The sequence below is a fragment of the Pseudophryne corroboree genome, chromosome 4 (assembly GCF_028390025.1).
Source record: "Pseudophryne corroboree isolate aPseCor3 chromosome 4, aPseCor3.hap2, whole genome shotgun sequence".
NCBI lineage: Eukaryota > Metazoa > Chordata > Amphibia > Anura > Myobatrachidae > Pseudophryne > Pseudophryne corroboree.
This window is the reverse complement of record NC_086447.1, coordinates 669,275,487-670,428,919: the sequence shown is the minus strand read 5'-3', so window position 1 is coordinate 670,428,919 and position 1,153,433 is coordinate 669,275,487. Positions and strand designations below refer to the sequence as shown.

The window sequence follows — 1,153,433 nt, the reverse complement described above, 5'->3', positions numbered from 1 at the left end:
GATATCCAGGGATACCAGGAATTCCCCCTCTTCCAGACCTTATATCACCGCCCTTAGAGACTCCATTCTGAGCTTGAACTCCCTCAGGAGGGGGTTTAGCAATTTGAAATTCAGAATGGGTCTGACCGAACCATCCGGTTTTGGTACCACGAAAAGGTTCGAGTAGTAACCTTTGTTTTTGTTAGGGTCTCCTGCCCTGTGCTGCCACGTCGTCATGGCAACCGTGAGACAAGTGCTAGCGGAGTAACCTGAGCGCAGCTGATACTCCGGTTCGGGTCTTTTGCTGTGCAGTGGTTACAGGCTCTGTGCACGGCAGGGGATCCGGTGCTTGTTTTTGTGCTCACAGTCTGTGAGGTCTGAGTGGGGCGTGGACAGCACCTGCTTTATAAGGCCTCTTCTCAGGTTAAGCAGATGCTGCTGAATCTTTGTTGGTTAGTCAGTTCCTGAAAGTTAGCCAGTACTGTGTAGCTTTGTATTTATTGTTGCTTACTGCAAATAGGCCTGAGGATTTGGTACTACACTCTGCCAATCCAGACCTAGCAGTAAGACTGGAGTCAGTCGTTTAGCTTGCTGGGGTTCTTTTACTACTCTGTGAACTTAGCAAGTTTGCGGCTGTATTCTAAGACTTGCCTGCCTAAATCCTGTCTCACTGTGCAAGGTGTCAGGTGTCAGTTTAGTGGCAGTAAGCTGAACCTGTGCACTGCAAGGGAGAATTAGGATTGTGGAGACTCTCCTTGTGTCTATCATTCCATCTCTGACCAAGGAGTTTACTGCCACACCCGTTGGTAACCCTTTAGGGTTTTGCTGTTGCCCTTAGCAACAGCATTTCGGGTTCTCTACGTATTAAAACACAACATCTTGCTTTTCCCATCTGAGCATTACTAATACTAGGGAGACACCCAGTTCCTTAGCCTCTGGGCTTCTCTGTTCACTTTGTGTGTATTTTGTTACCCTATCACCTTCTGTGTACGTTATGTCATATTCCCCAGTCTGTCTGTGAGTTCATTTGTTTTGCATACCTATCCGTTCAGACACCAGTACATTCCTGCAGGCACTGGTGTGCATAACAGTTCAAACACCAGTACATTCCTGCAGGCACTGGAGTGCATAACCGTTCTGACACCAGTACATTCCTGCAGGCACTGGTGTGCATAACATATTCAGCAGCCTAATACTCCTGTTGAAATTTTGTGGGAATATGGAGCATACCCCTCAAAATAAGTTGCAACAGGTGGTCGATCAGGTGCAGGTCCTGACTCGACAATTTAATGATTTGTCCACTAAAATGCACACCTCCCAGGCCGCTGGCGGAGCTCCCGCAGCAGCAGCACCTTCAGGGGTTAAGGAGCCGAAAGTAAATCTCCCGGATCGTTTTTCTGGAGATCGCTCGCAGTTCTTTTGTTTCAAGGAGAGCTGCAAGCTATACTTCCGTCTTAGGCCTCAGTCTTCTGGGTCGGAGATTCAGCGTGTGGGCATAGTGATTTCCTTGCTACAAGGAGACCCACAGGTCTGGGCATATGGGTTGCAGCCTGACTGTCCGTCGCTTAAAAGTGTTGATGCTTTTTTTACGGCACTGGGCATGTTGTATGATGACCCTGACAAGACGGCCTCAGCTGAGGCTCAGATTTCGATCCTTAAGCAAGGGCGAAGGCCAGTTGAGGTTTACTGTACGGAGTTTCGGAGGTTGGCCCATGATACCCAGTGGAATGACCCAGCCCTGAGACACCAGTACCGAAGAGGTCTTTCTAACCAGATAAAGGACCAACTGGTACAATATCCCTTGCCTGATAGCTTGAATCAGCTCATGCAGTTATCCATCCGGGTGGATAGACGGCTGAGAGAGCATAGGCTTGAAAGGGAGACTGAGGTTTCCTTCTTTCCCAAGGAAACCTCAGACTCTGAGGAATTTTCCGAGGAGCATATGCAGATTGGGGCTACCCGCCTCTCCTCGCGTGAGAAGACGCGGAGGAGACAGCAGGGGTTGTGTTTGTACTGTGGGAATAAAGGTCATGTGGTAGTATCATGCCCAGAAAAGCCGGAAAACTTCAGGGCCTGAGGGTGATGGGAAATATCCTGTCAGGCCAGAAGTCAGAATTTCCCAAGAAGACTTTTATCATTCCGGTGACCTTGAAGATCCTCGGTCAAACTGTCAAGACTGAGGCCTTTGTGGACAGTGGGGCCGACGGGGTTTTTATGGACCGCCAATTCGCCCTGAAACACTCTGTTCCCTTAGTACCCTAGGCATCGGAAATTGAGATTTGTGGGTTAAACGGGGAACCATTATCCCAAGGTAAAATTACCTCTTGCACTAGCCAGATTTCTTTGTTTATTGGAGCCACACACTCTGAAAAATTGTCCTTTTATGTGACTGTTTGTACTTTTGCCCCATTGGTGTTGGGGTTACCCTGGTTAAGGGCCCACAATCCTCAATTTGACTGGGTCTCTGGGGAGATTCTTAGTTGGGGTACTGATTGTTTCAGGAGTTGCTTGAGCCTTCCAGTCAGGCTCTCGCAGCTAAGTTTGCCAGGATTGCCAGGGTGTTATGCAGATTTTGCGGACGTGTTCTCCAAAAAAGTTGCAGAGGTACTATCTCCCCATCGCCCCTATGACTGTGCCATTGATTTGTTGCCAAATGCTAAGCTTCCCAAGAGCAGGTTGTACTCCCTGTCACGTCCTGAGACTCAGGCTATGGCAGAGTACATTCAGGAGAACTTGGCTAAGGGATTTATCAGACCTTCACAGTCTCCAGTTGGGTCGGGGTTCTTCTTCGTGGGTAAAAAGGACGTTTCGTTGCGACCCTGCATCGACTTCAGGGAATTGAACCGTATCACGATTAAAAACTCATACCCACTGCCTCTCATTTCGGTCTTGTTTGACCAGCTTCGTACTGCCACCATTTTTTCTAAGATTGACCTACGCGGTGCATACAATCTAATCCGAATAAGAGAGGGGGATGAATGGAAGACTGCCTTTAATACCCACTCAGGGCATTATGAATATTTGGTGATGCCTTTTGGGCTCTGTAATGCCCCGGCAGTCTTCCAGGATTTCATGAATGATGTGCTCAGGGAATATTTGGATAGATTCTTAGTTGTATACTTAGATGATATCCTAATCTTCTCCCATTCCCTGGAGGAACATCGGAAACATGTACGCTTAGTCCTCCAGAAACTCAGAGACCACCGGCTTGGGGCGAAGCTGGAAAAGTGCGAATTTGAAGTTCAGCAAATCGCATTTCTAGGATATATTATCTCCCCAGAAGGTTTCCAAATGGAGGGTTCCAAGGTACAGGCAGTCCTGGATTGGGTGCAGCCCACTAGTTTGAAGGCGCTTCAGCGTTTCCTGGGCTTTGCAAATTTTTATAGACGATTTATCGCTGGATTTTCGTCTATAGTGGCGCCCTTGGTGGCACTCACTAAGAAAGGGGCGGATGTTGCTCACTGGTCTTGTGAGGCTAAAGCGGCTTTTGCCCGTCTCAAAAGGGCGTTTGTATCAGCCAAGGTGCTGCGACACCGAGATCCAGAGCGTCCTTTTGTGGTGGAGGTGGATGCCTCTGAGATGGGTATTGGGGCAGTGCTTTCTCAGATGGGAGTGTCTGATAATCGCCTTCATCCCTGTGCTTACTTTTCCCGTAAATTTTCGCCTGCCGAGATGAATTATGACGTGGGTAACCGGGAATTGTTGGCTATTAAGGATGCACTCAAGGAGTGGAGACACTGGCTTGAGGGGGCTAAGTTTGTGGTCTCAATTCTCACCGACCATAAGAATCTGGCATATTTAGAGTCAGCGAAGCGTCTCAATGCCAGGCAGGCACGATGGGCTTTGTTTTTTGCTCGCTTTAATTTTTTGATAACATATCGCCCTGGGTCAAAAAACATCAAGGCTGATGCGCTCTCGCGGAGTTTTGCTCCAATCCAGGAGACCACCGAGGAGCCGTTGCCCATTGTGTCCCCATCATGTATTAAAGTGGGCATTACCCAGGACCTCTTATCATTAGTCCTTAGAGCACAGGAGCAGGCTCCTCCAGACCTTCCGGTAGGTCTTTTGTTTGTGCCTCCTAGGTTAAGACAGCGAGTGTTCCTGGAATTCCATGCCAAGAAGTCGGCAGGTCACCCGGGTATTGCCAGAACTCGGGAGTTGCTATCTAGGGCGGTGTGGTGGCCCTCGGTGGCTAAGGATGTGGATCAGTGGGTTCGGGCATGTGACATCTGTGCCCGAAATAAGACTCCTAGAGGGGTTCCTGTTGGCCCATTACATCCACTCTCTATCCCATCTAAGCCATGGACCCACATTTCAATGGATTTTGTGGTGGACTTGCCCAAATCCTCGGGGATGACAGCCATCTGGATTGTCGTTGACAGGTTTTCGAAGATGGCGCACTTCGTTCCACTGGTTGGGCTGCCATCGGCCAGACGCCTGTCTGAATTATTTATGCTGCATGTTTTGCGTCTCCACGGGTTGCCACTTGATGTGGTCTCTGACCGCGGATCCCAGTTTGTGGCCAAATTCTGGAGGGCATTTTGTTCCGATCTCCAGATTTCTGTCAGCTTGTCGTCAGGCTACCATCCGCAGTCTAATGGGCAGACTGAAAGGGTGAACCAGTCCTTGGAGCAGTTCCTCAGGTGTTATGTCTCCAAGTGTCAGACTGACTGGGTTGCTCATCTGTCCATGGCGGAGTTTGCCTATAACAACGCGGCTCACTCTGCTACAGGGATCTCTCCCTTCCTTTGTGTGTATGGGCATCATCCTAAGGCCAATTCTTTTGACCCCCTGGACTCCACGCCTGGTGGTTCCTCTGTGGTTTCGGTCCTTAGAGGTATTTGGCGGAAAGTGAAGAAAGCCCTTGTGTCTGTGTCATTAGTGACCAAAAGGGTTTTTGATAAGCGGAAAAGACCTTGCAGCTTCAAATTAGGAGACTTCGTCTTGTTGTCTACCAAGAATTTGAAGTTGAGACAGCCATCTCATAAGTTAGGCCCCCGGTTCATTGGCCCTTATAAGATCACCAGGGTTATCAATCCGGTGGCATTTCAGTTAGATCTGCCCCGTTCTTTGGGTATCAATAAAACATTTCATTGTTCCCTTTTAAAACGGGCGATTAGTAATCCTTCTTCCAGTGGAAGACCTTCCCCTCTTCTGATACGTGGCCAGAGGGAGTTTGTTGTTGAAAGGATTCTTGACTCCAAGATGGTTCAGGGTCGGCTGTCATTTTTGGTGCACTGGAAGGGGTATGGCCCGGAGGAGCGGTCGTGGGTGCGCAGTTGTGATCTTCATGCCCCCAGACTGATACGCTCTTTCTTCTCGCAGTTCCCCGATAAACCCGGTGGTGGGGGTTCTTTGACCCCTCGTCAGAGGGGGGGTACTGTTAGGGTCTCCTGCCCTGTGCTGCCATGTCGTCATGGCAACCGTGAGACAAGTGCTAGCGGAGTAACCTGAGCGCAGCTGATACTCCGGTTCGGGTCTTTTGCTGTGCAGTGGTTACAGGCTCTGTGCACGGCAGGGGATCCGGTGCTGGTTTTTGTGCTCACAGTCTGTGAGGTCTGAGTGGGGCGTGGACAGCACCTGCTTTATAAGGCCTCTTCTCAGGTTAAGCAGATGCTGCTGAATCTTTGTTGGTTAGTCAGTTCCTGAAAGTTAGCCAGTACTATGTAGCTTTGTATTTATTGTTGCTTACTGCAAATAGGCCTGGGGATTTGGTACTACACTCTGCCAATCCAGACCTAGCAGTAAGACTGGAGTCAGTCGTTTAGCTTGCTGGGGTTCTTTTACTACTCTGTGAACTTAGCAAGTTTGCGGCTGTATTCTAAGACTTGCCTGCCTAAATCCTGTCTCACTGTGCAAGGTGTCAGGTGTCAGTTTAGTGGCAGTAAGCTGAACCTGTGCACTGCAAGTGAGAATTAGGATTGTGGAGACTCTCCTTGTGTCTATCATTCCATCTCTGACCAAGGAGTTTACTGCCACACCCGTTGGTAACCCTTTAGGGTTTTGCTGTTGCCCTTAGCAACAGCATTTCGGGTTCTCTACGTATTAAAACACAACATCTTGCTTTTCCCATCTGAGCATTACTAATACTAGGGAGACACCCAGTTCCTTAGCCTCTGGGCTTCTCTGTTCACTTTGTGTGTATTTTGTTACCCTATCACCTTCTGTGTACGTTATGTCATATTCCCCAGTCTGTCTGTGAGTTCATTTGTTTTGCATACCTATCCGTTCAGACACCAGTACATTCCTGCAGGCACTGGTGTGCATAACAGTTCAAACACCAGTACATTCCTGCAGGCACTGGAGTGCATAACAATTCTGACACCAGTACATTCCTGCAGGTACTGGTGTGCATAACAGTTTTGCATGTGGGAGGAACTGGTACAATAACCTAAGCCTGAATTGAAAAATCGGTGAGGAGGAAGATCTTGAAATTCCAGCCGACATCTAAAATACTGACAAGGTCAAAATATCGACAATTAAAATGTCGACAGGTCAAAAAGTCGACACAAGTTTTCCATTGTTTTTTGTGTGTATGTCAACATAGGGCTACATGGACACCGTATGATTGTACCGTGTCCCCTCACAAAGCTCGCTGCACACGGCACACTATTATATTCCCCCTCCAGGTCGACAGCGATGGTAAAGTATGAACAAGTCGGTTTCAATTAAAAAATTATGAAAAACTCATGTTGACTTTTTGACCTTGTTGGTATTCTAAATGTCGATATTTTGACCTTGTCGGTATTTTGACCGTCGGTCAATGGTTGTCTGGATTTTGATCTTCTGGATTTTGAATGTAGGTAAATTGACCCCTTCTCATAAAAGTTCATGTCCCTACACGTATGTGGCATCCACCCTGTGCATGTGTAAATAGGGAATACTATGCTTACTGCCTGCAGTTAATGCCAACTGACCACACCAGGGTGGCGGGCATTCCCCTATGGGGCAACTCATTTGTGATTGGCCCTGTTGTGTGAAGACACTGGGACAGTGCTTTGGCCTTGGTTGTCCCACATTTAGTTAGGCTCTTTAAAGAAATGCTAGACAAATAAGAAATTTTACTTGGAAAGGCGGTATCTTGAAAGTAACTTCTGTAATATTGTATATACTTAGATTTTCTTTTTTTATTATTTAAAGAAAATGTATTTAGAAAGCAACATTGTAAATGACAGCCCCAACATATTTTCTGCATAATCTTGTGCCTGTTTAACTTTTAGCGAAACTCTGATGTTTTCACAAACTCATTGGCTCATATCATCCAGTATATCCGCACAGATATCAATCCCAAGTACATACTGATGTGTTTTCATCTTTAGCTTTTTGCATGAAGTATTATTTGTGCAGTATTATTGATTGTGCAAGTAATCATTAACAGACACCAACATCTATTCTCACCATGTAGTTATTATTATACAGTGTCACCAACAAGTCAGATTATAACTAGAGTGGTACAGAAGCATGGTAAGGTTGTTAGACTGCAATCAGAGACATTGGATATTATTCAGCTGTCACTTTGACATCATTGTCTTAACCTCTGGTCTCATATAATCATAATATTCACTTACAGTTTGGTATTAAAGTTGTTATAATATTGAGTCAATGATCTCTTTGCTTGGAAGGGCAGGTACAGTACTCATTTTCGGTTAGGCTGAAATACTTACTGGAATGACTGTAGACACTGAACCAGAGGTTAACTGATGGCAGCAGCATATCAGCTACATACAGTACATACTAACGCAGAAACTATTGCAGTGTGGACAAATGTTTTAGGAAGTGGATCAATGATACATCTATAGCTCTCTATTTGTAGATGTGTTGGAAACATTGGCCCTCATTCCGAGTTGATCGTTAGCTGCTTTTGTTTGCAGCGCAGCGATTAGGTTAAAAAGCGGCACTTCTGCGCATGCGTATGGGGCGCAGTGCACACGCGCAACGTACTTTCACAAAAGCCGATGCAGTTTCACACAAGGTCTAGCGACGCTTTTCAAGCCTATATATACACCTACAATATAGGCAAAGGAGGGGGAATGCACCTGACTCAAGCACAGTGGAGAATGATTTCCGTCTTGTGCAAGGTTCTCCAACCCTTCGAACTTGCCACATGTGAAGTTAGTTCAGACACTGCCAGCTTGAGTCAGGTCATTCCCCTCATCAGGCTTTTGCAGAAGCAGCTGGAGAAGTGGAAGGAGGAGCTAAGACGGAGCGATTTCACTAAGTATGTGGGACTTGTGGATGGAGCCCTTCATTTGCTTTGCCAGGATTCAAGGGTGGTCAATCTGTTGAAATCAGAGCACTGCATTTTGGACACCATGCTCGATACTAGGTTTAAAGCCTACGTTTTATCTCTCTTTCCAGCAGATACAAGTCTACAGAGGTGCAAAGACGTGCTGGTGAGAAAATTGTCAGGGAGTGTGTATGACGTCAAACCAGGAACGAAACGGCCTGAACTGATCGCAATCTGCGAGTAGGTCTGGAGCTACTCAGAAACTGCTAAGAATTTTCTATTCGCAATTCTGCTAATCTTTCGTTCGCTATTCTGCTAAACTAAGATACACTCCCAGAGGGTGGCGGCCTAGCGTGTGCAATGCTGCTAAAATCTGCTAGAGAGCGAACAACTCGGAATCACCCCCATAGATCTTTAGAGCCCTTACAACATCTAAGGACTTTGATGAAATTGAGGAGTCAGTCGCAACTGGCACCACAATAGGTTGGTTGATGTGAAATGCCGACACAACCTTCGGAAGAAACTGCTGACGTGTCCGGAGCTCAGCTCTGTCTTCATGGAAGATCAAGTAGGGGCTGTTACATGACAAAGCCCCCAACTCAGACACATGTCTAGCAGAAGCTAAGGCCAACAAAGTAACAGCCTTCCATGTGAGAAACTTGACCTCAACCTCCTGTAGAGGCTCAAACCAGTCCGACTGAAGGAACTGCAACACCACCTTAAGATCCCATGGCGCCGAAGTCGGTAAAAAGGGAGGTTGGATGTGCAGAACTCCCTTCAAAATGGTCTGAACCTCAGGGAGGGCAGCCAATTTTTTCTGGAAGAAAATGTATATAGGCCGAATCTGGACCTTCACGAATCCTAACCTCAGGCCCATATCCACACCTGCTTGCAGGAAGAGGAGAAACTGTCCCAGTTGTACTCCGCCGTAGGAAACTTCTTGGACTCACACCAAGATACATATTTTTTTCAAATACGATGGTAAAGTTTAAACGTTACTCCTTTCCTAGCCAGTATCAGGATAGGAATAACCTTATTTGGAATGCCCTTCCGAGCTAGTATCTGGTGTTTAACCTCCATGCCATCAAACGTAGCCGTGGTAAGTCTTGATAGTTGAACGGACCCTGCTGTAGCAGGTCCTCCTGAAGAGGAATAGGCCTTGGCTCTTCTAGCAGTAGATCCAGAAGATCATGCCCTTCTTGGCCAGTCCAGAGCAATGATGATCACTTGAACTCTTGATCTCCTTATGAGATTTAGAACTCTTGGAATGAGTGGAAGTGGTGGAGACACGTACACTGACTGGAATACCCACGGAGTCACTAGGGCATCCACCACCACTGCTTGCGGGTCCCTCGACCTGGAACAATAACGCCGAAGCTTCTTGTTGAAACGAGAGGCCATCGTGTCTATTTGGGGTATACCCCAAAGATCTGTTATCTCCTTGAACACCTCCGGATGGAGTCCCCACTCCCCTGGATGGAGATCGTGTCTGCTGAGGAAGTCCGCTTCCCAGTTGTCTACACCCGGAATGAAGATTGCTGACAGCGCCAACGCGTGTTTTTCTACCCAGAGGATGATTCTTGTTACCTCTGTCATTGCAGCTCTACTCTTCATTCCGTCCTGTCGGTTTATGTAAGCCATTGTTGTTACATTGTCCGACTGCACTTGAATGGCCCGATTTCTTAGAAGATGGGCCACTTGGAGAAGACCGTTGTAGACGGCTCTTAGTTCCAGAATGTTTATCGGCAGGCCGGCTTCCAAACTTGACCACCTTCCTTGGAAAATTTCCCCTTGGGTGACTGCGAATCAGCCCCAGAGACTTGCATCCATGGTCAGAAGGATCCAGTCCTGAATCCCGAACCTGCGGCCCTCCAGAAGGGGAGGTAATTGTAGCCACCAGAGGAGTGAAATCCTGGCCTTTGGCGACAGACGTCTTCTCTGGTGCATGTGTAGATGGGATCCCAACCACCTGTCCAGGAGATCCAGTCGGAAGGACCGAGTATGAAACCTCCCGTACTGCAGAGCCTCGTAAGAGGCCACCATCTTCCCCATATGGCGAATGCACTGATGAACCAACATCCGAGCTGGCTTCAGGACATCCAGGACCATTGTTTGTATCACCAATGTTTTTTCATCTGGGAGAAACATCCTCTGCACTTACGTGTCGAGGATCATACCCAGAAAGGACAATGTCATGGTTGGTTCCAAAGTTGATTTCGGAAAACCGTGTTCTCTGAGTAGATGGATCGTGAGAACAATGGACTGCAACAGCTTCTCCTTGGACGAATGCCTGTATTAGCAGATCGTCCAGCTATGGAATTATGTTCATCCCCTGTCTGCAGAGGAGAAACATCATCTCAGCCATCACCTTGTTGAATACCCACGGTGCTGTGGAGAGGCCGAATGGCAGGGCCTGGAATTGGAAATGACAGTTCAACAGTACGAATCGGAGATAAGCTTGATGCGGCGGCCAAATCGGAATGTGGAGGTACGCATCCTTGATATCCAGGGATACCAGGAATTCCCCCTCTTCCAGACCTTATATCACCGCCCTTAGAGACTCCATTCTGAGCTTGAACTCCCTCAGGAGGGGGTTTAGCAATTTGAAATTCAGAATGGGTCTGACCGAACCATCCGGTTTTGGTACCACGAAAAGTTTCGAGTAGTAACCTTTGTTTTGCATGTGGGAGGAACTGGTACAATAACCTAAGCCTGAATTTAAAAATCGGTGAGGAGGAAGATCTTGAAATTCCAGCCGACATCTAAAATACTGACAAGGTCAAAATATCGACAATTAAAATGTCGACAGGTCAAAAAGTCGACACAAGTTTTCCATTGTTTTTTGTGTGTATGTCAACATAGGGCTACATGGACACCGTATGATTGTACCGTGTCCCCTCACATAGCTCGCTGCACACGGCACACTATTATATTCCCCCTCCAGGTCGACAGGGATGGTAAAGTATGAACAAGTCGGTTTCAATTAAAAAATTATGAAAAACTCATGTTGACTTTTTGACCTTGTTGGTATTCTAAATGTCGATATTTTGACCTTGTCGGTATTTTGACCATCGGTCAATGGTTGTCTGGATTTTGATCTTCGGGATTTTGATTGTAGGTAAATTGATCCCTTCTCATAAAAGTTCATGTCCCTACACGTATGTGGCATCCACCCTGTGCATGTGTAAATAGGGAATACTATGCTTACTGCCTGCAGTTAATGCCAACTGACCACATCAGGTCATTGTGATTGGCCCTGTTGTGTGAAGACACTGGGACAGTGCTTTGGCCTTGGTTGTCCCACATTTAGTTAGGCTCTTTAAAGAAATGCTAGACAAATAAGAAATTTTACTTGGAAAGGTGGTATCTTGAAAGTAACTTCTGTAATATTGTATATACTTAGATTTTCTTTTTTTATTATTTAAAGAAAATGTATTTAGAAAACAACATTGTAAATGACAGCCCCAACATATTTTCTGCATAATCTTGTGCCTGTTTAACTTTTAGCGAAACTCTGATGTTTTCACAAACTCATTGGCTCATATCATCCAGTATATCCGCACAGATATCAATCCCAAGTACATACTGATGTGTTTTCATCTTTAGCTTTTTGCATGAAGTATTATTTGTGCAGTATTATTGATTGTGCAAGTAATCATTAACAGACACCAACATCTATTCTCACCATGTAGTTATTATTATACAGTGTCACCAACAAGTCAGATTATAGCTAGAGTGGTACAGAAGCATGGTAAGGTTGTTAGACTGCAATCAGAGACATTGGATATTATTCAGCTGTCACTTTGACATCATTGTCTTAACCTCTGGTCTCATATAATCATAATATTCACTTACAGTTTGGTATTAAAGTTGTTATAATATTGAGTCAATGATCTCTTTGCTTGGAAGGGCAGGTACAGTACTCATTTTCGGTTAGGCTGAAATACTTACTGTAATGACTGTAGACACTGAACCAGAGGTTAACTGATGGCAGCAGCGGATCAGCTACATAAAGTACATACTAACGCAGAAACTATTGCAGTGTGGACAAATGTTTTAGGAAGTGGATCAATGATACATCTATAGCTCTCTATTTGTAGATGTGTTGGAAACATTGGCCCTCATTCCGAGTTGATCGTTAGCTGCTTTTGTTTGCAGCGCAGCGATTAGGTTAAAAAGCGGCACTTCTGCGCATGCGTATGGGGCGCAGTGCACACGCGCAACGTACTTTCACAAAAGCCGATGCAGTTTCACACAAGGTCTAGCGACGCTTTTCAGTCGCACTGCTGGCCGCAGAGTGATTGACAGGTAGTGGGTGTTTCTGGGTGGTAACTGACCGTTTTCTGGGAGTGTGTGTAAAAACGCAGGCGTGCCGGATAAAAACGCAGGAGTGGCTGGGGAAACGTAGCCATGGCTGGCCGAACGCAGGGCGTGTTTGTGACGTCAAAACAGGAACTAAACAGTCTGAAGTGATCGCTAGCTAGGAGTAAGTCTCGAGCTACTCAGAAACTGCACAATCTTTTTTGTAGCAATACTGCGAACCTTTCGGTCGCACTTCTGCTAAGCTAAGATACACTCCCAGAGGGAGGCGGCTTAGCGTTTGCACTGCTGCTAAAAGTAACCATCTTATAATGCATTCATATTAAATTAGCAGCAGTTGTCTAAATATGCAACTATCACTTTGGCGTTCTAACTAGAGATGTGCGGTGGGCACTTCTCGTGTTTTGGTTTTGGATCTGGATCCCCGCTCGTGTTTTAGATCTGGACTGGTTTTGCCAAAACCACCCTTTTGGGTTTTGGTTTTGGATCTGGATGATTTTTGAAAAGAACATAAAAACAGCTAAAATCACAAAATTTTTAGGGTAATTTTGATCCTATGGTATTATTAACCTCAATAACATTCATTTCCACTCATTTCCAGTCTATTCTAAACACCTCACAATATTGTCTTTAGGCCAAAAGGTTGCAACGAGGTCGCTGGATGACTAAGGGGGTCATTCCGACCTGATCGAACGGTGCAGCTTTTTGCAGCGCAGCAATCAGGTCAGAACTGCGCATGCGTATGCACTGCAATGCGCAGGTGCGTCATACAAATGCAAAGCGGATCGGCGCCCAGCGATGGATTCTACGACGAATCTGTTTGCACGGGTGTTCGCAAGGAGATTGACAGGAAGGAATCGTTTCTGCGTGTCAGCTGACCGTTTTCCGGGAGTGGTTGGAGAAACCCAGTGATATCCAGGCGTTAGCAGGGTGAGTGTCTGACATCAATTTCGGGACTGAACAAGCAGAAGTGATCGCAGCAGCTGAGCAAGTTCTGAGCTACTCAGAAACTGCACAAATTGTGTTTGCATCTTTCGGCTGCAAAAGCGATTGCACCCTTGCACAGCAAGTATACACTCCCCGGTGGGAGGCGACTATGCGTTCGCATGACTGCTAAAAACATCTGGCGAGCGATCAACTCGGAATGACCCCCTAAACTAAGCGACACAAGTGGGTGGCACAAACACCTGGCCCATCTAGGAGTGGCACTGCAGTGGCAGACAGGATGGCAGTTTCAAAAACTAGGCCCCAAAAAGCACATAATGCAAAGAAAATAAAAGAGGTTCAAGATGGAATTGTCCTTGGCCCTCCCTCCCACCCCTATGTTGTATAAACAAGACATGCACACTTTAACAAACCAATCACTTCAGCGACAGGGTCTGCCACACGACTGTGGCTGAAATGATTGGTATGTTTGGGCCCCCACAAAAAAGAAGCAATTAATCCCCCCACCAAAAAAGAATGCATCTCTCCTTGCATAAACTGGCTATATAGAGGCAAGATGTCGTCCTCATCCTCTGATTCCTCACCCCTTTCAGTGCGTACATCTTCCTCCTCACAAAATATTAATTCATTCCCACTGGAATTCACCATCACAGGTCCCTGTGTACTTTCTGGTGGCAATTGCTGGTAAAGGATTTCCTGGAGGAATTTATAATTAATTTTGATGAACATCATCTTCTGTACATTTTGTGGAAGTAACCTCCTACGCCGATTGCTGACAAGGTTACCGGCTGCACTAAACACTCTTTCAGAGTACACACTGGAGGGGGGGCAACTTAGGTAAAATAAAGCCAGTTTGTGCAAGGGCCTCCAAATTGCCTCTTTATCCTGCCAGTATACGTACGGACTGTCTAACATGCCTACTTCGATGCTGTCATCAACATAATCCTCCACCATTCTTTCAATGGTGACAGTATCATATGTAGTGACAGTAGACATGTCAGTAATCGTTGGCAGGTCCTTCAGTCCAGACCAGATGCCAACACTTGCTCCTGACTGCCCTGCATCACTGCCAGTGGGTGGGGTAGGAAATGTTATCCTTTTCCTCGCAGCCCCAGTTGCGGGAGAAAATGAAGGAGGAGCTGTTGACGGGTCACATTCCACTTGAGTTGACAATTTTCTCACCAGCAGGTCTTTGCACCTCTGCAGACTTGTATCTGCTGGAAAGAGAGATAAAACGTAGGCTTTAAACCTAGGATCGAGCATGGTGTCCAAAATGCAGTGCTCTGATTTCAACAGATTGACCACCCTTGAATCCTGGCAAAGCAAATGAAGGGCTCCATCCACAAGTCCCACATACTTAGTGAAATCGCTCCGTCTTAGCTCCTCCTTCAATTTCTCCAGCTGCTTCTGCAAAAGCCTGATGAGGGGAATGACCTGACTCAAGCTGGCAGTGTCTGAACTAACTACACATGTGGCAAGTTCGAAGGGTTGGAGAACCTTGCACAAGACGGAAATCATTCTCCACTGTGCTTGAGTCAGGTGCATTCCTCCTCCTTTGCCTATATCGTATGTGTATATATAGGCTTGAATGGCTTTTTGCTGCTCCTCCATCATCTGAAGCATATAGAGTGTTGAATTCCACCTCATCATCACCTTTTGCTTCAGGTGATGGCAGGGCAGGTTCAGGAGTGTTTACTGGCGCTCCAGTCTTTGGCACGCAGTGGCTGAATGTCGAAAGTGGACCGCAATATTTTTGGCCACCGAAAGCATCTCCTGCACACCCCTGTCATTTAAAAAAAAATTCTGCACCACCAAAGTAATTGTATGTGCAAAACATGGGACATGCTGGAATTGTTGTCCGATATCACAAATCCTCAGGTGACTGTAAGTAGGGTAAACCATTGTGCGATGATGTCCCCCAGTTCCATAAGAGGTTGTCAGCAGTGTGCCTTTTACAGAAACCAGTGATAGACAGTAGCAGAGATAGAAACATAGAAACATAGAATTTGTCGGCAGATAAGAACCACTTGGCCCATCTAGTCTGCCCCTTATTTTTTTTTTTATATTATTTTTTAACACTAACCTTATTTGATCCTTATTTCTTTGTAAGGATATCCTTATGTCTATCCCATGCATGTTTAAATTGCTCTACTGTCTTAGCCTCTACCACCTCTGATGGGAGGCTATTCCACTTGTCCACTACCCTTTCTGTGAAATAATTTTTCCGCAAATTTCCCCTGAACCTCCCCCCCTCCAGTCTCAGTGCATGTCCTCGTGTCCTATTGCTTCTCTTCATTTGGAGAATGTTTCCCTCCTGGACTTTGTTAAAACCCTTGATATATTTGAAAGTTTCTATCATGTCCCCCCTTTCCCTTCTCTGCTCCAAACTATACATATTGAGATTTCTTAGTCTTTCTGGGTATGTTTTGTGATGTAGGCCATGCACCATTTTAGTTGCCCTCCTTTGTACAGTTTCTAATGTATTAATATCCTTTTGAATATATGGCCTCCAGAACTGAATACAGTATTCTAGATGAGGCCGTACCAATGACCTATACAGTGGCATTATTACTTCTTTCTTTCTGCTGCTGATTCCCCTCCCAATGCAGCCAAGCATCTGACTAGCCTTCCTCATTGCCTTGTTACATTGCTTACCTGCTTTTAAGTCATCTGAAATAGTGACTCCTAGATCCCTTTCCTCCTCAGTAGTTTCCAGTATAGTGCCATTAATACTGTATTTAGCTTTAGGATTTTTGAGACCCAAGTGCATGATTTTGCATTTTTTGGCATTAAACTGTAATTGCCAGACTCTTGACCATTCCTCTAGTCTACCTAGATCCTCAATCATTTGTTTTACCCCACCTGGTGTGTCTACCCTGTTGCATACCTTTGTGTCATCTGCAAAAAGGCATACTTTCCCTTTAATGCCATTTGCAATGTCACCAATAAAGATATTAAAAAGCACTGGTCCAAGTACAGATCCCTGGGGTACTCCACTGGTAACATTTCCCTCCTGTGAATGCACTCCATTTACCACAACTCTCTGTTTTCTATCCTTCAACCAAGATCTTATCCATTCAATAATCCTAATATCCAATCCCAAACTTTCAAGTTTATTTAGCAATCTGCGATGTGGAACTGTGTCAAAAGCCTTACTAAAGTCTAGATAAGCTATATCCATGGCTCCACCTTTATCCATCACTTTAGTCACACAATCAAAAAAGTCAATAAGATTTGTTTGACATGATCTCCCCCCAGTGAATCCATGCTGTTTTGGGATCCAGTAAATTGCCGGATTTGAGATAATCTACAACTCTTTCTTTTAAGAGTGTTTCCATCAATATCCCTACTACTGATGTAAGACTCACTGGTCTGTAGTTGTTTGCCTCTTCCTTGCTTCCACTTTTGTGCAGTGGGACTACGTTTGCTCTTTTCCAGTCCCCTGGAATTTCTCCTGTAGCTAATGACTGGTTGAATAATTCTGTCAATGGTGCTACCAGCACCTCTTTAAGTTCTTTTAATATCCTTAGATGTATCCCATCTGGCCCCATAGATTTGTCCACTTTCAGCTTTGAGAGTTCTGTTAGGACCTTCTCCTCTGTAAATGTACTTGTTTTATTTTCCTGAATATCCCTGCAACTTAACTGTGGCCCCTTCCCCTCTCTTTCAGTAGTAAATACTGAGCAAAAATAATCATTAAGATGATCTGCTATTAAATTGTCTCCTTCAACAAGACTCCCAGTGTCCGTCTTTAGTTTTATAATTCCGCCTTTTGTTTTTCTCTTTTCGCTTATATACCTAAAAAAAGTTTTGCCTCCTTTACCCACTGACTGGGCCATTTTCTCCTCAGCTTGTGCCTTTGCACATCTGATTACCTTCTTTGTCTCCTTCTGTCTAACAAGATATATCTTTTTGTCTTCATTATTTTGTGTCTGCTTATATTTCCTAAAAGCCATCTTTTTTGCTCTCACAATATTTGCTACTTCTTTTGCAAACCACACTGGCTTCCTTTTCCTTGTGTTTTTCCTAACAGTTTTGATACAAAGGTCTGTTGCCTTCAATATTGCACATTTGAATGTTTCCCACCTCTCCTGCACTGTTTCCAAGTTCCTCCACTCTGCCAAAGAATCGCTTACACATTTTCCCATCCCTACAAAATCAGCCTTCCTAAAATCCAACACCTTTGTTTTTGTATGGGACGAGTCAGTCTCTGTCTTAATGCTGAACCATACTGCTTGATGATCACTGGATCCCAGGTTTTCACCCACTTTTACGTCCGCTGCTGTTGTTGCTGCGGGAGGCAATACATCTACCCATTGGGCTGTCACAGTCATGTAGTCCTTAGTTTGCCCTGCTCCACTTGTCCACATGTCCATGGTTATGTGGACACTGGGTACAACCGCATTTTTCAGGACACTGAGGACACTTTTCTTAATGTCCCTGTACAGTCCGGGAATCGCTTTCCTAGTGATGTGGAATCTAGATGGGATTTGGTACCGGGAACACACTACCTCCATCAATTGTCGAAATCCCACTGCACTAATGGCGGATACCGGATGCACGTTTAACACCAACATAGCTATTAAGGCCTCAGTTATTCGCTTTGCAACAGTATGACTGCTGTCATATTTTATCTTCCTCGCAAAGGACTGTTGGACCGTCAATTGCTTAGTTGAAGTAGTACAAGTGGTCTTCTGACTTCCCCTCTGGGATGACGATCAACTCCCAGCAGCAACAACAGCAGCAGCAGGCGTACCACTCAAGGATCCTCCGGGGGAATCCCGGTAAGGGGAGGACTCGTCAGTCATGCCAGTGGCATGGCCTGCAGGACTACTGACGTTCTTGACTGGGGTTGAAATTGATGTTGAGGGAGTTGGTGGTGTGGCTTGCAGGAGCTTGTGTACCAGAGGAAGAAGGGATTTAGGTGTCAGTGGACTACTTACGCTCTTACCCAAAGTTTCTGAACTTGGCAATGACTTCTGATGAATGCGCTGCAGGTGACGTATAAGGGAGGATGTTCCTAGGTGGTTAATGTCAGACGGCTTGACACCTGTTATCCGGATTTGTGGAGAAATAATTCCACACTAAAGAGGTGTTTTTTTTGGTATTTTTCTCAGGCATGACAATGGGCTTATTCATCCCACGGACAACAACTGTCTCCCCGGGTGCCTGATTTAAACAAACCACATCACCATCAGATTCCTCCTCGTCAACTTCCTCCTCAGTGCCTGCAACACCCATATCCTCCTCCTGGTGTACTTCACAGTGACAGCTTCAATTTGAATAGCAGAAACTGGACTGCGGGTGCTCCTTCCAGCACTTGCAGAGGGTGTGCAAATGGTGGAAGGAGCCAGTGTTGGGAAGGTCAGGCATCGCAACCGCCGACACACTTGGACTCTCCTTAGGGATTTCTGATACCATTTTTGAACGCGCAGTTCTTTGCTGTGCTTTTGCCAGCTTAACTCTTTTAATTTTTCTAGTGGGAGGATGAGGGCTTCCATCGTCATGTGTAGCTGAACCATTAGTCATGAACCATTAGTCCTTGCCACTTCGTGTCATAAATGGGATATTGGCAAGTTTACATTTCTCCTCAGATGATTTAAATAAATTTTTTGGGGTCATTTTACTGAACTTTGGCTTTTAGGATTTTACATGCCCTCTACAATGACATTGGGCATCGGCCTTTCCAGACGACGTCGAAGGCATTTCATCATCTATGTCATGACTAGTGGCAGCAGCTTTAACACTAGGAGGAAGTGGTTCTTGATCGTTCCCTATTTTATCCTCCAAATTTTTGTTCTCCATTATTTTTCTGGAGTTATATAACAATATGCAGCACAGGAGAGCATACCCCTACACCACACAGGACAATATTTGGATAATAATAACCCTTTTTTCTGCTGCGGGGTACACTGGGCTACACAAGGATAGACATTGGGGTGTAGAGTAGGATCTTGATCCGAAGCACCAACAGGCTCAAAAGCTTTGACCTTCTTCCCAAGATGCATAGCGCCGCCTCCTATATCAACCCGCCTCCATGCACAGGAGCTCAGTTTGTAGTTGGTGCTTGCAGTGCAAGCATGTAACAGGAAGAGCTGCTCACAGCAGCTCTAGAAAAAGCTTTTTCTGATGAAAAAAGAAGACTACAAGGGCTGCAGCATTGGCACAGATTGTGCTGGATGTCAGTAGACATTGCCTGCTGCAGCTCCATCTCTCCCCCAGCTGCGCTGTACACTCCCGTGCCCTGGTTGCCGGGTACCTACAGCAGGAGTCTCCGGTTTTCTTCCAAGTTAGTCACACATGGCTGAGGCTCTCCGGGATCGCGTGGCCGCACTTCGGGAGGAGGTAAGTGGGTCCCGCTCGCGGGACGCGCACTTTATCGCGATCCGGCACGGCCGGTGGGAGGCGGGACGCGCGCGCTGGCGGTGGACAGTGTGGCAGTACAGGCGATCCTACTAGATCACCAGGGCATGGGTACAGGTCAGGTTTTCTCTCTTAACCTTTTTTACAAGTAGCCCACAGTACCCGGTGGTTTTGCCAGCAGAGGGGATAAGGCTTAGACCTGGAGCCCCTCCCCCAGCCCCAGGGCGCCATTTCCCGCAAATGTTCCTGCCTTGGAGCTGCTTATCTGTCTCTCCCTCACTCCCTGTCAGTGTCTGGGCGCCATTATCTCTCAGCTTCACTGTTCCTGGGACTGCTTGGGCAAATCCTCCTGTGTAAAGCTGCCTGGTTGTCAGTGCTGTGACTTTACATGACACTTAAGTATTCTACCTGCCTTTTTAGACAGTGCTTGTTAAGAAAGAGTGCATTTAGTCAGGGTTTTCTAGTACAATTACCCTGTGATATACATCCAGTTCTTACTGTGCAGTGTTATATCTATTGACTATATAGCTATGTACTGTATATAAGCTAGTCCAGTGCAGTATTATTGTTAGTAATAACCTCTGCATTGTACAAACTGTGACTATCTGTGTGTGCATTTGATAGCTGAGTGTTGTCCATTTCGTATCTTTCACTCAACCTGCTATCCCTATATTCTATAACCTGAGGGGGCTTGGTGCGTCAAGTTTTATATTGATATAGGATTTTCACAAAGATATACTTTAATACGTATTTTTCTCTGTGATTTAGTCACCATATCTCTCCTTTATCTCTGCTAGTGCTGACTACACTGCGCAGGGGTTTGGGTATGAGGTATTGTGCTGCTGCCAATTGTACTGTGTTACCTGATACTGCAAGTTATATCATGTCCGCTTCTGAGGGTAACAGTTCTGGGGCTGAACACACTGCCGGTGTTGCTGAAGCCACAGATATCTATGAGGAAAATATAGCAGCTGTGGACTCTGGTTCTGGGGGTTCCTGGCCCCCCAGTGGGATTGTAGCAATGGGGGTACATAATGACCCACCGTGGGCTACTTTCTCCATGCTTCTACATACGCTAGTTACTAAACTAACCCCCCTATGGGACCTCCTATGCCGGAGTAACCGTGTGTGGTCCCCGCAGCTAACCCGCCGTGGGCGGATAATTTGTCTGCTCAATTGAAGAAGTTGAACCAGTCCTTGACTACTAAAAAGTCTGACCCTCGCTCGCCTAAGACCAAGGGGTCCTCTAAGCGAGCTCTTATCTCCTCACAATCCACTGCTGTCACTGACACCTCATCTGATGAAGATGGTGCTTACACTGACCCCACAGATTCTGACACAGATACTGCTGATGGGGAGGGTAGTTCACATGTGGATGTTCCTGATCTTCTGGAGGCTATTAAGTTGATTTTACAGATTACGGATGATCCCGAGCCATCCGTCCCTCCTAAGAAACCAGATAGGTTCAAGCGTCAGAAGGTGGTTAAAGAAGTTTTACCTCACTCTGACCACCTAGTGGAGATACATCAGGAACCCTGGGGAAACCCGGGAAAGAAGTTTGTGCCTCAAAGAAGATGCTGGCTCGCTATCCCCTCGCGTCAGAGCTGTCTAGCAATTGGGAAACGCCTCCTCCAATAGACTCACATGTGGTTAGGATGGTGGTTTCCTCAGCTCTACCTCTCACTACCGTCACGTCTCTAAAGGAGCCTACGGATAAACGTGTGGAGGGTTGTCTGAAAGCGATTTACACCCTCACGGGTGCTGCACAAAGGCCCTCTATTGCAGCAACACTGAAGGGGCTATTGAAGCATGGGCCCTAGAGTTGGACTGAAATCTCTTCTGACCATGCTAGACAATGCTTGTCATATATTGTCACAGCTTCTCACTATATTAAAGAGGCGGCTTCTGATGCCGGTATTCTAGCAGCCAAGGCCTCTGCTACATCAGGCCTGGCTCGCCGGATATTGTTGCTGAGATCCTGGTCTGTGGATCTGGACTCTAGAAAAACCCTGGAGGTACTCCCTTTCAAGAGAGATATTCTGTTTGGGGAAGACTTAGATAAGATAGTGACTGACTTGGCTACTGCCAAAACTGCGTGTCTGCCAAGTACCGCTCCTTCTGTGTCAAAGGCTAAAGGTACTTCCTTTCGCCCCTTTCGTCCTTCAGGTAAAGCAAAAGGTCAGGCGTACAACAAGCAGGTCCGCACTTCCAAACCTGGTAAGCCGAAGCCCAAGAGAGCCTGGGCTGCCTGTCAGCCAGCTGCCAAGACCGATAAGCCTGCCGCATGATGGGGTGGGCCTCCCCCTGGGGGATCCCAGGGTGGGGGGCCGGCTTCTAGGGTATACCAGGAATGGTTGAAGACCACTTCAGATGCCTGGGTATGGGAAGTCGTCACTCGAGGTTACACCATAGCCTTCAAAAACCTTCCCCCTCAACGATTTTGCCTGACAGACGTCCCATTGGACCAGACAAAGGCAAACACTCTACATTCGGTGGTACAGACCCATCTGGATACAGGAGTATCAGGAGTACAGGTGCCTCTTGCTCAGAGGGGCCGGGGGTACTATTCTCCGATGTTTCTAGTCCCGAAACCGAATGGGTCCTCTCGGCCCATTCTCAATCTCAAGGCATAGAACAGGTGTGTGAAAGTTTCCAAGTTCCGTATAGAACTCTATAGTTCTGGCCTTGGAACCTGGGGATTACATGGTCTCCCTGGATGCTTACCTGCATATTCCTATAGCAGTGTCACATCAGCAATACCTGAGGTTTGCGATTGGCAACCTCCATTACCGGTTTTGGGCATTACCTTTTGGTTTAACTATGGCTCCGCAAGTCTTCACCAAAGTTATGGCGGTGATGACGGTGGTACTCCGCCGTCAAGGGGTCATGATACTGCCGTATCTGGACGACTTGTTAATCCTGGCAAATTCCCCAGAAATTCTCCTATGTCATCTGGATATGACTGTCCAGTTTCTACAAGCCCACGGGTGGCTCATCAACTGGAAGAAATCCTCCCTGGTCCCTGCTCAGAGCATGGTGCACCTGGGGGCGCTATTGGACACTCACAACCAGCGGTTGTTCTTGTCTCAGGAGAAAGTCCTGAAGCTTCAGGACAGGATTCGTTGCTTCCTTTCTCGTCCACAAGTGTCGATACGTTCGGCAATGCAGGTGCTGGGCCTCATGGTATCAGCATTCGACATGGTGGAGTATGCTCAATTTCATTCTCGCCCCCTCCAGAGGCTGATTCTAGCCAAGTGGGACGGCCTGCCTCACCAGATCAGATCTCACATGATCTCATTGACTCCGGAGGTCCGTCTGTTGCTGCACTGGTGGCTCCAGGACCAATGATTGTGCAGGGGCCGTCCCTTCTGGATATCCGACTGGGTCCTGTTGACGACAGATGCCAGTCTCAGAGGTTGGGGAGCAGTGCCGGAGCAACACTCCCTTCAGGGTCGGTGGGCCAAAGAGGAATCTCTCCTCTCGATCAACATTCTGGAATTGCGGGCGGTCTTCAATGCGTTGACCCTGGCCCAGCATTTAATTCAGAACCGTCCTGTTCAAGTACAGTCGGACAATGCCACCACAGTGGCTTACATAAATCATCAAGGCGGCACTCGAAGCCTTTTGGCAATGAAGGAAGTCTCACGGATTCTACATTGGGCGAAACGCCATCTACCGGCCATATCGGCAATATTCATTCCGGGAGTCCTGATTTGGGACGCAGACTTTCTCAGGTGTCAGGACGTACATGCCGGCGAGTGGGGCCTCCTTCCAGAAGTGTTTCAACTCCTAGTGGAAAAGTGGGGCCTTCCAGACATAGATCTGATGGCGTCTCGACACAATCACAAGGTTCCGGTCTTCGGAACAAGGACAAGGGATCCTCAAGCAGCATTCGTGGATGCGCTGGCGGTGCCGTGGAGGTTTCGGCTGCCGTACGTGTTCCCTCCAGTGTCACTCCTGCCCAGGGTAATTCGGAAGTTCAAGCAAGAAAGAGGAATTCTGCTTCTCATAGCTCCAACGTGGCCCAGACGGCACTGGTTTTCAGACCTGCAGGGCCTATCGTCGGAGCGTCCAATTCTACTTCCACAACGCCAGACCTCCTCGTTCAGGGCCTCTGTGTCTACCAGGACCTAGCCTGGCTGTATTTGACGGCGTGGCTTTTCAAGCTTCCGTCTTTAGGGCTAAAGGGTTTTCTGAAGAGGTCATTAAAACTAGGGAGTCGGAGTGTGAAGTTCGGGGGAATTCAGAACCCGCTCCTCTCTAGTTCTAACATATCAAGAAAGTCTAAGCCATATATATATACAGTATATATATATATATATATATATAAGTGATGTGCACCAGAAATTTTTCGGGTTTTGTGTTTTGGTTTTTGGTTTTGGTACCGCGGCCGTGTTTTGGATTCGGACGCGTTTTGGCAAAACTTCCCTGAAAATTTTTTGTCGGATTCTGGTGTGTTTTGGATTCGGTTGTTTTTTTACAAAAAACCCTCAAAAACAGTTTAAATCATAGAATTTGGGGGTCATTTTGATCCCATAGTATTATTAACCTCAATAACCATAATTTACACTCATTTCCAGTCTATTCTGAACACCTCACACCTCACAATGTTATTTTTAGTCCTAAAATTTGAACCGAGGTCGCTGGATGACTAAGCTAAGCGACTCAACTGGCCGACACAAACACCTGGCCCATCTAGGAGTGGCACTGCAGTGTCAGACAGGATGGCAGATTAAAAAAATAGTACCCAAACAGCACATGATGCAAAGAAAAATGAAAGAAAAAAGAGGTGCAAGATGGAATTGTCCTTGGGCCCTCCCACCCACCCTTATGTAGGTATGGATGGATAGTATACTTGACGACACAGAGGTAGGTAGAGCAGTGGCCTTCTGTACCGTACTGCTATATATTATATATACTGGTGGTCAGCAAACTGTGCAAAACTGAAATGCACCACAGGTATGGATGGATAGTATACTTGACGACACAGAGGTAGGTAGAGCAGTGGCCTTCTGTACCGTACTGCTATATATTATATATACTGGTGGTCAGCAAACTGTGAAAAACTGAAATGCACCACAGGTATGGATGGATAGTATACTTGACGACACAGAGTTAGGTAGAGCAGTGGCCTTCTGTACCATACTGCTATATATTATATATACTGGTGGTCAGCAAACTGTGCAAAACTGAAATGCACCACAGGTATGGATGGATAGTATACTTGACGACACAGAGGTAGGTAGAGCAGTGGCCTTCTGTACCGTACTGCTATATATTATATATACTGGTGGTCAGCAAACTGTGCAAAACTGAAATGCACCACAGGTATGGATGGATAGTATACTTGACGACACAGAGGTAGGTAGAGCAGTGGCCTTCTGTACCGTACTGCTATATAGTATATACTGGTGGTCAGCAAACTGTGCAAAACTGAAATGCACCACAGGTATGGATGTATAGGATACTTGAAGACACAGAGGTAGGTAGAGCAGTGGCGTACTGTACCGTACTGCTATATATATAGTTATACTGGTGGTCAGCAAAATTCTGCACTGTCCTCCTACTATATACTACAATGCAGCACAGATATGGAGCGTTTTTCAGGCAGAGAACGTATAATACTGGTGGTCACTGGTCACTGGTCAGCAAAACTCTGCACTGTCCTCCTACTATATAACACTGCTGGTCCCCAGTCCCCACAATAAAGCAATAAGCACACTGAGCACAGATATTTGCAGCACACTGAGCACAGAAATGGAGCGTTTTTCAGGCAGAGAACGTATAATACTGATGGTCACTGGTCACTGGTCAGCAAAACTCTGCACTGTCCTCCGGCTCCTACTATATAATACTGCTGGTCCCCAGTCCCCACAATAAAGCAATTAGCACACTGAGCACAGATATTTGCAGCACACTGAGCACAGTCAGATATGGAGCGTTTTTCATGCAGAGAACGTAGATATTTGCACTTGCAGCACACTGAGCACAGATATTTTCAGCACACTGAGCACAGATATTTGCAGCACAATTTGCAGCCCACTGAACATAGAAACTGAGAGGACGCCAGCCACGTCCTCTCACGATCATCTCCAATGCACGAGTGAAAAATGGCGGCGACGCGATCTCGTGAGAATCCGACCGCGGGATGATGACGTTCGGGCGCGCTCGGGTTAACCGAGCAAGGTGGGAGGATCCGAGTTGCTCGGACCCGTGAAAAAAAAGGTGAAGTTCGGGCGCTATCAGATCCCGAGGATCCGAACCCGCTCATCACTAATTAAAACTATGTTGCGGGCCCGGAAACCGGCTTCTGCTGGGATTTACTATAGGGTCTGGCATTCTTACTTTGTTTGGTCGCATCTAACGATTATGACGCTTCCAAGTTTAGTATAGCCAAGTTGTTGGCCTTTCTTCAGCAGGGCCTGGACTTAGGCCCGCGTCTGGCCTCCCTCAAGGTTCAAATATCTACCTTGTCGGTGTGGTTTCAGAGAAAAATTGCGACCTTACCTGATGTGCATACCTTTACTCAGGGTGTGTTGCGTATCCAACCTCCCTATGTACCGCCTGTGGCTCCTTGGGACTTGTAGGTGGTTTTGGAGGCGTTACAAGAGTCTCCGTTTGAACCTCTTGGTTCAGCTGATCTTAAGTAGCTTTCCCTTAAGGTGGTGTTTCTGCTGGCTATTGCTTCAGCTAGAAGAGTGTCGGATTTGGGTGCCTTGTCTTGTAGTTCCCCATATCTGATATTTCACCGTGACAGGGCGGTACTTGGGACTCGTCCCGTTTATTTTCCTAAGGTGGTTTCTTCGTTCCACTTTACCCAGGAGATTGTGGTTCCGGCAATTGTTTCTCCTGATCTGTCTCCCAAAGAGCGGTCTTTGGATGTGGTATGGGCTCTCCGTATCTATGTGAAGAGAACTGCTTCTGTTAGGAAATCTGATTCTCTCTTTAATCTGTTTGGATTTCACAAACGGGGCTGGCCAGCTCACAAGCATACTTTGGCCTGATGGATTAGAATGGTGATTGCACATGCTTATGTGAGGGCTGGTCTGTCCGCTCCTGCTCACATTACAGCCCATTCTACTCGGTCTGTTGGGCCTTCTTGGGCGGCCCGCCGTGGTGCGACCCCTGAACAATTGTGCATGGCGGCTACGTGGTCCTCAGTGAACACGTTCATTAGGTTCTATGCCTTCGAGACCGCCGCTTCCCAGGATACTTCCTTTGGACGCCGGGTTCTTGTGCCCGCTACAGTGCGTCCCCTCCCATAAGGAACTGCTTTAGGACATCCCCAATGTCTATCCTTGTGGAGCCCAGTGTACCCCGCAGCAGAAAATGAGATTTATGATAAGAACTTACCTTTGTCAAAACTCTTTCTGCGAGGTACACTGGGCTCCACAAGGCGCCCACCCTGACGCACTTAGCTTCTTTGGGTTGGTATGGCATTAGCCGCTGACACTTCTCCTGTCGGGAGAGTGTGGTGTTTGTGGCAACTGGCAGTTGTCGTCTCTTTTGCTTGCTACTGCATTGGGCTGGTTAACAAAACTGAGCTCCTGAGCATGGAGGCGGGGTGATATAGGAGGCAGCGCTATGCACCTTGGGAAGAAGGTCAAAGCTTTTGAGCCTGTTGGTGCTTCGGGTCAAGATCTTACTCTACACCCCAATGTCTATCCTTGTGGAGCCCAGTGTACCTCGCAGAAAGAGTTTTAACAAAGGTAAGTTCTTACCATAAAACTCGTTATTTGGAGTTATTATAAAAAATATGCAGCACAGGAGAGCGTACCCCTACACCACACAGGGCAAACCCTGAAACAATTATTTGGATAATAATAACCCTTTTATTTGGAGTTGTTATAATAATATGTAGCACAGGAGAGCGTACCCCTACACCACACTGGGCAAACCCTGTAAAAATTATTTGGATTAAATATTAATAACCTTTTTATTTGGAGCAAATAAAATACAGCACAGGACCACTGGAGTTATACGGCAGTACCCCTGGACTTATACGGCAGTACCGCTGAATTTATACGGCTGTACCGCTGTACTTATACGGCAGTACCGCTAGACTTATATTGCAGCACCACTGGACTGGACTTATACAGCAGCACCACTGAACTTATAGCAGCACAGGACACCACCACTGGACTTATGGCAGCACAGGACACCACCACTAGAGTGACTGGACTGATGCAGCACAAGACAGCACCACTGAACTGATGCAGCACAAGACAGCACCACTGAACTGATGCAGCACAAGACAGCACCACTGAACTGGACTTATACAGCAGCACTGGGCTTATGGCAGCACAGGACACCACCACTGTGACTGGACTGATAAAGCACAAGACACCACTACTGGACTGATGCAGCACAAGACAGCACTACTGGAATGATACAAAAGAGCAGGTCGCCACCCCACGTGCCATGCCACATTCCCGCACGGACACTGAGGAGACACGTCCTGTCGCTACACTCTCCAGGACTGGCGTGAAAATGGCGGGTCGGGAGGCACAAAATATACAAAGTCCGGATCTCGCGAGATTCCCACAGCAAAATTATGACGTTTTGCCTCGTTCTGGTTTCCGAGTCTGGTGGGAAAACTAGTGCCGGACTCGGAGTGTGAAGTTCGGGGGGATTCAGAACCCGCTCCTCTCTAGTTCTAACATATCAAGAAAGTCTAAGCCATATATATATACAGTATATATATATATATATATTAGTGATGTGCACCGGAAATTTTTCGGGTTTTGTGTTTCGGTTTTGGATTCGGTTCCGGATGCGTTTTGGCAGAACCTCCCTGAAAATTTTTTGTCGGATTCGGGTGTGTTTTGGATTCAGGTGTTTTTTTACAAAAAACCCTCAAAAACAGCTTAAATCATAGAATTTGGGGGTCATTTTGATCCCATAGTATTATTAACCTCAATAACCATAATTTCCACTCATTTCCAGTCTATTCTGAACACCTCACACCTCACAATATTATTTTTAGCCCTAAAATTTGCACCGAGGTCGCTGGATGACTAAGCTAAGCGACCCAAGTGGCCGACACAAACACCTGGCCCATCTAGGAGTGGCACTGCAGTGTCAGACAGGATGGCTTTTCAAAAAAATAGTCCCCAAACAGCACATGATGCAAAGAAAAAAAGAGGTGCAATGAGGTAGCTGTGTGACTAAGCTAAGCGACCCAAGTGGCCGACACAAACACCTGGCCCATCTAGTAGTGGCACTGCAGTGTCAGACAGGATGGCAGATTTAAAAAATAGTCCCCAAACAGCACATGATGCAAAGAAAAAAAGAGGTGCACCAAGGTCGCTGGATGGCTAAGCTAAGCGACACAAGTGGCCGACACAAACACCTGGCCCATCTAGGAGTGGCACTGCAGTGTCAGGCAGGATGGCACTTCAAAAAAATAGTCCCCAAACAGCACATAATGCAAAGAAAAAAAGAGGCACAATGAGGTAGCTGTGTGACTAAGCTAAGCGACCCAAGTGGCCGACACAAACACCTGGCCCATCTAGGAGTGGCACTGCAGTTTTCTAGCGAGAGGATGAGTGCTTCCATCCTCATGTGAATCTGAACCACTAGCCATGAACATAGGCCAGGGTCTCAGCCGTTCCTTGCCACTCCGTGTCGTAAATGGCATATTGGCAAGTTTACGGTTCTCATCAGACGCTTTTAATTTAGATTTTTGGGTCATTTTACTGAACTTTTGTTTTTTGGATTTTACATGCTCTCTACTATGACATTGGGCATCGGCCTTGGCAGATGACGTTGATGGCATTTCATCGTCTCGGCCATGACTAGTGGCAGCAGCTTCAGCACGAGGTGGAAGTGGATCTTGATCTTTCCCTATTTTACCCTCCACATTTTTGTTCTCCATTTTTTAATGTGTGGAATTATATGCCAGTATCAATAGCAATGGCCTACTACTATATATACTGCGCACAACTGAAATGCACCACAGGTATGGATGGATAGTATACTTGACGACACAGAGGTAGGTAGAGCAGTGGCTTACTGTACCGTACTGCTATATACTATATACTGGTGGTCAGCAAACTGTGCAAAACTGAAATGCACCACAGGTATGGATGGATAGTATACTTGACGATACAGAGGTAGGTAGAGCAGTGGCCTTCTGTACCGTACTGCTATATATTATATATACTGGTGGTCAGCAAACTGTGCAAAACTGAAATGCACCACAGGTATGGATGGACAGTATACTTGACGACACAGAGGTAGGTAGAGCAGTGGCCTACTGTACCGTACTGCTATATATTATATACTTGTGGTCAGCAAACTGTGCAAAACTGAAATGCACCACAGGTATGGATGGATAGTATACTTGACGACACAGAGGTAGGTAGAGCAGTGGCTTACTGTACCGTACTGCTATATACTATATACTGGTGGTCAGCAAACTGTGCAAAACTGAAATGCACCACAGGTATGGATGGATAGTATACTTGACGACACAGAGGTAGGTACAGCAGTGGCTTACTGTACCGTACTGCTATATACTATATACTGGTGGTCAGCAAACTGTGCAAAACTGAAATGCACCACAGGTATGGATGGATAGTATACTTGACGACACAGAGGTAGGTAGAGCAGTGGACTACTGTACAGTACTGCTGTATATATAGTTATACTGGTGGTCAAACAAAAAAAAACCCTTGCGCTATTCAGACTCAATTAGAGGCAACAAGGCTTAAATAATCTCAAATAAGATTATAATTACAAGATGATTTTATTATCTATAAAATTGATCAAATATGAACATATATAATTCATTAATAACTGTAATATGCGCATATACATAAAAATAAGACTAAAACATTATTAATAATACAACTACTAATGAGCATAAGAGGTGGATCATATAACTAACAGTGACCACAGTGGGCTAGACACTGATAACATCCTTGCTTTTAATTTTCAAATAAGACCTTCTCATCAAATGTGTTCATGAGTCATTCATAATTAGATATCATATGGTGTAATATATTTGAAGCCTTTGTTTAAAGATCTCTCAATGAATAGAATTCATCCAATTGCTCACATATACTGATGGTGCTTAACTTGTGGGATATCATTCATTTGCCTCTAAAAAATTGAATGATGATCTAATGTCTCCAATAGTTTTAGATAAAATGGATATGGAATGTCTAATGCAGCTGGAAAATTTATGGGATGAAAATCATGTTGAGACTACCAATATACCTGTACAAGTGTTTGATATAAGAGGTACTCAGATTGATATGAAAAAAGGTACCCCCTTTAAGAGAAAATCATCCTTTAATTCGACAAACCATAAATCAAGCACAATAATGTATTTTTACAAAAAAAACTATGGATGACTTTCAAAATATTTGTGCTAAAAAATCAAGATTCTCCAATTTAAATAGGAAAGAGAGACTGGCACTAAAAGAATTGGAAAGTGACCAGTCATTAGTAATTAGAAGTGCTGATAAAGGGGGGGGGGGTTGTTCTACTGGAACGAGATTATTATTTATCTGAGGCTTATAGTCAACTTTATAATGCTGATTTTTATGAAAAAATCAAAAAAGATCCTACATTGAAATTTCAAATACAACTTAGAAGATTGCTGGATGATGCCCTCGGGGAGGAAGTGATTTCTAAAGACGAACATAAATTTTTGTTTATTGAGCACCCTGTTATTCCGATATTTTACCACATCCCTAAAATTCACAAATCCCTCACTGCACCCCCGGTCGTCCAATTATTTCTGGTATAGGGTCCCTCACTTCTAATTTATCACAGTATATTGATTATTTTTTACAGAGCTTTGTCGTCTCTTTGAGATCTCACATCCGAGACACGACGGGATTATTGAACTCCATTAAGAATTTAGAATGGAAGCCAAATTATGCTTTCATATCATTGGATGTGCAAGCATTATATACACATATACCCCATGAAAAAGGATTAAGATCTGTGGACCAATGTCTAAGTAAGGATGTGGGATTACCAAGAGACCTCAAAGAATTCATACTTTCTTCTATCACATTTATTTTAAAACACAATTATTTTTTATTTGAGGGTGAGTATTTTCTTCAAACACTGGGGACGGCCATGGGTACTAGGTTCGCGCCAAGTTTTGCCAACATTTATATGGGCATGTTTGAGGATCAATTCATATGGGGAGGCCCATATGGCGCGAACCTAGTATTCTATGGCCGTTACATAGATGATTTGTTTTTTATTTGGGATGGAGATGAGAACTCTGCACTTAATTTTGTCACGTACCTTAACAAAAATGATTATAATTTAAAATTCACACATTCATACAGTAGAAACACCGTTAATTATTTGGATCTCACCATCTCCTCTGAGGGCGGACAGATTATCACTAAAAATTACAAAAAGACTGTTGATACAAACAATTTCTTACATTATTCCAGTAATCACTATAAACCGTGGTTAAAAAACGTGCCGTTCAGTCAATTTAGTCGACTTCGTAGGAATTGTTCTTCCTTAGATGATTATAAAAATCAGGCGGACACTATGGCTAACGATTTTATTGACAGAGGATATCCTAAAGCCCTAGTGAAGGTAGCTCATAAAAAAGTAGAGACCACTGATAGGAAACATTTATTGAAAATAAAAAAGAAACCACAAAAGTTCAATACGGATGAAAATGGAGATTTAACTAAAATGTGTTATGTTTCTAAGTATAATAGTCAATCACATGAAATTAAGAAAATAATAAAAAGTAATTTTAGGATTTTACAACAAGATACTATATTACATTCAGCAATCGCTTCAACTCCCAGAATTATCTTTAAGAAAAATAAGAACTTAAAAAATATATTAGCACCAAGTGTTTTGAAGAAAAGAAAAGAAAACAACCCAGTAGTTTCCTCTAGTAATCTGTGGCTGACAACAACCCCTATATTGGGATGTTTTAAATGCGGTAAAACCCGTTGTATTACATGTGGTTTTATAGATAATAGAGCATTGAGTGTCGAATCGTATACCACAAAAGAGAAATTTGAGATACGTGAATTTATCAACTGTGACACTACATACTGTATCTACGTACTGCAGTGCCCTTGTGGCCTGCAATACGTAGGTCGCACTACCCGTTCGCTCAAAACTAGATTTAGGGAGCATAGATTAAACATCCTTAAACAGTTCTCTCATCATAGTGTGTCCCAACACTTCTCTAATGTTCACCAAGGTAAGACTGACGGATTGAGTGTGATAGGAGTCCATCACGTTAAGACTACTATTCGAGGGGGTGACAGATATCGAAAGTTGTGTGAGAAGGAAGCTCTGTGGATTTTTCAGTTAAGAACGTTAGCTCCCGCAGGTTTGAATGAATGTATAGACTTTGAATCATTTGCTAACTAAGGAACGTTGGTCCCTCTTTGTTACGTGTGGGGGGAATGGTGGTCCAGCAGATACCGGCCATTTCCAGGACCCACGCTCACGAGGGGGTATAAACTTAGTTGAATGGAATTAAATAATGATGATTTTAAATTAACAGTCTAAATGTGGGGGCAACCGTTTCTATAATGTTTTATTAGGATGACCACTTTATAATATTAGAGATTACTAGAGGTTATATACTATGGGTATATAGAGTAGAGGTACATGTGTGTGGTTATGGATTTGAGATCACAGGATCAAGTCCCTGTTTTAATTTAAAATAAATTAAATTTAAGGTAAAATAAATTAATTAATGAACAGCACTCACATGGTGCCTACTTTCTTTATATATATACTCTAAACATTTAATTTATGGAGTATTGCTTGTATATAACACTGGGATACTATGGTGATTGTTTGTATTGAAGTTCTGAATAAATAAAACAACTATGGGTCTAATACATGATGTTTCCATATGAATTGCTGTGTTGAACTAGGGACGTGTGTGGGTTTGAGGTAGAGTGTGGGTTTACCATAGCAAAGGATATGAGTTCGATCCCCAGAAGATTTATATTCTATAATGAGAAATGATCACTTGTTTCACTATTCATAACTTATTTATTAATTATTATGTATACTAATTTATTACGTTTTATTTTTATATATTATTATTATTATATTATTATCAAGATTATTTGTTTGTGACTGTGATTAATTATCTGGAAAGAAAAGGATGTCTTTATTACCAGCAGATATATCTATTTTTATATATCTGTGTATATATATATTGTTAAAGCAGTTTAAAATAGGTGCTTCTTTATAGACAGGCGGGCATATGAGAAGTTAATGGTTAATAGTAATAGTTAATTAAGCAACAGGTGAGCAAGGAGGTGGATCAGGAGGTGGATCTAAGACAGGTGTTATATATCTAGGTGGATGATTGCACCAATCCAATATGAGGCTGCTATTTAAAAAGGGCTACATTGCTAATAAGTTTCTTACTCTATGAGGAAGCTTCAATTAGAAGCGAAACGCGTCAGAGAAAGTGCCCTATCTGTGACCCGGTGGACCTTGGCTGTTAGCTCTCATTGAAGTGCAGCGGTGTCTGAGACTGACACGCAGGAGACGAGAGGACGCTATATGCGGCGGCTGGAAAACAGGAGCGGAATCTATCTCTAGCGCCTGCAGTGCGCGGGGCTCCGGGAGCCGGACTGTTACTTCTCTCTCCAAACCAATACAGGTGTGTGCACGGGAGCCAGTTTCAGTGGGAGACGGAGGACATCATTTGTGGCAATTGAGACGGGAGCTTTGTTCTCACAGGTGCTTGCGATGCACTAAGAGTCCCGGGTGTGTATTACTTCCTCCATGACCTTTTTGAATGATATCCCACAAGTAAAGCACCATCAGTATATGTGAGCAATTGGATGAATTCTATTCATTGAGAGATCTTTAAACAAAGGCTTCAAATATATTACACCATATGATATCTAATTATGAATGACTCATGAACACATTTGATGAGAAGGTCTTATTTGAAAATTAAAAGCAAGGATGTTATCAGTGTCTAGCCCACTGTGGTCACTGTTAGTTATATGATCCACCTCTTATGCTCATTAGTAGTTGTATTATTATTAATGTTTTAGTCTTATTTTTATGTATATGCGCATATTACAGTTATTAATGAATTATATATGTTCATATTTGATCATATTTGATCAATTTTATAGATAATAAAATCATCTTGTAATTATAATCTTATTTGAGATTATTTAAGCCTTGTTGCCTCTAATTGAGTCTGAATAGCGCAAGGGGGGTTTTTTGTTTGTTTTAGTTCACACCCGGTTTTTTAAAAATCGGGTGGATTGTGTTGGCCATATCCACAGGCCATCTCACCTTTGTTGCTGCTGGATAGATCTTGTGAGGTATGAGAGTATTGGATTAATTCCCTGATACCTGTGCGGAGTGGGTTTGACTGTGTATATAGGCACCCACTCGCAACTACACATATTTATATATATATATGTATATATATATATATACAATAGCTCCAGACATCACTAGTGTTTTTTATACTGGTGGTCAGCAAAATTCTGCACTGTCCTCCTACTATATACTACAATGCAGCACAGATATGGAACGTTTTTCAGGCAGCGAACGTATAATACTGGTGGTCACTGGTCAGCAAAACTCTGCACTGTCCTCCTACTATATAATACTGCTGGTCCCCAGTCCACACAATAAAGCAATTAGCACACTGAGCACAGATATTTGCAGCACACTGAGCACAGTCAGATATGGAGCGTTTTTAAGGCAGAGAATGTAGATATTTGCACTTGCAGCACACTGAGCACAGATATTTGTAGCACACTGAGCACAGATATTTGCAGCACAATTTGCAGCCCACTGAACATAAAAACTGAGAGGAAGCCAGCCACATTCTCTCACGATCATCACTAATTAAAACTATGTTGCGGGCCCGGAAACCGGCTTCTGCTCGGATTTACTATAGGGTCTGGCATTCTTACTTTGTTTGGTCGCATCTAACGATTATGACGCTTCCAAGTTTAGTATAGCCAAGTTGTTGGCCTTTCTTCAGCAGGGCCTGGACTTAGGCCCGCGTCTGGCCTCCCTCAAGGTTCTGTTAGGGTCTCCTGCCCTGTGCTGCCACGTCGTCATGGCAACCGGGAGACAAGTGCTAGCGGAGTAACCTGAGCGCAGCTGATACTCCGGTTCGGGTCTTTTGCTGTGCAGTGGTTACAGGCAGGGGATCCGGTGCTGGTTTTTGTGCTCACAGTCTGTGAGGTCTGAGGGGGGCGTGGACAGCACCTGCTTTATAAGGCCTCTTCTCAGGTTAAGCAGATGCTGCTGAATCTTTGTTGGTTAGTCAGTTCCTGAAAGTTAGCCAGTACTGTGTAGCTTTGTATTTGTTGTTGCTTACTGCAAATAGGCCTGGGGATTTGGTACTACACTCTGCCAATCCAGACCTAGCAGTAAGACTGGAGTCAGTCGTTTAGCCTGCTGAGGTTCTTTTGATATTCTGTGAACCCAGCAGGTTTGTGGCTGTACTTTCAGACCTGCCTGCTTAATCCTCTCTCACTGTGCAGGGTGTCCATGTGTCAGTTTAGTGGCAGTAAGCTGTACCTGGGCCCTGCAAGTGAGAATTAGGATTGTGGAGACTCTCCTTGTGTCTATTATTCCATCTCTGACCAAGGAGTTTACTGCCACACCCGTTGGTAACCCTTTAGGGTTTTGCTGTTGCCCTTAGCAACAGCATTTCGGGTTCTCTACGTATTAAAACACAACATCTTGCTTTTTCCATCTGAGCATTTCTAATACTAGGGAGACACCCAGTTTCTTAGCCTCTGGGCTTCTCTGTTCACTCTGTGTTGGTTTTGTTACCCTATCACCTTCTGTGTACGTTATGTCATATTTCCCAGTCTGTCTGTGAGTTCATTTGTTTTGCATCCCTCTCTGTTCAGACACCAGTACATTCCTGCAGGCACTGGTGTGCATAACAGTTCAAACACCAGTACATTCCTGCAGGCACTGGTGTGCATAACATATTCAGCAGCCCAATACTCCTGTTGAAATTTTGTGGGAATATGGAGCATACCCCTCAAAATAAGTTGCAACAGGTGATCGATCAGGTGCAGGTCCTGACTCGTCAATTTAATGATTTGTCCATTAAAATGCACACCTCCCAGGCCGCTGACGGAGCTCCCGCAGCAGCAGCACCTTCAGGGGTTAAGGAGCCGAAAGTAAATCTTCCGGATCGTTTTTCTGGAGATCGCTCGCAGTTCTTTTGTTTCAAGGAGAGCTGCAAGTTATATTTCCAGCTTAGGCCTCAGTCTTCTGGGTCAGAGATTCAGCGGGTGGGCATAGTGATTTCCTTGCTACAAGGAGACCCACAGGTCTGGGCATATGGGTTGCAGCCTGACTGTCCGTCGCTTAAAAGTGTTGATGCTTTTTTTACGGCACTGGGCATGTTGTATGATGACCCTGACAAGACGGCCTCAGCCGAGGCTCAGATTTCGATCCTTAAGCAAGGGCGAAGGCCAGTTGAGGTTTACTGTACGGAGTTTCGGAGGTTGGCCCATGATACCCAGTGGAATGACCCAGCCCTGAGACACCAGTACCGAAGAGGTCTTTCTAACCAGATAAAAGACCAACTGGTACAATATCCCTTGCCTGATAGCTTGGATCAGCTCATGCAGTTATCCATCCGGGTAGATAGACGGCTGAGAGAGCGTAGGCTTGAAAGGGAGACCGAGGTTTCCTTCTTTCCCAAGGGAACCTCAGACTCTGAGGAATTTTCCGAGGAGCCTATGCAGATTGGGGCTACCCGCCTCTCCTCGCGTGAGAAGACGCGGAGGAGACAGCAGGGGTTGTGTTTGTACTGTGGGAATAAGGGTCATGTGGTAGTATCATGCCCAGAAAAGCCGGAAAACTTCAGGGCCTGAGGGTGATGGGAAATATCCTGTCAGGTCAGAAGTCAGAATTTCCCAAGAAGACTTTTATCATTCCGGTGACCTTGAAGATCCTCGGTCAAACTGTCAAGACTGGGGCCTTTGTGGACAGTGGGGCCGACGGGGTTTTTATGGACCGCCAATTCGCCCTGAAACACTCTGTTTCCTTAGTACCCTTGGCGTCGGAAATTGAGATTTGTGGGTTAAACGGGGAACCATTATCCCAGGGTAAAATTACCTCTTGCACTAGCCAGATTTCTTTGTTTATTGGAGCCACACACTCTGAAAAATTGTCCTTTTATATGACTGTCTGTACTTTTGCCCCATTGGTGTTGGGGTTACCCTGGTTAAGGGCCCACAATCCTCAATTTGACTGGGTCTCTGGGGAGATTCTTAGTTGGGGTACTGATTGTTTCAGGAGTTGCTTGAGCCTTCCAGTCAGGCTCTCGCAGCTAAGTTTGCCAGGATTGCCAGGGTGTTATGCAGATTTTGCGGACGTGTTCTCCAAAAAAGTTTTAGAGGTACTACCTCCCCATCGCCCCTATGACTGTGCCATTGATTTGTTGCCGAATGCTAAGCTTCCCAAGAGCAGGTTGTACTCCCTGTCACGTCCTGAGACTCAGGCTATGGCAGAGTACATTCAGGAGAACTTGGCTAAAGGATTTATCAGACCTTCACAGTCTCCAGTTGGGTCGGGGTTCTTCTTCGTGGGTAAAAAGGACGGTTCATTGCGACCCTGCATCGACTTCAGGGAATTGAACCGTATCACGATTAAAAACTCATACCCACTGCCTCTCATTTCGGTCTTGTTTGACCAGCTTCGTACTGCCACCATTTTTTTCTAAGATTGACCTACGCGGTGCGTACAATCTAATCCGAATAAGAGAGGGGGATGAATGGAAGACTGCCTTTAATACCCACTCAGGGCATTATGAATATTTGGTGATGCCTTTTGGGCTCTGTAACGCCCCGGCAGTCTTCCAGGATTTCATGAACGATGTGCTCAGGGAATATTTGGATAGATTCTTAGTTGTATACTTAGATGACATCCTAATCTTCTCCCATTCCCTGGAGGAACATCGGAAGCATGTACGCTTAGTCCTCCAGAAACTCAGAGACCACCGGCTTGGGGCGAAGCTGGAGAAGTGCGAATTTGAAGTTCAGCAAATCGCATTTCTAGGATATATTATCTCCCAGAAGGTTTCCAAATGGAGGGTTCCAAGGTACAGGCAGTCCTGGATTGGGTGCAGCCCACTAGTTTGAAGGCGCTTCAGCGTTTCCTGGGCTTTGCAAATTTTTATAGACGATTTATCGCTGGATTTTCGTCTATAGTGGCGCCCTTGGTGGCACTCACTAAGAAAGGGGCGGATGTTGCTCACTGGTCTCGTGAGGCCAAAGCGGCTTTTGCCCGTCTCAAAAGGGCATTTGTCTCGGCCAAGGTGCTGCGACACCCAGATCCAGAGCGTCCTTTTGTGGTGGAGGTGGATGCCTCTGAGATGGGTATTGGGGCAGTGCTCTCTCAGATGGGAGTGTCTGATAATCGCCTTCATCCCTGTGCTTACTTTTCCCGTAAATTTTCGCCTGCCGAGATGAATTATGACGTGGGTAACCGGGAATTGTTGGCTATTAAGGATGCACTCGAGGAGTGGAGACACTGGCTTGAGGGGGCTAAGTTTGTGGTCTCAATTCTCACCGACCATAAGAATTTGGCATATTTAGAGTCAGCGAAGCGTCTCAATGCCAGGCAGGCACGATGGGCTTTGTTTTTTGCTCGCTTTAATTTTTTGATAACATATCGCCCTGGGTCAAAAAACATCAAGGCTGATGCGCTCTCGCGGAGTTTTGCTCCAATCCAGGAGACCACCGAGGAGCCGTTGCCCATTGTGTCCCCATCATGTATTAAAGTGGGCATTACCCAGGACCTCTTGTCATTAGTCCTTAGAGCACAGGAGCAGGCTCCTCCAGACCTTCTGGTAGGTCTTTTGTTTGTGCCTCCTAGGTTAAGACAGCGAGTGTTCCTGGAATTCCATGCCAAGAAGTCGGCAGGTCACCCGGATATTGCCAGAACTCGGGAGTTGCTATCTAGGGCGGTGTGGTGGCCCTCGGTGGCTAAGGATGTGGATCAGTGGGTTCGGGCATGTGACATCTGTGCCCGAAATAAGACTCCTAGAGGGGTTCCTGTTGGCCCATTACATCCACTCTCTATTCCATCTAAGCCATGGACCCACATTTCAATGGATTTTGTTGTGGACTTGCCCAAATCCTCGGGGATGACAGCCATCTGGGTTGTCGTTGACAGGTTTTGGAAGATGGCGCACTTCGTTCCACTGGTTGGGCTGCCATCGGCCAGACGCCTGTCTGAATTATTTATGCTGCATGTTGTGCGTCTCCACGGGTTGCCACTTGATGTGGTCTCTGACCGCGGATCCCAGTTTGTGGCCAAATTCTGGAGGGCATTTTGTTCCGATCTCCAGATTTCTGTCAGCTTGTCGTCAGGCTACCATCCGCAGTCTAATGGGCAGACTGAAAGGGTGAACCAGTCCTTGGAGCAGTTCCTCAGGTGTTATGTCTCCAAGTGTCAGACAGACTGGGTTGCTCATCTGTCAATGGCGGAGTTTGCCTATAACAACGCGGCTCACTCTGCTACAGGGATCTCTCCCTTCCTTTGTGTGTATGGGCATCATCCTAAGGCCAATTCTTTTGACCCCCTGGACTCCACGCCTGGTGGTTCCTCTGTCGTTTCGGTCCTTAGAGGTATTTGGAGGAAAGTGAAGAAAGCCCTTGTGTCTGTGTCATTAGTGACCAAAAGGGTTTTTGATAAGCAGAAAAGACCCTGCAGCTTCAAATTAGGAGACTTCGTCTGGTTGTCTACCAAGAATTTGAAGTTGAGACAGCCATCTCATAAGTTAGGCCCCCGGTTCATCGGCCCTTATAAGATCACCAGGGTTATCAATCCGGTGGCATTTCAGTTAGATCTGCCCCGTTCTTTGGGTATCAATAAAACATTTCATTGTTCCCTTTTAAAACGGGCGATTAGCAATCCTTCTTCCAGAGGAAGACCTTCCCCTCTTCTGATACGTGGCCAGAGGGAGTTTGTTGTTGAAAGGATTCTTGACTCCAAGATGGTTCGGGGGCGGCTGTCATTTTTGGTGCACTGGAAGGGGTATGGCCCGGAGGAGCGGTCGTGGGTGCGCAGTTGTGATCTTCATGTCCCCAGACTGATACGCTCTTTCTTCTCGCAGTTCCCCGATAAACCCGGTGGTAGTGGTTCTTTGACCCCTCGTCAGAGGGGGGGTACTGTTAGGGTCTCCTGCCCTGTGCTGCCACGTCGTCATGGCAACCGGGAGACAAGTGCTAGCGGAGTAACCTGAGCGCAGCTGATACTCCGGTTCGGGTCTTTTGCTGTGCAGTGGTTACAGGCAGGGGATCCGGTGCTGGTTTTTGTGCTCACAGTCTGTGAGGTCTGAGGGGGGCGTGGACAGCACCTGCTTCATAAGGCCTCTTCTCAGGTTAAGCAGATGCTGCTGAATCTTTGTTGGTTAGTCAGTTCCTGAAAGTTAGCCAGTACTGTGTAGCTTTGTATTTGTTGTTGCTTACTGCAAATAGGCCTGGGGATTTGGTACTACACTCTGCCAATCCAGACCTAGCAGTAAGACTGGAGTCAGTCGTTTAGCCTGCTGAGGTTCTTTTGATATTCTGTGAACCCAGCAGGTTTGTGGCTGTACTTTCAGACCTGCCTGCTTAATCCTCTCTCACTGTGCAGGGTGTCCATGTGTCAGTTTAGTGGCAGTAAGCTGTACCTGGGCCCTGCAAGTGAGAATTAGGATTGTGGAGACTCTCCTTGTGTCTATTATTCCATCTCTGACCAAGGAGTTTACTGCCACACCCGTTGGTAACCCTTTAGGGTTTTGCTGTTGCCCTTAGCAACAGCATTTCGGGTTCTCTACGTATTAAAACACAACATCTTGCTTTTTCCATCTGAGCATTTCTAATACTAGGGAGACACCCAGTTTCTTAGCCTCTGGGCTTCTCTGTTCACTCTGTGTTGGTTTTGTTACCCTATCACCTTCTGTGTACGTTATGTCATATTTCCCAGTCTGTCTGTGAGTTCATTTGTTTTGCATCCCTCTCTGTTCAGACACCAGTACATTCCTGCAGGCACTGGTGTGCATAACAGTTCAAACACCAGTACATTCCTGCAGGCACTGGTGTGCATAACAGGTTCAAATATCTACCTTGTCGGTGTGGTTTCAGAGAAAAATTGCGACCTTACCTGATGTGCATACCTTTACTCAGGGTGTGTTGCGTATCCAACCTCCCTATGTCCCGCCTGTGGCTCCTTGGGACTTGTAGGTGGTTTTGGAGGCGTTACAAGAGTCTCCGTTTGAACCTCTTGGTTCAGCTGATCTTAAGTGGCTTTCCCTTAAGGTGGTGTTTCTGCTGACTATTGCTTCAGCTAGAAGAGTGTCGGATTTGGGTGCCTTGTCTTGTAGTTCCCCATATCTGATATTTCACCGTGACCGGGCGGTTCTTGGGACTCGTCTCGTTTATTTGCCTAAGGTGGTTTCTTCGTTCCACTTTACCCAGGAGATTGTGGTTCCGGCACTTGTTTCTCCTGATCTGTCTCCCAAAGAGCGGTCTTTGGATGTGGTATGGGCTCTCCATATCTATGTGAAGAGAACTGCTTCTGTTAGGAAATCTGATTCTCTCTTTAATCTGTTTGGATTTCACAAATGGGGCTGGCCAGCTCACAAGCATACTTTGGCCAGATGGATTAGAATGGTGATTGCACATGCTTATGTGAGGGCTGGTCTGTCAGCTCCTGCTCACATTACGGCCCATTCTACTAGGTCTGTTGGACCTACTTGGGCGGCCCGCCGTGGTGCGACCCTTGAACAATTGTGCATGGCGGCTACGTAGTCGTCAGTGAACACGTTCATTAGGTTCTATGCCTTCGATACCGCCGCTTCCCAGGATGCTTCCTTTGGACGCCGGGTTCTTGTGCCCGCTACAGTGCGTCCCCTCACATAAGGAACTGCTTTAGGACATCCCCAATGTCTATCCTTGTGGAGCCCAGTGTACCCCGCAGCAGAAAACGAGATTTATGATAAGAACTTACCTTTGTCAAAACTCTTTCTGCGTGGTACACTGGGCTCCACAAGGTGCCCACCCTGACGCACTTAGCTTCTTTGGGTTGGTATGGCATTAGCCGCTGACACTTCTCCTGTCGGGAGGGTGTGGTGTTTGTGGCAACTGGCAGTTGTCGTCTCTTTTACTTGCTACTGCATTGGGCTGGTTAACAAAACTGAGCTCCTGTGCATGGAGGCGGGGTGATATAGGAGGCGGCGCTATGCATCTTGGGATGAAGGTCAAAGCTTTTGAGCCTGTTGGTGCTTCGGATCAAGATCTTACTCTACACCCCAATGTCTATCCTTGTGGAGCCCAGTGTACCTCGCTGAAAGAATTTTAACAAAGGTAAGTTCTTACCATAAAACTCGTTATTTGGAGTTATTATAAAAAAAATATGCAGCACAGGAGAGCGTACCCCTACACTACACAGGGCAAACCCTGTAAGAATTATTTGGATAATAATAACCCTTTTATTTGGAGTTATTATAATAATATGTAGCACAGGAGAGCAAACCCCTACACCACACTGGGCAAACCCTGTAAAAATTATTTGGATTAAATATTAATAACCTTTTTATTTGGAGTAAATAATATACAGCATAGGATCACTGGAGATATACGGCAGTACCCCTGGACTTATACGGCAGTACCGGTGGATTTAAAATGGCTGTACCGCTGTACTTATATGGCAGTACCGCTAGACTTATATTGCAGCACCACTGGACTGGACTTATACAGCAGCACCACTGGACTTATAGCAGCACAGGACACCACCACTGGACTTATGGCAGCACAGGACACCACCACTAGAGTGACTGGACTGATGCAGCACAAGACAGCACCACTGAACTGATGCAGCACAAGACAGCACCACTGAACTGGACTGATGCAGCACAAGACAGCACCACTGGAATGATACAAAAGAGCAGGTCGCCACCCCACGTGCCATGCCACTTTCCCGCACGGACACTGAGGAGACACGTCCTGTCGCTACACTCTTCAGGACTGGCGTGAAAATGGCGGGACGGGAGGCACAAAATATACAAAGTCCGGATCTCGCGAGATTCCCACAGCAAAATTATGATGTTTTGCCTCGTTCTGGTTTCCGAGTCTGGTGGGAAAACTAGTGCCGGACTCGGAGTGTGAAGTTCAGGGGGATTCAGAACCCGCTCCTCTCTAGTTCTAACATATCAAGAAAGTCTAAGCCATATATATATACAGTATATATATATATATATATATATATAAATGTAAACACACATGCGCATATATACACACAGTTTAAAGGAGGAGATGAAGTTGGGGGGGACCCTCTTCTCTAGCAAAGCAGCAGACTCTGACCTCTATGCATGTGCGGGTCTCCGGGCACATCGTGTCTGTGCTATTGTCCCCAAAAAATTCTCTACCACGTATGCGCAAATCTCCGGGAAAATGGGCACCGCTCAATTTTCTCAATGATTTCTGTCTGCAGGCGTTGGTCAATGAGGGACTCTGGAGACGAGCAATAAGTGTAATTATATGGGTACATAAGGGCTTACAGGAGAAATGTCTCCCAAGCTATACCGAATGGTGGCTGGATGTATGTAAAATATATTGTACTGCCATGATTTGCGCATTTGTACCATGGAAAAACCATTTATGGATTAAAAATGTTTTGCACTTTAGTACAAAAACGATGTACTGGTCCTTTATCTCTGGTTTGCTGCAAGGCTGCTGAAGATAATTATATATATATATATATATATATATATATATAAGATTCTGAATCTTCCACATGTTTGGGTGATACAAAAGACTCTCAGATCTCATTGTGATTCATACTGGGGAAGCTTCAGTGTCTATATCCTTATGTTTGTATAACCAGCTATACCGTTGTGGTGGTTCAGTGAATACCGACATAGGGTTGTCGTTATCTTCAGATGAGATGTATTATAAGCCTCTATTAGGAGCCTGATAGGAGATTAATTTTTTCATCTTTAAGGTTATTAAGTGACTTTTCTACATAAAGTTCTTTTAGTATTGATTTGGTCCTACTTTTCATATAGTTACTCCTAATGAAGTCATCTAAATGAAATGCGCTGGGTCTGTTAGTTAAGAGCCAAAAATCCAGTGGGGCCGACGGGGTTTTTATGGACCGCCAATTCGCCCTGAAACACTCTGTTTCCTTAGTATCCTTGGCGTCGGAAATTGAGATTTGTGGGTTAAACGGGGAACCATTATCCCAGGGTAAAATTACCTCTTGCACTAGCCAGATTTCTTTGTTTATTGGAGCCACACACTCTGAAAAATTGTCCTTTTATGTGACTGTCTGTACTTTTGCCCCATTGGTGTTGGGGTTACCCTGGTTAAGGGCCCACAATCCTCAATTTGACTGGGTCTCTGGGGAGATTCTTAGTTGGGGTACTGATTGTTTCAGGAGTTGCTTGAGCCTTCCAGTCAGGCTCTCGCAGCTAAGTTTGCCAGGATTGCCAGGGTGTTATGCAGATTTTGCGGACGTGTTCTCCAAAAAAGTTGCAGAGGTACTACCTCCCCATCGCCCCTATGACTGTGCCATTGATTTGTTGCCGAATGCTAAGCTTCCCAAGAGCAGGTTGTACTCCCTGTCACGTCCTGAGACTCAGGCTATGGCAGAGTACATTCAGGAGAACTTGGCTAAAGGATTTATCAGACCTTCACAGTCTCCAGTTGGGTCGGGGTTCTTCTTCGTGGGTAAAAAGGACGGTTCATTGCGACCCTGCATCGACTTCAGGGAATTGAACTGTATCACGATTAAAAACTCATACCCACTGCCTCTCATTTCGGTCTTGTTTGACCAGCTTCGTACTGCCACCATTTTTTCTAAGATTGACCTACGCGGTGCGTACAATCTAATCCGAATAAGAGAGGGGGATGCAGTTTAAAAAGAAATTATTGTACAAATGCGCTGCCTCAGGTGCATATGCAGCCCACTTAAAACCAGAGGAACTCTCACACAAAATTCCAAAAAGTGACAATGGCATAAAAGGAAGGTTAAAAGTAGGCGCAAACACCATAAACAAATCCTTACATAAGAGTCCTTATGGAAAGACAGGAGTGAAATCTCAATTCTGTGTATTCAGTGTTCTGAAGTCCCTTGTCCACACAGACTCAATGATGTGAAGTAGTTCTTTCTCTCAATAAAGAAGAAAAATTCATAGTGCAGATCAGCTTGACAGGGACAACGGATTTATTTTACATAGAACACTCACAAGATTCATAATAAAACAAGCATATAACCACTGCAAGTGGATATCAAGGGGGTGCTGATTTCTGAGGAAGGACCAAACGGGTCCGAAACGCGTTAAGCAGGTGGTGCTAGCCTTTGCCTGGACTGTGGGTGAACTGATCCTGATTCTTCAACTTCCTGTGTACTGCTGTGGTGTCCGGGACCTCCAGTGCTTCCCATTGTACCATCCTGGGAGGGTAATTAGAAGATATCAGAAATCAGCACCCCCTTGATATCCACTTGCAGTGGTTATATGCTTGTTTTATTATGAATCTTGTGAGTGTTCTATGTAAAATAAATCCGTTGTCCCTGTCAAGCTGATCTGCACTATGAATTTTTCTTCTTTATTGAGAGAAAGAACTACTTCACATCATTGAGTCTGTGTGGACAAGGGACTTCAGAACACTGAATACATAGAATTGAGATTTCACTCCTGTCTTTCCATAAGGACTCTTATGTAAGGATTTGTTTATGGTGTTTGCGCCTACTTTTAACCTTCCTTTTATGCCAAGAGAGGGGGATGAATGGAAGACTGCCTTTAATACCCACTCAGGGCATTATGAATATTTGGTGATGCCTTTTGGGCTCTGTAATGCCCCGGCAGTCTTCCAGGATTTCATGAACGATGTGCTCAGGGAATATTTGGATAGATTCTTAGTTGTATACTTAGATGACATCCTAATCTTCTCCCATTCCCTGGAGGAACATCGGAAGCATGTACGCTTAGTCCTCCAGAAACTCAGAGACCACCGGCTTGGGGCGAAGCTGGAGAAGTGCGAATTTGAAGTTCAGCAAATCGCATTTCTAGGATATATTATCTCCCCAGAAGGTTTCCAAATGGAGGGTTCCAAGGTACAGGCAGTCCTGGATTGGGTGCAGCCCACTAGTTTGAAGGCGCTTCAGCGTTTCCTGGGCTTTGCAAATTTTTATAGACGATTTATCGCTGGATTTTCGTCTATAGTGGCGCCCTTGGTGGCACTCACTAAGAAAGGGGCGGATGTTGCTCACTGGTCTCGTGAGGCCAAAGCGGCTTTTGCCCGGCATTTGTCTCGGCCAAGGTGCTGCGACACCCAGATCCAGAGCGTCCTTTTGTGGTGGAGGTGGATGCCTCTGAGATGGGTATTGGGGCAGTGCTCTCTCAGATGGGAGTGTCTGATAATCGCCTTCATCCCTGTGCTTACTTTTCCCGTAAATTTTCGCCTGCCGAGATGAATTATGACGTGGGTAACCGGGAATTGTTGGCTATTAAGGATGCACTCGAGGAGTGGAGACACTGGCTTGAGGGGGCTAAGTTTGTGGTCTCAATTCTCACCGACCATAAGAATTTGGCATATTTAGAGTCAGCGAAGCGTCTCAATGCCAGGCAGGCACGATGGGCTTTGTTTTTTGCTCGCTTTAATTTTTTGATAACATATCGCCCTGGGTCAAAAAACATCAAGGCTGATGCGCTCTCGCGGAGTTTTGCTCCAATCCAGGAGACCACCGAGGAGCCGTTGCCCATTGTGTCCCCATCATGTATTAAAGTGGGCATTACCCAGGACCTCTTGTCATTAGTCCTTAGAGCACAGGAGCAGGCTCCTCCAGACCTTCCGGTAGGTCTTTTGTTTGTGCCTCCTAGGTTAAGACAGCGAGTGTTCCTGGAATTCCATGCCAAGAAGTCGGCAGGTCACCCGGGTATTGCCAGAACTCGGGAGTTGCTATCTAGGGCGGTGTGGTGGCCCCCGGTGGCTAAGGATGTGGATCAGTGGGTTCGGGCATGTGACATCTGTGCCCGAAATAAGACTCCTAGAGGGGTTCCTGTTGGCCCATTACATCCACTCTCTATTCCATCTAAGCCATGGACCCACATTTCAATGGATTTTGTTGTGGACTTGCCCAAATCCTCGGGGATGACAGCCATCTGGGTTGTCGTTGACAGGTTTTGGAAGATGGCGCACTTCGTTCCACTGGTTGGGCTGCCATCGGCCAGACGCCTGTCTGAATTATTTATGCTGCATGATGTGCGTCTCCACGGGTTGCCACTTGATGTGGTCTCTGACCGCGGATCCCAGTTTGTGGCCAAATTCTGGAGGGCATTTTGTTCCGATCTCCAGATTTCTGTCAGCTTGTCGTCAGGCTACCATCCGCAGTCTAATGGGCAGACTGAAAGGGTGAACCAGTCCTTGGAGCAGTTCCTCAGGTGTTATGTCTCCAAGTGTCAGACTGACTGGGTTGCTCATCTGTCAATGGCGGAGTTTGCCTATAACAACGCGGCTCACTCTGCTACAGGGATCTCTCCCTTCCTTTGTGTGTATGGGCATCATCCTAAGGCCAATTCTTTTGACCCCCTGGACTCCACGCCTGGTGGTTCCTCTGTCGTTTCGGTCCTTAGAGGTATTTGGAGGAAAGTGAAGAAAGCCCTTGTGTCTGTGTCATTAGTGACCAAAAGGGTTTTTGATAAGCAGAAAAGACCCTGCAGCTTCAAATTAGGAGACTTCGTCTGGTTGTCTACCAAGAATTTGAAGTTGAGACAGCCATCTCATAAGTTAGGCCCCCGGTTCATCGGCCCTTATAAGATCACCAGGGTTATCAATCCGGTGGCATTTCAGTTAGATCTGCCCCGTTCTTTGGGTATCAATAAAACATTTCATTGTTCCCTTTTAAAACGGGCGATTAGTAATCCTTCTTCCAGAGGAAGACCTTCCCCTCTTCTGATACGTGGCCAGAGGGAGTTTGTTGTTGAAAGGATTCTTGACTCCAAGATGGTTCGGGGTCGGCTGTCATTTTTGGTGCACTGGAAGGAGTATGGCCCGGAGGAGCGGTCGTGGGTGCGCAGTTGTGATCTTCATGTCCCCAGACTGATATGCTCTTTCTTCTCGCAGTTCCCCGATAAACCCGGTGGTAGTGGTTCTTTGACCCCTCGTCAGAGGGGGGGTACTGTTAGGGTCTCCTGCCCTGTGCTGCCACGTCGTCATGGCAACCGGGAGACAAGTGCTAGCGGAGTAACCTGAGCGCAGCTGATACTCCGGTTCGGGTCTTTTGCTGTGCAGTGGTTACAGGCAGGGGATCCGGTGCTAGTTTTTGTGCTCACAGTCTGTGAGGTCTGAGGGGGGCGTGGACAGCACCTGCTTTATAAGGCCTCTTCTCAGGTTAAGCAGATGCTGCTGAATCTTTGTTGGTTAGTCAGTTCCTGAAAGTTAGCCAGTACTGTGTAGCTTTGTATTTGTTGTTGCTTACTGCAAATAGGCCTGGGGATTTGGTACTACACTCTGCCAATCCAGACCTAGCAGTAAGACTGGAGTCAGTCGTTTAGCCTGCTGAGGTTCTTTTGATATTCTGTGAACCCAGCAGGTTTGTGGCTGTACTTTCAGACCTGCCTGCTTAATCCTCTCTCACTGTGCAGGGTGTCCATGTGTCAGTTTAGTGGCAGTAAGCTGTACCTGGGCCCTGCAAGTGAGAATTAGGATTGTGGAGACTCTCCTTGTGTCTATTATTCCATCTCTGACCAAGGAGTTTACTGCCACACCCGTAGGTAACCCTTTAGGGTTTTGCTGTTGCCCTTAGCAACAGCATTTCGGGTTCTCTACGTATTAAAACACAACATCTTGCTTTTTCCATCTGAGCATTTCTAATACTAGGGAGACACCCAGTTTCTTAGCCTCTGGGCTTCTCTGTTCACTCTGTGTTGGTTTTGTTACCCTATCACCTTCTGTGTACGTTATGTCATATTTCCCAGTCTGTCTGTGAGTTCATTTGTTTTGCATCCCTCTCTGTTCAGACACCAGTACATTCCTGCAGGCACTGGTGTGCATAGCAGTTCAAACACCAGTACATTCCTGCAGGCACTGGTGTGCATAACAGGTTCAAATATCTACCTTGTCGGTGTGGTTTCAGAGAAAAATTGCGACCTTACCTGATGTGCATACCTTTACTCAGGGTGTGTTGCGTATCCAACCTCCCTATGTCCCGCCTGTGGCTCCTTGGGACTTGTAGGTGGTTTTGGAGGCGTTACAAGAGTCTCCGTTTGAACCTCTTGGTTCAGCTGATCTTAAGTGGCTTTCCCTTAAGGTGGTGTTTCTGCTGACTATTGCTTCAGCTAGAAGAGTGTCGGATTTGGGTGCCTTGTCTTGTAGTTCCCCATATCTGATATTTCACCGTGACCGGGCGGTTCTTGGGACTCGTCTCGTTTATTTGCCTAACGTGGTTTCTTCGTTCCACTTTACCCAGGAGATTGTGGTTCCGGCACTTGTTTCTCCTGATCTGTCTCCCAAAGAGCGGTCTTTGGATGTGGTATGGGCTCTCCATATCTATGTGAAGAGAACTGCTTCTGTTAGGAAATCTGATTCTCTCTTTAATCTGTTTGGATTTCACAAACGGGGCTGGCCAGCTCACAAGCATACTTTGGCCAGATGGATTAGAATGGTGATTGCACATGCTTATGTGAGGGCTGGTCTGTCAGCTCCTGCTCACATTACGGCCCATTCTACTAGGTCTGTTGGACCTACTTGGGCGGCCCGCCGTGGTGCGACCCTTGAACAATTGTGCATGGCGGCTACGTAGTCGTCAGTGAACACGTTCATTAGGTTCTATGCCTTCGATACCGCCGCTTCCCAGGATGCTTCCTTTGGACGCCGGGTTCTTGTGCCCGCTACAGTGCGTCCCCTCCCATAAGGAACTGCTTTAGGACATCCCCAATGTCTATCCTTGTGGAGCCCAGTGTACCCCGCAGCAGAAAACGAGATTTATGATAAGAACTTACCTTTGTCAAAACTCTTTCTGCGTGGTACACTGGGCTCCACAAGGTGCCCACCCTGACGCACTTAGCTTCTTTGGGTTGGTATGGCATTAGCCGCTGACACTTCTCCTGTCGGGAGGGTGTGGTGTTTGTGGCAACTGGCAGTTGTCGTCTCTTTTACTTGCTACTGCATTGGGCTGGTTAACAAAACTGAGCTCCTGTGCATGGAGGCGGGGTGATATAGGAGGCGGCGCTATGCATCTTGGGAAGAAGGTCAAAGCTTTTGAGCCTGTTGGTGCTTCGGATCAAGATCTTACTCTACACCCCAATGTCTATCCTTGTGGAGCCCAGTGTACCTCGCTGAAAGAATTTTAACAAAGGTAAGTTCTTACCATAAAACTCGTTATTTGGAGTTATTATAAAAAAAATATGCAGCACAGGAGAGCGTACCCCTACACTACACAGGGCAAACCCTGTAAGAATTATTTGGATAATAATAACCCTTTTATTTGGAGTTATTATAATAATATGTAGCACAGGAGAGCAAACCCCTACACCACACTGGGCAAACCCTGTAAAAATTATTTGGATTAAATATTAATAACCTTTTTATTTGGAGTAAATAATATACAGCATAGGATCACTGGAGATATACGGCAGTACCCCTGGACTTATACGGCAGTACCGGTGGATTTAAAACGGCTGTACCGCTGTACTTATATGGCAGTACCGCTAGACTTATATTGCAGCACCACTGGACTGGACTTATACAGCAGCACCACTGGACTTATAGCAGCACAGGACACCACCACTGGACTTATGGCAGCACAGGACACCACCACTAGAGTGACTGGACTGATGCAGCACAAGACAGCACCACTGAACTGATGCAGCACAAGACAGCATCACTGAACTGGACTGATGCAGCACAAGACAGCACCACTGGAATGATACAAAAGAGCAGGTTGCCACCCCACGTGCCATGCCACTTTCCCGCACGGACACTGAGGAGACACGTCCTGTCGCTACACTCTTCAGGACTGGCGTGAAAATGGCGGGACGGGAGGCACAAAATATACAAAGTCCGGATCTCGCGAGATTCCCACAGCAAAATTATGATGTTTTGCCTCGTTCTGGTTTCCGAGTCTGGTGGGAAAACTAGTGCCGGACTCGGAGTGTGAAGTTCAGGGGGATTCAGAACCCGCTCCTCTCTAGTTCTAACATATCAAGAAAGTCTAAGCCATATATATATACAGTATATATATATATATATATATATATATATATAAATGTAAACACACACGCGCATATATACACACAGTTTAAAGGAGGAGATGAAGTTGGGGGGGACCCGCTTCTCTAGCAAAGCAGCAGACTCTGACCTCTATGCATGTGCGGGTCTCCGGGCACATCGTGTCTGTGCTATTGTCCCCCAAAAATTCTCTACCACGTATGCGCAAATCTCCGGGAAAATGGGCACCGCTCAATTTTCTCAGTGATTTCTGTCTGCAGGCGTTGGTCAATGAGGGACTCTGGAGACGAGCAATAAGTGTAATTATATGGGTACATAAGGGCTTACAGGAGAAATGTCTCCCAAGCTATACCGAATGGTGGCTGGATGTATGTAAAATATATTGTACTGCCATGATTTGCGCATTTGTACCATGGAAAAACCATTTATGGATTAAAAATGTTTTGCACTTTAGTACAAAAACGATGTACTGGTCCTTTATCTCTGGTTTGCTGCAAGGCTGCTGAAGATAATTATATATATATATATATATATATATATATATATATAAGAGTCTGAATCTTCCACATGTTTGGGTGATACAAAAGACTCTCAGATCTCATTGTGATTCATACTGGGGAAGCTTCAGTGTCTATATCCTTATGTTTGTATAACCAGCTATACCGTTGTGGTGGTTCAGTGAATACCGACATAGGGTTGTCGTTATCTTCAGATGAGATGTATTATAAGCCTCTATTAGGAGCCTGATAGGAGATGAATTTTTTCATCTTTAAGGTTATTAAGTGACTTTTCTACATAAAGTTCTTTTAGTATTGATTTGGTCCTACTTTTCATATAGTTACTCCTAATGAAGTCATCTAAATGAAATGCGCTGGGTCTGTTAGTTAAGAGCCAATAATCCAGTTTTGTGAAAACACTTCCTGCTGAGCTCACACCTTGAAAGGTGAGGGAGTGTTTGAGTTTACCACCATATATTGGACACAACTTACTGACTTGTACATTTTTTACAAAATTGTTTTTATACAAATATTAAGTGTACAAACTCTTTTTATATTTATATGTTTAAATTTGTGATATTAAACCAATATCCTCTACTAATTGGCCTCGGGCCACTTGTTTGGGTGATTTCTTGGTGAAGGGTTGTCTGCTTTGAGGTCCCCAGGAAATAATACTCTCCAGTCCATAATGGATATCCACATGGGTTTCCTTGGAAGATTTCTCGTAATTACGTCTAAATATAGCGCACTTGGGAATTGTGTTTTAATTTGTATGTAGTTGAGATCTGTCAACAGAGATCTCTCCCATGTTGCTGCTTCTGTTTGGGCGCAAGATAAGGATACTGCTGTTCTACATATATATATATATATATATATATATATATATACACTGCTCAAAAAAATAAAGGGAACACTAAAATAACACATCCTAGATCTGAATGAATTAAATATTCTTATTAAATACTTTGTTCTTTACATAGCTGAATGTGCTGACAACAAAATCACACAAAAATTATCAATGGAAATCAAATTTATTAACCCATGGAGGTCTGGATTTGGAGTCACCCTCAAAATTAAAGTGGACAAACACACTACAGGCTGATCCAACTTTGATGTAATGTCCTTAAAACAAGTCAAAATGAGGCTCAGTAGTGTGTGTGGCCTCCACGTGCCTGTATGACCTCCCTACAACCCATACAAGTGGCTCAGGTAGTGCAGCTCATCCAGGATGGCACATCAATGCGAGCTGTGGCAAGAAGGTTTGCTGTGTCTGTCAGTGTAGTGTCCAGAGCATGGAGGCGCTACCAGGAGACAGGCCAGTACATCAGGAGACGTGGAGGAGGCCGTAGGAGGGCAACAACCCAGCAGCAGGACTGCTACCTCCGCCTTTGTGCAAGGAGGAACAGGAGGAGCACTGCCAGAGCCCTGCAAAGTGACCTCCAGCAAGCTACAAATGTGAATGTGTCTACTCAAACGATCAGAAACAGACTCCATGAGGGTGGTATGAGGGCCCCACGTCCACAGGTGGGGGTTGTGCTTACAGCCCAACACCGTGCAGGACGTTTGGCATTTGCCAGAGAACACCAAGATTGACAAATTCGCCACTGGCACCCTGTGCTCTTCACAGATGAAAGCAGGTTCTCACTGAGCACATGTGACAGACGTGACAGAGTCTGGAGACGCCAAGGAGAACGTTCTGCTGCCTGCAACATCCTCCAGCATGACCGGTTTGGCAGTGGGTCAGTAATGGTGTGGGTGGCATTTCTTTGGGGGGCCGCACAGCCCTCCATGTGCTCGCCAGAGGTAGCCTGACTGCCATTAGGTACCGAGATGAGATCCTCAGACCCCTTGTGAGACCATATGCTGGTGCAGTTGGCCCTGGGTTCCTCCTAATGCAAGACAATGCTAGACCTCATGTGACTGTAGTGTGTCAGCAGTTCCTGCAAGATGAAGGCATTGATGCTATGGACTGGCCCGCCCGATCCCTAGACCTGAATCCAACTGAGCACATCTGGGACATCTTGTCTCGCTCCATCCACCGATGCTTTAGTCCAGGTCTGGGAGGAGATCCCTCAGGAGACCATCCGCCACCTCATCAGGAGCATGCCCAGGCATTGTAGGGAGGTCATACAGGCACGTGGAGGCCACACACACTACTGAGCCTCATTTTGAATTGTTTTAAGGACATTACATCAAAGTTGGATCAGCCTGTAGTGTGTTTTTCCACTTTAATTTTGAGTGTGACTCCAAATCCAGACCTCCATGGGTTAATAAATTTGATTTCCATTGATAATTTTTGTGTGATTTTGTTGTCAGCACATTCAACTATGTAAAGAACAAAGTATTTAATAAGAATATTTCATTCATTCAGATCTAGGATGTGTTATTTTAGTGTTCCCTTTATTTTTTTGAGCAGTGTATATATATATATATATATATATATATACACGCACATGATAGTGGCACTCACTGTCCTTTTTACAGCCACCGGGGTGCCCTCCTTCTAGTTATAGGGTTTGTTTTGCACATCACAGCATAGCACCTTGACAAAAACGCCCATGTGGCGTTGAAACGTTGGTGTCCACTATGCATGTAATGCCTTGAACTTTTAATACACTTGTACTTGTTTAAAACCCGTGGAGTGCCGCCTGGTTCTTGTTGCATGGAGGAGTGGAGCAGCAATCCGCCCCAGAGAACCTGAATTGGCTATATATATATATACAGTATATACTAGCTGTTCTACCCATTCTTTGCACGTGATTTTCACAGTTGTACATATTAATAAGTGTTAAAAATGTGGTAAATCTATTAGAGATGAGCGGGTTCGGTTCCTCGGAAACCGAACCCGCCCGAACTTCAGTTTTTTTTACACGGGTCCAAGCGACTCGGATCTTCCCGCCTTGCTCGGTTAACCCGAGCGCGCCCGAACGTCATCATCCCGCTGTCGGATTCTCGCGAGGCTCGGATTCTATCGCGAGACTCGGATTCTATATAAGGAGCCGCGCATCGCCGCCATTTTCACACGTGCATTGAGATTGATAGGGAGAGGACGTGGCTGGCGTCCTCTCCGTTTATAGAGAGTGAGACTACTAGAGTAGAGAGAGACACAGTATTATTTACTTTAGTAATTTTGGGGAGCATTAGGAGGAGTACTACTACTTGCTGAAGTGATAGTGTGACTGTATATCTGACTTGTGGGGGAGACAGTGGGGAGCAGTTAGAGTCTGAGAGCAGGAGTACATATTTTAACGTACAGTGCACACTTTTGCTGGCACTCTGCTGCCAGAGTGCCACACTGCCATTGTGACCACACTGACCACCAGTATATATTGTGATTGTCTGCTTAGGAGTACTACTTGCAAGTTGCTGATAGTGTGACCAGTGACCTGACCACCAGTTTAATTAATCACCACCAGTTTAATATATATATATATATATATATATATATAATTGTATATAATATATATATAATTGTATATGTATACCACCTACCCGTGTTTTTTTTTTCTCTTTCTTGATACATACTACTATAGTAGCTTACTGTAGCAGTCTGCGGTGCTGCTGAGCTGACAGTGTCCAGCAGGTCCGTCATCAGTCATTACATAATAAATATATATACCTGTCCGGCTGCAGTACTAGTGATATTATATATATATATATATTAATTTCATCTCATTATCATCCAGTCTATATTAGCAGCAGACACAGTACGGTAGTCCACGGCTGTAGCTACCTCTGTGTCGGCAGTCGCTGGTCCATCCATAATTGTATACCACCTACCCGTGGTTTTTTTTTTTCTCTTTCTTCTTGATACATACTACTATAGTAGCTTACTGTAGCAGTCTGCGGTGCTGCTGAGCTGACAGTGTCCAGCAGGTCCGTCATCAGTCATTACATAATAAATATATATACCTGTCCGGCTGCAGTACTAGTGATATTATATATATATATATATTAATTTCATCTCATTATCATCCAGTCTATATTAACAGCAGACACAGTACGGTAGTCCACGGCTGTAGCTACCTCTGTGTCGGCAGTCGCTGGTCCATCCATAATTGTATACCACCTACCCGTGGTTTTTTTTTTCTCTTTCTTCTTGATACATACTACTATAGTAGCTTACTGTAGCAGTTTGCGGTGCTGCTGAGCTGACAGTGTCCAGCAGGTCCGTCATCAGTCATTACATAATAAATATATATACCTGTCCGGCTGCAGTACTAGTGATATTATATATATATATATTAATTTCATCTCATTATCATCCAGTCTATATTAGCATCAGACACAGTACGGTAGTCCACGGCTGTAGCTACCTCTGTGTCGGCAGTCGCTGGTCCATCCATAATTGTATACCACCTACCCGTGGGTTTTTTTTTCTCTTTCTTCTTGATACATACTACTATAGTAGCTTACTGTAGCAGTCTGCGGTGCTGCTGAGCTGACAGTGTCCAGCAGGTCCGTCATCAGTCATTACATAATAAATATATATACCTGTCCGGCTGCAGTACTAGTGTTATTATATATATATATATATTAATTTCATCTCATTATCATCCAGTCTATATTAGCAGCAGACACAGTACGGTAGTCCACGGCTGTAGCTACCTCTGTGTCGGCAGTCGCTGGTCCATCCATAATTGTATACCACCTACCCGTGGTTTTTTTTTTTCTCTTTCTTCTTGATACATACTACTATAGTAGCTTACTGTAGCAGTCTGCGGTGCTGCTGAGCTGACAGTGTCCAGCAGGTCCGTCATCAGTCATTACATAATAAATATATATACCTGTCCGGCTGCAGTACTAGTGATATTATATATATATATATATATTAATTTCATCTCATTATCATCCAGTCTATATTAGCAGCAGACACAGTACGGTAGTCCACGGCTGTAGCTACCTCTGTGTCGGCAGTTGCTGGTCCATCCATAATTGTATACCACCTACCCGTGGTTTTTTTTTTCTCTTTCTTCTTGATACATACTACTATAGTAGCTTACTGTAGCAGTCTGCGGTGCTGCTGAGCTGACAGTGTCCAGCAGGTCCGTCATCAGTCATTACATAATAAATATATATACCTGTCCGGCTGCAGTACTAGTGATATTATATATATATATATATTAATTTCATCTCATTATCATCCAGTCTATATTAGCAGCAGACACAGTACGGTAGTCCACGGCTGTAGCTACCTCTGTGTCGGCAGTCGCTGGTCCATCCATAATTGTATACCACCTACCCGTGGTTTTTTTTTTCTCTTTCTTCTTGATACATACTACTATAGTAGCTTACTGTAGCAGTCTGCGGTGCTGCTGAGCTGACAGTGTCCAGCAGGTCCATCATCAGTCATTACATAATAAATATATATACCTGTCCGGCTGCAGTACTAGTGATATTATATATATATATATATATATATATATATATTAATTTCATCTCATTATCATCCAGTCTATATTAGCAGCAGACACAGTACGGTAGTCCACGGCTGTAGCTACCTCTGTGTCGGCAGTCACTGGTCCATCCATAAGTATACTAGTATCCATCCATCTCCATTGTTTACCTGAGGTGCCTTTTAGTTGTGCCTATTAAAATATGGAGAACAAAAATGTTGAGGTTCCAAAATTAGGGAAAGATCAAGATCCACTTCCACCTCGTGCTGAAGCTGCTGCCACTAGTCATGGCCGAGACGATAAAATGCCAGCAACGTCGTCTGCCAAGGCCGATGCCCAATGTCATAGTACAGAGCATGTAAAATCCAAAACACCAAATATCAGTAAAAAAAGGACTCCAAAATCTAAAATAAAATTGTCGGAGGAGAAGCGTAAACTTGCCAATATGCCATTTACCACACGGAGTGGCAAGGAACGGCTGAGGCCCTGGCCTATGTTCATGGCTAGTGGTTCAGCTTCACATGAGGATGGAAGCACTCAGCCTCTCGCTAGAAAAATGAAAAGACTCAAGCTGGCAAAAGCACCGCAAAGAACTGTGCGTTCTTCCAAATCCCAAATCCACAAGGAGAGTCCAATTGTGTCGGTTGCGATGCCTGACCTTCCCAACACTGGACGTGAAGAGCATGCGCCTTCCACCATTTGCACGCCCCCTGCAAGTGCTGGAAGGAGCACCCGCAGTCCAGTTCCTGATAGTCAGATTGAAGATGTCAGTGTTGAAGTACACCAGGATGAGGAGGATATGGGTGTTGCTGGCGCTGGGGAGGAAATTGACAAGGAGGATTCTGATGGTGAGGTGGTTTGTTTAAGTCAGGCACCCGGGGAGACACCTGTTGTCCGTGGGAGGAATAGGGCCGTTGACATGCCTGGTGAAAATACCAAAAAAATCAGCTCTTCGGTGTGGAAGTATTTCAACAGAAATGTGGACAACATTTGTCAAGCCGTGTGTTGCCTTTGTCAAGCTGTAATAAGTAGGGGTAAGGACGTTAACCACCTCGGAACATCCTCCCTTATACGTCACCTGCAGCGCATTCATAATAAGTCAGTGACAAGTTCAAAAACTTTGGGCGACAGCGGAAGCAGTCCACTGACCAGTAAATCCCTTCCTCTTGTAACCAAGCTCACGCAAACCACCCCACTAACTCCCTCAGTGTCAATTTCCTCCTTCCCCAGGAATGCCAATAGTCCTGCAGCAATGTCACTGGCAATTCTGATGAGTCCTCTCCTGCCTGGGATTCCTCCGATGCATCCTTGCGTGTAACGCCTACTGCTGCTGGCGCTGCTGTTGTTGCTGCTGGGAGTCGATGGTCATCCCAGAGGGGAAGTCGTAAGCCCACTTTTACTACTTCCACCAAGCAATTGACTGTCCAACAGTCCTTTGCGAGGAAGATGAAATATCACAGCAGTCATCCTGTTGCAAAGCGGATAACTGAGGCCTTGACAACTATGTTGGTGTTAGACGTGCGTCCGGTATCCGCCGTTAGTTCACAGGGAACTAGACAATTTATTGAGGCAGTGTGCCCCCGTTACCAAATACCATCTAGGTTCCACTTCTCTAGGCAGGCGATACCGAGAATGTACACGGACGTCCGAAAAAGACTCACCAGTGTCGTAAAAAATGCAGTTGTACCCAATGTCCACTTAACCACGGACATGTGGACAAGTGGAGCAGGGCAGGGTCAGGACTATATGACTGTGACAGCGCACTGGGTAGATGTATGGACTCCCGCCGCTAGAACAGCAGCGGCGGCACCAGTAGCAGCATCTCGCAAACGCCAACTCTTTCCTAGGCAGGCTATGCTTTGTATCACCGGTTTCCAGAATACGCAAACAGCTGAAAACCTCTTACGGCAACTGAGGAAGATCATCGCGGAATGGCTTACCCCAATTGGACTCTCCTGTGGATTTGTGGCATCGGACAACGCCAGCAATATTGTGTGTGCATTAAATATGGGCAAATTCCAGCACGTCCCATGTTTTGCACATACCTTGAATTTGGTGGTGCAGAATTTTTTAAAAAACGACAGGGGCGTGCAAGAGATGCTGTCGGTGGCCAGAAGAATTGCGGGACACTTTCGGCGTACAGGCACCACGTACAGAAGACTGGAGCACCACCAAAAACGCCTGAACCTGCCCTGCCATCATCTGAAGCAAGAAGTGGTAACGAGGTGGAATTCAACCCTATATATGCTTCAGAGGTTGGAGGAGCAGCAAAAGGCCATTCAAGCCTATACAATTGAGCACGATATAGGAGGTGGAATGTACCTGTCTCAAGCGCAGTGGAGAATGATTTCAACGTTGTGCAAGGTTCTGCAACCTTTTGAACTTGCCACACGTGAAGTCAGTTCAGACACTGCCAGCCTGAGTCAGGTCATTCCCCTCATCAGGCTTTTGCAGAAGAAGCTGGAGGCATTGAAGGAGGAGCTAAAAGGGAGCGATTCCGCTAGGCATGTGGGACTTGTGGATGGAGCCCTTAATTCGCTTAACAAGGATTCACGGGTGGTCAATCTGTTGAAATCAGAGCACTACATTTTGGCCACCGTGCTCGATCCTAGATTTAAAACCTACCTTGGATCTCTCTTTCCGGCAGACACAAGTCTGCTGGGGTTCAAAGACCTGCTGGTGACAAAATTGTCAAGTCAAGCGGAACGTGACCTGTCAACATCTCCTCCTTCACATTCTCCCGCAACTGGGGGTGCGAGGAAAAGGCTCAGAATTCCGAGCCCACCCGCTGGCGGTGATGCGGGGCAGTCTGGAGCGACTGCTGATGCTGACATCTGGTCCGGACTGAAGGACCTGACAACGATTACGGACATGTCGTCTACTGTCACTGCATATGATTCTCTCCCCATTGAAAGAATGGTGGAGGATTATATGAGTGACCGCATCCAAGTAGGCACGTCAGACAGTCCGTACTTATACTGGCAGGAAAAAATAAGAATTTACTTACCGATAATTCTATTTCTCGTAGTCCGTAGTGGATGCTGGGGACTCCGTCAGGACCATGGGGAATAGCGGCTCTGCAGGAGACAGGGCACAAAAGTAAAAGCTTTAGGATCAGGTGGTGTGCACTGGCTCCTCCCCCTATGACCCTCCTCCAAGCCTCAGTTAGGATACTGTGCCCGGACGAGCGTACACAATAAGGAAGAATTTTGAATCCCGGGTAAGACTCATACCAGCCACACCAATCACACTGTACAACCTGTGATCTGAACCCAGTTAACAGCATGATAACAGCGGAGCCTCTGAAAAGATGGCTCACAACAATAATAACCCGATTTTTGTAACAATAACTATGTACAAGTATTGCAGACAATCCGCACTTGGGATGGGCGCCCAGCATCCACTACGGACTACGAGAAATTGAATTATCGGTAAGTAAATTCTTATTTTCTCTGACGTCCTAAGTGGATGCTGGGGACTCCGTCAGGACCATGGGGATTATACCAAAGCTCCCAAACGGGCGGGAGAGTGCGGATGACTCTGCAGCACCGAATGAGAGAACTCCAGGTCCTCCTCAGCCAGGGTGTGCCCCTGACCAAGTAGCAGCTCGGCAAAGTTGTAAAGCCGAGACCCCTCGGGCAGCCGCCCAAGATGAGCCCACCTTCCTTGTGGAATGGGCATTTACATATTTTGGCTGTGGCAGGCCTGCCACAGAATGTGTAAGCTGAATTGTACTACACATCCAACTAGCAATCGTCTGCTTAGAAGCAAGAGCACCCAGTTTTTTGGGTGCCTACAGGATAACAGCAAGTCAGTTTTCCTGACTCCAGCCGTCCTGGAACCTATATTTTTAGGGCCCTGACAACATCCAGCAACTTGGAGTCCTCCAAGTCCCTAGTAGCCGCAGGTACCACAATAAGCTGGTGCAGGTGAAACGCTGACACCACCTTAGGGAGAAAATGGGGACGAGTCCGCAGCTCTGCCCTGTCCGAATGGACAATCAGATATGGGCTTTGTGAGACAAAGCCGCCAATTCTGACACTCGCCTGGCCGAGGCCAGGGCCAACAGCATGGTCACTTTCCATGTGAGATATTTCAAATCCACAGATTTGAGCGGTTTAAACCAATGTGATTTGAGGAATCCCAGAACTACGTTGAGATCCCACAGTGCCACTGGAGGCACAAAAGGGGGTTGTATATGCAGTACTCCCTTGACAAACTTCTGGACTTCAGGAACTGAAGCCAATCTTTTCTGGAAGAAACTTGACAGGGCCGAAATTTGAACCCTAATGGACCCCAATTTGAGGCCCATAGACACTCCTGTTTGCAGGAAATGCAGGAATCGACCGAGTTGAAATATCTTCGTGGGGCCTTGCTGGCCTCACACCACGCAACATATTTTCGCCACATGTGGTGATAATGTTGTGCGGTCACCTCCTTCCTGGCTTTGACCTGGGTAGGAATGACCTCTTCCGGAATGCCTTTTTCCCTTAGGATCCGGCGTTCCACCGCCATGCCGTCAAACGCAGCCGCGGTAAGTCTTGGAACAGACATGGTACTTGCTGAAGCAAGTCCCTTCTTAGCGGCAGAGGCCATGAGTCCTCTGTGAGCATTTCTTGAAGTTCCGGGTACCAAGTCCTTCTTGGCCAATCCGGAGCCACGAGTATAGTTCTTACTCCTCTACGTCTTATAATTCTCAGTACCTTGGGTATGAGAAGCAGAGGAGGGAACACATACACCGACTGGTACACCCACGGTGTTACCAGAACGTCCACAGCTATTGCCTGAGGGTCTCTTGACCTGGCGCAATACCTGTCCAGTTTTTTGTTCAGGCGGGACGCCATCATGTCCACCTTTGGTCTTTCCCAACGGTTCACAATCATGTGGAAGACTTCCCGATGAAGTCCCCACTCTCCCGGGTGGAGGTCGTGCCTGCTGAGGAAGTCTGCTTCCCAGTTGTCCACTCCCGGAATGAACACTGCTGACAGTGTTATCACATGATTTTCCGCCCAGCGAAGAATCCTTGCAGTTTCTGCCATTGCCCTCCTGCTTCTTGTGCCGCCCTGTCTGTTTACGTGGGCGACTGCCGTGATGTTGTCCCACTGGATCAATACCGGCTGACCTTGAAGCAGAGGTCTTGCTAAGCTTAGAGCATTGTAAATTGCCCTTAGCTCCAGTATATTTATGTGGAGAGAAGTCTCCAGACTATATCACACTCCCTGGAAATTTTTTCCCTGTGTGACTGCTCCCCAGCCTCTCAGGCTGGCATCCGTGGTCACCAGGACCCAGTCCTGAATGCCGAATCTGCGGCCTTTTAATAGATGAGCACTCTGCAGCCACCGCAGAAGAAACACCCTTGTCCTTGGAGACAGGGTTATCCGCTGATGCATCTGAAGATGCGATCCGGACCATTTTTCCAGCAGATCCCACTGAAAAGTTCTTGCGTGAAATCTGCCGAATGGAATCGCTTCGTAAGAAGCCACCATTTTTCCCAGGACCCTTGTGCAATGATGCACTGACACTTTTCCTGGTTTTAGGAGGTTCCTGACTAGCTCGGATAACTCCCTGGCTTTCTTCTCCGGGAGAAACACCCTTTTCTGGACTGTGTCCAGAATCATCCCTAGGAACAGCAGACGTGTCGTCGGAAACAGCTGCGATTTTGGAATATTTAGAATCCACCCGTGCTGTCGTAGAACTACTTGAGATAGTGCTACTCCGACCTCCAACTGTTCTCTGGACCTTGCCCTTATCAGGAGATCGTCCATTTTCTTTGAAGAAGAATCATCATTTCGGTCATTACCTTGGTAAAGACCCGGGGTGCCGTGGACAATCCAAACGGCAGCGTCTGAAACTGATAGTGACAGTTCTGTACCACGAACCTGAGGTACCCTTGGTGAGAAGGGCAAATTGGGACATGGAGGTAAGCATCCCTGATGTCCAGGGACACCATATAGTCCCCTTCTTCCTGGTTCGCTATCACTGCTCTGAGTGACTCCATCTTGATTTGAACCTTTGTATGTAAGTGTTCAAATATTTCAGATTTAGAATAGGTCTCACCGAGCCGTCTGGCTTCAGTACCACAATATAGTGTGGAATAATACCCCTTTCCTTGTTGTAGGAGGGGTACTTTGATTATCACCTGCTGGGAATACAGCTTGTGAATTGTTTCCAATACTGCCTCCCTGTCGGAGGGAGACGTTGGTAAAGCAGACTTCAGGAACCTGTGAGGGGGAGACGTCTCGAATTTCCAATCTGTACCCCTGGGATACTACTTGTAGGCTCCAGGGGTCCACTTGCGAGTGAGCCCACTGCGTGCTGAAACTCTTGAGACGACCCCCCACCGCACCTGAGTCCGCTTGTACGGCCCCAGCGTCATGCTGAGGACTTGGTAGAAGCGGTGGAGGGCTTCTGTTCCTGGGAATGGGCTGCCTGCTGCAGTCTTCTTCCCTTTCCTCTATCCCTGGGCAGATATGACTGGGATTTTGCCCGCTTGCCCTTATGGGGACGAAAGGACTGAGGCTGAAAAGACGGTGTCTTTTTCTGCTGAGATGTGACTTGGGGTAAAAAAGGTGGATTTTCCAGCTGTTGCCGTGGCCACCAGGTCCGATGGACCGACCCCAAATAACTCCTCCCCTTTATACGGCAATACTTCCATGTGCCGTTTGGAATCTGCATCACCTGACCACTGTCGTGTCCATAAACATCTTCTGGCAGATATGGACATCGCACTTACTCTTGATGCCAGAGTGCAAATATCCCTCTGTGCATCTCGCATATATAGAAATGCATCCTTTAAATGCTCTATAGTCAATAAAATACTGTCCCTGTCAAGGGTATCAATATTTTCAGTCAGGGAATCCGACCAAGCCACCCCAGCGCTGCACATCCAGGCTGAGGCGATCGCTGGTCGCAGTATAACACCAGTATGTGTGTATATACTTTTTAGGATATTTTCCAGCCTCCTATCAGCTGGCTCCTTGAGGGCGGCCGTATCTGGAGACGGTAACGCCACTTGTGATAAGCGTGTGAGCGCCTTCATTTAAATTATCTGATTCAGGAAAAACTACAGGTAGTTTTTTCACACCCCACATAATACCCTTTTTTGTGGTACTTGTAGTATCAGAAATATGTAACACCTCCTTCATTGCCCTTAACATGTAACGTGTGGCCCTAAAGGAAAATATGTTTGTTTCTTCACCGTCGACACTGGAGTCAGTGTCCGTGTCTGTGTCTGTGTCGACCGACTGAGGTAAATGGGCGTTTTTACAAGCCCCTGACGGTGTTTGAGACGCCTGGACATGTACTAATTTGTTTGCCGGCCGTCTCATGTCGTCAACAGACCTTGCAGCGTGTTGACATTATCACGTAATTCCCTAAATAAGCCATCCATTCCGGTGTCGACTCCCTAGAGAGTGACATCACCATTACAGGCAATTGCTCCGCCTCCTCACCAACATCGTCCTCATACATGTCGACACACACGTACCGACACACAGCACGCACACAGGGAATGCTCTGATAGAGGACAGGACCCCACTAGCCCTTTGGGGAGACAGAGGGAGAGTTTGCCAGCACACACCAAAACGCTATAATTATTAGAGATGAGCGGGTTCGGTTTCTCTGAATCCGAACCCGCCAGAACTTCATGTTTTTTTTCACGAGTCCGAGCGACTCGGATCTTCCCGCCTTGCTCGGTTAACCCGAGCGCGCCCGAACGTCATCATGACGCTGTCGGATTCTCGCGAGGCTCGGATTCTATCGCGAGACTCGGATTCTATATAAGGAGCCGCGCGTCGCCGCCATTTTCACACGTGCATTGAGATTGATAGGGAGAGGACGTGGCTGGCGTCCTCTCCGTTTAGACACTTGATTTACTAATTTTGGGGAGCATTAGGAGTACTCAGTAGTGTACAGTGCAGAGTTTTGCTGATAGTGACCAGTGACCACCACTTTTATTTATAATCCGTTCTCTGCCTGAAAAAAGCGATACACAGCACACAGTGACTCAGTCACATACATACCATATCTGTGTGCACTGCTCAGGCTCAGGCCAGTGTGCTGCATCATCTATATATATTATATATCTGTCTGACTGCTCAGCTCACACAGCTTATAATTGTGGGGGAGACTGGGGAGCACTACTGCAGTGCCAGTTATAGGTTATAGCAGGAGCCAGGAGTACATAATATTATATTAAAATTAAACAGTGCACACTTTTGCTGCAGGAGTGCCACTGCCAGTGTGACTAGTGACCAGTGACCTGACCACCAGTATATAATATTAGTAGTATACTATCTCTTTATCAACCAGTCTATATTAGCAGCAGACACAGTACAGTGCGGTAGTTCACGGCTGTGGCTACCTCTGTGTCGGCACTCGGCAGCCCGTCCATAATTGTATATACCAGTGACCTAACCGTGGTTTTTTTTTCTTTCTTTATACATACATACTAGTTACGAGTATACTATCTCTTTATCAACCAGTCTATATATTAGCAGCAGACACAGTACAGTGCGGTAGTTCACGGCTGTGGCTACCTCTGTGTCGGCACTCGGCAGCCCGTCCATAATTGTATATACCAGTGACCTAACCGTGGTTTTTTTTTCTTTCTTTATACATACATACTAGTTACGAGTATACTATCTCTTTATCAACCAGTCTATATATTAGCAGCAGACACAGTACAGTGCGGTAGTTCACGGCTGTGGCTACCTCTGTGTCGGCACTCGGCAGCCCGTCCATAATTGTATATACCACCTAACCGTGGTTTTTTTTTCTTTCTTTATACATACATACTAGTTACGAGTATACTATCTCTTTATCAACCAGTCTATATATTAGCAGCAGACACAGTACAGTGCGGTAGTTCACGGCTGTGGCTACCTCTGTGTCGGCACTCCGCAGCCCGTCCATAATTGTATATACCACCTAACCGTGGTTTTTTTTTCTTTCTTTATACATACATACTAGTTACGAGTATACTATCTCTTTATCAACCAGTCTATATATTAGCAGCAGACACAGTACAGTGCGGTAGTTCACGGCTGTGGCTACCTCTGTGTCGGCACTCGGCAGCCCGTCCATAATTGTATATACCAGTGACCTAACCGTGGTTTTTTTTTCTTTCTTTATACATACATACTAGTTACGAGTATACTATCTCTTTATCAACCAGTCTATATATTAGCAGCAGACACAGTACAGTGCGGTAGTTCACGGCTGTGGCTACCTCTGTGTCGGCACTCGGCAGCCCGTCCATAATTGTATATACCAGTGACCTAACCGTGGTTTTTTTTTCTTTCTTTATACATACATACTAGTTACGAGTATACTATCTCTTTATCAACCAGTCTATATATTAGCAGCAGACACAGTACAGTGCGGTAGTTCACGGCTGTGGCTACCTCTGTGTCGGCACTCGGCAGCCCGTCCATAATTGTATACTAGTATCCAATCCATCCATCTCCATTGTTTACCTGAGGTGCCTTTTAGTTGTGCCTATTAAAATATGGAGAACAAAAATGTTGAGGTTCCAAAATTAGGGAAAGATCAAGATCCACTTCCACCTCGTGCTGAAGCTGCTGCCACTAGTCATGGCCGAGACGATGCAGTGCCACTCCTAGATGGGCCCGGTGTTTGTGTCGGCCACTAGGGTCGCTAATCTTACTCACACAGCTACCTCATTGCGCCTCTTTTTTTCTTTGCGTCATGTGCTGTTTGGGGAGGGTTTTTTGGAAGGGCCATCCTGCGTGACACTGCAGTGCCACTCCTAGATGGGCCCGGTGTTTGTGTCGGCCACTAGGGTCGCTAATCTTACTCACACAGCTACCTCATTGCGCCTCTTTTTTTCTTTGCGTCATGTGCTGTTTGGGGAGGGTTTTTTGGAAGGGACATCCTGCGTGACACTGCAGTGCCACTCCTAGATGGGCCCGGTGTTTGTGTCGGCCACTAGGGTCGCTTATCTTACTCACACAGCGACCTCGGTGCAAATTTTAGGACTAAAAATAATATTGTGAGGTGTGAGGTATTCAGAATAGACTGAAAATGAGTGTAAATTATGGTTTTTGAGGTTAATAATACTTTGGGATCAAAATGACCCCCAAATTCTATGATTTAAGCTGTTTTTTAGTGTTTTTGGAAAAAAACACCCGAATCCAAAACACACCCGAATCCGACAAAAATAATTCGGTGAGGTTTTGCCAAAACGCGTTCGAACCCAAAACACGGCCGCGGAACCGAACCCAAAACCAAAACACAAAACCCGAAAAATTTCAGGCGCTCATCTCTAATAATTATACAGGGACAACCTTTATATAAGTGTTTTCCCTTATAGCATCTTAATATATAATCATATCGCCAAATAAGTGCCCCCCCTCTCTGTTTTAACCCTGTTTCTGTAGTGCAGTGCAGGGGAGAGCCTGGGAGCCTTCCCTCCAGCAGTTCTGTGAGGGAAAATGGCGCTGTGTGCTGAGGAGAATAGGTCCCGCCCCCTTTTCGGCGGGCTTCTTCTCCCGTTTTTCTGACAACCTGGCAGGGGTTAAATACATCCATATAGCCCCAGAGGCTATATGTGATGTATTTTTAGCCAGTATAGGTACTTTCATTGCTGCCCAGGGCGCCCCCCCCAGCGCCCTGCACCCTCAGTGACCGTTGGTGTGAAGTGTGCTGAGAGCAATGGCGCACAGCTGCAGTGCTGTGCGCTACCTCATGAAGACTGAGAAGTCTTCAGCCGCCGATTTCTGGACCTCTTCTCTCTTCAGCATCTGCAAGGGGGTCGGCGGCGCGGCTCCGGTGACCCATCCAGGCTGTACCTGTGATCGTCCCTCTGGAGCTAGTGTCCAGTAGCCTAAGAAGCCAATCCATCCTGCACGCAGGTGAGTTCACTTCTTCTCCCCTAAGTCCCTCGTTGCAGTGAGCCTGTTGCCAGCAGGACTCACTGAAAATAAAAAACCTAATAAAACTTTTACTCTAAGCAGCTCTTTAGGAGAGCCACCTAGATTGCACCCTTCTCGGCCGGGCACAAAAACCTAACTGAGGCTTGGAGGAGGGTCATAGGGGGAGGAGCCAGTGCACACCACCTGATCCTAAAGCTTTTACTTTTGTGCCCTGTCTCCTGCGGAGCCGCTATTCCCCATGGTCCTGACGGAGTCCCCAGCATCCACTTAGGACGTCAGAGAAAGAGGCAATTTGGAGGCCCTTGCACAAACTGGCTTTATTCTACCTAAGTTGCCCTCCCACAAGTGTGTACTCCGAAAGAGTGTTTAGTGCCGCCGCTCACCTTGTCAGCAATCGGCGTACGAGGTTACTTCCAGAAAATGTGGAGAAGATGATGTTCATTAAAATTAATTATAATCAGTTCCTCCGTGGAGACATTGACCAGCAGCAATTGCCTCCACAAAGTACACAGGGAGCTGAGATGGTGGATTCCAGTGGGGACGAATTGATAATCTGTGAGGAGCGGGATGTACACGGTGATATATCGGAGGATGATGATGAGGTGGACATCTTGCCTCTGTAGAGCCAGTTTGTGCAAGGAGAGATTAATTGCTTCTTTTTCGGTGGGGGTCCAAACCAACCCGTCATTTCAGTCACAGTCGTGTGGCAGATCCTGTCACTGAAATGATGGGTTGGTTAAAGTGTGCATGTCCTGTTTATACAACATAAGGGTGGGTGGGAGGGCCCAAGGACAATTCCATCTTGCACCTCTTTTTTCTTTCATTTTTATTTGCGTCATGTGCTGTTTGGGGAGTGTTTTTTGGAAGGGCCATCCTGCGTGACACTGCAGTGCCACTCCTAGATGTGCCAGGTGTTTGTGTCGGCCACTAGGGTCGCTTATCTTACTCACACAGCTACCTCATTGCGCCTCTTTTTTTCTTCTTTGCGTCATGTGCTGTTTGGGGAGTGTTTTTTGGAAGGGCCATCCTGCGTGACACTGCAGTGCCACTCCTAGATGGGCCAGGTGTTTGTGTCGGCCACTAGGGTCGCTTATCTTACTCACACAGCTACCTCATTGCGCCTTTTTTTCTTCTTTGCGTCATGTGCTGTTTGGGGAGTGTTTTTTGGAAGGGCCATCCTGCGTGACACTGCAGTGCCACTCCTAGATGGGCCAGGTGTTTGTGTCGGCCACTAGGGTCGCTTATCTTACTCACACAGCTACCTCATTGCGCCTCTTTTTTTCTTCTTTGCGTCATGTGCTGTTTGGGGAGTGTTTTTTGGAAGGGCCATCCTGCGTGACACTGCAGTGCCACTCCTAGATGGGCCAGGTGTTTGTGTCGGCCACTAGGGTCGCTTAGCTTACTCACACAGCTACCTCATTTCGCCTCTTTTTTTCTTCTTTGCGTCATGTGCTGTTTGGGGAGTGTTTTTTGGAAGGGCCATCCTGCGTGACACTGCAGTGCCACTCCTAGATGGGCCAGGTGTTTGTGTCGGCCACTAGGGTCGCTTATCTTACTCACACAGCTACCTCATTGCGCCTCTTTTTTTCTTCTTTGCGTCATGTGCTGTTTGGGGAGTGTGTTTTGGAAGGGCCATCCTGCGTGACACTGCAGTGCCACTCCTAGATGGGCCAGGTGTTTGTGTCGGCCACTAGGGTCGCTTAGCTTACTCACACAGCTTCCTCATTGCGCCTCTTTTTTTCTTCTTTGCGTCATGTGCTGTTTGGGGAGTGTTTTTTGGAAGGGCCATCCTGCGTGACACTGCAGTGCCACTCCTAGATGGGCCAGGTGTTTGTGTCGGCCACTAGGGTCGCTTATCTTACTCACACAGCTACCTCATTGCGCCTCTTTTTTTCTTCTTTGCGTCATGTGCTGTTTGGGGAGTGTTTTTTGGAAGGGCCATCCTGCGTGACACTGCAGTGCCACTCCTAGATGGGCCAGGTGTTTGTGTCGGCCACTAGGGTCGCTTAGCTTAGTCATCCAGCGACCTCGGTGCAAATTTTAGGACTAAAAATAATATTGTGAGGTGTGAGGTATTCAGAATAGACTGAAAATGAGTGGAAATTATGGTTTTTGAGGTTAATAATACTTTGGGATCAAAATGACCCCCAAATTCTATGATTTAAGCTGTTTTTTAGTGTTTTTTGAAAAAAACACCCAAATCCAAAACACACCCGAATCCGACAAAAAAAATTCGGTGAGGTTTTGCCAAAACGCGGTCGAACCCAAAACACGGCTGCGGAACCGAACCCAAAACCAAAACACAAAACCCGAAAAATTTCAAGTGCACATCTCTAAAATCTATACAGATTTCAATTTGAGACATCTTAATGTGAGTAAATATTAATCTATGGTTCTTGGCATTACCCGAGGAGCACCCGTAGCAGATGCGGTAAAAAGTGACGGGACCATTTTTGTAGTTTATTAAATTCTACACACTGGAGGTGCAATTCAAATTTTGAGCCGATTGTCTGTATCAGAATCAGCTTTATTGGCCAGGTGTACTCACGTACACTAGGAATTTTTTGCGGTACAATACATTGCCAAGCAGCAACATGAAGGGGAGATACATACTGTAACATAAGAAGGGGAAAAATGTAGCATACATTACAAACATTACACGTATGAGTTCATACTGCACATTGCAACTGTACGATAGACTCGACATTTCAGACATATTATACATGTTAGACTTTTTATATATTGTTCAGCTGGTGGACAGCTAGTGGGAAGAAGCTTTTAATTGATCTGATCAACATCGCGGGAATGGACCTGTAGCATCTGCCTGATGGAAACGGTTCAAACAGTTTGTGACCTGGGTGCTGCATATCAGCCACGATTTTCTCCGCTCGCTTCCTGACCCTTGACTGGTATAATTCCTGGACAGGAGGGAGGTCAGCCCCAACGATATTTTCAGCTGTCCTCACCACCCTTTGCAGCCTCCTTCTGTCACTCTCATCGGCAGCTCCATACCAGACTGTGATCAAGGAATATAGGACCGATTCTATGAACGCTGTGAAGAAGATGAGCAGCAGCTTCTGCAAGATGTTGAATTTCCTGAGTTGCCTTAGAAAGAACATCCGCTGCTGGGCCTTCTTTACGACAGTGCTTATGTTGAGTCTCGAGAAAGTTATATTTGAGGTCTCGAGAAATTTTTTACCCTATGAATTTGAAGGAGTCGACCCACGAAACCACGCTGTTGGCTATTACGAGTGTTTGCATGGCATAGGGTTTCCTTCTGAAGTCCACCACCATCTCAACTGTTTTGAGGGAATTTAGGTCAAGGTTTATGGAAGGAATTTAGGTCAACCATTATCATTATGAGCATTATCGTTCACACAAAGCAAGCCACGATTCGGTAATGATGTCATTATGTCAACCCCCTTTTTCACCCCCTTAGGGGAGGTTTATTAAAATTCTAATTATATAGTTTTCCTATTTCCCACCTGCAGAATACCTACATTGAATTTCAGTTTCCTAACATATCGTGAAGAGAATTAGTGATGAGTGAGTGAGTGAGGGCTTTTGCATTTTTGTATTTTATTAACTTCTACACACTGGATGTGCAATCCAAATGTTGAACCGATTGTCTGTTTTGGGATTATCGTTCACGCAATGCAAGACACGCATCGGTAATGATGTTATTATGTCAACCCCCTTTTCATCCCCTAAAATGAAGTTTATTAAAATTCTAATTACGTAGTTTTCCTACTTCCCGTCTGAAGATTACCTGTTAAATATCAGCTTCCTAACATATCGGGAAGTAAGAGAATTAGTGATGAGTGAGAGTGAGGGCTTTTGCATTTATATATATACGTAACCGGTAAGTATGGTGTAGTGTTGTTGCGAGTGCAGGTGTCGGTGGATGTACCTGGCTTCTTCACCCGGAATCACCTCTTTTGGACCAAATCTCACGGCTGGAACCCTAGGCAGAGGAACGAGGAACCCCAAACCCAGAGAACCCAACATAATAGTCACCACACATTCGGACAGTGACAGAAATATTTAATATTCGTGAGGGTGACTGGTCACCGCTGTGGGTTCAAGTGGTTAAAAGAAAGTGAAACACAGTAAAATGAACAATGTAGATGGAAACAGGTAGTAATATTAAAATTAACCACAAGGTTTTCTTTAGGTAAAAGATAGAATATCTCAACATACAAATTACATTTACATTAGTGCATTAATCTCTGGAAAACTACAGTACTTATAATGTCCACCATGTGGAAGCCTTGACTCCACTACTCTTTTAAGTGGGTTTAATTAATGGACCTAACCAGCAAGTCATTTGACCATAGAAAGACAAAGCAGGCTTGAGTTTAAGTGAACATTGTCAAAGTCAAAAATATTACATAAAGAGAACATACAAACTACACACATATAAGTCGCTATACTTGCAAATACGCGCAGCCAGCACAGCAATATATGGTAACACGCGCATTTACACGGACATGCCACAGAGATGGATTTGACACTTATTTCATGCAGTACATAATTGTGGTGGTATCAAGCGCCAGACATAATGATGATTTAGAATTGTATATGATGGAGTGGTGTCATGTATGTGTATTATTTGAACAAAACCAGATACACCTGTCATATTTACTATTAAAACAACTAGCTTAATGTGTAGATTAATTGATTAATTTGATACTTGTTATTAAGTTGTAGGACATTGCAGCGGATAATTATGATTGAATGTATGAAAAGCTAAAATCACTTTTATTAGAACAATAGATATTCCAAACAGGAAACTCAGGCCAGCCCTTTGGATGTCTTCAAGGCTGAATCTGATTACCATATACAAAGGAACTGGTAAATCATCGTGAGTCCCCTCCCCCAGAAACTAGATGGCACATAAGCTGACCACACAGGAGGTCACTTACTTGCTGTTTGGTCTCAGAGGAAGATGAAGTCTCAGCATTATTTTACAGAAAGAGTGATATGGAGGGACAAATTTATATGAGAAAGATATGGTATTGTATCGCTGGCATTTAACTGTAACTATATATAACTATGTAATAGTATGTTCTAACTGCTTACTGTGTGAGTGTAACCATGTAACTATAGGTATACTGTACTTTGTAATATATATTGAATCCATATCCTTTTTAATAACAAATAATAAGATTTTACTTACCGATAAATCTATTTCTCGTAGTCCGTAGTGGATGCTGGGGACTCCGTCAGGACCATGGGGAATAGCGGCTCCGCAGGAGACAGGGCACAAAAGCAAGCTTTTAGGATCACATGGTGTGTACTGGCTCCTCCCCCTATGACCCTCCTCCAAGCCTCAGTTAGGTACTGTGCCCGGACGAGCGTACACAATAAGGAAGGATCTTGAATCCCGGGTAAGACCCAAACCAGCCACACCAATCACACCGTACAACTTGTGATCTGAACCCAGTTAACAGTATGATAACAATGAAGTAGCCTCTAAAAAAGATGGCTCACAACAATAATAACCCGATTTTTGTAACAATAACTATGTACAAGTAATGCAGACAATCCGCACTTGGGATGGGCGCCCAGCATCCACTACGGACTACGAGAAATAGATTTATCGGTAAGTAAAATCTTATTTTCTCTAACGTCCTAGTGGATGCTGGGGACTCCGTCAGGACCATGGGGATTATACCAAAGCTCCCAAACGGGCGGGAGAGTGCGGGTGACTCTGCAGCACCGAATGAGAGAACTCCAGGTCCTCCTCAGCCAGGGTATCAAATTTGTAGAATTTTACAAACGTGTTCCCCCCTGACCACGTAGCTGCTCGGCAAAATTTTAAAGCCGAGACCCCCTCGGGCATCCGCCCAAGATGAGCCCACCTTCCTTGTGGAATGGGCATTGACAGATTTTGGCTGTGGCAGGCCTGCCACAGACTGTGCAAGCTGAATTGTACTACAAATCCAACGAGCAATAGTCTGCTTAGAAGCAGGAGCACCCATCTTTTGGGGTGCATACAATATAAACAGCAAGTCAGACTTTCTGACTCCAGCCGTCCTGGAAATATATATATATATATATATATATATATATATATTTTTAGGGCCCCGACAACGTCTAGCAACTTGGAGTCCTCCAAGTCCCTAGTAGCCGCAGGCACCACAATATGTTGTTTCAGGCGAAACGCTGACACCACCTTAGGAAGAAACTGGGGACGAGTCCGCAGTTCTGCCCTGTCCGAATGGAAAAACAAATATGAGCTTTTTTTAAGACAAAGCCCCCAATTCTGACAATCGCCTGGCCGAGGCCAGGGCCACAACATGGTCCCTTTCCATGTGAGATATTTCAAATCCACAGATTTGATCGGTTCAAACCAATATGATTTGAGGAATCCCAACACTACGTTGAGATCCCACGGTGCCACTGGAGGCACACAAGGGGCTGTATATGCAATACTCCCTTGACAAACGTCTGGACTTCAGGAATTGAAGCCAATTTTTTCTGGAAGAAAATCTACAGGGCCGAAACTTGAACCTTAATGGACCCCAATTTGAGGCTCATAGACACTCCTGTTTTCAGGAAGTGCAGAAATCGACCTAGTTGAAATTTTTTCGTGGGGCCTTCCTGGCCTCACCCACGCAACATATTTTCACCACATGTGGTGATAACGTTGTGCGGTCACCTCCTTCCTGGCTTTGACCAGGGTAGGTATGACCTCTTCCGGAATGCCTTTTCCCTTAGGATCCGGTGTTCAACCGCCATGCCGTCAAACGCAGTCGCGGTAAGTCTTGGAACAGACAAGGTCCCTGCTGGAGCAGGTCCTTTCTTAGAGGCAGATGCCACGGTTCCTCTTGGAACAGACATGGTTCTTGCTGAAAGCAAATCCCATCTTAGCTCCCGAGGCCATTAGTCCTCTGTGAGCATCTCTTGAAGTTCCGGGTACCAAGTCCCTCTTGGCCAATCCGGAGCCACGAGTATAGTTCTTACTCCTCTACGTCTTATAATTCTCAATACCTTGGTTATGAGAAGCAGAAGAGGGAACACATACACCGACTGTTACACCCACGGTGTTACCAGGACGTCCACAGCTATCGCCTGAAGGTCACGTGACCTGGCGCAATACCTGTCCCGTTTTTTGTTCGGGCGGGACGCCATCATTTCCACCTTTGGTCTTTCCCAACGGTTCACAATCATGCGGAAAACTTCCCGATGAAGTTCCCACTCTCCCGGGTGGAGGTCGTGCCTGCTGAGGAAGTCAGCTTCCCAGTCGTCCACTCCCGGAATGAACACTGCTGACAGTGCTATCACATGATTTTCCGTCTAGCGAAAAATCCTTGCAGTTTTGACCACTGCCCTCCTGCTTCTTGTGCCGCCCTATCTGTTTACGTGGGCGACTGCCGTGATGTTATCCCACTGGATCAATACCGGCTGACCTTGAAGCAGAGGCCTTGCTAAGCTTATAGCATTACAAATTTGCTCTTAGCTCCAGTATATTTATGTGGAGAGAATTCTCCAGACTTGATCACACTCCCTGGAAATTTTTTCCCTGTGTGACTGCTCCCCAGCCTCTCAGGCTGGCCTCCGTGGTTACCAGCATCCAATCCTGAATGCCGACTCTGCGGCCCTCTAGAAGATGAGCACTCTGTAATCACCACAGGAGAGACACCCTTGTCCTTGGATATAGGGTTATCCGCTGATGCATCTGAAGATGCGATCCGGACCATTTGTCCAGCAGATCCCACTGAAGAGTTCTTGCGTGAAATCTGCCGAATGGAAGCGCTTCGTAATAAGCCACCATTTTTTACCAGGACTCTTGTGCAATGATGCACTGACACTTTTCCTGGTTTTAGGAGGATCCCGATAAGCTCGGATAACTCCCTGGCTTTCTCCTCTGGGAGAAACACCCTTTTCCTGGACTGTGTCCAGAATCATCCCTAGGACCAGCAGACGTGTCGTCGGAACAACTGCGGTTTTGGAATATTTAGAATCCACCCGTGCTGTCGTAGAACTACTTGAGATAGTGCTACTCCGACCTCCAACTGTTCTCTGGACCTTGTTCTTATCAGGAGGTCGTCCATTTTCTTTGAAGACGAATCCTCATTTCGGTCATTACCTTGGTAAAGACCCGGGGTGCCTTGGACACTCCAACGGCATCGTCTGAAACTGATAGTGACAGTTCTGTACCACGAACCTGAGGTACCCTTGGTGAGAAAAGCAAATTTTGGGACATGGAGGTAAGCATCCCTGATGTCCCGGGACACCATATAGTCCCCTTGTTCCCAGTTCGCTATCACTGCTCTGAGTGACTCCATCTGGATTTGAACCCTTGTAAGTGTTCAAATTTTTCAGATTTAGAATCGGTCTCACCTAGCCTTCTGGCTTCAGTACCACCCTATAGTGTGGAACAATACCCCTTTCCTTGTTGTAGGAGGGGTAATTTTATTATCACCTGCTGGGAATACAGCTTGTGAATTGTTTTCAATACTGCCTCCCTGTCGGAGGGGGACATTGGTACAGCAGACTACAGGAACCTGCGAGGGGGGAAACGCCTCGACATTCCAATCTGTGCCCCTTTGATACTACTTGTAGGATCCAGGGGTCCTGTACGGTCCCAGCGTCATGCTGAGAACTTAGTAGAAGCGGTGGAGGGCTTCTGTTACTGGGAATGGACTGCCTGCTGCAGTGTTCTTCCCTTTCCTCTATCCCTGGGCAGATATCTTATAGGGACGAAAAGACTGAGGCTGAAAAGACGGTGTCTTTTTCTGCAGAGATGTGACTTAGGGTAAAAAACAGTGGATCTTCCAGCAGTTGCCGTGGCCACCAGGTCCCATGGACCGACCCCAAATAACTCCTCCCCTTTTATACGGCAATACATCTTTGTGCCGTTTGGAATCTGCATCCCCTGACCACTGTCGTGTCCATAAACATCTTCTTGCAGATATGGACATCGCATTTACTCTTGATGCCAGAGTGCAAATATCCCTCTGCGCATCTCGTATATATAGAAATGCATCCTTTAAATGCTCTATAGTCAATAAAATACTGTCCCTGTCAAGGGTATCAATATTTTTAGTCAGGGAATCCGACCAAGCCACCTCAGCTCTGCACATCCAGGCTGAGGCGATCGCTGGTCACAGTATAACACCAGCATGTGTGTGTATACTTTTTAGGATATTTTTCTGATAAGCATGTGAGCGCCTTATCCACCCTGAGGGGTGTTTCCCAATGCGCCTTAACTTCTGGCGGGAAAGGGTATACCGCCAATAATTTTCTATCGGGGGAAACCCACGCATCATCACACACTTCATTTAATTTATCTGATTCAGGAAAAACTACAGGTAGTTTTTTCACCTCACACATAATACCCTTCTTTGTGGTACTTGGAGTATCAGAAATATGTAACACCTCCTTCATTGCCCTTAACGTGTGGCCCTAAAGGAAAATACGTTTGTTTCTTCACCGTCGACACTGAAATCAGTGTCCGTGTCTGGGTCTATGTCGACCGACTGAGGTAAATGGGCGTTTTTACAAGCCCCTGACGGTGTCTGAGACGCCTGGACCGGTACTAATTTGTTCGCCGGCCGTCTCATGTCGTCAACCCACTTGCAGCGTGTTGACATTATCACGTAATTCCATAAGTAAGCCATCCATTCCGGTGTCGACTCCCTAGAGAGTGACATCACCATTACAGGCAATTTGCTCCGCCTCCTCACCAACATTTTCCTCATACATGTCGACACACACGTACCGAAATACAGCACACACATAGGGAATGCTCTGATAGAGGACAGGACCCACTAGCCCTTTGGGGAGACAGAGGGAGAGTTTGCCAGCACACACCAAAATGCTATAATTATACAGGGACAACCCTTATATAAGTGTTCCTCCCATATAGCATTTAATATATATGTATATCGCCAAATCAGTGCCCCCCCTCTCTGTTTTAACCCTGTTTTTGTAGTGCAGTGCAGGGGAGAGCCTGGGAGCCTTCCCCTCAGCCTTTCTGTGAGGGAAAATGGCGCTGTGTGCTGAGGAGAATAGGCCCCGCCCCCTTTTCGGCGGGCTTCTTCTCCGGAGATTGTGAAGTCTGGCAGGGGTTAAATACATCCATATAGCCTCAAGGGCTATATGTGATGTATTTTTCGCCATACAGGTATTCTACATTGCTGCCAAGGCGCCCCCCCCCGCGCCCTGCACCCTCCGTGATCGCTGTGGGAAGTGTGCTGACAGACAATGGCGCACAGCTGCAGTGCTGTGCGCTACCTGAGGAAGACTGAAAAGTCTTCTGCCGCCTGGTTCCGGACCTCTTCAATCTTCAGCATCTGCAAGGGGGTCGGCGGCGCGGCTCCGGGACGAACCCCAGGGCGAGACCTGTGTTCCGACTCCCTCTGAAGCTAATGGTGTCCAGTAGCCTAAGAATCCAATCCATCCTGCACGCAGGTGAGTTGAAATTCTCTCCCCTAAGTCCCTCGATACAGTGAGCCTGTTGCCAGCAGGACTCACTGAAAATAAAGAACCTAAAAACTTTTTCTAAGCAACTCTTTAAGAGAGCCACCTAGATTGCACCCTTCTCGGACGGGCACAAAAACCTAACTGAGGCTTGGAGGAGGGTCATAGGGGGAGGAGCCAGTACACACCATGTGATCCTAAAAGCTTGCTTTTGTGCCCTGTCTCCTGCGGAGCCGCTATTCCCCATGGTCCTGACGGAGTCCCCAGCATCCACTAGGACGTTAGAGAAATATACATGAGCTTTGGAACTCAGATAATGTGTGGGTGTATTGTTTTCTCTTATGGGATACAGTGTTTTGCGATGTACAGCGCACTTTTATCGTATATGGTAATAAGATGCGCCTGGCGTCTGCAATATATATTAGAGCGGGCATTTTAAATATTTGTGAGAAATCAATTTGGCATTCTTAGATGAGGGCTCTTACGGGATATCAGGGTCTTAATGATGCACCATACATTACAAATGCGGCTGTAATTGATCGGCTCCAATGGACGCATTGCAAAGCTGATTAATATAACATCCACGTTAATGTATTGTTGTGTTATCAGTAAGCCAATTATATGAAATTCAAGGGACAATGCGTTTCTCATAATATTTAAGATGCTAAAATGTATTTTTATTGTTGCAAAACAAGGTTCAAATAAGTCATATTGTGTTTGATTCAGATTGGATTGCTTATCTGTTAAATAGGGTTAAAAGTACATTTAAAAGTTGCTGCATAGCCTTGATATAGTTTTTATTTTTAACTCAGGCCTAAAATAACATCTGGTGCTTGTATGATGTGTGATTTCTTTGTGACGAAGGAAGCCACATGGTCTGTCCTACATTTTGGACTAACCACATGACCTGTCCACCATTTTGTGTAACCCTCATGGATGTGGAAGGGGGAGGAGCAGCGGCCATTTTGGGAAGGTCATTTTTCTTAATGGCTGATTTTCACTGATCAGAATAATCAGCTTTCCTTGGTCACATCAAACACCGTTTATGAGTTACCAATGCATTTATTTAACCCATGCCATAGTCAATTACAAATAGTTTCAGCTGGGCCTAGTGAGAATTAATAGATGAATCCTTAGTGTAAGAATTACACACAGAGATAAAAAAAAAAAGTTTTTTTTTCTTTTACCTGTAGGATTTAGTTAAAATCTGCTTGCTAGTTTAGGACAGCCATTTAAATGTTAATTAACCTGTCCCACTACCCTCTTGAACAGGTATATGAACCTCTGTTGATATGCAAATTAGAAGCACTGAATGAGTAAATGAGTCTCATAGGAGACCAGTGAATGGTACATATATATAATATTATTATAATTATGTGTATATTTATATCAGTGTATGTTCTGCAAGATAGCTATCCAATCTGAATCATATCATTTAAATTATTGATTATTGCTAGAGGCATTATAGATCTGTGTGAAATATGATACATTTGTTGCTATATAGTTAAAACTAAAATAAATGTTTAAGGAAGTAAGTATAAAGACACAAACGCAGGTCTGCATAAAAGTTTATACAGAACAAGTTGTGTCTAGTGGGCAATAGTAGTTAGTATTGCTCACATTTATAGAAGCTGTGTGATTTGTTTTATTGTGGATGCAGGGTTTTGTACACGTGTCTCGGACAAAGTAAAGGACTGCGCACGCAGCGTAAGGGACACGCACGGTTGCGTGTTTGCGCAAAGTGCTTAAGAATGCGGGCGCTAAGTACAAATTATACAATAGTGTCGTTTAGTTCAAAGGTGGGATAGTAGACATTTAATACAATAGCACATAACTATCAGATTTCAAAAGCAGGTTACTCTAAATTTAGTTTAAAAAACTGTATTGCCTCTGGGATAAAGTTGCCTATCAGAATGAATCCAAATTTTCTGTACAGAAAAGACAAAGTGTACTTGAGCTAGTGAACGTAGGAGTGAGTGGAACTGAACCCCGGAAGTCGGGTCCAGTGGTATATCAAGAAAGAGGAGGCTTGGTGGCGTGAAGTGGCTGACTCACGTTAATATAGATAAATACGCAAATCGTGAGGTGATTTGTAGAGAAGCGTGATAGTGCATTGTATTGCTAAGTATTGAAGTAAAAAGGTTGTTTTGGTATTATGCTCCGGACTGAGGGTCCCAGTTTGTACAACGACCTGTGGTTGTACAGCAGATAGGTAACAAGTACCTATATGCTGTGCGATTGAACCGCGCATTTGTGGGTGCGATATATATAGCGCAACTGGATACCCCTTTACGAGCTTTTGCGTAAAATCGCGGTATCATTAGCGCTGTATAGAGCATACGCAAGTGTGATTTGTGTATAGGTGTATAGGGAATTTTCGCTGGTCTCTCTCAGGAAATTCTCCAGCGGCAGATATTCACTGGAATAGGTAAGTCACTCCTAAACACTTCCAGTGAATAGAAACCAGTTAGGGCCTCGCTGGGTACATGGTGGTTACTATTGGAGTGAGTCGTGGTACTCAGTGGAGATGGAGCGAGTGAAAGCGCTAGGTGTCTTTCACCGTCTATCTGCGGTGTGCATTGGGGATTGCGTTTATTGGCAAAAAGTCAGCGATGGGATCCAATTGCACAAGCAGTGGCCGTTTGGTAACTAGGGTTCAGGTTGAGGTGCCACGGCCCAGGGGGTCAGCGAGGTTTATTAGGTGTGAACAATATGGATCACACACACGTAGGCTTTTTGCAATGAATGGGTATGTATGACTGACAAAGATAGGGTACCATTCCCTAAGGTGAACAGCTTTGAACCAGAGGTATTGCAGAACTTAAGGATAAGAATATGTCTGATAAAATCCCGAAAACAAAGGGTCAGACATACAAATTGTTTGAACCTGTGACAGCAAGAGGGGTTGGTGACTTTGAACCTAAGGTATTGCAGGTGGTATGTCTAACCAAAGTCATATAAGGCAAGAATGGAAATATAAGAACTGTTTGAACTTGTAGCAACAATAACCGAGTAGGAAGAAAAAAGAGAATGCAAGTACACCACCATATGTAGATGTGGAAGCAGGTACGGCCAGCATACAAACTATAGAAAATAATAAAAATATGAAAAATATGACTGTAACCTATATATGTACTAATGAATGTTGAAGTTTTATTTAGGAGGAGAAGGTGACCTGATCGTTTTCAGCCATTTCTCATTTACCCAGAGGAGTATCCAACTGGTAAAAGAAGAGCAGTAGCCTGTGGGGGAAGTGGCTGAGACCAGTGGAACAGGTAAGTATGGTATCATTTGTGTACATATATAGTAAAATCCAAAAATAAAACAAAAAAATCAAGAAAGTAACGTCAGAAATGGAGATAAAAAAACAACAACCTGTCTGCACATTAGTATTTGCCAGTAGGAAAGCGGACAGAGACAAGGTAACCCCAGGGTATTTCTTTCAGTTACCATATAAGAAGTATTCATTCCTTGTAATGCCCCTAGTAAAGATGAGCTTGGAAATGTTTGTTGAACCATGTACAGACCCTTAGTACGGGATGAGAAGGATTGAATGAAATACTTCGCATGACCTAGAAGCTTGTTAAAAAAAAAAAAAAATTTTGTCTCTTGCAGAAATAGAAAAACTCTCCATCTGGATAAGATCACTGGTAAACACTAATTCGGCAAATGGGAGGTGGCTGTCTCTGTGCAAATGGACGGGCTCAATAAGGCATTGAGTGTCAGGGTGCAGACTTCTTTTCAAAATTGGAAAGGTCACAGTAGCTAATCTTAGATAGTGTGCTATTAAACATCACAAGAACAGTGTTAGGCGCAGAGAACAACAGGTGGAGAGGTTGAGGACGGTAAGTATACTGGCACATACAGGAAAGACCCATCAGTCCAAACCCCAGATCCCTAATGGTCAATAATATATTACACTTGTAGGAAGGAAGGGCATTTTGCCAGAGATTGTAGGAGTAGTAGGACACATAGTCAATATAGACCCCCTAGACAGAAAACACAGCCACATTATTAAACACATAGACGGGACCAAGGGACATATAATAAGCAATCACGAGCCATATAGAAAACACAGATTCGTTTAATGGGAAGAACAGAATAAATGCAACTTCCTAATGTTACATTTCACTGTTCTAGATGCATGTCCTTCACAGGTAGAGGAAATTAACTCACAGATACCGGGTTCCCTATGAACTTAGGATGGACAGGAAACTGGATTGATGGCTGGGATAGTCCCAGTAGAGATAAGACACACAGAATTTTTTTTTAAGGGGAGTAGACCAAGTAGAGAATCACTTCCCCGTAGTGCCCAATCCAGTTGTCAAAATTTTTATAAAATCTTCTTCACCTCTACAAACTCATCTGTCGCCAACCTCTATTCTGTTTCTCTACAGTTTTCCTCTTCATCTTTTGCGTTCACACAGGGTGGTACAATACATGGATCCAAGTCCTAGGTCCTTCAGAGTTTTGCCTGAAACCAGTATATCTCAACAGCACGAAGACACCAGTATTACTGCAGTGTGCCTTGTCATGCACAAAGGGTGGAGAATGGGAATACTGGTGAAGGGAAATTTTGTATAGACACTGATATGCCTGTTGGTAAATGGCAAACCTGACATTTTCTATTTAATTTTCTTCTTCTTTCTCTCCTCTAGAGATGTTTCTTTTTTCTTTTTGAGTTATGCTCATGGTACTCTACATTGCAAACACACGATAGTTAAATTAAGATACAAAAATTTGTGTTTCCTGCAGGAAGAGGCAGTCTGGAGGACAAAGGGGTATGGCCAGGAGTCCTCAGGACTGTGGGCAGGTGGACACGGTAAGCCAGTAGCCCCCAGAGCATACCTTCCAAGTCTAGATGAGGTGGCACACGGTCTGACTCATCTAGGCAAAGAGGGTAGGTGCAGGCTGATGAGAGCCTACTGGTGTGCGCCAGGATTCTATTCTCATGCAGGTAAAGAGAGCAATGACCTGTCTTACTTACTTGAGGAAGAATATTGGTAAAGCAACACCAACAGAGCCATCCCATATCCATCCTGCAGATGGATCTTTTCAGGAAATACAAATCGACTTCGTACAGTTAATACCCTTTAGGAATTATTGTTATGTATTGGTGTGCACTGATGTTTTCTCAAACTGGGTAGAGGCATTTCCTGCCGCCACGGATGCTGCTATGTTTACCACAAAGAAAAATGGCGCAGAAATTTGTGTGTAGATAATGGTACCCCTAGAAGTAGGAGCAAAGCTTGAAATTGTACTATTGTGATCATAGATACTGCCAGTAGTATTATGTAGCTTCGGAACCACTCCCAGATCTTCACTCGACGAATCACCCTCTTCGAAATTTGTTTTTGTTTTGGTATTTGTGTTTTTTGGGTTGTTTTTGGAAGACAACCTCATGTCATGATTGATCCGCACAATGATCAGAAATACACCAATGAGGTGACAGTACAGTACTTTATTGAGACGAGCCAGCATTTGAGAACTTGACAAAAGAACTTGAAACTGTTGATTGCTGGTATGCCAAATACTAACTGTCTTGATTGTGAACCAAGAGACTGTGTGATTGTTCTTACACTCAGGTTGCCCAATAGACAGGTGGGAAGGACCATACCAAGTTTTGATGACAGCACTAAAGGTCGCCGAAAGAGAGACTTGGGTCCACTCGCCCTACTGCAAGAAGGTCGCTGACCCGGAGAGAACTCGTGACAAAGTAGTTTATTGCTCACATTCATCGAGTTTGTGTGTTCAAAGAGCAAGGTGGAGAGCAAAGTGAACTGTGTGTTACAAGTGAACTGTGTGTTCAAAGAGCAAGGTGGCGAGCAAAGTGAACTGTGTGTTCCAAGTGAACTGTGTGTCAGAAGAGCAAGGCAAAGAGAACCTCGTATCACCAGAGACTCTGTTCCGTGAAGACTGAGAGGCGGCACTGTTGAACACTACCTGAGCGTACTAAAGGACTGCAGAAAGACCAGTCATTGTAATTGATTTGTTATGAACAAGAGTTGTTTTGTTCTATTTCTCTTTTCTCTCTTTCCCGCTGACAAACATTTTCTTTCAGGATATTCTATTTTTGCGAGGTTTTTTTTATGAGGAGTCGAGTGTGGGACTGGAACTGGTTCTGTAGGAAAGAATGATCTCCTTATAGGATCCCAGGATTAGCCGATCAGTTTGTTAAAGTCAGAGAAAAATCAAAGTTCTAGTAGTTATGGAGTTCAGAGGTAATCAGGAACAGCCAGACAATGGCTATTCAAACATTGCAGATAAAGAGCTCACTAATATATGTGGAAGAAAGGTTTATGAGTGGCTCTCCCCGAACTCCGAAGGTTTATGTTAATTAGGAAGGACACTACTTATAACCCTTGTTCAATGATTAAACAGACCTAACATACGTTCCAGAAATGGAAACAATGTTCAGAAAATGATAGGAATATGTAGATCATGAAAATTTTATGTCACTGTCACGATTTTTTTGTGTCTTCTTCACCTACCCAGCAGAACCTCAATCGAATTCAAACATCAGTGTACAAAGACGTAGGTACATGTATGTGTGAAATGTTCGTCGCAAATCAGACATTATAGGCCAAAGCACTGTCCCAGCATACTCTATAGGTTGAATATTGTCCCACACCCAACCAGTGGTCCCGTGACCACTGAGTGCATATAGAGGATGTCTCGTCCTCCTCCCTGTCTTCCCCAAATATAGTCAAGCATCTGATTTGCGAAATGCATACATACTTGTGTCTAGGTCGCCGATTATGGTATGAAATATTTTTTTCTTATGTTAATAATTGATGGCAGTTATTGTTTACTGCCAAAGGGTGGACTGTCGAAGTCAAAAATATTACATAAAGAGAACATACAAACTACACACATATAAGTCGCTATACTTGCAAATACGCGCAGCGAGCACAGCAATATATGGTAACACGCGCATTTACACGGACATGCCACAGAGATGGATTTGACACTTATTTCATGCAGTACATAATTGTGGTGGTATCAAGCGCCAGACATCATGATGATTTAGAATTGTATATGATGGAGTGGTGTCATGTATGTGTATTATTTGAACGAAACCAGACACACCTGTCATATTTACTATTAAAACAACCAGCTTAATGTGTAGATTAATTTGATACTTGTTATTAAGTTGTAGGACATTGCAGCGGATAATTATGATTGAATGTATAAAAGCTAAAATCACTTTTATTAGAACAATAGATATTCCAAACAGGAAACTCAGGCCAGCCCTTTGGATGTCTTCAAGGCTGAATCTGATTACCGTATACAAAGGAACTGGTGACTCATCGTGAGTCCCCTCCCCCAGAAACTAGATGGCACATAAGCTGACCACACAGGCGGTCACTTACTTGCTGTCTGGTCTCAGAGGAAGATGAAGTCTCAGCATTATTTTACAGAGAGAGAGAGTGATATGGAGGGACAAATTTATATGAGAAAGATATGGTATTGTATCGCTGGCATTTAACTGTAACTATATATAACTGTATGTAATAGTATGTTCTAACTACTTACTGTGTGATTGTAACCAAGTAACTATAGGTATACTGTACTTTGTAATATATATTGAATCCATATCCTTTTTAATAACAAATATATACATCAATGAGCTTTGAAACTCAGATAATGTGTGGGTGTATTGTTTTCTCTTATGGGATACAGTGTTTTGCGATGTACAGCGCACTTTTATCGTATATGGCAATAAGATGCACCTGGCGTCTGCAATATATATTAGAGCGGGCATTTTAAATATTTGTGAGAAATCAATTTGGCATTCTTAACATGCATGCTCTGATATCATGCAGTCCTGTAGATAACAGGTAAGCTGATCAATGGCAGTCAGTGACGGTACTTAGCATGGTGCAATATCATTTACAGAGCACGCAAGCAGATGTCCAGTATAAGTAATGCAGTTCAGCTATAAAAGCAGAGGTTGGCATGCAAGCACTTAGGTAATCAAGGGGATATATTAGTAGTTCTGAAGTAATGACGGAATCAAGCACAGTACTCTCTCACAGGAGAGCTGACAGCAGAGTCTCAGTGCAATGAGGTGTGAAGCATAGCCCTTGCACTGAGTGTACTCTCCTTTATCCCTAAGATTCTCTGAGCAGATCCTGTACTTCCTGTTACAACTCATTCACCAACTGTTGCTTAATAGATTGCAAACATATTTAGTAGCGCATACTCAAGTCCCTCTCTGTTCGCAATAGCTGTGTCCACTATGTGGGGCTCCCCAGCTGCCCTAATGTACTGTATAGTATTACCCAGGCGGTAAATCTGTGGGTAGTTATGAACAACTGGGCTCAATCTACCCCTAGTGAGTGCCTCCCAGATACTGCTTGCAGATGTGCTAACTAGGTCTCTCTACTGGCGGTGGTGATACAGCACAGGTGTAACCATCTTACCAGGCTCTAGTAGGGCCGCTCTCTGAGGGCACTCCTTCTGGTCACCATGGGGCTTCTCTGCGTGAGGAAGGGTGATCCCCATCAACACCCGCAGTCGGCAGAACGGCTCCTCACACTGGACGCCGCTTCCCTCCATCACCTCACAGAAGCTCCTCTGCCCTCAGCGGTGGCTTGTCGGGTCCCACCTCTGGCAATGGCTGCGGCTGGCGGGTCTCTTCAGCGGGTCTTGGCTGAGTGTTGCACAGCGGCCGAAGGTCAGCTGGCTCCTGCTTCTATCACCTCGGCGGCGTCTCCCGGCTCTCTCTCTCTCTGCTAGTCCCCTCAGGTGCAAGCTCACGCAGGCAGCAGCGGTGCTCTTCCTCTCGCTTCCCTCACCTCAGCCACCGACCCCTCTCCGCACAGCACCTCCCAGCTCACTTTGTGCGAACCCCGCCTCAAGCCTTCCCGCTTCATTCCGTCCAATCAGCAGCCTGTCAGCCTTCCCGCTCCAGGGGCTGTGGCTGAAATTCCCAGGGTCCTGCTGCTTTCCTGCTCACCAGTCCTGCTGACATCACCAGGTGAGCGCGGAAAAAGGCTTTTAACCCTTTCAGCATAACTGGCCTGTTAGTGCAGAAGGGGCTCATTTAGGGAGAATTAAGGGGTATCACACAGGTTGACTCAGTTCAATAAGTGACAGTGCCAACCAGGGGCGGATCCAGAAGAAAATGATAGGGGGGGCACCATGGAAGGGGAAGTACATTTGCATGCGGCTTCGGTGCATGTGAGGTGGCGCTTCTTATACAATGCCCACAGTTGTAGCACTCATTACGCAATGTCCACTGTACTGGTAGTGCCCCTCATATAGACCCCATAGTAATGGTACCCCTTATGCAATGCCCGTATTGCCCCCAGTAGTAATGTTGCCTGTAGTAATACCCGCAGTCATATAGTGAGTGTGGCCAATTAAAATGCAACGTGATACACAGACATATGCCCCCAATAGTGCAGTGCTAAATCCACAATTGCCCCCACAGTGCCAGATCCACAATTGCCCCACAGTGCCAGATCCACAAATGCCCCCACAGTGCCAGATCCACAAATGCCCCCACAGTGCCAGATCCAAAAATGCCCCCACAGTGCCAGATCCAAAAATGCCCCTACAGTGCCAGATCCAAAAATGCTCCTACAGTGCCAGATCCAAAAATGCCCCCACAGTGTCAGGTATACAAATGCCCCCACAGTGCCAGGTAAACAATTGCCCTCACAGTGCCAGGTAAACAATTGCCCCCACAGTGCCAGGTATACAATTGCCCTCACAGTGCCAGGTATACAAATGCCCCCACAGCAGGTATACAGATGCCCCCACAGCAGTTCTGTGTCACGATCCGGGTATCTGGACGCCATTACTTACCCTTCAGATGCCTCCTAAGGCTGGCTCAGCGTTCCAGGACCGGATCCCGCTGTTCCTGAGTTTCCACATGCAGAATGTCAGAGTGGTGATTTCATCAGCCGCGGCCTCCGCTGTGCCCGCGTGGTTAAATGTGCGCTTGTCAGTCTGGCGTCTCCTGTCTCCTGTGGCCGGCGTCGCCATTACTGTTTCAATTCTCACATGGATTACAAACCAAACTTCCCTCCAAGTGTCTGCATGGGCACAGCCATCTTGGATTTTGTCATCTGATTATTTCCACCAATCTGCTGTCTGTATTGTTGATTTGCATAATTGCCTAGCCAACCCCTTCCTTGCTGCAGGTATAAGTATGCTGTGCCTGAGCAAGGAAGGCGTCAGTGCTTTGGTTGTCTAACCTAGTTCCAGTTTGTCTCTCTCCTGTGGTTGTCTTCCAGGTTCCAGCTCCTGTCTCCAGACTTCTGCTATAGAGACCCGCACCAGCATTCCATCTGCGGTGTATCCTGACTCTCCGATCCATTCTGGACTCACCTGTTTCCAGCTACAACAATCACCTGCTACCAGCCCAGCTTCCAGCAGTGTACAGCTTCTCTTAAAGGGCCGGTGTCCTTTCTGCAGTTTACCACTCTCCACCGGTATTATTATTTCACCGCTCTCAAACAATCACCTGCTTCCAGCCCAGCTTCCAGCAGTGTATAGCTTCTCTTAAAGGGCCGGTGTCCTTTTCTGCAGTTTACCACTCTCCACCGGTATTATTATTTCACCGCTCTCAAACTCCAAACTTCATTATTATTTCATCGCTCTCAAGTTCGTTTATTATTTAACTGGTTCCAGCCAGTATCCACTCCGTACCAACAACAGTCTGGTTCCAGCCAGTATCCACAGCAGCCGTTTTACCTTCAGCAGCCCAGCCGTTCCTGGAACATCAGCTGGTACGATCCTGGGTTCTCTCCATTGCTACAGTCAGGCCTGGTAAGGACTTTCCAACTAGAAGATTATAAGAACTGTCTCACACTACCAGTGCCTGTGGCCCTTGCCACCCTGTAGTACCCAGGAATTGTATTTATCCTCTGTTGACTTTTATGTTTCCTTTTACTGCTGCTGTGTTACGGAGTTTGTCATAATAAACATCATTGACTTTTATCCTGGTTGTCGTGGTCACGCCTTCGGGCAGTTATTCTACATGTTACTTACATGTCTAGGGGTCTGATACAACCTCCCAGGTTCCGTTACATCTCAGCCCCTACAACTGAGGCTGCCTCCCGTCAGCTCAGGCCCTCAGTTGTGACAGTAAGCACTGAACTAATGAATCCAGCCGGAGACCAGGATCAAGCGGCCAGGCCGATGCAAGAACTGGCAGCCCGACTTGAACATCAGGAGGCTGCACAGGGCCACATCATCCGCTGTCTCCAGGATCTCTCTACACGGCTGGATGGGATTCAAACGACCCTCCGTGGACCTGGCACGTCCGGTGCGTCCACTACAGTAACACCAGCTGTAACCCCACCCACCTTACCCATTTCCAGTCCACATCTTCATCTTCCAACGCCAGCAAAATTTGATGGATCTCCAAGGTTCTGCAGGGGATTTCTCAATCAATGTGAAATCCACTTTGAGCTTCTACCTGGCAATTTCTTCAGTGACCGTACCAAAATTGCCTATATCATCTCCCTTCTCAGTGGCTCAGCCCTTGACTGGGCATCACCTTTATGGGAGAAGTCTGATCCCCTGCTATCCTCCTATACTGACTTTGTAGCTACATTCAGGCGCATCTTCGACGAGCCAGGCCGGATAACATCTGCTTCATCTGAGATTCTCCGTTTACGCCAGGGAACACGTACTGTGGGACAGTATCTTATACAGTTTAAAATCCTGGCATCCGAACTGGCATGGAACGACGAGGCCCTGTATGCTGCATTCTGGCATGGCTTATCAGAACGCATCAAGGATGAGTTAGCTACCAGAGACTTGCCCTCTAAGTTGGATGAGCTAATTTCTCTTTGCACGAAGGTTGATCTACGTTTCAGAGAGAGAGCAACCGAGCGAGGAAGATCATCTACTCCTAAATCTTCTGCTCCTCCTCCTCGTCAACCATCTCCATCCAAGGATGAGCCTATGCAAATTAGTCGTTCCCGTCTATCTCCCGCTGAGCGCCGAAGACGTCTCTCTGAGTCTCTCTGTCTCTACTGTGCAGCTCCGTCGCACACTATCAATGCCTGTCCCAAACGTCCGGGAAACTCCAGATCCTAGCTCGCCAAGGAGAGGGCCGGCTAGGAGTAATGATCTCCTCTCCATCTCCTCATGACTGTAACCTCCCAGTGTCGCTCCAAATTGCTCAACGTTACAGGAACGTCATTGCCCTCCTTGATTCCGGAGCAGCTGGGAATTTCATAACCGAAGCTTATGTTAAACGGTGGTCCCTACCCACCGAGAGACTGTCCTCGTCCATCTCTTTGACTGCCGTGGATGGCAGCAAGATTTTTGACGCAGTCATTTCCTTAAGGACTCTTCCAGTTCGTCTGAGAGTGGGAGTTCTTCATTCTGAGTATATTTCTTTTTTAGTGATTCCAAGAGCCACACATCCAGTGGTTTTAGGCCTTCCATGGCTCCGTCTCCACAACCCATCAATTGACTGGACGACTACGCAAATACTGGCATGGGGTCCCTCCTGTGCTGAGACTTGTTTAGCCAAAGTTATTCCTGTTTGTTCTTCCTTCCCCAGGTCATCTGATGTTCCGCCTCCTCCATATCAAGACTTCACGGACGTGTTCAGTAAAGCCTCTGCTGATATCCTTCCTCCTCATAGAGAATGGGACTGCCCAATCGACCTCATTCCAGGGAAGGTTCCACCGCGAGGCCGAACTTATCCGTTGTCTCTGCCTGAGACACACTCCATGGAAGAGTACATCAAAGAGAACCTGGCGAAGGGTTTCATCCGACCATCTTCTTCTCCAGCCGGCGCAGGCTTCTTCTTCGTTAAGAAGAAAGACGGTGGTCTGCGTCCGTGCATCGACTACAGAGGTCTGAACGACATTACCGTCAAGAACCGATACCCTTTACCCCTGATTACCGAGCTCTTTGATAGAGTTAGTGGTGCAACTATTTTCACAAAGCTGGACTTGAGGGGTGCCTACAATCTCATCCGAATCCGTGAGGGTGACGAGTGGAAGACCGCCTTTAACACCCGTGACGGACATTATGAGTACCTCGTCATGCCCTTCGGATTGAGCAATGCTCCAGCAGTCTTCCAGCACTTCGTGAATGAGATTTTCAGGGACATCTTGTACCGCCATGTCGTGGTTTATCTAGACGACATCCTCATCTTTGCTAATAATCTCGAAGATCATCGTTTCTGGGTAAAAGAGGTTCTTTCCCGTCTCCGTGTCAATCACCTCTATTGTAAATTGGAGAAGTGTGTGTTTGAAGTTAAAACCATTCCGTTTCTAGGTTACATTGTGTCCGGTTCCGGACTAGAGATGGATCCTGAGAAACTCCAAGCAATCCAGAATTGGCCTATACCCTTAAGCCTCAAAGGGGTCCAGAGGTTCTTAGGGTTCGCCAATTATTATAGAAAATTTATACGAGACTTTTCCACCATCGTGGCGCCTATCACTGCATTAACCAAGAAAGGTGCTAATCCGTCCAAGTGGTCCGAGGAAGCTACACAGGCCTTTCACCTTCTGAAGCAACGGTTCATCTCTGCACCAGTTCTGAAACAGCCCGACACCGACTCTCCTTTTATCTTAGAGGTAGATGCCTCCTCCGTTGGAGTAGGAGCAGTGTTATCCCAGAGGGCCAAAGATGGACATCTACATCCTTGCAGTTTCTTCTCCCGGAAGTTCTCCCCAGCTGAGCGCAACTATGCCATTGGCGATCAGGAGTTGCTAGCCATCAAGCTCGCTCTGGAGGAGTGGAGATACCTGTTGGAGGGAGCTTCCCACTCAATCACCATACTTACCGACCACAAAAATCTTTTATATCTCAAAGGCGCACAATGTCTGAATCCTCGTCAGGCCAGATGGGCACTTTTCTTCTCTAGGTTTGACTTTAAACTCCAGTTCTGTCCGGGTTCTCAGAATCGTAAGGCCGATGCCCTTTCCCGCTCATGGGAGCAAGAAAATGAGTCCGAGTCTGCAGACAAGCATCCTATTATTAATCCGTTGGCATTCTCCACGGTAGGGATGGACTCTACGCCTCCACCAGGGAAAAGTTTTGTTAAGCCAGTTCTAAGGAAGAAGCTCATGCATTGGGCCCATGCTTCCCGTTTTGCTGGACATACAGGCATTCAGAAAACCCTTGAATTTATTTCTAGGTCCTACTGGTGGCCAACTCTGAAGAAGGACGTTATGGAATTTATTGCCTCCTGCCCAAAGTGTGCCCAACACAAAGTCTCCCGCCAGTCGCCTGCGGGGCAACTGGTTCCATTATCTGTTCCCCGTCGACCTTGGACCCATTTGTCGATGGACTTTGTTTCCGATCTACCTATCTGCAACAAGTTTAATACCATCTGGGTGGTAGTTGACCGGTTCACCAAGATGGCACATTTCATCCCTCTCACCGGTCTTCCGTCAGCTTCCAAGTTGGCTCAAGTGTTTATACAAGAGATCTTCCGACTTCACGGTCTTCCTGAAGAGATCATCTCGGATCGTGGAGTACAATTTGTAGCCAAATTTTGGCGAAGTTTGTGTCAAGCCCTCCAAGTCAAGTTAAAGTTTTCCACGGCTTACCATCCTCAGACCAATGGTCAAACCGAGAGGGTGAATCAGGACTTGGAGGCCTTCCTCCGTATATATGTGTCTTCCTCTCAAGATGACTGGGTTCAACTCCTTCCTTGGGCCGAGTTCAGCCACAACAATCAATACCATTCCTCATCTTCTTCTACACCATTCTTCATTAATTATGGATTCCACCCTAAAGTCCCAGAATTCCAACCGCTTCCCGCAACTTCTGTTCCAGCAGTGGATGTCACCTTCCGTCAGTTTTCAAATAACTGGAGGAACGTCCGCGCAGCCCTGCTTAAAGCCTCATTCAGGTATAAGAAGTTTGCCGATAGGAAGCGTAGAGCGGTTCCTGCTCTCAAGGTGGGTGATCGTGTGTGGCTGTCCACGAAGAATTTGAGGTTGAGAGTTCCCAGCATGAAATTTGCACCTCGCTACATAGGACCCTTCAAGATTGAACAAGTCATCAATCCTGTTGCCTACAGGTTACAGTTACCATCCTTCTTGAAAATACCCAGGACATTTCATGTTTCTTTGTTGAAACCGCTGATCCTGAATCGGTTTCATTCCGCACTTCCTCCAGCTCCCAAAGTTCAGACTCAACGGGGAGTCGAGTACGAGGTGGCCAAGATTTTGGACTCACGTTTCCGTTACGGTCAGTTACAATACCTCATTGACTGGAAGGGCTATGGTCCTGAAGAACGCTCTTGGACCAATGCCTCAGACGTCCATGCTCCTGCCTTGGTCCGAAATTTCCACGCAAAGTTTCCTTTAAAGCCTAAGAAGTGTCCTGGGGCCACTCCTAAAGGGGGGGGTGCTGTCACGATCCGGGTATCTGGACGCCATTACTTACCCTTCAGATGCCTCCTAAGGCTGGCTCAGCGTTCCAGGACCGGATCCCGCTGTTCCTGAGTTTCCACATGCAGAATGTCAGAGTGGTGATTTCATCAGCCGCGGCCTCCGCTGTGCCCGCGTGGTTAAATGTGCGCTTGTCAGTCTGGCGTCTCCTGTCTCCTGTGGCCGGCGTCGCCATTACTGTTTCAATTCTCACATGGATTACAAACCAAACTTCCCTCCAAGTGTCTGCATGGGCGCAGCCATCTTGGATTTTGTCATCTGATTATTTCCACCAATCTGCTGTCTGTATTGTTGATTTGCATAATTGCCTAGCCAACCCCTTCCTTGCTGCAGGTATAAGTATGCTGTGCCTGAGCAAGGAAGGCGTCAGTGCTTTGGTTGTCTAACCTAGTTCCAGTTTGTCTCTCTCCTGTGGTTGTCTTCCAGGTTCCAGCTCCTGTCTCCAGACTTCTGCTATAGAGACCCGCACCAGCATTCCATCTGCGGTGTAGCCTGACTCTCCGATCCATTCTGGACTCACCTGTTTCCAGCTACAACAATCACCTGCTACCAGCCCAGCTTCCAGCAGTGTACAGCTTCTCTTAAAGGGCCGGTGTCCTTTCTGCAGTTTACCACTCTCCACCGGTATTATTATTTCACCGCTCTCAAACAATCACCTGCTTCCAGCCCAGCTTCCAGCAGTGTATAGCTTCTCTTAAAGGGCCGGTGTCCTTTTCTGCAGTTTACCACTCTCCACCGGTATTATTATTTCACCGCTCTCAAACTCCAAACTTCATTATTATTTCATCGCTCTCAAGTTCGTTTATTATTTAACTGGTTCCAGCCAGTATCCACTCCGTACCAACAACAGTCTGGTTCCAGCCAGTATCCACAGCAGCCGTTTTACCTTCAGCAGCCCAGCCGTTCCTGGAACATCAGCTGGTACGATCCTGGGTTCTCTCCATTGCTACAGTCAGGCCTGGTAAGGACTTTCCAACTAGAAGATTATAAGAACTGTCTCACACTACCAGTGCCTGTGGCCCTTGCCACCCTGTAGTACCCAGGAATTGTATTTATCCTCTGTTGACTTTTATGTTTCCTTTTACTGCTGCTGTGTTACGGAGTTTGTCATAATAAACATCATTGACTTTTATCCTGGTTGTCGTGGTCACGCCTTCGGGCAGTTATTCTACATGTTACTTACATGTCTAGGGGTCTGATACAACCTCCCAGGTTCCGTTACATCTCAGCCCCTACAACTGAGGCTGCCTCCCGTCAGCTCAGGCCCTCAGTTGTGACATTCTGCATCTGCTTACTACTGCTGCTGCTGCTGCTGCTGCTTCTCTGCCCGGCTGGCTCTGAGGGTGTCAGGAGGTGAGCGCGGCTATGTCTGGTGGGGTGTAGGACTGCAAACTAGCCGCCAGTTCGTGAGCCAATCAGAGCCCGCAGACCGGCGGCTCCTGATTGGCTGCCGGTCCGCGAGCTCTGATTGGCTCACGAACCGGCGGCTGGTTTGAAGTCCGCAACATGCCGCCAGATAGCCGCGCTATCCTCCTGACAGCTGAGACACGCTGCCGCCGGACTGAGCGGCAGCGTGTCTCAGTGACACATGTGGGGGGGGGGGGACGGATGGGGCCACAAATGACAGGGGGGGCACGGGCCCAAGTGCCCCCCCCCTGGATCCGCCACTGGTGCCAACACATATATATAACCCCCATATGTCCATACAACAGGGGTCCAGTTCAGAGTGTCACATATAGATAACACAATAGTATTAACATCTTAACTGTCTTCATAACGGGGTGGGGGGAGTGTATCAAAGCTGAATTGTTTATCAAGCACATTTAATAAACTGAGAAGTGATGTTGGTCTCTGGGAACTTAACAGGAACAGACTTTTACCAGAAGGTCGGTACCAGAAAGAAGTTTACTTTAAATAGCGCTGTAATATATTTTAAATGTGCCATGATAACATGCAGTATATTTAAAACTATCACCACGTACTTTACTAAATAGCACCTAAGTGATGCACAATAGAAACCGTTCTGCTTTACCAGCATTGAAGTAACTAGATAAAGTTCATAAGTAATGGAATGGCTAAGTTTAGGAGCAGAAACTCAATTGGAAAAGACAATTTAATACTTGGCTCTTATGAAAAACATTCTACTAACTTATTACATATGTGCTGGATCAGTGATTTAGGCATTCCTCTCGGTCATATCCCTATTAGAGAAGCCTGTTTTATAGTATAATGTATGTGTGTCAATAGGGCATTGGATATATTAATAGTACACACAAGACAAAAACAATATAACACAAATGCCTATTTATAAGGTAAATAGCATATTATGCTAATTATTATTTGGGCTTTAAAAGAGTCTATTAAAGGCACTCCTTTTCAGTGTTGTATTTTTTAAACTAGAGGCATACAACCCTCTCTCACTGCTGCATCACACAGAGGATGGCATACACCTGTGACACTTGGGGTAAGTACAGTGGCGTAAGTTTATCCCAGTTGCCCGGAGGCAAGAAAAATATTGGTGCCTCCCCCCCTATATATCATCCGTGAGCCAATAAGATGCCGTTTTGGGATCCGAGTAACACAGAGTAAAACCGAACCTGCTCATCTCTAATTCTAACTATATGAAGCTACTACAAAACCGTTGCAACCAGGCAGATCTATGTAGGGGTCCAACCACACACTACATAGATCTGCCCAGTCACTCACAATGCTGATTATTTCTCTGACAATTAATTTGCAAGTGTAATATCCAGGATTAGAACCCACAACCTTTTACACTGGTAGCATGCACCTTACTGATGGAGATATCTGCTCTTGCACAGGAAGTATGAGAATTCTAACTATATGAAGTTACGTGTAATTGTCAGAGAAATAACTTCATATAGTTAGAATTCTCATGCTTCCTTTATAGGAGCAAATAGCTTCATCAGTAAGGTATCTGCTTCCAGTATATCTATAATAAAGAGGGTGTGATTTGTAAGGTGCAGTGACTAGTGGGGAAGTCGGCTACGAAAGAGATACCGGCTGATGTCAATTAACTTAATTGATTAATGTCGCTGAACACACAGAACAGGAGGAGAGGTGCCCCCTTCAAAGCAGGAGCCCGGCGGCAGCTGACTCCGTTGCCTCCCAGATTTCTGCCTCTGGGTAAGTATCACAGGGAAAGTTACAATTTACAGGTAAGCATTAGGGAGTAAGTTTCCCTGGCAATTCACAATATAGTTCAAATTACAATTGGCACAGACATTAATTACATAGTTGCTCCTCAGTAGTTTTTATTTAGCTGGAACGCTTCTGGGTAACCTTTTCTCTACTGTAAAGCTTAGAAGTAGTTATCACAATTTATAATAACACTTTGTGCATGCAATACACATTACCACAAAACATTACAGAATGTATTATCCACCACCAACAATCTTAACGAACTAATAAAAGCAACAAAAGTGATAACATAGATATTGCATTACTAGTGGGGCCACATGTACTTGTTTATGTCCATTAAATAGTTCATGTTGCAGAACTCAGTCATTATAGCTATAGCTCCTTATTCAGTGATCACAGTTTTGAAAGTTCACAGTCTTATATAAAATATGTAGCTCCTGCAGGACTAGTCACTAGACTGACTGAAATACAAAGAGCAAGGCCACAGACAGACAGTGTTGCTACCCTGTAACTACCTCCGTATAACTCCTGTGACAAGAGTATCTGTCCTTAGCTGACAGTTTCCCTGTATAGCTGTGTGACAGTGACGTCTATAAATTGCGAGTCGAGAGAGAGGAAGTACTGTATTACTATGCTCCCTGCAATGCTGATGCTCCTTTAACTGCAGATTAACAACTGTAGTTAATTAAAGGTGTCTTTGGATAAAACTAGCTGCTGATTGGAATTGCATTTATAAAGTTCTTATGCAGCTTTATGTTCCAAAACTATGCTTGCCTGTAGCATTTGAGCTAAGATACAATGGGGGTCATTCCGAGTTGATCGTAGCTGTGCTAAGTTTAGCACAGCTACGATCGTTAACTCAGACATGTGGGGGGGACGCCCAGCACAGGGCTAGCCCACCCCGCATGTCAGTGCCGCCCCCCCTCACAAATTCAAAAGCATCACACAGAGGCGATGCCTTTGTATTTGTGGAGTAACTCCCGGTCAGTACAGCTCCTGCGGCTGGCCGGGAGTTGCTTGTCGCTCCCGCTGGCCACAGCGGCTGCATGAGATGTCACGCAGCCGCCGCGGCCTGCCTCCCCAATGGTCTGGCCACGCCTGTGTTGGCCGGACCGCTCCCCCTAAACAGCGGCTTAACACCGCCATTCAGCCCCCTCCCACCTAGCGACCACCTCTGTCTCAGAGGTGCTTGCTAGGTAACGAAAGCTGCCATGCGAAAGCGCACGCCGGCGCATGCGCAGTTCGGACCCGATCGCTGCGCTGCGACAAACTGCAGCGAGCGATCGGGTCGGAATGACCCCCATTGTAAGCTTCCCTGAGGAAGCTGGTGATGTGTGGCTGGTGCAGCAGTGTTACCGACCTGTGTTACAAGGGTTAGATTGGCCTCAATTAACCATCATAAGCTGACCTCTGTCTGCAGCTGCAGCAAGACACTGTCTCTGCTCCTCCCACCATCTGTTACTCCAAAGCAGGACTACCACCAGGGCTGTCCTTCAAAAGGGAGGGTAGGCTGCGTGGCCTAGTTTCCAGCTACACAGTCAGTAGAGCCCATCACTGTTCTGCTCTGTCAGCCAGCACCATTGGAAGCAGTGGGATCCCCACAGGAGGCTGGTATTACTGATTGGCTGCTACAATGAAGATCTCCAGTCACAGGGAACAGAATCTGGCTTTTCATAAGCTGTATAGCACTCCTGTCACACACCAGCAGCTGCTTCTGCTCCAAGTTGCTGCTCTGAGTCCTCCTAAGATGGCTGCTGCCCAACTGCTAACTGTCTCTGAAGATGGCTGTAACTGCCACTGCACAAGCTGTCTCTCTCTCTCTCTCTCTCTCTCTCTCTCTCTCTCATCAATATGCCTGTTGCTTATGTCCCCATGCCAGACACAGCACTCAAGGCACAGGTAGCCCTATCCCTGGTGTAAGTTTAATAATGTCCAGTCAGGGATTCATTCAGCAGGGGAAGGGGCACAAAAGTCACACTACAGCTCGTGAGAGCTATGATGGGGTGCCACATTCCCCACATGTGCTGGCTTCACTGGGTGCTTAGTCCCTTATTATACACTGACACCAATGAATGTTGTGGTCACAGGATGGCTGACTGCACACCCCACTGTCATCAATGTATAAGGGGCATAACATACAGGGCGTATATATCTATATATACTATTGCAATAGAACAGGTGCATATGTATATATATATATATATATATGTGTGTGTGTGTGTGTGTGTGTGTGTGTGTGTGTGTGTGTGTGTGTGTGTGTGTGTGTGTGTGTATATATATATATATATACACAGTATAAATATAAATAAGGCACTCCACAGTAAATGTACAAGTGGAGAAGGTTCTTTTGGTGGGGTGCCACACACTCCTTTCTCACTGCTGCATTACTTAGAGGATGGCATACACCGCTCTCTCACTGCTGCATCACACAGAGGATGGCATACACCCCTTTCTCACTGCTGCATCACACAGACAACGGCACACATCCCTCTCTCCCTACTGCATCACTTAGAGAATGGCATTCACTGCTCTCTAACTTCTGCATCACACAGAGGACAGCATACCTCTCAGTGCTGCATCACACAGAGGATGGCATACACCCCTCTCTCACTGCTATATAACACAGAGGATGGCATACACCCCTCTCTCACTGCTGCATCACATAGATAATGGCACATACCCCTCTCTCACAGCTGCATCATTTAGAGTATGGCATACACCACTCTCTAACTGCTGCATCACACACAGAACACAGCATAACTCTCAGTGCTGCATCACACAGAGGACAGCATACACCCTTCTCTCACTTCTGCATCACACAGAGGACAGCATACACCCCTCTCTCACTGTTGCATCACACAGGATGGCATACACCCCTCTATCACTGCTGCATCACTTAGAGGATGACATACACCACTCCCTCACTGCTGCATCACTTATAGGACAGCATACACCGCCTCTCTAACTGTTGCATCACACAGAGGACAGCATACCTATCAGTGCTGCATCACACAGAGGATGGCATACACCCCTCTCTCACTGCTATATACAGTAACACAGAGGATGGCATTCACCCCTTTCTCACTGCTGCATCACAGAGAGGATGGCACACACTCCTCTCTCACTGCTGCATCACACAGAGGAGATCATACACCCCTTTCTCACTGCTGCATCACACAGAGGTTGGCACATATCCCTCTCTCACTGCTTCATCACTTAGAGGACGGCATACACTCCTCTCTCACTGCTGCATCACACAGAGGAAGGCACACACTCCACTCTCAGTGCTGCATCACACAGAGGAGAGCATACACCCCTTTCTCACTGTTGCATCACACAGACGATGGCATACAACCCTCTCTCACTGCTGCATCACACAAACAAAGACACACACCACTCTCACTGCTGCATCACACAGAGGATGGCATACACCCCTCTCTCACTGCTGCATCACACAGAGGATGGCATACACCCCTTTCTCACTGCTGCATCACACAGAGGACAGCATACAACCCTCTCTCACTGCTGCATCACACATAGGATGGCATACACCCAGGGCCGTTTCTTGGGGCAGGCGAGCAGTGCAACCGCACTGGGCGCCCGCCGCGGCACTAACTGTGGCTCCCTGCTTCCTCCTCCTATTTCTCCCCGAGTAACCCGCTCGGGGGGCGGAGTTTCACGGAATGACGCGGTTGCGTCGTTACTTCACGACGCAACCCCGTCACTCCGCCAAACTCTACCCCCCCCAGTGGTGTACAGAGGGGGATCCAAGTTAGGAAGAGGGAAAGGCCGGCGCGAGGAGCGACTGATGAGGCGGGCCGAAGAGCGGTAATCGCCTCTGTAAGTATTCTCTCTCTCTCTCAATGTGTAAAATGGGGACACCTGCCGTAATGTGTGAAATGGGGACTCTTGCCTGCCGTAGTGTGGGGATTTAATGTATCAAGGGCATTGCGGTGTGTGGCATAATATGGTGCAGGGGGCATTACTGTGTGGGGCTTAATATGGTAGAATTTTTTTTTCCTGTGGTGGTCGTGATCTGTTGGAGCAGGGTCAAAAACTGGATTGTGAGGTAGTCTTTTCAGACGAGGCCATGCCCATTTAAATAAGGCCACACCCATTTAGATGAGGCCACGCCCCCTTGCCGGGTGTGCACGCAAGTTTTTTTTTTCATCTAGGAGTGTGTGTGTGTGTGTGTGTGGGGGGGGCACATTTTTTTATGTCATGGTGGGGGCACATTTTTAAATCTCGCACTGGGAGCCAAATTGGCTAGAAACAGCCCTGCATACACCCCTCTCTTACTGCTGCATCACACAGAGGACAGCACATACCCCTCTCTCACTGCTGCATCACTTAGAGGATGGCATACACCACTATCTAACTGCTGCATCACAAAGAGGACAGCACACACTCCACTCTCACTGCTGCATCACACAGAGGAGAGCATACACCCCTTTCTCACTGTTGCATCACACAGACGATGGTATACAACCCTCTCTCACTGCTGCATCACACAGAGGACGGCATACACCCCTCTCTCACTGCTGCATCACACAGAGGACGGCATACACCCCTCTCTCAATGCTGCATCAGACAGAGGACGGCATACACCCCTCTCTCACTGCTGTATCACACAGAGGATGGCATACACCCCTCTCTCACTGCTGCATCACACAGAGGACGGCATACACCCCTCTCTCACTGCTGCATCACACAGAGGACGGCATACACCCCTCTCTCACTGCTGCATCACAAAGAGGACAGCACACACTCCACTCTCACTGCTGCATCACACAGAGGAGAGCATACACCCCTTTCTCACTGTTGCATCACACAGACGATGGCATACAACCCTCTCTCACTGCTGCATCACACAAACAAAGACACACACCACTCTCACTGCTGCATCACACAGAGGATGGCATACACCCCTCTCTCACTGCTGTATCACACAGAGGATGGCACATATCCCTCTCTCACTGCTGTATCACACAGAGGACGGCATACACTCCTCTCTCAATGCTGCATCAGACAGAGGACGGCATACACCCCTCTCTCACTGCTGTATTACACAGAGGATGGCATACACCCCTCTATCACTGCTGCATCACAAAGCCAGTATCACTGAGTTTAGATTGAGCAGCATAATAACTATTTGCACCTCTCAGTTAATACCCTATGAGGGTCCAAATTCAGAGAAGGACGCAATAACACAGCCACTTCATCTTTGCACACAGCTGTGCTGCAATAATATGTACATGCCACAGGAAGCGTTTTATGTAAAAAAGATACCTCCTGCCGGCTTTTGTGCACAGCAACTCTCTAAGGAACCCTCAGGCTACTCAGGATGGCCCGGAAATTCATGCTTTCAGGGCCAGTGAAGCTGCGTCAGAAGACTCAGATACTGGTCTCGACATGCCCCTATATTCAAGAACGTTGACCATCGCTACTCCGTCCACACCTCCAAATGGTGACATGCTATGTCTCTTGAGGCACAGCGAACATCGCTGCATCCACAGATCTGCACATGCACAGATCAAAAATCATCAGAGATATGAGTAAACATCGCATTTAACATCATTTCTGAATCAGGCCCAATCTGTGGTGCAGAATCGGTAGAGGTATCGCTCTTACAACCACAGACATCCTTCCCTTATGAAGAAGCAGGGCTCCGAGAACCAGGGCTGTCTGAAAAAGGTGTTGGTTCTCACAAGCAAACTCTAAAAATGTTCTGTTTTTGGAGTCTGTAAAATATTAAGTGGCCCTATCAGGCCCCTAATAATGATAGGACCAGTTACATTCATTTAGTCGAATTTTGTTGGTTTACTTGGCTAAACCCAACTGATATTGGCCCAATCAGCGCAATTAAATATAGACAGGGGCAGATTGGGAGGCTGGGACACCGGTTCAGATCCCCCTTGGCTGCTACCATTGTCCGCTCAGTGGCTGTTCATCAGCCACCCACCGGCCGGCTGCCGCGCTCAGAGTTCAGCCCTGATTGGACAGCATCAACTGTTAGCTACAGAGAAATGGCCACTGGAGTTGCTATTTGGCCTCTAGTGGTTTGTTTTCCAGTTTGCGGAAGTGGAACACATCCCACTGAGCTGGTGGCCGTGTTCCCTCCAGCGCACCATGGAGATGAAATAGTAGCAGCAGCGGCAGCAGCAGGGACCGTCTGAGGGGAATCCGGGGTTGCCTGCCTGCTGCAGGTGAATTACTTGCTATTACTACTACACACAGGTAAAAATCCCAGCAGGAAACCGATAGTAAAAGTTACATTTGCATGAAGTCTCCCCCAAATACTGCAGCACGGAGTACATACACATCCTGCACACTGCTGTAAAGGGCTTTTTAAGTCTGCTAGGGACAGTGTTAAAACACTTCTTTAGATTTTTTTCATTACAGCATAAATGAGTGTAATGTTACACTATTTAACAAAGCGCTACTGTCTATTACTGAAACTTAGGAATCTAACTTGTGAATACAGTATCTATTATACCTCCTTACATTGCAGTATATATCAAGAAAAGTATATATACAGTGCCAATCAAAAGTTTGGACACACTTTCTCATTCAATCGAATGCCCCCCGTCATCAGGAATGGTGTGTCCTGATGACGGGGGGCAGTTCCCCGAAACGTTGAATTAAATCACCGCATTTGTTTCACCTATTTGGAAGTCCAGGAGTGCCTCTTTGCATTGCGATTGGTATCTAGGGATCTGAATGACCCATAGGAGAGCACCTTGGCCATGTATTCATAAGCTATCCAGGGAGTGCCGGCTGTTGGAATATGTTATATATATATATATATATATTGTGACAAGAACACTGGAATAGTGTTTGAGGGCAGGTATGTTTGTCCCAGGTTCTTGTCTTACATGTATTAGAAAAATGAAAACTTCTAGGTAAATGTTTTGTTTTGTCAGAACCTTTTCAGTTTGTTGGAAAAGCTGGATAAGGGCCCTGAAAGAGAGATAGGGCAAGTTCCAGACATTGGGCCCAGTTCGCGTCTTTGGCCTCACAGAGGGCTAATCAGGGTTTCAGCTGTGTAAGAGTGTTATAGGGCTGCTAGCCTGATCAGTGTGTGCAGACTACCTGGGAAGACTGCAGCAAATCTTGTCTGGGGAGAAACATGCTTCCTTATGCAAGTGAGCTATACAGTGTTTACTGGAGAACTCTGTGTTTTTTGTTTAGAGATAGTTAGGAATGTCCTGTGTTTAGTTAGTGCCGGACAGGCAAGATATTTTCTTTTAATGTTTGTTTTATTTTCTGCTTAATAAAACTGGTTGGGGCCAGTTGCACCACAAACTGGACTTGTATGATTTCTCAGCTGCTGCTTGCTGCCATTTACCCCAGGAAAAGGCACCTTGTTCCCTTACAGTGTTACAACCTGGTGGAGAATGCAAGCATTCCGTTCTGCACATAAGTGAAAGCCGCATTTTTATGAGGCCTGCAGAAAATGGTGGTTTATGCAGATACAGCCCAGTGTGAAGTTGCTGAGACTCACGCCTGAGGATTTGATATATGTCCTGGGTGAAAGCAGCTACAAAGCCACCTGAAAAATCTGTCGACATGCAGGAACTGCTTAAAGCAAGCTACAGCGGCTCAGCAGGAGGCCAACAGACAGCAGCAGATGGCAATGGAGGAAAAATGGAGACTACAGCAGGAGGCCAACAGAGAGCAGCAGATGGCAATGAAGGAAAATTGGAGGCAACAGCGTAAGGATAGAGAGGCCTTAGCAGAAGTGGTGCATAGCCTTGCAGCCTGGATTGGAGATGTGGCCGTCAGTGCTCCGTCCAGCTCTAGTTCTATACGGGCAAGTCACTTCCTGCAGAAAATGACAGAGGCTGATGATGTGGAGGCCTATCTGACCACGTTTGAAAGGACTGCCGAGCGTGAGAACTGGCCGAAAGCACAGTGGGTCAGTCTGCTAGCACCTTTTATTTCAGGTGAGCCCCAAAAAGCATACTTTGATTTAAGCCCTGCCAAGGCTCGGGACTATGACAAACTGAAAACTGAGATCCTGACCCGCCTGGGAGTCACGCTGTCAGTACGAGCACAACGCGTGCACCGTTGGGTGTATGCCCTAGAGAAGCCTCCTCGCTCCCAGATGCACAACCTTATTCAGCTAACAAAAAAATGGTTACAGCCAGAGACATTAACTGGTCCCCAGATGGTTGAAAGAGTCGTCATGGACCACTATTTGAGATCTTTGCCCGTGGTCCTGCGCAAGTGGGTGAGCCATGGAAACCCGGATACTGCTGACCAATTAGTGGACATGGTAGAGAGGTATTTGGCGGCAGAGGAACTACTGAGGACCACCCAGAAACCCGTAGATCCTCGACAGCGCCCTTCAGTAAAGTTGCTTAGCAACTGGACAACCCCGGTCCGGATACCGCACGCCGGAGTATACTCGGGTTGCATAGCAACCGAGTCACTTCCGCCAGGCCACCTCCACTGGCCATTGTCGGTCACGTGACCGGGCTGTACGGGGCCGCCGGACGGAACATCGAGACTGGGGGATCGTGCATATAAAAGTGATCTTAATATCTCGGGTAATGTCTGCAGGTTTGGATATATATAACAAAGGGGTTTCTGAGAGTTACATGGAAAATCTATAGAACTCAGAGTCCGGAATCAGGTCATGTGACTGCACTGACCTTTAACACCTTTCCCATTCAGTTTTATTTATGTTTATAGATTACATATATATATACATTTTTGTGGGTTTGCCTCCTACACATCACTCTATCTATTAAATGGGATTTGTGACATTGCAAAATTATAGTTTTTATAAATACTGTGGATGATTGATTATTTATTGTTACACACCTGTCACACACCTGTTGGGCATCAGGTGATTAAATAGGGTTTAAATAGATCCCTGAATCAGTAGGAGCTCTACTTCTGATGAAGCTAGGTGACCGTGCCTAGGGAAACGCGTTAAGTGTGAAAAAGCTGCTATCGCCACCATCACCAGTGCTCCACATCACAACAGGATCCAGATATGGACTTATGACAATCTATTTTGGAACACCTGCCTTGGAATTGTTCTCTGTGGGACATATCAATTGCAGCATTTATCGGAGAGACCCAGCTTGAATACAAGTGATACAGCTCGCCTGCTGTTTTCAAAAGCAATTGGAAGCCTCCGCTCCTACGGGTAAAACCAGCTGTATTTCATTTCTCTTCCCCAGGGAACTTTTGTCCAGTGTTCTAGTCCGGGATCCTTAGTGGACACTCATTAGCAGCACATTTGAATTTTTTCTCAGCTCCATATATGCCCTATAACTTTATATGAATGTGTGAATTTTATATTTTATTCATGTTTTTATTCGCTAATTAGTGTCTAGTTAATAAATACAAGTGTTTTTCAATCATCCATAGTTGTTTTAATTATTGGAAAGACAGCCAGCGCCGGCTTAAGTGCCTTTTGTTGTAAAAACTCTTTATTGGGACTGACAATCCCTTGCTGGCAGCTGTGACAGCGCGTCTGGAATTGTTCTTCTCTTGCCCTTCAGTAAAGACTGGTAAGACTGTTCCGTGGGAAAACGTTGCTGGGCGGTTAAGAGAACACAAGGCTGGAGAGACTGTAAACACTGGCCCTGGATACAGGCCAATGGGGCTAGAAAGGGCTATGCTGCCCAAACGGGTTGAAAATCGTGTGGTTAAATGTTTTAGATTTGGTATGCCAGGTATGTTATTGCCAATTGCCCAGTCATGCAAGAACCCATGCAATGTGATGCTGCCTTTAAATGTCGCAGAATGTCTTTCTTTGCTAGGTTAGCCTGTACTGTGGTACCTTCACCTGAGCTGGGAAAACAAATGTGTGATGTGTTCTTAGAGGGTAACCGGGTAGAGGCCTTGCTAGATTCAGGAAGTTTAGTTACCCTCATGAAAGCTGGGTTAGTGAACCCCTTAAAGGTCCAGCCAATACCTATCGGGGTAACTTGCATACATGGGGATACCCAACATTATGTCACTGCTGAAGTGAATATAGAAACTTGTTGTCGGTCAGCAATTGTTAAAGTAGGACTGGTCCCCACCGTGGTGCATGAGGCCATAATAGGGAGGGATTTTCCTCATTTTTGGAAAATGTGGGAATCACGTTTATCAACAGATGTGAGAAGTAAAGAGCCAGTTGATAATACCGGTGATTTTATGGATGTACGTGTGTCTTTGGAACTTTCTGACCCTTTGCCTTTTGCTAGTTTGGCTGGGGAAGTGATAGATGAGGAGTCCAGTGAAGACCCTCTTGCTGGGAACAGACACATAGTAGTTAGAACTGAAAGCGTGCCTGACCTGGAGGTAAAGAAGGATCTGTTTGCGTCTGAACAGTTAAAGGATCCTACCTTAATAAAGGCTAGAGAGAATGTTAAGATTGTTAATGGGGAACCTGTGGTACCAGGTGAAAGGGTTACATATCCCCACATGGCCATCTGTAATGAGCTCTTGTACCACATTGTCAAAAGGGGTGAGGATGTGGTGGAACAACTGGTAGTTCCCCAGCCTTATCGGAGAATGGTACTACAGTTAGCTCATAGTCACATTACAGCAGGACATTTAGGGGCAGAAAAAAGCACTGAAAGAGTTTTACAAAGGTTCTTTTGCCCAGTGGTTTATAAAGAAGTGTCTGAATATTGTTCTTCCTGTCCTGAATGCCAGTATCATGCCCCTAGACCCCATTTCAGGAGCCCACTAGTTCCCATGCCTATTATAGAGGTCCCATTTGACAGAATAGCCATGGATCTCGTGGGGCCCTTGTTAAAGTCCGCTCGGGGCCATCAATATATCCTGGTAATAATGGACTATGCCACTCGATTATCCTGAGGCTGTCCCTTTACGCACTATCACAACCAAGGCGATAGCTAGGGAGCTGGTGCAGGTTTTTAGTAGAGTGGGAATACCAAAAGAAATTTTGACTGACCAAGGTACTCCATTTATGTCAAGGATCATGAAAGAATTGTGGAAATTATTTAAGGTCACTCACCTCCGGACGTCCATCTACCATCCCCAAACTGATGGGTTGGTGGAAAGGTTTAATAAAACATTAAAAAGTATGTTAAAAAAGGTTGTTGATAGAGATGGGAAAAACTGGGATTGTTTGTAGCCCTACTTGTTAATGGCCATCAGTGAAGTTCCTCAGTCCTCTACGGGGTTTTCTCCATTTGAATTGTTGTATGGTAGACACCCCAGAGGGCTGTTGGACATTGCCAAAGAGACGTGGGAAGGACAGCCCACTCCTTATAGAAGCGTTATTGAACATGTAACACAAATGCAGGATAGGATTGCAGCCATGGTACCTATTGTCAGAGAGCACATGGAGCAGGCCCAAAGTGCTCAACCGGAGTGCCAAGATATGGGAATTTGCTCCTGGAGATAGAGTTCTTGTTTTGGTACCCACTGTGGAAAGCAAGTTCCTAGCTAAATGGCAGGGTCCATTTGAGATTAGGGAAAAGGTGAATGAGGTTAATTACAAAGTATACCAACCGGGAAAGAGAAAACCCTAACAAATCTACCATGTTAACTTAATCAAACCCTGGAAAGATAGGTTGTCTCTGTCAGTGGAGCCTTGCCCTTCGGTGTCTTCACCTCGGTTGCTTCCTGCAGTAAAGGTGTCAGAGACATTATCAGCTGATCAGAACAATCAGGTTAAATAATTTCTCATCCAAAATAGGGAGATATTTTCAGAGCTGCCTGGCCGAACGACCATAATAAAACATGACATTGTCACAGAACCAGGGGTCAGGGCCCATTTAAAGCCATATAGGATTCCTGAAGCTCAGCGAGAAGCTGTTTCTAAAGAAGTTAAAAACATGTTAGAACTTGGAGTCATAGAGGAATCTAACGGTGAGTGGTCCAGTCCCATAGTTCTCATCCCGAATCCAGACGGTAGCATACGCTTCTGTAATTACTTTAGTAAATTAAATGAGGTGTCCAAATTTGACGCATACCCCATGCCCGTGTGGATGAGCTTAAAGAAAGGCTGGGAACAGCCAGGTTTCTCACCATGCTGGACCTAACCAAATGTTACTGGCAAATACCTTTAACTGATGGCACAAAAGAAAAAACAGCCTTTTCGGTTCCAGAGGGGCTATACCAGTATAAGATGTTACCCTTTGGCTTGCATGGGGCTCCAGCAACCTTTCAACGGGCAATGGATAAGATTTTGAGGCCCCATAGAAAGTATGCAGCTGCCTATTTGGATGATGTGGTAATTCACAGTACGGACTGGGGGTCCCACTTGGTTAAAGTACAAGCCGTACTGGACTCAATCAGAAAAGCAGGGTTAACTGCTGACCCAAGAAGTGCTGCCTCGCAATGGAGGAGGATAAATACTTGGGCTTTACCATAGGCAGAGGTCTGATTAGGCCCCAATTGAATAAAATTGATGCTATTCAAAACTGGCCTCGTCCAGTGAATAAAAAACAGGTTAGGGCTTTTTTGGGAATAACTGGGTACTATAGACGGTTTATTCCTAATTTTGTGACCACAGCAGTGCCATTGTCAGACCTTACCAAAGGGAAGCAGTCAAATATGGTGAAATGGAACCCTGATGCAGAAAAAGCGTTCCAAGCGTTAAAAGTGGCTTTGTGTTCACAACCTGTACTGATAACACCAGATTTTTCTAAAGAATTTGTTGTACAGACAGATGCCTCAGAGGTAGGGATAGGGGCTGTGTTGTCCCAAACCAGAGATGGGGACGAACACCCTATCATTTATTTGAGTAGGAAACTCAATGAGCATGAAAAAAGGTATGCCATTGTGGAAAAGGAGGCTTTGGCCATTAAGTGGGCACTAGATACCTTGAGATATTACCTCTTGGGTAGACAATTCAGACTAGTGACAGATCACGCCCCTTTAAAATGGATGTATGTAAATAGAGGTCAGAATGCTCGTGTAACTAGATGGTTTCTAGCATTGCAGGATTTTAAGTTTACTGTCGAACATAGACTGGGTACACAATTGGCCAACGCAGATGCATTGTCCCGCAACTTCTGTCTGGGGGCTACAAGTGTTCCGGCCCCTAGGTCGAAATAGGGGAGGGAGATATGTGACAAGAACACTGGAATAGTGTTTGAGGGCAGGTATGTTTGTCCCAGGTTCTTGTCTTACATGTATTAGAAAAATGAAAACTTCTAGGAAAATGTTTTGTTTTGTCAGAACCTTTTCAGTTTGTTGGAAAAGCTGGATAAGGGCCCTGAAAGATAGATAGGGCAAGTTCCAGACATTGGGCCCAGTTCGGGTCTTTGGCCTCACAGAGGGCTTATCAGGGTTTTAACTGTGTAAGAGTGTTATAGGGCTGCTAGCTTGATCAGTGTGTGCAGACTACCTGGGAAGACTGCAGCAAATCTCGTCTGGGGAGAAACACGCTTCCTTATGCAAGTGAGCTATACAGTGTTTACTGGAGAACTCTGTGTTTTTTGTTTAGAGATAGTTAGGAATGTCCTGTGTTTAGTTAGTGCCGGACAGGCAAGGTATTTTCTTTTGATATTTGTTTTATTTTCTGCTTAATAAAACTGGTTGGGGCCAGTTGCACCACAAACTGGACTTTTATGATTTCTCAGCTGCTGCTTGCTGCCATTTACCCCAGGAAAAGGCACCTTGTTCCCTTACAGTGTTACAACTTATACACACAGCAAATCAGGCGGCACTCAGAGTCTGGACAAATGTTAAAATGTTAACATTTGTCCAGACTCTGATGAGTGCCGCCTGCTTTGCTGTGTGGATATACTAGTGGGCTTGCCATACACCCACAAGGAAGGCACCAGAGCAAGTGTATCTATAAGTCCTGAGTGCCTGGGTTCTGCTGATGTATGTATGTATGTATGTATATATATATACTGCTCAAAAAAATAAAGGGAACACTAAAATAACACATCCTAGATCTGAGTGAATGAAATATTCTTATTAAATACTTTGATTTCCATTGATCATTTTTGTGTGATTTTGTTGTCAGCACATTCAACTATGTAAAGAACAAATTTATTAACCCATGGATGTCTGGATTTGGAGTCACACTCAAAATTAAAGTGGAAAAACACACTACAGGCTGATACAACTTTGATGTAATGTCCTTAAAACAAGTCAAAATGAGGCTCAGTAGTGTGTGTGGCCTCCACGTGCCTGTATGACCTCCCTACAATGCCTGGGCATGCTCCTGATGAGGTGGCGGATGGTCTCCTGAGGGATCTACTCCCAGACCTGGACTAAAGCATCCGCTAACTCCTGGACAGTCTGTGGTGCAACGTGGCGTTGGTGGATGGAGCGAGACATGATGTCCCAGATGTGCTCAATTGGATTCAGGTCTGGGGAACGGGCGGGCCAGTCCATGGCATCAATGCCTTCGTCTTGCAGGAATTGCTGACACACTCCAGCCACATGAGGTCAAGCATTGTCTTGCATTAGGAGGAACCCAGGGCCAACCGCACCAGCATATGGTCTCACAAGGGGTCTGAGGATCTCATCTCGGTACCTAATGGCAGTCAGGCTACCTCTGGAGAGCACATGGAGGGCTGTGCGGCCCCCCAAAGAAATTCCAACCCTACAACATTACTGACCCACTGCCAAATCGGTCATGCTGGAGGATGTTGCAGGCAGCAGAACGTTCTCCTTGGCGTCTCCAGACTCTGTCACGTCTGTCACATGTGCTCAGTGAGAACCTGCTTTCATCTGTGAAGAAGACAGGGCGCCAGTGGCGAATTTGCCAATCTTGGTGTTCTCTGGCAAATGCCAAACGTCCTGCACGGTGTTGGGCTGTAAGCACAACCCCCACCTGTGGACGTCGGGCCCTCATACCACCCTCATGGAGTTTGTTTCTGATCGTTTGAGTAGACACATGCACATTTGTGGCTTGCTGGAGGTCATTTTGCAGGGCTCTGGCAGTGCTCCTCCTGTTCCTCCTTGCACAAAGGCGGAGGTAACGGTCCTGCTGCTGGGTTGTTGCCCTACTACGGCCTCCTCCATATTTCCTGATGTACTGGCCTGTCTCCTGGTAGCGCCTCCATGCCCTGGACCCTACGCTGACAGACACAGCAAACCTTCTTGCCACAGCTCGCATTGATGTGCCATCCTGGATTAGCTGCACTACCTGAGCCACTTGTGTGGATTGTAGACTCTGTCTCATGCTACCACTAGAGTGAAAGCACCGCCAGCTTTCAAAAGTGACCAAAACATCAGCCAGAAAGCATAGGAGCTGAGGAGTGGTCTGTGGTCACCACCTGCAGAACAACTCCTTTATTGGGAGTGTCTTGCTAATTGCCTATAATTTCCACCTGTTGTCTATTCCATTTGCACAACAGCATGTGAAATTGATTGTCAATCAGTGTTGCTTCCTAAGTGGACAGTTTGATTTCACAGAAGTGTGATTGAATTGGAGTTACATTGTGTTGTTTAAGTGTTCCCTTTATTTTTTTGAGCAGTGTATATATAACAAAAAAAGAAGGTAGCACTCAGAGTCTAAGAAAAGAGCAAAAAGTGGTGATTTAATATGTCCTCATCGACGTTTTGGGACTAATCTTCCTTTCATGAAGGGAATTTTGTTTAAAATTGCAAGAATCTTTATACAATATATGTAAATCATACAAAAAGACAATAAGTGATGGGCAAGCATCCAGGTTTAATTTATTTATTTATACCCAAAGCTGTGAGTTACACACCCCTGCATGCTGACTGGCTTCCCTAGTTTCCTTGTACACCCTAACACTCCCCCCCTACACACACAATCACACACACACACACACACACACACACACACACATTCACACACACATTTTAATGCTTTACAAGCTTTTAAACATATTCCCCAATGTCACAGACAAAACTGCAGCAAAAGATGAGAGAGAGGCTGTGACTGCCCTATGAGGAAGTAGTAACCCGCCCCCTCCACAAGCTCTACCCCATCAACAAACCCGCCCCCAATAGGGCTGCTTCCAGAAATCTCCTGGGCTGGTTTTCCATGCCAATATGCCCCTGAATATTTCCCCACGATCTCCCATCACTTTATACAGGAGATTGGGCACGAGAAAACAACTGATTTCCCCAAAAAGTCTCAACTGCTCAAATTATTAAAGTGTATAGCCACTCACCGCTGTGAATGCGTGCACATGCCCCATGTGTGTTTTTAGGGAAATAAAAAGGGTACTTGGTAGAGATGTGCTGCGGGCACGTTTTGTGTTTTGGTTCTAATTCCACTTTCATGTTTTGGTTTTGGCTTGGCTTTGCCAAAATCACCCTTTCGTGTTTTTGTTTTGGATCTGGATAATTTAAAAAAAAACATAAAAACAGCTAAAATCACAGAATTTGGGGGTAATTTTGCTCCTACTGTATTATTAACCTCGATAACATTCATTTCCAGTCTATTCTGAACACCTCACACCTCACAATATTGTTTTTAGGCCTAAAAGTTGCACAGAGATGGCTGTATGACTAAGCTAAGCGACACAAGTGTGCGGCACAAACACCTGGCCCATCTAGGAGTGGCACTGCAGTTGCAGACAATATGGCACTATTCAAAAACTAGTCCCCAAACAGCACATGATGCAAAGAAGAAAAGGAGGTGCAATTAGGTAGCTGGATGGCCAAGCTAAGTGACACAAGTGTGTAGCACAAACACCTGGCCCATCTAGGAGTGGCACTGCAGTTACAGACAGGATGGCACTTAAAAAAAACTAGTCCCCAAACAGCACATGATGCAAAGAAGAAAAAGAGGTGCAAAATGGAATTGTCCTTGGGCCCACCCACCCACCCTTATGTTGTATAAACAGGACATGCACACTTTAACAAACCAATCATTTCAGCGACAGGGTATGCCACACGACTGTGGCTGAAATGACTGGCTTGTTTGGGCCTCCACCAAAAAAGAAGCAATCAATCTCTCCTTGCACAAACTGGCTCTACAGAGGAAAGATGTCGACCTCATCCTCCGATTCCTCACCCCTTATACTGTGTACATCCTCCTCCTCACAGAGTATTAATTCATCCCCACTGGAATCCACCATCTCAGGTCCCTGTGTACTTTCTGGTGGCAATTGCTGGTAAAGGTCTTCCCGGATGAACATCATCTTCTCCACATTTTGTGGAAGTAACCTCCTACGCCGATCGCTGACAAGGTTACCGGCTGCACTAAACACTCTTTCGTAGTAAACACTAGAGGGGGGGCAACTTAGGTAAAATAAAGCCAGTTTGTGCAAGGGCATCCAAATTGCCTCTTTTTCCTGCCAGTATACATACGGACTGTCTGACATGCCTACTTGGATGCTGTCACTTATATAATCCTCCACCATTCTTTCAATGGTGACAGAGTCAAATGCAGTGACAGTAGACATGTCAGTAATCATTGGCTGGTCTTTCAGTCCGGACCAGATGTCAGCTTTCACTCCTGACTGCCCTGCATCACCGCCAGCGGGTGGGCTAGGAAATCTTATCCTTTTCCTTGCAGCTCCAGTGGCGGGAGAGCTGTTGACGGGTCACGTTCCGCTTGAGTTGACAATTTACTAACCAGCAGGTCTTTGCACCTCTGCACACTTGTGTCTGCTGGACAGAGAGATACAACGTAGGCTTTAAACCTAGGATCGAGCACGGTGTCCAAAATGTAGTGCTCTGATTTCAATAGATTGACCACCCTTGAATCCTGGCAAAGTGAAGGAAGGGCTCCATCCACAAGTCCCACATAATTTGCGGAATCGCTCCGTCTTAGCTCCTCCTTCAATTTATTCAGCTGCTTCTGCAAAAGCCTGTTGAGGGGAATGACCTGACTCAAGCTGGCAGTGTCTGAACTGACTTCACGTGTGGCAAGTTCGAAGGGTTGGAGAACCTTGCACAAGACGGAAATCATTCTCCACTGCGCCTGAGTCAGGTGCATTACCATTCCTTTGCCTATATCGTAGGTGGATGTATAGGCTTGAATGGCCTTTTGCTGCTCCTCCATCCTCTGAAGCATATAGAGTGTTGAATTCCACCTCGTTACCACCTCTTGCTTCAGTTGATGGCGGGACAGGTTCAGGAGTGTTTACTGGTGCTCCAGTCTTCGGCACTCAGTGGCAGAATGCCGAAAGTGGCACGCAATTTTTTGGGCCACTGACAGCATCTCCTGCACACCCCTGTAATTTTTCAAAAAATTCTGCACCACCAAATTAATTGTATGTGCAAAACATGGGACATGCTGGAATTTGCCCAGATGTAATGCACACACAATATTGGTGGCATTGTCCGATATCACAAATCCCCAGGAGAGTCCAATTGGGGTAAGCCATTCTGCGATGATGTTCCTCAGTTTCCGTAAGAGGTTGTCAGCTGTGTGCCTCTCAAGGAAAGCGGTGATACATAGCGTAGCCTGCCTAGGAACGAGTTGGCATTTGCGAGATGCTGCTGGTGCCGCTGCTGTTGCTGCTGTGGGAGGCCATACATCTACCCAGTGGGCTGTTACAGTCATATAGTCCTTAGTCTGCCCTGTTCTACTTGTCCACATGTCCGTGGTTAAGTGGACACTGGATACAACCGCATTTTGTAGGACACTGGTGACTCTTTTTCTGCCTAGGGTAGTGGAACCTAGATGGGATTTAATACCGGGGACACAGTACCTCAAACAATTCTCTAAGTCCCACTGAACTAATGGTGGATACCGGACGCACCTCTAACACCAACATAGCTGTCAAGGCCTCAGTTATCCGCTTTGCAAAAGGATGACTGCTGTCATATTTCATCTTCCTCACAAAGGACTGTTAGACAGTCAATTGCTTACTGGAGGTAGTACAAGTGGTCTTCCGACTTCCCCTGTGGGATGACGATCGACTCCAAGCAGCAACAACAGCAGCAGCAGCAACAGCAGGCGTAACACTCAAGGATCCTATGGAGGAATCCCAGTTAGGAGAGGACTCCTCAGTCTTGACAGTGATATGGCCTGCAGGACTACAGACATTCCTGACTGAGGAGGAAGTTGACGTTGAGGGAGTTGGTGGTGTGGCTTGCAGGAGCTTGGGTACAGGAGGAAGAAGGGATTTAGGTGTCAGTGGACTGCTTACGCTCTTCCCTAAAGTTTCACAACTTGACACTGACTTCTGATGAATGCGCAGCAGGTGACATATAAGGGAGGATGTTCCTAGGTGGTTAACATCCTTACCCCTACTTATTACAGATTGACAGAGGCAACAGATGGCTTGACACCTGTTGTCCGGATTTGTGGAGAAATAATTCCACACTGAAGAGGTGGCTTTTTTGGTAGTTTGCTCAGGCATCACAATGGGCTTCTTCATCCCATGGACAACAGGTGTCTCCCCCGGTGCCTGACTTAAACAAACCACATCACCATCAGAATCCTCATCGTCAACTTCCTCCTCAGCGCCAGCAACACCCATATCCTCATCCTGGTGTACTTCAACAGAGACATCTTCAATTTGAATATCAGCAACTGGGCTGTGGGTGCTCCTTTCAGCACTTGCAGGGGGTGTGCAAATGGTGGAAGGAGCCACCTCTTCCCATCCAGTGTTGGGAAGGTCAGGTATCGCAATTGCCGACACACTTGGACTCTCCTTGGGGATTTGTGATACCATCTCAGAATGCACAGTTCTTTTCTGTGCTCTTTCCAGCTTAACTCTTTTAATTTTTCTAGCTGGAGGATGAGGGCTTCCATCGTCATGTGAAGCTGAACCACTAGCCACAAACATAGGCCAGGGCCTCAGCCGTTCCTTGCCACTCAGTGTCGTAAATGGCATATTGGCAAGTTTATGTTTCTCCTCAGATGATTTAAATTTCTTTTTTTGGTTATTTTTACTGAACTTTAGCTTTTTGGATTTTACATGCCCTCTACTATCAAATTGGGCATCGGCCTTGGCAGAAGACGTTGATGGCATTTCATCATCTATGTCATGGCTAGTGGCAGCAGCTTCAGCAATAGGAGGAAGTGGTTCTTCTTGATTTTTCCCTATTTTATCCTAAAAATTTGTGTTCTCCAGTATTTTTTGGGAGTTATGAGACAATATGCGGCACAGGAATGACTGGCATGACTGATGGGGGTGTGGTTCATCAAATCGACAGTGTCTAGGTCGACAATGTTTAGGTCGACCACTATAGGTCGACAGTCACTAGGTCAACATGGATGGAAGGTCGACAATGTTTCTAGGTCGACATGTGCTAGGTCGACAGGTCTAAAGGTCGACATGAGGATTTATTTATTTTTGTGTCGTTTTCTTCGTAGAGTGACCGGGATCCCAAATTAGTGCACCGCGTCCCCTCGCATGGCTCGCTTCGCTCGCCATGCTTCGGGCATGGTGCCTTCGCTTCGCTCGGCACACTTTACCATTCCAATCGTAGTCCACGTGGATCGTTAAGTATGAAAAAATTCAAAAAAAGAAAAAAAATGTGAAAAACTCATGTCGACCTTTAGACCTGTCGGCCTAGCACATGTCGACCTAGAAACCCTGTAGACCTTCCATCCATGTCGACCTAGTGACTGTCGACCTATAGTGGTCGACATAAACATTGTCGACCTAGACACTGTCGATCTTCAGACCGGATCCCGACTGATGGACAGGACACTACCACTGGTCTGATGCAGCACAACACAACAACACTGTAAGGGACTTGTGGTTGTTGTTATAATTATTATACGGCAGCAGTGGACATATAGCAGCAGTGTATATCGTCACTGGAATGACTGATGAACAGGACACTACCACTGGTCTGATGCAGCACAACACAACAACACTGTAAGGGACTTGTTGTTGTTGTTATAATTATTATTATTATTATTATTATTATTATTATACAGCAGCAGTGGACATATAGCAGCAGCTTATATCGTCACTGGAATGACTGATGAGATAGGACACCACCACTGGTCTGATGCAGCACAAACACAACAACAACACTGTAAGGGACTTGTTGTTGTTGTTGTTGTTATTATTATTATTATACAGCAGCAGTGGACATATAGCAGCAGCGTATATCGTCACTGGAATGACTGATGAGATAGGACACTACCACTGGTCTGATGCAGCACAACACAACAACACTGTAAGGGTTTGTAGTTGTTGTTGTTATTATTATTATACGGCAGAAGTAGACATATAGCAGCAGTGTATATCGTCACTGGAATGACTGATGAACAGGACACTGCCACTGGTCTGATGCAGCACAACACGACAACACTGTTAGGGACTTGTGGTTGTTGTTATTATTATTATACGGCAGCAGTGGACATATAGCAGCAGCGTATATCGTCACTGGAATGACTGATGAACAGGACACTACCACTGGTCTGATGCAGCACAACACAACAACTCTTTATACAGCTACACTGGATATATGGCAGCAGAGGACACCAACACTGTGACTGGCTGGACTGATGCAGCACAATACACTGACTACACTGGACTGGACAGCACAACACAGCATCACTTTATACAGCTACACTGGTTATATGGCAGCAGAGAACACCAACACTGTGACTGGCTGAACTGATGCCGCACAATACACTGACTACACTGGACTGGACAGCACAACACAGCACAAGACTCACCACCCCACTTTCCCGCCCCAACACAGACACTGAACACTGAGGACACGTCCTCAAAATACACTCCCCGAGACTGGAGTGAAAATGACAGCGACGCGCGGCTCCTTATATGGAATCCAAATCCCGCGAGAATCCGACAGTGGGATGATGACGTTTTGCCGCGTTTGGGTTTCTGAGTCAGGCGGTAAAACCCGAGCCGGGCTCGGAACCGAACTCCGAAGGCAAAGTCCGGTAGGGTTCGGTTCTCTGAGAACCGAACCCACTCATCTCTAGTACTTGGGATGTTCTAGTGTTTAGGAAATGCTAGACATGCCTCCAGGTAATGTAACATGCATGACATGAAGCGACAAAGCCCCCAGTGTAACATGAACATGCCCCCTTTTTTTGTATGTGTGTGCTAACTTCCAAAGTTTGAATGTATGCTAAAATAAGTGGGAATACATGGGCATTTATATTTTTCTAACAGCAAATTTGAAAGGGAAAGACCAGGGGCTAAGCATAATGTTGTCACCAGTCTTCTAATAAACCAAGAGAAATGCTTCCATTCTTCACCTATAGCAAGCACCTTGGGGGTAATTCCAAGTTGATCGCATCAGGATTTTTGTTAGCAATTGGGCAAAACCATGTGCACTGCAGGGGAGGCAGATATAACATGTGCAGAGAGAGTTAGATTTGGGTGGGGTGTGTTCAATCTGCAATCTAATTTGCAGTGTAAAAATAAAGCAGCCAGTACCCTGCACAGAAATAAAATAACCCACCCAAATCTAACTCTCTCTGCACATGTTATATCTGCCTCCCCTTCAGTGCACATGGTTTTGCCCAATTGCTATCAAAAATCCTGCTGCGATCAACTTGGAATTACCCCCCTTGTCTTTTCCATACTAACCAGCTCACCAATGCTGAGTCGCCCCAAGGTCATATGTGAGTGGTAGTTTAGGTCTACTAAGGATATATCAGAGACTATTTATCAATCAAAGGGACTTGAGGGTTATTTAGTGTTATTAGCATACCAAAAAAGCACACTAATGGGCAAAACCATGTTGAACTGCATGCGCAGAGAGATTTAAAATTGGGTTGGGTGTGTTCAAACTGAAATCTAAATTGCAATGTTAAATTAACAGGCAGTATTTATCCTGCACAGAAACAATATAACCCACCCAAATCTAAATATTTCTGCACGTGTTACATTCGACCCACCTGCAGTGTAACATGGTTTTGTCCAATTGCTAACTTTGTTTTTTTCTAACAACTCTGAATAACCCCCTTGGTCATGATGCAGGGCTGTTAATACAGCCATGGGGCCCTGAGTACTGAAGGGTAACGGTAGCGGCACTACGTGTTGCAAAGGAGGACATTTCTCTCCCTTAGCAGCTGGCCCCAGAGGTGGATTTAGACCTCATGGGGCTCTAAGCAATATATCAATTTAGGGCCCCAACCCCTCAAACAATCCATAGCACTACATTTTCATTCCTGATTTATATTCCTTAAATTATTTGTTGTTTCTCCTTTATATTCTATTACAGTATATTACATTCACCTTCATTCATTGCACCCTCTAACATAATTTCCATTATTACACCACTCAGTTACTGCATATTAGATCAGTGCTCCCCTCACTGAATATAGCAGGTCCCCATACCCCATTATTACAACCTCGCTCACAGACTGCATTGTATATGAGTGACCCAGGCTTACTGATTGTAGCAAGCCCCATCTCCTAAAATACTCATTACTATCTACCCTCACTCACTAACCCCACTTTTTAACAGCATTTTATAATACCCATTATTACGTTCCACAGTCAGTGACTGTACAGATTATATATCAGTGTGTCCCACCTGCCACCTCCGCACTGATTGAACTGCCTGCTACAATCAGTGAGAAAGGGAGAGGGGGAAGCATTGATAAACTTGTATAATGGAGTCACACTAAATGCACTGATATATAATAAATACAGTCACTTACTGATGGGTGCAATAATGGGTATTATAAGGGATGGGGGATCTGCTACTAATGGAAGCAGGATGTGCTACAATCAGGGACGGTACATATATATATAGTGCAGGCACCCATGCCATATAATACCTATTATTACGCACCCAATCACATTAGTATTGACTGCACTATATATGAGTGCCTCTCACCCCCCCCCCTTACTGATTGTAGCAGCCCAGCAAGCGCCCCTTCTCATATAATACCCATTATTACACACCCCTCAGTCAATGTGACTGTACTGATGGTATTACTTCAAATAGAGTATAATAGCATACTGATATATCACCAGCGAGTGTTTGTCGTCCGACCCCCCCCTCCCCAGCTATGATTGTAGCAGGCGAATGCTCTACAGGGATGGTATCAGGATCCTGGTGTTTCGGATGCTGGCATTCAGAATACCGACAGCGGCATCCTAACACTCAGGATCCCAACACCTACTGGGTAACTATGCTACCCCTAATCCTTAACCTCCCTTACCCTCGCCCTCCATGCCCGCAGCCTGACTCTGTACCACCCCCCCCCGCAGCTAACCCTAATCCTCCCTGGTGGTCCTTAATCATAGACCCCCCCTCCCCGCAGCCTAAACCTGACCCTCCCTCCCCTGCAGCCTAACCCTAACCCTCCCCGGTGGTGCCAAACCCTAACCCTCCCTTTCTCCCTGCAACCTAACCCTAACCGGCAGCCAACAGCTGTCTAATCACTGTCAGCCTGTCGGGAGCATTCAGCCAGCCTAGTTCTCGGAACAGTTTTAGCCGTGCTCACAGTCCGCTGGAAATACCCTGTATAAAGCCTTTTCGGTGGGTCCCTTGGAAGCAGCAGGGCCTCCCTGGGACCCACAGAGCCATGGGCAGCTGCTTTGGTTGCCTTGTGGTAAATCTGCTACTAGCTGACCCCCATAGAGTCCCTCCAACAGGCCCAGGCCCGGGTAATTAGTACCCACTCCTCCTTCCTTTGTATGTGATAATGGTGGCTGTTCAACAGATGTCATCTGCCTGTATGCACAGTATACTCCAGGAATGCAGGCTATTAGAGAGATCAGTGCTCTTAAAATACCACACAGAATCCTGTTCTCTAGCACCTGATCCCCAAGACTTTGTTAACCACACACAACTTTTTGCTGGTGTTAAATTATTTTCTAACACACATATTGGGCAGTATTCAATTCTTTTCACCTCCTTCCACACCCATTCTGTAACTGCTGAAGGGTGTGGTATAATCATTTCAGCTCACTACCCCTGGGGTAGCGAGGGCGCCCAATCCTTTATGCAGCTAATCCTGATTACTATGGACGCAATATGCATGATAACAGGGATCACTTTAGAAAGGAGATTGGGCGTGATATATCATATGAATACCGCCCATTGTATTTTTAATTTAAATAAATAGATGTTTCTCTGCTGTGTTGCAACTAATTCAAAGATCCTATTTACAGTCATTTCCTACCTCAAAGCATGAAAGTAGGTCTCGTTTCCCTTGCAAGTTTTGTCACAATTGCATGGAGGAAGTCATAATGGTTATAGAGGGTACTAACATTTTTTTCTATAATCAGTTTTTATTAGCATTCACAAAAAGGTACAGGCAACAAAAACATTGTCCAAACAAAAAGAGAGGAAAGGAAAGTACCAAATATTAATAGTTCTCAAATGGATCTCTTACAGGTAAGGACAAAAACACAGACGTGACTTCGGACATTGGGTCACAGACAGAAATTGTAATATTCCCCTTACTAGATTGCTGAGGATTTATTTTACATATGCATAAATGTTGATTATATTGTCATTTCCTGAAGGCTTGCTGCACAAAGGCCACTTCCCCAAAGTCTTTATATTATGAGTCTAGCATATTACGCCATCACACTTGTGACCATATTTTATTATTTATTTATTATTGTGAAATGTACTCTTTTCTATATCCTCTATGTAAACTGCTTGCACATACTCTGCAATATAATAATTATGCAGACTATTGTGCTATTCATATATGTCAAAGACAATTTATTAAATGGTAGTTGTCTTCTAAACAGGAAATGTGTCTAACTACACAATTCAAGAAACACTAAAGTGCCAAGAAAGGAGGTGACCACATATGCAGGGATCTTACTGTGTAGTATTTACTGAACCTTTATAGTTTATATACAGTACAGTATGTAGGCATAGAAACAGCCTCCCTAGATTTTATGACAAACAAAAGACTGCTGAAAATGAAATCTAGTTGGATTTATAAATTCTACTATTGTAGCATCTCCATTCATACTGAATATATTTGTGTACTATGATTTGTTTTTATAACTATTTTGTTTATTCAATTTGCTTTACTTTTTGTAGTCATTGCATAAAATTAAACTAGAGACTGTTAAATCACTTTATTCAAGCCTGTTTGGTCATGTAAGTGGAGTGACCTTTCAGCCAGAGATGATGCTAATTAATCTAGTGCAGTGTTCTTAGCCTGAGGTACTAGTACCATGGTCATAACCAGGGGGGTATAGCCATTTCCATCACCCATTGTGCCACTGCCTGGCCCTTAATGCCACCAGCCACCCAACATAATAAAAACCACCCTCAAGAGTTTTGTCAGCTTCAGCGTTAGCCTTTTATTATATAGGATGGTACTGATACGGGATCAGTACGCGATACCGCCGGACAGAATCCCGGCGGACGGAATACTGACACCCGGATCCCGACCAGCACAATCCCGACAGGGTGGCGAGCGCCACGCTGCGGGCATGGTGCCTTGCTACGCTCGGCACACTAATTAAATCTCCCTCTATGGGTGTCGTGGACACCCACAGAGGGAGAATATGTTGAGATTGTGCTGGTCGGGATCCCGGTGTCGGTATTCCGACCACCGGGATATCGTCCGGCGGGATCTTGACTGCATCCCACTGATACTTGTGTTGGTTATTCCATATGCTTTGAATGGATCTACTTGTCCTTTAGTCAGACAGATTACTACTGTACATGTACTTCTGTGATGGTTTTAATAGATCATTTTTGTATAATAAATAATTTTCTTTCCTTTGTACATGCAGTTATTTTACATCACAGGCACATGCATAACATAATCAAGAGAACTCCTAACTTTTGGCCACAGAGAAGCAGAGGTTATTCTCAAGCTGTTCTGTTTATAATAAATCTCAATCAGAACAGCTGAGGAACATTTGCTGCCTGCCTCTCCTCCATCATACATGGCAATGAATTGTATGGCCAGGACCAAAATACTGTAGTTTAAATCAAACCAGTTAGGGGAATATATCTTCTTTCCAGTGGATCAGTTAGCTTCCGTGTGATAGTCACAGCTGTATTTATCATGGGTGCAGGGAAAGTGGTGCACACAGGGGAGTCCCTGCACCGTACACCTTGCATACAGAGCAACCTACCTCCCTGGTGAGGCAGTGCCAGCATGCAGGTCACCATGCCCTATGAAGTGCCAGCGGTGACATACTCAGTACTGATTGGAATGCAAAGACTAGTACTCTCAGCCAGTCTACAGGGACTGGAGCCCACTGTGAATTGGCAGGGCTCCAGCTATGCTGTGTGACAACAGCTGATGGGTCAGGGTCAGACTCACGAGATGCAGACATCTGCAGAATGCAGAATCAGTGTTCACTGGTAGGTCCCATCTCGCAGTCCAGCAGTAGCAGCTGGTATACCATCGCTTTTGCAGTCAGACCCAGCCCTAACCAATATGATGCCCTAGGCAAGATTTTGGCTGGTGCCCCCTAGCACTGCCGCTTGTTCCGCCTCTGACCCTGCACCCCTTTCCCAGCACCATCAACCCTCACCCATAGCAGTCCTTATTTTGGTGTTCCTACACCCTATATTTTAAATAGGAACAGTGCGCACATAAGGTGTGTTCTTGCTGGGAAGGGGCATGGCCACACAATAGTACCCCCAATTCAAATTATGCTACACAGTAGTGCAACTTTATTCACATTATATCATGCAATAGTGTCCCTTATTCACATTACATCAAACTGTAGTACCACTTTACTCCTCACAGTAGTGCCACTTATTCACATTACATCACACTGTAGTACCACTTTACTCCTCACAGTAGTGCCACTTATTCACATTACAGCACACTGTAGTACCACTTTACTCCTCACAGTAGTGCCACTTATTCACATTACATCACACTATATTGCTCTTTATTCACATTAGACAACACAGCAGTGCCCTTTCTATACAGTACACCACACAGTAGAGCACCTTATATACATAATGCCACACATTAGTAATGTATTTATACACATGATACCACAAAGTATTGCCCCTTACACATTATTAATGTCCTTATAAACATAATGATGCTAACCCTTAAGGGGGCTAATTAAGACCTGATCGTAGATGTGCTAAATTTAGCACATCTACGATCAGTCACACTGACATACAGGGGGGCGCACAGCACAGGGCTAGCCCGCCCCGCATGTCAGTCCCTGTCCTGTCTCACAAGTACAATTGCATTGCACAGCTGCAATGCTTTTGTACTTAAGGAGTAGCTCCCAGCCAGCGCAGCTCCTGCGCGCTGTCAGGGAGCTAATCATCGCTGCCCGGGTTGCATCGGCTGCTTGTGATGTCACGCAGCCATCACGGCCCACCCCCCCAATGGTCTGGGCACACCTGCGTTACTCGGACTGCGTCCCTTAAATGGTGACTAAACGCCGCCGGCCCGCCCCCTCTCGCCCAGTGACCGCCTCTGCCTGTCAATCAGGCAGAGGCAATCACAGGGCTACGACAGTTGTCGGCTGTCTGCCATGTGCCGGCACACTGTGGCGCCGGCGCATGCGCAGTTCAGACCTGATCGCTGCTGTGCGAAAATGCACAGCACCGATCAGGTCTGAATCAGTCCCAATGTCTCTTACACATATGCCACACATTATTATTGCCCTTATACACATAATGCCCCTTGCACATATGCCGCACGTTATTAGTGAACTTATACACATAATTACACATATAGAACACCTTACACATATGCCGCACATTATTAATGCATTTATACACATGACACACATAATGCCCCTTACACATATGTCAAACACTACTGCACAACCAACCCACCCGCACACAGCACTCACATGGCCGCTAACACTGTGACCTCTGCTTGGATACAGATGTGTCCTCATACAGATGGAGCCTCCGTTATTTTTACTGTTTCTCCTCCTAAACTGAGGTTTAGTCGTGCCTAGGCATTAGCTTAGATTGCCGAGTTTAATCACGGACAGGCACGTTGAGGCACGACTACATACTCAGCATGCAATACACATCTCCACCACTGGGTGGCTAATGCTCCACTAATCCAGTACTTTAGATCGAACAGCGGTGGATTGATCTACAGTACAAGCTTTGGAAAATGGTCAGTGACGACTGTAATGTTAATATACAGTCCTGTAATGCATACTGTACACATAGATGGTGACCAGACGGAGAGAGTAAAAAAAAAAGTTTATATTGACGCAAACGAACATGTTAAAACACTTGCCAATTGCCGTGTTACTGATGGTGAGCGTCCAGGTCCCGTAGACAAAGCAATAGTGAAAATTAAAATAGTGTATGCAGACGCAACTAATGTGTCAAAAGAATAATGTAGTTCATTGACTTTAATGTATGTACAGTGCACTGTATGTTTCGTACCATATGAGCATCCAAGTCCCCTAACAGCATAAACGAACACCAATGGGAAGGAATCGCTGCTTGCAGTACTTTTACACATGAACTTGTGTATCTTCCATGCAGTGACGTGGGCAAGCAGTGAAGGCTTCCGCCTCCCATGCTTAGAGTCCCGAGTTTGATTCCCAAAGTGCAACTGTATTTTTTTTCCCTGACACTCACTTTATTATTATTTTTTTTTCTTTGTAATCCATTGTCATACATTCAATAGAAGTGTGCACACAGGTTTCACATAAATCAGGGTAAATCTGCAGGAGCATCTGATTCCGCTATCTAAAATACACAGCGGTAATGAGGACCCGTACACATACCAATAAATATAAATTAGTGTATCCTGACGCAATCATCTGTTCGAGCAACACAGTACTGTAGATCATCGGCGATAGAGAACCTGTGTTGTACTTTATGAGAAGGGATCACTGCTACTGTACCATTTACAAACCTATCAAAGTGACTGCCGTTCTCTATCTGATTTTCATATACAGTATACTGTAGTATTGTGTTGTACATTTATTGTAACCTGACCTCCCTCCCTGTCTACTGCATGAACTGTGTAGGCTCCCAGGGGGGAAGTGGGATGGGGGTAGGGGGAGGTGGTGTCTAAATACTGTGTTTTGCATTATGAGCATCCAAGTCCCCTAACGGCATAAACGAACACCAATGGGAAGGAATCGCTGCTTATAGTACTTTTACACATGAACTTGTTATCTTCCATGCAGTGATGTGGGCAAGTGGTGAAGGCTTCTGCCTCCCATGCTTAGAGTCCTGGTTTCGATTCCCAAAGTGTGAATGGATATTTTTTTTTTACTGACACACACTTTATTATTATTTTTTTCTTTGTAATCCATTGTAATACATTCAATAGAAGTGTGCACACAGGTTTCACATAAATCAGGGTAAATCTGCAGGAGCGTCTGATTCCATTATCTAAAATACGCAGTGGTAATGAGCACCCGTAGACATACCAATAAATATAAAGTAGTGTATCCTGACGCAATTAACTGTTCAAGCAACACAGCACTGTAGATCATCAACAGAGAATCTGTGTTGTACTTTATGAGAGGGGATCACTGCTACTGTACCATTTAAAAACCTATCAAAGTGACTGCAATTCTCTATCTGATTTTCAGATACAGTATACTGTGGTATGGTGTTGTACATTTATTGTAACATGACATCCCTCCCTGTCTACAGCATGAACTGTGCAGACTCCCAGGGGTGAAGGGGGAAGTGTGATGGGGGTAGGGGGAGGTTGTGGTTAAATACCATGTTCAAAGTAAAGGCATAATCAAAACCAAGGGGAGCTGATGTCCTGGGTGCAAGATGAAAAACCTGGGATGCCTGGGACGCACGCCATCTGGAACGCACGCCGCCTGGAATGCACACCATCTGGGATACACGTAATCTGAGACGCATGACGTCTGAGACGCACGATGCCTGAGACACTCATTGTGATTACTGTATATCATGGCTGCCAGAAACTGTCCATATTCCCTCGGTGAGCTCCGATTCCTCGTTTGCTGGCGGGACCAAGTTCTCACCAGCAACGAGGAGAAGGTGAGTGCATACCGTAGGGCATGCAGGGAGATCCTCTGGAAATTTAACCGGAGTTGGATGGTGAGGTCACTCCAAATGCAATGGAGTGACCTTGTCCGGAGGACCCCAAGAGGCCTGCAGGCCATTCTTAACTGTAAGTACAGTAAAGTAAATTGCTGTACTTTAAGTTACTGTAATTACAGGTACTGTATAAAACAGGGTCTGCTGTAGCAGCAGGTATCCGGTCTATACAGTACCTGTGTAAACATATGGTTAAACAAGGTGCAAAAGTTAACCAGGGTCAAAAGGTCAAATTTTTTAATAACATTTTTCCAACTTTTTTTGCGTTTACTATCCATGTCAAAAATGACACCGCCTAGGTCAACACACCTTAGCTCGACACCAATTGGTCGACAGTTACAACAGTAGGTCAACACCAGCTATAGGTTGATATGGCCATTAGGTCGACATGTCAAAATGTCGACATGAGTTTTTGAAATAGTTTTCTTTTTTTAAACTTGTTTATACAGTTTTTTACGATCCATGTGGACTACGATTGTGAATAGTAACCTGTGCCGACCACAGCGAGGCACCTTGCCCGAAGCATGGCAAGGGGACATGGGGCACTAATTGGGGTTCCCATTCACTTTTCAATTCAAATGCAGTCGGACAATGTAATGACAGTGGCTTACATAAACCAACAGGGCGGAACGAAGAGCAGAGCTACAATGTCAGAGGTAACAAGAATCATCCTCTGGGTGGAAAAACACGCGTTGGCGCTGTCAGCAATCTTCATTCCGGAAGTAGACAACTGGGAAGCGGACTTCCTCAGCAGACACGATCTCCATCCAGGAGAGTGGGGACTCCATCCGGAGGTGTTCACGGAGGTAACAGATCTTTAGGGTGTACCTCAAATAGACATGATGGCTTCTCATCTCAACAAGAAGCTTCTGCAGTATTGTTCCAGGTTGAGGGACCCGGAAGCCGTGGCGGTGGACGCCCTAGTGACTCCGTGGGTGTTCCAGTCGGTGTACGTGTTTCCTCCACTTACACTCATTCCAAGAGTTTTAAAACTCATAAGAAGAACAAGAGTTCACATGATCCTCATCGCTTCAGACTGGCCAAGAAGGGCTGGGTAGTAGAACTTCTGGATCTACTACTAGAAGAGCCGAGGCCTCTTCCTCTTCAGGAGGACCTGCTGCAGCAGGGGCCGTTCGCTTATCAAGACTTACCGCGGCTACGTTTGACGGCATGGAGGTTGAACGCCAGATATTAGCTCGGAAGGGCATTCTGAACAATGTTATTCCTACCCTGATACAGGCTAAGAAAGGAGTCTTGTCTAAACATTATCATCGTGTTTGGAAAAATAAGATTTTACTTACTTACCGATAAATCTATTTCTCGTAGTCCGTAGTGGATGCTGGGGACTCCGTCAGGACCATGGGGAATAGCGGCTCCGCAGGAGACAGGGCACAAAAGTAAAAGCTTTAGGATCAGGTGGTGTGCACTGGCTCCTCCCCCTATGACCCTCCTCCAAGCCTCAGTTAGGATACTGTGCCCGGACGAGCGTACACAATAAGGAAGGATTTTGAATCCCGGGTAAGACTCATACCAGCCACACCAATCACACTGTACAACCTGTGATCTGAACCCAGTTAACAGCATGATAACAGCGGAGCCTCTGAAAAGATGGCTCACAACAATAATAACCCGATTTTGTACCAATAACTATGTACAAGTATTGCAGACAATCCGCACTTGGGATGGGCGCCCAGCATCCACTACGGACTACGAGAAATAGATTTATCGGTAAGTAAAATCTTATTTTCTCTAACGTCCTAGTGGATGCTGGGGACTCTGTCAGGACCATGGGGATTATACCAAAGCTCCCAAACGGGCGGGAGAGTGCGGATGACTCTGCAGCACCGAATGAGAGAACTCCAGGTCCTCTTTAGCCAGGGTATCAAATTTGTAGAATTTTACAAACGTGTTCTCCCCCTGACCACGTAGCTGCTCGGCAGAGTTGTAATGCCGAGACCCCTCGGGCAGCCGCCCAGGATGAGCCCACCTTCCTTGTGGAATGGGCATTTACATATTTTGGCTGTGGCAGGCCTGCCACAGAATGTGCAAGCTGAATTGTACTACACATCCAACTAGCAATCGTCTGCTTAGAAGCAAGAGCACCCAGTTTGTTGGGTGCATACAGGATAACAGCAAGTCAGTTTTCCTGACTCCAGCCGTCCTGGAAACCGATATTTTCAGGGCCCTGACAACATCTAGCAACTTGGAGTCCTCCAAGTCCCTAGTAGCCGCAGGTACCACAATAAGCTGGTTCAGGTGAAACGCTGACACCACCTTAGGGAGAAACTGGGGACGAGTCCGCAGCTCTGCCCTGTCCAAATGGACAATCAGATATGGGCTTTTGTGAGACAAAGCCGCCAATTCTGACACTCGCCTGGCCGAGGCCAGGGCCAACATCATGGTCACTTTCCATGTGAGATATTTCAAATCCACAGATTTGAGCGGTTTAAACCAATGTGATTTGAGGAATCCCAGCACTACGTTGAGATCCCACAGTGCCACTGGAGGCACAAAAGGGGGTTGTATATGCAGTACTCCCTTGACAAACTTCTGGACTTCAGGAACTGAAGCCAATTCTTTCTGGAAGAAAATCGACAGGGCCGAAATTTGAACCTTAATGGACCCCAATCTGAGGCCCATAGACACTCCTGTTTGCAGGAAATGCAGGAATCGACCGAGTTGAAATTTCTTCGTGGAGCCTTCCTGGCCTCACACCACGCAACATATTTTCGCCACATGTGGTGATAATGTTGTGCGGTCACGTCCTTCCTGGCTTTGACCAGGGTAGGAATGACCTCTTCCGGAATGCCTTTTTCCCTTAGGATCCGGCGTTCAACCGCCATGCCGTCAAACACAGCCGCGGTAAGTCTTGGAACAGACATGGTACGTGCTGAAGCAAGTCCCTTCTTAGCGGCAGAGGTCATGAGTCCTCTGTGAGTATCTCTTGAAGTTCCGGGTACCAAGTCCTTCTTGGCCAATCCGGAGCCACGAGTATAGTTCTTACTCCTCTACGTCTTATAATTCTCAATACCTTGGGTATGAGAAGCAGAGGAGGAAACACATACACCGACTGGTACGCCCACGGTGTTACCAGAACGTCCACAGCTATTGCCTGAAAGTCTCTTGACCTGGCGCAATACCTGTCCAGTTTTTTGTTCAGGCGGGACGCCATCATGTACACCTTTGGTCTTTCCCAACGGTTCACAATCATGTGGAAAACTTCCCGATGAAGTCCCCACTCTCCCGGGTGGAGGTCGTGCCTGCTGAGGAAGTCTGCTTCCCAGTTGTCCACTCCCGGAATGAACACTGCTGACAGTGCTATCACATGATTTTCCGCCCAGCGAAAAATCCTTGCAGTTTTTGCCATTGCCCTCCTGCTTCTTGTGCCGCCCTGTCTGTTTACGTGGGCGACTGCCGTGATGTTGTCCCACTGGATCAATACCGGCTGACCTTGAAGCAGAGGTCTTGCTAAGCTTAGAGCATTATAAATTGCCCTTAGCTCCAGTATATTTATGTGGAGAAAAGTCTCCAGACTTGATCACACTCCCTGGAAATTTTTTCCCTGTGTGACTGCTCCCCAGCCTCTCAGGCTGGCCTCCGTGGTCACCAGCATCCAATCCTGAATGCCGAATCTGCGGCCCTCTAGAATATGAGCACTCTGTAACCACCACAGGAGAGACACCCTTGTCCTTGGAGATAGGGTTATCCGCTGATGCATCTGAAGATGCGATCCGGACCATTTGTCCAGCAGATCCCACTGAAAAGTTCTTGCGTGGAATCTGCCGAATGGAATCGCTTCGTAATAAACCACCATTTTTCCCAGGACTCTTGTGCAATGATGCACTGACACTTTTCCTGGTTTTAGGAGGTTCCTGACTAGCTCGGATAACTCCCTGGCTTTCTCCTCCGGGAGAAACACCTTTTTCTGGACTGTGTCCAGAATCATCCCTAGGAACAGCAGACGTGTCGTCGGAAACAACTGCGGTTTTGGAATATTTAGAATCCACCCGTGCTGTCGTAGAACTACTTGAGATAGTGCTACTCCGACCTCCAACTGTTCTCTGGACCTTGCTCTTATCAGGAGGTCGTCCATTTTCTTCGAAGAAGAATCATCATTTCGGGCATTACCTTGGTAAAGACCCGGAGTGCCGTGGACAATCCAAACGGCAGCGTCTGAAACTGATAGTGACAGTTCTGTACCACGAACCTGAGATACCCTTGGTGAGAAGGGCAAATTGGGACATGGAGGTAAGCATCCCTGATGTCCCGGGACACCATATAGTCCCCTTCTTCCTGGTTCGCTATCACTGCTCTGAGTGACTCCATCTTGATTTGAACCTTTGTAAGTGTTCAAATATTTCAGATTTAGAATAGGTCTCACCGAGCCTTCTGGTTTCAGTACCACAATATAGTGTGGAATAATACCCCTTTCCTTGTTGTAGGAGGGTTACTTTGATTATCACCTGCTGGGAATACAGCTTGTGAATTGTTTCCAATACTGCCTCCCTGTCGGAGGGAGACGTTGGTAAAGCAGACTTCAGGAACCTGCGAGGGGAAACGTCTCGACTTTCCAATCTGTACCCCTGGGATACTACTTGTAGGATCCAGGGGTCCTGTACGGCTCCAGCGTCATGCTGAGAACTTGGCAGAAGCGGTGGAAGGCTTCTGTTCCTGGGAATGGGCTGCCTGCTGCAGTCTTCTTCCCTTTCCTCTATCCCTGGGCAGATATGGACCGACTCCAAATAACTCCTCCCCTTTATACGGCAATACATCTTTGTGCCGTTTGGAATCTGCATCACCTGACCACTGTCGTGTCCATAAACATCTTTTGGCAGATATGGACATCGCACTTACTCTTGATGCCAGAGTGCAAATATCCCTCTGTGCCTCTCGCATATATAGAAATGCATTCTTTAAATGCTTTATAGTAAATAAAATACTGTCCCTGTCAAGGGTATCAATATTTTCAGTCAGGGAATCCGACCAAGCCACCCCCGCGCTGCACATCCAGGCTGAGGCGATCGCTGGTCGCAGTATAATACCAGTATGTGTGTATATACTTTTTAGGATATTTTCCAGCCTCCTATCAGCTGGCTCCTTGAGGGCGGCCGTATCTGGAGACGGTACCGCCACTTGTTTTGATAAGCGTGTGAGCGCCTTATCCACCCTAAGGGGTGTTTCCCAACGCGCCCTAACTTCTGGCGGAAAAGGGTATACCGCCAATAATTTTCTATCGGGGGAACCCCGCGCCTCATCACACACTTCATTTAATTTATCTGATTCAGGAAAAACTATAGGTAGTTTTTCCACACCCCACATAATACCCCTTTTTGTGGTACTTGTAGTATCAGAAATATGTAACACCTCCTTCATTGCCCTTAACAAGTAACGTGTGGCCCTAAAGGAAAATACGTTTGTTTCTTCACCGTCGACACTGGAGTCAGTGTCCGTGTCTGTCTGTGTCGACCGACTGAGGTAAAATGGGCATTATAACGTCCCTGACGGTGTTTTAGACGCCTGGACAGATACTAATATGTTTGCCGGCCGTCTCATGTCGTCAACCGACTTGCAGCGTGTTGACATTATCACGTAATTCCTTAAATAAGCCATCTATTCCGGTGTCGACTCCCTAGAGAGTGACATCACCATTACAGGCAATTTGCTCCGCCTCCCAACATCGTCCTCATACATGTCGACACACACGCACCGACACACAGCACACACACAGGGAATGCTCTGATAGAGGACAGGACCCACTAGCCCTTTGGGGAGACAGAGGGAGAGTTTGCCAGTACACACCAAAAACGCTATAATTATACAGGGACAACCTTTATACAAGTGCTTTTCCCTTATAGCATTTTAATATATGTAGTCATATCGCCAAATCAGTGCCCCCCCTCTCTGTTTTAACCCTGTTTCTGTAGTGCAGTGCAGGGGAGAGCCTGGGAGCCTTCCCACCAGCCTTTCTGTGAGGGAAAATGGCGCTGTGTGCTGAGGAGAATAGGCCCCGCCCCCTTTTCGGCGGGCTTCTTCTCCCGTTTTTCTGAGACCTGGCAGGGGTTAAATACATCCATATAGCCCCCAGGGGCTATATGTGATGTATTTTTAGCCAGAATAAGGTACTAACATTGCTGCCCAGGGCGCCCCCCCCAGCACCCTGCACCCTCAGTGACCGCTGTTATGAAGTGTGCTGACAACAATGGCGCACAGCTGCAGTGCTGTGCGCTACCTTATGAAGACTGAAAAGTCTTCTGCCGCCGGTTTCTGGACCTCTTCATTTTTCGGCATCTGCAAGGGGGTCGGCGGCGCGGCTCCGGGACGAACCCCAGGGTGAGACCTGTGTTCCGACTCCCTCTGGAGCTAATGGTGTCCAGTAGCCTAAGAAGCCAATCCATCCTGCACGCAGGTGAGTTCACTTCTCTCCCCTAAGTCCCTCGATGCAGTGAGCCTGTTGCCAGCAGGACTCACTGAAAATAAAAAACCTAACAAAACTTTTACTCTAAGCAGCTCTTTAGGAGAGCCACCTAGATTGCACCCTTCTCGGCCGGGCACAAAAATCTAACTGAGGCTTGGAGGAGGGTCATAGGGGGAGGAGCCAGTGCACACCACCTGATCCTAAAGCTTTTACTTTTGTGCCCTGTCTCCTGCGGAGCCGCTATTCCCCATGGTCCTGACGGAGTCCCCAGCATCCACTAGGACGTTAGAGAAAAATATGTATCTTGGTGTGAATCCAAGAAGTTTCCTACGGTGGAGTTTCAACTGGGACGGTTATTCCTCTTCCTGCAAGCAGGTGTGGATATGGACCTGAGGTTGGGATCCGTAAAGGTCCAGATTTCGGCCCTATCTATTTTCTTCCAGAAACAGTTGGCTTCCCTCCCGGACGATCAGACCTTTTTGAAAGGGGTTCTGCACATCCAGCCTCCCTTTGTGCCACCTAAGGCACCATGGTATCTAAACGTGGTGCTGCAGTTTCTCCAATCGGATTGGTTCGAGTCACTACAGGAGGTTGAGATCAAGTTTCTCACATGGAAGGCTGTCACTTTGTTGGCCTTAACTTCTGCTAGACGTGTGTCGGAGCTGGAGACTTTGCCTTGTAAGAGTCCCTACTTGATCTTCCATGAAGATAGAGCTGAGCTCCGGACACGTCAGCAGTTTCTTCCGAAGGTTGTGTCGGCATTTCATATCAACCAACCTATTGTGGTGCCAGTTGCTACTGACTCCTCAATTTCATCAAAGTACTTGGATGTTGTAAGTGCTCTGAAAATCTATGTAAAGAGGACTACTCATCACAGAAAATCGGACTCTGGCCCTCATTCCGAGTTGATCGCTCGGTATTTTTCATCGCATCGCAGTGAAATTCCGCTTAGTACGCATGCGCAATATTCGCACTGCGACTGCGCCAAGTAATTTTACAATGGAGATAGTATTTTTACTCACGGCTTTTTCATCGCTCCGGCGATCGTAATGTGATTGACAGGAAATGGGTGTTACTGGGCGGAAACAGGCCGTTTTATGGGCGTGCGGGAAAAAATGCTACCGTTTCCGGAAAAAACGCAGGAGTGGCCGGGGAAACGGGGGAGTGTCTGGGCGAACGCTGGGTGTGTTTGTGACGTCAAAACAGGAACGACAAGCACTGAACTGATCGCACAGGCAGAGTAAGTCTGAAGCTACTCTGAAACTGCTAAGTAGTTAGTAATCGCAATATTGCGAATACAACATCGGTCGCAATTTTAAGAAGCTAAGATTCACTCCCAGTAGGCGGCGGCTTAGCGTGTGTAACTCTGCTAAAATCGCCTTGCGAGCGATCAACTCGGAATGAGGGCCCCTGTTTGTCCTGTATGATCCCAAGAAACTTGGGTGTCCTGCTTCTAAGTAGAGATGAGCGGGTTCGGTTTCTCTGAATCCGAACCCGCCAGAACTTCATGTTTTTTTTCACGGGTCCGAGCGACTCGGATCTTCCCGCCTTGCTCGGTTAACCCGAGCGCGCCCGAACGTCATCATGACGCTGTCAGATTCTCGCGAGGCTCGGATTCTATCGCGAGACTCGGATTCTATATAAGGAGCCGCGCGTCGCCGCCATTTTCACACGTGCATTGAGATTGATAGGGAGAGGACGTGGCTGGCGTCCTCTCCATTTAGATTATAAGAGACTGAGAGAGATTTACTGGAGCTGACTAGGAGGAGTACTGTTACTGTAGAAGTGTAGAGACTGAGTGGAGAGAGTTTACTAGTGAGGACAGTGCAGTTTACTTTATAATCCGTTCTCTGCCTGAAAAAAGCGATACACAGCACACAGTGACTCAGTCACATACCATATCTGTGTGCACTGCTCAGGCTCAGGCCAGTGTGCTGCATCATCTATTATCTATATATAATATTATATATATCTGTCTGACTGCTCAGCTCACACAGCTTATAATTGTGGGGGAGACTGGGGAGCACTACTGCAGTGCCAGTTATAGGTTATAGCAGGAGCCAGGAGTACATAATATATTATATAGTGAGTGACCACCAGACACACAGTGCAGTTTATTTAATATATCCGTTCTCTGCCTGAAAAAAGCGATACACACAGTGACTCAGTCAGTCACATACCATATCTGTGTGCACTGCTCAGGCTCAGGCCAGTGTGCTGCATCATCTATTATCTATATATAATATTATATATATCTGTCTGACTGCTCAGCTCACACAGCTTATAATTGTGGGGGAGACTGGGGAGCACTACTGCAGTGCCAGTTATAGGTTATAGCAGGAGCCAGGAGTACATAATATATTATATAGTGAGTGACCACCAGACACACAGTGCAGTTTATTTAATATATCCGTTCTCTGCCTGAAAAAAGCGATACACACAGTGACTCAGTCAGTCACATACCATATCTGTGTGCACTGCTCAGGCTCAGGCCAGTGTGCTGCATCATCTATATATATTATATATCTGTCTGACTGCTCAGCTCACACAGCTTATAATTGTGGGGGAGACTGGGGAGCACTACTGCAGTGCCAGTTATAGGTTATAGCAGGAGCCAGGAGTACATAATATTATATTAAAATTAAACAGTGCACACTTTTGCTGCAGGAGTGCCACTGCCAGTGTGACTAGTGACCAGTGACCTGACCACCAGTATATATAATATTAGTAGTATACTATCTCTTTATCAACCAGTCTATATTAGCAGCAGACACAGTACAGTGCGGTAGTTCACGGCTGTGGCTACCTCTGTGTCGGCACTCGGCAGCCCGTCCATAATTGTATATACCACCTAACCGTGGTTTTTTTTTCTTTCTTTATACATACATACTAGTTACGAGTATACTATCTCTTTATCAACCAGTCTATATATTAGCAGCAGACACAGTACAGTGCGGTAGTTCACGGCTGTGGCTACCTCTGTGTCGGCACTCGGCAGCCCGTCCATAATTGTATATACCACCTAACCGTGGTTTTTTTTTCTTTCTTTATACATACATACTAGTTACGAGTATACTATCTCTTTATCAACCAGTCTATATATTAGTAGCAGACACAGTACAGTGCGGTAGTTCACGGCTGTGGCTACCTCTGTGTCGGCACTCGGCAGCCCGTCCATAATTGTATATACCACCTAACCGTGGTTTTTTTTTCTTTCTTTATACATACATACTAGTTACGAGTATACTATCTCTTTATCAACCAGTCTATATATTAGCAGCAGACACAGTACAGTGCGGTAGTTTACGGCTGTGGCTACCTCTGTGTCGGCACTCGGCAGCCCGTCCATAATTGTATATACCACCTAACCGTGGTTTTTTTTTCTTTCTTTATACATACATACTAGTTACGAGTATACTATCTCTTTATCAACCAGTCTATATATTAGCAGCAGACACAGTACAGTGCGGTAGTTCACGGCTGTGGCTACCTCTGTGTCGGCACTCGGCAGCCCGTCCATAATTGTATATACCACCTAACCGTGGTTTTTTTTTCTTTCTTTATACATACATACTAGTTACGAGTATACTATCTCTTTATCATCAACCAGTCTATATATTAGCAGCAGACACAGTACAGTGCGGTAGTTCACGGCTGTGGCTACCTCTGTGTCGGCACTCGGCAGCCCGTCCATAATTGTATATACCACCTAACCGTGGTTTTTTTTTCTTTCTTTATACATACATACTAGTTACGAGTATACTATCTCTTTATCATCAACCAGTCTATATATTAGCAGCAGACACAGTACAGTGCGGTAGTTCACGGCTGTGGCTACCTCTGTGTCGGCACTCGGCAGCCCGTCCATAATTGTATATACCACCTAACCGTGGTTTTTTTTTCTTTCTTTATACATACATACTAGTTACGAGTATACTATCTCTTTATCATCAACCAGTCTATATATTAGCAGCAGACACAGTACAGTGCGGTAGTTCACGGCTGTGGCTACCTCTGTGTCGGCACTCGGCAGCCCGTCCATAATTGTATACTAGTATCCAATCCATCCATCTCCATTGTTTACCTGAGGTGCCTTTTAGTTGTGCCTATTAAAATATGGAGAACAAAAATGTTGAGGTTCCAAAATTAGGGAAAGATCAAGATCCACTTCCACCTCGTGCTGAAGCTGCTGCCACTAGTCATGGCCGAGACGATGAAATGCCAGCAACGTCGTCTGCCAAGGTCGATGCCCAATGTCATAGTACAGAGCATGTCAAATCCAAAACACCAAATATCAGTAAAAAGCCTCTTTTTTTCTTTGCGTCATGTGCTGTTTGGGGAGGGTTTTTTGGAAGGGACATCCTGCGTGACACTGCAGTGCCACTCCTAGATGGGCCCGGTGTTTGTGTCGGCCACTAGGGTCGCTAATCTTACTCACACAGCTACCTCATTGCGCCTCTTTTTTTCTTTGCGTCATGTGCTGTTTGGGGAGGGTTTTTTGGAAGGGCCATCCTGCGTGACACTGCAGTGCCACTCCTAGATGGGCCCGGTGTTTGTGTCGGCCACTAGGGTCGCTAATCTTACTCACACAGCTACCTCATTGCGCCTCTTTTTTTCTTTGCGTCATGTGCTGTTTGGGGAGGGTTTTTTGGAAGGGACATCCTGCGTGACACTGCAGTGCCACTCCTAGATGGGCCCGGTGTTTGTGTCGGCCACTAGGGTCGCTAATCTTACTCACACAGCTACCTCATTGCGCCTCTTTTTTTCTTTGCGTCATGTGCTGTTTGGGGAGGGTTTTTTGGAAGGGCCATCCTGCGTGACACTGCAGTGCCACTCCTAGATGGGCCCGGTGTTTGTGTCGGCCACTAGGGTCGCTAATCTTACTCACACAGCTACCTCATTGCGCCTCTTTTTTTCTTTGCGTCATGTGCTGTTTGGGGAGGGTTTTTTGGAAGGGACATCCTGCGTGACACTGCAGTGCCACTCCTAGATGGGCCCGGTGTTTGTGTCGGCCACTAGGGTCGCTTATCTTACTCACACAGCGACCTCGGTGCAAATTTTAGGACTAAAAATAATATTGTGAGGTGTGAGGTATTCAGAATAGACTGAAAATGAGTGTAAATTATGGTTTTTGAGGTTAATAATACTTTGGGATCAAAATGACCCCCAAATTCTATGATTTAAGCTGTTTTTTAGTGTTTTTTGAAAAAAACACCCGAATCCAAAACACACCCGAATCCGACAAAAAAAATTCGGTGAGGTTTTGCCAAAACGCGTTCGAACCCAAAACACGGCCGCGGAACCGAACCCAAAACCAAAACACAAAACCCGAAAAATTTCAGGTGCTCATCTCTACTTCTAAGCAGACGATCTCTCGCTGGATCAGGTTCACTTTCCTGCATGCATATTCTACGGCAGGACTGCCGTGTCCTACGTCAGTTAAGGCCCATTCTACTCGTAAGGTGGTTTCTTCCTGGGCGGCTGCCCGGGGTGTCTCGGCTTTACAGCTTTACCAAGCGGCTACTTGGTTGGGGTCGAACATCTTTGCAAAGTTCTACAAGTTCGATACCTTGGCTGCTGAGGACCTGAAGTTTGGTCAATCAGTACTGCAGGAGCTCTCCCTCCCATTCTGGGAGCTTTGGTACATCCCCATGGTACTAATGTGGACCCCAGCATCCTCTAGTACGTAAGAGAAAATAGGATTTGAATTACCTACCGGCAAATCCTTTTCTCGTAGTCTGTAGAGGATGCTGGGCGCCCGCCCAGCGCTTCGTGATCCTTCAGTGGTTACTTTATTCAGTACTGCTTAGTTCTTGGTTTAGTACTGTTTTGTTACTTGGTTAAGTAATCTTGTTAAGCTGTTGCTGTTGTTTCAAGCTAGTTAGCTTGGTTTGCCTTGTATGTGTGAGCTGGTATGATTCGCGCCACAATCTGTGTAAAATCCTTTCTCTCAAATTTGTCCGTCTCCTCGGGCACAGTTTCTAGACTGATGGCATAGAGGGAGGAGCCAGCCCGCACTCTCAAACTCTTAAAGTGCCAATGGCTCCTGGTGGACCCATCTATACCCCATGGTACTAATGTGGACCACAGCATCCTCTACGGACTACTAGAAAAGGATTTACCGGTAGATAATTAAAATCCTATTTTTCACCCACAAATGGCCTCTTCCTGTCAATCACCTTGCGAATGCCCGTGCAATCGGAATTTTTGCACCAGCCTATCGCTGGTCGCCAATGCCTGTTGTTTGGCGACGTGCGTGACCATTGCGGTACGCACAGCACCCATCAGGTCTGTGTATACGCACAGTAGCCATCAGGTCTGAATAACCCCCACTGTACATTTGGATTACATAAGCAATCCCAGCAGATGGGATACCGGCTGCTCTATCCCAACAGCTGCATCCATCCTGCCAGAACGCCAGTAGAGGGACAAGTGCTCCAAGTCTCCTTGCGGCCTTGCTGCTCTCACCACGCAGCAGACTTGGTGACTCGCATCGCTCCCCACAGGATCTATGGGTGTCGTGGACACCCACAAGTGAGAATAGAGCTTTAGCACAGAGATTACAGCTATCCGCATTGTCACTGTTACCCCGACAGCCGGCTTTTAACTGCAACCCATACATTCTAAAGGGAATGAGCAGAAAGACAGAAAGGGATAGACCGTCAGCATGGAAGAGACATGTAAGATGAAAGATGGCTGGGTGTGATGAAGAAGTGGGTCTTGAGAGCCTGTTTCAAGCAGGGCCAGCCCGACGCATACGCGGGGTACGCGGCCGTGTAGAGCGCCAATATGTAAAGGGCGCTGCTGCAGAGAGTGAGATAGTCACTCACTACACCGCCGCGGCCACCCGCCCTGGACACAAAACTCCTTTTTGATAAGCTTGCAGCCGTGCATACTCCTGGCTCCCAGCCCTCCGGCAATGACAGGAAACAGGAGGAGGGAGACAGTGGGCTGCTGTCCCTACCGCAGGGGATATAAATTAGACACCCCCGAAAAGGGTTACGTGGGGATGGAGGGGCGGGGGGTAGGTTTAGGCTACTGGAAGGGAGGGTTAGGAGGCCATTGGGGCAAGGTAAGTATACTCGCCTTCCGCCTGTCTGGATTTTGACCGCCAGTATTTCAATCCCAATCTGTGTAGGGCATGTGAGGTGGACATAAGGGGAGCTCAAAAGCATAAATTTTGTTGGGATCCAGAAAAAGTGGAGTAGGACCCCAAATTTCTAAAGTAAGGGGTCCCTGGGCCCCACTTTTTTTTTCGCTCCACGCGATCACTGCTCCTGCCTCCCAAGTCACTCACTATCCACCTATCACTCCTTTCTCCCCAATCACCCACTATCTCCCGGTCACTCTTGCCTTCCCAGTCACCCACTATCCACCTGTCACTCCTGCCTCCCCAGTCACTATCCACCTGTCACTCCTGCCTCCCCAGTCACTATCCACCTGTCACTCCTGTTTCCCCAGTCACTATCCACCTGTCACTCCTGCCTCACCTGTCACTCACTATCCACCTGTCACTCCTGCCTCCTCAGTCACCCACTATCTCCCTGTCACTCCTGCCTCCCCACTCACACACTATCTCCCTGTCACCCCTGCCTCTCCAGTCACCCACTAAATCCCTGCCACCCCAGTCACCAACTATCTCCCAGTCACTCCTGCCACTCCAGTCACCCACTATCTCAATGTACCCATTGGGGCACTGTTGTGTGGCCACACCCTTTCCTTGTCAAATCACAGCCTTTTTTTGCGGCAACATGTGCGCTGTCCCTGTAAAAAGTGGATCCCATCATGGGGCGCCAAAATGTATTTTCGCTTACCAAAAAAAATAAGCTTGGGCCAGCCCTGGTTTCAAGTTTAATATATAGTACAGTACTGTAGAGTTGGAGAATTCCAGAGATACAGTACAGTACAGTACAGTAGGGAGCAGCTTGTGCAAAATATTGGAGGTGGTAGTTTAAGGAAGAAATCAGTAGACAGGATATGCAGCATGCATTTGTGGAGTGAAGAGGGTGTAAAAGGAGAGAATGTACAGTATGTAGTGTAAGGTTATGTCAGAGGGTGTGAAGATGATCAGCTCAGCATTAGACATGTTACGTTAAGTAAGAGTACAGTACAGTGCATTATGTATTCCTCTCTTATTACCTGCTGCCTCCTCCTCAGGTTGGCGACGGACTGTAAAGAGATAATATACAGTTAGTCATGTTAGTTTGACTTAAAACAATTTGGGGGGGAAAAACACTGTAATTACAGTACTAAATATTGCTACTGTATATTTACCAAAAATGTACTCTGGCCACTCCTCATCTGTGGCTAAAAGAAAAAAATATTATAAGATATACAGTAAAAATTTTAGTAACAGTACACTAGTGTCCAGGCCCGGTGACAGGTGGGAAAAAAAGGGGATGCTCGTGACAGTCCCTGTGAATCCAAGGGTACCCAGACCTTCAGAAAATTTGTGAGTGGCCCGTATGCTGCTGCTTATGACTAAGGTAGCGAGCATAATCAAAGATTTTTAGTCAATTTAATATAAAAATAGATTAAAAATTAAAAAACTCATAGTTTATTATGTACACTGTACATATTTACTAGGTACAGTACCGTCGGGCAGCTTACAGAGACAGTACTGTACAGTATGTGCATGTGCTACCCATTTACACTCCATTCAAGATGGCATATTGTACAGTACAGTTAAATTATTTTTCAGTACCTGTACTGCTAATTTTTGGGATGACAGTACCAGCATAAGCATCCAACTGCGGTCCCCAAACAGATACGCCCCTAGGTACAATACATGCCTCTCATGCTTAATGGGAAATTCAACCACTGACAGTAGCTACAGTAGAGTGAGAGATGAATGGAGAGACAGTGTCAGGGAGAGAGAGAGACGCATGCAAATTTAGAACGATGGGAGTTTTTTTAAGAACTGGTGATGTTTCCCATAGCAACCAATCAAATTCTATCTACAGCATTATCGTCTGTAAGTGTAGCTAAAGAAATGTTAATTAATGTAGAATCTGATCAGTTGCTATGGGCAACATGACCAGTTAAAAAAAAGTCCAATTTGTACACTTTTCATCCGATTTCAATGCATCTGCCCAAAAAATCTGATGAAAAGTGTCACATCGGATGGCTCCTCCAATCGCATCAGATCACTCTCAGCACTATTTCTTACCACTACTAAATGCAACCTCACCCTCATCCATCGGCTGCTTCTCCTCCTCCTCCTCATCCTCCTCCTCCTCAGCAGCCTGTGCAGGTGTAGGGCCTGTGAAAAGAAAAATGAATGACAAAAATAGGTTTATTCCATGAAATACTCTTTTCGACACAATACAGTGCAGTACATTAATCTTTCAATTGCATCCCCACTGCAAAGTCCACACATGCTGGACAGTATCCTCACGTCTTCATCACAGTATCAATGGCTTTTTCCCTATAGACTGTAAGCTTGTGAGCAGGGCCTCCCCACCTCCATGACTGTCTGTTATTACCCACTACTGCACATACAGTACTGTTACTACCAGTGGTCGAAGTGGGGCGGTATACGGCGGTATGGTATACCACCACTTCTTTACAGACCCGGACGTTTTGTATTTTTATTGCAGCAGCATGCAGGGGACCTGCGTCCCCTACAGGACTCTGCAGCAGACATCGCTGGTGCAGTGTGTCTGTCCCCAGCGCTGGTGGACCGGCAGGACGTGGCGGCGGACAGCACTGGGATCAAGTGTCTGATCCCATCGCTAATGAGGCTGCAGCGGCGGAGGCATTTAAAGATTGGCGCCATCTGTGAGCCAATTGCGGCTCACAGATCGACGGCCAATCACAGGCAACCGCGGTGAGCCAATCAGCGCTCGCCACGTCATAGGCCCCGCCCCCAGCATCTGACGTCAGATGCCGCTGGGACGAGGAGAAGAGAGGAGGCCGCACAGAGGAGCGGCTAAGAGGTCCAGTGGCCGCGGAAGAGGCCAGAAGACGCACTCCAGGAGGAAGAAAAGTCAGCGCCGCTGGCAAGGACAGGCCAGCAGCAGAAGACAGAAGAGGCCATACCGCTGGCCAGGACAGGCCAGCAGCAGAAGACAGAAGAGGCGGCTACGCTGGCCAGGACAGGCCAGCGGCAGAAGACAGAAGAGGCGGCGCCGCTGGCCAAGACGGGCCAGCAGCAGGAGACAGAAGCTGAGGACTGGAGAGGCCACCAGGGGTGGAAAGGAAAAGAGCTAACAAAGCTCCCCCCTGGTGCCTTTCCCACCAGGACAGGTAGGCCCTCGGTGAGGGCACCTGTCACCCCCCCCTCCCTAGACCATCAGGGTTCGGGCACTAGGCCCATGGGCACAATCCGGCTATAGGCCTGTGGCGCAGTAGGCGGGCACTAGCTCTGTGGGGTTAATTCAGGCATTAGGCTTGTCCCCATGTAGAGGGCATAAGGCCCTAGTTCAGAGTGGCCCTTTAGGTAAATATGGTGACCCTGGGCATTAGGCCCAGGTCACCCAACTGGCTCCATGTTAGGCGGGTGCTAGGCCCGTGGGGGAAAGTCAGGCCTCTGGCCTGTGCGCAGTTAGGGGGCACTAGGCCCAGTTAATAAGTGCCCCCCCTCAGGTGATTACGGGTGATCTGGGTGATCACTCCAACCTGTCCCTGGGGCAATGTGCGTATAATCAATAGGGGATAGGTAGGGGTCTCACTCTCCCTGTCACTGCTGTCACTCTCTCTGTCACTGTCCCTATGTCCCTGCTGTCACTCTCCCTCTCCCATAATTGTGAATCATACCATGTGTTATAATGTGAATTGTGGATCATACCGTGTGTCATGTGAATTGTGGATCATACCGTGTGTCATAATGTGAATTGTGGATCATACCGTTTGCTATAATGTGAATTTCGGCTCATTCTTTCAGTGTGCTATAATGTGAATTTTGGCTTATTCAGTGTGTTATAATGTGAATTTCGGCTCATTCAGTGTGCTATAATGTGAATTTTGGCTTATTCAGTGTGCTGTAATGTGAATCTCGGCTCGTACTGTGTGCTATAATGTGAATTTCGGCTCATACTGTGTGCTATATTGTGAATTTCGGCTCGTACCGTGTGCTATAATGTGAATTTTCGGCTTGTACCGTGTGCTATAATGTGAATTTCGGTAGAGATGAGCGGGTTCGGTTTCTTTGAATCCGAACCCGCACGAACTTCACTTTTTTTTTCACGGGTCCGAGCGACTCGGATCTTCCCGCCTTGCTCGGTTAACCCGAGCGCGCCCGAACGTCATCATGACGCTGTCGGATTCTCGCGAGACTCGGATTCTATATAAGGAGCCGCGCGTCGCCGCCATTTTCACACGTGCATTGAGATTGATAGGGAGAGGACGTGGCTGGCGTCCTCTCCATTAGAATAGATTAGAAGAGAGAGAGAGAGAGAGAGATTGTGCAGACAGAGTTTACCACAGTGACCAGTGCAGTTGTTGTTAAGTTAACTTTTATTTAATATATCCGTTCTCTGCTATATCCGTTCTCTGCCTGAAAAAAACGATACACAGCAGTCACACAGTGTGACTCAGTCTGTGTGCACTCAGCTCAGCCCAGTGTGCTGCACATCAATGTATAAAAGCTTATAATAATTGTGGGGGAGACTGGGGAGCACTGCAGGTTGTTATAGCAGGAGCCAGGAGTACTTAATATTATATTAATTTAAAATTAAACAGTGCACACTTTTGCTGCAGGAGTGCCACTGCCAGTGTGACTAGTGGTGACCAGTGCCTGACCACCAGTATAGTAGTATATTGTTGTATACTATCTCTTTATCAACCAGTCTATATTAGCAGCAGACACAGTACAGTGCGGTAGTTCACGGCTGTGGCTACCTCTGTGTCGGCAGTCGGCACTCGGCAGGCAGTCCGTCCATCCATAATTGTATAATTATATACCACTAACCGTGGTATTTTTTTTTCTTTCTTTATACCGTCGTCATAGTCATACTAGTTGTTACGAGTATACTACTATCTCTTTATCAACCAGTGTACAGTGCGGTAGTTCACGGCTGTGGCTACCTCTGTGTCGGCAGTCGGCAGGCAGTCCATCCATCCATAATTGTATTATTATAATATATACCACCTAACCGTGGTTTTTTTTTCATTCTTTATACCGTCATAGTGTCATACTAGTTGTTACGAGTATACTACTATCTCTTTATCAACCAGTGTACAGTGCGGTAGTTCACGGCTGTGGCTACCTCTGTGTCGGCAGTCGGCAGGCAGTCCGTCCATCCATAATTGTATTATAATATATACCACCTAACCGTGGTTTTTTTTTCATTCTTTATACCGTCATAGTGTCATACTAGTTGTTACGAGTATACTACTATCTCTTTATCAACCAGTGTACAGTGCGGTAGTTCACGGCTGTGGCTACCTCTGTGTCGGCAGTCGGCAGGCAGTCCGTCCATCCATAATTGTATTATAATATATACCACCTAACCGTGGTTTTTTTTTCATTCTTTATACCGTCATAGTCAGTCATACTAGTTGTTACGAGTATACTACTATCTCTTTATCAACCAGTGTACAGTGCGGTAGTTCACGGCTGTGGCTACCTCTGTGTCGGCACTCGGCAGGCAGTCCGTCCATCCATAATTGTATTATAATATATACCACCTAACCGTGGTTTTTTTTTCATTCTTTATACCGTCATAGTGTCATACTAGTTGTTACGAGTATACTACTATCTCTTTATCAACCAGTGTACAGTGCGGTAGTTCACGGCTGTGGCTACCTCTGTGTCGGCAGTCGGCAGGCAGTCCGTCCATCCATAATTGTATTATAATATATACCACCTAACCGTGGTTTTTTTTTCATTCTTTATACCGTCATAGTGTCATACTAGTTGTTACGAGTATACTACTATCTCTTTATCAACCAGTGTACAGTGCGGTAGTTCACGGCTGTGGCTACCTCTGTGTCGGCAGTCGGCAGGCAGTCCGTCCATCCATAATTGTATTATAATATATACCACCTAACCGTGGTTTTTTTTTTCATTCTTTATACCGTCATAGTCAGTCATACTAGTTGTTACGAGTATACTACTATCTCTTTATCAACCAGTGTACAGTGCGGTAGTTCACGGCTGTGGCTACCTCTGTGTCGGCACTCGGCAGGCAGTCCGTCCATCCATAATTGTATTATAATATATACCACCTAACCGTGGTTTTTTTTTCATTCTTTATACCGTCATAGTGTCATACTAGTTGTTACGAGTATACTACTATCTCTTTATCAACCAGTGTACAGTGCGGTAGTTCACGGCTGTGGCTACCTCTGTGTCGGCAGTCGGCAGGCAGTCCGTCCATCCATAATTGTATTATAATATATACCACCTAACCGTGGTTTTTTTTTCATTCTTTATACCGTCATAGTGTCATACTAGTTGTTACGAGTATACTACTATCTCTTTATCAACCAGTGTACAGTGCGGTAGTTCACGGCTGTGGCTACCTCTGTGTCGGCAGTCGGCAGGCAGTCCGTCCATCCATAATTGTATTATAATATATACCACCTAACCGTGGTTTTTTTTTCATTCTTTATACCGTCATAGTCAGTCATACTAGTTGTTACGAGTATACTACTATCTCTTTATTAACCAGTGTACAGTGCGGTAGTTCACGGCTGTGGCTACCTCTGTGTCGGAACTCGGCAGGCAGTCCGTCCATCCATAATTGTATTACAATATATACCACCTAACCGTGGTTTTTTTTTCATTCTTTATACCGTCATAGTCAGTCATACTAGTTGTTACGAGTATACTACTATCTCTTTATCAACCAGTGTACAGTGCGGTAGTTCACGGCTGTGGCTACCTCTGTGTCGGCACTCGGCAGGCAGTCCGTCCATCCATAATTGTATTACAATATATACCACCTAACCGTGGTTTTTTTATACCACCTAACCGTGGCAGTCCGTCCATAATTGTATACTAGTATCCAATCCATCCATCTCCATTGTTTACCTGAGGTGCCTTTAAGTTCTGCCTATAAAATATGGAGAACAAAAAAGTTGAGGTTCCAAAATTAGGGAAAGATCAAGATCCACTTCCACCTCGTGCTGAAGCTGCTGCCACTAGTCATGGCCGAGACGATGAAATGCCAGCAACGTCGTCTGCCAAGGCCGATGCCCAATGTCATAGTACAGAGCATGTCAAATCCAAAACACCAAATATCAGAAAAAAAAGGACTCCAAAACCTAAAATAAAATTGTCGGAGGAGAAGCGTAAACTTGCCAATATGCCATTTACCAGACGGAGTGGCAAGGAACGGCTGAGGCCCTGGCCTATGTTCATGGCTAGTGGTTCAGCTTCACATGAGGATGGAAGCACTCAGCCTCTCGCTAGAAAACTGAAAAGACTCAAGCTGGCAAAAGCACCGCAAAGAACTGTGCGTTCTTTGAAATCCCAAATCCACAAGGAGAGTCCAATTGTGTCGGTTGCGATGCCTGACCTTCCCAACACTGGACGTGAAGAGCATGCGCCTTCCACTATTTGCATGCCCCCTGCAAGTGCTGGAAGGAGCACCCGCAGTCCAGTTCCTGATAGTCAGATTGAAGATGTCAGTGTTGAAGTACACCAGGATGAGGAGGATATGGGTGTTGCTGGCGCTGGGGAGGAAATTGACCAGAAGGATTCTGATGGTGAGGTGGTTTGTTTAAGTCAGGCACCCGGGGAGACACCTGTTGTCCGTGGGAGGAATATGGCCATTGACATGCCAGGTGAAAATACCAAAAAAATCAGCTCTTCGGTGTGGAGGTATTTCACCAGAAATGCGGACAACAGGTGTCAAGCCGTGTGTTGCCTTTGTCAAGCTGTAATAAGTAGGGATAAGGACGTTAACCACCTCGGAACATCCTCCCTTATACGTCACCTGCAGCGCATTCATAATAAGTCAGTGACAAGTTCAAAAACTTTGGGTGACAGCGGAAGCAGTCCACTGACCAGTAAATCCCTTCCTCTTGTAACCAAGCTCACGCAAACCACCCCACCAACTCCCTCAGTGTCAATTTCCTCCTTCCCCAGGAATGCCAATAGTCCTGCAGGCCATGTCACTGGCAAGTCTGACGAGTCCTCTCCTGCCTGGGATTCCTCCGATGCATCCTTGCGTGTAACGCCTACTGCTGCTGGCGCTGCTGTTGTTGCCGCTGGGAGTCGATGGTCATCCCAGAGGGGAAGTCGTAAGCCCACTTGTACTACTTCCAGTAAGCAATTGACTGTTCAACAGTCCTTTGCGAGGAAGATGAAATATCACAGCAGTCATCCTACTGCAAAGCGGATAACTGAGTCCTTGACAACTATGTTGGTGTTAGACGTGCGTCCGGTATCCGCCGTTAGTTCACAGGGAACTAGACAATTTATTGAGGCAGTGTGCCCCCGTTACCAAATACCATCTAGGTTCCACTTCTCTAGGCAGGCGATACCGAGAATGTACACGGACGTCAGAAAAAGACTCACCAGTGTCCTAAAAAATGCAGTTGTACCCAATGTCCACTTAACCACGGACATGTGGACAAGTGGAGCAGGGCAGGGTCAGGACTATATGACTGTGACAGCCCACTGGGTAGATGTATGGACTCCCGCCGCAAGAACAGCAGCGGCGGCACCAGTAGCAGCATCTCGCAAACGCCAACTCTTTCCTAGGCAGGCTACGCTTTGTATCACCGCTTTCCAGAATACGCACATAGCTTAAAACCTCTTACGGCAACTGAGGAAGATCATCGCGGAATGGCTTACCCCAATTGGACTCTCCTGTGGATTTGTGGCATCGGACAACGCCAGCAATATTGTGTGTGCATTAAATATGGGCAAATTCCAGCACGTCCCATGTTTTGCACATACCTTGAATTTGGTGGTGCAGAATTTTTTTAAAAACGACAGGGGCGTGCAAGAGATGCTGTCGGTGGCCAGAAAAATTGCGGGACACTTTCGGCGTACAGGCACCACGTACAGAAGACTGGAGCACCACCAAAAACTACTGAACCTGCCCTGCCATCATCTGAAGCAAGGAGTGGTAACGAGGTGGAATTCAACCCTCTATATGCTTCAGAGGTTGGAGGAGCAGCAAAAGGCCATTCAAGCCTATACAATTGAGCACGATATAGGAGATGGAATGCACCTGTCTCAAGTGCAGTGGAGAATGATTTCAACGTTGTGCAAGGTTCTGATGCCCTTTGAACTTGCCACACGTGAAGTCAGTTCAGACACTGCCAGCCTGAGTCAGGTCATTCCCCTCATCAGGCTTTTGCAGAAGAAGCTGGAGGCATTGAAGAAGGAGCTAACACGGAGCGATTCCGCTAGGCATGTGGGACTTGTGGATGCAGCCCTTAATTCGCTTAACAAGGATTCACGGGTGGTCAATCTGTTGAAATCAGAGCACTACATTTTGGCCACCGTGCTCGATCCTAGATTTAAAGCCTACCTTGGATCTCTCTTTCCGGCAGACACAGGTCTGCTGGGGTTGAAAGACCTGCTGGTGACAAAATTGTCAAGTCAAGCGGAACGCGACCTGTCAACATCTCCTCCTTCACATTCTCCCGCAACTGGGGGTGCGAGGAAAAGGCTCAGAATTCCGAGCCCACCCGCTGGCGGTGATGCAGGGCAGTCTGGAGCGACTGCTGATGCTGACATCTGGTCCGGACTGAAGGACCTGACAACGATTACGGACATGTCGTCTACTGTCACTGCATATGATTCTCTCAACATTGATAGAATGGTGGAGGATTATATGAGTGACCGCATCCAAGTAGGCACGTCACACAGTCCGTACTTATACTGGCAGGAAAAAGAGGCAATTTGGAGGCCCTTGCACAAACTGGCTTTATTCTACCTAAGTTGCCCTCCCACAAGTGTGTACTCCGAAAGAGTGTTTAGTGCCGCCGCTCACCTTGTCAGCAATCGGCGTACGAGGTTACATCCAGAAAATGTGGAGAAGATGATGTTCATTAAAATGAATTATAATCAATTCCTCCGCGGAGACATTGACCAGCAGCAATTGCCTCCACAAAGTACACAGGGAGCTGAGATGGTGGATTCCAGTGGGGACGAATTGATAATCTGTGAGGAGGGGGATGTACACGGTGATATATCGGAGGGTGAAGATGAGGTGGACATCTTGCCTCTGTAGAGCCAGTTTGTGCAAGGAGAGATTAATTGCTTCTTTTTTGGGGGGGGTCCAAACCAACCCGTCATATCAGTCACAGTCGTGTGGCAGACCCTGTCACTGAAATGATGGGTTGGTTAAAGTGTGCATGTCCTGTTTTGTTTATACAACATAAGGGTGGGTGGGAGGGCCCAAGGATAATTCCATCTTGCACCTCTTTTTTCTTTTCTTTTTCTTTGCATCATGTGCTGATTGGGGAGGGTTTTTTGGAAGGGACATCCTGCGTGACACTGCAGTGCCACTCCTAGATGGGCCCGGTGTTTGTGTCGGCCACTAGGGTCGCTAATCTTACTCACACAGCTACCTCATTGCGCCTCTTTTTTTCTTTGCGTCATGTGCTGTTTGGGGAGGGTTTTTTGGAAGGGACATCCTGCGTGACACTGCAGTGCCACTCCTAGATGTGCCCGGTGTTTGTGTCGGCCACTAGGGTCGCTAATCTTACTCACACAGTCAGCTACCTCATTGCGCCTCTTTTTTTCTTTGCGTCATGTGCTGTTTGGGGAGGGTTTTTTGGAAGGGCCATCCTGCGTGACACTGCAGTGCCACTCCTAGATGGGCCCGGTGTTTGTGTCGGCCACTAGGGTCGCTAATCTTACTCACACAGCTACCTCATTGCGCCTCTTTTTTTCTTTGCGTCATGTGCTGTTTGGGGAGGGTTTTTTGGAAGGGACATCCTGCGTGACACTGCAGTGCCACTCCTAGATGGGCCCGGTGTTTGTGTCGGCCACTAGGGTCGCTTATCTTACTCACACAGCGACCTCGGTGCAAATTTTAGGACTAAAAATAATATTGTGAGGTGTGAGGTATTCAGAATAGACTGAAAATGAGTGTAAATTATGGTTTTTGAGGTTAATAATACTTTGGGATCAAAATGACCCCCAAATTCTATGATTTAAGCTGTTTTTTAGTGTTTTTGGAAAAAAACACCCGAATCCAAAACACACCCGAATCCGACAAAAATAATTCGGTGAGGTTTTGCCAAAACGCGTTCGAACCCAAAACACGGCCGCGGAACCGAACCCAAAACCAAAACACAAAACCCGAAAAATTTCAGGCGCTCATCTCTAAATTTCGGCTCGTACCGTGTGCTAAAATGTGAATTTCAGCTCGTACCGTGTGCTATATTGTGATTACAGCACACGGTACGAGCCGAAATTCACATTACAGCACACGGTACGTGCCAAAAATGTGAATTTCAGCTCGTACTGTGTGCTATAATGTGAATTTCAGCTCGTACCGTGTGCTATATTGTGAATTTCGGCTCGAACCGTGTGCTATAAGGTGAAAGGGGCACCAGTACTAGATAGTATAAGGGGTTCTACTACACTGACCATGCCCCCTTTGAGTGACCCCCCCCCTTTGAGTGGCCACGCCCCCTTTTCTGGAGCTTTTGCATACCCCCAGTTCAAAATTTCCACTTCGACACTGGGTTACTACTGTAAGTAAAATGCAGCAGAGTAAAAATTAACCCCCCACACACAAGTACTGTAGCCCCCCCAAAAGCTAGAATACACATTCAGTACAGTGCATTGTTTACACTATCTACATTACTGTATTTCTATTTCCAAATTGTACTGGACTGGACTTACTTGCTGGTTGCGGTGTGGTTGGGGATGAAGGCTGCTGTTCCTCCTCTTCAGCAGCCTGTGTGGCAGTGTAGGGCCTATGAACACAAAATTTCCATGAAATACTCTTTTCTACACGATTTCTGTGTCGAATATAAAAAAAAATTGAGTCAGGTTGGAGGAGAAGAGATTTCGCACACAGAGGCGAAAAGGGTTCTTCACAGTAAGGACAATACGTGGAGGGAGCACCAAGTTGTGATGAATGGAACTTTTTCAAATTGGACTGAAGTACTACTTGGACTACTATTGTTCAACATTTTCATAAATGATCTACTGTAGCAGTAGGTCTAGTGAGCATGGTGTTAAATTTTGCAGACGATACCAAACTGTGAAAGGTTATAAATTCAGAGGGAGATACAGAGTCTCTTCAGAATGACTTACTTAAACTGGAAGCATGGGCACCAAAATGGAGAATGAGGTTCTATACAGACAAATGTAAGGAGCAGTAATGCACTTTGGTAGCAAGAATAAAAATACCACCTGCTGTACAGTACACACTACTGTATTGTAAATGGGGGAAAATTTGGGAATTCTGTATTGGAAAAAGACTTAGGCGTTCACATTCTGTACAGTAGATAACAAACTTAGCAGCGGTACCCAAAGTACAGGAGGATTGCAGCTAAGAAGGCCAATAAGGTATTAGCATGCATTAAGCGGGGAATTAATTAGAGATGAGCGGGTTCGGTTTCTCTGAATCCGAACCCGCCAGAACTTCATGTTTTTTTTCACGGGTCCGAGCGACTCGGATCTTCCCGCCTTGCTCGGTTAACCCGAGCGCGCCCGAACGTCATCATGACGCTGTCGGATTCTCGCGAGGCTCGGATTCTATCGCGAGACTCGGATTCTATATAAGGAGCCGCGCGTCGCCGCCATTTTCACACGTGCATTGAGATTGATAGGGAGAGGACGTGGCTGGCGTCCTCTCCATTTAGATTATAAAAGACTGAGAGAGATTTACTGGAGCTGACTAGGAGGAGTACTGTTACTGTAGAAGTGTAGAGACTGAGTGGAGAGAGTTTACTAGTGAGGACAGTGCAGTTTACTTTATAATCCGTTCTCTGCCTGAAAAAAGCGATACACAGCACACAGTGACTCAGTCACATACCATATCTGTGTGCACTGCTCAGGCTCAGGCCAGTGTGCTGCATCATCTATTATCTATATATAATATTATATATATCTGTCTGACTGCTCAGCTCACACAGCTTATAATTGTGGGGGAGACTGGGGAGCACTACTGCAGTGCCAGTTATAGGTTATAGCAGGAGCCAGGAGTACATAATATATTATATAGTGAGTGACCACCAGACACACAGTGCAGTTTATTTAATATATCCGTTCTCTGCCTGAAAAAAGCGATACACACAGTGACTCAGTCAGTCACATACCATATCTGTGTGCACTGCTCAGGCTCAGGCCAGTGTGCTGCATCATCTATTATCTATATATAATATTATATATATATCTGTCTGACTGCTCAGCTCACACAGCTTATAATTGTGGGGGAGACTGGGGAGCACTACTGCAGTGCCAGTTATAGGTTATAGCAGGAGCCAGGAGTACATAATATATTATATAGTGAGTGACCACCAGACACACAGTGCAGTTTATTTAATATATCCGTTCTCTGCCTGAAAAAAGCGATACACACAGTGACTCAGTCAGTCACATACCATATCTGTGTGCACTGCTCAGGCTCAGGCCAGTGTGCTGCATCATCTATTATCTATATATAATATTATATATATCTGTCTGACTGCTCAGCTCACACAGCTTATAATTGTGGGGGAGACTGGGGAGCACTACTGCAGTGCCAGTTATAGGTTATAGCAGGAGCCAGGAGTACATAATATATTATATAGTGAGTGACCACCAGACACACAGTGCAGTTTATTTAATATATCCGTTCTCTGCCTGAAAAAAGCGATACACACAGTGACTCAGTCAGTCACATACCATATCTGTGTGCACTGCTCAGGCTCAGGCCAGTGTGCTGCATCATCTATTATCTATATATAATATTATATATATCTGTCTGACTGCTCAGCTCACACAGCTTATAATTGTGGGGGAGACTGGGGAGCACTACTGCAGTGCCAGTTATAGGTTATAGCAGGAGCCAGGAGTACATAATATATTATATAGTGAGTGACCACCAGACACACAGTGCAGTTTATTTAATATATCCGTTCTCTGCCTGAAAAAAGCGATACACACAGTGACTCAGTCAGTCACATACCATATCTGTGTGCACTGCTCAGGCTCAGGCCAGTGTGCTGCATCATCTATTATCTATATATAATATTATATATATCTGTCTGACTGCTCAGCTCACACAGCTTATAATTGTGGGGGAGACTGGGGAGCACTACTGCAGTGCCAGTTATAGGTTATAGCAGGAGCCAGGAGTACATAATATATTATATAGTGAGTGACCACCAGACACACAGTGCAGTTTATTTAATATATCCGTTCTCTGCCTGAAAAAAGCGATACACACAGTGACTCAGTCAGTCACATACCATATCTGTGTGCACTGCTCAGGCTCAGGCCAGTGTGCTGCATCATCTATTATCTATATATAATATTATATATATCTGTCTGACTGCTCAGCTCACACAGCTTATAATTGTGGGGGAGACTGGGGAGCACTACTGCAGTGCCAGTTATAGGTTATAGCAGGAGCCAGGAGTACATAATATATTATATAGTGAGTGACCACCAGACACACAGTGCAGTTTATTTAATATATCCGTTCTCTGCCTGAAAAAAGCGATACACACAGTGACTCAGTCAGTCACATACCATATCTGTGTGCACTGCTCAGGCTCAGGCCAGTGTGCTGCATCATCTATTATCTATATATAATATTATATATATATCTGTCTGACTGCTCAGCTCACACAGCTTATAATTGTGGGGGAGACTGGGGAGCACTACTGCAGTGCCAGTTATAGGTTATAGCAGGAGCCAGGAGTACATAATATATTATATAGTGAGTGACCACCAGACACACAGTGCAGTTTATTTAATATATCCGTTCTCTGCCTGAAAAAAGCGATACACACAGTGACTCAGTCAGTCACATACCATATCTGTGTGCACTGCTCAGGCTCAGGCCAGTGTGCTGCATCATCTATTATCTATATATAATATTATATATATCTGTCTGACTGCTCAGCTCACACAGCTTATAATTGTGGGGGAGACTGGGGAGCACTACTGCAGTGCCAGTTATAGGTTATAGCAGGAGCCAGGAGTACATAATATATTATATAGTGAGTGACCACCAGACACACAGTGCAGTTTATTTAATATATCCGTTCTCTGCCTGAAAAAAGCGATACACACAGTGACTCAGTCAGTCACATACCATATCTGTGTGCACTGCTCAGGCTCAGGCCAGTGTGCTGCATCATCTATTATCTATATATAATATTATATATATCTGTCTGACTGCTCAGCTCACACAGCTTATAATTGTGGGGGAGACTGGGGAGCACTACTGCAGTGCCAGTTATAGGTTATAGCAGGAGCCAGGAGTACATAATATATTATATAGTGAGTGACCACCAGACACACAGTGCAGTTTATTTAATATATCCGTTCTCTGCCTGAAAAAAGCGATACACACAGTGACTCAGTCAGTCACATACCATATCTGTGTGCACTGCTCAGGCTCAGGCCAGTGTGCTGCATCATCTATTATCTATATATAATATTATATATATCTGTCTGACTGCTCAGCTCACACAGCTTATAATTGTGGGGGAGACTGGGGAGCACTACTGCAGTGCCAGTTATAGGTTATAGCAGGAGCCAGGAGTACATAATATATTATATAGTGAGTGACCACCAGACACACAGTGCAGTTTATTTAATATATCCGTTCTCTGCCTGAAAAAAGCGATACACACAGTGACTCAGTCAGTCACATACCATATCTGTGTGCACTGCTCAGGCTCAGGCCAGTGTGCTGCATCATCTATTATCTATATATAATATTATATATATCTGTCTGACTGCTCAGCTCACACAGCTTATAATTGTGGGGGAGACTGGGGAGCACTACTGCAGTGCCAGTTATAGGTTATAGCAGGAGCCAGGAGTACATAATATATTATATAGTGAGTGACCACCAGACACACAGTGCAGTTTATTTAATATATCCGTTCTCTGCCTGAAAAAAGCGATACACACAGTGACTCAGTCAGTCACATACCATATCTGTGTGCACTGCTCAGGCTCTGGCCAGTGTGCTGCATCATCTATTATCTATATATAATATTATATATATCTGTCTGACTGCTCAGCTCACACAGCTTATAATTGTGGGGGAGACTGGGGAGCACTACTGCAGTGCCAGTTATAGGTTATAGCAGGAGCCAGGAGTACATAATATATTATATAGTGAGTGACCACCAGACACACAGTGCAGTTTATTTAATATATCCGTTCTCTGCCTGAAAAAAGCGATACACACAGTGACTCAGTCAGTCACATACCATATCTGTGTGCACTGCTCAGGCTCAGGCCAGTGTGCTGCATCATCTATATATATTATATATCTGTCTGACTGCTCAGCTCACACAGCTTATAATTGTGGGGGAGACTGGGGAGCACTACTGCAGTGCCAGTTATAGGTTATAGCAGGAGCCAGGAGTACATATTATATTAAAATTAAACAGTGCACACTTTTGCTGCAGGAGTGCCACTGCCAGTGTGACTGACCAGTGACCTGACCACACTGACCACCAGTATAGTTAGTAGTATACTTATATTGTGATTGCCTGAAAAAGTTAAACACTCGTCGTGTGACTTCACTTGTGTGTTTTTTTTTTTTTATTCTATAAAAATAAAACTCATTCTGCTGACAGACAGTGTCCAGCAGGTCCGTCATTATATAATATATAATATATACCTGTCCGGCTGCAGTAGTGATATATATATATTTTTTATATCATTTATCATCCAGTCGCAGCAGACACAGTACGGTAGTTCACGGCTGTGGCTACCTCTGTGTCTCTGCACTCGGCAGGCAGTCCGTCCATAATTGTAATACCACCTAACCGTGGATTTTTTTCATTCTTCTTTATACATACATAGTTACATAGACATCTTCTCTTTATCAACCAGTCTATATTAGCTGCAGACACAGTACAGTACGGTAGTTCACGGCTGTGGCTACCTCTGTGTCTGCACTCGGCAGGCAGTCCGTCCATAATTGTATACCACCTAACCGTGGTTTTTTTTCATTCTTCTTTATACATACATAGTTACATAGACATCTTCTCTTTATCAACCAGTCTATATTAGCTGCAGACACAGTACAGTACGGTAGTTCACGGCTGTGGCTACCTCTGTGTCTGCAGTCGGCAGGCAGTCCATAATTGTATACTAGTATCCATCTCCATTGTTTACCTGAGGTGCCTTTTAGTTGTGCCTATTAAAATATGGAGAACAAAAATGTTGAGGTTCCAAAATTAGGGAAAGATCAAGATCCACTTCCACCTCGTGCTGAAGCTGCTGCCACTAGTCATGGCCGAGACGATGAAATGCCAGCAACGTCGTCTGCCAAGGCCGATGCCCAATGTCATAGTACAGAGCATGTCAAATCCAAAACACCAAATATCAGAAAAAAAAGGACTCCAAAACCTAAAATAAAATTGTCGGAGGAGAAGCGTAAACTTGCCAATATGCCATTTACCACACGGAGTGGCAAGGAACGGCTGAGGCCCTGGCCTATGTTCATGGCTAGTGGTTCAGCTTCACATGAGGATGGAAGCACTCAGCCTCTCGCTAGAAAAATGAAAAGACTCAAGCTGGCAAAAGCAGCACAGCAAAGAACTGTGCATTCTTCGAAATCCCAAATCCACAAGGAGAGTCCAATTGTGTCGGTTGCGATGCCTGACCTTCCCAACACTGGACGTGAAGAGCATGCGCCTTCCACCATTTGCACGCCCCCTGCAAGTGCTGGAAGGAGCACCCGCAGTCCAGTTCCTGATAGTCAGATTGAAGATGTCAGTGTTGTAGTACACCAGGATGAGGAGGATATGGGTGTTGCTGGCGCTGGGGAGGAAATTGACCAGGAGGATTCTGATGGTGAGGTGGTTTGTTTAAGTCAGGCACCCGGGGAGACACCTGTTGTCCGTGGGAGGAATATGGCCGTTGACATGCCAGGTGAAAATACCAAAAAAATCAGCTCTTCGGTGTGGAGGTATTTCACCAGAAATGCGGACAACAGGTGTCAAGCCGTGTGTTCCCTTTGTCAAGCTGTAATAAGTAGGGGTAAGGACGTTAACCACCTTGGAACATCCTCCCTTATACGTCACCTGCAGCGCATTCATAATAAGTCAGTGACAAGTTCAAAAACTTTGGGTGACAGCGGAAGCAGTCCACTGACCAGTAAATCCCTTCCTCTTGTAACCAAGCTCACGCAAACCACCCCACCAACTCCCTCAGTGTCAATTTCCTCCTTCCCCAGGAATGCCAATAGTCCTGCAGGCCATGTCACTGGCAATTCTGACGAGTCCTCTCCTGCCTGGGATTCCTCCGATGCATCCTTGCGTGTAACGCCTACTGCTGCTGGCGCTGCTGTTGTTGCCGCTGGGAGTCGATGGTCATCCCAGAGGGGAAGTCGTAAGCCCACTTTTACTACTTCCAGTAAGCAATTGACTGTTCAACAGTCCTTTGCGAGGAAGATGAAATATCACAGCAGTCATCCTACTGCAAAGCGGATAACTGAGGCCTTGACAACTATGTTGGTGTTAGACGTGCGTCCGGTATCCGCCGTTAGTTCACAGGGAACTAGACAATTTATTGAGGCAGTGTGCCCCCGTTACCAAATACCATCTAGGTTCCACTTCTCTAGGCAGGCGATACCGAGAATGTACACGGACGTCAGAAAAAGACTCACCAGTGTCCTAAAAAATGCAGTTGTACCCAATGTCCACTTAACCACGGACATGTGGACAAGAGGAGCAGGGCAGGGTCAGGACTATATGACTGTGACAGCCCACTGGGTAGATGTATGGACTCCCGCCGCAAGAACAGCAGCGGCGGCACCAGTAGCATCTCGCAAACGCCAACTCTTTCCTAGGCAGGCTACGCTTTGTATCACCGCTTTCCAGAATACGCACACAGCTGAAAACCTCTTACGGCAACTGAGGAAGATCATCGCGGAATGGCTTACCCCAATTGGACTCTCCTGTGGATTTGTGGCATCGGACAACGCCAGCAATATTGTGTGTGCATTAAATATGGGCAAATTCCAGCACGTCCCATGTTTTGCACATACCTTGAATTTGGTGGTGCAGAATTTTTTAAAAAACGACAGGGGCGTGCAAGAGATGCTGTCGGTGGCCAGAAGAATTGCGGGACACTTTCGGCATACAGGCACCACGTACAGAAGACTGGAGCACCACCAAAAACTACTGAACCTGCCCTGCCATCATCTGAAGCAAGAAGTGGTAACGAGGTGGAATTCAACCCTCTATATGCTTCAGAGGTTGGAGGAGCAGCAAAAGGCCATTCAAGCCTATACAATTGAGCACGATATAGGAGGTGGAATGCACCTGTCTCAAGTGCAGTGGAGAATGATTTCAACGTTGTGCAAGGTTCTGATGCCCTTTGAACTTGCCACACGTGAAGTCAGTTCAGACACTGCCAGCCTGAGTCAGGTCATTCCCCTCATCAGGCTTTTGCAGAAGAAGCTGGAGGCATTGAAGAAGGAGCTAAAAGGGAGCGATTCCGCTAGGCATGTGGGACTTGTGGATGCAGCCCTTAATTCGCTTAACAAGGATTCACGGGTGGTCAATCTGTTGAAATCAGAGCACTACATTTTGGCCACCGTGCTCGATCCTAGATTTAAAGCCTACCTTGGATCTCTCTTTCCGGCAGACACAAGTCTGCTGGGGTTGAAAGACCTGCTGGTGACAAAATTGTCAAGTCAAGCGGAACGCGACCTGTCAACATCTCCTCCTTCACATTCTCCCGCAACTGGGGGTGCGAGGAAAAGGCTCAGAATTCCGAGCCCACCCGCTGGCGGTGATGCAGGGCAGTCTGGAGCGACTGCTGATGCTGACATCTGGTCCGGACTGAAGGACCTGACAACGATTACGGACATGTCGTCTACTGTCACTGCATATGATTCTCTCAACATTGATAGAATGGTGGAGGATTATATGAGTGACCGCATCCAAGTAGGCACGTCACACAGTCCGTACTTAAACTGGCAGGAAAAAGAGGCAATTTGGAGGCCCTTGCACAAACTGGCTTTATTCTACCTAAGTTGCCCTCCCACAAGTGTGTACTCCGAAAGAGTGTTTAGTGCCGCCGCTCACCTTGTCAGCAATCGGCGTACGAGGTTACATCCAGAAAATGTGGAGAAGATGATGTTCATTAAAATGAATTATAATCAATTCCTCCGCGGAGACATTGACCAGCAGCAATTGCCTCCACAAAGTACACAGGGAGCTGAGATGGTGGATTCCAGTGTGGACGAATTGATAATCTGTGAGGAGGGGGATGTACACGGTGATATATCGGAGGGTGAAGATGAGGTGGACATCTTGCCTCTGTAGAGCCAGTTTGTGCAAGGAGAGATTAATTGCTTCTTTTTTGGGGGGGGTCCAAACCAACCCGTCATATCAGTCACAGTCGTGTGGCAGACCCTGTCACTGAAATGATGGGTTGGTTAAAGTGTGCATGTCCTGTTTTGTTTATACAACATAAGGGTGGGTGGGAGGGCCCAAGGACAATTCCATCTTGCACCTCTTTTTTCTTTTCTTTTTCTTTGCATCATGTGCTGATTGGGGAGGGTTTTTTGGAAGGGACATCCTGCGTGACACTGCAGTGCCACTCCTAGATGGGCCCGGTGTTTGTGTCGGCCACTAGGGTCGCTAATCTTACTCACACAGTCAGCTACCTCATTGCGCCTCTTTTTTTCTTTGCGTCATGTGCTGTTTGGGGAGGGTTTTTTGGAAGGGACATCCTGCGTGACACTGCAGTGCCACTCCTAGATGGGCCCGGTGTTTGTGTCGGCCACTAGGGTCGCTAATCTTACTCACACAGCTACCTCATTGCGCCTCTTTTTTTCTTTGCGTCATGTGCTGTTTGGGGAGGGTTTTTTGGAAGGGACATCCTGCGTGACACTGCAGTGCCACTCCTAGATGGGCCCGGTGTTTGTGTCGGCCACTAGGGTCGCTAATCTTACTCACACAGCTACCTCATTGCGCCTCTTTTTTTCTTTGCGTCATGTGCTGTTTGGGGAGGGTTTTTTGGAAGGGCCATCCTGCGTGACACTGCAGTGCCACTCCTAGATGGGCCCGGTGTTTGTGTCGGCCACTAGGGTCGCTAATCTTACTCACACAGCTACCTCATTGCGCCTCTTTTTTTCTTTGCGTCATGTGCTGTTTGGGGAGGGTTTTTTGGAAGGGACATCCTGCGTGACACTGCAGTGCCACTCCTAGATGGGCCCGGTGTTTGTGTCGGCCACTAGGGTCGCTTATCTTACTCACACAGCGACCTCGGTGCAAATTTTAGGACTAAAAATAATATTGTGAGGTGTGAGGTATTCAGAATAGACTGAAAATGAGTGTAAATTATGGTTTTTGAGGTTAATAATACTTTGGGATCAAAATGACCCCCAAATTCTATGATTTAAGCTGGTTTTTAGTGTTTTTTGAAAAAAACACCCGAATCCAAAACACACCCGAATCCGACAAAAAAAATTCGGTGAGGTTTTGCCAAAACGCGTTCGAACCCAAAACACGGCCGCGGAACCGAACCCAAAACCAAAACACAAAACCCGAAAAATTTCAGGCGCTCATCTCTAGAATTAATGCAAGGGATGAGATTGTTATACTCCAATTATATAAATCCCTAGTGAGGTCACATCTTGAATACTGTGCACAATTTTGGTCACCATACTACAAAAAGGATAACGTGGAACTAGAAAAGGTTCAGAGGCGGGCTATCAAACTGATCAAGGGGATAGAGAAGCTGGAATACGGGGAAAGGCTTGCTAGGCTAGGCATGTTTACATTGGAAAAGAGGAGATTAAGAGGGGACATGATTAACATTTACAAATATATACAGTAAGGGGACAATACACAGATCTTGCGGAGGATCTGTTTTTTATAAGATCCACACAGAGGACACGTGGACATCCGCTCAGGTTGGAGGAGAGGAGATTTCGCACACAGAGGCGAAAAGGGTTCTTCACGGTAAGGACAATACATGAATGTAATGCCCTGCCTGAGAGAGTAGTAAAGGCGGACTCTGTCAATACTTTTAAGAATGGGCTAGATAAATTCCTACTGTACTTACTACACTGGGGCTCTTCCTCCTCCGGCTCCATGTAAACAATATCTGTGTTGAATATAAAAAAAAATATTATAAACCAAAAATGAAAAGTCAAATTTGACATTGTTATTTACAATACTACTGTACTACAGTATTGTACAATGCTTTACAGTAGTACAGTGCTACAGGAAGTAGAGTACAGGAGGCAGAGATATGACTGTCCATTGGTAGGGGACATACTGTACAGTACTGTACCTGTATTTAAAATACCAGCTGTCGGGATCCCGGCATTCAGAATGCCGCTGTCGGTCATGCGAACCCAACCCATTGGTTGAACACAATGTACAGTACAGTACTGTAGATTACAGTACTTACCGAGGTGGGCAGAAGGCTCCTCCTTCTCCGCCTCTTTGTAGATTACAAGGCGGTCTGTGTGTAAAAGATAACAAGTATTGTAAAATCAAAAAATGACAGTAATATTGCAGGAAAATAGTATGTTTGTAACAAAAATTATGATTACCACTGCCGGAGCTCTCTTCCTCCTGGCCGGCATGTTCCTGGGGTGGTGGGGCACAAGGTACTGTGGAAAAATAACACTGTAACATAAGCTACAGTACAATGAAATACAGTACTATAAATAATGGGGGGGAAAACAAAAGGATAAAATATCATAAGATATCACCGGCATTCAGGATGCCGGCGCTCAGAACCCCGATGACAGCATCCCAATTGAAAAAATACCAAATGCGAAAATCCCAACAGGGGTTTATTAAGTACTGTATAAGGTACCCCCCTACCCTCTAACACAAAAGCTCCCCTCCTGCAGCCTAAACCTAAACCTCCCCCTTGGTTCTTAACCCTAAGTGCCCCCTGTTGGTGCCTAAACCTAACTCTCCTTTCCCTGGCTGTACAGTGTATGCAGTACTCACTTCATCTGGAATCTTTAGGATCAGGATCCTGTCTGTAGGGATCCCGACAGGGGTTCCTTAAGTACTGTTTCTGCTGCGGGGTACACTGGGCTCCACAAGGATGGACAATGGGGGTGTAGAGTAGGTCTTGATCTGAGGCACCAACAGGCTCAAAGCTTTGACTGTTCCCAGAATGCACAGCACTGCCTCCTCTATAACCCCGCCTCCCAGCACAGGAGCTCAATTTGTCAGTTGATGCTGCAGTAAGCAGGCACTTAACAGAGGGGCTGCTCCAGGCAGCCCTAAGAAGAGCTTTTTTCTGAAGAAAAAGTGATGTACACTCCCGAGCCCTGGTTGCCAGGTAACTACAGCAGGAGGCTCCGGTTTTCTTCACGTCAGGCACACACGACGGGGGCTCCCCGGGATCGCGTGGCCGCACTTCGGGAGGGAGGTGGTGAGTGGGTCCCGCTTGTGGGACCCGGTCTTTATCGTGATCCGGCGCGGTCAGTGGAGGGCGGCCGCGCGCGCTGGCAGTGGACACTGTGGCAGTACAGGCGATCCCACTAGATCACCAGGGCATGGGCACAGGTCAGGTTTTCTCTCTAAACCAATTTACTAAAAGCCCGAAGTACCCGGTGGTTTTGCCAGCAGGGGGATAAGGCTTAGACCTGAAGCCCCTCCCCCAGCCCCAGGGCGCCATTTCCCGCAAATGTTCCCACCCTGGAGCTGCATATCTGTCTCTCCCTCTCTCCCTGTCAGTGTCTGGGCGCCATTATTCCTCAGCTTCACTGTTCCTGGGACTGCTTGGGCAAATCCTCCTGTGTAAAGCCGCCTGGTTGTCAGTGCTAGTTAAGAAAGAGTGCATTTAGTCAGGGTTTTCTAGTACAATTACCCTGTGATATACATCCAGTTCTTACTGTGTAGTGTTATATCTATTGCCTATATATATATATATATATATATATATATAAGCTAGTCCAGTGCAGTATTATTGTTAGTAATAACCTCTGCATTGTACAAACTGTGACTATCTGTGTGTGCATTTGATAGCTGACTGGTGCCCATTTCGTGTATTTCACTCAACCTGCTATCCCTATATTCTATAACCTGAGGGGGCTTGGTGCGTCAGGTTTTATATTGATATAGGTTTTTCACAAAGATATACTCTAATACGTATTTTTCTCTGTGATTTAGTCACCATATCTCTCCAGTATCCCTGCTTGTGCTGACTACATGGCGCAGGGGTTTGGGTACGAGGTATTGTGCTGCTACCAATTGTACTGTGTTACCTGCTACAGCAAGTTATATCATGTCTGCTTCTGAGGGTAACGGTTCTGGGGCTGGACACACTGTCGGTGTTGCTGACGCCACAGATCACTATGAGGAGAATATAGCAGCTGTGGGCTCTGGTTCTGGGGGTTCCTTGCCCCCCAGTGGGACTGTGGCAACGGAGGCACATAATGATCCACCGTTGGCCGCTTTTTCCACGCTTCTGCATACGCTAGTTCATAAACTAACACCCCCTATGGGACCCCCGATGCCGGCACAACCGTATGTGGTCCCTGCAGCTAACCCGCCGTGGGCGGACGATTTATCTGCTCAATTGAATAAGTTGAACCAGTCCCTGACTACTAAAAATCTGACCATCGCTCGCCTAAGTCCAAGGGGTCCTCTAAGCGAGCGCTTGTCTCCTCACAATCCACTGCTGTCACTGACACCTCGTCTGATGAAGACGGCACTTACACTGACCCCACAGGTTCTGACTCAGATACGGCTGATGGAGAGGGTGGTTCACATGTGGATGTTCCTGATCTTTTGGAGGCTATTAAGTTAATTCTGCAGATTACGGATGATCCCGAGCCATCCGTCCCTCCTAAGAAACCTGATAGGTTCAAGCGTCAGAAGGTGGTTAAACAAGTTTTACCTCACTCTGACCACCTAGTGGATATACGTCAGGAACCCTGGGAAAACCCGGGTACGAAGTTTGTGCCTCAAAAGAAGATGCTGGCTCGCTATCCCCTCGCGCCAGAGCTGTCTAAGAATTGGGAAACGCCTCCTCCAGTGGACTCACATGTGGCTAGGATGGTGGTTTCCTCAGCTCTGCCTGTCACTACCGTCACGTCTCTAAAAGAGCCTACGGATAAACGTGTGGAGGGTTGTCTAAAAGCGATTTACACCCTCACGGGTGCTGCACAAAGGCCCACTATTGCAGCTACATGGGCTGCAGAGGCTATTGAAGCATGGGCCATGGAGTTAGAAGCTGAAATCTCCTCTGACCATGCTAGACAATGCCTGTCATATATTGTCACAGCTTCTCGCTATATTAAAGAGGCGGCTTCTGATGCCGGTATCCTAGCAGCCAAGGCCTCTACCACGTCAGTCCTAGCTCGCTGGATATTGTGGCTGAGATCCTGGTCTGTGGAGCTGGACTCTAGAAAAACCCTGGAGGTACTCCCTTTCAAGGGAGATATTCTGTTTGGGGAGGACTTAAATAAGATAGTGGCTGAATTGGCTACTGCCAAGACTGCCTGTCTGCCAAGTACCGCTCCTTCTGTGTCAAAGGCTAAAGGTACTTCCTTTCGCCCCTTTCGTCCTTCAGGTAAAGCAAAAGGTCAGGCATACAACAAGCAGGCCCGCACTTCCAAACCTGGTAAGCCGAAGCCAAAAAGAGCCTGGGCGGCCCGTCAGCCAGCTTCCAAGACCGATAAGCCTGCCGTATGATGGGGTGGGCCTCCCCCTGGGGGATCCCAGGGTGGGGGGCCAGCTTCTAGGGTATACCCAGGAATGGTTGAAAACCACTTCAGATGCCTGGGTACGGGAAGTCGTCACTCGAGGTTACGCCATAGCCTTCAAAAAACGACCCCGTCATAGATTTTGCCAGACAGACGTCCCGTCGGACCAGACAAAGGCAAACACTCTACATTCGGTGGTACAGACCCTCCTGGATACAGGAGTCGTAGTACAGGTACCTCTTACGCAGATGGGGCGGGGGTACTATTCTCCGCTGTTTCTAGTCCCGAAACCGAATGGGTCCTCCAGGCCCATTCTCAACCTCAAGGCATTGAACAGGTTTGTGAAGGTTTCCAAGTTTCGTATGGAAACCCTTCGCTCTATAGTTCTGGCCTTGGATCCTGGGGACTACATGGTCTCCCTGGACATACAGGATGCTTACCTGCATATTCCTATAGCAGCGTCACATCAGCAATACCTGAGGTTTGCTATTGGCAACCTCCATTACCAGTTTCGGGCGTTACCTTTTGGTTTAACAACGGCTCCGCGAGTCTTCACCAAAGTAATGGCGGTGATGACGGTGGTACTCCGCCATCAAGGGGCCAGTCTAAGAGGTTGGGGCGCGGTGCTGGAGCAACACTCCCTTCAGGGTCGGTGGACCAAGGAGGAATCTCTCCTCTCGATCAACATTCTGGAATTGCGGGCGGTCTTCAATGCATTGAATCTGGCCCAGCATTTAATTCAGAACCGTCCTGTTCAAGTGCAGTCGAACAACGTCACCACAGTGGCTCACATAAATCATCAAGGCGGCACTCGAAGCCATTTGGCAATGAAGGAAGTCTCACGGATTCTACATTGGGCGGAACGCCATCTACCGGCCATATCGGCAATCTTCATTCCGGGTGTCCTGAATTGGGAAGCGGACTTTCTCAGTCGTCAGGACGTGCATGCCGGCGAGTGGGGCCTCCATCCGGAAGTGTTTCAACTCCTAGTGGAAAAGTGGGTCCTTCCAGACGTAGATCTGATGGCGTCTCGACACAATCACAAGGTTCCGGTCTTCGGAGCAAGGACAAGGGATCCTCAAGCAGCATTCATGGATGCGCTGGCGGTGCCGTGGAGATTTCGGCTGCCGTACGTGTTCCCTCCGGTGTCACTCCTGCCCAGGGTAATTCGGAAGTTCAAGCAAGAAAGAGGAATTCTGCTTCTCATAGCTCCAGCATGGCCCAGATGGCACTGGTTCTCAGACCTGCAGGGCCTATCGTCAGAGCGTCCAATTCTACTTCCACAACGCCCAGACCTCCTCGTTCAGGGCCCCTGTGTCTACCAGGACCTAGCCCGGCTGTCTTTGACGGCATGGCTCTTGAAGCTTCCGTCTTGAGGGCTAAGGGTTTTTCTGAAGAGGTCATTAAAACTATGTTGCGGGCCCGGAAACCGGCTTCTGCTTGGATTTACCATAGGGTCTGGCATTCCTACTTTGGTGCGCATCTAACAATCATGACGCTTCCAAGTTTAGTACAGCCAAACTTTTGGCTTTTCTGCAACAGGGCCTGTATTTAGGCCTGCGTCTGGCCTCCCTTAAGGTTCATATTTCTGCCTTGTCGGTGTGGTTTCAGAGAAAAATTGCGACTTTACCTGATGTTCACACTTTCACTCAGGGTGTGTTGCGTATCCAACCTCCCTATGTCCCGCCTGTGGCTCCTTGGGACTTGGTGGTTTTGGAGGCATTGCAGGAGCCTCCGTTTGAACCCCTTGGTTTAGCTGACCTTAAGTGGCTTTCCCTTAAGGTGGTGTTCTTGCTGGCTATTGCCTCTGCTAGAAGAGTGTCGGATTTGGGTGCCCTTTCCTGTAGTTCCCCATATCTGATTTTTCACCGTGACCGGGCAGTACTTCGGACTCGTCCCGGTTATTTACCGAAGGTGGTGTCCTCGTTCCACCTTAATCAGGAGATTGTGGTTCCGGCCTTTGTCTCTCCTGATTTGTTTCCCAAAGAGCGGTCTTTGGATGTGGTACAGGCTCTCCGTATCTATGTGAAGAGAACTGCTTCTATTCGAAAATCTGATTCTCTCTTTGTTTTGTTTGGATTTCACAAACGTGGCTGGCCTGCTCACAAGCAGACCCTGGCACGGTGGATTAGAATGGTGATTGCACATGCTTATGTGAAGGCTGGTCTGTCAGCTCCTGCTCACATTACGGCCCATTCTACTCTGTCAGTTGGACTTTCTTGGGCGGCCCAACGTGGTGCGACCCTTGACCAATTGTGCAAGGCGGTACGTGGTCCTCCGGGAACACGTTCATAAGGTTCTATGCCTTCGATACTGCCGCTTCCCAGGATGCTTCCTTTGGACGCCGGGTTCTTGTGCCCGCTACAGTGCATCCCCTCCCATAAGGAACTGCTTTAGGACATCCCCATTGTCCATCCTTGTGGAGCCCAGTGTACCCCACAGCAGAAAACAAGTTTTATGGTAAGAACTTACCGTTATTAAAACTCTTTCTGCGAGGTACACTGGGCTCCACAAGGCGCCCACCCTGACGCACTTAGCTTCTTTGGGTTGGTATGGCTTTAGCCACTGACTCTTCTCCTGTCATGAGAGTGTGGTGTATGTGGCTACTAACCGTTGTCGTCTCTTTTCCTGCTACTGCATTGGGCTGGTTAACTAAAAACTGAGCTCCTGTGCAGGGAGGCGGGGTTATAGAGGAGGTGGCGCTGTGCATTCTGGGAACAGTCAAAGCTTTGAGCCTGTTGGTGCCTCGGATCAAGATCCTACTCTACACCCCATTGTCCATCCTTGTGAAACCCAGTGTACCTCGCAGAAAGAGTTTTAACAACGGCAAGTTCTTACCATAAAACTCGTTATATTGCCTACTGCTGAAAGTAGTGTGGTATGGGGTGGTATGGAGTACCATTAAGAATACCACTGGGGCATAATTTATACGGGGCATTTTTGTGTGTGGGACATACTGTAAAATTGTGTCAGTGGCATAACTGTGTGTGGCATAATACAGTACGGTGTGTGGTATAATACGTAAGGCATTACGTTGTGTGGCATAATGTACTGTTTGAATGGCTCGACCTTGCAGAAGAAAGGCCGCTTGTAGAAGACCGTTTGTTAACGGCTCTTATTTCCAGAATGTTTATTGGTAGGCTGGATTCCAGGCTTGATCACCTTCCTTGGAAGGTTTCCCCCTGAGTGACTGTGCCCCAGCCCCGGAGACTTGCATCCGTGGTTAGAAGGATCCAGTCCTAAATCCCGAACTTGCGGCCCTCCAGGAGGTGAGGAAGTTGTAGCCACCAGAGGAGTGAAATCCTGGCTTTTAGCGACAGACATATTCTCTGGTGCATGTGTAGATGAGATCCCGACCACTTGTCCAGGAGATCCAGTTGGAAGGGCCGAGCATGAAACCTTCCGTACTGTAGAGCCTTGTAAGAGGACACCATCTTCCCCAGAAGGTGAATGCACTGATGAACCGAAACCCGGGCTGGCTTCAGGACATCCCGAACCATTGTTTGTATCACCAACGCTTTCTCCTCTGGAAGAAACACCCTCTGCACATCTGTATCGAGGGTCATTCCCAGAAAAGACAACCTCCTGTTCGGCTCCAAATGTGATTTTGGAAGATTCAGGATCCAACCGTGTTCCCTGAGCAGATGGGTCTTGAGAACAATGGACTGCAACAACTTCTCCCTGGACGATGCCTTTATCAGCAGATCGTCCAGATATGGGAATATGTTCACCCCCTGTTTGCGGAGGAGAACCATCATCTCTGCTATCACCTTGGTGAACACCCTCGGGCCATGGACAGGCTGAATTGCAATGCCTGGAACTGATAGTGACAGTCTAATAGTGCGAAATGGAGAAAAGACTGATGTGGCGACCAAATTGGAATGTGGAGGTACGCATCCTTGATATCCAGGGATACCAGGAACTCCCCCTTCTGCAGACCTGCGATCACCGCTCTCAAAGACTCCATTTTGAATTTGAACTCCCTCAGATAGGGGTTCAACATTTTCACATTCAAAATTGGCCTGACCGAACCATCCGGTTTCAGAACCATGAAAAGGTTCGAATAGTAAACCTTGTTTTGCATCTGAGATGGAACTGGGACAATGACCTTTGACTTCTCCAATTTTTGGATGGCTTCCTGTAGGACAGCCCTGGTTGCCAGTAAAGCTGGTAAGCCTGATTTGAAGAATCCGTGAGGCGGGAGTTCTTGAAACTCCAGCCTGTACCCCTGGGACACAATCTCCTGCACCCAGGGGTCCAGGCCGGATGACACCCACACGTGGCTGAACCGTCTGAGCCTCGCCTCCACCAGCCCTTCCTCCAGGCCATGCGGTCCACCGTCATGCTGAGGATTTTGATGTACCAGAAGCAGGCTTCTGGTCTTGGGAACCTGCAGTAGCAGGTTTTTTGGATTTTGCACGACCTCCTCTAAAGGTGTTAGAAGGCTTGGCCTTTTTTGTTTTTGCTGTTCGAAAGGACTGTGATGGGAATGAAGAAAAATGTTTCTTTGTAGCAGGTGTAGCTGAGAGAAGAAAAGGTGACTAACCCGCAGTTGCCGTGGAAATCCACGCATCCGCTTCCCTAAATAGAGCCTGACCTGTGTATGGTAGATTCTCCACACCTCTCCTGGATTCCGCGTCGGCAGACCATTGGCGTAGCCAGAGTCCTCTGCGAGCCGAGACAGACATGGAAGATATCCCTGCAGCCATCGAACCCAGGTCTTTAATGGATTCCACCATAAATCCTGCAGAATCCTGTACTTTATGTAAAAACAATTCAACGTCACTTTTATCCATTGAATCCAATTCCTCAAGTAACGTGCCTGGCCACTTTACTATAGCTTTAGAGATCCACGCACAGGCAATAGTAGGTCGCAATATCGCCCCTGAAGCCGTGTATATGGATTTGAGTGTAGTGTCAATTTTGCGATCAGCCGGTTCTTTTAATGCGGTAGATCCCAGGACAGATAAAACCACCTTCTTTGACAGTCTAGAAACAGATGCGTCAACTATTGGTGGGTTTTCCAATTTCTTTCTATCCTCCTCAGGAAAGGGAAAAGCAACCAGAACCTTTCTGGGGATCTGGAATTTTTTCTCCGGGTTTTCCCAGGATTTCTCAAATATAGCGTTTAATTCATTAGACGCAGGGAAGTTTAGCGAGGCTTTCTTATTATCCGTGAAGTAAGCCTCTTCAACCTGCTCAGGTGTTGCATCAGTAATATTCAGCACATCTCTAATGGCTTCAATCATCAACTGCACCCCTTTTGCAAGAGATGCCGCTCCCCTCAGCACATCCCCCTCACCATCTGCGGTGTCAGAATCGGTATCCGTGTCATTTTGCGTAATGTGGGCAAGAGCATGTTTTTGAGAGTGTATGCTAGGGGGCCCTGGAGGAACAGAACTGGACCAGACAGCCATAGAGTTATGTAAAACCTGAGTTGCTGTCTCAGTTTGCGCTACCCTAGTAGAAATCTGAGAGATCATACCCTTAAGAGAGGCTAACCACTCAGGCTCCTTAGCAGGAATCTGTGCTAAAACATTGCAATCCTGATTACATGGAATGGGGTCATCCTGAGAGGACATATCCTCTGCAGCATATGACACAGAGTCCCTAGACATGGCCAGTTGGGGACAACAAACACTCCACACACACACGCACACACACACACACACACACACACACACACACAGGGAAAAGGCAGACAGAGTTTCCCCCTAAGAATGCCAAGAGAGCCACAGAGATTGGAACCACTATCCAGCGCTTACTGTGCACCTTAATACGTTACAAAGTATATACACCGCCTCCCCACCTTCTACAACCCCCTGGTACCGTACAAGAAAGCTGGAGTTGATGAGGAGGAACAGCTCTCCCTGTCAGCGTCTCTGCATTCAGGAAATATGGCGCTGAATGCTGCTGGGTCCGCTCTGAGGAGAAGCTCCGCCCCCTTCCATGGCGCTGCTTCCCGCTCTCTGGTTCTTTATACTGGCCTGAGTATAAATTATGGTGGCAGTGATCTGGGGTCCCTGACAGGCTTCTGACCAGTGTCGGGTGTAGGCGCTGGCTCAGGGCGCCCCTCACAGCGCCACACAATGTACCGCTGAGCCCCGGAGCACAGATAGTACTGCGCTCTCTACCCTGTTGCAGCCATCTTCACACCAGATCCCTGCTTGCCTGGGGACCGGTGACTCACTCGCCACTGAAGTCTTCTGGCTCTGTAAGAGGGTGGCGGCATGCTGCGGGGGTGAGCGATCACCTGTGGCAGCGAACGTTCATTCCCCTCAGGAGCTCAGAGTCCTGTCAGCGGAGATAGTGGCTCAGACCCCTTAGGGCAGAGACTACTCCCCCCTTAGTCCCACGAAGCAGCCTCCCTGTGCCTAAACTCTATTCAAATTTAAAAAAAACAGAGAAACTCCTATGGAGCTCCCCTAGCTGTAACCGGCTCCTCCAGGCACATTTTCTAAACTGAGTCTGGTAGGAGGGGCATAGAGGGAGGAGCCAGCCCACACTCTCAAACTCTTAAAGTGCCAATGGCTCCTGGTGGACCCGTCTATACCCCATGGTACTAATGTGGACCCCAATATCCTCCAGGACGTAAGAGAAACTGACCATTTACTGGGAATGTCTGGAAAAACGCATTTGGACGCAAGTCTTTTTAGAGAGGGTGTTTGACGTTAGCTCTGTCTCCAATCAGCCTGGTCGCATCGCACAGTAAGAGTAAGTCCTGGGTTGCGCACAGACTGCATTTTTGCAGCTCGACATACACATGCATTTGCACACTTGCAAGGGCGAATACCTGAATGCAGCAGTACAATCAGGTCTGAATTACCCCCAATGTACTGTACAGTACTATAAGATATTTCAAGCAGGGCCCTCCTACAGTACCTGTTGTGCTTTTCCTTCTGTTACTTACAGTACAGTCAGAGCCGGCCCTAGGCATAGGCAAACTCGGCAAATGCCTAGGCATTTGGAATGCCTAGGGGCACAAGCAGCTTCTGCTGATTAACATGTTATGCAGCATGCCTATATTCTGTGTGTGACTGCGGCTCTATCTGCATACAAAATGCATTACTAATGTGCGGCATTATGTGTATAACGTGTACTACATTACTTTGTGGCGTAATGTATAGAAAGGGCACTACTGTGTGGTCTAATGTGAATAAAGAGCAATATGGTGTGATGTAATGTGAATAAGGTGCACTACTGTGAGGAGTAACATGGTACTACTTACTGTGTGATGTACAGTATACTAATGTGAATAAGAGACACTATTGCATGATATAGTATAATGTGATTAAAGTTGCAGTACTGTGTGGCATAAATTCTACTGGGGGTATTATTGTGTAGCCATGCCCCTTCCCAGCAAGAACATGCACCGTTTTGGGCTGCGCACCGAATGTGCACACTGTTCCTATTTAAAATATAGGGGCTAGGAGCACCAAAATGAGGACTGCTATGGGTGAGGGGTGATGGTGCTGGGAAAGGGGAACAGGGTCAGAGGCGGAACTAGCATCTGTGAAATGGGGCACCAGCCGAAATCTTACCTAGGGCATCATATGGGTTAGGGCCAGCTCTGAGTACAGTCCACTATTATTTATAGTACTCCCTCATCACTACCTACAGTACAGTAACCCTCTGTTTTTACCACACTGAAGCTTATTGAAATGTCATGACCGCTAAATCATACATTACTACACTACAGTATTTACCATGATCTGTACTTGTGCTGCTGTGTTTGATTCCTTTGATGATTTGTTTATGACATGTTGAAGCTAAACTCTTGTTCAATACTTTAAATTCTGAATAATAGCAATACAGTATAAGACTGCACCTGTACAGTATAGAGTAGTAATTGTATAGTTTTAGAATGTGAATAATGTTTTCTTACTCCAATACAGAGCCAATGATTCATGGGGGCCCCAGACCGGGCCAAGAAAGATGGGTCCTGGAGAAGGGAACCAGGAACCCGGTACTATACCGGAGGTAAAATATAGGCATGCTTACAGTACAGTACCTCTACAGCATACAGGAGTGTTCTATTTACTATAGTAACAATACAGTACATTGTGAAAATCAAGCTTTTCTAATATACAGTACTGTATTACCACTACTACACTGTACAGTATATTTGTGTTGTAATACTGTGCTTTTTTGTTTCCCCGAAGAACAGCAGCAGCTGGTTCTCCAGGGCCTCCGTCTGCTGGTCCACATGATTGTGGACCAATTTTTTCATTTATTAATTAGATCCCTTTCATTTATTTATTTTTTCTTACATTTTTCTAATAAAAATCGTTGAACTCCGTTGAATCTTTTTAGTTTTTACTCCATGGAACAGTAGAGTACCTTACTTACAGTACTACTGAATATAACAGAATCTCAGGTCATTTAGAAGCTACTGTACAGTAGGCATACTGTACACCATACAATTATCTTGCAGTTTGGAATTAAAATCTGGTAATGGATGAGATTACCAGAATTTTACCAACCAATTACCAGAATTTTCTTCCAACCAGCCAATCAATCAATCAATCAATCAATCAATCAATCAATGTACAGTAGCAGCTGATAGGCACACATCTCCATTTTATCACTGTTTTCAAACTGTACTGTACAGTACTTCTACCTCATGTGTAAAGTTTGCTTTGCACAGAGTGCAGAAAGGTGCATCAAGGGACATGGCAGAAGTACAATGTAAGGGACTAGAACACTATCATAGATTGAACATACTGTACTGTACATTGTAGCAATACAATCTCCCAACCACTCTTATTTGAATTTTCCCCATACAGTAGTACTAATTTACAGTACAGTATACGAGGCAGTAGGGAATACAAAAATTGGACCCCACCTCAGGTTTATTTTAAGAAACTCTTTTTATTTACAGCAAAGGACATGGGACAAAATCAGTAGGAAATGTAGAGATGTGCGGCGGGCACTTTTCGTGTTTTGTGTTTTGGTTTTGGTTCTGGTTCCATGCTCGTGTTTTGGATCTGGATTGGTTTTGCCAAAACCATCCTTTCGTGTTTTGGTTCTGGTTTTGGATCTGGATGATTTTGGGGGGGAAAACATAAAAACAGCTAAAATCACAGAATTTGGGGGTAATTTTGATCCTACGATATTATTAATCTCAATAACATTCATTTCCACTCATTTCCAGTCTATTCTGAACACCTCACAATATTGTTTATAGGCCAAAAGGTTGCACTGAGGTGGCTGTATGACTAAGCTAAGCGACACAAGTGGGCGGCACAAACACCTGGCCCATCTAGGAGCGGCACTGTAGTGGCAGACAGGATGGCAGATTTAAAAAATAGGCCCCAAACAGCACATGATGCAAAGAAGAAAAAGAGGTGCGATGAGGTACCTGGATGGCTAAGATAAGCGACACAAGTGTGCGGCACAAACACCTGGCCCATCTAGGAGTGGCAATGCAGTGGCAGACAGGATGGCACTTAAAAAACAATAGTCCCCAAACAGCACATAATGCAAATAAGTAAAAGAGGTGCAATGAGGCAGCTGTATAGCTAAGCTAAGCGACACAAGTGTGCGGCACAAACACCTGCCCCATCTAGGGTTGGCACTGCAATCCGACTGCACTAATGGTGGATACCGGATGCACGTCTAACACCAACATAGCTGTCAAGGCCTCAGTTACCCGCTTTGCAACAGGATGACTGCTGTCATATTTAATCTTCCTCGCAAAGGACTGTTGGACAGTCATTTACTTAGTTGAAGTAGTACAAGTGGTGTTCCAACTTCCCCTCTGGGATGACGATCGACTCCCAGCAGCAACAATAGCAGCAGCAGCAGTAGGAGGAAGTGGTTCTTGATCTTTCCCTATTTTATCCTCCAAATTTTTGTTCTCCATTATTTTTCTGGAGTTATATAACAAAATGCAGCAAAGGAGATCGTACCACTACACCACACAGGGCAAACCCTGTAAAAAAAATTTGGATAAAAAATTAATAACCCCTTTATTTGGAATAAATAATATACAGCACCACTGAACTTATATGGCAAAACCACTGGACTGGACTTATGCGGCAGTACCACTGGACTGGATTAATATGCCAGTACCACTGGATTTATATGGCAGTACCACTGGACATATACGGCAGTATCACTGGACTTATACAGCAGTATCACTGGACTGGATTTATACGGCAGTTCTACTGGACATATACGGCAGTATCACTGGAATTATATGGCAGTACCACTGGACATAAATGGCAGCATCACTGGACTTATACGGCAGTACCACTGGACTTATACGGCAGCACAGGGACACCACCACTGGACTGATGCAGGACAACACAGCACCACTGCAATGGACTGGACTTATACAGCAGCGCTGGACATATGGCTGCAGAGGACACCACCACTGTGACTGGACTGATGCAGCACAAGACACCACCACTGAACTGATGCAGCACAACACAGCACCACTGCAATGGACTTATACAGCTACACTGGACATATGGCAGCAAAGGACACCACCACTGTGACTGGACTGATGCAGCATAAGATACTACACTGTACTGAGCAGCACAAGACAGCACTGGAATCGCCACCCCACTTTCCCTCCAGCACGGACACTTAGTGAGGACGGAGTCGTGTCCTCTCGCTACACTCTCCAATGCCGTAGTGAAAATGAAAGGTACTGTAACATCACACATACTGTAATAAAAAAAGCCAACATCACACATACTGTACGGTACTGTGCTTTAATAAAAATGTAACATCACAAATTACAATATACACTTTAAAAAAAAAAATCATATTTTGTTTTTTTTTGGGAGGGCACTGTTGGTTTTTTTGTATCTTGTTTTTGTATTTTATTTTTGTATTTTGAATTTGGAACACTGGCGCATATGGACACCAGAACGGAAATAGACAACAGCAGCCCCTGGATGGACACAGCACAAGGCCCTATATGTACACAGCACAATGGGCTCTGACACTTGGGAATTGAAACACTTTATTTACAGCAGAGGATGTGGGACAAAATCAGTAGCAACATGTAACATCACACATATTGTAATAAAAAAGCCAACATCACACATACTGTACAGTACTTTAATAAAAAGGTAATATCACAAATACAGTAACAATATTAACTGTAACAATTTTTCAATAACAATATTTTTGTTTGGGGGGGGTAATACATTTTTTTTGTTTTTTTGTATATTTAATTTTTTGTATTTTGAATTTGGAACACTGGCGCATACGGACACCAGAACAGAAACAGACAACAGCTGCCCCACGTGGGACAAAATCCGTAGGTACTGTACTGTAATGATTTTTTTTTGTATTTGTTTTTTTATTTGATTTTTGTATTTTTACTTTGGAACAATGGCGCATACGGACTTCAACCCCTGGATAGACACAATGGACTCAGCTGCTACTGGATAGATACATCAGCACAAAAAATCAACTCAAGCCAGGTGACGGGAATAAAAGGGGCAACTTGTACCAGGCCCTTACATTACCAGGGCCAGACACTCCCTTCAGGAATGTGGTGAGCCAAGTTCATGCACCCCCCTTGTTGAGTAACCGTGCTGCTCTGAGAAGATTCAGCACGGTGCATGCAGCCCCAGAAAATTTATTGTACAGTACAATACCTGTAGGTCATTCTCTGTATACAGTGACACAATGTTTTAACTAGAGATGAGCGGGTTCGGTTCCTCGGAATCCGAACCCCCCCGAACTTCAGCCTTTTTACACGGGTCCGAGACAGACTCGGATCTTCCCGCCTTGCTCGGCTAACCCGAGCGCGCCCGAACGTCATCATCCCGCTGTCGGATTCTCGCGAGGCTCGTATTCTATCGCGAGACTCGGATTCTATATAAGGAGCCGCGCGTCGCCGCCATTTTCACACGTGCATTGAGATTGATAGGGAGAGGACGTGGCTGGCGTCCTCTCCATTAGAATAGATAGAGACACTTGAGTTGATTACTTAGTAATTTTGGGGAGCATTAGGAGTACTCAGAGTGCAGAGTTTTGCTGATAGTTAGTTACTAGTGACTGACCACCACCAGTTTTATTTATTATTTAATATAATCCGTTCTCTGCCTGAAAAAAAACGATACACAGTCACATACCATATCTGTGCTCAGCCTCAGTGTGCTGCATGATAATATCATCTATGTATATCTGACTGTGCTGAGTGCTCACTGCTCACACAGCTGAATTGTGGGGGAGACTGGGGTGCAGTTATAGCAGGAGTACAGTGCACACTTTTGCTGCCAGTGTGACTGACCAGTGACCACCAGTATATTGTCTGCCTGAAAAAGTTAAACACTCCTGTGGTGTTTTTTTATTTTATTCTATAAACGCATTCTGCTGACAGTGTCCAGCAGGTCCGTCATTCATTATATTATATAAATATTTACCTGCAGTAGTGTTATATTTTTTTTGTTCATCTCTATCATCTTTATCATCTAGTATAGGACGTCAGGCCTATAAGGACGTTGCAGTGACTAGTGTATGAAGTGGCTAGTTATTAAGTGGCAGCTAATATCAATAGCAGTGTTATACCTGTGTTTCATTGGTTGCATCTTCAACTGATATTTGGAATTGACTCCTGTCTCTCCTTTTCACCAACAGGTAACTACAGCAGAGAGCTGATCACTGTGTGTTTATTGCTAAAAAGATATATTTGGTAACTACAGCAGAGAGCTGATCACTGTGTGTTTATTGCTAAAAAGATATATTTGGTAACTACAGCAGAGAGCTGATCACTGTGTGTTTATTGCTAAAAAGATATATTTGGTAAATTGTTAAGTGGATTAATATCTGTAGTCAGCAAAAACCTTGTGATTGACTGTGGCTTAGATTTCACATTTGATAGTTGATTAACACCATTTGGTGGAGGGTTGCTGTGTGGGGGAGGGGGTTGTAATTACAAAGAGCATGTGTTTGTAGACTTACTTAACCAGTATAGTATAGGACGTCAGGCCTATAAGGACGTTGCAGTGACTAGTGTATGAAGTGGCTAGTTATTAAGTGGCAGCTAATATCAATAGCAGTGTTATACCTGTGTTAAACCGAAGGAAAACAGAAGTCAAACAAACTTACAAATTAACAAAAGGCCTGCATTACAACCTAAAAACTCAGGAACTTTGTGGCCTCTCCTCGCCCCAAACATGAGAACACAAAGACCAGGCTTACCACCTCTCTGGCTGAGAACATCAAGTCTGCCCCTGGGCCTAACCATCAAGATGAACAGGGAACTGTGGGGGAAGAGCACCAGGACCAGGATCAGCAGGGACATCCCCATTGCGTCTGAGTATGCCCCCCTCATTCTCCTACCCACCCGAACTAAGTTCTGATCAAAATGTTATCCCACTCCTACTTTTGCCACTAGTTACCTGCTATTGTGTTTTTTTTTTTTTTTTTTCTCCATTGATCGCTTCCAACCCATGTGTTTTTCCTGTAATGTTTACCTCCACTGATTGCACACCTTTCCATTGTGCCCTACATGCAGGGTACATCATACTACTACATAAGCATCAGTTTTCCCATATATGAACTTGGCCCTTGTATGGCTCACCTCCCACAGTGTAACCTTCAAAGTGCGCCCAACATGGCTGCCCCATATGGTACACTTGTGGATGGGATGAAAAATACATGGACCTTGTGGTTTTGTTGGAACCCTACTCTAAACTGTAGGACTCTGAAATCACCCCCATTTTGTGTCATCTCTTCTAGGGGTAGACTATTCCACCCTGGGTAATCCTACGCTTAGCGCCTAAGACGGCTGCTGCACTTGGTACCTATAAGGGTGGAATACACAACCCTTGGAAGTTATTACCCAAAATGCCTGCACCAATCCTGCGTTATGCTTTCTGTGGACTTAAGATTTTTCTTTTATGTCTGTGTTGCTTGTCTATTGTTGGATTACTCAAATCCTCTGTATCATGTGCACTGTTTTTGATGTCTGTAAAGCGCCTTGAGTCCTGTTGGAGAAAGAGCGCTATATAAATAAAAATTATTATTATTATTATTATATCTCTATATTAGCAGACGCAGTACGGTAGTCCACGGCTGTGGCTACCTCTGTGTCGTCAGTGCTCGTCCATAATTGTATACCTACCTGTGGTGGGGGTTTTTTTTCTATCTTCTTCATACTAGTAGTTTAGGAGTCTGCTGACAGTGTCCAGCAGGTCCGTCATTATATTATATATACCTGCAGTAGTGATATATATATATTTTTTATATCATTATCATCTCTATACTAGCAGACGCAGTACGGTAGTCCACGGCTGTAGCTACCTCTGTGTCGTCAGTGCTCGTCCATAATTGTATACCTACCTGTGGTGGGGTTTTTTTTTCTATCTTCTTCATACTAGTAGTTTAGGAGTCTGCTGACAGTGTCCAGCAGGTCCGTCATTATATTATATATACCTGCAGTAGTGATATATATATATTTTTTATATCATTATCATCTCTATACTAGCAGACGCAGTACGGTAGTCCACGGCTGTAGCTACCTCTGTGTCATCAGTGCTCGTCCATAATTGTATACCTACCTGTGGTGGGTTTTTTTTTTCTATCTTCTTCATACTAGTAGTTTAGGAGTCTGCTGACAGTGTCCAGCAGGTCCATCATTATATTATATATACCTGCAGTAGTGATATATATATATATATATTTTATATCATTATCATCTCTATACTAGCAGACGCAGTACGGTAGTCCACGGCTGTAGCTACCTCTGTGTCGTCAGTGCTCGTCCATAATTGTATACCTACCTGTGGTGGGGGTTTTTTTTCTATCTTCTTCATACTAGTAGTTTAGGAGTCTGCTGACAGTGTCCAGCAGGTCCGTCATTATATTATATATACCTGCAGTAGTGATATATATATATTTTTTATATCATTATCATCTCTATACTAGCAGACGCAGTACGGTAGTCCACGGCTGTGGCTACCTCTGTGTCATCAGTGCTCGTCCATAATTGTATACCTACCTGTGGTGGGTTTTTTTTTTCTATCTTCTTCATACTAGTAGTTTAGGAGTCTGCTGACAGTGTCCAGCAGGTCCATCATTATATTATATATACCTGCAGTAGTGATATATATATATTTTTTATATCATTATCATCTCTATACTAGCAGACGCAGTACGGTAGTCCACGGCTGTGGCTACTTCTGTGTCATCAGTGCTCGTCCATAATTGTATACCTACCTGTGGTGGGGTTTTTTTTTTCTATCTTCTTCATACTAGTAGTTTAGGAGTCTGCTGACAGTGTCCAACAGGTCCGTCATTATATTATATATACCTGCAGTAGTGATATATATATATATTTTTTATATCATTATCATCTCTATACTAGCAGACACAGTACGGTAGTCCACGGCTGTGGCTACCTCTGTGTCGTCAGTGCTCGTCCATAATTGTATACCTACCTGTGGTGGGTTTTTTTTTTCTATCTTCTTCATACTAGTAGTTTAGGAGTCTGCTGACAGTGTCCAGCAGGTCCATCATTATATTATATATACCTGCAGTAGTAATATATATATATATTTTATATCATTATCATCTCTATACTAGCAGACGCAGTACGGTAGTCCACGGCTGTGGCTACCTCTGTGTCGTCAGTGCTCGTCCATAATTGTATACCTACCTGTGGTGGGGTTTTTTTTTCTATCTTCTTCATACTAGTAGTTTAGGAGTCTGCTGACAGTGTCCAGCAGGTCCGTCATTATATTATATATACCTGCAGTAGTGATATATATATATTTTTTATATCATTATCATCTCTATACTAGCAGACGCAGTACGGTAGTCCACGGCTGTGGCTACCTCTGTGTCGTCAGTGCTCGTCCATAATTGTATACCTACCTGTGGTGGGGTTTTTTTTTCTATCTTCTTCATACTAGTAGTTTAGGAGTCTGCTGACAGTGTCCAGCAGGTCCGTCATTATATTATATATACCTGCAGTAGTGATATATATATTTTTTTTATATCATTATCATCTCTATACTAGCAGACGCAGTACGGTAGTCCACGGCTGTAGCTACCTCTGTGTCGTCAGTCACTCGTCATCCATAAGTATACTAGTATCCATCCATCTCCATTGTTTACCTGAGGTGCCTTTTAGTTGTGCCTATTAAAATATGGAGAACAAAAATGTTGAGGTTCCAAAAATAGGGAAAGATCAAGATCCACTTCCACCTCGTGCTGAAGCTGCTGCCACTAGTCATGGCCGAGACAATGAAATTCCATCAACGTCGTCTGCCAAGGCCGATGCCCAATGTCATAGTACAGAGCATGTAAAATCCAAAACACAAAATATCAGTAAAAAAAGGACTCAAAAATCTAAAATAAAATCGTCGGAGGAGAAGCGTAAACCTGCCAATATGCCATTTACCACACGGAGTGGCAAGGAACGGCTGAGGCCCTGGCCTATGTTCATGGCTAGTGGTTCAGCTTCACATGAGGATGGAAGCACTCAGCCTCTCACTAGAAAAATGAAAAGACTTAAGCTGGCAAAAGCACAGCAAAGAACTGTGCGTTCTTCGAAATCACAAATCCACAAGGAGAGTCCAATTGTGTCGGTTGCGATGCCTGACCTTCCCAACACTGGACGTGAAGAGCATGCGCCTTCCACAATTTGCACGCCCCCTGCAAGTGCTGGAAGGAGCACCCGCAGTCCAGTTCCTGATAGTCAGATTGAAGATGTCAGTGTTGAAGTACGCCAGGATGAGGAGGATATGGGTGTTGCTGGCGCTGGGGAAGAAATTGACAAGGAGGATTCTGATGGTGAGGTGGTTTGTTTAAGTCAGGCACCCGGGGAGACACCTGTTGTCCGTGGGAGGAATATGGCCATTGACATGCCTGGTGAAAATACCAAAAAAATCAGCTCTTCGGTGTGGAAGTATTTCAACAGGTGTCAAGCCGTGTGTTGCCTTTGTCAAGCTGTAATAAGTAGGGGTAAGGACGTTAACCACCTCGGAACATCCTCCCTTATACGTCACCTGCAGCGCATTCATCATAAGTCAGTGACAAGTTCAAAAACTTTGGGCGACAGCGGAAGCAGTCCACTGACCAGTAAATCCCTTCCTCTTGTAACCAAGCTCACGCAAACCACCCCACCAACTCCCTCAGTGTCAATTTCCTCCTTCCCCAGGAATGCCAATAGTCCTGCAGGCCATGTCACTGGCAATTCTGACGAGTCCTCTCCTGCCTGGGATTCCTCCGATGCATCCTTGAGTGTAACGCCTACTGCTGCTGGCGCTGCTGTTGTTGCTGCTGGGAGTCGATGGTCATCCCAGAGGGGAAGTCGTAAGACCACTTTTACTACTTCCACCAAGCAATTGACTGTCCAACAGTCCTTTGCGAGGAAGATGAAATATCACAGCAGTCATCCTGCTGCAAAGCGGATAACTGAGGCCTTGGCATCCTGGGCGGTGAGAAACGTGGTTCCGGTATCCATCATTACTGCAGAGCCAACTATAGACTTGATTGAGGTACTGTGTCCCCGGTACAAAATACCATCTAGGTTCCATTTCTCTAGGCAGGCGATACCGAAAATGTACACAGACCTCAGAAAAAGACTCACCAGTGTCCTAAAAAATGCAGTTGTACCCAATGTCCACTTAACCACGGACATGTGGACAAGTGGAGCTGGGCAGACTCAGGACTATATGACTGTGACAGCCCACTGGGTAGATGTATTGACTCCCGCCGCAAGAACAGCAGCGGCGGCACCAGTAGCTGCATCTCGCAAACGCCAACTCTTTCCTAGGCAGTCTACGCTTTGTATCACTGCTTTCCAGAATACGCACACAGCTAAAAACCTCTTACGGCAACTGAGGAAGATCATCGCAGAATGGCTTACCCCAATTGGACTCTCCTGTGGATTTGTGGCATCGGACAACGCCAGCAATATTGTGTGTGCATTAAATATGGGCAAATTCCAGCACGTCCCATGTTTTGCACATACCTTGAATTTGGTGGTGCAGAATTATTTAAAAAACGAGAGGGGCGTGCAAGAGATGCTGTCGGTGGCCAGAAGAATTGCGGGACACTTTCGGCGTACAGGCACCACGTACAGAAGACTGGAGCAACACCAAAAACGCCTGAACCTGCCCTGCCATCATCTGAAGCAAGAAGTGGTAACGAGGTGGAATTCAACCCTCTATATGCTTCAGAGGTTGGAGGAGCAGCAAAAGGCCATTCAAGCCTATACAACTGACCACGATATAGGAGGTGGAATGCACCTGTCTCAAGCGCAGTGGAGAATGATTTCAACGTTGTGCAAGGTTCTGCAACCTTTTGAACTTGCCACATGTGAAGTCAGTTCAGACACTGCCAGCCTGAGTCAGGTCATTCCCCTCATCAGGCTTTTGCAGAAGAAGCTGGAGACATTGAAGGAGGAGCTAACACTGAGCGATTCCGCTAGGCATGTGGGACTTGTGGATGGAGCCCTTAATTCGCTTAACAAGGATTCACGGGTGGTCAATCTGTTGAAATCAGAGCACTACATTTTGGCCACCGTGCTCGATCCTAGATTTAAAACCTACGTTGTATCTCTCTTTCCGGCAGACACAAGTCTGCAGGGGTTCAAAGAACTGCTGGTGAGAAAATTGTCAAGTCAAGCGGAACGCGACCTGTCAACATCTCCTCCTTCACATTCTCCCGCAACTGGGGGTGCGAGGAAAAGGCTCAGAATTCCGATCCCACCCACTGGCGGTGATGCAGGGCAGTCTGGAGCGACTGCTGATGCTGACATCTGGTCCGGACTGAAGGACCTGACAACGATTACGGACATGTCGTCTACTGTCACTGCATATGATTCTCTCACCATTGAAAGAATGGTGGAGGATTATATGAGTGACCGCATCCAAGTAGGCACGTCAGACAGTCCGTACGTATAATGGCAGGAAAAAGAGGCAATTTGGAGGCCCTTGCACAAACTGGCTTTATTCTACCTAAGTTGCCCTCCCACAAGTGTGTACTCCGAAAGAGTGTTTAGTGCCGCCGCTCACCTTGTCAGCAATCGGCGTATGAGGTTACTTCCAGAAAATGTGGAGAAGATGATGTTCATTAAAATGAATTATAATCAATTGCTCCATGGAGACATTCACCAGCAGCAATTGCCTCCACAAAGTACACAGGGAGCTGTGATGGTGGATTCCAGTGGGGACGAATTGATAATCTGTGAGGAGGGGGATGTACACGGTGATGAATCGCAGGATGATGATGAGGTGGACATCTTGCCTCTGTAGAGCCAGTTTGTGCAAGGAGAGATTAATTGCTTCTTTTTTGGTGGGGGTCCAAACCAACCCGTCATTTCAGTCACAGTCGTGTGGCAGACCCTGTCACTGAAATGATGGGTTGGTTAAAGTGTGCATGTCCTGTTTATACAACATAAGGGTGGGTGGGAGGGCCCAAGGACAATTCCATCTTGCACCTCTTTTTTCTTTCATTTTTCTTTGCGTCATGTGCTGTTTGGGGAGTGTTTTTTGGAAGGGCCATCCTGCGTGATACTGCAGTGCCACGCCTAGATGGGCCAGGTGTTTGTGTCGGCCACTATGGTCACTTATCTTAGTCACACAGCTACCTCATTGCGCCTCATTTTTTTCTTCTTTGCGTCATGTGCTGTTTGGGGAGTATTTTTTGGAAGGGCCATCCGGCCTGACACTGCAGTGCCACTCCTGTTAGGGTCTCCTGCCCTGTGCTGCCACGTCGTCATGGCAACCGGGAGACAAGTGCTAGTGGAGTAACCTGAGCGCTGCTGATACTCCGGTTCGGGTCTTTTGCTGTGCAGTGGTTATAGGCCCTGTGCACGGCAGGGGATCCGGTGCTGGTTTTTGTGCTCACAGTCTGTGAGGTCTGAGTGGGGCGTGGACAGCACCTGCTTTATAAGGCCTCTTTTCAGGGTAAGCAGATGCTGCTGAATCTTTGTTGGTTAGTCAGTTCATGAAAGTTAGCCAGTACTGTGTAGCTTTGTAGTTGTTTGTTGCTTACTGCAAATAGGCCTGGGGATTTGGTATTACACTCTGCCAATCCAGACCTAGCAGTAAGACTGGAGTTAGTCGTTTAGCTTGCTGGGGTTCTGTTACTACTCTGTGAACCTAGCAAGTTTGCGGCTGTATTCTAAGACTTGCCTGTCTAATCCTGTCTCACTGTGCTAGGTGTCAGGGGTCAGTTTAGTGGCAGTAAGCTAAAACCTGTGCACTGCAAGTGAGAAATAGGATTGTGGAGACTCTCCTTGTGTCTATCATTCCATCTCTGACCAAGGAGTTTACTGCCACACCCGTTGGTAACCCTTTAGGGTTTTGCTGTTGCCCTTAGCAACAGCATTTCAGGTTCTCTACGTATTTAAACACAACATCTTGCTTTTTACATCTGAGCAGTTCTAATACAAGGGAGATACCCAGTTCCTTAGCCTCTGGGCTTCTCTGTTCACTTTGTGTGTATTTTGTTACCCTATCACCTTCTGTGTACGTTATGTCATATTCCCCAGTTTGTCTGTGAGTCCATTTGTTTTGCATAACAGTTCAAACACCAGTACATTCCTGCAGACACTGGAGTGCATAACAGTTCTGACACCAGTACTTTCCTGCAGGCACTGGTGTGCATAACATATTCAGCAGCCTAATACTCCTGTTGAAATTTTGTGGGAATATGGAGCATACCCCTCAAAATACGTTGCAACAGGTGGTCGATCAGGTGCAGGTCCTGACTCGACAATTTAATGATTTGTCCATTAAAATGCACACCTCCCAGGCTGCTGGCGGATCTCCCGCAGCAGCAGCACCTGCAGGGGTTAAGGAGCCGAAAGTAAATCTCCCGGATCGTTTTTCTGGAGATCGCTCGCAGTTCTTTTGTTTCAAGGAGAGCTGCAAGCTATACTTCCGGCTTAGGCCTCAGTCTTCTGGGTCGGAGATTCAGCGGGTGGGCATAGTGATTTCCTTGCTACAAGGAGACCCACAGGTCTGGGCATATGGGTTGCAGCCTGACTGTCCGTCGCTTAAAAGTGTTGATGCTTTTTTTACGGCACTGGGCATGTTGTATGATGACCCTGACAAGACGGCCTCAGCCGAGGCTCAGATTTCGATCCTTAAGCAAGGGCGAAGGCCAGTTGAGGTTTACTGTACGGAGTTTCGGAGGTTGGCCCATGATACCCAGTGGAATGACCCAGCCCTGAGACACCAGTACCGAAGAGGTCTTTCTAATCAGATAAAGGACCAACTGGTACAATATCCCTTGCCTGATAGCTTGGATCAGCTCATGCAGTTATCCATCCGGGTGGATAGACGGCTGAGAGAGCGTAGGCTTGAAAGGGAGACTGAGATTTCCTTCCTTCCCAAGGGAACCTCAGACTCTGAGGAATTTTCTGAGGAGCCTATGCAGTTTGGGGCTACCCGCCTCTCCTCGCGTGAGAAGACGCGGAGGAGACAGCAGGGGTTGTGTTTGTACTGTGGGAATAAAGGTCATGTGGTAGTATCATGCCCAGAAAAGCCGGAAAACTTCAGGGCCTGAGGGTGATGGGAAATATCCTGTCAGGCCAGAAGTCAGAATTTCCCAAGAAGACTTTTATCATTCCGGTGACCTTGAAGATCCTCGGTCAAACTGTCAAGACTGAGGCCTTTGTGGACAGTGGGGCCGACGGGGTTTTTATGGACCGCCAATTCGCCCTGAAACACTCTGTTCCCTTAGTACCCTTGGCATCGGAAATTGAGATTTGTGGGTTAAACGGGGAACCATTATCCCAAGGTAAAATTACCTCTTGCACTAGCCAGATTTCTTTGTTTATTGGAGCCACACACTCTGAAAAATTGTCCTTTTATGTGACTGTCTGTACTTTTGCCCTATTGGTGTTGGGGTTACCCTGGTTAAGGGCCCACAATCCTCAATTTGACTGAGTCTCTGGGGAGATTCTTAGTTGGGGTACTGATTGTTTCAGGAGTTGCTTGAGCCTTCCAGTCAGGCTCTCGCAGCTAAGTTTGCCAGGATTGCCAGGGTGTTATGCAGATTTTGCGGACGTGTTCTCCAAAAAAGTTGCAGAGGTACTACCTCCCCATCGCCCCTATGACTGTGCCATTGATTTGTTGCCAAATGCTAAGCTTCCCAAGAGCAGGTTGTACTCCCTGTCACGTCCTGAGACTCAGGCTATGGCAGAGTACATGTTGGAGAACTTGGCTAAGGGATTTATCAGACCTTCACAGTCTCCAGTTGGGTCGGGGTTCTTCTTCGTGGGTAAAAAGGACGGTTCGTTGCGACCCTGCATCGACTTCAGGGAATTGAACCGTATCACGATTAAAAACTCATACCCACTGCCTCTCATTTCGGTCTTGTTTGACCAGCTTCGTACTGCCACCATTTTTTCTAAGATTGACCTACGCGGTGCGTACAATCTAATCCGAATAAGAGAGGGGGATGAATGTAAGACTGCCTTTAATACCCACTCAGGGCATTATGAATATTTGGTGATGCCTTTTGGGCTCTGTAATGCCCCGGCAGTCTTCCAGGATTTCATGAATGATGTGCTCAGGGAATATTTGGATAGATTCTTAGTTGTATACTTAGATGGCATCCTAATCTTCTCCCATTCCCTGGAGGAACATCGGAAGCATGTACGCTTAGTCCTCCAGAAACTCAGAGACCACCGGCTTGGGGCGAAGCTGGAGAAGTGCGAATTTGAAGTTCAGCAAATCGCATTTCTAGGATATATTATCTCCCCAGAAGGTTTCCAAATGGAGGGTTCCAAGGTACAGGCAGTCCTGGATTGGGTGCAGCCCACTAGTTTGAAGGCGCTTCAGCGTTTCCTGGGCTTTGCGAATTTTTATAGACGATTTATCGCTGGATTTTCGTCTATAGTGGCGCCCTTGGTGGCACTCACTAAGAAAGGGGCGGATGTTGCTCACTGGTCTTGTGAGGCTAAAGCGGCTTTTGCCCGTCTCAAAAGGGCATTTGTTTCGGCCAAGGTGCTGCGACACCCAGATCCAGAGCGTCCTTTTGTGGTGGAGGTGGATGCCTCTGAGATGGGTATTGGGGCAGTGCTTTCTCAGATGGGAGTGTCTGATAATCGCCTTCATCCCTGTGCTTACTTTTCCCGTAAATTTTCGCCTGCCGAGATGAATTATGACGTGGGTAACCGGGAATTGTTGGCTATTAAGGATGCACTGGAGGAGTGGAGACACTGGCTTGAGGGGGCTAAGTTTGTGGTCTCAATTCTCACTGACCATAAGAATCTGGCATATTTAGAGTCAGCGAAGCGTCTCAATGCCAGGCAGGCACGATGGGCTTTGTTTTTTGCTCGCTTTAATTTTTTGATAACATATCGCCCTGGGTCAAAAAACATCAAGGCTGATGCGCTCTCGAGGAGTTTTGCTCAAATCCAGGAGACCACAGAGGAGCCGTTGCCCATTGTTTCCCCATCATGTATTAAAGTGGGCATTACCCAGGACCTCTTATCATTAGTCCTTAGAGCACAGGAGCAGGCTCCTCCAGACCTTCCGGTAGGTCTTTTGTTTGTGCCTCCTAGGTTAAGACAGCGAGTGTTCCTGGAATTCCATGCCAAGAAGTCGGCAGGTCACCCGGGTATTGCCAGAACTCGGGAGTTGCTATCTAGGGCGGTGTGGTGGCCCTCGGTGGCTAAGGATGTGGATCAGTGGGTTCGGGCATGTGACATCTGTGCCCGAAATAAGACTCCTAGAGGGGTTCCTGTTGGCCCATTACATCCACTCTCTATCCCATCTAAGCCATGGACCCACATTTCAATGGATTTTGTGGTGGACTTGCCCAAATCCTCGGGGATGACAGCCATCTGGGTTGTCGTTGACAGGTTTTCGAAGATGGCGCACTTCGTTCCACTGGTTGGGCTGCCATCAGCCAGACGCCTGTCTGAATTATTTATGCTGCATGTTGTGCGTCTCCACGGGTTGCCACTTGATGTGGTCTCTGACCGCGGATCCCAGTTTGTGGCCAAATTCTGGAGGGCATTTTGTTCCGATCTCCAGATTTCTGTCAGCTTGTCGTCAGGCTACCATCCGCAGTCTAATGGGCAGACTGAAAGGGTGAACCAGTCCTTGGAGCAGTTCCTCAGGTGTTATGTCTCCAAGTGTCAGACTGACTGGGTTGCTCATCTGTCCATGGCGGAGTTTGCCTATAACAACGCGGCTCACTCTGCTACAGGGATCTCTCCCTTCCTTTGTGTGTATGGGCATCATCCTAAGGCCAATTCTTTGGACCCCCTGGACTCCACGCCTGGTGGTTCCTCTGTGGTTTCGGTCCTTAGAGGTATTTGGCGGAAAGTGAAGAAAGCCCTTGTGTCTGTGTCATTAGTGACCAAAAGGGTTTTTGATAAGCGGAAAAGACCCTGCAGCTTCAAATTAGGAGACTTCGTCTGGTTGTCTACCAAGAATTTGAAGTTGAGACAGCCATCTCATAAGTTAGGGCCCCGGTTCATCGGCCCTTATAAGATCACCAGGGTTATCAATCCGGTGGCATTTCAGTTAGATCTGCCCCGTTCTTTGGGTATCAATAAAACATTTCATTGTTCCCTTTTAAAACGGGCGATTAGTAATCCTTCTTCCAGTGGAAGACCTTCCCCTCTTCTGATACGTGGCCAGAGGGAGTTTGTTGTTGAAAGGATTCTTGACTCCAAGGTGGTTCGGGGTCGGCTGTCATTTTTGGTGCACTGGAAGGGGTATGGCCCGGAGGAGCGGTCGTGGGTGCGCAGTTGTGATCTTCATGCCCCCAGACTGATACGCTCTTTCTTCTCGCAGTTCCCCGATAAACCCGGTGGTAGGGGTTCTTTGACCCCTCGTCAGAGGGGGGGTACTGTTAGGGTCTCCTGCCCTGTGCTGCCACGTCGTCATGGCAACCGGGAGACAAGTGCTAGTGGAGTAACCTGAGCGCTGCTGATACTCCGGTTCGGGTCTTTTGCTGTGCAGTGGTTATAGGCCCTGTGCACGGCAGGGGATCCGGTGCTGGTTTTTGTGCTCACAGTCTGTGAGGTCTGAGTGGGGCGTGGACAGCACCTGCTTTATAAGGCCTCTTTTCAGGGTAAGCAGATGCTGCTGAATCTTTGTTGGTTAGTCAGTTCATGAAAGTTAGCCAGTACTGTGTAGCTTTGTAGTTGTTTGTTGCTTACTGCAAATAGGCCTGGGGATTTGGTATTACACTCTGCCAATCCAGACCTAGCAGTAAGACTGGAGTTAGTCGTTTAGCTTGCTGGGGTTCTGTTACTACTCTGTGAACCTAGCAAGTTTGCGGCTGTATTCTAAGACTTGCCTGTCTAATCCTGTCTCACTGTGCTAGGTGTCAGGGGTCAGTTTAGTGGCAGTAAGCTAAAACCTGTGCACTGCAAGTGAGAAATAGGATTGTGGAGACTCTCCTTGTGTCTATCATTCCATCTCTGACCAAGGAGTTTACTGCCACACCCGTTGGTAACCCTTTAGGGTTTTGCTGTTGCCCTTAGCAACAGCATTTCAGGTTCTCTACGTATTTAAACACAACATCTTGCTTTTTACATCTGAGCAGTTCTAATACAAGGGAGATACCCAGTTCCTTAGCCTCTGGGCTTCTCTGTTCACTTTGTGTGTATTTTGTTACCCTATCACCTTCTGTGTACGTTATGTCATATTCCCCAGTTTGTCTGTGAGTCCATTTGTTTTGCATAACAGTTCAAACACCAGTACATTCCTGCAGACACTGGAGTGCATAACAGTTCTGACACCAGTACTTTCCTGCAGGCACTGGTGTGCATAACAACTCCTAGATGGGCCAGGTGTTTGTGTCGGCCACTAGGGTCGCTTAGCTTACTCACACAGCTACCTCATTGCGCCTCTTTTTTTCTTTGCGTCATGTGCTGTTTGGGGAGTGTTTTTTGGAAGGGCCATCTTGCGTGACACTGCAGTGCCACTCCTAGATGGGCCAGGTGTTTGTGTCGGCCACTAGGGTCGCTTATCTTAGTCACACAGCTGCCTCATTGCGCCTCTTTTTTTCTTTGCGTCATGTGCTGTTTGGGGAGTGTTTTTTGGAAGGGCCATCCTGCGTGACACTGCAGTGCCACTCCTAGATGGGCCAGGTGTTTGTGTCGGCCACTAGGGTCGCTGAGCTTAGTCACACAGCTACCTCATTGCGCCTCTTTTTTTCTTTGTGTCATGTGCTGTTTGGGGAGTGTTTTTTGGAAGGGCCATCCTGCGTGACACTGCAGTGCCACTCCTAGATGGGCCAGGTGTTTGTGTCGGCCACTTGGGTCGCTGAGCTTAGTCATCCAGCGACCTTGGTGCAAATTTTAGGACTATAAATAATATTGTGAGGTGTGAGGTGTTCAGAATAGACTGAAAATGAGTGGAAATTATGGTTATTGAGGTTAATAATACTTTGGGATCAAAATGACCCCCAAATTCTATGATTTAAGCTGTTTTTTAGGGTTTTTTGAAAAAAACACCCGAATCCAAAACACACCCGAATCCGACAAAAAAAATTCGGTGAGGTTTTGCCAAAACGCGTTCGAACCCAAAACACGGCCACGGAACCGAACCCAAAACCAAAACCCGAAAAATTTCCGGTGCACATCTCTAGTTTTAACTCCAGCTGTGTCAAGATGATGTGCTGAAGCTAGGAAGATCGGTGGGTAATGATCTTGTTTCTTCAACCTGGATCTTCCAAGGCATTCTCCTTGGCATTCTCAGCACAGCATTTATGGTATCCCGTATCTTCTTCTTTTCTGGTTCACCAATCCTCATGCGCCGTTTACACCTTGCCATGATGTCATTTACCAGATTTTTGGAAAGCGGAATTTTCCCCTTGGCACCATCAAAGTTCACGTGATGGGTCCATGTCAAGTACTTGTTGTATCTCACATGGTACTGGAAAAGCGAATGTGCATATTTGTGAATATGTCCTTGTAGAGCTCTGTACAGATTGTCGTCCAGGGCAGTGGAGATGACAGCCAGGGGAATATCAGTCAGAGTGCCATCGAATGTATCGTGAAGTGGCCTGTGAACAGGTAAGCTGTCATCATTGGTGTTCCTGGCAGCAGCACACTTGAATTGCTGACCGATGCTGGATCTTCAACTGTCAAATTCAGCACTGGAAGTAGTTTTGTATGGACACTCAAATTATCTTGATGGTGATCCAGGTCTTCATGTCCACCCATGTCCATCCAGTCATCCAAGCCTCCGCATCCATCCAGGCCTCCACGTTCATCCAGGCCTCCGCATCCATTTCCACCGACTTGAACCACTTGGTGGTTCGTTGTTATCATTGTCCGGCCAACTCATCTTGCCATTCTTCCCTTGTTTGTTGAATGGCTTTCTTCATGGATTCTACCATCTGTTCCTTTATGCCTTCTTTAAGAGCAGCAATTTCAGTCTGCAGCTGACTGACCTGTCCCCCAAGGTGACTTACCTGTCCACCAAGTTCTGCCTCCAGATTGGTCACCTTGATGATTAGCTCCTTAACTAAACCAGCACAGGTACACTGGCAGTACTTCACATCAGTGTTCACATCTGTGAAATCCAACCTTCTTCATGGCGAATGTGCCATGTCTTCTTGTCCAGGGGTGCCAACATGGTCCAAAAAGGAAACTTCCTGATGTAGCATGTTTGTCACGTCCTCTAGCACCGGTGTTTCCATGTTCATTGGCTGAACATCGTGATCTGCAAGAGATGGAACAATTAAATAATTTGGCAAACCACATATCTGCCTCAAAACATTATTCTTTGCCTTGGCATTTTTTCGTGGTTTCACCACATTTTCTTTTTGAACCTTCTTGGCAGTTTTCTTCAGCATTTGTGGGGCTGATTTAGTCAGCCTGTGTGCCATTTATGGATGGGTTTTGGCACTCCCATAGAATCATGTAGTCTGCATTGTCACTCTTCTTTTGTCAAAAAAAAACAAACAGTAAGGAAACATGTAAAGCACAGTACGGTTAAAATAACAAACAACTGTACATTTTCAAATAAAGTGCATAACAGTAAAGTACAAATACAGTATTATACTTTTCTCCCTGTACTACAGCATACTGTACAGTACTGTGCCTCCCAACATGACCTTCTCCAGGAGATACAGAATGCTCTGTTACTGGACTTCAATTTTAATGTACAGTATGATTGCCATCACCTGTGTTGAACAACAGTACTGTAGATATTTGATAAGAAAGGTGTTTCATATAGAAGTCCAGGAACAGAGCATGCTGTCCCTTTTTGAGAGGGTCATTTTGGGAGGCACAGTTATAGGTTTTGCAGGTTACAGGCAATGCTAAAGGAGCGTCACAATACCCTAGCTAAAATACACAGGGGCGATAGGGCTAGGCGAGCTCTAAGCACATTACGATACACCGGACTCGACCGATGCATAGCAAACTGACAAAATGGCTGCCACCCGTGACCCCCCACCTTGTGGCATCGCTCAGCTATGGAACGAGTGATGGCATAGGTTTTGCAGGCTACTGGGCAATTCTGAAAAAGCGTCTGAATACCCTAGCTAAAATACGCAGGGGCGATAGTGATAAGCGAGCTCTATGCACTTTACGATACACAGGACTCGACCGACGCATAGCAAACTGACAAAATGGCCGCCGCCCTTGACCTCCTGCTTCGTGGCAGTGCTCAGCTATGGAGCGAGCGATGGCATAGGTTTTGCAGACTACAGGGCAATGCTGAATGAGCATCTGACTACCCAATTCAGCATTGCCCTGTAGCCTGCAAAACCTGTGCCATCGCTCGCTCTGTAGCTGATGGCTTCCACGGGGCAAGGGATAGCGGGCGGCAGCCATTTTGTCAACTTGCTTTGCTATCAAGTCAGGTGTGTATTTTAGCTAGGGCATTCAGACGCTCCTTCAGCATTGCCCTGTAGCCTGCAAAATCTATGCCGTCGCTCGCTACATAGCTGAGCGCTGCCACGAGGCGGGGGGGTCATTTTGTCAACCTGCTATGCGATCGAGTCTGGTGTATTGTAATGTGCATAGAGCTAGCATATCCCTATCGCCCCTGTGTATTTTAGCTAGGGTATTGTGACGCTCCTTCAACTTGCAAAACCTATGCAGTTGCTGGCTCAATAGCTGAGGGTTTCCACAAGGCAAGGGGTCACGGGTGGTAGCCATTTCAATCGAGTCTAGCCTGCTACAGAATTGTATGCATATCGTACGGTGCATAGAACCTTATTCTCGTAGCAGCTGTGTATTTTACAGTAGATACACTCCTGCAGCTTTGCCCTGCTTTATGTAAAACTTGTGTGCACACTTCTATTGAATGGGAAAGTATAGTACAGTACAATAGGTACAAAAATAAAAAAAATTAATAAAGTGTCAGGAAAACATTAACATGCATTCGCACTTTGAGAATCGAACCCGGTACTCAAAGCATGGGAAGCGGCACACTTCACCACTTGGACACATTGCCGAATGACAGATGCATAAGCCCATTGGTTTTGATTATGCTGTAATGGCTGCAGGTTTTGGATGCTAACATATCTCTAACATCTCACTTTGCGCTCTCCAATGTCCTCAGATTCTTCATAACATACAGATGTACTCCTCAGTAGATTGTGATATGTAAAAAATAAATAAAGACAACAATGTGTATATCTATAACAATGAGTCCAATTAGATGATCCCCAATGTGTTGAAAACAGGAAGTTGATAGAGCCTTTCGCCAACATGCATCAGAAGGATCCCTCAGCAAATCTTCCACACCTCAGGTGTCTTAACAATAGAAATGGATGCTCACACGTATGCTTACATAAATATTGCAGGCACTTGCACATAAAGGTTACTTTCGTGATTCCTTATTAGATAGAAATCATCATAGATTCATTATAGGGTGTCTCAGGAAAAAATGGAAAAGAGACATGTATGTGGTTTCTAAAATATAGGAACCAATTTTATTTAATAAAAATTAAAAAACTGTCCCTTACTCTATTAACATGTGTGGGAAGATGGTGCCCGGGTGTTCCTGCACAATGTTGATGGGATATGGACAATAAAAGCACTCTGTACAACGCGTTTTGACGTACTGCAACATCTTTGTCAAGTAGAGTGCTATGATAAAACTGTATACAGCATATATAAGTAACAAACTTAATACAATGATTAAACATATACATCCAATACATACATAATGACACGCTTACTACTCTTCTAAAAACTGTCTATGTATGCCAGGTCCTGCAGTCTCCTGCTCTGCACGTAGCATGTGGTTACACCCTCCTCGAATGCATGTTTTATATAGGGAGTTCATTGATTAATTGACGTCCCCATTATGGATAAATGACGATATTTTCATCAAAATAGAAACTGCCAACCGATTATTATCATGATCCAAGGTTATTTTATACATAGTATAAATAAACATACTGGATAGGAATGATTCATTTTAATAACACCGTTAATTAGGTGGCGACTGACGTCATTATAATGCACCCGTCAGCCCAGTGATTGTATGTTGCCATGGTTGCCCATTTTGTTGTGCTGCGGGAGAGGCGTAATTGAAACCAGCATCCCCCGTGTACAACCGTATTGGATTAGGTATTCCCTGCCGTCTGACATCACGGCAACGTGACCACCCACGTGGTCCACGTCCGTTGCCATGACAACCCGATGGCAAGCACCACGCGATACCGTACCAGAAACCCTGTATGTTGATGTACATCCTGACGTTACGTAACTTAACCACGTGACCGGACCTTCTCAGACGTCTCCCATCAATTCTTTATAGCATAGGAGCGTCTCATACGTCCCCTTGTAAACTTATTTGGTCGTCATAGAAACGGAACCATATTATGAATAGTATTACATTCGTGTACATTCTTATATCAGATGAAATATAATAAATATAAAAAATATAAAAAATAAATTCATATCATATTTTGAAACTCCAGGAACTGGCATATGTAATACTAATAAACAATCACATATTTACAAATGTGAATAAATTTCAAAACAATATATCTACTATACACGACTGTGGTAATGTTAAAGCAGTAAAAGGCTATTAAAAATGACCCGGATTAAATTATACTGTAAAAGAACTCTCATAAAAACCACATTAATTCAAAGTCGTGGTTTAACCCTTTGGGACTCAAAGTATTCAGATCATGAATGAGTCGCATCTCTGTCCACACTAGTCTTGCTCCCTGTCATTGGTCCTCCAATTATTAGGAACTCATGCTATACCGAAAAAGTTTTTAATCCCCTGTGTTGACATATGATGGACTTCCCTAAAGTGCAACGACAAGGGGTGATTTTCGTTGCCTTTAAGGATATTACAGATATGTTCCGATCCTCGGATTTTTATGGACCTTTTTGTTTTGCCCACATATGCTAAATTGTACGTGCAAATCAAAATATAGGTAACGTAGCTGGTCTGACACGTTATGAAATCTTTAATCTTAAAGTTGATTTTGTTTATCTCAATTTCTGTTGGATCCTGTTTGCTTGCACGAATTACATAACCTACAGTCACCACACCTATCGAACCCTTTATTTCGAGGTAATAATCTTTTCCCATCCATAAATAATGCACTTGAGTGCACTATAGTAGGTGCACTTCTATAGATAAAATTGGGTTTTGGGGGTAATAGTTTGGATAATACGTCATACTTCAAAAGTAAACCCCAATTTTTTCGTATAATCTTCTCAATTTACTTATAGTTTATATTAAATTGGGTATTGAAGGACAGGGAAAAGTTCCGATCAGAACCACCTTGTTTAGTTTTAGAGAGTCGCTCTGATCTGGATTGTACACTTGCTGTTTCAATAGTGTTTTGTAGTATCCTTGAATCGTAACCTTTCGCCATAAAATCCATGAAATGATTGATGTCATTTGTGGGGCAGAATTTTAATCCTTTCTTAAGGATTCTGCCCCACAAATGACATCAATCATTTCAATCTGTACATTGACCTACAAAAATTTGTACAGAAATTAGCACTAAAGACATTTTTTAGTAACAAAGGGGACACTGAATCTATTCAAGATGTCAATAATTTTAGGAAGAAATCTACATTTAACCCCACCTTTAGTAAAGGCTGTTTTGTTGAATCTTTTCAAAAGAGTGTTCATAGTGATTTTAATGAATTAAAAAATTAATTGACATATAAACATCAAATTAATAATTTAAATAAAAAGGAATGGCAACCACTTAAACAACTACAGGAAAATAAAGAAATTATTATCAAACAGGCCGATAAAGGGGGGTATAGTTATCATGGATAGGGAGAACTATATTAGTGAAGGTCTCAGACAGTTGGAAGATGGGGTAATTTATCTTAGATTAAGATGTGACCCATCGTCAAATATTTTTGCAGCTTATTCTGCATTAATTCAAACTTTCGAGAATATGGGAACTATTAGTTCAGAGACCACAACATATTTGGTTAATGAGGAATATACCATTCCAGTACTGTATCTATTACCGAAAGTTCATAAGAACGAACTTAATCCACCCGGTAGACACATAGTGGCTGGAACCAATTCGATTACAATCAATCTTTCGGCCTATATAGATTCTAAGTTACAACCCTTGGTTACATTAGAAAGATCCCATCTGAAAGATACCAAAGATATATTAAATCAGTTGGCCACACTAGAATGGGATGATGATTTTATTTCTTTGCACAGCGGATATGACATCTTTATATTCCATCATTTCTCATACTGATGGAATTAATGCAATGGAAATCACGTTAGGTCGTACAAATTTGGATCCCGATATGAGAAAATTTATTATCGAGGGGATAGAATTTATTTTGAATAATAATTGTTTTAATTTTGATGTGGTCTACTACAAGCAGATTGTGGGTACCGCCATGGGCACCAGGTTTGCGTCCAGCTATGCCAACATACTTATGTCCAGATTGGAAGAACAACAAGTTTGGGGTGGGCATGGCTGGGGCGCAAACCTGGTGTGATGGTGGTGGTACATCAATGACGTTTTGTTTATTTGGAAAGGAGACAGGTAGGAGTTAGATACATTTTGCAATCACTTAAATTCCAATAATCTTAATATTGTTCTAACATTTAATGTCAGTAAGGAATCAGTCCATTACTTAAATTTAAATATAGAAATTATAGAAGGGTCTTTGACTATGAGTAATTATAAGAAATCCACAGATTGTAACACGTTTATTGAGCAAGATAGCTGCCATCTACCATCTTGGTTTCATAATGTGCCTAAGGGTCAAATGTTGAGACTTCGGAGGAATTGCTCAAATGATTTGACCTTTAGGAGACAGGCAGAGTCCCTAAAGTTGGATTTTATGGTGAAAGGTTACAATTCAAGGATACTGCAAAACACTATTGAAACAGCAAGTGTACAATCCAGATTGGAACTACTCTCTAAAACTAAACGAGGTGGTTCTGATCTGAACTTTTCCCTGTTCTGCAATACCCAATTTAATAAAAAAAACTATAAGAAAACTGAGAAGATTACACAAAAAAATTGGGGTTTACTTTTGAAGGATGAAGTATTATCCAAACTATTACCCCCAAAACCCAATTTTATCTATAGAAGGGCACCTACTATAAAGAACAAAATAATTTCAAGTGCATTATCTATGGATGGTAAAAGATTACCTCGAAATAAAGGGTTCTATAGGTGTGGTGACTAGGTTATGTAAATCATGCAAGCAAACAGGATCCAAAATAACAGAAATTGAGATAAACAAAATCAACTTTAAGATTAAAGATTTCATAACGTGTCAGACCAGCTACGTTACCTATATTTTGATTTGCACGTACAATTTAGCATATGTGGGCAAAACAAAAAGGTCCATAAAAATCCGAGGATCGGAACATATCTGTAATATCCTTAAAGGCAACGAAAATCACCCCTTGTCGTTGCACTTTAGGGAAGTCCATCATATGTCAACACAGGGGATTAAAAACTTTTTCGGTATAGCATGGGTTCCCAATAATTGGAGGACCAATGATAGGGATGCAAGACTAGCACGGACAGAGATGCGACTCATTCATGATCTGAATACTTTGAGTCCCAAAGGGTTAAACCACGACTTTGAATTAAAGTGGTTTTTATGAGAGTTCTTTTACAGTATAATTTAATCTGGGTCATTTTTAAAAGCCTTTTACTGCTTTAACATTACCACAGTCGTGGATAGTAGATATATACCTTTTGAAATGTATTCATATTTGTAAGTATGTGATCGTTTATTAGTATTGTATATGCCAGTTCCTGGAGTTTCCAAATATGATATGAATTTATTTTTTATATTTATTATATTTCATCTGATATAAGAATGTACACGAATGTAATATTATTCATAATATGGTTCAGTTTCTATGAAGACCCAATAAGTTTACAAGGGGACATATGAGACGCTCCTATATTATAAAGAATAGATGGGAGACGTCTGATAAGGTCCGGTCACGTGGTTAAGTTACATAACGTCAGGATGTACATCAACATACAGGACTTCAGAGTACGGTATCGGTCGGTGCCTGCCGTCGAGTTGTCGTGGCAACGGACGTGGACCACGTGGGTTGGGACGTTGCCTTGAGGTCAGACGGCAGGAAATACCTAATCCAATACGGGTGTACACGGGGGATGCTGGTTTCAATGACGCCTCTCCCACACAGGACCGGCGACAGGGGGGGTCAAAGGGGACAGCCATCCCGGGCCCCAAGGTTCGGAGGGGCCCCGAGGCTCAGAGACATACAAAACGGAGCAGCGGCACCTTTGATTTGCATGCTGGCCCATACGCGCACGCAGGGGGGGTTTCCGAGTACCTAGAAACCCCCCTGGCCGCCAATCAAGTGCTGTCCGAAATTTCTTTTTTTTTAAACACAATACCTACATCGGAGATCAGCCGCACCGCACGCCCTGTGACTCTCTGTGCCTGCTGCAGCAGCTGCCTCCGTGACATATGCACTGAGATGCTGGCTGCTGACAAGCAGGGGGAGCAGCTCCTCTCAGGCTGATCTGCGGCTGGAGAGGAGAGAGGTGCATGGTAACGTCGCGCCGCTCCGCTGCCTGTCTTGTCTCTTGTGAGTCTTCACTCCCCGCCAGGGCACTCAGCAGCGAGGACCAAGTGATGTGGGTGCCGGTCTTTGATCTGCATGCGAGTGCGGGGACCCGACAGGTAGGAGGGGGCTAGGATTCGGGTTGGATGGGCTGAGGAATAATTGCGCTGGCTGTCCATGGGGTGGGGTGGGGGGGGGGGAATGGGGGTGTTTGAACATGAATGGTGCCTGCACTGTCTATAAAGGGGTGGGGGTGGGTGGCTGATCACGGTGCCTACTCTGAGTGTCTATAGAGGAGGGGGGGGTGCTTTGGGAGGGATGATAGTGGCTGTGCTTTCTGTTTATGGAGGGGGGGGGGTCTTTCTAAGTTTGTTGTTGTGTGTAAACTCAGGGCCCCAGTCACATCCTAGACTCATTGCAGGAAAAATCAGGCAAGAAATTAGGCATTCACTGAAGTTTCAATGTTATTCAATTCAATATTTTCATCAAATTGTAAAGGACTTATCTATCCGAACTATCCATGGCGCTATCTGATTGCAGATCCTGGCGGCGCAGAAGAATGTCGTCACATGGGGTCGCCAACATTGGCGTCATGGAGGGAGCCAGACCACCTAATGTTGAATTGAATAACATTGATATGTAGGTGAACCCTTCGTCTCTTGTCTGATTATTCCTGCAATGAGTGCCGCCTGCTATTCAATTGTATATTCTGGAGACGCCACCCTGGAGTTTCCTTATTAAGGAAGGCACCTGCACTTACAGTATATTATAGGGTGTCGTACGGTATGCCAGCGCTCGGGCTCCCGGCGCCCAGCATACCTGCGCCGGGAGCCCGACCGCCGGCATACCGACAGCGTGGCGAGCGCAAAGGAGCCCCTATTTTATTCTCCCTCCAGGGGGGTCGTGGACCCCCACGAGGGAGAATAGTTGTCGGTATGCCGGGTGTTGGGATTCCGGCGCCGGTATACTGTGCGCCGGGATCCCGACATTCGGCATACAGAAGACCACCCATATTATATACTGAAAACTATAAATTGTATCGCCGGGATCTATCTTTTTACCCCCAATACTGGCATTTATCATGGATTATGCTTTTGCATAGTCCGCGATAAGCAGCTGCCAGAGCTGCAATAACACATGGGATTGGGGACTTATCTCTGATCCCATGTGTTTTTGTGCAATCGCAGGTCCGTTATCGGACAATGAAAATGGACCCTAATTGGATACCACTACAATGACCATCGCCATTAATCGCTATATCAGTCCCTTTTTTACAAGCCGAAAGCTAATCGGATATAATTGGATACCCCCCTATGTTGCAAGCTTATTCTGGTTCGACTTTTTTCATTGGTCTGTTACCAATTATTTGGAAACCCCCCTTTCAAAATCCTGCGTTTGCCACTGTGGCCGGTCACTGCTACACAAACAATGAAGCCAATTGGCTAAAGTAATCCCCCACTACGGCAACCCGCCACCGCGACCTCCTCCCCATCAACCCGCGGCAACCCCAGTTAACACATACATGCGGTGCATGCGCCATGGGAATGAATGATGGCGCTATCCTGGCATCATTACACGAGAAGCTGACTGTGCCCGTGCCGACTCTTCTGACCTACTCCCTGCCTCCAGCGGCTAGCGAAGAGCAGGAGGAGAGACCGTGCTTGCAGCGCAATCTGGCTGCAAGCAGAAGAATCTGGCTGCAGTATCAGCAGCACTGCATTTCTCACCCCTGGGAGGGGTACACTTGTGTGGTATTTAAGTGTGTATATTTAATTTTATTCTAATGTGTGTGTATGTAGATAGATAGATAGATAGATAGATAGATAGATGTGCGTGCGTGCGTGTGTGTATATATATATATATATATATATATATATATATATATATATATATATACACACACTAGGTGATTCATCGCTACATATATATATTACCAAATCTTTCTTGGCTTAAATTTCAGCAGAAAATGGTTGGGCCGGAGGGGCCCCCAGAGACTTAATTGTACAGGGCCCCAAGATTTCTGTTGCCGGCCCTGCTCCCACAGCACAACTAAACGGGCAACCATGGCAACATACAATCACTGGGCTGACGGGTGCATTATAATGACTTCAGACGCCACCTAATTAACGGTGTTATTAAAATTAATCATTCCTATCCAGTATGTTTATTTATACTATGTATAAAATAACCTTGGATCATGATAATAATTGGTGGGCAGATTCTATTTTGATAAAAAAAAATTGTAATTTATCCATAATGGGGACGTCAATTAATAAATTAACTCTATATATAAACCATGCATTCGAGGAGGGTGTAACCACATGCTATGTGCAGAGCAGGAGACTGCAGGACCTGGCATACATAGACAGTTTTTAGAAGAGTAGTAAGCGTGTCATTATGTATGTATTGGATGTATATGTTTAATCATTGTATTAAGTTTGTTACTTATATATGCTGTATACAGTTTTATTATAGCACTCTATTTGACAAAGATGTTGCAGTATGTCAAAACACATTGTACAGAGTGCTTTTATTGTCCATATCCCATCAACATTGTGCAGGAACACCCGGGCACCAGCTTCCCACACATGTTGATAGAGTAAGGGACAGTCTTTTAATTTTTATAAAAAAAAATTGGTTCCTATATTTTAGAAACCACATACATGTCTCTTTTCCATTTTTTCCTGAGACACCCTTTGATGAATCTATGATAATTTCTATCTAATAAGGAATCACGAAAGAAACCTTTATGTGCAAGTGCCTGCAATATTTATGTAAGCATACATGTGAAGAATCTGAGGACATTGGAGAGCACAAAGTGAGACGTAAACCTTTTGTTTGTTCATGTGTATTTACTGATTGGGGCAGTGACCTAATCAGTTTACATCTCTGCAGCTCACCATTGGTAGCGCCATTCAATATTGGACCATTTGTTTTTTGTGATATATCTCTAACATCAATAGACCACACTGTACTGTACCTGAAACACGTTTGTTTGCGTCTGTATACACTACTGTTTTTATTTGTTGATTTGTCTGTGGGACTTGGATGCTCACATATTCCTAATGTCAATAGACTATACTGTGGCTTTATCACGTTCGTTTGCGTCTGTATATACTGTACTACTGTATTTATGTCTGTACACTGTAATATACTGTATGGAATTATACTGTAGCATACTGTAGCATAATGAGACACTCTAGTAAAGAAGTTCTTACTATGTATTTCGGTATTGTATTTTAATAGGGACCACACGCATGCACAATGGTGATTTTAAAAAGTGACATCTGGTGGGTGATCGCAGGTATTACACTTAAAGGTAACGCCAAACACTCTGTGCGCCTCCCTACGACTAGGTGTGCCTCCTTGCACCCAGGCACACTGCATATGCCTGATCACGACTAATGCCTCAGCCAGCCAAGATAACGGAGGCTCCATCTGTACATCTTGCCTCAATACGCCCTGCAGCAGGAGATGCTTGGAGTCAGCTGGCAGCTCTGCTAATGTTGGGCGCCTTTTCTGATGGAAATTAATCTTATTTGCATTACTATGTGAATAGGATGTACAAGCAGCTTCTGCTGATTAAAATGATATGCGGCATGCGTACGACTGTCTCTGTATCTGCATACGAAATGCTATGTTACAGTGATTTCCAGGAATACACTGTAACGTAGCATTTTGTATGCAGATACAACCGCAGTCACACACAGAATATAGGCATGCGCATATCATTTTAATCAGCAGAAGCTGCTTGTTCCCCTAGGCATACCAAATGCCCTAGGCAGTTTTCTAGTTTACCTATGCCTAGGGCCGGCTCTGGCTGCAGTGTAGGTTTAGTGGTGCCAGGCAGGAGCTGCCAGTTCCCTATTGCAGATGTTAGCAGGGCTTCTGGGACAGAGCTGATTACCTCTGCAGCAGCAGGTGCACCCCGCAGAGCTCCGTTGGCAGAGCAGCGGTCACACCTGGATTCCACTGTGAACCACACAGATCCCACTGTGAACTGTACATGTAGGTTCCCCTTCAGGCCTTGAAGCCTGGTGGCAGGCATCTTCATTTCGAATATCATTGGGAAGATGGCGCCAGCCACGGATAGTAGAATTGAGAGGGAGACGCTGGTTGGAGGAGGGGGGCCAGAGCACATGGCTCCCCTCCCCGGGTTTTAATATGTTCTACTGTCTATTTAATTAAATTTTGAATGCAAATTTAGCAGAATATTATAGTTACAATTTGGCTCTCTGCAAATAAACTGTATGCAGTCAGTGTCGGACTGGGGCATGAAGGGCCCACCGGGGGGATGCAGTTATAGGGGCCCATACATAGGGGTGTGGCCAGCCTACAAATGGGGTGTGGCCAGCCTCCACAGAGGCTTAAAATACACAATAGTTTAGTGCAGTGTAATGCAACATATCTACCATGAATAATATAAGTGCACAGTCTGGAACCTGATCCCTAGAGGAAGGAGTGGGCCCTCAGGCAGTGGGGCCTACCGGTGGTTTCCCTGGTACCCCTGTGGGCCAGTCCTACCCTGTATGCAGTTATTTGTATGTTTGGGGGTTTTTTTTAGCTTATTTATAATTTTATGTACCAATTGTATTGGTATTTGTGGCTAAAGATTATTTTTGTTTTAGGCCTATATATGCAGTTATAGCTTTTTAGTTGTGAAAAACGGAACATCTACATTTTTGTAAAAAATAATTACATCATCACATGGTTAAGTGAAAGAGAAAAGACAGATCCATGTAATACTTTCGAAGGATTATTAGAATACGCTTCGGGAACCCTATTTTATTTAGCCCTCATCTTTTCATCCTCAATTTTTAAATGGACTTTAACCTACTGTATAGGCAATCAGATCATCAGCATACAGTAGATATAGTGGAGTACTCATGTAATGCTCCCAATATGTGATATTGTTGTGTCAAGTGTACAGTACATCTGTTTAAAGCAAAATTAGTTTATGCGTCAATTTCTATAAATTCATACTCTGAAGGTATTCACCAAAAAAATGCAGACAATTTTACGGATTGCCAGTATAGAAATGTATTAGTGTGACAGTATTTGCTATGTTTGAAGTTAATTTATTTGTTTTCAGCATTTTTAACTCAACTGATGTGTGATAACCGGAGAAACATGATTTGACTGAATAGGGGATAATTGTTAGGGTGGGGCTGCTATGTGACAGAACTGGCAAGACTACAGGAATGTGGCATGTAATAGTGATGTGGCTAGTGAAGGAGGGGCAAGGATTAAGGCAGCGTAGATTGCATGGCTAGTCTCCGGTGCTATTTATGTCTCATATACATTTACTATGGAAAATTATTTCACAATAAAAATCCACATTCAGAGGACATTATATTTCAGAAGAAATGTCATGTTTTTTATTTATCACCTTTACAATATTAATGACTTAATAGTGGATAGAAAAACTAAAAAAAAGTCTTATCAAAGTTTGACGCTCACAGCAACTAACTAACCAACACAATTGTCCAAATCTGAAATTAGCTGAGAACAGGAAATAGAAAGTGAAAAACAACTGTCAAAAATAAAATATATAACACTTAATTCTGCTAAACCAATAATAAACAGCGGTGGCTGCAGCGTGACCACATAGTCTGGTGCGCTTAGCACATATAAACATATATTTTATGAACTTATGATGTATGTAATATATGTGCTGGCTTCTTTTCCTGGGATTGGCAGCACTGTATGTCTCACAGTGCGCCAAACAGGACTCAGTATTAGGTTTCACACTTCTTCTAAGCCTGCCTCCAGAGTCCTGTGAAACTAGCCAATGGGAGTCTGCAGGCGGATTTAGAAGAAGAGTGAGTCCTGGTTGGCGCACGGTGAGGCATGCAGCACTGCCAATCCCAGGACAAGAAGCCAGCACATATATTACATACATCATAAATTCATAACAGTGCTGCCAATTCCAGGAAAATAAGTCATTAGAACATCTATGTTTTGATGAACATACATGTTCTAATGACTTCCCCCCTGCACTATGTGGTCAGCACTGCAGCCGTCTCTGATAATAAACATTAAAATAAGTAAAGGGGCTTATAAATATAAGCATAGGGAGTATATAAGGGATTAAAGCTATGCTGCCATCACTGTACTCTTTACCACATTAAATGGGCTGTGATCGAGGTCCTTCTTACTGTATTCCTTTACATCTCCCAGCTAGTGATCAAGGAGACATGACTGATGGGAATATATAAATAACATATATATACAGGGTAGTCCTGCACTCACATCTGCGTTGATTCAACGATGGGGGTGCACCCAGTGGAGTCCACCATAGGTAAGTGGGTCCACAAATATACATACAGTTCCAGTTTTCCTGGGGGGCACTCTCCTAGACGAATAAAGTCCAATCACAGTCACAAGTAGTCCTAATCGGCTTTTAATGGGTCGATGTTTCGGCTCTACAACCAGAGCCTTTCTCAAGACAAGCCACATACAATTTTCAAATGTTGTAATTCAGTTAAGCAGTCATTTACTGCACAAATGGCACAAAAAAGAAAATAAATATAATAATTACAATCAGCCTCAATAAGGATACCGCCACCACAATAGTGTCCAAAAATAGATTATGTGCAACAGTAAAATAGTAGTTCAAATACATACACAGAGAGGGGCAAGGGTGTGTATGGGTATATAAACCAACACTATCATAGTTATACCAGTCGCCTCCATAAAAAGTAACTATACTCACTAATGGAAAATTCATACAGCTCCACAGGTTACTGTGATGGAACGGACTATCATAACAGCCAAAAAGTCCTACAAACAAAGGTAAATAAATCCAAAGCTGTCTCCTAGTGGAATAGGACCTCTGAACATAAGATACTATAATGTAGGCACTCACGTAAGACAAGATAGTCAATAGAAAAAGTCCTCAAGTAGTAATGTTAAGTCACCAAATCTAGAGGTCTCCCTGTAATATGAATAATAAAACCTCCTTAAGCATATAATAGCATCAATCTCAAATCAGGGTCATAAACTTACCCTAATAATACAACAAATTCCAAAAGAGACAATGCTATACTGGGACTCACCACCAGGCAGTGTGGACCCACATCCATTGCAAGGCTGCATGCTCACATACACTGCGGTCACCCTAATAAGGTCGTCCGACCGGAAATGTACAATTTTCAATGAAAGGACTAAAACTAATGTGTAAAACATCTATTAACGACAGAAAGAAACAACCTGGTAAATCAAATATACAAGATCAGTGATAATGCAAGGCTACTGCCTATGCACTCGTTGCTGTACTCACTGAAGTCCCGCTCCCACGAGCGGCGTGCGTTCCAGCGGCCGGTAGCGTGTCATGCGGGTCACCGACCGGAAGTGGAGCTGTGTCATGCGTTCCACCGGCCGGGATGTAGAAAAAGCCAATATTTAATACTGGGGATAGCGATCCTGGTACAGCCCAAAGGGGCGTGGATGGATGTGAGTATTAACAAAGGATGGCAGCTAGATCAGGTGAACGCCAGGTAAACATCAAATGTACCTGCTAACAGACTCAGATATTGTCAGCTAAACAACAACTTAAAGGCAAAACCGGCCATCAGATATTAAAAAGCACCCATAAACATCATAAAGATAGTAACCAGAGGCGTATCTAGGGTAGGGCGAGTGGGGCACGTGCCCTGGGCTCCTTGACAGGCCCAGGAGAGGGGGGCGCCGCCGGCGGCCAGGGCATCATGCCCCACTCGCCTCCCCTCACATAACAACAAGCGGCCGGTGAGTGACCGTGGGGGGAGGGGGGGGGGGGCGGCGGCACAGTGGGGCATGTATCTGGCACCAAATGGGGCATGTAACTGGCACTGAGTGGGGCCTGGCACTGTGAGGCATGTAACTGGCACTGTGGGGCATGTGTCTGGCACTGTGAGGCATGTAACTAGCACTATGGGGCAATATAACTGGCACTGTGGGGCAATGTAACTGGCACTGTGGGGCATGTATCTGGCACTGTGGGGCAATGTAACTGGCACTGTGGGGCAATGTATCTAGCACTGTGGGGCAATGTATCTGGCACTGTGGGGCAATGTAACTGGCACTGTGGGGCAATGTATCCGGCACTGTGGGGCATGTATCCGGCACTGTGGGGCAATGTAACTGGCACTCTGTAGCATGTAATACAAGAATTTTAAGCCCTTTCTACACACTCAGCGCAACATAAAAATGTATATACGTCCCTTTGTTTCCTTCCTTGGACGTTGATGACTCTTTCTTGCAAATCTTCTGACGGCTTAATCTCTTTTCCGTGAACTCCAGAATGTGAAAATAAAAAACAGAAATAACAACCACCAATGTGTAGTATTTTCTTATTTGTGAATAGTCTCTATATCAATTGTCTCTATATCGAGGTTTAACTCCAGCGTACCAAGACTCACACAAAATAAAGTTAATATGTGCTCATAAAGGTATCTTTATCCTTTCCTTTCAATCATCCAGTGTTCAATTCACCAAAGAATGTGAAGGTAGTGTGAAATATTTAAGTGAAGAATAGTCTGGTTGGGAGCGTACCCTCAGACTCACACAAAAGATGCAAGCTGCAAACACATCTAGGTTTCTTTGGGGTATAGCGCACTGCGTACCCAAACTCACAATGCACGACGTAAGATGACTCTCATAAAGGTATCTTTCAGGAATTGTGAACCGTCAGTCCTTTCTCCACCCAGATATCTTGTGTGTTCAGTGTTAGCGGGAAAAACAAAATATACAATAGTGTGTGGTACGTTCTTATGGGTCAATATATAAATTCAACAAAAGCAATTTGGACCAACTCGTACCTACGCACCAAACATAACATGTGCCAAAAAGATTTCTATGTGTCCTTCCTTTTAACTCCTTTTGTGTATTGAAAATACACCACAAAGTGTGGGGGAAAAATATGGAAGAGAGATTTGTCCAGAAAGGAAAAAGAGCCTTGTGGGATGCGTACCCCAAAACTCACAGAAAGAATGCAGCTGGTAAGCACATCTACTGTAGGTATCTTTGGGGTAAAAAGGATAATATATTATCAGAGAGCGCATATAGTTATATATCCAATTTATTACATAAAAAATAAAAATATATAATTATAAACACATGTACACATAAAAATAAAAATAAAAGGTAAAAACTCCCCCTACTGCAGCAGGTAAAACCTTAATAATTGGACACTTCCACCACATCCAGATTAATAATTCGCAGTAAGGAATACTCCTGTAATAAAGTCCAGATCAAGGTGTCAGTCCTGGAATAAAGGAACAACTATAGGATTTAATCGTTTTGGTGCAGCTGTGAGCATTTGCACATGCTCTCTGAGATCCCTGCTTTAGCTTTCAACTTTCGGCTTTCAACTCCCGCTAATTAGAGCCGCAAAGCGGCCAGGTGTATTTGCTGTTGAACTTTAGTGTCCGTACATACATACAAGGCTTGTATGTCTACTCCCGCTGTGCTTAGGGCCAAATAGCAAAATGTCCACTTTACTCACGGCCGTGCTTGCTTGTCATCTGTGGACGGCCCCCGTTATCGATAGCTGTCACAGTCAAGAGACGGCACTTTTCCTTTCCTTAGTGCGGTATACACCGGAGGATCTCATAAGATGATCAGCTTCCAAAAAACAGTTGTTGTAAGGATGTTGGTAAGTAGGTACCGCTGAAATGTAGGAGGGCATCAGTAAAGAATAAGCCCCAGTCCTGGGGCTTATTCTTCACTGGGGCTGATCATCTTATGAGATCCTCCGGTGTATCCCGCACTAAGGAAAGGAAAAGTGCCGTCTCTCGACTGTGACAGCTATCGATAACGGGGGCCGTCCACAGATGACAAGCAAGCACGCTACTGGCCGTGAGTAAAGTGGACATTTTGCTATTTGGCCCTAAGCACAGCGGGAGTAGACATACAAGCCTTGTATGTATGTACGGACACTAAAGTTCAACAGCAAATACACCTGGCCGCTTTGTGGCTCTAATTAGCGGGAGTTGAAAGCCGGCCGCCCGGCTTTTATATACAGGGATCTCAGAGAGCATGTGCAAATGCTCACAGCTGCACCAAAACGATTAAATCCTATAGTTGTTCCTTTATTCCAGGACTGACACCTTGATCTGGACTTTATTATAGGAGTATTCCTTACTGCGAATTATTAATCTGGATGTGGTGGAAGTGTCCAATTATTAAGGTTTTACCTGCTGCAGTAAAGGGAGTTTTTACCTTTTATTTTTATTTTTATGTGTACATGTGTTTATAATTATATATTTTTATTTTTTATGTAATAAATTGGATATAAAACTATATGCGCTCTCTGATAATATATTATCCTTTTTGTGCTCTTTTGTTGGTGGACAGGTCAGTACTGTCCAGTTGAGAGCTGCTTTTTTGATAAAACGACCAATTCTATTAGTCAGGTGGCCAGGAGGCGCTGGAAATATTTGTTTTTCTTTTTTTCATCTTTGGGGTAAATTATACAGCGTACCCGAACTCACACGGAAGGATGTATGGTGACTCCTATAGAGGTTTCTTTCAAACACTGTTTACTCCCATCCATACGTCTCCGACCTTATGACTTTATAGGCTCAGAAACGGGGAAAAGAGGAAAAAATAGAACAGAATGTGTAGTAGGTTCTGGAATACGCTGATAAACTTAACAACAATAATTGAATTGAAGCGTACCCCCACTCACACAAATAGAGAATGGTATACACATATCAAGGTATCTTTTGATGTTCTTATCCTAGCAGGTGAAAAAATCGAAATGGGAGCCCCCAGAGGAAAACTGATCACTAAAGGATGCGTACCACAACACTCACAGAAGCAATGCAGGGATCAAACACATCACGGTATCTTTGGCATATACAATATCCCAAAAAATCTCGTACCCTGACTCACACTCTGAAGTGGAATGCAGCTCCTATCAAGGTATCTTTACTGGGTACTCAGTGGAGTGTCTTTCTTTCCAGCTTACATCCACCCAAATGGCATGTATCCACAGGTTTTTTCATAAAAACAGATTTATTGGTACAGAACAATAAAAAAATCCATAGTATAAAAACCATCCGCATAGAAAAAATAAAAATAAAAGATGTCCCAAAATAATGTGTACAAGAATAAAACTTTCACAGATGAAAAATTGATGTTGGCTACTCACACTCCTGATGGCAGTTTCAACGCGTTTCGGTCATGTGACCTTTATCAAGATTCTTGTATTGTATTCCTTGTTTTAAATGTGGTGACATTTATCTAAGCCTTTAACACCTTAGCCGCATTGCGCCTGTTTGGTCAGCTCTCCAGACCCAGCCGACTGTGTGGCATGTATCTGGCACTGTGGGACAATGTAACTGGCACTGTGGGGCAATGTATCTGGCACAGTGGGGCATGTATCTGGCACAGTGGGGCAATGTAACTGGCACTGTGGGGCATGTATCTGGCACAGTGGGGCATATATCTGGCACAGTGGGGCAATGTAACTGGCACTGTGGGGCAATGTAACTGGCACTGTGGGGCAATGTAACTGGCACATGTATCTGGCACTGAGTGGGGCATGTATCTGGCACTGTGGGGCAATGTATCTGGCACTGTGGGGCAATGAATCGGGCACTGTGGGGCATGTATCCGGCACTGTGGGGCATTGTATCTGTCACTGTGGGGCAATGTAACTGGCACTGTGGGCCATTTTCAGTGGCCACACCCCTTCTGGAGCGTGGCCACACCCCTTCTGGAGTGTGACCACGCCCATTTTTCGACACGCGCACATGCTTCTTTTTGTGTGTGTTGGGTTTTTTTTTTGGGGGGGGCGCCATTTTCCAGCTTGCCCTGGGCTCCGAAAACCCTAGCTACGCCTCTGATAGTAACATCACATGTTCAATACACTGTAATTCTGTGTGTATTAAACAACTAATGATTGTCATAGTCCAGTTCCACATTGACACCACACACATACAGTGGGTGTCGATATACATTTGGTGAAAATACCCTTCAATAGGCATATGTAATTCGCAACTGTCAAAAAACAACAATCTCTTACCAGTAGTGACATCCGCTAAGTGGATGTGACATACAAAACTTACTGTATACTTACTGATCGTAACCTGTACTATCTATACAGGGTAGAATAATTACGTATCCTATCAGGCCCGTGAGTATGAGACAAAAAAAAACCTGTGTCTGTAATCTCTCAAGCCAATTTGAACTCTTATCATCCCTAAGGGCTGGTATAGTGGTGATTTCTAGTTGTTCTATGTCACCTTTCACCTTTTTAAGCTCATTACTGGCCTCCTAAATAACAATTACTTATGTGGCCCACTCTCACACCTGGGGGTAAATTTAAGATGGGAGTTCTATTTAAGATGGGATGTTGCCCATAGCAACCAATCAGATTCTACTTCTCATTTATCTAGCACCTTCTAGAAGATAATACCTGAAATCTGATTGGTTGCTATGGGCAACATCCCATCTTACATAGAACTCCTATCTCAATAAATTTACCCCCTGATGAGCAATCGAACATGACACAATTGCTGCGTTTGAAACCGGGTTGTTACTCATGCAGTAATTGTACTACCTGCAGATCTATGAGGGTAGGCAAGAGTTTTGCACACCCACATACGGGCAAGAACATCAAAATTAAATATCACATTCATTGCAAGATGGACCGTGTAATCTATTGTTTAATTTGTCCGTGTGGCCTTTATTATGTTGGATTGACCTCAAGGTGTTTTAGGGACCGCATGGCGAATCACTGGACCTCAATCCGAGCAGCGATTCAAACTGGCTCCTCGGATAAGCCTGTTGCACGACACTACCTGGAAAATAGGCACCAAGTGGCAAATTTAAAGTGTATGCTTATAGACTGGATTCCACATTTGCCCAATGGAGGTGATAGAGTATTAGCTCTGAAAAAGAAAGAAAGCTTTTGGATACATTTTCTTGACACTGTGGCCCCCAAGGGCCTAAACGAATACAATAGATGAGTGTTTTTTTGTAATCCATATGTGCTAGGGGTATGCCTCTGCATTCATTGAGGCATTCCTCTACATGTTTTCTGATATATTGTATATATGTTCTTTTTTAATACACATGTTTATAATACAGTGCAATATCTGCATGTGCATGTTTTTATATAAAAAATGTCTTTGTTGTTACAAGTTTATTTTGTCTCATACTCACGGGCCTGATAGGATACGTAATTATTCTACCCTGTATAGATAGTACAGGTTACGATCAGTAAGTATACAGTGAGTTTTGTATGTCACATCCACTTAGCAGATGTCACCACTGGTAAGAGATTGTTGTTTTTTGACAGTTGCGAATTACATATGCCTGTTGAAGGGTATTTTCACCAAGTGTATATCGACACCCACTGTATGTGTGTGGTGTCAATGTGGAACTGGACATAGAATTCATAGAATTCCAGTGTATTGAACATGTGATGTTACTATCTTTATGATGTTTATGGGTGCTTTTTAATATCTGATGGCCGGTTTTGCCTTTAAGTTGTTGTTTAGCTGACAATATCTGAGTCTGTTAGCCGGTACATTTGATGTTTACCCGGCGTTCACCTGATCTAGCTGCCATCCTTTGTTAATACTCACATCCATCCTCGCCCCTTTGGGTTGTACCAGGATCGCTATCCCCAGTATTAAATATTGGCTTTTCTCTAACGTCCTAAGTGGATGCTGGGGACTCCGTAAGGACCATGGGGAATAGCGGCTCCGCAGGAGACTGGGCACATCTAAAGAAAGCTTTAGGACTATCTGGTGTGCACTGGCTCCTCCCCCTATGACCCTCCTCCAAGCCTCAGTTAGATCTCTGTGCCCGAACGAGAAGGGTGCACACTAGGGGCTCTCCTGAGCTTCTTAGTGAAAGTTTTAGTTTAGGTTTTTTATTTTCAGTGAGACCTGCTGGCAACAGGCTCACTGCATCGAGGGACTAAGGGGAGAAGAAGCGAACTCACCTGCGTGCAGAGTGGATTGGGCTTCTTAGGCTACTGGACATTAGCTCCAGAGGGACGATCACAGGCCCAGCTTGGATGGGTCCAAGAGCCGCGCTGCCGGCCCCCTTACAGAGCCAGAAGGCAGAAGAGGTCCGGAAAATTGGCGGCAGAAGACGTCCTGTCTTCAACAAGGTAGCGCACAGCACTGCAGCTGTGCGCCATTGCTCTCAGCACACTTCACACTCCGGTCACTGAGGGTGCAGGGCGCTGGGGGGGGCGCCCTGAGACGTAATAATAAACACCTTGGATGGCATAAAATGCATCACATATAGCTCCTGGGCTATATGGATGCATTAAACCCCTGCCAAAATACATAAAAAAACGGGAGATAAGGCCGCCGATAAGGGGGCGGAGCCTATCTCCTCAGCACACTGGCGCCATTTTCCCTCACAGCTCCGTTGGAGGGAAGCTCCCTGGCTCTCCCCTGCAGTCACTACACTACAGAAAGGGTTAAAAAAGAGAGGGGGGCACAAATTAGGCGCAGTATTAACTATACAGCAGCTATAAGGGGAAAAACACTTATATAAGGTTATCCCTGTATATATATAGCGCTCTGGTGTGTGCTGGCAAACTCTCCCTCTGTCTCCCCAAAGGGCTAGTGGGGTCCTGTCCTCTATCAGAGCATTCCCTGTGTGTGTGCTGTATGTCGGTACTTTTGTGTCGACATGTATGAGGAGAAAAATTATGTGGAGACGGAGCAGATTGCCTGTAATAGTGATGTCACCCCCTAGGGGGTCGACACCTGAGTGGATGAACTGTTGGAAGAAATTACGTGACAGTGTCAGCTCTGTATAAAAGACAGTGGTTGACATGAGACAGCCGGCTACTCAGCTTGTGCCTGTCCAGACGTCTCATAGGCCGTCAGGGGCTCTAAAGCGCCCGTTACCTCAGATGGCAGATATAGACGCCGACACGGATACTGACTCCAGTGTCGACGGTGAAGAGACAAATGTGACTTCCAGTAGGGCCACACGTTACATGATTGAGGCAATGAAAAATGTTTTACACATTTCTGATAATACGAGTACCACCAAAAAGGGGTATTATGTTCGGTGAGGAAAAACTACCTGTAGTTTTCCTGAATCTGAGAAATTAAATGAGGTGTGTGATGATGCGTGGGTTTCCCCCGATAACAACTGATAATTTCTAAAATGTTATTGGCATTATATCCTTTCCCGCCAGAGGTTAGGGTGCGTTGGGAAACACCCCCTAGGGTGGATAAAGCGCTCACACGCTTGTAAGGGCTCTATCCTCTCCTGAGATGGCCGCCCTTAAGGATCCTGCTGATAGAAAGCAGGAGGGTATCCTAAAATGTATTTACACACATACTGGTGTTATACTGCGACCAGCAATCGCCTCAGCCTGGATGTGCAGTGCTGGGTTGGCGTGGTCGGATTCCCTGACTGAAAATATTGATACCCTAGATAGGGACAGTATATTTTTGCCTATAGAGCATTTGAAAGATGCATTTCTATATATGCGTGATGCACAGCGGAATATTTGCTGACTGGCATCAAGTCTAAGTGCGTTGTCCATTTCTACCAGTAGAGGGTTATGGACACGTCAGTGGTCAGTTGATGCGTATTCCAAACGGCATTTGGAAGTATTGCCTTATTAAGGGGAGGAGTTATTTGGGGTCGGTCTTTCAGACCTGGTGGCCACGGCAACAGCTGGGAAATCCACGTTTGTACCCCAGGTCGCCTCTCAACATGAGAAGACGCCGTATTATCAGGCGCAGTCTTTTCGTGGATAAGCGGGCAAAAGGTTCCTCATTTCTGCCCCGTGACAGAGGGAGAGGAAAAAGGCTGCAGAAATCAGCCAGTTCCCAGGAACAGAAACCCTCTCCCGCCTCTGCCAAGCCCTCAGTATACGCTGGGGCTTTACAAGCAGAATCAGGCACGGTGGGGGGCCCGTCTCAATGAATTTCAGCGCGCAGTGGGCTCACTCGCAAGTAGACCCCTGGATCCTTCAGGTGATATCTCAGGGGTACAAATTAGAATTCGAGACGTCTCCCCCTCGCCGTTTCCTAAAGTCGGCTTTACCGATGTCTCCTTCTGACAGGGAGACAGTTTTGGAAGCCATTCACAAGCTGTATTCCCAGCAGGTGATAATCAAGATACCCCTCCTGCAACAGGGAACGGGGTATTATTCCACACTGTTGTGGTACCGAAGCCGGACGGCTCGGTGAGACCGATTCTAAATCTAAAATCTTTGAACACTTACATACAGAGGTTCAAATTCAAGATTGAGTCACTCAGAGCAGTGATTGCGAACCTGGAAGAAGGGGACTACATGATGTCTCGGGACATCAAGGATGCTTACCTTCATGTCAAAATTTACCCTTCTCACCAAGGGTACCTCAGGTTTATGGTACAGAACTGTCACTATCAGTTCAGACGCTGCCGTACCATCCGTCCACGGCACCCCGGGTCTTTACCAAGGTAATGGCCGAAATGATGATATTCCTTCAAAGGAAGGGAATTTTAGTTATCCCTTACTTGGACAATTCCCTGATAAGGGTAAGATCCAGGGAACAGTTGGAGGTCGGTGTAGCACTATCTCAGGTAGTGTTGCTGCAGCACGGTTGGAGTCTCAATATTCCAAAATCGCAGCTGGTTCCGACGACTTGTCTTCTGTTCCTAGGGATGATCCTGGACACAGTCCAGAAAAAGGTGTTTCTCCCGGAGGAGAAAGCCAGGGAGTTATCCGAGCTAGTCAGGAACCTCCTAAAACCGAGCCAAGTCTCAGTGCATCAATGCACAAGGGTTCTGGGTAAAATGGTGGCTTCCTACGAAGCAATCCCATTCGGCAGATTCCACGCAAGAACTTTCCAGTGGGACCTGCTGGACAAATGGTCCGGGTCGCATCTTCAGATGCATCAGCGGATAACCCTGTCACCAAGGACAAGGGTGTCCCTCCTGTGGTGGTTGCAGAGTGCTCATCTTCTAGAGGGCCGCAGATTCGGCATTCAGGACTGGGTCCTGGTAACCACGGATGCCAGCCTGCGAGGCTGGGGAGCAGTCACACAGGGAAGGAATATCCAGGACTTATGGTCAAGCCTGGAGACATCACTTCACATAAATATCCTGAAGCTAAGGGACATTTACAATGCTCTAAGCTTAGCAAGACCTCTGCTTCAAGGTCAGCCGGTGTTGATCCAGTCGGACAACATCACGGCAGTCACCCACGTAAACAGACAGGGTGGCACAACAAGCAGGAGGGCAATGGCAGAAGCTGCAAGGATTCTTCGCTGGGCGGAAAATCATGTGATAGCACTGTCAGCAGTATTCATTCCGGGAGTGGACAACTGGGAAGCATACTTCCTCAGCACGACCTCCACCCGGGAGAGTGGGGACTTCACCCAGAAGTCTTCCACATGATTATAAACCGTTGGGAAAAACTCGACAGGTATTGCGCCAGGTCCAGGGACCCTCAGGCAATAGCTGTAGACGCTCTGGTAACACCGTGGGTGTACCAGTCAGGGTATGTGTTCCCTCCTCTGCCTCTCATACCCAAGGTACTGAGATTGATAAGATGGAGAGGAGTAAGCACTATATTCGTGGCTCCGGATTGGCCAAGAAGGATTTGGTAACCGGAACTTCAAGAGATGCTCACAGAGGATCCGTGGCCTCTACCTCTAAGAAGGGACCTGCTCCAGCAAGGACCCTGTCTGTTCCAAGACTTACCGCAGCTGCGTTTGACGGCATGGCGGTTGAACGCCGGATCCTGAAGGAAAAAAGGCATTCCGGATGAAGTCATCCCTATCCTGATCAAAGCCAGGAAGGATGTAACCGCAAAAACATTATCACCGCAATTGGCGAAAATATGTTGCGTGGTGCGAGGCCAGTAAGGCCCGACGGTGGAAATTCAACTGGGTCGATTCCTACATTTCCTGCAAACAGGAGTGTCTATGGGCCTGAAATTGGGGTCCATTAAGGTTCAAATTTCGGCCCTGTCAATTTTCTTCCAAAAAGAAATAGCTTCAGTCCCTGAAGTTCAGACGTTTGTAAAAGGGGTACTGCATATACAGCCTCCTTTTCTGCCTCCAGTGGCACTTTGGGATCTCAATGTAGTTTTGGGTTCCAAAAGTCACATTGGTTTGAACCACTTAAATCTGTGGAGTTAAAATATCTCACATGGAAAGTGGTCATGCTGTTGGCCCTGGCCTGGGCCAGGCGCGTGTCAGAATTGGCGGCTTTATCTTGAAAAAGCCCTTATCTGATGTTCCATTCGGACAGGGCGGAATTGAGGACTCGTCCTCAGTTTCTCACTAAGGTGGTTTCAGCGTTTCACCTGAACCAACCTATTTGTGGTGCCTGCGGCTACTAGGGACTTGGAGGACTCCAAGTTGCTAGACGTTGTCAGGGCCCTGAAAATATATGTTTCCAGGAGGGCTGGTGTCAGGAAATCTGACTCGCTGCTTATCCTGTATGCACCCAACAAGCTGGGTGCTCCTGCTTCTAAGCAGACTATTGCTCGTTGGATTTGTAGTACAATTCAGCTTGCACATTCTGTGGCAGGCCTGCCACAGCCAAAAATCTGTAAATGCCCACTCCACAAGGAAGGTGGGTTCATCTTGGGCGGCTGCCCGAGGGGTCTCGGCTTTACAACTTTGCCGAGCAGCTACTTGGTCAGGAGCAAATACGTTTGTAAAATTCTACAAAATTGATATCCTGGCTGAGGAGGACCTGGAGTTCTCTCATTTGGTGCTGCAGAGTCATCCGCACTCTCCCGCCCGTTTGGGAGCTTTGGTATAATCCCCATGGTCCTTACGGAGTCCCCAGCATCCACTTAGGACGTTAGAGAAAATAAGAATTTACTTACCGATAATTCTATTTCTCATAGTCCGTAGTGGATGCTGGGCGCCCATCCCAAGTGCGGATTGTCTGCAATACTTGTACATAGTTATTGTTACAAAAATCGGGTTATTATTGTTTTGAGCCATCTTTCAGAGGCTCCTCTGTTATCATGCTGTTAACTGGGTTCAGATCACAGGTTATACGGTGTGATTGGTGTGGCTGGTATGAGTCTTACCCGGGATTCAAAATCCTTCCTTATTGTGTACGCTCGTCCGGGCACAGTATCCTAACTGAGGCTTGGAGGAGGGTCATAGGGGGAGGAGCCAGTGCACACCAGATAGTCCTAAAGCTTTCTTTAGATGTGCCCAGTCTCCTGCGGAGCCGCTATTCCCCATGGTCCTTACGGAGTCCCCAGCATCCACTACGGACTATGAGAAATAGAATTATCGGTAAGTAAATTCTTATTTTTCTACATCCCGGCCGGTGGAACGCATGACGCGGCTCCCCTTCCGGTCGGTGACCCGCATGACGCGCTTCCGGCCGCTGGAACGCACGCCGCTCGTGGGAGCGGGACTTCAGTGAGTACAGCAACGAGTGCATAGGCAGTAGCCTTGCATTATCACTGATCTTGTATATTTGATTTACCAGGTTGTTTCTTTCTGTCGTTAATAGATGTTTTACACATTAGTTTTAGTCCTTTCATTGATAATTGTACATTTCCGGTCGGACATCCTTATTAGGGTGACCGCAGTGTATGTGAGCATGCAGCCTTGGAATGGATGTGGGTCCACACTGCCTGGTGGTGAGTCCCAGTATAGCATTGTCTCTTTTGGAATTTGTTGTATTATTAGGGTAAGTTTATGACCCTGATTTGAGATTGATGCTACTATATGCTTAAGGAGGTTTTATTATTCATATTACAGGGAGACCTCTAGATTTGGTGACTTAACATTACTACTTGAGGACTTTTTCTATTGACTATCTTGTCTTAAGTGAGTACCTACATTATAGTATCTTATGTTCAGAGGTCCTATTCCACTAGGAGACAGCTTTGGATTTATTTACCTTTGTTTGTAAGACTTTTTGGCTGTTATGATAGTCCGTTCCATCACAGTAACATACTGTGGCGCTGTATGAATTTTCCATTAGCGAGTATAGGTACTTTTTATGGAGGTGACTGGTATAACTATAATGGTGTTGGTTTATATACCCATACACACCCTTGCCCCTCTTGGTGTATGTATTTGGACTACTATTTTACTGTTGCACATAATCTATTTTTGGACACTATTGTAGTGGCAGTATACTTATTGGGCCCATGAGGCTGATTGTAATTATTATATTTCTTTTTTTTTTTGTGCCATTTGGGCAGTAAATGACTGCTTAACCGAATTTCAACATTTGAAAATTGTATGTGGCTTGTCTTGAGAAAGGCTCTGGTTTTAGAGCTGAAACATCGACCCATTAAAAGTCGATCATGACTACATGAGACTGTGATTGGACTTTATTCGTCTAGGAGAGTACCCTCCAGGAAAAAGGAAAACTGGAACTGTATGTGTGTGTGTATATATATATATATATATATATATATATATATATATATAAAATATAATATACTGTAGCTTGGCACTCTGGATACAAACTGCATCGGTATGGGGTGCCATCCCAAATTCTTAATAGTTACCAAATGTCTTTTTCAAAGAAAGGACGAGGTGGCACTCCCACAGATTGAGATCAAGCTGGTGTATTTAGATAATCATCATAATCTCAGATAGGTGGATGTCGACGTTTCAAGGCTCGCAGGCCTTTTCGTCAGGACGTGAATACAAGTGCAAAATTCCTAGAAACAAATGCAGCATTTGTTAGAAAGACAGATTCTGACACAGTGTCTACAAAAGCCCTGAACTCCACTCCACGGGAGAGGAATACCATAAAGGAACATACTATATGCAAGATTTACAAGTCCTGATGGTACTTATTTTTAAACTACCTTAGGTTGTGGATACACTACTGTGTTTATGAAATTGACAATTTTCACAATTTTCACAATTCATCACATTTGAAAAAACGTTTTTTATACCAGCACACCTGTCATTGTTGTTTTGCAATATTACACTATTGTGGTTTTCTAAATCTCCTCACGGTCCACCACGGAGCAACCGGGGAAGTAAGAAGATCGCGACCAGGAGAAGTTACACCCATTCTACAGGCTTGAACACACTTGAGATGCGGTACGCTTAATATTATTCTAGCTTCACTTGGAAACCACACAACACAGAAGGCGCTGGGTTCTACCACCCTTTCACACATATATATATATATATATATATATATATATATATATATATAAAGATTAAGGCAGCAAATTTAAGATTCAAGTTTTCCTGAGTTTAAACATGATTCGTATCGCTGGGATGGAATAAATACTATATCCCGGCAGTCAGGATGGTGGTGGTCACATAACCAACTGCACCATCCTGACATTGAAGATCCCAACATTGGAGGGGATAAGTATTGTTACCCCCCTTCCCTAACCCTTGGGACATGGCTTTTAGGGCTAACTCTCTGGGGGGTGTTGGTTACGGCTAACCCTCAGGGAATGGCGGCTAGGGCTAATCCCCCCTAGTGACTAACCCTTCCCCTGGGCCCATACCCTAGTACTCACCTTTGGGATGTGATCTGGACCCTGTCTCCTGAGTGGTGTCCGGCATCGATCATGTCGCCTACATACCAACAGCTGGGATGCTAAACGCATTCCGCTGGGATACATCAGAGTTTTTCAAGATTATTCACTCAAATTTACTAACAATCATGTTTGACACAATCATGTTTTCCGATGGTCTATGCAATCGTGTTCAGTTGCATTTGTGCCTGAATTATATAGTTCTGCCTGTGATAGCATGCTTGCCGAAGACTGCACAGATAAGCCACTACCATCAGGGGGCTTACAATTCACCGTAGCATGTGCCCGAGTTGCAGAATCTCTAATGATCAGTGTTTTACTTTGTTATAGATATCATTAAATGTATATTGTGCATATTTGAGGAACTTAACCTTGTTGAACCATATTGTTTCTTACTGTAATTCTATACAAACTACTTAACAATAAGACTACTGTATATAGTATTAGGACTACTGTATATAGTAAATATTAAGACTACTGTATATAGTAAGAATAGGATATAACTTTAATTATATATAGCATCAATGGTTTAATCCTTGCAGCAGATCAACCATATTATTCTCTGCAACATATCTGTGTCTCTATCTTTGAGGGAAAACCTTGCCTCTCTGCTGGGGTGGGATACAGCAGGAAAGCATTCCCAGCAGAGGACCATCGTACATCAAGGAATCTCAACTCTTAATCATTGCACCCACTTCATCCCACAAGCATGTTCTGCTTCCGAGGTGTGCTAAGCTCGGCTCTTAACACAATCTGTAATGAGACCATGTATCCAGAGGACCAGCCTGACCTCAGTGTGAGAATTGCTTTATGGTACTTGTACCTCTAGTGATTAGGCTCCTTTGTTGAGATATATTATAGGAACCTACTGTATTATTTGTATACATTTTTAAGCTACTGCCAGCAAGAAGTCTGATATGGTAATATAAAGCTCCTGAATCCTGATCCAACTCCAGGAGATAAGAGCCTCCAATTAAGGAGCCAGAAGGAACACCATACTAAAGAATGGGAAATGGAGACTGAATAAAAACTGTGGCGGTAGGAGGTTCATCTCAATCTGAAGACCAGTCTTGCCCGAGGAGACGACCTACTTCGAGAGAAGGACTTAACACAGATAGTGGTGAGATTCATACCAGCTCACACATACAAGGCACGTCAAAACAACTAGCTTGAACTACTCAGCAATCGCTGAAACATTACTTACCAAGTAACAGTGCAGTACTTAACTAAAACGAAGTTGTACTGAACCAAAGAACCATGCAGGAAAACGAAGCTCTGGGCGGGCACCCAGCATCCTCTATGGACTACGAGAAAAGGATTTACCGGTAAGTACCAAAATCCTATTTTCTCTTACATCCTAGAGGATGCTGGGGTCCACATTAGTACCATGGGGATGTACCAAAGTTCCCAGAATGGGAGGGAGAGCACGGAGGCTCCTGCAGAACTGATTGACTGAACTTCAGATCATCAGAGTCCAAAGTATCAAACTTGTAAAACTTTGCAAACGTGTTCGACCCAGACCAAGTTGCAGCTCGGCAAAGTTGCACTGCCGAGACACCCCGGGCAGCCGCCAGAAAGACCCCACCTTACAAGTAGAGTGGGCCTTAACAGATTTTGGACACGGCAGTCCTGCTGTAGAATAAGCATGCTGGATAGTAAACCTGATCCAGCGAGAGATCGACAGGACATCCAATTTTCTTGGGATCATATAGGACAAACAGAGAGTCCGACTTCCTGTGACGAGAAGTTCTCTTCACATATATCTTCAAGGACTTTGATGTGATTGAGGAGTCAGTAGCCACAGGTACCACAATAGGTTAGTTGATATGAAATGCCGACACAACCTTTGGAAGAAACTGCTGACAAGTCCGAAGCTCAGCTCTATCTTCATGGAAGATCAAGTAAGGGCTTTTACAGGATAAAGCCCCCAGCTCGGACACACGTCTAGCAGAAGCTTAGGCCAACAAAGTGACCACCTTCCAAGTAAGAAACTTGAGCTCTACCTCCTGTAGAGGCTCAAACCAATCCGATTGGAGGAAATGCAACACCACGTTAAGGTCCCAAGGCGCCGTAGGCAGTGAAAAGGGAGGTTGGATATGCAGGACTCTCTTCAAAAAGGTCTGAACCTCAGGGAGGGCAGCCAATTGTCTTTGAGAGAAAATGGACAGGGCTGAGATCTGGACCTTCACAGATCCCAACCGCAGACCCATATCTACTCTTGAATATGGATAGATAGGGGTACTGGCGACCGGCTGGTGTTTTTTATTTACAAAAAATATTTAGCGGACTCGAGTATCAAATATAAAGGACTGGAATTAGAAAAAAAACTCCTTTTTATATAAAAGAGAAATAACAATTTATTTTATCAATAATAAAAAATATTTAACAATTGCTTTCTAAAAAATACATATAAAACCGATTCCTCTACAATTGTAAAAAATGTATTAAAACGGATTATATAGTAAAAAGCAGTTGTATAAAAATATTTTAAGACGTATAATGAAAAGGAATAAAAATATTTTCTAAAAAGTTAGTAGTTAGTAAAAAGCAGCTTAACTTTGGGTAGAGGGTCATACAGGAGATTCCAACGCGTTTCGTCTGTCTGACTTCATCAAGTCAGACAGACGAAACGCGTTGGGATCTCCTGTATGACCCTCTACCCAAAGTTAAGCTGCTTTTTACTAACTACTAACTTTTTAGAAAATATTTTTATTCCTTTTCATTATACGTCTTAAAATATTTTTATACAACTGCTTTTTACTATATAATCCGTTTTAATACATTTTTTACAATTGTAGAGGAATCGGTTTTATATGTATTTTTTAGAAAGCAATTGTTAAATATTTTTTATTATTGATAAAATAAATTGTTATTTCTCTTTTATATAAAAAGGAGTTTTTTTTCTAATTCCAGTCCTTTATATTTGATACTCGAGTCCGCTAAATATTTTTTGTAAATAAAAAACACCAGCCGGTCGCCAGTACCCCTATCTATCCATATTCATTTAACTCCATACAGCATCTCACCAATGCTGTAAAACTGCTTAGAGGACGGCTGACACCCTATTACCTACAAGGGAGTGTTTTTTACATATAAATATATTCAATTTCAGGTATTGTTTTCCCTCACATGTGGCGCTGTACTCCTATTTTTTACCATATCTACTCTTGCTTGCAGGAAAAGGAGGAAACGTCCCAGTTGAAATTCCACCGTAGGAAACTTCTTGGACTCACACCAAGAGACATATTTCTTCCAAATACGATGGTAATGCTTAGACGTTACCCCTTTCCTAGCCTGTATTAGGGTAGGAATGACTTTCTTCGGAATACCCTTCCGAGCAAGAATCAGGCGCTCAACTTCCATGCCGTCAAACGTAGCCGTGGTAAGTTTTGATAGGCGAACTGCCCCTGCTGTAGCAGGTCCTCTCAAAGAGGAAGAGGCCTTGGCTCTTCTTGCAGTAGATTCAGAAGGTCCGAGTACCAAGCCCTTCTTGGCCATTCCTGGGCAATGAGGATCGCATGAACCCTTGTTCTCCTTATGAGTTTTAGGATTCTTGGGATGAGTGGGAGTGATGGAAACACGTACACTGACTGGAACACCCACGGAGACACCGGGGCGTCCACCGCCACTGCCTGTGGATCCCTCGACCTGGAACAATAACGCCGAAGCTTCTTGTTGAGATGAGAGGCCATCATGTCTATTTGGGGTAGGCCCCAAAGATCTGTTATTTCCTTGAACACCTCTGGATGGAGTCCCCACTCTCCCGGATGGAGATCGTGTCTGCTGAGGAAGTCTGCTTCCCAGTTGTCTACTCCCGGAATGAAGATGTCTGACAGCGCCAACGCGTGCTTTTCTGTCCAGAGGAGTATTCTTGTCACCTCTGACATTGCCGCTTTGCTCTTAGTTCCGCCCTGTCGGTTTATGTAAGCCACTGTTGTTACGTTGTCCGACTGCACTTGAATGGCCCGGTTTCTTAGAAGAGGGGCCGCCTGAAGAAGACAGTTGTAGATGGCTCTTAGTTCCAGAATGTTGATGGGCAGGCCGGCTTCCAGGCTTGACCACCTTCCTTGGAAGGTCAACCCTTGAGTGACTGCTCCCCAGCCCCTTAGGCTCGCATCCGTTGTTAGTAGGACCCAGTCCTGAATCCCAAATCTGCGGCCTTCCAGGAAGTGAGGCAATTGGAGCCACCAGAGGAGTGAAATCCTCGCCCTTGGCGACAGACAAATTCTTTGATGCATGTGGAGGTGAGATCCCGACCACTTGTCCAGGAGATCCAGTTGGGAAGTCCGAGCATGGAACCTCCCGTACTGGAGAGCCTCGTAGGAGGCCACCATCTTTCCCAGTATGCGAATGCATTGATGAACTGACACCCGGGGTGGCTTCAAGACATCCCGGGCTATGGATTGGATCACCAACGCCTTGTCCCGCGGAAGAAATACCCGCTGCACTTCCATATCCAGGATCATTCCCAGAAATGACAATCTCTGGGTGGGTTCCAAATGTGACTTTGGAAAATTCAGAATCCATCCGTGACTCTGGAGCAGCCGCGTTGTGAGAACAATGGACTGCAGCAGCTTCTCCTTGGACGACGCCTTTATCAGGAGATAGTTCAGATATGGAATGATGTTCACACCCTGTTTGCGGAGTAGTATAATTTCCGCCCATCACCTTGGTAAACACCCTTGGTGCTGTGGAGAGGCCGAATGGCAGGGCCTGGAACTGAAAATGACAGTCCAGCAATGCGAAGCGGAGATAAGCCTGATGCGGCAGCCAGATTGGAATGTGAAGGTACGCATCCTTGATATCCAGTGATACCAGGAATTCCCCCTCTTCCAGACCTGATATCACCACCCTGAGAGACTCAGTTTTGAACTTGAACTCCTTTAGAAAGGGGTTCTATGACTTTAGGTTCCTATTGGGCCTGAACGAACCACCCGGTTTCGGTACCACGAAAAGGTTCGAATAATAACCTTTGTTCAGCATGTGAGGTGGTACTGGCACAATGGGGGTCATTCTGAGTTGATCGCTCGCTAGCTGTTTTTAGCAGCCGTGCAAACGCTATGCCGCCTCCCACTGGGAGTGTATTTTAGCTTAGCAGAAGTGCGAATGAAAGGATCGCAGAGCGGCTACAAAATAATTTTGTGCAGTTTCAGAGTAGCTTCAGACCTACTCAGCACTTGCGATCACTTCAGGCTGTTCAGTTCCTGTTTTGACGTCACAAACACACCCTGCGTTCGCCCTGCCACGCCTGCGTTTTTCCTGGCATGCCTGCGTTTTTTCGAACACTCCCTGAAAATGGTCAGTTGACACCCATAAATGCCCTCTTCATGTCAATCACTCTGCGGCCAGCAGTGCGACTGAAAAGCTTCGCTAGACCTTGTGTAAAACTGCATCGGTCGTTGTGAAAGTACATCACGCGTGTGCATTGCGCCACATACGCATGCACAGAAGTGCCTTTTTTTTGCATTATCGCTGCACAGTGAACATTTTCTGCTAGCGATCAAGTTGGAATGACCCCGAATGACCTGTGCCTCTACCAGCTTCTGGACAGCGTCTTGAAGCACTGCGCTGTCCTCCAACAGAGTTGGTAAGCCCAACTTGAAAAAACGATGAGGAGGGAGACTTTGAAATTCCAACCTGTATCCCTGAGACATAATATCTACTACCCAGGGATCCAGGCCGGAAGATACCCAGACATGACTGAAATGTCTGAGTCTCACTCCCACAAGCCCCACCACCGGGCCGTGCAGTCAACCGTCATGCGGAGGACTTTGGGGTACCTGAAGCAGGCTTTTGTTCCTGGGAACCTGCAGCGGCAGGTTTCTTGGACTTAACCCTACCTCCCTTAAAGAAGGTATTGGATGTTCTGGCCTTTCTAGGCTTGTTAGGCCGAAAGGACTGCTGCGCAACTGAGGAGAAGAATTTCTTCGGAGCGGGTGCTGCTGAGGGAAGAAACTGAGACTTACCCGCTGTAGCGGTGGATATCCACGTGTCTAGAGCTTCTCCAAAGAGAGCCTGACCTGTATAGGGTAGCAACTCCACACTTCTTCTGGATTCCGCGTCGGCCGACCACTGGTGCAGCCACAGTCCCCGATGAGCTGAAACAGACATGGAAGAAATTCCCGCAGCCATGGAACCCAGGTCTTTCATGGATTCTACCATAAAACCTGCAGAATCATGACTGTTGCGTAAATATAATACAACTTCATCCCTATCCATCGTATCCCAATCTTCAAGCAAGGTAGCCGACCACTTCACTATTGCCTTTGCAGTCCATGCACTAGCAATAGTGGGACGTAATATGGCCCCCGAAGCAGTATACATTGACGTACGTGTATTATCAATCTTCCTATCTGCCGACTCCTTTAAGGCGGTAGATCCCGGAACAGGTAAAACCCCCTTTTTTGAGAGTCTGGACACATGCGTCAACAATCGGAAGGTTTTCCCACCTTTTCCTATCCTCATCAGGGAAAGGAAAAGCCACCAGAACCCTCTTAGGGATCTGAAACTTTTTTCAGGGCTAACCCATGCCATTTCAAATATAGCATTCAACTCCTTTGATGCAGGGAAGGTTAGCGAGGCTTTTTTATTTTCAGTGAAAAAAGCCTCCTCAACCTGCTCAGGTGTGGTATCATTAACATTTAACACATCCCTGATAGCCTCTATCAGCAATTGCACCCACCTTGCAAGAGATGCGGACCCCCGTAACACATCCCCATCACCATCTGTAGTGTCAGAATCGGTATCCGTGTCGTCTTGTGTGACATGCACAAGCGCACAGTTGTGGGGGTATATAGCGGGGTGTCCTGAGGTACCAGACATGGGTCATACAGCCATAGAGCTCTGTAATACCTGGGTTGCAGATTCATTACTAGCAACCCTGTCAGAAATCTGAGCAACCCAAGTGTTGATAGAGTAAAACCACTCTGGTTCCCTTGCTGGAATCTGTGCTAAACCAGTGCTAAGCTGATTACATGGAATGGGATCATCCTGGGAGGATACATCCTCTGCAGCATATGACACAGTGTCCCTGGACATAGCTAAAGGAGACCACCAGACACTCCACACACACACAGGTGGGGCAGACAGAGTTCCCCCCCCCACCAAGAAAGGCAAGAGAGACACAGAGATCGGAGCCAACCCACAACACAGCGCTTATAGTAAAAGGCAACCCCTTACCAGCACAGACTGTGTCCCTTAATAGGAGACACAGTCATTTTGCAGCCTCCCTTCCCTTCTACAACCCCCTGGTACCGTGTAAAATCAGTAGAGCTGCTGTGGAGGGACCTGATCTTCCATCCAGCGCTGTGCAGGCAGGAAAATGGCGCTGGAACGCTGCTGGGTCCGCTCTGAGGAGAAGCTCCACCCCACTAATGGCGCTGTCTTCCCGCTCTTCAGATGATTATTATACTGGCCTGAGGAAAGTTGCTGGCTGGGATCCGCAGACCCCGACAGGCTTGCTGACCAGTGTGGGGGGCGCCCCTCACAGCGCCGCACTATGTGCCTCTGGTACCATCCCAGGAGCGCAGTTAACTCTGCGCTCACTCCCCATTGCCGCCATCTTCACACTGGCCCCCCACTTGCTATGGGGGTTGGTGACTAAATCACGACATCTTTCAGCTCTGTAAGGGGTTGGAGTCATGCTGCTGGGGCGAGCGGTTCCTCTGTGGCAGAGACCGATCTGACCCCTCTGGAGCTCAGTGCACAGTCAGCGGAGTCTGGCTCAGACCCCGCAGGGCGGACACTGATCCCCACCTTAGTCCCACGCTGCAGGCAGGCTGTTGCCAACAGCTTCCTGTAATAAAAACAAACTCTACAAAAAAAATTACTAGAAAAGCTCAGGAGAGCTCCCCTAGCTGTGACCGGCTCCTCTGGGCACATTTTCTAAACTGAGTCTGGTAGGAGGAGCATAGAGGGAGGAGCCAGCCCACACTCTAAAACTCTTGAAGTGCTAATGGCTACTGGTGGACCCGTCTATACCCCATGGTACTAATGTGGACCCCAGCATCCTCTAGGACGTAAGATAAAACATTCTATAGCACTGATGGTGTATAGTGGTATTAAATACATTTTAAGTATTCAGATATTTACTTGGGTATTAAAATCATTTCCTTGCTGTGTCCACGGAAGTAGAGGTGAATAATTAGTTAAAAGATACCCCTGGCCAGAGGCAGAACTACCGCCAGTGCAACCAGTGCGTTGCACTGGGGCCCGCCACTGTCCAGGGGCCCAAAGCATGTAATGAGTCAAACTGACTCATTACATGCCGCTGTGTGCTGCGGGCAACCGCTGCCCGCAGCACACAGCCGCCCGGAGAGAGAGGAGAGGAGCACAGCGGTACGGGGGAAGGAGGAGGAGGGAGGTGGAGGAAGGAGCCGCAGCAGCGCTTTGTTACTGGTTGAGGCGCTGCTGCTGCTGTCCCTCTGCTTCACTATAGGCTGTCTTCCGCCGCTGTGAAGCGCATCCCAGCATTCACAGCGGCGGAGAACAGCCTATAGTGAAGCAGAGGGACAGCAGCAGCAGCGCCTCCACCAATAACACAGCGCTGCTGCGGCTCCCTCCTCCACCTCCCTCCTCCTCCTTCTCTCCTGCCCGGGATCTCTGCCAGATGCTGCACGAGGAGCCTGAGCCAGCGGAGAGCGTAAGTATAATTCTTTCTTTCTTTCTTTCTTTCTTTCTTTCTTTCTTTCTTTCTTTCTTTCTTTCTGTGCAAAAGGGGGACTGTCTGCCGTAATGTGTAAAAAAGGGGGAATCTGCCTGCCGTGATGTGTAAAAAGGGGACGCTGTCTGCCGCAATGTGTAAAAAGGGGGAATCTGCCTGACGTAATGTGTAAAAAGGGGACTCTGTCTGCCGCAATGTGTAAAAAGGGGGAATCTGCCTGCCGTGATGTGTAAAAAGGGGACGCTGTCTGCCGCAATGTGTAAGAAAGGGGAATCTGCCTGACGTAATGTGTAAAAAGGGGACGCTGTCTGCCGCAATGTGTAAAAAGGGGGAATCTGCCTGCCGTAATGTGTATAAAGGGGGACGCTGTCTGTCGTAATGTGTAACAAGGGCACGCTGTCTGTCATAATGTGTAAAAAGGGGATGCTGTCTGCCGTTGTGTAAAAAGGGCACGCTGTCTGCCGTTATGTGTAAAAAGGGGACGCTGTCTGCCGCAATGTGTAAAAAGGGGGAATCTGCCTGCCGTGATGTGTAAAAAGGGGACGCTGTCTGCCGCAATGTGTAAGAAAGGGGAATCTGCCTGACGTAATGTGTAAAAAGGGGACGCTGTCTGCCGCAATGTGTAAAAAGGGGGAATCTGCCTGCTGTAATGTGTAAAATGGGGGACGCTGTCTGTCGTAATGTGTAACAAGGGCACGCTGTCTGTCGTAATGTGTAACAAGGGCACGCTGTCTGTCGTAATGTGTAAAAAGGGGACGCTGTCTGCCGTTATGTGTAAAAAGGGCACGCGGTCTGCCGTTATGTGTAAAAAGTGTACGCTGTCTGCCGCTATGTGTAACAAGGGCACGCTGTCTGCCGTTATGTGTAAAAAGGGATGCTGTCTGCCGTTATGTGTAAAAAGGGATGCTGTCTGCCGTTATGTGTAAAAAGGGGATGCTGTTTGCCATTATGTGTAAAAAGTGCACGCTGTCTGCTGCTATGTGTAAAAAGGGCACGCTGTCTGCCGTTATGTGTAAAAAGGGAACGCTGTCTGCCGTAATGTGTAAAAAGGGTAATCTGTCCGACGTAAGGTGTAAAAGGGTCTCAACCTGGTGTAGTGGTGCTACTGTGCAGCGTAATTTGAATAATGGAGACTACTGTGCACCGTTTTATGAACTGGTATTATTTTGTGGCCACACCCCTTCCCCACGAAGCCATGCCACTATGTATTTACATGCAGGGGTGGGGCTCCGATGCCGTTTCTTGCACACGGTGCTAAAATGTCTAGTTACGGCACTGTTGCTAGGTATCCATTTCTCTGGCCCTGAGCAGGTTCCCCTCATCAGATCCTCTCCAGGGATGAGGGGGTGCACTTGGATGGGGGGGGGGGGGGGCAAAGCATTTTGTCGCACCTGGGCCCACCGCTCGCTAGTTCCGCCACTGCCCCTGGCTGAGGGCTGACTGGGTACAGGTGTCACCTCTCTATATGAGACTTGTAGTTTCTTTGTTTGCAATGTAGATAATTCACTGTAGAATAGCAATCCTACAACAACTCAAGTGTAAACTGCAAACTTGTTGCTCTTTATAGCTGTAGTTTGTTTTATGAGTTATTTAAAAAAAAGTTATTTAAAAAATCATTGTATATTGATTGTGTAGATTTATAATATCTTCCATAAGCAGTTGACACCAGAAGCTGTGGGTCAATGCATGAGTAACATAAACCTCGCCCTGTATTGATGACAGGTCTTTACAATTCACAAGCCAACAGTGAACTTAAACTATATAAAAAAGTAACAACAACTGAAGAAAGATTGATTAGTAAGAGCTGAGCTAGCCAGACACTTCTACCCTAGATGAGGGTCCGTCAAGATTTCACATATTGTGCAACAGACAGTATTCTAAACCAGGGGTTCTCAGACTCGGTCCTCAGGACCCCACACAGTGCATGTTTTGCAGGTAACCCAGCAGGTGCACAGGTGTATTAATTACTCACTGACACATTTTAAAAGGTCCACAGGTGGAGCTAAGTATTTCACTTGTGATTCTGTGAGGAGACCTGCAAAACATGCACTGTGTGGGGTCCTGAGGACCGAGTTTGAGAACCTGTGTTCTAAACGTTAGATTACATCATTAGAAGCTGTTGTAGAAACCTACCAAAAATAAAAATTGTTGCAGTTACCAACACTGACAATGATTTCCAGGGACCCTTCACCGCAAAACAGATACAGGTTATCATGAAATACGGTCTGCTGTCAAGATGGATCTTGTTTCACAACAACCCCCATCATCAAATTCTTGCTGAACAGAATTAGAATTTCATTTTGTAGAGTATAAACATTATAAAACTTGGTTCTTATAATAAAATTCAGATTGTCCCTTGTTTTACTATACAGTTTCGGTATGTTTTATTTATTTGTTTGTGAAATATATCATGCTGTCATGCATGATATAAAACCATCTGGATATGAGGTGGATGCAGTGTGATATGCAAGAATAGAAAACCTCCACATAGAATAGCGCACACACAGAGAATAATTATTTAGTTTGTACAGAGAATACTTATTAGTTTGATGAATCTTTCATAGGTCTTTGGAAGGATTTAGGTAACCTCAAAAAACAGAAAGTATATATAGTGTTATATCTTTATAACAATTTATCTAAGTCTTTATGAGGAAAACCGTACCCTTAAAATTTGTCTATCGGGTTTAGTGATAGACAAAAAAGCGTCTGGACCTCCAAATGGTCACACAGGGTTCCTCCTTTCAGTAAATCCTCCTTCTGGACCTTCCAATAGAAACTCCTAAGGATTTCACATGTGAAAACAGAAAATCACCACCAATAGTGTAAAACCATAAATTTATTTTCACAGACAGAAATAAAAATTGGCCTCCCACCCTTAATGGTGGTCTACCAATCAACAAGTAGACAAAAACAGCATAAAATGGCCAAGTTGTTAAAACTGCAAATGTTGGACTCCTACCAGATGGAATGGTCTATTCTAAAAAATAGACTTTTTCACAGGATTAATGAAGAGACCTCAGGCGTCCCTGGAACCAGTCCTTCGTCCTGGGTAGTGGTCCTCCGTTTGCAGAGCCCCTCCTCACCAACGCGTTTCAATACACAAAAGGTATCTTTATCAAGGTGTGTGGAGGACAAACATCCCAGGGTTTTTATACCCATCTTCCAAGATCTAAAAACATCCCTAAAACTAGACATGGATCTACTACACTTTCCCTATTCCTATATTCCTCAGTGTGGAAATCCTCTCCATTAAGTCCATTCAGTCCATTACAGGTTGTTTGAATGTCCTGCTTTCCCGCCTTCCATCTTCCGATAACGGGCGCAAATCGCGTCGTTGACCGGAAGTGACGTTCCGTAACTCCCGCGACGTCATATCCTAACCGGAAGTGAGTCGCACTTCTCCGGTGGATGTTCCCCGTCTTTCTCTACTCGCTATTTATAGTTCCGCCTTGTATTTCACTTAATTGTTACAGTATGGGGGAAGATTCCAAGAGTAGAGAGGCGGAGTCCACTTTTTATTTATTTCCACACCGGGATAATTAGATGTTCCTTAAATGCATAAGCATATTGATTATTAACAAGGATAATTTTCAACAGAAATACTTTTTAAGTTAGGCATTTTTGTATTAAATAAATATTTAAGAGAAAGAGAAAGGAGAAAAAAGAAAAAATATATAAATAAATAAAGGAACACATAAAAGCCAGTAATGACGCTTTTACAGGAACCATTTTAATTCGAAATCCTTGTTAATTCCTTTTGGTACAAGGGTTTCGAATTGATGTATCATCCGCATCTCACTTTTTGCTAGTTTCTTGTTAATATCACTATTTCTAGAGTCACAAGTGATCTTTCTTAGGCCAAAAAAGTTCTTTATGTAGGTTACATCACAATTATGTTTTTCCCTAAAATGGTTGGAGAGAGCATGCGTCTCTACCCCCTTTTTAATATTCCGTAGATGCTCTCCTATTCTGACTTTTAATTGTCTACTTGTTCTACCAATATAGAAGAGACTGCAGGAACATTCTATACCATATATTATATTTGTGGAATTACATGTTATAAATTCCCGAATGTTACATTCTTTCCCATTGATGGTAACCTTCTCTTTTTTATTTCCAAAATTGTTTTTTATATTCTTACAGCCTATGCAGTTTGCACATCTGTAAAAACCTTTTGATAAGATTGTAGATGCTTTTGGAGAGCTAGGATGGAGACTTTTTACTAGCTCTGTTTTCAAATTGGGTGCCCTCCGGAATATACACACAGGTGAATCGGGGAGGTCATTCCCAATTATCGTGTCTTTCTTCAATAAATACCAATGCTTTTTTAATATCTTTTCTACTTTTTTATGTTGTGTTGTATATTGGGTAATAAATGCCCATTTAAATTTGTCATTGTTTTTCTCTATTGGTCCTGTTTTTTGAAGTAAAGTATTTCTACTAACCCCAGCCACAGTCTCAAAGGGAATGTATTGTAAGACCTGTATGGTCTTCTCTCTTTCCTTATTGATTCTGGCTGATATCCCTCTGTATTGGGCCTTTCTAACCATGTCCTGCCTTGTTTTTTCTTTTCTATTTGTGTGGGTTTTATTGATTCTCCATCTAGATTAATGCATTTTTGACCCTCCTTGGACTCCTCATCTTTGTCCCGTATAAATTTACTCCGTTTCTTATTAACTAACTCTCCTTCTATTTTTTTAATTTTCATAGTGATTTTCTTCTCTTTTTCCTTATATTCAGAGGACTCACTAAAGGGGGCTATATAATTCTTATATTCCTTTATTTTTTCATCTGAGAGTTCTTTTCTCCGTTCTTCCAATATCAGGTTCATTAAAGCCATAGAACATTCGTCCAAGATGGTATCCCATCTCTCTTTGAAGGATTCCGTGGCGCTGGAGAAACTGGCCTGTTTTTGTATCCTCAGCCCCTTAGGTATGAGTTTACTTGCCAGATATTTCTCCAGCGTCACTACCTCCGACCATATTTTATTTTCCTTGATTAATACATTTTCTAATCTTTGCAAAATACAATCAAGGTTTTCTTCCCCTATATTAAGGACCTCTCCAGATGTTTCAAACAGGGAATCCAGCTTCCTTAGTCTGTCTTCCCTATAGGAAAACATTTATGCAGCAAAATAGACGATCTAGGTGAAATACAAAAACTAGACAACCCTCTCTTCTTCATACCCACATTTTAAGAAATTGTTTTTCATTTCATTGGCTTGTTCAAGAAAGACATCATCATTTGTACAATTCCGTCTGAGTCTTTTGAACTGCCCTAGTGGTATGCAGTTCAGCCAATTCTGATGATGACAACTATTTTTTTTGTATATATGACCTGGAATCTGTATCTTTTACATAATTCCTTGTTTTAATATGGCCTCCTTCTACATATATACTCAAATCCAAAAATTGTACTTCCTGGGCGCTGATATTAAAACTGAGGGTGATATTCTGCTCATTTGTGTTGAGGTAACTACAAAAATCATCCAGGAGAGACCTATCTCCTCTCCAGATGAAAATAATATCATCTATATATCGTCGCCATGACACCAGGTTCGCCCCAAATGGGTTGTTCGACCATACTGTATCCTCTTCCCATACACCCATGAATATATTTGCGTAACTTGGGGCGAACCTGGTGCCCATGGCGGTGCCCTTTCTCTGAATGAAATATTCATCTTTGAATAGGAAGTAATTATTATTCAAAATAAACTCAACACCATCTAATATCAAATTTTGCAATGATTTCTCTAGAGAGGATCGGTTAAGTACCTTCTTCACTGCAGAGATACCTTGTTGATGTGAAATGATGGTATATAATGAACTCACATCAGCGGTTACCAACCAGTAATCTTCTTTCCAAAGTATACCATCTAAAAACTCTATGGTATCCCTAGTATCCTTTAGATGTGAGGGATTCAGGGGTACAAAACCCTGTAAATGGAAATCAATCCACTGGGATAGATTGGCAGTTGCCGAACCAATCCCCGACACTATGGGTCATCCAGGGGGGTTGCTGAGGCTTTTATGTATTTTAGGCAATACATATATGGTTGGAACAACCGGATCTTCAATAAACAAGAATTTGGCTTCAGCCTCAGTAAGTACTCCCTTTTTGCCATATTTCTCTATAAGTTCCTTTATTTGAAGTGATATTTTCTTTGTGGGATTTCCTCTCATTTTTTTGTATGTGGTTTCATCCCCTAATTGCCTATATATCTCCTCTTCATATGTTTTCTTATCTAGCAAAACTATCCCCCCCCCCCCCTTTATCTGTGGGTTTGATAATTAACTCAGTATTTCCTCTCAGGGATTTTAAAGCCCTTCTTTCCTTGAAAGTAAGGTTATGTGAGATATGTAGACTTGGTAATTTTCCCAGGTCCTCATTGACCAATACATTAAATGTTTCCAAAAAATTCCCTTTTAGGTAGGAGGGATAAAAAATGGACTTGGGTCTAAATTTCGATTCTATATTATCTTCAATAGTTACCTCATTACTAGATTTAGTCTTATGAAATTTTTTTAAGGTAAGTTTTCTAATAAATTTTTGGGTATCAATAAAAATGTCGAAGGGTTCAATTTTTGTAGAAGGCGCAAACTTTAGTCCCTTTTCCAAAAGGGTGCGTTCTTCTTCTAACAATTTGTGACTACTCAAATTAAAGATATTAACCTTACCCGACTTCTCAGGTGGTATATCTGTGGCTCCACTGGCTTCTATTGTTGGGGCCAGTATACTTTTTCCCCTTTTCTTCTTTCCTCTTTTATGTTTTTTTATGCCGCCTCTAGTTCCCCTATGGGTCCTTTTTACCTCTCTTGCCTGAAATTCTTGGTCCTCCCTAAAAAAGGAGAGGAAACTTCTTGATCTAACTCCTGGAATCTATTATTCATTCTCCATAGGGGTCTATTCCGTCCCATATTTTGATCCTGACCTCTATAGGATTCTCTTCTTTCCCACCGGTTTTCATTTTCCCAATATCTATCCTTATCTTGTTTCCATTGGGGTTTCGTATAGTTTCTATTGTAAGACCTGTATGGTCTTCTCTCTTTCCTTATTGATTCTGGCTGATATCCCTCTGTATTGGGCCTTTCTAACCATGTCCTGCCTTGTTTTTTCTTTTCTATTTGTGTGGGTTTTATTGATTCTCCATCTAGATTAATGCATTTTTGACCCTCCTTGGACTCCTCATCTTTGTCCCGTATAAATTTACTCCGTTTCTTATTAACTAACTCTCCTTCTATTTTTTTAATTTTCATAGTGATTTTCTTCTCTTTTTCCTTATATTCAGAGGACTCACTAAAGGGGGCTATATAATTCTTATATTCCTTTATTTTTTCATCTGAGAGTTCTTTTCTCCGTTCTTCCACTATCAGGTTCATTAAAGCCATAGAACATTCGTCCAAGATGGTATCCCATCTCTCTTTGAAGGATTCCGTGGCGCTGGAGAAACTGGCCTGTTTTTGTATCCTCAGCCCCTTAGGTATGAGTTTACTTGCCAGATATTTCTCCAGCGTCACTACCTCCCACCATATTTTATTTTCCTTGATTAATACATTTTCTAATCTTTGCAAAATACAATCAAGGTTTTCTTCCCCTATATTAAGGACCTCTCCAGATGTTTCAAACAGGGAATCCAGCTTCCTTAGTCTGTCTTCCCTATAGGAAAACATTTATGCAGCAAAATAGACGATCTAGGTGAAATACAAAAACTAGACAACAGTGGGTAGACAGTCACACTTGCGCAACCATGGCTGCTTTTCTCAGTAGAGGTAATGAAGTTCCACCAACACTCCACAAACGTAACAAACAAGAATAGAAAACCTCCACATAGAATAGCGCACACACAGAGAATAATTATTTAGTTTGTACAGAGAATACTTATTAGTTTGATGAATCTTTCATAGGTCTTTGGAAGGATTTAGGTAACCTCAAAAAACAGAAAGTATATATAGTGTTATATCTTTATAACAATTTATCTAAGTCTTTATGAGGAAAACCGTACCCTTAAAATTTGTCTATCAGGTTTAGTGATAGACAAAAAAGCGTCTGGACCTCCAAATGGTCACACAGGGTTCCTCCTTTCAGTAAATCCTCCTTCTGGACCTTCCTAAAAGGGAATTTTTTGGAAACATTTAATGTATTGGTTAATGAGGACCTGGGAAAATTACCAAGTCTACATATCTCACATAACCTTACTTTCAAGGAAAGAAGGGCTTTAAAATCCCTGAGAGGAAATACTGAGTTAATTATCAAACCCACAGATAAAAGGGGGGGGGGGGATAGTTTTGCTAGATAAGAAAACATATGAAGAGGAGATATATAGGCAATTAGGGGATGAAACCACATACAAAAAAATTAGAGGAAATCCCACAAAGAAAATATCACTTCAAATAAAGGAACTTATAGAGAAATATGGCAAAAAGGGAGTACTTACTGAGGCTGAAGCCAAATTCTTGTTTATTGAAGATCCGGTTGTTCCAACCATATATGTATTGCCTAAAATACATAAAAGCCTCAGCAACCCCCCTGGACGACCCATAGTGTCGGGGATTGGTTCGGCAACTGCCAATCTATCCCAGTGGATTGATTTCCATTTACAGGGTTTTGTACCCCTGAATCCCTCACATCTAAAGGATACTAGGGATACCATAGAGTTTTTAGATGGTATACTTTGGAAAGAAGATTACTGGTTGGTAACCGCTGATGTGAGTTCATTATATACCATCATTTCACATCAACAAGGTATCTCTGCAGTGAAGAAGGTACTTAACCGATCCTCTCTAGAGAAATCATTGCAAAATTTGATATTAGATGGTGTTGAGTTTATTTTGAATAATAATTACTTCCTATTCAAAGATGAATATTTCATTCAGAGAAAGGGCACCGCCATGGGCACCAGGTTCGCCCCAAGTTACGCAAATATATTCATGGGTGTATGGGAAGAGGATACAGTATGGTCGAACAACCCATTTGGGGCGAACCTGGTGTCATGGCGACGATATATAGATGATATTATTTTCATCTGGAGAGGAGATAGGTCTCTCCTGGATGATTTTTGTAGTTACCTCAACACAAATGAGCAGAATATCACCCTCAGTTTTAATATCAGCGCCCAGGAAGTACAATTTTTGGATTTGAGTATATATGTAGAAGGAGGCCATATTAAAACAAGGAATTATGTAAAAGATTCAGATTCCAGGTCATATATACAAAAAAAATAGTTGTCATCATCAGAATTGGCTGAACTGCATACCACTAGGGCAGTTCAAAAGACTCAGACGGAATTGTACAAATGATGATGTCTTTCTTGAACAAGCCAATGAAATGAAAAACAATTTCTTAAAATGTGGGTATGAAGAAGAGAGGGTTACACATTCCCTTGAGACTGTGGCTGGGGTTAGTAGAAATACTTTACTTCAAAAAACAGGACCAATAGAGAAAAACAATGACAAATTTAAATGGGCATTTATTACCCAATATACAACACAACATAAAAAAGTAGAAAAGATATTAAAAAAGCATTGGTATTTATTGAAGAAAGACCCGATAATTGGGAATGACCTCCCCGATTCACCTGTGTGTATATTCCGGAGGGCACCCAATTTGAAAACAGAGCTAGTAAAAAGTCTCCATCCTAGCTCTCCAAAAGCATCTACAATCTTATCAAAAGGTTTTTACAGATGTGCAAACTGCATAGGCTGTAAGAATATAAAAAACTATTTTGGAAATAAAAAAGAGAAGGTTACCATCAATGGGAAAGAATGTAACATTCGGGAATTTATAACATGTAATTCCACAAATATAATATATGGTATAGAATGTTCCTGCAGTCTCTTCTATATTGGTAGAACAAGTAGACAATTAAAAGTCAGAATAGGAGAGCATCTACGGAATATTAAAAAGGGGGTAGAGACGCATGCTCTCTCCAACCATTTTAGGGAAAAACATAATTGTGATGTAACCCACATAAAGAACTTTTTTGGCCTAAGAAAGATCACTTGTGACTCTAGAAATAGTGATATTAACAAGAAACTAGCAAAAAGTGAGATGCGGATGATACATCAATTCGAAACCCTTGTACCAAAAGGAATTAACAAGGATTTCGAATTAAAATGGTTCCTGTAAAAGCGTCAATACTGGCTTTTATGTGTTTCTTTATTTATTTATATATTTTTTCTTTTTTTCTCCTTTCTCTTTCTCTTAAATATTTATTTAATACAAAAATGCCTAACTTAAAAAGTATTTCTGTTGAAAATTATCCTTGTTAATAATCAATATGCTTATGCATTTAAGGAACATCTAATTATCCCGGTGTGGAAATAAATTAAAAGTGGACTCCGCCTCTCTACTCTTGGAATCTTCCCCCATACTGTAACAATTAAGTGAAATACAAGGCGGAACTATAAATAGCGAGTAGAGAAAGACGGGGAACATCCACCGGAGAAGCGCGACTCACTTCCGGTTAGGATATGACGTCGCGGGAGTTACGGAACGTCACTTCCGGTCAATGACGCGATTTGCGCCCGTTATCGGAAGATGGAAGGCTGGAAAGCAGGACATTCAAACAACCTGTAATGGACTGAATGGACTTAATGGAGAGGATTTCCACACTGAGGAATATAGGAATAGGGAAAGTGTAGTAGATCCATGTCTAGTTTTAGGGATGTTTTTAGATCTTGGAAGATGGGTATAAAAACCCTGGGATGTTTGTCCTCCACACACCTTGATAAAGATACCTTTTGTGTATTGAAACGCGTTGGTGAGGAGGGGCTCTGCAAACGGAGGACCACTACCCAGGACGAAGGACTGGTTCCAGGGACGCCTGAGGTCTCTTCATTAATCCTGTGAAAAAGTCTATTTTTTAGAATAGACCATTCCATCTGGTAGGAGTCCAACATTTGCAGTTTTAACAACTTGGCCATTTTATGCTGTTTTTGTCTACTTGTTGATTGGTAGACCACCATTAATGGTGGGAGGCCAATTTTTATTTCTGTCTGTGAAAATAAATTTATGGTTTTACACTATGGTGGTGATTTTCTGTTTTCACATGTGAAATCCTGAGGAGTTTCTATTGGAAGGTCCAGAAGGAGGATTTACTGAAAGGAGGAACCCTGTGTGACCATTTGGAGGTCCAGACGCTTTTTTGTCTATCACTAAACCCGATAGACAAATTTTAAGGGTACGGTTTTCCTCATAAAGACTTAGATAAATTGTTATAAAGATATAACACTATATATACTTTCTGTTTTTTGAGGTTACCTAAATCCTTCCAAAGACCTATGAAAGATTCATCAAACTAATAAGTATTCTCTGTACAAACTAAATAATTATTCTCTGTGTGTGCGCTATTCTATGTGGAGGTTTTCTATTCTTGTTTGTTACGTTTGTGGAGTGTTGGTGGAACTTCATTTCCTCTACTGAGAAAAGCAGCCACGGTTGCGCAAGTGTGACTGTCTACCCACTGTTGTCTAGCATTGTGATATGCATCCACCTCATATCCAGATGGTTTTGGACAGCTGATATATAAATAATCTTTTGGTTGAGTGTTATTGATGATCTGTGACACGTTTCTTTTCACCCACTATTTAAGTTAAGTATATACTTATGTGTATAAAATGTTCTCTTTTATGGAAATACTCTACGATCAAGATGTCCGTCACCTATTTTATTCTTCTACTTTTTTGTAGATGGTAAAAATGCATTAAATATTTATATCTAACAGTAAATGTGGGTACACACTTAGCGATATTGTGAATTATAGCGCTTATTTTCTAGAGATGAGCGGATTCGGTTTTACTCGGTTTTACTCGGTTCTCAAAACCGAATCTTATTGGCTATCCAAAACACGTGACACCCGTGAGCCAATAAGATTCGGTTTTGAGAACCGAGTAAAACCGAGTAAAACCGAATCCGCTCAATATTTTCCCTCTCCTGAGTGATTTAGTTTACCATTTCACCCAGTGTGTATGCCACTGCTGATTAGCGATGTGCAGCCCTGTGGGTCATTAACGACCCTTGGTCTCTCCCATGCATGCAGCTCAAATTGTACTCATCGTCCAAATGCTCCGACCGGCAGCGGGATGACGCCACTGTGCGATATCATTAGTTATATTACACATACCGGCCCAGGAGGGGAAAAAACTAGACGATGACGCTCACCAAGCACATTGCCTAGTGTGTACCCACCTCAAGAATCACAAATAATGTAAGCAAAAATGTAAGGTATTATTTGATCAATGGGTTTTTAAATGGCCACAGCATCTTAATGATCAGCATCCTGACAAGGGAAGGTAAGTATACTTACCTTTCCCCACTGGCCTCCTAACCCTCCCTCCTGGAAGCCTAAACCTAACTTCCCACTCGCAGCCCAGCCCTAACCCTGCCCGGTGGTGCCTAAAACTAATCCCCCTCCACGCAGCCTAAATCTACCCTCCCACTCTGCACCTTAACCCTAATCCTCCCTGCGGGCTTCTAAGCCTAATACCCCCTCGCCGCAGCCTAAACTTGAACCTGCTGGGCCACAGCCTAACCCTCACCCTGCAACATAAACCTAATATCCCCCTGCTGCTAACCCCTCTGGGCAGACGCTCATTCGAGATCCCGGCAGTCGGGAATCCGGAGCCGGCTGGTAACCCTATTCAGGATGCCAGTGTCGGCATTCCAAGCAGTCTCAGGTACTGGGGCATTTCTAGAGAGAAATTTTTAAGTCCTAGCTCTTCGCATGAAAATAGGTACAGTTGGCAACTATCATTTTGACTTATGATAGATGAACTGAAAACTGAATAACACAGTCAATAGTTTTGAAGTAAAGTTGGCCAGTTAATGTAAAGCCATTTATTTATATGGACAAGCAGGAGCCATCCTTTTTAGCATTATATAATTGTGAGCCTGGTAGATATCTCCGGTTGCGATGATCTTAGTGTGTCACCAAACAAAGAAAATTCTAAACATTTCAATAGCAAAAATAAACGAATTATCTGGTGGATATAAATAAGGTGACATTTTAATTTGCACAAATTTTTAAAGGTAAACATGTTATATTAGCATTATATTTTATAGAGAACATCAGCATATTTTATTATTTCAAGCCCAGTTCACAGTTGGTGCAATTAAATATGTTATCACTACACTTCCTCTTATCATAGTGGGGAGTGTTATCTTTGACAAACTGACAGAAACAGGATATTATTACAGTGACACACTTGTCTCAGGTTTCTGAATAGTTTACTTGGAGCATCTTATACAATAGATATAACAGTCTACACACCCTTATGGAAATGTCATGTTTTTGTGATGTAAAGTGAAATCAAAATAAATCATGACAGATCTTTTTCCACCTTTAAGGAGGGACCATACAGGTAATAAAATGCAACAAAAGCCTTCCATCTAATAAAATGCAACAAAAGCATATGCTAGGACACAAGAAAAGTGAAATAAAAAAAAAGCTAAGAGAGCAGCCCCCAAAATGAATACTTTGAGGAAAATTGTTTGCTTTTATTATAGCAGGGAGTCTATTTGAATACGTGTCTATCAGATATACACAAATGGCCTGCAAATATGTCAGGGTCTCTAAAGTTGCAAATTAATCTCCTGTGCGCAGATTTCCAATTTAATCAGACTGAGCCATGATCAGCTGGGATCAGACTGGCCATTCCAGGACTTTGATCTTCCTTTTTTTGAAACCATTCCTTTGTTCACCTGCATGTGTACATTACATAGAAACAAAGGCTCCGGTGAAGGGGGCAAACGGCTTGCTGTACCGCCCAAAGAAAGTGGCACCTCTAGGCACGTGCCTTACATGTGTGATAGCCCACTAGTATAGGTATGCAAGATCTGCAGTCACTGTGTATAGTACATCACCCTTACCTTGCCCCGGCTGGTCATGGGTTCAGGCACAGTTACCAGAGGGTCCCCTGAAGAATCAGGTCTTTAACTACAAGTACATTGTGGGTGTGGACTACAGGTGTCGGTGCAGCGCATAAAGAATTGGGCGCCAGCCCATCTCAGATAAACAGCATAAAGTTTATTTAAACATCAAACAGGGAGATTGCAGGGATAACTTGTGAACACTCCTCCAGCACAAAGCATAAGTTACAGTGGATCACACATCAGGGCACCTCCTCCAGCGCATCGCTTAGTCGCAGCGGCATATACATGGCAAACAGCATTACGTACCAGGGCATTCTGTGACCAGTAGTGCTACACATCAGGTGACCATCTCTCTCTCTCTCTTACTTAGCGAGGATTTTTTTCCTTGGGGGCGCTTACTCACGCCGCGTGGCTTTCCGACCACTTCACCCAGATAACTCTCGAGATACTTTTCCATGGGGGGCGCTTACTCACGCCGCGTGGCTTCCGACCACTTCACCCAGATACCTCTTGAGACTCACACCATTAGCACACTTTTCTCCTGGCATCACCCTTTCACTGGATTCTGCATACTGCTGCTCTCACACTGCGATGTCTCCCTCTGTCATCAAGTGCTTTGCTGTGGCTGGCATCACTCCCCACCTAAACATGTGGGGAGCCCTCACTGGGGCTACATCTTTCTGGCTAAATCCACCTCACTGTCTGCTCACTCTCCTCACTGACTGTCCTCCCCCTAGGCTGCTGCAGGACAACCTTTTTATAACCCTGCATTCCCAGGTACACATTCTATCTGGGATTTCCCGCTCTGTGTTTCCCGCTCTCAGTCTGCAAATGAGTGAGTCATGCCCTTTGCATTTTGCAGACTAATCTGTATAGCTATGAGCTGTGCTGTTAACTCCTTCTGTGCTGCAAGCCGTAGGCTGCTGGCACAGTGCTATGCAACTCCAGCAAACATTTTACTTTTATTAAAGTCATGCTGGCACCTGTAGTGCCACAGTTGATTTGGGCTGCAGTTTCAGGGTATCACATGCACCCCTGCTGAAATCTTGCATGTCCTCACGCAACAGCAGTTTTCAACATAACATATAATGACAGTACATGTGACAAAAAAACAACAATCACATATTCAGGAAAACATGGCATGTCAAACATCACATTACATACAAATCACATATTCTGTTGCGGTTTTCAAACGAGTTACAGTCCAGAGTCACATGTGATAGTAAAATGTTCCAGACATCTTGTGGCAATTGCGCCAAACACAGAGAACCTGCCCTCGCCTGCCCTTGTCTCCCCCCACGTCTGGGTCAAAAGAGACAGGTGGCTCTCGTGGGCCCCTCCCATTAAACAAGTTTCTCCAACTTTAGGAAAATAGATATAGGGGACTACATTCCCCTTGCGATCCTTGGCTCTTTCGGACACTCAGAAAAGGCCAAACACAGTGCCCCCAAGGGTGTTGCTCCGACCGGGTGCACTGCATAGTCCCGATGTCCTGTTACATGAGTTCCACCTCCACAAATATTGCCCTTAGAGCCCCACGTTGGTAACCATGGTTGCTCGTATCCTGTTCGCGGACGCTAAATGTGATAGCCCACTAGTATAGGTATGCAAGATCTGCAGTCACTGTGTATAGTACATCACCCTTACCTTGCCCCGGCTGGTCATGGGTTCAGGCACAGTTACCAGAGGGTCCCCTGAAGAATCAGGTCTTTAACTACAAGTACATTGTGGGTGTGGACTACAGGTGTCGGTGCAGCGCATAAAGAATTGGGCGCCAGCCCATCTCAGATAAACAGCATAAAGTTTATTTAAACATCAAACAGGGAGATTGCAGGGATAACTTGTGAACACTCCTCCAGCACAAAGCATAAGTTACAGTGGATCACACATCAGGGCACCTCCTCCAGCGCATCGCTTAGTCGCAGCGGCATATACATGGCAAACAGCATTACGTACCAGGGCATTCTGTGACCAGTAGTGCTACACATCAGGTGACCGTCTCTCTCTCTCTTACTTAGCGAGGATTCTTTTCCTTGGGGGCGCTTACTCACGCCGCGTGGCTTTCCGACCACTTCACCCAGATACCTCTCGAGATACTTTTCCATGGGGGCGCTTACTCACGCCGCGTGGCTTCCGACCACTTCACCCAGATACCTTTTGAGACTCACACCATTAGCACACTTTTCTCCTGGCATCACCCTTTCACTGGATTCTGCATACTGCTGCTCTTACACTGCGATGTCTCCCTCTGTCATCAAGTGCTTTGCTGTGGCTGGCATCACTCCCCACCTAAACATGTGGGGAGCCCTCACTGGGGCTACATCTTTCTGGCAAAATCCACCTCACTGTCTGCTCACTCTCCTCACTGACTGTCCTCCCCCTAGGCTGCTGCAGGACAACCTTTTTATAACCCTGCATTCCCAGGTACACATTCTATCTGGGATTTCCCGCTCTGTGTTTCCCGCTCTCAGTCTGCAAATGAGTGAGTCATGCCCTTTGCATTTTGCAGACTAATCTGTATAGCTATGAGCTGTGCTGTTAACTCCTTCTGTGCTGCAAGCCGTAGGCTGCTGGCACAGTGCTATGCAACTCCAGCAAACATTTTACTTTTATTAAAGTCATGCTGGCACCTGTAGTGCCACAGTTGATTTGGGCTGCAGTTTCAGGGTATCACACATGACTAGTGGGAAATCCGCAACTGAACATTAGTAAATTCCCACCTATGTGTATGCTACCTGGTCTAAAGCTAACAGCAGCTTAGCTTTTATAGGTGAGACAGTTACCTAGTGTCAGACTAGGGCATGAAGGGCCTACCGGGGAAATGCAGTAGTAGAGGCCCAAGTGTAGGGGTGCGGCCAGTCTCCACAGAGGTTTGGATAACCATTGAAAGTGCATGGTCTGGTACCCTTGATAAGTATATATAGTAAATACTGATAGCTCATGTAACGTACCAGATTGATAACACCAATGTACGGTAGAAAATACACCATAGTCCTGTGCAGTATAAGCCTTATACTATAAGGTAACATATGTATTATGTATAATTCAAGTACACAGCCTAGAACCTGATCCCTTGAGGTGGAGGCCCCCCTCCCCGTTCTGAAGGCAGTCTTTGGGACGTCCAAATATCCTGGTGTCCTGGGGAGGATGACCGCTCTACCGTGGGCAGTCCTCCAACACCCTGTTACTGTGTCCTGGCATGCCCCCCACAACACATCCACTAGTCATGATGAAGTGCAGCCCCAGGCTGAACCCGGAAGTACCTCCTAGCATACTGGCATGCCAGCTGGGACATCCTCTGCACACCACCCATCATGGTGCAGCAAGTTCTCTATGCTCTAAACCTACCACTCACTCATTGGTGCACTTGAAGGACTGTTTCTCAGTAATTGCCTTGCTGTGAGGTGTGCAGGGCTTGCCTAAGGGGTTGTGTCTATTTCCTCTTTGTGGAAAGGACCTGGATGTGACATCAAGTGAGAGCAGAAATGGTCATCTGCCCTTACAGCATGTATTTGTTTTCTCATATCTCTGTTTGTTGTAAGTTATTTTTTTTAGTTATGCTGCATTGGACCCTTGAGGGCTTGCTTCGGGCATGGTGTTTCGCTCTGCCCGCCACAGGTTACTATTCCAAATAGTTTGTTACGTGGACAAGCTGTGCGTGCTGGGTTACCAGTGTTGTAGAGAGTGGTGTGGCTGGTTAGTGGTGAGTTTACATCACTCGGAAGCTATGGGGAAAGTGAATGGAAGCAGCTGGCTGGTGACGATGTGTTGCTGCTGCTCTGTGTGTGTATGTAGTCTGTGTAACCAGAGGGGCTACAGTCAGTCATCTATGGGCTGCATTTAGCTGTGCTGGGGAGAGTATGCTGTGTGCGGGAATTAAATGTGATATTCCAAATTGTGGCTGCAGGTTATTGAGATTTCTCACATGTGCATGTAACTATTCAGGGCCGTAGCTAGGTGTGTGCCAGTGGTGCCTTGCACACAGCGCAACTGCACTGTGAGCGCACCATCTGGCAGCATCACCCCCACGACCACTGCCTGCTCTCTCTCATTGCCTCCCGCTGATGCAGCGGTGCCCTGCACAGGAGCCAGAGCTGTGGGCCGCTATTTAAGCTTTGCTCCTCTGGAATTTGGCTCCACCCCTTTCAGAGACCCGTGACTCACGGACTGCGCACTTGTGCAGTGTGTCTTGGCACTTGGCAGCTGCTGTAACCTCCGACTGCCACAGTCCCTCCACTGGCTGCTGCATCCTATAACTACAGCCCATTGCCTGGACCTCTTCCTGGAGGCACTTGTAAGTGATATTATTACAAAAATACTTATATCTGCCATAATGTGTAAAAAGGGGACTCTACCTGCCGTACTGTGTAAAAAGGGGGACACTGCTGCCATATTGTGTGAAAAGGGGACACTGCTGCCGTAATGTGTAAAAGGGGGACTCTGCCTGCCGTAATGTGTAAAAAGGGGGCTCTACCTGCCTAATGTGTAAAAAGGGGGACTCTGCTACCATAATGTGTAAAAGGGGGACTCTGCTGCCGTAATGTGTAAAAAGGAGGACTCTACCTGCTGTAATGTGTAAAATGGGGCACTACCTTGTGTAATGTGTCTCATTACCGAGGCGAAGCAGGAAGGGACATCAACAGGATGTATGAACATCTTGTCTGCCAAAGTAGGGGAGTGAAAACTCCCCCCTCTGGCAATTCCCCCCTGAGCACACACCGCATCAGCTCAGTGCTGGCACGCTGTGTCTCCATGCCCAGCCAGCTCCACTGCTTATGTGCGAGACCTCGCTACTCGAGCAAGATCACACATGCAGCCTGGAGCCAGCTCCCGCCACAGCCAGGGACAGCTCTGCCCCTGCTGTGGAGATAGGGCATTACCACCTGCAGCTGTCAAAATCGTTAGATAACAGTGCTGATGTGGACCGAAACACATAGCGCCTCTGTCACTGAGCCCACACCGCCGCTGTAATATATAGTGGGGAAGCGTTATCAGTGCACATAACGTTCGTCTATACACCTTCTCCCCCATAACGAAGGATAATACATTTACCCCTATGTTCTCTTTTCTAAAAAGGTCTCTAACAGTGTGAATGGATTATGTGAATGATTTGTCATGGTCCTTTGCTGTGTACAGTTTTTCATGTTATGTACTGCTGAGCATTAGCTATGGTACGCTTTGTAAAATATTGACACTATACTTTTCCTGTTTGAATTATTTCTCTTATCAAAGTGGGACATTTATTTATCAGTGAAATTATTCAATCTGTATTTGTGATCAACGTCCTGTATAGCCATCTCCCACAACGGATGACCGACTATGCAAATGGTAACTTATGAATGGCCCAAATATACATGTGTTAGAAAATGTGGTATGCGCATACACAGACTGCTATTTCAGAAAAGCAAATAAATAAAAACAATCCGGAGCAGTAGGACGCAAGGATAAAATCATTTTAGCAATATTTTATTTTAGATGTGCTGCCGTGTATATAATGAATTCCCTGAGTGTAATAACAAGTGATGTTATGTCTCTTTGGCTCAGTTTACAAAGGAGACTCTGTTGCTTGATTCCTGAGCCTCGACAAATCATCCTATTGAAAGGAAGCGGCCTGGCTGAGAGCTCAGCTATCTAATAGTAATTACAGTAAAGGAGAAATATGACGTGTTTGTATGAAATGAAACTGAAATGAGCTTTGCTTTGAATGATTAGACTAAGATATAATGGGGACAAACCAATGTCTACTTAATCGTGGGTTGAGGTGACTGTATGCACACTTTACCATATATTATAGTAATCCATCGCCCATTTTCCTGTGCAGTTACCATGGGCTGCGAGGCAAAATCATCAATGGCGGTGGTCGTGATGTGCTTTTCCAGAATGCAAATTATGGCCATTGCACATAACTACATTCCCCCATAGATTGTACTTTTATTTGCTATGGACCTTCTATTTGTATTTTGCTTTAAACTTTCTTAGGGCTTCCTAATCAGCGGTGCAAGTGGGCGGGTACGGGTGGGTATGGCGTACCCTTATGAATTTAGCCGTGGGTATGCCGTACCCACCGTCGCCAGACCACCGCTCCCTCCCTCAGCTGCTGCTCACCGTGCCGCTGCTGCTTGAGGGGAGGAGAGCACAGCGTGCGCCTCTCCTGCCCCTCAATGTTTACCTTCAATTCGGTGCCGGCCCGTGAGCCAATCAGAGCTCGCAGACCGGCAGCCAAGGCCCCTGATTGGCTGCCGGACCGCAAGCTTTGATGGGCTCAGAGATCAACGCTTAATTGAAGGTAGACACCCACACCGCCGCCGGACACCAGGGCCAGCGCTTCCATTCGGCAGCTTTAGGCAGCTGTCTATGGGTGGGGGACCAGAAGGGGCGGCGAGTCATACTGACTTATTACAGTAGGTCACGGGCCCTGAAGAAAAAGGAGGAGGCGGTTCCGGTTGGAGAGGAGTACCTACCATGCTCCTCTATACTAGATCTGACCCCAAGGCATAGAAATAGTGGTGAGTTGTCAGGCAGCAGCCCTCGGGATCTCCTCCCCCTGCTTCAATTAGCCCGACGCCGCACTGGCCGGTCCTCCCCTGAAGGTAATGCGCAATGTCCTCTCTGCCTGCCCCCTTCCTCATTGCCCCCCTTCTGCTCATCAGTTTGCACAACCAATGACGTGTGCACGGGAAGAGGGGGGGGTGCCTACAGGCACCTCTTAATATGTCCGGCCCCCCTCACATATGCCTGCTGCTGGTGATCATGCTTTCGCCCCCTCTCCCCATGCGCTGCGCCTGGTCACGTCATGGTGGTCAGTGCCAGGGCACTGAGCCACCCTACTCCCCAGTGGTCTCGGCAGAGTCGGCACCCTCCTTCCTGCAGCAGCCTCCCGGTCCCCGGACACAGTTCCTCAACTGCTCCGATTACTCTGTGCTGTGGCCGCGTCACAATGGGCCTGCATAGTCACTGGAGCTGAGCTCGGATCCTCCTGCTGCTGGCCACATCTTCGGGCTGTGTCTGGATCCGCAGGACTGCCATGTTGACACTCGACTTCACCTGTCGTTCACTCCGAGGTTGACTGAACATAGCGGAGGTGAGTGACTGGAGAACCCTGTGCCCTCCTGCCCCCCCCCCCCATGTGTGGAACCTGTACACCCTGCCTCTGTGTGTGTGTGTGTGTGTGTTTGTGTGTGTGTGTGTGCGTGTGTGTGTGTGTGTGTGTGTGTGTGTGTGTGGCCCACTCTACTCCCCCTGACCAATGTGTGTGGCCAGATAATATGACAAATAGTTACCACCCTTTATTTCAGGCGCTCCTCAGCTAATCAAAATGGAATGTTCAATCTCTCAGATTACAGGAAACATATGCCCTTAGAGATAGAACATAACAAACATAGTGTGATACTGTGGCAATAAGGAAAATAAAAGCAGATCTCTAGAGGTCCAGACTCGTACCGCATCAGATGGTCTTCTATTTAGTAGACAATAGCGCAGTTTTTGGAGCGGGTCGCCGTCTTAGATATGTTCTGACCTCTTTCAATACCTCAGGAGTATCCCCTTCTTATTACAACCAGAAGTGCATGTGAATGAAATGGTACTCCAATAGTGCATTACCATAACAAATTTATTTCCACATACAACATTTAAAACTTTAAAAGGTGGGTTCTTACAAGACTGAATGGTCTACACAAAAGAGTAGACAATAGCGTTTGTTACAAATCAAACAACCAGGCGTCCCCAGGAGTAGTTGTACACAGCCAGGCAAGAGCTCCACACACGTCCTGCTACCGTCACCAATGCGTTTCGATAACAAATAGTTATCTTTTTCAAGGTGTAGATGGTAGCAGACACCCTGTGGTATTTATCCTCCCACAAATCTAAAATACCTAAAGCCTAATACCAGACATGGATTACCTAGCTACTAAAATCCTAAATACCTAACATTTGATGAAACACAAATTAAATCCATTTCACACATTTCCGTGGACCTTCATGGAGTCCGTTTCCCACCAAAATTAATTGTCCAATAATGTCTCATAGCACCAAATTGGCTTCCGTAGGAAGTCGTCACGCCCTCAGTCCGTGTATTTCAGACTTTTGCCCTTTCCTATAGCTGGATATCCTGTATCCAACTTTATCTCGTCATTTCCGCCTTCTCCGTTCTCGGAAATGACGCGACCTCCTGCGTCAAAGACATGGCGAAGCCGTCTCCCCCCTCCGCGCGGCACGATATCCCGTCACCGGAAGTGACGTAAGTCAACATCCGCCGCATGGCCGGAAGCCGGAAATCACATAGTGCAGATGATGTATTCTCGGACAACGTATCCATGGTTATTTTCACCGGAAATTATGTACTTTAATGGTCCACATAGTGACATTCTGATATATGTCCCGAAAGGACAATGCCATTTTGTTGTAGTCATCCTCCAATATACAATATTACATAGAAAGCAAAAGAAAACCGTAAGTTATTAAAATAATGCATATAATGCAACAATATTTAGAAATTCATTAAAATACTATTGTAATGGTCCTAAAATAGGAAGGAAGATTACAATATTTACAAGAACCACTTGGTCTCAAAGTCTTTATTGAGACCTCCTGGTTCAAGAGTCTTAAATTTAAAAATAGTTTGCATTTCTATCCTTGCTAGTTTCTGTTGTGGGTCTACACCTCTAATGTCTAGTTTGACACGTTTCAAGGCATAGAAATTCTTTATTTCCCTGGGATCGCAACCATGTACTTTCTTAAAATATGCCGACAGGGCGTGGGTTTCTAATCCTTTTTTTATGTTTCGGAGATGTTCTCCCAACCTTATTTTCAGGGCTCTGCTAGTCCGACTAATGTAGAATTTCCCACAGGTACATTCCACACAGTAAACTTTAGGACACAAGCCTCCTCCATGGAGAAATGCTTTATTGATTGTGGATATGATAGAGGATCTTTAGAGAAAACATTAGAAGAAGTATCCAAATTAGATAGAACAGATTTACTCACTGTGAAAAAAAGTGATAAAAAAGATGCAGAGAATAAGTACAAGTGGGCCTTTATTTCCGATTACTCTTCCCAGCATAAGAAAGTTCAAAACATTTTGAAGAAACATTGGCCAATTCTTAAAAGGGACCCTGTCATTGGAAAGGATCTACCTGATAGACCTGTATGTATATACAGGAAAGCCCCTAATTTGCAATCTAAATTGGTCCATAGTTTCCACCAAACTGGTCCCAGCGGACCAACAATAACATCGGAAGGCTTTTATAGGTGCGGATCTTGCATTGCTTGTAAGAACGTCCCTAATACTTTTGGGAATAAGAAAACAGAGGTCATTATTAACGAAAGAAAGTGCACCATAAAAGAATTTGTAACCTGCCATTCCACTAATGTAGTGTACTGTGTGGAATGTACCTGTGGGAAATTCTACATTGGTCGGACTAGCAGAGCCCTGAAAATAAGGTTGGGAGAACATCTCCGAAACATAAAAAAAGGATTAGAAACCCACGCCCTGTCGGCACATTTTAAGAAAGTACATGGTTGTGATCCCAGGGAAATAAAGAATTTCTATGCCTTGAAACGTGTCAAACTAGACATTAGAGGAGGAGACCCACAACAGAAACTAGCAAGGATAGAAATGCAAACTATTTTTAAATTTAAGACTCTTGAACCAGGAGGTCTCAATAAAGACTTTGAGACCAAGTGGTTCTTGTAAATATTATAATCTTCTTTCCTATTTTAGGACCATTACAATAGTATTTTAATGAATTTCTAAATATTGTTGCATTATATGCATTATTTTAATAACTTGTGGTTTTCTTTTGCTTTCTATGTAATATTGTATATTGGAGGATGACTACAACAAAATGGCATCGTCCTTATGGGACATATATCAGAATGTCACTATGTGGACCATTAAAGTACATCATTTCCGGTGAAAATAACCATGGATACGGTGTCCGAGAATACATCATCTGCACTACGGAATTTCCGGCTTCCGGCCATGCGGCGGATGTTGACTTACGTCACTTCCGGTGACGGGATATCGTGCCGCGCGGAGGGGGGAGACGGCTTCGCCACGTCTTTGACGCAGGAGGTCGCGTCATTTCCGAGAATGGAGAAGGCGGAAATGACGAGATAAAGTTGGATACAGGATATCCAGCTATAGGAAAGGGCAAAAGTCTGAAATACACGGACTGAGGGCGTGACGACTTCCTGCGGAAGCCAATTTGGTGCTATGAGACATTATTGGACAATTCATTTTGGCGGGAAACGGACTCCATGAAGGTCCACGGAAATGTGTGAAATGGATTTAATTTGTGTTTCATCAAATGTTAGGTATTTAGGATTTTAGTAGCTAGGTAATCCATGTCTGGAATTAGGCTTTAGGTATTTTAGATTTGTGGGAGGATAAATACCACAGGGTGTCTGCTACCATCTACACCTTGAAAAAGATAACTATTTGTTATCGAAACGCGTTGGTGAAGGTAGCAGGACGTGTGTGGAGCTCTTGCCTGGCTGTGTACAACTACTCCTGGGGACGCCTGGTTGTTTGATTTGTAACAAACGCTATTGTCTACTCTTTTGTGTAGACCATTCAGTCTGGTAAGAACCCACCTTTTAAAGTTTTAAATGTTGTATGTGGAAATAAATTTGTTATGGTAATGCACTATTGGAGTACCATTTCATTTACATGCACTTCTGGTTGGAATAAGAAGGGGATACTCCTGAGGTATTAAAAGAGGTCAGAACATATCTAAGACGGCGACCCGCTCCAAAAACTGCGCTATTGTCTACTAAATAGAAGACCATCTGATGCGGTACGAGTCTGGACCTCTAGAGATCTGCTTTTAGTTTCCTTATTACCACAGTATCACACTATGTTTGTTATGTTCTATCTCTAAGGGCATATGTTTCCTGTAATCTGAGAGATTGAACATTCCATTTTGATTAGCTGAGGAGCGCCTGAAATAAAGGGTGGTAACTATTTGTCATATTATCTGTCCATTGGGAGTATTGGTGATACTTCAAACCACCTTTCTTTTCGGCGGCTCAGGCGCACTGATTGTGATCTACTGTTTGTTTGGAATGTGTGTGGCCCTCTGTGCCTCCCTGCCCCTGTGTGTGTGACACTTTGTGCCCCCTACCCTCCCCCTTGTGTTTGACACCCTGTGCCTGCTGCCTTTTGGTGTATGTCAACCAGTGCCCCCCTACCCCTGTTTTTCCCTACCGCTCATGTGTGCCCCCTGCCTCCATGTATGGTGCACTGTACACCCCCTACCACCCATGTGTGATTCACTTTGCATGCCCTGTGCCCCCTACCCCCCCCCTTGTGGGACACACTGTGCACCCTCTGTCTCTGTGTGTGTTGCCCTGTACCGACACCAGGGATGAGTGTGTTTCTGATCTGTGGGAGGGGTTAAATTGGCATTTTTGTTGTATTTTTTTCCCGCCCTTCCTCTCCCCACTCTTGTCCTAAGTCCCTGGTTCCCAGTCGGCATCCACTGGTTCCTCTTTCCCCTGGTCACAGCCAGGCACAGTCCATCACCACACACCCTTTGCCTCCCCAGTCAGGGCCAGTCAGCCCAAAGCCTCTGCCTCGCAGTTGCAGACCAACACCCATGATCAGGAATGTGCTCACCTCTGTCCCCTGGTCACAGCCCATCGCCCTGGGACCTCTGCCTCACGGTCGCAGCCTGTACCCACACACCCTCTGCCACTGCTCACGGGCTGTCACCTCGCACAGTGTGCCACCCGCTCACAACATCTGTCCACTGGTTGCAGCCAGTTGCCCCATGCATCTGCCCACTTGTTGCGGTCCATCGCCCCATGACCTCAGTACCCCGGTCGACCTGTTGCCACATTGCCTCTGATGTTTTTAGATGTATTTCAATGTGGATCTGGCATTTTTGGTGTGTTTTTTTGTGTATCTGTTTTTTGTTTGTGTATTTTCAGTTGATCTGGATTTTTGGGTGTATTTTTGAGGATCTAGCTTTTTTTCTGTGTATTTTTCTGTGGATCTGGGTTTTTATGTGTTTTTTTTTGTGGATTTGACTTTGTTTTGGTCTATTGTGTGGATCTGGCATTCTGGTTCTGGATTTTTTCAACATGTCTTCATGTGGATCAGACATTTTTGTTGTATTTTTATGTGAAACTGATTTTTTTTAAGATTTATTTTTATATGGATCTAGCTATTTTCAGTTTGGTTTTGTGTGTCATTTTCAAGCCATTATGTGGATCTGGCTTTTTATATATTTTTATTTAATCTGGCTTTTTTCAATGTATTATGTGGATCAGGCTTTTTTTCTGTATCTTTATGTGGATCTGGCTTTTTCAATTTGCTTATGGGTCTGGCATTTTCAATGTATTTTTGTTTGGATCTGACTTATCAATGTGAGCCAGAATTCCACATACTCCACCATCCAGTCTGGGTTTGGGGATGGCCATTCTTGAGCACAGGTGACTTAGTAGCCATGCTTGAGCACAGGTGACTTAGTGCCTCTCTTTGATTTAGCTATCTGGACTCAAGCATGGATATCCTGGGGGCCTGGACTGTAAAGGCGGAGGTTGGGGGGCTCTGATAGGATCCGTGGTGGCGGTGGCGTCAGTTCATCATTCATTTCTTCCAGTGCACCAGTTGCTCCCTTGGTTCCTTGTATCTCAGCGGTAGATTGCAAGCTTGCGAGCAGAGCTTCCCTACCCCTCTGTTATTACCCAGTTTTGTTTTATTAGTGTTGTTTCCAATTGTAAAGCGCAACGGATTTTGCTGCAGTATGTAAGAAACTGTTACTAGATAAAATAATATTGCGTACTGAGACTTGTGGTGCTATTTGTTACCTATGCTCTGTTTTTTAGTTTTTTAGTTACTGTGATGTTAATTTCTGTGTACCCTGTATTGTTCTGGTGTCTGCCGTATGTGCGGCGCTGCCAAACACTTGTAATGCCTTAGAAAGAATATGTAATAATAATAATGTTATAGGGGGGCAGCAGGCTGAAGTTTTGCCTAGGGTGTCGAGAAACCTTGCACCGGCCACGCCGGAGACTGAGGGGCAGTAGAGGCGCACGCTGCGCTCTCCTCCCCTAACACACAGGACAGCAGTAGCACGGTAAGCAGCAGGGGAAGGGGGGGCACTGTGAGGACATGTGTACCTGGCACTGGGGGCATATCTGGCACTGTGGGGACATGTGTATCTGGCACTGGGGGCATATCTTTATCTGGCACTGGGGGCATATCTGGCACTGGGGGGCATATCTGGCACTGGGGGGCATATCTGGCACTGGGGTCATCTCTGTATCTGGCACTGGGGGCATATCTGGCACTGGGGGGCAATGTATATCTGGCACTGGGGGGCAATGTGTATCTGGCACTCTGGGGGCATTTGTGTATCTGGCACTGTGGGGCAATGTATATCTGGCACTGTGGGGCAACGTGTATCTAGCACTATTGAGGTCATATGTGTATCACGCCCCCATTTTCATTGGCCATGCCCCACGTGCCATTTAGCCACACCCATTTGTTGGCGTGTGCGCCTCTGGCACGCGCACACAGTACCTGTAAGACATTTTTTCTACTTGCACCACTGGCTGCCTTGTAATGGCATGAAAGAAATAACATATTGGGGGTTATTCAGAGTTTTTAGCTAACCAAACCTAAAAAGGTGGGGCAGATGTAACATGTGAAAATATTAAATAAAGCAGCCAGTATTTACCCTGCACAGAAACAATATATAACCCACCCAAATCTAAATCTCTCTGCACATGTTACATTTAACCCACCTGTAGCGCAACACGATTTTGCCCAGTTGCTAGCTTTTTGGGTTTGCTAACAACTCTGAATAAACTCCATTATTTCTTATGGGTTTGTTTGTACCAAAGCTCTCCAAAGTATTGGCTTTCAGAAACATTAACATTGGAAGTACAGAGTACAGTATTTACTCTTGTGGGTCAATCCAATTACCCACTAAGGGTGCGAGTTACCATTGCAGCATCGTGTAAATGCCAAACTCGCACCCCTGGCAGCTCATTATAGTGCCCAACTTGCACAGTTTTTCTCGCAGAACTACAGTATTATTATTCTTTTTTTACATTTTATTTATAGGGCGCCACAAGTGTTTTGCAGCATTGTACATGAGGCAGACATTAGAATAATACAGGGTACACAGAACTTAATATAACATTAACAGAAAAACTAAAATAGAGCACAGGTAACAATTAGCAACACAATTCTCATTCCAGTGAAGGGGGCAGTACGGGTAAAATCTTGGATTTGCGCATGGAATTCAGTGACCAGGATGGAGGAAAGGTGATGGTCATTGGCCGCCCGGAATGGGCAGAAGGGAGTATGAAGGGAGATGAGGTTGGAGATGTAGGGAGCAGGGGAGTTAGAGAGGCTTTGGGGGTAATTCTGAGTTGATCACAGCAGGAACTTTGTTAGCAGTTGGGCAAAACCATGTGCACTGCAGGAGAGGCAGATATAACATTTGCAGAGAGAGTTAGATTTGGGGGGTTATTTTGTTTCTGTGCATGGTAAATACTGGCTGCTTTATGTTTACACTGCAATTTAGATTGCAGATTGAACACACCACACCCAAATTTAACTCTCTCTGCACATGTTATATCTGCCTCCCCTGCAGTGCACATGGTTTTGCCCAACTGCTAACAAAGTTCCTGCTGCGATCAACTCAGAATTACCCCCTTTGTACGGGGCAGGTGGAGGGGGGATATCACTGACCTGGTTTGAGGAGGTTGTGGACTCGGGGTTTCTTCCGATGACCGGGAAGTGGAACCGCAACTGGGCCGCAGCAGAAATGGCCGGATGTAAGTCTTCCTCATGCAGGATCTGATCGGCGGACAGGAGGCACGTGCGGACGCTGAAGGTCTCCTGAAAGAGAGAACTTGACAGGTGCTGGTAAATCACGGAGGTGCTTGGAGGCACGGAGGTGCTTGGAGGCACGGATGTGCTGGAGGCACGGAGGTGCTGGAGGCACGGAGGTGCTTGGAGGCACGGAGGTGCTTGGAGGCACGGAGGTGCTTGGAGGCACGGATGTGCTGGAGGCACGGAGGTGCTTGGAGGCACGGAGGTGCTTGGAGGCACGGAGGTGCTTGGAGGCACGAATGTGCTGGAGGCACGGAGGTGCTTGGAGGCACGGATGTGCTGGAGGCACGGAGGTGCTTGGAGGCACGGAGGTGCTGGAGGCACGGAGGTGCTGGAGGCATGGAGGTGCTTGGAGGCACGAAGGTGCTTGGAGGCACGGAGGTGCTGGAGGCACAGAGGTGCTTGGAGGCACGGATGTGCTGGAGGCACGGAGGTGCTTGGAGGCACGGATGTGCTGGAGGCACGGGTGTGCTGGAGGCACGGAGGTGCTTGGAGGCACGGATGTGCTGGAGGCACGGATGTGCTGGAGGCACGGAGGTGCTTGGAGGCACAGATGTGCTGGAGGCACGGAGGTGCTGGAGGCACGGAGGTGCTGGAGGCACGGAGGTGCTTGGAGGCATGGAGGTGCTTGGAGGCACGGAGGTGCTGGAGGCACGGAGGTGCTTGGAGGCACGGAGGTGCTTGGAGGCACGGGGGTGCTTGGAGGCACGGTGCACTGGAGATCACAGGTACAGTTGAACGTTGATACTCAGGCGCCGGAGCACTGCCTGGCGTCTGATTTTAAACTTCCCGCCAGGGCCTGATTGGAGGACGGGCCGATGACGTCACCCGCAGCTCCCGAGGACGTCGGACGTGGAGGCCTGCTAGACGGAGCGCCGGATGCCGGGACCCGCCAGCGAGGACGGCCGCACGGAGACCCAGCGCGCCCGGAGAGGTAAGTATGAAGACCGCGGCGCCGTGACAGTACCCCCTCCTCTAGGAGTGGCCCCTGGACACTTTCCCGGCTTCGTAGGATGTCTAGCATGGAAGATCCGGACTAGTCGAGGAGTCGAGACCTCAGAAGCCTTTATCCAACTTCTCTCCTCAGGACCGTATCCTTTCCATTCCACCAGATATTGCAGATTCTTGTGAAGGTAACGCGAGTCTAGAATATTTTTGATCTCGAAGTCTGTTCCTGTTTCAGTCTCCACTGAGGTGGGGCTAGAGGTCTTTGAATGGAAACGATTAAGGACGAGAGGACGAAGGAGAGAAACATGGAAGGCGTTCGGTATACGTAGGTGCGAAGGTAAACCCAGCTTGCAGACCACAGGATTCAGGACTTGTAGCACAGGGTAAGGACCGATGAATCTTGGAGCAAACTTCATGGTGGGCACCTTCAACCGGAGATTACGTGTGGACAGCCATACCCTGTCGCCAACCTTGTATTGTGGAGCGGCTCGCCGTTTCTTATCCGCAAAGAACTTGTACCGGACTGAAACCTTCTTAAGATTAGCATGAACCTTACTCCAAATTTGTCTGAAGTGTAGTAGAGTGGACGTTACGGCTGGAACCTCTTCCATCGGAAGGCTTAGTAATTCTGGAACACTTGGATGGAACCCATAGTTGATGAAAAATGGAGATTCACCAGTGGAAGAATGAAACGAATGATTATGGGCAAACTCTGCCCAAGGTAACAACTCCGCCCAGTTGTCCTGTGAAGGGGAGAGATAAAGACGGAGGAAAGTCTCTAGATCTTGATTGACTCGTTCCGTTTGTCCATTCGTTTGGGGATGATAAGCGGAGGAAAACTTAAGTTTAATCTGTAGAGTCGAAAAGAGGGCTTTCCAAAACCTTGCGGTGAACTGTACCCCACGATCAGAGACTATTTCCTGTGGCAACCCATGCAACCGAAAATGTTCTTGGATGAACAGTAGAGCTAGTTTCGGGGCTGTTGGTAGACCAGTCAAAGGAACAAAGTGTGCCATCTTCGAAAAACGGTCGACGATTACCCAAACGGTGTTGCAACCCTTGGAATGGGGCAAGTCAGTGATGAAGTCCATGGAAATATGAGTCCAGGGTTTCATAGGAATGGACAGAGGACGAAGCAACCCAGCAGGAGGTAAACGGGGAGATTTATGCTGTGTACACTGGGGACAGGAATTAACGTAATCCTGTACATCCTTCCTCATGGAGTCCCACCAGTAAGATCTTTGCAGAAACTTGTACATCTTCTGGGCGCCGGGATGATCGGAGAATTTGGAGATATGGGCCCACTGAAGTATCCTCGACCGGAATTTGACCGGTACGGACATTCTTCCAGGAAGAGGACCTGGAGTAGTCGAGGCAGCAGAGACAGAAATTGGATTTAGAATTAAACTCCGTTCAAAGGAATCCTCATCATCTGTGGGAGTTTGTGAACGGGACAGTGCATCCGCTTTGGTATTGAAAGTCCCGGCTCGGTATTTGATAATGAAAGAAAATCGAGTGAAGAAGAGTGCCCATCTAGCTTGGCGAGGATTCAAGCACTGTGCAGTTTTGATATACAACAAATTTTTGAGATCAGTGTAAATGGTAGTCACATGTTTGGCCCCCTCTAAGAGATATCTCCACTCTTCCAAGGCAGATTTAATCGCCAAGAGTTCCTGGTCTCCAATAGTGTAATTCCGTTCAGCTGGAGAGAATTTACGAGAGTGAAAGCCGCACGGATGTAATTTCTTATCTGAGGCATACTAAGAGAGAACGGCCCCAACTCCGACCGAGGATGCGTCGACTTCTAGGAAGAAAGGTTCCTCGAAATTTGGTTGTTGGAGTACTGGAGCGGACATAAAAGCTGATTTCAAGTGGGAAAAGGCCTCTATGGCTTCGGGAGGCCACAGCCCCGGGTTGGAACCCTTTCTCGTTAGGGCGGTAATGGGTGCAACAATGGTGGAAAAACCTCTAATGAACTTTCTATAATAGTTCGCAAAACCCAAGAACCTTTGTATTGCTTTCAAGGAGAGTGGCTGTGCCCAGTCCCGAATGGCAGAGAGTTTCTCCGGATCCATGCGAAGCTCCTTCCCCGAGATAATATAACCGAGGAACGGTATTGATGTTACTTCAAAGGTACACTTGGACATCTTGGCATAGAGATGATTCTCACGTAGACGGTGGAGTACCTCTTTGACTTGTAATCTGTGTTCAGCAAGGTCTTTTGAAAAAATCAGGATGTCATCCAAATACACCACGACACTTAGATATAACATGTCTAGGAATATTTCGTTGACGAATCCCTGGAAGACTGCAGGAGCATTGCTAAGACCGAACGGCATCACCAGGTACTCATAATGCCCATCCCGGGTATTGAAGGCGGTCTTCCATTCATCTCCCTCTCTGATGCGTATAAGGTTATAGGCCCCCCTCAAATCGAGCTTGGAAAAAACATGGGCACCACGAACTCTATCAAATAACTCTGATTAGAGGCAAGGGGTATTTATTTTTGATGGTAATATCATTTAAGCCGCGGTAGTCGATACATGGTCTTAACCCTCCGTCCTTTTTTTTCACGAAGAAAAAGCCCGCTCCAGCCGGGGAAGTAGAGGGGCGGATGAATCCCTTGTGAAGATTGGTTTTGATATAGTCAGACATAGCCTGTGTCTCTGGGAGGGACAGAGGATAAATGCGACCCCGAGGCGGCATTTTTCCAGGGATAAGGTCAATGGGGCAGTCCCAAGCTCTATGGGGTGGTAACTGGTCGGCTGCTTGTTCCGAAAACACATCTCTAAATTCTTGGTATGGCTCTGGAATAGATTCCTCCTCCGCCCTAGAAGAAACACGAAGCGGACAAACAGGGGTGAGACAGTTAACTGTCCCAACCACCCGTGGGCTTACATATCCAAAACTAGCAGCCACAGTCTGAATGTGCCCGAGGATCCGCCTCCGGGTCCGTCTGAGGCCCCGCCCCCATCCCGGCCCGAAGCTCCGCCCCCGCATCCGATGTTACACCGTCTTGTGTGGAGCAGCACAAACTGTACAACAGTACAGTAGAAGAGCAAGGTAGGTGCTGCAGTGGTCACAATGTCAATACATACATGTATTAAGTAAGAGGAATGGGAGCATAGCTTTATTATATTATAAAAGGGGGGGGACAGGCAGCTCATGTCATAGATATATATATAAGGGGGGTGGTTAGTGGGCATACGTTACATACACATATAAGGAGGAACAGGGCTAAAAGTTCAATATAAAGGAGGTCAGGAGGCACAACTTAAATATAAAAGGGAGGATATAGGTACAACGTAAATAATATATATAATGGGGGTAGGTGACATCATAACTAAATATGTAAGGGGCATGTCGCATAAATGAATAAAAGAACCTATTACCATCAGTATAAACCGCTGCACCTGTGTATAATGCCCACATGTATATACTGCTACACCTGTGTATAATGCCCACATGTATATACTGCTGCCCCTGTGTATAATGCCCACATGTATATATCGCTGTCCCTGTGTATAATGCCCGCAAGTATATACTGCTGCACCTGTGTATAATGACCACATGTATATACCGCTGCACCTATGTATAATGCCAACATGTATATACCGCTGCCCCTGTGTATAATGCCCACATGTATATACTGCTGCCCCTGTGTACAATGCCCACATGTATATACTGCTGCACCTGTATATAATGGCCACATGTATATACTGCTCACCTGTGTATAACGCCCACATATATATACTACTGCACCTGGGTATAATGCCCACATGTATATACTGCTGCGCCTGTGTATAATGCCCACATGTATATACTGCTGCACCTGTGTATAATTCCCACATCTATATACTGCTGCACCTGTGTATAATGCCCAAATGTATATACTGCTGCACCTATGTATAATGCCCACATGTATATACCGCTGCCCCTGTGTATAATGCCCACATGTATATACTGCTGCCCCTGTGTATAATGCCCACATGTATATACCGCTGCACCTGTGTATAACGCCCACATGTATATACTACTGTACCTGTGTATAACGCCCACATGTATATACTGCTGCGCCTGTGTATAACGCCCACATCTATATACTGCTACACCTGTGTATAATGCCCAAATGTATATACTGCTGCACCTGTGTATAATGCCCACGTATATGTACTGCTGCACCTGTGTTTAATGCCACGTATATATACTGCTGCGCCTGTGTCTAATGCCGACATGTATATACTGCTGCGCCTGTGTATAATGCACACATGTATATACTGCTCACCTGTGTATAATACCCACGTGTATACACTGTAGCACCTGTGTATGATGCTCACATGTATATACTGCTGCGCCTATGTATAACGCCCACTGTATATACTGCTGCATCTGTGTATAATGCCCACATGTATATACTGCTGCACCTGTGTATAATGCCCACATGTATATACTGCTGTGCCTGTGTATAATGGGGGTCATTCCGACCCGTTCGCACGCAGCGGTTTCTCGCTGCGGTGTGAACTGGTATGGAATGCGCATGCGCGGCAGCCGCAGTGTGGGTGCACGATGTTGCCCGGCGACAGGGGTCGCCGGGTTTAAGTCGCGTCGACTGAAGGAAGCGGTTGCAGAGCCGACCGCAAAGAAGATTGACAGGAAGAAAGTGTTCCGGGGCGGATCCGGACCGTTGGCTGCCGTTTTCGGGGAGTGGTAAGGAAAACGCAGGCGTGTCCAGAAGAACGGAGGGCGGATGTCTGACGTCAGAGGCGAATTCAGCATCGCAGGGATGGTCGCACAGGGTAAGTATGTATAGGGTTGGTCAACTTCTGCTTGAAAATTTTTTAGCTTAGCAGGGCTGCACAAGCGATTGCAGCCCTGCTAAGCTAAAATACACTCCCCCATAGGCGTGGACTAGTTGATCGCAGCAGCAGCAAAAAATTACTGGCTGCGATCAACTCGGAATGACCACCTATGCCCACATGTATATACACTGCTGTTTTTGTGTATAATGCCCACATGTATATATACTGCTGCACCTGTGTATAATGCCACATGTATATACTGCTGCTTCTGTGTATAATGCCCACATGTATATACTGCTGCATCTGTGCCCACATGAACCCTTGGGCTCATTTATTGTGTGTAAATCTGTCTCTGGTACTAGCCAGTGCCTCCTCAGCCATTTTTCTCACCGCACATCCCTGGTGGTAGGGCACATACTGTAGATTATAAGCTTCACTGGGGCAGGGACTGATGTGAATGGGCAAACATTCTCTGCAAAGCACTGTGCAATATGTGTGAGCTATATAAATAACTGGTAATAATGTTAATAATAATTTTTCATGGCCTGCATTGAGCAGGAAAAAACACCAAAGTGCAAGGAGTGTGTGTTGTGTATGACGATGGGGAGCACTGGCTATGGATTGATAGCTACTCCCCCACCCCCACACTTGTTGCTCAAAGAGTCATAAACTGCTCACCTGTAGATGCCTAGGCGTAGAAAAAGTGAATTACCAGAGAGAGTCCAATGTTAATTTATTAACCTAATTTGTGTTTCCAGAGCGAGCTTATTTAATAACCAGTATTAGCCTTTGAAAAAATAGTTTTCAAGGAGCATAATTTTCTTATTTCTCTTATTTTTCACACTGGCTGCGCTGCCTGCAGGGGTAGAGAGGGCACGCATGGAAACGTGAGGAGGAGCGGCTGCAACACTGTAGACCTGTTCTCTCTGACATTTACTGAGCATCACGGCTGTAAAGTAAGGAGGGTGATGAAGGAAAGGTCGGTCCAGAATGTGAGGGATGGAGCAGAGTAATGGAGGAGAGGAGGTGACGGTGTGTGATGGATGGAGCAGAGTGATGGAAGAAAGGAAGGGCCAGAGTGTCAGGGATGGAGCAGAGTGATGGAGGAAAGGAAGGGCCAGAGTGTCAGGGATGGAGCAGAGTGATGGAGGAAAGGAAGGGCCAGAGTGTCAGGGATGGAGCAGCGTGATGGAGGAGAGGAAGGGCCAGAGTGTGAGGGATGGAGCAGCGTGATGGAGGAGAGGAAGGGCCAGAGTGTGAGGGAAGGAGCAGAGTGATTGAGGAGAGGAGGGGCCGGAGTGTGAGGGATGGAGGAGAGGAGGGGCCCTAGTGTGAGGAATAGAGGTGGCGGAGTGTGAGGAATGGAGCAGAGTGATGGAGGAAAGGAAGGGCCGGAGTGTGAGGGATGGAGCAGAGTAATGGGAGAGAGGAGGGTCCAGAGTGTGAGGGAAGTAGCAGAGTGATGGAGGAGAGGAGGTGCCGGAGTGTGAGGGATGGAGCAGAGTAATGGAAGAGAGGAGGGTCCAGAGTGTGAGGGAAGGAGCAGAGTGATGGAGGAGAGGAAGGGCCGGAGTGTGAGGGATGGAGCAGAGTAATGGAAGAGAGGAGGGTCCAGAGTGTGAGGGAAGGAGCAGAGTGATGGAGGAGAGGAGGTGCCGGAGTGTGAGGGGTGGAGCAGAGTAATGGGAGAGAGGAGGGTCCAGAGTGTGAGGGAAGGAGCAGAGTGATGGAGGAGAGGAGGTGCCGGAGTGTTAGTGATGGAGCAGAGTGATGGAGGAGAGGAGGGGCCATAGTGGGAGGGATGGAGCAGAATGATAGAGGAGAGGAGGGGATGGAGTGTGAGGGAAGGAGCAGAGTGATGGAGGAGAGGAGGTGCCGGAGTGTGAGGGATGGAGCAGAGTGTTGGAGGAGAGGAGGGCCCGTAGTGTGAGGGATGGAGCAGAATGATAGAGGAGAGGAGGGGCTGGAGTGTGAGGGAAGGAGCAGAGTGATGGAGGAGAGGAGGGGCTGGAGTGTGAGGGATGGAGCAGAGTGATGGAGGAGAGGAGGGGCCGTAGTGTGAGGGATGGAGCAGAATGATAGAGGAGAGGAGGGGCTGGAGTGTGAGGGAAGGAGCAGAGTGCTCCATCCCTCACACTCTGGCACCTCCATCACTCTGCTCCTTCCCTCACACTCCAGCCCCTCCTCTCCTCTATCATTCTGCTCCATCCCTCACACTACGGCCCCTCCTCTCCTCCATCACTCTGCTCCATCCCTCACACTCTGGCACCTCCATCAGAGTGATGGAGGAGAGGAGGTGCCGTAGTGTGAGGGATGGAGCAGAATGATAGAGGAGAGGAGGGGCTGGAGTGTGAGGGAAGGAGCAGAGTGATGGAGGAGAGGAGGTGCCGGAGTGTGAGGGATGGAGCAGAGTGATGGAGAAGAGGAGGGGCCATAGTGTGAGGGATGGAGCAGAGTGATGGAGGAGAGGAGGTGCCGTAGTGTGAGGGATGGAGGAGAGGATGTGCCGTAGTGTGATGGATGGAGCACAGTTTGAAGTTAAGTAGCTAATGCTAATAATAAGGTGTGATCCGGTATTGGTTTCGAGAGTTGCTGTTTTGGAGTAGATGGGAGTGGGGGGCATGTGGATCACAAGGCAAAGTCTCAATTTGCCCCCCCCCCCCAAGCACATTTTATATGCCATCCATCGGACCATCCAAATGCCCCCAATATGCCTTCAGACTCCTTCATATGCCTATATAAGTCATTACACTTACACATGCTCCTTATATACCATTAGATCCAATTAGAAATGCCATCATGACCCCGCCCCCTCATAGGCTCTACCCCCCTATTTAGGTCTGCTTCAGAAATTTCCCCGACTGGTTTTCCATCCCAATCTGCCCCTGCCATGGATGTCAGAGCAGAGCTGGAGTTCAAAACCCGGCAAGTTGCAGCACACACCAGGCCCGGGGGTTTCCTCTCCCATATTTAAGTGGTGTCTGTGTCAGTAAGTTTATCTGTGTTGTCTGTGTCAGTAAGTAGCATGTGTCAGTAAGTGTGTGTTGTGTTTGTCAGTAGGTGGTGTCTGAGTCAGTATGTGTGTGTCAGTAAGTGTGTCTGTATTAGTAGGTGTGACTCAATATGTTTATCAGTAAGTGGAATATGTGTCAGTAAGGGGTATCTGTGTAAGTGGTATCTGTAAGGGGTGTTTATGTCAGTAAATGTGCTTGTGTCATTAAGTGTGTTTGTGTCAGTAAGGAGTGTCTGTTTATGTAAGTGTGTTTGTGTCAGTAAGTGTGTCTGTGTGAGTCAGTGGTATCTGTCAGTAAGGGCTGTTTGTGTCATTAAATGTGTTTGTATCAGTATGTGTGTTTGTATCAGTAAGGGGGGTCAGTAAGTGTGTTTGTATCAGTAAGGGGGGTCAGTAAGTGTGTCTGTATCATTGCATTTGTGTCAGTAAGTGGAATCTGTATTAGTAAGGGGTGTCTGTGTCAGTAAGTGGTGTTTGTGCCTGTGTATTTGTATCAGTAAGTTGTATCTGTGTCAGTAAGGGGTGTCTGTCATTAAGTATGTATGTGCCATGTCAAAGTCAGAAAAATATCTCTATACACACTGCCATATTTGCACCTCATTCTGGTCCGCGCTGCGCATGCGTGCGCTCTCCCGTGCGTGCGCATACTCACAGTCGCGGGCACCCGCAGGCGCACGGTATGCGTATTTACGGTAGAGTTTATGTGATCGTAGCGTGCGACTCAATCGTTACATATTTTCAGTAATAATGTATTTTGTAGATCATGGTCCCTTTGATAGATTCTGAAAGTTTAGTTAATATAGCATGTTCCTGAACAGAGAGATCCCTCTTTGTATTGTACGAAGGGTCTAACAGGGGTCATACAGTGGTGTTTGGTACCCATCGGAAGAGTATTTAAATAGCAATATTCCGGTGTTGGTTTGGAGCGGATTAATCGCTCATGCGAATAGTTATGGACATAAGAAGTTTATGTCCATTTACTATTATTTGTTCTTATTTAGTCATGCGGCGGGAAACTCAGTATCCCACCCACCTGAACAGTTGGAAGCAGTCACAGCCCACCTGTATGAATCAACCTATGACCTCTTGTTATAATGCGAAGCCGAATTCCTGTGTCCAATGAACAATGAGATTGTAGGGACCATTGAATTGTATTGTGTGTGGGGCATAAATAGGCAGGCCGACCATATCCAGCTCACTCTCTTCAACGGTTCTCATTGCTGATAATCGGGAGCTGGATATCGAGGCGCATGCGATCGTTTCCCCTTGTGCGTAAGTGTTTCTCCGCAACTATATTGATCTTCTTGTTATTGTGGGCCAATCTCTCTCAATTTCTCTCTCTCTCTCTCTCCTTCTCTTTCCCTCTCATTTTCCCTTAAATTGTATTGTATTGTATTTCCTGTGTAGTTATCTGGTTAGGTAGTCTATGTTATATTGTAGTGTATGACTTGTATTGTGTTTAACTCTTTTTGCAAGTATAGCATTCATAATATATATTTTAGGCGTTGGACCCTGAGCACGGTATCTGTGTGTTTCTTATAGTATTAAGTATTCTCAGAGCGTCGGTGACGCTCGAACAGCTTTAAAGGTAATAAGGTTATACTGTGTTGCATTTACACTCTAACATTACACTAAGGTTTTACTGCACAATACACTGTTTATGGTTTAGATACAAAGGTTTAATATAGTGAGCGTCAGCGCCGCTGGTGATCTCCTCGTGGTCCCGAGCGTCCGCTACGCTATAGCGAATCATTACGTTAGTTAACAGCCAATAACGTGCCTGCCTGTGATCTCTTGGCCGTGAGTGAACGTGACGCTTGAGTGTCTCGATCACGGCAAAGCGATTGTTACGCAACTAGCGTACCCTTACGGTACTTCATACGTAGATAGCGTACAGTGTTCTTAGACCTCATAAAGGGTATTATATACGATAAATATTTAGCTTTATCAATTGGCGGCTCGCCCGTCCTTCACATATCTACACTAGGTAATTTCAGCAGACATTATCCAGCAGCAAAGGTCGGGAGATCATATTCCTCGTAGTGCTGTTTGGATAAGCGTCTGCTTCTCTTAGTAAAGGGTGCTGAAGGAATCCGGGAACCGGAGGTAAGAACAAAACAATAGTGTCTTTTTAAAACTGTTTATTTTTCTGTCTTGCGTACACACGCACGCACACATATATATCTGCATTTCCTTTTCATTTGTGTATTTTCGTACATCACTCTTCTGTTTGCCAGTTTTATAGTTGATAAACGTGCTTAGAGAGAGTTGTCACTATTTCATAGTTTAAGAGTAAAGATAATATAGTTAAAGTATAGACAAACACACAGCTGTGCCTGAGAGACAAGGCGAAGTCAGTGTGGTGCGTGGTAGATGATAAAGGATCATCTATATTGATAAACGTATAAATTGTGTTACGGTGGATCTTTGCTTTGCGTACACGTGTCTCTAACGAAAGACTGAGACTTGCATACGCAATCCAAGGGCCGACGCACGCAGCGTATATTACGCAACGGAGCGTACGAGTACGCCCACGTAACTCAAATCACAAGTTTTTTTTCTCTCCTCTCAACGCGATAAGTAACGCCAGGCGATAAATCGCGCAAATTTTTTTTTTAATTCCAAATTTAAATTAATAGATCCTTCTCCTAATTTGTAACACATCTGGTCTAAAGAGAAATTTCTGCGCAGAAATAGAAATAGAAACAAAAGTGTACAGGTGGTGAGTGAGTGTGTTGTATACAATTTTACAGGTTGAACCACAAGAAAAGTCGAGTTCTCGTGAGGTACATGCGTGTAAGTGACGTACATGGTGGCTAGGGAGGCATCCCTGGTTAAAACATACAATTTGAGCATTAGAGTGTAGCAGACCAGGAGGTCATACTGTAACAGACCAGGAGGTCATAGCAGACCAACAGGTTCAGGTACAGCAGACAAGGAAGTCCGCTATACAGTCCACAGGCACAACACCAAGAAAGGGTTGGTGCAACACCCATATAGGCCATATAAGCTCTGGCTGAAGGAATTCGCAGCCGAAATTTTCGATTCCACTGGTCGCTCAGTACATAAGATTAGTTGCTTGTGTACTAAACGATTGTACCGCACGTAATTGTGTGCATTAGTAAACCTGACCGGTACTATTTGTGTACGACGGTCATAAACGCTATTTGTACATTCTAACGTGATTTGTGTAATTTTTTTTTATTTTAAGGGAAGTTCGCTGCTCACTCAGGAACTATCCAGCAACCAATAGTTACTGGAAAGAGTAAGTGTTCTTCGGAGCACCCTCACAGGTTCCAGTAAATAGAGGTTCAGGTCGCAAGGGCCCTAGGTCGAGTACGCCAGCACCATATCGGTGTGATCAGGTCGTATTGGTCGGCGTGGGCGAGTGAGTGGGGTACTCGGTAAACCGCCACCGTCAGCCTATTTTGGACATTTGGTTTGCGTAAGGGTTGGTTGAATAAAGCAACACCTTCGAACTATGGGGGCCACTTGTTCAGGTAGGGGGCGATCAACCTCGGTTCGGGTTGATTCAGTGAACCGACCGATTGGGTCGGCAAGGTATGTAATGTGTGAGAAATACGGAAGTCACACAAGCTTTATGTGATGAATGGGAGAGAATGACAGTACATGACGGGGAGAAATTCCCAAGAGTAGGTAGCTTCAGCACAGAAGTGTTAACGAATTTAAGGAGAAGGATATGCCTCATTAAATCAACAAAGAGACGAATCAAACATTACGATTATTTGCAGTTGTGGCAACAGGAAGGTGACATACAGAGAGGATTGGCTCAGGCGGCGGGATCTGGCTCAATCAGAAAACTGATAGCCACGGCCCCACCGCCACCATACATATCAGGAGAGAAATTGGTTGCGGAGAATGACGCACTAAGGTGTAACACACAAACACTTAGCAACTGTATAAATGTTAAAGATAATGTTAACCAATTAACCAATGCAAGTATTAACCCGTGCAAGTTGTACCCTGTTTTGAACTTTCCTCAGGAGTGTGATCAAGAAGACGAATCGGCAACAATTTCAGCGCTCTCTCTAGCAGCCACCATAGCAGAGACCACAGTAGGCACAGCTCCACCCACGAGATTAGTAACAAAGGCCCCTAGCGGAGGGATAGGTGAGGTCGTATCTACAGGTAAGTACGGCACCATACACTATGCTGAAGCCATTTCACCACAGGCTGTAGAACCCACACAGAGTGATGTTGTTAGAGTTACTCCTGTTAGGGTAATAGCTGTTCCAAATGGGAAAACTGACACATCAGGAGTCACCCCTGTGAGGAACATTGCCATGTACACCCCATTTTCCCGAATGGAATTAAGGACCATAGTGTCTGAATTCCCTGACCCTAGAAAAGACTTAGTTGCCAGTCAAAAATACATCAGAGACTTAGGTAACACTGTAGAGCCCAACAATAAAGACTGGCAGATATTGCTGAGAGCATGTTTACCCTCCAATGTTGACGCAACTCAATTTTTAGCTGATTGCGGATTAGATCAGGATGTACCTCTTACAGATGTGTACAACAAAGATAATGTAAAAAGAATAAACTTACAGTTAAAAGAGTATTTCCCAGCGGTAGTCAGATGGAACAAGATATTCTCCATTAAACAGAAGGAGTCAGAGACAGCTGCAGAGTATTTTCACAGAGCATTATCAGAAATGGCAAAATACACAGGCATAGAGGACATTAAAACAAACATAAACCATCGAGAAGTAGCAGTATCGGTACTGATGGATGGTTTAAAAGAATCATTAAAGACTAGGGTACAGACCACACAACCATGTTGGCGAGGTCTGTCTGTGGCTACTTTGAGAGAGGCTGCTATTGATCACGATAGGAACATCACCAGACACAGGGAACAACAAAGTGATAAGTTAATGGCCGTAAGTATACAGGCCCTGACCACAAGGCAGCCTTTGATTGTATCACCAAACCCTGTGGGTAAGTCAAGTGTGGTTACTTGTTATTCTTGTCATAAACAGGGACACATGGCACGAGATTGTAGAGTAAAGAATGTACGAAACTCATACCAACCCCCTAGACAACGACACGACACACGACACTGGGAGCAAGGTCCGCAGAAACGGAGTTATGAGCCACATGCAGGGGAAACAAAAAGATACCCCCCAAACAGAGATTGGCAAACCTCTGGTAGTTCCCAGCTAACTCCCTCACAAGTAGTTGCTGCCAGCGGGATTCAGGGAGGTCACCATACCCAATAGGGGTGTGGCCATACCTGTAATCTGCAGCCAGTAAAATTGATTGCAAGTCTTGGAAGTGAACCAGAAATTGCAATCAATGTAGCTGGTAAATCATTAAACTTTCTTGTAGACACAGGGGCGGCCAAATCAGTGATAAATTCAACAGTTGGCATGAGGACCACTGGTAGGACAATTCCAGCCGTGGGAGTAACAGGAGTAGTCCAGCATTACCCTGTTAGCAAACCAGCAGAGATTACAATAGGGCCTTTACATACCAAGCATTCCTTTTTGCTGGCTGCATCGGCACCGACCAATCTCCTGGGAAGAGACTTACTGTGTAAAATGGGGTGCGTCATTTATTGTACTCCTGAAGGTGTATTCTTGGACATACCTGAGAATCACGCTCAGGAAGTACGAGACATGTTAGACTCCCCGTCAAAATTAATGTCACATACCACTATGACAAATAGGACTCCCTCCCAAGTAGAAGAAATGACATCTCAGATACCAGAGTCACTTTGGACTAAAGATGGACAGGACACTGGATTAATGGCAAACGTAGCTCCGGTAGTTGTACAAGTAAAAGATGGTAGGATAGCTCCAAAAATCCCACAGTACCCTCTGAAGCCAGAGGTGGAGTTAGGAGTTTACCCAGTAATAGAGCGCTTGCTACAACAGGGCATTCTGGTAAGAACGTCCAGCACTGCTAATAGTCCCATCTTCCCTGTGAAAAAGAGTGGGGGGAGGGGTTACCGGCTAGTGCAGGATCTAAGGGGGATTAACAAAATAGTTGAGAGTCAGTTCCCCGTAGTGCCAAATCCAGCTGTCATCCTAATGCAAATCCCTCCCACTGCGAAATTTTTCACTGTTATTGACCTCTGCTCCGCTTTCTTTTCGGTACCTCTGCACCCTGACAGTCAATATTTGTTTGCATTTACATACAGAGGAGTCCAATACACATGGACTCGATTACCACAAGGATTCATAGATAGCCCAAGTATATTTTCTCAGGCTTTGCATGATTGTTTACAGTCTTTCCAACCAGTGAGTGGATCAGTATTAATACAGTACGTGGATGATCTACTACTGTGTTCTGATTCATTGGAGGCATCCCTGAAGGATACGAAACAGCTCCTGTTTCATCTTTCAGACACAGGACACAAGGTTTCCAAAGACAAGTTGCAATTATGCCAAACTAAGGTAAAATATTTGGGACACTGTTTAACACAAGGACTGAGACACCTGACCGCTGATAGAATTCAAGCAATTAGAGACATGACTCTGCCACAAACCCAGCAACAGATCAGAACATTTTTAGGAATGTGTGGGTATTGCCGTAACTGGATCCCAGGGTTTTCCATCCTAGCGTTACCCTTGCAGGAAATGGTCTCCTCAAACAAACCTGATCGGATTTCGCATACAGACGAGTCTGAGGCAGCATTTGAGAGACTTAAACAGTGCCTAACGCAGGCACCAGCATTAGGTATGCCGGACTATGGGAAACCCTTTGAACTATACGGAACAGAAAGTGCTGGTTGCGCGGCAGGCGTACTAACCCAAAAGCACGGTGACGCCAGCAGGCCAGTAGCATATTACAGCGCTCAGCTAGACACGGTAGCGCGATCCCTCCCCACATGCTTGCGAAGCGTTGCTGCGATAGCATTGCTAGTAACGAAAAGCGAAGACGTCGTGCTAGGTCACAACCTCACAATTCATACACCACATGCAGTGTCAGCCTTGTTAAATTCTGCCCAAACCAGGCACGTCTCATCAGCGCGGTTTACAAGATGGGAATTGGCACTAATGGCCCCCGTAAACATCACCATAAGGAGATGCAGTGCATTAAATCCTGCAACATATCTCCCAAGTGTGTCTGGACAGACCCAAAGGGTGGAGGATGAGAGTACTGGGGAAAGAGGATTTAATACAAAGGAAGACACTCATGATTGTATGGAATATTTGACCCAAAATTTTACCGCAAGGCCTGACATCAGTGACAACCCACTGAAAGATGCAGAACTTACGTTCTACACGGACGGTAGTTGTCATAGACAGTCAGACTCGGGAGACTTGTGTACTGAATACGCAGTCGTAGATGACCAAGGCACCATAGAAGCGGAACCGCTAGGCCCACCTCACTCAGCCCAGGTTGCTGAACTGGTCGCCCTAACCAGAGCATGTGAATTGGCTAAGGGCAAATCAGCCAATATCTACACCGATTCTAGATACGCATTCGGGGTAGTCCATGATTTCGGAGCCCTATGGCGCCTCAGAAATTTCATGACGGCAGCTGGTACACCGGTAGCGCATGCAGCTCACATAAAAAGGCTTCTAACAGCGATACAGGAACCCGACAGAGTGGCTGTTATCAAATGTAAAGCACATACATATAGCCAAGACCCAGTATCGCTTGGTAACAGCCGAGCAGACGAAGCAGCTAAGTTAGCAGCTGCTACCCCCAGACAGACAGACACCACACAACTGATGGTATTTAATACCATCAACACACAGAAGTTGTGTGAGATGCAAAATTTGTGTTCCACACAGGAAAAGGCAGTCTGAAGGGCAAAGGGATATGGCCAGGAGTCCTCAGGACTCTGGACGGATGGACAAGGTAAACCGGTGGCCCCCAGAGCATACCTTCCATGTTTGGCTGAAGCAGCTCACGGGCTGACTCATCTAGGCAAGGAAGGGATGTGCAAGTTGGTAAGAGCATATTGGTGTGGCCCAGGATTCTCATCTCATGCGAGTAAAAGGGCAATGTCATGCCTTACCTGTTTGAGAAAGAATATTGGAAAGGCAATACCTACAGAACCATCCCATATCCCACCTGCCGGCGGCCCTTTCCAGGTAATACAGATTGACTTCATTCAATTACCCCCTTGTCGAAATTTGAAATATGTACTTGTTTGTATAGATGTTTTTTCAAATTGGGTCGAAGCATTTCCGGCGGCCACAAATACCGCTATGTTTACTGCTAAGAAAATTGTGCAGGAATTTGTATGTAGATATGGTATCCCTAGAATTATCGAAAGTGATAGGGGTACCCATTTTACAGGTGATGTCTTTCAAGGAATGTGTAAATTGATGGGAATTGATAGCAAGCTGCACACTCCATACCGTCCACAGGCGAGTGCGAAAGTGGAAAGAGTGAACAGCACTATTAAAAATAAACTGAGTAAAGTGATGGCAGAGACAGGATTGACATGGCCAGAAGCTTTACCCATTGTACTGTACAGCATCAGAACCACTCCCAGGTCCCCTCTTAATCTGTCTCCCTTTGAAATCTTGTTTGGTCGACAACCGCATGTTATGATTAACCCTCAGGATGATTTGAAGTGTAACAATGAAGTGACTGTAAAATACTTGATTAACATGAGTAAACAGTTAAGGAATCAAAATGATAATCTGAAGTTAGTGATTCCTGATTTACCAGATAGTAATTGTCATGACATTGAACCTGGGGATTATGTAATGATACGGAATTTTCTACGCTCAGGTTGCCTTATTGACAGATGGGAAGGACCATACCAGGTCTTATTGACTAGCACTACAGCATTGAAGGTTGCTGAGAGAGAGACTTGGGTTCATTCGTCCCACTGTAAGAAGGTCGTTGATCCAGAAAAGTCCTGTGATAAGGAACAGACGGTAGAGGTTGTATCACTAGAGTGTCTGTTCCAGGAGGACTAAAGCGGCACCTGAGCATCGAGAACCACGAGATCAAAAGCAGTTGTCGATCCCCTGTTCCCTTTTTTTTTGTTTTTCTCCACTTCCCATCCCCTCTCCCTCAAATTATTTTTTTCCCCTTCTCATTCTTCTTCGTCTCCTCCTAAGATGGACTTGCCTCAAGAGACTGTGATCCGGATTTTCCTGTTGACCATGACGTTGACCAGAGCAGTCTGTTCCGGCGAGAGTACCATGGAGGTCGAGAGAGGTTCTGGAATGGGTTCTGATGATAAAGATGGAGGCGTAGTTTTCCAAGAACAACTTAACCAACAAGTAAAGGCGAGTATCAGAAAACGATCCGATAGCATTGACCATAGAAGGAATTGTGAAGGATTGTTAGCTGAAGAAAACTGTATCTGTAGGCTCTGTAACAATGTCATTGAGGATGGGTGCATTAAGAAATGCCAATCCAGTTTTAATATCCATATGGACCGGCATCCATTGAGTGACTATCACTCCTTAGTGGGTAATGTGTTAAACAAAACAGATTGTTGGGTATGCTCTCAAGTACCTCAGGGTCATAGCAAATCAGGGCTAGTACCATTTCCTTTAACGATAGAGGAGGTACTTGAGTTAAATGGTGGGAGACCGGTGGACCGGAGGTTTAATATCTCCAGCCCTCCTAGTTTGAAGCTCCACCAATACCATGTGGATAGGTCCCTATTATGTTTCAACATCTCCAATCCCCGAAAGCCAGGAAATTGGGAAGTGTCATGGAGTAACCACACCATGACCTTTTCGCATAGAGCAGATAGAATGCCTACAGATACAGAGCTTGTACGCCACATAGCCAGTAGAGGAAAATCTTTCCGGTATAGGTATACCTTAGGAAATAGGATTACTAGAGTTGGAGAGGTATCACCAGGATACTGTGCACATATCGTACAACCTGATACGTGTACTAAGCAGATGGAAGAATTAGGGTTAGGAGATTTCACATGGAAGGTGTGTAATATGGTTATGTCCTACTCCGTCCCATATGTTCTCCCCGATGATGCATATTTCATATGCGGGAGAAAGGCGTACAAGTGGCTTGCCCCAAACTCTGAAGGATTGTGTTATATTGGAAAAGTACTGCCTGAAGTAATGACTGTATCACATGACAAAATGAAAGACATACACCGTGGTTCCCAAGCTCCTTATACTCACACCCATTACGAGCACGTTGTTAAAAGGCACCTGATAGAGAAGACAGAGCATCCGGCCTCTGATCTGATAAGTGAATCCACCGGGATTCAATTCTTAATCGCGTTAGATTTCACCCGCACCGCTAGAGGAGTGCTGAATTATAAATACATTTCTGCGCTCGCAAACTTGTTAGATAATATCACTGAAATGTATGATGACACGATTAGGTATACTGGAAGAGAACTTCAAGCTTACAAAACAGAACTGGTACAGCATAGAATGGTTCTCAATTACCTCACAGCAGTGACAGGCGGATATTGTGTCACACTGGCAACACAATACGGCGTGAAATGTTGCACATATATTACGAATAGCACCGAGGACCCGGTCGAGGTCATAGACCAAAAGATGGACGATATTCTCCAATTGAAGTGGGAATTTCGCAGGAGACACAATCTCACTCTTGCTGCTGTAGGTAATGAGCTGACTGGTTGGGTGTCATGGTTGAACCCGCGAAATTGGTTTTCTGGTTTAGGAGAATGGGCTCAAGGAGTCATAATGGATGTTGGGAAGTTTCTCCTATGTATCTTAGGTGTTGTCATATCGATTGGATTGATATTTAGATGCGGTCAGGCTTTAATGAAGTGCAAACATCGTACAAGGGTAATGAGTTTGAGGAGTGAGGAAACTGTAATTCCAATGGACTTGATTTATGACCCAAATGTAGAAACAATGATGTGATGAAAATGCGATTTCTACGGTCCGTTTCTTTCACCTGTTTTTCCGTTTTCTCCAAGGTAACAAGACCCACTTGGACGAGGAATTTGATGAGCCGATATACAGACAACAGAGGGATTAAAGAAGAAGTTTGACAACCTGATACACAGATTTTTTATGAACTATGCCATGGATCCCCAGTTTCCCTAGAAATTTTAAAATTACGCTAGCCCAACACTTTTGTAAATCTATGGACATTGACAGCTTTGCTCGCACCTTATGAGCAAAAGCACAAAGAAGACTGCATTCAACAGACACCAAACAAGACCTCAATCGACGACTGTACATTTACCTGACATAGAATACCACCGCATTTACCGTAATTATGTCTTTTCTTCATTTCTACAACCCTCAGGTAATGACACACATAGTCGATAGGGAATACAGGCACAGATATCAGCAATCACCTATCTCCCCCATTCATGTATCATCAACTAAAATGTGCTCCCCCATTTTGTTACAACCAAAGCCGAAAAGAGCTCGGTAAAGTTTGACAGCCCATCCACAGACCCGTACCACGGGATAAGAAGGAATTCACATGTATACTTCGCAATACCTCGAAGCTTGATTTAAAACACGTACGGCACGATGATACATGACCCCCAAGCACGGATTCATACACACATGCTTCTGCTATCTCACTAGGTCATACCCTTTTCCTACCTTCTCCTCTCCTCCCCTACCCAACCATGTAAATGTATTAACCCCTGACATATATTTTTCTCTTTTGAAATGTTTTAGAAGGTGGCAGTTATTATTGACTGCCAAAGGGTGGACTGTCAAAGTCAGAAAAATATCTCTATACACACTGCCATATTTGCACCTCATTCTGGTCCGTGCTGCGCATGCGTGCGCTCTCCCGTGCGTGCGCATACTCACAGTCGCGGGCACCCGCAGGCGCACGATATGCGTATTTACGGTAGAGTTTATGTGATCGTAGCGTGCGACTCAATCGTTACATATTTTCAGTAATAATGTATTTTGTAGATCATGGTCCCTTTGATAGATTCTGAAAGTTTAGTTAATATAGCATGTTCCTGAACAGAGAGATCCCTCTTTGTATTGTACGAAGGGTCTAACAGGGGTCATACAGTGGTGTTTGGTACCCATCGGAAGAGTATTTAAATAGCAATATTCCGGTGTTGGTTTGGAGCGGATTAATCGCTCATGCGAATAGTTATGGACATAAGGAGTTTATGTCCATTTACTATTATTTGTTCTTATTTAGTCATGCGGCGGGAAACTCAGTATCCCACCCACCTGAATAGTTGGAAGCAGTCACAGCCCACCTGTATGAATCAACCTATGACCTCTTGTTATAATGCGAAGCCGAATTCCTGTGTCCAATGAACAATGAGATTGTAGGGACCATTGAATTGTATTGTGTGTGGGGCATAAATAGGCAGGCCGACCATATCCAGCTCACTCTCTTCAACGGTTCTCATTGCTGATAATCGGGAGCTGGATATCGAGGCGCATGCGATCGTTTCCCCTTGTGCGTAAGTGTTTCTCCGCAACTATATTGATCTTCTTGTTATTGTGGGTCAATTTCTCTCTCTCTCTCTCTCCTTCTCTTTCCCTCTCATTTTCCCTTAAATTGTATTGTATTGTATTTCCTGTGTAGTTATCTGGTTAGGTAGTCTATGTTATATTGTAGTGTATGACTTGTATTGTGTTTAACTCTTTTTGCAAGTATAGCATTCATAATATATATTTTAGGCGTTGGACCCTGAGCACGGTATCTGTGTGTTTCTTATAGTATTAAGTATTCTCAGAGCGTCGGTGACGCTCGAACAGCTTTAAAGGTAATAAGGTTATACTGTGTTGCATTTACACTCTAACATTACACTAAGGTTTTACTGCACAATACACTGTTTATGGTTTAGATACAAAGGTTTAATATAGTGAGCGTCAGCGCCGCTGGTGATCTCCTCGTGGTCCCGAGCGTCCGCTACGCTATAGCGAATCATTACGTTAGTTAACAGCCAATAACGTGCCTGCCTGTGATCTCTTGGCCGTGAGTGAACGTGACGCTTGAGCGTCTCGATCACGGCAAAGCGATTGTTACGCAACTAGCGTACCCTTACGGTACTTCATACGTAGATAGCGTACAGTGTTCTTAGACCTCATAAAGGGTATTATATACAATAAATATTTAGCTTTATCAGCCAATAAGTGATGTCTGTGTCTGTAAGGGGTATCTGTCAGTAAGTGGTGTTTGTGTTATTAAATGTGTGCATCAGTAATACCACTTTCATACCATCTGAGGCGAGTAGCACCCGGGAGCCTGACACGATAGCTCCCAGTGTGCGACCCGCCTCAATACCCCTTTTCACACTGCAGACTGCAACCCGGCAATATAAGTGTGTAAGCAAGTGGTGTCTGTGCTGGTGTGTCCCAGGAGCCCTCTCTTCCCTGTCTGCTCTGTATTACCCCCATCTTTTCTAATCTTTCCACATCTGTTCTGTTTTGCCTCATCATTGCTCCTCTTTAAACCTCTCCACCTTTCCAGCTCTCTCTATTACATGGGGGTCACTGTGATGCTCCCTCTATGATATGGTGGTCACTAATGCTGTGTATTACATGGTGGTCACACATTTTTTTCTTGTTATAGTTAACTATTAAGTGGTTGAAGGTAGGCACTAGCTATGACCTCCATGGAGATAGCCACACTCATGGCACAGGCCACACACCCTATTTAGACCACAGACATACCACACATATCACATCACTAGTTACACCACCGCAGCGCTGGTCACACCTCCTTCTGGGGCACACAATAGGCCCTTCATAAATGTCAGCTCCAGGCCCATGTGGACCTTAATCTGGCACTGCCCTGTAGCAGTGCCCCCAGTAGGTTTGCCCCCAGTAGCTTTGCCACCAGTAGCAGTGCCCACAGTAGTTGTGCCCCTGTAGCTGTGCCCCTTGTAGCTGTGCCCCCAGTTGATCTGCCCCAGTAGCTGTGCGCCCAGTTGATTTGCCCCCTGTAGCAGTGCCCCAGTAGTTGTGACCCCTGTAGCTGTGCCCCAGTAGCTGTGCCCCCAGTTGATTTGCCCCTTGTACCTGTGCCCCTTGTAGCTGTGCCCCCAGTTGATTTGCCCCCTGTAGCAGTGCCCCCCAGTAGTTGTGACCCCTGTAGCTGTGACCCCTGTAGTAGCGCCACTTGCAAACACCAAAAAGGAAAAACAGAAAAACAATACTTACCAGCCCTGCTCCAGCTTCCGGACCGCTGCTGTGCTGCCCTCCGTCTCCGGCCGCCAGCTCCTCTCTATGGGAGAGACGTCATGACGTCTCTCCCATAGCAGCGCTGCACAAACACTAGAGGTCAATTATGACCTCTAGTGTCTTTCACTGGAGCCGGCTGCAGCGGGCGCCCACACAACCCACGGCGCCTGCTGCAGCCGGGGAGAGCGGGGATCAGGAGTAGCGGCTCTTGCCACTGCGGCGGCTGCACCCTCGGGGCAGCAGCGCCCCGGGCAAAAAGCCTTCTTGCCCATGGCAAGAGCCGCTACTGGGTAGAAGAGGCGGATAGAGTGGACCTCAAAAGGAGGAGAGTGAGGGTTCGGGTGGGATGATACAAAACGTGCGTGCAGTCTGGAGAAAGGCGGATTCCCCACTCCGCCATCTTTGTGGTGTTCAGGTCTGACAGAGTGGATGAAGGAGAATCCACCATAGGAGAAGGCATCAGGGGACATGGCGTCAGAGGATGAGAGCCAGGTTTTGGAAATGGTAAGAAGGATAAGAGAGTGGGAGATGAAGAGGTCGTAGAAAGCGGGCAGCTTGTTGCAGATTGATCTGACTTTCCAGAGTGCACAGGAGAAGGGAAGGGACAGGGGAGATGTAGATCAGGTTGGCTGGATAGTGGGTGCGGAGGAGGTTGTCGGGACCTGGGGGTGGGGTGAGAGATGGCAGAATGGATTGATATGGGACAGGTCTAGGAGGCATAGCTCCGGTACTGTACATTAGTGGTGATCAGAGGAGGATTGTGAGAATGGGGAGGGTGAAAATACTAACAAAAAATATATCAAAAGTTAAAAACAGGTGTACTAAAAGCAAAGGCAGTGCAGACAGGATTTTGTGGGGAATAACTGAAAATGTGACACAGCAGATATTTTGAAGAGTAGTAAACAATGGTTGTGATCATTGAGATTTCCAGACAGTGATTTCTGTAATGGGAGTCCAGGTTGTGCATCCAGCAGGTGTTGGAGGTGGGGAACTGGTTAACTCACTGTTGTTTGTTGATAGCAGTCTATTTGGTGGAGGAAGAACCGATGCAAGGTTTCTCAGCACCCTGGGCAAATCATTCACTCCTCAGGTGAAATGTTAAAATGTGCGGAGAGGTGGCATCTTACAAGTTCCACACCAACTGCCTGATAATGTGAGTTATTGCCGCACCAAAGAATATTTTCCTCAGAATAAGAGCCATATTGCCTATCCAGTCTGCCCTTTACAGTTAGGGACTAGAGTATTCTGGATTGGTTAGGGTAATAGGGCTATATGTGTGTGTGTGTGCGTGTGTGTGTATATATATATATATATATATATGTTCCAATTCAAACAGACAGCGGCACTCTGAGACTTTTAAATAATTTTCAAGTGTATTAAAAGAGTGGCGACACCAACATTTTGGAGCGTAATTAGCCCTCTGCCAAGGTAAAGGTGTATTCACCATGACAAAGTGGTAATTATACCCAGAAACGTTGGTATGTCACAACTTGATTTAATGATTTCAAAGTCTCAGAGTGCTGCTGCCTGTTTGAATTGGAACATATATACACTAATCCGGAGGGCACCGGAGCAGCTGCCAGTGGGAAAGAGAAGTGCCGGTCCATTTGGAGATATACACAGTATACAGTATATATAGAGAGAGAGATAGATATTTATAGTAATTTGGACCCATCCTTCACCAGTTCCCCCAATCCCCAGATGGCACAGACTATACAGTATTTTATATATATTCATATATAATTGCCGGATCTGCAATTTGTATATTGTGCTTCAGATCAGGAGCTTCCATAGAGGGCACCAGACTACAGCTGTATCTTTTGTTGGTGTGCTGCCTGGAAGGACTATACAGTATATATAGGGTGGGCTACAGTCTGACACTATGTTGTGATTTCAATACAATTTACTTGCTTTAAAAATTCCATGGGAGTGCCACTGATTCTTCCTTCGTTTGTACTGCACTGCTCAGAAGGCACCCAGGTATCAGTTCCACAGATTGGAGAGTGCCGGTTCTCAGCCGGTGGATGTATCTTGAAGACACTCCTGCTGGAGTAGTGGCTGCTGGAGTTGGGCTCTACATTGCAGCTGCTGGTCAGGGTTAGCAGGGAGAGGGGGCAGATCAGTTGGTGGTTTGGGAAGCCCTTGCTGCCTGGCTGAAGGTGCCATCCCCAGTCATGACCTCCTCCTCGGTAGCTCCTTGTGCGGCTTGCATGCAATCCAGGGAGCAGATCTTCTCCACGGTCATCTGGTCAGGGGAAGGAAGAGGCGGAGCAATCAAAGCAGGGGGGGAGGCAGGGACAGGACCCAGGCATGCATATCGATTCCAGCCCTGGTCCAGCAGAGCAGTCATCGGGTGAGCATGAAGCGGCTGCGGGAGCCTCACATTCGTTCCAGTATGTGCAGCAAACATTCTGGCTGTCATAGCCTTCATTTTTTTGGTTTTGCTCAGTAACACCGCCCTTCAAGTGCCGGCGCTCATAGGCAACTGCCTAAAGCTGCCTAATGGTGGCTCCGGCCCTGGGTGGAGGTATAGAAGTAGGTGCATTGTCCTGTTTATCCAACCGCAAAAATTGCTAAGGCCGTGCGGCCGTATGCACAGGGCCCGTCCTGCGCATGCACCTGTATTTGGGTACCCCGCAGTAAATGCGAATTCCGCTGCCTGCGTTCGCAGGATGGCAACGCTCCTTTTCCAAAGCAGAGCGTTGCAGGGGCAGTGATGGGGAAATGGAGGCATGGTAGCGCAAACAGGGGGCGTGATCGGGGTGGCTGCGTGACGCAATTTCAGCGTGGTCGCGCTGGGGGGGGGGGGGCGGCGTTGGTTAGCATGCTGGGTGGCCCTGCCCTGCGATGGGCACGTACACTGTTGTTTTTAAACGTGTTAGCTAAGGTTTTGCAAGATATTGGGGATTGTTACCGTTTGTGAATATGCGGCAAAGTAATTATGTGTTTAAAGATTAAAAAAGATTGTCAGAATAGATGTTGTTATGTCTGTATAAAACGTTTTTAAAATATATGATTTGTATACAGTTTATATTACCATCTCTTTTGGGATTTGTTCTAAATAGTTTGTAAATTAGTTGAAAGTGATATATGTATACATGCAATGTATGGGAGGCATTCCATTTGTCAGCTGTCGGGATCCCAGCTGTCAGGATACAGACACCGGAATCATGACACCCGTTGAAATACCAGCAGTCTGAATACCAACCGGAATCCCCACTCGGGTGGTGGTCCACGCCACCACCCAAGGAGGAATATAATCCTGTGGCGACCAAAGGCTCCCGGGCCATAAGCGAGCAGGGGACATACAGAGTTTGTTGACGGTATTCCGGATGTCAGGATCCCGGTGTCAGTCTCCTGACCGCCGGAATCCCGACAGCCAGGATATCATACTGAAACCTGATGTACAGTATGTGACATAAATTTGCCATATTTACTGATTTAACTTAAAATAATTACTGGTAGAATAGTTATTTTGTAAATACTAACCGTAATATGAGATGCCAAACAAAACTTTGGAAAAATATATAAAACGGAGGAAAAAAAACCTATAAAAATTGTACTACTGAAAAAGAAAAGAAAGCAGGCAAGCAGGATACAGGAAAAAAGCAAAGATCCCCAAGAAACCCCCCAAAAAATAGTAAAACATAATATCTGACAGCTGTTCCTTTAAGATAATGATAATGCTGATTATCTTTACAGGAATAAAAGCTATACCTTAAACACACCGTAAATACACTTTAAACCTTTAGCCGCTGCGGCCGCTATACTTAATTCACACTACGCACCTTTTACGCTATTAGTGTAAAAGGGTTCCGTAGTGTACAGACTTTGCGTACACACGCCGCGCTGATGGTACAAAGTACTCACAGCGCATACACACCCAGAGATACACTTTAAACCTTCTACAGCAATGCTATGCAATAATAGTACACTTTAAACCTGACTAGGGCAATGAGGACACAACACCAATTGTGATTTTACCGCTGGGTTCCGACACCACAGTGGATTATTTCTGAAAGGGGGTTTACAATACAAATTATACACTACAATACAAAACAATATAACAGAATAATGGCTACAGTCAATGTACATACGTGAGTGGATACGCTTGCGCAACCCGGCCGGTCCCCGGTCATCTGCTAGATAACTTTGTGAGTCTTGTGTGTGGCCAGGCTGCAGCAGGCTTTATTTATACAATTCTTCCAAAAGCAATACAATGGATACTGTAATCCCTTTGTCCATTGGACACAGGAATGCACTTTTACAGTACAGGAGAGGTCATAGGTTGATAGGAAAAGGTAGGCGATGTCTTTCTCAACTGCTCTTGTGGGTGGTCTCCTCTGGATTCCCGCCGCCTACATAATATACAGTAAATACAGTTTATATCTATATTCTGCTTCTGCACATAACTATCCGCAGGAACATGCGATCTTCCGCAGACCAACACCGGAATGTTACCCTTAAAATACCCTACAGCTGGATACCAAATACCACCTTATAACCTTAGTAAGTCCCCTCTTATCCTGTAAAGGTGAATCCCTTTGTTCTGCAACCATTTAAACAGCTATAACTTTCTGATGTGGTGCAAAGAGACTATGTGTACATTGTGCACTATTTGGATTAAATATGTAATGTGTTCTGATGGCCCTCCATGAGTACACAAACTCTGCCGTAAATACCCATACCACACGCCGATGTGCAGGACCGCGGGAGCGACCATACGCAAAGTGCGTATATGTGCACGCACTGCAGAACAAGTGCACTCGCAGTGGGCATGTGTGTTCAGTTTGTACGTGATGTGTGTTCTGTAATATTTTTCGACTTTGACAATAAGAAAACATTCTCCTCTAAGCAGAAGTCATTTTGGGACCAATAGAGCCAGCTCAGTTTATACGACTTAATGAGATTTGAGAGTTAAGTGATTTTTTTCCCATTTTTGTCTTATTTATGTCTTTAAGTATTCTCGATAGCTGTGTATCTTCAACTGTTAAAACTAGATCAAGGTCTCAGGATATGGAGATGGTGTGTGTCCCAACCAAAGGAAACATTCTTTTACTGGGCTTCAATTGAATACGATACTGGTTTTCATACTTTTGAGCTCTCCATTAAGAGGAAATTTATACAAGGGAGCTTGTAAGCTGACCCTCACACCACAAAAGACATCTAAAATAAGTAAAAAAAAGACCAGATTCCAATGTCTAATATTCCTTTACATTCATGAAAAAACAAAAACGTAATCCAAATTTTGCTTACATAAATTATTTATAAGGATGTGATTCTGTCACACTGAGGCTAGGGTATATTGCCATTTGTCTCACCCTTATTAGGGTGTTAGCGCCTAACAATGATTGCTGCCACATAGTAATGGAGAAACCTGCCCCTTAAAACACTGTGGGGCAGAAACCTTTGTCATCCTAATAAGGGTGAGACAAATGGCCATATACCCTACCCTCAGTGTGACCGAACCACATACTTATAAGAAATTATGTAAGCAAAATGTGTAATACATTTTAACAAAATTATCTTATATATTCTTTTATATTATGAAAATCGTTATTTGGGAGATATATATATATATATATATCAAATAACTTTTCAAATGATGTATTTGAAGCAAAAAACATCATTTTTATCCTAGTTGAAATTTATTTTTAAAATCTTTGCATGTTATCAGAAGCAGAGATGACAGAAAGCGCCATAGCCGGTAATCAGTGTGTTCAAAAGCCAGACACATTCATATTGCAATCTCAAGATTGCATTCCCCCAGAGTAATTTCTACATAAGGTTTGGTAATAAACAGTCACTCAGTTCTCAGTTTTGTGCTATGCAAATAAGAACTTCCCTTGTCAATTCAATACAACAGACAAGGAGATGCAAGTTGGGAAAAATTCATAAATTAAGGATGAGTCAAACTGTTTCACTATACGATTTTTTAAGCTTTTTGTGTGTGTAGTTTTTATTTTACTGTAGTTAAAGAAAAAAACATGCTATTCTTTTATCAACGGTTATTGTGCTTTATAAACCAAAAGTGAAAAGATGTGTGTGTATGTATGTATGTATGTATGTATGTATGTATGTATGTATGTATGTATTTTTGTTCTTCATAGGCTCCTACATGAATTGATGGATCTGGATCAAACTTAGTACACATATCCTTCATTATCCAATATGCATTCAGACACCCCTGCACCGATTGGGATGAAACCAACGCGAGGTGGTCCAGTTAGATCCTGGACAGGTTTTAGAGGGGTTAGGGTCCCAGTCGGACCTCAAGACAGAATGCAACAGGCAGAACTTTGACCCAGGGAGCCTGTTCCGGGTCTCTCACTGGATGGATTTGAAAGAAAACTGCACAGAGTAGTAACACTGGAACCCAGAAGACATACAAGGGGGTTGGGGATCGGTTGGACCTCACAACAGAATGCACTGGCCAGAACTTTGACCTAGGGAGCCTGTTCTGGGCCTTCCACTGGATGGATTTGGATGAAAATAAGATTTTAAACCTACCGGTAAATCTTTTTCTACTAGTACGTAGAGGATGCTGGGGACTCCGTAAGGACCAGGAGACATGGGCACTCTAAAGACTTTAGAATGGGTGTGCACTGGCTCCTCCCTCTATGCCCCTCCTCCAGACCTCAGTTAGAGAAACTGTGCCTAGAGGAGACAGACAGTACCAGGAAAGGATTTTTGTTAATCTAAGGGCAAGATTCATACCAGCCCACACCATCCACACCGTATAACCTGGAATATACGCAACCAGTTAACAGTATGAACAAAACAGCATCAGCCAACGACTGATCTTAACTGTAACATAACCCTTATGTAAGCAACAACTATATACAAGCCTTGCAGAAATATGTCCGCACTGGGACGGGCGCCCAGCATCCTCTACGGACTAGGAGAAAAAGATTTACCGGTAGGTTTAAAATCTTATTGTTTCTTACGTCCTAGAGGATGCTGGAGACTCCGTAAGGACCATGGGGATTATACCAAAGCTCCAGACCGGGCGGGAGAGTGCGGATGACTCTGCAGCACCGATTGAGCAAACATGAGGTCCTCATCAGCCAGGGTATCAAACTTGTAGAATTTTGCAAAAGTGTTTGAACCCGACCAAGTAGCTGCTCGGCAAAGCTGTAAAGCCGAGACGCCTCGGGCAGCCACCCAAGAAGAGCCCACCTTCCTAGTGGAATGGGCCTTTACCGAATTTGGTCACGGCAATCCAGCCATAGAATGAGCCTGCTGGATCGTATTACAGATCCAGCGAGCAATAGTCTGCTTAGAAGCAGGAGCGCCAACTTTCTTGGCCGCATACAGGACAAACAGTGCCTCTGTTTTCCGAACTCGAGCCGTCCTGGCTACATACATTTTTAAGGCCCTGACTACATCAAGGGACTTGGAATCCTCCAAGTCCCCCGTAGCCACAGGCACCACAATAGGTTGGTTCATATGAAATGAAGAAACCACCTTAGGCAGAAATTGAGGACGAGTTCTCAACTCTGCTCGATCCACATGGAAAATCAGATAGGGGCTCTTGTGAGACAAAGCCGCCAATTCGGACACCCGCCTTGCAGATGCCAAGGCCAGCAACATGACCACTTTCCAAGTGAGAAATTTTAATTCAACTGTTTGGAGAGGTTCAAACCAGTGTGATTTTAGGAACTGTAACATCACGTTAAGGTCCCATGGTGCCACTGGGGGCACAAAAGGAGGCTGGATGTGCAGCACTCCCTTCACAAAAGTCTGGACTTCTGGGAGAGAAGCCAATTCCTTCTAAAAGAATATTGATAGGGCCGAAATCTGTACCTTAATGGAGCCTAACTTTAGGCCCATATCCACTCCTGTTTGTAGAAAGTGGAGAAAACGGCCCAGGTGGAAATCTTCCGTAGGAGCATTCTTGGCTTCACACCAAGATACATACTTACTCCAGATACGGTGATAATGTTTCGCCGTCACCTCCTTCCTAGCCTCCGGAATACCTTTCCCAGCTAGGATTCGGCGTTCAACCGCCATGCCGTCAAACGTAACTGCGGTAAGTCAGACATGCCGACACACACGTACCGACACCCCCACACACTCAGGGATATATCTATATGGAGACAGTCCCCCAATAAGGCCCTTTGGAGAGACAGAGAGAGAGTATGCCAGCACACACGCAGCGCCACTGGACACTGGAATAAAATCCCAGTTAGTACAGCGCTTTTATATAAATATATAATTGCACTCACTGCGCCAATTAAATGTGCCCCCCCTCTTTTTTGCCCTCTGGGGAAGCCAGCTTCTCTGCAGTGTGCTGTGGAGAAAATGGCGCTGGTTAGTGCTGGAGGATCAAGCTCCGCCCCCTCACCGGCGGGCTTCGGTCCCGCTCAAATTATTTATACTGGCGGGGGATTTTTAATATACCGCCTCTGCAGTATCTAATCTATCTGCCAGTGTCCCTTGAGGTTAATATTGCTGCCCAGGGCGGCCCCCCTGCACCCTTACAGTGCCCGCTGTGTGTGTATGTGTGGGAACAATGGCGCGCAGCGTTGCTGCTGCGCGTTACCTCAGTGAAGATCTGAAGTCTTCTGCCGCCTTTGAAGTCTTCTCTCTTCTTAATACTCACCCGGCTTCTATCTTCCGGCTCTGTGAGAAGGACGGCGGCGCGGCTCCGGGACAAACGGCGAGGGTGAGACCTGCGTTCCGACCCTCTGGAGCTAATGGTGTCCAGTAGCCTAAGAAGCATAGCCTATCATTTAAGTAGGTCTGCTTCTCTCCCCTCAGTCCAACGAAGCAGGGAGCCTGTTGCCAGCAGTGCTACCTGAAAATAAAAAACCTAACAAAAAGTATTTTTCAGAGAAACTCAGGAGAGCTCCCCTGCAGTGCACCCAGTCTCCTCTGGGCACAGGATCTTACTGAGGTCTGGAGGAGGGGCATAGAGGGAGGAGCCAGTGCACACCCATTCTAAAGTCTTTAGAGTGCCCATGTCTCCTGCGGAGCCTGTCTATACCCCATGGTCCTTACGGAGTCCCCAGCATCCTCTAGGACGTAAGAGAAAACTTTAATAAACTGTAATAACTGACAGAAATGACCAAAATTCAATTACCTGAAATAACTGAGTGAAATAGCTATAAATTAATTAACTAAAATAACTGACAGAAATGAAGGTGGGAAGACTAAAAATGTTGTGTACCCAAAAGCCTTGGAACAGCAACATTGATGAGAAGGAAAACTTTAAAACCCACCTCGCAATGGAAAGTGATTATGAAACTGAACAGAAAGAAAAGCTTTGGATCAGGGATACCTGCAACACCCCAAAAACAAAAACAACACTGAACAGCCACCCAGGGCCGGTTCGAGGGCCCTCGGCGCCCCGGGCAGGGAATGGGGCGTGGCTTAATACAGGGGGCGTGACCAGTAACGCCCCCTGTACAGTAGAAGCGCCGCTTAAATGCTGAGCGGTGCGCGATGACGTCATCGCGCACCGCTCAGCAAAGGTCCTCTCCGCGAAGGGAAACTAGACGCTACGCGTCTAGTTCCCTTCACAGGGGACCACAGCCGGGACAGCCGCAGAGCCCGGGGACACAGCGGGCAGCGGAGGGCACAGCAGTGGCGGATCTTGCCATGGTGCGGCGCCCTCCGGAAGGCGCCAGCGCCCTCCGGAAGGCGGCGCCCCGGGCAAAAGTCTTGCTTGCCCGTGGCAAGATCTGCTACTGCAGCCACCTCATGGGTGTATTGGAAGAGCTACTAAGCTACCAATCATTTAATATGCTGTTTGTCACATCCAACACATTGATACAGTAACTTAAGAACTGGAAAATATAAACCCGGGTAACGTTAGTATGTATATATATACACTGTATATATATATATACCAACAAATATAAAACCACAGCACTCACCACCCCAGAAGCGGGGTGCAGTGTCTGCACTCACCACTCATAGGGTGGGGTGCATGTAGCCCATGGCCACCTACTTAAAAATATACAAACTGAAAGTTCAGCACTCACCAAACACTGCTCAAAAAATAAATAAAGGGAACACTTAAACAACACAATGTAACTCCAGGTCAATCACACTTCTGTGAAATCAAACTGTCCATTTAGGAAGCAACACTGATTGACAATCAATTTCACATGCTGTTGTGCAAATGGAATAGACAACAGGTGGAAATTATAGGCAATTAGCAAGGCACCCCCAATAAAGGAGTTGATCTGCAGGTGGTGACCACAGACCACTTCTCAGCTCCTATGCTTTCTGGCTGATGTTTTGGTCACTTTTGATAGCTGGCGGTGCTTTCACTCTAGTGGTAGCATGAGACGGAGTCTACAACCCACACAAGTGGCTCAGGTAGTGCAGCTCATCCAGGATGGCACATCAATGCGAGCTGTGGCAAGAAGGTTTGCTGTGTCTGTCAGCGTAGTGTCCAGAGCATGGAGGCGCTACCAGGATACAGGCCAGTACATCAGGAGACGTGGAGGAGGCCGTAGGAGGGCAACAACCCAGCAGCAGGACCGCTACCTCTGCCTTTGTGCAAGGAGGAACAGGAGGAGCACTGCCAGAGCCCTACAAAATTACCTCCAGCAAGCCACAAATGTGCATGTGTCTACTCAAACGATCAGAAACAGACTCCATGAGGGTGGTATGAGGGCCCGACGTCCACAGGTGGGGGTTATGCTTACAGCCCAACACAGTGCAGGACGTTTGGCATTTGCCTGAGAACACCAAGATTGGCAAATTCGCCACTGGCACCCTGTGCTCTTCACAGATGAAAGCAGGTTCTCACTGAGCACATGTGACAGACGCAACAGAGTCTGGAGACACCAAGGAGAACGTTCTGCTGCCTGCAACATCCTCCAGCATGACCGGTTTGGCAGTGGGTCAGTAATGGTGTGGGGTGGCATTTCTTTGGGGGGCCGCACAGCCCTCCATGTGCTTGCCAGTGGTAGCCTGACTGCCATTAGGTACCGAGAAGAGATCCTCAGACCCCTTGTGAGACCATATGCTGGTGCGGTTGGCCCTGGGTTCCTCCTAATGCAAGACAATGCTAGACCTCATGTGGCTGGAGTGAGTCAGCAGTTCCTGCAAGATGAAGGTATTGATGCTATGGACTGGCCCGCCCATTCCCCAGACCTGAATCCAATTGAGCACATCTGGGACAGCATGTCTCGCTCCATCCACCAATGCCACGTTGCACCACAGACTGTCCAAGAGTTGGCAGATGCTTTAGTCCAGATCTGGGAGGAGATCCCTCAGGAGACCATCCGCCACCTCATCACGAGCATGCCCAGGCGTTGTCGGGAGGTCATACAGGCACGTGGAGGCCACACACACTACTGAGCCTCATTTTGACTTGTTTTAAGGACATTACATCAAAGTTGGATCAGCCTGTAATGTGGTTTTTCCACTTTCATTTTGAGTGTGACTCCAAATCCAGACCTCCATGGGTTAATAAATTTGATTTCCGTTGATAATTTTTGTGTGATTTTGTTGTCAGCACATTCAACTATGTAAAGAACAAAGTATTTAATAAGAATATTTCATTCATTCAGATCTAGGATGTGTTATTTTAGTGTTCCCTTTATTTTTTTGAGCAGTGTATATATATATATATATATATATATATATACAGTGCAATTGGGCTGGTGCTCACATAATAAAAACTGTAGTACTGGTCGCACAGGTTAATGACTATTGTGAGAATGACCCCTTATTAATTTTATCCAAAACACATCTGTGTTATACATAACCATTTAGGGGGTGCTACCACAGGCAAAATTAATCTGCACAAAAAAAGAGAGAAAAGAAGGTTCGGAATGCCCTAAAGTGGTGCACACAATCTTATATTAAAATATAACTTTTATTATAATATATAGTAAAAACCAGCGAATATAAAAAAAGAATGAAGTAGTGTAAATAAGAAAGAAATCGTGATTAAAAGAGCTGCGCACTAGATGTCACCCATATGACTCTTAAATTGTACATAAGGTTTCAGGATAATGAAGAATATATCGGGAGTGTATATTTCCTATATAGCTATACTACTGCTAATTGTAGAGGAACTCCTAAAATAAGTGTCTCTAGTTTTCTAATCCCTTCCAGGATAAACAATGTGAGACCGTTAGGAAAACAGGACTCCAGTTTCCATGGTGTGTGTTTGAAGTGAAATGATAGTAGTGCTCTAATAATTGACTATATCTAAATGATAAATCAACATAATAACATGATCTCCCAATATTGTATGCTATGTTATGGTTGTATCACTGGGAAGGTAACAGAATTCTTGCTGGGCTACAATTGTATCTCAGAAGTATCTGATTGCCCTCCTGAACTCCTTAAATATTGTTACATCCACTATAAATAGGTCATGTATGTGATGATACAATTGTAACACATGCAGTGGGAGAGGAACAGCAGGTGTCTTATTCACAGATTGAACTCTAGCAGCCTTGTAGCTTATGGCTGTTCATACCTGATAAATTTATCTTGGTTTATTGTGACAGAAATAGGGACTTATTTGCAGCTACCGTCGCCGCTGCTAATAACTGATCAGTAGACCCTTGTCACGATATAGATTACTTAACACTTTCCCTCTCCAAATTGCTGTGTAATTATACAATGTATGCTCCTGGGTAATCCGTATGAGAGCGCTCAAGATTTATTCTCTCTCTATTAGAGCAGGAAATAATACAGGCTCACTTGGTTCTCATCTATATGTCTACTGATTTTATAATCTATGCACGATTTATTCCTCTATTGAGATATCCCAGAGAAGTGCGGACAAAAGTTGAGCCTTTATACATGTATTATGATACCCTAATACACTGCTCAAAAAAATAAAGGGAACACTAAAATAACACATCCTAGATCTGAATGAATGAAATATTCTTATTAAATACTTTGTTCTTTACATAGTTGAATGTGCTGACAACAAAATCACACAAAAATTATCAATGGAAATCAAATTTATTAACCCATGGAGGTCTGGATTTGGAGTAACCCTCAAAATTAAAGTGGAAAAACACACTACAGGCTGATCCAACTTTGATGTAATGTTCTTAAAACAAGTCAAAATGAGGCTCAGTAGTGTGTGTGGCCTCCACGTGCCTGTATGACCTCCCTACAACCCACACAAGTGGCTCAGGAAGTGCAGCTCATCCAGGATGGCACATCAATGCGAGCTGTGGCAAGACGGTTTGCTGTGTCTGTCAGCGTAGTGTCCAGAGCATGGAGGCACTACCAGGAGACAGGCCAGTACATCAGGAGATGTGGAGGAGGCCGTAGGAGGACAACAACCCAGCAGCAGGACCACTACTTCCGCCTTTGTGCAAGGAGGAACAGGAGTAGCACTGCCGGAGCCCTGCAAAATAACCTCCAGCAAGCCACAAATGTGCATGTGTCTACTCAAACGATCAGAAACAGACTCCATGAGGGTGGTATGAGGGCCCGACGCCCACAGGTGGGGGTTGTGCTTACAGCCCAACACCGTGCAGGACGTTTGGCGTTTGCCAGAGAACACCAAGATTGGCAAATTCGCCACTGGTGCCCTGTGCTCTTCACAGATGAAAGCAGGTTCTCACTGAGCAAGTGACAGACGTGACAGAGTCTGGAGATGCCAAGGAGAACGTTCTGCTGCCTGCAACATCCTCCAGCATGACCGGTTTGGCAGTGGGTCAGTAATGGTGTGGGGTGGCATTTCTTTGGGGGGCCGCACAGCCCTCCATGTGCTCGCCAGAGGTAGCCTGACTGCCATTAGGTACCGAGATGAGATCCTCAGACCCCTTGTGAGACCATATGCTGGTGCGGTTGGCCCTGGGTTCCTCCTAATGCAAGACAATGCTAGACCTCATGTGGCTGGAGTGTGTCAGCAGTTCCTGCAAGATGAAGGCATTGATGCTATGGACTGGCTCGCCCGTTCCCCAGACCTGAATCCAATTGAGCACATCTGGGACATCATGTCTTGCTCCATCCACCAATGCCACGTTGCACCACAGACTGTCCAGGAGTTGGCGGTTGCTTTAGTCCAGGTCTGGGAGGAGATCCCTCAGGAGACCATCCGCCACCTCATCAGAAGCATGCCCAGGCGTTGTAGGGAGGTAAAACAGGCACGAGGAGGCCACACACACTACTGAGCCTCATTTTGACTTGTTTTAAGGACATTACATCAAAGTTGGATCAGCCTGTAGTATGTTTTTCCACTTTAATTTTGAGGGTGACTCCAAATCCAGACCTCCATGGGTCAATAAATTTGATTTCCATTGATAATTTTTGTGTGATTTTGTTGTCAGCACATTCAACTATGTAAAGAACAAAGTATTTAATAAGAATATTTCATTCATTCAGATCTAGGATGTGTTATTTTAGTGTTCCCTTTATTTTTTTGAGCAGTGTATATGGTGCCCACAGTTGAGCAATTTTAAACCTTTATTATGATAAAACAAAGATTCAGCAAGCTTACTGATTATATAGCAATTGGGAGATCATTGTAAATGTGAACCATGTCACTGATATCCTAGTGTATATTCAATCCTTTACATGGCACTTTTCAGTATATATATTTGCACATTGGATATCAGATGTTGTTCATATCAGGACTGAGTACTCCGTTTTTAAAGAGCACTATAATACATATCATTCACTGTGCATAGTGTATTACAACACATACAATACGAGTCAAGCATTTATATTCTGATTCAGCTGTTTCCTATTCATGGAGCATTTGATACCATTCCCTAAGCACAGTGTATTTCAATATACACGGTGGAGTCAAACATGTGTTTTCTAATGAGACTGTTTCCTATTCCTATCCCCGCAGCTTGCATGGGATAGAAACCTCTTCATTTGATTATAATCCTTTCCTAATCTAACATTGTCTGGTGACTGTCTAGAGTGCGCAGCTAGCCTGACGCACGCTTCGCTGTTCGCTTCATCAGAGGCAGCTTCAGCCGCCGATCAGCGAGCAGTGTCGGAAGTGGGGCCAATCCCAACAGGTTTTAGCCCAGTTTCCGACAATCTTAATCTGACTTTAAAAAAAGTCGGATTGAGATGAGGGATCTGAGAGCAGGAGACGGGGGGAGCAGCGCTGCAGCGGGGAGAGCAGGAACCCAGCGTCAGCATCCACCCGGCTCCAGCAAGCGAGGTCCTGCTTGCTGGAGCCGGGTGGACGCTGCCGTGAGCCTCCGCTGATGCAGTCGCTGCTCGCCCCATCTCCTCCTCTCCGTCTCCCCTCCTCCGCTGCTCTCCCGCTGCTGCCCCCACCGCCGCAGACATCTCTATCACGGCAGCTGCTGACATCTCTCCCCCCCTTCCTCTCCCTTCCCGGCGCCGCTCACAGCTTCGACCGCCACTGCTGTCAGTGCACCCGGTAGCCGCTGACAGCAGCGTCAGGACAAGACACCGGAAGCGGCCAAATCCGACAGTCGGATTTGGCTGCTCTTTGAATAGGGGTTGTCTGGTCCATTCCGACAACTGCATGTCGGAATGGACCTGACTCTTATTGAATATACCTTATTGACTGTATTGAGACTGCACTTTATTGCACTTGCACTTTAAGAAAATTTGCACATTGAAAGGACTGCACTTTATGAACTAGCATTGCACTGTACTTGTGGTTCACATTGAGAGGAAGACAATTTACTACATCTGCACCTTATTGAATCCAGCTGCTTGCAATTTGGAGGAAAATACGCTAAAGCTTAGCCATGTCCAGCCCGAGTATGGAGGACGACCATGGCTGCAGGGGCATGCAAGCCCGACTTGTCCGAATTATACAGTTTTACTGATGATGAAGCGGACCACCTGTTGTTTAAGGAACATCTGGAGGGTGAGGACAAACAAGGTTCCTGCGAGGATATTTATCATAGACTACTTAAACTCAAACGCCGTGAAATAGATTATCTACTACATGGAATATCGTTGTCTGACTACCAGAGGGAAAAGATGGTTCCTAGAGGCTTTAGGGTGCGCAACACGCCCACCATCAGTTGTTTTAATCCAGAATTCTGTAAAAAGTGGGTTGGTATTCTTAATAAATGCAGCCTAGACCTTATGTTATTGGTGGTGGAAGAAGCTGGGAAGAAATTAGCCCTAACATAGGACAAAATTAATAAATATGAAGCCGAGCATGTGTCACTCCTACGCAGTGACACCAGTCAAGATTGGATTTCTAAACTTAAAAACCAGTGTGAAACTTACCGGAGGGAACTGCTTAAATTCAAACGGAATAAAGTGCAAGTGGTAAAAGAGGATTATGAGTCCAATAGGGTCTATAGATGGTTGATGAGAGGTACCGTCGAAGACCATAAGCCCTACAACTCCAGAGCCAAACACAGCTGGTGCAGGAGGAGGGAATACCAGCACAAGACCTCTGTGACATTGATCAGTGACAGTGAAGGCATACCAGCAGATTCGGATGGTCCTTTATCCTCTACCACAAGTGTCCCTTTAGGGATCCCTACAACCACTCCAGTGGAACAAACAAAAGAAAGAAATCGACGAGGACGCCCACACATAGGGGCAAGCAGAACTCAATGATCCAGAGGGTCTTCCACAAAAAGGAGTTGTTCATTTATAATATTTCCAACAGGACGTTGACCACCAGTGAATTAAAAGTTTTGGAAAAGTGATTGTCATCCACAACTAAGTTTGACGAATTTTCGTGGAGAGTGGATTTACATAGATTCACACGTAAATTAAAATTACAGGAACATTTTCAAGATCGTCCCACAATACCTTCAGGCTCCCAGTTAGATACTATTCACCAGCAGTTCTTAAAAACCAGATTCAAGTCACTTTATGATCAAGTTTCTACATATCCGTCCATCAAGGCTTTTACACGGCTACTGCATGAGTCTATGATTAAATATAGCCAAGCTGACCCAAGGCCTAATACCAACATGTCCCGGGCAGAGAGGTTAGCTTTAAGGGACTTAAGTAGATATGAGGACATAATTATCCGCCCTGCCAATAAAGGAGGCGGAATTGTGATCTCAATCTGAAGGATTACAAAAATGATGCCTACAGGCAACTGTCAGACACGGACACTTATGAGATTCTATATCAGGATCCAACAGAGTTATATAAAAAAAAAGAGCTGGATGACTTATTGGATGACGCACATCATGCTGGACTTGTGTCATCCAAATGATGCAGGGCCCTGAAACAGGAACATCCCATCGTCCCAGTATTCTTCACAGTTCCCAAAATCCAAAAGGATCCAGTGGCTCCCCCGGGAAGACCTATAATAGTGGCCAGGAACTCTATTTACCAACCGATTTCCATTTTTTTTAGACACGATTCTCCAGCCATTGATACTTAAACAAGAGAGGTTCATCAAGGACACGACAAGCTTTTTATGTAAACTTAAAGATATGGGCCAAGTACCTCCCAATACGTTACGGTGTGTGATCGATGTGTGTAGTCTCTACATGAGTATCCCACACAGGGAAGGTCTGCAGACAATGAGGGAATTCCTCATCAAAGAAGGAATTAATGCCCTGGACCTCGATTTGTTCATTGAACTGCTAGATATGACTCTGGTACGCAATTATTTTTTATTTAATTGTAAATTTTACCGACAGATAAATGGGTGTGTGATGGGGAGCAATGTCTCCCCGTCGTTTGCAAACATTTTTATGTTCGAGGAGGAAAACCAGTTCTTCTTTCGGAACCAAGAAGTTGCAAAGCACATCATATTCTATTCCAGGTACATAGACTACCTGTTTGTCTTGTGGACAGGGTCCAAGGACCAGTTCATGCGTTGATGCAGGATTCCAATTCCAGGACATCCACCATTAAATACACTTATCAAGTCAGCTCGGAATCTGTCAACTACCTGGATGTCAAAGTCTCTATTGCTGACAGAGTCATCAGGACAAGTTTATTCTCCAAACCTATGGACAAAAACACGTTCTTGAGGGCTAATAGTCACCATCCTAAAGCCCTCGAGAAAGGTCTTCGAAGATCACAGATGATCAGAGCTAGCAGGGTCACTAGTGACCGGAGCATATTGGAATCCAAACTATACAAGATGGTGACCAAACAGCTGATTATCGATCATGTCCCCAAAGATCTCAGGGGCGGAGATAAATGTAGTGCCCTATGGACCCTATACTGTGGGGGGCTGGGGGAAAGCATTTAAGTTACCCACTGAGCAGCCCGCTCGATAATAGAATAATGATAATGTATAGAAATCCTATAATGGAAATGTGGCTGGGCAAAGTGTAAATATCAAATGTATTTATTTATTATCCAATTTATTTAGTTATTGTAACACATTTAATGGAAACATTTAATGTATTGATATTATTGATATACTGTGGTATAGGGGGCATTTTATGTGTGGTGGCTGGATGTCTCCTGCGTGGAGACTGCCCAGACTGGATATTGCTGGAGTCACCTGGACCCAACGGCTCGAGGGGACTGCAGAGATTGTTCTGGAGTCCCTCGAGACAGGGTCGTTGGAAGCGCGAGGAGAGTGCGGGGAGGAGAGAGACGCGCTGACCGGAGAGAGGAACGGACGCACTGGCTGAGCGGCCGGTGTACCTGTGACGGAGGAAGAAAGGAGGCGAGTAGGACGTCCTGGCAGAGTGATTACCGGACAGGCAGTGGAGTGATAGGGCGGGCGGAAGGGCTCGGAGCTGTGCTGACGAGAGGAGGTGCTAGCGGTGGCTGGGTAGAGCCCCGATCAGCGCTGCAGGGGAGAGAGGACATCACTGGCGGCTTCAGGAGGAGGGTGCACCTCCCTGAGATAAATGGAGGCGGAGGCGGGGGAGAGATAGAGAGAGCCTCCTGGTGTGTGTGGGCGCAGAGGAACAGTTAGTGAACTAATACACTGCACCGCCCCTACATACAGCAACAGAGAATATAGTAACAAATATCTGACATTTGCTGCGTCACAGAGGGTCAGCAAACATCATCCCCACGACCAGTCTTGCTCAGATCACTATCATAGTACCGCTCCCCAAAGGGGAAACTGACCAAGAATACTCCCCTAAGGAGTAAGCACCCCTCCATCAGACACTGGTGACCACTCATCCATGTACAGGTAGTGGACATTACCCAGCCGAATAAAAACCAATGTGAGTGGGCATACCAGCGGCGAGAAGGCAGAGACCAAAGACAAAGGGACCTGCAGTGTCTATCAATAGTATATGGAGCTAGGACATAGATGGCAGACAACGCTACATAGCGACTACAGGCAGTCGGCAGACCAGAGTACAGTATCTAGCAGCATCAAAGTACCTAGCAACAACAAACTGCATAGTGAGTTACTATCCTAAGCTGACTAAGAAAGTAATATTCGGCCGGAGATACTTGTGGATACAGAAGTAGCATTACTAATAGTCACAGAAATTTGCAGGAAAACACAGGGAGTAACCCTGCACATCACTTCCAGTAGCCAATAACCCTTCGTATCTGCCACTAGGGTTATGCAGTGGATTGATATACTATAACCTACAGTTATTGGGAGAGGAACACCCAGGCAACATTGTATCCTATCTACAATATTATATCCTAACTCTCCAAGATCTACTGAGTAGGGAGAAGTATCTATTTAAGTACCCAAATAACCAAAAGACTGAAGTTTGTTCTAACCATAATCTGAAAGGGAATTACTTGAGACCAAGGAGCCTCACTGTTTAAGTAACAAACTGTAGACTGCTAAACTGGCATAGGTACTCGCATTATACTCTGACATTTCTCTATTTATTGGTGGACAGGGGAATCTAGTCATAAAAGTACTAGCCAAGGTTATGCATAACTCAACACATTTCAGGTATTTAATGGTGCACCGTATTATAATCTTAATGGTAATATCATAAGTATATGTGTTCTTTTATCTACCCGGGTCAGTAGTTCCCTGGACTACTAAACTTATGATTTTTTTTGTATTGCATGCGTTTAATGGCTGTATAGGCTACGAAAAGGGTTAGAAGGGGTTATCCTGTGAAACAAGGAATGTGCAAGGTTTAAGGTGTGAAGTGTAAACTATTTGAATTATTTTAGTAAAACAATAACATACTTACTGGTGGAGTCGTCTTCTATCCGGGGAGGAACGTGCACAGGAGAAAATGACCTCTATTAGTAACCCGGTCACACTAGGTAGGAATAGTAAGTACAAACCAATGGGTTAAGTCCCTATAGGAGTTCAGGAATACATTAAGGGGATTGACACTCTATATACACCTTAGGCGTTCCCAAGCTCGCCTGGAAATAATAATATCTAAATAGCTTGGGTGGAGGCACAAGTCGGAATCAATTATCAACCCTTCCATATTCTAGGGGTTACATTGTGGAGGCACAGCTGACATCCCAGCTACCTGGGGTCTATTGGGCGCCAAAGAACATAAGGACCATGGAAGAAGTGACGAGTGCCGATATTTATAGGTGGTGTCGGGAGAAGGGGGTGGAACCCTTGTGCAGCTTTGGGTTAGTGGGAAAGCTGTCTATGGTTGGTGATGAAGCAGTCGTTAGAGCTGTAGGACACCTATATGGCATCAGCCAACCTTGCCCAGTTGGTCGGTGGAAAGGGCAGAATGGAGATACGTTCTCTTTACTAATAAGTAATAGACACCCTTTAGATCAAACATTACTACCAAGTATGGTGGTGGTGGAAGATGTTCCTGAACGCAAGGTTCAACTGTTGTGGCCTGAAAGTATGGAGGAAGCAGCCACTTCAGGGGAAGATAGTGGTAATGGTACCTCAGCGGCGGGTGAGTGCTACCACACAACTAGTGTAACCAGGGAACCCCCGGAGAATAAAGAGGAATATCTGGGGACAGGGGTTGAAACCATGGTTGATAAGATGGTTAGCCAGTTGGAGAGTTGGCACTACGAAGGTGGCTATCGCCGATTGAGGATTTTTTCAGGAATTTCCCCGGTGCCGGCTGGAGAAGAAACATATGATACCTGGCGAGAGCTATCCAACACTCGGAGGAGTGGCAATGCCCTGAGCATATAAAGAAGCAGCGTATAGTAAAAAGTCTCAGAGGACCCGCTATGGGGGTAATCCAGGCCACCCGATGAAGTAAATCGACCGCTACGCTTAAGGATTACATCGAAGCGTTAGACTTTTCCTATGGTACGATGGAGGATGTAGGGGATTTGCTGTCAAGACTGCATAGTACCTATCAAGAGCTGGGGGAGACGGCTGAAGTGGCTGCTTCCTCCATACTTTCAGACTCAGTACATTTATCGAGTTGATCGATTGATCTACAAAATTGTGGAGAAAGGTGGGATCGCTAAGGAGGTAGTGGATGAGAGCCAAATGAAGCAAGTCTTGAAAGGAGCTCTAACCAATAACCCAGTGGCTCAGCGACTTCGGTGTACCCGGGCTTCTGGGCCCTCCCCTACTTTGACAGAATTGATAAAAGAGGTTAAGTTAGGTGCAGATAGAAAATCGAGAAAAAACCATCAAGAGAGTCAAAGCTATAATACCAGCTCCGACCCCTCCTGTTATAGACGATCGGTTATTCAAGCTACTAGAAGATCAAAATAAAAAAAATAGACCAGTTGATCGCTCTTCAGAGCACTGCCAACTCTAGGCCCTATTGGTCCACAGGAACGGGCAGGGGAAGGAGTCGCGGAAGTGGCAGTCGAGGGCCCATACTATGTTATAGTTGTGGGCAGCCGGGGCATAGATCCTTTGAATGCTCGGTGAGTGGGATCGAGAGGCTGGGAAGAACGCAAACCTACAATCGGTCGAGAGACGATCAGTTGGAAAACCCCAACGGGAGTTCTGTGAACCCCTCACAGGCTCCCCAATAATAAATGTGCGTGCAATGGGGAGTGCCCAGTGGTCCGATACCATCCCTGACAGGCTAATGGGAAATTCACCACTGGTAAAAGCACTGATAAATGGACAGGACTGCATGGTGCTGATGGATAGTGGGTCGCAGGTATCCATCGTGTTCGAATCATGGTACTGGGAGAATTTGTCAGATGTTCCCATTCAAACCCTGAACGGGCTCACGGTATGGAGACTAAGTGAGCAAAAATACCCGTACTTGGGTTACATCGTTACCCAGATTACCTTGGAACCAGGATTAATCACCCCAAATGAGTCAGTTCCGCTGGTTGCCCTGATCTGCCCTGACTCCCCAGGGGATAATGGCCAACTGTCGGCGATTGTGGGAACAAACACAAATATGTTCAGAAACCTAAGGCGATAGTGCGAAAAGCAGGAAAGGGGGAATAAAGAGGAGTCGAGTAACCCCCTATGTCAGAACAGATATCGTTGTCGCATAGTAGCAAGTCATATCGACAATTCGGTTGACGCCTTCCCTCAGGGGACCGACCCAACCTCTACCACCTGGAATATCGACTCCTGTTTTCATGGAAGTGACATTAATAGTGAAAGCAAACAACGGTTAATGGATCAGACTAAGAGAGAAGGTGTTTTCCAAGAGTGACTGGGACCTAGGGACTGCATCTGGAGTGGAGCATCATATTAGACTGACAGATAATACACCATTGTAGGGAAAGATCGTGACGGTTAGCTCCCACTGATTTTGAAGATGTGAGAGCACACCTCCGTAGCTTGTTGGAAAACCACGTCATTGCAGATTCTGAGAGTCAGTATGCATCACCCATAGTGGTTGCCCTAAAGAAGAGTGTAGAAATACGGTTATGCATAGATTATCGTACACTGAATAGTCGGACTGTGCCGGATCAATACACTGTACCGAAAGTGGACGAGGCCCTAGATTGCCTCCAAGGGAGTAAGTGGTTCTCCGTTCTTGATCTCAGGTGTGGGTATTATCAGATTCCAATGAGTGTAGAGGATAGGGCTAAAACAGCTTTCATCTGTCCTATTGGGTTCTTCGAGATTCTGAAGATGCCCCAAGGAATACGGGGTGCCCCAGCTACATTCCAGAGGATTATGGAACAAACAGTCGGTGACATGTGTTACCGTGAGGTCTTGGTGTATCTGGATGACATCATTGTATTTGGTAAAGATCTGGAGGAACACAATGAACGGTTACTGAAAGTGTTGGACCGACTACAGGCGCGAGGGTTAAAGCTGTCAATTGAGAAGTGTAAACTGTGACGATCATCTGTTAAGTACTTGGGGCATATTGTGAGCCGTCAACGGATAGCTACGGATCCGGATAAAGTGGCCACGGTAAAGAACTGGCCCAGACCCGACAACCTCAAAGAGTTGAGATCTTTTTTAGGATTTTGTGGATACTACAGGAAATTCGTGCCCCACTATTCCAAGGTGGTTAAGCCATTAACTGAGCTAACCAGAGGATATCCTCCGGTCACAAAAACACTGTGTATCCCACGTGAAGGAGCCCCCAACTATTACAAACCCAGGGAGTCGTTTGGAAGCAGGTGGACCGCCCAATGTGAGGAAGCCTTTGATACCTTAAAAGATCGGCTAACTCAGTCTCCGGTGCTAGCCTATGCTCAGCCTGATTTGCCTTATGAGATGCATATAGACGCTTCTTTCGAGGGCCTTGGAGGAGTACTATATCAAAGGCAGGAACAACAGTTAATGCTCATTGCCTATGTAAGCCGAGGATTATCCGTGAGTGAAAGAAACTATCCGGTGCATAAGTTGGAGTTTCTAGCACTCAAATGGGCAGTTAGCGAGAAATTTCATGATTACCTCTATGGTGCCCAGTTCATAGTACAGACGGATAACAACCCATTGGCCTATGTACAGTCCACGGCTAAACTGGATGCTACAGGCCACAGGTGGTTAGCCGCATTAACAATTATGACTTTACTATTAAATACCGCCCAGGGGTAACATCAGGATGCTGATGCAGGTATCCGGACTCCAGGTCGACAACAAAAAGGTTGACACACATTAGGTCGATGCCAATTGGTCGACGCACCTTAGGTCGACATGGACAAAAGGTTGACAGGAACAAGGTCGACATGGAAAAAGGTCAACATGAGTTTTTCACAATTTTTTTTTTTGGGAACTTTTTCATACTTAACGATCCACGTGGACTTCGATTAGAACGGTAATCTGTGCCGAGCGAAGCGGAGCGAAGGCACCATGCCCGAAGCATGGCGAGCAAAGCGAGCCATGCGAGGGGACGCGGTGCACTAATTGGGGTTCCTGGTCACAATACGAAGAAAACGACACCCAAAAAAACTTAAAAAACTCATGTCGACCTTTTCCATGTCGACCTTGTTCCTGTCGACCTTTTGTCCATGTCGACCTAAGGTGTGTCGACCAATTGGCGTCGACCTAAGGTGTGTCGACCTGGAGTTCCAGACCCGCTGATGCATTGTCCCGAATGCCGCATGGAGAAGCGCTTAGCTCAGTCAATGAGTGGGTTGAAGTACCCGCCGCTACAGTAAAAGGATTGTGTCAACATATCATTGTAGATAGGCATAGTGAGAATGTGGCAATAATTAATACAGGGGCTTCCGGGTTAGCAATTCTTCCATCCTACTGCTGGATAGGACTCACTGAAATGGAAGGGTTGGGGACGGTAACGCCTGAGCATATGGCTAAAGATCAAAGGAATGATACGGATATCTGTCCTATTTTAAGGCAAATTGAGTATCCTACCTTCAGCATCCTTCGCTCACAGCTATCGCCCAAGGCCATCGTGTTATTACGACAACTAAAGAGATTAACCATGAGGAAAGGAGTGTTATATCAACAGGTCCTAAAAACTGATGGAACTACTAAACTACAGATAATACTGCCCACCAAATATAGTGGTGTTGAAATCCCTTCATGACCAACATGGCCATCTAGGGTATGAAAAGACGCAAGGGCTGATATCGGATCATTTTTTTGGGCTAACATGAATCGAGACATACACCATTTCTGTCGGACATGTGGGAATTGTATTCTCCGGAAAACCCTACCGACACATGCCGCTCCGTTGGTAAATATTACCAGTTCGGGACCTATGGATCTAATATGTGTTGATTTCCTCACGTTAGATGGCCCAGGAAGCCCGGATTGTCATATACTTATAGTAACCGACCACTTCACTAGATACGCTCAGGCGTACATAACTGTGAACCAAACAGCCATTACCGTCGCCCGGACCTTGTGGGAAAAATTCTTCGTGCATTATGAATTACTGGCCAGGATTCATTCCGATCAAGGCCGGGAATTTGAAAGCCGATTAATTAAGGAACTATGTCAGTTCTGTGGAATTCGCAAATCTCGCACTACCCTGTACCATCCGCAAGGGGATCCTCATCCAGAGTGATTTAATCTGACATTATTAAACATGTTCGGAACGATGGTCTCACCTCAGAAACATAATTGGTGCCGATATGTGGCCCCTTTAGTGCATGCCTATAACTGTACCCGGAATGAAGCTATGTTTGGCCGGGAGGCTAGATTGCCAATAGATGTCTGCTTGGGAACCCGAATCAGCACAGCTTTAACACGTCCCACAGTAAATATGTCAAGCAGCTGCGTCAGCAACTGCAAGAAGCCTACCACTTGGCCACAGAGGTGGCCCGTAAAACAGGAGAAAGAAACAAGGCCCACTTTGATAGTCATGTCAAGGAACACCGCTTGATGCCTGGGGATAGAGTCCTAATCAGAGCTCTAGGAGTGCCAAGGAAGCAGAAATTACAGAATAGATGGAGATCCACCCCGTATGTAGTAATGAAGCAGCTACCCAACATCCCAGTTTACCAGTTGGTAGCAGCAGATGGACAGGGACCTATGGTAACCTACCATAGACAGCATTTACTCCCCATTGCACAAAACATTCGGTGGGAGGAGATTGGGGACTCAATCACATTGGATGAACATACGTCTGGGATTAATTCTGGGAATGGAAGGTACCCCTGCAACCAGGAAGAGGAGAATGAGGTCAACTCAGACGAATATAACCCCGGATATTACTATCGGGATAGTGATGGTAAGGAGGCAGGGTCTGCCATAGATCGGACTCAGTTGGCACCAGAAGTGCCCCGCTCTTCCCACCAGTTGGAGACGGAGGAGGGAGGAAGTGCTATGGGTGAGGTGAATGAAGGCATCTGGGGAATGATGGAGGATTCGGCCTCCATGGACGACCCGGAGGGAGTTATGGTTGCAACGCCAATTGTCTCACCTAGACCGCAGAGGATCAGGAAGCCCACTAAGATACTTACTTATGAGCAGTTGGGGATTCCAATGGAAATTCCGCTAGTAGTGCATCCTAACATGGTAATGTCATGGCCTTACTTTGGGTATTCCGAAGGTAAATTTCAAACAGATGAAAAAAACAACAATGTAGTAGATGGTGATGTTCACTCTTAGTATGCGTGTACTCACCATGGGGAGAATGTAGTGCCCTATGGACCCTATACTGTGGGGGGGGGGGGGGGGGCTGGGGGAAAGCATTTAAGTTACCCACTGAGCGGCCCGCTCGATAATAGAATAATGATAATGTATAGAAATCCTATAATGGATATGTGGCTGGGCAAAGTGTAAATATCAAATGTATTTATTTATTATCCAATGTATTTAGTTATTGTAACACATTTAATGGAAACATTTAATGTATTGATATTATTGATATACTGTGGTATAGGGGGTATTTTATGTGTGGTGGCTGGATGTCCCCTGCGTGGAGACTGCCCGGACTGGATATTGCTGGAGTCACCCGGACCCAACGGCTCGAGGGGACTGCAGAGATTGTTCTGGAGTCCCTCGAGACAGGGTCGTTGGAAGCAAGAGGAGAGTGCGGGGAGGAGAGAGACGCGCTGACTGGAGAGAGGAACGGACGCACTGGCTGAGCGGCCGGTGTACCTGTGACGGAGGAAGAGAGGAGGCGAGTAGGACGTCCTGGCAGAGTGATCACCGGACAGGCAGTGGAGTGATAGGGCGGGCGGAAGGGCTCGGAGCTGTGCTGACGAGAGGAGGTGCTAGCGGTGGCTGGGTAGAGCCCCGATCAGCGCTGCAGGGGAGAGAGGACATCACTGGCGGCTTCAGGAAGAGGGTGCACCTCCCTCAGATAAATGGAGGCGGAGTCGGGGGAGAGATAGAGAGAGCCTCCTGGTGTGTGTGGGCGCAGAGGAACAGTAAGTGAACTAATACACTGCACCACCCCTACACACAGCAACAGAGAATATAGTAACAAATATCTGACATTTGCTGCGTCACAGAGGGTCAGCAAACATCATCCCCATGACCAGTCTTGCTCAGATCACTATCATAGTAGCGCTCCCCAAAGGGGAAACTGACCAAGAATACTCCCCTAAGGAGTAAGCACCCCTCCATAAGACACTGGTGGCCACTCATCCATGTACAGGTAGTGGACATTACCCAGCCGAATAAAAACCAATGTGAGTGGGCATACCAGCGGCGAGAAGGCAGAGACCAAAAACAAACGGACCTGCAGTGTCTATCAATAGTATATGGAGCTAGGACACAGATGGCAGACAACGCTACATAGCGACTACAGGCAGTCGGCAGACCAGAGTACAGTATCTAGCAGCATCAAAGTACCTAGCAACAACAAACTGCATAGTGAGTTACTATCCTAAGCTGACTAAGAAAGTAATATTCGGCCGGAGATACTTGTGGATACAGAAGTAGCATTACTAATAGTCACAGAAATTTGCAGGAGAACACAGGGAGTAACCCCGCACATCACTTCTAGTAGCCAATAACCCTTCGTATCTGCCACGGGATCCGGACTGAAAGTCGACAGTAACTAGGTCGACAATGTCTAGGTCGACCACTATTGGTCGACGGTGTCTAGGTCGACAGGGTCTTTAGGTCGACATGTTCTAGGTCGACAGGTCAAAAGGTCGACATGAGTTTTTCACAATTTTTTCCTTTTTTTGAACCTTTTCAAACTTAACGATCCACGTGGACTACGATTGGAATGGTAATCTGTGCCGAGCGAAGCGGTAGCGGAGCGAAGGCACCATGCCCGAAGCATGGCGAGCGAAGCGAGCCATGCGAGGGGACGCGGTGCACTATTTGGGGTTCCCGGTCACTCTACGAAGAAAACGACACCAAAATAACATTAAAAACTCATGTCGACCTTTTGACCTGTCGACCTAGAACATGTCGACCTAAAGACCCTGTCGACCTAGACACCCTGTCGACCTAGTTACTGTCGACCAATAGTGGTCGACCTAGACATTGTCGACCTAGTTACTGTCGACTTTCAATACCACACCCATCTGCCACTAGGGTTACGCAGTGGATTGATATACTATAACCTACAGTTATTGGGAGAGGAACACCCAAGCAACATTGTATCCTATCTACAATATTATATCCTAACTCTCCAAGATCTACTGATTAGGGAGAAGTATCTATTTAAGTACCCAAATAACCAAAAGACTGAAGTTTGTTCTAACCATAATCTGAAAGGGAATTACCTGAGACCAAGGAGCCTCACTGTTTAAGTACCAAACTGTAGACTGCTAAACTGGCATAGGTACTCGCATTATACTCTGACATTTCTCTATTTATTGGTGGACAGGGGAATCTAGTCATAAAAGTACTAGCCAAGGTTATGCATAACTCAAGACATTTCAGGTATTTAATGGTGCACCGTATTATATTCTTAATGGTAATATCATAAGTATATGTGTATTTTTATCTACCCGGGTCAGTAGTTCCCTGGACTACTAAACTTATGAATTTTTTGTATTGCATGCATTTAATGGCTGTATAGGCTACGAAAAGGGTTAGAAGGGGTTATCCTGTGAAACAAGGAATGTGCAAGGTTTAAGGTGTGAAGTGTAAACTATTTGAATTATTTTAGTAAACAATAACATACTTACTGGTGGAGTCGTCTTCTATCCGGGGAGGAACCTGCACAGGAGAACATTACCTCTATTAGTAACCCGGTCACACTAGGTAGGAATAGTAAGTACAAACCAATGGGTTAAGTCCCTATAGGAGTTCAGGAATACATTAAGGCGATTGACACTCTATATACACCTTAGGCGTTCCCAAGCTCGCCTGGAAATAATAATATCTAAATAGCTTGGGTGGAGGCACAAGTCGGAATCAATTATCAACCCTTCCATATTCTAGGGGTTACATTGTGGAGGCACAGCTGAGATCCCAGCTACCTGGGGTCTATTGGGCAACAAAGAACATAAGGACCATGGAAGAAGTGACGAGTGACGATATTTATAGGTGGTGTCGGGAAAAGGGGGTGGAACCCTTGTGCAGCTTTGGGTTAGTGGGAAAGCTGTCTATGGTTGGTGATGAAGCAGTCGTTAGAGCTGTAGGACACCTATATGGCATCAGCCAACCTTGCCCAGTTGATCGGTGGAAAGGGCAGAATGGAGATACGTTCTCTTTACTAATAAGTAATAGACACCCTTTAGATCAAACATTACTACCAAGTATGGTGGTGGTGGAAGATGTTCCTGAATGCAAGGTTCAACTGTTGTGGCCTGAAAGTATGGAGGAAGCAGCCACTTCAGGGGAAGATAGTGGTAATGGTACCTCAGCGGCGGGTGAGTGCTACCACACAACTAGTGTAACCAGGGAACCCCCGGAGAATAAAGAGGAATATCTGGGGACAGGGGTTGAAACCATGGTTGATAAGATGGTTAGCCAGTTGGAGAGATGGCACTACGAAGGTGGCTATCGCCGATTGAGGATTTTTTCAGGAATTTCCCCGGTGCCGGCTGGAGAAGAAACATATGATACCTGGCGAGAGGCAGCTATCCAACACTCGGAGGAGTGGCAATGCCCTGAGCATATAAAGAAGCAGCGTATAGTGGAAAGTCTCAGAGGACCCGCTATGGGGGTAATCCAGGCCACCCGATGAAGTAAATCGACCGCTACGCTTAAGCATTACATCGAAGCGTTAGACTTTTCCTATGGTACGATGGAGGATGTAGGGGATTTGCTGTCAAGACTGCATCGTACCTATCAAGAGCCGGGGGAGACGCTGACTCAGTACATTTATTGAGTTGATCGATTGATCTACAAAATTGTGGAGAAAGGTGGCATCACTAAGGAGGTAGTGGATGAGAGCCAAATGAAGCAAGTCTTGAAAGGAGCTCTAACCAATAACCCAGTGGCTCAGCGACTTCGGTGTACCCGGGCTTCTGGGCCCTCCCCTACTTTGACAGAATTGATAAAAGAGGTTAAGTTAGAGGAGGTGCAGGTAGAAAATCGAGAAAAAACCATCAAGAGAGTCAAAGCTATAATACCAGCTCCGACCCCTCCTGTTATAGACGATCGGTTATTCAAGCTACTAGAAGATCAAAATAAAAAAATAGACCAGTTGATCGCTCTTCAGAGCACTGCCAACTCTAGGCCCTATTGGTCCACAGGAACGGGCAGGGGAAGGAGTCACGGAAGTGGCAGTCGAGGGCCCATACTATGTTATAGTTGTGGGCAGCCGGGGCATAGATCCTTTGAATGCTCGGTGAGTGGGATCGAGAGGCTGGGAAGAACGCAAACCTACAATCGGTCGAGAGACGATCAGTTGGAAAACCCCAACGGGAGTTCTGTGAACCCCTCACAGGCTCCCCAATAATAAATGTGCGTGCAATGGGGAGTGCCCAGTGGTCCGATACCATCCCTGACAGGCTAATGGGACATTCACCACTGGTAAAAGCACTGATAAATGGACAGGACTGCATGGTGCTGATGGATAGTGGGTCCATCGTGTTCGAATCATGGTACTGGGAGAATTTGTCAGATGTTCCCATTCAAACCCTGAGCGGACTCACGGTATGGGGACTAAGTGAGCAAAAATACCCGTACTTGGGTTACATCGTTACCCAGATCACCTTGGAACCAGGATTAATCACCCCAAATGAGTCAGTTCCGCTGGTTGCCCTGATCTGCCCTGACTCCCCAGGGGATAATGGCCAACTGTCGGCGATTGTGGGAACAAACACAAATATGTTCAGAAACCTAAGGCGATAGTGTGAAAAGCAGGAAAGGGGGAATAAAGAGGAGTCGAGTAACCCCCTATGTCAGAACAGATATCGTTGTCGCATAGTAGCAAGTCATATCGACAATTCGGTTGACGCCTTCCCTCAGGGGACCGACCCAACCTCTACCACCTGGAATATCAACTCCTGTTTTCATGGAAGTGACATTGATAGTGAAAGCAAACAACGGTTAATGGATCAGACTAAGGGAGAAGGTGTTTTCCAAGAGTGACTGGGACCTAGGGACTGCATCTGGAGTGGAGCATCATATTAGACTGACAGATAATACACCACTTAGGGAAAGATCGTGAGGGTTAGCTCCCGCTGATTTTGAAGATGTGAGAGCACACCTCCGTAGCTTGTTGGAAAACCACGTCATTGCAGATTCTGAGAGTCAGTATGCATCACCCATAGTGGTTGTTCTAAAGAAGAGTGTAGAAATACGGTTATGCATAGATTATCGTACACTGAATAGTCGGACTGTGCCAGATCAATACACTGTACCGAAAGTGGACGAGGCCCTAGATTGCCTCCAAGGGAGTAAGTGGTTCTCTGTTCTTGATCTCAGGTGTGGGTATTATCAGATTCCAATGAGTGTAGAGGATAGGGTTAAAACAGCTTTCATCTGTCCTATTGGGTTCTTTGAGTTTCTGAAGATGCCCCAAGGAATACGGGGAGCCCCAGCTACATTCCAGAGGACTATGGAACAAACAGTCGGTGACATGTGTTACCGTGAGGTCTTGGTGTATCTGGATGACATCATTGTATTTGGTAAAGATCTGGAGGAACACAATGAACGATTACTGAAAGTGTTGGACCGACTACAGGCGCGAGGGTTAAAGCTGTCAGTGGAGAAGTGTAAACTGTGACGATCATCTGTTAAGTACTTGGGGCATATTGTGAGCCATCAAGGGATAGCTACGGATCCGGATAAAGTGGCCACCGTAAAGAACTGGCCCAGACCCGACAACCTCAAAGAGTTGAGATCTTTTTTAGGATTTTGTGGATACTACAGGAAATTCGTGCCCCACTATTCCAAGGTGGTTAAGCCATTAACTGAGCTAACCAGAAGATATCCTCCGGTCACAAAAACACTGTGTATCCCACGTGAAGGAGCCCCCAACTATTACAAACCCAGGGAGTCGTTTGGAAGCAGGAGGACCGCCCAATGTGAGGAAGCCTTTGATACCTTAAAAGATCGGCTAACTCAGTCTCCGGTGCTAGCCTATGCTCGGCCTGATTTGCCTTATGAGATGCATATAGACGCTTCTTTCGAGGGCCTTGGAGGAGTACTATATCAAAGGCAGGAACAACAGTTAAGGCTCATTGCCTATGTAAGCCGAGGATTATCCGTGAGTGATAGAAACTATCCGGTGCATAAGTTGGAGTTTCTAGCACTCAAATGGGCAGTTAGCGAGAAATTTCATGATTACCTCTATGGTGCCCAGTTCATAGTACAGACGGATAACAACCCATTGGCCTATGTACAGTCCACGGCTAAACTGGATGCTACAGGCCACAGGTGGTTAGCCGCATTAACAATTATGACTTTACTATTAAATACCGCCCAGGGGTAACATCAGGATGCTGATGCAGGTATCCGGACTCCAGGTCGACAACAAAAAGGTCGACACACCTTAGGTCGATGCCAATTGGTCGACACACCTTAGGTCGACATGGACAAAAGGTTGACAGGAACAAGGTCGACATGGAAAAAGGTCAACATGAGTTTTTCACAATTTTTTTCTTTTTTGGAACTTTTTCATACTTAACGATCCACGTGGACTACGATTGGAACGGTAATCTGTGCCGAGCGAAGCGTAGCGAAGGCACCATGCCCGAAGCATGGCGAGCGAAGTGAGCCATGCGAGGGGACGCGGTGCACTAATTGGGGTTACCGGTCACACTACGAAGAAAACGACACCCAAAAAACTTAAAAAACTCATGTCGACCTTTTACCATGTCGACCTTGTTCCTGTCGACCTTTTGTCCATGTCGACCTTTTGTCCAAGTCGACCTAAAGTGTGTCGACCAATTGGCGTTGATCTAAGGCGTGTCGACCTTTTTGTTGTCGACCTGGAGTTCCAGACCCGCTGATGCATTGTCCTGAATGCCGCATGGAGAAGCGCTTAGCTCAGTCAATGAGTGGGTTGAAGTACCCGCCGCTACAGTAAAAGGATTGTGTCAACATATCATTGTAGATAGGCATAGTGAGAATGTGGCAATAATTAATACAGGGGCTTCCGGGTTAGCAATTCCTCCATCCTACTGCTGGATAGGACACACTGAAATGGAAGGGTTGGGGACGGTAACGCCTGAGCATATGGCTAAAGATCAAAGGAATGATCCGGATATCTCTCCTATTTTAAGGTAAATTGAGAATACTACCTTCAGCATCCGTCGCTCACAGCTATCGCCCAAGGCCATCGTGTTATTACGACAACTAAAGAGATTAACCATGAGGAAAGGAGTGTTATATCGACAGGTCCTAAAAACTGATGGAACTACTAAACTACAGATAATACTGCCCACCAAATATAGACAGTTGGTGTTGAAATCCTTTCATGACCAACATGGCCATCTAGGGTATGAAAAGACGCAAGGGCTGATATTGGATCATTTTTTTTGGGCGTACATGAATCGAGACATACACCATTTCTGTCGGACATGTGGGAATTGTATTCTCCGGAAAACCCTACCGACACATGCCCCTCCGTTGGTAAATATTACCAGTTCAGGATCTATGGATCTAATATGTGTTGATTTCCTCACGTTAGATGGCCCAGGAAGCCCGGATTGTCATATACTTATAGTAACCGACCACTTCACTAGATACGCTCTGGCGTACATAACTGTGAACCAAACGGCCATTACCGTCGCCCGGACCTTGTGGGAAAAATTCTTCGTGCATTATGGATTACTGGCCAGGATTCATTCCGATCAAGGCCGGGAATTTGAAAGCCGATTAATTAAGGAACTATGTCAGTTCTGTGGAATTCGCAAATCTCGCACTACCCTGTACCATCCGCAAAGGGATCCTCTGCCAGAGCGATTTAATCGGACATTACTAAACATGTTCGGAACGTTGGACTCACCTCGTAAACATAATTGGCGCGGATCTGTGTCCCCTTTAGTGCATGCCTATAACTGTACCCGGAATGAAGCTACCGGGTATACCCCCTATTACCTCATGTTTGGCCGGTAATCTAGATTGCCAATAGATGTCTGGTTGGGAACCCGAATCAGCACAACTTCTAACACGTCCCACAGTAAATATGTCAAGCAGCTGCGTCAGCAACTGCAAGAAGCCTACCACTTGGCCACAGAGAAAGAAACGGGAGAAAGAAACAAGGCCCACTTTGATAGTCATGTCAAGGAACACCGCTTGATGCCTGGGGATAGAGTCCTAATCAGAGCTCTAGGAGTGCCAAGGAAGCAGAAATTACAGAATAGATGGAGATCCACCCCGTATATAGTAATGAAGCAGCTTCCCAACATCCCAGTTTACCAGTTGGTAGCAGCAGATGGACAGGGACCTATGGTAACCTACCATAGACAGCATTTACTCCCCATTGCACAAGACATTCGGTGGGAGGAGATTGGGGACTCAATCACATTGGATGAACATACGTCTGGGATTAATTCCGGGAATGGAAGGTACCCCCGCAACCAGGAAGAGGAGAATGAGGTCAACTCAGACGAATATAACCCCGGATATTACTATCGGGATAGTGATGGTAAGGAGTGCCCCGCTCTTCCCACCAGTTGGAGACGGAGGAGGGAGGAAGTGCTATGGGTGAGGTGAATGAAGGCAGCTGGGGAATGATGGAGGATTCGGCCTCCATGGACGACCCGGAGGGAGTTATGGTTGCAACGCCAATTGTCTCACCTAGACTGCAGAGGATCAGGAAGCCCCCTAAGATACTTACTTATGAGCAGTTGGGGATTCCAATGGAAATTCCGCTAGTAGTGCATCCTAACATGGTAATGTCATGGCCTTACTTTGGGTATTCCGAAGGTAAAAATTTCAAACAGATGAAAAAAACAACAATGGCATAGATGGTGATGTTCACTCTTAGGGCACTACATTCTCCCCATGGTGAGTACACGTATACTATGGACCCTATACTGCAGGGGGGGAGGGCTGGGGGAAAGCATTTAAGTTACCCACGGAGTGGCCCGCTCGATAATAGAATAATGGTAATGTATAGACATCCTATAATGGATATGTGGCTGGTCAAAGTGTAAATATCAAATGTATTTATTTATTATCCAATGTGTTTAGTTATTGTAACACATTTAATGGAAACATTTAATGTATTGATATTATTGATATACTGTGGTATAGGGGGTATTTTATGTGTGGTGGCTGGATGTCTCCAGCGTGGAGACTGCCCGGACTGGATATTGCTGGAGTCACCCGGACCCAACGGCTCGAGGGGACTGCAGAGATTGTTCTGGAGTCCTTCGAGACAGGGTCGTTGGAAGCGCGAGGAGAGTGCGGGGAGGAGAGAGACGCGCTGACCGGAGAGAGGAACGGACGCACTGGCTGAGCGGCCGGTGTACCTGTGACGGAGGAAGAGAGGAGGCAAGTAGGACGTCCTGGCAGAGTGATCACCGGACAGGCAGTGGAGTGATAGGGCGGGCGGAAGGGCTCGGAGCTGTGCTGACGAGAGGAGGTGCTAGCGGTGGCTGGGTAGAGCCCCGATCAGCGCTGCAGGGGAGAGAGGACATCACTGGCGGCTTCAGGAGGAGGGTGCACCTCCCTGAGATAAATGGAGGCGGGGGAGAGATAGAGAGAGCCTCCTGGTGTGTGTGGGCGCAGAGGAACAGTAAGTGAACTAATACACTGCACCGCTCCTACACACAGCAACATAGAATATAGTAACAAATATCTGACATTTGCTGCGTCACAGAGGGTCAGCAAACATCATCCCCATGACCAGTCTTGCTCAGATCACTATCATAGTACCGCTCCCCAAAGGGGAAACTGACCAAGAATACTCCCCTAAGGAGTAAGCACCCCTCCATCAGACACTGGTGGCCACTATTCCATGTACAGGTAGTGGACATTACCCAGCCGAATAAAAACCAATGTGAGTGGGCATATCAGCGGCGAGAAGGCAGAGACCAAAGACAAAGGGACCTGCAGTGTCTATCAATAGTATATGGAGCTAGGACACAGATGGCAGACAACGCTACATAGCGACTACAGGCAGTCGGCAGACCAGAGTACAGTATCTAGCAGCTTCAAAGTACCTAGCAACAACAAACTGCATAGTGAGTTACTATCCTAAGCTGACTAAGAAAGTAATATTCGGCCGGAGATACTTGTGGATACAGAAGTAGCATTACTAATAGTCACAGAAATTTGCAGGAGAACACAGGGAGTAACCCCGCACATCACTTCTAGTAGCCAATAACCCTTCGTATCTGCCACTAGGGTTATGCAGTGGATTGATATACTATAACCTACAGTTATTGGGAGAGGAACACCCAGGCAACATTGTATCCTATCTACTGTCACAACTGAGGGCCTGAGCTGACGGGAGGCAGCCTCAGTTGTAGGGGCTGAGATGTACCGGAACCTGGGAGGTTGTATCAGACCCCTGGACATGTAAGTAACATGAATAATAACTGCCCGAAGGCGTGACCACGACAACTTGGATAAAAGTCAATGATGTTTATTATGACAACTCCGCAACACAGCAGCAGTAAAAGAAAACGTAAAAGTCAGCAAAGAATAAATACAGTTCCTGGGTACTACAGGATGGCAGGAGCCACAGGGCACTGGTAGTGTGAGATAGTTCTTATGATCTTCTAGATGGAAAGTCCTTTCCAGGCCCGACTGTAGCAATGGAGATAACCCAGGATTGTGCCAGCTGGTGTTCCAGGAAAAGCTGGGTTGCTGAAGATAAAACAGCTGCTGTGGATACTGGCTGGAACCAGACTGTTGTTAGCACGGAGTGGATACTGGCTGGAACCAGTTAAATAATAAATGAACTTGGGAGCGATGAAATATGAACTGAAATGTAGAACTTGAGAGCGGAGAAATAATAATACCGGTGGAGAGTGGTAAAGTGTAGAAAGGACACCGGCCCTTTAAGGGAAGCTGTACTCTGCTGGAAGCTGAGCTGGAAGCAGGTAATGTTGTAGCTGGAAACAGATGAATCCACAATGGATTGGAGAGTCAGGCTACACCGCAGGTGGAATGCTGGTGCGGGTCTCTATGGTGGAAGTCTTGAGACAGGAGCTGGAACCTGGAAGACAATCACAGGAGAGAGACAAACAGGAACTAGGTTTGACAACCAAAGCACTGACGCCTTCCTTGCTCAGGCACAGTGTATTTATACCTGCAGCAAGGAAGGGATTAGCTAGGCAATTATGCAGATTATCAATACTGAGAACAGATTGGTGGAAATGATCAGCTGACAGAATCCAAGATGGCTGCGCCCATGCAGACACTTGGAGGGAAGTTTGGTTTGTAATCCATGTGGTAATGAAAACAGTAATGGCGGCGCCGGCCACCGGAGACAGGAGGCGCCAGGCTGACAGATGCACATCCAACCACGCGGACACAGCGGAGGCCGCGGCTGACGTAATCGCCACTCAGACACTCTGCATGCAGAAGTTCAGGGACGGCGGCGGAGGCCGCGGGAGACGCCATGCCAGGTGTAATATGGCGTTTACTGTGACAGCGTCCCAGAGTGACAGGAGAGGATACAGGAATGTACACATCAGGATAACAGATGGGATCCGGTCCTGGAGCGCTGAGCCAGCCTTAGGAGGCATCTGATGGGTAAGAAATGGCGTCCAGATACCCGGATCGTGACAGCACCCCCCCCTTTAGGAGTGGCCCCAGGACACTTCTTTGGCTTTTGAGGAAACTTGGAATGGAATCTCCGGACCAAGGCAGGAGCATGGACATCAGAAGCATTGGTCCATGAACGTTCCTCAGGACCATAACCCTTCCAGTCAATAAGATATTGTAGTTGACCGTAACGGTGACGTGAGTCCAGGATCTTGGCCACTTCATACTCAACGCCTCGTTGAGTTTGGACTTTCGGAGTTGGAGGAAGTGAGGAATGAAACCGATTCAAGATCAGCGGTTTCAACAGGGAAACATGGAATGTCCTGGGTATTTTTAAGAAGGGAGGCAACTGGAGTCTGTAAGCAACAGGATTGATGACTTGTTCAATCTTGAAAGGACCGATATAGCGAGGTGCAAACTTCATACTGGGAACTCTTAACCTCAAATTCTTCGTGGATAACCATACCCGATCACCCACCTTGAGAGCAGGAACTGCTCGACGCTTCTTATCCGCAAACTTCTTGTACCTGAACGATGCCTTGAGCAGAGCTGATCGTACGCTCTTCCAGATATTGGCAAACTGATGCAAGGTGATATCCACTGCGGGAACAGAAGTTGCTGGAAGCGGTTGGAACTCAGGGACTTTAGGGTGGAATCCAAAGTTAGTGAAGAATGGTGTTGAAGCAGATGAAGAATGATACTGGTTGTTATGACAGAACTCGGCCCAGGGAAGTAATTGAACCCAGTCATCTTGAGAGGAGGACACATAGATGCGGAGGAAGGCCTCCAAGTCCTGATTCACCCTCTCGGTTTGACCATTGGTCTGAGGATGGTAAGCCGTGGAAAACTTTAGCTTGACTTGGAGGACTTGACATAAACTTCGCCAGAATTTGGCTGTGAATTGAACTCCTCGATCTGAGATAATTTCTTCAGGAAGACCGTGGAGTCGGAAGATCTCTTGTATGAATACTTGAGCCAACTTGGAAGCTGACGGAAGACCGGTGAGAGGAATGAAGTGTGCCATCTTGGTGAACCGGTCAACTACCACCCAGATGGTATTGAACTTGTTGCACATGGGTAAGTCTGTAATGAAATCCATCGACAAGTGGGTCCATGGTCGACGGGGAACGGATGGTGGAACCAGTTGCCCTGCAGGCGACTGGCGGGATACTTTATGTTGGGCACACTTTGGGCAAGATGCAATAAACTCCAAGACGTCCTTTTTCAGAGTTGGCCACCAATAGGACCTAGAGATAAACTCCAGGGTTTTTTTGATACCTGTATGTCCGGCAAAACGGGAAGCATGGGCCCAATGCATGAGCTTCTTCCTTAGCATCGGCTTCACAAAACTTTTCCCTGATGGGGGCGTAGAGTCCATCCCTACCGTGGAGAATGCCAACGGATTTATAATAGGATGCTTGTCTGAAGACTCTGACTCATTTTCTTGCTCCCATGAGCGGGAAAGGGCATCGGCCTTGCGATTCTGAGAGCCCGGACAGAACTGGAGTTTAAAGTCGAACCTGGAAAAGAAAAGTGCCCATCTGGCCTGACGAGGGTTGAGACATTGTGCGCCCTTCAGGTATAAAAGATTCTTGTGGTCTGTAAGTATGGTGATTGAATGAGAAGCTCCCTCCAACAGATACCTCCACTCTTCTAGAGCGAGCTTGATGGCTAGCAACTCCTGGTCGCCAATGGCATAGTTGCGCTCAGCTGGGGAGAACTTCCGGGAGAAGAAACTGCAAGGGTGTAAATGGCCATCTTTAGCCCTCTGAGATAACACCGCTCCTACTCCAACGGAGGAGGCATCCACCTCTAAGATGAAAGGAGAGTCGATGTCAGGCTGTTTCAGAACAGGCGCAGAGATGAACCTTTGTTTTAAAAGATGAAATGCTTGCATGGCTTCTTCAGACCACTTGGACGGGTTAGCACCCTTCTTAGTGAAAGCAGTAATAGGCGCCACAATGGTGGAAAAGTCTCGTATAAACTTTCGGTAATAGTTGGCGAACCCTAAGAACCTCTGGACCCCTTTGAGGGTTAAGGGTACCGGCCAATTTTGGATTGCTTGTAGTTTCTCAGGATCCATCTCTAGTCCGGAACCGGACACAATGTACCCTAGAAAAGGAATGGACTTGACTTCAAAGACGCATTTTTCTAATTTGCAATAGAGATGATTGACACGGAGACGGGACAGAACCTCTTTAACCCAAAAACGATGTTCCTCTAAATCGTTGGCAAAAATGAGGATATCGTCTAGATAGACCACGACATGATGGTATAGAATGTCTCTGAAGATCTCATTGACAAAATGCTGGAAGACAGCTGGAGCATTGCTCAATCCGAAGGGCATGACGAGGTACTCATAATGTCCGTCACGGGTGTTAAAGGCGGTCTTCCACTCGTCACCCTCACGGATCCGGATGAGATTGTATGCACCTCGCAAGTCCAGCTTTGTAAAGATGGTAGCTCCGCTAACTCTGTCAAAGAGCTCAGTAATCAGGGGTAAAGGATAACGGTTCTTGATGGTAATGTCGTTCAAACCTCTGTAGTCGATGCACGGCCGCAGACCACCATCTTTCTTTTTTACAAAAAAGAAGCCTGCGCCGGCTGGAGAAGCAGAAGGTCGAATGAACCCCTTTGCTAGGTTCTCTTTAATATATTCCTCCATAGAATGCGTCTCAGGCAGAGACAACGGATAAGTTCGGCCTCGAGGTGGAACCTTCCCTGGAACGAGATCAATCGGACAGTCCCATTCTCTATGAGGAGGAAGGATATCAGCAGAAGCTTTACTGAACACATCCGTGAAATCTTGATATGGAGGAGGTGGAACATCAGACGACCTGGGGGAGGAAGAACAGACAGGCAATACTTTAAACAAACATGTCTCAGCACAGGAGGAACCCCATGCCAGGATTTGCGTAGTCGTCCAATCAATTGTAGGATTGTGAAGACGGAGCCATGGAAGGCCCAGGACCACAGGATGTGTGGCTCTTGGAATCACTAAAAAAGAAATAAGTTCGGAATGAAGAACTCCCACTCTCAGACGAACTGGTAGAGTCCTTAAAGAAATAACTGCATCAAAAATTTTGCTGCCATCCACGGCAGTTAAAGAAATGGACGAAGGAAGTCTCTCGGTGGGTAGGGACCACCGTTTAACATAGGCTTCGGTAATAAAGTTCCCAGCTGCTCCGGAATCAAGGAGGGCAATGACGTTCCGATAACGTTGAGCAACTTGAAGCGAGACTGGGAGATTACAATCTTGAGGAGATGGAGAGGAGATCATTACTCCTAGCCGGCCCTCTCCTTGGCGAGCTAGGATTTGGAGTTTCCCGGACGTTTGGGACAGGCATTAATGGTGTGAGACGGAGCTGCACAATAGAGACAGAGAAACTCGGAGAGACGTCTTCGGCGCTCAGCAGGAGTTAAACGGGAACGGCCAAGTTGCATGGGCTCATCTTTAGATGGTGACAGTTGACGAGGAGGAGGAGCAGAAGATTTTGGAGCAGATGATCTTCCACGCTCAGTTGCTCTCTCTCTGAAACGTAAATCAACTTTTGTGCAGAGTGAGATTAGCTCATCTAACTTAGAAGGTAAGTCTCTGGTAGCTAACTCATCTTTAATACACTCAGATAAGCCATGCCAGAATGCAGCATACAGGGCCTCGTCGTTCCATGCCAGTTCGGATGCCAGGATCTGGAACTGTATCAGATATTGTCCTACAGTACGTGACCCCTGGCGTAAACGGAGAATCTCGGATGAAGCTGAGGTTACCCGGCCTGGCTCGTCGAAGATGCGCCTGAATGTTGACACGAAGGCAGTGTAGGAAGATAGCAGGGTGTCGGACCTCTCCCATAACGGTGATGCCCAATCAAGGGCTGAGCCACTGAGAAGAGAAATAATGTAGGCAATTTTTGTACGGTCACTGGGAAAATTGCCAGGTTGTAGCTCAAACTGAATCTCACACTGGTTGAGAAATCCCCTGCAGAATCTTGGAGATCCGTCAAATTTTGCTGGCGTTGGAAGATGAAGATGTGGAGCAGAAATGGGTAAGGTGGGTGGGGTTATAGCTGGAGTCACTGTGGTTGACGCACCAGACGCGCCTGATCCACGGAGAGTTGTCTGAATCCCATCCAGCCGAGTAGAGAGATCCTGGAGACAGCGGATGATGTGGCCCTGTGCAGCCTCCTGATGTTCTAGTCGGGCTGCCAGTTCTTGCATCGGCCTGGGCGCTTGATCCTGGTCTCCGGCTGGATTCATTAGGTCAGTGCTTACTGTCACAACTGAGGGCCTGAGCTGACGGGAGGCAGCCTCAGTTGTAGGGGCTGAGATGTACCGGAACCTGGGAGGTTGTATCAGACCCCTGGACATGTAAGTAACATGAATAATAACTGCCCGAAGGCGTGACCACGACAACTTGGATAAAAGTCAATGATGTTTATTATGACAACTCCGCAACACAGCAGCAGTAAAAGAAAACGTAAAAGTCAGCAAAGAATAAATACAGTTCCTGGGTACTACAGGATGGCAGGAGCCACAGGGCACTGGTAGTGTGAGATAGTTCTTATGATCTTCTAGATGGAAAGTCCTTACCAGGCCCGACTGTAGCAATGGAGATAACCCAGGATTGTGCCAGCTGGTGTTCCAGGAAAAGCTGGGTTGCTGAAGATAAAACAGCTGCTGTGGATACTGGCTGGAACCAGACTGTTGTTAGCACGGAGTGGATACTGGCTGGAACCAGTTAAATAATAAATGAACTTGGGAGCGATGAAATATGAACTGAAATGTAGAACTTGAGAGCGGAGAAATAATAATACCGGTGGAGAGTGGTAAAGTGTAGAAAGGACACCGGCCCTTTAAGGGAAGCTGTACTCTGCTGGAAGCTGAGCTGGAAGCAGGTAATGTTGTAGCTGGAAACAGATGAATCCACAATGGATTGGAGAGTCAGGCTACACCGCAGGTGGAATGCTGGTGCGGGTCTCTATGGTGGAAGTCTTGAGACAGGAGCTGGAACCTGGAAGACAATCACAGGAGAGAGACAAACAGGAACTAGGTTTGACAACCAAAGCACTGACGCCTTCCCTGCTCAGGCACAGTGTATTTATACCTGCAGCAAGGAAGGGATTAGCTAGGCAATTATGCAGATTATCAATACTGAGAACAGATTGGTGGAAATGATCAGCTGACAGAATCCAAGATGGCTGCGCCCATGCAGACACTTGGAGGGAAGTTTGGTTTGTAATCCATGTGGTAATGAAAACAGTAATGGCGGCGCCGGCCACCGGAGACAGGAGGCGCCAGGCTGACAGATGCACATCCAACCACGCGGACACAGCGGAGGCCGCGGCTGACGTAATCGCCACTCAGACACTCTGCATGCAGAAGTTCAGGGACGGCGGCGGAGGCCGCGGGAGACGCCATGCCAGGTGTAATATGGCGTTTACTGTGACAGCGTCCCAGAGTGACAGGAGAGGATACAGGAATGTACACATCAGGATAACAGATGGGATCCGGTCCTGGAGCGCTGAGCCAGCCTTAGGAGGCATCTGATGGGTAAGAAATGGCGTCCAGATACCCGGATCGTGACATCTACAATATTATATCCTAACTCTCCAAGATCTACTGAGTAGGGAGATGTATCTATTTAAGTACCCAAATAACCAAAAGACTGAAGTTTGTTCCAACCATAATCTGAAAGGGAATTACTTGAGACCAAGGAGCCTCACTGTTTAAGTACCAAACTGTAGACTGCTAAACTGGCATAGGTACTCGCATTATACTCTGACATTTCTCTATTTATTGGTGGACAGGGGAATCTAGTCATAAAAGTACTAGCCAAGGTTATGCATAACTCAAGACATTTCAGGTATTTGATGGTGCACCGTATTATAATCTTAATGGTAGTATCATAAGTATATGTGTATTTTTTTCTACCCGGGTCAGTAATCCCCTGGACTACTAAATTTATGATTTTTTTGTATTGCATGCGTTTAATGGCTGTATAGGCTACGAAAAGGGTTAGAACGGGTTATCCTGTGAAACAAGGAATGTGCAAGGTTTAAGGTGTGAAGTGTAAACTATTTGATTAGAGCATTTACAGCATTTAGTTTTAGTAACAATAGCTAGTATGTGCAGTAGATTGCTAGGCATTAGTATAATTATACAATAACGTTGTGTTTATAGCTCTCAAGTAGGTGTGTAAGTTTTAATTGGAGACCTTTAGCTGGATTCTTAGGGGAGTAGATTCTGTAATATAGCACGCTGTTTCATATTCCAGCACGGGTTTTGCAGCCGCACTGGGCGTCCTGGTTTCCATGACGACCCGGTACCGCACAGTCATTGATGCGCTTGGGAGGCGCCAGCGTCCCGGTCCGCGAATCCGGATGCAGGGCGCTGAGCGCTGGCGGGCTTCTCCAGGGTATATAGGTAAGCTATGTTTTCCATTGTTTTAAGACACCATATAATCCTGCGGCACCATTCAATGGGAAGAAAACTTGGTAATGATTCTATATATAAGAGTATGCAAAATATTAATAAAAATAATAAAAAAAGTTGCAAAAAAACACATTAAAGATTGGGCAATAATGCAGCACGCAGTGTATAAGAAGTAATAAAAGTGTCTAAAAGAACATTCAGGAGGTGAGGAACAAGGACGCAAAGGTGGGTAAAATGTGAACATGAAAGGGTAGAAGAGGAAGGAGGGCCCCGCCTAATATCTAAAGGGGATGTCAACAGAAGGAGATATAAAATGCCAAAATGACAATGTAGGTGTAGGGGGCTAGGACAGGAAGGTTTTCATGGACACTAACAAATATATTGGAATAATAAATACGCATGTGGGCATCTGGGGATACTAAATTGTGGGGGCCCCCTCCAATAAAATGGCCCTCAAACCCCCCTCCCCGGTCCAATGTATAAACTGAACACCCAACTACACTTCTGTTTTGTTTGGATATTGCACATAGAGCAAACATATCCTCTAACAAGTGGTATACATTACTTTTATCTGGTATAACTTTCTGCCAACTATGGAGACCATTTGGGATTCTGTGAACTATACACCAGTACTACATAACCCTATACCAACTTTCTAGATGGAAAGTCGACAGTCATTACTCAGTATTTTCTGTATCTGCTGACTGCCTTCAATACTGATGGTACTCTGCTTCCATCAAACCTGAATTGAGCTACCAGGCACTGTGGTTCATTCTGAGTTGATCGCTCGTTGCCGATTTTCGCAACGGAGGGATTAAGGCAAAAATGCGCATGAGCATGGTACGCAGTGCGCATGCGCTAAGTATTTTAGCACAAAACTTAGTAGATTTACTCACGTCCGAACAAAGAATTTTCATCGTTGAAGTGATCGGAGTGTGATTGACAGGAAGTGGGTGTTTCTTGGTGGAAACTGGCCGTTTTCAGGGAGTGTGCGGAAAAACGCAGGCGTGCCAGGATAAAACGCGGTAGTGTCTGGAGAAACGGGGGAGAGGCTGGCCAAATGCAGGGCGTGTTTGTGACGTCAAACCAGGAACGAAACGGGCTGAACTGATCGTAGTGTAGGAGTAAGTCTCGAGCTACTCATAAACTGCTAAGAATTTTCTATTCGCAATTCTGCTAATCTTTCGTTCGCAATTCTGCTAAGCTAAGATACACTCCCAGAGGGCGGCGGCCTAGCGTGCGCAATGCTGCTAAAATCTGCTAGCGAGCGAACAACTCGGAATGACCCCCTTTACCTTAACCACTGAGCTGCTGCCAGACTGATTTTGCTTAACTGTTTTACAAATGCTGGCTGCGCTCTGATATGGCTGCCTGTTGTTTCTAGGATACAGTGTCAAATTCTAGTTGCCATTAACAGACACCCACAAAGCCACAACCTCTTATGTATTTTAACTGTTCACCCTAAAATCCATGCGCTCCCATTTGCACATGACATTGGGCCTAATTCAAGTGCAGGTGGGGCAGATATAACATGTGCAAAGAGAGTTAGATTTGGGTGGGGTGTGTTCAAACTGAAATCTAAATTGCAGTGTAAAAATAAAGCAGCCTGTATTTATCCTGCACAGAAACAATATAACCCACCCAAATCTAACTCTCTCTGCACATGTTATATTTGCCCCACCTGCAGTGCAACATGGTTTTGCCCATTAGAATAAAATGTTGTTTTGCAATCAACCTTAAATTAGGCCTATAGACCTTTATCCTTCTTATTCAAAACGTCACTCTCTTGTCTTTAAGACATCCCATGCTATTCTGCAAATATAGCAATATACCAGCCACTTAATAAAGCTAATGTCTAACTTTCAGAGTGTAAACATGTCCTGGAATACATATTATATTTCCCACATATCTTGGTATTACAGTACTTCACTATATTTAGTAAATAATCACATCTCCTCATAGGTGTGCGCACAGGGGGTTCCTTGTGCGCATAGGCACCCCCTAATCATGTCCAGCCCCCACCTCACATGCAGATGTGTGGCGGCTCTTGAATGGCTGCCGGACCGCGAGCTTCGATAGGCTGACGGCCGGCGCCATGTTTCAAATGGTTGCCGCTGCAGGAGGGCTTCGGTCAGTGAGGAGCAGGATTTAGAAACAGGAGAGACGCCCCCTAAATCTCCCATACTTTACAGATTGGCCTACTCAAAAACAAGGTGTAGATGCTGGGGGGTGGGGGATGGGAAAGGGGTGGGGGGGGTGCATATGCACCTCAGCTCACCACATGCTACTAGTTCCGCCACTGGGTCAGGGATAGGTTGGGGAATTGTAAGCAGCGATACGATGCAGTGGCAGCTAGGGCTCAGGGTTATGGCGTAGTAGATAGAAAGTACTGGCTGGTTTCATTTTATTTCTCTGGGGTGTATTATATCTTCGTTATCATTAGGAATCAGAGAGAAATTAGATTAAGCTATGTGATGTTACTGAGAGACTGTAAAATAGTGCTAGACCCGCCCAAAAGGCAGTGGTAGAGACGCCTAAAAGGCGATTCTAGACACGCCCCTCCTGCGGTGCACCCCCTAATAAAATTAGCTGTGCACGCCTATGCATCTCCGATTACCAGCACTTCAAGCCTTTTATTATACACCTACAATAGTCACACTATATCTTCCTACTTGTGTCACTTTCTCTGCTACTATATAATCCTAAATGCAATTTATGTCTGTGATTGATTATATAGTGGCTCCTTTACACAAATAGGCAGACCACACACCTCAGATCAGGAAAAATTTTTGAAAAAAAACAAAGCAAAAAATACTGTACACAAAGGTCATACGTCAAAATGAAATAAAACAGCTGGCAGAGATCAGCATACATGGCAAAACGAAGGCCAATGTACAAGCTTAGAGGTCTGATACATAGGACGGTCATAATACCAGCCAGAGCTGAAATAAAGCATAATATAGAAGTAAAGTCCAAGATTTGGTACACAGCAGCGGGTATTAAACACAGCACAGTCAGGATAGAAGCCAGATCAGTACATGGTATATCAACCAAGGAGCAGACAGAGGAGAAGGCTAGAAGCAAGCTAGGTGAGAAGCCGGTGTCTCAATTAATGTATGTGGGGTGTACATACCGACAGCTAGGTATGATTCCATGATGAGTTGCAGAGATCTGAGCACAGACAGGTTAGTTGGTTGCACATGTGCTGCCATTTTCATACAATGCTGGGAAAATGTAACCAGTTGCAGCCTGTGTCTCTAAACATCAGAAAGCCATGTCAACCAGCTAACTTACTGAACGGTCACAAACTATGGGGGTCATTCCGAGTTGCTCGCTAGCAGTTTTTTGCAGCCGTGCAAACGCTATGCCGCCTCCCACTGGGAGTGTATTTTAGCTTAGCAGAAGTGCGAACGAAAGGATCACAGAGCGGCGGCAAAGTTTTTTTTGTGCAGTTTTAGAGTAGCTCAATACCTACTCAGCGTTTACGATCACTTCAGACTATTCAGTTCCTGTTTTGACGTCACGAACACTCCCTGCGTTCGCCTAGCCACGCCTGCGTTTTTCCTGGCACGCCTTCGGTTTTTTTAATACTCCCTGAAAACGGTCAGTTGACACCCAGAAACGCCCTCTTCCTGTCAATCACTCTGCGGCCAGCAGTGCGACTGAAAAACTTCGCTAGACCTTGTGTGAAACTACATTGTTCTTTGTAATAGTACGATGCGCGTTCGCATTGCGCTGCATACACATGTGCAGAAGTGCAGTTTTTTGCCTCATCGCTGCACAGCGAGCGAATGCATCTAGCGATCAACTCGGAATGACCCCCTATAAATGTTGCCGAGATATCGCAACACATCACTGAGACATATGTCCCTCCTTGTAAAGCAACTTCCAGCCACTACAGGCTTTGAAGGATACTTAAGGAAAAAATCTTTAACAAGATGAGTAGAATAAACATTTCAAAATGGCGCAGAAGAACCATCTTCCAGACCACAATGATCACAAGCTGCACCTACACAAGTTCAGCAACAGTTTCATCTGCGATGTTGGAATTCACAAAGATTCTCTTGTGTGGCTCTTCTGTATAGATTCTTGGTTTTGGTGTCTTGCCCGCCGTTATGGACTACAACAGCTTAAAGCCACTGTCTACCAGTGTGCCTGCTTATAGAGTAGGGAGTTTATTTACTAAAATGCGGGTGTTTATCCAGAACCTTCTAGAAGATAAAAGCTAGAATCTGGTTGCTATGGGCAACATCTCCACTTCAGAAAACCGACTTTAGTAAATATACCCCTATGTGTGCCATTTAATTCCTTGTCTGGATCACATCACCATACTCTAGCCTATTACGGTGATTGGCCCCAGCATTCAGTGCTTTATTTTATAATAATAATAATAATTTTATTTATATAGCGCTCTTTCTCCAACAGGACTCAAGGCGCTTGCTAGTGTTCTTTGCTCCTAGCTTTTGTATTTTGCTCTCATAATAGCAGACCCTTGATACAGCCTTTTTAACTACTTTGCCTATTGTTTCACCCTGGTGGTTTTGCCTTACATACAGTGTACCGATCAAACAGATACTAATACCTGCACCTTGTGACAATAACATTTCCAGTTAACTAAGACACAATTACTTAGCTTTTAAGAATCTAGTATCCTCTGAGCGTAATATTTATCTTGTCCCCGTGGCAAATGTCTTATCTGACTGCAAGTTATACTATGACAGCATTTGATGTAAATTAGCTGCTACCTTATTACATGTCAATTTACATTTTTCTGTATAACTCCTGCATTGTTGGCACATCACTGGAGCTGCTGGAAAATAGGATTTTGGTTACCTACAGGTAAAATCCTTTTCTTGTAGTCCGTAGAGGATGCTGGGGTCCACATTAGTACCAAGCGGTATAGACGGATCCACCAGGAGGCATTGGCACTTTAAGAGTTTGAGAGTGTGGGCTGGCTCCTCCCCCCATGCCTCCCTCACCAGACTCAGTCCAGAAACTGTGCCCGAGGAGACGGACATCTTTGAGAGAAGGATTTTACACAGATAGTGGCGAGATTCACACCAGCTCACACATACATGGCACATCAAGCTAACTGGCTTGAAACGCAGCAACCGCTGAAACATTACTTACCAAGTAACAACGCAGTACTCAACTAAAATGAAGTTGTACTGAACCAAATAATGATAGCAGGAAAACGAAGCGCTGGTCGGGCGCCCAGCATCCTCTACAGACTATGAGAAAAGGATTTACCGGTAGGTAACCAAAATCCTATTTTCTCTTATGTCCTAGAGGATGCTGGGGTCCACATTAGTACCATGGGGATGTACCAAAGCTCCCAGAACGGGAGGGAGAGCGCGGAGGCTCCTGCAGAACTGACTTGTTACAACTGAGGGTTTTAGCTGACAGGAGGAAGCCTCAGTTGTAGGGGCTGAGAGGAACTTAAACCAGGGAGGTTTAATCAGACCCCTGGACATGTAAGTGTTAAAAGGAAACCCGAAGGTGTGACCATGACAACCAGGTAAAAGTAAATTAAAAGTTTATTGACAAACTCTGTGTAACAACAGACAGCAAATAATAAAAATGGCAATGATAAATAATATGATTCCTGGAGCACTCTGACCATGAAATGGTTTTACAGGACACTGGTAGGTTAAGAACAGTTGTTAAAGTCCTTAGATGGAATAACCTTACCAGGCCTGGCTGTAGTAGTGAAGATATCCAAGGAACTTGCCAGTAGATGGAACAGATGAAGCTGGTAACTTGAATCAGCTGTTGTAATTGCTGGATAGAACCAGCCAGGTGGTAAGACACGGAGTGGATGCGGAATGGAATCAGCAATATGATAAAGTCACTGAATGAATGCTGGGTGGAACCAGCCAGGTGATGAAACACGGAGTGAATATAATAAGATGCTAGGGAGCGTGGAAACAGAGGAATTGAAGGATGATTACCGGTGGTAGTGGATACTGCTGGAAGCAGATGAAATAGCTGGAAGCTGGAAACTGGATCAGCCACGGAGGACTGCAGAGTCAGGCTGCACCGCAGGATGGTAGGCAGGTGCGGGTCTCTTTGGTGGATGCTGGAGACAGGAGCTGGAACCTGGAAACACAACCACAGGAGAGAGACTGGAACAAGGTATGACAAACAAAGCACTGACCATTTCCTGGCCCAGGCACAGGATACTTATACCTGCAGCAATGCAGGCATTGGCTGGGCAATTATGCAGATTTCCAGAGGCAGTGGATTGGAGGAACTGAGACATGTGATTAGATCCAACATGGCTGCGCCCATGTTAGAACTTGGAGGGAAAACTGGCTTGGGAAACCATGTGGAAACATAACTGTAATGGCGGCGCTGGCCACAGAGGACAGGAGACGCCAGACTGACAAATGTATGCTGAGACTCGTGGATGACAACGGAGACCGCGGCAGGCATGGAACACCACACTGACAACCTGCACCTATAACACAGGAGCGGCGGCGGAGGCCGCGGAGAACGGGAGACGCCATGCAGGATTCAAACATGGCGCCGCTGTGACAGCATCTCAGCGTGACAGGAGGAATGTGCAGTATGTGGACACAGATGAGATCCGGCCTTGGAACGCTGAGCGAGCCTCAGGAGACATCTGAAAGGCAGGTAATGGCATCCAGATACCCGGATCGTGACATGACTGACCAAACTTTAGGTCTTCAGCGGCCAAAGTATCGAACTTGTAGAACTTTGCAAACGTGTTCGACCCAGACCAAGTAGCCGCTTGGCAAAGCTGTAAAGCCGAGACACCCCAGGCAGCCGCGCCCAGGAAGAACCCACCTTACGAGTACAGTGGGCCTTAACAGACGAAGGACACGGCAGTCCTGCCATAGAATACGCATGCTGGATAGTGAACCTGATCCAGCGAGAGACTGTCTGCTTAGAAGCAGGACACCCAAGTTTCATGAGATCATACAGGACAAACAAAGTCCGATTTTCTGTGACGAGCAGTCCTCTTCACGTAGATTTTCTGAGCCCTTACAACATCCAAGGACTTTGATGAAATTGAGGAGTCAGTAGCAACTGGCACCACAATAGGTTGGCTGATATGAAATGCCGACACAACCTTCGCAAGAAACTGCTGACATGTCCGAAGCTCAACCCTATCTACATGGAAGATCAAATATGGGCTTCTACAGGACAAAGCCCCCAACTCCAACACACGTCTAGCAGAAGCTAAGGCCAACAAAGTGACAGCCTTCCACGTGAGAAACTTGACCTCAACCTCCTGTAGAGGCTCAAACCAGTTCGACTGGAGGAGCTGCAACACCACGTTAAGATCCCAGGGTGCCGTAGGCGGCACAAAGGGAGGTTGGATGTGCAGAACTCCCTTCAAAAAAGTCTGAACCTCAGGGAGGGCAGCCAACTGTTTCTGGAAGAATATGGATAGGGCCGAAATTTGTACCTTTATGGTGTCACGATCCAGGTATCTGGACGCCATTTCTTACCTATCAGATGCCTTCTAAGGCTGGCTCAGCGCTCCAGGACCGGATCCCATCTGTCATCCTGATGTGCACATTCCCGCATCCTCTCCTGTCTCTCTGGACGCAGTCACAGTAACGCCTTATACATCTGGCATGGCGTCTCCCGCGGCCTCCGCCGCCGTCCCTGAGCTTCTGCATTCAGAGTGGCGATTACGTCAGCCGCGGCCTCCGCTGTGTCCGCGTGGTCGGATGTGCATCTGTCAGCCTGACGTCTCCTGTCTCCGGTGGCCGGCGCCGCCATTACTGTTTTCCAGACCACATGGATTACAAACCAAACTTCCCTCCAAGTGTCTGCATGGGCGCAGCCATCTTGGATTCTGTCAGCTGATCTTTCCTACCAATCCGTTGTCAGTATTATTAATTTGCATAATTGCCTAGCCAATGCCTTCCTTGCTGCAGGTATAAATAGGTTGTGCCTGAGCAAGGAAGGCGTCAGTGCTTTGGTTGTCAAACCTAGTTCCAGTTTGTCTCTCTTCTGTGAATGTCTTCCAGGTTCCAGCTCCTGTTTCCAGACTTCTGCTATAGAGACCCGCACCAGCATTCCATCTGCGGTGTAGCCTGACTCTCCGATCCATACTGGACTCACCTGTTTCCAGCTACAACATCACCTGCTTCCAGCTCAGCTTCCAGCAGTGTACAGCTTCTCTTTAAGGGCCGGTGTCCTTTCTGCAGTTTACCACTCTCCACCGGTATTATTATTTCTCCGCTCTCAAATTCTACATTTCATCTACATTGCATCGCTCTCAAGTTTTATTTATTATTTAACTGGTTCCAGCCAGTATCCACTCCGTGCCAACACCTGTCTGGTTCCAACCAGTACCCACAGCAGCATTTTATCTACAGCAGTCCAGCTTTCCCTGGAACACCAGCTGGTACGACCCTGGGCTTTCCTCATTGCTACAGTTGAGCCTGGTAAGGACTTTCCAACTTGCAGATAATAAGAACTGTCTCATACCACCAGAGCTCTGTGGCCCCTGCCACCCTGTAGTACCCAGGAACTGTATTATTATTTCTCTGCTGATTTTTATGTTACTTTTTACTGCTACTGTGATGCATGGAGTTTGTCATAAATAAATATCATTGACTTTTACTCAAGTTGTCGTGGTCACGCCTTCGGACGGTTTCTCTTCATGTTACTTACATGTCCAGGGGTCTGATACAACCTCCCAGGTTCCGGTACATCTCAGCCCCTACAACTGAGGCTGCCTTCCGTCAGCTCAGGCCCTCAGTTGTGACAGTAAGCACTGACCTAATGAATCCAGCCGGAGACCAGGATCAAGCGGCCAGGCCGATGCAAGAACTGGCATCCCGACTTGAACATCAGGAGGCTGCACAGGGCCACATCATCCGTTGTCTCCAGGATCTCTCTACTCGGCTGGATGGGATTCAGACAACTCTCCGTGGATCAGGCGCATCTGGGGCGTCAACCACAGTGACTCCAACTATAACCCCACCCACCTTACCCGTTTCTGCTCCACGTCTTCATCTTCCAACGCCAGCAAAATTTGACGGATCTCCAAGACTCTGCAGGGGATTTCTCAACCAGTGTGAGATTCAGTTTGAGCTACAACCTGGCAATTTTCCCAGTGACCGTACAAAAATTGCCTACATCATCTCACTTCTCAGTGGCTCAGCCCTTGACTGGGCATCACCGTTATGGGAGAGGTCCGACACCCTGCTATCTTCTTACACTGCATTCGTGTCAACATTCAGGCGCATCTTCGACGAGCCAGGCCGGGTAACTTCAGCTTCGTCTGAGATTCTCCGTTTATGCCAGGGATCACATACTGTAGGACAATATCTTATACAGTTCCAGATCCTGGCATCTGAACTGGCATGGAACGACGAGGCCCTGTATGCTGCATTCTGGCATGGTTCATCCGAGCGTATTAAAGATGAGTTAGCTACCAGAGACTTACCCTCCAAGTTAGATTAGCTAATCTCACTTTGTACAAAAGTTGACTTACGTTTCAGAGAGAGAGCAACTGAGCGTGGAAGATCATCTGCTCCAAAATCTTCTGCTCCTCCTCCTCGCCAACTGTCACCAACTAAAGATGAACCCATGCAAATTGGCCGTTCCCGTTTAACTCCTGCTGAGTGCCGAAGACGTCTCTCTGAGTCTCTCTGTCTGTATTGTGCAGCCCCCTCTCACACTATTAATGCCTGTCCCAAACGTCCAGGACTCCAGACCCTAGCTCGCCAAGGAGAGGGCCGGCTAGGAGTAATGATCTCCTCTCCATCTCCTCAAGATTGTAATCTCCCAGTCTCGCTTCAAGTTGCTCAACGTTATCGGAACGTCATTGCCCTCCTTGATTCCGGAGCAGCTGGGAACTTTATTACCGAAGCCTATGTTAAACGGTGGTCCCTACCCACCGAGAGACTTCCTTCCTCCTTTTCCTTAACTGCCGTGGATGGCAGTAAAATTTTTGATACAGTTATTGCTCTAAGGACTCTACCAGTTCGTCTGAGAGTGGGAGTTCTTCATTCCGAACTTATTTCACTTTTAGTGATTCCAAGAGCCACACATCCTGTGGTCCTGGGCCTTCCATGGCTCCGTCTTCACAATCCTACAATTGATTGGACGACTACGCAAATTCTGGCATGGGGTCCCTCCTGTGCTGAGACATGTTTGTTTAAAGTGTTGCCTGTCTGTTCTTCCTCCCCCAGGTCGTCTGATGTTCCACCTCCTCCAAATCAAGATTTCACGGATGTGTTCAGTAAAGCTTCTGCTGATATCCTTCCTCCTCATAGAGAATGGGACTGCCCGATTGATCTCGTTCCAGGGAAGGTTCCACCTCGAGGCCGAACTTATCCGTTGTCTCTGCCTGAGACGCATTCTATGGAGGAATACATTAAAGAGAACCTAGCAAAGGGGTTCATTCGACCTTCTTCTCCAGCCGGCGCAGGCTTCTTTTTTGTAAAAAAGAAAGATGGTGGTGTGCGGCCGTGCATCGACTACAGAGGTTTGAACGACATTACCATCAAGAACCGCTATCCTTTACCCTTGATTACTGAGCTCTTTGACAGAGTTAGCGGAGCTACCATCTTTACAAAGCTGGACCTGAGAGGTGCATACAATCTCATCCGGATCCGTGAGGGTGACGAGTGGAAGACCGCATTTAACACCCGTGACGGACATTATGAGTACCTCGTCATGCCCTTCGGATTGAGCAATGCTCCAGCTGTCTTCCAGCATTTCGTCAATGAGATTTTCAGAGACATTCTATACCGTCATGTCGTGGTCTATCTAGATGATATCCTCATTTTTGCCAACAATTTAGAGGAACATCGTTTTTGGGTAAAGGAGGTTCTGTCCCGTCTCCGTGTCAATCATCTCTATTGCAAATTAGAGAAATGCGTCTTTGAAGTCAAGTCCATTCCGTTTCTAGGGTACATTGTGTCCGGTTCCGGACTAGAGATGGATCCTGAGAAACTACAAGCAATCCAGAATTGGCCGGTACCCTTAACCCTCAAAGGGGTCCAGAGGTTCTTAGGGTTCGCCAATTATTACCGAAAGTTTATACGAGACTTTTCCACCATTGTGGCGCCTATTACTGCTTTCACCAAGAAGGGTGCTAACCCGTCCAAGTGGTCTGAAGAAGCCATGCAAGCTTTTCATCTTTTAAAACAGAGGTTCATCTCTGCGCCTGTCCTGAAACAGCCTGACATCGACTCTGCTTTCATCTTAGAGGTGGATGCCTCCTCCGTTGGAGTAGGAGCGGTGTTATCTCAGAGGGCTAAAGATGGCCATTTACATCCTTGCAGTTTCTTCTCACGGAAGTTCTCCCCAGCGGAGCGCAACTATGCCATTGGCGACCAGGAGTTGGTAGCCATCAAGCTCGCTCTAGAGGAGTGGAGATATCTGTTGGAGGGAGCTTCTCATTCAATCACCATCCTTACAGACCACAAGAACCTTCTATATCTGAAAGGCGCACAATGTCTCAACCCTCGTCAGGCCAGATGGGCACTTTTCTTTTCCAGGTTCGACTTTAAACTCCAGTTCTGTCCGGGCTCTCAGAATCGCAAGGCCGATGCCCTTTCCCGCTCATGGGAGCAAGAAAATGAGTCAGAGTCTTCAGACAAGCATCCTATTATAAATCCGTTGGCATTCTCCACGGTAGGGATGGACTCTACGCCCCCATCAGGGAAAAGTTTTGTGAAGCCGACACTAAGGAAGAAGCTCATGCATTGGGCCCATGCTTCCCGCTTTGCCGGACATACAGGTATCCAAAAAACCCTGGAGTTTATCTCTAGGTCCTATTGGTGGCCAACTCTGAAAAAGGACGTTTTGGAGTTTATTGCATCTTGCCCAAAGTGTGCTCAACATAAAGTATCCCGCCAGTCGCCTGCGGGGCAACTGGTTTCACTATCTGTTCCCCGTCGACCATGGACCCATTTGTCGATGGATTTTATTACAGATTTGCCCATGTGCAACAAGTTTAATACCATCTGGGTGGTAGTTGACCGGTTCACCAAGATGGCACACTTTATTCCTCTCACCGGTCTTCCGTCAGCTTCCAAGTTGGCTCAAGTATTCATACAAGAGATCTTTCGACTCCACGGTCTTCCAGAAGAAATTATCTCAGATCGAGGAGTTCGATTCACAGCCAAATTCTGGCGAAGTTTATGTCAAGCCCTCCAAGTCAAGCTAAAGTTTTCCACGGCTTACCATCCTCAGACCAATGGTCAAACTGAGAGGGTGAATCAGGACTTGGAGTCCTTCCTCCGCATCTATGTGTCCTCCTCTCAAGATGACTGGGTTCAATTACTTCCCTGGGCCGAGTTCTGTCATAACAACCAGTATCATTCTTCATCTTCTTCAACACCATTCTTCACCAACTTTGGATTCCACCCTAAAGTCCCTGAGTTCCAACCGCTTCCAGCAACTTCTGTTCCCGCAGTGGATATCACCTTGCATCAGTTTGCCAATATCTGGAAGAGCGTACGATCAGCTCTGCTCAAGGCATCGTTCAGGTACAAGAAGTTTGCGGATAAGAAGCGTCGAGCAGTTCCTGCTCTCAAGGTGGGTGATCGGGTATGGTTATCCACGAAGAATTTGAGGTTAAGAGTTCCCAGTATGAAGTTTGCACCTCGCTACATCGGTCCTTTTAAAATTGATCAAGTCATCAATCCTGTTGCTTACAGACTCCAGTTGCCTCCCTTCTTAAAAATACCCAGGACATTCCATGTTTCCCTGTTGAAACCGCTAATCTTGAATCGGTTTCATTCCTCACTTCCTCCAACTCCGAAAGTCCAAACTCAACGAGGCGTTGAGTATGAAGTAGCCAAGATCCTGGACTCACGTCACCGTTACGGTCAACTTCAGTATCTTATTGACTGGAAGGGTTATGGCCCTGAGGAACGTTCTTGGACCAATGCTTCTGATGTCCATGCTCCTGCCTTGGTCCGGAGATTCCATTCCAAGTTTCCTCAAAAGCCAAAGAAGTGTCCTGGGGCCACTCCTAAAGGGGGGGGTGCTGTCACGATCCGGGTATCTGGACGCCATTTCTTACCTATCAGATGCCTTCTAAGGCTGGCTCAGCGCTCCAGGACCGAATCCCATCTGTCATCCTGATGTGCACATTCCCGCATCCTCTCCTGTCTCTCTGGACGCAGTCACAGTAACGCCTTATACATCTGGCATGGCGTCTCCCGCGGCCTCCGCCGCCGTCCCTGAGCTTCTGCATTCAGAGTGGCGATTACGTCAGCCGCGGCCTCCGCTGTGTCCGCGTGGTCGTATGTGCATCTGTCAGCCTGACGTCTCCTGTCTCCGGTGGCCGGCGCCGCCATTACTGTTTTCCAGACCACATGGATTACAAACCAAACTTCCCTCCAAGTGTCTGCATGGGCGCAGCCATCTTGGATTCTGTCAGCTGATCTTTCCTACCAATCCGTTGTCAGTATTATTAATTTGCATAATTGCCTAGCCAATGCCTTCCTTGCTGCAGGTATAAATAGGTTGTGCCTGAGCAAGGAAGGCGTCAGTGCTTTGGTTGTCAAACCTAGTTCCAGTTTGTCTCTCTTCTGTGAATGTCTTCCAGGTTCCAGCTCCTGTTTCCAGACTTCTGCTATAGAGACCCGCACCAGCATTCCATCTGCGGTGTAGCCTGACTCTCCGATCCATACTGGACTCACCTGTTTCCAGCTACAACATCACCTGCTTCCAGCTCAGCTTCCAGCAGTGTACAGCTTCTCTTAAAGGGCCGGTGTCCTTTCTGCAGTTTACCACTCTCCACCAGTATTATTATTTCTCCGCTCTCAAATTCTACATTTCATCTACATTGCATCGCTCTCAAGTTTTATTTATTATTTAACTGGTTCCAGCCAGTATCCACTCCGTGCCAACACCTGTCTGGTTCCAACCAGTACCCACAGCAGCATTTTATCTACAGCAGTCCAGCTTTCCCTGGAACACCAGCTGGTACGACCCTGGGCTTTCCTCATTGCTACAGTTGAGCCTGGTAAGGACTTTCCAACTTGCAGATAATAAGAACTGTCTCATACCACCAGAGCTCTGTGGCCCCTGCCACCCTGTAGTACCCAGGAACTGTATTATTATTTCTCTGCTGATTTTTATGTTACTTTTTACTGCTACTGTGATGCATGGAGTTTGTCATAAATAAATATCATTGACTTTTACTCAAGTTGTCGTGGTCACGCCTTCGGGCGGTTTCTCTTCATGTTACTTACATGTCCAGGGGTCTGTTACAACCTCCCAGGTTCCGGTACATCTCAGCCCCTACAACTGAGGCTGCCTTCCGTCAGCTCAGGCCCTCAGTTGTGACATATGGATCCCAACCTCAGGCCCATATCGACACCTGCTTGCAGGAAGAGGAGAAAACGTCCCAGTTGAAACTCCACCGTAGGAAACTTCTTGGACTCACACCAATATACATATTTTTTCCAAATACGCTGGTAATGTTTAGACGTAACTCCTTTCCTAGCCTGTATCAGGGTAGGAATAACCTTGTTTGGAATGCCCCTCTGAGCTAGTATCTGGCGTTCAACCTCCATGCCGTCAAATGCAGCCGCGGTAAGTCTTGATAGGCGAACGGTCCCTGCTGCAGCAGGTCCTCCCGAAGAGGAAGAGGCCTCGGCTCTTCTAGCAGAAGATCCGCGTACCAATACCTTCTTGGCCAGTCTGGAGCAATGAGGATCGCTTGAACCCTTGTTCTCCTTATGAGCTTTAGCATTCTTGGAATGAGTGGGAGTGGTGGAAACATGTACACCGACTGGAAAACCCACGGAGTCACCAGGGCATCCACCGCCACTGCCTGCGGGTCCCTCGACCTGGAACAATATCGCCAAAGCTTCTTGTTGAGATGAGAGGCCATCATGTCGATGTGAGGTACACACCCTAAGATCTGTCACCTCCGTGAACACCTCCGGATGGAGTCCCCACTCTCCTGGATGGAGATCGTTTCACTGAGGAAGTCCGCTTCCAAGTTGTCTACTCCCGGAATGAAGATTGCTGACAGTGCCAACGCATGTTTTTCTGACCAGAGGATGATTCTTGTTACCGCTAACATTGCAGCTCTGCTCTTCGTTCCGCCCTGTCGGTTGATGTAAGGTTGATGTAAGTCCGACTGCACTTGAATGGCCCAATTTTTCAGAAGATGGGCCACTTGGAGAAGACAGTTGTAGATGGCTCTTAGTTCTAGAATGTTTATCGGCAGGCCGGATTCCAGACTTGACCACCTTCCTTGGAAGGTCTCCCCTTGAGTGACTGCACCGCAGCCTCTGAGACTTGCATCCGTGGTTAGAAGGATCCAGTCCTGAATCCCGAACCAGCGGCCCTCCAGAAGGTGAGGTAGTTGCAACCGCCAGAGGAGTGAAATCCTGGCCTTTGGTGACAGACGTATCCTCTGGTGCATATGTAGATGGGATCCCGAACACTTGTCCAGGAGATCCAGTTGGAAGGACCGAGCGTGAATCCTCCCATACTGTAGAGCAGCGGTGGCCAACCCGTGGCTCTCGAGCCGCATGCGGCTCTTTCTGTCTCCGCATGCGGCTCGTAAGCTCCCGTGGCGCCTCCCAGCTGCCCTAGTCTGCCGTGTCCGGCGCCGACCCATGAGCCAATCAGAGCTCGCGGACCGGAAGCCAATCAGGAGTCTTAGCTGCCAGTCCACGAACTCTGATTGGCTCACGGACCAGCGCCTAATTAGAGAGAATCAACGCCGCTGGAGAGTGGAGACTGAGGGGCAGGAGAGGTGCACGCTGCGCTCTCCTCCCCTCACAAGCAGCAGACTGAGCAGAGCAGTGGCGTGGCGGTGAGCAGCACTTGGGGGGGCGCAGTGTGGGGACATGTGTATCTTACACTGGGGCATATCTGGCACTGGGGGGATGTGTATCTGGCACTGGGGGGATGCGTTTCTGGCACTGGGGACATATCTGGCACTGGGGGCATATCTAGCACTGGGGACATGTGTTTCTGGCACTGGGGGGACATGTATCTGGCACTGGGGAGACGTGTAGCTGGCAGTGGGGGCATATCTGGTACTGGGGAGATGTGTAGCTGACAGTGGGAGCATATTTGGCACTGGGAAAACGTGTAGCTAGCAGTTGGGGCATTTCTGGCACTGGGGGCATATTTGGCACGGGGGGGGGCATGTGTATCTGGCACTGTGGGGCATATCTGGCACTGGGGGATATGTGTATCTGGCACGGGGGGCATATCTGGCACTGGGGGGACATGTGTATCTTACACTGGGGGCATATCTGGCACTGGGGAAATGTGTATCTGGCAGAGGGGGCATATCTGGCACTGTGGGGTTTTATATGTATCTGCCACTGTGGAGGAATATATGGATCTGGCACTGCGGAGGAATATATGTATCTGGCACTGTGGGGACATATATGTATTTGGCACTGTGGAGGCACCCATTTGTTGGTGTTTTTATATGTATGTGGCACTGTAAATATGATTAAAAATGGGGTTAGAACACAAGGTCATTCTCCTACAAACGTCAAACCGAAAGGTGTGCGCATAAAAATGGGGTGTGGATTTGTGACAACTATGCTACGCCCCTATTTTTGCTTGCACGCATTCGGCGCGCGCATGATATGGCTCTTACCCTTGACTACAGATCTTTTCTGGCTCTTTGCCACTGACTGGTTGGCAACCCCTGCTGTAGAACCTCGTAAGAGGCCACCATCTTCCCCAGAAGGCGAATGCACTGATGAACCGACACCCGGGCTAGCTTCAGGAAATCCCAGACCATTGTTTGTATCACCAACGCTTTTCCTCTGGATGAAACACCCTCTGCACTTGTGTGTTGAGGATCAATCCCAGAAAGGACAACCTCCTGGTTGGTTCCAAATTTGATTTTGGAAGATTCAGGATCCAACCGTGTTCCGTGAGCAGGTTGGTCGTGAGAAGGATGGACTGTAACAGCTTCTCCTTGGACGGTGCCTTTATCAGCATATCGTCCAGATATGGAATTATGTTCACCCCCTGTCTGCGGAGGAGAACCATAATTTTCGCCATCACCTTGGTGGAAACCCTCAGTGCTGTGGAGAGGCCAAATGGCAGAGCCTGGAACTGATAGTGACAGTCCAACAGTGCGAATTGGAGATAAGCCTGATGCGGCGGCCAAATCGGAATGTGGAGGTACGCATCCTTGAGTTCCAGGGATACCAGGAATTCCCCCTCTTCCAGACTTGATATCCCCGCCCTTAGAGATTCCATTTTGAACTTGAACTCCTTCAGAAAGGGATTTAGCGTGTTTAGGTTCAGAATGGGCCTGACCGAACCATCCGGTTTCGGTACCACGAAAAGGTTCGAATAGTAACCTTTGTTTTGCAGATGAGGAGGGACCGGTACAATAACCTGTGCCTCCACCAACTTCTGGACGGCTGCCTGCAGGACAGCCCTGTCTTCCAGCAAAGCTGGCAAGCCTGATTTGAAGAATCGGCGAGGAGGGAGATCTTGAAATTCCAGCCTGTACCCCTGGGACACGATATCTTGCACCCAGGAATCCAGGCCGGACGACACCCAGACGTGACAGAAAAACCCGAGTCTCGCACCCACTGGCCCCACCTCCAGGGCGTGCAGTCCACCATCATGCGGAGGACTTTGGCGTACCTGAAGTAGGTTTCTGTTCCTGGGAACCCACCGCAGCCGATTTCTTGGATTTGGGCCGGCCTCCCCTAAAGAAGGTGTTGGACGGTCTGGCCTTACGTGTGGCTTGGCAGCCTGAAAGGACTGTGATGCAGTTGAAGAAAAGGGTTTCTTCGCAGCAGGTGCAGCTGAGGTAAGAAAAGGTGACTTACCCGCCGTAGCCGTGGAGAGCCACGAATCTAACGCTTCCCCAAAGAGTGCCTGACCTGTGTAGGATAGGGTCTCCATACTTCTCCTGGATTCCGCGTCGGCAGACCACTGTCACAGCCACAGTCCTCGACGAGCTGAGACAGACATGGAAGAAATTCCTGCAGCCATGGAACCCAGGTCTTTCATGGATTCTACGAGAGATCCTGCCGAATCCTGAATATTACGCAAAAACAATCCAACATCAGATTTATCCATAGTATCCAAATCTTCAAGTAATGTACCGGACCACTTTACTATAGCTTTGGCAATCCAAGCACTGGCAATAGTGGGACGTAATATAGCCCCTGAAGCCATGTACATGGATTTGAGCGTATTAATTTTACGATCAGCCGGCTCTTTCAAGGCTGTGGATCCTGGAACAGGTAAAACCACCTTTTCTGAGAGTCTGGATACAGATGCGTCAACAATGGGCAGTTTTTCCCATTTTTTTCTATCCTCCACAGGGAAAGGAAACGCCACCAGGACCCTTTTAGGGATCTGGAATTTTTTCTCAGGGTTTTCCCATGCTTTTTCTAAAATAGCATTTCATTCTTTTGACGCAGGGAAGGTTAGCAAGGCTTTATTATTTTCAGTAAAGTAAGCCTCCTCAACCTGCACAGGTACTGTATCAGTAATATTCAACACATCCCTAATGGCCTCTATCATCAACTGCACCCCTTTTGCAAGAGATGCTGGCCCCCTCAACACATCCCCATCACCGTCCTCAGTGTCAGAATCGGTATCCGTGTCATCTTGCATAATCTGTGCTAGAGCTCATTTTTGGGAATATACAGCGGGGGGCCCTGAGGTAACAGAACTGGGCCAGACTGCCATAGACCTCTGTAATGCCTGAGTTGCAGACCCTTTCTGTGCAACCCTAGTAGAAACCTGAGAAATCATAGATTTGATAGAGGATAACCACTCAAACTCCCTTGCTGGTATCTGTGCTAAAACAGTGCAATCCTGATTACATGGAATGGGATCATCCTGAGAGGACATATCCTCTGCAGCATATGACACAGAGTCCCTGGACATAGCTTAATGGAGACCACAGACACTCCACACAAACACAGCGGAGTGCAGACAGAGTTTCACCCCGAAGAATGGCAACAGAGAGACAGAGATTGGAGCCAACCCACACACAGCACTTTTCAGGTAAAGGGAGAACCCAAGAGACTGTGCACTTTAATAGGTTACACAGCCTGTATACAGCCTCCCCCTCCTTCTACAACCCCCTGGTACCGTGATAGCTGGAGTTGTTCTGGAGGGACTTGCTCTTCACTGACAGTGTTGTGCAGGCAGGAAAATGGCGCTGAACGCTGCTGGGTCCGCTCTGAGGAGCAGCTCTGCCCCCAAAATGGCACTGTCTTCACGCTCTTCATAGGATTATACTGGCCTGAGGAATTATGCTGGCAGAGATCCCGGGACCCCGACAGGCTGAGTGACAAGTGTAGGTGCTGGCTCAGGGCGCCCCTCACAGCACCGCACTCTGTACTGCTGAGCCTTGGAGCGGTTATTACTGCACTCCATACCCTGTTGCCGCCATCTTCACACTGGCCCCCTGCTTGCTAGGGGGGTTGGTGACTCACTCGCCACCAATCTTCTGGCTCTGTAAGGGGGTGGCGGCATGCTGCTGGGTTGAGCGATACCCTGTGGCGGGGAACGATCGATCCCCTCAGGAGCTCAATGCCCTGTCAGTGGAGATAGTAACTCAGACCCCGCAGGGCAGACACTACTCCCCCCCCCCCCCCCCCCCTTAGTCCCATGAAGCAGGGGGGCTGTTGCCAGCAGCCTCCCTGTAAAATAACAAACCTTTTTCTGTGGAGCTCCACTAGCTGTGACCGGCTCTTCCGGGCACATTTTCTAAACTGAGTCTGTTGGGGGGGGGCATGGGAGGAGAAGCCAGCCCACACTCTAAAACTCTTAAAGTGCCAATGGCTCCTGGTGGACCCGTCTATACCCCCATGGTACTAATGTGAACCCCAGCATCCTCTGGGACGTAAGAGAAACAGGAAATGATTGTAGATTGTAATCATAATTCACAGAAAAAGTATGTGTAGAGAAGATGCTTATTGACTGCTGTTGTATGTGATCCCAATCAAAGACAGACACTCAGTTGCCATGTTGATAGTTGCTTGCTATAAATGCTTATATGGAAATATTGTATGACACATGGATTTATTCTGTGAGTCTGGTTTAGATCGGATGATAGCCTGATGATCATTTAAATTTAATTTGCAGAATCTCACAAAAAACCCTCCAAAATCGAGAGGTGAACAGTGGCTCCCGATCCGAGACTATGGAATTTAGGCAACCATGAATGTAGTTTTTTCTTAAAGGACAAATGAGCTGATTGAGGAGATGTACTCATCTTGATTAGTTGTATAAAATGTGCCATTTTAGGAAAACTGTCCATGAGTATTATTAAAACTGTAACGAATTCCAGAAGGCACCAGAAAAGGCTGAAGCAAGTCACAGAAGTGTGGGAAAATGTATTTGGATTGCAATAACTGCAGCCTGTGTGCTAAGATAACATAACACATATCACGGACTGTGATGGGCTGGGCTCCATACATATAACACAATGCCTTCCCCCCAAAAATAATAATAATAATATATATATATATATATACACACACACACAGAGAGAGAGAAGGCAAAAGCAAAAATACCCTTCCAGCGCTGAAAATAAGCAGCACTACTGCAAGGTCCCCTGTTAGTAGGATCTTAGCAATAGAAACAATAAATACAGAGTGCGCTATAACAATAGGTGCTGGTTGAACATTAGTCAATTCCAGGTTCATAGAAGAGACTTCCCTTGAATTCTTATCCCCTTGGGGATTTCCTGATTGGGGCCTATAAAAAACCCTCTCACCAGAGAAAAATCACCCAACAAAAAAATCATAGTTTAGTACAAGAATTTTTTTAAAAAAATATTTTTTTAATCCATAGTCATAATTTGGCATGTTATGACAATAATAAAATGACAATACAATTGATTGGACATACATCAGAATGCTTAAGATGGTACAATGAAACTCCTCCTCACCTTGAAGGTGTGAGCTCTAGGGAGGATATTTGAAGCAAAACGATAGTGTACAATAATTGATAAACCCTACGCGTTTCGTCCAGTCGGACTTCTTCAGGGGTAGAATTGTCTAAGAGTATAACGTGTTGGAATAAAGCACTGGTCGTTGTTTTCACCATTTGACTCAGTCTCTGAGTGCCGCCTGATTTCGGAGCATATATATATCTATATATAATATACATACACGCACAGAATATATATATATATATATATATATATATGTAGCGAGAGAGAGGGGGAGAAAGTAGAAAGTACTACTTAATTCATACCATTATATAATGTGGCAGCAAGCAGAGGGGTTAACCTAGTTCAAAAAGGGGTCATGTGATGTTGACTAGGGGAACCATTCAACAGACGTGTTGTTTGCAATTATATTTTTTATATGAAGCTCGATTTTTCTACTCTTTGTATAGATTTAGACTATTATTTATAGTTATATGTTATTGGTTTTTAATTGTACACCTTTGTTCCCATTTAGCTATTGTGGATCAATCATTATAAATACTATTTAATTTGAATGGGCTAGGATAGACTTTTGCATCCGACAAATATGAATCATATCTACTTTTGACATATGATTATCTATCTATCTATCTAAAACTAGCTGAATACCCGTGCTTCGCTATGGAATTTCAAGTATTTCCGTGCGTATAACTTTAATTTTGAAGGACTTCCTGGTAAACTAATTAGACTTACAACAGGACATGCTCCGCCCGCCACTGCCAATCTCTGTCAGGCTGCACCTCCGGACGGGCCTTACCCGGATTGATGCTGTCAAAGGCTGGCACTGAGAATAATCTACCTCCTTCTTTGGCCCGTCCCACCTCTGATACTGCCCTGCCAGGGGTGTTTTAAGAGAGGAGGGACCCGCATGCAGCCTCCATCGCAGGCCCCCCTCCTCTCCGGCAGCTAGTAGACTCTGGCTTAAAGCCAGAGCCTAGTGTGCATGCACAGATCTCCGGGAACATGGTGGCTTACATTGCTCTATCTTAATTAATATCAAGTCAACTTTAATTTCTCCCAAATAATAATTTATTATTATTAGGAACAAGACTTTAGGACTTTACAAATAATATGATAAATTAAATATAGTACATTTTAAATAAACACAAGCTTATTTCATTTTCATTGCTGTTTCAAGAGCTTATTGATATGCTAAAGTATGTAATTCAGAGCTGGTCATTAAAAAATCTGGTTGATTCCTTTTATTCAATATAATTTTTTTATAATATATATTTCTAATTAGATTTTATATCTTAAGTTTTCAATTTTAAATTTTCTTTTTACATTGTTAAAATAAATAATAACCATAACTTTTTCAAAATGAATAAAAGACGCAAATATTCTGCATGGCAGCATTCAAACTCTTTCTGAAGAAGGCTACACTTATTGACAAATTGCTACAAAATTTAAAATTCCACGGTCTAGTGTAACGTATAAACACAATACAAAGGAATAGGTCCAAACGTGACTAAAAAATGATTTGTATGACCCAGGTGTGCATCAAAAAGAGAAGATAAATACATCCAGTCAAGGTGTTCTGTTTGATTAAGTCTGAGCAACAGCAAGCATGATTGGAGACACCTGTCAGCTTGTCATTTAAATGGTTCCAGACCACAAGAGACAGGGCTACAGACGGTGAACTAGTTGCTCAGGTGATAGGCCAGAGGGTGGATTCTGTTAGGGGGTCCTGGATAATTTACACTTTGCATGCTAATAACTGCTGTGAGCTACACTGTAACCTGCCACCTGCTGGTAAACTGCTTATGTTCAGTTGTGAATTGTTTACCTGTGGGAAAAAAACAGCAGGTGTAGAACTTTTACCTGTGCTTAGATACTTGTTTAAGTGAAAAAGTAGTCCGAGAGAGACTAAGCAAAATTAAGATTAATAAATCACCTGGTTCAGATGGACTTCATCCGAGGGTTCTTATGGCACTTAGGTCACAACTAGCAAGACCCCTATACTTGATTTTCAATAGTTCAATTAGATCAGGTATGGTACAGAAGGATTGGCGTATAGCTGTGGTAGTGCCCTTATTTAAAAAGGGATTCAAAAATCATCCGGGTAACTACAGACCGGTTAGTTTGACGTCTATAGTGGGGAAAATATTGGAAAGAATTCTAAGGGATAGCATACAGGAGTATCTACAGACCACTATGATTATTAGCAAGAACCAGCACTGGTTTGTGAGGGACAGATCATGTCAAACTAACTTAATTAGCTTCTACGAGGAAGCGAGCAATAATCTTGACCAGGGAAAAGCAGTGGATGTGGTCTACTTAGATTTTGCAAAAGCCTTCGATACAGTACCTCACAGGAGACTGATCACCAAATTAAAGGAGCTTGGCCTAGGAAAAACTGTTTGCACACAGATAAGTAACTGGCTGGATAACAGGGTACAGCAAGTAGTGGTCAACGGGAAGTCCTCAAGCTGGACCCCAGTAGTCAGCGGAATACCACAAGGGTCCGTACTCGGGCCACTACTGTTCAACATATTTATCAATGACCTAGAAATAGGCCTGGAAAGCAGAGTGTCGATCTTTGCAGATGATACTAAACTGTGTAGGGTAATGAATTCGGAAATAGATGTGGAGTCTCTGCAGAATGATTTATCTAAACTTGAAACCTGGGCGTCTAAATGGAGAACGAGGTTCAATATAGAAAAATGCAAGGTTATGTATTTCGGGACTAAAAACAAACTTGCATCCTACATATTAAATGGGGAAAGTCTAGGGGTAACAGTATTGGAAAAAGATTGGGGGTGCTCATTGATAATAGGCTTAATAACCGTACACAGTGTCAAAGTGCAGTAAAGAAGGCAAGTAAGGTGCTAGCGTGCATAAAACGGGGAATTGAGATGAGGGACGAGTATGTAATCCTGCCGCTGTACAAATCATTGGTACGTCCGCACCTGGAATATTGTGTTGTTTTGGGCACCACTGTATAAAAAAGATATCTATGAACTCGAAAGGGTTTAAAGGCGTGCTACTAAATTGATTAAAGGCCTAGAGGGACTGGATTATGAGAAAAGGCTTACTAGGTTGAATATGTATACACTGGAAAAGAGGCGTCTAAGAGGAGACATTATTAATATCTTCAAATATGTAAAGGGGCATTACAAAGAGTTATCTGAGGAATTATTTATTAAAAGAACACTGTTTAGGACACGTGGGCACTTGCTGAGGCTGGAGGAGAGATAATTCAGTACGCAATGGAGGACAGGGTTCTTCACTGTTAGGGCAATAAGGATTTGGAATTCCCTACCAGGGAAGGTGGTACTGACTCTGTAAATGCATTTAAAAAAGGATTGGATACATTTCTGATTGAAAATTATATCCAAGGTTATAACATTTAAAATATTGACGTTGTTAATCCGGGTGTAGCATGATTTATAGTTGTTAACTAGTCATAAAACATTACTTCAGCAGGTACATTATAATCAACTCAACTTAATACAGGTTGAACATGATGGGCATTTTGCCTCTATTCAACCTCAATTACTATGTTACCTGGTATACAGTATGTGATCCCTGTCACAACTATATTTATGGTAAGCCCTTTAAATATCTTTCATTAGGGTTTTTCTTTGGTTTTGTGAAAGTGTAGTAATTAGGATGTTGGAACATCCTATATACCTGCGATTTTGAATTATTCTATTTTGTCTAGTATCTTTTATTCATGTTATATACACTATTATCTGCTCAAAAGTGGCTGGCCCTATGTAGTAAACAAACACTTCTACTTAGCTCTCATTTCCTTCATGACCATTGCACAGTAAATTCTTATCAGGATCACCCGCTTACCCTCAATTTCATTTTTTGGGGGAATTATGGTTCAGTTCCCTTCCTCATGATGCCATATGTTTGCATTATATAAATAAAAGATCATGTATTGATAAAGGCCAATTACTATTGATAAAGGCCAATTGCTTAATACTTATCTGTCTGAGGAAGTAGTCCATGGACGATTAAAAAAAAATTAAGACTAATACATTTCCTGGTCCAGATGGCCTATAGCCTAAGGTTCTGATGGAGCTAAATGCTGTAATAGCAAGGCCACTGTACCTGATTTTCACTGAGTCACTTAGATCAGGCATGGTACTAAAGGACTGGCGTATAGCAGATGTAGCCCCAATATTTGAAAAGGGTGTTAAACTTCATCCTGGTAACTATAGACCGGTTAGTCTGACATCAATAGTGGGGAAACTATTGGAAAGTATACTATGGGACAGCATACAGGACTACTTGGAGAACTCCCATGCTATTAATAAGAACCAGCATGGTTTTGAGAGAAATAGGTCATGCCAAACTAATTTGATTAGCTTCTATGAGATACTAAGCGACATGTCAACCAGGGTAACGCAATAGATGTGGTTTATCAGGATTTTGCAAAAGCTTTTGACACAGTACCTCACAGGAGGCTGATTTTCAAATTAAGGGAGCCCGGTATAGCAGACACTATCTGTACATGGGTGAGTAATTGATTTGATAACAGGGAACAGCGAGTGGTTATTAATGGGATGTTTACTACCTGGGCTAAAGTAATTAGTGGAATACCGCAGGGTTTTGTGCTGGGGCCACTATTATTTAATATGTTTATTCATGATTTAGAGGAAGGACTGGAAAGCAGAGTGTAAATTTTTGCAGACAATACTAAAATATATAAGGTAATCAAGTCTGATGTGGAGTCTCTACAGAGCGATTTATTTAAAATGGAAGTTTGGGCACTGAAATGGTGTATGAGGTTTAATGTGGAAAAATTTAAAGTAATGCATTTTGGGACTAGGAATGAACATGCAACCTACCAATTAAATGGGGAAAAAAGAGGGAAAACTTTATTAGTAAAGGATTTGGGGGTGTTCATTGATAGTAGATTTAGCGGCAACACACAATGTCAAAGTACAGCAACAAAGGCAAATAAGGGGTTAGCATGCATTAAAAGGGGAATTGAGACAAGGGATGAGAGCGTAATCCTGCCACTGTACAAATCATTGGTACAGCTGCATCTTGAGTATTGTGTACAGTTCTGGGCTCCACACTATAAAAGAGACATTAGAACTTGAAAAAGTTCAGAGACGAGCTACCAAATTGATTAAGGGGTTGGAGACACTGGACTATGAGGAGAGGCTTTCTAGGTTAGATATGTTTACACTAGAAATGAGACGACTAAGAGGAAATATGATTAATATTTACAAATATATAAAGGGGCAATATGCAGAGCTATCAGGTGAGTTGTTTACTAAGAGATCTCTACAGAAAACGCAAGGACCCGCTAAGGCTTGAGGAGAGGAAATTCCGTACTCAGCGCAGGAAGGGATTCTTCACTGTAAGGGCAATTCGAATATAGAATACACTGCCAGAGAAGGTTGTAATGGCGGACTCAGTCAATGCATTAAAAAATGGGTTCGACAAATTCCTAACGGTAGTAGATATATGAGGAGATAGCCTTTTAACCTAAATAGAATAGGGAATGCAATATAACTCAGGTTGAACTCGATGGACTACTAGTCTTTTTTTCAACCTCACCAACTATGTTACTATGATAATTGCTCTGCATCACACCCAAAGATACCGTCATTCTTTAATATCTAAAACATATTTTGAGGGGGAAAAAAAACACAAAAAAACAGAACTGTTATTTGATAAGATGTGATAAGCTTTTAGAAGCAGTATTCCATATCACTTCACAAACCCTGTTATGTGCAGTGCTACATGCTGGCTCTGTTGTTAAGCAAATTTGCTGATTAATAGTACAAGGAATTTAGATTTTAAACTGTGTTAAGTAGAAAATAGGTACATTTACACATGGATCTCTGTGTGAACAGTACAAAGTGTTCTTATCCCAAATAAAATTGCTATTTTATCTCCTTGGAATAGGGACAGATTGTCGTAGGTAAAGTGTTTTATAATGACTCATTTAAAACATATTTCAGAATAAAATCTAAACTAACACATGACCTTTTATGAAGAAAAGCATTTGTGTAAAATCCACAATACTAAGTAAGAGTCCATTCATGAGATTTTAATGAACATGGCAATGGCTTTACTACTGGTAAAGTAGGACATACTGTAGTTATAAATTGGCTGAAACAAGGTAGATGCAGTCTAAAGTATACTGCACAAAATGGTTCTGAAAATCCTTTCAGCTGCGCTACAATACACAATACCTAACAATAGAAGTACAGAGATACAGACACTTTAATTCCAAATGGTACTGTTTATAGAAGTTCCTTCACTTTCAGTGGCTTTAAGTACCTTTCTTTATCACCTGTTACTTCATAGAAGGATGGGAAAAAGGGATATGGCTGGGGGATCTAACTCTGCACCAGTCCAGTAATTTTTAATATATCGTTGAACAAACCCTGAATAATAACTGTAGACAAATTGTACCTATTCCAATTAATTCTTGGGGGTGCTACCAGAGACAAGATAGGCAACCACAAAAACCAGAAAGGAAAGAATGTCTCCTTGTTGGTGCACATTTGTCTCCTGTTATTTATCCTCCACTCCTGCAGAACTTATGGGTATAGGATGTGGCTGTGGACTGCTGTAGGGGCTTTACCTTCTTTTGGGAGGCAGGTAGAGAATGTTCTCCAGCTGCTCTAATTGTGAAGCAAACAAAATCATAGTGACCAGGCAGCATTCTCTACCTGCCTCCCTCCCCTTCATTACTGGCAGCTAGGTTGTGCAGTCTAGGACCCCCTTTCCCTAACTACCTGCCTCCCAGCCAACAGTAAGACCATGAATGGCAGCCAGCATTATGATTGGTGGATGACTGGAGCTATCACAATGAGGACAGCCATTCACTGTAAGGAAGCATGTGGAGAGAAGGCGTGGGACCGTAGTAGTGGTAAAGTCTGTTTTGTTTTTTGTATTTGAAGGAGGGGGAGAGTTATGTATTCCCATGAATGGGTGAGTAGGGGTCACAATGCATTGCTTTTCCCATGGCCTACAATGCTGTTAAGATGGCTCTGAGCGTCGTGTGTATTTTTTGCCAAAATTTCATCTTAGTCACTATGACTAGGATGCACCACGAGACTATGCTGATAAATTTGACAAGCAAGACTTGTATATCTGTGTGCAACATTTTCTGCATCTGCATACGAAGTGCTACAATCCAGCGGATGTGTTTTTTTTTTTGCATGCCACTTTCCATTGTGCTTCATATACAGACTCCTATACATATCAATTTAATCAGCATGGTCTCTTGGTGTGTCCTAGTCACACTGAGTTGTGATTAAGACACAATTTTGTAAATTTAAACCCCCCCAAAAAGATGCTCGACGTTAGAAGAGTAGCTGTTATCTCACACTAGCCATTTTGCCCTTGAGGCTAGATGTAGGAAAAATATTTTAGGGAATGAGAAATATCTGGGCGGTGCCCAATAGGATATCCTTAATTTAGCAGCATAGTAGAGAAGAGAGATTCACATCCAACCCCATAGTATAGCAGGAACATTAGAGGAATATCTCCATTTCTGGAGAGTATAGAGAATAGCTATAATGTGGGTTATAACCTGATAACATGTGCTGTGAATGACAGTCCTTTACTCTCCTCCTAAAAGGAGGGATATACAGTGTTCTGGCACTGTCCACATAATTGTATCAGCGTGAACTAATATAATAATCAACCTTTTACTAAAAATATATAATGTATAGCAAAATAAGGTCATATACAGTATATAAAGTTATTATATATACAGTATGTTGTAATTTTGCATGCCTGTTATCGAAGCTATTAGCAGTAACATTATAAATCAAGACAAAGACAGTGAATGTAATCTGTTTAATTCATTATCCCCAGTTTATTCTTAAGCAAATCTAATAGATACAATACATGCATTTTAAAGTTAAGAATGTATACAGTAGTAAGGTAGTTCCATGTTCAGAAACCATTTACCTCTTTTAGCTTAACATACATCTCGATCACCCCAACAGACACAAAACAAATAAAATAAAAACACACCTGGCAATTTGGGTGGAGGATAAGAAACTTCATTCACACATCAGTCATATAAGAGTGTTCAATCACAATGATATGTTTGTCTCTTGTTCGTAATTGGCCAATGGGAAAACCCCAGTTACATACAAGATCAAAATTTTATTCCGCTCAAAAAGCATATAACTGTAAACAATCATGTACCAAGTGTCCAAAAGTAGAGGCATAGACACAGAATGTGGCCATACAGTATGTACAGTAAGAATACACTGCTGTCCTACAACTTGTATATCTTTATTTTTATTTTATTTTTACTTTCGCTCCCTAATTTTATCCCCATTTCTCTACTTACAGGATAAATTTCATTTAGTATTAAATAAGAAGAGCCTTAAGAAAATCCTTATCTAATCTGTGCACTAGTAGTTCTGTCTTCCAGCTGCACAGGAAAGGGTAAAATAATGATTATGTATGTGCAAAAGATACAATCAATATAGGCAAATTATCTTATTTACCATCACCTAAACAAGCAAGTTCCAGTACAGAAAAGCACAAGCATAGGCCCACAAAAAGGTTAAGAGTATGGTGCTTTTATTTCTCTCCATAACTAAATAAATTGCATACTGTAATTAGGTGTTATTACCGGGATCCGGTCTGAAGATCGACAGTATCTAGGTCGACAATGTTTAGGTCGCCCACTATAGGTCGACAGTCACTAGGTCGACATGGATGGAAGGTCGACAGGGTTTCTAGGTCGACATATGCTAGGTCGACAGGTCTAAAGGTCGACATGAGTTTTTCACATTTTTTTTCTTTTTTTGATTTTTTTCATACTTAACGATCCACGTGGACTACGATTGGAACGGTAATCTGTGCCGAGCGAAGCGGTAGCAGAGCGAAGGCACCATGCCCGAAGCATGGCGAGCGAAGCGGTGCACTAATTTGGGATCCCGGTCACTCTACGAAGAAAACGACACCCCAAAAAATAATAATCCTCATGTCGACCTTTAGACCTGTCGACCTAGCACATGTCGACCTAGAAACCCTGTCGACCTTCCATCCATGTCGACCTATAGTGGTCGACCTAAACATTGTCGACCTAGATACTGTCGATTTGATGAACCACACCCGTTATTACCATACTGATTAGAACTGCAATTCACCTCTTTATCAAACCTGAACAGATTACTTTTACCAAAATCAGAGTCAATGTTAAAGAAAATAGGATTTTAAATACCTACCGGCAAATCCTTTTCTCGTAGTCCATAAGGGATATTGGGGACACATTACTACAATGGGGTATAGATGGGGTCCAAAGGAGCCAGTGCAGTTTACATTTTTTCAACTGGGTGTGCTGACTCCTCTCCTCTATGCCCCCTCCTACAGGCAGTTATAGGTAAAACAATGCCCGAAGGAGAAATTACATACTTGAGAGAGGGAACATAACAATGAGAAGTGTGGTGAGATTTATACACCAGCACACCATAACATAACTGGGCCAGCAACATAAACAGCAACAGCTGAACAGATAACACATAACAAAGAACCTGCAGAAAATCACTGCACGGAGGCGGGCGCCCAATATCCCTTATGGATTATGAGAAATCCTATTTTCTCTAGCATGCATAAGGGATATTGGGGACACATTAGTATGATGTGGATGTCCCGAAGCTTCCAGAACAAGCGGGAACATGCAGAGACATCTGCAGCACCGCCTGTGCAAACTGGGTATCCTCTTTGACCGGGGTATCACACTTGTAGAACTTCACAAAGGTGTTCTTCCCCGACCAGGTAGCAGCTTGGCATAGTTGCAAGGCCGAGACTCCACGGGCAGACGCCCAGGAAGAGCCCACTGATCTAGTAGAGTGGGCCTTTAGAGACTTAGGAACAGGTAAGGCTGCTGACACATAGGCCTGTTGGATAGTAAGCCAAATCCAATGAGCAATGGACTGCTTTGAAGCAGGGCAAACCTTCTTCTGCGCATCATAGAGCACGAACAAAGAATCCGTTTTTCTGATCCGAGATGTATGCTTGAATTAGATCTTCAAGGCACGCACAGCATCCAATGCCTCCAGAGGAGCAGAAGCGTCAGAACAGGACGGAACCACAATAGGTTGATTCAGATGAAACGCGGAGACAACCTTCGGCAGGAATTGCTGTCTAGTCTGGAGCTCTGCTGTGTCCTCGTAAAAGACCAAATACGGACTTTTACACGATAAGGCTCCCAATTCCGAGACACGTGTAGCAGAAGCCTGGGCCAGTAACATCACCGTCTTCCACGTGAGGTACTTGTCTTCTACCGTCATCAGGGGTTCAAACCAGGAGGACTTTAGAAACCATAATACCACATCCAAATCCCAAGGTGCCGTAGGCGGCCCAAACGGAGGTTGGATGTGAAGTACCCCTTGCAAAAAGGTCTGAACTTCAGGCAGTATAGCCAACTTCTTTTGGAAGAAGATTGAAAGAGCCGAAATCTGAACCTTAATTGATCCCAGATGTAAGCCTTGATCCACTCCAGCCTGCAGGAAACAAAGAAATCTTCCCAAGTGAAATTCAGCATTCCTTGCACCAGGAGACATATCTCTGCCAGATATTAGGATAGTGTTTTGATGTCACAGGTTTTCTGGCTTGCACTATAGTGGCAAACTCCTTTTTGGAAAGTTCCTTGTGAGCTAGGATGTTCCACTCAACTTCCATGTCATCAAACAAAGCCACCGTAAGTCCGGGTAGACGAACGGTCCTTGTTGAAGAAGATCTCTTCTGAGTGGTAGAGGCCAAGGGTCTTCGACTGATATGTCCAGAAGATCCGCGTACCATGCTCTCCGGGAGCCAATCCGGGGCAAGCAGAACTGCTTGTTCTCCTTGATGCCGAATCCTCTTGAGCACCTTTGGGATTAACGGAATCAGAGGAAATATGTAGACCAGCTGGTAAGGAAAATGCGATGTAAGTTCATCCACTGTGCACGCCTGAGGGTTTCTGGTTCACGAGCAATAGGAGCGAAGATTCTTGTTGAGACGAGATGCCATCATGTCGATCTGGGGGCAACCCCACCCGTCGATGATCTGTTGAAACACTTGAGGATGTAGGCCCCACTCCCCTGGGTGGAGATCGTGGTGACTCAGGAAGTGCTCTTCCCCCGGAATGAATTGCGGACAGTGCTATTGCATTTCTTTCCGCCCAAAGGAGTATTCTTGATAGTTCTCGCATTCAGGCCCCGCTTTTTGTCCCTCCTTGTCGATTGATGTACGCCACAGCTGTTGCATTGTCCAACTGTACATGGACTGTCTGATCCTGGAGCAGAAGGGAGGCCTGAATGAGAGCATTGTAGATAGCCCAAAGCTCCAGGATGTTGATCGGAAGTAGGGCCTCTTGGGCAGACCACCTGCCCTGGAACTGCACCCCTTGGGTGACAGCCCCCCAGCCTCTCAGACTCGCATCCGTCGTGAGGAGAATCCAATCCTGAGAATCCTGAAGCGTCGACCTTCCTGGAGATTGGAAGACTGCAGCCACCACAGGAGTGAAATCCTGGCCCGGGGTGATAGTTGAATCATCCGGTGCATCTGAAGATGGGAACCGGACCACTTGTTCAGGATGTCCAGTTGAAAGGGTCTGGCATGGAACCGTCCATACTGAATGGCCTCGTACAAGGCTACCATCTTTCCCAACAATCTTATGCAAAGATGAATGGAAACTCAAGTCGGTCGGAGAACCATGCGAACCATTTCCTGGAGAGTTCTCACTTTGTCCTCTGGGAGGAACACTTTCTGCCCTACAGTATCCAGTAGCATTCTCAGAAACAGGAGCCACTGAGATGGCTCCAGGTGGGAATTCTGTAGATTGAGGATCCACCTGTGGTGTGACAGAAGTTGGATAGTGCGATCTATATGGAGCAGTAGGAGCTCCCTGGAACTTGCTTTTATCAGGAGATCGTCCAGGTACAGGACCACGTTGACCCCCTGTGCTGGAACATAATTTCCGCCATCACCTTCGTGAACACCCTCGGGGCTGTAGACAGGCCAAAGGGTAACACCTGGAACTGGTAGTGATCGTTCAGCAGGGCGAACCGCAGATAGGCCTGATGAGGCCAAATTGGGATGCAGGTAGGCGTCCTTGATATCCAGGGACACTAGGAATTCCTGATGTTCCAGGCCTGCAATCACTGCTCGCAAAGATTCCATCTTGAATTTGAAAACCTTTAGGTAAAGATTCAAGTACTTCAGATTCAAAATTGGCCTCACAGACCAGTCTGGTTTTGGCACAAGGAACAGACTGGAGTAGTAACTTTGTCCTTGCTGTTGCAGGGGTACTGGAATAACTTGGGACTGGACCAACTTTGTGATGGCCTGTAGAAGCGTTACACGCATATTTTCCAAAGCTGGTAAGCTTTATTTGAAAAACCGTTGGGGAGGAACACTGTCGAACTCCAGCTTGCAACCCTGAGAAATTAGGTCCCTTACCCAGGCCGTCCTGGCAGGAACTGTCCCAGATGTGGCTGAAGTGACGTAACCGGGCTCCCACCTTGAGATCCTCCCGGGGTGGGCGGGCACCGTCATGCTGAAGTCTTTGCGGAAGCTGAACTGGTGCTCTGTTCTTGAGAGCCGGCAATGGCTGGTTTCTTCGGTTTACCCCAGGTGCCTCTAGCTGCATTTGATGTACCTCTGGCCCTAGATCAAAATCGGGTCACCTGTAAAGGGAATAGATTCCACATTGCGTTTGGAGTCAGCATCTGCAACCCACTGACGCAACCATATGGCTCTGCGTGCAGACACAGCCATAGCAGTGGTCCTCGCATTAATATTGCTAATCTATTTTAGGGAGTCACAGAGGACTCTTGCCATGTCCTGAATGTGTTTTAGGAATGTCACCGTAGTAACCAGGGTCATGTCACCCAAGAGACCTCCTGAATTTAAGTAGCCCAAGAGTGAATTGCATGTGTCATACAGCAACCTGCAATGACCGTTCTTTGAGATACACCTGCAGCAATGTAGATAGATTTCAGGGTGGCCTCAATTTTTCTATCCCCTGGGTCCTTTACCATAAAGGAGCCCGGAGCCGGGAGTATCGCCTTCTTAGAGAGGTAAGAGACCGAGACGACTACTGCCGGATATTCTTCCCAGAACTTTCTGCGCTATGGGGCAAAGGGGAATGTATGCAAAAACCGTTTTGACGCCTGATATTTCTTATCTGGATTCTTCCAGGCTAGCTTAAATAAATCATCTAATTCTTTAGAATCAGGAAATGTGAGTCAGTTTGTCTTGAGGGAAGAAAAACGACTGCTGATTTGCAGCATCCACTAGGGGGAGCTTTAGCACATCCCTTAAAGCTAAAATGAAGGGTTCAATACCCTGTGTAGGAGTGGAATCTCCACCTAGGGGATCCACACCATCCCCATCATCATGTATATCATCATCAGAATCTGATAGAAGTGCAGGTAAAGCACGTTTTTGTGGACCTGCATTAGAGAGGGGGGGATGGGGAACATCAGCCCTGGCAGCTAGATCTGCTACTGCTTGTTGCAGTTCTTGTGCTTTGTGGGCATTTGCAGTGGGCTGAGATGACATATCAGACATCATAGTTTTGATTGCACCCAGCCAGGAAGGCTCATGACCCTCCCCCACATTCTCCTCAGCATTTTGTGAGGATTGACTACACTGCTCACATGAAATGGAACCAGATGAGAGTGGGGAAAATCTGGTGTTACAGACACTGCATAACTTGTGTTTTACCATGGTGAAAAGTAACACACAATACACATACAACACAGACAGTTACAATGCAAGCCTGCCCCACTGCATGTGAGATGAGACACAAATGAAGAGAAGGCACCAGCACACCCACGCCAGAGAGCCCCAGTGAGGCTGTCAGCGTTTAGTTCAGTGAAACACTGTTTGTTTTGAAACCCAATTTTCCCTTAGGAATGTGTAATGTGCACAATTTCAGCGGCTCTCCCCCAAACTACACCCTGTAACAGTGATCCAGCGTGTGTCAGCATCTGGAGGAGCTGTGTGAGGCTGCTGCTGCTGTATCTGCCAAAATGCTGCTGAGACTGCTCTGATGTAGCTCCGCCCCCCTAATGGCGCCAGAGCTACTGAAGATTTTATACTGGCAATGTCTCCAAACATGCTTAAAACTTCACACAAATGCTCAGTTAAGCCCACCGCTAGCCAGTTTACACAGGGGCAATAGCGGATCCCCCCCAGGAGGGACCAGTATGCCTCACCTGTGTGATAGCCGCACCATGAACCGGGGGACCCCCCTAGTGGGGCCCCCGGTGTGTGCTCATCAATGAAGTTCACCTTCAGGCATGTGTTAGGGGTGTGCGGCGTGCTGCAGTTGTGACAGCCAAGGCACAGTGCCCCGCTGAACAAACCACCCCTCAGGACGGTGGTCCTGCAGCGGGGAAGTGGCTCTGCACCTCGCGAGGCCGGTGACCGTCCCTCCCCCTAACTCCCACGGCGCAGGTATGCTGTTGACCAGACAGTATACAGAAATAAATAAAAATTTAAAAGAAATTGAAAAAAAAAAAAAACTCTACAGCTAGCAGAGTGTGCGTCTTCTCCTGAGAGGCACTTTTTTCTAAACTGCCTTTAGGAGGGGGCATAGATGGGAGGAGCCAGCACACCCAGTGGAAGAAATTTAAAGTGCACTGGATCCTTTGGACCCCGTCTATACCCACTGTACTAATGTGTCCCCAATATCCCTTGTGGATGCTAGAGAAAACATAGGTGGGTACAAAGAAAGACCATTTAAAAAGATAAATATTATTCAAACTTTACTAAGGCCCTGGGTATAACTAGGCGTATCGGGAATCCAAGATCATCATAATATGGTACTGTATATACTGTAAACTAACCATTTAGGAGGGAGAAATACTGTCCTTAACAGCTGTACAGTTTTCCTTAATGGATTATGCCCATCCACGGCTGCTGCTGTATATCGTTCGGTGTATGAAAAATATTACAGATGTATATAACATGTTCTATATACCAGTATCACACGGTGCACCCAGATGTCAACATAAATGGTGTTTTAAAAGTGAGGCATACATTATGCATCGTAGTGTTTAGGTGGGAACTCATTGCAACCATGAAGAATTACTTTGACTTCTTATTGTGATAAATCAGATTTCATGCTACAACAGATCAGAAAATGAACATTTATTTTGCAGAGATTATAAAGAAACATAAACCACACATGTAAACATAGCAAGGACTTTTTAATGTATCGCCTCCTCAAATGATATCTGGGATGATCAAAAAATAACAAATGCTATTGGAGGATTGAGTGTTATATCTTCATCTTTGTGTTTGACCACAAGAAGGGCATTTTCTACATGTGGAATCACTGAAAAGAGTTGTGTTTTTGAAGCCCAAGAAGAGAACCAGTGGTTGCATCATTCTCTGCCAGTAGTGAGCAACTTCAAGGCTTTCTGGAGGTTCTGCACTGCAGTGTTCACATCCTCATACTGTAACGCACTACCAGCGTATTTGCAGTATTTCTGTGCCTTGGCAAAATCTTCAGGTGTCAAATTAGCCTCACCTGTGGACAGAGAGAGAACATGAAAATACTTTTTTATTATTTGTAAAATAATTTTGCAGCCATCATGTCAATTTTTGGGGCCATTAGAAATGCACAGGGCAGCCTTCTGCGCCAGGAACCCATAACTGGGATTTTAATATACAGGCCAGTACTAAAACATACTCTACATCATCTGACAGATTTGCATCAGTTAAGGTGGGTACACACTGGTAGATATATCTGACTATCAATTGATCGGCAGATATATCTATGGACGGATCGGGCAGTGTGTTGAGCATACCCACTGCCCGTTCCATCGGGGACTGACGTCATGAACTGGGCGGGCATGTACACACGCCCGCCCAGTTCAGCTGTCAATCACCGCCGGCCGCCACTATATCGGTAGATATACTGGCCGTCGGCTGTGCTGCGGGGCCGACGTGATACGTCTGTGAACTACGGAGTTCACAGACATATCGGCCGTACACACTGGCCGACGGACCCGCGATATTCTATTGAACGGCCGATATATCGACCAGTGTGTACCCACCATTAGTTTCATACCATGGGATAAAATTGACAACAGGATACACAAGTACAGACTGCTACACATAGGTATGTAATTACAGTGTGTAGTTAGTATCCAGTTGAAGAGTAGACACACAGGAGAGGGCCCTGCTCATACAAATTTACAATAAATGGTGAATAGAGGTGGACACAATGGGAGAAGAGGACAGAAAGTGCAGAGTTAGGTAGATAGGTTTTTCTGTTGAGCGCAGAGTCCGAGGGTTGCTGTGTTGTGCGTGCAATATAATGATGTCGCATGTGCATGTAACGTCACACGCACCGAGAGAGGGAGAGAAGTCAGAAGTGGGAGTCAGGCAGCAGGGAGTGAACCCACGCAAACCTAAAATAAAAGAAGGTGGTGTTGTTGGCAGTGGTGCACTTAAATAAAAGAAAGGGGGGGGGGGGTGGAGTGTGATATAGATAAGTGAATACACAAAATGGAAGCTGGATGTCAATTTTGTCTATTGCTTAAAAGAAACTGTTGCTTTAAATGTGATTCTTATATGTTTGCAGAAACTTTGATTTTAGTAGCAATTAAGGAAGTTAGTCTAGCTTTACAGTATTTCATAGACTGTGGTTAGCTAGTATCCTATAGAAAAGGGAAGTCGAAAGTATGTTGAAGGTAAAAGTATATTTTTAATGTAACAGTCATAATCACAAGATGCTGAGCTAATTACTTGGAAATCCCCCATAAGGGGAGTTTATAAATTATAATATATTCTGATATTTGAAATGTAATTGGTCTATGTATATGATTGGCTTGTTAATTTGATTAGATCATGTAATGCTATGATGAAAGTATATAAGATGAAATCAACGTGTCAATGTGCAGTTCATGATATTCTTTTATCGTGAGCCCTGTGAACTTCACAATGCAATAAATCTACCAAAGAGACTTCATTGTTCTTCAATTATTTTACATGACCATATCATTTTGGAGGTCTGTGCCACCGAGATCAACCCAACATTGACACACGAAGAAGGAAGGTGGGCTGGAGCCGGGACACCTGGATCAACTGTGGCCATAGGTAAGAGCTGTTATCTTACTTCTGCTACATGTGTCCCTGCCTCGGTCTGCTGACTTTGTGTGTTATTGTTGGCTTGTAACTCCTTGAAGTCTTTTTGGAGATTGTGAGTATGGAACCAAAATGATTTTAACTGCATTTTATTACCAGATGCAGTGATTAGTATGGAGTGTTAAGATTGTAATTTCTGTCATTATCATATTTAATGATTTTATGGGATCTTTTGCCTGCCATATCTTGCTAAATTAAGCGTGAAGTCTGTGAGTGATTATGAGTGTGATTGGCCGAGGCTTTACGCCGGCAGATTCTGGACAGGGCCCAGGTAGGAGAGAGGCTCCGGTTAAACTCTCCTATACTGGATAGTATCAGGGATACTCACCCACTGTGAAAAGCACCTTGTACACAAGCCAAGCTTAGCAGAGTGTGGAACACGTGTGCCTGTTCAGAGCCGTGGCACCTGACGAGGTGGTGAGGTTTCCTAAGTGGAGTAATATCTCTATAAACAAGGGGAGCGTCCCTGTTTACCATTGTATTGGACATTGAGGCTGGACTTTAAAATAAAGATTAGCCATTACAATGGGTCAAGAGATGTCCACACCGAAGGGCTCTTCTATGTTAGAGATCCCGCACGGCAGTCCAGCAAGTGTGATGTATCAAAAACATGGAAGTGTGGCTGTGAAATTTCTCAGGAAATGGCATACAAAACTACCTGAAATACCTGTGATAGGAACCTTTGATATTCAGAAATGGACAGAATTATGGAGGCATTGAAGATATATTTAAGGAGGATGTGCTTCAGCCCATGTTATCTGGAGCTTTCGTGGAAGGTCTTAAGCCTCAGGTAAAAACCCGCTTGACCATCAATGATCCTCTATGGCGCAGAAAGGGTCCAGAAGATCTGGTCACTCTTGCAATATACCATGAGGACAATTTGGTGGTCAAGAAATTGAACACAGAAACCAAGCTTATGAACCTACAGGTCAAAGCTGCACAAGCCACCTGTGACCTAGCTAATAGACCAATTGATTATAGTATGGGTGCCAGGCGATCATCAGACAGATCGCAACTTACTTGTTACAATTGTCAGAGGAAAGGACACTTTGCAAGGGACTGCAGACGCCCTAAAAAACCAAGGCAGTCCCAGGCAAAGAAGGGCACCACAGAAAGTGATGAGGATTTACAATGACAGGATACCGAAGCCCCCGTGAAGACCATGACTGTAATATCTTGTAACTCTCAAGAACCTACCATTAATTTAAAAATTGGAGATTCTAAACATTCTTTTCTGATTGACACGGGTGCTGCACGATCCCTGATAGCGGACAAGGTCACTTTGCCTACCACAGGCCTTTGTTGTCTTGGGTACACTTTGCACTTTGGTCTTATCGCATATCAAAAATTGGTTGACCATTAATGATCTACTGTGGCGCACACAAGTCCCAGAGGATTTAACAACCTTAGCAGTACACCATAAAAATAAGTTGGTGTTCAATAAAGTTAAAAACAAGTTAAAGTTGCTGAAGTCACTGGTAATATGGCTGGGTGGGCAACAGAAAGGTACCACCCCTAGACATAGACCGTTTCAGCGTGAAACAGGCAGGTGTCCAGTCTGATCAACTGGATACTTGCGCTGTCGAGCTGAAATTGTTTGTTAATTCTGTAGAAACCAACTGCAGATAATACGTTGTTAATTTAACCTGCAGACCGTGCTGGGCAATACAGTTCCAGAAAACAATAAAATATATTAGTTTTTAATTAAGGCATATAATGTAATTTCACCTCATATTGTATAGCAAACCATGCTAACAAAAATCCCTGCAAAGCAAAATAATAATAATAGCAGCTCTACTAACTTGTCAAAAAACTCGGCATAACACTGTGGCACGCTTACCAAAATGGGAACTGGTCCTCATTATTTCTACCACCATTAGCCTGGTCAAATGTAATATTTTGAACTCTGCTACTTTACAAATGGTTAATGAAACTGATGGGTTTCAGAGAGAGGAATGGGGGGAGGAAAGTGTAACCCCTCGTGCTTGCTTAACATACCCTGACTAAGCTGATAATAACTGCCAAGGTAGCAGCACGAAAATAAATTGTAATAAAAATGTTTACATGTTTACTAAAGATATATGTATACTAAATGAACAAACATTAATCAAAATGCAAAAAGCTTGTTATTTACAGGAAAGGACTAAAGAGGGAAAATGCAATGAAGGCTTGTGGCACAGCTCTGAAGGTAAAACTGTTGCCCCAAAATCACTCTTGCCAGCATTGGCACAGATGTCCCATGGACTGACCCATGCAGGTAAGATGGCCATAATTAGTCTGATTCAGACTTACTGGAATGCACCTTGTTTTGCATCAGTTGCAACCAAATACTGTGCTTCTTGCATCATCTTGCAGAGAAATGCTGGAAGAACAGTTAAGACTATACCTTCACATCTTCCCCAGACAACTGGTCCTTTCCAAGTTATACAAATTGATGTCATTCAGCTTCCAAAGGTTAGGATGTTTTAGCATATATTGGTTTGTGTAGACAGGTTCAGTGGCTAGGTAGAGCATCAAGTCCAGCACAGAAATTGGTACAGGAATTTATAGGTATACCATATGTGATATGGTATAGCATATGTGATATCATCTAACCAAGGCATACATTTTATGGGACTAGTGTTTAAAAAGATGTGCCAACCAGCAGCAAAATTGAACATTGCAACGGGACTATTAAAAATAAGCTGGCCAAAATATGTAAAGAAACCAGCTTGCAGTGGCCAGAAGCTTTGCCATTAGTGTTGCACTCGATCAGAACAACACCAAGGGGGGAGTTAAACATTTCTCCGTATAAAATACTGTTTGGAAAATTGCCCAATGTTGCTATTGCACCCGCATATGAACTCAGCAAAACAAATGATTTAACTGTAAACTATCTTATTTCATTAAGCAACCAGCTAAAGAAGATCCAAGCTACTGTGACCAGCACACAACCAGCTCCTGCGGAAGGTGCTTGTCATAATCTACATCCTGGTGATAAGGTGATGGTCAGAAATTTCCTGAGATCGGGCTCGCTGACAGACCGGTGGGAAGGACCTTACCAAGTCTTGTTGACAACCCCAACTGCTGTTAAGATAAAGGAGAAGACTTCGTGGATCCACTCCACCCACTGCAGAAAAGTCACGCCTCCTGAGACAGCACATGTGGAAAATATTCTCCAAGACTCCTCTGCACTTCACCAGTAAAACCAGCAAGTGAGTGGTTCGGGCATAATAATCCCTTGAGCCACTTGCCAACGCAGTATCTCTGTGGAGGGTACATAACTCCTAGAAGAGTACTGTGAAGTTCAAAGGACAACAAAGACAATGCTAAACAGGATGATGCTGATAGGCCAAAGGCCAGACCGTGAACTATGGGGGTGCATTCTCTCATGGGCATGTCTGATTACAATCATACTCATTGTGCTTGAGTGTTGTATATACATTCCAGGGTCTGTTAACAATGTGACCAGTCAAACAGGTAATGTAACACTTTACAATAAAATGTTATCCAAGAGACGTGTGTGTAGGGCCTTACAAAAGAATGATCATGGAGGAGAATTTACAGGTAATTCCATGATAGCAATGCACAGTAAAATGGCAAAGGCTCTCAACACAAGCAAATGTTGGATTTGTACTCACCTACCCATCAGTGTAGAGGCAGGCATACCCCTCCTGGCTCATTACATAAGCACAGCTGACATGATAGACAGAGATTGGTCCTGCCATAAGCGAAAGAATGGTAGTCGCAGTTGTGCCAATAAGACACCTAAAGTACAGAATATAGTAGACTTCCCATATTTGAATGTCTTAAACGCAGGCTTGCTGTATGCGCCCGCTCTGCAGGTATCTGCAGCCAAAGAAAAACCTGAATTCTGCTTAAGTGTTAATAAAAAGTCCCACCCATATGTGTACAAGGAAAAAATATTACAGGTAAAAAGCCCAAACCTAGGGTACACTAACTATACTGGAGCCACATTTGTGGTAAAGATGTCCGGTAGATGCTCCCTCAAGAATCTCAAAACCTGTTGGCATTCCATAGATGCAAATGGGGCATTAACACCTAACAATACTTTATACCAACTACAGAGAAAGGTGTACTCTTGATAACAGCACGCGTAAAGATGTCAATGGCAATAACACTGGGTATTTTATGATATACATAGGACTCATTTACACTAAAGTACTTGGAATGCCTCTGCCTAAGGGTATGTATTGGGTTTGTGGTAAATGGGCATATTCATGAATTCCCTTAGGTGCCAAAGGACAATGTGTGCTCTCCTATGTAGTCCCTTTAGTGAGAGCCACTACTAAGCTGGATCAATACCCAAGAAATATCCCTGTAGAACATGATTTAGTGTCAAGTAATTTTACATATTTGAGACATCACAGCAAAAGAGAAGTGAAGAAAGGGGATGTATCTTTCAGATTTTCTGATGGTGAACGTACGGCTGGAACTTTGTTTCCTCTGTCCACTATCTATTTGGTGGAAAAAGTTGTGTCCCAAACCTTAACGGTACTAGATCAGATGGTAGGGAAATTGGTCGTTTCAATCAATCAGACAGTGGAAGAGCTGGCTCAAGTAAAAAAAGTGGCTTTACAAAATAGGATGGCACTGGATCAGCTGTTGGCAGCAGAAGGGGGCACGTGTGCAGTGGTAGAACAAAAATGTTGTACTTATATTAAAGATCACAGAGCTGAAATAAGTGCTCATCTGAGCAAGGTGGGAAAGTTGCAGCAGGAAATGATAAGGTTAGGTGCTAGTGAAGGTTGGGATCCACTTGGATGGCTAGGAGGAGGTATTGCAAAGCTTTTCTCTGGAATATTGCAGTACATTGTGTTTGCTGCCCTGATTGTAGGAATCATATACTTTACCATCAAGTGTGGACCAGTAGTCTGTGTACAATGTGGTAAAGGATTTAAAAGGTTGAAAGTGCACCATGAAATGACCATTGTGGTGGTAGATGATGAGGTTCCACTAGAACAGGTGACTCAGGGAACTAGTCAGGGGCAGCAGGAAAGACAGGTGGTATATGCTAACATGAGCAAATCTTATGAAAGTTTACAACTCCAGGAAGCTGAGCCCATATACCAGGCTTTAGAGGAGGATCAGGCAGGTAGGGAAAGTACACAGCTTGTTAATTTTACTTATGGACTGGATAACAGGGTAGAAATGAATCAGGATAAGTATGTTAAACATAAAATACAAGCGAGTTTCACCTAACTGTGTCAACACCCTCTTAGCCAACACCAGAAGGTTCCTATAAAAAGAACAGGGATTCCCGTCCGGTGCGGTGAGCATTGGCGCCAGGCCCATCCCCGTGAACCTACCTTTTTCCTATGTTGTGCATCTACCTAACCCTCATTAGAAATTGTGAAATTGAACCTTCTGATTTGTGTATTAAAGTGCCAAGTATATTGGCAGAGAGAGGAATGATATAGTTAAGTGAATACACAAAATGGAAGCTGGATGTCAGTTTGTCTATTGCTTAAAAGAAACTGTTGCTTTAAATGTGATTCTTATATGTTTGCAGAAACTTTGATTTTAGTAGCAATTAAGGAAGTTAGTCTAGCTTTACAGTATTTCATAGACTGTGGTTAGCTAGTATCCTATAGAAAAGGGAAGTCGAAAGTATGTTGAAGGTAAAAGTATATTTTTAATGTAACAGTCATAATCACAAGATGCTGAGCTAATTAATTGGAAATCCCCCATAAGGGGAGTTTATAAATTATAATATATTCTGATATTTGAAATGTAATTGGTCTATGTATATGATTGGCTTGTTAATTTGATTAGATCATGTAATGCTATGATGAAAGTATATAAGATGAAATCAACGTGTCAATGTGCAGTTCATGATATTCTTTTATCGTGAGCCCTGTGAACTTCACAATGCAATAAATCTACCAAAGAGACTTCATTGTTCTTCAATTATTTTACATGACCATATCAGAGTCAATACTGCGCTGTTGCTTTGCCCTTTTCTCTGAGCACAGTAGCTGCCAATGCAAATGAGGATGCAGACGTCCACCTACCCTGCACTGCAAATTATTTACTACAGTGCAAGCTGCACTGTGAATTACTACAGTGCAGTGTAGGTGGGCGCCTGCTTCCTCATTTGCACTGGCAGCTACATTTTACTGAATGTATTTCAACTAGGGTGGCCAAGCGCGGGATCAGGATCAGCGGGATCCCAGTCGATCCCGAAATCCCCCGGTGGCCAATCCTGAAATCCCCGGATTGGAAGCTCCAATCCCGGGAATTTCGAGATTGGCCACCAACCTATCTTTGGCTATGTCGAGCAGCATCGAGCGTCCTCAGGATGCTCAGACGCTGCCTGGCTCCATCAGCTCACCTACCCTGGCTCCAGCGGTGAGATCCGGCGGCAGCGCCGTGTGACCTCTGATTTTATGTCACGCTGCGCAGCCGCAGGACCTCACCGCCGCACCGACTGCCCAGCCTCCAGAATTCCTCGGAAGTGAGCCACCTCCCCGCCCGGTGAGATTGTTGTGCTTTATCTGACCTGGGCAGGGATGGGTGGGAGGCACGGAAATGCAACCAATCCCGGGATTGAACATTTTTAAATCCAGATTCCCAGGGATTTGAAAAAAATGGCCCAGGATTGGCCACCCTAATTTCAACTTCTATCACTATAAAAGCTAGTGTTCACATAATACATTTGCATTAGCAACGACTGAGCTGACTGCAAAGAATAGAGATGCATTTTTTACAATTTATGCCACTACACCAGAATCCCATTATACCGGTGAGATTTGTATTACAGCAGTCCACGTAAAATTTACAATTTATTATGAAACCCACTTACAGTACCAGAACCGTCCTATATAAATGTGATTATAATGCAATACTCTTTGGTTCATCATAAAAAAATGTGAATGAATGTAAACAGGAGGAGAAAAAAAGAGAATATGTAGTATAGTTGGGAACAAGGATATAACACTAACATTCAAAACAAAATAATAATCACTGCACTTGGCACTGAATTGACGGAACTTCTTTCTGCAATTAGTTGAAAGATTACATTAGTATATTCTGAAATCCTTTCCATAAATAGAAGAGCACTCACAATCAAGTTCCATGTTTTGCTGCTTAGGTTTCACTTTTATAAGGTTCTTTGTTCATTTGAAGCAATCAGTTTACACATCATACGTAGCACCGTATATTTATTTTGAACGGACAACCTTGTGTTCTGATGCTTGCAAGTAGCTCACAGAATCAATTCAAGGGTTATGCTGCTATATATCAGAAGCATGCTACATTATGAACACATCGCAGGTAAGAGTTAGGTAGTACAGTATGTGGCTCTCCAGCTGTTATGGAAGTCCATGTTAATGTAGGTAGCACTGTACAGTATGTGGCTCACCAGCTGTTATGGAGTCTGTTTCAACTGTGTTAGTAGGGTTTTATTTTACTGTACATTTTAACCTGTGTGTTACAGGTTAAGTCTACCCTACTGCATATGTACAAAAGAGATTACTTGCTTAGATCAACGTTCAGTTTAGGTACGTTATCTTTGTTACCGTCACTTAGGCAAGATCGTTTTGTCTCTGTGCCACTCTCCTGTTACAGAATGACATTTAAAACGTAGATGCTCATATTGTCTGCTTTTCTTTTATAATGAGAAAACCAATACCTTTGAGAAAGGTCTGTCCTTCAGGTGTGGCAGATGAAGGGAGCTTTTATTCTCTAGTAAATGTTACAACCGACACAGTGCAGGGAAGTTCTTCTATGTGATGAAGACAATATGCCCTGAAGTGGTTTTCTCATTCATGTTCTGTCTGGGTCTGTTCTCTTTGAGTGAATATTTAGGATGTGAAAAATAAACCCAATGTCACTTCTAAACTATAAAAAAAAAAAACATTCTCTGAAATGCTCTATGGCTTGCCCAAAGCTAAAGAAACAATGCCCAATGCAGGGATGTGATTGACTGCTCAGAATATCTGTCATGAAAAGACCTTTGTGTGCTATGGAAAGACCTCTAGGCTCGTCACCTATTTTATTTTTAGTATATAATATTCAGCCAAATAAATGACTATCTGTTCTTGCATTTCCAGATATTGTTTTTTGCATATAGTATCAATTTCTTTTTCATTGTTCGACAAAAACATTACCAGTAAACAGACATATTTGAACTCCTAATGCCAGGTACACACTGGACCAGGGGTGGCCAGACTTTTGGAGTCGGTGATCTACTTTGAAAGCTGAAAAGCTTTTGTGATCTACCAAGGAGAGATTATTGCGCACGCTTCCCAAAATAGGGGCGTGGCATAATAAAAAAGGCTGTAGCCTAGCTGCACAGGGTGTAATGACTGGCACAAAAATAAGATTTTAAACCTACCAGTAAATCTTTTTCTCGTAGCCCGTAGAGGATGCTGGGACCATGGGGATAGACGGGCTCCACAGGAGACATGGGCACTTTAAGAAAGACTTTGACTCTGGGTGTGCACTGGCTCCTCCCTCTATGCCCCTCCTCCAGACCTCAGTTAGAGAAAATGTGCCCAGAGGAGACGGACAGTACAAGGAAAGGATTTTTGTAATCCAAGGGCAAGATTCATACCAGCCACACCAATCACACCGTATAACTTGTGATATACTATCTAGTTAACAGTATGAAGAACAACATATCATCGTCCCAAAACCGATGAAACTATAACATAACCCTTATGTAAGCAATAACTATATACAAGTCTTGCAGAAGTAGTCCGCACTTGGGACGGGCGCCCAGCATCCTCTACGGACTACGAGAAAAAGATTTACCGGTAGGTTTAAAATCTTATTTTCTCCAACGTCCTAGAGGATGCTGGGACTCCTTAAGGACCATGGGGATTATACCAAAGCTCCCAAACGGGGGGGGAGAGTGCGGATAACTCTGCAGCACCGATTGAGCAAACAGGAGGTCCTCCTCAGCCAGGGTATCAAACTTATAGAACTTTGCAAAGGTGTTTGACCCCGACCAAGTAGCAGCTCGGCACAGCTGTAGTGCCGAGACCCCTCGGGCAGCCGCCCAAGACGAGCCCACCTTCCTAGTGGAATGGGCCTTAACCGATTTCGGTAACGGCAATCCTGCCGTAGAATGCGCCTGCTGAATCGTGTTACAGATCCAGCGAGCAATAGTCTGCTTTGAAGCAGGGCCGCCAACCTTGTTGGCTGCATACAGGACAAACAATGCTTCTGTTTTTCTGATCCTAGCCGTTCTGGCCACGTAAATTTTCAAAGCCCTGACCACATCAAGGGACTCGGAATCCTCCAAGTCACGTGTAGCAACAGGCACGACAATAGGTTGGTTCATATGAAAGGATGAGACCACCTTAGGTAGGAATTGAGGACGGGTCCGCAACTCCTCTCTATCCATATGGAAAACCAGATAGGGGCTTTTATGTGATAAAGCCGCCAATTCCGAAACTCGCCTAGCCGAAGCCAAGGCTAACAACATGACCACCTTCCAAGTGAGATATTCCAACTCCACTGTTTTAAGTGGTTCAAACCAATGTGACTTAAGGAAACTTAACACCACGTTAAGGTCCCGAGGCGCCACCGGAGGTACAAAAAGAGGATGAATATGCAGTACTCCCTTCACAAAAGTCTGTACTTCAGGTAAAGAGGCCAATTCCTTTTAACAGAAAATGGATAAGGCCGAAATCTGAACTTTAATGGAGCCTAATTTTAGGCCCAAATTCACTCCAGTTTGTAGGAAGTGAAGAAAACGGCCTAGATGGAATTCTTCCGTAGGAGCATTCCTGGCCTCACACCAAGAAACATTTTCGCCATATACGGTGATAATGTTTAGCCGTCACGTCCTTCCTAGCCTTTATTAGCGTAGGAATGACCTCATCCGGAATACCTTTTTCCGCTAGGATCCGGCGTTCAACCGCCATGCCATCAAACGCAGCCGCGGTAAGTCTTGGAACAGACAGGGACCTTGTTGTAACAGGTACTGCCTTAGAGGAAGAGGCCACGGATCTTCTGTGAGCATTTCTTGCAGATCCATATACCAGGTCCTTCGTGGCCAATCTGGAACAATGAGAATTGTTCTCACTCCTCTTTTTCTTATTATCCTCAACACCTTGGGTATGAGGAAGGGGAGAAAACACATATACCGACTGGAACACCCACGGTGTCACTAGGGCGTCCACAGCTACCGCCTGAGTGTCTCCTGACCTGGCGCAATACCTTTGTAGCTTTTTGTTGAGACGGGATGCCATCATGTCTATTTGGGGTAGTCCCCACCGACTTGCAATCTGCGCGAAGACTTCCTGATGAAGTCCCCACTCTCCCGGATGCAGATCGTGTCTGCTGAGGAAGTCTGCTTCCCAGTTGTCCACTCCCGGAATGAACACTGCTGACAGAGCGCTTACATGATTCTCCGCCCAGCGAAGAATTCTGGTGGCTTCCGCCATTGCCACTCTGCTCCTTGTGCCGCCTTGGCGGTTTACATGAGCTACTGCGGTGATGTTGTCTAGCTGGATCAGAACTGGTCGATTGCGAAGTAAGATCTCCGCTTGACGTAGGGCGTTGTATATGGCCCTTATTTTCCAGGATGTTGATGTGAAGAAAAGTCTCTTGACTTGACCAAAGTCCTTGGAAATTTCTTCCCTGTGTGACTGCTCCCCAACCTCGGAGGCTCACGTCCGTGGTCACCAGGATCCAGTCCTGAATGCCGAACCTGTGGCCCTCTAGAAGGTGAGCACTGTTTAGCCACCACAGGAGAGATACTCTGGCCCTGGGGGACAGGGTGATCCGCTGATGCAATTGCAGATGCGACCCGGACCATTTGTCCAATAGGTCCCATTGGAAGGTCCTTGCATGGAATCTGCCGTATGGAATGGCTTCGTATGTTGCCACCATCTTTCCCAGAAAGATTGAGTGCAATGATGTACTGACACTTGTTTTGGTTTCAACAGGTTCATGACTAGAGTCATGAGTTCCTGCGCTTTTTCCGTCAGAAGAAAAACCATTTTCTGGTCTGTGTCCAGAATCATGCCCAAGAAGGGCAGACGAGTTGTAGGATTCAGCTGCGACTTTGGAATATTGAGAATCCAGCCGTGTCGCTGTAACACATTCAGTGAAAGTGATACGCTGTTCAGCAACTTCTCCCGTGATCTCGCTTTTATGAGTAGATCGTCCAAGTACGGGGAAATTGTGACACCCTGCTTGCGCAGGAGCACCATCATTTCCGCCATTACCTTGGTGAAAATTCTCGGGCCCGTAGAAAGCCCAAACGGCAACGTCTGAAATTGGTAATGACAATCCTGTACCGCAAATCTCAGGTACGCCTGATGAGGAGGATATATGGGGACATGCAGGTATGCATCCTTTATGTCCAGAGATACCAAAAAATCTCCCCCTTCTAGGCTGGCGATGACCGCCCTGAGCGATTCCATTTTGAACTTGAACCGTTTTAAGTAAAGGTTCAGGGATTTTAAATTTAAAATGGGTCTGACCGAACCGTCCGGTTTCGGAACCACAAACAGAGTTGAGTAGTACCCCTGCCCTCTTTGAAGCAGGGGAACCTCTACCACCACTTGTTGAAGACACAATTTGTGAATCGCATGTAACACTATCTCCCTTTCCAGTGGTTGTTTCGGTAGGGCCGATTTGAAAAACCGGCAAGGAGGCACTTCTTCGAATTCCAGCTTGTAACCCTGGGAAACTATTTCTATTGCCCATGGATCCACCTGTGAGTGGACCCAGACGTGGCTGAACAGTCGAAGACGTGCCCCCACAGGAGCTGACTCCATCAGGGGAGCCCCAGCGTCATGCGGTGGATTTTGCAGAGGCCAGGGAGGACTTCTGTTCCTGGGAACTAGCTGTGTTATGCAGCTTTTTCCCTCTGCCCTTACCTCTGGCAAGAAAGGACGATCCACGTGCTCTCTTGCTTTTATTGGAACTAAAGGACTGCATTTGATAATGAGGCGGTTTCTTAGATTGTGAGGGAATATATGGCAAAAACTTTGATTTACCTGTCGTAGCCGTGGAGACGAGGTCCGAGAGTCCCTCCCCTAACAATTCCTCACCCTTGTAAGGCAACAACTCCATATGACTCTTGGAGTCGGCATCACCAGTCCACTGTCGGGTCCATAAGACACGCCTAGCAGAAATAGACATAGCGTTTATCATGGAACCCAGTAAACTAATGTCTCTTTGAGCATCCCTCATATACAAGACCGCATCTTTTATATGCCCTAGGGTCAATAAAATGGTATCCTTATCAAGAGAGTCTCAATATCCGTTGATAAGGAATCTGTCCATGCTGCTACAGCACTACAAACCCAGGCCGACGAAATAGCCGGTCTGAGTAACGTACCAGAATGTGTGTAAATGGACTTCAGGGTAACCTCCTGCTTGCGGTCAGCAAAATCCTTGAGGGTAGCCGTATCTTGGGATGGAAGCGCTATCTTTTTTGATAAGCACGTCAAGGCCTTGTCCACCCTAGGGGAGGATTCCCACTGTATCCTGTCCTGCGACGGGAAAGGATACGCTGTTAGGATCCTTTTGGGAATCTGCAGTTTTTGTCTGGAGTTTCCCACGCTTTTTCACATACTTCGTTCAGCTCAGGTGAGGAGGGAAAGGAGACCTCAGGTTTCTTTCCTTTATACATGTGTACCCTCGTGTCAGGGACTGGGGGTTCCTCAGTGATATGCAACACATCTTTTATTGCGATAATCATATATCGAATACCTTTAGCCACCTTTGGCTGTAATTTTGTATCATCGTAATCGACACTTGAGTCTGAATCCGTGTCGGTATCTGTGTCAACTATTTGGGATAGTGGGCGCTTCTGAGACCCCGAAGGTCCCGGCGACATAGGGACAGGCATGGGTTGACTCACTGACTGTGCCCCAGCTTCGGCTTTGTCTAGCCTTTTGTGCAATAAATTAACATTTGCACTTAAAACATTCCACATATCCATCCAGTCCGGCGTCGGCACCGCCGACGGAGACCTAACATTCATAAACTCCCCCTCCTCCTTAGGTGAGCCTTCAGCCTCAGACATGTCGACACACACGTACCGACACACCACACATACACAGGGAAGCTCTTTTCTGTAGACCGGTTCCCCACCAGGCCCTTTGGAGAGAGAGTATGCCAGCACACACCCCAGCGCTATATGACCCAGGAATAACACAGTAAATTAATGTTTACCCAGCAGCGCTGTTTTATGTATCTGCGCCAATTATGTGTTCCCCCTCTACTTTAAAACCCTCTGTCACCGTGTGTCAAGCAGGGGAGAGTCCGGGGAGCTTCCTCTCAGCGGTGCTGTGGACAAAAAATGGCGCTGGTGAGTGCTGAGGGAGAAGCCCCGCCCCCTCGGCGGCGGGCTTCTGTCCCGCTCAAATTTTTCAATACATGGTGGGGGCTCTTTTTATACATGTACAGTGCCCAGCTGTACATGTATATATACATTTGTGCCATAAGAGAGGTTTATATTGCTGCCCAGGGCGCCCCCCCCCCCCCCCCCCTACGCCCTGCACCCTTACAGTGACCGGAGTGTGTGAGGTGAAGGGGAGCAATGGCGCACAGCTGCAGTGCTGTGCGTTACCTCAGTGAAGATCCAAGTGTCTTCTGCCTCCTCAGATGGGACTTTTCCTCACATACTCACCCGGCTTCTTTCTTCCGGCTCTGCAAGGAGGACAGCAGCGCGGCTCTGGGACGGACGGCGAGGGTGATACCTGCGTACCGATCCCTCTGGAGCTAATGGTGTCCAGTAGCCTAAGAAACAGAGCCCTGAACTCAGAGAAGTGGGTCTGTTTCTCTCTCCTCAGTCCCTCGATGCAGGGAGTCTGTTGCCAGCAGGCTCCCTGAAAATAAAAAACCTAACAAAAATGCTTTCTTACAGGAAACTCAGGAGAGCGCCTGAAATGCACCCAGTCTCCACTGGGCACAGTATCAAACTGAGGTCTGGAGGAGGGGCATAGAGGGAGGAGCCAGTGCACACCCAGAGTCAAAGTCTTTCTTAAAGTGCCCATGTCTCCTGCGGAGCCCGTCTATCCCCATGGTCCTTATGGAGTCCCAGCATCCTCTAGGACGTTAGAGAAATCACACATTGGCTCCCACAGGTAAAAACCTCAAACACATATGCCCCCACAGTGCCAGATATGCCCCCACAGCTGTAGACACACATATGCCCCCACAGTGGCATGTGCCCACAGTGCCAGACATGCCCCCACAGTGGCACATATAGCCCCACAGTGCCATTTGCCCACATTAACATTAATACTTACTTTAGCTGGCTGGATCTCCACTAGCTGTCTCCCCGCTGTCACGTGCCTACTCCCGCCGCTGCTGCTGCTCCTCACATTGAGTTCCCAATCGTGCATTGCGCGGCTGACGTCATGACGTCACCTGCGCAATGCATCATTGGGAACGCTGGCAGAGGTGGCAAGTCACACTTGGATCACAATCTACCGGCGAGAGATCCGCGATCTACCAGTAGATCGCGATCAACGTTTTTGCCGCCTCTGCACTGGACGATGTATGTACCCGGTGATCTCAATAGTGATGCGACAGGCATTGGCAAGTGCATGAACACTTGACAATGCCGCCAGTGACGAACAACGGTGAGGGGTGGGGTAGCGGGTGATATCGCTGGTCAGACCTACATGCACGGCCAACGGACGGTGTCTCTGATGACGCATGGGAGCGCACATAATCCGCAACAGTGCATATACAATAGACCAGTGATGCGGAACCTTTGGCACTGCAGCTGTTGTTGAACTACACATCACAGCATGCTCTGCTACAGTTTTGGTTCCGGTATAAAAGATAGTGTCTAGTTAGACAGTCAATAGACAGACACCATATGTTAGACAGACATTAGGTCGACAGGGTCAAAAGGTCGACATGAAAAAGGTAGACAGTACAAAAGGTCGACAGGGTCCAAAGGTCGACATGAAAATGGTCGACATGAAAAAGGTAGAAACCATGTTTTTGCATTTTTGTGGTTTGTGTGGATAGTTTTGTCATCTGGGACTCCCAATTGTAAAAAGGCATACCCTCGCAGGGCTCGGTGGCTCACTGCGTTCACCACAAGGTTTATAACCACCTCTATGCCGACATGGATAGAGAAGGTATGAAATAGTCCAAAAACATGTTACATTAAAAAAAAAACGTGTCTATCTTTTTTATGTCAACCAGTTTCATGTCGACCTTTTGACCCTGTCGACCTTTTGTACTGTCTACCTTTTTCATGTCGACCTTTTGACACTGTCGACCTAACGACTGTCTAACATATGGTGTCTATCTATTGACTGTCTAACTAGACACTGTCTATCTGTCAACTGGATACCGTTAGGGATGTAGGGGTAGCTGCTTTCTGGAGCACTAATGAATTGCTCTGGTAGATTTTGATCTGCTGCCGCAAATCACTAAATCCTTAATTTGGGTGGCACCTTTGAGTTTATCAATGGATAGGTTGCTTCAACAGAAAGAAACCTTACTAAGGGGGGTATCCTATTAGCAGCGGTAATTTACAGCTGCTAATAGGTTCGCCAGGACCATCCTATTAGCCCAGATGCTGTGGCCCCCCTTCCCCCTCCCCTGATGCTGGCATTTATCGTGGATTATGCACCAGGCACCCGAAGCATAATCCGTGATTAGCGGGCTGCTGGAGCCGCAATAACACATGGGATCGGGGACTTATCCCTGATCCCATGTGTTTTCGTGCAATCGCAGGTCCATTTTTCGCCCGATGTAAACAGACCCTAATTGGATACCGCGATGATGACCATCGGTCATTAATCACGATATCCGTCCGTTTTCGCCCGCTGAAAACGGATAGCGATTATTAGGATACCCTCCCAGAGAAAAAGAGTGGAGCGGCTGCCATCAGTAAGCAGAGCTGTAACTATACTGTTTGGTGCCCTGTGCCAGAAAGAGAATTTCTCCCCCCTCCCCCTACATTTTTCCATTAGGGACATAAGGCGCATGCCCTCGTGGGGAAGGGGTATGACAAATTTGGACACAAATCCTCTTTATAACACATTCATGCACTTAACTTGAGAGCTCGATGTTATTAAGTGACAATACCCTTTACTAAATAACACATTGCAATATACTGCAATACCCAGGAATCAAACCCATAACCTGTTTTGCAGTCAACCACCCTACTCATTGAGCTACAGTATTTGATACTCCATAAAAACTATGGGATTTCTAACTATATGAAGCTACTTGCATTTTGTAAAAATAAAGGGCCTAATTCAGATCTGATCGCAGCAGCAAATTTGTTAGCAAATGGGCAAAACCATGGGCGGTGATTCAGAGTTGATTGTAGCTGCGCTAAATTCAGCACAGCTATGATCAGGCACACTGACATGCGGGGGAGTGGGGGGGCGCCCAGCACAGGGCTAGCCCGCCTCGCATTTCAGTCCCTGCCCCATCGTAGAAGTACAAAAGCATCGCACAGCGGCGTTGCATTTATACTTCAGGTGTAGCTCCCTGCCAGCGCAGCTCCTGCGCGCTGGCAGGGAGCTACTCGTCGCTGTCCGGGTTGCAGCAGCTGTGTGTGACATCACGCAGCCGCCGGGGCCCGCCCCCCCAACGGTCCGGGCATGCCTGCGTTGCCTAGACCACGCCCCCTAAACGGCGGCCCCCGCACAGCGACCTCCTCTGCCTGTCAATCAGGCAGAGGCAATCGCTGGGCTACATGAGCCGTCGGCTGTCTGGCATGCACTGGCGCACTGTAGCGCCGGCACATGCGCACTTCAGACATGATTGCTGCTGTGCGAACACGCACAGCAGCGATCAGGTCTGAATTAGCCCCAATGTGCACCTCAGGGAAGGCAGATATAACATGTGCAGAAAGAGTTAGACTTCAGTTTGAACACACCCCACCCACATCTAAATTGCAGTGTAAAAATAAAGCAGCCAGTATTTACCCTGCACATAAACAAAATAACCCACCAAATCTAACTCTCTCTGCACATGTTATATCTGCCCCCCCTGCAGTGCACATGGTTTTGCCCATTAGCTAACATTTGCTGCTGCGATCAGATCTGAATTAGGCCCAAAATAATCCATATTGCAATTGAGCTGATCTATGTAGTTTGCAGAGACACATCCAGTCCCTTGCAGCCACACACTCCAAAAATCTGCTCAGCTGCAATGCTGACATTTTTTTCAGAAAGTACAAGGTAAGCTTCATATAGTTAGAATTTCTAGATTAGAATTCTTTAGCTTTCTATAAGGGCCGATAGCTCAATGAATTGAGTGAATGATGCTGGCTAGGGTGCATCAAACGCCATGAATTTTTAAAAGTAAGAAAAATGATTTGTCCCCATGCTACATTTTTTTGAATTGTTAAGGATATATTGCATACCAATTTTGAAGAATCTGAAATGATATTTATGTGGCCCACCATGCCCCTGAAGATTAAAGATTTCTATTAATTTCTATTTTTCTATTTTATTTCTATGCATTTCTATAAATTTCTATTTATTTTATCTGAAAAAGAAAATGATTTGATTAATGATTTGTGATTTGGATGGGAACAGCCACGATAGGCCCATGAGGCTTCATGCTGTTCCCTTTCTTTATGTTCTTATATCACTGTAAGACACGCATTCATCAATGTAAGACACGCATTTATGGCACACATACAAAAGTTGGCTTTGTTTTGCTAAAGTTAGTTGTTTTGTATAATACAATACAGTACAGTACAGTACAGTACAATACAGACAATTTTTGGTTGTGGAGGTGGACCACCTAAGTCAAATCGTACATCAAAAAAAAATTTGCACAGTTGTTTCTATGCTTAAAAAGGTACATTTTAAGAATAGGGACAGCAAGCATTACGAATGTGTTTGATGCACCCTAATGCTGGACATACATAAGGACGACCAGGACCGGTTCAAGGCCTCTGCACCCTAGGCAAAGCTTCAGCCTAATGCATAGTTGCCTACTCTCCCTCATTCTGCAGGAGACTCCCTGAAATAGCAGTAATCTCCCAGATTGCACCTTACCCCCATTATGCAGCTATTACATTCTTGGGAGAAAAATAAATCAGAGCTACATACATTCAAATGGGATCATTAGTGCCATTTCCCTGCATTGGTTATAAGACACAATGATCCCTATGGCCACTTACAGTATATGGAACCTCTTGTAAAACACAATACACGGACAAATCCTGCAAAATATCAGTGTCTTTTCTTCAACAAATAGATCTCACTAACTTTGGGCCTCATTTACATATGGATGTAAGTCATTTTCATGACACGCCTCTCCGATGTAGCAGTGCGCGCCCGCGCTGATAGGTGTTACTTTCACAATCTCCCTGAAATGCTTTTTCAAAAGTAGGCAAGTATGGCCTAATGCCCCCTAACCTGCAAAGCCCACCACTACCACCTCTTGGACAGGAGTTGCAGGTGGCCACTTGGTGGGCTGGGATGAATTTTCATCATTAATACAAATACAAATACAGAGAAAAGGGACAACACTAAGGTCTTTCAAAGTGAAAAAGTATATTGTAAACAAAGTCACAAAATTTAGTCACTTTGTTCACAATGTACTTTCACTTCAAAACCTTGAGTGACAACCATCTTTCTGCCTATGTACTGTATACAATCTAGCTGGCATGTTAGGAATCGTATAGGACACTGAGGCAAATGTAATATTTTTGCTGAGTGCCGTTATACTGTATGCTCATTATTGTGTTCCATCCCCCCATCTGTAAGTTCATTCCTGCCCCCCCTCCTCCATATGTACTGTATTGTGCCCCCGTGTTACAAGTGCAAACCACCCATCAAGCTGTAAGATCTTTACTGTCTGTGGTCCAACTGAAACCCCCATATGGGTTGCTTACCTAAAAGTTGCTTTCTTGTTTTCTTTCGTAATTAACATAGTTGCTCTTACAGGTGGCAGAAGCCAGACATGTAGTCAGATGCTGCTTGCTGCTGGAGAGCCGAGATCCAGGGGCCTAGAGGAGGTGCATCAGGGCTATGAAGAGCAGCTGTGGGGCGCCCCTCGGGAACCATATTTACACCCACCTCCTATGTGCCTTCACATGACTTGATGTTATATGTGTCAGCACGGAGGAAGCTCTGAGGCACTATGTGGTATAGCCTGATAGCGGGGGCTTCATCCGATTAGACCCGCAGCAGCCAGCGCAGTGTAAAAGGAGGAAGCCGCATACAGAGATATCCTTTATTTTTTTCTAGATGAATTCAGTGCCGCCTTCCAGTAGCTGGCGCCCCTAGGCAGCTTCCTAAAGCTGCCTAATGGTAGAGCCGGCCCTGAGGATGACCCGCATTCGATGTGAGTCATATCATGACAGCTCCCTCGCAGTCCCGGACACACGAGTGACACACAATGGGAGTAATTCCAAGTTGATCGCAGCAGGAAATTTTTTAGCAGTTGGGCAAAACCATGTGCCCTGCAGGGGGGGGGGGGGGGGGGGGCAGATATAACATGTGCAGAGAGAGTCAGATTTGGCTGGGTTATTTTGTTTCTTTGCAGGGTAAATACTGGCTGCTTTATTTTTACACTGCAAATTAGATTGCAGACTGAACACACCACACCCAAATCTAACTCGCTCTGCACATGTTATATCTGCCTCCCTTGCAGTGCACATGGTTTTGCCCAACTGTTAAAAAATTTCCTGCTGCGATCAACTTGGAATTACCCACAATGTGCTAACGACCTGTCGTCAAACAATCGATTGTGTGCCTCACAATTACTAAAAAAAAAAAAAAAAGGTCAATGGAAATGCCACTCAAAAAAATCTTACGATGTGTTGAATGTGCAGAAAACATGGTACGATGTGCATACGATTACGACAGATTATATGGACTGCACGTATGATTAGAGGATGCGACATTCGACCCGTAGGGCTGCGCATTGCATCGTAATCTTAACCAAAACATGCACAGCTGTAGGGAGAGATAGTTAACTTTCTCCTCAGTCATACCAATTAAGTGCGGTGCTGACCGCCAGCAAGATATACGGAACCCACTGCAATGGACCTTATATGGACTCACACATTTGCACATGAAAGTGCTGTTAAACATTTATTTTATTACAATACATTTTTCTTTACATGTATTAGAGCTCTTTACACCTTTAGCGTTCTAACATCTCATTTAGTGCGGTGATTATACATATAACATCGTATGAGGCATAAAAATTGTGTATTAGTACATGATATCGACCTAATGTATGGCCAGCATAACTGCAATGCCACAGGCAATGGGTTCAAATCCCAGGTATGTCGGGTGTGGTATGGTATGCCGGCGGCCGGGCTCCCGGCGACCAGCATACCGGCGCCGGAAGGCCGACCGCCGGCATACCGACAGCGTGGCGAGCGCAAATGAGCCCCTTGCGCGCCACGCTATTTAGTCTCCCTCCAAGGGGGTCGTGGACCCCCACGAGGGAGAAAGATGTCGGGATTCCGGCGCCAGTAAACTGTGCGCAGGATCCCGACAGTCTGCAACCTGAAGACCACCCGGTATGTCAGTATCTTGATATGTAATAAAGGTCAGTGACTGAATGACAAAGAGCTCTCAAGTTAAGTTCATGAACGTTGCATATTATTAGCGACTGAAGGGGTTGGGGGAAGAAGACAGGGGCGGGGCCAACAGCGCCCCTCACCCTGCAGCACTATGTGCAGTGGCACACTCCGCACATACCTAGTTACGGTCCCGTAAGAACCGAATACAGCACTGCAGGGACACATTCATCTCTCTCATTAGCTAATAAAATTAGCACTTTCCAAAGAGACATTTTAGAAATGCAGATGTCGCAAACTATTATACAGACACTGTAATCCATGTAAGATATGGGCACATTTATTTTCAATCTGAAGTAATAATTATTTTTTACTCTGCAGATATAATTTATCTTTTAATGTCCACAATGCATACCTCCCAACTGTCCCGATTTTCGCAGGACTGTCCCTTTTTTTAGGTCTTTCCCGCTGTCCCTCCCGCAGGCCGCAATGTCCCGCAGTGGGGGTGGGGGGAGGGGGCAGTTGGGAGGCTCCCTATCACTCGCTGCTCTGCTAAGTTCAGAGCTTTGGTGAATAGACGCTGTGCGCATGCAGTGAGGCAGAGGGACTGGGGGCATTAGCAGCAGCTCACAGAGTGCTGGCCATGCCCCCACTGTGACGGAAAGGGGAGGCGTGGCTCACGATTGCGTCATTCACAAGAAGCCACCCCCCTTTCCATTGGCAAGCAGCTTCGCCGCGCATGGAGTCCCGGGTTGCAGCCTGACAATCTGTAGACAGTTTACATATAAGGAAATTCCTGGTCAACTTTTTTTCTGGTCTATATGAAACTTGATATGTTTTAGACTTTTGTGCTATTTAAAAAATGGATTAGGCCTCATAAAAAAAACATTAAATATCTGAGTAAGTAGGATTGTGACTTAAACGCTACTTTGCATTTAGAAATAAGAACAGTATACAGGGAAAAGATGGAGACAATTTATGCTGGATTTAAACGATTCATAATCATATTACATTTTCTCTTGTAAGGAATTAAAATGTTATGTACAGTACATCTGTAAATAGTGTACATACTGTAAGTGTACTAGGCAATGCAGTGCAGAAGGAAATTTCAAGATTAACACATTTATATGTCTGTCCATAAAATACATCACGCTAGTCTTTCAAACAAACTTTCTTGAGAGTCTGGTTGACTGGCACCGGACTAGAAATAAGAGGCGTTGGTGAAAACAAAATAGCAATTCAGCACTGGTACTGTAAAAATAAGATTAGTTCCTTCCAGTAAGAGTTGGACTAGAGCCCTGCTTGTTTTTCAAAGAATGAGTTTTTCTGCCGACTTGGATGTTGCGCTCCCAGCAGGTACAGAAATACACTGGATGCCCTGTTTTCCATGCTTATGTAAATGTGCAATTGCCCATATGTCAGTATTTTAACAGCCCAGTCACTAGGAGCATCACAGAATGCTAGTAGTATAACATTTTGTGCTTTGCTGCAGTGTAGAGGGAAAAAAAATAAATATAAAGAATTTTAACTCACTTAAGCAGGAGAGGAAAAAAATGTCTTATTTTTTTATTCCGCACTATTTTGAAATGAAACGGGAGGATTGCAAAATGCCATTGATTATTATGCTGTAGGCAAGTTCTTACTAACTGCACCATTAGTATTTAGACAATAAGCCTAAGGGTATTATTTAAAACATGAGCACAAGGCAAGAATTTTATTAAAAATAATACAAATGACTATGATTCAATGTATAACCTATCCCTTCCATGCACCCCCAAGCACTGCATTTATTAAATAGAATTGTGCCGTGGGCCTTCATGTAGTTTTGGCAAAGGGAAATACTTTAGCAACCAATTTGCTATGAAAAAGAAAGCCAAAATGATTAGTACTTCCGAGTTAAAGCACCTTCTTTTACATTTTATAAATCACCCCTCAAACTTTAAAAATAATTTTTTAGACATGGAATTACTTGCACTTAGGAGGGATACTAATGATTTGCATCTTTATCCCCCATCCCGATGGTGTAATACAGTGAATTTTTGAAAAACGTGCAATCGATCGCACCATGTATTCATTTAGTGGAAGGGACGAAACGTGTTGGTGGGGGGCAGTCTGAAGCTGACCAGGAGGTGAACCATCCATTGTCAAGAAGGTCTTACTGCAGAGGACATTTCATCTTTACTGAACTACCATTAACTTTTTCCAATCTGGTAGGAGGCCATCTTTTAAACTCAGGACAATGTATCACTGCCTGTTTTTGTTTTATTGAGGCAGATGTATTAACCTGGAGAAGGTATAAGGAAGTGATAAACCAGTAATAAGTGCAAGGTGATAAACGCACCAGCAAATCAGCTTCAATATGTAAATTAACAGTTAGGAGCTGATTGGCTGGTGCGTTAATCACCTTGCACGTATCACTGGTTTATCACTTCCTTATGCCTTCTACAGGTTAACACATCTGCCCCATTGTGTGTAAAGTGTGCCATCTTTCAAAATTAAAAATAAGAATTTACTTACCGATAATTCTATTTCTCATAGTCCGTAGTGGATGCTGGGAACTCCGTAAGGACCATGGGGAATAGCGGCTCCGCAGGAGACTGGGCACAAAAGTAAAGCTTTAGGACTACCTGGTGTGCACTGGCTCCTCCCCCTATGACCCTCCTCCAAGCCTCAGTTAGGATACTGTGCCCGGACGAGCATACACAATAAGGAAGGATTTATGAATCCCGGGTAAGACTCATACCAGCCACACCGATCACACCGTACAACCTGTGATCTGAATCCAGTTAACAGCATGATAACAGAGGAGCCTCTGGAAAGATGGCTCACAACCACAATAACCCGATTTTTGTAACAATAACTATGTACAAGTATTGCAGACAATCCGCACTTGGGATGGGCGCCCAGCATCCACTACGGACTATGAGAAATAGAATTATCGGTAAGTAAATTCTTATTTTCTCTGATGTCCTAGTGGATGCTGGGAACTCCGTAAGGACCATGGGGATTATACCAAAGCTCCCAAACGGGCGGGAGAGTGCGGATGGACTCTGCAGCACCGAATGAGAGAACTCCAGGTCCTCCTCAGCCAGGGTATCAAATTTGTAGAATTTAGCAAACGTGTTTGCCCCTGACCAAGTAGCTGCTCGGCAAAGTTGTAAAGCCGAGACCCCTCGGGCAGTCGCCCAAGATGAGCCCACTTTCCGTGTGGAATGGGCTTTTACAGATTTTGGCTGTGGCAGGCCTGCCACAGAATGTGCAAGCTGAATTGTGCTACAAATCCAACGAGCAATAGTCTGCTTAGAAGCAGGAGCACCCAGCTTGTTGGGTGCATACAGGATAAACAGCGAGTCAGATTTTCTGACTCCAGCCGTCCTGGAAACATATTTTCAGGGCCCTGACTACGTCCAGCAACTTGGAGTCCTCCAAGTCCCTAGTAGCCGCAGGTACCACAATAGGCTGGTTCACGTGAAACGCTGAAAACAGCTTAGGGAGAAATTGAGGATGAGTCCTCAATTCCGCCCTGTCTGGAAGATCAGATAAGGGCCTTTACAGGATAAAGCCCCCAATTCTGACACGCGCCTGGCCGAGGCCAGGGCCAACAACATGACCACTTTCCATGTGAGATATTTTAACTCCACAGATTCAAGTGGTTCAAAACAATGTGACTTTAGGAACCCCAAAACTACATTGAGATCCCAAGGTGCCACTGGAGACACAAAAGGAGGCTGTATATGCAGTACCCCTTTTACAAAACGTCTGAACTTCAGTAACTGACGTTAGTTCTTTCTGGAAGAAAATTGACAGGGCCGAAATTTGAACCTTAATGGACCCCAATTTTAGGCACATAGACACTCCTGTTTACAGGAAATGCAGGAATCGACCTAGTTGAAAATTCCTCCATCGGGGCCTTACTGGCCTCGCACCCCGCAACATATTTTCGCCAAATGCGGTGATAATGCTTTGCGGTTACATCCTTCCTGGCTTGATCAGGGTAGGGATGACTTCATCCGGAATGCCTTTTTCCTTCAGGATCCGGCGTTCAACCGCCCTGCCTTAAACGCAGCCGCGGTAAGTCTTGGAATAGACAGGGTCCTTGCTGGAGCAGGTCCTTTCTTAGAGGTAGAGGCCACGGGTCCTCCGTGAGCATCTCTTGAAGTTCCGGGTACCAAGTCCTTCTTGGCCAATCCGGAGCCATGAGTATAGTTCTTACTCCCCTCCGCCTTATAATTCTCAGTACTTTTGGTATGAGAGGAAGAGGAGGGAACACATACACTGACTGGTACTCCCACGGTGTTACCAGAGCGTCCACAGCTATTGCCTGAGGTTCCCTTGACCTGGCGCAATACCTGTCCAATTTTTTGTTTAGGCGGGACGCCATCATGTCCACCTTTGGTTTTTCCCAATGGTTTACAATCATGTGGAAGACTTCTGGGTGAAGTCCCCACTCTCCCGGGTGGAGGCCGTGCCTGCTGAGGAAGTCTGCTTCCCAGTTGTCCACTCCCGGAATGAATACTGCTGACAGTGCTATCCCATGATTTTCCGCCCAGCGAAGAATCCTTGCAGCTTCTGCCATTGACTGCTTCTTGTGCCACCCTGTCTGTTTACATGGGTGACTGCCGTGATGTTGTCCGACTGGATCAACACCGGCTGACCTTGAAGCAGAGGTCTTGCTAAGCTGAGAGCATTGTAAATGGCCCTTAGCTCCAGGATATTTATGTGAAATGATGTCTCCAGGCTTGACCATAAGCCCTGGAAATTTCTTCCCTGTGTGACTGCTCCCCAGCCTCGCAGGCTGGCATCTGTGGTCACCAGGACCCAGTCCTGAATGCCGACTCTGCGGCCCTCTAGAAGATGAGCACTCTGCAACCACCACAGGAGGGACACCCTTGTCCTTGGTGACCGGGTTATCCGCTGATGCATCTTAAGATGCGACCCGGACCATTTGTCCAGCAGGTCCCACTGGAAAGTTCTTGCGTGGAATCTGCCGAATGGCTTTTCTTCGTAGGAAGCTACCATTTTTCCCAGAACCCTTGTGCATTGATGCACTGAGACTTGGCTCGGTTTTAGGAGGTTCCTGACTAGCTCGGATAACTCCCTGGCTCTCTCCTCTGGGAGAAACACCTTTTTCTGAACTGTGTCCAGAATCATCCCTAGGAACAGAAGACGAGTCGTCGGAACCAGCTGCGATTTTGGAATATTGAGAATCCAATCGTGCTGTCGCAACACTACCTGAGATAGTGCTACCCCGACCTCCAACTGTTCCCAGGATCTTACCCTTATCAGGAGATCGTCCAAGTAAGGGATAACTAAAACTCCCTTCCTTCGAAGGAGTATCATCATTTCGGCCATTACCTTGGTAAAGACCCGGGGTGCCGTGGACCATCCAAACGGCAGCGTCTGAAACTGATAGTGACAGTTCTGTACCACAAACCTGAGGTACCCTTGGTGAGAAGGGTAAATTTGGACATGAAGGTAAGCATCCTTGATGTCCAGAGACACCATGTAGTCCCCTTCTCTTGAATTTGAACCTCTGTATGTAAGTGTTCAAAGATTTTAGATTTAAAATCGGTCTCACCGAGCCGTCCGGCTTCGGTACCACAACAGTGTGGAGTAATACCCCTTTCCCTGTTGCAGGAGGGGTACCTTAATTATCACCTGCTGGGAATACAGCTTGTGAATGGCTTCCAACACTGCCTCCCTGTCTGCTTGTAAAGCCCCAGCGTCATGCTGAGGGCTTGGCAGAGGCGGGGGAGGGCTTCTGTTCCTGGGAACTGGCTGATTTCTGCAGCCGTTTCCCTTTGTGTCACGGGGCAGAAATGAGGAACCTTTTGCCCACGTGCCCTTATAGGAACGAAAGGACTGCGCCTGATAATACGGCGTCTTCTTATGTTGAGAGGCGACCTGGGGTAAAAACGTGGATTTCCCAGCTGTTGCCGTGGCCACCAGGTCTGAAAGACCGACCCCAAATAACTCCTCCCCTTTATAAGGCAATACTTCCATATGCCATTTGGAATCCGCATCACCTGACCACTGTCGTGTCCATAACCCTCTTCTGGCAGAAATGGACAGCGCACTTACTCTTGATGCCAGTCGGCAAATATCCCGCTGTGCATCACACATATATAGAAATGCATCTTTTAAATGCTCTACAGGCAATAATATACTGTCCCTATCTAAGGTATCAATATTTTCAGTCAGGGAATCTGACCACGCCAACCCAGCACTGCACATCCAGGCTGAGGCGATTGCTGGTCGCAGTATAACACCAGTATGTGTGTAAATACATTTTAGGATACCCTCCTGCTTTCTATCAGCAGGATCCTTAAGGGCGACCATCTCAGGAGAGGGTAGAGCCCTTGTTTTGACAAGCGTGTGAGCGCTTTATCCCCCCTAGGGGGTGTTTCCCAACGCACCCTAACCTCTGGCGGGAAAGGATATATGCCAATAACTTTTTAGAAATTATCAGTTTTTTATCGGGGGAAACCCACGCTTCATCACACACCTCATTTAATTTCTCAGATTCAGGAAAACTACAGGTAGTTTTTCCTCACTGAACATAATACCCCTATTGGTGGTACTCGTATTATCAGAAATGTGTAAAACATTTTCCATTGCCTCAATCATGTAACGTGTGGCCCTACTGGAAGTCATATTTGTCTCTTCCCCGTCGACACTGGAGTCAGTATCCGTGTCGGCGTCTGTATTTGCCATCTGAGGTAACGGGCGCTTTAGAGCCCCTGACGGCCTATGAGACGTCTGGACAGGCACAAGCTGAGTAGCCGGCTGTCTCATGTCAATCACTGTCTTTTGTAAAGAGCTGACACTGTATGTAATTCCTTCCAGCAGTTTATTCACTCAGGTGTCGACCCCCTAGGGGGTGACATCCCTATTACAGGCAATTTGCTCCGCCTCCACATCATTTTCCTCCTCATACATGTCGACACAAACGTACCGACACACAGCACACACACAGGGAATGCTCTGATAGAGGACAGGACCCCACTAGCCCTTTGGGGAGACAGAGGGAGAGTTTGCCAGCACACACCAGAGCGCTATATATATATATACAGGGATAACCTTATATAAGTGTTTTTCCCCTTATAGCTGCTGTATTGTTTATACTGCGCCTAATTAGTGCCCCCCTCTCTTTTTTAACCCTTTCTGTAGTGTAGTGACTGCAGGGGAGAGCCAGGGAGCTTCCCTCCAACGGAGCTGTGAGGGAAAATGGCGCCAGTGTGCTGAGGAGATAGGCTCCGCCCCTTTCTCGGCGGCCTTTTCTCCCGTTTTTCAGTGTAATCTGGCAGGGGTTAAAATTCATCCATATAGCCCTGGGGGCTATATGTGATGTATTTTCGCCAGCCAAGGTGTTTTTATTGCTGCTCGGGGCGCCCCCCCCTAGCGCCCTGCACCCTCAGTGACCGAAGTGTGAAGTGTGCTGAGGAGCAATGGCGCACAGCTGCAGTGCTGTGCGCTACGTTGGTGAAGACAGGATGTCTTCTGCCGCCGATTTTCCGGACCTCTTCTTGCTTCTGGCTCTGTAAGGGGGCCGGCGGCGCGGCTCTGGGACCGGACTCCATGGCTGGGCCTGTGTTCGATCCCTCTGGAGCTAATGGTGTCCAGTAGCCTAAGAAGCCCAATCCACTCTGCACGCAGGTGAGTTCGCTTCTTCTCCCCTTAGTCCCTCGATGCAGTGAGCCTGTTGCCAGCAGGTCTCACTGAAAATAAAAAACCTAAAACTAAACTTTTCACTAAGCAGCTCAGGAGAGCCCCTAGTGTGCACCCTTCTCGTTCGGGCACAAAAATCTAACTGAGGCTTGGAGGAGGGTCATAGGGGGAGGAGCCAGTGCACACCAGGTAGTCCTAAAGCTTTACTTTTGTGCCCAGTCTCCTGCGGAGCCGCTATTCCCCATGGTCCTTACGGAGTTCCCAGCATCCACTAGGACGTCAGAGAAATGTTTTTACACTATGATCTGCTATTTTTGGAATTTGCTTCCTCTATATGATGTGAGAACTTGACAATGAGAAGCTACATATGGAAATGGGAGGAGGAATCTGCATTTTGTGTAACCTGTAGGGGGCGAACCCATTATTTATTCACTTGGTGGACAGTTTACTCACTGAGAACTGTTGTGTGGGACATTGAAACCCCATTCGAATATAAGGGTATTTTCCTGACCTTTTGGTATTTAAAAAAAAAAAAATCACAGAGGAGTATTACAGTATGTATGAAAGTGTTAGCGCTCACAGCTTATTTTTCATGTCTAGAGAGCTTATATGCGACTCCCATTTCAATTGTTAGGCACAGGAAGCTTCTGTGCGCACTGAGGATTTGTCTATTGTTTTTGTTGTCTAGGAAGTACAGATTACTCTTGAGGCTTTTTAATGCTCCACTAATGTCAACATAACCAATTACAGGTGGATCCTTTCCATTATAGTTTTCCATTTTTCCCAAATAGCTTTGTGTTTTTATAAATTGAAACAGATTTTTTTAATCTGCGTAGCAAAAACATTAACCTCTGTACTACAATGCGTGCACCTTTCCAGCCTTTTGATCAATATTTAATTGTAAGAGACCAAGAGAGACTTTTTTTGCAAGCAGATTTTAGGAAGTGCCTACGGCTACGCTAAACATGACGTGCCTCTCACTCAAGGAGGGTATGATATATGCTATGTCTCTCACTCAAGGAGGGTATGATGAGGTAAATGAGGGTATGATATATGAAATGCGTCTCACTCAGGGGTGTAGCGAGGGTGGCTCCGGTGGAGCTCGAGCTTCAGGCACTGAAAAAGTTAGAGGGCGCAGGGGGTCGCACGGATGCGGAGACTAGGTAGGGAACAGGGCAGGCCAGAGGCAACAGCAGGAGACACTGACAGCCGGCACATGCCGGAGCTCTGCCGCCCCATTTATATGTCTCACTGTCTGCTTGTAGTTGTGCAGCAGGGTTACTTCTGTCCTGCAGCATCACTCTCTGCCCCCACTGCTGCAGCACCTCTTTCTGGCTCAACTGCTGCAGCACACCTCTCTGCCCCGGCTGCGGCAGCACCCCTCTCTGCCCCAGCTGCGGCAGCACCCCTCTCTGCCCCAGCTGCGGCAGCACCCCTCTCTGCCCCAGCTGCGGCAGCACCCCTCTCTGCCCCAGCTGCGGCAGCACCCCTCTCTGCCCCGGCTAAGGCAGCACCCCTCTCTGCCCCGGCTAAGGCAGCACCCCTCTCTGCCCCGGCTAAGGCAGCACCCCTCTCTGCCCCGGCTAAGGCAGCACCCCTCTCTGCCTCGGCTAAGGCAGCACCCCTCTCTGCCCCGGCTAAGGCAGCACCCCTCTCTGCCCCGGCTAAGGCAGCACCCCTCTCTACATTGATGCTGCGGCACCTCTCTCTGCCCCAGTTGGTACAGCACCCCTCTCTAGACTGATGCTGCAGCACATATTTTTGCATTAGAAGCGGCAACGTAAAATGTATAAGCGGCTCTACTGTGGCATAATGTGTATAAGCGGCTCTAGTGTAGTGTAACGTGTATAAGTATCTACTGTGGTGTAACATATACAAGCGTCTCTACTGTGGTGTAACATATTTAAGCGTCTCTACTGTGGTGTAACATGTGTAAGCATAACTACTGTGGTGTAACATGTGTAAGTGTCACTACTGTGGTGTAACATATATAAGCGTCTCTACTGTGGTGTAACATGTGTAAGCATCACTACTGTGGTGTAACATGTGTAAGCGTCACTACTGTGGTGTAACGTGTATAAGGGGCTCTACTGTGGTGAAACGTGTATAAGCGGCTCTACTGTGTGGTGTAACGTGTATAAGGAGTACTACTGTGCGGTATAATGTGAATTGGTACTATTCTGTGACCATGCCCCTTCCCCATGAAGCCACGGCCCTATATATTTGTTGCGTGCATTCGGCGCACACTGTCCCTGTTTTTAACATGGAGTGGTACCCAGAGGAAACTTTCGCACTGTGCGCCACAAAGGTCTAGGGGAGGGGGCAACGAAAAATAACCTTACTCCGGGCACCATGGCACCTAGCTACACCTCTGCTCTCACTCAAGGAGGGTATGATGAGGTAAATGAGGGTATGACATATGAAATGCCTCTCACTCAAGGAGGGTATGTGGAGGTAAATAGGATTTTAATACCTACCGGTAAATCCTTTTCTCTTAGTCCGTAGAGGATGCTGGGGATGCTTCAAGAATCATGGGGTATAGACTGGGAACCGCAGGAGACATGGGCACACTATAAGACTATGAATGGGTGTGAACTGGCTCCTCCCTCTATGCCCCTCCTCCAGACCCCAGTTATAGGAACTGTGCCCAGGGAGACGGACATTTCGAGGAAAAGGATTTATTTAATTATTTTAAACTAAGGTGAGATACATACCAGCTCACACCACCAACACGCCGTACAACATGGCATTCACCAACAACGCATGCAACGGCATGATCAACAGCAGTCACAGATTTGACTGAACTCAACGCAACATGAGCGTAATTATAACCAAACTGCAGATACAGCCCGCACTGGGACGGGCGCCCAGCATCCTCTACGGACTAAGAGAAAAAGATTTACCGGTAGGTATTAAAATCCTATTTTCTCATACGTCCTAGAGGATGCTGGGGATGCTTCAAGAACCATGGGGTTTATACCAAAGCTCCAGAACGGGCGGGAGAGTGCGGATGACTCTGCAGCACCAATTGACCAAACAAGAGGTCCTCCCCAGCCAGGGTATCAAACTTGTAAAACTTTGCAAAGGTGTTTGACCCTGACCAAGTAGCAGCTCGGCAAAGCTGTAATGCCGAGACCCCTCGGGCAGCCGCCCAGGATGAGCCCACTTTCCTGGTAGAATGGGCATTCACCAATTTCGGTAACGGCAATCCTGCCGTAGAATGAGCCTGCTGAATCGTATTACAGATCCAGCGTGCAATTGTCTGCTTGGAAGCAGGAGCCCCAATATTGTTGGGAGCCCACAGGACAAACAGAGCCTCTGTTTTCCTAATCTGAGCTGTTCTGGCGACATAGATTTTCAAAGCTCTGACCACATCGAGAGACTTTGACTCCGCCAAGGCCTCAGTAGCCACTGGCACCACAATAGGCTGGTTTACGTGAAAAGATGAAACCACTTTTGGCAGAAAATGTTGATGAGTTCTCAACTCTGCTCTATCCGCATGGAAAATCAAATAGTAGCTTTTGTGAGACAAAGCCGCCAATTCAGACACTCGTCTTGCGGACGCCAAGGCCAACAACATGACCACTTTCCAAGTAAGGAATTTTAACTCAACCTTTCGCAAAAGGTTCAAACCAATGTGATTGCAAAAATTGCAACACCACATTAAGATCCCACGGTGCCACAGGAGGCACAAATGGAGGTTGGATGTGCAGCACACCTTTTACGAAGGTCTGAACTTCTGGAAGAGAAGCCAATTCTTTCTGAAAAAAGATCGACAAGGCCGAAAACTGTACTTTAATAGAGCCTAACTTTAGGTCCACCTCCACACCTGCTTGTAGGAAATGGAGCAAACGCCCCAGGTGAAATTCTTCCGTAGGAGCCTTCTTGGATTCACACCAAGACATATATTTTCTCCAAATACGGTGGTAATGCTTTGCCGTTACTTCTTTTCTAGCCTGAAGAAGTGTGGGAATTACTTCACTGGGAATACCCTTCCGGGCTAGGATTTGGCGTTCAACCGCCACGCCATCAAACGCAGCCGCGATAAGTCCTGATACACGCACGGCCCCTGTTGTAATAGGTCCTCCCGAAGAGGAAGAGGCCAGGGATCTTCTACGAGTAACTCCTGAAGATCTGGATACCAGGCCCTTTTTGGCCAGCCCGGAACAATGAGGATCGCCTGAACCCTTGTTCTTCTTATAATTTTTATCACCTTTGGAATGAGTGGAAGTGGAGGGAACACATATACCGACAGAAACACCCACGGTGTCACTAGGGCGTCCACCGCTATCGCTTGAGGGTCCCTTGACCTGGAACAATATCTCTGAAGTTTCTTGTTGAGGCGGGACGCCATCATGTCAACTTGAGGAACTCCCCAACGACTTGTCACTTCTGCAAAGACCTCTTGATGAAGACCCCACTCTCCTGGATGGAGATCGTGTCTGATGAGGAAGTCTGCTTCCCAGTTGTCCACTCCCGGAATGAAGACTGCTGACAGAGCGGTGGCATGTCTTTCCGCCCAGCGAAGAATCTTCATGGCCTCGGCCATCGCCGCTCTGCTCCTTGTTCCGCCTTGGCGGTTTATGTACGCCACTGCTGTCACGTTGTCTGACTGAATCAAGACAGGCAGACCGCGAAGAAGATGTTCTGCTTGCAGTATGCCGTTGTAAACGGCTCTTAATTCCAGAATGTTTACGTGTAGACAAGCTTCCTGGCTCGACCACTTTCCCTGAAAGTTTCTTCCCTGTGTGACTGCTCCCCAACCTCGGAGGCTTGCATCTGTGGTCACCAGGATCCAATCCTGAATCCCGAACCTGCTTCCTTCCAGAAGGTGAGAACTGTGCAGTCACCACAGAAGGGAGATTCTGGTCCTGGGAGATAGAATTATTTTCCGGTGCATGTCCAGGTGAGACCCGGACAACTGTTCCAACAGGTTCCACTGAAACACCCTGGCATGGAACCTGCCATATGGAATGGCTTCGTAGGCCGCCATCATCTTCCCCAGCAACCGAGTGCATTGAAGAACTGACACCTTTGCCGGTTTCAGAATCTGTTTTACCATGTTCTGTAATTCCAGAGCTTTTTCCACTGGAAGAAAAACTCTGCAATTCTGTATCCAGAATCATACCCAGGAAAGACAGCCGTGTGTTGGATCCAACTGTGATCTTGGCAAATTTAGTAGCCAACCGTGTTGTTGCAGAATCGTCAGTGAAAGGGTAAAACTCTTCAACAATTGCTCCTTGGACTTCGCCTTTATGAGGAGATCGTCCAAGTACGGGATAATTGTGATTCCCTGCTTGCGCAGGAGAACCATCATTTCCGCCATTACCTTGGTGAAAATCCTCAGAGCCGTGGATAGACCAAATGGCAACGTCTGAAATTGGTAATGACAATCCTGCACAGTAAATCTCAGGGACATGTAAGTAGGCATCTTTTATGTCGACCGACACCATAAAATCCCCCTCTTCCAGACTGGAGATCACAGCTCGGAGAGATTCCATCTTGAACTTGAATTTTTTTAGAAAGAAATTGAGGGATTTTAGGTTCAGAATCGGTCTGACTGAGCCATCCGGCTTCGGGACCACGAACAGGCTCGAATAAAAGCCTTCCCCCTGTTGTGATGGGGGCACCTTGACAATTAGTTGATCTTGACACAACTTTAGTATCGCAGTGCTTACTATCTCCCTTTCTAGAAGAGAAGCTGGCAAGGCCGATTTGAAAAATCGGCGAGGGGGCACGTCTTTAAACTCTAACTTGTACCCTTGGGTTACTATGTCTACTATCCAAGGATCCAGATCCGAGTGCACCCAGACCTGACTGAAGAGTTGGAGACGTGCCCCCACCGGTGCGGACTCCCGCAGAGGAGCTCCAGCGTCATGCGGTGGATTTGGTAGAAGCCGGAGAGGACTTCTGCTCTTGGGAACTTGCCACAGCCTGTGACGTTTTTCCCCGTCCTCTCCCCCTCGCAGCAAGGAAGGAGGACCCACGTCCTTTTTTGAATTTATTGGGCCGAAAGGACTGCATCTGATAGTGAGGCGATTTCTATTGCTGTTCACCAAACAAGACCCTACTTCTTAGAGTCAGCGTCAGCATTCCATTGATGAATCCACAATGCTCTCCTTGCTGATACTGCCATGGCATTAGCCCTTGATCCCAAAAGGCCAATATCCCTCACAGCTTCTGTTAAATATGCTGCAGCGTCCCTGATATGACCCAGAGTCAAAAGCACACTATCCCTGTCTAGGGTATCTACCTCAGATGACAAGTTATCTGCCCACTTTTCAATAGCGCTACTCACCCATGCCGAAGCAACGGCAGGCCTGAGTAGCGACCCTGTAGTGACATAAATGGATTTTAGTGTATTTTCCTGGTTACGATCCGCAGGATCCTTTAGGGCTGCCGTGTCAGGGGACGGAAGCGCCACCTTTTTGGATAGACGCGATAAAGCTTGGTCTACCGTGGGGATTAACTCCCACCTTTCCCTGTCCCCAGAGGGGAACGGATATGCCACTGGAATTCTTTTGGGAACCTGTATCATCTTCTCAGGATTTTCCCAAGCCTTTTCAAAAAGTGCGTTCAGTTCATAAGAGGGAGGAAACGTTACCTCAGGTTTCTTTCCTTTAAACATACAGACCCTAGTATCAGGAACAGCAGGGTCCTCAGTGATATGTAATACTTCTTTTATCGCCACAATCATGTACTGAATACTCTTAGCCAGTTTTGGATGCAATCTGGCATCACTATAGTCGACACTGGAATCAGAGTCCATGTCGGTATCTGTATCTGCCATCTGGGTAAATGCACGTTTCTGTGACCCCGAAGAGGTCTGGGCCTATGACAAAGCATCTTCCATGGATTTCCTCCATGTCTGGTTCTTAGACTCAGATTTGTCAAATCTCTTAGTCAACCTAGTCACATTTTCGTTTAAAACACTCAACATATTCACCCAATCATCCGTCGGCGTTGCCGACACGGCCACTCTCACAGAATTTTCTGTCCCCACTCCAGCCTCCTCCTGGGAAGAGCATACAGCCTCAGACATGTTGACACACACGTACCGACACCCACAACCACACTGGGGCTATAGGAGGCAGACCCACAATAAAGCCTGCAAGAGAGACACAGATAGAGTTCTGCCAGCTCACACCCAGTGCCTATCCCGGTACTGAAGCAATTAAGAAGACTGCCCAGACCTGTTATCGCTTTCTATATATATAATTTAGCACCAAATCACTTGTGCCCCCCCCCCCCCCCCCCCCGTTTTGCACCCTTTTACTTGTACAGGTGGTCAGGGCCAGCGTCTCTGCAGCTTCTGTGAAGAGAAAATGGCGCGGGTTAGAGTTGTGTGGGCTAAGCCCCGCCCACTACATGGCGCGCTTTAGTCCCGCTCAAAATTATCTTTATACTGGCGGGGGTCCCTTAACTAGTGCCTGGGCACTGTTATAACTGATGCCAGAGGCGTTTGTGGTGTTCATGCTGCCCAGGGTGCCACCCCTGCGCCCTGCAGTGCCGAGTTATGTGTGGGAGCATGGCGCGCAGCGCGGCCGCTGTGCGGTACCTCAAACGCCGTCTTCTGCCGTCACTGAAGTCTTCTGATCTTCTCATACTCACCCGGCTTCTGTCTTCTGGCTCTGTGAGGGGGGTGACGGCGCGGCGTCGGGAACAAGTAGCTAGGCGTACCAAGTGATCGAACCCTCTGGAGATAATGGTGTCCAGTAGCCTAAGAAGCAGAGCCCTTGAACTCAGAAGAAGTAGGTCTGCTTCTCTCCCCTCAGTCCCACGATGCAGGGAGCCTGTTGCCAGCAGGTCTCCCTGAAAATAACAAACCTAATAAAAGTCTTTTTCTGAGAAACTCTGGAGAGCTCCTCAGTGTGCATCCAGTCTCACTGGGCACAAAATCTAACTGGGGTCTGGAGGAGGGCATAGAGGGAGGAGCCAGTTCACACCCATTCAAATTCTTATAGTGTGCCCATGTCTCCTGCGGATCCCGTCTATACCCCATGGTTCTTGAAGCATCCCCAGCATCCTCTAGGACGTATGAGAAAATGAGAGTATGATATATGAAATGACTCTCAAGGAGGGTATGAGGAGGTAAATGAGGGTATGATATATGAAATGCCTTTTACACATGGAGGGTATGATGAGGTAAATGAAGGCATGACTCAAGGAGGATATGATGAGGTACATGAGGGTATGATATATGAAATGCCTTTCAAGGAGGGTATGAGGAGGTAAAATAGGATTTTAATACCTACCGGTAAATCCTTTTCTCCTGGTCCGTAGAGGATGCTGGGGACTCCAAAAGGACCATGGGGTATAGACGGGATCCGGAGACATAGGCACACTATAAGACTTTTACTGGGTGTGAACTGGCTCCTCCCTCTATGCCCCTCCTCCAGACCACAGTTATAGGAACTGTGCCCAGGGGAGACTGACATTTCGAGGAAAAGGATTTTTGTTAAACTAAGGGTGAGATACATACCAGCTCACACCACAAATACACCGTATAACTGGATTAGCTTGAATACCAGATAACAGTATGAACGAAAGAACAGCAACAAGCTGAACATAACCGATACACAACCGTCGTGTAACCGAAAACAACAACCAACAATACAACTGCAAGAAGCAGTACGCACTGGGATGGGCGCCCAGCATCCTCTACGGACTAGGAGAAAAGGATTTACCGGTAGGTATTAAAATCCTATTTTCTCTTACGTCCTAGAGGATGCTGGGTACTCCAAAACGACCATGGGGTCTATACCAAAGCTCCAGACCGGGCGGGAGAGTGCGGATGACTCTGAGCACTGATTGAGCAAACATGAGGTCCTCATCAGCCAGGGTATCAAACTTGTAGAACTTAGCAAAAGTGTTTGAACCCGACCACGTAGCTGCTCGGCAAAGCTGAAGTGCCGAGACCCCTCGGGCAGCCGCCCAAGATGAGCCCACCTTCCTGGTAGAATGGGCCTTCACTGACTTCGGCAACAGCAATCCAGCCGTAGAATGAGCGTGCTGAATCGTATTACAAATCCAGCGTGCAATAGTCTGCTTGGAATCAGGATTTCCAATATTGTTGGAAGCATACAGGACAAACAGAACCTCCGTTTTCCTAACAAGAGCCGTTCTAGCGACATAAATTTTTAAAGCTCTTACGACATCAAGAGATCTTGGCACCGCCACAGCATCCGAAGCCACAGGTACCACAATAGGTTTTATTTATGTGAAATGAAGAAATCACCTTTGGCAGAAATTGTTGGCGAGTTCTCAATTCCGCTCTAGCCACATGGAAAATCAAATGGGGCTCTTGTGAGACAAAGCCGCCAATTCTGACACTCGTCTGGCAGACGCCAAGGCCAAAAGCATGACCACTTTCCAAGTGAGAAACTTTAACTCAACCTTTCGCAAAGGTTCAAACCAGTGAGAAATAACAAATTGTAACACCACTTCAAGATCCCACGGTGCCACTGGGGGCACAAATGGAGGATGGATATGCAACACTCCCTTCACAAAAGTCTGAACTTCAGGAAGGGCGGCCAATTCTTTTTGAAAGAAAATAGATAAAGCCGAAATCTGCACTTTGATGGAACCCAATTTTAGGCCTGCATCCACGCCTGCCTGCAATAAATGGAGGAAACTACCTAAGTGAAACTCCTCCGCAGGAGCTGTTTTGGCTTCACACCACGACACATATTTTCTCTAAATACGTTGATAATGCTTCGCCGTGACCTCCTTTCTAGCCTTAAGGAGAGTGGGGATGACTTCCCACGGGAATAACCTTACGAGCTAGGATTTGGCGTTCAACCTCCACGCCGTCAAACGCAGCCGCTGTAAGTCCGGAAATACGCATGGCCGCTGCAGTAACAGGTCCTCTCGGAGAGGAAGCGGCCAAGGATCTTCTATGAGCAATTCCTGAAGATCCAGATACCAGGCCCTCCGTGGCCAATCTGGAACGACGAGTATTGCCTGAACCCATGTTCGTCTTATGATCCGCAACACTCTTGGAATGAGAGGAAGTGGAGGGAATACATACACCGACTGAAACACCCACGGAGTTACCAGGGCGTCCACTGCACTGGCTTGGGGGTCCCTTGACCTGGAACAATACCTCGGAAGCTTCTTGTTGAGGCGAGACGCCATCATGTCTATTTGAGGAATTCCCCAATGCCTTGTCACTTCTGCAAATACCTCTTGATGAAGGGCCCACTCTCCTGGATGGAGATCGTGTCTGCTGAGGAAGTCTGCTTCCCAGTTGTCCACGCCCGGAAGGAAGACTGCTGACAGAGCGCTCACATGCTGTTCCGCCTAGCGGAGAACTCTTGTGGCCTCCGCCATTGCCGCTCTGCTCCTTGTTCTGCCCTGGCGGTTTACGTACGCCACCGCTGTTATGTTGTCCGACTGAATCAGGACAGGTAGACCTTGAAGAAGGTTTTTCGCTTGCAGAAGGCCGTTGTAAATGGCTCTTAACTCCAGAACATTTATGTGGAGACAAGATTCCTGGCTTGACCACTTTCCCTGGAAACTTCTTCCTTGTGTGACTGCACCCCAGCCTCGGAGACTTGCATCTGTGGTCAGCAGGACCCAATCCTGGATTCCGAACCTGCATCACTCTAGAAGGTGAGAACTTTGCAGCGACCACAGGAGAGAAATTCTGGTCCTGGAAGATAGACTTATCTTCCGGTGCATGTGCAGGTGAGACCCGGACCATTTGTTCAGCAGCTCCCACTGAAACACCCGGGCATGAAACCTGCCAAACGGAATGGCTTCGTAAGCCGCAACCATCTTCCCTAGCACTCAAGTGCATTGATGAATTGACACTCTTGCCGGTTTCAGAATCTCCTTGACCATGGTCTGGATTTCCAGAGCTTTTTCCGCCGGAAGAAACACTCTCTGTAGTTCCGTGTCTAGGATCATGCCCAAGAAGGGCAGCCGAGTTGTCGGGATCAACTGAGACACTGGCAAATTTAGAATCCAACCATGATGTTGCAGAACCGTCAGGGAAATTTCCACATCTCTTAGCAACTGCTCTCTTGATCTCGCCTTTATCAGGAGATCGTCCAAGTACGGGATAATTGTGACACCCTGTTTGCGTAGGAGCACCATCATTTCCGCCATCACTTTGGTGAAGACCCTCGGGGCCGTGGAAAGCCCAAACGGCAACGTCTGAAATTGGTAATGACAATCCTGCACCGCAAATCTCAGGAAGGCCTGATGAGGAGGATATATCGGGACGTGTAAGTAGGCATCTTTTATGTCGACTGACGCCATAAAATTCCCCCCTTCTAGGCTGGAGATCACAGCTCGAAGAGATTCCATCTTGAACGTGAAAGTTTTCAAGTACGGATTGAGGGATTTTAGGTTCAGGATCGGTCTGACCGAGCCGTCCGCTTTGGCACGACAAAGAGGCTGGAATAGAACCCTTCCCCCCGTTGGGACGGGGGAACCAGGACAATGACCCTCTGTTGACACAGCTTTTGTATCGCAGCATTTACTACTTCCCTTCCTGAAATAGAAACTGGCAAAGCTGATTTGAAAAATCGGCTGGGGGGGGGGGGGGCATGGCATCTCCTGAAACTCCAGTTTGTACCCCTGTACTATGTCTAAGACCCAAGGATTTAGGCCCGATTGAAACCAGACCTGACTGAAGATTCGGAGACGGGCCCCCACCAGCACGGACCACCGTAGGGGAGCCACAGCGTCATGCGGTGGACTTGGCAGAGGCGGGGGAGGACTTTTGGTCCTGCGCGCCAGACGCAGCAGGCAACCTTTTTCCCCTTCCTCTACCTTTTGAAGCAAGGAAGGACGAGCCCCTTCCTTTTTTGTATTTATTAGGCCGAAAGGACTGCATCTGATAATGGGGCGCCTTTTTCTGTTGTGTGGGAACATAAGGAAGAAAAGATGACTTACCCGCAGTAGCGGTAGACACCAGGTCAGCAAGGCCGTCACCAAACAAGACACTACCTTTAAACGGAAGAGCTTCCATAGCTTTCTTGGAATCGGCATCAGCATTCCATTGATGAATCCACAGCGCCCTCCTGGCCGAGACCGCCATGGCATTGGCCCTTGATCCCAAGATCCCTCGCCGCATCCTTTAGGTAAGCTGCAGCGTCCCTGATATAACCAAGAGTCAAAAGATTGTTATCCTTATCAAGGGTATCCATGTCAGATGCCAAATTATCAGCCCACTTAGCAATAGCACTACTCACCCACGCCGACGCCACGGCAGGCCTGAGGAGTGCACCCGTAGTGATATAAATGGCCTTTAATGTCGTTTCCTGCTTACGATCCGCAGGATCCTTGAGGGCAGCCGTGTCAGGAGACGGAAGCGCCACTTTTTTGGACAGTCGGGACTGAGCTTTGTCCACATTGGGAGACGACTCCCATTTCTCCCTGTCGTCAGAGGGGAAAGGATATGCCATAAAAATTCTCTTGGGAATTTGCCACCTTTTGTCAGGCGACTGCCAAGCCTTTTCACAAAGAGCGTTCAGTTCATGAGAGGGGGGAAACTTCACCTCAGGCTTTTTCCTTTTAAATAAACAAACCCGTGTATCTGGAACAGGAGGTTCCTCAGAGATATGTAAAACATATTTAATAGCCACAATCATGTACTGAATACTCTTTACCAATTTTTTATGTAAAGTGGCTTCACTAAAGTCAACACTGGAATCAGAGTCCATGTCGGTATCCGTATCTGCCATCTGGGTAAAGGAACGTTTCTGTGACCCTGAGGGGGCCTGTACCTGAGACAAGGCGTCCTCCATGGATTTTCTCCATGTTTGTGTCTGAGAATCAGATTTATCCAGCCTTTTAGATAATAACGCCACATTTGCATTCAGTGTACTCAACCCATTCAGCAGTCGGCTGTGCTGAGCCACTCCCAAAAACTTCTCTGCACCCCCAGTAACTTCCTCCGGGGAGGAGCACTCAGCCTCAGACATGTCGACACCCTGTACCGACACACGCACTCTCACACTGGCCAAAGGGGACAGACCCACAGGGAAGCCTGTAGAGAGAACACAGAGGGAGTATGCCAGCTCACTTCCCAGTGCCCATATACAGGTTGAGTATCCCATATCCAAATATTCCGAAATACGGAATATTCCGAAATACGGAATATTCCGAAATACGGAATTGATTGAGCAAGAGTGAGATAGAGAAACCTTTGTTTTCTGATAGCTCAATGTACACAAACTTTGTTTAATACACAAAGTTATTTAAAATATTGTATTAAATGACCTTCAGGCTGTGTGTATAAGGTGTATATGAAACATAAATGAATTGTGTGAATGCACACACACTTTGTTTAATGCACAAAGTTATAAAAAATATTGGCTAAAATTACCTTCCGGCTGTGTGTATAAGGTGTTTATGAAACATAAATGCTTTCTGTGCTTAGATTTAGGTCCCATCACCATGATATCTCATTATGTTATGTAAATATTCCAATATACGGAAAAATCCGATATCCAAAATACTTCTGGTCCCAAGCATTTTGGATAAGGGACACTCAACCTGTACTACTAAAACCAAATAATATATGATAAATTGCGCTGTATTACAAAGCACCAATGCCTGTGCCATCCCCCCCGTTTTGCTCCCTGTACTTGTAAGGAGAGTGGAGGTCCGGGCCAGCGTCTCTGCATGCACTGTGAAGAGAGAAAATGGCGCTGGTAAGCTGTGCGGCTAAGCCCCGCCCCTTCCCGGCACGATGTAGTCCCGCTTAAATTTAAATTATTATACTGGTGGGGGATTCATACATAGTGCCCAGGCACCCAATATGCTGTTTTTGCCAGTTAACAACCTCAGTAACTTGCTGCCCAGGGCGCTCCCCCCCAGCGCCCAGCACCCTGTGAGTGCCGTTGGTGTGTGTGTGTGGGAGCATGGAGCGCTGCACTGTACCTCCTGTTACTGAAGTCTTCTGCCTACTCACCCGGCTTCTGTCTTCTGTGAGGGGGTTGACAGTGCGGCTCCGGGAACAAGCAGCTAGGCGCACCAAGTGATCGAACCCTCTGGAGCTAATGGTGTCCAGTAGCCTAAGAAGCAGAGCCCTTAACTCAGCAGAAGTAGGTCTGACTTCTCTCCCCTCAGTCCCACGAAGCAGAGAGCCTGTAGCCAGCAGGTCTCTCTGAAAATAAAAAACCTAACAAAGTATTTTCCAGAGAAACTCAGTAGAGCTCCCCTAGTGTCCAGTCTCTACTGGGCACAGAATCCAACTGAGGTCTGGAGGAGGGGCATAGAGGGAGGAGCCAGTTCACACATAGTAAAAGTCTTATAGTGTGCCCATGTCTCCTGCGGTTCCCGTCTATACCCCATGGTCCTTTTTGAGTCCCCAGCATCCTCTAGGACGTAAGAGAAATGAGGGTATGATGTCAGTCATTATCAATAGATTTCGATTCTACAGTGTGAAAATAATATCTGCAAAAATGTCCTAAGACTCTTCTGCATTAGAAATGCCCAAGTAGGTTTACAATAAGGTCCAATGTTCATTTATCCTTTGAAATAGTCTAAACCAAAATATAAAAACCAAAGGGGACGATACTACAGAACAAAATCGTCTGCAGAACTAAGCCACACCTTCACCAGTCTCCCACAGTGTGACTGGAAAATTAAAGACAAACAATATAATTCAGACTTTCCATACTTAGAAACAAGGATAACCTTTTAATAAACTACATGAATTCAAAACCTGATTCTCAGCACAGATGCATTCTATGGGGTATATGCAATTCCGGACGAATTGCGGCTTTTTTTCGCCCGTTTTTAAATTCGACACAATTCGACCGTCGAATCCCGGCCGGCGGGTGCCGGAATTCGACATATTCAATTAAAAACGGATTCGACAGTCCCGCTGTCGAAAAACGGACCAATTGACGGATAAGTGCGTCCTGATTCGACTTTTCGGACGGCACAAAATAAGAATTTACTTACCGATAATTCTATTTCTCGTAGTCCGTAGTGGATGCTGGGGACTCCGTCAGGACCATGGGGAATAGCGGCTCCGCAGGAGACAGGGCACAAAAGTAAAAGCTTTAGGATCAGGTGGTGTGCACTGGCTCCTCCCCCTATGACCCTCCTCCAAGCCTCAGTTAGGATACTGTGCCCGGACGAGCGTACACAATAAGGAAGGATCTTGAATCCCGGGTAAGACTCATACCAGCCACACCAATCACACTGTACAACCTGTGATCGGAACCCAGTTAACAGTATGATAAAACGTAGAAGCCTCTGAACAGACGGCTCACAACAATAACAACCCGATTTTTTTGTAACAATAACTATGTACAAGTATTGCAGACAATCCGCACTTGGGATGGGCGCCCAGCATCCACTACGGACTACGAGAAATAGAATTATCGGTAAGTAAATTCTTATTTTCTCTAACGTCCTAAGTGGATGCTGGGGACTCCGTCAGGACCATGGGGATTATACCAAAGCTCCCAAACGGGCGGGAGAGTGCGGATGACTCTGCAGCACCAAATGAGAGAACTCCAGGTCCTCCTCAGCCAGGATATCAATTTTGTAGAATTTTACAAACGTATTTGCTCCTGACCAAGTAGCTGCTCGGCAAAGTTGTAAAGCCGAGACCCCTCGGGCAGCCGCCCAAGATGAGCCCACCTTCCTTGTGGAGTGGGCATTTACAGATTTTTGGCTGTGGCAGGCCTGCCACAGAATGTGCAAACTGAATTGTACTACAAATTCAGCGAGCAATCGCCTGCTTAGAAGCAGGAACACCCATCTTGTTGGGTGCATACAGGCTAAACAGCGAGTCAGATTTTCTGACTCCAAGCGTCCTGGAAACATATATTTTCAGGGCCCTGACAACGTCAAGTAACTTGGAGTCCTCCAAGTCCCTAGTAGCCGCAGGTACCACAATAGGTTGATTCATGTGAAAAACAGAAAACACCTTAAGGAGAAATTGAGGACGAGTCCTCAATTCTGCCCTGTCAGAATGAAAAATTAAGTAAGGGCTTTTATATGATAAAGCCGCCCATTCTGACACACGCCTGGCTGAAGCCAGGGCTAATAGCATCATCACCTTCCATGTGAAATATTTCAAGTCCACAGTGGTGAGTGGATCAAACCAATGTGACTTTAGGAAACTCAAAACAACATTGAGATCCCAAGGTGCCACTGGGGCACAAAAGGAGGCTGTATATGCAGTACCCCTTTTACAGACGTCTGAACTTCAGGCACTGAAGCCAGTTCTTTCTGGAAGAAATTCGACAGGGTCGAAATTTGAACCTTAATGGACCCTAATTTTAGGCCCATAGACAGTCCTGTTTTCAGGAAATGTAGGAAACGACCCAGTTGGAATTCCTCTGTAGGGACCTTCTTGGCCTCACACCACGCAACATATTTTCGCCAAATGCGGTGAAAATGTTTTGCGGTTACATCCTTCCTGGCTTCGACCAGGGTAGGGATGACTTCATCTGGAATGCCCTTTCAGGATCCGGCGTTCAACTGCCATGCCGTCAAACGCAGCCGCGGTAAGTCTTGGAACAGACAAGGCCCCTGCTGGAGCAGGTCCTTTCTTAAAGGTAGAGGCCACGGATCTTCCGTGAGCATCTCTTGAAGTTCCGGGTACCAAGTCCTTCTTGACCCATCCGGAACCACGAGTATCGTTCTTACTCATCTCCTTCTTATGATTCTCAGTACTTTGGTATGAGATGCATATGAGGGAACACATACCCTGACTGGTACACCCACAGTGTTACCAGAGCGTCCACCGCTATTGCCTGAGGGTCCCTTGACCTGGCGCAATATCTGTCTAGTTTTTTGTTCAGGCGGGACGCCATCATGTCCACCTTTGGTTTTTCCCAACGGTTTACAATCATGTGGAAGACTTCCCGCTGAAGTCCCCACTCTCCCGGGTGGAGGTTATGCCTGCTGAGGAAGTCTGCTTCCCAGTTTTCCACTCCCGGAATTAACACTGCTGAGAGTGTTATCACATGATTTTTCGCCCAGCGAAGAATCCTTGCAGTTTCTGCCATTTCCCTCCTGCTTCTTGTGCCGCCCTGTCTGTTTTCGTGGGCGACTGCCGTGATGTTGTCCCACTGGATCAATACCGGCTGACCTTGAAGCAGAGGTCTTGCTAAGCTTAGAGCCTTGTAAATTGCCCTTAGCTCCAGTATATTTATGTGGAGAGTAATCTCCAGACTTGATCACACTCCCTGGAATTTTTTTTTTTTCTTTGTGTGACTGCTCTCCAGCCACTCAGGCTGGCATCCGTGGTCACCAGGACCCAGTCCTGAATGCCGAATCTGCGGCCCTTTCATAGATGAGCACTCTGCAGCCACCGCAGAAGAAAACACCCTTGTCCTTGGAGACAGGGTTATCCGCTGATGCATCTGAAGATGCGATCCGGACCATTTTCCCAGCAGATCCCACTGAAAGGTTCTTGCGTGAAATCTACCGAATGGGATCGCTTTGTAAGAAACCACCATTTTTCACAGGACCCTTGTGCAATGATGCACTGATACTTTTCCTGGTTTTAGGAGGTTCCTGACTAGCTCGGATAACTCCCTGGCTTTCTTCTCCGGGAGAAAACATCCTTTTCTGGACTGTGTCCAGAATCATCCCTAGGAACATTAGACGTGTCGTCGGAAAAAGCTGCAATTTTGGAATATTTAGAATCCACTCGTGCTGTCGTAGAACTACTTGAGATAGTGCTACTCCGACCGCCAACTGTTCTCTGGACCTTGCCCTTATCAGGAAAGCGTCCATATTTCTTTTAGGAAGAATCATCATTTCGGCCATTACCTTGGTAAAGACCCGGGGTGCCGTGGACAATCCAAACGGCAGCGTCTGAACTGATAGTGACAGTTCTGTACCACGAACCTGAGATACCCTTGGTGAGAAGGGCAAAATTTGGACATGTAGGTAAGCGTCCCTGATATCCAGTGACACCATATCGTCCTGGTTCGCTATCACTGCTCTGAGTGACTCCATCTTGATTTGAACCCTTGTATGTAATTGTTCAAATCTTTCAGATCTCACCGAGCCGTCTGGCTTCAGTACCACAATATAGTGTGGAATAATACCCCTTCCCTTGTTGTAGGAGGGGTACTTTGATTATCACCTGCTGGGAATACAGCCTGTGAATTTTTTTCCAATACTGCCTCCCTGTCGGAGGGAGACGTTGGTAAAGCAGACTTCAGGAACTTGTGAGGGGGAGACGTCTCGAATTTCCAATGTACACCTGGGATACTACGTGTAAGATCCAGGAGTCCACTTGCGAGTGAGCCCACTGCGTGCTGAAACTCTTGAGATGACCCCCCACCGCACCTGAGTCCGCTTGTATGGCCCCAGCGTCATGCTGCAGACTTGGCAGAAGCTGTGGAGGACTTCTGTTCCTGGGAATGGGCTGCCTGCTGCAGTCTTCTTCCCTTTCCTCTAACCCTGGGCAGATATGACTGGCCTTTTGCCCGCCTGCCTTTATGGGTACGAAAGGACTGAGACTGAAAAGACTGTGTCCTTTTCTGCTGAGATGTGACTTGGGGTAACAAAAGTGGATTTTCCAGCTGTTGCCATGGCCACCAGGTCCTATGGACCGCCCCTTTATACGGCAATACTTCCATGTGCCGTCTGGAATCTGCATCACCTGACCACTGTCGTGTCTATAAACATCGTCTGGCAGATATGGACATCACATTTACTCTTGATGCCAAAATGCAAATATCCCTCTGTGCATCTCGCATATATAGAAATGCATCCTTAAAATGCTCTATATTCAATAAAATATTGTCCCTGTCAAGGGTATCAATATTTTCAGTCAGGAAATCCGACCAAGCCCTCCCAGCGCTGCACATCCAGGCTGAGGCGATTGCTGGTCGTAGTATAACACCAGTATGTGTGTATATACTTTTTAGGATATTTTTCAGCTTCCTATCAGCTGGCTCCTTGAGGGCGGCCGTATCTGGAGACGGTAACGCCACTTGTTTTTATAAGCGTGTGAGCGCCTTATCCACCCTAAGGTGTGTTTCCCAACTCGCCCTCACTTCTGGCGGGAAAGGGTATACCTCCAATAATTTTCTATCGGAGGAAACCCACGTATCATCACACACTTTAATTTATCTGATTCAGGAAAAACTACAAGTAGATTATTCCCACCCTACATAATACCCTTATTTGTGGTACTTGTAGTATCAGAAATATGTAACACCTCCTTCATTGCCCTTAACATGTAACGTGTGGCCCTAAAGGAAAATACGTTTGTTTCTTCACCGTCGACACTGAAGTCAGTGTCCGCCTGACGGTGTCTGAGACGCCTGGACAGGTACTAATTTGTTTGCCGGCCGTCTCATGTCGTCAACCGACCTTGCATCGTGTTGACATTATCACGTAATTCCTAAATAAGCCATCCATTCCGGTGTCGACTCCCTAGAGAGTGACATCACCAATACAGGCAATTTGCTCCGCCTCCTCACCAACATCGTCCTCCTACATGTCGACACACACGTACCGACACACAGCACACACACAGGGAATGCTCTGATAGAGGACAGGACCCCACTAGCCCTTTGGGGAGACAGAGGGAGAGTTTGCCAGCACACACCAAAAACGCTATAATTATACAGGGACAACCCCTTATACAAGTGTTTTCCCTTATAGCATTTTCACATATGTAATCATATCGCCAAATAAGTGCCCCCCCTCTCTGTTTTAACCCTGTTTCTGTAGTGCAGGGGAGAGCCTGGGAGCCTTCCTCACAGCAGAGCTGAGCAGGAAAATGGCGCCGTGTGCTGAGGAGAATAGGCCCCGCCCCCTTTTCGGCTGGCTTCTTCTCCCGTTTTTCTGAGACCTGGCAGGGGTTAAATACATCCATATAGCCTCCAGGGGCTATATGTGATGTATTTTTAGCCATAAAAGGTATTATACATTGCTGCCCAGGGCGCCCCCAGCAACGCCCTGCACCCTCCGTGACCGTTGGTGTGAAGTGTGTGACAACAATGGCGCACAGCTGCAGTGCTGTGCGCTACCTTCATGAAGACTGAAAAGCCTTCTGCCGCCTGTTTCTGGACCTTCAATCTTCAGCATCTGCAAGGGGGGTCGGCGGCGCGGCTCCGGGACGAACCCCAGGGTGAGACCTGTGTTCCGACTCCCTCTGGAGCTAATGGTGTCCAGTAGCCTAAGAAGCCAATCCATCCTGCACGAAGGTGAGTTGAACTTCTCTCCCCTAAGTCCCTCGATGCAGTGAGCCTGTTGCCAGCAGGACTCACTGAAAATAAGAAACCTAAAAACTTTTTCTAAGCAGCTCCTTAAGAGAGCCACCTAGATTGCACCCTGCTCGGACGGGCACAAAAACCTAACTGAGGCTTGGAGGAGGGTCATAGGGGGAGGAGCCAGTGCACACCACCTGATCCTAAAGCTTTTACTTTTGTGCCCTGTCTCCTGCGGAGCCACTATTCCCCATGGTCCTGACGGAGTCCCCAGCATCCACTTAGGACGCTAGAGAAAAATGGTTAAAAAACACTGAAAAAAATTGCGTGGGGTCCCCCCTCCTAAGCATAACCAGCCTCGGGCTCTTTGAGCCGGTCCTGGTTGTAAAAATACGGGGAAAAAATTGACAGGGGATCCCCGGTATTTTCACAACCAGCACCGGGCTCTGCGTTCGGTCCTGGTGCAAAAAATACGGGGGACAAAAGACGTAGGGGTCCCCCGTATTTTTAACACCAGCACCGGGCTCCACTAGCTAGAGAGATAATGCCACAGCAGGGGGACACTTTTATATCGGTCCCTGCGGCCGTGGCATTAAATCACCAACTAGTCACCCCTGGCCGGGGTACCCTGGAGGAGTGGGGACCCCTTAAATCAAGGGGTCCCCCACCTCCACCCACCCAAGGGCCAGGGGTGAAGCCTGAGGCTGTCCCCCCCATCCATGGGCTGCGGATGGGGGGCTGATAGCCTTGTGTCAAATAAAAGAATATTGTTTTTTGCAGCAGAACTACAAGTCCCAGCAAGCCCCCCCGCGCAGGCTGGTTCTTGGAGAACCACAAGTACCAGCATGCAGGGGGGAAATGGGCCCGCTGGTACCTGTAGTTCTACTGCAAAAAAATACCCAAATAAAAACAGTACACGCACACCGTGAAAGTAAAACTTTATTACATACATGCCGACACACACATACTTACCTATGTTCACACGCCGACTCTGTCCACGTCTCCAAGATGAATCCATGGGGTACCTGAAAATAAAATTATACTCACCTAAATCCAGTGTAGCTTGTGTCCTGTTCTTTTTTGTAATCCACGTGCTTGGCAAAACAACAAACCGCATACCCGGACCACGGACTGAAAGGGTCTCATGTTTACACATGGGACCCCTTTCCCCGAATGCGAAGACCCCCCCGTGACTCCTGTCACAGAGGGTCCCTTCAGCCAATCAGGGAGCGCCACGTCGTGGCACTCTCCTGATTGGCTATGCGCGTCTGAGCTGTCAGACAGCGCATCGCACAGCCGCTCCATTATTGTCAATGGTGGGAACTTTGCGGTCAGCGGTGAGGTTACCCGCGGTAAACAAGGGACCCCTTTCAGTGTGTGGTCCGGGTAAATGCGGTTTGTTTTTTTGCCAAGTACGTGGATTACAAAACAGAAGAGGACCGATCTACACTGGATTTTGGTGAGTATAATTTTATTTTCAGGTACACCGTGGATTCTACTTGGAGAAGTGGACGGAACCTCATAGGTAAGTATGTGTGTGTCGGCATGTATGTAATAAAGTTTTACTTTCACGGTGTCTGTGTACTGTTTTTATTTGGGTATTTTTTTGTAGTAGAACTACAGGTACCAGCGGGCCCGTTTCCCCCCGCAAGCTGGTACTTGTGGTTCTCCAAGTACCAGCTTGCGGGGGAGGCTTGCTGGGACTTGTAGTTCTGCTGCAAAAAACAATACTCTTTTATTTGACACAAGGCTATCAGCCCCCCATCCGCAGCCCTTGGATGGGGGGGACAGCCTCGGGCTTCACCCCTGGCCCTTGGGTGGCTGGAGGTAGGGGACCCCTTGATTTAAGGGGTCCCCCCTCCTCCAGGGTACCCCGGCCAGGGGTGACTAGTTGGGGATTTAATGCCACGGCCGCAGGGACCGATATAAAAGTGTCCCCCGGCTGTGGCATTATCTCTCCAGCTAGTGGAGCCCGGTGCTGGTGTTAAAAATACGGGGGACCCCTACGCTTTTTGTCCCCCGTATTTTTGGCACCAGGACCGGACGCAGAGCCCGGTGCTGGTTGTGAAAATATGGGGGATCCCCTGTCAAGTTTTTCCCCGTATTTTTACAACCAGGACCGGCTCAAAGAGCCCGAGGCTGGTTATGCTTAGGAGGGGGGACCCCACTTTTTTTTTTCATGAGTTTAACCCATTCCCACTGAAAACCATGCTCTGATCTCTCCATATCATTTTTGTCAGTTTAAAAAATAAAATATTCTTTTAAAATATATAAATAATAAGATTTTACTTACCGATAAATCTATTTCTCGTAGTCCGTAGTGGATGCTGGGGACTCCGTCAGGACCATGGGGAATAGCGGCTCCGCAGGAGACGGGGCACAAAAAGTAAGCTTTTAGGATCACATGGTGTGTACTGGCTCCTCCCCCTATGACCCTCCTCCAAGCCTCAGTTAGGTACTGTGCCCGGACGAGCGTACACAATAAGGAAGGATCTTGAATCCCGGGTAAGACTCATACCAGCCACACCAATCACACCGTACAACCTGTGATTTGAACCCAGTTAACAGTATGATAACAACGAAGGAGCCTCTGAAAAGATGGCCCACAACAATAACAACCCGATTTTTGTAACAATAATTATGTACAAGTAATGCAGACAATCCGCACTTGGGATGGGCGCCCAGCATCCACTACGGACTACGAGAAATAGATTTATCGGTAAGTAAAATCTTATTTTCTCTAACGTCCTAGTGGATGCTGGGGACTCCGTCAGGACCATGGGGATTATACCAAAGCTCCCAAACGGGCGGGAGAGTGCGGATGACTCTGCAGCACCGAATGAGAGAAACTCCAGGTCCTCCTCAGCCAGGGTATCAAATTTGTAGAATTTTACAAACGTGTTCCCCCCTGACCACGTAGCTGCTCGGCAAAGTTGTAAAGCCGAGACCCCTCGGGCAGCCGCCCAAGATGAGCCCACCTTCCTTGTGTAATGGGCATTTACAGATTTTGGCTGTGGCAGGCCTGCCACAGAATGTGCAAGCTGAATTGTACTACAAATCCAACGAGCAATAGTCCGCTTAGAAGCAGGAGCACCCAGCTTTTTGGGTGCATACAATATAAACAGCAAGTCAGACTTTCTGACTCCAGCCGTCCTGGAATTATATATATATATATATATATATATATATATATATTTTCAGGGCCCTGACAACGTCTAGCAACTTGGAGTCCTCCAAGTCCCTAGTAGCCGCAGGCACCACAATAGGTTGTTTCAGGTGAAACGCTGACACCACCTTAGGAAGAAACTGGGGACAAGTCCGCAGTTCTGCCCTGTCCGAATGGAAAATTAAATATGGGCTTTTGTAAGACAAAGCCGCCAATTCTGACAATCGCCTGGCCGAGGCCAGGGCCAACAGCATGGTCACTTTCCATGTGAGATATTTCAAATCCACAGATTTGAGCGGTTCAAACCAATATGATTTGAGGAATCCCAACACTACGTTGAGATCCCACGGTGCCACTGGAGGCACAAAAGGGGCTGTATATGCAATACTCCCTTGACAAACTTCTGGACTTCAGGAACCGAAGCCAATTCTTTCTGGAAGAAAATCTACAGGGCCGAAACTTGAACCTTAATGGACCCCAATTTGAGGCTCATAGACACTCCTGTTTGCAGGAAGTGCAGAAATCGACCTAGTTGAAATTTCTTCGTGGGGCCTTCCTGTCCTCACCCACGCAACATATTTTCACCACATGTGGTGATAACGTTGTGCGGTCACCTCCTTCCTGGCTTTGACCAGGGTAGGTATGACCTCTTCCGAAATGCCTTTTCCCTTAGGATCCGGCGTTCAACCGCCATGCCGTCAAACGCAGCCGCGGTAAGTCTTGGAACAGACATGGTACTTACTGAAGCAAGTCCCTTCTTAGCTCCCGAGGCCATTAGTCCTCTGTGAGCATCTCTTGAAGTTCCGGGTACCAAGTCCCTCTTGGCCAATCCGGAGCCACGAGTATAGTTCTTACTCCTCTACGTCTTATAATTCTCAATACCTTGGTTATGAGAAGCAGAGGAGGGAACACATACACCGACTGTTACACCCACGGTGTTACCAGGACGTCCACAGCTATCGCCTGAAGGTCTCGTGACCTGGCGCAATACCTGTCCTGTTTTTTGTTCGGGCGGGACGCCATCATGTCCACCTTTGGTCTTTCCCAACGGTTCACAATCATGCGGAAAACTTCCCGATGAAGTTCCCACTCTCCCGGGTGGAGGTCGTGCCTGCTGAGGAAGTCTGCTTCCCAGTCGTCCACTCCCGGAATGAACACTGCTGACAGTGCTATCACATGATTTTCCGCCTAGCGAAAAATCCTTGCAGTTTTGCCACTGCCCTCCTGCTTCTTGTGCCGCCCTTTCTGTTTACGTGGGCGACTGCCGTGATGTTATCCCACTGGATCAATACCGGCTGACCTTGAAGCAGAGGTCTTGCTAAGCTTAGAGCATTATAAATTTGCTCTTAGCTCCAGTATATTTATGTGGAGAGAATTCTCCAGACTTGATCACACTCCCTGGAAATTTTTTCCCTGTGTGACTGCTCCCCAGCCTCTCAGGCTGGCCTCCGTGGTCACCAGCATCCAATCCTGAATGCCGAATCTGCGGCCCTCTAGAAGATGAGCACTCTGTAATCACCACAGGAGAGACACCCTTGTCCTTGGATATAGGGTTATCCGCTGATGCATCTGAAGATGCGATCCGGACCATTTGTCCAGCAGATCCCACTGAAGAGTTCTTGCGTGAAATCTGCCGAATGGAATCGCTTCGTAATAAGCCACCATTTTTACCAGGACTCTTGTGCAATGATGCACTGACACTTTTCCTGGTTTTAGGAGGATCCCGATTAGCTCGGATAACTCCCTGGCTTTCTCCTCTGGGAGAAACACCTTTTTCTGGACTGTGTCCAGAATCATCCCTAGGATCAGCAGACGTGTCGTCGGAACAACTGCGGTTTTGGAATATTTAGAATCCACCCGTGCTGTCGTAGAACTACTTGAGATAGTGCTACTCCGACCTCCAACTGTTCTCTGGACCTTGTTCTTATCAGGAGGTCGTCCATTTTCTTTGAAGACGAATCCTCATTTCGGTCATTACCTTGGTAAGGACCCGGGGTGCCTTGGACAATCCAACGGCATCGTCTGAAACTGATAGTGACAGTTCTGTACCACGAACCTGAGGTACCCTTGGTGAGAAAGGCAAATTTTGGGACATGGAGGTAAGCATCCCTGATGTCCCGGGACACCATATAGTCCCCTTCTTATAGTCCCCTTCCCGGTTCGCTATCACTGCTCTGAGTGACTGCATCTGGATTTGAACCTTTGTAAGTGTTCAAATATTTCAGATTTAGAATAGGTCTCACCTAGCCTTCTGGCTTCAGTACCACCATATAGTGTGGAATAATACCCCTTTCCTTGTTGTAGGAGGGGTAATTTTATTATCACCTGCTGGGAATACAGCTTGTGAATTGTTTTCAATACTGCCTCCCTGTCGGAGGGAGACATTGGTACAGCAGACTACAGGAACCTGCGAGGGGGAAACGTCTCGACATTCCAATCTGTACCCCTTGGATACTACTTGTAGGATCCAGGGGTCCTGTACGGTCCCAGCGTCATGCTGAGAACTTGGTAGAAGCGGTGGAGGGCTTCTGTTCCTGGGAATGGGCTGCCTGCTGCAGTCTTCTTCCCTTTCCTCTATCCCTGGGCAGATATGACTCTTATAGGGACGAAAGGACTGAGGCTGAAAAGACGGTGTCTTTTTCTGCAGAGATGTGACTTAGGGTAAAAAACGGTGGATTTTCCAGCAGTTGCCGTGGCCACCAGGTCCCATGGACCGACCCCAAATAATTCCTCCCCTTTATACGGCAATACATCTTTGTGCCGTTTGGAATCTGCATCACCTGACCACTGTCGTGTCCATAAACATCTTCTTGCAGATATGGACATCGCATTTACTCTTGATGCCAGAGTGCAAATATCCCTCTGCGCATCTCGCATATATAGAAATGCATCCTTTAAATGCTCTTATAGTCAATAAAATACTGTCCCTGTCAAGGGTATCAATATTTTTAGTCAGGGAATCCGACCAAGCCACCTCAGCTCTGCACATCCAGGCTGAGGCGATCGCTGGTCGCAGTATAACACCAGCATGTGTGTGTATACTTTTTAGGATATTTTCCAGCCTCCTATCAGCTGGCTCCTTAAGTACGGCCCTATCTGTAGATGGTACCGCCACTTGTTCTGATAAGCATGTGAGCGCCTTATCCACCCTAAGGGGTGTTTCCCAACGCGCCCTAACTTCTGGCGGGAAAGGGTATACCGCCAATAATTTTCTATCGGGGGAAACCCACGCATCTCACACACTTCATTTAATTTATCTGATTCAGGAAAAACTACAGGTAGTTTTTTCACATCCCACATAATACCCTTTTTTGTGGTACTTGTAGTATCAGAAATATGTAACACCTCCTTCATTGCCCTTAACGTGTGGCCCTAAAGGAAAATACGTTTGTTTCTTCACCGTCGACACTGAAATCAGTGTCCGTGTCTGGGTCTGTGTCGACCGACTGAGGTAAATGGGCGTTTTACAGCCCCTGACGGTGTTTGAGACGCCTGGACAGGTACTAATTTGTTCGCCGGCCGTCTCATGTCGTCAACCGGCTTGCAGCGTGTTGACATTATCACGTAATTCCATAATTAAGCCATCCATTCCGGTGTCGACTCCCTAGAGAGTGACATCACCATTACAGGCAATTTGCTCCGCCTCCTCACCAACATTTTCCTCATACATGTCGACACACACGTACCGACATACAGCACACACATAGGGAATGCTCTGATAGAGGACAGGACCCACTAGCCCTTTGGGGAGACAGAGGGAGAGTTTGCCAGCACACACCAAAACGCTATAATTATACAGGGACAACCTTTATATAAGTGTTCCTCCCTTATAGCATTTTAATATATATTCATATCGCCAAATCAGTGCCCCCCCTCTCTGTTTTAACCCTGTTTCTGTAGTGCAGTGCAGGGGAGAGCATGGGAGCCTTCCCACCAGCATTTCTGTGAGGGAAAATGGCGCTGTGTGCTGAGGAGAATAGGCCCCGCCCCCTTTTCGGCGGGCTTCTTCTCCGGAGTCTGTGATATCTGGCAGGGGTTAAATACATCCATATAGCCTCAAGGGCTATATGTGATGTATTTTTCGCCATACAGGTATTATACATTGCTGCCCAGGGCGCCCCCCCCCGCGCCCTGCACCCTCCGTGACCGCTGTGTGAAGTGTGCTGACAACAATGGCGCACAGCTGCAGTGCTGTGCGCTACCTGATGAAGACTGAAAGTCTTCTGCCGCCTGGTTCCGGACCTCTTCAATCTTCAGCATCTGCAAGGGGGGTCGGCGGCGCGGCTCCGGGACGAACCCCAGGGCGAGACCTGTGTTCCGACTCCCTCTGGAGCTAATGGTGTCCAGTAGCCTAAGAAGCCAATCCATCCTGCATGCAGGTGAGTTCACTTCTCTCCCCTAAGTCCCTCGATGCAGTGAGCCTGTTGCCAGCAGGACTCACTGAAAATAAAGAACCTAAAAACTTTTTCTAAGCAACTCTTTAAGAGAGCCACCTAGATTGCACCCTGCTCGGACGGGCACAAAAACCTAACTGAGGCTTCGAGGAGGGTCATAGGGGGAGGAGCCAGTACACACCATGTGATCCTAAAAGCTTACTTTTTGTGCCCTGTCTCCTGCGGAGCCGCTATTCCCCATGGTCCTGACGGAGTCCCCAGCATCCACTAGGACGTTAGAGAAAATACTTGTGTCTCCTAATAGACAAACCAAGTACATAATCCCTTCTAATATAAATAGATATGCTATTAGCAATAAAAAAAACACAAATTATTAGATTCCGCCAGCAAAGTGAGGCGGAATGAAATTTACGAAATTACTGTCGAAAAGCACTGTTGTCGAATTGACATTATTCAATTGAATATACTTTTGTCGAAATGCCGCATTTTTACCATTGCAGACATGTCGAATTTGCCAACAGTCGAATTCCAAAAAGTTGAATCTGAAACGTCCGTTTTTTTGTCGAAAAGTACTGTATTGCATTGTCGAATTTTTTTTTGTGTTGAAAATGCCCCGTTTTTCGACATTTGCGGCAATTCGACCGCAATTGCATATACCCCCATATGTTCTTTAATGAATTTTAAGCAATGTAATGTTGTCATCTTAAATTTGGTTTTAAAGGAAGGAGACGGTAAAAACACAGAGTAGCATAAAGGTGCATTTATTTTTCTCACAGCAACACAAAGCGGGAAAACACAGTATAATCTGATACACTCTCTGCTAAACTCATTGTAATTCCCACATGTGGTTCAGATTGTTAGACCAAAAGAGCACACATCACCTCAGGACTGCTAGATGCACTGATGAGAACTGAAAGGGGAAAATGATGAAGTAGGGCACAATCTGATAACTATTTCTCTAATCTGTCCTGTGCGTCACGTAATATGCCTGCTTGACACAACAGATCTCAAGATGACGTACATTATTTTATAGACAAAAAAAATAATCATATGGAGTAACGTCTCATGTATACACCCCATCATAGCCATTCCATTCCTTTAAATGTTACAGAGAACAAAACATTGTTATTAAAAAGAAGTTAAATAACTAGAGTTAATTGAAAGAAAATATTTTAATACTACACTGATGCACTGAGATGTCCGGCTAGATCTGAGTATTTTAGCCATAGTTTACAACCAATAATTAGTTATCATCTACTGTTTTCTTTCTCTACTACGTTCGTCTAATGCCGTTATCACTTGACCTCTTGATATCTTGGCTTGAGAAAGCAAATAATGACAGGTAATATTTGTGTTAGATTTGAGGAAGGTTACTTACACTGATTTTTCATTTCTGAAATACTGCTTAAAAAAGAATATATCAAAACTTAGAAGAAAGGCACAGAGGAGCATTTGGCATAAGATCAGATCAGCTAATAATGATAATGGGGATGAGTCTTTGCTAAAATGCTTTGTGCTGTGTTATAGTGCATAAAGGGAAGGACAGTGAGTGGCAGACATCAGGGAGCAGTTGGAAATTGAGTCACAGTCCAGGGGAAACCTAATTAACCATTCTTTTTAGTATAACATCCAAGAGCGCAGACAGCAACGGGTGGCGGGATGTGGGTGTGGTCGCTCCCCCATAGACTGCTGCTGCAGTTGCGTCTCTCCACAGCCCAGCACACAACAGGGTTTCTCACTGCCTCAAGTGTGGCCCTCTGCAATGGGGAAAGGGGAGGGGGGGCAGCAGAACCCCTGCACCTGTTGGGTTCCTCCAACAGGAATGGGCCCAGGTAAACAGTACATCAGGGGTGAGCAATTATTTCAGCTGGGGGGCCACTTAACACTTTCGAGTGAATATCGAGGGCCGCACACAAAACAATGTGGCTCCAGCAGGGTACTTATCGCAGATTATGCTTTCAGTGCATTCCCTACTGCCACCGACATTGAATAGTCAGGTGTCAAAACACCACTTGCTAACAATCACATTTAATATTAATAATAATTTAAAAAAAAAAAAAAAAAAACTTTTTACAGTTATCTTCCCTCTCATTTCCTCCCTCCGTGGACAATATAATCAGCTCCCCTCCCCAGACAAAGTTACCAGCTTCCCTCCCTAGACAGAATTGCCAGCTGCCCCCACCCTGGCACCCCCACACTGGGCACCCCTGCCCCTTTGCCAGGCAGGTCCCGTTGCCACCAGCCATCCAAACATGTACCTTACTTAGGTGCTCTTCCCCGAGTCCAGATATGCAGCAGCACAGGCACAGCACTGTGTTCAAACTGCCCGCCACACGCCGCCCGCATCCACGCTGCCGCTCTGCCTATAGCTCCACCCCCAACGGCGCCTGATATCACAGGTAATCTGGCCGGCTGTACCCAACATGACTAGGCTTACTCAGCAGCGCCCACGGCTCAGAGGTAATGCAGCGCAATGACAAGCAGCTCAGCCAGTTGGAGTGCTTGTCATTGACACTGATGCGGGCCGGGCAGGATCAGTTCACGGGCCGCATGTGGCCCGCGGCCCGTAGTTTGCCCACCCCTGCAGTACATGCACCCTCGACGCCACAGATGACATCTTACTCAAACTAAAATAAATTATATCCACATAACAATAAGTAAGCAATTATATTAAACAGAAATACTGTAGTACGGAGAGAGCTACAGAGTAGTAGTCAGTACATATGCAAAAGATTGTACTTGGAATTAAGGGCCCGATTCAGACCTGATCGCTGTTGTGCGATTTCGCAAGGCGGACGATTAGCAATCAACTGCAAATGCATTCGGATGGGTCTGGGACTCCAGGTCGACAACAAAAAGGTCGATACACCTTAGGTCGACGCCAATTGGTCGACACACCTTAGGTCGACATGGACAAAAGGTCGACAGGAACAAGGTCGACATGGAAAAAGGTCGACATGAGTTTTTTATGTTTTTTTGGTGTCTTTTCCTTCGTAGAGTGACCGGGAACCCCAATTAGTGCACCGCTTCGCTCGCCATACTTTGGGCATGGTGCCTTCGCTCCGCTCGGCACAGATTACCGTTCCAATTGTAGTCCACGTGGATCGTTAAGTATGAACAGGTTCCAAAAAAGAAAAAAAATTGTGAAAAACTCATGTCAACCTTTTTCCACGTCGACCTTGTTCCTGTCGTCCTTTTGTCCATGTCAACCTAAGGTGTGTCGACCAATTGGCGTCGACCTTAGGTGTGTCGACCTTTTTGTTGTCGACCTGGAGTCCGGATACCATACGGATCATAATGTGCAAGCGCGAGACCAAACTGCAAAAGATCAGCCTGTCGCTAGCCCACTGTAGGAGTAGGCCCTGGGCTACGCACATACTGGAAAATGTATTTGATGGTAAGTTGCAAACAGATTTGCAGCTGACCGGAGTACACAGAGCTTTGTCGCAAGGCGTACACAGACTTGCATGCAGCGACTATGTGATTGCAAACTTCTGCAAATTCGCAGAGGAGCGATCAGGTCTGAATCAGGCCCTAAGAGCAGTGGAAACAACAAACACAGAATCTAGAACACATGGGGATTCGTGTAGTAGAGATGTGCAGGTTCAGATTTACTTGGGTCTCAAAAACGGCATCTTGTTGGTTATTGGCTCTCACGTATTTTGGATAGCAAATTAGAAAGATAAATCCGGTCAAATCTGAATGTGAGCTAGTTTGGCAAAAAGAACAGAGTGAATCCGAACCCGCACATTTTTACTGTTTAGGAGTCAGACAGTGCTATTGTAGATTATATGTAAGTGCAAAGAAAAGGATTACTGTAGATAGGGGTTTATTTGGCCCTTCAACACACCCAGTGGTCTAAGTCAAATGGATTCACTGCCATCACTAACCCTTCATTAGGATCACCTTTAAAACAAGACACATATGAAGAGCAGCGTAATTGGGCGTCAGTGAGCCCTATGTGTCCACATTTTGTCATCAACATTGTAAATATCAACATTCAGACAATGTCAACATTCAGACCGTGTAATGGTAACCCTAACCTTCATGCTTTACAGAACACAATGATTACTTACATTCTGTAAGACATCTCCTTACTATAAAGCCTCATACATAACACAGTGAGCCACATTCCTGGATTGATTCTTTACTACAGAATGTAGTAATACAGAGATCTGATCAAAGTAACAGTTTATGCAACACATCTTTCTGTCTGCTCAACATGCGTACTCTGTAAATAGTGACGAAAAATAGGGGAAGGTACTAATTACCTGTGCCCAGCAGGTGCCTGGATCCACCACTCACCCCGCTCCCCCTTACCCATCAGCGCCTTCTATCTGTTTACCCAGCACGGGCTGCGGTGGGTGTAAGGAGGCTGCAGTCTCCCTGGTCTGTGCAGAGAGGGGAGGTGGGGAGGTGGAGGGGTGGGGGGGGGGGGGTAGCGAACACACTGATCATGCCCCCTCCCCCTTGATCTATCTGTCGGCTGCAGCACCGGCAGCCAGCCCATTTTCTGCTCCACCAGATCACTTCCTTCTATATATTCTGGATACGGGGACCGTAGGAAAATGTGTGTGTGTTTCCTACAGCTACAGACAAATGGGTTGTGCAGTGAGCAGGATTGTGTTTCTGGCTATCAGTGCAGAGAGACATTGTGGAAGGGTAACACAAGTAGATGGGAAGGAGGAGGGAGGCCCAAAAGGATATTTTTACATCTGGGCACATAATTTGCAAGGTCTGCCACTGCTGAACATGTACCAATCAACAAGTGTACAGGTATTGTATCGCACACATGTTTATAGAGAGCGCATAATTAACGGTTTAGGTACAAATTGCAGAGCAACCACCATCATAACATCTACCACACGGTACAGTTGTAGGCGATATTACTTGAGGTGGTTTTACATGCACAACCTCAAATATGTAGTGGCCCGACATTGCAGCCCCCAAATCTGTAGTGGCCTGACACTGCATCCCCCAAATCTGTACTGGCCCGACACTGCAGCCCCCAAATCTGTAATGACCCGCCACTGCAGCCCCCAAATTTGTAGTGGCCCGACACTGCAGCCCTCAAATCTGTAGTGGCCCGACACTGCAGCCCCCAAATCTGTAGTGGCCTGACACTGCAGCCCCCAAATCTGTAGTGGCCCAACACTGCAGCCCCCAAATCTGTAGTGGCCCAACAATGCAGCCCCCAAATCTGTAGTGGCCCAACAGTGCAGCCCCCAAATCTGTAGTGGCCCGACACTGCAGCCCCCAAATCTTTAGTGGCCCGACACTGCAGCCCCCAAATCTGTAGTGACCTGACACTGCAGCCCCCAAATCTGTAGTGGCCCGACACTGTAGCCCCCAAATCTGTAGTGGCCCAACACTGCAACCACCAAATCTTTAGTGGCCTGGCACTGCAGCCCTCAAATCTGTAGTGTCCTTATGCTGCAGCTACAAATTTCTGGGGTTAAAACAACGCACACTTAAGAATGTACTTCCTACTCATAAAGCCCTGTCTCACTGTAGCTGAAGAGCAAGTGACTGGATATGGTGCGACTCTGCATCACCCATACTTGTGTGTATGTTTGGTTCCGGATAATGTACAGTGCAAAAACAGGCATGTGTAATTCTGCATCAGCCCTTACATGTCTACCTAGATTCTGCCAGTCATATTTGGCCACTGGCATTGACTTTAATAATTTAAAAATGCTGAACTTATAAAATGTATAACGCTGTTACTCTTTTAGTCTCATAATTGAAGCAATGGATTGTTTAAATACAATAGTATGTGTAACTCTTCTAGTAGAAACGTGAAGACATCATGACATAATCTAGGGCTAACTCAGAGAAAACAGATTACTTCCCATTAGAAGTGGCACATATCCAAACTTCTACAGAACCAGATCTCAGAGCCAAGAGTGTGAGGTCATATTTCTACATTGCTTACAAGACCCTGTAGGCACGGATGGAAAAATATCATGAGGTTCACCAGTCAGGAGGGAAAAGTCACTACTATATCATTGCAATGTTGTATGTGCCTAAAAATTACTGTTGCTCTGTAATTTTCCCTCTGATTTGTTATTTTTAATTACGCAGATAATACTAGGAGTTGGTCTCATTTATAAACCTCTAGTGCTAACATTTTTACCAGCTTTCATGACAACTGTATGAAATGAACTATCGTTTGACAATATATAGTCCATTTAACTATTACTGTACATACTTTTTAATGAAGGACTTTTCAGGTAATGTGTACAGTAGTTTGTAGGGGCGTAACTCCCAGAGGCAATGGAGTCGCCTGCCTCTGGGCTCCAAGCCCTGAAGGGGCACCTGCATGTACAATTCACAGTGGGACCTGTGTGGTTCACAGTGGGATTCAGGTGTGACTGCTGCTCTGCCAATGGAGCTCTGCGGCGCACCCACTGCTGCTGCACAGTAAATTAGCTCTGTCCCAGGAGCCCTGCTAACACCTGCAAAAGGGGACAGGAAGGCTCCTGCTTGGTACCGCTCAGCCTGTGCTGCAGTAAGCGATGGTGCACCCACCTCTGCTGCTGGTTTATGTAATGGGACCCGCCAGTGAATGGATGCGGGGGCACAAAACCCAAACTTGCCTCTGGGAGACTAAAATGAACTTACAACCCTGGAAGTCTGAATTAGTGTTTGTGCTACTTTAATTTTATATTTACCTAAACAGTACTTCACTACCCACTTAGGAACCCAGACGTAAATGTATCATTGCAGCAAATCAGCCTTTTCTCTGCATCCTGTTAGTATATTGGTAAGACCATGTCTGAAAATGTAATATAGTTCTGGTCAGTAACTTAACAGCATTAGAAGATGTGTGCCTTTATTCTTCCATATAAAGGAACTTTTACAATTAAGTGTTCTCCCTAGTTTGCTTTTTCCAGCTGTGTGGCATCAAGACGTAGTTGCTGGGAGAAGTGTAATACTGTACTTTCCAATAATTGCAAAAATGTTGAAATCCTTACATCGAGGCAGAACTCCCTGAGGCAATGGAGACACCTGCCTCCAGGCTCCAAGCCCTAGAGGGGTATCTGCATATACAGCAGCACCTGTGTGGTTCACAGTAGGATCAAAGTGTGAGCGCTGCTCTGCCAACAGAGCTCTTCGACGTTCAGGCTGCTGCAGCAGCAGAATTCATCGGCTGTCCCAGAAGCCCTGCTAAATAACAGGTGCAATAGGATACAGGACGGCTCCCACCTGGTACTGCTCAGCCTGCGCTGCAGAAAGCAATGGAGCACCCGCTGCTGCTGCTGACTGTAACATGGTACTCACCGGTACACGCTGATTCTGCATGCTGCAGATGGATGAATCTCGTAAGTCTGACCCTGACACTGGCCATTGTCACACAGCATAGCTGGAGCCCTGCCAATTCACTGCAGACTCTGAATTAAACTCAAGATTAACAACTCTAAAATAAGTAATTCATTTTTTTTTTTTTTTAAGGTGCTTGCTACTTCTTGCTAGACACATACTGTATAATAGTGTCCAGCAATGCACACTGAGACCCAGTGCCCATCTAGAAAAAAACACAATTGGGCGCCAATGATTGTATTGGATGGTAGCCGCACGTTCCTAGGGCCTGGTTTCTCTGACCCCAATTAAGTAAATCAAAAAAGGGAAGAATGGAACTGCGCATATCATCCAAAATGAGACATTTATTCAATATCACAATATAAAAGAGAAAATTCCCCCAATTACCGTCCGGTTTTAATAGATAAAACAATTAGAATACTGGTTAGTGTATTCAATAACTCCTAACATAAAATTAACACATATATCAAAATATTATGCTTTTAAACACAGAGATATTAATCTAATGGGCCCTACAGACATGCCGATCCGCCACCGAGGTGCCCGACGGCCGATACGGCCGACCCGGCGGCGGGGGGGCAGTGACGGGGGGAGTGAAGTTTCTTCACTCCCCCCGTCACGCGGCTCCATTGAAGTGCAGGCAAATATGGACGAGATCGTCCATATTGGCCTGCATGCACAGCCGACGGGGACCAGCGATGAACGAGTGTGGGGCCGCGCATCGTTCATCGCTGGAGCCTCCACACTGAAAGATATGAACGAGTTCTCGTTCATTTATGAACGAGATCGTTCATATCTTTCAAACAAATCGGCATGTGTGTAGGGCCTATAATTCTTGCATCCATTCACAGGTGACTCATATAACATAACAGGCGTCCCTGCAATGTTAAGCAGGTATTTAAAAGTCCACAGGACTAATTAGAAATGCAGCAAAGTGTAGATATAATTCAATTGCCATACCCCTGCACAAATGGGGTTTTGTAGAATAGCAGAAATGTCCAGAGAACTGGTTAATGCATAGACAAAGCAGCAATTGTAATCTTGTGATTAGTAATCCCTTTAAAGCAGGAGAGCTTGTTAGAAGGCAGTCTCTGATAGCAGGCAATTATTAAAGCACACAGGTTTGGGAGCACATTCCCTAATCCCCTTAGCACTGGGGTCCGGGTGCCGAGATGTTAGTATAGCATCATGCAGTTATGCATACAACAAGCAGTTATGCCCACAGAGTTTTCCTATTCAACAATTGAGCCGGCCGGCTATGTACTCACGGTCATCCACATACGCGTTTCTCCGCTTTGATCTGACCTCAGCGGCTTCATACACACTGAGGAGTTATCGAATACACAAACCAGTATTCTAATTGTTTTATCTATTAAAACCGTCCGGTAATTGGGGGAATTTTCTCTTTTATATTGTGATATTGAATAAGTGTCTCATTTTGGATGATATGCGCAGTTCCATTCTTCCCAGTGCCCGTCTATTTACACTTTCTGCAATGTTCCCACCAACCAAACCACTCCCTGCCTCTCAAAGGAGGGTTTTATGTTACTCTGCCAATCACATTAATGTATGCCCAGTACAAATCTGATTTTGGCAGTGAGACCCCTGGAGCAGGATAGTGCTGGGTGTCACGTAAAAAAAGCTGGGTGGAGCCCCTGGGAAGTTTATCCTGACGAAGACACTGATCAGTCTATTTATAGAGCACAAAAGCTGTATAAACACAGTTTTCACTCTTAGCTACACAGATATGTGGACAGTTTATTTAAGCTGGCCAGCGAAGGCTCCTTAGCGAAGGGGGTTCTTAAAGCAGATACAAGTACTTTATCTTTTAACACAGCCCCACTTCTGCGGTTGGATGCTCCATGATGTTTCACCTTGTATATCCCTAATGCTTCTAAGTAATACTGAACTTTTTTTTCTATTACTATTTTTCTTCACCTGTTTCTCTTTCCCCTTCTCTTTCTTTATCTTTACTTCTTTTCTCTACCTACCTGTTGGATTCTTCACATCAACTACTTTTTGTTCTTACGAAAATTGAGAAAAATGTTTATAATTGTTTACATAGTAACATAGTAATTGAGGTTGAATAGAGGCAAAATGCCCATCGTGTTCAACCTGTATTATGTTGAGTTGATTATAATGTACCTGCTGAAGTAATGTTTTATGACTAGTTAACAACTATAAATCATGTTACACCCGGATTAACAACGTCAATATTTTAAATGTTATAACCTTGGATATCTTTTTCAATCAGACATTTATCGAATCCTTTTCTAAATGCATTTACAGTGTCCACCATTACCACCTTCCCTGGCAGGGAATTCCAAATTCTTATTGCCCTAACAGTGAAGAACCCTTCCCTCCGCTGCGTACGGAATTTTCTCTCCTCCAACCTCAGCGAGTGCCCACGTGTCTTAAACAGTGTTCTTTTAATAAATAATTCCTCTGATAACTCTTTGTAATGTCTCTTTACATATTTGAAGATATTAATAATGTCTCCTATTAGACGCCTCTTTTCCAGTGTATACATATTCAACCTAGTAAGCCTTTCTTCATAATCCAGTCCCTCTAGCCCTGTAATCAATTTAGTAGCTTGCCTTTGAACCCTTTCGAGTTCACCAATATCTTTTTTATACAGTGGTGCCCAAAATTGAACACAATATTCCAGGTGTGGACGTACCAGGATTACATCCTTGTCTCTTGTCTCAATTCCCCGTTTTATGCACGCTAGCACCTTACTTGTCTTCTTTACTGCGCTTTGACATTGCATACGGTTATTAAGCCTATTATCAATGAGTACGCCCAAATCTTTCTCCAATACTGTTACCCCTAGACTTTCCCCATTTAATATGTAGGATGCAAATTTGTTTTTAGTCCCGAAATGCATAACCTTGCATTTTTTTCTTTTATTATGCAATTGTCTTTTTTTGCATTATGTCAACATTTTCTCTTTGTACAAATATAGAGTTTAAAAAAAAAACAGCCCCTACACATTTGCTTACTGCTCTTACTATTAACATTGTATAGTTAGTTGCGTTTACAGATTGGTCTAGTCCCTTCCACACCAGATTAGCTGACATATGGAGAAGACAAAACTCTATAAAATATTCACCTTAGGGAAGCACGTCTGAAAAGTGTGAAGGCAAGCAATTTCATTAAGTGGTATGGAAACTTTGTTATAAGGACAGGTTGAACAGCTGAGGAATGTGCCTACAAGGCATTTTCATAACATTAAAGAAACATAACCAAACAAAAAAAAAACATTTCTGCAAAAAATCACTCTCCAGTTCTGAAGATGTGTATTATGTATATGTATGCTCAGTGGCAGTTTTAGGGGAGGGCTTGCAGGGTGGCTGCCCAGGGCACTTCGGCCTGAGTGTGACTTCCGCCCAGCTACATGCTGGGCGGAAGTGAGGTATCGGGAACTGCTGAGACGAGAAGTAGCCGCACCATCCATGTGAGAGGCTGACGTGAGCAAGGGACCTACTGCCGCGGCAGGCAAGACCCAGAGCTGGTGTATGGTGAGTGACAGGGACAAAGGCAGCAGGGAGGACAGGACACACACACACACTCTCACTCACTCTCTGTAAAAAAGCTTTACCTGGTGTAATGTGTATAAGGGGATCTAATTGGCGTAATGTATATAAGGGTCTCTGGTGTAATGTGTGTAAGGGGCTCTATCATGGCATAATGTGTATAAGGGGTACTACAGCATGGTGTAATGTGACTGACGGACACTACTGTGCGGTGTAATGTGAATTGGTACTATTCTGAGACCACGCCCCTATATTTTTGTGCACTGTCCCTTATTTGAATTTGAGCCAAAGGAAATTTTCGCCCTGGGTGTCACAGATTCTAGAACCAACGCTGTGTTTGTCACTCAGAAAATTTTGATTTAAAAAATTTGGGGACAGGAACGTAGTTGAAATTACATTTAATCTGAATTACTCATTCAGGTGTTAATTTTATCTTTACCAGGTCGCTAGAGAGAATATCATCCCATCCTCAAAGTACTAAGTGAGGCCAATGCCCGCATGCTTGGTGGTTTGTAGGAAAGCATTATAAAAATTGGGTCAAAGCAAAACCCTTGAAAAATATGCATGCAAGATTTTTTAGCATAATTCTTCAAGAGTGAGAGTGTGAGGATTCAGAGGCACTTTAAGAAAGGAGGGGGCTTGTGTACAGGCTCCCCGGCAGTGCAGAATACTCTGGCATTGTGCCAGAGTCTATTGCGCATGCGCAGGTCTCAGGGAACATGGCACCTCCGACATGCATTTCTGGGGACATCTCTATTGTGCATGCACAAATTACTGTAAAATTACTGCAGCGGCCAATTTCCCAATGATTTCTGCAGCCAGCGCCGTGCCAATGGAGCGGTAAGCATAATTAAATAGGTGCAGGGTGTGCGGTAAGGCCCCCCGGACACCTTGCACCCACTATAGGTACGCCAATGGTGAGGGTCAAACATGCAAGTAATATGTTAAAGCTGGTTACACACCTTTGCTAATTTCACAAAAGATCATATGCAAATATTGATATCAAATATCTGGATTCACCAAATTAGATATTTAATGGGGTTATACAGACTGATAAACAATTTAATTTCTATAATTCCCAACACCAAAATAATACCTACACATTCTTAAAATCACAAAGATAAACTTCAAACTCTACTGTACTTTTCCTGCTTCACTTTAATCCATACTGTACCTTGTTTTTGTGCACTGTACAGAGATGGGTCTACAGCAGGTATATTTTGCGAAGTTGGATGTGTAGTGGTATTGCTCGCTACACCTACAGAAAAAAAAGAAAGCAAAAATATATTTTCCAATGGTACCTGTCTCCAATATTCAAGAGAAAAAGCATAACAAAGCTCTAGGAACTAATGACATTCTGAGTCATGAGACATTTGGTGCCTCATGCCTCATCAATGCTAGTAGATGCCAGTGAATTAGTAGACTAAATATTGTTAGTGCATATCCTATTCAATTAAGTCCTAAACCACATGGTGCATAACCAGATAACAAAGAGCAACAAAAATACAAAACAGCAGCAAACATGTATACAGATATGTCCTTATACATCTTTTCTTCAGTCACGCCAAACAGCACCTTTTGTCACGCCAGGTCTAATGAGCCTCTGCTAACGTTGGGTATCTTTTTTGCAGAAAATGTATGTAAGTTGCAACACAATGTGACTAGGGCGCACCAATAGACTGTGTGGTCTAATTTGATATGCAACACTTGTTTATCTGTGCACGAATGAGTTTATGGATCTGCATACAAAGTGCTACGATGCAGCAGCAGTGGCTTTTTTCCACTTGAAGTTCCATTCTGAATCATATACAGACTCAGTCACACACAGATAAACAAGTATCACATATTAAATTTATCAGCAGTCTCTCCTGGTGCATCCTAGATACATCAAGTTGCAGGGCTGAATTAAGGTTGGTGGGGGCCCAGGGCAACGGAGGTTGTGGGGACCCCCACCAGTAAAGTTGCTGGTAAAGCTCCGTATCCGCCAAACACACAGACACACACTTGCCTGGCTGCAGAGACACGTACAGCACCCAGTGTCCGGCGGCACCGTACTACAGTGGAGGAGATCTAAATAAAACTACAGCTCCGAGCATCCCTTACTTCCGACAGCAAGGGCTGTAGTTTTATTTAGAGCTGCTCCACCATGTAGTGCTGTGCCGACAGACACTGTCGCTAACCCTCTGTCATTCACGAAGCAGCAGGGGACAGTGCTGCCAGAGCACATACTCACTGTCTTGTGGGATCGTGAAGCAATCCCGCAAGACTATCTGCATGGAGGAGCTCCTCGGCGGCCGCTGTTAATTAACAGCTGAGCTGCCAGAGAGAGATTCCTCTGAAGCAGTGTGTGGGGTCCCCTGATGTGTGGGGGCCCCGGGATGGCTGCCCTTGTCATCCCTCCCTTAATCCGGATCTGTCAAGTTGTGACCAAGACGCATTTTTGGCAAAAACAGACGCCCAATGCTAGCAGAGTTGCACGGGACCTGTCAGCTCACTCGCACCAGGCATCTCCCGCTGTGTGGCGTAGTGAGGCACATCTGTAGTTTTAGTATTCCTATGCAATTTAAATATTATGGGGAATATTCAATTAGCTACAGGGCTTTCCACAAGCTTATTTCAGTGGCCGGAGCTATTCAGTTGCAGCCTGCGGCAAGCACTTGCAGCGGATTTTTGCTTGCACCCTTCTGAGGTGTGAAATCTATGGTAAGTAGAGCTTTATGCCTTTATCACGTTAACCCAGAGCTTGGATACTTAAAGAGAAACCTGTGTGTTAATGCATGTTAGCTGTGGGTTTACTGTGGGAAGAAATAGACATAAAACTGAATAGCTCCGCGAGTTAAAGCTTAAGTCTATCTTCCCGCAGTAACCCCTAGGCTAATTGACAGAGACAGGCATAGTGGGGTACAGACGCAATGAGGACTTCTATAGTCAATGGTTCTCTGTAAAAGTTGTGCCATTAATTCTTAAGACAAACTCACAAGCTTTGTTTACAGAATAACTGGTGTTAGTATGTCAGCCCTTTGATTATTACATAGCAGTCTATCAACTGCTTGCCAGCTTAACTGGTTCTGTGATAAATGTTTGCAGTGGTGAGCCTGAAGGCACCATAAATAAACACTTGGTGATGGCAGGAAAAGTGAGGCTTATACTAAGTAGAGCATTTGCTTAACTTCTTGCAGTCCTCATAAGTGAAGTGTGCGGATACTTTGTACAAGACACCGCTGACAGAATATCTAAGTGAAAGTGACTATTCTGTAAGGTGCCATACCTGAAGAACGGTATACAGCAGTGCAGGCCGCTGGACAAAGCTACCCAGATTCAGCTTTGATGTCACACGGGCGGTAGGGGTGTTCTATATTTCACTCAGCACTTAGGACCTGGAGCAGTAATTTCTGCTAATTACTCCGTTACTGAGCCAATGATAGGAGGTGGGGCGGAAGGGAAAACAATTAACTGTAGAAGGGGGCATTGGGCTGAATGAAGAGGCCAAGGTACATGACTTCCAGGGTGGTAGGTGGTGTTTACTACGCAGGTGAGGGGTGGACAGTGGATTGGGCTTAATATTCATCATTTTCTGGTGGGAAAGCAGCTTGCTTGACTGCAGATATCTCCAGTTCCTGGATATAGATTTCTGAGGTTTAAATGGGATAATAATGAGAGTTATAGGGTCCACAGGGAGAACATTGGGGCTGTAAGTGGTGGATGAGCTCAGGTCAGTTTTGTTAACAAGCCCAAAGCAGGAAGAGGATAGGAGAGAAGAAAGATAAAGATAATGTACACAAAAGAACACATTCTCAGACAGGAGAAGGGAACCAGTGACTAATGCCACAAAAATCCAGAGAGGCCAGGAGCATCAGGGTGGGTGCCCTGTGTAGGGTGACCATAATATCCCTTTAATCTGGGACACATGATTTACACAGGTTCTGTGATTGGCTAAAACCAGCTGAAATTCAGGCTACAGTTTAGCCAGCCACAGAACCTGTGTAAATCATAGGTGTCCTAGATTAAAGGGATATTATGGTCACCCTACCCCTGTGGACCCTATGAACCTTGAAGAAAGAGTTAACAAAAAGTAAGTCTACCATAACTCTCGTTTTCTTCTTCGGGTTTCATAGGGCTTCACAGGGAGAACATCAGGATGTTCTAAAGCAGTATTTTTAAGGGAGGGGATGCTCCTGAGAGGATAACAGAATCCTGCATCCAAAGGAAGCATCCTGGGATGCAAAGGTAACAAATGAGTAAAATTTTAGAAACATATGAATAGAAGACCATGTAGCGGCCTTGCATATTTGCTCAGGAGACATCAACGGTGTACCGCCCATAAGGGTCCTACAGATCTAGTAGAATGGGCTGAAATGACGTTGGGACAGGCAAATTAACTTGATTGCATGCTTGTGCAACAACCATTCTAATCTATCTGGCCAGCGTCTATTTGTTAGCTGGCCAGCCACGCTTGTGAAATTCATAATTATGAAGAGAGAGCCAGATCTTGTGATAGAACTGGTTTGGTCTATGTAGATACGTAAGGTACTACATCCAAAGATCTGGCAAGACAAAAGCCGAGACTACAATTTCTTGATTTAGGCAGGACCTGGAGACCACTTTAGGAAGGTAACCAGGCCTAGTCCGTAGAACTGTTGTCATGATGAAAAATCAGGAAAGGTACATGACAGGAGAGAGCTCCTAAGCCAGACACCCTCCTGGCAGAGACAATAGCTAACAAAAATAATGTCTTAGCAGTCAACCATTTGAGGTCCACTGATTATAAAGGTTCAAAAGAGGTCTCTTGAAGTGCATCCAATACAAAAGAGAGATCCCATGTAGCTACCGGGGGTACATATGGAGAGTGTACATGTCTGGCACGGTGAAAAAAAGGTATGTATATCCGGCAGTGTAACAATTATTCGCTGAAACCATACTGATAAAGCAAAAAATATGTACTTAATACTTTCAGAGAAGCAAGGCGTAATCCTAGATTCAAACGTCACTGAAGAAAAGCAAGTATTCTTGATACTTTAAACATAGTTGCATTGTAGTGCTTAGAAGCTCCCCATGTGAAATAGGTATGCCAAACTCTACAATACATCCGTGCTGTAGCAGCTTTGCGTGCCTTAAGCATCGTTTGAATTACAGAGGTTAGAAATACTTTTACTTTTAAAATGGAGGATTCAAGAGCCACGCCGTCAAAGACAGCTGGTTCAGATCCGGATGTTGACATTGCCCTTGAAATAGAAGGTCCCGTTGCTGATGAAGTTGAAGGGGTTGCCCTACTGAGAGGCTCTGTAGGTTGGAGAAGCAGTGCCATCTGGGCCATGCTAGGGCTATCAGAAGGAGGTTTAAATTTCCTTATTACCCTTGACAGAAGGGATATTGGGGGAAATACGTATGGTAAATGAAAGGTCCATTGTACCGCTAGAGTGTCCACAAATGGGGCTTGAGGATCCCGTAAACTGGGACTTTGTGGTTGTGATGTGAGGCAATCCGATTCACGTCTGGCACTTTTGGGTGGAGAGTCCATTCCCCCTCGTGCACATCCTAACGACTGAGGAAATCTTCTTCCCAGTTGAGGAGGCCTGGTTTGAACACTGCTGATATGGCCGGAAGATGATGTTCGGCCAACTTTGGTATATTGGCTGCCTCTTGCATTGCCATTTTGCTGCAAGTGCCGCCTTGGTGATTACTATATGCCACTTTTGTGGCGTTGTCGGATTGAACTTGCACAGGCCTGCATTGGAGAATACTGCATGCCAGTGTCAATACTTTGTATACTGCCCTCAGTTCCAATACACTGATTGATAATTGATACTCTGCCAGGCTCCATTTCACTTGAAACGAGTGTTGCTTGGTTACAACTCCCCAACCGTAAAGGCTAGCATCTCTAGTGAGAAGCACCCAATTCTGGATATAGAAGGGGCGAACTCTGTCTAGGTGACTGCTGTGGAGCCACCAAGTTAATGATAGGCGAAACTCCAGAGTCAGAGTTATTATCTGCCGTTTGATCTGATGAGGCTTGCCATTTCACTTGGCCAGAATCAACCTTTGTAAAGGCAGTGTGTGAAATTGGCCAAATTCTACCATGTCAAAACACAGATATGAGGCCAAGGACTTTTATGACTTCCATGGTGGAGTCTTTGATTTTGGGAGTCTAGCAAGGCTCCCAAATGTACCATCCTTTGTAACGGTATGAGGGAGGATTTTTTCCAGTTGATAAGCCATCCGTGACTTTGTAGGAAGGCTATCATCATCTGTATTGGCTGTGCAATACCTCCTGTCATTTCGCCAGTAGCAATATATCGTCCAGTTAAGGAAGTATTCTGACTCCCTGACGTTGCAGGTGTGCTGCCATGATTGCCACGACTTTTGTAAATATTCTGGGCGCTGTAGCCAAATGGCAGCACCAGGAACTGATAACGTTGGCTTAGGATCGCAAACCTTAGGTATCACTGATGTGAAAGAGCAATAGGTATATGCAGATTTGCATCTTGTATGCCCAACGACACCATGAAATCCCCAGGATCTAATACTAGAACTATGGAGCATAGGGTTCCCATGCAAAATCTGATGAGAGATTTGAGATTGAGAATAGGCCTGTATGTCCCATTCGGCTCTGGTATAAGGAACATGGTCGCATAATAGCCCCTTCATTTTTGAGCCTGAGGAACGGACACTATTTACTTCTGATTGGAGGAGTGATTGAACCACTTTTTTGTAGTGTCAGAGCCTTTTTTGTGTCTGATGTAAGACTCGTGCGACAAACTGCTGAAGGGGAAGTCTTTTGAAATTGGTTGGTGTACCCGTGAGAGACTACCTCTTTCACCCATACGTCTGAATTGGTCTTGATCCAGACTTGTGCAAAGTGAAGAAGTCAGCCCCCCGCCCTGAGGTCCCACATGGGGACGCCCGTCAGGTTGTGGGTTTGTCAGATTTTGCATTGCTGCCCATGGCTGCTTAGCCTTGGGCTTAGTAGACCTTGAGGCATTTTATTGCCTAGGAAATGCTTGTCCTTTAGCTTTTCCTTGTGGACAAAGGGGGTCATTCTGACCCATTCGCTCGCTGCTTTTTATCGCAGCCGAGCGAGCGGGTACCCACTGCGCATGCGCCGTATTGCGCCGGCGCATGGCAGACAGCCGAAGGCCGTAGCTGATTGACAGGCAGAGGCTGTCGCTGGGAGGGAGGGGGCGGAAGGGCGGCATTTGGCTGTCGTTTCGTGGGTGCGGGGAGCGGCCGGTAGCGGTTGCTAGACGTCATACACAGCGCTAAAGCTGGGCTGGTTGGGAGCTACTCTTGAAGTGCAAAGGCGTCGCCGCTGTGCGATGCCTTTGCACTTCTGCAGGGGGGGGGGGGGGGGCCGGCACTGACATGCGGGGCGGACTAGCCCTGTGCTGGGAATCCCCCCGCATGTCAGTGTGAATGATCGTACGATCATCTTGGAATGAGGGCCAAAATGTACACAGTTAGAGGCTCTTAGGCCATGGTGTAGCTGAAGGGAGAAAAACGGTTTTGGCAGCCGCTAAGGATGCCACTATTTTGTTTATATTTCTTCTCCAAACAGAACATTTCCCATAAAGGAATCTAAATCCTCTTTTCAAGAGCGTTACCTGATAATGTGTCTTGCCAGCACTGACGTTGCTGGTGTGTTGATGGCAAAAGCGTCCGCATCAAGATAGCACTTCACCAATGTAAGAAGCCACTTTTTTGATATAATCAAAATAGATTCTGCACTCTTCTGATATATCTACAGGCAATTTCTCCGCTGTTGCCTGTAACAAAAATTCAATAGTTTTTGCTGCCCGCTGGAGGAGGAGTGTCCCACCTCGCACAATCCCCGCAGGGATAGGATAGCAAGATGAGATTCGTTTGGACAGAGGAAACTTTTTACCAGGGGTGTTCCAAGGTTCCTGCCTATTTTCCATCAGATGGTCAAAATGTAGAAATTCTGATGTGATTATTTTCTTTTGTGTAAATACATAAGTTTTCTTAGCGACAGCCGTAGGTTCCTCCTCAGGTAGCTGAAGGATTTGCTTTTGAAGGATTTGCTATTTTAATCACCAGAGTATTTGGTTCCTAGGGGTCTAGAGACATGGAAATACCCAGACTTACAGTGCTGACAAGCTCAGAAAAGGGAAAAAAAACCTTTTAAATTTGAAAGCATAGGGCTGCTAAAGCAGCCTTCTGTAAAGGTGCAACCAGCTTTCCTGCTGACACCAACAACAAAAAATGATCTGCCTAATCATGGAGGTGTGGTTATATAGGAGAGGAGCTGAGCATTCTGGGAAGCCTGAAAGCTTAACTCTTTGGTGCCCGGACTCTCATCCACCACATACAACCCCAATGTTCTCCCTGGGAGCCGTATGAAAGCCAAAGAAGAAAAACTAGAGAGTCCCAACTTTCAGGAGGAACTGGGGACTGTGCCCCAGTATAAAAATGAATAGATATATCACGTTTAAAAAGTGTAGAAAAACTATTTTACTGCTGTAGTGCCTTGCTGTGTAAAGCCTGGCAGGCACCAGCAAAGATTGCAAAACGTGTACATATTTTACACAGTGGGGTAAATTTACTAAGATGGGAGTTCTATTTAAGATGGGATGTTGCCCATAGCAACCAATCAGATTCCAGTTATTATCTTGTAGAAGGTGCTAGATAAATAAGAAATAGAATCTGATTGGTTGCTATAGGCAACATCCCATCTTGAATAGAACTCCCATCTTAGTAAATTTACCCCAGTGTGTTTAATGTGTTCAAATGTGTAAAAAAAGTAAGAAATTAACTTTAGGAATGTATTTCAAATGTATTTTGTTTTATAAGGCTTTGCCATTTGACAGCTTGGGAGATTCTGACATACAGTAGGAAGTGATACTGTTAATGACTGTGGTGGTCATTCCGAGTTGTTCGCTCGCTGACGTTTTTTGCAGCGCAGCGATCAAGTGAAAAAACGTCAATTATGCGCATGCACAAGTACTTTCACACAAAAAAACTTTCACACAAAACTTTGTACTTTTACCCAAGCTCGAGCGTTTTTCAGTCGCTCGAGTGATCGTAGTATGATTGACAGGAAGTGGGTGTTTCTGGGCGGCAACTCAGCGTTTTCAGGGAGTGTGCTAAAAAACGCAGGCGTGCCAGGCAAAAACGCAGGAGTGGATGGAGAAACGGGGGAGTGGCTGGCTGAACGCAGTGCGTGTTTGTGACATCAAACCAGGAACTAAACTGACTGCAGTCATCGCAAGATAGGAGTAGGTCTGGAGCTACTCAGAAACGGCATGACATTTTTTAGTAGCAATTCTGCTACTCTTTCGTTCGCACTTCTGCTAAGCTAAGATACACAGCCAGAGGGCGGCGGCCTAGCGTGTGCAATGCTGCTAAAAGCAGCTAGCGAGCAATCAACTCGGAATGAGGGCCTGTATACTGAGATTAGCAAAGGCAAACACTAGGGTGTTTACTTGGGGTCTCTATGTAATATGTACTGCATGTATATTTCATTAAGTCATATGCTAATTCTATTATTGTTAAAGCACATAGATACCATGGATACTTCAGCGATCAGGTAGCCCTAGGCACAACACTAATGGCTGCCCCCTCTATTTTATTATAATCATTTTTTTGTTTAAACAGTAAGCACTCATTTGGCGATTACCAGTTTAATATAGTAATAAAACAACCCATAAGCTGCGACCTTTTGTTTTACTTTTAATCATACAGTATATGCATATTTACTACTTCGTGAAACCTGCATAGGCATTCTGCACATGTCCTACTTGCCACACTCCACTCTCCTGCCAACTGATTACTTCCTCCCATTCCGGTCCCCACGATTTTTGCCATAGTGGCCCCTACCTACCTCTCCCTATCAGACTCTCCACCTCTTTATAAAACTTTAAATGGGCTCTCAAGACCCGCTTTCATCAAACCCAGCCACTTCTCATCATAACCCGCTGTTACATGCTCACTTGTACCCCATCTGTGTCACCCCTGTCTGTCTACCCCTCCCCTTCAAATTGTAAGCTTTCACCAGCAGGGACCTCTCAACTCATGTGCTCTCATTTCTCAACACTATTTTCTGCTCTTCTTCCACCCTGATGCTTACTTCAGTATCCTGTCCCCTGATGCAGCAATGTTTATATATCATGTGCTTGTCCTACATTCTTTTATTGTAAGTCGTTGTTTTCTTGTTTTGCCGATTTATTTATGTACTTTGTTAGGTGCTGCGGAACCCATGTGGCGCTATATAAACGATAACAATAATAATAATGTGGTACGGTACAGTGGAAATATTTTGTAGTTATTTTTTCTTTGGACTAAAAGTAATAAAACAAGTATCCAAGTGCCACCCCTCAACAAGTGGCACACCTAGGCATGTGCTCACGTGCCTAATGGGAAATTTACTACTGACTGAGTGTTGGGTATATGAAAGAAAGAAGGCAAATGACCAGTTCCTGTGAAATCTAAGTTGTATTAAGTTACAATTTCATAGTTTGTGTACTAGTCTTAAAAGGTACGGTATGTTTGGCATATTACATCATGCTGTATTGTGTCCTCTTACTATAAAAAATGGGCTGTGAATGCTGATAGACTATATTCTCTGAACAGCAGGAAGGATTGTCCTTCTGTGACATCTGTGTGCTGTGATTGTCCCAAGCACCTTTATTAAAGACACTAAGCAATAAACATATTGCCTTCTGACCAGGGCCGGATTAACAATGGGGTGGATGGAGCTGCAGCTCCAGACTCCCCATTAAAAATAGGCCCAAAGAACCCCAAACTGGCTGGCCAAAGCTCCGACCACGGAAGTCTGAAACTGCTGTCTCAGTCCTGAATCCTCCTGAGGCTCCGCCCCCGGATCCGTCCATAGCCCCGCCCCCGGTCCTATCCAAAGTTATTGATGCCTCACAGTCAGACTCAGTTAATCCCAGATGGGCCCCCTGCTCTGTAACTCCTCCCACTATTGGGGGCGTGGCCAAGACAGAGTCGGACTGGTGGCCGGTGACAAGTTGTATACGGTGCTCACTACTCCAGTTGCTGAGGCTGTGCTGCGCTCTGCTGTAACGCTAAGGAGATTCCTGATCAGTGCAGGAACTCCTCAGCAGTGTCTGCTTTGCTCCTATTGGCTGAGTGACACATCACACAGTCACTCAGCCAATCAGAGCATAGACACCCCCACACACCAACTACCCGGAGAGCAAGCTGAATGAAGGATGATATTACAGGAGCACAACACAGGAAAAATGGTAAGTCACCTGTCAGTGTGTCCCACATACATAATAAATGTGTATAGTACTGTACAGGATAATCACTTTTATAAGCATGACCCCACTTACCAAAACCTACTAGTTCCATCTCTACCCTCTGGATGTACAGTAGCAGCACCTTCTGTAACACCCTCCCTGCTCTATAGCAGCATGTGTACAGATATCTCTATACTGTGTATACAATATGTTCTCTGCATATAAATGTATATTATGTATGTGTATTCTATGTGTGTGTATACATATATATATATATATATATATATATATATACTCACAGTATAATATAATATATATGTATATATGTATACTATGTCAAAGTCAAAAAAATAAGATTTTACTTACCGATAAATCTATTTCTCGTAGTCCGTAGTGGATGCTGGGACTCCGTCAGGACCATGGGGATTAGCGGCTCCGCAGGAGACAGGGCACAAAAATAAAAGCTTTAGGACTAGGTGGTGTGCACTGGCTCCTCCCCCTATGACCCTCCTCCAAGCCTCAGTTAGGATACTGTGCCCGGACGAGCGTACACAATAAGGAAGGATTTTGAATCCCGGGTAAGACTCATACCAGCCACACCAATCACACCGTACAACTTGTGATCTGAACCCAGTTAACAGTATGACAAACGTAGGAGCCTCTGAACAGACGGCTCACGACAATAACAACCCGATTTTTTTGTAACAATAACTATGTACAAGTATTGCAGACAATCCGCACTTGGGATGGGCGCCCAGCATCCACTACGGACTACGAGAAATAGATTTATCGGTAAGTAAAATCTTATTTTCTCTGACGTCCTAGTGGATGCTGGGACTCCGTCAGGACCATGGGGATTATACCAAAGCTCCCAAACGGGCGGGAGAGTGCGGATGACTCTGCAGCACCGAATGAGAGAACTCCAGGTCCTCTTTAGCCAGGGTATCAAATTTGTAGAATTTTACAAACGTGTTCTCCCCCGACCACGTAGCTGCTCGGCAGAGTTGTAATGCCGAGACCCCTCGGGCAGCCGCCCAAGATGAGCCCACCTTCCTTGTGGAATGGGCCTTGATAGATTTAGGCTGTGGCAGGCCTGCCACAGAATGTGCAAGTTGAATTGTGCTACAAATCCAACGAGCAATCGTCTGCTTAGAAGCAGGAGCACCCAGCTTGTTGGGTGCATACAGTATAAACAGCGAGTCAGATTTTCTGACTCCAGCCGTCCTTGAAATATATATTTTCAATGCCCTGACAACGTCCAGCAACTTGGAATCCTCCAAATCGCTAGTAGCCGCAGGCACCACAATAGGCTGGTTCAGGTGAAACGCTGAAACCACCTTAGGCAGAAACTGAGGACGCGTCCGCAGTTCTGCCCTGTCCGAATGGAAAACCAGATATGGGCTTTTATACGATAAAGCCGCCAATTCTGACACTCTCCTGGCTGAAGCCAGGGCCAGTAGCATGGTTACTTTCCATGTAAGATATTTCAAATCCACCGATTTGAGTGGCTCAAACCAATGGGATTTGAGAAAATCCAAAACTACATTAAGATCCCACGGAGCCACTGGGGGCACAACCGGGGGCTGTATATGTAGTACTCCTTTTACAAAAGTCTGGACTTCAGGAACTGAAGCCAATTCTTTCTGGAAGAAAATCGACAGGGCCGAAATTTGAACCTTAATGGACCCTAATTTGAGGCCCATAGACAATCCTGTTTGCAGGAAATGTAGGAATCGACCCAGTTGAAATTCCTCCGTCGGGGCCTTCCTGGCCTCACACCACGCAACATATTTTCTCCAAATGCGGTGATAATGTTGTGCAGTCACCTCCTTCCTGGCTTTTACCAGGGTAGGGATGACCTCTTCCGGAATGCCTTTTTCCCTTAGAATTCGGCGTTCAACCGCCATGCCGTCAAACGCAGCCGCGGTAAGTCTTGGAATAGACACGGTCCCTGCTGAAGCAGGTCCCGTCTTAGAGGTAGAGGCCACGGATCTTCCGTGAGCATCTCCTGAAGTTCCGGGTACCAAGTTCTTCTTGGCCAATCCGGAGCCACGAGTATCGTTCTTACTCCCCTGTGCCGTATAATTCTCAGTACTTTTGGTATGAGAGGCAGAGGAGGAAACACATACACTGACTGGAACACCCATGGTGTTACCAGAGCGTCCACAGCTATTGCCTGAGGGTCTCTTGACCTGGCGCAATACCTGTCCAGTTTTTTGTTGAGGCGGGACGCCATCATATCCACCTTTGGTTTTTCCCAACGGTTCACAATCATGTGGAAGACTTCTGGATGAAGTCCCCACTCTCCCGGGTGTAGATCGTGTCTGCTGAGGAAGTCCGCTTCCCAGTTGTCCACTCCCGGAATGAACACTGCTGACAGTGCTATCACATGATCTTCCGCCCAGCGAAGAATCCTTGCAGCTTCTGCCATTGCCCTCCTGCTTCTTGTGCCGCCCTGTCTGTTTACGTGGGCGACTGCTGTGATGTTGTCCGACTGGATCAACACCGGCTGACCCTGAAGCAGGGGTTTTGCCAGGCTTAGAGCATTGTAAATCGCTCTTAGCTCCAGTATATTTATGTGAAGAGACATCTCCAGGCTTGACCACACTCCCTGGAAGTTTCTTCCCTGTGTGACCGCTCCCCAGCCTCTCAGACTGGCATCCGTGGTCACCAGGACCCAGTCCTGTATGCCGAATCTGCGGCCCTCTAACAGATGAGCACTCTGCAACCACCACAGAAGAGACACCCTTGTCCGTGGAGACAAAGTTATCCGCTGATGCATCTGCAGATGCGATCCGGACCATTTGTCCAGCAGATCCCACTGAAAAGTTAGTGCGTGGAATCTGCCAAATGGAATCGCTTCGTAAGAAGCCACCATTTTTCCCAGGACTCTTGTGCATTGATGCACAGACACTTTTCCTGGTTTTAGGAGGTTCCTGACAAGTTCGGATAACTCCTTGGCTTTCTCCTCCGGAAGAAACACCTTTTTCTGAACCGTGTCCAGAATCATTCCCAGGAACAGCAGACGTGTCGTCGGGGTCAATTGAGATTCTGGAAAATTCAGAATCCACCCGTGCTGTTGCAGCACTACTTGGGTTAGTGCTACTACGTCCCCCAGCTGTTCTCTTATCAGGAGATCGTCCAAGTAAGGGATAATTAATACGCCTTTTCTTCGCAGAAGAAACATCATTTCGGCCATTACCTTGGTAAAGACCCGAGGTGCCGTGGACAATCCAAACGGCAGCGTCTGAAACTGATAATGACAGTTTTGCACCACGAACCTGAGGTACCCTTGATGTGAAGGGCAAATTGGGACATGCAGGTAAGCATCCTTGATGTCCAGGGACACCATAAAGTCCCCTTCTTCCAGATTCGCTATCACTGCTCTGAGTGACTCCATCTTGAACTTGAATTTTTGTATGTACAGGTTCAAAGATTTCAGATTTAGAATAGGTCTTACCGAGCCGTCCGGCTTCGGTACCACAAATAGTGTGGAATAATACCCCTTTCCCTGTTGTAGGAGGGGTACCTTGACTATCACCTGCTGACAATACAGCTTGTGAATGGCTTCCAATACCGTCGCCCTGTCTGAGGGAGACGTTGGCAGAGCAGACTTTAGGAACCGGCGAGGGGGAGACTTCTCTAATTCCAACCTGTAACCCTGAGATACTACCTGCAGGATCCAGGGGTCCACCTGTGAGTGAGCCCACTGTGCGCTGAAATGCTTGAGTCGACCCCCCACCGCCCCTGAGTCCGCTTGTAAAGCCCCAACGTCATGCTGAGGGCTTTGCAGAAGCCGTGGAGGGCTTCTGCTCCTGGGAGGGAGCTGCTTGGTGCACTCTCTTACCCTTTCCTTTGCCTCGGGGCAGATATGACTGTCCTTTTGCCCGTTTGTTCTTATAGGAACGAAAGGACTGCGGCTGAAAAGACGGTGTCTTTTTCTGTTGGGAGGGGACCTGAGGTAAAAAGGTGGATTTCCCGGCTGTTGCCGTGGCCACCAAATCCGATAGACCGACCCCAAATAATTCCTCCCCTTTATACGGCAATACTTCCATATGCCGTTTGGAATCCGCATCACCTGACCACTGTCGCGTCCATAAACTTCTTCTGGCAGATATGGACATCGCACTTACTCTCGATGCCAGAGTGCAAATATCCCTCTGAGCATCTCGCATATAAAGAAAAGCATCCTTTAATTGCTCTATAGTCAATAAAATACTGTCCCTATCCAGGGTATCAATATTTTCAGTCAGGGAATCCGACCAAACCACCCCAGCACTGCACATCCATGCAGAGGCGATGGCTGGTCGCAGTATAACACCAGTATGAGTGTATATACTTTTCAGGGTAGTTTCCAGCCTCCTATCAGCTGGATCCTTGAGGGCGGCCGTTTCAGGAGACGGTAACACCACTTGTTTTGATAAGCGTGTGAGTGCCTTATCCACCCTAGGGGGTGTTTCCCAGCGCGCCCTAACCTCTGGCGGGAAAGGATATAATGCCAATAACTTCTTTGAAATTAGCAGTTTTCTATCGGGGTTAACCCACGCTTCATCACACACTTCATTCAATTCCTCTGATTCAGGAAAAACTACAGGTAGTTTTTTCAGACCCCACATAATACCCCTTTTTGTGGTACTTGCAGCATCAGAGATATGCAAAGCCTCCTTCATTGCCGTGATCATATAACGTGTGGCCCTACTGGAAAATACGTTTGTTTCTTCACCGTCGACACTAGATTCGGTGTCCGTGTCTGGGTCTATGTCGACCGACTGAGGTAAAGGGCGTTTTACAGCCCCTGACGGTGTCTGAGACGCCTGGACAGGTACTAACTGGTTTGCCGGCCGTCTCATGTCGTCAACTGATTTTTGTAACGTGCTGACATTATCACGTAATTCCATAAATAAAGCCATCCATTCCGGTGTCGACTCCCTAGGGGGTGACATCACCATTACCGGCAATTGCTCCGCCTCCACACCAACATCGTCCTCATACATGTCGACACACACGTACCGACACACAGCAGACACACAGGGAATGCTCTTATCGAAGACAGGACCCCACTAGCCCTTTGGGGAGACAGAGGGAGAGTTTGCCAGCACACACCCAAGCGCTATAAATATATAGGAACAACCCTACAGAAGTGTTGTTTCCTTTATAGCAGCTTAATATATCAATATCGCCAAAAAAGTGCCCCCCCTCTCTGTTTTTTTACCCTGTTTCTGTAGTGCAGTGCAGGGGAGAGTCCTGGGAGCCTTCCTCGCAGCGGAGCTGTGCAGGAAAATGGCGCTGTGTGCTGAGGAGATAGGCCCCGCCCCCTATTTCGGCGGGCTCTTCTCCCGGTGTTTGTGAGACCTGGCAGGGGTTAAATACATCCATATAGTCCCAGGGGCTATATGTGATGTATTTTTAGCCAGAACAAGGTATTATCATTGCTGCCCAGGGCGCCCCCCCCCCAGCGCCCTGCACCCTCAGTGACCGCTGGTGTGAAGTGTGCTGACAACAATGGCGCACAGCTGCAGTGCTGTGCGCTACCTCATGAAGACTGAAAAGTCTTCTGCCGCCGGTTTCTGGACCTCTTCACTCTTCGGCATCTGCAAGGGGGTCGGCGGCGCGGCTCCGGGACCGGACTCCATGGCTGGGCCTGTGTTCGATCCCTCTGGAGCTAATGGTGTCCAGTAGCCTAAGAAGCCAATCCATCCTGCACGCAGGTGAGTTCACTTCTTCTCCCCTAAGTCCCTCGTTGCAGTGAGCCTGTTGCCAGCAGGACTCACTGAAAATAAAAAAAAACCTAATAACTTTTTCTAAGCAGCTCTTTAGGAGAGCCACCTAGATTGCACCCTGCTCGGACGGGCACAAAAACCTAACTGAGGCCTGGAGGAGGGTCATAGGGGGAGGAGCCAGTGCACACCACCTAGTCCTAAAGCTTTTATTTTTGTGCCCTGTCTCCTGCGGAGCCGCTAATCCCCATGGTCCTGACGGAGTCCCAGCATCCACTAGGACGTCAGAGAAATATTGTAGTACACACAGCACGTACTAACCACACACACATGCCCGCTGCGCGTGCACTTGTTCCGCCGTGCGTGCACATATTCGCAATTTGCGTATGATCGCTCCCGCGATCCTGTGCGTGGTATAGGTATTTACGGCGGAGTTTGTGAGCGCATAGAGGGTTATCAGAACATTACATATTTAACCCGAATAGTGCACATTTTACACATAGCTCCCCTGCACCACATCAGCAAGTATCAACAGTTTAAATGATTCCAGGACTAAGGGATTCGCCTTTGCATGATAGGAAGGGACAGACAAAGGTTAGAAGGTGATGTCTAGTATCCAGCTGTAGGGTATTTTAAGGGTAACATTCCGGTGTTGGTTAGAGGAAGATCGCATGTTCCTGCGTATAGTTATGTGCAGAAGTAGAATATAGATATAAACTGTATTTACTGTATATTATGTATGCGGCGGGAATCCAGAGGAGACCACCCACAAGAGCAGTTGGGAAAGACATCGCCCACCTTTTGAAATCAACCTATGACCTCTCCTGTAATGTAAATATGCATCTCTGTGTCCAATAGACAAAGGGATTACAGTAACCATTGTATTGTTTATAAAAGTTGTGTATAAAAAGCCTGTTGCTGCCTGGCCGGTCAGAAGACTCTGAACGCTATCTACCTGATGAGCGGAGGACTGGTCCAGGTTGCGCAAGCGAATATTCTCACGTATGTACATTGACTGTAGCCATTATTCTGTTGTAGATTTATCTTGTTAGCCTGTAGTGTATAATTTGTATTGTTATCCTCTTTCAAATAATCCACTGTGGCGTTAGAACCCAGAGGTGAACTACAAATCGGTGTTGTGTCCTCTTTTCCCTGCTAGGGTTTAAACGCGTATTTAACTGTATAAGGTTTAAGAGTGTATTGATAAGGTGTGTACGAACTGCGGGTAATTTATACCGTCAGCGCTGCATAAGGTTTAAGGTGTAACATCATTGCAGTACTTTGCTGCATACGGTTTAGAGTGTAATAACATCATTGCATTTCATTACTAATAAGGTTTAAAGTTTATCAAGAGTGTGTGCGCGCGCTGTGTGTACTTTGTACTCCCAGCGCGGCGTTTGTACGCTAAGTCCGTACACGGTACAGGACTCTGTACGCAAATAGCGTACAAAGTGCGTAGCGTGTGTATTAAGTCTAGCGGCCGCAACGGCTCCATGGTAAAAGTGTGTTTAAAGGTATAGCTTTATGATTTAAGATAATATCGACATTATCAATTGGGGGCATCGTCCAGTTTTTCCTCATACCCACAACCTAGCAGGTGAAAGCAGACTTTATCTATCAGCAAAGGGCAGACAGGTATCCTACGTAAGCCTTTTCCTGGCCATAGAATACACTGGTAAACCCTATCTCAATTGCTGATAAGATGGCGTCTGCTCTGCATGGTTTGTAGGGATGCTGGTGGGATCCGTAAGGTAAACACGCAAAGCTATTTTAAAAATCTGTGAATTTGTTTGGCGCCAAATGCGCACACAACACACGCATACACCTGTACTTTGTATACCTGCTCGCATTGTTGCCATAAGTATTGATTATTAGATTTATTTTGACCTGTGCTGAGAAATTTGTTGCTATTTAGTTAAAACATAGACTAGATATTAAGGAAGTAAACGTAAAACACAAATACAGTCTGGCCTAGTTAAACAGGTTTTTACAGAAAGATACTGTGTTGAGTTAAGTAAACGATTATAGGTAATATTGCTTACATTTATAGAAGTGTGGGATTTGTACTACTGCGGACGTACGGACTTTGTACACGTGTCTCGGACAAAGTACGGGACTGCGTACGCAACGTAAAGACGTACGCACGGTCGTGTGTTTACGCAACGTGCGTAAGGGTACGGCCGCTAAGTCCAAATTACACAATAGCATTGCTTAGTTTAGGCGCGGGACGGTAGCCACGCGACAATAGCACAAATTGCCCAGTTTCCAAGATTTAGTTTAAATAATACCTTTTTTTACTGTATTACCTCTGGTACTAAGGCTGTTTATCTGAATGAAAGTTAATTTTCTGTACAGAAAAACCAAAGTGTATTTGAGTGAACAAGCGTGAGTGTGCAAACATAATAAAGGTTTTGTGGACCCAGTGAATTCGGGATCCCGTAGAGGTGGTAAACCAGGTGAGTGGAGACTTGGTGGCGTGAGAATTAGCTGGCTCACGTTAATATAAATTGAAGTACAAAAGGAGCAAGGTAGCAGATACCACAGGCCAGAAGGTCAGCGAAGGTTTAGAGTACCGCAGACCAAAGGTCAGCTAAGTTTTTGTTTAGATACCGCGGCCCAGGGGGTTAGCGAATATACCCATATAGGCCTTTTGATTGATACGCTCCGGCTGAGGTTTCGCAGCCTAAAAAAATCGATTCCATTGGTCGTACGGCGTATAAGTAACAGTCACCTATACGCTGTGCGATTGGACCGCGCGTTCGTGGGTGCAATATTTAGCGCAACGTGATACTTTTTTTACGAGCTTTGCGTAAAATCGCGGGATCATTAGTGCTGGATTTAGCATACGCAAGCGTGATTTGTGTAAAAATTTTTTTTATTTTAAGAGAGTTTCGCTGGTCACTCAGGAAATCTCCAGCAACCAATATTTACTGGAAAGGGTAAGTCACTCCTATATACTTCCAGTAAATAGAGGTTACATAGGGGCCCTAGGTTGGGTACGTACCTTCGCTGACGACAGTGTCTGGTAGTATTGGCCAACGTGGGCGGTGAGTGGGTGAAAGCACTCGTAGAACTTTCACCGTTGCCTTATATTGAGTATTTTGGTTTTTTGTAGGATTAGCCGGGACGGCAACACCTGCAAAATATGGGGGCCAGTTGCTCAAGTAAGGGACGTTCAACCAGGGTTCAGGTTGACTTTCCGCGGCCCAGAGGGTCAGCGAGGTTCATAATGTGTGAGAAGCATGGACCACACGCAAAAATTTTGTGCAATGAATGGGAACGTATGACTGCGGAAGATAGGGAACCATTCCCTAAGGTAGGCAGTTTTGAACCAGAGGTATTGCAGAATCTAAGGGTTAGGATATGTCTGATAAAATCCCAAAAGCAAAGGGTCAGACACACAAACTGTTTAAATTTATGGCAGCAAGAGGGCGATATGCAAAGAGAACTAGCTCACGCAGCCGGTTCCAAACCTAGCAGGAAAATGATGGCAACCGCACCACCACCACCGTATATTGTAGGGGAGAAAGTGGCTACAGACAATGGCATACTGGTATCTGATAAGAGTATAGTTGATAAATGTACTAATGCTAACCCGTGCAAGTTGTATCCCATTTTAAACTTTTCTCAGGACTGCGAGCAAGAAGATGAGCCCAGCACGATATCGGCACTCTCTCTAGCAGCCACCATACAAGACACCCAGGTGGGTACGGCCCAACCAGTAAGAGCAGTAGTAAAGGCCCCAGCGGAGGGATAAGTGAGGTCGTGTCCACACGTAAGTACGGTACCATACATTATGCAGAGACAATAGCACCTCAGATTGTGGAGTCAACTCAGAATGATGTAATTGAATTGAATCCTGTCAGGGTGATCGCAGTCCCCAATGGGAAGACTGACGCTCAGGGAGTCACTCCCATCAGGAACATTGCTATGCATTGTCCTTGGTCCCGGACAGAATTGAGGACAATTATGTCTGAATTTCCCGATCCCAGAAAGGATCTAGTCGCATTCCAGAGGTTTATTAAAGAATTAGGTAATGCCACCGAACCCACAAACAAAGATTGGCGAACAGTGCTACGGGCATGTTTACCCTCCAATATTGACCCCGCGAAATTCATTACTGATTGTAAATAAGACGTAGAAGTACCTGTCACTGATGAGTACACTCAGGAGAACGTACGACAGATCAATCTGCAATTAGGAGTATATTTCCCTATTGTTGTCAAATGGAATAAAATCTTTTCCATAAGACAAAAAGAAGGTGAAACGGCATCTGAATATTTCCATCGAGCACTGCAGGAAATGGCTAGATACACTGGGGTCGAGGACATTAAGGAAAATGTACATCACAGGGAGGTAGCTGTGTCAGTATTAATGGACGGGTTAAAAGAAACCTTGAGAACAAGGGTACAAACCACTCAACCTAACTGGAGAGGTATCTCGATGGCTGCATTAAGAGAGTCCGCTATCGAGCACAATCGGAACATCATTAAACACAGGGAGTCACAGGGGGATAAGCTGATGACAGTAAGTATAAAAGCCCTTACAACGAAGCCGCATCAGCCAAAACCCCAGACCCCTGATGGTAAGTTACGTGTAGTGGTATGCTATAACTGTAAGAAGGAAGGACATTATGCACAGAATTGTAGGTTTAAGGACACACATAAGGTATATCGACCCCCTAGACCAGGATATGAACCACATTATGATACACGTAATTGGGATCAGGGATCACATAGGAAAAATTATGAGCCACACGCAGGGGAAACAAGGAGGTATCCACCTAGGAGGGACTGGTAGGTCTCCGAAAATTCTCAGTTACCCCCCTCACATATTGTAGCTGCCAGCGCGCTGCGGGAGGGTCACAATATACAATAGGGGTAAGGCCACACCTGTAGTTTGCAGCCAGTAAAGTTGATTGCTAGCCTTGGTAGTGAACCCGAGGTCACAGTTGATGTAGCTGGTAGATCATTACCTTTTCTTGTAGATACAGGGGCGGCCAGGTCAGTGTTAAATTCAACGGTAGGTATGAAAATCACGGGTAAAACAATTTCAGCAATGGGAGTAACAGGAATAGTGCAACACTACCCTTTATGTAGACCAGCGGAGATTACGATAGGGCCTTTACAGACCAAGCATTCCTTTTTGCTGGCTGCATCAGCTCCGACTAATCTACTTGGGAGAGATTTATTGTGTAAAATGAGGTGTGTCATATATTGTACTCCTGAGGGTGTCTTCTTGGATATACCTGAGAATCACGTTCAGGAAGTGCAGGATATGTTAGACACCCCATAAAGGTTAATGTCACACTCTGCTGTTATAGACAAGTGTCCATCCAAGGTAGAGGCAATGATGTCCCAGATACCGGAATCCCTCTGGACCAAAGATGGACAAGACACTGGATTGATGGCGAATGTAGCTCCTGTAGTAGTGCAAGTAAAAGATGGTAGGATAGCTCCAAAAATCCCTCAGTATCCTCTGAAGCCAGAGGTGGAATTAGGAGTGTACCCAGTCATAGAGCGCTTGCTACAACAGGGCATCCTAGTTAGGACATCCAGCACTGCCAATAGTCCCATCTTCCCTGTGAAAAAGAGTGGGGGGAGGGGTTACAGGCTAGTGCAGGATCTAAGGGGGATAAACAAGATAGTTGAGAGCCAATTCCCCGTAGTGCCAAATTCAGCTGTCATCCTCATGCAAATTCCCTCTACTGCAAAATTTTTCACTGTCATTGACCTCTGTTCTGCTTTCTTTTCCGTCCCTCTGCACCCTGACAGCCAATACCTGTTTGCATTCACATACAGGGGAGTACAGTACACCTGGACTCGCCTACCCCAAGGTTTCATTGACAGCCCAAGTATTTTCTCCCAGGCTTTGCATGACTGTTTACAATCCTTTCAACCTGAGAGTGGATCAGTATTAATATAGTATGTAGATGACTTACTGCTGTGTTCTGATTCACTCGAAGCGTCCTTGAAAGACACAAAACAGCTTCTGTTTCACCTTTCTAATACGGGACACAAGGTTTCAAAGGATAAGTTGCAGTTGTGCCAGACCAAGGTAAAATATTTGGGACATTGCTTGACACAAGGACTTAGACACCTTACCGCTGATAGAATACAGGCGATTCGCGACATGACTCTGCCACAAATCCAGCAACAGATCCGCACTTTTCTTGGAATGTGTGGGTACTGCCGAAACTGGATCCCAGGGTTCTCCATACTGGCTTTACCTTTGCAAGAAAAGGTCTCCTCGAACAAACCAGATCGGATCTCTCACACAGATGAGTCCGAACTGGCATTTGAGAGACTTAAACAGTGCCTATCACAGGCACCAGCATTAGGCATGCCAGATTATGGGAAATCCTTTGAATTGTACGGTACGGAAAGTGCTGGGTGCGAGGCAGGTGTCCTAACCCAGAGACATGGTGATGACAGCAGGCCGGTAGCTTACTACAGTGCACAGTTGGACACCGTAGTGCAGTCTCTCCCCACATGCTTGCGAAGTGTTGCAGCGATAGCCTTGCTAGTGAGTAAAAGCGAAGACGTAGTGTTAGGACACAACCTGACCATCCATACACCTCATGCAGTGTCAGCCTTACTGAACTCTGCCCAAACCAGACATGTCTCATCTGCACGGTTTACAAGGTGGGAATTAGCACTAATGGCCCCTGTAAACATCACCATAAAGAGATGCAGCGCACTAAATCCTGCAACTTATCTGCCAGGTGTGCCTGGACAGGCACAAAGGGTGGAGGATGAGAATGATGGTGAAGGAGGATTTAGTGCAGATACTGACACGCATGATTGTATGGAATATCTGAACCAGACTTTAACTGCAAGACCCGACATTAGTGACAACCCACTGGAAGGTGTAGATTTTACTTTTTACACTGACGGTAGTTGCCACAGACAGACGGACTCGGGAAACCTGTGTACTGGATACGCAGTCGTAGATGACAGAGGTATCATAGAAGCTGAGCCCCTGGGCCCACCGTACTCAGCACAAGTTGCTGAGCTGGTCGCCCTAACCAGAGCGTGTGAATTGGCCAACGGAAAGTCAGCCAATATATATACAGATTCTAGGTATGCCTTTGGAGTAGTGCATGATTTCGAGGCCCTATGGCGCCTCAGAAATTTCATGACGGCAGCTGGCACACCTGTAGCGCATGCATCCCAAATAAAAAGGCTTCTAACAGCGATACAAGAACCAGACAGAGTGGCTGTTATCAAGTGCAAAGCCCACAATTACAGTCAAGACCCAGTGTCACTTGGTAACAGCCGGGCAGACGAAGCTGCTAAATCAGCAGCCAGCACCCCCATACAAACAGATATCACATCACTGATGATATTAAACACCGTCAACACACAAAAATTAAGTGAAATGCAAGATTTGTGTTCCCCACAGGAAAAGGCAGTCCGGAGGTCAAAGGAGTATGGCCAGGAGTCCTCAGGACAGATGGACAGGGTAAGCCAGTGGCCCCCAGAGCATATCTTCCAAGCTTAGCTGAGGCGGCACACGGTCTGACTCATCTGGGTAAAGAGGGTATGTGTAAGCTGGTGAGAGCCTACTGGTGTGCGCCAGGATTCTCTTCTCATGCGGGTAAGAGAGCAATGACATGTCTTATTTGCTTGAGGAAGAATATTGGAAAGTCAATACCAACAGAACCATCCCATATCCCGCCGACAGACGGCCCTTTTCAGGTAATACAGATTGATTTCATACAGTTACCACCCTGCAGAAATTTAAAATATGTGTTAGTCTGTATTGATGTGTTTTCCAATTGGGTAGAAACGTTCCCTGCTGCCACAAATACTGCAAAGAAAATTGTGCAGGAATTTGTGTGCAGATATGGTATCCCTAGAATAATTGAAAGCGATAGGGGTACCCATTTTACAGGTGAAGTCTTTCAGGTTATGTGCAAACTGATGGGAATTAATAGCAAGCTGCATACTCCGTACCGCCCACAGGCGAGTGCGAAGGTGGAGAGAGTAAACAGCACTATTAAGAACAAGCTGAGCAAAGTGATGGCTGAAACTGGATTGTTGTGGCCAGAAGCTTTGCCACTTGTATTGTACAGCATCAGAACCACTCCCAGGTCCCCCCTTAACCTATCACCCTTTGAGATTCTTTTTGGTCGACAACCCCATGTAATGATTGACCCCCAGGATGATTTGAAATGCAATAACGAAGTGACTGTAAAATATTTGGTTAAGATGAGACAGCAGCTGAGGAATCAAAACAGAAATCTAAAGCTGGTGATTCCTGACTTACCGAACAGTAATTGTCATGACATTGAACCTGGGGATTATGTAATGATTCAAAATTTTCTACGCTCAGGTTGCCTCATTGACAGGTGGGAAGGACCGTACCAAGTCTTACTAACCAGCACGACAGCATTAAAGGTTGCCGAAAGAGAGACTTGGGTCCACTCGTCCCACTGTAAGAAGGTCGCTGACTCAGAGAGAACCCGTGACAAAGAGCAGAGTGTAGAGAACATCGTATCACTGGAGTGTCTGTTCTGGGAAGGCTGAGAGGCAGTACTGTTGAGACGGCACCTGAGCGCAGAGAACAACAAGACCAGAGGCGGTTGTCGCACCAGTTTTCTCTTTCCTTTTTATTTTTTTTCTCCATCTCCCATTACCCCTCACTAGTGGGTAAGGTCTTAAACCAGACAGAATGCTGGGTGTGTTCACAAGTACCTCAAGGTCAGAGCAAGTCAGGATTAGTACCGTACCCTTTAGCAATAGATGAGGTACTCGAATTACGGGGTGGGAGACCGGTGGACAAGAAATTTAATATTTCTAGGCCCCCTAGTCTGAAGCTCCACCAGTATCATGTGGATAGATCCTTATTATGTTTCAACATTTCCAATTCCCGAAAACCAGGAAATTGGGAGGTGACATGGAATAATCAAACCATGGCATTTTCGCATAGAGCTGATAGGATAACCATAGACACTGAACTTATACGCCAAATAGCCAACAGTGGAAGGTACTTCCGGTATAGGTATACTCAAGGAGGCACGACCATGCGGGTTGGAGAAGTATCACCAGGGTACTGTGCTCATATCATACAGCCTGATACTTGTACTGAACAGATGAGAGAACTAGGGATTGGGTTTTTCACTTGGAAAGTATGTAATATGGTAATGTCATATTCTGTCCCATATGTTCTCCCCGATAATGCTTATTTCATATGTGGGAGGAAGGCGTATAAGTGGCTTGCCCCAAACTCAGAGGGATTGTGTTACATTGGAAGAGTGTTGCCAGAAGTCATGACCATAACCCATGATAAGATGAAAGACGTTCACCGCAGTGCTCAGGCTCCTTATACTCATACTCATTATGAACACATCGTTAAGAGACACCTCATAGATAGGACAGAGCACGTAGCCTGTGATTTGATCCACGAATCCACCGGGATTCAATTCCTTCTCGCATTAGACATCACCCGTACTGCCAGAGGAATTATAAATTATAGGTATATCCATGCGCTAGCAAACCTGATAGATAATATCACTGAGATGTATGACGACACCTTCAGGTATACGGGTAGGGAGTTGCAAGCTTACAAAACGGAATTGATCCAGCACAGGATGGTCCTCAATTATATCACAGCAGTGACGGATGGGTACTGTGTCACTTTGGCAACTCAATATGGTGTGAAGTGCTGCACGTATATTACAAACAGCACTGACGACCCCACGGAGATCATCGATCAAAAGATGGACAATATCTTGCAGTTGAAGTGGGAGTTCCGAAGGAGACACAACCTTACCCTGACTGCTGTGAGTAATGAACTGACCGGCTGGGTCTCATGGTTGAACCCACGAAATTGGTTCTCAGGTTTAGGAGAGTGGGCTCAAAATGTTATTATGAGTGTAGGAAAGTTTCTCCTTTGTATCCTGGGAGTCGTCATAATTATTGGCTTGATATTTAGGTGTGTTCGAATTTTAACGCGGCGCAAGCACGGCACAAATTTGATGAGTTTAAGGAGCGGGGGCATTGTTACAGCAGCAGATTTAATTTACGACCCATCCATAGAGACAATGTTATGATAAGACATGATTGCAAATGAATTCCATGGCCCGTTTCTTTCACCCGTTTTTCCTTTGTCTCCCCCTTTGCCCAGATACATCGATCCGGAAAAGACATCGACTACACCCAAGAATGATTACGAAAATGTTATGTGAATGTATTTTAGATATGTGTCTTATCTTCATCTCTACAACCTTCAGTTAGTGACACACATAGTCGACAGGTGATATCCACATATATTAGCACTCACATATGTTCCCCCTCCATGTATCATCAACTAAATGTGCATCCCATTTGTTGGAACAAGAAGCCGAAAAGAGCTCGGTAGTGTTTGTTGGCCCACTTACAGACCCTTAATACGGGATAAGAAGGATTTAATGTATACTTCGCAATACCTCAAAGCTTATCTAGAACATATACGGCACGATGATACATGCCCCTCAGACATGGATTCATACATACATGCTTTTACTATCCCACTAGGTCATACATTTCCCACCTACACCTATCCTCCTACCATCCAATCATCTGTAGATATTGTATTGTATATTTTTCTGTTTAGTGTTTATATAGTGGCAGTTATTGTTGACTGCCAAAGGGTGGACTGTCAAAGTCGAAAAATATTGTAACACACACAGCACGTACTAACCACACACACATGCCCGCTGCGCGTGCACTTGTTCCGCCGTGCGTGCACATATCCGCAATTTGCGTATGATCGCTCCCGCGATCCTGTGCGTGGTATGGGTATTTACGGCGGAGTTTGTGAGCGCATAGAGGGTTATCAGAACATTACATATTTAACCCGAATAGTGCACATTTTACACATAGCTCCCCTGCACCACATCAGCAAGTATCAACAGTTTAAATGATTCCAGGACTAAGGGATTTGCCTTTGCATAATAGGAAGGGACAGCCAAAGGTTAGAAGGTGATGTCTAGTATCCAGCTGTAGGGTATTTTAAGGGTAACATTCCGGTGTTGGTTAGAGGAAGATCGCACGTTCCTGCGTATAGTTATGTGCAGAAGTAGAATATAGATAAACTGTATTTACTGTATATTATGTATGCGGCGGGAATCCAGAGGAGACCACCCACAAGAGCAGTTGGGAAATACATCGCCCACCTTTTCAAATCAACCTATGACCTCTCCTGTAATGTAAAGATGCATCTCTGTGTCCAATAGACAAAGAGATTACAGTAACTATTGTATTGTTTATGGAAGTTGTGTATAAAAAGCCTGTTGCTGCCTGGCCGGTCAGAAGACTCTGAACGCTATCTACCTGATGAGCGGAGGACTGGTCCAGGTTGCGCAAGCGAATATTCTCACGTATGTACATTGACTGTAGCCATTATTCTGTTGTAGATTTATCTCGTTAGCCTTGTAGTGTATAATTTGTATTGTTATCCCCTTTCAAATAATCCACTGTGGCGTTAGAACCCAGCGGTTAACTACATATCGGTGTTGTGTCCTCTTTTCCCTGCTAGGGTTTAAAAGCGTATTTAACTGTATAAGGTTTAAGAGTGTATTGATAAGGTGTGTACGCACTGCGGGTACTTTATACCGTCAGCGCTGCATAAGGTTTAAGGTGTAACATCATTGCAGTACTTTGCTGCATACAGTTTAGAGTGTAATAACATCATTGCATTTCATTACTAATAAGGTTTAAAGTTTATCAAGAGTGTGTGCGTGCGCTGTGTGTACTTTGTACCCCCAGCGCGGCGTTTGTACGCTAAGTCCGTACACGGTACGGGACTCTGTACGCAAATAGCGTACAAAGTGCGTAGCGTGTGTATTAAGTCTAGCGGCCGCAACGGCTCCATGGTAAAAGTGTGTTTAAAGGTATAGCTTTATGGTTTAAGATAATATCGACATTATCAACTATATGCTATATATGCATGCGGGGATGGTATCGGGATCCCGGCGTTTGGGTTGCCAGTGGTCAGAACACCGACAGCGGCATCCTTACGTACCAGATCCTGACTCCTGCAAGGTAAGTATACTAACCCTCATCTACCCCCACCCCCCCAACCCTCCCTTCCTGCAGCCTGACCCTAACCCTCTCCAGTGTTGCCTAAACCTAACCCCCCCCCCTACCCATAGCCTAAAGCTAACCCTCCCCGGTGGTGCATAACATCCCTCCCCCCGCAGCCTAAACCTAACCCCCCTACAGCCTACTCCTAACCCTCCCCTCGCAGCCAAAACCTTCCCCCCTACCCGTAGCCTAAAGATAACCCTCCCCCCTGTAGTCTAAACCTAACCCTCCCCGGTGGTGCATAACATCCCTCCCCCCCGCAGCCTAAACCTAACCCCCCTAAAGCCTACTCCTAACCCTCCCCCCGCATCCAAAACCTACCCCCCTACCCGTAGCCTAAAGCTAACCCTCCCCCCTGCAGCCTAACCCTAACCCTCCCCTGTGGTGCCTAACACCCCTCCCACTACAGCCTATACCTAACCCCCCCCCCCCACAGTCTAAACCTAAACCTCCCCCCCCCACCCCTGCGGCCTGACAGTAAGGAGCCTTGCCATACTTACGTACCGGGAGCCAGCAGTCGGTATTCAAGCGCCTGCATTTTTATCCATGTCGGGATCCCGACACCAGCATTACTGTTCTATATACAGATGTGTCAGTGTACATTGATGCTCGCAGCACAGTTCCCCATACAGTATTTACAGGGTGCCAGCCAGGGCTGGGTTAACAATGGGGTGGATGGAGCTTCAGCCCCTGCTGCCAGCAGCCACTTGAGGTACCACTCACTCGCACTGCGACTGATCTCCCCCCTGCCATCCAGCTGAAAACTGACCCCGCACGGGGTTCTTCAAATGCCGGCACTGTTAAAATTGGTGGTGCAGTAGAAGGCTTTATAAGCCCTCCCTGCACCTCACAGTGTTATTCCACAACAAGTGCTGTCACACCACCAGCGTGTACCAGGGGCAGTTGAGCTGTGGTTACCCTCAGTTTCATGACGGCGGCCCACGTGATTGTGACAGGGCTGCTTCTTATCAGGCGAGAGCCTGAGCTCTGCAGTCAAACTAAAAGTCTCAGCCCTGGTTTAGTGGGAAGGAGCTCTGACATCTCAGGCCCCGCTCTGGCAGCAGAGAAGAGTTTTGGAAGAGCATGAAGCAGCTGCTATGGGGGGACCCCGTCTCAACTCCCCGCCCCTCCCAGGTGAGAAGGCAATCTCTGAGATTGCAAGCTCTGCGGGCAAGGAACCAACTCACTATGGGGCATATTCATCATGAAAAAACTGTGAAATGAGAATTTTTAGTTTTCAATTCTTACTCTCATTTCACAGTTTTTTCAATATTCATCATCCCTCTCTAATAAAAATATAACTTCTGAAAAACTATTTTTGAGAAGCAGTTTTTCGGAAAAGTTATATTTTTCCCCTTCCAGCTTAATAATGACTTCCTCCTAATTGCAGACCCTGGAGCTGTGCTATACCCCCACGGACAGAACCCCTCCCCACTGCCCCTAGCTGCAGATAATATTTTAGAAGGTGGAGGACAGACCTGCAGGACAGCTGAGACTGGCGGAGGCTGCACAACAACGGGCAGGGAGACAGCTAGGAGCGGCGGGAATATATTGGGAGGGAAGTGGGGGGGAGCTGAATCTACAGCACAGCAGCAGGACCTCTGCTATGTGCTGGCAGCGGCACAGGAAACACACAAGCTTGTGCTCCTTTGTGAAACTGAATGCCGTCTCAGGATGGTGAACAGTTTCACTATCAAACTCTGAATAAAATGCTTCTTCGGAGTTTGATGAATGTACTAATTTCTACATCCCCATACTATAGTATGGGGGGTGTAGAGATTATTGAAGCAGGCTGTAACAAAGGAGATGTTAGTCATATCTCCTTCTGTTACAGCTTTGATGAATGAGGTTTCATGAAAAAAAATGACAATTTGATAAAATTATGAAAATTTAGTGATAATGAATATGCCTTTTAATTCAGAATTTTGCATCATGTTATATGATTTTGGGGATGTGTGATACATACTAGGTGGCAAGTTGTAGGTGAGGTTTCTCTGAAGGGGGTGGTCTTCAGTATGCCGGCGGTCGGGCTCCCGGCGACCAGCATATCGGCGCCGGGAGCCCGACAGCCGGCATACCGGCACTTATTCTACCTCGTGGGGGTCCACGACCCCCCCTGGAAGGAGAATAAAATAGTGTGGCGTGCGTAGCGCGCCACCATGCCCGTAGCGTGGCGAGCGCAGCGAGTCCGCAAGGGGCTCATTTGCGCTAACCATGCTGTCGGTAAGCCGGCCTCCCGGTGCCGGTATGCTGGTCGCCGGGAGGCCGGCCGCCGGCAGATCGTAGTGAACCCCTCTGAAGGTACCTGTGTAATGGAATAACAAGGTGGGGAGAGAGTGACATGTGATTGTCAGCTCTTAAAACAAGATACTAGTATCAGTGAGACCTTGGATTATGCTGCTGTTAGATTGTAAACCGATGGACAAGAGTTTTGAAGGTTTATGGCACATGTGTTAGATTGTAAATCCTGGGTGCTAGTACTAGGTATGTGTGATGACATGTTCAGTATTTGATTGTAAGCTCTGGGGATGTTGAAGGGTCAGTATCTGTGAGATATGTGTGTAAGATTGTGAGCTCTGTGGACAAGTGCCCAGTATCTATGTGATACATGTGTTAGGTAGTGAGCTCTGTAGGTAGAGAGTTATCTGTGTATAATATGTAGGAATAAAAGCTTAGTATAATGCATACCGCCTCTCCTGCCTGCTGATTACCTCCTACCTCCAAGATTTTGCGCATGCTGTTCCCTATCTCCAAATTCTCTACCTCTCCCCCTCAGACTCTCCACCTCTCTACAAAACTTCAAATGGGCTCTCAAGACTCACTTCTGCACCAAACCCAGATTTCTCTTATCCTAACCCTCTGTTCCACGCTCACTGTCTATCCCGTCTGTGTCACCCCTGTCTGTGAGAATGTAAGCTCTCATGAACAGGGCCCTCTTCCTCATGTGCTTATCCTTCTCTTACTTAAACTATCTACTACTTCATACTCCTTTCGACGGCACCAAATACCTGGGTTTTCTGCCACCCTAATACTTATTTCAGTGTCATCTGCTGATGTAGCTATGTCTATATACCCTGTACTTGTCCTATATTGTCTTCAACTGAAAGTCACTGTTTTCTTGTTTTGATTATTTGTTTATGTACTCTGTAATTGGGCGCTGCGGAACCCTTGTGGCTCCATATACAGTAAATAAAGGATAATAAATAATCAGGGATGACCTGCTGGCTGCTGCTATTCAAGGATGGGGAGTCTGTGTCCTACAACTAGGGGAATGAGACTTAAGCTTTTTGAGGTAGGCGTTAGTCACACTCCATGGCAAAGACCATACCCCCTGTGCAGACCACACGCCCACATATCTAGTCACACCCTCATAGCAATGGTCACATCCCCTTCGTCAGCACACAATAGGCCCTTCATAAATGTCAGCTCCATGCCCATGTGGACTTAATCTGTCACTGCTTCTGACGTCTGTATATCCTCGTATCCTGTGATTACCAGAGTAGCGCCAAACACTACTCCATTTTCTGGCTGTACTGGACTTTGCCCAGTGTCTCCAAATTCAAACTCTTTGTCAGCTACCCAGTCCAAATTGGTTCATAGTGAGGGTCCAGGTGAGTGACAGGAGGCATTGCAGCATGTCAACACATACCCAGAAGTAGGCAGTTTCCTGTGCTGGTGGTAGGAGCCTGTGTAGAATGGGCAGTTCCAGGTGTAGGGGCCTGGTGGTTCTTGCTAGTTACTCACCAACTATGCAGTGGGAGGAGTCAGTAATAGGCGGTTATTGATTGATGGTGAGAGAGAATCCCTAGGGATAGTGGAGTAAACACAACCAAGTTATTCAGGGATGAGTAACCACCTCCTATTTTAGAGGTGGAAAAAATCTATGATCATCTGGTCACACCCCTTCTACAGGATACAAAATGCTTTGATCCGGAGCTTCCCACTTTCTTATGATTGCAGTCACCTGTAATAAACTGCTTGACTGTAATAATAAGATTTTACTTACCGATAAATCTATTTCTCGTAGTCCGTAGTGGATGCTGGGACTCCGTAAGGACCATGGGGGATAGCGGCTCCGCAGGAGACAGGGCACAAGAATAAAAGCTTTAGGATCAGGTGGTGTGCACTGGCTCCTCCCCCCATGACCCTCCTCCAAGCCTCAGTTAGGATACTGTGCCCGGACGAGCGTACATAATCAGGAAGGATATTGAATCCCGGGTAAGACTCATACCAGCCACACCAATCACACCGTACAACTTGTGATCTGAACCCAGTTAACAGTATGATGACAACGAAGGAGCCTCTGAAAAGATGGCTCACAACAACAATAACCCGATTTAGTTAACAATAACTATGTACAAGTATTGCAGACAATCCGCACTTGGGATGGGCGCCCAGCATCAACTACGGACTACGAGAAATAGATTTATCGGTAAGTAAAATCTTATTTTCTCTGACGTCCTAGTGGATGCTGGGACTCCGTAAGGACCATGGGGATTATACCAAAGCTCCCAAACGGGCGGGAGAGTGCGGATGACTCTGCAGCACCGAATGAGAGAACTCCAGGTCCTCCTCAGCCAGGGTATCAAATTTGTAGAATTTAGCAAACGTGTTTGCCCCTGACCAAGTAGCTGCTCGGCAAAGTTGTAAAGCCGAGACCCCTCGGGCAGCCGCCCAAGATGAGCCCACTTTCCTTGTGGAATGGGCTTTTACAGATTTTGGCTGTGGCAGGCCTGCCACAGAATGTGCAAGCTGAATTGTACTACAAATCCAACGAGCAATAGTCTGCTTAGAAGCAGGAGCACCCAGCTTGTTGGGTGCATACAGGATAAACAGCGAGTCAGACTTTCTGACTCCAGCCGTCCTGGAAACATATATTTTCAGGGCCCTGACAACGTCAAGTAACTTGGAGTCCTCCAAGTCCCTAGTAGCCGCAGGCACCACAATAGGTTGGTTCATGTGAAAAGCAGAAACCACCTTAGGGAGAAATTGAGGACGAGTCCTCAATTCTGCCCTGTCAGAATGAAAAATTAAGTAAGGGCTTTTATATGATAAAGCCGCCAATTCTGACACACGCCTGGCTGAAGCCAGGGCTAACAGCATCGTCACCTTCCATGTGAGATATTTTAAGTCAACAGTGGTGAGTGGTTCAAACCAATGTGACTTAAGGAACCTCAAAACAACATTGAGATCCCAAGGTGCCACTGGAGGCACAAAAGGAGGTTGTATATGCAGTACCCCTTTTACAAATGTCTGAACTTCAGGTACTGAAGCCAGTTCTTTCTGGAAGAAAATCGACAGGGCCGAAATTTGAACCTTAATGGACCCTAATTTTAGGCCCATAGACAGTCCTGTTTGCAGGAAATGGAGGAAACGACCCAGTTGAAATTCCTCTGTAGGGGCCTTCTTGGCCTCACACCACGCAACATATTTTCGCCAAATGCGGTGATAATGTTTTGCGGTTACATCCTTCCTGGCTTTGACCAGGGTAGGGATGACTTCATCTGGAATGCCTTTTTCCTTCAGGATCCGGCGTTCAACCGCCATGCCGTCAAACGCAGCCGCGGTAAGTCTTGGAACAGACAAGGCCCCTGCTGGAGCAGGTCCTTTCTTAGAGGTAGAGGCCACGGGTCTTCCGTGAGCATCTCTTGAAGTTCCGGGTACCAAGTCCTTCTTGGCCAATCCGGAACCACGAGTATCGTTCTTACTCCTCTCCTTCTTATGATTCTCAGTACTTTTGGTATGAGAGGCAGAGGAGGGAACACATACACTGACTGGTACACCCACGGTGTCACCAGAGCGTCCACCGCTATTGCCTGAGGGTCCCTTGACCTGGCGCAATATCTGTCTAGTTTTGTGTTTAGACGTGACGCCATCATGTCCACCTTTGGTTTTTTCCAACGGTTTACAATCAGGTGGAAGACTTCTGGGTGAAGTCCCCACTCTCCCGGGTGAAGGTCGTGTCTGCTGAGGAAGTCTGCTTCCCAGTTGTCCACTCCCGGAATGAACACTGCTGACAGAGCTATCACATGATTTTCCGCCCAGCGAAGAATCCTTGCAGCTTCTGCCATTGCCCTCCTGCTTCTCGTGCCGCCCTGTCTGTTTACGTGGGCGACTGACGTGATGTTGTCCGATTGGATCAATACCGCCTGACCCTGAAGCAGGGGTTTCGCTTGACTTAGGGCATTGTAAATGGCCCTTAGTTCCAGAATGTTTATATGAAGAGATGTTTCCATGCTTGACCACAAGCCCTGGAAATTTTTTCCCTGTGTGACTGCCCCCCAGCCTCTCAGGCTGGCGTCCGTGGTCACCAGGACCCAATCCTGAATGCCAAATCTGCGGCCCTCTAGTAGATGAGCACTCTGCAGCCACCACAGAAGAGACACCCTTGTCCTTGTCGACAGGGTTATCCGCTGATGCATCTGAAGATGCGATCCGGACCATTTGTCCAGTAGATCCCACTGAAACGTTCTTGCATGGAATCTTCCGAATGGAATTGCTTCGTAAGTAGCCACCATTTTTCCCAGGACCCTCGTGCACTGATGCACTGACACCTGGCCTGGTTTTAGGAGGTTCCTGACTAGCTCGGATAACTCCCTGGCCTTCTCCTCCGGGAGAAACACCTTTTTCTGGACTGTGTCCAGAATCATTCCTAGGAACAGTAGACGTGTCGTTGGAATCAGCTGCGATCTTGGAATATTTAGGATCCACCCGTGCTGACGTAACACTACCTGAGATAGTGCTACTCCGACTTCTAACTGTTCCCTGGACCTTGCCCTTATCAGGAGATCGTCCAAGTAAGGGATAATTAAGATGCCTTTTCTTCGAAGAAGAATCATCATTTCGGCCATTACCTTGGTAAAGACCCGAGGTGCCGTGGACAACCCAAACGGCAGCGTCTGAAACTGATAATGACAGTTTTGTACTACAAACCTGAGGTACCCTTGGTGAGACGGGTAGATTGGGACGTGGAGATAAGCATCCTTGATGTCCAGAGACACCATATAGTCCCCTTCTTCCAGGTTTGTTATCACCGCTCTGAGTGATTCCATCTTGAATTTGAACCTCTTTATGTAAGTGTTCAGGGATTTCAGATTTAAAATTGGTCTCACCGAGCCGTCCGGCTTCGGTACCACAAACAGCGTGGAATAATACCCCTTTCCCTGTTGTAGGAGGGGTACCTTGATTATCACCTGCTGGGAATACAGCTTGTGAATGGCTTCCAAAACTGCCTCCCTGTCGGAGGGAGACTTTGGTAGAGCAGACTTCAGGAACCGGCGATGGGGAAACGCCTCGAATTCCAGTTTGTACCCCTGCGATACCACCTGTAGAATCCAGGGGTCCACTTGCGAGTGAGCCCACTGCGCGTTGAAATTCTTGAGACGGGCCCCCACCATGTCTGAGTCTGCTTGTAAAGCCCCAGCGTCATGCTGAAGACTTGGCAGAAGCAGGGGAGGGCTTCTGCTCCTGGGAAGCGGCTGCATGGTGCAGTCTTTTTCCCCTTCCTCTGCCCCGGGGCAGGAAGGAATGGCCTTTAGCTCGCTTGTACTTATGGGAACGAAAGGACTGAGTTTGAAAAGACGGTGTCTTTTTCTGCTGATGTGAAGTGACCTGGGGTAAAAAGGTGGATTTTCCAGCCGTTGCCGTGGCCACCAGGTCCGATAGACCAGCCCCAAATAACTCCTCCCCTTTATACGGCAATACTTCCATATGTCGTTTGGAATCCGCATCTCCTGACCACTGTCGCGTCCATAACGCTCTTCTGGCAGAAATGGACATAGCACTTACTCTTGATGCCAGGGTGCAAATATCCCTCTGTGCATCACGCATATATAGTAATGCATCCTTCAAATGCTCTATAGTTAACAGTATATTGTCCCTATCCAGGGTATCAATATTTTCAGTCAGGGAATCTGACCACGCGACGCCAGCACTGCACATCCAGGCTGAAGCGATTGCTGGTCGCAGTATAACACCAGTATGTGTGTATATACTTTTAAGAATATTTTCCAGCCTTCTATCTGCTGGTTCTTTGAGGGTGGCCGTATCAGGAGACGGTAACGCTACTTGTTTTGATAAACGTGTGAGCGCCTTATCTACCCTAGGGGGTGTTTCCCAACGTGTCCTAACCTCTAACGGGAAAGGATATAGTGCCAATAATTTTTTAGAAATTAGCAGTTTTTTGTCGGGGGAAACCCACGCTTTATCACACACCTCATTTAACTCATCTGACTCAGGGAAAACTATTGGTAGTTTTTTCACACCCCACATAATACCCTTCTTTGTGGTACTTGTAGTGTCAGAAATGTTCAATGCTTCCTTCATTGCCGTGATCATGTAACGTGTGGCCCTACTGGACATTACATTTGTCTCCTCACCGTCGACACTAGACTCAGTATCTGTGTCTGGGTCTGTGTCGACCCACTGAGGTAACGGGCGTTTTAGGGCCCCTGACGGTGTCTGAGACGCCTGGACAGGCACTAATTGATTTGCCGGCTGTCTCATGTCATCAACCGTTCTTTGCAAAGTGCTGACATTATCACTTAATTCTTTAAATACGATCATCCAGTCAGGTGTCGACTCCCTAGGAGGTGACATCACTAACCCAGGCAATTGCTCCGCCTCCACATCATTTTCCTCCTCATACATGTCGACACACACGTACCGACACACAGCACACACACCGGGAATGCTCTGATAGAGGACAGGACCCCACAAGCCCTTTGGAGAGACAGAGGGAGAGTCTGCCAGCACACACCAAGCGCTATATATATATACAGGGATAACCTTATATAAGTGTTATTCCCTTATAGCTGCTGTATAGTTTTTAGCTGCCAATAGTGCCCCCCCTTCTCTTTTTTACCCTGATTCAGTAGCAAGTCTGCAGGGGAGAGTCAGGGAGCCGTCCTTCCAGCGGAGCTGTGAGGGAAAATGGCGCTTGTGTGCTGAGGAGATAGGCTCCGCCCCTTCACGACGTCCTTATCTCCCGCTTTTTCTGTAAAAAATGGCAGGGGTTAAAATACATCCATATAGCCCAAGAGCTATATGTGATGTATTCTTTAGCCAACCTAAGGTATTATCTGTTATATTGCGTCTCAGGGCGCTCCCCCCCAGCGCCCTGCACCCTCAGTGACCGGAGTGTGAAGTGTGCTGAGAGCAATGGCGCACAGCTGCGGTGCTGTGCGCTACCTTAGTCTGAAGACAGGATCGTCTTCTGCCGCCGATTTCACCGGACCTCTTCGCTCTTCTGGCTCTGTAAGGGGGCCGGCGGCGCGGCTCCGGGACCCATCCAGGCTGAACCTGTGATCGTCCCTCTGGAGCTAATGTCCAGTAGCCTAAGAAACCCGATCCACTCTGCATGCAGGTGAGTCCGTTTCTTCTCCCCTTAGTCCCACGATGCAGTGAGCCTGTTGCCAGCAGGACTCACTGAAAATAAAAAAACCTAAAATATACTTTTATTCTAAGCAGCTCAGGAGAGCCACCTAGCCTGCACCCTTCTCGTTCGGGCACAAAAATCTAACTGAGGCTTGGAGGAGGGTCATGGGGGGAGGAGCCAGTGCACACCACCTGATCCTAAAGCTTTTATTCTTGTGCCCTGTCTCCTGCGGAGCCGCTATCCCCCATGGTCCTTACGGAGTCCCAGCATCCACTAGGACGTCAGAGAAAATATATTAACTGGGATGTCAAGGAGCAAATATAATTGTATCTGGTGGAAAGGGGCCATGTTCAACCTTTCTACGTAACCTTGGTTAATGATCTAGGTATATGTGGTCCCAAGGGTGAGATTACTATGTGTCCACTTACATCTAGCCTCCCTGGATATTAAACAGCCCTTCAGTCGCGCAATGGCGTGGCTCTGTGGCACAGATTGTCTTTACGTCTTTTTTTCCATTAAAATGTGTCTTATTCGCATTGCTATGCGAATGAGATGCACAAGCAGACTCTGCTGATTAAAATGATATGCGGCATGCCTATATTCTGTGTGCGACCATGGCAGCATCTGCATACGAAATGGTTCGTTACAGTGTTTTCCTAGTAAACACTGTTTCCTAGAAAACACTGTAACATACCATTTCGTAATGCAGTTACAGCCGCAGACACACAAATATAGGCGTGTCGCACATCATTTTAATCAGCAGAGTTCATGTATGCGTCCTATTCACATAGCAATGCGAATGAGATGCACTTTCGCCACAAAAGATGCCCGCCGCTAACGGAGTTGCACGGGACCTGTCAGCTCACTCATGCCAAGCAACTCCTGCTACATGGCGTATTGAGGCAAGATGTACGAGGACAGACACTTCTGTATGCTTACATTTTAATGCACTTGGCTCTTAACTCATATTGCTCTGTCCATTTGCACTGTTTCTCTTATTACATGCAGTTTTATAAAAATTTAGGGCTCACATACATGTAAGCTGCATTTGTGGTTGGTCATTGATGTTCTACAAAGTGGATGTTTAGCTTTACTTTGCACTCAGATTTAAGAGAAAAAGTGCCCATTGCAACCAGATACTAGCTTTTATTTAACTAGTACATTCTATAAAATAATGGCTATAATGTGCTTGGTTGCTATGGGCAATGCCTCCACTTTTTACAAGGTTTGAAAAATCTCTCTCTATAGACGGGTATGGGACTCAGGGTCGACAGTGTCTAGGTCAACACCTATTGGTCGACAGTGGCTAGGTCGACATGACCATTAAGTCAACATGTACAAGGTCGACATGAAAAAATGTTGACATGAGTTTTTCCAGTTTTTTTGGTGACGTTTTCTTTGGAAAGTGACCGGGAACCCCAATTAGTGCACCATGTTTGCTCGCCATGCTTCAGGCAAGGTTACCGTTCCCAATCGTAGGCCACATGGATCGTAAAGTATGAAAAAGTAAACAAAAAAGAAACATGTAAAAAAAAGCCTGTCTATCTTTTTGCATGTCGACCTTGTTTATGTCGAACTAATGGACGTGTCGACTTATTTCTATGGTCAACCTATTCACTGTCGACCAATGGGTGTTGACCCAGAGTCCGGATACCCTATAGCAGGCCTGACCAACCTGTGGCTCTCCATATGTTGTGAAACTACAGATCCCAGCATGCCCTGCAACAGTTTTAGCATTCCCTGATAGCAAAAAGGTGGCAAAGCATGATGGTACTTGTAGTTTTACAACAGCTGGAGAGCCACAGGTTGGCCAGTCCTGCCCTATAGACATAAAGGGGACTTACAATAATAAAGATCCCTGCTTATTGTACCAACAGATGAATCTTGGGTCTGTGTATGTTAGACCCTTCTGTATGACTGCTTCCATGGGCAAACGTTTTGAGACTGACACATGCTGCCTCAGATTTTATAATGGCAATTCGCATATACTCCAGAATGTCATGAAGAGTGATCAGATGAAATGCAATTACAGTCATTGCAAAGTCCCTCAGTGCCATGACAATTAACTTAGGGGGACATGTACTAAGCAGTGCTAAAAGTGGAGAAGTGAGCCAGTGGAGAAGTTGCCCATGGCAACCAATCAGCATTGACGTAACATTTATAAATTGCATACTATAAAAGTATACAGAGCAGCTGATTGCTTGCCATGGGCAACTTCTCCACTGGCTCTCTACTCCACTTTTATCATTGCTTAGTACATGTCCCCCTTAATCGCAAAACAACATTTCCACTGCATTTCAGCTCTGCGACAAAAGGACAAGTTGACATCATGTCAGTGATTATCTCCTCAACACAGGTGAGAGTGTTGACGAGAACAAGGCTGGAGACCACTCTGTCATACTGATTGAGTTAGAATAACAGACTGGAAGCTTTAAAAGGAGGTGGTGCTTGAAATCATTGTTCTTCCTCTGTTAATCATGGTTACCTGCGAGGAAACGTGCAATCATCATTGCTTTGCACAAAAAGGATATTGCTGCTAGTAAGAATGCACCTAAATCGAACATTTATCAGATCATCAAGAACTTCAAGGAGAGTGGTTCAAATGTTGTGAAGAATCCTTCAGGGCTCCCAAGAACGTCCCACCAAGCACCAGGACTGTCTCCTAAACTTGAATCAGCAGTGGGATCGGGGAACCACCAGTGCAGCGCTTGCTCAGGAATGGCAGCAGGCAGCTGAGAGTGCATCTGCACGTACAGTGAGGCAAAGACTTTTGGAAGATGGCCTGGTGTCAAGAAAGGCAGCAAAGAAGCCAATTCTCCCTAGGAAAAACCATCAGGTACAGACTGATATGCTGCAAAAGGTACAGGGATTGGACTGCTGAGGACTGGGGTAAAGTTATTTTCTCTGATGAAAACCCTTTCAGATTGTTTGGGGCATCTGGAAAAACGCTTGTCTTGAGAAGGAAAGGTGAGCGCTACCTTCAGTCCTGTGTAATGCCAACAGTAAAGCATCCTGAGGACATTCACGTGTGGGCTTGCTTCTCAGCCAAGGGAATGTGCTCACTCACAATTTTGCCTAAGAACACAGCCATAAATTAAGAATGGTACCAAAACATCCTCCAAGAGGAACTTCTCCCAACCATCCAAAAACAGTTTGGTGACAAACAATGCCTTTTCCAGCAAAAGTGATAACTAAGTGGGTCGGGAACAAAACATCAACATTCTGAGTAGAGATGAGCGGGTTTGGTTCTCAGAGAACCGACCCCCCTCCCCTGAACCAGAATCCGGCTTGGGACTTCCAGCCAGACTCGTATCCCAGAACAAAAAATGTCATCATCCCGATGTCGGATTCTCTCGGGTTTTGGATTCCATATAAACAGCCGCGCGTCGCCATTTTCACTCCGGACTTGGAGAGTGAGGGAGACAGACCTGTGTCTCTCTCTGTGGGTGGTGGTGGTGTCGGGTGGGGTCATTATGTGCTCTGTAGGGGTGCTGTTCCTGTCACTATGGTGTCCCTATGCCATTAGGGGTGCTGTCCTGGTTGTCCCTGGTGTTTCATGTGCTGTGAGGGGTGCTGCAGCTGTACATGGGTGTTGCTGTCCTGGCTGTCACTGTTGTATAGGGGGCACTGTCGTCCTGCATACAGTGAAAATACAGGGGTGCTGGCTGTAAAAATTTGAGGTGCAGTGAAAATAAATGTACACTGGCCCTGTCTTGTATGCTGTAAACATTCTGGGATGCTGCTGTTAAAATAAATGTACACTGGTCCTCTATGCTGTAAAAATACAGGAGTGCTGCTGTTAAAATAAAAAACACTGGTTCTGTATGCTGTAAAAATACAGGAGTGCTGCTGTTAAAATAAAAGTACACTGGTCCTGTATGCTGTAAAAAATACAGGGGTGATGCTGTTAAAATAAAAGTACACTGGTCCTGTATGCTGTAAAAATACAGGAATGCAGTAAAAATAAATGTACACTGGCCTTGTCCTGTATGCTGTAAAATAACAGTGGTGTTGTGAAAATACAGGGGTGCTGGCACTGTCCGCGGTTGCGATGTCTAGGCCCAACCTTCACAACACTGTATGGGAAGAGGAGGCTCCTACCACCACTTGAACGCCCTCTGCAAGTGCTGGGAGGAGCACCGCCAGAGCAGTTGCTGATATTGAGATTGAGGATGTCACTGTAGAAGTACACCAGGATGAGGAGGATATGGGTGTAGCTGGCTCTGAGGAGGATGTTGACGATGAGGATTCAGATGGTGATGTGGTTTGTTTGAATAAGGCACCAGTGGAGACAGTTGTTGGCCATAGGATGAAAAAACCCATTGTCATGCCTGGGCAAAATACCAAAAAATCCACCTCTTCGGTATGGAATTATTTCTCCACCATTCCGGACAACAGGTGTCAAGCCATCTGTTGCCTTGTCAATCCATAATAAGTAGGGGTAAGGACATTGACTACCTAGGAACATCCTCCCTTATACATCACCTGCAGCGCATTCATCATGTCATTGTCAAGTTCAGAAACTTTGGGTAATAACGTAAGCAGTCCACTGACATCTAAATGATGTCGTTTGTTTGAATATTATTTCTCTGTGAGGATGAGGATGTAAACACTGAAGGAGGGGGGAAGGGGGAATCTGAGGATGAGGGTGATATTTGCCACTGCAGAGCCAGTTTGTGCAAGGAGAGATTAATTGCTTCTTTTTATGGTGAGGGCCCAAACATAGTAACATAGGGGGTCATTCAGAGTTGATCGCACGTACCAACTTTTTGCTGCTCGTGCGATCAACTAGACGCCGCCTATGAAAGGCTGCGATCGCTTGTGCAGCCCTGCTATGCTAAAAAAGTTGTGTGTAAAAGAAGACTAGCCCTGCAGTTACTTACCCTCTGCGATTAATCCACCGATGAAGGTCCCAGAATTGACGTCAGACATCTGCCCTCCAAATACCTCGACACGCCTGCGTTTGGATCTCCACGCCCGGAAAACGGTGAGTAGACACCCCAATCTGCCTCTCAATCTTCTAGCGATCCGCGCTGAGACCACTTTCATCGTTACTGGCGTAGTTGCCCAGCGACTACTGTCGCTGAGCAATGATGCACCTGCGCATCGAGTCTGCCGCGAATGCGCAGAAACGACCCGTTCGTACCACTGCTTTGAACTGCAGCGTGCAAACGGGTCGGAATGATCCCCATAGTTTTTGAGGTTAAAAAAATGACAATTTGTCCATCGGGTTCAACCTATTTGTTTTCTCTTACTCTGTATTAATTTTTAGGATTAATTTAGTCTGTTGCTAATGTTGCCCGTTGTGTTTATTCCTTTTATTTTTATTTTTTTAAATAACTATAGTGCATGACTATGCACCATAACCCATTATATCCTTATCCATTAGGTACTTATATAGCCAATTCTTAAAAGTGTTGACCGAGTCCGCCATTACTACTCTCTCAGGCAGGGAATTCCAAACAAGTATTGTCCTTTGTCACAACTGAGGGCTGAGGCTGACCTGGGAAAGCCTCAGAAGTAGGGGCTGGCGTGTATGTGAACCGTGGAGGTTGAATAGGGTTCTTGGACATATAGGAGGTCTAAGCACCGTTTGCCCAAAGGCGTGACCACAACAACGGAAATTATAAAACAAAGTCTGTTTATTGAACACACAGTTTAAACACCTTGGCAATTCAGGTAACTTCAATAATAGATGTGCAGGATAATATAACAGTACAGTTCCTGGGAGCGCAGTGGTAATGAATACTCTGGCTATGCAGAATAAGGTGAGGCAAAGTCCTTGCAAGACCCGGAGTTGGAAAGTCCGTAGGCCACAGCTAACCACTGCATCAGGGAACGAGCAGGTACTGCCCAGCAGGTGACACTTTGGAAGCTGGAATTTGAACAAGTGCACAGAGGTTGAAGGGAACATGGAAGAATTGCCGGGGATGCCGGATGGAACCGGTGAGTATTGAACTCACCTCTGTAGAGTCTGATGGCGAGTTTCGATGGTGAACTGTGGTTCGATGTTGTATGGTAGATGAAAGCGGATCGATCCTGGAACACCGCAGGAGATGGAGAGCAATACTGGAAGTGATACAGAACACCGCTGAGAGCTGGTAGTGACACAGGAACACCACTGGAAGCAAAACTGGAACAATGCTGGAAGCTGGTGATGAAGTCACTGTGGATCACGAAGGGCGATGTTGGTAGGCAATGAGAGCTGGGAGTGATACTGGAACACCACTGAAAGCTGGAAGCGAATCTGCAACAACGCTGAAAGCTGGAAGCCGTGATTGATCACTGCAGATCACAGGACGCAATGCAGGAACACTGCTGGAGTCAGGCAGCACCGCAGGATGGAAACTGGTGCGGGGTCTCTTTAAGTGGAGCAAGGTTACAGGAGCTGGAATACCCAGAAGCACAAGCTGGAACATCCACAAACAGGAGACACATATATCACTAGGATAGACAACCAAAGCACTGACGATTAGGCAGCCTTGATGCATGATATTTATACCAGCTGGGAAGCAGGTATTGGCTGAGCAATTAGGCAAAGTCCAGAGCGCAGTGGATAGGCTGTAAGGTATCATGTGATGAATCCAAACATGGCTGCGCCCTTGTTTGATTCTGGAGGGAAAGTCTGTTTGAACTTAACATGTGGGAATCTGCAGTAATGATGGCGGAGGCCGCGGAGGGCAGGAGATGCCATTCACTGTGACAGGAGGAACTTGCTGTGTAGTTGCCATGACAGCGCTGCCAGGATCACTGAGGGGAGACTGAGGCAATGTTGTACAGCGCACTGCACGCAGACAGCGCAGGTGGGATCCAGGCTTGGAGCGCTGGGCTAGTCTCAGGAGGCACTTACAAGGTAAGAAGTGGTGACCAATTACCCAGATCGTGACATCCTTACTGTGAAGAAACCTTTACCTCTGTGTGTGTGTGAAATCTCCTCTCCTCTAAGCTAAGCGGGTGTTAACGTGTCCTCTGTGTTGATCTTACCAAAAACAGATCCCCACAACAAACCAATCATTTCAGCCATAGTCGTGTGGTAGACCTTGTCTCTAAAATGATTGGTTTGTTGAAATATGTAAAATGTCTTGTTTATACAACCTAAGGGTGGGTGGGAGGGTCCAAGAACAATTCCATCTTGCACGTCTTCACTTAGCCACATCATTCCAGGGGCACTGCCCCTCTTCCCTATCAGTCCAAGGGTGCTGCCCCACTGCTGTTTAAGTCCAGGAGTGCTGTTGCCTGTCTGCTCTGCAATTCTCCAGGGGTGCTGCCTATGCTGTATAAGTCCAGGGGTGCTGCTGTACTTGATACTAAGTTTAAATGAAAGCCTAGAGGAGATATGAAACAAGCTTCAAAATCACAAACAGATTTGTGAAAACAGAGGTAAGAGAGAGATTTTCTGATGGCACATTAGAGAGAGGTTCTTCTCAATTATTTCATGTTAGTGACTCACTCAAATGAATGGCTCCAATTAGTCAACCTTAATTTTGATTTATTATTGATGTTCCACATTTTGGGATTATTTATTTACAAGATGCACATTTGTTGTATAGGGTTCTTTTCCTAAAGGCTGCGTAGAGCTATCGCAAGACCTAGCGGGGTTAGAAGAAGAGAGTTTTAGTAATCTTGCATTGCATCAGCTTTCCATTGCACTGCAACACTAGATGGGGCAGGAGCTCCCGTGAGACACAAACAGTTACTGAATAAGGCCCAGCGTGGAGTCTCATGGTGACTTACAGCCAGGAACATGTCTGGCTTGCCAGGCTGAGGAATGCTGTGGGCACAGAGGTTAGCATTGATTCCTCCCACAGTCGTACTTATAGTATGAAAAGATTTTCGACTGTAGAGTGGTAAGCTCCACTAGGGCAGGGGCTCAATAACAAAAAAATACTGCACAGTCCTGCTTAGTACTGTACTAAACCCACCCAAACTCAACTTGCCCCATCTGGGGCTGCTGTGGGGGCTCAGGAGGGGCTGCTAAAACATCTAAGGGGCTGCTTTATTTAAAAATTAAATATGAAAAAAATAAACAAGACACACAGGTATGCTCACATGCGTGTAACTGGGAGCTGTGAAAAACAAAAAATAAGGCATCTGCCACAAAATATGTAAATAAAAATGCAATTAAAAAAATGGAAAAAAAAGAAACCCACGAGATTTCCACCACATAAGTCTCCAGACTCTGTGGAGGGGGAAATATCCAATCTTGATCCTGTGGTAGACACGAGTTTATTTGCATCCCAGCATTAAATCCGAGATTATCTTAATCCCTAAAAATGGAGAAGGGGGTACAAATTTGGAGGCTTTGGCCCCTAGTTTTTCAGTCTGTCCAGTAACGTGGTAATTAATTGTATATTTGCTTGGTTGAAGTCCTTTCCGTTCCATACCAATATAGGAGTGGAGGTGAAAGCCTGTGTGTTGTTTCTGATTGCGTGTGCCTCTCTAATATTTAATCACCTTCTTGACACTGTCCTCTTCCTCTTGACTCTTCTCATAATGTGAAAAGTCATCGAAGGAGGTGATATGTTTGTAGCTAGCTATGATTCGGAGAACTTGGCGAGTTTTTTCCAGGGGGACCACCTTTCGCTGAAATGGTAGGTTTATTAAACTGTACATGTCCTGTTTAAACAACAAAAGGGTGGGTGGGAGGGCCCAAGACAATTCCATCTTGCACCTCTTTTTTCCCTTTGCATTATGCGCTCTGTGGGGCCCAGTTTTTTAAAACTGCCATCCTGTCTGCCACTACTAGATGGGCCAGGTGTTTGTGCCGCCCACTTGTGTCGCTTAGCTTAGTCATCTAGCTACCTCGGTGCAACCTTTTGGCCTAAAAATAATATTGTGAGGTGTTCAGAATAGGCTGGAAATTATTGAAAATTAATGTTATTGAGGTTAATAATACCGTAGGATCAAAATTACCCCCAAATTCTGTGATTTTAGCTGTTTTAAGGTTTGTTTGTTTTTAAATCCAGATCCAAAACCAGTGACGTGCAGGCAAGGCAGGCAGAGGCTAACCTGTCATACTCCACAGAGTTTTGACTATAAAAATTATTTGAAAAATCCAAAAGAAGATATTTCTAACATACAAATATCATCTTTGTATTATTCTAATCATTTTTACAGTCAAAACTCACCACACTGCACCTCACTGGGTACTGGGTATATAACACATATACAGTAATGTTCCATCTGTTATTTGTAGTCACTGTGAAACAATGTATGTACAACTCTGAAAGCAAATATCCGATGTTTCTGATTTATTTGCAGTTGTTGAGATCAGTAATTTTTATTTTATTGTATCTAGTAATTTAAATGAAACTATAGTTTTAATGTATAGATCTATTCATTGAGAATATTTCAAATAATCTGGGACTCCTTTAAAACAGAGATGCCTATTCACATATAAAGCAGGCACCCGCTTTACATGCATGAACATTGATTTAATCTTGTTGAAGACCAGCATTTTTGACAAACTATTACTGAGTGATACCTAATGAACTCTTAACATCTCTGTGTACCTACCATAAGTCACATGGGAGGTTACCAGTTCTGTAGCCAGTAACACTGCGTGCATGATAAAACAGGCACCGGGGCGACACTCCTAATTAACAATGGAAGTGAAATAAATATAACCTGAACTAGTACATGAAGTATTCTTTGTAGATATCAGAGTCAGGATTTCCCTCTGATAAAGACTCATAATATTGTAATAAGGATCATAAAAATGCTTGTAAAAGATTCCAGGCATAAACACTGGATAAGAAAAGGAAACACCTTGCTCATTAGCAAGCAAAGCAAACGGATCTTTAAAAATGAATGTGCTATCTTCATCTACAATTTGTTTTTTTTATTTTTTCAAAAGCCTTTTAGCAAAGTGTAATCCTGTATTTGCATTACTGTCTCTCTCAAGTTAATACAGGATGAGTATCCCATATCCAAATACCCGAAATACGGAATATTCCGAAATACGGACTTTTTTGAGTGAGAGTGAGATAGGGAAACTTTTGTTTTTTGATGGCTCAATGTACACAAACTTTGTTCAATACACACAGTTATTAAAAATATTGTATTAAATGACCTTCAGACTGTGTATATAAGGTGTATATGAAACATAAATGAATTGTGTGAATGTAGACACACTTTGTTTAATGCACAAAGTTATAAAAATTATTGGCTAAAATTATCTTCAGGCTGTGTGTATAAGGTGCATATAAAACATAAATGCATTCTGTGCTTAAATTTAGGTCCCATTGCCATGATATCTCATTATGGTATGCAATTATTTTAAAATACGGAAAAATCCGATATCCAAAATACCTCTGGTCCCAAGCATTTTGGATAAGGGATACTCAACCTGTACAAATAACTGTGAACTGACTAATTTAAAAATAGTGTGAGGGGTATGGAAGTAATGTATGTAAGCACGAAGCAGACGATTCCATTTACATGCCTCATTACTTAGTTACATCAATAACACAATTTCTTATGAGGAGATGTATCAAACCTTAGAGACAAAGTGGAATAGATTTTCGCGGGACAGTCCCATTTTTCTTGGACTATCCCACCCGCGGGTCTCAGTGGGGGGAGGGCAGTTGGGAGACCTCTCTCACCTGTTGCTCTGCTTACTGTAGCAGATCAGTGGTGAACAGGGCAGTAGAGAGCCGGGCCCTGGTACTTTTCAGGGAATGTGGTCGTGCACAAATACAAAAAAAATAAATGGTACTTTAAGTGCCTCCCTGGCAACACTACAGCCCAGCATGTGCTGGGCTGAGAAGAAAAGCTGCAAATGCTGCTGACAGGTAAGGTAGGAGGGGGCACTTGGGCTCCCTCTGGGCCCCTCCATCAGGCCTGCGCCCAGGTAAATTGTACCTTCTCCACCACTCTGTTGTTACCACTGAAGATCACTGGGAGAGACTTAGCACAAATTTGGATCTATTCGGATTTTTCTTATGGGCATTCCAAAACACGTGAAAAACGGATAGCCAATAAGATGACATTTTGAGATCAGAGTAAATCTGAACCAGCATATCTCTAATTTTAACAAATATTATGGAATGCAAATGTGTATATTACATAAAAGAATAGTTCTTTTGCATACTGAAGCTTCGTTATATGTTAATGATGCTATACTATAGCTCTCTACTAGCCCTTCTTGTGGCTTGCTTAGACTGCTGTTCATTTCCTTGACATACATAACAATTGTACAGTACAAATGCTATCAGACAATAGCAATGACATAAGTACATTGACATATAATAAACAGTTTAAACCCTTATTATCATAGCATGCTAAAACATTACAGTACTCTGTTAGAAGTAGCCTAGAAAATAGGATTTTAATTACTTACCGGTAAATACATTTCTCGTAGTCCGTAGAGGATGTTAGGGTCCACATTAGTATCATGGGGTATAGACGGGTCCACCAGGAGCCATTGGCACTTTAAGAGTTTGAGAGTGTGGGCTGGCTCCACCCTCTATGCCCCTCCTACCATACTCAGTCTAGAAACTGTGCCCGAGGAGACCGACAACTTCGAGAGAAGGATTTTACACAGATAGTGGCGAGATTCACGGGATCCGGTCTGAAGATCGACAGTGTCTAGGTCGACAATGTTTAGGTCAACCACTATAGGTTGACAGTCACTAGGTCGACAGGGTTTCTAGGTCGACATGAGTTTTTCACATTGTTTTCTTTATTTGAACTTTTTCATACTTAACGATCCACGTGGACTACGATTGGAATGGTAACCTGTGCCGAGCGCAGCGGTAGCGGAGCAAGGCACCTTGCACGAAGCCATGCGAGGGGACATGGTGCACTAATTGGGCTTCCCAGTCACTGTACGGAGAAAACGACACAAAAAACCCCATGAAAAACTCGTGTGGACCATTTGACCTGTCGACCTAGAACATGTCGACCTAGAACATGTCGACCTAGAAACCATGTCGACATTCAAACCCTGTCTACCTAGTGACTGTCGACCTATCGTGGTCAACCTAAACATTGTCGACCTAGACACTGTCGATCTAATGATCCACACCAGCTCACACACAAGGGAAACCAAGATAACTAGCTTGAAACATCAGCAACGGCTGAACAATAATACTTACCAAGTAACAAAACAGTCAGTGCCATAACTAGGTGTGTGCGGATGGGGCATTGCACACAGCACAGTGTCTCTGTGAGCGCACCATCAGCATCCACACTTTGGCCGCCTAAGCTGCAGTGCTGCCCGCTGTAGTGTAATGTAGTGTACATTAGTAGCACTGCGCCCGGCTCCTACCCTGCCGGAGGCAGCGCTGCTAATATACAGTACCTTAGTTACAAACACAGCAGGCAGTGCTGGACAGTCTGTGTCTGTGCAGGGGCGGAAGTCCCGGAGGCCATGCAGTCGGTTGCCGCCGGGAGCATCCAGCAGAGAAGAGGCACCTTCTCCATTGCTGCCAGCCAGTTACATTCACTGGCCTCTCCCTGACAACCCCGCTGTACACTGTGCTTCCGCCCCAACACTAGTCTGGCCGCACCGCTCCCGAGTCCCGCATCCTGCCAATACGGCTGGCCGGCTCCCGCCCGCACACTACTTCGGCTGCCCTGCTCGCACCTCGACACCCCGCTGGCTATCACCTCCTGACACCCCGGCTGGCCGGCTCCCACACGCAGCAGCAGGTTCAGCAGCGGAGCGGCAGCTGCATGAAGAGCTGGTAAGAAGATGGGACTGACAGGGGAGAGTGACAGGGTAGGCTGTGTTTGTATAACTATATATATTGATGAGTGTGTGTATATGTATACATGTGGATGTTTGTGTGTGGCTGTGTGTGTGTGCACATATACAGTAGGTGGTTGTGTGTGTATATGTATATATGTGGCTATGTGTGTTTATATGTGGCTGTGTGTATGTTTGTGTGTGTGTGTGTGTGTGTGTGTGTACAGTATATGTCATATGCGAGTGTGTTTGTGTGTTTTATATGTGGCTGTGTGCAGGGCCGTTCTCTTACATGTCTCTTCCCTCCCCATGCCTCTCCCCCCTTCCCTCCCCATGCCTCCACCCTCCTTCCCTCTCCTCCCCATGCCTCCACCCTCCTTCCCCCCCCTCCCCATGCCTCTTCCCCCCCCTCCCCATGCCTCTTCCCCCCCATGTCTCTCCCCCCTCCCCATGCCGTAATGTGTAAAAAGGGGGACGCTGTCTACTGTAATGTGTAAAAAAGGGGACACTGTCTGCTGTAATGTGTAAAAAGGGGACGCTGTCTGCCGTAATGTGTAAAAAGGGGGACGCTGTCTGCCGTAATGTGTAAAAAGGGGATGCTGTCTGCCGTAATATGTACAAAGGGGCGCTACTGAGCAGTGTAATTTGAATGATGGAGACTACTATAAGATGTAATATGAATTATTATTATTGTGTGGCCACACCTCTTCCTCATAAAGCCACGCCCCTATATTTTTTGCGCGCGCCTACGGTGCGCACTGCACCTGTTTTGCATAAGGGGGGGCGCTGATGCCCTATCTTGCACACAGCGCTAAAATGTCTAGTTACGGCACTGAAAACAGTACTTAACCAAGAACTAAGCAGTACTGAATAAAGTAACCACTGCAGGATCACGAAGCGCTGGGCGGGCGCCCAGCATCCTCTACGGACTACGAGAAAAGGATTTGCCGGTAGGTAATTCAAACCCTATTTTCTCTTACATACTAGAGGGAGCTGGGGTCCACATTAGTACCATGGGGATGTACCAAAAACCCAGAACGGGAGGGAGAGCGTGGAGGCTCCTGCAGAACTAATTGACCAAACTTCAGGTCCTCAGCGGCCTAAGTATCGAACTTGTAGAACCTAGCAAACGTGTTCGACACAGACCAAGTAGCCGAACGGCAAAGCTGTAAAGCAGAGACACCCCGGGCAGCCGCCCAGGAAGAACCCACTTTACGAGTAGAGTGGGCCTTAACAGACGTAGGACACGGCAATCCTGCCATAGAATACGCATGCTGGATAGTGAACCTGATCCAGCGAGAAATCGTCTGCTTAGAAGCAGGACACCCAAGTTTCTTGAGATCATACAGGACAAGCAGAGAGTCCGATTTTCTGTGACGAGCAGTCCTCTTCACATAGATTTTCAGAGTCCTTACAACATCCAAGGACTTTAATGAAATTGAGGAGTCAGTAGCAACTGGCACCACAATAGGTTGGTTGATATGAAATGCCGACACAACCTTCGGAAGGAACGGACGTGTCCGGAGCTCAACTCTATCTTCATGGAAGATCAAGTAGGGGCTCTTACAAGATAAAGCCCCCAACTCCGACACATGTCTAGCAAAAGCTAAGGCCAACAAAGTGACAGCCTTCCACGTGAGAAACTTGACCTTAACCTATGGTAGAGGCTCGAACCAATCCGATTGGAGGAACTGTAACACCACGTTAAGATCCCAGGGCGCCAAAGGGGGCACAAAGGGCGGCTGGATGTGCAGAACCCCTTTCAGAAAAGTCTGAAACTCCGGGAGGGAAGCCAATTGTTTCTGGAAGAAAATGGATAGGGCCGAAATCTGGACCTTTACGGATCTCAACCTGAGGTCCATATCCACACCTGCTTGCAGGAAGAGGAGAAAACATCCCAGTTGGAACTCCACCGTAGGAAACTTCTTGGACTCACACCAAGATACATATTTTTTCCAAATACAATGGTAATGTTTAGACGTTAGTCCTTTCCTAGCCTGTAACAGGGTAGGAATAACCTTGTTCAGAATGCCCTTCCGAGCTAATATCTGGCGTTCAACCTACATGCCGTCAAATGAAGCCACGGTAAGACTTGATAAGCAAACGGCCCCTGCTGCAACAGGTCCTCCCAAAGAGGAAGAGGCCTCGGCTCTTCTAGCAGTAGATCCAGTAGATCTGCGTACCAAGCCCTCCTTGGCCAGTCTGGAGCAATGAGGATTGCCTGAACTTTTGTTCTCCTTATGAGTTTTAGAACTCTTGGAATGAGTGGAAGTGGAGGAAACACGTACACTGACTGGAACACTCACGGAGTCACTAGGGCGTTCACTGCCACGGCTTGTGGGTCCCTCGAACTGGATTAATACCGCTGAAGCTTTTTGTTGAGACGACAGGCCATCATGTCTATTTGAGGTACACCCCAAAGATCTGTTACCTCCGTGAACACCTCCGGATGGAGTCCCCACTTCCCTGGATGGAGATCGTGTCTGCTGAGGAAGTCCTCTTCCCAGTTGTCTACTACCGGAATGAAGATTGCTGACAGCGCCAACGCATGTTTTTCTGCCCAGAAGATGATTCTTCTTATCTTTGACATTGCAGCTCTGCTCTTCGTTCCGCCCTGTCGGTTTATATAAGCCACCGTCGTTACATTGTCCGACTGCACCTGAATGGCTGGATCTTGCAGAAGATGGGCCGCTTGGAGAAGACCGTTGTAGACGGCTCTTAGCTCCAGAATGTTTATTGGCAGGCCGGATTCCAGACTTGACCACCTTCCTTGGAAGGTTTCCCCCTGAGAGACTGCGCCCCAGCCCCAGAGACTTGCATCCGTGGTTAGTAGGACACAGTCCTGAATCTTGAGCCTGTGGCCCTCCAGAAGGTGAGGTAGTTGCAGACACCAGAGAAGTGAAATCCTGGCTTTCGGCGACAGACGTATTCTCTGGTGCATGTGTAGATGAGATCCCGACCACTTGTCCAGGAGATCCAGTTGGAAGGGCCAAGCATGAAACCTCCCGTACTGCAGAGCCTCGTAAGAGGCCACCATCTTCCCCAGAAGGTGAATGCACTGATGGATCGAAACCTGGGCCGGCTTCAGGACATCCCGGACCATTGTTTGTATCACCAACGCTCCAGAAAAAACACCCTCTGCACTTCTGTGTCGAGGATCATTCCCAGAAAAGACAACCTCCTGGTCGGCTCCAAATGTGACTTTGGAAGATTCAGGATCCAACAGTGTTCCCTGAGCAGACGAGTCGTGAGAACAATGGACTGCAACAGCTTCTCCTTGGACGATGCCTTTATTAGCAGCTCGTCCAGATACAGGATTATATTCACCCCGTTTGCAAAGGAGAACCATAATCTCTGCCATCACCTTGGTGAACACCCTCGGTGCCGTGGAGAGGCCGAATGGCAGTGCCTGGAACTGAAAATGACTGTCTAACAGTGCGAATCGGAGAAAAGCCTGATGCGGCTGCCCAATCAGAATGTTGAGGTACGTATCCTTGATATCTAGGGATACCAGGAATACCCCTCCTCCAGACTGGATATCACCGCCCTCAAGGACTCCATTTTGAACTTGAACTCCCTCAGAAAGGGGTTTAGTGATTTTAAGTTCAGAATGGCCCTGACCGAACCATCCGGTTTTGTTACCACAAAAAGGTTCGAATAGTAACCTATGTTTTGCAGATGAAATGGAACTGGTACAATGACCTGGGACTCTTCCAACTTTTGAATGGCTTCCTGTAGGACAACCCTGTCTGCCAGCAAAACTGGCAAGCCTGATTTGAAGAATTGGTGAGGTGGGGTTTCTTGAAACTCCAGCCTGTACCCCTGGGACAAAATATCCTGTACCCAGGGGTCCAGGCCAGACGACACCCAGACATGGCTGAATCATTTGAGCCTTGCTCCCACCGGCCCTACCTCCAGGCTGCGTTGTCCACCGTCATGCTGAGGACTTTAACGTACCTGAAGCGGACTTCTGTTCCTGGGAACTTGCAGCAGCAGGTTTCTTGGATTTTGCCCAAGCTCCTCTAAAGAAGGTGTTAGACGGCTTGGTCTTTCTTGATTTGACAGCCCGAAAGGACTGTGACGTAGCTGCAAAAAAGGGTTTCTTCGTAGCAGGCGCAGCTGAGGGAAGAAAAGGTGACTTAACCGCGGTTGCCGTGGAAATCCACGCATCCAACGCTTCCCCAAAGAGAGCCTGACCTGTGTAGGGTCCTACTCTGCGAGCCGAGACAGACATGGAAGATATCCCTGCAGCCATCGAACCCAGGTCTTTCATGGATTCCACCATAAATCCTGCAGAATCCTGAATGTTGCGTAAAAATAATTCAACGTCACTTTTATCCAATGTATTTCAATCTTCAAGTAACGTGCCTGACCGCTTTACTATAGCTTTAGAAATCCACGCACAGGCAATAGTAGGACGTAATACCGCCCCTGAAGCCGTGGATATGGATTTGAGCGTAGTGTCAATTTTGCGATCAGCCGATTCTTTTAACGCGGTAGATCCTAAAACGGGTAAAACCACCCTTTTAGACAGTCTGGAGACAGACGCGTCAACAATGGGTGGGTTTTCCCATTTTTTCCTATCCTCCTCAGGAAAGGGAAAATCAACCAGAACCTTTCTAGGGATCTGGAATTTTTTCTCCGGGTTATCCCAGGATTTCTAAAAATAGCGTTTAATTCCTTAGACGCAGGGAAGGTTAGCAAGGTTTTCTTATTGTCAGTGAAGAAAGCCTCCTCAACCTGCTCAGGTGTTGTATCTGCAATATTGAACACATCTCTAATGGCCTCAATCATCAACTGCACCCCTTTTGCAAGAGATGCCGCCCCCGGCAGCACCTCCCCATCACAGTCTGCCGTGTCAGAATCAGTATCCGTGTCATCCTGCATAATCTGTGCAAGAGCACGTTTATGAGAGTGTACACTAGGGGGCCCTGAGGGAACAGAACCGGACCAAACTGCTATAAAGTTCTGTAAGACCTGAGTTGCAGTTTCATTTTGTGCAACCCTAGTAGATATCTGAGAAATCATACTTTTGATAGAGGCTAACCACTCAGGCTCTATTGCAGGGACCTGCGCTAAAACAGTGCAATGCTGATTACATGGAATGGGATCATCCTGAGAGGAATTATCCTCTGCAGCATATGACACAGAGTCCCTGGACATAGTTTTATGGAGACAACAAACACTCCACTCCACACACACACACACACACACACACACACACGGAAGAGGCAGACAGAGGTTCCCCCCTAAGAATGCCAAGAGAGACACAGAGATTGGAGCCAACCCACACACAGTGCTTCAGGATATAGGGAAACCCCATACACAGCGCTTACTGTGCACCTTAATAGGTTACACAGTATAGATATACAGCCTCCACCCCCCCCCCCCCCCCCTTCTACAACCCCCTGGTTCCGTACAAGGCAGCTGGAGTTGATCTGGAGGGACAGCTCTCCCTGTCAGCGCTTCTGCAGGCAGGAAAATGGCGCTGAATGCTGCTGGGTCCGCTCTGAGAAGCTCCGCCCCCTTTCATGGCGCTGCTTCCCGCTCTTCTGAAGATTATACTTGCCTGAGGAATTGTGCTGGCAGCGATCCTGGGACCCTGACAGACTTGCTGGACAGTGTAGGGTGTAGTCGCTGGCTCAGGGCGCCCCTCACAGCGCCACACCATGTACCGCTGAGCCCCGGAGCGCCCCCTACCCTGTTGCCGCCATCTTGACATCGGCTCCCCGCTTGCCAGGGGGACCAGTGACTAACTCGCCACTGATCTTCTGGCTCTGTAAGGGGGTGGCAGCATGCTGCTGGGGTGAGCAATCCCCTGTGGCGGCGAACATTCGATCCCCTCAGGGGCTCAGTGTCCTGTCAGCGGAGATAGTGGCTCAGACACCGCAGGGCGGACACTGCTCCTGTCCTTAGTCCCTTGAAGCAGGCAGGCTGTTGCCAGCAGCCTCCCTGTGCCTAAACTCTAAAAAATATAATAAAACTAAAAACTCCTATGGAGCTCCCCTAGCTGTGACCTGCTCCTCCGGGCACATTTTCTAAACTGAGTCTGGTAGGAGGGGCATAGAGAGAGGAGCCAGCCCACCCCCTCAAACTCTTAAAGTGCCAGTGGCTCCTAGTGGACCCGTCTATGTACTAATGTGGACCCCAGCATCCTCTAGGACGTAAGAGAAATATATAATTTGACAGAGACTATAAATCTGAAAGCTTATTGCTTAGGTTCATCTTTCAAATAGGCTGTACTTAAATCGAGTGATCAGACATTTTATTTCCCCTTCAGTTAAGTCACTAAAATACTCTTTAAAACTGCAGTTGGAAATAAAGTGGCATGATTCTGTCTGTATAGAGCAGCATATAATACAGGATGATCCTACCTGTGCTGTGTGGAATCTCTGCTGGAGTGTTGGCCGGGGCGTGTGCCCCAGGAGGAATCTGGATTCCGCTGTAGTTAGAAGTCGGCATACTACCAGGTTGGTAAGTGGAGCCTGTCCTCTCAGGAGCTTCATTGCTCATAGAAAAGGTTCCCTGATCATCATCTTCGTCTGTTGAAAAATATGTTACTTGTGTTAGCTTTCAATATGTACTGTAACACAACATGCTATTGTAACTCAGAAAGTTTGTATTCAATTCTTTAGCAAAAAAGCAAAAAGCAAAATGAGAGAGGAAAAACCCTTAGATGGCATATAACATAGCACGTGTCTGAATTTGCAGGTCAAATCACAGGTCCACATTTTGGCCCAGCAAAGGCCTTTGTTCAGCAATGTGGTTTAGTACACAGACCAGCAAAAGGCAAGATGGAGCACCAACCAACAGAGTACCTGGTTATATGCAGTAGCAGAGTGTGGTATCAAGTACCTGCCAAGATACACACTGTAGTTATCAGCAAACATAACAGCTCTTTGTTCCCACTATCATGTTTCATTTCTTAAAATAACATGGTAAAATATTTATAGAAACCGGTAGTTTTCCTGGAAAAATAACCTACAAAATTGACATGAAGAAGTCACCTCTACTATACATAGATGTCATGTCCAGGTAGTCTCTGCTTTCATCACCTTACCACATTTTATGTTACATGTTCCTTCCTGTACATCAGCCAGCCTGGGCCTTGATGCCCATTGTCCCTCAATCTCTTCATTACTGCAATGTGTGGTAAAGTGAGCCAGTAGGGGTGCTACAGATATATTCTCACACATCATTGCTGCAGTCACGCCAAACAGGCCCTCTCGGGGGAACCGGGTCTCATGAGACTGTGCTAGCGCTGAGCGTTTTATTTTGCAAAAATGTGTCTTAGTGGCAGCGATGCGACTAGGATGCACCACTAGACTGTGCTGATTAATTTGAAATGCAACACATGTATAAGTGTGCAACTGAGGGATCCGGTCTCTAGGTCGATAGTAACTAGGTCGGCCACTATTGGTTGACAGTAACTAGGTCAACAGGGTCTCTAGGTCAACATGTTCTTTGTCGACGTGAGTTTTTTCACTATTTTTTTTATCTTTTTCATACTTAACAATCCACACGGACTACGATTCGGAATAGTGACCTTGCCCGAAGCATGCTCACTGTACGGGGAAAACGACACCAAATAAACATTAAAAACTCATGTCGACCTAGTTACTGTCGACCTTGCATACCACACCCGCAACTGAGTCTCTGAATCTATATACAAAGTGCTTCAATGTAGCAGCAGCTTTATTCCAATACAAGTACCATTGCGCGCCATATACAGACTCAGTCACACACAATATACAAGTGTAACATATCAGATCGCTCAGCACAAACTTCTTGTGCATCCTACTTTGACGAAGATGCTTTTTATTTACTAAAAACGGGACTTGGCAGTTCACTCACACCAGGTATCTTGTGCTGCGTGGCATATTGAGGCTAGATATATGAGGACACATCTGTACAAACTAAATAACTTAATGATTTCTTAAGCATATCAACAGTAATGAATAATAAAAATAAAATGGTGCAGAAGGAAATTGTATCCAAGTAATGGTATAAGTCGCTAAAATCACAGTGCGTGAAAGATTTGTTAAATAAACAAGAATGAAGAGATCAGAAAAACAGTACTCAATTGCTACTAAAAGTCACTTCTGATGTCATCACTTATGAGTGGTGCGTTCAGCACTGCAGTATTCATTACAATCCATTGTGTATCATCCTGTATAATAAAAGCCACCTCTGTTAACTCAAACTAAAAGTGAAACTGCAGGGAGATGTTACAGCTGTCTAACCTGATGCTGGTAATATTAATAATACTGATCTGACTGTTTCACACTTGCTGCATACGGAGAGAGGGGGCTGGAGAGAGAGAGAGTGGGGCACACTTGCCTACTTTTGAAAAAACATTTCATGGAGATTGTGAAAGTAACACCTACTGCATCAGCGCGGATATGTACTGCTACATCTGAGAGCCCTGTCATAAAAATGACTTGCATCCAAAGGTACATGAGCCCCAAAGTTAGTAAGATCTAGTTGTTGAAGAAAAGACACTGATATTTTGCAGGATTTGTTTGTGTTTTTGCAAAATGTTGCATATACTGCAAGTGGCTACGAGAACCCTTTAAAAATAGCATTTTAAATTACCTACCGGTTAATCCTTTTCTCGTAGTCCGTAGAGGATGCTGTAGACCGTGCGTCAGGTGAGCAGTGCAGTAACAGGGAGGAAGAGGGGTCAGTGCTGGGGCTGCAGATTGTGTGGGTGAGTAGGAGGCAGATAACTGGCTCAGCTGCTTTATATATACTGTGCACCAACGGAGCGGCAGGGTTCTGTGCTCGCCCCTCCCACACCCTGGACAGGCCATGCCCATACTTCTCCGGTCAGCTGCTGGTGGCTACTGGTGTCTACTATCCCCCAGACTGGCCGGGAGCTGTGCAGGGACTGGTGAGCTTACACGAGCCTCCTGTGTGAGTAGCGCCCGCCCTCCTAATATAATCTAGCCCTGGTGTCCGTCATTTTGACGGGCTTTTAAATAGTAAGCAATAAAGAACCCCCTAACTTCAAATAATTGCAGATTTTAGGAGTTGCATGATTTAAATAAAAATTTCCACTTCTGCTTTTCACTGAAACACTGTTCAGTCAGACCCACCACTGAACATTTTGTGTTGGCATCTGGCCTACTCAGTGGGTTTGAATAAAGCAATGGATCGTCTATGCGTGGTTTGCATGACTATCCTTCACTAACAAAGCATTATTCCTACAGGGCTTCTGTAGCCTATGGGAGTACTTTAATACCAATACTGTGTTTATGACTGACACTGCCGCATAGACTGCGGCCACCACTGTTCAGTCAGCCAGCTGGATTTTGCCTATTGCCCACAGTATTGGTATAATAGGAGCTTTATCATCATTAGGAGGAACCCATGGGTGGGAGGCTCCTGTATAAGCCGCAACCTCAGAATCTAGCTGGAAGCATGACCAGTAATTCAGTGGGAGCCTCTGTCAGTAGCGCGCACTGTTCAGAGAAGGAACAGAAGGCAAAAATACAGAAAGAGTAGAACGAAGAAATTGCATTCAACTTTATCTTGAGAAGTGCATGTTCAGTATTTCATTATTTTACACTCTACTCATCCATGCTGGCTTTTATTCAGTAGCCCATTGGTTGTCGCCTGTCGTCTTTCACTCACTGCCTCTGCAGGTTAGAATGTCCGGGCCAAGCTGGTATGGGCAGACATACGCTAGTATGGCCAGACAGCTCCCCTCTCATAGCTTGCCATCAGGCTACTGTACATTCTTCACGATTCTGGCGAGTGTCAAAACGATTATTTTTATCAGCAGTCAGCAATATGTAATAGATACATAACTTTTACAGAATGTATGTAAATTAATAAAGATTATATATTCCTTTTGATACCTTTTAATTATCATTGTGGCTACATCTAGGCGCGAATGCGCCTCGTTTCCCGCGACCACGTCTAAAATGCATGCACATCTTGGATGCACACGTGCTCCATTCAAAATGAATGGTGCGGCAAAAGACGCAGCTCAGCGCGCTGCAAGTACACGAGGCTGTAGTAAGTTACAAATACATACTATACATAGATTTAAAAAACCCCATGCTTCCACTTTAATGTCTTTTGAGTATATAATAAGAATTTACTCACCGGTAATTCTATTTCTCGTAGTCCGTAGTGGATGCTGGGGACTCCGTAAGGACCATGGGGAATAGACGGGCTCCGCAGGAGACTGGGCACTCTAAAAGAAAGATTAGGTACTATCTGGTGTGCATTGGCTCCTCCCTCTATGCCCCTCCTCCAGACCTCAGTTAGGGAAACTGTGCCCGGAAGAGCTGACACTACAAGGAAAGGAGTTGGAATCCAGGGTAAGACTCATACCAGCCACACCAATCACACCGTATAACTTGTGATAACCATACCCAGTTAACAGTATGAACAACAACTGAGCCTCAATCAACAGATGGCTCATAACAATAACCCTTTAGTAAGCAATAACTATATACACGTATTGCAGAAGAAGTCCGCACTTGGGACGGGCGCCCAGCATCCACTACGGGCTACGAGAAATAGAATTACCGGTGAGTAAATTCTTATTTTCTCTGACGTCCTAGTGGATGCTGGGGACTCCGTAAGGACCATGGGGATTATACCAAAGCTCCCAAACGGGCGGGAGAGTGCGGACGACTCTGCAGCACCGAATGAGCAAACTCAAGGTCCTCCTCAGCCAGGGTATCAAACTTGTAGAACTTAGCAAATGTGTTTGAACCCGACCAAGTAGCAGCTCAGCAAATGTGTTTGAACCCGACCAAGTAGCAGCTCGGCAAAGCTGTAAAGCAGAGACCCCTCGGGCAGCCGCCCAAGAAGAGCCCACCTTCCTTGTGGAATGGGCTCTTACTGATTTTGGATGCGGCAATCCAGCCGCAGAGTGAGCCAGCTGAATCGTGCTACAGATCCAGCGAGCAATAGTCTGCTTCGAAGCAGGAGCGCCAACCTTGTTGGCTGCATACAGAATAAACAGCGAGTCAGACTTTCTGACTCCCGCCGTTCTGGAAACATAAATTTTCAAAGCCCGGACTACGTCCAGCAACTTGGAATCCTCCAAGTCCCTAGTAGCCGCAGGCACCACAATAGGTTGGTTCAAATGAAACGATACCACCTTAGGGAGAAATTGGGGACGATTCCTCAATTCTGCCCTGTCCATATGGAAGATCAGATAGGGGCTTTTACATGACAAAGCCGCCAATTCTGACACACGCCTAGCCGAAGCGAAGGCCAATAGCATGACCACTTTCCACGTGAGATATTTTAGCTCCACGGTCTTAAGTGGCTCAAACTAGTGGGATTTCAGGAAATCCAACACAACGTTAATATCCCAAGGTGCCACTGGTGGCACAAAAGGAGGCTGAATATGCAGCACTCCCTTTACAAACGTCTGAACCTCAGGCAGTGAAGCCAGTTCTTTTTGAAAGAAAATGGATAGGGCCGAGATCTGAACCTTTATGGACCCTAATTTGAGGCCCATAGTCACACCTGACTGTAGGAAATGCAGAAAACGACCCAACTGGAAGTCCTCTGTAGGGGCCTTCCTGGCCTCAAACCAAGCAACATATTTCCACCATATGCGGTGATAATGCTTTGCTGTCACATCCTTCCTAGCTCTTATCAGCGTAGGAATTACTTCATCCGGTATACCCTTTTCCGCTAGGATCCGCCGTTCAACCGCCATGCCGTCAAACGCAGCCGCGGTAAGTCTTGGAACAGACAGGGCCCCTGCTGCAACAGGTCCTGTCTGAGAGGCAGAGGCCATGGGTCCTCTGTGACCATCTCTTGAAGTTCTGGGTACCAAGTCCTTCTTGGCCAATCCGGAACAATGTGCAGTGATGCACCGACACCTGCTTTGGTTTCAGGAGATCCCTGACCATGGTCACTAACTCCTGAGCCTTCTCCGGGAGAAATACCTTCTTCTGTTCTGTGTCCAGAATCATGCCCAGGAAGGGCAGACGCGTCGTAGGAATCAGCTGCGACTTTGGAATATTCAGAATCCAGCCGTGCCGTTGCAACACTTCCTGAGAGTGCGCTACGCTGACCAACAACTGCTCTCTGGACCTCGCCTTTATGAGGAGATCGTCCAAGTACGGGATAACTGTAACTCCTTGCTTCCGGAGAAGTACCATCATCTCCGCCATTACCTTGGTAAAGACTCTCGGTGCCGTGGATAGACCAAACGGCAACGTCTGGAATTGGTAATGACAGTCCTGTACCACAAACCTGAGGTACTCCTGGTGAGGCGGATAAATGGGGACATGCAAGTACGCATCCTTGATGTCCAGAGATACCATAAAATCCCCCTCTTCCAGGCTGGCAATGACCGCTCTGAGCGATTCCATTTTGAACCTGAACTTTTTCATGTAAATGTTCAAGGATTTTAAATTTAGAATGGGTCTTACCGAAGTGTCCGGTTTCGGTACCACAAACAGTGTGGAATAGTAACCCCTTCCCTGCTGAAGGGGGGGTACCATTATTATCACTTGCTGGAGGTACAGCTTGTGAATAGCCGTCAGGACTATCTCCCTCCCCGTGGTAGAAGCTGGCAAGGCGGATTTTAGGTAACGGTGAGGGGGCGTCACTTCGAATTCCAGCTTGTATCCCTGAGATACAATTTGTATAGCCCAAGGATCCACTTGTGAGCGAACCCACTGGTTGCAGAAATTTCGGAGACGCGCCCCCACCGCTCCTGGCTCCGCCTGTGGAGCCCCAGCGTCATGTGGTGGACTTAGTGGAAGCAGGGGAGGACTTTTGTTCCTGAGAACTGGCTGCATGGTGCAGCTTCTTTCCTCTACCCCTGCCAAGAAAGGATGCACCTCTGACTCTCTTGCTTTTTTGAGAACGAAAGGACGGCATTTGGTAATACGATGCTTTCTTAGGCTGTGAGGAAACCTGTGGCAAGAAAGTCGACTTTCCAGCTGTCGCTGTGGATACGAGGTCCGAGAGACCGTCCCCAAACAATTCCTCACCCTTATAAGGCAAAACCTCCATGTGTTTTTTAGAGTCGGCATCCCCTGTCCATTGCCGAGTCCATAAGACCCTCCTGGCAGAAATGGACATTGCATTTATTCGAGAGCCCAGCAGGCAAATTTCCCTCTGGACATCCCGCATATATAAGACGACGTCTTTAATATGGCTAAGTGTTAGCAATACGGTATCCCTGTCCAGGGTATCCAACCCCTCTGACAGAGTATCTGTCCATGCTGCAACAGCACTGCACATCCAAGCTGAAGCAATAGCCGGTCTCAGTAGAGTACCAGAGTGTGTATACACAGACTTCAAGATGAAAGGTTATATATATCAAGTATATATACAGGCGCTCTGATGAGTGTGCTTTTCCTAGCAGCTGAATAAATAAGGGGTAGTCAAACCCTTTCAATAACAAGAGGAGGAAAGAAGATATACAGCGCTCATTGACACAGTGTAATCTAAAAAGGTAAATATTTAATAATAAGTTTTCTTTAAAAAAGACTTAGACAATTAAAAAACATGCAATCTAAGATATAATGTGTCTCAATATTGACTTCAGGTGGACCTATAAATCTATTAATACTGACACCAACTGGTAAGTTTGGCACTCATCAACATATTTAAAACTAGCACATATACAGTCATAATAACGGACCAGATGTATAATAATTCATCCAATTGGATGTGGTTACCAAGTCTGTGTTCCGTTTAAAGAGGCTCCCGTAAGGTACAAGTCCGTATGGCAACGGCGACAGTTGTTGGGGTCCTGGTTCACAGTTCACTCGGAACTCCGTGTTCCATTGTGTGGGTTCTCCTGTAGATGTAATAGGCAATGGCGATGCCAGTAGGAGTCCTGGTTCACGGATGACAAAAAGAATGCAAGGTCCTGACTGTAGATGGTGGCGTGGTGATGGTGCTGGTTGTCAGATGTCCACATAGGTCTCAATTCTTAGTCTTCAGCCGCCGATTTCATCACCAACATCTGATCTTCTGGCTCTGCGAGGGGGACGGCGGCGCGGCTCCGGGAACGGACGACCGAGGACCTTTGCCTGTGTTCGAACCCTCTGGAGCTAATGGTGTACAGTAGCCTAAGAAGCGCAACCTAGCTGTGAACAGGTACGTTTGCTTCTCTCCCCTCGGTCCCACGTAGCAGTGAGTCTGTTGTCAGCAGATCTCACTGAAAATAAAAAACCTAACATTACTTTCTTTACTAGCAGGCTCAGGAGAGCCCACTAGGTGCATCCAGCTCTGGCCGGGCACAGATTCTAACTGAGGTCTGGAGGAGGGGCATAGAGGGAGGAGCCAGTGCACACCAGATAGTACCTAATCTTTCTTTTAGAGTGCCCAGTCTCCTGCGGAGCCCGTCTATTCCCTATGGTCCTTACGGAGTCCCCAGCATCCACTAGGACGTCAGAGAAAGTCCAAATAACATCCCAGAAACACACTGGATCAGTTAATCAAGCCAATTATCAACCACATCATGCCATGCATTATACCAGGCCTGGCCAACCTGTGGCTCTCCAGCTGTTGTGAAACTACAAGTCCGGCATGCCCTGCCACAGTTTTTTGCTATTAGGGAATACTAAAACTGCAGCAGGGAATGCTGGGATGTGCAGTTTCACAGCAGCTGGAGAGCCACAGGTTGGCCGGTCCTGCACTATACACTTAAAAACTGTGCTTGGATCTATTTTAAATATTTTAAAGTTGAAAACACACTAGACTATTTGTCTAAAAAAAAATAAACGATAACATAAATGTCATTTAGTTTATTTATAGGCTTATATCATCCAGTGTGTATGGGGGTATTATTGGTGAATGAAGCGTGCTCCTGCACGTCGTTCAGGGAGCACCAATATTGAACTGACATGCAGCTCAACCAGTCAATGTCGGGCTGAGCTGCATGTCTGGGAATGGCAGTGGTGACGTCACTGATCGTTATCTTTCAATTATAACATTCAGTGTATGTAGCATTATATCGTTGAATGCTATATCGTTCAACGATATAGTCGTTCATAGCCGGCATTTCAGCATCGCCTAGTGTGTACCCGGTTTAAAATTATCTGTGCAATCTTTCACTTATTCAATCAAATGGATTAAACCAATTTGTCTGATTGACAATTTTTGTCTGTTTTCCAGTGTTTGGGAGCAAATGGCCAATTGTCAATTAATCCCATACATTAGCAGATTTTCATTCCAACCAGGAAGATTGGCCAGATAATCTTATACTGCATGGGTCTTCAACCTGTGGCCCTCCAGCTGCTGGGAAACTACACATACCAGCATGCCCTGTCGCAGTTTTGCTATTAAGGTATTCTAAAACTGAGACAAGACATGCTGGGATGTGTAGTTCCACAGCAGCTGGCGCGCCGCAGGTTGAAGACCCATGTTATAATGTGTATCCAGCTTTAAAAATTCTAAGTTTGAAAAGGAGACTATACAGATGTGTCCTCTTACTCCTTGCAGCAGTCACGCTAAACAGCCTTTGAAGTTGCGCCATGCCGTGGCTGGACTCTGCGCAGATAGTCATTTTTTGCATTTTTTTTCCTGCGAAACAGCGTCTTAGTTGCAAAGTAATGCAATATGACGCACAAGCAGATCCTGTTGATTAAAATGATAAGCAGCATGCCTATATTCTGTGTGTAATTGCTGCTGTATCTGCATCTGAAATGCCATGTTACAGTGTTTTCCATGAAAATACTGTAGCATAGCATTTTCTATGTAAATAGCAACACCCCGAATATAAGCATGCTGCATATCATTTTAATCAGCAGGATCTGCTTGCGCATCCTATTGCATTGCTTTGTGAATAAAGCACATTTACGTGGGAAAAACACGCAAAAAAGAGGCTCAGCACTATATGCAGCGTTATATGTAACGCGACTTGTAGCGCTTTGAGCAAAGATGTAAGTGGACACATCTGTATGTAAACTATATATAAGTGCCCTTGGGGATCGGCCGCACAATCCGATAATATCAGTCCAATCATTTTCTTTTTGCAGTGTGGAAAAGTGAAACAATAACTCCCCAAACCATAATATTTAGAGAGAAAACTGTCCGTGAGCCGAAACACAGAGGCCAAGTGCCTGCAGGACTCCGCTGTGCAGCACAGCATCTGTAGTCATAGAGGCTTAAATCATCACAAAACTAATATTGCTCTAAGGGAATTTTCTGTATTTATATTAAACATGGTTTTGACTCGTCTGTGTTCTTTCATGTACAATCCTACCACTCATTTTCTATTTGCTAGATTATACCACTTAAAACTGAATAACATGATCCAGTTTGAGATGGCGTCATTTTACAATAGAAATTAAGCTTTGATCGTGTGCCAACACTGGCATTTTGGTTAGATGCCAATACTAAAAAGTAATAGCAGCAGTGCTACATATTTTAATGGACAATTGTTAAGATAATATACTTAAGCAGTGTAAAAAATAAACAATGTGTAAGGCAGGACAGAGTTAAGACTTTAATGGCTCCGAATCCATTCTGCAAAACACAAGAGGAAACATGCGACTGTATCACAAAAGTAGAACGCATCAAGTTTCCAGGACAATAAAAACACATTTAACTTGAGGGGTTATTAGACTGAATTTAAGGAACCAGAACAAATATCAGATCAGGACACTTAGAGACTGAGCTGCCTGGGCTAAAATTTGGAAACCCAAATTAAGGATTTGAGTTGATGCGAGGGCAAACTATGTGCCCGTATTTAGATTTCAGTTTCTTTCCTTTTTTTTTTTTTAAACAGAAAGTAGATACTTTTTGAAACAAAGGGACTCTTATCTTTCTAGTAAACTGATACCCCTTTCAACAGAAAACCAAATTAGCAGGTAAAACACTTTTATCCGGTAAATTGTGGATCAATACGTGTCCTTTTTCTGTGTGAAGTGGTCAACCCAGATTTTCGACTCAGGTTTTTTTCCAGGGTCGAAGACCTGATAATTGTGACTCGAGTTGACCCAGTCGCACAGGAGAAATATCTGGGTTAATCTGCAAACTATCAGGTAGAACTGCTTCACCTGGTAAATTGCTTTCCTGTGTTAAAGGTGGGTAAAGCTGGGGCCCAAAATACCCGGAACTCAAATACTGGGCAAATGCTGAGATTTTCACACTTTTATTGTGTACGAGTGAGCAGGTCTCAAAAACAGACACTATTACCATTAAGTGCAGAAAAGGGAAAAAACCACCCTAAGGTGATTCTCTCCAGGTGCTGATTGGGGAGGTTCGGCACAGCAGCTAAAAAAAGGGAGGTTGGTCAGACCTCATAAAAAATAGCAACAGTAGGATTCTAGCGCTAAACGGTCATATATGAGATGAGCAAATTAATACACAAACATATTTATTTCATATAAAATTCACTAAAACGTCCATGGAATAAACAATAACATGAAGTGTTAATAAACCCTAGAAAAGGGTGTACAGCATAACTCCCAGACACAATTAGCTAAAAAGATGGAGGAGGTGATAGGATCTGTTCCTATATAAAGAGTCCCCTTCTGTATCCAAATGTATCAACAGATTAGTCTTTTGTTAGCAATAATTACCACAGATGGTCAAGGATTATTAAGCGGCTCTGCATCCCGCAGTGTTGCAGTTCCTTGGTGTGGTGGTGAAAGTAGGTTCCTCAGTTCAGATGGTTTACCTCCAGCAAAGGTACATGAGGTTCCATGTGGGGGCTTGGTTCAGGTCCTCTATCTCCAAATTGTTGTAGGTCCAGGGAGTGATGTAAGAGAGCAGCTCACACCAACGCGTTTTTTGTGTTCACACAACTTTTTCAAGGACGTGAACTGAGGAACCTACTTTTACCACCACACCAAGGAACTGCAACACTGCGGGATGCAGAGCCGCTTAATAATCCTTGACCATCTGTGGTAATTATTGCTAACAAAAGACTACTCTGTTGATACCTTTGGATACTGAAGGGGACTCTTTATATAGGAACAGGTCCTATCACCTCCTCCATCTTTTTAGCTAATTGTGTCTGGGAGTTATGCCATACACCCTTTTCTAGGGTTTATTAACACTTCATGTTGTTATTGTTTATTCCATGGACATTTTAGTGAATTTTATATGAAATAAATATGTTTGTGTATTAATTTGCTCATCTCATATATGACTATTACCATTAAGTTTAATGCCCTTGTCCTTAAAGCCGTGATTTAACCAATTGTCTGAACGTTTTGTCCATTTTCCTTTTTTGTTAGCACATGGTTGGTTATCAAAACTTTAAACCCATCTTGCAATGGAAAAATGATTTTAAAACTGAACATAAGGAAAAGCTGGGGATCAGGGCTACTGGCAACACCCCAAAAACAAAAACTACACCAGCCAGACACCTCATGGGTGTGTTGGAAAAGCAATGTTTTTTTTTTATTTTTAATATGTTGGCAGCTACAACTAGATCATTGATAACTTCATAACTGGAAAACTGAATCCTGGGCAACGCTCTCATTTATGGAGTTGTGTTGGTGACTGTCTTACCTTTAAAAGCCATAAGTTTGGCAGGTGAGCTTTAAACTACGTAAGCACATTTTCCCCTACGAGATAGCAATTGCCAGGTTTCCAAAAAATCTACAGCATGTGTAAATTTATGTGACAGAGTAGGACTTGCATTGAAATGGGGTCCCTTGATGTGGGCTGCAAGCTTAAATGCATTGTACAATTCATGAACTAAAACCCCATTATTTATCCAGTCATGTATTAAAGTATTAAGGTGAATGACATTAGTAAGGAGAGTGCGGGGTTCTCGGTGTATGTAATTTGAGCAGGTGGTCACAGCCCACTGCACCCCAACCCAGGGATGGGGTGTACATATGTGCACCCCTTTCCTGGGAATGGCGAGTGCGGTGTATTGCTGTATTATATATATATATATATATATATATATATATTTAAATAAGATTTTAAACCTACCGGTAAAACTTTTTATCCTATTATCCTAGTCCGTAGAGGATGCTGGGGACTACGTAAGGACCATGGGGTATAGACGGGCTCCGCAGGAGACATGGGCACTATAAAGAACTTTTGGTATGGGTGTGCACTGGCTCCTCCCTCTATGCCCCTCCTCCAGACCTCAGTTAGAGAAACTGTGCCCAGAGGAGATGGACAATATGAGGAAAGGATTTTGTTAATCTAAGGGCAAGATTCATACCAGCCCACACCAACCACATCATATAACCTGGAATATACGCAACCAATTAACAGTATGAACAAAAACCAGTATCAGTCAAAGACCGATCCCAACTGTAACATAACCCTTATGTAAGCAACAACTATATACAAGTCTTGCAGATTTAGTCCGCACTGAGACGGGCACCCAGCATCCTCTACAGACTAGGAGAAAAAGATTTACCGGTAGGTTTAAAATCTTATTTTCTCTTACGTCCTAGAGGATGCTGGGGACTCCGTAAGGACCATGGGGTTTATACCAAAGCTCCAAAACGGGCGGGAGAGTGCGGATGACTCTGCAGCACCGATTGAGCAAACGCGAGGTCCTCATCAGCCAGGGTATCAAACTTGTAGAATTTTGCAAAAGTGTTTGAACCCGACCAAGTAGCTGCTCGGCAAAGCTGTAATGAGGAGACGCCTTGGGCAGCCGCCCAAGAAGAGCCCACCTTCCTAGTGGAATGGGCCTTTACCGAATTTGGTAACGGCAATCCAGCCGTAGAATGAGCCTGCTAAATCGTGTTACAGATCCAGCGAGCAATAGTCTGCTTAGAAGCAGGAGCGCCAACCTTGTTGGCTGCATACAGGACAAACAGCGCCTCTGTTTTCCTAACCCTAGCCGTCCTGTCTACATAAATTTTTAAGGCCCTGACTACATCCAGGGACTTGGAGTCCTCCAAGTCACCTGTAGCCACAGGCACCACAATAGGTTGGTTCATATGAAATGAAGAAACCACCTTAGGCAAAAATTGAGGATGAGTCCTCAACTCTGCTCTATCCACATGGAAAATCAAATAGGGACTCTTGTGAGACAAAGCCGCCAATTCGGACACCCACCTTGCAGATGCCAATGCCAATAACATGACAACCTTCCAAGTGAGAAATTTTAATTCCACCGTTTGAAGAGGTTCAAACCAGTCAGATTCTAGGAACCTTAACACCACGTTAAGGTCCCAAGATGCCACCGGGGGCACAAAAGGAGGCTGGATGAGCAGCACTCCCTTCACAAAAGTCTGGACTTCTAGGAGCGAAGACAATTCCTTCTGAAAGAATATAGATAGGGCCGAAATCTGTACCTTAATGGAGCCTAACTTCAGGCCCATATCCACTCCCGTCTGTAGAAAGTGGAGAAAACAGCCCAGATGGAAATCTTCCGTAGGAGCATTCTTGGCTTCGCACCAAGATACATACTTCCTCCAGATACGGTGATAATGTTTTGCCGTCACCTCCTTCCTAGCCTTTATCAGAGTAGGGATGACTTCCTCCGGAATACCTTTCCCAGCTAGGATTCGGTGGTCAACCGCCATGCCGTCAAACGTAGCCGCGGTAAGTCTTGGAATACGCAGGGCCCCTGCTGCAAAAGGTCCTCCCTGAGAGGAAGAGGCCACGGATCTTCTGTGATCATTTCCTGAAGATCTGAATACCAGGCCCTTCAAGGCCAATCTGGAACAATGAGTACTGTCTGTACTCTTTTTCGTCTTATGATTCTCAATATTTTTGATATGAGAGGCAGAGGATGGAACACATAGACCGACTGAAACACCCATGGTGTCACTAGGGCGTCTACCGCTACTGCCTGAGGGTCCCTTGACCTGGCACAATACCTCCGAAGCTTTTTGTTGAGGCATGACGCCATCATGTCTTTTTGAGGAAGTCCCCAATGACTTGTTATCTCTGCAAAGACTTCTTGATGAAGTCCCCACTCTCCTGGATGGAGATCGTGTCTGCTGAGGAAGTCTGCTTCCCAGTTGTCCACTCCCGGTATGAAGACCGCCGACAGAACGCTTACGTGATTTTCCGCCCAGCAAAGAATCCTGGTGGCTTCCTGTTACAGAGTAACTCCATTATATCAATTTTAGGGACATATATTATTATACAAAGAATGAATTGATAATATTGGCTTCTGTGACCTGAGTCGAATTAACATCCCTACACTGTAGCCTTGGCTAATTAGCATTTAAATAACCAAGCTCACATGGCCTCATCACTGATACAGCTAGCCCACATGCTGTGAAAGACACACCCACAGGTTGAATATACCTGAACACTTGAAATCAGAGCCCACTCACTCTCCCAAAACGACTGAGGAAGATGTACAGTAGCTGCACACAGCTACAAAGCCTTCAGAAGCATGGACCTTGATACGCCTGGGAAGCTTGGGAGTCATTCCCCTGGAAAGCTAAGTATCATACTCTCAATATCTCATAGATAAATAACATAGAATAGTTAAATATGTGTTTGTGGTACAGTAGTTGTGAAACGATTGGCATAGAATAGTTGGTTTGGAAATACAAATGGCTTGGGGTTGGTGGTGCTTGTGCAGTTATGTGATTGTTGTGTGTTTGTGATGGTACTCTGTGAAATCTGTAATGGTAGTTGGAGCATTAGACAATTTGTAGAATAGCATCTCTGGTATACATTCCTGGTATGGTGATTTATAACAGATTGTAGTGGTTTTATATAGTGCATCTTGCTGAAATATAGACGTCAACACATACTTCCTTTTGTTACTGTAGTCATGTGCTTGTAGCAATGACATGCTGATACATGTGGTTACCTGGTGATCTGGTCTTGTGATGGCTCATATGGACAGTATACAATATGCTCTGGTTATTGAGATACTGTGGTGGCTTGGAATTGTGAAATGTAATTAGATGGCTTGGAATTGTAAAATCAGCACATATGCATTATGTTGAAGCTTATACATTTTGGAATATAGTGGAGTCCTATTGCTTCTGCTATGTGATTATGGTCTAGCAAAGAATGCCATGTGTTTGAACTTGCAAACTTAAAATGGCTGCTGGCATTCCCTTTTGAACCATATGTTATAGACTTTGGAATCATGGGAGTTTTCCCAAAATGGAGTCTAGCTTCTGTCCCATGCGGTCTGTGGACAATGCAGCCACATGCTGCCCCTCCCCCACACACACACAGACCAAAACCAATCCCCTAAGGTATTTCTTTAAGATATATATCTGTCCAATATATATCAATATATCTAGGATTTAGCAGAGTGCTTTGAGAGATATCTACCCAGTAATGAATACATATATACACACATACATACATTATCACACTTATTTCATCCTGTTTCTTATATAGTTTGAATCTGTGAAACTATTATATGGTAACTTGCATTGTATTTGACCAATACTGTTTAATGATAAAAGTGAATTCTATGAGTAGCAATTGTTTGTTGAAATACATTCTTATGATTTACATTCTATATGACTGGCGTGCATTCTTCTATGAACAGAATATTCCTAATGATTTAAAGATATATATGTCTAGATGCAACCTCTGCGGGTTTGTTATTAAAAGGTACACAATTAGTGATTAATTATTATAAATCACTAAAGGGTTAAAATTATACATTTGCTTCAAAGATATGAAATATAGTTATATAATACAAGCAATAGAATCAGACAGAGAAAAGGAGGGGAATAGAGAAGGAAAATATATACCCCTTATCATAACCCCTATCACTTCCGCCATTGCCACTCTGCTCCTTGTCCCGCCTTGGCGGTTTACATGAGCCACGGCTGTGACGTTGTCTGATTGAATCAGCAACGGTAGGTCACGAAGAAAATTCTCCGCTTGTCGTAGGCCGTTGTATATGGCCCTCAATTCCAGCACGTTGATGTGTAGACAAGCCTCCTGGCTTGACCATAGTCCCTGAAAGTTTCTTCCTTGTGTGACTGCTCCCCATCCTCGGAGGCTCGCGTCCGTGGTTAACAGAACCCAGTCCTGAATGCCGAACCTGTGACCCTCTAGAAGGTGAGCACTCTGCAGCCACCACAGGAGAAACACCCTGGCCCTGGGGGACAGGCTTATCTTCTGATGTATTTGTAGATGGGACCCTGACCACTTGTCCAGAAGGTCCCACTGAAATGTCCTCGCATGGAACCTGCCGAAGGGGATGGCCTCGTAGGTCGCCACCATTTTCCCCAGAACTCGAGTGCATTGATGAACAGACACTCTCTTTGGTTTTAGCAGGTCTCTGGCCATGTTCAGGAGGTCCCGGGCTTTTTCCCTTGGGAGAAAAACCCTCTTCTGTTCAGTGTACAGAATCATGCCTAGGAATGATAGTCGAGTCGTTGGAACCAATTGTGACTTTGGCAGATTGAGAATCCAACCGTGCTGTTGTAGCACTCTCAGGGAGAGCGACACGCTCTTCAGCAATTGATCTCTCGATCTCGCTTTTATCAGGAGATCGTCCAAGTATGGGATAATTGTGACTCCCTGCCTGCGCAGGAGCACCATCATCTCCGCCATCACCTTTGTGAAAATCCTCGGTGCCGTGGAAAGCCCAAACGGCAACGTCTGAAACTGGTAATGACAGTACTGTACAGCGAATCTCAGGTACTCCTGATGAGGAGGATATATGGGGACATGAAGGTAGGCATCCTTCACGTTCAGTGATACCATAAAATCCCCCCCTTCCAGACTGGATATCACAGCCTGGAGCGACTCCATCTTGAATTTGAACTTTTTCAAGTACAGGTTTAGGGAGTTTAGATTTAAAATGGGTCTGACTGAACCATCCGGCTTCGGGACCACGAACAGGGTTGAATAGTACCCTTTCCCCTGTTGGACCAGAGGAACCTTGACAATAACTTGCTGTTGACACAGCTTTTGAATTGCAGCATATATTACTTCCCTTTCCGGGGGAGAAGCTGACAAGGCCGACTTGAAAAATCGGCGAGGGGGCACCTCTTCGAATTCCAGTTTGTAGCCTTGCGATACAATTTCCATCGCCCAAGGATCCATGTCTGAAAGAATCCAGACCTGGCTGAAGAGTCAAAGACGTGCCCCCACCGGTGCGGACTCCCTCAGTGGAGCCCCAGCGTCATGCGGTGGATTTAGCAGAAGCCGGGGAGGACTTCTGCTCCTGGGAACTAGCCGAAGCAGGCGTTCTCCTTCCTCTACCCTTACCTCTGGCGAGGAAGGAGGAGCCCCGACCTCTTCTGGACTTATGTGACCGAAAGGACTGCATCTGATATTGTGGAGTTTTCTTTTGCTGTGGGGAAACAAAAGGCAAAAAAGTAGATTTACCCGCGGTAGCTGTGGAAACCAGGTCCGCGAGACCATCCCCAAATAAAACCTCACCCTTGTAAGGTAAAATCTCCATATGCTTCTTTGAGTCGGCATCACCCGTCCATTGGCGGGTCCACAGGGCTCGTCTAGCAGCAATCGCCATGGCGTTCGCTCTCGAACCTAGCAGCCCAACGTCTCTCTGAACGTCTCTCATATATAAGACTGCGAATTTAATGTGACCTAAGATCAATAAAATGGTATCCCTGTCTAGGGTATCAATGTCAGGTGACAAGGTATCTGTCCAAGCTGCAACTGCGCTACATACCCATGCTGATGCAATTGCCGGTCTGAGTAAAGCACCCGTATGTGTATAGAAAGATTTTAAGGTAGTCTCCTGTCTGCGATCAGCAGGATCCTTGAGGGCTGCAGTGTCTGGAGACGGCTGCGCCACCTTCTTGGACAGACGCGTTAAAGCCTTGTCCACCCTGGGCGAAGATTCCCACCGTACCCTGTCCTGTGCAGGGAAAGGGTACGCCATAAGAATCCTCTTGGGAATCTGCAGTTTTTTTTCTGGAGTTTCCCAAGCTTTTTCAAATAACTCGTTCAGCTCATGGGATGGTGGAAAGGTAACCTCAGGTCTCTTTTCCTTATACATGCGCACCCTCGTGTCAGGGACAGAGGGGTCATCAGTGATATGCAAAACATATTTTATTGCAATAATCATATAATGAATACTTTTGGCCACCCTTAGGTGTAACCTCGCCTCATCGTAGTCGACACTGGAGTCAGAATCCGTGTCGGTATCAGTGTCTGCTATTTGGGATAGGGGACGTTTTTGAGACCCAGAAGGGCCCGGTGCCCCAGTCGAAGCCGTGGATTGATTCCCTGCTTTTTCCCTGGACTCTGCTTTGTCCAATCTCTTATGTAATAAGGTCACATTTGCATTTAAAACATTCCACATGTCCATCCAATCATGAGTCGGCGTTGCCGACGGAGACACCACAATCATCTGCTCCACCTCCTCCTTAGATGAGCCTTCCGCTTCAGACATGCCGACACACGCGTACCGACACCCCCACACACACAGGGATATATCTATAAGGCCCTTTGGAGAGACAGAGAGAGAGTATGCCAGCACACACCCAGCGCCAACTGACACTGGAAACCAATTCCCAGATATAGCGCTTTTATATATAATAACCGTGTAATACACTCACTGCGTCTTACAAGTGCCCCCCCCCCCCCTCTTTTTTTGCCCTCTGTCACCGTGTTCAGCAGGGGAGAGTCCGGGGAGCTAGCTTCTCTGCAGTGGAGAAAATGGCGCTGGTTAGTGCTGAGGGATCAAGCTCCGGCCCCTCCAGCGGCGGGCTTCGGTCCCGCTCAATTTTATAAAAAGTGGCGGGGGATTTATATACTAACTGCCTCCGCAGCCTATATCAGTATAAATGCCAGACTAGAGGTTTATATTGCTGCCCAGGGTGCCCCCCCTGCGCCCTGCACCCAACAGTGCCTGCCAGTGTGTGTAGTGTGTGGGAGCAATGGCGCGCAGCGTTACCGCTGCGCGCTTACCTCAGGGAAGATCTGAAGTCTTCTGCCGCCTTGACGTCTTCTTTTCTTCTTATACTCACCCGGCTTCTATCTTCCGGCTCTGTGAGGAGGACGGCGGCGCGGCTCTGGGACGAAAGGCGGGCGGAGACCTGTGTTCTGATCCCTCTGGAGCTAATGGTGTCCAGTAGCCTAAGAAGCATAGCCTATCACTTAAGTAGGTCTGCTTCTCTCTCCTTAGTCCCACGATGCAGGGAGCCTGTTGCCAGCAGTGCTCCCTGAAAATAAAAAAACTAACAAAATTCTTTTTCAGAGAAACTCAGGAGAGCTCCCCTGTAGTGCATCCAAACTCCTCTGGGCACAGGATCTAACTGAGGTCTGGAGGAGGGGCATAGAGGGAGGAGCCAGTGCACACCCATACTAAAAGTTCTTTATAGCGCCCATGTCTCCTGCGGAGCCCGTCTATACCCCATGGTCCTTACGGAGTCCCCAGCATCCTCTAGGACGTAAGAGAAATATATATATATATATATATATATATATATATATATATATATAATAAGAATTTACTTACCGATAATTCTATTTCTCGGAGTCCGTAGTGGATGCTGGGGTTCCTGAAAGGACCATGGGGAATAGCGGCTCCGCAGGAGACAGGGCACAAAAAAGTAAAGCTTTACTAGGTCAGGTGGTGTGCACTGGCTCCTCCCCCTATGACCCTCCTCCAGACTCCAGTTAGGTACTGTGCCCGGACGAGCATACACAATAAGGGAGGCATTTTGAATCCCGGGTAAGACTCATACCAGCCACACCAATCACACCGTACAACTTGTGATCTAAACCCAGTTAACAGTATGACAACAGAAAGGGCCTCTTAAAGATGGCTCCTTAACAATAACCCGAATTAGTTAACAATAACTATGTACAAGTATTGCAGATAATCCGCACTTGGGATGGGCGCCCAGCATCCACTACGGACTCCGAGAAATAGAATTATCGGTAAGTAAATTCTTATTTTCTCTATCGTCCTAAGTGGATGCTGGGGTTCCTGAAAGGACCATGGGGATTATACCAAAGCTCCCAAACGGGCGGGAGAGTGCGGATGACTCTGCAGCACCGAATGAGAGAACTCCAGGTCCTCCTTTGCCAGGGTATCAAATTTGTAAAATTTTACAAACGTGTTCTCCCCCGACCACGTAGCTGCTCGGCAGAGTTGTAATGCCGAGACCCCTCGGGCAGCCGCCCAAGATGAGCCCACCTTCCTTGTGGAGTGGGCTTTTACAGTTTTAGGCTGTGGCAGGCCTGCCACAGAATGTGCAAGTTGAATTGTGTTACAAATCCAACGAGCAATCGACTGCTTAGAAGCAGGTGCGCCCAACTTGTTGGGTGCATACAATATAAACAGCGAGTCAGATTTTCTGACTCCAGCCGTCCTTGCAATGTATATTTTTAAGGCTCTGACAACGTCCAACAACTTGGAGTCCTCCAAGTCGCTAGTGGCCGCAGGCACCACAATAGGTTGGTTCAGATGAAATGCTGATACCACTTTAGGGAGAAAATGCGGACGAGTCCGCAGTTCTGCCCTATCCGAATGGAAGATTAGATAAGGACTTTTATAAGATAAAGCCGCCAATTCAGATACTCTCCTGGCAGAGGCCAGGGCTAGTAACATAGTCACTTTCAATGTGAGATATTTCAAATCCACCTTTTTCAATGGTTCAAACCAATGGGATTTGAGGAAATCTAAAACTACATTTAGATCCCACGGTGCCACCGGAGGCACCACAGGAGGCTGTATATGCAGTACTCCCTTGACAAAAGTCTGGACCTCAGGGACAGAGGCCAATTCTTTTTGGAAGAATATTGACAGGGCCGAAATTTGAACCTTAATGGATCCCAATTTGAGACCCATAGATAATCCTGATTGCAGGAAATGTAGGAAACGACCCAGTTGGAATTCCTCCGTCGGAACCCTCCGATCCTCGCACCACGCTACATATTTTCGCCAAATGCGGTGATAATGTTTCACGGTGACTTCCTTCCGTGCCTTAATCAAGGTAGGAATGACTTCTTCTGGAATGCCTTTCCCTTTTAGGATCTGGCGTTCAACCGCCATGCCGTCAAACGCAGCCGCGGTAAGTCTTGAAAAAGACAGGGACCCTGCTGTAGCAGGTCCCTTCTCAGAGGTAGAGGCCACGGTTCGTCCGTGAGCATCTCTTGAAGTTCCGGATACCAAGTCCTTCTCGGCCAATCCGGAACCACTAGTATTGTTCTTACTCTTCTTTGCCGTATGATCTTCAATACCTTTGGTATGAGCGGCAGAGGAGGAAACACATACACTGACTGGTACACCCAAGGAGTTACCAGTGCGTCCACAGCTATTGCCTGTGGATCTCTTGACCTGGCGCAATATTTGTCCAGTTTCTTGTTGAGGCGAGACGCCATCATGTCTACAATTGGTCTTTCCCAACGGTCTATTAACATGTTGAAGACTTCTGGATGTAGACCCCACTCTCCCGGATGAAGATCGTGTCTGCTGAGGAAGTCTGCTTCCCAGTTGTCCACGCCCGGGATGAACACTGCTGACAGTGCTATCACGTGATTCTCCGCCCAGCGAAGAATCTTGGCAGCTTCTGCCATTGCACTCCTGCTTCTTGTGCCGCCCTGCCTGTTTACATGGGCGACCGCCGTGATGTTGTCCGACTGAATCAACACCGGCTTTCCTTGCAGGAGAAGTTCCGCCTGGCTTAGAGCATTGTAGATTGCTCTTAGTTCCAGAATGTTTATGTGAAGAGACTTTTCCAGACTCGTCCATACTCCCTGGAAGTTTCTTCCTTGTGTGACTGCTCCCCAGCCTCTCAGGCTGGCGTCCGTGGTCACCAGGATCCAATCCTGAATGCCGAATCTGCGGCCTTCTAATAGGTGAGCCTTCTGCAACCACCACAGAAGTGACACCCTTGTCTTTGGTGACAGGGTTATTCGCAGGTGCATCTGCAGATGCGACCCTGACCATTTGTCCAACAGATCCCTTTGGAATATTCTTGCATGGAATCTGCCGAATGGAATTGCTTCGTAAGAAGCCACCATTTTTCCCAGGACTCTTGTGCATTGATGTACTGACACTTTTCCTGGTTTTAGGAGGTTCCTGACCAGATCGGATAACTCCTTGGCTTTTTCCTCTGGAAGGAAAACCTTTTTCTGAACCGTGTCCAGAATCATTCCTAGGAACAGCAGACGAGTTGTCGGGATTAAATGGGATTTTGGAATATTCAGAATCCACCCGTGTTGTCTTAGCACCTCTTGAGATAGTGCTAAAGCTGTCTCCAGCTGTTCTCTGGACCTTGCCCTTATTAGGAGATCGTCCAAGTATGGGATAACTAATACGCCTTTTCTTCGAAGAAGAATCATCATCTCGGCCATTACCTTGGTAAAGACCCGAGGCGCCGTGGACAATCCGAACGGCAGCGTCTGAAACTGATAGTGACAGTTTTGAACAATGAACCTGAGGTACCCCTGGTGTGCGGGGTAAATCGGAACGTGTAGATACGCATCCTTGATGTCCAAGGATACCATAAAGTCCCCTTCTTCCAGGTTCGCTATCACTGCTCTGAGTGACTCCATCTTGAACTTGAACTTTTTTATGTAGAGGTTCAAGGACTTCAGATTTAGAATAGGCCTTACCGAGCCATCCGGCTTCGGTACCACAAATAGAGTGGAATAATACCCCTTTCCTTGTTGTAATAGGGGTACTTTGACTATCACCTGCTGAGCGTACAGCTTGTGAATGGCTTCCAACACCCTCTCCCTTTCGGAAGAGACGGTTGGTAAGGCAGACTTCAGGAAACGATGAGGAGGATCCGTCTCTAATTCCAACCTGTACCCCTGAGATATTATCTGCAGGATCCAGGGGTCTACCTGCGAGTGAGCCCACTGCGCGCTGTAATTTTTGAGACGGCCCCCCACTGTCCCCGAGTCCGCTTGAGAGGCCCCAGCGTCATGCTGAGGTTTTTGCAGGAGCCGGGGAGGGCTTCTGTTCCTGGGAAGGAGCTGCCTGTTGGTGTCTCTTCCCTCTTCCTCTGCCTCGTGGCAGGTACGACAAGCCCTTTGCTCTCTTATTTTTGTAGGAGCGAAAAGGCTGCGGTTGAAAGGTCGGTGCCTTTCTCTGTTGGGGAGTGACTTGAGGTAAAAAAGTGGATTTCCCGGCAGTAGCCGTGGCCACCAAGTCTGATAGACCAACTCCAAATAACTCCTCCCCTTTATACGGCAAAACCTCCATGTGACGTTTTGAATCCGCATCGCCTGTCCACTGTCGTGTCCATAAGGCTCTTCTGGCTGAAATGGACATAGCACTCACCCGAGATGCCAGTGTGCAAATATCCCTCTGTGCATCACGCATATAGATAAATGCATCCTTTATTTGTTCTAACGACAGTAAAACATTGTCCCTATCTAGGGTATCAATATTTTCAATCAGGGATTCTGACCAAACTACTCCAGCACTGCACATCCAGGCAGTTGCTATAGCTGGTCGTAGTATAACACCTGCATGTGTGTATATATTCTTTTGAATAACTTCCATCTTTCTATCTGATGGATCCTTAAGTGCGGCCGTCTCAGGAGAGGGTAACGCCACTTGTTTGGATAAGCGTGTGAGCGCCTTGTCCACCTTAGGGGGTGTTTCCCAGCGCGCCCTAACCTCTGGCGGGAAAGGGTATAATGCCAATAACTTTTTTGAAATTATCAACTTTTTATCAGGAGCAACCCACGCTTCATCACACACGTCATTTAATTCTTCTGATTCAGGAAAAACTGTTTGTAGTTTTTTCACACCATACATAATACCCTGTTTTACGGTATCTGTAGTATCAGCTAAATGTAACGTCTCCTTCATTGCCAAAATCATATAACATGTGGCCCTACTGGAAAATACGTTTGAATTTCTACCGTCGTCACTGGAATCAGTGCCCGTGTCTGGGTCTGTGTCGACCGACTGAGGCAAAGGGCGTTTTACAGCCCCTGACGGTGTTTGAGGCGCCTGGACAGGCATTAATTGATTGTCCGGCCGCCTCATGTCCTCAACTGACTGTTTAAGGGAAGATAAACCATCACGTAATTCCACAAATAAAGGCATCCATTCTGGTGTCGACCCCCTGGGGGGTGACATCTGCATATTTGGCAATTGCTCCGCCTCCACACCAATATCGTCCTCATACATGTCGACACCACGTACCGACACACACCGCAAACTCACAGGGAATGCTCTAATGAAGACAGGACCCACTAGCCCTTTTGGGGAGACAGAGGGAGAGTCTGCCAGCACACACCACAAAGCGCTATATATACAAGGGATATCCTTATATTAAGTGCTCCCTTATAGCTGCTTTAATATATATATATATAGCCATTAATGTGCCCCCCCTCTCTGTTTTACCCTGTTTCTGTAGTGCAGTGCAGGGGAGAGACCTGGGAGCCGTTCTGACCAGCGGAGCTGTGACAGAAAATGGCGCCGTGTGCTGAGGAGATAGGCCCCGCCCCTTTTTCGGCGGGTTCTTCTCCCGCTATTTTTCCAGTCAGGCAGGGGTTAAATATCTCCATATAGCCCCTATGGGCTATATGTGAGGTATTTTTAGCCTTGTATAAGGTTTATATTTGCCTCTCAGAGCGCCCCCCCCCAGCGCTCTGCACCCTCAGTGACTGCCCAGTGAAGTGTGCTGAGAGGAAAATGGCGCACAGCTGCAGTGCTGTGCGCTACCTTATGAAGACTGAGGAGTCTTCAGCCGCCGGTTTCCGGACCTCTTCACGCTTCAGCATCTGCAAGGGGGTCGGCGGCGCGGCTCCGGGACCGGACTCCACGGCTGGGCCTGTGTTCGATCCCTCTGGAGCTAATGGTGTCCAGTAGCCAAGCAGCAAATCCACTCTGCATGCAGGTGAGTTTACTACTTTCCCCCTAAGTCCCACGTTGCAGTGATCCTGTTGCCAGCAGGACTCACTGTAAAGAAAAAAACCTAAACTAAACTTTCTCTAAGCAGCTCTTTAGGAGAGCCACCTAGATTGCACCCTTCTCGTTCGGGCACAAAATCTAACTGGAGTCTGGAGGAGGGTCATAGGGGGAGGAGCCAGTGCACACCACCTGACCTAGTAAAGCTTTACTTTTTTGTGCCCTGTCTCCTGCGGAGCCGCTATTCCCCATGGTCCTTTCAGGAACCCCAGCATCCACTTAGGACGATAGAGAAATATATATATATAATTATTTTTTGGGGGGGTATAAAAGCAACCTCATTTCCTTTACCACCCTTCCCTTTTACCAACTCTGACATCTTTCTCCCATGTATCTGGTGAGGAAGTCATGGCCCTCATCCGTTCCTCATGCCCCCCCACCTACCCACTTGACCCTATCCCCCTTCTGCCTCCTCTGCTACCTCTCTCTGCCTTCTCCCATCTTGCCCACCTCCTCAATCTCTCCCTCTCATCAGGCACTGTCCCCTCTGCCTTCAAGCATGCACTTGTCTCCACTATTCTTAAAAAAAACCTACCCTTAATCCACACACTCTCTCCAACTATCGACCCATCTCTCTCCTTCCTTTTGCCTCCAAACTCTGAGCATATCGTCTATAACCGCCTCACTGACTTTCCTCCCACTCTTCCCAGTTTGGCTTCCGTCCTCTCCACTCCGCTGAAACTGCCCTCACAAAAGTCTGCAATGACCTCCTTTCTGCTAAATCCAAGTGTCACTACTCTTTGCTTATTCTCCTTGACCTCTCTGCTGCTTTTGACACTGTGGACCACCGTCTCCTTCTGCAAATCCATCACTCTCTTGGTCTGCGTTATACTGCGCTCTCCTGGCTATCCTCTTACCTCTCTGACCGGTCCTTCTATCTCCTCTCATGGCTCCACCCCCACCACTTCCGCTCTGCTAATGCCGTCTTCTCCTGCCTACTGATTACCTCCACCCAATCCTACATCCAAGATTTTGCATGTGCTGCTCCGTTTCTCTGGAATTCTCTACCTCTCCCCCTCAGACTCTCCACCTCTCTACAAAACTTCAGATGGGCTCTCAAGACACACCAAATCTCATCCTAATCCTCTGTTACATGCTCACTGTCTACCCCATCGGTGTCACTCCGGTCTGTGTGCCCGTCCCCTTTTGAATGTAAGCTTTCCCAAGCAGGGCCCTTTTCCCTCATGTGCTTTTACGTTTCTTACTTAACCTGTCTTTTCAATACTCCCTTTGAGGACACCATATCCCTCAGATTTCTGCCATCCGGAGACTTATTGCAGTGTTGTCTGCTGACGCAGCTATGTTTATACACCCTGTACTTGTCCTATATTTTATTGAATTATTAGTCACTGTCTTCATGTTTTGCTTATTTGTTCACTCTGTAATTGGGCGCTGCGGATCCCATGTGGCGCCATATAAATAAAGGATATTAATAATAATAAAAATAAGAATTTACTCACCGGTAATTCTATTTCTCATTGTCCGTAGTGGATGCTGGGGACTCCGTAAGGACCATGGGGATTAGCGGCTCCGCAGGAGACTGGGCACAACTATAAAGAAAGCTTTTAGACTACTGGTGTGCACTGGCTCCTCCCACTAAGACCCTCCTCCAGACCTCAGTTAGGATACTGTGCCCGGAAGAGCTGACACAATTAGGAAGGATTTTGAATCCCGGGTAAGACTCATACCAGCCACACCAATCACACCGTATAACTCGTGATACAATACCCAGTTAACAGCATGATAACAACTGAGCCTCTCAACAGATAGCTCAACAATAACCCTTTAGTTAAGCAATAACTATATACAAGCGTGCAGACAATCCGCACTTGGGATGGGCGCCCAGCATCCACTACGGACTATGAGAAATAGAATTACCGGTGAGTAAATTCTTATTTTATCTAACGTCCTAAGTGGATGCTGGGGACTCCGTAAGGACCATGGGGATTATACCAAAGCTCCCAAACGGGCGGGAGAGTGCGGATGACTCTGCAGCACCGAATGAGAGAACTCAAGGTCCTCCTCAGCCAGGGTATCAAATTTGTAGAATTTAGCAAACGTGTTTGCCCCTGACCAAGTAGCAGCTCGGCAAAGTTGAAGAGCCGAGACCCCTCGGGCAGCCGCCCAAGAAGAGCCCACTTTCCTCGTGGAATGGGCTTTTACTGATTTAGGATGCGGCAGTCCAGCCGCAGAATGTGCAAGCTGAATCGTACTACAGATCCAGCGAGCAATAGTCTGCTTAGAAGCAGGTGCACCCAACTTGTTGGGCGCATACAGGATAAAAAGCGAGTCAGTCTTCCTGACTCCAGCCGTCCTGGAAATATATATTTTGAGGGCCCTGACTACGTCCAGTAACTTGGAGTCCTCCAAGTCCCTAGTAGCCGCAGGCACCACAATAGGCTGGTTTACGTGAAACGCTGAAACCACCTTTGGGAGAAATTGAGGACGAGTCCTCAATTCTGCCCTATCCGTGTGAAAAATCAGGTAAGGGCTTTTATAAGATAAAGCCGCCAATTCTGAGACACGCCTGGCTGAAGCCAGGGCTAACAGCATTACCACCTTCCATGTGAGATATTTTAATTCCACAGTGGTGAGTGGTTCAAACCAATGTGATTTTAGGAACCCCAAAACCACATTGAGATCCCAAGGTGCCACCGGGGGCACAAAAGGAGGCTGTATATGCAGTACCCCTTTGACAAACGTCTGGACTTCAGGCAATGAAGCCAGTTCTTTTTGGAAGAAAATCGACAGGGCCGAAATTTGAACTTTAATGGACCCTAATTTTAGGCCCATAGACAGTCCTGTTTGCAGGAAATGTAGGAAGCGACCCAGTTGAAATTCCTCTGTAGGGGCCTCATTGGCCTCACACCACGCAACATATTTTCGCCAAATGCGGTGATAATGTTTTGCGGTTACATCCTTCCTGGCCTTTATCAGGGTAGGGATGACTTCTTCTGGAATGCCTTTTTCCTTCAGGATCCGGCGTTCAACCGCCATGCCGTCAAACGCAGCCGCGGTAAGTCTTGGAACAGACAAGGTCCCTGCTGGAGCAGGTCCTTTCTTAGAGGTAGAGGCCACGGGTCCTCCGTGAGCATCTCTTGAAGTTCCGGGTACCAAGTCCTTCTTGGCCAATCCGGAACCACGAGTATAGTTCTTACTCCTCTCCTTTTTATGATTCTCAGTACTTTTGGTATGAGAGGCAGAGGAGGGAACACATACACTGACTGGTACACCCATGGTGTTACCAGAGCGTCCACAGCTATTGCCTGAGGGTCCCTTGACCTGGCGCAATATCTGTCCAGTTTTTTGTTGAGACGGGACGCCATCATGTCCACCTTTGGTTTTTCCCAACGGTTTACCATCTCTTGGAAGGTCGTGTCTGCTGAGGAAGTCCGCTTCCCAGTTGTCCACTCCCGGAATGAACACTGCTGACAGTGCTATCACATGATTCTCCGCCCAGCGAAGAATCCTTGCAGCTTCTGCCATCGCCCTCCTGCTTCTCGTGCCGCCCTGTCTGTTTACGTGGGCGACTGACGTGATGTTGTCCGATTGGATCAATACCGCCTGACCCTGAAGCAGGGGTTTTGCTCGACTTAGGGCATTGTAAATGGCCCTTAGTTCCAGAATGTTTATATGAAGAGATGTTTCCATGCTTGACCACAAGCCCTGGAAATTTTGTCCCTGTGTGACTGCTCCCCAGCCTCTCAGGCTGGCATCTGTGGCCCCTAGGATCCAATCCTGAATGCCGAATCTGCGGCCCTCTAGTAGATGAGCACTCTGCAGCCACCACAGAAGAGACACCCTTGTCCTTGGCGACAGGGTTATCCGCTGATGCATCTGAAGATACGATCCAGACCATTTGTCCAGAAGATCCCACTGAAACGTTCTTGCATGGAATCTTCCAAATGGAATCGCTTCGTAAGAAGCCACCATTTTTCCCAGGACCCTCGTGCACTGATGCACTGACACCTGACCTGGTTTTAGGAGATTCCTGACTAGCTCGGATAACTCCCTGGCCTTCTCCTCTGGGAGAAACACCTTTTTCTGGACTGTGTCCAGAATCATTCCTAGGAACAGGAGACGTGTCGTTGGAATCAGCTGCGATTTTGGAATATTTAGGATCCACCCGTGCTGACGTAACACTAACTGAGATAGTGCTACTCCGACTTCTAACTGTTCCCTGGACCTTGCCCTTATCAGGAGATCGTCCAAGTAAGGGATAATTAAAACGCCTTTTCTTCGAAGAAGAATCATCATTTCGGCCATTACCTTGGTAAAGACCCGAGGTGCCGTGGACAACCCAAACGGCAGCGTCTGAAACTGATGACAGTTTTGTACTACAAACCTGAGGTACCCTTGGTGAGAAGGGTAGATTGGGACGTGGAGATAAGCATCTTTGATGTCCAGAGACACCATATAGTCCCCTTCTTCCAGGTTTGCTATCACTGCTCTGAGTGACTCCATCTTGAATTTGAACCTCTTTATGTAAGTGTTCAAGGATTTTAGATTTAAAATTGGTCTCACCGAGCCGTCCGGCTTCGGTACCACAAACAGCGTGGAATAATACCCCTTTCCCTGTTGTAGGAGAGGTACCTTGATTATCACCTGCTGGGAATACAGCTTGTGAATGGCTTCCAAAACTGCCTCCCTGTCGGAGGGAGACTTTGGTAGAGCAGACTTCAGGAACCGGCGAGGGGGAGACGTCTCGAATTCCAGTTTGTACCCCTGTGATACTACCTGCAGAATCCAGGGGTCCACTTGCGAGTGAGCCCACTGCGCGTTGACATTTTTGAGACGGGCCCCCACCGTGTCAGAGTCCGCTTGTAAAGCCCCAGCGTCATGCTGAAGACTTGGCAGAAACAGAGGAGGGCTTCTGCTCCTGGGAAGAGGCTGCCTGGTGCAGTCTTTTTCCTCTTCCTCTGCCCCGGGGCAGAAATGAGTGGCCTTTTGCCCGCCTGTACTTATGGGAACGAAAGGACTGAGTTTGAAAAGACGGTGTCTTTTTCTGCTGAGGGGTGACCTGGGGTAAAAAGGTGGACTTTCCGGCCGTTGCCGTGGCCACCAGGTCCGATAGACCGGCCCCAAATAACTCATCTCCTTTAAACGGCAATACTTCCATATGTCGTTTGGAATCCGCATCCCCTGACCACTGTCGCGTCCATAACGCTCTTCTGGCAGAAATGGACATAGCACTCACTCTTGATGCCAGGGTGCAAATATCCCTCTGTGCATCACGCATATATAGTAATGCATCCTTCAAATGCTCTATAGTTAGTAATATACTGTCCCTATCCAGGGTATCAATATTTTCAGTCAGGGAATCCGACCACGCCACTCCAGCACTGCACATCCAGGCTGATGCGATTGCTGGTCGCAGTATAACACCAGTATGTGTGTATATACCCTTCAGGATATTTTCCAGCCTTCTATCCGCTGGTTCTTTGAGGGCGGCCGTATCAGGAGACGGTAACGCTACTTGTTTAGATAAACGTGTGAGCGCTTTATCTACTTTAGGGGGTGTTTCCCAACGCGCCCTAACCTCTGGCGGGAAAGGGTATAGTGTCAATAATTTATTAGAGATTAGCACTTTTTTATCGGGGGAAACCCACGCTTTATCACACACCTCATTTAATTCATCTGACTCAGGAAAAGCTACTGGTAGTTTTTTCACTCCCCACATAATACCCTTCTTTGTGGTACTTGTAGTGTCAGAAATGTTCAATGCCTCCTTCATTGCCGTGATCATGTAACGTGTGGCCCTACTGGACATTACGTTTGTCTCCTCACCGTCGACACTGGACTCAGTATCCGTGTCTGGGTCTGTGTCGACCCACTGAGGTAACGGGCGTTTTATCGCCCCTGACGGTGTCTGAGACGCCTGGACAGGCACTAATTGATTTGTCGGCTGTCTCATGTCGTCAACAGTTTTTTGTAAAGTGCTGACATTGTCACGTAGTTCTTTAAATACAACCATCCAGTCAGGTGTCGACTCCCTAGGGGGTGACATCACTAATACAGGCAATTGCTCTGCTTCCACATCATTTTCCTCCTCATACATGTCGACACAATCGTACCGACACCCAGCACACACACAGGAAATGCTCTGATAGAGGACAGAACCCCACTAGCCCTTTGGGGAGACAGAGGGAGAGTTTGCCAGCACACACCAGAGCGCTATATATATATAGGGATAACCTTATATAAGTGTTACTCCCTTTTATAGCTGCTGTTTATAATTTAGCTGCCAATAGTGCCCCCCCTCTCTCGTTTTTACCCTGATTCTGTAGGGACTGCAGGGGAGAGTCAGGGAGCCGTCCTTCCAGCGGAACTGTGAGGGAAAATGGCGCTTGTGTGCTGGAGATAGGCTCCGCCCCTTCACGACGGCCTTATCTCCCGCTTTTTTCTGGAAAACTGGCAGGGGTTAAATACATCCATATAGCCCAGGAGCTATATGTGAAGTATTTCTTTTGCCATCCTAAGGTATTTCTGTTTTTTATTGCGTCTCAGGGCGCTCCCCCCCAGCGCCCTGCACCCTCAGTGACCGGAGTGTGAAGTGTGCTGAGAGCAATGGCGCACAGCTGCAGTGCTGTGCGCTACCTTAGTTGAAGACAGGAACGTCTTTTGCCGCCGATTTCACCGGACCTCTTCGTTCTTCTGGCTCTGTAAGGGGGCCGGCGGCGCGGCTCCGGGACCCATCCAGGCTGAACCTGTGATCGTCCCTCTGGAGCTAATGTCCAGTAGCCTAAGAAACCCAATCCACTCTGCACGCAGGTGAGTTCGTTTCTTCTCCCCTTAGTCCCACGATGCAGTGAGCCTGTTGCCAGCAGGACTCACTGAAAATAAAAAACCTAAAATAAACTTTTACTCTAAGCAGCTCAGGAGAGCCACCTAGCATGCACCCTTCTCGTTCGGGCACAAAAATCTAACTGAGGCTTGGAGGAGGGTCATAGGGGGAGGAGCCAGTGCACACCAGCTAGTTCAAGCTTTTACTTTTGTGCCCAGTCTCCTGCGGAGCCGCTATTCCCCATGGTCCTTACGGAGTCCCAGCATCCACTTAGGACGTTAGAGAAATTTTAAATCCACGATTTTCAGTGGCTCAAACCAATGTGACTTTAGGAAATCCAACACCACATTGAGATCCCAAGGTGCCACTGGAGGCACAAAAGGGGGGCTGAATATGCAACACTCCCTTAACAAAAGTCTGAACTTCAGGTAGTGAAGCCAATTCTCTCTGGAAGAAAATCGATAGAGCCGAAATCTGGACCTTAATGGAACCCAATTTAAGGCCCAAAGTCACCCCTGACTGTAGGAAGTGCAGGAACCGGCCCAGCTGAAATTCTTCCGTTGGGGCCTTCCTGGCCTCACACCACGCAACATACTTTCGCCATATGCGGTGATAATGGTTCGCGGTTACTTCTTTCCTAGCTTTTATCAGCGTAGGAATGACTTCCTCCGGAATGCCCTTTTCCTTCAGGATCCGGTGTTCAACCGCCATGCCGTCAAACGCAGCCGCGGTAAGTCTTGGAACAGACAGGGCCCCTGCTGCAGCAGGTCCTGTCTGAGCGGTAGAGGCCATGGGTCCTCTGACATCATTTCTTGAAGTTCCGGATACCACGCTCTTCTTGGCCAATCCGGAACAATGAGTATAGTTCTTACTCCTCTTCTCCTTATTATCCTCAGTACCTTTGGTATGAGAGGAAGAGGAGGGAACACATAAACCGATCGGTACACCCACGGTGTTACCAGAGCGTCCACAGCTATCGCCTGCGGGTCTCTTGACCTGGCGCAATATTTTTCTAGCTTTTTGTTTAGGCGGGACGCCATCATGTCCACCTGTGGTTTTTCCCACTGGTTTACAATCATTTGAAAAACTTCTGGATGAAGTCCCCACTCTCCTGGGTGGAGGTCGTGCCTGCTGAGGAAGTCTGCTTCCCAGTTGTCCACTAACGGAATGAACACTGCTGACAGTGCTAACACGTGATTTTCCGCCCATCGGAGAATCCTTGTGGCTTCTGCCATTGCCGTCCTGCTTCTCGTGCCGCCCTGTCGATTTACATGGGCGACTGCCGTGATGTTGTCTGACTGGATCAGTACCGGCTGGTTTTGAAGCAGGGGTTTTGCCTGACTTAGGGCATTGTAAATGGCCCTTAGTTCCAGAATATTGATGTGCAGGGAAGTCTCCTGACTTGACCATATTCCTTGGAAGTTTCTTCCCTGTGTGACTGCTCCCCAGCCTCGAAGGCTGGCATCCGTGGTCACCAGGACCCAGTCCTGTATGCCGAATCTGCGGCCCTCTTGAAGATGAGCACTCTGCAGCCACCACAGCAGAGACACCCTTGTCCTTGGAGACAGGGTTATCAGACGATGCATCTGAAGATGCGATCCGGACCACTTGTCCAACAGGTCCCACTGAAAGGTTCTTGCATGAAACCTGCCGAATGGAATCGCTTCGTAGGAAGCTACCATTTTTCCCAGGATCCGCGTGCAGTCATGCAGCGACACCTGTTTTGGTTTTAGGAGGCCTCTGACTAGAGATGACAGCTCCTTGGCCTTCTCCTCCGGGAGAAACACTTTTCTCTGTTCTGTGTCCAGAACCATCCCTAGGAACAGCAGGCGTGTCGTAGGGACCAGCTGTGACTTTGGAATGTTTAGAATCCAGCCGTGCTGTTGTAGCACTTCCCGAGATAGTGCTACCCCTACCAACAACTGCTCTCTGGACCTCGCCTTTATCAGGAGATCGTCCAAGTACGGGATAATTAAAACTCCCTTCCTTCGAAGGAGTATCATCATTTCCGCCATTACCTTGGTAAAGACCCTCGGAGCCGTGGAGAGACCGAACGGCAACGTCTGGAATTGGTAATGACAATCTTGTACCACAAACCTGAGGTACTCCTGGTGAGGATGGTAAATGGGGACATGTAGGTAAGCATCCTTGATGTCCAGCGATACCATGTAATCTCCCTCGTCCAGGCTTGCAATAACCGCCCTGAGCGATTCCATCTTGAACTTGAATTTTTTGATATATGTGTTCAAGGATTTCAAATTTAAAATGGGTCTCACCGAACCGTCTGGTTTCGGTACCACAAACATTGTGGAATAGTAACCCCTTCCTTGTTGAAGTAGGGGCACCTTTACTATCACTTGTTGTGAATACAGCTTTTGAATTGCCTGTAACACTGCCTCCCTGCCTGAGGGAGTGGTTGGCAAGGCAGATTTGAGGAAACGGCGGGGGGGAGACGTCTCGAATTCCAGTTTGTACCCCTGAGATACTATTTGAAGGATCCAAGGATCCACCCGTGAGCGAGCCCACTGATTGCTGAAATGCTTGAGACGGGCCCCCACCATACCTGGCTCTGCCTGTGGAGCCCCAGCGTCATGCTGTGGACTTAGAGGAAGCGGGGGAGGACTTTTGCTCCTGGGAACTGGCTGTATGCTGCAGCTTTTTCCCTCTACCTCTGCCTCTGGGCAGAAAGGACGCGCCTTTAACCCGCTTGCCCCTATTGGGCCGAAAGGACTGTACCTGATAATACGGTGCTTTCTTTGGTTGTGAGGGAACATGGGGCAAAAATGTAGACTTCCCAGCTGTTGCTGTGGAAACGAGGTCCGAGAGACCATCCCCGAACAATTCCTCACCCTTATAAGGCAGAACTTCCATGTGTCGTTTGGAATCTGCATCACCTGTCCACTGCCGAGTCCATAACCCTCTCCTGGCAGAAATGGACATTGCACTAATTTTGGATGCCAGCCGGCAAATATCCCTCTGTGCATCCCTCATGTATAAAAGTGCGTCTTTTATATGCTCTACGTTCAGCAAAATAGTGTCCCTGTCTAGGGTATCTATATTTTCTGACAGGGAATCTGACAACGCAGCAGCAGCGCTGCACATCCAGGCTGAAGCTATAGCCGGTCTCAGTATCACACCTGTGTGTGTATATATAGATTTCAGGATAGCCTCCTGCTTTCTATCAGCAGATTCCTTCAGGGCGGCCGTATCCGGAGACGGTAGTGCCACCTTCTTTGACAAGCGTGTGAGCGCTTTATCCACCCTAGGGGATGTTTCCCAGCGTGACCTATCCTCTGGCGGGAAAGGGTACGCCATTAGTAACCTCTTAGAAATTACCATCTTTTTATCAGGGGAAGCCCACGCTTCTTCACACACTTCATTTAACTCTTCAGATGGAGGAAAAGCTACTGGTAGTTTTTTCTCTCCAAACATAATACCCTTTTTTGTGGTACCGGGGGTAACATCAGAAATGTGCAACACATTTTTCATTGCCTCAATCATGTAACGTGTGGCCCTACTGGAAGTTACATTAGTCTCTTCGTCGTCGACACTGGAGTCAGTATCCGTGTCGACATCTGTGTCAACCATCTGAGGTAGCGGGCGTTTTAGAGCCCCTGATGGTTTTTGAGACGCCTGGGCAGGCACAGGCTGAGAAGCCGGCTGTCCCACATTAGGTATGTCGTCAAACCTTTTATGTAAGGAGTCGACACTATCACGTAATGCCTTCCACAGCACCATCCACTCAGGTGTCAACCCCGCAGGGGGTGACATCACATTTACAGGCATCTGCTCCGCCTCCACATAAGCCTCCTCATCAAACATGTCGACACAGCCGTATCGACACACCAAAAACACACAGGGAATGCTCTGACAGAGGACAGGACCCCACAAAGCCCTTTGGGGAGACAGAGAGAGAGTATGCCAGCACACACCAGAGCGCTATATAACACTGGGATCCCACTATCAATGAGTGTTTTCCCTATAGCTGCTTTTTTATATATATTACATATATATATATATATCTATACTGCGCCTAAATTTAGTGCCCCCCCTCTCTTTTTTACCCTTCTGTAGTATTCTCAGACTGCAGGGGAGAGCCAGGGAGCTTCCTTCCAGCGGAACTGTGAGGGAAAAATAGCGCCAGTGTTCTGAGGGAGAAGCCCCGCCCCCTTTTCGGCTGACTTTCTCCCGCTTTTTCTAGGATACTGGCAGGGGTAATTTTACATCTATATAGCCTCTGGGACTATATATGATGTATATTTTGCCAGCCAAGGTGTTATTTATTGCCCTCAGGGCGCCCCCCCCCAGCGCCCTGCACCCATCAGTGACCGAAGTATGAGGTGTACATGAGGAGCAATGGCGCACAGCTGCAGTGCTGTGCGCTACCTTGGTGAAGACTGAAGTCTTCTGCCGCCGATTTTCCGGACCTTCTTCGTGCTTCTGGCTCTGTAAGGGGGACGGCGGCGCGGCTCCGGGAACGAACACCAAGGTCGGGTCCTGCGGTCGATCCCTCTGGAGCTAATGGTGTCCAGTAGCCTAAGAAGCCCAAACTACCACCTGTTAGGTAGGTTCACTTCTTCTCCCCTTAGTCCCTCGCTGCAGTGAGTCTGTTGCCAGCAGATCTCACTGAAAATAAAAAACCTAAATATACTTTCTTTCTAGGTGCTCAGGAGAGCCCCTAGTGTGCATCCAGCTCGGCCGGGCACAAGAATCTAACTGAGGTCTGGAGGAGGGTCTTAGTGGGAGGAGCAAGTGCACACCAGTAGTCTAAAAGCTTTCTTTATAGTTGTGCCCAGTCTCCTGCGGAGCCGCTAATCCCCATGGTCCTTACGGAGTCCCCAGCATCCACTTAGGACGTTAGAGAAAAGCACCTAATAGTGCAATATGGATGGCTGACAAGCTTTGAGTGCTGGTGCAAAAAAGATGAGTAGAATCAACAACTTTACTTAGGCCTTTTATTATATAGGATACACATATCCGCCTCTGTTGTGTGTGTTGGTGGCCACTAGAGGCCGCCACATGGACCAAATGGCTCACAGCTGAAAGTGGAAGCGGTACTGCAGGGAGATGTTACAGCCTCCTACCCTGCTGCTAATAATAATAATAATATTACTGATCTGACTGTTTCACACTTGCTGCATACGGAGAGAGGGTGCTGGGGAGAGAGAGTGGGGGTAGGGGCAGATAGGGACTGGTGGATGGATAGTGGGCTAGGAGCAGATAGGGACTGGGGGAGAAAGAGAGTGGGCGGGAGGATTGGGGCAGATAGGCATTGGTGGAAGATAGGGTGTAGGGGCAGATAGGGGCTGGGGAGGGAGAGAGAGGGAGGAGGGGTTGGGGTACATAGGGACAGTTGAAAGAGAGAGATGCAGATCCATCTCAATAGAAAATGGTTGGGATCGCAGAGGGTGATTTGTTGTCCCAGATGCATGGTGACTCCACAACATTTGTAATCTCTTTTTGAGACTTTTGAAATATTCAAAAATACTAGAGGGTAAGAGTGAAAATATGTAAACGTTTAATACTAGCTTTATGAAGTAATTGAAGGCCATATTGGGCACCCTGAATGTCAAAAAGTACAGCATATGACACGCAGCAAACATGTTGCCACTATCTGGGGAAAATAAACAAGTACCAAGGTGTCAATCACAACAGATTGTGAAATAACTTACTTGGAAGGGGGGGTGGGGGGATGGATAAACATTTTGGCTTGTCTGGAAAATAGAACTCCCTCCTCACCCATTAGCTTTCAAGATATTACCATTATGGTGCTGAGATGGAGTGTAGCTTTGAGCTGTGTGGTCAGACAACTACAATTAAGATAGATAACAGCGCTAGGATTTGATCACTTACTACAAATAATTAAGAAATGTGATTGTCAAATTGTAACAATTTAATAACACGCATACAGTAACACATAGAAAACAATGCACCATACAGTATAACAGTCTATGCATAGAGTGTTTAACACTAAAAATTATCTGATAATCAAAATCATAAATGAGAGCAGGGGGAATCCACGATGGGTCCCACTGCCTGAGGACCCCACCTTCTCCTCTAGGGGTCAGTAACTTGGTGGAACAGGATCATGGATGATCTTGGGTGCCTGGTTTGTTTCTATGGAGACAACACCAAGATTATCCCTCCTGGCCATCAAAGAGTGTGGTCCTGAGTCTGAAAAGCCTCTGTCCCTGCCTTTATAAAAATACCCTATTATTTGCATGCCCTCTCAAATGGTTAAATAAGTCCCACTATGGTGGCTGGCCACACCCCTCAGACTTGAGCACCTACTACTGCATTCCCTGCCGGTCCCTTCATGCCCTAGCCCATGACTACATGAGAAGCAAGTGCAGTAAATAACATCCAATAAGCTGAAATGTCTCACTGAAAGAGGAAAAAAAACCTGGTGAATTCTTGCTAAATCAAACAGATAGACGTCCAAACACAAGGACTAGTGGACCTCACTGATGGCTGATCCGTATAATGCAGGATACAGTATGGTAATTGTTAAATTTTGGATGGTGAGAATGAATGTAGACTGGTGAGGCAAAGATTAACAAGAGTCATACCAGAGTGTCCACAAATACATTTGCTGCTAAATGGAAATAGTTGTGCCAGTGAACAGCTTCTTGTGGGGGGTACTACTGAAGTAGTTTAGAAGACGTGTTAGGAGGTGCGGTAAATAGAATAAAAACAAAATGTTGGTGAAGATGTCCTTTAAAATAAATTGAAGAGCAGATCTCTGTTCTCAGAATAACAGTAGCTTTACATTAAATTTAGGAGCCTAAAATATTTCCTTTTATTGAAAATAGAAATCCAGCCAGTTACTGTACTTCGGCTTACTTTGCCCATATATTGCACTCTGTGTTGCAGATCTGATGAGAAAATCTCACACAAGCTTTTATTAGTCCAGACAGGGCCGAAACTAGGATTTTCGTCACCCGGGGCAAGGCAGTAATTTGGCGCCCGCCCCCAAAACAACCCCCCCCCTAAAAAAAAAAACGAAAAAAAAACCTTGTCAGACTAAAATACTTAGATTATGAAAAATGTTGAAGAAAAAAGAAGGGGGATACTATTGGACAATATTCCCCTATTTGCCTCAAATGCCTTATGCGTCACATGCCCCACTACATGTTCCCCATACATTGCACTATATCATAACACTTCATCACTGCTCTACATTCCCCTATCCACTGCACTATATCGATATACTACATCCCCAATACGCTGAACTACATCACTATACTACATGCCCCTATATACTACACTACATACCCTATATACTACACCAATTCCCCCTATCTGGGAGGCAAAGCGGAGGTTGATACTGCTACCTGGGAGCACAGTGCCGATAATAAAGTCTGTCTTTAAACTCACCATAAAGCTGCTGTAGTGATACTCGGTGAGAGTTGGAGGTTGTCCAGGCTCTAAGTTTCCACTGTCAAGTGGACAGCTAGCAAAGTGAACCTTTGATTTCTGTAACATCGGTGACTGCACCTGTTAGCAAGCATAAGCCTGGGGTAGTGTGGTGTAGCCTGCAGCTTGTTATCGGTTGGTGCTGGGCAGGCAGCCGGAATCATAGCCTGCTGAAAAACACAGCACCAACAGTTCGCTTCTATAGCTTGTACAGTGCACCGCACACTAGCCACAGCACTGCATGGCATGGCAAAGACAAGAGTTTAAGACAGTAGCCGACATAGGAGAGATCCCAGGTACTGAAGCTCACCTGCACAGCATCGGAGGCAGCTGCAGCCAGACAGGTGGGTCAGAGACACTGCCCCGGGAGCCGTCTGCTGTCTCACTGGAGCAGCACAACACTGTCGGTAAAAAACAAAACAAAAAACCCTGCTCCTCTGTAACACCTCAGCGCCCCCTCAAATCCTGCACCCGGGGCGCATGCCCCCTCAGCCCCCCCTTCCTAGTTACGGCCCTGGTCCAGATATATGCAATGTGTTAATACTGACCTAATATTCTGGAGCTCTATTTGTGTTTTTTGTCCAACATACAAATTAGTTTGTCAACTAGAAAGACCATGACTGTCCCAGCTCTGCTATTCCCAGACACTTTAGGAAATTTTAACATATTTATGTTAGAATAATAATCCATTCCAGTAGATCATTATATACCGAAATCATCTCCTCTAGCCATCTGGGGCATTTTAATTATTCCCACATGCAGTTTTGGTCAAAAAGAATGACGTAAATTGTGTAACCCAAAAAGATGTATTTCTAGGTTATTACTTGGGGTCCACGTCTTTATGAAATGTCCCAGTTCTACATTGTTACTGATCAAAATGACTTCATCATCTGCATTTAACCTAACCCCTTCAGAAGAGGAAGCTGGCTTCAAAAGAAAACGATACATGTAATCATCTCTATGGCTCCAATTAGGGTCACTCCTATTAGAAACACATTTACCTACAGAGATATAGGACTACATAAATGAAAGCTGATACTTGTGAAGACATACAGTACAAAGACTAGATTTATAGGATTAGACTTTATGACAGGAAGTGAATGCTTAAACAAGTAAGATTATATCCACAAACTACTTGTGCGTAAATTCTTAAGACGATGGTTTCCCAAATAGCTCCTTTCTCCAGGTATACATTAAAACCATATTAGTACATTTGTGTTTTTATTGCTTGCAATGTTTAGCAGATTTTAAGACACTAACACTGTAGCTTTGTACTTCAATTACTATTGCTTTAATTCTATAGTTTGAAATTATTTCTGGTGATAATACACGCCAGATTCTACAATGGTACAGATCAATATGGCATTCAACAATAAATAGTCATTTATGATATATCTTATCATAAAGGAGAATTCAACTGCTGGTGATGTGTTACGGATGCACATATTGGCCAGTCATTGTCAGTTATTTAACTATTGGCCTGATTCAGAGATTTACGTAAATCCGCTATTTAGTTAGTTGAGCTGCGCATGCGCTAAAATGGTCCTGCAACACTAGTCGCAATGCCCAAAAAGACACAGCATGACCAGAGCCGGCGCTACCCTCTCAGCAGCTCCTGCAAAGCAGGGAGGCGCTGGTCGGAAGAGGCGCTGTCCTCGCTCTGTTGTTGCTGCTGGCTCCTGGCTGTCGCTGCGTCTGTCACACTGTATGACAGACGCAGGAAGCGTGAAGTGCGGCTTCGGCTCGGTCCCTCCGGCTCCCTACCTCCTGTTTCCACCCCTTCCTCCCCATTGCACTTTAGGCAGCGGCGCCGGCAGCACTCTCCCGCACAGAGCCGGTGCTCACTCGCTCAGCAGAAGTGTGACTTCGGCTTGGTCCCTCCGGCTCCCTCCCTCCTCCCCACTGCACTTTAGGCAGCGGCGCCGACAGCACTCTTCACGGATCTGTGTGCGGTAAGTACCGCACACCACCTCTATCTCCTCCCCTCCAGTTGACTTAAGTGTAAGGGGCATTAATTGTTGCACTACTTCTGTGGACACTGTGTGTGGCACTAGTACTGTGGACGTACTGTGTGTGGCACGACTACTGTGGACGTTCTGTGTGGCACGACTACTGTGGACGTTCTGTGTGGCACGACTACTGTGGGCCCTCTGTGTGGCACGACTACTGTGGGCCCTCTGTGTGGCACGACTACTGTGGGCCCTCTGTGTGGCACGACTACTGTGGGCCCTCTGTGTGGCACGACTACTGTGGGCCCTCTGTGTGGCACGACTACTGTGGGCCCTCTGTGTGGCACGACTACTGTGGGCCTTCTGTGTGGCACGACTACTGTGGGCCTTCTGTGTGGCACGACTACTGTGGGCGTTCTGTGTGGCACGACTACTGTGGGCGTTCTGTGTGGCACGACTACTGTGGGCGTTCTGTGTGGCACGACTACTGTGGGCGTTCTGTGTGGCACGACTACTGTGGGCGTTCTGTGTGGCACGACTACTGTGGGCGTTCTGTGTGGCACGACTACTGTGGGCGTTCTGTGTGGCACGACTACTGTGGGCGTTCTGTGTGGCACGACTACTGTGGGCGTTCTGTGTGGCACGACTACTGTGGGCGTTCTGTGTGGCACGACTACTGTGGGCGTTCTGTGTGGCACGACTACTGTGGGCGTTCTGTGTGGCACGACTACTGTGGGCGTTCTGTGACGCACGACTACTGTGGGCCCTCTGTGTGGCACGACTACTGTGGGCGTTCTGTGTGGCACGACTACTGTGGGCGTTCTGTGTGGCACGACTACTGTGGGCGTGCTGTGTGGCACGACTACTGTGGGCGTTCTGTGTGGCACGACTACTGTGGGCGTTGTGTGGCACGACTACTGTGGGCGCTCTGTGTGGCACGACTACTGTGGGCGCTCTGTGTGGCACGACTACTGTGGGCGCTCTGTGTGGCACGACTACTGTGGGCGCTCTGTGTGGCACGACTACTGTGGGCGCTCTGTGTGGCACGACTACTGTGGGCGTTCTGTGTGGCACGACTACTGTGGGCGTTCTGTGTGGCACGACTACTGTGGGCGTTCTGTGTGGCACGACTACTGTGGGCGTTCTGTGTGGCACGACTACTGTGGGCGTTCTGTGTGGCACGACTACTGTGGGCGTTCTGTGTGGCACGACTACTGTGGGCGTTCTGTGACGCACGACTACTGTGGGCGTTCTGTGACGCACGACTACTGTGGGCCCTCTGTGTGGCACGACTACTGTGGGCGTTCTGTGTGGCACGACTACTGTGGGCGTTCTGTGTGGCACGACTACTGTGGGCGCTCTGTGTGGCACGACTACTGTGGGCGTGCTGTGTGGCACGACTACTGTGGGCGTTCTGTGTGGCACGACTACTGTGGGCGTTGTGTGGCACGACTACTGTGGGCGTTCTGTGTGGCACGACTACTGTGGGCGCTCTGTGTGGCACGACTACTGTGGGCGCTCTGTGTGGCACGACTACTGTGGGCGCTCTGTGTGGCACGACTACTGTGGGCATTATGTATTAGGCACGCTATCATTGTGGGCATTTTGTGTGGCACTACTACTGCGGGTGTTATTTGTATAAGGGACACTACTGTGGGTATTGTGTATAAGGGGAACTACTGTGTGTCGTAATTATTTGGTGCTATTTGGTGCAATATGAATCAGGGGCACTACTGTGGTATAATGTGAATATGATTGTGATACTGTGTGGCATAATTTGAATTGGGGACACTATTATGTGGCCACGCCCCTTCCATGTGAGACTACGCCCCTTTGGAAAGCACTGTCCCTTTATTACATATGGGAGGGAGGGTGCAAATTTATTGTTTGCAGGGGGGGCGCTGGACACCCTAGCACCGGCCCTGAGCATGACTGACTGCATTAAGCAGCGATGGGGAGCGTTCTAGAAAATGAGGGTGTTAGCCCCATATTCTAGGCATGCTGAAGCCAGTGGCTGCGACCTTGGATGCAGCTTCACTGGCCCTGGCAGCATGATTTTGCCAGAAATCCTGAGTTACTGTACCTGAGGGTTACTCAGATTTCCGACATTCACGCCAGCGGACAGCAGAAGCCTGCAATGGGCGTCTTTGAATTTTGCAGCTATGCAAAATTATGCAACAGCTGCTGCATACAAGGACGCAGTGGTGTGCGATGTAGAAAGTCTATTTTTCGGGCAATTACTTTTACCACAAGATCCCTAATGGTATCTTATTTTTTTGTTCTGAGATTTTTACAAATGACATAACATACAATAGCTCCTTACAGCACCTTCTGTTTTACTGTCTTGCCTGGACTTCTTTCACAGCAGGACTGGCCACCTGGCAATTCTGCAGAGCAGTGACTGACAGGAGCCTCCCAACTGCCCCCCTCTGACAACAAAGCATAAAGTCTAAATTTCTTAACACACAAAGGCGCAGACACATGTACACTAATTTTTACCAGATCGATGCGCACCCCATATCTCCCTTCTGCACACCAGAGGCGTGTGTGCACGGAAAATGGGGAATGACCTCACGAGGAATCCCGCTTGCATCTCCACTGGTTCATGCCTAGCTTCCCCAGAGATGCTGGCTGTCCCCAGAGACTCGTGCCTGCATTGTTGGGTTCCTCCTCTGTGACAGTAGCCAAGAGCTGCAGGAGAATGTCACACTGCAGCACCCAGCTTCTGTCACTGCGGCGGAGTAGGCATTTTGGCGTCACCCCCTCTCCGAGGGTGACAACTGGGTGTGGCCCACCCCACCCAGCACCCCTCCTCACCCCTTAAGGACACCACTGCTACCAAAATGTTTTTAGCGTGTGGAATTAAATTGGAGTGACTTGACAAAACCCACAAAGATCCTGGTTGGGAACGGAATTCATGACCTCGGTGCTATGAGGCAGTAGCGCAGACCACTATGCCACTGTGCAGCCCCAATAACAAGCAATGTTTACACACTAACCATTTGTGATTGACTAAGCAGGTACTGATCCCTGTTGAAAGCAATGAGATTGGCAACAAAGCAAAATATACTAATGTGGAATGGTTACAGCTGGTATGTTGGAGCGTGTAGCTCCACAAATGCCAGCATACCCAGGCACTCAATAGAAGCAAATTTGTAGTTCCACAATTGTAAATACTTTATAAAACATTTTAAATGTACTTTACAGAGCATTTTTCCATTAATTTCAATTGCCAATATATTTTGATGGACATTTATATTCAAATTATCTATTGAATAATGTTATTAATCTCATCAGTTTTCAGGAAATATCAACTGTGCATCCAGTAGGTCTGTCTATATATGTCCTTGGGCAATTTGTGCATACTGTACATACATTTATTCATCTTTTGGGTGATATTGAACCTGGATTCTTCTTTAACTTGCACAATCAATATTCCTTTCCTTGTTCACTGCACTTTAGTTACACACAGATTTGTAGCTTTATACAAACTTAGAGCCTGGAAACCTGAAACTTTTCAATGATTATGCATACATCACCCAGATGCTTGAGTTTCTATTCCATTCTATACACGAGAGTCACCTTGCCCCCCTCTAAGCCATTTGAAATTTGAGTGGAAGTGGTACTGGACAAACTGTATTCTATTTGTCCATTATCCTCCAATCTGTCCTGGAGGGTCTGTGACATAAGAAACACATAAGCCCATATATGATAAGACTGTCCCCTTAAATGACAATTCTTGGATGCAGTCCTCTAACTTAGCACCTGGCCTCTAAGGGTTGAGGACCCAAAGGACCGAGTGCTGACCTTACTTTGCCCCCTGATCAAAATCGTTCCTAAAACACACAAACAGTTGGGGCACATTTTCAAAGTGCTCCTCCTAACCCATCCATACCAATAAAATCAGGTATGTGGCCTCTATGAAATGCAAAAGAATTGTACTACATATGACACCGTTGATAAAAATAATATTTGTCATTTTGTTGCCAAAACCACAACAACGGTCTTTCATGCCCCTTCTAATCAACAACTTCCCATTAATACCCACACTTTTTTTTGTTGTGGAATGTTCTTTTGGTGCCTGAATATGGTCGATAGGTCAACACTGCTTAGGTCGACAGTCATTAGGTCGACCACTGAAGTTCGACATGCATTAGGTCAACGTGGTCATTAGGTTGACATCTACTAGGTCGACCGGTCAAAAACATGAGTTTTTCATTTTTTTTTTCATTTTTAGGATTTTTCCATACTTGACGATCCACGTGGACTACGATTGGAGCGGTAACCTGTGCCGAGCAAAGCGGCAGTGGCGCGAGGCAACTTGCCCGAAGCATGGCGAGCGAATCGAGCCATGCGAGGGGACACGGTGCACTAATTGGGGTTCCTCGTGACTTTACAAAGAAAAGGACATCAAAAAAAGTCCAAAATGTCATGTCGACCTTTTCACTTGTTGACCTAGTACATGTCGACCTAGTGCCCATGTCGACCTAGTGCCCATGTCGACCTTCAGTGGTCGACCTAAGTTGAGACGACCCAACGACCCATACCCTTGGTGCTCACCCATTTTCTTATTTTCTTTATTTATATTATACTGTATGTTTTTGAATCTCTCAACCAGTGTCTTTCTCCATTCTACACCCCCTCCCCCATACATGCTTCCTCCTTTGTCCTTACTTCTCTAACCAAACTTCTCATTATGTGTTCGTAAACATTTTTAAATAAATCTCCTGCAAATATTTGTTGGTCAAGGTAGACTCTGGTATTCTGTGAAACTGGGCCTGTTTCAGACTCGTCCGTAAACCCAATGGTTTACATACAAGTCTGAGAGTGGGTGAACTGAGCATGTGCAGTGCCCCCTAAGCCTCAGTTTGATTAACAGACTGACGGCGGCAAATGGGTCTATTCTACAAAGCTGAGTAGTGTCAAACAGCTTGCCTGCAGCTCTGCAATACCCTGCAGAACTAAGAAGCATGCCCATTCTTTCTACGGTTTTCTATGTTTCTCAGGTGTGCTTGAACGTATGTATTTGTATGCATGTTTTTGCCCTGTTTATTCTTGCTATGTTTATCTGCTCTAACCTCCACAACGCAGAAAACTTGGCAATTGCCATTACTAAATTTGACAAATTGAAAATCACCATATAAATCACTAATAAATAGTATAGTATTGTATACCTTGCAAAAAAGGAGAATTATGGTAGACTTACCATGGTTCACTATCTTTCTGCGAGGTACATTGGGTTCCACAGGGAAAACATCAGGAGCAGGCAAGAGAGAGGCAGATGTTAGTCACATACAGTAGAACCACATTCTCACGACAGGAGAAGGGACCAGCGGCTAATGCCATACAACCCAAAGAAGCTAGGTGCATCAGGGCGGTCGCCCTGTGGAACCCAATGTACCTCGCAGAAAGAGAGTAAACAATGGTAAGTCTACCATAACTCTCCTTTTCTGCAGCAGGTTACATTGGTTTCCACAGGGAAAACATTGGGGATATCCTAAAGCAGTTCCTCAACAGAGGGGACGCGCCTTAGCGGCTATGAGAATCCGGCATCCAAAGGAAGCATCCTGGGAGGCGAAGGTATCAAAGGCATAGAAACTAAGAAACATGTTCACTGAGGACCAAGTAGCCACCTTGCACAATTGTTCTTTGGATGCGCCACGGCGAACTGCCCAATAAGGTCCAACAGAATGAGCAGAATGGGCTTTAATAGCAGCAGGAGCAGGGAGTCTAGCCTGCACATAGGCTTGTGCAATCACCATTCTAATCCATCTGGCCAAGATTTGCTTATTCGCAGGCCAGCCACGTTTGTGGAAACCAAACAGAACAAAAAGGGTATCTGACATCCTGATAGAGGCAGTCCTCTCCACATATATACGGAGAGCCCTTACCACATCCAAAGAAGGCTCTTTGGAAGACAAGTCTGAAGAGATAAAGGCCGGGAACCACAATCTCTTGGTTAAGGTGAAAAGATGACACCACCTTAGGTAAATAAACTGGTCGAGTTCTTAGAACCACTCAGTCATGGTGAAATACCAGAAAGGGTGGACGACAGGACAAGGCGCCCAAGTCCGACACCCATCTTGCAGAGGCAATAGCCAGCAAAAACAGGACCTTGTCCGTGAGCCATTTAAAGTCCACTGATTCAAGAGGTTCAAATGGAGACTCTTGCAGGGCATTCAGTACAACAGATAGATCCCATGGAGCCACAGGAGGGACATAGGGAGGCTGAATCTGTAGGACACCCTGAGTGAAAGTATGAACGTCAGGTATAGATGCAATTTTTCTCTGAAACCACACCGACAAGGCAGAAAAGTGAACCTTGAGGTTGGCCAGACGAATACCTAAGTCCGGGCCTCTTTGTAGAAAAGCCAGCATTCTGGAAGTTCTGACTCTATAGGCATCGTAATTCTTATCAGCACACCAGGTGAAGTAAGAATTCCAGACACTGCAATATATCTAGGCAGAAGCTGGTTTACGGGCCTTCAACATAGTTTGAATAACTACCTCTGAAAATCATTTGGCCCTCAGGAGTGATGCTTCAAGAGCCACGCCATCAAAGCAAGCCTGGCCAGGTCTGGGTAGAGACAAGGGCCCTATATGAGGAGGTCTGGTCGCTGAGGAAGTAGAAGTGGATGCCCTGTCGACAGATCCTGCAGGTCTGAAAACCAATGCCATCTGGTCCACGCTAGAGCGACTAGAAGTAGCATTCCTCCTTCTTGTTTGAACTTCCGTAGGACCCTGGCAGGAGTGACACTGAAGGAAACATGTAGGGCAACTGAAAGTTCCATGAATCCGCCAGTGTGTCCTCAAACGCTGCTTGAGGATCCCTGGTCAGAGATCCGAACACCGGAACCATGTGATTGTGTCGAGATGCCATGAGGTCTACGTCCGGTAGTCCCCACCTGTCCACTAGGAGTTGAAAGACTTCTGGATAAAGACTCCACTCTCCGGCGTGCACGTCCCGGTGACTGAGGAAGTCCGCTTCCCAGTTTAGGACGCCCGGAGTGAACACTGCCGATATTGGTGCCAGATGGCGTTCCATCCAACAAAGGATCTTTGACACTTCCATCATTGTCATGCGGCTTCGAGTGCCACCTTGATGATTTATGTTTGCCACCGTGGTGGCGTTGTCTGACCGTACTTGAACAGGCCTGTTCCGTACCAGAGGCCGGACAAGAAATAGTGCATTGAACACTGCCCTCAGCTCCAGAATATTTATTGGAAGGAATGATTTCTCCTTGGTCCAACGACCTTGAAAAGAGAGTTGCTCCAACACCGCTTCCCATCCCCTCAGACTAGCATCCATAGTCAGTAGGACCCAGTTGAGGATCCACAAGGGACGACCCTGTTCAATTGCTGGTCCTAGAGCCACCAGGTCAGCGACAAATGAACCTCTGGAGTTAAAGAGATCATGTGAGATCTAATCCGATGAGGTAGACCATCCCATTTGGAAATGATCAACCGCTGTAGAGGGCGGGAATGAAAGTGAGCGTACTCTACCATGTCGAAGGCAGACACCATCAGGCCAAGTACTTGCATCGCCGAGTGTATCGACACTCTGGGTCGACGAATGAAGAGTTGAATCCTGTCCTGAAGCTTCAGGATCTTGTCTGGAGACAGGAACAGTTTTTTACAGTATGTGTTCAGTAGCGCCCCCAGGTGCACCATGCTCTGAGCTGGGACCAGCGAGGATTTCTTCCAATTGATTAGTCACCAATGGGCTTGCGGGAAGGTGACCGTTCCATAGCCAGCACAATCGAGTGCAGCGTTTCCATATGAAACGTGGACACTCTCACAAACTTGTTCAGAGATTTGAGGTTGAGCATAGGCCAGAAGGACCCACTGGGTGTCGGGACCAGAAACAGGGTCGAGTAGTATTTTTGATCTTCAAAGACTCCCTTACATCAGCCATGGTTCCCAAAGACTGGCGTCTAGCAGTAGTAGTGCCGATATTCAAAAAGGGAAATAAATCTGAACCGGGTAACTGTAGACCAGTTAGTCTTACATCTGTAGTGGGGAAAGTACTGGAAGGTATTATAAGGGATAATATACAGAAGTTCCTTGAAGCCAATAAGGTTATTAATATGAACCAACATTTATTAGTGAAGGATAGATCATGTCAAACAAACTTATTAGGCTTTTATGAAACAGTTATCACGAACCTAGATCAGGGTAAGATGGTGGATGTGATCTTTTTAGACATTGCTAAAGCTTTCGACACAGTACCGCACATGAGACTTATCTATAAGCTACAAGAACTGGGGCTAGGGAGCACAATATGCACTTGGATTAGAAACTGGTTAGACAATAGGGATCAGCGAGTTGTGGTTAATGGAACTTTTTCAAATTGTACTGAAGTACTAAGTGGTGTGCCACCAGGGTCTGTACTTGGACCACTATTGTTCAACATTTTCATAAATGATTTAGCAGTAGGTCTAGAGAGCATGGTATCAATTTATGAGGACGATACCAAACTGTGTAAGGTTATAAACTCGGAGGGAGATGCTGTGTCTCTTCAGAACGACTTATTTAAACTGGAAGCATGGGCAGCAAAATAGGGAATGAGGTTCAATACAGACAAGTGTAAGGTAATGCACTTCTGTAGTAAGAAGATAAATACCACCTACATACTAAATGGGGTAAAATTAGTGGTTTCTGTACTGGAAAAAGACTTAGGTGTTCACATAGATAACAAACTTAGTAGCAGTACCCAAAGCAGGATTGCAGCAAGGAAGGCAAACAAAGTATTAGCATGCATAAAGCGGGGAATTGATGCAAGGGATGAGAGTGTTATACTCCCATTATATAAATTGCTAGTGAGGCCACATCATGAATACTGTGCACAATTTTGGGCACCATACTACAAAGAGGATATTCTGGAACTAGAAAAGGTTCAGAGGAGGGCTACTACTAAACTGATTAGGGGAATGGAGATGCTGGATTACGAGGAATGCTTGCTGGGCTAGGCATGTTTACACTGGAAAAGAGGAGATTGAGGGGGGGCAAGATTAACATTTACAAATATATAAGGGGAAAATACACAGAGCTTGCAGGGGATCTGTTTTTTGTAAGATCAACTCAGAGGACACGTGGACATCCGCTTAGGTTAGTAGAGATGCGATTTTGCACACAGAGGCGAAAAGGTTTCTTCACAGTAAGGACAATACATGTTTGGAATACCGGGCAAGATAGAGTAGTAATGGCGGACTTGGTCATTACTTTTAAGAATGGTCTAGATAAATTCTCAATTGATAAGGATATACAAGGTTATGGTGGGCAGATCACAAACAATAGTTAAAAAAAGAAAAACAAAATGGCCGACTTTTACAACAGATAAAATTAGTTCTAAGAATAATACAGTGTAGGAGACCACAAATAGGTTGAACTCGATGGACAAATTGTCTAATTTTCAAACTCAGAAACTATGTAAACTATGTAATAACCTCTGCCTCTCTGGGACTGAGGTACCGGCACAACCACTCATGTACTCAGAAGAGAACTCACAACCATTTGTAGCGCTTGCGCCTTTAACGGATCTGAAGGGAGAACTGTGATGCAAAACTGGCGAGGGGGGACGTCTCTTCAAAGAGAAGGCGTGCTTGTTAGAGACAACTTCCAGCACCCATGCACCTGAAGAAGTCTTTAACCAGACCTGGGTGAACTGTAGAAGTCGACCTCACACACTGGGATCCCCCAGGAGGAGGCCCGCCCCGTCATGTAGCAGGCTTGACATGTTTTGAAGTAGGCTGACGGGCTGCCCGGGATTGTTTCGCCTTGGGCTTAGTGGTTTTGGGGGAACGAGATTGTCTCAGGTATGCCTGGCCCTTTGCTTTCCCTTGAGGCCGAAAGGAACGGAAAGTGGTACCTTTTGCCTTCTGTGCAGAAGGATTAGTAGTGGGGAGAAAAGCCGTCTTAGCGGCTGCTATTTCAGACACAATTTTATTTATTTGACGTTCTGTGATCAAGCTACACTGCAAAACGTACGTCATCTCCCCCTGCGGTCACGTGGTGCGCACACGTGATTGCACCAACCGGAACTCCAAGAAAGTTACCCGGGCAACGGCGTCCAGCCGCGTCTAGCGGCTGAGAGCCGGGAGGCACTCAGCTACCACACGCTGTGGAGCAGCGGACACTGCCAGCATAGGAAATAGCCGACCACCACTTCGGCTTCACTACACCTCCAGGATCCTGTCACTTACAGGAGATTACAAACGGCAGCTTCCTACAGGCAGCCCCTTGGGATTGGTATCGTATTATTACAGAAACTCTATATATTTTTTCCCTGTATATTCACCACAGCCCAAATAGGCTATTAACTTGCCTTAAAATATTTAGATGCTGCCTATATGTGTATGTGCATTGTATAATGTTCTATATGTCTATCACTGATAGTCTAAATTTATAGCTATATGACTACCCTAGTGCATACACATTTTACAAATGCTCCAAGAGGTGCTGGACTTATATGGTATCTAATAAGGTATTAGGAGTAAACTACTATATTCCTAGATACGGCAGATTTCTTGCACAAGGAATCTTAAAGAAGCTCATTAGCTGCACGCTTACAGCAAATTGCTACTCAACTATAAATGTTTTTTGTGTAAAAAATGTTCTGCTGTGGTGGCGTGTGCGGTATAAATTGTTAGAGGCCATATATATTATATATTGCACACAGCAACAGGTTTGCTACAATTGTTGCCTGATTATATCCAGCTGCACACTTGCAGCAAAGTACTACTCTACTATCTCTGTGTGCAGTATTTTCTGCTGTGGTGGCGTATATGGCATAAATTATTTGAGGCCTCATATATTATATACAGCAACAGGTTTGCTATAATTGTTGCCTGATTATATATCATCATCATATGCAAGTGGACGCCCTTGCATAAAAAAATCTTTTTCATATGCTAACTGTCCTTAATGTAATTTTACTTATGCATCATGACTAATATTGCTACAAATTCAATTTCATGGGCATGAGACAAATTAAAATACTGAATACACGACTGATTCAGTTCACCTCTGACATACAACTCGGTCGATACGGGTATTGGGATTGACTGAACGGGCAGATTAAGAAATTGCGGACATACCCCGCTGGATATGCCCGATCTCGTCTGATCTTGGAAGCCAAGCAGTGGAGGGCCGGGTCAGTACTCGGATGGGAGACCACCTTGGAACACCCTGGTACTGCAAAATATTCTTCTGCCCGATCTAGAGTGATCCCTAATAATACCAATTGGCATTCGGTTCTGTATGACCTATGATTCAATTCTCTACGACTACTTAATCCTAAATAGGACTGCTGTAGAATAAATGTTGGTCATACACTATACAAAGGTGTTACTGTTATCTCAGTAAAACCAATAGCCCATATATTTGATCTCCGGTTTCTATTGTGGTATCGAAAACCACATTAATTGCACATAATAGAGTGTTATATTTTCGCGTAGCTACACTATTTTACGTATTACTTACTCCTACAATTATATTTTTAATGAATTAATAAAATTATGTTTTATCAGAATTGATTAATATAATCCTCTGAATTGAGTGCTCCCACACAAGAGTCTACTTTCCAACTTTTCTTCTTTGTTGGGTTTTCTTTGTTGACAATTTTATTTATGTCTTCCCCATACAAAATGTCCCCAGTGAAGGGGAGTACCACCAAGGACTTTTTGGTGCCCAGGTCCACCTTCTCCGACCTCAACCACAGTATGCGGTGAGCCAGGACAGACATGGTCGATGCCTTGGCTGCCAATACTCCCGCCTCAGAGGACGCCTCCTGAATGTAATAGGCGGCGGTGGTAATGTGGGACAGATATTGTCTGGCATTGTCAGAAATATCCTCGGGTAGCTCTACCTTTAATGACTGAACTCACGCTTCAATACCTTTTGCAGCCCTGGAGGCATCTATAGTGGGTCTATGAATAGCCCCTGTAAGGGAGTATATAGATTTCAGGCATCCTTCCACACGTTTATCTGTCGGTTCCTTCAGTGAGGTGACAGGCAGAGTGGATGACACCACAAGATGGGTGACATGAGAATTTACAAGTTGCGGAGTCTCCCATTTGTTACATAACTCTGCAGGGAGAGGATAGCGAGCCAAGGCCCCTTTAGGCAAAGGTAATTTTTCCCCTGGATTAGACCACAGTGCCCACCTGATGTCCACTAACTGGTCAGAATGGGGTAATACAGTTTTAACCACCTTCTGCCGTTTAAACTTTTCAGTTTTCTTTGCCACAGAAGTGGAATCCTCATCATCCATGATTTGTGGGATATGCTTAAGAGCAACCACTAGGGCAGGGACATCAATTTCAATTTGCAAGGGAGAATCCTCATCAGTAACACAGGATTCGGTGCCTGATAGGACCATATGCTCCCCCTCATCTTCACATGAGACATCAGAGAGGTTTGTGGATTGTGAGGAGGATGCAGCCCGCTTAGAGGACCCAGGGACACGGGAGTGACCTGGGGTAGCTTTCTGTCTAACCAGAGCCTGATTTAATTGCTGCAGTTGGTTAGTCAAATTTTCTGCCCAAGGCAGATTAACCATAGAGACAATTTGTGGTGGTAGTGGTACCGGAGGTCCCATAGGGGGCGCTAAGCATTCCACCAGAGTACCCAGTAGGTTGGTGAACGCAGCCCAGGGTTGCTCCTGAGTAGGTGTAGGAGCAGTGGACTGACTGGGAGGTGTAGGACAATAAGTACACAGAGCATCAAACAACACTTTCCCTTTTGGTAAATCCTTGGAGCATGCTCTGCATTATGCAGGTGCTTCCACTGATTTACTGCCCTTTCTGGTAGACATTATGACACATGTAACATCAGAGCGACTTAGTACGATAAAGCCAGACAAAACACAATACAGGTTGAGTATCCCTTATCCAAACTGCTTGGGACCAGAGGTATTTTGGATATCGGATTATTCCATATTTTGGAATAATTGCATACCATAATGAGATATCATGGTGATGGGACCTAAATCTAAGCACAGAATGCATTTATGTTACATATACACCTTATACACACAGTCTGAAGGTAATTTTAGCCAATATTTTTTATAACTTTGTGCATTAAACAAAGTGTGTCTACATTCACACAATTCATTTATGTTTCATATACACCTTATACACACAGCCTAAAGGTCATTTAAAACAATATTTTTAATAACTGTGTATTAAACAAAGTTTGTGTACATTGAGCCATCAAAAAACAAAGGTTTCACTATCTCACTCAAAAAAGTCTGTATTTCGGAATATTCCGTATTTCGGAATATTTGGATATGGGATACTCAACCTGTACCTGCAAATAAATCCGGTATTATGTAACTGTAACACAGTAGAATATACGCATGTGATAACTACTGTGTATTGCTATATTAAGAGACCCAGAAGCACCTAGAACAGTGATGGCTAACCTTGACACTCCAGCTGTTGATGAACTACATATCCCAGCATGCCCTGCTACAGTTTTATCTGGCCATGCTAAAACTGATGCAGCGCATGCTGGGATGTGTAGTTCAACAGCAACTGGAGTGGCAAGGTTAGCCATCACTGACCTAGAATATAGGGACAGTAATATCTGGGAAACACGGAGCGTGAAACCACACAGCAGGGGTCTGGGACTGATGGTCGACAGCACAAAGGTCGACACACCTTAGGTCGATGCCAATTGGTCGACACGCCTTAGGTCGACATGGAAAAAGGTCGACATGGAAAAAGGTTGACATGAGTTTTTTATGTTTTTTTTGTGTTGTTTTCTTCGTAGAGTGACCGGGAACCCCAATTAGTGCACCGCTTCGCTCGCCATGCTTCGGGCATGGTGCCTTCGCTCCGCTACCGCTTCGCTCGGCACACTTTACCGTTCCAATCGTAGTCCACGTGGATCGTTAAGTATGAAAAGGTTAAAAAATAAATAAAAAAATTGTGAAAAACTCATGTCGACCTTTTTCCATGTCGACCCTTTTCCACGTCAACCTTTTGTCCATGTCGACCTAAGGCGAGTCGACCAATTGGCGTCGACCTAAGGTGTGTCAACCTTTGTGCTGTCGACCTGGAGTCCGGATACCACACAGCAGATACAGGCACACAGTCACAGGCAATGCAGAAATCATCACAATAAAGCTGCACTGGACTTAGATAGATATATATATCTATCACACTGGAGGATATATCAGAATACTCGTACAATATATTCTGTATTAGGTACACTCTTTCTCAACTAACGCTGTCTGTGAAAAGACATGTAGGATACTCAAGTGTTTGTAAAGTCTTAGTGCTTTATACAGGCCGCTTTACAAGGGAGACCTTGCCCTGCAATCCCAGAGACCAGCAGCAGTTATGCTCAGAAGATGGCGCCAAACGTCTCAGTCAAGGAGTGAGGGAGAGTGTGAGGCAGCTCCAGGGAGGGAAATCTACGAGAAGATGGCACCTTGGGCCGGATGAGGGGCAACAGGTTAAGTGCCGTCTCCCCTATGCTGGACTTCCACCCCAGGTACTGATAGTCTTATTAAATGGTGTGTTAGTACACCAAGACCTGTACTCCGACACCCCGGTGGTCTAGTGGGGACCTTGCCCAGTGACAGTGTCCATGCCAGCGCTGCGACCTAAGTCACGAACGGAACGCAATTTAATGGCAGGTCCTGGGGAACCCTCTTACCTCCTCCCATAGCAGCCACATGAACCAGGGGAGCGGTCCGTGACTCTGTGCCTAAGTTAGGACTTTCTGCCTCAAGTTCCCGGGAAACAGGCCGCAGGAGTATGCAACGCTGCTTGGGAGGTGATGGAGCTGCAGAGCTGAATGTCACACTGACATACAGCGCTGACAGCCCAGTGAAGAAATCAGCACTCCTGTTAGGTGACCTGTTGCTGCAGGCACCAACTCGAAACTGAGCTCTCAGTGCCTGGAGGTGGGGTTATAGAGGAGGCCCCAATGCATGCTGGGACAGCGAAAGCTTTAGCCCGTTGGTGCCTCTGGATCAAGATAGACTCTACACCCCCAATGCTTTCCTGCTGCATAAACATCACTTGAATTCCAGTTACATTATGCAGAGTTGACAGAAATCGAGCATATGTTGTTACTAAACTAAGCACCCTGAAAACTGCGTATATGCTGCCAAACCTAAGGGCTACTGCTCTCTGCTGCTTTTGACTTTGTGGACCACTGGCTTCTTCTGCAAATTCTTCATTCCCTAGGTATGGGTGATAATGCCCTCTCCTGGCTGTCCTCCTACCTCGATGACCGCTCCTTCTGTCTTCTTTCATGACTCCGCCTCCCCCACACTTCCACTAACTGTAAGTGTGCCCCAAGGTTCTGTTCTTGGTCCTCTCCTCTTCTCTCTATATAAAGCCTCTTTAGGTGAACTTATTAGCTCTTTTGACTTCCAATATCATCTCTATGCTGCTGATACCAAAATCTACCTTCCCACCCTGACTTCTCTCCCACTCTCCTCACTTATATCTCCATCTGTTTCTCTGCTATTTCCTTATGGATGTCCCAGTGCTTTCTTAATGTCAACATGACTAAGGGGGTCATTTCCGAGTTGATCACTCGCTAGCTACTTTTTGCAGTGCTGCGATCAGATAGTCGCCGCCTATAGGGGAGTGTATTTTAGCTTTGCAAGTGTGTGAACGCCTGTGCAGCCGAGCTCTGCAAAAACATTTTGTGCAGTTTCTGAGTAGGTCTGAACTTACTCAGCCCTTGCGATCACTTCAGCCTGTCTGGTCCTGGAATTGACGTCAGACACCCACCCTGCAAACGCTTGGACACGCCTGTGTTTTTCCAAACATTCCCAGAAAACGGTCAGTTGACACCCATAAACGACTTCTTCCTGTCAATCTCCTTGCGATAGGCTGTGCGAATGGATTCTTCGTTAAATCCATCGCTCAGCAACGATCTGCTTTGTACTCGTACGACGCACCTGCGCTCCTCTCACATACCTGCCGTTTTCATGTCAACAATATTTACAGGATGCTACTAAGACCCTTATCCACTCACTGGTCATCTCCAGACTAAATTACTGTAATCTCCTATCTGCCATCCCTGACAATTGCCTCTCTCCACTCCAATGTATCCTCAATGCTGCAGTCCAGCTCACCTTCCTCACAAAACACACTACGTCCACCTCCCTTCTACAAGCCTTTCACTGGCTCTCCTACAAAGCCCACACCCACTCCTCTCCCATATACATATCTGACCTTATCTCCCTTCACACTCCCAACTTGTCCTCTTTGCTCCACTAATGCAAGCCACTTCTCTCTTGCCTACTGATTACTTCCTCCCACTCCTACCTCCAAGATTTTTCACGTGCTGCTCCCTTTCTCTGGAATTCTCTACTTCTCCTCCTTAGCTCCACCTCTCTACAAAAATATAAATGGGCTCTCAAGACCCACTTCTTCACCAAATTCAAATCTCATCCTAATCCTTTGTTCCACACTGTCTACCCCATCTGTGTCACCCGTCTGTCTGCCCCTCCCATTTAGAATGTAAGCTCTCATGAGCAGAGCCCTCTTCCCTCATGTACTTTTCCTTCTCTTACATAAACCATCTTCAACGGCACCAAATCCTGTGGTTTTCAGCCACCCTGATACTTATTTTAGAGTTGTCTGCTGATGAAGCTATGTTTATGTACTCGTTACTTGTCCTATATTGTCTTCAACTTTAAAGGGGCATACACACAATGAGATTTTAACTACCTATATGGACTATATAGTCCATATCAGTAGCAAACATAGTGCATATCGCACTGTGTGTATACAATTTGCAATGTCGATGCGCGTGCCAGCAGGGTCGGCATCACAAGTAAAAATAGAGTAAAGTAAAAAAGCAGGCATGTCAATTTTGACTATAAAGTGTACAATCTAGTACATTGAATAGTCAAAATTGACCATAGCAAAAATCGCCCAGAGTCAAAATCGCACCGTGTGTATAGTCAATATCGGTGGATTTTGGCTCTGGGGTGATCAAGGGAAATCGCATAGTGCAAACCTGCCAAATAGGCATAATCGCAAAGTGTGTATGTCCCTTTAGTCATTGTTATCCTGTTTTCCTTATTCATTTATGTACTCTGTAATTGGGCGCTGCGGATCCCCTGTGGCAACATATAAAGAACATATAATAATATTTCCCCAAATGAGAACGGTACGCATTTTGGTTGGTTCCGGCACTTATGTATACCCCTGGTTGCTACTAGCCATCATTAGTAAGCACTGCACCTACTATATGCTAGGTACAACTTCACTAAACAAGGGTATTTTTGCTAACACAGAATAGTGCACAGATGCGCTGTTATGACCTCAATGAACCTTGAGAATACTGCATCACACAAGATACTCAACGCAATCAAATTGAACATTCAACTTAGCATCAGCCCCCATAAATCAGTACTGGAAATGGTACACAAGGATAATAAAGGACTACATGATTCTTCAATACTTGGGCGAGACATTCCGGCTACAAGTTGCTAGTCCTTGATATGAGACTGTGCACTGTGCTGTGTGTATAACTGCCTTGGCTTTTAGAATTCTGGCATAATAATAAAAAGAAATACACAGTGCTAGGACAGAATGTTCCTCAAATGTACAACAAGTAAATAAAACGATTGAAGCTCTCTAGTCTACGGGCTGTCTCTGACAACCACAGTACGTATATAGCTTGGCAAATTTTCATTTTTACCAACTTAGAAAAAGACATTTGTATAAAGTTTAAAATTTTCACTTATGAGCAGTCGAGCATCATAAAATGGCACGGTTTCCCGCTGGATATGTGCCTTTGGAACGGTTATACAGCTTGTTTTAATAGCTCAAATTAGTTAAAGGTTCTCAAAGTATGACCCATAAAATAAAACAAAGTGGTAATAGCTATATATATATAAAATATAGATTATGCACAGCGCTACGATGGGCATTCGGATTCATCACAAGATCATCGCACGTCTAGTGATTCAAATGGGCAAGTAGGTTATGGCACCCGAGCAAGGTCATCCCCATTAGGGGTTCACACGTGCAGGAAGGTGGCAGCCGCAGAAGGGGTTACACCAGACGAGGTGGCCAGGGGCAGAGGAAGAGTAGGCAGACCCCTCTTCCGATGAATCGCTAGTGTTTAATTTATCCTCGCACCCTCTTACAGATATGGAGATCAAGGTGCTCAGTAGAGGTTTGTTGTTTGTTCCCACTGTCCCGTTCAATGAACTGCAATGAGAGGTCGAGAAGTATAAGCTAAATTGATAACTTAAACTGCATGAGTTCTTCAAGGGGGATAAATAATATTATACAGTGACTGATCACATACAGTCTCAGGTACCTGTACAATTACATAAACTGCAGGAAAAAAAAAGTACATTTGATTCAATATAAAGTAATGCATCCATCAGAACATTTTCCCGCATGTTGGACAGTGAGGTGAAAGTATCTGGTAATACTGTGAATAAGGGTCGATTGACTCAAAATAATTTAAGTAAAATAGAGAGGGATGCTTTGAAGGATTTGTCAGCCTATCCAGATATTATTCGCCCCATGGATAAAGGCATGCAAAAGTAATACAGGACCTTATTATGTACATGTCTGAATTAGAGAAGCAATTAGCAGATGAATTGGTGTATAAGGAGTTAATAGGTGACCCTACTATTGCATTTAGTACTGTGTTAATGACACAACAGCTGCTGTAAAAGATGGTTTAATCTCACATGAATTATGTACTGCATTAATTCCTGCTAACCCTACGGTCCCGATTTTTTATACATTACCTAAATTACACAAAAAGCCGGAATGTCCACCGGGACGGCCCAATTGTTGCTGCAAGGGGGTCTTTGTTTCACGCAACATCAATGTATCTTGATGCATTACTCCAACCTTGTATAACCAATAGTTCTGACTTTTTGTTGGACACAACAGCTTTTTTGAATCTATTGGGTGGGATCTCCGATATCCCAGCGGGGAGTTTTCTGTGCAGTATGGACATCTCTAGCCTGTACACCATAATACCCAATGGGGATGGTGTTAGGGCAGTACAGATATTAATTACAAACAATTAATTTTACACGGGTCCGGATATACAGTATGGTTGGTGTTGGAATTATTGCAGATGGTTCTTACACATAATTAGTTTCTGTATAATGGCAAATTCTTTCTGCAGGTGTCTGAGTGTGCGACGGGGTCCAATGTGGCCCCATCGTAGGCTAATGTATATATGATGGAGGCTTAACGGGACACATTTTTAAGTACATGGCTGTTGCGGAATGCATTATGTCATATTGTAGTTATATTGACAAACTGTTCCTTATATGTACAGGGACTAAGAAGCAGTTTTTAAACTTCATTGAGTTGCATAATGCATCATGTAGCTCCATTAAGTTCACATGTGATATCAGTGAGGTTACAGTTAATTTTATAGATGTGGAGGTGACTCTACAGGATGGCTGTATCAAAACTGCATTGTTCCAGAAGGCTACCGACAGGAATACATTCCTGCATGCATCTAGTTTTCACCATAAAGCCGGTAAATACGGATTGACATTTTCATAGTTTATACGCGCTAAATGCATCTGTAGTGATCCAACTGTCGCAGAACATCATATAGATCGCATGCTACAGAAATTTTTGGAAAGGGGTTACAACAGAAAATCCTTGCTAAAAGCATGTGCTCATGCAATGGTTATACTCAGGGCAAAATTATTAACCAGGCGTGAGCAGAAGGAGAGTAAGGAAGTACTGTATTACCATAGGTGAACCATTATAATCCTGTAGCGAGTAAGGTTGTAAAGAAATTATGGCCGGTGGTCCAATCTGATGAATCCCTGAATTTACACAATATGTTAATTATGCCTTCTTAGACCGCCGGTCACGTAACCACCTTCCCCTTGTTATACAAGGGATCACAGCATAAATAATTTGGTTATGAGGACAGATATTACTAGTGTTTGCCAGCAGCAGCGAGTGCAGCCGGGATTCCCGGTAGGTACATGGTTTCAGGTACTAGCTTCAAATATCCACACAGAGCACAGATTAGGATGAAATATAGATTATCATGTCAGACCAGATACGTGGTACATCTAATTACTTGCCCCTGCGGCTTGAGCTATGTGGGGAAGAGGGAGGGGACCCCTAGGGAACATATGGGATGCACTGTACATCTATTAAAGCAGCATTAGACCAGCCGGTCGCTAGGCACTTTCCTAGTGCTGGCCATGAGTTGTCTACATTTCGTATTATCCTCATTGACCACATTACTGACGTGGTGACCGGGCAGGAAAGTTACTGCGCTGTGAAGCGTAATGGATTCATAGACTATGGACGTTCTCGCCAAGATGTCTTAACGAATAGAGAGGTCTGCATTGCTTTTTACGATCTGATCTGATTATTACAAGTATTTATATTGTATACAATGGTGATAGGTACATTTGATATCATTTTGAAATGAATTCATCGTTGAAAGTATTTGCAGTAACATACATGTGTATGCCATTCATAGTACTGTATATCACCAGCATGCATATGGCTGAAAAAAGGTATAGTGCGCTGTAGAATGGCCATGATGAAAAAATCGGTTTGATTATCTACACTAATGTACATGTACACGTCGTATTGCATTAAGTTTTGTAGCTTGTTTAAATCTGTATATGTCATGTATGTATTTTTAATAAAGTTTTGTTTTTGTTTTGTGGTAGCTATGCTAACGGGCTTCCTGGGATGGCATCACCACTGGGCGTCCTTCAGAGTCCCGGCTGCGGATGCTGCATGCGGTGAGGGGTTTATAGTTATATAAGGTCAGTGTTTTATGCCAGTATGTCTGTATCCTGACGATGAGACACTATAGGTCTCAAAATGTTGAAGCACAGGGCTGTGAGTGCCACCTTCACTTTGCATACATATATATATATATATATATATATATATATATACACACATATACATATAAATATATATACATATATATATTATATATATATATATATATATATATATACACACACACACACACACACACACACACACACACACTCCACAAAATAGAGGCACTCCCGGACCTAATAAGTAGTGAAAAAAAATGTGGTGTTTTAATTAGAGATGAGCGGGTTCGGTTTCTCTGAATCCGAACCCGCCCGAACTTCATGTTTTTTTACACGGGTCCGAGCGACTCGGATCTTCCCGCCTTGCTCGGTTAACCCGAGCGCGCCCGAACGTCATCATCACGCTGTCGGATTCTCGCGAGACTCGGATTCTATATAAGGAGCCGCACGTCGCGGCCATTTTCACACGTGCATTGAGATTGATAGGGAGAGGACGTGGCTGGCGTCCTCTCCGTTTAGAAATTAAAATAGATAGGAGAGTGAGAGTGAGACACTTCATTTACTTACTGGAGCTTAGGAGGAGTTATACTAGTGACTGATGACCAGTGACCTGACCACCAGTGCAGTTTTATAATTTATTATTATTTAATAATCCGTTCTGTTCTTGTTCTCTGCCTGAAAAAAACGATACACAGTGACTCAGTCACACTCACATACCATATCTGTGCTCAGCCCAGTGTGCTGCATCATCTATGTATAATATCTGACTGTGCTCACACAGCTTAATTGTGGGGGAGACTGGGGAGCAGTTATAGGTTATAGCAGGAGCCAGGAGTACATATTAAACAGTGCACACTTTTGCTGCCAGAGTGCCACTGCCAGTGTGACTGACCACTGTGACCAGTGACCTGACCACACTGACCACCAGTATAGTATATTGAGATTGTCTGCCTGAAAAAGTACACTCGTCGTGTGACTTGTGTGGTGTTTTTTTATTCTATAAAAATTAAAAAAACTCATTCTGCTGACAGACAGTGTCCAGCAGGTCCGTCATTATATAATATATACCTGTCCGGCTGCAGTAGTGGTATATATATATTTTTATATCATTATTTATCATCCAGTCTATACTAGCAGCAGACACAGTACGGTAGTTCACGGCTGTAGCTACCTCTGTGTCGGCACTCGGCAGTCCATCCATAATTGTATACCACCAACCCGTGGTTTTTTTTTTTCTTTCTTCTTTATACATACTACATCTCATTATCATCCAGTCTATATTAGCAGCAGACACAGTACGGTAGTCCACGGCTGTAGCTACCTCTGTGTCGGCACTCGGCAGTCCATCCATAATTGTATACCACCTACCCGTGGTTTTTTTTTTCTTTCTTCTTTATACATACTACATCTCATTATCATCCAGTCTATATTAGCAGCAGACACAGTACAGTACGGTAGTCCACGGCTGTAGCTACCTCTGTGTCGGCACTCGGCAGTCCATCCATAATTGTATACCACCTACCCGTGGTTTTTTTTTTTCTTTCTTCTTTATACATACTACATCTCATTATCATCCAGTCTATATTAGCAGCAGACACAGTACGGTAGTCTACGGCTGTAGCTACCTCTGTGTCGGCACTCGGCAGTCCATCCATAATTGTATACCACCTACCCGTGGTTTTTTTTTTTCTTTCTTCTTTATACATACTACATCTCATTATCAACCAGTCTATATTAGCAGCAGACACAGTACGGTAGTCCACGGCTGTAGCTACCTCTGTGTCGGCACTCGGCAGTCCATCCATAATTGTATACCACCTACCCGTGTTTTTTTTTTTTCTTTCTTCTTTATACATTACATACTACATCTCATTATCATCCAGTCTATATTAGCAGCAGACACAGTACGGTAGTCCACGGCTGTAGCTACCTCTGTGTCGGCACTCGGCAGTCCATCCATAATTGTATACCACCTACCCGTGTTTTTTTTTTTCTTTCTTCTTTATAAATTACATACTACATCTCATTATCATCCAGTCTATATTAGCAGCAGACACAGTACGGTAGTCCACGGCTGTAGCTACCTCTGTGTCGGCACTCGGCAGTCCATCCATAATTGTATACCACCTACCCGTGGTTTTTTCTTTCTTTCTTCTTTATACATACTACATCTCATTATCATCCAGTCTATATTAGCAGCAGACAAAGTACAGTACGGTAGTCCACGGCTGTAGCTACCTCTGTGTCGGCACTCGGCAGTCCATCCATAATTGTATACCACCTACCCGTGGTTTTTTTTTTCTTTCTTCTTTATACATACTACATCTCATTATCATCCAGTCTATATTAGCAGCAGACACAGTACAGTACGGTAGTCCACGGCTGTAGCTACCTCTGTGTCGGCACTCGGCAGTCCATCCATAATTGTATACCACCTACCCGTGTTTTTTTTTTCTTTCTTCTTTATACATACTACATCTCATTGTCATCCAGTCTATATTAGCAGCAGACACAGTACAGTACGGTAGTCCACGGCTGTAGCTACCTCTGTGTCGGCACTCGGCAGTCCATCCATAATTGTATACCACCTATCCGTGGTTTTTTCTTTCTTCTTTATACATTACATACTACATCTCATTATCATCCAGTCTATATTAGCAGCAGACACAGTACGGTAGTCCACGGCTGTAGCTACCTCTGTGTCGGCACTCGGCAGTCCATCCATAATTGTATACCACCTACCCGTGTTTTTTTTTCTTTCTTCTTTATACATACTACATCTCATTATCAACCAGTCTATATTAGCAGCAGACACAGTACGGTAGTCCACGGCTGTAGCTACCTCTGTGTCGGCACTCGGCAGTCCATCCATAATTGTATACCACCTACCCGTGGTTTTTTTTTTCTTTCTTCTTTATACATACTACATCTCATTATCATCCAGTCTATATTAGCAGCAGACACAGTACAGTACGGTAGTCCACGGCTGTAGCTACCTCTGTGTCGGCACTCGGCAGTCCATCCATAAGTATACTAGTATCCATCCATCTCCATTGTTTACCTGAGGTGCCTTTTAGTTGTGCCTATTAAAATATGGAGAACAAAAATGTTGAGGTTCCAAAATTAGGGAAAGATCAAGATCCACTTCCACCTCGTGCTGAAGCTGCTGCCACTAGTCATGGCCGAGACGATGAAATGCCAGCAACGTCGTCTGCCAAGGCCGATGCCCAATGTCATAGTACAGAGCATGTCAAATCCAAAACACCAAATATCAGTAAAAAAAGGACTCCAAAACCTAAAATACAATTGTCGGAGGAGAAGCGTAAACTTGCCAATATGCAATTTACCACACGGAGTGGCAAGGAACGGCTGAGGCCCTGGCCTATGTTCATGGCTAGTGGTTCAGCTTCACATGAGGATGGAAGCACTCAGCCTCTCGCTAGAAAACTGAAAAGACTCAAGCTGGCAAAAGCACCGCAAAGAACTGTGCATTCTTCGAAATCCCAAATCCACAAGGAGAGTCCAATTGTGTCGGTTGCGATGCCTGACCTTCCCAACACTGGACGTGAAGAGCATGCGCCTTCCACCATTTGCACGCCCCCTGCAAGTGCTGGAAGGAGCACCCGCAGTCCAGTTCCTGATAGTCAGATTGAAGATGTCAGTGTTGAAGTACACCAGGATGAGGAGGATATGGGTGTTGCTGGCGCTGGGGAGGAAATTGACCAGGAGGATTCTGATGGTGAGGTGGTTTGTTTAAGTCAGGCACCCGGGGAGACACCTGTTGTCCGTGGGAGGAATAGGGCCATTGACATGCCTGGTCAAAATACAAAAAAAATCAGCTCTTCGGTGTGGAAGTATTTCACCAGAAATGCGGACAACATTTGTCAAGCCGTGTGTTGCCTTTGTCAAGCTGTAATAAGTAGGGGTAAGGACGTTAACCACCTCGGAACATCCTCCCTTATACGTCACCTGCAGCGCATTCATAATAAGTCAGTGACAAGTTCAAAAACTTTGGGTGACAGCGGAAGCAGTCCACTGACCAGTAAATCCTTTCCTCTTGTAACCAAGCTCACGCAAACCACCCCACCAACTCCCTCAGTGTCAATTTCCTCCTTACCCAGGAATGCCAATAGTCCTGCAGGCCATGTCACTGGCAATTCTGACGAGTCCTCTCCTGCCTGGGATTCCTCCGATGCATCCTTGAGTGTAATGCCTACTGCTGCTGGCGCTGCTGTTGTTGCTGCTGGGAGTCGATCGTCATCCCAGAGGGGAAGTCGTAAGCCCACTTGTACTACTTCCAGTAAGCAATTGACTGTCCAACAGTCCTTTGCGAGGAAGATGAAATATCACAGCAGTCATCCTGCTGCAAAGCGGATAACTGAGGCCTTGACAACTATGTTGGTGTTAGACATGCGTCCGGTATCCGCCGTTAGTTCACAGGGAACTAGACAATTTATTGAGGCAGTGTGCCCCCGTTACCAAATACCATCTAGGTTCCACTTCTCTAGGCAGGCGATACCGAGAATGTACACGGACGTCAGAAAAAGACTCACCAGTGTCCTAAAAAATGCAGCTGTACCCAATGTCCACTTAACCACGGACATGTGGACAAGTGGAGCAGGGCAGGGTCAGGACTATATGACTGTGACAGCCCACTGGGTAGATGTATGGACTCCCGCCGCAAGAACAGCAGCGGCGGCACCAGTAGCAGCATCTCGCAAACGCCAACTCTTTCCTAGGCAGGCTACGCTTTGTATCACCGGTTTCCAGAATACGCACACAGCTGAAAACCTCTTACGGCAACTGAGGAAGATCATCGCGGAATGGCTTACCCCAATTGGACTCTCCTGTGGATTTGTGGCATCGGACAACGCCAGCAATATTGTGTGTGCATTAAATATGGGCAAATTCCAGCACGTCCCATGTTTTGCACATACCTTGAATTTGGTGGTGCAGAATTTTTTAAAAAACGACAGGGGCGTGCAAGAGATGCTGTCGGTGGCCAGAAGAATTGCGGGACACTTTCGGCGTACAGGCACCACGTACAGAAGACTGGAGCACCACCAAAAACTACTGAACCTGCCCTGCCATCATCTGAAGCAAGAAGTGGTAACGAGGTGGAATTCAACCCTCTATATGCTTCAGAGGTTGGAGGAGCAGCAAAAGGCCATTCAAGCCTATACAATTGAGCACGATATAGGAGGTGGAATGCACCTGTCTCAAGCGCAGTGGAGAATGATTTCAACGTTGTGCAAGGTTCTGATGCCCTTTGAACTTGCCACACGTGAAGTCAGTTCAGACACTGCCAGCCTGAGTCAGGTCATTCCCCTCATCAGGCTTTTGCAGAAGAAGCTGGAGACTTTGAAGGAGGAGCTAACACGGAGCGATTCCGCTAGGCATGTGGGACTTGTGGATGGAGCCCTTAATTCGCTTAACAAGGATTCACGGGTGGTCAATCTGTTGAAATCAGAGCACTACATTTTGGCCACCGTGCTCGATCCTAGATTTAAAGCCTACCTTGGATCTCTCTTTCCGGCAGACACAAGTCTGCTGGGGTTGAAAGACCTGCTGGTGAGAAAATTGTCAAGTCAAGCGGAACGCGACCTGTCAACATCTCCTCCTTCACATTCTCCCGCAACTGGGGGTGCGAGGAAAAGGCTCAGAATTCCGAGCCCACCCGCTGGCGGTGATGCAGGGCAGTCTGGAGCGACTGCTGATGCTGACATCTGGTCAGGACTGAAGGACCTGACAACGATTACGGACATGTCGTCTACTGTCACTGCATATGATTCTCTCAACATTGAAAGAATGGTGGAGGATTATATGAGTGACCGCATCCAAGTAGGCACGCCACACAGTCCGTACTTATACTGGCAGGAAAAAGAGGCAATTTGGAGGCCCTTGCACAAACTGGCTTTATTCTACCTAAGTTGCCCTCCCACAAGTGTGTACTCCGAAAGAGTGTTTAGTGCCGCCGCTCACCTTGTCAGCAATCGGCGTACGAGGTTACATCCAGAAAATGTGGAGAAGATGATGTTCATTAAAATGAATTATAATCAATTCCTCCGCGGAGACATTGACCAGCAGCAATTGCCTCCACAAAGTACACAGGGAGCTGAGATGGTGGATTCCAGTGGGGACGAATTGATAATCTGTGAGGAGGGGGATGTACACGGTGATATATCGGAGGATGATGATGAGGTGGACATCTTGCCTCTGTAGAGCCAGTTTGTGCAAGGAGAGATTAATTGCTTCTTTTTTGGTGGGGGTCCAAACCAACCCGTCATATCAGTCACAGTCGTGTGGCAGACCCTGTCACTGAAATGATGGGTTGGTTAAAGTGTGCATGTCCTGTTTATACAACATAAGGGTGGGTGGGAGGGCCCAAGGACAATTCCATCTTGCACCTCTTTTTTCTTTAATTTTTCTTTGCGTCATGTGCTGTTTGGGGAGGGTTTTTGGAAGGGCCATCCTGCGTGACACTGCAGTGCCACTCCTAGATGGGCCCGGTGTTTGTGTCGGCCACTAGGGTCGCTTATCTTACTCACACAGCTACCTCATTGCGCCTCTTTTTTTCTTTGCGTCATGTGCTGTTTGGGGAGGGTTTTTTGGAAGGGACATCCTGCGTGACACTGCAGTGCCACTCCTAGATGGGCCCGGTGTTTGTGTCGGCCACTAGGGTCGCTTATCTTACTCACACAGCTACCTCATTGCGCCTCTTTTTTTCTTTGCGTCATGTGCTGTTTGGGGAGGGTTTTTTGGAAGGGACATCCTGCGTGACACTGCAGTGCCACTCGTAGATGGGCCCGGTGTTTGTGTCGGCCACTAGGGTCGCTTATCTTACTCACACAGCTACCTCATTGCGCCTCTTTTTTTCTTTGCGTCATGTGCTGTTTGGGGAGGGTTTTTTGGAAGGGACATCCTGCGTGACACTGCAGTGCCACTCCTAGATGGGCCCGGTGTTTGTGTCGGCCACTAGGGTCGCTTATCTTACTCACACAGCTACCTCATTGCGCCTCTTTTTTTCTTTGCGTCATGTGCTGTTTGGGGAGGGTTTTTTGGAAGGGACATCCTGCGTGACACTGCAGTGACACTCCTAGATGGGCCCGGTGTTTGTGTCGGCCACTAGGGTCGCTTATCTTACTCACACAGCTACCTCATTGCGCCTCTTTTTTTCTTTGCGTCATGTGCTGTTTGGGGAGGGTTTTTTGGAAGGGACATCCTGCGTGACACTGCAGTGCCACTCCTAGATGGGCCAGGTGTTTGTGTCGGCCACTAGGGTCGCTTAGCTTAGTCATCCAGCGACCTCGGTGCAAATTTTAGGACTAAAAATAATATTGTGAGGTGTGAGGTATTCAGAATAGACTGAAAATGAGTGGAAATGATGGTTTTTGAGGTTAATAATACTTTGGGATCAAAATGACTTCCAAATTCTATGATTTAAGCTGTTTTTTAGGTTTTTTGGAAAAAAACACCCGAATCCAAAACACACCCGAATCAGCAAAAAAAATTCGGTTAGGTTTTGCCAAAACGCGGTCGAACCCAAAACACGGCCGCGGAACCGAACCCAAAACCTGAAAAATTTCCGGCGCTCATCTCTAGTTTTAATTCAACGTTTTGGGGTACACTCCCCTCCCCACCGCCCCCCCTGGTACCCCGAAACGTTGAATTAAAACACCACGTTTTTTCACTACTTATCAAGTCCGGGAATGCCTCTATTTTGTGGAGTGTATTGAAGGGGGTTGGCTGGCCCTTGGAGCACACCCTGGCAAGTTATTTGGATGCTTCCCGTGGAGTGCCGGCTTGTGGAGTTTGATATATATATATATACTAGTGATGTGCACCGGAAATTTTTCGGGTTTTGTGTTTTGGATTCGGTTCCGCGGCCGTGTTTTGGATTCGGACGCGTTTTGGCAAAACCTCCCTGAATTTTTTTTGTCGGATTCAGGTGTGTTTTGGATTCGGGTATTTTTTTTACAAAAAACCCTCAAAACCAGCTTAAATCATAGAATTTGGGGGTTATTTTGATCCCATAGTATTATTAACCTCAATAACCATAATTTCCACTCATTTTCAGTCTATTCTGAACACCTCACAATATTATTTTTAGTCCTAAAATTTGCACCGAGGTCGCTGGATGACTAAGCTAAGCGACCCAAGTGGCCGACACAAACACCTGGCCCATCTAGGAGTGGCACTGCAGTGTCAGGCAGGATGGCACTTCAAAAAAATGGTCCCCAAACAGCACATGATGCAAAGAAAAAAAGAGGCGCAATGAGGTAGCTGTGTGACTAAGCTAAGCGACCCAAGTGGCCGACACAAACACCTGGCCCATCTAGGAGTGGCACTGCAGTGTCAGACAGGATGGCACTTCAAAAAAATACTCCCCAAACAGCACATGATGCAAAGAAAAAAAGAGGCGCAATGAGGTAGCTGTGTGACTAAGCTAAGCGACCCAAGTGGCCGACACAAACACCTGGCCCATCTAGGAGTGGCACTGCAGTGTCAGACAGGATGGCACTTCAAAAAAAATAGTCCCCAAACAGCACATGATGCAAAGAAAAATGAAAGAAAAAAGAGGTGCAAGATGGAATTGTCCTTGGGCCCTCCCACCCACCCTTATGTTGTATAAACAGGACATGCACACTTTAACAAACCCATCATTTCAGTGACAGGGTCTGCCACACAACTGTGACTGAAATGACTGGTTGGTTTGGGCCCCCCACCAAAAAAGAAGCAATCAATCTCTCCTTGCACAAACTGGCTCTACAGAGGCAAGATGTCCACCTCCTCCTCATCGTCCGATTCCTCACCCCTTTCACTGTGTACATCCCCCTCCTCACAGATTATTAATTCGTCCCCACTGGAATCCACCATTTCAGGTCCCTGTGTACTTTCTGGAGGCAATTGCTGGTGAATGTCTCCACGGAGGAATTGATTATAATTAATTTTGATGAACATCATCTTCTCCACATTTTCTGGAAGTAACCTCGTACGCCGATTGCTGACAAGGTGAGCGGCTGCACTAAACACTCTTTCGGAGTACACACTGGAGGGGGGGCAACTTAGGTAAAATAAAGCCAGTTTGTGCAAGGGCCTCCAAATTGCCTCTTTTTCCTGCCAGTATACGTACGGACTGTCTGACGTGCCTTCTTGGATGCGGTCACTCATATAATGCTCTACCATTCTTTCAATGGTGACAGAATCATATGCAGTGACAGTAGACGACATGTCATTAATCGTTGGCAGGTCCTTCAGTCCGGAACAAGATGTCAGCACTCGCTCCAGACTGCCCTGCATCACCGCCAGAGGGTGGGCTTGGAATTCTTAGCCTTTTCCTCGCACCCCCAGTTGCGGGAGAATGTGAAGGAGGAGCTGTTGACAGGTCACGTTCTGCTTGACTTGACAATTTTCTCACCAGCAGGTCTTTGAACCTCTGCCGGAAAGAGAGATGCAACGTAGGTTTTAAATCTAGGATCGAGCACAGTGGCCAAAATGTAGTGCTCTGATTTCAACATATTGACCACCCGTGAATCCTGGTTAAGCGAATTAAGGGCTCCATCCACAAGTCCCACATGCCTAGCAGAATCGCTCTGTTTTAGCTCCTCCTTCAATGTCTCCAGCTTCTTCTGCAAAAGCCTGATGAGGGGAATGACCTGACTCAGGCTGGCAGTGTCTTAACTGACTTCACGTGTGGCAAGTTCAAAGGGTTGCAGAACCTTGCACAACGTTGAAATCATTCTCCACTGCGCTTGAGTCAGGTACATTCCCCCTCCTTTGCCTATATCGTAGGCAGATGTATAGGCTTGAATGGCCTTTTGCTGCTCCTCCATCCTCTGAAGCATACAGAGGGTTGAATTCCACCTCGTTACCACCTCTTGCTTCAGATGATGGCAGGGCAGGTTCAGGACTGTTTGCTGGTGCTCCAGTCTTCGGCACGCAGTGGCTGAATGCCGAAAGTGGCCCACAATTCTTCAGGCCACCAACAGCATCTCTTGCACGCCCCTGTCGTTTTTTAAATAATTCTGCACCACCAAATTCAATGTATGTGCAAAACATGGGACGTGCTGGATTTTGCCCAGATGTAATGCACGCACAATATTGGTGGCGTTGTCTGATGTCACAATCCCCAGGAAAGTCCAATTGGGGTAAGCCATTCTGCGATGATGTTCCTCAGTTTCCGTAAGAGGTTGTCAGGTGTGTGCCTCTTATGGAAAGCGGTGATACAAAGCGAAGCCTGCCTAGGAACAAGTTGGCGTTTGCGAGATGCTGCTACTGGTGCCACCGCTGCTGTTCTTGCTGCGGGAGGCAATACATCTACCCAGTTGGCTGTCACAGTCATATAGTCCTGAGTCTGCCCTGCTCCACTTGTCCACATGTCCGTGGTTAAGTGGACATTGGGTACAACTGCATTTTTTAGGACACTGGTGACTCTTTTTCTGAGGTCTGTGTACATTTTCGGTATCGCCTGCCTAGAGAAATGGAACCTAGATGGTGTTTGGTACCGGGGACACAGTACCTCAATCAAGTCTCTAGTTCCCTGTGAATTAACGGTGGATACCGTAAACACGTTTCTCACCACCCAGGCTGCCAAGGCCTGAGTTATCCGCTTTGCAGCAGGATGACTGCTGTGATATTTCATCTTCCTCGCAAAGGACTGGTTGACAGTCAATTGCTTACTGGAAGTAGTACAAGAGGTCTTCCGACTTCTCCTCTGGGATGACGATCGACTCCCAGCAGCAACAGCAGCAGCGCCAGCAGCAGTAGGCGTTACACTTAAGGATGCATCGGAGGATTCCCAGGAAGGAGAGGACTCGTCAGACTTGACAGTGACATGGCCTGCAGGACTATTGGCTTTCCTGTGTAAGGAGGAAATTGACACTGAGGGAGTTGGTGGTGTGGTTTGCAGGAGCTTGGTTACAAGAGGAAGGGATTTAGTGGTCAGTGGACTGCTTCCGCTGTCATCCAAAGTTTTTGAACTTGTCACTGATTTCTGATTAATGCGGTCCAGGTGACGTATAAGGGAGGATGTTCCTAGGTGGTTAACGTCCTTACCCCTACTTACTACAGCTTGACAAAGGCAACACACGGCTTGACACCAGTTGTCCGCATTTCTGTTGAAATAATTCCACACCGAAGAGGTGATTTTTTTTGTATTTTGACCAGGCATGTCAATGGCCATATTCGTCCTACGGACAACAGGTGTCTCCCCGGGTGCCTGACTTAAACAAACCACCTCACCATCAGAATCCTCCTTGTCAATTTCCTCCCCAGCGCCAGCAACACCCATATCCTCATCCTGGTGTACTTCAACAGTGACATCTTTAATTTGACTATCAGGAACTGGACTGCGGGTGCTCCTTCCAGCACTTGCAGGGGACGTGCAAATGGTGGAAGGCGCAACCTCTTCCCGTTCATGTGTTGGGAAGGTCAGGCATCGCAACCGACACAATTGGACTCTCCTTGGGGATTTGTGATTTAAAAGAACACACAGTTCTTTGCTTTGCTTTTGCCATCTTAACTCTTTTAAGTTTTCTAGCAGGAGGATGAGTGCTTCCATCCTCAGGTGAAGCTGAACCACTAGCCTTGAACATAGGCCAGGGCCTCAGCCGTTCCTTGCCACTCCGTGTCGTAAATGGCACATTGGCAAGTTTACGCTTCTCCTCAGATGATTTTGATTTAGATTTTTGGGTCATTTTACGGAGCTTTATTTTTTTTTATTTTACATGCTCTCTACTATGACATTGGGCATCGGCCTTGGCAGACGATGTTGATGGCATTTCATCGTCTCGGCCATGACTAGTGGCAGCAGCTTCAGCACGAGGTGGAAGTGGATCTTGATCTTTCCCTGTTTTACCCTCCACATTTTTGTTCTCCATTTTTTAATGTGTGGAATTATATGCCAGTAATATATCAATAGCAATGGCCTACTACTATATATACTGCGCACAACTGAAATGCACCACAGGTATGGATGGATAGTATACTTGACGACACAGAGGTAGGTAGAGCAGTGGCCTTCTGTACCGTACTGCTATATAGTATATACTGGTGGTCAGCAAACTGTGCAAAACTGAAATGCACCACAGGTATGGATGGATAGTATACTTGACGACACAGAGGTAGGTAGAGCAGTGGCCTACTGTACCGTACTGCTATATATTATATACTGGTGGTCAGCAAACTGTGCAAAACTGAAATGCACCACAGGTATGGATGGATAGTATACTTGACGACACAGAGGTAGGTAGAGCAGTGGCCTACTGTACCGTACTGCTATATATTATATACTGGTGGTCAGCAAACTGTGCAAAACTGAAATGCACCACAGGTATGGATGGATAGTATACTTGACGACACAGAGGTAGGTAGAGCAGTGGACTACTGTACCGTACTGCTATATATATATATATATATATATATATATATATATATATACACACTGATCCAATTCAGCCGGCACTCCTCGCTGCAATATCAACTGGTCCTGGTGCCTAATGCAGAGACATCCATATATCCATACAAAAAAAGCAAGGCACTCTGAGGACTCTTCTGCAAACACCTTTAATGACTGTGTGTTTAGATCAACATGTTTCAGGGCATCAGCCCTTTCGTCAGGATACACCAAATACGTATTTGGTGTATCCTGACGAAAGGGCTGATGCCCTGAAACATGTTGATCTAAACACACCGTCATTAAAGGTGTTTGCAGAAGAGTCCTCAGAGTGCCTTGCTTTTTTTGTATGGATATATATATATATATATATATATATATATATATATATATAGTTATACTGGTGGTCAGCAAAATTCTGCACTGTCCTCCTACTATATACTACAATGCAGCACAGATATGGAGCGATTTTCAGGCAGAGAACGTATAATACTGGTGGTCACTGGTCACTGGTCAGCAAAACTCTGCACTGTCCTCCTACTATATAATACTGCTGGTCCCCAGTCCCCACAATAAAGCAATTAGCACACTGAGTACAGATATTTGCAGCACACTGAGCACAGTCAGATATGGAGCGTTTTTCAGGCAGAGAACGTAGATATTTGCACTTGCAGCACACTGAGCACAGATATTTGCAGCACACTGAGCACAGTTATTTGCAGCACAATTTGCAGCCCACTGAACATAGAAACTGAGAGGACGCCAGCCACGTCCTCTCACGATCATCTCCAATGCACGAGTGAAAAATGGCGGCGACGCGCGGCTCCTTATATAGAATACGAATCTCGCGAGAATCCGACCGCGGAATGATGACGTTCGGGCGTGCTCGGGTTAACCGAGCAAGGCGGGAGGATCCGAGTCTGCCTCGGACTCGTGTAAAATGGGTGAAGTTCGGGGGGGTTCGGATCCGCTCATCACTAATACACACACACACACACACACATACAGTGTATGTATATATAAGGAGAGTTATGGTAGACTTACCATTGTCAACGCTCTTCTGCGAGGTACATTGGGTTCCACAGGGAAACATCGGGGGCATAGAGTTGATCTTGATCCAGAGGCACCAACAGGCTAAAGCTTTAGGCTGTCCCAGAATGCATTGGGGCCTCCACTATAACCCTGCCTCCAGGCACTGTGAGCTCAGTTTCGTTAACCAGTCCAGTGCAGGAGCAGGTAAGAGAGAAGGTAGATGTTATTCACATAGAACCACATTCTCACAACAGGAGAAGGGACCAGCGGATAATGCCATACAAACCCATAGAAGCTAGATGAGTCAGGGTGGGTGTCCTGTGTAACACAATGTACCTCACAGTAAGATAGTTAACAATGGTAAGTACCATAACTCTCCTTTCCTGCAGCAGGCTACATTGTTTCCCACAGGGAAACATCGGGGATGTCCTAAAGCAGTTCCTCAAGGTAGGGGACGCGCCTTAGCGGGTATGAGAACCCGGCATCCAAAGGAAGCATCCTGGGAGACGGAAGTATCAAAGGCATAGAACCTAGGAAACGTGTTCAGTGAGAACCACGTAGCTGCCTTGCACAATTGTTCTGCGGACACGCCATGGCCGCCCAAGAAGGTCCAACAGACCGAGTAGAATGGGCATTAATAGCAGCAGGAGCTGGGACACCAGCCAGTGCATCCATAAGCTTGTGCAATCACCATTCTAATCCATCTGGTCAAGGTTTGCTTATTTGCAGGCCAGCCACTATTGTGAAAACCAAACAAAACAAAAAGGGAATCTGAGCTCCTGATAGAGGCAGTCCTCTCCACCGCTCTTTGGAGTACAAATCAGAAGAGATAAAGGCTGGAACCATAATTTTTTGGTTAAGCTGAAAAGACGACATCGCCTTAGGTAAATAACCTGGGCGAGTTCTAAGAACTGCCCGATCACGATAAAATATTAGAAAGGGTTGACAACAGGACAATGTGCCTATTTCCGACACCCTTCTAGCAGAGACAAGAGACCTTGGTCGTGAGCCATTTAAGGTCCACCATCTCAAGAGGTTCAAATGGAGACTCTTGCAGGGCATTCAAGACAGCAGGAGAAGGTTGTACATATATGTGTGTTTATATACTAAGTGGCACTCTTGAGGCCAAGTCAATCTGTCAAATAGTCAGTTGTGCCTGAAATATGGGATGCAGGTCCTAATTATTGCCTGATATGAGATTATTTTGGATTATATTCTCCTTTGTACACCTGTATAAATACAGCTACGTATTATTACAATAGCAGTGAGAAGGACATAGAGAAGTATACTACCTCTAATAAGATCTCATGTCAGCTGGAAGTAACTGAATGGGTGTTGTAGTGTAATATAATTAGGACACTCACCTCCAATTAACCACATGCTATATGTGAATACAAGGAGGGAATATATACTACTTATCCAATTAAGACCCACATGGAAAAAGTTAGCAACACAAATTCTATTCCTTCTGTGCCCTCTCATTAATAGCCTAATAATTTGGACACCAAAAGCAGAAGCATACCTTTTCCTTGGAGAAGCACCATTGGTTCTCTCATCAGCAATTCGATGTCACCTGATATGATTGCCGACAGCAGAAATCAGTGATGACACCTCCCTGTGAAACTTATTTCTAGCATTTCTATTGAAGGGGTACCTACAAATTTGGACCCATTTGTTAAAATAGGATTTTAATACCTACTGGTAAATCCTTTTCTCCTAGTCCGTAGAGGATTCTGGGGACTCCAAAAGGACCATGGTGTATAGACGGGATCGGCAGGAGACATGAGCACACTAAAAGACTTTGACTGGGTGTGAACTGGCTCCTCCCTCTATGCCCCTCCACCAGACCTCAGTTATAGGAACTGTGCCCAGGGGAGACGGACATTTCGAGGAAAAGGATTTTTGTTAAACTAAGGGTGAGATACATACCAGCTCACACCACCAACACACCGTACAACTGGATTAGCAGGAATACCAGATAACAGTATGAACGAAAAAACAGCAACAAGCTGAACGTAACTGATACACAACCATCGTGTAACCGAAAAACAACCACCAATAATACAACTGCAAGTAACAGTACACACTGGGATGGGCGCCCAGCATCCTCTACGGACTAGGAGAAAAGGATTTACCGGTAGGTATTAAAATCCTATTTTCTCTTACGTCCTAGAGGATGCTGGGGACTCCAAAAGGACCATGGGATCTATACCAAAGCTCCAGACTGGGCGGGAGAGTGCAGACGACTCTGCAGCACCGATTGAGCAAACATGAGGTCCTCCTCAGGCAGGGTATCAAACTTATAGAACTTAGCAAAAGTGTTTGAACCCGACCACATAGCTGCTCGGCAAAGTTGAAGTGCTGAGACCACTTAGGCAGCCGCCCAAGATGAGCCCACCTTCCTGGTAGAATGGGCCTTTACTGACTTCGGCAACGGCAACCTAGCCGAAGAATGAGCAAGCTGAATCATATTACAAATCCAGCGTGCAATAGTCTGCTTGGAAGCAGGATTTCCAATCTTGTTGGAAGCATACAGGACAAACAGTGTTTCCGTTTTCCTAACGAGAGCCGTTCTGGCGACCTAAATTTTCAAAGCTCTTACGACATCAAGAGACTTTGGCGACAGCCTCCGTAGCCATAGGTACCACAATAGGTTGATTTATGTGAAACGAAGAAACCACCTTCAGCAGAAATTGTTGACGAGTCCTCAATTCCGCTCTATCCACATGAAAAATCAAATATGGGCTCTTGTGAGACAAAGCCGCCAATTCCGACACTCGTCTGGCAGACGCCAAGGCTAAAAGCATAACCACTTTCCAAGTGAGAAACTTTAACTCAACCTTTCAAACCAATGAGACATAAGAAACTGTAACACCACCTCAAGATCCCACGGTGCCACAAATGGAGGATGGATATGCAGCACTCCCTTCACGAAAGTCTGAACCTCAGGAAGGGCAGCCAATTCTTTTTGAAAGAAAATAGATAAAGCCGAAATCTGCACTTTGATGGAACCCAATTTCAGGCCTGCATCCACGCCTGCCTGTAAAAAAAGGAGGAAACGATCCAAGTGAAACTCCTCCGCAGGAGCTGCTTTGGTTTCACACCACGACACATATTTTCTCCAAATATGGTGATAATGTTTCGCCATGACATCCTTTCTAGCCTTAAGGAGAGTGGGGATGACTTCCCCGGGAATACCTTTACGAGCTAGTATTTGGCGTTCAACCTCCATGCCGTCAAACGCAGCCTCGGTAAGTCCGGAAACACGCATGGCCCCTGCAGTAACAGGTCCTCTCTTATAGGAAGTGGCCAAGGATCTTCTACGAGTAATTCCTGAAGATCCGGATACCAGGCCCTCAGTGGCCAATCTGGAATGACGAGTATTGCCTGAACCCTTGTTCGTCTTATGATCCTCAGCACTCTTGGAATGAGAGGAAGCGGGGGGAACACATACACCGACTGAAACACTCACGGAGTTACCAGGGCGTCCACTGCACTGGCTTGAGGGTCCCTTGACCTGGAACAATACCTCGGAAGCTTCTTGTTGAGGCGAGACGCCATCATGTCTATTTGAGGAATTACCCAAATCCTTGTCACTTCTGCAAACACCTCTGGATGAAGGGCCCACTCTCCTGGATGGAGATTGTGTCTGCTGAGAAAGCTTGCTTCCCAGTTGTCCACGCCCGGAAGGAATACTGCTGACAGAGCGCTCACATGTTGTTCCGCCCAGCGGAGAACTCTTGTGGCCTCCGCCATTGCCGCCCTGCTCTTTGGTCCGCCCTGGCGGTTTACGTACGCCACCGCTGTTATGTTGTCCGACTGGATCAGGACAGGTAGATCCTGAAGAAGGCTCTTCGCTTGCAGGAGGCCGTTGTAAATGGCTCTTAACAACAGAACATTTATGTGGAGACAAGATTCCTGGCTTGACCATTTTCCCTGGAAACTTCTTCCTTGTGTGACTGCACCCCAGCCTCGGAGACTTGCATCTGTGGTCAGTAGGACCCAATCCTGGATTCCGAATCGGCGTCCCTCTAGAAGGTGAGAACCTTGCAGCCACCACAGGAGAGAAATTCTGGTCCTGGAAGATAGACTTATTTTCCGGTGCATGTGCAGATGAGACCCGGACCATTTGTTCAGCAGATCCCACTGAAACACCCGGGCATGAAACCTGCCAAACGGAATGGCTTCGTAAGCCGCAACCATCTTCCCTAGCACTCGAGTGCATTGATGAATCAACACTCTTGCTGGTCTCAGAATCTCCTTGACCATGGTCTGGATTTCCAGAGCTTTTTCCGCCGAAAGAAACACCCTCCGTAGTTCCGTGTCTAGGATCTTGCCCAAGAAGGGCAGCCGAGTTGTCGTTATCAAGTGAGACTTTGGCAAATTTAGAATCCAACCATGATGTTGAAGAACCGTCAGGGAGAGTTCCACATTTCTTAGCAACTGCTCTTTTGATCTCGCCTTTATCAGGAGATCGTCCAAGTACGGGATAATTGTGACCCCCTGCTTGCGTAGGAGTACCATCATTTCCGCCATAACCTGGGTGAAGACTCTCGGGGCCGTGCAAAGCCGAAACGGCAACATCTGAAATTGGTAATGACAATCCTACACCGCAAATCTTAGGAAGGCCTGATGAGGATATATCGGGACGTGTAAGTAGGCATCCTTTATGTCGACTGACGCCATAAAATCCCCCCCTTCTAGGCTGGAGATCACAGCTCGAAGAGATTCCATCTTGAACTTGAAAGTTTTCAAGTATTGATTGAGGGATTTTAGGTTCAGAATCGGTCTGACAGAGCCGTCCGGCTTCGGCACTACAAAGAGGCTTGAATAGAACCCTTCCCCCCGTTGGGACGGGGGAACCGGGACAACGAGCCTCTGTTGACACAGCTTTTGTATCGCAGCATTTACCACTTCTCTTTCTGGAAGAGAAACTGGCAAGGCCGATTTGAAAAAGCGGCGGGGGGGGGGGGCATCTCCTGAAACTCCAGTTTGTACCCTTGAGACACTATGTCTAAGACCCAAGGATCTAGGGCCGATTGAAACCAGACCTGACTGAAGATTCGGAGACGACCTCCCACCGGCACGGACTCCCGCAGGGGAGCCCCAGCGTCATGCGGTGGACTTGGCAGAGGCGGGGGAGGACTTTTGGTCCTGGGCGCCAGACACAGCAGGCGACCTTTTTCCCCTTTCTCTACCCTTTGAAGCGAGGAAGGACGAGCCCTTTCCTTTTTTGTATTCATTAGGCCGAACGGACTGCATCTGATAATGGGGCGCCTTTTTCTGTTGTGTGGGAACATAAGGAAGAAATGATGACTTACCCGCAGTAGCGGTAGACACCAGGTCAGCAAGGCCGTCACCAAACAAGACACTACCTTTAAAAGGGAGAGCTTCCATAGCTTTCTTGGAGTCGGCATCAGCATTCCATTGATGAATCCACAGCGCCCTCCTCCGAGACCGCCATGGCATTGGCCCTTGATCCCAAGAGGCCAATATCCCTCGCCGCATCGTTCAGGTAATCTGCAGCGTCCTTGATATAACCAAGAGTTAAAAGAATGTTATCCTTATCAAGGGTATCCATGTCAGAAGCTAAATTATCAGCCCACTTAGCAATAGTACTACTCACCCACGCCGACGCCACAGCAGGCCTGAGGAGTGCACCAGCAGTAACGAAAATGGCCTTCAATGTCGTCTCCTGCTTGCGATCCGCCGGATCCTTGAGGGCAGCCGTGTCAGGAGACGGAAGTAACACGTTTTTGGACAGTCGGGACGGATCTTGTCCACATTGGGAGACGACTCCCATTTCTCCCTGTCGTCAGAGGGGAAAGGATATGCCATAAAAATTCTCTTGGGAATCTGCCACCTTTTGTCAGGCGACTCCCAAGCCTTTTCACAAAGAGCGTTCAGTTCATGAGCGGGGGGAAAAGTCACCTCAGGCTTTTTTCCCCTTATACAAACAAGCCCTCTTATCTGGAACAGGGGGCTCTTCAGAAATATGTAAAACATCTTTAATAGCCACAATCATGTACTGAATACTCTTACCCACTTTCGGATGTAAACTGGCCTCATTGAAGTCGACACTGGAATCAGAGTGTGTCGGTATCTGTATCCGCCATCTGGGTAAATGAACGTTTTTGTGACCATGAGGGGGCCTGTACCTGAGACAAAGCGTCCTCCATTGATTTTCTCCATGTTTGTGTCTGAGAATCAGATTTATCTAGCCTCTTAGACAATAATGCCACATTTGCATTCAATGTACTCAACATATTCACCCAATCATCAGTCGGCTGTGCCGACAGTCATTCCCAAATCCTTCTCCGCGCCCTTAGTAACTTCCTCCAGGGAGGAACACTCAGCCTCAGACATGTCGACACGCAGTACCGACACATCCACACTCACACCGGCCAAAAATGAGACAGACTCACAGAGAAGCCTGTAGAGAGAACACAGAGAGTATGCCAGCTCACACCCCAGCGCCCATATACTACTAAATAAATAATATATGATGGCTGCGCTGTAAATACATATATAGCACCAAATTGCCTGTGCCCCCCCCCCCCCCCCCCCCTCCCCTCCCGTTTTGCTCCCATGTACTTGTAAGGAGAGTGGAGGTCCGGGCCAGCGTCTCTGCATGCACTGTGAAGAGATAAAATGGCGCTGGTAAGCTGTGCGGATAAGCCCCGCCCCTTCCCAGCACGCTGTAGTCCCGCTTAAATTTAAAAAAAATTAATACTGGCGGGGGTCTCGTACACAGAGTGCCCGGCCACCGAATATGTATTTTGCCACTGAAAAGAACCTCAGTAACTTGCTGCCCAGGGCGCTCCCCCCCAGCGCCCTGCACCCGGTGAGTGCCGTTGGTGTGTGTGTGTGGGAGCATGGAGCGCAGCACGACCGCTGCGCTGTACCTCCGTTACTGAAGTCTTCTGCCTTCTGTATACTCACCCGGCTTCTTTCTTTTGGCTTCTGTGAAGGGGGTGACGACGCGGCTCCGGGAACAAGCAGCTAGGCGTACCAAGTGATCGAACCCTCTGGAGCTAATGGTGTCCAGTAGCCTAAGAAGCAGAGCCCTTAACTAAGAAGAAGTAGGTCTGACTTCTCTCCCCTCAGTCCCACGATGCAGGCAGCCTGTAGCCAGCAGGTCTCCCTGAAAATAAAAAAGCCTAACAAGTCTTTCCAGAGAAACTCAGTAGAGCTCCCCTAGTGTGTGCCCAGTCTCTCCTGGGCACAGAATCTAACTAAGGTCTGGAGGAGGGGCATAGAGGGAGGAGCCAGTTCACACCCAGTCAAAGTCTTTTAGTGTGCCCATGTCTCCTGCGGATCTCGTCTATACCCCATGGTCCTTTTGAAGTCCCCAGCATCCTCTAGGACGTAAGAGAAAAAATAAGATTTTACTTACCGATAAATCTATTTCTCGTAATCCGTAGTGGATGCTGGGGACTCCGTCAAGACCATGGGGAATAGCGGCTCCGCAGGAGACAGGGCACAAAAGTAAAAGCTTTAGGATCAGGTGGTGTGCACTGGCTCCTCCCCCTATGACCCTCCTCCAAGCCTCAGTTAGGATACTGTGCCCGGACGAGCGTACACAATAAGGAAGGATTTTGAATCCCGGGTAAGACTCCTACCAGCCACACCAATCACACTGTACAACCTGTGATCTGAACCCAGTTAACAGCATGATAACAGCGGAGCCTCTGAAAAGATGGCTCACAACAATAATAACCCGATTTTTGTAACAATAACTATGTACAAGTATTGCAGACAATCCGCACTTGGGATGGGCGCCCAGCATCCACTACGGACTACGAGAAATAGATTTATCGGTAAGTAAAATCTTATTTTCTCTGACGTCCTAGTGGATGCTGGGGACTCCGTCAGGACCATGGGGATTATACCAAAGCTCCCAAACGGGCGGGAGAGTGCGGATGACTCTGCAGCACCGAATGAGAGAACTCCAGGTCCTCCTCAGCCAGGGTATCAAATTTGTAGAATTTTACAAACGTGTTCTCCCCCGACCACGTAGCTGCTCGGCAGAGTTGTAATGCCGAGACCCCTCGGGCAGCCGCCCAGGATGAGCCCACCTTCCTTGTGGAATGGGCCTTGACAGATTTAGGCTGTGGCAGGCCTGCCACAGAATGTGCAAGTTGAAATGTGCTACAAATCCAACGAGCAATCGTCTGCTTAGAAGCAAGAGCACCCAGTTTGTTGGGTGCATACAGGATAACAGCGAGTCAGTTTTCCTGACTCCAGCCGTCCTGGAAACCTATATTTTCAGGGCCCTGACAACATCTAGCAACCTGGAGTCCTCCAAGTCCCTAGTAGCCGCAGGTACCACAATAAGCTGGTTCAGGTGAAACGCTGACACCACCTTAGGAAGAAACTGGGGACGAGTCCGCAGCTCTGCCCTGTCCGAATGGACAATCAGATATGGCTTTTGTGAGACAAAGCCGCCAATTCTGACACTCGCCTGGCCGAGGCCAGGGCCAACAGCATGGTCACTTTTCATGTGAGATATTTCAAATCCACAGATTTGAGCGGTTTAAAATGTGATTTGAGGAATCCCAGAACTACGTTGAGATCCCACAGTGCCACTGGAAGCACAAAAAGGGGGTTGTATATGCAATACTCCCTTGACAAACTTCTGGACTTCAGGAACTGAAGCCAATTCTTTCTGGAAGAAAATTGACAGGGCCGAAATTTGAACCTTAATGGACCCCAATTTGAGGCCCATAGACACTCCTGTTTTCAGGAAATGCAGGAATCGACCGAGTTGAAATTTCTTCGTGGGGCCTTCCTGGCCTCACACCACGCAACATATTTTCGCCACATGTGGTGATAATGTTTTGCGGTCACCTCCTTCCTGGCTTTGACCAGGGTAGGAATGACCTCTTCCGGAATGCCTTTTTCCCTTAGGATCTGGTGTTCCACCGCCATGCCGTCAAACGCAGCCGCGGTAAGTCTTGGAACAGACCTGGTACTTGCTGAAGCAAGTCCCTTCTTAGCGGCAGAGGCCATGAGTCCTCTGTGAGCATTTCTTGAAGTTCCGGGTGCCACGTCCTTCTTGGCCAATCCGGAGCCACGAGTATAGTTCTTACTCCTCTACGTCTTATAATTCTCAGTACCTTGGTTATGAGAAGCAGAGGAGGGAACACATACACCGACTGGTACACCCACGGTGTTACCAGAACGTCCACAGATATTGCTTGAGGGTCTCTTGACCTGGCGCAATACCTGTCCAGTTTTTTGTTCAGGCGGGACGCCATCATGTCCACCTTTGGTCTTTCCCAACGGTTCACAATCATGTGGAATACTTCCCGATGAAGTCCCCACTCTCCCGGGTGGAGGTCGTGCCTGCTGAGGAAGTCTGCTTCCCAGTTGTCCACTCCCGGAATGAACACTGCTGACAGTGCTATCACATGATTTTTCGCCCAGCGAAGAATCCTTGCAGTTTCTGCCATTGCCCTCCTGCTTCTTGTGCCGCCCTGTCTGTTTACGTGGGCGACTGCCGTGATGTTGTCCCACTGGATCAATACCGGCTGACCTTGAAGCAGAGGTCTTGCTAAGCTTAGAACATTGTAAATTGCCCTTAGCTCCAGTATATTTATGTGGAGAGAAGTCTCCAGACTTGATCACACTCCCTGGAAATTTTTTCCCTGTGTGACTGCTCCCCAGCCTCTCAGGCTGGCATCCGTGGTCACCAGGACCCAGTCCTGAATGCCGAATCTGCGGCCCTTTAGTAGATGAGCACTCTGCAGCCACCGCAGAAGAAACACCCTTGTCCTTGGAGACAGGGTTATCCGCTGATGCATCTGAAGATGCGATCCGGACCATTTTTCCAGCAGATCCCACTGAAAAGTTCTTGCGTGGAATCTACCGAATGGAATCGCTTCGTAAGAAGCCACCATTTTTCCCAGGACCCTTGTGCAATGATGCACTGACACTTTTCCTGGTTTTAGGAGGTTCCTGACTAGCTCGGATAACTCCCTGGCTTTCTTCTCCGGGAGAAACACCTTTTTCTGGACTGTGTCCAGAATCATCCCTAGGAACAGCAGACGTGTCGTCGGAAACAGCTGCGGTTTTGGAATATTTAGAATCCACCCGTGCTGTCGTAGAACTACTTGAGATAGTGCTACTCCGACCTCCAACTGTTCTCTGGACCTTGCCCCTATCAGGAGATCGTCCATTTTCTTTGAAGAAGAATCATCATTTCGGCCATTACCTTGGTAAGGACCCGGGGTGCCGTGGACAATCCAACCGGCAGCGTCTGAAACTGATAGTGACAGTTCTGTACCACGAACCTGAGGTACCCTTGGTGAGAAGGGCAAATTTGGACATGGAGGTAAGCATCCCTGATGTCCCGGGACACTATATAGTCCCCTTCTTCCTGGTTCGCTATCACTGCTCTGAGTGACTCCATCTTGATTTGAACCTTTGTATGTAAGTGTTCAACTATTTCAGATTTTGAATAGGTCTCACCGAGCCGTCTGGCTTCAGTACCACAATATAGTGTGGAATAATACCCCTTTCCTTGTTGTAGGAGGGGTACTTTGATTATCACCTGCTGGGAATACAGCTTGTGAATTGTTTCCACTACTGCCTCCCTGTCGGAGGGAGACGTTGGTAAAGCAGACTTCAGGAACCTGCGAGGGGGAGACGTCTCGAATTTCCAATCTGTACCCCTGGGATACTACTTGTAGGATCCAGGGGTCCACTTGCGAGTGAGCCCACTGCGTGCTGAAACTCTTGAGACGACCCCCCCCACCGCACCCGAGTCCGCTTGTACGGCCCCAGCGTCATGCTGAGGACTTGGCAGAAGCGGTGGAGGGCTTCTGTTTCTGGGAATGGGCTGCCTGCTGCAGTCTTCTTCCCTTTCCTCTATCCCATGGCAGATATGACTGGCCTTTTGCCCGCTTGCCCTTATGGGGACGAAAGGACTGAGGCTGAAAAGACGTTGTCTTTTTCTCCTTTATACGGCAATACTTCCATGTGCCGTTTGGAATCTGCATCACCTGACCACTGTCGTGTCCATAAACAACTTCTGGCAGATATGGACATCGCACTTACTCTTGATGCCAGAGTGCAAATATCCCTCTGTGCATCTCGCATATATAGAAATGCATCCTTTAAATGCTCTATAGTCAATAAAATACTGTCCCTGTCAAGGGTATCAATATTTTCAGTCAGGGAATCCGACCAAGCCACCCCAGCGCTGCACATCCAGGCTGAGGCGATCGCTGGTCGCAGTATAACACCAGTATGTGTGTATATACCTTTTTAGGATATTTTCCAGCCTCCTATCAGCTGGCTCCTTGAGGGCGGCCCTATCTGGAGACGGTACCGCCACTTGTTTTGATTAGCGTGTGAGCGCCTTATCCACCCTAAGGGGTGTTTCCCAACGCGCCCTAACTTCTGGCGGGAAAGGGTATACCGCCAATAATTTTCTATCGGCGGAAACCCACGCATCATCACACACTTCATTTAATTTATCTGATTCAGGAAAAACTACAGGTAGTTTTTTCACACTCCACATAATACCCTTTTTTTGTGGTACTTGTAGTATCAGAAATATGTAACACCTCCTTCATTGCCCTTAACAAGTAACGTGTGGCCCTAAAGGAAAATACGTTTGTTTCTTCACCGTCGACACTGGAGTCAGTGTCCGTGTCTGTGTCGACCGACTGAGGTAAAAGGACGTTTTAACGCCCCTGACGGTGTTTGAGACGCCTGGACAGGTACTAATTGGTTTGCCGGCCGTCTCATGTCGTCAACCGACCTTGCAGCGTGTTGACATTATTACGTAATTCCTTAAATAAGCCATCCATTCCGGTGTCGACTCCCTAGAGAGTGACATCACCATTACAGGCAATTGCTCCGCCTCCTCACCAACATCGTCCTCATACATGTCGACACACACGTACCGACACACAGCACACACACAGGGAATGCTCTGATAGAGGACAGGACCCCACTAGCCCTTTGGGGAGACAGAGGGAGAGTTTGCCAGCACACACCAAAAACGCTATAATTATACAGGGACAACCTTTATATAAGTGTTTTTCCCTTATAGCATTTTAATATATATATAGTCATATCGCCAAATAAGTGCCCCCCCCTCTCTGTTTTAACCCTGTTTCTGTAGTGCAGTGCAGGGGAGAGCCTGGGAGCCTTCCCACCAGCATTTCTGTGAGGGAAAATGGCGCTGTGTGCTGAGGAGAATAGGCCCCGCCCCCTTTTCGGCGGGCTTCTTCTCCCGTTTTTCTGAGACCTGGCAGGGGTTAAATACATCCATATAGCCCCCAGGGGCTATATGTAATGTATTTTTAGCCAGAATAAGGTACTATCATTGCTGCCCAGGGCGCCCCCCCCAGCGCCCTGCACCCTCAGTGACCGCTGCTATGAAGTGTGCTGACAACAATGGCGCACAGCTGCAGTGCTGTGCGCTACCTTATGAAGACTGAAAAGTCTTCTGCCGCCGGTTTCTGGACCTCTTCACTTTTCGGCATCTGCAAGGGGGTCGGCGGCGCGGCTCCGGGACGAACCCCAGGGTGAGACCTGTGTTCCGACTCCCTCTGGAGCTAATGGTGTCCAGTAGCCTAAGAAGCCAATCCATCCTGCACGCAGGTGAGTTCACTTCTCTCCCCTAAGTCCCTCGATGCAGTGAGCCTGTTGCCAGCAGGACTCACTGAAAATAAAAAACCTAACAAAACTTTTACTCTAAGCAGCTCTTTAGGAGAGCCACCTAGATTGCACCCTTCTCGGCCGGGCACAAAAATCTAACTGAGGCTTGGAGGAGGGTCATAGGGGGAGGAGCCAGTGCACACCACCTGATCCTAAAGCTTTTACTTTTGTGCCCTGTCTCCTGCGGAGCCGCTATTCCCCATGGTCCTGACGGAGTCCCCAGCATCCACTAGGACGTCAGAGAAATTAATATGGACATACACAATGACTTCATGGCTAATTAAGTTTCGTTGAGTACCAATTTGGAATTTTTATCTAGGACCCCTATTAGGGCCCTCTTCCCTGTACTCTCATCAATCCTTGCCTATTTAGGCATTTATGGAAGCTTGACAGCAGATACAGCCCCTGGGGAATACATGTGTGCCAGTTACAGTTCTCTCATTGTGGATTCGATGCTTATTATTAGCAGATCTACAAAAGCAGAAACTGGGTACACCTGTTACCCCTCTTCCTTCTGAACTTTACTAGATCTGTGGCAAGAATCTTAAGGAATTCCTTCTATAAGCAACATATTATCAATTAGTATTCTCTGCCAGATGTCATTTAGGCAAGTAGAAACAGTAACAACTTTACCATATACAAGTTACCATCGATCAACAGTATACTGTAGAGAATTTGTTCAGGATTTTAACAAGCCACATCCTGTTATCTCATGACTGTACTAGTTACAAATAGAAGATAAAATGTAATTATTTGATATAGGAAGATTGGCTGATTAAACACATTTGCTGCCCTGAAAACCTTTTGACAAACGATCTTAAATACGTATGTATAAATTAATTGCCTTATTCAGGCAAAATACTATTTGATAAACAGGAGAGAGTCCACTGCATAAGGCCTTAATTGTGCCTTAGTATTTATGTTATATGTTGTAATGTCTATGTGAGTTCTCTGAAGTCAATAAAAGTTAAGTTTTATCTTATAAATGAGTGCCCCAACATAGAGAGTTGTCTTTCTTCTCCTTGTTCTTACAATTTGTTTCACAACTCCTGGGTACACCGCCGGATTGAATAAAATGTCTTTATATCTGCAGTTCAGTTTAGTATTCTTAATTGTTCTCTGTAAATAAAATATATGATACCAGTTTTCGTAATTAAGTAAACCCAGTGTGCCATTTCTTTATCCCCTACCTCTGTTTCCTTGCCATTCAGGACAACAGCCAGATCCCATGGAGCCACAGGAGGGACATAGAGAGGCTGAATCCGTGAGACACCCTGAGTGAATGTATGAACGTGAGGTATAGACCCAAATTTTCTCTGAAACCATACCGACAAGGCAGATATGTGAACCTTGAGGGAGGCCAGACGAAGTCCTAAGTCCAGGCCGCATTGCAGAAAAGCCATAATTCTGGAAGTTCTGAATCTGTATGCATCATAATTCTTATCATCACACCAGGTGAAGTAAGAATTCCAGACACTAATAAATCCAAGGTAAAGCCAGTTTACAGGCTTTTAACATAGTTTGGCTGACCACCTCAGAGAATCCTTTGGCTCTCAGGAGTGATGCTTCAAGAGCCACGCCGTCAAAGCCAGCCTAGCCAGGTCCAGATAAAGACAAGGGCTCTGTATGAGAAGGTCTGAGAGGTGAGGAAGTAGAAGAGGACGCATTGTCGATAGACCCTGCAAGTCTGAGAACCAATGCCGTCTGGGCCATGCTGGAGTGACTAGAAGTAGAAATACTGTTTCTTGTTTGAACTTCCACAGGACCCTGGGCAGGAATGACACTGGAGAGAACACGTAGGGCAGCTGAAAGTTTCATAGAATTGCCAGTGCATCCATGAACGCTGCCTGAGGATCCCTGGTCCTTTATCCGAAGACCGGAACCTTGTGATTGTGTCAAGACGCCATCAGGTCAATGTCTGAAAGGCCTCACCTGTCCACTAGGAGTTGAAAGACTTCCGGATGAAGACTTCACTCTCCGGCGTGCACGTGCTGGTGACTGAAGAAGTCCGCTTCCCAGTTTAGGACGGCCGCAATAAACACGGACGATACTGCTGGCAGATGGCGTTCCGCCCAACTAAGAATTTCTGACACTTCCATCATAGCCATGTGGCTTCTAGTGCCGACTTGATGGTTTATGTATGCCACCGTAGTGGCACTGTCTGACCGTACTTGAACCAGCCTGTTCTGTATCAGAGGCAGGGGGATAGTCAATGCATTGAACACCGCCCGCAACTCCAGAATCTTTATTGGGAGGAATTCCTATATACCGGCCTATGGGCCTTTGTGGAGCACCCCATCGTTGGTCCTACTAAGCCTGGAGTGTGGACTTTATCGTATTTATAAATATATATATATATATATATATATATATAGATATAGATATATATAGATATAGATATATATAGATATGTCACAGAAATGTAAAATGTTAATCATAATGATTATGATAATACTTTCAAGTTGCTTTTCGCTAGAGGTATATCTGAGGTGGTGATCAGTTGTAAAGTTTCAGCTGTACATCCTGGGGATGATAAACGTACACCTGTTTTTAGAGTGTATGCTGGGGTTTTTCATACAGTGTATACTCTAGATCTGAGTGTACGTAAGCAAGGGTGAAACATAGTCGTATGCATTTCAATCAAATCTCCACTTGCGGTTGAAGGGGTGTAACTGGGATGTAATGGGGCGCTCTAACCTAGGCAATGATCGGTGAGCGTGTGTGAGCATAATTGCAGGCTATGCATAGTAAGCAGCTATAAATCTTAACTCACAAAGATGAACTGCAAGTGGGCCACTACTGCTCCAGCATTGTATGCATGAAACTAAATTTACTGTATGTACAGCATACTTACCAACTTTATGGCTGCTCTCTAGGCAGAGAGCAGCCAGGTCGGCTCAGCAGAGTGCGGGGCAGTGACGTGACGAGTAGAGGGGGTTGGGCCAGAGGTGGAACGGGGTGGGGCTGGTGTATCAAGTCATTTAAGCCCTGCGCTGTGTAATACCGCTATTACCGGAATTACACTGCAGGGGGCATGGCTATGATGACGCGATTCAACAAGAATTGCGTCATCGACTGACCGGACCGCCCACTTTACTCCCTAAGTGGGCGGCCGGGCAGGGGGGACCCCAGAAATCGGGAGACTTGCCTGCTCTTTCAAGGGGACGGGAGGGTCGCCCGATTTTCAGGAGCTTCCAGGCCTTTCCGGGAGAGTAGGCAAGTATGATGCACAGTTGTGTGCACCTTTGCAAGTGGACACCTTGGGGTATATTGGGCGTTTAGAAGTGGAGATGTTGTCTCTACTTATTTATCTAGCACCTTCTAGATGATAATAGCTAGAATATGATAGGGTGCCATAGGCAACACTTCCACTTCTAAAAAAACATGCACTTTAGTAAATATACCTATAAGTTTAATACCAGTCGTCACTAGTGTGCACTTGCACCAGCCTCTTCCATCTTGCAAGACAGACATTTACACTTCTGGCTACGGTAGACGACTCGCAGGTGAAAGGAGGTTGTAGATATTTGTGAAAATTTAGTTGAATATGGTGAACTATATCATGTAGATTTTGTAATCTGCTTGCTTGTGCTTAGTTTCAGTTGGCAATATGCGTGCACTGCACATGTGGAAGGGCTTCTGAAGCAGTTACAGATTCTTCAATGCAGAGCTCTGTCTCTTCAACACACAAAGTGTTGTAAAACACGTCCACCTGTTTGCTGAAGTCCTATGGTAGTCAGTCTTTCCTTTTATTCCACTATTATGTACACAAAGCTACAAGTATACAGAAACTGGTACATGGTACATTTCTCCAAAGATTTATGTAAACAAACAAAAAAAGCCTATGTCTAGCTACTAATACCAGTGTATTTAATAAAGCTAAGTAAAAGGTAAACAGTACACTCTTATGATGCTTTTTAATTAAAGTTTACATTTTTCATGATGTATTACATTACATAAAACAACTGATTTTCTTTGGATGTGTTGCAGTGGCACTAAAAACATAGGTTGCTGGTGTCATTTTAAAGCAAGTTTAAACTTTTGAAGAGTTGACCGTATGGCACCTGATGCTGACCTCGGTAAAAAATTACGTTTTGCCATTCTGTTTGGTTTTCCAGGGATTAGTGGTACACAGACAACATGAGCCTGCTTTGAGTAAGGGCAGAACCATACACAGACGGCCTTTGTGGCTATGAAAACATTGGCTGGAGCAGGAGTAAGGTCTCAAGAAGCACATGGGGAAAGAGTTATTTTTAATGGTAAAAAGGGAACAGATAGTTTGGGATATTTAAACATGGGTTCTTCTTGGTCTCTCCCTCACAGTCACGGGTTTGATTATTTTCATGCTCTGCTTACACACGGAAAGAGCCAGATTAGGATGAATTTAATACAATGACTACACTGTTTCTATAGACACAATTTTATGGCTAAATTACCTTCAGCTTCAAGCATTCCCCAAACTCTGCTACACTGTATTAGCTGAGTGCTAGTAAGCTCAGAGCAACAGAGGACGGTATTCAATTAGCCCTAATCATTTTTCTCCCGAAAAAAAAGTTACATGTGGGATCCAGGATAAGTATCCGGACCTGTGTGTTATCGCTGCTCTGAGGGATACTTATTGGGAATTATGTTTCATGTGCCTGAGGCACCTGAAGCATAATCCCCCATAAATGCCAGCATCAGGGCTAACTGAATATCCCCAGGTTAATCAATTAACTTGAGTAAATTAACAAAGCTAATTGAATACCAACCTTACTCTGCAGGGCAGTCACTTGGCAACAAAGAGCATTATGATGCCCAGAGTTCAATAAGGATACTTTGCACAGCATTACATTCAAAATTAAGATTAAAAGATGTATGAGATTTTGTTCATTGCTATGTTTGTGTTAACATATTTATTATGTATTATTACATACAGCAGTCTGTTAAATTGTATCCAGATTTAAAACTGTATCTTACTGCAAACAATTAATCTGCAATCTTACAACCCTCAGGGCTGGTTCTAGAGCCCAGTGCAAGAATTTCCTTGGCCTCATTCCCCACAAACATACATACTCACGTCCCAGTGGTCACACAAACACACACACACAGCCCCAAAGTCTCACATACACACTGACCCCATGGCCACAAAAAATGCCCCATAGCCTGTCTTCTTAGCCACACATGCTGCCCCCATAGCCTCACACACACTGCAAAAGTCCATACAATAAATCACACACAAACATGCTCACTCACTGCCCCATGGATCTGTAACTCCTACTTCAGCTACACTTGGATAGCTCCAAGTGCACTCCCCGCGATCTTCTTCTGTATGGTGGTGTGAGCCGGGAGAAGTCTGCCCTCAGCCGCAGCCCACAATGAATTAATCGAGAGGAGAAGGCGGGTCATGCTGGGAATTGCAGAGAGGACGGCTGGTGACGCACTGACATTGACACCACAAGCACTGTGCCTCAGTCAGTCCAGAGAGAGCATTAGAGGTTCAACTAGGGGTACAGGTCTGTGCACATTAAGGTTATGGCAATTCAGATGATGGCCCAGTCAGCCCGTGAGTAGCTCCTGACAACCCTATCCACCATCTAAATCTTTAAGCCAGCTACACATCAGAATGATTTGTAACCAGCCAAGCCGGTAGCCAATGGTACCCTGCATTGTCTAGTGCATATGTACTTGCCGTTGTGGGGGGGAGGAGGGGGGGCAATGGAGGATGCCATTGTTAGCGAAGTCTTCTGGTTGGCCCAATTGTCTAATATGCCGGATTTGTCATTCTAATTGTCTCAGAAACAACAAATTAAGCGGATATCGTCGTAGTATGCACACTTTATAACAAATTTAACTGCACAGATATCAAATGACAATCTGAGGCAAATCCTCACACGTGGATTCCAACTCCACCTGTCAAAATATTCACATTCCATTTAGATGTAAACTGAGCGTACATTGGGCCAGATAGGACTATACCCCCAGGTCACCACATAAAAATAGGACCATCAAAACAACAGTGTGATGATAACCAGTCACCCAGGTGGCCACATGGTCGGTCATAAATCATAAGTATTAAAATTGTATTTTTATTTTCTTCACAAAATGATGCAATTTTTCTATCATTACATGTTTAGGGAGACATTGGTGCTAACAGTGTAGGGATGTACTTGCTTAAATGGCAATGGCCACAGCTACTCACAATAGGCCTTTGATCATTTTTAGCCCCAGGCCCATGTGGTCCTTAATCTGGCCCTGCGCATACTTCTGTAAACATAGATATAAAATACATACTGTAGGAAACATTTTATAAACATATGGCAAAATAAGATTTTACTTACCGATAAATCTATTTCTCGTAGTCCGTAGTGGATGCTGGGGACTCCGTCAGGACCATGGGGATATAGCGGCTCCGCAGGAGACAGGGCACAATAATAAAAGCTTTAGGATCAGGTGGTGTGCACTGGCTCCTCCCCCTATGACCCTCCTCCAAGCCTCAGTTAGGATACTGTGCCCGGACGAGCGTGCATAATAAGGAAGGATATTGAATCCCGGGTAAGACTCATACCAGCCACACCAATCACACCGTACAACCTGTGATCTGAACCCAGTTAACAGTATGATAACAACGAAGGAGCCTCTGAAAAGATGGCTCACAACAAGAATAACCCGATTTTTGTAACAATAACTATGTACAAGTATTGCAGACAATCCGCACTTGGGATGGGCGCCCAGCATCCACTACGGACTACGAGAAATAGATTTATCGGTAAGTAAAATCTTATTTTCTCTGACGTCCTAGTGGATGCTGGGGACTCCGTCAGGACCATGGGGATTATACCAAAGCTCCCAAACGGGCGGGAGAGTGCGGATGACCCTGCAGCACCGAATGAGAGAACTCCATGTCCTCCTCAGCCAGGGTATCAAATTTGTAGAATTTAGCAAACGTGTTTTCCCCTGACCAAGTAACTGCCTGGCAAAGTTGTAAAGCCGAGACCCCTCGGGCAGTCGCCCAAGATGAGCCCCCTTCCTTTTGGAATGGGCTTTTACCGATTTTGGCTGTGGCAGGCCTGCCACAGAATGTGTAAACTGAATTGTATTACAAATCCAACGAGCAATCGTCTGCTTAGAAGCAGGAGCACCCATCTTGTTGGGTGCATACAGGCTAAACAGCGAGTCAGATTTTCTGACTCCAGCCTTCCTGGAAACATATTTTTCAGGGCCCTGACAACGTCAAGTAACTTGGAGTCCTCCAAGTCCCTAGTACCCGCAGGTACCACAATAGGTTGGTTCATGTGAAAAACAGAAAACACCTTAAGGAGAAATTGAGGACGAGTCCTCAATTCTGCCCTGTCAGAATGAAAAATTAAGTAAGGGCTTTATATATGATAAAGCCGCCAATTCTGACACACGCCTGGCTGAAGCCAGGGCTAATAGCATCGTCACCTTCCATGTGAGATATTTTAAGTCCACAGTGGTGAGTGGTTCAAACCAATGTGACTTTAGGAAACTCAAAACAACATTGAGATCCCAAGGTGCCACTGGGGCACAAAAGGAGGCTGTATATGCAGTACCCCTTTTACAAACATCTGAACGTCAGGCACTAAAGCCAGTTCTTTCTGGAAGAAATTCGACAGGGCCGAAATTTGAACCTTAATGGACCCTAATTTTAGGCCCATAGACAGTCCTGTTTTCAGGAAATGTAGGAAACGACCCAGTTGGAATTCCTCTGTAGGGGCCTTCTTGGCCTCACACCACGCAACATATCTTCGCCAAATGCGGTGAAAATGTTTTGCGGTTACATCCTTCCTGTCTTCGACCAGGGTAGGGATGACTTCATCTGGAATGCCCTTTCAGGATCCGGCGTTCAACCGCCATGACGTCAAACGCGGCCGCGGTAAGTCTTGGAACAGACAAGGCCCCTGCTGGAGCAGGTCCTTTCTTAAAGGTAGAGGCCACGGGTCTTCCGTGAACATCTCTTGAAGTTTCGGGTACCAAGTCCTTCTTGGCCAATCCGGAACCACGAGTATCATTCTTACTCATCTCCCTCTTATGATTCTCAGTACTTTTTGTATGAGAGGCATAGGAGGGAACATACTCTGACTGGTACATCCACAGTGTTACCAGAGCGTCCACCGCTATTGCCTGAGGGTCCCTTGACCTGGCGCAATATCTAGTTTTTTGTTCAGGCGGGACGCCATCATGTCCACCTTTGGTTTTTCACAACGGTTTACAATCATGTGGAAGACTTCCCGATGAAGTCCCCACTCTCCCGGGTAGAGGTCATGCCTGCTGAGGAAGTCTGCTTCCCAGTTTTCCACTCCCGGAATGAACACTGCTGAGAGTGTTATCACATGATTTTTCGCCCAGCGAAGAATCCTTGCAGTTTCTGCCATTTCCCTCCTGCTTCTTGTGCCGCCCTGTCTGTTTACGTGGGCGACTGCCGTGATGTTGTCCCACTGGATCAATACCGGCTGACCTTGAAGCAGATGTCTTGCTAAGCTTAGAGCATTGTAAATTGCCCTTAGCTCCAGTATATTTATGTGGAGAGAAGTCTCCAGACTCGATCACACTCTCTGGAAATTTTTTCTTGTGTGACTGCTCCCCAGCCACTCAGGCTGGCATCCGTGGTCACCAGGACCCAGTCCTGAATGCCGAATCTGCGGCCCTTTCATAGATGAGCACTCTGCAGCCACCGCAGAAGAAACACCCTTGTCCTTGGAGACAGGGTTATCCGCTGATGCATCTGAAGATGCGATCCGGACCATTTTTCCAGCAGATCCCACGTAAAGGTTCTTGCGTGAAATCTACCGAATGGGATCGCTTTGTAAGAAACCACCATTTTTCACAGGATCCTTGTGCAATGATGCACTGATACTTTTCCTGGTTTTAGGAGGTTCCTGACTAGCTCGGATAACTCCCTGGCTTTCTTCTCCGGGAGAAAACATCCTTTTCTGGACTGTGTCCAGAATCATCCCTAGGAACAGTAGACGTGTCGTCGGAAAAAACTGCGATTTTGGAATATTTAGAATCCACTCGTGCTGTCGTAGAACTACTTAAGATAGTGCTACTCCGACCTCCAACTGTTCTCTGGACCTTGCCCTTATCAGGAAAGCGTCCATATTTCTTTTAAGAAGAATCATCATTTCGGCCATTACCTTGGTAAAGACCCGGGGTGCCGTGGACAATCCAAACGGCAGCGTCTGAACTGATAGTGACAGTTCTGTACCACGAACCAGAGGTACCCTTGGTGAGAAGGGCAAATTTGGACATGTAGGTAAGCGTCCCTGATATCCAGTGACACCATATCGTCCCCTTCTTCCTGGTTCGCTATCACTGCTCTGAGTGACTCCATCTTGATTTGAACGCTTGTATGTAAGTGTTCAAATATTTCAGATCTCATCTAGCCGTCTGGCTTCAGTACCACAATATAGTGTGGAATAATACCCCTTCCCTTGTTGTAGAAGGGGTACTTTGATTATCACCTGCTGGGAATACAGCCTGTGAATTGTTCCCAATACTGCCTCCCTGTCGGAGGGAGACGTTGGTAAAGCAGACTTCAGGAACTTGTGAGGGGGAGACGTCTCGAATTTCCAATGTACACCTGGGATACTACGTGTAGGATCCAGGAGTCCACTTGTGAGTGAGCCCACTGCGTGCTGAAACTCTTGAGATGACCCCCTACCGCACCTGAGTCCGCTTGTACGGCCCCAGCGTCATGCTGCGGACTTGGCAGAAGCTGTGGAGGGCTTCTGTTCCTGGGAATGGGCTGCCTGCTGCAGTCTTCTTCCCTTTCCTCTACCCCTGGGCAGATATGACTGGCCCTTTTGCCCGCCTGCCCTTATGGGGACGAAAGGACTGAGACTGAAAAGACTGTGTCCTTTTCTGCTGAGATGTGACTTGGGGTAACAAAAGGTGGATTTTTCAGCTGTTGCCATGGCCACCAGGTCCGATGGACCGCCCCTTTATACGGCAATACTTCCATGTGCCGTCTGGAATCTGCATCACCTGACCACTGTCGTCTGGCAGATATGGACATCACATTTACTCTTGATGCCAGAATGCAAATATCCCTCTGCGCATCTCGCATATATAGAAATGCATCCTTAAAATGCTCTATAGTCAATAAAATCTTGTCCCTGTCAAGGGTATCAATATTTTCAGTCAGGAAATCCGACCAAGCCCCCTCAGCGCTGCACATCCAGGCTGAGGCGATTGCTGGTCGTAGTATAACACCAGTATATGTGTATATACTTTTAGGATATTTTTCAGCTTCCTATCAGCTGGCTCCTTGAGGGCTGCCGTATCTGGAGACGGTAACGCCACTTGTTTTTATAAGCGTGTGAGCGCCTTATTCACCCTAAGGTGTGTTTCCCAACTCGCCCTAACTTCTGGCGGGAAAGGGTATACCGCCAATAATTTTCTATCGGAGGAAACCCACGTATCATCACACACTTCATTTAATTTATCTGATTCAGGAAAAACTACAAGTAGTTTATTCACACCCTACATAATACCCTTATTTGTGGTACTTGTAGTATCAGAAATATGTAACACCTCCTTCATTGCCCTTAACATGAAACGTGTGGCCCTAAAGGAAAATACGTTTGTTTCTTCACCGTCGACACTGGAGTCAGTGTCCGTGTCTGTGTCTGTGTCGACCGACTGAGGTAAATGGGCGTTTTTACAAGCCCCTGACGGTGTCTGAGACGCCTGGACAGGTACTAATTTGTTTGCCGGCCGTCTCATGTCGTCAACCGACCTTACAGCGTGTTGACATTATCACGTAATTCCTAAATAAGCCATCCATTCCAGTGTCGACTCCCTAGAGAGTGACATCACCAATACAGGCAATTTGCTCCGCCTCCTCACCAACATCGTCCTCCTACATGTCGACACACACGTACCGACACACAGCACACACACAGGGAATGCTCTGACAGAGGACAGGACCCCACTAGCCCTTTGGGGAGACAGAGGGAGAGTTTGCCAGCACACACCAAAAACGCTATAATTATACAGGGACAACCCCTTATACAAGTGTTTTCCCTTATAGCATTTTTATATATGTAATCATATCGCCAAATAAGTGCCCCCCCTCTCTGTTTTAACCCTGTTTCTGTAGTGCAGTGCAGGGGAGAGCCTGGGAGCCTTCCTCACAGCAGAGCTGAGCAGGAAAATGGCGTCGTGTGCTGAGGAGAATAGGCCCCGCCCCCTTTCGGCGGGCTCTTCTCCCGGAGTTTGTGAGATCTGGCAGGGGTTAAATACATCCATATAGCCTCAAGGGCTATATGTGATGTATTTTAGCCATAAAAAGGTATTATACATTGCTGCCCAGGGCGCCCCCCCCAGCGCCCTGCACCCTCAGTGACAGTTGGTGACTGTTGGTGAAGTGTGCTGACAACAATGGCGCACAGCTGCAGTGCTGTGCGCTACCTTATGAAGACTGAAAGTCTTCTGCCGCCTGTTTCTGGACCTCTTCAACTTCGGCATCTGCAAGGGGGGTCGGCGGCACGGCTCCGGGACGAACCCCAGGGTGAGACCTGTGTTCCGACTCCCTCTGGAGCTAATGGTGTCCAGTAGCCTAAGAAGCAAATCCATCCTGCACGCAGGTGAGTTTTCTTCTCTCCCCTAAGTCCCTCGTAGCAGTGAGCCTGTTGCCAGCAGGACTCACTGAAAATAAAAAACCTAACTTAAACTTTTATTCTAAGCAGCTCAGGAGAGCCACCTAGATTGCACCCTTCTCGTCGGGCACAAAAATCTAACTGAGGCTTGGAGGAGGGTCATAGGGGGAGGAGCCAGTGCACACCACCTGATCCTAAAGCTTTTATTATTGTGCCCTGTCTCCTGCGGAGCCGCTATATCCCCATGGTCCTGACGGAGTCCCCAGCATCCACTAGGACGTCAGAGAAAATAACTTTTCTTCATATTTGAACCAAAACGTTGAAGCTTAAGAGGGTAATGTAGGCCCCTGTAATTTTTCCCTAACCTTGTTTAAGATGTCCTAATAATGTGAGAGGTGTAATACAGTCATTTGAGTTAGCCTGATATTCCTGGACTATAGACCAGAGTCTCACAGTGCATTTATACTTTGTATGTCAGCTAAGCTGTCAGACAATCCATGACACAGAGATACCTCCATTCTAACTTGCAACCTGGAGAAGAGGAGTGAATAGCAGCAAGAGGGAAAAAAACAACAGACTAATCATTACACGCATGTAATTTAGTCCCGTGATACACAATCTCTAAAAACACTTCCTATACTCCTACCAAAGAGAAAACTCCTAATACCATATAAAGTTAACACCTTGCGTTCATTCTGGAATACCAGTATACCAATTATCCTAGATCTATTACATGCTAATTAAACTTTAGAAGACAACACTCCTGGCATTCACTATTTATGGTGATCTGAGAAATTATAACAAAAGCCTCAATAAGCAACAGAACTCAAGAGGCTGACAAGATATCGCACAGTACGGGTTATTCAGGTTTGCTAGCAAACCAAAAACGCAAGCAACTGGGCAAAACCATGCTGCACTGCAGGTGGGGCAGATATAACATGTGCAGATTTGTCACTAAGCATGACTAGATGCACGGGAGTGACTGGTCCCGTAGGCATCCCAGACACCGTAGCAACCGCATCCCATGCACCTATGGTACTGTAGTTACGCCACTCACTGCCTGTAGGTAGACTGTAAATACTCCTCATAGACTGCCTGTCCCCTAAAACAACCAGTTGGAAGATTTCTGCTTGGCTCAGGTAATCTAAAGCTAGGTAAACACTATGCAATAATTGGGGCGCTTATTGATTGCTTGGTCTGATAGTCTACGTGTATACGCAGCACCCAAAGGCGATTATTGTTCTAAGACCAGTTGGATCAGATGATTGGCTATTTCTTTAAAACAATGAGCCGATGTTGTGCATGGTTTTCAGTGTGTGCGAATTTCCGATCTACTGTCCGACATTTAGTCCATTTAAAAACGTCACCTTTGTGACTATTTTAGGGAAGATAACTGTTGAGACTGGAAAGGTAAGTCACTAGTGTCTACACACAAAATTGGATGTTCTCAAGATCGTTTAATCGCTCTGAAAATTGTCAAGGCAGTCGGATAATGAGGAAAATCGTTAAGGTGTGTACCTAGTACAGGTTGAGTCTCCCTTATCCAAAATGCTTGGGACCAGAGGTATTTTGGATATGGGATTTTTCCGTATTTTGGAATAATTGCATACCATAATGAGATATCATGGTGATGGGACCTAAATATAAGCACAGAATGCAATAATGTTACATATACACCTTATACACACAGCCTGAAGGTAATTTTAGCCAATTTTTTTTTTTAACTTTGTGCATTAAACAAAGTGTGTCTACATTCACACAATTCATTTATGTTTCATATACACCTTATACACACAGCCTGAAGGTCATTTAATACAATATTTTTAATAACTTTGTGTATTAAACAAAGTTTGTGTACATTGAGCCATCAAAAAACAAAGGTTTCACTATCTCAGTCTCACTCAAAAAAGTCCGTATTTCGGAATATTCCGTATTTCGGAATATTTGGATATGGGATACTCAACCTGTATAAGGCAAACACTACTAACAATAATTCTACATACAGTAGATCGGCAGAACGGGATTTAAAAAAAATGCCTACACAATTTTATTTATATATTTAACAATGTAAACAAAGTCTTTGCCACAGTAAAACCTGTTATGCTAGCGTTCTGGAAACAATACTGCGCATGCAACACAGCACTATGGATGCAATCATGCAAAGGGTTAAGAAAATCATAAAATTGGAATGTCTCATGAAAACTGAATAATCCAAAAAGACAGCTGGGACAACCAAAATGTCCTAGTCTATTCCCATTTCTGTTTAAATTGGTGGATTTACAATGTTTACCTGGCAAACAAAAAATCAACAATATATACTATGGTTTTATTGAATTTTATATTTTTCTTCTTCGGAATGTAATATACAAAACAAGGAACTGAAGAAATGCTGTATGTTTATGAAACAAATAATATAGAACAATGTTACTCATGAGGCAATCTGTATTTTCTATAGAAGACTTCCTGTCTGTAGTATTGTAGAAGGCTGTCTCCTCTGGGATTTAGCAGTTCCTCCAGGGAGATTTTCCCCATCTCAAATTTCTTAAGATCAAACCACAAATGTTAAACTGGACTGAGGACTGAACACTGTTAAAGGTAGTGAGGGACATTGTTCATGCAATCAATGTTAATGTGAAAAGTCACATCACGCAAATAAAACCCCCCAGAATGGAACATGCAGAAATGCAGCAACCCACCAGGGTGATAGTGGGTCATGTTCTTCTTGAGATTATATAGGACTGCTGATATCGGAGAAGTCGTGAAGTGGCTCAGCAGCTAAACATGCGTTTGCAAACATGTGTGACCAATTCTCTGAATTTCTATTAACAGATAGGTTCAGGTACGGCTACAGGTACTGTGCTGGGAGGGGCGGTACCCAGGGGTGGGGATTTGTACCCACCCACTCCCCTTCCCTTTCTGTCTGTTGTTTGTATTCTAGAGACACCAGATTGATTATGCAGACCGGAAACCTTTTAGATTTGTTTGCAAATGTCTCTGATAAAAATTTAAGAGAGTGCATACATAACATCTTTGTTGGCAGTGGTGCTATATATACCATAGTCAACTTTTTACTGTATATAAATAAAACTTATACTAATATGAACTTATACTAATATGGTTCTATAAGAAAACAAAAAATAATTATGCATACATAAGGAATACAGAAAAAAAAAAATTCCATTGTAACATGGTTCGGAGATAAATATAAAAATAGTTAATAGTGGCAGAACTGGTTACACTAATTTGTATTCACATTTCACTGATGATAATAGGATTATTTACAAATAGTTATTTTACGGCTTTGGTAAAAGACTTTTTTTGCACACGTTATTAGATAACAAATGAGTCTAATAGCACACAGTACACTTTACATCAGAGTCGGACCTACAAAAGAAGTGGAAGTCAGACTTCTGGACAAAATGCTAACAAAAATCAAGTACATTAGCGAAGTTCAGCCTGTAACTTTTTCGATTGTTCTACTTATTTGATATGCATTACGTGCAAATTTGTACATGTTCTTTCGAGCGTGCTTGTTTTTATTGGTGTGGTTCATCACTGACCCGTGCTGGGAGGACAGAGCTCCTGCTGCCAGATTTTCTGTGCATGAGGTTACAGGGCTGGAAGGTTAGAGCTACTGATGGTTATTTTCTATCCCGAAGACTTTATTATACAAAAAATGATTTAGTTTGTACCTTGTCTACTGAGGTTTTCTGTCTCTGTTTGCTAAATGTTTTACTTTTAATTTGTGAAAGGCATAAGGTACTGCAATTAAAATGATGGACAGAGGTGAGTAACAAACATTGTTTACTTTTGTAGTTGTATGTGTGTATCTATATGTAGGTACCACAATTATACATTTCCCTAAAGTGTATTAAGTTGACCCATAAAATCTGATTGCAGCTCACTGTGCTAGACCCTTTACTAATACACGGATTTCATTTTACAGTCAATTGTACAAAATAGAGTATTATTCAAAAGATACAAGTGATGTTCTAAAAAAATTGGCCATCCAGTCAGTACCTGTACCTCCCACAGACTTCTTGTTTAGATTCAGCCAGTCTGTAACACAAATATTCCCCCCGTTGGACCTGACACACTTGCTGCATGACTGAACTCGGCGGTGGCAACGTCAGACTGGGTACACATAGCTAAGTGTGTACCCAGCCCTAGATGGTATGGAAGTGGTACGAACTTCCACCACCCACCAGTGTATACTATGCCAGTCTATAAAATGTTTATTTTATTAATTTATTTTATTGTACATAAGAATAATTTGTTTTACTATACATTTTATCAACAATCGCAAAAGGGACAGCGATGTGGTATAATATGGCCCAATCGTATGCAAATTTATATATGAATGATACATTATCCAAACACATTTTATTTTTATACTGATGACCTGTTCATAGTGTGGACTGAATATGAACAGAATCGTTCGACCTATATTAAAGAATTAAATTATATTGAAGGCACTATACACTTAACTTGAATTTCCATCTATTTAATGCCAACTTTATGGACGTTACAATTGACATATCCTTGCCCCTATAAAAAGGACTCCCCTTTTAAGCATTATAGGGCTTTAAGCATTATGTCCCCTTAAAGGGCCATATACACTGGATAGATGTGTGCTGAGCGAACCGCTCAGAACACATCTCCCCCGCCGCTCAGCACAGCGCGATGTGTGCTGAGTGATGCGGGGGAGGGGGGGCGCTCATTTCACCCAGCAGGTGAAGTGAGCGACCTGCTTGATTGGCCTGCATGCAGGCCAATCTAGCACTGGCGATAGCGATGTGTGGGGCCGGGCATCGCTATCGCTGAGGGGGTACACACGAGTGATCTGTGCTTAAAATCTAAGCAATCTAGTCAGATTGCTTAGATTTTAAGCATGGATCTCTCTGTGAGTACCCCCTTTAGATTTGAAGCATGGATCTCTTCGTGAGTCAGTGATGTGCTTATCACTTTGGATAAAACAGCTTTACAATGAACCCTAGCAACAATGGATGCAGAGTTCAAAGAACTTGGCTTTGATGATACTGAAATAAAAGAATCTATAACATGGGTATTTCAATAGACACAGATGAATTACTAAGACATAATAGAATACTGAATCACATTATTTTTTCCAACACATATCCCATCAGTTCAAACCTGGTTAAAAAAAAAAAAAATACATACTGTATTATGACACTGGTACATATTCAAACTGATTCTAGCCTGTCTGTGCCAGTCTGAACTTTATTTTGTTATAAGCATAGCAGCAACATCAAAGACACTGTGTCATATTCAGATATTAGTCCTAGAAGATATGGCTGTAGCTATCATATCATCTAAGTGCAGACTGCAACAAGTTTAAAATAAAAAATATATAAAATAAAAAAATATATAAAAATAACTATAGAAGAGAAAGGAAATGAGAATAGTATGCAGTATATGATGTTATGCATTTCGCTGGGCTAACCACTTCCACATGCTTGTTCCATTTTAATACTGTATATATTTTTTTAGATATTTTTAGATTTCTATTTTTAAACTAGTTACACTATGATACAGCAATTTTACCCTTTATGGTTGGAATACTTTTCTGTAAAGTCATTTATCATAATAAAATATCTTACTTGTCTCAATTTTTATATTTATATACATGGAGTATTTCTCCTAAAAACATATTTGTTCCCCATTTCCAAGTAGCCGTTATATAAGACTAGATTCAAAATAACTGATAGACTTAAATTTTTAAGTTAATTAATAACCATTAAACAAAAGGTGAGTATTATAGATCATTAGTACTGTAATCACAACTTTTGTGCGTTACAGTTTCACACTATGTCGAGTCTTGTATAATCCTCCTCTGAGAATAGTGATCCTCCTAAACAACTGGCCGGTGCCATTATCATTACCAGAAGATGCTCCTCAGGTCCCTGATGCAGTTGCACCTACCGTTGAGTAACAGTGTGAGTTTACCTAAGGTGTTTATATTTAAAAAAAATGTGGTGTGATATATATGTATATATAATTTTTTTCATTCTTTTTAAGGGGGGGGGGTTTGTGAAATTGGGTTACACCACCATCTGTGCAATAAATCTATAATAAGAGGTTTGGAGAAGCTTCAGGACAACCCATTTCCACATTAGTCGAGTTTTGGGAATTAAGTTGAAAAATCCATGGTTCCAGGCTGCACACTACCGAACAGCAGACATTCCCCTTTGACACGGGTAAAGCCCCTATTACCTTAGATTAAATATGGCTGCCAGGTGTGCAAAAAGGACAATTCACAGCTGTAGTGGCAATAGGAGCACAAAGACCAGGCAACGGGCAACTACATATTGGTCAGTGTTCGAATGGTGAACTGAGGTTGACGTCTTAGCTGCTCCTGCTACATAGTATACCTTCTAATAAATATTCGGGGAGAATTATCAAAGAGATAAAGTAATAACCAATCAGCTTTTATTCCCAATAATAATATAAAGAATTAATTAAAGTAGTAGGAAGTTGCAGACATTGGAATCTTGAATACCATCTTAGTTCAGCTTCTAAACTCAGTGAGTTTAACAGTCATAGCTGTTGCCACCTCTTATGGTCTCTACAAACACCACAAAGGCAGGAGGTGCTGCCACAACTTCAATGACCATGGGAAACAAATCACGTACAATACCAAAGAAAAATACCAGGTATATAGTTACATGAGCTCATGCAGCACAATAAATTTCTATAATGGCTAGTACATGTTTCTTCTTCCATGTCGCCACCTATCACTGTCTCTCATCAATCCAACTATACAAATCACAGGAAGCCAGTGGCTGAACTATCACCAGTGCAAACGGTGCCTTGCACAGGGGCCCGCCGCTGTCAAGGTGCCCAAAGCCAGCGCGGCATGTAATGAGTCAAACTGACTCATTACATGCCGCCTGCCGCTGCAGGCCAGAGGAGAGGAGCAGCAGGGACGCAGCCACGTGGAGAAGGAGGAGGAGGGAAGGGGACTCGGGAGCCGCAGCAGTGCAATGTAATTGGTGGAGGCGCTGCTGCAGCTGTCCCTCTCCTTCCACATAGGCTGGCCGTTGTCGCTGTGAATGCTGGGATGCGCTTCCCTCATCACAGTGGTGGCCAGCCTATGTAGAAGGAGAGAGACAGCTGCAGTAGCACCTCCACCAAGTACAGCTGCCCCTCCCGAGTCCCCCTCCCTCCTCCTCCTTCCCTGCCTGCCCGGCATCATCATCTGCCTGACTGCCTGCAGCGATCTGCCTGACTGTCTGAGCCAGCGGAGACAGTAAGTATAATCTATTCTGTCTGTCTGTCTGTGTCTATCTATCGATCGATCGTAATGTGTAAAAAGGGGGACTGTCTGCCGTAATGTGTAAAAAAGGGGGACTGTCTGCCGTAATGTGTAAAAAAAGGGGGACTGTCTGCCGTAATGTGTAAAAAAGGGGGACTCTCTGCCGTAATGTGTAAAAAAGGGGGACTGTCTGCCGTAATGTGTAAACAAGGGGGACTGTCTGCCGTAATGTGTAAACAAGGGGGACTGTCTGCCGTAATGTGTAAAAAGGGAGACTGTCTGCCGTAATGTGTAAAAAAAGGGGACGCTGTCTGCCATAATGTGTAAAAGTGGCTCTACCTGGTGTAGTGGCGCTACTGTGTGGCGTAATTTGAATAATGGAGACTACTGTGCACCGTAATATGAATTGGTATTATTTTGTGGCCACACCCCTTCCCCATGAAGCCACGGCCCTATATTTTTTATGCGCGTCTACGACGCGCACTACCCCTGCTTTACATGGAGGTGGGGGCGCCGATGCCACTTCTTGCACACAGCACTAAAAGGTCTAGTTACGGCACTGTTGCTAGGTATCCATTTCCCTGGCCCTGAGCAGGTCCCCCTCGCTAGATCCTCTCCAGGGGTGAGGGGGTGGACTTGGATTGGATGAGGGCGGGCGGGGGGGCAAAGCATTTTGTTGCACCTGGGCCCATCGTTCGCTAGATCCGCCACTGCAGGAAGCTGTACAGAAATATTAGTCCACAGTGCCAGCTTTTACATGGGTGGTTGATAGTGGTACTGGCTAACAGCAGTCAAACACACTTACCCCATCAAAATCTACAATTATTCTAATACTTTATATAATCAATTGCTTTTAACACCTTTTAGGATTACAAACCCTATTAGGATTATGAACCATTGGTTTCCAAACACGTCCCTTAAGGAACCCTAACAGCCCAAGTTGTAAGGATCTCAATGAATGTACACAGATAGTGTAATGAAACATACTAATTAAGTCACCTGTGCTTTAGCATAGCTATCTTTAAAACCTAGACTGTTAAAGAGTGTCTTGAGGACCATGTTTGGGAAATACTGGCCTAACCCTTAGTTTGGGCAATGTGGTAAAATGCTTCAACAAAAATCCCTCTCTACTCACCGCTGCTCAGTGTTGTAAAAAAATAACAAAACAATAAAAGTCAAAGAAAGCCAGTTTCATCCTTGACATTATATTGAAAAACTTAGGAGAGGATTTGAAAAAAAAGAAAACATAGGACATCTAAAGAATACTCCTAATACGGTTTTAAAAAGGAAAGGAAAATTAATATTTTACTGACCTACACTAAACCGCAAATAGATTTCACCAACCAAAGTGTGTTCAAGAGATCATTTGACTAAGCAAAAAGCAAATGGTACCAATGGAGGTTGCGTGAGGTCATCGTCCAACAAATTACCAAATCTATCAATTTGGCACTTAATGTGTGAAATGGTAAATGGCTAACTCATTGATGGCTAACTCATGGATCCGACAGTGTTTTGTTAGATTGTCGCATTTGACTTAATTTTTCTTTAAAAGTCTTTAGTTTAACATATAGTATGCAGTGATACACACAGATTTAACTGAGCAATGATGTCTTATTGCCAATGCATCTGGCAGGTGGATGAGTGTATCACCTGATGCTGTTTTTGGCTTTTCCCTTTAATATACTTTTCCCTTTAATATACTGTGCTTACATAATAAGCAATCGAACGTATTATTTTTCTAACAAATAGTCTTTGTGCAAATTGGCCAGGAGTTTTTTTTAATTGCTGCATACTGCAAACACTTGATTGTACTTCATTTAGTCTTCATGTATAAAACATCTAAAACATGCAATAAAGTGGCCAATTGGCACAAGCAGACAGCCCACAGATGTTTATTTTATGCGTTATAATCCCAATCCATCAATACTGTCTGTGAAGCCATGTATTTAAGGAAATTACCACACAAATAAAACATACAGACATGCACTTCAAAAACAAACAAAGGGATTACAGCACACTTCAATGGACAATATCAATGATTGAGGTAATAGCTGTATACACTAATGGGACTACATTTGCTCTTGACCAATGAAAATTATAATTTGTCTTTTTTTTGCGGTCCATTCAGAGTTGCATCACTGCAGTTTCCTCTAGGCCACAGCCTTGTACTTAATTATTCCTGTGGACCTTGTTAAAGCCAAATATTTATCTTATATAACACACTATAAAGAGGTTAAGAAACACAGTACGCAATTGGCGCACAAAGTACCGCAAGGGTACGCCTTTAACTATACCTTAAGGAATGTACTTATACTGTAAACATTTGTGCAGTGATAATGTGTAGATGTAATGCAGTGTAACCTTGTTAGCTTAAAAGCTGTATGAGCGACTATGACGCTCTGAGAACCCCTTAGTAATACAATAATCAACCAAATACCGGTCTAAGGTTCTAACGCCTTTAGTGAGAGAATGAACGTTCAAAAAGAATAATACAATACAAGCTATACACTACCAAAATAACATAAAATATCTAACCAAGTAACTAACATATAATACAATAAAGACACAAGTACGTTTAAGGGGAAGGAGAGAGAGAGAAAGAGAATGGCTTACAATAAAGGCAATATGGTTGCGGAGAAACTAACGCACAAAGGGTAACAATCGCATGCGCCTCCTGGATATCCAGCTCCCGATTATCAGCAATGAGAATCGTTGAAGAGAATAGAGAGCTGGCCCAGAGTGGCTTGTCCTTTTATACCCTACACATAATACAGTACAATGGTCCCTATATTCTTATTGTTCATTGGACACAGGAATTCCTCTTCGCATTATAACAAAAGGTCATAGGTTGATTCATACAGGTGGGCTGTGACTATTTCCAACTGCTCAGGTGGGTGGGAAACTAGGTTTCCCGCCGCATGGATAATAAAGTGCAAATATAGTAAAAGTCCATAAACTTCTTATGTCCATAACTATTCGCACGAGCGAGTTATCCGCTTCAAACCAACACCGGAATATTGCTAATTAAATATTCTTCCGATGGATACTAAACACCACTGTATAACCCTTGTCTGACCCTTCGTATCAAACAAAGAGGGATCTCTCTGTCCACGAACATGCTACATTAACTAAACTTTCAGATTCTATCAAAGGGACCATGATCTACAAAATACATTATATGGTTAAAATATGTAACGATTGAGTCGCACGCTAGACGCATACAAACTCTACCGTAAATGCGCATACCGTGCGCCTGCGGGTGCACGCAACAGCGAGTATGCGCACGCACGGGAGAGCACATGCACGCGCTGCGAGGACACGCATGAGGTGCAAATATGGCAGCGTGCATAGTGATATTTTTCTGACTTTGACAACCTATTCCTGTGGCATTGGCTGCATCAACAACTTTTGATAGCTCCCTTTCAGCATGAAAGAGTTGGAAGCAATAGTAGGGGAGACACATGCCAAAGTGCCATTCATTGACACTTTGGCATATATCTTCCTTACCACACTAACACAGATAAAAAGACAATTTCTGTGTGTCAGTCATTGAAATTGTGTGTTAATCTAGGTTAATGTGGATCTATTTTTAGAGAAAAATAAATTAATGCATGTTGTATTATAAGGAATATGCCTAATTTACCTCCTCTTGTTTAAAAAAAAAAAAAAAAAAAAGTATGCGACCTAAAGCATTTGTATATGGACATGCAACTCCAATAATTTACATTAGAAAAAAGGTTGTTCCATATGTTAATCAATAAACTGATAATGATGTATTATAGAACAAAATAATACACCTATTCCACTTCAGATCTGGAAATCACCAGATCTAGAATACCCCTTTCACACCAGAAATGCAGGAACTTACCCGGGAATATGGTCCCGGGATCATGCCGATGCATTCCCGGGTTGGCCCCCGTTTACACCAGCCTTAAGACCCGGGTCAGCACCTTTTATACTGATCCCGCGATGGCCCTGCATTTATATCAGATGTATGGGAATTGTCCTGAAAAGCTGCCTTGGTCTCATCCACTCAGGGACTGTATCCTACCACCAGCAATAACTCTAATATAAAACAAAGAGTTTCCAGCCTGGGCTCCAAATTATAATTACCGTATATACTCGAGTATAAGTCGACCCGAATATAAGCCGAGGCACCTAATTCTACCACAAAAACCTGGGAAAACTTATTGACTCGAGTATAAGCCTAGGGTGGGAAATGCAGCTCTAGCCGTACACAGCCCTCAGTGCCAGATATGCCCTCATAGTGCCAGATATGCCCCCACAGTGCTGCCAGATATGCCCCCACAGTGCTGCCAGATATGCCCCCACAGTGCTGCCAGATATGCCCCCACAGTGCTGCCAGATATGCCCCCACAGTGCTGCCAGATATGCCCCCACAGTGCTGCCAGATATGCCCCCACAGTGCTGTCAGATATGCCCCCACAGTGCTGCCAGATATGCCCCCACAGTGCTGCCAGATATGCCCCCACAGTGCTGCCAGTTATGCCCCCACAGTGCTGCCAGATATGCCCCCACAGTGCTGCCAGATATGCCCCCACAGTGCTGCCAGATATGCCCCCACAGTGCTGCCAGATATGCCCCCACAGTGCTGCCAGATATGCCCCCACAGTGCTGCCAGATACGCCCCCTCATGATGCCAGATACGTTCCCTCCCCAAGTGCCAGGTATGCCCCACAGTGTTGTTACTTACCCCTCCGTCGATCCCGCGCTGTCTTCTGGAGGGACACGAAGCGCACAGCACGCGCCTCTCCTGTGTCCCTCCTGCATCTTCGGCGGCCGCGGCGGGTCTATTAAAGGAAGTGCCGGTTCGTGATCAGAGGTCACGAATGGGTACTTCCTGTAATAGAACCGCCGCTGCTGCCGCCGGAGATGCAGGAGGGATACAGGAGAGCCGCGGGCTGTGCGCTCCGTGTCCCTCCTTCACACTGCTCTGCCTCTGCCTGTCACTGACTCGAGTATAAGCCGAGGTGGCTTTTTCAGCACAAAAAAAAGTGCTGAAAAAGTCGGCTTATACTCGAGTATATACGGTAGATAAAAACGCATCTACATATATTTTATAGTCCATAGTTGTAGTCCTCATTTGTTATGATCTTCTAGTAATAAATGAGTAAATATTATCCATACAAAGACAGTGAAAAATAAATATAAAAGATAAACTAAAGGTCCATACACACGGAGCGATAATAAGAATTTACTTACCGATAATTCTATTTCTCGGAGTCCGTAGTGGATGCTGGGGTTCCTGAAAGGACCATGGGGAATAGCGGCTCCGCAGGAGACAGGGCACAAAAAGTAAAGCTTTAGGATCAGGTGGTGTGCACTGGCTCCTCCCCCTATGACCCTCCTCCAAGCCTCAGTTAGGTACTGTGCCCGGACGAGCGTACACAATAAGGAAGGATTTATGAATCCCGGGTAAGACTCATACCAGCCACACCAATCACACTGTACAACCTGTGATCTGAACCCAGTTAACAGTATGATAACAGCGGAGCCTCTGAAAAGATGGCTCACAACAATAATAACCCGATTTTTGTAACTATGTACAAGTAATGCAGATAATCCGCACTTGGGATGGGCGCCCAGCATCCACTACGGACTCCGAGAAATAGAATTATCGGTAAGTAAATTCTTATTTTCTCTATCGTCCTAGTGGATGCTGGGGTTCCTGAAAGGACCATGGGGATTATACCAAAGCTCCCAAACGGGCGGGAGAGTGCGGATGACTCTGCAGCACCGAATGAGAGAACTCCAGGTCCTCCTTAGCCAGGGTATCAAATTTGTAGGATTTTACAAACGTGTTTGCCCCTGATTAAATAGCCGCTCGGCAAAGTTGTAAAGCCGAGACCCCTCGGGCAGCCGCCCAAGATGAGCCCACCTTCCTTGTGGAATGGGCATTTACATATTTTGGCTGTGGCAGGCCTGCCACAGAATGTGCAAGCTGAATTGTATTACACATCCAACTAGCAAAAGTCTGCTTAAAAGCAAGAGCATCCAGTTTGTTGGGTGCATACAGGATAACAGCAAGTCAGTTCTCCTGACTTCAGCCGTCCTGGAACCTATATTTTCAGGGCCCTGACCACATCTAGCAACTTGGAGTCCTCCAAGTCCCTAGTAGGCGCAAGACACCACATTATAAGCTGGTTCAGGTTAAACACTGACACCACCTTAGGGAGAGAACTGGGGACGAGTCCGCAGCTCTGCCCTGTCCGAATGGACAAACAGATATGGGCTTTTTTGAGAAAAAAACCACCAATTTGACACTCGCCTGGTCCAGGCCAGGTCCAGGAGCATGTTCACTTTTCATGTGAGATGCTTCAAATCCACAGATTTGACTGGTTTTAAACCAATGTGTTTTGAGGAATCCCAGAACTACGTTGAGATCCCACAGTGCCACTGGAGGCACAAAAGGGGGTTGTATATGCAATACTCCCTTGACAAACTTCTGGACTTCAGGAACTGAAGCCAATTCTTTCTGGAAGAAAAATCGACAGGGCCGAAATTTGAACCTTAATGGACCCCAATTTGAGGCCCATAGACACTCCTGTTTGCAAGAAATGCAGGAATCGACCGAGTTGAGATTTCTTCGTGGAGCCTTCCTGGCCTCACACCACGCAACATATTTTCGCCACATGTGGTGATAATGTTGTGCGGTCACCTCCTTTCTGGCTTTGACCAGGGTAGGAATGACCTCTTCCTGAATGCCTTTTCCCTTAGGATCCGGCGTTCCACCGCCATGCCGTCAAACGCAGCTGCGGTAAGTCTTGGAACAGACAAGGTACTTGCTGAAACAAGTCCCTTCTTAGCGGCAGAGGCCATAAGTCCTCTGTGAGCATCTCTTGAAGTTCCGGGTACCAAGTCCTTCTTGGCCAATCCGGAGCCATGAGTATAGTTCTTACTCCTCTACGTCTTATAATTCTCAGTACCTTAGGTATGAAAAGCAGAGGATGGAACACATACACCGACTGGTACACCCACGGTGTTACCAGAAAAGTCCACAGCTATTGCCTGAGGGTCTCTTAACCTGGCGCAATACCTGTCCCGTTTTTTTTTTTTTCAGACGGGACGCCATCATGTCCACCTTTGGTAATTCCCAACGGTTTACAATTATGTGGAAAACTTCCCCATGAAGTTCCCACTCTGCCGGGTGGAGGACGTGCCTACTGAGGAAGTCTGCTTCCCAGTTTCCATTCCCGGAATGAAAAACTGCTGACAGTGCTATCACATGATTTTCCGCCCAGCGAAAAGTCCTTGCAGTTTTTGTCACTGCCCTCCTGCTTCTTGTGCCGCCCTGTCTATTTACGTGGGCGACTGCCGTGATGTTCTATCCCACTGGATCAATACCGGCTGACCTTGAAGCAGAGGTCTTGCTAAGCTTAGAGCATTATAAATTTACCCTTAGCTATATTTATGTGGAGAAAAATCTCCAGACTTGATCACACTCCCTGGAAATTTTTTCCTTGTGTGACTGCTCCCCAGCCTCTCGGGCTGGCCTCCGTGGTCACCAACATCCAAAACTGAATGCCGAATCTGCGGCCCTCTAGAAGATGAGCACTCTGTAACCACCACAGGAGAGACACCCTTGTCCTTGGATATAGGGTTATCCGCTGATGCATCTGAAGATGCGATCCGGACCATTTGTCCAGCAGATCCCACTGAAAAGTTCTTGCATGAAATCTGCCGACTGGAATTGCTTCGAAGGAAGTCACCATTTTTTTTTTTTTTTACCATGGCCCTTGTGCAATGATGCACTGATTTTAGGAGGTTCCTGACTAGCTCGGATAACTCCCTGGCTTTCTCTTCCGGGAGAAACACCTTTTTCTGGACTGTGTCCAGAATCATCCCTAAGCACAGGAGACTTGTTGTCGGGATCAGCTGCGATTTTGGAATCTTTAGAATCCACCCCTGCTGTTGTAACAGTATCCGAGATAGTGCTACTCCGACCTCCAACTGTTCCCTGGACTTTGCCCTTATCAGGAGATCGTCCAAGTAAGGGATAATTAAGACGCCTTTTCTTCGAAGAAGAACCATCATTTCGGCCATTACCTTGGTAAAGACCCGGGGTGCCGTAAACAATCCAAACGGCAGCGTCTGAAACTGATAGTGACAGTTTTATACCACGAACCTGAGGTACCCTTAGTGATAAGGGCAAATTTGGGACATGGAGGTAAGCATCCCTGATGTCTCGGGACACCAGATAGTTCCCTTCTTCCCGGTTCGTTATCACTGCTCTGAGTGACTCCATCTTGATTTGAACCTTTGTAAGTGTTCAAATTTTTTTAGATTTAGAATAGGTCTCACCTAGCCTTCTGGCTTCAGTACCACAATATAGTGTGGAATAATACCCCTTTTCCTGTTGTAGGAGGGGTAATTTTAATTATCACCTGCTGGGAATACAGCTCGTGAATTTTTTCCCATACTGCCTCTTTGTCGGAGGGAGACCTTGGTAAAGCAGCCTTCAGGAGCCTGCGCAGGGGAAATGTCTCGACATTCCAAACTGTACCCCTGGAATACTACTTGTAGGATCCAGGGGTCCTATACGGTCTCAGCGTCATGCTGAGAGCTTGTCAGAAGCGGTGGAACGCTTCTGTTCCTGGGAATGGGCTGCCTGCTGCAGTCTTCTTCCCTTTCCTCTATCCCTGGGCAGATATGACTCTTATAGGGACGAAAGGACTGAAGCTGAAAAGACGGTGTCTTTTTCTGCAGAGATGTGACTTAGGGTAAAAACGGTGGATTTTCCAGCAGTTGCCGTGGCCACCAGGTCCGATGGACCGACCCCAAATAACTCCTCTTCCTTTATACGGCAATACACCTTTGTGCCGTTTGGAATCTGCATCACCTGACCACTGTCGTGTCCATAAACATCTTCTGGCAGATATGGACATCGCACTTACTCTTGATGCCAGAGTGCAAATATCCCTCTGTGCATCTCGCATATATAGAAATACATCCTTTAAATGCTCTATAGTCAATAAAATACTGTCCCTGTCAAGGGTATCAATATTTTTAGTCAGGGAATCCGACCAAGCCACCCCAGCTCTGCACATCCAGGCTGAGGCGATCGCTGGTCGCAGTATAACACCAGTATGTGTGTATATACTTTTTATGATATTTTTCCAGCCTCCTGTCAGCTGGCTCCTTGAGGACGGCCCTATCTATAGACGGTACCGCCACTTGTTCTGATAAGCGTGTGAGCGCCTTATCCACCCTAAGGGGTGTTTCCCAACGCGCCCTAACTTCTGGCGGGAAAGGGTATACCGCCCATATTTTCTATCGGGGGGAACCCACGCATCATCACACACTTCATTTAATTTTTCTGATTCAGGAAAAACTACGGTAGTTTTTTCACATCCCACATAATACCCTCTTTTGTGGTACTTGTAGTATCAGAAATATGTAACACCTCCTTCATTGCCCTTAACGTGTGGCCCTAATAAGGAATACGTTTGTTTATTCACCGTCGACACTGGATTCAGTGTCCCTGTCTGTGTCTGTGTCGACCGACTAAAGTAAACGGGCGTTTTAAAACCCCTGACGGTGTTTTTGAGACGTCTGGACCGGTACTAATTGTTTGTCGGCCGTCTCATGTCGTCAACCGACCTTGGCTCGTGTTGACATTATCACGTAATTCCCTAAATAAGCCATCCATTCTGGTGTCGACTCCCTAGAGAGTGACATCACCATTACAGGCAATTGCTCCGCCTCCTCACCAACATCGTCCTCATATATGTCGACACACACGTACCGACACACAGCACACACACAGGGAATGCTCTGATAGAGGACAGGACCCACTAGCCCTTTGGAGAGACAGAGGGAGAGTTTGCCAGCACACACCAAAAACGCTATAATTATATAGGGACAACCTTATATAAGTGTTTTCCCTTATAGCATCTTTTTTATAGATTTCTAACGCCAAATTAGTGCCCCCCCTCTCTGTTTTAACCCTGTTTCTGTAGTGCAGTGCAGGGGAGAGCCTGGGAGCCTTCCCTCCAGCCTTTCTGTGAGGGAAAATGGCGCTGTGTGCTGAGGAGATAGGCCCCGCCCCTTTTTCGGCGGCCTCGTCTCCCGCTCTTAACGGATTCTGGCAGGGGTTAAATATCTCCATATAGCCCCCGGAGGCTATATGTGAGGTATTTTTAGCCAAAAAAGGTTTTCATTTGCCTCCCAGGGCGCCCCCCTCCCAGCACCCTGCACCCTCAGTGACTGCCGTGTGAAGTGTGCTGAGAGGAAAATGGCGCACAGCTGCAGTGCTGTGCGCTACCTTAAGAAGACTGAGGAGTCTTCTGCCGCCGATTCTGGACCTCTTCTCGTTTCAGCATCTGCAAGGGGGCCGGCGGCGAGGCTCCGGTGACCATCCAGGCTGTACCTGTGATCGTCCCTCTGGAGCTAATGTCCAGTAGCCAAGAAGCCAATCCATCCTGCACGCAGGTGAGTTCACTTCTTCTCCCCTAAGTCCCTCGTTGCAGTGATCCTGTTGCCAGCAGGACTCACTGTAAAATAAAAAACCTAAGCTAAACTTTTCTAAGCAGCTCTTTAGGAGAGCCACCTAGATTGCACCCTTCTCGGCCGGGCACAAAAATCTAACTGAGGCTTGGAGGAGGGTCATAGGGGGAGGAGCCAGTGCACACCACCTGATCCTAAAGCTTTACTTTTTGTGCCCTGTCTCCTGCGGAGCCGCTATTCCCCATGGTCCTTTCAGGAACCCCAGCATCCACTAGGACGATAGAGAAATAGGTGAGCGATTTTGACTATATAGTCAAAATCACTCAGAAAGTTAGTGCATATCGCTCTGTGTGTACACTGCCAGCGATAGCGATGGCGTCCCTGCCAGGTCGCTATTGCTGCTAAAAATAGACTGTGCAGGCAAGTCAATTTGGACTAGGTCGCTGGAAAAGTTAAAACATCCCCTTGCTTAAATGAGTTAGTCAAAATCGCCCATAGCCAAAATCGCTTGCACACTGTCGGGTATATTCAATAATTGTCGGAAGCTGCCGTCCTGTAGGAAAGACGGCAGCTTCCGACAGAAATAGGACGGAAGGGGTTCTGACCTATTCAATAGGGGCTGATTTTTTCCGTCAAGTCGGGAATTCCCGACTTGTCGGAAAACACATGGATCGGCGGAATAGATGCCGATCCACGTTCTTCTGTCAGAAATGGGGCCAAATCCGACAGGTTATGGCCCCCTTTCCGACAAACTCAACACGACTTGAAAACAAGATGTATTGAGGTGAGGAGAGGAGCGGTGCTGCGGGGGGAGCAGAGATCGACGGCCAGCGGGGGGACATGTCTGCGGCGGGAGGAGGTGCTGCAGGGAGAGAGGTGCCGGCCGTCCCCCGGCCAGGCACCTCTCTCCCTGCAGTGCCTCCCCCCGTCGCCGCAGACATATTCCCTCGCAGCCAGCTCCTCCCACTGGCTGTCGATCTCTGCTCCCCCCACCGCCCACAGCACCTCTCATCCTGCAACGCCTCCCCTCACCGCTCCACACATGGCCTGACAGGACCCTGTGTACGGCCAAATCGGACAGTCGGATTTGGCCGTCCATTCAATAGGGGTTTTCGGATCCATTCCGACAACTGCATGTCGGAATGGATTCGACTCTTATTGAATATACCCCAGGGTCCAAATCGCTGGAAAAGTTAGTCAAAATCTCCTACTGCCAGTTCAATGGAAAACGCGCAGTCAAAATCTCTCATAGTTAAAATCTCTCCGTTTGTATCCACCTTTAGTTCATACAGTACAACACATTAGAAAGACACTTATGCTGATGGTTTATGCTATATATGTGTCTCTAAGATGTTCCTGAATCAAAATGTCTCAGTGTACAGAATAAGGGAACCAATATCCCTCTTAGAGCGATATTCAATTAGCTGCTTTAATTTATTGTGGTAAACTGACCACCCGGAATTACTCTATCGTCCCCAATGCCAGCAGTTATGGGAATTAAGTTTCAAATGCCTTAAGCACGCAAAACAAAATCTCAGATAACTAGCCCTTACAGTCTTGTTTTTTTGTGACATGCATAGGTCCGGGAACTTATCCCAGATTTTATGTTTTTGGTCGAAAATAGAAAATGTTTGGCAGAGAAAAATAGGGAATAATTAGATAAGTCAGGGAAAAAAAGAATGTCGATAATGTACTGTAGAAAAATTGGGGAGTTTTCGTAGTCGCCAACATTTTGTGGCTAGTTGGATACCCAACTTAGTCTTTTCGTGATTAATGGGATACCCCCTTAGTCTTTTTCATACACCTCAAGCTGTTCCACACAATAGTGAAGCCATATGGTAGTTCTTAAATTCTTTTTTATTTCACAACAGATTTTCTTCTCATTTAAAACCATAAATACATCATTCACACCAATAATGATGAAGATGGCCTCCTACCAGAATAATGGAAGGATAACACCTGTAGTCACTGACATGCTGTAACAACCGGGGTCAATCTTAGCTTACCAATCAGAATCAGATTTATTGGCCAGGTATACTCGCGTATACTAGGAATTGTTTGCAGTTACAATGCATAAACAAATAACAACATAAAGGGGAGATACAAACCCGATACATAGCATACATGTATACATACATACCATGCTTTACTATGGGAATACTGTGTAAAATTGCAGGGTCTCCTATCCTCTGTTTTGAGAAGGTCCTAGTGGAGGTATCCATGCTTGGCCAGAGGTGACTTAATTAGCACCTTAGTCAATTTGATGTAACCATCTGTGCTAAACCATGGATAAACCTTAAACCTGGACTGTTGGGGTGCCTTGAGGACAGCGTTTGGTAACCTCTTTCCTAGTGTCGTCCTCTGTAGCCAATGTGTTTCGACCTGATGGTCTTTCTCAAGGCAGTCCTTTATGTGTGGATTTTAGCCATAATTTTCAACAAAGGGACTACTGTATTTATGGTTTTAAATGAGAAGAAAATCTGAGTTTGTGGAATAAAGAAGAATACAAGGACTACCATATCTCTTCACAACTGTATGGAACAGCTTGGTGATTATGAAAAATACTAAAAGGGACAATGGGCTTTCCTTGATATGTTCTCCACATATCCTGCTGCGTATTACCTCACTGAATCCACTTTCCTTTGTGATTCTGTCCTCATTTACACCAGGCCTCTGTATTGTTCTATTTACGCATGTTTATCATGTCTCATGCTTATTCTGTTACTGTGGGTGTAAATTTCCAATAATAAAAAAAATTAACACAATTTAAAAGAGGGATATTAGTCCCCTTAATCTATACACTGAGACATTTTGATTCTCTACAGCAGGCATGTCCAAACTGCGGCTCTCCAGCTGTTGTGAAAATACATATCTCAGCATGCCCTGACACAGTTTTGTTGTCAGAGAATGCTAAAGCTGTGTCAGGGCATGCTGGGATGTGTAGTTTCACAACAGCTGGAGGGCTGCAGTTTGGACATGCCCGCTCTACAAGAACATTTCAGGGTCATAAACTGAATATTGCATAAATCACCTGCAATAGATACATTTGTTTCTTTCTAATGCATTATACTTTATGAACTGGCAGCACTAGTTAGGGCTTTTATACGTATTTTTCATGGTCTTTGTATGGAGAAGATTTATTCATTACTATAAAATAATAACGAATTAGAGGGCTACATATATTGTCGATAAAAGATAAGTAGATACGTTGTTATCCCATTATATTTTGGCACTCAGGCTGGAAACTCTATTTTATGTTGCAGCATGAATACTTTGTAGCATGACCTGAACAAGGTGCTTGGAAACATTCCTAAAGATTCTGGTCCATGCTGACAAGTGAGCGTCATGCAGTTGCTGCAGAGTTGATGGCTGCACTTTCATGTTGCAAATTTACCTCTACACGACTTCCCAAAGGTTTAAGATCTGGTGACTGTGGTTGTCACTAGACTATACTGAACTCATGGTGATGTTTGTGGGGCTTCAGATGACATGTGTTATCATGGTCAGTAACAATACCCAAGTATCAAAATATACCAACAAATCAGTATGACGGGATCCGATACTAGCAAAAAAAAAAAAAAAAAACCTTTCCCAACTCCATTACACCACCAAGTTCCAGACAGAAGGCAGGATGGATGACTAGATTCAGTTGTTTACACCAAATTTTGGCCCTACCATCTGCAAGTCGGAACAGAAATAGAGATTTGTCAGACCAGCCAACTTTTTCCCACTTTTGGTGATTGGCTGACTAGATATTGTCATCATATGTATATCTTATTCAATAAACAATTGATAGATGGGACCTTTTACACACGTATTTCTGAAGGTTATGATTTACAACTGGTGCTCATGCGACTATAAGGAATGGTGTGTTCAGACTGTAATACATATGAAATTTGAATCCTTAAGTCTGTCTCACATTTAAATCCAACAAACTGCAGTGAATTAACAGTACATTTATGATTGGGAGCAAAAAGCCATCAAATCAGAAGCTATCTTTTTAAGACAACACACTTCAGCCCTTCCTTACAGATCTCACAGCACCTGTGTTCAGTGACCCTTCAAAAAACAGTGATCACATACAATTAAACCAGTAGAGGTACAAGGCTACTGCTGCACAGCAAACAAGGGCACCAAGGGCAGACCACCCCTCCAAAGCACCAGACTACCGAATACATTTACAATTGCTTTATTATATTTATTTTATATACTACCATTCTGTGGTTTTACAGGCTTCACCCTTCACAATATCTGTTTGTGTTATAACCCTTTCTATATAACCTCATTTTGTCAGTAGTTTTACAAAGGGAACTTACTGTATTCTTCTCCTTCCCATCCGATAGGCCCAGCTTCAGGAGTCTCCCCATTCTTGAGACAATTATGAATATATGTAGCTTTCCATCTAGCATATTTCCTATGCTGAACATTCTAAAACAAAAAAGATAGATATTAGAAATAACTTAATACCTGTCCATTACAGGTCCAATAGGATGGGTTCTATGGTTTATTCTTAAAGCTGAGCCAATATTTGTAGGATTGCAATCTAGTGATTCACTTGGCAATGGTTACATTAAGGAGGAACTTCAAGTCCAAACATTCAGGAGCCTAAAGCTACAGTAGGTACACACTATATAATTATCTGGCAGATTATCTGCCAGATAATTGTATAGTGTGTACCTACTGTAGCTTAAATTCCTATTTTTTTTAATGTACATACTTGTTTACATTAAAAATGTAGTGCTGAGTACCAATATATATCATGTTCAAGTTGCATTCACCTTAACACTTTTTTTTTTTTTTTGCATTTTTAAGAATATTTTATTGAGATAATTAGAAACAGTAAACAAATGTTACAGTAATAGAAAGCCAGAAACAAACAAATACAGGGCCATTGACAGCTCACTTGTACCTGAATAAATCTCATTCAATTATTAGTCTATGATAAAACAGAATACATGAAGGAGGCAGTAAAAAATTTTTTTTGAAAAAGTAAAAGGAGTGGGGTGGCCTCCAACAAAGAAAATAAGATTTTACTTACCGATAAATCTATTTCTCGTAGTCCGTAGTGGATGCTGGGGACTCCGTCAGGACCATGGGGATTAGCGGCTCCGCAGGAGACAGGGCACAAAACTAAAGCTTTAGGATCAGGTGGTGTGTACTGGCTCCTCCCCCTATGACCCTCCTCCAAGCCTCAGTTAGGATACTGTGCCCGGACGAGCGTACACAATAAGGAAGGATATTGAATCCCGGGTAAGACTCATACCAGCCACACCAATCACACCGTATAACTTGTGATCTAAACCCAGTTAACAGTATGACAAACGTAGGAGCCTCTGAACAGACGGCTCACAACAATAACAACCCGATTTTTTTGTAACAATAACTATGTACAAGTATTGCAGACAATCCGCACTTGGGATGGGCGCCCAGCATCCACTACGGACTACGAGAAATAGATTTATCGGTAAGTAAAATCTTATTTTCTCTGACGTCCTAAGTGGATGCTGGGGACTCCGTCAGGACCATGGGGATTATACCAAAGCTCCCAAACGGGCGGGAGAGTGCGGATGACTCTGCAGCACCGAGTGAGAGAACTCCAGGTCCTCCTCAGCCAGGGTGTGCCCCTGACCAAGTAGCAGCTCGGCAAAGTTGTAAAGCCGAGACCCCTCGGGCAGTCGCCCAAGATGAGCCCACCTTCCTTGTGGAATGAGCATTTATATATTTTGGCTGTGGCAGTCCTGCCACAGAATGTGCAAGCTGAATTTTACTACACATTCAACTAGCAATCGTCTGCTTAGAAGCAAGAGCACCCAGTTTTTTGGGTGCATACAGGATAACAGCAAGTCAGTTTTCCTGACTCCAGCCGTCCTGGAAATCTATATTTTCAGGGCCCTGACAACATCTAGCAACTTGGAGTCCTCCAAGTCTCTAGTAGCCGCAGGTACCACAATAAGCTGGTTCAGATGAAACGCTGACACCACCTTAGGGAGAAACTGGGGACGAGTCCGCAGCTCTGCCCTGTCTGAATGGACAATCAGATATGGGCTTTTGTGAGACAAAGCCGCCAATTCTGACACTCGCCTGGCCGAGGCCAGGGCCAACATCATGGTCACTTTCCATGTGAGATATTTCAAATCCACAGATTTGAGCGGTTTAAACCAACGTGATTTGAGGAATCCCAGGACTACGTTGAGATCCCACAGTGCCACTGGAGGCACAAAAGGGGGTTGTATATGCAGTACTCCCTTGTCAAATTTCTGGACTTCAGGAACTGAAGCCAATTCTTTCTGGAAGAAAATCGACAGGGCCGAAATTTGAACCTTAATGGACCCCAATTTGAGGCCCATAGACACTCCTGTTTGCAGGAAATGCAGGAATCGACCGAGTTGAAATTTCTTCGTGGGGCCTTCCTGGCCTCACACCACGCAACATATTTTCGCCACATGTGGTGATAATGTTGTGCGGTCACCTACTTCCTGGCTTTGACCAGGGTAGGAATGACCTCTTCCGGAATGCCTTTTTCCCTTAGGATCCGGCGTTCAACCGCCATGCCGTCAAACGCAGCCGCGGTAAGTCTTGGAACAGACATGGTACTTGCTGAAGCAAGTCCCTTCTTATCGGCAGAGGCCCTGAGTCCTCTGTGAGCATCTCTTGAAGTTCCGGGTACCAAGTCCTTCTTGGCCCAACCGGAGCCACGAGTATAGTTCTTACTCCTCTACGTCTTATAATTCTCAGTACCTTTGGTATGAGAAGCAGAGGAGGGAACACATACACCGACTGGTACACCCATGGTGTTACCAGAACGTCCACAGCTATTGCCTGAGGGTCTCTTGACCTGGCGCAATACCTGTCCAGTTTTTTGTTCAGGCGGGACGCCATCATGTCCACCTTTGGTCTTTCCCAACGGTGCACAATCATGTGGAAAAAACTTCTCGATGAAGTCCCCACTCTCCCGGGTGGAGGTCGTGCTGAGGAAGTCTGCTTCCCAGTTGTCCACTCCCGGAATAAAAACTGCTGACAGTGCTATCACATGATTTTCCGCCCAGCGAAGAATCCTTGCAGTTTCTGCCATTGTCCTCCTGCTTCTTGTGCCGCCCTGTCTGTTTACGTGGGCGACTGCCGTGATGTTGTCCCACTGGATCAATACCGGCTGACCTTGAAGCAGAGGTCTTGCTAAGCTTAGAGCATTGTAAATTGCTCTTAGCTCCAGTATATTTATGCGGAGAGAAGTCCCCAGACTTGATCACACTCCCTGGAAATTTTTTCCCTGTGTGACAGCTCCCCAGCCTTTCAAGCTGGAATCCGTGGTCACCAGGACCCAGTCCTGAATGCATAACTGTGGCCCTTTAGTAGATGAGCACTCTGCAGCCACCACAGAAGAGACACCCTTGTCCTTGGAGACAGGGTTATCCGCTGATGCATCTGAAGATGCGATCCGGACCATTTGTCCAGCAGATCCCACTGAAAAGCGTGAAATCTGCCGAATGGAATCGCTTCGTAAGAAGCCACCATTTTTCCCAGGACCCTTGTGCAATGATGCACTGACACTTTTCCTGGTTTTTGGAGGTTCCTGACTAGCTCGGATAACTCCCTGGCTTTCTCCTCCGGGAGAAACACCTTTTTCTGGACTGTGTCCAGAATCATCCCTAGGGACAGCAGACGTGTCGTCGGAGACAGCTGCGATTTTGGAATATTTAGAATCCACCCGTGCTGTCGTAGAACTACTTGAGATAGTGCTACTCAGACCTCCAACTGTTCTCTGGACCTTGCCCTTATCAGGAGATCGTCCAAGTAAGGGATAATTAAGACGCCTTTTCTTTGAAGAAGAATCATCATTTCGGCCATTACCTTGGTAAAGACCCGGGGTGCCGTGGACAATCCAAACGGCAGCGTCTGAAACTGATAGTGACAGTTTTGTACCACGAACCTGAGGTACCCTTTGTGAGAAGGGCAAATTTGGACATGGAGGTAAGCATCCTTGATGTCCAGGGACACCATATAGTCCCCTTCTTCCTGGTTCGCTATCACTGCTCTGAGTGACTCCATTTAGAATAGGTCTCACCTAGCCGTCTGGCTTCAGTACCACAATATAGTGTGGAATAATACCCCTTTACTTGTTGTAGGAGGGGTACTTTGATTATCACCAGCTGGGAATACAGCTTGTGAATTGTTTCCAATACTGCCTCCCTGTCGGAGGTAGACGTTGGTAAAGCAAACTTCAGGAACCTGCGAGGGGGAGACGTCTCGAATTTCCAATCTGTACCCCTGGGATACTACTTGTAGGATCCAGGGGTCCACTTGCGAGTGAGCCCACTGCGTGCTGAAACTCTTGAGATGACCCCCCACCGCACCTGTTTGTACGGCCCCAGCGTCATGCTGAGGACTTGGCAGAAGCGGTGGAAGGCTTCTGTTCCTGGGAATGGGCTGCCTGCTGCAGTCTTCTTCCCTTACCTCTATCCCTGGGCAGATATTATGGGGACGAAAGGACTGAGGCTGAAAAGACTATGTCTTTTTCTGCTGAGATGTGACTTGGGGTAAAAAAGGTGGATTTTCTAGCTGTTGCCGTGGCCACCAGGTCCGATGGACCGACCCCAAATAACTCCTCCCCTTTATACGGCAATACTTCCATGTGCCGTTTGGAATCTGCATCACCTGACCACTGTCGTGTCCATAAACATCGTCTGGCAGATATGGACATCGCACTTACTCTTGATGCCAGAGTTTCGCATATATAGAAATGCATCTTTTAAATGCTCTATAGTCAATAAAATACTGTCCCTGTCAAGGGTATCAATATTTCCAGTCAGGGAATCCGACCAAGCCACCCCAGCGCTGCCCATCCAGGCTGAGGCGATCGCTGGTCGCAGTATAACACCAGTATGTGTGTATATACTTTTTAGGATATTTTCCAACCTCCTATCAGTTGGCTCCTTGAGGGCGTCCGTATCTGGAGACGGTAACGCCACTTGTTTTTATAAGCGTGTGAGCGCCTTATCCACCCTAAGGTGTGTTTCCCAACGCGCCATAACTTCTGGCGGGAAAGGGTATACCGCCAATAATTTTCTATCGGGGGAAACCCACGCATCATCACACACTTCATTTAATTTATCTGATTCAGGAAAAACCACATGTAGTTTTTTCACACTCCACATAATACCCTTTTTTGTGGTACTTGTAGTATCAGAAATATGTAACATCTCCTTCATTGCCCTTAACAAGTAACGTGTGGCCCTAAAGGAAAATACGTTTGTTTCTTCACCGTCGACACTGGAGTCAGTGTCCGTGTCTGTGTCGACCGACTGAGGTAAAAGGACGTTTTAACGCCCCCTGACGGTGATTTAGACGCCTGGACAGGTACTAATTGGTTTGCCGGCCGTCTCATGTCGTCAACCGACCTTGCAGCGTGTTGACATTATCACGTAATTCCTTAAATAAGCCATCCATTCCGGTGTCGACTCCCTAGAGAGTGACATCACCATTACCGGCAATTGCTCCGCCTCCTCACCAACATCGTCCTCATACATGTCGACACACAAGTACCGACACACAGCACACACACAGGGAATGCTCTGATAGAGGACAGGACCCCACTAGCCCTTTGGGGAGACAGAGGGAGAGTTTGCCAGCACACACCAAAAACGCTATATTATACAGGGACAACCTTTATATAAGTGTTTTTCCCTTATAGCATTTTAATATATATATACATATCGCCAAATAAGTGCCCCCCCTCTCTGTTTTAACCCTGTTTCTGTAGTGCAGTGCAGGGGAGAGCCTGGGAGCCTTCCCACCAGCATTTCTGTGAGGGAAAATGGCGCTGTGTGCTGAGGAGAATAGGCCCCGCCCCCTTTTCGGCGGGCTTCTTCTCCCGTTTTTCTGAGACCTGGCAGGGGTTAAATACATCCATATAGCCTCCAGGGGCTATATGTGATGTATTTTTAGCCAGAATAAGGTATTATACATTGCTGCCCAGGGCGCCCCCAGCAACGCCCTGCACCCTCCGTGACCGTTGGTGTGAAGTGTGTGACAACAATGGCGCACAGCTGCAGTGCTGTGCGCTACCTTCATGAAGACTGAAAAGCCTTCTGCCGCCGGTTTCTGGACCTTCAATCTTCAGCATCTGCAAGGGGGGTCGGCGGCGCGGCTCCGGGACGAACCCCAGGGTGAGACCTGTGTTCCGACTCCCTCTGGAGCTAATGGTGTCCAGTAGCCTAAGAAGCCAATCCATCCTGCACGCAGGTGAGTTGAACTTCTCTCCCCTAAGTCCCTCGATGCAGTGAGCCTGTTGCCAGCAGGACTCACTGAAAATAAGAAACCTAAAAACTTTTTCTAAGCAGCTCCTTAAGAGAGCCACCTAGATTGCACCCTGCTCGGACGGGCACAAAAACCTAACTGAGGCTTGGAGGAGGGTCATAGGGGGAGGAGCCAGTACACACCACCTGATCCTAAAGCTTTAGTTTTGTGCCCTGTCTCCTGCGGAGCCGCTAATCCCCATGGTCCTGACGGAGTCCCCAGCATCCACTTAGGACGTCAGAGAAAAGGGAATAGAGAGAAATAAGGGGCGAGAAGGAAAAGCAATAGGGGAGGGTTGACGCAGCTGGTTACCTTCAACTAAATGTTCGGTAGCAACCGGACATACAAGTTATCTATCTCCCGCTAGAAGGGTGGCAGGGAGATATCCGCTAAATGCTGGGAGGATGCGACAGTGTGAAGTCCATGGCTCCCAGGTTTTAGTAAAACTTTTAAAAGAGTTTTGTAGGTTGCTGGGTAAGTACTCCATATAATGATTATGCCAAACTTTAGCTATAGTCTCTCTCACTGTGCGGGGCTCTGTTTTATTTTAATTATTATTTATTACCAGTTATTTATATAGCGCATACATATTCCACAGCACTCTACAGAGAATATGTGGCCATTCACATTAGTCCCTGCCCCAGTGGAGCTTACAATCTATATTCTCTACCACATGTACACACACACACACACACACACACACACACACACACACACTAGGGTTCATTTTGTTGGGAGCCAATTAACCTACCAGTATATTTTTGGATTGTGGGAGGAAACCGGAGTACCTGGAGGAAACCCACGCAAGCACGGGGAGAATATACAAACCCCACACAGTTAGGGCCATGGTGGGAATTGAACCCATGACCTCAGTGCTGTGAGGCAGTAATGCTAACATTTACACAATCTGTGCTGCCCAAGCAGCTGTGAGTTGACATGTGGCTGCTAAGGCTATATACCGAAACAATTTGAATCAATTACGAGAGGTATCTGGCATACATATCGGTAGATGGAAATATTTAGGATATATTAGATAATAGATCTTATAGATAAGAATAATAAGGTGTTTGCAAGGGTACTAATCTCTTTCCAAAAGGGAACAAGCTTACAGCAGCTCCCCTATATATGCAGAAACGTCCCAACATCAAATCCGCACCTCCAGCACACGTTGGAGATTTCTGGGTGCATCCTGTTCAACCTGCAGGGAACATCTATAAAACAATTTGTAATTATGCGCTTTAATATATAGACAAATAGGATTTGCAAGTTCTGCATACATTGGGGAGACAAGACCCTTGGTGCCCATGCCCCATAGGAGTAAAGACCCGGTAGCTGTAGGAAGCCTGTGAGCAGTGTCTTTATAGTGGAATTAAAAAAGTTGAATTTTTAATTGCTGAAAAAGATCGATGTGAGGCAAGGAAAATTTTGTGTGTAAGTCCATAACTGTGGAAAATGCTAAGTCACAAGTAGTATCATTCAACAATCGGATTCCTCTATCATGCCAGTATATAAAGGAAGCTGGAATATATCCTGTCCGAAAGTCAGGGTTCCGACAACAAGAACTGAAGAAAAATCTGCACTCTCAAATGTCCTATAAATTTACTAAAGTGAGGAAGAAAAACCTCACATAAATGCCCCAATGGATATAATGGAAAATTCCTTATGCATTATTTTTGGGGGTGCTACACCTAGGACAACCAGAACTACACACAATACACAAAAGAGAATGGGGTTGTACTGATATGGTGCACAACAAAGATATAATAAAATATAACTTTTATTATTGTATTAAGAGACAGATATTCGGCCAACATGCGAAATATAGAGGTAAAATAAATAGAGAATACAGAAATGTGCTCTAAGATAGAAGAGTGATAAGAATTAAAAAGTGTCCGCTCCGATGATTGCACTAACTTTTGTATATATTTATATGCATCTATTATCTGATGAATGTGTTGTGTGTACCACTAGAATTTTTTTTAAATTAATAAACAAATAAACACAAATATATCTGTTCTAATTTGGGTGGCCGCAGCTGTCAGCTGTTGATTTAGTGCATCCATTTATGGAGCATCAGTTATTCATATAAGGAGCCGTTATTATCAAACCTAATTGGATACTATACTGCATCATTGCAGTTTCGTCTCACTTTAAATTGTATAACTGTATGTTTTCACTTTGACATTGGCGAAGGGTGCATAGGTATACAGTATATGATATTTGAAACCCAATAAATCAACAGCTGACAGGTGTGGGCACCCAAATTAGAACAGATATATTAGTGTTTATTTGTTTATTAATTACAAACATTTTCTTGTGGTACACACAACACATTCATCAGATAATAGATGCATATAAATATATACAAAAGTTAGTGCAATCATCGGAGCGGACAATTTTTAATTCTTATCACTCTTCTATCTTAGAGCACATTTCTGTATTCTCTATTTATTTTACCTCTATATATTTCGCATGTTGGCCGAATATCGGTCTCTTAATACAATAATAAAAGTTATATTTTATTATATCTTTGTTGTGCACCTTATCAGTACAACCCCATTCTCTTTTGTGTATTGCGAAAGTCAGAGTTATCAACTGGAATCGGGTGCAGTGCAATGTGGCAATGATTAGCATAATCCCTTATATTCAAGGTGTGTCATAAGGATACTTTAAGTTTGATTAGTCGTGGAAGCCATAGCAGAGTGGAAACTGAATGTAGGTTCAGTGCTTCAGATTCAATTGCCAAACCAACCCGTTCAGCTTTCGTATGGGTCCATAACACGCACTGACAGAGTCTGGCCCTATAATAGGATCTGAAGTTGGGTACACCCAGACGGCCTATAGACATAGGTTTTTGCAAAATATCTTCTCACACCCTAGGGTGTTTTTTTGACCCAATGAATTGTAAAGTTACAGTGGTGTTTGAAAGCTTTGAAGTCTTCAGAATTCTCTACATTTCTGCTGAAATTTGGCCAAAAACTACCTCATAAATAAAGATAAAGGGGTCTATTCAATGCCTGTCGGATCCTCTCCGACGGAAAGGATCCGACAGTTCAGTATTCCATTTGTGGGCATTTGCGACAGGTTTTTGCCAGTTTTCGACAATTCCGTGAAGCTTCATGGTAATCGGCCTTTCAAGTGTTAAAGAGAAAGGTAAAACACACCGGAAAGTGGAGAATTAAACAAGCAACTACTTAGTAAATAAATGTACATAAACTCCTGTCACAACAACTGTCAAACATGCAGGAGAGAAATTGATGGTGTGGGGCTGAAGAAAATGGGCTACCACAGTATTTTGCAGAACCATGGAATACTCTTTGATCTACACCTGATTGGCCAAGGGTTCATCCTACTGCAAAATACTGACCCAAAACATACCCACAGGCAAAGGTTTCAAATCATTGAATGTCCAGAATAGACTCCAGACATAAACCCCATTGAACTGGTTTGGGATGATCTGGACAGGAGGGTCAAAGTAAACTACAAGTGCAACACATTTGTGAGAACTTCTGCAACAGTGTTGGGAAGAATTTCCAGAGCAATATTTGATTTCCATTGTAGATAGAATGCCATGAGTGTGTTTGGTGGTTATATCTGCAAAAGGTGGCTACTTTGGCGAGTCAAAAATCTAGATAATATTTTATTTTAAAAAAGTGATTCTATGATATATTTTTTTATCTTCAGTTATTTGTTCTATGCTTTAACTTCGAGTACATTGAAACATTAATTGGAGCAAAACTTTTGATCAGTAGTATACAACTTCAAGGCCCTTATGACATCCAAGGAAGAAAGAGCTACCTCATCCTCTCTAGACCGATTCTGACCTACTGCCAGAAATACTATGGGGGTAATTCCAAGTTGATCGCAGCAGGAATTTTGTTAGCAGTTGGGCAAAACCATGTGCACTGCAGGGGAGGCAGATATAACATGTGCAGAAAGAGTTAGATTTGGGTGGGTTATTTTGTTTCTGTGCAGGGTAAATACTGGCTGCTTTATTTTTACACTGCAAATTAGATTGCAGATTGAACACACCCCACCCAAATCTAACTCTCTCTGCACATGTTAAATCTTCCTCCCCTGCAGTGCACATGGTTTTGCCCAACTGCTAACAAAATTCCTGCTGCGATCAACTTGGAATTACCCCCTATGTCCTGATTTAACTGGAAACCACCTTGGGTTAAAAAACAGATTGTTATTTCACAGAGAACCCCCCCTATCGTTATAAAAGATCAGGTATGGAGCTCTGTAAGATAGCGTTCCCTCAACAGGCTCTAAAACCTGGGATAACTCAGCTGCCTGTGTCAGACCAGAATGAACAGGAAATACATTGTCCTTTGGGGAATACCGGATTAGGGCGCAGATTCATCAAACCTCCGAGCGAGATAAAGTGAGGAATCTGGCAACTGCATCTAATCAGCTTCTGTCTTTTTTTTTTTTTCACAGTCTACAAATTGACAGAAGCAGATTGATTGCAATCTTATCGGTCACAAAGGTTTGATACATCTCGTTCATTGTGTCCTCAAAATGTACCAGAGTAACTTAACCATCACTATCAAAACTGCACCCACTATCTTGTAAGTGTGAACTATCTTCCTGGCCATACAGAAACAGCACAGAGCAGTACATAATCACTAAGGAGGCTTTTTTTAATCAAATTATATTTTCTGGATATTCCCCCGAAAATTTTGTGTAATAAATTATCCCCCGAATGTATGCAAGTCAGATGTCGGAGACAGCTTTCTATGGGGACTGCTTTATTTCTAAATGTACTCCCCTGATAGCCATTGTAGCCTATAAGCTACACTTTAAAGAGTACTGGGAGTAGCATAGCCGCCCCCAGAAAATATAAGTAAAGTAATTGCTAATTCAGTTATTTTACTTTTACACATTGCATGAATGGTCTCCTGTCCAAGCCCCTGTCCCTGTATGTGTTTCATAATATAACTAATTACGAGCCCATCAAAATGATGGTACATAACATAACATTAATGTCAGCACCGGTGGCTGTACACACCTAAATGGAGCAACACCTGAATTGCTCCATCGTGCGCCATCTAGTGGCCGACGGCATGCAAAACTCTTGAGGTGAAGAGCACTTTTATTACATAGGATATGCCGGCATTACATAATTTCTTATTGTTGCAATAGGAAATTATAAATATGAGGTCTAAATGGGCCACTAAGATTTGGGGGATCAAAGAAAACAATACTAGGATCCTGCTGCTGTCCAAGAAATACACTGTGGATACTTGGTGAGGGAGGACGTTAAATAGCTTTCGGTTTACTGTCCAGGCCAAGGAGTGGAGCCATCTCTCTGATAGTGTAGTGGGAAATCTTACATACTGGGAGAAATAAAAGCAAAAAAGAAAAAAAAAAAAGGGAAACAAAAAAAACAGTGCTTCCTTTAAGGAATTCCAAGGAAAGATCACTGTAATATAGCTGGTGGCTGGTCATCATCATGGTGTCGTGATGATGGGCCTAGATTTATGTGGTGGCCTAGAGCTGTAGCTCCATCTGCCCCCATTGTTAATTTGACCCTGGCCGCACTTTACTATTGCCTAGCATATTAAATGATTTTTCTAACTCTATGTCTTCATTATCACTATCTGGCGGAAGTAAATCAGATTTATACAATATTTATTTAAGCAATACATTACACAATATTTTAGTGTGATTAAAATGCATATCTTTAGAGCTGGAAATATAACATGGTCTTGAAGGATTGTCATTTTAAATATAACTGAAGTGTCATTAAGTTAAATCAAAGTAAGTTGAATGTGCAATTTACGCTCACACCCCATTGTATGTCTGGAATATTACGCGTGTGAAATGCGCATTAACTTTTAATTTGGTTTGTGAAAAAAATAAACTTCCATGGTGGGCGGAGAGTGATGGTGCAGCCTCAAGGCAATTGCTAAACTCTTCAAGGGGTCTCTCTAACATTTGGGGAGTGCTGGCAAGTACGACTTAAATATCTAACATTCTGCTTGATTCGTTTGCTTCAGGTAACATATCTAGTGTAAGTGTAGCAGTCTTAAAGGAGTGTGGTAGCTGAGGTGTTAGGCAAAATGTAGTTTACTGTAGTAAGGTATAACAACAACGTTTTAAGAGCAAGAAAATTGGAAAGCTCAAATCTTGTATATACTGTCTTAAATGTCCCACAATATCAATTAATACAATCTTGTGGGGACTGACCTTAACCGTACAGTTGGATGTAATCAAACCATACATCCACCTTTGATAGGGGCACTATGCAGCCTATGGTGAGGGGTTAACTTGGGGGACAAGTGTCAGCTGGAGTGCAACGTGCCTCATGAGAAAGGCGGTATAATACAGGCCTGACATTGTTCTTTAAGTGTATATGTGTGGGAAAGAGTCCAGGACAGTGCAAACAGAAGTCTCTGGTGTTAGCTACAGGGGTAGATTGTAGGTAGCACAGGGTCCAGATGTGGTAATAGGAGACCCAATATTTGTGCTGTTGTTGAAGTGCTGCCCAGTGTGTTGACTCAGCTCAGGTGTGGTTGTGGCTTGCAGGTAGCAGATGCACTCAGAAGGCTCTCTGCAGGATGAGCAGAATGTCTGTCTCTGCGGATGTAAGTGAGGTCTGCGGCTGTTGTTCTACAGTAATCTGCGCTATAATGTCTGTTAATTTAGAGCAGTGCTTCCCCAACTATATGGAGGGGTATGGGGGTGCAGTGTGTGTATATAGGGGCAGTATATGGTGGGGGGTGCAGTGTACATAGGGAGCATGTCCCCCCCGTGCGTGTCACAGAGAGGTGACTATATTGAAAGTCTGCATCTCTCTCTACACTGCCGCTATCACTCCACTTTCTTCCCAGTCGCTATCTAACACAACACCTACCCCCCCATCTACCCCCCTTGCACTTTCCGCCACTACCCCCATTCTCTCTCCCCAGCCCCTATCTCTGTATGCAGCAAGTGTGAATCAGTCAGATCAGTGTTATTAATATAACCAGCAGCAGGTTAGGCAATAGGAGGCTGTAACATCTCCATGCAGTTTAATTTTCAGTTTAAGCACATAACATAGGTGAGGAGCAGAGTTGGCTTTTATTATATAGGATTAAGTGGTTGTGTTGGATCAATCCTACACAGGCAGAGTTGTACAGGCTCCGTGCAAATCATATTTGTAAAAAAAAAAAAAAAAAAGATTATTATACACATGTACACACACACACGCATACATTTTGCTGTTTCAATCTCTTAGCAGTATCCAATTTTTCACTTTATAAAATAGGGCAAAACAATAAGCCTTTATGCGTTAATTTTAATTAAATTACCCTTTTGAAGACTGTGTGAGGAATTACAAAGTGAGCAAGCCTATGTAATTAGACTCACATGTAGCCGTTGCCCATCTAGCTGGTTTGCTGTTACCATAAATGTCCTTCTGGGGATATTGCAAACTGAATGGACCATTGTCCTTGTATTGACACAGGTCACTGTTGTCTTGAAAGTTGAGCGAATGAAGCATTTGAGCTTCGAATAGAAACACATGTACTACATAACACAGCTTGCTAATGTCTCGTTCAGTTGCAGTGAGACTTGATAGTCAAATTACTTATTAATGTAATATTAAACTACCACAGTAAATTATATGTAATCAAATAAAGGAACATGAGCAAATATTTTGCTACTTCTACATTTGCAGTTACATGATTAATGGTACATTACTTAGAAATTAAAACACAGAACAATCAGGAAATACAAATTGAAACTGATTTAAACAGTTGAAGAAAAAAATTGATTCACTTGATTAATAGTAGGAGTTTGTTTTAGAGCATGTTTGGATTATTGCTATAACTATAGCCTTTATAAATAATTCAAGTGTGCACAAAATGTGGCTTTTTTCATAAATGCTAAAGACTACATGTTCCCTCTTAGGATGCTGCATTCCCTACAGCTCCTTCATCTCCGGCTCAAGAAGCACAAGATTAGTTTACTCTGATAGTCTCTTTGTTTATTTCTGCTGCATTAAATGTTGGAAAAGCTGCAAAACATTACCAGTCATCAGACTGTGGACATGCGTCTCTAATCACCAGAATGGTAGTCATAAACCAGGAGGGTTGCTCATAATGTTGCCTGCAACACTGCTACACTGGTTAGGAAAGGAAAAATCTTCAAGCAAACGGATTTTGTTCCAACACAGCGACATTTGTACGGATTCAAATTATTGCATTGTTTTCTGTAAGGGAAGTGAGTTTTAAATATGTCCAGCATATTTTGTTCTATGTGCATTGAAACAAGTCATCTGCATGACTGCCTGTTTAAATAGATATTTTAAAAAAATCCTAATATTTAGCTTCACAACTGTGATATCAAAGAAGACAACAAAACTGACTACAGTATGCAGGTATTTCAACATCAAACAAAAAACTACCATTACCAGAAATAGTAGAGCAGAAGTCCAATATATAATTTTCTACACACACATAATTTTAGGCATTTTAGGAAGTAGAACATATTTGCCTGTATTTAGCTTGTACCTGTACTAGTTAGGATTTGGCGGGGGCTATCCTGTGTATTGTGATTTCACATAATTCTCTTTATAATCTGAGCATGTGTGTCATTTGCTGTCACAGCTGAAGTTTATAGCTTGATATTGTCTCAAATATTTTTGCGTACTTTGGGGTATATGCAATTGCGGTCGAATTGCAGCGAAAGTCGAAAAACGGGGCATTTTCGTCAAAAAAAACATGTCGAATTGGATTCGACAATGCAATACAGTACTTTTCTTCAAAATACCTGCCGTTTCAGATTCGACTTTTTGCAAATCGACATTTTCAAAATTCAACATGTCTGCAATGGTCAAAATGCGGCTTTTCTACAAAAGTATATTCAATTGAAGATTGTCGATTCGACAACAGTTCTTTTCGACAGTAATTTCGTAAATTTCATTCCGCCTCACTTTGCTGGCGGAATCTAATAAAAAAATTTAAAAACATGTTTTTTTTTGTGTTTTTTGTATTGCTAATAGCATATCTATTTTTTATTAGAAGGGATTATGTACTTGGATTGTCTATTTTTGACTCACAAGTATTTTTTAATAGATTTTTAAAAATAATATTTTTTTCTTCACTCTGCTGAGGGGAATGTACCCATGCTTCAACAGTTTTACCCAGGATACACTTCTGCAAAACCACTCCAGTATTGGACCAGTTTACCCCACTCCACCATGGATATCCTACTTGTGATGTGGACCTGAACCACCGCCATGTTAGAGTCACTCTTTCAGGTGAGATGTATTGTCCGAAACTCCATCTTGTCTGAGTAACCTTTGTATATGCGCAGTGTTGCTGGGACCTTTTGTTCTTTCCCAGGGTGGAGGAAACACTCAAATTACCTCCTTATTCTCTTCCGCAGGTCTTGTGGAGTATCCTTCCCGATTTGCAGGAACCAGCCTGGATTTGAAGGGACCGGACAGTTCCCCTGCTGTACCATGGGTGACCTACTTGTGATGTGGACCTGAACCTCCGCCATGTTGCAGACACCACCCCCTCAGGTGAGATGTATTGCCCAAAACTCCCTCTTGTCTAAGTAACCCAGGCATGTCCCAACTGCGGCCCTCCGGCATTTGCAAAACTGCATATCCAATCATGCCCTGACACAGCAATGCTTACGCTGTGTCAGGGCATGCTTGGATGTGTAGTTTCTCAAGTGCCGGAGGGTTGCATTTGGGACAAAGGCCAATGTAACCTGCTTGTGTTCAAGTGTTGCTTGTACCTTGTCTTTGGATGACACCATACTATTCTCTTCTACAGGTCTTGCGGAGTATCCTTCCCAAGGTGCAGGAACCAGCCTGGATGTCAAGGGACAAGACAGTTCCCCTGCTATACCATGGGCAACCTACCACAATACCACTGCATCTCTGAAATGCCCTATTTTACATTTTATTAACTAATAATTTAAAGAGAAACCACACAAAACTTCTCATTTTAAAAATTTATTGAAGAATTAAAATTGTATTTTTTTTTAATAAAAAAAATAAAATGTAATAAAAACAAAAAAAGTAGTGTGTGTTCTTCTTTACATTCTTTTCTTGTGTAGAGATATGTGGAAAAAAAAAGAAATTCCATATTAAGTAAAGACACTAATGATGTCATGTTCATTCCTTTCCCAAGAACATTTGTGGAACCACACAGTCCAGCATGACCCATTGCTGGACTGTGTTGTTCCCCAAGGGCAGGCGGTCCAAAGTGGCAGAGTGGTGTCAGTGGTCAGCACTTTGACACGCCTTCACTTGTGGAACCACACAGCCCAGCATGACCCATTGCTGGACTGTGTTGTTCCCCAAGTGCAGGCGGTCCAAAGTGGCAGAGTGATGTCAGTGGTCAGCACTTTGACACGCCTGTACTTGGAGAACCACACAGCTCAGCATGACCCATTGCTGCACTGTGTTGTTCCCCAAGTGCAGGCGGTCCAAAGTGGCAGAGTGGTGTCAGTGGTCAGCACTTTGACATGCCTGCACTTGGGGAACCACACAGCCCAGCATGACCCATTGCTGGACTGTGTTGTTCCCCAAGGCCAGGCGGTCCAAAGTTTCTTGAATATATACATTGAAACATGGCTTTACTCACCTTGGTACGCACAACACGAACTACGCCGTCCACTTAAATTTTCCACCCAATCCTATGAAGAAGCCAAAAATAAACACTAGTGAATAGTAAATTCCCACAACAGTGAAAGCCTATTGTACACCAATACAAAAAGGAGTTTGTTTTTAAAAAAAAAAAGTGGTATCAGAATAGCTCTTTGGCCCATCATACATATAACCACGAGGAGCTTTCATCAGTCACCACACGCGCCCGAATACATGCCCGCACATGTATGCCTAGACATAAAGTTCCTTGGTAGTATCCGGTCGGGGGTGGGGGAGCCCAACACACATATAAAACAATATTAAGAAAAAAAAAACTAATGGGAGGGGGAGAAAGGGAAACATGAAAAACATGAGTAAATAATAAAACAATACGACCGGGCTTATGGTGGTTGTTGGCCATCCGGATCCTCTTCTTCCTCTTGATGGGGCGTTGATGCCCTGGGCGGCTGTGGGGTGTGTTGAATTGGCCTCAGTGGCCGTGCGGGTGTAGACGTGGCGGCCGGTGGTGGAGGCATCTGGTAGGGGTGGTACATCCCTGTATATCCTTGGTACAGCTGTGACCGTCCATACCAGGATCGTGGTGGAGCAAGGGCAGGAGGCGTCAGTGTGGCTTGTGGTGGCGGATGTCGTGGTTCACCAGCGTGTTGTTGAGCTGGCTCTGGGAGCTTATCATAGATCATCTGTAACGTTGTTGCGATGATCTGGTGGCTGGATGCGGAATGTCGTTGGCTCTCCGACATGTTGTCAACGCTGTGTGCCAGGCATGATGTGTTATCCACCAGCCGGTTGATGGATGTGGCCAGAACGTGAAGGATGTCCATAGTCTCCCTGTGATCTTCTCGTCTGGTCTTTTGCGTTTCTGCCGTGCTGTCGGCAAGAGCCTTTTGCATGTCAACCAAACCGTTTGCCATCTTATCCATTGTCTTCTCAATGGCGTCCAGTCTGGTTCCAACGACAACCCAAAAACTATCCTGGCTGACATTCATCTCTGCTGCCAGGGTGTTTACCCTCTGAATATTTGAGGGATCCTGCCCTTGCTGTACGTCTGCCACCAATTGCATTTGTGAAGCTGAAAATAAAATTAGTATACACATTCATACATTTGTTTGAAGGTTCACAATTTGATAAATACTCACACAGGGATGTTGAAACAGCGGACTGCTGCACTTCCACCTCGTCGTCCGACGAATCCTGTAGGAGATCCGGCCTGAAGAAGGGACCAATCCCCGACGCAAGTCCGCTGCTGGTCCGTGGCACCTCTGTTTGCGAAAGAAATAAAAAATAAAAAGTTAATAAACGATACAAAAATGGCGACCCCCCCCCCCCCCCCCCCAAAAAAAAAAAAACCTTCTCTATCTGGTGGTGCCGCTGCTCCAGGAGCTTCACTTGTCCTCAGTTCTGAAGACTTTTCAAGGGTATGGCTGGATACGTCTGCACGGCTGTCTTCAAACCCAAGAAAAGTCTCGTCCATTAACCCTGTAGATTCAAACAGCTCGGGTGATGGGTCCACAAGGGTAGTGTCTTGTTGAGGCTCTTCGGTCACAGTCCCAGAGCTCCTGGAGAGATGACGAGCTGGTGATAGCCTGCGCTGGGGAGATGTAGTTTGGCGCCCAGCTGGTGGTGTGGTCGCCGACGGTGTCTGGCGCGCAGGTGACGTTCTGCGCGCTGATGTCTGGCGCGCAGGTGATGGTCTGCGCGCTGACGATGTCTGGCGCGCAGGTGACTCTCTGCGCGCTGACGATGTGTGGCGGGCAGGTGATGATCTGCGCGCTCCTGATGCTTGCTGTGCAGGTGATGGTCCGCGCGCTGCTGCCTGCTGCGCGCAGGTGATGGTCCGCGCGCTGGCGATGTCCTGCGCGCAGGTGATGTCCTCTGGGCAGGCGTGTCCGGGGAAAAAGAACAAACACATTAGCAAATAAAAAATAAAAAAAAAGATTTAGTACAGCTCCTCTGAATGTATTCTTACCATCAGGCCTCCTTTTGGACTGCTTGTCTCCCGCCGTCTTCCGTCTTCTGGGCAGTTCTTCCCCCTCGGGAAAGCCAGCAGGACGGCTGAAGTCCACACCTCCGCGAACTCCTTGGACCATAACAGGGTTCATGCGCCTTCTAATAACGTTCTCCCAGGGTAGCCACTTCAGATTGAGAGCCGGACCACCTCCCGTAGCTGTCTCATGTCGGCGCTGAATCCCCATCTTCTTCTTGGTCTGTCTGCGGCAATCACTGTACCGCTTCATGCAGTTTCTGGTGCTTCGGCGGTTTCCAGATACTGCAGTGACTTGTCTCGCGATGGCATCCCAGATGTTTCGCTTGGTCTTAGCTGCTGTGGTCTGTGCCCTTGGTCCATACAGAACGTCGTTGGGACCTGTCGACGCCATCCACTAGGGCACAGTTTTCCGCCTCAGTGTATCTGGGTCCACGCGGCTTCTTCTGTCCTGCGTCTTCACCAGAGGCTTCCTCCTCTGACTGATCCTCTGGCTGGCTTCTTGCCTTTAGGGATAAAAAAAAAACATGCATTTAATAAGATCGGTATGTACCTGTGAGTGTGTCAGTATCCCTGGCAGTGCGCAAAGATACCTGTAGGTGTGCACAGCAGTGCGCAAACTAGGGTGTGTCAAGTTGGATGCTATTGTGTCTGCAGGTGTTGTCAGTATTTACCTGTCTAGGCCTTTTCTTTTTCTTTTGCTTCTGTCTTTGATCCCTTGACGACCACGGCTAGTCACTGCATGCCTGGTCGGTCGTATCCTCCTCCTGGGTCGGCTCCTTTCCTCATTGCTGTGCAGGGAAAATGCTTCTGAGGGGTGGGGGGAAGGGGGGGGATCGGGGGCGCTTGTCCCTGGACATCTCTGTTGTAAAAAGTAAAAAAAATATTTTTACAAACTTCACACACATTACATAATTACATGCAACCACACGTCATGCTGCTGGGACCCCAGTGCTCAAGCAGGACCAAACAACAAAAAAAAAAAATGAAAAATTGAAAAAAAACCTCAGCCAAACAAGCCAAAACCCCCGTACAAGCATCCCTGCATATGCTGGAGGTCAACCAGTGCTAAAAAAGGAGCAAAAAAACATGTTTTGGAAACAAACTACAGCACATCGGCCACATGGCAGATACCGACACAGTCAAAGTCAGCACAAAGAAGCCCAAAATTACCTCCAGCATGTGCAGGGATGCACCAGTGCTAAAATAGGAGCAAAAAAACATGTTTTGGGAACAAACAACGACACATGTCGGCCACATGGCAGATACCGACACAATCTAAAATCACCCCAAAACAAGCCAAAAAGCATCCCTGCACATGCTGGAGGTCAACCAGTGCTAAAGTAGGAGCAAAAAACATGTTTTGGAAACAATCTACACCACATGTCGGCCACATGGCAGATACCGACACAGTCAAAGTCAGCACAAACAAGCCAAAAATTACCTCCAGCATGTGCAGGGATGCACCAGTGCTAAAATAGGAGCAAAAAAACATATTTTGGGAACAAACAACGACACATGTCGGCCACATGGCTGATACAAACACGATGAAAATCACCCCAAAACAAGCCAAAAAGCATCCCTGCACATGCTGGAGGTCAACCAGTGCTAAAATAGGAGCAAAAAAAACATGTTTTGGAAACAAACGACATCACCTGTCGACCACATGGTAGATACCGACATGGTCTAAAATCACCCCAAACAAGCCAAAAATCCTTCCTGCACATGCTGGAGGTACACCAATGCAAAAGCATGACCCAAAAAACATTTTATGGAAAAAAAAAAAAACGTGAAAAACTACCCCAAAACACAAAACTCCCAAAAAAACATGCAGCAATACAAGCAGGAGCTATATACACATACCTGCACACATATATATACCCCAAATACCCCAAAGCAACGCCACATGTACACCTCATGGCACCCCCCCCCCCCACTACACAAACACATACATGCAACGCCAGACCACATGTGGTACTTACCTACAAATGTAGAAATTGCTCCAAAAACGACTCTCCTCCGGGGTAACAGGTATCCTCCTGTCCGTCCTGGATTAAAGCCTGCTGGGTGTCCAAACGATACCACAGCAAACAACCAATTTGCTAGCTCTGCAGCACCTCCACTCCACTCTGCAGGTTCACAAAATGGCTGCTGAGCACGCAGCAAACAAGCCCTATAAAGGGCTCCAAACGGCGGGAAGTCAAATCCAGGACGCCCACTACTCGACGATTGGTCCGTTATTCGACAAGGGGAGTGTCAAATGCGTTTTGTATTGAATATGTCGAATTGATGGTCCCGGGTGGAGGGTTTCGGCTGTCGAGTACAGTCGAATCCTAAAACCGTCGAAAAAAAGACGCAATTCGGCCAGAATTGCATATACCCCATAGGGTGTTTTCCCATACTGTATGTACCAAGCTCCGGAATGCAATACATTCTGGACCTTGGGCCTGGGGGTAAGACCTTCTTTATATATACCCAATAGAAGCCTATGGGCTTCCTTCATGTTTCCCCCGAGAGGGATCCAATCAGTCCCCTCTCATCACACCACTCTGTGGCGGCCACCATGTCACACCGCGCATAAGAACTCCTGAGTCCTAAACCCTGATGTTCTATCGCAAAGGACAGCTCTTATTAGGAGTGCTGTCCTTTGTGCATGTCTAGGTACAAACCAGCATTATTAATGCCGATATGTACTCAATAAGTGGCGGGATGTATCGTTTGCAGATGAGATGCTTAGTACATACTGCCCATGTGTACTGTAAGATCTTTAATAGTTTTCAATAAAAACCCTGCGTTCTCTTCAAACTAACTTCTAGCAGCTCCTCTCTAAGATACGGTTTTGTTCTTAACCACTTAATTGACGATCCCCCCCCCCCCCCCCACAAAAAAAAAATGCTCAGAATTTTTTTTTATTGCTTAATAAAAAATTAAAATATATTTAAAAATCTATATCTATACATCTTACTAGTCTCAAATCCTAATAATGGTACCCCCACAACCCCCTAGTATTAAAAATAAAAAAAAACTTTTTTTTTTAATATCACCTCCCCTCCCCTTGATACTAGCCCCTTTTCTGCCCCCCACCCCCACTCCACTACCCTGTGTCCAGGGAATTTTTTCAATGATTATTTCACCCCCCACCCACTACCAAAGCATATTTTAAATCTGTATGTGCATATCCCTCCTTGCCCACCCCCACTGGTTGATGTTTCCCCCCTTGGGGTTAACCCACCCCCACAAGCTTATCACATGTGACCATGCCAGGCAAGTGGTTAAGACAACAACACTTTGTAAGGTTACACCGTGTTTGCTTAAGCTTTAAAACAAGTGCATATTGTCTATTTTTTGCAAGCAGCCAAGCAACTTTATTCAGAGTACCAGTGTTCCCTTATAGCAGTATGGTGATGTTGTGCATGTTCAACACTGATCCTCTGGATGTATGGAAATGCAATCAAACAGTTCGTAAGGATAAATACAGGCCTCAGTGTACAAAGGAATCCGCTCATCTCTAAGGAAAACTTCAACATCCAACCCAATCATGCACATACCTCCCAACTTTCTGTTCTTGTGGAGCGGGACACTCACGTGCTCCCGAAAAGGGGGCGTGGCCTATGAAAAAGGGTGCGTGGCTTCGCGGGAGGACCCGCAATCGCGAGCCACGCCCCCGTTTTCGTCACTGAGGGGGCATGCCCAGCGCTCTGTGAGCAGCTGGCATGCTTCCTCTCCCTCTGACTCCACTGAATAGACGCTGTGTGCATGCGCACAGCGTCTATTCACCGCTGCTCTGCTAAGCAGAGCAGCGATTGACAGAGCCTCCCAACTGACCCCCCCCCCCCCCCCCCACCGCGGGACACTGTGGCGAAAATCGCGACAGTTGGGAGGTATGCATGCATGTAACCTAGTTCACCTCTTGCGCAGCTTCTGGGAATAAGACATCTTCTCCAGCACCCATCTATGTGACTGTGGTGTCAGTGAGTGCTGTGGTGAGATGACACAGCTTGGGTATGGCAAAAGATTGCTTGGTTTCCATTGGTTTCCAAGGAAACAATAAATTAATTCAGTTTATTCCTGTCATGCTCCAAAGATGACATGAGACAGATGTAATGCACTATACTTACAAAAGGTGTTTAAATATGTACATAGTCTTTAATTATTCAATTGTATTTTCAGACATACAGATGTGTCCTCATCTTTGCTCTGTGAGCTACACGTCACGTTACACATAACGTGTGATTCGGTAGCAATGAGCATATTTTATTGTGTTTTTTCCTGTGAAAATGCGCCTTATTCGCAAAGTAATGCAGTAGGACACACAAGCAGCTATTGAAATGATATTCAGCATGTCCATATTCTGAGTGTGACTGCGACTGTATTTATATAGAAATTTTTATTTTTTATATTATTATTTTTTATATATTATATTATTTTATATACAAAATTTTATTTACCGGTATATACAAAATGCTGTGTGTTTTCCAGGAAACACAGTAACATGGCATTTCAGATGCAGATACAGCAGCAATTACAAAACGAATATAGGCATGCTGCATATCGATTTAATCAACAGGATCCACTCATACGTCCTGTTGCATTACTTTGTGACTAAGACGCATTTTCGCAGGAAAAAATACAAAAAAGACGCGCAGCACTAGAGAGTCTCTCCACGGCATGGTGCAACTTCAAAGGCTGTTTAGCGTGACTGCAGCAAGGATGTAAGAGTACACATCTGTAGCATTTAGTATATTCTCTGCCCAACAGATATATCTGGAAAGACAAACCTGACTAATAAAATAACACTATATAAAAATACTAAGTTGCGGCTTACCTCTTCAGTGAGTTCACCAAACACACTTAACGTGTCAAGCAGAAGACTAGCTGTGTAGAAAGACTTTATCATATTTCTAGAAGGAAACAGAAAATTGTCTTTATTTGTAATGTAAACAAATATTTTTAGGGTTAGGGTAGTAAAATAAGTCTGTAACCATAGTTAGGGTATAACATTGCATTTTACAAGTGTGCACTTCCTAGAAATTAATCATTGATATTGCAGAATGTTGTACTCTTTTCATGCTGAATAGTAAGTGGTGCACTGGGACTTATGACTTTCCTAGTGCTTATTTTTCAGTGTATGTACAATAGGTTTTATAACTTTTTTTCTAACTGAAGCTTATATTTTGAATTCTGTGATTCACTGTTTATTCTTTGCTTCTATTGTTGTACTTGCACCAAGATGAAGTTCTTCTAAGAACATGGAACAGACTATGTTCTTGCTGTTGTTCATTTTGTTTATTTTCTCACAATTAATAGACCTTAATATATTATTATCAGATGTGGATTCCTTTGTAATGCTGTCACTTATCGTGCACTGCATACTTTGTTAACAAGTCTTTCAAAAATGATGTCTTTTGTATTCTATTGCAAGGTTCGTAATGTTTCGTAGAGGCATAGTCAGGGAAGAAATGGTCCCCTAAGATGAAATGTGACTTCAAGAATTTGTGTCTTAATTATTGTTATGATGCTGAATTAGGCCATAGATGTACAATAATAAAATGCACTGGTTTTGAGTATAAGCTTTCTGCTTTGGACTGCTCTGTAGGAACAAGTTTAGGCTGGACCAAACTATGACTTAACTACCATCGCCATTGTAACTCTGAAAAGGGGACAAGCTGGTCGGGGGAGGAGGAAGTAGTAAGAGCAGTGGTTCCCAAAACTTGGTCCTCAAGGCACATTAATGCTGGCCATACATCAGGAAGATAACGTTCTAAACAGCCAACTAGTTGGCTAGATGGAACGATAATCTGGCAGTGTGTGGGAGCAAACGATAATCAGTAGTTTGCTCCCACATGATGAAAAATGGTAAAAATAAGATTTTACTCACCGGTAAATCTATTTCTCGTAGTCCGTAGTGGATGCTGGGGACTCCGTAAGGGCCATGGGGAATAGACTGGCTCCGCAGGAGACTGGGCACTCTAAGAAAGAATTAGGACTACTGGTGTGCTCTGGCTCCTCCCTCTATGCCCCTCCTCCAGACCTCAGTTAAGGAAACTGTGCCCGGAAGAGTTGACATTACAAGGAAAGGATTTTGGAATCCAGGGTAAGACTCATACCAGCCACACCAATCACACCGTATAACTTGTGATAACATACCCAGTTAACAGTATGAACAACAACAGAGCATCAACAAACGGATGCCAACATAACATAACCCTTAATTAAGCAATAACTATATACAAGTATTGCAGAAGAAGTCCAGCATCCACTACGGACTACGAGAAATAGATTTACCGGTGAGTAAAATCTTATTTTCTCTAACGTCCTAGTGGATGCTGGGGACTCCGTAAGGACCATGGGGATTATACCAAAGCTCCCAAACGGGCGGGAGAGTGCAGATGACTCTGCAGCACCGAACGGGCAAACACAAGGTCCTCCTCAGCCAGGGTATCAAACTTGTAGAATTTTGCAAAAGTGTTTGAACCCGACTAAGTAGCTGCTCGGCAAAGCTGTAATGCCGAGACCCCCTCGGGCAGCCGCCCAAGAAGAGCCCACCTTCCTTGTGGAATGGGCTTTTACCGATTTTGGATGCGGCAATCCAGCCGCAGAATGAGCCTGCTGAATCGTGTTACAGATCCAGCGAGCAATAGTTTGCTTTGAAGCAGGAGCACCCAGCTTGTTGGATGCATACAGGATAAACAGCAAGTCAGTTTTCCTGACTCTAGCCGTTCTGGCAACGTAAATCTTCAAAGCCCTGACTACATCTAGTAACCTGGAATCCTCCAAGTCACGAGTAGCCGCAGGCACCACAATAGGTTGATTCAAATGAAAAGATGACACCACCTTCGGCAGAAATTGCGGACGAGTCCGTAATCCTGCCCTGTCCATATGGAAAACCAGATAGGAGCTTTTACATGACAAAGCCGCCAATTCTGACACACGCCTAGCCGAAGCTAAGGCCAATAGCATGACCACTTTCCACGTGAGATACTTTAACTCCACGGTCTTAAATGGCTCAAACCAGTGAGATTTCAGGAAACTCAACACCACGTTAAGATCCCAAGGTGCCACTGGTGGCACAAAAGGGGGCTGAATATGCAGCACTCCCTATACAACGTCTGGACTTCAGGAAGAGAAGTCAGTTCTTTTTGAAAGAAAATGGATAGGGCCGAAACCTGGACCCTAATGGAACCCAATTTCAGGCCCAATGTCACTCCCGACTGTAGGAAGTGAAGGAAACGGCCCAGCTGGAATTCCTCCGTAGGGGCATTCCTGGCCTCCCACCAAGCAACATTTTTTTTTTTTTCGCCATATACGGTGATAATGTTTAGCCGTCACCTCCTTCCTAGCCTTTATCAGTGTAGGAATAACCTCATCCGGAATGCCTTTTTCTGCCAGGATCCGGCGTTCAACCGCCATGCCAACAAACGCAGCCGCGGTAAGTCTTGGAACAGACAGGGCCCCTGCTGCAACAAGTCCTGTCTGAGAGGCAGAGGCTATGGGTCCTCTGTGAGCATTTCTTGCAGATCTGGATACCAAGTCCTTCTTGGCCAATCCGGAACAATGAGTATTGTTCTCACTCCTCCTTTTCCTATGATTCTCATCACCTTGGGTATGAGAGGAAGAGGAGGAAACACATAAACTGACTGGAACATCCACGGTGTCACCAGTGCGTCTACAGCTATCGCCTGAGGGTCTCTTGACCTGGCGCAATACCTCTGTAGCTTTTTGTTGAGGCGGGATGCCATCATGTCTACCTGTGGCAGTTCCCACCGACCTACAATCTGTGCGAAGACTTCTTGATGAAGTCCCCACTCTCCCGGGTGGAGGTCGTGCCTGCTGAGGAAGTCTGCTTCCCCGTTGTCCACTCCCGGAATGAACACTGCTGATTGTGCTCGTACGTGATTCTCCGCCCATCGAAGAATTCTGGTGGCTTCCGCCATCGCCACCCTGCTCCTTGTGCCGCCTTGGCGGTTTACATGAGCCACTGCGGTGATGTTGTCTGATTGAATCAGCACCGATTGGTTGCGAAGCAGGGTCTCCGCTTGACTTAGAGCGTTGTATATGGCCCTTAATTTCAGGATATTGATGTGAAGGCAAGTCTCCTGACATGACCACAGCCCTTGAAAATTTCTTCCCTATGTGACTGCCCCCCACCCTCGGAGGCTTGCATCCGTGGTCACCAGGACCCAGTCCTGAATGCTGAATCTGCGACCTTCGAGAAGGTGAGCACTCTGCAGCCACCACAGGAGAGACACCCTGGCCCAGGGGGATAGGGGGATTAACCGATGCATCTGAAGATGTGATCCGGACCACTTGTCCAGTAAGTCCCGTTGGAAGGTCTTCTCATGGAACCTGCCGAAGGGAATGGCCTCGTATGATGCCACCATCCTTCCCAGGACTCGAGTGCAGTGATGCACTGACACCTGTTTTGGTTTTAATAGATTCCTGACCAGTGTCACGAGCTCCTGAGCACTCTCTATCGGGAGATAAACCCTTTTCTGGTCTGTGTCTAGGATCATGCCTAGGAGAGGCAGATGAGCTGTAGGAACCAACTGTGACTTTGGAATATATAGAATCCAGCCGTGTTGCCGCTACACTTCCAGAGAAAGTGATACGCTGTTCAGCCACTGCTCTCTTGATCTCGATTTTATGAAGAGATCGTCCAAGTACGTGATAATAGTGACACCTTGCTTCCGCAGGAGCACCATCATTTCCGCCATTACCTTGGTGAATATTCTCGGGGCCGTGGAGAGACCAAACGGCAACGTCTGAAATTGGTAAAGACAATCCCGTACCGCAATTCTGAGGTACGCCTGATGAGGTGGATAAATGGGGACATGAAGGTATGCCTCCTTTATGTCCCGAGTCACGATAAAATCTCCCCCTTTCAGGCTTGTAACGACCGCTCTTAACGATTCCATCTTGAACTTGAACCTTTTCAGGTATATGTTCAGGGATTTTAAATTCAATATGGGTCTGACCGAACCGTCTGGTTTCAGGATTACCACATGGTCGAATAATAACCCCCTCCTTGTCGAAGGAGGGGAACCTTGACCACCACCTGTTAAGGATACAATTTGTGAATTGCAGTTAACCCTGTTTCCCTCTCGTGGGGGGAAGCCGGCAGGGCCGTCAGTGAGGAGGCATCTTCTCAAAGTCCAGCTTGTATCCCTGAGACACAATATCTATTGCCCAGGGATCTAACAGGGAGTGAACCCACTTGTTGCTGAACTTACGAAAGCGTGCCCCCACCGGGCCTAGCTCCGTCTGTGGAGCCCCAGCGACATGCGGTGGATTTTCATAGAGGCCGGGGAGGACTTCTGTTCCTGGGAACTAGCTGTGTTGTGCAGCTTCTTTCCTCTGGCCCCGCCTCTGCCAAGAAAGGACGCACCTCGGACTTTCTTGTTTCTTTGTTCGAAAAGCTGCATTTGATAATGACGTGCTTTCCTAGACTGTGCAGGAATATAAGGCAAAATATCAGAATTACCAGCTATAGCCGTAGAGACCAGGTCCGAGAACCCTTCTCCACACAATCCTCAGCCTTCCATATGCCACTTAAGTTGGCATCATCTGTCCATTGCATATTCTACATGACACGTCAAGCAGAAATCGACATAGCTTTGACTCTAGGACCAAGTATACTCATGTCTCTTTGGGCATGTTTGATTATATATATCTCTTAAGACAGCATCTTTAATATATATACATATATCTCCCTCTCTCTCTATATATATATATATATATATACATACACACATACATACATACTAGGGTCTCAATTTCTGCTGATAAGGTACCTGTCCACGCCGCCCCAGCGCTATAAACCCATGCCGACACAATCGCCGGTCTGAGTAGTGTACCAGAATATGTGCACGCTATCTGCAGGATCCCTGAGAATAGCTAGGGCTACCTTCTGGGCAAACGTGACACCCTAGGGGAAGATTCCCATCACATCCTGGCCCTAGTGGGGAAAGGATACTGCCTGAGAATTCTTTGTGGGAAGCTGCAGTCTCTTGTCTGGAGATTCCCGCTCTTTTTCCTCATGAGAGGAGGGAAATTTACCTCAGCTTTCTTCCCCTTAAACATGTGTACCCTTGTGTCAGGGACAAATGAGTCATCAGTGATATGCAAATCATCTTTTATTACAATAATCATATATTGAATACTTTTCTGCCATTTTGGCTGTAACTTTGCATTATCGTAGTCGACACTGGAGTCAAACTCCGTGTCAATATCAGTGTTTATTATTTTGGATAGTGAGCATTGTGAGACTCTGAAGGTCTCTGCGCCATAGGGACAGACATGGGTAGATTTCCTGTCTATTCTCTAATCTTTTGTGCAATAAATTCACCTTAGCACTTACACATATCCAAACAGGTGTCGGCGTTCTCGACGGAGACACCCTCACACACACATATTAGCTCCATCTCCTCCTTAGGGGAGCCTTTTACCTCAGACATGTCGACACACACATACCGACACACCACACACACAGGGGATGCTCTATTTGAAGACAGTTCCCCCACAAGGCCCTTTGGAGAGACAGAGAGAGAGTATGCCAGCACACACTCCAGCGCTATATGACCCAGGAATCACACAGTAACTTAGTGTTAACTCAGTAGCTGCTGTATATATTGTTTTTACGCCAAATTTATGTGCCCCCCCCTCTCTTTTTCACCCTCTTCTATCGTGCTTCTGCAGGGGAGAGCCTGGGGAGCTTCCTCTCAGCGGAGCTGTGGAGAGAAAATGGCGCTGGTGAGTGCTAAGAAAGAAGCCCCGCCCCCTCAGCGGCGGGCTTCTGTCCCGCGATTTTGTGTAAAAATAATGGCGGGGGCTCATGCATATATACAGTGTCCAGCTGTATATATGCCCTATTTTGCCAGGAGGTACTCAATTGCTGCCAAGGGCGCCCCTCCCCTGCGCCCTGCACCCTACAGTGACCGGAGTGTGTGGGTTAGTGTGTGAGCAATGGTGCACAGCTGCAGTGCTGTGCGCTACCTCATATTTAGACAGGAGTCTTCTGCCGCCGATTTTGACGTCTTCTTGCTTCACCCGCCGGCTTCTGGCTCTGCGAGGGGGACGGCGGCGCGGCTCCGGGAACGGACGACCAAGGTTAAGTTCCTGTGTTCGATCCCTCTGGAGCTAATGGTGTCCAGTAGCCTAAGAAGCGCAACCTAGTCGCAGTTAGTAGGTCTGCTTCTCTCCCCTCAGTCCCACGTAGCAGAGAGTCTGTTGCCAGCAGAAGCTCTCTGAAAATAAAAAACCTAACTAAAATACTTTCTTATTAGCAAGCTCAGGAAAGCTCACTAAAATGCACCCAGCTCCGTCCGGGCACAGATTCTAACTGAGGTCTGGAGGAGGGGCATAGAGGGAGGAGCCAGTGCACACCAGTAGTCCTAATTCTTTCTTAGAATGCCCAGTCTCCTGCGGAGCCAGTCTATTCCCCATGGTCCTTACGGAGTCCCCAGCATCCACTAGGACGTTAGAGAAAAATGGTTGGCGCAACTAATTGGGAGCATCACACCTGTTTGATTCAGATGCAGAGGGAATCGGTCAGATGTAGGGGGAACTTTATCCCTAACTGAACAATAAGTAGGCAGACACTGGCCGGTAGTGTTTCCCTACTGTTGTCATCATAGTCACCTTCTAGCACTAAATGGCAGCAGTGTTTCTCCTGTCATTAACGCTGGGATTAGGGGATGCCCTGTCATCAGCGTCTGCAATCCGCGACTGCGCGCATCCTGTCATCAGCAGGAGCACCGCATCAGCGCGAACAACAGTAAACCCAAGTTGCTAGGTGAGACATGCTGTCCGTCTCCCCACCTGTAGCGGTAGCCAAACCAGGGGTCAGTGATGAGGTGCCGGGCTGACAGTCTTCGGGAGTGTACATGCCAGGTCCCCTGTGTTCTGCTGCAGAATACAGACAGCACTGCACCCCAGCACCTCCCTCCTCCACCCTCTGTTTCCTCCAAGTACAGATGACATCCCCAATCCTTCCCACAAAGTAAAAGCAGCACAGCACCCCCCTCACACCCCCTCTCCAGTACAGCTATTACTTCCAATCCGCTACACCCACCGCCCTCGCCATTACAGTCGGCACCTTCAATTTCTCCAACAGGGCAGCAATGCACGGCTGATTCTTCCTATTACAGGCAGTACCCAAATCCTCCCCGACAGTACACATTACACCTCTAATTCCGCCACCCCCAAATAGATTGCATCCCACACACCCCTCACCACAAATTTGTGGCTTTTTAGTATCATAATGTTTGCTCTTCATCTGAGTCTTCTCCAAGTTTATCAAAGTAACAAATTATTTATTGATACAAACTTGACACACAATGGATAACTTTAAAGATACTTATAATAACTGCTTTTGTGTGTGTATAATATATTCACTTCAGTGTCCCCTGCCAGCACCCCTTATACATCCTCCCTACTCCCCCACTGCTGTGATCGCACCCTGAGGAATACCACTACATTTAAGTGTCCCCTGTCTGTAGCTGACCCCCCTCCCCATGTGCGATCATACCCCAAAGTGGACCCGAATTTGCATGTCACCATTCCAATGCACTTTCCTAATGATGCAACTGTTGCGTGAGGATCTAATTTCACTGATTTATGTATCACAACTCCGCATATGTACAGATGTGTCCTCTTACATCCTTGCTCTGTGCGCTACAAGTTCCGGTACACATAATGCATGAGTGCCGTATGACTCAGTAGTGCCGAGCATCTTTTTTTGCATCTTAGACGCAAAGTAATGTAATAGGACGACAATCAGCTTCTGCTGATTAAAATGATATGCAGCATGCCTATATAGCAACACACTACAAACGTTTTAAGGGCCAAATCGGACAAGGCAGACAAAGTCGGCAACTATGCCATTTCCAGTGGATGGTCTATTAGTATAGTGGGCACTCAAATAGCAGAATAGTGAGAGGCCTCAGTGAATGGCTGGAACTAACCACCAATAAGAGCGTAGAGTACTCACTAATGGCCTGCATAAAGACAGTAATGTACTGAAAGAGGGAAAGGAGGAGTAAGTATCTTAACTTGGACGCACCTAGAGATCTGAGGCCTTTTTTTTTTTTACACTAAAGATTATATTGCAACCAGAGATCTGGATACTGATTTTGTTATCACAACACAGATGAGTGTGGGAGTAGGCATGTATAATAATGCTGATGCAGACTCTGGGCCTAATCCGGAGTTGATCGTAGCCGTACAAAATTTTGTATGCCTATGATCATTTACTCTGACATGCGGGGGGACGCCTAGCACGGGGTTACTTCACCCCTCATGTCAAAATTATTTTGATTATCATTATTCTTAGTGTTTAAAACAGAGGTTCACAAACACGGTCCTCAAGGCACCCCAACGGTCCTGGTTTTAAATGTATCCATGCTTGGCCACAGGTGATTCAATTAGCGCCTTAGTAAATTTGATTTATACATAAAACCTGGACTGTTGGGGTGCCTTAAGGACTGCGTTTGGGAATCTCTGGTTTAAAGTGTGCACTAGAAGCCTCAGCCTATTATGTTTATTATGTGCAATCCCCCCCCCCCCCCCACACACACACACCCCTCCACCATTTTTCCTCTATATTTATGTATATATTGTATACTTGAAGGCAGGGCTGGCAACAGAACTCTCGGAACCCGGTACACTCATGTTTTTGGGCACCCCATCCATCCCCAAATGGTACTGGTCGACCCCACCGCCTGCGTCTCTCAGCCTCACCAACCAGTGTCTCTCTGCCCCACCATCCCACGGTATCTCTCAGCCTCCCCATTCCCCTGTGTCTCGCAGCCTCCAACAGCCTCCCCCTGTGTTCGTCAGCCTCCCCCCTGTGTGTCTCAGCCTCCAACAACCTCCCCCTGAATTTGCCAGCCTCCCTCTGTCTCTCTCAACCTCCAACAGCCCCCCTCCCCCACGTGCCTTTCAGCCTCCCCAGTGTCTCCCAGGTGCCATGGGCAGACGGCCAGATCCTCTGTGTGGCATGAGGCTCAACGTTTTGTACCTGCACCCAATAGATACCTACTCCGTTGTACTGCTGGCAGCTTGCTTCTCACTTCCCCTGTATTGGCGCTCAGTCTGGGTTCCCTATCTGTGTGCCTGTGCCATGCTGACCACAGAGCGGCACAGGTAAAGGGAACACAGGAACTGGTCTACAAAGATTCCTGAGGGCCCAGTGCCCCTCTGTTGCCGGGCCTGTTTGAAGGTGAGGCTCCTTCAGTTTGGTATTCGCACGCCTCCCATCTACCCTTAGGGCATTTTAATCAGTAAATGTGCCTGTATTAATGCTTACATATTAGAATGGGAACCATTTAAAGGTAAGACATGGATAAATTGATAAAATGTGTTCGTATTAGGGATGATAGGGACCCATCTGATGAAGCTCACCTGGACGCGGTGGATGGGCCCACATTTTTGGCCAAATTTACGCTAAGAACTTCACTTATACTCCATATTAACTGAAAGAGTTTAACAAAATTATTTTGATTATCAGCATTCTTAGTGCTTAGAGTGTGCACCTGCATATTTCTTTTTTTCCTGTATGGTACTAGAAGCCTCAGCATGGTAGTACCTCTTACTATGTTTAAAGTTAGGAACCCCCCCTTTTTTCCCCATGTAAAATAATTCCACCAAAGATCGCAGGTTTGATATTTACACTTACAGATTCTAAAGGAGGGGGAAACGGTTTGCATTTATAATAACTATGTGAGGCCTACTGGGTGTAGGTACAATTTCAACTGCAATCTAATTGTGTTTTAAGCTTATATGGTCATGTAGGACTACTAAACATGAAGAACCCTTATAGCTGGGCTGCAAGCGTACATGTTTTGCTCACAATATGAACAAATTCCATATACTTTCATTTGCTAGACACACAGCCTGACTCCTGGCTCCACCCAGGAACCAACAGAACTGAAGAATATGTTGGAAAGTGGAGAGAAATGCTGGCACTAATAGATCAACCCATTCGCTGGTATGGTAGACAATGGGAACTGTACTAGATAATCACTTTATACACGGCATATAGTTTACAGAGGCTCCCGTTCCTCTTATGAAAATTGCCATGCAACAAGGCACTGGAACCAGCCTGCAGACTTTTGAATTCACACGTCAAAACGCAAGTAAGCATAACGGACACGCTAAGCTTTTTTCACTTTTTTTGCGTTTTGTCCTACAGTATGTCAGTACCTCTAGTCTTAAACCAATGTAAAAATAGCTGTGGTGGAAAGACAAAGTTAAAATAAAAATGCATTCACTTTCTTGCTTCACGTAAGAGCATGTCAATATTATGGGGGTGTACTTTATACTCTCCATTAGTCACTTTAATTATCTGGTAATAAAAGGTAGGTACAGTATATGTTTGTGCACATATACAGTATTCCATATATAGCAATTCAAGAAAAATTATAACTTTGAACCATAGTTTTTATAACCTGGACAGGGACACTTTTACTAACTGTTTCCTCTGTGGGCTTGATAATGAAACGTGAAAACATTCTTCTGCCAGAATAACCCTTTCTAAATTTACTCTAGGTAATTTCAGCAGATTCAATGTAACAGCTGTTACTAACCCGCAGTAAATAAAAAGCGCACACAGTAGCTGCTGTATACTTCTGTTAATTGGGAGAAACTGAACCTTTGCTTACCTCCAACCATCTAGGTTAACCCCTCCTGAGCCTTGCCATATACCGTTGTTACTAAAAGCACTGTACAGTAGTTCCACTTAGACTTCTATTTTAACTTCTTACAACATGTAAAAAAATGGATTATTCAATAATGGTTACTACTTAGCAACAGAAAATACACTAATGCCAAAAAAACTCATTCAAAGCCTTATCTTACAAATAAAAAAGGGCAATAATTACACAAGTATTCATCCCTTGGCTAACATACACCTAAAGATACCTAATGTAATCAACTGACTTCAGGAGTCACATAGACTTTAGCCCAGGGGTGGCCAAACAGTCGATCGCGGACATGCGACCAGTCGATCGCGACCCGCCGCCCATCCACACGAGGCAAGGAGAGCGCAGCGCGCGCCTCTCCTGCCTGCCATCCTGCCCCTCAATCTGGTCTCCAGCAGTGACGGCGGAGTGTATAGCTCAAATCATGTGCTGGTTCGTTAGCCAATCAGAGCTTGCAGACCGGTGCCTGATTTGAGATATACACGCTGCCGTCACCACTAAAGACCAGACTGAGGGGCAGGTCGGCAGGCAGGAGAGGCGTGCGCTGCGCTCTCCACACAGCAGCAAAACGGTGAGCAGCACTATGGGGGCATATCTGGCACGGTGGGCACATGGCACTGTGGGGGCGTATCTGGCACTGTGGGCACATGGCACTGTGGGGGCATATCTGTATCTGGCACTGTAGGGTTATATGTGGCACTGTGGGGGCATATCTGTATCTGGCACTGTGGGGTCATATGTGGCACTGTGGGTGCATATCTAGCACTGTGGGCACATGGCACTGTGGGGTCATATGTGGCACTGTGGGGGCATATGTGGCACTGTGGGCACATGGCACTGTGGGGGCATGTCTGGCACTGTTGGCACATGGCACTCTGGGGGCATATGTGGCACTGGCACTGTGTATCTGGCACTGTGGGGGAATATGTGGCACTGTGGGGGCATATCTGTATCTGGCACGGTGGGGTCATATGTGGCACTGTGGGTGCATATCTAGCACTGTGGGTACATGGCACTGTGGGGGCATATCTGGCACTGTGGGGCATATGTGTATCTGGCACTGTGGGGGCATATCTAGCATTGTGGGCACATGGCTCTGTGGGGGCATGTGTGTATGTGGCACTGTGGGGGCATAACTGGCACTGTGGGGCATATGTGTATCTGGCACTGTGGGGGCATATGTGTTTGAGGTTTTTACCTGTGGGGGCCAATGTGTTATTGCGTGCGAGAAAGACATTACACCCTGTGCAGCAAGGCTACGTCACTGTTTTTTGAAATGCCACGACCCTTCCAATCAGTGGAAGGTTATAAGAAAATATTATTGACTTAACATCCCTCGGAGCACTGGGGGCATATTGAATGATGATTGGGCTATAGATGCGATAATTATACTTGCTTATGGGGTTACTCAGGTCGCAACACTAAGCAATGCGACTGCAGTAACCCCGTTGTTGGCGGCAGTGCACAGGTGCAGGTACTGTCCTGCATGTGCGGGGCCGCTGAATGTGTTCGGGTTAAAGCGGGTGCGAACGCCTCTGCATGATTGACAGGCAAAAGCAAATGCAGGGTGGTGACGGAGCATTGCTGGGGCGGTACAGGGGAAATGGGGGCGGGGCGGTGGCATTTTCGGGGCGGCTGCGCGACATCACACGCAGACACTATGATGGGAAAAATGGTGGTTGACCCTCTGCATATGCAGCCTAGCTACGGCTGCAGGGGGTTGTCCACAATCGCTGCGACCACAATGTAAATTGAGGTTGCAGTTGGTGGCCGCCCCTGCGATGGGCGGCCTCCACCATGCGAAAGAACGGATTGCAAATACTGCTCGTTAGCAGAATTTGCAATCCGTACTGAATAATGCACATATCTTGGTAATAAGAAATGAAGCATACCCTGAATGTATTAAAAACCACACACAGGGACTAGGGCTCTGACAGGAATGTGTCCAGGCAATGTGTTAAGGGCCCCCCATACACTAGGACGATAATGCCCGATTTCATACGATTTCGGGCATACAGCCCGATATATCGGATGAAATCGGGCATTTTGGAGGTGTCTACGATCCGATGCGCATTCCCGTGAGCATCGGATCGGATCCTCCAGATTGAATGTGCTGCACATTCAATCATATCCGACCCCGCAGGCGTGGCTGGGATCGCCAAAGATACATTGTATGCAAAAGGACAGCATACGATGTATCTTGGGCGATCCTGCCCTCCGGGAGACTGCTGGGGAGATTGCATGCGACATCAGACGGACATGTCGCGTAAGTGAAGAGATCACTTGTCTCCGATAACTACTGCAGTCCCCCGAACATACATCCGGGTGGTAGTTAATATTTGCGGTACCCTGCAAAAACACCCACAAATATCTGTGGTTAAATATGATTCATGGATGATTATGGTACAACTGCAAATTTTCTTTTACAGACCATCCTCAAACAGAACATCTGTACGAGACAGGCACTTGTTAAGGTGGCCACTAAGAGGCCTAGGAAACTCCAACATAGGGCATAATTCAGACCTGATCGTAGTTGTGCTAAACTTAGCACATCTACGATCAGTCACACTGACATGTGGGGGGACGGCCAGCACAGGGCTAGTCCGCCCCACGTCAGGCCCGACCCCCCCATACAAGTACGAAAGCATCGCATAGCGGCGATGCTTTTGTACTTTAGGAGTACCTCCCTGCCAGCGCAGCTCCTGCGTTGCCCGGACTGCGCCCCCTGAACAGCGGGCAAACACCGCCGGCCCGCCCCCTCCCGCCCAGCGAACGCAGGGCTGAGAGCGCAGTTCAGACCTGACTGAAAACGCACAGCAGCGATCAGGTCTGAATCAGGCCCATAGCTAGAGGTCAGTTTAATTACATGTGAGCTTACTTTGTATGGGACATATGGTAGCCTATCCTTGTGCATTTTCGTACGTAACCCTATGTGAATGAGAGGTAAAACATACAATGTTGGGGCAATTTTGGGTTCTGTTTCCGACACCTGCCTTATGACACATAGCAGCATCACCCTAACACTGCAGATTAATGAAATCTGGATACCAACTGCAGGATACTATGGTCTGATGACACTAAGACTTTGCTTTTTAGCTGTAAACTATGCACAATCCAATGTACTGTGCAACATCCAAAGAACACTAGTATATTCCATGAAGCATGCTGACAGGAGCATAATGCGATGGAAGTCTCTAAGGCTAAAAGGATTGGAGATCTTGCCAAAAGTAGATGGGAACACCGATTTAGCAAAACTTTGACAAATGTTGGTGGAGTAGCCTAGCGGAGGTCCGGAGCAGTCACATTGCTGAGCGGCTCCTTATTACCCCGCCTATATCCCCCCTCAGCGGCTTCCCCCTCTCCCTGTCGGGTCCCTCAGAGGCTCCTGGGGGTTCTCTGCTGTGTCCCGAAGCTGTGCCGTAGAGCCAGTAGGCCTCTCTGAAGCCTCTGTGGGTTGCGGCCCTGCTGGGGCTGAAAGCTGCACCCTCGATTTTCAGCCAGGTCCCACCACGGATGCCCCTCTGGCGCGGGTGACCAGTGACCACATCAGAGCCCTGCGAAACTGCAGGGTGGGGGGTGTGGGGTGTCCTGGAGGCTTGCTACAGCTAATTACCCCCTGCATGGGAGGAGGTCAAGGCTCTGGATCCTGCGCGAGTGCTCCAGCTCTGCAAGGTGAGAGACACAGGCTGTGCCCCTGCTGCAGTTGGTGCCTTCCCTATCTCTTCTCATTGCTGCTCGGCTCTTCTTGCACCCCTCTCTTTGCTGGTTCTAAGGGATTGTCATTTGGGGGTAACCTGCTACTCCATTGGCCCCTGCACAGTGTGATACTCTCCAACACTGCTGGCTCCTCTTATTCTGCAGCTGGACTGGACAATATGCCGTGGGCTAGCTATTTGCCTTCGTATGAGTGCCCTCTATTGGAACTATTGTTTGACGCCACCATGAATGCTCTATTCAGCGTAGCTTCCATGTAATCCGCACCATCTACCTTCCACCACCCATGACCTTTATGCTTACCTAATATTCGTTATTATTTAAACGGAATATCCCCATACCTGATACGACTCCTACTTTTGGGGACGGAGATATATATATATGCCACCGAAAAAGGTCAAGGGGGTTCTACCTCCCAGGGTGACCTTCCCATCACAGAAAACTGCTCGCACCTCTACTCTGAGGGTTGGGTTCCCTGCTTCCACCTTCTGAGCCTGGGTTCGATCCCGAGTCTGCCACTCCCCTTACGTTCAAGTAGCTATACCAGGTGTTGTCTGCATTTAAGACGGAATTGACCTAGGACCTTACTGCTGCTATACGCGAGGTCAAGGCGGAATTGGGTGCTATTGGCGACCGCACTAATCACCTGGAGCATAAGATGGAGGAGCTTGTCTCGTCCCACAATGATCTTATTACGGCTCATGATCAACACCACAGCGAGCTGGAGGCGTTTAAGGACAAGATTGCAGATACTGAGGATCATTCCCGTTGCAATAACATCAAGATTCGGGACATTCCGGACTCTGGGGGTAATTCAGACCTGATCACTAGGCTGCATTTTTGTACAGCGGGTGTTGAGGTCTAAACTGCGCATGCACCGCAATGCGCAGGCGCATCACAAAGGAACAAAGCGGATCGCCGCTCAGTGATGGGATTGTGCGAAGGATCCATTTGCACGGGCGTACACAAGGAGATTGATAGGGAGAAGGTGTTTGTTGGTGGCTGGGAGTGTTTGGAAAAACGCAGGCATGTTCAAGCGTTTGCAGGGAGAGTTCCTGACGTCAATTCCCGTCCCGGACAGGCTGGAGTGATCGCAGCGACTGAGTAAGTCCTGGGCTACTCAGAAAATGCACAAAATCTGTTTACACAGCGGTGCTACACATGCGTTCGCACACTTGCACAGCTAAAATACACTCCCCTGTGGGCGGCGACTATCTGATCGCAGCAGTGCAAAAATCGCCTATTAGCAATCAGGTCTGAATTAGGCTCTGTGTCAAACTCTGAGTTGGAGGATTATACTCTTTCCCTATTTCAGAAGCTTTTCTGAAACAGGAGCAGAGGCCAGAGATTTTCTCATAACCAGAATCCATCGTCTCCTGAGACCGCGTTCTGTTGCTTCCACGCTCCAGCGGGATACTCCTCTGAGGGCCATTTCTATACCACCAAGGACCTTATTCTTAAAGCAGCTGGAGATTATGACTCTGATATCCTGCGCGGATTACACCTCTGCCCGGACTTCTCCGCATTAACCATTTCTAAACGGAGATCACTGTTCCCCATTACTTCAGCCCTTCGTGCCCAAGAAATTCCCTATCGTTGTGGATTCCCAGTAAAGCTGATCTCCTAGGGTTCATCCTACACCATTTCTTCACTGGATGCTGGCGTCAAGCTTCTATTGGAGTGGGATCTCTGTTAATCTACCTCCTGGCTCTAAGAAACAACCCACTCTCCGTTCAGACTGGTCCATCATTTGAAGATCTGGTTTATTCTTCATTGTCTTTAATTATGGACTGTACAGCCTGGCGGTTTCTAGTTTAGACTTATTTCTGCCCTTATTTGCTGGGCTGTCTGAGTATGTGAATCACTATGCTGGTTGTTTCATTGTTACTGCTATTGTTATTGCCTTTTTGACGGATTTATTGTTGTCATTTTTTTTTTTTTTGGCAAGCAATTTATTATTCTAATCATTCTATTATGCATGATTGGGTGGTGCCGTTAAGGCCACATGTTCCCCCTTGTTGTTACATCTCCTTCTCTCCCCTGCAGTAGAAATGCTGGCACGATACAATGGGCCATTTTGGTTTGTTCTTTCCTTCTCTTTCCTGATCTCCTCTCCCTTGTTATTTCTGTGTTTTTATTAGAGATGAGCGCCGGAAATTTTTCGGGTTTTGTGTTTTGGTTTTGGGTTCGGTTCCGCGGCCGTGTTTTGGGTTCGACCGCGTTTTGGCAAAACCTCACCGAATTTTTTTTGTCGGATTCGGGTGTGTTTTGGATTCGGGTGTTTTTTTAAAAAAACCCTAAAAAACAGCTTAAATCATAGAATTTGGGGGTAATTTTGATCCCAAAGTATTATTAACCTCAAAAAACATAATTTACACTCATTTTCAGCCTATTCTGAACACATCACACCTCACAATATTATTTTTAGTCCTAAAATTTGCACCGAGGTCGCTGTGTGAGTAAGATAAGCGACCCTAGTGGCCGACACAAACACCGGGCCCATCTAGGAGTGGCACTGCAGTGTCACGCAGGATGGCCCTTCCAAAAAACCCTCCCCAAACAGCACATGACGCAAAGAAAAAAAGAGGCGCAATGAGGTAGCTGACTGTGTGAGTAAGATTAGCGACCCTAGTGGCCGACACAAACACCGGGCACATCTAGGAGTGGCACTGCAGTGTCACGCAGGATGTCCCTTCCAAAAAACCCTCCCCAAACAGCACATGACGCAAAGAAAAAAAGAGGCGCAATGAGGTAGCTGTGTGAGTAAGATTAGCGACCCTAGTGGCCGACACAAACACCGGGCCCATCTAGGAGTGGCACTGCAGTGTCACGCAGGATGTCCCTTCCAAAAAACCCTCCCCAATCAGCACATGATGCAAAGAAAAAGAAAAGAAAAAAGAGGTGCAAGATGGAATTATCCTTGGGCCCTCCCACCCACCCTTATGTTGTATAAACAAAACAGGACATGCACACTTTAACCAACCCATCATTTCAGTGACAGGGTCTGCCACACGACTGTGACTGATATGACGGGTTGGTTTGGACCCCCCCCAAAAAAGAAGCAATTAATCTCTCCTTGCACAAACTGGCTCTACAGAGGCAAGATGTCCACCTCATCTTCACCCTCCGATATATCACCGTGTACATCCCCCTCCTCACAGATTATCAATTCGTCCCCACTGGAATCCACCATCTCAGCTCCCTGTGTACTTTGTGGAGGCAATTGCTGCTGGTCAATGTCTCCGCGGAGGAATTGATTATAATTCATTTTAATGAACATCATCTTCTCCACATTTTCTGGATGTAACCTCGTACGCCGATTGCTGACAAGGTGAGCGGCGGCACTAAACACTCTTTCGGAGTACACACTTGTGGGAGGGCAACTTAGGTAGAATAAAGCCAGTTTGTGCAAGGGCCTCCAAATTGCCTCTTTTTCCTGCCAGTATAAGTACGGACTGTGTGACGTGCCTACTTGGATGCGGTCACTCATATAATCCTCCACCATTCTATCAATGTTGAGAGAATCATATGCAGTGACAGTAGACGACATGTCCGTAATCGTTGTCAGGTCCTTCAGTCCGGACCAGATGTCAGCATCAGCAGTCGCTCCAGACTGCCCTGCATCACCGCCAGCGGGTGGGCTCGGAATTCTGAGCCTTTTCCTCGCACCCCCAGTTGCGGGAGAATGTGAAGGAGGAGATGTTGACAGGTCGCGTTCCGCTTGACTTGACAATTTTGTCACCAGCAGGTCTTTCAACCCCAGCAGACCTGTGTCTGCCGGAAAGAGAGATCCAAGGTAGGCTTTAAATCTAGGATCGAGCACGGTGGCCAAAATGTAGTGCTCTGATTTCAACAGATTGACCACCCGTGAATCCTTGTTAAGCGAATTAAGGGCTGCATCCACAAGTCCCACATGCCTAGCGGAATCGCTCCGTGTTAGCTCCTTCTTCAATGCCTCCAGCTTCTTCTGCAAAAGCCTGATGAGGGGAATGACCTGACTCAGGCTGGCAGTGTCTGAACTGACTTCACGTGTGGCAAGTTCAAAGGGCATCAGAACCTTGCACAACGTTGAAATCATTCTCCACTGCACTTGAGACAGGTGCATTCCATCTCCTATATCGTGCTCAATTGTATAGGCTTGAATGGCCTTTTGCTGCTCCTCCAACCTCTGAAGCATATAGAGGGTTGAATTCCACCTCGTTACCACTTCTTGCTTCAGATGATGGCAGGGCAGGTTCAGTAGTTTTTGGTGGTGCTCCAGTCTTCTGTACGTGGTGCCTGTACGCCGAAAGTGTCCCGCAATTTTTCTGGCCACCGACAGCATCTCTTGCACGCCCCTGTCGTTTTTTAAAAAATTCTGCACCACCAAATTCAAGGTATGTGCAAAACATGGGACGTGCTGGAATTTGCCCATATTTAATGCACACACAATATTGCTGGCGTTGTCCGATGCCACAAATCCACAGGAGAGTCCAATTGGGGTAAGCCATTCCGCGATGATCTTCCTCAGTTGCCGTAAGAGGTTTTCAGCTGTGTGCGTATTCTGGAAAGCGGTGATACAAAGCGTAGCCTGCCTAGGAAAGAGTTGGCGTTTGCGAGATGCTGCTACTGGTGCCGCCGCTGCTGTTCTTGCGGCGGGAGTCCATACATCTACCCAGTGGGCTGTCACAGTCATATAGTCCTGACCCTGCCCTGCTCCACTTGTCCACATGTCCGTGGTTAAGTGGACATTGGGTACAACTGCATTTTTTAGGAGACTGGTGAGTCTTTTTCTGACGTCCGTGTACATTCTCGGTATCGCCTGCCTAGAGAAGTGGAACCTAGATGGTATTTGGTAACGGGGGCACACTGCCTCAATAAATTGTCTAGTTCCCTGTGAACTAACGGCGGATACCGGACGCACGTCTAACACCAACATAGTTGTCAAGGACTCAGTTATCCGCTTTGCAGTAGGATGACTGCTGTGATATTTCATCTTCCTCGCAAAGGACTGTTGAACAGTCAATTGCTTACTGGAAGTAGTACAAGTGGGCTTACGACTTCCCCTCTGGGATGACCATCGACTCCCAGCGGCAACAACAGCAGCGCCAGCAGCAGTAGGCGTTACACGCAAGGATGCATCGGAGGAATCCCAGGCAGGAGAGGACTCGTCAGACTTGCCAGTGACATGGCCTGCAGGACTATTGGCATTCCTGGGGAAGGAGGAAATTGACACTGAGGGAGTTGGTGGGGTGGTTTGCGTGAGCTTGGTTACAAGAGGAAGGGATTTACTGGTCAGTGGACTGCTTCCGCTGTCACCCAAAGTTTTTGAACTTGTCACTGACTTATTATGAATGCGCTGCAGGTGACGTATAAGGGAGGATGTTCCGAGGTGGTTAACGTCCTTACCCCTACTTATTACAGCTTGACAAAGGGAACACACGGCTTGACACCTGTTGTCCGCATTTCTGGTGAAATACCTCCACACCGAAGAGCTGATTTTTTTGGTATTTTCACCTGGCATGTCAACGGCCATATTCCTCCCACGGACAACAGGTGTCTCCCCGGGTGCCTGACTTAAACAAACCACCTCACCATCAGAATCCTCCTGGTCAATTTCCTCCCCAGCGCCAGCAACACCCATATCCTCCTCATCCTGGTGTACTTCAACACTGACATCTTCAATCTGACTATCAGGAACTGGACTGCGGGTGCTCCTTCCAGCACTTGCAGGGGGCATGCAAATAGTGGAAGGCGCATGCTCTTCACGTCCAGTGTTGGGAAGGTCAGGCATCGCAAACGACACAATTGGACTCTCCTTGTGGATTTGGGATTTCAAAGAACGCACAGTTCTTTGCGGTGCTTTTGCCAGCTTGAGTCTTTTCAGTTTTCTAGCGAGAGGCTGAGTGCTTCCATCCTCATGTGAAGCTGAACCACTAGCCATGAACATAGGCCAGGGCCTCAGCCGTTCCTTGCCACTCCGTGTGGTAAATGGCATATTGGCAAGTTTACGCTTCTCCTCCGACAATTTTATTTTAGGTTTTGTTGGAGTCCTTTTTTTTCTGATATTTGGTGTTTTGGATTTGACATGCTCTGTACTATGACATTGGGCATCGGCCTTGGCAGACGACGTTGCTGGCATTTCATCGTCTCGGCCATGACTAGTGGCAGCAGCTTCAGCACGAGGTGGAAGTGGATCTTGATCTTTCCCTAATTTTGGAACCTCAACTTTTTTGTTCTCCATATTTTATAGGCAGAACTAAAAGGCACCTCAGGTAAACAATGGAGATGGATGGATTGGATACTAGTATACAATTATGGACGGACTGCCACGGTTAGGTGGTATAAAAAAACCACGGTTAGGTGGTATATATTATAATAATAATACAATTATGGATGGACGGACTGCCTGCCGACTGCCGACACAGAGGTAGCCACAGCCGTGAACTACCGCACTGTACACTGGTTGATAAAGAGATAGTAGTATACTCGTAACAACTAGTATGACACTATGACGACGGTATAAAGAATGAAAAAAAAACCACGGTTAGGTGGTATATATTATAATAATAATACAATTATGGATGGACGGACTGCCTGCCGACTGCCGACACAGAGGTAGCCACAGCCGTGAACTACCGCACTGTACACTGGTTGATAAAGAGATAGTAGTATACTCGTAACAACTAGTATGACACTATGACGACGGTATAAAGAATGAAAAAAAAACCACGGTTAGGTGGTATATATTATAATAATAATACAATTATGGATGGACGGACTGCCTGCCGACTGCCGACACAGAGGTAGCCACAGCCGTGAACTACCGCACTGTACACTGGTTGATAAAGAGATAGTAGTATACTCGTAACAACTAGTATGACACTATGACGACGGTATAAAGAATGAAAAAAAAACCACGGTTAGGTGGTATATATTATAATAATAATACAATTATGGATGGACGGACTGCCTGCCGACTGCCGACACAGAGGTAGCCACAGCCGTGAACTACCGCACTGTACACTGGTTGATAAAGAGATAGTAGTATACTCGTAACAACTAGTATGACACTATGACGACGGTATAAAGAATGCAAAAAAAACCACAGTTAGGTGGTATATATTATAATAATAATACAATTATGGATGGACGGACTGCCTGCCGACTGCCGACACAGAGGTAGCCACAGCCGTGAACTACCGCACTGTACACTGGTTGATAAAGAGATAGTAGTATACTCGTAACAACTAGTATGACACTATGACGGTATAAAGAATGAAAAAAAAACCACGGTTAGGTGGTATATATTATAATAATAATACAATTATGGATGGACGGACTGCCTGCCGACTGCCGACACAGAGGTAGCCACAGCCGTGAACTACCGCACTGTACACTGGTTGATAAAGAGATAGTAGTATACTCGTAACAATTAGGATGACACTATGACGGTATAAAGAATGAAAAAAAAACCACGGTTAGGTGGTAGGTATATAATAATAAATAATACAATTCTGGTCGGACGGACTGCCTGCCGTGTGCCGACACAGAGGTAGCCACAGCCGTGAACTACCGCACTGTACACTGGTTGATAAAGAGATAGTAGTATACTCGTAACAATTAGGATGACACTATGACGGTATAAAGAATGAAAAAAAAACCACGGTTAGGTGGTAGGTATATAATAATAAATAATACAATTCTGGTCGGACGGACTGCCTGCCGTGTGCCGACACAGAGGTAGCCACAGCCGTGAACTACCGCACTGTACACTGGTTGATAAAGAGATAGTAGTATACTCGTAACAATTAGGATGACACTATGACGGTATAAAGAATGAAAAAAAAACCACGGTTAGGTGGTAGGTATATAATAATAAATAATACAATTCTGGTCGGACGGACTGCCTGCCGTGTGCCGACACAGAGGTAGCCACAGCCGTGAACTACCGCACTGTACACTGGTTGATAAAGAGATAGTAGTATACTCGTAACAATTAGGATGACACTATGACGGTATAAAGAATGAAAAAAAAACCACGGTTAGGTGGTAGGTATATAATAATAAATAATACAATTCTGGTCGGACGGACTGCCTGCCGTGTGCCGACACAGAGGTAGCCACAGCCGTGAACTACCGCACTGTACACTGGTTGATAAAGAGATAGTAGTATACTCGTAACAATTAGGATGACACTATGACGGTATAAAGAATGAAAAAAAAACCACGGTTAGGTGGTAGGTATATAATAATAAATAATACAATTCTGGTCGGACGGACTGCCTGCCGTGTGCCGACACAGAGGTAGCCACAGCCGTGAACTACCGCACTGTACTGTGTCTGCTGCTAATATAGACTGGTTGATATTTAAAGAGATATTAGTAGTATACAACAATACTATACTGGTGGTCAGGCACTGGTCACCACTCCTGCAGCAAAAGTGTGCACTGTTAATTAATATAATTGTACTCCTGGCTCCTGCTAACAACCTGTAGTGCTCCCCAGTCTCCCCCACAATTAATTATAAGCTTTTAATTTATACATTGATGACTGTGCAGCACACTGGGCTGAGCTGAGTGCACACAGACTGAGTCACACTGTGTGACTGACTGTGCTGTGTATCGTTTTTTTTTTCAGGCAGAGAACGGATATAGCAGAGAGAAGTGAACGGATATATTATATTAAATAAAAGTTAACTAGCAACTGCACTGGTCACTGACTGTGGTAAACTAACTCTGTCTGCGACTCTGCACAATCTCTCTCTATCTAATCTATCTATCTCTATTCTAATGGAGAGGACGCCAGACACGTCCTCTCCCTATCAATCTCAATGCACGAGTGAAAATGGCGGCGACGCGCGGCTCCTTATATAGAATCCGAGTCTCGCGATAGAATCCGAGCCTCGCGAGAATCCGACAGCGTCATGATGACGTTCGGGCGCGCTCGGGTTAACCGAGCAAGGCGGGAAGATCCGAGTCGCTCGGACCCGTGGAAAAAAAAGTGAAGTTCGTGCGGGTTCGGATTCAAAGAAACCGAACCCGCTCATCTCTAGTTTTTATGCTTGCTTCTTAAGACCGTACCCTATTCCCATTCATTTTTGTGCAGTGCATTTATTATCTCCCTGCTACCTTGCAAGTATAGGATAGACTGGCATTTAAGCTCTCAAATACTCTTTACACGCTCACGTCATTATCTCTGCGTACTGTTTCCAGACTTTTACCAAACCTTAACCTTGCTAATTGGTACGCTAGTGGAATAGTCACCACTCTGTTTCTGCATGTCTTATTGATAAATGTCTGTAAGCATTCTTTTTTTCTTTATTGTACCGTCTCATGATGTCATATATTGGTGTTAGCCCCACCACCTTTTTCCTTTCTGTATCCCCTTTTACTATCTGTAAAAACTGAATAAAAATTATTGATGTAAAAAAAAAAAAAAAACTTGTTGGAGGAAATCCTGCTGCAGTCTGCAAGAGACATAGTGGGGAATTTAATTCATGGCGGGAAATTTGAAAAATACCTCAGCCACAGAGTTTTCCAATTCATTTAGAGGACAGAAAATGTGATGCGGTGATGTCAATAGAAATCAGGGTTTTTTTTTCATGCACCTTCTGATTTTGCTTAAATTTGTTTATTTTTAGGAAAAATCATCATGACTTGCTCTGGCACTTCTGCGGCACCCAATGCACACCCCCTTCCAGAGGAATGATTAAGCGATTGGAGGTTTCCAATTGGCTTAATTAGTCTGTAATTACCTTTTGAAGCGGGGTCTTCTGCAGCAGCAGTGAGTATGTACTGCTGTGTGAGTGTGTGTCCCAGTTTGTATGTGACGCCCCCAGGCAGTGTCATCCCCCTCCGGAGCCGGCCGCTGGAAAACTACATCTCCCAGCAGCCCTTGCGCCTCTCAGCTTCCCCAGAGCCTCCCAGTAGCACCCTCCCCAGTGGGAAGATGGAGCAGAGACCACCGGGCATAACCGTGGAAATCCAAAATTGGCCACGAGGTATGCAAGGTTTTTAACCTTGCGACAAATTGCATTCCTCCTATAGACAGCTGTAGAAACACATTTATATTTCATCTTGTATAATGCTGTAAAGTATTAAGCAAGAGTAACATTGGAGTGTCTGAAATACAACAAAAACATAATATTAATAACAGTAATACGGTCTAGAAGTGGCCTCAAACTAAATTTAGACCTTAATCCCATGAAGAACATGTGGAGGTTGTGGTATACGAGTTAGACAATCAGTATGTCAGCATTCAGTTCGACACGGACATCCTGGTCAATGTTTTTAAATGAAAGTGGGTGCGGGGGGGCGAGCGATGGAGCAGAGCGCAGTAATCACCTGACGATCGCCCGCGAGGTTCGCCAGCCCCAGCGCTGCCCATTTTATTGCTAAGCCCGCCCCCCGGCCAATAGGAGTACGGGTGGCGGGCTAAACTCCGACATGGAGTAAACTGATTCCTGGGCGCATGTCCCAGGGGAATCAGTCAGTAGTATGCTCGGAAATCTTCCGGACTAGCCAGTGCTGGCAACCACGGAAGATTTCCGGGCATACCACTGAAGGTGTTAAATGGCGACTGCAGGCATTTTGCAGACTGCGGGCTACAAGTGCATAGAACCCAGCCACTGCATAACCCTGTTGTTAATTACCGTGGCTAATTGAAACCGACCATAATATGGGAAATATATATGATATACATATGGATGCAGATTACAGAATGCAGTCAAGAACAGTAAAGCTATAACAAGTAAACCAGTAAGATACCAATTAAAAAGTATTTCAAAATTGAAACACACCCAGCCTAAGCCAAGTACAAAAGAGCAGTGCTTCTCAAATCCAGTCCTTGGGACACACCAACAGTGCACGTTTTCCCCACAGAATCCCAAGTAACATAATTAGAACCCCCAGAGAATCTTTGAAAATGTGTCAGTCCGTAATGAATACATCTGTGCCCCAGCTAGTGCCATTTTTCGGGCCAGGCCAACAGTCCAATCGCACAGAGTGCCGGCCTGGTCAGCGGCATAGGACACTGGGAAAACGTCCCTCCCAAAATGGCCGCCGCTGAGATAGGACAGTTTTAAAGGATACTAGAGGAGGCAGCGGCCACTTTGGGAGGGACATTTAACAGGCTGAGCTCAGAGGGAGCAGGAAGAGGCAGAAAATGGCACAGCAGTGCCAGGGATGCAGTGGTGTTGGCAGCAGCAGCAGAGGGAGCAGGCTAGAAGGCCAGAAGCATGAAACAACCCCTTGACAATGTGCAGGCACAATGCCAATTTTAACTGAGGCATGGTGCAAGGGACATTACTGTGTTGGTCTTAATATTGTGCAAGGGGCATTACTGTGTGGGGCATAATATGGTGCAAGGGGCATTACTGTTTGGGGCATAATATGGTTTAAGGTAGTATTTCCCTACAAGACCACACACATTTTAGCAAAGGCATGCCCATTTTCTGCTATAACTAGGGTGGGCACATATGGAAACAAATAATGTATAACTAGATCAAATGCGCCTATAAGCAGCCTGTTGGACAAGTCAGCCTGAGGACTGCTGGGTGGAACGCTCTCGTGGTCAGACGGTGCAGTGGACATCCCGGGGACGCCTGTGACACTGCAATTGTCTAGTTGTTTTATTGGTTAGACCATATGACCGGGTAAGAGTCCATTTCAAATACGGTTTTATTTCTGTGAAGCTTATTAAAAGATTGTATTACACTATTGGAAGTTTTTCTTTATCCCACATATACAACGGAATAACATCAAAAGCGAATTGAAGGAAGAAGTGTGATCATAACAGGCTTTAGCCGCTCCAGTGAATGTGTTATTGTCTACATATGAAAGTAGTCCACCATTTTTGGTAGGGGGCTAAAAGATTTGCTTTATATGTGAAATATACTGAAGGTGTGATACATTACGAGACCTTTCCTTTTTATTTTTGAGTGAATTAAGAAGCTGTAAGAAATCTGCTTGGAAGAAAATGTCAGGAGGAGGAATCTTGCTATCGACTGTAATTTGACCTGCTGTGCCGAAAGGATAAAGTGGTGATTTTGTATAGGGTGGGCACATATTTTTTGTATTCACACAGGGAGAAAAATTGGCTACAAACAACCCTGGCTCCAGCAAGGAGATATGGAAAACATGAACGTATAAGCTGGATACACACTATAATGGGCTCTAAACACTTGGCGATATCTTTGACAGATATGAAGGATATCATAAAAAAATGAATGATAAATATCATATCTATCTACACTGCTCAAAAAAATAAAGGGAACACTAAAATAACACATCCTAGATCTGAATGAATGAAATATTCTTATTAAATACTTTGTCCTTTATATAGTTGAATGTGCTGACAAACAAATCACACAAAAATTATCAATGGAAATCAAATTTATTAACCCATGGAGGTCTGGATTTGGAGTCACCCTCAAAATTAAAGTGGAAAAACACACTACAGGTTGATCCAACTTTGATGTAATGTCCTTAAAACAAGTCAATATGAGGCTCAGTAGTGTGTGTGGCCTCCACGTGCCTGTATGACCTCCCTACAATGCCTGGGCATGCTCCTGATGAGGTGGCGGATGGTCTCCTGAGGGATCACTTCCCAGACCTGGACTAAAGCGTCCCGCCAACTCCCAGATAGTCTGTGGTGCAACGTGGCATTGGTGGATAGAGCGAGACATGATGTCCCAGATGTGCTCAATTGGATTCAGGTCTGGGGAATGGGTCGGGCCAGTCCATAGCATCAATGCCTTCGTCTTGCAGGAACTGCTGACACACTCCAGCCACATGAGGTCTAGCATTGTCTTGCATTAGGAGGAACCCAGGGCCAACCGCACCAGCATATGGTCTCACAAGGGGTCTGAGGATCTCATCTCGGTACCTAATGGCAGTCAGGCTACCTCTGGCGAGCACATGGAGGGCTGTGCGGCCCCCCAAAGAAATGCCACCACACACCATTACTGACCCACTGCCAAACCGGTCATGCTGGAGGATGTTGCAGGCAGCATAACGTTCTCCTTGGTGTCTCCAGACTCTGTCACGTCTGTCACATGTGCTCAGTGAGAACCTGCTTTCATCTGTGAAGAGCACAGGCCACCAGTGGCGAATTTGCCAATCTTGGTGTTCTCTGGCAAATGCCAAACGTCCTGTACGGTGTTGGGCTGTAAGCACAACCCCCACCTGTGGACGTCGGGCCCTCATACCACCCTCATGGAGTCTGTTTCTGATCGTTTGAGTAGATACATGCACATTTGTGGCTTGCTGGAGGTCATTTTGCAGGGCTCTGGCAGTGCTCCTCCTGTTCCTCCTTGTATAAAGATGGAGGTAGCGGTCCTGCTGCTGGGTTGTTGCCCTCCTACGACCTCCTCCACATCTCCTGATGTACTGGCCTGTCTCCTGGTAGCGCCTCCATGCTCTGGACACTACGCTGACAGACACAGCAAACCTTCTTGCCACAGCTCGCATTGATGTGCCATCCTGGATGAGCTGCACTACCTGAGCCACTTGTGTGGGTTGTAGGGAGGTCATACAGGCACGTGGAGGCCACACACTACTGAGCCTCATTTTGACTTGTTTTAAGGACATTACATCAAAGTTGGATCAGCCTGTAGTGTGTTTTTCCACTTTAATTTTGAGGGTGACTCCAAATCCAGACCTCCATGGTTTAATAAATTTGATTTCCATTGATAATTTTTGTGTGATTTTGTTGTCAGCACATTCAACTATGTAAAGAACAAAGTATTTAATAAGAATATTTCATTCATTCAGATCTAGGATGTGTTATTTTAGTGTTCCCTTTATTTTTTTGAGCATTGTATATATTCATATCTTTCGGTGTGCATGCAACGACCCCGCAATCGTTTATCGTTGATCGATCATCGTTGAAACATGCAAGCCTATTTGGCCGATATTGATGTATGTCGTGTCATATCGTCCACAGATATCGTCCAGTGTGTATGCTGAAAATAGGTGATGAAAAATCGGCCAATGATAATATCGTTGGCCGGTAACATCGCCCAAATCGCCAAGTGTGTAGGGCCCAATAGATTATCTGTCCACTCTTTCTGGTACTGTATGGGAGCAAATGACAATTGACTATTTGATCCCAAACACTGAAAAACAGACAAAAATGGTAATTCAGATAAATTTGTTACAGCCGGTTAATTTAACCAATTTATCTGAACAACCGTTTTTATCGGTTTTCCAGAATTTGCAAGCAAATGGTTGATTGTCATTTGCTCCAGACATCATCAGATTATCATTCTAACCAGCCAGATTGGACAGATAATCTTATAGTGTGTACCAAGGACTGGATTTGAGAGGCACTACTGTAGAGTATAGAATAACTTGGTTTCTCTGGTACCGGGAATATACGTTATTACCTGCAGTTACTTACTTATGGAACCTGCCAGCTCTGTCCTCATTGTCTGCATACAGGAACATTTTCAGTGCATAATTCTCTATATGGGCACTGCCAACTATTTCCTGAGTAATGGAGTCACAGTCGCCCAGCTGCTTCTTCAGCTATAAGAAAAACAATAAAATGGTTTATTGACAGCATGAGTTGTTTCTAATAAACAAACTATAAATTAAAACAATCTACATAGAAAACCAAGTAGCACATGTACTTTTTGCAAAGGGAGAATCAGAAGAGAGTATGAACATTTTTTCATCACATTCCTCATTTTATTGTACTTTATTTTATTAACGCCAGAGCAAAACAAATTTATATAATAAATCAGACAAAAAGGCATTCTGGGTCTTATTTTGCAACAGACCCCACAGAAAATTATAATACCATACAAGTAAGAGACAGTATTGAATCCGTGTATCATTTTAAAATGGAACGTGAGAACCACTGCAAGACACTTGGCTGGAAAAAAAAAATGTAATGGATTAATTTATTCAAGTTTTTTTTTTATTTTAGTGGATTTTATTAATTAGTATCAACCAAGAAACACAGCTAGATCCCAATTTAATTTATTTTTATTACCATACAAAATGATAACTGGCTGATTTAAAGGTAATAAATTATAAATGAATACTGTTCATTTATATTACTTAAAGTATGAGTAAACTTTTGTACTACCAGTACTTCTGTATGTCTGGAATTGCTACTACTGTATGTACTGAATTGTGGATTCATAAAAAATGATTGCACGTTCATTTGCAGTCATGTAATCTGTATTTTTTAGTTTGTTTAGCAATATAGGAGGAATTCATTTAGCCCATACTTACTTAGTTTTGAAAAAGAGTTTCAGACTAGATTGCGAAAGTAACACCTGCAGTATAAGCGCAGACATGTACTGCTGCATTCTAAAACCCCCCCTGATGAGCACACCACATTCTCTAGAAATCAGGTGTGCCCTTGAATCACAAATTTCATATGTTACCATATACTGCACAGGACTATGGTGTCTATTCGGGATGTAGTTACATTGCCGGTGGTCAGGATACCGATGCCAGAATCCCAGCTTACATGGTATATTCCTGCTCATGGGTGTCCACGGGAATAGGACCTGTGGCGAGTGCAGCATGCCCGCAAGGGGCTTCGTTGCGCTTGCCCCCCGTTGTCATTCTAGTGGCAGTCATCCCGGCGTAGGTATGCTGATCACCGGGATCCCAGCCGCCGGCATCCCATAGCCAACGCGCATATTCTACAGTGCATTGCTGTTATTAATAGGGTACATTATCACGCACGCACTAGCAGTATTATCTGTATATATTTATCAAGGGGCCCAGACCATGCGCTCTCTAATGGTTTGCCAAACCTCTTGAGACTGGCCACGCCTCTATACATGAACCCCTACAAATGCATTTCCTCGGTGGGTCCTTCATGCTTCAGTGCAACACTATGACAGGCGAGGCACTGTCTCATCGTGCTACCTTGTCTGCACATCACAAGATTTATTGTTCAATCTGGCTGGATGGATTGTCATTTGCTCTCATCCATTACCAGATTTTCATTCCAACCAGCCAGATCAGTCAATAAATCTTTAGGTGCATGGCCAGCTTTAGTCTCCCGGATACTTGCCAGCCCTCCCCAGCAATTTACCTCACCGCACGTCACTGGTGTTAACCATAGAACTCAGAAAAGGTTCCCAAACCTGTGTGTTAACCCACTGTTTGCCCCCGATAACAGGGTAATTATACAGTATTTCTATTTCTTCATTTCTTTTCAGGCCTGCTCAGACCTGATAATAAAATGTGTGTTAAGCCAGCTGACTAAATAAATAGCCCCTTGGGAACAATTAGTCCACAGTAAATTGCCACTGCTAATTGAATCCATCTCCGTATTCTAAGAAACTTTGTTGTACAGTACACGCTTTAGTGGTGCTCTTCACACATAAGTCTGTGTATGTTTACTTAAGTGCAGCTTGAGCCACATATGATTATTCAGGAACATGTTAGAGGTCATGTTACACAATGATGATTCATAGTCTTTATTTTCCAATTAAGGACTTTTTAGGTTTTACTTTATTGATGCTATGACAAAATGACATGCAACTGAAAAGCTAAACTAGATAAATCATTAACTCTGTCGAGTATTAATCAATAAATATCATGACAATTATTCAAGATCTTTAGAAAACTGTTGTGAAATAAATACGACGTCAATTTTTGATGCGATATATGTTCATAGAGAACGTAAAAATGGGTCATTAAAAGTGTAGTCTGCCTTCACATTACAGCAATGGGAGATGGTTGATACAGAAGATCAACAGTGAACAGGCGACAGGTACAAAAGATCGACCTGACAATGGTCGACACATTTATTAGGGTTTCTACATATTTTTACAACTTTTGCTGAATTTACTAACCATGTCACAAATGATTACCTTTAGTAACCTTGTGGCTAGCAAAGAGGATCGAGCCAGAAACACAGCGAGACCGCAAAGGGGGTGCATTTCTACTAATTTGGGTTAGTAGTAGTACCCCACATTTTTTTAATTGTGTCCTTTTTCATTTCGACTATTTGACCCTGTCAACCTTTTGTACCAGTCGACCACATGTTGTTGACCTATTGACTGTAGACCTGCCTGCTGTATAATTTTCCAGCCTCACCCACTACAACCCATGCAGTGGTACACTACATGCCATCCTTTAACCTGCTTTACATGCAAAGCTTCACCTTTTCTTGTTTCATTCTGTGCATTTCATTAAGGTCTGTACATTATCCAGACAAAGTTAGGTATTTATTTGTTTCCATTGAATACAGAAAGATTCCATCAACACACATGCAAAGCACAGTTGTATTTCAGCGCATCAAAGATGACAGAAAGAGAGACGCAAACGAACAGCGGTAATGGCAGAAATAAGCCATCTGATCGGTAAGTAAAATCCTATCTGCACAGCTCTATATGGACAAACTAGCTGCTGCCTTTTGACCTACACCAAAGAGGTTTGTATTGAGCTAACCACTGAAGTTACGCGACAACGGTAGTTGGAAGAGCAAGACAAGACAGATGCCAGGAGGGAATGCTGGGAGCGTGGAGTGAGCCACAAAAAGCTGCTAACTTTGCTATATGCACTTTTACAAGAATGTGTATGTGTTTTAATCGAGTGGTATTCAGTATGCCGGCTGTTGGGATCCCGGCGCTCAGTACACCGGCGCCGGAATACCGACACCCGGCATACAGACAGACAACTATTCTCCCTCTTGGGGGTCCACGACCCCCCTGGAGGGAGAATAAATAGCGTGCCCACAGCGTGGCGAGCACAACTAGTCCGCAAAGAGCTTATTTGTGCTCGCCCAGCTGTCGGTATGCCGGTGGTCGGGATCCCGGCGCCGGTATGCTAGCCGCTGAGATCCCGGCCGCCGACATACCATACTACACCCATTTTAATCAAGACTGTCTAAATTAGACTTCTTTTAAGTACTTCATTATTATGCGCCCCTAATTATACCATTTACAGATTCCACCTAAGGAGGAAAACTGAGCAAGGGGCGCTGCACTACATAGTTATGGATACATATTTGTGCTGTGCAGGCAAAGGAAGGACTGCAGTATTTTATATCATTTTCATCAGGACACATGACCCAGAATAAAGGCAATAAACAGTGACTTTATGTATGCTACTGATCTGAGAGTTTTTATCAAATGCCTAGATTGTCACACCAGAGGGGTATTGTCCGTCTGTGTATATGTATGTGTGTGAACCAATTGCTTCTGTTTCAAGATTACTCCCCAGAGCTGACGAGATTGCGGTGGGCCTGTTCTAAACTAGTAGCCGTTGGCCGGAAATTCGCCCTCTTTTACCCAGCAACACTGCGGATCCTTGACGGTAATACGTTTAAGGACTTTAATACCCCAGAAGACGCGGAGGCCTTTCTCGCTGATGAAGATTCCTCGGCTACTACTGATTTGAGCTGAACGTCTCTCTCCACCCTATTTGCAATTCTCCCACTATTCAGATGCCACTCCGGCTTCCGTACTGGATACAGCTCATATACTTGCCCTGTTGTGATACACGAAGGCTATTCTCTAGTGCTGGTTGCTGATATATTTGACTTTTCTGGATCTGAGTTTCTATACCATATTGCTCCCATGTGTTTTCTCCTGGTTATGAGACTCCTCTGGACTGGTTCTTATTGCTACTGATCTGTTCGCTTGCAGGTTTATTTTCTTTGTAATGTTTATTGCAGTTGAGGTTACAATGTTTGTATCTCCTCTTCTCTGTATGTGAGGCGGTCGTGGTTAGGGGCTTCTAGACTCCTAGTTTCCTCTGTTCTATTCTTCACACCATGAAGTCAGTATGTATGTTTTGTTAGAAGATGCTCTTCTTCTGAATTTCTTCTATTGCTTTTTGTTTCTATATGTTAGTCTCGTGCTCCCTATCCCCACCCCTCCTTTTGTGTCACCCTTTACTGATTTTAGGTTACGTTAATTCTCTCTTATTACTACCCTGGCTGAATGTAGCTCTTTGGTGGGGCGACAGCAGGTCTTCACACTACCTGTAGAATCTATAATATCTTGAATGTGCTATAATGTCTGTATTCCGAATTGGTACATGGAATGTGGGGGGTATTCATTCACCAGTCAAGAGAAAAAAAATAGTTGTTATATCTTTACAATTTGCATCTAGATGTGATATTTATGCAGGAGACTCACCTTCTCTCTCCAGAGGCCCAGAAACTTGGTATGTTGGGATGGAAAGTGGTGGCGGACGCCCCCTTCTCCTCCAAAGCCAGAGTAGTGTTCATTTTGGCTAAACATGCTCTGCGACTGGAGGTGATCTCTTTCATAAAAGACACTGAGGGACGATTTATTATCCTAGAGGTTGACATATTAACTACTCTTTATGTCTTATGCCCTGACAGTTGGGGGGGATTTTAATATTATTGCCCCAAAGTATATTGATTCTTCCTCCTCTTCCTGTACTCGCTTCCCCCTACACTGGGTATTCCATATATAGAGCGGCAGCTGAATGTGACAGACAACTGGAGATTTCTCCACCCCATTGACAAGGAGTACACCTGCCTCTCTGCGGCTCACCATACTCTCTCTAGAACAGATTATGTGTTATTGTCCGATTCCCTAGTTGTTAGTGCTATTGACTCCGCCATAGAGCCAATGGCACTTCTGGCTCATTCTGTTTGGGTTTCTATCTCCTCCAGGCTAGATGTTGGTGCCTATAAGCGCTGACGTTTTCCAACAGACTTTTCATCCTTTTTAGATTTTCACAAAGAGTTAGCGATGTTTTGGGATGAATACAGTAATGATAATGCACACATGGCTCAGACTAACCTGTTGACTTTCTGGCAGGCCTCTAAAGCGGTCTTACGAGGGCGTATCATAGAATATGTATCTCGCAGGAAGAAAAAAATTACTGCTGATTACAATCGCTCACAACAGCAACTGACAGAGGCCTACCAGACATTTAAACAGTCATACTCTCCTTTTTCTAAACGTGGTTACCTTGATGCCAAGATTGCATTTGATGCGGTTATGACCTCCCTCGGTGATGAACACACTTTTTATAAAAATCACAGGTTTTACCTTTTCATCATAATACAGGCAGACTCCTCTCCAACTTTTTGAAGGAAGCCTCTCCAGTCTCACTTATTCAACCACTAAAACGCCCAGATAATACTTTAGCTTCCACGTCTAAAGATATAGTGCAGGTCCTTACCGAGTTTTATACCGAGTTGTATAACCGGATGCTAAATTGTCATTCTGGAATTCGATTCCCACAATTACTGCCGTCCATGGCGGCTACTATCTGCTCACCTATTACCACCTTAGAAGTGGAAAAAGCCATTAAACAGATTAAATCACTTAAGTCTCCAGGCCCCGGTGGCCTATCAGGGGAATATTATAAATTACTATTGCCTAAACCGGTGCTTCCACTGACACCAGTGTTTAATGCCCTTTTGCTATCTCATAAAGTTCCACAGTATTTCAGCGATGCTATTACCCGCCTCCTTCCCAAGCCTGGTAAGGACGCACTCCTTCCGGGATCCTAGAGGCCAATATCCCTGTTAAATGTAGATTACAATTACTCACTAAAATTATTGCAGACAGATTGAAAATTATGTTGCCTACGGTAGTCCACCCAGATCAAACAGGCTTTATTACTGGGAGACACTCTACGGGTAATATTCGCAAGGTTTTAGTGGCGGCACATTGGTGGGACTCCTCTGGGAACCCAGACCCGCACTTTATTTATCTTTAGATGCCAAAAAGGCTTTTGATCTGGTGAGTTGGGATCATCTGTACACCACACTGGCGAGGTTTTGGTTGCCGACGGGTCTGACCAGTGTCTTGCAGTCTTTATATTCTGCTCCCAGTTCTCGGATTTATGAATGATTTCCTCTCTAACCCTGTACTGTTAGGAAGGGGTACTAGACAAAGTTGTGCCCTATCTCCCCTTTTATTTGCGATCGCAATTGAACCCCTCACGATTCCCTTACGTAACCTCCCCTCAATTCTTTGGAATCACAATTACAGAACATGAACTAAAAGTCAGCCTGTTTGCGGACAGAGTGCTGCTTTTCGTTTCCAAACCTGGGGTTTCTATCCCTGCTGTCATGGACAAAATACATTCATACAGTTTATTTGCGGGATATCGAGTTAACACGACTAAATCAGAACTTCTTCCGTTCATACCAGCGGGCTAGCCACTTAGCCTCTTCACCCCTTCTCGCTCAGTTTTCTTTGAATACTACCAAACTGAAATACCTGGGAGTGTTTATTCCGACTAAATTGTCTGACCTATATAAAGTAAACTATGCACAGATTCTGAATAATATTTCCCTCCTTCTTACATCTTGGAATGCTTTACCTTTGTCTTTACTAGGCCATACCGCAGTTCTCAAAATTATTATATTCCTGAAGATTTCTTATATGCTTCCTTTTAAACTCACTAAAACTGACCTTTCCTTGTGTGATAAACTTTTTACAAAATTCTTGTGGGCAAACAAAAAACAGAGAATAGCTCTTGCTAAACTGAAACTGAAAAGGGTGGAGAGGGGACTGGCAGTCCCGGACTTGGTATCGTTCTCTAGAGCAGTTGTCTTTCGTTATATTTCAGAATGGCTGCTGATGAAATCCGTATACTCAAATTTTTTTTATTGAACAGGCGTTAGTACATCCCTATGTGAACACTGTTGCATACACCGGTCCCATCCATGCCATCACAGGTGCGAAATAATTTGCTGTTCTGGGACACCTATCTAGCCTGGAAAGCTATTAATAAGGCTCTTGGTAGAAACCCTGAACATTTATTCCCTTATTGGGAATCCATGTTTCTCACCTGCTATGGATAATTCCAAATTTTCGCATTGGCGGACTAAAAGAATCAGCTGTATTAAGGATGGATTTGATCCAGGTGGTACTTTACTCTCCTTTACTGAGCTCATAGAGCGGTATGGTGTACTCCGTTCTGAATTCTTCACGTATCTCCAAGTCCGGCACTATGTACAGTCTTTGCCCCCAGAGTTGGTGGCACCCCAGGGTTTAAACCCTTTATTGTCTATTATTACTCGTCTCATTAAATTACCATTAAAAGCCCAATGGCTCTATTTGGGATTTGCTCCCTATGAGGATTGAGAAAGTGGACATCTGAATTATCCTTACAATCCGCTATGGTTGAATTTTTACGCCCTTTAACTCACATTTTAAAAGTCCTTCACACCTCTAACCTTCAGGAAATCCATGTTAAATTTCTACATCGTGCATATATAATCACCGGGTCAGAGATGTCACATGGTGTCGTCTGAACCTGGATGCTGCCCCAAATGCCTTGCTGATGCACACTTTTTGGCACTGCCCTAAAGTGAAGCGATTCTGGAACAAAGTGTTATGGTTTATAAAGTCTAAATTTAACCTTAGGCTACCCCTCTCACCTGCAGCTTTATTGGGCCTCCAGTTTACTGACTGGGGCCTGCCTTTGAGTTCCCAACACCTCTGTCCCTTTCTATATATATTCCTCACGTTGGCAAAAAAAACTATTTTAACTCCGTGGATTTATAAAACTGCCCCTAGACTGGAACATCTATTGACTAAGGTGAATAATACTATGTATTTTGAACGACAATCTACCCTCTCTGACTTGGATAAAAATGTTCCTCCCTTCTATAGAAAATGGGGTCCATATATTAAAATTCTGGAAGAACCACTCCAGACCCATCTCTTGAGTATTTTTGATTCCTTAAATTGGACTTCCTTCCAGCAGATCAGTTCTCTTTAAGTATTTATGGTACTCAAGTGTGGGTTTCCTGGGGCCCGATGGTTCACCATGGTTAGTTCCTACCGGAGGCGTTCCCCTACTGCAGGCAATCCCAACCACGGTCCTCAAGGCACACTAACAGTGCAGGTTTTAGTGATATCCAGGCTTCAGCACAGGTGACTTTAGTAGCTCAGTTATTATGATTTAACCATCTGTGCTGCAGCCTGGATATCACTAAAACCTGCACTGTTGGTGTGCCTTGAGGACCGTGGTTGGGAATGCCTGCCCTACTGTAATGTAACCTATTAATTGCATTTATTTTTCCCTTCCCCTCCCTTGTCTTTGTCCTGATCACTTTCTTTAAAGATTGAAAGTTTGTGTATTTCGAAGGATAATCTAATCCGGGTATTTTCTGTATGGAATGATTGGATAGATACACTGGATTGTGCTTCTTTTGTTGTATATTGAAAAATTCAATAAAAACATTAAAAAAAAAATGGATTAATAGCATTTAATGATGTTTTCATGTATTCCTTAATGTTAAATAGAACCTTAGCCCCAACGATTGGATCAGTCACCCAAACATTAAACAGACCGTTGTTTCAGTGATTCAAAGACATCTTTTAAAATATGTCTCAGAATACCAGAAGCCTCAGGATCCCTAATGAACTGAAATAAAATATAAAAGCAAATAACACCATCACAGTTACAACAGGTGGGCTAAGAGCTCATAAATGGACATACTGTTCACAGTAGAGGAAATCTCCAGTTATTTTACTGAAAACAAAAAACAGGATTATCACACATCATACAGGTCTTCAGTTTTTAAGTGCCAAGAGCCTTTAAATGGGGGCTTTCAACACCGGATTGAATGTGTTTTTTCTAGCAAGTTTACATGAACAAAAATCCCTCTAGCAGGCTGGACATATACATTAAATTTTCTGGAACCTCTTCCTATGAAAAAAAAAACACAGAGGGATGGCCAAATTGGGCGACTGGGGAACTTAACTGAAAGGCAAACACCTGATGCATAGCAAATACTGCAAAGTATATATGTGCACACACTAAGGCTATTAAGACTTCATACACACAGTTGTTGTTGTTTTTTTAGATCTAGAAGAACATACAAAATAGCTCTGAAAACGGAAGACGCGTTTTCCAATTACCCCATAGCCATTTAATAGCCTACTCTGTAATGTTGATATTTTCCCAAACACTGCATGCTGCACTCAGTGCATTTAAAGAAAGTTAAAAGTATGGACTTCAATATAGCAAATTCCATTTACTTCCAGAGCACCAAGTATAATAGCCCAATGTCCAAATTGCATTTCTGTTTAGCGAGACGTTTCACAAGTCATGTAGGTCAAGTAATATTCCACCATAATTTATTGTTTCAGAGAAAAGTCAGTGTAGTTTAAGTGCATTCTAAAGCTAGGTATATACCTGAAAGATAAAAAGGATCAATCCATGATTTATTTATTTTTTTGACAGCTCCTGCATATTCCATGCAGCCCTCCTGATGTGGAGAACTGATCTGTTGGATTTCTGAGTGACAGTCGGCTCCAAGTGCTGTCGACACACTATGCAATAATCGGGTGTGGTATAGAAGATCTACAATGTCTAGGTCGACAGTAAATAGGTCAACCCAATATTGTCTATATGCATTAGGTAAACATGGAAAAAAGGTCAACCTATGACAGGAAGACACAGGAAAAAGTTGAGAGGTATAAAAGGTCGACACAGGAAAAGGTTGACAAAAAAGTCGACACAATTTGTTATTAATTTGTTTTTTGTGTCGGTTTCACTGTCTGAGTACAGGGAACCTCAGTTAGTGTACTGTGTTCCCCTTGCATGGCTCGCAGGCCATTCAGATTATTCTCAATCGTAGTCTATGTGGATGGTAAAGTATGAAAACAGGTTTAAAAAATAAGAATTTACTTACCGATAATTCTATTTCTCGTAGTCCGTAGTGGATGCTGGGGACTCCGTAAGGACCATGGGGAATAGCGGCTCCGCAGGAGACTGGGCACATCTAAAGAAAGCTTTAGGACTATCTGGTGTGCACTGGCTCCTCCCCCTATGACCCTCCTCCAAGCCTCAGTTAGGATACTGTGCCCGGACGAGCGTACACAATAAGGAAGGATTTTGAATCCCGGGTAAGACTCATACCAGCCACACCAATCACACTGTACAACTTGTGATCTGAACCCAGTTAACAGCATGATAACAGAGGAGCCTCTAGAAAAGATGGCTCACTACAGCAATAACCCGATTTTTTGGTAACAATAACTATGTACCAGTATTGCAGACAATCCGCACTTGGGATGGGCGCCCAGCATCCACTACGGACTACGAGAAATAGAATTATCGGTAAGTAAATTCTTATTTTCTCTAACGTCCTAAGTGGATGCTGGGGACTCCGTAAGGACCATGGGGATTATACCAAAGCTCCCAAACGGGCGGGAGAGTGCGGATGACTCTGCAGCACCAATTGAGAGAACTCCAGGTCCTCCTCAGCCAGGGTATCAATTTTGTAGAATTTTACAAACGTATTTGCTCCTGACCAAGTAGCTGCTCGGCAAAGTTGTACAGCCGCCCAAGATGAGCCCACCTTCCTTGTGGAGTGGGCATTTACAGATTTTTGGCTGTGGCAGGCCTGCCACAGAATGTGCAAGCTGAATTGTACTACAAATCCAACGAGCAATAGTCTGCTTAGAAGCAGGAGCACCCAGCTTGTTGGGTGCATACAGGATAAACAGCGAGTCAGATTTTCTGACTCCAGCCGTCCTGGAAACATATATTTTCAGGGCCCTGACAACGTCTAGCAACTTGGAGTCCTCCAAGTCCCTAGTAGCCGCAGGCACCACAATAGGTTGGTTCAGGTGAAACGCTGAAACCACCTTAGGGAGAAACTGAGGACGAGTCCTCAATTCCGCCCTGTCCGAATGGAAAATCAGATAAGGGCTTTTACAGGATAAAGCCGCCAATTCTGACACGCGCCTGGCCCAGGCCAGGGCCAACAGCATGACCACTTTCCATGTGAGATATTTTAACTCCACAGATTTAAGTGGTTCAAACCAATGTGACTTTTGGAACCCAAAAAACTACATTGAGATCCCAAAGTGCCACTGGAGGCACAAAAGGAGGCTGTATATGCAGTACCCCTTTTACAAACGTCTGAACTTCAGGGACTGAAGCTAGTTCTTTTTGGAAGAAAATTGACAGGGCCGAAATTTGAACCTTAATGGACCCCAATTTCAGGCCCATAGACACTCCTGTTTGCAGGAAATGTAGGAATAGACCCAGTTGAATTTCCTCCGTCGGGCCTTACTGGCCTCGCACCACGCAACATATTTTCGCCAAATGCGGTGATAATGTTTTGCGGTTACATCCTTCCTGGCTTTGATCAGGATAGGGATGACTTCATCCGGAATGCCTTTTTTCCTTCAGGATCCGGCGTTCAACCGCCATGCCGTCAAACGCAGCCGCGGTAAGTCTTGGAACAGACAGGGTCCTTGTTGGAGTAGGTCCCTTCTTAGAGGTAGAGGCCAAGGATCCTCCGTGAGCATCTCTTGAAGTTCCGGTTACCAAGTCCTTCTTGGCCAATCCGGAGCCACGAATATAGTGCTTACTCCTCTCCATCTTATCAATCTCAGTACCTTGGGTATGAGAGGCAGAGGAGGGAACACATACACTGACTGGTACACCCACGGTGTTACCAGAGCGTCTACAGCTATTGCCTGAGGGTCCCTTGACCTGGCGCAATACCTGTCGAGTTTTTCCCAACGGTTTATAATCATGTGGAAGACTTCTGGGTGAAGTCCCCACTCTCCCGGGTGGAGGTCGTGCTGAGGAAGTCTGCTTCCCAGTTGTCCACTCCCGGAATGAATACTGCTGACAGTGCTATCACATGATTTTCCGCCCAGCGAAGAATCCTTGCAGCTTCTGCCATTGCCCTCCTGCTTCTTGTGCCACCCTGTCTGTTTACGTGGGTGACTGCCGTGATGTTGTCCGACTGGATCAACACCGGCTGACCTTGAAGCAGAGGTCTTGCTAAGCTTAGAGCATTGTAAATGGCCCTTAGCTTCAGGATATTTATGTGAAGTGATGTCTCCAGGCTTGACCATAAGCCCTGGATATTCCTTCCCTGTGTGACTGCTCCCCAGCCTCGCAGGCTGGCATCCGTGGTCACCAGGACCCAGTCCTGAATGCCGAATCTGCGGCCCTCTAGAAGATGAGCACTCTGCAACCACCACAGGAGGGACACCCTTGTCCTTGGTGACAGGGTTATCCGCTGATGCATCTGAAGATGCGACCCGGACCATTTGTCCAGCAGGTCCCACTGGAAAGTTCTTGCGTGGAATCTGCCGAATGGGATTGCTTCGTAGGAAGCCACCATTTTACCCAGAACCCTTGTGCATTGATGCACTGAGACTTGGCTCGGTTTTAGGAGGTTCCTGACTAGCTCGGATAACTCCCTGTCTTTCCCCTCCGGGAGAAACACCTTTTTCTGGACTGTGTCCAGGATCATCCCTAGGAACAGAAGACAAGTCGTCGGAACCATCTGCGATTTTGGAATATTGAGAATCCAATCGTGCTGCCGCAACACTACCTGAGATAGTGCTACACCGACCTCCAACTGTTCCCTGGATCTTACCCTTATCAGGGAATTGTCCAAGTAAGGGATAACTAAAATTCCTTTCCTTCGAAGGAATATCATCATTTCGGCCATTACCTTGGTAAAGACCCGGGGTGCCGTGGACCATCCATACGGCAGCGTCTGAACTGATAGTGACAGTTCTGTACCATAAACCTGAGGTACCCTTGGTGAGAAGGTTAAATTTTGACATGAAGGTAAGCATCCTTGATGTCCCGAGACATCATGTAGTCCCCTTCTTCCAGGTTCGCAATCACTGCTCTGAGTGACTCAATCTTGAATTTGAACCTCTGTATGTAAGTGTTCAAAGATTTTAGATTTAGAATCGGTCTCACCGAGCCGTCCGGCTTCGGTACCACAACAGTGTGGAATAATACCCCGTTCCCTGTTGCAGGAGGGGTACCTTGATTATCACCTGCTGGGAATACAGCTTGTGAATGGCTTCCAAAACTGTCTCCCTGTCAGAAGGAGACATCGGTAAAGCCGACTTTAGGAAAACGGCGAGGGGGAGACGTCTCGAATTCTAATTTGTACCCCTGAGATATCACCTGAAGGATCCAGGGGTCTACTTGCGAGTGAGCCCACTGCGCGCTGAAATTCATTGAGACGGGCCCCCCACCGTGCCTGATTCTGCTTGTAAAGCCCCAGCGTCATACTGAGGGCTTGGCAGAGGCGGGAGAGGGTTTCTGTTCCTGGGAACTGGCTGATTTCTGCAGCCTTTTTCCTCTCCCTCTGTCACGGGGCAGAAATGAGGAACATTTTGCCGCTTGTCCACGAAAAGACTGCGCCTGATAATACGGCGTCTTCTCATGTTGAGAGGCGACCTGGGGTACAAACGTGGATTTCCCAGCTGTTGCCGTGGCCACCAGGTCTGAAAGACCGACCCCAAATAACTCCTCCCCTTATTAAGGCAATACTTCCAAATGCCGTTTGGAATACGCATCACCTGACCACTGACGTGTCCATAACCCTCTACTGGTAGAAATGGACAACGCACTTAGACTTGATGCCAGTCGGCAAATATTCCGCTGTGCATCACGCATATATAGAAATGCATCTTTTAAATGCTCTATAGGCAAAAATATACTGTCCCTATCTAGGGTATCAATATTTTCAGTCAGGGAATCCGACCACGCCAACCCAGCACTGCACATCCAGGCTGAGGCGATTGCTGGTCGCAGTATAACACCAGTATGTGTGTAAATACATTTTAGGATACCCTCCTGCTTTCTATCAGCAGGATCCTTAAGGGCGGCCATCTCAGGAGAGGGTAGAGCCCTTACAAGCGTGTGAGCGCTTTATCCACCCTAGGGGGTGTTTCCCAACGCACCCTAACCTCTGGCGGGAAAGGATATAATGCCAATAACATTTTAGAAATTATCAGTTGTTATCGGGGGAAAACCACGCATCATCACACACCTCATTTAATTTCTCAGATTCAGGAAAACTACAGGTAGTTTTTCCTCACCGAACATAATACCCCTTTTTGGTGGTACTCGTATTATCAGAAATGTGTAAAACATTTTTCATTGCCTCAATCATGTAACGTGTGGCCCTACTGGAAGTCACATTTGTCTCTTCACCGTCGACACTGGAGTCAGTATCCGTGTCGGCGTCTATATCTGCCATCTGAGGTAACGGGCGCTTTAGAGCCCCTGACGGCCTATGAGACGTCTGGACAGGCACAAGCTGAGTAGCCGGCTGTCTCATGTCAACCACTGTCTTTTATACAGAGCTGACACTGTCACGTAATTCCTTCCAACAGTTCATCCACTCAGGTGTCGACCCCCTAGGGGGTGACATCACTATTACAGGCAATCTGCTCCGTCTCCACATCATTTTTCTCCTCATACATGTCGACACAAACGTACCGACATACAGCACACACACAGGGAATGCTCTGATAGAGGACAGGACCCCACTAGCCCTTTGGGGAGACAGAGGGAGAGTTTGCCAGCACACACCAAAGCGCTATATATATATACAGGGATAACCTTATATAAGTGTTTTTCCCCTTATAGCTGCTGTATTGTTAATACTGCGCCTAATTAGTGCCCCCCTCTCTTTTTTAACCCTTTCTGTAGTGTAGTGACTGCAGGGGAGAGCCAGGGGAGCTTCCCTCCAACTGAGCTGTGAGGGAAAATGGCGCCAGTGTGCTGAGATAGGCTCCGCCCCTTTTTCGCGGACTTTTCTCCTGCTTTTTTATGGATTCTGGCAGGGGTTAAAATTCATCCATATAGCCCTGGGGGCTATATGTTTTGTATTTTCGCCAGCCAAGGTGTTTTTATTGCTGCTCAGGGCGCCCCCCCCTAGCGCCCTGCACCCTCAGTGACCGAAGTGTGAAGTGTGCTGAGGAGCAATGGCGCACAGCTGCAGTGCTGTGCGCTACCTTGGTGAAGACAGGATGTCTTCTGCCGCCGATTTTCCGGACCTCTTCTGTCTTCTGGCTCTGTAAGGGGGCCGGCGGCGCGGCTCTGGGACCCATCCATGGCTGGGCCTGTGATCGTCCCTCTGGAGCTAATGTCCAGTAGCCTAAGAAGCCCAATCCACTCTGCACGCAGGTGAGTTCGCTTCTTCTCCCCTTAGTTCCTCGATGCAGTGAGCCTGTTGCCAGCAGGTCTCACTGAAAATAAAAAACCTAAACTAAAACTTTCACTAAGAAGCTCAGGAGAGCCCCTAGTGTGCACCCTTCTCGTTCGGGCACAGAGATCTAACTGAGGCTTGGAGGAGGGTCATAGGGGGAGGAGCCAGTGCACACCAGATAGTCCTAAAGCTTTCTTTAGATGTGCCCAGTCTCTTGCGGAGCCGCTATTCCCCATGGTCCTTACGGAGTCCCCAGCATCCACTTAGGACGTTAGAGAAAACCCCCAACACCTTAAAAAGCTGTGTCAACCATTGCCATGTCGACAATTTGAACCTGTCGACCTTTTGTACCTGTTGACTTTTTCCAGTGTCAGCCTTTCATATCTCGACCTTTTGTCCATATCAACCTTTTGTCAGTGTCGACCTAGTGCATGTCGACCATATGGGGTCGACCTAAACATTGTCTATACATTGGAACCCCTCAATAATTGAACCAACCCAGCAGAGAATTGTTAATGCACAGTGTAAAACCTTTCCATGATCCGCAGCATTCAGGCAACAGGATAGTGACAAAATAGCAATCGTAATAGGACCCAAGGATCTCAGCTAGGCATCTTGCATCGCCACTGTTTTTCGGTAGCGTCTAGATTACCTTCGTGGAGAGGACCTTTCCCATAACCCCCTGGGTCCATGTCACAATGTATTTGGAATAGTAAAGTGTGGCGAGCGGAGCGAGACACCGAACCAGACGCGTGGCGAGCGAAGCGAGCCCGCGAGGGTCCAGTGCTGCATAGAAAAAAAAAAATTCCTCAAACGAACGGAGAATGAAGAAGACATTTAAGGTGCTGTAAGGGCGGAAGTTCTCTACTGCCCTCTCGTTTTGTCACGTCCAGGTCCTTAGCACGAAGGCAACATAGACAACCCTGTTTTTCACAGACAAATGAAAGTATTACTAGTGGAGGTATGGGGAAGGGGAGAGAACAATTAAATTAAATGAGTTACAAGAACCATTTGGTCTCGAAATCCAAATGGAGACCTTTAGGGACCAATGAACTCAGATTGAAGATGGTTTCCATTTCTTTTCGTGCCAGTCTTTCTTCTGAGTTATTTTTTCTCCAGTTGTTTCAGATGGAATGAATGCCACAGAAGGAGACTAAATGAGCAGTATTTTTTTTTTTTCACCTGTCCCCCGAGTCACATGTGCTTTTGTATACATCATTGGAGATGCAATTTTAATGGTTTACAATTAAATCTGTGTTTTTTTATCTATATTGTGGGCAACCCCTCTGTTATAAATATACGTGAAACCCAGGGAGTACACTCCCCTCCCATATACTGTGACACGTGAACTGATTGATAATCACCAAGGACTGGTTCCCCGTTTCTTTTTTTTTTTTTTTTATCTCCATGGTACCACGAGAGAAAGCAGAGAGAAGGAGGTCTTTGGAGTTACCTTTCCTGCTGGAAAGCGAATATTGGTCCCAGGAAGATAGTACACCTGTACATCATTTAAAGATACCTTTATGAGCTTCGTCCTCCATTTCTTCCATGTGAGTTCGGTACGCACTATTTTAAGACCCCCCCTCACTTTTCTGTCAACCTGTTAAAGATACCTTTATATGAGGACATCTGCTTATGTCCATGTGAGTTTGGTACGTCTCCCGTTTGCTTTAATTTTCCAACCTTCACCCTTTCTACACGAGTGATATATACCACACCATTGTTGTTTTATCGCTTATATTTCCGGTCCGCCTGGGAGAATACCCGCCACCACGAAAAAGTACCATTAAGAGAACATAAGCCAGACGAACCACTGACCGGAAAAAAGAAACCCTTATGAGCTTTTACTACCCAGATTCTACGCGAGTACGGTGTGTACTAAGCAAAAATACAAACTCCTGTACCTTAGGATATTCCCTCCTGTAAATTATCCATCAAAGATACCTTTATATGAGGATTTGCATACGTACCAACGTGAGTTCGGTACGCCAAACCTCTTAAATACTCAGAATCCATCCCATTTCCCACATCATCAGTATTCGTATATTGGTTAAAACATACTACACCATTAGTTTATCCACTTTTTTATTTCCGAGGGAATTACACACACGTGTTTGAAGACCGTCCTTCCCTCCCTGGACACCTCGCCAGTGAATTCCTGATGGGAAAAGAAACCCTCATGAACATTGTTTTTTCCTTGTCCACGTGAGTACGGTGTTTACCCAGGAGATTCGTCTCCGCTTTCAAGAACTCCCTTCCGTGAACTTTCCTTTTTCAAGACAAGAGACTCTTTCATCATTTGGGACACTTTTCATTTATCAATTACTGTTGGGACATTCCCTATTTATGTTTATGTATTTATGTAACATTGTGATTGGATAGCGCGATAAGGTGGTAGCACTTTCTTTTTCTGTCCATTATATTACCTCAGGCCAGTATAATAAATGCGGGAAGCCGTGCGCCATTACAGGGGGCGTGGCTTAACTAAGAGCGGCTCCTACAGCTCTCCGGCGCCATTTTCCCTCTGCAGCTCAAACAGGCAGCATTCACAGGGAAGCGCAGCTCCTCTACAAGGACTCCAAGTCTCCTCAGCAGTACCAGGGAGTCTTAGTGAAGGAGGGGAGCAGTGTTAAGATTATAAGCACTACCGAGGTGTTAGTTCTTGCGACCCAGCTAAGTTTCACTTTTGCTAAAGGGGCGCTGTGTGGCTGGCTCTGACTTCTGTGTCTCTCTGAAGACCTTGCCTACATATACGGTGTTTTCACCTGGTGTGTGTGTGTGTGTGTGTGTGTCTGTGTGCGTGCGTGCCTTCACAATCATGTCCAGGGACTGTGCTTCTTGTACAGCGGAATGTCTCTCATCCCCTGGGGACTCACTACCCTGTACCAAGATGGTGGTTACTCTCAGTCCAGTGTGGCTGAACCCCCATGGTTAGCTTCCGGAAAATATTTCCACTAAAAACTGTCTCATAAAGAGGAGACTCAATTCTTACGGCAGTCTATGGATGACCTGATAAATAAAGATTCAGCTCACATGCCTGCGTCTCAGGCCCACAAAAGCGTACTCTGGCCCAAATTATGCAGGATGATACTGATCCTGATACATCAGACCTAGAGGAGGGTGAAGTGGGTGCGAGAGGGGGGAATGCTGTCCTGTCACAAGGGATTCAGGCCCTCATTGAGGCTATCAGAACTGTCCTGCACATTACTCACAGGACAGAGGAGGTAGAGGAGGAATCTTATTTTAATACTAAAAAGAAATCCTCAGCTACTATTCCCGCTTCAAAGGAATTGAATGCCCTCTTTGAAGAGGCTTGGGTAAACCCTGACAGAAATGTCAGATCCATAAAAAGGTTGATTTCTTCCTTTCCCATTAGATGATAGGAAGAAATGAGAGAACCCGCAGATTGTGGATGCATCGGAGTCCAGGTTGTCGCAAAAGATAGTCTTAACGGTTCCCGGGGCTGCGTACTTAACAGACGCGGCTGACTGCAAGATTGTGACCACTCAAATCTTTATACACGACGGCGGGGGTGGCCCAGAGACCCACTATTGCTTGTGCGTGGATCACTAGGGCCATCACTAAATGGTCAGGTAACCTAATTGATGGTTTTGATTCCTTAACCAGGGACAATATTATTTTACTCCTACAGCCTATCTAGGACTCTGGTAACTTTATGGTGGAAGCCATAAAAGAAATTGGTGTGCTCAACGCACGCACCACTGCAATGACAGTGTCAGCACGCAGGGGATTGTGGCTACGCCAGTGGACTGCGGATGCGGACTCCAGAAAAGGATTGGAAATTCTGCCTTTCACAGGAGATGTCCTGTTCAGGGATGAACTGGATAAGCTAATATCCAAGGCTACAGCGGGTAAGTCTACATACCTTCCTTCTGCAGCTACCACGGCTAGGAAAGCCTACTCTGCTCCAACTCTGCAGTCCTTTTAGAAAAGCAAAAACCAGACGCGCTGTCACTGCTGCCAGTAGGGGATTGTCAGTCCCAAATATACTTAAAATATAGAAAAAGGTGTACTGGCGCTAGTAGAATTTTCTCCAATATTAATAACAGAAACGTGGATGAATTAAAACAAGTATATAATTTATTCACTAAACAGTTAAAATATCACTTAGAAACAAATACGATTGGCCATAGATTGAAGCTGAGAATCAAAATAAGAATAGCTGCTAGTATGCATCCACATGTGATCCCGGACTGAGAAATAAAGTTCCCTGGGGAATAGCGTAGTTTAAATACAGCTGGTGTTACCCATGGTGATGGAGTCCTCCAAGAGCTTGGAAAATAACAGCAGGCAAGCTGTGATGTTTTATGCAGAGGCTGATTAACTCCAATCGGTGCTGTAATGATGCAGTCCCACAGAGAAATTTCCAAGGCAGGAATATTCGTGTTAAAAGTCCATATCTGGATCCTCACAGGATGGAATGCATATGTTGGTGGCACCGAGGGTCGACAGTTCGGGATTCAAAATTGGATTATGCTAACCACAGACGCACGCCTCAGAGTTTGGGGAGCAGTTCCAAGGAAAATGGTCAAGTCAGGAAGCCATTCTCACGATCAACATTCTGGAACTAAGGGCCATACACAACGCCCTTCTACAGGCATCACATCTTCTTCAAGATCAAGCCATTCAGGTTCAGTTGGACAATGTGACGGCCGTAATGTACATAAACTGACAGGGTGGAAAAAAGAGCAGAGCTGCAATGTCAGAGGTAACAAAAATTCTCCTCTGGGCAGAAAGACACGCAGTGGCGCTGTCGGCAATCTTCATTCCGAGAGTAGACAACTGCGGACTTCCTCAGCAGACACGACCTCCATCCAGGACAGTGGGGCATTCACCCGCAGGTGTTCGAGCCCTTAACAAGTCAGTGGGGAATTCCACAGATAGACATGATGGCCTCTCGTCTCAACAAGAAGCTAAAGCGCTACTGTTCCAGGTCGAGGGATCCACAAGCCGTGGCAGTGGACGCTCTGGTGACTCCATGGGTTAACATGTTCCCACCTCTTCCACTAATCCCAAGAATTCTCAAGAGAATAAAAAGGGAAAAGGTTCAAGCACTTCTCATTGCTCCAGATTGGCCGAGAAGGGCCTGGTACGCGGATATACTGGAGTTGCTCCTGGAGGACCCGTGGCCTCTACCTCTGCAAGAGGATTTTCTGGAACAGGGGCCGTTCATCTATCAAGACTTAACGTGGCTATGTTTAATGGCATGGAAGTTGAACGTCAGATTTTTGCCCAGAAAGGCATTCTGAACAAGGTTATTCCAACCCTGATCCAAGCGAGGAAAGGGGTAACGTCTAAACATTACCACCGTATTTCAAAAAAATATGTCTCATGGTGTGAAAACAGGAAATTTCCTACAGTGGAATTACAACAGGGACGTTTTCTCCTTTTTCTACAGTCAGGTGTGGATGTGGGCCTACGTTTGGGCTCCTTGAAAGTCCAGATTTCAGCGTTGTCCATTTTCTTCCAAAAAATACTGGCTTCCCTCCCTGAGGTTCAGACATTCTTGAAGGGTGTTCTGCACATCCAACCGCCCTTTGTGCCTCCCATGGCACCTTGGGATCTTAACTTGGTATTGCAGTTTCAGCAATCGGACGGTTTTGAACCTTTACAGGAGGTTGACGTTAAGTTTCTTACGTGGAACACGGTTATAATGTTGGCCTTAGCTTCCGCAAGGCGTATGTCCGAACTGGGGGTGTTGTCTCACAAAAGTCCTTATTTGGTTTGTCATGAGGATAGAGCTGAACTCAGAACTCGTCAGCAATTTCTTCCTAAGGTGGTGTCTGCGTTTCATATCAACCAGCCTATTGTGGTTCCGGTGCTTACTGACACCTCTGCTACCTCAAAGTCCCCGGATGTTGTGAGGGATCTACGTGAAGAAGACAGCTCATCAAAAAAATCTGACTCGCTGTTTGTTCTCTATGATCCCAAGAAAATTGGGTGTCCTGCTTCAAAGCAGTCTATTGCTCGCTGGATCAGGCTTACTATCCAGCAGGCTTATTCATCGACAGGATTGCCGGTTCCTAAAGTACAGGCCCACTCTACTAGGTCAGTGGGATCTTCCTGGGCGGCTGCCCAGGGTGTCTCGGCTTTACAGTTCTGCCGAGCAGCTACTTGGTCAGGATCGAACATGTTTGCTAAGTTCTACAAGTTCGTAATCAGTTCTGCAGGAACCTCAGCACTCTCCCACCCGGTTTGGGAGCTTTGGTACATCCCCATGGTACTAATGTGGGCCCCAGTATCCTCTAGGACGTCAGAGATAATAGGATTTTAATTACCTACCAGTAAATCCTTTTCTCGTGGTCCGTAGAGGATACTAGGTGCCCGCCCAGTGCTTCGTTTTTCTGCAAGTTTACTTGGTTAAGTATTATTGTTGGTTCAGCCGTTGCGGTTCCTGTTCAAGTTTGGTTAGCATGGCTTTCCTCTTGTTTGTGTGTGCTGGTTCGTATCTCAACATTGTTCAGTTAAATCCTTCTCTCCAAGTATGTCCGTATCCTTGGGCACAGTTTCTAGACTGAGTATGGTAGGAGGGGCATAGAGCGAGGAGCCAGCCCACACTATTCATTTCTTAAAGTGCCCATGGCTCCTAGTGGACCTGTCTATACCCCATGGTACTAATGTGGATCCCAGTATCCTCTACGGACTACGAGAAAAGGATTTAATTAAAATCCTATTTTCTCATTAGTCCACAGCATCCACATGATAACATTGGGATATGATGAAGCGACAGCGGATTTGCACTAAATGGTCAAAGCTTTTTGGCCTCCCAGCATGCAACGGGCCCATCCATATATCCCCGCCTCCTGGCTCAGGCAAATCAGTTGTTTTTCCAAAGCTCAAAGCAGAAGCATCTGCATGAATGGTGTGTCCACTGAGAAAATCTGCTTCCCAGCTTAGGACTCTCGGAACAAACACTGCGGACATGGCTGGAAGATGAAGTTCTGCCGACTTTAACATGTGACTTATCTCCTTCATTGCTTTCTGGCTGCGAGTTCCTCCCTGATGGTTGAGGTACGCTACTGTCCTTGCATTGTCCGAGCGGACCTGAACTGGTTTCCCTGACGGAGGTCCTTTGCCTGAATCAGCGCCATATATATGGCCCGGAGTTCCAATATATTTATTGGCAGGCAACGCTCTTCCTTTGTCCACTGCCCCTGGAAGCAACTCCTTCCTGGCACGGTTCCACAGCCCTTAAGACTGGCATCCATTGTCAGAATTTCCCAATCTGATATCCAAAAGGGTCTCCCTTTGTCCAGATGGGATGTCTGTAGCCACCAGGCTAATGACCTCCTTACTTCCAGAGTAAGGACCATAGTCTGCGTTTTTATTGTCTGATGAAAACCATTCCATTTGGAAAGGAACAGATGTTGAATGTCGACACCATCAATCCCATCACACGTATTGCTGCGTGAATGGATACCTTCCGACTGTGTAGCAGCTCCTGAATCCTTGACTGAACTTATTATATATTTTGTTCAGAGGTAAAATTACTCTCTGAAAGCTTGAATCCAATACAGCCACCAAGTGAGTCACCCTCTGTGATGGAACCAAAGATGATTTCGTCCAATTTATGAGCAAACCATGCTTCTGCGCACACTCTATTGTCTGTTGCAAATGACACAGAAGAAACTCCTGAGACTGTACAAGGATTAAAAGATCGTCGAGGTATGGAAAAATTCTTATATCTTGCTGTCGGAGATAAGCTGCCATTACCACCATAATTTTGGTAAATACTCTGGGGGCTGTGGCCAATCCAAATGGCAGAGCTTGGAACTGAAAATGATGTTGGAGGATAGCGAACCTGAGATATCGCTGATGGGACAGGGCTAAAGGAACACATAGGTAAGCATCCTGGGTATCCAGGGACACCATAAAATCTCTTGGCCAAAATGATGGAATGCAAAGTCTCTATATGAAAGCGAGGCACCCAAATGTACTTATTCAGCACTTTTAGACTGAGTATGGGTCGGAACGACCCATTTGGCTTCTGGACTAGAAACAAAATGGAGTAGGAACCCTGTTCTCATGGTGAGGAGGAACTGGAACGATTACTCCTGACTGAAGCAATTTGTGAACTGCCTTTTGCAAAGCCGCGGCCTTCGTCTCTACCAAAGACGGGCTGGTACAAAATATACCATTGAGGAGGGTTTTTCTTGAAAGCAAACCCATAACCGTGACATTCGGCTTCTTGCACCCAGGCATTTGTGGAAGACTGCTGCCAGATCTGTGCAAATTGAAGAAGTCGGCCTCCCACCCTGACATCCCCCAGGTGGAGGCCCGCACCATCAGGATGATGGCTTATCTTATGTTTTAGAAGCTGGTTCTCTGGTAGCCCAATACTTTTTAGTCTTTCCAGACTTGTTGTATTGGGACTGTTTACCATCACCTTTTCCTTTCCCTTGAGACCGAAAAGCTGGAATTTTAGCCTTGAATTTGTATGTGGAAGGAAACTTCACTTTTTAATAATTAAAATTTTAATATTAAAATACTGTTTAATAATTACCAAAAAGAATATCTCCAGTAAAAGGGTAAAGACTCCAAAACCTTTTTGGATTCTGAATCAACTTTCCATGTACGTAGCTAAACTGCTCTGCGAGTGGCTACTACTGAAGTGTATGCCTGAGAGGCAATTGTACCCATATCCAAGGCTGCTGCTTCCAAGAACATCGCAGCCTGTTTGATATGTGTAACATGGGAATGTTGCTCTCGATATGCCATTAAAAGATCCACTTCCAATGCATCAGCGCAGGCAGCCACTGCTTTTGCCATCCAGGCTGAAGCCATGGCTGGTCTAATGATTGCCCCAGACAGGGTAAAAAAAAATGTTTTTTAGAAAACCATCCACTCTGCTGTCCGTGACATAATTTAATGATGTTGAAGGCAGAGGTAATGTAGATTTTTGCAGTAATCGAATAACATGCGTGTCTACTTTGGGGGCCACCTCCCTCTTTAAACAGTCCGCAGCCGGAAGAGGATAATTGGAATTCCATTTCCTAGGAATTCTAAATTTCTTACTGGGCGTAGTCCAAGCATCTTCTATAATTTCCGTCAGCTGCTCTGACCCAGGAAACCCAGTCTAAACTGTTTTGGGACGTTTAAACACAGGTGCCTTGGATTTTAACACAGGCTCTGCTGATTCTTCTAAGGATAGAATGGCTTTCATTGCATTAACTCAGATATGTCCACTAAGCTGAGACCTTCTTCCTCGTCTTCGTATGCAGAACCAGAGTGTAATGAGTCTTCATCCTCCGACGAATCCTCAGCTGAAATGTGTAGATTGTGAAGATGTTGTTTTGTGTCTATGTGATTTACTTACCACTGACTTTTCAGTTTGTTTCTGTTGAGAGGCTGTCGCTTCCCCTGCTGGAAGTGATAAACCGCAGGTGGCATGCTATATATAAAGGCTAATAGTGTAACCTATCCCTGGTACAGAAGTTGGAATTATGCGCTCAGCTATACTGGATAATGTCTGTGCAAACATAGTCCATGGGGGATCAACTTGCACCTGTGTCTGCCTTGTATTTTTCAAGAGACCTTGGTGAAAGCTAAAACAATTTGCACACAAACCATCCTGAACCAGATCCTGAGAGATTAACAAAGCCTTGCATGACAAACATGACATGAGTGTTGGTGCTGCTGTGAGTGTATTTTCCTTACCTTCGCAGCTCTTAGACCTGATAAATAATCAAACACTTGCAAAGTGTACTAAAACAGCAGCCCTCTTGAGCATGGTCCGGCTCCTGCCGGACCAAACAAAAAACTGATTTGCCTGAGCCAGGAGGCGGGTATATATGGACGGGCATGCTGGGAGGCTGAAAAGCTTTGACCGTTTGGTGCAAATCCACTGTCGATTCATCATATCCCAATGTTATCCTGTGTACCCTGCCGGAGAAAACCTCAGTAGTCGCGCTGCTTACATATGCCTACAACAGTAGTGTCGCTTATACACCTAATGACACTGTAGTGCAGCTTGTACACATAAGGCCACAGCAGTGCAATTTATACACAGCTCTCCCCCATCTCCTCTTATGCCTCATGGAGCTTCTCTTATGCCTCATGGAGCTCTTCCCATGACACAGCTTATCCCTTATGTGTATAACCCCCATACAGTGCATCCTCATTCATATGCCCCCTCTCATCTAGCATGTCTACCCTCATGTGCCACACCCTCATCCAGCATTCTTGACTTCATGTACCCCATCCAAAACATCCTCTTTCTTGGGGGGTGCCACCCCCCATCCACCGTGTATGCCAACATGTGTCCTCTAATCCATAACGTCCACCTTCATGTGCCACCTCCACATCCAGCGTGCCTTCTTACATGTGCCACCCCCCCATCCAGCACGCCTTCCTACAAGGCTGAGGGATACACCCCACCAGTGCACACAGTGTTAACTGTGCCCCCAGTATTGCGCACTAGAGGGAACTTCTAAGGGTGGCCACACCAAACATTGATTTTATTTAGATTTCTCTACTGTTCACTCACTTAGAAGTGTAAATAACTTATTTTTATCAAATACCAAAATGCTATTTTTGGAAGCATTCTTACTTCACAGAATTTATTTACACACCTGTTTAGCACAGTAGTGTGTGTGTGTGTATATATATATATATATATATATATATATATATATATATATACACACACACATAAATCTAGCTTTTTTTTCCACATTTAATAGTGAGGACAGAGCACATTCCTGGAAGCCATACACTTCAACAGTGTGGTCATTGTGGTCAGGGTTTCAATATGTAAATATCAACTGAAAGTTACCTAAGTGCTTTTTGTACAGAGCCCCTTGGTATCAAGGGAGGAGTATACAGTAAATGACTAAGCACATGAAGATTAGGGCCTTGTTCTTGCCCTGCTTCAAAGAGACTAACAGACCACGCAGGATTTGGATGTTCTGGAAAAATCTCATTGGAATGCCCCCCCCGCCAAAAACAAAACATAAGATAATGGTAGCTAATGGTAAAAATATATATATAGTAACATGGTAATTGAAATTGAAAAAGAGGCAAATTGCCCATTGCGTTCAACCTGTATTTTGTATTACGTTGAGCTGATTTTACTGTACCTGCTAAAAAGTGCTTTATGACTAGTTGAGAACTACAAATCATGTTACAACCGGATTAACAACGTCAATATTTCAAATGTTGTAACCTTGGATATCCTTTTCAATCAGAAATTGATCCAATCCCCTTTTAAATGCATTTACAGAGTCCACCATTACCACCTTCCCTTGCAAGGAATTCCAAATCCTTATTGCCCTAACAGCGAAGTACCCTTTCCTCTGTTGCGTACAGAATTTTCTCTCCTCCAGCCTCAGCGAGTGCCCACATGTCCTAAACAGAGTTCTTTTAATAAAATATTCCTCTGATAACTCTTTGTAGTGCCCTTTACATATTTGAAGACATTAATAATGTCTCCTCTTAGACGCCTCTTTTCCAGTGTATACATGTTCAACCTAGTAAGCCTTTCCTTGTAATCCAGTCCCTCTAGCCCTTTAATCAATTTAGTAGCTCGCTTTTGAACCCTTTCAAGTTCACGATATCTTTTTGTGGTGCCCAAAACTGAACACAATATTCCAGGTGCGGACGTACCAATGATTTGTACAGCGGCAGGATTACATACTCGTCCCTCATCTCAATTCCCCATTTTATGCACATTAACACCTTACTTGCCTTCTTCACTGCGTTTGACATTGTATACGGTTATTAAGCTTATTATCAATGAGTACCCCCAAATCTTTTTCCAAAACTGTTACCCCTAGACTTTCCCCATTTAATATGTAGGATGCAAGTTTGTTTTTAGTCCCGAAATGCATAACCTTGCATTTTTCTATATTGAACCTCATTCTCCATTTAGACGCCCAGATTTCAAGTTTAGATAAGTCATTCTGTAGAGACTCCACATCTATTTCCGAATTAATTACCCTACACAGTTTAGTATCATCTGCAAAGATTGACACTAGGCCCTATGAGCGCTACACTGACTCAATCCCTCATGATAGTGCAATGCCCCTATCCTGAGTCTGAAGATCTGTAATGTTGGAAGATTTAATAGACGTGGACACCATAAAAATGTTGAAACCATGAATTGAAAGAGCAGCAGGAGTAGGGGACATAGTAGTGATGGGAGATTTTAACTATCCAGAGATAAACTGGAAAAACGATTCATGTGATACTGCTAGAGGCAATATGTTTTTAAACACACTTAATGATAACTACTTAGTTCAACTAATTGAGGAACCAACTAGGTACAATGCAAACTTAGACCTGGTATTAACAAACAATGGGGATTTGGTATCAGGAATTATAGTAGGGGAACCCATAGGAAACAGCGACCACAATATGGTCACATTCAATATCAGTTTTCATAAACAGCCCTATACTGGCTCAACTAGGACTCTAAACTTTAGCAAAGCGAATTTTGAAAAGATGAGGGTATTTTTCAGGGATATTGAATGGGAAGGTTTGTTTTTAGGAAAAAATACTACGGAGAAATGGGAGGTACTAAAATTCCTGCTAGCTAAAAATACACTCAAATTTATTCCTACGAGCAGCAAAAAAAGGAATAAAAATCATAAACCGATGTGGCTTAACAAAAAGATAAAGGAACTTATGGGCAAGAAAAGGCGAGGATTTAAAAAATACAAATCTGACGGGGAAGCAGAGTCATTTCAGCACTATAAGGAAAGTAACAAAATATGCAAAAAGGAAATAAGAGCGGCTAAAGTAGAAACTGAAAAACTAGTAGCAAAGGAAAGCAAAGCGAATCCCAAAAAATTATTTAAATACATTAATAGCAAGACATTAAAAAAGGAGAGTATAGGCCCTTTAAAAGACAAGTTGGGAGTCTTAAGCAAAAATGATAATGACATAGCGGACACACTAAATGAGTTTTTTTCAACAGTATTTACTAGAGAGGACCCAATTCAGGGACTAACACAATCTCAATAATGAGAATATCCCACTGATAGGTACTTATTTAACCGAGGAAGTAGTCTGTGACCGATTAAAACATTTAAAGATTAATAAGTCATCAGGTCCCGATGGTATTCACCCAAGGGTTCTAATGGAGCTTAACTCTGAACTTGCAAAACCGCTATTTTTGATCTTTAAGGATTCAGTAATATCAGGTATGGTTCCCAAAGACTGGCGTATAGCGGAAGTAGTGCCTATATTCAAAAAGGGAAGTAAAGCTGAACCAGGTAATTATAGACCAGTTAGTCTTACATCTATAGTGGGGAAAGTATTGGAAGGTATTCTAAAAGATAGTATTCAGAAGTTCCTTGAAGTCAATAAGGTAATTAAAAGGAATCAACAGGGGTTTATGAAGGACAGATCCTGTCAAACCAACTTACTTGGCTTTTATGAAACAGTAAGCGCAAACCTAGATCAGGGTAAAGAGGTGGATGTAATCTTTTTAGATTTTGCCAAAGCATTTAACACTGTACCACACATGAGACTTATCTACAAGCTACAAGAATCAGGGCTAGGAAGCACAATATGCACTTGGGTCAAAAACTGGTTAAATAATAAGGAGCAGCGCGTTGTGGTTAATGGATCTTTTTCAACTTGGACCGAAGTGCTAAGTGGTGTGCCGCAAGGCTCAGTATTAGGACCGCTATTGTTCAATATTTTCATTAACGACCTAACAGAAGTCTAGAGAGCATGGTGTCAATTTTTGAAGATGATACCAAATTGTGTAAAGTTATAAATGCGGAGGGGGATGCTGAGTCGCTTCAGAACAACTTAAACTAGAAGCTTGGGCAGCAAAATGGAGAATGCGCTTCAATACAGACAAGTGTAAGGTAATGCACTGTGGTAACAAGAACAAAAACAACACCTACCTACTAAATGGGGTAAAATTAGGGGATTCTGTACTGGAAAAGGACTTAGGTGTCCTCATAGATAGCAAACTAAGCAGTAGTACCCAAAGTAGGACTGCAGCAAAGAAGGCTAATAAGATATTAGCATGCATAAAACGGGGAATTGATGCTAGGGACGAGAGTATTATACTCCCATTATATAAATCACTTGTGAGGCCACACCTTGAAAACTGTGTACAATTCTGGGCACCTTACTACAAAAAGGATATCCTGGAGCTAGAAAAGGTTCAAAGGCGGGCGACCAAACTAATTAAGGGTCTGGAGACGCTGGAATACGAGGAAAGGCTTGCAAGACTAGGCATGTTTACACTGGAAAAGAGGAGATTAAGAGGGGACATGATCAACATTTACAAATATAAAGGGGGACAATATACAGATCTTGCGCAGGACCTGTTTTTGGTTAGATCAACACAGAGAGAGGAGATTCCGCACAATACGGCGTAAAGGTTTTTTTACGGTAAGGACGATACATGTTTGGAATTCCCTGCCTGAGGGAGTTGTAATGGCCGACTCAGTCAACACCTTTAAGAATGGGTTAAATTCCTAACGGATAAGGATATCCAGGGTTACGGGGCATAGTCACACACTATGGTTGTTATAAAAAAGAGGGGTAAAACGTAACGGCAGTCATCAACTTCAGTCAAAATTTTATACAAAATAATCGTGCATAGGAGACCACAAATAGGTTGAACTCGATGGACAATTGTCTTTTTTCAACCTTAGATACTATGTTACTATGTTACTCCTTGGGCCCGGCATACACCTGAATGATCTTGGCACTATACGTCATTTCTGGTCAAACTGGTACGATATATCATCCGGATCATACAGTGCGCATGCCCGATTGTGTGCTCCTGTGGGTCATACACAATATAATCTGGTTGGACATGCTACATGGTCAATCAGAAGATATTATGTACGATGCCTTGCTGACAAATGCAGCATGTCATGGTACATTGTGCAGTCGTACTACTGCATCATGCAGTGTACGGGCGGCACGATACGTCAACCGGGAACACATCATTCTGATGCTTACACGGCCTTAGTGTTTTGCTATTGATTAATCAAAAAGACCTAAGTAAGCCATGCTTTTTAAGCACATGTCAATGTCATGCTTCTAATGCCTTGTTGGTAAGAATGGAGCCAAGAGGATTCTAAGCAAATATTACTTTGAAAGTGCTTATATTCATTATGTAATTGGGTACTTTTATGCAAAATAGTGCATATGAAAACTGTGGTGTTACCAACAGAAAACAGATTTAGTTTTTTCTTTTGAAACCCACGCTGAAAAAAAAGGACACCTAAGATTGGACCAGCTGTTACAGACAGCAATACAGAATTTCTGCTCACCGATTTCCATGAATATTGAATATAATGCCAACAAATATAAGGATGCTAAAAACACAGCAATATCGCACTATGCTACTACTAAATTATCAGATGTCAGCCCTCCCAAAGGGTACTTAGCAATACATGAATACTGTAATCCAAACTCCACATTTGTACAGTAGTGTATTGGAAGTACAGTATTCAGTAATAACGAAAAAATCTACATAAACTAGAATAGCCTGACCCATTCAACATAAATATACAAATAGAGGTGGATTTAAAGCTTATATTCTAAAGTTTAACATTTACAAGGGCAAGCATTATGTATTCATGAAAATTGAGATGACTAAAAAACAGTAAAGTTTCAAACTTTAGTGTGGTAATGAATATTCAATTCTAGGATGATATCTCAAGCTGACTGCCAAGCCAGTTCTAGCTAAATTTCATGTAGGAATGGCCATCGACTATAGATGGTTACAAACCACGGATGATCATCCAGTGATGATAGATAAGTCTGCCATCAATTGCAGAGTTTAAAATAGTTTCCCACCATCAATGGTAGCCATGGGCCCGATGGTTTTATTTTCACAGTACAACAAACGCAGGGCTACTAGGTACTTATAGTATAGTCGTACAACACACTAACACAGTCAGTTCATGCTACGCGTGCTGGGATGGGGTAACCAGCCTCACTGACTTGATGCTGGCTGTGCTCAGCTGTCAGTCAGCAGTCCAGCACCGCTCCTGGCTTACAGACCCCTCACTGAAGCAACAGCGCAAGCCGCATGCACAGAGGAAACCTACCCTGCTCATTCTGTCTCAGCGGAGGCCAAGTCTCTTCTGTGCATGCACAAACCCTTCAATGGTAAAACGGTCAATAATATTCCATCTAATAATTTTGTACCATCAATGGTATCTTCAGGTTCCACAATCAATGGAGGACGTGTTGATAGCCATCCCTAATTCTATGTTCTTCATACAGTAGCTGGAACACTTTTAGAAAGCCTCTTACAGGAACTGCTGTAAATCATTTCTTATTACCTTGAAACACATAGATAAGTAATAATTTATGGAGCACCTTCACATTAAGTAGGCCCCTTTGGGTGCGTACACACTAGGTAATACCGCGTATGATCCGGCCAATACTGTAAACATCGTCTAGTGTGTACGCACTATATCGTCTACAATGCGCACTACTGCGGGTCGTATGCACCATTGTCGTTTGTACCTACATGCAGTTTTGACAGGCGATGCTGTTTACAAAGGACCATGCCGCCGAATACAGCATGGCTGTCCCTGTCGCTCCAGACATCGGCAAGTGTGTATGCACTTACCGATGCCGGGTCCCGTCACTAGCAATGTCGCATTGTGCGCAGATCGTCTATTGTGTGGACAGCCTTAATCCGGAATATAAAATACACTGCTCTGTTTTTATTGTTTTGTAAACATACTGTAGTATAGATATTCCTTGTTTGATTTAAGAAAAATTCTTGCTAGGCAACCAATTCCAAAAAGATAAGAATATACTAATGGATTTCTAGCAAATATCTATATAGTAATGTTCAATAATCATGCAATAATAGGTATTGCTAAACTACTGCCAACTACAGTCATTAAAGTGCATTAAAGGAATAGACATTTACTCAGGGGATAGTGATGCACGACTTTGAGAGAACTGCTAAATGTAAGATTCTCAAACAAAAACTCCTTATGGTGTATTAGCCCTTAAGCCCTTCACAAATCCTTGATGGATACATTTTTAAATGTCCCAAATTGCCTTTTTTGCGTTTGGAAGACTATATATTTCATTGAGAGCTCATAAATCATAGCATTGCAGTGCTGTGATTTATGAGATAGAACCTTGCAAGATCCCTGCTGACTGAAATAACTCTCGCAATTCAGCAAATTAATGTCCACCAGATTTTAGGATATTTACACTATGTAGAGAGAAGTGATTGGACACTGAAAACAAATAGGTCAACAAGATTTTATTGAGGTCAGTACTTTGTAGGTTTAGCACCTGAAGTGATTACTGCAGACACCCTTCTTGGCAAACTGCCCACAAGTTCCTGGACAACAGCAGGCAGTATGTTTTGCCATTCTGCCTTAAGTACAGTGACCAAGAGATTTTTAGTGTGGTTAAGATCTGGACTCTGATCTGGCCAGTCCATCCAGGTTACTGAAATTTCAGAATACTGGTCCAGCGTCACCTTGGAAACATGACCGCAGAGAGCACAGCGTTATCGAGAACATCTCTAGACTTCTCAGAGTTAATGTGAACATGCATTACAACTAGTGGATGCATGCTAAACCAGCTGAAACAGTCCCACAACATAACGTCACCACCTCAATGCTTTACTATAGGTACTGTACACTCTGGCATCAGACATTCTCCTGTCAATCGCCAAACACGTCCATCTGATCTGAAAACTATAAATCGGGGTTCATCACTCCATAACACTCACCCCGCCATTGTTCCGCTGTCCAGTTTTTGCTCTCTTTAGATCATCGTAACCACTGGGCTGCATTATTTTGTGATCAGAGGTTTATGAGCAGCTGCTCGCCCATAATATCCAAGTGCTTGGGCCTCCCTATGAAGTGTTCTGGTCACAATCGACATATTAGTGGCCATCTGGAATTCATGTGCATTGGTATGCATAGGACGGCCACTTTTCTTTCACAGCTCCCTTCGTTATCACTCTCCAGTCCCCGGGTTGCAGATTTGGGGGTCTTCCAGGGCGAGGTGCATTCCTGCAATGACCAGTCTTCTTCCATGCATTAATGACAAAAGACCTAGTGAATTTCGGAATCTTCCTAATATCCGCAATGCTTCTCACACTCATACCTCCAATTGAGCAGCCTACAATGATCTCCTTTTCAAACTCAGTTAGCTCCTCCCTGCAAGCCATTTCATTAACAAATGATCTAATCAGTGCCCATCTACCTGTTTTATACCTTCTCGTACACGTGTCTGCTGCCGGAGCACATAATTTCGCTTGTGTGTGGGTGTCCCATCACTTTTGTCCACATAGTATACATTTAAAGCAAGCCATTTGGCCAATTACAAATAATTGAAGTAGAGAGTTGACTGAAATGGCGATATGTTTAACATACTGCTGTAAAACCAGTTAAAACTTGATCAATGAATCAAAAAGCAGGATTGGAAGCTAAATATGACAGTACAAAGCATTTTCTTGCATATCCAAGTTAATTTTTAGACTGTAATTTAGTTAAAAAAAAAAAAATAGAAAAAGCCCAAAGACTGGCTTCTAAAAATGACGTGGATGTACAAGAAAAATCATATAGCGCTGTTTTTATTATTTGTGTATATTCCAGGTTTTCACTATTGACGTCAATTCCACAAATGTACATCACAAGAACATAAAAGAAAGTTTTTTTCTTTAATACTTATTGATATGTGCGAGTCTTCTATGGGTAACAACAGCATCCTATGACATTTTCTATGGCAGCCCTGATGTATGTGTTAAACCGTGGTCAGCATGAAAGCTTCAACGATATGAAATTATTAAGTAAACAGATTGTATGAGGGGTAGGGGGAACACAACAGGTCAATTCAAGCACAAAAAAACTATTTGTTGACGAGTTGGTTTTAGTATCGTCATGGCATTCAAGGAAATCACTTGGAAATATATTTGGGGACCATCATGCTGCTTTGGAAAAATCTTCTGTTGTCACATGCCCTGTGAGTCCAGGAGGTTGCCATCACTCTTGTGGAGTAAGTCTTCAATTTCTCTGGCACTTTACTATTACAAGCTTGTGAGAAGACTTGCGTGTTTTGGGAAGGAGCTTGACCGTGACGTAGGGCCTTCGGGATGTACAAAGATATGATCTGCCTTTTTGACATTTTTACTGTAGATATAGTGAAAGTGACCTAGCCAAATCCACAATATGTACTGTATATCTAATTCCTTTTTATTATACATTAAAAGGAGAGACCACTTTATATAAGAATGCAGTATTTATTAGCATCTTCACTTTTTAGAAATGACTTCTTGTGCTGCATAACTTGTTACAGTAGTTCAGCAGTACTTGAATGTGATTGCCAACAGAAACAGGACTTTATCCAAAGGTTCTACATACATATTCTGGGGCAGCGCCATATTCAATTCCAGACCAAGTGTGTGGAGTGTGTGGAGTGTGTGGAATATTTAGGTTATGCCTAGAGATGCCAGATTTAGCCGTGCACGCAGTCTGGATCTCTGTATTGCATGACGTCCACTGAAGTATACATAATATTTTTCTCATATAATAGCCATACTATATACGCCAGTTTTGACAGCTGATCCCATTATACATGTATGTACCATTATACGATATCTTAACTTATTTAAATTGTAAAATGATTTAAACTAGAATCAGCTGTAGTAGTAACAGGGTAAGGTACAGAGTAGTATAACATACACATGAGGGGAGTGGATCTCATGGACTAGTGTGTGGTGATGTCCCCACACATACGCACAGGAACAGGAGATGGTACGTTTGGGTATTCTTTCACTTTCTTGATGTGACTTTTGTAAATGCATGGCTACTGTACTGAATGTCTGGATTCAAGGACAAGAATCAGGGCATAATTCAGATTTGTATTTAAACCTGATGGTTTATGTACAAATCCGATATTTAGTGGTCAGTGCAGGCGCAAGACCCATTCTGTACATATGCAGAACAAGTCTTGCGATGTTGTATGCAGGCCCATCAGCCGCAGCATGTTTGCCATGCTACAGCATTTGGGGGGTGGAACAGGGGCATCCGGCACCACTCTTCAATGCCAGCGGACCGGATATAGGGACTGCATTATCAGACGCAGCCTTCCTGTACCCATCTGCCCGGATCCTATGGCCTGTTGGAGTAAGCCTCAGCTTACGCAGGCTGGCCAGGGTCTGCTAAATTTGCGATGGTGATCTATGGCTACGTCCCCAGACTCAGCACTCGGATTTGGCAGATGCAAGCAGAAGGCGTCTAACTCCTACAGAAGCCTCTTGCTGCATTTGCATTTTATTTGTATGAAATTGCACAGCTGCTTCCCTGCGGCTGCACACTTCCTTACAAATCTGAATCATGCCCTCAGCTGGATTTCAAAAAATCAATTATTTGAACATTGATCAATTCTGACTCCATGAAGCAACATGGAAAAGGAAGACCAAGTGAATCACCACCTCCATTGAAGCGCAGGGTGTGTCAGAGGCACCCCAAGTAATCCGGTTCAGTGTGAGAAATCCCTGACCAAAGCTTACGGATGCAAAACATGCTAACAGGTGCCACAATGCAGCTTGCACATGGAAAACTAAGTACATCTGCATGCAGTGTCTTGAGCTTTTGTGTTAAGGGTGCTTCGTCAACTTCACACCAAGTGTTAAAATCAGTCAACTTCAGTTCATGAAAAAGGAACGGTCTAGTTATGAAGCACACTCACAAGTAAATGAAAATATTTGTGTTATAAATACTGAGGACATTTTTGTTTCTGGATGAATATATCCATAAATAGGCATTACAAAATGTGTTCTTTTCAACTCAGAGGATTTGTTGAGTTTGGAGAAAAAAAATACAGGGCCTAACTCAGACCTGATCGCTGTTGTGTGAAATCGCAAAGCAGCCTATTATCGAATGACTGCACTGCAATGCGCGAGCCCAAACAGCGACAGAATGGTGCAAAAATTACGATCGCTAGGCGTACGCAAGGTGATTGACAGGAAGCGGACGTTTGGGGGTGGTAACTGCCCATTTTCTAGGAGTGTAAGGATAAACACAGGCATTCCCAAGCGATTTCAGGGCGGGAATGTGACGTCAGTTCCGGCCCCGATCAGACTGTTTCTTTCGCACTGTAGGAATAAGTCTTGGCCTACGCACAGAATAGAAAAATCATTCGATTGTGAGTGAGCTGTAAACGGATTTGCAGATGTCCGCTGTCTGGCGAAGTTTTCGCACGGCACACGCATGCATTCACACACTTGCATGGGGCATGTTTTCACTCTCTATGGACGGCAGCTATCTGATCACAGACCTCTGCAAGAATGCAGAGGAGCGATCAGGTCTGAATTAGGCCCAAAGCAGGTAACATCATAAGAACATATTAGAATCATACCAGACCTTTATTTTTTTTATTCTACCTTACTTTTCTGCAAAAAACCACACAAACAAAAAAAAAAAACCCCCACAACTTTCATGGTTAAATTACTGTTCCATGCAGTGGAGTAAAATTACCTTATCCCTATATAAGATGTCAAGATGTTTAAACTATACCGAAATGCATACAAAACTGCTCCACAGACTATATCTAAAGTCAAACAGGTTACACACATTTTGGCCTACATATTCCAAATTTTGTTGGCGTCAGTGTGGTGAGATTGGCCATGTATTCCATATATTCTGGTCATGCTTCGTCATTGGTTTGTTTTAGTCAGACGTCTTTCAACTAATAAATAAGGTGCTAAATTTGTCGCTTTCCCACTCCCTTTCTTTAGCTCTATTAAATATATTCCCTCATAATATTTTGTTACATAAGCGTTACATCCTTAGACATATTCTTATTGCAATTCGAGCAGCTTAAGCTCAAATATGGAAACAGCCTACTCCTCCTTCATATACAAGATTAATTTCCACTTTATTATGGAGACGGTATATATGCCTTATTCGTACTCCGCTTCATCTTCATATAGTTCTTTGGTCATCTTGGCACGAATTTGGAACAGAAGAGGATGGTGCTAATCATCTCAAACCGACCATCTTCAATTCAGCCTTAACAAGAAAGAGTCTGACTCTGCAAATTACAAATAAATGTAGGCTAGTCAGCCAATTCTATCTGCATGAGGTTTTGGTAAAGGCTGCTTTCGGTGCTTGGGCTACACGACCTGCAGAGTATTGATCGTGGGGCAGTCCTTCCCACAGTCACAAAGGGTAGAAAGATTTTTTTACACCACCATTTCACTTGCTTACTCGACCATGTTGTGTATTTATTTTATTTGCCCATGTGGACTTTTGTATGTGTGCAAAACCACGAAGACCTTCAGGATAAGGATGATGCAACATAGGTCGGACATAAAATTGTATGAGAAAGGGGTCACAGATAAGCCATTGGCATTACACTTTTTACAAGCCGGCCACAAACTGACCACACTGAAAACAGATGGAGCCATGCTAGTCGTCGCTCCGTCTGTGCCTGGGCGGGCGAGCCTAACGCAGAGAGCGTCTCCATCCCGAGAAACACGTGCCCCATTCACTAGAATGGGAAAGCGGCTCTGACCGGGGGGGCGCGCGTGTCCATGACGGAGACGCGCCCCATCCACTAGAATGGGAGAGAGTCTCTGTGCACTCCCGGTGGGGCTAGGCAGATAGATCGTCTCGTCACGCCAGGAGTGCGCGCCTGCGATGGAGCCACCTCGGATGAGCGCAGCTCCATCTGTATATGATTATTGATCGAGTGCCCCCTGCTGAAGAGAGGTGGGGATAGAGGACTATTGCTGCTGAAGGAGGCCAGATGGATCCACTGACTTGAGACGGTGGCCCCAAAAGGCTTGAACGAATAAAATTGCCTATATATATTTTTATGACATTGCGTTTGTAACCTGATATAGGTTTACAGAATATGCACTGACAGCTGCATGATTCTTATTTCTATTTTTTTTCTAAAAAATGTTCTTGTTGGTCCATTGGTTCCTCCTGTTATGCTTTTTACACTGGTGTTTCTTTGATATACTGTATGTTTTTTTAAAATGTGGATGTCTAGATGTGTTACATATTGTTTGTATATCTGTGGTGTGCTGCTCTGGGATTCCTATGGGGCGTTTTATGCTTAGCTGTAGTACTACTGTGTGGTTCTTGGAGGTCTTTTTTGATGCACCCAAGTTACTAGGTAACGTCTTTGTTGTCCCCTGTGACTTGGTAGGCTTAGCAGCACCCTTTGGACGCTCTAAAATGGCACGTCCGGCCAGAGGAACGCACACGCGGCTCACTTCTGGTTGCGGAACGCATACCAGAAGTTGAGCAGCATTTAGCACTAATTAAGGTTTTTTTTATGCCCTGTGATACAGTAAGTATGCTCTCTGTGATTGATAAATGGTAAGTTGTATCCTTGCATTTGATTAAGAATACTGTGAGTAAATCAGACCTGATCGTAGATGTGCGAAAAAACACAGCTAAGATAATTTTCTCTGACATGTATGGGGACGCCCATCAGAGGGCAAGTCCACCCGCATGCCAGGCCCTGCACCCACCACAGACACAGCAGCGATGCTTTTGCATGGTTCAAGTAGCCCTCTGCCTACATAGCCCAGCTGTGTGTGACGTCATGCAGCCGCCTCGACCCGCCCCAGCAACGGTGCGGAAAGGCCAAAATGGTCTGGACCGTGCCCCTTAAATGGAGCATCAACGCCCTTATCCCACCCCCCCCACAAGGTCTCAGATAACACATAGTTTCTATTCAGACTGGTGACCTATACACATGCACTTATTTGGAGCCTGGTATTAAACAACTGTGATTTCACTACACTATAACAGTGAGTTCATTGATCACCAGATAGAACGTGTTGTATTAACATAGGGCATTTTTTGGATGCCACCTTCTAATTTCATCTAAAACTCCTATCTAAAGGAACCAGTGTCACTATTTTAAGTGATTCAGGTCACAGTCTTCAGGACTAATCCGAGAAATGAGCGTGTCTACACACTCAAATTAAAATCTAATTGTTTCATACCCCTGATGAAGCTGCTAAGACGAAATGCGTAGGGTTCACCAATCGATATTCATCATGACTTTGTGTTTGTGATTTCCACCCAGAGCTCACACCTTTGTTATGGTGAGGGTGAGATTTATTCCAATTTCTGTACTCTGACATGTATATGGATTTTTTTGGTGTTATGACAAATTGTATGTAATTTTAGCAATTAAAAAAAAAAATTTTTTTTTGTCCTAATAAAAATGTCAATATCTGATCATTCTTTTTTTTGGGTGATTTTTGGTGAGAGGGTCTATTTTAGGGGGCACTGCTTTGACCAAACGAACAAAAAATCCTTGGTAAACTGAATATAGAATTGGTCCATTGAGGCGAATGTATCCACTCTGAACTGAATTTAGAGTTTTGTATATACTAGTGTGTGTGGTGTGTGGTGTGTGTGTGTGTGCGCGTGTGTGTGTGTGTGTGTGTGTGTGTGTACACATGTATATACACATATATATATATATATATATATATATATACACACACACACACACACATATAATTGCAAAGGTGCGGCACTCATACCAAATAACGGACACTTAGAACTGTGGTAAAGTTTTGCATCAACGTTTCAATATTTACATATTGTCATCAGGATACCAAATAGAAAACACAACATACCTTACAAGCATGTCCACCCTCAGTGAAGTGCTGGCATCAGGGCTGGGACTGCACACCCACCCCGCTGCCGCGCTGATAGGTGACGTCATCCACATTGGACCGTACACCTGTGCAAAAAAACTTAACCATTCACCATCCAAAATAGAAAGTTGCAAATGATAGCTACGGGGATTAGAAATTTGCAACACTGGTAATGTGCAACATATTGAAAAGAAACAAAGTTGATAATGCTAGGCAGACATCACAGAGACAGGATACATAAATTATGCTGGATTAATAATGACAAGTCTTAATAAGCATTGCTAAAACATTATTAAAACAATACTAATATTGCACTAAGACCAGTTCAGGGATTCTAAAGGCTGTGGAATTTAGACTGTACTAAAATGCATTACCGCAAGGCTGCATAAGAAATATTATCGTTTAGCCCTTTGGGATGAATGACATTTAACCGGTGTATCCATTTTGCCTCACACCTTAACAGCTGTAATGAACGGCTGCCCCCTCGTCTATTCAACGGGATAGTGTCAATCATTCTATACCGGAGACTTGACAAGGAGTGTCGGGCTTCTGCAATGTGGCGTGCGGCCGGTTGGTCGCTCGTACCAGACACTAATGCAGCCCATATGGCTGCTCGATGATTGCCCATATGCTCCTTAAACTTAGTTTCGGTCTTGCCGATATAACAGAGCCCGCAGGGGCAAATGAGCTGGTATACTACAAAAGTAGAGTTGCAGGTAAAATAATGTAAGATTATATATACTTTCCCCGAATGCACTTAAAGCAACCTACCCGTGTATTACTCAAGAAAGTAGTTTGCTTCAGAGGTGCCCTTGTGGTATCTGTTTTTACCAAGATATCCTTCAAATTGCGACCCCGTGAGTAGCAGGGCATGAGTCCATGATCTTTTAGGTTAAGTTTGGGATCACTCTGTATCATTGGCCATAATGTTTTAGCGGTTTTAATGATGGCTGGTGATGCCACGTTGAACTTATTAACCCAAGGTAACGTTTTAGGACGTGTGCTACCGACAGCTGCAGGACTATTCACAAGAGTATGTCTGTCTAGAGCTAACACTTTTTGTTTACAAATTTCTAAAGACCCAGCGCTATAAGCCCGTAGCAAAAAATTTTGAATCATCGAACTGATTTGTTCAATGGCCATGCTAGGATCGCTATTAATACGAAAGGCTCTCAGCATTTGGGAATAGGGAAGCCCATTGATAAGGGCCCTAGGGTGACAACTCTGTGCCTTCAATAGAGTATTTCTATCGGTGGGTTTGGAAAAAAAGACTAGTATGAATAACATGGTCAACGATAGAAATATGTACATCAAGAAAATCAAGTTTTTCCCTGCTAAAAGTGTAAGTGAATTTGATAGAGTTATCAGTCGCATTATGCGCTTCCAGTAAAGAGCGAAGTATATCAATATCTCCCCTCCAAATCACAAAAAGGTCATCTATATGCCTTAAAAATAGGGCGATGTGTTGCTTGATCACACTTTCAGCGAAGAACACCAACTGTTCTACAAAAAACATTACTATGTTGGCATAGGACGGTTCCATGGAACTACCCATGGCACAGCCCTGTACCTGTAAGTAAAAGTCGTTATTATAGAGAAAATAATTGTTATGCAAAATAAGTTCAAACAGCTGCAAAATAATATTAATTTTGTCACTGGAAAAACCACTTCTGGATTCAAGAAAAATACATAAAGTGTGTAAACCAAAATTATGAGGAATTGAAGTATATAGGTTAATAATGTCAATGCCAACTAGTCAACAATCGTCATCAAATACAGGGACGGTTTGTAGTTTCTTCAAAAAGTTGTAGTATCCAAAAGAAATGTCCCTTCACTTTGAATCAAGGGTTGCAAGATGGAATCAAGGTATGTGGCGACCGGTTGAAATAAAGAACCTTGAGCCGACACTATGGGACGCCCCAGAGGAGGGTCAAGACCCTTGTGTACCTTGGGAATTGTGTAGAAAATTGGGATAATAGGGGAGTCCGGATATAACACATCCTTTAGTTCCTCGGTTATCAAACCTGTATCCAGGGCAGTCAGAAGGAGATTATGCAATTCATTTCTACAACTTTTGGTGGGATCTTTAACCAATCTGATGTAAACTGATGAATCTGACAGTTGGCGTAAAGCCCCGTTCATTACAGCTGTTAAGGTGTGAGGCAAAATGGATACACCGGTTAAATGTCATTCATCCCAAAGGGCTAAACGATAATATTTCTTATGCAGCCTTGCGGTAATGCATTTTAGTACAGTCTAAATTCCACAGCCTTTAGAATCCCTGAATTGGTCTTAGTGCAATATTAGTATTGTTTTAATATTGTTTTAGCAATGCTTATTAAGACTTGTCATTATTAATCCAGCATAATTTATGTGATGTCTGCCTAGCATTATCAACTTTGTTTCTTTTTAATATGTTGCACATTACCAGTGTTGCAAATTTCTAATACCCGTAGCTATCATTTGCACTTTGACATTTTTTTCTCGCTCAGGGTGCTAGTAGGCCTGGAGTCGGCCCTGTGCATTATTGCATATAACTACACACAGGAGTGCTTGAAAATGTCATCTTACAGTAGGTATGCTTTAAGCAAACACTCATTGGTGTAGTATTACACATTCATGTGGCTGACACAACAGAAAACGAGAAGAGTCAGTTCAGACAGAGGAAACCTTTTGGAAGAGTGTTTTAAGACACTATAGATTCTATAAATAGTCACTGATTTATTAAATTAATTAAACCTAACCATCTGGTTTGCTAGGACAAGCTCTGTCTGAGGGTTTGATGTTAAACTACTAACTAATTTGGCACCAAAGTTCATTAGTTAAGTGCATGACAAGGTGTTCAGCCCAAGATATAGTGATATTTCTTGGCTGCTGACATTAAGCCAAAGTAGATCATTCATATTAACACCTTGGACGTGAATATATTTCACCAGCTGCACACATTGCAGCGTCTGTGCCACAAGCATTTAAATCAGACCGGAGACAAAACATAAATAGAAGAGCATTTGCTCCCAATTACCTGGGTCAGGACAAACTGCCTATTAATGAAATCAACCTACAACTGTAGCGTCTTGAAAGAAATTTGTGTGATATAACAGAATACATATATACATTGCAAACATATATATTATTATAAATTAACAACTGTATTAGAACTACAGTTGCTTAGCTAAAATTAGTTTGACTTTTAAGTTACGGAATAAAAAATGTGCACTATCTGCGCAGGCAGGGAGCCACTCGCTGGCATGTCCCCCCACATGTCTGAGAAAATGATCGTAGATGTGCTAAATTTAGCACATCTTCAAATCAGGTCTGAAGTAGGCCCTAAGTTTGAGAATGCGGAGTATGGGACATTTGGGGAAAAAATACTATACATGGGAGTGTTACATGTGTACATGGAAGAGACATTCATTTATTAGCAATCATTAAAGCACATAAACATAAACATCAGTGCTCTCATAGAAAACAAGCACAGAAATCGGAAGCTTAAATAGATCATCATGCGCAATGCTAAACTTTGGCTGGAATAGTGTCCAGTACACTCTTATTGGACTCTGGAGCTATGGAAATGCTTTCGCTGCAGGGATAAATCACACTTCACCATCTGGCCGTATGAAGGACGAACCCAGGTTTGGTTAATGCCAGGAAACCACTTCCTGCCCAAATGCATGCTGCCAGACTGTATTTTCATGATTTGGCCAGGACCCCTTAATTTCAGTGGAGGGAAAATTTAAAGCTGCATCATAAAATTGTATTCTCGAGATATGTTTGCTTCCAACTTTATGGCACCAGTTTATGGAAGGACCTTTCTTATTTTCGCTTGACAATGTTCCTGGGCACAAGGCAAGGTCCATTAAAAGATGGTTTACAGAGTTTGATGTGGAAGTACTTTAACAGACTGTACAGAGAGCTGGCCTCAACCTCATAAAAACACCTTTGGTATGAATTGTAATACAGACTGAGAACCAGGCCTAATCACCCAACATCAGTGCCCAACCTCACTAATGTTCTTGAAAATCCTAGGAGCTCAGCAGTGATTGGCTGATTAGATATTTGTATTAACGACCAGGTGTAACTAATAATGAGGACACTGCATTTATCTCTGTATTGCACTGTAAAGCCTTTTCCATAGTATACTGTATACAGTGTGGTACAGTAACTTTAGTCTGAAAAGATTAATGGATTGACCTGGATAAATGGGTCAACCTGGATAAGGTAAACAGTCAATTGTTTGAAAAGTCAGTTGGGTGTCTGCTTTTTCCGATCTAATATACAGGAAAAAACAGACACCCAACCGACTTTTCAGACAATTGAATACCCCCCCTTGACCGTTTACCTTAGAAAAGTTGGTCTGGTGATGGCCAGCTTAATCCTCCATTAATGACCACAAGAAAGGGTTTGACACATATTACGCCACAAATTCAAACTCCAACAATACTTGTCTGTGCATCGGACTCTCATTAATAACCCTAACTTCCAGAATGGTGAAGCTGCATTCCCTTTTACTTCTTGGACAGTAATGGGCCTCCACACTGTTGGCCAGCTATACAAGCAAGCTAAAAAACAAACAAACACTGATTTATAATCAGGTCTGTGAGGTCTGTCCAGGACTGACCTCTTTTAACATTCCTTTAAGCCAAACTTTATGCCAGTTCAGTCACTTTAGATTTTTGTAACCTTAACTGGTCTAACCCCCCAGACACACTCCTCTCCCTTCGCCTCCCCTCTCATAAGGTTGTATTGTCTCATTATGCATTTCTGTGGGCCCTCTCAGATTATAGCACTCTCAATACTGGGCTACGTAAATGGCAAAATAACATTCTCACCTCTCTGTGGACCCCATACTCTCAGCCCTTGCTGCCACTTCTAAATTGCTTACTGCTTCTATTTATGTGAAAATTTACCATAGGGCTTATTTATCCCTGTATATATGGATTCAGTATGGGATCTCGGCAGTCAGGAGACCGATGGCGGAATGCTGACTGGCAGTGAGTGCAGCGAGTCCGCTCGCCACGCTTCGGGCACAGTGGCGAGCTTTCACACTATTCTATTCCTTCTCGGGTGGTGGCATGGACCACTACCCGAGGGGGAATACCGGGCTTCTGTCAGGATTCCGCCTGTCGGCATTTACACGCCTGTCGAGATTCCAGTGTCTGGATCCTGAACACCGGGATCCCGACAGGCGGTATACTGACCGCATCCCATATATGTGTTTTGAAATGGGCCTCTCCTTCCTCCTATGTATAAAACATGTTTTTTATAGGATGATCTATTTTACTGGTTCTGGGATTATCCAAAAATATTAAGATTTTTGGATAAACATTGGGCGGTTTACCAATACTTCCCTGGTTAATAATCTCCTAACTGCAGAATGGGTTGCTTTTGGTATCTTTCCACAAGGTACTAGGATTTCGGTTGGTGGACGTAAATTGGTTTTAGTGTTCTCTGTGACTGTTATGAAAGCCATTCTGCATAGGTGGATTCAGAGACCACCATCCATGACACTGTTTTGAAACAAATTATTTTAAATTTTTCACATGTATTGGGTAGAGGCTTCACTTCAGAAAGAAAGCTGCGCTCAAAAAGTATTTGAGATACAGATGTGCCCTCTCTCATTGTTGCTGCAGTCATGTTAAGCAGCCCTTCTAGTCGCTTCTAGCAGTGAACAAGTCTACTAATGCCAGCAGTCTACAGTGTTTGTGCATTTTCCTTCCGCATCGATATGTCAATAAGATGCATTAACAGACTCTGCTAATTAAACTGATAAGCAACATGCATATGTTCTGTGTGCAACTGCAAACGAAATGCTATGATAGTATTTTCCTGGAATATATTGTAACGTTGCATTTCATATGCAGATACAGCCACAGTCGCACACAGAACATAGTGCAGGCCGCATATAAATTTAAGCGGCAGAGTATGTTTGATAATCTTATTCGCTTCAAACGTTAACAGAGTTGCACGGGAACTGCTGGCTCACTGACACCAGGCATCTCGTGGTGCATGGTGTACTGAGACTAGATGTATGAGGACACATCGTTATTATACAGCCATAATCTTAGACCCACTTCATCAACACATAATAAATTGCTTCCAAGCCACTAGTTGGTATGAGCCGTGTCTCTATATGAATGATCCCCCCCATTGCATAATGGTTTTGCTATCTGTATAGTTTGATGATTATGCATGCCAATGTACCTTCATCTGTCATTACTATAGGTTATCCTTCAGGTTCTTTGCTTAAGCCATTTGTGATGTAACTTCCTCATTTCCATGCTGCATTGCTCATTTGATTATTTGCTTTATTCATCTATTACTTGACTGATGTACAGTTGTTTTATTGACATACTACAATAAAAACATATTTTAAAAAAAGAAAATATCCTTAAAATGTGACCTATTGAGACTGGGGTAGAAATGTTACAGACAAAATCTGCAGAGTTTTTATGAATATACATTTAGGAGGGTATCCAATTAGCCGCGGTTAATTACCATGGCTAATTGTCTCACCGGGGGCTATCTAATTAGCTCCGATATGCCGACGCGAGCCGTGGCTCATCTGGGATTTGGTTTCAGCTGCCTTAGGCAGGTGAAACAAAATCCCTGGAAACAGCCCAGTTGTAACCTGAAAATGGGGCTGTTTCTACTGAAAAACATACAGGTTTCACTGAACGTCTTGTGTTTTCGAGAGACAATTTTTTTTTTTACGTGACCAAATTGAATAGCCTGTAAAATAAATCCAGGTGAAACATCGGGAAAAATTGCGAAAAACATATCTTCACGTGTAATTGTATACCCTTATTAATCTAGCAATGAAACATAAAAAGTAGACTTTTATCCAAAATAGTATCTACACACTAAACAGTATTTACAATCCTCATTAAAAAATTGTCTGGCATGAATATTTTATATATACGAAGCGCTTACTGTATAATATTAAAGACTAAAATTGATTCAGATAATCCTGAAACTAAATGTCACAGAAATGTTTCCTTCTATATTTAATGTCCCTCTGTTTCTCTCTGGTTTAGACATTCAGGACATTTTTCCGCTTTGTAGTCTAAATGAAATATTGAACCATATAATAAGATATGATTAATAGCAAGCAGCTGGAACATGTATGAATAGTTTGTTTTGACAATAAACAGCATCAAATTTACTGTATTCACTAAATAAATGACTTTAAAGAACAGTCAACGGGTTTGTTTTTCCGTAATGTTTCCAATGACACCATGGACAAGAGGGAAAAACTTGGATTGTCATTGAGATCTCCATGTGGAAAATAAAACAAGACTGTGGTGGGAGCTTCCATAACTCATCTTCGGTTATTTATGGGCTGATGAACAGTTTATCCTTCCAACAGTAACCTGCTTGCATTGTGTAACATACTGAAGTGTTATTAAGTCCAATAGATGTCATCCAAAAACTCAAAATGAGAAAAAGATTTATTACTGCTTACAAAATGCAGGAGGTCCGTGTGCATGGAATGGAAAATGTCTTGTTCTGTAAACACAGCTTTCCTAAAGCAAGTTGCTGTTTTTATTATTATTATTATTATTATTATTCATTTTGCTCTTCGGTTTTGCATTTTAGTTCTAGTTACAGTTTCAATTTTGTTAGCTAAGGGCCTCATTAGTATGTGTGTGTAAACCAGGTGGTGGGGAGAACTGTGCATGTGCAGGACCTGTTTTGCGCATGTGCAAAGCGAATCCTGTGCGATCGCTCGCAGTTACCTCTTAGCCGCAGCCTGATTGATATGCTGTATGTTTGGGGGGAGGTGGAGCAGGTACAGCAACTGGGACAATTCTACAAGACGGGGGCATGTCACATCCGTTCTGTAGGCATGCCAAGCCCATGGTCTGCATCGTCGAATGTAGACTTCATGGACCCGTCAGAGGATCTGATGGCCAGTCTGAGTAAGCTTTGGCTTACTCAGATGGCTGAGGGCTGCAACCATCGTAACCTGTGTCTTCTAATTACATAGTTTTACCTAAACATTGTATAGACAGAGGTAGATGTATGAAGCAGTGAAAAGGGTGGAGAAGTTGTCCATGTCAACCAATCAGCTTTGGGGTAACATTTATCAAGTTCATTCTATAAAATTATAGGTAGCAGCTGATTGGTTGCCACGGGCAACTTTTCCACTGGCTTACTGTATATACTCGAGTATAAGCCGACTTTTTCAGCACTTTTTTTTGTGCTGAAAGAGCCCCCTCGGCTTATACTCGAGTCAGTGGGAAGGTGGGACACGGAGGGCACAGCGCGCGCCTCTCCTGTGTCCCTCCTGCGTCTCCGGCGGCAGTGGCAGGTCTATTAAATGAAGTACCCGTTCGTGAGCTCTGATTGGCTCACGAACCGGCACTTCATTTAACAGACCAGCCGTGGCCGCCGGAGGGCAGGAGGGACACAGGAGAGGCGCACTCTGTGCCCTCCGTGTCCCTCCTTCACAAAACAGCGTGGGAGCGGCGGAGGGTAAGTTATACCTGACACTGGGGGAGCATATTTGGCACTTGGGGGGGGGCATATGTGACACTGAGGGGACATATCTGGCAGTATGAGGGCATATCTGGCACTGTGGGGGCATATCTGGCACTATGAGGGCATATCTGGCACTATGAGGGCATATCTGGCACTGTGAGGGCATATCTGGCAGTATGAGGGCATATCTGGCAGTATGAGGGCTGTGTACGGCTAGAGCTGCATTTCCCACCCTAGGCTTATACTCTAGTCAATAAGTTTTCCCAGGTTTTTGTGGTAAAATTAGGTGCCTCGGCTTATATTCGTGTCGACTTATACTCGAGTATATACGGTACTTTTCCACTGTTTTCACTGCTTCATACATTTCCCCCACAGTTACAGTTGGTCCATATACTGTATATTTGGACACGGACTCAAATTTCCTAGTACAGGTTGAGTATCCCTTATCCAAAATGCTTGGGACCAGAGGTATTTTGGATATCGGATTTTTCCGTATTTTGGAATAATTGTACACCATAATGAGATAGCATGGTGATGGGACCTAAGTCTAAGCACAGAATGCATTTATGTTTCATATACACCTTATACACACAGCCTGAAGGTAATTTTAGCTAATATTTTTAATAACTTTGTACATTAAACAAAGTATGTGTACATTCACACAATTCATTTGTTTCATATACACCCCATAAACATATAGCCTGAAAGTCATTTAATACAAAATTTTTAATAACTGTGTATTAAACAAAGTTTGTGTACATTGAGCCATCAAAAAACAAAGGTTTCACTATATCACGCTCAATCAAAAAAGTCCGTATTTCGGAATATTCCGTATTTCGGAATATTTGGATATGGGATACTCAACCTGTATTGGCTCTTCAAGCCACCACAATGGAATTGAAATTAAACAAAGGAAATGTAAAATGTAATTTAAGTGCAACCATTTTTATGCAGTCCCTTGTTTTCAGAAAGCCAAATGTAATTGGACAAATTAACATATATAGAATGTTCATTGTTAATACTTTGACGAAAATCATTTGCAAGCAATGACTGCCTGAAGTCTGGAATCCATGAACAGCACCAAATGCTGGGTTACCGCCTTTATTCTGCTTTGCCAGGCCTTTACTGCAGATGACTTCATTTGGTATTTGTTCCTTGGTCTTTCTGTCTTTGGTATTGTCTTCAGCAAGTGAAATGCACGCTCGATCAGGTTGAGATCAGGTGATGGACTCGGCCACAGCAGAATATTCCACTTCTGTGCCTAAAAAAAAAAACTTCCTGTGTTGCTTTCGTGGTAAGTTTCTGGATCATTGTCCATCTGTACTGTGAAGCACTATCCAATCAACTTTGCAGAATTCATCTGAACCTAAGTAGACATATCTCTATACACTTCAGAACTCATCCTTCATCCATGCTTCTGTCACCATCAGTAAAAAACACTAGTGACTCAGTGCCATTGGAAGTTATGCAGGAATATGCCATTACACTGTCTTTACTGGAGAAGATGTGGTATGCTTCGATCATGAGCCATTGCAAGCCTTCTTCATACTTTTTTTCTCATCACCGTTCTGGTACAGGTCGATTTTACTTTCATCTGAACTGGGCAGGCATTTTTTTTTTTAGCTGTTTGTTGGCAAAGTCTAAACTGGCCCTTCTATTTTTAAGTAGTAGTCAGGGAGAGATTATGCAAAATAAAGATTAATAAATCACCTGGCCCGGACGGACTTCATCCAAGGGTTCTTATGGAGCTTAGGTCACAACTAGCAAGACCCCTATACCTGATTTTCAATAATTCAATTAGATCTGGCATGGTACAGAAGGATTGGCGTATAGGCAGAGGTAATGCCATTATTTAAAAAGGGATCCAAAAATCATCCGGGTAACTACAGACTGATTAGTTTGACATCTATAGTGCGGAAAATATTTGAAGGAATTTTAAGGGATAGCATGCAGGAGTATTTGCAGACTTCTAAGATTATTAGCAAGAACCAGCATGGGTTTGTGAGGGACAGATCATGTCAAACTAACTTAGTTAACTTCTACGAGGAAGTGAGCAACAATCTTGACCAAGGAAAAGCAGTGGATGTGGTCTACTTAGATTTTGCAAAAGCCTTCGATACAGTGCCTCACAGGAGACTAATCATCAAATTAAAGGAGCATGACCTAGGAAAAACTGTTTGTACATGGATAAGTAACTGGCTGGACATCAGGGTACAGCAAGTAGTGGTCAATGGGAAGTCTTCAAGCTGGACACCAGTAGTCAGCGGAATACCACAGGGGTCCGTACTCGGGCCACTACTGTGCAACATATTTATCAATGACCTAGAAATAGGCCTGGAAAGCACAGTGTTAATCTTTGCAGATGATACTAAACTGTGTAGGGTAATTAATTCAGAAATAGATATGGAGTCTCTGCAGAATGACTTATCTAAACTTGAAATCTGGGCGTCTAAATGGAGAATGAGGTTCAATACAGAAAAATTCAAGGTTATGCATTTCGGGACTAAAAACAAACTTGCATCCTACATATTAAATGGGGAAAGTCTAGGGGTAACTGTTTTGGAAAAAGATTTGGGGGTACTCATTGATAATAAGTTTAATAACCGTATACAATGTCAAAGCGCAGTAAAGAAGGCAAGTAAGGTGCTAGCGTGCATAAAACAGGGAATTGAGACACGGATGTAATCCTGCCACTGTACAAATCATTGGTACGTACGCACCTGGAATATTGTGTTCAGTTTTGGGCACCACTGTATAAAAATAAAAAGATATTGGTGAACTCGAAAGGGTTCAAAAGCGAGCTACTAATTTGATTAAAGGGCTAGAGGGACTGGATTACGAGGAAAGGCTTACTAGGTTGAATACGTATACACTGGAAAAGAGGTGTCTAAGAGGAGACATTATTAATGTCTTCAAATATGTAAAGGGGCACTACAAAGAGTTATCAGAGGATTTATTAAAAGAACATCTGTTTAGGACACGTGGGCACTCGTTGAGGCTGGAGGGGAAACAATTCCGGAGGAAAGGGTTCTTTACTGTTAGGGCAATAAGGATTTAGAATGCCTTGTCAGGGAAAGTGGTAATGGTGGACTCTGTGAATGCATTTACAGAAGGATTGGATGAATTTCTGATTGAAAAGGATATCAAAGGTTACAACATTTAAAATATTGATGTTGTTAATCCGGGTGTAACATGATTTATAGTTGTTAACTAGTCATAAAACATTCTTCAGCAGGTACAGTAAAATCAACTCAACTTAATACAGAATACAGGTTGAACACGATGGGCATTTTCCCTCTTTTCAACCTCAATTACTATGTTACATGTAAGGCTTATGAATAGTTTGCACCTTGTGGTGAACCCACTGTATTTAGACTTGGATAATAACATCCCTATCTCCTGGAGAGTGATCTTCATTTGGCTGGATGTTGTGAAGTGTTTATTTCTGATATCATCCACAACTGCTGTCTTCCATGGATGTCCAGGCCTTTTTGTGTTTCCAGGCTCACCAATATGTTTTTTTGTTTTTTTTTTGTCTCAGAGCGTACAAAACAGAATAGCCCAGACCTGTCCATGAAACAGTTTTGAGTAAATTGCCCAATTACTTTTGGTCCCTTGAAAAAGAGGGGGCTGCATATTGCACAGCTGCAATTTCCAAACCTTTCCAACAATTTAGATGTCAATACCCTCAAATTAAAGATGATAGGCTGCACTTTAAAACCATATTCATTATATATGTTAGATGATATATTTTGGTAAACAGCTAAAAAAAAAATTGCTGTCAGTGTCCAAATAATAGGATTTTAATTACCTACCGGTAAATCCTTTTCTCGTAGTCCGTAGAGGATGCTGGGGTCCACATTAGTACCATGGGGTTTAGACGGGTCCACTAGGAGCCATTGGCACTTTAAGAGTTTGAGAGTGTGGGCTGGCTCCTCCCTCTATGCCCCTCCTACCAGACCCAGTCTAGAAACTGTGCCCGAGGAGACGGACATCTTCGAGAGAAGGATTACACAGATAGTGGTGAGAATCACACCAGCTCACACACAAGGCAACCCAAACTAACTAGCTTGAAACATCAGCAACAGCTGAACAGGATTACTTACCAAGTAAATAAACAGTACTTACTAAGAACTAAGCAGTTCTTGGTAACTAAGCAGTTCTTACTGAACTAAATAACCACTGCAGGATAACGAAGCGCTGGGCGGGCGCACAACATCCTCTACGGACTACGAGAAAAGGATTTACCGGCAGGTACCAAAATACTATTTTCTCTTACGTCCTACAGGATGCTGAGGTCCACATTAGTACCATGGGGATGTACCAAAGCTCCCAGAATGGGAGGGAGAGCGCGGAGGCTCCAGCAGAACCACTTGACCAAACTTAAGGTCCTCAGAGGCCAAAGTATCGAACTTGTAGAACTTTGCGAACGTGTTCGACCCCGACCAAGTAGCTGCTCGGCAGAGTTGCAAAGCCGAGACACCCTAAGTAGCCACCCAGGAAGAACCCACCTTACGAGTAGAGTGGGCCTTAACAGACGTAGGACACGGCAAGCCTGCCGTAGCATACGCATACTGGATAGTTAACCTGATCCAGCGAGATATCGTCTGCTTAGAAGCAGGACACCCGATTTTCTTGGGCTCATACAGGACAAACAGAGAGTCCGATTTTCTGCGACGAGCAGTCCTCCTCACATAGATCTTTAGAGTCCTTACAACATCTAAGGACTTGGATGAAATGGAGGAGGCAGTAGCAACTGGCACCACAATAGGTTGGTTGATATGAAAAGCCGACACAGCCTTCGGAAGAAACTGCTGATGTGTCCGGAGCTCAGCTCTATTTCATGGAAGATCGACTATGGGCTTTTACATGACAAAGCCCCCAACTCTGACATACGTCTAGCAGAAGCTAAGGCTAACAAAGTGACAGCCTTCCACATGAGAAACTTTACCTCAACCTTCTGTAGAGGTTCAAACCAATCTAACTGGAGGAACTGCAACACCACGTTAAGATCCCAGGGCGCCGCAGGCGGAACAAAGGGAGGTTGGATGTGCAGACCCCCTTTCAAAAAAAGTCTGAACCTCAGGGAGGGCAGCCAACTGTTTCTGGAAGAAAATGGATAGGGCTGATATCTGGACTTTTACGGATCCTAATCTCAGCCCCATATCCACACCTGCTTCTGGGAAGAGGAGAAACCGTCCCAGTTGAAACTCCACCGTAGGAAACTTCTTGGACTCACACCAAGATAAATATTACGATGGTGATGTTTAGACATTACTCCTTTACTATCCTGTATTAGGGTAGGAATAACCTGGTTCGGAATGCCCTTCCGAGCTAGTATCTGGCGTTCAACCTCCATGCCGTCAAATGTAGCCATGGTAAGTCTTAATAGGCAAACGGCCCCTGCTGCAGCAGGTCCTACCAAAGAGGAAGAGGCCTCGGCTCTTCTAGCAGTAGATCCAGAAGATCCGCATACCAAGACCTTCTTGGCCAGTCCGGAGCAATGAGGATTGCCTGAACTCTTGTTCTCCTTATGAGTTTGAGAACTCTTGGAATGAGTGGAAGTGGAGGAAACACGTACACTGACTAGAACACCCACGTCACTAGGGCGTCCACTGCCACTGCTTGCAGGTCCCTCGACCGGGAAGAATACCGCTGAAGCTTGTTGAGGCGAGAGGCCATCATGTCGATTTGGGGCACGCCCCAAAGATCTGTTACCTCCGTGAACACCTCCGGATGGAGACCCCACTCCCGTGTCTGCTGAGGAAGTCCGCTTCCCAGTTGTCTACTCCCAGAATGAAGATCGCTGACAGCGCCAACTAGTGCTTTTCTGCCCAGAGGATGATTTTTTGTTACCTCTGACATTGCAGCTCTGCTCTTCGTTCCGCCATGTCGGTTTATGTAAGCCACTGTTGTTACGTTGTCCGACTGTACTTGAATGGACCGATTTCTCAGAAGATGGGCCGCTTGGAGAAGACCGTTGTATACGGCTCTTAGTTCCAGAATGTTTATCGGTAGGCCGGCTTCAAGACTTGAACACCTTCTTTGGAAGGTTTATCCTTGAGTGACTGCGCTCCAGCCCTGGAGACTTGCATCCGTGGTTAGAAGGATCCAGTCCTGAATCCCAAACCTACGGCCCTCCAGAAGGTGAGGTAGTTCCAGCTACCAGAGGAGTGAAATCCTGGTCTTTGGCGACAGACGTAGTCTCTGGTGGATGTGTAGATGGGATCCCGAAGGACAGAGCGTGAAACCTCCCATACTGCAGAGCCTCGTAAGAGGCCACCATCTTCCCCAGAAGGCGAATGCACTGATGAACCGACACCCGGGGTGACTTCAGGACATCCCAGACCATTGTTTGTATCACCAACGCTTTTTCTTCTGGAAGAAACACCCTCTGCACCTCCGTGCAGAGGATCATTCCCAGAAAGGACAACCTCCTGGTTGGTTCCAAATGTGAGTTTGGGATATTCAGAATCCAACCATGTTCCTTGAGAAGCTGGGTCGCAAGAGCTATTGACTGAAACAGCTTCTCCTTGGACGATGCCTCTATCAGCAGATCGTCCAGATATGGAATTATGGTCACCCCCCTGCCTGTGGAGGAGAGCCATCATTTCCGCCATCACCTTGGTGAAAACCCTTGGTGCTGTGGAGAGGCCGAATAGTAGGGCCTGGAACTGAAAATGACAGTCCAACAGAGCAAATCGGAGATAAGCTTGATGCGGCAGCCAAATCGGAATGTGGAGGTACGCATCCTTGATATCCAGGGATACCAGGAATTCCCCCTCTTCCAGACCTGATATCACTGCCCTTAGAGACTCCATTTTGAACTTGAACTCCCTCAGAAAGGAATTTAGTGATTTTAAGTTCAGAATTCGGTACCACAAAAAGGTTTGAATAGTAACCTATGTTCTGCATTTGAGGAGGGACTGGTACACTGACCTGTGCAACCACCAACTTCTGGATGGCTCACTGTAGGGTCTGTCTGTGCTGTCTGCCAGCAAAGCTGGCAAGCCCAATGTGAAGAACCGATGAGAAGGGAGATCTTGAAATTCCAGCTGGCACCCCTGGGACACAATATTTAGTACCCAGGGGTCCAGGCCGGACGACACCCAGACGTGACTGAAATGTCTGAGTCTCGCCCCCACCGGCCCTACCTCCAGGCTGTGCTGTCCACCGTCATGCAGAGGACTTTCGCACACCTGAAGAAGGCTTGCCGCTGAGTCTTCCCGGAGTGCAGCTGCTCAGAGCTGCGCTCCTACCCTTGTGCCGACATATCTCGCCTCTTCTGATCTTCTGGCTCTGTAAGGGGGTGGCGGCATGCTGCTAGGGTGAGCAATCCCCTGTGGTGGGGAACGTTCGATCCCCTCAGGAGCTCAGTTTCCTGTCAGCGAAGATAGTGGCTAAGACCCCGCAGGGCGGACACTACCCCCCCCCCCCCCCCTTAGTCTAAAGATGCTCTGTAGAGCTCCCCTAGCTGTGACCAGCTCCTCTGGGCACATTATCTAAACAGGGTCTGGTAGGAAAGGCATAGAGGGAGGAGCCAGCCCACACTCTCAAACTCTTAAAGTGCCAATGACTCCTAGTGGACCAGTCTATACCCCATGGTACTAATGTGGACCCCAGCATCCTCTAGGACGTAAGAGAAATATATGGACCTAACTGTGAGTCCATATTTCAATCAATTAAAAAAAAAAAAAAAAAAACTGTAAAAGCAAAGATTTAAGTTTCTGATACACTGTCATACAGTAGATGTATGAATATAATTCATAAAGAAAATAAGATTTTACTTACCGATAAATCTATTTCTCATAGTCCGTAGTGGATGCTGGGACTCCGTCAGGACCATGGGGAATAGCGGCTCCGCAGGAGACAGGGCACAAAAGTAAAAGCTTTAGGATCAGGTGGTGTGCACTGGCTCCTCCCCCTATGACCCTCCTCCAAGCCTCAGTTAGGATACTGTGCCCGGACGAGCGTACACAATAAGGAAGGATTTTGAATCCCGGGTAAGACTCATACCAGCCACACCAATCACACTGTACAACCTGTGATCTGAACCCAGTTAACAGCATGATAACAGCGGAGCCTCTGAAAAGATGGCTCACAACAATAATAACCCGATTTTTGTAACAATAACTATGTACAAGTATTGCAGACAATCCGCACTTGGGATGGGCGCCCAGCATCCACTACGGACTATAAGAAATAGATTTATCGGTAAGTAAAATCTTATTTTCTCTGACGTCCTAGTGGATGCTGGGACTCCGTCAGGACCATGGGGATAATACCAAAGCTCCCAAACGGGCGGGAGAGTGCGGATGACTCTGCAGCACCGAATGAGAGAACTCCAGGTCCTCCTTAGCCAGGATATCAAATTTGTAGAATTTTACAAACGCGTTCTCCCCTGACCACGTAGCTGCTCGGCAGAGTTGTAATGCCGAGACCCCTCGGGCAGCCTCCCAAGAGGAGCCCACCTTCCTTGTGGAGTGGGCATTGACAGATTTAGGCTGTGGCAGGCCTGCCACAGAATGTGCCAGTTGAATTGTGCTACAAATCCAACGAGCAATCGTCTGCTTAGAAGCAGGAGCACCCATCTTGTTGGGTGCATATAGTATAAACAGCGAGTCAGATTTTCTGACTCCAGCCGTCCTTGAAATATATATTGTCAATGCTCTGACAACGTCCAGCAACTTGGAATCCTCCAAATCGCTAGTAGCCGCAGGCACCACAATAGGCTGGTTCAGGTGAAACGCTGATACCACCTTAGGCAGAAAATGAGGACGCGTCCTCAATTCTGCCCTGTCCGAATGGAAAATCAGATATGGGCTTTTATACGACAAAGCCGCCAATTCTGACACTCTCCTGGCTGAAGCCAGAGCCAGTAGCATGGTTACTTTCCATGTAAGATATTTCAAATCTACCGATTTGAGTGGCTCAAACCAATGGGATTTGAGAAAATCCAAAACTACATTGAGATCACACGGTGCCACTGGGGGCACAACCGGGGGCTGTATATGTAGTACTCCTTTTACAAAAGTCTGGACTTCAGGAACTGAAGCCAATTCTTTCTGGAAGAAAATCGACAGGGCCGAAATTTGAACCTTAATGGACCCTAATTTGAGGCCCATAGATAATCCTGTTTGCAGGAAATGTAGGAATCGACCCAGTTGAAATTCCTCTGTCGGGGCCTTCCTGGCCTCACACCATGCAACATATTTTCTCCAAATGCGGTGATAATGTTGTGCAGTCACCTCCTTCCTGGCTTTGACCAGGGTAGGGATGACCTCTTCCGGAATGCCTTTTTCCTTTAGGATCCGGCGTTCAACCGCCATGCCGTCAAACGCAGCCGCGGTAAGTCTTGGAATAGACACGGTCCCTGCTGAAGCAGATCCCTTCTTAGAGGTAGAGGCCACGGATCTTCCGTGAGCATCTCCTGAAGTTCCGGGTACCAAGTCCTTCTTGGCCAGTCCGGAGCCACTAGTATCGTTCTTACTCCCCTTTGCCGTATAATTCTCAGTACCTTGGGTATGAGAGGCAGAGGAGGGAACACATACACTGACTGGTACACCCATGGTGTTACCAGAGCGTCCACAGCTATTGCCTGAGGATCTCTTGACCTGGCGCAATACCTGTCCAGTTTTTTGTTGAGGCGGGACGCCATCATGTCCACCATTTGTCTTTCCCAATGGACCACAATCATGTGGAAGACTTCTGGATGAAGTCCCCACTCTCCCGGGTGAAGATCGTGTCTGCTGAGGAAGTCTGCTTCCCAGTTGTCCACTCCCGGAATGAACACTGCCGAGAGTGCTATCACATGATTTTCCGCCCAGCGAAGAATCCTTGCAGCTTCTGCCATTGCCCTCCTGCTTCTTGTGCCGCCCTGTCTGTTTACGTGGGCGACTGCCGTGATGTTGTCCGACTGGATCAACACCGGCTGACCCTGAAGCAGAGGTTTTGCCAGGCTTAGAGCATTGTAGATTGCTCTTAGTTCCAGTATATTTATGTGAAGAGACGTTTCCAGGCTTGACCACACGCCCTGGAAGTTTCTTCCTTGTGTGACCGCTCCCCAGCCTCTCAGGCTGGCATCCGTGGTCACTAGGACCCAGTTCTGTATGCCGAATCTGCGGCCCTCCAACAGATGAGCACTCTGCAACCACCATAGCAGAGAGACCCTTGTCCTTGTCGACAATTTTATCCGCTGATGCATCTGCAGATGCGATCCGGACCATTTGTCTAGCAGATCCCACTGAAAAATTCGTGCATGGAATCTGCCGAATGGAATCGCTTCGTAAGAAGCCACCATTTTTCCCAGGACTCTTGTGCATTGATGCACAGACACTGTCCCTGGTTTTAGGAGGTTCCTGACTAGTTCGGATAACTCCCTGGCTTTCTCCTCTGGAAGAAATACCTTTTTCTGAACAGTGTCCAGAATCATCCCTAGGAACAGCAGACGTGTCGTCGGGATCAGTTGGGATTTTGGAAAATTCAGAATCCACCCGTGCTGTTGGAGCACTACTTGAGTTAGTGCTACTCTGACCTCCAGCTGTTCTCTGGATCTTGCCCTTATCAGGAGATCGTCCAAGTAAGGGATAATTAATACGCCTTCTCTTCGAAGAAGGATCATCATTTCGGCCATCACCTTGGTAAAGACCCAGGGTGCCGTGGACAATCCAAACGGCAGCGTCTGAAACTGATAATGACAGTTTTGTACCATGAACCTGAGGAACCCTTGGTGTGAAGGGCAAATTGGGACATGAAGGTAAGCATCCTTGATGTCCAAGGACACCATAAAATCCCCTTCTTCCAGATTCGCTATCACTGCTCTGAGTGACTCCATCTTGAACTTGAATTTTTGTATGTACAGGTTCAGAGATTTCAGATTTAAAATAGGTCTTACCGAGCCGTCCGGCTTCGGTACCACAAATAGCGTGGAGTAATACCCCTTTCCCTGTTGTAGAAGGGGTACCTTGACTATCACCTGCTGAGAATACAGCTTGTGAATGGCTTCCAATACCGTCGCCCTGTCGGAGGGAGACGTTGGCAAAGCAGACTTTAGGAACCGGCGAGGGGGAGACTTCTCGAATTCCAACCTGTAACCCTGAGATACTACCTGCAGGATCCAGGGGTCCACCTGCGAGTGAGCCCACTGTGCGCTGAAATTCTTGAGGCAACCCCCCACCGCCCCTGAGTCCGCTTGTAAGGTCCCAGCGTCATGCTGAGGCCTTTGCAGAAGCCGGGGAGGACTTCTGCTCCTGGGAAGGGGCTGCTTGGTGCAGTCTCTTACCCTTTCCTTTGCCTCGGGGCAAATATGAATGTCCTTTTGCTCGCTTGTTCTTATAGGAACGAAAGGACTGCGGCTGAAAAGACTGCGTCTTTTTCTGTTGGGAGGGGACTTGAGGTAAAAAGGTGGACTTCCCGGCTGTTGCCGTGGCTACCAAATCCGATAGACCGACCCCAAATAATTCCTCCCCTTTATACGGTAATACTTCCATATGCCGTTTGGAATCCGCATCGCCTGACCACTGTCGTGTCCATAGACTTCTTCTGGCAGATATGGACATCGCACTTACTCTTGATGCCAGAGTGCAGATATCTCTCTGTGCATCTCGCATATAAAGGAATGCATCCTTTAATTGCTCTATAGTCAATAAAATACTGTCCCTATCCAGGGTATCAATATTTTCAGTCAGGGACTCCGACCAAGCCACCCCAGCACTGCACATCCAGGCTGAGGCGATTGCTGGTCGCAGTATAACACCAGTATGTGTGTATATACTTTTTAGAGTATTTTCCAGCCTCCTATCAGCTGGATCCTTGAGGGCGGCCGTATCAGGAGATGGTAACGCCACTTGTTTGGATAAACGTGTGAGCGCCTTGTCCACCCTAGGGGGTGTTTCCCAGCGCGCCCTAACCTCTGGCGGGAAAGGGTATAATGCCAATAACTTCTTTGAAATTAGCAGTTTTTTATCAGGGGTAACCCACGCTTCATCACACACGTCATTCAATTCCTCTGATTCAGGAAAAACTACAGGTAGTTTTTTCAGACCCCACATAATACCCCTTTTTGTGGTACTTGCAGTATCAGAGATATGCAAAGCCTCCTTCATTGCCGTGATCGTATAACGTGTGGCCCTACTGGAAAATACGTTCGTTTCTTCACCGTCGACACTAGATTCGGTGTCCGTGTCTGGGTCTGTGTCGACCGACTGAGGCAAAGGGCGTTTTACAGCCCCTGACGGTGTTTGAGACGCCTGTACAGGTGCTAATTGGTTTGTCGGCCGTCTCATGTCGTCAACCGACTTTTGCAGCGTGCTGACATTATCACGTAATTCCATAAACAAAGCCATCCATTCCGGTGTCGACTCCCTAGGGGGTGACATCACCATTACCGGCAATTGCTCCGCCTCCACACTAACATCGTCCTCATACATGTCGACACACCCGTACCGACACACAGCAGAAACACAGGGAATGCTCTGATAGAAGACAGGACCCCACTAGCCCTTTGGGGAGACAGAGGGAGAGTTTGCCAGCACACACCAAAGCGCTATAATTATATAGGAACAACCTTATATAAGTGTTGTTTCCTTATAGCTGCTTAAATATATATAATATCGCCAAAAAATGCCCCCCCTCTCTGTTTTTTACCCTGTTTCTGTAGTGTAGTGCAGGGGAGAGCCTGGGAGCCTTCCTAGCAGCGGAGCTGTGTAGGAAAATGGCGCTGTGTGCTGAGGAGATATGCCCCGCCCCCTATTTCGGCGGGCTCTTCTCCCGGTTTTTCTGAGACCTGGCAGGGGTGAAATACATCCATATAGCCTCAGGGACTATATGTGATGTATTCTTTTTAGCCAGAAAGGTAATCTCATTGCTGCCCAGGGCGCCCCCCCCAGCGCCCTGCACCCTCAGTGACCGCTGGTGTGAAGTGTGCCTGAGCGCAATGGCGCACAGCTGCAGTGCTGTGCGCTACCTCATGAAGACTGAAAAGCCTTCAGCCGCCGGTTTCTGGACCTCTTCTTACTTCGGCATCTGCAAGGGGGTCGGCGGCGCGGCTCCGGTGACCCATCCAGGCTGTACCTGTGATCGTCCCTCTGGAGCTAGTGTCCAGTAGCCTAAGAAGCAAATCCATCCTGCACGCAGGTGAGTTCACTCCTTCTCCCCTAGGTCCCTCGTTGCAGTGAGCCTGTTGCCAGCAGGACTCACTGAAAATAAGAAACCTATCAAAACTTTTACTCTAAGCAGCTCTTTATGAGAGCCACCTAGATTGCACCCTGCTCGGACGGGCACAAAAACCTAACTGAGGCTTGGAGGAGGGTCATAGGGGGAGGAGCCAGTACACACCACCTAGTGGTCAAACTTTTAAATTTTGTGCCCTGTCTCCTGCGGAGCCGCTATTCCCCATGGTCCTGACGGAGTCCCAGCATCCACTAGGACGTCAGAGAAATAAAAGATCATACTGTGACTAAAAAGTACCTGCTTAACAAACTGTCTAAAAAAACACATTTCAATCAACAGTAGAGGATGTTTATTTTTTCAGTTGTAGAAATAGTTTATCATTTCGACAGTATGTTGAGTTCAGCCATCTATTTTGACAACCACCTTCACCTCTGCAACACAGGGCTAAAGTATAAGTATGTACATGCTCCTTTTAGTGTACCGTGTCTTAACATCCCATGCTCTCTGTGCACTAAAGAAAACTCACCCATGTCTGTTACTCTAGCAATGTTTTATGCTTTCTCAACCATTAAATTGATCTAAAATAAATCGACAAGTGAGATATTGTCTTTGGAACTAAAATAAATAAATAAATAAATAAATACAGGCAATACCTGTATTTCACAGCGCCCAGCTATTAACAGCGTTCTTCTGCACAAAGGTCTACTTACCAGCACAAGAATTTTCTATAACCCAAAATCTTCTCACATTTCATAAAGATGGAATACTTATATAGAACTAAATACTTTGTGAGAAACCAAGAACATTGTAAAAAGGTTAAACGAGTCCTACAGTAACTTGGAGGACATTGAAAATCTAACAGCTAAACTAAAATGGAAATACTGGACAATATTGTAATATCGTCATTTGTGCCATTAATTTGAATGTGAAAAAAAAAAAAGTAAAACTATAAAACTACTGTATCAATACTGCATTTAGGTGCAATACGGACATTAAATCATGGGAATTATTAATCCGCTTTTATTTACAAACTGAATCTTAAGGCCCATACACACTGGGCGATTTTGAGCTGAAAGCAGCCCACTTTTGGTGTTTTGAGCTGCTTTCAGCTCAAAGCCGCCCAGTGTGTACGCCCAAACGATGAGCGCTGATGCGCGCCCCCGCTTCATCGCCAGTGGCCACCGTTCATCTACTGGTATTACATAGCGTCCTGCTATGAAAAGCCGCTCACTCCCGCTGACATCGCAGGGCAACGGGGAAAAAATAAGATTTTACTCACCGGTAAATCTATTTCTCGTAGTCCGTAGTGGATGCTGGGTACTCCGTAAGGACCATGGGGAATAGACGGGCTCCGCAGGAGACTGGGCACTCTTAAAAGAAAGATTAGGTACTACATCTGGTGTGCACTGGCTCCTCCCTCTATGCCCCTCCTCCAGACCTCAGTTAAGGAAACTGTGCCCGGAAGAGCCAACATTACTAGGAAAGGATTTGGAATCCAGGGTAAGACTCATACCAGCCACACCAATCACACTGTACAACTTGTGATAACTATACCCAGTTAACAGTATGAACAACAACTGATCCTCATTTAACAGATGGCTCATAACAAAACCCTATAGTTAAGCAATAACTATATACATGTATTGCAGAAAGTCCGCACTTGGGACGGGCTCCCAGCATCCACTACGGACTACGAGAAATAGATTTACCGGTGAGTAAAATAAACGTTATGGTAAGAACTTACCGTTGATAACGTGATTTCTCTTATGTCCACAGGTATCCACAGGATAACATTGGGATATTGTCGAGCGACAGCGAAAATGGCACCAACACGGTCACGAGCTTTCTGGCCTCCTAGGATGCACTGGGGCCTCCACTATATAGTCCCGCCCACTGACTCAGTCAGATCAGTTCTTTCCACAGCGATTATAGGCAGGAACATTAGGTAGAGACCTGCACAGGCGATAAGAACACACATGCACACCCTTCCATACAAGAAGGAAGAGGTTTTTAGTGTTTGTCTAGATCCTCAAATCAGATGCGTCCGGGTGGGATCCCTGTGGATACCTGTGGACATAAGAGAAATCACGTTATCAACGGTAAGTTCTTACCATAACGTTTATTTCTCTGGCTGGGTCCACAGGATTATCCACAGGATAACATTGGGATTCCCAAAGCCATTTTAGTGGTGGGGACGCTCCTGATTGCACAGGAGGACCTTTCGCCCGAAGTCTGCGTCATGAGAGGCAAAAGTATCCAAGGCATAATGTCTGATGAATGTGTTTATGGAAGACCATGTGGCTGCCTTACATATCTGTTCTGCTGATGCACCCTGTTGTGCTGCCCAAGAAGGACCTACCTTACGTGTAGAGTGTGCAGAGACATTAGCCGGAATAGGGAGATCTGCATGAGAATAAGCTTCAGATATTACCACTCGGAGCCATCTCGCCAGCGTCTGTTTACTAGCAGGCCAACCTCTCCTATGGAATCCGTAGAGGATGAAGAGGGAATCTGTTTTCCTGATGGCACTAGTACGATCTATATAGATTTTTAAAGACCGGACCACGTCCAGTGACGCTTCTCCCGCAGATAGTCCCGATACCTGAAAAGCTGGGACTACAATCTCTTCATTCAGGTGAAACTTTGACACCACCTTTGGAAGATAACTAGATCTCGTTCTGAGAACTGCTCTGTCTGGAAAAAAACTTAGGAAAGGAGACTTACATGATAATGCTCCTAAATCTGACACTCTTCTGGCTGACGCCATTGCCAGTAAAAAAATAACTTTAATCGTTAACCACTTAAGATCCGCTCTCTCAAGTGGTTCAAACAAAGGACCCTGGAGAAATTTAAGAACTAAATTCAAATCCCAGGGAGCTGCAGGAGGAACAAATGGAGGTTGAATATGTACTACTCCTTGGAAAAACGTACGTACATCCTGTAGGTCAGCAATCTTCTGCTGAAACCATACAGTCAACGCTGAGACTTGCACCCTCAAGGAAGCAACCTTCAACCCTTTATCCAATCCTGCCTGCAGAAAATCCAAAATTCTAGCTACTTTAAAGGCTCTTGGATTGTAATTTTTTCCAGAACACCAATGAATATAGGCTTGCCATATTCTATGATATACACGGGCCGAAGAAGGCTTTCTTGCTCTAAGCATGGTTTGGATTACTTGCTTTGAAAATCCTTTAGCCTCTAAGACAGAGGTTTCAACAGCCACGCCGTCAAAGACAGGCGATCCAGATGACTGTGACAACAAGGACCCTGCATTAACAGATCTGGACGTTGAGGGAGCAGTATCGGTGCTTCCACGGACATTCTCCACAGATCTGTGTACCAATGCCTTCTTGGCCAAGCTGGAGCTATTAGAATGATTGCTCCTTTTGCCTATTTTATCTTTCTCACTACTCTGGGTAACAGAGATATTGGAGGGAACAGATATGCCAGCTGAAACCTCCATTCTACTGACAGTGCGTCTACCAGGACTGCTCCTGGGTCCCTTGTTCTTGATCCGTACCTCGGAACTTTGTTGTTTAGACGAGACGCCATAAGGTCTATCTCCGGTAGACCCCATCTGTTCACCGGTGTCTGAAACACTTCTGGGTGTAGTGCCCATTCGGTTTCCTGAATGGTGTGCCGACTGAGAAAATCTGCTTCCCAATTTAGTACACCCGGGACAAATATTGCTGACAATGCTGGGAGATGGAGTTCTGCCCACTTTAGAATGGGAGTTACTTCCTCCATCAGACTCTTGCTGTGAGTCCCTCCTTGATGATTTAGGTATGCTACTGCCGTCGCATTGTCTGAGCGGATCTGGACTGGTCTTCCTTGTAGATTGTCCTTTGCCTGAACTAGGGCCAAGTAAATGGCTCTTATTTCTAACAGATTTATCGGCAGGCGACTTTCCCTTGCGGTCCATTTTCCCTGGAACCATAGGCTTCCGAGTACCGCCCCCCAACCTTGCAGGCTGGCATCTGTCGTCAGGACTTGCCACTCTTTTATCCAAAAGGGTCTCCCCTTGTTTAAATGGTCTGTCTGTAGCCACCATGCTAGAGACCTTTTTACATTTACTGGAATCTTTATCATCTGCTTCTTTATTGTTTGATGATTTCCGTTCCATTTTGTCAAAATGAGATGCTGCAATGGTCTGGAGTGGAATTGCGCATATTCCACCATGTCGAACGTTGATACCATCAGACCCAACAGTCGCATTGCTGCATGGACTGACATTGTCTGGGCTTGCAACGCTTCCTGAGCCATGACCTGCACCTTGACTATTTTCTTCTTTGGTAAGAGAACTCTCTGTAGGTCTGAATCCAATATGGCTCCCAAATGAATCATCCGCTGTGATGGATTCAGGGACGACTTCTCCCAATTTATGAGCCACCCGTGTCTCTGTAAACAAACTATCGTCTGTTGGAGATGGCTCAACAGTAAATCTTGCGACTGTGCTAAGATTAATAGGTCGTCTAGGTATGGGAATATCCTTATCCCTTGTTTGCGCAGACAAGCTGCCATAACCACCATGATCTTGGTAAACACCCTGGGTGCTGTAGCTAGCCCGAAGGGCAGAGCTTGGAACTGGAAGTGTTCCTTGAGGATGGCAAACCTGAGGTAACACTGATGTGATAGTGCTATAGGCACATGTAGGTAAGCATCCCGCACATCCAGAGATACCATATAGTCTCCCGGTTCCATAGCCAACATTATGGAGCGTAACGTCTCCATGTGGAACTTCGGGATCCATATGTAATTGTTCAACATCTTCAGATTTAGAATTGGTCGATATGACCCATTTGGTTTCTGGATTAGAAACAGATTGGAGTAATACCCCTGTCCCTTTTGTGATGGAGGTACTGGGACAATCACACCTGACTGCAGTAATTTTTGGACTGCTTCTTGCAGGGCATTGGCCTTCGACTCTATACGAGACGGGCTGGTGCAAAAAAATCTTTGAGGAGGCTGCCTCCTGAATGGGAACCCATACCCCTGAGATACTACCTTCTGCACCCAGGTATCTGTTGTTGACTGTTGCCATGTGGGTGCAAATTGCAGGAGTCGGCCCCCAACCCTGGAATCCTCCAGGCGGAGGCCCGTCTCTTCAGGCTGAGGGCTTTTGTTCAGGTTTGGAAGCTGGCTTTTTGCTAGCCCACTGCTTCCTACCCCTGGATTTAAACTGGGGTTGTTTGGGCTCCTCTTTACCTTTCGCTTTGCCTACCCTCCTGTCTGTGACATCATTCAAAGAGGTAGATGACAGTGGCAAAGCAGATTTGTGCACTAGTCGCAGAACATGTGCATCTACTTTTGGAGGAACTTCTCTCTTCGAACAATCTCCAGCAGGAAACGGATAATAAGAATCCCATCTCCTAAGAATCTTATACTTTTTACCGGGCGCTGCCCAAGACTCATCCATCATTTCCGTCAACTCCTCTGAACCAAACCATAGGAAGGGAGCTGCATGTATGGGTTCATAGTGTAACCTAACCCTTGAGGTGGTGCTACTGGAGCTAACCTGTCCGCTATTGAAGACAGAGTCTTTGCGAACATATTCCATGGTGGCTCTACTGGAGGTTGAACTAACTCCTGTTTTTTACTTCGCTGAAAAGCGAAACAGTTTGCACACAAACCCTCATAAGTGACCAATTGAATCATATCAATTACCCCTGACTTACAAGATAAGCATGTTAGGGCTGTAGGAGTGCTTGACAAATTCTCCTCATCACTTTTGCCGCTCAGACATTTTTTCTGATATTGACTACACAATTTTGTGACTGAACCACACCCTATAATCAGTATATAGAGGTGAAATCAATCTGACCACAGTGCACCTGATTTGAGGGTCAGAACAGGACTGACATTACACAGAAAAGTCAGCACACATACTAGCAGTCAGTCACGTCACATGTTAAAGCATTAGACATTGTCATATGAGAATACAACCTCCATAATAACTTATACATAAGTAGGAAAATTGTACTTCTGTTTAACTGGTTCTTTTTCAACATAACATGCAGAAAACACAGTAATATACAGGTCTCATATGCAATAGGTACTAAAAATTAACAGTGCACACTAAGAAGTAGAAGGAATTTTTAGTACTGTATACCCTGCCTCCAGGGAGCGGGATACAGGGAGACTCACCACACTTCCATATCCAAGCAAAGACGCTCGAAAGACGCTGAGTGGATTCAGACGCTACTGGTGTACACTGCCGCTCTTGGTAACTGATAACGGACACGGACGCTCACCAACGGACACGGACGCTGAGCGACTCCACGTGCATGCAGACACTAAAGGCCTGCGACTCGGTCTGGGCGGGTTTATATCCAGTGTACACAACCGCAGCGTCTAAGCTGCGACCGAGTACCCTCGTGGTAGCGTCTGAGCCGGAAGTGAGGTCATTCAGTTCATGAAACGAGAGACCCGCGGGAACTGGCCATGAACTCGGAGGAGGGACGGCCAGGAGAGCGTCTGAAACCCCCTGTTGACTTAAACTCCCAGGATCGCGGCCTCACCTAGTCCTGGCGCCTATGATCCCCGGAGCGTAGCGCTGTCACACTCGAGATGTTCGGCGCATCAACACGCTGTTTGTAGTCTCCACCAAATCAGCGTAGCTGTGTCCTGACCCCTCTAGTAAGAGGAAGTCCATATACTCACTGTCTCCCCATGCTCCGGCCACAGCCTGGTAACGTCTGCTGGACCTGCTAGAACATCCGACACAGACACCAGTCGAGACAGCACTGTACCGCAAAGGTGAGCGTTGTTGCGACCCGGTGGGGAGTTGTTGGAGCGACTCTTTCTAATACACGTTTAAGACGCTGTTAAGAGAAGTCGCTCAAACCAAAAGAGTAAGTCTATAAAAATAAAGTAATGAAAACTTGAGGCTGCTTTCACAGCAGCCCTGTGACCATGCGGCTTCCTGCCGCACCAAGCAAAAAACTGATTTGACTGAGTCAGTGGGCGGGACTATATAGTGGAGGCCCCAATGCATCCTGGGAGGCCAGAAAGCTTGTGACCGTGTTGGTGCCATTTTCGCTGTCGCTCGACAATATCCCAATGTTATCCTGTGGATAATCCTGTGGACCCAGCCAGAGAAATCTTATTTTCTCTGACGTCCTAGTGGATGCTGGGTACTCCGTAAGGACCATGGGGATTATACCAAAGCTCCCAAACGGGCGGGAGTGTGCAAATGACTCTGCAGCACCGAATGAGCAAACTCAAGGTCCTCCTCAGCCAGGGTATCAAACTTGTAGAATTTTGCAAAAGTGTTTGATCCCGACCAAGGAGCAGCTCGGCAAAGTGTCACCGCCCAAGAAGAGCTCACCTTCCTCGTGGAACGGGCTTTTACTGATTTAGGATGCGGCAGTCCAGCCGCAGAATGAGCCTGCTGAATTGTGTTACAGATCCAGCGAGCAATGGTTTGCTTTGAAGCAGAAGCACCCAGCTTGTTGGATGTATACAGAATAAACAGCGAGTCAGTCTTCCTGACTCCAGCCGTCCTAGCAACATAGATCTTCAAAGCCCTGACTACATCAAGCAACTTGGAATCCTCCAAGTCCCGAGTAGCCGTAGGCACCACAATAGGTTGGTTTAAATGAAACGCTGATACCACCTTTGGGAGAAATTGGGGACGAGTCCTCAATTCTGCCCTGTCCATATGGAAGATCAGATAAGGGCTTTTACAGGACAAAGCCGCCAATTCTGACACACGCCTAGCTGAGGCCAAGGCCAACAGCATGACTACCTTCCACGTGAGATACTTAAACTCCACGGTCTGAAGTGGCTCAAACCAATGTGATTTTAGGAAATTCAACACTACGTTGAGATCCCAAGGTGCCACCGGAGGCACAAAAGGGGGCTGAATATGCAGCACTCCCTTAACAAACGTCTGAACTTCAGGCAGTGAAGCCAGTTCTTTTTGAAAGATAATAGACAGGGCCGAAATCTGGACTTTAATGGATCCCAATTTTAGGCCCATAGTCACTCCTGACTGTAGGAAGTGCAGAAATCGACCCAGCTGAAATTCCTCTGTTGGGGCCTTCATGGCCTCACACCAAGCAACATATTTTCGCCATATGCGGTGATAATGTTTTGCTGTCACATCCTTCCTAGCCTTTATCAGCGTAGGAATGACTTCAACCGGAATTCCCTTTTCCATTAGGATCCGGCGTTCAACCGCCATGCCGTCAAACGCAGCCGCGGTAAGTCTTGGAACAGACAGGGCCCCTGCTGTAGCAGGTCCTGTCGGAGCGGCAGAGGCCAAGGGTCCCCTGAGATCATTTCTTGTAGTTCCGGGTACCAAGTTCTTCTTGGCCAATCCGGAACGATGAGTATAGTTCTTACTCCTCTCTTTCTTATTATCCTCAGCACCTTTGGTATGAGAGGAAGAGGAGGGAACACATAAACCGACTGGTACACCCACGGTGTCACTAGAGCGTCCACAGCTATCGCCTGAGGGTCCCTTGACCTGGCGCAATATCTTTTTAGCTTTTTGTTGAGGCGGGACGCCATCATGTCCACCTGTGGCCTTTCCCAACGATTTACAATCAGCTGGAAGACTTCTGGATGAAGTCCCCACTCTCCCGGGTGGAGGTCGTGCCTGCTGAGGAAGTCTGCTTCCCAGTTGTCCACTCCCGGAATGAACACTGCTGACAGTGCTAGCACGTGATTCTCCGCCCATCGGAGAATCCTTGTGGCTTCTGCCATCGCCATCCTGCTTCTTGTGCCGCCCTGTCGGTTTACATGGGCGACAGCCGTGATGTTGTCTGACTGAATCAGCACCGGCTGGTTTTGAAGCAGGGGTTCTGCTTGACTTAGGGCATTGTAAATGGCCCTTAGTTCCAGAATATTTATGTGTAGGGAAGTCTCCTGACTCGACCATTGTCCTTGGAAGTTTCTTCCCCGAGTGACTGCCCCCCAACCTCGGAGGCTTGCATCCGTGGTCACCAGGACCCAGTCCTGAATGCCGAATCTGCGGCCCTCGAGAAGATGAGCACTCTGCAGCCACCACAGCAGACACACCCTGGCCCTCGGGGACAGGGTGATCAGCCGATGCATCTGAAGATGCGATCCGGACCACTTGTCTAACAGATCCCACTGAAAGCTCCTTGCATGGAACCTGCCGAAGCGAATTGCTTCGTAAGAAGCTACCATCTTTCCCAGGACTCGCGTGCGTGATGCACCGACACCTGTTTTGGTTTCAGGAGGTCTCTGTCCAGAGAGGACAACTCCTTGGCCTTCTCCTCCGGGAGAAACACCTTCTCCTGTTCTGTGTCCAGAATCATGCCCAAGAACAGCAGACGCGTCGTAGGAACCAGCTGCGACTTTGGGATATTCAGAATCCAGCCGTGCTGTTGTAGCACTTCCTGAGATAGTGCTACTCCGACCAACAACTGCTCCTTGGACCTTGCCTTTATGAGGAGATCGTCCAAGTATGGGATAATTATAACTCCCTTCTTTAGAAGGAGTATCATCATTTCGGCCATTACTTTGGTAAATACCCTCGGTGCCGTGGACAGACCGAACGGCAACGTCTGGAATTGGTAATGGCAGTCCTGTACCACAAACCTGAGGTACTCCTGGTGAGGTGGGTAAATGGGGACATGTAGGTAAGCATCCTTGATGTCAAGTGACACCATAAAATCCCCTCTTCCAGGCTTGCAATAACCGCCCTGAGCGATTCCATTTTGAACTTGAACTTCCTTATATAAGTGTTCAAGGATTTAAAATTTAGAATGGGTCTTACCGAACCGTCTGGTTTCGGTACCACAAACATTGTGGAATAGTAACCCCGTCCCTGCTGAAGGAGGGGAACTTTGATTATCACCTGCTGAAGGTAAAGCTTGTGAATTGCAGCCAGTACTACCTCCCTTTCCATGGGAGTAGCTGGCAAGGCTGATTTGAGGTAACGGCGAGGGGGAGACGTCTCGAACTCCAGCTTGTATCCCTGAGATACCACTTGTAGAACCCAGAGATCCACCTGTGAGCGAACCCACTGGTCGCTGAAGTTCCGGAAACGGGCCCCCACCGCACCTGGCTCCACCTGTGGAGCCCCAGCGTCATGCGGTGGACTTAGTGGAAGCAGGGGAGGATTTTTGTTCCTGGGAACTGGCTGTCTGGTGCAGCTTTTTCCCTCTACCCCTGCCTCTGGGCAGAAAGGACGCGCCTCTGACCCGCTTGACTTTCTGAGGCCGAAAGGACTGTACTTGATAATACGGTGCTTTCTTAGGCTGTGAGGGAACCTGAGGTAAAAAAGTCGACTTCCCAGCTGTTGCTGTGGATACGAGGTCCGAGAGACCGTCCCCAAACAATTCCTCACCCTTATAAGGCAAAACTTCCATGTGCCTTTTAGAATCTGCATCACCTGTCCACTGCCGAGTCCATAATACTCACCTGGCAGAAATGGACATTGCATTAATTCTAGATGCCAGTCGGCAAATGTCCCTCTGTGCATCCCTCATATACAAGACTACGTCTTTAATATGCTCTATGGTTAGCAAAATAGTATCCCTGTCAAGGGAATCAATGTTATCTGACAGGGAATCAGACCAAGCTGCTGCAGCACTACACATCCATGCTGAAGCAATAGCAGGTCTCATTATAGTACCTGAGTGTGTATACACAGACTTCAGGATAGCCTCCTGCTTTCTATCTGCAGGCTCCTTTAAGGCGGCCGTATCCTGAGACGGCAGTGCCACCTTTTTTGATAAGCGTGTGAGCGCCTTGTCCACCCTAGGGGACGTTTCCCAACCGAACCTGTCCGTTGGCGAGAAAGGGTACGCCAGTAGTAACCTCTTAGAAATCACTAATTTCTTATCTGGGGAACACCACGCTTCTTCACACAATTCATTTAACTCATCAGATGGGGGAAAAGTCACTGGCTGCTTTTTCTCCCCAAACATAATACCCTTTTTAGTGGTAACCGGGTTAATATCAGAAATGTGCAACACATTTTTCATTGCCGTAATCATGCATCGGATTGCCCTTGTGGATTGTACATTTGTCTCATCCTCGTCGACACTGGAGTCAGACTCCGTGTCGACATCTGTGTCTGCCATCTGAGGTAGCGGGCGTTTTTGAGCCCCTGATGGCCTCTGAGATGCCTGGGCAGGCGCGGACTGAGATGCCGGCTGTCCCAAAGCTGCGTCATCGAACCTTTTATGCAAGGAGTAGACACTGTCTGTTAATACCTTCCACATATCCATCCACTCTGGTGTCGGCCCCGCAGGGGGCGACATCACTCTTATCGGCACCTGCTCCGCCTCCACGTAAGCGTCCTCCTCAAACATGTCGACCCAGCCGTACCGACACACCGCACACACACACAGGGAATGCTCTGACTGAGGACAGGACCCCAGAAAGTCCTTTGGGGAGACAGAGAGGGAGTATGCCAGCACACACCAGAGCGCTATTTATAACAGAGGGATTTACACTGATGCAAAGTGAAATTTCCCCCAATAGCTGCTTATATTACCTTTTGCGCCTAAATTTATGTGCCCCCCCCTCTCTTTTTTACCCTTCTCGTAGTGAATACTGCAGGGGAAAGCCTGGGGAGCGTCCATCCAGCGGAGCTGTGAAGAGAAAATGGCACAGGCTGTGCGGAGGAAGATAGCCCCGCCCCTTCAGCGGCGGGCTTCTCCCGCTTTTTTAATAATATTTATGGCGAGGGATTAGGCACATATACAGTTTATAACTGTATTATGTGCATTTTGCCAACCAAGGTATACATATTGCAGCCAAGGGCGCCCCCCCCTAGCGCCCTGCACCCACCAGTGACCGGAGCGTGTGGTGTGCTGTGGGAGCAATGGCGCACAGCTGCAGTGCTGTGCGCTACCTTATTGAAGACCGGAGTCTTCAGCCGCCGATTTTCTCCTGGAATCTTCAGTCTTCTGGCTCTGCAAGGGGGACGGCGGCGCGGCTCCGGGAACGGACGATCGAGGTCGGGCCCTGTGTTCGATCCCTCTGGAGCTAATGGTGTCCAGTAGCCTTAGAAGCACAAGCTAGCTGCAAGCAGGTAGGTTTGCTTCTCTCCCCTCAGTCCCTTGTAGCAGTGAGTCTGTTGCCAGCAGATCTCACTGAAAATAAAAAACCTAACAAATACTTTCTTTTTTAGTGAGCTCAGGAGAGCCCACTAAGTGCATCCAGCTCTGGCCGGGCACAGATTCCAACTGAGGTCTGGAGGAGGGGCATATAGGGAGGAGCCAGTGCACACCAGATGTAGTACCTAATCTTTCTTTTAAGAGTGCCCAGTCTCCTGCGGAGCCCGTCTATTCCCCATGGTCCTTACGGAGTACCCAGCATCCACTAGGACGTCAGAGAAATGCCCAGTGTGTATGCACCTTTAGACTATACCTGACTAAATCCTATGGTTTGGTGTAAAGTTTGCGCCTAAATTTATGGTTACTAAGTTCTATACAGTATATTGTAACTAAAATATGGCCAATATGAGTACATTTGTGAAATAAGTGGAATACCCAAATACTTACTTATGTGATACTCCAATGATTGCAAACATTAAGCCAGGTACAGGTTGAGTATCCCATATCCAAATATCTGAATTACAGCATTTTTGGAGCGAGACGGAGATAGTGAAACCTTTGTTTGGGATGCAGTTAATTTGGCAGCTGTCGGGATCCCGGTGATCAGGATACCAATGCCGGAATTCCGACAGCAGGAATCCCGGCGCCCAGGGACTAGTTCCACTTATGGGAATAGAACCTATATCGCAGCGCGGTGAGCACAGCGAGCCAGCAAGAGGACTCTCTGCGCTTGCACTGATGTCGGCATTCTGGCGGGCAAGATGCCGCTGTCGGGAAATTGACAGCCGGCATCCCATCTGCAAGGAATACGTAAGTATTCCCTTTGTTTTCTAATGGCTCACTGCACACAAACTTTGTTTAATACACAAGGTTATTAAAAATATTGCAATTATTCCAAAACACGGAAAAAACGGATATCCAAAATACTTCTGGTCCCAAGCATTTTGGATATGTGATACTCAACCTGGATATAAATGATATTTGAGTTTATGAATGCCTTTGCAAAATAAAAGTGGATGGGATGTACTAATGTTCGCTGTATTTCATGGACCGGCAAACCAGGAAGTATTTCACAGCGAAAAACGTGCTGGACAGTCTAACGCCAAAACAAAAGAGGATTACCACTACGTATGGGGTTAGTACATGTTATTTTGAGAAATAAAGAAGTTCACACTATGGGCCCTATTTAATACCCCTGGAAGGCTATGTTGAAGCTGAAAAGGCAGCGCTAAGTCCCCATTGCTGGCAAAGGGGCCATACTGCTCTCACCATCTATAGACAGAGAGGACGGTACAGGGGATAACAGCGATAAAATTAGTTTACCGCTGTTCTTTAAATACTGAAAGTAGGAATTAAGCCCTTCAGCGAGTGCTAAAGGGATTATGTCTCATTGAAACATGGGGGCCTTGTATTTGGAAAGAGAAAATGCTAATACTCTTATCAATCAAACCACTGGGCTGCCAGCTGAAGGGACTGAGAAAATAAAGCAATAAGGAATTTAATTAAAAAAAAAATTGTAGGGGTGCTAGTGGATTAAAAAATCTGAATGTGTAAAAAAAAAAAAAAAAAAAAATTTTATATATATATATATATATATATATATATATATATATATATATATATATATATATACATATACACACACACATACAAAATATATATATATATACACACACATATATATATATATATATATATACACACACACAGTGTGTGTGTGTATATATATATATATATATATATATATATAGTCAAAGTCGAAAAATATTGCAGTACACACATCACGTACAAACTACACACAGATGGCCTCCGCGCGTGTACTTGTTCTGCTGTGCGTGCACATATTCGCAATTTGCGTATGGTCGCTCCCGCGGTCGTGCGCATCAGCGCGTGGTATGGGTATTTACGGTAGAGTTTGTGAACGCATGGAGAGCTATCAAAACACATTACATATTTAATCCAAATAGTGCACAATGTACACATAGTCCCCCTGCACCACACCAGAAAATAACAGTTTAAATGGTTTCAGAACAAAGGGATTCACCTTTACAGAATAGGAGGGGACAGAACAAGGTTACAAGGTGGTGTTTGGTATCCAGCTGTAGGGTATTTTAAGGGAAACATTCCGGTGTTGGTTTGAGGAAGATCGCATGTTCCTGCGGATAGTTATGTGCAGGAGCAGAATATAGATATAAACTGTATTTACTGTACATTATGTATGCGGCGGGAATCCAGAGGAGCAGTGAAAATAGACATCGCCCACCTATTCAAACAGACCTATGACCTCTCCTGTACTGTAAAAGTGCATTCCTGTGTCCAATTGACAAAGGGATTACAGTATCTATTGTATTGCTTTTGGAAGAAGTGTATAAAGAGAGCTTGCTGCTGGCCTGGTGAGACACAAGGCTCACAACGTTATCTATCAGATGGCGGAGGAACGGACCGGGTAGCGCAAGCGAATCTACTCACGTATGTAACATTGACTGTAGCCATTTACTCTGTTATATTGTATTGTATTATTTGTATTGTAACCCCCTTTCAGCAATAATCCACTGTGGTGTCGGAACCCAGCGGTTAAATCACAATTGGTGTCGTGTCTTCATTGCCCTGCTAAGGTTTAAAGTGTTTTATCATTGCATTACATTACTGTGAAGGTTTAAATTGTAATAGCATCACACTGCATTGCTGCATAAGGTTTAAAGTGTAATAGCATTGCATTGCATTACTGTAAAGGTTTAAAGTGTATCTCTGGGTGTGTGCGCGCGGTGTGTACTTTGTACCCCCAGCGCTGCGTTTGTACGCTAAGTCCGTACAGTGATACGGGACTCCGTACGCAAACAGTGTATAAAGTACGTAGCGTGTGTACTAAGTTTAGCGGCCGCAGCGGCTCCATGGTAAAGTGTATTCTAAGTGTGTATAAGGTATAGCTTTCTTTCCAGTAAGATAATCGACATTATCAATATATATATATATATATATATATATATATATATATATATATATATATATATAAAGTCCAGAGGTGAAGCGCACACACTTAAAGGATGTTAGAAGGGTGCCGTGTCAATTGTTATTGATACCATAGTTCCCAATGCTTACCCTGAAAGGGTTTAGACAAAAGGGGACCAGCACACCACCATATGAAAAAATATGAAAAGCATTTAATGAATCAGTAGCATTATCAGGCCTTTTGAAAAAAAATTTTAGTACTCATCATGAGGCTTTCAGCAGTATTCAAGCAGAACAGCCATCCCAACGGCCCGTTTCGGTTGTCACACCTTCATCATGGGGTCAGCTACAACATAGTGTTCAAACAGAGAACCTTATAAAGCTGTGCAATTTGCATAAATCAGATACACCTGTTTTGCCCAATCACCAGTGATTCAAAAACCTCCCAGGGGTATGTGAACAGACCAGTGTGGAACTACAAAAGCAAGACAAAGTTGCCCAGACCACTATCAACAGTTCCGTTGTACCGGAAGTGACAACACGCGACCGCGTTTGTCAACATCCGCCATGTAACGGAACTCAAGTGCCGGGGTACGTTTCCACGGCACTAGCATAAGTACCGCTGTGCCGGAAGTGATGTCGCGTCATCGCGACAATCAACTTCCGCCAATACAAAAACCGGCCTCAGATCACTGGCAATGTCACCGCCTATGTGTTCAAGGTACACAACTTGTCACATACATTAATCTGTACATAAAAATAAAAATAAAAAATACAGCATAAGAATATCAAATGAAAAAAGAAAATAACACATAATAAAAAGTATATTATAGGACATAATGAAAAATAACCTGTATGTCGATACTTATTCTACGGGCCAATAGGTCCTATATAAATATCATCTTAAACAGGCATACAAAGCCGCTTTAGTAGGAGAATATCGACATAGAGGCTAATTGATCATAAAAAACAAATTATATAAAAAACACAAAAATAGAAATGGTAGTAAGTTGCATTAGTGGCATTGTCAACAGCGATCCCAGATAGAGACAATTTGTCATAAAGTATACTATCTTGGTCAATTGACTGTAAAACAGTAGTACCAATGAAAATTCAAATGAAAGGAGTCAAAATAAGTTCTTCATTCAAACCACTGGGCGCAGTTGAATTTAACTTGTAGATCCATTCACATTCACGTTGCAGAAGTAACCGATGTCTATCGCCTCCCCTACGTAGTGGGGGGATGTGATCTATTGGCATACATCTAAAGTCAGCCATAGTGTGACCACTAGTAACAAAATGCCTGGCTACTGGTGGTGTGCTGGAATCTAAAGCTGTAAAGGCCTTCTTGATTGAACTCCTGTGCATGGATATACGTTCCTTTAGCATACGGATAGTTTTACCCACGTAGAGTTTATTACATGGACAGAGAATGATGTATACCACATAGCGAGAATCGCACGTCAGTCGATGTCTTATAGTATAGCTACTTTTGGTAATTGGATGTGTAAAGGTTTTTCCCAACAAGAGAAATCTGCAATTTGCACAGCCCGCACACTTATAGGCTCCTTTTTGCAAAAAGGAGCCTATAAGTGTGCGGGCTGTGCAAATTGCAGATTTCTCTTGTTGGGAAAAACCTTTACACATCCAATTACCAAAAGTAGCTATACTATAAGACATCGACTGACGTGCGATTCTCGCTATGTGGTATACATCATTCTCTGTCCATGTAATAAACTCTACGTGGGTAAAACTATCCGTATGCTAAAGGAACGTATATCCATGCACAGGAGTTCAATCAAGAAGGCCTTTACAGCTTTAGATTCCAGCACACCACCAGTAGCCAGGCATTTTGTTACTAGTGGTCACACTATGGCTGACTTTAGATGTATGCCAATAGATCACATCCCCCCACTACGTAGGGGAGGCGATAGACATCGGTTACTTCTGCAACGTGAATGTGAATGGATCTACAAGTTAAATTCAACTGCGCCCAGTGGTTTGAATGAAGAACTTATTTTGACTCCTTTCATTTGAATTTTCATTGGTACTACTGTTTTACAGTCAATTGACCAAGATAGTATACTTTATGACAAATTGTCTCTATCTGGGATCGCTGTTGACAATGCCACTAATGCAACTTACTACCATTTCTATTTTTGTGTTTTTTATATAATTTGTTTTTTATGATCAATTAGCCTCTATGTCGATATTCTCCTACTAATGCGGCTTTGTATGCCTGTTTAAGATGATATTTATATAGGACCTATTGGCCCGTAGAATAAGTATCGACATACAGGTTATTTTTCATTATGTCCTATAATATACTTTTTATTATGTGTTATTTTCTTTTTTCATTTGATATTCTTATGCTGTATTTTTTATTTTATTTTTTATGTACAGATTAATGTATGTGACAAGTTGTGTACCTTGAACACATAGGCGGTGACATTGCCAGTGATCTGAGGCCGGTTTTTGTATTGGCGGAAGTTGATTGTTGCGATGACGCGACATCACTTCCGGCACAGCGGTACTTATGCTAGTGCCGTGGAAACGTACCCCGGCACTTGAGTTCCGTTACATGGCGGATGTTGACAAACGCGGTCGCGTGTTGTCACTTCCGGTACAACGGAACTGTTGATAGTGGTCTGGGCAACTTTGTCTTGCTTTTGTAGTTCCACACTGGTCTGTTCACATACCCCTGGGAGGTTTTTGAATCACTGGTGATTGGGCAAAACAGGTGTATCTGATTTATGCAAATTGCACAGCTTTATAAGGTTCTCTGTTTGAACACTATGTTGTAGCTGACCCCATGATGAAGGTGTGACAACCGAAACGGGCCGTTGGGATGGCTGTTCTGCTTGAATACTGCTGAAAGCCTCATGATGAGTACTAAAAATTTTTTTCAAAAGGCCTGATAATGCTACTGATTCATTAAATGCTTTTCATATTTTTTCATATGGTGGTGTGCTGGTCCCCTTTTGTCTAAACCCTTTCAGGGTAAGCATTGGGAACTATGGTATATATATATATATATATATATATATATATACACACACACACACGCACACACATATATATATCTGCGAGAAATCCTGCACTCTCGTCAATCGAATAACAACAAGGGGGTGCTCCGAGAGGTCAACTACCAGTCCGTGGTGGTGCCACATAAATAGATGCAGTGTCCACTCAAGTGGGGGTGCACTATCCACATACGACGTCTTCAACACAGGTCAAATGAGATAAAAACCTTTTAATTCAGTCAAAATTCAGGCTTGAAATAATCAACGTTTCGATTCAATTTTGCGAATCTTTATCAAGATCAGCCTATGAGGCTTAACATATTTAAAGGTACATCCATAGAGACAAAACTTCCATTGTGTGCTTCACCAACTAATCACAAAGGCATCAGAGAGCTAATACCCTGATCCTCTTTCAATGGGTCAATCAACTGATCGTTTATCAGCCATATTAACCCAGCAGTTCAATGTATTGGACACTCCAGAGTGCTCTTAGAGTGTTTACACCTGGAATGGAGGTTTTTATCTCATTTGACCTGAGTTGAAGACGTCGTATGTGGAGAGTGCACCCCCACTTGAGTGGACACTGCATCTACATATCTATATACAGTATCTATATACACACACACCAACGCTTGTTCTTTACCCCCACATCTTCACCGTAGTATATAGTAGTTTGACAATGGTCTTATTTCTTTGGACCACTAAGGGAAAACTGCTGTAAAGGAAATAGGTTTCCTAAAGACAAAAATCAGGCATTTTTAAAAATCAATGGTCACTCTGTGCTTCAAACAATGATTGCACATTACTCTAGATGTCAATGAACACTGGCAAACAATTCACGAATTATCATTAATTGGCTGAGGACTGTAGTTCAATGTATTTTTGTTTAACTGTTGCATAATGACAGAAAATAAAAGGCTGAGCAGCAGTTCCTTTTTTACAAAAGATTGACCACTGAGACAGTCAGCAATGCTTTAAATTTAGGAGAAGCTTCCAAAATTGACAAGTCAACGTAATCCGTATACAGTATTACATATATGAAAGTGCTATCTTCAGAACATATTCAGTAAAACAAATCCACTGGTTTCAGTGAAATGTATATTCATTGGGTGTGGATCATTCATCAACCTGGAAAAAGGTCGACAGTGTCTAAGTCGACTGCAAAAGGTCAACATGGACAAGGTCGATTGGAGTTTTTTAATGTTTTTGGTGTAAAGCTTCCAGAACAGCAGGGAAAGCGCAGAGGCTCCTGCAGAACTGATTGACCGAACTTCAGATCAGAGGCCAAAGTATCGAACCTGTAGAACTTTGCAAACATGTTCGACCCCGACCAAGTTCCCGCTCGGCAAAATTGTACTGCCGAGACACCCCGGGCAGCCGCCCAGGAGGACCCCACCTTACGAGTAGAGTGGGCCTTAACAGATTTTGGACACGGCAGTCCTGTAGTAGAATAGGCATGCTGGATAGTGAACCTAATCCAGCGAGAAATCCTAATCCAGCAGAATACCCAATTTTGTTGGGATTGTATAGGACAAACAGAGTCCGACTTCCTGTGACGAGAGGGTCTCTTCACATAAATCTTCAGAGCCCTCACGACATCCAAGGACTTTGAAGTAATTGAGGAGTCAGTAGCCAAAGGCACCACAATAGGTTGGTTGATATGAAATGCCGACACAACCTTTGGAAGGAACTGCTGACGAGTCCGGAGCTCCGCTCTATCCTCATGGAAGATCAAGTAAGGGCTTTTACATGACAAAGCCCCCAGCTCAGAGTTACGCCTAGCAGAAGCTAAGGCCAACAAAGTGACCGCCTTCCATGTAAGAAATTTGAGCTCCACCTCCTGTAGAGGCTCAAACCAAGCCAACTGGAGAAACTGCAACACCACGTTAAGGTCCCATGGCGCCGTAGGCAGTACAAAGGGAGGTTGGATATGCAGAACTCCCTTCAAAAAGGTCCGAACCTCAGGGAGGGCAGCCAATTGCTTCTGAAAGAAAATAGACAGGGCTGAAATCTGGACCTTTAAATCCCAATCTGAGCCCCATATCCACTCCTGCCTGCAGGAAATGTCCCAGTTGAAATTCCACCGCAGGAAACTTCTTGGACTCACACCAAGAGACATATTTTTCCAAATACGATGGAAAGGTTTAGACGTTACCCCTTTCCTTGCCTGTATGAGGGTAGGAATCACTTCAAGAATCAGGCGCTCAACTTCCATGCCGTCAAATGTAGCCGCGGTAAGTCTTGATAGGCGAACGGCCCCTGCTGCAACAGGTCCTCTCGAAGAGGAAAAGGCCTCGGCTCTTCTTGCAGTAGATTCAGAAGGTCCGCGTACCAAACCCTTCTTGGGCAGTCTGGGGCAATGAGAATCGCGTGAACCCTTGTTCTCCTTATCAGCTTTAGGATTCTTGAGATCAGTGGGAGAGGTGGAAACACGTACACTGACTGGAACACCCACAGAGAAACCAGATCGTCCACTGCCACTGCCTGTGGATCCCTCGACCTGGAACAATAAAGCCGAAGCTTCTTGTTGAGACGAGAGGCCATCATGTCTATTTGGGGTGGCCCCAAAGATCTGTTACCTCCTTGAACACCTCCGGATGGAGACCCCACTCTCCCGGATGGAGATAGTGTCTGCTGAGAAAGTCTGCTTCCCAGTTGTCTACTCCCGGAATGAAAATGGCTGACAGTGCCAGTGCGTGCTTTTCCATCCAGTGGAGTATTCTCGTGACCTCTGACATTGCCGACCTGCTCTACGTTCCACCTTGTCGGTTTATGTAAGCCACTGTTGTTACGTTGTCCGACTGCACTTGAATGGCCCGGTTTTTTAGAAGAGAGGCCGCCTGAAGAAGACCGTTGTAGACGGCTCTTAGTTCCAGAATGTTGATGGGCAGGCCGGCTTCCAGGCTTGACCACCGTCCGTGGAAGGTCACCCCTTCAGTGACTGCTCCCCAGCCCCGGAGGCTCGCATCTGTTGTTAGCAGGACCCAGTCCTGAATCCCGAACCTGCGGCCTTCCAGGAGGTGAGCCAATTGATGCCACCAGAGGAGTGAAATCCTTGCCCTTGGCGACAGACAAATTCTCTGATGCATGTGGAAGTGAGATCCCGACCACTTGTCCAGGAGGTCCAGTTGGAAGGTCCGAGCATGAAACCTCCCGTACTGGAGAGTCTCGTAAGAGGCCACCATCTTTCCCAATAGGCGAATGCATTGATGTACCGACACCCGGGCTGGCTTCAAGACATCCCAGACTATGGATTGGATCACCAAAGCCTTGTCCCGCGGAAGAAACACTCGCTGCACTTCCGTATCCAGGATCATTCCCAGAAAAGACAATCTCTGGGTTGGTTCCAAATGTGACTTTGGAAAATTCAGAATCCACCCGTTATTTTGAAGCAGCCGCGTTGTGAGAACAATGGACTGCAGCAGCTTCTCCCTGGACGATGCCTTTATCAGGAGATCGTCCAGAGAAGGAATGATGTTCACATCCTGCTTGCGGAGTAGTATCATCATTTCCGCCATCACCTTGGTAAACACCCTCGGTGCTGTTGAGAGGCCGAATGGCAGGGCCTGGAACTGAAAATGACAGTCCAGCAATGCGAAGCGGAGAAAAGCCTGATGCAGCAGCCAGATCGGAATGTGAAGGTACGCATACTTGATATCCAGTGATACCAGGAATTCCCCCTCTTCCAGACCTGATATCACCGCCCTGAGAGACTCCGTTTTGAACTTGAACTCCTTTAGAAAGGGATTCAATGATTGTAGATTCAGAATGGGCCTGACCGAACCATCCGGTTTTGGTACCACGAAAAGATTCGAAAAATAACCCTTTGTCAGCATATGTGGTGGTACCAGCAAAATGACTTGTGCCTCCACCAGCTTTTGGACAGCGCCTTGAAGCACTGTGCTGTCCTCCAACGAAGTCGGTAAGCCCGACTCGAAAAAACGATGAGGAGGGAGACACTGACATTTCAGCCTGTATCCCTAAGATACAATATCTACCACCCATGGATCCAGGCCGGACGATACCCAGACATGACTGAACTGTCTGAGTCTCGCTCCCAGAGGCCCCACCTCCGGGCCTTCCCGTCCACCGTCATGCGGAGGACTTTGGGGTACCTGAAGCAGGCTTTTGTTCTTGGGAACCTGCGGCGGCAGGCTTCTTGGATTTAACCTTACCTCCCCTGAAGAAGGTATTGGAAGTTCTGGCCTTTCTGGACTTGTTGGGCCGAAAGGACTGCTGCATAGCTGAGGAGAAGGATCTCTTCAGAGCAGGTGCTGCTGAGGGAAGATACGGAGACTTACCCGCTGTAGCGGTAGATATCCACACGTCTAGGGCTTCCCCAAAGAGAGCCTGGCCTGTATAGGGCAGCGACTCAATGCTTTTTCTGGAATCTGCGTCGGCCGACCACTGACGGAGCCACAGTCCCCGACGAGCTAAAACAGACATGGAAGAAATTCCCGCAGCCATGGAACCCAGGTCTTTCATGGATTCTACCATAAAGCCTGCAGAATCATGAATGTTGCGTAAATACAGTGCAACGTCATCCCTATCCATCATATCCAAATACTCCATTAAGGCAGCCGACCACTTCACTATTGCCTTTGCAATCCATACACTAGCAATAGTGGGACGCAATATGGCCCCTGAAGCAGTGTACACTGAGTATTATCAATTTTCCTATCTGCCGGCTCCTTTAAGGCGGCAGATCTCGGTACCGGTAAAACCACCTTCTTTGAGAGTCTGGATACAAATGCGTCAACAATCGCCGGGTTTTCCCACTTTTTCCTAGCCTCCACAGGGAAAGGAAAAGCTACCAGAATCCTCTTAGGGGTCTGAAACTTCTTTTCAGGATTCACCCAGGCCTTTTCAAATATAGCATTCAGCTCCTTTGACGTAGGGAAGGTTAGCGAGGTTTTCTGGTTTTCAGTGAAGAAAGCCTCCTCAACCTGCTCAGGTGTGGTATCATTAACATTTAACACATCCCTGATAGCCTCTATCAACAATTGCACCCCCTTGCAAGAGATGCGGACCCCCGCAATACATCCCCGTCACCATCTGTAGTGTCAGAATCGGTATCCGTGTCGTCTTGTGTGACATGCACAAGTGCACGTTTGTGGCGGTATATAGAGGGGTGTCCTGAGGTACCGGACAAAGGCCACACAGCCATAGAGGACTGCAATACCTGGGTTGCAGATTCATTACTGGCAACCCTGTCAGAAATCTGAGAAATCCAAGTCTTGATAGAAGAAAACCACTCTGGTTCCCTTGCTGGAATCTGTGCTAAACCAGTGCTAACCTGATTACATGGAATGGGATCATCCTGGGAGGATAAATCCTCTGCAGCATATGACACTGTATCCCTGGAGACTGCTGCAGGTGACCACCAAACACACACAGGTTGGGGTAAGACAAAGTTTCCCCCCCAAGAATGGCAAGAGAGAGACAGAGATTGGAGCTATGAAAATACAAAATGAAAGGACAGCGCTTTACGCTAACTGATGAACCAAGCTGCTATAGGAGTATAAAAGGAATCCACTTATCCCAATATTATGTTAAGAGAACCAAAGAAAAAACTCCAAGCGCTCTGGTATCAGATATTGACACTTCTAATTGTATTAACGATCAAACACTTTTAAGATGAATATTTTATTTAAAATATATATGCACAGGAAAATACATTTATTCAATTGATATCTACAAAAAGTGAATCCTAATACCGGTATACTACATATAAACAATACAACATATCATATCATCATATCACCATATACTAGAGCACCATACCACGTCTGCCGGCGGACACTTTGATGCTTTGCTCTCTCTGACACCCACGGATATACAAGTAAGTTGTGGTGACTCCCAACTTTTAGAAGTGACTTTCTACTTATGTTGATGAATGCCCTGGAAGAATATGGACTTTGAGTCATATTTTATAGTAAATTCCCAAACAAGGACACTTTAAAAGTCTGGGATTTATTACACAATACACCTTCAGGGACTGATTATCCTCTAAGTTGAAAAATCTGCGGAGGTTTTTCATCCTCAAATACATGTTTTATGTTGTATTGTTTATATGTAGTATACCGGTATTAGAATTCACTTTTTGTAGATATCAATTAAATAAATGTATTTTCCTGTGCATATATATTTTAAATAAAATATTCATCTTAAAAGTGTTTGATCGTTAATACAATTAGAAGTGTCAATATCTGATACCAGAGCGCTTAGAGATTGGAGCTAACCCACACCAGCGCTTCTTTTACAAGGAGAAACCCCTTATCTGCGCTGACTTGTGCTCCTTAATAGGACACACAGTCAATATATCAGCCTCCCTTTCCTTTTACAACCCCCTGGTACCGTAATACAGTAATCTGGAGCTGCTGTGGAGGGACCAGAATCTTCCATCAGCTACTGCATGCAGGAAAATGGCGCTGGAACGCTGCAGGGTCCCCTCTGAGGAGAAGCTCCGCCCCCCTCATGGTGCTGTCTTCCCGCTCTTCAGAAGTTTAAACTGGCCTGAGGAGTTGTGCTGGCTGGGATCCCGTAACCTCGACAGTCTTGCCGACCAGTGTGAGGGGTAGGCGCTGGCCCAGGGCGCCCCTCACAGCGCCGCACCTCTGGTACCGTCCAGGAGCTTGCTAGGCGGGGTCGGTGACTAACTCACCACATGCTTCAGCTCTGTAAGGGGTCGGCGGCATGCTGCTGGGGTAAGCGGTTCCCCTGCGGCTGAGACCAATCAGTCCCTATGGAGCTCAGTGTCCAGTCAGCGGAGTCAGTGGCTCAGCCCCCTCAGGGCGGACACTGCTCCCCCCCATATTCCCACGCTGCAGGGAGGCTGTTGCCAGCAGCCTCCCTGTAAAATAAAATACTCTAAACTAAACTTCTTTAGGAAAGCTCATGAGAACTCCCTTAGCTGTGACCGGCTCCTCCGGGCACATTTTCTAAACGGAGTCTGGTAGGAGGGGCATAGAGGGAGGGGCCAGCCCACACTCTTAAACGCTTAAAGTGCCAATGGCTCCTGGTGGACCAGTCTATACCCCACGGTACTAATGTGGACCCCAGCATCCTGTAGGACGTAAGAGAAACAGGTAATCTCTCTATATAAAAAAAATATCTAGATAGATACACACGTTATATATATATATATATATATATATATATATATATATATACACACACACACAAATATTCAGGACTGTAGTCCGTTTGTTTTATTGGCTAAGCATGAGTGCCGCACCTGTGGGACATTATTGATTACATTCTGTGAAGGCACCAGTGTCTGTATTTGGAAGGCTTACTGGGAGTGCCGGACCACAGTGTGTATATATATATATATACATACACACATACATATGTACATACATACATACCTACATACACACACACACACACACACACACTATATAAAAGTGAAAATTTGTCCTTCTGTCTGTATTTCTATACAAATCCACAGTTTACAAGCGAAGATCGTGAAATTTGACAGACAAGCGTATTAAAACACAGAGGAGGCAACTAAAAAAAATAAGAATTTACTTACCGATAATTCTATTTCTCGTAGTCCGTAGTGGATGCTGGGGACTCCGTCAGGACCATGGGGAATAGCGGCTCCGCAGGAGACAGGGCACAAAATTAAAAGTTTGACCACTAGGTGGTGTGCACTGGCTCCTCCCCCTATGACCCTCCTCCAAGCCTCAGTTAGGATACTGTGCCCGGACGAGCGTACACAATAAGGAAGGATTTTGAATCCCGGGTAAGACTCATACCAGCCACACCAATCACACTGTACAACTTGAGATCTGAACCCAGTTAACAGCATGATAACAGAGGAGCCTCTGAAAAGATGGCTTCCAACAATAATAACCCGATTTTTGTAACAATAACTATGTACAAGTATTGCAGACAATCCGCACTTGGGATGGGCGCCCAGCATCCACTACGGACTACGAGAAATAGAATTATCGGTAAGTAAATTCTTATTTTCTCTGACGTCCTAAGTGGATGCTGGGGACTCCGTCAGGACCATGGGGATTATACCAAAGCTCCCAAACGGGCGGGAGAGTGCGGATGACTTAGCCAGGGTATCAAATTTGTAGAATTTTACAAACGTGTTCTCCCCTGACCACTTAGCTGCTCGGCAGCGTTGTAATGCCGAGACCCCTCGGGCAGCCGCCCAAGGTGAGCCCACCTTCCTTGTGGAGTGGGCATTTACAGATTTTGGCTGTGGCAGGCCTGCCACAGAATGCGCAAGTTGAATTGTGCTACAAATCCAACGAGCAATCGTCTGCTTAGACGCAGGAACACCCAGCTTGTTGGGTGCATACAGTATAAACAGCGAGTCAGCCTTTCTGACTCCAGCCGTCCTTTAAATATATATATATATTTTTAAGGCTCTGACAACGTCGAACAACTTGGAGTCCTCCAAGTCGCTAGAAGCCGCAGGCACCACAATAGGTTGGTTCAGGTGAAACGCTGATACCACCTTAGGGAGAAACTGAGGACGCGTCCGCAGTTCTGCCCTGTCCCAATGGAAAATCAGATATGGGCTTTTGTACGATAAAGCCGCCAATTCTTACACTCTCCTGGCCGAAGCCAGGGCCAGTAGCATGGTCACTTTCCATGTAAGATATTTCAAATCCACCGATTTGAGTGGCTCAAACCAATGGGATTTGAGAAATCCCAAAACTACATTGAGATCCCACGGTGCCACTGGAGGCACAACCGGGCTGTATATGTAGTACTCCTTTGACAAAAGCTTGGACTTCAGGAACTGAAGCCAATTCTTTCTGGAAGAAAATCGACAGGGCCGAAATTTGAACCTTAATGGACCCCAATTTGAGGCCCATAGACAATCCTGTTTGCAGGAAATGTAGGAATCGACCCAGTTGAAATTCCTCCGTCGGAGCCCTCTCCTTCAGGATCCGGTGTTCAACCGCCATGCCGTCAAACGCAGCCGCGGTAAGTCTAGAGGTAGAGTGCACGGATCCTCCGTGCGCATCTCTTGAAGTTCCGGGTACCAAGTCCTTCTTGGCCAATCCGGAGCCACGAGTATCGTTCTTACTCCCCTTCGCCTTATAATTCTCAGTACCTTGGGTATGAGAGCAGAGGGGGGAACACATACATTGACTGGTATACCCATGGTGTTACCAATGCGTCCCCAGCTATTGCCTGAGGGTCTCTTGACCCGGCGCAATACCTGTCCAGTTTTTTGTTGAGGCGGGACGCCATCATGTCCACCTTTGGTTTTTCCCAACGGTTCATAATCATGTGGATGACTTCTGGGTGAAGTCCCCACTCTCCCGGGTGGTGATCGTGTCTGCTGAGGAAGTCTGCTTCCCAGTTGTCCACTCCCGGAATGAACACTGCTGACAGTGCTATCACATGATTTTCTGCCCAGCGAAAAATCCTTGCAGCTTCTGCCATTGCCCTCCTGCTTCTTGTGTCGCCCTGTCTGTTTACGTGGGCGACTGTCGTGGTGTTGTCCTACTGGATCAACACCGGCTGACCCTGAAGCAGAGGTCTTGCCAGGCTTAGAGCATTGTAAATTGCCCTTAGCTCCAGTATATTTATGTGAAGTGAAGTCTCCAGGCTTGACCACACTCCCTGGAAATTTCTTCCCTGTGTGACTGCTCCCCAGCCTCTCAGGCTGGCATTCGTGGTCACCAGGACCCAGTCCTGAATGCCGAATCTGCGGCCCTCCAAAAAGGTGAGCACTCTGCAACCACCACAGAAGAGACCCCCTTGTCCTTGGAGACGGGGCTATCCGCTGATGCATCTGAAGATGCGATCCGGACGATTTGTCCAGCAGATCCCACTGAAAGGTTCTTGCGTGGAATCTGCCGAATGGAATCGCTTCGTAAGAAGCCATCATTTACCCAGGACTGACACTTTTCTTGGATTTAGGAGGTTCCTGACTAGCTCGGATAACTCCCTGGCTTTCTCCTCCGGGAGAAAAACCTTTTTCTGAACTGTGTCCAGAATCATCCCTAGGAACAGCAGACGTGTTGTCGGGATCAGCTGGGATTTTGGAATATTTAGAATCCACCCGTGCTGTTGTAGCACTACTTGGTATAGTGCTACTGCGACCTCTAACTGTTCTCTGGATCAGGAGAACGTTCAAGTAAGGGATAATTAATACGCCTTTCCTTTGAAGTAGAATCATCATTTCAGCCTTTACCTTGGTAAAGACCCGGGGTGCCGTGGACAATCCAAACGGCAACGTCTGAAACTGATAGTGACAGTTTTGTACCACGAACCTGAGGTACCCTTGGTGTGAAGGGCAAATTGGGACATGGAGGTAAGCATCCTTGATGTCCCAGGACACCATAAAGTCCCCTTCTTCCAGATTGGCTATCACTGCTCTGAGTGATTTCATCTTGAACCTTTGTATGTAAGTGTTCAAAAGATTTCAGACTTAGAATAGGTCTCACCGAGCCGTCCGGCTTCGGTACCACAAACAGCGTGGAATAATACCCCTTTCCTTGTTGTAGTAGGGGTACCTTGACTATTACTTGCTGGGAATACAGCTTGTGAATAGCTTCCAACACCGTCTCCCTGTCGGAGGGAGATGTTGGTAAAGCAGACTTCAGGAATCTGTGAGGAAGAGACGTCTCGAATTCCAATCTGTACCCCTGTGATACTACCTGCAGGATCCAGGGGTCGACTTGCGAGTGAGCCCACTGCGCGCTGAAATTCTTGAGACGACCCCCCCACCGGACCTGAGTCCGCTTGTAGGGCCCCAGCGACATGCTGAGGACTTTCCAGAAGCGGGGGAAGGCTTCTGCTCCTGGGAAGGAGCTGCTTGCTGCAGTCTCTTACCCTTTCCTTTGCCTCGGGCAGATATGAATGGCCTTTTGCCCGCTTGTTCTTATGAGAACGAAAGGACTGAGGCTGAAAAGACGGTGTCTTTTTCTGTTGGGAGGTGACCTGAGGTAAAAAAGGTGGATTTTCCGGCTGTTGCCGTGGCCACCAAGTCCGATAGACCGACCCCAAATAATTCCTCCCCTTTATACGGCAAACTTCCATATGCCGCTTGGAATCCGCATCACCTGACCACTGTCGCGTCCATAAACTTCTTCTGGCAGAAATGGACAGCGCACTTACCCTTGATGCCAGACTGCCAATATCCCTCTGTGCATCTCGCATATAAAGAAAATGCATCCTTTAAATGCTCTATAGTCAATAAAATATTGTCGCTATTCAGGGTATCAATATTTCCAGTCAGAGATTCCGACCAAACCCCCCCAGCACTGCACATCCATGCTGGGGCGATTGCTGGTCGCAGTATAACATCAGTATGTGTGTATATACTTTTTAGAGTATTTTCCAGCCTCCTATCAGCTGGATCTTTGAGGGCGGCCGTATCAGGAGACGGTAACGCCACTTGTTTTGCTAAGCGTGTGAGCGCCTTATCTACCCCAGGGGGTGTTTCCCAGCGCGCCCTAACCTCTGTCGGGAAAGGGTATAATGCCAATAACTTCTTTGAAATTAGCAACTTCCTATCGGGGGTAACCCACGCTTCATCACACACTTCAATCAATTTATCTGATTCAGGAAAAACTACAGGTAGTTTTTTTTCACTCCCCACATAATACCCATTTTTGTGGTACTTGTAGTATCAGAAATATGTAACGCCTCCTTCATTGCCTTGATTATGTAACGTGTGGCCCTACTGGAAAATACGTTTGTTTCTTCACCGTCGACACTGGAGTCAGTGTCTGTGTCTATGTCGACCGACTGAGGTAATGGGCGTTTTAAAGCCCCTGACGGTGTTTGAGACGCCTGGACAGGTACTAATTGGTTTGCCGGCCGTCTCATATCGTCAACCGACCTTGTAGCGTGTTGACACTATCACGTAATTCCATAAATAAAGCCATCCATTCCGGTGTCGACTCCCTAGGGGGTGACATCCCATTACAGGCAATTGCTCCGCCTCCACTAACATCGTCCTCATACCTGTCGACACACACGTACCGACACACAGCACACACACAGGGAATGCTCTGATAGAGGACAGGACCCCACTAGCCCTTTGGGGAGACAGAGGGAGAGTTTGCCAGCACACACCAAGGCGCTATAATTATACAGGGACAACCTTATAGTAAGTGTTTTCCCTTATAGCAGCTTAATATATATTAATATCGCCAAAATATGCCCCCCCTCTCTGTTTTAACCCTGTTTCTGTAGTGCAGTGCAGGGGAGAGCCAGGGAGCCTTCCCACCAGCGGATCTGTGTGGGAAAAATGGCGCTGTGTGCTGAGGAGATAGGCCCCGCCCCCTTCACGGCGGGCTCTTCTCCCGTTTTTTTCTGTAATCCTGGCGGGGGTTAAATACATCCATATAGCCCAGGGGCTATATGTGATGTATTTTTAGCCAGTAAAGGTAATTACATTGCTGCCCAGGGCGCCCCCCCCCCAGCGCCCTGCACCCTCAGTGACCGCGGTGTGAAGTGTGCTGAGAGCAATGGCGCACAGCTGCAGTGCTGTGCGCTACCTTAAGAAGACTGGGACGTCTTCAGCCGCCGATTTCTGGACCTCTTCTCTCTTCAGCATCTGTAAGGGGGCCGGCGGCGCGGCTCCGGTGACCCATCCAGGCTGTACCTGTGATCGTCCCTCTGGAGCTAGTGTCCAGTAGCCTAAGAAGCCAATCCATCCTGCACGCAGGTGAGTTCACTTCTTCTCCCCTTAGTCCCGCGTTGCAGTGAGCCTGTTGCCAGCAGGACTCACTGAAAATAAAAAACCTAACAAACTTTTATTCTAAGCAGCTCTTTAGGAGAGCCACCTAGATTGCACCCTTCTCGGCCGGGCACAAAAATCTAACTGAGGCTTGGAGGAGGGTCATAGGGGGAGGAGCCAGTGCACACCACCTAGTGGTCAAACTTTTAATTTTGTGCCCTGTCTCCTGCGGAGCCGCTATTCCCCATGGTCCTGACGGAGTCCCCAGCATCCACTTAGGACGTCAGAGAAATTAGAAATCCCTAGCACCCTTAGGGGGGGAGAGAGCAGCACAGAGTACATCAGGAGACAGCATAACTCCGGAATTGCTGAAGCAAGGTACTCAGAAATTGGTACACATATGCCTCACAATCTGGGAACAAACGCTGTGAGGGTCAGACACCCCTAGCATCCCTAGGGGTGGGACAGCAGCACAGAGTATGTCAGCAGACAGCATAACTCTGGAATGCCTGCAGCAATTTACAACAAACTTGGAACACATATGACTTACACTCTGGGAACAAACTCTCTGGGGGTTAGACACCCCTAGCACTCCTAGGGGTGGGACAGTAGCACAGAGTATTTCAGAAGACAGCATAACTCCCGAATGCCTTGGACCAATTTACAACTAGCTTGGTATACATATGACTTACACTCTGGGACCAAACACTGTGGGGGTTAGACACCTCTAGAACCCCTAGAGGTGGGACAGCAGCACAGAGTATGTCAGCAGACAGCATAACTGTGGAAGGGTTGGAGCAATTAGCACCAAACTTGGTACAGATCTGACTTACAATATGGGAACAAACTGTGTGGGGGTTAGACACCCCTAAACGTGGGACAGCAGCATAGAGTATTTCAGGAGACAGGATAACTCCCGAATGCCTGGACCAATTTACAACAAACTTGGTACACATATGACTTACAAGCTGGAAAAAAAACACTGTGGGGGTCAGACAACCCTAGCACCCCTAGGGGTGGGACAGCAGCACAAAGTATGTCAGCAGACAGCATAACTCTGAAATGTCTGGAGCAATTTATACCAACTTGCTACACAAATAACTTACACTCTGGGAACAAACACTGTGGGGGTAACACACTTAGCACCCATAGGGGAGGGACAGCAGCACAGATTATTTCAGAAGACAGCATAACTCCCGAATGCCTGGACCTATTTACAACAAACTTTGTACACATACGACTTACAGGCTGGGAACAAACACTGTGGGGTAACACACCACTAGCAACCCTAGGGGTGGTCCAGCAGCACAGACTATATCAGGACATGCATGATATGTCAGTGATGACAGGGCTGCATGGGACAGGGCCAGTGACATGATGTGAGGAGGGGAATGCTGGTAGCACAAACCCATATATGTATATATATATATATACACACACACACACACACACACACAGTGCATCCGGAAAGCACTCACAGCGCTTCACTATTCCCACATTTTGTTATGTTACAGCCTTATTCCAAAGTTTTACACACAATACCCCATAATGACAAAATATTATTTATTTATATATATATATATATATATATATATATATAATTCTTTTTATTTTTTTTAGATTTTTGCAAATTTATTAAAAATAAAAAACTAAGAAACCCTGTGTACATAAATATTTGCCATGAAGCTCAAAATTGACTTCAGCTGCATCCTGTTTCCACTGATCATCCTTGAGATGTTCCTACAGCTTAATTGGAGTCCACCTGTGGTAAATTCAGTTGATTGGACATGATTTGGAAAGGCACACACCTGTCTATATAAGGTCCCACACTTGTCTGTGCATGTCTGAGCACAAATCAAGCATGAAGTCAAAGGAATTGTCTGTAGACCTCCGAGACAGGATCGTCTTGAGGCACAAATCTGGGGAAGGGTACAGAAAGATATCTGCTGCTTTGAAGGTCCCAAAGAGCACAGTGGCCTCCATCATCCGTAAATGGATGAAGTTCGGAAACCACCAGTACTGTTTCTAGAGCTGTCCAGCCGTCTTAACTGAGCGATCGGGGGAGAAGTGCCCTAGTCTGGGAGGTGACCAAGAACCCGATGGTCACGCTATCAGAGCTACTGCATTCCTCTGTGGAGAGAGGAGAACCTTCCAGAAGGACAACCATCGCTGCAGCAATCAACCAATCAGGCCTATATGGTAGAGTGGTCAGACGGAAGCCACTCCTTAGTAAACAGCACATGGCAGCCCGCCTGGAGTTTGCCAAAATGCACCTGAAGGACTCTCAGACCATGAGAAACAAAATTCTCTGGTCTGATGAGACAAATATTGAACTCTTTGGTGTGAATAGCAAGCAACATGTTTGAAGGAAACCAGGCACCGCTCATCACCAGGCCAATACCATCACTACAGTGAAGCATGGTGGTGGCAGCATCATGCTCTGGGGAAGTTTTTCAGCGGCAGGAACTGGGAGACTTGTCATGATAGAGACAATGATGAATGCAGCAATGAACAGAGACATCCTGAATGAAAACCTGCTCCAGAGCGCTATTGACCTCAGACTGGGGCGATGTTTCATCTTTCAGCAGGACAACGACCCTAAGCACACAGCCAAGATATCAAAGGAGTGGCTTCAGAATAACTCTGTGAATGTCCTTGAGTGGCCCAGCCAGAGCCCAGACTAGAAACCGATTGAATATCTCTGGAGGGATCTGAAAATGGCTGTGCACCGACGCTTCCCATCCAACCTGATGGAGCCTGGGAGGTACTGCAAAGAGGAATGGGCAAAACTGCCCAAAGATAGGTGTGCCAAGCTTATGGCATCATATTCAAAAAGACTTGAGGCTGTAATTGCTGCCAAAGGTGCATCAACAAAGCATTGAGCAAAGGCTGTGAATACTAATGTACATGTGATTTCTTAGGTTTTTTTTTTGTTTTTTTTTATAAATTTGCACAAATCTAAAAAAAACTTTTTTCACGTTGTCATTATGGGGTATTGTGTGTAGAATATTGAGGGGAAAAATGAGTTTATTCCATTTTGGAATAAGGCTGTAACTTAAAATGCGGAAAAAAGTAAAGCACTATATTATATTATATATATATATATATATATATATATATATATATATATATATATATATATATATATATATATGGGATCCGGTCTGAAGATCGACAGTGTCTAGGTCGACAATGTTTAGGTCGTCCACTATAGGTCGACAGTCTCTAGGTCGACATGGATGGAAGGTCGACAGGGTTTCTAGGTCGACATGTGCTAGGTCGACAGGTCTAAAGGTCGACATGAGTTTTTCACATTTTTTTTCTTTTTTTGAATTTTTTCATACTTAACGATCCACGTGGACTACGATTGGAACGGTAAAGTGTGCCGAGCGAAGCGGCAGCGGAGCGAAGGCACCATGCCCGAAGCATGGCGAGCGAAGCGAGGGGACGCGGTGCACTAATTTGGGATCCCGGTCACTCGACGAAGAAAACGACACCAAAAACAAAAAAACTCATGTCGACCTTTAGACCTGTCGACCTAGCACATGTCGACGACCTAGAAACCCTGTCGACCTTCCATCCATGTCGACCTAGTGACTGTCGACCTATAGTGGTCGACCTAAACATTGTCGACCTAGACACTGTCGATCTTCAGACCGGATCCCATATATATATATATATATATATATATATATATATATATATATATAATATAATATAATATAATATAATATAGTGCTTTACTTTTTTCCGCATTTTAAGTTACAGCCTTATTCCAAAATGGAATAAACTCATTTTTCCCCTCAATATTCTACACACAATACCCCATAATGACAACGTGAAAAAAGTTTTTTTGAGATTTGTGCAAATTTATAAAAAAAAAAAAAAAAAAACTAAGAAATCACATGTACATTAGTATTCACAGCCTTTGCTCAATGCTTTGTTGATGCACCTTTGGCAGCAATTACAGCCTCAAGTCTTTTTGAATATGATGCCATAAGCTTGGCACACCTACCTTTGGGCAGTTTTGCCCATTCCTCTTTGCAGCACCTCCCAGGCTCCATCAGGTTGGATGGGAAGCGTCGGTGCACAGCCATTTTCAGATCCCTCCAGAGATGTTCAATCGGATTCTAGTCTGGGCTCTGGCTGGGCCACTCAAGGACATTCACAGAGTTATTCTGAAGCCACTCCTTTGATATCTTGGCTGTGTGCTTAGGGTCGTTTATAATATATATATATATATATATATATATATATATATATATATATATATATATATATATATATATATATATATATATAATAAGAATTTACTTACCGATAATTCTATTTCTCGTAGTCCGTAGTGGATGCTGGGGACTCCGTCAGGACCATGGGGATTAGCGGCTCCACAGGAGACAGGGCACAAAAGTAAGCTTTTAGGATCACATGGTGTGTACTGGCTCCTCCCCCTATGACCCCCCTCCAAGCCTCAGTTAGGTACTGTGCCCGGACGAGCGTACACAATAAGGAAGGATCTTGAATCCCGGGTAAGACTCATACCAGCCACACCAATCACACCGTACAACTTGTGATTTGAACCCAGTTAACAGTATGATAACAACGAAGTAGCCTCTAAAAAGATGGCTCACAACAATAATAACCCGATTTTTGTAACAATAACTATGTACAAGTATTGCAGACAATCCGCACTTGGGATGGGCGCCCAGCATCCACTACGGACTACGAGAAATAGAATTATCGGTAAGTAAATTCTTATTTTCTCTAACGTCCTAGTGGATGCTGGGGACTCCGTCAGGACCATGGGGATTATACCAAAGCTCCCAAACGGGCGGGAGAGTGCGGATGACTCTGCAGCACCGAATGAGAGAACTCCAGGTCCTCCTCAGCCAGGGTATCAAATCTGTAGAATTTTACAAACGTGTTCCCCCCTGACCACGTAGCTGCTCGGCAAAGTTGTAAAGCCGAGACCCCTCGGGCAGCCGCCCAAGATGAGCCCACCTTCCTTGTGGAATGGGCATTTACAGATTTTGGCTGTGGCAGGCCTGCCACAGAATGTGCAAGCTGAATTGTACTACAAATCCAACGAGCAATAGTCTGCTTAGAAGCAGGAGCACCCAGCTTTTTGGGTGCATACAATATAAACAGCAAGTCAGACTTTCTGACTCCAGCCGTCCTGGAATTATATATATATATATATATATATATATATATATATATTTTCAGGGCCCTGACAACGTCTAGCAACTTGGAGTCCTCCAAGTCCCTAGTAGCCGCAGGCACCACAATAGGTTGTTTCAGGTGAAACGCTGACACCACCTTAGGAAGAAACTGGGGACGAGTCCGCAGTTCTGCCCTGTCCGAATGGAAAATCAAATATGGGCTTCTGTAAGACAAAGCCGCCAATTCTGACACTCGCCTGGCCGAGGCCAGGGCCAACAGCATGGTAACTTTCCATGTGAGATATTTCAAATCCACAGATTTGAGCGGTTCAAACCAATATGATTTGAGGAATCCCAACACTACGTTGAGATCCCACGGTGCCACTGGAGGCACAAAAAGGGCTGTATATGCAATACTCCCTTGACAAATGTCTTGACTTCAGGAACTGAAGCCAATTTTTTTTTTTTTTTTTGGAAGAAAATCTACAGGGCCGAAACTTGAACCTTAATGGACCCCAATTTGAGGCTCATAGACACTCCTGTTTGCAGGAAGTGCAGAAATCGACCTAGTTGAAATTTCTTCGTGGGGCATTCCTGGCCTCACTCACGCAACATATTTTCACCACATGTGGTGATAACGTTGTGCGGTCACCTCCTTCCTGGCTTTGACCAGGGTAGGTATGACCTTTTCCGGAATGCCTTTTCCCTTAGGATCCGGCGTTCAACCGCCATGCCGTCAAACGCAGCCGCGGTAAGTCTTGGAACAGACATGGTACTTGCTGAAGCAAGTCCCTTCTTAGCTCCCGAGGCCATTAGTCCTCTGTGAGCATCTCTTGAAGTTCCGGGTACCAAGTCCCTCTTGGCCAATCCAGAGCCACGAGTATAGTTCTTACTCCTCTACGTCTTATAATTCTCAATACCTTGGTTATGAGAAGCAGAGGAGGGAACACATACACCGACTGTAACACCCACGGTGTTACCAGGACATCCACAGCTATCGCCTGAAGGTCTCGTGACCTGGCGCAATACCTGTCCCGTTTTTTGTTCGGGCGGGACGCCATCATGTCCACCTTTGGTCTTTCCCAACGGTTCACAATCATGCGGAAAACTTCCCGATGAAGTTCCCACTCTCCCGGGTGGAGGTCGTGCCTGCTGAGGAAGTCTGCTTCCCAGTCGTCCACTCCCGGAATGAACACTGCTGACAGTGCTATCACATGATTTTCCGCCTAGCGAAAAATCCTTGCAGTTTTGCCACTGCCCCTTGCTTCTTGTGCCGCCCTTTCTGTTTACGTGGGCGACTGCCGTGATGTTATCCCACTGGATCAATACCGGCTGACCTTGAAGCAGAGGTCTTGCTAAGTTTAGAGCATTATAAATTTGCTCTTAGCTCCAGTATATTTATGTGGAGAGAATTCTCCAGACTTGATCACACTCCCTGGAAATTTTTTCCCTGTGTGACTGCTCTCCAGCCTCTCAGGCTGGCCTCCGTGGTCACCAGCATCCAATCCTGAATGCCGAATCTGCGGCCCTCTAGAAATGAGCACTCTGTAATCACCACAGGAGAGACACCCTTGTCCTTGGATATAGGGTTATCCGCTGATGCATCTGAAGATGCGATCCGGACCATTTGTCCAGCAGATCCCACTGAAGAGTTCTTGCGTGAAATCTGCCGAATGGAATCGCTTCGTAATAAGCCACCATTTTTACCAGGACTCTTGTGCAATGATGCACTGACACTTTTCCTGGTTTTAGGAGGATCCCGATTAGCTCGGATAACTCCCTGGCTTTTTCCTCTGGGAGAAACACCTTTTTCTGGACTGTGTCCAGAATCATCCCTAGGACCAGCAGACGTGTCGTCGGAACAACTGCGGTTTTGGAATATTTAGAATCCACCCGTGTTGTCGTAGAACTACTTGAGATAGTGCTACTCCGACCTCCAACTGTTCTCTGGACCTTGTTCTTATCAGGAGGTCGTCCATTTTCTTTGAAGACGAATCCTCATTTCGGTCATTACCATGGTAAGGACCCGGGGTGCCTTGGACAATCCAACGGCATCGTCTGAAACTGATAGTGACCGTTCTGTACCACAAACCTGAGGTACCCTCGGTGAGAAAAGGCAAATTTTGGGACATGGAGGTAAGCATCCCTGATGTCCCGGGACACCATATAGTCCCCTTCTTCCCTTCGCTATCACTGCTCTGAGTGACTCCATCTGGATTTGAACTTTTGTAAGTGTTCAAATATTTCAGATTTAGAATAGGTCTCACCTAGCCTTCTGGCTTCAGTACCACCATATAGTGTGGAATAATACCCCTTTCCTTGTTGTAGGAGGGGTAATGTGATTATCACCTGCTGGGAATACAGCTTGTGAATTGTTTTCAATACTGCCTCCCTGTCGGAGGGAGACATTGGTACAGCAGACTACAGGAACCTGCGAGGGGGAAACGTCTCGACATTCCAATCTGTACCCCTTGGATACTACTTGTAGGATCCAGGGGTCCTGTACTGTCCCAGCGTCATGCTGAGAACTTGGTAGAAGCGTTGGAGGGCTTCTGTTCCTGGGAATGGGCTGCCTGCTGCAGTCTTCTTCCCTTTCCTCTATCCCTGGGCAGATATGACTCTTATAGGGACGAAAGGACTGAGGCTGAAAAGACGGTGTCTTTTTCTGCAGAGATGTGACTTAGGGTAAAAAACGGTGGATTTTCCAGCAGTTGCCGTGGCCACCAGGTCCCATGGACCGACCCCAAATAACTCCTCCCCTTTATACGGCAATACATCTTTGTGCCGTTTGGAATCTGCATCACCTGACCACTGTCGTGTCCATAAACATCTTCTTGCAGATATGGACATCGCATTTACTCTTGATGCCAGAGTGCAAATATCCCTCTGCGCATCTCGCATATATAGAAATGCATCCTTTAAATGCTCTATAGTCAATAAAATACTGTCCCTGTCAAGGGTATCAATATTTTTAGTCAGGGAATCCGACCCAGCCACCTCAGCTCTGCACATCCAGGCTGAGGCGATCGCTGGTCGCAGTATAACACCAGCATGTGTGTGTATACTTTTTAGGATATTTTCCAGCCTCCTATCAGCTGGCTCCTTAAGTACGGCCCTATCTGTAGATGGTACCGCCACTTGTTCTGATAAGCATGTGAGCGCCTTATCCACCCTAAGGGGTGTTTCCCAACGCGCCCTAACTTCTGGCGGGAAAGGGTATACCGCCAATAATTTTCTATCGGGGGAAACCCACGCATCATCACACACTTCATTTAATTTATCTGATTCAGGAAAAACTACAGGTAGTTTTTTCATATCCCACATCATACCCTTTTTTGTGGTACTTGTAGTATCAGAAATATGTAACACCTCCTTCATTGCCCTTAACGTGTGGCCCTAAAGGAAAATACGTTTGTTTCTTCACCGTCGACACTGAAATCAGTGTCTGTGTCGACCGACTGAGGTAAATGGGCGTTTTACAGCCCCTGACGGTGTTTTAGACGCCTGGACAGGTACTAATTTGTTCGCCGGCCGTCTCATGTCGTCAACCGGCTTGCAGCGTGTTGACATTATCACGTAATTCCATAAATAAGCCATCCATTCCGGTGTCGACTCCCTAGAGAGTGACATCACCATTACAGGCAATTTGCTCCGCCTCCTCACCAACATTTTCCTCATACATGTCGACACACACGTACCGACATACAGCACACACATAGGGAATGCTCTGATAGAGGACAGGACCCACTAGCCCTTTGGGGAGACAGAGGGAGAGTTTGCCAGCACACACCAAAACGCTATAATTATACAGGGACAACCTTTATATAAGTGTTCCTCCCTTATAGCATTTAATATATATTCATATCGCCAAATCAGTGCCCCCCCTCTCTGTTTTAACCCTGTTTCTGTAGTGCAGTGCAGGGGAGAGCATGGGAGCCTTCCCACCAGCATTTCTGTGAGGGAAAATGGCGCTGTGTGCTGAGGAGAATAGGCCCCGCCCCCTTTTCGGCGGGCTTCTTCTCCGGAGTTTGTGATATCTGGCAGGGGTTAAATACATCCATATAGCCTCAAGGGCTATATGTGATGTATTTTTCGCCATACAGGTATTATACATTGCTGCCCAGGGCGCCCCCCCCGCGCCCTGCACCCTCCGTGACTGCTGTGTGAAGTGTGCTGACAACAATGGCGCACAGCTGCAGTGCTGTGCGCTACCTGATGAAGACTGAAAGTCTTCTGCCGCCTGGTTCCGGACCTCTTCAATCTTCAGCATCTGCAAGGGGGGTCGGCGGCGCGGCTCCGGGACGAACCCCAGGGCGAGACCTGTGTTCCGACTCCCTCTGGAGCTAATGGTGTCCAGTAGCCTAAGAAGCCAATCCATCCTGCACGCAGGTGAGTTCACTTCTCTCCCCTAAGTCCCTCGATGCAGTGAGCCTGTTGCCAGCAGGACTCACTGAAAATAAAGAACCTAAAAACTTTTTCTAAGCAACTCTTTAAGAGAGCCACCTAGATTGCACCCTGCTCGGACGGGCACAAAAACCTAACTGAGGCTTGGAGGGGGGTCATAGGGGGAGGAGCCAGTACACACCATGTGATCCTAAAAGCTTACTTTTGTGCCCTGTCTCCTGTGGAGCCGCTAATCCCCATGGTCCTGACGGAGTCCCCAGCATCCACTAGGACGTTAGAGAAATATATATATATATGGGATCCGGTCTGAAGATCGACAGTGTCTAGGTCGACAATGTTTAGGTCGTCCACTATAGGTCGACATGGATGGAAGGTCGACAGGGTTTCTAGGTCGACATGTGCTAGGTCGACAGGTCTAAAGGTCGACATGAGTTTTTCACATTTTTTTTCTTTTTTTGAATTTTTTCATATTTAACGATCCACGTGGACTACGATTGGAACGGTAAAGTGTGCCGAGCGAAGCGGCAGCGGAGCGAAGGCACCATGCCCGAAGCATGGCGAGCGAAGCGAGGGGACGCGGTGCACTAATTTGGGATCCCGGTCACTCTACGAAGAAAACGACACCAAAAACAAAAAAAAACAAAAACTCATGTCGACCTTTAGACCTGTCGACCTAGCACATGTCGACCTAGAAACCCTGTCGACCTTCCATCCATGTCGACCTAGTGACTGTCGACCTATAGTGGTCGACCTAAACATTGTCGACCTAGACACTGTCGATTTGATGAACCACCCCTATATATATATATATATATATATATATATATACATACACATACACACGTATATACAAACACACTGTACTTACTATTGCTATATATGTATAGCTGGCGTGGGTTCCAAAACTGTATTCCAAACACCTGGCTTTGGTAATGTGTACAGGTACAAATTAAATGTAAGAAGGTCTTCCCCAGTTGCCCTTGATCCTTTTTCATTATTTTATTGTGACAGTATGGAAACACTACCGAACACATGGGAGATAAATATAAACACACAGCTGTTGAACTTGTTGCCAATGGGCATGTCACATAAAAGAACATGAGAAAGCAGCACACCACTATTGTCAGTTGCTTTTATTATGAAGACCTTAAAAGAAAGGACACCATGTTAGAAATGTTAATGACTTAAGGAAAATTGGAACGCTAACACACGCATAACAACGCCTCCCCCACAAACCAAAAAAAAATGATGTCATTACAGATATCAGTCAGATCAATCAATAAAGATAAAACGGTGCCATTATTGTTAGTTATAAAATAACACCTACTTCTATCACATGGTGTAACTATGTAACCAGACAATATTTTTCTCTCTCTCATTTATGACTTGCATACTTTTTGCATCTATATAGTAAATCATAAACAAATTCAGCAATATACAGTATTCTTAGGATAGACACTTAGTGAAATTTGTAGGTATCATGGCAAGTTTATTAACAAACATTAATATTGGCAGATAAGAGAAGATGAATTAAAAGAAGGCTCAATTAAGCACAACAGTGTTCTACTGTTCATTAATTCTGTGAGAGAAGCTGCAATGCTTGTTAGACCATACACAGCAGTGTAAAGGTGGGTACACACTAGGCGATGTGCTCTGTGTGTATGCCATACACACTGTGCAATATGACTAATGATATCGCAGTGACGTCATGCTGCGGCCGTCCAGAGCATTTGGACGATGAGTCCAAATCGAGCTGCATGCACGGCCGAGACATACGGTTGTTATTGACCAGTGGGGACGCGCATCGCTCGGTAGTGGTGGCATACACACGGGGCGATATAGTAAACTATATCACTCAGGAGGGGGAATATGAGCAATATACAGTAGTTCACTATGTCGCTAAGTGTGTACCCACCTTAAGATTTATGAAAAGAATGAAAAAGAAAACAAAGAAAAATCTCCCTGAGATACTGTGGGTTCAGTAATAAGCTATTTTACAGAAATGATCCAGCTGAAAGCACTCAGGCTGATATGAGATCCAGTTAGTATCCCGGTGGTTGGAATCCTGGCATCTGAAATATCTATGCCGGGATCCCAACACCGGCATCCTGAATAGGGTCACAAGCCCGGCGCCAGAATCTCGACTGGCAGGATCCCGAACAATCGTGTACCACACCGCAGGAGGTGTAAGCCCTGTGTGGGAGGGTGTTTAGGATTAGGCTGCGGGTAGGGGGGTTAGGGATAGGCTGTGGGGGAGAGGTTAGGGATAGGTTGCAGGAAGGCTTAGGCTCGGGGGGGGGGGGTAGGTTTAGACAAAACCTAGCACCTTGAAGGGTTAGGGTTAAGGTGAAGTAAGAGGAGGGTTAGGTAGCCTAATTATAGACATAGCGTATTTCTGCCCATATGTAGAACTGTACGTATCTTCAGATGAATTTGCCTGAGCGGCATGCCAGTTTGTTTTTATCAACATCAACAAGGTGTATTTGCATCTGTTCTGTTGCGAAAGATACACCTTCTACCGGCGTACATACAAGCTTCTGCTAGTTTGCGTGAGCCACATTTGTGAAACCCACCTTTAAAGACACTTTGTTGACATTCTCTCTGTGGCAGAATTACGCAAACTGGCATATCTTGTTCACTTGCTTTCTGTGACAATGGGCATTATACAAACTGGCTTACATCCGCCCTTTTTACAGTAAGTATTTATAACCAGTATTTTTTTTCTCAGTACCACAAATCTTTATTGATTTTCTGTCCCACCATGCTGGGACAGAAAAGATAAGCCAAAATCAAATGGAGGTTAAAAAATAAACAAGAAAATTAAAAACTATGAAAGCTAATAGAACAGGGAAAGTGCTGTATCCTACCACTTCCTTTGCAGATCTATGATTGCTTGTTACTATATAGAACAGACAAAGATTTTTACTACGGTAGCTCCAGATGTTTTCCACTGATACGGGGAGAAGTGGTAAATGTAAACACTAACCAGCAGAGCAGTTGCAGCGCAGTAGGATGTTGCATTAAAAATACAAGCATAACCCACAAAAGGAACTATATTATATGAGTACCCTAAGTGGAAAAACAAGTTTGCCCAAAAGGGATAACCGTTATCTTGCCCTGCAAAAATAAAAAAAATGGATAAAAGGGCATTCCATTAAATAACAAATATTAACTATTTCATGACCATACAATGCAATGTCTCTCTACTTGTATTTTTAACAGGGAGGAAATCCAGCTGCAAAATGTTTGCGAGAAACACTTTTTTATTTACATATTTAGAAAAGATAAAGCCCATTTAGAAAATATGCTGATGCAGGTCTGTACACAGTTAAATGCAGAAGAGTTCAAAAGCAATGAGCTACCTTTACTCAGAAACCCTCCCTTCGTGCGCTTATGGATATACCGCATGCTGAGACATATAGGGGCATATTCAATTGGAGGTGGGATTTTGGCCGCACAAATTTATGCAGACCTCATAATCAAATTTGAATTACAGCGGGTGTGTGTGGTATCCAATTAACAAAAATTGGTCTCTACATTTTTTGCGTTCAAGACCATCAGTGAGAGCAGGATATAAACCACCTGCAGCCTGGTGCCCTGGCCACTGCCAGGATCCAGCGACACACTGCTCTCCCTGAATGACTGCTGCTCTGCAAATCCCCTCCTACCCCTGTCTGCCCAGGGGAGGAAGGAGCTGGGCAGGAGAATCCTCGTAGAAGGAAGGATCCAATGCATGTGTTTTACTGGAACGCTGGGGTGGCTGGTGGCAGCATGATATAAGCAGCTGGGAAAGAGTTACCTAGACCTCAGCAGGGGGAGACATTTACCCATCACTCCACATGATGCTGACGATGGGGTCATCCTTGTGAAGCTGCAGAAGGAGGAAGATAAAGCTGCCCTGCTACACATGAAGAAGCTCAGGAGGAGAAGAGATCTTTACCGGTGGCTGCCGCGGACAGGGCTGCCAGAAGTAGTAAGCAAATATCATCTAAACTAAATAATTCATTACGGAGACACAACAAAATATAGCAACCCCCAACATTAACCCCACCCAATATAACTTACATGCCATAGCATTCCCTAACAAAACCACTACTCAACTACTCTACTATACTTAACTCTAAGGGCGTAGCTACCATAGGTGCAAAGAGTGCAGCTGCTATGGGGCCCAGAGGTGTGAGGGGCCACCTTCCCTGTCAGTTACATGTGTTATATAAATTTTTCACCATTGGGTGGTACAAAGGGGCCCTTACAAACTTTTACCTTGTGGTCTGCAATACATCTAGGTATGCCCCTGGACCTGCCCATTGTAATGTGTTATAAAATGAACTGGAGGGAATTATAATGTTTCATAATATGAACTGGGGCACTGTAATGTGGCACAATATGAAGTGGAGGCACTGTAGCGTGGCATAATATGAACTGGGGGCACTGTAATGTGGCATACTAGGAACTTGGGAAACTATGTCATAACGTGAATTGGCGGTACTGTGTTGCATAATGTGTACTGGTAGCCCTATAATGTAACATAACGTGAACTAGGGAACTACTATGGTTCACAAAAAGATAAAGGGCACTATTATGGGGCATCAAATAAAACCTGATGTGGTGAGGTGTCTCTCTAGAAGCATTGGGACAAGGGCCCCTTCAAAATGTTGCTATGGGACCCACAAAGTTCTGGCTACGCCACTGCTTAACACCCCAAACCCCAACACAGAAAACTTGAAGGAAACTATCCCAATGAACTTTAAGGTAATGGTATAACCTATACTGGATCAAAGAGGCAACAAACTCCTACAAATAATAAACAAGACAGCCAAATGATATATTAAGTCTAAACTACAGGAGCAAGCAAGACAACAAGTCAGAATAACATGACGTATAAAACCCTGGAAGTGAATTAAGTACTAACAAAGGAAAAACAAGATTTATGGTAAGAACTTACCGTTGTAAATCTCTTTCTGCGAGGTACACTGGGCTCCACAATGAATAACATCGGGGGTGTAGAGTAGGATCTTGATCCGAGGCACTAATAGGCTCAAAGCTTTAGACTGTTCCCAAGATGCACAGCGCCGCCTCCTCTATATCCCCGCCTCCATGCCAGTGAGCTCAGTTTAGTTAACCAGCCCAATGCAGTAGCAGGTACCAGAGACGACAACCACTCGTAGCCAATTACACCACACACTCACCGCAGGTGAGGGTGTCAATGGTTATGCCAATACCAACCCAAAAAAGCTAGGTGTGTCAGGGTGGGCGCCTTGTGGAGCCCAGTGTACCTTGCAGTAAGAGATCTAACAATGGTAAGTTCTTACCATAAATCTCGTTTTCTGCTGCGGGGTACACTGGGATCCACAAGGAATAACATCGGGGATGTCCAAAAGCAGTTCCTTATGGGAGGGGACACACTGCAGTGGGCACAAGAACCCGGCGCCCAAAGGAAGCATCCTGGGAAGCGGCAGTATCAAAGGCATAGAACCTAATAAACGTGTTCCCCAAGGGCCACGTAGCCGCCTTGCACAATTGTTCAAGGGTCGCTCCACGGTGGGCCGCCCAAGAAAGTCCAACTGATCGAGTAGAATGGGCTTTGATGGTAGCAGGAACCGGACGACCGGCCTGTACATAAGCATGTGCAATCACCATTCTAATCCATCTGGCCAATGTTAGCTTAGAAGCAGGCCAGCCACGTCTGTGAAAACCAAACACCACAAAAAGAGAATCAGATTTCCTAATGGAGGAAGTTCTCTTCGCATAGATACGGAGAGCCCGAACCACATCCAAAGACCGGGCACGGTGAAAAATCAAATAGGGGGACTTATAGGATAAGGCACCCAAGTCCGAGACCCTTCTAGCTGAAGCAATAGCCAGCAAAAGCAACACCTTAAGGGAAAGCAGAGGTAAGAGGCTCAAACGGAGACTCTTGTAAGGCCTCCAAAACCATCGACAGATCCCAAGGGGCCACAGGAGGCACATAAAGGAGGCTGAATCCTCAGCACACCCTGAGTGAAAGTATGGACATCAGGTAGGGTAGTGATCTTTCTCTGAAACCAAACCGACAAGGACGAGATGTGAACCTTGAGGGAGGCCAGACGCAGGCCTAAATACAGGCCTTGTTGTAGAAAGGCCAATAATTTGGCCGTACTAAACTTGAAAACGTCATGATTGTGAGACGCACACCAAGTAAGCATTTCAGACCCTATGGTATATCCGAGCAGAAGCCGGCTTACGGACCTTCAACATAGTTTGAACGTCCGCCTCAGAAAAACCCTTGGCCCTCAGGACGGAAGCTTCAAGAGCCATGCCTTCAAAGCCAGAAGGGCCAAATCCTGGTAAACACAAGGGCCCTGAACGAGGAGTTATGGTCATTGTGGAAGTAGAAGGGAATAATCCAACGAGAGGCCCTGTAGATCGGAGAACCAGTGCCACCTGGGCCACGCTGGAGCGACTAGAAGTAGGTTTCCTCCTTCTTGCTTGAACTTCCGTATTACTCTGGGCAGGAGGGACACTGGAGGGAACACATACAGCAGCCGAAAGTTCCACGGGATTGATAGAGCATCTACGAACGCTGCTTGGGGATCCCTTGTCCGTGCTCTGAAGACCGGAACCTTGTGATTGTGTCGAGACGCCATCAGGTCCACATCTGGGAGACCCCACTTGTCCACGAGAAGTTGAAACACCTCCGGATGTAGGCTCCACTCTCCGGCATGCACGTCCTGATGACTGAGATAGTCCGTCTCCCAGTTTAGAACGCCCGGAATGAACACTGCTGATATGGCCGGCAGATGGCGCTCTGCCCACTGAAGAATTCTCGATACTTCCCCCATTGCCATGCGGCTTCGAGTGCCGCCCTGATGATTGATGTACGCCACCGCAGTTCCAGAATGTTTATCGGGAGTAGAGACTCCTCCCCAGTCCACCGACCCTGGAGAGAGTGTTGTTCCAACACCATGCCCCAACCTCTCAGACTGGCATCCGTTGTCAGCAGGACCCAGTTGGATATCCAGAAGGGACGGCCCCTGCTCAATCGTTGGTCCTGAAGCCACCAACTCAGGGACAGACGGACCTCCGGAGATAGGGAGATCAGGTGAGATCTGATCCGGCGAGGCAGGCCATCCCACTTGGACAGAATCAACATCTGCAGAGGGCGAGAATGGAATTGAGCATACTCCCCCATGTCGAAAGCAGACACCATGAGACCTAGTACTTGCATCGCCGAATGGATCGACACTTGCGGACGGGATAGCATGCATCGCTGGTTGTGGGTGTACAATAACGCTCCCAGGTGTACCATGCTCCGAGCCAAAACCAGGGAGGATTTCTTCCAGTTGATCAGCCATCCGTGGGCTTGCATGCACTGGATTGTCAAATCAAGATGACACAGGAGAAATTCTGGGGACAAATCGTCTAGGTATGGTAGTATCCTGACCCCTTGACGGCATAGCGTGGCCGTCATGACCGCCATAACCTTGGTGAAGACCCGCGGAAAGGTAACGCCCGAAAGTGGTAATGAAGGTTGCCCACTGCAAACCGCAGGCACTGCTGATGAGATACCGCAATAGGAATATGTAGGTAGGCATCCTGTATGTCCAGAGAGACCATATAGTCCCCAGGCTCTATGGCCAGAACAATAGAGCGCAGCGTTTCCATACGGAACTTGGAAATTCGCACATGCTTGTTCAAGGACTTCAGATTGAGAATGGGCCGCGAGGACCCGTTCGGTTTCGGGACTAGAAACAGCGGTGAATAGAACCCCTCGCCCCTCTGAGTCAGAGGCACCTGTACCACCACTCCTATGGACAGGAGGGAATGTACCACCGAGTGCAACGTGTTTGCTTTTGCCGGATCCAGAGGCACATCTGTTAGGCAAAATCGATGAGGGGGGCGATTCTTGAAGGGTATGGCGTAACCTTGAGCAACGACTTCCCTCACCCAGGTATCCGAAGTGGTCTTCAACCATTCCTGGGTAAAACCTAGAAGTCGGCCACCCACCCTGGGATCCCCACCCCGTCATTCGGTCGGCTTATCAGTTTTTGAAGCTGGCTGACGGGCGGCCCAAGCACGCTTCGGTCTGGGCTTGGCAGCCCTGGAAGTTCGGGCTTGCTTTGGATACGCCTGACCTTTTGCTTTACCAGGAGTACGAAAGGGCCGAGCAAAAGTACTTTTAGCCTTCTGTGCTGAAGGAGCCATACTAGGTAGGCAAGCTGTTTTAGCAGTAGCCAGATCAGCCACAATCTTATTGAGGTCTTCTCCAAAGAGAATGTCTCCCTTGAAAGGAAGTACCTCCAGGTTCTTTATGGAATCCAAATCCACCGACCAGGATCTCAACCAAAGGATACATCCGTCCAAAACGGACGCAGTAGCAGCCTTGGCCTCGAGCACCCCGGCATCGGAGGCCGCCTCCTTAAGGTACAGAGAAGCCGTGGCAATTTATGAGAGACATTGTCGAGCATGCTCAGACGTATCAGAAGGCAGTTCCCCCTTGAGTTCCTGAGCCCACGCTTCAACAGCCCAAGTCGCTGCAATAGTTGGCCTCTGTACAGCAACAGAAAGGGTATAAATCGCTTTTAAACAGCCCTCCACCCGACGATCCGTTGGTTCCTTCAGAGAGGTGACAGTAGTTACTGGCAGGGCAGAGGAACCAACCATACGCACCACATGAGAATCTACAGGCGGAGGGGTTTCACAATTTTTACACACCTCCGCAGAGAGAGGATAGCGATCCAACAGTCTCTTATTCGGTGTAAACTTTGTCCCCGGATTTTCTCAGGATTCTTGACGTATGTCAATCAGGTGTTTAGAGTAGGGTAGAACCTGCTTAACCACCTTCTTACGCTAAAACCTATCAGGTTTCTTGGAGACAGTCTCAGGCTCAGAATCATCAGCCACCTGAAGAATGAGCCGTATCGCCTCAATCAAATCCGAGACATCCACGGATGATTTTCCCTCCCCATCTGAAACGTCAGTGTCCGAGGGGTCAGTATAAGCACCGTCCTCCTCGGAGGACGTGTCAGTTAAGGCCGCGGATCGGGAGGAGGTAATGGCCCTTTTAGAAGACTACTTAGTCTTATGTGGGCGAGAGTGACCCTTAGATTTGGACATGGATCGGTTCAAATGCTGTAACTGAGTGGAAAGCTGATCCGCCCATGGCGGGTTCACAGCGGGGACCATAATCTGTGGTAGCGGCACAGGTGGTACTACAGGGGGCGTCAATTTAGTTACAAGCGTGTTTAACAATGTGGAAAATATAGCCCAAGGTGGTTCTTGTGATGCCCCGAGTGCTACCGACCCACTGGGGGCAAGGAAGCCCCTGAACCTGAACTCTCGGCTGCTAAATTATCATCCATTCTGTCAGTGGCCTCACTACCACGCAGTGTGAGAGAGGCCCCAACGTCGTTGCAACGTGTAGCAGACATAACAATGCGCACGGGCAACCCGGTACAATTTTTTTTTTTTTTTTTTGTAGCAGCACTATACCTTAGAAGAACTCTCAGAGAAACAGACGAAGCTGGCACAGACCGAGGGTTCAATAGGGATAGAACATATGGTGACTATAATTCACAAGTCACAAATACTCCAGTAGCATATCTTGTGAAACAATCCTACTGTATATTGGCCCTCATTTCGAGTTGTTCGCTCGCTAGCTGCTTTTAGCAGCATTGCACACGCTAGGCCGCCGCCCTCTGGGAGTGTATCTTAGCTTAGCAGAATAGCGAACGAAAGATTAGCAGAACTGCTACTAAATAATTCCCTGCAGTTTCTGAGTAGCTCCAGACCTACTCACAGATTGCGATCAGCTCAGTCCGTTTAGTTCCTGGTTTGACGTCACAAACACGCCCTGCGTTCGGCCAGCCACTCCCCCGTTTCTCCAGACACTCCCGTGTTTTTCCCTGACACGCCTGCGTTTTTTTAGCACACTCCCGGAAAACGCTCAGTTACCACCCAGAAACGCCCCTTTCCTGTCAATCATTCACCGATCAGCGGTGCGACTGAAAAGCGCCGCAGGATCCACAGCAAAACTGCTAAGATTTTAGTTAAATAACTAAGCGTATGCGCCCTGCGTGCCTTGCGCATGTGCAATTAGCAACAAATCGCAGCATAACAAAAATCGACAACGAGCAAACATCACGGAATGACCACCATTGAACACAAAACACAAAAAAAATACGCCCCCAGTAAAACAAATACACACACGCGCGCGCCACGCCCCCCCCCCCTTACCCCCCATGAGCATTAAGAAAGTGAGTGCACCAAAAAGGGAGAGGCCTAGCTGAAATGAGCCGGGCCTCACTGCAATGGGCATGGACTTGCATGAAAAGACTACAATACACCCCTGATTTGCATCCTGCACCCCCAGAAATTGGCCACCACAGAAAAAAAGTAAGATTTTACTTACCGGTAAATCTATTTCTCGTAGTCCGTAGTGGATGCTGGGGACTCCGTAAGGACCATGGGGAATAGACGGGCTCCGCAGGAGACATGGGCACTTTAAGAAAGAATTTAGATTCTGGTGTGCTCTGGCTCCTCCCTCTATGTCCCTCCTCCAGACCTCAGTTAGAGAAACTGTGCCCGGAAGAGCTGACAGTACAAGGAAAGGATTTTGGTAATCCAGGGCAAGATTCATACCAGCCACACCGTATAATTTGAGATAAACATACCCAGTCAACAGTATGAACAACATCAGAGCAACAGGTCAACCCTGATGCAACCATAACATAACCCTTATTTAAGCAATAACTATATACAAGCATTGCAGAATAAGTCCGCACTTGGGACGGGCGCCCAGCATCCACTACGGACTACGAGAAATAGATTTACAGGTAAGTAAAATCTCACTTTCTCTAACGTCCTAGTGGATGCTGGGGACTCCGTAAGGACCATGGGGATTATACCAAAGCACCAAAACGGGCGGGAGAGTGCGGATGACTCTGCAGCACCGATTGAGCAAACACAAGGTCCTCCTCAGCCAGGGTATCAAACTTGTAGAACTTTGCAAAAGTGTTTGAACCTGACCAAGTAGCCGCTCGGCAAAGTTGTAATGCCGAGACCCCTCGGGCAGCCGCACAAGAAGAGCCCACCTTCCTAGTGGAATGGGCCTTAACTGATCTTGGCAGCGGAAATCCAGCCGCCGAATGAGCCTGCTGAATCGTGTTACAGATCCAGCGAGCAATAGTCTGCTTTGAAGCAGGAGCACCAAGCTTGTTGGAAGCATACAGGATAAACAAAGACTCTGTTTTCCTGACCCTAGCTGTTCTGGCTACATAAACCTTCAAAGCCCTGACTACATCAAGCAACTCGGAATCCTTCAAGTCCGTAGTAGCCACAGGCACCACAATAGGTTGGTTTATGTGAAAGGATGAAACCACTTTCAGCAGAAATTGTGGACGGGTCCGCAATTCTGCTCTATCCGCATGGAAAACCAGATAGGGGCTTTTATGTGACAAAGCCGCCAACTCTGACACACGCCTAGCCGAAGCCAAGGCTAATAGCATGACCACCTTCCACGTCGTGAGACATTTCAACTGAACCGTTTTGAGTGGTTCAAACCAGTGGGATTTCAGGAAACTCAACACCACGTTAAGATCCCAAGGTGCCACTGGAGGCACAAAAGGGGGCTGAATATGCAGCACTCCCTTTACAAACGTCTTAACTTCAGGTAGAGAAGTCAACTCCTTTTGAAAGAAAATGGATAGGGACGAAATCTGGACCTTAATAGACCCCTATTTTAGGCCCAAATTCACTCCTGACCGTAGGAAGTGAAGGAAACGGCCCAGCTGGAATTCCTCCGTAGGGGCATTCCTGGCCTCACACCAAGCAACATATTTTCGCCATATACGGTGATAATGTTGAGCTGTCACGTCCTTCCTAGCCTTCATCAGCGTAGGAATGACCTCATCCGGAATGCCTTTCTCTGCTAGGATCCGGCGTTCAACCGCCATGCCGTCAAACGCAGCCGCGGTAAGTCTTGGAACAGACAGGGCCCCTGTTGCAACAAGTCCTGTCTTAGAGGAAGAGGCCACGGCCCTTCGTGACCAATCTGGAACAATGAGTATCGTTCTCACTCCTCTTTTTCTTATTATTCTCAGCACCTTGGGTATGAGAGGAAGAGGAGGAAATACATAGACCGACTGGAACATCCACGGTGTCACCAGGGTGTCTACAGCTATCGCCTGAGGGTCTCTTGACCTGGCGCAATACCTCTGTAGTTTTTTGTTGAGGCGTGATGCCCCCATCTGTGCGAAGACTTCCTGATGAAGTCACCACTCTCCCGGATGGAGGTCGTGTCTGCGGAGGAAGTCTGCTTCCCAGTTGTCCACTCCCGGGATGAACACTGCTGACGGTGCGCTTATATGATTTTTCGCCCAGCGAAGAATTCTGGTGGCTTCCGCCATCGCTACCCTGCTCCTTGTGCCCCCTTGTCGGTTTACATGAGCCACTGCGGTGATGGTGTCTGACTGAATCAGAACCGGTTGGTCGCGAAGCAGGGTCTCTGCTTGACGTAGGGCATTGTATACGGCCCTTAGTTCCAGGATGTTGATGGGAAGGCAAGTCTCCTGACTTGACCACAGACCTTGGAAACTTCTTCCCTGTGTGACTGCTCCCCACCCTCGGAGGCTTGCATCCGTGGTCACCAGGACCCAGTCCTGAATGCCGAATCTGCGGCCCTCGAGAAAGTGAGCATTCTGCAGACACCACAGGAGACACCCTGGCCCTGGGGGATAGGGTGATTAACCGATGCATCTGAAGATGTGATCCGGACCACTTGTCCAGTAAGTCCCATTGAAAGGTCCTCGCATGGAACCTGCCGAAGGGAATGGCCTCGTATGATGCCACCATCCTTCCCAGGACTCGAGTGCAGTGATGCACTGACACCTGTTTTGGTTTTAATAGGTTCCTGACCAGTATCATGAGCTCCTGAGCTCTCTCTATCGGGAGATAAACCCTTTTCTGGTCTGTGTCTAGAATCATGCCTAGGAAAGGCAGACGAGCCGTAGGAACCAACTGCGACTTTGGAATATTTATAATCAAGCCGTGTTGCCGTTACACTTCCAGAGAAAGTGCTACGCTGATCAGCAACTGCTCTCTTGATCCCGCTTTTATGAGATCATCGTTCAATTATGGGATAATTGCGACCCCTTGCTTCCGCAGGAGTACCATAATTTCCGCCATTACCTTGGTAAATATTCTCGGTGCCGTGGAGAGACCAAACGGCAACGTCTGAAATTGGTAATGACAATCCTGTACCACAAATCTGAGGTACGCCTGATGAGGTGGATAAATGGGGACATGAAGGTATGCATCCTTTATGTCCAGAGACACCATAAAATCCCACCCTTCCAGGCTTGCGACGACCGCTCTCAGCGATTCCATCTTGAACTTGAAACTTTTCAAGTATATGTTCAGGGATTTTAAATTCAATATGGGTCTGACCGAACCGTCCGGTTTCGGGACTACAACATGGTCGAATAATAACCCCCTCCTTGTTGAAGGAGGGGAACCTTGACCACCACCTGTGGAAGATACAATTTGTGAATTGCAGTTAACACTATTTCCCTCTCGTGGGGGGAAGCCGGCAGGGCCGTCGGTGAGGGGGCATCTCCTCGAAGTCCAGCTTGTATCCATAAGACACAATATCTATTGCCCAGGGATCCAACAGGGAGTGAACCCACTTGTGGCTGAAATTTCGAAGACGTGCCCCCACCGGGCCTAGCTCCGCCTGTGGAGCCCCAGCGACATGCGGTGGATTTTGTAGAGGCCGGGGAGGACTTCTGTTCCTGGGAACTAGCTGTGTTGTGCAGCTTCTTTCCTCTGCCCCTGCCTCTGGCAAGAAAGGACGCACCTCGGACTTTCTTGTTTCTTTGTGATCGAAAGGACTGGATTTGATAATGTCGTGCTTTCCTAGGCTGTGCTGGAATATAAGGCAAAATATCAGAATTACCAGCTAAAGCTGTGGAGACCAGGTCCGAGATCCCTTCTCCACACAATCCTCAGCCTTGTAAGGTAAACCTTCCATATGCCTCTTAAGTCGGCATCACCTGTCCATTGCATGTTCCACAGGACACGTCAAGCAGAAATCGACATAGCGTTGACTCTAGAACCCAGTAGACTAATGTCTCTTTGGGCATCTTTTATATAAATATATATATATATATATATATATATATAAGAATTTACTCACCGGTAATTCTATTTCTCGTAGTCCGCAGTGGATGCTGGGGACTCCGTAAGGACCATGGGGAATAGCGGGCTCCGCAGGAGACTGGGCACTCTAAAGAAAGATTTAATACTATCTGGTGTGCACTGGCTCCTCCCTCTATGCCCCTCCTCCAGACCTCAGTTAAGGAAACTGTGCCCGGAAGAGCTGACATTACAAGGAAAGGATTTTGAAATCCAGGGTAAGACTCATACCAGCCACACCAATCACACCGTATAACTTGTGATAAACTTACCCAGTTAACAGTATGAACAAACAACAGAGCATCAACCAATGGATGCCAACATAACATAACCCTTCATCAAGCAATAACTATATACACGTATTGCAGAAAGTCCGCACTTGGGACGGGCGCCCAGCATCCACTACGGACTACGAGAAATAGAATTACCGGTGAGTAAATTCTTATTTTCTCTAACGTCCTAGTGGATGCTGGGGACTCCGTAAGGACCATGGGCATTATACCAAAGCTCCCAAACGGGCGGGAGAGTGCGGATGACTCTGCAGCACCGAATGGGCAAACACCAGGTCCTCCTCAGCCAGGGTATCAAACTTGTAGAACTTTGCAAATGTGTTTGAACCCGACCAAGTAGCAGCTCGGCAAAGCTGTAATGCAGAGACCCCTCGGGCAGCCGCCCAAGAAGAGCCCACCTTCCTTGTGGAATGGGCTTTTACTGATTTTGGATGCGGCAATCCAGCCGCAGAATGAGCCTGCTGAATTGTGTTACAGATCCAGCGAGCAATGGTTTGCTTTGAAGCAGAAGCACCCAGCTTGTTGGATGCATACAGAATAAACAGCGAGTCAGTCTTCCTGACTCCAGCCGTCCTAGCAACATAGATCTTCAAAGCCCTGACTACATCAAGCAACTTGGAATCCTCCAAGTCACGAGTAGCCGCAGGCACCACAATAGGTTGGTTCAGATGAAAAGCTGACACCACCTTTGGCAGAAACTGCGGACGAGTTTGCAATTCTGCCCTGTCCATATGGAAAACCAGATAGGGGCTTTTACATGACAAAGCCGCCAACTCTGACACCCGCCTAGCTGAGGCTAGGGCCCACAGCATGACCACTTTCCACGTGAGATACTTTAGTTCCACCGTCTTAAGTGGCTCGAACCAGTGGGATTTCAGGAAACTCAACACCACGTTAAGATCCCAAGGTGCCACTGGTGGCACAAAAGGAGGCTGAATATGCAGCACTCCCTTAACAAACGTCTGAACCTCAGGCAGTGAAGCCAGTTCTTTTTGAAAGAAAATGGATAGGGCCGAAATCTGGACCTTTATGGACCCTAATTTCAGGTCCAAAGTCACCCCCGACTGTAGGAAGTGCAGGAATCGACCCAGTTGGAATTCCTCTGTAGGGGCCATCCTGGCCTCACACCAAGCAACATATTTTCGCCATATACGGTGATAATGTTTTGCTGTCACGTCCTTCCTAGCCTTTATCAGCGTAGGAATAACTGCTTCCGGAATGACCTTTTCTGCTAGGATCCGGTGTTCAACCGCCATGCCGTCAAACGCAGCCGCGGTAAGTCTTGGAACAGACAGGGCCCTTGTTTTAACAGGTCCTGTCTGAGAGGCAGAGGCCACGGGTCCTCTGTGATCATTTCTTGCAATTCCGGGTACCAAGTTCTTCTTGGCCAATCCGGAACAATGAGTAGTTCTCACTCCTCTTCTTCTTACAATTCTCAGCACCTTTGGTATGAGAGGAAGAGGAGGAAACACATAGACCGACTGGAACACCCACGGTGTTACTAGTGCGTCCACAGCTATCGCCTGAGGGTCCCTTGACCTGGCGCAATATCTTTTTAGCTTTTTGTTGAGACGGGACGCCATCATGTCCACCTGTGGCAGTTCCCATCGATTTGCAATCTGCGTGAAGACTTCCTGATGAAGTCCCCACTCTCCCGGGTGGAGGTCGTGTCTGCTGAGGAAGTCTGCTTCCCAGTTGTCCACTCCCGGAATGAACACTGCTGACAGTGCTAGTACGTGATTCTCCGCCCACCGAAGAATCCTGAAGGCTTCTGCCATTGCCACCCTGCTTCTTGTGCCGCCCTGGCGGTTCACATGGGCCACTGCCGTGATGTTGTCTGACTGAATCAGCACTGGTTGGTTTCGAAGCAGAGGCTCCGCTTGACTCAGGGCGTTGTATATGGCCCTTAGCTCCAGGATATTGATGTGCAGACAAGTCTCCTGACTTGACCACAACCCTTGGAAGATTCTTCCTTGAGTGACTGCCCCCACCCTCGGAGGCTTGCATCCGTGGTCACCAGGACCCAGTCCTGTATGCCGAATCTGCGGCCCTCGAGGAGGTGAGCACCTTGTAGCCACCACAGAAGAGACACCCTGGCCCTGGGGGACAGGGTGATCATCCGATGCATCTGAAGATGCGATCCGGACCACTTGTCCAGCAGGTCCCACTGAAAGATCCTCGCATGGAACCTGCCGAAGGGAACGGCTTCGTAAGACGCCACCATCTTTCCCAGGACTCGTGTGCAGTGATGCACGGACACCTGTTTTGGCTTTAGGAGGTCTCTGACCAGAGTCACGAGCTCCTGAGCCTTCTCCTCCGGGAGAAACACCTTCTTCTGGTCTGTGTCCAGAATCATGCTCAGGAAGGGCAGACGCGTCGCAGGAATCAGCTGCGACTTTGGAATGTTCTGAATCCAGCCGTGCTGACGCAACACTTCTTGAGAGTGTGCTACACTGATCAGCAACTGCTCCCTGGACCTCGCCTTTATGAGGAGATCGTCCAAGTATGGGATAATTGTAACCCCTTGCTTCCGAAGGAGCACCATCATCTCCGCCATCACTTTGGTAAACACTCTCGGTGCCGTGGACAGGCCGAACGGCAACGTCTGGAATTGGTAATGACAGTCTCGTACCACAAACCTGAGTTACTCCTGATGAGGCGGATAAATGGGGACATGCAAGTAAGCATCCTTGATGTCCAGCGACACCATAAAATCCCCTTCCTCCAGGCTTGCAATGACCACTCTGAGCGATTCCATTTTGAACTTAAATTTCTTCAGATAAAAGTTCAGGGATTTTAAATTTAAAATGGGTCTGACCGAACCGTCCGGTTTCGGTACCACAAACATAGTGGAATAGTAGCCCCTTCCCCGTTGAAGGGGGGGGGGGGACCTCTACCACCACTTTCTGGAGAAAAAGTTTGTGAATTGCCTCCACCACTATCGCCCTTTCCATGGGGGAAGCTGGTAAGGCCGATTTCAGGAAACGGTGAGGGGGCGTCACCTCGAATTCCAGCTTGTATCCCTGAGACACAATTTGTATAGCCCAAGGATCCACCTGTGAGCGAACTCACTGGTGGCTGAAATGTCGGAGACGCGCGCCCACCGCTCCTGGCTCCGCCTGTGGAGCCCCAGCGTCATGCGGCGGACTTAGTGGAAGCGGGGGAAGACTTTTGTTCCTGGGAACTAGCTGCGTGGTGCAGCTTTTTTCCTCTACCCCTACCTCTGGCAAGAAAGGACGCACCTCTGACCTTCTTGCTCCTCTGAGAACGAAAGGACTGCCTTTGGAAATACGGTGCTTTCTTAGGTTGTGGAGGGACATAAGGCAAGAAATTTGACTTCCCAGCCGTAGCTGTGGAAACGAGGTCCGAGAGACCGTCCCCAAACAATTCCTCACCCTTATAAGGTAAAACCTCCATGTGTTTTTTAGAGTCGGTATCCCCTGTCCATTGCCGAGTCCACAGGACCCTTCTGGCAGAAATGGACATAGCGTTAACTCTAGAGCCCAGCAGGCAAATGTCCCTCTGGGCATCCCGCATATATAGGACCGCGTCCTTGATATGTGCCAGGGTCAGTAGAACAGTGTCCCTGTCCAGGGTATCTAACTCCTCAGACAGAGAATCCGTCCATGCAGCTACTGCACTACACATCCAGGCCGAAGCAATTGTTGGCCTCAGCAGTGTGCCAGAATGTGTATAAACTGACTTCAGGATAGCTTCCTGCTTTCTATCAGCAGGATCCTTTAGGGCGGCCGTATCCGGAGACGGCAGGGCCACCTTTTTAGACAAGCGTGTCAATGCCTTGTCTACCCTAGGGGAGGATTCCCAGCGTAACCTGTCCATTGGCGGGAAAGGATACGCCATGAGTAATCTCTTGGAAACTATTACCTTCCTGTCAGGGGAATCCCATGCTTTTTCACATAATTCATTTAATTCATGGGAAGGGGGAAAAGTCACTTCATGCTTTTTCTCCCCATACATATAAATCCTCTTGTCAGGGACAGGATTTTCCTCAGAAATGTGTAATACATCCTTCATAGCTACAATCATGTAGCGGATGGCTTTAGTCATTTTAGGCTGCAACTTTGCCTCATCGTCATCGACACTGGAGTCAGACTCCGTGTCGACATCTGTGTCAACTATCTGGGATAGTGTGCGCTTTTGGGACCCTGAGGGCCTCTGCGCTGCAGGAGCAGGCATGGGTTGAGACCCTGCCTGTCCCCCGGTTACAGTTTTATCCAACCTGTTATGCAAGGAGTTTACATTATCATTTAACACCTTCCACATATCCATCCAATCAGGTGTCGGCACCGTCGGCGGCGACACCACACTCAGCTGCACTTGTTCTGCCTCCACGTATCCTTCCTCATCAAACATGTCGACACAGGCGTACCGACACACAGCACACACACAGGGAATGCTCTGACTGAGGACAGGACCCCACAAAAGGCTTTTGGGGAGACAGAGAGAGAGTATGCCAGCACACACCCCAGCGCTATATAACCCAGGGATTACACAGTACCTTAGTGTTTACCCTGTAGCTGCTGTTAATATATGTATATATACTGCGCCTAAATTTATGTGCCCCCCCTCTCTTTTTTTACCCTCTAATGCACCTGAATACTGCAGGGGAGAGCCTGGGGAGCGTCCTTCCAGCGGAGCTGTGAAGAGAAAATGGCGCTGGTGTGCTTAGGAAGAAGGCCCCGCCCCCTCAGCGGCGGGCTTCTGTCCCGCTTAAATGTATAAAAAATGGCGGGGGCTCTGGCATATATACAGTCCCAGACTGTATATATGTCTCTTTTTGCCAAAAAAGGTATTTAATTGCTGCCCAGGGCCCCCCCCCCCTGCGCCCTGCACCCTACAGTGACCGGAGTGTGCGGTGTGCTGTGGGAGCAATGGCGCACAGCTGCAGTGCTGTGCGCTACCTTAAGTGAAGACAGGAGTCTTCAGCCGCCGATTTCGATGTCTTCATGCTTCTGCTGCTTCTGTTCTTCTGGCTCTGCGAGGGGGACGGCGGGCGGCTCCGGGAACGGACGATCAAGGTTAGGTACCTGTGTTCAATCCCTCTGGAGCTAATGGTGTCCAGTAGCCTAAGAAGCGCTACCTAGCTGCCGTGAGTAGGTTTGCTTCTCTCCCCTCAGTCCCTCGTAGCAGAGAGTCTGTTGCCAGCAGAAGCTCTCTGAAAACAAAAAACCTAACAAAATACTTTCTTATCTAGCAAGCTCAGGAGAGCCCACTAGGAGCACCCAGCTCGGCCAGGCACAGATTCTAACTGAGGTCTGGAGGAGGGGCATAGAGGGAGGAGCCAGTGCACACCAGATAGTATTAAATCTTTCTTTAGAGTGCCCAGTCTCCTGCGGAGCCCGCTATTCCCCATGGTCCTTACGGAGTCCCCAGCATCCACTAGGACGTTAGAGAAATATATATATATATATATATATATATATATATATATATACACACACATACTAGGGTCTCAATCTCTGCTGATAAGGTATCTGTCCATGCTGCTACAGCGCTATAAACCCATGCCGACACAATCGCCGGTCTGAGTAGTGTACCAGAAAGTGTGTAAATGGACTTCAAAGTACTTTTACTGCATGCTATCTGCAGGATCCCTGAGGATAACTGTTAAGTCAGCGCTACCTTTTGTGACACCCTAGGGGAAGATTCCCATCGTATCCTGGCCCTAATAGGGAAAGGATACTCCCTGAGAATTCTTTGTGGGAAACTGCAGTCTCTTGTCTGGAGATTCCCGCTCTTTTTCTTCATGAGAGGAGGGAACTTTACCTCAGCTTTCTTCCCCTTAAACATGTGTACCCTTGTGTCAGGGACAGATGAGTCATCAGTGATATGCAAAACATTTTTTATTACAATAATCATATATTGAATACTTTCCTGCCATTTTGGCTGTAACTTTGCATTATCGTAGTCGACACTGGAGTCAGACTCCGTGTCGATACCAGTGTCTATTATTTTGGATAGTGAGCGTTGTGAGACTCTGAATGTCTCCGCGACATAGGGACAGACATGGGTAGATTCCCTGTCTGTTCTCTAATCTTTTGTGCAATAAATTTTCCTTAGCACTTAATTTCACATATCCAAACAGGTGTCGGCGTTGTCGATGGAGACACCACTCACACACACATTTGCTCCATCACCTCCTTAGGGGAGCCTTTTACCTCAGACATGTCGACACACACGTACCGACACACCACACACTCAGGGAATGCTCATGTGAAGACAATTCCCCCACAAGGCCCTTTGGAGAGACAGAGAGAGAGTATGCCAACACACACCCCAGCGCTATAAACCCAGGAATAACACAGTAACTTAATGTTAACCCAGTAGCTGCTGTTTATATTGATTTTTGCGTCTAATTATGTGCCCTCCCTCTCTTTTTACCCTTTTCTACCGTGTATCTGCAGGGGAGAGCCTGGGGAGCTTCCTCTCAGCGGAGCTGTGGAGAAAAAATGGCGCAGGTGAGTGCTGAGGAAGAAGCCCCGCCCCCTCGACAGCGGGCTTCTGTCCCGCTTAAATATACATTTTCTTGGCGGGGGCTCATACATATATACAGTGCCCAACTGTATATATGTGTACTTTTGCCAAAAGAGGTCCATATGCTGCCCAGGGCGCCCCCCCCTGCGCCCTGCACCCTTACATTGACCGGAGTATGTGAGGTATGTGGGAGCAATGGCGCACAGCTGCAGTGCTGTGCGTTACCTCAGTGAAGAACGGAGTCTTCTGCCGCCGATTTCGAAGTCTTCTTGCTTCTCATACTCACCCGGCTTCTGTCTTCCGGCTCTGCGAGGGGGACGGCGGCGCGGCTCTGGGATCGGACGACGAAGGTGAGATCCTGAGCTAATGGTGTCCAGTAGCCTAAGAAGCAGGACCTAGCTTCAGAGAGTAGGGCTGCTTCTCTCCCCTCTGTCCCACGATGCAGGGAGTCTGTTGTCAGCAGAGCTCCCTGAAAATAAAAAACCTAACAAAATACTTTCTCACAGCAAGCTCAGGAGAGCTCACTGAACAGCACCCAGCTCGTCCGGGCACAGATTCAAACTAAGGTCTGGAGGAGGGACATAGAGGGAGGAGCCATAGCACACCAGAATCTAAATTCTTTCTTAAAGTGCCTATGTCTCCTGCGGAGCCCGTCTATTCCCCATGGTCCTTACGGAATCTCCAGCATCCACTAGGACGTTAGAGAAAAAATTCTAACCCATGCCCTTTACATAATTTACAATTTTTCCTCCTTACAGTAATGCCCCTTGCACCATATTACGCCCCGCCCAGTAATGCCACTTGCACCATATTATGCCCCACACAGTAATGCTGCTTGCACCATATTACGCCCCACACAGTAATGGCCCTTTGCAACACCCACCCCTTAAGAAAAAATAAACAAAAACAGTAACACTGTAGGCTGCAATGTGCCCCCCACCCCCATGATGCCCAGTTCACTCTCTGTGTCTGCGTGTAACGGCCGCCTCCCTTCACTAAGGGGTCCTCCAGTCGTGGCTGTGCTGTGTGGCTGGCTGTGCTGCGTCACTTCCTACTAACAAAACGGTTGTGTCTATTTTCGCTTCAGTGGCAAGGACCAGGAAGTGACAGCAGAAGAGGGTGGAAGTTCTCCATTGCCCTTATATCACATTAATGTTTTTTCCTTTCTCTGTTAGTTTTAGGGTATTTAGTTTTCTCTATGCATCATTGTATCACTGTGGGCTTGCTTCGCTCGCCACATTTCAGGCTCGGTGTCTCGGTCTGCTTGCCAAATGTTACTATTCCAAATAGTTGGTGACGTGTACCGTGGATTATGAGAAAGGTTCTTTCCACAAAGGGAAACTAGAGGCTACCCTGACAAAACGGCACCCACTTGCGCCTTTGCGGTGTCCCTTTTAACTGCACTCTGTGATGTCATGATGTTACGACGTAACAACGCATGCCGCAAAACTCTGCCCAGTGAGTGGCGTACAATGGATGGGCAGGGGGATTTATCAGAGCAGGCAGCAGGAGTCTCGGTGGCAGCCCCGGTGCGATTGCGCTGGTAAAGATGGCCCTGGCAGACACTAATTGCATACCGGTGTTCAGGTTAATGGGTGGTCACCCCCCCGTTTTGCCTATGAAATAAAAAACAAACTTCAACAGGGGTAAATTAAAATAAAGGCATGTAGGTGTTCCAACTATGAGAGAATATAAACCCTTTATAGGGAATCGCTGGTCGAGTGATTGTTATACAGAGGAACACATCCTGTTGGTAACCACAATAAGGTTGCAGCAATATCATGTCTACAAAGAGAAATACTCATATCAAATTAGGGTCCAAATAAACAATGTGTCTTGATAGTGACCTACACTGTAGAATATATGATGTGCAAAAAGTGAAAAGATAATGAAAAAAGGTGGAAAATGTAAGGTATAATCCTAAAGTATTAAGATACAATACAAGAGCACTAATAGTAATAACCAGCTACACATGTCAGTTATCATTGAAAATTGGTGGGAGGCAAGAACAACCAAGTAAGAATCCACTTTGTAAATAGCAAATAATGCAAATATAAATAGATAGTAATAATAACCAGGCACATACTGTAAGTCCATTATCAGTAAAATTGGTGGGAGGTACTGTAAGTATAACCAGATAAGATTCCACTCTGTCAATTACAAATACTACAAACATCAACAGCCAACACTTACAGTATATGAAACAGTAATACAGAGCAGCTGGCATTTGATGAGTGGTGTTATTTATACAGAAGCAGTGTATGGCGGCAAAAGTAGTGAGAAGATTATCTACAGTATGGCACAAGGTGGATGACTACTGTCTGGCATGTTGCTCCAAGGGGAACAGCTGGTGAATTCCAAGAGCACTACAGGCCGCAAGGAAGGAAACAGAACTTGCAGCATCAGCAAACCTAACCTACAGTACAGTTGCGGCAGAGTTGCTTTTCTGGTAACACAATAAAAAATGCAGTAATAAAGATAGGGAGAGAGAGTACCTGTACATATTAATTTTGATCTAATGAATCCATGGCCTGATACAAACAGTGGATTTTCTTGAATTTTGTCAGCGGTGTATAGAAAAATAAAAATACACAATATCACTATTAAAGCAATGCCAATGTCAAATGAAACCAATGTCAACCATCAAAGATAGATAATAGTCTTCATTCTAGCACCTTGAACCTTTAAAACCTGTGCAGTTTCTCTTTCCTGCTTGTGGTGTCACTCTCTGCTGTGGTTCTTCTATCACAGTCTGGCCTGTATCTCAGTGCCGAGATACAGATCAGACTGTGGTAGAAGCACCAAAGCAGGGAGCGAAACCCTAGCCAGGAAAGAGGAACTGCATGGGTTTTAAAGGTTCAAGGTGCTAGAATGAACACTAGATAATCAAAGCATAAGGACAAGGGAATTAATGACATTTCAGATATTTAGAATCAAAAGTTTTTTGTTTTTTTTGTTAAATACTTTCATTATAAAAAGGTAAACTGAAGGTGGGTACACACAAGGCGCCATGTACGAGCGACGTTGCCTAGCGTTTCCCCTCCGGCCCGGGGCGGTCGGCGACCGGGTGTACACACCGAGCGATATGACGACCATATCGCTCAGTGACGTCACGCAGCGGCAGAACCATGCAGGCAGCTCTTGAACGACAGTGCAAATTGAGCTGTCTGCACGGTCGACAGCGAGGGTCGTTAATGACCCAGGGGCCACGAATCGCTGGTCAGCGGCGGCATACACATTTGCCAAGAAAATAAACGTCACTCAGGAAGGGTGAAAATGAGTGACGTTGCTCATTTTCTCGGCAAGTGTGTATGCATACATCACGCAAATTTAAATAAAAACAAACAAATATTTAAGTGGTGTTAAACAGAAATACTGCTATTGATTGAAGAACAGATCATTCCCACTTTCCTTCTATTTTTAAAATCTTATGCAAAACTGTAAATTGTCCCTCAATTCCTACAAAAGAAAAATATTATAGCTGTCAGTTTATGTGGCCTACTTATCAAATTATTTTTGAGGGATATTCCACCAAAACAGATGTTTTAGCGGGATACCCACAAATATTAAGCATCACCCCAAGGAGGGACTGCAGAAAATATCTTCATATCTGCCGCAGCCCCTCCCTCCTTTCTATGGGGGCTTTACAGCTGTCAGATGGTGTTAGCCCATGTAGGCTATGGGTTAAACTCTGCAGAATTTATGGGGAGAGGGATCCGAAGGGTTTCTCTCTGCTGCTGCCCACATGCGCTGATTGACGGCGGTGCATGCACAACTGGACGAAATAGAAAGTAAAGCGAACACGGATGCAACCACGTTACTTGTACTGATCGCAGGGATGAGCTCCTATCGGAGCCCCTGTTCTGGGAAGCCAGTAATAATACATTTAGGTGATAAGGATTCCTTATTATAGGGGGGGCTGCAGCATCTTTTAATTAACATGCCCCTATGTCACTGCAAATGAATCCGTACCAAACGCATACTGCCATTTATGCTTTACTGCTACAGTTGTCACAATCTGTAATCAATGTATCCGAAAGCTACCAGGTGATCAGACAATAGGTACTTGGGCACTGCATCATTTGGAAGCCGGTTAGTGGGCAAAATTCCCCCATACTTGGACTCCATGGTATCAATTAGTAAGGAGCTGGCTCACCCGGTGAATGTACACATATGCGACAGCAAAGAGCACTGATCTTTATTCACAGTCCTGTAGGGCTGCAAATAAAAATCTGCAAATTTGGAGTGAAATCGGGCCGCAATAAAGTAGAGATGAGCGGGTTCGGATTTAACGCCAGTTTGGTTTTATCCGGATTTTTCCTATTGGCTATCCAAAACACGTTACATCCGTGAGCCAATTAGATGCCATTTTAAGAACCGAGTAAATCCGAACCAACTCAATACAACAAAGGCAATATGAGGTACCATTGCTGCCGTTTCCACAAAGTGGCAACAGCACATTGTAGGGCTAATTAAATGCACCCCCAACAGTTTTCTGTAGTGGGGGGGTTTGCCCCTGTTATCCGCTTAAAATAGAGGGATTAATGTTATCAAATAGTTCAATTAAAAAAAGTCACATTTGTATTAGTACTCATCATTTACAGGACTGCCAGCAGAAATTGCGGGGCCTAGGACTGTATTCAAAAAGGTTTTGTACAAGCAAGAAAGACTGTTTCGTCCTGGGACTGGCAAATAGGCACCCACCCCACACACACACACACACGATTCCGATGGGGGGGGAAGCATTAGAAGGAAATGGTAATAAAATGGAAAGAAACAGAAGGAATAGACGAGAGAGAGAGAGAGAAGGAATAGGGGGAGATGGACAAGAGATAGAGGTGGAATGGGGGAGACTGGAGAGAGAGAGCAGGAGTAATAGGGGTAGATGGGAGAGAGAAGGTGTAGGTGGAAATGAGAGTGTGTGTGCGTGCGATAGAGAGAATGAATAGGGGGAAATAGGAAAGAATATGAGAGAGAATAAATGGGAGGGAGGGGGGAGAGAGAGAAGGAATGATAGAGTGAGATAGAGAGAAGGAATGATAGTGAGATAAAAAGAAGGAATGGGAGAGAGAGAGAGAGAGAGAGAGAGAGAGAGAGAGAGACAGACAGAGAAAATGAATAAATGAATGAATGACTAAGGTGAAATGGGAGTGCGTCTGTGAGAGAGAATGAATAGGGGAAAATAAGAATTTACTCACCGGTAATTCTATTTCTCGTAGTCCCTAGTGGATGCTGGGAACTCCGTAAGGACCATGGGGAATAGCGGGCTCCGAAGGAGGCTGGACACTCTAGAAAGATCTTAGACTACCTGGTGTGCACTGGCTCCTCCCACTATGACCCTCCTCCAAGCCTCAGTTAGGTACTGTGCCCGGACGAGCGTACACAATAAGGAAGGATTTTGAATCCCGGGTAAGAGACTCATACCAGCCACACCAATCACACCGTACAACTCGTGATATGAAACACAGTTAACAGTATGAAACAATAGAGCCTCTCAACAGATGGCTCAACAATAACCCGATTTAGTTAACAATAACTATGTACAAGTATTGCAGATAAACCGCACTTGGGATGGGCGCCCAGCATCCACTACGGACTACGAGAAATAGAATTACCGGTGAGTAAATTCTTATTTTCTCTAACGTCCTAGTGGATGCTGGGAACTCCGTAAGGACCATGGGGATTATACCAAAGCTCCCAAACGGGCGGGAGAGTGCGGATGACTCTGCAGCACTGAATGAGAGAACTCCAGGTCCTCCTCAGCCAGGGTATCAAATTTGTAGAATTTTGCAAACGTGTTTGCCCCTGACCAAGTAGCTGCTCGGCAAAGTTGTAAAGCCGAGACCTCTCGGGCAGCCGCCCAAGATGAGCCCACCTTCCTTGTGGAATGGGCATTGACAGATTTTGGCTGTGGCAGGCCTGCCACAGTATGTGCAAGCTGAATTGTACTACAAATCCAACGAGCAATAGTCTGCTTAGAAGCAGGAGCACCCAGCTTGCTAGGTGCATATAGGATAAACAGCGAGTCAGATTTTCTGACTCTAGCCGTTCTGGAAACATATATTTTCAGTGCCCTGACAACGTCTAGCAACTTGGAGTCCTCCAAGTCCCTAGTAGCCTAGGCACCACAATAGGCTGGTTCAGGTGAAACGCTGACACCACCTTTGGGAGAAACTGGGGACGAGTCCTCAATTCTGCCCTATCCATATGGAAAATCAAATAAGGGCTTTTACAAGACAAAGCCGCCAACTTTGATACTCGCCTGGCAGAAGCCAAGGCCAATAACATAACCACCTTCCACGTGAGATATTTCAGATCCACGGTTTTTAGTGGTTCAAACCAATGTGATTTTAAGAAACTCAACACCACGTTGAGATCCCAAGGTGCCACAGGAGGCACAAACGGGGGCTGACTCTGCAGCACTCCTTTTATAAATGTCTGAACTTCAGGTACTGAAGCTAGTTCTTTTTGAAAGAAAATCGACAGAGCCGAGATCTGTACCTTAATGGAACCCAATTTAAGGCCCATAGTCACTCCTGCTTGCAGGAAATGCAGAAATCGACCTAGTTGAAATTCCTCTGTTGGGGCCCTTTCGGCCTCACACCATGCAACATATTTTCGCCATATGCGGTGATAATGAGTTGCTGTAACCTCTTTCCTGGCTTTAGTAAGCGTAGGAATGACTTCCTCCGGAATGCCCTTTTCCTTCAGGATCCGGCGTTCAACCGCCATGCCGACAAACGCAGCCGCGGTAAGTCTTGGAACAGACAGGGCCCCTGCTGCCGCAGGTCCTGTCTGAGTGGCAGAGGCCATGGGTCCTCTGATATAAATTCTTGAAGTTCTGGGTACCAAGCTCTTCTTGGCCATCCACGAGTATCGTTCTTACTCCTCGCCTTCTTATTATTCTCAGTACCTTTGGTATGAGAGGCAGAGGGGAGAACACAAACCGACTGGTACACCCACGGTGTTACCAGAGCGTCCATAGCCATCGCCTGAGGGTCCCTTGACCCGGTGCAATATCTTTTATAGCTTTTTGTTGAGGCGGGACGCCATCATGTCCACCTGTGGCCTTTCCCAATGGTGTACAATCCTATTGGAAGACTTCTGGAGGAAGTCCCCATTCTCCCGGGTGGAGGTTGTGTCTGTTGAGAAGATCTGCTTCCCAGTTGTCCACTCCGGGAATGAACACTGCTGACAGTGCTAACACATGATTTTCCGCCTATCGGAGAATCCTTGTGGCTTCTGCCATCGCCATCCTGCTTCTTGTGCCGCCCTGTTGGTTTACATGGGCGACTGCCGTGATGTAGTCTGATTGGATCAGTACCGGCTGGTTTTGAGGCAGAGGCCTTGCCGGCCTCAGGGCATTGTAAATGGCCCTCAGGTCCAGAATATTTATGTGTAGGGAAATAACCTGACTTGACCAAAGTCCCTGGAAATTTCTTCCCTGTGTGACTGCCTCCCAGCCTCAAAGGCTGGAATCCATGGTCACTAGGACCTAGTCCTGTATGCCGAACCTGCGGCCCTCTTGAAGATGGGCACTCTGCAGCCACCACAGTAGAGATACCCTGGTCCTTGGAGACAGGGTTATCAGCCTATGCATCGGAAGATGCGATCCGGACCACTTGTCCAACAGGTCCCTCTGAAAAGTTCTTGTATGGAACCTGCCTAATGGGATTGCTTCGTAGGAAGCTACCATTTTTCCCAGGACTCACGTGCAATGATGCACCGCTACCTATTTTGGCTTCAGGAGGTCTCTGACTAGAGATGACAACTCCTTGGCTTTCTCCTCCGGGAGAAACACTATTTCTGGTTTATGTCCAGAACCATCCCCAGGAACAGTAGACGTGTCATAGGAACCAGCTGTGACTTTGGACTGTTTAGAATCCAACCATGCTGTTGTAGCACTTTCCAAAATAGTGCTACCCCGACTACCAACTGCTCCTTGGACCTCGCCCTTATAACGAGATTGTCCAAGTACGGGATAATTACAACTCCCTTTTTTTTTTTTTTTTGAAGGAGTATCAACATTTCGGCCATTACCTTGATAAAACACCCTCGGTGCCATGTACAGTCCAAACGGCAGTGTCTGGACTTGGTAATGGTAATCCTGTACCACAAATCTGAGGTACTCCTGGCGAGGATGGTAAATGGGGACATGCAGGTAAGCATCCTTGATGTCCCAGGATACCATGTAATCCCCCTCGTCCAGGCTTGGAATAACCGCCCTGAGCGATTCCATCTTGAACTTGAATTTTTGTGTTCAAGGATTTTAAATATAAAATGGGTCACACCGAACCATGCGGTTTCGGTACCCCAACCCGTGTGGAATAGTAACCCCGTCCTTGTTGAAGTAGGGGCACCTTGAGTATTACCTGCTAGGAATACCGCTTATTAATTGCCTCTAGCACAGCCTCCCTGCCTGAGGGAGTTGTCAGCAAGGCATATTTTAGGAAACGGCTGGGGGGAGACATCTCGAATTCCAGCTTGTACCCCTGAAATACTACTTGAAAGAAACAGGGATCCACCTGTGAGCGAGCCCACTAATTGCTGAAATTTTTGAGACGGCCCCCCACCGTACCTGGCTACACCTGTGGAGCACCCGCGTCATGGTGTGGCCTCACAGGAGGCGGGGGAAGAATCTTGATTCTGGGAACAGGCTGACTGGTGCAGCTTTTTTCCCTCTACCCTTGTCTCTGTACAGAAAGGAAGCGCCATTTGACCCGCTTGCTTTTCTGAAGCCGAAAGGACTGTACCTTTGTCTGTGAGGAAACCTGAGGTAAAATTATTTCTTCCCAGCAGTTGCTGTGGATACGAGGTCCCAGAGACCATCCCCAAATAATTCCTCACCCTTATAAGGCTCTCTATGCGCTTTTTAAGTCAGCATCACCTGTCCAGTGACAGGTCTCTAATACCCTCCTGACAGAATGGACATTATATTTATTTTGGATGCCAGCCGGCAAAATATCCCTCTGTGCATCCCCCATATATAAGACGACGTCTTTAATATGTTTTTATGTTTGCCAACTAGTATCCCTGTTTGACAGGGTCACCGACCACGCTGCAGCAGCACTATCTGCAGGTCTCAGTCTAGTACCTGAGTGTGTAAATACAGACTTCAGGATAGCCTCCTGTTTTTTATCAACAGGTACCTATTAAAGTGGCCGTATCCTAAGACGGCAGTGCCACCTTTTTTGACAAACGTGTGAGCGCCTTATCCACCCTAGGGGATATCTCCCAGCGTAACTTATCCACCTGGCGGGAAAGGGTACGCCATCAGTAACTTTTTATAAATTACCAGTTTCTTAACGGGGGAACCCACGCTTTCACACACTTCATTTATTCATCTGATGGGGGAACAAAACACTGCCTGTTTTTTCTCCCCAAACCTAAAACCCATTTTTAGAGGTGCTTGGGTTAAAGTCAGAAATGTATAACATTTTTTATTGGCGGGATCACGTCACGGATGTTCCTAGTGGATTGTGTATATGTCTCCACCTTGTCGACACTGGAGTCAGACTCCGTGTCGACATCTGTGTCTGCCATCTGAGAGAGCGGGCGTTTTTGAGCCCCTGATGGCCTTTGAGACGCCTGGGCAGGCGCGGGCTGCGAAGCCGGCTGTCCCACAGCTGTTACGTCATCCACCCTTTTATGTAAGGAGTTGACCCTGTCGGTTAATACCTTTCACCTATCCATCCACTCTGGTGTCGGCCCCACAGGGGGCGACATCACATATATCGGCCTCTGTTCTGTCACCATATAAGCCTCCTCATTCAACATGTCGACACAGCCGTACCGACACACCGCAGACACACAGGGAATGCTCTAAACGAGGACAGGACCCACAAAAGCCCTTTGGGGGGACAGAGTAAGAGTATGCCAGCACACACCAGAGCGCTATATATATACACAGGGACTAACTGAGTTATGTCCCTAATAGCTTTTATATAATATACTGTATACAGTGCCAATTTTAATGCCCCCCCTCTCTTTTCCCTCTTACTGTACTGTAGAATTGCAGGGAAGAGCCAGGGAGCTTCCCTCCAGCCGAGCTGTGAGGGAAAAATGGCGCCAGTGTGCTGAGGAGATAGGCTCCGCCCCTTTTTCGCGGCCTATTCTCCCGTTTTTTATGGAATTCTGGCAGGGGTATTTACCTCATATATAGCCCCTGGGGCCATATATTGAGGTATTTTAGCCAGCCAAGGTGTTTTTATTGCTGCCTCAGGGCGCCCCCCCCAGCGCCCTGCACCCTCAGTGACCGCAGTGTGAAGTGTGTGAGAGGAGCAATGGCGCACAGCTGCAGTGCTGTGCGCTACCTTGGTGAAGACAGAGTCTTCATGCCGCCGATTTTCCGGACCATCTTCTTGCTTCTGGCTCTGTAAGGGGGACGGCGGCGCGGCTCCGGGACCGAACATCAAGGCTGGGCCTGCGGTCGATCCCTCTGGAGCTAATGGTGTCCAGTAGCCTAAGAAGCCCAATCCGGCTGCAAGCAGGCGATTTCGCTTCTTCTCCCCTTAGTCCCTCGCTGCAGTGAGCCTGTTGCCAGCAGGTCTCACTGAAAATAACAAATTCTAAGACTATAACTTTCTAAGAGCTCAGGAGAGCCCCTAGTGTGCATCCAACCTCGGCCGGGCACGAAATCTAACTGAGGCTTGGAGGAGGGTCATAGTGGGAGGAGCCAGTGCACACCAGGTAGTCTAAGATCTTTCTAGAGTGCCCAGCCTCCTTCGGAGCCCGCTATTCCCCATGGTCCTTACGGAGTTCCCAGCATCCACTAGGACGTTAGAGAAATAGGATTAAGTGAGAGAGAGAAGGAATGGGATAGAGAGAATAAAGGTCAGAAAAATTGGGATAGTGAGTAGGAATAGAGGAACAGAGAGGGCGTCCTGACTTCTGACCCATCCCATCTGACAAGACTACAGCAGTCAAGTACTCACTTTGGTGGGGACTGAGAGGGTGGTCCTCGCTGCACTGTTTTTCTTTTGCCCCTCCTCTTCTTCTCACAGGCAGAGCACCACCTCCCTGCAGCACTCGTCTTCACCCGTCCAATGCAGCCACAGCCATCATTTAGTCTAGTCTGGTACCGGACAGCAAGGGCTGCTGAAATGTGTAGTTTTTAAGCAGTTGCTGGCTGCACACAGAATGGGCCCAGATAGCATACCTCCCAACTGTACCAATTTTCACGTCACAGTACCGTTTTTTGGGACTGTCCCGCTGTCCCATCTGCATACCGCAGTGTCCAGAGGTCAGGGGCAGTTGGGAGGCAGTCTGCCACTTCCTGTAGAGCAGCGGTGAATAGATGCTGTGCACATGCGCACACAGCGTCTATTCACAGAGACAAGAGGGACTGGGGGCATGCCAGCAGCTCACATAAGCGCTGGCAATGGCCCCACAGTGATGAAAAATGGGGGCATGGCTCACAATTGCTGCATTACCGCAAAACCATGCCCCCTTTTGCTGAGGCCATGTCCCCTTTTTGGGGCGGACGTGGCTTCGCCATGCAGGAGTCCCGCATTATTCTTCCTGAAAGTTGGGAGGTATGAGATTGCAGGGGCACAAGCATTACCTCTGGTCTCTGGTAAGACAGAGGACTATTGTATTTTATTCAGTTAGTTGTAGGGCCAGGGCTGGGAACCCTTCTCTATCAGGGCCCAAGACTCCAGGTCCGACAGTCCCCCGTGATGGCTGGCCTGATCATTTATGTGATAGGCAGCCCCACACTCCAGTCCAAGAAGGCATTTAGTACAGGTCACCCGTTTACCACTGGGTAAACATGAGTTAATGCTCAGTCTTCTCATCACTGGACAAAGCCCCATCAGGAATGAGGTACTGTACTTTGGTCCTCAATCGGGACAGCTGGGAAGTCTGCTATAAACATAGAACACGTAAAAATAAGAATTTACTTACCGATAATTCTATTTCTCATAGTCCGTAGTGGATGCTGGGGACTCCGAAAGGACCATGGGGAATAGCGGCTCCGCAGGAGACTGGGCACAAAGTAAAAGCTTTAGGACTAGCTGGTGTGCACTGGCTCCTCCCCCTATGACCCTCCTCCAAGCCTCAGTTAGGATACTGTGCCCGGACGAGCGTACACAATAAGGAAGGATTTTGAATCCCGGGTAAGACTCATTACCAGCCACACCAATCACACCGTACAACTTGTGATCTGAACCCAGTTAACAGCATGATAACAGAAGGAGCCTCTGAAAAGATGGCTCACAACAACAATAACCCGATTTTTGTAACAATAACTATGTACAAGTAATGCAGACAATCCGCACTTGGGATGGGCGCCCAGCATCCACTACGGACTATGAGAAATAGAATTATCGGTAAGTAAATTCTTATTTTCTCTAACGTCCTAGTGGATGCTGGGGACTCCGAAAGGACCATGGGGATTATACCAAAGCTCCCAAACGGGCGGGAGAGTGCGGATGACTCTGCAGCACCGAATGAGAGAACTCCAGGTCCTCCTCAGCCAGGGTATCAAATTTGTAGAATTTAGCAAACGTGTTTGCCCCTGACCAAGTAGCTGCTCGGCAAAGTTGTAAAGCCGAGACCCCTCGGGCAGCCGCCCAAGATGAGCCCACTTTCCGTGTGGAATGGGCTTTTACAGATTTTGGCTGTGGCAGGCCTGCCACAGAATGTGCAAGCTGAATTGTACTACAAATCCAACGAGCAATCGTCTGCTTAGAAGCAGGAGCACCCAGCTTGTTGGGTGCATACATGATAAACAGCGAGTCAGATTTTCTGACTCCAGCCGTCCTGGAAACATATATTTTCAGGGCCCTGACTATGTCCAGCAACTTGGAATCCTCCAAGTCCCTAGTAGCCGCAGGCACCACGATAGGTTGGTTTAAGTGAAATGTTGAAACCACCTTAGCGAGAAATTGAGGACGAGTGAGCATCTCTTGAATTTCCGGGTACCAAGTCCTTCTTGGCCAATCCGGAGCCACGAGTATAGTCTTTACTCCTCTCCTTCTTATGATTCTCAGTACTTTTGGTATGAGAGGAAGAGGAGGGAACACATACACTGACCGGTACACCCACGGTGTTACCAGAGCGTCCACAGCTATTGCCTGAGGGTCCCTTGACCTGGAACAATATCTGTCCAGTTTTTTGTTGAGGCGAGACGCCATCATGTCCACCTTTGGTTTTTCCCAACGGTTTACAATCATGTGGAAGACTTCTGGGTGAAGTCCCCACTCCCCCGGGTGAAGATCGTGTCTGCTGAGGAAGTCTGCTTCCCAGTTGTCCACTCCCGGAATGAACACTGCTGACAGTGCTATCACATGATTTTCCGCCCAGCGAAGAATCCTTGCCACTTCCGTCATTGCCCTCCTGCTTCTTGTGCCGCCCTGTCTGTTTACGTGGGCGACTGCCGTGATGTTGTCCGACTGGATCAATACTGGCTGACCCTGAAGCAGAGGCCTTGCCTGACTTAGGGCATTGTAAATGGCCCTTAGTTCCAGGATATTTATGTGAAGTGACGTTTCCATGCTTGACCACAAGCCCTGGAAATTTTTTCCCTGTGTGACTGCTCCCCAGCCTCTCAGGCTGGCATCCGTGGTCACCAGGACCCAATCCTGAATGCCGAATCTGCGGCCCTCTAGGAGATGAGCACTCTGTAACCACCACAGGAGAGACACCCTTGTCCTTGGAGACAGGGTTATCCGCTGATGCATTTGAAGATGCGATCCGGACCATTTGTCTAGCAGATCCAACTGAAAAGTTCTTGCGTGGAATCTGCCGAATGGAATCGCTTCGTAAGAAGCCACCATCTTTCCCAGGACCCTTGTGCACTGATGCACTGACACCTGGCCTGGTCTTAGGAGTTTCCTGACTAGGTCGGATAACTCCCTGGCTTTCTCTTCCGGGAGAAACACTTTTTTCTGTACTGTGTCCAGAATCATCCCTAGGAACAGCAGACGTGTCGTCGGAATCAGCTGCGATTTTTGGAATATTTAGATTCCATCCGTGCTGTCGTAGTACTATTTGCGATAGTGCTACTCTGACCTCTAACTGTTCTCTGGACCGTGCCCTTATCAGGAGATCGTCCAAGTAAGGGATAATTAAGACGCCTTTTCTTCGAAGAATCATCATCATTTCGGCCATTACCTTGGTAAAGACCCGGGGTGCCGTGGACAATCCAAACGGCAGCGTCTGAAACTGATAGTGACAGTTCTGTACCACAAACCTGAGGTACCCTTGGTGAGAAGGGCAAATTGGGACATGGAGGTAAGCATCCTTGATGTCCAGAGACACCATGTAGTCCCCTTCTTCCAGGTTCGCTATCACTGCTGAGTGACTCCATCTTGAACTTGAACCTTTTTATGTAAGTGTTCAAGGCTTTCAGATTTAAAATGGGTCTCACCGAGCCGTCCGGCTTCGGTACCACAAACAGCGTGGAGTAATACCCCTTTCCCTGTTGTAGGAGGGGTACCTTGATTATCACTTGCTGGGAATACAGCTTGTGAATGGCTTCCAATACCGCCTCCCTGTCGGGGGTAGACGTTGGTAAAGCAGACTTCAAGAACCGGCGAGGGGGAGACGTCTCGAATTCCAATTTGTACCCCTGAGATACTACCTGCGGGATCCAGGGGTCCACTTGCGAGTGAGCCCACTGCGCGCTGAAATTCCTGAGACGGGCCCCCACCGTGCCTGAGTCCGCTTGTAAGGCCCCAGCGTCATGCTGAGGACTTGGCAGAAGCGGTGGAGGGCTTCTGGTCGTGGGAAGAAGCTGTCTGTTGCAGTCTTTTTCCCCTTCCTCTGCCCCGGGGCAGATATGAGTGGCCTTTTGCCCGCTTGCCCTTATGGGGACGAAAGGACTGAGCCTGAAAAGGCGGTATCTTTTTCTGCTGCGAGGTGACTTGGGGTAAAAAGGTGGATTTCCCAGCCGTTGCCGTGGCCACCAGGTCCGATAGACCGCCCCCAAATAACTCCTCCCCTTTATACGGCAATACTTCCATATGCCGTTTGGAATCCGCATCCCCTGACCACTGTCGCGTCCATAATCCTCTTCTGGCAGAAATGGACATCGCACTTACTCTTGATGCCAGAGTGCAAATGTCTCTCTGTGCATCTCGCATATATAGGAATGCATCCTTTAAATGCTCTATAGTCAATAATATATTGTCCCTGTCCAGGGTATCAATATTTTCAGTCAGGGAATCCGACCAAGCCACCCCAGCACTGCACATCCAGGCTGAGGCGATTGCTGGTCGCAGTATAACACCAGTATGTGTGTATATACTTTTAAGGATATTTTCCAGCCTCCTATCTGCTGGCTCCTTAAGGGCGGCCGTTTCTGGAGACGGTAACGCCACTTGTTTTGATAAGCGTGTGAGCGCCTTATCCACCCTAGGGGGTGTTTCCCAACGAGCCCTAACCTCTGGTGGGAAGGGATATAGTGCCAATAATTTTTTAGAAATTAGCAGTTTTCTGTCGGGGGTAACCCACACTTCATTCAATTCATCTGATTCAGGAAAAACTACGGGTAGTTTTTTCACACCCCACATAATACCCCTTTTTGTGGTACTTGCAGTATCAGAGATGTGCAAAACCTCCTTCATTGCCGTGATCATGTAACGTGTGGCCCTACTGGAAAATACGTTTGTTTCTTCACCGTCGACACTGGAGTCAGTGTCTGTGTCTGGGTCCGTGTCGACCCACTGAGGTAACGGGCGTTTAATAGCCCCTGACGGTGTTTGAGACGCCTGGACAGGCACTAACTGAGCTGCCGGCTGTCTCATGTCGTCAACAGTTTTCTGTAACGTGCCGACACTGTCACGTAATTCCTTAATTACGGCCATCCATTCAGGTGTCGACTCCCTAGGGGGTGACATCACCATTATAGGCAATTGCTCCGCCTCCACATCATTTTCCTCCTCATACATGTCGACACACACGTACCGACACCCAGCACACACACAGGGAATGCTCTGATAGAGGACAGGACCCACTTAGCCCTTTGGGGAGACAGAGGGAGAGTTTGCCAGCACACACCAGAGCGCTATATATGTATAGGGACAACCTTACAATAAGTGTCTATCCCTTATAGTTGCTTATATCTGTTATTTTGCCAAATAAGTGCCCCCCTCTCTTTTTTACCCTGTTTCTGTAGTTGCAGGATGCAGGGGAGATTCTGGGAGCCTTCCTACCAGCGGAGCTGTGTGGGAAAAATGGCGCTGTGTGCTGAGGAGATAGGCCCCGCCCCCTTCACGGCGGGCTCTTCTCCCGCTTTTTTCTGGAAAACTGGCAGGGGTTAAATACATCCATATAGCCCAGGAGCTATATGTGATGTATTTTTCGCCAACTAAGGTAAATTCATTGCTTCCCAGGACGCCCCCCCCCAGCGTCCTGCACCCTCAGTGACCGGAGTGTGAAGTGTGCTGAGAGCAATGGCGCACAGCTGCAGTGCTGTGCGCTACCTTATGAAGACAGGAAAGTCTTCTGCCGCCGATTTATGGACCTCTTCTTGCTTCAGCATCTGTAAGGGGGGCGGCGGCGCGGCTCCGGGACCCATCCATGGCTGGGCCTGTGATCGTCCCTCTGGAGCTAATGTCCAGTAGCCTAAGAAACCCAATCCACTCTGCACGCAGGTGAGTTCGTTTCTCTCCCCTAAGTCCCTCGATTCAGTGAGCCCGTTGCCAGCAGGTCTCACTGAAAATAAAAAACCTATTTAAACTTTTACTCTAAGCAGCTCAGGAGAGCCACCTAGATTGCACCCTTCTCGTTCGGGCACAAAATCTTAACTGAGGCTTGGAGGAGGGTCATAGGGGGAGGAGCCAGTGCACACCAGCTAGTCCTAAAGCTTTTACTTTGTGCCCAGTCTCCTGCGGAGCCGCTATTCCCCATGGTCCTTTCGGAGTCCCCAGCATCCACTAGGACGTTAGAGAAACAATGGTTGGAAAGATCCCCTGGCGATGATAATGGAGCAATGTCACAGTAGCAGTTCCCTACTGATCCTGGTTATACCCCAATAACCCTGTACTGACTACAACCTTTTGGAACATTGTTTTAAATTTTATTTACCATTCTGATGCCAAGGGTTTATTAAGCGCCTCACCTTTTACCTTTTGTTCCACCCAGCAGAAAGTATTCTCTGTATTTATTTATATCATAATAATTATCCATGCATATTATCCATTCATATTATTTATCTATCATGCACAAACAGTATTATACACTCGCTCTATCTATATATGTATTTATAAATGTATCATTTAATTATTTATGCCCATCACCTTTGACCCGGATGTAAATGGCCTCCATTGCATAAATAGCACTCAGTAATCCATCATGTCACACTGCCTTGAGGAAGGGAATTGCTACCCGAAAAGCGTCAGCAGCAGGTGACAAGAGTGATAACCTACCTTTTATACCTGTGATGATCCTAGAGTAAAAAAAGGTCCTAGAAACCGGTTCTGGAGCCCGTTTCATTAAGAAACGCACAGAGACGTCTGTACCGTGAAGGAAAGTTATTTCATTGTATTTCATTTTATTTATTCAACTTTACTTCCACTGATCCATTAATTTCTTCCATTCAATAATTATCAACCATCCATACGAATGTACACTTTGGACTCTCCCCTGTACTACAAAAGCACACCCACTTGATCCACATCCATTACTTATAAACATAGAACAATCTAACATATCAATTACTGAACAGTTTCTTGCTTCTAATTAAACTGATGCTCCCTGAAATATACATCACACAAACACACAGAGAGATATACAGATGGAGCCTCGCTCATCTATGCTGTCTATGGCGCTAGTCTCGATCACGGTGTCGCAGCGTGCCTGGGCGCAAGGGGGCGTGCCTAGTTGTAGGGAGGCTCACAGAGCTTATCATGGCATTTGCAGGTATTACACTCACCGGTAACGCCAATCATTCACCAGATGTCACTTTTTAAAATCATCATTGTGCACGCGTGTGGTCTCCATTGAAATGCAGCACACTATAGCACAATAACTACTTTACTGTACATAGTATGGGCAATGCCGTACGAGCTTATCATTACGCGATTTAAAATATACTGTGGCAATGTCCCGTAGACAAATTAATAAATACAAATATTGTATACAGACGCAAAAGCAATGGTCCATTGATATTAGGTTTATGTGAGCTATTAAATTAAAATTGGGCTTAAAGCTTAATATCTCCGGTTCTGGGGGTCCAGTCGGCTCAGAACCGGGTTGGTATGGAAAGGGAGATGATTAGCTACCAGAGGATACCAACCTCAAGTTTCTGTAACCCCCACAAGGCTAACAGCAAGCGTCGGAACCCATGGTGGGTCTGAAATAACGGGCCCCTTATAGTCTATGGGAAAATGGGTCCACTTTGCGCCCCGGTATCTCCGGTTCTGGGTGTCCCAGAGACTCGAGACTGGTACCACACAAAAGAGGAGACTCAGCTTTCGGGGCAGACTGGCCACTAGTTTATGTGACACTGTAAAGGGAAATGGCAGGCAAACATGTGTCGGGTCCCCTTCAATTTTCCGCCCAGCTTGCGCTGGGTGGAGGGTTTCTGGCTAGATAGAAAATACTGTACAGAGACGCTAAGCACGGTGTTTTGGCATACAGGAACCTAGGGTGGAGCTTTATCTCTCCCCATTAAACTTATGGAGATAACACTTGCCGCTGTAGCCTTTAGAGCAGAGTACGTTACAAGCTGTTCGTGCTACTTAGTACTGAAATAGAAAATACTGTACAGAGAAGCTAAGCAAAAAGTTTTGGCATCCAGGAACTTAGGGAGGAGCTTTTTCTCTACCCATTACATCTAGAAAGAAAACCATATCCTCTGATAGCTAATAGTCTCCCCTTCCAAACCAACATGGTTAAGCCCATTTTAATTTAATAGCTCACAAAAACCTAACGTCAATAGACCATAAGATTGCGTCTGTATAAACTATTTTTATTTATTGGTTTCTTTTTTTGGGTCCCGACAGAAAATGAATATCTTCGACAGCGTCTTCGAACTCCGCTTGTTTACCCCCACCTCCCCCCTCCCGAGAGACTAATCTGTTCAGACAAAGAGGCCAGCTTACAGTCAATAAATTGCCAACACAGTATGTAAATGAAGGGCTGATACTACAGTCGCTTTGGCTTGGGGAAAGGACTAGAGAGGGCCAGAGTGAATGCACATTAAACAGTGCAGTACTGTGCTACGGATTGGCATGTCAGATGCCCCGACAGTTAGTTATGGAAACAAGTCTTTTCCTGTGTGCATAATTCTTTTGAATGCAAGGTTCTTAAATATATAAATGTTATAGAAAAAATAATAATAAAGTGTCGAGAAGAAAAAACAAAACAAAGGCATTCACACTTTGGGAATCGAACCCGGGGCTCTGAGCATGGGGCGTGGGACACATCACCGCTTGGCAACGACTCCTGGTGATAGAGACATGCTCATGTGTAAACGTAAGCAGTGATCCCTTCCCATGGGGTTTGCTGTATTGGCTACGGGATTTGTACGCTCACATACAGTACTGTATGCCTAACGTAAATTGACCATTGCTTTAACACGTTCGTTTGCATATGTATACACTATTTTTATTTATTGATTAGTCTACCTGACTTGGATGATCACATAACCCTAACGTCAATGGACCATTGCTTTAACATGTTCGCTTGCATCTGTATACACTCATTTTATTGATTTACTGGTTTCTTTTTTTTTTAAATTAACTCTTTCTGTCTGACCATTGGTCTGTGTGTACACTATACAGTAACATTACAGTCGTCACTGACCATTTGCCAGAGCTTGTAGATCAATCCGCCACTTTTCACTCTATAGTACTGGATTAGTGGAGCATTAGCCACCCAGTGGTGAAGATGTGTTTTGCGTGCTGCGTATATAGTCATGCCTCAATGTGCCTGTCCGTGCAACAACTGAACAACCCGAGCTATCACTTAGCAATGACTAATCCTTCATTTAGGCGGAGAAACAGCAACGATGAGGGAGGCTCCATCTGTATAACACAAATTTTCACGTATTTTACACTGCTTCTGATCTCCAGAAAAGTGAAAGACTGATTGATTTCTGGCTCTATTTAAACAGCTCCAAAATGCCTCCACTGATTCATCTACCAGGATTAGGAGGAGTGGATCTACATACTATGACCACACCATTAACGAAGACTCTGACTTTATTAGTGACCACAAAAGAAGAACCAAGATCTTAATGTTACATCAATTTTGTGACGCTAGAGGCACGTGGGCCCTGAACTAAATTAAAAAAGAAAAAATAAGAATTTACTTACCGATAATTCTATTTCTCGTAGTCCGTAGTGGATGCTGGGACTCCGTCAGGACCATGGGGAATAGCGGCTCCGCAGGAGACAGGGCACAAAAGTAAAAGCTTTAGGATCAGGTGGTGTGCACTGGCTCCTCCCCCTATGACCCTCCTCCAAGCCTCAGTTAGGATACTGTGCCCGGACGAGCGTACACAATAAGGAAGGATTTTGAATCCCGGGTAAGACTCATACCAGCCACACCAATCACACTGTACAACCTGTGATCTGAACCCAGTTAACAGCATGATAACAGCGGAGCCTCTGAAAAGATGGCTCACAACAATAATAACCCGATTTTTGTAACAATAACTATGTACAAGTATTGCAGACAATCCGCACTTGGGATGGGCGCCCAGCATCCACTACGGACTACGAGAAATAGAATTATCGGTAAGTAAATTCTTATTTTCTCTGACGTCCTAGTGGATGCTGGGACTCCGTCAGGACCATGGGGATTATACCAAAGCTCCCAAACGGGCGGGAGAGTGCGGATGACTCTGCAGCACCGAATGAGAGAACTCCAGGTCCTCCTCAGCCAGGGTATCAAATTTGTAGAATTTTGCAAACGTGTTTGCTCCTGACCAAGTAGCAGCTCGGCAAAGTTGTAAAGCAGAGACCCCTCGGGCAGCCGCCCAAGATGAGCCCACCTTCCTTGTGAAATGGGCATTTACATATTTTGGCTGTGGCAGGCCTGCCACAGAATGTGCAAGCTGAATTGTACTACACATCCAACTAGCAATCGTCTGCTTAGAAGCAAGAGCACCCAGTTTGTTGGGTGCATACAGGATAACAGCAAGTCAGTTTTCCTGACTCCAGCCGTCCTGGAAACCTATATTTTCAGGGCCCTGACAACATCTAGCAACTTGGAGTCCTCCAAGTCCCTAATAGCCGCAGATACCACAATAAACTGGTTCAGGTGAAACGCTGACACCACCTTAGGGAGAAACTGGGGACGAGTTCGCAGCTCTGCCCTGTCCGAATGGACAATCAGATATGGGCTTTTGTGAGACAAAGCCACCAATTCTGACACTCGCCTGGCCGAGGCCAGGGCCAACCGCATGGTCACTTTTCATGTGAGATAATTCAAATCCACAGATTTGAGCGGTTTAAAATGTGATTTGAGGAATCCCAGAACTACGTTGAGATCCCACAGTGCCACTGGAGGCACAAAAGGGGGTTGTATATGCAGTACTCCCTTGACAAACTTCTGGACTTCAGGAAGTGAAGCCAATTCTTTCTGGAAGAAAATTGACAGGACCGAAATTTGAACCTTAATGGACCCCAATTTGAGGCCCATAGACACTCCTGTTTGCAGGAAATGCAGGAATCGACCGAGTTGAAATTTCTTCGTGGGGCCTTCCTGGCCTCACACCACGCAACATATTTTCGCCACATGTGGTGATAATGTTGTGCGGTCACCTCCTTCCTGGCTTTGACCAGGGTAGGAATGACCTCTTCCGGAATGCCTTTTTCCCTTAGGATCCGGCGTTCCACCGCCATGCCGTCAAACGCAGCCGCGGTAAGTCTTGGAACAGACATGGTACTTGCTGAAGCAAGTCCCTTCTTAGCGGCAGAGGCCATGAGTCCTCTGTGAGCATTTCTTGAAGTTCCGGGTACCAAGTCCTTCTTGGCCAATCCGGAGCCACGAGTATAGTTCTTACTCCTCTACGTCTTATAATTCTCAGTACCTTGGGTATGAGAAGCAGAGGAGGGAACACATACACCGACTGGTACACCCACTGTGTTACCAGAACGTCCACAGCTATTGCCTGAGGGTCTCTTGACCTGGCGCAATACCTGTCCAGTTTTTTGTTCAGGCGGGACGCCATCATGTCCACCTTTGGTCTTTCCCAACGGTTCACAATCATGTGGAAGACTTCCCGATGAAGTCCCCACTATCCCGGGTGGAGGTCGTGCCTGCTGAGGAAGTCTGCTTCCCAGTTGTCCACTCCCGGAATGAACACTGCTGACAGTGCTATCCCATGATTTTCCGCCCAGAGAAGAATCTTTGCAGTTTCTGCCATTTCCCTCCTGCTTCTTGTGCCGCCCTGTCTGTATACGTGGGCGACTGCCGTGATGTTGTCCCACTGGATCAATACCGGCTGACCTTGAAGCAGAGGTCTTGCTAAGCTTAGAGCATTGTTTTATGTGGAGAGAAGTCTCCAGACTTGATCACACTCCCTGGAAATTTTTTCCCTGTGTGACTGCTCCCCAGCCTCTCCGGCTGGCATCCGTGGTCACCAGGACCCAGTCCTGAATGCCGAATCTGCGGCCCTTTAGTAGATGAGCACTCTGCAGCCACCGCAGAAGAAACACCCTTGTCCTTGGAGACAGGGTTATCCGCTGATGCATCTGAAGATGCGATCCGGACCATTTTTCCAGCAGATCCCACTGAAAAGTTCTTGCGTGAAATCTGCCGAATGGAATCGCTTCGTAAGAAGCCACCATTTTTCCCAGGACCCTTGTGCAATGATGCACTGACACTTTTCCTGGTTTTAGGAGGTTCCTGACTAGCTCGGATAACTCCCTTGCTTTCTTCTCCGGGAGAAACACCCTTTTCTGGACTGTGTCCAGAATCATCCCTAGGAACAGCAAATTGTTGTCGGAAACAGCTGCGGTTTTGGAATATTTAGAATCCACCCATGCTGTCGTAGAACTACTTGAGATAGTGCTACTCCGACCTCCAACTGTTCTCTGGACCTTGCCCTTATCAGGATATCGTCCATTTTCTTTGAAGAAGAATCATCATTTCGGCCATTACCTTGGTAAAGACCCGGGGTGCCGTGGACAATCCAACCGGCATCGTCTGAAACTGATAGTGACAGTTCTGTACCACGAACCTGAGGTACCCTTGGTGAGAAGGGCAAATTGGGACATGGAGGAAGCATCCCTGATGTCCCGGGACACCATATAGTCCCCTTCTTCCTGGTTCGCTATCACTGCTCTGAGTGACTCCATCTTGATTTGAACCTTTGTTTGTAAGTGTTCAAATATTTCAGATTTAGAATAGGTCTCACCGAGCCGTCTGGCTTCAGTACCACAATATAGTGTGGAATAATACCCCTTTCCTTGTTGTAGGAGGAGCACTTTGATTATCACCTGCTGGGAATACAGCTTGTGAATTGTTTCCAATACTGCCTCCCTGTCGGAGGAAGACGTTGGTAAAGCAGACTTCAGGAACCTGCGAGGGGGAGACGTCTCGAATTTCCAATCTGTACCCCTGGGATCCTACTTGTAGGATCCAGGGGTCCTGTACGGCCCCAGCGTCATGCTGAGGACTTGGGAGAAGCGGTGTAGGGCTTCTGTTCCTGGGAATGGGCTGCCTGCTGCAGTCTTCTTCCCTTTCCTCTATCCCTGGGCAGATATGACTGGCCTTTTGCCCGCTTGCCCTTATGGGGACGAAAGGACTGAGGCTGAAAAGACGGTGTCTTTTTCTGCTGAGATGTGACTTAGGGTAAAAAAGGTGGATTTTCCAGCTGTTGCCGTGGCCACCAGGTCCGATGGACCGACCCCAAATAACTCCTCCCCTTTATACGGCAATACTTCCATGTGCCGTTTGGAATGTGCATCACCTGACCACTGTCGTGTCCATAAACATCTTCTGGCAGATATGGACATCGCACTTACTCTTGATGCCAGAGTGCAAATATCTCTCTGTGCTCTATAGTCAATAAAATACTGTCCCTGTCAAGGGTATCAATATTTTCAGTCAGGGAATCCGACCAAGCCACCCCAGCGCTGCACATCCAGGCTGAGGCGATAGCTGGTCGCAGTATAACACCAGTATGTGTGTATATACTTTTTAGGATATTTTCCAGCCTCCTATCAGCTGGCTCCTTGAGGGCGGCCGTATCTGGAGACGGTAACGCCACTTGTTTTGATAAGCGTGTGAGCGCCTTATCCACCCTAAGGGGTGTTTCCCAACGCGCCCTAACTTCTGGCGGGAAAGGGTATACCGCCAATAATTTTCTATCGGGTGAAACCCACGCATCATCACACACTTCATTTAATTTATCTGATTCAGGAAAAAATAAGAATTTACTTACCGATAATTCTATTTCTCGGAGTCCGTAGTGGATGCTGGGGTTCCTGAAAGGACCATGGGGAATAGCGGCTCCGCAGGAGACAGGGCACAAAAAAGTAAAGCTTTTACCAGATCAGGTGGTGTGCACTGGCTCCTCCCCCTATGACCCTCCTCCAGACTCCAGTTAGGTACTGTGCCCGGACGAGCGTACACAATAAGGGAGGCAATTTGAATCCCGGGTAAGACTCATACCAGCCACACCAATCACACCGTACAACTTGTGATCTAAACCCAGTTAACAGTATGATAACAGAAAGAGCCTCTTAAAGATGGCTCCTTAACAATATAACCCGAATTTGTTAACAATAACTATGTACAGTATTGCAGATAATCCGCACTTGGGATGGGCGCCCAGCATCCACTACGGACTCCGAGAAATAGAATTATCGGTAAGTAAATTCTTATTTTCTCTATCGTCCTAAGTGGATGCTGGGGTTCCTGAAAGGACCATGGGGATTATACCAAAGCTCCCAAACGGGCGGGAGAGTGCGGATGACTCTGCAGCACCGAATGAGAGAATTCCAAGTCCTCTTTTGCCAGGGTATCAAATTTGTAGAATTTTACAAACGTGTTTTCCCCCGACCACGTAGCTGCTCGGCAGAATTGTAATGCCGAGACCCCTCGGGCAGCCGCCCAAGATGAGCCCACCTTCCTTGTGGAATGGGCCTTAACAGATTTAGGCTGTGGCAGGCCTGCCACAGAATGAGCAAGTAGAATTGTGTTACAAATCCAACGAGCAATCGTCTGCTTAGAAGCAGGGGCACCCAACTTGTTGGGTGCATATAGTATCAACAGCGAGTCAGATTTTCTGACTTCAGCCGTCCTTGAAATGTATATTTTTAAGGCTCTGACAACGTCCAACAACTTGGAGTCCTCCAAGTCGCCAGTGGCCGCAGGCACCACAATAGGTTGGTTCAGGTGAAACGCTGATACCACCTTAGGGAGAAAATGCGGACGAGTCCTCAGTTCTGCCCTATCCGAATGGAAGATTAGATAAGGGCTTTTATAAGATAAAGCCGCCAATTCAGATACTTTCCTGGCGGAAGCCAGGGCCAGTAACATAGTCACTTTCCATGTGAGATATTTAAAATCCACCTTTTTCAATGGTTCAAACCAATGGGATTTGAGGAAATCTAAAACTACATTTAGATCCCACGGTGCCACCGGAGGCACCACAGGAGGCTGTATATGCAGTACTCCTTTAACAAAAGTCTGTACCTCAGGAACTGAGGCCAATTCTTTTTGGAAGAATATTGACAGGGCCGAAATTTGAACCTTAATAGATCTCAATTTGAGACCCATAGACAATCCTGATTGTAGGAAATGTAGGAAACGACCCAGTTGAAATTCCTCCGTCGGAACACTCCGATCCTCGCACCACGCGACATATTTTCGCCAAATGCGGTGATAATGTTTCGCGGTGACTTCCTTCCTTGCCTTAATCAAGGTAGGAATGACTTCTTCTGGAATGCCTTTCCCTTTTAGGATCTGGCGTTCAACCGCCATGCCGTCAAACGCAGCCGCGGTAAGTCTTGAAAGAGACAGGGACCCTGTTGTAGCAGGTCCCTTCTCAGAAGTAGAGGGCACGAGTCGTCCGTGACCAACTCTTGAAGTTCCGGGTACCAAGTCCTTCTTGGTCAATCCGGAGCCACTAGTATTGTTCTTACTCCTCTTCACCGTATAATCTTCAATACCTTTGGTATGAGAGGCAGAGGAGGAAACACATATACTGATTTGTACACCCAAGGTGTTACCAGTGCGTCCACAGCTATTGCCTGTGGATCTCTTGACCTGGCGCAATACTTGTCCAGTTTCTTGTTGAGGCGAGACGCCATCATGTCTACCATTGGTCTTTCCCAACAGTTTATTAGCATGTGGAAGAGTTCTGGATGAAGACCCCACTCTCCCGGGTGAATATCGTGTCTGCTGAGGAAGTCTGCTTCCCAGTTGTCCACGCCCGGGAAGAACACTGCTGACAGTGCTATTACGTGATTCTCCGCCCAGCGAAGAATCTTGGCAGCTTCTGCCATTGCACTCCTGCTTCTTGTGCCGCCCTGTCTGTTTACATGGGCGACCGCCGTGATGTTGTCCGACTGAATCAACACCGGTTTTCCTTGCAGGAGTGGTTCCGCCTGGCTTAGAGCATTTTAGATTGCTCTTAGTACCAGAATGTTTATGTGAAGAGACTTTTCCAGGTTCGTCCATACCCCCTGGAAGTTTCTTCCTTGTGTGACTGCTCCCCAGCCTCTCAGGCTGGCGTCCGTGGTCACCAGGATCAAATCCTGTATGCCGAATCTGCGGCCCTCCAATAGATGAGCCTTTTGCAACCACCACAGAAGATATACCCTTGTCCTTGGCGACAGGGTTATTCGCAGGTGCATCTGAGGATGCGACCCTGACCATTTGTCCAACAGATCCCTTTGGAAAATTCTTGCATGGAATCTGCCGAATGGAATTGCTTCGTAAAAAGCCACCATTTTTCCCAGGACTCTTGTGCATTGATGTACAGACACCTTTCCTGGTTTTAGGAGGTTCCTGCAGGTCGGATAACTCCTTGGCTTTTTCCTCGGGAAGAAAAACCTTTTTCTGAACCGTGTCCAGAATCATCCCTAGGAACAGCAGACGTATCGTCGGAAAACAGCTGCGATTCTTGGAATATTTAGAATCCAGTCGTGCCGTCGAAGAACTACTTTAGATAGTGCTCTTCCGACCTCCAACTGTTCTCTGGAACTTGCCCTTTTTAGGTCGTGCAAGTAAGGGATAATTTAGATGCCTTTTTTCTTTGAAGAAACATCTTTTCGGCCATTACCTTGGTAAAAAAGCCCGGGGTGCCGTGGATAATTCAAACGGCATCGTCTGAAACTGATATTGACAGTTCTGTACCACGAACCAGAGGTACCCTTGATGAGAAGGACAAAATTTGGACATGGAGGTAATCCTTGATGTCCAGGGACACCATATAGTCCCCTTTTTTCCGGTTCGCTATCACTGCTCTGAGTGACTTTATCTCGATTTGAACCTTTTATGTAAGTGTTCAAAACATTTTAGATTTAGACTGTGTGTCACCAAGCCGTCTGGCTTCAGTACCACAATATAGTGTGGAAAAATAATACCCTTTTCCTTGTCGTAGGAGGGGTACTTTGATTATCACCTGCTGGATATACAGCTTGTGAATTGTTTCCAATGCTGCCTCCCTGTCGGAGGGAGCCGTTGGTAAAGCAGACTTCAGGAACCTGCGAGGAGAAGATGTCTCGACTCTCCAATCTTTACCCCTGGGATAATACTCGTACGATCTAGGGGTCAACTTGCGAGTGATCCCACTGCGCCCTGAGACTCTTGAGACTACCCCCCCACCTTGAGTCCGCTAGCACGGCCCCAGCGTCATGCTGAGGACTTGGCAGACGCGGTGGAGGGCTTCTTTTCCTGGGAAAGGGCTGCCTGCTGCAGTCTACTTCCCTTACCTCTATGTCTGGGCAGATATGACTGGCCTTTTGCCTGCATGCCCTCATGGGAAAGGAAAGATTGAGGCTGAAAAGACGGTGTCTTTTTTAGCTGAGATGTAACTTGGGGTAAAAAAGGTTGGATTTCCCAGCTGTTGCTGTGGTCCCCAGGTCCGATGGACCGACCCCCAAATAACTCCTTCCCTTTATACAGCAATACTTCCATGTGCCGTATGGGATCTGTATCACCTGACCACTGTCGTGTCCCTGACATCTTCTGGGAGATATGGACAACGCACTTATCTTGATGCCAGAGAGCAAATATCCCTCTGTGCATCTCACATACATATATATAGAATGCATCCTATTAAATGCTCTACATGAATAAAATATTTTCAGTCAGGGAATCCGACCAAGCCAACCCAGCACTGCATCTCCAGGCTGATGGCGATCGCTGGTCGCAGTATAACCACCGTATGTGTGTATATACTTTTAGGATATTTTTCCAGCTTCCTATCAGCTGGCTCCTTGAGGGCGGCCGTATCTGGAGACGGTAACGCCACTTGATAAGCGTGTGAGCGCCTTATCACCCTAAGGGGTGTTTCCCAACGTACCCTAATTTCTGGCGGGAAAGGGTATAACGCCAATATTTGCTATCGGGGTAACCCTACGCATCATCACACACTTCATTTTATTTTATCTGATTCAGGAAAAACTACAGGTAGTTTTTTCACTCCCACATAATACCCTTTCTTGTGGTACTTGTAGTATCAGAAACACGTAACACCTCCTTCATTGCCCTTAACGTGTGGCCCTAATGAGAAATACGTTTGTTTATTCACCGTCGACACTGTATTCAGTGTCCGTGTCTGTGTCTGTGTCGACCGACTGAGGTAAAAGGGCGTTTTTAAAACCCCTGACGGTGTTTCTGAGACGCCTGGACCGGTCCTAATAGATTGTCGGCCGTCTCATGTCGTCAACCGACCTTGCAGCGTGTTGACATTCTCACGTAATTCTCTAAATAAGCCATCCATTCCGGTGTCGACTCCCTAGAGAGTGACATCACCATTACAGGCAATTTCTCCGCCTCCTCACCAACATCGTCCTCATACATGTCGACACACACGTACCGACACACAGCACACACACCGGGAATGCTCTGACAGAGGACAGGACCCACTAGCCCTTTGGGGAGACAGAGGGAGAGTCTGCCAGCACACACCAAAAACGCTATAATTATATAGGGACAACCTTATATAAGTGTTTCTCCCTTATAGCATCTTTTATATATATACAATATCGCCAAAATCAGTGCCCCCCCTCTCTGTTTTAACCCTGTTTCTGTAGTGCAGTGCAGGGGAGAGCCTGGGAGCCTTCTCTCCAGCTTTTCTGTGAGAGAAAATGGCGCTGTGTGCTGAGGAGATAGGCCCCGCCCCTTTTTCGGCGGGCTCGTCTCCCGCTATTTTTGAAGTTAGGCAGGGGTTAAATATCTCCATATAGCCTCTGTGGGCTATATGTGAGGTATTTTTTGCCTCTAATAAGGTTTTTATTTGCCTCTCAGAGCGCCCCCCCCCAGCGCTCTGCACCCTCAGTGACTGTTGTGTGAAGTGTGCTGAGAGGAAAATGGCGCACAGCTGCAGTGCTGTGCGCTACCTTTATGAAGACTCAGGAGTCTTCAGCCGCCGATTTTGGACCTCTTCTCTCTTCAGCGTCTGCAAGGGGGCCGGCGGCGCGGCTCCGGTGACCATCCAGGCTGTACCTGTGATCGTCCCTCTGGAGCTAGTGTCCAGTAGCCAAGCAGCAAATCCACTCTGCACGCAGGTGAGTTCACTACTTCTCCCCTAAGTCCCTCGTTGCAGTGATCCTGTTGCCAGCAGGACTCACTGTAAAGTAAAAAACCTAAGCTAAACTTTCTCTAAGCAGCTCTTTAGGAGAGCCACCTAGATTGCACCCTTCTCGTTCGGGCACAAAATCTAACTGGAGTCTGGAGGAGGGTCATAGGGGGAGGAGCCAGTGCACACCACCTGATCTGGTAAAAGCTTTACTTTTTTGTGCCCTGTCTCCTGCGGAGCCGCTATTCCCCATGGTCCTTTCAGGAACCCCAGCATCCACTTAGGACGATAGAGAAACTACATGTAGTTTTTTCACACCCACATAATACCCTTTTTTGTGGTACTTGTAGTATCAGAAATATGTAACACCTCCTTCATTGCCCTTAACATGTAACGTGTGGCCCTAAAGGAAAATACGTTTGTTTCTTCACCGTCGACACTGGAGTCAGTGTCCGTGTCTGTGTCGACCGACTGAGGTAAATGGGCGTTTTAAAGCCCCTGACGGTGTTTGAGACGCCTGGACAGGTACTAATTTGTTTGCCGGCCGTCTCATGTCGTCAACCGACCTTGAAGCGTGTTGACATTATCACGTAATTCCTTAAATAAGCCATCCATTCCGGTGTCGACTCCCTAGAGAGTGACATCACCATTACAGGCAATTGCTCCGCCTCCTCACCAACATCGTCCTCATACATGTCGACACACACGTACCGACACACAGCACACACACAGGGAATGCTCTGATAGAGGACAGGACCCCACTAGCCCTTTGGGGAGACAGAGGGAGAGTTTGCCAGCACACACCAAAACGCTATAATTATACAGGGACAACCTTTATATAAGTGTTTTCCCTTATAGCATCTTAATATATAATCATATCGCCAAATAAGTGCCCCCCCTCTCTGTTTTAACCCTGTTTCTGTAGTGCAGTGCAGGGGAGAGCCAGGGAGCCTTCCCACCAGCAGTTCTGTGAGGGAAAATGGCGCTGTGTGCTGAGGAGATAGGCCCCGCCCCCTATTCCGGCGGGCTCTTCTCCGAGGTTTTTCTGAGACCTGGCAGGGGTGAAATACATCCATATAGCCTCAGGGACTATATGTGATGTATTCTTTTTAGCCAGAAAGGTATTAACATTGCTGCCCAGGGCGCCCCCCCCAGCGCCCTGCACCCTCAGTGACCGTTGGTGTGAAGTGTGCTGAGAGCAATGGCGCACAGCTGCAGTGCTGTGCGCTACCTCATGAAGACTGAAAAGCCTTCAGCCGCCGGTTTCTGGACCTCTTCTTACTTCGGCATCTGCAAGGGGGTCGGCGGCGCGGCTCCGGTGACCCATCCAGGCTGTACCTGTGATCGTCCCTCTGGAGCTAGTGTCCAGTAGCCTAAGAAGCAAATCCATCCTGCACGCAGGTGAGTTCACTTCTTCTCCCCTAAGTCCCTCGTTGCAGTGAGCCTGTTGCCAGCAGGACTCACTGAAAATAAGAAAACTATCAAAACTTTTACTCTAAGCAGCTCTTTATGAGAGCCACCTAGATTGCACCCTTCTCGGCTGGGCACAAAAACCTAACTGAGGCTTGGAGGAGAGTCATAGGGGGAGGAGCCAGTGCACACCACCTGATCCTAAAGCTTTTACTTTTGTGCCCTGTCTCCTGCGGAGCCGCTATTCCCCATGGTCCTGACGGAGTCCCAGCATCCACTAGGACGTCAGAGAAACTGGTATTGGACGTTCAAGATGTGAACAAGGACACATTAACTGATCAAGTTGACACCTTTAGGGAACCTGCCCTAAATTAGCTCACATAGATTATAACAGTTGAAATGAGTTCATGTCTATCAAATTACACAAAGATAACCCAAATGTAGTCATTGGAGCAGGATGTTTATGTAATATGTATTTTGCTGCAGAAACTGCATCTACAAAAACATGAAAGGACAACAAAATGTATTATTTGTTTATTCTGGGTAATTGTACTTCGGTCATACAGTATGTATTTAAGGAGAAAATACACAAAAATGTCTAACTCCAGATTTCACCATTTTAGAAATATGATAGGAATTCACAGCCCAAGATATTGTTTCTATTTAGTGTGATGGGCAGTTAAGTAATAAAAAGAGGCTTACTTCTTTTGCAATTGATGTCTACAACAGCAATCTTGCTCCTCTTCACTGCGGGGTCATTCCATGTCAGTTCAACCAGGCTTGTCTACTACCCTTCTTAGATTTTTATGAAATGTTTTATTGAAGAGAGGATGTCAAAAAAACTATTTCTGCCACATATCTTGACTGTCTGACAATTTGTTTATTATATATTGATTTATTAAATTATTTCCTAATCATGGCTTCTTTATCCAATTGATTTGAAGTATGATGGGTGTTTATTAAGTAATCACTGCAAAGTTTGCACCCCTGGAGGTAATTATTCCTCCTGAATCCAAACCAAATCACTTTATCTGCCTTATGTTACGATTTACGGCAAAAATGCACGTTTTTCGAAAACACTTAAAAACGCTAGGTTCAATTAACATTAGATATCCCACATTTTTTTAATGTGCTTAACAAAAGGTATACATTAGTACCACACAAAAAAATCAGCATGGTACTCTTATTTCACAGTGGAGAAAAAATAGGATTTTAATTGCCTACCAGTAAACCCTTCTCTCGTAGTCCGTAGAGGATGCTGGGGTCCACATTAGTACCATGGGGTATAGACAGGTCCACTAGGAGCCATTGGCACTTTAAGAGTTTGAGAGTGTGGGCTGGTTCCTCCCTCTATGCCCCTCCTGCCAAACTCAGTCTAGAAACTGCCAGAGGAGACGGACATCTTCGAGAGAAGGATTTAACACAGATAGTAGCGAGATTCATACCAGCTCACACACAAGGCAAAACAAGCTAACTAGCTTGAAACTCAGCAACCGCTGAAACATTACTTACCAAGTAACAATGCAGTACTTAACTAAAAACTAAAGTTGTACTGAACCAGATAACCACTGCAGGATAACGAAGCGCTGGGCGGGCGCCCAGCATCCTCTACGGACTACTAGAAAAGGATTTACCGGTAGGTAATTAAAATCCTATTTTCTCTTACGTCCTAGAGGATGCTGGGGTCCACATTAGTACCATGGGGATGTACCAAAGCTCCCAGAATGGGAGGGGGAGCGCGGAGGCTCCTGCAGAACTGATTGACCAAACTTAAGGTCCTCAGAGGTCAAAGTATCGAACTTTTAAAACTTTGCAAACATGTTCGACCCCAACCAAGTAGCCACTCGACAGAGTTGTAAAGCCGGCACCCCCTGGGCAGCCGCCCAGGAAGAACCCACCTTACGAGTAGAGTGAGCCTTAACAGACGTAGGACATGGCAAGCCTGCCGTAGAATAAGCATGCTGGATAGTGAACCTGATCCAGTGAGAAATAGTCTGCTTAGAAGCAGGACATCCAATTTTCTTGGGATCATACGGGACAAACAGAGTCCGATTTTCTGTGACGAGCAGTTCTCCTCACATAGATTTTTAGAGCCCTTGCCATATCTAAGGACTTTGATGAAATTGAGGAGACAGTCGCAACTGGCACCACAATAGGTTGGTTGATATGAAATGCCGACACAATCTTCGCAAGAAACTGCTGACGTGTCCGGAGCTCTGCTCTATCTTCATGGAAGATCAAGTATGGGCTTTTACATGACAAAGACCCCAACTCTGACACATGTTTAGCAGAAGCTAAGGCCAACAAAGTGACAGCCTTCCACGTGAGAAACTTGACCTCAACCTCCTGTAGAGGCTCAAACCAGTCCAACAGGTGGAACTGCAACACCACGTTAAGATCCCAGGGCGCCGTAGGCGGTACAAAAGGAGGTTGGATGTGCAGAACTTCCTTCAAAAAAGTCTTAACCTCCGGGAGGGCAGCCAACCTCAGGCCAATATCCACACTTGTTTGCAGGAAAAGGAGGAACGATTCCAGTTGAAACTCCACCGTAGGAAAGTTCTTGGACTCACAACAAGACACATTTTTTCAAACACGATGGTAATGTCTAGACGTTACTCCTTTCTTAGCTTGTATTAGGGTAGAAATAACCTGGTTCGGAATGCCCTTCCGAGCTAGTATATGGCGTTCAACCTCCATGCCGTCAAAAGTAGCCGTGGTAGTCTTGATAAGCGAACGGCCCCTGCTGCAGCAGGTCCTCCTGAAGAGAAAGAGGCCTCGGCTCTTCTAGCAGTAGGTCCAGAAGATCCGCGTTCCAAGACCTACTTGGCCAGTCCGGAGCAATGAGGATTGCCTGAACTCTTGTTCTCCTTATGAGTTTGAGAACTCTTGGAATGAGTAGAACTGGAGGAAACACGTATACCGACTGGAACACCCACGGAGTCACTAGGGCGTCCATCTGCTTGCGGGTCCCTCGACCTGGAACAATACCGCCGTAGCTTCTTGTTGAGACGAGAGGCCATCATGTCTACTTGGGGTACGCCCCAAAGATCTGTTACCACCTTGAACACCTCTGAATGGAGACCCCACTCCCCTGGATGGAGATCGTGTCTGCTGAGGAAGTCCGCTTCCCAGTTGTCTACTCCCGGAATTAAGATTGGCGACAGTGCCAACGCATGTTTTTCTGCCCAGAGGATGATTTTTGTTACCTCTGACATTGCAGCTCTGCTCTTCATTCCGCCTTGTCGGTTTATGTAAGCCACTGTCGTTACATTGTCCGACTGCATTTAAATGGCCCAATTTCTCAGAAGATGGGCCACTTGGAGAAGACCGTTGTAGACGGCTCTTAGTGCCAGAATGTTTATCGGCAGGCTGGCTTCCAGACTTGACCACCTTCCTTGGAAGGTTTCCCCTTGAGTGACTGCACCCCAGCCCTGGAGACTTGCATCCGTGGTTAGAAGGATCCAGTCCTGAATCCCGAACCTGCGGCCCTCCAGAAAATGAGGAAGTTGTAGCCACCAGAGGAGTGAAATCCTGGCCTTTGGTGACAGACGTATTCTCTGGTGCATGTGTAGATGGGATCCTGACTACTAGTCCAGGAGATCCAGTTGGAAGGACAGAGCATGAAACTTCCCATACTGCAGAGCCTCGTAAGAGGCCACCATCTTCCCCAGAAGGCAAATGCACTGATGAACCCACACCCGGGCTGGCTTCAGGACGTCCTGGACAATTGTTTGTATCACCAACGCTTTTTCCTCTGGAAGAAACACTCTCTGCACTTCTGTGTCGAGAATCATTCCCAGAAAGGATAACCTCCTGGTCAGTTCCAAATGTGATTTTGGAAGATTCAGGATCCAATCATGTTCCCTGAGAAGCTGGCTCGAGAGAGAGCTATGGACTGTAACAGCTTCTCCTTGGACGATGCATTTATCAGGAGATCGTCTAGATATGGAATTATGTTCACCCCTTGTCTGCGGAGAACCATAATTTCCGCCATCACCTTGGTGAATGCCCTCGGTGCTGTGAAGAGGCCAAATGGCAAGGCCTGGAATTGAAAATGACAGTCCAACAGTGCGAATCAGAGATAAGCTTGATGCGGCAGCCAAATCGGAATGTGGAGGTACGCATCCTTGATATCCAGGGATACCAGGAATTCCCCCTCTTCCAGACCTGATATCACCACCCTTAGAGACTCCATTTTGAACTTGAACTCCCTCAGAAAGGGGTTTAGTGATTTTAAATTCAGAATGGACCTGACCGAACCATCCGGTTTCGGTACCATGAAAGGTTCGAATAGTAACCCTTTTTTTTGCAACTGGGGAGGAACTGGTACGATAATCTGTGCCTCCACCAACTTCTGGATAGCTCCCTGTAGGATAGCCCTGTCCGCCGGCAAAGCTGGCAAGCCTAATTTGAAAAAACGGTGAGGGGGGAGATCTTGAAATTCCAGCCGGTACCCATGGGACACAATATCTTGTACCCAGGGGTCCAGGCCGGACGACATCCAGGCGTGACTGAAATGTCTGAGTCTCCCACCGGACCTACCTCCAAGCCGCGCGGTCCACCATCATGCTGAGGATTTTGGAGTACCTGTTTCTGTTCCTGGGAACCTGCAGCAGCAGGTTTCTTGAATTTTGGTCGACCTCCTCTAAAGAAGGTATTGGACAGTTTGGCCTTTCTTGGTTTAGCAACCCGAAAGGACTGTGATGCAGCTGAAGAAAAGGGTTTCTTCGTAGCAGGTGCAGCTGAGGGAAGAAAAGATGACTTACCCGCTGTAGCTGTGGAGATCCACGCATCACCAAAGAGAGCCTGACCTGTGTAGGGTAGGGTCTCCACACCTCTCCTGGATTCCGCGTCTGCAGACCAATGGTGCAGCCGCAGTCCTCGACGAGCTGAGACAGACATGGAAGATATTCTTGCAGCCATTGAACCCAGGTCTTTCATGGATTCCACCATAAATCCTTCAGAATCCTGAATGTTACGTAAAAACAATTCAACGTCACTTTTATCCATTGTATCCAAATCCTCAAGTCATGTGTCTGACCACTTTACTATTGCTGTAGAAATCCATGCACAGGCAATAGTAAGACGTAGTATCGCCCCTGAAGCCATGTATATGGATTTGAGCGTAGTATCAATATTGCGATCAGCCGTCTCATTTAAGGCGATAGATCCTGGAACAGGTGAAACCACCTTTTTCGAGAGTCTGGATACAGACGCGTCCACTATGGGTGAGTTTTCCCATTTTTTCCTATCCTCTTCAGGGAAGGGGAAAGCAACTGGAACTCTCCTAGGGATCTGGAATTTATTCTACGGGTTTTCCCATGCTTTCAGTGAAGTAAGCCTCTTCAACCTGCTCAGGTGTTGTATCAGCAATATTCAACACATCCCTAATAGCCTCTATCATCAACTGCACCCCTTTTGCAAGAGATGCGGCCCCCTTGAGCACCTCCCCATCACCGTCTGCCGTGTCAGGATCGGTATCCGTGTCATCCTGCATAATCTGGGCAAGAGTACATTTGTGGGAACCTACAGAGGGGGGCCCTGAGGTAACAGAACCAGACCAAACTGCCATAGAGTTCTGTGCAACCCTAGCAGAAATCTGAGAAATCATAGATTTGATAGAGGATAACCATTTAGGCTCCCTTGCTGGTATCTGCACTAAAACAGTGCAATCCTGATTACATGGAATGAGATCATCCTGAGAGGACATATCCTCTGTAGCATATGACACAGAGTCCCTGGATATAGCTAAATAGAGACCCCAAACACTCCACACACACACACACACGGGAGGCTAGACAGAGTTTCACCCCCAAGAATGGCAAAAGAGACACAGAGATTGGAGCCAACCCACACACAGCGCTTTCAAGGTATAGGGAGAACCCAACCAGTACTGACTGTGCACCTTAATAGGTTACACAGCCTATACACAGCCCCTCCCCCCCCCCCCCTTCTACAACCCCCTGGTACCGTAAGAGATAGCTGGAGTTGATCTAGAGGGACTGCTCTTCACTGACAGCGTTTCTGCAGGCAGGAAAATGGCGCTGGACGCTCCTGGGTCTGCTCCGAGGAGAAGCTCCGCCCCCTTAATGGCGCTGTCTTCCAGGCTCTTCTGGAGATTATACTGGCCTGAGGAATTATGCTGGCAGCGATCCTGGGACCCTGACAGGCTTAGAGGTCAGTGTAGGGTGTAGGCGCTGGCTCAGGGCGCCCCTCACAGCGCCGCACTATGTACCTCTGAGCCCCGGAGTGCAGTTAGTACTGCACTCCATATCCTGTTGCCGCCATCTTCACACCGGCTCCCCGCTTGCTAGGGGGGGGCGGTGACTGACTCGCCACTGATCTTTTCCAGAGAAACTCTGTAGAGCTCCAGAGCTCCCCTAGCTGTGACCGGCTCCTCTGGGCACATTTTCTAAACTGAGTCTGGTAGGAGGGGCATAGAGGGAGGAGCCAGGCCACACTCTCAAACTCTTAAAGTGCCAATGGCTCCTAGTGGACCAGTCTATACCCCATGGTACTAATGTGGACCCCAGCATCCTCTAGGACGTAAGAGAAAAAATATCATGAAGTTAACGTTCAATTACTGTTGTATCGCATACATAATTAATACAAGAAACCATGAAATTTAAAAACATAAACATAACTTGAGTCCATAACCTAAGTTTAGTCAACAATCGCATTATCTTTCCCTTATTTGGAACCTGCTGTAACAGTCTGTCATTTTCCTTAAAGTGTTAGCAGACAGTGCCTTCCAGTACTTCCTTGGATAGTGGGCACTTCCGTTACACAGGGGACGTGAATAAAAGGAACATCACACTGAAGGCCGGGACAATGCATTTGTTGATTAGTTTTGTTTCATGAAGTTTACCAGCACATTTTTTCCTCCTCATTACATTGAATAATATACCCAATGTACAAGATGTTATGGTACACTGCTGCTACGTATGTTCCACGTTGCAGATCACTTTTGTGTACATTTTTTATGACTGTAGTCATAGTGACACTAAAGGGGTTATGCAATTAGCCACGGTAAATTAACGCGGCTAATTGTGCAGCTGCGGGCTATCCAATTAGCCTCGTAACGTGGCAGCTCACGCCGGCTTATCAGGGATATTATTTCATCTGCCTCAGGCAAGCGAAACCAAATCCACGGAAACAGGGCTGTTTCTACCAAAAACACACAGGTTTTACTGATCCTGTGTGTTTTTGGGACATAATGTATTTTTTTTTTTTTACAGACGACCAAATTAGATAACTTGTGGGTGAAAAAATATGGGTGAAACATTGTGAAAATTTGCCCAATGTATTTTCACTTGTAATTGGATAGCCCCCCCCTCTCTCCAAACTGTGGTTCCTGCATGTCGTCTGATGACAATCGGAATATGTGTAGCTCATCATAACTAATAGGCCGAAATAAGTGATGAGCAAGTGTTCCTACCACAGTCTTTGCCGTTTCTAGACAGCTATGCAGCTTGGATTTGCAGTCTTGAATTTCATTTTGTGACATGTAGAAAAACTTTATGCCATCGCAACATAGATGAGCGTGGCTCTATCTGTATACAGCAAATGGGTGAAGTGTTGCTTGTGAAGTGTTATCCTTGAAGTGTTATCCTTGAATTGCATCCTGACACACAAAATAATAATTTTTGGGAAAATCTAGTAACACATGGCTTCTGTTTCTGGTCAAATGGTTTCCTTCAACTGGTGTAGGTATTCAGCCTGCAACTTTGCTGTATACAGATGGGCTGTTGCATCATCAACAGCGCTCCAAATAACGTCAGAATTGTTCCACAGTACTAGTGATTGTAACCAATTTACTTTGGACCTACTGCTTATAAACAATTGTGTCATCATCCATGACACTATCATGAAAAAGTTTTTCAACTATTTTCTGAAGTGCTTCCAGACCAGGACATTTGTCACATCGATGAAGCATACAAGTTTTTGAGACTGAAGAACAAACAAGGATTTCAGTTAGGTCTTTGTAGTCCATCTTCTGGTAGAGCAGTAACCAGTAATTTTTTACGTTTTGGTGAGTTTCACAAACACGCACAAACACGTACAGAATGCATACCTCTTGCAGCAACGCTAACACACCATGTGGGTCATAAGAAACAAACCTTAGACAATCCAACTTGAATGTCTGGAAAACAGTATTTGAAAGCAAGATAAAGCTCTTTCAAGTTTACTAGGAGTAGCATTTTCTGTTAGAATCCTTTGTCCTCCTAGAACTTTTACAGAAACAAACTTTCTTTCCAGCGCACATCCGGGAATATCCATCATCTTTGTAAAACTGCTGTACCCGATGAACGATCTGTACAGGACGGGCTTTACCTCTGTATTTTTCAGGTTCTGCTAGAATGCCATGGGTTTCTTTAAGTTTTCTTGATTGTCTTACCATGTATTCTGTGACATTAGATAAGTTAGGAACTCAAGTTATGTTTAAGTTTTAAAATGTCATGATTTCTTGTGTTAATTATGTATGCGGTACAACAGTAATTGAACGTCAAGTTCATAAAAAAAAATTTCTCCAGTATGAAACAGAGTACCATGCTGATTTTTTGTGTGGTAGTAATGTATACCTTTGTAAAGCACATAAAAAAATGTGGGAAATATAATGTTGATTGAACCTAGCGTTTTAGTCTTTTCGAAAAACGTGCGTTTTTACCGTAACTCAAAAAGTAAAGCATATAAAGTGATTTGTTTTGGATTCGGCAGGAAGAGTTACCTTAGGGATCCAAATTTCATGGTGATTCTTTAATAAACACCCGTCATATTTCAAACAAACTGCATAAAGAAGGTGCGATTAGTAAATAATTGAATTGAAAAATCAATATTTAATAAACGAATTGTCAGACAGTCGAGATATTTGGCAGAAATAGTTTTTTTGACCTCCTCTCTTAACTAAGAAAAAAATCGTAAAAATCTGAGCTGGGTGGTGGACATTTAATTTATTTTACAGTGATTTGATGTGGAATGACCCTGTGGTGTAACTGATGCTAATGACCAATGCAGGATCATGCTAGCATCGTAAATCACCACCAACAAAACAAATTCCGCAGATGAGGGTACATTTTGCCGATAGAGCACCTGGCAGCCATGGCTGATTGTTAGGTAGATACAAGACACACACACACTTGAATAAAAATCAGGCAATATGGTTAATATGGCACAAGTCTCACACACACTTGACTGACACTGACTGACAGAGTCTCAGGCCCAGGCAGGGTGTCTCACAGCCTGACGGGGAGTCTCGCACACGCTGCAGAAAATGAAGAAGACTTCCAGCCAAGGGCGTAGCTACCATAGGTGCAGGCAGTGCAGCTGCTATGGGGCCCAGAGCTGAGAGGGACCCCCTTCCATGTCACAGTAACATGTGTTGTATTCCAGCATGTCAGGGAAGTGGAGGAGGAAGAGGGCAGGGCTAACAGTAGGTAAGTAAATATGGACTAATTAAGCTAACTGGAAACTTCCAATTGTTTAATTAGTCATTAGGTATTGGGGGGATCCAAGGGGTTCTGAATCAAGTCCTCCTGACAACTTTTCATTAAAATAATAAGTAAAAATTTGGGCCTGATCTGGGGCTGCGAGAAAAAATGTGCAGTCATTTCTACAGAAATCACTGCGGCTCATTTTCGTGCAAATATAAAAAACTAGGTGATTCATCGCGCCCTACGGGCGCTCTTCACACCGTCGTTAGGGGCTACGCCCCATTAACCTCTGCACGCCTTTGAACATACGCAGGGCGGTAGATAACAGAATCAGAAACGCACGGCAGTATAGAGGGCATACAGAAATGGGTTCCGGTTGAGATAAGATAGAGAGGCGTAGGGGGAGAGAAAGGGAATGTACAGAAACGCTGTGCGATCGGTAAAGGATAGGGAGAGGCAGGGTGGTAGGGAGAGGATAAAGAGAGGGAAGGTGTTAGACAGAAAATACCGCTGCAAGGGGCTACGATCCATTATCCCCTGCACGGGCTTCAGCTGTGCTATAATTGTTATTATATGGAGTATTACCTGTTTTTTTTTTTATGGCAGTGGGTAAATATTGTAAGGGGGGAGGGCGTGCGATTGTCAAGGGGGCGTAGGCCTTTGTGAGGGCGTGCAGAGTGGCTGCAGGGCACAATGAATAACATAGTGTAGAGTGTAGTATATATTGCTAGTGTATGCATTATGAAGTACCAGATGAGTAACAGCAATGCACTGTAGATAAGATACGAAGGTGCTGTGGCCACAGGTAGCAGAGCCGCTTATACACACAATGGCCACAGGTAGCAGAACCGCTTATACACACAATGGCCACAGGTAGCAGAGCCGCTTATACACACAGTGGCCACAGGTAGCAGAGCCGCTTATACACACAGTGGCCACAGGTAGCAGAGCCGCTTATACACACAATACCCACAGGGGGCAGAGGCGCTTATACACACAGTGCCCACAGATAGCAGAGCCGCTTATACACACAATACTCACAGGTAGCAGAACCGCTTATACACAGAATACCCACAGGTAGCAGAACCGCTTATACACACAATACCCACAGGGGGCAGAGGCGCTTATACACACAGTGCCCACAGATAGCAGAGCCGCTTATACACACAATACCCACAGGGGGCAGAGGCGCTTATACACACAGTGCCCACAGGTAGCAGAGGGGCTTATACACACAGTGCCCACAGGTAGCAGAGGCGCTTATACACACAATACCCACAGGTAGCAGAGCCGCTTATACACACAATGGCCACAGGTAACAGAGCCGCTTATACACACAATACCCACAGGTAGCAGAGGCGCTTATACACACAGTGGCCACAGGTAGCAGAGCCGCTTATACACACAATGGCCACAGGTAGCAGAGCCGCTTATACACACAGTGGCCACAGGTAGCAGAGCCGCTTATACACACAGTGGCCACAGGTAGCAGAACCGCTTATACACACAATACCCACAGGGGGCAGAGGCGCTTATACACACAGTGCCCACAGATAGCAGAGCCGCTTATACACACAATACTCACAGGTAGCAGAACCGCTTATACACAGAATACCCACAGGTAGCAGAACCGCTTATACACACAATACCCACAGGGGGCAGAGGCGCTTATACACACAGTGCCCACAGATAGCAGAGCCGCTTATACACACAATACCCACAGGTAGCAGAACCGCTTATACACACAATACCCACAGGTAGCAGAACCGCTTATACACACAATACCCACAGGGGGCAGAGGCGCTTATACACACAGTGCCCACAGGTAGCAGAGCCGCTTATACACACAATACCCACAGGGGGCAGAGGCGCTTATACACACAGTGCCCACAGGTAGCAGAGGGGCTTATACACACAGTGCCCACAGGTAGCAGAGGCGCTTATACACACAATACCCACAGGTAGCAGAGCCGCTTATACACACAATGGCCACAGGTAACAGAGTCGCTTATACACACAATACCCACAGGTAGCAGAGGCGCTTATACACACAGTGGCCACAGGTAGCAGAGCCGCTTATACACACAATGCCCACAGGTAGCAGAGCCGCTTATACACACAATACCCACAGGTAGCAGAACCGCTTATACACACAATACCCACAGGTAGCAGAGCCACTTATACACACATTACCCACAGGTAGCAGAACCGCTTATACACACACAATACCCACAGGGGCAGAGGCGCTTATACACACAGTGACCACAGGTAGCAGAGGGGCTTATACACACAATGGGCACAGGTAGCAGAGCCACATGTACACACATTACCCACAGGTAGCAGAACCGCTTATACACACAATACCCACAGGGGGCAGAGACGCTTATACACACAGTGCCCACAGCTAGCTGAGCCGCTTATACACACAATACCCCCAGGTAGCAGAGGCGCTTATACACAGTGCCCACAGGTAGCAGAGGTGCTTATACACACAATGAGCACAGGTAGCAGAGCCACGTGTACACACAATACCCACAGGTAGCAGAGCGGCTTATACACACAATACCCACAGGTAGCAAAGCCACTTATACACACAGTGACCACAGGTAGCAGAGCCGCTTATACACACAATACCCACAGGTAGCAGAGCCGCTTATACACAATGGGCACAGGTAGCAGTGTTGCTTATACACATAATGGCCACAGTATTAGTGTTTCTAATTAATCCAATGTCCATTGCTAGCAACTATACTCACAAAAGTTTGGGGGGTTTGGAAAGGGGGTGGGTTCAGTGAGGTTCCTATCCGTGGGAATCACTTGTAGCGGCTGTGGATGGTGATTCGAGGTGCTACGTGTGGTGGAGGGTTGGGTGTGGGAGGGGGTCCAGAGGTGTTGTGGGTGGCGGAGGGGTGGGTGCAGGGGCATGGATGGCGTAAAGGGTGCAGAGGTCCTGTGGGTGGGGGAGGGGGAGGTGTAGAGGGGGCGCGGATGGGGAGTGTAGTTGCTGTTGGTGGGGGAGGGGTGGGGGAGGGGGACTGTGGATGAAGGAGGGGGTATGGAGGTGATGTGTGTGTGGGAGGGGCGATGTAAGGGTGTGCGTTTGGAGGTGCAGGGGGGGTGAGGTTAGGTGATGGGTTCCAGAAGTGCTGTGCTTGGGGGAGGTGTGGGATGGCACGGATGGGGGATGTAGATGTTGTGGATGGGGGAGGGGTGGATGCGGGGAGCTGTGGATGGGGGAGGGAGTCCGGAGGTGGTTCGGGTGGTGGTCCAGAGGTGTTGCGGGTGGGGGAGGGGCAGGTGTGGGAGGTCCGCAGATGTGGAGGGTGCCTGTAGATAATGCGGGCAGGTAGGTGCTGTGGTTGTGGGAGTGGCGGGGGTGTTGCGGGTGGGGTACGTGATCTGGATGGGGTAGGTGATGTGGATGTGCGGTAGCTAGGGGAGGGGCGGGTGCAGGGATGGCACGGATGGGGGAGGGGGTCCGTGGGCGCTGTGGATGAGTGAGTGGTGGGTGTGGGGTTACGGCGGTTGTAGTGGGCCAGGTGTGCTGCTGCAGTGGGTGGGGGAGGGTGCCGGTGCAGGGATACCGCAGTTGGGTTAGGGCGGTTGGTACAGCTGCGGCAGGTAGGGGAGGAGCAGGGGAGGTGGTGCGGCGGTGGGGAAGGGGCGGGTGTGAGGATGCTGCGGGTGGGTTGGGGGGGGGGCGGGAGGGGGTGTGGATGGGGTCTGTAGATGCTGCTGGTGGTGGAGGGGCAGGTGCAGGAGGCTGTGGATGAAGGAGGGGGTCTGGAGGTGCTGTGTGTGGGGGAGGGGCGATGTAGGGGGAGTTGGGGTTGCAGAGGGGGAGGTTGGGTGATGGTTTGTAGAAGTGCTGGGGGTGGGGGAGGTGTCTGTAGATGATGGGGGAGGTGCTGTGGGTGGGGGACAGGTGCGGAGGGGGGGCAGGGGCTGGAGCAGTGGTGGTGCAGTTGGGTGGTGGGAGGCAGCTGCTGGGGTTCCGAGGGTTGGGGAGGTGGTGCGGGTGGGGGAGGGGTGGGTGCAGGAGGGGTGGGTGCAGGATGTGGCAGTTGCGGTGGTGGTGCGGGTTGGGTGAAGGGTGCAGCAGGGGTGAGAGGTGGGTATGGGGGAGGGGCAGGGTTGCAGCGGGTGGGGGAGGGGCAGGGTTGCAGCGGGTGGGGGAGGGGCGGGGGGTGCTGCAGGTGTGGGAGCTACGGGTGGGGGCGTGAGTGCCGCGGGTGGGAGCGCATGTGGGGGATGCGTTGGGTGCCGCAGGGGGGGCCAGCGGGTGTTGGTGCTGTGGGTGGGGGAGGGGGCAGAGTGCCACGGGTGGTGCGGGTGTTGGTGCTGCGGGTGGGGGAGGGGGTGGAGTGCCACGGGTGGTGGGTGGATGCGGTGGGTGTCGCGGGTGTTGGTGCTGCGGGTGGGAGTGCCGCGGGTGGGGGGCGAATGCGGTTGGTTTGCCTCGGGTGTTGGTGCTACCGGTGGGGGACGGGGCGGGAGTTCCGCGGGTGGGTGGCGCGGGTGTTTGTGCTCTGGGTGGGGGAGGGGACGGGAGTGCCGCGGGTGGTGGGTGGATGCGGCGGGTGTTTGTGCTACGGGTGGGGGCGGGAGCAGTGGCGCCACAACGTGGGTGCGGGCCGCACCCGGGTGTTACCCTCTGAGGGGTGACACCAAAGTGCCGGCTCCTGTCACAGTGCAGAAGCCAGCACTGCCCCGACCCACAATGTGCCGAAAACGGGGCGTCGGGACGCGAAGCCACGCCCCCTTCCGCGAAGCCACGCCCCCTTTTCACCCGCGACCGCGGGTAAGTGACGGGTGGATGTCGCGGGTGGGAGAGGGAGCGAGAGCAGCTGCCAGTGCTCAGCATGTCCCCCTGAACTCTGCAGCAGCCGCTAGTCTGTGAGGCGGGTAGTGTGAGTTCCGCTCACAGTCAGCGGCTGCGGTGTCACCAACGAGAGTGTACGGGGAGAAGGGAGACAGGGGACTGGGCGGAGAGAGGGAGGGGACTGTTCCTGGCCAGATCTGTGCCTGTGACTCCGCCCAGCGTTACGGGCACAGAGTCACAGACTTGGGCAAATATATAGGAGATTAAGCAAACCTCTATATACTGTAATAGCTTGCATACATTCTTACCTTGCAATACTCACATGACAAAGTTAGCAATATAGGGGGACATGTACTAGGCAGTGATAAAAGTGGAGAAGTGAGCCAGTTGAGAAGCTGCCCATGGCAACCAATCAGCATTGTCTTAACATTTATAATTTGCATACTATAAAAGTATACAGAGCAGCTGATTGGTTGCCATGGGCAACTTCTCCACTGGCTCACTTCTCTTCCCTGTTATCACTGCTTAGTACGTCCCTCATCGTACCTAACTTCCTTGGATTGTTTACAGTCACAAAATGTTTATTTTTTAAAATATTTTAAGCTAGCATTTATTTTGTCTTAATAATTGTGGGAAACTGTATTTTAAACCAAAATGAAACATGTACAGGTTGAGTATCCCATATCCAAATATTCCGAAATACGGAATATTCCGAAATACGGACTTTATTGAGTGAGATAGTGAAACCTTTGTTTTTTGATGGCTCAATGTACACAAACTTTGTTTAATACACAAAGTTATTAAAAATATTGTATTAAATGACCTTCAGGCTGTGTGTATAAGGTGTATATGAAACATAAATGAATTGTGTGAATGTAGATAGACCCACTTTGTTTAATGCACAAAGTTATAAAAAATATTGGCTAAAATTACCTTCAGGCTGTGTGTATAAGGTGTATATGTAACATAAATGCATTCTGTGCTTAGATTTAGGTCCCATCACCATGATATCTCATTATGGTATGCACTTATTCCAAAATACGGAAAAATCCCATATCCAAAATACCTCTGGTCCCAAGCATTTTGGATAAGGGATACTCAACCTGTATAAGATTTTAATAACATTTAACCAGGTCATGGCTCCTCATTATTTGTAAGTTGATATACTAACAGCTCTACTTCAAAATGTTTAAAAAACTCTGAAAATTCAATTACACTCTCCACTCAGGCGAGGAGGCACAGTTGTGACAAAGGGCTGGGTTATAAACCACACCTAACTGGCCTTTAGTTAGTAGCTAGGACAACATCAGGCAATGTTTGGAAACATAATAGAGTTGTATATGTATTTGTCAACATACCATACAGGATGTGTCCTCATACACCTATTCTTTTTATGTCATATGGCATTACTTAGGTGCTCTGCCATGGGCAGCGAATCTGTACTTTTACATTTTATTCGCACCACAGCTGCATATAAATTTGCTTGTAGTGTCCTAGGTACTTAGGACTCAGAAGTAACATTTTTGTCTAAAAGGATTTGGTATAAAGTTGTAGTTTCAGCATAATGATGCGTGGCGTGAGGCATGGCCTCTGTCTTCTTACCCAGATTAGCGACTTTGTTGCACACAGAAGCTACGTGAAATGCCAACGTCAGTATTCAGGCTACCCTTACATTGCAATTTTGTCACTTTTGTATGCAAATAATACCAATATTTTGTGAAAATGTTTCTGGCTCGGCTAAGTTGCAACGTCTCTTGTTTGCCGAACAGGGATATTTGACGCAATGTGAGGATAGGAGTATGTGGACAAATATGTAATGAAGTTTGGAGGATAGAATGTTCTGGAATATAGAAGGTCCTCTAGAACTAGTGTTGCGAATTGCAGTTCATAGAACTTTTATACATTGAGAGGAAGACAAACTACTAACCGTCTGTGGCTAAATTTAAAGTGGAAACTAGTTAAATAGCAAAACCAGCAAAAAACGAATTGCCACTTTAAATTTAGCGGTGAACTTGCTGAAAACACTGTGGTTCCTTACACTTGGAATTTCTTACATAACTGCCTAAACCTTAAAAAGTATTTGCCAGCAACTGCTTCAAGAGAGATCAGTAATACACTTTGGGGCAAATGTATAAAGCGGTGATAACCCTTTTTTAAAAAACAAAAAAACAATACTTCTCCAAAGTGTAGTAAATAGAACACCATGGAGAGATCAGAGATTTCTACTTCATCTTCCCTCAGTAATGCAGCTCCATAGCTGTCTGAAGAGTGATGGCAACTACTGAAGAAAGAAAAAATGAGCTACGCAACACCTATCTAATTAAATTTTGTGCCATCTGAGGATGCCTACTTGTCAGTCCCGCCACCTGACCGTTTCAACACTCACAATGTCATTCACAATGACATCTAGTGGTTTGTCATGTTCTCGTGCATGTGCAATGCACCCGACAAGAGTCACTCCGTATTGCATTGCTGCGATAAAATGTGATACAGATTGTCTAGCGCAGAGATAAGGGACTGGATAATCTATATTCCCCTGAAGGCCAGCTGTGAGTAGTACACAAATACTGTCCTCCTGACCCTTAGCCGGTGGATATATACTCAGAGCTGCTAAATGGAGGTAGAGCAAATTTGAGAGCAGATAACCTTTTAGAAGCTGAGTCTAAGTGCACGCTACTACAAATCTGTTTGAGCAACAAACAAAAGTAATTCACATATTTAACAAATCCCATTCTCATAAACTAACCTATTTGAAGTAAATGCAGACCTGTATACCAGACCACCCAACATTTGTAATCCTGAGGTCGGGGACCCAAGAAGGGGGTATGCCTGGAAAGGGGGCATGACTTTGTTCCCGCTAAGCCATGCCTCAAGTATAATGCCATTTTGGGGTCGTGCTCGTATGTCATGCCCCTGTTTTACTTCATGCTACGGGGCAAGATCAGCACTCCGTCAGCTGCTGGATTGTCCCGAGGCCTCTCCCTGCATGAAATGGATGCCGTGCCCAGCTTCTCCAACACCACTGCTCTCTGCTTAACACAGAAAAGATGCGTCAGTGCCTGAGTGTCCTTAACCCTCCCGACCACCCACAGGACGGGTGTGGATTATTAGGTCTACACTAAAAAAAAAAAAGAGTCTACAGTCAATAGGTCGACCACTAATGGTCGCCAGGGTCAAAAGGTCGACATAGAATAGGTAGACCGTAGCAAAGGTCGACAGGGTTAAAAGGTAGATATGGAAATGGTCGACACAAAAAAGTAGACCATGTGTGTCAACCATTGTCATGTTGACCTTTTGAACTTCATAACTATTACATCTTAACACTGTCTACCTATAGCATGTCTACAATTAGTGGTCTACCTACTGACTGTAGACCATTTTGGTGTAGATCTATAGACCGGATACCCCGCAGGACAATTGGGGTGTATGGTGTCCTACTACTAAAAAAAATGCTCCTTGACCCAGTCAAAAATACAGATAAATATACCTTGTTAGAATTCAAAAGTGCTGGAAATCTGCTGGTCCCTTTCATCGAAATGAGGCAAAAGCACCAACAGGAAAGGGCAGAGATGTATAAAACAAAATGTGTTTTTCTTAAACACTAGACAAAAACCTTATGGTCTGTTTTTTTAGATTTTACTTTTTCAGCAAATGTTTTACAATTGCTGCACCATGGTACAACTACTCTTAATTTTACATCAAACCCATTAATGCTGCTCAAGGAACATAATGATCTAAATGAAAAACGAATAGTGGCACAATGTGCATACAGATGGCCAGTGTTAAAATAACCTGTCAGTGCAGGATAAAGCAAGCACCTCTTTGCATTTGATGTATTGTTGAGAGGAGATATTTTCAACACGTCCCATTCTACAAAGCCTTTCAACAGTGGTCAAACAGAGATGAAACTGCAGAGAGGTGTAATTATTAAATAATGAAGCACAAAGACCACAGTAATTGATGATACTTCTCAATCAGGCCTAGAACACGTTTCTACCAGGTGGTAATCTGGAATATGTATTCAGGAACACACAACTGGGGTAATCAAGGTGAAGTGTGTGGACCTCTTCTCAATCATCTCTGTATCATTATATTAATAAAGTTAGAGAAAGACACTTGGCTTGTAAAATGTATGTAAATAACAAAGCAGATCACATCACAAATTTTCATAACATATTACAGTCACACTTATCTCTGCAATAATCAACAAACTCTATTCTCTAAAATGTAGGTGTCTTTTCTGGAGCAATATGAGGACTTAGTATTCAGCTATGTTGTTTTATATAACTTTCTTCAAACAACGTGAAGTCGATGGTACCAGGGGGACAGATCTACATTGTTACCAAGTTACCCAAGGCTACAAGAACTCATTTTAAGAGGGGGAAATTATATTCAGACCAAGTTTGTTAAGCATCTGGAATGAGTGCTATTTAACTGACCACACTGTCTAAACCCACTTAAGTCTGGACCTGTAATTTACTGTAGTTTACTGCGGCTAATGCCCTGGGCCTAGTCATGGTAACTACATTTTCTGACTTAATGGGGTAGATTCAAATATTTGAAATGTCAGTTGGGAGACAGGAAAAAACAGACACCCAACCAACTTTTCAAACATTTGAATCTCCCCCACTGTGTGTGGTAACCGCATCGTTCCAGTCATGTAACATCGCAACTAGCCCTGAGGCAATGAACAATTGGGATAGCTACGGGCACTAATCCCTGGATCTTAATAAATGTAACCACACAACCCCCCCCCCCCCTCCCCTCCCAGTGAAACTCCTTTTTCAACGAGAGAGAGAAATGTACAAAGCAAAGTTTATATTTAAGGTCAGCATTTTTATACAGTATGTACTTACAGTTTCCAGCTGATCCATAAGTTTTGACAGAAATTTGCGACACTCTGGACTTTTACTATCAATTTTCATTCCAGTTTGCATGGCATACAAGCGACCTACAATAGATAAGAAACAAGATACCACGTGTTCAATTCCCAGCACTAACTACAACCACATACATGTTTATAGAACTTGTACCTTGTGGATACAGATGAAATTATATGCAAGTATTCCAAATGTATGCACAGGTCTTTAAAAAAAATATAAAAACATTGGCATTCCGTTATATCAAAAAGGTGCAGCACAATTACAAAGCAAACATACAAAACAATTCTGTATGTTTAGAAATTGTCCTAATATCCATGGTCAGTGTTGCTTTAACATTACAGTGTGTATGTGCTCCTTTATGCATAAAGACACCTTACTTGTAGGTGGTGGATGAGTTAGCGGGATTGTCATGGTTCTCTCTGCTAGGGAAAAGCTATTTGCAGAGCTCTTGGAAAGTTCTTTAAATATACAAGATATCTGGATGTTCACCAGTTTACGGTAATGCCCAACTACAGATAACACCTTCCCAAAATGTGGGATCTGCTGCATGTACACTGTTGCTTAAGTCATGCCAAATAGCCTCTCTTGGCACGCAAGGTCCCGGGCGAATCGGCCACGTGTCTTTCTCCCTCAAAATATGGTCTTATCAGCATAAACAAAACAACTGGGAATGACAAACCTGCATAGCTAGATTGCATTGATCAATTTCATGTTCAATATTTGTACATTTGTCTCTGACTGAGGGCCTAATTCATGTTTGTATGCAGATGCAATTATAAAATTCTAAGCTACGAAGCTGCCGTCCACAAATTAAAAGAGACGCCCACCGGAGCCATCGCAGAGTCACTCGCAATTGCGTACACATTCTAAGTCTATATGCAAAAACAAGGATCATTGGGCTTAAGGGTTGGCATATGGCTACTCAGACTGGATATAGCGTAGCGATGCAGGCGCCATGCTTTTGTGGGCACAAGCTCCCAACGGATGGCAGATACATACCCCAAAAATGACCATGACACGCCTGCATTATTTCAACCACGTCCAAGTGGTCACTTCCTGTTATTCACTTGTCCATGAAATCCTCATTACCAGCTTGACGCATGTGCATTCCAATCGCAGCAGATGCGCAGTCAGCTGATCATTTATTACTTATTACAAGTTATTTTTATAGCACGCACATATTACGCAGCACTGTAAAGAGAATATTAGGCCATTCACATCAGGCCCTGCCCCAGTGAAGCTTACAATCTATATTCCCTACAACATGCACACGCACACACATTCACACTAGGGTTAATTTTGTTGGGAGCCAATTTAACTACCAGTATATTCTTGGTTTGTGGGAGGAAACATAGTTAGGGCCATGGTGGGAATAGAACCCATAACCTCAGTGCCGAGGCAGTAATGCTAACCATTACACCATCCATGCTGCTCCATTGTGTGAACATTGCCCATTGCATACAAACATAAATTAGGTCCTGAGTCTGAATCTATGTAAGTAGGGCTCAGACCATGGCCGCAGCTTATCCTCACTCCAGGTTCTGTTGTGCCTAATCTCCATCTTTGTACATGTGTAGAGAGTACGGCTGGGCCCGGGTACTTGAGGGTGTGTGGCCTAATGTAAGGAGGTGTGACCTCTCCGCCTTAAAAAAAAAAAAAATAGGATTTTAAATACCTACCGGTAAATCCTTTTCTCGTAGTCCATAAGGGATTTTGGGGACAGAATTAGTACGATGGGGTATAGACGGGTCCAAAGGAGCCAGTGCACTTTAAATTTCTTCAACTGGGTGTGCTGGCTCCTCCCCTCTATGCCCCCTCCCACAGGCAGTTCTAGGTAAAACAGTGCCCGAAGGAGAAAGGACATACTTGAGAGAAGGAAACATGACAACAAGAAGTGTGGTGAGATTTTCACACCAGCACACCATAACATAACCTGGCCAGCAATGGCTGGCAACAGAAAAAAAGCAACAGCTGAACAGGCAACACAGAACATATAACCTGCAGAAAGTCACCGCACAGAGACCACGAGAAAAGGATTTACCGGTAGGTATTTAAAATCCTATTTTCTCTAGCATCCATAAGGGATATTGGGGACAGAATTAGTATGATGGAGATGTCCCAAAGCTTCCAGAACGGGCGGGAACATGCGGAGACTGCTGTAGCCCTGCCTGCCCAAACTGGGTATCGTTTTTGGCCAGGGCATCAATTTTGTAGAATTTCACAAAAGTGTTCTTCCCCGACCAGGTAGCCGCTTGGCACAGTTGCAAGGCAGAGACTCCACGGGCAGCCGCCCAGGAAGAGCCCACTGACCTTGTAGAGTGGGCCTTTAGAGACTGAGGAACAGGTAAGGCTGCCGACACATAGGCCTGTTGGATAGTAAGCCTAATCCAACAAGCAATGGACTGCTTTGAAGCAGGAGAACCCTTTTTCTGCGCATCATAAAGCACGAATAAAGAATCCGTCTTCCTGACCTGAGCTGTGCGCCTGTCATAGATCTTCAAAGCATGCAAAACATCCAAAGACTCCGGAGGAGCCGAAGCGTCAGAACAGGACGGAACCACAATAGGTTGATTAAGGTGGAACGCGAAGACACCTTTCGGCAGGAACTGCTGTCTAGTCCGGAGCACCGCTCTGTCCTCGTAAAAGACCAAGTATGGACTTTACACGACAAGGCCCCCAATTCTGAGACGCGTCTAGCAAAAGCCAGGGCCAATAACATCACTGTCTTCCATGTGAGGTCTTCTACAGTCATCAGAGGCTCAAACCAGGAGGAGGACTAAAGAAATTTCAACACTACATCCAAAGTCCATGGTGCCATGTATGTGGATTACCCCTTGTAAGGAGGTCTGAACTTCTGGCAACACAGCCAATTTCTTCTGAAAGAAAATTGAGAGAGCCGAAATCTGGACCTTAACGGAACACAGACGTAAGCCTTTATTCACACCAGCCTGCAGGAAACGTCCCAAGTGGAACTCTGCAAGCGGGTACATGCATTCCTCGCACCAAGAGACATATCTCCTCCAGATATGATGATAATGTTTTGACGTCACAGGTTTTCTGGCTTGCACCGTAGTGGCAATGAACTTTTTGGAAAGCCCTTTGTGAGCTAGGAAATTTCGCTGAACTTCCATGGCGTCAAACGAAGCCGCCATAAGTCCGGGTAGACGAACGGTCCTTGCTGGAGAAGAGTTGCGTACCACGCCCTTCGGGGCCAATCCGGCGCAATCAGGATTGCTTGGACTCTGATGTCTGATCCGTTGGAGCACCCTTGGGATCAACGGAATCGGAGGAAATGAGTAGACCAGCCGGTAAGGCCAAGGCGACATCAGTGCATCCACTGCACTCGCCTGAGGGTCCCTAGTTCGCAAGCAGTAGCAGCGAAGCTTCTTGTTGAGGCGAGACGCCATCATGTCTATCTGCAGGTATCCCCACCTGTCGGCAATCTGTTGAAACACCTGAGGATGTAATCCCCACTCCCCCGGGTGGAGGTCGTGGCGACTCAGGAAGTCCGCTAACCAGTTGTCCACTCCTGGAATGAAATGCAAAAGCGGACAGCGCTTTTGCATTTTTTTCCACCCAGAGAAGTATTTTTGACACTTCTCGCATGCAGGCCCTGCTTTTTGTCCCTCCTTGTCGATTGATGTATTGATGTAGGTGTTGTCCGACTCAACCTGGATCGTCTGATCCCTGAGTAGAGGGGAGGCCTGAATCAGAACATTGTAGATAGCTCGAAGTTCCAGAATGTTGAACGGAAGTTGGGACTCTTGGGCAGACCACCTGCCCTGGAACTGCGCCCCCTGGGTGACAACTCCCCATCCTCTTAGGCTCGCATCCGTCGTGAGGAGGATCCAATCCAGAATCCCGAAACGTCGACCTTCCAGCAGGTTGGAAGGCTGTAACCACCACAGGAGTGAAATCCTGGCCTGGGGTGACAGCTGAATCATTTGGTGCATCTAAAGATGGGAACCGGACCACTTGTTCAGGACGTCCAATTGGAAGGGTCTGGCATGGAACCTGACGAACTGTATCGCCTCGTGCGAGGCCACCATTTTCCCCAACAATTTTATGCAAAGATGAATGGAAACTCGAGCTGGTCGAAGAACCATGCAAACCATCTCTTGAAGTGTTCTCACCTTGTCCTTTGGGAGGAACACTCTCTGAGCTACAGTATCCAGTATCATACCCAGAAACAGGAGCCTTTGAGACGGTTCCAGTTGAGAATTCTGTAGATCGAGGATCCACCCGTGGTGAGACAGAAGTTGGATAGTGCGATCTATATGAAGCAGTAGAAGCTCCCTGGAACTTGCTTTTATCAGGAGATTGTCCAGGTAAGGGACACTGTTGACCCCCTGGACTCTGTGCTGGAACATCATTTCCGCCATCACCTTCGTGAACACCCTCGGAGCTGTAGACAGGTCGAAGGGCAACGCCTGAAACTGGTAGTAATCGTTCAGTAAGGCGAACCGTAGATAGGCCTGATGAGGAGGCCAAATCGGGATGTGTAGGTAGGCATACTTGATATCCAGGGACACGAGGAATTCCTGTTGTTCCAGGCCCACAATCACCGCTTTCAAAGATTCCATCTAGAATTTGAAAACCTTCAGGTAAGGATTCAAGGACTTTAAAATGGGGGTACTGGAACAATGACCTGGGACTGGACCAACTTGTCGATGGCCAGTAGAAGCTTAACACGCATATTTTCCAAAACTGGCAAGCCTGATTTGAAAAATCGTTGGGGAGGAGCACTGTCTAACTACAGCCTGTAATCCTGAGAGATAAGGTTCCTTACCCAGGCATCTTGGCAGGAACCATCCCAGATATGGCTGTAGTGACATAACCGAGCTCCCACTACGAGATCCTCTCGGGGTGGGTGGGCACCGTCATGTCGGAGTCTTTGTGGAAGCTGAACTGGTGCTCTGTTCCTGAGAGCCGGCAACGGCTGGTTTCCTAGGCCTACCTCTGGAGCCTCTAGCTGCATTGGAGGCACCCCGGGCCTTAGATCGAAATCTGGAGGACCGAAAGTACTGAGTAGGCGGTCCCGGGTAGGTACGCCTAGCAGGCGGAGCCCCTGAAGGGAGAAACGTGGATTTCCCAGCAGTAGCTTTGGAGATCCATGCATTCAATTCACCTCCGAAGAGCCATTCACCTGTGAAGGGAAGAGAGAGTCCACATTACGTCTGGAATCAGCGTCTGCAATCGATTGACGCAACCATATGGCTCTGCGTGCAGACACAGACATAGCAGTGGTTCGAGCATTTATAATGCCAATCTCTTTAAGGGAGTCACAGAGGACTCTATCCGTGTCCTGAATGTGTTTCAGGAAAGTTACAGTAATAACCAAGGTCATATCACTTGAAAGACCCTCCTGAACCTGAGTAGCCCATGTATGAATGGCATGTATCATCCAGCAACCAGCAATGACTGGCCTTTGAGCTACACCTGCAGCAGTGTAGATAGGTTTTAGCGTGGTCTCTATTTTCCTATCCCCCTGGTCCTTTACCGTAAAAGAGCCCGGAGCAGGGAGCACCGCCTTTTTAGAAAGGCAAGAGACAGAGACGTCTACGGATGTAGATTCTTCCCAGAATTTCCTGGCTTCAGGGGTAAATAGGAAGGTATTTAAAAACCTTTAGGACTCCTAATATTTTTTATCTGGACTTTTCCAGGCTAATTTAAATAAATCATCCAATTCTTTGGAATCAGGAAAGGTGACAGTCAGTTTGTCTTGTGGGAGGAGAAATGACTGCTGATTAGTAGCGTCCTCCAGGGGGAGCTTTAACACATCCCGTATAGCCAATATGAGGGGTTCTATACCCTGTGTAGGGGTGAAATCCCCACTAATGGGGTCCCCATCATACCCATCAGCCTGTACATCATCAGAATCTGATAGGATTGCAGGTAAAGCACGTTTTTGTGCACCTGTAGACAGCAGGGGAGGGGAAGCATCAGCCTTAGCAATCAGGTTAGCCACTGCTTGTTGCAGTTCTTGTGTTTTATTGGCATTGGCAGTGAGCTGAGATGACATATCCGACATCATAGTATTTATAACCCCCAGCCAGGAAGGCTCTGGACTCTCCCCCATGTTGTTATCAGCATTTCGTGATGACTGACTACACTGCTCACATGATATGGAGCCAGATGAAATAAGGGAGAATCTGGCATTACATACACTGCATAACTTCTGTTTCACCATAATGAAATACAGACAATATACACATACAACACAGACTGAATACAATACAAGCCTGCCCTATTGCACGTGAGAGGAGACACAGAAGAGAGGACCCCAGCGTACCCAACGCTGCACAGCCCCAGTGAGACTGTCAGCGTTTTATGTAGTACAATAAAACAGTGATACTGCTGTACAGATAATTTGTAAACTGTGCACTAATAGCAGCTCTCCCCCTCTACACCCGGTACCAGCGTTCCTGTGACAGTTTTGAGGAGCTGTATGAGGCTGCTGCTGCTCGCTTATGCAGAGGAAGGCGCCAAAATGCAGCTGAAACCGCTCTGATATAGCTCCGCCCCCCGCTATGGCGCCGGAGCTACTATAAGATTTTTATACTGGCAATGTCTCCACAGGCTGTGTAGCCTCACAAAAATGCTTGGTACAACATACCTCCCGCCAGTCTCACGCAGGGGCACCCACGGGTCCCCCCCAGGAGGGACCCGTACGCCTCACCCACTCGTCTGCCGCACAATGAACCAGGGGAACCCCCCTAGTGTGGCCCCCGATTTGTACTCACCACGACGATCACCTTCAGGCTCTGTTAGGGGTGTGCGGCAAGCTTCGGCTGCAACAGCTAAGGTGTAGTGCCCAGCTGAATGAACAGCCCCTCAGGACGGTGGTCCTGCAGCGAAGAAGAGGCTCTGCACCTCATGAGGCCGGTGACCATCTCCTCCCCAAACTCCCATGGGTCAGGTATGCTGTTGCCCAAACAGCATACCGAAACAAACAAAAGTTTTAAATTAAATTGAAGAGAAAAAAAAACTCTGGAGCTGCAGAGCGTGCATCTACTGAGGGCACATTTTTCTAAACTGCCTGTGGGAGGGGGCATAGAGGGGAGGAGCCAGCACACCCAGTTGAAGAAATTTAAAGTGCACTGGCTCCTTTGGACCCGTCTATACCCCACCGTACTAATTCTGTCCCCAATATCCCTTATGGATGCTAGAGAAAAGAAAATAATAGAAAAAGAACCAGTATATGAGGCGTTGCTTGTGCACTCCACAGTGGGGTGCCATTGTGCCCCTTACCAGGAGCAGATCAAGGGGAGCACGATCAGTGCAATCGCTCCCCCCCCCCCACCCCACACAGCGCGAGTAGAGCAGCAGCAGCCTTCCTGCACCCAGAGTAGCCCAGCACACAGCCGCGTGTGTATGCTGGGCTGACAGGCAGAAGCCACAGCACAGCCACAGATAAGGGGCAGGAGGGTGTCGGCGGGGTGATCGGTGGGCCCGAGCCCCTCCATCAGGTAGGAGCAATTAGTACCCACTCTTCCCCCTCTCTGTGCGACTAGAAATGAGAAAAAACAATTCCTGTGCATCTGAAGTTGCAGCCCAGCGTCTCATATAATGTGCAAGTTTTTTTGCTGTGCATGCGAAGCAAATAGGATTGAAAGAATACGGTACACCAGTCATCTCAGTCACGCCGAGAATTATAGATAGCATTATAGGATTATAGATGCTAGGTGTGTGAGGACACATCTGTAACTTATAGAAACTTTGCGGGGGCTACGTCTCACTGCTATTAACAGAAAGTAACATTCTGACAGCCCTTTATGTAATTATGTCCTGACTAGAATTTAATGCAAATATATGTGTTGTATTTGGCAGGGATTTGTTGTTCGTTGATCAAATCTCTTGTTCATATGCTGCATATAAAATATAAAAACAGCACTGTGCTCATTTTTTCCCTTCACTTAAAATATATAGTTCTCTTTTATGATGGAAAATCAGCCTAAAATAAATACATGAAGAATAACAGCAATAGGTGTAAAAACAGGAATAGACAATTGTGTTTTGCGTGAACTGAAACTAAAGGGATGTATGTTATCACCATTATCTCCACAAGCACAGCCATAGAAACTATATTTCTTTTTACACTATTTCAATACTTGTTGGATTGATCCCCTTCCTCATATAATGTAAATGTGACAGGTCTGTTTAAAATCATAAAAGGAAAATATTTGTGATTCGTATCCCGCGTCTGCACCTGCGTACATAGCCTGCCCCATATATGCCCCCACTGTAGCCAAACTGACAACTGCCTGAATGTAGATGAACTGGAACCAACTGCCAGGAAGTTCTGAGGAAGCAGAGCTACATAAATTACTCACAATGTGGTCAAATTATTCCTCCACTGGAAAAGTCACATGCAAACAGCACAGTGACTGCAGGAAAACGGTCACTGTCCCCAACTAGATCTATAACCCAAACAAACAACCCCCTCGCATAAGTCAAAGTTATCAGGCGCAAATATCCAATGGTTCATTTCAGACTAAAAGCATTTAATGTTATTTACAGCAAGAAGTACATTGGCAACACTGGACACTTCTCTACACACCTATCATCATCTCAAATGGCTAAATATCATAATATCTATTTAGCGCTCTTTTTGCAAGAGGACTCAAGATGCTTAACAGATAATAAATTCTTATTATAATATAGAGGTTTAGTTATGCGTGATCGTGGAGTTAATGCAAATGGTGTGTCTGGTATCAGATTACTCGTCTTAAGGCTCATATAGATGGGAGAGATGTGTGCTGAGCAAACCGCTCAGCACACATCTCTCCCGCCGCTCAGCACAGCGCGATGTGTGCTGAGCGATGCGGGGGAGGACGCGCTCATTTCACCAGCGGGTGAAATGAGCGACGTGCTAGATTGCACCGGCGATAGCGATGTGCGGGGCTGTGAGGGGTAAACACGAGTGATCTGTGCTTAGATTTTAAGCATGGATCTCTCCGTGAGTACCCCCCTTTACCCCCGACAGATCCAGGCAAGGCAGCCAATTTAGGAGCAACTGTCATCAGTTGCAGCTGCCTGCAGACCTGCTTAACCCACCAATGGTGTGGCACGAGGAAGCTGGAAAAACAGCAACTGGGAGGATCCCCAGTATAAAGCAGGGCTGTGTGATGCTAACGTCACATTACGCTCCCTGTCCTGCCGCAAAGAGGAGACTGCTGTGTGCGTCCTGTGGCGTCTGTCTGGCCTCAATGTTAGCCGGCTCATACAGAAAGAAGGCAGGGGTGAGGACGGCTGCCAGTGAAAAGGGGGAGGGGGGGCTGAGAGACGCATAGTGAAGGGGGGAGTCTGGGAGACACAGAGTGAAGAGTGGGACGGACAGAATGGTAAAAGATGCAGGCGGTAGATGATAGTGTGGCAGACAGACGCAGGGAGGAGATGATGGTGCGGCAGAGAAACAACGCAGGAGGCCGAGAGACGCAGGCATAAGATGATGATGTGGCCGAGAGACGCAGGCATAAGATGATGATGTGGCCGAGAGACGCAGGCATAAGATGATGATGTGGCCGAGAGACGCAGGCATAAGATGATGATGTGGCCAAGAGACGCAGGCATAAGGTGATGATGTGGCCGAGAGACGCAGGCATAAGATGATGATGTGGCCGAGAGACGCAGGCATAAGATGATGATGTGGCCGAGAGACGCAGGCATAAGATGATGATGTGGCCGAGAGACGCAGGCATAAGATGATGATGTGGCCGAGAGACGCAGGCATAAGATGATGATGTGGCCGAGAGACGCAGGCATAAGATGATGACGATGTGGCCGAGAGACGACACAGGGAGGAGATGACAGTGTGGCTGAAAAGAAGACGTGAGTAGGTAACAGGTGGCACGAGTCCAGTTGAACCTCTGTTCTGTATGATGATGACCTTGGTTATATTCCTACAAAAACAGGCATCTTCCGGACCATGTGATATCCTTCATGAATAGTGAATAATAACTGAAGAAGCTGTCTGCCCAGGGAGGATACATTTCTTGGTTCCTGGTTGCGAGAAACCACCTTATAGGTATGGTGCATATGGAATGGAAAGGAATGCTTCCAGAGTGACAAAAAATGGGTGATGTGTCATGTTGAAACGCACCAGTTTCAGTCGCCATGCACCTTGTGCAATGTGGCCACACCCACTTTTTTGCACACACGTCTTTGGAGCACGCACACATTACCCCTCAGAAATTTTGTCTACTTGCACCACTGCCTACAAATGATCATTACCATTATAATTTATACAGCATTAGCATTCTTGCAGCACTTTAGTTAGGAACAAGCAAAGATATGAGGCACAAGACACCATCACGTGGAAGCCTTTACTCTACATGTACTAAGCATTTCCATTTTTGACCAATACCTGTACAAACAATTTAATAAAGGTTTAGCGGAGAGAGAGAGAGAAATAACAGACTTTTCAATCGGACGTTGTTAAAATCTTTGGGATTTACAATGTTTATCTTTCTTCCTACAATTGGTATAAAATCTCTGCTTATAATGTCTTGCATAACTTGTAATGCTCTTTCTTATCAAGAAAAACAATCTTTGGAATTATTTTTCTCGTAAAATTGTAACTGTGATATTTTTGAAAAGACACTTTCTGGAAAGCAAAATACAAGAGAATTACAGATGTGGAAACATCTCAATTCCTTCCCTCCGTAAAATGTAAAAGTGTTCTTATTGGGAGCAACATGCACTGCATGCTGGAATTTATTCATTGCAGAACCATGACTCTGATTGGTGCTATATTTGCTTTACCCTTGCAGATTATACCAAATAGCAATTTAAGATTCATATAAAAAGGAACATTACTGCACTGTTACAGAACATAAAGTTTACTTTTAGTATAGTTGACTGCTTCGGTGAAAAACGTAATGGGAACATATTGTATTTGGCTTGGAAACGGTACAGCGGCCAAGAAGACAAGGGAATATAAAATCTCTCTTGTTGAAATGTGACCCCCTTGGTCTTCACGATAACGATGATCCTCGTCTCTTTATGATAATGTGATGTTTTCATGCATGTAGAAAAAAAAGGTATATTGTATACTTACAGTATTTAATTTTGTGCCTTTATTTTTACTTCTGTTATTCTGTTCCCTATCTAGTCCTTATAACATTTCAATGTAACCCCTGCAGATTCCACTTGTCATGAAATGTGGCAAGTACAGTAATTCTAGCGGTCTATAAACTGGGAGGAACCCTTACCTATGGTTTAGGGCTGAGGTTCTCAAACACAGTCCTCAAGGCACCCCAACGGTCCAGGTTTTAGGTATATCCATAGCTCAGGACATATGGTTGAATCAAATTGACTGAGGTGCTGCATGGATAAACTTAAAACCAGGACTGTTGGGGTGCCTTGAAGACTGCATTTGAGAACCTCTGGTTTAAGGGCTAATTACATGAGACGATTCCTGTGTGCATCAAAAGAGGGGAGGATCCAGTGTGCAGCCCTTCTGCGACAGCCTCTGACACTAGGGAGAGTCTACTGCGCAAGCACCATTTTCCCAAATCATTTCTGTACTGGAAACATGTGCTCCGATGATACATTCAGTCTTATTTGGTCGACAAAGCTTAAAAAAAACTACTTATGTTGCATTACAGTGAGAATAATGCCAGCGAAACATCACTGACTAGGGATCTAAAAAATAAAGTTCTGTCTGCATTAATGTTTTGCTTGAACACTTATGTTGTGGATTTCATTCCTGTCCAAATCATGCCAAAAGGGCAGGGAAAAGCAACTTCTGTCAATCCAGTTGCTGTGGAACTACACATGTATGGATGTGTAGTCCCACAGCAGCTGGAGTTCCACATATTGCCAAACCCCAGTGGAACTTGGAGGGGGGCGGGAACTAATTACCCGTGCTGATGGAGGGGCTTGGCAGCAGCTCGGATCGCTGCTGACCCCCCATCCCCCACCACACACATCGGAGTATACCTATGGTCTACACCATCAACTGGTGATATCATCAGGAAGATGGCACCGAACATTGAAAGCAAAGACTCTGGCACTGAGTCTTTATGCCACAACCCCTCCCCCTTATCGGGATCCAGAATGGCTCTCTACACTGAAAGACAGATGACCAGCCAGCGACATTTTACAACAGTGTACATGCATTGGAAGATAGTCCTTCTAAAAGCTAAGGAGTCCATGGGGTAGATTACCGAAAGCTTCTAAAACAGACAAGTGGAGGGTGTTGCCCATAGCAACCAAACAAATTCTCTGTTTGTGAATTGTCAGGATGATTTTTATCAGATATGGCTACCAAAAGACAGCTTTCTTACTGCCGGGGCAGGGCACTACCTCATTTAGCTAGGTTTGATGCAGGTATTCTGTACTATGGAGTAGCTGTAATCACTTTTCAAGCATACTGTATTCAATAGCAATCAGAATTGTATCCAAGTCTTCTCATGGCTATTCTACGTCCTTCTCCTCCTCTTCACTCTCTACAAGTCCCCCATTTGGTGATCTCATCAGCTCCTTGTTACACCAATCTACTTTTCCTACTTTGACAGTACCCCCATCGTCCTCTGTTGACTGTCTTTTATCTCTTCCTGAATGTCAAAGCGCTTTCTTAAACTCAACATGTCTAAGACTCTAAAAGACTCTTTCAGCGCTTTTCTTAAATCAGCTTTTTAAGTTCAATAAAGTCCAGTAATGAGACACAGTCTTCAATCTGGAATAATCCCTTGTGTCTCTTTTATACACCACATGTAATGCAGTCCCGCACTTATTTTTAAAACGTAGAAGATTTATTAAGAAAAATTATAAAAGAATAATAAAAAACGTGCTTCTTCTAAAACATCCACAGAATTTCCATCAAATGCACTTTACACAGCTTTACATTTGGGGATATCAGCATCGTACTCTACTACAGATATATTGACGATATTATCTTTGTATGGAGGGGAGGAGAGTCCTCCCTTAAAGAATTTCAGGAGAGTTTAAACAACAATGATTTTGGAGTAACACTGACATATGTGCAGAGTACGTGCAATGTCAATTTTTTAGATGTGACTATATACATTGAGTATTCCAATATATGTACCCAGAATTATGTGAAACCGACAGATAGTAACTCTTTTATTGGAAAAGAGAGTAGTCATCATCCAAACTGGCTAAGAGGAGTACCAGGAAGCCAGTTTGAGGATTAAGAGAAACTGTACGGATAATGAAGTATATAGAAAACAAGCACTAACAATGAAAAATCAGTTTATACAAAAGGGATATGATCAAGTTTCTCTGGAGAATGATCTAGAGAAAATTGATGGAATAGATAGAGAGGTACTGCTACAACCCAATAAAAGGGAAACGAAAGATGACTTTATTTCCTTTGTGACAACATACAATCAGAAGCATAGGAATATTGAAGGGATTTTGAAGAAGCATTGGGGGGATACTTAAGAGTGACCCCATTTTAGATGGAATAATCTCTGAAAAACCAAAGGTGATCTATAAAAAGGCCCCGAATCTAAAGAATCTTTTAGTGAAAAGTGCCATAGCTCCCGAACCGAATATGATAACCAGAGTGAAATCAAAAGGTTTCTTCAGGTGCTGTCTATGCACGGCCTGTAGATCAATAAAAGGGAATGAAGGGAGTAAGATTGATACTTTTAAATCTGCAGTAACAAAGAAACAATATAAGATCAATCAATTCATGACCTGCGAAAGCAGTAATGTAGTGTATTTGATACAGTGTGTGTGTGAAAAGCAGTATGTGGGTAGAACCAGCAGGCCTTTTAAAACTAGGATGCGAGAGCACATGAATAATATAAAGAAAGGGTTTGAAAACCATTGCTTGTCGGCACACTGTAAAAGAATGCATAAATGCTCTATTGATAGTATTGTGAACTTTAAGGCCATTGAGCAGGTTAAAGGGAATTGGAGAAAAAATGATATAGCTGCATCTCTAGCACGAGCAGAGATGCGCTGGATTTTTGAATTGAAAACATTGCAATCAAATGGGCTTAACGGCGACTTTCAAATGAAGTGGTTCCTCTAATAAATTTTAAAATTATGAAGCGGTACTTAAGTGTACGGATTTAAATGAGAGGATACCACAGCAGGTGTTTTTTGCTTTCCCTATAGACGAGTCTAAGATGAATAGGTCTTTTAAAAAATGCTGCAAGGGAGCATTGTTCAAGTACTGGTGTTTAAATAGAAGCATAAACTATTGTATTTGGGATAACTCCCCTGGTCCTTCTCCCCATTTGCTTACAAATGTTTGCAATTTTATAATAGATAATATTAATAATTTTATCAATTGTAACTTTTTAATATGAGGTTTAATTTGAAATACATGTGAAGACTAAGGTTATTTTTGTTCTGGTATATATTTCTTTAAAAAGCCCTGTAATGTGTGTCGGGGAGGAAACTGTATAAGGTAAAAAGAAATATTTCTGACCACTGGACCTGCAGGACTACGTATAAATAGAGTGACCAGACCAGATACACCCATGCCATGATTAAGACCCTGGACGGGTAGAAACGCGTCGGCGGCTACAGGTGCATCTGGTCACGATCGAAATCACGCTTTACACGCTTGGAGTTAGCAGAACGGTGGGAGGATTAGCAGCTCAGAAGCGGCTCGGGGAAAGGAGTACTTGGATGACCAACGGTTAGACTAAGCTTGAAATTTGTGCACAGCCCCGGGCAGAAAATCCCTGGTGGTAAAGGCGGAACCGTGTAATACAACGGTGTCCTGGAGGTCCGGTGAGATAAAAACCCCTGCTTAGCGATTAACAACTTCAATGCTGCTATCCCCAAATGTAAAGCTGTGTAAAGTGCATTTGATGGAAATTCTGTGGATGTTTTAGAAGAAGCATGTTTTTTATTATTCTTTATAATTTTTCTTAATAAATCTTCTACGTTTTAAAAATAAGTGCGGGACTGCATTACATGTGGTGTATAAAAGAGACACAAGGGATTATTCCAGATTGGAGACTGTGTCTCATTACGGGACTTTATTAAACTTAAAAAGCTGATTTAAGAAAAGCGCTGAAAGTCTTTTAGAAACATTTTATTTTTTCTTGTTTGAACTTTGGTGCACTGATTGGCTGAACGGTGCTTTCTGAAGGACACAGCTGCAGTTCTTGTAGTAAGCGCTTGAATAAGGGTCCCTTTTCTGTTTATATTGAATGTCTAAGACTCTGCTTATTTGCCACCCCCCTCCCCCCATCCAAGAGTTCCTATTCTGTTACTAACACTATCCTCTCTCCTGTCCCGTTTCTTCATTCTTGGTCATGATGGTGTTCTCAAGTACATGGATTGGCATTTTGTCTTTGAATCGTACTGGAAGATCCAAAAAAATGTGAATCCACTTGAATTTGTTTCAGAATCTCTGTACTAATTTGCATTTCTTTCTGCTCTGCAGTTAGATGCCTTGCAACCATCTTAGCACAAACTTTTGTCATGATTTGGAATTTTGATGCAAGACCTGCCTAACAGCTGAGATGCTAAGACAGTCAATTCAAAAAAATGTGTAAATTTTTTCCACATTTTCATTTTTTGTGGTGCAAAGTCTTTCAGGGATGTTCACCATCTTCACAACAGTCACTAAATCTTTTGTGCAATTCACAAAACACATAACACACGTGCATGTGACACACAATCTGCCCCGTAAGCCTTGGTTAACATACAGAAACATTCTGTGGGTGTTTTTTTTTTTCAATTTAACTAAAATGTTAAGTTAACACGTAGCTCTACTTTTCAACTAAGCATTTTTACGATGCACATGAAAAGCACAACTTCTTCGAAGACTGTGTGACAGCACACTATCTGTGCGAGAGGGGTGAAACTATCAAACCCGTTTTGGGATAGTCCAAGGTCAATGTTAATCCACTGTCTTGTTGTTTAATAGTCACACCTCATATATGTGCATATATAAAGGTTATAGAACGAATATTATATAATTTTTAATATTGCAGCAATGAATGCAAGAAGCTGCTGTAAAAAATAAGAATTTACTTACCGATAATTCTATTTCTCGGAGTCCGTAGTGGATGCTGGGGTTCCTGAAAGGACCATGGGGAATAGCGGCTCCGCAGGAGACAGGGCACAAAAAGTAAAGCTTTAGGATCAGGTGGTGTGCACTGGCTCCTCCCCCTATGACCCTCCTCCAAGCCTCAGTTAGGATACTGTGCCCGGACGAGCGTACACAATAAGGAAGGATTTATGAATCCCGGGTAAGACTCATACCAGCCACACCAATCACACTGTACAACCTGTGATCTGAACCCAGTTAACAGTATGATAACAGCGGAACCTCTGAAAAGATGGCTCACAACAAATAATAACCCGATTTTTGTAACTATGTACAAGTAATGCAGATAATCCGCACTTGGGATGGGCGCCCAGCATCCACTACGGACTCCGAGAAATAGAATTATCGGTAAGTAAATTCTTATTTTCTCTATCGTCCTAGTGGATGCTGGGGTTCCTGAAAGGACCATGGGGATTATACCAAAGCTCCCAAACGGGCGGGAGAGTGCGGATGACTCTGCAGCACCGAATGAGAGAACTCCAGGTCCTCCTTAGCCAGGGTATCAAATTTGTAGGATTTTACAAACGTGTTTGCCCCTGACTAAATAGCCACTCGGCAAAGTTGTAAAGCCGAGACCCCTCGGGCAGCCGCCCAAGATGAGCCCACCTTCCTTGTGGAATGGGCATTTACATATTTTGGCTGTGGCAGGCCTGCCACAGAATGTGCAAGCTGAATTGTATTACACATCCAACTAGCAAAAGTCTGCTTAGAAGCAAGAGCACCCAGTTTGTTGGGTGCATACAGGATAACAGCAAGTCAGTTTTCCTGACTCCAGCCGTCCTGGAACCTATATTTTCAGGGCCCTGACCACATCTAGCAACTTGGAGTCCTCCAAGTCCCTAGTAGGCGCAAGACACCACAATAAGCTGGTTCAGGTGAAACACTGACACCACCTTAGGGAGAGAACTGGGGACGAGTCCGCAGCTCTGCCCTGTCCGAATGGACAAACAGATATGGGCTTTTTTGAGAAAAAAAACACCAATTTGACACTCGCCTGGTCCAGGCCAGGTCCAAGAGCATGTTCACTTTTCATGTGAGATGCTTCAAATCCACAGATTTGACTGGTTTTAAACCAATGTGTTTTGAGGAATCCCAGAACTACGTTGAGATCCCACAGTGCCACTGGAGGCACAAAAGGGGGTTGTATATGCAATACTCCCTTGACAAACTTCTGGACTTCAGGAACTGAAGGCAATTCTTTCTGGAAAAAAAAATCGACAGGGCCGAAATTTGAACCTTAATGGACCCCAATTTGAGGCCCATAGACACTCCTGTTTGCAGGAAATGCAGGAATCGACCGAGTTGAAATTTCTTCGTGGGGCCTTCCTGGCCTCACACCACGCAACATATTTTCGCCACATGTGGTGATAATGTTGTGCGGTCACCTCCTTTCTGGCTTTGACCAGGGTAGGAATGACCTCTTTCTGAATGCCTTTTCCCTTAGGATCCGGCGTTCCACCGCCATGCCGTCAAACGCAGCCGCGGTAAGTCTTGGAACAGACATGGTACTTGCTGAACAAGTCCCTTCTTAGCGGCAGAGGCCATAAGTCCTCTGTGAGCATCTCTTGAAGTTCCGGGTACCAAGTCCTTCTTGGCCAATCCGGAGCCATGAGTATAGTTCTTACTCCTCTACGTCTTATAATTCTCAGTACCTTAGGTATGAAAAGCAGAGGATGGAACACATACACCGACTGGTACACCCACGGTGTTACCAGAACGTCCACAGCTATTGCCTGAGGGTCTCTTAACCTGGCGCAATACCTGTCCCGTTTTTTGTTCAGACGGGACGCCATCATGTCCACCTTTGGTAATTCCCAACGGTTTACAATCATGTGGAAAACTTCCCCATGAAGTTCCCACTCTGCCGGGTGGAGGTCGTGCCTACTGAGGAAGTCTGCTTCCCAGCTTCCATTCCCGGAATGAAACACTGCTGACAGTGCTATCACATGATTTTCCGCCCAGCGAAAAGTCCTTGCAGTTTTTGCCACTGCCCTCCTGCTTCTTGTGCCGCCCTGTCTATTTACGTGGGCGACTGCCGTGATGTTTTATCCCACTGGATCAATACCGGCTGACCTTGAAGCAGAGGTCTTGCTAAGCTTAGAGCATTGTAAATTGCCCTTAGCTCCAGTATATTTATGTGGAGAAAAATCTCCAGACTTGATCACACTCCCTGGAAATTTTTTCCTTGTGTGACTGCTCCCCAGCCTCTCGGGCTGGCCTCCGTGGTCACCAACATCCAAAACTGAATGCCGAATCTGCGGCCCTCTAGAAGATGAGCACTCTGTAACCACCACAGGAGAGACACCCTTGTCCTTGGATATAGGGTTATCCGCTGATGCATCTGAAGATGCGATCCGGACCATTTGTCCAGCAGATCCCACTGAAAAGTTCTTGCATGAAATCTGCCGACGGGAATTGCTTCGAAGGAAGTCACCATTTTTTTACCATGGCCCTTGTGCAATGATGCACTGATTTTAGGAGGTTCCTGACTAGCTCGGATAACTCCCTGGCTTTCTCTTCCGGGAGAAACACCTTTTTCTGGACTGTGTCCAGAATCATCCCTAAGCACAGGAGACTTGTTGTCGGGATCAGCTGCGATTTTGGAATATTTAGAATCCACCCCTGCTGTTGCAACAGTATCCGAGATAGTGCTACTCCGACCTCCAACTGTTCCCTGGACTTTGCCCTTATCAGGAGATCGTCCAAGTAAGGGATAATTAAGACGCCTTTTCTTCGAAGAAGAACCATCATTTCGGCCATTACCTTGGTAAAGACCCGGGGTGCCGTGGACAATCCAAACGGCAGCGTCTGAAACTGATAGTGACAGTTCAGTACCACGAACCTGAGGTACCCTTAGTGATAAGGGCAAATTTGGGACATGGAGGTAAGCATCCCTGATGTCTCGGGACACCATATAGTCCCCTTCTTCCCGGTTCGTTATCACTGCTCTGAGTGACTCCATCTTGATTTGAACCTTTGTAAGTGTTCAAATTTTTTTAGATTTAGAATAGGTCTCACCTAGCCTTCTGGCTTCAGTACCACAATATAGTGTGGAATAATACCCCTTTTCTTGTTGTAGGAGGGGTAATTTAATTATCACCTGCTGGGAATACAGCTCGTGAATTGTTTCCCATACTGCCTCCTTGTCGGAGGGAGACCTTGGTAAAGCAGACTTCAGGAGCCTGCGCAGGGGAAACGTCTCGACATTCCAATCTGTACCCCTGGGATACTACTTGTAGGATCCAGGGGTCCTGTACGGTCTCAGCGTCATGCTGAGAGCTTGTCAGAAGCGGTGGAACGCTTCTGTTCCTGGGAATGGGCTGCCTGCTGCAGTCTTCTTCCCTTTCCTCTATCCCTGGGCAGATATGACTCTTATAGGGACGAAAGGACTGAGGCTGAAAAGACGGTGTCTTTTTCTGCAGAGATGTGACTTAGGGTAAAAACGGTGGATTTTCCAGCAGTTGCCGTGGCCACCAGGTCCGATGGACCGACCCCAAATAACTCCTCTTCCTTTATACGGCAATACACCTTTGTGCCGTTTGGAATCTGCATCACCTGACCACTGTCGTGTCCATAAACATCTTCTGGCAGATACGGACATCGCACTTACTCTTGATGCCAGAGTGCAAATATCCCTCTGTGCATCTCGCATATATAGAAATGCATCCTTAAATGCTCTATAGTCAATAAAATACTGTCCCTGTCAAGGGTATCAATATTTTTAGTCAGGGAATCCGACCAAGCCACCCCAGCTCTGCACATCCAGGCTGAGGCGATCGCTGGTCGCAGTATAACACCAGTATGTGTGTATATACTTTTTATGATATTTTCCAGCCTCCTGTCAGCTGGCTCCTTGAGGACGGCCCTATCTATAGACGGTACCGCCACTTGTTCTGATAAGCGTGTGAGCGCCTTATCCACCCTAAGGGGTGTTTCCCAACGCGCCCTAACTTCTGGCGGGAAAGGGTATACCGCCCATATTTTCTATCGGGGGGAACCCACGCATCATCACACACTTCATTTAATTTATCTGATTCAGGAAAAACTACGGTAGTTTTTTCACATCCCACATAATACCCTCTTTTGTGGTACTTGTAGTATCAGAAATATGTAACACCTCCTTCATTGCCCTTAACGTGTGGCCCTAATAAGGAATACGTTTGTTTATTCACCGTCGACACTGGATTCAGTGTCCCTGTCTGTGTCTGTGTCGACCGACTAAAGTAAACGGGCGTTTTAAAACCCCTGACGGTGTTTTTGAGACGTCTGGACCGGTACTAATTGTTTGTCGGCCGTCTCATGTCGTCAACCGACCTTGGCGCGTGTTGACATTATCACGTAATTCCCTAAATAAGCCATCCATTCCGGTGTCGACTCCCTAGAGAGTGACATCACCATTACAGGCAATTGCTCCGCCTCCTCACCAACCTCGTCCTCATACATGTCGACACACACGTACCGACACACAGCACACACACAGGGAATGCTCTGATAGAGGACAGGACCTACTAGCCCTTTGGAGAGACAGAGGGAGAGTTTGCCAGCACACACCAAAAACGCTATAATTATATAGGGACAACCTTATATAAGTGTTTTCCCTTATAGCATCTTTTTTATATATTTCTAACGCCAAATTAGTGCCCCCCCTCTCTGTTTTAACCCTGTTTCTGTAGTGCAGTGCAGGGGAGAGCCTGGGAGCCTTCCCGTGAGGGAAAATGGCGCTGTGTGCTGAGGAGATAGGCCCCGCCCCTTTTTCGGTGGCCTCGTCTCCCGCTCTTAACGGATTCTGGCAGGGGTTAAATATCTCCATATAGCCCCCGGAGGCTATATGTGAGGTATTTTTAGCCAAAAATAGGTTTTCATTGCCTCCCAGGGCGCCCCCCTCCCAGCGCCCTGCACCCTCAGTGACTGCCGTGTGAAGTGTGCTGAGAGGAAATGGCGCACAGCTGCAGTGCTGTGCGCTACCTTAAGAAGACTGAGGAGTCTTCATGCCGCCGATTCTGGACCTTCTTCTTGTTTCAGCATCTGCAAGGGGGCCGGCGGCGAGGCTCCGGTGACCATCCAGGCTGTACCTGTGATCGTCCCTCTGGAGCTAATGTCCAGTAGCCAAAGAAGCCAATCCATCCTGCACGCAGGTGAGTTCACTTCTTCTCCCCTAAGTCCCTCGTTGCAGTGATCCTGTTGCCAGCAGGACTCACTGTAAAATAAAAAACCTAAGCTAAACTTTTCTAAGCAGCTCTTTAGGAGAGCCACCTAGATTGCACCCTTCTCGGCCGGGCACAAAAATCTAACTGAGGCTTGGAGGAGGGTCATAGGGGGAGGAGCCAGTGTACACCACCTGATCCTAAAGCTTTACTTTTTGTGCCCTGTCTCCTGCAGAGCCGCTATTCCCCATGGTCCTTTCAGGAACCCCAGCATCCACTAGGACGATAGAGAAAGTAATTAAAATCATGACGATATGCCTAGGAATTTGCACATAGCCTGAGAATAATTAGTCGTGCTGTATTATTTCAGTAGCGAAAGCACTTCAAAGAGGGTAATACGTGAAATTACTGACGAAGCGCGTTCTGGGAGACCATCCACCACAGTTACAGATGACAACTTTGCCAAAGGTGCAAAGATGTTGCAAAATGACATAAGCTTAACTGTACGCGGACTTTCACTTTGCATCTCATTTGAAAGGGTTCCGCATATTTTGACAAAGGAACTGAAAATGCATCGCGTGTGCCAGGTGGGTACCCAGAAATCTCAAAGAACAGCAGATGCGACGACGAGTTGAATCGAGCATGAACACTGTTGCATTTTCAGTTCCTCGGTCACAATATGCTGAACCCATTCAAACAGATTGAACAAGATCCCTCTGTCCTGAGATAGCGTTATATAAGGGAAGCTTCTACACTTTTTTTTTTTTTTTAAATACTTTCCCGCTACCTGAATAGCTGAAAATGTTAAAGTGCTGCAGAGAGCAATGACTTGGATTAGTCATTATATAGTTCAAAATTGTAAGAGCAGGGTATTAACATAGATAATTGCATTGTCTTCTCAGTTAACCTTTTGCTAAATAGCGGGGATAGCTAAATTGTGTGGAAACACTAGTTTCCACATCATTTCAGTAGAAATGTGATTTCTGAATAGAGCCCTTAACCTCATTCTCTTGGTCTTTATATATTTTGATGCAAAGACTGAGGGAAGAAGAGTACAAAATAAAACACTTCCCCTTTAAATAATTGTCTATTACCATTACATGTGACATCACTTGAGATGAAATGCCTTTCTGCAACCAGATATTACTAAAGTGTTCAAATATATATATGAGGTTTGATTACTAGACATGACCTTTATATAATGTGGAATTTTGCCTGAGGGCACTTTGAGAGTAAAAAGGACAGTACAGCTGGCGCCATCTATGTCCTTACACTGGAAAGAAAACAGACCATTTGAGAAGCACGTCTAAAAGATTTAAGTGATGCTTTATAAATAGAATCTTGCACAATAGCTTACATACTAATTTTATATTATGTGACCGATCCTACATAATCCCATGCAATTAATCATAGTTTCTGGCTAGCTACAAAACAAATTTGTTTCCTCCAGCAAATCCATACAAAACTGTAACCACCAGTACTATTACATGTTTGCAGTTCACTGCCGCATTCTAAACACTTAGCATTAAAACTAAAATGTCTATTTCTGAGAAACCAGTGTACTGAATATAGCACATCCCACTATGGCAATTAAAATATAAGACCGTTATCTCAAAACAGTTTGTTACCTGTTTCATCCCACTTAGTCATTGGTACGTACCCTATGGCTAGTACAAATTTTATGAATTTTAATGGTGTGGTGGCAACAGAATAGAGAACCAATTGTTTCCAATGACACCATGCTCAGTCATTTTTAAGTTTATGGCATTGCACTCTCTCGAATACATCACTTTATGCGATGTCTTTTAAATACAATGCTGTTCAAATCTATTGTAAACGTGCTTGCCATCGACATGTTTTTATTACGAATTTTGGATAAGGGATACTCAACCTGACAAATTCAAAGCCATTAAGTGGCAGAAGAAGCGAGTGGTGGGTCCAGGTGCAAACATATGCCTTGGGTCCCCCGCATCCCACTATATGTGTATAGTATATATATATACACACATATATATATATATATATATATAATAAGAATTTACTTACCGATAATTCTATTTCTCGGAGTCCGTAGTGGATGCTGGGGTTCCTGAAAGGACCATGGGGAATAGCGGCTCCGCAGGAGACAGGGCACAAAAAAGTAAAGCTTTACTAGGTCAGGTGGTGTGCACTGGCTCCTCCCCCTATGACCCTCCTCCAGACTCCAGTTAGGTACTGTGCCCGGACGAGCATACACAATAAGGGAGGCATTTTGAATCCCGGGTAAGACTCATACCAGCCACACCAATCACACCGTACAACTTGTGATCTAAACCCAGTTAACAGTATGACAACAGAAAGGGCCTCTTAAAGATGGCTCCTTAACAATAACCCGAATTAGTTAACAATAACTATGTACAAGTATTGCAGATAATCCGCACTTGGGATGGGCGCCCAGCATCCACTACGGACTCCGAGAAATAGAATTATCGGTAAGTAAATTCTTATTTTCTCTATCGTCCTAAGTGGATGCTGGGGTTCCTGAAAGGACCATGGGGATTATACCAAAGCTCCCAAACGGGCGGGAGAGTGCGGATGACTCTGCAGCACCGAATGAGAGAACTCCAGGTCCTCCTTTGCCAGGGTATCAAATTTGTAAAATTTTACAAACGTGTTCTCCCCCGACCACGTAGCTGCTCGGCAGAGTTGTAATGCCGAGACCCCTCGGGCAGCCGCCCAAGATGAGCCCACCTTCCTTGTGGAGTGGGCTTTTACAGTTTTAGGCTGTGGCAGGCCTGCCACAGAATGTGCAAGTTGAATTGTGTTACAAATCCAACGAGCAATCGACTGCTTAGAAGCAGGTGCGCCCAACTTGTTGGGTGCATACAATATAAACAGCGAGTCAGATTTTCTGACTCCAGCCGTCCTTGCAATGTATATTTTTAAGGCTCTGACAACGTCCAACAACTTGGAGTCCTCCAAGTCGCTAGTGGCCGCAGGCACCACAATAGGTTGGTTCAGATGAAATGCTGATACCACTTTAGGGAGAAAATGCGGACGAGTCCGCAGTTCTGCCCTATCCGAATGGAAGATTAGATAAGGACTTTTATAAGATAAAGCCGCCAATTCAGATACTCTCCTGGCAGAGGCCAGGGCTAGTAACATAGTCACTTTCAATGTGAGATATTTCAAATCCACCTTTTTCAATGGTTCAAACCAATGGGATTTGAGGAAATCTAAAACTACATTTAGATCCCACGGTGCCACCGGAGGCACCACAGGAGGCTGTATATGCAGTACTCCCTTGACAAAAGTCTGGACCTCAGGGACAGAGGCCAATTCTTTTTGGAAGAATATTGACAGGGCCGAAATTTGAACCTTAATGGATCCCAATTTGAGACCCATAGATAATCCTGATTGCAGGAAATGTAGGAAACGACCCAGTTGGAATTCCTCCGTCGGAACCCTCCGATCCTCGCACCACGCTACATATTTTCGCCAAATGCGGTGATAATGTTTCACGGTGACTTCCTTCCGTGCCTTAATCAAGGTAGGAATGACTTCTTCTGGAATGCCTTTCCCTTTTAGGATCTGGCGTTCAACCGCCATGCCGTCAAACGCAGCCGCGGTAAGTCTTGAAAAAGACAGGGACCCTGCTGTAGCAGGTCCCTTCTCAGAGGTAGAGGCCACGGTTCGTCCGTGAGCATCTCTTGAAGTTCCGGATACCAAGTCCTTCTCGGCCAATCCGGAACCACTAGTATTGTTCTTACTCTTCTTTGCCGTATGATCTTCAATACCTTTGGTATGAGCGGCAGAGGAGGAAACACATACACTGACTGGTACACCCAAGGAGTTACCAGTGCGTCCACAGCTATTGCCTGTGGATCTCTTGACCTGGCGCAATATTTGTCCAGTTTCTTGTTGAGGCGAGACGCCATCATGTCTACAATTGGTCTTTCCCAACGGTCTATTAACATGTTGAAGACTTCTGGATGTAGACCCCACTCTCCCGGATGAAGATCGTGTCTGCTGAGGAAGTCTGCTTCCCAGTTGTCCACGCCCGGGATGAACACTGCTGACAGTGCTATCACGTGATTCTCCGCCCAGCGAAGAATCTTGGCAGCTTCTGCCATTGCACTCCTGCTTCTTGTGCCGCCCTGCCTGTTTACATGGGCGACCGCCGTGATGTTGTCCGACTGAATCAACACCGGCTTTCCTTGCAGGAGAAGTTCCGCCTGGCTTAGAGCATTGTAGATTGCTCTTAGTTCCAGAATGTTTATGTGAAGAGACTTTTCCAGACTCGTCCATACTCCCTGGAAGTTTCTTCCTTGTGTGACTGCTCCCCAGCCTCTCAGGCTGGCGTCCGTGGTCACCAGGATCCAATCCTGAATGCCGAATCTGCGGCCTTCTAATAGGTGAGCCTTCTGCAACCACCACAGAAGTGACACCCTTGTCTTTGGTGACAGGGTTATTCGCAGGTGCATCTGCAGATGCGACCCTGACCATTTGTCCAACAGATCCCTTTGGAATATTCTTGCATGGAATCTGCCGAATGGAATTGCTTCGTAAGAAGCCACCATTTTTCCCAGGACTCTTGTGCATTGATGTACTGACACTTTTCCTGGTTTTAGGAGGTTCCTGACCAGATCGGATAACTCCTTGGCTTTTTCCTCTGGAAGGAAAACCTTTTTCTGAACCGTGTCCAGAATCATTCCTAGGAACAGCAGACGAGTTGTCGGGATTAAATGGGATTTTGGAATATTCAGAATCCACCCGTGTTGTCTTAGCACCTCTTGAGATAGTGCTAAAGCTGTCTCCAGCTGTTCTCTGGACCTTGCCCTTATTAGGAGATCGTCCAAGTATGGGATAACTAATACGCCTTTTCTTCGAAGAAGAATCATCATCTCGGCCATTACCTTGGTAAAGACCCGAGGCGCCGTGGACAATCCGAACGGCAGCGTCTGAAACTGATAGTGACAGTTTTGAACAATGAACCTGAGGTACCCCTGGTGTGCGGGGTAAATCGGAACGTGTAGATACGCATCCTTGATGTCCAAGGATACCATAAAGTCCCCTTCTTCCAGGTTCGCTATCACTGCTCTGAGTGACTCCATCTTGAACTTGAACTTTTTTATGTAGAGGTTCAAGGACTTCAGATTTAGAATAGGCCTTACCGAGCCATCCGGCTTCGGTACCACAAATAGAGTGGAATAATACCCCTTTCCTTGTTGTAATAGGGGTACTTTGACTATCACCTGCTGAGCGTACAGCTTGTGAATGGCTTCCAACACCCTCTCCCTTTCGGAAGAGACGGTTGGTAAGGCAGACTTCAGGAAACGATGAGGAGGATCCGTCTCTAATTCCAACCTGTACCCCTGAGATATTATCTGCAGGATCCAGGGGTCTACCTGCGAGTGAGCCCACTGCGCGCTGTAATTTTTGAGACGGCCCCCCACTGTCCCCGAGTCCGCTTGAGAGGCCCCAGCGTCATGCTGAGGTTTTTGCAGGAGCCGGGGAGGGCTTCTGTTCCTGGGAAGGAGCTGCCTGTTGGTGTCTCTTCCCTCTTCCTCTGCCTCGTGGCAGGTACGACAAGCCCTTTGCTCTCTTATTTTTGTAGGAGCGAAAAGGCTGCGGTTGAAAGGTCGGTGCCTTTCTCTGTTGGGGAGTGACTTGAGGTAAAAAAGTGGATTTCCCGGCAGTAGCCGTGGCCACCAAGTCTGATAGACCAACTCCAAATAACTCCTCCCCTTTATACGGCAAAACCTCCATGTGACGTTTTGAATCCGCATCGCCTGTCCACTGTCGTGTCCATAAGGCTCTTCTGGCTGAAATGGACATAGCACTCACCCGAGATGCCAGTGTGCAAATATCCCTCTGTGCATCACGCATATAGATAAATGCATCCTTTATTTGTTCTAACGACAGTAAAACATTGTCCCTATCTAGGGTATCAATATTTTCAATCAGGGATTCTGACCAAACTACTCCAGCACTGCACATCCAGGCAGTTGCTATAGCTGGTCGTAGTATAACACCTGCATGTGTGTATATATTCTTTTGAATAACTTCCATCTTTCTATCTGATGGATCCTTAAGTGCGGCCGTCTCAGGAGAGGGTAACGCCACTTGTTTGGATAAGCGTGTGAGCGCCTTGTCCACCTTAGGGGGTGTTTCCCAGCGCGCCCTAACCTCTGGCGGGAAAGGGTATAATGCCAATAACTTTTTTGAAATTATCAACTTTTTATCAGGAGCAACCCACGCTTCATCACACACGTCATTTAATTCTTCTGATTCAGGAAAAACTGTTTGTAGTTTTTTCACACCATACATAATACCCTGTTTTACGGTATCTGTAGTATCAGCTAAATGTAACGTCTCCTTCATTGCCAAAATCATATAACGTGTGGCCCTACTGGAAAATACGTTTGAATTTCTACCGTCGTCACTGGAATCAGTGCCCGTGTCTGGGTCTGTGTCGACCGACTGAGGCAAAGGGCGTTTTACAGCCCCTGACGGTGTTTGAGGCGCCTGGACAGGCATTAATTGATTGTCCGGCCGCCTCATGTCCTCAACTGACTGTTTAAGGGAAGATAAACCATCACGTAATTCCACAAATAAAGGCATCCATTCTGGTGTCGACCCCCTGGGGGGTGACATCTGCATATTTGGCAATTGCTCCGCCTCCACACCAATATCGTCCTCATACATGTCGACACCACGTACCGACACACACCGCAAACTCACAGGGAATGCTCTAATGAAGACAGGACCCACTAGCCCTTTTGGGGAGACAGAGGGAGAGTCTGCCAGCACACACCACAAAGCGCTATATATACAAGGGATATCCTTATATTAAGTGCTCCCTTATAGCTGCTTTAATATATATATATATATAGCCATTAATGTGCCCCCCCTCTCTGTTTTACCCTGTTTCTGTAGTGCAGTGCAGGGGAGAGACCTGGGAGCCGTTCTGACCAGCGGAGCTGTGACAGAAAATGGCGCCGTGTGCTGAGGAGATAGGCCCCGCCCCTTTTTCGGCGGGTTCTTCTCCCGCTATTTTTCCAGTCAGGCAGGGGTTAAATATCTCCATATAGCCCCTATGGGCTATATGTGAGGTATTTTTAGCCTTGTATAAGGTTTATATTTGCCTCTCAGAGCGCCCCCCCCCAGCGCTCTGCACCCTCAGTGACTGCCCAGTGAAGTGTGCTGAGAGGAAAATGGCGCACAGCTGCAGTGCTGTGCGCTACCTTATGAAGACTGAGGAGTCTTCAGCCGCCGGTTTCCGGACCTCTTCACGCTTCAGCATCTGCAAGGGGGTCGGCGGCGCGGCTCCGGGACCGGACTCCACGGCTGGGCCTGTGTTCGATCCCTCTGGAGCTAATGGTGTCCAGTAGCCAAGCAGCAAATCCACTCTGCATGCAGGTGAGTTTACTACTTTCCCCCTAAGTCCCACGTTGCAGTGATCCTGTTGCCAGCAGGACTCACTGTAAAGAAAAAAACCTAAACTAAACTTTCTCTAAGCAGCTCTTTAGGAGAGCCACCTAGATTGCACCCTTCTCGTTCGGGCACAAAATCTAACTGGAGTCTGGAGGAGGGTCATAGGGGGAGGAGCCAGTGCACACCACCTGACCTAGTAAAGCTTTACTTTTTTGTGCCCTGTCTCCTGCGGAGCCGCTATTCCCCATGGTCCTTTCAGGAACCCCAGCATCCACTTAGGACGATAGAGAAATATATATGTGTATAGTATATATATATACACACATATATATATATATATATATATATATATATATATATACACACACACACATATATATATATATATATATATATACATATACACACACACACATACATATATTATATATATATATATATATATATATATATATACACACACACACACACACACACATATATATATATATATATATAGTAAAAATACTCATGTCGACCTTTTCAGATGTTGACCTAGAGTCTCTGTTGACTTAGAAACCATGTCAACCTACTTACATCGACCAATAGTGGTCGACCTAGACACTGTCGACCTAAGTCTAATCTACCTAACATACCACACCCTTCTGTATACCCTTCCCACGGCCTTAGTGCATTCTACTTGATCATGTTGATGGGTAATTGCAGGTTTTTAACAAACGTTTTTATGCATCAGTGCCTCACCCACTCTTTTCAGGTTTTGCAATATCTAAATTTCAAATTAATGGAGCGATCGCAGGTTGCGAATAGTCGCAATGCAGCAAGATGAGCATGGCTACACATATATATATATATATATATATATATATATATATATATATATATATTTATTTATTTATTTTGGTGTTGTTTTCTCTGTGCAGTGACTGGGATCCCCAGTTAGTGCACCGTGTCCCCTCCCATACCGAGCGAAGGGTAAGGTTACCGTTCCCAATTGTAGTCCACGTGGATCGTAATGTATGAAAAAGTTAAAAAAATAAAAAAGGTGAAAAACTCATGTCGACCAATAACATGTCGACCTACTTACTGTCGACCAATAGTCGTCGGCCTAGACAGTGTCGACTTACTGTCGACCTAAATAACGGATCCCATACATAAGTGTGTCATCACTAGTCGAAAATGTTGCAAACCAATAAATCTGCACAGCTCCATATTTATTTGACTTCTTCTAAACATTGTGAGCCTGGAAGCTCATGGAAGCTGAGGCAACAACAAAATTCTGCATAAATAACCCGTATACAATATTTAATTATTTGAACTGAACAGCACTCCAGGCTATTTGTACAACTCAGTGTGGGGGAAATCAAATAGTTTTTTGGGCACCCAAAGGGAGCTATTCATTTGTTTCTGCCAATGGGCACGAGTGCCCATTATTTCCACTCGTACCCTCCTGAGGTGGCAAGCAGAAATCCATGAAATGTCGGGCTCTTGGGCACCCAAAGGCAGTACACCACGAACTTTAAAAGGATTTTGGTGTCTATTCATGAAGCAGTGAAAAGAGTGGAGAAGTGAGCCAGTGGAGAAGCTGCCCATGGCAACCAATCAGCTGCTACGTATAATTTCATAGAATGCATTTTATAAATGTTGCCTACTGATTGGTTGCCATAGGCAACTTCTCCACTGGCTCACTTCTCACTGCTTCACGAATATACCCCTTAGACACTTTACAAGCCTAAACCCAGTCCATTTGGGCGCAACATGTGTAATAAGTAATGGGCACCCAAAACCTCGTACCCACCAAAACAAACAATATATAGATGGAAGATAGGGCGGAAAAAAGAACCTGAATTCCCCCCTGCGAAAACTTGCCGACATCGGTGGTGGAAACCGGGAATGCCCCTCCCTAAAATGGAGAAGCTCAATTAGCTTAGTGATATCATTCAGGTGCTCAAAAGGGAGGGGTATTTCTAAGCAAGAAAAAAAGGCATGTTTCCCCCAGCATCCTGAATGATAACCGTAACCAGATATAAATTCCACATAATAATAGAATTCAGAGATCTTCGTTACACATATTTGCGCTTATTCACACATTTGCGCAAATATGTGTAACGAAGATCTCTGAATTCTATTATTATGTGGAATTTATATCTGGTTACGGTTATCATTCAGGGTGCTGGGGGAAACAAATGCCTTTTTTTCTTGCTTAGAAATACCCCTCCCTTTTGAGCACCTGAATGATATCACTAAGCTAATTGAGCATCTACCAATATGTATGTTTGTTGTGAGAGGCAGAGAGGTTCCTGCATTAGGAGGCGGTGCAGGCCCTGACATGCCACATGGAGCATTATGGGGTTGCTCCAAGGTAGGTAGCTCTTAGCTTAGACATTGTAGTAAGGAGCCATTATCATGTGGCTCCTTGCTGGTTAATCTTAGACCCAGATTGGGGTAATGGAGGTGTGAGGTGTGGTGCCTCTGGACTGGCTGAGCAGGATGGCCTTAGTGTGGCATACCTTTACATTCTACTAACACTTTTCACTTATTAATTTTTTTACACTATTTCTCTATTTTAATTGCATTTCATTTTTGTATCACTTTCTCTATAGCTTCAGCTTCCTAAATACTCATTTATTAACACTATAGTTTTTTCACTGGTATGCTACGCTGGGCTTTCTGGTTTATGCTGGTGTTTTGGGGTGCCACACCCTGCACCTAGCTATAGCGCTAGGGACCCCAAATATACAGAGACGCCTTGATGCGGCTTTGGGGCTTATTCACACATTTGTGCAAATATGTGTAACGAAGATCTCTGAATTCTATTATTATGTGCAATTTATATCTGGTTACGGTTATCATTCAGGGTGCTGGAGGAAACAAATGCCTTTTTTTCTTAAAATGGAGAAGCTACAGAAAACAAGTGTTAAAAGCAAACAAGTATGCATATGACAGGGGTTATAAATTAAAAAATAATCGATTAATTCCCTTACATAAGAAAATAACAAAAAGAGCATTTAGACTTGGTTTTGTGCTTATTTATCTATCATTTCTTTCTTCATCCTTAAGAGTTAATAGCAAAACATACCAACTTGAGCCGGCAGCAAGAATGTTTTGCAACTAGCAGATTAATACATTAAAATGCGCCAACATTTCAATTAAGCAGCATAATCCAGTAAATCTGGGTAGGGACAAAAGTTCCAGAGCTGTAGCAAAGTACATTTTGTCTGGAGCCAAGTGAAGTCTTTGTTATATAAATGGTAGCATTATATAATAAATTATTTATAAAAAAAATTACACCATAGAGACAGCTCCATCCCCTGCCTTCTACCCACTAGCTACGTAGGTATAGGAGGCCAAATATCCAAGAGTATTGCCATATTGTTACAGTGTGCTGGTAGTTCAGAAAACAATAACATGACTACAATGTATTACTAATAGTATAAAGTTAAGAATATTTTATTTATTAAAAATAGAAACGTGCACTTAAGCATCATGAATGAATGAAATAACTACGGGAGATCGAAATCACAGTCATTCAAATTCTTTGCACTTTAATAATAGGGAGAATGAGCATAGCGTGGAAACTGTGCACTCACAATTAATTATAAATAAGTCGCCATCTAGATTTCACATACTGTAGGTTCCTAAGTCGTATATTATAGTGGTTACACTTGATGCAATCAGCTGATCAACAACTGGATGTGTCAGGAATTGAACCATTTATGTGGCTAACCAAAGTGGGCAGAGATCTGGCAGCCACATAAATGGAGCACCCAGATCACAGAGTGCATATGAATGAACTGTGCCCCCTTCCAGTTCTTAGTGGACCAAAAACCTGACATGAGGGAGGCAATCATGAATAGATAAATTTTAGCCCATCTCTATGCCGTACTTGCCATGTAAAACGAATGTTCCCACAAACACAAAATAGTAAAATAAAATGTATGAAGCCTGTGGGAAATTACAGAGTGGTACTATGGAGAGTCATCACATTGAGGGAAGTTTCTGAAAAATATAAGCAGCTGTCACCATATCTGTTCCTCCTTTGGCGATCAAGGTAGCTCCACATAACTTCTGCTAATATAGGAAAGAGCAGCAATCATGATACCAAAGACAAATCAGTCACATAGGGGGTCATTCCGAGTTGATAGTTAGCTGCCGGTGTTCGCAGCGCAGCGATCAGGCTAAAAATCGGCATTTCTGCGTATGCACCGCAAAGCGCACGCGCGACGTACGGGTACAAAGTCCTTTGTGGTTTTGCACAGGTTCTAGCAACGTTTTCAATCGCACTGGCGGCCGCAAGAAGATTGACAGGAAGGAGGCATTTCTGGGTATCAACTGACCGTTTTTAGGGAGTGCTTAGAAAAACGCAGGCATGTCGGGGAAAACACAGGCGTGGCTGAGCGAACGCTGGGCGGGTGTGTGATGTCAAAAGCCAACCCTCCAAAGTTAGAATCAACGCACACGAAGAGTAACTACAGGGCTGGTCTTGTTTTGCACAAAATGTTTTAGCAGGCGCTCTGCTGCACAGGCGTTCACACTTCTGCAAAGCGAAAAAACACTCCCCGGTGGGCGGCAACAATGCGTTTGCATGGCTGCTAAAAACTGCTAGCAAGCGAACAACTCGGAATGACCCCCATAGTCATTCCTAGTTGTCAGATGACCACAAGATTCTCTTTGGTTTTACATGGACAGGGACTTTTCCAGAACAAGGAGGTGGTTCTGCTAAATAAATGAAGGCAAGTTCTGGTTACCAGCAGTGACTGTCTAGTCACTTATACAGTGACTGGTTCATCTTTCTAGTCTCCATCTTACTCTGCCTATTCTCATTCCAACCATTACACATCACATGTACAAAAATATCAGTGGCCAATGGAGCACTTAATAATGGTCTAGCTCTAACCACCATCAGCCAAAATTATGAAACCACTACCTTACGAATCAACTGTTCCTCACATATTTTAAGGTGGGCACATACTATCATGATTTAGGGATGATTTGTCATATCAGTACGACAAATCATCTACATCGTGCCATGTGTACCCAGATTTCACGCTCCCGCAGGTCACATGCGACACCCTGCTGCAGGGCCTACCAGCAGAGACCACATGCAACCCGGTGCATATTAACGAAGGACAGAACAATGACTGTTCCATGATCTTTTGTTACATTTTTCTGGTTTGTATGGGCAATCTAGCATGGTCTGGTATGAAGAGAATTCAGCCCGATCATTGGCCCCACTGCCCGTTGTCCTGGTGTGTACCCACCCTGAGATTGTAAACTAATTTGGGCAGGCACATGCTTACCCTATGTTTCATGTTGTTTTATGTCACTAACTTGTACCATGATCCCCACAACGTATAATGCCACATACTATGTTGACACATTACAAGAATAATAGTAAATCATAGGCACATTAATCGTGTCCTTTATCCTTAACCGCAGTCCAAATGGGAACAGTTTATTAGCAGATCATATCTGTAATCTTTTGTTATTAGCAAACGGAATCCACTATTACTCTGCAACACTTTTTACCCCGGAGAAGAGGGGATGTATCAAATCTTCAAGAGATAAAGTGGACAGGCCATTCATAAGAATCAAATCAGATACTGTCATTTATCTAGCACAGCTTTTAAAATGACCGCTAGACATGGATTGGTTGTTGTGGGCCAATTCTCAACTGCATCTCTCTCACGAGTTTGATACACTCTAACCCCCCCAGGTGTGGTATGCAAGATTAGCATTTAACATTTACAACGTCAACACAAGAATGTCAAGAGAGTTTCAAAGCTGCCAGTTGTAATGGGGCATTCACTTTGTCAACAATGACATAATAGCAATAAGTTCAACATGTCGACAGCAGTATGTAGCCTTTACAGTGATCTCTTCATAATGTAGACGTTTTGAACATGTCAGCATGTTGAATGCCGACAATGACTACATACTGTACCTTTGCCCTCACTCATGAGAAAACAGCAAATGAGCAATAAGCTGTTTCACTGCCTTATCAACATTGTAAAGCTCAATTCAAGGTGTTCATATGTTAAAAAAGGTACTTTAAAAAGGGAATGTCCTATATTTTTGTAATTCAATGGACATGTGAAATTACATAAACTTATTCGGCAGCAAAGAGGAATTTGGCTTTGTATATAGCATGAGAAAAAAAATTATATGGACCGTATGAACACAGAGATGTTTCCATGAAATCTCACTTTGCAAGGATTATTATTGTCCCACATGCCTCACATAAAATACGCAAATACTCTTAACAATAAAAGTAAATAAAATTTGAATCTGTAGCTTTCAGTATTGTACAACAATGGTACTATAATTTAACTTTATTTACTAAACAAATAGACTATGTACTGTACATGGGCATTAAAACGGGTTCACTACGGTATGCCGGCGGTCGGGGCTCCCGGCGACCAGCATACCGGCGCCGGGAGCTCAACCGCCGGCTTACCGACAGTGTGGCGAGCGCAAATGAGCCCCTTGAAGGCTCGCTGCGCTCGCCACGCTACGGGCACGGTGGCGCCACGCTATTTTATTCTCCCTCCAGGGGAGTCGTGGACCCCCACGAGGGAGAATAAGTGTCGGTATGCCGGCTGTCGGGATCCCGGCGCCGGTATACTGTGCGCCGGGATCCCGTCAGTCGGCATACTGAAGACCACCCATTAAAACTATGCATTGAAGATGTGTTTATAACGCAAGGCAAGAGCATAGTGTGATACAAGAAAAGAATACCCTTTCACAGCGCCTATTTGATCAGCAGCTGGTCTCTACCTAATGGTGTCCACCTGCACCAATCAATACATACACACTAATGGGCCCTACACATATAAAGATCCGCCGCCGAGTTGCCAGACGGCGGATATGGCCGACCCGGCGGCGGGGGGGCATTGACGGGGGGAGTGAAGTTTCTTCACTCCTCCCGTCATCCGGCTCCATTGAACTGCAGGTAAATATGGACGAGATCGTCCATATTGGCCTGCATGCACAGCCGACGAGGCACCAGCGATGAACGAGTGCGGGGCCGCGCATCGTTCATCGCTGGTGACTCCACACTGAAAGATATGAACGTTATCTCGTTCAATAATGAACGAGATCGTTCACATCTTTAAGGAATATCGGCCAGTGTGTAGGGCCTATTACAAAGAAGGTAGAGCTCCCAGCGCTCGATTTAACAATATAAAGTAAATGCAATAATATTCCAAAGTGAAGGAGTACTATAGCGATCTCAGTGCTAGTTAGAGATCATGAGTATATCCCCGCTTGTAGAAGTGTCCGAACTTTTCCCTTTGGGCTGACACTTGCCGTTCCTCAAAAGGTATCTTTATAATCCCTCAGCAGTTACAGGTGCACTTTCACTGAGGAGAGGAAACCCGTCAGTACATCGAGTGCTGGGAGCTCTACCTTCTTTGTTAGTGTGTAAGAGCATATAGTGGGCTCTGAGAAGTAATCGCACATACTGATAGGGATGTAGTTATGTGACCAGTGGTCAGGAGACCGCCGGTCACAATACAGACGCCAGGATCCCAGCATCTGAAAATCCCACCGGTTGGCATGATGACCAACAGTGACTATTCCCACTCGTGGGTGTCCACAACACCCATAGAGTGCGGATAGGACCTGTGGCAACCGCCCCCACCGGCGGTCACACATACCCAACCCTACTGATATTTTGCAGCAAGTAAATGCAATAAAATTAAGCAATAAATAAGCATTTAAATGTGCATTTGGCTTGAGCAAGATACAGTAACTTCCGGGTCAGTCAACAAAACTCATTCATAAAAAAACTTATTAAACGCAACTTACCTTATAAGATGCATTCAGAAAAAGCATTGCAAACACCACCAGTGTGCATGGTGGTTAAAAAAGTTACAATTCCGAATCAGCCAACCTACGTTGGCTGTAAACGCCGCACACAAACAGGAACACGCAGCATTTAGGAGCCATAACACTAAACATTTCAGAGTTTCAATAACCAAAGTCTTGGCAGTCAATTTGCTGACAGAGTTAACCGAGTTAACTGGGCCTAATTCAGAGGCGGAAGCAGGAGTGATCAATGCGGCGTCTTCGGTTCCAGCAATTCCGAAGAGTTATGCAGCAGGAGGCCCCCACTGCCAGCTTTTCATATCCGCTGTCTGCAATAAGAGCCCTCATGCCAAGAGAGAAGTAACGTGGACTTTAACAGCTTCACTTTACTTATGGGTTCGGACCCTGCCAAAATATCATGCATGTGCGGCCGTGTGCAGCAGCCGTGTGAAATAGTTGTGATGAGCATTCAGTTTAGCAATAGCTCACTATGGAGGAATCACAAAAGCCTTCTGTAAACGGGCTGCTCTATTAAAGTCCACAATGTATCAGTATCTGTCAGATGGCAATACCCTACAAAGACCAACTCCAAAAACTTTTGGTTGTTAATTTACACTACGAAAACAGACATTGTATTAAAAATACACCATACTTAAATAATGACACAACTACTGTTTTCACATTATTCATGGGGTCTGTATTCAATGGTTTACAGACACCGGACCATGTGAGGACTTTGGCTGTTACGTACTTGTCAAGCACAGGCGTGTTTAATTCTTAGAGATTGTATTAGTTTTGCATGGCAAACAGAATAAATGCAGCTGAGTGGACCCCATTCTTTGGACTCGCCTATGCACCAAACTTTTAGATGACTAAAATCTGTTGCTAACACCACCAACCTCTTATGGTATAAGCCTGGGGACTTCCATGTACTGTTTAACCAACGCACTTTTCAATATGCACCTTTTGCTTTTTGTGTCTTTGATAATATGCACAATTAGTATATTTTTTTTGCACAATAGATGTCATCTTCCCTTTAACTAGTCTATATGCTATATCCCATTGCATTTTGAGTAATTGCAGAATAAAGGGTATCATTGTAGCTCCATTGAATTGGCTGCGATAAATCCTTCAGAATACTCACTTATTTTCTGCTTTCAAGCAAGGGCATGTTGCAACAATTTTGTGGGCGAGATGCAGTACGTGACTGCATCCTTGTACGCAATTCTGCCCTGATGGCTTAGTTCCAATGGACATTCTGAGCTACCAAAGGGTTGTTCAGATGTTTTATGCAGCATCTTTGTACGCAAGAGGAATGTTAGAGACACAACTGGTGTGCATCTGTACAAGATGTAGCGGCTGCTGCATTAGAATCATTTCTCAGTTTCACTGACTCAGGCCCTAACATACATGTTACCTTTACCCCCTATAATTTTCAGCTACAATATATTTTCCAGTGCTTGCAATGTGTAATTAACAAATGATGGCCCAGATTTATCAAGCTTTGGAGAGTGATACATTGCACGGTAATAAAGTTTCAACCAATCAGCTCCTGTCATTTTTCAAACACAGCCTGTAACATGGCAGTTAGGATCGGATTGGCTGGTACTGTATCACCGTGCAATTTATCACTCTCAATGCTTGATAAATCTGGGCCTATGTTTCCCTTGTTTCTGCTATTATTTAAAGATTAAATATTTAAACAAAGTCCCAGACATTTAAAAACTTAGCAGCAGATAGTTATGCATCAAGATGCAAGAGTCTGGCGATTACAAGAACAGCTGAATACTGTGTGTAGTTTAAGAGGAATACATACGCGTGAGCAGCGGACGGGATGCTGGCTGTTTTCAAGACCAACAGCAGCATCCCGACGGTGAGAATCCAGACAGGGGTTCGGTAAGTATACTTACTCTCCCCCTAATCCTCCCTTCCTGCAGCCTAACCCGAAACACCTGTGGCGGTGCAGAAACCAAACCCCCCCCCCCGCCCCCCAGTGGCATAACTACTGCCCCCGCAGCCCTCGCGGTGGCTTGAAGGTGTAGGGCTGCGGGGGTGCCGCCACTGATTTAGAGCAGATCGACATGCGGACGAGCCGTCCGCATGTCAATCTGCTGTCTCCTCTCCCTCCTTCCCTCCGCTGCTGTGATGGAGGGACACGGAGGGCACAGCGCGCGCCTCTCCTGTGTCCCTCCTTAGTCTCCGGTGGGTCTATTAAATGAAGTGCCCGTTTGTGAGCTCTGATTGGCTCACGAACCGGCACTTCATTTAACAGGCATGCCAGAGACGCAGGAGGGACACAGGAGAGGCGCGCGCTGTGCCCTCCGTGTCCTCCTATACAAAACAGCGGGGATCGGGGGAGGGGGGAGTTTAACTGGCACTGGGGGAGCATATTCGGCACAGGGGGAGGGAGAGCATATTTTGTACTTCAGGGGGCATATGTGGCACTGGCTGGGGTATATGTGTACCTGGCACATGGGGTGGGGGTATATTTGGCACTGGCGGCATGTGAGTACCTGGCACTGTGGGGGAATATCTGGCACTGGGGGGCATATGTGGCACTGGGAGCACAGCCCTAGCAACAAGCACTACCCCCTAGCAATGAGCATGACACCCAGTTCATGAAACCCCTGACAACGAGCATGACACCCAGTGCATGAAACCCCTGGCAACGAGCATGACACCCTGAGCATGAAAAGCCCTGGCTCCGTGCTTGGAACCAAGAGCATGAAACCCCTGGCAACGAGCAGGTAATTTAAAAGTAATTAGAAGCCTTACTGTAGGACTTAATGTGTAATGGGCATTACGGTGTGTGGCATAATGTATCACGGACATTGCGGGGTGTGTCATAATGTGTCACAGGCATTACGGTGTGTGGCATACTATATCACGGGCTATGTGGTATAATGTCTCAGGGGCATTGCAGTGTGGCATAATGTATAACGGGCATTGCAGTGTGTGGCATAGGGTATAACGGGCATTGCGGTATATGTCACAGGCATTACGGTGTTTGGTATACTATATCATGGGCATTGTGGTATGTGGTATAATGTCTCAGGGTCATTGCAGTGTGTGGCAGAATGTATCACGGACATTGCGGTGTGTGTCATAATGTGTCAGGCATTACGGTGTGTTGTATACTATATCACGGGCATTGTGGTATGTGGTATAATGTCTCAGGGTCATTGCGGTGTGTGTCATAATGTGTCACAGGCATTGTATGTGCTATAATGTATCAGGGGCATTGCAGTGTGTAGCATAATGTATATCGGGCATTGCGATTCCTGTCATAATGTGTCACAGGCATTACGGTGTGTGGCATAATGTGTCGGGGGCATTATGGTGTGTGCATATTGTGTCATGTGCATTATTGTGTGTGGCATAATGTCTAAGGGCCATTGCAGTATGTGGCATAATGTATACTGGGCATTACTATAAGGAGGAAAAATGACAAATAATGTAAGGGGCATGAATCAGGATTATTTTTCTTTCCTGTGGTGGCCAACGTCTGGGCGTGCAAAGGGTGCAAGTAAATTTCTGATTATTGCATGCAGGGTATATACTGGCTGCTTTTGCATGATGCCCACAAATTGTGGACAGCTTAAGTTTTACACTGCTATTTGGATTTGAGATTGGACATAAGGGCTGTAACACACACTCCGGTTTTTCCCGGATGGCAAAAAGCCGGACAAACTTTGTCTGGCTTTTTGCCATCCGGGAGAAACCGGCAGTGTCCGTCACGCAGGACAGCTTTGAGCCGTGTGTGATGCTGTGCGCATGCGCAGCATCAGACACGGCTTCAGAAAAAAACGTTGTGTGTGAAAGCTCCCCTTCACACACACGGTTTACTGGCTGCAAAGACGGCCCGGCGGCCGCCAGACCTTCCAGTGGTGAGACCCGGCTGCAACCCGGCAGCCGGGTCGGGGCCATGCAGTGTGAAGGGACCCTACCCCTCACACTGTTAACTACAATGCCGGCACGGGAAAAATCCGTCCGGCTTTTTCCCGGCCGGCAAAAGCCGGGTAGTGTGTTTTAGCCCTAACCCTCTCACATTTAAATCTTTCTGCGTGTTACATCTGCCCCACCCTCAGTGCAACATGGTTTGTCCAGGTGCAAAGTTACTTGCTCACAACCAGCCCATTACTGGTGCAAATTTGAAATTACCACTTTTTATGGCGTGGAAACGTTTGTGCATGGAAAAGAAAACTCCTGATAACGTGCTCTCCCCACATATCTTTAATTCATTCTTAATAATCCTGTTCTTCTTTCTGTACTGCCCCACAGAATGAGATGCACTGGTGCCCCTATTTCATTACTCACTAAAATAGGCTGACCATATTATCCCTTTAACCTGGACACTCATGAATTACACAGGTTCTGTGGCTGGCTGACTACAAGCCTGTATTTCACCTGGGTTTAAGCAGCCACAAAACCTGTGTAATTCATGAGTGTCCCAGGTTAAAGGGATAATATGGTCAGCCTAGCTAAAATGACCTTAACTGTTTTCAACTCCATCCCTCTGCCACGCAGCGTGCCAGTCTCTCTCTGTAAACCTACTTGTTTAGACATAAAATCTAAGGGCACTCAAGGACTCAGAGCAGACATTTGGCACTTTAGATAAACTTGCCAACCTTAAATATCAACCTAAAAATAAAATAATCAAATGTAATCAATTCTTAAAGCATCTTTCAAAAACTTAGACACAACACATTCAAATGTAAACTTGACAAAGGGAAGGGTTAATCTGATTTTTGTCCATCCATTGCAATCTAAAATGAGCAGGAAGCAGAATGAATTCCAGCCTGCATACTCTGCCTACTGGAGTACAAGGACGTCATTATGTGCGAACTGTTTAATTGAAAGATTGGATTCTGTCCAGAGCTGCAGAAAAACTTCAAGGTTCACTAGTGACTTTTCCATGAATAAAAATTTTTCTCCTTCTTTAATGATAGATTTGCACTACTTACACAAAAAAAAACAGATGCATCGAAAACTCTAAACTTGGAGAGAATGGTTAATGCCCCGTATAACTGTAAGGAAAGAGAGGGAAATATAATGTTTTATAGTGTTGTTCTGAAAGCAAATTCGAACAAAACCGCAGAACACTGACGTCTTTGTCCTCGTCAATGCATGAAGTGCGGACAAGTATCTCATTGTTGGTATGTAAAACTGCCTTTCACTGATACCTGCACATACAGAAACTACTGCACGTACTGTAATATCTACATTATCATCTGAGAGTGGAAGTTTAATGGAACGCTCCTGGTTAAACGTTAATGTTTTACTGAACTTTTCCTTCCCAGTAGAGGAGCCCCAAGAAGTGCACATGGATAAAAAGTGTACTACTCCCACAGTTCATTGAGATGACCACGTGCATCAATAGGAATGTGCAGACCGCAGGTCCTCCTCCTCATGCCCATTTTTATCAGCCATATTAGAGTGACATTAAATCAGCACTCTCCCTAAACAGCAGTTTGTGCACCCAAATCATGACTTTTCACACGTGTGGGAGCAAAAATAATGGTCACCTGCTGCACACACGCACGAACTGCAAAACAATCCAGTAGCTCAGCCGGGTGCCTTTTACTTATGAGTGACCCAAAAACAATTGAGTTCCCCCATTTCAAGTACATGGGATAAGACTTTAATTATAAACATTCAGCTTGTAACCCTATTTGGAGTTAGTAAAATTAGTTATATGTCTATATATTAATAAATTGACATCGAATGTGCATTTTCCAATGTAAACAAGTCTATGATCTAATCCATATTATATTTAAAAAAAAAAATATATATATATATATATATATATATATATATATATATATATATATATATTTTTATTTATTTATTTATTTATTTATTTATACGGGGCTAAATGTAATAGCCTGCAAGAAACTGGAAGTGCAGGATGTTGTGCGAGTCTGGCTACATTTTTAATGTGGTAATAATGGACACGTCATGACCAGTATGGTTTTGCAGTGTAAATGATTGCCTCTTTAAAAAAATTCTCAAAACAAAATTCTGCACTTCCTGCTTCTCGCAGACTGTTACATTTAGCTCCTACTGTATATAGAAAGTCAAATTGATGACATTTCAACCCACAACAAATCTATTCTGGACATTGTGCTGTGTGTGTTCCTTTTTAGAGGAAAAATAAGTAAAGACTATACTGAGATTCTTTGTGTAGTAGAATATCTATAAGTGTGTGACCTGTCAAAGCTAATAGGATTCACAATTATGTTTTGCACAGTGAGTAAGAATCATAGGCTTTGAAACATAATACATAGGCGACCTGGAGATTTGTATAATCTGTTAATCCTACGTGCAAACTGTGTCTACACAGTTCTTCCTTTTGATAATACAGTCATGGACTTTACAGCAGAATATTGTACTTTAAAAGTCAAACAAAGCTGCTATTGCTACTTTGGTCTAAATACATGTAGGGCAATTCCTCTAGGTCCATAGAAATTGAGCAGACTAATAAGAAACTAATGAGCCCTACACACTGGGCGATAATACTGAAAGATATGAACGATCTCGTTCATTAATGAACGAGATACCGTTCATATCTTTCAGTGTGGAGGCACCATCGCTGATGCCCAGTCGCTTGTGCATGCATGCCAATATGGACAATCTAGCCCATATTTGCCTGCACTGCTATGGAGCCGGGTGACAAGAGGAGTGAAGAAGCTTCCCTCCCTACATCACTGCCACCCCCTCCCCCCCCGCGCCGCCGGGTCGTCCGTATCCGCCATCAGGCAGCTCGGCGGCGGATCGCAAAGTGTGTAGGGCCCGTAACCTCTAGTCTAGAGGATATCATTTGATACTTAGAAAATCTGCTTTATGATCAAAAGCACAGTAGTTGCAAGTGGCCAAATATATATTATATATATAATATATATATATATATATATATATATATATATATATATATATATATCTCAGATCGGATGAAGTGGCACTCACTGTGTATTCAATGTCATCTGCTGGGGTGCCAAAATTCCAGGGAGAGGCTCGTATCCACAAGGTCCCGTAATATATTCAATTTGATAAAGAAGGCACTCACCAGACTTGTATTGAAAATGCAAAAAGTTGTTTATCAAATCTCACATCAGCAGTTTGACCAACCATGATTAAACTGCTGATGTGAGATTTGATAAACAACTTTTTGCATTTTCAATACAAGTCTGGTGAGTGCCTTCTTTATCAAATTGAATATATATATATATATATATATATATATATATATATATATATATATATATATATATATATATATATATTAGTGATGAGCGGATTCGGTTTTACTCGGTTCTCAAAACCGAATCTTATTGACTCACTGATGTCACGTGTTTTGGATAGCCAATAAGATTCTGTTTTGAGAACCGAGTAAAACCGAATCCGCTCATCACTAATATATATACACATACATATATATATATATATATATATATATATATATATATATATATATATATATATATATATATATACACACACACATACACATATATATACATATATATATATATATATATATATATATATATACACACACACACACACACATACACATATATATATATATATATATATATATATACACACACACACACACATATATATACATATATACACACACATATATACATACATACACACACATATACACTCACTGGGATCCCGTTGCTGACAGTCAGAATCTCGAACGCAAGTACAGATGGAGCCTCGCTCATCTATGCTGTCTGTGGCGTTAGTCGCGATCACGGATTCGCAGCGTGCCTGGGCACAAGGAGGCTTGCTAGTCGCAGGGAGGCACACAGAGCTTAGCATGGCATTTGGCGTTACCGGTGAGTGTAATACCAGCGATCATCCACCAGATGTCGCTTTTAAAATCACCATTGCGCACACGTGTGGTCTCCATTGAAACACAGTACTGTACACTACAGTGCAAGAACTACTTTACTGGAGCGTCTCATTACGCTTTTTCAAATACACTGCGCCAATGAGGACAAACCAATAAATAAAAATAGTACAGTATATACAGACGCAAACGAACGTGATAAAGCTATAGTCCATTGACGTTATTGATATTGTGTGCGTCCAAGTTTTAAAGCATTACATTTTTATTTATTGATTTGTCAACGTCAATGAACTACAGTATTGCTTTAACACGTTAGTTGCGTCTGTATACACTATTTATATATACTGACATGTCTAAGGGACTTGGACGCTCACATACAGTAACATGGCAATGGACCATTGCTTTAACACGTTCGTTTGCGTCTGTATAAAGTATTTTTATTGATGGATTTATTGTTGTTTTTTAATTCACTCTCTCCGTCTGACCATTGGTCTGTGTGCACAGTATACAGTAACATTACAGTCATCACTGACCATTGGCCAGAGCTTGTAGATTAATCCGCCGCTTTTCGTTCTATAATACTGGATTAGTGGAGCATTAGCCACCCAGTGGTGGAGATGTGTATTGCATACTAAATATGTAGTCGTGCCTCAACGCGCCTTTCCGTGCATAAACTCAACAACCTAAGCTATCGCCAAGGTGCGACTAATCCTACGTTTAGGCGGAGAAACTGCAACGATGAGGGAGGTTCCATCTGTATGCCGGGGAGTATTATGAAGCTTAGGCTGCAGACGAATGGGGGTTAGGGTTAGGCTACGGGTAGGAATAGTTAGAAATGCAGTCAATGTAAATATTTTGTTTCACAAAACTGCTAGCACCCACAAAGTGATACGAGCAGTTCTGTGCGAGATACAGTGCCGGTGTTTAAAAGTCGAGGCAATGGCAATTCGCACCCTTCGCATGCAACTGAATTTCCCCCAATATCTACTATATAGGCTTTGACAATTAAAGTTTGGCTGCAGGGTGTTTGAGACGCAATAATGAGCACGCCACTGACAGCACTTCAGCTGGAGTTGCTAGGCTTAAACTGGGTAAACACCTTTTCAATCACTCAACTGATTGGCCGAGAACTGTGCCCCCATTTTGACCCCTGTCATCCCCCTGCAATCTCCGTACACACAGTTCTAGAAATAGCTCCATGTGTATGGGCTTCTATGGGATCGAGAGGTTGGGCTGACAAATATAAAACAAAATATGCAAACTCCCGATCCTGACAGGTGCAGGAACGTTATAAGCTGTTTACAGGATAATGTTCCTGCATACACACCTATACAATTGTCGGCCCAATCACCAGATATTGGATGATTGGGCCATGGATTGTAAAGGTGTACCCAGCTTTAGGCTTTGAGTAAATTGATGTTTTTTGGTGTATAACCTTGGTGACGTGCTTTGAGTTTTGGATGATTTATAAAAGACTCTTATTAAAGTGAATGCAGAAGCATATTATGAGGGCATCACAAGCAAAAAACTCCTTTTAGCAGATGTCTCTAGGAAACAGTCATACTACAATGTCCAGTTATGTGATCAAATCTGTAATAACTACACACACACACACAAAACCTACCACATCAATTCAGAAAAATAATCATACATTTATACATGTCCCATAAACATAAATACCATTGGATTAAGGAAAAAAAAGAATTAAAAGTTATCAATTGCACTCTCAAAAAGCTTACTTTACATATATAGCAGTACTATTGTGACCAAGCAACTGATAGAAGATTGGTTGACCATGGAATAATAATTAGTTGGAAGAATTCTTGCAAAACAAAACAATCACTAGATGTGTGTTGCCTCTGGAGTTCATTACCGTTACAAACATTTTACAGTATGTGCCCTATACAATGATACTCTGCTGCCATCTGTTGTGCACAAATATTACTGCGGCTGGAGATGTGTTGTCAACCACTGTATTCTACTGTATGAGAAACCTAAAGCAACATAACAGATTAGGTATGGTTTCTTTAGTTCTGTGATGTAAAAAAAATTAAGAATTTACTTACCGATAATTCTATTTCTCGTAGTCCGTAGTGGATGCTGGGGACTCCGTCAGGACCATGGGGATTAGCGGCTCCGCAGGAGATAGGCCACAAAAATAAAGCTTTAGGATTAGGTGGTGTGTACTGGCTCCTCCCCCTATGACCCTCCTCCAAGCCTCAGTTAGGATACTGTGCCCGGACGAGCGTACACAATAAGGAAGGATATTGAATCCCGGGTAAGACTCATACCAGCCACACCAATCACACCGTATAACTTGTGATCTGAACCCAGTTAACAGTATGACAAACGTAGGAGCCTCTGAACAGACGGCTTACAACAATAACAACCCGAATTTGTTTGTAACAATAACTATGTACAAGTATTGCAGACAATCCGCACTTGGGATGGGCGCCCAGCATCCACTACGGACTACGAGAAATAGAATTATCGGTAAGTAAATTCTTATTTTCTCTAACGTCCTAAGTGGATGCTGGGGACTCCGTCAGGACCATGGGGATTATACCAAAGCTCCCAAACGGGCGGGAGAGTGCGGATGACTCTGCAGCACCGAATGAGAGAACTCAAGGTCCTCCTCAGCCAGGGTATCAAATTTTTAGAATTTTGCAAACGTGTTTGCCCCTGACCAAGTAGCAGCTCGGCAGAGTTGTAATGCCGAAACCCCCCGGGCAGCCGCCCAGGATGAGCCCACTTTCCTTGTGGAATGGGCCTTGACAGATTTAGGTTGTGGCAAGCCTGCCACAGAATGTGCAAGTTGAATTGTGCTACAAATCCAACGAGCAATCGTCTGCTTAGAAGCAGGACCACCCATCTTGTTGGGTGCATACAATATAAACAGTGAGTCAGACTTTCTGACTCCCGCCGTTCTTGAAATATATATTTTCAATGCCCGGACCACGTCCAACAACTTGGAATCCTCCAAATCGTTAGTAGCCGCAGGCACCACAATAGGCTGGTTCAGGTGAAACGCTGACACCACCTTAGGCAGAAAATGAGGACGCGTCCGCAGTTCTGCCCTGTCCGTATGGAAAATCAGATATGGGCTCTTATATGATAAAGCCGCCAATTCTGATACTCTCCTGGCTGAAGCCAGGGCCAGTAGCATGGTTACTTTCCATGTAAGATACTTCAACTCCACCGATTTGAGCGGCTCAAACCAATGGGATTTGAGAAAATCCAAGACTACATTAAGATCCCACGGTGCCACTGGGGGCACAACCGGGGGCTGTATATGTAGTACTCCTTTTACAAAAGTCTGGACTTCAGGAACTGAAGCCAATTCTTTCTGGAAGAAAATCGACAGGGCCGAAATTTGAACCTTAATGGACCCCAATTTGAGGCCCATAGACAATCCTGTTTGCAGGAAATGTAGGAATCGACCCAGTTGAAATTCCTCCGTGGGGGCCTTCCTGGCCTCACACCACGCAACATATTTTCTCCAAATGCGGTGATAATGTTGTGCAGTCACCTCCTTTCCTGGCTTTTACCAGTGTAGGAATGACCTCTTCCGGAATGCCTTTTTCCCTTAGAATTCGGCGTTCAACCGCCATGCCGTCAAACGCAGCCGCGGTAAGTCTTGGAATAGACACGGTCCCTGCTGAAGCAGGTCCCGTCTTAGAGGTAGAGGCCACGGATCCTCCGTGAGCATCTCTTGAAGTTCCGGGTACCAAGTTCTTCTTGGCCAATCCGGAGCCACTAGTATCGTTCTTACTCCCTTTTGCCGTATAATTCTCAGTACTTTTGGTATGAGAGGCAGAGGAGGGAACACATACACTGACTGGAACACCCACGGTGTTACCAGAGCGTCCACAGCTATTGCCTGAGGGTCTCTTGACCTGGCGCAATACCTGTCCAGTTTTTTGTTGAGGCGGGACGCCATCATATCCACCATTGGTTTTTCCCAACGGTTCACAATCATGTGGAAGACTTCTGGATGAAGTCCCCACTCTCCCGGGTGTAGATTGTGTCTGCTGAGGAAGTCTGCTTCCCAGTTGTTCACTCCCGGAATGAATACTGCTGACAGTGCTATCACATGATCTTCCGCCCAGCGAAGAATCCTTGCAGCTTCTGCCATTGCTGTCCTGCTTCTTGTGCCGCCCTGTCTGTTTACGTGGGCGACTGCCGTGATGTTGTCCGACTGGATCAACACCGGCTGACCCTGAAGCAGGGGTTTTGCCAGACTTAGAGCATTGTAAATCGCTCTTAGCTCCAGTATATTTATGTGAAGAGACATCTCCAGGCTTGACCATACTCCCTGGAAGTTTCTTCCCTGTGTGACCGCTCCCCAGCCTCTCAGACTGGCATCCGTGGTCACCAGGACCCAGTCCTGTATGCCGAATCTGCGGCCCTCTAACAGATGAGCACTCTGCAACCACCACAGAAGGGACACCCTTGTCCGTGGCGATAAGGTTATCCGCTGATGAATCTGCAGATGTGATCCGGACCATTTGTCCAGCAGATCCCACTGAAAAGTTCGTGCGTGGAATCTGCCGAATGGAATCGCTTCGTAAGAAGCCACCATCTTTCCCAGGACTCTTGTGCATTGATGCACAGACACTTTCCCTGGTTTTAGGAGGTTCCTGACAAGTTCGGATAACTCCCTGGCTTTCTCCTCCGGAAGAAACACCTTTTTCTGAACCGTGTCCAGAATCATTCCCAGGAACAGCAGACGTGTCGTCGGGGTCAACTGAGATTTTGGAAAATTCAGAATCCACCCGTGTTGTTGCAGCACTAGTCGGGTTAGTGCTACTCCGTCCTCCAGCTGTTCTCTGGACCTTGCCCTTATCAGGAGATCGTCCAAGTAAGGGATAATTAATACGCCTCTTCTTCGCAGAAGAATCATCATTTCGGCCATTACCTTGGTAAAGACCCGAGGTGCCGTGGACAATCCAAACGGCAGCATCTGAAACTGATAATGACAGTTTTGCACCACGAACCTGAGGTACCCTTGATGTGAAGGGCAAATTGGGACATGCAGGTAAGCATCCTTTATGTCCAGGGACACCATAAAGTCCCCTTCTTCCAGATTCGCTATCACTGCTCTGAGTGACTCCATCTTGAACTTGAATTTTTGTATGTACAGGTTCAAAGATTTCAGATTTAGAATAGGTCTTACCGAGCCGTCCGGCTTCGGTACCACAAATAGCGTGGAGTAATACCCCTTTCCCTGTTGTAGGAGGGGTACCTTGACTATCACCTGCTGAGAAAACAGCTTGTGAATGGCTTCCAATACCGTCGCCCTGTCTGAGGGAGACGTTGGCAAAGCAGACTTTAGGAACCTGCGAGGGGGAGACTACTCGAATTCCAACCTGTAACCCTGAGATACTACCTGCAGGATCCAGGGGTCCACCTGTGAGCAAGCCCACTGTGCGCTGAAATTCTTGAGTCGACCCCCCACCGCTCCTGAGTCCGCTTGTAAGGCCCCAGCGTCATGCTGAGGGCTTTGCAGAACCCTGAGAGGGCTTCTGTTCCTGGGCAGGGGCTGCTTGCTGCCCTCTCTTACCCCTTCCTCTGCCCCGAGGCAGATATGACTGTCCTTTTGTCCGCTTGTTCTTATAGGACCGAAAGGACTGCGGCTGAAAAGACGGTGTCTTTTTCTCCATATGTCGTTTGGAATCCGCATCACCTGACCACTGTCGCGTCCATAAACTCCTTCTGGCAGATATGGACATCGCATTTACTCTCGATGCCAGAGTGCAAATATCTCTCTGAGCATCTCGCATATAAAGAAAAGCATCCTTTAATTGCTCTATAGTCAATAAAATACTGTCCCTATCCAGGGTATCAATATTTTCAGTCAGGGAATCCAACCAGACGACCCCAGCACTGCACATCCAGGCTGAGGCGATGGCTGGTCGCAGTATAACACCAGTATGTGTGTATATTAGAGATGAGCGCCTGAAATTTTTCGGGTTTTGTGTTTTGGTTTTGGGTTCGGTTCCGCGGCCGTGTTTTGGGTTCGAACGCGTTTTGGCAAAACCTCACCGAATTATTTTTGTCGGATTCGGGTGTGTTTTGGATTCGGGTGTTTTTTTCCAAAAACACTAAAAAACAGCTTAAATCATAGAATTTGGGGGTCATTTTGATCCCAAAGTATTATTAACCTCAAAAACCATAATTTACACTCATTTTCAGTCTATTCTGAATACCTCACACCTCACAATATTATTTTTAGTCCTAAAATTTGCACCGAGGTCGCTGTGTGAGTAAGATAAGCGACCCTAGTGGCCGACACAAACACCGGGCCCATCTAGGAGTGGCACTGCAGTGTCACGCAGGATGTCCCTTCCAAAAAACCCTCCCCAAACAGCACATGACGCAAAGAAAAAAAGAGGCGCAATGAGGTAGCTGTGTGAGTAAGATTAGCGACCCTAGTGGCCGACACAAACACCGGGCCCATCTAGGAGTGGCACTGCAGTGTCACGCAGGATGGCCCTTCCAAAAAACCCTCCCCAAACAGCACATGACGCAAAGAAAAAAAGAGGCGCAATGAGGTAGCTGTGTGAGTAAGATTAGCGACCCTAGTGGCCGACACAAACACCGGGCCCATCTAGGAGTGGCACTGCAGTGTCACGCAGGATGGCCCTTCCAAAAAACCCTCCCCAAACAGCACATGACGCAAAGAAAAAGAAAAGAAAAAAGAGGTGCAAGATGGAATTATCCTTGGGCCCTCCCACCCACCCTTATGTTGTATAAACAAAACAGGACATGCACACTTTAACCAACCCATCATTTCAGTGACAGGGTCTGCCACACGACTGTGACTGATATGACGGGTTGGTTTGGACCCCCCCCCAAAAAAGAAGCAATTAATCTCTCCTTGCACAAACTGGCTCTACAGAGGCAAGATGTCCACCTCATCTTCACCCTCCGATATATCACCGTGTACATCCCCCTCCTCACAGATTATCAATTCGTCCCCACTGGAATCCACCATCTCAGCTCCCTGTGTACTTTGTGGAGGCAATTGCTGCTGGTCAATGTCTCCGCGGAGGAATTGATTATAATTCATTTTAATGAACATCATCTTCTCCACATTTTCTGGATGTAACCTCGTACGCCGATTGCTGACAAGGTGAGCGGCGGCACTAAACACTCTTTCGGAGTACACACTTGTGGGAGGGCAACTTAGGTAGAATAAAGCCAGTTTGTGCAAGGGCCTCCAAATTGCCTCTTTTTCCTGCCAGTATAAGTACGGACTGTGTGACGTGCCTACTTGGATGCGGTCACTCATATAATCCTCCACCATTCTATCAATGTTGAGAGAATCATATGCAGTGACAGTAGACGACATGTCCGTAATCGTTGTCAGGTCCTTCAGTCCGGACCAGATGTCAGCATCAGCAGTCGCTCCAGACTGCCCTGCATCACCGCCAGCGGGTGGGCTCGGAATTCTGAGCCTTTTCCTCGCACCCCCAGTTGCGGGAGAATGTGAAGGAGGAGATGTTGACAGGTCGCGTTCCGCTTGACTTGACAATTTTGTCACCAGCAGGTCTTTCAACCCCAGCAGACCTGTGTCTGCCGGAAAGAGAGATCCAAGGTAGGCTTTAAATCTAGGATCGAGCACGGTGGCCAAAATGTAGTGCTCTGATTTCAACAGATTGACCACCCGTGAATCCTTGTTAAGCGAATTAAGGGCTGCATCCACAAGTCCCACATGCCTAGCGGAATCGCTCCGTGTTAGCTCCTTCTTCAATGCCTCCAGCTTCTTCTGCAAAAGCCTGATGAGGGGAATGACCTGACTCAGGCTGGCAGTGTCTGAACTGACTTCACGTGTGGCAAGTTCAAAGGGCATCAGAACCTTGCACAACGTTGAAATCATTCTCCACTGCACTTGAGACAGGTGCATTCCATCTCCTATATCGTGCTCAATTGTATAGGCTTGAATGGCCTTTTGCTGCTCCTCCAACCTCTGAAGCATATAGAGGGTTGAATTCCACCTCGTTACCACTTCTTGCTTCAGATGATGGCAGGGCAGGTTCAGTAGTTTTTGGTGGTGCTCCAGTCTTCTGTACGTGGTGCCTGTACGCCGAAAGTGTCCCGCAATTTTTCTGGCCACCGACAGCATCTCTTGCACGCCCCTGTCGTTTTTTAAAAAATTCAGCACCACCAAATTCAAGGTATGTGCAAAACATGGGACGTGCTGGAATTTGCCCATATTTAATGCACACACAATATTGCTGGCGTTGTCCGATGCCACAAATCCACAGGAGAGTCCAATTGGGGTAAGCCATTCCGCGATGATCTTCCTCAGTTGCCGTAAGAGGTTTTCAGCTGTGTGCGTATTCTGGAAAGCGGTGATACAAAGCGTAGCCTGCCTAGGAAAGAGTTGGCGTTTGCGAGATGCTGCTACTGGTGCCGCCGCTGCTGTTCTTGCGGCGGGAGTCCATACATCTACCCAGTGGGCTGTCACAGTCATATAGTCCTGACCCTGCCCTGCTCCACTTGTCCACATGTCCGTGGTTAAGTGGACATTGGGTACAACTGCATTTTTTAGGACACTGGTGAGTCTTTTTCTGACGTCCGTGTACATTCTCGGTATCGCCTGCCTAGAGAAGTGGAACCTAGATGGTATTTGGTAACGGGGGCACACTGCCTCAATAAATTGTCTAGTTCCCTGTGAACTAACGGCGGATACCGGACGCACGTCTAACACCAACATAGTTGTCAAGGACTCAGTTATCCGCTTTGCAGTAGGATGACTGCTGTGATATTTCATCTTCCTCGCAAAGGACTGTTGAACAGTCAATTGCTTACTGGAAGTAGTACAAGTGGGCTTACGACTTCCCCTCTGGGATGACCATCGACTCCCAGCGGTAACAACAGCAGCGCCAGCAGCAGTAGGCGTTACACGCAAGGATGCATCGGAGGAATCCCAGGCAGGAGAGGACTCGTCAGACTTGCCAGTGACATGGCCTGCAGGACTATTGGCATTCCTGGGGAAGGAGGAAATTGACACTGAGGGAGTTGGTGGGGTGGTTTGCGTGAGCTTGGTTACAAGAGGAAGGGATTTACTGGTCAGTGGACTGCTTCCGCTGTCACCCAAAGTTTTTGAACTTGTCACTGACTTATTATGAATGCGCTGCAGGTGACGTATAAGGGAGGATGTTCCGAGGTGGTTAACGTCCTTACCCCTACTTATTACAGCTTGACAAAGGGAACACACGGCTTGACACCTGTTGTCCGCATTTCTGGTGAAATACCTCCACACCGAAGAGCTGATTTTTTTGGTATTTTCACCTGGCATGTCAACGGCCATATTCCTCCCACGGACAACAGGTGTCTCCCCGGGTGCCTGACTTAAACAAACCACCTCACCATCAGAATCCTTCTGGTCAATTTCCTCCCCAGCGCCAGCAACACTCATATCCTCCTCATCCTGGTGTACTTCAACACTGACATCTTCAATCTGACTATCAGGAACTGGACTGCGGGTGCTCCTTCCAGCACTTGCAGGGGGCATGCAAATAGTGGAAGGCGCATGCTCTTCACGTCCAGTGTTGGGAAGGTCAGGCATCGCAACCGACACAATTGGACTCTCCTTGTGGATTTGGGATTTCAAAGAACGCACAGTTCTTTGCGGTGCTTTTGCCAGCTTGAGTCTTTTCAGTTTTCTAGCGAGAGGCTGAGTGCTTCCATCCTCATGTGAAGCTGAACCACTAGCCATGAACATAGGCCAGGGCCTCAGCCGTTCCTTGCCACTCCGTGTGGTAAATGGCATATTGGCAAGTTTACGCTTCTCCTCCGACAATTTTATTTTAGGTTTTGGAGTCCTTTTTTTTCTGATATTTGGTGTTTTGGATTTGACATGCTCTGTACTATGACATTGGGCATCGGCCTTGGCAGACGACGTTGCTGGCATTTCATCGTCTCGGCCATGACTAGTGGCAGCAGCTTCAGCACGAGGTGGAAGTGGATCTTGATCTTTCCCTAATTTTGGAACCTCAACTTTTTTGTTCTCCATATTTTATAGGCAGAACTAAAAGGCACCTCAGGTAAACAATGGAGATGGATGGATTGGATACTAGTATACAATTATGGACGGACTGCCACGGTTAGGTGGTATAAAAAAACCACGGTTAGGTGGTATATATTGTAATACAATTATGGATGGACGGACTGCCTGCCGAGTGCCGACACAGAGGTAGCCACAGCCGTGAACTACCGCACTGTACACTGGTTGATAAAGAGATAGTAGTATACTCGTAACAACTAGTATGACTGACTATGACGGTATAAAGAATGAAAAAAAAACCACGGTTAGGTGGTATATATTGTAATACAATTATGGATGGACGGACTGCCTGCCGAGTTCCGACACAGAGGTAGCCACAGCCGTGAACTACCGCACTGTACACTGGTTGATAAAGAGATAGTAGTATACTCGTAACAACTAGTATGACTGACTATGACGGTATAAAGAATGAAAAAAAAACCACGGTTAGGTGGTATATATTATAATACAATTATGGATGGACGGACTGCCTGCCGACTGCCGACACAGAGGTAGCCACAGCCGTGAACTACCGCACTGTACACTGGTTGATAAAGAGATAGTAGTATACTCGTAACAACTAGTATGACACTATGACGGTATAAAGAATGAAAAAAAAACCACGGTTAGGTGGTATATATTATAATAATACAATTATGGATGGACGGACTGCCTGCCGAGTTCCGACACAGAGGTAGCCACAGCCGTGAACTACCGCACTGTACACTGGTTGATAAAGAGATAGTAGTATACTCGTAACAACTAGTATGACTGACTATGACGGTATAAAGAATGAAAAAAAAACCACGGTTAGGTGGTATATATTGTAATACAATTATGGATGGACGGACTGCCTGCCGAGTTCCGACACAGAGGTAGCCACAGCCGTGAACTACCGCACTGTACACTGGTTGATAAAGAGATAGTAGTATACTCGTAACAACTAGTATGACTGACTATGACGGTATAAAGAATGAAAAAAAAACCACGGTTAGGTGGTATATATTATAATACAATTATGGATGGACGGACTGCCTGCCGACTGCCGACACAGAGGTAGCCACAGCCGTGAACTACCGCACTGTACACTGGTTGATAAAGAGATAGTAGTATACTCGTAACAACTAGTATGACACTATGACGGTATAAAGAATGAAAAAAAAACCACGGTTAGGTGGTATATATTATAATAATACAATTATGGATGGACGGACTGCCTGCCGACTGCCGACACAGAGGTAGCCACAGCCGTGAACTACCGCACTGTACACTGGTTGATAAAGAGATAGTAGTATACTCGTAACAACTAGTATGACTATGACGACGGTATAAAGAAAGAAAAAAAAATACCACGGTTAGGTGGTATATAATTATACAATTATGGATGGACGGACTGCCTGCCGAGTGCCGACACAGAGGTAGCCACAGCCGTGAACTACCGCACTGTACTGTGTCTGCTGCTAATATAGACTGGTTGATAAAGAGATAGTATACAACAATATACTACTATACTGGTGGTCAGGCACTGGTCACCACTAGTCACACTGGCAGTGGCACTCCTGCAGCAAAAGTGTGCACTGTTTAATTTTAAATTAATATAATATTATGTACTCCTGGCTCCTGCTATAACAACCTGCAGTGCTCCCCAGTCTCCCCCACAATTATTATAAGCTTTTATACATTGATGTGCAGCACACTGGGCTGAGCTGAGTGCACACAGACTGAGTCACACTGTGTGACTGCTGTGTATCGTTTTTTTCAGGCAGAGAACGGATATAGCAGAGAACGGATATATTAAATAAAAGTTAACTTAACAACAACTGCACTGGTCACTGTGGTAAACTCTGTCTGCACAATCTCTCTCTCTCTCTCTCTCTTCTAATCTATTCTAATGGAGAGGACGCCAGCCACGTCCTCTCCCTATCAATCTCAATGCACGTGTGAAAATGGCGGCGACGCGCGGCTCCTTATATAGAATCCGAGTCTCGCGAGAATCCGACAGCGTCATGATGACGTTCGGGCGCGCTCGGGTTAACCGAGCAAGGCGGGAAGATCCGAGTCGCTCGGACCCGTGAAAAAAAAAGTGAAGTTCGTGCGGGTTCGGATTCAAAGAAACCGAACCCGCTCATCTCTAGTGTATATACTTTTTAGGGTAGTTTCCAGTCTCCTATCAGCTGGATCCCTGAGGGCGGCCGTATCAGGAGACGGTAACGCCACTTGTTTTGATAAGCGTGTGAGCGCCTTATCCACCCAAGGGGGTGTTTCCCAGCGCGCCCTAACCTCTGGCGGGAAAGGGTATAATGCTAATAACTTTTTTGAAATTAGCACTTTTCTATCTGGGTTAACCCACGCTTCATCACATACATCATTTAATTCCTCTGATTCAGGAAAAACTACAGGTAGTTTTTTCACCCCCCACATAATACCCCTTTTTGTGGCACTTGCAGTATCAGAGATATGCAAAGCCTCCTTCATTGCCGTGATCATATAACGTGTGGCCCTACTTGAAAATACGTTTGTTTCATCACCGTCGACACTAGATTCAGTGTCTGTGTCTGGGTCTGTGTCGACCGACTGAGGTAAAGGGCGCTTTACAGCCCCTGACGGTGTCTAAGACGCCTGGGCAGGTACTAACTGGTTTGCCGGCCGTCTCATGTCGTCAACTGATTTTTGTAATGTGCTGACATTATCACGTAATTCCATAAACAAAGCCATCCATTCCGGTGTCGACTCCCTGGGGGGTGACATCACCATTATCGGCAATTGCTCTGCCTCCACACCAACATCGTCCTCATACATGTCGACACACACGTACCGACACACAGCAGACACACAGGGAATGCTCTTATCGAAGACAGGACCCCACTAGCCCTTTGGGGAGACAGAGGGAGAGTTTGCCAGCACACACCCAAGCGCTATAATATATATGGGAACAACCTTATATAAGTGTTGTTCCTTATAGCAGCTTAAATATATCAAAATATCGCCAAAAAATGCCCCCCCTCTCTGTTTTACCCTGTTTCTGTAGTGCAGTGCAGGGGAGAGTCCTGGGAGCCTTCCTCACAGCGGAGCGGAGCAGGAAAATGGCGCTGTGTGCTGAGGAGAATAAGCCCCGCCCCCTATTTCGGCGGGCTTTTCTCCCGGAGTTTTAGATATCTGGCATGGGTTAAATACATACATATAGCCTCAATGGCTATATGTGATGTATTCTTTTGCCATAAAGGTATTAAATATTGCTGCCTAGGGCGCCCCCAGCAGCGCCCTGCACCCTCCGTGACCGCTTGGTGTGAAGTGTGTGACAACAATGGCGCACAGCTGCAGTGCTGTGCGCTACCTTCATGAAGACTGAAGAGCCTTCTGCCGCCTGTTTCCGGACCTTCAATCTTCAGCATCTGTAAGGGGGGTCGGCGGCGCGGCTCCGGGACGAACCCCAGGGTGAGACCTGTGTTCCGACTCCCTCTGGAGCTAATGGTGTCCAGTAGCCTAAGAATCCAATCCATCTTGCACGCAAGTGAGTTGAAATTCTCTCCCCTAAGTCCCTCGATGCAGTGAGCCTGTTGCCAGCAGGACTCACTGAAAATAAAAAACCTAAAAACTTTTTCTAAGCAGCTCTTTAGGAGAGCCACCTAGATTGCACCCTGCTCGGACGGGCACAAAAACCTAACTGAGGCTTGGAGGAGGGTCATAGGGGGAGGAGCCAGTACACACCACCTAATCCTAAAGCTTTATTTTTGTGCCCTGTCTCCTGCGGAGCCGCTAATCCCCATGGTCCTGACGGAGTCCCCAGCATCCACTTAGGACGTTAGAGAAATGTGAACTAGTGATCTATAACAAATCAAACAAGGACAAAGATATGGTGTTTTGTTTTGATCATAATGTATGAATTGGATTTTAATGATTAACCAGTTGTGATAATGTATCCAAAATGTGGCATTTGTTTTGTCTTACCTCTAAGTTCTATTCTACTATCTTTTTACATTTTGGGTGTTCTCTTTGGCTGTGTGATGTATATTTTGAGTACAACACTGAATCTACCTTTATAGCCCATAAATAAACGCCATCAAGAAGAACATCCTCCAAGATGAATGGCCTCCAAAGACTCCTTTATCTTAAGCCCTTCTGGTTTATGTTCCCCCCAGACCTTTAAATGAATTCAGCTTAATAGCTCTGTCTTAATTGGGCCAATGGATTCCCTAGACTAGAGCTTATGCTCAAGGTCTTATTAAGACCTACCAGAGATGGTGGCTTTGGGTTACCCAATTTTAAAAGCTATTACCAAGCAGCACAGTTCACGCAGTGTATCCAATGGAATGTGGTCCTTTCATCTAAAGTGTGGGCTTCATAGTGGCAGATAGTGGCATGGGCCCTCATTCTTCTCCCTTCTGAGGCTACCACACAACCGCCCCAATAATATGCTTTTATCAGTATGAGGCCAAGACAACAAGGCTTACATTCTTACACTGGATGCTTCCTCCAGTTCATAATTATTTTCCATAACCCTACTTTCAACCCGGGTTCCATACTCTGGTGGTGTCTAGTTTTTCAATTGCTTTATTAACTCATCATCTTTCACTCACAGACTCACTTTCACAGATCCAGTTTCATCCGTTTTTACCAATTCAACAATTTTTACACATTCCAAAATCACAGAGTCCCTGGGCCTAATTCAGGTCGTAGCGCTATAGTGGCGCATGCTGAAAAGAACCGAAGTTCGGTACTTTGCTCTGGACCCATACTGCGCATGTGCAGCACGGGACTGCGACACAGTACAGCATCAAACTGTCAGTGATTGACACTATGATGCCATTTGGGAGCAGCCTGCCCACAGAAACAAGGTATCATTTTTTGGGGCATTGTTTTATGAAACTATGTATATTTGTTTGGAACGTGACCTGCTCAAAAAGGGCAAAACAGACTCTGCACATTTTTCGAACACCCGAATCTTTAGGACGTATTTCATTTTTAATGAAAATATGCTATTTGGATGCAGCAGAGGCTGCACCTTAATAACATTAACCAGCATCAGTTAAGGCAATAGTGATTTCATTCTCATGTGACAGACACAATGTCAACATGATGCAACAACGATGGTATGCAAGACACTCCCTACCGAGAACCATTGCAGTTATAAAGCAGATAACTTTGTCACCACTGACATAATCAAGAAAAACACGCTCCACATAGGTTTGGCAGAGTGACTACTATCTGAGAGAATGGCTGTGCACCAATAGGATAATCATGACAAGTTATATTAAAGGATTGATGGGGGACCCGCAGAGCAAAAAGGCACAAAACAGTACAGAGTATAGGAACTCAAACACAATTTAGAGCAACACTTCCTATTAAACTGTGGGTACAAAGAAAAATTCTTCTTTCAGATCACTTTGCCTGCCACCTACTGCATAGTAAACTAACAATGTCAAATAAAATAAAATGGTCAACAATAACAACTGTTAGACAATATACAAGCTGGCTATTAAATTGCATCCCCTTATTTACTTGACAGCTTTGTTAACACTTGTTAAATTAGCGGGTTAACAGATGATAAAGAATCCATGAAAAATTCACAGATTTGCATGTTAGCAGGGTCGAGGCACCTGTTAACCCACTGGTTATCGGGGATTTTTTTTTCGCCTGTGTTCAGAGGCCGATAAGGGCTGCTGGCGGGATCTAATAACCCTGGGGCATCAATTAGCCCACGGTAAATTACTACGGCTGTCACCATAGTCAGATTTCCACCTCATCATCATGTGTATGTGGACTATGACAGTAAACACTAGTTGATTATAGTTATTAGCCATTTTGATTTTACAGCAGTGTTGATTCACACTTATTTAATGTCTTATCAGATATTGATCTTCTATTGTAGGTCATTTTCAATCCATAAATCACTGCAGCTCAATCATGCTTTTTGAGAGTTGTATCAAAAACTGTACAGTAATCAGTATGTGAACCTTGTACTGTTCATATATATTTGTACAAGAAGCTTACTGCTATATAGACGGCTATTGAACATATAAGTAGCACGGAGAGAAAAACAACCTGTTTGTTTGTAGTATGAATCAGCTGTGTTTGTTTTTACTCAATAGCAATAATTAATTATTTTCATCACATCATCTGACTTTGTATTGGGTCTGTGTAATTAAATGGGATGTAGTTAATATCCCGGTGCTCAGGATCCCGACAGTGGCATCCCAACAATCAGATTCCCGATAGTAAGTACTGGGATTAGGTTTAGGGTCAGGCATTAAGGTGCAGGTCAGGATGCGGGAGGGGTGGGTTAGGCTTAAAAATATTTCAAAATCCCAACAGATTTTTGTAATGTCAGGATGTCACTGCCGTGATTCTGTGCACCGGGATATCGATAACAACCCAATTAAACAATTTAACAAAACAAAGCACACAATTATAGAATATGCCCTGTGCATGAAGTCAATCTCACACATACAGTAATAACACATTCAAAAGTGTGCATTTGCTAACAAAAGCATAGGCTCAGCAATGACCAACTAAAAATAAAGAAAGAAAATGGTCAGACTTAACATTTATCACACTGGGTCAGAAGAGAGGGCTGACTTCGGGTACATAAACGTTGGACTGATACCTTACAGTTTGTACATTAGATCTCAAGGCTTTCATTAAACTAGACAGTGTTCTCCATTGGGCTTTCTTCACAGAAACCAATAGAAGGCCTGACTTACACAAGTCTGAGGGGGAAATGTATGAAGCAGTGAAAAGAGAAATGAGCCAGTGGAGAAGTTGCACATAGCAACCAATCAGCTGTGAGGTAGAACTTATCAAGTGCATTCTATAAAATTCTAGGTGGAAGCTGGTTGATTGTCTCCGCTCTTTTCCCCGATTCATACCCGAGTACGCTAGTGCCAGCAGAGGGCACTATGAGCAACAAAAATGCTAACTGCACGGAGCTGCCCCTGCTGGAAGGAGGATCCTAGCTGAGGCTCCCCTTCTACAGGTCCACCTTGCACTGGAGGCAAGCACTGCAGACACACAGCTGCTGTTTACCTTCTGGGATTTAGGGGTCTATTCACTAAGCCTTGGAAAGAGATAAAGTGGACAGAGCCAATCAGCTCCTAACTGCAATGTTGCAGGCTGTGTTTGAAAAATGACAGTTAGTAGCTGGTTGGCTGGTACTTTATCTCTGTCCACTTTATCTCCATCCAAGGCTTAGTAAATAGACCCCATTGTCTGTTCACCACTGAATAGAGGGGATTTTCACCCCACCTTTCTCAGTGGAGCAAGTCCACTGCTTGCCAGGTAAATGCTCTAAACTGTGCCCCATGGTAAACTAACATTGCATGTTTCAGATGTTCATGGAGAAGGGGAACAGAGTGGGATGTACCGCACTAGACCTCTCCTTGCCCTTATAATCCCTCTCAAAGATCGAGAGGGGATATATTTAACGCGCTTTTAATTGCACATGGAGATTACTAATAATTTGGTAGCAAATTCATAATCTACTTTCATTGATGTCACATCATCTATACCAGTGATTAAAGTGTTGGTGGTGCTCCCAGATACCAAATAACAAAATGTCTAGAGAAAAAAAGAAGACTATGTTGGGGGTACTCTTGTCTATATTAAGAAACCAGGATGATCGATGTCGGTGTCATTAAATTTAAAATGTAACCTTTATTGGGTATTAAAATTAGAATAATAGACTATATAACATGGGACATAGGACAGACACAAACATACATATAATATAAATGTATTGTAAAAGGTTGGTAATGATTAGCCAGCAGTGAAATTATGCCTGTATTTTTTGAATAATTCCTTAATTATAACCTATATAGGTGTTATTCAGAAATTAGTAGGCAGAGTCTCTGGACCCAAAGTCCTTTTATCAATTGACTTAAATAAGTCCTAATTCATATGCTCAATGCACCAATTAGAGTCTGTGAAATGTTCTGCCAGATATGTGCATAAGATGTGTATTACTATTAACTCATAACATATATCACACATCAAAGCTTCCATTCCAAAAAAACACTTGTATAAATAACCAGGTTAAATCAATGAGTTCTTGGTATGAGAACAAGCTGATCGGGACCGGAGCCGACGTCAGACACCCTCCCTGAAACCGCTTGAACACGCCTGCATTTTTCCGGACACTCCCAGTAAACTGTCAGTTACCCCCACAAACGGCTTTCTCCTGTCAATCACCTTGTGAGCACCCGTGCGATCGGATTTTTCACACCATCCCGTCGCTGACCGGGGATGCCCTTTGTTGCTGTCCGACGCGTGCGCATTGCGGTGCATACGCCCGCAGAAGACCAAATATGCATCGAACCCGCCAGCCCACACATGGTGAACTTCAATCTCACCCAGTAGCACAGAGTGAATCTGATCCCCATGGCCACTCCCATCACGTTAACAAAATGTGGCAGAAAAAAGGAGAACACCAACAGGAGACCCCATGCAATGTAAAGATTCCATTTGCTAAAGCGGACTCTGGATTGCTGCTTAAGACAACATCCCTTCATCTCACTCCTGTTATCATTCATCTTCTAAGAAATCACTGATTGGTCTATGTGCAATCCTCTCCCGTTTTTCAAAACACGTTTTATATGTTTCATCTGAATTAAAGTACGTAGTTATTCATTATTGCCAAAACAATAAACATTTTGTGTCTGATGTGCACACACATATAATTCCTAGAGGCTCAGTGCAGTGCACTGTTTTTGAACCGAAGTAGCCAGACATTGTTTCATACATCGCTTAGCATGTGTTTGAACAAAGCAGAAAAGCATTTAAGTTTAAGGATCAGCACATTCCTCCATTCTTATCCAAGAAATAATAAATATAGAGAATTAGTAACAAATATCAACACACTATTTAAGAGCCCATCAAATTGACGGAACATCATAACAGTAATGCCAGCGGCTGTGCATGCCCAAACGGAGCAACACTTGAATTGACATCTACTGGCCGCTGGCACGCAAGACACGTGAATACCCTCCATAGAGGTGAGGAGCAGCATTAGCAGGGTTGGAAAAAAACTGTTTAAAAAAAAAAACCGCTTGGCTTAAAACATTTTTTTTTTGTTTTGCTTTAATGTTTTAATGAAAAAAATCTTTAATCATGTATTAGAAACCTCGATCAACCATGTTTTAATGCTTTCAGATGAAATTGAAAATAACAAGTTAATGTTAAGCATTAGTCTTACTTATGATAATTAAAGAAATCTGAATAGTAGTACAAAATGGAAAATGCAAAAGCACTTTTCAGAGAAACAAACACGCAGAGTTAAACATAAGCACTGGGCATGTCACTGGCATAACACATTTTAAATCAAAACACTTTTTTTGTATAATAGGCTTTTTTTTAATAAGTCACAGCGCCGTGCCTGTACCAACAGCATAATAAAAAAAAACATAGTGGTTTTTAGGAAGAAAAAAAATTTGGTTTAAACCAGCCAACCCTGAGCGTTAGCCTTTTATTACACAGGATGCATTGCAGAGTATTACTCAGCCATAAGAGTTAAATCAATCACAGTTTCACAATTTAAAATGGTGGATCAACTGCCTTCAGGTAAGGCGTTCTCCTTGAGATTAGATCATGTCGCCTGCCAGAGGCAGATATTGCACTATAGGAATAAAAAGAAGTTAGCCTATGGGGTATATTCAATTGTATTACCAACACCAATAATCAGACTATACACAAACTTCCAAAATAAAATGATAATGATGACACCAGACTTCAGAAGTTCAGAAATGACATTAAGGCAGTTGATTATGTCAAATGGGATTTCCAGTGGTCTATTATATTAAAAATTATTTGCCTTTTTTTTTTTGTTAACATCAACACCAATCGTATACATACTAAGCTAGAATATAGGGAGATCAAATTTCAGAATAATTCCTTTTAGAACATACAGTATGGATGTTTACAGTCTATTACCAAATTGGTGACTGCATTAATCTACTCCCTGTTCCCTCCTCTATCCTCTACTCCAGTCTCCTCCACCTCCTCTTCCCCCCTCCTATGTCTCCCTTCAACAACCTCTTTTTCATTCTCTTCTTCCCCTACTACCCCCCATCACTAAGCCCTGCTCACTCCCTCCTCTCTCTGTCATTCCTCCTCACCTCCATCTGCAACACACTAAACTCCCTCCCTTCCCACTACCTGCAGTTTCCACTACTACAGTAGGTCAAGTGCCCGCACCTTCACTACACTGTGTTCAGTCTCTGTCGCCCAAATTAACTTCACCGCCAAGCTACAGCAATAGTGATGATCGTATTCACATCTCTCCCACTAACTTTGTCCCTCTCTCCTGTGTCCTCTAGAATGCAAGATTTGTACAAAAAAAAACGGTCCCCACCCATGTCCTTTTTATCTCCAACTCCCTGAACCTCCAAGCCATCACAACACTTCTCCAACTGCTCTCCCCTCAGGGGCCTCATTCTCTCACACCCCCAGCCTGGAGCTCACCACAGTAGTGGTGTTGGGGTCCTTACATCCTCCAGTTACTCCTTTCAACTCATACCTTCTGAACGGTATCCGTTCGGATGGTCGACCATGTTATGGTCGACAGTCATTAGGTCGACATTGACATGGTCGACATGGACACATGGTCGACACATGAAAAGGTCGACATGAGTTTTTAAAAAAAAAAATTCTTTTGTGGAACTTTTCCATACTTTACGATCCACGTGGCCTACGATTGGGAACGGTAATCTGCCCGAAGCATGGCAAGCGAAGCGAGCCATGCGAGGGGACGCGGTGCACTAATTGGGGTTCCCCGTCACTTTACGCAAAAAACGACACCAAAAAAAAGTTAAAAAAACTCATGTCGACCTTTTCACGTGTCGACCATTTGCATGTGTCGACATTTTGTCCATGTTGACCAAGCAAATGTCGACCAATAGTGGTCGACCTAACGACTGTCGACCATAACATGGTCGACCATTCATACCGGAACCCTTCAGAACAGTTCCTTTCATTATCTACAAATGAGGTTCATGCTATTCACCTCTTCCAACCTGATCACTTTCAAGTAGCTGTCATTTATCATCCACCTGGCCTTCCCTCCAAATACCTTGATAGCCATGTATCCTGGATCCCCACTTTCACTCATCATACATTCCCTCCCTCATCTTAGGTGACTTCAATATCCCTAACAATGTCCCCACAGAAACCACTGCCTACAAATTCCTTAGACCACCTTGGTCTATCCCTCCCACGTGAGTGGACATTTTGACTCATCAGTCCAGAACAGCTACTGCCATTTTTCTGCACCCCAGTTCCTATGTTTTCATGCATAGTTTGAGTCAAAACAAGGCCAAGCAACTCAACTATGCACGAAAACAAAGGAACTGGGGTGCAGAAAATAGCAGAAGGTGCTCTGTCCGGGCAGAGTCAAAATTTGAAATATTTGAATGTAACAGAAGGCAGTTTGTTCATCGAAGGGCTGGAAAGCGGTACAATAATGAGTGTCTGCAGGCAACAGCGAAGCATGGTGGAGGTTCCCTGCAAGTTTGGGGCTGCATTTCAGCAAATGACGTTGGGGATTTCGTCAGGATTAACAGTGTCCTCAATGCGGAGAAATACAGGCAGGTACTTATCTATCATGCAGTAACATCAGGGAGGCGTCTGATTGGCCCCAAATTTATTCTGCAGCAGGACAACGGCCCCAAACATGCAGCCAATGTCATTAAGAACCATCTGCAGCATAAAGAACAAGATGTCCTGGAAGTGATGATATAGACATACAGAGCGCTGATCTCATCATCATCGAGGCTGTCTAGGATTACATGAAGAGACAGAAGGATTTGAGCAAGCCTACATCCACAGAAGATCGGTGGTTAGCTCACCAAGAGGTCTGAAATGGGATGTAGTTGGAATCCCAACGGTCAAAATACTGACACCGGAATCCCGACCACCAGAATGCCAGCAGAGCTGCCACAGCTATTCTCACTCCTGGGTGGCCACTGAGCCCGCAGCACGGCGAGCATAGCAAGCCCACAAGGGTTTCTGCTCGCCCCCTGTCGGCATTCTGACAGTTGGGATTCCGACCAACAGGATCCCGTACCCAACCCATCAGGAACAACGTCACTGCAGATTTCCTTCAAAATCTGTATGCATGTGTACCTAGAAAAATTGATGCTGTTAAGCTGTTTTGAAGACAAAGGGTGGTCACACCAAATATTGATTTGAGATAGATTTCTCTTCTGTTCATTCACTTTGCATTGTGTTAATTGATCAAAACAAAAACTATTAACACTTATATTTTTGAATGCATTCTCACGTTGCAGCATTTTTTTTCACACCTGCCTAAAACTTTTGCACAGTACTGTATATATATATTAGTTCTGCTTTTATAGTAAACAAGGTGGTGCTCCATAAAAGGGCAATGGGTCCAACTATATGAAAGTCCAAAAATATAGGCACTCACAAAATCCTCAATTGATAGGCTTACAAATAAAATAGAGGGGTATTCAATTATTGCCAAATTTTTCGACCAGTTGAAAAAATCAACAATTTTCGAACGTTTTTAGGGCAAATTAGATTCACCCTATTCAATGCCAGTGCCGTTTATTCGACTGGTCGAAAAATCCGGCACTAGCAAAAACGTGGATCGCCGAATTTGCCACCGATACACGTGTTTTGTTATATTTACGGGCATTTTTCGCCCATGAAAAGAAGAGCAAAAGAAAGTCTGATACTCTATGCATGGAACATGTCTAAATTAATTTTGGTTAGCTACAGTATAAATACTTTTATTTGTGTAAGGAACCTGGAATGTAACTGGCTATTTTATTTATAATCTGCATCATCTTAAACTCAGCTACCCCCAGGTCTTCTTCCAAGTAGTAGAGACTCATCACCCCCTAGGTGCTGTCATAGACAGAACACTGCATATTGAACATTTACCAGATGAACAGATCCAATAATGACACAGGTGGAGGGTGTCGCAAATAACACTCAAAATAGCAAGTTTGATTTTGCCTTTAAATTAACCAATAACAATTGTATATAGGCATGCAGAGGTCAGGATTAGCTGCAGACACACTGTAATAATAGATATATATATATCTATCTTTATCAAGCGCAACAATAGTGAAATTGGTGCCCTAGGGTAGGTATACTCCTGACCCTTCTTATGTTAGTATCTCTTTCAATATTTCTTACAGAGAGCATAAAATACACAGTGAGTTCCAATACACAGATTTTTTATTAAAACATTGCTAAAATATCAATTGTGTCCTTATATCCTTAGATGCATTAACAGAGGACAGCCTCCTCACATAACATGGAGGTTTGATTTCTCATAGATGAACAGATTGCTTCTTTCATGAGATCCTCCTTCCAATGATACAGGTTGGTGGTTACATCAAAGCATAATAGAATACCCAATGCGTTTTGTCAGATAGACTTCATCAGGTGTGTAACTTCATCAAAAATATGTGTTCCTAAGGCAATGTTTCTAGGCAATATTTTCCATCAAACAGGCCTCACACAGTTGAACAGGTGAGTATGGTTGCCTGATTGTGTCTACAAAAGGCATATGATACTTAGGACATCACAATCGTGAGAAAGTCACAGGAAAAACTCTGATTCATTCAACCATCTAGTGAAATGAGCAGTGCCTCCAAGTATCATGTGCGATTCCCGATTGGTCCTATGGCTTCCGCAGTCACTGTATAGTGATGAGTGAAACTGTTTAACATGTAAGGGGACAGCGCAGATTCGATTTTAAACATATTTAAGACTGAAATCCAAATGGGAGCCTCCAAATATAAGACTTATCATTGCATGACTATACAATGCCACATTTAACAATGAACGACCTGAAACGGACTGTCTACTCTGATGCTGCCTTCTAATTTGTATCTTAATGACATTTCCTCTACTACCAGCAAACTTCTGCCTTGGCAGACCATCCTCTTATTGTCTCTCAGTCTCCAACTTACTATGAATCATAGTGTTCATTCTAGCACCATGCACCTTTCAAAATCCATGCAGTTCAACTTTCCTGCCTGGGGTGTCGCTCTCTGCTTCTCAGCACACTCTGAGCTGTTACTCAGTGCGGTGATACAGACCTGTGTGTGCTGAGAAGCACCAGAGCAGGAAAGAGGAACTGCATGGATATTGAAAGGTGCAGGGTGCTAGAATGAACACAATCACTTCATGGCACTGCATATGAAGTCACATCAAAGGCGCTGTCAAAACATATCAAGAAAACTATTCATGAAAATCATTTGTCCACAAGGTGCTGAACCTATCAATAATCTTTTAATAAACAGAACATTGTATTTAAATAATAAATAAGCAGTCCAATGCACACAGCAAGAGAACTGTCCAGGAATAAATGGTTCATGAGAGACTGCTGCAAGCTTGGTATCCTATTAGACACGGTAAATTACCTTGCCCGGGGCTATCAAATTAGCCCCGAAGCCGGAACTTCTTAGGCATTTTGCAAATCCACGTTAAGAAGCCTTTTTTTCCCCACGATCGCGGCCATGAACATACATAGATCCTATGTGTTTTCACATGAAACACAAACATTTTTCAGATGGGGAAAAAAAGAAAAAAAAGGGCTAATTGGATAGCCCCAAAAAGTAACAAATGATAAAAAACGACTGCACAAAGCCTCCGTTTTTCATGGCTAACTGGATACACCCCCACCCCCCCAGTCTGCTTCAAAACATACTAATGAGCTATTCTAGAGAGGGTTACACTACATCATAATGAGCCTCTGAAAAAAAGGAGTTATGGTAGAATAACCATTGTTAACTCTTTCTGCTAGGTACATTGGGTTCCACAATGAAACATCGGGGGTAGAGTGGATCTTGATCCAGAGGCACCAACAGGCTAAAACTTTAGGCTGTCCCAGGATGCATTGGGGCCTCTTCTATAACCCCACCTCCTGGTACTGTGAGCTCAGTTTTGTTAACCAGTCCAATGCAGGAGCAGGTAAGAGAGAAGGTAGATGTTAACCACATTCTCACGAAAGGAGATGGGACCAGTGGCTAATGCCATACAAACCCATAGAAACTATGTGCGTCAGGGCGGCGGCCCTGTGGAACCCAATGTACCTCACAGAAAGAGAGTTAACAATTGTAAGTCTACCATAACTCGTTTTCTGCAGCAGGTAACATTGGTTTCCACAGGGAAACATCGGGGGCGACCTAAAGCAGTTCCTCAAGGGAGGGGACATGCCTTAGCGGATAGGAGAACCCGGCATCCAAAAAAAGCATCCTGGGAGGCGGAAGTATCAAAGGCATAGAACCTAATACACATGTTCACAGAGGACCACGTAGCCACCTTGCACAATTGTTCTGCGGACTTGCCACGGCAAGTCACCCAAGAAAGTCCAACAGACCAAGTAGAATGGGCATTAATAGCAGCAGGAGATGGGAGACCAGCCTGCGCATAAGCTTGTGCAATCACCATTCTAATCCATCTGGCCAAGGTTTGCTTATTCGCAGGCCAGCCACGTTTGTGAAAACCAAACAGGACAAAATAAGGTAGTCTGACGTCCTGATTGAGGCAGTGCTCTCCACATATTTACGAAGAGCCCGTACGACATCAAAAGACCGCTCTTTGGAGGACAAATCAGAAGAGATAAAGACCGGAATCATAATCTCTTGGTTAAGGTGAAAACATGACACCACCTTAGGTAAATAACCTGGGCTAAGAACTGCCTGGTCACAATGAAATATTAGAAAGGGTGGACGACAGAACAATGCATCTAAGTCTGACACCCTTCTAGCAGAGGCAATAGTCAGTAAAAACAAGACCTTGGCCGTGAGTCATTTAGGGTCCACCGTCTCAAGAGATTCAAATGGAGACTCTTGCAGGGCATTCAGGACAACTGACAGATCCCATGGAGCCACAATAGGGACCTAGGGAGGCTCAATCCGCAAGACATCCTGAGTGAATGTATGAACGTCAGGTATAGGCGCAATTTTTCTCTGAAACCATACCGACAAGGCAGATATGTGAACCTTGAGGGAGGCTAGACGAAGGCCTAAGTTCAGGCTTCTTTACAGAAAACCCAGAATTCTGGAAGTTCTGAATCTGTATGCATCATAATTCTTATCAGCACACCAGGTGAAATAAGAATTCCAGACCCTGTAATAAATCCGAGCTGAAGCCGGTTTACGGGCTTTTAACATAGTTTGGATGACCGCCTCAGAGAATCCTTTGGCTCTCAGGGATGATGCTTCAAGAGCCTCGACGTCAAAGCCAGTCTGACCAGGTCCAGATAAAGACAAGGGACCTGTACGAGGAGGTCTGGGCGCTGAGGAAGTAAAAGAGGATGCTCTGTCGATAGACCCTGCAAGTCTGAGAACCAATGCTGTCTGGGCCACGCTGGAGGGACCAGAAGTAGAAATCCTCCTCCTTGTTTGAACTTCCGCAGGACCCTGGGCAGGAGTGACACTTGAGGGAACATGTGAGGCATCCGAAAGTTCTATGGACTTGCCAGTGTGTCCATGAGCGCTAGTTGAGGATCCCTGGTCCTTGAGCCGAAGACCGCAATCTTGTGCTTGTGTTGAGACGCCATCAGGTCTACGTCTGGTAGGCCCCACTTATCCACTAAGAGTTGAAAGACTTCTAAATGAAGACTCCACTTGCCGGCATGCACGTCCTGATGACTGAGGTACTCCGTTTCCCAGTTCAGGACTCCCGGAATGAACACTGCCAATATTGCTGGAAGATGGCGTTCCGCCCAACGAAGGATTTTTGACACTTCCATCATTGCCATGCGGCTTCGAGTACCCCCATGATGGTTTATGTATGCCACGTGGTGGCGTTGTCTGACCATACTTGAACAGGCCTGTTCTGTACCAGAGACAGGGTGAGAGATAGCGCACTGAACACCGCCCGCAACTCTAGAATCTTTATTGGGAGAAGTGACTCTTCCTTGGTCCAGGGACCCTGGAAATAGTGTTCTTCAACACCGCACCCCATCCCCTCAGACTGGCATCCATTGACAGCAGGACCCAGTTGGGGATCCAGAAGGGACGGCCCCTGCTCAATTGCTGGTCCTGCACCCACCAGGTTAGCGACAGATGAACCTCCAAAGTCAAAGTGATCATGTGAGATCTGATCCGATGAGGTAAGCCATCCCACTTGGAAAGGAATAACCTCTGCAGAGGGCGAGAATGAAATTGAGCGTACTCTACCATGTTGAAAGCCGACACCATCAGGCCACGTACTTGCATCGCTGAGTGTATCGACACTCTGGGGCGACAAAGGAAGCATCTTATCCTGTCATGAAGTCTCAGGACTTTTTTTGGAGACAGAAACAGTCATTGACTGTGCGTGTCCAGGAGTGCCCCCAGGTGCACCATGCTCTGAGCTGGGACCAGCGAGTATTTCTTCCAATTGATGAGCCACCCGTAGGCTTGTAGGAAGCTTACAGTCAGTTGCAGATGACCGAGGAGGACATCGTGGGAGTTTGCCAGAATCAGCAAGTCGTCCAGGTACGGCAGGATCCTTACACCCTGGCAACGGAGATAGGCCGTCATTACGGCCATGACCTTGGTTGAAGATCCTAGGAGCTGTAGCTAGTCCAAATGGCAGAGCCTGGAACAGATAGTGAAGGTTGCCAATAGCAAACCGCAGATACTGCTGATGCGACATGGCAATAGGTATATGCAAGTACGCATCCTGTATATCCAGGGATAACATATAATCTACGGGTTCGATAGCCAGTACAATTAAGCGCAGTGTTTCCATAGGGAACTTGGACACGCTCACAAACTTGTTCAGTGACTTAAGGTTGAGTATAGACCGGAAAGGGTTTGGGATCTAGAAACAGGGTCGAGTAGTAACCTCTGCCTCTCTGGGACAGAGGAACCGGCACTACCACTCCTGTATTCAGAAGAGAACTCACAACCTTTTGCAGAGCTTGCACCATTAACGGATCCGAAGGAATAACCATGGTGCAAAACTGGCGAGGGGGACATCTCTTGAAGGAGACTGCATACCCGTGAGAGACAGCTTCCCGCACCCATGCGTCTGAAGTGGTCTTTAACCAGACCTGGGTGAACTGCAGAAGTCAGCCTCCCATCCTGGGTGCCCCCAATGGGAGGCCCACCCCGTCATGCGGCAGGCTTGCCTTGTTTAGAAGCAGGCTGACGGGCCTCCCAGGACTGCTTTGCCTTGGGCTTAGTGGTTTTGGGAGCACGAGATTGTCTCGCGTATGCCTAACCTTTTGCTTTCCCGTACGGCCGAAAGGAATGAAAAGTTATATCTTTAGCCTTCTGTGCAGAAGGATTAGTATTTGGGAGAAATTCAGTCTTAGCAGCCGCCAATTCAGACACAATTTTATTTAGGTCTTCCCCAAAACAAAATGTACCCCTTAAAGGGGAGTACCTTCAAGGTCTTTTTGGGGTCTAGGTCGACCTTCCATGACCTCAACCACAGACTACGGCGAACCAGGACAGACGTAGTCGACGCCTTGGCTGACAACACATCCACCACAGTGGACGCTTCTTGAATGTAATAGGCAGCAGTGGTAATGTGAGACAGGTATTGTCTGGCATTGTCAGATATATCCTCGGGCAGCTCTTACTCTAATGCCTGAACCCATGCTTCAATTCCTTTTGCAGCCAAAGAGGCCACAATAGTGGGTCTATGTACAGCACCTGTAAGGGAGTAAATAGACTTCACGCATCCCTACACACTGTCGGGTCCTTCAGTAAAGTGACAGTGGTGACAGGCAGAGTGGATGACATGAGAATCCATCGGCGGTGAATTTTCCCACTTGCTACATAACTCTGCAGGGAGAGAATAGCGAGCCCGTTTAGACAGAGGGAATTTTTTCCCTGGATTAGACCAGGGTTCCTGACTGATGTCCACCAAATGGTCAGAATAGGGTAATAATAAGATTTTAAACCTACCGGTAAATCTATTTTCTCCTAGTCCGTAGAGGATGCTGGGGACTCCGTAAGGACCATGGGGTATAGACGGGCTCCGCAGGAGATAGGGCACCTAAAAAGAACTTTGACTATGGGTGTGCACTGGCTCCTCCCTCTATGCCCCTCCTCCAGACCTCAGTTAGAGAACTGTGCCCAGAGGAGATGGACAATACAAGGCAGGATTTACAAATCCAAGGGCAAGATTCATACCAGCCCACACCAAGCATACCATGTAACCTGGATCATACATAACCAGTTAACCGTATGAAAAACAACAGTAACGGTCCAAGACCGATTTCAACTGTAACATAACCCTTATGTAAGCAACAACTATATACAAGTCTTGCAGAGTTTCCGCACTGGGAAGGGCACCCAGCATCCTCTACGGACTAGGAGAAATAGATTTACCGGTAGGTTTAAAATCTTATTTTCTCTTACGTCCTAGAGGATGCTGGGGACTCCGTAAGGACCATGGGGTTTATACCAAAGCATCCAATCGGGCGAGAGAGTGCGTATGACTCTGCAGAACCGACTGAGCAAACGCTACGTCCTCATCAGCCAGGGTATCAAACTTGTAGAATTTAGCAAAAGTGTTTGACCCCGACCAAGTCGCCGCTCGGCAAAGTTGTAATGCCGAGACGCCTCGGGCAGCCGCCCAAGAAGAGCCCACCTTCCTAGTGGAATGGGCCTTAACCGAATTTGGTACCGGCAATTCAGCCGTAGAGTGAGCCTGCTGAATCGTATTACAGATCCAGCGAGCAATAGTCTGCTTCGAAGCAGGTGCGCCAATCTTATTGGCCGCATACAGGACAAACAGAGCCTCTGTTTTCCTAATTCTAGCCGTCCTGGCTACATAAATCTTTAAGGCCCTGACTACGTCCAGGGATCTGGAATCCTCCAGGTCACTTGTAGCCACAGGCACCACAATAGGTTGATTCACACGGAATGAAGAAACCACCTTAGGTAAAAATTGCGGACGTGTCCTCAATTCAGCTCGATCCACATGAAAAATCAAGTAGGGGCTTTTGTGAGACAAAGCCGCCAATTCTGATACTCGCCTTGCTGATGCCAAGGCCAACAACATGACCACCTTCCAAGTAATAAATTTCAACTCAACCTTGTTAAGCGGTTCAAACCAGTGTGATTTTAGGAACTGCAACACCACGTTGAGGTCCCACAGTGCCACTGGAGGCACAAAAGGAGGCTGGATGTGCAGCACTCCCTTTACAAACGTCTGGACTTCTAGAAGAGAAGCCAATTCCTTCTGAAAGAAAATCGAGAGGGCCGAAATCTGAACCTTAACAGAGCCTAATTTCAGGCCCATATCCACGCCTGTCTGTAGGAAGTGGAGAAAATGACCCAGATGAAAATCGTCCGTAGGTGCATTCTTGGTCTCACACCAAGACACATACTTTCGCCAGATACGGTGATAATGCTTAACCGTCACCTCCTTCCTAGCCTTTACTAAAGTAGGGATGACCTCTTCCGAAATCCCCTTTTTCGCTAGGATTCGGCGTTCAACCGCCATGCCGTCAAACGTAACCGCGGTAAGTCCCGAAATACACAGGGCCCCTGTTGCAACAGGTCTTCCCTTAGAGGAAGAGGCCAGGGATCTACTGTGAGCATCTCTTGTAGATCTGAGTAACAGGCCCTTCGAGGCCAGTCTGGGACAACGAGTATCGTCTGTACTCTTCTTTGCCTTATGATCCTCAACACTTTTGTGATGAGAGGAAGAGGAGGAAACACGTAGACCGATTTGAACACCCACGGTGTTATCAGAGCGTCTACTGCCACTGCCTGAGGGTCCCGAGACCTGGCACAATACCTCCGAAGCTTTTCGTTAAGGCGTGACGCCATCATGTCCATTTGAGGAGTTCCCCAAAGACGTGTTATGTCTGCAAAGACTTCTTGATGAAGTCCCCACTCTCCTGGATGGAGATCTTGTCTGCTGAGGAAGTCTGCTTCCCAGTTGTCCACACCCGGAATGAAGACAGCCGACAGAGCACTTACATGATTTTCCGCCCAGCGAAGAATCCTGGTGGCTTCCGCCATCGCGACTGCTTCTTGTCCCGCCTTGGCGGTTCACATGAGCCACTGCTGTGACATTGTCTGATTGAATCAGAACCGGTAGGTTTCGAAGAAGACTCTCCGCTTGTCGAAGGCCGTTGTAAATGGCCATGAGTTCCAACACATTGATGTGTAGACAGGACTCCTGGTCTGACCAAAGTCCCTGAAAAATGTTTCCCTGTGTGACCGCTCCCCATCCTCGGAGGCTCGCGTCCGTGGTAACCAGGATCCAGTCCTGAATTCCGAACCGGCGACCCTCCAGCAGGTGAGCACTTTGCAACCACCACAGGAGAGACACTCTGGCCCCTGGGGACAGAGTTATTTTCCGATGTAAGTGCAGATGGGACCCGGACCACTTGTCCAGAAGGTCCCATTGAAAAGTCCTTGCATGGAACCTTGCGAAGGGAATGGCCTCGTAGGCCGCCACCATTTTTCCCAGAACTCGAGTGCATTGGTGAACTGACACCCTTTTCGGTTTTAGCAGGTCTCTGACCATGTTCTGGATGTCCTGGGCTCTCTCTATTGGGAGGAAGACCTTCATTTGTCCGTATCCAGTATCATACCTAGGAACGGTAGTCGAGTTGTCGGAATCAACTGTGACTTCGGTAGATTTAAAAACCAACCATGTTGCTGGAGCACTCTCAGAGAGAGCGCCACACTGCTCAGCAATTTCTCCCTTGATCTCGCTTTTATCAGGAGATCGTCCAAGTATGGGATAATTGTGACTCCATGCTTGCGCAGGACCACCATCATTTCCGCCATTATCTTGGTGAAAATCCTCGGGGCCGTGGAAAGTCCAAACGGCAACGTCTGAAATTGGTAATGACAATCCTGTACAGCGAATCTCAGGTATTCCTGATGGGGGCATATATGGGGACATGAAGGTACGCATCCTTTATGTCCAGAGACACCATAAACTCCCCCTACGCCATGTTGGCTATTATCGCTCTGAGTGATTCCATTTTGAATTTGAATCTTTTTATGTACAGGTTTAGGGATTTCAGATTCAAAATAGGTCTGACCGAACCGTCCGGTTTCGGGACCACAAATAGGGTTGAGTAGTAACCTCTTCCCTGCTGGTGCAGGGGAATCTTGATTATCACTTGCTGTATACACAGCGTTTGATTTGCAGCTAACACTACATCCCTTTCCGATGTGGAAGCTGGTAGGGCCGATTTGAAAAATCGGCGCGGGGGCACCTCCTCGAATTCCAGTTTGTACCCCTGGGAAACTATTTCCAACACCCAGGGATTCAGGTCTGATCTGACCCAGGTCTGACTGAAAAGTCGAAGACGTGCCCCCACCGGTGCGGACTCCCTCAGGGGAGCCCCAGTGTCATGCTGTGGGTTTTGGAGCAGCCGGGGAGGACTTTTGGTCTTGGGCACCTGCTCTTTAGCCTCTGCCATTACCTCTGGAAAGAGGATCCCCGACCTCTTCTGGACTTGTGCGACCGAAAGGACTGCATCTGATAGGGTGTTACTTTCTTTTGCTGTTGGGGAATATATGGTAAAAAATTTGATTTACCTGCTGTAGCTGTGGATACCAGGTCCGTCAGCCCATCCCCAAACAATACATCACCCTTATAGGGTAGTACTTCCATATGTTTTTTGGAATCCGCATCACCCGTCCATTGGCGAGTCCATAAGGATCTTCTCGCCGAGATAGACATGGCATTGGCCCAAGAAGCTAGCAGTCCAATGTCCCTTTGAGCATCCCTCATAAATAAGACTGCGTCTTTAATATGGTCTAGAGTTAAGAATATAGTATCCTTACCCATATTATCAAATTGATCTGTCAGCTCATCTGTCCAAGCTGCAACTGCGCTACACACCCATGCCGACGCAATTGTCGGTCTTAGCACAGTACCCGTATGAGAATAAATACACTTTAAGGTAGTTTCTTGCCTGCGATCTGCAGGGTCCTTAAGGGCCGCTGTGTCAGGAGACGGTAGCGCCACTCTCTTGGACAAGCGCGTCTGGGCCTTGTCCACAGTGGGGGGGTGATTCCCAAATCTCCCTGTCCTGCTTAGGGAAGGGGTATGCCATATAAATTCTTTTGGGGATCTGCGGTCTCTTTTCCGGAGTCTCCCAAGCTTTTCCAAAGAAATCATTTAATTCATGAGATGTGGGAAAATTAATAATCTGTTTCTTTTCCTTAAACATGTGTACCCTTGTGTCAGGGACCGAGGGTTCATCCTCAATATGCAACACATCCCTTATTGCCACAATCATACACTGAATGGTTTTAGTCACCCTAGGGTGCAATTTTACTTAGTCATAGTCGACACTGGAATCAGAATCCGTGTCGGTAGTAGTGTCTTGTATTAAGGGACGCTTTTGAGACCCCGACGGGCCCTGTGAGTCGGTCCAATCCGAGGATTGACCCCCTGATGTCCCCCCTAATTCAGCCTTATCAAGCCTTTTATGTAAAGATGCCACACTTGCATTCAACATATGCCACATGTCCATCCATTCCGGAGTCGGCACAACCGACGGGGACACACCACTCATTTGCTCCACCTCCTCCTTGGAGAAGCCTTCCGCTTCAGACATGTTGACACCACGTACCGACACCCCACACACACAGGGATTAACCTACAAGGGGACAAAACCCCAACCAGGCCCTTAGGAGAGACAGAGAGAGTATGCCAGCACACACCCAGCGCTTAATAACACTGTGGAAAAATATGACCAGATAGCGCTTTTTTATATAATAATGTTCCAATTCCCACTCACTGCGTCGCCAATGTGCCCCCCCCTCCTCTTTTTTCCAGCCTGTGAAGTTCAGCAGGGGAGAGACCAGGGAGCCAGCGTTCAGCATGCAGCTTCTGTGGAGAAAATGGCGCTGGTTAGTGCTGAGGATCAAGCCCCGCCCACCCGACGGCAGGCTTCGGTCCCAGTGCTTTTTTTATTAAAATGGCGGTGGATTCTTGGATTTACTGCCTCCGCAGCCTAATCCATCTTAACATGCCCAGAAGTGAGGAAAATTGCTGCCCAGGGAGCCCCCCCCCCAGCGCCCTTCAGTGCTGCTCTGTGTGTGTATAGTGGGAGCAATGGCGCGCCCTCATGAAGATCTGATGTCTTCTGCCGCCTTATCATACTCACCCGGCTTCTATCTTCGGCATCTGTGAGGAGGACCGCGGCGCGGCTCCGGGACGAACCCCAGGTGAGACCTGTGTTCCGACACCCTCTGGAGCTAATGGTGTCCAGTAGCCTAGAAACAGAGCCCAACCGTAAAGCCAGCCCTGCTTCTCTCTCCTCAGTCCCACGATGCAGGGAGCCTGTTGCCAACAGGACTTCCTGAAAATAAAAAACCAAACAAAATTCTTTTAAAACAGAAAACTCTGGAGAGCTCTCTGCAGTGTACCCTTTCTCCTCTGGGCACCGAATCTAACTGAGGTCTGGAGGAGGGGCATAGAGGGAGGAGCCAGTGCACACCCATAGTCAAAGTTCTTTTTAGGTGCCCTATCTCCTGCGGAGCCCGTCTATACCCCATGGTCCTTACGGAGTCCCCAGCATCCTCTAGGACGTAAGAGAAAGATTTTTAACCACCTTCTGCCATTTGAACATATCAGTTTTCTTAGCCACAGTAGTGGAATCCTCATCATCAGTGATTTGTAGGATTTGCTTAATAGCAACCACATGGGCAGGAACATTCATTTGCTATGGAGAATCCTCGTCAGAAACACCTGATTCAGTGTCTGACAGGACAGTATGCTCCCCCTCCTCTTCAGATGAAACATCTGAGAGATTAGTAGATTGTGAGGAGGAAGCAGTCTGCTTAGATGACCCAGAGACACAAGAGTGACCTGGAGTAGATGTTTGCCTGACCAAGGAATGAGTTAATTGCTGCAACTGGTTAGACAAATTTTCCGCCCGAGGCGGATTAACCATAGTGACAATTTGTAGCTGTAATGGCACCGGTGGTCCATTAGGGGAGCGCAAGGCGTTCCACCAGAGTACCCAGTAGATTTGTGAATGCAGTCCAGGGTAGCTCCTGATTGGTTACAGGAGCTGCGGACTGATGGGAGATGTAGGACACATAGTACACAGACAATCATACACAGTTTTCCCCTCTGGTAAATCTTTGGCACATGATCTGCACAATGCAGAAATGTCCACAGACTTACTGCCCTTCTTGTTAGACAGTGTACACAAATGCAACAACAAAGCGATTTAGTACGATAAAGCCTGACCAAGTGCAATATCTACGATTAAAACCGTTCGTATGTGACACAGAACACAACACCAGCGATTAAATCCGGTATTATGTGACTGAGTACACAGTAGAATACACGTAATGGGTAAATACTATGACGCACTATATATATGACCCTGACGCACCTAGTTCCTTAGGGTACAGAATATAGCGATAGGTATATCTGGGAAACACTAAAAAGTGAAACCACACAGCAGATACAGGCAATGCAGCTAGTTATTATGACAATAAATCCGCACTGGACTAGTATATGTACATATATAAAAAAACAGCACGGTCCTAGACCAGCGCTATATATCAGAATACTCGTAAAATATATCCTGTAATAGGTATACTTTTTCTTGAAAAACGCTGTATGTACTGTATAAAGACATGTAGCATACTCAAGTGTTTGTAAAGACATAGTGCTGTAAACAGGCGGCTTTATAAGGGAGACCTTCCCCTACAGTCCCAGAAACCAGCCGCAACTATGCTTAGAAAATGGCACCCAGCGTCTCAGTCAGGGAGAGTATGAGGCAGCTCCAGGGTGGAAGTAGATGTTGCCCTGGGCCCGGTCAAGTGTCGGCTCCCCTATGCTGGACTTCCACCCCAGGTACTAGCGAGCCTTATTAAATGGGGCGTTGGTACACCCGACCTGTGCTCTATTGCCCTGGTGGTCTAGTGGGGTCCCTGCTCGGTGACAGTGTCCACGCCAGCGCTGCGACCCGTCTCCCTAGGTCGCGGACAGAACACGATTTAATGGCGGGTGCCACCTGGGGGACCCTCTTACCTCCTCCCGTAGCAGCCACGCGAACCAGGAGAGCGACTGCGACCGTGTGCCTAAAGCCGGAGCGTCTCCACTGCAAGTACCTCGGAACAGGCCGCGGGAGTATGCAACGCCGCTTGGGAGGTGATGGAGCCGCAGCACTGAATGTCACACAGACATACAGCGCTGACAACTCAGTATTGAAGAAATTTTCTGTCAGAAAAAAAGAATTTACTTACCGATAATTCTATTTCTCGTAGTCCGTAGTGGATGCTGGGAACTCCGTAAGGACCATGGGGAATAGCGGCTCCGCAGGAGACTGGGCACAAAAGTAAAGCTTTAGGACTACCTGGTGTGCACTGGCTCCTCCCCCTATGACCCCCCTCCAAGCCTCAGTCAGGATACTGTGCCCGGACGAGCGTACACAATAAGGAAGGATTTTTGAATCCCGGGTAAGACTCATACCAGCCACACCAATCACACCGTACAACTTGTGATCTGAACCCAGTTAACAGCATGATAACAGAGGAGCCTCTGGAAAGATGGCTCACAACAACAATAACCCGATTTAGTTAACAATAACTATGTACAAGTATTGCAGACAATCCGCACTTGGGATGGGCGCCCAGCATCCACTACGGACTACGAGAAATAGAATTATCGGTAAGTAAATTCTTATTTTCTCTGACGTCCTAGTGGATGCTGGGAACTCCGTAAGGACCATGGGGATTATACCAAAGCTCCCAAACGGGCGGGAGAGTGCGGATGACTCTGCAGCATCGAATGAGAGAACTCCAGGTCCTCCTCAGCCAGGGTATCAAATTTGTAGAATTTAGCAAACGTGTTTGCCCCTGACCAAGTAGCTGCTCGGCAAAGTTGTAAAGCCGAGACCCCTCGGGCTGCTGCCCAAGATGAGCCCACCTTCCTTGTAGAATGGGCATTTACAGATTTTGGCTGTGGCAGGCCTGCCACAGAATGTGCAAGCTGAACTGTACTACAAATCCAACGAGCAATAGTCTGCTTCGAAGCAGGAGCACCCAGCTTGTTGGGTGCATACAAGATAAACAGCGAGTCAGATTTTCTGACTCCAGCCGTCCTGGAAACATATATTTTCAGGGCCCTGACAACGTCTAGCAACTTGGAGTCCTCCAAGTCCCTAGTAGCCGCAGGCACCACAATAGGTTGGTTCAGGTGAAACGCTGACACCACCTTAGGGAGAAACTGAGGACGAGTCCTCAATTCCGCCCTGTCCGAATGGAAAATCAGATAGGGGCTTTTGCAGGATAAAGCCGCCAATTCTGACACTCGCCTGGCCGAAGCCAGGGCCAACAGCATGGCCACTTTCCATGCGAGATATTTTAAATCCACAGATTTAAGTGGTTCAAACCAATGTGATTTGAGGAACCCCAAAACTACATTGAGATCCCAAGGTGCCACTGGAGGCACAAAAGGAGGCTGTATATGCAGCACCCCCTTGACAAACGTCTGAACTTCAGGAACTGAAGCCAGTTCTTTCTGGAAGAAAATCGACAGGGACGAAATCTGAACCTTAATGGATCCCAATTTGAGGCCCATAGACACTCCTGTTTGCAGGAAATGCAAGAATCGACCCAGTTGAAATTCCTCCGTTGGGGCCTTCCTGGCCTCGCACCACGCAACATATTTTCGCCAAATGCTGTGATAATGCTTTGCGGTTACATTCTTCCTGGCTTTGATCAGGGTAGGGATGACTTCCTCCGGAATGCCTTTTTCCTTCAGGATCCGGCGTTCAACCGCCATGCCGTCAAACGCAGCCGCGGTAAGTCTTGGAACAGACAGGGTCCTTGCTGGAGCAGGTCCCTTCTTAGAGGCAGAGGCCACGGGTCCTCTGTGAGCATCTCTTGAAGTTCCGGGTACCAAGTCCTTCTTGGCCAATCCGGAGCCACGAGTATAGTTCTTACTCCTCTCCGTCTTATAATTCTCAGAACCTTGGGTATGAGAGGCAGAGGAGGGAACACATACACTGACTGGTACACCCACGGTGTTACCAGAGCGTCCACAGCTATTGCCTGAGGGTCCCTTGACCTGGCGCAATACCTGTCCAGTTTTTTGTTGAGGCGGGACGCCATCATGTCCACCTTTGGTTTTTCCCAACGGTTTACAATCATGTGGAAGACTTCTGGATGAAGTCCCCACTCTCCCGGGTGGAGGTCGTGCCTGCTGAGGAAGTCTGATTCCCAGTTATCCACTCCCGGAATGAACACTGCTGACAGTGCTATCACATGATTTTCCGCCCAGCGAAGAATCCTTGCAGCTTCTGCCATTGCCCTCCTGCTTATTGTGCCGCCCTGTCTGTTTACGTGGGCGACTGCCGTGATGTTGTCCGACTGGATCAACACCGGCTGACCTTGAAGCAGAGGTCTTGCTAGGCTTAGAGCATTGTAAATGGCCCTTAGCTCCAGGATATTTATGTGAAGTGATGTCTCCAGGCTTGACCACAAGCCCTGGAAATTCCTTCCCTGTGTGACTGCTCCCCAGCCTCGCAGGCTGGCATCCGTGGTCACCAGGACCCAGTCCTGAATGCCGAATCTGCGGCCCTCTAGAAGATGAGCACTCTGCAACCACCACAGGAGAGACACCCTTGTCTTTGGTGACAAGGTTATCCGCTGATGCATCTGAAGATGCGACCCGGACCATTTGTCTAGCAGATCCCACTGGAAAGTTCTTGCGTGGAATCTGCCGAATGGGATTGCTTCGTAGGAAGCCACCATTTTTCCCAGGACCTTTGTGCATTGATGCACTGACACTTGGCCTGGTTTTAGGAGGTTTCTGACTAGTTCGGATAACTCCCTGGCTTTCTCCTCCGGGAGAAACATCTTTTTCTGGACTGTGTCCAGGATCATCCCTAGGAATAGAAGACGTGTCGTCGGGATCAGCTGCGATTTTGGAATATTGAGAATCCAACCGTGCTGCCGCAACACTACCTGAGATAGTGCTACCCCGACTTCCAACTGTTCCCTGGATCTTGCCCTTATCAGGAGATCGTCCAAGTAAGGGATAACTAAAACTCCCTTCCTTCGAAGGAGTATCATCATTTCGGCCATTACCTTGGTAAAGACCCGGGGTGCCGTGGACAATCCAAACGGCAGCGTCTGAAACTGATAGTGACAGTTCTGTACCACAAACCTGAGGTACCCTTGGTGAGAAGGGTAAATTGGGACATGGAGGTAAGCATCCTTGATGTCCAGAGACACCATATAATCTCCTTCTTCCAGGTTCGCAATCACTGCTCTGAGTGACTCCATCTTGAATTTGAACCTCTGTATGTAAGTGTTCAAGGATTTTAGATTTAAAATCGGTCTCACCGAGCCGTCCGGCTTCGGTACCACAAACAGCGTGGAATAATACCCCTTTCCCTGTTGCAGGAGGGGTACCTTGATTATCACCTGCTGGGAATACAGCTTGTGAATGGCTTCCAATACCGCCTCCCTGTCGGAGGGAGACGTCGGTAAAGCAGACTTTAGGAAACGGCGAGGGGGAGACGTCTCGAATTCCAATTTGTACCCCTGAGATACCACCTGAAGGATCCAGGGGTCCACTTGCGAGTGAGCCCACTGCGCAATGAAATTCTTGAGACGGGCCCCCACCGTGCCTGAGTCCGCTTGTAAAGCCCCAGCGTCATGCTGAGGACTTAGCAGAGGCGGGAGAGGGCTTCTGCTCCTGGGAACTGGCTGTTTGCTGCAGCCTTTTCCCTCTCCCTCTGCCACGGGGCAGAAAAGAGGAACCTTTTGCCCGCTTGCCCTTATGGGGCCGAAAGGACTGCGCCTGATAATACGGCGTCTTCTTATGTTGAGAGGCTACCTGGGGTAAAAATGTGGATTTCCCAGCAGTTGCCGTGGCTACCAGGTCTGATAGACCTACCCCAAATAACTCCTCCCCTTTATAAGGCAATACTTCCATATGCCTTTTGGAATCCGCATCCCCTGACCACTGTCGTGTCCATAACCCTCTTCTGGCAGAAATGGACAGCGCACTTACTCTTGATGCCAGTCGGCAGATATCCCTCTGTGCATCACGCATATATAGAAATGCATATTTTAAATGCTCTATAGTCAGTAATATACTGTCCCTGTCTAGGGTATCAATATTGTCCGTCAGGGAATCCGACCAAGCCACCCCAGCACTGCACATCCAGGCTGCGGCGATTGCTGGTCGCAGTATAACTCCCGTGTGAGTGTATATACATTTTAGGATATTTTCCTGCTTTCTGTCAGCAGGTTCCTTAAGGGCGGCCGTCTCAGGAGAGGGTAGTGCCACCTGTTTAGACAAGCGTGTGAGCGCTTTATCCACCCTAGGGGGTGTTTCCCAACGTGCCCTATCCTCTGGCGGGAAAGGGTATGATGCCAATAACCTTTTAGGAATGATCAGTTTTTTATCGGGGGAAACCCACGCTTCATCACACACTTCATTTAATTCCTCCGATGCAGGAAAAACTACAGGCAGTTTTTTCTCACCAAACATAATACCCTTTTTAGTGGTACTTGTATTATCAGAAATATGTAAAACATTTTTCATTGCCTCAATCATGTAACGTGTGGCCCTACTGGAAGTCACATTCGTCTCTTCATCGTCGACACTGGAGTCAGTATCCGTGTCGGCGTCTGTGTCTGCCATCTGAGGTAACGGGCGTTTTAGAGCCCCTGATGGCCTTTGAGACGCCTGGACAGGCACAAGCTGAGTAGCCGGCTGTCTCGTGTCGTCAACTGTCTTTTGTAAAGAGCTGACACTGTCACGTAATTCCTTCCATAAGCCCATCCACTCAGGTGTCGACTCCCTAGGGGGTGACATCTCTATTACAGGCAATTGCTCCGCCTCCACATTATTTTCCTCCTCAAACATGTCGACACAATCGTACCGACACACCGCACACACACAGGGAATGCTCTGATAGAGGACAGGACCCCACTAGCCCCTTGGGGAGACAGAGGGAGAGTATGCTAGCACACACCAGAGCGCTATATATACACAGGGATACCACTATATAATGTTTTTCCCTTTATAGCTGCTGATATTATCAACTGCGCCAAATTAGTGCCACCCCTCTCTTTTTTACCCTTTTCTGTAGTGCAGGACTGCAGAAGAGTGTCAGGGAGACGTCCTTCCAGCGGAGCTGTGATGGAAAATGGCGCCAGTGTGCGGAGGAGATAGGCTCCGCCCCCTTCTCGGCGGACTTTTCTCCCGCTTTTTGCTGAATTCTGGCAGGGGTTAAAATACATCCATATAGCCCTGGGGATTATATGTGGTGTATTTTCGCCAGCCAAGGTGTTTATATTGCTGCTCAGGGCGCCCCCCCCTAGCGCCCTGCACCCTCAGTGACCGGAGTGTGAAGTGTGCCTGAGGAGCAATGGCGCACAGCTGCAGTGCTGTGCGCTACCTTGTTGAAGACGGATGTCTTCTGCCGCCGATTTTCCGGACCTCTTCTTGCTTCTGGCTCTGTAAGGGGGCCGGCGGCGCGGCTCTGGGACCGGACTCAGAGGCTGGGCCTGTGTTCGGTCCCTCTGGAGCTAATGGTGTCCAGTAGCCAAGAAGCCCAAGCTGGCTGCAAGCAGGCAGGTTCGCTTCTTCTCCCCTTAGTCCCTCGATGCAGTGAGCCTGTTGCCAGCAGGTCTCACTGAAAATAAGAAACCTAAAACTAACTTTTTCTAAGAAGCTCAGGAGAGCCCCCTAGATTGCACCCTGCTCGGTCGGGCACAAAAATCTAACTGAGGCTTGGAGGGGGGTCATAGGGGGAGGAGCCAGTGCACACCAGGTAGTCCTAAAGCTTTACTTTTGTGCCCAGTCTCCTGCGGAGCCGCTATTCCCCATGGTCCTTACGGAGTTCCCAGCATCCACTAGGACGTCAGAGAAAAAGCCATTTCAGGGCTGCCCAGTGCAGCCCACCTGTTAAGAGACTTGCTGCTGCAGACCCAACTAAAACTGAGCTCACAGTGCCTGGAGGCGGGGTTATATAGGAGGCCCCAATGCATCCTGGGACAGCCTAATGCTTTAGCCCATGGGTCTTCAACCTGTGGCCCTCCAGCTGCTGTGAAACTACACATCCCAGCATGCCCTGCCACAGTTTTGCTATTAATGTATGCTAAAACTGAGGCAGGGCATGCTGGTATGTGTAGTTCCACAGCAGCTGGAGGGCCACAGGTTGAAGACCCATGCTTTAGCCTGTTGGTGCCTCTGGATCAAGATCCACTCTACCCCGATGTTTCCCTGTGGAAACCAATGTAACCTGCTGCAGAAATAAACACATTTTGCCAGAATGTTCCCTGTGCATGCTTTTACACAAGACAAACTAATGTTTCTAGCAATATCATAGACCTCTGCATATTGTAGAAGCAGGTTCTCAGAACGGTATGCTGTTAGCATAACTGCTCGTCGGGATCCCGGCTGTTACAATACCAATGCAGAGATCCCGTTGGGGGCACCATACCGCCGCCGGTATACCGGCGAGGTAGGCGATTCCCCCTCTGTGGGTGTCCTCGACACCATAGAGGAAAAATAGAATTTGTGGCAAGCTTAGCTCGCCACAGAGCCCGCAGCGTGGTGATCACAGCGAGCCCGCAAGGAGCTTCATTGTGCTTGCCCCCCTGCCAGCATTTTACTACTCGGGATGCTGATGTCAGTATACTGACATTCAGCATCCCGTGCGGCGGGAACACATACCGGACCCCTTGGAACACTGTCCCAGAGATTAAGTCATTACATAGTTTCTATTATTGGTCTACAAAAACTGCAACAATTTAATAACCAGTGTACAGGTGCACACATTAAAATATATGAGAACCGCTGAATGGTTTGGGGCATTTAACTTTTTCAGTCCTAGTGCATGAGAGTGCAATGTACAAAGGGACTTCTCTAGATAGGATAAACAGATTTCACATCTGGACTATATTCACATATATGTAAGTGCATTAAAACTCTGTTATCATAAGCTTTCATGCACTTAAACTAAGGCAGCTGTTAACTGCAGTGATAACAAGCATAGGCATGGTCTAGCTGAAAAGCACACAGTAAAAATAAAAATATAATAAAATTAATGTTGCCACTCAAGTGTGTCTAGCTCTAACACATGAGCTATTCCTTATCCCATGGCAAAAGAGTGCAACCAGGGCTGGATTATGGGGCACTTAAGACAGGAGGGCCCTCTGCCTCATGTTAGCACCAGATGGCTCGCTATGTCTCCTCCCCCTATGCAAGCTCTAATATAACGATTTAATAAACAAAAAATATATATTATAAAATGTTAAGTAATTAGAAAACAGGATTTTAATACCTACCGGTAAATCCTTTTCTCCTAGTCAGTAGAGGATGCTGGGGTCCACTTCATGACCATGGGGTATAGACTGTTCCGCAGGAGCCATGGGCACTTTAAGACTTTTCAATGGGTGTGAACTGGCTCCTCCCTCTATGCCCCTCCCCCAGACCTCCGTTATAGGAACTGTGCTCAGGGAGACGGACATTTCGAGGAAAGGATTTACTTTAATACTAATGAGGATATACATACCACCTCACACCTCAACCATGCCGCACAACATGGCATTCAACATAACACACGCCAACAGGCATGAACCAATTACAGCAAACATGCTGAAACTAATAAAACACAACATGTGTAACTCTAATAAACAAAACTGCAGGTAAAGTACAGACTGGGACGGGCGCCCAGCATCCTCTACGGACTAGGAGAAATGGATTTACTGGTAGGTATTAAAATCCTGTTTTCTCATACGTCCTAGAGGATGCTGGGGTCCACTTCATGACCATGGGGTTTATACCAAAGCTCCATTACGGGCGGGAGAGTGCGGATGACCCTGAAGCACCGATTGACCGAACTTGAGGTCTTCATCGGCCAAGGTGTCAAACTTGTAGAACTTAGCAAATGTGTTTGACTCTGACCAAGTAGCTGCTCGGCAAAGTTGTAATGCCGAGACCCCCCGGGCAGCCGCCCAGGATGAGCCCACCTTCCTAGTAGAATGGGCATTCACCGACGTAGGTAACGGCAATCCAGCCGTAGAATGTGCATGCTGAAACGTACCTTTGATCCAGCGCGCAATAGTCTGCTTGGAAGCAGGACACCCAATCCTGTTGGGAGCATACAGGACAAACAGAGCCTCTGTTTTCCGTATCCTAGCTGTTCTAGTGACATAAATCTTCAAAGCTCTTTCCACATCTAGAGACTTTGACTCAATGAACGTGTCAGTAACTACTGGCACCACAATAGGCTGGTTTATGTGGAAAGATGAAACCACTTTTGAAAGAAAATGTTGACAAGTTCTCAACTCTGCCCTATCTTCATGGAAAATCAGGTAAGGGCTCTTGTGAGACAAGGCCCCCAATTCAGACACCCGCCGTGCGGATGCCAATGCCAAAAGCATCACCACTTTCCAAGTGAGAAACTTCAACTCTATCTCTTGTAGAGGCTCAAACCAATCCGACTGAAGGAACTGCAACACCATGTTAAGGTCCCATGGTGCCACTGGAGGCACAAATGGAGGCTGGATGTGCAGAACCCCTTTCACGAAGGTCTGAACCTCTGGAAGAGAGGCCAATTGTTTTCGGAAGAACACTGACAAGTCGGAAATCTGGACCTTGATTGATCTCAATCGGAGGCCGCCTCCACACCAGCCTGCAGAAAATGGAGAAAACGTCCCAACTGAAACTCTTCCGTAGGAGCCTTCTTGGATTCACACCAAGACACATATTTTCTCCAAATACGGTGGTAATGTTTCGACGTTACTCCTTTCCTGGCCTGAATAGGGTTGGGATGACTTCCTTGGGAATACCCTTTCGGGCTAGGATCCGGCGCTCAACAGCCATGCCGTCAAACGTAGCCGCGGTAAGTCTTGATACACGCACGGCCCCTGCTGCAGCAGGTCCTCGCGAAGAGGAAGAGTATCTTCTATGAGCAACTCCTGAAGATCTGGGTACCAAGCCCTTCTTGGCCAGTCTGGGGCAATGAAGATTGCTCGAACTCTTGTCCTTCTTATGATCCTGAGCACTTTTGGGATCAGCGGAAGTGGAGGGAAGACATACACTGACCGGAACACCCACTGGGCCACTAGCACATCCACTGCTATTGTTTGAGGGTCTCTCGACCTGGAACAATATTTTTGAAGCTTCTTGTTGAGACGAGATGCCATCATGTCTACTTGAGGAACTCCCCCAAGACTTGTCACCTCTGCGAAGAGTTCTTGGTGGAGGCGCCACTCGTGTCTGCTGAGGAAGTCTGCTTCCCAGTTGTCTACTCCCGGAATGAAAATTGCCGACAGAGCCTTCACATGTCTTTCTGCCCAGAGGAGGATCTTCGTCACCTCTGCCATTGCCGCTCTGCTTTCCGTTCTGCCCTGCCTGTTTATGTACGCGACTGCTGTTACATTGTCCGATTGGATCTGCACAAGATGATCTTGAAGAAGATGTACCGCTTGTTGAAGGCCGTTGTAAATGGCTCTCAATTCCAGCACGTTTATGTGAAGGCAGGCATCCTGACTTGACCATTTTCCTTGGAAGCTTTCTCCCTGAGTGACAGCTCCCCAGCCTCGGAGACTTGCATCCGTGGTTACCAGGAGCCAGTCCTGAATCCCGAACCTGCGTCCCTCTAGTAGGTGAGAACTGTGTAGCCACCACAGGAGCGAAATCCTGGCTTTTGACGACAGGATTATCTTCCAGTGCATGTGTAGGTGGGATCCAGACCACTTGTCCAACAGGTCCCACTGGAATACTCTGGCATGGAACCTGACAAACTGTATGGCCTTGTAGGCCGCCACCATCTTCCCCAACAACCGAATGCACTGATGGATCGACACACTTGATGGTTTCAATATTTGTTTTACCATTTTCTGGATTTCCAGAGCCTTTTCCAGCGGAAGAAAAACTCTCTGAACTTCTGTGTCCAGAATCATTCAGAGAAAAGACAATCTTGTCGTCAGTTCCAACTGTGACTTTGGATAATTTATGATCCAACCGTATTGTTGGAGTATTGACAGGGAGAGTGTGATGTTCTGTAACAACTGCTCCCTGGATCTCACCTTTATCAGGAGAACATCTAGATAAGGAATTATATTGACTCCTTTCTGACGCAGGAGAACCATCATCTCCGCCATCACCTTGGTGAATACCCTTGGCGCCGTGGAGAGACCGAAAGGTAACGTCTGGAATTGGTAATGGCAATCCTGAACCGCGAATCTCAGATAAGCCTGGTGAGGAGGATAAATGGGAACATGCAGGTAAGCATCCTTTATGTCTACAGACACCATGTAGTCTCCCTCCTCCAGACTGGAAATCACTGCCCTCAGTGATTCCATTTTGAACTTGAATCGTTTCAAGTAGAGATTCAGATTTTTTAGGTTTAGGATCGGTCTGACCGAGCCGTCCGGCTTCGGAACTACAAAAAGGCTTGAATAAAACCCCTCCCCTTGTTGTGACAAAGGTACCAGGACTATGACCTGACCCTGACATAATTTTTGGATTGCCGCTGTTACTGCTTCCCATTCCGGAAGAGAAGCTGGCAAGGTCGATTTGAAAAATCGGCATGGGGGAACGTCTTGAAACTCCAGCTTGTATCCCTGGGACACTATTTGCAACACCCAGGGATCCAGGCCAGACAGAATCCAACCTTGGCTAAACAGTTTGAGACGTGCCCCCACCCGAGCGGCCTCCCGCAAAGGAGCCCCAGCGTCATGCTGAAGATTTGGCAGAAGTAGGGGTAGACTTCTGCTCCTGGGAACCTGAAGCTGCTGTGGACTTCTTTCCCTTTCCCCTTCCCCTACCTGCAAAGAAGGGGGAACCTCTCGCTTTTTTGTATTTATTGGGCCGAAAGGACTGCATGTGCGGGTGATATGTCTTTTTTGCCGGTGCAGGCGCAGAGGGCAAAAATGTCGACTTACCTGCGGTAGCCGCCGAGACTAACGCATCCAGTCCATCGCCAAATAAGGCCTCACCTTTATATGGGAGAGCCTCCATATTTCTTTTGGAATCTGCATCCGCGATCCACTGGCGAATCTACAACGCCCGCCGAGCCGATACTGCCATGGTAGCGGCTTGTGAACTCAAGAGTCCAATATCTTTCATTGCTTCTAGCATGCATGCGGCAGCGTCTTTGATATTCCTTAACTTAGGGAGTATCTCATCTTTATCAATCGTGTCAATTTCTGATGACACGCTTTCGGACCATTTTTCAATAGCGCGACTCACCCATGCGCAAGCAATAGTGGGCCTGAGCAGCGTACCATTGGCAACATAAATGGATTTCAATGTAGTTTCCATCTTTCGGTCTGCCGGCTCTTTTAGTGAAGCCGTGCCAGGTGCAGGGAGAATTACCTTCTTTGTCAACCTGGACAGTGCACTGTCTAACACCGGGGGTGACTCCCATTTTTCCTGTCCTCCACCGGGAAAGGATAAGCTATCTGAATTCTCTTGGGAATACGAAATTTCTTTTCGGGATTCACCCACATCCCTTCAAAGAGAGTATTAATATAAGCCTTCTCCTGAGGTACAGGAGTGGCTTCCGTTACTTCCAGAACTTCCCTTATAGCTACAATCATATACATACCCTCCAACATGACCCGCCCCACTAGGTACAAAATGCTCTATTTCTGGACTTCCCTCTTAATTTATTATTGCCATCACCTGTGAAGAAACAGCTTTCTTATCATTTAACTAGTTCAACACAGGTGATGGAAATCATAAATTAAGAGGGAAGTCCAGAAATAGAGCATTTTGTACCTAGTGGGGCGGGTTATGTTGGAGGGCCTGCATATATTGTATATTTTTTGCCAAATTATGATCTATTTCTCTGGAGTCACTATCGTCGACACAAGAATCAGTGTCCGTGTCGGTATCAGTATTCACAATATTTGCAAATGGTCTCTTATGTGACCCAGAGGGGTCGCCTGCGGATGGAAGAACAGAGCCCTGAAAAATCACATCTTCCACAGATTTTCTCCAGCACTCAGCATGAGATTCAGACTTATCTAATCTCCTATTGATATGATGCATACTATCACGTATTTCTTTCACCCATGCAGGCTCTTGGTGTGCCGGCAGCGCCACCACATTACACTTCTGTGTCCCTAAAATGGTTTCCTCCGGGGAGGAACTCCCTGCCTCTGACATGTCTTACACACGTGTACAACACACACACAGACACACTGGGGCTTATAGGGGACAGACCCACAGTAAAATCTGTCAGAGAGACACAGTTTAGGAGCAGCCAGTTCACAACCCCAGTGCCAGTATCTAATGCCTGTGAACACAGAATGCCCACTGACATGCAGCGCTTTTTACACAGTAAAACACACTTGTAAAGCACCAAATTCGCTTGTGCCCCCTCCCCCCTGTTTTGCACCCTGATACTTGTAGTCAGAAGTGAAGGAGGACCAGTGATGTCTCTGCAGCCTGAGGAGAGAGAAAATAGCACTGAGCAGTGTGCTGGCTGCCTGAGAAAGAAGCTCTGCCCCTGCAATGGTGCGTTTTTACCTCAGAGACTTTGTGTAATATTTATACTGGCGGGGGTAGGGCTGTGCCTGGGCATCTTATGCCCCCTTTTTGCCAGTTTGTAGAGGTGTTTTTGCTGCCCAGGGCATCCTCCCCCCCCCCCCCTGTGCACTGCATCCTGCAGTCCCTGTGTGTGTGTGTGTGGGCAGCAATAACGCGCTGCGCTCCCGCCAGCCGCGCTGTACCTCAGCCGTCACTTACTTGATAGAAGATCTGTCTTCTTCTACTCACCTGTCTTCTGACTTCTGGCTCTGTGAGGATGATGACGGCGTGCTGTGGGAGTGAGCATCTAGACACGGCTAGCGTTCAGTACCCTTCAGGAGCTAATGGTGTCCTGTCAGCCAGAAGCAGAGCCATGAAACTCTTCAGGAAGTTGGTTCCTACTTCTGCCCCCTCAGTCCCACGAAGCAGGGAGACTGTTGCCAGCAGTTCTCCCTGAAAATAAAAAAACCTAACATAAGTCTTTTCAGAGAAGCTCAGTAGAGCTCCCCTAGAGTGCATCCAGTCTGCCTGGGCACATTTCTAAAACTGAGGTCTGGAGGAGGGGCATAGAGAGAGGAGCCAGTTCACACCCATTGAAAAGTCTTGAGAGTGCCCATGGCTCCTGCGGAACTGTCTATACCCCATGGTCATGAAGTGGACCCCAGAATCCTCTAGGACGTATGAGAAATTCAGGGATTTTGGGGGAAAAGGGGTATCAGACATCCAAAATCCCAGGTTTATGAGTGTTCAAGTGCATAAACCCCAGGATTTTGATGCATGTCTGAAAGACGTCTAACAGAGCTCAATGCAGCACTTCTTTTTAATGACGAGAGTGGATACCCTATCATTTGGAAACAGGTCCAGAAAGGGGGGTGGGTCCACCTCCAGACTTTATCAATTTGTATGTGTACCCTCTTGCAACTTTTACAGAACAGTTTATCTTTGTTGTTTGAGTTTTTCTTCAAAAGTCTTTATATCATTGAGATAATGTTGCTCATTTTTATTGCCCTTGAATGTGACAAAAATCTATAAATAGATTTGTATAGAGAGGTGTGTGTGTGTGTGTGTGTGTGTGTGTGTGTGTGTGTGTGTGTGTGTGTAAAAAAAACATAGCAACATAATTAGTACAAGTTGCAAACTACTAAAGTTGGCTGAACCAGGAAATCCTGGCAAGTTACGCTAAATTTGCAATTTGATTGTGCTAGATTCTGACTTATTTCCTTTCAAGCCTATAAACCTTTATCTGTGCTATTCCCTATCACCAGGACTGTCCTAAATGAGAAACAATGTTGCAAATCATCTGTACAAAATAAACGGATGAAAATAAAACAGCCCCAATTAGCCCAGCCACTCTGCCACTGGGCTGTTTTCAGTACAATTCTGAATAGCTAACCTACTGTATACCGAAAAAAAGTATTAAGACACACATGCATCATAAAGACTGATGTGCAAAACAAAAATCGACACTGAATAAGCAGAGAACTTTTTTATAAACTAACTCTAAACATGATGCTGCAAAAAGAGAGAGCACAGGCTGTAACTCGGCAGGATGGTAATAGCTACATGTTCTTGTGAGGGGAATGATGGGAGTACAACGCAGGCTATCTACTGCCTCTGTGACAAGGAGCACTGAAATCCTACATGTCCGGCCAGGTACAGTGCACATAGGAGTAAGCAGGTGTGGGTGTGTAGGTGCATGGTAACACAGCCGGGTGTGATGGTGGTGGTGCTGTTACTACTCACAGTAATAAGCCACCACCGGGTCCCGCTTATCATGCTCCTGTGCGGTCCTCAGGTGATGCTGCAGGGACTTGAACTGTGAAGGCAGCGAGGCAGCCATTTCCCGGCTAGTAATAAGGAATAATAATATACACAGTGACAAGGGAGACCCAACTACACACACAGCGGCCCTTCCGCTTCCGTCTCTCTATGGCAGGAGGAGGCGCAGTAACAGTGACGGGCAGCAATGGGCGGGGACAGGGGCCGTGCAACTGTCAGGATATCCCTTTACCCTGCTGCTGCTGCTGCGGCGCTGCAGCCGTGTGATAGGGAGAGCCCGTGGTGTCTGTGAGGCCTTACGGAAAAGGTCCCTTAGCCCACTTGATTCTAGCTTCTACCGTGGTGTGTGAGGGAGAGAGGGCAGGCCCCGGCTATATCACTGCCGGCAAACAGCTAATAGTACTTAAGGATTGAAATAGAAAAAATAAAAAAATAAGCATTGTTAATGAAAATTTTTGGTGCACTTGCATGAGAATGGCCATGGGAAAGGTGGAATAGAATTGTTGAAGACTTTCCGCTATAATAAATGACCTTCAATGGTATGTGTGACCACTGTTTCTAAATCACTTGGGGCATAGCAAGATTAAGGGGGGATGCAGGGTGTACTGGACCCCGGGGCCCCCTTTGTCAGGGGGCCCCCAGCCTGAGCACAGTGACATCACTAGCTTTCCCTCTTAAGCAGCAATAGAACCAGCAGCCTGAATGCAAGCAGGACAGTATGCAGTACAGGCAGAGACACAGGAATATCATTTCTCATACGTCCTAGAGGATGCTGGGGACTCCAAAAGGACCATGGGGTATAGACGGGATCTGGAGGAGACATGGGCACTTTAAGACTTTAAATGGGCGTGAACTGGCTCCTGCCTCTATGCCCCTCCTCCAGACCTCAGTTAGATTCTGTGCCCAGAGGAGACTGGTTGCACACTAGGGGAGCTCTACAGAGTTTCTCTAGAAAAGACTTTTGTTAGGTTTATTATTTTCAGGGAGTACTGCTGGCAACAGGCTCCCTGCTTCGTGGGACTGAGGGGAGAGAAGCAGACCTACTTCTGTGAGTTCAAAGGCTCTGCTTCTTAGGCTACTGGACACCATTAGCTCCAGAGGGTCTGATCACTTGGTGCGCCTAGCTGTTCGTTCCCGGAGCCGCGCCAACGTCCCCCTCACAGAGCCTGAAGAGAGAATCCGGGTGAGTAAAGAAGCAAGAAGACTTCAAAGGCGGCAGAAGACTTCAGATCTTCCGGAGGTACCGTGCAGCGGTCGCGCTGCGTGCCATTGCTCCCTTACACAAGCGGCACTACATGGGTGCAAGGCGCAGGGGGGGCGCCCTGGGCAGCAATAAAACCTCATATTTAACCTGGCTATATGTATATACATTGCCTAGGCAATGTATAGGGACCCCCTCCAGTATAAATTTAAAAAAAACGCGGGACCGAAGAGCGCCATATTATGGGGGGCGGGGCTTCTTCAGCTCAAACCAGCGCCATTTTCTCCACAGCACAGCTGCAGAGACGCTGCTCCTGGCCCTTCACTGCTACCACAAGTAACAGGGTGCACAAAACGAGGGGGGGGGGGCACGGCAATTTGGTGTTGATTACTATTATATAAAAAGTACTTACAGGTCTGGGGCATTGGTTAATTCCTTCAGACCGGTGGGGCGCTGGGTGTGAGCTGGCAAACTCCCTTTCTGTCTCTCTGAAGGACCTTACTGTGGGTCTGTCCCCTATAGCCCAGTGTGTTTGGGGGTGTCAGTACGTGTGTGTCGACATGTCTGAATTTGAATGCTTTTCCCAGGAGGAGGCTGGTGAGGGAGCTGAACAGAATGTGGGAGTGACTCCGTCGGCACCGCCGACTGCTGATTGGGTAGATATGTGGAAAGTTTTAAATGCAAGTGTGGCTTTATTGCATAAGAGGTTAGACAATTCTGAGTCTCTGAACCAAGCATGGAGACAATCCATGGGTGATGTTTTATCACAGTCTCAGGCCCCCTCAGGGTCTCAGAAACGTCCATTTACCCAGGTAGCAGACACAGATACCGACACGGATTCCGACTCCAGTGTCGACTATAATGATACCAAGTTACATCCTAAAGTGGCTAAGAGTATTCAGTACATGATTGTGGCTATTAAAGATGTGTTGCATATCACAGAAGACCCCACTGTCCCTGACACAAGGGTCTGTATGTTTAAGGGAAAGAAACCTGAGGTAATGTTTCCTCCCTCTCATGAATTGAACGCTCTTTTTGAAAAGGCTTGGGAGTCTTCTGACAAGAGACTGCAGAATTGCTATGGCGTATCCTTTCCCCTCGCCGGATAGATTACGGTGGGAATCATCACCCACAGTGGACAAAGCCCTGGCGCGTTTGTCCAAGAAGGTGGCGCTACCGTCCCCTGACACGGCAGCTCTTAAGGATCCTGCGGATCGTAAACAGGAAACTACCTTAAAATCTATGTTACTACCGGTACGCTACTCAGGCCGGCCGTGGCATCGGCATGGGTGAGTAGCGCTATGAGTGAGTGGGCAGATAACTTGTTATCTGACATAGACACCCTGGATAGGGACAGCGTAGTTTTGACCCTGGGTCACATCAGGGATACAGCGGTTTATCTAAGGGAGGCTGCAAGGGATATTGGCCTCTTGGGATCAAGGGCCAATGCCATGGCAATCTCGGCTAGGAGGGCGTTGTGGACTCATCAATGGAATGGTGATGCTGACTCTAAGAAGGCTATGGAGGCTCTGCCCTACAAAGGTGAAGTTTTGTTTGGTGAGGGCCTCGCGGACCTGGTTTCCACACCTACAGCGGGTAAGTCTTCCTTTTTGCCTTTTGTCCCTCCACAGCAAAAGAAAACACCTCAATACCAGCTGCAGCCCTTTCGGTCGCATAAGTTCAGGAAAGGACGTGGTCCTTCCTTCCTCGCGGCCAGAGGTAAGGGAAGAGGTCAAAGATCCCCGGCTGGGGCAAGCTCCCAGGAACAGAAGTCCTCCCCGGCTTCGACCAAGTCCACCGCATGACGCTGGGGCTCCGCTGTGGGAGTCCGCACCGGTGGGGGCACGTCTTCAACTCTTCAGTCAGGTCTGGGTTCGCTCGGACCTAGATCCTTGGGTGCTGGATATTGTGACCCAAGGATACAAGCTGGAATTCCAAGACGTGCCTCCGCACCGATTTTTCAAATCGGCCTTACCAGTTTCTCTTCCAGAGAGAGAGGTAGTATGTGCTGCAATACAAAAGCTGTGTCAACAGCAAGTCATTGTCACGGTACCCCCGTCACAACGGGGAGACAGGTTTTATTCAACCCTGTTTGTGGTCTCGAAGCCGAATGGCTCGGTCAGGCCGATTCTGAACTTAAAATCCCTCAACCTTTATTTAAAAAAATTCAAATTCAAGATGGAATCTCTCCGAGCAGTAATCTCCAGTCTGGAAGGGGGGGATTTTATGGTGTCGGTCGACATAAAGGATGCGTACCTACATGTCCCCATATATCCTCCTCATCAGGCGTACCTGAGGTTCGCTGTTCAGGATTGTCACTACCAATTTCAGACGTTGCCGTTTGGTCTTTCCACGGCCCCGAGGATTTTCACCAAGGTAATGGCGGAAATGATGGTGCTCTTGCGCAAGCAAGGGGTCACAATTATCCCGTACTTGGACGATCTCCTGATAAAGGCGAGATCACAGGAGCAGTTACTGAAAGGCGTTGCACTCTTCCTGCAGGTGCTGCAACAGCATGGCTGGCTCCTAAATTTACAAAAGTCGCAGTTGATTCCGACAACTCGGCTATCGTTTTTGGGCATGATTCTGGACACCGACCTGCAGAGGATCTTTCTCCCGTTGGAAAAAGCTCAGGAAATCCAGAACATGGTCAAGGAACTTCTGAAACCGCCAAGAGTGTCGATTCATAACTGCACTCGAGTGCTGGGAAAAATGGTGGCGGCCTACGAGGCCATTCCGTTTGGCAGGTTCCATGCAAGAACGTTTCAGTGGGACCTGCTGGACAAGTGGTCCGGGTCTTATCTGCAGATGCACCGGAAGAAAAACCTGTCCCACAGGGCCAGGGTTTCTCTCCTGTGGTGGCTCCAAAGTTCTCACCTTTTAGAGGGTTGCAGGTTCGGAATCCAAGATTGGATTCTGGTGACCACAGACGCGAGTCTCCGAGGTTGGGGAGCAGTCACACAGGGACAAAATTTCCAGGGAAAATGGTCAAGCCAGGAAGCTTGTCTGCACATAAACGTGCTGGAGTTAAGGGCCATCTACAACGGCCTGCGGCAGGCGGAACATCTTCACGAAGAGCAGAGCAGCGGAGGCCACCAAGATTCTTCGCTGAGCGGAAAAACATGCAAGCGCTCTGTCAGCGGTCTTCATTCCAGGAGTGGACAACTGGGAAGCAGACTTCCTCAGCAGACACGATCTCCATCCAGGAGAGTGGGGTCTTCATCAAGAGGTCTTTGCAGAAGTGGCAAGTCGTTGGGGACTTCCTCAAATAGACATGATGGCGTCTCGCCTCAACAAGAAGCATCGGACATATTGTTCCAGGTCGAGGGACCCTCAACCAATAGCAGTGGACGCACTAGTGACACCATGGATGTTTCAGTCGGTCTATGTGTTCCCTCCGCTTCCACTCATCCCAAAGGTATTAAGGATCATAAGAAGAACAAGGGTTCGGACGATACTCGTTCCAGATTGGCCACGGAGGGCCTGGTATCCGGATCTTCAGGAATTACTCACAGGAGATCCTGGCCTCTTCCTTTCAGAGAGGATCTGTTACAGCAAGGGCCGTGTGTGTTCCAGGACTTACCGCGGTTGCGTTTGACGGCATGGCGGTTGAACGCCAAATCCTAGCTAGGAAGGGTATTCCCGGGGAAGTCATCCCCACTCTACTCAAAGCTAGAAAGGAGGTAACGGTGAAGCATTATCACCGTATTTGGAGAAAATATGTGTCTTGTTGTGAATCCAAGAAGGCTCCTACAGAAGAATTTCAGCTGGGGCGTTTTCTCCACTTTTTGCACGCAGATGTGGATGTGGGCCTGAAGTTAGGCTCAATTAAAGTGCAGGTGTCGGCCTTATGAATTTTCTTTCAAAGGGAATTAGCCTCACTTCCAGAAGTGCAGACTTTCGTGAAAGGCGTGCTACACATCCAACCTCCGTTTGTGCCCCCTGTGGCACCATGGGACCTTAATGTGGTGTTACAGTTCCTTACGTCACATTGGTTTGAACCTTTACAAAAGGTAGAGTTGAAATTTCTCACTTGGAAGGTGGTCATGCTATTGGCCTTGGCGTCCGCAAGGCGGGTGTCCGAATTGGCGGCTTTGTCTCACAAAAGCCCCTATCTGATTTTCCATGAGGATAGAGTAGAGTTGAGAACTCGTCAACAATTTCTACCAAAGGTGGTTTCTTCGTTTCACATGAACCAACCTATTGTGGTGCCTGTGGCTACTGAAGCCTTGGCTGATTCCAAGTCTCTTGATGTGGTCAGAGCTTTGAAAATTTATGTAGCCAGAACGGCTCGGGTTAGGAAGACAGAGGCGCTGTTTGTCCTGTATGCGGCCAACAAGGTTGACGCTCCTGCTTCTAAGCAGACTATTGCATGCTGGATCTGTAATACGATTCAGCAGGCTCATTCTACGGCTGATTTGCCGTTATCGAAATCGGTGAAAGCCCATTCCACTAGGAAGTTGGGCTCGTCTTGGGCGGCTGCCCGAGGTGTCTCGGCTTTACAGCTTTGCCGAGCAGCTACTTGGTCGGGGTCAAATACTTTTGCAAAGTTCTACAAGTTTGATACCCTGGCTGATGAGGACCTCCTGTTTGCTCAATCGGTGCTGCAGAGTCATCCGCACTCTCCTGCCCGGTTTGGAGCTTTGGTATAAACCCCATGGTCCTTTTGGAGTCCCCAGCATCCTCTAGGACAGGCATGTCCAAACTGCGGCCCTCCAGCTGTTGAGAAACTACACATCCCAGCATTCCCTGACACAGCTTTAGCATTCTCTGACAGCAAAACTGTGTCAGGGCATTCTGGTATATGTAGTTTCACAACAGCTGGAGGGCCGCAGTTTGGACATGCCTGCTCTAGGACGTATGAGAAAATAGGATTTCAATACCTACCGGCAAATCCTTTTCTCTTAGTCCATAGAGGAAGCTGGGCGCCCGTCCCAGTGCGGACTCTATCTGCAGTAATTGTATATAGTTATTGCTTATGTTACACAAAGGTTGTGTTTTGGTAAGGGTCAGCCTGTTGCTGATCTCGTTGGTTCACGCTGTTAACTGGTTTTAGTGAAATGCCATGTTGTACGGTGTGTTGTGGTGTGAGCTGGTATGTATTGTAAACGCTGGTTTACTTACAGGACTAAAAAGCATATACCTTAAACACACTTGATACACTTTAATATTGAGCCGCTACGGCCGCAGTAATTAACCTTTCACCTTTATATTATTTACAAACCTTACGTACACAAGGTTGCACAGTGTACGCACTCTGCGTATGTACGATATGTACGCCGAAAGGGCGTAGGGACTGCACAGTTTGTGTACACAGGCCTATACGCTGTTAGCACAATGCAGCAGCCTGAGTGGCTGTAAATACACTTTAAACCTTAGCAAGGAAATGGAACACGACACCAATTGTAATTCAAAACTAGGTTGGGGTCTAACCCACCAACGGTTCTTTACTTGCAGGGGGTAACAATATAAACAATACAATACAATAGAATAATGGCTACAGTCAATGGTACATACTTGTTTGGTTTTCGCCTGCGCTTCCCAGTCTGGTCCTCAGTCATCAGGGTAGATGACCTTAAGAGTCTGTGTGTGACCAGGCATGCAGCTGGCTCTTTTATACAATCTTCCAAAACCTAACACAATGGATACTATAATCTCTTTGTCCATTGGACACAGGGATGGTCATTTACAGTACAGGAGAGGTCATAGGTTGGTTTGAATAGGTGGGCGATGTCTGTTCCAGATGCACTTGTAGGTGGTCTCCTCTGGATTCCCGCCGCATAACAAATGTACAGTAAATACAGTTTATATTTATATTCTGCTCCTGCGCATAACTATTCGCAGGAGCGTGCGATCTTCTGCAAACCAACACCGGAATATTGCCCTTAAAATACCCTACAGCTGGATACCAAACACCACCTTATAACATTGTTCTGTCCCCTCCTATCCTGTAAAGGTGAATCCCTTTGTTCTGATACCATTTAAACTGTTGTAACTTGCTGGTGTGATGCAGGGAGACTATGTGTACATTGTGCACTATTTGGATTAAATATGTAATGTGTTTTTATGGCTTTTCCATGCGAATACTAACACTACCGTAAATACTCATACCACGTGCTAATACGCAGGACCGCGGGAGCGACCATAAGCAAATTGCAAATATGTGCACGCACGGCAGAATAAGTACTCGCACGGAGGCCATCTGTGTGTAGTTTGTAAATGATGTGTGTACTGCAATATTTTTCGACTTTGACAGTCCACCCTTTGGCAGTCACCAAATAACTGCCACTACCTAATCAATGAACAGAAAAATATCTATACAATATATACAGAAGCTTGGATGGTCGGGGGAGAGTTGTAGGTGGGAAATGTATGACCTAGTGGGATAGTAAAAAGCATGTATGTATGAATCCTTGTCTGAGGGGCATGTATCATCGTGCCGTATATGTTCTAAATAAGCTTTGAGGTATTGCGAAGTATACATTAAATCCTTCTCATCCCGTATTAAGGGTCTGTAAATGGGCCAACAATTACTACCGAGCTCTTTTCAGCTTCTTGTTTCAACAAATGGGGTGCACATTTAGTTGATGATACATGGAGGGGGAACATAAGTGAGTGCTAGTATATGTGGATATCACCTGTCGACTATGTGTTCCATTAACTGGAGGTTGAAGAGATGAAGATAAGACACATATATAAAAATACATTCACATAAACATTTTGGGTAGGGCTGACGTCTTTTCAGGTTGGATGTATCTGGGCAGAGGGGGAGACAAAGAAAAACGGGTGAAAGAAACAGGCCATGAAATTCATTTGCAATCCTTATCATAACGCTGTCTCTATGGATGGATCATAAATTAAATCTGCTGCTGTAACAGCGCCCTCGCTCCTTAGACTCATCAAATTTGTGCCGTGCTTGCGCCGCGTTAGAATTTGAACACACCTAAATATCAAACCAATAATTATGGTGACTCCCAGGATACAAAGGAGAAACTTCCCCACACTCATAATGACATTTTGAGCCCACGATCCTAAACCTGAGAACCATTTACGTGGGTTCAACCATGAGACCCAGCCGGTCAGTTCATTACTCACAGTTGCTAAGGTAAGGTTGTGCTTCCTCCTGAACTCCCACTTCAACTGCAAGATCTCGTCCATCTTCTGATCGATGACCTCCTTGGGATCATCAGTGCTGTTTGTAATATACGTACAGCACTTCACACCATATTGAGTTGCCAGAGTAACACAGTGCCCACCTGTCACGGCTGTGACATAATTAAGGACCATCCTGTGCTGGATCAGTTCCTTCTTGTAGGCTTGTAACTCCCTTCCCGTATACCTGAAGGTGTCATCATACATCTCAGTGATATTATCTATCAAGTTCGCTAGCGCATGGATATACTTATAATTTATAGCTCCTCTGGCAGTACGGGTGATGTCTAATGCGAGAAGGAACTGAATCCCGGTGGATTCTTGGATCAAATCAGAGGCTGCATGCTCTGCCCTATCTATGAGGTGTCTCTTGATGATGTGTTCATAGTGAGTATGAGTATAAGGAGCCTGAGCACTGCGGTGAACGTCTTTCATTTTATCATGGGTTATGGTCATGACCTCCGGTAGTACTCTCCCAATATAACACAATCTCTCTGAGCTTGGGGCAAGCCACTTGTACGCTTTCCTCCCACATATGAAATAGGCATCATCTGGGAGAACATAGGGGACAAAATATAACATCACCATATTACAAATTTTCCAAGTAAAGAAACCAATCCCTAGTTTTCCCATTTGCTCAGTACAAGTATCAGGCTGTATGATATGGGCACAATACCCTGACGATACTTTTCCAACCCACATGGTCTTGCTTCCACGGGTATACCTATACCGAAAATACCTCCCACGGTTGGCTATCTGGTGTACAAGTTCAGCAGACAATATCCCTTCAAAGTGCCTCCGAGCTCCATGACTACCAGAGCGCTTACTGATACCAGCCTTTACTCGAGTGATGTGCAGCTCCTGAGATCCTACAAATTCGTACTCGCCATCAGAGCCCATTCCAGATCCCTGCTCGACCTCTCTGGGACCCTCACCAATACAAATTGTCCTGATCAAAAACAGAATTACTAGTAGAACCCGAAACGCAGTCTCTTGTGATAGATCCATTTTTTTAGGGGAAAGAAGGAAAATAAGAAGGAGAAAAGAAAGGAAAATGCAGAGGGAGGTGAAAAAAGACAATGGTGCGACAACCGTCCTAGATCTTGTTGCTCAGGTGCCTTTCAACAGTCCTGCCTCTCAACTTTCCCGGAACAAACACTCTAGTGTCTCTTTGCCTTGCTCTTTGAACGCCCAGTTCACTTTGAACGCACAGTTACCAAACTACTTTGTCACGAGTTCTCTCCGGGTCAGCGACCTTCTTGCAGTGGGACGGGTGGACCCAAGTCTCTCTTTCGGCGACCTTTAATGCTGTCGTGCTGGTTAACAAGACTTGATATGGTCCTTCCCACCTGTCTATGAGGCAACCTGAGCATAAGAAATTTCAAATTGTCACATAATCCCCAGGCTCAATGTCATGACAATCACTGTTCGGTAGTTCAGGAATCACCAGCTTTAGATTTCTTTGTTGATTTCTCAGCTGCTGGCTCATCCCAACCAAATATTTCACAGTCACTTCATTATTGCATTTCAAATCATCCTGGGGGTCTATCATTACATGAGGTTGTCGACCAAAAATAATTTCAAAGGGTTATAAGTTAAGTGGAGACCTGGGAGTGGTTCTGATGCTGTACAACACTAGTGGCAAAGCTTCTGGCCACAACAATCCAGTTTCAGCCATTAATTTGCTCAGCTTGTTCCCATCAGTTTGCACATGACCTGAAAGACTTCAGGTACCCCTATCACTTTCAATTACTCTAGGGATACCATATCTACACACAAATTCCTGCACAATTTTCTTTGCAGTGAACGTAGCAGTGTTTGTGGCAGCAGGGAACGCTTCTACCCAATTGGAAAATACATCAATGCAAACTAAAACATATTTCAAATTCCTATAGGGTGGTAACTGTATGAAATCGATTTGTATTACCTGAAAAGGTCCGTCTGTCGGAGGGATATGAGATGGCTCTGTTGGTATTGTCTTTCCAATATTCTTCCTCAAGCAAGTAAAACATGTCTCTCTTACCTGCATGAGAAGAGAATCCTGGTGCACACCTGTAGGCTCTTTCCAGCTTGCACATACCCTCTTTGCCTAGATGAGTCAGATCGTGTGCCACCTCAGCTAGACTTGGAAGATATACTCTGGGGGCTACTGGCTTACCGTGTCCACCTGTCCAAAGTCCTGAGGACTCCTGGCCATATCCCTTTGCCCTCCAGACTGCCCTTTCCTGTAGGGAACACAAATTTTGCATTTTGTTTAACTGTTGTGTGTTATCAGTTGTGTGAAGTAAACCGTCTCTGGATGAGAGAAAAGAGGGGAAAAATAGTAAATTAAAAAAAAATGTCAGGTTTGGCATTCACCAACAGGCTGCCACACCATCATGCATATCGGTGTCTGTACACAGTCTCCCTTCACCAGTATTCTCATTCTCCACCCTTTGTGCATGACCAGGCACACTGCATAAATACTGGTGTCCTTGTGCTGGTGAGATATACTGGATTTGGGCTGAACTCTGAAGGACTAAGTAGGCATGTGGCGTTTGAACTGTAATCGGGTCCATGTATTGTACCCTCCTGTCGGTGAGCATAAGAGATGAGGAGGAAACTTTGAAGAAAAATCACGTAGAGGTTAGTAACAGATAAGTTTGTAGAGGCAAAGAGGATTTTATAAAATTTGACAACTGGATTGGGCACTATGGGGAAGAGATTCTCTACTGGCTATACCCCTAAAAAAAATTCTATGTGTCATATCTCTACTGGGACTATCCCAGCCATCAATCCAGTGTCCTGTCCATCCTAAGTTCATAGGGAACCCGGTATCTGTGAGATAATTTCCTCTACCTGTGATGGACATGCATCTAGAACAGTGAAATGCAATATTAGTCTTCGTGGGTATCCAACATACTTTGTACTTGCTGGGCGGGAGCACGCTATATGTATACCATATCTAACAAAACTCCTGTTAAGTTAATCAGGGACCATTTCTGCTAGAGAAAGAAGCAAAAGTTTAGAGGCCTCATCTTAACCCCAGCAAGTTTTGTCAAAAGGGTAAAGTTGCATTTATTCCGTTCTTCCCATTAATCGAATCTGTGTTTTCTATATGGCTTATGATTCCTTACTATATGTCCCTTGATCCCGTCTATATGTTTAATAATGTGGCTTGTTTTCTCTGTCTAGGGGTCTATATTGACTATGTGTTCTACTACTCCTACAGTCTCTGGCAAAATGCCCTTTATTTCTACAAATGTAACATATTATCGGTCTTTTCTTACTACCCGGGTTTTGGGGTTTATGCTGATGAGGCTTTGCTGCAAGAGCCTGTACACTTATTGTCATCAGTTTATCCTCCTGTTGTTTCCTGCGCCTAGCAACATTCTCGTGGTGTTCCATTGCGCACTCTCTAAGACAAGCTACTGTGGCCCCTCTCCAATTAGGCAAAAATGTTTGTACCCTGTCCCTTACTGTCTTATTGAGCCCGTCCATTAGCACAGAGACAGCCATCTCCCTGTAATTCGCATCGTTCCCTGTATCTGATACTCCAACGTATTTATCTATTATTTGCAGAGCCCGATGGAAATATTCAGATGCCATTTCATTTTCCCTTTGTTTTATGGAGAAAATTCTTCTCCACTTAACAGTAATGGGGAAATAAAACTCTAGTTGCCTGTTAATTCGTTCCACATTCTCCTGATTGTGTTCGTTAGTCATAGGACCATCCGAGTCTAATCTACAATCAGTGATAGATTTTTGGGTGTCAATATTAGGGGGTAGGCACACTTTTAAAAGTATCCGCCAATCTTTGTTAGCTGGTTCAAGAGCATTACCCAGATCTCTGATAAACTTCTGACATCTGGCTAAATGCTTCTGGGGATCGGGGAATTCTGAAATGATTGACCGCAGCTCAGCTCTGGACCACGGGCAATACATTGCATTATTCCTGGTGAGGATTACTCCCTGACTATCGGTTCCCCCATTGGGAGTTACTATTTCCAAGACAGGATGTAATCCTACCATTCCGTTCCTAATCTGTTTGCTGTAAGGTGTTGTTGTCTCTGTGCAATGACCCGTCTCACACTTACCGGTAGTTGTGACCTCACCAGTTCTTTCAGTGGGGAATACTGTTACTGCTCTAACTGGATGGACAGGCCCCACCTGAGTTTCCTGCAAGGTGACTGCCTGAATGAGAGCTGCGATTGGGCTGGGTCCTTCATCTTCTTGTGACCTATAACCTTGAAAAGACTTCAAAACAGGATACATCTTGCAAAAATTAGGGTTAATACATTTCTCTTGCATTCTACTATCATTTACAGATATACCATTGACTGTAGCCATCTCTTCCCTCTCGACCTGTGTCGATAATGGTGTGTTTGTGTCCTCATTCCTGCTAGGTTTGGAACCTGCTTTGTGAATTTGTTCCCTTTGCATTTCCCCCTCTTGTTGCCATAGTTTTAAACAATCGTTATGTCTAATCCTTTGTTTTCTGGATTTAAGCAGACATATTTTACTACTTACATTCTGCATTACCTCTGGTTCAAAGCTGCCCACCCTAGGGAATGGTACCCTATCTTTGTCAGTCATACGTACCCATTCAGACAAAAAGTCTTCGGTGTGTGGACCATATTTTCCACACATAACAAACCTCGCTGACCCCTTGGGCCGTGGCTCTTCAACCTGAATCCTGGCTACCATACGTCCACCGCTTGTGCAATTGGATCCCATCGCGGACTTTTTCCTTTTACGCAATCCCCAATTGCACTAGACGAATAGACGGTGAAAGTTCTTAGAGCGCTTTCACCCACTCCTTCTCCGCCGAGTACTACGACTCACTCCAATAGTGACCACCGCGTACCCAGTGAGGTCGACCTAATTGGTTTATATTTACTGGAAGTGTTAGGAATGACCTTTTCCAGAAAATATCCACCGCTTGAGATTTTCCTGAGAGAGACCAGCGAAAACTCCCTATGCACTTTTTATACACAAATCACGCTTGCGTATGCTCTACACAGCGCTAATGATACCGCGATTTTACACAAAAGCTCGTAAAAAGAAAGTATCAAGTGGCGCTTTATATTGCACCTACAAACGTGCGGTCCAATCGCACAATGTATACGTACTTGTTACCTATCTGCCGTACGACCACGAGTCGATGTACAAACTGTGACCCTCAGCCGGAGCGTAACAAAAAACCTTTTTACTTCAATACTACACAATGCACAATTCCCTATTATGCTCCTTTGCAAATCTCCTCACGATTTGCGTATTTCAATCTATACTAACGTGAGTCAGCCGCCTCACACCACCGAGCCTCCACTTACTTGGTGTACCACACGACGGGATCCCGAATTCCACGGGGTTCAACTCACTCACTCCTGCTTTCACTCATTCAAATATGCTCTGTTTTTCTGTACAGAAAATTTTTCACTCGTTCTGGTCGGCAGCTTTACCCCCAGCGGCAATACAGTTTAAACAAAAGTTTTATACTAATCTGTTTTAGAAACCGGATAGTTATGTGCTATTGTAGCATGGCTACTGTCCCACCTTTTAACTGAACGAAACTACCGTGTAATTTGTACTTATCATCCGCACTCTTACGCACTTTGCATAAACACACGGGCGTGCGTGTCTTTTACGCTGCGTGCGCAGTCCTGTACTTTGTCCGAGACACGTGTACAAAACCGTGCGTCCGCAATAAAACAAATCACACAACTCTATAAATGTGAGCAATACTACCTACTATCGCCCACTAGACACAACTTGTTCTGTATAAACTTTTATGCAGACCTGTGTTCGTGTCTTTACACTTACTTCCTTAAATACTGTTATTTCAATTTTAACTATATAGCAACAAATGTATCCGATTTCACACAGATCTAAATGAATGCAATAATCTATAATTTAAATGATATGATTCAGATTGGATAGCTATCTTGCAGAACATACATTGATATAAATATACCCATAATTACAATAATATTATATATATATATATATATATATATATATATATATATACATAATCCAGCAATTTTGACCGGCACTCCATAAAACAGTAACAGATAGTACCTGGGTGCCCCCTCCGAACCTCTAGGGCACAATGTACAACAACACAATTTTTGAGAGGCACTCCTCGGCTTTGTAAATAATTTCCACAGCTACAACTGCATGCTTTCAACGTTTCAGGTGCACTTTATTAGCACCTTTCGTCAGGCGAAAGGTGCTAATAAAGTGCACCTGAAACGTTGAAAGCATGCAGTTGTAGCTGTGGAAATTATTTACAAAGCCGAGGAGTGCCTCTCAAAAATTGTGTTGCTATATATATATAAGAACAAACAAATGTCCGGCACTCACGCTTATAAGCTGTATACTGGTCTGGTGCACAACCTCTCCATGGAGCATGTAGACAAATGATACTGGTGGCACTCAGAATGAAATAACAGACGACAACCAAACTGGTTCCAGTCGACGTTTCGGGGACTGCTCCCCTTTATCAAGACACAACCTGTACCAATGAAAACAACATGTATAAATACATAACAGTAACTCACCAAACACCAATCGCGCCATTGTCCGCGCCCCCCCGACGCCCGGTGATGACATCACCCACACGATCCCGTGTGAGGAATCCCCGTCAGCTGTGTGAGGCGCGCGGTCCTACAGTGCAGTGTATATCGGGTGCCTAGCAACGATCCCAAGGAGGCCTAGCTGGCGCTCACTTCCGCTCCTACGGCCCAGCGTCATGACGTCAGACGCTCCATGGCCGTGGGCGGGGGGAGGCCCCGGATCACCCTTTGGAATAGGTTGCTAGGCAACCGCATAACACCGAGCGAATGGCGTGATCTAGTGTAGACACAAGTGAAAAAAACAAAACATAAACACAATACAAGTGATAGACTGAGGACATGGATATATCTGTGAACCTAAGGTCCACATATTAAAGATATAAGACATCCGAAGCACAAAGCTCTAAGCCCGTCCCATTCTATAATTGCATATAGACGTAAACACTAGTAAATCAAGCTTCCAATGTCTAAATATTTAAATTAGTCAATGAAAAAAGGACAAAATCCTGACTTAGACACATAGTACCTGCAATACCCATGCTAGATCGAGAAATATACTCTATCCGACCAAGTAGTGCAGATACTATTAATGTAACAATACCCAATTAAACTGCATGATAGTTTAAACCAAAACAGAAGTTAAAAATTTATAAAAAGCAATTGAAGCTTAAGGCTTCATTCAATCCATATGGTTGAACTGTTTAAAGTTTATGGATCCACCATGCCTCTTTCTGGAGGAGAGTCCTTCCTCTGTCACCTCCCCTCCTATTAGCAGGAACATGGTCAATCATACGATAACGTATGGTGGCCAATGAATGATCGAAGTTCTTAAAGTGTCTGGCTACTGGCAAATCGCTCCCCTTACCTTCTAAGGCTGCACGAATACTTGATCTATGCAAAGCAATGCGTTCCTTAAACTGCCGTATACTCTTACCTACGTATAACTGGCCGCAAGGACATTTAATATAATATACTATAAACTTGCTAGTGCATGTCAATGCATGCCTAATCTTGAAGGACTTGAAGGACTTTTAAATATTTAGACATTGGAAGCTTGATTTACTAGTGTTTACATCTATATGCAATTATAGAATGGGACGGGCTTAGAGCTTTGTGCTTCGGATGTCTTATATCTTTAATATGTGGACCTTAGGTTCACAGATATATCCATGTCCTCAGTCTATCACTTGTATTGTGTTTATGTTTTGGTTTTTTCACTTGTGTCTACACTAGATCACGCCATTCGCTCGGTGTTGTGCGGTTGCCTAGCAACCTATTCCAATGGGTGATCCGGGGCCTCCCCCCGCCCACGGCCATGGAGCGTCTGACGTCATGACGCCGGGCCGTAGGAGCGGAAGTGAGCGCCAGCTAGGCCTCCTTGGGATCGTTGCTAGGCACCCGATATACACTGCACTGTTGGACCACGCCCCTCACACAGCTGACGGGGATTCCTCACACGGGATCGTGTGGGTGATATCATCACCGGGCGTCGGGGGGGGGGGGGGGGCGCGGACAATGGAAGCGATTGGTGTTTGGTGAGTTACTGTTATGTATTTATACATGTTGTTTTCATTGGTACTGGTTGTGTCTTGATAAAGGGGAGCAGTCCCCGAAACGTCGACTGGAACCAATTTGGTTGTCGTCTGTTATTTCATTCTGAGTGCCACCAGTATCGTTTGTCTACATGCTCCATGGAGAGGTTGTGAACCAGACCAGTATACAGCTTATAAGCGTGAGTGCCGGACATTTGTTTGTTCTTCTATGCAGTAACACTGTGGTGCTACTAGTCATGGCACCTGCTATTTAAAAGTTCTTTCAATTTTATGTGACACACAAGAGGAAGAATTTGCACTGTACATAAGATTTGTGGTGATTGGTCATGTCTGAACACACTGAGATACCTGGATTCTTTACTCCAATTTTACCTGAAGGGGAAACCCTGACCCATACTGACACAGAAGCAGAAGCAATATTGTTTGCCCCTAATCTGATTGCTGCTGTAAGTGAGGAATCAGTGGAACATTTAATTGCACAGCTTACAAAACTTAGAAAACGCGAAGTGGACTTTTTGTTACATGGGGTAACTTTATCTGACTATTTTAGGGACAAACGCATCCTAAGAGGTTTTAGAATAAGGAATACGCTGACGATTGGTCGGTATAATCCCGATTTCTGCAGGAAGTGGGCTGCAGTATTAAATCGGTGTTCATTTGATCTCATCTTATTAGTGATTGCTGAATCTATAAGGGAGTTAGATATCACTAAAGAGAAGATTGTTGCCTTTGAAAATCTTCACCTTATCAAAATTCAAACAGAGTCGCCTCCAGACTGGTTGGAGAAACTATCAGCTCAGATTGATCAATATCAAACGGATCTCATTAACTTTAAGAAATCCAAAATTGTGACAGTTAATAGAGATTATGATCTAAACCAGGTCTATAGTTGGGTCCAAAACAAAGGACCTGGGAACCAAGGAAACAGAGGTTCCAAAGAAAGCCAAGGCGCTTCGAATTGGAAACAGACCAATCCAGTACGGCACTGTCATCAAGTGATATGGAAGGTGCTTCTACTTCGGCACAAAATCTTGTGCCACTGGTGTTAAAACTCGGTCAAAAAACGAGGTTTCAAAAGAGCCCAAACCCGCCGGGGGGGCCGAAACAAAAGGGAAGCCGTCAAAGCCGGCGCTAAAGAAAACGTAGTGTTTAATCTATCTGCCCGCTCCCTTACAATAGATGAGATCTCTGTCCTCAATAAGGGTTTGTCGTTTGTACCCACAAACAAGCCGGATATTTTCACCAATAAGATTGATTTATTCAAATTAAATCGACGCATCAAGTTAAAGGAACATTTCGCAGACAAAATGGATACCATGGACATTGTTCCGGTAACCAAGAAATCAACTTTTGTTCCATTGTCATATAATAAAGGTATTAAGACCTTCACCAATTGCATGGAATCTTATATCAATGAAAGCACTCCTGACTTGTTCAAGGGCACACACAACCTCTCCCTCAAAGAGCGTACAGCCTTAAAAAATCTTGGAAGCTACAAAGATATCACCATACGGCCAGCGGACAAGGGCGGTGGGGTGGTAGTCCAAGACCTCAGTGTATACCAAAACAGAAGCATATTGACAGTTGGACAATCCTAAAGTATATGAATTATTACAAGAGGATCCTACCAAAGCTTACAAGGTGGAACTGGATAACATTCTACAACAAGCAGTTCTTGACAACCACATTACGCCATATACCAAAGACGCCTTAAGTACAGAATGGCCTGCCATCCCAGTATTCTACACCATACCCAAACTTCATAAAGACGCTGTGAATCCTCCCGGTCGCCCCATCATAGCAGCAAGAGACTCGCTATATTACAATCTTTCTCAATTTCTTGACTATTACCTTCAACCACTGATTCAAAAACTTCCGTTATGTTTAAAGGACACCACTTCACTGATTCTCACTCTACAAGCTCTGTCACCCTTGCCAGCCAGACATCTGCATTGTACCATTGATGTCATCAATTTATATACAAGCATTCCACATCATCAGGGTCTACAGGCAATGGAAACTTTCCTCATGAATCAAACTGAATATACAGGCCCAGATATTAAGTTGTTTTTGACCTTACTGGGTCTCACACTTAAGAGAAATTATTTTCTCTTTGATAAAAAAATCTACCGTCAGCGAACTGGATGTGCCATGGGATCTTGCATGGCACCCAGTTTCGCTAACGTGTTCATGAGTGAGGTAGAACAAAGTTTATTTTTTGACACCAGGGATGCAGCAAGTAACATCAAACTGTTTCATCGTTATATCGACGATATTTTGATGATCTGGGCCGGCACTGAGTAGGAATTTATATCCATGATGGACGGTGTCAATTCAAAGGATCCGGCTATTAAATTTACCTACGAATGTAGTTTTGAAAGCATCCATTATTTAGATGTGGCTATCTCCTTGGACATGGCTCACAACATCAATACCAGCATCTATTACAAACCGACTGATCGGAACACGATTTCAAGAGCGAATAGCCATCATCCTGAATCATTAAAGTGGAGTCTACCAAACTCACAGTTCCTCAGAATTATACGGATCTGTAACAATGAAGTGGATGCCAATTTACAGATCCAGAACATGTCTCTGAAATTTGAAGCACGTGGATATTCAGCGGAATCTTTACAGAAAGCCAGATCAAAAGCACTGTCTACTTCACGACAGACAGCATTAATGAAGAAGGGAGAGAAGTCTATCAAAGATAGGATGATTTGGACGCAGGATTTTACCACGGCAAGTAAACATCTTGTTACCAAGGCTAAAAACATCTGGCCGGTTATCACCAGGGACAAAGACTTGCGAGTATTGAAGGACAGATCGTTGATGGCCTCATATAGGAGGGGCCGGAACATAAAGGACATTGTAGTCCATAATGACATTTCAGAGATGGGCCCAGATAGACCAGCCCATTTCCTCACACGAAAACCCGGCAACTACAGGTGCACAGGGTGCACTACTTGTAGTTGCCTGGAGACAGGAGATGAATTCCAACATCCCAGATCTGGAAAGTCCTTCAAGATTAGGCATGCATTGACATGCACTAGCAAGTTTATAGTATATTATATTAAATGTCCTTGGGGCCAGTTATACGTAGGTAAGAGTATACGGCAGTTTAAGGAACGCATTGCTTTGCATAGATCAAGTATTCGTGCAGCCTTAGAAGGTAAGGGGAGCGATTTACCAGTAGCCAGACACTTCAAGAACTTCGGTCATTCATTGGCCACCATACGTTATCGTTTGATTGACCATGTTCCAGCTAATAGGAGGGGAGGTGACAGAGGAAGGACTCTCCTCCAGAAAGAGGCATGGTGGATCCATAAACTTCAAACAGTTCAACCATATGGATTGAATGAAGCCTTAAGCTTCAATTGCTTTTTATAAATTTTTAACTTCTGGTTTTGGTTTAAACTATCATGCAGTTTAATTGGGTATTGTTACATTAATAGTATCTGCACTACTTGGTCGGATAGAGTATATTTCTCGATCTAGCATGGGTATTGCAGGTACTATGTGTCTAAGTCAGGATTTTGTCCTTTTTTCATTGACTAATTTAAATATTTAGACATTGGAAGCTTGATTTACTAGTGTTTACATCTATATGCAATTATAGAATGGGACGGGCTTAGAGCTTTGTGCTTCGGATGTCTTATATCTTTAATATGTGGACCTTAGGTTCACAGATATATCCATGTCCTCAGTCTATCACTTGTATTGTGTTTATGTTTTGTTTTTTTCACTTGTGTCTACACTAGATCACGCCATTCGCTCGGTGTTGTGCGGATGCCTAGCAACCTATTCCAATGGGTGATCCGGGGCCTCCCCCCGCCCACGGCCATGGAGCGTCTGACGTCATGACGCCGTGCCATAGGAGCGGAAGTGAGCGCCAGCTAGGCCTCCTTGGGATCGTTGCTAGGCACCCGATATACACTGCACTGTAGGACCGCGTGCCTCACACAGCTGACGGGGATTCCTCACACGGGATCGTGTGGGTGATGTCATCACCGGGCGTCGGGGGGGGCGCGGACAATGGCGCGATTGGTGTTTGGTGAGTTACTTTTATGTATTTATACATGTTGTTTTCATTGGTATTGGTTGTGTCTTGATAAAGGGGAGCAGTCCCCGAAACGTCGACTGGAACCAGTTTAGTTGTCGTCTGTTATTTAATTCTGAGTGCCACCAGTATCGTTTGTATATATATATATATATATATATATATATATATATATATATAATTTACTGGTCTCCTATAAGACTCATTCACCCATTCAGTGCTTCTAATTTGCATATCAAAGATGTTTTGCCTGCCTGTACTAGTGGTTGGACCAGTTAATTAACATTTCAATGCCTATCTTATAGCAAACAGAGAGTTAACTAAATCCTGGGAAAGAAGAAGAAAAAAAAGTATTTTTTTTTCTGTGTGCAATTTCTTACACCAAGCCAAGCATTTATCTCACCATTTCTCTCTTACTAGGCCCAATTGAAACTATTCGTAATTGACTATGGCATGGGTTAAATAAATTCATTGGTAACTCATAAATGGTGTTGATGTGACAAAGGAAACTGATTGTTCTGAGCAGACTGAAAATCAGCTATTTAGAAAGTGACCTTCCTAAAATGGCCACTGCTCCTCCCCCTTCCACATCCATGAGGTTTACACAAGATGGTGGACAGGCCATGTGGTTAGTCCAAAATGGAGGACAGACCATGCGGCTTCCTTTGTCACAAAGAAATCACAAATTATACAAGCACCAGAAGTTATTTTAGGCATGAGTTTTAAAAAAAAACTATATCAAGGCTTTGCAGCAACTTTTAAATGTACTTTTAAATCTACTTAACAGATAAACAATCCAATCTGAATCAAACACAATATGACTTATTTGAACTTTGTTTTGCAACAATGTGAGAGGGTATGCAAAGTATCGGTGCCTTTTGTGTACGCTTTTGGTGCCCCAAAAAAAATTCACATATTTTTAAATAGCTTTTTCTCCCCTGTTTTACGGGCTCTATCAGCATCTCTGCAGACCAGACAGAGCAGACGCAATCTAACAGCACACAAATAGGGTTTTCAGCACATCTATCGACCATGAAAAGGTTATGTAGGATGACTTTCCGCCCTTTGCTGATAGATTAAGTCTGCTATGACCTGTTAGGCTGTGACCATGTGAAAACCGGACGATGCCCCCAATTGTAAACGCTAGTATACTTACAGGACTAAAAAGCATATAACTTAAACACACTTGATACACTTTAATATTGAGCCGCTGCGGCCACAGTAATTAACCTTTCACCTTTATATTATTTACAAACCTTACGTACACAAGGTCGCACAGGGTACGCACTCTGCGTATGTACCCCAAAAGGGCGTAGGGACTACACAGTTTGCGTACACAGGCCTATACGCTGTTAGCACAATGCAGCAGCCCGAGTGGCTGTAAATACACTTTAAACCTTAGCAAGGAAATGGAACACGACACCAATTGTAATTCAAAACTAGGTTGGGGTCTAACCCACCAACGGTTCTGTACTTGCAGGGGGTAACAATATAAACAATACAATACAATAGAATAATGGCTACAGTCAATGGTACATACTTGTTTGGTTTTCGCCTGCGCTTCCCAGTCTGGTCCTCAGTCATCAGGGTAGATGACCTTAAGAGTCTGTGTGTGACCAGGCATGCAGCTGGCTCTTTTATACAATCTTCCAAAACCTAACACAATGGATACTGTAATCTCTTTGTCCATTGGGCACAGGGATGGTCATTTACAGTACAGGAGAGGTCATAGGTTGGTTTGAATAGGTGGGCGATGTCTGTTCCAGATGCACTTGTAGGTGGTCTCCTCTGGATTCCCGCTGCATAACAAATGTACAGTAAATACAGTTTATATTTATATTCTGCTCCTGCGCATAACTATTCACAGGAGCGTGCGATCTTCTGCAAACCAACACCGGAATATTGCCCTTAAAATACCCTACAGCTGGATACCAAACACCACCTTATAACCTTGTTCTGTCCCCTCCTATCCTGTAAAGGTGAATCCCTTTGTTCTGATACCATTTAAACTGTTGTAACTTGCTGGTGTGATGCAGGGAGACTATGGGGTAAATTTACTAAGAATCGTATTTTCCCGTTTGAGGTCAAAGTTCAATCACGAATGACATCGAAAGTGTAAATATGCAACTTTTTGAATTGATTACGACTAATTTACTAAGCTGCCGTATTCTGCATTTTCGGTTTTTCCGATGTCGATGTCATTCGTTTTTTTAGGCAGTGTTTTTTACGTGAGTGACTTGTAAAACACTGCCGACTTTAATACAATGAATCTCGGCCGGATCTGAGAGATCCGTGCAGGGCTTCATTGTGCACCTTGTAAAAAAAAAAAAAAAATGTTTAAACTTTTAAAAAAAATTGCGCGGGGTCCCCCCTCCTAAACCAAACCAGCCTCGGGCTCTTTGAGCCGGCCCTGGTTGCAAAAATATGGGAAAAAAATTGACAGGGGTTCCCCCATATTTAAGCAACCAGCACCGGGCTCTGCGCCTGGTACTGGTTCCAAAAATACGGGGGACAAAAAGCGTAGGGGTCCCCCGTATTTTTGAAACCAGCACCGGGCTCCACTAGCTGGACAGATAATGCCACAGCCGGGGGTCACTTTTATACAGTGCCTTGCGGCCGTGGCATCAAATATCCAACTAGTCACCCCTGGCCGGGGTACCCTGGGGGAGTGGGGACCCCTTCAATCAAGGGGTCCCCCCAGCCACCCAAGGGCCAGGGGTGAAGCCCGAGGCTGTCCCCCCCATCCAATGGGCTGCGGATGGGGGGCTGATAGCCTTTGTTGAAAGTAATGAATATTGTTTTTAGTAGCAGTACTACAAGTCCCAGCAAGCCTCCCCCGCAAGCTGGTACTTGGAGAACCACAAGTACCAGCATGCGGCGGAAAACCGGGCCCGCTGGTACCTGTAGTACTACTACTAAAAAAATACCCCAATAAAGACATTACACACACACCTTGAAAGTATAACTTTAATGCATACATACACACCACCATATACACATACTTACCTTATGTTCACACGAGGGTCGGTCCTCTTCTCCAGTAGAATCCATGGTGTACCTGTTGAAAAAATCCTACTCACCAAATCCAGTGTAGAGGGCTCCTCGGATAATCCATTTGTAATCCACGTACTTGTAAAAATAAAAAAACGGGACACCCGACCACGAACTGAAAGGGGACCCATGTTTTCACATGGGACCCCTTTTTGCCCGAATGCCAGAAACCCCCTCTGACTGATGTCTAAGTGGGTTTCTTCAGCCAATCAGGGAGCGCCACGTTGTGGCACCCTCCTGATCGGCTGTGTGCTCCTGTACTGTCTGACAGGCGGCACACGGCAGTGTTACAATGTAGCGCCTATGCGCTCCATTGTAACCAATGGTGGGAACTTTGTGGTCAGCGGTTGACCGAAAGTGACCTCACCGCTGACCTCAAAGTTCCCACCATTTGTTACAATGAAGCGCATAGGCGCTACATTGTAACACTGCCGTGTGCTGCCTGTCAGACAGTACAGGAGCACACAGCCGATCAGGAGGGTGCCACAACGTGGCGCTCCCTGATTGGCTGAAGAAACCCACTTAGACATCAGTCAGAGGGGGTTTCTGGCATTCGGGGAAAGGGGTCCCATGTGAAAACATGGGTCCCCTTTCAGTTTGTGGTCGGGTGTCCCGTTTTTTTATTTTTACAAGTACGTGGATTACAAATGGATTATTCGAGGAGCCCTCTACACTGGATTTGGTGAGTAGGATTTTTTCAACAGGTACACCATGGATTCTACTGGAGAAGAGGACCGACCCTCGTGTGAACATAAGGTAAGTATGTGTATATGGTGGTGTGTATGTATGCATTAAAGTTATACTTTCAAGGTGTGTGTGTGTAATGTCTTTATTGGGGTATTTTTTTAGTAGTAGTACTACAGGTACCAGCGGGCCCGGTTTTCTGCCGCATGCTGGTACTTGTGGTTCTCCAAGTACCAGCTTGCGGGGGAGGCTTGCTGGGACTTGTAGTACTGCTACTAAAAACAATATTCATTACTTTCAACAAAGGCTATCAGCCCCCCATCCGCAGCCCATTGGATGGGGGGGACAGCCTCGGGCTTCACCCCTGGCCCTTGGGTGGCTGGGGGGGGGGGGGACCCCTTGATTGAAGGGGTCCCCACTCCCCCAGGGTACCCCGGCCAGTGGTGACTAGTTGGATGTTTGATGCCACGGCCGCAAGGCACTGTATAAAAGTGACCCCCGGCTGTGGCATTATCTGTCCAGCTAGTGGAGCCCGGTGCTGGTTTCAAAAATACGGGGGTCCCCTACGCTTTTTGTCCCCCGTATTTTTGGAACCAGGACCAGGCGCAGAGCCCGGTGCTGGTTGCTTAAATATGGGGGAACCCCTGTCAATTTTTTCCCCATATTTTTGCAACCAGGGCCGGCTCAAAGAGCCTGAGGCTGGTTTGGTTTAGGAGGGGGGACCCCACGGATTTTTTTAATGAAAAATTATAACATTTCCCACCCCTTCCCACTGAAAAACATGCACGGATCTCATGGATCCCTGCATGCCTATACAAACACTGGATAAAAAAGCAGGTCTGTTTTTTTTTAGCACTTTTTCACGATTTGTATTTCAGCACGGCAGTGTTTGGCAATTGTCGGCAGTGTTTGTGTTTTGCACTTTTTAGTAAATGACCAATTTCTACCAAATTGCAGGCGTATTTGACCGATGGTGTATTGATTCGTGATTTTTTCCTAGGACTTCCAAAATATTACGAATGCCCTCATCACTGCCGTGATTTTTGCTTAGTAAATTACCGAGATGACACTTTGAAGAAAAAACGGCATCTCGGTCAAAATCGGGACCTTAGTAAATATACCCCTATGTGTACATAGTGCACTATTTGGATTAAATATGTAATGTGTTTTTATGGCTTTTCCATGCGAATACTAACACTACCGTAAATACTCATACCACGCGCTAATACGCAGGACCGCGGGAGCGACCATACGCAAATTGCGAATATGTGCACACACGGCAGAATAAGTACTTACACGGAGGCCATCTGTGTGTAGTTTGTACTGGATGTGTGTACTGCAATATTTTTCGACTTTGACAGTATCTCACCCTTGGTTTAACAAAATCCTTTTCCTCAAAATGTCCGTCTCCTCTGGGCACAGTTCCTATAACTGAGGTCTGGAGGAGGGGCATAGAGGGTGGAGCCAGTTCACGCCCATTTATAGTCTTAAAGTGCCCATGTTTCCTGCGGATCCCGTCTATACCCCATGGTCCTTTTGGAGTCCCCAGCATTCTCTACGGACTAAGAGAAAAGGATTTACCGGTAGGTATTAAAATCCTATTTTTTTCATGAGCTACCAACAGAGCTTTCTGACCAGAAGAGAGATAGGAGGGTGGAGAGAGCTATAAGTGACACAGGGATTCCCAGCTTCTCCTCCTCCACTTGGGTGTCTAAATCCTGTGTAAACTGTTATGCAACTAAACCATTTGGATCTAGCGATAGAGACACACACAGATAGTCCTCCTGAGTCCTGTCCCAGTGTGTAAGTAGTACAGAGGCTGCTGCTATTCTTGCATGTGACAATATAAATTATTTTATATTTCTATGTTTATTTTAAAGTTAAGTTGTCTTTGTTACACTACAAGAATAGTTTATTAAATAGTTGTCTTTCAATTAGGTGGAGCTATAAACAGTACCCAGGCATTATTAAACTATTAGTAAAAACTAATAAACACAATTGGTTTAAATTTAATATGCACAATATATACCTCCCACCATGACCCATTCCAGGAGGGACAAAATGCTCTCTACCTGGACTTCCTTCTTTATGATTGCAATCAGCTGTGTTGAAGTACCTTTCTTATCAATTAAATAGCTCAACACAGGTGACGCCAATCATATATTAAGTGGGAAGTCCATGTAGAGAGCATTTTGTCCCTCCTGGAATGGGACATGTTGGGAGATATGCACTATTTAATATACATCTGCCACCTTCCATCGGGGTCCCCCTCTCTTAAGTCCCCCGGGCACCCCCAAGGCTTAATCCGGCCCTGACTTAGGGCCAGATGCTCCAAGGTTAAAAATGCAGCCAAACCTCAGAAAATGCAATTTTCTGAGGTTTGGCTGCTTACCGCAATTGCACCAAGCCCCGAAATGTGATAGATTCTGGTGCTTGGAATGGTTTGCACCACCATCTTTAGATAGTGTTGCCCTTTAGAAACCTATGAGCTTCTATCTTATTTCCCCATTGGGAGGGATCCAGTCGAATCCCTCCCAGCGCCCATCGTGGCGCCACATAAGCCCATGTGTGCGCAGATAAGACTCTGGGTCATACTTACCTACTTTTTCTCACTCCTCTCCGGGAGAAGCCCAGAGAAGAGACGCACCAGTTAACTTTAGTGGATGGAGCCGGGCTGTCATGTCACCAGCCCCCAAGATGAGGTAGGGGGTGGGGCTAAATTATGTTATTCCCATCTTTTAACCCCACCCCCTTCACATTATCGCTGTGGTTTTTTTTTTTGCTTTTATACTCATCCTGCCCACTTCTCTACGAAGTGGGCAGGTGCAGCCTGGATGCGGGATAGCAACATACCCTTCTGGGGCTGCAGGGGACTTTATTATGAAAATTAAAAAAAAGGAAATAACTGGTGTTACAGCGCACATGGGGGGTCATTCTGAGTTGATCGCTAGCTGAATTTGTTCGCGCGACGTACGGGCACAACAAATGATGTCATTTTGCATAGGGTCTAGCGATGCATTTCGGTCGCACTGGTTGCCACAGAGTGATTGACATGAAGTGGGTATTTCTGGGTGGCAACTGACCGTTTTCAGGGACTGTGCGGAAAAACACAGGCATGCCAGGAAAAACGCAGGTGTGGCTGGGCGAACGCTCCTCACAGCACTTTATTGCAAAACGTCCTCCCCGGCTGCTGGTGCTCTAACCTTTGTGTGCAGTCATCTCTGGGTGATCGTAGATGAAAAAACAAATAGGTGCTGCAGCCAATGGCGGATACCTCCGATCACAGTGGTGAAAAATCAGTTTCAGTGAGTCTTTTAACGCGTTTCCCCACCTCCCTCCGATGAAGCCGCTGAATCCGGAGGGAGGTGGGGAAACGCGTTAAAAGACTCACCTAAATTGATTTTTGGGGGATTAGACACTGCAGACACTGCAGCACTTTTCTGCTTGTGTTAAAAGTCTTGGAGCCGGCCGGCCACAGTGTTACCAGCAGACCCCATTGCAAAGGGGAGGAAACCAGTCTTCTACCTACCAGCATATGAGCCCAGGAGAAAAGCTGCCTGCTGAAATTATTTACTGGGAGAGGTATTTAATTGATTGCATCGCATGGTGCTTTCTGTACTATCTGCTGGTTTTGATATTTTTATTCTACTGCTGGATTCTACGCACGTGCTGTATTGCATGAACTATGAGCTCTAATTACTAACCATTGTGGAAGTGCTAACACTTTGGAGAAAGTTTGCTGCTATACTAACTTTGCTTATTTAATTTCCAAACATGGCTTCCAGTTTTATTCCTAGCTGAAGCCTCATTGGGACTGCTATTGAATTAACTATTTTAAGTAGTAGTATTTATTTAGTGTGGATTATCTATGCTTAGATCTGTGATTACCATATCGCTGCAGCTGGGGTATATAATATAATTGTATATATTTTTATGTATTACAGTATATGTGCATTTTATGATACTGGCTGGTATCTATGTATTGTAATTGGTTTTAATTTGTGATTATATAAATATATATCAAAGTTAGAAGCGTAGTCTCATTTCTTGTCTAATGCTAAAGCTTTGACTGTTCTCAGGATGCCTTGCACCGCCTCCTCTATAACCCTGCCTCCGGACACTGGAGCTCAGTTTGTAAGTTGGTGACTGCAGAGCAAGTCACCTAACAGGGGGGCTGCGCTAGGCAGCCCTGAAAATAACTTTTTTAGAAGACTTCAAGGGTCGCGGCACTTTCTGTATCATTCTGACATGCTGTGCTGCGGCTCCATCACCTCCCCTGCAGCGCTGCTTACTCCTGCTGCCGGTTCCTGGGTACGTGCAGCGGAGGCGACCGGTTCATAGGCATACCGCTGCTGACGCTCTCCAGGATCGCGTGGCTGCACATCAGGGAGGAGCTAAGAGGGTCCCCCAGGCGAGACCCGCTGGTAAGTTGCGTTCCGGTTGCGGCCCCAGGAAATGGACCGCGATGCTGGCATGGACACTGTACTGCACAGGGACCCCACTATATCCTCCAGGGCAGGGAGCACAGGTCGGATTTTAGGAAATCCATATTACATAGGCTCCACAGTACCCGGTGGTGAAGACCAGCAGAGGGGATAAGGTGCTGACCTGTAGCCCCTCCCCCAGCTCCAGGCACCATCTACTGCTGGTGTTCCCGCCCTGGAGCTGCTTATCACTCTCCTTCACTCCCTGACTGAGATTTCGGCACCATTTTCTCACATAGCTGTATCTGGTCTCCGGGACTGCTGGGCTAAGTCTACTCTGTAAATCCGCCTGCCTCATCAGCGCTGTGATTTTACAGTCACTTAAGTATTCTACATGTAATTTTAGACAGTGTTAGTTAAGATCAAGTGTGCTTCTGCCTGAACATTTAGTATAAGTGTTCTGAGATATACACCCAGTATCTACTGTGCATTGTTATATCTGTTTCTACATATATTTATATGTGATTTTACTAGTCCAGTGCAGTTTTAATGTTTGTCTGAATTAATTAATTTCTGCATTGTAACTGTAACTGAGTGTGCCTGTAGCTGCTGTGTGGATTTCATTAGTGTATCCCACCTATTGCTATCACTGTATTCTGTACCCTGGGGGGCTAGGTGCGTCAGGGTCTCATATATAGTGTTACACAGTATATACTATTTAGTGTGTTTTACTGTGTGTTTCAGTCACTTCATACCGCTTTAATCCTCTGTTTGTGTCACATAACATAAGGTGGTTATTTGCAGGTACAGGTTGAGTATCCCATATCCAAATATTCCGAAATACGGAATATTCCAAAATACGGACTTTTTTGAGTGAGACTGAGATACTGAAACCTTTTTTTTTTGATGGCTTAATGTACACAAACTTTGTTTAATACACAAAGTCATTAAAAATATTGTATTAAATGACTTTCAGGCTGTGTGTATAAGGTGTATATGAAACATAAATGAATTGTGTGAATGTAGACACACTTTGTTTAATGCACAAAGATATAAAAAATATTGGCTAAAATTACCTTCAGGCTGTGTGTATAAGGTGTATATGTAACATAAATGTATTCTGTGCTTAGACTTGGGTCCTATCACCATGATATCTCATTATGGTATGCAATTATTCCAAATTACGGAAAAATCCCATATCCAAAATACCTCTGGTCCCAAGCATTTTGGATAAGGGATACTCAACCTGTATTGTGTTTGTCTGGCTATTTTGTACTGTTTAGCTCTGCGGCTACATCTACTATCATGTCTGCCATGCAGGGCGGGAAATCCGCAGATGCTTCTGCATCATGCAGGGTGTGCACCACGGATTTACCTGAGGGGGAAGTTATAACTGATGGTTTGTGTACTGGGTGCCATACATCTCCCAGTCAGCCCGCAGCTCCCGTAGTCACTCAGGAGACACCATGGCAAGCATTCTCCAGTATGTTGCATACGCTGGTGTCTCGTCTTACGCCCCTGTGGGACCTCCTGTGCCATTGCAATCACAGATTGTCCCTGTAGTTAATCCACCCTGGGCAGAAGCTCTGTCTACCCAGATACAACAATTAAATCAATCTTTGGTGGTACAAAAGTCTACCTCATGCCCGCTGGGGTCAAGAGGTCATCTAAGCGGACCGCTTCCTCCTCACAATCCACAAACATTTCAGATAATTCTTCTGATGAGGATGGGGAATTTACTGATCCGTCAGACACTGAATCAGTTGCTTCTGATGAGAAACCTTCAACTCAGGTTGATGTCCCTGACCTAGTGGAGGCTATTAAGCTGATTCTACAAATTGATGATGAGGTATATCCCACTACTGCGTCTAAGAAACCTGATAAGTTTAAACGTCAGAAGGTTGCTAAAGTAGTCTTACCGCATTCTGACCATTTAATTGACATACGTCAGGAATCCTGGTCTTCTCTGGGAAAGAAATTCTCCCTGTGTAAAAATATGCTAGCTCATTATCCTATTCCTGCTGAGTTGAGTAACAAATGGGAAATCCACCGCCGGTAGACTCTCATGTCGCGTGGTCTTGTGGTGTCATCTACTCTGCCTGTCACCACTGTCACCTCACTGAAGGAGCCGACGGATAAGCGTGTGGAGGGATGCCTGAAGTCTATTTACTCCCTTACCGGGGCTGTACATAGACCCACTATAGCAGCCTCCTGGGCCACGAAAGGAATTGAAGCATAGGTTCAGGCATTGGAGGAAGAGCTACCTCAGGATATATCTGACAATGCCAGACAATATCTGTCTCATATTACCACTACCTCCCACTATATTCAGGAGGCGTCCTTGGAGGCAGGTGTTATGGCAGCCAAGGCGTCTACCACGTCTATACTGGCTCGCCGTATTCTGTGGTTGAGGTCCTGGAAGGTGGACCTGGATTTCAAAAAGACCCTGGAGGCTCTCCCTTTTAAGTGAGACATCTGAACAAAATTGCGACTGACTGCCAAGACTGTGTTTCTCCCAAGTACTAACCCTTCTGCTTCGAAGGCTAAGAGTACCACTTTTCGTTCCTTTCATCCTCCAGGAAAAGCGAAGGGTCAGACGTACTCGAGACAGGCTCATACTTCCAAAGCCACTAAGCCCAAATCTAAACAGTCATGGGCTGCCCGTCAGCCTGCTTCCAAACAGGACAAGCCTGCTGCATGACGGGACGGGCCTCCTCCTTGGGGGATCCCAGGGTGGGAGGCTGACTTCTACAATTCGCCCAGGTCTGGTTAAAGACCACTTCAGACGAATGGATGTGAGAAGTTGTCTTTCACAGGTACGCAGTCTCTTTCAAGAGATGTCCCCCTCGCCAGTTCTGCACAACGGTTCTTCCTTCAGATCTGTTGAAAGCGCAGGCTCTACACTTGGTTGTACGATCCCTTCTGGATACAGGAGTGGTAGTACCGGTACCTCTGTCCCAGATAGGCAGGGGATGCTATTCGACTCTGTTTCTAGTTCCGAAACCCTACTGGTCCTTCCGGCCTATACTCAATCTCAAATCTTTGAACAAATTTGTGAGAGTGTCCAAATTCCTCATGGAAACCCTGCGCTCTATTGTGCTGACCATGGAACCCAAGGACTATATGGTATCCCTGGACATACAGGATACTTACCTGCATATACCTATTGCCATTTCGCATCAGCAATATCTGCAGTTTACTATTGGCAACCTACATTATCAATTACAGGCTCTGCCATTTGGATTAGCCATGACCCCTCGGATTTTCACCAAGGTCATGGCCGTTATGACGGCTCTTCTCTGCCATCAGGGTATCAGGATCCTGGCGTATCTGGACGACTTGCTGATCCTGGCAAAATCCCAAGAGGTTCTCCTCCGTCATCTGGAACTGACGGTACAATTCCTGCAAGCCCACGGGTGGCTCATCAACTGGAACAAGTCCTCGCTGGTCCCTGCTCTGAGCATGGTGCACCTGGGGGCACTACTGGACACACACACAGCCAAAGACTGTTTCTGCCCCCGGAGAAAGTCCTGAAACTTCTGGACAGGATAAGATGCTTCCTTTCTCGGCCATGAGTGTCGATACACTCGGCAATGCAAGTACTAGGCCTCATGGTGTCGGCTTTTGACATGGTAGAGTATGCTCAATTTCATTCCCGCCCTCTGCAGAGGTTGATCCTTCCAAAGTGGGACGGCCTGCCTTATTGGATCAGGTCTCAAATGATCTCCTTGACTCCGGATGTCCATCTGTCACTGAGTTGGTGGCTATAGGACCAACAGCTGATCAGGGGCCGTCCCTTTTCGATCCCTGACTGGGTCCTACTGACTACGGACTCCAGCCTGCGGGGTTAGGGCACGGTGCTGGAGCAGCACTCTCTCCAAGGTCGGTGGGCCAGGGAGGAATCTCTCCTCCTGATAAACATTCTGGAATTGCGGGCAGTGATCAATGCCTTGACTCTTGCCCTGCCTCTGATACAGAACAGGCCTGTACAAGTACAATCAGACAACGCCACCACAGTGGCATACATAAATCTTCAAGGTGGCACTCAAAGCCGCATGGCAATAATGGAAGTGTCAAAAATCCTTCGTTAGGTGGAACGCCATCTGCCAGCAATATCCGCAGTGTTCATTCCAGGAGTCCCTTAACTGGGAAGTGGACTTCCTCAGTCATCAGGACGTTCACGCCGGCATGTGGAATCTTTATCCAGAAGTCTTTCAACTCCTAGTGGACAAGTGGGGCCTACCAGATGTGGACCTAATGGCATCTCGACACAATCAAAAGGTTTCGGTCTTCGGATCAAGGACAAGGGATCATCAAGCAGCGTTTGTGGATGCACTGGCAATTCCATGGAACTTTCAGCTGCCATACGTGTTCCCTCCAGTGTCACTCCTGCCTTGGGTACTACGGAAGTTCAAGCAAGAAGGAGGACTACTACTTCTAGTTGCTCCAGCGTGACCCAGACAGCACTGGTTCTCAGACCTGAAGGATCTATCGATAGAGCGTCCTCTTCTACTTCCTCAACGCCCAGACCTCCTCATTCAGGGCCTTTGTGTTTACCCGGACCTGGCCACGCTGGCTTTGACGGCGTGGCTCTTGAAGCTTCACTCCTGAGGGCCAAAGGATTCTCAAAGGCGGTTATCCAAACTGTGCTGAAGGCCCGCAAACCGGCTATGGCATGGATTTATTATAGGGTCTGGAATTCTTACTGGTGTGCTGCTAAGAACTACAATGCATACAAATTCAGAACGGCAAGGCTTTTCTGCAACAAGGGACTTAGGCCTTCATCTGGCCTCCCTCAAGGTTCATATATCTGCCTTGTCGGAATGGTTTCAGAGAAAAATTGCATCTATTTCTGATCTTCATACTTTCACTCAGGGTGTGTTACGGATTCAGACTCCCTATGTCCCTCTTGTGGCTCCATGGGATCTGTATGTTGTCTTGAATGCCCTACAAGAGTCTCCATTTGAACCTCTTGAGTCTGTGGACCTTAAATATCTTACGTTTAAGGTCGTGTTTGTGCTGGCTATTGCCTCTGCTAGGAGGGTGTCTGACTTAGGTGCTTTGTCCTGACGTCCACCCTTTCTGATTTTTCACCGTGACCAGGTGGTTCTTAGAACTCGCCCCGGTTATTTCGCTAAGGTGGTGTCATCTCTCCATCTTAACCAAGAGATTGTGGTTCCAGCTTTTATCTCTTCTGGTTTGTCCTCCAAAGAGCAGTCTTTGGATGTGGTTCAGGCTCTCCATATTTACGCGGAGAGGACTGCCTCTCTCAGGAGGTCCGATACCCTTTTTTTTTTTTGTAAATAGATTTTATTGGTTTTCCAATAGAAATAAAGAAGATCAATTACAGTACTGAATACGAATGAACAAGTACAATTAGGCTAGTGGATTGCATAGACAAAGAAAATAGCAATAAAAAACAAACAATCGTAACTCAGTAGTTTGAAGGCTAGGGGGAGATAGTTAAGGATATAATCCGCAAACCTATTGGCAAACGCAACATAGAATATGTCAAAGTCAGAAAAATATCTCTACACACACTGCCATATTTGCACCTCATACTGGTCCGTGCTGCGCATGCGTACGCTCTCCCGTACGTGCGCATATTCACAGTCGCGGGCACCCGCAGGCGCATGGTATGCGTATTTACGGTAGAGTTTATGCGATCATAGCGTGCGACTCAATCATTACATATTTTCACTAATAATGTATTTTGTAGATCATGGTCCCTTTGATAGATTCTGAAAGTTTGGTTAATATAGAATGTTCATGAACAGAGAAATCCCTCTTTGTTTGATACGAAGGGTCAGACAGGAGTAATACAGTGGTGTTTAATATCCATCGGAAGAATATTTAATTAGAAATATTCCGGTGTTGGTTTGAAGCAGATCAATCGCTCGTGCGAATAGTTATGGACATAAGAAGTTTATGAACATTTACTTTATTTGCACTTTATTACCCATGCGGCGGGAAACCCAGTTTCCCTCCCACCTGAGCAGTTGGAAATAGTCACAGCCCACCTGTATGAATCAACCTATGACCTTTTGTTATAATGCGAAGCCGAATTCCTGTGTCCAATGAACAATGAGATTGTAGGGACCATTGAATTGTATTGTGTGTGGGGCATAAATAGGCAGGCCGACCATATCCAGTTCACTCTCTTCAACGGTTCTCATTGCTGATAATCGGGAGCTGGATATCGAGGCGCATGCGATCGTTTCCCCTTGTGCGTAAGTTTTTCTCCGTAATCATACTGTTTCTCTTTTGTTATTGTGGGCCATATCTCTCTCTCTCTTCTCTTTCTCTCATTTTTCTCTTAAACTTAATTGTATTGTATTTACTGTGTAGTTATCTGGTTAGGTAGTCTATGTTATATTGTAGTGTATGACTTGTATTGTGTTTAACTCTTTTGCAAGTATAGCATTCATAATATATATTTTAGGCGTTGGACCCTGAGCACGGTATCTGTGTGTTTCTTATAGTATTAAGTATTCTCAGAGTGTCGGTGACGCTCAAACAGCTTTTAAGGTAATAAGGTTATACTGTGTTGCATTTACTCTCTAATATTACACTAAGGTTTTACTGCACAATACACTGTTTATGGTTTAGATACAAAGGTTTAATATAGTGAGCGTCAGCGCCGCTGGTGATCTCCTCGTGGTCCCGAGCGTTCGCTACGCTATAGCGAATCATTACTTTAGTCAACAGCCAATAACGTGCCTGCCTGTGATCTCTTGGCCGTGAGTGAACGTGACGCTTGAGCGTCTCGATCACGGCGAAGCGATTGTTACGCAACTAGCGTACCCTTACGGTACTTCATACATAGATAGCGTACAGTGTTCTTAGACCTCATAAAGGGTATTATATACGATAAATATTTAGCTTTATCAATTGGCGGCTCGTCCTGTCCTTCACATATCTGCACTAGGTAATTTCAGCAGACATTATCCAGCAGCAAAGGGCGGGAGATCATATTCCTCGTAGTGCTGTTTGGATAAGCGTCTGCTTCTCTTAGTAAAGGGTGCTGAAGGAATCCGGGAACCGGAGGTAAGAACAAAACAATAGTGTCTTTTTAAAACTGTTTATTTTTCTGTCTTGCGTACACACGCACGCACACATATATATCTGCATTTCCTTTTCATTGGTGTATTTTCGTATGTCACTCTCCTGTTTGCCAGCTCTATAGTTGATAAACGTATAAATTGTGTTACGGTGGATCTTTGCTTTGCGTACACGTGTCTCTAACAAAAGACTGAGACTTGCGTACGCAATCCAAGGGCCGACGCACGCAGCGTATATTACGCAACGGGGCGTACGGGTACGCCCACGTAACTAAAATCACAAGTTTTTTTTTTCTCTCCTCTCAACGCGATAAGTAGCGCCACGCGGTAAATAACGCCAGGCGATAAATCGCGCAAAATTTTTTTTTAATTCCAAATTTAAATTAATAGATCCTTCTCCTAATTTGTAACATATCTGGTCTAAAGAGACATTTCTGCGCAGAAATAGAAATAGAAACAAAAGTGTACATGTGGTGAGTGAGTGTGTTGTATACAATTTTACAGGTTGAACCACAAGAAAAGTCGAGTACTCGTGAGGTACATGCGTGTAAGTGACGTACATGGTGGCTAGGGAGGCATCCCTGGTTAAATATACAATTTGAGCATTAGAGTGTAGCAGACCAGGAGGTCATACTGTAACAGACCAGGAGGTCATAGCAGACCAACAGGTTCAGGTACAGCAGACAAGGAAGTCCGCTATACAGTCCACAGGCACAACACCAAGAAAGGGTTGGTGCAACACCCATATAGGCCATATAAGCTCTGGCTGAAGGAATTCGCAGCCGTACTTTTCGATTCCACTGGTCGCTCAGTACATAAGATTAGTTGCTTGTGTACTAAACGATTGTACCGCACGTAATTGTGTGCATTAGTAAACCTGACCGGTACTATTTGTGTACGAAGGTCATAAACGCTATTTGTACATTCTAACGTGATTTGTGTAACATTTTTTATTTTAAGGGAAGTTCGCTGCTCACTCAGGAACTATCCAGCAACCAATAGTTATTGGAAAGAGTAAGTGTTCTTCGGAGCACCCTCACAGGTTCCAGTAAATAGAGGTTCAGGTCGCAGGGGCCCTAGGTCGAGTACGCCAGCACCATATCGGTGTGATCAGGTCGTATTGGTCGGCGTGGGCGAGTGAGTGGGGTACTCGGTAAACCGCCACCGTCAGCCTATTTTGGGCATTTGGTTTGCGTAAGGGTTGGTTAAATAAAGCAACACCTTCGAACTATGGGGGCCACTTGTTCAGGTAGGGGGCGATCAACCTCGGTTCGGGTTGATTCAGTGAACCGACCAATTGGGTCGGCAAGGTATGTAATGTGTGAGAAATACGGAAGTCACACAGAAGCTTTATGTGATGAATGGGAGAGAATGACAGTACATGACGGGGAGAAATTCCCAAGAGTAGGTAGCTTCAGCACAGAAGTGTTAACGAATTTAAGGAGAAGGATATGTCTCATTAAATCAGCAAAGAGACGAATCAAACATTACGATTATTTGCAGTTGTGGCAGCAGGAAGGTGACATACAGAGAGGATTGGCTCAGGCGGCGGGATCTGGCTCAATCAGAAAACTGATAGCCACGGCCCCACCGCCACCATACATATCAGGAGAGAAATTGGTTGCGGAGAATGACGCACTAAGGTGTAACACACAAACACTTAGCAACTGTGTAAATGTTAAAGATAATGTTAACCAATTAACCAATACAAGTATTAACCCGTGCAAGTTGTACCCTGTTTTGAACTTTCCTCAGGAGTGTGATCAAGAAGACGAATCGGCAACAATTTCAGCGCTCTCTCTAGCAGCCACCATAGCAGAGACCACAGTAGGCACAGCTCCACCCACGAGATTAGTAACAAAGGCCCCTAGCGGAGGGATAGGTGAGGTCGTGTCTACAGGTAAGTACGGCACCATACACTATGCTGAAGCCATTTCACCACAGGCTGTAGAACCCACACAGAGTGATGTTGTTAGAGTTAATCCTGTCAGGGTAATAGCTGTTCCAAATGGGAAAACTGACACAACAGGGGTCACCCCTGTGAGGAACATTGCCATGTATAGCCCATTTTCCAGAATGGAATTAAGGACCATCGTGTCTGAATTCCCTGACCCTAGAAAAGATTTAGTTGCCAGTCAAAAATACATCAGAGACTTAGGTAACACTGTAGAGCCCAACAATAAAGACTGGCAGATATTGCTGAGAGCATGTTTACCCTCCAATGTTGACGCAACTCAATTTTTAGCTGATTGCGGATTAGATCAGGATGTACCTCTTACAGATGTGTACAACAAAGACAATGTAAAAAGAATAAACTTACAGTTAAAAGAATATTTCCCAGCGGTAGTCAGATGGAACAAGATATTCTCCATTAAACAGAAGGAGTCAGAGACAGCTGCAGAGTATTTTCACAGAGCATTATCAGAAATGGCAAAATACACAGGCATAGAGGACATTAAAACAAACATAAACCATCGAGAAGTAGCAGTATCGGTACTGATGGATGGTTTAAAAGAGTCATTGAAGACTAGGGTACAGACCACACAACCATGTTGGCGAGGTCTGTCTGTGGCTACTTTGAGAGAGGCTGCTATTGATCACGATAGGAACATCACCAGACACAGGGAACAACAAAGTGATAAGTTAATGGCCGTAAGTATACAGGCCCTGACCACAAGGCAGCCTTTGTTTGTATCACCAAACCCTGTGGGTAAGTCAAGTGTGGTTACTTGTTATTCTTGTCATAAACAGGGACACATGGCACGAGATTGTAGAGTAAAGAATGTACGAAACTCATACCAACCCCCTAGACAACGACACGACACACGACATTGGGAGCAAGGTCCGCAGAAACGGAGTTATGAGCCACATGCAGGGGAAACAAAAAGATACCCCCCAAACAGAGATTGGCAAACCTCTGGTAGTTCCCAGCTAACTCCCTCACAAGTAGTTGCTGCCAGCGGGATTCAGGGAGGTCACCATACCCAATAGGGGTGTGGCCATACCTGTAATCTGCAGCCAGTAAAATTGATTGCAAGTCTTGGAAGTGAACCAGAAATTGCAATCAATGTAGCTGGTAAATCATTAAACTTTCTTGTAGACACAGGGGCGGCCAAATCAGTGATAAATTCGACAGTGGGCATGAGGACCACTGGTAGGACAATTCCAGCCGTGGGAGTAACAGGAGTAGTCCAGCATTACCCTGTTAGCAAACCAGCAGATATTACAATAGGGCCTTTACATACCAAGCATTCCTTTTTGCTGGCTGCATCGGCACCGACCAATCTCCTGGGAAGAGACTTATTGTGTAAAATGGGGTGCGTCATTTATTGTACTCCTGAAGGTGTATTCTTGGACATACCTGAGAATCACGCTCAGGAAGTACGAGACATGTTAGACTCCCCGTCAAAATTAATGTCACATACCACTATGACAAATAGGACTCCCTCCCAAGTAGAAGAAATGACATCTCAGATACCAGAGTCACTTTGGACTAAAGATGGACAGGACACTGGATTAATGGCAAACGTAGCTCCGGTAGTTGTACAAGTAAAAGATGGTAGGATAGCTCCAAAAATCCCACAGTACCCTCTGAAGCCAGAGGTAGAGTTAGGAGTTTACCCAGTAATAGAGCGCTTGCTACAACAGGGCATTCTGGTAAGAACGTCCAGCACTGCTAATAGTCCCATCTTCCCTGTGAAAAAGAGTGGGGGGAGGGGTTACCGGCTAGTGCAGGATCTAAGGGGGATTAACAAAATAGTTGAGAGTCAGTTCCCCGTAGTGCCAAATCCAGCTGTCATCCTAATGCAAATCCCTCCCACTGCGAAATTTTTCACTGTTATTGACCTCTGCTCCGCTTTCTTTTCGGTACCTCTGCACCCTGACAGTCAATATTTGTTCGCATTTACATACAGAGGAGTCCAATACACATGGACTCGATTACCACAAGGATTCATAGATAGCCCAAGTATATTTTCTCAAGCTTTGCATGATTGTTTACAGTCTTTCCAACCAGTGAATGGATCAGTATTAATACAGTACGTGGATGATCTAGTACTGTGTTCTGATTCATTGGAGGCATCCCTGAAGGATACGAAACAGCTCCTGTTTCATCTTTCAGACACAGGACACAAGGTTTCCAAAGACAAGTTGCAATTATGCCAAACTAGGGTAAAATATTTGGGACACTGTTTAACACAAGGACAGAGACACCTGACCGCTGATAGAATTCAAGCAATTAGAGACATGACTCTGCCACAAACCCAGCAACAGATCAGAACATTTTTAGGAATGTGTGGGTATTGCCGTAACTGGATCCCAGGGTTTTCCATTTTAGCGTTACCTTTGCAGGAAATGGTCTCCTCAAACAAACCTGATAGGATTTCGCATACAGACGAGTCCGAAACAGCATTTGAGAGACTTAAACAGTGCCTAACGCAGGCACCAGCACTAGGTATGCCAGACTATGGGAAACCCTTTGAACTATACGGAACAGAAAGTGCTGGTTGCGCGGCAGGCGTACTAACCCAAAAGCACGGTGAGGCCAGTTGCATACTACAGCGCTCAGCTAGACACGGTAGCGCGATCCCTCCCCACATGCTTGCGAAGCGTTGCTGCGATAGCATTGCTAGTAACGAAAAGCGAAGACGTCGTGCTAGGTCACAACCTCACAATTCATACACCGCATGCAGTGTCAGCCTTGTTAAATTCTGCCCAAACCAGGCACGTCTCATCAGCGCGGTTTACAAGATGGGAATTGGCACTAATGGCCCCCGTAAACATCACCATAAGGAGATGCAGTGCATTAAATCCTGCAACATATCTCCCAAGTGTGTCTGGACAGACCCAAAGGGTGGAGGATGAGAGTACTGGGGAAGGAGGATTTAATACAAAGGAAGATACTCATGATTGTATAGAATATTTGACCCAAAATTTTACCGCAAGGCCTGACATCAGTGACAACCCACTGGAAGATGCAGAACTTACGTTCTACACGGACGGTAGTTGTCATAGACAGTCAGACTCGGGAGACTTGTGTACTGGATACGCAGTCGTAGATGACCAAGGCACCATAGAAGCGGAACCGCTAGGCCCACCTCACTCAGCCCAGGTTGCTGAACTGGTCGCCCTAACCAGAGCATGTGAATTGGCTAAGGGCAAATCAGCCAATATCTACACCGACTCTAGATACGCATTCGGGGTAGTCCATGATTTCGGAGCCCTATGGCGCCTCAGAAATTTCATGACGGCAGCTGGTACACCGGTAGCGCATGCAGCTCACATAAAAAGGCTTCTAACAGCGATACAGGAACCCGACAAAGTGGCTGTTATCAAATGTAAAGCACATACATATAGCCAAGACCCAGTATCACTTGGTAACAGCCGAGCAGACGAAGCAGCTAAGTTAGCAGCTGCTACCCCCAGACAGACAGACACCACACAACTGATGGTATTTAATACCATCAACACACAGAAGTTGTGTGAGATGCAAAATTTGTGTTCCACACAGGAAAAGGCAGTCTGGAAGGCAAAGGGATATGGCCAGGAGTCCTCAGGACTCTGGACGGATGGACAAGGTAAACCAGTGGCCCCCAGAACATACCTTCCATGTCTGGCTGAAGCAGCTCACGGGCTGACTCATCTAGGCAAGGAAGGGATGTGCAAATTGGTAAGAGCATATTGGTGCGCCCCAGGATTCTCCTCTCATGCGAGTAAAAGAGCAATGTCATGCCTTACCTGTTTGAGAAAGAATATTGGAAAGGCAATACCTACAGAACCATCCCATATCCCACCTGCCGGCGGCCCTTTCCAGGTAATACAGATTGACTTCATTCAATTACCCCCTTGTCGAAATTTGAAATATGTACTTGTTTGTATAGATGTTTTCTCAAATTGGGTTGAAGCATTTCCAGCGGCCACAAATACCGCTATGTTTACTGCGAAGAAAATTGTGCAGGAATTTGTATGTAGATATGGTATCCCTAGAATTATCGAAAGTGATAGGGGTACCCATTTTACAGGTGATGTCTTTCAAGGAATGTGTAAATTGATGGGAATTGATAGCAAGCTGCACACTCCGTACCGTCCACAGGCGAGTGCGAAGGTCGAAAGAGTGAACAGCACTATTAAAAATAAATTGAGTAAAGTGATGGCAGAGACAGGATTGACATGGCCAGAAGCTTTACCCATTGTACTGTACAGCATCAGAACCACTCCCAGGTCCCCTCTTAATCTGTCCCCTTTTGAAATCTTGTTTGGTCGACAACCGCATGTCATGATTAACCCTCAGGATGATTTGAAATGTAACAATGAAGTAACTGTAAAATACTTGATTAACATGAGTCAACAGTTAAGGAATCAAAATGATAATCTGAAGTTGGTGATTCCTGATTTACCAGATAGTAATTGTCATGACATTGAACCTGGGGATTATGTAATGATACGGAATTTTCTACGCTCAGGTTGCCTTATTGACAGATGGGAAGGACCATACCAGGTCTTATTGACTAGCACTACAGCATTGAAGGTTGCTGAGAGAGAGACTTGGGTTCATTCATCCCACTGCAAGAAGGTTGCTGATCCAGAGAAGTCCCGTGATAAGGAACAGACGGTAGAGGTTGTATCACTGGAGTGTCTGTTCCAGGAGGACTGAGGCGGCACCTGAGCCGTGAAAATCTCAAGACCAAGAGCTGTTGTCGACTCCCCATTCCCTTTTATTGTTTTTCTCCACTTCCCATCCCCTCTCCCTAAAATTTCTTTTTCCCCCCTTCTCATTCTTCTCCGTTTCCTCCTATAAGATGGACTTGCCCCAAGAGACTGTGATCCGGATTTTCCTGCTAACCATGATGTTGACCAGAGCAGTCTGTTCCGGCGAGAGTACCATGGAGGTCGAGAGAGGTTCTGGAATGGGTTCTGATGATAAAGATGGAAGCGTAGTTTTCCGAGAACAACATAATCAACAAGCAAAGGCGAGTATCAGAAAACGATCCGATAGCATTGACCATAGAAGGAATTGTGAAGGATTGTTAGCTGAATAAAACTGTATCTGTAGGCTCTGTAACAATGTCATTGAGGATGGGTGCATTAAGAAATGCCAATCCAGTTTTAACATCCATATGGACCGGCATCCATTGAGTGACTATCACTCCTTAGTGGGTAATGTGTTAAACAAAACAGATTGTTGGGTATGCTCTCAAGTACCTCAGGGTCATAGCAAATCAGGGCTAGTACCATTTCCTTTAACGATAGAGGAGGTACTTGAGTTAAATGGTGGGAGACCGGTGGACCGGAGGTTTAATATCTCCAGCCCTCCTAGTTTGAAGCTCCACCAATACCATGTGGATAGGTCCCAATTATGTTTCAACATCTCCAATCCCCGAAAACCGGGAAATTGGGAAGTGTCATGGAGTAACCACACCATGACCTTTTCGCATAGAGCAGATAGAATGCCTACAGATACAGAGCTTGTACGCCACATAGCCAGTAGAGGAAAATCTTTCCGGTATAGGTATACCTTAGGAAATAGGATTACTAAAGTTGGAGAGGTATCACCAGGATACTGTGCACATATCGTACAACCTGATACGTGTACTAAGCAGATGGAAGAATTAGCGTTAGGAGAGTTCACATGGAAGGTGTGTAATATGGTTATGTCCTACTTCGTCCCATATGTTCTCCCCGATGATGCATATTTCATATGCGGGAGAAAGGCGTACAAGTGGCTTGCCCCAAACTCTGAAGGATTGTGTTATATTGGAAAAGTACTGCCTGAAGTAATGACTGTATCACATGACAAAATGAAAGACATACACCGTGGTGCCCAAGCTCCTTATACTCACACCCATTACGAGCACGTTGTTAAAAGGCACCTGATAGAGAAGACAGAGCATCCGGCCTCTGATCTGATAAGTGAATCCACCGGGATTCAATTCTTAATCGCGTTAGATTTCACCCGCACCGCTAGAGGAGTGCTGAATTATAAATACATATCGGCGCTCGCAAATTTGTTAGATAATATCACTGAAATGTATGATGACACGTTTAGGTACACTGGAAGAGAACTTCAGGCTTACAAAACAGAACTGGTACAGCATAGAATGGTTCTCAATTACCTCACAGCAGTGACAGGTGGATATTGTGTCACACTGGCAACACAATACGGCGTGAAATGTTGCACATATATTATGAATAGCACCGAGGATCCGGTCGAGGTCATAGACCAAAAGATGGACGATATTCTCCAATTGAAGTGGGAATTTCGCAGGAGACACAATCTCACTCTTGCTGCTGTAGGTAATGAGCTGACTGGTTGGGTGTCATGGTTGAACCCGCGAAATTGGTTTTCTGGTTTAGGAGACTGGGCTCAAGGAGTCATAATGGATGTTGGGAAGTTTCTCCTATGTATCTTAGGTGTTGTCATATCGATTGGATTGATATTTAGATGCGGTCAGGCTTTAATGAAGTGCAATCATCGTACTAGGGTAATGAGTTTAAGGAGTGAGGAAACTGTAATTAACCTGGACTTGATTTATGACCCAAATGTAGAAACAATGATGTGATGAAAATGCGATTTCTACGGTCCGTTTCTTTCACCTGTTTTTCTGTTTTTCTCCAAGATAAAAAGACCCCCTTGGACGAGGAAGTTGACAAGACACTATACAGACAACGGATTGACCAAAGAAGAAGTTTTGACCACTTTAGATACGGACATTTGATGAACTTTGCCATGGATCCCCAGTTTCCCTAGAATTCTTAAACTCACGCTAGCCCAACATTTTTGTAAATCTATTGGCATTGACAAAGCTTTTTGCTCGCACCTAATGGGCAAAACAGCGCAAAGAAGACGACTTTCAACTGATACCGAACAAAACCTCAATCGACGACTGTACATTAACCTGACATAGAATACCACCGCATTTACCGTAATTATGTCTTTTCTTCATTTCTACAACCCTCAGGTAATGACACACATAGTCGATAGGGAATACAGGCACAGATATCAGCAATCACATATCTCCCCCATTCATGTATCATCAACTAAAATGTGCTTCCCCATTTTGTTACAACCAAAACCGAAAAGAGCTCGGTAAAGTTTGACAGCCCATCCACAGACCCGTACCACGGGATAAGAAGGAATTCAAATGTATACTTCGCAATACCTCGAAGCTTGATTTACAACACGTACGGCACGATGATACATGACCCCCAAAACATGGACTCATACACACATGCTTCTGCTATCTCACTAGGTCATACCCTCTTCCCACCTACTCCTCACTCCTCCCTTACCCAACCATGGAAATGAATTAACCCCTGACATATATTTTTCTCCTTTTGAAATGTTTTAGAAGGTGGCAGTTATTATTGACTGCCAAAGGGTGGACTGTCAAAGTCAGAAAAATATCTCTACACACACTGCCATATTTGCACCTCATACTGGTCCGTGCTGCGCATGCGTACGCTCTCCCGTACGTGCGCATACTCACAGTCGCGGGCACCCGCAGGCGCATGGTATGCGTATTTACGGTAGAGTTTATGCGATCATAGCGTGCGACTCAATCATTACATATTTTCACTAATAATGTATTTTGTAGATCATGGTCCCTTTGATAGATTCTGAAAGTTTGGTTAATATAGAATGTTCATGAACAGAGAAATCCCTCTTTGTTTGATACGAAGGGTCAGACAGGAGTAATACAGTGGTGTTTAATATCCATCGGAAGAATATTTAATTAGAAATATTCCGGTGTTGGTTTGAAGCAGATCAATCGCTCGTGCGAATAGTTATGGACATAAGAAGTTTATGAACATTTACTTTATTTGCACTTTATTACCCATGCGGCGGGAAACCCAGTTTCCCTCCCTCCTGAGCAGTTGGAAATAGTCACAGCCCACCTGTATGAATCAACCTATGACCTTTTGTTATAATGCGAAGCCGAATTCCTGTGTCCAATGAACAATGAGATTGTAGGGACCATTGAATTGTATTGTGTGTGGGGCATAAATAGGCAGGCCGACCATATCCAGTTCACTCTCTTCAACGGTTCTCATTGCTGATAATCGGGAGCTGGATATCGAGGCGCATGCGATCGTTTCCCCTTGTGCGTAAGTTTTTCTCCGTAATCATACTGTTTCTCTTTTGTTATTGTGGGCCATATCTCTCTCTCTCTTCTCTTTCTCTCATTTTTCTCTTAAACTTAATTGTATTGTATTTACTGTGTAGTTATCTGGTTAGGTAGTCTATGTTATATTGTAGTGTATGACTTGTATTGTGTTTAACTCTTTTGCAAGTATAGCATTCATAATATATATTTTAGGCGTTGGACCCTGAGCACGGTATCTGTGTGTTTCTTATAGTATTAAGTATTCTCAGAGTGTCGGTGACGCTCAAACAGCTTTTAAGGTAATAAGGTTATACTGTGTTGCATTTACTCTCTAATATTACACTAAGGTTTTACTGCACAATACACTGTTTATGGTTTAGATACAAAGGTTTAATATAGTGAGCGTCAGCGCCGCTGGTGATCTCCTCGTGGTCCCGAGCGTTCGCTACGCTATAGCGAATCATTACTTTAGTCAACAGCCAATAACGTGCCTGCCTGTGATCTCTTGGCCGTGAGTGAACGTGACGCTTGAGCGTCTCGATCACGGCGAAGCGATTGTTACGCAACTAGCGTACCCTTACGGTACTTCATACATAGATAGCGTACAGTGTTCTTAGACCTCATAAAGGGTATTATATACGATAAATATTTAGCTTTATCAAATAATACGAGAGCCTAACAATAATCATCCTGTTGCAGTACAGTATTATTAGAAAACCCAGAGAAAAAGGGGAAAGACGAACAAGACAAAATACTACAAATAACATTAGAGGGAAGAAGGGTAGGGAACGGGAGGGGGAGAAGGGGGTGAAAAGATGTCATCGGAAATCAGGGGTTCATAACCATGTTATATAGAACATGTATAATAATAATTATACAGGAGAATCATATGCAAGAATCGGCAGAGAGTCTCCTAAGCAAATCCCAGGTAGTATTGTTGAATAATTTGAGAATATGATTTTGTGTCTGTATTTCCAAAGTGTTAATAAAAAATTCCCATTTACGGTAGAATTTCTCAACACCCACATTAATATCAGGAATAGTAGCCCTTCGCTCGTAATACAGTATTTGCAACAATTTTTGTTTGACCTCCGATAGTGAGGGAGAAGAAGAACGAATCCAATGAATGAGAATAATCTTTTTGGCAATCGTGATAACTAAAGACAATAATTGGAGTTTAAATTTCTTATTGGGTCCTAAGTCCCAAGCTTTGAAATTCCCACAAAGACACGCCAAAGGGTCAGGGCTGATATGAGTAGAAAAGATAGCATTAATAAACTGAATTACTTTATTCCAAAACCGCTTAATCTTGCCACACTCCCAAACACAATGAATAAACGTCGCATGTGACATTTTGCATTTAACGCATGCACCAGATTCAAGGGGTGTCATATATCTTCATTGTGCAGGTGCTATATATGCTCTGTGTAACATCCTAATGTGAACTTCTTGTAAATAGGAAGAGTGTAGGAATCTAAGCGTGTTATCAAATGGAGATATCAGGTCTGGCAAAAGTTTGATACTAGGCACATCTAAAGACCATTTCTTCAGAGTGGATTCCCAATGAGCCGAGGCTGACAAGGAAGCCAATGAGGTATACAATAAACTAATTTTATAAGGCACAGAAGCAATGAGCTTAAGCAAGGAAAGGAGCGTGTTCGTTCCATTATCAGTAGATGATGGGATGCAAAGGGATTGAATATAGTGATGTGTTTGAAGAAACATATAGAAATGTTGAGCAGGAATAGAATATCGGGACTGAAGATCAGCAAATGAATATAAACGGCCACCGTGGTCGAATACCTTCGCTATTGAGGCTAAGCCTTTTTCCTTCCACTGAAGAAAACCCATATTAGATAGTGAAGGGGGAAAAGCCGGATTCCCCCATAACGCCACATACGGAGAATAGCTAGAATTACCATGAAATTTTTTATTAATATTAACCCAAGTCCGATAAGTATCTATGAATAAAGGATTGTCTTTAATAAAAGGCGGGATATCCGCTAATTTGGAGTGTAACAGTGCATTGGGGGAATAAGGGGCAAATAGAGCAGAGTCCAACTGATTATCTGTGTAAGAGTTAGTCTCGAGCAACCAGTCACTGACATATCGAAAAAATATGGCATCCGAATACAGGGCTAGATCAGGAAAACCCAGACCTCCTTCTCTACGGTACAATTTTAGTTTAGCATATGCAATTCTTGGACGTTTCCCTTGCCATAGGAAACGGGAGAAGAGAGTATTTAAATGTTTGATATCCTTAGCTAGGAGTCTAAACGGGAGCATTTGCATAACATAAAATTTTTTGGGAAACAGGACACTCTTTATAGCTGCTATTCTGCCCAAGAGGGAAATAGGTAGGGATGACCAATTGTCTAGGTATGATTTTATCTTGGCGATAATGGGGATAAAGTTAAGAGCATAAATGTCCGATAGTTAAGTCGATATATGAATACCTAAGTATTTAATAGAAGAATGGACAATGTGGAAAGCTTGAAGAATAGGCAGCGATTGAAAATAAGAGGGCGAGCCACTAATGGGGAGGATCGCTGATTTGTCTAAGTTAACTTTGTAGCCAGAAACGGAGCCAAATGAGGAAATGAGGTTTAGGACAGCTGGAAGAGAGGATGCCGGGTTAGAAAGAAAAAGCACCATATCGTCTGCATATAGGGAAACTTTGAGTAATTTGGAACGAATAGTAATACCTTCAATCATAGCAGAAAGCCGTATAGCAATTGCCAGAGGTTCCATGGCAATGGCAAAAAGAAGGGGGAATAAAGGGCAGCCCTGGCGTGTCCCGCGTGAAATAGCAAAGGCAGACGATATGGAACCGTTACAGGAAATTTGTGACAAGGGGGAATGATACAGTGTTTGTAATATAGAAATAAAAGCGGGGGGGAAACCAAACCGGTGTAAAGCAGTGAAGAGGTATTTCCAACTAATTAAATCAAAAGCCTTTTCGGCGTCAAAAGAAACTATCAGACTAGGAGGGGTAGAAGAGCCCGAGTGGTGGATAGCTGCCAAAATTTTCCGGAAATTAACTACTGAGTGCCTGCCTAAAATGAAACCGGTCTGATCCGGATGTATAATTTGGGGTAGATATAATTTCAGTCTGTCAGCAAGAATTTTTGTAAATAATTTATAATCAAAGTTTAATAAAGAAATAGGCCTATAGGATCCAGGTAAAGATAAATCTTTGCCCTGCTTGGGGAGTAACTTAATAATCGCCGAATTAAAATAGAGTGGAACCGAATTGGTAGAAATAATACCATTATAAAAGGCAACCAAGCTCTCCCCAAACCTAGGCAATAGAATTTTGTAAAATTCCGCTGATAGACCATCTGGACCCGGGGCTTTTAATGGTTTTGATTGCTGAATAACCCTAGTGACTTGTTCGATGGAGACAGGGGCCTCCAGTAAATGGGAGAATTCTTCTGGAAATTGGGGAAGGGGTGGAAACGTCCAAGAACTGGGGGGAACCTCATCAGTAATAGGAGGATCAATACCTTGAGGGTCAGACTATATGGTTTCATAGAAATTCTTCATAATATCAGTGATCTGGTCGCTCGAGTCCGCCACAGAACCGTCCTCTCGTCGTAACGGGTGAACCAACATAGGTGGTTGTGAACCTTTTAATAGATTGGAAAGAAGACGGCCAGTCTTGTTTCCAAATCTATGAAATTTATAATTAGTGGAAAAAAGGGAGCGATCACTTTTGATTTTAAAATATTCATCAAAATGAATCTTTGCAGTGCAGTAAACCGACCTATTAGAAGGGGTAGGGGCCGACTTGAAGGACTGATAAGATTCAGTCAATTTAGACTGTAAATCAAGATACATGGCGGCTAAGCGTCTGTTCTCAGCCGCCAGGTAAGAGATTATGACACCGCGGAGGACCGCCTTGCCTGTTTGCCAGAACAATAGTGGGTCCGAAGCTTCACAATCAGCATTAGCATGTTTAAAGTCCATCCAGGCGGACTCTAGTCTTTGCCGAAATGAAATGGACTGGGACAGATAATTAGGGAATTTCCATAATCTATAAAGGCCCTTGTCTACTGTAGTTTGAAGCGACAACCATACTAATGCGTGGTCAGATAAACCTATGGGTTCAATAACAACATCTTGCACTCTGGGGAATAAGGAGGAAGATAATAAAATAAAATCTATGCGGGAAAGGGTCTGGTGAGCTGCCGAGAGGCAAGTGAATTCTTTTTCTATTGGGTTCATAGCTCGCCAAACATCAATTAAGCTAAGTTGCTTGGAGAGCGCTGATATACCCAATTTAGGGAGCGAAATGGGAGTCTTTGAGGTGGAGGACCTGTCGAGAACCGGGGAGGAAATAAGATTAAAATCTCCCAATAAAATCAGGGATTTTGAGCTATATTGTAATAATTTGGCCAGTAAGGTGCTAAAGAAGGATCTTTTATAAACGTTTGGGGCATAAATCGTGCAGAGGGTATATGGGGAACTGTTAATTATAATATCAGTGATCAGGTACCACCTGTCACAACTGAGGGCCTGAGCTGACGGGAGGCAGCCACAGTTGTAGGGGCTGAGATGTACCGGAACCTGGGAGGTTGTATCAGACCCCTGGACATGTAAGTAACATGAATAATAACTGCCCGAAGGCGTGACCACGACAACTTGGATAAAAGTCAATGATGTTTATTATGACAACTCCGCAACACAGCAGCAGTAAAAGAAAACGTAAAAGTCAGCAAAGAATAAATACAGTTCCTGGGTACTACAGGATGGCAGGAGCCACAGGGCACTGGTAGTGTGAGATAGTTCTTATGATCTTCTAGATGGAAAGTCCTTACCAGGCCCGACTGTAGCAATGGAGATAACCCAGGATTGTGCCAGCTGGTGTTCCAGGAAAAGCTGGGTTGCTAAAGATAAAACAGCTGCTGTGGATACTGGCTGGAACCAGACTGTTGTTAGCACGGAGTGGATACTGGCTGGAACCAGTTAAATAATAAATGAACTTGGGAGCGATGAAATATGAACTGAAATGTAGAACTTGAGAGCGGAGAAATAATAATACCGGTGGAGAGTGGTAAAGTGTAGAAAGGACACCAGCCCTTTAAGGGAAGCTGTACTCTGCTGGAAGCTGAGCTGGAAGCAGGTAATGTTGTAGCTGGAAACAGATGAATCCACAATGGATTGGAGAGTCAGGCTACACCGCAGGTGGAATGCTGGTGCGGGTCTCTATGGTGGAAGTCTTGAGACAGGAGCTGGAACCTGGAAGACAATCACAGGAGAGAGACAAACAGGAACTAGGTTTGACAACCAAAGCACTGACGCCTTCCTTGCTCAGGCACAGTGTATTTATACCTGCAGCAAGGAAGGGATTGGCTAGGCAATTATGCAGATTATCAATACTGAGAACAGATTGGTGGAAATGATCAGCTGACAGAATCCAAGATGGCTGCGCCCATGCAGACACTTGGAGGGAAGTTTGGTTTGTAATCCATGTGGTAATGAAAACAGTAATGGCGGCGCCGGCCACCGGAGACAGGAGGCGCCAGGCTGACAGATGCACATCCAACCACGCGGACACAGCGGAGGCCGCGGCTGACGTAATCGCCACTCAGACACTCTGCATGCAGAAGTTCAGGGACGGCGGCGGAGGCCGCGGGAGACGCCATGCCAGGTGTAATATGGCGTTTACTGTGACAGCGTCCCAGAGTGACAGGAGAGGATACAGGAATGTACACATCAGGATAACAGATGGAATCCGGTCCTGGAGCGCTGAGCCAGCCTTAGGAGGCATCTGATGGGTAAGAAATGGCGTCCAGATACCCGGATCGTGACACCACCCTTCCGGTCAGCCACTGAGTTAGAAATAGAGACGGACAAGGATTTTCTGGCTAATACAGCTATGCCTCGGGATTTAGAGTTATAAGGTGCAGCAGCTAATAATTTCCAACCCAATGTTTGTAGTTTCAGGGATTCAGTGTGAGTCAGATGAGTTTCTTGGATACATATGATATCTACCTTCAGTTTTGAAATATAAGTAAGAATCTTACGTCTTTTAGCCGGGGAGTTAATTCCTCCGACATTCCACGTGCCTATATGAACAGACATTTAAGTGATAGGTGTGTAGTGTAGGAACCGGTTACGAACATCCCCACCTGACCTGTCAAGTAGATAAAAAATGGGAGAGGGGGTGGGAGAGGAGACAAAAGGGAAGGGACAAACACAAACATAGGACGACATGAAATGAAAACAAAACTATTGCCATTGAAATCATGTCAAATGTTCGATGAATCTAATAGCGAAACACAATGGGCGAGATAAGCCTCTAAAAACGGAATCAATGAAAAAAAATAGTAACTAGGCCTTGAACTCAGGCAGCAAACATACTATCAGTAGTATACCTGTAATACCATAAAATAAGACATATTTGCATAACATTTCGTAATGAAAATTTTAACGAAGAGATACATTTTTCAGTGGGAGAATAATTCAACGAATTAGAACAAAGTAATGTCCACATGAACTTTGCGGAGGTTAGCGAGCAACCGTGGGAGGATCCGCAATATCTCCCTGGGGTATAGAACGTCTCTCCTCCGCCAAGAAAGCCTCTGTATCAGCGGGAGTGTTGAAATCTTTGTAAGATGAACCATCAAACAGTCTGAGCCTGGCTGGGTAGATCAGGGCAAATTTACGCTGGTCTGCTACTAAGCGGGAGCACACTGGGGAAAAAGCCTTACGGGCTCGAGACAATTCTACTGAGAAATCTTGGAAAAGGTATAACTTCGATGACTCCCACGGAATAAATTTCTTGTTTCGGGACGCTGACCAGATTAACTGTTTATGCAAGTAATTAAGACATCGAAACAGGACAACTCGAGGACGGTTAGACGTAGATGAGGAATGTTGACCCACTCTGTGAACTCTCTCAATGATGAGATCACTGCATTCAGATTCAATTCCTAAGAGAGTTGGGAGAGTGTTACGAACAAAGTGAGCCAGAGCCGGGCCCTTGACTGCTTCCGGGAGCCCCACTAGGCGGATGTTATTTCTCCTAGACCGATTTTCGAGGTCGTCTACCTTGTTCCAAAGATGGTAGGTGTCCTTTTCCAATTTGGGAACCACTTGTGTGAGATGCGAGACGTCTTGAAACAGGGTGCCGACCCTGTGTTCTGTTTCAGCAACTCGGTGAGTGAGGTGTTGCAATTGAGAAGTTATATCCGAAACTGCTTGTGAGAGTAGCGGCCCCATGGTCGCCTTAATAGCATCCACCACGTCGTTATACGTAACATAAGAGTCCTGGGGGGCTACCGATTTTTTGGCGGCAGGAGATAGTGCAATGATAGCAGAATCAGAAGACATGTTGGGATCCGCCCTTCTCTTTTCCTGGCGTGGTTGAAGAGGTTGCGCGGAAGCAGGAGGCGTAAGATATTTTTCCATATAAGCAACCAGGTCAATAAAATACTCAGAAAAATCACAATAGGTGATAACAGTGGCAAGTGGAAATGTCTCTACTGAAGTAAGTAAGTTGAGGCCGGTGAGAGAGGCTATCAGCTCATTGCGTAGATGAAATCACATTGCAGAGTACATGAGTAGATATTCCCGTGAGAGAGCCTTCAGAAGTATATGTAAATACACGAACAATGCAGAAGGACAAAGTAACAGCCTGACCAGCAGCGCTGCCGAGGTCCTCATCCAGTGCAGAGAGCTTCTGAGGCAAATTGTAGGTAACTCAAAAAATATGGTAATGCAAATCACAGGAACCGGAGGGGTGTGGGGGGGGTTAATGTGAAAGGTGACAAGCTTCACATGCAGCTACAGACCGAGAGCACAGGGGAACAGCAGAGGGTGCACCCAATAATTATTTTGAGACATTGATTGTGACCTCCAGCAATCATGAAGAAATAAGCCCCAGTAATGTAAATAATAAGATAAGAGGCTAGGGAGATGATCCTGCAGTTATGAATAAAGTTATTAGTTCAGTAAATTGTTCCCAAGTTAGGCTGCCATACAATGTGCTGGGGAGAAAATGGCTGCCGCAGTGACACACAGCCTGTGTACAGCAGTATCAGTTGTGCCTCTCACCTCAAGTATTGTGCAGAGAAGGGGGTATTAAGGCCCCTATCCGAGGAGGTCGTCAGGCCAGGAGAGAGGGCATACAGCGTGTAGGCGATGCTCTAATCAGAGCTGGTGTCCGCGGCTCCGTTCTCCCGCTATTCTCGCCGTGGAGCTCAGCCGGCGGGCCGGAGCGCGCACTCGAGTCCCCGGCTTTTCCGGCAGGGAAGGCCGCAACCCGGAGAGACCCTTAACAGCGTCTCCCGGCGCCGCCGCTCACCCCAAACTGAATCGCCGGCAGCAGCAGGCAACAAGGACACCTGATAGAGGGTGGTCGCGGTGTGGAAAGTGGCCAATTGGGACTCTTTGAGAGGTGTTTGGTCGGGAGCTCACTGGAAAGTCTGCTATTCCCTTCCCCGGTCAGGCCACGCCCCCCCCGATACCCTTTTTGTACTTTTTGGTTTTCACAAACGTGACGGGCCTACGAATGAGCAAACATTGGCAAGATGGATTAGAATGGTGATTACACAAGCATATGCACAGGCTGGTCTTCCAGCTCCTGCTGCTATTAAAGCCCATTTTACTCGGTCTGTTGGACCTTCTTGGACGGCCCGCCGAGGCGCGTCCGCTGAACAATTTTGCAAGGCGGCTACATGGTCCTCAGTGAACACATTCATTAGGTTCTATGCTTTTGATACTTCCGCCTCCCAGGAGGCTTCCTTTGGATGCCGGGTTCTTGTGCCCGCTACGGTGCGTCCCCTACCATGAGGAACTGCTTTAGGACATTCCCGATGTATTCCTTGTGGAACACAGTGTACCCCGCTGCCGAAAAAAGGAGATTTATGATTGACTTACCATAGTTAAATCTCTTTCTGCGAGGTACACTGGGTTCCACAGGGCGCCCACCCTGACGCACTTAGCTTCTTTGGGTTTGTATGGCATTAGCCGCTGGTCCTTCTCCTCTCGTGAGAATGTGGTTCTATGTGACTAACATCTGCCGTCTCTTTTCCCTGCTACTGCATTTGACTGGTTAATGAAACTGAGCTCCAGTGTCCAGAGGCTGAGTTATAGAGGAGGCGGTACAAGGCATCCTGGGAACAGTCAAAGCTTCAGCCTGTTGGTGCCTCGGATCAAAATCCAACCCTATACCACAATGTATTCCCTGTGGAACCCAGTGTACCTCACAGAAAGAGATTTAACTATGGTAAATGGCATCCCAGGGTTTCCTATAAACTGCTATGCCATAATTTATTTAAATATGTTATTTCACTAAGGAAATCCACTGATTGCCACCTGGTTCCTGCGCCTTGTTGGGGGGACAAGCAAATTCAATATTTTAAATATATACATATATATAAATAGTAATATGCAGGGAGAACGGATTTCAATACATTACTAATCCATATTGTGACTACAGCACGTGTTCTAACATTTCAAAATGTTATTCCTTCAGGTTCTCTGAAGAAGGAATAAAATTCCAAAATATTAGAACACATGTACTGGGAGCTTTGGTACATCCCAATGGTACTAATGTGGACCCCAGCATCCTCTAGGACGTAAGAGAAAATAGGATTTTAATTACCTACCGGTAAATCCTTTTCTCGTAGTCCGTAAAGGATGCTGGGCGCCCACCCAGCGCTTCGTTTTCCTGCATTTGTTACTTAGTTAAGTACTGCATTGTCACTTGGTTAAGTACTGCATTGTTACTTGGTTAAGTACTGCATTGTTACTTGGTTAAGTACTGTTGTTCAGCCGTTGCTGAAATGTTTCAAGCTGGTTAGCTTGGATTTCTGTTGTTATGTGTGAGCTGGTGTGAATCTCACCACTATCTGTGTATTTCCTTCTCTCAAAGTATGTCCGTCTCCTCGGGCACAGTTTCTATACTGAATCTGGTGGGAGGGGCATAGAGGGAGGAGCCAGCCCACACTATCAAACTCTTAAAGTGCCCATGGCTCCCAAGGGACCCGTCTATGGCCCTCATTCCGAGCTGATCGCACTAAGCAACTTTTTGCTGCTGGTGCAATCAACTAATCTCCGCCTATGGGGGAGTGTATTTTAGCATAGCAGGGCTGCGAACGCTTATGCAGCCCTGCTATGCTAAAAAAGTTTCACACAAAAGACTAGCCCTAGACCTACTTACCCTGTGCGACAGATCCAGCTATGCAGGTCCCAGCTTTACGTCAGACATCTGCCCTCCGTTCGCCTGGACACGCCTGCGTTTTTCATACCACTCCCTGAAAATGGCTGGAAACGGTGAGTATCCGAGTATTGTTGTTTCTGGTGGTACCTCGGAGGTGTAAGGCTTGAGGTGCTCTCTGGATACAACACTGACGGGTCCATCTTAACCTCGGCGGATCTCATAGGTGAACCGTTCTCCCTCCGGGACACTGATGATGACATAGGGTGCGTTCTCCCACATGGTGTACAACTTACTAGTGCGGTGATTCCGTTTCCTCCAAACAAGGTCGCCCACGTACAGAGGTGTAGGACGGATGGTTGCATTGTAATTCTTCTCTTGGCGGTGTTGGGCGGTCCCCATCCGCATTTCCACCAGCTCTCTGGCCACTTCAATTCTCCGCTGATGTTCACGGACCCAGTCGGTTTGGGGAGTGGCAGGAGCCATTAGCGCGGGGGCGAGCTCTAGGTCTTGTAGCAGTTTACCTTGTCGACCAAACATAAGATAGTATGGTGTGAAACCGGTGGAGGAATGTTCCGCATTATTGTAGAGGTAGACGAGTTCGGGTAGCAAGGTCGGCCAACGGGTGCGGTCTCCCAATGGTAGGCTTTGGAGCATCCCGATGAGAGTCTGGTTAGCTCTCTCGCACAAACCATTCCCCTGTGGGTGGTACGCTGTCGTTCTCGCTTTCTGGCAGCCGTAGTAGGAGCACAGTTCATAGAATAGCTGCGACTCAAAGGTAGGTCCTTGGTCGGTCAGTATACACTCGGGATACCCGTAGGGCCTGGCTAAGTGTTTCGGGAATAGTTCGGCCGTGGTCTTAGCAGTCAAGTCCTTTGCAGGGACCGCCACCAAGAGTTTGCTATAGTGGTCGGTCATGGTTAAGGCATAGTTGTGTCCGCTGGTGCTGGGCTCTAGTTTTACGTGGTCGAGGGTGACAATTTGCAGTGGACGGTGACTCTTGATGGGGTGTAAATGGTCCTTCTGATGTGCATCTGGGCGCCTCTTCAGGTTACAGGGGACACAGTCCCGGCACCATTGTTCTACGTCATCATGCAGACCTATCCAGAAGTACCGCGTACGCAAGATGGCTTCCGTCTTTTGTGTACCAAAATGCCCTGACTTGTTGTGGTAGGCGGTGAGTAGAAAGTTTGCTTGTCTCCTGGGAACAACCACTTGGTCCACGGTCTGGTGATTACTGGGGTCAATACTGGTACGTACTAGGATGCCTTGTTTCAGGTGAAGTTGTTTCCGATGTCGCAGTAACTTCACCAGTTCCGGATCCGCTTCGGCACGTTGCGCCCGGGTCAGCTGTTGGTTCCGTCGGAGGAGGGTTGTGAGTTTCTTCAGGACTGGATTCTGTTGCTGGATCGCTTCCCAGTCTACAGCAGGGGCTTCGGACAAATCCGATCGTTGTCGGTCCGTGACAGCTAGTGGATCTGAGGTGACCGTCCATCTTTTCTTCGAGGCCTTGAAGACGGGGGCTTCTATTTCTTCCTCAACATCCCTTCCTTCTTCCGCCACATCGGTGGTGGGCAACCGGGACAGAGCGTCGGCGTTGCCGTTGGACTTCCCACTCCTGTAGGACACAGTGTATTGGAAATTGGCGAGCCGTGATACCCATCGCTGTTCGAGGGCGGCGAGCCGGGCAGTGGACAGGTACGCCAATGGGTTGTTGTCCGTCATGATGATAAATGGCGTCGCAGCGAGGTAGTGTTTACATTTTTCTGTCACGGCCCAGACTAGGGCGAGCAGTTCCAATTTGAAAGCACTGTAATTTTCGCAGTTCCGTTCTGTTTTGCGTAATCCTCTACTGGCATATGCGATTACTCTCTCGCGCCCATTCTGCACCTGAGACAAGACGGCCCCCAACCCACGATGGCTGGCATCTGTGCAGACTTGGAACGGCTGCTCGTAATCGGGATAAGCCAACAGCGGGGCTTCCGTCAAGGAGGTCTTTAACTGGTGGAAGGCCTGCTGCTGTTCTTCGCCCCACTGCACTGGTGACGATCCCCTCCTCTCGTGGCCAGACTGGCCCCTCAGCAATTCATGCAACGGGGCTGCCACTTTGGCAAAGTGCTCCACGAAACGTCTGTAGTAGCCCACGAACCCGAGGTAGCTTCGGACATCCCTAATAGTCTTCGGCACCGGCCAGTCCCGAACGACTCGGACCTTCTCAGGGTCGGGCATCACGCCTTCTGCGCTGACGACATGGCCTAAGTACTGGACCTTGGGCTTGAGCAGGTGACATTTCGTGGGCTTCAGTTTCAGACCACACTTTGTCAGTTGTTGGAACACTTCTTCGAGGTGTTGCAAGTGGTCCTCGTAACTCTTCGAGAAAATTATTACGTCATCGAGGTATAGCAGGACCATCTCGAAGTTGTGCTGCCCAAGACAGTGTTCCATGTCGCGTTGGAATGTGGCGGGCGCGTTACAAAGCCCGAAAGGCATCCTTTCGAATTCAAACAGACCCATCGGCGTCGTGAAGGCTGTCTTTTCCATGTCTTCGGGGGCCATCTGAATCTGCCAGTATCCACTGGTGAGGTCGAGGGTCGAAAAGTATGCGGCAGTTTTCAGGGCCGTCAAGGACTCTTCGATCCGAGGGAGCGGGTAGGCGTCCTTATGGGTAGCCGCATTGAGCTTGCGGTAATCAACGCAGAAGCATAGGCTGCCGTCCTTCTTCTTAACGATCACTAGCGGAGCTGCCCATGGACTGTGACTTTCTTTGATAACTCCTGCGTCTTTCATTTCTGCTATCATTTTTCTCACAGGCTGGAACAAGGCTGGGGGAAGGGGTCGGTGTCTTTCCTTAATAGGAGGGGTCGTCCCTGTGGGGATGTGGTGATACACTTTGTCGGCTCTGCCGAAATCAGAAGGGTGTTGGCTAAAAGCTGCTGCATTCCGCCGCACCACTCGTAATACTCCCGCTTTCTGTTCGTCGGGGGTATCTGCGTTGCCGATCTGAATATCAGCCCACCACGGGGGCTCTTGACCCGTCGTTGACGGCCCCTCGGTCGCCGTCTCTTGGGCAGCTGTGGTTACCTCTTGGCCTACAATGTCTTGGAAGTCGATTGAGCTTATTCTTGCCACCAGGCAGCGCTTGTGTAGTCTGATAGCATAGGGGTGCGGGTTCAATATGCGTACTGGCACTCTTCCGTGTTTCACCTTTGCTAGCGTTCTCGCCACCGCAAAGGGTTTTTGGCCCTCCGAGTCACAGGGTTTCACCAAGGCTTCATAATCTCGTCCTCCTGGACCGATTCTTGCCCTACACCAGACTACATGTTCGGAGTTCGGCCTCAAGAGGATGGCCCGGTGGTCGGCGATTCTGGCCTTCCCCACCTCCCCTCGCTGGTTGGCGAAGTTCTTTTCCTTCTCCAGCAGGTGCACTGTCTGCTGCAAGGCTCTCCGCTCCACTGGGGTGGCTATCTGCATCTCCTGCCAAAGGGCTTCCACTAGCTCATCAGGGCAGTTCTTCAAGACATTCATCCCCAAGATAACGGGAGGTAGGTGGGTGTTAGGAGCCGTGGTGACAAGATATCCTTGCCGGGGCAACATCGCGTTTCCAATTTGTGTGTCCGCTTCCCAGTAACCCTGATACATTATGAGTTGACCCTTGCTGGCCAGTAGATGGAGCCAGGTGGTTGGTGGGGACAAGATGGCGGCTTCGTCCCAGTGCTGAGGGAACTCGGTGATCCGGATGGTGGAGACTTGCGACCCAGTATCCAACAGAGCTGGAATTTCAATTCCATTGATACAGATCTTCAGGTGCGGGCACTCTCCGACGTATCTGGACCATTCTTGGGGCAGTGGACCACTTACTGGTTCCTCTCCCGAAGGTCGGTCCGTTGCCTCGGGAGTTCTTCGTTTAAAGCGGCCGCAGGGCAGTTCCTTTCGATATGGCCACTCTGTCGACACCCTCTGCATATCGGGCTCCCCTGAGAGTCGAACTGATCGGTGGGTCTTCGGCCAGATTATCTTGCCACGTCCCAGCGAGGACGACTCCGCCCACCTCGTTCTCGTTCTTGCCGCCATTCTCGGCGCCTGTTCTTATCTTGGTCCCTGTCGAACTCATCCTTCGGTTCATTCGGGAGAGATTCGCCGTCATCTCCGCCAGCTTTTGGTTGAGCGTTTCCATAGAATCTGAACTCGGTGAGGCTTGCGTTTGTTGGAGGACCGTTCCTACTTGGGTTGGTCCGTCAGATTTCCTGAGCGGTGTGGTTTCTCTGTAGCTGTCCTCTTCACTCCACTCCGAAGACGCGTCTTTCTCGACATTATTACTCTGATTTTTCCCAAGGATCTGCAGCACCGTCTCTTTGAATTCGGAGAAGGAGCTCCCTGGTTGCTGTCGTCTCTCTATACGCATTTGAGATCGAATCATCTCTCCTCTCGCCCCTTCCACAAACAGGTCTGTTAACGTTCTGTCTATCCCTTCGACCTCTCGTTCATCCAGAGCCCGTATAGTCTTTGCAGCTTCTTGTAGGGCCAGCGCGAAGTCGCGCAGTGTTTCCTCGCATAAAGGCGGCACTTTAATTCCGCTATGGTCTGGCAGTCGAATATGGTCACCAACTTCTTGAAGATGCATTCGACGGTCTTCTTTTCACTGTTTTCCCATGCCTTCACTTCCCGTAGTGCCGAATCCGTCAATTGACCCATCACGATCTCTATTTTCTGTTCTTCAGTTAGTGAGTACAGGCGGAACATGGAGTACATCTTGTCTTTAAATTCTTTGAATGTACTCGAACCCGGCACTTGTTTTCCTGCAAACGTTGGTAACCATGGTGCTCCAAAATAGTATGGCATAGTCAACGGTGATGCCGCCACGGTGGTCGTGTTTCTTTGTCCGGGTGACGGTGGTAGCATCCTCCTGCCGGATGCTGATGTGGGAGTAGCGGGAACCTGTGAATCCGTCATCTTGTTCGTATCCTGTTCGCGGACGCCAAATGTGATATGTGGTTAAGCGTACCTGGAGTCTCGCATCTGTCCCGTTTCGGCTGGTCCGGCCGTCCGGTTCCTGCTTGTGCGAAGACTGTTGGAATCTGCGGAGGACACCTGTGCAGAACCTGGGCAGAAGGGACGGAGATACCCCAGTATAGACAACACCCCCCCCAAATGTGAGAGGACCACTACGGTGGGATACGGTAACAAAGATTTATTGTACAAATGGCTAATCCCCGTTCAGGGAAACTGGGTTTGCGGTTAGTAAACCTAGCACATTTCGGTTAAGATCATTACCATTGCTCACATATGGGGGGTCATTCCGAGTTGTTCGCTCGCAAGCTGCTTTTAGCAGCTTTGCACACGCTAAGCCGCCGCCTACTGGGAGTGAATCTTAGCTTATCAAAATTGCAAACGAAAGATTAGCTAAATTGCGAATAGACACTTCTTAGCAGTTTCTGAGTAGCTCCAAACTTACTCGGCATCTGCGATCAGTTCAGTGCTTGTCATTCCTGGTTTGACGTCACAAACACACCCAGCGTTCGCCCAGACACTCCTCCGTTTCTCCAGCCACTCCCGCGTTTTTTCCTGAAACGGTAGCGTTTTTTCACACACTCCCATAAAACGGCCTGTTTCCGCCCAGAAACACCCACTTCCCGTCAATCACATTACGATCACCAGAACGAAGAAAAAACCTCGTAATGCCGTGAGTAAAATTCCTAACTGCATAGCAAATTTACTTTGCGCAGTCGCACTGCGGACATTGCGCATGCGCATTAGCGACTATTCGCTCCGTTGCGACAAAAAAATAACGAGCGAACAACCCGAAATGACCCCCATCATTCACAAAAGCAATATGAACATAGCATAATAATGACACAAATGCATTTCAGAACTTTAACATTTCAAAAAGGGGTCTTTAGAAAAGCAAGTTTCATGAATACACAGGCAGTACATTGAACACGCCACTAGGTGGCACTATGTACTCAATAAAGGGGTCTTTGGCCCAAAATCCATATAATCCGGAGAAGTTCAAACGTGCGTTTGCACGGTAATGTCACTGGAGTTATGTCTATTCCCCAATGGGAGGGCTTGGTAAGTCCTGCACACAGTACGCGGGGCTATTATCCTCGGAAATGGAAGCCTTGGGGGTACGGACAACTACCTCCGCTGGGAAGCAAATTGAACAGTGTCAGTTGTCTTGCTGGGTGCACCTCCCTAAGTACAACATGGGAAGGGGATGCAGGTAAGTGGCGTTGTTCCCTTAGGGCCGGCCCATATCCTGTTATATAGTCGCGGGGATTGGTGGTAGGTGGCGCTTTGATCTAAAATGGGTTCACGTGGTCAGGCCTGTTGTGGCTCAGAGGACTCCCTCCGCAATTGTATTGCTGTGTGCTGAGGGTGCATATTATGAGGGGAAGCAGGTGCAACCGGTCAGGGCTGGGGTAAATGTGGCTGGCAGTCCCTGTACCCCTGTAGGGTGTCTCTCACTGGTAGAGTGGAGGGGGGAAGGCTGGGCAGATTTGAAAGTACCTGGTTCTCCAACGTGGCTTCTTCCCTTTCACCGCCCGTAGCTGCTCCCGGCCGGCGCAGGGACATCCTCTGCAGCAGCGCTCGATCTCCTCACTCGCCGCCCGGATCTCCTCTGATGCGGCAGTGCGGTCCGCTCTCCCGCAGGCGGCTCACGCTGCCTCAGTCCTCCTGACCGCGGCTCGCAGCTCTCCTTGCTTGGTCGGTGCAGTGCGCCTCCCCTCTTGTCACCGCCCGCCAGCACTCTCCGACGCGCTACCCGGTCTTCACCTCACCCGGGGTCCGTAGCGCGCGTCGCTCCTCTTCCGCTCGTCTCTTCAGTTCAGCGGCGGGCGCACTCCGTCTCGTCAGCCGCGGCTCCTCTCTCTGCTGTCTCCCGCCGGACCTCTCCTCTGGCACCAGTCCCGCCCTCTCCTTCTCCCGCTCTCCGGGCCGCCAATCCCCTTGAGCCTCCAGATAACTGTCGGGACCACGTTAGTTGCCTAGCAACCGGGCAGCCTATCAAACCCTACCGGGCAGCAGCTGCAATTTTAGTTAGGAGGGGCCGGAGGGACAGATGCTAGGTATCACATTAGCACTGACAACCTTCTGGATGTGGAGACAGGATATTTATACCTGATGAACAGCAGGGATTGGCTGGCCATAATACCTGGGCTCCAGCAGCACTGAGGATAGGTGGAATAATGACATGTGACTAGAGTCCATCATGGCTGCGCCCATAGACAGGAACTGAAGGGGAATTAAGTACTGTGTAACAATGGCAGCGGAGGCCGAAGCAGCAGAACTTGACGCGCACAGTGGCTACAGGGACAGAAGTGGCAGCAGAGACACACGGAGGACGCACATCCAGGAGAGGACCACAGGCGCAACCGCGTCGGGGCCGAGAGCGCTGCACCTCCGTGAGTACATATACCGAGGTGGTGTTAGGTTCCTGGTGCTCAGAACAAGGGAGATGTTATGAAGTGAGTCCAGAGCACCAGGACGTAACGCTGGGAAAGGGGAATGGAAAGGGAATAGCCCCTGGCGCCCTATCTCCGTTGTCTCGCCCGTGCTGTCAGTACACTCTTGCGAGACTATAGTTGCTTGAGCCCATGGCAACCGCGTTTGAAGGGCGGATTACGTCTGCCCAACTTCGATGCCCCCTCAGGTCTTAATGAGAGACAAAGAGTGTACCGAGACAGGGTGATAACAAGGGGCCCTCTTACTGAAACAACCAAAGCCAGGGGCTACTAACTAGCCTAAAACTAAATGTATGTGCGGCTTGCCGCCAAAGGAAAAGAACAACAAAGGAAATGCTGACCACACGCCGACAAAATACTTTTGTGTCCCGGCGGTGACAGCATAAGCAGAACCCTCTGCAAAACACCAGTGACAGAAATAATAACGGAATACAGCGGCCTAGGCCGACGGACGCTGCAGAGCCGCTACTCACGGAACCGGTACGAATACTGGCAAACGGACAGGAACTCCACATGCTGCTGACACAGACTCTCAGAACTGGAGGACCTTCAAAATCCCAAACGACAGACCGGTGGACACCAAGAAGCCAGAAACTTGACCAGGCACAGGCAAAGCCACTGGACCTCAGGACAGGAACGCCTCACGGCAGGACACGGGATCAGACACAGGAATCGACACAGGGACTGACACAGGAATCGACACAGGAAGCAGTTCGACTGACACTGCTACACAGGAGCTCAGGAACTAGCAGGAACCAAGCTCAGAACTCAAGCAGACTGGAAACCTAGAAATATCACCAGCGTCTGTGAATAGCACTGAGCCAGCATATAACAGAGAGGCCTAATTAATAATCTCATGCAGCTGCCCTGTTGCATGACTCCAAACTGACAAGATGCAATTAGCAGCCAGGTGAGGCAGAACACATGGGAACAAGCTGCAATTACACAGACTCACCAGCGGCAGCAACCAAGAGTACTCTTAAACAGAGCAACGGGAAATCCTGGCCTGCGAAACAACTTATAAACATAAAATACCTAACTGACATGCAAAACAGGAATGAGCCACAGCCGTGGCTCATAACAGGTCCCCCCTCCCTGAGGAGGGGTCAAAGGACCCCAAAATACAGACTATCCAAAACAAGGGATACAAAAAAAAAACCTGACACACTGGTCTAAAAGACACGAAAACAGAAACAAGCTGCAACCACAGCTTGGAACAGTGCCCTCCCCCTGACGGTGGCCACTGGACACAAGATAAGGAGAAAAAAAATCTTTTTTTTTTTTATATCAAGGCAAGAGTCAAAAATTATTTCTTTTTCTTCTTCTTCTTTTTACAAAGCTCTTTAGGTCTGACCAAGGTAATTCCCCAAACATTGTCTGAACCGATGGTACCACCCAGCAAGGCTGCGTTCAAATCAGAGACAGGTTTCGAACCCTTGGGAGCTGAACTTTCTGGCAAAGTACTATTATTAGAAGAAGAAGAAGTCAGAAAAGCACATCCTGCAGTCAAAACAACGGGCTGGGACTCTTGTGCCGAGTTTACAGTATTTGGTGGACTCTCAGCAGACAAGACGGATGACTTAGAGGAACCTGAACCAATTTCTTTGGAACCATATCTTTTAATAATTGCATCACTGAATGCTGGGAGATCCAGAAGAATGGGATCTTCAGCTTTCATTAGGCTGGTCGCCCACTCAAAAGGCTCTCCTCTAAAAGAATAAATCAGATAAAGCACAAGGTTCTCTGAAGTGATGCCCAGAAATGGTCTAGACAACATAATAATGTAATAGTGTTTGTAAAGCGCCAGAAATTGGGCTAAGTCCCCATCAAAGATTATGGATGTTGAGATATCAGAGTCAGGATCTGTTTCCTTCCCATCTGACTGACTGTAGTGCTTTGCTAGGACCTGGTCACTATTGACCTTACTCGAGGCTGAGACTCTCTGAACCCCACCCGGGGCAGTGACTTTCTGAACCCCACCCGGGGCAGTGACTTTCTGAACCCCACCCGGGGCAGTGACTTTCGGGAACACCGCTGGGGCAGTGGCCTCCGGGAACCCCGCTGGGGCAGTGGCCTCCGGGAACCCTGCTGGGGCAGTGGCCTCCGGGAACCCCGCTGGGGTCAGCACCTCGGATTCTTTTACTGGGACCGAGCCGTCGGCCCCCTCCACTGGGACCGAGCCATCGGCCTCCCTCTCTGAGTCGATAATTATCGAAACTTCTCCCGGGACTATGACTTCCGGGACTTTTGCTGAAGCTATAACCTTCAGCACCTCCACTAATGCTACGCCTCTTAAGTTCTTTCCTGGGAAAGCGACCTCTAGACCCTTCTTAGAGGCTGCGTCTCTTGAGACCCCACTTGGGGATATTACTTCAAATATCCCTTCTGGGGTTTTGCTTCTCGAGTTCTTTTCTAGAACTATGGTTTTAGATACCCTTTCTGGGGTTGCGCTCTTCAAGTCCCTACCTGGGGTAACAGCTTCTGAGACCCCTTCTGGTATGGAAACCTGAGCTATAATATTTGATGTCCCTCTATAAGCTACAGCATCGGGTACCGTTCCAGCACTCTGGGCATCGGGCACCGCTCCAGCACTCTGGGCATCGGGCACCGCTCCAGCACTCTGGGCATCGGGCACCGCTCCAGCACTCTGGGCATTGGGTACCGCACCAAGATCCTGAGCATCGGGCACCTCTCCAGGACCCTGGGCAACGGGCACCACTCCAGGACCCTGGGCAACAGGCACCGCTCCAGGACCCTGGGCAACGGGCACCACTCCAGGACCCTGGGCAATGGGCACCACTCCTGGATCCTGGGCAACGGGCACCACTCCTGGAACCTGGGCATCAGGCACCACTCCAGGAACCTGGGCATCGGGCACCACTCCAGGAACCTGGGCATCGGGCACCACTCCAGGGGCTTGCAACGCTGCTTCAACAGGAACCTCAAGAGAGGAGAGAAACATTCTCTTTTGATTCCTGAATCTCTAATGGGGCTCCCTTGCCCAAGGACCCCAATTATAGGACAGAGAGCTTTTTAGTGTGGGTTGTGTGACAAGTACCTCTGCCACAGTAGAGACAGGAGTAGGTCTTGTATCCTGACTCAACTTGGCCAGAGGGCAAGACTCGTCACCACACTTTGGCTTGCGCAACTCACAGGTCTGCAGATAGTGGCCTAAACCCCCACAATATAGGCATAAGTTTAAGTTTCTGCGACGCAGACGCTCCTCTTCTGAGAGCCCGGGCCGCAGAAAACTTTTAAACCTTTTCTCTTCAATTAAACCAGAGGATTCTCTTGTCACCATACTGTGAACAAGAGTCTCTTTAGAGATAGATGTACTCTCAACGACTTCTGGCAAGATGAGCAAGATTTTAGTCAGAAGGTTTAGCAGTTGCTTTAAGGATTGCTGCAAAACTTCTAGTCGCTCTGGTCTCAAAGCACTGAAAGCAGAGTTCAGGGCTGAGAGAGATGCCTGCAGGGCTTGCATAGTAGACATAGGAGGATTTAAAACTAGACAAGACAAGGCAAGACTAGACAAGGCAAGACTAGACAAGGCAGGACTAAACAAGGCAGGACTAAATTTTTGCTAAACAAAACAAGACTGTTTTTTTTTTGTTTGTTTTTTTAAACACCGGACTGGATTCTAAACACCGGACTGGATTCTAAACACCGGACTGGATTCTGCACACTGAATTCTAGACAGGACTGGATTCTAAACACCGGATTGGATTCTGCAAACTGAATTCTAGACAGGACTGGATTCTTGACTAGACACTGGACTGGGCCAAAAAAGAAAAAGTTTTTATTTCTTTTTTGTGGTATGGCTGGTGATAATGTTAGGTTCCTGGTGCTCAGAACAAGGGAGATGTTATGAAGTGAGTCCAAAGCACCAGGACGTAACGCTGGGAAAGGGGAATGGAAAGGGAATAGCCCCTGGCGCCCTATCTCCGTTGTCTCGCCCGTGCTGTCAGTACACTCTTGCGAGACTATGGTTGCTTGAGCCCATGGAAGCCGCGTTTGAAGGGCGGATTACGTCTGCCCAACTTCGATGCCCCCTCAGGTCTTAATGAGAGACAAAGAGTGTACCGAGACAGGGTGATAACAAGGGGCCCTCTTACTGAAACAACCAAAGCCAGGGGCTACTAACTAGCCTAAAACTAAATGTATGTGCGGCTTGCCGCCAAAGGAAAAGAACAACAAAGGAAATGCTGACCACACGCCGACACAATACTTTTGTGTCCCGGCGGTGACAGCATAAGCAGAACCCTCTGCAAAACACCAGTGACAGAAATAATAACGGAATACAGCGGCCTAGGCTGACGGACGCGGCAGAGCCGTTACTCACGGAACCGATACGAATACTGGCAAACGGACAGGAACTCCAAATGCTGCTGACACAGACTCTCAGAACTGGAGGACCGGCAGAATCCCAAACGACAGACCGGTGGACACCAAGAAGCCAGAAACTTGACCAGGCACAGGCAAAGCCACTGGACCTCAGGACAGGAATGCCTCACGGCAGGACACGGGATCAGACACAGGAATCGACACAGGGACTGACACAGGAATCGACACAGGAAGCAGTTCGACTGACACTGCTACACAGGAGCTCAGGAACTAGCAGGAACCAAGCTCAGAACTCAAGCAGACTGGAAACCTAGAAATATCACCAGCGTCTGTGAATAGCACTGAGCCAGCATATAACAGAGAGGCCTAATTAATAATCTCATGCAGCTGCCCTGTTGCATGACTCCAAACTGACAAGATGCAATTAGCAGCCAGGTGAGGCAGAACACATGGGAACAAGCTGCAATTACACAGACTCACCAGCGGCAGCAACCAAGAGTACTCTTAAACAGAGCAACGGGAAATCCTGGCCTGCGAAACAACTTATAAACATAAAATACCTAACTGACATGCAAAACAGGAATGAGCCACAGCCGTGGCTTATAACAGGAGGCCGCTGAAACCAGCGCTGCGAGCAATAACCACAGCTAAAGCCCGGCCCTGACCCGCTGAGCCAACCTCAGGAGACACCTAATGGGTAGAAAATGGTGTCTCAGTACCCGGATCGTGACAGCACCCCCCCTTCCCCTTTAAGAGTGGCCCCAGGACACTTCTTTGGTTTTCGTGGGAACCTGGAATTAAATTTTTGGACCAATTTAGGAGCGTAAACATCAGAAGCATTACTCCAGGAACGTTCTTCAGGACCATAGCCCTTCCAATCTATCAAATACTGGAGATGACCATATCTGATACGAGAATCCAGTATCTGGGCGACCTCATACTCAACACCCCGTTGAGTTTGGACCTTGGGAGCAGAGGGTAACACGGAATGAAAACGATTCAAAATTACTGGTTTAAGGAGAGAAACATGGAACGTTTTAGGGACTTTCAAGAATGGAGGTAGTTGAAGTTTGTAAGCCACTGGGTTGACATCTTGCTCAATTAAGAAAGGACCAATATAGCGGGGGGCCGAATTTCATACTCGGAACCCTCAGTCGTAGATTCTTCGTGGATAACCAAACACGGTCACCAACTTTTAGGGCAGGGATTGCCCTACACTTCCTATCTGCAAATCTCTTGTACCTGGAGGATGCTTTTAAAAGAGCCGCACGCACATTCTTCCAGGTATTTGAAAACTGTCGAATCGTGATGTCAGCTGCAGGCACTGATGTTGCTGGAAACGGCTGGAACTCAGGCACTCTTGGATGAAACCCATAATTGGTGAGGAATGGCGTGGAGGAAGATGAAGAATGGTACTGATTGTTATGACAGAATTCGGCCCACGGGAGCAGTTGAACCCAATCATCCTGGGAGGAGGATACATAGAGATGGAGAAAGGCCTCCAAGTCTTGATTCAACCTCTCAGTCTGCCCATTGGTTTGAGGGTGATAGGCTGTAGAGAACTTCAGCTTGACTTGGAGTGCTTGACAAAGGCTTCGCCAGAACTTGGCCACAAACTGAACACCTCTATTGGAAATGATCTCCTCAGGGAGACCATGTAATCTGAAGATCTCTTGAATAAAGATTTGTGCCAACTTGGGAGCTGACGGAAGACCGGTGAGCGGGATGAAATGTGCCATCTTGGTGAACCGGTCAACTACCACCCAGATGGTATTGAATTTATCACACATTGGCCCTCATTCCGAGTTGATCGGTCGCAAGGCGAATTTAGCAGAGTTACACACGCTAAGCCTACGCCTACTGGGAGTGTATCTTAGCTTCTTAAAATTGCGACCGATGTATTCGCAATATTGCGATTACAAACTACTTTGCAGTTTCTGAGTAACTTCAACCTTACTCTGCCTGTGCGATCAGTTCAGTGCTTGTCGTTCCTGGTTTGACGTCACAAACACACCCAGCGTTCGCCCAGACACTCCCCCGTTTCTCCAGCCACTCCTGCGTTTTTTCCGGAAACGGTAGCGTTTTCATCCACACGCCCATAAAACGCCGTGTTTCCGCCCAGTAACACCCATTTCCTGTCAATCACATTACGATCGCCGGAGCGATGAAAAAGCCGTGAGTAAAAATACTATCTTCATTGTTAAATTACTTGGCGCAGTCGCAGTGCGAATATTGCGCATGCGTACTAAGCGGATTTTCATTGCGATGCGATGAAAAATACCGAGCGAACGACTCGGAATGAGGGCCATAGGGAGATCCATGATGAAGTCCATCGAGAGATGAGTCCACGGACGACGAGGAATAGACAAAGGAACTAGTTGCCCAGCGGGTGACTGGCGGGGTACTTTGTGTTGGGCACATTTTGGGCAGGAGGCCACAAATTCAGTAATGTCCTTCTTTAGGGTCGGCCACCAGTATGATCTGGAAACAAATTCTAAGGTCTTGCGTATGCCCGCGTGCCCAGCAAAGCGAGAGGAATGTGCCCAATGCAAGAGCTTCCTTCTGAGAGCCGGCATCACAAAACATTTCCCTCGCGGGGGCATAGAGTACATCCTCACTGCGGAGAACGCCACTGGATCAATGATATAATGCTTGTCAGTAGATTCAGACTAATTTTCTTGCTCCCAGGAGTGGGAAAGGGCATCGGCCTTACGATTTTGTGACCCTGGACAAAACTGCAACTTGAAATCAAATCTGGAAAAGAAAAGTGCCTACCTGGCTTGGCGAGGGTTAAGACATTGAGCGCCTTTTATATACAGGAGGTTTTTGTGATCCGTCATAATAGTGATGGGATGAGAAGCTCCCTCCAACAGGTACCTCCATTCTTCCAAAGCGAGCTTAATCGCCAAAACTTCTTGATCGCCGATGGCGTAGTTACGCTCTGCAGGAAAGAATTTTCGTGAGAAGAAGCCACAGGGATGTAGATGACCATCGTTAGCTCTTTGAGACAGTACTGCGCCCACTCCAACAGAAGAGGCGTCCACCTCAAGGATGAAGGGCGAGCTGGTATCTGGCTGTTTCAAAACTGGAGCAGTGATGAATCTTTGTTTTAACAAATTAAATGCTTGGGAAGCTTCCTCTGGCCATTTGGAAGGATTGCCACCCTTTTTGGTAAGAGCCGTGATAGGCACTACAATGGTGGAAAAGTCTCGAATAAATTTCCTGTAGTAATTGGCAAACCCTAGGAACCTTTGGATGCCCTTGAGGTTTACAGGAATTGGCCAATCTTGGATCGCTTGAAGTTTCTCGGGGTCCATCTCCAGACCAGAACCGGATACAATATACCCCAGGAACGGGATGGATTTAACTTCAAAGACACACTTCTCCAGTTTGCAATATAGATGATTGGTACGGAGACGGGACAAGACCTCTTTCACCCAGAACCGATGTTCCTCCAAATCATTCGCGAAGATAAGGATATCATCGAGATAAACCACAACGTGACGATAAAGGATGTCTCTGAAGATTTCCTTCACGAAGTGTTGGAATACCGCTGGAGCATTGCTGAGTCCGAAAGGCATGATGAGGTACTCGTAATGTCCGTCACGGGTGTTAAAAGCGGTCTTCCGGGGGCGTGGCTTGGCGACCATCGGGATCAGGCGAGCCTTGCAGGAGCTCCTATCTGTAAAGGCTTTTTGGGTGGTTATAAGCCCTTCTGCCGCAGCCAAACCTGCCCTAACGACACCTTATAGTCCCGCTGCACCTTTTATCCTGCCGGGGTGAGAGCTTGCGGAGCCGGGAGAGGCCTCCTGCCTCTCTGCGGGTTGCGGCCTCCCCCTCTTCCACAAGCCGGGGACTAGATTTCTTACCGCCTCCCGATACTCCGGCTGCGTTCGGCGGGACGTGACCCGACGCGGCTGTGCCCTCCAGATCGCGCCCTCTCTCCCGCGGACTGCTTGCTGCTCTGCCAGGACACCTGTGGAGGACGCCGCCTGCCTGGGCAGCGAGGAAGACTGATGCCCGCTGTCTCGGCACGTGGTTGCTGTGTGCTGCTAGGATGGATACACGCTGCTCCCTCACAGACGCTGCCTCCTGAGTCACCAGGTGCCATACCGTGATCAAGCCTATTAGCCCATTTATTGCAAAGTACAGGTGGTAATCTTCTGCCACATATACTTTGGCTATGAAAGTGTATGGCCATTCTTTTCACACTTGCCTACCCACAGACTCCCACCGTTTAGCAGTATAACCAGGAAAAGAAACTGTTTATTAGGCTGACAGCCGGTAGTGGACAAGTCTTTAAAGTATACACTAATCAAGAGTGCCCCCTCCGGTGGTCACTGTTACCCACTGCTGCGGTATACTCTCTCCGTTATAGCTACCCACTCAGCCTGGCCCCGGTGCTCCTTGTGGGCGCAATGGTCTCTGGATGAATAATATATCATGGCCGGCCTGACCGCCTCATAACTCACCTGTGTCAATTACCTCTCCCTACCTCGCCACTCCCTTCCCCTCTCTATTGCAACTTTACTGGAAAAGGTAGACCTCTCCCCTACCGGCCCTCCTTATGTCACAAAGGAACAAGAAGGCCCCTCAGGCTCCCACAAACTTCTTCGGCAGCAAGGCTAAGGGTTCCCAGAATTTGGCGCACTCCCCGGAGTCTCCTTCATCCCCACGTTCTTCAGAATTAGGTATTGACCCTCAGATACAGGCAGTAATGTCCGGCCTCCTAGAGGGCATGCAAACAGCCTTCAAACAGGAATTGTCCAATGCTGTTTCGGAATTCAAAAGGGAGATTGCCTCGCTTGGACACCGTACAGATACTTTGGAGACGAAGACCGATGATTTATGTCGCTCACAACTGCGTTTAGACCACGAGCTCTCGAGGCTTCACACTGAAGTTGAGACGCTGAAGGAGCACCAGGTCCCGGTCCCTTCGCAATAACTTGCGAATACGTAACGTGGCGGAGTTAGTCCAGAGCTCTACGTTGCCCTCCTTCTTGAAAGATCTTTTCCAGCACTTGGCCCCGGACTTATCTGATGAAGACTGCCTTTTTGACAGAGCGCATAGAGCCTTGCGGGCCAAACCTTCCACATCACAACCTCCTCGGGACATTATAGCCCGGCTCCATTATTTCCGCTCGAAGGAAAAAATAATTGCTTCTGTCCGGGATTCCTCCGACATAACCTTCCGGGGTATGCAATTGCAAATTTACCAGGACTTGGCGCCCTCGACCATTCAGAAACGGCGGGATCTTCAACCGATTACTAGGCTTCTACGCCAACACCAAATCCGATACCGCTGGGGATTCCCCTTCCAGTTGCAGCTTACTTTTCATGGCATCAACTACGTTATTAAGACCCTGGCACAAGGGCAAGAATTGCTTCACAAGCTTGATCTTCTTCCGGAATCTACGTCCTCTTCTGTCAACCCAGCTGCTTCGCCAAAACCTCAACGATCCCGCCCGCCACAGCCGGACTGGTCGAGAGTGTCTCACCATAGGGATGGTGATGATGCCCCCCCTGATCTCCCGCCCTCCTGCCTTCTTTTGATTTCACTGTGCCTTTGCATTTGTTTGCTGAGATCCTTCCTGGACTGAACTGACCATCCTTTGCTCTCCAGACTTCCTTCGTTCCTTCCTAGAGGTTGATTTGATATTTTGTGCATAATGTTCTATATACCTTGACAATAGTGTGTTTTTTTTTTTTTTACTACTAGGGGACCTCCGCGGAGTTGGTTGATTCGGTCCCAGTTCCGTGGACCCTCTTGGTTTAACTCAGGTACTCTGTATGATAGTTCTTCAGAGGCTCCACCTGTTACATATGTCATTATACACTGTGCCTATATGTCCTATGTTACACAATGGCCCTCATTCCGAGTTGTTCGCTCGGTATTTTTCATCGCATCGCAATGAAAATCCGCTTAGTACGCATGCGCAATGTTCGCACTGCGACTGCGCCAAGTAACTTTGCTATGTAGAAAGTAATTTTACTCACGGCTTTTTCATCGCTCCGGCGAACGTAATGTGATTGACAGGAAATGGGTGTTACTGGGCGGAAACACGGCGTTTCAGGGGCGTGTGGCTGAAAACGCTACCGTTTCCGGAAAAAACGCAGGAGTGGCCGGAGAAACGGTGGGAGTGCCTGGGCGAACGCTGGGTGTGTTTGTGACGTCAACCAGGAACGACAAGCACTGAACTGATCGCACAGGCAGAGTAAGTCTGGAGCTACTCTGAAACTGCTAAGTAGTTAGTAATCGCAATATTGCGAATACATCGGTCGCAATTTTAAGAAGCTAAGATTCACTCCCAGTAGGCGGCGGCTTAGCGTGTGTAACTCTGCTAAATTCGCCTTGCGACCGATCAACTCGGAATGAGGGCCCATGTTGTTTAGCAGTTTGGTCCTACGCTCCTTATTCTGATATATGGACCATATGTTATTACGTTATTCCCTTTTGATGTCCCCCTCCCATTAACCTCCTTCCTGCCCCCCCCCCTTTCCCCCCTCCCTCCCCTTTTCCTTCTTTCTTGACACAGGTTCTATCTCCTTGTTGTATACATCTCTGGTCTCGGCCAATTCGTTCTCGGTCAGGCCGCACAGCCTGATATGTTGGTTCGCACCACTACCCCCATGCTCCCTTCTTTGATGACTTTATTGATTATGTTTTTCCTTTGTTTGGCAGTCCTGATATGGACCCCATTTCTACAGGGTTTCTGCCTGAGTGGGCTTTTTCTCCTCTCTTCTTGCTTTTTTCTGCTTTCCTTCTGTGGCCTTCTTTTCCCCCCATTCTCTCTACTCTCTTGGTCCCTGGGGTGGGTTCCGGGTAGCCCTTTCACTTGCTCTTCTTTTTTTATGGACAGTTTGGCCCTGGGGGGCCTTTGTTTTTGCATCCCCTTTTTCATGATTTTAAATGAGATACTGCTCCTTAGGCCACCATGCCCCTAAAGATATTATCCGTTAATGTAAACGGCCTCAACTCCCCAAAAAAACGGACGGTGCTCCTGGGCGCTTGTAGACGTGAGAAAGCGGATGTAGTTTTTCTCCAAGAAACTCACCTTACGGGCTCCCACACCCAACTCCGTGGTAGGCAATTTGCGCAGACTTTTTTTGCTTCAGCGGATTGTAAAAAACGTGGGGTTGCAATCTTAATTAATCGCCATATTCCATTTATACATACCAAAACTATAGCGGATTCAGATGGTCGGTATTTGATGGTTATTGGTACCTTCCGCTCTGAAGTCTTAACACTTATCTCTGTCTATGCTCCTAACCAGGATCAACCCCAATTTTTTCACTCCGTCTTTCGTCACATTGGCAGGGTTGCACAGGGTCACATTGTATTGGGCAGGGATTTTAACACTATTCTTGACCCCTTATTAGATGGGACTGGTCCCTCCCTAGCCTCTAGAGCTTCACGCACGCTTGCAGCCTCCCTTAAATTTCATGACCTACGGGACTCGTGGCGTCTCTGTCACTCTGTTGCCAGAGATTATACTCACTACTCAGCCCCACATCAACACTACACCCGGATTGATATGTTACACATCTCGTCCTCCATTGCTTCTAGAATCGCTGATGCAGGAATAACCCCCTTCACTTGGACTGACCATTCCGGTGTCTATGTGCTTATCGATCTATATCATTCTGCACACGCTGCTCGCAAATGGCGATTTGACGAGTCCCTGTTGCTTAACCCGTCAGTTTCCGCGGAAATACAACTGGCGATAGAACAATATTTTACGGAGAATAACACACCTGATGTCTCTTCTGGTATAATTTGGGAGGCTCATAAGGCCACCTTGAGGGGTCTTCTTATGGGACGGACCTCCTCGCTTCGCAAAAAAGCAACACAGGAGATACACTTATTAGAATCTCAAATAGCTTCCTTGGCCACCCAGCATAAGCTAACTCCCTGCCCTGCTTTACTTACGCAAATGACTAATTTACAAGGCCAACTGAATGCGCTTTTGTCTCGTCGTGCGGCCCTCATTCATCGAAAGTTAAATCAGAAATTTTATGACAAAGCGGACAAATTAGATTCCCTACTGGCGAACAAACGGCGACGTAAACAAGCGAATAGCGCAATTGACAAACTGTATTCCCAGACTTTGAATGATTTTACTTATGACCCTAAACATATGGTCGAGGAGTTTAGGGACTATTACAGCTCTCTTTATAACTTGACGACTTCGGTGCACTCCCCCTCCCTCGACCCGGAGAAGTTACATTCCTACCTGTCCTCGACCCCACTGCCAAACATTTCCACAGCTCAATTAGACACTCTGAATCAGGATATCTCAGTAGAGGAGACGTTAACAGCCGTGAAATCCATGCGGTCCTCCGCTGCTCCCGGCCCTGACGGTTTCACGGCGCAATATTATAAACACTTTGCTAAAATATTGGCCCCTCACCTTACTGTCCTCTTTTACCAGATCTTAGGGGGCGCATCCTTTGCTCCAGCAACTACCCAAGCCGATATTGTGGTGATCCCTAAACCTGACAGAGACCCCACCCAGTGTGGCAATTATAGGCCTATCTCATTGCTAAATGTCGATTTGAAAATTTATGCAAACATTTTGGCTCTGAGACTGGCCCCCCTCCTTACTGAACTGGTACATCCCGATCAGGTTGGATTTATCCCTGGCCGACAGGCCTCTGATAACACCAGGAGGGCCATTGATGTTATCCACTCTATCCATCAGCAAAAATCCCCTTCCCTGTTATTAGCCTTGGACGCGGAGAAGGCGTTTGATCGCATTTCATGGCCTTTCGCCTTCTCTGTTCTCCATCGCATGGGCTTTTCCGGTAAGTTTTATGATGGTGTCTCTGCTTTATATCGCAACCCCTCGGCGCGGGTCTCGGTCAATGGGATCACCTCCCCAAGTTTTGAGATATCTAATGGTACCAGGCAAGGATGTCCACTCTCGCCCTTGATTTTTGCCCTCGTTATGGAACCTTTAGCGGCTAGGGTTCGTCTCAACCCGAATATTAAAGGAATTTAAATTGGCTCCACAGAACACAAAATTGCACTTTACGCTGACGATGTATTACTTTCTCTTACTAACCCAGCATCGTCACTTCCTCCTCTCCTATCTGAGATAGACCTTTACTTGCAATACTCAGGTTATAAGATTAATACTACCAAGACAGAAGTACTCGATTTTTACTTTACCCTTGCGTCTAGGACACAACTTAAATCGACATTCCCATTCTCCTGGCATAACCGAAAACTCAAGTATCTAGGTATTTACTTAGCCCACAGACACCATCACCTCTTTCAAGCGAATTTCCCACGACTTTTGGACCAAATTCGCGCGGATCTTCAAACTTGGTCCTCTTATTTCATTTCATGGATCGGACGTGCCAACTCCGTAAAGATGAACATTCTCCCTAGGATTATATATCTTTTCCAAATGCTCCCGATCTATATTCCCCCCTACGTGTTTAATTTCCTACAGCATCAAACCTCCCGTTTCGTTTGGGCCAATAAACACCCCAGAATTAAACTCTCATTGTTACAACAACCTTCCTGGGTGGAGGTTTAGGCATACCCAATTTTAAGTATTATTACTATGCAGCTCAGATGGCTTCCTGTGTTCAGTGGTGTGGCTCGGGGACGGACAGGATTTGGATAACTATTGAAGCCGGAGAGTTGGGACTCTCTACGCTTTCTTCCCTCTTATGGCTTCCGAGATCCGTCCGCCCTCGTGCCACCTCATCTCACCCTGTGGTGGCACGCTCTTTGTATACTTGGGACCTTGTAGTGAGAAAACATCAGCTAGTCCCTAATCCGTCCCCCCTCATACCGCTGTTCCATAACCCTGCCTTTCCTCCGGGAGTGGTCAGATCTGCTTTCTCACTCTGGAAACGGGGGAGCGTACATTTTCCTAATGATATCACCTCTAGTTCATCTTTTCCTTTGTTTACTCAGATTCAGACACAATACACTCTCCCTCATAGTGAATTCTTCCGATACCTCCAACTCAGGCACTTCCACTCCGGGGTTCATACTACTCTCTCTTCTAGGCCTCTCACCACTCTTGAAAATATATGTATGAGACGCTCTCCTACGAAAGGTCTTATTTCTGACCTCTATGCTCTGCTATTGCAAGGCTCTGCCCCTCCCAAGGATCACAGAGAATTGGCCTGGGAGAGAGACCTAGGTGCAACTCTAGATAAGGAGGAATGGGGAGAAATATGGAGTAATGCGAACTCCAGCTCTATCTGTGTAAGGATAAAGGAAAATGTGTATAAACTGTTGTACCGTTGGTATTATGTACACTCTCGCTTAAAGGCGATGTACCCTGATGTTACAGACCGTTGCTGGAGGGGTTGTGCTGCTGAGGGGACGTACATGCATATTTGGTGGACTTGCCCGAAATTAATACCTTTATGGAAGGACGTTGTCCAACTTCTCTCGCTTTTATTCACTATTCCAATCCCTCTGGATCCTAAATACTTCCTATTACCTTTAGAACTCCCGACTTTAACTAAACACCAGAACAAGCTATTACGTCATGTAGCTACTGCTACGACATGCCAGATTGCAAAGGCCTGGAGGCTGCCATCCCTACCATCTTTGCAATCCGTCATCGCCTACATTTGGTATGTCTATAAGATGGAATATATGACCAGTTTCATTAGGCAATCTGCCAGGGCATTCGATAAAGTATGGACACCCTGGCTCGCCTCTCAAAATGCCCCCTCCCCATTCTGTAGCTAATTAAGTTATGTACCCTCCTTTTTGTATCGGCTGCCCGGGTCCCACCACTTGGATCCCTCCTCCTCTTCTTTTTGTTCCTCTTTCTACCCGCACTCTTGTTCCTTTTTCTTTATGTATCTCTTTTCCTGCTCTCCCATCCCCCTGGGCTGGTTGGCCACACCATTGGTCTAGGGGACTCTCTCTTTTCTCTCACCCTGCTTCTGTCACCTTGCTTAAAAAACAAAAATAGATTTACTCATTTGATTGCTGTAATATTTCTCTGTTGTATATATTCATATACTATAATCTTTTGTTTCTGTTCCGGTGAAACATACCGATGTTGTGTATTGCTGTAAATCGCCCAATAAAACCTTTAAAAAAAAAAAAAAGCGGTCTTCCACTCGTCACCCTTTCGGATACGGATAAGATTATAAGCACCCGTCAGGTCTAACTTTGTGAAGATAGTGGCTCCACTGACGCGGTCAAACAGCTCGGTGATAAGCGGCAGAGGGTATCGATTTTTCACTGTGATGTCATTCAGACCCCGGTAGTCAATACAAGGCCGCAGGCCACCATCACGAAGAAGAAGCCTGCACCAGCTGGAGCAGATGAAGGCCGGATGAATCCTTTAGCCAGGTTTTCCTTGATATACTCCTCCATGGAGTGGGTCTCAGGCAACGACAATGGATACTTGCGTCCACGAGGAGGAGTTTTCCCTGGAATGAGATCGATAGGACAATCCCATTCTCTATGAGGAGGAAGAATGTCGGCCGAAGACTTGCTGAATACATCAGTGAAATCCTGATATGGAGAAGGTGGAACATCAGGAGACTTAGAGGAGGATTTGCAAACTGGAAGCACTTTCTGTAGACATGTCTTGGAGCAGGAAGGACCCCATGCCAGGATATGGGTCGTCTTCCAATCGACTTGGGGATTATGCAGACAAAGCCATGGGAGACCTAGAACCACAGGATGAGTGGCCCTTGGGATTACCAGGAAGGAAATCAACTCGGTGTGCAGGACCCCCACCTTCAGACGGATAGGTAGGGTCTTGGAGGTAATCACCGTATCAGGAATCCTACTGCCGTTCACGGCAGTTAAAGAAATTGGAGATAAAAGTCTCTCAGTGAGTAGAGACCACTGCTTAACGAACCTTTCAGTAATAAAGTTTCCAGCTGCTCCAGAATCCAATAAGGCAACAAGATTCTTGGTACGCTGAGCCACTTGAAGAGAAACTGAGAGGTTACAGTCGCTTGAAGGTGGAGATGCATACATTATTCCTAGCCAACCCTCTCCTTGGCGGGCTAGGATTTGGAGTTTCCCGGACGCTCTTGACAGGCATTAATGAGGTGGGAAGGTGCAGCACAGTATAGGCACAGGCGGTTGGACAAACGTCTTCTTTGCTCTGCTGGAGACAGTCGTGAATGACCTATCTGCATAGGTTCGTCTTTCGACGGAGACGGCTGACGAGGAGGAGGAGCAGAAAAGGTTTTATGAGCTGTTTATCTGCCTTGCTCCAAAGCCCTTTCGCGGAACCGTAGGTCAACTTTAGTGCAGAGCGATATGAGCTCATTCAGTTTCGAGGGCAAGTCTCTAGTGGCGAGCTCATCTTTAATACGTTCAGACAACCATTGCCAGAACGCTGCATAGAGGGCTTCCTCATTCCAGGAGACTTCGGATGCCAACGTCTGAAATTGTACTATATACTGGCTGACAGTTTTTGTCCCCTGACGCAGCCGAAGGATCTCAAAAGAAGCTGATGACACTCGACCTGGCTCATCAAAAATTTGTCTGAATGTTGCCACGAAGTCAGAGTAGGATGACAGTAGGGTATCCGATCTTTCCCATAGGGGTGATGCCCAGTCAAGGGCTGAACCACTGAATAGGGAGATGATATACGCCACTTTAGTGCGGTCTGTAGGAAAACTGCTAGGCTGTAACTCAAAGTGGCTCTCGCACTGGTTTAGGAAACCCCTGCAGGCTTTTGGGGATCCATCATATTTGGCAGGTGTCGGCAAGTGGAGACGTGGAGGAGAAATGGGTATGGTGGGTGGGGATACCACCGGAGCTACTACTGTCGGCATACTGGATGCCCCTGACCCACGGAGGGTAGCTTGAATTTCATCCAGTCAGGAAAAGAGGTCCTGGAGACATCGGATAACATGGCCCTGTGCAGCCTCCTGATGTTCGAGACGGACTGCCAGTTCTTGCATGGGCCTGGTCCCTTGGACTTGGTCTCCGACCGGATCCATTAGGTCAGTGCTTACTGTCACAACTGAGGGCTGGTGAAGGTAGCTGGAAGCATCAGTTATAGGGGCTGACGGGTACCGGAATTTAGGAGGAGTGAGTGGACTCCTAGACATACATCAGACAGTAGCATTAAGTGCCTGAAGGTGTGACCACGACAACTGGAATATCTTGGAGGATATTTATTAAATAAAAAGTCATACAAGGAGCAACGAAATAAACAAAAGTCACAGGTGAGTATAATACAGCTGGTTAGGACCAGTAATCCGGATTTAGTGTGAAAATTCAGTATAACACTTGGGAGCCCAGGTGAGGTATAACGTGAATTTGGTAGTAGCAGGTAAACTGAAAATAATACTGGGGTGCTCAGGTAAATAATAAATGAAACTGGGGTGTGTGCAAAAAGTGTAGGCGAAGCTGGGGTTTGCAGGAAATCTGTAGGTGAAGCTAGGGTTCGCAGGAGAGCTGGAGAAGAAGCTGGGGTTCGCAGGAGAGCTGTAGAAGAAGCTGGGGTTCGCAGGAGAGCTGTAAAAGAAGCTGGGGTTCACAGGAGAGCTGTAAAAGAAGCTGGGGTTCGCAGAAACACAGAGGGTAACTGGAGAGTGGCTACTGGAAAGTTGGAGCATAACCCTTTAGTTAGCACTGGGTGCGGGAGCAAAGATGACAGGCTGCACCACAGGGCTTAAACACTGGAGAGCTGGAACAACACCGCAAGGGGAAACCACCAGGGAGTCAGGCTGAACTGCAGCAGAAGTCCACAGTGAACTGCACACTATATTCACAGGATAGACAATGGAAGCACTGACAACCTTCTGGGTGTGGAGACAGGATATTTATACCTGATGAACAGCAGGGATTGGCTGGCCATAATACCTGGGCTCCAGCAGCACTGAGGATAGGTGGAATAATGACATGTGACTAGAGTCCATCATGGCTGCGCCCATAGACAGGAACTGAAGGGGAATTATGTACTGTGTAACAATGGTGGTGGAGGCCGCAGCAGCAGCAGAACTTGACGTGCACAGCGGCCACAGGGGCAGAAGCGGCAGGAGAGACACACGGAGGACGCACATCCAGGAGAGGACCACAGGCGCGGCTGCGATGGGGCCGAGATCGCCGCACCTCCGTGAGTACATATACCGAGGCGGCCGCTGAAACCAGCTCTGCGAGCAATAACCATAGCTAAAGCCCGGCCGTGGCCCGCTGAGCCAACCTCAGGAGACACCTAACGGGTAGAATATGGTGTCTCAGTACCCGGATCGTGGCACTGGCCACCTCATCGGGCTTATCTACGGTTTGCACTGCAGAACTGCCACTACCAGTTCCAGGCCCTGCCATTTGGTCTCTCCACGGCACCGAGAGTGTTCACCAAGGTGAAGGCAGAGATGATGTTTCTACTCCGCAAACAGGGAGTGAACTTAATTCTGTACCTGGACAATCTTCTGATAAAGGCACCGTCCAGGGAGCGGTTGTTGGACAGCATTGGCCTCTCAACCAGACTACTCCTGGATCACGGGTGGATTCTGAACTTACCAAAATCTCACCTGGAACCGACGCAGAGGCTTCCTTTCCTGGGAATGATACTGGACACAGAGTCTCAGAGAGTGTTCCTTCCCTTGGAGAAGGCTATGGTAATCCAGTCGATGGCTCGGGCTGTCCTGAAGCCAACCTGGATCTTGGTGCATCTGCCTTCTGGGGAAAATGGTGGCCTCTTGCGAGGCGCTTCAGTATGGAAGGTTTCATGCGAGGCCCTTCCAGCTGGATCTGTTAGACAAATGGTCCGGATCGCATCTTCACATTCACCAGAGGATCTGTCTGTCGCCAAAAGCCAGAATCTCCCTTCTGTGGTGGCTACAAACTACTCAACTCGTCGAGGGTCGGAGGTTCGGGATTTAGAATTGGATTCTGCGAACCATAAACGCAAGCCTCAGAGGTTGGGGAGCAGTCACCCAGGGTGTGCAGTTTCAAGGAAGATGATCAAGTCGGGAAGTCGTTCTTCCAGTAAATATCTTTGAACTCAGGGCAGTCTACAACACACTTCTGAAGGCCTCATCTCTACTTTGGAATCAGGCCTTTCAAGTCCATTCGGACAATGTAACGGCGGTAACGTACATAACCCGACAGGGCGGAATGAAAAGCAGAGCAGCAATGTCAGAGGTGTCAAGAATTCTCCTCTGGGCGGAAAAACATGCCGTGGCATTGTCGGCGGTCTTCATTCCGGGAGTAGACAACTGGGAAGTAGACTTCCTCAGCAGACATGACCTGCACCCGGGGGAGTGGGGCCTCCACCCAGAGGTGTTCCGGTGGTTGACACATCAGTGGGGATATCCACAGATCAACATGATGGTCTCTCGAGTCCACAAGAAGCTCAAGCGGTACTGTTCCAGGTCGAGGGACCCACAAGCAGTGGCGGTAGACGATCTAACAACTCTGTGGGTCTACCAGCTGGTGTACGTGTTTCCTCCACTTCCTCTGATCCCAAGAATTCTAAAAAGAATAAAAAGGAAAAAGGTTCAAGCAATCCTCATTGCTCCGGACTAGCCTCGAAGGGCCTGGTACGTGGATCTTCTCGAGATGCTGATTGAAGATCCGTGGCCTCTACCTCTTGCGAGGATTTTCTGCAACAGTGCCCGTTCATCTATCAAGATTTACCACAGCTACGTTTAACGGCATGGCAGTTGAACGGCTGATTCTAGCCAGGAGAGGGATTCCTGACAAGGTCATTCCCACTATGATCCAAGCCAGGAAGGGGGTAATGTCTAAACATTACCACCGTATATGGAAGAAGTATGTCTCTTGGTTGAGAGCAGACAATATTCTGCAGTGGAATTTCATCTGGGATGTCTCTTGCTTTTTCTGCAGTTGGGAGTGGATGTGGGCCTACGCCTAGTCTCCATTAAAGTCCAGATTTTGGCCTTGTCTATTTACTTTCAGAAACAATTGGCTTCTCTATCTGAGGTCCAGACATTTTTTAAAGGTGTTCTGCACATACAGCCTCCCTTTGTGCCTCCCACAGCACCTTGGGATCTCAATTTGGTGCTGCAGTTCCTCCAATCGGACTGGTTTGAACCATTACAGGAGGTTGACGTAAAATACCTTACGTGGAACACCGTCACACTGTTGGACCTAGCTTCAGCAAGAGGTGTGTCGGAGCTAGGGGCGTTTGTCTCACAAGAGCCCCTACTTAATTTTCCATGAGGATAGAGCTGAACTCAGACCTTGTCAGCAATTTCTTCCTAAGGTGGTGTCCGCGTTTCACATCAACCAACCTATTGTGGTTCCGGCTGTTACGGACACCTCTGCTACTTCAAAGTCTTTGGACGTTGTGAGGGCTTTGAAGGTGTACGTAAAGAGTACAGCTCATCACAGGAAATCCGACTCGCTGTTCGTTCTCTATTATCCCAATAAATTGGGTGTCCTGCCTTAAAGCAGTCTATTGCACGCTGGATCCAGCATGCTTATTCTATGGCAGGATTGCCGGTTCCAAAATCTGTACAGGCCCACACTACTAGGTCGGTGGATTCTTGGGTGGCTGCCCGGGGTGTCTCGGCTTTACAGCTCTGCCCGAGCAGCTACTTGGTCAGGTTCGAACACATTTGCAAAGTTTTACAAGTTCGTTACTTTGGCCTCTGAGGATCTTCAGTTTGGTCAATCAGTTCTGCAGGAAACTCAGTACTCTCCAACCCAGTTTGGGAGCTTTGGTACTTCCCCATGGTGCTAAATTGATTCCCAGTATCCCCAAGGACGTAAGAGAAAATAGGATTTGAATTACCTACCGGTAAATCTTTTTCTCGTAGTCTGTAGGGGATACTGGGCGCCCGCCCGGTGCTTCGTTCTTCCTGCACTGTTACTTAGTTAAGTATTTTGGTTTGTTCAGCTGTTGCTGTTCATGTTTCAAGTTTGGTTAGAATGGCTTTCTTATTGTTCTGTGTGTACTGGTTCGCAATCTCACCACTTTCCTTATCTATTCTTCTCTCAAAGTATGTCCGTCTCCTCGGGCACAGTTTCCTTGACTGAGTCTGGTAGGAGGGGCATAGAGGGAGGAGCCAGTGCACACTATCAAATTCTAAAAGTGACCAAGACTCCTAGTGGACCCGTCTATGGATTCCCAGTATCCCCTACGAGAAAAGAATTTACCGGTAGGTAATTAAATTCCTATTTTTTTTAAACCCGTAATGATTGGCTGGTACATTATCACCTTCCACTTATCACTTCTTTATCGGTGATCCAGGCTTAATGCACCTTCCACTGAAATCTAAATTGCAGTGTAAAAATAAAGCAGACAATATTTACCATGCACTGAAACAATATAGCCCATCCAAATCTAAATCTCTCTGCACGTTACATCTGCCCCACCTGAAGTGCAAACTGGCTTTGCCCATTAGTGTGTTTTTTTTTTTTTTTACACATGTGCCCCATTGAGAGAAAATGCAAATGCATTCCAAAGAAGCAGGGCTGCCATCAGAAATTGTGGGGCCCGGGACTGACAAAAAAAAGAAACAGGCTCCTCCATCCCCCTACCCCCCCCCCTACCAAAAAAAAAAAAAGATTATGCTATACCACTCCACGCCTATGTGATGTCATACATTGTGCTATTACATATAGGTGGAGTGTGCGGACCTACAGGAATGGTTCACAGAGAGCTGATATGCAGTTAAAGGCTTGTTTTAAGAAGTCCTCCCTGTGCATCAACCCGCTGTTGTTTCACAGCTTGGTGCAGCTCTCCAGGTATTGGTGCTAGGAGCCAGGGGTGGACTCCCTCTCTGTAAGGGCCCAGGACACCAGTTCCCACTGCCCTGCAAAGAAGCATGTGATTGTGGCAATCGCTATCCTGGAATCAATTGGTAAAGCCATTACCATCAGATTGGAAACATTGATGTTTTTTTTAAAGGAGGAGATAACAGGACTTCCGGTGGGCGGGCCATCCAGCATGGCTGCTTTTTAGCTGGGCTCCGGCTGGCAGGTTGGAAATCCACTGACATCTCCTGCTATCTGCCCTCCACTCTCCTGAGAGACACTGTATAACAACCCCTACACCATAGGGAACCTGGAGATACCCTGCAAGGGTAGGAGCGTGTTTGTATGCCCCCGAAGTTTGGCCCTCAAGAAGACGGCCTGCATGACCGCCGGCGTGGGTTCTGGCGCAAAGACTGGAAGCCCGGCAATACTTGTCCCTTGCCGCTCGCGCGGGGATCCCCTGTTACCTGCAGCCCCTCTGGCGGTAGTCCCGTTCTGCTGAGGTGCGGAAGCTCCGTGTGCTTCTGACGGCCCGGCGGCTCCCGCTCCCCGATGCTCGGCTGCCCCTAGATGCGTGAAAGGAGTCCCGCTGCTGGCTTAGGTGAAGAGCGGCGCAGACGGTGACCTCTGGAGAGGTGAACCTGACCCGGCGCCCCCCCGCTTCTCCTCCCAAGGCTGTGCGGCGGTGTTTGGTGACAGGACGGACAGGAGCGGGCTAACGACGGTGGGGCGCTGTGACGGAGACGGCCCCTGAAGCGGAGGGCGCTGGCTTGACTCCCCCCCTGCTGCGAAGTTGGTGCTGCGGTGTCCGGAGGAGAGTCTGAGAGACGTGTTCAGCTGCAGTGACGGGCGCTGGCGGAGCGGAGACGGAGGATCCCGAGAGGCACCTGTCAACGCGGGTGAGGTGAGAGCCTGCTGAACTGAGGCTGCTTGTTACCTGGCGGGTGGTTGCTGCTGCCCTCGACACCCGGGGTGCTGCTACTCCTCTCCAGCCCTCTGATCTTGGTGCCGGAGTGTGGACGCCTGGATTGCTGTGTTCCGGTACAGTGCAGCGGTGGGGAGTGTTGGAATGAGCCCTGTGCCGGCTCGAGTGGATCCCTCAACAGTGGTTTGAACAAAGGGCTGGGAAATGTCTCCAGACATATGCTGACGGAGTGAACACTACTCTGGAGAGGGGTGGCGATTTGGGTTCCTGCCTGTCATAGACTGCTGGCTGCGTGATCCTGCTATCAGGGACTGCAACTTTAAACAAGGACCTTATACAACCCCCTTGTATAGTGCTCAATCTCTCCTTCTTGCTTAAACCCATTAATATTGAGGTGTAAGAGCCCGGATCTCTCTCATTCCCTTCCTTCCGCATCTTACTAGATTCTTCCCTTTTATTTCTATACTTTTTTTCTTTCTTTACTTTTCTTCTGTCCTTATATGCCCACCTTTAATACTGTACTTAGTACGAATGTTGGTAGCTGCCTTATGTAACACTAATACATGTACCTGTTAAGATTTCTGTGTAAAAGTTTCTGAGGTTACAGCGCCATCTAGTGGCTACCTAGTTTTAGCAGTGAAGTGGCTCTACTACTCCACTGTTACCTTTTATAAAGTCTTTTTACTGGGGCAATTTATAACATATGTCCTAATATTTGTCCCACAGTTGTTTTGCCCTGATCTAGGCTCCAACCCGGAAATTTCAGGGTGCAATGCCCTTGTACTGCCTATATTGGTATAACGTGTAAACCCATGTCTACTTAAATTTTGGTGTTATTTCCTTGCTGAGTAGCGCTGACATATCTTCTGACTCAGGCCCTTACGTGAGGTGTTCTATTATCATATACTGCAGTGTGTTGGTATAGGAGTACCTAGCTTATTACAGATAGTGGTCTACGGACCGGGGGATGGACAGATACGTCCATAAAACTCCAGTGGTTAGATCTTCCCAGTCCTCAGTTACTACAAGAATGAGTAAGACCAAGAACACGGCGGGAAAGCCTAACCCCCCCTCGCCCCCAGAGACAGGGAACTCCCGAGACCAAATTCAGGAGGTGGAGGCGCTTCCTGATCAACCCTCGTTACTGCATATGGCCCAGGAGCTCTCCCGGCTCCTCATGCCCCAAATTGACAAGAAACTTGAGAATATCCCCTTAATTAACAAAAGGCTCGAACAGATACAGACACTACTTGATTCGACACTTGCGAAAATTGACCATAACACCTCACGGATCACCTCATTAGAACAGCGGGTTAGTGATGGGGAAGATCAGATACACACACTCCAACGCTCCACAGACACTCAAGATTCCTCTCTTAAAACTCTACAGGCAAAAATAGATGAGCTTGAAAACAGGGATAGAAGATCGAATCTACGCTTTGTGGGCATCCCCGAAACAGTGAAAGACAGACAATTGTCAGATTTTGTAACGACTGATATATTCCAGGCTTTGGGAATCACAGATGCCCCATTCTTATCACACATTGAAAGGGTACATAGAATTGGTCCTGCTCGACCTGATGCTGAAACGAAACCAAGGCCAGTCATTGCGAAATTCATGGACTTTCGTAACGAAGGAACATGTATTGCGCGCTTATCGCAAACTCCCGCAATTGGTAGTGCAGGGAAAACGTATTTTGATTTTTCAAGACTTTTCGGCCTCTGTTGCGCAGAAGAGTAGGGAGTTCTCGGATGTTTGCAAAATACTCCATGAGAGCAATACTAGATTCGCACTGATGTATCCCGCTAAATTACGCATTCATGATAATGGTCGCACATTGATATTTGTTGATCCCGCCACTGCACATTCCCATGTTACACACATGTTGAACCCAAGACTAGACATTTTGTTGTTTTATACTTTATGCCTGAGTCGGTTTAATCTTCACACGAGAGAGACATTTGGTCTCTTCATATGCTACTCAGCTTGAATTTTAATGTTGCAAATAATTTTGATAGGTTTCTCGCAAGTGCTACCGGAGGGTTTAGCACTTGCGTGGTTATTAGTTTGGTTTGGAAAAAATGAAAAATGTTATGTGAAGCAATGTGTGTTTTTTTTTTTTGTTTTTTTTTTTTTTTTGTTCTACACGTGCCTTCCTCGCCTGATCTGCTCCTGGGCTCTATGGTACTGTATGGTTTCGATCGTTCCTCTCCGCTCGCTGGGAAGGAGAGGGATGACGATGTGACATGATATTCCTGCTGGAGTGTCACCCTCGGGTGGGGGTAGGTTAATAGACTAATGACCAATCCTGGGGTAGGGACCTCTTCAGCAGATTCTTGCTTTAAACTTTTATCCTGGAACGTGGGCGGCCTTAACTCCCTTATAAAACATAAGAGAATTGTCACACACCTGAAACGGTTTAAACCTCAAATTATATTTCTCCAAGAGACCCACTGGATGGCGGGCGCCTCCTTTGCTCTTCGGGCACCATGGTTGGATAGCTGTGTTTCTGCAGATAACGCGAGGAAGACTAGGGGGGTGGCGATTCTATTTAGCAAACAACTACACTACACTGTTTTAAATTCTGTTGCTGACCCGGAGGGGCGTTATTTAATTTTGGATGTAGAAATTTGGGGTAACAAATACACACTGGTTAATGTATACGCACCAAATGGCGAGACAGCTGCTTTTCTCCAAGAAATTAGCTCTCAGCTGCTTCAACGCGATAATTTTCAACTAATCCTGGGAGGTGACTGGAACACAGTTGATGACCCCACTATTGATAAAAGCCCTATCCCGCGTACTTCCGGTTCCTCTTCTTGGACACATCTCCAGACATTGAAAACCTCCCATCAGCTTACTGATATTTGGTGTCTCCTCAACCCCTCTGACAGATCATTTACTTTCTTCTCTGGGGTCCATAGCTCTTGGTCCAGGATTGACTCCATCTTGGTTGCAGACAGCTGATATTCACAACATTCTGATATCAGATCATGCTCCTGTGACATTGACGCTGCAAAGAACTCTTCAGTCGGGAGGCTCTAGAATTTGGAGATTTCCGAGCTATCTCTATAACTGTGATGATTTCAGGAAATTTTTGATAACAAATTGGGCTAACTATCTAGACGATAACTTGGAACACTGGGACCGCCCAAATATTCTTTGGGGTGCGGCAAAAGCAGTTCTAAGGGGTCAAATTATTGAATATGTTCATAGATTGAAAAAGAAAAATTTGGCGATTTATACCACCTTACATTCAGAATTAACTGATGCAATGCAGCGTCACCTTACCATACAGACTGAGGAGTCTTTGCAGCTTTACTTACAGGCTAAACAGCTCTTAAACTACCACTTACTAGCGCAAGCAAAACGTGACGTGGTATTTTCTTCCCATAAATATTACCAATGGGGAAATAAATCCGGTCGATTACTGGCAAATATGGCTAGGAAAAAAACTACTCGCAAATTCATAACAGCGATTAAACACCGAGCCTCGGGACAACTCCTTACCAACTCCCCTGCCATATTAGACCATTTTGAATCTTACTTTGCCGACCTATACTCTGATCTCCCCTTCAGCGAATCTACCCATACCACGCTCCTACCAGACACTGTACTACCACCAATAACGAATGCACAGTCGGATCTACTGGTGAGAGCTATCACCGAGGAGGAACTAGTCTCGGCAATGTCCAAACGTAAATTGCACAAGTCTCCAGGCCCTGACGGCCTATCTAATGAATTTTATAAAATCCTTCAGCCTCACATAGTTCCGACTCTGCTAGAAGTGTTCAACAACCTTTTGCATCATCGCTCCCCCTTTCACCACTTCACAACAGCACATACTATTTTAATCCCTAAACCCGCACAAGACCCACAATTGGTGTCCTCTTATAGGCTCATTACGTTGTTAAATACCGACATAAAACTATTTACTAAGATTTTAGCAGACCGGCTACAAACTAATCTCCCCCATACTTTAACTAATCACCAGCTTGGCTTTGTCCGCAATACTCATTCGGTTAAGGGAATTAGGGCGGCGGTCGCGGCAGTTATAGCTTCTGCTCAATCGCCCCAATCCAGAAATATACTTCTCAGTTTAGACACCACTAAGGCCTTCGATACAGTACCCTGACCCCATCTATTCAAGGTCCTAGAACGTAGACTATTCCATCAAGACTTCATCGATATTATTCGATACTTATACGACTCTCCCTCGACTTCCCTCTTGCTTAATGGATATATTAGCAACCCGGTGGTTATGTACCGTGGCACGCGGCAAGGTTGCCCCTTGTCTCCCCTGCTGTTCAACTTGGCCATAGATCCCCTACATCGTTTGCTGTTAAATGATACCCAGTTTCATGGAATTCAGGTTGGGCGCAGAGACCTAAAACTTACTGCTTTTGCCGATGATCTTCTGCTATATATCTCAGACCCGGAGGCTTCACTGACCCATATATTTAATTTACTGCAGGCTTATGGACAAGTATCAGACTTCAACGTTAACTGGGCAAAATGGGTGGCACTCAGATTGGGGAATGGTTCATTTTTGAAACAGGGGGTGAGGAACCTACCATTACAATGGAGTTCAGATCACATAACTTATTTAGAGATTCGAATACCTAGAAAGCCGGAGCGATTATATGCCCTAAATTTTTCAAGTTCTGTTTCAATTGTTCGGATGGCCGAGGTAAAATTTAGGGCATATAATCGCTCCGGCTTTCTCGGTATTCGAATCTCTAAATAAGTTATGTGATCTGAACTCCATTGTAATGGTAGGTTCCTCACCCCCTGTTTCAAAAATGAAAATCTATGCCTTTATCGTATTTGGGGAGGGCTAGCTTGATTAAGATGATATCATTCCCTCGTCTGATGTACTTCATTCAAGCCATGCCGCATGCACTTCTACCTAAAGACGTCCAACGTCTCAATTTTCTTTTTAGAAAATTTATTTGGCAGGGAGGGAGACCGCGTATAGCGTTAATCAAACTCCAGCAGACTGCAGGGAATGGGGGAATTAACTTCCCAAATATCCTCTGGTACTCCCAGGCGGCCCAATTACGATACCTACATGACTGGATGCACAATGACAACACGTACACAAACACAGATTTAGATAGAGAATTTATACAAGGGGGAGATCTCATTACCTTTCTACATACGCACGATCGGGGGGTGTCCGAGGAGCTGAGGAGGAACCCCTTAGTGTGGAACATTAAAAAACTATGGACAGATATGCAACACAAACTTGATCTAAATGCCCACAAATCATTACATCTTCCGTTCATGGCTTATCCTGACTTCCAAGAGGGTCGGGCACAATATCCGTTTAATATATGGTGGCTGGGGGGGGTGTCCAGGATCGGTGATCTAGTGGACATGCGGGGCTCGAGGCCGCTCACATTCCAGGAGGCCACTATTAAATACACAACCTTGCTGGCCTATCCAGTGGCCTTTCTTTTGGCTCAACATTATGTTTCATCCACTATAGGATGTTTTTCACCTGGGTATTGGGATAATCCGTTGGATAAAATGCTGAAACAAACCCCTAAGGTTAGGAAGGCAATTTCAATGGCATATGGGTACTTTCGAAACGCCCTAGACTACTCGAGGGGACTGGGAGGGATTATGTCTTGGAAGGATTGTCTCCCAGACGTTGAACTTACAGACCTACTGGCGGCGCACGTTAAAACCTGCAAATTATTTCCCTCTTCTAGATATAAAGAAATGTCTCTCAATATTTTACACAGGACTTATTTGTCACCCCATAGGCGACACTTGATAGGACTTGCTGATGCACATGCATGTTGGAAATGTGGCACTCCTCAGGCGGATATATTTCACTGCCTATGGACATGTCCTATAATCAGACAGTTTTGGACACAGATAAGAAACTACTTGACGGCCAATCTGGTAAACTATTGGAGGTTGTCTCCGGAGTGGGCGCTCTTTGGTATCCTACCACGAATCAACGCCTCTCTCTGGGCAGTAAAAAACTGCAACTGGCAGTTAGTTTAGCGGCTAGAAAAGCAATTCTGCAGGTGTGGATAGCGAAGGATCCACCTACTCTATCATTATTTAAAGCCAAACTATTCTACCTCTTTAGGATGGAGTGGATAAGCGTCCTGCTGGAAAAAGACACTAAGATACATAATTTCTTTGAAGTTTGGGAGAGTTATATAACGACCTTGTCTATAACGGTTAGGAAACAGCTCCAAGACTCGTTGTCTAACACAGAATGGTTTCTAACTAGAACGGCTGCGGGAGATCCGCCGATTGTGCTTTAAAGGTGACTGACGGTCGGGGTGCTGGGGGCGGGTGGGTGAGGAAATCAGGTACGGGTACCTTTTTTTTCTTCTTATATTCGAAAGTGTAAGTCTGGGTCAACCGACTGAGCTGAACTTTGGTTCGGTAGAACAGATGGTCTCCAGGGACTTGTTTCATGCAGATGTGATGCTGTTGATTGTTTATAATGGATGTGTCCCTTGATTAAGGTCTCAAATGTATTCTTCCTTGCTCTGTTTTTATAAAATACCCTTCTACCGATGATTTGAAATATAACGAACGTTTATGTATGTTTTGCATATATTGCTTCAATAAAAAATTATGTTAAAAAAAAAAAAAAAGGAGGAGATAACAGGCCAAAAAAATAGATTCAGCTGCACAGCTCCACCCCTAGCATTACAGACCTGCAGGAATGATTCACAGAGAGTTGATGCACAGGGAAGGCTTTCTTTAAAAAAGTCCACCCTTTGCATTAGCCCGCTGTTGTTGTACACTTTTGGTGCAGCTCTCCAGGTATCGTCAGTAGAAGCAAGGGGTGAGCCTCACTCTCTGTAAGGGCCCAGGACACCAGTCCCCGCAGTCCCCCCCTGATGGCTGCCCTGCTCTCACTTCCCCAATCTCCCTCACCCCCCTCTCTTTCTGTTTCTCCTCTCTCCCTCACTCCTATCTCTCCCCTCTACCTCACCCCTCTCTCCCATCTCTTCCTCTCCACTCTCTTACCCGTCCCCCCTCTCTGCTATCTCTCCCATCTCTCTCTCCCTCTCCCCTCTCTCTCCTCTCTCACATCTCTTTCTCCCCAATCACCCACCACCTGTCCCCCATGATCCCATATTCTGAACTGTAGTCAAAGGGCATTACTACTATGTGGCATTATGTATATAAGGTGCATAAGTAGCATAAGGTGTATAAGGGATACTAATGTGTGGAATAATGTGCTATATAGGGCATTACTTTTGTGTGGCATATTGTGAATAAGGGACCCTATTGTGTGACATAACGTGTGGTGTAATTTGATTATTTATTTTTGTGTGTGTGTGTGTGTGTGCCAAATTACTGTCTTGCCCCGGGTGCCGAACATCCTAGTTTCGGCCCCGCCATTTCACACATGCAGCTCTGTCCCGGGTATTCGATCTGGGATTTCTGCATGTGTGAAAGCAAACACTGCAGAACTAAGGGCCTAATTCAGAGTTGATCGCAGCAGCAAATTTGTTAGCAGTTGGGCAAAACCATGGGGGTCATTCCGACCTGATCGTACGCTGCCATTTTTAGCAGCGCAGCAATCAGGTCACTACTGCACATAAGTATGCACCGCAATGCGCAGGCGCATCGTACGGGTACAAAGCGGATCGTTGCTGTGCGATGGGTTTTAGGAAGAATCCATTCGCACAGCCGATCGCAAAGAGATTGACAGGAAGAAGGTGTTTGTGGGTGTCAACTGACCGTTTTCTGGGAGTGTTTGGAAAAACACAGGCGTGTCCAAGTGTATGCAGGGCGGGTGTCTGACGTAAATTCCGGGACCGGACAGGCTGAAGTGATCGCAAGGGCTGAGTAAGTTCTGAGCTACTCAGAAACTGCATAAACTATTTTTGTACCGTTCGGCTGCACATGCGATCGCTCCCTTGCACAGCAAATATACACTCCCCAGTGGGCGGCGACTGTGCGTTCACACGGCTGCAAAAAGTAGCTAGCGAGCGATCAACTTGGAATGACCCCCCATGTGCACTGCAGGGGGGGCAGATATAACATGTGCAGAGAGAGTTAGATTTGGGTGGGGTGTGTTTAAACTGAAATCTAAATTGCAGTGTAAAAATAAAGCAGCCAGTATTTACCCTGCACAGAAACAAAATAACCCATCAAAATCTAACACTCTCTGCACATGTTATATCTGCCCCACCTGCAGTGCACATGGGGGGTAATTCCGAGTTGATCGCACGCTGCCGATTTTCGCTGTGCTGCGATCAGGTCTCTACTGCGCATGCGTATGCACCACAATGCGCACGCGCGTCGTACGGGTACAATGTGGATCGTTGCTGAGCTATGGATTTAACGAAGAATCCATACGTACAGCCGATCGCACGAAGATTGACAGAAAGAGGGCGTTTATGGGTGTCAACTGACCGTTTTCTGGGAGTGGTAGGGAAAACGCAGGCGTGTCCGGGCGTTTGGAGGGCGGGTGTGTGACGTCAATTCCGGCATCAAAAAGACTCAAGTGATTGAAAGGGCTGAGTAAGTTCAGACCTACTCTGAAACTGCACAAAATGTTTTTGCAGAGCTCGGCTGCACAGGCGTTCGCACACTTGCAAAGTGAAAATACACTCCCCCGTGTGCGGCGACAATGCGTTTGCACGGCTGCTAAAAACAGCTAGCGTGCGATCAACTCGGAATGACCCCCATGGTTTTGCCCAACTGCTAACAAATTTTCTGCTGTGATCAACTCAGAATTAGGCCCTAAGTCCTTAGTCCACGACCCAGCTCCCAGCCAGGGTCATGGAGCTAAGACCCCAGAATTTCCCAGCTTGCTAGACCTAACCAATTCCCAAGTCATATGTCTGAAAGCGGCATTAATGGGCCCTACAGCTGCTTTACCAAGAGTCTGCAACAACTTGTATAATATACAACAAGAAAATTGATAGATAGACAGACAGACAGATAGATAGACAGACGCACACAAGTATATGTGACAAGAGTACATTACACACACATACATAAAAACATATATTGTGCACACACACATATAAACATGCATTACCGAAAAGGGTTGCAGGCTTTCCAGAAAGGAGTGTGACCTCTCAGTATGCCCCCGTTTTCACCTCTTCAGGAGTGTGCCCAGCATTCCTGCAGGTGCTGGGCTGCCCCCGGAGACTTTGGCTGCAATGCCTGGGATTTGGGGCCTGATTCAGAGGTGTGCGTAGTGGTGATGTCAGATGCAAGCATTCAAGGTATGTTGCACATGTGCTCCCATGGTTACCGCTCTAAGGGGGTGTGTCAGACTTGGTTTTGTCTGTGTCCCCGGAGGGGGCGCTAGTGGGTCAGTGGAGGTGGATGGGAGAAAACGAGGAGGCTGGATTATGTTTCTGCGCATGAGCGCAATGATATTTATTAAACAGATGGTTCACAAAACGGCAGCAGAAATTAACAGTAGGAAATGCAAATGTCAATTGTACAGCGTGGCAGCTGAAAGTCTATGGTAACAGAATGAATGGTGACTGATGAAATAATAACCGGTAGTGATGATAACAGATGAGTGATAATTTGGCAGAGAATATTCTGGTATGGGAACCAGAGCAGATTAAAACATGGAACCAGCAGAGATGGTATTGTATAGCAAACCTGGTAGCAGAGGCAGGAGTCTGACTCACAGTGCAGGTGATGAGGCACTGGCAGCAAGCAAGCTGTATCACAGGTGGAGAGATGGAACACACCTGGAGTCAGTCTCTACTGCTAGGCTGAAGCACACAGAGATGGTGATGAGTGTGAAGCCTGTAGATGGAAGCAGGTATTGCTGGGGCTTGAAGTTCCACGGAGCTGTGAAGAGTAACCAGGAGTACAAAGTCTCAGGTAGAAAGCCAGGAACACGGAACAGCAGGTAGGTATCCAGGTACACAGAGGAAACAGGAACCAGATCCTTACACATGAGTCGCAGGAGTGACACAAAGTTCAGGATGCCTGCAGACTGATCCTGCAGCTTCATATATACCCCTTGTTAAACAGTCATTGGTGGAGTGAGGAAAAGTGGGTGCGGCCAAGCACCGGATTGGCCGCCGTATGCTGACTGCTGGAGGCTGTCATGGCGGCGCCCATGCCGCGGCCTAGCGGGAACGCGGCGTGCTACACGCCCGCTATCACAGGAGCGCTCCCAGGCCCAGGATGGCGTCTGATGGCAGAGACGCGGATGACAGATGAACGCAGGGACCCAGGACGGAGTCCGCAGCGGCGGACAGATGTCAGCTTGGTGAGTCGATTCCTGACAGTACCCCCCCCTTTAAGGGTGGGCACCGAACACCCACGTGGTTTGGAAGGATGAGTGTTATGGAAGACACGGACCAACCTTGGAGCATGGACATCCAACGAATTCACCCAACTTCTCTCTTCTGGGCCATAACCGGACCAATCGACAAGGTATTGAAGACGTCCATACCGGCAACGGGAATCCAGAATCTTGCCAATCTCGAACTCCACGCCCCGCTGAGTTCGAACTTTGGGGCCAACTGGAAGAGCTCTTTGGAAGTGATTCAGGACTAAAGGTCTGAGGAGAGAAACATGAAAAGCATTAGGTATTCGCAGAGAAGGTGGTAACTTCAGCTTGTAGGCCACAGGGTTGATGACTCTTTCGATAGGGAAGGGGCCAATGAAACGTGGTGCAAATTTCATAGACGGGACCCTAAGACGGAGGTTCCGGGTAGACAGCCAAACCTTGTCCCCAGGTTTCAGGCTAGGAACTGCGCGTCTTTTGCGATCAGCAAAGTATTTATACCGGCTGGAGGCCTTTTTGAGAGAAACGTGAATCTTCCTCCAAATTGAAGAAAACTGACTCAGGGCAGTAGTGGCAGCAGGAACATCCATGTGAGGGAGTTCTTGGAAGTCTGGAACACGAGGATGTTGCCCATATACTGCAAAGAATGGAGTTGTCTCAGTAGCAGTGTGGTAGCGGAAGTTGTGGGCAAACTCGGCCCATGGGAGCAGATCAAACCAGTCATCCTGAGAAGATGAAACATACAATCTTAAAAATGTCTCTAGTTCTTGATTTACCCTCTCTGTCTGCCCATTCGTCTGAGGGTGGTAAGATGACGAGAACTTCAGTTTAACCTGCATGGCAGAACAGAGAGCCCTCCAAAACCTCGCTACAAACTGTACACCTCGGTCGGATATTATTTCTGAGGGTAGACCATGTAAGCGGAAAATCTCCCGTAGGAAGATTTGGGCGAGTTTTGGGGCAGAAGGGAGACCCTGGAGAGGAACAAAATGGGCCATCTTGGTAAATCTGTCCACTACAACCCAGATGGTATTGTATCCTTGAGAAGGAGGAAGGTCGGAGATAAAGTCCATGGACAGGTGTGACCAAGGGCGACTAGGAATAGACAATGGTTGTAACTGACCTGCTGGAGACTGACGAGGAGTCTTGTGCTGCACACACTTAGGACAGGATGCTACGAAATCCTTGATGTCAGCTTTCATCTTTGGCCACCAGTATGTCTCAGAGAGGAACTTGAAGGTTTTCAGGACACCGGGATGACCAGTGAACTTGGATTGATGGGCCCAAGACAGCAACTTGGGACGGAGTTCTGGGGAAACAAAAGTCTTACCAGGAGGAGGAGCTGGGGAGACTTGAGATGCAGCAAATACCACTGGACTCAGGATGGAATGTGGAACTGAGTCAGGCGTTTCCTCTTCGGATTCCATAGATCGGGATAAGGCGTCAGCTTTAACATTCTGCGAACCTGGGCGGAAATGAAGCTTAAAATTAAAACGTGAGAAAAACATAGCCCACCTGGACTGGCGAGGATTAAGGCACTGAGCTGCCTTTAAATATAGCAGATTTTTATGATCCGTGTAGATGTTGAACGGATGTTTGGCCCCTTCCAGGAGATACCTCCATTCCTCGAGGGCCAGCTTAATCGCCAGTAGTTCTTGATCTCCAACGGAGTAGTTAGCTTCTGCAGGGAGGAATTTACGAGAATAAAATCCACAGGGGTGGATTTTCCCATCGGTTCCCTTCTGGGAGAGAACAGCTCCAACTCCAACTGTAGAGGCATCCACCTCCAACTCGAACGGTCTGTTTACATCTGGCTGGGACAGAACTGGAGCAGACATAAAGGCCAGCTTGATCTTCTGGAAGGCCGCTAAAGCCTCTTCTGACCAGTTGGAATGGTCTGCCCCTTTCCGAGTTAAGTTGGTAATAGGAGCGATGAGAGTGGAGAATCCCCGAATAAATTTCCTATAGTAGTTGGCAAATCCCAGGAACCGCTGAATAGACTTGAGAGAATTTGGAATGGACCAATTGGCAATGGCTTCCAACTTTGTCGGGTCCATCTGGAGATCCGATCCGGAAATTATATAACCCAGGAAGGGTATAGAGGAAACTTCAAAGGTACACTTGGATAGTTTACCGTAGAGCCGGTTCTCACGAAGACGTCGGAGGACTTCACGGACTTGTAGACGATGAGAGGGAAGATCTTGGGAGAAGATGAGGATATCATCCAGATAAACAACGAGGTATTTATACAGAACGTCACGGAAGATTTCGTTCACAAAGTGTTGGAACACTGCTGGGGCATTACTCAACCCGAATGGCATTACCAGGTACTCGTAATGACCATCTCGAGTGTTAAAAGCTGTCTTCCATTCGTCACCACTCCGGATTCTGATGAGGTTGTAGGCACCGCGGAGATCTAGCTTGGTGAAGATGCGGGCTCCTTTAACTCTGTCAAATAATTCGGTAATGAGTGGTAATGGATAACTATTTTTAATGGTAATGTCATTGAGACCCCGGTAGTCAATGCATGGACGCAGTCCTCCATCCTTCTTTTTAACAAAGAAGAAGCCTGCACCAGCGGGTGATGATGAAGGACGGATGAATCCCTTCTGTAAATTTTCCCGGATGTAGTCGCTCATCGCTTCAGTTTCAGGAACAGATAACGGGTAGGTACGCCCCCTAGGTGGCTTCTTGCCAGGAAGGAGATCGATGGGACAATCCCATTCTCTATGGGGCGGCAGGACATCCGCGGCCTTTTCACTGAAGACATCAGAGAAATCTTGATAAGCCGCAGGAAGACTTGACTGGGTTTTTACTTCAGTAGACTTGATTGGACAAACTTGGGCTAAACAGGACTGATGGCAATGTGAACCCCATGAAGTAAGTTGTAACGTTGACCAGTCAAACTGTGGATTGTGTAGCTGGAGCCAGGGCATGCCCAAAACGATCTCCTGGGTGGCTTGAGGAATGACTAAGAACTTTATTGATTCTGAGTGTAGGAACCCAACTCCCAAAACCACTGGTGCAGTTTGGTGAGAAATATTCCCCTTGGAGATTCGGCTACCATCCACGGCGGTAATGTAGACTGGGTAAGAAAGTTCACATACAGGCAAGCAAAATTTATTTACCGCAGCTTGGGTGATGACATTTCCTGCGGCTCCACAGTCCACTAATGCTGATGCAGACTGAAGCCCAACTGAAGTCTCTAAAGTCACAGGAAGGATAAGGTCTTGATTAGAAGGAGCTTGTCTAGAAGATCCCAACTTGACTCCTCCTTTACAAGTCAGGATCTGGCGTTTCCCGAACGCACTGTGCAGGAATTAATCTGGTGACCTGCAGCCGCACAATAAAGACAAAGTCTCTCACGAAGTCTTCTTGACCGCTCCTCAGGAGTTAGGCGGGACCTATTTATTTGCATAGGCTCATCAGAAGGTGGAGACTGGAACTGTACGGAAGGTATCATCCTTGCTCTGCGTGGCTCACTCCGAGCACGTTCATTGTTGCGTTCGCGGATGCGAGAGTCCAACTTGATGCACAGGGAAATTAAATCAGACAATTGTACAGGAAGATCGCGGGTTGCCAGTTCGTCCTTGATCCGATCAGAGAGTCCATGCCAGAAAGCTGCTACCAGGGCTTGATTGTTCCACTGAATCTCTGCGGCCAACGTCTGGAACTGGATGACATATTGTCCCATACTACGGGTACCTTGACGAAGTTGGATTAGGTCTGCAGAAGCTGATGTTGCACGACCAGGCTCGTCAAAGATCCGTCTGAAGGTTGACACGAATTCTGTATAGTTGTTAATCAGAGGGTCGGCACGTTCCCACAGAGGAGACACCCAACTCAAAGCAGATCCAGAAAGTAGAGAGATGATGTAGGCAACCTTGGATCTTGACGTGGGGAAATTATGTGACAACAATTCAAACTGGATTTCACATTGGTTGAGAAACCCGCGACATAACTTTGGGCTGCCATCATACTTGCTTGGCACGGGCAGGTACAGACGTGACACTGGAGCTGATGCAGCCGGCATAGAGGAACTCACAGTACTGGCAGGTGCTGGAGTAACAGGAACTGTAGAAGTGTGTACACTAGGCAGGGATTGCTGTAGTGTATCTATCCGGGAGGACATCCCTTGCAGGAACTGGAACATCTGCTGCTGCGCAGCCTCTTGACCATCCAGACGGGAGACCAGATTTTGCAAGGCCTCTGACCCCACACTCCGTCCACCATCCGAGTCCATCGATCCTGAACTTACTGTCAGACTTGGTTTTGTCTGTGTCCCCGGAGGGGGCGCTAGTGGGTCAGTGGAGGTGGATGGGAGAAAACGAGGAGGCTGGATTATGTTTCTGCGCATGAGCGCAATGATATTTATTAAACAGATGGTTCACAAAACGGCAGCAGAAATTAACAGTAGGAAATGCAAATGTCAATTGTACAGCGTGGCAGCTGAAAGTCTATGGTAACAGAATGAATGGTGACTGATGAAATAATAACCGGTAGTGATGATAACAGATGAGTGATAATTTGGCAGAGAATATTCTGGTATGGGAACCAGAGCAGATTAAAACATGGAACCAGCAGAGATGGTATTGTATAGCAAACCTGGTAGCAGAGGCAGGAGTCTGACTCACAGTGCAGGTGATGAGGCACTGGCAGCAAGCAAGCTGTATCACAGGTGGAGAGATGGAACACACCTGGAGTCAGTCTCTACTGCTAGGCTGAAGCACACAGAGATGGTGATGAGTGTGAAGCCTGTAGATGGAAGCAGGTATTGCTGGGGCTTGAAGTTCCACGGAGCTGTGAAGAGTAACCAGGAGTACAAAGTCTCAGGTAGAAAGCCAGGAACACGGAACAGCAGGTAGGTATCCAGGTACACGGAGGAAACAGGAACCAGATCCTTACACATGAGTCGCAGGAGTGACACAAAGTTCAGGATGCCTGCAGACTGATCCTGCAGCTTCATATATACCCCTTGTTAAACAGTCATTGGTGGAGTGAGGAAAAGTGGGTGCGGCCAAGCACCGGATTGGCCGCCGTATGCTGACTGCTGGAGGCTGTCATGGCGGCGCCCATGCCGCGGCCTAGCGGGAACGCGGCGTGCTACACGCCCGCTATCACAGGAGCGCTCCCAGGCCCAGGATGGCGTCTGATGGCAGAGACGCGGATGACAGATGAACGCAGGGACCCAGGACGGAGTCCGCAGCGGCGGACAGATGTCAGCTTGGTGAGTCGATTCCTGACAGGGTGATTCAGACCTGATAGTAGATGTGCTAAATTTAGCACATCTACGATCAGCTTCTCTGACATGTGGGGGGACGCCCAGCACAGGGCTAGTCCGCCCCGCATGTCAGGCCCTATCCCTTCCCCCGCAGAAGCACAAAAGCATCACACATCGGCGATGCTTTTGTACTTCAGGAGTAGCTCCCTACCAGCGCAGCTGCTGCGCGCTGGCAGGGAGATACCCGTCGCTGCTCGGGTCGCAGCGGCTGCGTGTGACGTCACACAGCCACCGCAGCCCGCCCCGCCAATGGTCTGGGCACGCCTGTGTTGCCCGGACCGCGCCCCCTAAACGGCGGCCAAATGCCGCCGGCCCGCCCCTCCTGCCCAGCGACCGCCTCTGCCTGTTAAGTTCAGACCCAATGCGCAGTTCAGACCCAATCACTGCTGTGTGAAAATGCCCAGCAGCGGTCGGGTCTGAATGACACCCTAAAACTCATATTGAAATAGTGAGAATGATTTTCAGTGGGTGTTCCAAGGAAGGTAACGGCGTAGCTTGCCAGACGTATGTGTGTTGCAGTCAGTGGCTGCATGTAAAGATGCAGCTGCACTTTAACAGTAGGCCATTCAGATTGCAAAACTGCACCTGTTGTGGTGTTGGTGCACCAATGGTGTGTCTTAGTACATGCTGTGCTGGAATAGCACCAGTGTTAGTGAGCATCTCAAGAGGCTGAAAATCATTAATAGCTTTTGTAAAAACTGCACGAAAAAGCCGCAGTTGCAGACAGTACTGTGTGCACTTTTGAATCGGGCCCTTGGTCACCAGTAGTATGTACACACCTTATTCGAGGCCTTGGTCCTCAGTACAGCAAGCTCACCTGAATCAGGCCCTTGGTCGCCAGTAGTACATGCACAACTAAATCAGATCTTTGGTCTCCAGTATGGCATGTAACTCTGAATCGGGCCCTAGGTCTCCAGTAGTGCATGCACCTCTGAATCAGACCTTTGGTTACCAGTAGTATGTGCACGCTGGAATCGAGCCCTTGGTGTCCAGATCTGCGTGCACCTCTAGATGCCAATAGTACGTGCACACCTGAATCAGGTCGTTGATCTCCAGTACTGCATACACCTCTGAATTGGCCCCTTGGTCTCCAGTATTTCAGCTGCTCTGATTTATTTTTTTGCATTTTTTGTTACACTCCTTGTAGTACTGGAATGACTCCGCCTTCCCGACGGATTTAAATGCTTTGAAAGTACGCCTCTTTTTATCCATTTGTTCCTTAACCTTCTTAAGCCACATACTGTAAGTTTGAATTTAATACTCCTGCGTTTGCTCCCTTGGGAATGAACATATGAGTGTACTTATCGAGCAAAATTTTAAAAGCATCCTGCATTTTAGCCGTATTCTTACCATGAAACAAAATTTCCCAATCAATGTTCTTTATTGCTTGTTTCAGCATGTTGAAATTAGCTTTTCTAAAGTCAAAAGTCTTAGTTGGACCCTTATAATGTTGTTTTTGAAAACTGATATTGAATGTGACCATATTATGATCACTGTTTCCCAAGGTCTCCATAGAAAAATAGAAACATATAATCTTTTTTTTTTTTTACCTTATTTTTATCTCAAACCTTATTTGATCCTTATTTCTTTGTAAGGATATCCTTATGTCTATAGCATGCGTGTTTAAATTGCTCTACTGTCTTAGCCTCTACCACCTCTGATGGGGTCTATTCCACTTGTCCACTACCCTTTCTGTGAATTAATTTTTCCTCAGATTTCCCTTGAACCTACCCCCTCCTTCTCAGTTGTCACAACTGAGGGCCTGAGCTGACGGGAGGCAGCCTCAGTTGTAGGGGCTGAGATGTACCGGAACCTGGGAGGTTGTATCAGACCCCTGGACATGTAAGTAACATGAATAATAACTGCCCGAAGGCGTGACCATGACAACTTGGATAAAAGTCAATGATGTTTATTATGACAACTCCGCAACACAGCAGCAGTAAAAGAAAACGTAAAAGTCAGCAAATAATAAATACAGTTCCTGGGTACTACAGGATGGCAGGAGCCACAGGGCACTGGTAGTGTGAGATAGTTCTTATGATCTTCTAGATGGAAAGTCCTTACCAGGCCCGACTGTAGCAATGGAGATAACCCAGGATTGTGCCAGCTGGTGTTCCAGGAAAAGCTGGGTTGCTGAAGGTAAAACAGCTGCTGTGGATACTGGCTGGAACCAGACTGTTGTTAGCACGGAGTGGATACTGGCTGGAACCAGTTAAATAATAGGTGAACTTGGGAGCGATGAAATATGAACTGAAATGTAGAACTTGAGAGCGGAGAAATAATAATACCGGTGGAGAGTGGTAAAGTGTAGAAAGGACACCGGCCCTTTAAGGGAAGCTGTACTCTGCTGGAAGCTGAGCTGGAAGCAGGTAATGTTGTAGCTGGAAACAGATGAATCCACAATGGATTGGAGAGTCAGGCTACACCGCAGGTGGAATGCTGGTGCGGGTCTCTATGGTGGAAGTCTTGAGACAGGAGCTGGAACCTGGAAGACAATCACAGGAGAGAGACAAACAGGAACTAGGTTTGACAACCAAAGCACTGACGCCTTCCTTGCTCAGGCACAGTGTATTTATACCTGCAGCAAGGAAGGGATTGGCTAGGCAATTATGCAGATTATCAATACTGAGAACAGATTGGTGGAAATGATCAGCTGACAGAATCCAAGATGGCTGCGCCCATGCAGACACTTGGAGGGAAGTTTGGTTTGTAATCCATGTGGTAATGAAAACAGTAATGGCGGCGCCGGCCACCGGAGACAGGAGGCGCCAGGCTGACAGATGCACATCCAACCACGCGGACACAGCGGAGGCCGCGGCTGACGTAATCGCCACTCAGACACTCTGCATGCAGAAGTTCAGGGACGGCGGCGGAGGCCGCGGGAGACGCCATGCCAGGTGTAACATGGCGTCCACTGCGACAGCGTCCCAGAGTGACAGGAGAGGACACAGGAACGTACACATCAGGATAACAGATGGGATCCGGTCCTGGAGCGCTGAGCCAGCCTTAGGAGGCATCTGATGGGTAAGAAATGGCGTCCAGATACCCGGATCGTGACAGCACCCCCCCCTTTAGGAGTGGCCCCAGGACACTTCTTTGGCTTTTGAGGAAACTTGGAATGGAATCTCCGGACCAAGGCAGGAGCATGGACATCAGAAGCATTGGTCCATGAACGTTCCTCAGGACCATAACCCTTCCAGTCAATAAGATATTGTAGTTGACCGTAACGGTGACGTGAGTCCAGGATCTTGGCCACTTCATACTCAACGCCTCGTTGAGTTTGGACTTTCGGAGTTGGAGGAAGGGAGGAATGAAACCGATTCAAGATCAGCGGTTTCAACAGGGAAACATGGAATGTCCTGGGTATTTTTAAGAAGGGAGGCAACTGGAGTCTGTAAGCAACAGGATTGATGACTTGTTCAATCTTGAAAGGACCGATATAGCGAGGTGCAAACTTCATACTGGGAACTCTTAATCTCAAATTCTTCGTGGATAACCATACCCGATCACCCACCTTGAGAGCAGGAACTGCTCGACGCTTCTTATCCGCAAACTTCTTGTACCTGAACGATGCCTTGAGCAGAGCTGATCGTACGCTCTTCCAGATATTGGCAAACTGATGCAAGGTGATATCCACTGCGGGAACAGAAGTTGCTGGAAGCGGTTGGAACTCAGGGACTTTAGTGTGGAATCCAAAGTTAGTGAAGAATGGTGTTGAAGCAGATGAAGAATGATACTGGTTGTTATGACAGAACTCGGCCCAGGGAAGTAATTGAACCCAGTCATCTTGAGAGGAGGACACATAGATGCGGAGGAAGGCCTCCAAGTCCTGATTCACCCTCTCGGTTTGACCATTGGTCTGAGGATGGTAAGCCGTGGAAAACTTTAGCTTGACTTGGAGGACTTGACATAAACTTCGCCAGAATTTGGCTGTGAATTGAACTCCTCGATCTGAGATAATTTCTTCAGGAAGACCGTGGAGTCAGAAGACCTCTTGTATGAATACTTGAGCCAACTTGGAAGCTGACGGAAGACCGGTGAGAGGAATGAAGTGTGCCATCTTGGTGAACCGGTCAACTACCACCCAGATGGTATTGAACTTGTTGCACATGGGTAAGTCTGTAATGAAATCCATCGACAAGTGGGTCCATGGTCGACGGGGAACGGATAGTGGAACCAGTTGCCCCGCAGGCGACTGGCGGGATACTTTATGTTGGGCACACTTTGGGCAAGATGCAATAAACTCCAAGACGTCTTTTTTCAGAGTTGGCCACCAATAGGACCTAGAGATAAACTCCAGGGTTTTTTGGATACCTGTATGTCCGGCAAAACGGGAAGCATGGGCCCAATGCATGAGCTTCTTCCTTAGCATCGGCTTCACAAAACTTTTCCCTGATGGGGGCGTAGAGTCCATCCCTACCGTGGAGAATGCCAACGGATTTATAATAGGATGCTTGTCTGAAGACTCTGACTCATTTTCTTGCTCCCATGAGCGGGAAAGGGCATCGGCCTTGCGATTCTGAGAGCCCGGACAGAACTGGAGTTTAAAGTCGAACCTGGAAAAGAAAAGTGCCCATCTGGCCTGACGAGGGTTGAGACATTGTGCGCCCTTCAGGTATAAAAGGTTCTTGTGGTCTGTAAGTATGGTGATTAAATGAGAAGCTCCCTCCAACAGATACCTCCACTCTTCTAGAGCGAGCTTGATGGCTAGCAACTCCTGGTCGCCAATGGCATAGTTGCGCTCAGCTGGGGAGAACTTCCGGGAGAAGAAACTGCAAGGATGTAAATGGCCATCTTTAGCCCTCTGAGATAACACCGCTCCTACTCCAACGGAGGAGGCATCCACCTCTAGGATGAAAGGAGAGTCGATGTCAGGCTGTTTCAGGACAGGCGCAGAGATGAACCTCTGTTTTAAAAGATGAAAAGCTTGCATGGCTTCTTCAGACCACTTGGACGGGTTAGCACCCTTCTTGGTGAAAGCAGTAATAGGCGCCACAATGGTGGAAAAGTCTCGTATAAACTTTCGGTAATAATTGGCGAACCCTAAGAACCTCTGGACCCCTTTGAGGGTTAAGGGTACCGGCCAATTCTGAATTGCTTGTAGTTTCTCAGGATCCATCTCTAGTCCGGAACCGGACACAATGTACCCTAGAAACGGAATGGACTTGACTTCAAAGGCGCATTTTTCTAATTTGCAATAGAGATGATTGACACGGAGACGGGACAGAACCTCTTTAACCCAAAAACGATGTTCCTCTAAATCGACGGCAAAAATGAGGATATCGTCTAGATAGACCACGACATGACGGTATAGAATGTCTCTGAAGATCTCATTGACAAAATGCTGGAAGACAGCTGGAGCATTGCTCAATCCGAAGGGCATGACGAGGTACTCATAATGTCCGTCACGGGTGTTAAAGGCGGTCTTCCACTCGTCACCCTCACGGATCCGGATGAGATTGTATGCACCTCGCAAGTCCAGCTTTGTAAAGATGGTAGCTCCGCTAACTCTGTCAAAGAGCTCAGTAATCAGGGGTAAAGGATAACGGTTCTTGATGGTAATGTCGTTCAAACCTCTGTAGTCGATGCACGGCCGCAGACCACCATCTTTCTTTTTTACAAAAAAGAAGCCTGCGCCGGCTGGGGAAGAAGAAGGTCGAATGAACCCCTTTGCTAGGTTCTCTTTAATGTATTCCTCCATAGAATGCGTCTCAGGCAGAGACAACGGATAAGTTCGGCCTCGAGGTGGAACCTTCCCTGGAACGAGATCAATCGGGCAGTCCCATTCTCTATGAGGAGGAAGGATATCAGCAGAAGCTTTACTGAACACATCCGTGAAATCTTGATATGGAGGAGGTGGAACATCAGACGACCTGGGGGAGGAAGAACAGACAGGCAATACTTTAAACAAACATGTCTCTGCACAGGAGGAACCCCATGCCAGGATTTGCGTAGTCGTCCAATCAATTGTAGGATTGTGAAGACGGAGCCATGGAAGGCCCAGGACCACAGGATGTGTGGCTCTTGGAATCACTAAAAGTAAAATAAGTTCGGAATGAAGAACTCCCACTCTCAGACGAACTGGTAGAGTCCTTAGAGCAATAACAGTATCAAAAATTTTACTGCCATCCACGGCAGTTAAGGAAAAGGAGGAAGGAAGTCTCTCGGTGGGTAGGGACCACCGTTTAACATAGGCTTCAGTAATAAAGTTCCCAGCTGCTCCGGAATCAAGGAGGGCAATGACGTTCCGATAACGTTGAGCAACTTGAAGCGAGACTGGGAGATTACAATCATGAGGAGATGGAGAGGAGATCATTACTCCTAGCCGGCCCTCTCCTGGGCGAGCTAGGGTTTGGAGTTTTCCCGGACGTTCGGGACAGGCATTGATGGTGTGAGACGGAGCTGCACAGTAAAGACAAAGAGACTCAGAGAGACGTCTTCGGCGCTCAGCAGGAGTTAAACGGGAACGGCCAATTTGCATGGGCTCATCTTTAGATGGTGACAGTTGACGAGGAGGAGGAGCAGAAGATTTTGGAGCAGATGATCTTCCACGCTCAGTTGCTCTCTCTCTGAAACGTAAATCAACTTTCGTGCAGAGTGAGATTAGCTCATCTAACTTAGAAGGTAAGTCTCTGGTAGCTAACTCATCTTTAATAAGCTCAGATAAGCCATGCCAGAATGCAGCATACAGGGCCTCGTCGTTCCATGCCAGTTCGGATGCCAGGATCTGGAACTGTATCAGATATTGTCCTACAGTACGTGACCCCTGGCGTAAACGGAGAATCTCGGATGAAGCTGAGGTTACCCGGCCTGGCTCGTCGAAGATGCGCCTGAATGTTGACACGAATGCAGTGTAAGAAGATAGCAGGGTGTCGGACCTCTCCCATAACGGTGATGCCCAGTCAAGGGCGGAGCCACTGAGAAGAGAGATGATGTAGGCAATTTTTGTACGGTCACTGGGAAAATTGCCAGGTTGTAGCTCAAACTGAATCTCACACTGGTTGAGAAATCCCCTGCAGAATCTTGGAGATCCGTCAAATTTTGCTGGCGTTGGAAGATGAAGATGTGGAGCAGAAATGGGTAAGGTGGGTGGGGTTATAGCTGGAGTCACTGTGGTTGACGCACCAGATGCGCCTGATCCACGGAGAGTTGTCTGAATCCCATCCAGCCGAGTAGAGAGATCCTGGAGACAGCGGATGATGTGGCCCTGTGCAGCCTCCTGATGTTCTAGTCGGGCTGCCAGTTCTTGCATCGGCCTGGCCGCTTGATCCTGGTCTCCGGCTGGATTCATTAGGTCAGTGCTTACTGTCACAACTGAGGGCCTGAGCTGACGGGAGGCAGCCTCAGTTGTAGGGGCTGAGATGTACCGGAACCTGGGAGGTTGTATCAGACCCCTGGACATGTAAGTAACATGAATAATAACTGCCCGAAGGCGTGACCACGACAACTTGGATAAAAGTCAATGATGTTTATTATGACAACTCCGCAACACAGCAGCAGTAAAAGAAAACGTAAAAGTCAGCAAATAATAAATACAGTTCCTGGGTACTACAGGATGGCAGGAGCCACAGGGCACTGGTAGTGTGAGATAGTTCTTATGATCTTCTAGATGGAAAGTCCTTACCAGGCCCGACTGTAGCAATGGAGATAACCCAGGATTGTGCCAGCTGGTGTTCCAGGAAAAGCTGGGTTGCTGAAGGTAAAACAGCTGCTGTGGATACTGGCTGGAACCAGACTGTTGTTAGCACGGAGTGGATACTGGCTGGAACCAGTTAAATAATAGGTGAACTTGGGAGCGATGAAATATGAACTGAAATGTAGAACTTGAGAGCGGAGAAATAATAATACCGGTGGAGAGTGGTAAAGTGTAGAAAGGACACCGGCCCTTTAAGGGAAGCTGTACTCTGCTGGAAGCTGAGCTGGAAGCAGGTAATGTTGTAGCTGGAAACAGATGAATCCACAATGGATTGGAGAGTCAGGCTACACCGCAGGTGGAATGCTGGTGCGGGTCTCTATGGTGGAAGTCTTGAGACAGGAGCTGGAACCTGGAAGACGATCACAGGAGAGAGACAAACAGGAACTAGGTTTGACAACCAAAGCACTGACGCCTTCCTTGCTCAGCCACAGTGTATTTATACCTGCAGCAAGGAAGGGATTGGCTAGGCAATTATGCAGATTATCAATACTGAGAACAGATTGGTGGAAATGATCAGCTGACAGAATCCAAGATGGCTGCGCCCATGCAGACACTTGGAGGGAAGTTTGGTTTGTAATCCATGTGGTAATGAAAACAGTAATGGCGGCGCCGGCCACCGGAGACAGGAGGCGCCAGGCTGACAGATGCACATCCAACCACGCGGACACAGCGGAGGCCGCGGCTGACGTAATCGCCACTCAGACACTCTGCATGCAGAAGTTCAGGGACGGCGGCGGAGGCCGCGGGAGACGCCATGCCAGGTGTAACATGGCGTCCACTGCGACAGCGTCCCAGAGTGACAGGAGAGGACACAGGAACGTACACATCAGGATAACAGATGGGATCCGGTCCTGGAGCGCTGAGCCAGCCTTAGGAGGCATCTGATGGGTAAGAAATGGCGTCCAGATACCCGGATCGTGACATCAGTGTCCTATTGCTTCTCTTCATTTGGAGAATGTTTCCCTCCTGGACTTTGTTAAAACCCTTGATATTCAGTATTTGAAAGTTTCTATCATGTCCCCCCTTTCCCTTCTCTACTCCAAACTATACATATTTATCCTTGCCTTAAGCGTGCAACCTAGGTCCCTGTAATCATTTTTAAGGACATCACATCTCCCAATAACTTTGTCATCGGTGCCAATGTGCACCAAGGCCGCCGGTTCTTTCCCAGCCCCTCCCAACAATCTGTCTTCCTGATCTGCAATGTTTCTTACTCGAGTACCCAGAAGACAACACACTGTATGACAATCGCAGTCCCGGTAGAAGATTGCCCTATCTGTCTTTCTAATAATTGAATCCCCTACCACTACAATCTGGCTTGGTACCTTGCTAACAGCTATCCCCTCTGTGCCGGAGTCACCGCTCCTCTGGTTGCTAGAGGAAACAGTCTTTACCAGCTCTGCACTGGCATTCACAGTATCTTCGTCCAAATGGGCGAATCTGCTGGGATTTGGCAGCTCATTGCTGGCCTGCCTCTTCCCACATTTACCCCTTCTAGCTGTAACCAAGATACCTTCCTGCTGCTCCTCCTTTTCTCTAGCCCCACCCTGCTCCACCAGTGCATCCACAGTGAACTGCAGACTTTGCTCAAGATTGGTGATATCCCTCAATGTTTCAATGGTCTGCATTAGATCAGTTGTCTGTGCTTCCAAAGAGATCATTTGCTTAGAGTGAAGGGGGGCTGAGAGACACAGAGTGAAGCCCGGGGGGGGGGGGGGTTACAGTCTGAGAGACACAGATTCAAAAGGGGTAAGCTGAGAGTAGTCGGGGAGATGATGGTGTGGCTGAGAGGCACAGGGGGGAGATAGAGGTATGGCTGAGAGATGCAGGTGGAAGATGATAGTGTGTGGCTGAGAGACGCAGGCCAGATATGACAGTGTGGCTGAGAAATGCAGGCGGGAGATGATGTTGTGGCTGAAAGATGCACGGGAGATGATGGTGGTGTGGTTGAGAGATGCAGGGTGGAAAATGATGTTGTGGCTGAGAAACGCAGTGGGGAAGATAATGGTGTGATTGGGAGATGCAGGGCGTAGAAGGTGACACAGGTGGCTGGCATGATTCTAGTTGAATCTTTTGTTGTATGACAATGACTTTGGCAGGGCCGAAACAAGGATTTTTGTCACCCGGGGCAAGGTAGTCATTTGACACCCCCCCCGCAAAAAAATATATATATATTTTACAATAAATAAATAAAAATAATAAAATAAATAAATGAATAAAAATATTATATATATCTCTCTTTCAGAACTTTTTTACCTGAGAAACTGCCTTTTCTAACATAAATTTCATATCCAGGAAAAAGTGTCCCCATTTTACACAGTACGACAGGCAAGTGTCCCCATTCCCCATTTTACACATTGCGGCAGACAGGTGTCCCCATTTTACACATTGCGGCAGGAAAAAGTGTCCCCATTTTACACATTGCGGCAGGAAAAAGTGTCCCCATTTTACACATTGCGGCAGGCACAGGTCCCCATTTTACACAGTACGCTGGCAAGTGTCCCCATTTTACACATAGCGGCAGGCACAGGTCCCCATTTTACACAGTACGCTGGCAAGTGTCCCCATTCTACACATTGCGGCAGGCACAGGTCCCCATTTTACACATTGCGGCAGGCACAGGTCCCCATTTTACACAGTACGCTGGCAAGTGTCCCCATTTTACACATAGCGGCAGGCACAGGTCCCCATTTTACACAGTACGCTGGCAAGTGTCCCCATTTTACACATTGCGGCAGGCACAGGTCCCCATTTTACACAGTACGCTGGCAAGTGTCCCCATTTTACACATTGCGGCAGGCACAGGTCCCCATTTTACACAGTACGCTGGCAAGTGTCCCCATTTTACACATTGCGGCAGGCACAGGTCCCCATTTTACACATTGCGGCAGGCACAGGTCCCCATTTTACACAGTACGCTGGCAAGTGTCCCCATTTTACACATAGCGGCAGGCACAGGTCCCCATTTTACACAGTACGCTGGCAAGTGTCCCCATTTTACACATTGCGGCAGGCACAGGTCCCCATTTTACACAGTACGCTGGCAAGTGTCCCCATTTTACACATTGCGGCAGGCACAGGTCCCCATTTTACACAGTACGCTGGCAAGTGTCCCCATTTTACACATAGCGGCAGGCACAGGTCCCCATTTTACACAGTACGCTGGCAAGTGTCCCCATTTTACACATTGCGGCAGGCACAGGTCCCCATTTTACACAGTACGCTGGCAAGTGTCCCCATTTTACACATAGCGGCAGGCACAGGTCCCCATTTTACACAGTACGCTGGCAAGTGTCCCCATTTTACACATAGCGGCAGGCACAGGTCCCCATTTTACACATAGCGGCAGGCACAGGTCCCCATTTTACACATTGCGGCAGGTGGTGGAGGGAGAGAGAGAGAGAGGAAGGGAGAGGGGCTGACTTACATTTGAAGCGGTTCTCGCCGCTCTTCAGCCGCCTCTCCCTCCTCGTCTGCGCGGCTCCGGGCTCCCCCTTCTCCCTCCTCCGGCGGGGTTTCGTGGAATGACGCGTTTGCGCCGTGACGTCACGACGCAATTGCGTCATTCCGCGAAACCCCGCCCCCCGAGCTGGGCAATCGAGAGAAGGGGGTTTAAAAGTATGTGCCGCGGCGGGTGTTAGGGGGTCTCGGCGCCCCCTTCAATCTGGCGCCCAGGTCGCCTGCCCCCCTAGCCCCCCCCTAGTTTCGGCCCTGACTTTGGGTATATTCCTACTGTACATAAACAGGCATCTTCCAAACTATGATTTTATACATGAATAGTGAATACTTACTGAAGATGCTGTCTAACCAGGGATGATACATTTCTTGAGACATTCCCCATTGTGAGAAACCACCATGGAGGTAAGGTGCATTTGGAATGAAAAGGAATGTTCCCAGAGTGCTGAGAAATGGGTGGTGTCATGTTGACAGACACGCCTCCATTTTCAGTGGCCACACCCTTTGTGGCTTGCAGCCTTACCAATTTATTTTGTTGCACACAGTACTGCTTCAAGATTGTTGCTACTTGCACAACCTGGTGGCAGATACTATAGGTACACAGGGTGACAGGTATTATTGCAGTACATGGAGACAGAGAAGAAGGTGATGGGTAGATGCGAGGCACTGACCATGGTTGTGTAACACCCCAGGGTTGGCGGATATGTCTAAGTGGTTGATAGAGGTGTCACAGTTGTTAGGTGGCTATGTTATGGACCTTTTCCCTAAAGTGTTCTTTCCCGTACCTTGTCTGTAGTACCTTGCTCAGACAGGTAGAATAGATTGATACGCAACAGGAATGAGATAGCAATTCCAACAGGATTTGTTTTTATTGAGCTGCAATGAACTCTGGATTAAAAGGGATGGTTAGTTGTTTGGCAAAAATTAGACAATGATAAGAATGACATGGCATCAAAGAAGATTGGTAAATCACAGTGGACTTTAGCTAATGACATGCAGAAAACATTTAGTAATTCAATAGGACAATCAATCTAATCACAGATATATGCTTATTCCAATGAGACACAATAATCATGGTGATGAAAAGAGTGATGAAAAATACAATTCACAATGGCAGTTTCTATATAGCTTTCTCTAACAAGAATGTTTCAATCTTCAGCGGCAAAATACGTTGGAGCTCTTTTTAAATCCTGACGTGCCATAGTTTTAAAATGGGGGCGATGGCACATGTGAACACGATGAATCCTGGGTTAACAAGAATGTCACTATAACTCAGTCTATGCAAAGAGGATGAAACTAACATAGGTATATTAGTGTTTCAACAAATGCAGCTCACTTAGTAGTAGGGGTTCCTTGGGTAAATAAACTCAGTCCTTTCCATTTAAAGTAACTTACTGTAATTTCACTTGCTTAAATGATTCAGTCTCTTTCTACTTAAAGGTCACTAAATATGTCTTTCTGCTATTCTAGAACAGAGTGTGTTTGTCTCAATAGCTGTACTCAAGCAGGGTCTAGTTTTTAAGGTGTTGCTTTGAAGGACTGTATTACACTGCTTTTTCCCATTTACAATGTGCAGCATGTGACAAATGGACACTTGGGTTGGCAGTGCACTTTGTTTACCTGTTGCTCACAACAATTACAGTCTCTGTGTACTCACTCAGAACTTCTGTTGTAGATATACTCACTAGTTGGACCTGTCTCAGCGGTTCCTTGCGACACAAGATGGCCACGGCGTCCGCGCCTTTCAGTAAGCCAGGTAGTGTCCTGTCCCCAGCTGCGACATCTCACGCTGGCTTACCTGGTTCTCTGCTTTCCGGTTCAGCCCGCCGCTTCTGATTTGCAGCTCTGCTCTCACCACCCTGCGTGACCACGTGGTTTGCATCCGTTACTCAGCTCCAACTTCACGCCTTACTCAAAGTGTCCAGCACCTTCAAGCACTTTTTTCAGACTCCATCTTCTTTTTCTTCCCAGGCTCCCTTGTCCAATCCGCATTCACCATCTGGAATAAGTGACCAGACCAAGGACCGACCTTAACCCCTGCTGCACCATCATTTATCCTTCTCCTTTCACAGACACTGTATGCCAACCTTAAAGATGTACACACACCACTTTCCAGGGTGCCACAGTTGTCCTGGCTGATACTGTGTATCAGATCCATCTTAACAGCATTGTAGGCCCCGGGCAAAGCAATGTACTCTGGCCCCTACACATCCATTCACCGGAATCAATAAAAGAAAAGAAAAAAAAAGAAAACATGTTCCTCCTGCGGTCTTGCGCCACATCTCCACATGCTACCATATATTAAATAGCTGATAGTACTGTGATTGGTGCATAGCTCCAGACATCCACCTGTCAGCAAGCTGACAGCCATTCACTGTCTAGCTGCAGACTGGGAGGCAGGTAGAAAATTCTGCTTTGCCACTCTGATTTGTGATGACCACTCACCCCTGCTCAAAGGCCCCTAGACTATTAAGATGGCCTTGATGGATGCCAGTGTACATCTCTGGGATACTCAACAAATGTTTGCCCTATTCCTGAAGATTTAGTGCAACTTTGCTTAGAATATGACACATAACCAAAACCTGAACATGTATTAACTAAAGAAAATTAATTTGAGCAAAATTAAAATTTCAACATACGTATACTTAGCTATGTTAGACCTTAATAAGCACATATCTATGTATCTAACTATCTTGCAAGAGTAGCCACAGCAAGATGGGTACTCGTGATCTCATCTCAATGGACCAAAACATAAGAGTGGCCTTTCTTACTTTTCCAGTGGCCTCTGTCGGATGTGAACCTATGGAGTTAATCAAAGTAACACAAAACTATGTGCATGGCTGCTGCTCATTCCCCCCCCCCCCCAAACTTTGTGCATGGCTGCTGCTCTCCCCCACCTACCGGCACGACTGTGTGCATGGCTGATGCTCATCCCACCTCACCAAGCACTGTTGCATGGCAGCTGTTGCCCCTTCCCACCGCCCAGGCTGTTGCATAACTAATGCTCTACCCCTTTCCCAGATTGTTACATGGCTGCTGCTCTCTTACACCCCCCTTCCCCAGACTATTGCATGGCTACTGTTGCATGACTTGTATGCGCTCCCCCTTCACTAGACTGTTGCATGGTTACTGCTCTGTTACACCGATGTACAAGGGGATCTCTTACCAGCCATTGTTTGCAGTGCAAGCTACGGGGGGAGGGCGTGGGATATCAGCTACTACAAACTATGGCAGAAAGTCTCTCTTTTTTTCTTGTTATCCCTTACATTTTGCTTGTTGAGTGATGTGAAGTGAACCCAACCGTTTGTGATTTCAGGCTACTGAGATGCTGATTATCCAGAATACAAAGGATATTTGCAGTGCTGATCACCCAGCAATCCTGATACAAAGTAAGCGGACAAAAGGCCACAGTCAAAGAGCAAAGAGGTGGTTCATTTGTAACACAAACCATACAGAACCAAAAATGGTCTGAATTGTTATCAGAGTCTGGGATTAGCATAAACTATTACGCAATTATGGGCAGTGTAAAAAGAAATGATGGCCAATCTGCCCCCCTGATTGGATCCATTTTGTATGGTTTTCAGCAGGGGGATCTGTCACTCCCACAGCAACCCCTGGCTATACCCCTGGGGAGGATGTGTGCTTAGAAAGCTTAGTTCTGTCTACTACTGTTTATATTATGAATGTATATTTATAATGAGACTAGCTGTTCTACCCGTTCTTTGCACAGGACTTTCTGATTTTCGCGGTTGTAAATATAAATGAGTGTTAAAAATTTGGTAAATCTATAGAGATGTAAATTTGAGACATCTCAGTGTAAGTAAATATTACTCCATGGTTCTTGGCATTACCTGAGGAGCACCCGTAACAGATACGGTAAAAAGTAACACTGGAGGTGCAATCCAGATTTTGATCTTATTGTCCATTTGGACATTATCATTCATGCAACGCAAGCCATATATGTGACATCTTTATGTCATCCCCCTTTTCATCCCCTTAGGAGAGGTTTATTAAAATTCTAATTATGTAGTTTTCCTACTGTATTTCCCACCTGAAGAATACCTGTTCAATTTCTGCTTCCTAGCATATCGGGAAGTAAGAGAATAGTGATGAGTCAGTCAGTCAGTCAGTGAGTGAGGGCCCAAACGGACAATCGGATCAAAATTTGGATTGCACAAGATGAATGTGAATCTATCACTGTTGGAAATACAAACAGAACATTACATTCAGTCCCAACTGTACAGGAGTTGAGCTACATAAAGTCTACCTAAAATGTGCAGTAAAGAAGCTGGAAGAAGCAACTCTCCCAATGACAGAAGCACTTCAGGTCATGCAGGAAGTGAGGAACAAAGTGGTTCCTGGACCTGTTGGGGCATCCATAGCCAAGAAATTAGAGCCTTACTGGTTCGCAATACCAATTTCAAGAAGATTGAAAAAGTGGGTCTTGCACTCTCTCTCCACAGAGAACAAGAAGTCGGAATGTTCTAACATACAGTAGGGGTTTGAAATTAGTGGCTTTCGTATATGGGGGGTAATTCAGAGTTGATCGCAGCAGGAACTTTGTTAGCAGTTGGGCAAAACCTTGGCCCTCATTCCGAGTTGTTCGCTCGCTAGCTGCTTTTAGCAGCATTGCACACGCTAAGCCGCCGCCCTCTGGGAGTGTATCTTAGCTTAGCAGAATTGCGAACGAAAGATTTGCAAAATTGCGAATAGAAATTTCTTAGCAGTTTCTGTGTAGCTCGACACTTACTCTGCCACTGCGATCAGTTCAGTCAGTTCAGTCAGTTCAGTCAGTTTCGTCACAAACACACCCAGCGTTCGCCCTGGCACTCCCCCATTTCTCCAGCCACTCCCGCGTTTTTCCCAGAAACGGCAACGTTTTTTCACACACACCCATAAAACGACCAGTTTCCGCAGAAACACCCACTTCCTGTCAATCACACTCCGATCACCAGAACAAAGAAAAATCCTCGTAATGCCGTGAGTAAAATACCTAACTTTTGAGTAAAATAACTAAGCGCATGCGCTCTGCGAACATTGCGCATGCGCAGTAAGCGACTAATCGCAATATAGCGAAATTCTGCAACGAACGAACAACTTGGAATGAGGGCCCACGTGTACTGCAGGGGAGGCAGATATAACATGTGCAGAGAGAGATTTGGGTGTGGTGTGTTCAATCTGCTATCTAAATTGCAGTGTAAAAATAAAGCAGCCAGTATTTACCCTGCACAGAAACAATATAACCCACCCAAATCTAACTCTCTCTGCACATGTTATATCTGCCTCCCCTGCACATGGTTTTGCCCAACTGCTAACAAAGTTCCTGCTGCGATCAACTCAGAATTACCCCCATGGAACAGTGTTTCGCACATACAGATGTTTCCTTATATATCGTTGCGGCATAGCATATTAAAGCAAAAGTGTGCGCTTGCATGCTTCCACTAGCAGCACACGACAACAAGTAGGGGGAGCCAGAAAAAGTAGCGGGCAGCATTGCTCCCACTACCCATTTATAGAGGGAGCCGGCACAGTTTATACAGCAGGGGTAGCGGGAGCACAAGCTTAGTTTTGCACAGCAAAGGTGGCAGCGGGAGGGTGCTAACCATGAACAATAGCAGACAATGGGGCAACTGTGGATGCAGGAGGTTGCACTACACAGCCTCTCTCAGCAACAATGTAAATGGACACATCGGTAATGGTATATTGCTATTCATTGTTAAATCTCATGATAAGAGATTTAAATGAGTTTTCATACAGTATATAATTCACATATGATACAGGCACAGTGTTTCAAACATAATAATATGTTAGGTGGTTTTGCTTTATTTTCATACAACGTATAAATTCCTAAATTGAAATTTTTAAAACCTATAAAATTCAAAATCATGGATTGAAAAAAACCTAATTTAAATTTTTTAGATCCTAAAAATCCTGGACCTAGTTATCACCTTGCACTTATCACTGCTTTCTCACTTCTCCACGCTTAATACATCTACCCCCCAATGTAATGGAAAGGGGAAGGTTTTGTCCCTGACAAAGTACCCCAGGTGAAACATGCATGTCGGCCTCCAGACACCAGATCACGAGTAGCCTAAACTGGCAAAACACAATTGGTAACCTACAGGTCTTTACTTCTGGTATGTATGATAACAATGGGCCTAATTCAGACCTGATTGCTGCTGTGTATTTTCGCACAGCAGCCGATCAGGCCTGAACTGCGCATGTGCCGGCGCCGCAGTGCCTCGGCGCAAGCCAGAGAGCTGACGGCTGTCTCAGCCCTGCGATCGCCTCTGCCTGATTGACAGGCAGAGGCGGTCATTGGGTGGGAGGGGACAGGTCAGCGGTGTTTGGCTGCCGTTTAAGGGGCGTGGTCCGGGGAACGCAGGCATGCCCAGACCGTTGGGGGGGCAGGCCGCGGCAGCTGCGTGACATCACACGCAGCCGCTGCGACCCTCACAGTGATGAGTAGCTCCTGCCAGCGCGCAGGAGCTGCGCTGGCAGGGAGCTACTCCTACAGTACAAAAGCATCGCCGCTGTGTGAAGCTTTTGTACTTGTGCGGGGGGGGGGGGGGGGGGGGCAGAGCCTGACATGTGGGGCGGACTAGCCCTGTGCTGGACGTCCCCCCGCATGTCTGTGTGACTGATCGTAGATGTGCTAAATTTAGCACATCTACGATCAGGTCTGAATTAGGCCCAATGTTACCACACCAGGAGGGCCAGCTGATTGAATTGATACAGGTGTCGCGATCGCATTGAAACTGGTCAAATACTGGTAAGACAGTAGTTGTATATAATGGTGCACACAGAGCAAATATAGCTGCACTAGAGAATTCAATTGTTTTTTTTAAATATTGGATGGTGCTTGCCAAATGCAGTAGTGATAACTGCTGGGAGTGTTAAAGTATATAGGGGGAGATGTATGAAAAACGTCCTAATGGACATTATGTTCCTTGGGCCGTATCACCACATTATCGTGGTATTACGCCCTGTCCCTCCGCCCCAATGTACTAAACAGGCCCCCATCGATGTCGGAGGGCGCTATGTCACCTTCCCGTGATATGCGTCCTCCCACATCGGCCAGACTGATATCGCCGCTAGCTGTACTAGCGCGCATGCGCCATCACCTCAGCTCCCAGTGAGCCCTGCGGAGTGAGGCAGCGCATGCGCGGTCAGGCTGTGAGGCCGCCGTGCGGTGGCAGACATTGAGGAGACGTATGGGGGTGATGTCAGAGGCCGCAGGGGAGATGTGGTGGCGTTGAGCAATAAAGTTTTTTAAAAGGACAAAAATAAAACCTGTATAACACGGCCAATGCCAGCCCCGACCTGGCGAAAGGACAGAGGGGGATTATCGTGAGGTGAAGAGCCACCTCACCGTTCATACATCAGGTGCCCATCGCCTTCCTATGCACACAGCGCAGCAGACGTTATCGCAGTATGCGCTGTGTGCATTTCTTAAATCCCAGCTGAGAGACGCTTCATACATTGCGGGGAAGCGGGGAATGCAGGACTTAGTGTGCGCTATGTGCACAAAGGCACATAGCGAAACTTCATACATCTGCCTCATAATTAGAAATGACTGTTGCAGACTACTTAGGTATCTTGCACCCTGAACGAGGCTCATTACCTAATGGATTTTCTCATTTGCATTATAAGATAAACATGCATTTGTTGTATGTTTTGATGTAATGACATAATATTGCCATACTGTATGTTTTAGTGTTGATACAGGTACATTTAAAGGGATAGCATTCAGATCCTCATTGTCATTATCACAATCACAGCTGCTTCCAGGAATATCTACTGTGCATGTGACTTGAATGTCTACAACATAAAGAAATTTATGTCCACCAATCCAATAATGGTAGTTATTACTACCAAGGATATAGACTGATAGAAATTATTGGATATTGGGGGTCATTCCGAGTTGTTCGCTCGCAAGCTGCTTTTATCAGCTTTGCACACGCTAAGCCGCCGCCTACTGGGAGTGAATCTTAGCTTATCAAAATTGCGAACGAAAGATTAGCAGAATTGCGAATAGACACTTCTTAGCAGTTTCTGAGTAGCTCCAGACTTACTCGGCATCTGCGATCAGTTCAGTGCTTGTCGTTCCTGGTTTGACGTCACAAACACACCCAGCGTTCGCCCAGACACTCCTCCGTTTCTCCAGCCACTCCCGCGTTTTTCCCAGAAACGGTAGCGTTTTTTCGCACACACCCGTAAAACGGCCAGTTTCCGCCCAGAAACACCCACTTCCTGTCAATCACATTACGATCACCAGTAACCAGTATGTTATCAGGAGACATACATCAATACTGTCAGACATTTATTTACAAAAACCACTTTGTCTCAAAGTCAGTATTTAACCCCTTGGAGGCCAAGGTTCATAATTCATAGATGGCTTTCATTTCTAATTTTGCTAGTGTGCTTTCAATATCACTGGCTCTCCAGTTTGTTGTTGCACTTTTAATACCGCAAAAACTTTTAAGTGCATTTATTTTGCAGTTATGCTTCTCTTTAAAATGTAGAAATACACTGTGGTTTTTTCATACCCCTTGGATATATTACCACAGTGTTCTCTTAAACGTTCCTTTAATTTTCTACCTGTGCTACCTATATATTGTAACCCACAATTGCATTCTAATAGGTAGATTATATTCCTACTGTTATAGGTAATGAAGTCTATAATATTATACGATTTGCCAGTAGCTTGAGATTTGTATGAGGTCACCTTTGAGTCTGTCTTACATTTCATACACATGGCACAAGAGACACATCTATGAAAACCCTTTGAGGCTGGTCTCGTGTGCATTTTCTTGATCGGAAGTGCACTTCTAACGACAGCTGTTTTAATATTGTCTGCCCTCCTGTATGTAAAGACAGGATTTTTTCCTATATGTCCATCTAAAAGGGGGTCATTCTGGAGTATTTTCCAGTGCTGTCTGATGATGTTCTCAATTTGTCTGTGATTGGAGCTGTATTTCATAATAAACCTTACATCTTGAGTATTATTTTTCTTCTTGTGTTTGTTTCTTTCTTGGAGTAAAATACTCCGCTCTAAGGGGGTCATTCCGAGTTGTTCGCTCGTTATTTTTTTGTCGCAACGGAGCGATTAGTCGCTAATGCGCATGCGCCATGTCCGCAGTGCGACTGCGCCAAGTAAATTTGCTATGCAGTTAGGTATTTTACTCACGGTATTACGAGATTTTTTCTTCGTTCTGGTGATCGTAATGTGATTGACAGGAAGTGGGTGTTTCTGGGCGGAAACAGGCCGTTTTATGGGTGTGTACGAAAAAACGCTACCGTTTCTGGGAAAAACGCGGGAGTGGCTGGAGAAACGGAGGAGTGTCTGGCCGAACGCTGGGTGTGTTTGTGACGTCAAACCAGGAACGAAACTGACTGAACTGATCGCAGATGCCGAGTAAGTGTGGAGCTACTCAGAAACTGCGAAGAAGTGTCTATTCGCAATTTTGCTAATCTTTCGTTCGCAATTTTGATAAGCTAAGATTCACTCCCAGTAGGCGGCGGCTTAGCGTGTGCAAAGCTGCTAAAAGCAGCTTGCGAGCGAACAACTCGGAATGAGGGCCTAAATTACTACATTTTTCTTTCGCTTCATGTACCAATTGTATATTATATCCTTTCTCCAGGAATTGATTTGTCATTACCTCAGCATGACTATTAAATCATTCTATTTGACTACAATTTTTCCGTAGTCTCTGGAATTGGCCATAAGGGATGTTATGGACCCAATAATGATAATGATTACTTTCAAAGTGAACATATGAATTGCAGTCTGTACTTTTAGTAAAATTACGTGTATGTAATTGATTCTCCTCAGCATTAATCGTTAGGTCTAAAAAAATAATTTAAACTCTACTTTTATTAAATGTCAGTTCAATATTCCTGTCATTGATATTTAAATATTGACAATAGTCAGATAGGGTGTCCTCATTACCCTTCCATATAAATAGGACGTCATCTATGAATCTTACCCAGAGCACCAGGGCGGCACCCCACTGGTTATTAGACCACACATTCATGTCTTCCCAATATGCCATGAATAAATATCTAAATATATTACCACAACAGTGACAGTGATTGACTTAGACTTGAAGCGTGCATACTGGACAGTAATACCGTCATTCATTGTTCAAGCAGTGGTCGTCAGATCCCTGACGAAACAGGGAAGCAATTAATTCTTTGGGTGTGTACACACGGTGAAATATTTTCTTGAGATTTTGACCATATAGTCAAAATCTCAAGAAAAGTTAGTGCAGATCGCAAGGTGAAAGTCACCTTGCGATCCCGATGCGCGGTCCCACCAGGTCGGCATCGCAAGAAAAGATAGACGGTGCAGGCAAGTCAATCCCTGCTAGATCGGTGTACTATCTAGTTCATCTCACATGTCAATGACATCTCACATAAGCCAAATTCTCACATAAGCCAAAATCGTAAGCACACATAGGCCCTCATTCCGAGTTGTTCGCTCGGTAATTTTCTTCGCATCGCAGCGATTTTCCGCTAATTGCGCATGCGCAATGTTCGCACTGCGACTGCGCCAAGTAAATTTGCTAAGAAGTTTGGTATTTTACTCACGGCATTACAAGGTTTTTTCTTCGTTCTGGTGATCGGAGTGTGATTGACAGGAAGTGGGTGTTTCTGGGTGGAAACTGGCCGTTTTATGGGAGTGTGTGAAAAAACGCTACAGTTTCTGGGAAAAACGCGGGAGTGGCTGGAGAAACGGGGGAGTGTCTGGGCGAACACTGGGTGTGTTTGTGACGTCAAACCAGGAACGACAAGCACTAAACTGATCGCACTGGAAGAGTAAGTCTCGAGCTACTCAGAAACTGCACAGATAAATCTTTTCGCAATATTGCAAATCTTTCGTTCGCAATTTTGCTAAGTTGAGATTCACTCCCAGTAGGCGGCGGCTTAGCATGTGCAATGCTGTTAAAAGCAGCTTGCGAGCGAACAACTCGGAATGAGGGCCATAGTCCATATCTCAAGAAAAGTTATTCAAAATCTGTGCTATCTGGGCTCTGGGGAGTTCAGGGGAAATCGCAAGTAAAAATAAAGCATAGCAAGGATCTCACCGTGTGTACACACCCTTAGGTTGGTGCATTTGATCTTCCATTAGTATGCTCATGACCTGCACAGGTACTGTTTAACACTTGACTCCCTTATATTTGGATTTACCTTGCATAAAGAAGCTTTCTCTTACGTCCTAGTGGATACTTTAGTACCATGGGGTATAGATTGGGTCCACTGGAGCCTGGTACTTTAAAACTTTTAGTGTGTGCATGTGTGTGCTGGCTCCTCCCCGCTATGCCTCTCCTACCTGAATCAATTTAGAAAAATGTGTCCAAGGAGCCGGGTGCACTTCTCTGAAGCTCCAGAGATTTTTCTGCTAATTTAATTTAGTTTATTATTTTCAGGTAGCTCTGCTTGGCAGACAGACTACCTGCTTCGTGGGATTTAGAGGGGGGACCGAACCAACCTCCTGAGGGTTAATGGTTCGTAAATCCAGCTGTCAGGACACTGAGCTCCTGAGGTACTGATCACACATCGTTAGTATGTGTGCCCACTCCAGCATCTAGCCGCCACCCTCTAACAGATGCTAAGGATTCAGGTGCGGTGAGTGTTACACCGGGGTCCCAGATAGCGGGTCCCCGGTGCAGTTTTGGCGGCAGGTCGCGTGGCGGTCACGGGCCCTGAGCTGCGGTGCCCACCACGGTCGAACTGGCAATGGGCAGATGCCCCTCAGTGCTCACTGTCACAGAAAGGCTTTGGGAGTACTGTATATATATTATATATATATATATACACACACACACACAGGTTGAGTATCCCTTATCCAAAATGCTTGGGACCAGAGGTATTTTGGATAAGGGATTTTTCCGTATTTTGGAATAATTGCATACCATAATGAGATATCATGATGTTGGGACCTAAATCTAAGTACAGAATGCATTTATGTTTCATATACACCTTATACACACAGCCTGAAGGTCATTGTAGCCAATATTTTTTGTAACTTTGTGCATTAAACAAAGTGTGTGTACATTCACACAATTCATGTATGTTTCATAAACACCTTATACACACAGCCTGAAGGTCATCTAATACAATATTTTTAATAACTTTGTGTATTAAACAAAGTTTGTATACATTGAGCCATCAAAAAACAAAGGTTTCACTGTCTCACTCTCACTAAAAAAAGTCTGTATTTCGGAATATTCCGTATTTCTGAATATTTGGATATGGGATACTCAACCTGTATATATATATATATATATATATATATATATATATATATATATATATATATGATTTTGACATAGCCAGTATAGTCTGTTAATAGGAACCGCGTGCCATTACAGGGGGCGGGGCATCCCGGAGTGGGACCTGAGGCGGGAAGGCGCCATTTCCTGCTGCTGCGGATCAAGCTGCATACAATGTTGCTTCTCCAGAGACCCACGCTGCTACAGGACTCTATACTGGTACCAGGGGGTCTTAGACAGGGGGGAGCACAATAGTGGTAGCGCCGCTGCACTCCTATCAGGTGATACACTTAGTTTTACTTGTTCAGCTGTGTTCTTTGTGTGCTGGTGTCCACTTCTCTGTGTTGCTCCAGGGGCTCTGTAGGGTCTGTGTGGAGGTGTTTGGTCAGTGAGCTGCGCTTTTACATTGTGAAGGATGTCTGTGGACATAGTTATGTTTACTGCCTGTAATTCATCCCCTTCTTCAGTGGGGTCACTCATGTGTGAACAATGTTCCTTGTCTCCACAAGGACACAGTTCACAAGCACTTGCCTGACTGGACAGCTTTACTTGCATCATCCAGAATGTTAATTCAGAATTAGCTGCAGCTATAAGGGAGAGATAGGTGTTGAAACATTCTGTTGATTCGGTGGCCAAGGCAGCAGATTCCAAAAAGGCTTCTCAGCCCCATCTAGTGGTTTTACATAAATGCTCACTGCCACAGGTACTCCAGTCTGATTCTGATTCTAATCAGCCTTACGTAGATAATGATGATGATATGGATGAGGACAGATCTCTGTCCCCAGGGGTGGAGGCCCTCAATTTCTCTGTGAGAGAGGCCCTACACATACCGGATCAGGAGTCACAGCCAGATGAGGAGTTGTATTTTAACGCTAGACCAAAGGCCTCAGCAACCTTTCCTGTGTTTAAAGAGTTAAACTCTCTGGCCAGGAAAGCATAGTTAAACCCTGATAAAAATGTTTCCTCCAAGGTTTTTAACTACTTTTCCTTTCCCTGATGAGGACAGGAAGGTATGGGAAAAACCTCCGTCAGTTGATATGTCTGTGTCCAGACTGTCTAAGAAATTGGTACTGCCGGTTCCAGGGGCTATATCCCTGAAAGAGCCAGCTGACCGTAAGATTGAGACCACGGTCAAGGCAGTTTATATGGCGGCAGGCGCTGCTCAATGCCCCACAATTGTTTGTAGGTGGATTTCCAGGGCGGTAGTCAAGTGGTCTGATAACATTATCGATGGTTTGGACACTTTGCCCTGGGATGAGGAAGTTACTCTGCTGCAACATATACAGAATGCTTTTATGAGCGAGGCTATTCAAGAGTTGTGTAAGATTAACGGCCGCACTACTGCTCTGGCTGTTTCGACACGCAGAGCTCTGTGGTTGAGTCAGTGGTCAGCAGAAGCTGATTCCAAGAAGGATGTAGAAAATCTTCCCTTTACAGGTGATTCTTTGTTTGGAGATTAATTAAATAAATGGATCTCCCAAGCGATGGCAAGTCTACCTATCTGCCGTTGGTTGCGCTGCCTGCTAGACATCCTTACACAGGACCCTCTTTGCAGTCCTTTCATGTGGCAAGGTTCAGAGGCAGGGGCCGAGGGGTCTCCACCATTTCCAGAGGATCACGTGGTAAGTCCCGTAAACCTGCACTTGCTGTCTCCCTGGATCTGTCTCCCTGGACCAGACCACCGGATCCCCTGCCGCAAAGCCTTCCGCGTGACGGTTGGCCCCAGCAACAAGGTGATTTTCAGGTAGGCGCTCACCTTCAACACTTCAAGCACATGTGGGCAGAGTCCTGCCGGGATCTTTGGGTGAGGGACCTCATTTCCCAAGGATACCACCTGGAATTTCAAACGCTCCCTCCTCATAGAGGAGACTTGGTCAGACTTGCTAGCTTTACCCGCAGCAAAAGTTACCTTGCAAGAGAATATTCAAAAATTTTTGCAAATGGGGGTGGTGGCTCCAGTACCCCCTCTGTTACGCAACAGGGGTTTTTACTCAAGTCTTTTTGTCATTCCCAAACCAGACGGTTTGTTGCATCCTATCTTGAACCTGAAGTCACTAAACCCGTATCTGCGGGTGTTCAAATTTAAGATGGAGTCCCTGCAGGTGGTGGTGTCCGCTCTGGAGGAGGGGGAGCTCCTGGTGTCTCTGGACATCAAGGAAGCTTACCTGACATTCCCATGTGGCCACCACATCAGGCTTACCTCAGATTCGCCATATTGGAAGACCATTTCCAGTTTCAGGCCTTACCCTTCGGACTATTCACAGCTACAAGGGTCTTCACCAAGGTCATGGCGGAAATGATGCTGCAACTGAGCATGATGGGAGTAAACATAGTCCCATACTTGGATGATCTCCTGATAAAGGCTGTGTCCAGGGAGCATCTGCTGCACAGCATCGATCTGATGACTCGCCTACTTACGGATCATGGGTGTATCCTACATTTTCAGAAATCTCACCTGGAACCGACCCAGAGTCTTCAGTTCCTGGGAATGTTACTGGATACAGTGTCTCAGAAGGTTTTTTTCCCAATGGAAAAGGCCTTGACCATTCAGGCTATGGTTCGCTCGGTGCTCAGTGCTCGCGGGGTATCCATACATCTTTGCATCCGATTACTGGGTAAGATGGTGGCTGCTTACAAGGCAGTCCAATATGGCAGATTTCATGCCCGCCTTTTTCAGCTGGATCTGCTGGACAAATGGTCGGGGTCTCACCTTCACATGCATCAGGAAGTGACCTTATCTCCGAGAGCCTGAATTTCTCTGTTATGGTTGCTACAAGTTCCTCACCTCATAGAGGTCAGAAGTTTCAATATCCACTTGTGAATTCTACTGAGATACCAGCTTCTAAGGGGCCCAGTTCTAGGGGATATCATCGAGACAGGAAGCTACTCTTCCGATAAATGTCCTGGAACTCAGGGCAATTTACAAAGCTCTTCTGCAGGCTTCTCATCTCCTGAAGGATCAGGCAATCCAGGTTCAGTCGGACAACGCTTTGGCGGTGGCGTACATAAACCGACAAGGGGCAGAGTGGCGATGCGAGAAGTCTCAAATATCCTCCTCTGGGCGGAGGCCAATGCAAGGGCCATCTCAGCCATATTCATTACAGGAGTGGACAACTGGGAAGCGGACTTCCTCAGCAGGCACGACCTCCATACGGGGGAATGGGGTCTACATCCCCAGGTGTTTCAACAGTTAATTCACCGGTGGGGCTGTCTGCAGATCGATCTGATGGCTTCTCGACTCAACAAGAAGCTATGCCATTACTGTTCCAGAACGAGGGTTCCGCAGGCTGTAGCAGTTGATGCGCCGACGACACCGTGGATGTACCAGTTTGTGTACCTGTTCCCTCCTCTACCACTGATCCAAAGGCTGCTAAAAAGGCTAAGAAGGGAAAGCATTCAGACAATTCTAATTGCTCTGGATTGGCCTCCACGGGCGTGGTACTTGGACCTCCTGACCATGTCTCTGGAGGATCCCTGGCTTCTGCCTCTCCAAGACGATCCTCTTCAGCAAGGTCCGTTCGTCTATCCAGACTTACAGAGGCTACGTTTGACGGCTTGGAAGTTGAGAGGGAGATTGTAGCAAGAAAGGGTCTCCCCTCCCGGGTTATTTCCACCGTGGTCCAGACCAGGTAGATGGTTACGTCAAGACATTATCATCGTATCTGGAAAAAGTATGTTTCCTGGTGTGAAAGTAGAAAGGTTTCTGGAATTTAGAATTGGTCGCTTTTTACTTTTTCTGCAAGCGGGAGTGGCTATGGACCTACGTTTAGGCTCCATCAAAGTCCAGATTTCGGCGCTCTCTATTTTCTTCCAGAAGCAACTTGCCCTGTTACCAGAAGTACAGACTCTCCTTTAGGGTGTTCTTCATATGCAACCACCCTTTGTACCTCCCACGGCTCCATGGGACCTCAATGTGGTTCTGTCCTTTCTCCAATCGGATTGGTTTGAGCCCTTACATAGGGTGAAGTTTAAATTTCTCACCTGTTATTGTCATTGGCTTCTGCCTGGTGTGTCTCCGAATTAGGGGCCTTATCCTATAAGAGCCTGTATTTGATTTTTCATTAAGACAGGGCAGAACTAAGGACCCGTCCTCAGTTTTTGCCGAAAGTGGTGTCAGCCTTTCATGTGAATCAACCTATTGTGGTTCCAGTGTCTGATGCTTCCTTTGGTCCTGAGTCCTTGGATGTAGTCAGGGCTCTCAAGATTTATGTCAAAAGGACGACCCGTTGTCGGAAGTTTGACTCGCTGTTTGTCCTTTGTGATGCCTCCAAGATTGGTCAGCCAGCTTCTAAGTAATCTATTGCTCGTTGGCTTAGGTTGACCATTCAACAGGCCTATACTTTGGCGGCGCTGCCTTTGCCGAAGTCTATTCAGATCCACCCGACGAGGTCAGTGGGGTCTTCCTGGATGGCTGCCCCGGGTGTTTAAGCCCTACAGTTGTGCCGAGCTGCAACTTGGTCTGGTTCGAAACGTTTGTTAAATTCTATAGGTTCGATACCTTGGCCAAGGATGACCTTCAGTTTGGTCAATGGTTTTTGCAGGGGTCTGAGCACTCTCCCACCTGTTTGGGAGCTTTGGGACTTCCCCATGGTACTAAAGTACAAGACCCCAGTATCCACTAGGATTTAAGAGAAAATAGGAATTTAATACCTACCAGTAATTCCTTTTCTCCTAGTCCGTAGTGGATACTGGGCGCCCGCCTCAGTGCTTCGTTCTTGCTTACCTGTGTAAGTGTTCGGTTGGACCGACATTGCAGTCTCATTAGGTTGTTGGGATAGCTGTGCTATCCAGGTTAGGTTGGTTCTGCTATCCTCTGTTTTAGTTAGCTTCCTTCTTTCATTATGGTTGTGTGTTGGCTTGTTGCCTCACCGCTTTGTATTGTTTCGTCTCTCATGGTATGTCCGTCTCCTCGGGCACAGTTTTCCTAGACTGAGTCTGGTAGGCGATGTATAGAGGGGAGGAGCCAGCACACACATGCACACACTAAAAAAGTTTTAAAGTGCCAGGCTCCAGTGGACCTGATCTATACCCCATGGTACTAAAGTACAAGACCCCACTATGGACTAGGAGAAAAGGAATTACCGGCAGGTATTAAATTCCTATTTTTTGTTAGACTACACTATCTACTTGATTTCTTGCTGCTACCTTTTTTCAGTGGTCTCTCATCAGCCCCATTTAGTGGTTACATTGTATGGGAGCCAACAGCAGAAGCACTCTCATTTCACGCAGAGATGCTGAGGGATCCTCTCATCCACAATTCAATTTTCAAAAGCAGAAGCCTGGTACAGAGTATAGTATACGAGTGTCTCACTTCCTTCCAATCTTTTTGTTTCCAAGTCTACCCAGTTATTTACATCATGATTACTGAGGTTTTTGATAGGCAAACTCATATAGGCTTATGCTGAGAGTTTTTCAGTAGGAAGAACAATGTGTCTGTTGATTACAGTTTTGGACAATGTTGCTAATTAAATTGTTACAGTAAATATATATAAAGAACTCTTGCTGTTTCTAAGTGCAACAGTTTAATAATTCACCAACAACAGATGACTTACAATCTAGGAATTTCTTGTTAGAGCTAATTAACAGACACACAAATATTCATCCTATTCTATATAAAGGAAACAAATTGTTGGATATTCCTGCTTATCAAGAGACTACACCAATTGGTGGGCATTATAATAAATATCTTAAGGGGAATTGATACTAAATTGTTCAAATCAGGCCTAGGTAAGGCCATTATATACTGTGCTATCTATTTTAAAAAATTCTTGAATGTTTGTTTGTAGATCTGAGTTTTTTTGTTTTCTTTCATAAAAGTTAAGTTTTAATTATAACTAAGAGTGCCCCCAAAGAAGAGAGTTTTCATTTTCTTCCTTCCTTTCCCCAGTGTAATGGAGCAGCACTTAACTCCTTTTGTGACTTTATCAAACAATCAGGCCTGCGCTATGCTCAACCTCCCCTACTAGCAGATGTAACCAGGGCCGTCTTTTCATATGGGCTCAATGGGCACTTGCCAAGGGCTCCAGGAGTCTAAGGGCCCTGGGCTGATAGCTGAGGGTCCCTTCTTTCCAGGGGTACCATATTTTTGAAAACTGGACCTGGGGAACCGTAGATATCTGACATTAAAACAGTGGTCCCCCTCTGAGCCTGTTAATTGCTCTTCCCAGCCAGATATCTCAGGTTCTGTCTGACTTAGAGTTTTTGTTAGGGCATACTCTAAAAGCTGGGACTCTCCCCTTTCGGTGGACACTGGCATCTTGTCTCTACTATGCCCAGAACCTGAACCTTCCAGCAGCTGGTCTCTGCTCAATCGCCACATGCCTGTTATGCAGTTTATATTTTTGTTGGTGGATTGCTCTGATCCCCAAGTCTCCAGTATTTTTTGAAAGGTGGGACTCTCTAGTGTTTTACCCCATAAAAGCTAAGAAATCTATTTCCAGGAACTGGAGATATCTGCAATCAAGCAAGCTGACCCCCTAACAGAAAGTGATGAATATTAAGCCCACTCCACTATCCACCCCTCCCCTGTGTATTAAACCCTGCCTTACCACCCTGTAAGTCTTGTACACGGGCCCCTGCATTCAGCCCAATGCCCCTTCTACAGTTTAGTGTTCTCCCTCCCACCCCATCTCCCACCATCTGTGCAGTAAAAGATTAATTATCAGAAATTACTGCTCTTGGTCCTACATGCTAAGCAGAAGATAGACCACCCCCTACCATCCCCGGAACATCAAAGCTGCAACTGATTGCACCTCCCACCCCTACCGCTGCAGGGTGGGTAGGGGTCCCAGTACATTGCTTTGCCCAGGGGCCTACACTGCTGTTAAGATGGCCATGGATGTAACCCACGGGAAAGACAGACGACTGTTTTCTTATCCTGGCCAGGTAAATGTTCCACGTGATGATGGAGGAGAGGGAGAACGTGATTCAGCGGGCAGGCAAATACACTCTATAACTGGTAAATTCCAAAAGCAGGACTCCAGAGGGATCATCCACAAGCACCCTTACGTGTTTCTCGGCCACGTCTCTCTGACTTTTCTGTAGGGGGACTTCTATAGTGTTAATTATTTCTGTATTACTGTATATCCACTCTCCAGTGTATAATGAGCACATGTATTTCCAGATCTGGTGCTAGGTACTTCTGTCACTCCACCAGACTACCAGATTTGCTTTAGTACTCCACAGGTCAGGTTACTTGGATTGTAGAGTGGTGCCCAAATCCAGAGGAAAAACATTCAATTCAGGGGATCTAACCCTACTGTCACATCTAACGTCTTAAGGTGCATATACACTGGGCGTTTTTGCCCAGCATGTATGCACAGCGATGATCGTTGACATCGCTGGGCTAAAAATCGCTCAGGACATACACACTGAGCGATTTTCCCCGCTGCCCAGCGATGTCAGCAGGGGTGAAAGGCTTTCCATAGCAGGATGCTATGTAATATCAGCAGATGAACAGCGGCTGCCAGCGATGAAGCGGTGGCGCGTATCAGCACTCATCGCCGGGGCATACACACTGGGCAGTCTTGAGCTGAAAGCAGCTCAAAACACCAAAAGTGAGCTGCTTTCAGCTCAAAATCGCCCAGTGTATATGGGCCTTTACTGTGATTGCTTTGTATATGTCTGAGGTATTACATACAGATGCATCCTCTTACATCCTTGCTGCAGTCACGCTAAATAGTCCCTGAAGTTGCCCCATGCCGTGGCGGGACTCGGTAGTGCAGAGCGTCTTTTTTTGTGATTTTCCACGATAATGTGTCTTAGATGCAAAGTAATGTAATAGGAAGCACAAGCTGCTACTGCTGATTAAAATGTTATGCAGCATGCCTATATTATGTGTGTAATTGCGGCCGCAATGCGACGTTACAGTTTTTCAGGAAAACACTGTATCATAGCATTTTGTATGCAAATGCACTCGCAGTCACACACAGAATGAGTGATGTGAGGCGGGTGAGGCAGAGCCTTTCCTGTCATACTAACGTATACACCAGAGTTCTACTAACATATACACCACAGTTCTGACTATATAACTATATGAAAAATATAAAGAATATATTAGAAATATCTTCTTTGTATTAGTCTAATAGTTTTTGTAATCAAATCTCTGGAGTAAAAAGTCTATGACTGCCTCCCCTGCCTACCTTTTCTGCACACCTCTGATCAAAACTCATCAAATTTCCATTAGTATATTCTGTTGCACCTGTGTATAATGCCCACATGAACCCTTTGGGTCATATATTGTGTGTAAATCTGTCCCTGATACCAGCCAGTGCCACCCCAGCCATTTACCTCTCTGCTGTCCAAATGAGTACAATGGGGGTCATTCCGAGTTGATTGTAGCTGTGCTAAATTTAGCACAGCTACGATCAGGCACTCAGACATGTGGGGGGATGCCCAGCACAGGGCTAGTCTGCCCCGCATGTCATTGCCAGCCCCCCCCCCCCCCCCCCCCTGCAGAAATGCAAAAGCGCAATGCTTTTGCATTTGAGGAGTAACTCCCGGCCAGCGCAGCTCCTGTGGCTGGCCGGGAGAACCTCTTCGCTGCCCGGGATGCAGCGGCTGCGTGTGACGTCACGCAGCCGCCACCACTTCCCCCAATGATCCGGCCACGCCTGCGTCGGCCAGACTGCACCCCCTAAACGGCAGAGGCGATCGCTAGGCAACGACGGCCTTTGGCCATCTGGCATGTGCCAGCGCACTGCGGTGCCGGCACACGTGCAGTTCTGACCCGATCGCTGCGCTGCGATAAACTGCAGCGAGTGATTGGGTCGGAATGACCCCCAATATGCTTTTCTCTGTATATAGCTACTGGTCCTTTGGAGATTTATGTGCAATTATCTATCTGCATAGGTAGGCCCTTTATGGAACGCTTTCACGAAATGGTACAGCTCCAAAGAACAGCTTAGCATTTGAGAATGTCGCCTCCCAGAATCAGATGTATGACAGGGAGGTTCCCATGGATTATCCATTGAGTGGATAATCCCTACTGATTCTTGTTAAATTATCCTCTACCAAAATTGTCACAAAATGGGCATATGCTGTTATCTCTGGTTAAGGTGTATAGCAGGTAAAAGTGACACCCCAAAAGCTGTGCTGTGAAAAGATATAGATATTTATTGAATAAGTAAAATATATACAGTATATGGCAATACTTAGCTACATTGATTTCACCACTAACACACCTGGTGTCTGGTCTCAATGAGGGCCCCTTTCAGCTTGCACAGCTGCTCACTGCTGGATAATTGTAGATGGCTTTGTCCACAGTCTACGATGTTGCTCCCATCCCAGAATGAGTCTACTGATGTCACAAGTGCCCAATTTTTATACTCCCTTTGTTACCAGTAGTAAACAGTTTTTAAATATACTACACTTAAAAGAAAGAGTTATGGTAAAACTTACCTTCGTTAATTATTTATTTTCAGCTGTGTGTAACCACCATGACAGAGATGTCCAAAGAGATCGGGGTAGAATCAAGGTCTGGGACTTGATTTAAGATGGTTACCCTGTCCATTCGGTGAGTATCAGTCGGTGAAGAGGCCTGTAGTGAAATTGAGCATATTCCACCATCTCGAAGACTGAGACTATTGAACCCAGGGTCTGCATTGCTGAATAAACTGAGACCCTGTGACTGGGGAGCAGGTTGTGGATGAAACGTTGCAAACTTGTCCTGAGAGGGAGAATATGAATTGTACTCTGGAATCCAGCAATGCTCCCAGGTGCTGCATCCTCTGGGATGGGATGAAGGAGGATTTGGGCCACTTGATTAGCCATCCATGGTACTGAAGGAAAGCCACTGTCTGCTGCCGGTGGCTTTCTAACACCATTGGAGACTGTGCCAGGAGCAGCAGGTCGTACAGGTAAGGCAATATCCGAATTCCCCATTTTTGGAGACTACCCGCCATCACTGCCATGAGTTTGGTGAACACCCTGGGGGCTGTACACAGCCTGAAGGGAAGGGCCTGGAATTGGGAATGCTGTTGCCGAACAGCAAAGCAAAGATATTGTTGATGACAGGGTGCCATAGGTACATGGAGGTACACATCCTGAATATCTAGGGAGACCATATAGTCTCCAGGTCGCATAGCTAGGACAATGGACCATAGGGTTTCTATACGGAACCTTGGGACCTTGAGGTACTTGTTCCAGAATTTGAGATTCAAAATTGGACGGTAAGATCCATTTGGTTTCTGAACCAAAAAGACGGTACAATAAAACCCCTGACTCTGCTGAGACTGTGGAACAGGAAGGATGCCCCCCAACTGCAGTAGGGATCGTATGACTCCAGACAGTGCTTGTGCTTTGCCGGGGACCGGTGACAGCATAGTAGGGAAATATTGTCTGTGGGGACACTTCAGGAAGGAAAGAGCGTACCCACGAGAGACCACTTCTAGGTCCCAGGCATCAGTAGTGACGCTATGTGTGGGTGAAGTGAAGAAGTCGGCCTCCCACCCTGGGGTCCCCCAGGGGGAGGTGTGCCCCGTCAGTAAGAGGGTTTGTCCTCTGGCTTGGAAGTTGGATGTCTGGCAGCTCAAGCCTGTTTGGTCTTGGGTTTGGCAGTCTTGACTGTGTGAGATCCTCTTGCGAATGTATGACCTTTGGCCTTGCCTTGCTGATGAAAAGACCGAAAGGACGAAGTCCTAGGTCATGCCGACGATCCTGAAGGCAGAGTGATCTGAGTGTGGAAACTTTGCTAAAACTACCTTCTGCCATTTGTGCAGAGGCTCTTTAGTAGTAGTAGGGGCTGGTTCAGCATCTTCTAGCTGAAGTGAGAATTTGACCGCCCTAATTAATGCAGCCACATGAAATTTAGTTGGGGCGTCCTCATCCCCTGAGGGGGATTCAGCTTCTGAAACCTCAGCCTGCTTGGCAGTAATCGGTGACTCTTCTGAATTAGAGAGGGGGGTAGACTGTGAGGAAGGCACAGGCCTCTTAGAAGTAGAGGGTGCAGGCAGTGTACTTTGACCCTGCATCATATTTTGAAAAGCAGCCGATGAAGCAGCCAAGCTCTGTACAGAGCTAGGGAAAGAGTCCAACTATGTTGTAGGGATGGGTGGGGCTGCCATAGCCTGATAAACAGGCTGTAATGAATGCGGGAATCCCATAGAGGGAGCCAGTGAGGGCTGCAGTGGTTGTGGTATAACCATGGGGGAGCCACAGGTGGCGTAGCAATATGGTCAGCAATCTTAGTTAGCATTATAGTACAAGATGCACGTGGGGGTTCTCGTACAGGTGCTGGGATGCAACATACAAGTTATGCACTGACCATCCAGTGACAGTTCCTGAGGGAAAACCTTTGTGTTATAGGTCATACATGCTACCATTGTAGAAACCCCTGACTGGTTGGTCTTATGGTGTGTACACACGGTGAGATATTTTGTTACGATTTTGATTATATAGTCAAAATTGTAAGAAAAGTTAGTGAAGATCGCAAGGTGAAAGTCACCTTGCGATCCCAATGCAATGCCGATGCGTGGTCCAGCGCGGTCGGCATCGCAAGCCTAGATAGACTGTGCAGGCAAGTCAATTTTGACTATCTCGTAGAAGAAATAGTCAAAATTGACCCTTAGTCAGTATCGCAAGCACAGTCATTATGTGCTTGTGATGCCATCCTAGCCCCTGTCGCATAGTGAGAATCGAGGTTAGCCCGAATCTCACCGTGGGTATGCACCTGTAAAGTGCATACACATGGTAAGATATTGACTATCTACGATTTTGACTTTGTGATTTCCCCTGATCTCCCCGGATCCCTGAACCTCCGATATTGACTATCTTTACTTGAGATTTTGACTATGTGAGATTTTGATTAAGTGACAATTTTGACTATACTATGAGGGTGTTTCAGACCTGATCGTAGGTGTGTGACATTTGGGGGGATGCACAGCACAGGGCTAGTCCACCCCGCATGTCAGGCCCTACCCCGCCGCACAAGTAGAAAAGCATCGCACAGCTGCGATGCTTTTGTACTTGAAGAGTAGCTCCCAGCCAGCGCAGCTCCTGCGCGCTGGCAGGGAGCTAGTCGTTGCTGCCCGGGTCGCAGCGGCTGCATGTGACTCCACGCAGCTGCCACAGCCTGCCCCCCCCCCCCCCCAATGGTCCGGGAACGCCTGCGTTGCCTGGACCGCGCCTCCTAAATGGCAGCCAAGCGCCGCCGGCCTGCCCCCTCCCGCCCAGCGACCGCCTCTGCCTGTCAATCAGGCAGAGGCGATCGCAGGGCTAAGACAGCCATTGGCCTTCTGGCATGCGCCGGCGCACTGCGGCGCATGCGCAGTTCAGACCTGATCAATGCTGTGCGAAAACGCACAGCAGCGATCATGTCTGAATTAGCCCCTATATGCTAGATCAGGGTTGCGCCGGCGCACTGCGGCGCATGCGCAGTTCAGACCTGATCAATGCTGTGCGAAAACGCACAGCAGCGATCAGGTCTGAATTAGCCCCTATATGCTAGATCAGGGTTGGGGAACCTTTGACCCTTCAGCTGTTGTTGAACTACACATCCCATGCCTTGCAATAGTTTTAGCATGGCCAAATACCAAAACTGTAGCTGGGCATGCTGGGATGTGTAGTTCAACAACAGATGACCTGCCTGCACAGTCTGTCTTTTCTTGCGATTCCGACCCCAAAGGTATATAGTTAAAATTGTAAGGTTACATCACACTGTGTTTATGCACCTTCAGCTTTGTTATACACAGCAGAATTACTATGTACACACACAATTATGGCACTGTGTAGTGTGTAACAGGGATAGTATGTGCGCACACCAATTACAATATTCAGTACTGTGCTGCAAATGTAACCCAAATCACACCAGTTTTCAAGGGTTAGTTAGAGAGAAATATGGACAGCAATATCAGACATAGAGAGATTGAAATCATGCAGCAGTGCTAGCATAAGTCACATACAATGCAGAATAAACTATTTAACTGCAATGGGCACTGATATCAACTACCCTGCTCTGTAGAAGAGGCTTGGTAGGATGCAGCACTTGTATAACCTGCTATGTGGTAAAGGTATACTGAGAGATTCTGCACACCGCTCCTGGAGACCTGCAGAGCTCTAATGATGGCTGCCCAGTGTCCCTCTGTAGGGGAGGGTGAGGGTGGGAAGACTGAGGTGGAATGGTGCCCTGGGCTGGGGGACGGGCCACTGAGGAAGCACTAACCTCCCCTCTGTCATCACCGGTTGTCCTGGCCTGTATGTGTCCCCAGCGCCAGTGTATATTACAGCCCTGGTGGTCTAGTGCAGCCGCAAGAACACTTAACGGTCTGGGAGCACATCAGCACAGCGCAATACATGGGTCCTGCAAGCGGGAACCCGCCTTACCTGTCCCCCAGTGATCCAATTGCAGTCCAGGGTGCATCTGCGCCTCTGCTAGTGAAGGTTGTGCCAGGTGTCCCGCCAAAGTCACACACTCAGTTGTGGTGTTGCAGCCTGGTGGGGGTGTTGGATCATCAGCGCTGGCTTCCTGTTGGACTGCCAGATGCTAATTGTTCATGTGAAAAAGTAAAAAAACTTAAAATTGCAAAGAAAAAAAATGAAAATTTGGGCTGCAGTGTGCTCTCAGGACCCCATACAGTTCATGTTTTCCAGGTCACCTAGCAGATGCATAGGGGTAATTCAAGGACGTGTGGCGAGCTAAATGGCTCAGGAGGCACTGGCTAGCACCAGAGACAGATTTACATGCAATATATGAGCCAGAGCGTAAATCTGGGAATTATACACAGGTGCAGCAGCATAAACGCCTGGAAATTTGGTTAGTTTTAATCAAAGTACGGAAAAGATAGGAGGGTGAGGCACTGTCTCACCAGCCATAGACTTTTTTTTTTTTAATTATTCGAATAATGCAAAGAAGATATTTCAAACAAATTCTTTGTATTTTTCATATACTTTATACAGTCAAAACTCTGGCAAAAACATTAGTATTTGTAATATTTGGAAGAAAGCGCTAATGAGATCGTGCTCTTTTTTTCCTTGTTGATGTAAATGACTTTTTACAATTGTCTGTTTTATGGATTGAGCTCGGCGATAAATTGTCTTAGGTTGTTCCGGTATTATATGCTTTAGTGTCTCGTCCAATTGTAAGATGTGCCAATGTTTCCGTATCATCTTCTCTACTAATGTTATGTTGCTGCTGTATTGAGTGATAAAGAGCAAATTAATAGAGTTTTCTTTTTTAATCTTTATACTTGATCAATTCTCTTCTATCAGTTTGTTTCAACCTATTAATGTGTTTTTGTTTTTGAATTTCCAAGTCGGAGTATCCCTTTTCCACGAAGTTGTTTTTCATAAATTCGCTTTGTACTAGAAAAGTATTGCCAAGTTATGCCAACCTCTTTGTGTCAAAATGGGAGGACGACATCATCTGGACAGAAAACATTTTTTCAGAAAATTTGATTTGTTGGCACCGTTATATAGATGATGTGATGTTCATTTGGGATGGACCAGAGGATAAACTACAACAATTCATCAAGTACATCAACAATAATCCATTAAATTTGGTTTTCACTACAACAACCAGCAAACATCATGTCATTTTTTAAGACCTTGAAATCTTTATTGAACATCAAAAAATCAAAACCAGAACACATTTCAAAGAAGTTAATGGTAACAACGCACTCCCTATTTATAGCAATCATCTCAGACAATGGATCAAAAACATTCCAGGAGGCCAACTACAAAGACTACGAAGAAACTGCACAGATGTCAATACTTTTCTAGTACAAAGCGTATTTCTGAAAAACTTCGTGGAAAAGGGATACTCCGACTTGGAAATTCAAAAACATATTGATAGAAGAGAATTGATCAAGTATAAAGATAAAAAGAAAACTCTATTAATTTGCCCTTTATCACTCAATACAGCAGCAACATAACATTAGTAGAGAAGATGATACGGAAACATTGGCACATCTTACAATTGGACGAGACACTAAAGCATATAATACTGGAACAACCTAAGATAATTTATCGCCGAGCTCAATCCATAAAACAGACAATTGAAAAAAGTCATTTACATCAACAAGGAAAAAAAGAGCACGATCTCATCAACAAAGGATACAGACAGTGCCTTAATTGTAAAGCATGTGATATAAGCAATAGAACAACGAGAAATATAACCAGCTTCTCATCAACAGTGACTGGAAAGAGTCATCACATTAACCAAGTACTAAGTTGTGACACAGAAGGGGTAATCTACCGCCTACAATGTCCATGCAACCTTCAATACGTTGGACAGACAAAAAGAAAAGCAAAGGTCAGATCCGCAGAACATATCAATAACATAAAAAAAGGACTGACCACGCACAACGTTTCAAAACATTATTCAGAAGTCCATAATAAAAACCCAACTGTAACAAAATTCATGGTAATTAAAAAAATTCAAGCTAATTGGAGAGGTGGAAACATTTCTGAAGAACTGAAAATGGTAGAAACAAAATGGATTTTTAATTTAAAAACCATGACTCCAAAAGGCTTAAATGTAGAAATTGAGCTTAATCCATTTCTTAGAAAACAGTAGTACAAAATCGAATATATAAAGAACAAAATATAGGCTTCTGTAAAAATAAAAATATTAAATAGATTCTAACAATTTATTTAATTAGTAATATCCAAGGAAATTAAAAATTAAGTATTTATAAACTTCATAAATAATAAAAAAAACATACAAATAAACAATATTCCTATTTCATTCAATTAGCGGTACCTGATATATTGTTATTAAATCCTTTTTAATAAGAAATTTTTATTATGTCCTCTATAAGTGTAAAACCTAGCACACGGTTCCCACTAAAAATGAGGTCATTTCCACCCGGAAGTCCCGGTATTTTTTAATATAAATAAAACCAAATAAAATTACTTTTTATTCATCCTACTCCTCAAAAAAGTGCATCCTAATTGCATGAAACGCGTTGCAGATTCTAAACCACAAAGGAGGAAGCCCTTTGCACGGCCACAACACTGGCCACAACACGAGCAGATAACATCAGCTGTGCCTGAAGCCGGGATTAACAATACATCAGCTCACAGCCCGCTGGATGCAGTGGAACTCGTGAGCGCTGCTAGCCCCGTCAGCCACCGCAAAGGAAGAAAGATCAGAGCCGTAGTGCTTTCAGCGGCTCCGGAACAACAAGTGCAGGGAAAGGTAGGATAATTACTGGCAATCCAGGAAAAATAAAATCAAGCGTTGCTGGCTACTCCTTCACATATTCACTCAAAAGAGTGTAAACATTTGCTTATTAACTAATAATTCTTTTTTTACAGGTACCGCTTTTTAATATATATATATATATATATATATATATATATATATAGTTCAATTAGCGCTTTCTTCCAAATATTACAATTACCATTTCTTAAGAAAGCAGCTTATATTCAATTAGTGCAGTGAATTAATTTTATGAAAACGTTAGTATGACAGGAAAGGCTCTGCCTCAACCCACCGCATGTCACTGAGGTGTTTTCATTATTCACTGACACGTTCTAAAAGATCCACAAGTGAGCTAATTATTTCACTTGTGATTCTGTGCGGAGACCTGGAAAACATGAACTTGGACCGAGTTTGTGTGCTTTAACACACAGTTTCTCAAACTCTGTCCTCCGGACCCCACACAGTTTATGTTTTCCAGGTCTCCTCACAGAATCACAAGTGAAATAATGAGCTCCACCTGTGGATCTTTTAAAACATGTCAATGAGTAATGAATACACCTGTGTACCTGCTGGTTGACCTGGAAAACATGAACTGTTGGGGTCCTGGTCTCCAACCAGTCACTAATTCTTCCTCTAGCATACCTCCCAACATGACCCTTTCCAGGAGGGACAGAATGCTCTGCTCCTGGACTTCCCTCTTAATTTATGATTGCCCTCACCTGTGCTGAAACACCTTTCTTATCCATTAACCTGTTCAAAACAGGTGCCGGCAATCACAAATTAAGAGGGAAGTTCAGGAGCAGAGCATTTTGTCCCACCTGGAGAGGGTCATGTTCAGGGATGTAGCGAGGGTGGCTTCGGTGGAGCGCAAGCATCGCCTGCCCCCCTCCCTCCGCCCATTATACCACAAGCCACTGTACAGGCAGCCGCAGAGCAGGAGGAGTAGATGCAGAGGGGCACACAATTACTTGTACTTGTAGACTAGGTAGGGTACAGGGCACACCAGAGGCGACAGCAGGAGGCACTGGCAGCCAACACATACCATCTTCTTTATATGTTTCACTGTCTGCTTGTAACTGTGCAGCAGGGTTACTTCTACCCTGCTACACCACTCTCTTCCCCCGCTGCTGCAGCAACTTTCTCTGTCCTAGCTGCTGCAGCACCTTTCTCTGTCCTGGCTGCTGCAGCAACTCTCTCTGCCCCAGCTGGTATTATTCTGTGGCCACGCCGCTTCTCCATGAAGCCACGCCCCAGAGCCGGCCTTAGGCATAGGCAAACTAGGCAAATGCCTAGGGCATCTGGTATGACTAGGGGCATAAGCTGCTTCTGCTGATTAAAATGATATGCAGCATGCCTATATTCTGTGTGTGACTGCGGCTATATCTACATACGAAATGCTACGTTACAGTGTATTCCTGGAAATCATAATGTGGCATAATGTGTAAGGGGCACTACTGTGTGGTATTATGTGTGTATGGTGCTCTACTGTGTGGCATAACATATAGAAAGGGCACTACTGTGTGGTCTAATGTGAATAAAGAGCAATATGGTGTGGTGTAACGTGAATAAGGGACACTATCGCATGATAAAATGTGAAGTTGCACTACCGTGTGGTGTTATTTGAATTGGGGGTAAAATTGTGCGTCCATGCCCCTTCCCAGCAAGAACACACCCCTTTTTGGGCTGTGCACCCTAAAGTGCGCACTGTTCCTATTTAAAATATAGCGTGCAGGAACACCAAACTGAGGGCTGCTATTGGTGGGGGGTGATGGTGCTGGGAAAGGGTTGCAGGGTCAGAGACGGAACTATTGGCCCTGCTAGGGGACACCAGACAAAATCTTGCCTAGGGCATCATATTGGTTAAGGCCGGCTCTGCCACGCCCCTATATTTTTTTGCACTTTTTCTGTGCACACTGTACTCGGTTTTAAACATCGGAGTACCCAGGGGAACTTTCGCCCTGAGCTCAACAAGGTCTTGAACCGGCCCTGTCACCAATTTAGGATTTTTAAATATTTTTTCTTTTCAAATGTAACATGCACCCAATTCAGTACAGGAGAGGGGGCACCAAAACATACCCTTGCTCCGGGCACCATGGCACCTAGCTACACCTCTGGTCATGTTGGGAGGTATGCTCTAGCTTCCATCTTTGCTCTCATGTGCTCTTACTTATATTTTCTCATTTTCCAAGCCATCATTGTTTAACACGGATTATTTGCCCTGGTAGTCACCACTTATTTGCTCTTTGTTCATGCAAGTGACCATAGGTATTCTTTGCTGCACTAGTTTGTTGCCCTATAATGTTCTGTATCTTTAAACACGTGTCACACCCAGAGGTGTAGCTAGGCGCAGTGGTAGATCCAGGGGGGAGGGTGGGGGGGTGGCGGCACCAAGGCACGTGCCCCCCTGTCGTTTAGAAGAAGATTTTTTTTTTTCATTGATAGTGCAGCACACTGAAGGGGAAAATGGGATGCTCCAATCTCCGCGGCCCCTGCAGTATGGGGGGAGATGGTGCAGTCCTGTTGCTAGACTGCGCTGAAGTCCCCCCTGTCCGGTCCGCGTCCTGCTGCTGTGAGTGCTGCCGGCGTCCTGCTCTCTGCCTGTACCCGGATCTCCAGCTCCTCCACCCGTGCTGAATGTGACTGCGGCCGGCGTCCTGCTGCTGTGACTGTGGCCAACGTCTTGATCCACGCCTACACCCAGGTCTCCAGCTCCTCCCGCCATACGGCTGCAGAGTGTGACTGCGGCCAGCATCCTGCTGCTCCCTGCCTGCACCCAGATCTTAACATGGAAGGGAGGGAATACCGCACAGGATATAGTAGATGTAAGAGTGATTTTCTAAATACCAAAATCAAATGATTGAAAGAAAACGCTGTTTTCTAATTCTAATGTTGCTTGGTGGTGCATCCTGAGTCAGTATGGGAACATGAGACAATAAGGAGAAAAGAAGACTCTTTTGTGGGCGCACTCTTAACTTTAAACGAATATATGAATTAGTCAGAATAGATTAAAAATTCTAATTTTAATGGTTTAACAAAATTAAGATAATCAGTGGTTCGTGAAGAAAATAATGGTCAAAAAGTGACAATATATTCAAATAGCACAAAGTGCTGATACGAGATGGAAACTGAATTCCGGCTGACGGAAGAGGTTCTGAATGTTGTAAGCAATGGCTTAAATATTAGACGGTACGTTCTAATGGTAAACAAATCACTGTTTTATATTCCATGTCAGAGTATATAAATAATACAGTCTGGATACTGGTTGATCTTATGGGTAATGTATATATCTCTCATATCCAGCCAAGAAAGGAAAAGAAAAGAGTGGAAAATGAGATGGCAGTGATAATCTTGTGTCAGTGTTAGACACTGTGTGTGCTAAACCAATGAACTCTACTAAACTGAGTATTCCTCAATGGTCACCCACTTGAGTACTGACCCAGCCCAACACTGATTAGCTTCCGAGATCGGACGGCTTCGGGCGTTTCCAGTGTGGTATGATAGTAGAGAGAATGAACAATGATTGGAAGCTCTGGAATCACTGATGAGAGTTCACGAATTTACACAGTTATTCAGGACAGATACCAGAGATAGGGGAAACTAGATGGATCTGCTGCCAATGTTAGACAGGGACGTGGCCCTGAATCAATGGTGAGAGTCCACGAAATGGAGAAAAAGGAGAAATAAGTAAGCAGTGATACCAGTCTGATTTGACTAATGAGAATTTTTTCACAAAAATTCTAATTTTGGCCATAGTTGAATGAAATGCAACATTAATTCTATAATTGGCTGGATTTATATGTTAAATAGTAATCGAAAAATGCCTAGGTATAGGATGTCTGAGATAAAGAAACAAAGACAAATGGAAGATGATAACAGTGTAACCGACAGACTATATAAAAGTATCCAACTGTAGGATGTTAATAATAAAGAAACAGAAACAGATGGCAGAGAGACTAACAAAATTACAGTGGTGTATCCTGACTAGGAAAGGTCTATTAGGGTTCAGAGTGAATCACTGCCAATATCATAATACATGTACAAAGGATAATACATTTCTCTGACGTCCTAAGTGGATGCTGGGACTCCGTAAGGACCATGGGGACTAGCGGCTCTGCAGGAGACTGGGCACAACCAAAGAAAGCTTTAGGACTACCTGGTGTGCACTGGCTCCTCCCACTAAGACCCTCCTCCAGACCTCAGTTAGATTCTTGTGCCCGGCTGAGCTGGATGCACACTAGGGGCTCTCCTGAGCTCCTAGAAAGAAAGTATATTTAGGTTTTTTATTTTACAGTGAGATCTGCTGGCAACAGACTCACTGCAGCGAGGGACTAAGGGGAGAAGAAGCGAACCTACCTAACAGGTGGTAGTTTGGGCTTCTTAGGCTACTGGACACCATTAGCTCCAGAGGGATCGACCGCAGGACCCGACCTTGGTGTTCGTTCCCGGAGCCGCGCCGCCGTCCCCCTTACAGAGCCAGAAGCATGAAGAGTCTGGAAAATCGGCGGCAGAAGACTTCGGTCTTCACCAAGGTAGCGCACAGCACTGCAGCTGTGCGCCATTGCTTCTCATGTACACCTCACACTCCGGTCACTGATGGGTGCAGGGCGCTGGGGGGGGGGGGGGGGCGCCCTGAGGGCAATATAAGACACCTTGGCTGGCAAATCATCACAATATATAGTCCCAGGGCTATATATGTGATAAATTACCCCTGCCAGAATTCATAAAAAAGCGGGAGAAAAGTCAGCCGAAAAAGGGGCGGGGCTTCTCCCTCAGCACACTGGCGCCATTTTTTCTTCACAGTGCAGCTGGAAGACAGCTCCCCAGGCTCTCCCCTGTAGTTTTCAGGCTCAAAGGGTTAAAAAGAGAGGGGGGGCACTAAATTTAGGCGCAATATATGTATACAAGCAGCTATTGGGGGAAAAATCACTCAGTTATAGTGTAAATCCTTGCATTATATAGCGCTCTGGTGTGTGCTGGCATACTCTCTCTCTGTCTCCCCAAAGGACTTTGTGGGGTCCTGTCCTCAGTCAGAGCATTCCCTGTGTGTGTGCGGTGTGTCGGTACGGCTGTGTCGACATGTTGGATGAGGAAGGTTACGTGGAGGCAGAGCAGAGGCCGATAAATGAGATGTCGCCCCCTGTGGGGCCGACACCAGAGTGGATGGATAGGTGAAAGGTATTAACCGACAATGTCAACTCCTTACATAAAAGGCTGGATGACGTAACAGCTGTGGGACAGCCGGCTTCTCAGTCCGCGCCTGCCCAGGCGTCTCAAAGGCCATCAGGAGCTCAAAAAACGCCCGTTACCTCAGATGGCAGACACAGATGTAGACACGGAGTCTGACTCCAGTGTCGACAAGGTTGAGACATATACACAATCCACTAGGAACATCCGTTACATGATCTCGGCAATAAAAAATGTGTTACGCATTTCTGACATGAACCCAAGTACCACATAAAAGGGGTTTTATTTTTGGGGAGAAAAAGCAGCCAGTGTTTTGTTCCCCCATCAGATGAATGAATGAAGTGTGTAAAGAAGCGTGGGTTCCCCCGATAAGAAACTGGTAATTTCTAAAAAGTTACTGATGGCGTACCCTTTCCCGCCAGAGGATAGGTCACGTTGGGTGTTATCCCTTAGGGTGGATAAGGCGCTCACACGTTTGTCAAAAAAGGTGGCACTGCCGTCTTAGGATACGGCCACCTTGAAGGAGCCTGCGGATAAAAAGCAGGAGGCTATCCTGAAGTCTGTATATACACACAGGTTATATACTGAGACCTGCAATTGCCTCAGCATAAATAGTGCTACTGCAGCGTGGTCTGATACCCTGTCAGATAATATTAATACTCTAAGACAGGGATAATATTTTGCTAATATAGAGCATATTAAAGACGTCGTCTTATATATAAAGGATGCACAAAGGGATATTTGCCGGCTGGCATCCAGAATTAATGCAATGTCCATTCTGCCAGGAGGGTATTAGAAACCCGGCAGTGGACAGGTGATGCTGCCTGTAAAAGGCACATGGAGATTCTGCCTTATAAGGGTGAGAAATTGTTTGGGGATGGTCTCTGGGACCTCGTATCCACAGCAACAGCTGGGAAGAAATTTTTTTTACCTCAGGTTTCCTCACAGCCTAAGAAAGCACCGTATTTTCAGATACAGTCCTTTCGGCTTCAGAAAAGCAAGCGGGTCAAAGGCGCTTCCTTTCTGCACAGAGACAAGGGAAGAAGGAAAAAGCTGCACCAGCAGCCAGTTCCCAGGATCAAAAATCTTCCCCCGCTTCCTCTGAGTCCACCGCATGATGCTGGGGCTCCACAGGTGGAGACAGGTGCGGTAGGGGCGCGTCTCGGGAACTTCAGGGACCAGTGGGCTTGCCCACAGGTGGATCCCTAGGTTCTGCAAATAGTATCACAGAGATACAGGCTGGAGTTCGAGGCGACTCCCCCTCGCCGTTACCTCACATCAGCCTTGCCTGCTGCCCTCGGAGAAAGGTAGTACTGGCGGCAATTCACAAGCTGTACTTCCAGCAGGTGAAATCAAGGTACCCCTCCTTCAACAAGGCCGGGGTTACTATTCCAAAATATGGTGGTACCGAAACCAGACGGTTCGGTGAGACCCATTCTAAAATTGAAATCCTTGAACACTTATATACGAAGGTTCATGTTCAAAATGGAATCGCTCAGGGCGATTATTGCAAGCCTGGAGAATTTCATGGTATCACTGGACATCAAGGATGCTTACCTGCATGTCCCTATTTACCCTCTTCACCAGGAGTACCTCAAAATTGTGGTACAAGATTGTCATTACCAATTCCAGACGTTGCCGTTGGTCTGTCCCCGGCACCGAGGTATTTACCAAGGTAATGGCCGAAATAATTATCCCGTACTTGGACGATCTCCTTATAAAGGCGAGGTCCAGGGAGCAGTTGTTCGTCGGAGTAGCACTATCTCGGGAAGTGCTACAACAGCACGGCTGGATTCTGAATATTCCAAAGTCGCAGCTGGTTTCTACGACGCGTCTACTGTTCCTGGGTATGGTTCTGGACACAGAACAGGAAAAAAAGGGTTTCTCCCGGAGGAGAAGTCCAAGGAGTTGTCGTCTCTAGACAGAGACCTCCTAATACGTATACAGGTGTCGGTGCATCAATGCACGCGAGCCTGGGAAAGATGGTAGCTTCTTACGAAGAAATTCCATTCGCCAGGTCCCATACAAGGTCCGGGTCGCATCTTCAGATGCATCGGTGGATAACCCTGTCTCCAAGGGCCAGGGTGTCGCTGTTGTGGTGGCTGCAGAGTGCTCATCTTCTAGGGGGCCGCAGATTCGGCATACAGGACTGGGTCCTGGTGACCACGGATGCCAGCCTTCGAGGCTGGGGGGCAGTCACACAGGGAAGAAACTTCCAAGGCTATGGAAAAGTCAGGAGACTTCCCTACACATAAATATTCTGGAACTAAGGGCCATTTACAATGCCCTAAGTCAGGCTAGACCCTGCTTCAACACCGGCCGGTGCTGATCCAGTCAGACAACATCACGGCGGTCGCTCATGTAAACCGACAGGGCGGCACAAGAAGCAGGATGGCGATGGCAGAAGCCACAAGGATTCTCCGATGGGCGGAAAATCATGTGTTAGCACTGTCAGCAGTGTTCATTCCCGGAGTGGATAACTGAGAAGCAGACACGACCTCCACCCGGGAGAGTGGGGACTTCATCCAGAAGTCTTCCAAATGATTGTACACCGTTGGGAAAGGCCACAGGTGGACATGATGGCGTCCCGCCTCAACTAAAAGTTACAAAGATATTGCGCCAGGTCAAGGACCCTCAGGCGATAGCTGTGGACACTCTGGTAACACCGTGGGTGTACCAGTCAGTGTATGTGTTCCCTTCTCTGCCTCTCTTACCCAGGGTAATGAGAATAATAAGAAGGAGAGGAGTAAGAACTATACTCATTGTTCCGGGTTGGCCAAGAAGAGCTTGGTAACCAGAACTCCAAGAAATGATCTCAGAGGACCCATGGCCTCTGCCGCTCAGACAGGACCTGCTGCAGCAGGGGGGCTGTCTGTTCCAAGACGTACCGTGGCTGCGTTTGACGGCATGGCGGTTGAACGCCGGATCCTGAAGGAAAAGGGAATTCCGGAGGAAGTTATCCCTACGCTATTTAAAGCTAGGAAAGAAGTGAACGCAAACCATTATCACCGCATATGGCGGAAATATGTTGCGTACTGTGAGGCCGGGAAGGCCCCAAAGGAGAAATTTCAGGTAGGTCGATTTCTGCACTTCCTACAGTCAGAGGTGACTATGGGCCTAAAATTGGGTTCCATTAAGGTCCAGATTTCGGCTCTATCGATTTTCTTCCAAAATTGAACTGGCTTCACTGCCTGAAGTTCAGACTTTTGTTAAGGGAGTGCTGCATAGTCAGCCCCCGTTTGTGCCTCCAGTGGCACCGTGGGATCTCAACGTGGTGTTGGATTTCCTGAAGTCGCATTGGGTTGAGCCACTTAAATCCTTGGAGCTATAATACCTCACGTGGAAGGTGGTCATTCTGTAGGCCTTGGCGTCGGCCAGGCGTGTATCAGAATTGGCGGCTTTGTCATACAAAAGCCCTTATCTGTATTTTATATGGATAAGGCGGAATTGAGGACTCGTTCCCAATTCCTTCCTAAGGTGGTATCAGTTTTTCATGTGAACCAACCTATTGTGGTGCCTGCGGCTACTTGGGACTTGGAGGATTCCAAGTTACTGGACGTAGTCAGGGCCCTGAAAAGTATATGTTTCCAGGACAGCTGGAGTCAGGAAAACTGACTCGCTATTTCTCCTGTATGCACCCAACAAGCTGGGTGCTCCTGCTTCTAAGCAGACGATTGCTCGCTGGATCTGTAGCACGATTCAACTTGCACATTCTGCGGCTGGACTGCCGCACCCTAAATCTGTAAAAGCCCATTCCACGAGGAAGGTGGGCTCGTCTTGGGCGGCTGCCCGAGGGGTCTCGGCTTTACAACTTTGCCGAGCTGTTACTTGGTCGGGTTAAAACATTTTTGGAAGAGTCTACAAGTTTGATACCCTGGCTGAGGAGGACCTAGAGTTTGCTCATTCGGTGCTGCAGAGTCATCCGCACTCTCCCGCCCATTTGGGAGCTTTGGTATAATCCCCATGGTCCTTACGGAGTCCCAGCATCCACTTAGGACGTCAGAGAAAATAAGATTTTACTCACCGGTAAATCTATTTCTCGTAGTCCGTAGTGGATGCTGGGCGCCCATCCCAAGTGCGGATTGTCTGCAATACTTGTTTATAGTTATTGCCTAACTAAAGGGTTATTGTTGAGCCATCTGTTGAGAGGCTCAGTTATATTTCATACTGTTAACTGGGTATAGTATCACGAGTTATACGGTGTGATTGGTGTGGCTGGTATGAGTCTTACCCGGGATTCAAAATCCTTCCTTATTGTGTCAGCTCTTCCGGGCACAGTATCCTAACTGAGGTCTGGAGGAGGGTCTTAGTGGGAGGAGCCAGTGCACACCAGGTAGTCCTAAAGCTTTCTTTGGTTGTGCCCAGTCTCCTGCGGAGCCGCTAGTCCCCATGGTCCTTACGGAGTCCCAGCATCCACTACGGACTACGAGAAATAGATTTACCGGTGAGTAAAATCTTATTTTTGATAATAAAAATTTAATGAGTATTGCTGATATGGATGTAAGTGATAAGGCTGGAAAAAAACAGCTTAATGCCTAAGAATCTGCCAGTATAACCTGATTCCAAAGTGGTAATGATAAGTTGCTCACATAAGCAAATGAAATCAAATGTCCAGCCAGTGCAGGCCACAAACTGCTGATATGCACCATACAACCAAATTATTGTGATGAAGGTGTAAAAAACTGATATTACCCGCGCTGGGTGTAAGGGTGTAATATCCCCTTATACAGTACCGTAGACCGTCTCGTTTCATGCAGGTGCCGCCGGCCTGGTGGAGACCCTAGCGACTCGATTCGTGAGGGAGTGCAGGTGCCGTCGGCCTGGTGGAGACCCTGGTGTGTGCGGGAAGCCGTCCGCTGCTCCGATCAGTTCAGAGACAAGGAAGTCAGGAGAGGCGCAGAGCACAGGCAGGTATAGGAGAACGTCCGTTGCTCCGGTCAGCAAGGAAGAAGAGGGGTGATGTCGGAAGCCGCGTTTCACCCGTCCGCCGGGCTTGATCACTTCCTGTTGAGATCTAGATCCCAGCGATTTTTAAAGGCAGGCTGATCTGGATCTTCCAATCAAAAGGGGGGGGGGGGGGGGGGGGTGTCCTTTGATTAGCTGCTGGGATCATGTGGCTTGGATACTCCGGATGAATTATAGATTGCACTTAATCACTGGTTTAACAAGGGAAGCCATAGTTCATGTGAGGAATAAAAGAGATAAAAGAAAAAAAAGGGGGGGGTTTAAAACACAACCAAAGTAGTAATCTTATTTATTAACTAGGATTTATAAATCATATCCAAAAAAATGCAGTACTGAGTTTAGATACTGGTGATTACAGATAATTGATTTGACACTGCAAGTATAATGACAGAATGAATTGATGAATCAACCATAGAGTGCATAAATAAAAGTAGAAGCCTATCTAGAATTAAGGATAATAATGCGGTTTGTTGTAAATGGGGTAGCGTAATAAGAAAGTATGAATAACGCTGCTTAATGGATTGATGAGCCTTTAGACAGATGATTGCGGGCAGTGTCTATTACCTGCCTGGGTTAATGGTTTTGACAGATTGTCTGCAGTCCTAATTCCGGATAGACATAGCCCACTCATAGAACTAATAAGTAACCATGCATGTGTAATAATTTGTCCTTAAGGTAAAGTATTCATGAGACCGGACATTCATAGGATGTTAGCTTACAGCTCATATTCCAATGTCCCGTTATCAGCAGCCTTACGTGTCGCTTCAAATCTAATGATTCATTATTCGAACTTAATGTCTATGATTTTAGTTAAAGCAGACACAGATTGCTTTCAATGGTCTGTAGCCTAATTTGCAGCTACAGACTGTCTCATTGTACTGTCGATTGCGGCTCAGTGATCCCGCTGTCAGCGGCTGAAACTAAAACACCTTATTTATGTTGATTAAGTTGATACTCAGGTGTGCCCACAACTGATTGTCTTAATTAGGATAGATCTAAGCCGCTGTTAGTAATCTAACAGTAATATGTATACAATAAATTAATTAAATAAAACACAAACTGCATAAAGTATGCATTAGATATTTTAAAGTTCACATATAGGTCATAGACCCTGATCCGTATCACTGTTACCGCGTATCAATTCCTTATGCAACGGATTACAATTAACATTTATCTCAACCAGTTCATCTGGTATAACAATGCACTTGTCACTGCCCACAGCTTTGTGTGATAAATAATAAAGGGGATTCGGTGAAAACCGGACCGGACCAAATTCCGGAACGCCGGACCGGATCAGCTCCCTGCAGCGACCTCTGCCACTGGGAAGCTGTGAAAGCGCGTCCCCGTCCGGGGGGCGGGTCCGCGGACGGGCTGAAGGCTCTAGTATTCCCCTTCAGCGGCTGAATGTGTCGGCTATTTTGTATTACTAAATAATTCTAATCATTATGGAAAAAAATATAGATAAATAAACCGGAAGGAAAAGGTGAGCAGAAGGGGAATCTGGCTAATAGGTTAGAACTAGGAGATAGAGGAGTTGAGTATATCTATGCTTATGTTTATTTATTTATGTTTTTAGTCATGGAGACTAATCAACCGGGGCCAAAATGAGGCCGAAGATATGTTAATAAGCATATTATGAGATAGTTATGAGTAGGTGCACTCGTGGTAACAGTGTCTGATAAAACTGTGTACCAAATATATCCAGTGATCGCGACGATCACGTGTGATAATCAAACGCATGTGTTGCGATATGCACTTGCACGAATGCAGTTCTTATGTATATGCATTTGAACATGTGCACATCTGAAGAGTAAGTGAACACCTTGATGACCTTAATACATGTGCATGAATAGAATGGAAAAGGTATAAGTTGCTTGTGAATGCTGGGAAGATATGAGGGGTAGGCTGACTTTGTGTTGAGTGGTGAATGGAAAAAAGCCAAATGTGAGAAATAACGTATAGAGTGATGCTGGGAGTAAAAAATATAATTAAAAAAAGAGAATAAAAATTATATATATATATATGGGGTGAAGAATATTGTAATGTGTTATAACTGAAAGGAATGCCCAGTGAGAAGGAGTGAGTATATTGCAGTGCTACTGCCGGGTGTCCTAGTGAGTGTAGAATAAATGAAACCGTAAGACAATGTACAGGTTTGCAAACGTGTAAATATTAGGCTAAAAAGTGTATCCAAATTATAAAGTCAGTGTCAGTGTCATAAGAATACACTATAGTTGATATACTCATTTAGGCCTGATGGTTTTAGTCCTCCCAGCTTGAAGGTCCATTCACTTTCTTTTTTGATAAGTTCTTTACTTAGGTCACCCCCACGTATGCCTAAGTGAACTCTTTCGAGACCGAACGCTCGCATTTCACAGGGAGAATCATGGTGTTTAGCATGGAAATGTCTTGCTACCTATTTTTTGCCTTTCAGTAAATCAGATGAGGCATTTCTGATGGTTCCCATGTGTTCCAAGATTCGGGTTTTGAATTTCCTCGTGGTCATACCGATGTAGCGTTGGTTGCAGCTACAAATTAAACAGTAGACCATTCCTTCTGTGTTACAGGTAAAGAAATGTCGTATTGGGATATCACGTCCCAATCTATCTGTAACCTTATCTGTAATCTGGATCTGAGGGCAGGCTTTACATTGCCCACAGGGAAAAGACCCTGTTATGTTGCTGGATTTAGTGGGATCACGTGTAAAATGGCTCTGAACGAGCATATCCTTCACGTTGTTTGCTCTCCTCCAGCTGATTTGGAGCATAGAATCCAATAAGGGTGACAGGTCTGCATCAAGGTGCAGAACCGGTAAATGTTTATGAATCGCAATTTTTATCTGACGCCATTCTGGGCAGAAGGTACCTACAAAGCGAATTTTAGCATCATCTTTTTTCTCCTTCAATTTGTCTTGGAAGATCAGGGCATCTCTTTTTATTCTGCACCCAGATCTCCATAACTGACATCAGGTAAAGGTCCGCTCCCCATCCTACCCCTTGTTCCTTCCATCCACTCTTCTCAATGCCAGTACCAGGGAACAGTTCCCATAGCAGGGGGCCATCAACAGTGTAGTGTGGGGGTACAGGGGTGGCATATCAGTGGGTAGGGGTAATTCTTTGTGTGCCCCCCACCAGCCCACTGCGCCCATCGATGTCATTGCCCCCCCACCTAGAACCTACCTGCCAGTTCAGTCACAGGGATCCCCCTGCCCCCTTCCCATCCTGCCTAGCGTCCCCCACCATCTCACTGACCCCCCCTCCCATCCCAATGTCTCCCACCCTACCAGCCCTGGGTATTCCCTCCCTTATTACGCCCAGTGTACCCCCTTCTCCAATGTAGTGCCACCCCTTCCCACCATGTCACTGCCTCTTTCCCATTCAGCCCAGTGCCCCCTATATATCATCCACTGCCTCTCCCCGTCAACCTCTACCTGGTGTCATCCATTGCCTCTCCCTGTCACCCTTTAATGTCACCCACTACCACTCCCTGTCTCCTACTGCCTCTGCCGTCACCTTCTCCCTCTCATCATCCACTTCCACTCCCTGTCTCCTACTGCCTCTGCTGTCACCTTCTCCCTCTCATCATCCACTTCCTCTCCCTGTCACCCTCTCCTTTCACACACTGCCTTTCCCCTGCATCACTATCTTGACATCCGCCTCTCTCTCCTGTTACCCTCTTCAAAGCATCACCCTCTCCCTCTCCATGTCAACTTTTCCCTGTCACCCACTGTGTCTCCGTGTCTACCATTCCTGTCACCCACTAGCTCATGGATACAGCATTCCCTTTGAATCCACGCTTATTATTGTGGGGCCACACCCACTTTCCAGTGAGCGTGCTTGCCTTTGGCGCACAAAGTACCCCCCAAGTCATGGTGCCCCCCCTGTCATTTTTTTCTGGATCCGCCCATGGCTTGGTGCCATGGTGCCCGGAGCAAGAGTATGTTTTGGTGCCCCCCATCCCCTGTACTGAATTGGGGGCATGGCCCACATGTGGTGGCATGTTACATTTAGAAAGAAACAATATTTAAAAATCCTAAATTGGTGACAGGGCCGGTTCTAGACCTTGTGGAGCTCAGGGTAAAAGTTTCCTTTGGGTGCCCCCATGTTTAAAATAGGGTCAGTGCTTGTCGAAGACATCAATATAGAAGTATGGCTTCATTAGGAAGGTGTGTGGCCACAGTACAGTACCAATTCACATTACACCGCACAGTAGTGTCCGTTATTCATGTTACGCCACACAGTAGAGCCCCTTATACACGTTACACTATGGTTGAGCTCCTTATACACAGTACACTATGGTTGAGCCCCTTGTACACATTACACCATGGTAGAGCCGCTAAATGTGATCCCCCCTCCCAGACTTGATAATACCCCAAAACCCCAATGAAAATAATACCCTATAACTGCCATCCCAGACCTGATAATACTGCTATGCTCCAATGAAAATTATGTCCCAGAATTGCCTGCCTCTCTCTGAAGCAGCTGGGGCAGAAAGAGTTGCTGCAGCAGCTGCTGCAGAGATAGGTGCTTCGGCAGATAGAGGTGCTACGGCAGCCAGGGCAGAGAGAGGTTCTGCAGAAGCTGGGGCAGAGAGAGGGTGCTGCAGCAGCTAGGGCAGAGAGAGCTACTGCAGACAGGAAAGAGAGAGATGCTGCTGCAGCAGTGGAGGTGCTGCAGCAGCAGAGGCAGATAGTGGTGTTGCAGGACAGAAGTAACCCTGTTGCACAGTCTCCAAGTCTGAGTCAGTGTGTGCCACATCTACTTCTCCTCCTCCTGCTCTGCGGCTGCCAGTACAGTGGTCCGGAGGAAGGTGATGACTTGCAGAGCACCCTTTAACTTTTTTGGCCATCGGAGCTCGCACTCCTCTGGAGCCATCCTCGCTACACCCCTGGTCACACCTCTTGTTTCCATTCCCTGATTTATTTTCTGTAACGTCATTCCTTATTACAAGTTTTTGAGAAAGTGAATAAAATTGGCTGCAAAAAAAAAAAACCCAACAGAAAATAAATAATTGAATATGTTTATTTTCACTTACAATATTTGACATTCAAAATAGAAAAATACACCTGTTGACATATGAATTGATAAATCTATTAACATAGTGTTCACATAGAAAGACTGCTCCTGAGATTACAAACATTAGTTTCAAAGAAGAGATGCTCTTCCTTTCTTATAAAACAAGTTGGATGGATATTTGATTAGAGTCCTGAAGATCACAGAACTAGACATTACGATATATTTCTTATGAAAAAACAACCCTTGTAGTATAGAAAAAGATATATTAAGGAGAAAAATTGTCTTGAGAGCTCTTGTTTATTCAAACAAATGAAAGAGTGGCTATCTTAAGAAGGCTTATAGCTTGGCTTTCATTTTGTAACTAGACTGATTACAGATGTGTCATCATTCACCTATCCTTTTTGCGCCAAATGGTGTAAAACACATAGGGGGTAATTCTGAGTTGATCGCAGCAGTAAGTTTGTTAGCAATTGGGCAAAACCATGGGGGTCATTCCGAGTTGTTCGCTCGTTATTTTTTTCTCGCAACGGAGCGATTAGTCGCTAATGCACATGCGCAATGTCCGCAGTGCGACTGCGCTAAGTAAATTTGCTATGCAGTTAGGTATTTTACTCACGGCATTACGAGGTTTTTTCTTCGTTCTGGTGATCGTAATGTGATTGACAGGAAGTGGGTGTTTCTGGGCGGAAACAGGCCGTTTTATGGGTGTGTGTGAAGAAACGCTACCGTTTCTGGGAAAAACGCAGGAGTGGCTGGAGAAACAGAGGAGTGTCTGGGCGAATGCTGGGTGTGTTTGTGACGTCAAACCAGGAACGACAAGCACTGAACTGATCGCACTGGCAGAGTAAGTCTCGAGCTACTCAGAAACTGCACAGAGAAGTCTTTTCGCAATATTGCGAATCTTTCGTTCACAATTTTACTATGCTAAGATTCACTCCCAGTAGGCGGCGGCTTAGCGTGTGCAAAGCTGCTAAAAGCAGCTTGCGAGCGAACAACTCGGAATGACCCCCCATGTGCACTGCAGGGGGGGCAGATATAACATTTGCAGAGAGAGTTAGATTTGGGTGGGTTATTTTGTTTCTGTGCAGGGTAAATACTGGCTGCTTTATTTTTACACTGCAATTTAGATTTCAGTCTGAATACACCCCACCCAAACCTAACTCTCTCTGCACATGTTATATCTGTCCCCCCTGCATTGCAGAATCCACGGAAACAGCCCCGTTTTCATCCGAAAACGGGGCTGTTTCACACGAAAACACACAGGTTTCACTGAACCTGTGTGTTTTTGGAAGAAAGGATTTTTTTTTTTACAGGCAATCAATCTGGATAGCCTGTAAAAATAAATAAATCGGTGAATCATCGGAAAATAGTCCAAAAAACGGCTGAAAATGGGGATAATTGGATATCCCCCAAAGTTGTTTATAGTGTCCTTGAACTTAATGGGGAATTCAAATGTTATAAGCTGCCCGCATCTCCTGCCTAATTCAGTTTTTATGAAGATTGGTGCAAGTGCCACGGGCACCCATTATTTCTGCCTGCACCCTCCTGAGGTGGCCAGCAGAAATCTATAAAAAGTCAGGCTTTTGGGCACCCAAATGCAGCGTGCCCAGTGCTTTGCACGGGTTTAGTCGCTTTATGCATTTAAACCTGGTGCATTTGAGCACAACATGTGCCATGAATAATGGGCACCCAGTAACTTGAGCCGCAGGCACAAACAATTAAATATTGCCCTGTCCCTTTAAACAGGAGATTGGGTGCGAAAAACAATTAAATTCCCCCATAAGAATTTGTATTTTTGTTGGTATAAAGTCGCAGATTATGCCCAAGCCTGTGGCATGTAAAACCAGCAGCAGTGTCCAGGGTACTTGTGTATTGTACTTTTATCGCATTAATGATGCAACTACATGCAAATTCAGTAGAAAACTATGTGGTGGAATCTCACAATCGTGGCTTAATCTCACAATCAATGGCACACCGAACAAGGCATTTGGCATAATTTAAGGACAGGTGTATTTAGGCATAACTGTATTTTCCCAATAACACCTTCATTTAGCCACAGAAATTTTTATTTGGCTCATACCCCTTTCAGACATAACAGACATAAGTCAAAAACACAGGTATTTTTGTCATGAACACGCATCGACTGGGGTCCGGCTTATGTCTTAAAGGGTATACCCAGGCTGACAGCCCCAGGACCTGTTACCCTTACTCCTGGGACCAGCAACCCGGGTCAGTGTCCAGGCTCCAGTCTGAAAGTATAGCCTGGGTCTTGATGACATGGGTCGTGCCTAAAATTAGTTGATTGGTAAAGGACAAAAGCACTTGGAGATGACATCATCGCCAAGTTCCCACTGTTAACCCTTAAGACCTGGGTAACTGGAAGACCCAGGTCCGGCATGAAGGGTGACAACCCGGGAATAAGCCTCTGCTCCGGCCTGTGCTCAGTGTCCTGGGTCCTAGCCAGGTTGAAACCGTGGTTTTATGTCTGAAAGGGGTATCACAGATGTGACCAATTTGAATTAAATCCTGCATTTTGGCACTCAAGCAGAGTAGCAGGATAATTTCAGAAACAATTGAGGCCTGTTAGTGTGGTCAAAAAATTAATATGCATACCATATAAAAGACAGTAGCGGCCACCTTCCCACCATATTTACCGGCAAGACTCTTTCTGAGTATTTACTATTGGGCCATTTGGCTGACTGAACACGTATAGCCAACTTTATGCACCCGTCCAGTGTCAATAACATCACTCCTTACAGACTAGCAGCTGGGAGAAGCGTGAGGGTAAACTGCTTACATTGGTCTTTTATAATGAAATCAGTCAGAGAACCTGTGGTAACAACTAATTAGTTCTGCCGACAACTATTCTATAGCTATGAGTTTCATACATCTCCCAATTATCTGCCAAGGGCATGTGCCTATGGGCCCTATTCAGAGATGTCCGCTAATGCAACCACAATTACCAATGTGTACGCAGCCACTGTGTGAACACGTGAAAATGCTGCGGCCGCATGGTTTTTTAGTGTGAGGCCCACCGGCGGCTTTTCAGTAGCAGCTGGGTGCCAAGATCCATCGCCAGATCAGTCAAATTAAAGTTCCTGGTAGCCCTACGGTTGCAGCTTGGCCGCAGGGAGTAAGATTTTGTAGCCATTTCAGTTGCATATGAGATCGCCATCACAGGCTGAGGCACACCCCTAAAAGGGTGATGTTTTGCCTGCATTTTTACTGCCAACCCCGTAACCACACCCAAATGGTCCATGACTGTCAATCACTTAGCAAATAAATCCTTTCTGCAACTGCCATCACAAAACTATCGCAGCACATGCGCTGTGTGACACAGATGCATGCACAGTTGACTATAATCACTTAACTGCAGGTTTGCAGCCAACTTTGAATCAGGCCCTATGATAAACATTGCCACAGGTCAGTAAATAGCCCAGGTGCTGGGCATGGCATCCTTACAGTTCAGCATATGAGAAGGGTATGGTTAATGATTACATATACTGTAGATTGTAGAAGTAGTTCTTTTTACCAGTGTCGGACTGTGGCATGAATGGCCTACTGGTTGAATGCAGTGGTAGGGGCCCCTGCTTAGTGCTGTGGCCACCCACCATATATGCTTGGCTAACTATTAGAGAGTACATAATATGGCCCCCTTTATAAATATATAATTATAGTAAATATGTGATTTAGTTATGTGACCGGCGGTAAGGAGACCGCTGGTCACATTACCTCCCCCTACTTCCCGCCCTATTACTATTCCGACAGTCGGTATGCTGACCAACAGGGAGTATTCCCACTCAAGGCAAGTGCAGAGAGCCCGCAAGGGGCTTGTTGCACCCGCATGCCCCCCCCCCCTCCCCCCCGTGGCATTTTTGCTTCCGGGATGCTGACATTGGTATGCTGACCTGCAGTCTCCTGATCGTCAGTCATACAATACACACCCATAAATACTGCTAGTGCATGTAGTGAATACACCATAGTCCTGTGCAGTATAAGGTGCACAGTCAAAAACCTGATCCCTGGAGGAGGGGGTGGACCTTCAGGCAGTGGGGCCCACCGGTGGTTTCCTCTGTACCTCTATGGGCCAGTCTGACTTTCTTCTACATTCTGTCTTCACTGTGTAGATGTGTTTTTGCACCCCTGGACTTTCACACTAATACGCTATATAATGTTTAAATCCATTCCAAACATTAAATCACCTGTATTAACAGTCAATTGCCAGCCTCCAGAATCAAAACATACAAGGAGAAAGTATTTTACAGTAGTACAGCATGTCAGTGACAACACAGTTCCTATGTTGGCTGTTGCAAATAGAAAAACAGATGTGTGTGTAATTGAGCGGATTCGGTTTTACTCGGTTTTACTCGGTTCTCAAAACCGAATCTTATTGACTCACTGATGTCACGTGTTTTGGATAGCCAATAAGATTCTGTTTTGAGAACCGAGTAAAACCGAGTAAAACCGAATCCGCTCATCACTAGACTGTATATATATATATATATATATATATATATATATATATATAAATATACACACACACACACAGATGTAGCTACAGTATGCTCATCTTTGCTGCAAAGCGGCATGCTGCATCACTGCAGGCTGCATGGCATGTGCCAGGCTGCGACTATTGGCAGCCGGTGATGGCTCCATTAATTCCTAAAGGAATTAATTAAGTGATTACTGGCTGCGAACAGTCGCAGCCTGGCATGCCATTCAGCCTGCTGTGTTGCAGCATTCTGCATCACATTAAGTAGAGCATTGCTACATCTGTGTGTGTGTGTGTATATATATATATATATATATATATATACTCACACTTACTGATGATTGAACTAAGCCATTCTTACCTGCAAATCACAAAACTTGGCTTTTGACCTTCATACTATAGTGCACAGCAAAAGCTGCATTTTATATAAAATATACCAGTATCACTTATAATGATGTCTTCAGAAATTGCTAACTATACTAGGGACATGTGGTGAGCTAAATGGCTCAGGAGGCATTGGCTAGCACCAGAGCCAGATTTACATGCAATATACTGTATGAGCCAAAGGGTACATCTGGCCATTATACACAGGTGCAGCAGTATAAACTCCTGGAAATTTGCTGAGTTTTGATCAGAGATGTGCGGAAAAGATAGGCCTCACCTGCCATAGACTTTTTACTCCAGAGTTTTGGCTATAAAAATTATTAGAATAATGCAAAGCAGATATTTCTAACATATTCTTTGTATTTTTCATATACTTTATACAGTCAAAACTTTGGCACAAACGTTAGTATGACAGGAAAGGCTCTGCCTCACCCGCCTCACCCCACCGCACGTCACTGAACTATACAGTAGCTAAGAGAGCCTTGGAGAGCGATAAAGTGGAAAGAAATAAACTTACAACCAATCAGCTCCTAACTGCCATTTTTGCAAACACAGCCTGTAAGATGACAGTTAGGAGCTAATTGGCTGGTACTTTATCTCTGTCCACTTTATCTCTCTTCAAGTCTTAGTACATACCCCCCATACAATTGAAACAGAGAATTAGCATCATTTTTGTTTGAGTGAACAGCTGGAACAGAAAATAATAAATAATGAATGTGAATATAAAATCCCTAGAATCCTTTTTGTCTAGCATGCACTGAGATATAAAACCCATACGTATACCATTTTCAATTTCAGCTTATATTTCAAAGTGAAGTAAAGTCTATTTTAATACGCAGATATAAAGAAAAGCCTATTGTACAGCACAGATGTTTATTTAGAGGTGAGAACTGTTCTCTTTAGCTGTGTTTTTGCCAGGGTTAAGAGAGAAATTTATGTTTGCTTTACCCTATGGCTGATAGAGAGAATTGTAGCTCATCATAGCAATAAAGCATCGTACCTCTATATGTCTTGGGAGTATCAATACTACCAGTGGCGGAACTAGCGAGCGGTGGGCCCAGGTGCGACAAAATGCTTTGGCCCCCTCCCAGCAGCGCCTCCACCAGTAACAAAGCGCTGCTGCGGATCCCTCCTCCACCCCCCTCCACCTCCTTCTCCCCCGTACTGCTGCGCTCCTCTCTGTCCGGGCGACTGTGTGCTGCGGGCAGCGGTTGCCCGCAGCACACAGCGGCATGTAATGAGTCAGTTTGACTCATTACATGCTTTGGGCCCATGGAAAGAGGCGGGCCCCAGTGCAACGCACTGGTTACACTGGCGGTAGTTCCGCCTCTGAATACTACCTTATCCTTGTTAGGTGCCGCGGTCCGCGGCACCGCTCGGTCTGCTTCCGAGCGACGCTCACGGCCGCCGCACCTCCCTCCCTGCCCGCCCGGCACCTAGCAACGCCAAGACGCCGTGCGTACTGTAGCCGCCGGGTCCCTGGCAACGCTAGGACGCCGGGCGTCCTCAGCCGCTGGGTCCATAGCAACGGGGACGCCATTGGCGGACCGCGTTCCCCGTTGCCAGATAGGATTGATTAGTTGCTCGTGCAGCAGGGCAGCTGCACGGCAACTAGTAATTAGGGTCTGGGGGCTGGTCTTGCTGGCCCTCCTGTCAATGGCCAGCAGGGTCTTTTTATGGGAGCCAGCACACTGCAGCCTCGCCGGTGATAGCTTCCTGTATGCTGTTCCTGCCCTGCAACGTCTGTTCCTGGTCAGCTGTATCTGGTCGATCCTGCTCCCTGTGCTCCTGAGTTCTGGAGTTCTGAAGCCAGTCCTGGGAATCCTTCCTGTCCAAGTGAACCTATTGCGGTCATCTGGGGGTTCTCGCTTGTTGGGGTTCTCTCCCGGTTTTGTGAGTAGCGGCTTCTGCCGCATGTTGCGGCCTAGGCCGCTTAGTCCTTGTTTTACTTTTGTATTGGTGGTTTTTGCGGAGGTTTCCGCTTTTCACTGTCCTCCCCGGAACTCGGCGGTGCCGTGTGGGGGAGTGGACAGTGGTATCTTTTGTTGTTCTTTTCCTTTGGCGGCGTGCCGCACATATATTTAGTTTTAGGATAGTTAGTAGCCCCTAGCTTCTGTTTGCTTTAGTTAGAGGTCCCCTTGTTATTATCCTGTCTCGGTTCATGCCTTGTCTCACTCTAAGACCTGGGGGAATCGGAGTTGGGCAGACCTAATTCGCCCTTCAAACGCGGCTACCGTGGGCCCAAGAAACCATAGTCACTCAGGCGTGAACTGACCACACGGGTAAAACAACGAAGGTAGGGTGCTAGGGGCTATTCCCGTACCATCCCTTATTTCAGCGTCACGTCCTGGTGCTCTGGACTCTCTACACAAACATCTCTCCAGTTCTGAGCATCAGGAACGTAACATTATCACCGGCCAAAAAAAAAAAAAGAATAATATTAAGAGTTATTTGTTTTTGGTGGGCCTTGAAATTCGGCCTCATGAATCCGGCAGTATTAGGACCGAATCCCAGCCAGCTTTTGGCCAACCAGATTCAGGAACTAACTCAGATGGTTCAGGATCTTACTCTTCGGGTGAGATCGCAGGAAGATCTTTTGCGAGCCTCCCCGAGTATGATTCCAGAACCAAAGATGCACCTTCCTGACCATTTTTCAGGTAACCAAAAGGATTTTTTTAATTTCAAGGAAGCTTGTAAGCTTTATTTTCGTTTAAGGCCCCGATCCTCTGGTACTGAGTCTCAACGGGTCGGGATTGTGATGTCTTTACTACAAGGCAATCCGCAAACCTGGGCTTTTGGGCTAAAAGCTGATGATGTTGCCTTGCTATCTGTAGATGCCTTTTTTAAATCTCTAGGCCTTTTGCACGATGACCCTGATAGAGAAGCGTCGGCTGAGAGCCACTTGCGTGCACTTAAGCAAGGGAAAAATCCAGCAGAGGCATATTGTACCGAGTTTCGCCGTTGGTCGAACGACTGTGGCTGGAATGACCCGGCCCTGCGCAGTCAGTTTCGCCTCGGTTTGTCTGAAGTTATTAAAGACAGTCTCCTGCAGTACCCCGCTCCAGAGATTTTAGACAAACTCATGGAGCTTGCTATTAAAATTGATCGTCGTCTCCGGGAGCGGAGGGCTGAAAGAGGAGCTAGTTTCAGGCCTAGTCCATGTGTGTATACTTTCCCTGAGGACGTCGAGGAGCCCATGCAAATGGGTCTCTCCCGGCTGTCCCCAGAGGAAAGAACCAGAAGGCTAAATTCTGGTCTTTGCTTGTATTGTGGTGGCAAGGGACATATCGCACGTAATTGCCCGAATTAGCAGGGAAACGCTCTGACCCAGTGAATTGTGAGGGGGTTCACTTGGGTCTGCAGTTGATCTCCTCTAATGATTCCTTATTAGTTCCTGTAAAAATTTCCTTTGGTAGCCTCAGTTCGTTGGTGTCGGCCTTCGTCGACAGTGGAGCTGCGGGAAATTTCATGGATCTTGGTTGGGCTCAGGCTTTGGGCGTTCCACAGATACCTTTGGATAAACGTATCACCATGCACGGCTTGGATGGTGGTCCGCTTTCTAATGGGGTAATCACTCACCGCACACCTCCAGTACAACTGACAGTGGGGGCCCTGCATTCGGAGAAAATCGAATTTTACCTTACCCATTGTCCGGCTGTCCCCGTAGTTTTGTGTCACCCCTGGCTTGCCTTTCATAATCCCGCCATAGATTGGCGGTCTGGAGAGATTTCCCGATGGGGTCCCTTTTGTGTTAAGGAATGTATTTCCCGTCCAGTCCGGGTTTGCGGCATTCACCCCAGAACTTATTCCTTTGGAATATCAGGACTTTGCCGACGTTTTCTCCAAGGGTAATGCGGATATTCTGCCTCCTCATCGGTCCTATGACTGCGCTATCAACTTAGTTCCCGGTGCCTCTTTGCCTAAGGGGAGACTATATGCCCTGTCTGGGCCGGAAACTACGGCAATGAATGATTATGTACAGGAGAGCCTAAAAAAAGGCTTCATTAGGCCCTCGAAATCTCCATTGAGTGAAGGGTTCTTTTTTGTTGAGAAAAAAGATGGGTCGCTCTGACCATGTATTGATTATCGGGCTCTGAATAAAATTTCTGTTAAAAACACCTACCCCTTGCCACTGATTTCAGTACTGTTTGATCAGCTCCGGACTGCCGTTATCTTTTCCAAGATCGATCTTAGAGGGGCTTACAATCTCATCCGAATAAAATCTGGGGATGAGTGGAAGACGGCTTTCAGCACACAGTCGGGACATTATGAATACCTGGTGATGCCGTTTGGGCTGTCTAATGTTCCTGCTGTATTTCAAGATCTCATTAACGACGTCCTTCGCGACTTTCTAGGAAAGTTCGTAGTCGTTTATTTAGACGACATTTTGATTTACTCTGAGTCTTTTGAACAACATATTACCCATGTGCGACTGGTCCTTCAGAAGTTACGGGAAAATCATTTATACGCCAAACTGGAGAAATGTGATTTCCACATCACAGAAGTGTCCTTCCTGGGGTATATTATTTCTCCTAAGGGGTTTTTCATGGAACCAAAAAAACTCCAGGCCATCCTAAATTGGGCACAACCCACGAACTTAAAAGCAATTCAGCGCTTTTTAGGGTTTGCAAATTACTATAGGCGTTTTATTTATACCTTCTCAGATTTGGTTGCTCCTATTGTGGCATTGACTAAAAAAGGAGCGGATTCTTCCAATTGGTCGCCTGAAGCCAAGTCTGCCTTTCTGGCCTTAAAGCAGGCCTTTGTCTCAGCTCCAGTACTCAGACATCCTAACCCGGATCTCCCCTTTATTGTCGAGGTAGATGCCTCAGAGGTTGGAGTGGGGGCTATCCTTTCTCAGGAAGACCCGGAGTCTCAGGAATTACACCCATGTGCCTTCATGTCCAGAAAATTCTCCTCCGCAGAATCCAACTATGATGTTGGTAATCGAGAATTGTTGGCAGTTAAATGGGCTTTCGAGGAGTGGAGGCACTGGCTGGAAGGAGCAAGGCATACCATTACGGTGTTTACTGACCACAAGAACCTGCAGTATATTGAGTCAGCTAAACGGCTTAATGCTCGACAGGCACGTTGGGTGCTATTTTTTACTCGTTTCAGGTTTATTATCACCTTCAGGCCCGGTTCCAAGAATACAAAAGCCGATGCCCTGTCACGTTGTTTTCTTCCGGTTCACAATAACCACCCGGCTACTACCCCCATAGTCCCATCGTCTGTCATCCGGGCTGGCCTCACACAGGATTTATTTACACAGCTAGTCCAGCTTCAGCAGCAGGCTCCCAAAGTCACTCCTGCAGGTCGTCTCTTCGTCCCTGAATTTCTGAGAGGCACTGTTCTAGCTGAGTTTCATGATAATAAGGTTTCTGGTCATCCGGGTATCACTAAGACCTTGGAGTTAATCTCTCCCTCAGTGTGGTGGCCTAATCTTTCTAAAGATGTAAGGGAATTTGTCCGTTCCTGTCAGGTTTGTGCTCAGTACAAGGTATCTTGATCGTTGCCGGTCGGGCAACTCATGCCTTTAGCCGTTCCTCTCAGGCCATGGTCACATATATCCATGGATTTCGTGGTGGACCTTCCTCTTTCAGCTGGATTTCGAGTCATTTGGGTGGTAGTAGACCGTTTTAGTAAGATGGCCCACTTCATTGCTCTCCCCCGATTACCCTCTGCTCAAGGGTTGGCAGTTTTATTTCTCCGCCATGTGTTCAGGTTCCATGGTTTACCCAGGGATATTGTCTCTGATCGGGGACCGCAATTCATCACCCGTTTCTGGAAACGTTTTTGTGCCTCATTAAATATGAAACTCTCTTTAACATCTGGGTACCATCCACAGTCTAACGGACAAACTGAACGTGTTAATCAGTCGTTAAAACAGTATTTACGGCTATATTCGGCCAAACTTCAGAATGATTGGTCTGAATTTCTTCCTTTGGCCGAGTTTGCCTATAATAACTCTTGTCATTCTTCCACCAAGGAGTCTCCATTCTTTTCGGTCTTGGGCTTTCATCCTAGAGCCAATTCTTTTTACCCTCATTTTCCAGTCTCCTCGTTGACCTTTACTTCCCGTCTCAGAATGATTTGGAAAAAGGTGCACTTTGCCCTTAAGAAGGCTGCCTTCCGAGAAAAAAAAATTTCTGATAGGTTCCGATGCCCATGCACTTTTAAGGTGGGAGATAAGGTGTGGTTGTCAACCCGCAACATCAAGCTCCGACAACCCTCGGCTAGATTGGGACCCAAATTTATTGGACCGTTCCTTATCGTTAAGAAGGTCTACCCAGTTGCTTTTCGGCTACGCTTGCCTAAATCACTCAAAATTGGCAATACTTTTCACTGTTCCCTTCTGAAGCAGTATTTTTCTTCCAGGAGATTCCCTCGGGAGACTTCCCAGGGTAGACCTCCGGTGGATGTTCAGGGGCAACAAGAGTTCTTGGTGGAGAAGGTTTTAGATTCCAAAGTTTCTCGGGGCCGGCTTTATTTTTTGGTTCACTGGAAAGGCTATGGCCCGGAAGAAAGGTCTTGGGTCCTGGATAACAATTTACATGCCCCTAAACTTAAGAGATTATTCTTTCAGGAATTTCCTCAGAAACCCGGCTTTAGGGGTTCTTTAACCCCTCCTCAAGGGGGGGGGGTACTGTTAGGTGCCGCGGTCCGCGGCGCCACTCGGTCTGCTTCTGAGCGACGCTCACGGCCGCCGCACCTCCCTCCCTGCCCGCCCGGCGCCTAGCAACGCCAGGACGCCGTGCATACTGTAGCCGCCGGGTCCCTGGCAACGCTAGGATGCCGGGCGTCCTCAGCCGCTGGGTCCATAGCAACGGGGACGCCATTGGCGGACCGCGTTCCCCGTTGCCAGATAGGATTGATTAGTTGCTCGTGCAGCAGGGCAGCTGCACGGCAACTAGTAATTAGGGTCTGGGGGCTGGTCTTGCTGGCCCTCCTGTCATTGGCCAGCAGGGTCTTTTTATGGGAGCCAGCACACTGCAGCCTCGCCGGTGATAGCTTCCTGTATGCTGTTCCTGCCTTGCAACGTCTGTTCCTGGTCAGCTGTATCTGGTCGATCCTGCTCCCTGTGCTCCTGAGTTCTGGAGTTCTGAAGCCGGTCCTGGGAATCCTTCCTGTCCAAGTGAACCTGTTGCGGTCATCAGGGGGTTCTCGCTTGTTGGGGTTCTCTCCCGGTTTCGTGAGTAGCGGCTTCTGCCGCATGTTGCGGCCTAGGCCGCTTAGTCCTTGTTTTACTTTTGTATTGGTGGTTTTTGCGGAGGTTTCCGCTTTTCACTGTCCTCCCCGGAACTCGGCGGTGCCGTGTGGGGGAGTGGACAGTGGTATCTTTTGTTGTTCTTTTCCTTTGGCGGCGTGCCGCACATATATTTAGTTTTAGGGTAGTTAGTACCCCCTAGCTTCTGTTTGCTTTAGTTAGAGGTCCCCTTGTTATTATCCTGTCTTGGTTCACGCCTTGTCTCACTCTAAGACCTGGGGGCATCGGAGTTGGGCAGACCTAATCCGCCCTTCAAACGCGGCTGCCGTGGGCCCAAGAAACCATAGTCACTCAGCCGTGAACTGACCACACGGGTAAAACAACGGAGGTAGGGTGCTAGGGGCTATTCCCGTACCATCCCTTATTTCAGCGTCACGTCCTGGTGCTCTGGACTCTCTACACAAACATCTCTCCAGTTCTGAGCATCAGGAACGTAACAATCCTTAACTGAAAAATATAACTTGAATTCAATATTTGTATTTTTCTTCCAACATTTCAGTCACAGTCATACCTGTTTCCAAGTGCACAGATGTGTCCTCTTACATCCTTGCTGCAGTCACGCTAAACAGCCCTTGAAGTCGTGCCATGCCGTAGTGGGACTCGGTAGCGCCAAGCATCTTTTTTTTTTTTACTGCGAAAATGCGTCTTAGATGCAAAGTAATATAATAGAACGCATGAGCAGCTCCTGCTGATTAAAATGATATGCAGAATGTCTATATTCTGTGTGTAATTGCAGTTCAATCCGCATCCGAAATGCCACATTACAGTGTTTTCCATGACAACACTGTAGCATATCATTTTGTGTGCACATACAGTCGTAGTCACACACAGATCTAGGCATGCTGCATATCATTTAATCAGCAGAGAATGCTCATGCGTCCTATTACATTACTTCGCATTTTTGCTGAAAAAAATACACAAAAAAGACGATCAACGCTACCAAGACACTCACCCATTATGTGTAACGCAACATATAGAGCACAGAACAAAGATGTAAGAGGACACATCTGTATCAAATATGTACATATTTACAATTAAATAAATCTAAGTATATTCTGTAACATATTTTCCCAGTCACACTGTCACATATTAGCTCACATACAGTTCTGCATAAAATTGCAGATATATTTAATTAAGTCCTTTGTATCAATAGAGGACTTATTAGACATTTAGGTGCCCATTTATCAACGAGTAATAAAACTTGTTGTGAATGAAAGTATTGTTGTGTATGATAAATGGTGCTCTAGCCAATCAGCTCCTGTCATTTTTCAAACACATGACAGGAGCCGATTGGCTGGAGCAGCATTTATCATACGCAACAAATCATTCACAATGAGTTTTATTACTCGTTGATAAATGACACCCTTAGTATGAGCACCAGAAAAAGAATAGATGGTTAGGTTGTAGCGATCACTGATTGTTTAAAAATCCCAACCGCCGGCATAGGATCTCAAAAATCTCAGCTACACACAATACCATTGTAATTACGGTAAATGTGTACATAGCAATGAGGAAGATTGTTTTCTCAAAGTGTTCAGGAACCATGCACCTGGTAAGATTATATTTCTTATCAAGACTTCCTGCATCACATTTAAAGACTGGATTAACTTGGAAGCCAAAAAGATGACTCTGTAGCCAGAAAGCTACTACTTCCAAAGTAATCCTTAACAGAACAGAAATAATATAAAAAACTGTGTAAACAGGCTTCTGAAGTATGTCTTCTTGATCAATACTCTTGCAGGCTGCGTAGAGATGGAAAACTGCTCCGGGAACTAGAACGGTTACCAACTGTAGGGCCCAAAATACCTGAAACACAGAATAGACTAGTTAGATTTGCAGTCTCTAAATTAAAAGATAAGAGCACAGATCCCGTTATAGATTCATAGGCTAAGTAAAGTCTGCTTTTGTAGAAAATAATGCACAATTTAGAAGGGAGCATATATTTAGTCCCACCTATCATTCTTAACTCCATCCATTACAGCACACCCATTGTTAAATCATGCAATGCCTCTTCCCATCTGTACAGGATGCGTTTGGCTTCCCGGCGGTCAGGATGCCGGCGGTCACGTGACCACCAATGCCAGAATCCCGACTCCCCTTAGGAGACCGATGCCGAGGCACCAACAGCCAACATTCCGAAGGTGAGTATCGGTGTGGGGATCAGGGCTAGGGCCTGTGGGGGGGGGGAGTCAGGGTTAGGCACTGGGGGGGGGGGGGTAGCGTAGCCGACTCCCCCGAAGGTTGGCCGTAGCTGACACCCCCGGAAGCTTAGCAGTAGCCGGGACCCCCGGAGGGTTAAGGGTAGGGAAGAGGGGTAAAATACTTATCTCCGTCCAGTGTCGGGATTCTCAATGTTGGGATGCCATGGTCGTTCATGTGGCCCCCGCCATCCCTACTGCTGGCATCTCATACCCAACCCATCTGCACACCAGCTACATTTTGCCTCTTATGGAAAGAGTATACATCATGTGCAGGTACAGTAAAGGAAAGTTCTTCTTAGCATTACACTTATTCACTTAGCTTTCATTTAGTGTTAAAAACTAATGAATGTAATGTAAAGCACGTGCACGAGCCTTGGAATATGTGTGGTTTATAGTTCTCTTAAGGCCTCACACACACAGTGCATGGTTTTTATATATGCTCGCTGAAGCGCAGATGTATTCACATACTTAGGTACTTATTTCTTCTCTATGGTAGCAGCCCAGAGTGGAGAAGCAGTTAATCACTTCAGGGGCGGGATAATACTATTAACATCATTAGGCCCCACCCCCTTTGTGGCATAATGCCATGAATCAAGGGCCTGTGGGGAGGGGTTACAATGATGTAATTCTCATTGAATCATGTCAAATTGGCACCGTCCCCTCCCTACAGGACCTGCAATTCCCTGTATTCTCTCTCCATCCTGACCACTTCATTAGGAAGTGCAGGAGATCCACCGACTCTGCCAGAGGCTTTGGGGACTACCTGAAAAATCGTGAGACTCCCACACCTTCCAGGTGAGCAGGTAAGTACAGTATATGTAAAGTATTCATTACTGAATGACAGATTTCAAAAGATCCACAGGTGCTTCTAATTATTTCTCATGTGATTTTGTGTGTAGACCTAGAAAACACGCACTGTTGGTGTGTTATAAGGACTGGATTTGAGAAGCACTGATTCAGATCATTACAAATGAAAATGGCCTTGCTTTGAAGTATCCAAGAAGGTTTGCAACTGTGCTGCTGTTTGCAACCACAGCCATGGCCATGTTTTGGAATAGGCAACTAGCACAAACAAAATTTTAACCATTTTGGTCACATATTTGTCATTTTCTGACTACATTATTGTTACCTTGGTTGTACTCAAAGTGGGTTCTGGGTGAGATGTGAATGTGTACCAGTCTCAGGTAGGTGGGGAAGAATAAAAGTAAGTGTTGCTGAAGAGGAGTGAGTGTGACTAAAGGTGGGTACACACTGGCCGACATATCGGCCGTTCTCTTGAATGGCCGATATAGTGTGGGTCCATCGGCCAGTGTGTATGGGCGATATGTCTGTGAACTCCGTCGTTCACAGACGTATCGCGTCGGCCCCGCAACACAGCCGATGGACAATATATCTACCGATATGTTGGCGCATCGCTATGTGTGTACGGGCGGTCGTCCGACTGCCCGTACACATGCTGCGGCAGCCAGCGGTGATTGACAGCTGAACTGGGTGGGCGTGTGTACACGCCCGCCCAATTCATGACGTCAGTCCCCGACGGATCGGGCAGTATGTATGCTCAACACATTGCCCGATCCGTCCATAGATATATCTGCCGATCAATTGATCGGCAGATATATCTACCAGTGTGTACCCACCTTTAAAGTGGAGATTAGGGGGGGAAGGGAGGCAGTCAGTTGACCGCTGGTCGGGATCCCAGTGGTCAGGATACCGATGCCAGAATCCCGACACAAGCTTGGATCCCAGCTGTTAGGATCCCAGCGTTGCTCTCCTGACCACCGGGATTCTGACCACCGGTATCTCATACTGATCCTGGGTGGAGATGTACTAAGCCTTGAAAAGTGATAAATTTCACGGTGATAAAGTACCTACCAATCGGCATCCTAACTGCCATATTACAGACTGGGTTTGAAAAACGATTGATAGGAGCTGGTTGGCTGGTACTTTATCACTTTTCAAGGCAGCACATCTGGCACTAGATGAGTTGTGAGTGTGTAACAGTGTATGTACTGTGGTATAGGTGGGAGTAAATAAACTCGTACCTGCATGAAACTAGCCATTGATATACATCAGGAACCATGTACTGGCAGAAGCGTGCTCATGATACTTCAGAGAAGCTATATGATTTCATGGAACCTATCAGAATGGATACAGGCTCCTAATAGACTCTGAACGACCACGTCACAGGCTCTTTAGCTCTCACCAACAGCTAGTTTACATGTGTACAGCCAAGAGCACCAGTCACACAGGGAGGTTTTTGAGTGCATTTACCGACATGCCCATTAAATCAGCAGCTTTAATGGCTAAAAGCAATTGAGGGCATTAAGATCTATGAGCTGTATTTTTGGGCCCATATAATGTACATTGCATCTTTACTATTTCTGTTTTCTTTGTCTTATTGACTATTACTAAGACTATTAAGACATTAAAGAGGCAATCCAATTGCAGGCGAAGAGTGCGAGTTTCCACTGCAACAGCATGGACACGCTGGAAACAAAACCGCATCTTGCACCCCTCCCAGTCCAATCCCCACCCCATTTTGCACTATATTGTATGCAGACCTGTGAGGTGCAAACAAAATTTTGCGAGCCTGAGCTTCTATAAAGTGCAGCTGCTGACACACAATGAGGCGTGAAAATAATGCTCGCAGGTAGATTGGCCCCAAGGCTAATGATGCTTTTGAGCAGTTGTTCACTCTTTACATTTTTCATTGGGAATAGGTACTAAACAGTAATACTTCTTTCCTGTAACCTGGGTATCTCTCATGTTAAACACTGTAAGCTACCAGGCATGAAATCGCAGAGAACTCGACCCGGGCTATTTTACAAGAGCCCTTTTACACCAAATCTGACCTGGGTTATAGTTAGTTGGCAAAATAAGCTGAACAAAAGTCAAGGATTTGTTTCATCTATTGCATATAAAAAATATAACTCTGAAATGCTTAAGGTGCTGCTACTATTATGCTTCTCCAATCTTTCCCAGTTCCCTACCAAACTTTACAATATCCTTACAACCACCAATAAGTTATCACAACTCATGGGATCAATTCATTTACTGTAGGTGCAAGTTGGGCCTTGTGAGCTGTTCTCATGGTGAACCCGTACTCAGAGCCGGCCATAGCTATAGGCAAACTAGGCAATTGCCTAGGGCATTTGATATGCCTAGGGGCATCAGCAGCTTCTGCTGATTAAAATGATATGCGGCATGCCTATATTCTGTGTGTAGCATTTCCTATGAAGATACAGCCACAGTCTCACACAGTATATAGGCATGCAGCATATCATTTTAATCAGCAGAAGCTGCTTGTGCATCCTAGCCACATACCAATGCATTGCAAATAAGATGAATTTTCATAAAAAAGGTGCCCGACATTAGCATTGATGCAAGATTTGTGAGGACACATCTGTATCCAAGCAGAGGCAGAGTTCACAGTGTTAGTAGCAGTGTGAGTGCTGTGTGCATGTGAGTGGGTTGGTTGTGCAGTAGTGTTCAGAATATGTGTAAGGAGCATTATGTGTGTCATGTAAAAATGCATTAATAATGTGCAACATATGTGTAAGGGGCACTATGTGTGTCATTATGTGTATAAGGGCATTAATAATGTGCGGCATATGTGTAACAGGGTACTACTGTATGTGTGTCATTATGTGTATAGGGGCACTAATGTGCAGCAAATGTGTAGGGGGCACTATACATGTCATTACGTGTATAAGGGCATTAATAATGTGCGGCATATGTGTAACAGGATACTACTGTATGTGTGTCATTATGTGTATAGGGGCACTAATAATGTGCAGCAAATGTGTAGGGGGCACTATACATGTCATTATGTGTATAAGGGCATTAATAATGTGCGGCATATGTGTAAGGGACATTATGTGTAAAAGGGCATTAATAAAGGTTGTCATAATGTTTAAGGCGAATTATGTTTATAAGGACATTAATAATGTGTCTCATATGTGTAAGGGGCATTACTGTGTGGAATTATGTGTATAAATGCATTACTAATGTGTGGCATTATGTGTATAAGGTGCTCTACTATGTGGCGTTGCGTATAGAAAGGACACTACTGTTTCATCTAATGTGAATAAAGAGCAATAGGGTGTGGTGTAATGTGAATAAGGAGCAATTCAGTGTGATGTAATGTGAATAAGGGGCTCTACTGTGAGGAGTAACGTTTATAAGGTAAAGTGATACTACTGTGGGATGTAATATGAATTATGGACACTATTGCATGATAAAATGTGAATAAAGTTGCAGTACTATGTGGCGTAATTGGAATTGGGGTTACTATTGTGTGGCCATGCCCCTTGCCATCAAAATCAGACCCCTTTTTGGGCTGTGCGCCAAATGTGCGAACTGTTCCTATTTAAAATATAGGGGGTACAAACCCCAAAATAAGGACTGCTATGGGTGAGGGGTGATGGTGCTGGGAAAGAGGTGCAAGGTCAGAGGCGGAACCAGCGGTGGTGCTAGGGGGGCACCAGCCAAAATCTTGCCTAGGGCATCATATTGGTTAGGGCCGGCTCTGCGGGCCGTACTGCGAGTTTCATTTGCAATCCACTTCCAAACACACATTGATTTTCAGATGAAATTCGCATTTGTTTCTGCTCACCCCCCTGAGCAAGTTAAAAAAGGTGAGGAAAATCTTTATTATAAGGGAAAAATGTCAGTACACTGGGCCTTATTATCCAACCCTCAGTTTCCCGATAATAAGGAAACTGCGCAGGGCCTGTTGCACATAATGCCCCCAGTATAGTGCCAGATACCCATAATGCCCCTGTCAAGTCCTGGTCCTTGGTGGTCTCAGTTGGCGAGCTGAGTAAAGGGGTTACTGGTTGGGAAGGCAACAGCAGACGAGGTGGGCAAATGTAGGACTTCTTTATATACTAACACCAGATGTTGGCGAGGTCTAACCCGCAGGTGGTTTTCACCAGTGACCCCCTCCTATAGGGATTTGGGCTTTGCCACACCCACCATGCAGGCCGCAGCCCTTTGGCCAGGTACCCGGTAGTTAGTAGAGGAACTGGAAGGAAAAGATACTAGAGATAACCAGGTACAGTTGGTACTTGAAGATATCTGAAGAAGAATAGTTCTGAATAGAAGACCACTGAGGATAACTGTTGAAATCAGCACTGTTGGCTGTTTGAGAAAGTCAATATTATATGGTGTTGAGAGTTATAGAAATAATTGATGGCAGATGAAACTTGAGTACACTGAAGAAGTAATCAATGTTATTCGATACTGGAAATAACCGATGCCACTCAAAACTTGGTACACTGAAGAAGTCATCGATGTTAGTCGATGCTGGAGATAACCAATGGCACTCAGTACTTGAGAACACTGAAGAAGTCATCAATGTTAATTGATGCTGGAGACACCTAATGGCACTCAGTACTTGAGAACTCTGAATAATCGATGCCAATTAACTCTGGAGATGACCGATGACAATCGGTACTTGAGAACACTGCAGAAGTAATCAATGTTAATCGATGCTGAAGATAACCGATGGCAATTGGTACTTGAGAACTCTTAAGAAATAACTGATGTTAATCGATGCTGGAGATTACCAATGGCAATCAGTACTTGAGAACACTGAAGAAATAATCAATGCTGAAGACCTCTGGAGATAACCGATGGCAATCGGTACTTGAGAAGTCTGAAGAAATAATCAATGCTGAAGAAATCTGGAGATAGCTAGTGGCAACCGGCACCAGAGAACACGTGAAGACACAGAATGGAGCCTAGAAACAGCAACATGCACTAGCAGGCACTAGAGAAGGAAGTTCAGGCAATTTCCTGTTCCCAGGATCCTGCTTATATACCCTCAGGCAGCTTGCCATTGGTGAAGAGAGTCAACTGAGAATTACCAAGAATCCCATTGGAGATCAGTTCGATATGCTGACAGAGCAACATTGCTGCCCCCATGTCCTGCATCCACATGGAAAGAAACTGCCGCAGTGTACACTTCAGGAGTCTCACTAAACACTGGACGCCTCACCCCGCGTCTGACCGCGTGCCTACCAGAGGAAGGCTGCGCTGCCGTGAGTAACAACTGGACCCAGGCCGGATCCTTGGAGCCCCCAGTATAGTGCCAGTTACACATAATGCCCCCAGTATAGTGCCAGTTACACAAAATGCTCTCAGTATAGTGCCAGATACACATAATACTGCTAGTACAGTGCCAGATACACATAATCCCCCCAGTATAGTGGTAGTTACACATAATGCCCCCAGTATAGTGCCAACTACACATAATGCCCCCAGTAGTACCAATTACACACAATGCCCAGCATAGTTCCAGATACACATAATGACTCCAGTAGTGCAAAGTACACATAATACTCCCAGTATAGTGCTAGATACACATAAGGCATCCAGTAGAGTGCCAGCTACACATAATGCCCCCAGTAGTGCCAATTACACATAATGCCCCCAGTAATGCCGGATCACATAATGCCTTCAGTATAGTGCCAGCTGCACATAATGCCCCCAGTAGTGACAATTACACATAATGCCCCCAGTAGTGCCAGTTACACATAATGCCCCAGTATAGTGGCATTTACACATAATACTCCCAGTAATGCCAATTACACATAATGCCCACAGTATAGTGCTAGTTACAAATAGTTCCCCTGCCAGTTACATGTGACGTAATGTCCCCATTAGTGCTCACCACTACTGGGCTTCTCCCACCACTGCCACAGCTGCTCATGTCTGAGGGAAGAGGAGGAGAGCGCAGCACAGCACGCGCCTCTCATGCCCCTCACTGAAGTACGGTCTCTGCTGGGCGGTAGCTATTTGAAATATATCACCGACTTGTGAGCCAATCAAAGCTTGCGGCCTGGCAGCCAATCAGGTGCCACCACTGCCGGTCTGCAAGCTTTGATTGGCTGATGACTGGCACCATATTAAAAATGGCTGGGTGTCCTTAGTAGCCTGGCAATTTCAGGGGGGCTCCAAGGATCAGGGACACAAAAAACGGGGCCACCGTGCCAATATTGCATTTTAAAGTATACGCTCCAACTGCTCAATTTAAAGCCTCCAGACCCCTCCCACCTCCTTTTCCCCTGTTACTTGATTCAGTCCCTGTGGTCTGTGCTGTATTGCCGTCATTATGCATGTATCTGCACTGATGCTTCCCTGTCTGTTTCTCCTACCGCCACCAAATAGTTGGGTAGCCCGGCAGGAAAACTGCCTGCCAGGATCACTGACAGTCTGAGTTAAAGACTCCACACAGAAGAAGAAATCAGGGGTGCACTCACCAGACTTGAATCAATTTTAAGTTTTATTCAGATATATAGGCAAAGAAGCATGTCGAGGTGTCGGTCCCCACGCAGCGGTTGTCTCTCTCTCTCTATATATATATATATATATATATATATATAATATATATATATAAGCAGAACATATATAGATATACTGTATATGTGTGTAAATGTATATATATTTTCAGGATTAGTTAGCGCATACGCATGTGCGGCTGTGTGCAGCATGACATGACATGAGAGCTCATGCTGCACAGCCCAATGTCAGATGCGCTGTCCACTAGTGAGCGCACACACACACACACACACACACACACACACACACACACACACACACACACACACACACGTATACAAGCAGAATTCCGGGGCACATGTGTCGGAACTAAAGTGTGAAGAGGGAACTTCGACACAACTATGCAGATCTCTGAGGTGAAGAGTTCAGCTGCAGGAGGGGGAGACTGATTATCCGTCCCCCCTGTGACCCACGCTCTGCAAAGGGGTGAAGGGGAGTGGCTACCACAGAGGATATCCCCGTGAGTTTTACATAACTCACAATATTTAAAATGGCCAAATATGTTAAAACAAAACATTGGTAATTTAAAAATTAAAAAAGCTTATACACAGCTGCATACAGAGCACTAAACGGCAAAATAATATTAGGAGCAGATAAAATTATAAACATATGTTTTCAGACATCATTGGATCAATTACTGTAGCTATTAGAGCTGATAGATGCACAATTAACAAAGTAAGAGGCATGGGCAGACTCGGGCGTTTTGAGAGAAGAGGAGGCCACTGTGGAGACTCTGGTGGGCCACCTCCTCTACATGGAGCCGTTGGTTCCGGCACTGTGCCGGAGTTTTCTGTGCATGCTCAGGTCTCAGGAAGCATGGCGCCACGGTCTGGAGATTAATTATCTACTGCGCATGTGCAGTGGCCAATATTGGAGTGATTATTTTTGCAGCGGCTGCTGTGCTCGTCACGGGACTCCGGAAAGGTGAGTATTAAAACAATATAGGTGCAGTGTGTATGGTGTGGGCCCCCCGGACCCAGGGGCCCGTATGCACCGCACACATTGCACCTATGATAGAAACGCCTATGGGTAGAATTGTGAACAAGTGTACAGAATTATGCTTTAACTTAATTAAAAATATACATACAGTTTGTTGTCATATACCATGCTTCCCTGCGTGGCCTCTTTCTTGTTGTTCTCTCCGATGTATTGCGTTTTTATCTCTACTGTTTATCTCCTATATTATCCATTATACCTCTAATACAAGTAACCTCCAATATAAGGACCCATCTGTATGTAGTCTAATGGGTAACTGGCTTTACCAGTGGTTCTCAAACTGGGGTTCCGCAGGACACTTGCAGGGGTGCCCTGGGTTGGTGGTCCAGGATCAATTTAAATTATTTATAGTTAATGCAATAGGCAAAACCAGTGCTGGTGGCTGTCAATCATAAAATATGTGGACAAACAAAGGCAAATCCTGTCCCTCACCACATAATTGAACCTAAGGATGACATATAAACACAGTTTACTTAATTTAATATTTATTTCTAAATTTCTCAATAAGAAACTTTTGACCTAGGGGTGGCGTGAAAAAAATTCTGATTTTCTAGGGCGCCGTGATTCAAAAAAGTTTGGGAACCACTGGGCTATACTATTGTTATGTCACGTTCTGGTATATGACACAAACTCTACTAATGCTGACTTTGTATATGCATTACACCTCTCATGTTGTTGTTGTTGCTGCTGCAAGGACTCTACAAATAGTTTTATTATTTTGTAAGTTTCTTCTTTAAGGTTTCAAGCTGTTATAATGTATATTTTAGGTGTACGCTATATTACTTAGACAGTCAAAATTTAGACAATCAGAATATAGACACCAACAGAGCCGGCCATAGGCATAGGCAAACTAGGCAATTGCCTAGGGCATTTGATATGTCTAGGGGCATCAGCAGCTTCTACTGATTAAAATGATATGCAGCATGCCTATATTCTGTGTGTAGCATTTCATATGCAGATACAGCCACAGTCTCACACAGTATATAGGCATGTTGCATATCATTTTAATCAGCAGAAGCTGCTTGTTCATCCTAGCCACCTAGCAATGCAAATAAGATGCATTTTCATTAAAAAAAAGTGCCCGACGTTAGCATTGAGGCAAGATTTATGAGGACACATCTGTATCCAAGCAGAGGCAGAGGTCACAGTGTTAGTGGCAGTGTGAGTGCTGTGTGTATGTGAGTGGGTTGGTTGTGCAGTAGTGTTCGGAATATGTGTAAGGAGCATTATGTGTGTCATGTAAAAATGCATTAATAATGTGCAACATATGTGTAAGGGGCACTAAGTGTGTCATTATGTGTATAAGGGCATTAATAATGTGCGGCATATGTGTAACAGGGTACTACTGTATGTCTGTCATTATGTGTATAGGGGCACTAATGTGCAGCAAATGTGTAGGGGGCACTATGTGTGTCATTATGTGTATAAGGGCATTAATAATGTGCAGCATATGTGTAAGGGACGTTATGTGTAAAAGGGCATTATTAAAGGTTGTCATAATGTGTAAGGCGCATTATGTTTATAAGGACATTAATAATGTGTCTCATGTGTAAGGGGCATTACTGTGGCATTATGTGTATAAGGTGCTCTACTATGTGGTGTTGCGTATAGAAAGGGCACTACTGTGTTGTCTAATGTGAATAAAGAGCAATAGGGTGTGGTGTAATGTGAATAAGGAGCAATTCAGTGTGATGTAATGTGAATAAGGGGCTCTACTGTGAGGAGTAACGTTTATAAGGTAAAGTGATACTACTGTGGGATGTAATATGAATTATGGACACTATCACATGATCAAATGTGAATAAAGTTGCAGTACTGTGTGGCGTAATTGGAATTGGGGTTACTATTGTGTGGCCATGCCCCTTGCCAGCAAAAACACACCTCTTTTTGGGCTGTGCGCCAAATGTGTGAACTGTTCCTATTTAAAATATAGGGGGTACATACACCATAATAAGGACTGCTATAGATGAGGGGTGATGGTGCTAGGAAACAGATGCAAGGTCAGAGGCGGAACCAGTGGTGGTGCTGCTAGGGGGCACCAGCCAAAATCTTGCCTAGGGCATCATATTGGTTAGGGCCAGCTCTGGACACCAATATCCCAACAGGTACATTAGTTGGACAGCCAAAATGTTAACATGGACTATATGTCTACAATCAATGGCCCTCATTCCGAGTTGTTCGCTCGCAAGCTGCTTTTAGCAGCATTGCACACGCTAAGCAGCCGCCTACTGGGAGTGAATCTTAGCTTAGCAAAATTGCGTACGAAAGATTCTCAAAATTGCGAATAGAAATTTCTAAGCAGTTTCTGAGTAGCTCGACACTTACTCTGCCACTGCGATCAGTTCAGTCAGTTTCGTTCCTGGTTTGACGTCACAAACACACCCAGCGTTCGCCCAGACACTCCCCCGTTTCTCCAGCCACTCCCGCGTTTTTCCCAGAAACGACAGCGTTTTTTCACACACTCCCATAAAACGGCCAATTTCCGCCCAGAAACACCCACTTCCTGTCAATCACACTACGACCAGCAGAACGAAGAAAAAACCTCATAATGCCGTGAGTAAAATACCAAACTTCTTAGCAAATTTACTTGGCGCAGCCGCAGTGCGAACATTGCGCATGCGTAGTTTGCGGAAAATCGCTGCGATGCGATGAAAAAGAACGAGCGAACAACTCGGAATGAGGGCCAATATGTAGACTGTCAGCCTGTTGACAGGGACATAATGTAGACACAGACATATTGTAGACATTTTATATATTGGCAGGTTGAAATGTTAACAAAATATAGACAAATCACAAGGTCAACAATGAAAATATAGACAGTTAAATATGTCGAAAGTCAGAATGTCTTATATATTATTCTTGTACGCATATGTCTATATTTTGAATGTCGACATTTTAATTGTTAACATTTATTTATTCACTATTGACATTTTGACTGTCATCCTTTTGATCCTACCAACCTTATGTCCATGTCAACGTTTTACAGATGTGTCCCTTTATATTGTTGCTGCGAGAGGTTGTTTACTGTGGGGCAGCTGCGATTGCAGAGTGTAACCTTCCACAGCATCCACTTCCCCATTCAAAACAATGGGAGCAGACCACCGAGTGAGTTATTTAAAGGTAGTGGGAGCATAGCTACCCGCTACCCTGCTGGAGACCCTCTGCCAGCTCCCCCACAGTAAATGGTACGGGAAGCATCGCTCGCCACTACTGAAGCTCAACTAGGTCCCAGAAGTAGCAGTATACTGTGTGGGTAGTGGGAGCGTGTGTACATCCCCTTACCATAGGCTGTGCACCGACTTTTAGCTGCAGCGATGTATAAGGACACATCTGTAGTTGTCAACATTTTGTCAATAGTTACAGCACTTTGTCAGTTTTCACAGTCTAAATTTTGACTATATCCCTAATTTAGAAATCCACATACTAACAGATTTTCCAATCTAAAATGCATATTTATGATTTTAAGTATATATTGACTTTACCCTGTATTTAGCTATTGTGTTCAATGTATGAACAATTGACATCTAGCTGAATAAATAGGCATGTGGAGGATAATATAAGGACATGTAGTTCATGGCAGAGGAGGAAGCATCAACATTTTTAGATTATTTTCATGAAAAGGGTACTAATTATATTCATCTTAATGCTTTCAGGAAACCAACATAAAGAGAAGAAGCAACAAATCAGACTGTAGGGCAATATATATATATATATATATATATATATATATATATACCAATCATCATGCCTCACCTGAGGAGTTATCGGTCGAAACTGGTTGTAACAGAAGAGGTTCACCTCCCTCTTATCTGGATCACAGCTGAAATGCAAGGCCTCATTCCCATACACGGCAAAACCAAGGACACCAAGGAAAAACATTCGCACAGAACCAAAGAAAAGGGTGTGGAACTGACCAATCACTGTTGGAGGTCTTAGCTTTAAGAAAAAAAATCAATAAAAAAGTTACAAAAAATAAATCACGTAACATTGGCTATCATTCTATAGTTAGAGCTTCTTCTGTTAGACTAATTTAACATTTACATTTCTTAAAATGATTACAACTTACATACATTCCGTCATTGATCACATTACTCCTGTTTTCTCCTTAGTAATATGCTAACACCAGAAACATTAAACCCCACATTTGGACCAAATTCAGCATTTATTTGCCACTGAAATAAACAATTGTTCTTTGCACTGAAAAAAAGGACAATAAAAAGCTCTTCTGTCCAACAAACCTCTGGATGCCTCGATTACCTATTGTATTTTATCAAAGGACAGTCAGCATTGTAGTAAAACAGAACTCCATGTTTATCCATTGTTTTCCAACATACAGTTGATAGAAATCTCCAGATAGCCCCTAGCAAATAAATAACTAGAGGCTGTCTCAGAACATATAGGGCTTTCACCACAAGGTTTAACATCCAGAAACTAAACACATCATTATTTCACATACTGTATATTCGAAGACAGCCAAGAGACAAATACTATACACTAATAGGAATATGTGGGTCAAATTCAAGAAACTAATACAGTATATTTGATTCTTTATATCCATTCAGATAATTTAACACCTACGGCACTCATCTCTGGTTTTACGTAATCCCTAACAATTTATGTTTTCAAGAAATGCTCTTAGTTAGGCTCAAATGAACCTATGCTGTGAATAGTGACTAGTACTGAAATAGATACTGTAGCTGGTATCTGTCCTGTGTGTTTCAGCATGGGAGACAGATGCTATATTCCATCTATTAGAATGCTACGCTGTCACTTAATACTCACACATCCTTCATAGAAGTTCTTGATATAATTTAAAGACATCTCTTGTAAAATGTTATCTCGGTGTAAATCTGGAGTAATTCATGTCTCTTTGCCAATTTGCTGTCACCGGACCCTGTTCACTGTTATTGCTCTCTCATGACCCTTGCTGTAGAAAACTCTTGTAACTGCACATTTCTCTTTTATCTCTAGGTTCCAATCAATTTACTCTCTCAGGACAAAAAAAGGCAAAACAAAGCACAGTACATGTGGTCAGCTTGTTAATGCCCAACAAACCAAGTCAGCAGAAAACTCCACACACAAGGCAAGAGCGCAACAGTTAGAAAGAACTTAATATTGACACATAGCTAAACAAATCCCATGGCCCATCTTTGTTTCATTTGTAGAGAAAGCCTCCTAAACTTTGCTATCAACATACAGTAGGCACCGCATTCTTGGTCACTTGTTAAATGCCAGTTGTTTTCTCCTCAAAGGTATATCAATTTATTTATTAAACAATAATTTTTCTTTTCTTTTATGTCACTCTTTAACTAAAATCCAGTTTGTATAACTGCATGGAAACACTAAAAATATTAAATAACTTATAGGGCGGGACATAATGCATTCTGAGTTCGGCAACAGTGCCGGATGCCGGATGAACTCTGACGTTGTTTTAAAGGGGCAATCATGTACAAGGCATGGTATATACCGAACTCGGCCGTAGTATGAAAATTACTATAGTACATAATATTTTATACTAAGTGCCCCAAACCAATATAAATGTTCATGAATGCTGAGGTTTATATTATAATTACTATGTCTGTTTACTTGTTAATATACTAACATAATTATATATTGCATGCAATACAGATAAATGTACATTCATAAATATGTACAAAGATTACAATAAATAGAGTTCATTAATCTAGTTAGAGTCTATTAAAATAATATATATTAGTAACTTTTTTTATTTAACTTGATTTACTGTAAACATTCATAATAGCATAATGCTGGATGAAACTGCAAACTGTATTACTTTAAGACATTGACATGGTTTGCTATGCAGTGCTACTGGGTTAGTAAAGTTACGTTTGTGAACATTTATCTAATATTGTGACCATGAGTTACTCACCAACCTCAGTCCAGGTGTTGTGTTGTTTGGGCGACCCATTCAGTCCTTGTTTGGGGTCAATTTCATCCTTGTGCTTAAAATCCCCAGGCTGATCTGTAGTAATAGAGCCAGAGAGAGCCATTTCTCTGCCATTACTAAGCAGTAACTTGTACATGTAAAAAAGTCACCACCGCAACTTGACTCATTTTGCTAGCACCAGAAAAATCGGAAATAACCATATTAAAGTATATACTATGATTGATGATTCTCTCATATAGATATTTTCCATGCCTTAATAATGTAAGAGTCACAAAATCAAGAGGAAACACATACTGTACAGTAGATCCATCAATGCATAATGCTCTGTACAATGTGCATGCTGGCAGTGTAATGAAAAGCTCAGCATCATGTGACTGCAAAAGCTCTTTACAGACTGATCAATTGTACACTGCTATTCAGTGTTAATAGGTTGTTATTGCAAATCTACAATCAAAACATGCAACTTTATTGCATGTGGCTCTGTCGCATATCAAGACTAAAGTATATATTCTGTGTAATCTTTTAACAAATCTTGTAAACTATAAAAAGGTTATCGGTTATTTTGAAGTGTGCCCCAGATAGACTTAACAGTCTCCTTTGCGTCTCTGCAACCCCCCCTCGAAACATAGTTTGCCCTGAACTAATATCTGGGAGCAGCACCAACCATTCACTACTGCATAAAAACCCTTGAGGCTAAGTCGGTATTATTACGTTGGTAAATACAATACTTTATTTGTAATTAGCGATTCATTAACCACAATCCGGTCCTGTGCAGAGTTCAAACCCCAAATCCCTGTCTGCAAACTATAAAAAGGCACATGTAACAGTTTAACAATAACAAACAGGGTGGAGTGGGTTAAGGTTTAGGGCGGCACTAGAAAGAGGGTTATGCTGCGAAGCGAGATGGTTAGGGTTAGTCACAGGGCTGCTCCTGAGCAAAGCAATGCACTGGGACCCCTACCCATCCTCCAGCAGCAGGGGTGGGGGGGGGGGGGGGGTGCTATCAGCGACTGCTTTGATGTCCCGCAGGCGGTAGGGGGTGTTTTCTAATTTCTGCTCAGCATGTAGGACCTGGAGCAGTAATTTCTCACTAATTACTAATTTTCTGCACAGATGGTGGAAGATGGGGTGGGGGGGGAGAACACTAAATTGTAGAAGGGGGCATTGGGCTGAATTAAGGGGCCCCGGAAAATGCATTCCACGGTGGTAGGGGGTGTAATATATAGTGGAGGGGTGGATAGTGGAGTGGGCTTAACATACATAATTTTCTGGTGGGAAGGCAGCTTGCTTGACTGCAGATATATCCAGTTCCTGGAAATAGATTTCTTAGCTTTCAATGGGAACTAGTGAGTCCCACCTTTCAGGAGGTACTGGGGACTTGGGGATTAGAGTTCAGGAGCCAGAGCAATCCACCGACGAAAATATATACACTGCATACCAGGCGTGTGAAGCTGGATCAAGGACCAGCTGCTGGAAGGCTGACATCTCTTGTTCTGGGCATAGTAGAGGCAAGGTACCAGTGTCCTCCAAAAGGGGAGAGTCCTAGTTTTGGAGTATACGCTCAGGAAAACTCTAAGTCAGACAGAACCCGAGATACAGTATCTGGCTGGGAAGAGCAATTAACAGGGTTGAATGGGGACCACTGCTTTGAAGTTGGATAACTCCGGTTCCCAGGGCCGATTATAAAAAAATCTGGTAACCCTGGAAAGAAGGGACCATCAGCTATCAGCCTAGGGCTCTTATACTCATGAGACACTAATAAGGGAGGATTAGGTTTAGGCACTAAGGGTGGGTTAGATTGGTTAGGTTCCAGAGAGTAAGGGTTATGGTTAGCCACTAAGTGAAGAGGGTTATGGTTAGGCTGCAGGTGGGTAGGGTTAGGCTGTGGGTAGGGAGCATTAGAGTATATGGGGAGGGTTACAAAACTTACCTAACAGGTGTTGAAATTCTGCGCATCAGGATGCTGCTGACAAATGTATTCTAACAGGTGGCATCCCAAGCACTGGGACCCGACGCATCAAATATATATATATATATATATAAATTATATATATATATATATATATATATATATATATACACTGCTCAAAAAAATAAAGGGAACACTAAAATAACACATCCTAGATCTGAATGAATGAAATATTCTTATTAAATACTTTGTTCTTTACATAGTTGAATGTGCTGACAACAAAATCACACAAAAATAATCAATGGAAATCAAATTTATTAACCCATGGAGGTCTGGATTTGGAGTCACACTCAAAATTAAAGTGGAATAACACACTACAGGCTGATCCAACTTTGATGTAATGTCCTTAAAACAAGTCAAAATGAGGCTCAGTAGTGGGTGTGGCCTCCACGTGCCTGTATGACCTCCCTACAACGCCTGGGCATGCTCCTGATGAGGTGGCGGATGGTCTCCTGAGGGATCTCCTCCCAGACCTGGACTAAAGCATCCGCCAACTCCTGGACAGTCTGTGGTGCAACGTGGCATTGGTTGATGGAGCGAGACATGATGTCCCAGATGTGCTCAATTGGATTCGGGTCTGGGGAACGGTCGGGCCAGTCCATAGCATCAATGCCTTCATCTTGCAGGAACTGCTGACACACTCCAGCCACATGAGGTCTAGCATTGTGTTGCATTAGGAGGAACCCAGGGCCAACCGCACCAGCATATGGTCTCACAAGGGGTCTGAGGATCTAATCTCAGTACATAATGGCAGTCAGGCTACCTCTGGCGAGCACATGGAGGGCTGTGCGGCCCCCCAAAGAAATGCCACCCCACACCATTACTGACCCACTGCCAAACCGGTTATGCTGGAGGATGTTGCAGGCAGCAGAACATTCTCCTTGGCGTCTCCAGACTCTGTCACGTCTGTCACATGTGCTCAGTGAGAACCTGCTTTCATCTGTGAAGAGCACAGGGCGCCAGTGGCGAATTTGCCAATCTTGGTGTTCTCTGGCAAATGCCAAACGTCCTGCACGGTGTTGGGCTGTAAGCACAACCCCCACCTATGGATGCCGGGCCCTCATACCACCCTCATGGAGTCTGTTTCTGATCGTTTGAGTAGACACATGCACATTTGTAGCTTGCTGGAGGTCATTTTGCAGGGCTCTGGCAGTGCTCCTCCTGTTCCTCCTTGCACAAAAGCGGAGGTAGCGGTCCTGCTGCTGGGTTGTTGCCCTCCTTCGGCCTCCTCCACGTCTCCTGATGTACTGGCCTGTCTCCTGGTAGCGCCTCCATGCTCTGGACACTACGCTGACAGACACAGCAAACCTTCTTGCCACAGCTCGCATTGATGTGCCATCCTGGATGAGTTGCACTACCTGAGCCACTTGTGTGGGTTGTAGACTCCACCTCATGCTACCACTAGAGTGAAAGCACCGCCAGCTTTCAAAAGTGACCAAAACATCAGCCAGAAAGCATAGGAGCTGAGAAGTGGTCTGTGGTCACCACCTGCAGAACAACTCATTTATTGGGGGTGTCTTGCTAATTGCCTACAATTCCCACCTGTTGTCTATTCCATTTGCACAACAGCATGTGAAATTGATTGTCAGTGTTGCTTCCTAAGTGGACAGTTTGATTTCACAGAAGTGTGATTGACTTGGAGTTACATTGCGTTGTTTAAGTGTTCCCTTTATTTTTTTAAGCGGTGTATATATATATATATATATATATATATATATATATATAAAATTCAAGTTCAGAACATTATTGGACTCCCTGAGTTAGCATAACTAAACTGCTGCAGTGCATCATTAAACTTGTTCAGAACATTAAAACACATACCCTCGCCATGCTTCAGGCAGGCATACATAGGGGTATATTCAATTGAAGTCGAAAGCTGCCGTCTGTCGAAAACGGCAGTTTTCGACTTTTTAAGGTCGAATTGTGATTCGACCTATTCAATAGATCCCCAAATTTTTCAACAAGTCGATGAATTTGACTTGTCGAAAAGCACGTGGATTGGCGGAATAGCTGCCGATCCACGTGCTTGTGTCGAAAACTAGGCCAAAACCGACAGATTTTGGCCCCCTTTTCGACCATCTCAGTCTGACATAAAAAAAATGTCGGACTGAGATGAGGGATTAGAGCAGGAGAGGGGGGAGAGCCGCAGGGAGACGAGGGACAGCCGCGGGCACATAGAGGAGATCAGCGCTACAGCACAGCGCTGCAGCAGGATGTCACACAGCCGCGCCGCTCACGGCAGCTTCCACCCGGCTCCAGCAAGTGAGGTCACGCTTGCTGGAGCCGGGTGGACACTGCCGTGAGGTCGGGCGGCTGTGTGACATCCTCCTGCAGCACTGCTGTTAGCGCTGATCTCCTCCGTCTTCCGGCGGCTGTCCCCGCGGCTCCCCCCCCCCCTCTCCTCTTCTGGGTCACTCATCTCAATTCGACTTGAACAAGTCGAATTGAGATGAGATTTGAATAGGGGTTGTCGGATCCATTCCGACAAATGCATATCGGAATGAATCCGACGCTAATTGAATATACCCCGTAGTGTTCTAAGGCAGTTTAGTTATTCTAGCCTAGGGGGTCCAATGTTCTGAACTTGAGCATAAACATATATACAGATTGAGTCACGCTAGTCGTGGCACCAGCTGTGCCTGGGCAGGCCTAACGCCGCACACGTCTCCGTCCAGACGGTCGCGCACGCTCGTGACGGAGATGCACCACCTTTCACTAGAATGGGAGAGCATCTCTGTTGTGCGCCCGGACAGAGACGCTCTGAATGGGAGCGTCTCTATGCACTCCCGGTGTGACTAGGTGGACGGACCAGCTAGTCACGCCGGGAGTGCACGCCTGTGATGGCGCCGCCTCAGATGAGTGTGGCTCCATCTGAATATACATGCAAACAAACACACACACACATGCCCAGATATTTATTTATCTATCTATCTATCTATCTATCTATCTATCTATCTATCTATCTATCTATCTATCTATCTATCTGGGACATGCAGTGAGGTAAATGGCTCAGGAGGCACTGGCTAGTACCAGATTTACAGCTGTAGTTACGCTCATCTATGCTGCAATGCATATGCATCGCAGCACGGATGGTGCTACTAGTTTGCCCACTAAATCATGTGTACATGTACATACGTGCTCATTTATTCCTATGGCGAACGCAGGCGTGTGCAGCGCCTTGCCGCAATGGCAGTATCTCACCTGTCATAGACTTTTTACTCCAAAGTTTTGACAATAAAAATGATTACAATAATACCCGTATGGACCGCCAGCTTTGAACACGGGTTATTGCACATGAGTGCGCACCCGTGTTGCTGTGTGGTCTGAAAGGGCCCAGTTGGAAGAATCCAAGTCAAACGACCAAGTATTCCAACTCGGGTAGCAAGCAGGGTTGAACACGTGTTCAACCCGGCTCGCTGTGCTGTGTAAACGGGAAGCTGGGTCGCATTGACCTGTTTCCCGTTCACTCTGTGTGGATGGGCGACGCTCGGAGATCATGTGATGTCACCAATAACTAGAGATGAGCGCCTGAAATTTTTCGGGTTTTGTGTTTTGGTTTTGGGTTCGGTTCCGCGGCCGTGTTTTGGGTTCGAACGCGTTTTGGCAAAACCTCACCGAATTTTTTTTGTCGGATTCGGGTGTGTTTTGGATTCGGGTGTTTTTTCCCAAAAACACTAAAAAACAGCTTAAATCATAGAATTTGGGGGTCATTTTGATCCCAAAGTATTATTAACCTCAAAAACCATAATTTACACTCATTTTCAGTCTATTCTGAATACCTCACACCTCACAATATTATTTTTAGTCCTAAAATTTGCACCGAGGTCGCTGTGTGAGTAAGATAAGCGACCCTAGTGGCCGACACAAACACCGGGCCCATCTAGGAGTGGCACTGCAGTGTCACGCAGGATGTCCCTTCCAAAAAACCCTCCCCAAACAGCACATGACGCAAAGAAAAAAAGAGGCGCAATGAGGTAGCTGTGTGAGTAAGATTAGCGACCCTAGTGGCCGACACAAACACCGGGCCCATCTAGGAGTGGCACTGCAGTGTCACGCAGGATGGCCCTTCCAAAAAACCCTCCCCAAACAGCACATGACGCAAAGAAAAAAAGAGGCGCAATGAGGTAGCTGTGTGAGTAAGATTAGCGACCCTAGTGGCCGACACAAACACCGGGCCCATCTAGGAGTGGCACTGCAGTGTCACGCAGGATGGCCCTTCCAAAAAACCCTCCCCAAACAGCACATGACGCAAAGAAAAAAAGAGGCGCAATGAGGTAGCTGTGTGAGTAAGATTAGCGACCCTAGTGGCCGACACAAACACCGGGCCCATCTAGGAGTGGCACTGCAGTGTCACGCAGGATGGCCCTTCCAAAAAACCCTCCCCAAACAGCACATGACGCAAAGAAAAAAAGAGGCGCAATGAGGTAGCTGTGTGAGTAAGATTAGCGACCCTAGTGGCCGACACAAACACCGGGCACATCTAGGAGTGGCACTGCAGTGTCACGCAGGATGTCCCTTCCAAAAAACCCTCCCCAAACAGCACATGACGCAAAGAAAAAAAGCGGCGCAATGAGGTAGCTGACTGTGTGAGTAAGATTAGCGACCCTAGTGGCCGACACAAACACCGGGCCCATCTAGGAGTGGCACTGCAGTGTCACGCAGGATGTCCCTTCCAAAAAACCCTCCCCAAACAGCACATGACGCAAAGAAAAAAAGAGGCGCAATGAGGTAGCTGACTGTGTGAGTAAGATTAGCGACCCTAGTGGCCGACACAAACACCGGGCCCATCTAGGAGTGGCACTGCAGTGTCACGCAGGATGTCCCTTCCATAAAACCCTCCCCAAACAGCACATGACGCAAAGAAAAAAAGAGGCGCAATGAGGTAGCTGACTGTGTGAGTAAGATTAGCGACCCTAGTGGCCGACACAAACACCGGGCCCATCTAGGAGTGGCACTGCAGTGTCACGCAGGATGTCCCTTCCAAAAAACCCTCCCCAATCAGCACATGATGCAAAGAAAAAGAAAAGAAAAAAGAGGTGCAAGATGGAATTGTCCTTGGGCCCTCCCACCCACCCTTATGTTGTATAAACAAAACAGGACATGCACACTTTAACCAACCCATCATTTCAGTGACAGGGTCTGCCACACGACTGTGACTGATATGACGGGTTGGTTTGGACCCCCCCCAAAAAAGAAGCAATTAATCTCTCCTTGCACAAACTGGCTCTACAGAGGCAAGATGTCCACCTCATCTTCACCCTCCGATATATCACCGTGTACATCCCCCTCCTCACAGATTATCAATTCGTCCCCACTGGAATCCACCATCTCAGCTCCCTGTGTACTTTGTGGAGGCAATTGCTGCTGGTCAATGTCTCCGCGGAGGAATTGATTATAATTCATTTTAATGAACATCATCTTCTCCACATTTTCTGGATGTAACCTCGTACGCCGATTGCTGACAAGGTGAGCGGCGGCACTAAACACTCTTTCGGAGTACACACTTGTGGGAGGGCAACTTAGGTAGAATAAAGCCAGTTTGTGCAAGGGCCTCCAAATTGCCTCTTTTTCCTGCCAGTATAAGTACGGACTGTGTGACGTGCCTACTTGGATGCGGTCACTCATATAATCCTCCACCATTCTATCAATGTTGAGAGAATCATATGCAGTGACAGTAGACGACATGTCCGTAATCGTTGTCAGGTCCTTCAGTCCGGACCAGATGTCAGCATCAGCAGTCGCTCCAGACTGCCCTGCATCACCGCCAGCGGGTGGGCTCGGAATTCTGAGCCTTTTCCTCGCACCCCCAGTTGCGGGAGAATGTGAAGGAGGAGATGTTGACAGGTCGCGTTCCGCTTGACTTGACAATTTTGTCACCAGCAGGTCTTTCAACCCCAGCAGACCTGTGTCTGCCGGAAAGAGAGATCCAAGGTAGGCTTTAAATCTAGGATCGAGCACGGTGGCCAAAATGTAGTGCTCTGATTTCAACAGATTGACCACCCGTGAATCCTTGTTAAGCGAATTAAGGGCTGCATCCACAAGTCCCACATGCCTAGCGGAATCGCTCCCTTTTAGCTCCTTCTTCAATGCCTCCAGCTTCTTCTGCAAAAGCCTGATGAGGGGAATGACCTGACTCAGGCTGGCAGTGTCTGAACTGACTTCACGTGTGGCAAGTTCAAAGGGCATCAGAACCTTGCACAACGTTGAAATCATTCTCCACTGCACTTGAGACAGGTGCATTCCACCTCCTATATCGTGCTCAATTGTATAGGCTTGAATGGCCTTTTGCTGCTCCTCCAACCTCTGAAGCATATAGAGGGTTGAATTCCACCTCGTTACCACTTCTTGCTTCAGATGATGGCAGGGCAGGTTCAGTAGTTTTTGGTGGTGCTCCAGTCTTCTGTACGTGGTGCCTGTACGCCGAAAGTGTCCCGCAATTTTTCTGGCCACCGACAGCATCTCTTGCACGCCCCTGTCGTTTTTTTAAAAATTCTGCACCACCAAATTCAAGGTATGTGCAAAACATGGGACGTGCTGGAATTTGCCCATATTTAATGCACACACAATATTGCTGGCGTTGTCCGATGCCACAAATCCACAGGAGAGTCCAATTGGGGTAAGCCATTCCGCGATGATCTTCCTCAGTTGCCGTAAGAGGTTTTCAGCTGTGTGCGTATTCTGGAAAGCGGTGATACAAAGCGTAGCCTGCCTAGGAAAGAGTTGGCGTTTGCGAGATGCTGCTACTGGTGCCGCCGCTGCTGTTCTTGCGGCGGGAGTCCATACATCTACCCAGTGGGCTGTCACAGTCATATAGTCCTGACCCTGCCCTGCTCCACTTGTCCACATGTCCGTGGTTAAGTGGACATTGGGTACAACTGCATTTTTTAGGACACTGGTGAGTCTTTTTCTGACGTCCGTGTACATTCTCGGTATCGCCTGCCTAGAGAAGTGGAACCTAGATGGTATTTGGTAACGGGGGCACACTGCCTCAATAAATTGTCTAGTTCCCTGTGAACTAACGGCGGATACCGGACGCACGTCTAACACCAACATAGTTGTCAAGGACTCAGTTATCCGCTTTGCAGTAGGATGACTGCTGTGATATTTCATCTTCCTCGCAAAGGACTGTTGAACAGTCAATTGCTTACTGGAAGTAGTACAAGTGGGCTTACGACTTCCCCTCTGGGATGACCATCGACTCCCAGCGGCAACAACAGCAGCGCCAGCAGCAGTAGGCGTTACACGCAAGGATGCATCGGAGGAATCCCAGGCAGGAGAGGACTCGTCAGAATTGCCAGTGACATGGCCTGCAGGACTATTGGCATTCCTGGGGAAGGACGAAATTGACACTGAGGGAGTTGGTGGGGTGGTTTGCGTGAGCTTGGTTACAAGAGGAAGGGATTTACTGGTCAGTGGACTGCTTCCGCTGTCACCCAAAGTTTTTGAACTTGTCACTGACTTATTATGAATGCGCTGCAGGTGACGTATAAGGGAGGATGTTCCGAGGTGGTTAACGTCCTTACCCCTACTTATTACAGCTTGACAAAGGGAACACACGGCTTGACACCTGTTGTCCGCATTTCTGGTGAAATACCTCCACACCGAAGAGCTGATTTTTTTGGTATTTTCACCTGGCATGTCAACGGCCATATTCCTCCCACGGACAACAGGTGTCTCCCCTGGTGCCTGACTTAAACAAACCACCTCACCATCAGAATCCTCCTGGTCAATTTCCTCCCCAGCGCCAGCAACACCCATATCCTCCTCATCCTGGTGTACTTCAACACTGACATCTTCAATCTGACTATCAGGAACTGGACTGCGGGTGCTCCTTCCAGCACTTGCAGGGGGCGTGCAAATGGTGGAAGGCGCATGCTCTTCACGTCCAGTGTTGGGAAGGTCAGGCATCGCAAACCGACACAATTGGACTCTCCTTGTGGATTTGGGATTTCAAAGAACGCACAGTTCTTTGCGGTGCTTTTGCCAGCTTGAGTCTTTTCAGTTTTCTAGCGAGAGGCTGAGTGCTTCCATCCTCATGTGAAGCTGAACCACTAGCCATGAACATAGGCCAGGGCCTCAGCCGTTCCTTGCCACTCCGTGTGGTAAATGGCATATTGGCAAGTTTACGCTTCTCCTCCGACAATTTTATTTTAGGTTTTGGAGTCCTTTTTTTACTGATATTTGGTGTTTTGGTTTTGACATGCTCTGTACTATGCCATTGGGCATCGGCCTTGGCAGACGACGTTGCTGGCATTTCATCGTCTCGGCCATGACTAGTGGCAGCAGCTTCAGCACGAGGTGGAAGTGGATCTTGATCTTTCCCTAATTTTGGAACCTCAACATTTTTGTTCTCCATATTTTAATAGGCACAACTAAAAGGCACCTCAGGTAAACAATGGAGATGGATGGATTGGATACTAGTATACAATTATGGACGGGCTGCCGAGTGCCGACACAGAGGTAGCCACAGCCGTGAACTACCGCACTGTACTGTGTCTGCTGCTAATATATAGACTGGTTGATAAAGAGATAGTATACTCGTAACTAGTATGTATGTATAAAGAAAGAAAAAAAACCACGGTTAGGTGGTATATACAATTATGGACGGGCTGCCGAGTGCCGACACAGAGGTAGCCACAGCCGTGAACTACTGCACTGTACTGTGTCTGCTGCTAATATATAGACTGGTTGATAAAGAGATAGTATACTCGTAACTAGTATGTATGTATAAAGAAAGAAAAAAAAACCACGGTTAGGTGGTATATACAATTATGGACGGGCTGCCGAGTGCCGACACAGAGGTAGCCACAGCCGTGAACTACCGCACTGTACTGTGTCTGCTGCTAATATATAGACTGGTTGATAAAGAGATAGTATACTCGTAACTAGTATGTATGTATAAAGAAAGAAAAAAAAACCACGGTTAGGTGGTATATACAATTATGGACGGGCTGCCGAGTGCCGACACAGAGGTAGCCACAGCCGTGAACTACCGCACTGTACTGTGTCTGCTGCTAATATATAGACTGGTTGATAAAGAGATAGTATACTCGTAACTAGTATGTATGTATAAAGAAAGAAAAAAAAACCACGGTTAGGTGGTATATACAATTATGGACGGGCTGCCGAGTGCCGACACAGAGGTAGCCACAGCCGTGAACTACCGCACTGTACTGTGTCTGCTGCTAATATATAGACTGGTTGATAAAGAGATAGTATACTCGTAACTAGTATGTATGTATAAAGAAAGAAAAAAAAACCACGGTTAGGTGGTATATATAATTATGGACGGGCTGCCGAGTGCCGACACAGAGGTAGCCACAGCCGTGAACTACCGCACTGTACTGTGTCTGCTGCTAATATATAGACTGGTTGATAAAGAGATAGTATACTCGTAACTAGTATGTATGTATAAAGAAAGAAAAAAAAAACACGGTTAGGTGGTATATACAATTATGGACGGGCTGCCGAGTGCCGACACAGAGGTAGCCACAGCCGTGAACTACCGCACTGTACTGTGTCTGCTGCTAATATATAGACTGGTTGATAAAGAGATAGTATACTCGTAACTAGTATGTATGTATAAAGAAAGAAAAAAAAACCACGGTTAGGTGGTATATACAATTATGGACGGGCTGCCGAGTGCCGACACAGAGGTAGCCACAGCCGTGAACTACCGCACTGTACTGTGTCTGCTGCTAATATATAGACTGGTTGATAAAGAGATAGTATACTCGTAACTAGTATGTATGTATAAAGAAAGAAAAAAAAACCACGGTTAGGTGGTATATACAATTATGGACGGGCTGCCGAGTGCCGACACAGAGGTAGCCACAGCCGTGAACTACCGCACTGTACTGTGTCTGCTGCTAATATATAGACTGGTTGATAAAGAGATAGTATACTCGTAACTAGTATGTATGTATAAAGAAAGAAAAAAAAACCACGGTTAGGTGGTATATACAATTATGGACGGGCTGCCGAGTGCCGACACAGAGGTAGCCACAGCCGTGAACTACCGCACTGTACTGTGTCTGCTGCTAATATATAGACTGGTTGATAAAGAGATAGTATACTCGTAACTAGTATGTATGTATAAAGAAAGAAAAAAAAACCACGGTTAGGTGGTATATACAATTATGGACGGGCTGCCGAGTGCCGACACAGAGGTAGCCACAGCCGTGAACTACCGCACTGTACTGTGTCTGCTGCTAATATATAGACTGGTTGATAAAGAGATAGTATACTCGTAACTAGTATGTATGTATAAAGAAAGAAAAAAAAACCACGGTTAGGTGGTATATATAATTATGGACGGGCTGCCGAGTGCCGACACAGAGGTAGCCACAGCCGTGAACTACCGCACTGTACTGTGTCTGCTGCTAATATATAGACTGGTTGATAAAGAGATAGTATACTCGTAACTAGTATGTATGTATAAAGAAAGAAAAAAAAAACACGGTTAGGTGGTATATACAATTATGGACGGGCTGCCGAGTGCCGACACAGAGGTAGCCACAGCCGTGAACTACCGCACTGTACTGTGTCTGCTGCTAATATATAGACTGGTTGATAAAGAGATAGTATACTCGTAACTAGTATGTATGTATAAAGAAAGAAAAAAAAACCACGGTTAGGTGGTATATACAATTATGGACGGGCTGCCGAGTGCCGACACAGAGGTAGCCACAGCCGTGAACTACCGCACTGTACTGTGTCTGCTGCTAATATATAGACTGGTTGATAAAGAGATAGTATACTCGTAACTAGTATGTATGTATAAAGAAAGAAAAAAAAACCACGGTTAGGTGGTATATACAATTATGGACGGGCTGCCGAGTGCCGACACAGAGGTAGCCACAGCCGTGAACTACCGCACTGTACTGTGTCTGCTGCTAATATATAGACTGGTTGATAAAGAGATAGTATACTCGTAACTAGTATGTATGTATAAAGAAAGAAAAAAAAACCACGGTTAGGTGGTATATACAATTATGGACGGGCTGCCGAGTGCCGACACAGAGGTAGCCACAGCCGTGAACTACCGCACTGTACTGTGTCTGCTGCTAATATATAGACTGGTTGATAAAGAGATAGTATACTCGTAACTAGTATGTATGTATAAAGAAAGAAAAAAAAACCACGGTTAGGTCACTGGTATATACAATTATGGACGGGCTGCCGAGTGCCGACACAGAGGTAGCCACAGCCGTGAACTACCGCACTGTACTGTGTCTGCTGCTAATATAGACTGGTTGATAAAGAGATAGTATACTACTAATATTATATACTGGTGGTCAGGTCACTGGTCACTAGTCACACTGGCAGTGGCACTCCTGCAGCAAAAGTGTGCACTGTTTAATTTTAATATAATATTATGTACTCCTGGCTCCTGCTATAACCTATAACTGGCACTGCAGTAGTGCTCCCCAGTCTCCCCCACAATTATAAGCTGTGTGAGCTGAGCAGTCAGACAGATATATAATATATATAGATGATGCAGCACACTGTCCTGAGCCTGAGCAGTGCACACAGATATGGTATGTGACTGAGTCACTGTGTGCTGTGTATCGCTTTTTTCAGGCAGAGAACGGATTATAAATAAAAGTGGTGGTCACTGGTCACTATCAGCAAAACTCTGCACTGTACACTACTGAGTACTCCTAATGCTCCCCAAAATTAGTAAATCAAGTGTCTCTCTAATCTATTCTAATTCTAAACGGAGAGGACGCCAGCCACGTCCTCTCCCTATCAATCTCAATGCACGTGTGAAAATGGCGGCGACGCGCGGCTCCTTATATAGAATCCGAGTCTCGCGATAGAATCCGAGCCTCGCGAGAATCCGACAGCGTCATGATGACGTTCGGGCGCGCTCGGGTTAACCGAGCAAGGCGGGAAGATCCGAGTCGCTCGGACCCGTGAAAAAAAACATGAAGTTCTGGCGGGTTCGGATTCAGAGAAACCGAACCCGCTCATCTCTACCAATAACGTCACCAACCCGTCAATATGCCGGGATAGGAACAGCGGCGGTGAGGGGCCTGAGGTGGGTTGCAACAAGGAAGCACCCATGTAAGGCTCCCTGGTGCGATCCACCTCAGGCGTGCTAAAAAGGGTATAATACAAAGAAGATATTTGTAATATATTTCTAATATATATAGTGAAAATTCTGGAGTATACGTTAGTATAGCAGGAAAGGCTCTGCCACACCTGCCTCACCCACCTGCATGTCACCGATGTACTGTATACTATACCACAATCGAGGTCCACTAGAATATATAGATGTTTCCACCAACGTGGAACAGGGCACTCACTAATAAACTTAATCAGTTTAAAAGTTAATTTCAAATGGTATTCATCTATTCTAATAGTAGTCCATATAGATAATGATAGGCATCTCAAGTCAGAGACACTCCATGCTGACAGCTCCATTTGACCCTGGCATTATTTGGACGCTGACAGCCCAGTTTATTGTCCCAACCTTATAAGGTGCTACCATTTATGTGACCATATTTGTACTATGGATTGATTTATTTGAGCGAATTTCTACATTGATAATACGCCTGTCCTGAGAAAGATCTCGTTGTGGTATCGAAACGTAGACAAATTATGACTACATATGAACTTTATATGAATAAAATGAACTTTTAAACTGATTAAGTTTATTAGTGAGAGCCCTGTTCCACGTTGGTGGAAACATACATACAGTATATATATATATATATATATATATATATATATATTCAGCAATAGGTCGGCACTCACAATACTGTCCCGTTATATAAATGCTCGGGTGCCCTCCTCGAGTCTAACCGGACTCCATAACATAAGCACACTGGAAGGCGGCACTCGCAAGGCTTAGAATAGACGAATAATCAGACGGACACGACTGAAACGTTGAACATTTGACGCTGTCCATCTGATTATTCGTCTATTCTAAGCCTTGCGAGTGCCGCCTTCCAGTGTGCTTATATATATATATATATATATATATATATATACACATACATACTGTATATACACACACTGTATATATATCTATATCGGCTCAGTTCAGAACATATATCAAACATTTCTTTTTTTGTCATTTCTCAGTAGCCACAAAATAGCTGTGTTCAAAAAATCCATCTGCACATAGACTTCAAAGCGAGAATAGATATTTCTGACTATCAAGCTGCAACTGACAAAGGAGCATGCAGGAGACAAGGGGACATTCTGTCCTCTTAGAAGAAAGATGTTTTATCTTGAAAACAGAAAAAAAAATAGTTTTCCTTTTTTATTGCTTTCAAACAATGATACTTTTTACCTAAAAAGGTGGTGAAGGCAAATTCATTACACAAATTGAAAAATAATACATGATTATTATTATTATTATTATTATTATTATTAGAGTTCATAATTAAAGCAGTTGAACCAGGGCATTTATAGGAAGACAAATAGGAGGGCAAGAGACTAAAAACAGCATAAAGGAGCACAGTCATAGAGAAAGTGGACATGAGCAAAAAACAGGAAGGGGCCAGAGGTGTAGTGCAGCAACAGACCCAGTGCTGTAGCATAGGGTGGGATGCCCTAAGAGGCAGTGCCAGCAGTACTCACACTTCACTGCAGCCTGGGCCCTGCGTCTGCACTGTGTGGGAAGAGACATTATATATTCTCCCCTAGTGCCGTTGGAGCTGTTCTGCCTCTTGGAGCATCTGTAAGATGCTCAGAGCAGCAGGCTAGAGAGCCGGGTCACTGTAGGGCACCCACCCACCCCAAGCGGCATTTAGTTATGATGGCTTGAGTGCTGTTCAGGGGGCAGTTGCAGCACGGGATGCAGCGGCACCCTAAGTACCTCCGGATGGGTTGGGTGAAGGCACTTCGTGACCACTACTCTTCTTTCACTCCCCATAGGCGTGTCTAAGAACATTTTTGATGTTCATTGTTCAATGAACTTAAGCTCCTCCCTCAGAGAGAGTATACATTTTTCTGTTACGTCCCAGAGGATACTGGGGTCCACATTAGTACCATAGGGTATAGACGGGTCCACTAGGAGCCTTGGGCACTTTAAGAAATCAATAGTGTGCACTGGCTCCTCCCTCTATGCCCCTCCTACCAGACAGTTTAGAAAATGTGCCCGGAGGAGCCGGTCACGCTTAGGGAAGCTCCTGAAGAGTTTTCTATATTTATTTTTTCTGTTTGTTATTTTCAGACAGTGCTGTTTGGCAACAGCCTGCCTGCTTCATGGGACTTAAGGGGGGAATGGCCCAACCTCCTCCTGGGTTAATGGTCCCGTTCCCCGCTGACAGGACACTGAGCTCCTGTGGGTCCTATTCGCAAGCCCCACCACGGCGAGCGTACGGTCCCGCAGCACGCCGCCACCCCTAACAGAGACAGAAGAGTGGTGAGTAGGTGGGTGGTGTCCTGGTTAGAGGGTCACCAGCTGAAATGGCGGCATAAGGGTGTGGAGCGCAGCGCTGACAGGCAGGCTGCGCTCCAGGGCTCAGGATGACATGCTGTTAGCGTGTGTTCCACTGTGAGGGGCGCGCTGAGCCACTACTTACATTACCCACAGTGGCAAACTAGCTTACAGGGATTCTAACTCACTGTTAAGCACCATGCATACCTCAGCCAGTATAAAAAAAACGGGAAGACCACGCGCCATTACGGGGGCAGGGCTTCACTATGAGCGGACCCAGCAGCTCACCAGCAAAATTTTCCCTCTGCAGCTCTACACAGACAGACTGGCAGGGAAGCGCAGCCCCTCCACAAGGACTCCAGCTTGCCTCAGCGGTACCAGTGGGTCATAGCAAAGGGGGGGGAACAGTGTTAGAATACTGAGCCTTTATTAAGAGGGCTTAGTTTGCGACCCAGCTAACCTTATAATTAGCTATAGGGGCGCTGTGTGGCTGGCTCCATCATACTCTTTGTCACCCTAGGGGGCTCTGCGTGGGTTAACTGTGCTTTTAACCTATTCATCCTGTATGTGTGTGTGTGTTCTTTTACGTTTTACTATGGGGGTCATTCCGAGTTGATCGCTAGCTGCATTCGTTCGCTGTGCAGCGTTGAGGCAAAAAAAGGCACTTCTGTGCATGTGTATGCAGCGCAATGCGCACGCTCGACGTACTATTACAGCGGATGTTGTAGTTTCACACAGGGTCTAGCGATGCTTTTCAGTCGCACTGGCTGCCGCAGAGTGATTGACATGAAGTGGGCGTGTTTGTGACATCAAAACAGGAACTGAATGGTCTGAAGTGATCGCAAGTGCTGAGTAGGTTTTGAGCTACTCTGAAACTGCTCAAAAAAACTTTGTAGCCGCTCTGCGATCCTTTCGTTCGCACTTCTGCTAAGCTAAAATACACTCCAGTGGGAGGCGGCATAGAACAACTCGGAATGACCACCTATGTTAAAGGAGTGTGTTTCATGCACAGCAGAGTGTTTTTCTCAATCAGGGGGATCCCTACAGTGTACTCAGGATAGTACACATTCTCAGTGTACTCAGGATAGTACACATTCACATAAATTATCCCAATATGAGAAGGAGACGCAATACTTAAGACAATCTGTGGATGACCTGATGAATAGAGATTCAGTGGCCATTCCAGCGTCTCAGACCACTGCCATTTGTCCACAAAAGCTTACACTGGCCCAAATCATGCAGACTGATACTGATGATGATGTATCAGACGTTGAGGAGGGTGAGGTGGACTTACGGAACACCGCTCTCCTTGCTGCTACGGACTCTGTATTGCACTTGGAACAGGTAGTCAATATCCGGACACTTGCTATGTGAATACCGGAGTACAAGTTCTTTCACCTGTGTGTGCAACTATTGCTGCTATGAACTGAGTCTAGAGGAGTTTGGATACTATTTATCTTTTATCTAGAGACTGTTTGGGCCCACTACTGAAAATAAATATAAGTCTTACTAAGAGGTGGAGCACGGCGCTGTCCTACAAAAATATTGGTGGACTAAGTATAATTTGGCAGCTATACAAATAATTTGTTATAAGATATATTGCTATTAATTGCTATTAATTGATGTAATTTGCCGGCTATACTGGTACTATATTAACACACCTGGTAACATATCTAAGGTGGAAGCAGGGGTGTATCTAGGGGTCTGAGCGCCCCTGGCAAAGTGAGGAACTGGCGCCCCCCACCTCCCCCACCCAGGGACACAGAGGGGGGAGTTACAGAGAGGCTGAGGTCAGGGACACTGAGGGAGAATTACAGGGAGGGTACGGGTAGGGACAATGAGGTGGAGGGCTTACAGGGAGGCTGAGGTCAGGGACACTGAGGGGCAATTACAGGGAGGGTGTGGGCAAGGACACTGAGGGAGAATTACAGGAGTGTGCGGTCAGGGACACTGAGGGGGAATTACGGGGAGGGTACAGGCAGGGATACTGAGGTGGAATTACAGGAGGGTGTGGGCAGGGACACTGAGCGGGGAGTCACAGGAAGATGGAGGTCAGGGACACGAAGGGGGAATTACAGGGTGGGTTTGGGTAGGGAAAATGAGAGGGAGGGACTACAGGGAGTCTGAGGTCAGGAACACTGAGGGGCAATTACAGAGAGGGTGCGGGAAGGGACACTGAGGAGGAATTACGAGGAGGGTGCGGGCAGGGACACTGAGATGGAATTATGGGGTAGGCGCAGGCAGGGACACTGAGGAGCAGTGCCGTAACTAGATATTTTAGTGCTGTGTGCAAGAAACAGCCTCAGTGCACCCCCCACCATATTTAAAATAGTGCCAGTGAGCGCTGTAGGTGTGCGCCAAAACTATAGGGGTGTGGCTTTATGTGTTAGGTGCGTGGCAACAAAATAATACCAATTCATATTACGCTGCACAGTGTCCTCCATTAATCAAATGACGTAACTTACACACATTACGCCAGGTAGAGCCCCATTTTACACATTACTCCAGGTAGAGCCCCTATTACACATTACGGCAGGCAGAGCTCCCTTTTACCCGTTACGGCAGGCAGAGCTCCCTTTTACACATTATGGCAGACAGAGTTCCCTTTTACACGTTACAGAAGGCAGAGCTCCCTTTTACACATTACATGCGGTTCTCTGTCCCCAGTGCCTATGTACTGTGGGCCGAGAACAGTCGGCACACACCTAGCTACAAAAATCATGAGAACTCGGAGGTAGGCAATGTCTGCTCTCCAGCTATTGTGGAACCACAAATCAAAGCATGCTCTATCATGTAATGTCTGTCAGGGCATAATGGGACTTGTGGTTCCATAGCATCAGGACTCAGGCACTTCTCTCCTCTCACCTTTCTAAGGGCTGGCATGAAGAGTCCCTACCACTTGCTGCGGTTCTGCTCACCCAGTTGTTGTTGTGTGGCTGCTGCATGATCCTGATCTCATGGGACACTGTCTATCCGTTGCCCGGAGACCAGGCCGCTCACTGACAAGCACAGGCTGGGGCAGAGGTGCTGCTTAGGTGCAGTCCAGGAGCTCGCTGGCCGCTCACTGCCGCTGTGTGTGTTTGTAGATACAGAGATTTTCAGCTGGCATGTCCCCTGAGAGTACAGGTCTACAGGAGTGCAGAAGATCATCACTGTAACCTCCAGGCAGAAAGAGGAGGAGGACATGACTGCCGGGTTGCCATTGTATGCACTGCATTGTAACTCTGGCAGGAGCGGGTGCGAGGTAAGGGGAGGATTGGGCACTACAGCAACCCGCAGCTCACTTTAACCTTCGGTGGTGGCGGCGGCGGAAGGGATCAGGCAGTATTGCCAATGCTCATTATAACCTCTGGTGGAGGGGGGGCGAGTATTCTGGCTGTACTGTAAGCTCATGTTTCCGAGGGTGGGGGCAGAGCTTTAACTACCGCAGGCTCACATTGCATTGCGGAACTACAGGGTGTTACCAGTGGTACTGCGCCCATAGTGCATGTGCGCTGTGTGCCAGGCACCGCTGGCACATACCTAGGTACGGCCCTGCTAACGAGGACATTACGAGGAGGGTGCGGGCAGGGACACTGAGATGGAATTACGGGGAGGGTGCCAGCAGGGACACTGAGGAGGTATTACGGGGAGGGTGCAAGCAGGGAGACTGAGGGGGAATTACGAGGAGTGTGCAGGCAGGGACACTGAGGGGGAATTACAGTTAGGGTGCTGGTAGGGACACTGAGAGGGAATTATTAGGGCCATCTTTTCGTATGGGCTCAATGGGCTCTTGCCCAAGGGCCCCAGGAGTATAAGGGCCCTAGGCTGATAGCTGAGGGTCCCCTCTTTCCAGGGGTACCAGATTTTTGAAAATCGGCCCTGGGGAACTGGAGATATCCGACTTGAAAGCAGTGGTCCCCATCCAAGCCTGTTAATTGCTCTTCCCAGCCAGATATCTCGGGTTCTGTCTGATTTAGAGTTTTTCTGAGGGTATAATCCAAAAGCTGGGATTCTCCCCTTTTGGAGGACATTGGCAGCTTGTCTCTACTATGCCCAGAACCAGAGATATCAGCCTTCCAGCAGCTGATCCCTGCTCCAGCTCCACACGCCTGGTATGCAGTTTTATATTTGCATTCGTGAATTGCTCTGGCTCCTGAGCTCTGATCCCCAAGTCCCCAATATCTCCTGAAAGGTGGGACTCTCTAGTTTTTTTCTTATCCCATTCAAAGTTAAGAAATCTAATGCATCTGTGCAGTAAAGGAGTAATTAGCAGAAATTATTGCTCCTGGTCCTACATGCTGAGCAGAAGATAGAACACCCCCCTACCGCCCGTGGGACATCAAAGCTGCCGCTGATAGCACCCCCCACCTCTACCGGTGGATGATGGGTAGGGGGCCCAGTGCATTTCTGTGCCCAGGGGCCTACACTGCTGTTAAGATGGCCCTGGGAATTATGGGGAGGGTGTGAGTAGGGATACTGAGGGGGAATTACGGGAAGGGTGCGGGCAGGGACACTGAGAGGGAATTGCAGGAATGTATTAGCAGGGTCACTGAGGCGGCAGTTACAGGGATGCTGCGGGCAGTGACACTAAGCGGGAATTACAAGGAGGGTGTGGACAGGGGCACCGAGGGAATATATGCACACATACATACAGTTAAAAACCCCTCTCTAGGTGTGATTGCAATACATGTCCCAGCAAATCCAACTGACAAGGTGTGCTGGGACTTGTAGTCTCAACACAGCTGGACAGGCAGTCACTGGTCTAGATACCTCTCCATACAGAGCTCTTTGCAAGCTGTGATCCAGACTGCCAGGATAGACCATGCAGTGCAGTACGGTACCGCAGAAAATGTACAGGTATGCTCATGCTGCACTGCTGACTGGTGCTGATTGTAGTGGCTGGTGTTTGGTGACAGATCGTGTGGGACCAATGAGAAGGGGAGCGGATGAGGAAGAGGAAGTGCCTCGCCCCTCCCCATACCTGGAAGTGCCCCGCTCCCCGGCTATATTCACCATCATTTTGACTGTAGTCACAGAGAGTGTCAGAGTGCAATACGCTTCTGAGAGTCCGGCAGTGGATGAGCACTGCTAAGGGATGTACTCGGTGAGAACTACTATTTCATTCTACCCCCTGGCGCGGGTGGCACTGCCAGGCGGCACCCCCCTCTTGGCCGGTGCCAATGGCAAGTGCCATCCTGGCCAATAGGAAGATTCACCCCTGGGTAGAGGGACAAAATCATATCCTGCATTAACGTCTGGGAGGTCAGGTGCATTGCTGGCAGCACCCAATACAACGATCTCAGGTGGACAAGCAGAACTGTGCTATATATTGGCATCTAGAGAGTCCGGTGAGGCAATTCCTATCATAACAATAGGTATCTGTGCTGAACTGTTGGAACGTTGTAACTCCGTCATTGATTGTATGAGAAAGTTTTTTTCCACTGGTTTGAGAAGATTTTTTATGAATAAATGAACTATGTTTTTATTTTTGTTTTGACTGGATTGCATATCTAGAAATAGAGTGTAAAGCGATACCCCATTTTAGAAGATTTACACACTGAATACATCTGCTGAATAGAAACAGCGCTGAGAGTTTTTAAAGGGTTTTTTCTTTTTCCATATGATGTATGGCTGATGGGCTGATCAGCACTTCCCTTTAAAAGACACAGCTGCAGTTTTAAATAGAGCGCTTTGGATAAGGTTCCCACACCTTTGCTTTTCCTGTTTCATGTTTGGTTAGCATGGCTTTCCTCTTGTTGTGTGCTGGTTCGGAATCTTACCACTATCCTTACCTATTCTTCTCTCACGGTATAGCCGTCTCCTCGGGCACAGTTTCTAGACTGAGTCTGGTAGGAGGGGCATAGAGGGAGGAGCCAGTGCACACTATTGATTTCTTAAAGTGCCCAAGGCTCCTTGTGGACCATCTATACCCCATGGTACTAATGTGGACCCCAGTATCCTCTGCAGACTACGAGGAAAGGATTTACCGGTAGGTAATTAAAATCCTATTATTACAGAGCTCCTAGAAGGTAGCTAAGTCATGGAGTCATGGATAAGGTCGGTATAAGGTGTGTGACATGCATATTATTATAACTGTGCCAGAAATAACCAGATGGGGCTGATTCAGATGTTACACTGCTGCCCGTGGGCTTTAGCTGCTCTACAGGGTAGACAGAAAAAAAGTCAACAGAAAGAAACCACATATAACATACTACAACAGGACACAGATAAGAAATAAAGCAAGTCACATATGCATATACTTTGTAAGCTATTGCAAATTTAGAGCATAAGCCTTTATTCTACACAAACACTCCTCTACTGGACCAGGGAAAGCACAGATCAAATCTCAGCAGGTGACAGGGGAAGCGACAAAACAAAATGATTAGTCTCATTACAGCTAGAATATCTCCACTATCAAACAGGAGTAAAAAAAAATTAAACCATCACAGAAAATAAGACTATGGGGGGTATGCAATAAGTTCAGATCATTTCGGAGCTAATGAATTCGCCCCACATGAGTATTGAATTAGCATCGTTTTTGGCCGTTTTCGACAATGCCTTTTCACCTTTTTTATTAAATGAAAAGGCATTGGCGAAAAATGCCTCAAAATCGATGAAAATGGGCCGTATTTTTGACAGAAAACAAGTGGATTCGGCAATCTACGGGTTTTCTGCCCCTGCCACATTTTTCACCTAGGCGAAAATCTGGCCCTGCTATTGCATAGAGCGAATCTCCATTCGCACTAAAAATAGCAAAAAAGCTCAGTTTTTTGACCTAGGTGAAAAAACTGAGCTAATTGCACCCCCCCCCCCTATGACTTTATGTTGCTGATTACAATACACATCTTACATTTTAAAAAATAATAGACTGCTACCAACTTATTAGGCACATGCTTAGTTGGGAGGGACCTGTCCGAGCATGATGCCCAGAACACCAAACATCACTACTGCAACATATTCTCTTTATGGGGGCAAGTGGACCCACTAAGGGCAGAATTAAATAGCAGGGATCAATGAGGTAAAGTGGAAAGACCCACAGAGAAAGAGGACGGGAAGGAAAATTCTTGGAAAACCGGGAGGGGATTCCAGAGAGCTTTCCCAGAAAAATAAATAAATCTTCAACATCTGCTGCTTTCCTCTTTTTTCGGTCAGAAAGGCAGTCTCATAGGATGACTGCAGGGTCGTAACTTTCAATTTTAAAGCATGGGCAAAAATTAGATTTGATGCCCTCCAAGCCATCAGCTGTTTTCAAATTAATCTAGACTATTAATTCCCTGTGCCCCTCTTCAGCTCTGCGCTGCGGGCAGCTGCCCCTCTCACCCGGTCCTAGTTATGGCCCAGCTATGAGAAATTAGGCAAAAAATACAATAACTGATACATCGGCACCTCAGTGTTTATATACAGTATTTCTTAAATTACTCATGCCCTTTGGAGCGTCTATGCATCTATCATGAGCACAAATCTTTACTGATGTTAGCAAAACATAATGTTAACGAAACATTAACGATTTAAGAAAAATATTACAAGTAACACCAAACTGACGTCTTTACCTCCCAGCATCAGCTGTAGTCCAGATATCTAGGCACTGGCTGCATGCAATCAAAAAAAGGATCTTGAATCTAGCCAGATAACATCTATGAAGATTCCTGGCTGGTCTCTTCAAACTTAGTACAGCACAGTGTTATGATGTACTGGTAAATGCCATTGTACAAAGAGAAGTTCAGGCAGTAGCACACAGCACATAGATTTGCACAGCTGCACAAACAGTAACTGCTCCAACTTTCTCTATCATATGAACTAATTGAGCTGCTGCTAGAACAGACAGGTTTGTTTCAGAAATGCTGCTGAATGGACCATATAAAGAACAATCTCCACCTATTTGCTGGTCATATGAATGTTTCAGGGATCATTACAGGTAATAAATCAGTATAGAGAAACAGCAGCAAAAATACATAATGGTCTTAAAAAAATAGGATTTTAATTACCTACCTGTAAATCCTTTTCTCGTAGTCCATAGAGGATGCTGGGGGTCCACATTAGTACCATGGGGTATAGATGGGTCCACTAGGAGCCATTGGCACTTTAAGAGTTTAACAGTGTGGGCTGACTCCTCCTGATAATGTCGATATTATCTTAAACCATAAAGCTATACCTCTAAATACACTTTTACCATGGAGCCGCTGCGGCCGCTAGACTTAATACACACGCTACGCACTTTGTACGCTATATGCGTACAGAGTCCCGTACCTTGTACGGACTTAGCGTACAAACGCCGCGCTGGGGTACAAAGTACACACAGCGCGCGCACACACTCTTGATGAACTTTAAACCTTATTAGTAATGCAATGCAATGATGTTACACCTTAAACCTTACGCAGCGCTGACGGTATAAAGTACCCGCAATGCGTACACACCTTATCAATACACTCTTAAACCTTATACAGTTAGGTAATGTAATATGCTTTAAACCCTAGCAGGGAAAAGAGGACACAACACCGATTTGTAGTTTAAACACTGGGCTCCGAAACCTCAGCGTATATATCTGGAAGGGGATAACAATACAATTTATACACTACAATATACAACAGAGTAAAATGGCTACAGTCTACAAGGCTAACAAGATAAATCTACAACAGAATAATGGCTACAGTCAATGTACATACGTGAGAATATTCGCTTGTGCAACCAGGACCAGTCCTCCGCTCATCAGGTAGATAGCGTTCAGAGTCTTCTGACCGGCCAGGCAGCAACAGGCTTTTTATACACTACTTCCATAAACAATACAATGGTTATTGTAATCCCTTTGTCCATTGGACACAGAGATGCATCTTTACATTACAGGAGAGGTCATAGGTTGATTTGAAAAGGTGGGCGAAGTCTTTCTCAACTGCTCTTGTGGGTGGTCTCCTCTGGATTCCCGCCGCATACATAATATACAGTAAATACAGTTTATATCTATATTCTACTTCTGCACATAACTATACGCAGGAACATGCAATCTTCCTCTAGCCAACACCGGAATGTTACCCTTGAAATACCCTACAGCTGGATACTAGACTTCACCTTATAACCTTAGTCTGGCCCTTCCTATCATGCAAAAGCGAATCCCTTTGTCCTGGTATAATTTAAACTGTTGATACTTGCTGATGTGGTGCAGGGGGGCTATGTGTACAATGTGCACTATTTGGGTTAAATATGTAATGTTCTGATAACCCTCTATGCGCTCACAAACTCCGCCGTAAATACCCATACCACGCACAGGTCCGTGGGAGCGATCATACGCAAATTGCGGATATGTGCACGCACAGCGGAACAAGTGCTCGCGCAGCGGGCATGTGTGTGTGGTTAGTACGTGGTGTGTGTGCTACAATATTTTTTTACTTTGACAGTCCACCCTTTGGCAGTCAACAATAACTGCCACTATCTAAACACTAAACAGAAAAATATACAATACAATATCTACAGATGATTGGATGGTAGGAGGAGAGGTGTAGGCGGGAAATGTATGACCTAGTGGGATAGTAAAAAGCATGTATGTATGAATCCATGTCTGAGGGGCATGTATCATCGTGCCGTATATGTTCTAGATAAGCTTCGAGGTATTGCGAAGTATACATTAAATCCTTCTTATCCCGTATTAAGGGTCTGTAAGTGGGCCAACAAACACTACCGAGCTCTTTTCGGCTTCTTGTTCCAACAAATGGGGTGCACATTTAGTTGATGATACATAGAGGGGGAAAATATGTGAGTGCTAATATATGTGGATATCACCTGTCGACTATGTGTGTCACTAATTGAAGGTTGTAGAGTTGAAGATAAGACACATATCTAAAATACATTTTACATAACATTTTCATAATCATTCTTGGGTGTAGTCGATGTCTTTTCCGGATCGGTGTATCTGGGCAAAGGGGGAGACAAAGGAAAAACGGGTGAAAGAAACGGGCCGTGGAATTCATTTGCAATCCTTATCATAACATTGTCTCTATGGATGGGTCGTAAATTAAATCTGCTGCTGTAACAATGCCCCCGCTCCTTAGACTCATCAATTTTGTGCCGTGCTTGCGCCGCGTTAGAATTCGAACACACCTAAATATCAAACCAATAATTATGACGACTCCCAGGATACAAAGGAGAAACTTCCCTACACTCATAATAACATTTTGAGCCCATTCTCCTAATCCTGAGAACCAATTTCGTGGGTTCAACCATGAGACCCAGCCGGTCAGTTCATTACTCACAGCAGTCAGGGTAAGGTTGTGTCTCCTTCGGAACTCCCACTTCAACTGCAAGATTCGTCCATCTTTTGATCGATGATCTCGGTTGGGTCATCAGTGCTGTTTGTAATATACATGCAGCACTTCACACCATATTGAGTTGCCAAAGTGACACAGTACCCACCCGTCACGGCTGTGATATAATTAAGGACCATCCTGTGCTGGGTCAGTTCCGTTTTGTAAGCTTGCAATTCCCTACCCGTATACCTGAAGGTGTCGTTATACATCTCAGTGATATTATCTATCAGGTTCGCTAGCGCATGGATATACCTATAATTTATAATTCCTCTGGCAGTACGGGTGATGTCTAATGCGAGAAGGAATTGAATCCCGGTGGATTCGTGGATCAAATCAGAGTCTACGTGCTCTGTCCTATCTATGAGGTGTCTCTTAACGATGTGTTCATCTTTCATCTTATCATGGGTTATGGTCATGACCTCTGGCAACACTCTTCCAACATAACACAATCCCTCTGAGTTTTGGGCAAGCCACTTATACGCCTTCCTCCCACATATGAAATAGGCATCATCGGGGAGAACATATGGGACAGAATATGACATTACCATATTACAAACTTTCCAAGTGAAAAACCCAATCCCTAGTTCTCTCATCTGTTCAATACAAGTATCAGGCTGTATGATATGCGCACAGTACCCTGGTGATACTTCTCCAACCCGCATGGTCTTGCTTCCTTGAGTATACCTATACCGAAAATACCTTCCACTGTTGGCTATTTGGCGTATAAGTTCAGAGTCTACAGGTATCCTATCAGCTCTATGCGAAAATGCCATGGTTTGATTATTCCATGTCACCTCCCAATTTCCTGGTTTTCGGAAATTGGAAATGTTAAAGCACACTAAGGATATCTCTACATGATACTGGTGGAGCTTCAAACTAGGGGGCCTAGAAATATTACATTTCTTGTCCACCGGTCTCCCACCCCATAATTCGAGTACCTCATCTATTGCTAAAGGGTACGGTACTAATCCTGACTTGCTCTGACCTTGAGGTACTTGTGAGCACACCCAGCATTCTGTCTGGTTTAAGACCTTACCCACTAGTGAGTGGTAATCACTCAATGGATGACGGTCCATGTTGATATTAAGGCTGGACTGACATCTCTTGATGCACCCATCCTCAACTATGTTCTCACAATTTTTACAAATGCAATTTTCCTCAGCCAATAACCCTTCACGGTGCCTCCTAGCTCCCTGACTACCAGATCGTTTTCTGATACTCGCCTTTGCTCGAGTGATGTGTTGATCTTGGAATTCTACAAATCCGTCCTCGCCATCAGAACCCATTCCAGATCCTTTCTCGACCTCTCTGGGACTCTCACCGAAACAGACTGCTCTGGTCAACAACAGGGTTAACAGGAAAACCCGGAACGCAGTCTCTTGGGGTAAGTCCATCTTGTTAAGGGGAGAGAAAGGAAACCAGAAGGGGAGGAAAGGGAAGGAGAGAAAGAGGGTAGTGGGAGATAGAGAAAATAATAAAAAAAGAAAAACTGGTGCGACAACCGCCTCTGGTCTTGTTGTTCTCCGCGCTCAGGTGCCGTCTCAACAGTACTGCCTCTCAGCCTTCCCGAAACAGACACTCCAGTGATACGATGTTCTCTCTGGGTCAGCGACCTTTCTGTAGGAAACATAAATCTGTTTAACTGTTGTGTATTATCAGTTGTGGGATCTTTGGGAAGTGAGAAGAGAGGGGAAATAATAAAAAGAAAATTTGTCAGATTTGCGTTCACCATCAGGCTGTCACACCATCATGTATATCGGTATCTATGCACAGTCTATCTTCACCAGTATTCCCATTCTCCACCCTTTGTGCATGACCAGGCACACTGATACTGGTGTCCCTATGCTAGTGAGATATACTGGATTTAGGCAGAGCTCTGACAGACCGAGTAGGCATGTGACATTTGAACTGTAATCCTGTCAGTGAACGTAAGAGGATGAAGAGGAAACTTTGAAGACAAATCACAGAGTTTAGTAATAGATAAGTTTGTAAAGGCAAAGAAGATTTTACAAAGTTTGACATCTGGACTGGGCACTACGGGGAATGATTCCCTAATCGGTCTGTTCCCCTTTAAAAAACATTTTTTTATGTGTGTTATATCTCTACTGGGACTATCCCAGCCATCAATCCAGTGTCTTGTCCATTCTAAGTTCATAGGGAACCCGGTATCTTTTAGATAATTTCCTCTACCTGTGACGGACATGCTTCTAAAACAGTGAAATGCAATATTAGTCTTCGTGGGTATTTTATATGTATACCATCTCTAACAAAACTCCTGATAAATTACTTATAGGTCACTTCTGCTAGAGAGAGAGAAGCAGAAGTTTAGAAGCCTCCTCCTAATCTCCGTAACTTCTGTCAAAAGGGTAAAGTTGCATTTATTTTGTTCTTCCCATTAAAACGAACCTGTGTTTTTCTATACTGTATCATGATTCCTTACTATATGTCCCTTGATCCCGTCTATGTGTTTAATAACGTGGCTTATTTATTCTGTCTAGGGGTCTATATTGGCTATGTGCTCTACTACTCTTACAATCTCTAGCAACATGTCCTTCATTTTTACAAATGTAACATATTCTCGGTCTTTTGTTACTACTAGGGTTTTGGGGCTTGGGCTGATGAGACTTTGGTGTAAGAGCCTGCATACTTTCAATCCTCAGCCTCTCCTCTTGCAGTTTTCTACGCCTAGCAATATGCCTATGGCGTTCAATTGCGCACTCTCTAAGGCAAGCTACTGTGACCCCTCTCCAACCAGGCAAAGAGGTTTGTACTCTGTCCCTCACTGTCTTATCGAGTCCGTCCATCAGCGCAGAGACAGCCACCTCTCTGTAATTTTCATCGTTCCCTGCATCCGATACCCCTATGTATCTATCCATTATGTGCAGAGCCCGATGGAAATATTCAGATGCCATTTCGTTTTCCCTCTGCTTTATGGAGAAAATTTTTCCTCCACTTAGCAGTTGTGGGGAAATACAACTCTAGTTGTCTGTTAATTCGTTCTATATTTTCCTGATTGTTTCTGTCAGTCATAGGACTATCCAACTCTAGCCTACAATCAGTGGTAAATTTTTGGGTGTCAATGTTTGGGGGTAGGCACACTTTCAAAAATATCCGCCAGTGTTTGTTTGTCGGTTCATACGCATTACCCAGATCTCTGATAAATTTCTGACATCTGGCTAAATGCTTCCGAGGGTCGGGGAATTCTGAAATGATTGATCTCAGCTCATCTCTGGGCCACGGGCAATACATTGCATTATTCCTGGTGAGGACTACTCCCTGACTATCGGTTCCCCCATTGGGAGTTACTATTTCCAAGACAGGGTGTAATCCTACCATTCCGTTCCTAATCTGTTTACTGTGTGGTGTTGTGGTTTCTGTGCAATGAACTGTCTCATACTTACCGGTAGCTGTGACCTCACCCGTTCTTTCATTGGGGAATATTGTTACTGCACTACCTGGTTGGACAGGCCCCACCTGAGTTTCCTGCAAGGTGACTGCTTGGAGGAGAGCTGCGATTTGGCTGAATCCTTCATCTTCCTGTGACCTAAAACCTTGGAGAGACTTCAAAACAGGATACATTTTGCAAAAGTTAGGGTTAATACATTGCTCTTTCATATTACTGTCATTTACAGATGTATCATTGACTGTAGCCTTCTGTTCCCCTTCGACCTGTGTCGACAATGGTGTGTTTGTGTTCTCATTCCCGCTAGGTTTGGAACTGGCTGCATATGTTAATTTCTCTTGCATATCGCCCTCTTGCTGCCATAAATTGAAACAGTTTGTGTGTCTGACCCTTTTCTTTTGGGATTTTATCAGACATATCCTAACCCTTAAATTCTGCAATACCTCTGGTTCAAAACTGCCTACCTTAGGTAATGGTTCCCTATCTTCCGCAGTCATACGTTCCCATTCATTGCAAAAAACTTCAGTGTGTGATCCATGCTTCTCACACATTATGTACCTCGCCAAACCCCTGGGCCGCGGAATGTCAACCTGAACCCTGGTTGACCGTCCCTTCCTTGAGCAACTGGCCCCCATATTTTGCAGGTATTGCCTTCTCAGCTAATCCCACAAAAAAACAAAATACTCAATATAAGGCAACGGTGAAAGTCCTCCGAGTGCTTTCACCCACTCACGCCACTGTTGGCCAATACTACCATACACTGTTGATAGCGCAGGCAATGTACCCAACCTCGGGCCCCTACGTAACCTCTATTTACTGGAAGTATCTGGGAGTGACTTACCCTTTCCAGTAAATATTGGTTGTTGGAGATTTCCTGAGAGAGACCAGCGAAAACTCCCTAAACCTTTATTATACACAAATCACGCTTGCGTATGCTATATCCAGCGCTAATGATCCTGTGATTTTACGCAAAGCTCGTAAAAAAGGTATCACATTGCGCTAAATATTGCACCCACGAACGCGCGGTCCAATCGCACAGCGTATAGGTAACTGTTACTTATCCGCCGTACGACGAATGGAATCGGTTTTTCAGGCTGCGAAACCTCAGCCGGAGCGTAAAAACTAAATGGGTATCTTCGCTAACCTCCTGGGCTGCGGTACTCTAAAACCTCGCTGACCTTTGGTCTGTGGTACTCTAAACCTCGCTGACCTTCTGGTCTGCGGTACTCTGCTACTTTGCTCCTTTGTACTTCAATTTATATTATCATGAGTCAGCTGCCTCACGCCACCGAGTCTCCACTCACTCGGTGTACCACTTCTACGGGATCCCGAATTCCCTGGGTCCACAACACCTTTATTGTTTGCACACTCACGTTCGTTAACTCAAATACACTTTGGTTTTTCTGTACAGAAAATTAACTTTCATTCAGATAAACAGCCTTAGTACCAGAAGTAATACAGTAAAAAAAAGTTTTATTTAAACTAAATTTTAGAAACCGAGCAATTTGTGCTATTGTAGCATGGCTACTGTTCCGCGCCTAAACTAAACAATGCTATTGTGTAATTTGTACTTAGCGGTCGTACCCTTACGCACGTTGCGTAAACACGCAACTGTGCGTATGTCTTTACGTTGCGTACGCAGTCCCGTACTTTGTCTGAGACACGTGTACAAAGACCGTACGTCCGTAGTAGCACAAATCCCACACTTCTATAAATGTAAGCGATATTACTGTACCTATAATCGTTTACTTAACACAACACAGTATCTTTCTGTATAAACCTGTTTAACTAGGCCAGACTGTATTTGTGTTTTACGTTTTACATCCTTAATATTTATTCTATGTTTTAACTAAATAGCAACAAATTTCTCAGCACAGGTCAAAATGAATCTAATAATCACTACTTATGGCAACAATACGAGCAGGTATACAAAGTACAGGTGTATGCTTGTGTTGTGTGCGCATTCGGCGCCAAACAGAAATTCAAAGATTTTTAAAATAGCTTTGCGTATTTACCTTACGGATCCCACCAGAATCCCTACAAACCATGCAGAGCAGACGCCATCTTATCAGCAATTGAGATAGGGTTTACCAGTGTATCCACCAACCAGGAGAAGGTTTACGTGGGATACCTGTCCGCCCTTTGCTGATAGATAAAGTCTGCTTTAACCTGCTAGGCTGTGGGTATGAGGAAAATCCGGACGATGCCCCATTTGATAATGTCGATATTATCTTAAACCATAAAGCTATACCTCTAAATACACTTTTACCATGGAGCCGCTGCGGCCGCTAGACTTAATACTCACGCTACGCACTTTGTACGCTATATGCGTACAGAGTCCCGTACCTTGTACGGACTTAGCGTACAAACGCCGCGCTGGGGTACAAAGTACACACTCTTGATGAACTTTAAACCTTATTAGTAATGCAATGCAATGATGTTACACCTTAAACCTTACGCAGCGCTGACGGTATAAAGTACCCGCAGTGCGTACACACCTTATCAATACACTCTTAAACCTTATACAGTTAGGTAATGTAATATGCTTTAAACCCTAGCAGGGAAAAGAGAACACAACACTGATTTGTAGTTTAAACACTGGGCTCCGAAACCTCAGCGTATATATCTGGAAGGGGATAACAATACAATTTATACACTACAATATACAACAGAGTAAAATGGCTACAGTCAATGTACATACGTGAGAATATTCGCTTGCGCAACCTGGACCAGTCCTCCGCTCATCAGGTAGATAGCGTTCAGAGTCTTCTGACCGGCCAGGCAGCAACAGGCTTTTTATACACTACTTCCATAAACAATACAATGGTTATTGTAATCCCTTTGTCCATTGGACACAGAGATGCATCTTTACATTACAGGAGAGGTCATAGGTTGAATTGAAAAGGTGGGCGAAGTCTTTCTCAGCTGCTCTTGTGGGTGGTCTCCTCTGGATTCCTGCCGCATACATAATATACAGTAAATACAGTTTATATCTATATTCTACTTCTGCACATAACTATACGCAGGAACATGCGATCTTCCTCTAACCAACACCGGAATGTTACCCTTAAAATACCCTACAGCTGGATACTAGACTTCACCTTATAACCTTAGTCTGTCCCTTTCTATCATGCAAAAGCGAATCCCTTAGTCCTGGAATCATTTAAACTGTTGATACTTGCTGATGTGGTGCAGGGGGGCTATGTGTACAATGTGCACTATTTGGGTTAAATACTTAATGTTCTGATAACCCTCTATGCGCTCACAAACTCTGCCGTAAATACCCATACCACGCGCAGGTCCACGGGAGCGATCATACGCAAATTGCGGATATGTGCACGCACGGCGGAACAAGTGCACGCGCAGCGGGCATGTGTGTGTGGTTAGTACGTGGTGTGTGTGCTACGATATTTTTCGACTTTGACACTCCCTCTATGCCCCTCCCACCAGACTCAGTCTAGAAACTGTGTCAGATGAGACGGACAACTTTGAGAGAAGGATTTTACACAGATAGTGGTGAGATTCATACCAGCTCACACTTACAAGGCAAACCGAGCTAAACATCTTGGAAATTCAGTAAAGGCTGAGCAAATTACTTAACCAAGTAACAAAACAGTACTTAACCAAGAACCAGGCAGTACTGAACTAAGTAACCACTGCAGAATCACGAAGCGCTGGGCGGGCGCCCAGCATCCTCTACGGACTACAAGAAAAGGATTTACCGGTAGGTAATTAAAATCCTATTTTCTCTTACGTCCTAGAGGATGCTGGGGTCCACATTAGTACCATGGGGGTGTACCAAAAGAACTGATTGACCAAATTTTAGGTCCTCAGAGGCCAAAGTATCGAACTTGTAGAATTTAGCAAACGTGTTCGACCCAGACCAAGTAGCCTCTCGGCAAAGCTGTAAAGCCGAGACACCACGGGTAGCCGCTCAGGAAGAACCCACTTTATGAGTAGAGTGGGCCTTAACAGAGTTTGGACACGGAAATCCTGCCATAGAATACGCATGCTGGATAGTGAACCTGATCCAGCGAGAGATTGTCTGCTTAGAAGCAGGACACCCAAGTTTCTTGGGATCATACAGGACAAACAGAGAGTCCGATTTTCTGTGATGAGCAGTCCTCTTCCCATAAATTTTCAGAGCCCTTACAACATCCAAGGACTTTTATGGAATTGAGGAGTCAGTAGCAACTGGCACCACAATAGGTTGATTGATATGAAAAGCCGACACAACCTGTGGAAGGAACTGCTGACGTGTCCGGAGCTCAGCTCTATCCTCATGGAAGATCAAGGAGGGGCTTTTACAAGACAAAGCCCCCAACTTCGACACACGTCTAGCAGAATCTAAGGCCAACAAAGTGACAGCCTTCCACGTGAGAAACTTGACCTCAACCTCCTGTAGAGGCTCGAACCAATCCGATTGGAGGAACTGCAACACCATGTTAAGATCTCAGGGTGCCGTAGGCGGCACAAAGGGAGGTTGGATGTGCAGAACCCCTTTCAAGAAAGTCTGAACCTCAGGAAGGGAAACCAGCTGTTTCTGGACGAAAATGGATAAGGCCGAAATCTGAACATTAAACGGATCCCAATCTCAGGCCCATATCCACACCTGCTTGTAGGAAGAGGAGAAACCGTCCCAGTAGGAAACTTCTTGGATTCACACCAAGATACATACTTTTTCCAAATGCGATGGTAATGTTTAGACGTTACTCCTATCCTAGCCTGTATCAGGGTAGGAATAACCTTGGCCCTCATTCCGAGTTGTTCGCTCGTTGCCGAGTTTCGCTATATTGCGATTAGTCGCTTACTGTGCATGCGCAAGATTCGCAGAGCGCATGCGGTTAGTTATTTTACTCAAAAGTTAGGTATTTTACTCACGGCATGACAAGGATTTTTCATCGTTCTGGTGATTGGAGTGTGACTGACAGGAAGTGGGTGTTTCTGGGCGGAAACTGGCCGTTTTATTGGTGTGTGCGGAAAAAAGCTACATTTTCTGGGAAAAACGCGGGTGTGGCTGGAGAAACGGGGGAGTGTCTGGGCGAACGCTGGGTGTGTTTGTGACGTCAAACCAGGAACGAAACTGACTGAACTGATCGCAGTGGCAGAGTAAGTCCCGAGCTACTCAGAAACTGCAAAGAAATTTCTATTCACAATTTTGCGAATCTTTTGTTCGCAATTCTGCAAAGCTAAGATTCACTCCCAGTAGGCGGCGGCTTAGCGTGTGCAATGCTGCTAAAAGCAGCTAGCGAGCGAACAACTCGGAATGAGGGCCCTTGTTCGGAATGCCCTTCCAAGCTAATATCTGGTGCTCAACCTCCATGCCGTCCAACGTAGCTGTGGTAAGTCTTGA

At 46.0% G+C, this 1,153,433-nt stretch overlaps 2 protein-coding genes and 2 pseudogenes across 3 annotated transcripts; 1 reads left to right on the top strand and 3 right to left on the bottom strand.

Annotated features, from left to right (window-relative positions):
• Positions 1 to 364,430: 364,430 nt before the first annotated feature.
• Positions 364,431 to 932,960, bottom strand: VTA1 (vesicle trafficking 1). 2 transcript variants are annotated; one of them, XM_063917834.1, is made up of 8 exons: positions 932,702 to 932,953; positions 838,173 to 838,267; positions 665,009 to 665,136; positions 636,040 to 636,115; positions 612,642 to 612,753; positions 490,584 to 490,751; positions 434,310 to 434,393; positions 364,431 to 364,827 (listed from the first exon to the last, which is right to left on the bottom strand). In XM_063917834.1, exons 1-8 carry the CDS (start codon positions 932,796 to 932,798, stop codon positions 364,682 to 364,684), a joined length of 906 nt encoding a protein of 301 aa, XP_063773904.1. In that variant the 5' UTR covers positions 932,799 to 932,953; the 3' UTR covers positions 364,431 to 364,681. The 2 variants fall into 2 exon arrangements, with proteins under 2 accessions (XP_063773904.1, XP_063773905.1); XM_063917835.1 differs by lacking the exon at positions 434,310 to 434,393 and having other exon boundaries at positions 932,702 to 932,960.
• Positions 543,170 to 543,289, top strand: LOC134912011 (5S ribosomal RNA; annotated as a pseudogene).
• A 144,707-nt stretch (positions 932,961 to 1,077,667) lies between the features above and the next one.
• On the bottom strand, positions 1,077,668 to 1,077,786 carry LOC134911964 (5S ribosomal RNA; annotated as a pseudogene).
• Positions 1,077,787 to 1,102,927: 25,141 nt separating this feature from the next.
• GJE1 (gap junction protein epsilon 1) lies at positions 1,102,928 to 1,116,949 on the bottom strand. Its single transcript, XM_063919772.1, has 3 exons — positions 1,116,911 to 1,116,949; positions 1,115,882 to 1,116,064; positions 1,102,928 to 1,103,393 (listed from the first exon to the last, which is right to left on the bottom strand). The coding sequence occupies exons 1-3, from the start codon at positions 1,116,947 to 1,116,949 to the stop codon at positions 1,102,998 to 1,103,000; spliced, it is 618 nt and encodes a 205-aa protein (XP_063775842.1). The 3' UTR covers positions 1,102,928 to 1,102,997.
• Between the last annotated feature and the right edge of the window lie 36,484 nt (positions 1,116,950 to 1,153,433).

Bases quoted from the DNA above. Each gene is read 5' to 3' on its own strand.
- VTA1 (XM_063917834.1), bottom strand. From the start codon at position 932,798: ATGGCTGCCTCGCTGCCTTCACAGTTCAAGTCCCTGCAGCATCACCTG. The intron at 838,268-932,701 runs GTGAGTAGTAAC...TATCTATTGTAG, and splicing joins CCCGGTGGTGGCTTATTACT to GTCGCTTGTATGCCATGCAA. The intron at 490,752-612,641 runs GTAAGTTCCCTT...ATTTTTCAACAG, and splicing joins ATGGGAAGGAGAAGAATACA to ACGAAGATGATGATCAGGGA.
- GJE1 (XM_063919772.1), bottom strand. From the start codon at position 1,116,949: ATGTCTTTAAATTATATCAAGAACTTCTATGAAGGATGT. The intron at 1,116,065-1,116,910 runs GTGAGTATTAAG...TTTTTCTTAAAG, and splicing joins AGAACTTCTATGAAGGATGT to CTAAGACCTCCAACAGTGAT. The intron at 1,103,394-1,115,881 runs GTGAGGCATGAT...TCTGTGTTTCAG, and splicing joins TTCGACCGATAACTCCTCAG to GTATTTTGGGCCCTACAGTT.